The sequence below is a fragment of the Schistocerca gregaria genome, chromosome 5 (assembly GCF_023897955.1).
Source record: "Schistocerca gregaria isolate iqSchGreg1 chromosome 5, iqSchGreg1.2, whole genome shotgun sequence".
Classification (NCBI taxonomy): Eukaryota; Metazoa; Arthropoda; class Insecta; order Orthoptera; family Acrididae; genus Schistocerca; species Schistocerca gregaria.
Genome location: NC_064924.1, coordinates 662,454,915 through 663,608,347, shown reverse-complemented (window position 1 = coordinate 663,608,347; position 1,153,433 = coordinate 662,454,915). Strand labels below are relative to the sequence as shown.

General features: G+C 42.7%; 1 protein-coding gene, 1 non-coding gene and 1 pseudogene across 2 annotated transcripts; 2 read left to right on the top strand and 1 right to left on the bottom strand.

Annotated features, from left to right (window-relative positions):
* The first annotated feature begins 161,836 nt into the window (after positions 1-161,836).
* On the top strand, positions 161,837-161,908 carry Trnac-gca (transfer RNA cysteine (anticodon GCA)). Its single transcript has one exon. It is a non-coding gene; the product is annotated as a tRNA-Cys (tRNA).
* Positions 161,909-198,675: 36,767 nt separating this feature from the next.
* LOC126272099 (uncharacterized) lies at positions 198,676-199,954 on the top strand. The gene is made up of 2 exons (XM_049974679.1): positions 198,676-198,747; positions 199,044-199,954. Exon 2 carries the CDS (start codon positions 199,067-199,069, stop codon positions 199,898-199,900), a length of 834 nt encoding a protein of 277 aa, XP_049830636.1. The 5' UTR covers positions 198,676-198,747; positions 199,044-199,066; the 3' UTR covers positions 199,901-199,954.
* A 479,523-nt stretch (positions 199,955-679,477) lies between these two features.
* LOC126274570 (5S ribosomal RNA) lies at positions 679,478-679,595 on the bottom strand (annotated as a pseudogene).
* Between the last annotated feature and the right edge of the window lie 473,838 nt (positions 679,596-1,153,433).

The window sequence follows — 1,153,433 nt, the reverse complement described above, 5'->3', positions numbered from 1 at the left end:
CATCCTTCGTATTGGCATTCAGACATAAGATAAAAGTGCTTCAGTTCCCAGGAACATAAGGAAGAAGCAGGAAGGCAGGAGGGTAAAAATTTCTTTTGAAGTATAAACCAGATGTGACAAAAATGGCAACTCGAGAAAGAAATTTTAATAGTAGTAGAACTGACCTCAAACCCAGTACAGCACTACAGTGCTTTACTATATTTATCATTAATCTATAGCCCAACCCATAGACCCAAGTTAGTGGTGAATCCTGTATATAAGAAAGGTGAAAGAAGGGACCCGCATAGTTACAGATCTATGGCCTTAACATCGATTAGCTTCGGAATTCTTGAGCACATTCAGAGCCCGAATTTAATAAATTTCTTGAGACAAAAAAGCTTCTGTCCATTAATCAAAACGCATTTAGAAAGATTGTGCGAAGCTCAGCTTGCCATTTTCTCACAGTATAACCTGTGAACCATGGATGAAGGGCAACGGACAGATTCCATATTCCTCGAATTCGAGTCAGTGCAATCTGTTAACGAAGGACCGAGCATATGGAACAGGTTCACGGACATGTGAGTGGCTCGAAGACTTCTTAAGCAATAAAACCCAGTTCGTTGTCCAGGACGATGAGTGTTCATCAGAGACACGGGTATCGTCAGTAGTGTCCTGAGGAAGTGTGATAGAACCGCTTTTGATTTCAGTATGCGTAGCAGCAGTCTGATACTATTTACTGATGGCGCTGTAGTGTACAAGAAAGTGTCGTTGTAGAGTGAATGTAAAAGGATACAGGATAACCTAGAATATATATTTGGTGCGGAGGATGGCAGCTTGCTGTGTAGAAAAAAATGGCGTTAAGCAGTATGGGACTTAACATCTGAGGTCATCAGTCCCCTAGACTTAGAACTACTTAAACCTAACTAACCTAGGGACATCACACACATCCACGCCCGAGGCACGATTCGAACCTGCGACAGTAGCAGCAGCGCGGTTCCGGACTGAAGCGCCTAGAACCGATCGGCCACAGCAAAAACGTAGAAAAGTATAAGTTAATGCAGATGAGTAGGAAAAGTAATCCTGCAATGTTCAAATGAGTATTACTGGTGTACTGCTTGACACAGTCACGTCGATTAAATATCCAAGCGTGACGTTGCATAGCGATCTAAACTGGGACAAGGATGTAAGGTCGGTCTTCTGGAAAGCGAATGGCTTTCAGTTTGTTGGGAGAATTCTAGGGAAGTGTAGCTCACATATAAATGACACCGCTTATGGAACACCGGATACCCATCAGGATGGATTAAAGGAAGTGTTCGAAGCAACTCAGAGGCGTGATGCTAGCTTTGTTACCGGTAGGTTCGATCAGCACTCGAGTATTACAGATATGCCCCGTAAACACAAATGGATATCTCCGGAGGCAGACAACGCTCTTTTCGTGAAACACTATAGAGAAATTATATGAATATAACTTGATTGGTCTAGCTGGGCAATGGATCCACCTTCATGCGCATGCACTAATACGCCCGACTTTCTGTGGGAATCTCAGAGAGCGAATATGGAGGGAAAAAAATGAAATAAGCGTTTGGCATCGTTGGCCGAGAGGCCCCTGTTCGGGGAAGTTCGGCCGACAAGTGCAGGTCTTATTGCAGTCGACGCCACAGTGGGCGACTTGCGCGCCGGTGATGAGGATGGAATCATGATGAGAATAACACAACACCCAGTCTCAGAGCGGAGAAAATCTCCAACCCGGCCGGGAATCGAACCCCGGGCCCGCTTGCATAGAAGGAAAGCACGTTACCGCCCAGCTAAGCAGGCGGATGAGTATGGAGAAAATGGGTAGCGACTGCGGATAGGTGTGGCTCGATGGGATTGTGGATCGCCCGTGAGGCGTGCCTAGAGAGTCCGCGCAGGTGCAGTAACACTGTGTCCGGAGGGAGCAACGATTGACGCATGTGCCTAGTGGAAGTCAGCCCTCAGCGGCGCAGTGGTTCGGACGGTGTTTACGTCCCTGCCGCACGTCTGCTCGAGAGGTGTTTACGTTAAGTGCGTAGGGGTGTGCCGCGGTAATACATAGAACGAATCACGGTATTGTCGTTCCGCAGATCGACGCTGAAATTTAGTTTTGTTGGTGAATATGGTCGACCGAAGGCTTACGAGATCGAACGTTAATTACGGGACGAGGTGAAAATCGAACCTGACGTTCTAGTTGGGATACACCTGTCTATAGTGAGCAGCGTGGTCTATGTCAATCTCACAAATGAAGCGGCATGTGACGACCTACTACTCAGACACCGACAGGGACTTCGGTTCTGACATTCGGACGGGGACGCTGGGGCGGTTGCAGTCGAACACGCCGTCACGGGACTACGAACGACCCGCGTCTTTGAGCTTCCACTCGAAGTGCCAGACGAATTGGTGGCAGACGCCCTGCGTCCTTACGGAACGGTCTGTAACGTTCCCTCTTTCTGTTTATTTAGGTTTGATTTGTTTGATTGTTATTCTTTATTTATATTATTCGGAATCTTTTTTTTTATTAAATTGAGCCTGAAACTTACGTAATAAATACTTCGCGTGAAGTACGATTTGCAGCATAAACAAAAATTAATTTCGGAAATGTAATCCACTGAATGTTAAAAGTAAAGCTTTTGAACAACGCGCGTGACTGACTAGATACATTCAGAGGGTACGTACATTCGCGTGCGAGTGGTTGCGGTCTGATGAGAAATTTTCATTGTGAAATAATTTCGTCGTAACACACTCGGAGATTGCGAACGTACATTCAGAGTAGAGGCACGTACGTTCTATCATTCCCCGTGGCCTGGGTAAAAGAATGGCAATTATTTAAATCTAAGAGTATTTCTTTTGCATCGGACTAGTATTTTTATAAGAAAAAGAAGATTGCAGGTTCTGAATGTCTCGGCAAAACGAATCGGAAGTAATTTTAGCGGCCACGAAAGGAAAATAGATAGCACAATCACGTACCTCTATTGTTGAGCAGCGCCGTTTTGAAGATCTTCGGTTCCATCTAAAACTCGCCTTCTCTGCTTAACATAAATACTCCATAGGCATGGGAATAAGGCTTGTTGTGCGATGAAAATAATATAAAACACATCTTGCGTCTTTTAACTCATTCATTTACCACACACACACACACACACACTAGTAATTAGACAGTACGACATCCCACCAGCCCATCATAACAAAAAGTAGTCGTTCATACCAGAAAAAAAAACGAAGGGCGAAATTGTTCCTATGTCTCTCAAAGATAAAAAGTTTACCAGATATTTCTCTGGTGTGTCACTGGAACAATTTTTCAGCACCTCTGCGATTAAATCACAATATTTTCAGTTCCTTTACATGTCCTATCCCATGTGGCTGACAAATGGGCGAGTTTCAAAACGTATCCTGTTCTCAATGGCGTCGGACAAATGCGGATCCAAACACGTTGTACATCGCTGGTTGTAGGGCGATTGTCATCTACGACGGACAACCAAGGACGTGCTCGGGGTGTGGGAAGGAGGGACACGTCCGTTCTGAGTGTGCTCAACGAAGGTTGTTACAGCTGCCACGGGATGAGCCACCCCTCACGCCGCATCCGTCTGTGCTCCCCATGACTTATGTCGCCGCATTACGCGGTGACGTGGGCCGCGAAACAGACGCGTTGCAGAACACATAGACAGCGGCAGATCGTGGCGAGCCACGGGAAGACGACGTTGCGCTGTACCGCCTGCACCAGTCACAGGACGCCCTCTCTTCGGTGTCGCTTGCGGCCCCTTCAGATAAGGCACTTGCAGACGTCGATAATACGACGGCGCACGATTCCGACGTCCCCCACGAACAACTGGAGACCATGCTGACCTCTGATTCCATGGCGTGGCAACGAAAACAGCGATTACCAAAAGGCCGGAAGAAGCGCCGCCTCACGGTGCAGAACGACCAATCTGATCTAGCAGGCAATTCTGAGAAGTTTACGGGTACAGAGCAGACAACCGTGGGTACAGAAGAACTGCCTAACGTAGAAGCAAGGGTGACCAGCGGGACGGCGACACGACCTTCCGATGACGATGCTCTAGAAACAGAGTTCGATCGACGGAAACAGGCTACTCAGGAGGCTACTACGCCTACGACGCACGCCAACTATGGGACGCTAGGGGACAGGTCAGAAGACCCACCCCCATGGGAACCAGATGATGCCGGAGGAAGTAATCCCACACACTCTCCCTGCGTAAGACCGGAAGAGTGCACGGAATAACCATATGAGGAGAAGGCGGGGGACGTTAGAAAGAAAGCAGCCTGTGTACGGAAGAATTAGCGACCGTAAGGTGCTCTATCTACTTTGGCAGCCATGCAACAAGCTTATCGGATAAGGTCTGTTAACATCAATAGCATAGCGACGCCGGTAAAAATCAAGATGCTCAGTGACACGATAAAGGCTGCAGATTTAGACATAGCACTATTACAGGAAGTTCGAGTACTTCCCCCCTCGGACTTTTACGGTTACGACGTTTACTGTTCCACGTGTGACGAGAGAGGCGCTGGCACAGCGATACTATTGAAGGAAGGGATACGTGGAGACGAAGTAGAGTATTTGCCTTCGGCCGTGACCATAGGTCATACGAACCGTCAGGTTCGGATAAGGGAAGGGACAGAGCAGATTTTTACGCCCATGAGGTTACACCGTTGTTCCAGGGACGATACGATGGTTGCACACTCGGCGGAGATTTTAGTTGTGTGCTCGACAGAAAGGACCAACATCCTAACTACGCTCCTAGCCAAGAACTTCTCGAGCTGGTCAACGGGATGGAATTAGTGGATACTTGGGACCTGAAGTATCGCAATCAACCAGGATATACATTTTTTACGAGCCACTCCGCGAGCGTTTGGATCGGATCTATGTTTCAAGGGCGTTAGCGATGTCGACGGTGGACGCAGAAATATGGCCGACAGCGTTTACAGACCACGAGGCATATACAGGGTGTTTCAAAAATGACCGGTATATTTGAAACGGCAATAAAAACTAAACGAGCAGCCTTAGAAATACACCGTTTGTTGCAATATGCTTAGGACAACAGTACATTTTCAGGCGGACAAACTTTCGAAATTACAGTAGTTACAATTTTCAACAACAGATGGCGCTGCAAGTGATGTGAAAGATATAGAAGACAACGCAGTCTGTGGGTGCGCCATTCTGTACGTCGTCTTTCTGCTGTAAGCGTGTGCTATTCACAATGTGCGAGTGTGCTGTGGACAACATGGTTTATTCGTTAGAACAGAGGATTTTTCTGGTGTTGGAATTCCACCGCCTAGAACAGAGTGTTGTTGCAACAAGACGAAGTTTTCAACGGAGGTTTAATGTAACCAAAGGACCGAAAAGCGATACAATAAAGGATCTGTTTGAAAAATTTCAACGGACTGGGAACGTGACGGATAAACGTGCTGGAAAGGTAGAGCGACCGCGTACGGCAACCACAGAGGGCAACGCGCAGCTAGTGCAGCAGGTGATCCAACAGTGGCCTCGGGTTTCCGTTCGCCGTGTTGCAGCTGCGGTCCAAATGAAGCCAACGTCCACGTATCGTCTCGTGCGCCAGAGTTTACACCTCTATCCATACAAAATTCAAACGCGGCAACCCCTCAGCGCCGCTACCATTGCTGCACGAGAGACATTTGCTAACGATATAGTGCACAGGATTGATGACGGTGATATGCATGTGGGCAGCGTTTGGTTTACTGACGAAGCTTCGTCAATAAACAGAACTGGCGCATATGGGGAACCGAAAAGCCCCATGTTGCAGTCCCATCGTCCCTGCATCCTCAAAAAGTACTGGTCTGGGCCGCCATTTCTTCCAAAGGAATCATTGGCCCATTTTTCAGATCCGAAACGATTATTGCATCACGCTATCTGGACATTCTTCGTGAATTTGTGGCGGTACAAAGTACCTTAGACGACACTGCGAACACCTCGTGGTTTATGCAAGATGGTGCCCGGCCACATCGCACGGCCGACGTCTTTAATTTCCTGAATGAATATTTCGATGATCGTGTGCTTTGGTCTATCCGAAACATACAGGAGGCGGCGTGTTTTGGCCTCCCTATTCGCCAGACATGAACCCCTGTGACTTCTTTCTGTGGGGACACTTGAAAGACCAGGTGTACCGCCAGAATACAGAAACAATTGAACAGCTGAAGCAGTACATCTCATCTGCATGTGAAGCCATTCCGCCAGACACGTTGTCAAAGGTTTCGGGTAATTTCATTCAGAGACTACGCCATATTATTGCTACGCATGGTGGATATGTGGTAAATATCGTACTATAGAGTTTCCCAGACCGCAGCGCCATCTGTTGTTGACAATTGTAACTACTGTAATTTCGAAAGTTTGTCCGCCTGAAAATGTACTGTTGTCCCAAGCATATTGCAACAAACGGTGTATTTCTATCGTTGCTCGTTTAGTTTGTATTGCCGTTTTAAATATACCGGTCATTTTTGAAACACTCTGTATTTGTACTGTTAACCTTGATAGACAGCAGGTATGGAGACGGAGGAGTAATTGGAAGATGAACGTCTCCCACCTGCGAGATGCAGAATGCCGACGCATGGTGAAGGACGCGTGGCATGGCTGCCTCCGTCGACGAAATTCTTACAGTTCTGTCCTGCAGTGGTGGATCGAGTGCGCGAAGCGAGCTTTACGGAGGACGTTAATGGTTTGTGGGAAGGAGGTTTCTCAATGGCAGCGGGCGGCCACTGACTTTTACTTTGCGGCTCTCCGGGAACTGTTAGCTCAACCATCTTCACTAGGACGCCAGACGGCCGTCCACCGAGTCAAGGCGAAGATGGTACAACTTGCGACGCTAAGGGTAGCGGGCTTGATGATACGCGCGAGTTCGCAGGATTGCCTGCCCGACGAGGTTTTCTCGATGCATTACGTGATAAAGAAGAGGAAGGGTGTTAATTCATGAGATCGATCTCGGCGATGGTCGTCGCTTTTCAACACAAAGGGGGATCATTTCAGCAGATTCTATGCGAGCAACGGGGAGGGCCAGAGGGAGCTGGGGGACGTCCTGGAAGAGATCGTGTGTCGAGCTGGAGGAAGTAATTACACGAGGAGCCTGCAACACGTCCCCAGGTCCAGACGGATTCCCGCCGGAATTTTACCGTGCCTTTGTGACCATTATGACACCGATGTGGCTATGCGTGTTTAATGAGCTTCTGCGGCAAGAAGTATCGGTTCACATTCAATTCACGGAAGGGCTCATGATCCCGATACACAAGCCCCATGGTGGCAAACGGCCTTGTGATTATTGCCCCTTGACCCACCTTAATAGTGACTACGAGATTTTCATGCGCATCCTGGGCAGTCGCATCAAAAAGTCGCTGGAGAATCGAATACATGCCGATCTTGGCGGCATCAGTAATATCCACACAGCCTTGGGAGACTATCGTGACGTCGTCGCCCTCGCGGCTGGGTGCCGCCTGCGGGGGGCATAGGTTGCTGTAGATTTCGATCATGCTTTTGATCACGTGGATCACGTGTACCCCGCGGCGGTGATGAACAGGATGGGTGTCTCGCCATTATTGACCACTGCACTGATGCGGCTGTTGCACGGCGCCAGGTAAGCGATGGTGATCAACGGAGGGAGGGAGAACTGAGTATTTTAAGATCTTAACTATCAGTCAGACAGGGTTGACCCTTGTCGATCCTCCTATATGCGATCGCCTTAGAACCGTGCACGCAGGCCTTCACCGCCGTCTTACCGGGATCTCCCTACGGCATTTATCACTCAGGTGCAGAGCATACGCTGATGACATTGTGTTCCTCGTCCGGAATGAGGGGGAGACTCAATCAGCATTGGATTGGCTACAGACGTATGGGATGGCAACTGGCAGTGAGGTCAACTTCCGAAAATAACAATTCATGCATATGGGGCGTGGAATAGAACTGTTACGGCTACGAAAGTACAATAATTGGTTTTTGCGGACCCGCCATATACCTGGTGTTTGCTGGGTGCGCAAAGATGAGCGGCGGTGCTGTCGTTGTGAAACCGGCCAAATAAAGTGATCAGTTAAGGAAAACTACGCGAGTATGCGACGTAGAAAGAACTACCACTTGCACAGTCAGCAATGGAATGTTACTTCGAATTTTGTTTTAATATCTATGAAAGCTCTTTTAAGGGTGCCGGAGATGGCCCCACTCTGACTGTTGTTATTTCATGCTGCATAGCAGGACGGCAGCGAGATTTCTTCCAGGACTGCTATAATTTATAAGGACGTGCTATGGTTTTGTGAGTAGTAAAGGTTTCTTCCTTTAAATAAATAAGGTAAAAAACAATATAGAAAAAAATAATAAAAACGTCGGCAAGAAATGAAAAGAGCGCTACTGCGATAAAAAAAAGTGAGCAAGATATGCAGCGTTCAAATCCAGGGCTGGTACACATTTTGACTCATCGTCGATGATTCTGCATGATGTATCGATCCAGTTGCAGCAGTGATTCCTTCCCTTTCGTTTCCTTTCTTTTCTTCTCCTCTCCATACTCAGTTTACATACACGATTGACAAAATTTAGAAAACCAGCATTTCCGGTTCACTACAGAGCTAATCTACTGTCGGGTACGTAAGGAACGCGAATACAAGATAAAAGAGATTAGGGTTCGTAGGAAATAATACAGACAGTCATTTCTTCCTCGCTCCATTTGCGAGTGGAAAAGGAAACGGATGTCTGGCACTGCTACAGGAGCCCGCAGCTCGTGGTCGTGAGGTAGCGTTCTCGCTTCCCACGCCCGTGGTCCCGGGTTCGATTCCCGGCGGGGTCAGGGATTTTCTCTGCCTCGTGATGAGTTGTGTGATGTCCTTAGTTTAGTTAGGTTTAAGTAGTTCTAGGGGACTGATGGCCATAGATGTTAAGACCCATAGTGCTCAGAGCCATTTGAACAGGTACAAGATACACTCCACCATGCACCTTATGGTGGCTTGCGGATTGTGAGTGTACATGTGGAAGTAGATGATAATCAGCTTATTTCCTCCAATCTTTGAACTACCTTACCTACAGTTTAACGTCAGACCTGAACAGCTATCACACCTGGAATTTTTCTCATTAACAAATCATTGTCGCAGTTGAAGGATATAATAAGTAGCAGAAAAAAATGAAAATTTATGTTATAAATTGTGTGCAACTCGCATTTCTTCTGGTAGTATTGAGAATAGTTTCTCAGGCCAAGTACAAATTCGCAGTTTTTGTCAGGTCTGAATGACTTTGTGTCAATCTGGTTTGTAAAGCAGAAGAACTCTTCAGTTACTCTGTAGATATTTATCAGTGTAATTTCGAGACGGTTTAACCGCCGTAATAAGCACGGCTGTTTCAGCTGACACCCTGTTTAGAACACACGTGTGCACAGTATGATTTACGAAACCACCACCTCCTGCTGGGTCTAATTAGCGGACAAGAGCACTGGCAAAGCGCTGCATTGTGTCTGGCGCCGAGTCGCGGGGTTCTTTCGTTATTTACGGTCAACAAGAAACGCCTCTATTTCGCTTTAATTGCCACGTATGTCGTAGTGCGCCTTTGATTAGGAGCTCATGACGTGAGGGATTATTGTGACGAGTTCTAGTTTGTGGCAGCTGATGTTTAAAATGTTCCTCAATGTTCCTTTGCAAGTATTAAGAAAATATTAATTGATAACAACGCAAAAAATAAAAACGAACAAGAGAAACGGACAGAAACCAAAAGTTGACTGCAAAATAACGTTTTGTTGTGACTAATTATAAGAATGGCTTAACGAGGGAAGCATCCAACATCGAACGTTTAAACGTGATTAATAATGACTATACAATAGGTAAATGTAGTTTTCTATCTTCCCTCTAGCTCATTTATCAGTAAAACTCTGCCTTTGTGTTCGATAGATACTTGAAGAATAACGAATGTAAATACGAATGGGCGAAGGAACAAATATATGAACAGATAATTATGATTAGCAGATTTAAAATTGTAAACTTTATACAAGATAAATGATGTTAGCTGTATAGGTAGCAGAACTGTGATAATTGGTACCTTAATACTTACCGACTTTAGTGTGTTACTTGTTTTTTTTTTCTCTGCGTTGAACAGTGTTCCTGCAAAAACCTCACATAATTTACTGCCTGCTGTTTTCTGCACGGTCGTAACTGCGTTGCGAAGTGGAGTACGCCATGTGGTGACCTTGCATCCACACCGCAACACCCGACCTGCTGCTCAGGGGAAAGTAATCGTTAATGGCTTGCTTGTGCCAGACGATCTTGGAGGTACTGGCCAACTTAAAAACGTAATTATTAGTCTGCTAGTGAAGTAAATACTGATGTATTGTTGTTCAGTACACTGTTGTCAGTCAAACACAGAAGTGTTTGCACTTATAGTGCCCACACCGTGTATACTAACACTACTCTTACAAGTTTCTGTGTTATCATACGTTCTTATCGTATTCGTCATTGAAGAGCAAATGTGGAGTTTGTGTGTGTGTGTAACTAACAGAAATTATTGATGATTAGTCGAAATTAGTGATAATTGGTTACTCACATATAGAAGGTGCTATTTCCTTGTATAATCCGCGCGGGGTAGCCGCGCGGTCTATGGCGTCTTGTCACGGTTCGGGTGGCTTCCCCCGTCGGAGGTCCGAGTCCTCCCTCGGCCATGGGTGTGTGTATGTTGTCTTCAGAGAGAGTTAGTCTAAATTAAATTAGGTAGTGCTTAAGCTCAGGGACCAATGACCTTAGCAGTTTGGTTCCATAATGCCTTACCACAAATTTACAAATTTTTTCCTTGCATGAGCCCTGTAAGTAAAAGTAGCGCGTTTTTTCTTTCTTTCTTTTTCTTTTTTAGCTTTGACGGTAATCTTTGTAATGAAGTGTGAACTGGTAAATGAACTAGTGAATAATTGTAAACGTAACAGTTGAGGTAGCCATTTTGAATAGTTTTCAATTCTGTTAGAAGTACAGAATAGTATCTAAGACGCAGTGTATGAAGATCCATTTTTTCTTTTTTTTCATATGACACGGTATCAGAGATGGGCACCTGCTAGCTGATAGAGGAGATTTGCTGCAGTGAGAACTAGCGTTTGGAAGCTGCATGAATTCTGTGCTTGATCAACAAGAGATGGCTCCAAAATTTCCACCCAGCTTGAAATTTTAACGGAAGGTGACGAACTGCTCTTATTCTAACAAAAATTTATACACAAATAATGTATTTCAGTCAGTGTAAGAAACTGACATACTGTCAAAAAAAGAGACTGCAAAATATGTATAATGAAATGAAAGTAATGTATGGTCACTACACTGCCCGACAAAAACAGTGAAACACCTAGAAGATATGGTCGGATGTCAATGTAATTTGGAACACGCATACACCACCGCCAGATGTATACTCGCAAATGATTAAGGTAGAAATTCTCTGTGACAAGTGCAACGGCCACCAGAGAGCATTAGTGTTCTGACTACACTGGATGAACATCATCACCGTGGATGACGACGCGCTGGTGATAGGTCCCACTGCTCCAATACTTTCGAGAGTGACAGCGGTGTTACTGCCGGCGGCAAAGTGTGGCGCAACCATTGGATGTGACATCAGGTCACGTCTGGTAGTGACTGAAGAAATCTTACGTCACAACGGTGCGTCACGGACGTCCTGCGTCCTCTTGAGTTACCTCTCTTGCGACAGTATCGTGGTGCCATTTTTCAACAGGACAATGTTCGTCCACATATGCCACGTGTCTCTGGACACTATGTGTGTGGTGTTGAGATACATCCCCAGATCTGTCCCCTAAAGGACACGTGTGAGACCAGCTCGGACGTAAATTCTGTCCCATCGCCTGCGTCCAGGATATCAAAATGACCAGATACAACAGTTGTGGGTCATCTTGCCACAGAAGGGAATAAAACGGCTTTATGAAACCCTTCCCAACCCCGTCAGTGCAAGCGTCCATGCCAGAAGAGGTGCAACGTCATACTGATGATGCTCACACCGCCAAGCTCTTTATAAATTTGACTATTCTGCAATACTGAAACAAAGCCATGCACTCTCTCACGTCGTAGAGTTTCATTTCATTTCCCCCTCCATTTCTCGAAGCTTCACATTTCTGCCAGGTAGTGTGTTTGGAAAACAATATCTGTGATGACTATACTTTGAAATTGTTCCAGTGATAAGTAGCTCGTTCTTCACTTATTGTTCTGATTCCGGCTAAAGGTAATATAATGACAGTCTCTATGAACAAGTACATCGGCTTTTTAGTAGGAAACAGCTGTTCAATTGGTGTCAATAATATTTTTTCGTCTAGTAACATGATGTGTAATCGTGGCTAGAAATATCGATTGTTGCTTCGATCACGCACAAACAAACAAAACCTGCTTTTTTATATGTGGAGGACATAATTTTAAACGTGGATTTATTAGCACCATCCTGCTGAGACGCACAAACACACGCTGAGGCAACAGAAGTCATGGGATACCTCCTAACATCGTGTCGGACCTCCTTTCGCCCGGCGCACTGCAGCAACCTGACGTGGCATGGACCCATCAACTCCTCGGAAGTCCGCTGCAGAAATACTGAGCCATGCTGCCTCTATAGCCGTCCATAATAAAAATAAAAATAGGAGCAGAAACTGGGCACACGGATGTGGGGTTTGTGGAGGTCTTTCAGCGCCATGAGCAGCCCTGGGCAAACACTGCTGTAAGGCGTGTTAACACTGAGCTGAACGGGATGCTCCAGACGCCGGCAAAGTCTCACGTGAGTGTTGTTCCAGTTGATGCTACTGGTAGGTGGGGTTACACTACACATGGCCTGAGCGTTAATAGGAAGGGGAAAGATAAGTTACCTTCTCTATTAGCAGATACTGTAAGGGGGGCCACAGTCACACAAGGGCTGATCCCTGTAGTTATTGGGACCAGGCAGACAGATATTTTAGGTTAAAGCCAAATTCCAGACAAACAACAACCAAGGAAAATACAAGAAAAGAAACTTCATGCTCAGTAAATAGGGATAAAGCGGTATCAACTTACTTCACTTCGTATTAAAATATGTCCAATAGTGTGTTTTAATACGATAGTAGGCCATCTTAGGGAATGTATAACACTTAAAACAATTGATAATGGCACTTTGAAGTCGAGATCAGGATTGTGTAAGTGTAAATGTAACACCGTAAATAAACAACAGTCTAATGGCGGTACTGACTTTAAAGTTCTTTCAGATGTGCGAATTTCTATTAACTGTTTCCTGTCATTTTCACGTTCTCTTTTGAACCGAGAGTGGAACAGCCTTTGGTTCCTCAGCAATTTCCGTAATTCGTTCTTAAACCACGGTGGGTCTTTTCCGTTCTTAATCCACTTAATGGACGCAATTATATTTTAGTAAGTCCCTTTTAAATGACGGGATATCTTTAGTATATTGTTTTTACTTACAAGACAGTTCTTTTAGTCAGTGAGAGAAGGAGATGTGATTTGGATAAGAATGACTGTGTTGATCTGGCAGTGGGATTTTTGGCGTGGAATACCTCCGTATTTTGAAGAAAGAGAAAAGAAGATTCTATTCAATATCTTTGTAGCTTTATTATTGTATGTGTACCAATTTGTTGGAACTTTGGTTGAGACATATAAACCATAAACCACGATTCTCTTGAGTAACTGGCGCGTGTGATACATGTGTGTGTGTGTGTGTGTGTGTGTGTGTGTGAGAGAGAGAGAGAGAGAGAGAGAGAGAGAGAGAGAGAGAGTGTAACATTTTAACAACTAGATTACTACTGCATTTTAGCTGTTTCTGCCACTGGCGCATTTAAATACACAACAAAAGGTGATGGTAAGATTATTATTATTATTATTATTATTATCAAACACGTAGTGCACACCCTTTAATTTCCTGTTAAATTGTGTGAAAGTCATATGTTCGTGTCTGTGTGTGTGTGTGTGCGTGTGTGTGTGTGTGTGTGTGTGTGTGTGTGTGTGTGTGTGTGTGTGTGTGTGTGTGTATGTGTGAATGTTGTAACAGCTCTTTAGAGAGTGGTTAGAGAGAAAGGAGTATTAGATTTAATTCTGTAATACGAAATGACCTAAGAGCCAAAAAAAAAAAAAAAAAAAGAACGGTAGTAGTATTTCGAAGTAATAGTTGCTTAAAATTTCGCAAAGAGTAGATATTCGAAATAGAGTAACGCAGAGAAGTACAAAGGGAATCCAAGGAAGACATAACAGAGCTGCGTTTTGTTTTGAATGTAATATATAAAGCAATGCGCAGTATCGTTATGTCTCTTGTGTTCTTGTTTTCAGCGATGGTATGTTCGCAGTTCTTCCGTGGTAGTCGGAATTTTTGGATTAGAAGCCTAATTAAATTGCATTCTTAGAACTGGATTAGACATTGGAGTGGTGGAGAACAGATTATTTTGGAATAAATTCAGAGTCGGAGTCAATTACAGGGGACTGGGTGTGCGAACATTGATATTAAAGTGAATGGTGATTGCACGTGTTAAACGAAACGCTACGGTCGTATACTTACGATTGCGAAGAGATTTATTGACAATACGGAAACTTTTATGCTGAATTAGGACTTCATTCGCTGCATGCGAATTATTAAAGAGTATTGGGACCGAAAGCAGTTTGGATCTTATAACACTAGTATCTTTGCCGCTCGTTGTCAAGGCGATTCCGCTAATAAACGAGAAGTGAAAAATAGTGCCCGTTAAAAGACTAAACTTGTACTGAACAGACTTTGAAAGGGTTCGGACCCATAATTAATATCGCGTCGTGAGAATTGAGAAGCTTAGACATTGTAAGGCCCAGAGACATATTTATAATTTATCGGACATTAATGGCAAAGGACAGTTTCATGGGAAATCATATCTTTGGTGATAGGTACACGAAGGAATGTTGTATTGACTGACTGTTATCAAACCGAAACAATACACACTAGGATCAACTCTTCTTTCATTGATTCCCCAGTGCTACCTCTCATTAATTTAAGAACTTACTTGTATCAATAAAACAGAAATATACGCGACATTCCCAGTGATTACTAAATTTCATAATCAGCTAGTACATAGACAATAATATCTGTGAACATTCAAGGATCACTGAAGGAAGCTGATAAATTTTTAGTAACATATTTAATAGGATTCAACGAATGCACCCAACTGCTAAAGTAACTAAATAAAATTACTCGGTGAAACAAATTAGTGAAAATAGACTGGAACTCAATTGATATCTTACTCCAGAGTAATAAAAAACAAAACTGCTCGGATCAGTCGTAGTTGAAAGTGTAAGATTTATCTCTGGAAAAACGCGATCAATTTTCAACTGCTAGTTCACATGACTAGATGCACAACGTGATTCAGAGATGTTTTATGTCCAACCCACACGGCAGGAAATGGTTCTTAATTAGCCGGGACAATATATACACAAACTTTTGAGATCAGCTCCGCTGCCGGGGGGAAATGGCGAAGCGATATCTGTGCAGTCGCGACGACGGTGGGTGCGTGTGTGTGTGTGCGTGTGTGTGTGTGTGTGTGTGTGTGAGAGAGAGAGAGAGAGAGAGAGAGAGAGAGAGAGAGAAGAGAGAAGTCAACTATGCCGTTAGTGGATAACTGAACAATATCAACAGCTAATATTTATTTATTTAATTTCCTTGAGTCATGAGTCTCCTGACTGGTTTGATGTGGCCCGCCACGAATTCCTCTCCAGTGCCAACCTCGTCATCTCAGGCTAACATCACGTATCAAAATATTAAAAAGGAGCAAGTTAAATCGTAACTAAGGATTTATTAGGATGTAAACGCCAAGGGAGAAGGAGCTTCTCCTAAGACTCTAAACGGATTCTCGTAAGTATCTTGGATCGTATTATTAACGTAATTATATTTCTCTCCTATAACGAATGAGATAGTCTGTCTAGTCGCAAACTGGTTTCGTTCTGCTACACTGGCGACGCGAGTGAAGGATCTGGTCTGAAACGAGTTCCGTTCCGCCACGGCAGGACGTGCCAGACTGTTCGACACCGAAGCGTTTAGCTCCCTGCGCAGGGAACAGTGTTTTCTTGGAAAGGCAGCCACCAGTCGTATTTAACAATCAGAAGTATTTGAGGCTCAATTTTTAAACTCCGCTGTACACTTTCAGGTTCCGGTGAATTCGATCGAACCACCCATTGTTTCATTTCACACTGGCCTCTTTATGGAGATTTTGGCGCCCAAATGATGTTCGAAATCTGCGGAATGTATTTGCAAAACGTCATCCGATAGGCAGGACCTGCCATTAATCGTTCACTGGATAGTTATTTAACCATCAATTACATGACATGTTACAGCAAAGAAGTATCAGAACTTTCAACATAATATAAACAAAAATCTCATTCCCAAAGAGACGTAGGAACAACTGGCAGAGGACAGAAATAATGTTAATTCTTCAGTAAAGCCAGAAGTGAGTTTCAAGTCAGTCACGAACACATCACGGATAACTGAGGCACATTATGTGAGTTCTGCGAGACAATCTGCAATTAAAGGATGGAAACATGACATTGCAATTTGAAACCAACAGTATTAGCTATATAACTCTGAAAAAAGTTGCACATGTGGAGCCAAAATAACTATTTGCCTTCTTGTCAAAGGAACTCTCTTTCCCGACGTAGTTTCCTACTACGTCCTGCGCTTTATCCAATGCTGTCTGTTTGTGAATTCCACTCCTGAAGCGCGTTTCTGGACGTTGTCTCAAATACCACCCTACGGCAGGAATATTAGTTGTAACAGGTGACGCAGTTGACAAGGCACAAGACAAATTCGCACGAACGTTTGAGAATCACGAATATCAGGATTTGTATTCTAACGCTAAACGTTCTTAACTGTCTAAACACACAGCTACTCTGACTAAATCCATAAACAATCATGATCATAAATCCCATACACTGCCGCATAAACAGCCTAATGAGACTGAAACTGCTTTCTTATTCGTAGATTTTGCATTTAGCACATTTTCATTTCTTTACTGATTCATTTACGCAGTGTCGCGGAGATGCTGAACCAACTCCAGTGAAAAGCGCTGCAAGAAAGATGATGTGGATTGCCGTTAAAATTCTGAGAGCGTACATTCCTATAAGAGTCAGCCTATATATGAGGGACGTTTGAAAAGTCCGTGCACAAAAATAAAAACTACTTACGTCTTTGCGGTAAACCTTTTTTATTTTTCGACGTAGTCTCCTTCGTCCAACGCCGTTCTAATTTGTTGATCCCTTCCGAATAATAGGATTTGTCCAAGTCTGCAAAAATAGCTATTAGTTGCTGCAATCACCTTCTCATCTGAATAAAATCTTTGTTCCGTCAGCTATTTCTTCAAATTGGGGACCAAATAGTAGTCCGAGGGAGCCAATTCTGGAGAACAGGGGGGAGGGGGGGGGGGGACCTGAAACGAGTTGGTATCCTATTTCCATTAATTTTGCGACCACAACTGCTAAGGTGTGTACTGGTGTATTGTCGAGATGGAAAAGAACCTTTTTGCGGTCCAATCGCCGGCGTCTTACGTTCAGCTCGGTTTTCAAACTGTCCAATAACGATGAATAATATGCACCTGTAATAGTTTTACCCTTTTCCAGATAGTCGATGAGGACTATTCCTTGCGAATCCCAAAAGACAGTCGTCATAACCTTTCAGGCCGAAGGAATGGTCTTCGCCTTTTTTGGAGCAGATTCTCCCTTGGTAACCCATTGTTTAGATTGTTGTTTGTTCTCAGGAGTATAGTAATGTATCCATGTTACACCTACAAGGACGAAACGACGCTTAAAGTCCTGCGGACTCTTCCCGAACAGCTGCAAACCATTCGAGATGCCCAAAGCACAAACAATCTCACGCACCTTAACTCTTCTGTCATCCATCGCCATATCATGGATTTTATCAATGATTTCTGGAGTCGTAACCGCTACAGGCCGTGCAGAACGTTCAGCATCACTTGTGCCCGTATGGCCACTCCGAAAATTTTGAAACCACTTATAAACTGTTCTAATCGAAGGTGCTTTTGCCTTCCATAAAGTAATGTTTAACAACCACACGAAATTCTTTTTCTTCCATTTTTTTGACAATCACCTGACTTCCTTGATTCACACGAATGCCAAACACAAAGAAATAGACCAATATGGCTGAAACTTGGTGTGCGTTCTTTCCAAAGATGCTACTAACTAAACATGACCTAGATACGCGCCGGCGGTGCCATCTCTCCGGCTTTGCAAGACTGACCAAACGCACCTAGAATTACTTCCTCCTACGTATATATCTCTAGAAGATCATGAAAGTAAAATTAGAGAGAGTCGGGCTCACACAGGGGCTTACCAACAACCATTCTTTCAGTAAAGCTTTCCCGACTGGAACAGCAATCTGGGAAAGTGACAGTGGTATAGAAAATACTCTCCGCCACTGTACATAAGAGGACTTGCGGCGTATAGATGTAGATGTAGATTGTAAGGTGGTCATGTCATTTTGATTTTTGTATCTCATCGATGTGCACGTCAGAGACATAGAGCAAGTTACGTTAGTGTTAAACAATCTTTGGTTTTGTCGTGACGCAGTCTTTGCCTCTGAGCGGTCTGATACATTCTTAGTTGAAGTGTGGTAGGTGATGCGCGTATTCAGTAGTGCTGTGTTGACCTGTGATTGTATGTCAGATGAAGAAGGGACAGCAAGAATAAATATGATGTATGAACGGTGAAAGGAATATAAATTTTGAATAATGTCATTTTTTTAGAGAAGAGGATTGAGGTAAGAGTGCAACACTGCGCACCTAATTTGTCGGATTGATTATTGCCAGCTAGTTAGCTTGCTCAGAGCTGAGAGAAAGACCACTCCATTTCCCTACGTCATTACGTCATATATTTATTGATTAAGCCTGTTTCATTTTTATAGAATTTCTCTGTTAACATTGTAGACTCTTTATAAATCATTGTTTACTTTCTTAAGCATAGTATTGTTCAGACAAATGTTTTGTGTGTGTGTGTGTGTGTGTGTGTGTGTGTGTGTGTGTGTGTGTGTGTGTGTGTGTGTGTGAAGTTCCCACGAAGTTTTACTCTGTAGTTTTGAGTATATACTTCACTCTAAACTCGTTGTCTTGGAATATCATTTCATAGGAATAGTTTCCCCACACCGCTGTTTATCATTACACATTTCCACATGCAACAGTTTGAATACATATTTAGAAACAGAAATATAGCTTAGCTGCTGCTTGCGTGCTTTTTTGTTGTTGTGCTTTCAAGAAATCTGCAACAATGTTGCCAAGACGCGATGTAAGCGGAGATTTTGATTAGGGCGAGATAATTGTTTTACTTGCGTTGCGCATTTAATTCGAAGACAAGCGGCATTCAGATCAGTTACAGTTAACTTCAAATTTGGTTCTTTTAAGCCAAAGGTTAGTATACGAGTTTAAGTTGGATAACGAATTGTGGAGACATAGTCTTTGGTAATAAGTAAATTTAATAGAGTGGGTGGGAAAGTTGGGCTAAATTCCGTACAGAAACAAATATATTGGAGGCGGTTACAGGATTAGATCTTAAGGATAGCTATGATGTGCCGGCCTGGTTCTTATCAAGGTTTATAACATTTATATACAATTAAAACACCGCCAACAGCGAAGTTCGTTCCTAATGCTCACATAGAACATCGGAGACAAATTATCTTTTTCAGGCGGTACATTATTTCTTTCTCTCAGCCACGTAAAGTCGGAAGAAATTATTAAGCGTGCGCATCTACCAATGGGACGTAATCCATACTTCACACTAAAACTCAGCGTACAAGATACAGTGACCGATGTTACGGTGCGCCTATACTTGCGAGAATCATGCTCACGCTCGGAGAAAAAAAACTGACTCGGAGAGCTTCGCGTAAGCATTTCGTGAGCCATATTGCTCGAGAGCGCGTAAACATTTATGAGCACGCTAAAGTGTCTTCTCCCCGGAGGCTCAGCATCCCTTCGTGCTCCCAGGGATAACCAACAGCAGGTGGCTTGCGAGCCGTTCGCGAACAACGTACACAGCTGCGAGTAACGGTTTCGCGAGTGGCTCGCGATTCGCTCACACTCAACGTTAGGCAGTAAAATTTTATGCCAGCAGCGGCTGGAAATCTACATCTACACTCTGCAAACCACCTTAAGGTGTGTCCTACTATCACTTTCCTGTTCCAGTCGGAAAAGGCCCTCAGGAAGAATTTCTTATTGTGCCTTTGCCCCGCATTCGCATGGGATTGAGATGGTTAGTAAGGCATGTTGTTGTTGTTGTGGTCTTCAGTCCTGAGACTGGTTTGATGCAGCTCTCCATGCTACTCTATCCTGTGCAAGCTTCTTCATCTCCCAGTACCTACTGCAGCCTACATCCTCCTGAATGTGCTTAGTGTATTCATCTCTTGGTCTCCCTCTACGATTTTTACCCTCCACGCAGTCCTCCAGTACTACCTTGGTGATCCCTTGATGCCTCAGGACATGTCCTACCAACCGATCCTTTCTTCTAGCCAAGTTGTGCCACAAACTTCTCTTCTCGCCAATCCTATTCAATACCTCCTCATTAGTTATCTGATCTACCCATCTAATCTTCAGCATTCTTCTGTAGCACCACATTTCGAAAGCTTCTATTCTCTTCTTGTCCAAACTACTTATCGTCCATGTTTCACTTGCATACATGGCTACACTCCATACAAATATTTTCAAAAATGACTTCCTGACACTTAAATCTACACTCGATGTTAACAAATTTCTCTTCTTCAGGAACGCTTTCCTTGCCATTGCCAGTCTACATTTTATATCCTCTCTACTTCGACCATCATCAGTTATTTTGCTCCCTAAATAGCAAAACTCCATTACTACTTTAAGTGTCTCATTTCCTAATCTAATTCTCTGAGCATCACCCGACTTAATTCGACTACATTCCATTGTCCTCGTTTTGCTTCTGTTGATGTTCATCTTATATCCTCCTTTCAAGACACTAGCCATTCCGTTCAACTGCTATTCCAAATCAAGAATTACAATGTCATCGGCAAACCTCAAACTTTTTATTACTTCTCCATGGATTTTAACACCTCCTCCGAATTTTTCTTTTCTTTCCTTCACTGCTTGCTCAATATAAAGATTGAATAACATTGGGGATAGGCTACAACCCTGTCTCACTCCCTTCCCAACCACTGCTTCCCTTTTATGTCCCTCGACTCTTATAACTGCCATCTGCTTTCTGTACAAATTGTAAATAGCCTTTCGCTCCTTGTATTTTACCCCTGCCACCTTCAGAATTTGAAAGAGAGTATTCCAGTCAACATTGTCAAAAGCTTTCTCTAAGTCTACAAATGCTAGAAACGTAGCTTTGCCTTTCCTTAATCTAGCTTCTAAGATAAGTTGTAGGATCAGTATTGCCTCACGTGTTCCACTACTTCTACGGAATGCAAACTGATCTTCCCCGAGGTCGGTTTCTACTAGTTTTTCCATTCGTCTGTAAAGAATTTGCGTTAGTATTTTGCAGCTGTGGCTTATTGAACTGATAGTTCGGTAATTTTCACATCTGTCAAAGCATATGGCACGGTTACTTTAAAGGTTCGCCGCATGCCCTTCCTGTTGCCACTCCGTTACAGCTCCTCCCCACCAGGTCTCGTCCCCTCCTGGGACTCCAGCTGTCTGCATGTAGTGTTATTCATGTGAAAGTAGGCGAAAGTTTTCTGAATGTTTGCAAAACGTGTAACTGAGGACGGACTTGGGTACCAGCCCGGTATTCACTTAATGGAATGTGGGTAACCATATGGGCTGGACGGCACACCGACCCTAGTCAGATTCGATCCAGGGCATGCACACCTCCCTGTCCCGGAAGCCGCTCTGTAAAACTCACGGCTAATAGGCAGGTAAGTCCGCAGGAAGAATGGCAGATGCTATGCCTCTATGTGAGCTCGACTTTTTGGCATATACGCGGAGGAGGAAGCAGTATTTTGGTTGACCCTTCTGGGAATGTACACTCTCAGAATTTTAACAGAAAACGCCACCCCAGAGCACAACACCTGCCACTGGAATTAGCTGAGCGTCTCCATTAACCTTTCGCTCTTACTAAAGGAATGTGTCACGAAACGCACTGTTCTCCTTTGGATCTCCTCTATTTCATCTATCGATCTTCTCTGGTACGGATCCAAGAGTGACGAGCACTATTCAAATATTGGTCGAACAAAAATTCTGTTGGTCTTTCTGAGTGGACAACACTTCCTGAGGTTTCTTCCATTGATTCTCAGTTTGATATGTCTTACTTGCGATTAGTTTTATGTGCTCTTACCAAATAAAATCGCTCTGTACGCAGGTTTCCAGATATTTAACAGAAGTGACAGTTTCCAGTTGATATGCACTCGTGTAGTCGTACAATAATGGCCATTTTATGCGTCATGCGTTATTTTCGTTTATGTTGATGTACAAATTCCAATCCCTGCACTGCCGGTTCCAAGCGTGAATCCTATGCACGTCCTCTTGCATTTTGCTACAGTTATATACTGTTGCGGCTTGTCTGTATATAACAACGTCAACCACCAAAAGGCTCATGGAACTTCGGACGTTATCCACTAAGTCACTTACACACGGTGATTCAAAAGTCGTGTCTCACAGAACAACGTCTACACTGGTAATTCAATAGTCTTGACTAATGGGACAATGTCGTAATTAGTGGAGATGGTCAAAATAAAAACGGACGAATGCATGCTGCAGATGTGTTTTAATCGTACAAACAAAAAGTTACATCATCGGTCACTAACGGCCGGAAGCTCTACAGTACAATGCAACTTCCATCCCCAGTAAGTTGTTTGCACGTACTTCTAATGAAAAAGGTGTTCAAACTACAGAGGATTCATCTAAACACGGCGACAGACACTGCCGGACTCTGGCCGTACCGATGCTGTTGGTGTTTCTGAACAGACTCTGGTAATATTCTCCTACAGGTCAAATAGCGTTCTTGGAGTGTTGGTGTACACTGTAGACATGAGGTGTCCACAAAGGAAAAAGGCCAGTCGCGTCAGATCTGGCGACCTTGGTGGTCATTCCATCAGATCCTCCTCTCCCAATCCAACGCCCAGGAAGAACATCATCCAAGAGTCGAACGACGTTTCGTCCGAAGTGTGGTGTTGCAAGAAAAGGCTACATCGCCGTTCGAGAGGTAGATCGTCCAAATAGGGTAGTAATGTTTCCTCGAGATGTCTGTAGCGCACTGCTGTGAGCGTGCCGTTAAAAAAATATGGGGCTAATGAAGAAGTACACATAAATGCCTCACCACACATTTAACCTAAGGTTAGTCTGAGTGTATGCCTAGACAGCAAGATGGAGACTACTGTTGTTTGCCCTATACAGGCACTATGTGTATTCTGTAAGATTTCTAGTTTATTTTTGATGTCCTAGGAAAGTGATTTCAGCTTCATATTTTCATTGGAAGTGTCATATTTCATATTGGCATGCTAAACATTTTTCAAACAGGGGTTCTCGATAGTCGATATGTTACTCCGCGGACGTTCAGAGTACAAGCAGTGTGATCTTTGGCTGCCAAAAGTGCTGTCGTTGCAGCAAAGCATTCTAAGTGAGGCTAGTGAGAGAGTCGGGTGTTGGCTATGCTACTGAGCGGGTGGAAATAGCTTGCAGTGCACAGAGATAATGATACAGAGAAGGATGAATTATGATTTGGTAAAGAGTAATTTCGGAAGAGAAGATGTACGGGTACACTCGTTGCTGCATCGCTTGCTTGCCCGTAATTGTGAAGTATTTGAAACACAAAAGTTCTAGTGGAATTTTTTTCTATATTGGTTTGGTTTAGTTGGTCAGACGATAACAAGTAAAGTTTTCTATTCTGATGCGTTTCCCTCAGAAGTTATTGATTTTACTAGTTATTTACTATTTTCAGAAATTAATTACTTGTCACAAAAATATTGTTACAAACGATAATTGTTTTCTGAAGATGATTGTGATAGTCATACATTGAGTTTCTTTATAGGGCAATTTTCCTTTAATTATTCAGTAAATTCAAGTTCCATCACAGACTTCTCACGAAATAATTTCTTATTTTCTGATTGTGTCACCGCATAGCATTGTACAGAGCACAGTAAGAATGAAGCATGAGGTGCTTCGAATAGGTGCATGTCCTTGCACTGTATTGCACAAAGCTTTTCTTTTCTTTTAGCTTGGTTGTTGCTGCACAGGATATTTTATGTTCATCACTTCGAGCAGTACTAAGTTTCCGTTGCCTTATGTAAGCCATGTGAAATCTGTCAGGGCCAGATTTACATTGCAGTTAGATGATTCAGTTAGTTTTTCTTCTCAAAATTCATTATTAGGTCAGTTTAGGCAAAGTTCAATTCAGTTTTCATTTCGAATGGAGACTGCTTTATTTTCACAGTGCAGTGTTTCATTTGCGTGTGCATTATTCTGTGTTAACATTTTGTTCAGTCGGACTGTGTACGTTAATTCACAGGGCATGTGTATAGAAACATTTTGGTGATTCATTCTTTCAAAACTCAGTTAGTAATTTTCATTCTGTTAGTTAGTGTGCTGGAATAGCAAGTCACATGTTGAGACGTCACACTTTCTGGCAGTGGTCACTGTACCGCACAATACAGAGTTTCACAGAACAGTTTATTTAGTTCAAATGTGTGTGAAATCTCATGGGACTTAACTGCTAAGCTCATCAGTCCCTAAGCTCGCACACTACTTAACGTAAATTATCCTAACGACAAACACACACACCCATGCCCGAGGGAGGACTCGAGCCTCCGTCGGGACCAGCCGCACAGTCCATGACCGCAGCGCCTAAGACCACTCGGCTGATCCCGCGCGGCCAGTTTATTTAGTGTACAGTTGCGTTTTCCAATCACTTTGGCAAAGCCAATTAATAATACAGTTATACAGTCTGTTTGGGTTACTAGTTTTATGATACAGCGTTTTTGTAATTATACGAGTTGGATTGTTCAGGAAAACAACACAAATACACGAGTAACAAAGACTAGCGGTTCACTTTTCTCCAATTTCAGTTCACAGCAACTAACTTTATTTTAACTTAACAAAAAAAAAAATACAATTCACACCCTCGTTCAAATGGTAACTAGCTTCATTGCTGAAGTTTCAGCTTCAAGTTTCCGCCAATGAGTGCGTCTTTCTTCAACCATTCACAGAATTGCACCCATCTGTCAGAATCATCCCTGTAACGGATAAGATAGGAATGGAAATTATTATAGGGCAATATTCTCGATGCAGAGGTTTGGCTGATGAATTCCTCTAACACCTTCGTTGTTGACCTAGTTGGACTCACTATCGCCTTGGCTAGAATGCTTGCTGATTGTGTATCCCCTGTTGCTGCGCGGTGACGTTAAGAACATGTTTTGTTGTTAAAATTGTTTGTAGACCTGAACAGTTACAAGAAATGGCCAGTCGTTCTGTGTTTAGGCTTACGTTGGTTTGAATGTCTCCTGCCGTATTCTGCTGCTGCCTCCTACTGACTCATGCCTGCTGCATGGATGAGAACCATTTTCCGCCTTCTCCTGACGAGTAGACATTTCTGTACGAGTCTCTACAATGCATAACAGCAGCACACGACACAGCTGTGGTATGTGATGCCCCTTTACACTGAGATGGCAAAAATCATGGGATACCTCCCTATATCGTGTCGGACCTCCTTTTGCCCGGCAGCAGCTCAACGTGGCATAAACTCGACAAGTCGTTGGAAGTCCCCTTACAAATACTGAGTCATGCTGCCCCTACAGCCATCGGTAATTGAGTAAGTTTCACCGGTACAGGTTTTTGTACACAACTGACCTCTCTATTATGCCACATGTATATTTGCCAGGAATCATGTCGGGCGATCTGGGAAGCCAAATCATTCACTCTATACTCAAACCCAATCGCGAACATACTGTGACCCAGTGACATGTCACATTGTCAAACATATTTGGGAACATGAATTCCATGAAAAGTTACAGATGGTCTCCAAGTAGCCGAACATAACCATTTCTAGTGCATGATCGGTTCAGAACCAGAGAACCCAGTCAGTTACATGTAAACACAGCCCACACCATCATGGAGCCACCACAAGCTTGCACAGTTCCTTGTTGACAACTTGCGTCCATGGTTTCGTGGGGTCTTCGCTACGCTGTAACCCTACCACCATCTCATATGACCAAGCCACGGTTTTCAAATCGTCTACGTTCCAACCGAAATGAACACGAGCCCAGGAAAGGCACTGCAGGCCATGTCATCCTACTACCAAAGGCACTCACGTCGGTCGTCTACTGCCACAGCCGGCCGCTGTGGAAGAGCGGTTCTAGGCGCGGAACCGCGCTGCTGCTACGGTTGCACGGTCGAATCCTGCCTTGGGCATGGATGAGTGTGATATCCTTAGGTTAGATAGGTTTAAGTAGTTCTAAGTCTAGGGGACTGATGACCTCAGATGTTAAGTCCGGTAGTGCTCAGAGCCATTTGAACCATTCTACTGCCACAGCCCATTAATGCTAGAGAGTTCTGCGGCTCGTGGTCTAGTGGCTAGCGTTGCTGCCTCTGGACCACAGGATCCCGGGTTTGACTCCTGGCCGGCCTGGGGATTTTCTCTGCCGTAGGACAGGGTGTTGGTGTTGTCCTCATCATTTCATTATCATCATTCGTGTCAATGGCTAGACTGGACTGTGTAAAAAACTGGACTTTGTAAAAAAACTGGACTGTGTAAAGAACTGGACTGTGTAAAAAAACTGGACTGTGTAAAAATTCTGGATTTGTGCGAGCGCTGGTGACCGCGCAGTTGTACACCCCACAAACCAAACAAAGTCATCATTAACGCTAGATTTCGCCACACTGTCCCAGTGGTTACGTTCGTCGTATATCTCACATTGATTTCTGGGTTTATTTTATGCAGCCTTGCTTGTCTGTTAGCACTGACAACTGTATGCAAACGTCGTCGTTAAGTGAAGGTCGTCGACCACTGTGTTGAGAGATAATGCCTGACGTTTGGTCCTATCGGCACACTTTAGACACTGTGGATTTCGGAATACTGAATTCGATAACGATTAACGAAATGGAATGTCCCATGTGTCTAGCTCCAACTACCATTCCGTCATGCGGCCATAATCGCGTCGGAAACCTTTTCACATGGATCACAAGAATACAAATGACAGCTCCGTCAAAACGGTGCACTTTTATACCTTTTGTACATGATGAAACCACCATCTATATATTTGCATATCGTTATCACACGACTTTTGTCACCTCAGTGTAATACCCTTCCGCCGGACTACGTTAATTAGTTGCCTCACAGACTACTGGCCATGTGGTAGTACACACTGTTCGCGACTAATCTTTTCGCAGTTTGGCAGTGGTAGGACGTTTGCTTTCGTTGTACTTTTCGCTTTCTCCGCTAATATCGAATTTATTGCACTGGACGTGACTCCTGAATCACCTCGAATATTTTGTGGAAGTAATGGTCGTGTAACACTTACTTGGGGTTCTGCCGATGTTGCTATTACGTCTGAAGGTTCCTTTCTATCGAGAACGACGTGCTGTGTTTTGTCCTCTAGGATCTATACAATCTAATAACGCAGTCGGTCTGATATTCCGTACGTTCGTGTTTTTTCGTTAGGTAGTAGTCTGGAACTGAACTGAACGCCTACCGGAAGTCAAAGAACAGGGCATCAATCTGGGCATTTGTAGGTACTGTTTCCTGTGTCTTGTTGAGAAACAGAGCGCGTAGTGTTTCACATGATCGGTGTTAACTGAACTCATGTCGATTCCTCAAGAGATTCTCGGTCTCGGGAAATGTCATTATAGACGATCCTGCCATTTGAGTAGAGACTTCCGATTTTCCCAGAGTTGGGGTCTATGCGCTGTCGCGGGAAGAAATGTGTGGGGATAGCATTGTACAGGGTGTTTCAGAAAGAATATACGTATTTCGAATGCATATATTTAAAAAAACCTTAAGACATATGGGGCAACGGCCTTGCCGCAGTGGATACACCGCTTCCCGTCAGATCACCGAAGCGCTGTCGGGTGTGCCGGCACATGGATGGGCGACCATCCAGGCCGCCATTCGCTTGTGCCATTTTTCGGGGTGCACTCAGCCTCATGATGCCAATTGAGGAGCTACTCGACCGAACACTAGCGGCTGCGGTCACAGAAAACCATCATAACGACTGGGAGAGTGGTGTGCTGACCACACGCCCCTCCTATCCGCATCCTCATCATGAGGATGACACGGCGGTCGGATGGTCCCGATAGCCCACTTGTGGCCTGAAGACGGAGTGCTAAGACATACGAATATGAAATTTTGCACACATATTTACGAACCTCTCATGTTCAGATTACAGATGTTCAACATGTCCATCTGCGACACGAACAATATCACATCGATACTCAAATTCTTCCCATACTCGGGCAAGCATGTCCTTCGTCACTGATGTTATGGCAGTACGGTCAGGTTCTTCAACTCTTCCAGGTTCCGTGGGAGTGGTGGTACATAAATGTTGTCTTTAACGAAACCCCACTGGAAGAAGTCAGAGGGTGTCAAATCCGGTGACCGTGGAGCGTAGCTCGGACGTGCTAAGTCCCTTGACGACCAATCCAACAGTTCAGTAGAGTTTCAAATAAAATGGCTCCGAGCCCTATGGGACTTAACATCTGAGGTCATCAGTCCCCTAGTACTTAGAACTACTTAAACCTAACTAATCTGAGGATATTACACACATCCATGCCCCAGGCAGGATTCGAACCTGCGACCGTAGCGGTCCCGCGGTTCCAGACTGGAGCGCCTAGAACCGCTCAGCCACCCCGACCGGCCAAGGCCCCTGCAGTAGACAACATTCCATTCCATATCTACATCTACATCCATACTCCGCAAGCACCTGCCAGCCTTGGGAGAGCCAGGCCTAACAAAGCTCTTACCATCTGGTGAGCAAGATGTATAACACAGGCGAAATACCCTCACACTTCAAGAAGAATGTAATAATTCCAATCCCAAAGAAAGCAGGTGTTGACAGATTTGAAAATTACCAAACTATCAGTTTAATAAGTCACAGCTGCAAAATACTAAAGCAAATTGTTTACAGAGGAACGGAAAAACTGGTAGGAGCCGACCTCAGAGAAGATCAGTTTGGATTCCGTAGAAATGTTGGAACACGTGAGGCAATACAGACCCTAGGACTTATCTTAGAAAATAGATTAAGGAGAGGCAAACCTACATTCCTAGCATTTGTAGACTTAGAGAAAGCTCTTGACAACGTTGACTGGAATACTCTCTTTCAAATTCTAAAGGTGGCAGGCGTAAAATACAGGAAGCGAAAGGCTATCTACAATTTGTACAGAAACCAGATAGCAGGTATAAAAGTCGAGGGGCATGAAAGGGAAGCAGGGGTTGGGAAGGGAGTGAGACAGGGTTGTAACCTCTCCCTGATGTTGTTCAATCTGTATATTGAGCAAGCAGTAAAGGAAACAAAAGGAAAAATTCGGAATAGGTATTAAAATCCATGGAGAAGAAATAAAAACTTTGAGGTTCGCCGATGACATTGTAATTCTGTCAGAGACGGCAAAGGATTTGGAAGAGCAGTTCAACGGAATGGACAGTGTCTTCAAAGGAGGATATAAGATGAACATCAACAAAAGCAAAACGAGGATAATGGAATGTAGTCAAATTAAGTCGGGTGATGCCGAGGGAATTAAATTAAAATGGTTCAAATGGCTCTGAGCACTATGGGACTTAACATCTATGGTCATCAGTCCCGCAGAACTTAGAACTACTTAAACCTAACTAACCTAAGGACATCACACAACACCCACCCATCACGAGGCAGAGAAAATCCCTGACCCCGCCGGGTATCGAACCCGGGAACCCGGGTGTGGGAAGGGAGAACGCTACCGCATGACCACGAGATGCGGGCGAGGGAATTTGATTAGGAAATGAGACACTTACAGTAGTAAAGGAGTTCTGCTATTTGGGGAGCAAAATAACTGATGATGGTCGAAGCAGAGAAGATATAAAATGTAGACTGGCAATGGCAAGGAAAGCGTTTCTGAAGGGAAATTTGTTAACATCGAGTATGGATTTAAGTGTCAGGAAGCCTGACACTATGGAGTGTAGGCATGTATGGAAGTGAAACGTGGACGATAAATAGTTTGGACAAGAAGAAAATAGAAGCTTTCTAAATGTTGTTCTACAGAAGAATGCTGAAGATTAGATGGGTAGATCACATAACTAATGAGGAAGTAGTGAATAGAATTAGGGAGAAGAGAAGTTTGTGGTACAACTTGACTAGAAGAAGGGATCGGTTGACAGGGCATATTCTGAGGCTTCAAGGGATCACCAATTTAGTATTGGAGGGCAGCGTGGAGGGTAAAAATCGTAGAGGGAGACCAAGAGATGAGTACACTAAGCAGATTCAGAAGGATGTAGGTTGCAGTAGGTACTGGTAGATGAAGAAGCTTACATTAGATAGAGTAGCATGGAGAGCTGCATCAAACCAGTCTCAGGACTGAAGATCACAACTACACGGTTACCAAGCAAAACAGAAGACAACTGACATGTAGCAGCTATTAATATAAACTAAACTACGTATTCGTTTCTCAAATAGCCGAGCCGAGGCGCAGCGATAGATAGTTTGGACAAAATAATACTTTGTGATACGTATAGTCTTTCTGAAACACTCAGTATTCGGAACATGAACAGTGAGCCTGCTCCCGAGTGAGTCGCGCCGATCGGTGTTCCCCAGGGCGTCACTGTCCCTCGGGCCGGGTCGCCGGCCTGCCGACCGGACCGGATGCCGGAGCACCTGCGGCGTGTTTACGCGGGCCGCGCGTTGCCTGGATACGGGGCGGGCTGGCGTAATAACAGCGCAGACAGCCTCTGGCCCCGCGGCGACACCCGCCAGCCTCCGCAGCTCGGCGCGCCGGCTATCGGCCACCTGTGCGATCGCGTCTGCGGGGCGTCCGCTCACCCGCCGGCCTCTGATTGGCCGAGCCGGGCTGCCGGCCGTCGCCGCAAGCCACTACCCGGGGCTGACGTCTGTCGCCGCTGCGAGTCCCCCCGGTTTATAAAACATTTCCCGATGACAGTAATACCAACGCGGGAGTTGTTTTTATGTGTGTTCCGTAATCGTTTTGCAAAGTATAATGACTTCATTTAGAGCAGGTAGGTAATTTTCTTTCAATAATTTAGTTGCCTGCAGACTGCAGCTTTTTTTTTTAAAAATCCACCATGACAGGAAAGAATGATATGCATCGTGACGTCAACGGCAGACTGGTGTAAGGGAAGTGCTACTACTGTGTGGCTGGACTTCCTGGATGAGAAGGTAAATGGGTAGGAAGAAAAAGGGAAAAAAACTAACATTACTTGAAATTCTGGCCATTAATAAGCACCAATATAAGAATCCTGAGCTGGTCTTTAACGACCAAACACAGTTCCATTACTCACGCTTGATAAAAAAGGGCAAAGAAAAAAGTTGAAGAAGAAAGGGTATCTTTGAGAAATGAAATACTGAGTGCAGCAGGGCATCAAGTAGGTAAAAATCCGAGGGCTACTAGAAATCCTTGGTGACAGAAGAGATATTGATGACAGGAGAAAATATAAAAATGCAGTAAATGAAGCAAGCGAAAAGAAATACACACGTTTCAAAAAAAGAGATCGAAAGGAAGTGAAAAATGGCTAAGCAGGGATGACTACAGGACAAAAGTAAGGGGATGTAGAGGCATATCTCACTAGGGGTAAGATAGATACTGCCTACAGGAAAATTAAAGACACTTGTGGAGAAAAGAGAACCACTTGTATGAAAATCAAGAGCTCAGATGGGAAACCAGTTCTAAACAAAGAAGGGAAAGCAGAAAGATAGGAATGTATAAAGGGTCTAAAACAAGGGCGATGCACTTGAGGACAATATTGTGGAAATGGAAGAGGACATAGGTCAAGATGAAATGGGAGATATTATACTGCGTGAAGAAAGGCTCCAGGAATAGACAACATTCCATTAGAACTACTGACAGCCTTGGGAGAGTCAGTCGTGACAAAACTCCACCATCTGGTGAGCAAGATGTATGAGACAGGCGAAATACCCCCGGACTTCAAGAAGAATATAATACACTACTGGCCATTAAAATTGCTACACCAAGAAGAAATGCAGATGATAAACTGGTATTCATTGGACAAATATATTATACTAGAACTGACATGTAATTACATTTTCACGCAATTTGGGTGCATATATCCTGACAAATCACTCCCCAGAACAACCTCCTCTGGCCGTAATAATGGTCTTGATACGCCTGGGCATTGAGTCAAACAGAGCTTGGATGGCGTGTACAGGTACAGCTGACAATGCAGCTTCAACACGATACCGCAGGTCATCAAGAGTAGTGACTGGCGTATTGTGATGAGCCAGTTGCTCGGCCACCATTGACCAGGCGTTTTCAATTGGTGAGAGATCTGGGGAATGTGCTGGCCAGGGCAGCAGTCGAACATTTTCTGTATCCAGAAAGGCTCGTGCAGGACCTTCAACATGCGGTCGTGCATTATCCTGCTGAAATGCAGGGATTCGCTGGGATCGAATGAAGGGTGGAGCCACGCGTCGTAACACACCAGAAATGTAATGTCCACTGTTCAAAGTTCCGTCAATGCGAACAAGAGGTGGCCGAGACGTGTAACCAATGACACCCCATACCATCACGCCGGGTGATACTCCAGTATGGCTTCCAATGTGCGTTCAATGCGATGTCGCCAAACACGGATGCGACCATCATGATGCTGTAAACAGAACCTGGATACATCCGAAAAAATGACGTTTTGCTATTCGTGCACCCAGGTTCGTCGTCGAGTACATCATCGCAGGCGCTCCTGTCTGTGATGCAGCGTCAAGGGTAACCACAGCCACGGTCTCCGAGCTGATAGTCCATCCTGCTGCAAACGTCGTCGGACTATTCGTGCAGATGACTGTTGTCTTGCAAACGTCCTCATCTGCTGACTCAGGGATCGAGACGTGGCTGCAAGATCCTTCACAGCCGTGCGGATAAGATGCCTGTCATCTCGACTGCTAGTGATACGAGGCCGTTGGGACCCAGCACGGAGTTCCGTATTACCCTCCTGAACACACCGATTCCATATTCTGCTAACAGTCATTGGATCTCGACCAACGCGAGCAGCAACATCGCGATACGATAAACCGCAATCGCGTTAGGCTACAATCCGACCTTTATCAAAGTCGGAAACGTGATGGTACGCATTTCTCCTCCTTACACATCGCAACATCGTTTCACCAGGAATCGCCGGTCAACTGCTGTTTGTGTATGAGAAATCGGTTGGAAACTTTCCTCATGTCAGCGCGTTGTAGGTGTCGCCACCGGCGCCGAACTTGTGTGAATGCCCTGAAAAGCTAATCATTTGCATATGACAGCATCTTCTTCCTGTCGGTTAAATTTCGCTTCTGTAGCACGTCATCTTCGTAGTGTAGCATTTTTAATGCCCAGTAGTGTAATTCCAATCCCAAAGAAAGCCAGTGTTGACAGGTGTGAAAATTACAGGACTATCAGTTTCATAAGTCACGGCTGCAAAATACTGACACGAATTCTTCACAGACGTATGTAAAAACTGGTAGAAGCCGACCTTGGGGAAGATCAGTTCGGATTCCATAGAAATATTGGAACACGTGAGGCAATACTGTCTCTACGACTTATCTTAGAAGATAGGTTAAGGAAAGTAAAACCTACAATTATATCATTTGTAGGCTTGGAAAAGCTTTTGACAGTGTTGACTGGAATACTCTTTTTCAAGTTCTGAAGGTGACAGGCGTCAAGTAAAGGGAGCAAAAGGCGATTTACAAATTGTACAGAAACCAGATGGCAGTTATAAGAGTCGAGGAGCATGAAAGGGAAGCTGTGGTTTGGAAGGGAGTGATACAGGGTTGTAGCGTATCTCCGATGTTATTCAATCTGTATATTCTGCAAGCAATAAAGGAATCAAACGAATAATTTGGAGTAGGAATTAAAATCCATGGAGAAGAAATAAAAACTTTGAGGCTGGCCAATGACATTGTATTTCTGTGAAAGACAGCGAAGGACCTGGAAGAGCAAGTGAACAGAATGGATAGTGTCTTGGAAGGGGGGTATAAGATGAACATCAACAAAAACAAAACGAGGATAATGGAATGTAGTCGAATTAAGACGGGTGATGCTGAGGGAATTTGATTAGGAAACGAGACACTTGAAGTAGTAGATGAGTTTTGCTATCTGGGGAGAAAAATAACTGATGATGGTCGAAATAGACTGGCAATGGCAAGAAAAGTGTTTCTGAAGAACAGAAATTTGTATAGATTTAAGTGTCAGGAGGTTTTTTCACTAAGTATTTGTACGGAGTGCAGTCATGTATGGATGTGAAACATGGACGATAAATCGTTTCGACAAGAAGAGAATAGAAGCCTTCGCAGTGTGGTTGTAACTATTGAGGAGGTACTGAAGAAATTGGGGAGAAGAGGAATTTGTGGCACAGCTCGACTAGAAGAAGGGATCGGTTGGTAGGACATGTTCTGAGGCATCAAGGGATCACCAGTTTAATATTGTAGAGCTGCGCGGAGGGTAAAATCGTAGAGGGAGCCCAAGAGATGAATACACTAAGCAGATTCAAAAGGATGTTGGGTACAATAGTTACTTGGAGTTGAAGCTTACACAGGATAGAGTAGCATGGAGAGCTGCATCAAACCAGTCTCTGGACTGAAGACAAGAGCAACAACTTAAGTAGCAGCCGTTATCATTCCTCTCAGCATTAGCTATGAACTTGTTATAATTGTTCCACACTCAAATTCCATAGACATATTTCTCTCCCCCCCTTTTTATTCGATCTGTCCGTCACATTTACTACTTTGTGCCATTACTCACTTCTAGAGCATTTCTGTTTTAGATACTCACATACTTTTTATATTTGAATATAATGTCATGTAAGATTTATTTGTTCAGTATCTCTATAGGAATTACATCATGATTGTGTTTTACATCGATATAGTCATAAAATGTTACACATCTTTGTACATATTTCTCTGTACAGATTTGAATTCTCGCTGAAGTTGTGTGGACTATCACTTTAGCATTAGATTATCTGACGATGGCCGAAGAATCTGAAAGTCGGTTCATAACGAACTAACAAATATTTCGAGGATTGGAACTTTAGTAGTGGCAACTATTTATTTACAGCTCGTACAAAATAGATCGTGTTTCGAAGTTTTACTGACCTTCAAAGTAGTCACTAGCATTGTGTATAACCCGTTGGCAGCGATGTCGAAGTTGTAGGATACTCTTAGCAGTGTCAGTTGTGTTGACAGTTCGAGCGGCGCGATCTATAGCCCGACGGATTTGTAGCAGTTCTGAAGCTAATGCCGTGAAGAGTCTCCTTCACTTTAGAAATCGAGTTGAACTTAACGAGGGCCTAAGTCAGTGGAGTGCAGTAGGTGGTACAGCACTTAGCAGCCCCATCAGTCAAACAAATCAGTAACAGCTTGCACTGTACGTGCTTGAGCATTATCCTGCAAAATGATGGTCAGGTCCTGCAGAAAGTGTCATCACTTCTGTCTCTTCCTGTTGATTTTTGGAACAAAATCTACGACCAGCTTAGAGACAGAAGTGATGACCCTTTCTACAGGACCTGACCATCATTTTGCAGGACAATGCTCAAGCACGTACAGCGCAACCTGTTACTGATTTGTTTAACTGATGGGGCTGCTAAGTGCTGTACCACCTACTGCGTTCCACTGACTTAACCCCTCGTAAGTTCAATTCGATTACTAATCTGAAGGAAACACTACACGGCATTCACTTCAGAACTGCTACAATTTCGTCAGGCAACAGACCGCGCCGCTCGAACTGTCAACACAATTGGCACTACTAAGAGTATCCTACGACTTCGACATCGCTGCCAACGGGTTATACACAATGCTAGTGACTACTTTGAACGTTAGTAAAACTTCGAAACACGTATCTATTTTGTACGAGTTGTAAATAAATAGTTGCCATTACTAAAGTTCCAACCCTCGTATTGTGAAACGTTAATATTTTGTATTTAAGTTAGTGATAAATGGGTACTCTTCTCTTTATTTACCCGTAAGAAGGACTGCGGGCTCTGGGTCTATCAGCCCTTGTGTGATGGATATTGAGGCGCTTCGATGATGACCAGCAAGACCCGAATCCAAGGACACCGTTGCGGGGCAACATATCCGACGTAGTGAAGATGGGGAGCGCTCGGCGAGGGGTCTTCAATGGCGACCAGGAGCTTACGCGTTGTCCTCCCGATAGTGTCCTGGATGTCAAGTCCTTGGTGAAGGTCCTTCTTCCGAGCCAACCGAGGGGCTTTGAGAGTGAGTCAAAGACAGCGATTTTGCGACACCTGTCATTCTTTAATGTTTATGTTACTTGCGGTACTCCAGCACCGTTGCTTCGTATAGCTCAAGTTTTGTGCTAATAGACTGTAAGGTGGCTATAATTTCGCACCTTACAAGCACTTATCCATATACTTCGCCGTGAACTACAACCACAATTAGATATCATCTGATAGATCGTACATTGTATATATGAATATTTAAAGGAGATAGACATTGTCACATACGCCTTGTAAATATATGTTAACGCTTACTGCATGAAAGGTGACGGCCTGTATTTATTTTCAGAACGGCGTAATGAATGATTGTCTATACCAGTACAGGTTGGAACGCCAGTGCAGATGAAACGGCAGGCAGAACTCAAGCTCTGGGTGGAAGGCCCACACAGGTGTTGGTCCTGCTTATATACAGGAATAGCAAGACGGACGTGAGGACACCTGAGCGCTGGGGCACAATGTAGTCGCGACTGTCCGGTTTTGTAGCCAAACAGGAAGGACTATACTTTGGAAACTAAGAAAATCTTGGACGCAGCTGAGAGGAATGAGGAAGCGTCACCTCGGAAACCACGCAGGCTGGGTTATTTACAAGGATTTTTACTCAGAAGCGTACCATTGTACGACTCTAGGTTTTTCCTCGCAGACTTTCCGCGCTGGGCGACAGAAGACTAAAATATGGTTGGTCGGCGTTAGGAAGAATCGTCAGAGGGAGAATAAACCGTGATTTCGGGAATATGATTCGCTTACGGAATCACGATGGTGGGGAGGGGAGTCTCACTGGGAGGCCAGCGGTGGAGAGACGAGGTCTTCCGTGTTGAAAGCCCGTGTGTGACGGTCGCTCCATATCGGCTCTTTTGGTAGATACGGTCTTGCTGTCTTTGCTGTCAGGAGAGTTTATAGTTAGAACAGTTAGGCACTGTACTGTTGAGAACATATACGATTCTCGACTTCATCTCCGAGTTGGAAGTCGTCATTGAATACGCAGCGTTCAGTAATTGAGAGCACTTCCTCTGCTATACTTAACGTTGAGGCTTTATCTGAACTCCGTGGTTGTGGTTGCGAGTTCGCGTTTCTCGTCTGTTGAACACAGAGAGGTGAAGACAAAATTAGAGTATATTAGTCAGAGGACCGCCTTCTGCCATTCTAGTGTTTGCAAGAGTTTATTTATGGCTGGAGTTCTTCCATCATCGCAGACGAATACGAGAACCATCACTTCGACGCACCGGACGCAGTACATGTGGTGGTTTTCAAATTGCTTTGGCTTATTAGGGCTATAAAACCTAAACAGCTGTGATCACGTTAGTTTATTTCCACTGAGGCTCCACACCACCCTAGATCATCTTTGAAAGTAGTGTTTTCTAGTGTTTGGTACGTGGATGATGTGAGTCATTTCGTGTTATTGGTATTAGACCACGCAGTCATAATAAGGGGTCGGGGTGGTTCAACTGATCAGTAATTTTACTTAAGAAATGTAAACTTTATAATATAAAGGGTTTTTTAATCTATAATAAATATATGAGCAGGAACAACGTTTATCATTTATTAGGATTAGTTGCCTTCATCATTCATTTATGCTTCGATTGTAAGTTACAGAATTAAGAGAAAACCTGCTACAGGGCGTAGTCAGACAGGGCCAAATCACCGTTTTAACGTTTACTATTTTCCGTTCATTTTAAACCCGCCTGGTTTACCATCTTGGAAGACATACGAGAGCTGGAGAGGAGAGGGTACAAGTAGTATACCAGGAGCAACATTTTAGCCTTTTTAGCGTTGACATGTTCCTCGAAGAGTAATTCTTTTTATCAATAGTGACTCCAAAATAATGGACGTGATCAGGCCAAGGGACTGGAACTTTGCTTAGAACCTGGAGAACAGGTCGTCGTCTGATGAAGAGAATTGTCCTCGTCTTCTCTGCATTAAGTTTTACACGATGTGCCGTTCCCCGTTGTAGCGTGATGTGCAGCTTCCTCAGCAGGCACCAACTTTCCGCGGTGATGCGTCGAATACTTGTTAATAACACGTTGTCGTCCATGAACTGTGCGAGGTAAACCTACGGGATCACCGCCGTGTCATTCACGTAAAGTAAAACAACGAGACTGCGGCATGGGTGTCCACAACGCTAACGCTGTTCTCACATGGGACGTGAAAGCGAATATGGACGAGGAGTTGGTCGAGTTTTTTTATTACGCCAGAACGTGCGAGTTCACGTTCCGGAGTGTTTTCTATCGTAAAAGGCAGAATGAGACTAATCAGATATTTTTGCTTCGTTGACAGGAGCATGGCCATTGAGATAAAAGGTCGCATCTGCGCCAGAGGCACTAATTGGGTGATGCTATATTGGATTACATCGTTTGCAGTTGAAACCCGTTTTGTTTTTGTATTGTAACTTACTGTTTGCGAGTATATGCTGTTTCAAACCACAGATTCAATATAATAAAATGACTGGAAGCAACAAAGTGGGGGTTAAAAGCTTTGCGTGTTTGCTGTTTTCGTGTTGCAGCTTGCATGATACAAGTTGTTACGGTTTCAAGGCACAGGCACATTTAAAGTAGCATTTGTTACTATTAAACGTCGCTTAATGACGGAACTGTGTACAAAACCTTAAGGTCGCGGTGAAATGAAAGACAAGGCTTGGATCTGACTATGTTAACTGCACTATAGTGGAGATAGGGCTAGACTAAAGTGTAAAAGCTTTAAGTTACGAGTCTCGCTTTCCACAAACTTTTTTCTTTTCGTTTTGATGATTCTAAAATATTTTGCGACTTTATTATAAAAGGTCTGAAAGACAAGAGTTGCTCTTCCCGCGACCATTTTTTCACACTTTCATGTTCCTAAAGCATTCTGGTACTTTGTTATCAATTGAAGTATGTTCTGTAATGTTCCATGTTATGCCTGTATGAGGGTGCTCTCGGTTCAAAAGTGGGTGAGTTTGATAGCATGTGCCAGGGAACATGCAACAAAGAATTGCAAGACTGTAGTCTGTACTACTACCTCATTCACACGCATTTCAGTATTTATTCATACAGATGTGTTTAGAGGTTGTGGGATACCTAATTGTTTCTTTGTAAACATTACATATGAGTATGTGCAGAAACACACACCCGCCCACCCACTCACTCCACCCCCCCCCCCCCCCCCCCCCACACACACACACAATGACACAGAGTGCAGAAAATTTAACATTAATAGTGCAGTAAAGAGATAATTTTTGGCTTTATGTACAAGAGGGTGTATACAACTTGCATTAAGTTCAAAGGGTTCAAATGGCTCTGAGCACTATGGGACTTAACATCTATGGTCATCAGTCCCCTAGAAACTCAGAACTACTTAAACCTAACCAACCTAAGGACATCACACAACACCCAGCCATCACGAGGCAGAGAAAATCCCTGACTCCGCCGGGAACCGAACCCGAGCGCGGGAAGCGAGAACGCTACCGCACGACAACGAGATGCGGACAACTTGCAGTTAGAAGTTTTGCTCTTTGTTTCAAGTCTCTTGTATTTAACGTGTTCTAAAACAATGTGCTTAGGGTTTTGTTACAAAGTGTGAAAAATAAAACAATTTTTACCATATGTGGAAGACTAAGGTAAATTCGTATGGCACTGTCTGAAATGGAAGTTCTAAAAGCTTACCGGGTAGAGAACTTTTCGCTTTGCTGTTTTATGTTTGTATACTACAGATAGAACTACATGGACAGTATATGGAAAAGAGAGAAAATGTGCGTTTTAATAGCGCTAACTTAGCAATTTTATGCACATCCATTTTCGTTAAGAAACAGTGTGGTGTGCGGGAAGGAAAATTCGGGGATGAAATTTGTGTAGTCGCAAATTTTTGTACTATGGTAGAAGGGAGTGCTATTAACGACGTACTAAAAATTCTAACCAATGGGGTGTGGGCATTGGGTGGAAAGGGGGTAGTTTAGAGGTCACTTTTCTTGCCGCGCGTGGTAGCCGCGTGGTCTTAGGCGCCTTGCTACGGTTCGCACGGCTTCCCCCATCGGAGATTCGAGTCCTCCCTCGGCATGGGTCTGTGTGTTGTCCTTAACGTAAGTTAGATTAAGTAGTATGTAAGCCTAGGGACAGATGACCTCAGCAGTCTGGTCCAATAGGGACTTACCACAAATTTTCACTTTTCTTATGCATTTTTCCATAACTCGAAAACCGTAGGAAGCTCATATTCATTTTTCCCTTAAGGCTAATTGTTTCCACGTTGGAGGGGATCGAAAAATTGCTCATTATTAAAAACAGTGTATTGTTGGTATGGAATTAATGTTTCTTGTTGCACGAAGTGAGTGAAATACAAATATTAAATATGTGTACCACACATAAGCGCAGTAGAGACGTATTAAGGATAAATTGAGTTCTAGTTGTGTAACAGGGTAGAGTGGAGGGGAGTGGATGATAGAAGCCTGAGGGAAGGTAAGTGGCCAGATTGTGGCCATGCACTTCTATCCTTGATAGGTCTGCAAAGTGAAACGCGAGCAAGCGACTCCTCAGTCCCTCTGCCCCGTTTTGTCACAGGAAGCAACTACAGGGTGTCTCACAAAGATAGCCCAACCACCGACCCTTCCGACGCGCCTTTTGAATCACTGGCGACGCAGTGTGCAGACATATCCGGCAGATTTTCTTTTCCACAAAGTGCGTTAAAACTACATGAAATACTGATGTGAATTACATGATACTAACGCAAGAAACGCACAAGAAAAGAATCTACGTAAATCTCTGCACACTATTCTACACTTCTAAAAGGAAAATTGATTCTTAGTCATCCTGTACGGCAGTTTTAGCGCTCTTCCGGGCAAGGCAAACTCCCCCACCAACTTCGTTACTCGTTTTTCAGTATACAGTCAGACTACACTTCCCCAAAATTCCTTGTCCAGTTCTGTTATCTGTGTAGAGAAAACAACATCACTAACATCGTGCTTATGTAGTGGGCTTCCCTTAGGATTCTACTCACCATTGCCGTGCCCTCCAACGTCTGGCACCCCCAGAACACAATTTATCCCTTAGGACGCCTCTTCCGCGCTTGGCTGTGTTTCATACATTTAATATTTTTCTTAATTTACTCCATGTAACAAGAACATCAGTTTCATGCCAATTAAACACTGTTTTTAATGATCTACGAGTTTTTCATCCCCTGAAACGTGGAAACTATTAGTCCTTGAGAAAATATGAATAGTATCTTTTTTGTAGTGTTTAATACAGTTTAATTTTATAACGGGGAACATTTTCGCTAGAACCCGCGGTTTTCGAGCTATTCAAGAAAAAATATAAAAGTGTTTTTAACACCTCCCATCGCTCAGGATTTTTAGTCGCACTCCCTCCCACCACTATTCAAAAATTTGCGACTATACGAATTTTTTCTCATGTTCGATCCTTTTTTGTCGCCGTCGTCTGGGATTAGATATAGCTGGCAACTGACCATCGAGAGCGCTGTAGTCGCAAATGACGACGAGAAGCACGTTCCGTGTGATGATAACAGCTCGTGACTGAGTGAGCACCAACCACGGCAGAAATGTCAGCTGGAGTACGTGACAATGAGAAACACGTCCTGTGCGATGACGGCATAATACGTGTTGTGGCAAAGAGGCTGTGTCCTGTTTGTAACATGAGGACACAGTCATTGGATGAGTGATCAATTTATCAGTCAGTTACTCACTCATCCATGTTGGTCGGTGCCAGTGGCGTAGCGTGGTTGTAAAGGTTGGGGAGACTCTGCAGTTATTATAGGGAGCCAAATTGTACAATAAACAATAATTTTAACTAATGAAACAAAATGCATAAGACAAAACAACAACTACTAATACCACCACTACCACTACCACTGCCACTAATAATAATAATAATAATAATAATAATAATAATAATAATAACTAACTTGCCGGCCGGAGTGGCCGAGCGGTTCTAGGCGCTACAGTCTGGAACCGAGCGACCACTACGGTCGCAGGTTTGAATCCTGCCTCGGGCATGGATGTGTGTGATGTCCTTAGGTTAGTTAGGTTTAAGTAGTTCTAAGTTCTGTGGGACTGATGAACTCAGATGTTAAGTCTCCTAGTGCTCAGAGCCATTTGAACCATTTTTGAATAACTAACTTGTTCAAGAATCGATGACAAATGTGTAGAGCTCCAGCAGCAAGAGAAGGAGCACTTATATTTTCTTGTACACAAGTGCAATGCGCCTGTCTTTTCTTTCCACAAATAAGTCTATAACTCGGTCTACAAAGATATGATCACTGGATAGCTCTCCAAGTAGTTTCTTTTCTATTGCTAACGTGCTCAAACACAACAGACGGATGTTGAACATTGAATTCCTTAAATAATTCTTCACTCGTTTAAGAGAACTCATGCTTCATTCACTTCTTGGTGTAGTTGCGGGTAGGGTCAAAACCAAACACAGAAACTTCGTTATTTCTTCATAAACAGAGTCTGAATCATTGTTGACAATGTACTTTAAGACGATTCTTGGAGATAAGTGTTTTTTCTCATCAACGTATATGTTACACAGTTCATTTTCAAGTTGTTCCTGTTTGAAAAAAGGGTACTGTTCTAATAACTGAAGCAGTTTCAACTTTGGGAATTCTTTTTGATAGTTCGGCAAACACTTTGCGCTCAAAAGTTCGACAAACGGTATTTGGGGAAAGTCTTGAAACCTTCTTTCGATCTCAACAATTTGCAAATTCAGTATCTCGTAAGTTAGTGCCCTGAGAGATGTCTTTTGATTGTCACAGATGATAAGTTGCCATTCAGACACAAGCTGCATTCAATGCATTCATCAACGAATGTTTCCGTTCTTAACTGTCGAAGGTTTCTCATAACAGTTCTTATTTCGTCGTGGCAAGCAGTTATACTGACATATTTTGACTGAAGAACATTAAAGAGATGATCAACATAAGCAAAGCACCATAGGTAGATACAAAGCAAGCAGATAAACTTAGGATCATCCATCCGTCGTTTCATTCCCATAGAAAAGCTCAAAGATTCTGGGTCCCACTGAGTGTCTGTATCATCAAATATATAATTAAAAACACTATATAGCTCTGAGAAGTGACTAGATGTTGTTGAAACTGTCCTGGAACAAAAGTTCCAGCGAGTGCTGCTTCCATGTGGCAGTTTAAATCCTTTCTCAGTTAGCAATACAGTTCGTTTTGAGATTTGCTGAAAACGAAATGGAATGCAGTAAGATCACTTACAAACATGCGTACTTGTCATATGATTTTGGAGGCATGTAACAGTACCAAATTCAGTTGGTGTGCGTGACAATGAATAAACAGCGCATAGGGACAGAACTGCTTCACCAATTGTTGTAGATTTTTTTCTCTTCCCGCCGTTACTGAATTGCCGTCATATGTTTGACTAACCACTTTTTCTTCCACATTCCATTCTTTCAATACGGCATGAATAATGTTTGACAAACCTTCAGCAGTTTTATCTCCAGAAACATCGTAAAATCCAACGAATCTTTTCTCAATTTGGTCTGCAGTACAGTACCTGAATATTATACTCATTTGACTTGCATGACATGTCTAATATTTCATCAGTCTGAATCGAAATGAAATAGCACTTCCGAATTACAGATTTTGTTTTCTCAGTAACTGCCAAAGTTATCATTTGCATTAAATCATTCTGTATATCTGGAGAAGCTCCTTTAAAGGTTGAAGATGATGACAGATGGTCTCCGATTAACTGCTCTCCTTGAGCTAGTAAATCCAACAGTTTCAGATAGTTACCTTTGTTGCTGGAGGATTCGTCTTCTCGATGGCCACGAAATGCTAGTTCTTGTTTACAAAGACATACAGTTGCCTGAATAAGATGAGCCAATACTCTCCTGCTGGATGGAACTAGTTTGTTGAATTTTATTGCTGTCAGACGAACGGGTTTAGAAAGGGCGTTCTCAATTCTACTTTTGCCCAATAATTGAAATGATTCTTTGTTCTGCAGGTGCCGTTTTTATATCTGGCGCTTTATGCTTTCTTGTCAAAGTTATTGTGCAAATGTCCTCATTGCATAATTCCTTTTCACCACCAAACAGAAGACATATATAACAATATAATCTGTTATTAAGTGCATTCGCAGTCAGTCAAGCATACTTTTCGTACCAGGCCGTCTGAAAAGTGCACTTTTGCCTGGCTTTACTTAAAACTACACTGAGTATACGAGTAGGTCGTTTGTCCTTCAATTAGCACTTTTTTGTGTACATTAATGTAGAAAAAGGCGTTTTTAATAAAAATTCTATAAGGTGTTCAGTTGCTGGCTCATTCATGTTGGCGGCACAACGAAAATATGCAATAAAATCACACAAGAATGACTATGAACACAAACAGCGCGACTGCTCACTTCCGTGTTAAAAACCAGCATGGAAGCGGCAGAGAGTGGTCTCGGTACCAGCTAGCAAGTGCAGCGCACCGGCCGTCGTGGGAGAGGGGAAGTGGAGGGGGCGCAGGCGCACACAACCAGGTAAGGGAAGGGAGGCGGAGACTGGGGCAGTCGAGTCTCTGGCAGGCAGACACACGTTTAGTGCTCTTAGTGGAAAGTTTTTTTATATTTTTGTTATGAATTACTATTGCATCTTTATTAAGCACGAATACAGGGGAGACTAAGTCTCTAAGTCTCCCCTCACGCTACGCCACCGACTCGGTGCACAACTCATCCCACCCACTTTTTCTTTGCTTGCTTCTGCATTTCCAGGTGTCTTTGCCTCACAGCCGCCTCGTCTGTATATCACCACTCTTCCACACTGTAAGGGTACCACATCGACTTAGGTAAATTATTCATTGAAGGAGGGACGACCGTTGCGTATTGATGTGTCGACAGTGCTAGTTTTACGAGGCGAGAGCTGAGTACGGAAAGGTGGAGCGAAGAACGGCAGAGAGAATCTTCAGTCCCAAAGCCAAAGTATTCCCATAGTTAGTGAATGAGTGTAGGGTAGTAGATGCAGTTGCCGTTCTAGGCAAGGCCTTAGTCGAGGTGGTTTGCCATTATCTTCCTCCAATCTGTTACGAAGTGTCAAATGTGTATCTGTGTCGCGTGGATGAATGTGATGAGTGCGCTGGGTTTGTTTTGTTATGGATGAAGGGAAGAGAAAGGGTGAAACTCGGTCCTGACACATAGCCTACTTCTCTCGAACATAACCAAGAGTTTAACGTCTCCTTCTGACACTGGAACAAAAGCTGGTCATCAGGAACTTTACCCTACAACCTTTCCTCCTCTTGCCGGCCAAACAGTGAAAGCGAAAATTTTACACCACCAGGATCGGACTCGCGTATCTCCGAGTGGAGTGCCGCCACACTAGCGACCATCAGCGACCTCGGCTACTAAGGTGGATACAGTCGTGAGGGAAACAAAGCTATACTCAATATTTTAACTATTAAATGTGAGATAATTATCGAGGGAAGGTAAGAAGTGGAAGTTCGAGAAATACAGGGGTATGAAGGATTCAGGGGAAAATAATGTAATAAGAAATAATGGAGGAAGTTACGTCGGATTGCCCCTCATTATAAGAGTTGAGGGGCATGAAAGGGAAGCCATGGTTGGGAAGGGAGTGAGACAGGGTTCTAGCCTATCCCCGATGTTATTCAATCTGTATATTGAGCAAGCAGTGAAGGAATCAAAAGAAAAATTCGGAGTAGGTATTAAAATCCATGGAGAAGAAATAAAAACCTTGAGGTTCGCCGATGACATTGTAATTCTGTCAGATACAGCAAAGGACTTGGAAGAACAGTTGAACGGAATGGATAGTGTCTTGAAAGTAAGATATAAGATGAACATCAACAAAAGCAAAACGAGGATAATGTAATGTAGTCGAATTAAGTCTGGCGATGCTGAGGGAATTAGATTAGGAAATTAGACACTTAAAGTAGTAAAGGAGTTTTGCAATTTGGGGAGCAAAATAACTGATGATGGTCGAAGTAGAGAGGATATAAAATGTAGAGTGGCAATGGCAAGGAAAGCGTTCCTGAAGAAGAGAAATTTGTTAACATCGAGTGTAGATTTAAGTGTCAGGAAGTCATTTTTGAAAATATTTGTATGGAGTGTAGCCATGTATGCAAGTGAAACATGGACGATAAGTAGTTTGGACAAGAAGAGAATAGAAGCTTTCGAAATGTGGTGTTACAGAAGAATGCTGAAGATAAGGTGGATAGATCACGTAACTAATGAGGAGGTATTGAATAGAACTGGGGTGAAGAGGAGTTTCTGGCACAACTTGACAAGAATAAGGGACCGGTTGGTAGGACATGTTCTGAGGCATCAAGGGATCACCAATTTAGTATTGGAGGGTAGCGTGGAGGGTAAAAATCGTAGAGGGAAACCAAGAGATGAATACACCAAGCAGATTCAGAAGGATGTAGGTTGCGGTAGGTACTGGGAGATGATGAAGCTTGCACGGGATAGAGTAGCATGGTGAGCTGCATCAAACCAGTCTCAGGACTGAAGACCACAACAACAACAACAACAACAACATGTCGGTTTGAAGTAACTCAAGTATCTGAGATTAACAATGATGAGAAATGGTGTTTCTTTTAAACGGTGTTTTATTTGATTCATAAATTTTCAGGGATACAGTCCACAGTGACAATAACCACATTACAAATAGAATGGTGATGACAGTGACAAGGGACAAGGGAGAGTGTGAACTGAAAGTTGTCATGTTGAAATTGCTGTCTAATGAACACTGAGCCAGCCGCTGTGGCCGAGCGGTTTTGGGCACTTCAGTCCTGAACCGCGCTGCTTCAACGGTCGCAGGTTCGAATCCTGCCTCGGGCATGGATGTGTGTGACGTCCTTATTTTAGTTTGGTGCTTGCGGAGTATGGATGTAGATGTAGATATAGAATGGAATGTTATCTACTGCTGGGGCCTTGGCCGGTCGGGGTGGCTGAGCGGTTCTAGGCGCTCCAGTCTGGAACCGCGGGACCGCTACGGTCGCAGGTTCGAATCCTGCCTCGGTCATGGATGTGTGTAATATCCTTAGATTAGTTAGGTTTAAGTAGTTCTAAGTCTAGGGGACTGACGACCTCAGATGTTAAGTCCCATAGTGCTTAGAGCCATTTGAACCATTTTTCGAACACTGAGGTAATTAAAAGTTTTATATTATTAAATATAACCCAGGGCATTGTATTACCTATTAAATTACAATTAACATTCCTCGCAACGGCGGTAAAGGATCGAAACAGAGGTGTGGGATTGTCTGTAGGCACACTGTCGTAGCTCTTAACTTTTATTTAACGTCTTCAACCCCAGTTATTTCCGATGGCTTTGACTAAATAAACATTTAAAAAGAGCGAACACCCTCACAGGGCCTATTGCATTACAGGAAGATATCCGATATGAGTAACGTTTCATTCACTTATTATTCAGTTTTTTATGCACTTTGTATCGTAATAATCGCAGAGGTATGCGTCTACATTCAACAACAATTTAACTGTCTTGTATAGATACAATGTAGTACTGCAGTTGTGCTTAGAATGAACTACAGACATATCTGGTGCCGTAATGAGCGCCTGAGATTAACTTAGATCCGCAGGGAACATACAGGCATTTTCACAGAAGGGTGGCTCCAGAGTTTGATTGGCGAGGGGCTCTAATTTAAATAAAGAGAAACATAAACTGGCGGACTTCCGAAGAACGAAGCGGCACTCCGCTTGCAGGACTGCCATGTGGAGGATTCGGGTTCATTTCCCGGTACTGCCAGGAGTTATCTCCTTGCTGGGACGACTGGAACGTGGTGCATTCAGTCTCGGACGCCAACAGAAGAGCTGCTTGAATGAAAAGCCATGCGGCTTTCGTGGATGATTCTGTAGAATACAGAGAAGTTGCGGCATTAGAAAACTGCAGCGAAATGCAGAAAGATCTGCAGCAGATAGGCACTTGGTGCAGGGAGTGGCAACTGACCCTTAACATAGACAAAAGTAATGTTTTGCGAATACATAGAAAGAAGGATCATTTATTGTATGATTATATGATAGCGGAACAGACACTGGTAGCAGTTACTCCAGTAAAATATCTGGGAGTATGCGTGCGGAACGATTTGAAGTGGAACGATAATATAAAATTAATTGTTGGTAAGGCGGGTGCCAGGTTGAGATTCAGTGGGAGAGTCCTTAGAAAATGTAGTCCATCTACAAAGGAGGTGGCTTACAAAACACTCGTTCGACCTATACTTGAATATTGCTGATCAGTGTGGGATCCGAACCAAGTCAGTTTGACCGAGGAGGTAGAGAAGATCCAAGAAGAGCGGCGCGTTGCGTCACAAGGTTGTTTGGTTAACGTGATAGCGTTACGGAGATGATTAACAAACTCAAGTGGCAGACTCAGCAAAAGAGGCGCTCTGCATAGCGTTGTAGCTTGCTGTCCTGGTTTCGAAAGGGTGCATTTCTGGATGAGGTATAGAATATATTGCTTCCCCCCACTTATACCTCCCGAGGAGATCGCGAATGTAAAATCAGAGAGATTCGAGCGCGCACTGGGGCTCTCCGGCAGTCGTTCTTCCCGTGAACGATACGCGACTGGAACAGAAAACGGAGGTAATGACAGTGGCACGTAAAGTGCCCACCCCCACACACCGTTGGGTGGCTTGCGGAGTATAAATGTAAATGTAGATGTAGATGTAGATGTAGACTGCAAGATCTGGAAAGAGGACAAGGACCGGGAGAACAGTGGAATGACCCCGTGACCGTCCATACAGCATCCAAACGACACCATAAGGCAGAGAGTGACACGGCGGCCCCACCATTAACTTGTTTTTCTTTCCGTCTATCCTGTAGACGTCGTGGGGGTAAAATTAGATATACTACCGCTCACGCCGTGGGGTACAAGGTGACATTTTCCCAAGCGCCATCCTGAATGGGACGAGAAGAATTTTATGATACCGTTTGACAAATACAAATGCTACGGTTAAATTGATGGAACAAATTGAAAATAGAATTGAAATAAAAGCAAACGAAATTAGATGACAAACGATGCGAACTGCATACTGACATACCCGAAATATCTACAGCAAGAAATATATCTCGAAGCACACAAAACTAAGGTATTACAATGCAGTAATTAAACGAAAATACCTTTATGGGACTCATCATCATCATCATTTAAGACTGACTATGCATTTCAGCGTTCAGTCTGGAGCATAGTCCCACTTACAAAATTCCACCATGATCCCCTATTCAGTGCTAACATTGGTGCCTCTTCTGATGTTAAACCTATTACTTCAAAATCATTCTTAACCGAATCCAGGTACCTTCTCCTTGGTCTGTCCCTACTCCTCTTACCCTCTACTGCTGAACCCATGAGTCTCTTGGGTAACCTTGCTTCTCCCATGCGTGTAACATGACCCCACCACCTAAGCCTGTTCGCCCTGACTGCTACATCTGTAGAGTTCATTCCCAGTTTTTCTTTGATTTCCTGATTGTGGACACCCTCCTGCCATTGTTCCCATCTACTAGTACCTGCAATCATCCTAGCTACTTTCATATCCGTGACCTCAACCTTGTTGATAAGGTAACCTGAATCCACCCAGCTTTCGCTCCCATACAACAAAGTTGGTCGAAAGATTGAACGGTGCACAGATAACTTAGTCTTGGTACTGACTTCCTTCTTGCAGAAGAGAGTAAGTAGATTGTATCTGAGCGCTCACTGCATTAGCTTTGCTACACCTCGCTTCCAGTTCTTTCACTATGTTGCCATCCTGTGAGAATATGCATCCTAAGTACTTGAAACCATCCACCTGTTCTAACTTTCTTCCTCCTATTTGGCACTCAATCCGTTAATATCTCTTTCCCACTGACATTACTTTCGTTTTGGAGATGCTAATCTTCATACCATAGTCCTTACATTTCTGATCTAGCTCTGAAATATTACTTTGCAAACTTTCAATCGAATCTGCCATCACAACTAAGTCATCCGCATATGCAAGACAGCTTATTTTGTGTTCACATATCTTGAATTGACCCAGCCAGTCTATTGTTTTCAACATATGATCCATAAATAGTGTGAACAACAGTGGAGAGAGACTGCAGCCTTGTCTTACCCCTGAAACTACTCTGAACCATGAACTCAATTTACCGTCAACTGTAACTGCTGCCTGACTATCCATGTAAAGACCTTTAATTGCTTGCTAAAGTTTGCCTCCTATTCCATAATTTCGTAGAACAGACAATAACTTCCTCCTAGGAACCCGGTCATATGCCTTTTCTACATCTATAAAGCATAGATACAGTTCCCTGTTCCACCCATAACACTTCCCCATTATTTGCCGTAAGCTGAAGATCGGGTCCTGACAACCTCTAAGAGGCCTAAACCCACACTGATTTTCATCCAATTGGTCCTCAACTAATACTCGCACTTACCTTTCAACAAAACCTGAGAAGATTTTACCCACAACGCTGATTAGAGATACCTCTGTAGTTGTTACAATCTTTTCTGTTTCCATGTTTAAAGATTGGTGTGATTACTGCTTTTGTCCAGTCTGATGGAACCTGTCCCGACTCCAAGGCCATTTAATTAATCCTGTGTAGCCATTTAAGACCTGACATTCCACTGTATTTGATGAGTTCCGACTTAATTTCATCCACCCCAGCTGCTTTATTGCACTTCAATCTATTGACCATTTTCTCCACTTCCTCAAATGTGATCCTATTTCCATCATCATTCCTATCCCATTCTACCTCGAAATCTGAAACATTACTGATCGTATTTTCACTTTCATTTAGCAACTCTTCAAAATATTCCCTCCAGCTGCCCGAGGCATCCACAGGATTCACCAGCAGTTTTCCTGACCTGTCCAAAATACTTGTTATTTCCTTCTTACCTCCCTTTCGAAGACTGCTAATTACACTCCAGAATGGTTTTCCAGCAGTTTGACCCATAGTCTCCAACCTGTTTCCACAGTCTTTCCAAGATTTCTTCTTGGATGCTGCAATTATCTGTTTGGCTTTGTTTCTTTCTTCAACGTAACTTTCTCTCTCTACCTGAGTTCCAGTATGTAGCCATTTTTGATACGCCTTCTTTTTCCTTTTACAGGCTGCCATGACTGTGTCATTCCACCAAGCTGCTTCATCCTACTTTTACACACTACTGTTCCAAGACATTCTTTAGCCACTTCTAGTACTGTATCCCTGTACCTTGTCCATTCCTTTTCCAATGACTGTAATTGACTACATTCAACTGACTGGTACCTTTCTGAGATCGCTGTTATGTACTTTTGCCTGATTTCCTTATCCTGAAGTTCCTCCACACTTATCCTGCTACATATGGACCTGACCTCCTTCTCTTTCGGCCTCACAATCCCAATTTCACTGCAGTTTAGATAATGATCAGTGTCATCAAAGAATCCCCTGAATACACGTGTGTCCCTCACAGCCTTCCTGAATTCCTGATCTGTTATTATATAGTCAATGACAGATCTGGTTCCCCTGCCTTCCCAAGTATACCGGTGAATGTTCTTGTGTTTAAAAAAGGAGTTTGTAATTACTAAGCCGATACTGGCACAGAAATCCAAGAGTTGTTTCCCGTTCTTGTTGGCCTCCATATTCTCTCCAAATTTACCCATAATCTTTTCATACCCTTCTGTTCGATTTCCAATCCTGGCGTTAAAATCACCTATGAGCAGAACACTGCCCTTGTCCTTTACTCTAACAACTACATAACTGAGTGTCTCATAAAAACTATCCATCTTATCTTGATCTGTCCCTTCACAATGCGAATATAGTGACACAATCCTAATTTTCTTGCTAGACACTGTCAAATCCATCCACATCAGTCGTTCGTTTAGATACCTTATTGCAACTACGCTGGGTTCCATTTATTTCCTGATGTAAAGCCCTATTCCTGCTTTGACTCCTGACAGGTAGACCTTGTATTCTCCCACTTCTTCTTCTTTCTCACCCCTTACCCGAATGTCACTAACAGCTAAAACGTCCAACCCCATCTTACTTGCACCCTCTGCCAGCTCTACCTTCTTCCCAGAGTAGCCCCTATTGATATTAATAGCTACCCATCTCATTACCATTTGTTTGCCAAGTCGTATCTTAGGAGTCCCTGGTTTGTCAGTTAGAGGTGGGACTCCATCACCTCCAAAGGTCCGAGGCATTTTGCTCTGATTGTTGCCAGCATCATATTTAAAGTATCAGGGAAGCAGGTTGCTAGCCTTACTCGCCCAGAGTCCCATTGGGTTTTACCCCTAACGGTTGAGGGACTAACCGGTGGATTTGGTAGTCTTTGCCGTATTAGCACAAAGGTGACCACGACTCAGAATATGTCGGAGATGCCCAGCCTTATTCCAAAGTAACTGGTATCCCGACTGTCGGGACCACTTTCTTGGCCACTCGTACGTTGCCCGTGGTTCATGAACTAGGACATGACTACAGGAACCCACACCATGAACCACCTTTATGGGACTGGAACACTAATTCTGAACAGGAAAACTGACACTGAAAACATTGAGAGAAGGGACAGCAAAATGGCAATCGAAAGTTGTAGATGATCAACACCAACTCAGAAGCAATCAGCAAATAAAACAATGAACACACATCCACAGTGGCATCAGAAAACTCAGATTAAGATTCTACGGCCACATTAAGAGAATAAACAGAGACAGACTTACAAAACAAATAGTCGATTTTATTGACAAAAGGAGGAAAGCCAAAACGGACACGATGAAATGGGTTGGAGATGCCAAAACTGATCTGAAACTGGCAGAAATTTCTGCCGAAGATGTCGATAACTGCAAAAAATTCAGGTCCAAAATTCACAAGTGGCAAGTTGACCAAGAGAATAAACCAAAGAAGAAGACTGGTACAACATGGTATGAAAGAGAATCGAAGCCCACAGGAAGATAATGAAAGAAATATGGGCAAAAAGGAAGGCAAACATCCACCTCTAAGTACCTTGCATGTTCCTAATGGGCTTTGCAATTCGTACTGTTGTAACGTCCAACGCTACTTCTTCCTGTTGTTACAAATGCCAAAGGCATGTTTGCAGTAATGCAGACCATAAGTTATGCCATGTCCCACAAGTGCTCAGATGGGTATAGGTCAGCTGATCGCGCTGGTGATGGAAGCTAACGACATGGAACTCACGAAGGCCAGCGTCAGATTTTTCTACTCTTCTAACATCAGTGTACCGTGGATCGCTAAAGAAAAGAAGAGTTTATCGTGACTGGAAAAAAAATGCATAGTTCATTGCCGTTTTCAAGGAGGGCCATCGAACAGAAGAACAGAACATAGACCCGCATCGCTAACGAGAGGATTTTGTAGCACATTTGTACTCACGCATTATGACCTTTCTGGAGACCGGGAATATCCACTGTTGGAATCAACATGGATTTCGCATTGATCGTGTGATACCCAGATCGCTCTGTGTACAAGACCCAGAGGCCAGTAGACGCTGGCTGGTGCTCATGTTGAAGCCGTGTTCCTTGACTTCCAAACTGACCACAGATGAAAAAAATACGTGTATACAGAAAAAAAACAGCCTACTAGATTGAAATCATTCTAGCAAATAAAACAGAGATTCTTCTCAGTTTGTGTGCACATCATGAAGCGGGAGATTTGAAAGTGATCTGCTCTTCAGATTTATTTTAATCCAACCTGTAGCTCTCCGGTCAGGTATTCTGTATTTGATCTTTATCTACCAAGTCCTGTCTAGGGCCCTTAAAACTCGAAACGCTAGAAAATTATACCGAAAGCGCAGAAGATATGCGGATGGACGACATTTGATGCAGTTATTGGCAGCTGATATCCCTCTTAAACAATTGTAACTCATAGAGGATAAACAAGTGAAATATCCTTTAGTGTATAGTCACATGGTTTCCGGAAAATCACTGGAAGAAGTTACATTGGTTTAAGTAATTCTGGGCGTGCGCAAGAAGCGACGGAAAGTGGAACACAAAAACTGGTTGTAGAATAGATGTCAGGCTGCGATTCATTGCAAGAAACGCGAGGAAAAGTAGTTGCCAACGAAGTAGGTAGCCTACAAAACCCTCGTTCGTCCGAGATTTGTGTTGGTCCATAGTATGGTGCTCTTAATAGACAGGATGTATATAGGAAAAAAGAGAATATTCAAAGAAGAGCAGCGCGTGTCGTGGCAGGTTCGTTTAGCAAGAGGGAAAGCTAAACGGAGAAGTCCATTCGAACTCCTGTGGCGTTGTACATTGGTACATTGGGATGCACTTTATTGTCAAAATTCTGAAAACGTACACTTCTAGAAGACCCAACCGAAATCTTATTTTCTGCTACGGACACCTTACAAAAGACCGTGAGGCTAAAACAGGTCAGATTCGGGCTCATCCGTAAGCGTACCAACAATTGCTCTTCACTCGAATCATCATCGTCTCCGACACGAAAGGGGGCGTGGCAGTAGTGCACAAAGTATCCTCCGCCACACGCCATCAGGTGGCTTGTGGTGTACAGATGTGGGCGTGGATGTAGAAGTTAGAACGTGGGATTTATCCCGCTGTATGTGTATTTCATTATCAACGTACGTGAGAACTGCAACAGAACGGACTGTGTAATTGTAAGCAATGTTCCAGTAACATTGCTTAAAACATTTACTGATTATTACGACCGCTGTTTCGCAAGATTTCCATTCTCAAATGCGTCGACTTTGTCCTGAGGTATACATAACATCTAGTGTGGCCTTATCTGATAACTGTTGTATTTCACATTAAATTCTAAAAATCGATTTCACGTCAATTTTATGCTGTTTTATACATTGCAGCGTAATATTTTGATATGGTATTGTAAATAGTTTCTGTAATTTTTTGACACTTCACACTATGGATGTTTTATGTTTACATAGTCTACGTACTTGTATGCATTTAGTGTATGTACAGTATAACCTAGTTAGCGCGAACTCGCATAAGACGAACTCGCGGTTAACGCGAAAAAAATATTGGTGCCACCAGGAATACATTAGTTCTTATGGTATGTTTTATCGGTTAACACGTATTTCGGTTGAGGCGAATTACGAACTCTGTTTCAGTTCGTAGCGTACTTAAATTTCACTGTAACACAAACTTACTTAGAGTATTCTAAAGCGTATTGTTTTACGAAATGAATGTAGGAAATGTAACTACAAAGTTAATTGTACTTATTCTTGACTCGTTTTTAACGTATTGCAGGTCGGTAGCCGCGATTATCACCTCAATAATCAGCGTATGCTGTACACTGTAAGACATTCAATAATGTGTGCAGCAGCATATAGGAACGTACTCAGTGCCAGATTTGACAGGTGTTCTGTTAATCGTAGCCGTATCGAATTGGAATACTCAATAAAAGCTACAGTTACAACCGGTACCGTAGCACGCGAAAATGACAAAGAGGAAATAGACAGCTCTAAATGTACAATTAAAGCTTAAGATTCTATATGAAGTGGATGGTACCAAGAAAACGGCAATTGCAAAGCATTACAGGTTATTTACAGCACAATATCAGAAGTCGTGAGACTTACAACGTGCAAATTACTCAGCAGTACATGAATTAGCGGTAATCTTTTGCTGATTACGGGCAGTCTTTATAAGGTTCTCGAAGTTCATGAACAATACTTTACACTAACAGCGGTCGGAACACTTCGCATGCCAAAATGTTCCAGAACGGAGCTGAGATGTACGGATAAGTGAACTATTTAATTTGGAGCAAGATGCAGCTAGCCGCTCTCTTTAATGTATTTGTATCAGTGCAAGGACCTTGAAGCTATGGAGACAAAAATTATATGGGAAATCTCATATTTCTTCATCTTCAAGTGTCGCTCTACATTCTTGCGCAAGAGCTTTCAGTACCTCGAGACTCTTCCCTAGTTGTTCTCTCGGATTTTTTTCAATGTGACTTAACATAATTTTTGGCGAGGTCAGACTGCAGTATTGCATTTTTTCCGTATAGATTTTTCAATGTAGAGTAATTGTTGATTTTATCTTAAATTGGATTATGTCTTTGCGAATCCTCTTCAGCCAGCACATATAGTTATGTTCCCTTCTCTTGTGTGCTGTTTTCTTATTTCCTCCGGGTTCAGTCTGCTTCGTTTCTCCCTTAGAAGTACTGCTCTTCTTTTCCACAGAAGTTGTTGTTTATTAAACATGTATTATCTCATTTTGAAAGTACTCGGCATACTGCTACTGCACTACGAAGGAATTATCCGATTGGGACGGAAATGAGTAGAAAAGATGCACATGTATAAACGATTACAATTTCAGGAAAACTGGATGATTTATTCAAGAGAAAGAGCTCCACAAATTCAACAAGTCAATAACACGTAGATCCCTTATGCAAGCAGTTGTTCGACATGGCACTGGTTGACAAATTTGTTGGACGTCCTCCTGAGGAACATCGTTCCAAATTCTGTGCAATTGGCGTTTTAGACCGTCAAAATCCTTAGATGGTTGGAGAGGTCTGCCCATAATTTTTCAAACGTTACCAACTGGAGAGAGGTCCGACGTGCTTTGTGGTCAAGGTAGGATTTGACGAGCATTAGGCCAAGCGGTAGAAACCGGGCGGGCGTTATCTTGCTGAAATGTAAGATCAGATTGGCTCGACATCAATGGTAACAAAACTGAGCATAGAATATCGTCGACGTATCGCTGTTCTGTAACAGTGCCTTGAATGATATCCAAAGGGGTCCTTCTATGAAAAGAAATGTCACCCCAGATCATCACTCCTGGTTGTCGGGCCATATGGCAGGCGGTATTTAGGTTCGTATCCTAGGGCGTCTCAACACACGTCTTAGACCTGGAATCTTATTGACTGGACAGAGGTGGGATACCGACTTGATTGTTCCCAGCCATACGGTTCGACAACCAGGAGTGATGGTCTGGGATGCCGAACCCTACCTTGGCCAGAAAAGTCGCCTCATCCCTCCCCAATTGAGAACGTTTTGAAGATTGTGCACAGGACCCTCCGACCATCTCTCGGGATTCTGACGATCTAAAGCTCCAATTGGACATAATTTGGCACGATATCCCTCAGGAGGACATCCCACAACTCTATCAATCAGTACCAAGCCAAATCACTGCTTGCATAAGGGTCAGAGGCGGATCAAAGCTTTATTGACTTGCTCAATTGTGAAGTTCTTTCTCTTGAATAAACCATCCAATTTTCCGAAACTTTGATCATTTGTTTGTCTGTACATGTAAATCACATCTGCCGATTTTGCGATCCATTCGAATAATTCCTTCGGTGTGTGTTGTTCTTTTTTTGTTTTTGTTTTTCAGAGTATATTTGGAAAAGTTGTTAGACGGATTTGTATTAATTCTCTGCACCTATACACATCTAGAAACAGTTTAAATAAGTCTCCAGCCTCGGCTTGACCCGTGCTACAGTGTTAAACTTCTTACTACTCGGAAGTCAATAATTGAAAGACCTGTAGGTGTCTAACTGGTGTCAGGAACATTCCGAGATCCGATAACTGGACTGGAATACGTGCAGTGCTAACTGTTCATAAACTACCTCCAATTGGCTGCTGGCAACCCCACAACAGCAAAACAGGGCAAAACAGTTGAAAGGCTATAGGGAAAGAGTCACATAAAAACGCACTCTCAAATTTAAACAAAAAAAGAGGGCTTCTTTGTTCCGTAATCTGGTCTGAGGTCTCTGTCCTCTGAGCCTCAGCATACTTGCTGTAAACGGAACGGTAACACCGGCCTAGAAAAGGGAAACAACTCCACACCTGCGCGCGGAATCCCACTTTCGAGTTATTGTAATTTCCCGTGCTGCAAGAAATTGATCACGAAGGATCACTTCCCTCCGGTTTTCCAAACCACAACTAGAAACCTCGGAAGGCACACTAATTCTATACCCACGAAGGCATCAGACTACTCGATTTCCCGAGCTCCAAACCGCTCCACGAAATGATTTGTAGGCATTCCAGCCAACCAGGATCTCAGGAGCAGAATGTCTGCATTATCATCAGCCATTTCCTGCAGTGCTTCCGTGAAGTGTTGCTTCTTGTGAGGAGTTTCAGAAGTTTCCCTGCCACAAAGGGAAAATCACTCGAAGTTCAGCCGGCCTAGTACGCCCAAACGGCTACCCATTTAAGGGGAATAGGGAAAGACCGGCCTATTTCCTGCAAACTCGAGGAAAAATCTTTCCGTGACGTGCACAAATGCCACAGAAACGAGCAAGCAGTCGCGTTCCCGAAGTGTCATGTTGCGAGCAAAATTTTGACGCTAATAAATGGCACGCTGAACGTAACAGACATGTCATACATGTATGCTGTGAGTAAGTGGTACCCACTTTATTGTAGTGTTATTTCATTTAGTACATCGCAATGTTAGATGCGATTCAAATGACTGCACTGGTACTCCAGATGCCCTCAAATACAGATGCAGTAGGTACTGAGGTTCCGTATCATCTGCTGTGTGTTTAAACAGCAAACACTGGTCTCTCAAGACAAACAGGATGAGAAGCTGACAAGCCGCCGGTACGCACACTCGGATAGGAAGACTGTGGCCTAACACGGTCAAGTCCAACAGCTATATGGCTCTAGTGACTTCAGTAATGATGCATCCTTAAACTCTAATCTTGCATTACAGAGCGAAGCGTTGGTGAGCTACAAAACTAGTCGTCTTCAAGAAGAGTGGTGTTTAAACATTTTTCCAGCCATCGTGATGTACGGTATATGTCAGACGAACGCTAGAAAGATCCCAACTGATTCATTCTCCCCTGTTCTTCAAATCACAGTAAATGCTGGACCTCTAATGAGCGGTAAATAAACAGAAGGTGAAACAAAAACCTCCTTCTAACGTTATTTCACTCATAATAGGCATCCGATCTTCAAACGTCCACGAGATAACAGCCGCAAAAGCCTGTAAACTAACAGTTTACTATTGTAGCTAGCTTGCTCTCCTTCGTAATACTGTCTCTCTCCATAAATTACTCCGCACGACGCTAAATATATGAGCACAAGCTAAAATTTCAACCCTAGTCTTTATTGTTCATCTCTCGTCATCACAAATTAACAACACAAATAGCAATAGTAACACACTGTTCCTGACAATAATCATTTTCGACAGTTCATGCTGTGTTCACGTCACAACCCTGTTTGTCTCTGTTTGAATTCTTAATCGGCTGAGAACAATACTTAAGGCGCACGAAGCCAAAGACATTGACGAAACTTATCGATTATATATATATATTATAAAACCAGACAAGAAACGTATTAGAGAAATTTTACATGGAAAGCCTCATCCTGGCAGCGGCCTATTGCTATGTTTCATCTCCCTATCTTATTTACTTTTACCTTGGCCTATTGCTAATAGGACACTGTAAAAATCAGTGTACAGAAGAATGTTTCATAATTAGTATGGAATAATACTGGGAAAAATCACACAGCACGCCATTGCAATGTAAAACGTAAATAATACCACAAAATTCCTACAGACACTTGAAATATCTAAATATTTACGGCTCTTCATTATGCCTCATCTAACTTACAATTACACCTAGCAAAAGCACACAAACAAAATAATCACCTTTTGATGCTCTTTCTCTTGAATAAAACACCCAATTTTTCTGAAACTGCGGTCATTTGTTTGTATATGCACGTAAATCACATCTACCGATTTTGCGTCCCATTCGATTAATTCCTTCGTTGTGTGTTGTCCTTTTTTGTTATTTTTTTCAGAATATATTTGGAAAAGTTGTTTGACGGATTTGTATTAATTCTCTGCATCTATACACATGAAGAAACAGTTTAAATACGTCTCCAGCCTCGGCTTGACCCGTGCGACTGCTCGGTAAATAAAGACATCACTACAGTGATGAAAATATCAATTCTAAAAGCACTTGACAAAAGCGATGGAACAATACATTTATTCTGGGCCTTTTACTTGTCCTCTCGGAATGAAAAATATTTATTTACGGTTGACATGACATGCGTAAACGAACTGTTATTTTACGTGGAAAAGAATAAGACAAAAATACTAGTTATTTCACTGTGATGTATGCGAGAAGCAGTATCGATATTTTAGGATAATGGGTCGTTGTAGAACAATGAAACAACAGAAATGATTTTCAGAATTACTTTACTTTTGTTCGGACCTTCATACGAGAAAGACTTATAGAGACGTATGTGTCTTGTGACACACTTCTCGTAAATATAAGCTATTATTTATAACGAAACCACTTATTTCAGTAGCGGTAGCATCCCTGCATGAGTGAAAATGTAACTATACATTTTTTCAGAATAAGTAACTTATGGTACAGCGCGAGTTGTAATTTGTACTGCTGTCAGCCATTTGCAAAACGGCAGATTCTTGTTCAGATGGCTCTCAGCACTATGGGACTTAACATCTGAGTTCATCAGTCCCCTAGAACTTAGAACTACTTAAACCTAACTAACCTAAGGACATCACACACATCCATGCCCGAGGCAGAATTCGAACCTGCGACCGTAGCGGTCGCGACGTTCCAGACTGAAGCGCCTAGAACCGTTCGGCCACAGCGGCCGGTGATTCTTGTTCAAATTAATCCAATCTTTAGTGGTGTAAAGAAAAAATGGAGAGGGTTCACATGCAATTCTTAAGTAAACATACTAAAGCCATGTTAATTTCATTCATTTTGAGGAGTCGTATCGATATTAAACATTCTTTTGGTTGCCCTTTCACGGCTACCTTTTGTTCAAGTGACGAGATTTTCACTCTTAAAGAAGTTATAAGCTTTGAATTAAAAATAAGTATACCATGCAAAAGGTGTTTCTCTACACAAACCAACGAAAATGTCAATCGTTCTTCCAATGAAAGGATCCGAGGTGGTTTATTTACCAGGCACGTGAATATACACTCCTGGAAATGGAAAAAAGAACACATTGACACCGGTGTGTCAGACCCACCATACTTGCTCCGGACACTGCGAGAGGGCTGTACAAGTAATGATCACACGCACGGCACAGCGGACACACCAGGAACCGCGGTGTTGGCCGTCGAATGGGGCTAGCTGCGCAGGATTTGTGCACCGCCGCCGTCAGTGTCAGCATCATGGTGTGGGGAGCGATCTCCTACACTGGCCGTACACCTCTGGAGATCGTCGAGGGGACACTGAATAGTGCACGGTACATCCAAACCGTCATCGAACCCATCGTTCTGCCATTTCTAGACCGGCAAGGGAACTTGCTGTTCCAACAGGACAATGCACGTCCGCTTGTATCCCGTGCCACCCAACGTGCTCTAGAAGGTGTAAGTCAACTACCCTGGCCAGCAAGATCTCCGGATCTGTCCCCCATTGAGCATGTTTGGGACTTGATGAAGCGTCGTCTGACGCGGTCTGCACGTCCAGCACGAACGCTGGTCCAACTGAGGCGCCAGGTGGAAATGGCATGGCAAGCCGTTCCACAGGACTACATCCAGCATCTCTACGATCGTCTCCATGGGAGAATAGCAGCCTGCATTGCTGCGAAATGTGGATATACACTGTACTAGTGCCGACATTGTGCATGCTCTGTTGCCTGTGTCTATGTGCCTGTGGTTCTGTCAGTGTGATCATGTGATGTATCTGACCCCAGGAATGTGTCAATAAAGTTTCCCCTTCCTGGGACAATGAATTCACGGTGTTCTTATTTCAATTTCCAGGAGTGTAGAAAGACTTAACAACATCAAGAATAACAGTAGTCGCCCGTGATAAGAAGTTGTAGCGAATACATTGTTTGTAGCCTTATGTGATCTTACGATGTGTTATTAACAGCACAAGTATACATATACACACATACATCACGAACGTTCACTACAGTCTCTTCACCATCAGTATGTTGAACTGACACACACAGAAGTCCTTGGAAGCCTTCACTGTATTATCGGCATTGTGACGGGTGCTTGCTCACAATATTTGGCGCACATATAAATCGGCTAACAGAGGAAAAGAAACCTTCTTGCCATAGCCAGACATTTCTCAAACAAAGTACTATATACAAAGGGTGTCTCTCCTAAGAGTCGGCAGGCGCATTGCCTCCGGTGCTTGGAAGGACATTTGCAATTTACAATCTGCATTGTGTATCTAGAGTCAGCACAGAGAAACGTTGCTCATCATGTCTTTTATACGACGTCCAGTGTAGATAGAAAGCGTCGGTATTTTTCTCATTACAAATAAAATTATTTTTAAAATAAAATTTAAGGGTCCGTTCCAAAGAGCGGTCCCAGATTAGTCTAGTGCGACAGTCGTTTTATCGATGTGTGTTGACAGGGACAGTAAAACACGAGGAGTAGCCAGTTCTCCAGCAGCCGAAGCACTGCGCTTGCCCAGCGCTGACTGCTACTGCCAACCCTGCAGCGCTGCCGAGTCGATGCTGGATTGCTGCTTATTCTTATAGTCTTACAGTTGAAAGGTGGCTACACTGAGTCACAGCGCCAGAGATTGCGCCAAACATTATTATTCGGCCGCCTCCACTGGTGCAATAGTAGGTAAGAGGATGCCGAGTGCAGTTGTTGTTCTGTTGGGCGGGGGAGTAGATGCTGTTCGGTTGGTGTAATGTATAGATGGAAGATGTTGTGATTATCACAGTGTATTTGAGAAAGGAGATGGCTTTGATTTATGATGCTGGTGTAATGGAAAATTTTAGTCAATATATATTGAGGTAAAATGACAATGCCTCTTGGTCACAGGTGCAGTCAACAAAGCATCTGGTTCGCGTTCATGTATCAGACTTGTAATTCTGGTTTCTTTGTGCATTTATAGTATTTCTGGTTTTTCAATTAGTTCATTGTAAATTGTGTTTAAAATATTTTGTCGTTTTGAGAAAGAACCGAGCCACATACATGTACGTTGAGTCACACTACCACACACAGAACAGGTACTTATGCTTTGTTGTTTCGTAGCTTTTATAGTTGCAGGGGACTTAATTAATCTATTGTGGTAATGGAAATACCTTGTCATTCTTTATTTTTATTTTATGCAGTCAGACTGCGTGCTAATACTAGTCAGGGCCAAAATTATTGCATCTTATTCTTTTTAATTAAGCCCCCATGCACTGTCCCTGCTAATGCTTAAAGTTAAAACAAATATCGACAAAACGAATATTGCACTATACTTACGTGGGTTCGCTATATGGAATGGACACCTAAAATTCCGCTTTAAAAATTAGCGTGTTTGTAATGAGAAACAAATCGACGCATTCCGTTGACACTGGGCGTCGCATGAAAGACGTGAGGAGCTGACTCCAGCTACATAACTCGAAAACAGAATTGCAAATATCTCCTTGAACACCAGACAGAATACGCCTGACGATTCTTAGGGGAGACATCCTATGTACAATACACAGTGAAGAGCCAAAGAAACTGGCAGACCTCCCTATTACCGTGTAGAGACCCCGCAGACACGCTGAAGTGCCGCAGCACGACGTGGCATGGACTCGACTCATGTCTGAAGTAGTGCTGGAGGGAACTGACACCATGAATCCTGCAGGGCTGTCCATAAATCCGTAAGAGTACGAGGGGGTGGAGAAAAAAATAAATGCCTCTAATAATAAGGTAAAAACTATATCGAACATAGTAAAAAGTGAAACAGGAAAAACTAATCAGGCAAATGAGGAAATTATGTTAAATGTAAATAATGAGTTGATTGGAGATACCTCTAAAATTGCAGACACTTTCAACAACTTTTTCCTTTCAGTAACGGACACCTTAGGTTTGCATAATTCCTCAGAAGACAGCTTAAAATATTTTAAAAAATTCATTTCCGCAGAAGTTTGACAAAATTCAACTATATCCTACCTCACTGACAGAGATTTCTAATATTATCAGCTCTCTTAAAAACAAGTTTTCCAGTGGTTATGATGGAATCAGCACTACCATAATTAAATGTTGCTCCTCAGAACTTTGTGACATACTGAGTTACTTATGTAATGAATCCTTCCACAGTGGTACTTTTCCAGATAGGCTTTAATATGCTATTGGCAAACCATTACACAAAAAGGGAGACAAATCATCACTGGGAAACTTCCGTCCCATTTCATTATTGGCAATATTTTCAAAAGTGTAAAAGAGGGTTATGTACAATAGACTCTATAAACACCTAGATCAGAAAAATATTCTCATTCACAATCAGTTTGGATTCACGAAAGGTTTGTCAACTGATCAAGCTATATTCACTTTTACAGATGATATATTAGAATCAATAAATCAAAAGTTATTACCGCTTGGAATACTGTGTGATCTGGCTAAAACTTTTGGTTGTGTTAAGTATGAAATCCTTATGCAAAAGTTAAAATATTATGGAAAAGCAGGAGTAGCAGGCTCATGGTTCTCTTCCTATCCTTTTAATAGAAAACAGTATGTGTCTGTATCAGGCTTACCACATAATAATCGTCATTAAAATATGAAACCATCAGAGAAGGGTGCCTTTGTTGTTCCTATTATATGTTAATGACCTTCAATATCCAGTGTCACAAAATGCAAATTTTGTCTTATTTGCAGATGATACAAGTACTGGTATAAAAAACAGTACCCGTGAACTCAAAGAGCAGTCAGCTAATGAATAATTGTAAGTATCAATGGGTGGTTCACAGCAAATGAATTGTCACTGAATTTTGACAAGATCCAGTATATACAGTATAGTACCTCACGAAGAATACCTGACCCTTTAAGCATAATGCATTCAAACAATGAAATTAAAGCTATAGACAGTGTCAAATTTTTAGGGCTACAAATTGACCACAACCTAAATTGGAAAACTCACACTCTAGACTTAATAAAACGCCTTAGTTTAGCTACATTTGCAGTATGCAGGATAGCAGAAATGGGCGATTTAAAAATGAAGAAGTTAGTTTATTCCGTCTACTTCCATTCACTAATGAGTTACGGAATCATCTTTTGGGGAAACTTCTATCACAAAGAGAACATTTTCAATATCCAGAAACGAATCATTTAGAATTATATCTGGTGTCAGTCCTAGATCATCATGCAGAGACCTCTTTAAGAAACTTAGTATTCTAACTACTACTTCTCAGTACATATACTCATTCATGTCCTTTGTCATTTCCAATATGTCTCTTTTTACACAAAACAGTGCAAAACATGTTTAGATTATAATACCAGGACCAAAAACAATCTGTATAAGGAGTATAAAAGCTTAACATTAGTACAAAAATTAGTCAAATACATGGGTACTCATATATTCAATAACTTACCGGAGCATACCAAAGGTCTTATAAGTGATACAGATCGGTTTCAGAGTGAATTAAAGAACTTCCTGTTGGCCGACTCCTTCAAATGTATGGATTAATATCTTCACAAAGAGTATAGCTCATAACTCTGTCTGCATTATAATTGTACAATATCCGCGTATCTGTGTAAAAAGAGACTCCTATCCAAGGGATCTATGGAAAACGATAAATGTAATGTAATCATCTGAACAGCACGTTGCAAGGCATCCCAGATATGCTCAATAATGTTCACGTCTGGGCAGTTAGGAGGCCGGCGGAAGTGTTTAAACTCAGAATAGTGTTCTTAGAGCCTCTTTGCAGCAGTTCTGGACGTGTGGGGTGTTGCATGGTCCTGCTGGCATTGCCCAAGTCCGTCGGAATGCACAATGGACATGAATGGATGCAGGTGATCAGACAGGATGCTTACGTACGTGTCACCTGTCAGAGACGTATCTAGACGTACCAGGGGTCCAGGGTCCCATATCTCTCAAACTGCATAAGCCTCACACCATTAAAAAGCTCCACAAGCTTGAACAGTCCGCTGCTGATATTCAGGGTCCATGGGGTCAAAAGGTTGTCTCCATACCAGCACACGTCTGTCCGCTCGATGTGATTTGAAACGAGACTCGTCCGACCAGGCAACAAGTTTCTAGTTATCAACAGTCCAATGTCGGTGTTGACAGGCCCAGACGCTTTGTGTCGTGCAGTCATCAAGGGTACACGAGTGGTCCTTCGGCTCCGAAAGCCGATATCAATGATGTTTCGTTGAATGGTTCGCACGCTGACATTTGTTGAAGGCCCAGCATTGAAACCTGCATCAATTTGAGGAAAAGTTGCACTCGTGTCACGAAGAACGATTCTCTTCAGTCGTCGTTGATCTCGTTGTTGCAGGATCTGTTTCCGGCCGCAGCGCTTCCGGAGATGTGAAGTTTTACCGGATTCCTGATATTCACAGTACCCTCGCAAAATGGTCGTAGGGAAAAATCTCCACTTCATCGCTACGTCGGAGACGCTGTGACCCATCGCTCGTGCGCTGACTATAACATCACGTACAAACTCACTTAAATCTTGGTAACCCACCATTGTAGCAGCAGTAACGGATCCAACAATTGCGCCAGACACTTGTTGTCTTACATAGGGGTTGCCGGCCGCAGCGCCGTATTCTGCCTCTTTACATATATCTGCATTTGAATCCATACCAGTTCCTTTGGCGCTTCAGTGTGTGTGCACTAAACTACTTGCTGAACTCAACCACTTAACACACAAGCGCGTATGTAGGGTGCATCACTTCCAAAGAACTAAAAAGTAAAGAATGCCATAGAAACTGACTTTTCCTATTAAGCCCCCCTCCAAAATAGCTTATGCACTATTTCAATCTTCCCAAATTTAGAAAAGATAGCAAAATAAATGCGCAAGCGCTAATGAGTATCACAACACTGATAACAAAATATCTTACAGTTTACTAAAAAAATATCATTGAGTCAATTAGGGAAATACATATTGTGCTAGAATGTTTCGTCGCTAATATACAAACACAAAGCGTGAAAAATTGCCCAAAAATATATGTATACTTCACTACTTAGCGGGCTGTCCTTTCTGTTGTGGTAAATCAATCCTCCCCAAAATACTGCACTTAGACACTCATGATAGCTCAGCTCTTCGCTAACGTGCCAACCGATAAAACGTCTTAACTCTCAAGTCCTCTCAACCACGGCTTCTGTAATTTATTGCTATTTTTTCTCATCTTGGGCGGTATACCGCTAGTGGAAGTGAGAATCTACGTGTAAAATCTCTCCACACTAATGTGTCAGAGGCACCAAACGAATGTTTTCAAGAGTGAGTTTAGTAAAGATATTTCCCTCGACGGAATACATGTTTGAGATGCTGATGATGATCATGGTTTAGAACTCCGCCGTTTCTGCTATTAATGACATTCTGAATGGGTGACTATCATTACCGTTATAAGGCATGCAAACGGAGAATCTGCCCATGTGACCAGAGTAACATTCATTAAACAATCATATGGCAATCTCTCTGCAACTGCGAGAGGAACTACAGGGTGAAAAGTATTTAAAAAGAAAAACTCTGGGAGGTTGTAGGGGACATCAAAACAAATATTTTTCCCTAATGTCATTTTTTCCTATGTGCAGTATTTAAACCGGTAGGGGAAGATTACTCTGGAGGCAAATTAATTAAAGCAACAAACATTTTTCCATTTTCTTATGACCAAGGGACAACACATTAACACAATCCAATTTCAATGACAGTAGATTTTCAAAAATTCCTCCGTTGACAAATAAACAAACGTTACACCGTCGGATCATGTTCTGTCTGACACAGGCAAAAAGCCTAGGAGTACCCTGAATTATTCCTGCTGCAGCTACTATCCGGGCAACCAGATCCTTTTCTGATGCAACGGGAGTTGCGTAAACAAGATTCCGCATCTCTCCCAACACAAAAAGAGTCCAGAGGGACATATCTGGGTATCGGGCAGGCCATGGTACAGGACCACCTCTGCCAATCCACGTTTCTGGGAACCGTCTGTCGAGGAATCGACGCACACGGCGACCGAAATGTGCCGGCGCCCCGTCATGTTGGAACCACATGCGTTGTCTTGTAGGGAGCGGGACGTCTTCCAGCAATACTGGCAACGCTCTGGCGAGAAAATTGTAATAGAGCCTGCCATTTAATGGCCTAGGTAGCAGATACGGCCCAATTAAACAGTCCCCAACAACACCGACCCACACATTAACGAAGAACCGCATTTGATGAGTGCCAGTAACTGTGGCATGTGGTTTATCCTCACTCCAAACATGCGAATTGTGAATGTTGAAGACTCCATCACGCCTGAACGTTGCTTCATCGGTAAACGACACAGAGGATGTAAATCTAAATGCATTTCACACTGATCCAGGTACCACTGCGAAAACTGTGCTTTGGGTGGATAATCAACTGGTTCCAGGTTGTGGACGCGCTGTAAGTGAAATGGAATAAACAATTGCTCTCGAAGGACTGTTCTTACATTCGTCTGATTCGTCCCCATGTTACGTGCAGCTGCACGAGTGCTGATTGAAGGATCCCGCTCCACATGTTGCAAGACAGCTTCCTCAAATTGCCGCGTTCTTACCGTGCGACGGCGTCCCTGTCCAGGTATCTGCTAAATGACCCGGTCTCACGCAGACGTTGGTACACTGCAGCAAAGGTCATATGATGCGGGATACGGCGATTAGGGTATTTTGTTGATAAATACGCTGTGCACCTCGTCCGTTGTGGTGCACTACGTGGGAGGCACCAACCATATCAGTGTACTCACTCCAGGTGTATCGCTACATTAGTAAACAGAGACACTGCATTACTACACTGGTGGACAGCAGTTGCCTCTACAACTGAAGAGCGTAATATGGCCTCCACCGGATTAAATAATCCTCATAGGAAAAAATTACATTAGGGAAAATATTTCTTTTGATGTCCCCTACAACCTCCCATAGCTTGTCGGTTTAAATACTTTCCACCCTGTATATCGAAGAATAACGATACTGCAATGCGTGCGTTAAGAGGAACGGTGCAATACTCATTTCACCATTCTTCTTAACAAGACAGGCATTGCAGTATCATATTTATACGCCCATAAAGGGAAGCGACTTTCAGTTAAAATGTTCTCCCCTGTACTAGAATTATGTAATGTGTGTACGAGTATAGGTTGCGTCTGGTTCCTGGGTCGTGCACGGATCAGGCGACGGCTGATGTAAAGCGGGGAATGTGGGTTTGAGTCCTGACCTGGCACAAATTTTCATTGTCGTCATGTGATGCAGCTGGTGGCTGTTCGTATTCGCAACTGCGAATACATTTCATGCCTCTCAAGCAATGTGTCTATTTCATAGCGATTCCCAACGGGACGCTTCTAATCGAACGCTTCAGAGTGAATTGCGAGATAAGTCTTTCGTAGATGACGGAAAACCAATATATCAGGAAAATTTCATTCTGCTCCCACCATCAATTAAGTTTTTTGGTGACAGTTTTCACTACGGAACTTCTAGATGGTTGCTACTTTCCGAGACTTGAATAGGCGAAAAAACGGTAGCTGCTACGATAACAGTTTTTTATTCCAATTAATTATCGTATTCAAAGAAGACGCCGTTTGACGGACGATGAAAAGCGCAACTTTGTGTCAGCTTAAGGGCCTTCATGATGCGCCCCGGAGGCGGACAAGAGAATGGCGGTATAAATCTGAGCTGCGCGGCAAACTGCGTGAGGCGTGCGGCGATCCATTGTCCCAGCTGGGCGCAGACAATGCCATTATACGGCCCGAGCTTCCGGTCGGCTGACTGCCCGCCGGCGCACCCACGCCAAAGTGGGCTTAATCCGCACTCTTCGCGACGCCGAGATTTTCTCTGGTGTGCTGTGTTTCGGCTAAAGCACAGAGATGCTGCGAGAAACAGTGGCATTAATACTGCTAGCAAGCCTGCGCAGCACTGAGGTGGAAACCAATTTGTTCCTTTCTGAAGACAAACATAATCAGTTCCCTTTTCTTATGAGTCACACCTTAGACTTTGCGGACTGTCGTTGTAGTATTCACTTCTTATAATGGTTCAAATGGCTCTGAGCACTATGGGCTTTAACTGCTGTGGCCATGAGTGCCCTAGAACTTAGAACTACTTAAACCTAACTAACCTAAGGACATCAGACACATCCATGCCCGAGGCAGCATTCGAACCTGTGACCGAAACGGTCACGCGGTTCCAGACTGTAGCGCCTAGAACAGCACGGCCGGCTCTTATAATGTGGCCGGTGAGAAAAATATGGCAAATAAAGACGAGATGGGATGTTTCGCACTCTTCTGCAGTGTTTTTCCATTAACGAAAATTCACAACTTTAATTGAAAATTTCCGTGGCGCTTTAAGTTGACTTATTGAGTCTTATCGTGCACAGAATAACATAAAACACATAAACTTGAAAAGACATATATTTGAGGGAATGTCAGTTTGAGTTCAGGAAAGAAGTTCAGGAAAGACAAAGTTAATCGAAAATCTTAACCCCAAATTAACGGAAGAACGGTAAAGATATTGTAAATAGTCTTCAGGGGTTTGCCATCGAATGACGCTATCCAATATCCACAATATTTCGTCGGAGCAACCGTCCGTTTTCTTCAGCTGGTTGAACCTTGCTGGTGGCTATGTACAACATACCAGTCGTACCTAGGTACAACAGACCAGTCGTACCTAGGTACAACAGACCAGTCGTACCTAGGCACAACAGACCAGTCGTACCTGGCCACCAGCAAGGTTCAACCAGCTGAAGAAGTCGGACAGTTGCTTCGAGGAAATATTGTGGAATTTGCACAGCGTCACCCGATTGCAAACCCGTGAAGACTATTTACGAAATATCGGCCGGGAAAGCTTGAAGAATCACACCTGGGAATGATATTCGTGTCACTTACTCCTGCAGGCAAAAATTTCGAACTTGTAGCTCGAAACGAAATTTCCCAAATTCTGAGGTGTAGCAGCGGATGAGTAATTTTCAGTGCCCACGTCTGAAATTATGCAAACGGGTTGACAAGAAAGAAAAAAATGTATTGAAAACCATCGGTCGTAAGAAGATGCCATCTCTTATTTATAACCCATATGCGATAGCTGTGAAGGGGCTGTGGACGTACGAGTTTCAAGGAAGTGGATTGGGATGCCGTAAAGTTGATGAGAAGCGAGAAGCAGCATTACCTCTAAACAACTTGCTAACTTTTATACTCCGAGATTAATCCAAGCCCCCCACCCCCGACTCCCCACAGACCACAGAAATGTACTAAAAGAAACCACTCTAGAGGAGGTAGCCATCTTCTTATCAAAGAATTACACTCTCAACGAAAGTAATTTGTACATTGAGAATGAATCAAATGAAAGTCACATGGACTTAAGTCTGGGGAGTATGGTGGACGGTACAGTACTTCCCAGTCCCATCGACCGAACAGAGCAGCCACAGCTTACGCTGTATGCGCCCGCGCATTGTCGTGCAAAATGATTGGTGGGTTGCGCAGAAAGTGTCGCCGCTTCTTTCTCAAAGCTGGTCGCATGTGATGCTCCAGAAACGATCAGTAATACGACTAAAGTCCTTGTTACCGATTTGATTCCGAAGATGAAAGAACCACTTCGTCGCATTCGTTTCAGAACTGTTGCAGGGATTCGACAGGCGGTAGACCTCTCCATTCGCACCAACAGAACAGGCTCTGCCGGCCGCCGTGGTCTAGCGGTTCTAGGCGCTCAGTCGGGAACCGCGCGACTGCTACGGTCGCAGGTTCGAATCCTGCCTCGGGCATGGATGTGTGTGATGTCCTTAGGTTAGTTAGGTTTAAGTAGTTCTAAGTTCTAGGGGACTGATGACCACATAAGTTAAGTCCCATAGTGCTCAGAGCCATTTGAAACATTTTTAGAACAGGCTCTGCTAACGGTAAACTGCGCCTTCCACACCGCTCGCAACGGGTTCTACACAACGCTAGTAACTACTTTGAAGGACAGTAACAGGTGCAAACATGTAGCTCTTTTGTATCGGTTGTGAATAAATAGTTGACACTATTTAAGTTCCAACCCTCGTATGATACTAATTCGTACTGTTTTTTAGTCTTTTAATTACAGCATTACATTTTTCTTTGGACCACAGCTTTCGAAATAAGTTTAACTTAACTTTCCATTTCATTTCTTGATCACTTTAAGCAAAGAGTCGTTGTAAAGATCTGATAAAATCCCTGTCAAATGACACGCTGAGCTATTCCAGTGGGCTAGGTACGAGAAGCACTCTCTCTTCCAACGCAACAGCTCCCCCTAGTGCAGCTGTTAATAAGTGCATATTCCGTGAGCAAACTGAATCACGATGCACGTCGAAACACTTAAACAGTATCTCAAAAGGCGATGACGACATCTGCACTGATGGTCAGCTGCACTCACACAACGCTGAAACGTTCGACTGGGTGAAAGTCGTCTCTACACTGGACATAAAATGAGTAAAAATTGTTCTCTGAGAGAGTTAAAATACAAAGTTATACTGTTATGGTGACGACGAACGAGTCGTCGCCAATGTTGTCTGGTGGCCAATGCTAAACAGAAACGTATAAATCACAGCAGGTTTGTCAGTAATATCTATAAGGTGCTGGTTGCATGGTCTGTATATGCAACGACTAAAATAATTAGAAGTTGATGGTAAAAAATAATATACAGAGGTGTCCAAAAAATGTATCCACTGTTTAAAAGTCCATAACTGGCAAACTAATTGACGGAGCTGTCTCATCTTTGGTAGTGTAATAGTTTGTAGTTCCGGCAATCGCCACACAAGCGTTGTATTGCGTTGTTTTGTTTTGTCAGATGACAGTTGCCAGATAGTCAGTGTTTTGTTCTTAGTTGCACCTAGTTACTCGAGTAAACAAGGCTGGCGCAAGGCTTACATTCGATGAACGGAAGAGAGTTTTGATGTGGTATTTTAAGTACGAAAACATTAATGGGGTTCAACGGCAATGGCGAAATGAGTATCAAACAGAGCCACCGACACGTTTAACGATTCGTCGCATTCGAGACAAATTTGAAGCCGAAGGCTGTGTTGAAGATGCACACAAACAACGATCTGGACGACCTGTAACAGTAAGCCCAGCTAACACCCGTAGTGTGTTACAAAAATTCATAACTGTGCAAATATCCAGCCGAACACGTTGCAGTCATTAGTTCGTGCTGCAGTTCGGCGGCATCGTATGTGTGTGGATGTTTCGAACACCTACAGTAATATCTTTAAGTTGGACTTTAAGCTACACTTTCATTAAAAATGAGACAACTGCGTCAATTAGTTTGTAAGTTACGGAGTTTTAAACAGTTGACACATTTTTTTGGACCCCTCTGTATATTGTACTTAACTGGTTGTACAGGATTCTTCTTGGCTGCATACATATAACTAGATAGCTATTGAGGCCTCACTTAGGCCATACGTTACTTAGCGCCTTGTTAGAGACTGCTTCCTATCAGCTGAAGGCTATGCTACTTGACGTTCCGAGGAAGGGTGGACGGGAGCTCGCTAGAAACTTGATACAACCTGCGAAGCGCCGCTGGTCGCGACTCGCGGGTCTGTCGATACCAATACGCACCGCGGTCGATAAGTGCAACACATAACAAGCGTGGTATCGAACGTTGATACCACATTTACAAATTCCCTTTTTAGTTGTCATCCGAGTACCTATCTACACCTGGGTACGCCTTACAAAGCAGTAACTCATTTATTGTGTTACTTAAGCATAAATTGTTCAATTTATTAAAGTGATAAAGCTCCTAAGGAAAATTATGATGAAGCAAATATCTAAACATCACGGGAAATATAAAAGGCAAGAACCTCCACATGAGTCAGCACCTAAGTTAGTTCATCGATAAAACATTACGTCAATTTTGGTACAAGGTGAATGCACGTGATAGTCAAGTAAGCACAAAACAAACATCAGTAATTGGTCAAATTATTAGAAATTATGTGGACTTTTATTAAGAGTGGAATATTATTCTGGTACTAGAAACAGTGAAGAAATCTGTAATTATGTACTGGGTGATCAAAAAGTCAGTATAAATTTGAAAACTTAATAAACCACGGAATAATGTAGATAGAGAGGTAAAAATTGACACGCATGCTTGGAATGGCATGGGGTTTTATTAGAACAAAAAGGAAAAAAACAACAAAGTTCACAAAATGTCCGACAGATGCACGTCGTTTGGTGAGGATCGTGTGCTCAGCCGCCACTTTCGTCATGCTTGGCCTCCCAGGTCCCCAGACCTCAGTCCGTGCGATTATTGGCTTTGGGGTTACCTGAAGTCGCAAGTGGATCGTGATCGACCGACATCTCTAGGGAACATCCGACGCCAATGCCTCACCGTAACTCCGGACATGCTTTACAGTGCTGTTCACAACATTATTCCTCGCCTACAGCTATTTTGGAGGAATGATGGTGGACATATTGAGCATTTCCTGTGTAGAACATCATCGTTGCTTTGTCTTAGTTTGTTATGCTAATTGTTGCTGTTCTGAGCAGATGAAGCGCCATCTGTCGGACATTTTTTGAACTTTTGTATTTTTTTTTTCTAATAAAACCCCATGTTATTCCAAGCATGTGTGTTAATTTGTACCTCTCTATCTACATTATTCCGTGATTTATAGTGTTTTCAAATTTATACTGACTTTTTCATCATCCGGTACATTTAGTAAATATTTCGTTTATGATCGCTCAAGACTACAACAAGGATATGTATAGAAGAAAAAAGCACAGCGTGCTTAGAAGGAATGTTGGAGCCATGAAACAAAGAAATCACATGTCATTCCAACGCACGCCACACGCCTGCTGAGAAGCGGCCTGAACAGATATCCAGTGACAGCGATGGAACGCGGGAAGTAACCGTGACATTTCGGTTCTTGTCCGCTCACGCAAGAAATAGGCTGAAGGCTGTTTTGCAATAGGGGTAACGCTAGAGAAAAATTTGCTCTCGAAATCCTGCCCCTATAGCGCAGATACCAGCACCAGACCACAGACTCGACACCAAGACTGTGTCTCATTCACAAAGCATTTACCGGGGGAGCGATTGGTGGAAGATGGCGTCACGATATTAACCGAGCTCGCAGAACAAAGAAAAGTCCCGTGTGCACATGGGCCAGGCTCAAAGACCTTCTTGCTTCGAGAGGATAGATGGCAGGAGGAGTAATTCTGCGTTTATCTAAACCAGTGATATCTCTAGTACCGAGATGAATCGCTAAGATGAGTGGGATACTACTGTAATCCGACTGAAATCGGTAGAATTTGTTGTGGTGACAGACCGATCTGCAGCGTAGCGCTAGGTCTAAGTTAGATTCAAAGGTGATAATCTGGTCGTGAGACGGCGAAGTCATCGAATTTGAATGGCAAATTAAAGTTGTATTAACATATTGACCTTTAGCGTAACCTGCTGTTTAATGAGTCGTTTTCAGCCGAACACCAGCCGCACCTTGGCAGAACATTTCAATCGATCTGTATGTAATTAAGGATTATTTACTAATTTCAGATTATAGGTCCCTTGTCATGAACTACGACAGTGAGTAAAACAGAAAATTATTAGACCAGCAATAACTGCTTCCTTCAAATAAGCAACGAGTTCGAGTCTCGGTCCGGCACGCAGTTTTAATCAGCCAGGAAGTTTCATATCAGCGCACACTCCGCTGCAGAGTTCTGGGAACGATTTTAGAATAGCTCTCGTGGCTTTGTTCGAGCAATTACATCACAACATGTAGTTCTACAGATATATTTCGTCCGATTTGAATCTTTACTGTGCACATCCTGCAGTAAACGGACAAGCATCTGAAACGTTGCTCCCGAAACCCATTATTTGCTAGGTTGCACGCGTATCTGTATTGTCAAAATAGGCCACACGCAGACACCGGAAGTGCAGGCAATTCTCCTGGAAGCTCAATATTTAATAATTTGCTGAAAAAAATATTATGTTGCATTTGCAGTAGGTGTCTCTATGGTACTGTATGTAACCATAAAAGTTAACAGGCAGTGCAGTGCAGTGCAGTGAAGGTAGTGAAAATGTGTTTCTTTTAGACTAAGATACAGATGCCTTAGTACATTTTAATAGCAGTTCTTTATACCTAATAGGTACTCCCTTGTTGATACATGATACGAGCGTAATCCCAAAAGTAAGGTCTCCTATTATATTTTATAAGTACATAGACTTGCTTATTTCTACAATGGTTTACATCAGTTTACAGCCTGAACATTTAGCTATTTTTCTACATAATCATTATTTCTGTCGATACATTTTTGTGGACGCTGTGGCAGTTTTTGTATGCCCATGTCATAACAGCTCGCCGCCATGCTGTTCAGGAAGTTATGAACCTCTTCTTTTACGTCGTCGTCGGAGCTGAATCGCTGCTGGGGGAACCTCAGGAATCAAAGAGCAGAGATCATCGAGGGTGATCCGCCGATCTTCACGCATGCTTTTCTCAACCTTCAACACTGTCTCCTCAGAAACTGACGGTCTCCCGCTCCTTTATTGGTCGTGAATTTCGGTCCGACCAGCTGCAAACTCTCTACACCACTTACGAACATTTTTTTACACTCATCCACGACTCGCCATACACTTCCATCAATTGGTGATGGATTTCAATCAGCGCACTGCTCTTTGCTTTCAGAAACCGAATAACTGCGCGCAGTTCGCCATTGGCGGTAACATCCAACGAGAGCTTCATTCTCAACGGCTGCCAAGCATAGACTGGCGCGGCGTGCGCATGTTTACACAAAGCGCGTGAAGCACTCTTCATACAGTGTGACCAACTGCCACACAAACAGAGTTCTGTACTTACAAAAAAAATAGGAGACCTTACTTTTGGGATTGCCCTCGTATTTACTGATAGTGGCAAACGATGTCAACTTCAGTCAAGAAGCGTCGGCATTGTTTACAACTAAAGATTTTAGGAATTACACTATTTTAAGCTTTGGATCATATAGTGCCTACTTTATTGCTTCCTGTTGCATCTCATTTCGTTCTTTCATACGACAACGGGACGTGCACTGAACCGCCAAAGAAACTGGTGGAGGCATGCACATTCAAATACAGAGATATGTAAACAGGCAGAGTAGTCGGTAACGGCTATATAAGACATCAGGTGTCTGGAGCGGATGTTAGACCGGTTACTGCTGCTACAATGGCAGGTTATCACAATTTAAGTGAGTTTGAACGTGTTGCAGTCGGCGCACCAGCCATGGGAAACAGCATCTCCGAGGCAGCGATGAAGTGCGGATTTTCCCGTATGACCATTTTGCGAGGTTACCGTGAATATCAGGAATACGGTAAAATATCAGATCTCCTACATCGCTGCAGCCGAAAAAACATCCTGCAAGAACGGCACTATCGACGACTGAAGAGAATCGTTCAACGTGACAGAACTGTAACCCTTCTGCAAATTGCTACAGATTTCAATGATGGGCCATCAACAAGTGTTAGCGTGCGAACCGTTCAACGAAACATCATCGATATCGGCTTTCGGAGCCGAAGGTCCACTGGTGTACCCTTGATGACTGCACGACACAAAGCTTTACGTCTCGCCTGGGCCTGTCAACACCGACATTGGACTGTTGATGACTGGAAACATGTTGCCTGGTCGGACGAGTCTCGTTTCAAATCGCATCGAGCGGACAGACGTTTACGGTATGGAGACAACCTCATGACCCCATGGACCCTGAATATCAGCAGCGGATTGGTCAAGCTGATCGAGCTTTGTAATGGTGTGTGGCGTGTGCAGTTGGAGTGATATGGGACCCCTTATACGTCTAGATGCGACTCTGAAAGATGATACGTACGTAAGCATCTTGTCTGATTACCTGCACCCATTCATGCCCCTTGTGCATTCCGACGGACTTGGGAAATTACAGCACGACAATGCGACACCCCACACATCCGGAATTGCAACAGAGTGGCTCCAGGAACACTTTTATAAGTTGAAACACTCCCGCTGGCCACCTAACTCCCCAGATGAACATTGTTTAGCATATCCGAGATGCCTTGAAAAGTGCTGTTTGGAAGAGATCTCCTACCCCTCGTACTCTTAAGGATTTGTGGACGGCCCTGCAGGATTCATGGTCTCAGTTCCCTCAAGCACTACTTCAGACATCAGTCGAGTCCATATCAAGTCGTGTTGCGGCACTTCTGCGTGTCTGCGGGGTCCCTGCGCTATAATAATGACGTCAATCAGTTTCTTTGGCTCATCCTGCAAGAACGGTAGCAACGACGATTGAAGAGAATCGTTCAATGTGATACAAGTGCAACGCTTCCGCGAATTGCTGCAGATTTCAATCAATGCTGGGCCATCAACAAGTGTCAGCATAGAAACTATTCAAAGAAACATCATCGATATCGGCTTTTGGAGCCGAAGGCTCACTCGTCTGCCATTGATGACTGCACGACACAAAGCTTTACGCCTCTTCTGGGCCCGTCAACACTGACATGTTGCCTGGTCGGACGAGTCTCGTTTCAAATTGCACTGAGCGGGTGGAATTGTATAGGTATGGAGTCAACCTCATGAATAGATGGACCCTGTGTGTCTGCAGGAGACTGTTAGAGCTGGTGGAGGCTCGTTAGTGGTGGGGTATGTGTGCAGTTGGCGAGATATGATACTACTGAAACGTCTAGATACGACTTTGACAGATGATACGTACGTAAGTACCCTGTCTGATCACCTGTACCCATTCATGCCCGTTATGCATTCCGACGGACGTGGGCAATTCCAGCAGGACAATGCGACACCCCACACATTCAGAATTGCTACAGAGTGGCTCTAGGAACTCTAACTTGTTCTCGAAAGAACAGTTACTGTTGATGACCGTGCAGCTTTTCCCTGGAATAAATGATGACTTACTGAAAACCTCAGCTGCCAACAGGTGTTGTTGATATACCATTTATTCCAGGGAAAAGCTGCACGGTCATCAATATTAACCGTTCTTTCGAGAATAAGTTACTGTCTTCGTATATATAGTTAAAGGCTACCCAGCCATTGACCATCGTCTGTGCGAATGCGCCACAGGTTGCACAAACTCTTACGGGAATCGCCAAAGCGTGCGCGTGTAATGAGTGGGTAGCAAATGTCTATAAGGTACAATACATATATAGAATTGTGGACAGTTGAGAATGTGAGTCTCACGGGAAGCGTGCAAGGGATAAGGCCCTGCAGTCGCGCTATTCATCTGTGTCCTCGGTGACTCAGATGGATAGAGCGTCTGCAATGTAAGCAGGAGATCCCGAGTTCGAGTCCCGGTCGGGGCACACATTTTCAGCTGTCCACATCGAGGTATATCAACAACACCTGTAGGCAGCTGAGGTTGTCAGTTAGTCGTCATTTATTCCAGGGAAAAGCTGCACGATCATCAACAGTAACTGTTCTTTCGAGAACAAGTTACTGTCTTCGTATACAGTAGCCTTAAGTTTTAATTAGCTGAAACCAGACTAAAGAAAAGACAACACAACGGCATAACCTTTAAGCAAATATCCACTTGCCGGAATTCAAACTTACTAACATACAACACAGTAAACCAAGATTGGCTATGATAGATTATAAACAGACAATTAAACACCGGTGAGAAAGACAGTAACGACAACAGCACTCATAAGCCTTCAGGGGGTCGGTCTGCCCTCGTTCACTTAGGTGAGACAGGTGGTGAGCCTGATTACACTTGATCCGTTGGGCAATTCCAGCAGGACAATGCGACACCCCACACATCCAGAATTGCTACAGAGTGGCTCCGACACACACCGTCAGGTGGCTTGCGGAGTATGGATGTGGATGTAGAATCCAACCAAGGGACAGCCACGAACCGACCGACAAACGACTCGCTTGCCACGAATCGGTATATGAGAATTCAAACACAAAATGTTACGGACGTGATTATCCACAATCGAATATGTATACGTATTAAGCTGTCAAAACTATACATCGTGTTGGACAGCGACAACAGGTGAGGAAAGGACACTGCCTGAAATTACGTTAGTGGTCAGGGCATGTGACCGGAACACTAACGGCTACAAGGCAGAAAATTCCGCTAGTGCACTTGAATTGTAGTCAAGTAATATAGCTAATTCCACCGCATGGCGGTTAAATTTCAGCAATACAAACACTCTGTGTTGATCACAGAAAAACCTCCCTAACAGCGAACCACCAAAACGAACCACATAACATGAATGGACATGGCTTGGGTACTTGGAACCACTACTCAACTTTGACGTTCTGGGTCGGTGAACTACGAAGCTCGTAGCGATCAGACAGCTCCACACGCACTCCGACACTCCGCTGGGACCGCCAGTGGACACAGCTGACTGCACCACGTGGAGATAACTTCCCTGGTCCGCAGCAAATGCGGACTCCTCTCAGAATGCCGACAACATCTACACACACAACCTGACAAACACTTGGACGAAGACCTGAATGTTACACAACAGTAACTAAGCATACACAAAGACAAGTCGGGAGTCGATGCACACACACACAGCCGACTCATGAACGATCGGCGAGCCAAAACATATCGTCCGGTAGGACGACTGACCGACGATCCACCAGGACCGTGGCCCGGCTCAAGTGATGCGTGGCGGCAAAGGTTGGGAGAGCCATGTCGACGCAGACCTCACAGCTCCAACCCTACTGCACTGGTGCTGCATAACAACTCCCCGACTGGCAGGTCTCGACTGCGCTCCAGGCGTGTTCCAACTCACTGGCAGCCTGAACTCGCAACCCGAACTGCCTTACGACAGACAACGACCGGGAAGTAATAGCAGTCGAGCAAAGATACTACGAGAGGGGATATATCGATACGCGCTGCTAGCCCTGGTCATGGTCAGGCAAAGCAGCAACTCAGTGACAGTAGTAATTTAAATTAACGTTGCGAGGTGGGAGTATATTAAAAACAGGGTGTAAAACACATTATGGCGGGAACAAGAGCCACGCACGGCTCACTTTGCAATATCCTGCAAGATCATTCTATGCTGAGCTTCGATTAGTCGACTCTAGGTCTTTGGGTTACCTCTTCGTGGCACCACTGAAGTGCATTTTTATTTTTGGCAAGCTGCTCAGGCCTTCAGCCAATGAGAAACTTCCACGGTTGTGTAGCCACAAGGCCGAGTGGATTCGAATGTGCACTCCCCAGTCACATTGTTTCCTGTTTTCGGCTTTCTGTTTGGTCGGCGTGACGTCCGGAGTCCTGCAATGTTGGAGATTGCAGATGAGATCTCTACCATTACTTGCTGCAGTAGTTAATAGGCGACATGTAGATTACTTCAGTTGTGTCATCAAAATATTCACACAGTTATTTTACAGTCATTCAACGTACAAAACTTGTGTTGTACTGTACCTTGTAGTGATGTCTTTCACATGGCGACATGAAATGTCATAGATAGTTTGTCTCTCATAAACCGGATGCTGATTTATAGGATTGAGTAATATCTATTCACTCCGTTGCGTTATATATTCAGATCGTCCTCTCCTGCATTACGAACGATTTAATGTGTGCTTGTAGGAGAATTTCGATAATTCTTAGTATTGTGGCTTTGCTAGAACTTCATGTTATGCGTACTGAGAATACACGTTGCCGTTGTGATTTAGCTGCACAGTTTTAAGGTGAATACACTAACTGATTGTAATATCTGTGAGAATTATTTCGCCCAACCCACCCATCATTTCATTATTATTGAACATAAAATAGTGCCATGGTGGTTTACTGTCATCCTGGAAACACTTATATAGTCATTGGCGGATCAATGATCAGTGTGCGAAGTTTCAAATAATTGAATCTCATGCTGTTATTTCAGTCCATTAATAATTAATGTTCATTCTTGCGCATGAGTAACTTACAGTTGCAGAAACGCAGATCATTGAATGCTATTCCAGCTTTACAAGATCATGCTTTATGCTGCATATATAACAGTGATATGACACAGAACATACGATAGTTAAGGCATCGCCTGTTTTCAATAGTACGTACAAATTTTGCTTTTAAATTATGTCATGATCTCATTGGTACGAATATAAGGATATATTTCGTGTAATCGTACTTTTGGAGTCTAGAGTCAGTGATTACAGTTACTGGAAAACATCCTTATAGCACCGATTTTGGCTATAAGCTGAAAGTGAAAACATTACATAACTTTTAGATAGACTTTCATGTGTGATTACCTACTTTTGAGTGATCGAGTACATAGGTTAGGAAATTCATTACCGTTTCACAACGTACCATTCCTCATTGTCAATTAAAACACTTAAATGAATATCTGAACATGGAATGCATACAAAACTGGAGTTCACGTGTGGCACGTTGTAATTGCAAGTGGTGTCCTTACTATTATTGTTAGCAAAACTTTATATGAACTGACTGGACAATGGAGCTCCCAACACCAATAAGGAAATACAGTCACTGCAAAATACATTCAGCCTCTTCGAAACTGAGTCCTCTGGTCCTGTTCAAAACTAATAACTTTGTTCCCCGTGCACATAGCAAAAAAGTAAAATTGTCTTACCTCTAAAGCAGCAACAGTGGATCGCGTTATATTCTGCTCTCTCCAAGAAGAATAAAATAAACTAGCTATAAGCTCAACGGCGTGCTATGATGGCTGTAATACTTTGAAATGTACATGAAATTCTTTTGGCTGATAACTGAAGACATTTAACAAAAAGTGAACATCTTCAAAAAACATATGACCTGAACAGGGAGGCGATAGTGATTTGACTGGAGTTATACTCGAAGTTAAGTTTGGATTTTTAAAACATCTGACAATTGAAATTACATTACTCACAAAAATTATACCCTTTTACTAAATATAAACCTTTCTTTGCAGACGTACTCACAAATAGTGACATTCATACAGTAAGAATTATCGAAAATCACCAAAAAGCAGAAAAACAAATCATAAAATTACGTATACGTGTGTTAACAAATCTTAGAAAACATTTCAAAAGGGAAACATGTAGCTAGCCTATATACACTCCTGGAAATGGAAAAAAGAACACATTGACACCGGTGTGTCAGACCCACCATACTTGCTCCGGACACTGCGAGAGGGCTGTACAAGCAATGATCACACGCACGGCACAGCGGACACAACAGGAACCGCGGTGTTGGCCTCGAATGGCGCTAGCTGCGCAGCATTTGTGCACCGCCGCCGTCAGTGTCAGCCAGTTTGCCGTGACATACGGAGCTCCATCGCAGTCTTTAACACTGGTAGCATGCCGCGACAGCGTGGACGTGAACCGTATGTGCAGTTGACGGACGTTGAGCGAGGGCGTATAGTGGGCATGCGGGAGGCCGGGTGGACGTACCGCCGAATTGCTCAACACGTGGGGCGTGAGGTCTCCACAGTACATCGATGTTGTCGCCAGTGGTCGGCGGAAGGTGCACGTGCCCGTCGACCTGGGACCGGACCGCAGCGACGCACGGATGCACACCAAGACCGTAGGATCCTACGCAGTGCCGTAGGGGACCGCACCGACACTTCCCAGCAAATTAGGGACACTGTTGCTCCTGGGGTATCGGCGAGGACCATTCGCAACCGTCTCCATGAAGCTGGGCTACGGTCCCGCACACCGTTAGGCCGTCTTCCGCTCACGCCCCAACATCGTGCAGCCCGCCTCCAGTGGTGTCGCGACAAGCGTGAATGGAGGGACGAATGGAGACGTGTCGTCTTCAGCGATGAGAGTCGCTTCTGCCAATGATGGTCGTATGCGTGTTTGGCGCCGTGCAGGTGAGCGCCACAATCAGGACTGCAAACGACCGAGGCACAGAGGGCCAACACCCGGCATCATGGTGTGGGGAGGGATCTCCTACACTGGCCGTACACCTCTGGTGATCGTCGAGGGGACACTGAATAGTGCACAGTACATCCAAACCGTCATCGAACCCATCGTTCTACCATTCCTAGACCGGCAAGGGAACTTGCTGTTCCAACAGGACAATGCACGTCCGCATGTATCCCGTGCTGTAGAAGGTATAAGTCAACTACCCTGGCCAGCAAGATCTCCGGATCTGTCCCCCATTGAGCATGTTTGGGACTGGATGAAGCGTCGTCTCACGCGGTCTGCACGTCCAGCACGAACGCCGGTCCAACTGAGGCGCCAGGTGGAAATGGCATGGCAAGCCGTTCCACAGGACTACTTCCAGCATCTCTACGATCGTCTCTATGGGAGAATAGCAGAGTGCATTGCTGCGAAAGGTGGATATACACTGTACTAGTGCCGACATTGTGCATGCTCTGTTGCCTGTGTCTACGTGCCTGTGGTTCTGTCAGTGTGATCATGTGATGTATCTGACCCCAGGAATGTGTCAATAAAGTTTCCTCTTCCTGGGACAATGATTTCACGGTGTTCTTATTTAAATTTCCAGGAGTGTATTAAATTCGTTTACATACACTACTGACCATTAAAATTGCTACACCAAGAAGAAATGCAGATGATAAACGGGTATTCATTGGACAAATGTACTAGAACTGACATGTGATTACATTTTCACGCAATTTGGGTGCATAGATCCTGAGAAATCAGTACCAGAACAACCACCTCTGGCTGTAATAACGACGTTGATACGCCTGGGCATTGAGTCAAACAGAGCTTGGATGACATGTACAGGTACAGCTGCCCATGCAGCTTCAACACGATACCACAGTTCATCAAGTGAAGTGACTGGCGTATTGTGACGAGCCAGTTGCTCGGCCATCATTGACCAGACGTTTTCAATTGGAGAGAGATATGGAGAATGTGCTGGCCAGGGCAGCAGTCCAACATTTTCTGTATCCAGAAAGGCCCGTACAGGACCTGCAACATGCGGTCGTGCATTATCCTGCTGAAATGTAGGGTTTCGCAGGGATCGAATGAAGGGTAGAGCCATGGGGTGTAACACATCTGAAATGTAACTGTTCAAAGTGCCGTCAGTGCGAACAAGAGGTGACCGAGACGTGTAACCAATGGCACCCCATACCATCACGCCAGGTGATACGCCAGTATGGCGATGACGAATATACGCTCCCAATGTGCGTTCACCGCAATGTCGCGATCACGGATGCGACCATCATGATGCTGTAAACAGAACCTGGATTCATCCGAAAAAATGACGTTTCGCCATTTGTGCACCCAGGTCTGTCGTCGAGTACACCATCGCAGACGCTCCTGTCTGTGATTCAGTGTCAAGGGTAACCGCAGCCATGGTCTCAGAGCTGATAGTCCTTGCTGCTTCAAACGTCGTCGAACTGTTGGTGTACATGGTTGTTGTCTTGCAAACGTCCCCATCTGTTGACTCAAGTATCGAGACGTGGCTGCACGATCCGTTACAGCCATGCGGATAAGATGCCTGTCATCTCGACTGTTAGTGATACGAGGCCGTTGGGGTCCAGCACGGCGTTCCGTATTACCCTCCTGAACCCACCGATTCCGTATTCTGTAAACAGTCATTGGATCAGGACCAACGCGAGCAGCAATGTCGCGATACGATAAACCGCAATCGCGATAGGCTACATTCCGACATTTATCAAAGTCGGAAACGTAATGGTAGGCATTTCTCCTTCTTACACGTGGCATCACAACAACGTTTCACCAGGAAACGCCGCTCAACTGCTGTATGTGTATGAGAAATTGGTTGGAAACGTTCCTTGTGTCAACACGTTGTAGGTGTCGCCACCGGCGCCAACCTTGTGTGAATGCTCTGAAAAGCTAATCATTTGCATATCACAGCATCTGCTTCATCTCGGTTAAATTTCGAGTCTGTAGCACGTCATCTTCGTGGTGCAGCAATTTTAATGGCTAGTAGTGTACTTTCTGGGGTTACTCATCATAAAACTCACTTTTACCAATTATCAGCCAACTCATTTACACTAAAGCGCTGGCAAAAGGAAAGTAATAATAATTTAACACCTTTACCTTGCTTGCGTGAAGACTTCTGTTTCCATGTTCTCCTGATTTCTATATTAATTTAACACTTAGTGGATTCACAGAGCACACCACAAAAACTGCCTACTCCATCCTCTCGCTTAGAGACAGCTACCCACTAATGTGCGCCAACAGCTCTCTTACTCCAACACTATTATCTCAGACCAGAAGCATTATCTCTGGCTCTGCGGTGGTGCGTAGACAGCGATCCACTTTATAAAGCCAGACAGAGACGTACATTGTTTATAGTTACATAGTTTCAGTTAAATTTACATTAGAATTGTTATATTCGGGTGCCACATAAAAGTATACCCTAGTAAACTTCTTTCACAACCCTCCAGTGGGGTTATCAAATTTGGCACATATTTGGAAATACATTTTACAACAAATGTGAGATAAATTTATCTCGATACATATAAGTAGAAATCTTGAGTAGTATAGAACCATTACAGTGCAGTCCTAAGGACCATTATGATGTTACATGCCATGATTGTACCAAAAAAACCTGCGTAACACCATCAAGAATTGATAGTGCTCAGGCACACTATTATGAATCATAATATGGTTATATTATGAGTAAATCGTCTAGTAAACAATCCTAATCGTCAAGATAATGGTACAGGATTGGGCAAGGGAAAGGAAGAGTCATGACTGAAGCCTATGAGCATGTTGAAGCATAAATTCCATTTCTATTTCTTTTGAGCAGGTTCAGAAATGAGTAGTGAACAATGTGGTTTGCATTAAGTGTATCAAGACCTCTGTACTCCGTATTATTTGCTTCAGTCATGTCCAGATATAGAATTGGTACTCGGCAACAAATACCAACAACCATAGTTGGCGATTATCATAATGCCAGTAATTTGATGACCTGCATCGTCACTGTTCTTCATAATAGATATCCTTCTGGGATCCAAAGACACGTATAGTCACTTATGTTGAAATATGAATACCAGTAATAAATTTCTTCAATACAATGAGCAGAGGTAGGAGACCAGATAAAGGGAGGTATGAAAAGGTAGGAAAGGTAAGACAGTGGAACATAACCATTCCTATCTATGTCAGCATTGAGTAATTTATCAGCGAAAGTTCAGAGTCCTAATGAAATTACAGACTGGATGATGCAACAACGCTTTACTACAGAGTGAATAAGTAAAATTGAGAGTTAACTCTGGATAACACAAAAATCAATAAGTGTGGCATCAGGTTGCCAATTAGACACAGAATAACCTAACATGACAGTGAACATCACTGGTTTATAGCGCTATACTGTGGCTCTCAGTGGCCTTGTATATGCAATCTCTCTTTCCAAGTATTAATTTCGACTTGTGGGGTCTGCTGTTATGGTTAAACGGACGTGGCATGTTAACTATAAGGGGTGCCCAGATGCCCTCCCTATCGCCAGGCCTTATATATACAATATTGTGACACAATTACTTAAGAAAACCTAACAGTAAAATTAAGAACTGAATGGCTCCAGGTGGCCTTGTACTTGGATACATGCAAATCTTAATATTTAAAACAATTGTATAGAAAATATCAATCAGAGGTTCCAAGTGGCCTTATACATACATAATCGCTGATATTAATAGTTAAAATATGACAGAAATCTCAAAGTGGCCTAGTACATGAAATAAATGCTGACTTTAGTAGCTAAAATGTGACAGAAGTAATCTTTGTGGCTCAAAGTGGCCTAGTTTTACATGAGATAAGCATCAAAGCTAGAAAAGTATCATAAAATATCATTTACCTATAACTTTACATGGCACTCAGAGGTCAACGCATAATTTATAATGAGAATATGTAACTTGATTTGGCTTTTACAAGAACAAAGTGCATAAGTAGCAGTATTACATACAAGTATGGCTCTGTATGGCCTGTATGAGTACATCAGAGACAAATAGCATCATAAAATCAAAGTATGGCACTCTATCTGTAAAGACACAATATTTGTAGGTTGTATAGCACCCTCGTGGCTTCACAGATTTCAGTCTTGTAAATGACATATATCTCTACCTATGGGAATATCTACAGGGAAGGATATGGGAATGACTGATAAGGACAGTGCACTTTATCTGTAAAGAAAATGATTCATAGTCAATCATCATTTCTCTTGAGTCAGGAACTGAAGTCCCGAAAACAAAGAAGAAATGTGGTTATAATATATGCAAGCAAAAAGACAGGAGTAGTAAGTGCAGTGTAGCTTACTGACTAGGTAAATCTAATATATCACAGTAAATCATGAGATAAATATGAAAAGATGATTGTGAACTGCAGAAATAGTGGAACCTGGAAATGTGATTATTAACCTGAAAAAAAAGCCATGCATGCTAACATAAGAAGGCAGAATCATATGCAATCTTATAAGGAATGGTGAAAAAATGTTTTTAGTTGAAAAGCTTCTGTGACAGTCTTTCACAAACACCTCCAATCATGTGGCACAAGGTAAGCCAGATTTTCCTAGAAAGGACACAACATACATAAAAAAAACATATTAACATCATTATTGAGAACCCCCAATATATTTATATAATCCTCATTATTGGCGTGCATCTCAGGGCATGAACACTCATTAAATATTCTAACAATACTCTTATACCTAACACAAAATTCAGAGAAAAAATATCCTTAATCCTAAATCTTTATAGGCAATCTGCCTAATTTACCTAGTACACTATGAGGAAAATGGTTATAAAAGGCCTATCAGGAAACAGTGTGAGAAGTGTCAATGGTGTTTAGTATTCCATATAAATTGCTTATGCCATGCTTTCTAAGTAATGCATTTTCTGCACACCTTCGCAGATGGCACATTTCACACTTTCATCTGCTTTCATGACTCATTTGGATAGAGTGAGACTTCGGTACATTGATTCTGCAAAATATACGATATGGACGAGTATATGCAATGGACGTGAGTTACACGGTACATTGTTTTCTTAAATTTACATAGGTGAAAGAAAGTAAGCTAGTGATATCTTCAAGTACGAGAGATATATAGCAAGAGAGAGCACAAGACTGGGCATAAATGAAACACGGCTTCATATAATATAAAAGTGACTAACCTAACAAGAAATGTAATAACAATTCATGAGACGATAACATAAATTTCTGTGGTAATACTATCTTGCTTAGGGTGTGCAATAATGGCAAAGTGGAGTAGCATAACATCATAAAAAATAGCATATTACGTGGTATGAGCAATGGCAAAATAGCAAAAGAAAATAATGAACATAAGATAGAGTATGTGGTGAAAAGTATCCGGACACCTGGCTGAAAATGACTTACAAGTTCGTGACGCCCTCCATAGGTAATGCTGGAATTCAATATGGTGTTGGCCAACCCTTAGCCTTGATGACAACTTCCACTCTCGCAGGCATACGTTCAACCAGGTCCTGGAAGGTTTCTTGGGGAATGGCAGCCCATTCTTCACCCAGTGCTGCACTGAAGAAAGGTACCGATGTCTATCGGTGAGGCCTGGCACGAAGTCGGCGTTCCTAAACATCCCAAAGGTGTTCTATAGGATTCGGGTCCGAACTCTGTGCAACTGTCGTGCAACCACTTCGACACAGGCCGTGCATTATGAACAGGTGTTCGATCGTGTTGAAAGATGCAATCGCCATCCCCAAATTGCTCTTCAACAGTGGGAAGCAAAAAGGTGCTTAAAACACGCCACCTAAAACAACAAGTGGTGCAAGCCCCCTCCAACAAAAATACGACTACACCGTAACACCACCGGCCCCGAATTTTACTGTTGGCACTTCACACGTTGGCAGATGACGTTCACCGGGCATTCGCCATACCCACACCTTGCCATCGGATCGCCACATTGTGTACCGCGATTCGTCACCCCACTATTCAATTGGTCTGCCCACTATTCAATCGTCATGTTTACGCTCCTTACACCAAGCGAGGCGTCGTTTGGCATTTACCGGCGTGATGTGTGGCTTATAAGCAGCCGCTCGACTATGAAATTCGAGTTTTCTCGTTTCCCGCCTAACTGTCATAGTACTTGCAGTGGATGCTGATGCAGTCTGAACTTCCTGTGTGATGGTCTGGATAGATGTGTGCCTATTACACATTACGACCCTCTTCAACTGTCGACGGTCTGTGTCAGACAACAGACGAGGTCGGCCTGTACGCTTTTGTGCTGTACATGTCCCTTCACGTTTCCACATCACTGTCACATCGGAAACAGTGGACCTAGGAAAGTTGGTAGGAGTGAGTAAATTTCGCGTACAGACGTATGACACAAGGGACACCCATCACCTGACCACGTTCGAAGCCGGTGAGTTCCGCGGATCGCCCCATTCTGCTCTCTCACGATGTCTAATGACTACTGAGGTCGCTGATATGGAGTACCTGGCAGTAGTTGGCAGACCAATGCATCTAATATGAAAAACGTTAGTTTCTGGGAGTGTCCGGATACTTTTGATCACACATCGTATATAGAGGTTGTATACCAAAACACAAATTCGTATCGCGAAAAAAAAAAAAAAAGTTTGGGTTACATTTTGCAGCGGTCAGTCCGCCCAAGGGATGTGATCCTCTGGACACATGTCAAAACAAATGGTGTCCCTTTCAGCTGTTGTTTTCATGCCCATGCGCATGAAAACAGAAAATGTGCAAGACCTAAACCTAAGGTAAGAGAACCGACCTACAAGATTCTCCCTACCGGTCACGTCGCCACCTAACACAATGCTGAATAACCGGGGAAACGTGAAAACAAGGTACCAATAGAATTTGCATAAGTATGGTAAAGGTTTCAAGTAAACAGCCTGGTGTGTTTCATAGTTATGTGGACTCGTATGTAAAATCAAAATAAGCATAAATTGAGATTTACTGGTGATGGAAATAACGACTTCTGCAAGACAAATGCCAAGTATCATTGTTCCTGAAAAGTAGGAAAAAAATTTAGACATAGCTGAAAATATCTGTAAATGGCACTAGTTTAACGTCTTCAGAGTGCAAGACATCGAACTGAATAAATAATTTATGTCGTCAAAATCGGTGCATTTCAGTAGTGTAAATAAAGTAGCTGGTTACACAGAAATTTCGTAAAATAAACGCCATAAAATTGTCTTCTGAAATTCTTGCTGCTGAAATAAGCGTGCGTAATATTTCGTTCATAATCGCAGTCGTATTCTTGGCGCTAAAACTTAGATTATAGGTATTTCAGTAATTTCTCATTATTGCTACAAGATGGAAATTGAAATTCAGTACATATCATTCACGAGTTGCATAGCTACAAAAGACGTGAAACAATGGACAAATTCAGTGTATCAGTGTGAAAATAGTGCGCAACGTCGCAGCCTGGGAAAACAAAATCGTATAACAAGTAATTTATGTGACGCCAGAGTCTGCTGTTTATTATTTACTATTCACGTATGGGTCCAGCAGGACCACGCGAGGTAGAATTCATCAACGTCACGTTTTGATGATTGACTTTTGTTTGTGCCCAAATTGTTTCTTCCTTTCAGAATGAAGTCTCTGTCTTTCATCGGACCACGGTGTTCCAGTCCGTTTTCTAATTTCCGTCTGACCAGTCTGTTGTTGTATTTACATAGCGCAATATAACTAATTCAGCTCTGTATTTTGTCTTGGCATAATATTTTTGAGTTGAATGTAGATGTGATTAGTTTTGGAACTCGATGTTTTCAAATAAATATGCTTGGCAGTTTGGTGATGGCGATATCGAATCCCGGCTGTTTTGCTTTTAACTGATTTGCTGCTGATGACTTGGCGATTAATTTCATAGGATGTGTGCAGTGCTGTTAAATCATATTCGCATTGCGAGTAAAAGGAAGTAGCTTTGACGTCAGTGGCTTGGTGAATGTGGAGCAGAGTTTTGTTTTGGTCGGCGTGGCGCTACATTGCTTTGAAGTAAGCTGTTGTGTGCCGTTGTGAGGCGCTACGGTATTGTTGATAGCGCCGCTGCTAGATTCAAGGACGGCATTGCACTTACTTGTTGCAGATATCACACGTTGTCTGTCAATCTTGTCTGTAACGGAATTTATGCTGGCGTCAACATGGATTGTAAGACTAATGAGCAACTGCTGACCTGTCTTTGTACTGGATTTGCCTGTAAAAACTGAGTGTTTTCCTCTGTGTGTTTACGGAGAACGTCTGTGTATTTTTTTTCTGAGGTCTCAGTGTGAGCTATAAGACGTACATCTAACCGAGTGTTTTGTTGCTCTATTCTTTCATTAACTGATTCTATTTCATCTGTAAGCTTTTTATAGGCTCCACTACATTGACGTCTCAAAGCATTAATGTCATCTCTCAAAGGTTTGGTACTGTCGGCGCATTGCCTGGCTGGTAGCTTCAATCTTATTGCAAAGACGTTTTTCACTGGCCCTAATATCCATACCTAACTGCTTAAAACTGTTATCAGTCGGTTCTGTGTACGATTTAAGCTCGTCATGTATGCTGGAAAATTGCTCATCATTTTTATTAAATCGTTCATAGAATTGAGTACTGGCGTCATCTTGTTCTTTTGTGTATGCTGGAAAGTTGTTAATTGAACTGAGTGATAATATCAACTTGTATTTCTCGTATGATGGAAAATTGTTCATCATTTTTATTAAATCGTTCATTAATCTGATTAAACTGTTTAACCATCATTTGCATGTAATTTTGAAGCCTTGCTTCTGTATTCTTTTCAATTGATACGTCGGTTGTCACCTGCGTTGTGCTTTGTGTTGTGGAGACATCTACTTCTCGTTTGTTGCATTATCTGCATAGTTACTGCCAATGTTATCTGACGGATTTTTACAAACAGACATTGCACTACTATGTCCTCTGACATACTATTGGTATTCTGGTTGACTGTACTATAATTGGGAAGTCCATTGACCTGATTCGGTAAAGAATTGTGTTCTGACATCTGCGTGTTGTCAATATCTACCTCAGTGTCGTCCACTATACCGTAATCGACGTTTGAGCAGATGGTGAATTGGGGAAACTCATGCCGACAGGAAACTACATTATTTTGAGAAACAGAACTCACGTTTTCTGTAGTGCTTTGCAACTGTTGCACCGCAGTGAGGTTACAGTCATTTTGAACATTGTTGTCAATAATCGGAAAATAGTCCATTTTGGTATCTTTCTGTCAGGTTACGCGCCGCAACCTAAAGACTTTTGCGCGGCATCGTAAACCACATGCAGCTTGCAAAATCCAAAGACAAAAAATACTGAACAATCAAATCAATGGAAAACAAGGGAAAGCATAAGAATGCCGATGAACTGTGAAAAAATGTTGTACAAGTCAGTAAATTGCATTGCGCCAAAAAATCTAACTACTACTATTATTATCGCTACAAGGTGGTTGAGAGCACAGAATACATATACCTGATTATTTCAATATCACAGACTTCACAAAGGAAACGACTGGCAGAGCTGACGCGAAGTGTAACGTTCTTTAGTAATTATTGAACTTTGATATACTTGATGAGTGCCTCTGCACATAACAAATCTGTAACTTTCTTGTTTTTTGATACATTGGATGAATGTGTGTGCATACAAATATATATACTGTCTTACCTCTAAAGCAGCAGTGGTGGAACGCGATATATTCTGGTCTCTAATGAAGAAATATAAATGTGCTAGCTACAGGCTCAGCGGTGTGCAATGCTGACCGTAATACTTTGGAATGTACATGAAATTCTTCTGCCCGATAAATGAAAACATTTAAGAAAAATTGAATGTCTTTAAAAAGCATGTGACCTGGATAGGGAGGCGATAGTGATTTGAGTGAATTACTAACTCTGACTTTTCAATAGTGAAGTTGTATTCGAATTTAAGTTTGGCTTTTGAAAACATCTGACAACTGAAATTGAATTACTAAGAAAAATTACATCCTTTTTACTAAATGGAAGCCCTTCTTTGCTGCCGTAGTCACAAACAATGAGATTTGTGCCGTAAGTATAATCTAACATCACTAAAAAGCATAAAAACAAATTATCAAATTACGTATACCTGTGTTAACATATCTTAGAAAACAATACAAAAGGGAAATATCTAACTGGCCTGCACATCAAAACTGTTTAAACTGTTTACGTACTCTCTGGGGTTACTCAACATAGAACTCACTGTTACCAATTATCAGCCAACTGATTTGCACTGATGCGCTGGCAAAAGGAAAGTAATAATTATTTAACATCTTAACCTTGCTTGCGTGAAGACCTCTACTTTCACGTTCTCGAAATACCTGCATTAATCTAACACTTGGTGGCTTCACGGAGCACACCACAAAAACTTTCTACTCCATTCTCTCTCTCTCTTGCAGACTTCTACCCACTACTGTGCGCCAAGCGTTCTCTTCCTCCAACACTACTATCTCAGACCAGAAGCAGTATCTTTGGCTCTGCGGTGGTTCATAGACAGCGATCCGCTTTATAAAGCCAGTCAAAGACATACATCGTATATAGTATCATAGTTTCAGTTAAATAAATGTCGTGTGACCAGGGCCTCCCAGCCGGGTGCAAGTCTTTCGATTTGACGCCTCTTCGGCGATCTGCGCGTCGATGGGGATGAAATAATGATAACTAGGACAACACAACACCCAGTCCCTGCGCGGAAAAAAATCTCCGGTCCAGCCGGGAATCGAACCCGGGCCCTTAGCATTGACAGTCTGTCGCGCTGACCACTTCTTTTTTTTAGTTTCAGTTTAGATTACTTTAATATTATCACATTCGGTTACCACATACAAGTGTACCCCAGTAGATGCCTTTCAACATATATTATCTTAGTCATTTTCTGTGGTCAGATTGTTCTTGCTGTGTATACAGGGGCATAAAGATTCATATAAGCAGCATAGCTTAACAGATCAGGGATTTACCTAAGTAATAATGATGGTAACTTGCTTTTCTTAACACACCACATCGCTTTTAGTTTTGTGGTAAATCTTAGAATGATAGAAGTTGGTTGCACATATAGCTACCCCCGGAGCGGAAGAAATTTAAATAGATGTGGGCTTTCAGCATTATCACAGAGTGATGTACTCTGAGTGTGTGTCTTCAACGACAAATAGCAGTAAAAGTAAGACATTTTAAAATAAAGGTATCACTGATAGCATGACGAATGATAAATCATGTAAAAATCGTGTCGTCTGTCTGACACAAGAGCAGTGCGTTAGTGTACGATCAGAGACGCCCGCAGGGTGAGGGCCAGTGGGCACAGCTTCCCTAGTGAAAATTCATTTGGTTTACAACATGAAAAAGGATCTATAACTGCACGGCCCAGGTTTGTATAACCTAAAGTTGCTGCAAAATCGTTTAAAGTTACCTAAAATATGGAAGAAAAGACCCAAAAGCGATACAAAGCGCATGGAAAGTGAGCTACAAAAGAAACTAGATTAATGAAAAACTTTATAAGAGGTTGGAACTGAAGTTACAAAAAGAAAATTAATTTAAAATCATTAAGATTTTCTTAAAGAAATCTTATACTGTGAAGATGTACGAAAACTTTTGTATAACCATCTTAGAGTTATTACTGTTCTCGAAAGTGAGGGAACGGTTAACTAGTCTTTGCGGACAGAAAATCTTCCTGTATTTGTTAAAACAACTGGGGCGTCCACTTTGAAATTTTCCTTAAATTTTACAAGCGAATCTGAAAATATTGATTCATAAGTACAAAAAAAGAGAATGGTTCAAATGGCTCTGAGCACTATGGGACTTAACATCTGAGGTCATCAGTCCCCTAGAACTTAGAACTACTTAAACCTCACTAAGCTAAGGACATCACACACATCCATGCCCGAGGCAGGATTCGAACCTGGACCGTAGCGGTCGCGCGGTTCCAGACCGAAGCGCCTAGACCCGCTAGACCACACCGACCTGCTACATGAGTACAGATATTTCAAAAGTGTACTTTACGTTTAGTACAACATCGACACAGTACATCGATATTTTTGTATTAAGACCAATACCTGATAAAAGTTAACGTTGTGCTGCGACTATGACAATAGGCAGATGAACCATCAGTTTATTTTCCACATGCACGAATACAGTCTTGAGCAAAATTGTCGTGTTTTTCCTAGATGCACAGGCATTGTTCGTACTTGCCAACATTAAAAGAATCAAATATTGTGTCATAATGGGATGCTAAATACAAACATGTAAAAATACCGCAAAAATTTAAAAATGTACGGTTTTTTGTTGTGTATTACCCTACGAGAATAGGCTGTGCGTGAGTGGGTCGACATAAGTCGATCTCAGAATCGATTTCGAAGCTTTTGGTAGCGGTTAAAAATGTTCCAGATACGAAATTTTTTAAGCTAGGAAATGACATTAACTGAGAGAACAGGGCTTTCGACGACACTAACAGAAAATAAAGCGAATGGCTGGAAGACGTAAACTCTGCGAATGTAAAAACAGGTTTTGCTGTAATTGCGCTACAGTCATGGACTGTGCGGCTGGTCCTGGCGGAGGTTCGCGTCCTCCCTCGGGCACGTGTGTGTTTTGGTCCTTAGGATAATTTAGGTTAAGTAGTGTGTAAGCTTAGGGACTGATGACCTTAGCAGTTAAGTCTCATAATATTTCAAACAAACATTTTTTTGCTGTAATTGTACTGTTAGCTCCTTAATGTTTATAACATCGACCAGGCACTAAAACAAGAAAAAAAGAAAAGTGAACACTGCAGAAACTGGTAGGAGCAATTGATGAGCAGGTAAGTAAACCTCCTGTACACGGCCGCTGCGGCGTGTGGTACTGCTAACACTGGCTTTCACCGGCTATTGCTCATTAGATTCAGGAAGTTTACCGCAGGCACACTGTCTAGCAGGGGCCCCCTTTACGTAACATGTTACAGCATAACCGTGACACCACTAGGGGGTGCAACTCTTCACTTAAAGCATTCCGTACAGGAGTTGGAATACATAACCGGTCTTACAGTGCCAAGGCACTATCCATTTTCACCCTGGCTGCAGAACCGTTGCTTTAGTCTCCGTAGAAGAGGAATCAGCAGGGAGGGCGAGGCAAACCAGGAAGAGGGCGACTGGTATCGTCTCAACAAGGAAAGACTTGGTAAGGATCTTAAAAGTTCCTCCTTACGTTCTGACTGAGAACACGGTCAAAGGGGTGTTTGTTTAAATGTTCCACATTGGAAAAATAGCTGCATAACTGCGGGCAGTCTCGACGATTCAACCAATCAGTTTGTAAGTAGGCTGTTTAGATTTTTTTAATGGTAACACCACGTAGCGCTCTGTATGAAAATCACTGGCTGTGCTGTGTGCAGTCTGTGGCTAGTTTGCATTGTTGTCTGCCATTGTAGTGATGGCCAGTTGGCTGTTAACAGCGCGTAGCGTTGCGCAGTTGGAGGTGTGTCGCCAGCAGTGGTGGACGTGGGGAGAGAGATGGCGGAGTTGTGAGAGCGGATGATCTGGACAGAGACAGTAACTTTGTAAGATTGTATGTCATGAACTGCAATATACATTATGACTTTTGAACACTATTGAGGTAAATACATTGTTTGTTCTCTATCAAAATCTTTCATTTGCTAACTATGCCTATCAGTAGTTAGTGCCTTCAGTAGTTCGAATCTTTTATTTAGCTGGCAGTAGTGCTGCTCGCTGTATTGCAGTAGTTCGAGTAACCAAGATTTTTATGAGGTAAGCGATTTGTGAAACGTATAGGTTAATGTTAGTCAGGGCCATTCTTTTGTAGGGATTTTTGAAAGTCAGATTGCGTTGCGCTAAAAATATTGTGTGTCAGTTTAAGCACAGTCATATACAGTTGTTCAAAGGGGACGTTTCAAGTTAGCCGTCGAGTATTCTTTGAGTAGCCAAAACGTTATGCTCATCGCCCACAAGTAATTAGAGCACACACAAATGGGGAACCATTCTGGTGACTTTACGAGAAATACATAATGATGTGAGGTTTGTTGATGAGTACACTGGACTCTACTTCTCTCAACTCATGAGAGAAGACCTGTGGGCAAGGTATTTTTTTGCTCTTTGGAAGCTCTTCATCGCATTAAAACGAGAACAGGTACGTAATTTGGTGCCTAGTAGAGTGAGGGGGGGGGGGGGGGGGGGGGGCAGGGGGCTGACGGGCTGACCAGTCGCCATTGTGCTAACATCTTTTCTTATTTTTGGCCCCTCTAACACCTTAGGTAGCGATAACGCATCGACTTTTGTCTCTCGAGAATTCAAGAAATTTCATGTAGATAATGCGCTACCTCACACGTCCACCATTCCTATCCTTCCCAATCTCAAATGTGTTCTAATTAGATTTTTACTCTAGCACGCACACGTCGTCTTTGCCATAGGGCAGATTATAATAGCTCGGTGCCTTGCAAAGAGCGTCGTTGAGATGGTAATTGGGTGTTTCAGTTGAGACTGTCTCAAGCAGCTGTGGGTGTGGTGGTTGAAGAACGGCGAAACCGCGAATAAGCGACAAGGTGGGGGGCATCACGCCTCATCGCACAATATAGGGTCGGAGTCTTGACCATTCTGTCAACTTAGACGGCGATCTGTGGCAGATCTGACGACTGAGTGCAAGGTTGGTACAGGCACAAGCGCGTAGCATTAGACCGTTGAACACACATTGTTGAACACGTGCTCCGCAGCAAACGATCGGTGTATGTTGCCATCTTGGCCCAACGACTTGAACAGTTGTAGTTGCAATGGAAAGGACTGTGCCTTGGTGCAATGGAAACGTGTAGCCTGGTCGGTCGAATCACGTTTCTTGTTTTAGCAGGTCGAGTATTGGGTCCGAATACGCCTCCATCCAGGGGAACGGCTGCTCGTTACATGCAGCGCGTCACAGAAACAGGTCCGTGGAGGCAGAATTTTGCTGTGGGGGGACATTCACATTGTAGATCATGTAACGGTTCAGTGATATCGTCTTTTTCACTCCCTCGTGAAATAGTAATTTAAAATGCAGTCATAAGATAACGCATCATAAACGCCGGCCGGTGTGGCCGTGCGGTTCTAGGCGCGTCAGTCTGGAACCGCGTGACTGCTACGGTCGCAGATTCGAATCCTGCCTCGGACATGGATGTGTGTGATGTCCTTAGGTTAGCTAGGTTTAAGTAGTTCTAAGTTCTGGGGGACTGATGACCTCAGAAGGTAAGTCCCATAGTGCTGAGAGCCATTTAACGTATCATAAACGTTTGCTGAGTGATGAGATAAAGGTAGCAAGTACGAGGAATATGTCTTATTAATCACTGTATGAATATCTGTTAGATATTCTGTAACTTTTGTATTTATTTTTTATGTATGGGAACTGGTTTCCTATTGTTCGTCGGTATCTCTGTTGTGTGTGAATATGAAGAATACAAGTGGTGTGATTACATAAACGCCTTCAAAGGAACCAGAAAGGCATCCAACTTAATACATTTAGGGAGGAAAGCACGAAAAACTAAATATGGGAGGCCGAAGAGGAGTTTGAACCGCCGTTTTCCTGAGTGTGAATCGTATCTTTGTCAAATTTATTGTTGGTATTGTTTCGGGGTGCATTTAAATGTTATCACTCTGGTTATTGTTGATGTATCTATTTACAGTATTTCGTTCGATCGGTTTAACGTTAAGTCATTAGAAGCGTCACTGGCGGGAAAGCAGTATCCCAGGCAAGGCTTCACATACTGAAACTTTCGTCAGCTGTCTTCCCGCAGGAAAAGTCGATCATTAAACTGAAGGAAGGGAAAACGTTGTAGGTGCATCCACCTGACAATTCTGTCAGGTAACAGACAACTGATGTTAAGACTCCGAAAGGGGAGTTTCATTTCTCTTTTCCAGTTACATGCAAAAGCACTTTGCTTCATCAGAAGCTGAAAAGGTAATGTTTCCTGCAGAGAGCCAAATTTTCCAAAAAGCGGAAAGCTAAATCGGGAATATTCTTCAGGTGTCCTCAAGATCAAATCGAGCGGAGTGTCCTTTTACGATGACAATCTTTTTTTCTGGAAACGAAAAGGAGTGTTACGCAACTTCATTTGACTGCAGCAAGGTGACTGCTCCCTGTAGTTGTTGCATAATTATTGTTGTATCTTTTGATTGACCTTTATTCTACAACTTACCTCCGAAAGAAAAATCGGGAAATATCTCCAGCCTTACGTTGTATCAAGAACTAAAGAACAAGTTTTTGTCGCTCCGGGAGGAGCTCTAAATTATGGTCGTATCTCTACAACCTAGCGATCAAGCAGACAGCTAGCTCTAAGAACTATGAACGCACTGGCACTAAATCAAACGATTCTGAGCTGCTGCGATTTCAGAATCCTTTGTTTGTAGTATCATTTGCGTGCTTAAACTGTTTTATCCATAAAATGTAGTAATATTGTACGTGAATTTTAAGGCAAAAAATTGTTCAAATGGCTCTGAGCACTATGGGGCTTAACTGCTGAGGTCATCAGTCCCCTAGAACTTAGAACTACTTAAACCTAACTAACGTAAGGACATCACACACATACATGCCCAAAGCAGGATTTGAACCTGCGACCGTAGCGGTCGCGCAGTTCCAGACTAGCGCGCCTAGAACCGCTCGGCCACTCCGGCCGGCAATTTTAAGGCACTTCCAGAAACAGAATTTATCTAGCATTTACGAAGCTTCTAATTAAACGCACACCCATGTTCCTCATTTGAATTACGCTTTTTTCTCCCGCTTAAAATCGCATACTTCAACGCACCAATTTATTCGTAAATTCAAAACAATGTTTTGCTTTTTACGGATACCCTGGCTACGAGTGCTTAATTAGAAAGCATTAATCTAGTTTATATTCATGACTTGGGCGAGGGTACGTGCACCCTCATTAGTTGCTCATTAGCAATCTGGCGAAACATTACACATACCACGTAATTTAATACTCGTCTTACACAATGGGAAGGAAAATTATCCTACTAAATCCACTGGAAAGTATTCATGTAATTGGATGCTAATTTCCCCTTCATATCACTAAGAAAGCCGCTGTGTGTAATAAATGGAAGCACTAAAATATTGGAAAATTTATTCTTTCTGTAGCTTTTCCGGAAATGAAATGTGCAGTTGGGGTTGTGGCGCAGAAACAGCTGGCGGAATTTCCGCCGGCAGTACGCTGGACTGTTGTTTTCTTTTGGCTGCTGTGCGCCAGTACTCGACCAAAAGAACACGTCCGGGATTTTTTCCACAGTAAAACAACCGCGACTTTAGTGGGCGGATACGAGGTAACGCCACACGTTAACACATTGCAAAATCTGACGTTATCGGGAAAGGAAACGAAGGTCATAACATAGTTTATAAAAATTTAAAAATATTACATACAAAAACTTTTTTGCCAAGACCGCAATATACATTATAAAATTAAAACTAGTTTCGGTTGTGTATAACAACCACCTGCAGATCGTAAAAGTCTTAAAAGCAGTTGAATATGCACTGAACAGAGTCAATAGTGAGCATCATCTAAAAACATGCCTTCAGATTAAAAAACAAGCAGACTAAACCGGCACAGATGTTACAAACGTCAAGGGCGAGCCACGTTGTAACACACAATCTTGGGATGCGCATATACAGAGGAGGACGGGGGGGGGGGGGGGGGGGAGGCAGTTGCATAAATGATTTGCATCACTCATCTATTACATGCCTTCGTACAACAGCTAATACAGTGCGAAAGATTTACGCAATGGCAACAAGAATTAAAACTGCTCTACACCCTGGTTGACAAGAGAGTAATCCAACATAAAAAAGGACCAGCCGCGCGGTCTAGGGCACTGCAGTCATGGACTGTGCGGCTGGTCCCGGCGGAGGTTCGAGTCCTCCCTCGGGCATGGGTGGGTGTGTGTTTGTCCTTAGGATAATTTAGGTTAAGTAGTGTGTAAGGTTAGGGACTGATGACCTTAGCAGTTAAGTCCCATAAGATTTCACACACATTTGAATAAAAAAAAATAGCCATTTTAATTCTTATTGTTGTTGCTTAAAGCTTTTTCACTGTATTACCTATTTTATTACTGCATGTAACGGACGACTGATGCAGTTTTACTTATGCGACTGCTCACCTCTTCTTTAACTGCGTCTCGCAAGTTATGGGATACTACCTAGCTCGTCCTTACAGGTAGTGTCCAATGCATATTCACGTACTTTTATGATTTGAACGATGTGGGGATGGTAGTTACGCATAACCGAAACTAGTCATCATGTATTGATTGTCTAATGCAAATTGTGCTCTAGGCAGTAAACGTTTTATGTACATAAAAAATTTAAGAAGTTAACAGATTGCATAGCGACTTTTTAAAATTTTTATTACGGCGCTCTTTGAAGTCTTCAGGGAGCGGTGAATGGTTAGAATATATTGGAACCTAGTTTATTGTATGAAATAAAAAGATTTCTTTCTAAGGGCCGGTGACAAGGCGTCTACGTCGTATTGTTCTAATAACAAACATTCTCCATAGATACGCATTACTTCTACCTTCTCGTCGTTCGTGTACTGTACATAGAACGCGCACAAGTGTTCAACCGAAGACGGCTGGCCGAATGACCGGTGCGTATTTTCTTTGTGTTTCCTTTTGATTATTGTTAAGTGTTGTCCTCATCATCATTTCATCCTCATCGCCGGCGCCCAATGTGGCGTCGACTGAAGTAAGACTTGGCGGCCGAACTTCCCCGCATGGGACCTCCGGGCCAACGATGCCATACGCTCATTTCCATTTCCAGCAAGGAGACGAGTAACGTTACCTGCAGTAACTCTTTGCCAAGACCCAACAGAAAATAACTCCCACCATGCGTAGAATCAGATGGAAGATGCTGATTTTTTTGTGTCCCGTAAGATATAAGCATTCAGACGCCTTATGTCGACAATGTTGAGAAATGAGACGTTAGGCCATCCTCTTGTGGTTCTTTTCATATACTATTCGTTGACCGCCTTGTACAATATATCGACGCCCGCCTTGGTGGTGATATTATGCAGAATTATAACTGGTAAAAAAGACGATTTTTCTTCATGACATGTGAACCAAGGGAACCACGCTATGAAAAAAGAGAACAGCTGACATTACTGTCTTTATGCGGATAGGAAACAAAGCTTCAGTTATTTTTTTTACTCTTCCTCGTTGTTTCACAAAGAGTTAAATCTGCCTCTTAAAGTTCATTTGATAGAGGAAAAGACGTAAAAAAATTATCAGTGGTGATGTAATAACCACCCGTAAGACAGCGAATTATATCTAATACTACTCTTTGTCCTTGATTTTTTTCTGGGGAACTGCAACAAAAGACCATACTTTCACCCCGTTCGTACAGGTTTCAACTTTATACAAACACTAAGTCGACAATGCCGTCATAAATAAATAAGTTGCTCATCTGCTGTGAGATGTGATTGAAGATTATAATTAGATTTATACTGGCTGACAAACAATGCGAAGACATTTCCGATAGCGGCGAATTTATCATTCTTCCTACTTTTGTTTCTTGTAGTAATGTCACTAAATCTGATGTACGTAGGTAAGTGCTAAAATCGAGTTCTAGATTCTGAAGTAAAGAAAATGTCTGTTTTGCATATAGGATCTGCGATGTACAACTCTGTAGACTTCCTTTTAGCTTTCAGAGCTCCTACAGTAAACAGTACCACTAAAAATGAGTACATTTCAAGAACATCTGTCAGTAAACATTATTTCTGCATTTATAGGTGTCTTGCAATCCATTCCTCATAACATTCCTGTGCCTTTTTGTTGGGAGACTCGATAAGATTTTTTAAAATACTGTCATCAAAGAACAACTTGAAAGCCTCACTTCCTGATTGAATTCCACCAGATACTCCTGTAAGCACTTCAATTACATCAGGAACGGTTCGTCCCAAAGCTTTTAGTGGATTTATCGGACAAGATATTTCATTTTTACTTGCATAAGTTTTATCAGTTGCTATATTATCAATATCTTCATCAATAATGTTTTGCATTCCATCTGCTATTTCTTCTTCCACCTCCAGCACATTCTCATTTTCTAATGGTCCTGATTCATTGCCACTATTTAGTTCTTCACTATCACAATGGTATCGTGGAAATTACTTCAATAGGATGCTCTGGGTTATTTAGATCACATCTGTACCGACACTTTCATTTCACCAGCACAAACAGCACTTGTAACCTCACTGCCAAAGCATAAACTAAACGAAGTCAGAAAACAACAATGACTGTTCTTGTTCCCAACAATGAGCATCCTGAAATATTTATTAGTGGAATCACTATCGTCAATGGAACGGATAGAAATCATATACTGAAAAAGAAATTTTTGCATGATACCAAGTAGCGTGAACAGAAATACCTCTCAATAAAATAAACGTTATTTCGATCTCATGCACTTAGTTATGTAACCAACACAAGAGACAGGAAATAAGGAACGTATTTGACAATAAAAAAGTATCATTACGTACAACTACCTATTTCACCTCAAAAATAAAGAACAAATATAGCTCTGGTGTCTGACTAAGTCGGCTTGGTACTCTTGCAGGTTTAAACTGGAGTAGAAGTCGTTATTACCTGTGAGTCGCCAAACGGTACTCAAGCCTGACATTTCGCTAGCGTTGCCGTATAACAGAGAAGTAAGTGTAAAAGCTGAGAAGAGCCTCTGGCATATTTATTGGGCGCTGCCGTAGAATACAGGGAGGACTGTGCAGCTGAAAGCAGCCACTGGCCCCTGTGAAGCGCAGCTACTGGCTTTTCTTGTCTATGGGCTGAGTGTGCGTACGTGACAGTAAAAAATCATCCCGTTCTCTCCGGCGCTGTACGCAAAGAGAGGCAGCATGAAAGAAGCTTCATTTGTAGGCGTTGTTAAGGAACCAGTGGCCATTCATTAGTCGCGGAGAAAAATGACGCTCTGAAGTCGAGCCTGGCACCGCATCAAAGCCGACAGCGCCTTTAGATCCACAGCGGCCGGGCGCACCTTTGAGGTGATGCCTTTGAGCAACGATGTTATGAAATCGCGACCGTTTAGCGTCACGTTGCTCCTTTGCTCGCTCTCCTTTGTCTCCGGACGATGATTGTTTATCTGATATTTGGTCCGGCAATGACCTCCGTTATCGCCCTGGCCAGCAGTAGTGTTAATGAGCAAATGGGAGGCTGATTTCTCCATAGTGAACCACTGGCAAAATTGATACAGATATATCTGTGACATTGCCTGTACGTGGAAAAGTTCCACTAAATAACTCCAGAAGTTCTTGGAAAATATGAAGCAGCGTCATACTAACACAAATGTCAGTGCGGAGTTAGGGGGCACCAACATTTGTTTCCTCAACGTCAACGTACAGATACAAAGTTGAATCCACAAATTTAAAATTTACCGAAAAGACTGTTTTCCTGGCACATTTATCCCCTCTACCTTTCGATATCCAACAGCAGGCAAACTTGCAGAATTCCACCTCGTGATCCATTAATTCAGTACTATAAAAACAATACAAATTATTAATCTGAATCCAACACTATTGACAAAATGCTAAATAAAAAATTTAGAAGCAAAGCCATATCCTTACTGTACCCAGAGAATAACGTAGATAGACTGAAAAGGAAGTGGTGTAGTTTACCTGTTATGGGTAAAAATTCAAATATAGCACACGCAATATGTTAAAAGCAAGAGATTTCCCTGTATTTTTCTATACCGTACATACATTAGGTAGGCGTTTCTTCAGATCAGTAGATAAACAACCAGCCACAATGAAAAGTGCGGTTTATAAGATCATCTGAAACGTGTCAGTCCTGCTATATTGGACAGACTGGGAGTCAGTCTTTACTACGCTCAAAGAACGTCATTGAAGCTGGAGATTAAACAAGCCAGATTCAGCCTTTGCCGAACGTCGCTTAAACCGAAACCACAAATATGTAATAGATGTAGAAACCATACACAGAGAGAAAAAGGATACAAAACTCTGTCAGTTGGAAATATTAGAAACTAAGAAACAACTGTGTGTAACCCCAGGTTGACTACTGAATGATCAAGCTCAGTTCAACTAGTAATCCTTTTTAGACAATGTTGCAACATTTGCATAGCAGAAGATCGTTGGTACTCCACTCGTAGATAACGAGACAAACTCCCAGTACTATGCACACAGCTCTACTCTAACGTACGTTGACTCATAGTTAATGTAAATGCTGCCCTGATGAATTTTGTGAGATACATACGTAACCGTCAAAATTGTCAACAGAGATAACTTTTACAGTTTAAGCCAAGAACCGATAGTTCAGAAGCAGAGGTGTTTATTTTTGCATGGTTCCCATCTTTAGGATGTGGGATCACTAGTGCACTAGAAAATGAGCTTCTGACCAGAAAGTTAGATCGTACGGCAACAATAAAGTTTGTAAAACAATGCTAAAAAGTGTTTCGGTTAGATAACGCAATGTAAAACGTTTCACAAAGAACCCACAATTGAATCTATTAAAATTATTTTCAACACTTCGCCAGCACTAGCGGCTGGTATTTGTGAAGAACTGTTACCCTTCAGTTTTGATGGCTGGCTATTATCGAGCCCATTCTATATGCAGTGCCATTGACAGGGGCTTCTTTCGAAGGAACTATGTGACCCCAAACGGCAAAGTTTCCTGCTTGTAACGTGCAAGAACATTAGTGTAAAAGTAGAAGAGAGGCTTCGTTGTCTTCAGGTTTTTTAAACTTTCACAAAACTGAATCTATAAAATTCATTACTCTATACAACAACCGGACATCATGACCCCTCACAGTGGCGGGAAAATGATAGTCACTATTTTGATCGTTTTGCCTCGTCTTTAGAAGTTTCGTGGCGTTGCGCGAGGTGCTGCTGACGATCATGGCCAGAATCCACTCATTATTAGGATGTACTGCGTGCGAGACGAATTGCTGCTGTTGTTGTTGTTGTGGTCTTCAGTCCAGGGAGTGGTTTGATGCAGTTCACCATGCTACTCTATCCTGTGCAAGCCTCTCCATTTCCTAATAACTACTGCACCTTACATCCTTCTGAATCTGCGTAGTGTATTCATCTATTGACCTCCCTCTGCGATTTTTAACTTCCGCGCTTCCCTCCAGTACTAAATTGGCGATCCCTTCGTGCCTCAGAAAGTGTCCTACCAACCGATCCCTCCTTCTTGTCAAGCTGTGCCACAAATTTCTCTTCTCCCAATTCTGTTCAGTACCTCCTCATTAGTTACGTGGTCTACTCACCTAATCTTGAGCATTCTTCTGTAGCACCACATTTCGAAAGCTTCTATTCTCTTCTTCTCTAAACTGTTTATCTTCCCTGTTTCACTTCCATACACGAATACACTGCGTACAAATACTTTCATAAAATCACTTCCTGACAAATCCATACTCGATGTTAACAAATTTCTCTTCTTCAGAAACGCATTCTTTTCCATTACCAGTCTACATTTTATATCCTCTCTACTTCGACCATCATCAGTTATTTTGCTCCCCAAATAGCAAAACTCCTTTACTACTTTAAGTGTCTCATTTCCTAATCTAATTCTATCAGCATCACCCGACTTAATTCGACTACATTCCATTATCGTCATTTTGCTTTTGTTGATGTTCATCTTATATGCTCCTTTCAAGACACTGTCCATTCCATTCACCTGCTCTTTCAAGCCCTTTGCTGTCTCTGACAGAATTACAATGTCGTCGGAAAACCTTACAGATTTTATTTCTTCTCCATGGATTTTAATTCCTACGCCAAATTTTTCTTTTGTCTCCTTTCCTGCTAGCTCTATATCCAGATTGAATAACATCAGGGTTACGCATCAACCCTGTCTCACTCCCTTCTCAACCTCTGCTTCCCTTTGATGCCCCTCGAGCTTTGTGACTGCCATTTGATTTCTGTGCAGATTGTAATTATCCTTTTGATCCCTATATTTGACCCCTGTCATCTTCAGAATCTGAAAGGGAGTTTATCAGTCACCACTGTCAAAAGCTTTCAAGTCTACAAATGCTAGAAACGTAGGTTTGCCTTTCCTTAGCCTATCTTCTAAGGTAAGTCTTAGTGTCAGTACTGTCTCGCGTGTTCCAACATTTCTTCGGAGCCCGAACTGATCTTCCCCGAGATCAGCTTCTATCAGTTTTTCATTTCGTCTGTAAAGAATGCGTGTTAGTATTTTGCAGCCGAGATTTATTAAACTGATAGTTCGGTAATTTTCACATCTGTCAACACCTGCTTTCTTTGGGATTGGAATTATATTGAGGGCATTTCGCCTGCGCCACGTATCTTGCTCACCAGGTGGAAGAGTTTTGTTATAGTTGGCTCTCCCAAGGCCATCAGTAGTTCCAATGGAATGTTGTCTACTCCAAAGGCGTTATTTCGACTTAGGTCTTTCACTGCTCTGTCAAATACTTCACGCTGTATAATACTTCCCATTTCATTTTCATCTACGTCCTCTTCCATTTCCATAATATTGTCATCAAGTACATCGCCGTTGTGTAGGCCCTCTGTAAACTCCATCCACTTTTCTGCTTTCCCTTCTTTGCTTAGAACGGCTTTTCCATCTGAGCTCCTGAATATTAATACAGGTGGTTCTCTTTTCTCCAGAAGTCTCTTTAATTTTCCTGTAGGCAGAAGCTATCTTACTCATAGTGGTACATGCTTCTACATCCGTACATTTGTCCTGTGGCTATCCATTCTTATTCTGCACTTCCTGTCGATCCCACTTTTGAGACGTTTGTACTCCTTTTCGCCTGCTTCATTTAATAGTTTCTTCTCTCATCAATTAAATTCAGTATCTCTTCTGTGACCCCAAGGGTTTCTACTAGCTCTATCCTGTTTAAGTACTTGATCCTCTGCTGCTTTCACTACTTCATTTCTCAAAGTTACCCATTCTTCTTGTACTGTATATCTTTCCCCTTTTCTTGTCAATCGTCCCCTAATGCTATCTCTGAAACTCTCTATAACATCTGGTTTTTTCAGTATATCCAGTTAGCATCTCCTTAAATCCCCACCTTTTTGCAGTTTCTTTAGTTTCAATCTACAGTTCATGACCAATAAATTGAGGTCAGAGTGCACATCTGCCTCTGGAAATGTCTTAAAATTTAAAACCTGGTTCTTAAATCTCAGTCTTACCATTACATAATCTATCTGAAACCTTCCAGTGTCTCCAGGCCTCTTCTCTTCCATGTATACAGTCTTCTTGCATGATTCTTAAGCTAAGTATTAACTATGGATAAGTTATGCTCTGTGCAAAATTCTACCAGGCGGCTTCCTGTTTCATTCCTTACCCCCAGTTCATATTCACCTGCTACTTTTCTTTCTCTTCCTTTTCCTACAATCGCATTCCAGTCCCCCATGACTACTAAATTTTCGTCTCCCGTAACTATCAGAGTAATTCCTTTTATCTCATCATACATTTCTTCAATCTCTTCATCATCTGCGGAGCTAGTTGGCATATAAACTTGTACTACTGTAGTAGGCGGGGGCCTCGTGTCTATCTTGGCCACAATAATGCATTCACTATGCTGTCTGTAGTAGCTTACCCGTACTCCTATTTTTTTTATTCATTATTAAATCTACTCCTGCATTACCCCTATTTGATTTTGTATTTATAGCCCTGTATTCACATGACCAGAAGTCTTGATCCTCCTGTCACCAAAATTCACTAATTCCCACTATACCTAACTTTAACCTCTCCAGTTCCCTTTTTAAATTTTCCAACCTATCTTCCCAATTAAGGGATCTTACATTCCAAGCTCCGATCCACATAACTCCAGTTTTGTATCTGTTAATGTCCTGCTGAGTCGTCCTCGCCCGGAGCCCCGAATGAAGGACTATTTTACCTCCGGAATATTTTACTTAAGAGGACGCCATCATCACTGAACCGTACAGTAAATCTGCATGCCGTCGGGAAAAATTACGGCTGTAGTTTCCCCTTGCTTTCAACCGTTTGCAGTACCAGCACAGCAAGGCCGTTTTGGTTGATGTTACAGGGCCAGATCAGTCAACCATCCAGACTGTTGCCCCTACAACTACTGAAAAGGCTGTTGTCCCTTTTCAGGAACCACACGTTTGTCTGGCCTCTCAACTGATCCCCTTCTGTTGTGGATGCACCTACATCTGCGGTATGGCTATCTGTATCGCTGAGGCACCCAAGTCTCCCCACCAAACGGCTAGGTCCATGGTTCATGAGGCGAAGGGAGGGGGGACAGGGAAATTGCACGACGAAATTCTCCGCGAATATGCTAGGAAACATTTACTGACGGATCCGGATTAACCCTCTGCACTACTGCAACAAGTCTAAATAACGGTCGATAGCTTTGTTTCGACCCACGAGGCAGTTTTAAAATTGTCACTACTCCTACACCGCCGATAAACACTAGGGAGCAATCTAGACACTTTCAGAAAGACTGGCAGATCCGACATCTAGACTACAAAACGTACGTATCCAACAGTCAGTACTCCGCCTGCATTAAGCTCCTCAATTCCACTGATAATCTCCTCCAAACACACGGCACAACGGAAATGAAAGATCATGATTCCGAATCCCTAAAATTTTCACTTACTGCGACACTTAAGTTTAAAGTGTCTCTTGCATACAACCTTCATCTGGGGTGGTGTAAAGGCTTAGCGTCCTGCGACGAGCTTCAAACAGCAACGTGTTAAAACGTGTGAAAAGAGGCCACAGCTCAGAAGTCCATGTAATGTGTAGGGTGGATTAATGACGTCACATTGGCAGCAAACGTCACCACAATTTTGCCCAGAGTCACGATGGACATGTCACACGACGATGGGAAGGTCGTCACAGCCCCTCTTATATACATTTGACCCCATCTTTTGACGCCTCTGCGATGGAGGTCAGAACACCGGCGCACTATGTCAAAATCAGACAGATGATTACGTGGTGTCTGTTCTTTCGGACTGATTCCGCATAAAAGTAGCTCGTAACATTAGTTCCTTCCCTGATCTTTCCTCTCTCCCTCTTCCACCTTCAGTTGACATAATTTGAAAATACACAGTCTTAAGCGGTCGAGGAAAACATTCCAGGAAGATTGCCGCTCAGAATTTACTTGAAGATGCATCAAGAAGTGGCATAAAGAACCTCAATGAAACCAATTCTTTCCCGCAGGCGTTGATTCCCACACATTTTGCGGTCGAAGCGGCAGTTCGTAATGCGATGAGTAACAGAAAGGCGTTCCTGGCAATCTTTGCCACAGATGACACCCTCAGATGTAAGGACACTGTGTGACTGCAACGCATTTAACCCTTTGAAGAGAAGGCTGGCCGCAGTTGTTCATGTGTACAGGTTCGGAGCACCAGGGACTGCTCACCACCATACTGGGAAATTCGAACGTGGCCAAAGCAGCAAAGCTAACTATGTTTTTTCATGTGTGTTATTTCGGCTCTTCATCTTGCTTGATCAGAGATTGACACATGCATGAATAAAACGGGAAATGGTCCTTCTAAGACCCCCCCATTTCGGACAGTCCCTCGGTGCCACCCACCCGGCTTTGTAGAGCGAGTTAAAAATATACCTGTAGAGAAAGGAAACGAGGCGGTAGTACCAGGGTCTTGCTGGAAAGCTACACTACTGCTCTTTCGCCACTACACTGGAGCTCTTGCGCCTACGAGTAGGCTACCCAGACACGGAGAGTGGCCAAGGGGTTGTCGGTCTGCAAGCGCCTAGGCTTCGTTACGGATTCTGTCCTTACAGGTACATTTTTTAAGTTCTCAGTAAAGGTGAGTGGGTGCCACAGAGGGTTTTGCTGAACTGGGGGACCTCAGAGGGACCTTTTGCCGTTTTATTCACATATATGTCAAAGTCACGTCCTCACCATGTTCACCAATTCTCCAATTCTTTTAAAAGATGTCCTCTGACCCACTTTTGAGACAGAACCACTACTCCCCCACTCCCGGCCCCCTCCCAGCGTGTGGAGGTTGCAGGGCACTCTCACTTCTGATGTAGTATTATGCTGTGCAATGTTCTTAGGCAAGTTGATCTTTATTACTTGCTTGCTATATCTGGATACGATCTGACTTCATTCATGTAATGAAATGGTTGGCAGTAGTTAACACACTTGCTTGTGTCCTCTACTTAAGGAATAGTGGTAAGCATTACCTGCATTGAAAGGAAAAGGGTGCCGATTGTGACGACTGCAGTAGAAGTGTACAGCACCTGACGACTCAGGGGAGCGTTATGGCGGAACTTGGGTGAAAACATTTGCAGACTGTCCAGTACCTCAGTCTCATTGTGCAGACACGGTGGATGGAGTCGGTCAGTCGGCGGCCACATCCAGGTAGGCTGACTATGAAGCGCCTCCTTAGAAAAATTTATGAATGACTGTGTTGGTAAACCCCTTGCGTTATTTCATTTTCAAACAGCTGAACAAAACTGAACGTACTTAGACATTTCTCTCTTTACTTATTCTGATCATCACTAAACTGACACACAACATTTTTAGCGCAACGCCATCTGACTTTCAATAATCCCTACAAAAGAATGGCCCTGACTAACAATAACATATACCTTTCATGAATCACTTACGTTACTCGAACTACTGCAATACAGCGAGCGCCAATACTGCCAGCTAAATAAAAGATTCTAAGTACTGAAGGCACTAACTACTGATAGGCATAGTTAGCAAATGAAAGATTTTGATAGAGAACAAACAATGTATTTACCTTAATTGTGTTCAAAAGTAATAATATATATATCAGTTCATGACATCCAGTCTTACAAATTTACTGTCTCTGATGGACACACGTCCCAATCATCCGCTCTGAAAACTCCGCCATCTCTCTCCTCACATCCACCACTGCTGGCGGCTCACCTCCAACTGCGCAACGCTACGTGCTGTTAACATTCAGCTGCCCAACACTACAATAGCAAACAACAATGCCAACCAGCCACAGACTGCTCACAGCACAGTCAGTGATTTTCATACAGAGCGCTACGTGGCGTTACCAATATAAAAACCTAAACAACCTACCTACAACAAGAGCCAAGGAGTCGCCGCTGCTGTGGGTAGAGCAATGATGACCGGCAATAAAGCAGAGGATGGTACCTTGTTGGGCAGAAAGCCGATGAGACGACTGTGTGATTCTGCGAATTTCTGTGGGACAGCTCAGCGACACCCAGACGTCCAGACTCTGCTACACAACATATTTGTGAAGGCACGAAGCTTTCAGCGAGTTTGTGGCCATTCTTTGGAAAATTCGATGTGGACGCAACAGGGGAGATAATGATCTTTTTACGGAAAGCTGTGGTTCCATCCACGTCATGCTTCTGGCAAAAGACATGGCATAAACGCATGGGAAAGAGGCCGTGAAGATGAATCTTTTTTTTCCTTTTCACCCAATTAATTTTTAAAGTCGTTGGTTGGTCACATCTGTGTATGCAGAGCAAGGGACGGTCACCCAGCTTCGAGCGGCGTGCTCGAGATCGTGATTGGCTGAGGCTAAAGTGGAAGTAGACTAAGATGTAAGTGTTCTAGGCTACCGAACTGGCGAAGAAAGCGGAGAGGAAGGGCAGAAGACACTTTTGTACTGGCACTTCGCTAGTGAAGAACTGCAGGCCTTTACCTAAATGGTGAGACTTGTGTCCTTTGCTAGTGTGCCACTTGCAGCCTGTACCAGTCACCAATTGAACCGTCAGGGGTACTGCTTGTGTAACATCACGCACACAACGGATTTGTTTTGAGCTGGCTGTCTAAGCATTTGACATATTCCGTCATGTATAGCCGTGGGACCAAGTCAAATTGGTTTGGTAGACCAGCAAATGGGTCCACCTGCACTCTGGAATCCATCGCGTTTTCGTTCAAATGGTTCTGAGCACTATGCGACTTAACTTGTGAGGTCATCCGTCGCCTAGAACTTAGAACTAATTAAACCTAACTAACCTAAGGACACCACACACGTCCATGCCCGAGGCAGGATTCGAACCTGCGACCGTAGCGGTCACGCGGTTCCAGAATGAAGCGCCTAGAACCGCACGGCCACACCGGCCGGCATCGTGATTTCAGAGGCTCATAGGGAAGTACCTGCGTTCCGAATTATCTGAACGTGGTCTCGTGTACTTGCATTTTTCCGGTCTCAATCTATTAATAACAGATTGCTGCCGCCCATGACTCCAGTCGCCAAATTCATCGTGGCGTGCCTCCCTGACCAGCAGGAGGGTAAAGTATTCGCTGCTACGGCGTAGGGCTCCAATATATGCTTCTCAGCACTCTGTTCTTTCGACCATATTTTTCTTTATGGAATAGCACAGTATGGATGCTTGACTGCAGCATAGTTTCTGGACCATACCACGGATTCACATGTGTGAGGTCAGGTAAAGCGATTAGTGTTCTGTCGTGAGTTGATCCCCAGGGGATCACTTTGTTCACCATACACCACATATCATTGAAAAGAAGAAAAAAAAGGTTTGTGTGCCGTGTCTTTAGCCATTTTTTGTCTTGTGATGTTAAGAATGAATAAATCTATTGTTATGTAGACCACAACTCCTCCCAGTGTTCTGATTAACATTACGCTTGCCATTATTATTAAAGTCTTGATTACAATTGAAAGGTAGGAGCTTGCAAGTGCCCTCATCTTCCGCCATAATATGAAACCATTCACATCGAGGAATTTTCCGATGCGGACCACACCAATTAATGCACGTAAAAGTCTTTCTAGCTGCGCAATTTAAATCCCGTTGATTGTTATTTTGACCGTAGTTCTGAGTACACACTGTTCGTCAGACTTTTGAATCACTGTGCAAGAGACTAACACCAAAATGATAAAAGTAATGACCATTGCTATATGAGCTTTCCCGGACAACGTCTCACACGCAGTGCCACGAATTTCACACTTGTCGAACATGGAAGCAAATGTTTACCGTATTAGTATCTCTTTCCGATACTCATATCGCCATTGTCTTTTGACTGCGACAGCGTCAGTTTCCCAGTACAACTATAAAGCTCCCTTCTGTTGTTCGAATAACAACTGCAGCTCTTTTATAAACCCGTCGCATGCCAATGCCTATATAAGTGTTGTAAGTGAACATCACACCAATGTAATATTGTATAAAGCTGTATAAACCTGAAAGCTGATACGAACGCCAAATACATCGCCTGTCCGTTGCAGAAAAAATGGTTCAAATGGCTCTAAGCACTGTGGGACTTTACGTCTGAGATCATCAGTGCCCTGGAACTTAGAACTACTTAAACCTAACTAACCTAAGGGCATCACACACACCCATGCCCGAGGCAGGATTCGAACCTGCGACCGTAATAGTAACGCTGGTCCGGATTGAAGCGCCTAGAACCACTCGGCCACCGCTGCCGGCCTTAATTTCTGAACTTACACGTCCAGTTAGCTATAGGGCGACCTGTTGGGAAACATGGGTGGTGCAAATTGACTTTCCGTTTGAGTGAAATAAGAGAGATAAGTGGCAGAAAAGATCCTTGGCCTGATTGAGTACTGAATTGAAAACCTTTGGATTTTTTCATAAAGGTATTTGAGGCACACGTTATGTAACTCGAATATCGAAAAATGACAATACTCGTAACCTGCGAATGTAGGTACACTCTTTTCCTCTCGTGCTTTAAATGGGAAGAAAATAAATGGAAAAATTAATTTTTTTTATAGAACCTGCTATTTCTGGTGTTTGGGTAAAGGTGTTTATTTACTTAAAATATTCTGAGCAATGAGGTGTGATCGGTATGAAGAGAAACAAGGATCTTTTAGACAAACCATGAGTCTTCCTATTTTTGCCGGAAGTTTTTTTTTTTGGGGGGGTGCATTATTTAAGTGCTTGTCTCATTGTGTGTCCAGGTGCATTTCGTATTAACAGAAAATATTCATCTCTTGATAACTCAGGCTGACAAAGAAGGTCTTTTGGCACAGAATGCAGTATTTGGACGGGCGCCAGGAAGCAATAACAACTATTTACAGCCATGCATTTAGTTTCTTGGCAAGCTCTGCACGGCTGTGAGGCAGAAGACAAAATAAGGGTTCTGACAAATGTTGCCCTCTGCAGAGGAAGTCAGCTGTGACTTAACGCCCTCCGCAGAGAGCCTGCTCGCCAGCCTGCAGCCGCGCGCGCCCACACCCACGCTCAGCATGATGAACACACATGACCTTTCACTGTCATTGTCTTCACATAAAACGTGAAATTAATGTTTATCTTTCATATAATTTCGTCGTTACATTGGAACATTAACAACAAAACTATGTCGTCCTTATCATTAGACGTTAAAGGACGCTCACGAAGGTAGTGTATGGCATCGTAATTTGAAGTTACGTAATGCATTTGCAACCAAGATAGCGCTCGTAATAATAATACCTTGTAAGGTATTAGTGAGCGAGTGTTTTCCGTCCTTGAATTAATTCCTTACTTTGTCACAATTTCCATCAAAATTGAGCCAGTTTGCTACATTGTGACCTGACGCTATATTAATGACAGAAAAGGATTTAGTCTGATCCTGCAGATTTGTGTGCTTACCAAGTACGTTCGTAAACGAAGGACCCTTTCGGGTTGAAACACATCTGCATTCATTCGTTCCACTGTTTAAAGCAGTTCAGCACTTCCTTAGCTGTGAAACACGCAATAGCTGCGACGTTTCTCCGTGGCAATTTTATCTGCTGTATATGGAAACAGAACAGCTTCCATTTCGGACATTTGGTGTGGAATGTTCTAACTGACTTGGAATAATATTCTTCTGTGGCACTACATTGTCTAGAAAATGGGAAAATGACTTCACTCCCCTTGCGCATAAATGCTGAATATTCCAACAGAGATTGCGGTTGATGTAAGAAAAGAGGAAGGAAGGTTACTGTTTAAAGTCTCGACGACATCATTTCAGTGAGTCCGATCGATGCATTAATTCATACGGGAAGCGATGGCGAAAGAAGATGATGGAACTTATTTTAGGAGCTATCCTAGACTTCACCTGAAGTGGTCGGAGTGAGATTTGAACTAATTTCTCCCAGAATCGGAGATCAGCATCTCAACTATTATGACGACTCAGTGGCGACTGATACGGGACAGTTTTTGGCGGGTGACAGTCGGCATCTATGAAGTTGTGCCTCACGTGGTGGACCTCAGTACGTGCCATCAAGCTCAGAGAGTGGGAGCCACGGCCTAGCTGTTGACATGATTGTCAGTTAGGCCGTCAGCACGAGCGCACCGCTAGTTCCTGCTACTAATAAGGCGAGTGCACCGTTCACTTGTTCCATATTTTTACGAGCTTCAAACAGGAGCGACTGCAGCAATGGATAGGGACTGTGATTGTTGTGTTCGGATGCGAGCTGAGCTGGCGACCCCAGCTTCAGGCTCCGTTGGCTTCCGTCACACAGCCCGAGGCTGCTGCCAGGGGACGTCACTGTGGGAGATCGGACAAGGGATGCGAGAGACATTGAGCGCGTCCCACGTGTCCCCCGATCAGTCCACTGCTGTGGCCGCACAGGGTACTGCCTGCACTGAGGTTGACCCCTCAGCCGTGGTCGAGTGGGAGATCATTCCAAAGTCTGGCAGGCAGCGAAAAACTTTCTGAGGGGCCGATCGTAGGGCTCCCCGGTTCATTTGACGAACAGGTTTCGGGCGTTATCTGTGGCTGACGATGTCTCTGAGCCGGATGCAGTCGTCCATCCTGTTCTAGAGGAATTTTCTCGGCCCGCAAGGACTGGGCGTTGACAGAGGGTGGGTTTGCTGGTAGTTGGGAGCTCCAACGTTAGCCGCGTAATGGGGCTCCTTAGGAACATGGCAGCCAAGGCGGGGAAGGAAGCCAGTGTGCACCCCGTGTGCATTCCGGGGGGACTCATTCCGGATGTGGAAAGGGTGCTTCCGGATGCCGTGAAGGGTACAGGGTGCAGCCAACTGCAGATGGTGGCTCATGTCGGTACCAATGATTTGTGTCGCTTTGGATCGGAGCAGATTCTGTCTGGTTTCGGGCGGCTATTGGAAATGGTGAAGACTGCCAGTCTTGCTTTCGAGATTAAGGCGGAGCTCACCATCTGCAGCATCGTCGACAGAACCGACTGTGGTCTTTTGGTGCAGAGTCGAGTGAAGTATCTGAAACAGAGGCGCAGGCGGTTCTGTGACCGTGTAGGCTGCAGATTTCTTGACTTGCGCCATCGGGTGGTGGGTTTCCGGGTTCCGCTTAATATGTCAGCAGTCCACTACACACAGGAGGCGGCTACACGGGTAGCGGGGTCTGGGAGTCTGTGTGGAACGGACTGGGCGGTTTTTTAGGTTAGAGGGTCTCAGCGAACCACAGAAGAGACGTCCATCTAAAAGTGGGCAGGTAAAACACAGTAAGGTAGTTGTAGAAACGATTGGTACTGTAGTTGTAAATTGTCGTAGCTGTGTTGGGAAAGAACCAGAGCTCCAAGCCCTAATAGAAAGCACTGAAGCTCAAATAGTTGTAGGTACTGAGAGCTGGCTAAAGTCGGAAATAAGTTCAGTCGATATTTTTTTCAAACGATCTAACAGTGTTCAGAAAGGATAGATTAAATACAGTTGGTGGTGGAGTATTTATTGCTGTCAGAGGTAGTTTGCCTTGTAGTGAAATGGAAGTAGATAGTTCGTGTGAAACAGTATGGGTAGAGGTTATACCTGACAATCGGACTAAACTATTAATTGGATCGTTTTACCGACCCCCCGACTCAGAAGACATAGTTGCTGAACACTTCAAAGAGAACTTGAGTCTCATTTCAAATAAGTACCCCGCTCATAGAATTATAGTCGTTGGTGACTTCAACCTACCCTCGATATGCTGGAAAAATTAAACGTTTAAAGACGGGGGCACGCATAAAACATCATCCGAAATTGTACTGAATGCCAAGATCAGAAACATAGAAGTAGATATCCTCGGTGTAACAAAGCAGCTTAAATCACTTAAGAAAGGCAAGGCCTCCGGTCCAGATTGTATACCAGTCGGGTTCCACTCAGTTCCATAGCTCCATATTTAGCAATTATATACAACCACTCGCTCACAGAAAGATCCGTACCTAAAGATTGGAAAATTGCTCACCAGTCGGGTTCCACTCAGTTCCATAGCTCCATATTTAGCAATTATATACAACCACTCGCTCACAGAAAGATCCGTACCTAAAGATTGGAAAATTGCTCAAGTCACACCAATACCCAAAGAGGGATGTAGGTGTAATCCGCTGAATTACAGGCCTATATTACTAACGTCGATTTGCAGTAGGGTTTTAGAACATATAGCGTATTCGAAAATTATGAAGTACCTCGAAGAAAACGATTATCGATATAGTCAGCATGGATTCAGAAAATATCGTTCTTATGAAACACACGTAGCTCTTTATACTCATGAACTAATAAGTGCTATCGACAGCGGATGTCAAAATGATTCCATATTTTTAGATTTCCCGAACGCTTTCGACACCGTTGCTCACAAGCGTCTTCTAACCAAACTACTTGCCTACGGAGTATCGCCTCAGTTGTGCGGCTGGATTCGTGATTTCCTGTCATAAAGTCACAGTTCGTAGTAATAGACGGAAAGTCATCGAGTAAAACAGAAGTAATATCCGGCGTGCTCCAAGGAAGTGTTATAGGCACTCTATTGTTCCTGATCTATATTAACGACATAGGAGACAATATGAGTAGCCGTCTTAGATTGTTTGCAATATATGCTGTCATTTACCGTCTTCTAAAGTCATCAGATGATCAAAATGACTTGCAAAATGATTTAGATAAGATATCTGTATGGTGCGAAAAGTGGCAATTGACCCTGAATAAAGAAGCGTGTGAAGTTATTCACATGAATACTAATAGAAATCAGCTAAATTTCGATTAAGCGATAAATCACGCAAATCTGAGGGCTGTAAATTCAACTAAAAACTTAGCGATTACAATTACAAATAACCTAAATTGGAACGATCACATAGATAATATTGGGGGTAGGGAAAACCAAAGACTGCGATTCTATCGCAGAGCACTTAGAAGGTGCAACAGGTCTACCAAAGACACTGCTTACACTATGCTTGTCCGCCCTATTCTGCAGTATTGCTGTGCGGTGTGGGATCCGCATCAGGTGGGACTGACGGATGAAATCGAAAAAGTACAAAGAAGGGCAGCTCGTTTTGTATTATCACGAAATAGGGGAGATAGTGTCACATACATGATACGTGAATTGGAGTGGCAATCATTAAAGCAAAGGCGATTGTCGTTGCAACGGGATCTTCCCATGAAATTTCAACCAGTAATTTTCTCCTCCTATTGCGAAAACATCCTGTTGGCAACCACCTACATAAGGAGAAATGATCATCACGATAAAATAAGAGAAATTAGGGCTCGCATAGAAAAATTTAAGTGCTCTTTTTTCCCGAGTGCCGTTAGAGATCGAGAATGGAACGGTAGAGAGACAGCATGAAAGTGGTTCATTGAATCCTCTGCCAGGCACTTTATTGTGAATAGCAGAGTAATCACGTAGATGTAGATGATTACTTATTGTAGCCTCCGGATAATGTGTAACTGGTGTTCTTCAGAAAAATATCGTGAAAATGATGCAATAATAGGCGATACTAAAAACAGCCTGAGTCTGGAATCAACGTTAATTGCACAAATGCAACACTTAGTAGAGCAGTCTTTAACACCAGTATCGGCTTGAACCCCTTTCCCCGTCCTTTTGGGGATCGTATGTCCTTCTCTTCTTCCGACTTAATCGTTTATCCAGGCAGCTATACCTGATCTTACATTTCAGCGTGGTCTCCGAACCACGATGCAACTAGACGTTTTACTCATATGCTTATCATGGCATCAGATGAAAGAAGTTTTAAGTGGCAGGAACAAAATCCTAGCATTGAGTTGGGAAATGTAACACGTTCATTTAGACTTCTAGTCTGACACTTAGCGACTGAGTCACACAACAGATCACGAAAACAAGGAATGAATCGAAAGTAACCGTCGACCATTGGAAGAGCTTCGATCTTCTGAAGATACACGACGCTCCTCCGTGCGAAACGTCAAGCGTGAGATGAAGCACATCAGCTGGATAAGCTCTTTATACGTCACTGATAGCACTCGTGAAAGCCTTAGTACGGTTCATAGGATCTGTCCTAGTTTCAGAAAAAAATGCACTTCCTACTTACGTGAAGTTCTGTGGTTATGTTTCTTTGTAACTCTTTCTGCAGACTGGGCGATGTGCTGTGTAGGGTACGACTGCGAACCCGTTTTGCCGGAGAAAGATTCAAATCTTCATTCAGCCATTCTGATTTACGTTATTCGTAATTTCTCTAAATGATTTCAGGCGATTTCCAGAATGACTCTTTCAACAACACAGAATAATCCTACAGTTCCTCTGTAATGAACTAACAAGGCGTGGACATCAACCTTCCTTTCTATATTTATTTCAATATGGACGTCACAATTCAAGAAAATAGGTGCTTGGAACAAAAAAAAAATATATGCTAAAAGAATCCGAGGAACTTTAGTGTCAGTGAAGGGGACACAGTACGCTTAACTGCCACACTAACACTTAAAAAGTTAAATATATCTTAAACAATTAAAAATATCCAAACATGGTTTTCGATATATGTCAGTATCCAAAGAGTCTATCAATTTTCTGTGTGGTTTCTCACCTCTCGGGATCAATAAGCCACTACAGATTTTTAAAACTGAACCATCAGCATCCTTAAAGTATTTCATAGTTCTTGGAAAGAGGACTTTAATGGTACGATGGCGAACTGAAAGGTTCTCCAAATGTCTTAGAGATAGTATTGATATTGATGAAATTTTGTATTTGTGATGATGGTATATGTAGGGAATTAACGTGAGTCAAGTGTCTGTATTAACTACGATATAGTTTCCTTTTGCAACTTCTTACAGTAGTCATATTGGTGGGTTTCATTCAAAAGAGTAAACTAAGTTTTCCTTGCACTCGATAGTTTATCGCCGTCTTTTTTAATCCACAGTTGCTTAACACACCTGGAGTTAGCTTCTACATTTCCAACAATTAAGAAATGTCCCACGAGGCTTCGGATTTACCGTCGACCTCCTGCCACGGTATTCGCGTGACAATTAGCCAGCCGCCCTCAGGTGAATTTTACAACTTACTACGCCGGAAAAAATTAAACATTCACAATTAAATAATGTGCAAATGAGTTCAAATCTGACGGTATTTCTCTTGAGACATATCTATGTAGAAGACATCCCAAAACTGAAAATCACAGCTGAAAGCATCAAGAAAGTTCATGATGTGAATAGACAGTAGAATTGCGAACACTACATTATTCATGTGTCGTGACTGAGAGTACGTCTACGGTGGTTAATGTATTCTTGCTTGAGGGGTTCCAGGACTTCTGGAGGCAAGATCTCACAACGCTCTCTCTACTTACATTTGAAGACACGAACGCACAGAGGCTCTAGGATAACATCTTGTGCTCTCATTATCAACAGTTCGCACAAGAGCGACAAGCTGAAATTATTCTACAGAACGGCAATGCCCATCCCTATTGATTATGTAGTACCATAAACGTTGCCCGAAGAACAGCGTGGCAAATAAGAATGCGTACCAAATGTATCATGTTCCCTGTTGACTAATTGAAGTCTAGGTCCCGTGGTCCAAGGAAAAAAAAACCACAAGTGTTGTGCAGAGCTATTTGAAAACGGTGGACATACACGTGTATTAATTGGAGGGATAGTAATTAATCGAGATACTAACTGAAATGGTCCACGGTTAATAACAGAATCGCAGTGACGGAGGTTCTGCGTTAAGAGTGATAAAGAATCCTTAGTGATGCTTCGTTGGAGAATATTCATTGTCCTTTTGTACTCATAATTTAAAAGATTTTTGACATCACCTTTGTATCGAAAAATGGTTCTGTATTTTACTGCTTTCATCAGCACATCATGAATTCAGAATGTGCACTCGCTTAAACATAATCCAAATGTACAAAATTTGTTCCTTTATTTTTTTACGGATCTGCATCTGTACTTTCTGTTTGTTGCAACCGACCGAAGAAACTGTTTATATGGTACACAAGAAGGTGGTTGGGAAAACAAAGGCATTATGAATTTGCATGAAAATCTTTTTGAAAAAACAGGACATGTGTTATGGAAGTATACAGTCTATCAATAAACAGCGAAATGTAGTCGGGATGAATGTTAATTAGAAATACAGCCAGACCTCAATATATCGAAGCTCTAGGGAAGGTAAAATTCATTCGGTATATCGAGGATCGATGTAACGAGGTATCAGAAAAAAAGGGTTTTCATTACTGTGCTGTGACTTTGTCGCGCTTGTGTGTGATACGGGCCTATGTTTAGTTTTGGTAATATAAAAAAGAAATCAAGATAGATTGTTAAATATATTATTTCTTCTGAAATAGACAAACATTTGTAAGTTTAAAATAAAATACTTCCATAATAAAAAATTACATTCGGTAAATGAATACGCAGGACGTACATAAAATTTCCCGAAATCATTGGCTTTAAAAGTAATCCGTAATTCTGGCACGCTTTAAAGTTTTGATCACCCGTGAGTCAGTGTTAACTGTCTATGATTACGATGGCTGAGAACCCATTATTCTCTACCTCGTCACCCTATCCACCTACGCTCTGACTGTGCCGAGAGCCCGAGAGCCGCTTTTGTATGCCGGCGATCACCCTCCTAACCCTTCGCCATTGTTAGCCCCTTCTTCTTCGTTCGCTGTCTTCACGGAGTCAACACTCTCGGCCTCTATTAGTGACCCTGCTTCTGCGACATCGCTGTCCATGTCCACAAAATCTTCACAACGAACGTGAGCGGTTTTAAAGTGAGTCACCATTTTCGTCCATTCGGAAGATACTGACAGGGGATTTCTCATGCAAGTACTGTATAAAATAGAAACTTTAATCAAAATTACCATAAACCAGCGTCAGAATAAAACCAAGGTTTTCATTAAACCCACCGGCTGCTCAGTTCCATTTGTCGTCGAAAATCCACTTGTTCGGAAACAATTAACGACCATTGCTCCTTCGTGTTTCTCCACGCTTTATCCAGCGTTCTCATAGCATCTAAAATGTTGACAGGTGTGGGGTTGTCATCGTCGGTATTGCGGACTGCCATTCGGACGAGTGTAATTTTCTTTGTCGTTCTTGGCTGTTCCTTGATCTAAGGGCTGCGGTTTCGACGTAGTGTTCGGTGGTAAAAATTGTTCTGTCACGGATTTTAACCGAGAGATAGCATTGTGCGCACTGAAATTGTCCACAAAGAACAACTTTTCGATTGTCACGAGTAATTTTCCTAGCAAAATCCTTTAACCAGTTGAAAAACGCTTCTGATGTCATCCATGCTTTCTTGATCGCAGTATATTCCACAGGGAACGACTTATACCCGGGAAAACATCGCAGTTTCTTAGGTTTTCCAGTCTTAAATCGCTTGGGTTTTTCTCTGCTGGTCATATTTGCTGCTGACAAAACGGTAATTTGATCTTTGCTTAGCTTACTCCCTTGACATTGTAAAAGTCAAAGTGTTGCCTCAAAGACATCTGTAAAAAAATTCAACTTCGTATGTGTTGAAAACATCATCTAGTTTGTAATCTTGAAGGTTCCTCTGTAATTCTAATTTCCACTCATGACAAATTTTGTTATCTACACTGACACTTTACCCACTCACTTTCGGACAACAATACAGTTTCTGAAAAATTTTAACAACCGTTACTCGCACGAAACGTACCAATGCTGCAGCAAAATAATCTCCCTTTTCTTTGAAAATACGTCCACCAATGTTCTCATTATTGTTACTCTATTGTCGGACCCACTGCGCTGAACACTCCTCTAAATCTGGAAACTCATCCTTTCGTTGTCGTTTCCAATCTGTCCCTTCATCTGTGATAATCACGCGCTTTTCATTCTAGATTATTATCGACAGTATGGTTGTCAGAATTCCAAACTCTGCAGCTATGTCTTTCTTTTTCTTCACTCCTGTTTTCATTTCGCCAATTAACTTTTGCTTTTCAGCAACAGTCAGATATTTCCGCTTAGAGCCCAAGGTTGAAGCTTACCGCTCTCTCACACACACTCAAACCAAACACTGCCTCAAAATCGTTCAAACGGCTCGGGGCACTATGGGACTTAACTTCTGAGGTCATCAGTCCCCTAGAACTTAGAACTACCTAAACCTAACTAACCTAAGGACATCCCACACATCCATGCCAAAGGCAGGATTCGAACCTGCGACCGTAGCGGTCGCGCGGTTCCAGACTGTAGCGCGTAGAACCGCTCGGCCACCCGGGCTGAGCACTGCCTCAAATCACACCTGTACGGGGGGCGTGGAAACTGCAATGCGAGGCAGATCTCACTGACACATCGACGCAGGGTGGGGGTTGGACTGGAATTCCCGTACTTACACGCATTTCGGTGTACAGAGGTATCATATGTAAGCACTCGATGTATAATGAAGTCTTCCATATGAAGAGTTGTTGTCCATTGAAATTCGACACACAGAGGTAAAAATCTGTCCTTCTCGAGCCTCCCAAAAACATCGATATTATGGTCTGGTCACCTCCGAAATTCAGCCTGGAACCGCGCGACTGCTACAGTTGCAGGTTCGAATCCTGCCTCGGGCAATGATGTGTTTGATGTCCTTAGGTTATTTAGGTTTAAGTAGTTCTAATTTCTAGGGGACTGATGACATCAGCTGTTAAGTCCCATAGTGCTCAGAGCCATTTGAACCATCTCCGAAACATCAACGATGTGGGCTTGCAAAGGAAGGAAATGAAAAAAATTCGGTATAGACAGGTCTTCGATAAGTCGATATTTCGAGGTCTGATTGCATAGTCAAAACTGAGACTCAAATTTATACGCAAATGCTGGAGTTGTGACTTATGGATAAGTAATTCCGTCATCAACTTGTAGGTCCTTTTGAACACCACAGTGTTACATTTGACATGGTAATTACTGTTGCAGACAGTTTATCTTTTATTAGAAATGTTTCTCTTTCTTGTATAGCTAGATGAGTTAAAGCTTCTGCATGATATGAGTAGAGTTTTACTTTCTTTGTTTCAATATGGGAGAAAGTTAAGTTGTCACTTGATGCCTGATTCGACCGTTAACTCAGTCTGCTATTTGTCCTTACCTAAGAACGGGTATACATCGTCGTTCACAAGTAACTGCAGTTAAAAGTGGAAATCGAACAGCTCTGAACTTGCCCTTTCCGCAAACACAAAGCACTGCTAAAGGGGCAAAAAGGTATAGAAAACACACTATGAACAACTTTGAGGCTTGTTTCTTGTAGTGGCTCCGTACCAAGGGCGGGTGAGGTGAGAGACCGGCCGTTAATCCCTCCACACTATGTTCTGGATGCTTTATAAGAGGCCTTCGATTTTACTTGCACAGCGCCGACGCTTGTCAGGAAATGAGTGATGAATTGCCCGTAAGTAATCGGGAGCAACCGATCCAAGAAGAAAACGACGACATTCTGTAAAAGTAGTGCTCTAGGGGGAGGCAATCGTGGCCTTCCTGACCTTATTCTCTTATATTAAAAACAAAAAAAAATCGACTACCAAAACCGAGTAAAATATTTCTTTATTTTGGAAAACCGGTATCAGCAGACTTTGCTGTCATCTTCAGGTCTGCAAGAAAGTGCGTATACACGGAATACGCCTCGCAAGCTAAGGTGTAACATTTGATATAAACGTTCACCTTATCCGTTCTGCTTCCTGTCCTGCTACGGTACCACATTGTTTATAGTTGTGCTTGTTGTACCTCGCTTCACGTCATCCTACCTGGGAGGGTTTCATTTTAACACGAAACCAGTCTTAGTAGTATTTCAATACAATAAATAATTAACATAGATTCCAGTGTAAGGTATGGTTATAGCCTTGTTATCATATTATATTTTTTTGACTCTCGAATACCATGGGGAAAAAGGAAGGAAAAGAAAAGAAAGTAATAAAAGGAAAGTTTGAATAAAGTTAGACATGCTATATTAGCATGTTAGAATATGCATCAGCCCTTCTATCCATAACATTATTATATGCAAGATGATACGATGATTATCCCACATTACCCCCAATGAAAAGATTTACTGCGACTTTTTATCAAATCTTTGGTCTTAGAAATATTTGTGATCTTGTACACTCCAACATTAAAAAACCTGCAGCCACGTTGCTGCTTGCACAACATAAATAACATGTACCATATATTTTTGTTGTGGTTGCTCACATACTCTTATTTACATGACATTTATTCTGTCTTATATTTCTACTGTCCAACACCTATGCATGCACAGCTCAACATAGCAGAGTATGACTTGCGTCTATCTATAGCAAGTTTTTAAAGTAAAGTTTTGTCCAACCAAGGACAGTTCTATACGTGTCATATTTTCTTGGTGCATACTGAAACTAAGCATTGTGAGTTTTGCTTTTTCGTTTCCCGGCGCTTCCCTGTGAACTGCAGCGGTGTGCTTGTACGTCTGTCGTATTTGCGGCAGTAAACGCCACCGCAACAGCAACCGCAACCTAACATACTACTGCAGAGTAAATAGCTTAATTTTCCTATTATGCATGCAGTAATAAGAACGTGTAAAGGGGATTCTGAGTATTAGATATGTGTTTCAGTTGTTATTAAAGGACAATTTTGTAATCTTTGCTATTCTTAAAGGCCACTTACTAAAGGAGTTAATTTTAAATACGAAAAGCGAAGTTATTACGACCTGTTCCACGGTCCCTACGTCAGAGCCATCTAATAGCTGCAACACACTATAAAAATGTTATCTTTGCAATAATACCTGTCAGTTGTACCTTAAACGCCATTTCAAGTTAATATACACTGTTTAGAATATGTCCAGCATACGTAAACAGATGTGTTATTGTGTACCGCACTTGTATGATGCAACAAGCACTTGTGAGTTATATGTATGTGGACATTGTCTTTTGCACAAGGTTCTTTATGTTTTCAAATATTTTATCAATCACAAACCTTTTATAATGTGCTGATTTTTATCCACTTGACATATTGTGCGTGAGGTTCAGCTTAAAATGAACATGTCACAATATAAACATTTTAAGGTACGTAAATGTACAGGCCCACTTCCGGCTTTTATAACACCAAACTAAAACTTTTAACCAAATGTTGCATCATAACTTATGAGACATATTCCGTGTATATGCACTTTCTTACAGACCTAAGATGACAGGAAAGTCTGTTGAAACCGGTTGTCTTAAATAAAGAAATATGTTATGTGATCTTGGCAACTGGATCGTTTTTTACAATTGAAACGGGTCGCCCTTCAGTACTCTCAAAATGAGAAAATTCAATCTCTGATATTTATATATGCAGTGCTTTGTATTCGGTCCGCACCTCTTAACATCTTTGGCCACGAGCGCAGGTGTTCCCTGTACCCGCCCGCGCCTAGCGCAACTGCATGACGCCACCGTTCTTGTGTAGTCATTTGGCATTAATCATAACTATTTTTGTTGTAACTTTTCTGTCGTTAAGTTGTGATAGTTGAAAAGGAACAACGTTTGACTAAGTTACAAGGAGTTAAAGGAACGATTTTAGATGTTAAATGTTTTTCATTGTTTTTTAATGACCGATAGTGAACTGGGATGAAAATTTTGAAGTCGGTGAAAATATGTAATCTGATATAAAAACACTTTCATTAGGTTTATTCTCATCCGAATTCAATTTCAAGTGAACAATGCAGTAAAAAGTAGTGATATGCAGAGTCTGGAAAAGTGTGTGAGAATTAATACCTTTTTTTTGAAGCGACAATTTTGAAATTTTAGAATGTTGCAGAATCAAGAAGTTAACGGAGTACTGTGGCTTTTGAGCGTTATGACTTAAATATTTCACCCACAATCCACATCTGGAGGGATTTCTCAGAGCACGAAAGCGATCGCACCATGTTTTTAAAAAATTCTGTTAACTTTTTGTTTACGTACAGTGAACTCTCATACTGGGTGAAGACACGCCTTCACTAAAAAATGTTTGATCCCTGAAGAGTCCAAAATGGGAGTGCAAAGATCAATGAAAACGATAGGGGGTACTTTATATAGAGGTTGGCTGCAGTCAGAAGTTGTTCAGGTCAGCATAATCTGAACGTCATCCGCACCGGTGCACATATTTTGCCACAGGACCGCCAGACAAGTCAAATGCCACCACGGCAACAAGCGAAGCCAAATAAACACGAAAATTAACAACAAAACAGCAGGTAATGCCGCAAGGCACAATCCTACACCAGCCGACAGCGCTTCAGACGAGGAGTAGCGAGAGTTACGCAGCGATATCCCTACGATTCTTCGCGTTCTCCCCCAAATTTGTTATTCTTTGATTAATTGCCAGAGTGATCTGCACAAAATTTTGGAATTACAGCGTTGAAGGAGCCGCCGTGTACTTCTTATTGGCTGTCTTCTATAACGGCGTTCGTGCTAAATATTGCATGGCAAGTGATTCTGCATGTGATTAAATGAATTATTCTATGATAGTGATCGAAGATAGAAAAGGCAGGATACAAAAAAGATACGCGCACGTATGGAGAAAGGTACAGAGTATAATGTCCCACTTCACATGGCGGTCGTTCTACCAAAGGCGTTCGACGCGGTCGAAACACGAATAGCGTTGAGCAACAGATATACGAACTTCATACCTCACATTTAGGAGAATAGTGTTCTAAAAGCGAAAATAAAGTAATACTGGATCACTGAATGGTTTTCCGTAAGATGAGGCATCAGGCAAGGAACATTCTCACCTCAGTTATTCACGTTGGCTCTGGAAGATGTGTTCAAGTATCTATCATAGAGACAGATAGGTATCAACATAGGTGGAAAACGTCTCAACCATCTTCGTTTTGAAGATACAATCCTCTGTACTAACGCCACAAACGAAATGTCAACAATGTTACGAGAGTTCAACGATGCTTCCAAAGCTGTAGACCTCAAAATTAAACTTCAAAACCCCAAATTAAGGAGCATTGCCAGTATTTCGGTCTCCATCGCAAACCATACTCTGCATGTAGCATGTGTATACAATTGTATGGCACATTAAGTCCAACTTGGAAAAGATAACCAAATAGCAGAGCTCACCTGGCTAGTTGGTCTCACCTGGATGGCATTCGAGAAACGTGTTTACTTTCTCCGTAAATTTAAAAACGCAAATTTAAAAACGAAGGTTCATGATACATGAATCCTGCCAGTAACAAAAAACAATGACGCTTGCAATAAGCAGTGCAAATCAACTCCGGGTCTCTGAAAGGACAACAGAGAGCAATGCTTGGAGTGAGTCAGAGATAGGATCTGGAAAGAAAAGATAGGAGAAGAACGGGATCTATGACTCTGAAAGTTTCAAACCCGCGTCCGGCCATCCACACTTAGGTTTCACGTGATTTCCCTAAATCGCTCCAGGCAAACGCTGGGATGTTTTCTTTGAAAAGGACACAGCCGATTTCCTTCCATATCCTTGACACAATCTGAGCTTGTACTCCATCCATAATGACTCGATGCCGACGGGATGTTAAACCCAATCTTCCTTCCTTACGACGCTGAAGTGGCGTTGGGCAGGATATATGGATAAGAAAAACGTCAAAAGGACCAAAACGTTGATGCAGATGACGATGGAGTCAATTAGAAATGTCGGGCGTCCTCTGACGAGGTGGAGAGACGACATCCAACGACATTCGGGAAAAATCTTGATCCATACCGCCCATCAAAGATCGATATGGAGAGCTTTCGAAGAGGCCCATGTCCAGGAGTGGATATTTAGAGCCTGAAGAAGAAACAAAGAAGGACGACTGATAATCTCCACCTAGGGCGACCAGCTTCCACGACTGAACTTTACCGACGGAATTTTCCAGGCAACATTTCCGCGTTGAGTAAGAAGTGATATTTGTGAGCTCTGAAAAAGTAATGAAAGTTTCCATTATTCCACCGTTATATGTATTAGACTGTGGTCACAATCGCAACGATGTTGGAACATTCCACCGACTACCTTTCTCGGCCGAAGATAGTCTGTTTTTTAAAGTCAGTACTCCAGTACGTGACAGGATTTTTGGTCAAATGTTTGAGCTGCTCGGAAACAACATTCACTAGAAAATACACAAGGACTTTTGCCCAAATTTTCATGAGTGCGAAATCGACAAATGGAGCATTGGAGCACTGTCAAATATCATGTCTAATTATGCAAAAGAAGCTTTAAATGCTTGAAAGCAATCACAGTAATCAAGAAAAAACTTAACTCGTGATTTGAAGGACAATTTTTCTCGGAGTTTTCATAGCCAAACGAAAACTAGAAAATGAACAGATGGGGTATCAAACTAGTCAGTGTGATATCTAGCTTTGCAAAGATGGTTTAATTAATGGAAAGTAGTATGGGTAATTAAAAAACTTATTTAGCCATTTGAGTGAAAAGCGAAATATTTTATGGACAGCTGCTGTTAGCCACGTAAACGGAGTGCCAAAAAATTCATCTCCTCGAGCCTAGCGATTTTGCCAAAGAAGAGTTACATTGGTATGATATTCAACAGTCAATAAAAACAGTGAACTAAAAAAAAATTGAAAACAGGTGGTCGAATGTTTCGCGAAATGAGTTGTTTACAGTCGGCCCCTGTGGCCGAGCGGTTCTAGGCGCTTCAGTCAGAATCGCGCTGCTGCTACGGTCGCAGGTTCGAATCCTGCCTCGGGCATGGATGTGTGTGATCTCGTTAGGTTTAAGTAGTTCTACGTCTAGGGGACTGATGACCTCAGGTGTTAAGTCCCACAATTCTTAGAGCCATTTGAACCATTTGTTTAAAAATAAGAAAGAAAACTAATCAGAATAACATTTAGCGTGCTTTTGAATGGCGGTCAAAATCCTGTACAGGTGTCTATTGATAATTTAAAGTCCAGTGTTCAACAAACAAATTAAAAAAAGGGGGAGATTATGAAGGCCGTGCAGTCTAAATTTCTGCTCATGGTTTCGAGCACTAGTCAAATCGACTTAAATGTTTCTCCAATCTATTTGATGTCTTACTTTTGGACAAATCACTTTACAAAATATTTGAGCGCTATTGTACAATGAATTCTTTTGTTTTAAGGATTAATTAGATGCCAACATGACTTTCCAGACAATGGCCACGAATACCTTGAAGTTTTTATAATGGCTGGATATTTTTGTCTTCGGGCAAGACATAGTTTTGAGTACTTTACGATGGCCTAAGTGCCGAAAATATGTCATTAAAGCTGTCGAGGTTACAGTAACACAGTCATCATCATCATCATCATCATCATCATCATCATCATCAACAACAACAACAACAACATCATCATTTCCTTTCAAGAAACTCATAAACAAAATCATTCGCCTCTTTTTCTAGATCTTCCAATGTCTCTTATAACACATTATAACACAATTTTGCATATTCATGAAGATTGTCCTACTATGTGATACATTTCTCGTAGGTTATCTACATCTACATCCATACTCTTCAAGCCACCTGGCGGTGTGTGGCGGAGGGTACCTTGAGTACCTCTATCTGTTCTCCCTTGTATTCCAGTCTCGTATTGTTCGTGGAAAGAAGGATTGTCGGTATGCCTCTGTGTGGGCTCTAATCTCTCTGATTTTATCCTCATGGTCTCTTCGCGAGATATACGTAGGAGGGAGCAATATTCTGCTTGACTCCTCGGTGAAGGTATGTTCTCGAAACTTCAACAAAAGCCCGTACCGAGCTACTGAGCGTCTCTCCTGCAGAGTCTTCCACTGGGGTTTATCTATCATCTCCGCAACGCTTTCGCGATTACTAAATGATCCTGTAACGAAACGCGCTGCTCTCTGTTGCTTCTTCTCTATCTCTTCCATTAAACTCATCCGGTGAGGATCCTACATTGCTGAGCAGTATTCAAGCAGTTGGCGAACAAGCGCACTGTAACCTACTTCCTTTGTTTGCGGATTGCATTTCCTTAGGATTATTCCAATGAATCTCAGTCTGGCATCCGCTTTAGCGACGATTAATTTTATATTGTCATTCCATTTTAAATCACTCCTAATGCCGACTCCCAGATTATTTATGGAATTAACTGCTTCCAGTTGCTGACCTGCTATATTGTAGCTAAATAATAAGGGATCTTTCTTTTTATGTATTCGCAGCACATTACACTTGTCTACATTAAGATTCAATTGCCGTTCCCTGCACCATGCGTCAATTCGTTGCAGATCCTCCTGCATTTCAGTACAATTTTTCATTGTTGCAACCTGTCGATACACCACAGCATCATCTGCAAAAAGCCTCAGTGAACTTCCGATGTCATCCATCAGGTCATTTATATATATTGTGAATAGCAACGGTCCTACGACACTCCCCTGCGGCACACCTGAAATCACTTTTACTTCGGAAGACTTCTCTCCATTGAGAATGGCTTGATGCTTTCTGTTATCTAAGAGCTCTTCAATCCAATCACACAATTGGTCTGATAGTCCATATGCTCTTACTTTGTTCATTAAACTACTGTGGGGAACTGTATCCAACGCCTTGCGGAAGTCAAGAGACAAGGCATCTACCTGGGAACCCGTGTCTATGAGTCTTGTGGACGAATAACGCGAGCTGGGTTTCACACGATCGTCTTTTTCGAAACCCATGCTGATTCCTACAGAGTAGATTTCTAGTCTCCAGAAAAGTCATTATACTCGAATATAATACGTGTTCCAAAATTCTACAACGGATCGACGTTAGAGATAGAGGTCTATAGATCTGCACATCTGTTCGACGTCCCTCCTTGAAAACGGGGATGACCTGTGCCCTTTTCCAATCCTTTTGGAACGCTGCGCTCTTCTAGAGACCTACAGTACACCGCTGCAAGAAGGGGGGCAAGTTCCTTCGCGTACTCTGTGTAAAATCGAACTGGTATCCCATCAGGTCCAGCGGCCTTTCCTCTTTTGAGCGATTTTAATTGTTTCTCTATCCCTCTGTCGTCTACTTTGATATCTACCATTTTGTCATCTGTGCGACAATCTAGAGAAGGAACTACAGTGTAGTCTTCCTCTGTGAAACAGCTTTGGAAAAAGACATTTATTGAAATGTAGGCAGGAGACGAGATACTGGCAGAAGTAAAGCTGTGAGGACGGGGCGTGAGTCTTGCTTGGGTAGCTCAGTTAGTAGAGCACTTGCCCGCGAAAGCAAAGGTCCCGAGTTCGAGTCTCGGTCCGGTACACAGTTTTAATCTGCCAGGAAGTTTCAAGCCATATAGTATTTCGGCCTTTAGTATGTCATCATCTGTTTCAGTACCATTTTGGCCACAGACTGTCTGGACATTTTGTTTTCATCTACCCACCGCTTTGACATAAGACCAAACTTTCATAGGATTTTCTGCCAAATCAGTACATAGAACATTACTAATTTATTGAACGCCTCTCGCATAGCCCTCCTCACACTACATTTCGCGTCGCTACTATGTGCTACGATTCTCGTTAATGTAACGTGCATCTTCCACATGGATTCGATCTAAAGCAGAGCAACGCAGTGTTGTCTCTCCGAAGTCTGGCCGCTGTTCCACAGCAAGAATCCCTCAGTACTAGTCACGCCTGGACAGATAAAAGGCGGCGAACTCCGACCTTTTGAGGCTCATAGGACGCAACTGGGCGTCTGATAGCCACTGTAGGTAGAAGACGCACTCCGTGTCTCGCGCCACTGCGTAGAGACCATGCCCTCTCTTAAACTGGCCGTTGCGTTTTGCCCCCGACCGGCTTGCAGAGGTCAGGACAAGGGCCGCACCTCAAAACCCGTTGTTTCCACTGCGACCGTGGCGCGTCGTGTCGGAGGCGAGGTTCGGCGAGGTGGCTGGATGTGACCTCTGCGATAGCGGCGTGTGGGCAGAGCGCTGGCGCTGGAGAAGGGGCAGGGGGGAGGGGGGAGGGGGGGCCGCATCGCCAACTCCGGGTCCGCGGTTCGGCTACAAGGGCGGAAATTACGGGACATCGTGGCCGCGTGGCCACATGAAAGGTCACAGCCTCGCCGGCGTCTGCATGTCTGCCACAACAAATCTCTTACATAAGAACTGGTTTTCTTCTTCTTCTTCATTTATCACAGAGCTTACATTGTAAGGTGTCAGGCAAAACCAACACCTTCCATGAAAACCCTGACATGATAAGCAAATCCAGTAGTATGTCACATAGCTCCGAATAAATCGTAACATTAAATTAACCAAAGTGATACGAGCAACGAGTGAGCAAATGGAATACCACAGCTTAACACAAGATTGCCTAAATGTATGTCATACCTTCCCACCGTGAGACAGACGCAGTTCCGCGGGGAGAAACGAGAACAGAAGCCGAGAGCAGAACCGTGTTAAGCTAGAAGGCCCTACGATATGGGACGGACACCCACGTCTCCAGCTAACCATCAGGACCACCCTCCAGCTCATGTTAAAAGCTAGAGCCCTCCAGAACAGTATAGATCTTACGACAACACTAAAAGGACCACACCAGCTGCAGATTTTAGCGTAAGACTTTTTCGCTTCTCTGTTACGTTGCAAACATTAAAAACATTGCCCCACCACGAAAAGTATAACGTTTCTCATTGGATAGATAGAATTTTTGTAGGCGGTGCTTAAGGTTGACATTGAGATCCTGATTGGTCAGATGAAAACACAGCCAGATAGTTTTTTTTAACCAACTTCGGTAAATTGTAGTAAGGAGAAGTTAGGAGAGAGTTGCTTTCCAGACGGCGAGCTGTATGGAGCTGCGCCGACCGGCGTCCCCTGACGAACACCGACAAGGTAATGAACGCACGCGATGCCGCATTTCTGAGCGCATAAGGCTTCACTGAGAACTGCAGAATTCTCATCTGTTACATCCTCTTTTTACGTAATACTAGTGTCGATCGTCAATTGAAGCTCATGGTATTCACATTTGCTATGTAAGTTAAAATCTGAAACGTGATGATTTTTCTGTTATATAATTGTGGGGAGACGCATCAGCCACTGTAATTTACGACAAGTTAGATAAGTAATTAAAGATAATTGAAGGTCACTGTAGACCATTTTGATAGTTTTCTCTTTTGTGTAACTTAATTTAAACCTATATTATAGATGTGATATGGCATAGGTCATCCTTCGATCCATTGTAGAACTTGGAAACCCACTCAATGAATATTCGTTCACATTTTTGTTGAACGCAGTTGGTTTTTATCATTCTGTATTACAATATTTCCTTTTATCAATAGTGCAATTTATAAACAATATTTTGTGAGTTCAATAAAATTTCCAATGGTAAACTTAACTGCTTTTTCGACGTTATTTTACCAGCTAACTAAAAATAGGAAAGCCTTGAACCCCTTCCACTAAATTTAGTTAGTATTAAGATTCTTTTACAGTGAGTGCAGTGGAGTTGACAATGAAATCATTAAGTATTTGATTATATCATCGCTAGTCTCACTGAGCTCTTCTGAGCTCTACATGTCATCTGTGGTCTGGCGTCTCCTTACCAACATCAGGTCCCAGGTTCAAACTAGTCAATTCCCTAAAAAACACGCTCAGAGCGTCGTTGCGCGAAAGTGGTAGGGAGATACGACTTAGAACAGACAGACCCCACGCAGAATGTTAGAACATCTCGTTCGGTAGCTGCTGGTTACGCAGAAAGAAATAATCCTGGAAATAAGTTCACATTCTCGAGTTAACGAAGCCTTTGTTTCTCAAGTACGTAGCTTTTCTGCACGTTTAAATGCACGGTTACTGGAGATTTGGCGGCCGAAGACTTCCGGCATAAGAAGTCAACCTCATTCTACTAACAGCCCTGTCAAAGAGGGCGGAGGAGCGGATAGAGGCTAAGGGCACTCTCTTGTCCTTAGGTCGGTATTACACTATCAAATTTCTTTGTCAAATATCTTTGTCCAATATCTTTGTCAAAGATATTCGATGGTGTCATAGGGAACTTTGTCAAATATCGTCCAATATTTGATCAAATCTACGGCCTCGCTGTAGATTTGATCAAAGAAGTCGCTTGTCTTCTGTCCACTGCAATGTGACATGTTACCACATGGAGCGCTAGCATCGCTGCATTCTGTCGTCTGTAGCGTTTTTATAAACATTCCCGGTAAGTACAATTGGTGTGTGCCGACAACTACAAAATTATATATATATGAAGATAGTAACTCTTCTCGAAAGAACAGAGTACTGTTGATGACCGTGCAGCTTTTCCCTGGAATAAATGATGACGAACTGAAACCCTCAGCTGCCGACTACACAATTAACAGAGATGTATGAAGCTGATGAGGCGCTTTACAACGTGAGGCACGCTGAATACAAAAATAGATTACGAAGATTGGAGACCTAACCTAACCCTCTCCTGTAGCAAGGAATCGGAGTGTTACAGTGAGCCTGTCGTCTACAGATGTAGCCGTTCTTAAGTGAATATTGTACTTTGTGATATGAGGAAACACTTCATTGAGCACATACAGAAATGTATGCTCATCCTTTCTTAAGTAATTGACGTACGATTTGACGTCCTCCACTATAAGCTCACGTAAGTTTTACTGAATCGTTTTACCGTGTCGTCGTAAAACCCACGGCTTCACCCAGGTATGTTTCCTTTCTTTCCCCCGCTTCTTTTCCGCATGTGCACACAGTGCAATTGTGGTACATGCAACTGCTGCGGTTAATAACAAGTTGTTGTTGTCAGCCATCTTGAAATTTGACGAAAGACAGTGTAATACCCCTTCTAGCGCTATGTCAAAGATCTTTGTCAAATATATTTGACGGAATATTTGATCACATCTTTGATCAAATCTTAGACAAAGAAATTTGATAGTGTAATACCGGCCTTAGGGTGGGATACTGCCCCTAAAGGCGGAAGAATCAACAAAGATGAACGGCATGAGGAGGCAGAAGGCAAGGAAACCATTGCATTGAAGACACGTAACGTGTATCCACAGGACATGTGGCTTGTAGTTGAAGAAATGTCACGATGATCTCTCATTTAGCAAAAGATTCCAGAATAGTCCCCAGTCGGATCTCCGGGAGGGGACTGCCAAAGAGGAGGTGACCATGAGAACAAGATTGAATAACCAAAGAAAGGGTAATCTCTTACAAGGCGGGGCGTTGAACGTCAGAAGCTTGAATGTGGTAGGGAAGCTAGGAAATCTTAAAAAGAAAACAGAAAGGTTTCAACTAGATATAGTAGGAGTCAGTGAAGTGAAGTGGAAAGAAGACAAGGATTTCAGGTCAGGTGAGTATAGAGTAATATCAACAGCAGCAGAAAATGGTGTAAGGGGTGTCGGATTCGTTATGAATAGAAAGTTAGGGCGATGACTGTGTTACAGTGAACAGTTCTTATCAGAATCGATAGCAACCGGCACCGCAACTATTGTTCAAGTACACATGCCGACATCGCAAGCTGAAGATGAAGAGAGAGAGAAAGTATATGAGGATATTGGAAGGATAATACAGTACATAAAGGGAGATGAAAATCTTATGTTCATGGGGAACTGGAATGCAGTTATAGAGGAATGAGTAGATGAAAACGTTACAGGAGAATATGGGCGTGGGACAAGGAATGAGAAAGGAGAATTACTAAGTTCTTTAATAAATTTCAGCTAATAACAACGAATACTCTGTTCAAGAATCACAAGAAAAGGAGGCATACTTGGAAAAGGTAGGGTGATACAGGAAGACTTCAGCTAGATTGTATCATGTTCAGACAGATTCCGAAATCAGATACTGGATTGTAAGGGGTGCCCAGGAGCAGATATAGACTCACATCACAATTTAGTAGTGATGAGGAATAGGCTAAAATTTAAGACATTCTTCAGGAAGAATCAATACGCACAGAAGTAGGACATGGAAGTACTAAGCAATGACGAGATACGTTTGAAGTTCTCTAAGGCTATAGATACAGCAGTAAGGAATATGTCAGTCGGCAATACAGTTGAAGAGGAATGGACATCTCTAGAAAGAGCCATCACTGAAGTTGGGAAGAAAAACATAAGTGCAAAAAAGGTAACTGCGAAGAAACCATGGCTAACAAAAGAAATACTTCAGTTCATCGACGAAAAGAGGAAATACAAAAATGTTCTGGGAAACTCAGGAATACAGAAGTCGCTGAGGAATGAAATAAACAGGAATTGCAGGGGAGCCGAGACCGAATGGCTGCATGAAAAACGTAAAGAAATCGAAGAAGAAATGATTGTCGAAAGGACTGACTCAGCATATAAGAAAGTCAAAACAACCTTCGCTGACATTAAAAGTAAGGCTGGTAACATGAAGAGTGCAATTCCACTGTTAAATGCAGAGGAGACGGGGGGACGATTTGTCTGTTGTGACAGAAGAAGAAACAGAAGTCGATCTAGAAGAGACAGGAGATCAGAATTTAAAAGAGCTTTGGAGGACTTAGGATCATATAAGGCAGAAGGGGTAGATAACATTCCATCAGAATTTCTGAAACCATTGGGGGGAAGTGGCAACGAAATGACTATTCATGTTGGTGTGTAGAATGTGTGTGTCTGGAGACATACCATCTGACCTTCGGAAAAATATCATCCACACAATTCTGAATGTAACGTTCCCTTAGAAAAATTAATGAATTACTGTGCTGATAAACATCTTACATTATTTGATTTTCAAACAGCTGAGCAGAACTGAACGTACTCAGACATTTCGCATTTCGCTCTTTACCTATTCTGATCAACACTAAAATGACACACAATATTTTTAGCGCAACGCAATCTGACTTTCAATAATCCCTACAAAAGAATGGCCCTGACTAACATTAAACTATACCTTTCACAAATCACTTACCTCACAAAAATCTTCGTTACTCAAGCTACTGCAATACAGCGAGCGCCACTACTGCCAGCTAAATAAAAGATTCAAACTAGTGACTACTGATAGGCATAGTTAGCAAATGAAAGATTTTGATAGAAAAAAAACAATGTATTTACCTTAATATTGTTCAAAAGTCATATTATATATATCAGTTCATGACACCCAGTCTTACAAATTTACTGTCTGTGTCCAGATCATCCCCTCTCAAAACTCCGCCATCTCACTCCCTACATCCACCACTGCTGGCGGCTCATCTCCAACTGCGCAACGCTACGCGCTGTTCACGTCCAGCTGCCCAACACTACAATGGCAGACAACAATGCAAACCAGCCACAGACTGCACACAGCACAGCCAGTGATTTTCATACAGAGCGCTACGTGGCGTTACCAATAAGAAAACCTAAACAGCCTACTTACATGAAGACTGCAAGAGCTGACAAGTGCAAGAATTATCGTACAATCAGCTCAACAGCTTTTGCATCCAAATTTCCAACAAGGATAATGTACAGAAGAATGGAGAAGAAAATTGAGTGTGTGCTGAATGACGATCAGTTTGGCTTTAGAAAAGGTAAAGGCACCCGAGTGGCCATTCTGGCGTTGCGTTTGATAATGGGAGTAAGACTAAAGAAAAATCAAGTCGCGCTCATTGGATTTGTCGACCTGGAAAAAGCGTTCGAAAATGTAAAGCTGTAGGGAGAGAGGAGTAATACACAGGTGTTATAAAAAGGTACGGCCAAACTTTCAGGAAACATTCCTCACGCATAAATAAAGATAAGATGTTATGTGGAGATGTGTCCGGAAACGCTTAATTTCCATGTTAGAGCCTATTTTAGTTTCGTCAGTACTTCCTCGATTCACCGCCATGATGTCATACGGGATACTCTAGCTGTGCTGCTAGAACATGTGCCTTTACAAGTACGACACAACATGTGGTTCATGTACGATGGAGCTCCTACACATTTCAGTCGAAGTGTTCGTACGCTTCTCAACAACAGATTCGGTGACCGATGGATTGGTAGAGGCGGACCAATTCCATGGCCTCCACGTTCTCCTGACCTCAATCCTCTTGACTTTCATTTATGGGGGCATTTGAAAGCTCTTGTCTACGCAACCCCGGTACCAAATGTACAGACTCTTCGTGCTCGTATTGTGGACGGCTGTGATACAATACGCCATTCTCCAGGGCAGCATCAGCGCATCAGGGATTCCATGCGACGGAGGGTGGATGCATGTATCCTCGCTAACGGAGGACATTTTGAACATTTCCTGTAACAAAGTGTTTTAAGACACGCTGGTACGTTCTGTTGCTATGTGTTTCCATTCCATGATTGATATGATTTGAAGAGAAGTAATAAAATGAGCTCTAATATGGAAAGTAAGCGTTTCCGGACATATGTCCACATAACGTATTTTCTTTCTTTGTGTTTGAGGAATGTTTCCTGAAAGTTTGGCCGTACCTTTTTGTAACACCCTGTAGAATATCTAAAGAGCCAAGAGGGAATAATAGCCGGCCGGTGTGGCCATGTGGTTCTAGGCGCGTCAGTCTGGAACCGCGTGACCACTACGGTCGCAGGTTCGAATCCTGCCTCGGGCATGGATCTGTGTGATGTCCTTAGGTTAGTTAGGTTTAAGTTGTTCTAAGTTCTAGGGGACTGATGACCACAGATGTTGAGTCCCTTAGTGCTCAGAGCCATTTGAACCATTTGAGGGAATAATAAGAGAGGGTCCCGAAGAATGCAGGACTCGGATTAAAAAGAGTGTAAGACAGAGATGTATTCTTTCCCCGCTACTCTTCAATCCGTACATCGAAGAAGCCATGATGGAAATAAAAGAAAGGTTCAGTAGTGGAATTAAAATTCAAGGTGATAGGATATCAATGATTCGTTTCTCTGGTGACGTTGCTATCCGCAGTGAAAGTGAAGAAGAATTACATGATATGCTGAATGGAATGAACAATCTAATGAGTATAGAATATGGATTGAGAGTGAATCGGAGAAAGACGAAGGTAATGAGAAGAAGTAGAAATGAGAAAAGCGAGAAACTTAATATTAGGTTTGATGATCACAAAGTAAATGAAGTTAATGGGTTCTTTTTCCTAGGCAGTAAAATAACCAATGACGGACGGAGCCAGGAGGAAACGAAAAGCAGACTACTAATGGCAAAAAGGGCATTCCTGGCCAAGAGAAGTGTACTAGTATCAAACATAGGGCTCAATTTGAGGAAGAAAATTCTGAGACTATACTTGTGGAGCACAGCATTGTATGGTAGTGAAACATGGGCTGTGGGAAAATCGGAACAGAAGAGAATCGGAGCATTTGAAATGTGGTGCTACAGACGAATGTTAAAAATTGGGTGGACTGATAAGGTAAGGAATGAGGAAGTTCTACGCAGAATCGGAGAGGGAAGGAATATGTGGTAAACACTGATACAGAGAAGGGACAGGATGATAGGATGATTAGTGACTCCACGATCGTTATCATAAACTGTGTTTCCTCTGTTCATCTCATCAACCGCTTTTATTACAAATTTATTTTTGATGGTAGTGAGGTTATTATTGGCATCGTCAGTTTTCTCACATCCTAAGTTGAACACTTGTCGTCACTTGAGAACAAGTCATTGGTTGTCTCGCCATCACATTTCTGACTTCGTTGACGGCCAATCTGACCCATTAATTGTCTGTGCAATCTATCTGGATCTCAAAATAGCTCTTCCGATTTCGTGGTAACAATCTGTACATAGAGTTATCATGCTTTGCACACAGCTCATGTGAATATTGCTGACTGCGTATATTCTTAGTCATAAAAGCTTCGTCGTATTACGTTGCTGGTTGGGAGATGACGAGAGATAGCTTCAGCTGTCTAGTTGCAAAGGTTATACGTCTGTGGAGCAGCGCCTGTCGAAAACAACTCTACCTAGGAGCTACAGAAGGTGGTGAAGTAAATGCCATTGCTAGAGGGTAATGGGAGATTTTAAAACAAAGGCAGTTGAAATATTAGGGTAGAAAACGGAATTGAAAGAGGGCAGACATTACTAGCATTTCTCGAGAGGCCGAAATGTTGGTCCTTAGAAAGTCTTCCAGAGGAAAGCCAATAGAACATGGGCTTGTCATAGACCATATGGATTAAAAATGGAATAGACAGAGAAACAATACCCATATCCCCTATTTCACTCCCATAGGGGTTCAATTTCCAAAAAATGATGAAAGACGTATTTCTGTATTTCTGACCGAAAAACCAAATACCAACTTTTGTAGGTCTTGCTTCAAAATTGCCTTAATAGCGACATATTAAAAAATTCTTTATTCCCTGTTTCACTATCTTAGGGGCGAAATATCGAAAAATCGCTTCTTAAACGACGCGTACAGAGTAAGACCAACACTCTGTGCAAATTTTAAGTTCCTGTCCTTAGTGGTTTGAACCGGGAGAGTCAGACAGAGTGCGCCGGCACACAGTCTTATATACACAGACATTTCGCTGCTGTTAACAATCACCTGTTCCCTTGGGTGGTAACGAGAGCGCCTGCTTTGTGGCTTAAATTACCTCTCCATCACCAACGGCAGTCGCGAAGCCGCCACAGAGCGGCCAAACGAGACGCTTCGCGCGGTTGGAGCGTGCGCCGCCTCTGCCGCAGTAGCGGGAGGACCTCCGGCGTCGGCGCCGGCGCCGTTTGGCGCGCTCGTTACTGTAACAGCGTTTAATTAAGCAAAAACGCGCCCTGGCTGGCTGGCTGGCGTGGCCTTGCTTCCGTGATTGCGGCCGCAGCGCGGCTCCGCGCTCTGGTAATGAGTCCCTGTCTGCTCGCTCACCTAACTGCCGCCCATTATGACGGCGCCCGCGACAGCCACTCGATTCGTCTAGCACCAGTTTCGACAACACTCTGGCTAAAAACCACTCCACTTCTCTACATCCGCACCACCTGAAGCACTGACACACTCCTCTGTAGCCCTACTACGCGGGGCGTCCAATAAGTAAAGCAACAACTTTTTTCCTGAAAGCAAGTTGGTTGTATTCGGGATTCCATTACACCATTTTGTTCCCCACTCTTTTCGCTACAATTTTTCAGCATGATCTCCGTTCATCGCGATGGCTTTACGCCACCTTACAGGAGCTCCTATATGTCCGCTTGGTACCACGCTATTGGTCGACGTCGGAGCCAACGTCTTGCTGCCTCCCCACCATCGCCGGCCGGGGTGGCCGAGCGGTTCTAGGCGCTACAGTCTGGAACCGCGCGACCGCTACAGTCGCAGGTTCGATTCCTGCCTCGGGCATGGATGTGTGTGATGTCCTTAGGTTTAAGTAGTTCTAAGTTCTAGGGGACTGATGACCTCAGATGTAAAGTCCCATGATTTGAACCTCCCCACGATCCACGTACTGCTTCCCGAGGAGTACATCCTTTGTTGGGCAGCCGTACGGGGTAGCCGCGCGGTCTATTGCGTCTTGTAATTGTCTTGTAATTGTTCGCGCGGCTGTGTGTGTGTGTGTGTGTGTGTGTGTGTGTGTCTGTTGTCCATAGCGTAAGTTAAAGTTAGGTTAAGTAGTGTGTAAGGCGAGCGAACGATGGTCTTATAGCATCTTATGCAAATTTCCAATTTCCTTTGTTGCGCCAAACAGATGGATGTCGAAAGATGCGAGATATACGCTATAGAGTGGATGATAAAGAACAATCAATTTACGTTATGCGAGCTGCTCTCGGGTGCAGACTTGCATGACGCGTGGAGAAGGACAAGTTCGTTTGCATTTTCCTGACAATGAACGCGCTAAAGTCGTTTATTCTATTTCCTGGGGGTATTTTATTTATTTATTTATTTCTCAAGAAAATACCTGTTTCCTGTTCTTATATAGGCGGTCGTTACATTTTGTGACCTTACCTTTTTTTTTGGTCATCAGTCTACTGACTGGTTTGATGCGGCCCGCCACGAATTCCTTTCCTGTGCTAACCTCTTCATCTCAGAGTAGCACTTGCAACCTACGTCCTCAATTATTTGCTTGCCGTATTCCAATCTCTGTCTTCCTCTACAGTTTTTGCCCTCTACAGCTGACAGCTGACGCTGCTGCCAAGGCCGCAGTCCTCGTACCTCAGCCCGTGAGTTCCTATATTCCCCTCCGATGATCTCTGTGTTGCTGTCTGCCTGGAGGTGGTGTCCCTTTGGCATCGCCAATGGTCCTCCCTTCACGGGAATAAGCTCCGGCTTATTAAGCCTCTCCCAGTGGCTTGGACGACCTCCTCTCAGACCTCCCACCGGGAGGAGGTCATTTTAACCAATCTGCGTATTAGGCACTGCCTTTTTAGCCATCATCATTTGGTAAGTGGTGCTGCCCCAGCACTTTGTACACACTGCGCCCAAGTCTACATCTGCCGGCCGCGGTGGTCTCGCGGTTCTAGGCGCGCAGTCCGGAACCGTGGGACTGCTACGGTCGCAGGTTCGAATCCTGCCCCGGGCATGGATGTGTGTGATGTCCTTAGGTTAGTTAGGTTTAAGTAGTTCTAAGTTCTAGGGGACTAATGACCACAGCAGTTGAGTCCCATAGTGCTCAGAGCCAAGTCTACATCTAAATACATACTCCGCAATCCACCATACGGTGCGTAACGGAGGGTACCTCGTACCACAACTAGCATCTTCTCTCCCTGTTCCACTCCCAAACAGAACTAGGGAAAAATGACTGCCTATATGCCTCTGTACGATCCCTAATCTCTCTTATCTTATCTTTGTGATCTTTCCGCGAAATGTAAGTTGGTGGCAGTGAAATTGTACTGCAGTCAGCCTCAAATGCTGGTTCTCTAAATTTCCTCAGTAGCGATTCACGAAAAGAACGCCTCCTTTCCTCTAGAGTCTCCCACCGAAGTTCCTGAAGCAATTCCGTAATGCTCGCGTGATGATCAAACATACCAGTAACAAATCTAGCAGCCCGCCTCTGAATTGCTTCTATGTCCTCCCTCAATCCGACCTGATAGGGATCACAAACGCTCGAACAGTACTCAATAATAGGTCGTAGGAGTGTTTTATAAGCGGTCTCCTTTACAGATGAACCACATGTTTCCAAAATTCTACCAATGAACCGAAGACGACTATTCGCCTTCCCCACAACTGCCATGACATGCTTGTCCCACTTCATATCGCTATTCATGTGCATTAATTTACATTTATCTATATTTAGAGTTAGCTGCCATTCTTTACACCAACCACAAATCATCTTGTATCCACCTACAGTCACTCAACGACGACACCTTCCCGTACATCACAGCATCATCAGCAAACAGCCGCACATTGCTATCCACCCTAAGCAAAAGATTATTTATGTAAATAGAAAACAACAGCGGACCTACCACACTTCTCTGGGGCACTCCAGATGATACCCTCACTTCCGATGAACACTCACCACCGAGTTCTAACTGTCCTCCACTTCCTGATTGAATGCCCATTTTTTAACCGTTTAAGTCCCCGCTTGGGTTTGCCATCTGAGTTGTCGGCCATTTTAGCGAATGACACGCGGGCTATCGACCGTGTTTTAGTTTTTATCCGACAAAGCAATATGGCGGAGGCCATTTAATTTTTAGCTTTGGACCTCCGTTTCTGTTGTTGTTGTCTTCAGTCCTGAGACTGGTTTGATGCAGCTCTCCATGCTACTCTATCCTGTGCAAGCTTCTTCATCTCCCAGTACCTACTGCAACCTACATCCTTCTGAATCTGCTTAGTGTATTCATCTCTTGGTCTCCCTCTACGATTTTTACCCTCCACACTGCCCTCCAATGCTAAATTTATGATCCCTTGATGCCTCAAAACATGTGCTACCAACCGATCCCTTCTTCTAGTCAAGTTGTGCCACAAACTTCTCTTCTCCCCAATCCTATTCAATACCTCCTCATTAGTTACGTGATCTATCCACCTTATCTTCAGCATTCTTCTGTAGCACCACATTTCGAAAGCTTCTATTGTCTTCTTGTCCAAACTAGTTATCGTCCATGTTTCACTTACATACATGGATATACTCCAAACAAATACTTTCAGAAACGACTTCCTGATACATAAATCTATATTCGATGTTAACAACTTTCTCTTCTTCAGAAACGCTTTCCTTGCCATTGCCAGTCTACATTTTATATCCTTTCTACTTCGACCATCATCAGTTATTTTACTTCCTAAATAGCAAAATTCCTGCACTACTTTAAGTGTCTCATTTCCTAATCTAATTCCCTCAGCATCACCCGATTTAATTTCACTGCTTTCCATTATCCTCGTTTTGCTTTTGTTGATGTTCATCTTATATCCTCCTTTCAAGACACTGTCGATTCCGTTCAACTGCTCTTGCAAGTCCTTTGCCGTCTCTGACAGAATTACAATGTCATCGGCGAACCTCAAAGTTTTTAATTCTTCTCCATGAATTTTAATACCTACTCCAAATTTTTCTTTTGTTTCCTTTACTGCTTGCTCAATAAGCAGATTGAATAACATCGGGGAGAGGCTACAACCCTGTCTCACTCCTTTCCCAACCACTGCTTCCCTTTCATGCCCCTCGACTTTTATGACTGCCATCTGGTTTCTGTACAAATTGTAAATAGCCTTTCGCTCCCTGTATTTTACCCCTGCCACCTTCAGAATTTGAAAGAGAGTACTCCAGTCAACATTGTCAAAAGTGCTAGAAACGTAGGTTTGCCTTTTCTTAATCTTTCTTCTAAGATAAGTCGTAAGGTCAGTATTGCCTCACGTATTCCAACATTTCTACGGAATCCAAACTGATCCTCCCCGAGGTCCGCATCTACCAGTTTTTCCATTCGTCTGTAAAGAATTCGCGTTAGTATTTTGCAGTTGTGACTTATTAAACTGATAGTTCGGTAATTTTCACATCTATCAACACCTGCTTTCTTTGGGATTGGAATTATTATATTCTTCTTGAAGTCTGAGGTATTTCGCCTGTCTCATACATCTTGCTCACCAGCTGGTAGACTTTTGTCATGACTGGCTCTCCCGAGGCCGTCAGTACTTCTAATGGAATTTTATCTACTCCGGGGGCCTTGTTTCGACTCAGGTCTTTCAGTGCTCTGTCAAACTCTTCACGCAGTATCTTATCTCCCATTTCGTCTTCATCTACATCCTCTTCCATTTCCATAATATTGTCCTCAAGTACATCGCCCTTGTATAAACCTTCTATATACTCTTTCCACCTCTCTGCCTTCCCTTTTTTGCTTAGAACTGGGTTGCCATCTGAGCTCTTGATATTCATACACGTGCTTCTCTTCTCTCCAAAGGTCTCTTTAATTTTCCTGTAGGCAGTATCTATCTTACCCCCAGTGAAATAAGCTTCTACATCCTTACATTTGTCCTCTAGCCATCCCTGCTTAGCCATTTTGCACTTCCTGTCGATCTCGTTTTTGAGACGTTTGTATTCCTTTTTGCCTGCTTCATTTACTGCATTTTTATATTTTCTCCTTTCATCAATTAAATTCAATATTACTTATGTTACCAAGGATTTCTAGCAGCCCTCGTCTTTTTACCTACTTTATCCTCTGCTGCCTTCACTACTTCATCCCTCAGAGCTACCCATTCTTCTTCTACTTTGTTTCTTTCCCCCATTCCTGTCAATTGTTCCCTTATGCTCTCCTTGAAACTCTGTACAACCTCTGGTTCTTTCAGCTTATCCAGAGCCCATGTCCTTAAATTCCCACCTTTTTGCAGTTTCTTCAGTTTTAACCTACAGGTCATAACCAATAGATTGTGGTCAGAGTCCACATTTGCCCCTGGAAATGTCCTACAATTTTAAACCTGATTCCTAAATCTCTGCCTTACCATTATATAATCTATTTGATACCTTTTAGTATCTCCAGGATTCTTCCAGGTATACAACCTTCTTTTATGATTCTTGAACCAAGTGTTAGCTATGATATAGTGTCTTTTTTTAGCCCTTCTTCCTCGTGCCTGTGTTTAGCTGTCTATTCTTATGTCAATTTGGACTGTCGTATAGTCGTTTTCTAACTCCTCTCTGTCTTCATGTTCTATAGTTTTGACTTGGGCGCGTACGATATGAGCTGTTTTTTACGCCCTAAAGCAAAACAAAACCAAAACGAAAGCCCTCGAGATTCCGAATGTAACATTCCTCTGGCCGCGCCTCACAATTGGATGGTAGAGCTTCATCGCAGTCAAGGTTTGATTGCCCCAAATGCTGCGTGTACAATTTACATTTCACTACTGCGGGGCCTAGCAGTCCCAGCGGGTCATAGATTGATGCTATTACAGACAAGACATTACACTTTGTAATGTTAGTCACCTGACGACTCTTCAGTTGCACCTGACTCTGGAAGGTATCAGAATCAGGATGCCAGTATACAGGGTGTTACAAAAAGGTACGGCCAAACTTTCAGGAAATATTCCTCACAAACAAATAAAGAAAATGTGTTACGCTTACTTTCCATGTTAGAGCTCGTTTTATTACTTCTCTTCAAATCACATTAATCATGGAATGGAAACACACAGCAACAGAACGTACCAGCGTGACTTCAAACACTTTGTTACAGGAAATGTTCAAAATGTCCTCCGTTAGCGAGGATACAAGCATCCACCCTCCGTCGCATGGAATCCCTGATGCGCTGATGCAGCCCTGGAGAATGGCGTATTGTATCACAGCCGTCCACAATAAAAGTACGAAGGGTCTCTACATTTGTTACCGAAGTTGCGTAGACAAGAGCTTTCAAATGCCCCCATAATTGAAAGTCGAGAGGGTTGAGGTCTTGAGAGCGTGGAGGCCGTGGAATTGGTCCGCCTCTACCAATCCATCGGTCACGGAATCTGTTGTTGAGAAGCGTACGAACACTTCGACTGAAATGTGCAGGAGCTCCATCGTGCATGAACCACATATTGTGTCGTACTTGTAAAGGCACATGTTCTAGCAGAACAGGTAGATTATCCCGTATGAAATCATGATAACGTGCTCCATTGAGCGTAGGTGGAAGAACATGGGGCCCAATCGAGACATCACCAACAATGCCTGCCCAAACGTTCACAGAAAATGTGTGTTGATGACGTGATTGCACAATTGGTGCGGATTCTCGTCAGCACACACATGTTGATTGTGAAAATTTACAATTTGATGACATTGGAATGAAGCCTCATCCGTAAAGAGAACATTTGCACTGAAATGAGGATTGACACGTTGTCGGATGAACCATTCGCAGAAGTGTACCCGTGGAGGCCAGTCAGCTGCTGACAGTGCCTGCACACGGTGTACATGGTACGGAAACAACTGGGTCTCCCTTAGCACTCTCCAAACAGTGACGTGGTCAATGTTATCTTGTAGAGCAGCAACTTCTCTGTCGCTGAAATTAGGGTTATCGTCAACTGCACGAAGAATTGCCTCGTCCATTGCAGGTGTCCTCGTCGTTCTAGGTCTTCCCAGTCGCGAGTCATAGGCTGGAATGTTCCGTGCTCCCTAAGACGCCGATCAATTGCTTCGAACGTCTTCCTGTCGGGACACCTTCGTTCTGGAAATCTGTCTCGATACATAGGTACCGCGCCACGGCTATTGCCCCGTGCTAATCCATACATCAAATGGGAATCTTCCAACTCAGCATTTGTAAGCATTTCACTGACTGCAAAACCACGTTCGTGATGAACACTAACCTGTTGATGCTACGTACTGATGTGCTCGATGCTAGTACTGTAGAACAATGAGTCGCATGTCAACACAAGCACCGAAGTCAACATTACCTTCCTTCAATTGGGCCAACTGGCGGTAAATCGAGGAAGTACTTTATATACTGACGAAACTAAAATGAGCTCTAACATGGAAATTAAGCGTTTCCGGACACATGTCCACATAACATCTTTTCTTTATTTGTGAGGAATGTTTCCTGAAAGTTTGGCTGTACCTTTTTGTAACACCCTGTGTATACAAGATTTTTTGGTTGTTTGTTCCCCTGTAACGTGGCAGGGCAAGGACGTTTCTCTGTGTTGCACTGGAATGGTTTCCATAACCCGCTGACTGTTCGAACACCACTTCCTCAGTGGAAATCCTCCAGACGCAAGGGGCTCGTAACTCTGTTAACTGAGTCTGCAGTAGATGAGCTTCAGCTTCCGTAGCAGACAACCCCCCCCCCCCCCCTCCAAGTAGTCTTCTATGTAGAAACTGGACATCAATGCTGGCGCTGGTAATGGAAACCTGTCCCGTTTTTCGAGAGCTAGCTGCTGAAGGCACCTTGTAGCCAGGAAGGCTGCGGGAGCGGTTCTATACGTGACTGTACACAGTCTGTATTCCTGCATCAAATCCGATGGAGATTCACGCCACAAAGTTGTTTGGAAATCACTATCCTCAGGATGCAGAGACACCTGTCTGTACATTTTGGCTATGTCAGCTGACAAGGCCACATTGAAGGAGCGAAACCTTAAAACAATGGGAAAGTAAGTCTGGCTGGACGGTGGGACCGACCATCAACACGTCGTTGAGAGAAACTCACGTGGAAGTGGTGACAGAGCCATCAAACACTACTCTCAGCCTTGTAGTGAAGCTGCATTCTTTGAAAACAGTGTGATGTGGGATGCAGAACCTTGGACCAACCACATCTGGAGAGTTAAAAACCTCCATATGCCCTAGTTCAGCATTATCGATGTGCGCAAGCACTGGCTGCAAAACAAGTAATTGACTTAAAGGGTAGCACAACACATTTTAGAGTTGCTCGCTGCACCTTGAGAAAGGACATCTGCTCGGTACACCTTGAGAAAGGACATCAAACGGAATAGAGAACGGTCCCAGAGGACCGTTGCCGCGACTTTACTCACGAAGGGTGCGGCTTTGGATTTTTTCTTCAGATGCGAGGTGGTGTGGAGCCACTGCATGGACTACCGTTTTGTTTCTGGCTCGAAGTCGTGAACCCATGTTTCATCTCGAATGAAGATGTTCGACAAAAAAAAAAAAAAAAAAATATGAACGCCCCTCGTATTTTCAACCTATGTGGTTCCATTCGGTAATGGAGACAGGTCAAATAACTGACTGCATGTCTCTAAGTGACCTCTGTGGTCTCCTGTGTGGATAGTGGATCGAGGATGCGGTAGTCGCCCACTGTCGGCCTCTAGCTGAGACTACTTTCTATCCCTTGGCTCATTGGTTACTACGACAGACTATTTCTGCAGGGATGGTTAAATAAATGAATAAAATAAAGCCGTTGGACTGACATTACTCTACGATTCCTCCAACAGAGCAACCATGCACATTACACAAACAGTATTCATATAAATGTGTGGTGAAGACCTGTGCCTGCAGTGTTACCCGGCAAAACTGTGACCTTGGATCGATTCAGCAGCGGTAGGATGTGTTGGGATACGAACACAATCTGCAGTGGTGTGTAGAACTTAGGGATGAAAGCAACGTTGACATGATGAGTCACTGCCCGAGTTACATGGCTCCATGAAATCTGGACCACAGATAAAAAGAACTGCTACAGTTTAGTATCCAATTTAACTGAAAGAAATACGCCATGAGACGAACAAACACGACACTTTTATTGAAAGACAGCAATTAAACAGAACTCACTGCGGTCAATATGATTGTCCGCTGGACATTAGAAAACGGCGGGACATGGTTCTTAATGGGGTCCGTGATCACCACGCCCGTCAATGCTTGCTCTGCAGCGTAGCCCCACTGTTGGATGGTCGCTGGTGAACGAGGACGTGCTTCAATACGTTTTCCCAAAGCATCCAACACATGCTCGACAGGGTTTAAGTCGTTTGAACTTGCAGGCCAGTCCTTTTGCCGAATGCCCTCTCATTCCAAGAGCCCTCCACTTGCGCCGCCTGCGGTTTTCGAAATGGATGCGCATTGCTAGCACAAAAACGAAGTCATGGGGAAGGAGATTCATCTAACAAAAGATAACTATTTCTTGAGTTGAAATGTTAACAAGTATTATCAGATTTCATACACACGAGGCTAATGTGAGAAATAAAATAACAACTCTGAAGCAAAAATTCTCTCTCTCTCTCTCTCTCACAGACACACACACACACACACACACACACACACACACACACACACACACACACACACACACACACACACTCTACTGCAGACTAAAACAATGGTTCAAATGGCTCTGAGCACTATGGGACGTAACTTCTGAGGTCGCCACTCTGGCTGGCTAACAGCAGACTAACCAATCGGACATTCACATTACTCAATAGCTACAAATCCAAGCCCGCATTGTTCATAGAGACTTAAAAGGACATGTCAGACTCTGAAATTACAATAGACACAATAGAAAACAAAACACATTTCAGAAAGGCAGCTCAAAAGTCAGAATTTCAGGAGAAAAGAAAACAACTAGACGAAAGTGGAGTTAAGAAGAAAGCAAACAACACTCTAAAAGGATGAAGGAAATTTGGAAACTAAGCGAATCTTAATACAATGTGAAACATCCCCTAAGAAAAATTGTACATGACTGTGCTTAAACTGACACACAATATTTTTTTGGCGCAACGCAATCTGACTTTCAATAATCCCTACAGAAGAATGGGCCTGACTAACATTAACCTATACTACTACTACTACTACTACTACTACGTGATCAGGCCCAGTGGACCGCACGCATCTACAAGTTTCCTCCTCCACTGTATTCTGTCCATTGCTGCTATCCGCCATTCGTCCACATCTATTGACATTTGTTTTAAATCTACATGGAGTGCATCCCTCCAACGCTTCTTGAGTCTATATACCTTTCAGAAATCACATACCTCGCAAAAATCTTCGTTACTCGAACTACTGCAATACAGCGAGCGCCACTACTGCCAGCTAAATAAAAGATTCAAACTACGGAAGGCACTAACTACTGATAGGCATCGTTAGCAAATGAAAGATTTTGATAGAGAACAAACAATGTATTTACCTCAATAGTGTTCAAAAGTCATAATGTATATAGCAGTTCATGACATCCATTCTTACAAATTTCAAAACTCCGCCATCTCTCTCCCCGCATCCACCACTGCTGGCGGCTCACCTCCAACTGTGCAACGCTACGCGCTGTTAACATCCAGCTGCCCAACACTACAATGGCGAGTATTACAACAATGCCAACCAGCCACTGACTGCACACGGCACAGCCAGTGATTTTCATACAGAGCGCTACGTGGCGTTACCAATATAAAAAACCTAAACAGTGTACTTACAAATGAAGAGTAGCCGAAGTTGATTCATCGTACCCTACAAATGGGTTATTCGAAAGAAGAAGTTGTATAAAGTTTAACAGTCTGAAAAGCTTGTAAGGGTGTTGCAGGGTACGTTGTGCTGAGAAATTCGATACGTTGCACCGTTTCCGTGTTAATTAGCATAAAAGTTAGCCAATCAGGCCGTTGCGCGTGCAGATTCAAGCTGCTCGCCATACACAACCAGTGTCACTTTGGCTCAGCTTTGATCCTTACAGCCATCCCATCGTGTCTCTCTCTCGTTCACTTTTAGGAAACCGAAGATCGTGTTTGGCTGCACCGTCTCTGTTGCGCCGCGTGAATGGGCGTGCGCAGTGGCCTGGTTGGCTAATATCAATACCGGCTAACTTGGAAAGGTGGCAATATGTCGAAGCATTATTATTAACGTTTGAAAACCCCCTAAACGACGCAGATGACGCTGAGACAAAGATCTAACATAAGACACACGGGGACACGGCAACAAATGTCGGGAAGTAACTCAAAAATGGCTTACGAATGTTTAATATGTGACGTCACCAGATTAGCAGCAGTGGAGCCTGTCGGTGTGTCGCACCTGGTCGTTCTAAGTCAGTTCTCTCGTTGCTGTGGCTCCGGGCCGCCGTGTGCGACTTTAACGCGGGGGGCTCAGGTTTCGAGCTGTGCGTCTGGACGGCTGTATTTTTTTTCCACTGCATTTTACAATTATGTGTTTACATTAAGGTAATATTCATTATTTTGTTTACCGGTATCGCGTTCTCCGCTGAGTCATTACCAAGTGCAGTACAACTAAAGCCTTCCTCATTGCGCAACAAGTAAATAAACGTATTAGCTTCCGAATTCCATCGCTACCAGTAAATGACCTACGTGTCCTTTACTAAGTGAAGTCTGTAAAAAAATAGACAAAAGGAAAAAAACACAAAATCACAAAATAGCAACAACTTTTCCTTGGTTACGGAGAGGACAATAATTCTGCAGCTTCTGCGTTTACAACATATCACATTTACAAAAGGTGTTCGAGAACAGAGGAGCCTAGCGAAGCGATTTGTAGCACTGCTCCCAACAGTTGTGTGCGATTGACAAACCCAGTCGCTGCACATGCGGCGAGCTACTACGTCTTGCGACGTTACATTTTCTACATTTGTCGTCCACCTTTGAGATATTTCTCAACATTTGCGGCCCCATGTGTCCTATACCAAATTTTTTGTACCAAGCGAGGTGGCGCAGAGGTTAGCACACTGGAGTCTCATTCGGGTGGACGTCCAGCCTTCGAAGTTTAGGTTTTCCGTGATTTCCGTAAAACGCCCCAGACAAATTCCGGGATGGTTCCTTCGGAAGAGCACGGCCGATTTATTTCCTAATCCTTAACACAATCCGTGGTGGTATTCCGCCTTTAATGACCTCGATGTGAACGTGACGTTAAACCAAATCTTCCTTTCCTTCCTTCAAACCACTCGCCTCAGCGTCATCTACGTCGCTTCAGGGGTTTTTAAACGTTAATAAGAATCATTTGCCTTGTACAGAAGGTCATAGGTTAAAAACAGAGTTAAAAGCAGGCCAGGAAGTGGTGTACCAGGCACGGTGGGTGTATCCTGCTCTGATCGTGGAGTTGTATGAAGCTAGAATGAGATTTTCACTCTGCAGCGGAGTGTGCGCTGATATGAAACTTCCTGCAGATTCTAGAAACGTCCCCCAGGCTGTGGCTAACCCATGTCTCCGCAATATCCTTTCTTCCAGGAGTGCTAGTTCTGCAAGGTTCGCAGGAGAGCGTCTGTGAAGTTTGGAAGGTAGGAGACGAGGTACTGGCGGAATTACAGCTGTGAGGACGGGGCGTCAGTCGTGCTTGGGTAGCTCAGTTGGTGGAGCACTTGCCCGCGAAAGGCAAAGGTCCCGAGTTCGAGTCTCGGTCCGGTACACAGTGTTAGTCTGCCAGGGAGTTTTGTATGAAGCTTTTGCCCTCTGCTTGTTTCCATTTCATTCCTACTTTCGATGTGCGCTGTTTGTGAGGAGTCCATCTCGCTTGTCGAAACAGACATAATGGAATTACCAATAAAAAGATGAAGCACGAAGTTCGGCTTGTCCACGTACAATGGAGTCGATGTGAACTTCAGCATACAGGTGGTACAGAGCAAGGCTGTGAAGTAGACGCGCTTCATCCACTTGCGAGCTATGTGGCGCATGCCGCTACCGCCCGGCTCGCTCCCAGTACCTCCGCAAAGTGAATTGCGCGCCTTCTGTCTGGGACGAGGCGTCGTGTTTATGACAGCCGGGAGCCAGCCAGCTATACAGAGCGGCTTAGGAAGCAGAGCAGGCCAGCCCAGGGCAAACAGAGGCACGGCGAGGTTCAGTTCTGATCCGCTTAGCGGCCGCGCAGCGAGTAGTGACGTCAGTCTGCACGTGCACGGGGACCTGGACTGCACACGTGGGCGCCCACGTGGCAAGCGGCGAGCCCGCTTTCATCAGCTCATCCATTATAGACCTGTGTCGCCATCAGCACAGCGAGTACAGAAAGGCCTGCTAAACCGATTTCGCGAGTATGTCAACCCACTCGGACAGGTTCGACTCACTGGCGAAGTCATGGGAAGCATTGTCCTGCCCAACGTGAAATTCGCCCGCGACCAATAATACCGCGATCTCGGGAAAGCGATTTGGAATTAGTCAACAACGCCATGCGGCGCTGATAGTCCGAAGACGTCGATAACAAGGAAGAAATACGATGCTTCAGAAACGACCAGCGTTTGACCTCACTAACAACACAAACACATTAGCAAAATAAAATTCGACAAACTAACAGGACCTACTGGGAGTACAGGTTTATGGACCGGGAATGTTTTTGTTGTTCGCGCTTTAGAACATACTGAAACTAGAATAAAATCAGACAAAAGGAGCTTTGAACAGGTCGTAAACGTGTAATCCCCCAACAGAAAAAATCCGAAACCTGCCAACAGTAAAAATGTAATTGTTTATATCATTCACATTCAGCGTAACCTCCCAATAAAAGATTCCGTAACCTACCAATAATACAAAGTGACTAAACTCTCAATAAAATTGTGTCTCACTTTTATTTTCAATAACTGACTGTGAATTTAAACAGGTAAATTTTGGACGTCAGCAGTGCTGCGTCATGGCCCTGAAAATTCATTCTGAATAAATTAAACATCTTCCCTCAATGAAGTCGCCAGATGACGCATATATATGTGCTCCTATAAGAAATTTTCTGGCACAGCCCAGTGCAATGCTGGCCGATAGATTTGTCATGTACACAAAGACACAACTGATTTTCATTACAATAATCGGGATGACCATCGATTGGAGAAATTAGTAAATTCTTTAAATTGAGACGAATCATTGCCAAAAGTTACTTTTTATGAGAAAGATTATTACTAAGAGATTTTTCAAACATTTACATGGGACTTGATATAACAATTTGCGCGAGGCTGCTTTTACATTATACTACAACGCTCAGGCATCGCCATCGCTCCCCACCACCTGCCCAGCCAACTCCATACACACGACTCTAGCTTCTACACATTCCTACTGCCACACAGTTCCTACTGCATACAACACTGCTCTCTGGTCTGAGATTCTAGTATAGTTTACATATCGCAGGCAGCACGTGAGCAATTCGTCGAAATTACATCTGCTCGAGTGCGCTAGCAAAAAATTCCTTAGTCATGGACCTCTTACAAACGTACTTATAAAATTTACAAAGTATACAGAGTAAAAAGATCGTCGTAACACTTTCATCAGCTTTGCTAGTCACAAGAAAACGATCACCTTCCAAAATAACTTAGACCCGGGGCTACGGTACCGCAAATTTCGTTTGGAAAAAGAAAATAGCTTTTTGTCGTTATACATTCGTGGTCGCCCCAGTCCATAACCTATCGAACCTAGGTCTCCGGCTAGGCTATGGCTCAGGCTGTCACTACTATTTCATAAAAGAAACGTGTTTTAGTACAGAACGAAGTCGACAACAAAGTCTCCCCTCACTGGGTCGCCATCTTCGCTAGAGAGATGTAAGCTGCAGATTTAAGCCACCCCTCGTCAGAAACACTTGTTGTTGTTGTTGTTGTTGTTGTCTTCAGTCCTGAGACTGGTTTGGTGCAGCTCTCCATGCTACTCTATCCTGTGCAAGCTTCTTCATTTCCCAGTACCTACTGCAACCTACATCCTTCTGAATCTGCTTAGTGTATTCATCTCTTGATCTCCCTCTACGATTTTTACCCTCCACACTGCCCTCCAATGCTAAATTTGTGATCCCTTGATGCCTCAAAACATGTCCTACCAAAAGATCCCTTCTTCTAGTCAAGTTGTGCCACAAACTTCTCTTCTCCCCAATCCTATTCAATACTTCCTCATTAGTTACGTGATCTATCCACCTTATCTTCAGCATTCTTCTGTAGCACCACATTTCGAAAGCTTCTATTCTCTTCTTGTCCAAACTAGTTATCGTCCATGTTTCACTTACATACATGGCTACACTCCAAACAAATACTTTCAGAAACGACTTCCTGATACATAAATCTATATTCGATATTAACAACTTTCTCTTCTTCAGAAACGCTTTCCTGGCCATTGCCAGTCTACATTTTATATCCTCTCTACTTCGACCATCATCAGTTATTTTACTTCCTAAATAGCAAAATTCCTGTACTACTTTAAGTGTCTCATTTCCTAATCTAATTCCCTCAGCATCACCCGATTTAATTTCACTGCTTTCCATTATCCTCGTTTTGCTTTTGTTGATGTTCCTCTTATATCCTCCTTTCAAGACACTGTCCATTCCGTTCAACTGCTCTTGCAAGTCCTTTGCCGTTTCTGACAGAATTACAATGTCATCGGCGAACCTCAAAGTTTTTAATTCTTCTCGATGAATTTTAATACCTACTCCAAATTTTTCTTTTCTTTCCTTTACTGCTTGCTCAATAAACAGATTGAATAACATCGGGGAGAGGCTACAACCCTGTCTCACTCCTTTCCCAACCACTGCTTCCCTTTCATGCCCCTCGACTCTTATGACTGCCATCTGGTTTCTGTACAAATTGTAAATAGCCTTTCGCTCCCTGTATTTTACCCCTGCCACTTTCAGAATTTGAAAGAGTGTATTCCAGTCAACATTGTCAAAAGCTTTCTCTAAGTCTACAAGTGCTAGAAACGTAGTTTTGCCTTTTCTTAATCTTTCTTCTAAGATAAGTCGTAAGGTCAGTATCGCCTTACGTGTTCCAACATTTCTACGGAATCCAAACTGATCCTCCCCAAGGTCCGCATCTACCGACTGTTCCATTCGTCTGTAAAGAATTCGCGTTAGTATTTTGCAGTTGTGACTTATTAAACTGATAGTTCGGTAATTTTCACATCTATCAACACCTGCTTTCTTTGGGATTGGAATTATTATATTCTTCTTGAAGTCTGAGGGTATTTCGCCTGTCTCATACATCTTGCTCACCAGCTGGTAGACTTTTGTCATGACTGGCTCTCCCAAGGCCGTCAGTAGTTCTAATGGAATGTTGTCTACTCCGGGGGCCTTGTTTCGACTCAGGTCTTTCAGTGCTCTGTCAAACTCGTCACGCAGTATCTTATCTCCCATTTCGTCTTCATCTACATCCTCTTCCATTTCCATAATATTGTCCTCAAGTACATCGCCCTTGTATAAACCTTCTATATACTCTTTCCACCTTTCTCCCTTCCCTTCTTTGCTTAGAACTGGGTTGCCATCTGAGCTCTTGATATTCATACACGTGCTTCTCTTCTCTCCAAAGGTCTCTTTAATTTTCCTGTAGGCAGTATCTATCTTACCCCTAGTGAGATAAGCCTCTCCATCCTTACATTTGTCCTCTAGCCATCCCTGCTTAGCCATTTTGCACTTCGTGTCGATCTCATTTTTGAGACGTTTGTATTCCTTTTTGCCTGCTTCATTTACTGCATTTTTATATTTTCTCCTTTCATCAATTAAATTCAATATTTCTTCTGTTACCAAGGATTTCTAGCAGCCCTCGTCTTTTTACCTACTTTATCCTCTGCTGCCTTCACGACTTCATCCCTCAGAGCTACCAATTCTTCTTCTACTGTGTTTCATTCCCCCATTCCTGTCAATTGTTCCCATAAAAGTATGCTGTGGTGTCACCGCTAGACACCACACTTGCTAGGTGGTAGACCGAACGCCACCACCCGGTCTAGACCAGAGAGGCTCCTTAGCACTCACCCCAGTTGTACAGCCGACTTTGCTAGCCCATGGTTCACTGTCTACATACGCTCTCATTTGCAGAGACGACAGTTTACCACAGCCTTCAGCTACGTCATAGCAAGGCGCCATATTCAGTAATTAGAATGAATTCTGAACAGACAATACTGGGAATCATGTGCCGTCAAGAGCGACGTTCATCATTAATGGATTAAAGTTAAGTATCAAACTAATTACGTCGGCTTTCTGAATTCTAATTCCTTGTCATGTTCCAGACCTCACGTCAGTATAGTTCTTCCCTCCTCACGCCAGCCTGCGTGAGCTAAAACCCGTGCATTTCGGCCTCCACTAGTAACACAACATGTGCAATCATCTCTGACTCATACAAACAAAAACGTCCCAGGCATCATTTATGTATCGTATGACGTCACATTTCAAAGAATGTACTGACGGCTTACACTGTTCACTAGTCTGTGAATTCCATCTCTTATGATCTTAGTGGGTTTATTTACTACTTAGTTATTTACTTAGTAAGTTACGTGTTCGACAGATTATTTGAACGATTTTTGTGTCGAAACGAGTAGTGTAGACATCAATGAACACATTTTTTAGTCCTACTTGTGGAACTACACTCAAATACAAGTTCTTTCACTTTTTGCTTTACTTTTTTATTTTTATATTCTTTACTGGCTACCAGTTTTTAATCAGAAGTTCGTCGAAAGAATAGGAGTTGTCCAGGAGAAATGATTTTAAGCTAGATTTACAGGTTGTTTTGCTACCTGTCAGACGTTTTATGTACTGGGAAAATCATCAAAAACTGATGCTGCTGCATAATGAACTCCTTTCTGCGCCCATGACAGGTTTAATAGTGAGCAGTAAAAGTCATTTTCCCGTCTAGCGTTGTAGGTATGGACATCACCGTACTTCTCAAATTGGAATGGATTATTTATGACGAATATCATTAGCGGATACATGTATTGTGACAGCGCAGTTAAAAAGCCCATATACTTGATGGGGTCTACGAGACTTCCGTGGGCGGACACCACGCGTTATTCGCAGTGCTCGCTCTCGTGCGTTCAGTGCTTTTTTTTCTAAGTGATGAGTTACCCCTTAATATTACTCCATAAGACGTTATTGAGTGGAGTATTTCACAAGATTAATTTGTTTGTTTCCAGGATTAGCAATTACCAGAAGAGCAAAAGTAGGTGAACGTAATCGTTTGAGAAGCTCAGTAATACCCTTCTTCCAATTAAAGTTTTGATCAACATGTACACCCAAAAAAATTGGAGCATTCTACCTTATTTAGTGCTTCTGCTCATGTGCTACATCAGTTGTTGTTCAGAACTGAATATAGTACCTTCTGTGATCTAGAAAAACAGTATTGTTACACAACAATTTCATATCGGTAATAGTGAACTACCGGAAAAATTTCTGCTTGGCAGATGGACCCTCAAATCACAACCGCAAAATTTTCTCGAGTCATTGCAGCAAGTTGTTTGACTCTCACTGGTGTAGCAACATTTCTTTCTTTGATAGACCGAGATACCTCCTGCTCTGAGATACTCTATTAGATCTTTCTCAGACAATATTCACATCCTTTCTTCGATAGATCGAGATATTACTTACTCTGACTGGCCTCGGAATATGTGTTCTCTTGAGATAATGAATGATAATGAATGCAGACTGACTTACCGTCACCGTGTAATATTCGTATGCACCGGACAACCGTTGTCGTTGTTTGTTAGTGTAGTTGAATTTAGAGGTCGAGTTATTTCGGTTAGGAAACGTTCGCAGTGAGTCACCAGCTGAACGCCTGCAAGCTCTAGACGCTAGTGCATTCGTAACCAGCGGTCGAGTGCATCCTCTGTCACGAGCGGCAACTGTCGAAATCAGCTGTTGTTTACGTTGTTGATGTCACAACGTCGAAATTTGTCCGTTTTCCCCTGATGTGTATTTACGTTAATAATCTCGTGTCTGGAGCTGATATCTCAGCGCTTTCAAAGTTAAATGCGTAGTTATGAAAGTATATCATTAATAGATATAAATGACAATTTTCTTATACCTTATTATATAAATTGGAGAAAACTATATTAACCCTTAAGGAATACTGCAACTACTCGTGGGGGTATAGCTCAGTGGTAGAGCATTCGACTGCAGATCGAGAGGTCCCCGGTTCAAACCCGGGTGCCCCCTTCTATTTTTAAAGTTATGCGCAGAATGTACTTCTGCTAAAGTTCCCTTCTTTAATGAATTTTGTTGTCTTTAACCGCTTTTCTGTAATTGTAATATGCCTGAGGTTCCGTTAAATGAAATGTACATCAACTCATGATATGTAATCCTACGCCAATAGCCAGATCGTACTGGGAGGTGATGGCAATTGAATAACGCCGAATGCTCTTCGCAAATGGTCACTTGAAAAGCTGTTCACCTGGCAAACCTGTTGACTTCGGAGTGCGTTCTAAGGCCTGTACTACTTCACTCAGTACGACACGCAATGCGGAACTTGGAACTGAGACGTGCGTGCTTTTAGCACAAACATTCTAGTCCCGCTGCCTCACTGGAGGTCACCGACTGTCGCCTGACGAGGTCGTGTTTATCCGCTTGTCAATCTCCCAGGCATACAATTGCGCAGTTATGCATGCGTGATTGCGTGGCTTTCACACGGAAGCCGCTTCGCCTATTCGTTTCATTGTACGGGTTACATAATGCTTCCTTTTGCTCTTCATCTGACTGACGGTAACTGACTGCCGACATGTACCCTTAGCATTATTTTTGGGAACCGAGTATATTATTAAGAGCGACAAACATAAGACCTGAAAGGCATCCTGGTATTAGGGAAAAACTAACTACTGCAGTCAGATATCATGATAAATAAAACCGCTTCAAAATGAGCTTGAAACTACAAATGTTAAACTGTAAAAGTGAAGTACTACTTTAAAAATATGCACTAAGGTTGTAAGAGAATTAGAATCCAATCAAAAATGATTATAGATCTCAGACGCATTGTAAGTGAAGAATTACATATTATTACAAGTTACAAATATTGTGGTACACATTTGTGTAGAGAATAGTGGCGATGGATTGCAATTTACTAGTATTTCTAGAAAGCTTATCAGCTTAAATTCTTTTTCTCTGTATAGAGAGCCGGTCCGAGAACATTTTTTCGCACAATCGACTCGTCATTCCCATTCCCTAGTCATTAGTTGCTTTTTCTCGAGATCTTGCTAAGACTTTAAAAATAAATTTAAATCAAGTGATCGTGGAGTAGATACCTTTTTTTTTTAAAGTGCTACGTCGATATTCCTTTGAAAAAGAAATTAATTTCCGAATCTTATTCCAGTGCTAAATATGAAAAGATGAAACTGTTAATTCCGTTTAACATAATTACCAAATTCTTCAAAGGCCTTAGGAAAAGCATAAATAAATAAACCAATTGTTCTGTTCTACCATTAGCAAATACGTGCTGTCTACTAACGTGGTTGAAAAGGATGAAAATATGAAATTTGTTATTTATTTTAATAATGAGACTTTTATTATATATTTTGCGAATTATTTCAATTTCCATAGGAAACGTGTTAAATAAAGGAAACTGTTACTGCGAAAGTAGTGAGTTACCTGTGGAGTAAATTCACCAGTAAGTAGCCAAATGTTACACAATTTGCCTTGAAAGTAACTAAAAATTGATACAATCAAAATTTGTGTATTTAAAACTGAAAACGAAAACAGAAATTTACCTGTGTCGCGAAAGAGAAACGTTCTATTTATAAAGTCATGTATAATTCCTACAACTGTTCAGTATTTGTAACGAGAATTTTTCCGTTGGATAAAAACGTTGTATTGAAATTTTTCCAGTCTTTAATTTGGCAAAATCCATTCAAAATAGAATTTGAATCTACTGACTTCATGGTATCGCGTTCGGTGGCTATAAATGACTCAGTCCTCGCAATTGCACCTGAGGAAACGTTGACATAACGTATGCTGTATCAGCCTGTGTTCTGAAAAACTGCTTTCGCTACAAACTACAGACTTACGTATAGTCAGGGGGAGTCGCACGCTTATAAAAAATGTTTTGAGAAATAGTCAATAAAATTGCCTTTTGTGGAGAAATTCAGCACAAAGAATTGGCCTCTAAGGTCAGAAATTCTTAGTTTGTTTTCCAAGGAATCTCTAGCATCTTCCACTTTACCGTCTCAGCCCCACAAACACAGGTGAAGTGCCCTTCTGCAATATTCTTTATCTCTGGGTAATTTGTGCAACCTACATCCACTTGAAACTGCTTACTGCTGTTATCTAACGAAAATCCGTCCCCCTCCAATCCCCCCCCCCTCCCTCAGACACACACTTTCCTCCATTATTATCAAGTTGACTATTCCTTTTCTTGATGACACATGATGTTGACCATCACTTCTTTTAACCACAGTGTGTCATAAATTTCTTTTTTTCGTATTGCATTTCAGTACCTCTTCATTTGTTATCCTATCTGTCTAACCAGTCTTTAGCATTCTACCACCCCATTTCAAAATGTGTTGTTCTCATTCTATCTGCACTGTTTGTCGTGCTCGTTTCACTTCTGTCCGAGGCTGTGCCTCAGGCAAGCATCTTCGGAGAACACCCCCTAAAACTTAAGCTGTTATCCGATGTTAAGAAATTTATCTTTTTTAGAAATGCTTTTCTTGCTACTGCCAGTCTACATTTCATATCCTCATCACTTCGACTGCTGCCGAAACAGAAAAAAAAACAAAAAAAACATTTGTACAAGTTTTACTGTGTCATTTCCTAATCTAATACCCTCAGCATCGCCTGATTTAATTCCGTTACGTTTAAGTACCGTTACAGTATTTTTGTTGATACTGATCTTATAACCTCCCTCAAGACACTACCTGCTTTGTTCAACGTATCTTCCACGTTCTTTCCCGTCTCTGAGAGAATTACAACGTCATCGGCAAACCATAATGTTTCAATTTCTTCTCCATGAACTTTTAAGCCTCTTTCCAAGTTTCTGCTTTGTTTCCTTTAAAGCTTTCTAAATGTATAAATTGAGTTACGTCGGGGATATGCTACAGTCCTATGTCACTCCCTTTTCAGCTTTCATGTCCTCTGACACAACTGTAGTCACTTTTCTGTAAAACACACACACACACACACACACACACACACACACACACACACACACACACACACACTCGGTGTAGTCCAGCAACTCTACGTGGCATGGACTCAGCAAGTTATTGGACGTCCCCTGTAGAAATATGGATCCATATCGCCTCTACAGCAGTCCACAATTGAGAAAGTGTAGTCGGTGCAGGATTTTGTGCATGAAATGACCTCTCGATTATGTCCCATAAATGTTCCTTGGGATTCGTGTGGTGCGATCAGGTTGGCCAAATCATTCGTTGGAACTGTCCACTACATTCTTCAAACCAGTCGCAAACAATTGTAGCCCGGTGACATATTTGGGAACATGCAGTCCATGAATGGCTGCAAATAGGCTCCAAGTAGCCGACTATAACCATTTCCAGTCAATTATCGGCACAGTTGAACCAGAGCACCCAGTCCATTCCCTTAAAACACAGAACACACAATTGTGGAACCACCACTAGCTTGCATAACGCCTTTTTGACACCTTAGATCCATGGCTTCGTGGGGGTCTGCGCCACACTCGAATCCTACCATCAGCTCTCATCAACTAAAATCGAGACTCATCTAACCAGGCCACGTTTTTCCATTCGTCTAGGGTGTGGTCACAAGCCTAGGAGAGGCGCTGCCAGCAATGAAGTGCTATTAGCAAAAGCACTCGAGTCGGTCTGTTTGCTGTCATAGCTCCTTAAGATATACTACGCCGCGCTCTCGTGCGGCCCACATTGGTTTCTGTGGTTATTTTACTGAGTGCTGCTTGTCTGTTAACACTGACAATTCTACGCAAACGGCGCTGCACTAGGCCGTTAAGTGAAGGCAGCCGGACACTGCATTGTCCATGGTGAGATGCAATGCCTGGAATTTTGTGTTACCGGCACACTCCTGAAACTGTTGATCGCGAAGTATTGAATTCCCAAGCATTTACCGAAATGTAATGTCATATGCGTCTAGCTCCAAATATCGTTCTGCGTCTTTTCACACGAATCACCTGAGTACGAATAACAGCTATGCCAATCAACTGCCATTTTACAACTTGTGTACACGATACTATCGCCATCTGTATACGTGCGTATCGCTACTTCTTTACTTGTAATATAAGTCATATGGCCTGCATTGCCTCGCGTCCTCCTACATTTCGTCCTCCTACATTTCTCCAGAATCCAAAGTGATCTTCTCAGCGCATAGCTTCAACCAGTTTTTCCACTCTTCTTCTTTAAATAATTCGCGTTAGTATTTTGAACCGTGACTTATTAAACAGATGGGTAGGTAATATTCACATCTGCCAGCATCTGCCTTCTTTGCATATGGAATTATTATCGTCTTCAAGTCTGATGGCATTTCGCCTGTTTCATACATCACGCATTCCAGATGGAATAGTTTTATCATGGCTGCCTCTCCAAAGGATCTTCGTAATGGCTTCTACTCTTGGACTGTGTTTCGGCTTAGTGCTTTCACTGCTTTGTCAGATTATTCTTCAAATAGTAAAAGCCGATCAAACATGAACAAAATTTACATGATTCGCCACTTATTCCCTCTCATCCGACGATAAATGACGTGATGGTGACGGAAACGCCATCAGGTCACTGAAATAAAATAAATGGTAAACGTAGGGTTTCCAGGCACATATCATATGTTGATCGAGGAAATGTGATAATTGCCTAAAACGTGAGACAGGAAATGTAAATATCCAAGACAAAGAAAAAAATAGGATGGCGATGTGTTATCTGCGAGGAATGAAGAAACGCTTCTGTAGTGCATTTCCTGCACCAGTCCTCACTAAGAGCGGATGAGTTCTCTTATATTTTCCAAATTATATGACGGAGAATCTTAGAATTTCAAGAATCGTCGACAGCTAAGTCACTAGAGACTGATCGTCACGTAAGCTATTCAAGGATGTGGCTTAAAATCGGCGATGGACAAACAACCAACTCAACATTCGCCAGAAGTGATTATGGAAAACATGTATCAGCATAGAGTCACAGGTATTTGAGTTTCGCTCTTCTTAAATGCGAGCTGAGCGCCGAAAACGTTGTCATCGTACTCGGCTGTATCTAAAAGAAACTGCGTCATGCCCGGATACATTACCAATAAATCAAACAGTTTCATCTACATCTATATTTATACTCCACAAGACCCCAAATGGTGTGTGGCGGAGGGCACTTTACGTGCCACTGTCATTACCTCCCTTTCCTGTTCCAGTCGCGTATGGTTCGCGGGAAGAACGACTGCCGGAAAGCGCTCGAATCTCTTTAATTTTACATTCGTTATCTCCTCGGCAGGTATAAGTTGGAGGAAGCAATATATTCGATACCTCATCCAGAAACGCACCCTCTCGAAAACTGGATACCGCGATGCAGAGCGCGTCTCTTGCAGAGTCTGCCACTTGAGTTTGCTAAACACCTCCGTAACGCTATCACGCTTACCAAGAAACCCTGTGACGAAACTCGCCGCTCTTCTTTGGATCTTCTCTATCTCCTCTGTCAACCCGACCTGGTACGGATCCCACACTGATCAGCAATATTCAAGTGCAGGTCGAACGAGTGTTCTGTAAGCACCTCCTTTGTTGGTGGACTACATTTTTTAAGGGCTCTCCGAATGAATCTCAACCTGGCACCCGCCTTACCAACAATTAATTTTATATGATCACTCCACTTCAAATCGTTCCGTACGCATACTCCCAGATATTTACAGAAGTAGCTGCTACCAGTGTTTGTTCCGCTATCATATAATCATACAATAAAGGATCATTCTTTCTATGTATTCGTAATACATTACATTTGTCTTTGTTAAGGGTCAGTTGCCACTCCCTGCACCAAGTGCCTATCCGCTGCAGATCTTCCTGCATTTCGCTGCAATTTTCTAATGCTGCAACTTCCCTGTATACTACAGCATGATCCGCGAAAAGCCGCATGGAACTTCCGACACTATCTACTAGGTCATTAATATATATTGCGAAAAGCAATGGTCCCATAACACTCCCCTGTGGCACGGCATAGGGTGCTTTAACGTCTGTAGACGTTCTCAATTGAGAACAGCATGCTGTGTTCTGTTTGCTAAAAAGTCTTCAATCTAGCCACACAGCTGGTCTGATATTCCGTAGGCTCATACTTTATCAAGCGACAGTGCGGAACTGTATCGAACGCCTTCCGGAAGTCAAGGAAAATGGCATCTACCTGGGAGCCTGTATCTAATATTTTCGGGGTCTGATAAACAAATAGAGCGAGTTGGGTCTCACACGATTGCTGTTTCTGGAATCCATGTTGATTCCTACAGAGTAGATTCTGGGTATCCAGAAATGACATGATACGCGAGAAAAAAACACGTTCTAAAATTCTACATAGTTCTGCGCATCTGCTCGACGCTCCTTCTTGAAAACTGGAACTACCAGTGCTCTTTTCCAATCATTTGGAACCTTCCGTTCCTCTTTGTATTTACTAATTTTTAAAATGGCTCACTTGTGAAGCTGTCGCATAGTTCTGCACGGATGGTCTGAGAGGTCTGAAACGAGTTCGCCCAGTCAGGCTCTTCGGTGACTGAAACATTTCAAAATCAGAAATTACAAAAAAAAAATGTATATATAGAAATCATTACACGTGGCGTGGGTGCCAGCATGTCTTTCGGCGTGGCTAGTGGTGCCAGAGGTGGCTAGAGGTGACGCAAGTCAGGCGATACCTCCTGATACAGGGTCGGCCCTCCTTTTGCCCGGCTTAGTGCAGGAACTCGGCGTGGCATGGACTCACCAAGTCGTTGGAAGTCCCCTGTAGAAATATTGCAGCCGTTCGTAATCGTGAAAGTGTTGCCGATGCAGTACGCTGTTCGATCTGGATGGCCAAATCATTCACTTGAATGCTTTGACATGGTGCACTATCATCCATTGTTGTTTGGTAACGTGAAGTCCATGAATGGCTGTAAATGGTCGCCAAGTAGCCGAACATAACTATTTCCAGTCAATAATCGGTTGAGTTGGACCAGAGGACCCAGTCGTTGAAATACACAGTCCACACCATTGTGGAGCCACTCCATCTCACACAGTGTCTTGTTGACAACTTGGGTCCATGGCTGCGGGGAGGGAGGTTGGGGGGGGGGGGGGGGGGTCTGCGCGACACTCTAACCCTACAGTCAGCTCTTACCAAATGGAATCGTGACTTACCTGACCAGGCCGCGGTTTTCCAGTCGTCTAGGATCCAACCGATACGGCCAGTAGTCCAGGAGAGGTGCAGCAGGGGTAGTGGCGCTGTTAGCAAAGGTACTCGCGCCAGTCGTCTGCTGACATAGCCCATTAACGCCAAATTTCGCTGCATTGTCCTAAAGGATACGTTCGTCGTAGGTCACACATTGGTATCTCAACGGTCATTTCGCGCAGTGTTGCTTGTTTGGTAGCACTGATAATTCCACGCAAACGCCGCTGCTCTCGGTCGTTACACGAAGGACGTCGGCCATTGCGTTGTCCATGCTGAGAGGTAAATGCTGGAGGATCTGCAGCGAATTGACGCATGGTGCAGGGAATGGCAATTGAATCTCAATGTAGACAAGTGTAATGTGCTGCGAATACATAGAAAGAAAGATTCCATATCATTTAGCTACAGTATAGCAGGTCAGCAACTGGAAGCAGTTAATTTCCATGAATTATCTGAGAGTACGCATTAGGAGTGATTTAAAATGGAATGATCATATAAAGTTGATCGTCGGTAAAGCAGATGCCGGACTGAGATTCATTGGAAGAATCCTAAGGAAATGCAATCCGAAAACAAAGGAAATAGGTTACAGTACGATTGTTAGCCCACTGCTTGAATACTACTCAGCAGTGTGGGATCCGTACCAGATAGGGTTGACAGAAGAGATAGAGACGATTTAACGGAGAGCAACGAGCTTCGTTACAGGATCATTTAGTAATCGCGAAAGTGTTACGGAGATGATAGATAAACTCCAATGGAAGACTCTGCTGGAGAGACGCTCAGCAGCTCGGTACGGGCTTTTGTTGAAGTTTCGAGAACATACCTTCACCGAGGAGTGAAGCAGTATATTGCTCCCTCCTACGTATATCTCGCGAAGAAACCATGAGGATAAAATCAGAGAGATTAGAGCCCACACAGAATCATACCGCGAATCCTTCTTTCCACGAACAATACGAGACTGGAATAGAAGCGACAACCGATAGAGGTATTCAAGGCACCCTCCGCCACACACCGTCAGGTGGCTTGCGGAGTATGGATGTAGATGTAGATTTAATGTCTGACATCTGGTATTCTCGGCGCATTCTTGACACTGTGGATCTCGGAATACTGAATTTCCTAACGATTCCCGAAAGGGAATGTTCTGCGCGTCTAACTCCAATTACCATTCCGCACTCAAAGTCTGTTAATTCTCGTTTCGCGGCCATAATCACGTCTAAAAACTTCTTGCGTGAATCAACTGAGTACGAACGTCAGCTCCGCCAATGCACTGCCCATTTGTAACTTGTATGCGTGCTACTACTGCGACCTCTATATGTGCATATCACTATTCAATGACTTGTCAAGTCAGTCATAAATGAACGGCGGAAAAAATACACCGTGGGAAACTGATCAGAATACTTCCATTACGAGGTCCCTGGAGAGTCAATTATACAGTGCAATAACACTCGCATTGTACAATATACTGGCAGTTGGCTCCACTCAATGAAATGATAAAAAATTGTTCAAATGGCTCTAAGCACAATGGGACTTAACATCTGAGGTCATCAGTCCCCTAGACTGCTTGCTTTGCTCTTGTGGAAAGACAAGACGAATTGTACATGAGCGAGAAGAGAGCAAGACTATGGCATGAATATTTATTTGAGGATGAGCGGTCGCTCATCTGATGTTCTCTTTCAAGTGGATGAGTCTCCAATTTAAAAAAAATATGTTACGTGTACATGTGTCCGGAAACGCTTAATTTCCATGTTAGAGCTCATTTTAGTTTCGTCAGTATGTACTGTACTCCCTCGATTTTCACAATCAACATTTGTGGACTGACGAGAATCCGCACGCAATTGTGCAATCACGTCATCAACACAGATTTTCTGTGAACGTTTGGGCAGCATTGTTGGTGATGTCTTGATTGGGCCCCATGTTCTTCCACCTACGCTCAATGGAGCACGTTATCATGATTTCATACGGGATACTCTACCAGTGCTGCTAGAACATGTGCCTTTACAAGTACGACACAACATGTGGTTCATGCACGATGGAGCTCCTGCACATTTCAGTCGAAGTGTTCGTACGCTTCTGAACAACAGATTCGGTGACCGACGGATTGGTAGAGGCGGACCAATTACAAGGCCTCCACGCTCTCCTGACCTCAACCCTCTTGACTTTCATTTATGGGGCTATTTTTAAGCTCTTGTCTACCCAACCCCGGTACCAAATGTAGAGACTCTTCGTGCTCGTATTGTAGACGGCTGTGATGCAATATGCCATTCTCCAGGGCTGCATCAGCGTATCAGCGATTCCATGCGACGGAGGGTGGATGCATGTATCCTCGCTAACGGAGGATATTTTGAACATTTCCTGCAACAAAGTGTTTTGACGTCACGCTGGTACGTTCTGTTGCTGTGTGTTTCCATTCAATGATTAATGTAATTTGAAGAGAAGTAATAAAATGAGCTCTAACATGGAAAGTAAGCGTTTCCGGACACATGTCCACATAACATTTTCTTTCTTTGTGTGTGAGGAATGTTTCCTGAAAGTTTGGCCGTACGTTTTCGTAACACCCTATTTATGGCTAGAGGAACTTCATTTGAAGACCTGAAACTGGTAAGGGAAATATCATCACAGTCAATAACCCCGCTTTCCACTTTTTCTAATTGAATCTAATCTGCTTTCAGATGCATTTCCCAGTGTTTCAATAACGGCAGCATGTACTCCTTGTTTCTTCTGACGGTTACTATGCTAATTTAATTTTACACACCATAAAGCTGGCAAACCTCTATGGACTCCCAATAATTCTATTAATGAACGTGCGTTCCGCTGATTTCGAAGCTATATCCATAATTCGGTTTACACAACACAATAAATTCGGGACTCTGCTGATAAAAGTATACAATATTAGCCAGACAATATACAATGCAACTAGCATGCGCAGTAAGGATCCAATTTCAGTAGACCCATCAATATACTACACAGTATATTCCATAGCCTTTAATCTCATCCACAAACAATCGGTAACAGTAGACAATAACAAATATAGTTCAATGTTATTGGCAGTCTAGGAACAGATTTAGCGACAAAAGTAAAGAGAAATTTTTTGGTCTCACTGGCAGCTGAGCGAAGAGCGATGTGGCATTTGCTTTGACCTCAGAGTACGCCCTGGGGATGACAGACGTATCACATCGCAGAAGGGCGGTGCTGGCTGCCGCCTCGCGTTTACCGAAGCCTCGTTGCCTAGCAACGGCAGAGGGGGGGGGGGGGGGGGGGGGACGAGGGCTGGGGTCCAGTGGGCGTCCGACAGCTCCGCAGCGAGCCGAGAGCAGCCGATCCGAGCCGACCGCTAACGAGCCTCTCGTAATCACACACACACACACACACACACACACACACACACACACACACACACACACTAGCGCGCGCGCGTGTCTGCTCGTGTGCGCAGTCGGACGCCACGCGGTTTTTTGTGGCACGTCCGGAGCCTAGCAGCAGGCTTCTTCAGGCCTGTGGACACCAGACTGGTGAGATTCTCCCAGACCGCCGGCTGTCGGCCCGCTAATTTTCTAGCTGTCGCACAAACTCGGCGGCGTATTTTACCAGGTAATGCGATGGAAGGAATGGAAGTGGCCGGCGCAGGGGTCGTTTTGCTCTGGAAAATGTGCCCGGACAACATGGCATCACGCCAGTGCCCGACACAGAATAGTACTTCCTGCGATCCGGAGCTGACGAACGCTGTGGAACCCAGAGTCTGTGCCTCGATATGTCTGCCGGCAGCAATACAGGGAATACGGATAACGAACAACCGGTCCACAGAATGCGTGTTACAGACAAGGTGCATCCGATGAGGTTGTACAACACTTCAGTTCTTCTTCACATTTGATTTTCCGTTACCGTAGATAACGGTAGGCTCCTTCAGGTCTTGTCACCCGCATAGTATGCCTACTCAACATTTTCTTTGTCTTCTAAGGCAATGTACAATGCGTTCATCTATGATTTACTTGTAGACATACTGGCAATTAGATCGTATCATATGTTACTTAGTATGGAGAAAGATATCCCTGCAAAATAGAAAATGAATAACGTATAATATTTCAGACCTGGTGGTGTAGTGGCAAAGCATGCGCTTGGAAACCGAAAGGTCGCTGGATCGAGTCCCGGTCGGAACACGGAAATTTTCAGTCAGCCTTTAATGTAGACTTCACCTCTCAACCATCACAGGACTCGTTAGGAACTGCACGTGGCTGTGATTTCACTTTAAACTGTAGGTAGATAGGGACACTGAAGTCGTCGATGCGTCGGCCAAGAGAAAGAGTTGTAGCTAGCCACTGCGCTACACGCATAATACATATTGTAAGACGTGCATATTTCTGTTGTTTATTGTCAAACCACAATTTATGAAAGATGTCTATATTTTATTAATAGGATTAAATAGGAATAATTAATATTTGTCATGTTGGAAATAATTGTGGTGGCAGGGAATATCTGCACCAAAGGCCGGGAGAAACCGCCTACGGATACATTTTAAGAAAAGAGCGGGAAAGACCGCGCATTTATACATCTTGTAATGGTAGCAGGGATTGTCTGCACCAGAAAGCATTGTTGGCAGGAGAAACCGCACTTTAGCGCTCGTAGGAAGTAAGTAGTAAGCGAGATGTGAAGCGAGTCGGTAGAAGGTCTGAAGCGAGAGGTTGAGAGGAGCGGTGTGCCTGCCAGCCACCAGATATGATTTATAAGAGATTATTGAATTAATTGTTTGATAAAGTCAAGACTACTGAAGGTATGTTTGCGCATTGCTAGTTGTGAGATTATTGTAAAAAGTAAGTCCCATTTGAACGTTTGTAAAATCGTTTCATTCAGAATATAATTAACTTTTGGCAGCAATATTGCATTTCTAATTATAATCCATCCCAAAACCATCAACGTAAAACTTTGCAAAATTTTATTGTTGTCAAGAAAAAGTTTAGCTATGAATTACGTAACTTCAATCAAATTATTTAAAGAATAACGTCAGCTTTGCTATTAAAGAATAACGTCAGCTTTGGTAATAAATACAGCCACTTATTATCACAGCCCAGCAGCAGTTAATAGAGTATAGTAAACCAGAGTAAATATATTCATGTCGCAGTTCGATGTAGTAGTCAGATGGCGATTCAGTATCAGGAAAGAAAAAAAAAAACGACTGAGGGCCACGACGACGACACATTCTATGTTTCGTCGAAATAATCAGAAAATCACTTTTAATAACCAGCAATTAAATTTGTATGCGAAGATTGAGAAAGAGAATAAATTTCAAAATGAAGATTTCATTTGTTATTATTAAGCAAGAGATAGAAATCCTAAGGGAAGGTTATCATTAACAAAAGAGGTATAGAGGCGACGAGAAGGTTTCAATATAACGGCTGTTATATCAAAGAATTCCAACAAAAGCGTTGTTGACATTGAACACAAATTTAAGTGCAGAAGAGTCTTTTTTGGAAGTATTTCTTTGGAGTGTAGCGTTATGCATACAGAAATGAAATGTGGACGACAAAGAGTACAAGCAAGAGGAAAATATGCGACGGACGATTAATAAGTAATGAAACGCCTTTTTTTCTCGGCTAACTTCAGTTGAAGAAATGCTGAGTTTGTTGTGTGACATGGTGGAATATCTCCGCTTCAGCCACTATACTTTCATGAAGTTCCAATTGGTGGCGGCGTTACACGTAGGCTTCAAAAATAACGTCTGTAATGGAGGTACGTTCCAAGCAGAGAGCTGTCATTGACGGAGATCTGGCAGTGAACAAAAGCACGATGATCGTTGGGCGAGGCGTCTGTCATCGCAATATGATCGTCCTCCCACAAAAAAGCTGCTTGTAGATCAATGCTGTACAGAGCACACAAATTTCCACTTCAAAATACAGAACTCTAACAAGAAATAGAAACCATAACATATACTACAATAATCAATGGATATGGCCCTTCTCTAATTAATACCATGTCACAACAGATAAAAAATAAACTGAACAAACAACATCAAACTACACTCACAACTGACAGTGCCCCAGTAGTCAAATATGTAAAAATGCCATATCTCGGAATAGTATCTGACAAATTAGCAAGACTATTCAAAAGCACGGAAGTAAAAATCAGCTTCAGCGCCAACAACAACCTAAGTAGGATGCTTATTCACAATATAAAACCACCAGATACAAATATTGATGCGTCTGGCATTTACAAAATTACCTGCAGCCGATGTAATAAATATTATATCGGCCAAACAGGCAGATTTAAAGAACATTTAGACTGCTACAGGCTTGATAAATGTAACAAATCAGCAGTAGCAACTCACATTAGAGACACAGGCCACCCTTTGGAAATCGAAGAAAACGTCGAAATTTTACACAAAATAGGAAAAAGTAAAAGAATGGATATCATGGAAGACTGGATGGACTGTGCGGCTGGTCCCGACGGAGGTTCGAGTCCTCCCTCGGGCATGGCTGTGTGTGTTTGTCCTTAGGATAGTTTAGGTTACGAATTGTGTAAGCTTAGGCACTGATGACCTTAGCAGTTAAGTCCCATAAGATTTCACACACATTTGAACATTTTGAACAAAGCATGGAGATAACATTCTTAATGAAATAACCGAATTCAAAAACTCAACATTCTTCAACAGTCTTAAGCCAGTTCTAACTCAATAGATTAAAGATACGTCATTGTAAATAATTGACTACAAATCTGTCAGTATCAAGAATATCGATACAAAACCTCGATAAACGATACAGACTCTAATGCTACAGTCCACTAAAAATGAAAGACTGGGTTTGGACAGGAGAGTTTGCTTCAAAAAGTCCGCCATCTTGTGTTATGTCTATAAGATCGAAGCAATTTGTGCAGTGAATTACGTTGGCAATCAGAGACAAAATTTAACGTGCAACAGTGTAATGTCAATCAACAGCGCCGCCATGACACCAGTGATGCAAGTGAAGCAGCAAGATGATGAAATTGTAAGTGACCAACTGTCATATGAAAGCCTTTCACACTATTTTCGTAACACATAACTGATGCAGATCTATCTGCATCCTATACAGGCTGTGATATACATAATCAACCACAAGGAAGAAAACCAGCAGCAGACATCACTGATTTCGATTTCTTTCGATTCTAGCCATACACTACCCCCCCCTCCTTCCCCCCAAATACCACACCAGCAGCTACAGTAAAAAACAATGGACAAAGAGTTCTAGATTAATCTAGTTTAAGACTGTTTATTTTTAAGTAACATTTTTCTATATGTATGTATGTATGTATGTATAAGCGCCTGAAGATAAACAGACACGTTCGAAACGCGTTGAATTATGTTAGATTAAGCGTAAAATAAAAAGTGACTGGTACCAGAAACTTGAAATAAATAATAATGATCGAGCAAACCTGTCTGGTTCCTCGCGTCGGCCAGCCGCACACAACTGTGACTCCTGCAATGTTGGAACGTGTGGACACTCTCATTTGAGGTGAACAACGGATCACAATCAAACACCTCGCTGCTCGGCTGGACGTCTCTGTCTCGTACTGACACACTCAACCACATTTGGGGTACCAAAAGGTGTGCACTGACTGGGTTCCTCGCCTCCTTAACACAAGATCATAAAAAGCCACGGAGGACCATCTGCAGGAAATTGAATTCCTGTCGCGTTACGAGGGTGGTCGTTAAAATTTTTTTGGAACATCGTCACATGGTACGGAGCGTGGATTCATCACTTCGGACCGGAAACAAAACGGCAGTCCATGGACTGGCGTCACACCACCTCTCCTCCGAAGACAAAGATCAAAGCCGCACCCTCAGCCATTAAAGCCATGGCGACGGTCTTCTGGGACTCTGAAGGGGGTGTTCTGTTTATGTTCTCCTTCATGGTGCAACAATGAACTCTAAAGTGACATGTTCTACCCTCGGGAAATTGAGGAAACAACTTCAGCGAGTTCGTCGCCACAGAAGTTTGCCCCAATGAAGGATGTACTCCACGGGACGAGACAAGACGTTGCCTCCAAAGTCGACCGGCAGTGGGTATCATGCGGGCATATAGGCCCTGCCAGTAAGGTGGTGTAAGGGGAGATTACGTTGAAAAAAGGGTTTTGTAGTCAAAAGAGTGGGGAATAATGTAGTGTATTGGAATCCTGAATAAAATCATCCTGCTTTCAGAAAAGAAATTGTTGCACTGCTTACTGAACACTCTTTGCACTTGTAAAATTATGAAGTGTGATTTTACTGTAGAATGCTGAAGGGTATCTGGATATATCGAGTAACTAATGAAGAACACCTACATCGATAATCTGCAAATCACATTTAAGTGGCTGGTAGAGGGTTGATCGAACCACCTTCACAATTCTCTATTATTCCAATCTCGCACAGCGCGCGGAAACATTGAACACCTATATCTTTCCGTACGAGCTCTGATTTCCCTTATTTTATCTTGGTGATCGTTCCTCCCTATGTAGGTCGGTGTCAATAAAATATTTTCGCATTCGGAGGAGAAAGTTGATGATTGGAATTTCGTGAGAAGATTCCGTAGCACCGAAAAACGCCTTTCTTTTAATGATGTCCAGCCCAAATCCTGTATCATTTCTGTGACACTCTCTCCCATATTTCGCGATAATACAAAACGTGCTGCCTTTCTTCGAACTTTTTCGATGTTCTCCGTCAGTCCTATCTGGTAAGGATCCTACACCGCGCAACAGTATTCTAAAAGAGGACGGACAAGCGTAGTGCAGGCAGTCTCCTTGGTATGTCTGTAACATTTTCTAAGCGTCCTGCCAATAAAACGCAGACTTTGGTTAGCGTTCCCAGCAACATTTTCTGTGTGTTCTTTCCAATTTAAGTTGTTCGTAATTGTAATACCTAGGTATTTAGTTGACTTTACCGCTTTTAGATTTTACTGATTTATCGTGTAACCGAAGTTTAACGAGTTCCTTTTAGTGCTGATGTGGATGGCCTCACACTTTTAGTTATTTAGGCTCAATTGCCACTTTTCGCACCATTCCGATATTTCTTCTAAATCGTTTTGCAGTTTGTTTTTGTCTTCTGATAACTTTATTAGTCGATAAACGACAGCGTCATCTGCAAACAACCGGACGGCTGCTCAGATTGTCATCGAGCTGTCTCAGATGCGTCATCGATATAGGAAACAAATAGCTCTGTGGGAAAATCCTACCAAGTTTACTAGGAAATATCGTGAGTTATGGAGGTATAGTTAACTTGGTAATGGGGGGAAGTGTGTGTGTGGTAGAGGGTTTGGGCTGTTGGAATTGTAGTGGGAAACCAAGGATAGTGACTTTGACTACAAATCAAAATCTCCGAAATCCTGGGTTAGATACCACCCACTGTTAAATTCTGAACAAATGTCATCAGCATTGGCGGCTGAAGACTTCCCGTACTGTAACACCCCACCCGTTGCTTGTCCGCTTTTTGCGTGTGCTCGCCCCTGACAAACAACTTACAGAGAAATTGGGAGTGGAACTGTAGGCAAAAATGGATAACGCTAGATTTAAATGTGGCCCTGTCACTCCTAATTAATCTGCAGTGGTAGTGACGATAAATCACAGCTATTTTTACTTCCAAACGTAAACGATCACGAACACTTAGGATGTTCAATGATATCAAAAACATACACAAAAATAAAATAAAGCAAAAGGGTGAATTCAGGATCAACTACTGAAAGTAAAGACTCTACTGAATCAAAATAATTTTATTATAATCTTCATATAAATGCTGAATGAAACACAATGAACAACTTACAAATTATCCTGTTAACTGGCATTGGCAGTAACTGTGTTAAAATAGGTCGAAACCACGATCTCTTATAACATGTATAACCACTACACTCCAAACTACTGTGAAACCTCTCTGGAAACAGCAATTGCAATTGATCCAACTATTTAACGTTACTCCTAACACAGGTCGAAGCGGGAGCGATCTCACCGTAATATTCCTGTTGTAGCGGCTGTCTCCGACGTCGACAGCGAGGCCTTGCGGTCGGCGTGTGGCGTCTCGGAGAGTACAATCCTACAGTAATCGAACACCAGACTGCTGTCCGTAAACTTCTCTAACTGCGACAATGTTTCCGTCAGCAATGAGATGGCGCGGCTAACGTCCTCTCAGAACGAAAGACCAAGAGGGGAGACGACTTGGCTGACGCCCTCCCAGTACGAGAGCCCAGCACGGAAGACCTCTTCCGAGAGTCCAGCAAGATCGCTCTTCACCTTTGTTTTCTCACCTCAACTTTTACCGAGTGAATCACATCACTAGAAGCTCTCAAAATACCCAGTTTTCCAGTGCCGACCAATGTACGGCATGGGAATAGAACTCTTTTCCACAATTGTTTTATTTCTACAAAAATTCCACAAGTAAACTCCGCCCTCGCCAGCTGGGAAGAACCACAGCTGTGGGCAATGACACGTTTACTGGAAGTTTTCTGCCAAGAGACCACTCGAGATTCCCGTCGTAGCGAGCACATATTCTTCCATAGAAACTTTGTTATTCGGACTCCTGGCCCCACTTGAGTTACTCGAAGGCGTGAAATTCGTGGGACACAGGCGAGAGCACGCACTGGAAAGCCCGTCCAGCTACCCACTGCTCTGTTTTGGTAAACACTTGAACACCTGCAGCCGCGAGTCCCTCAGAGGTTGGCGGCCGCTGTGGCCTCTAAACGGATTACAGAAATCCCCCACTTCACCATTCATACCGTTAGGCTGTGGTCTTCGGCGGTCGTGGCTGAGCTCTGCTGAGCTCTGTCTCGCGTACTGCCTTTCCGCAAAATCTTATAATTACAAAATCGCTGAATTCTCGCGTGCCGATGCGTTTCCACATAGATTTCCTACACCGTAATTTAGAGTATTACTCCAACAACACCTGAAGTGTAAAGTTAAATGGACTCATGTAAGGTGCAAGGACGTTGCCACCTTACAGTACAACAAATCACTGTCGTTTTGCCAACGGCCTTGTCAAACGGGGTGAAGGAGCCGACAGTGCTGTGGCACCCTGTTACACTTGGAGTGGCAAACTGCGCTTGCCAAGAGGGAGGTGAGCTTGAGGAAAAACTTAAATGACAGACGAAAGGGTAATATCCTACGATATGGAGTGCCAAAAGTGTGAAAGTGATACGCATCCTAGACAGTCGGAAATGAAGAGGTTCAGTCTAGACGAAGTGGGTGGCTGTGACGTCAGATGAAAAGAAGATAGGGACATTTGGTCAGGCGAACGTGGAGGAATATCAACAGGTTCAGAAAATGGCGCATCAGTGGTAGTATCCTTCATGAATAGGAAGGTAGGGCAGACAGGATTTACTGAGAAGTCATCTGAAACTGGTATTCTCATCAGAATTCACAGTAAACTGACGCTAGAAACTGTAGTTTTGGTATAGGTTTCGAAGTCATAAGCAAAAGATGAAGATCCAGTGAAAGCATGAGAGCATATCGAACGCGTAATTCGGTATGTACGATCTACTTATCATGGGCCAGTGGAACGCTGTAGCAACGGAAGAAATGGAAGACAGGGTTACCGGAGAATATAAGCTCTGTAGCACGAATGAGAGGGGACAAAAAGGAATTGGGTTCTGCACTCAATTTCAGCTATTAATGAAGAATACACTTTTCAGAAAATAACAACGGAAGGAAAGTGCCCAGACTCAAGTGTAGATTCCAGCTGAATTACATCATTCCCAGACAAATTTCGAAATCAGGTATTGGATTATAAGGTGGATCCACAAGCAGATATAGACTCAAATCACATTTTAATAATGATGAAGAGAAAGATGAAATTTAAGAGAGTTCTCGGGAGCGATCGGTGTGGAAAGAAGGAGGATGCGGAAATACTGGAAAGTGATGATCTTCATTTTAAAACCTCTTAGGCTGCAGATAGTGCGATAGTGAATGCCACAAGCGGCAGTTCACTTTAAGAGGAATGGCCTTCATTGATTTTCGGAAGCGCTGATTCAGTGTACAGAGAAGACACAGCAATCTCCGCTGAAATTAAAACCAAATGTGTCAACATTAAGAATGCAGAAGGGACCCATTATAGAGTTAACAGAGCCTTGAAAGACTTGTGATCAAATAGACAACATTCCTCTAGAATTTCCTTAATCGTTGGGGGAAGTGGCAACGAAATTCTTATTCAAACTGGTCTTTTGAATCTATGAGTCTGGAGAAGTAGATCAAATTTTCTGAAAAATATCGCCCACACTATCCCGATGATACCGAAGGCAGATAAGTGAGAGAACAATCGCGCAATCAGTTTAACAGCTCAAGTTCAAGTTCAAGTGGCTCTGAGCACTATGGGACTCAACTGCTGTGGTCATTAGTCCCCTAGAACTTAGAACTACTTAAACCTAACTAACCTAAGGACATCACACACATCCATGCCCGAGGCAGGATTCGAACCTGCGACCGTAGCGGTCGCACGGTTCCGGACTGCGCGCCTAAAACCGCGAGACCACCACGGCCGGCTTTAACAGCTCATGCATCCAGGTTACTGATGAGAATAATTCACGGAAGCATGAAAAGAACCTCGAGGATTTGTTATATAATGGAAGCAAAAATCAAGGGACGTCCATAAAACTTTTAGATTTAGATAAAGCGTTCGAAAATGTAGAATGGTGTTAGATGTTCGAAATTCTCTTAATAATAGGTGTTAGCTATGGCAATAAACGGGTAATATACAATATGAACAGGAAAAAGAGGGAAAAATAGGAACGGAAGACTAAGAACGAAGGGTGCGGTTTAGAAAGGGTGTATGACAGGGCACCCTTAGTGTTCAATCTTTATATCGAACAAGCAGTGAGAGCAATAACAGAAAGGTTCCAGAGTGGGATTAAAATACGGGGGGAAGGTATCAGTAATAACATTCGCTGACGACATTGTTAATATCAGTGAGAGTGAGCAAGAATTAAATGATCTATGAAATGGAATGTATAGTCTAATGAACAGACACTATGGACTGTGAGTAAATAGAAAAAAGACGAAAGTAACGAAAAGGGGCAGAAATGAGCCTAGCGATTAACTTAATATGAAAACTGGAGACCACGAACTAGATGGCAAGTGACGTGAAGGTATTTTGCTACTATTAAGCATCGGTCTTAATTTGAGAAGGAAATTTCTGATAACTTAGGTCGGGGACACAGATCGAAGTGGTTAAGATGTGGTGGTGTGGAAAGATGTTAAAAATTAGGTGCAGTGATGACATATTATTATTATTATTATTATTATTATTATTATTATATCATTATTAATGGTATAGCAATAACATCACTTTAGAATTAAAAATGAAATATTTACATATTTACGAACATTTTATTTATACGACTGATCGCATCTGCTGCACTGTCCAAGAATGACGAGCTTTGAGGGTACTTTTCAGCAATGTCTTACAGTCGGTCTTGGAAAGCCACGTAGCGATCTCGTAGGTTGGATGGTAAGTTTCGCCAAGGAGGTTGTATCCTGGTATTTTACCCCTTGTTCTGAGTTAGTTTTCATCATTTGCCTGTGTTTCTTGGATAGCGATCATATCAACAATACTTTTCGGGCAGAGACATTGTAACTATCGGCATTTAGCTCTGCTAATACTATCTACGTTAATCTGCAAAATTCTAGTACAGTGTCGAAAATGTCTAGGTCAGATAAGATAAAAGGTTTTCCGCAGAATCTATGAGGAAAGAGACTTGTTAAAAACATTGGTAAGAAGAGGGGCAGAATGATAGGGCATTTGTTAAAACATGATACTTGCGGTAGCTGTTAAGGATGAAAACTATAGTGGAAGGCGGTGATTTTATCATACGACAAACAAATTAAGACGTTCGGTGCAGGTGTTATTGCGAGGTGTAGAAGTTAGCACAGGACAGCTATTGCTGACGAGTCACATCAAATCAGTCAGAAAAAAGAAAAAGTTTGAAGTGTATTTGGACTGCAGTAGTCGTGCACAGAGTTACACAGTTTGGACTGAGCTGGAGAACTGCGTTAGACTAGTCTTTCTGGTTGAAGATCACAACAACAAATGGTTCAAATGGCTCTGAGCACTATGGGACTTAACATTTGAGGTCATCAGTCCCCTAGAACTTAGAACTACTTGTAAGTAGGCTGTTTAGGTTTTCTTATTGGTAACGCCACATAGCGCTCTGTATGAAAATCACTGGCTGTGCTGTGCGCAGTCTGTGGCTAGTTTGCATTGTTGTCTGCCATTGTAGTGTTGGGCAGCGGCAGCTGGATGCTAACAGCGCGTAGCGTTGCGCAGTTGGAGGTGAGCCGCCAGCAGTGGTGGACGTGGGGAGAGAGATGGCGGAGTTTTGTAATTTGTAAGACTGGATGTCATGAACTATCATATATATATTGACTGTTAAGGTAAATACACTGTTTGTTCTCTATTAAAATCTTTCATTCGCTAACTATACCTATCAGTAGTTAGTGCCTTCCGTAGTTAGAATCTTTTATTTAGCTGGCAGTAGTGGTGCACGCTGTATTGCAGTAGTTCGAGTAACGAAGATTTTTTGTGAGGTAAGTGATTTGTGAAAGGTATAGGTTAATGTTAGTCAGGGCCATTCTTTCGTAGGGACTTTTGGAAGTCAGACTGCGTTGCGCAAAAAAATATTGTATGTCAGTTTAAGCACAGTCTTGTATAATTTTTCTAAGGGGACGTTTCATATGTCGACCCTTAGCCAAGGATAATCTTCTGATTTTTTCTTGTAATTTGTGTAATTAGTGTAGCTTTTGTTTATTGCTGGCGCGTAATCATAGAGAGAATTTCCTTCGTAGTTGCAGTCTTTCATTGTTGTACAGTAAAACAGTTGGGGCATGCATGTAGATTTGCACCAAGTATTTCGCAGCTGCGCTTGCAATTAACGAGATATTATTTTCAATGTTATGTTAATGTGTTTTCTTGTTTTTCTCTTCAAATTGTGCTTTTTTGTGTTGTCGTGTGAAATATTGTGACTATAATGGCGTGTGAAAAACGTAATACTAGGCTCCAAAGTAAACTGAGAAATGACAGTGAAGCCGAAAGCACTGTGTTAGCGCCACCATGTAATGAATTAACTAATGTTCAAAGTAGTAATTTGGTAATTGTACATAGGGAAATGGAGCGGGCGGCAAACAATGGTGTAGACAGTGAAATAAGTAGTGAACAGGGAACAATTATCGATCGATCAGTCGGCAACAGCTCGCCTCAGGATTCCGAAATCACAGGACACAATCTTGCAAATACTGTAGATTCAGGTTTTGCGTCCTCACCGCTTTCTCAAATAAGTCAAGACACATTTTCTATTTTTCAAACTGCGAATATTGCCGGTTCAAATGCATTGCCGAATAGCACTAAGGAACATGTTTCAGACACCAGTGCATTTTTATTACAATTAATGCAACAAATGGGACAAAAGCTTCAAAAGTTAGACACAATGGAACAAAATCAGAGACAAACACAACAAAAGCTTCAAAAGTTAGACACAATGGAACAAAATCAGAGACAAACACAGCAACAGTTGGACACAATGGAACATAATCTTCAAAAGTTAGACACAATGGAACAAAATCAGAGACAAACACAGCAACAGGTGGACACAATGGAACATAATCTTCGGAAGTTAGACACCACACTTGAACAAACACGTGAAGGTTTAACTACTGAGTTACCTAACATTGAATCGAAATGTCAAAAAATCTGTAATGACGTAAAAACACAAATTTGTGAGCATTTTCAACCTATTTTTTCGCGGCATGAAAACTCATTACAGAATCACGAAGCAGCCATAAAAGAATTGCAAACTGTTGTTCGTGAAAATCACGACACCATGCAAGCTAAAATGGACTCAGTTGCATCCACCGATTCGGTTACGCAACTTGCAAGAACTCAGGAAAACTTAAAGGACACAGTAGATTTGATTTCAACACAAATGGACACTCTGAAACTTGGTTCAGAAAAACACACTGACGAAATGTGTTCACTATCGGAGAAAGTAGCCGAACTTTCGGATCAGTTCACTAATTTATCTACGAAGGTAGATGATAATCTGAATGACACAAAACCGGTAGTCTTTAATGACACAGAAGAGTTCGAACAAATTAGGAAATTCAAACAAAATCAGAATCAAATTAATACGCAACACCAAAGAGAAATCCGGGAAGTACAAGATCAGTTGACACAGGTAATACAAGAATTACGTATTTCAGAGGACTCTCGCACACCAACACGGGAAGAGGGGCATAAAAATACGGAACTGTCACAAAATAATAACACAGGGCACTTTGGAGATTATGAAAGAAATTGGCAAAGTACACCGAATTTTGAGATGGAACCGCCGAAACGACGTAACAATGACCGATATGCAACCCGCCGACACGATGATTTTGACTATAAGCTGTTCATTACTACACGTAAATTCAAAACATTTAAGAATTCTGGGTACGACATTCATCCACAAGCGTGGCTCCATCAATTCTCTCATTGTTTTCCTCCCAACTGGTCACTAGAGCACAGATTAGAATTTATGTGTGGCTACTTAGAGAATGAACCAGCTGTAAGAATGCGATCGGTCATTCACGATTGCCACAGTGAAGGAGAATTTTACCATGCCTTCCTCTCAGCATATTGGTCCCAAGCCACACAAGACCGAGTAAAACATGGCATCATGATGATGAAACATTTCGAACAATCTGAATTTTCCAGTCTTGTGAAATATTTTGAAGACATGTTGCACAAGAATCAGTACCTGTCAAACCCATACAGCCCGTCAGAACTCATCCGCATTTGCTTAATCAAATTGCCTGAACATTTACGGCATATTATTTTGGCAGGCCGTTGCAAAGACGACATTGAAGCTTTTCAGGGACTCTTACAAGAATTAGAAATTGACACTGACAATCGCGGAACGCGAAAACAGGAGCACAACAATTGCAGGTCACATCCGTCGCAATTCCGCGATGAAAGAAATAATAACTGGACACGACAAGGCTATTCTCACAATACAAATCGTGACCAAAACAGACACCACCCGTATGACAACCGTTGGCAGAGTAGTAATAATTACAGGGAAAGGTCACCTCTCCGCGGTAATGACTATCACAGAGACAATCAGAGAAACAGACAATATGGGAACCAAAATAATTACTATCAAGGGAGACAGAATAACTTTAGACGCATCGGTCCAGCGCGCAGTTACGATTCAGAGAGAAATTCTCCACCACGTGACCGACAAGAAAGAAACTACAGAAATTACCGACATGACGACAGACGATATGATCGTAACGACAGACCTGAATTGCATCAGAACTGGCGGGATTCAAACAGAGCAGGGCCCTCTCGGCAAGGTGAATTTGTAGAAGTTAGGTCTCCAAATCCCAATAACGACGCGCGCCAACAAAGAAACAGACAATGACTCGCACCGCAGGCAGCCGCGTGCGCCGGCTGGCTCAGAAAAAAATAACATAAGCTAACCTTGAGCAAAATTCCAGTGTTCCTTACCGACGTAACCACATGATAATTGCTTTTCAGTTGACAGTCTGCGTACTAGGAAGAGTAAAGGTTTACACCACATTTTACATGTAAAACCGTTTATTAAAAGATAATCTGCTTTTTAAGTTTGTCTTTGCCATAAAACATTTCACTTCACATTTCTAGTATGCTTTGTCACACTGAGAAACTGTTAACATGCAACAATGTTTTGAAGTTAACTATCCAGTCTAGAACCTACGGAACATATTTAGACAGTATTTACGAGTGCATTGTTATAGTGAACAGACATCACTGTGTTATTTCGTGTGTACATTCTTGCTTCTTAGTTGCACGATTACGTAACGACTATAAGGCTCACATACTTAGAACATTTACCAGTATTGCTAATGAGATTTTAATGCAACATTTTGGTTTACTTGAAAATACATTCTGGATTTAAAGTACTTTCTGTGAGATACCAGATGATACAGTGGTTAGTTTATGTGACAGCTACACGATTTTATCACGACGCTACTAATGAGTGACAATTTACAATGTTGCTTTTGCAGTTTATCTGTTTTATACCTGCACAGTTTTTCTTAATTATTCTGGAAAGTAAAACATGTTTTAGTGGTAACTTTTGTGGTATAGCTACAATTAGGCAGCCTTTTCCATAGCACAGCAATACGTTACAGCACAGTACTTTCTTCATCACGGCAATAAGCGTAATAACTAAGATATTTATACGCAAAGCAATTCACTTCGTTTATTACGAGGTAAGTACATTGACTTCAGCAGAACTTTGCTTACAGAGGACGATAACTACGACACTTCCACATAATTATCTTACAACAAGACGCACAGTTTATCGCTACAGTACACGTATTTGAGTGATTAATTTTGTACTTAAAATATTTATTTTTAAAGATATTTGAAGTACAATGATACAAAGAAAGTTTTCCGTGATACATTTCATTCCATTGCTGTAATTTGTAACACCTGAGGATGTAAGTACATTAATCCTCAGGGGGGTACACGCTTACTTTGTGTACCATGTGTTTGGCAAGCACAAGGAGCCCTAGCTAATATGGTATTTGTTTATACAACTTTACACATCGGTACCATATTTCTCTAACACATAAATTACACAGCTATCTGATCATTTAACTGAGAGAGACAAACATTTACTTTATTACATCAGTAACAGACGTTTACGTAATTACACCATTGGATAACTTCACACTTACGAAGTTGTATTTTGTCTGTACTTTGTGAACTGTTTATATTTTTTCATACCATTGTGATACTATAAGAGCTTTGAATGATGTATTTGGTATGCTATCACGATTTTTAAAGTACGTTTGAGGCAGATGACACTTTTGACATTTTTTTTTAGGTTTTGAAATTATTGGTGGAAGCTACGGAGATTTTGAGAATTTGACTGTGGTGTTATGATGCTATTATTACGACGACGATGTGAATTATGCTGCTGAGGTATGTTTAAGCTGATGCTATATAAGTTATTTGGTTATGCTATGTATCTGTTATGATGAAATATTGAAGAAGTGTCGACGAATATATATATGTGTAATAAGATAAGAAATAATGAGTAGTGGTTAGGGACTCTGATTTGTGAAAAAGGATGTTGGAAACCGAGAATCGTACTTTAAGAGTTATGAAATGAGTGTATATGCGTGAATGTATCACTATGCTGGCGAAATTTTTTTGGACACAATTATATTTAAATGATTTTATTTCTACAGATTTGTAACGCAAATTCTTGACCTGTGAATTTTTTTTATATGAGACTGCCACTGTATCGGAAACTGGTGTCGTAAATACACTCCTGGAAATGGAAAAAAGAACACATTGACACCGGTGTGTCAGACCCACCATACTTGCTCCGGACACTGCGAGAGGGCTGTACAAGCAATGATCACACGCACGGCACAGCGGACACACCAGGAACCGCGGTGTTGGCCGTCGAATGGCGCTAGCTGCGCAGCATTTGTGCACCGCCGCCGTCAGTGTCAGCCAGTTTGCCGTGGCATACGGAGCCCCATCGCAGTCTTTAACACTGGTAGCATGCCGCGACAGCGTGGACGTGCACCGTATGTGCAGTTGACAGACTTTGAGCGAGGGAGTATAGTGGGCATGCGGGAGGCCGGGTGGACGTACCGCCGAATTGCTCAACACGTGGGGCGTGAGGTCTCCACAGTACATCGATGTTGTTGCCAGTGGTCGGCGGAAGGTGCACGTACCCGTCGACCTGGGACCGGACCGCAGCGACGCACGGATGCATGCCAAGACCGTAGGATCCTACGCAGTGCCGTAGGGGACCGCACCGCCACTTCCCAGCAAATTAGGGACACTGTTGCTCCTGGGGTATCGGCGAAGACCATTCGCAACCGTCTCCATGAAGCTGGGCTATGGTCCCGCACACCGTTAGGCCGTCTTCCGCTCACGCCCCAACATCGTGCAGCCCGCCTCCAGTGTTGTCGCGACAGGCGTGAATGGAGGGACAAATGGAGACGTGTCGTCTTCAGCGATGAGAGTCGCTTCTGCCTTGGTGAAAATGATGGTCGTATGCGTATTTGGCGCCATGCAGGTGAGCGCCACAATCAGGACTGCATACGACCGAGGCACACAGGGCCAACACCTGTCATCATGGTGTGGGGAGCGATCTCCTATACTGGCCATACACCTCTGGTGATCGTCGAGGGGACACTGAATAGTGCACGGTACATCCAAACCGTCATCGAACCCATCGTTCTACCATTCCTAGACCGGCAAAGGGAACTTGCTGTTCCAACAGGACAATGCACATCCGCATGTATCCCGTGCCACCCAACGTGCTCTTGAAAGTGTAAGTCAACTACCCTGGCCAACAAGATCTCCAGATCTGTCCCCCATTGAGCATGTTTGGGACTGGATGAAGCGTCGTCTCACGCGGTCTGCACGTCCAGCACGAACGCTGGTCCAACTGAGGCGCCAGGTGGAAATGGCATGGCAAGCCGTTCCACAGGACTACATCCAGCATCTCTACGATCGTCTCCATGGGAGAATAGCAGCCTGCATTGCTGCGAAAGGTGGATATACACTGTACTAGTGCCGACATTGTGCATGCTCTGTTGCCTGTGTCTATGTGCCTGTGGTTCTGTCAGTGTGATCATGTGATGTATCTGACCCCAGGAATGTGTCAATAAAGTTTCCCCTTCCTGGGACAATGAATTCACGGTGTTCTTATTTCAATTTCCAGGAGTGTATTTCGATAAGACAGTTAAGTGACCACCTGCATGTAATGCGTCGTGGGCACCCAGCTGCGTGACAACCACCTAACAAAAGAAAGCCATTAGTGTGTGCCTGTCAGAGGCACAGGTGAAAAAAAAAAAGAGGCCATTATCCTCGCTATTGAGATTCCTTTGTAGAAAGCATCGCAAATACTACATGCCCAAACTTGAAAACATATGATTACACTGTGGAGCTCTTAATTTATGATATTTACTAAAATGCCTAATGAAACGACGAGAAACATTTAATGGCTATTGTGCTGCTAGTTGAGAGAAATGCCATGTGGCATGCTTTATGCATTTATTTACTCATTTTGTTTAATATCTAATTTCTAACTGCACTGAAGCATTGGTTAAAATAAATTTTATGGATGTACTAATATAAATATTTTATCCCTACAGATCCAGTAAATAATAACTTTATGAAGGAGCTCAAAAAGACATTTCCCTTCACAGAAATTGCATACAGAACTGTCTTTTCAAGTACATGGTAATATTTTGTTTACAATAAATTTTTGTGGTGCACCACTTTAATTATATAGACATTAAGATGTGAATATACATTTCCCTTATCTACATTGTTGTCTTTAGTGTAACATTTTTTCTGATTGAGCTTTGTCATGTTTAGGTATAAGTTATAGCATTTGCTGCGGCTGTTTGCCATTCATAGTGCTACTGAATGTCACTTTGTATTACTAGGTTAAGCCAATTTTATTACTGATTTATTTTTCTTGTTTGCTGCGCATTGCCTTATATTAGTTGTAATATTGCTGCCTTTTTTTGCCAATTTTCATTTTTTAACATTGCTGTTTGTGTAAATTGTTTTGTGCTGCTGCATTGCCTCATCCCTTAGTTAATCATCTGAGCTCAGTAGATTTAAGTTAGCTTAAGAGGGGGTAGACTATATAAGAAACTAACTATGATGATTTGGAAGAAATGCATTGAGAAGCTATAAGAAAATGGTTTGGCCAAAAAAGTAGTGTACAGTGGAGAATAACTATTTTTGAAAGAGGATGTGAACAGAATACAGAAAGCAGGTTTAGATAGGACTTTTTGGGAATAATGATGATCTAAGGGAGATCTCTATGCAAAATACTGCAGTAAAACAAACTCTGTCCTTTCCTTTTGTGTTATCCCTCTATGTGTTTATGTACCCTTGTGTATTTGTCTTTTTCCTGCCTTTATGTGTTTAGCTAATAAGATTTATGTTGTAGAATTTCAAATACTGTGTTATTTTCTTTGTAAATATGTTCACACATTATTTATTGTGTTTTGTTTTAATGCTCATGTGTGAAGTTGATGTTTCAAAAGTTATTCTGATCTTTTATGTATGTACTTATGTTGTAATTTTTGTAACACTGATGTATTTGTTATTTCGATTCTTTTGTAAAGCCTGTATTACTGCAAATGTTATCTGTACTATTATGTTCTTCAATAATATATTTTGTACCTTTGTTATTGTATTCTCATGTTATAAAATTGTAATTGACACTAGTTCATCAAATTAAGTAACTTGTAAATTACATTTCACTGCACACGTTTCTGTTGGTCATAGTACATGCACAATATGTGATAAGTATGGATTGGTAGTGTTTGCAAGTGCATTGATAATTCAGCAAGGGACTGGTTAACAGCATTGCTGGTTCTAAGGACAATTCCAAAAACTTTGTGAGTGGACAAGTGGTGGGTTATGGACTTGTTATATTATCCGCAAGACTCTTCAATGGTGATTGTGCGCCTGCACCTTTCAAACAGATGGCTGCTGGCCATCTCTACAAGGACTACAATGGGTCTACACCTTTGATGACCCACCAATACCATTATTTATACAAGGACTGCAGTGGGTCTGCTCCTCTGGTGGCCCACCAATACTGTAATCTCTACCAGGACTACAATGGGCCTACTCTGTGATGACCTACCTACCGATAGTCTTCAACGTCGACTGACTCTGCTGTGGCCCATTACCTGTCTGCATGTCAAGAGTCAGCACTGTCTTTCCATTGGAAGGACAACACTACTTCTTCAAGGCTGCTTAGAAATCCACTACTTCCAAGTGTAATTTCTTTTACTACTCAGACTTTGAAAAAAACACTGCAATTTTACTGTGATGAACGATCAGGACTGTCTTTATGGACTGTGAGAGAATTTTAGCTTCTGATCAACATTGTATCAATAAGTGTGTGCATTTGATATCTTTGTTATAGTAATTATGAAAAATTTTATCAAATCATTATTGGCCACTGCCCAAAACAATTTGTAAAATTTTTTTGTGGGGAGCATGGGGGCTATGTAAGTACGCTGTTTAGGTTTTTTTATTGGTAACGCCGCCGCCAAGTAGCGCTCTGTATGAAAAATCACTGGCTGTGCTGTGCGCAGTCTGTGGCTAGTTTGCATTGTTGTCTGCCATTGTAGTGTTGGGCAGCGGCAGCTGGATGCTAACAGCGCGTAGCGTTGCGCAGTTGGAGGTGAGCCGCCAGCAGTGGTGGACGTGGGGAGAGAGATGGCGGAGTTTTGTAATTTACTATGGGACTTAACATCTGAGGTCATCAGTCCCTTAGAACTTAGAACTACTTAAACCTAATTAACGTAATGACATCACACACATCCATGCCCGAGGCAGGATTCGAACCTGCGACCGTAGCGGTCGCGCGGTTCCAGACTGTAGCGCCTAGAACCGCTCGGCCACTACGGCCGGCCTTCACAACAACATCATAGAATAAACATATCTCCCCGTTTGTTTCGGATAGCGCGACGGAGATTTCGTGAAATCTCTCAGCGGCTATCCTGCGATGAGAGCAGATGCTTTTCGGTACTGTCCAGAACGTGGGTTCCGTGATCACTCTGCGTGTAAAATTCAACGCCTGATTTTATTTTCTTCAGTTGTGGTTATGTGTGGACCGTTCCATTGATCGTCACTCATTTTCTCGTGTATGTGGAGAGCTGTCGAAGTTCCATCATTCGGCAGAACGCAGTCCGGAAAGTCACTCGTTGTCTTTCATACTGCGCAAGAAATGCCAATGTCAAAAGAAGTCGATTTCATTTGTGAATTATTTAGAGTATTATTATATTTCGCTATGTCAGAGATAAAAAACTAAGCTTGAAAAAGAATTTATCTGTACGTAATAAACTGATGTATTTTTCCGATTTTAGATGCGTCCTTTTTTTCTATAGAAAAAGCGAAGTACGGTCTTTTGCTTCCTAACTCTTTTTGTAAGGTCATGGACTTTTTTTATATTTTGTAGTTTTACGTTAATAATATCAGATCTGAGCTTAAATACTGTTTTATTCTATCGTAATATGATTGAACTGTTTTACTAAAAATGTATGAAGCTTGTGTTAGTGATACAACCTGTTAAATTCGTTGGAAGCGGCTGGTTTAGTGGCGCTGTCAGCGGGATATCGTTTATGCATTTTCGTTTCTAGGAAGTCGAGCCTGCATTGTAATGTTCGTTATGTAGTTAGATTATCACTGTTACTGCCGCGCAAATCATTCAGTTCTACTAAAACTAAACGTCAACACGGTCCTGTGTCACTAAACTTTCGCACTCTTCAACACCGACTTCTCGGTCTGACAGGTTTTTAATCAACTGAATGCATCGGACGGTGCAGGAGAACTTCATTTTAGCTCATTAACTGTAAAATTTAGGTTTTCAGGACATTCCCATTCTCTTGCTGTCCTTAGTGTAATGCCGCCTTGTTTCCCAAACATTTTACCTCTAATTTCAAAAAACTTTTAAAAAATTCCACACCAGACGAAACCATGCGAGCATTATAATTACATCAGTATTTTACGCCCAGAGTGCTCTCAGTTTTTGGTAATACGGCCGTTACCATTTCACGAAAACCAGCTGCTGCCATGATTGGCCATTGTTCTTGGTGTTCACCTATGCTTTGCCATCTGCTGCTATGAACTTCCCTGCAATTTTCTGGACGACAGTGGCAATGTCTCCTATTGTCTCTTAAATTTCAAGACACCAGTGTTTCAACATTATTAATGCAGTCGCAAAAGAAATCAAAGTAGACTGAAATTTATCAGTTCTTCTCCATTTTGCGCGTAGAAAACGAATCTCGGGACAAACTCCACGTTTAGCCGGTTGTGGAATCGACACAATAATTCTAATTTATCACGGTAAATCATGACAGCCAAAACAGTTGCAGGATAAAGATTTATTAAAATTCTTGACCAAGGTTTCGGTATATATAAATATACCTTCATCAGAAGTAAAACATCCTGAACAGGAAGACACTTTGATTAGCAAAAACTTAGCATCGCAAATGAGAAAGAAAAAATACTAAAGCTTAAGTAACCGTAAAATTTCCAGAGTATTACAGGCACAAATTATTTTAGTTACTTACTAAAATTACGTCCTGCAATGGAGATTAATAAAACAATTGTGCCAAAAGGCGTCGTCAGCAGTTAAGACATCATCTCCATTTGTGCAACGTTATGGACACAGGGTCAATGCGAACACAGTTTAGCATCAGTACTTCGCCTATGAACTATCGTGACGAGAGTGTGAAAGCCCTAGGGCAGATGGTTTCTCTTAGAGGGGGCGCACTTGCGGTATGTGCCAGACACTCGCGCATATTAAAATCCATGGATGCATACACAAGCGCATCAAAATTAATAAAAGTTGTGTTAATTCAAACCTTCTGTTTGAATTAGCACAACTGTGTTCGCATTGACCCTGCGTGCATAATGTTGTACAAGTGCAGATGAAGTCTTAACTACTGACGACGCCTTTTGGAACAATTGTTTTATTAATCTCCATTGCAGGATGTAATTTTAGTAAGCAACTACAAGGTTTTGTGCCTGTAATACTCTGGAAATTTTACGGCTACTTAAGCTTGAGTGTTTTTTCTTTCTCATTTGCGATGCTAAGTTTTTGCTAATGAAAGTGTCTTCCTGTTCAGGGTTTTTTTTACTTCTGATGAAGGTATATTTATATATACCGAAACCTTGGTCAAGAATTTTAATAAATCTTTATCCTGCAACTGTTTCGCTGTCATCATTTACCGTGAAGAATTTCAACAGTTGCTGTTCTAATTTAGCCTTTCGAATTCTTTAGTGTCCATCAAATGTGTGGCAGATGTTATTATACGGAACGATATATGATGTCGCTAGTGAAATAATAACCTGTCTTCTTTTGCTATTACTTTCTGTGCAAAATTCCGAATAAGTAATTGATGCTCATTTTCCTTCGAGTGAATATTTCGTGAAGCCCTCTGAATTTAACGTCCCGTCGATATCAAGATTATTCGCGACTGGACGCAGACTCAATCACGATGAGGGTGGAGATCTGGGTATCTGGTGAATCATCTCAGCATGTCTCGCAAATATATTTAGAGAAACCAAGGAAAAGGTAAATCCGAACGGTCAGATGGGGATGTGAACCCCGTTCTTCCTGTACCAGAGTCCATTGCATTAATCACAACGCCAACTCACTCATACACAGATTGGAATTTTGCACCTAAGTTTCGATTAACAGAAACATCAAAGATGGTCTCACTCAAATACCTACAGGAGAGGAAGACATACCATTGGCGACACAATCTGCCTACTATAGAAATTTTGTTTTGAAACAAACCTAAGCCTAGATGATTGCTTTAATTCTTCTTCCCGTTTCTACGCCATTCCAAGACCGTTTTTTATTTAAATTACCTGTCAAGTCCGCCTACAAATGCCCTCATTCCACCAGTTAGTAGGAAACGTGGTATATGGATTACAAAAGTAGTTACCACACGTTTCCTCGACTGTGCGACCTTGGTGTCGGTTCCAGTTGCTGAGAGCTGAGGTCCGTCCACATTCAGACCACGCCCTGAATCGCTTAACCTATGGAAACATGTTTCCGAACCAGTTTCTAGCACAGAAATAATATCTGCGATTCAGTCTGCTCAGAGTCGTTACAGTTCAGAGGTTTTCACTTCCTGAATATTCAGAAGCACTACTTAGAAACCGGTTGAATTACAGAAGCACCGGTGCTGAGCATAAGGATGTCAATGGCTTCATCGTAGTGAAATTCAAGACTGGCTTTTCTGTGTGTTTTACCTTCATCGTTCTCCGATACCTGTTTGATAATTGACAGTACTGATTTAGTTTTACATGTTGTGCAGCTTGTAACAGCTATAGTTTCTCGTTAAAAAAAAAAGCAGACAGAGCTATTTGTGGTTGAACTTTTTTCGAGTACGTGAGCGAAACCTGTTACCCAGAAAGGTCAACACATACATAAATAAATAAAAGCTCCACTACCTGGCATGTAGGCGTGGTGTAAGAGAATGTTGTTATTCAAACATACATGCCTGATGCGCTTTAATTGTATCCTCATTTGCGTTAGGCTAATTGTATTAGGTATTGGGAAGTAAGCTATCTCTGCATCGCCTTGCAATAATCGCTCCCAGAGTTTAAAGAGAAAGATGTCGCTCGATGTGCTATGTTGTTCCGACTAAAAACTATTATCCAAAATTAATTACGAGTAATTAATGGAAGTTCATCACTTTAAGACGTTATATTACTAAAACTTAAACAGTTTCGGTACTGGTGCAGTACCTACGCTGTGCGTTTCCTTGTATTGTGAAAATGACATGTACAAACGAGAAATGAGCGTTTTAGACTGTTAGAGTGTTGTGAGAAAGAAGTTTCCATATCAGTTAATGGATACGTATAATTTTCAGAATGAATGCAAAGAAATTCATTGAAGATAAGACAGCATACTTGTGTTGTAAGAGCAAACAACGTTCTCCTGGCCGGCCGGAGTGGTCGAGCGGTTCTAGGCGCTACAGTCTGGAGCCGCGCGACCGCTACAGTCGCAGGTTCGAATCCTGCCTCGGGCATGGATGTGTGTGATGTCTTTAGGTTAGTTAGGTTTAAGTAGTTCTAAGTTCTAGGGGACTGATGACCTCATAAGTTAAGTCCCATAGTGCTCAGAGCCATTTGAACCATTTTTTGAACGTTCTCCTGCCGGAAGGCAGGCGACAGCATCTTACTAAGTAACATGCACTGATTGACACTTATTAAGGAACAACTGCAATGCTACAGAACAACCGATATTTGCTACGGATAACCCGACCAATGACAGTGAAAGGAAATATAGAGGGCGGGACGTGATAACTGCAGCGAACTCTGTACATGAACGCTCTGTATGCATTCATGCAGTACGGTGTTTGACGAAGGTTTTTGTGGAACATTCCGTGTGGTACGGCAACATATTTGGAAGACATCATTTGAATGATTACGATTGGGAACGAGCAGTTTGACGACTAGAAACCGGTAAAAGTGTCACTATTATGGCCACAGTAATCTGTGTCCAAAGGTGTCACCTCACGCTAAAACAGGCCGCTAAGGATGTAAATGCTACGTGAAAGCATGTCGTTGGTAGCTGACGGACCAGTACTTCGCATGAAGATCGATACGTAGCCCTAGTGGCCGAAAGGAACAGCAATCTCACTCCTCGTCAGACCGCTGTACACCTTGCAACAGCTACCGATTGAGAGATCTGTTCCAGAACCATTTCGCAACGATTAGATGAGGCTTGTTTGTATGCTCGGATGCCTGCTAAATGCATCCCACTTCAACTACGCCATCGTCGAGATAAGAGTTCGTTGATTTTGGAAGCATGTTGGTTGGGTTCAGCGACAGTAGTCCAGAGCGATTTGCTGCGACGAATCCCGCTTTACTGTGGCAAGCGATTCAGGCCAGCAGTTAGTGTAGAGAGGAGGGAACACTTTACACACTAAGAATGTTTCTGAACGTTTTCGGAACGGCCTAGGCGTTATGGTGGGGGCAGTGTGGGGCGGCCTATGGAATATTGGTTATTATTGTGAAATATCTTTCCCGGCCGATGCACCATATGTGGGGCGGCGGGTGGAAATAATTGTTAATGAAATGTTCCTATGGTTTATTTAATGCTGTTGTTTGCCATTCTCAACACTGACTAACTACAATATTGGCAATCAGAAATGATTAACAAAACGTGAAGCCTGTTATTTGAATTCCTAGTGCTCACTTCAACTGAGAAATACACTTATAGCTCTGAGGAAGTAGGAGATTGTCTGGGATTCATAATCAAAAAACGATTCTTTCAAAAATGTTCACTATATTCTGAAAGTCACAGACCAAAAAGAACCCACACAATCCAACTACCAGAGCAGTTCAGAGTCTAATGCGCTGACGCAACTATAACTGTTCAAATTAATTGTTTAAGTGAATGCTCGCCATAATTTGATGATAATGTTCATCAAACGCCACGCTAAATAATGGTAGAATGTCTGTCCCGCGGCAGCATGTGAAAATACGACATACGCGAACTGAAGATAGATTATCAAAGTCGTCCCAGAATTAACACTTCACTCGAAAATGATTTCATGGTTACGCGTATCCCGAGCAACTTATTACGGCATCCGAGGCTGTTTATAGCAATGATACCGACGCGACTCCCGGCACAGATGGTGCTCTGATCAGCGTCTGGATAAATAATTACAGAGGAATTTCTCTACTTCCTGTCACATATAAGATTTTATCGGCTTGTATTCCTGAAAGAGCACAAGAAATGCTAGAACCCAAAATCTCAGATTTCCAAGCTGGGTTCAGGCCAAACAGATCATGCCCAGAGCAAATTTTAAACCTAAAATTAATCACAAGGATAAGGAAGATGCGAGGCAAGCCTACAGTGTATGTCTTTGTCGACTTCAAGAAGGCATATGACTCAATCCACAGACCCACACTATTTAGGATTCTTGAGGAAAAAGGATTGGATCGGAAAATACAGAAAATCATTCAACAGACGTTAACAAATCCAAAATCCAAAGTGAAATTTATGGGAAAACTTTCAAGACCATTTGAAATAAAAACTGGGGTTAGACAGGGTGATGGGTTGTCGCCTTTGTTGTTCAATGTAGTTCTGGATAGAGTCATGGAAGAATGGGAGAAGAAACTTGAAGAAGAAAAGTGCTGGAAACCAATTTCATTAGGAACCAAGAAACATAACCTAAGAATCCCCTTGTTTTGTAAATTAAACTGCCTTTTGCTGCTGCTATTTAGTTTATTTCTCCCATACGCGTTTCGCCTTTTCTTGTTTTAAGGCATCATCAATGGGATCTACAAAGATACATTTTTGTTTAGTTTTAGATTATCTTTGTAGATCCCACTGATGATGCCTTAAAACAAGAAAAGGCGAAACGCGTATGGGAGAAATAAACTAAATAGCAGCAGCAAAAGGCAGTTTAATTTACAAAACAAGTATTTATATGCTTGCTGCGGAAGATGGCCACGCAAACAAACTTGTTAAGAATCCCCTACTTAGCCTTTGCAGACGATCTCGCAATAATGGCAGATTCTAGTGAGATGGCTATAAAACAGGTAGAAATTCTAAAAGAATGTGCAGAAAAAGTCGGCCTACAGATATCATTTGAAAAGACAGTGTTTACAACAACAAATTTAGAAATTTCCAAATTACAAACAAAATACGGAGAAATCAACAGAGTACCATACTTCAAATATCTTGGAGAAATTATCTCGGAAAAATTTGCACAACAAGAAAGAATACAAAAAGCTCGTAAAGGTTTAGGATTAGTGCAAAACCTCTATAATAAAAAATGTTTATCTTTAAATGCAAAAATTAGGCATTACAATACAGTCATTAAACCATCAATGTTATATGCCAGCGAAACCTTGGCACTAAACAGGAAAACTGATCTAGAAAATCTAAAGAAAGAAGAAAGAAAAATAATTAGAAAAATTTTGGGACCAAGATGGACCGAGAATGGATATAGATTACAGAAAACATCAAAAATTGAAGAATATTCTAACATAGAGATAGACATGAGGAAAAGACGCCTTAAATTCTATGGCCACATAATGAGACTTCCTGAACACAGATTAACAAAAAGAATTGTAAAATACGTAGATTCTCTTGTTAATGGAGGAGAATGGATCCAAAAAGTTAAAAAAGATTTGGAATTAGCAAAAATTACTAAAGAAGAAATAGCTGCAAGGAACAATTTTAGAATAAAAGTTGAAAAGTGGGAGGTTAAACCAGAGACAAAAGCACCGAGAACCGGAACAAAATGGAGCGAAGAAAGAAGAAGTAAATTTTCGCAAACAATGAAAAACTGGTGGGCAAATAAAAAGAACCAGAAGACCAAGAAGAACGGAAAGTGAACCAGCTTTACTTAGCGTCTTCCACATGGGAGCTTTACGACTAATAATAATAAAGCCGTGGTGCGGACGGCTAAGGGAACGCCTGATTAAATTCGCTGTCCCGACTAGCCGCTGGGCTAGTAATGCACCACTTTAAGTTATTAAATAAATCAGTGCTTCCTTTGCTGATAGCCGATGAAGCTCTCAATTTAAACGTGCAATCAGCACACAGGTACGTAATCATAATAAAAGTCTGACGTGGCTAAGTCCAATACTTTGGGCGAGAGAATTAATTTAATTACACTACACGCAGTAGACAAGCTCTGAACTTGCCCTTTGGAGATACGCTATCGCTATAGTTTTATAGTTATTTAGTTGAAACTTCTTACATCTTTATGATTGTAGCGTATCTCCCTACTACTAAAATTTAAACATCCTAGCTTTATTTATTCACCTACTTAATCTATCTTGCTTCCTTAATTTTTAAGACAAAACCCAGAAAATTATGAATTTCAACTAAAATTTTAATTTGTGGGATCAGAACATTGTTTCTACTAAATTATTATGCAAACGGAATCTAAATATGAATTTTTAAGTTTCTAGCTCTTTTCTGTTGCGCCAATGATATTTACAGAAAAACGTGCAAATTCCAAAAATGGTTAAAGTTATTGCACTGATATTCAATACATATTGATTTTGTATTACTTCCGACATGTTAGAAACGTTTCAGGTTATTTACTTGATTTTTAAAGTATTGCGCAACATTTATGTCGTCAGAGCTAGTTACAGCGGACTGGCTGGCACACAATGGAAAGACTGCTGTGAATTTTATACGGCGTGAGTAGGCTGCTTCCCTACAGCAGGTATTATGCATAATGGCCGAACGCCACTGCATCTTTGGGCGAGGTACCGTTACAGCACTGCGGTACTCCAGGCAGAATTTTCTGGATCATGTTCGTCTGTTTAGGGGTGCTGTAGGTTCCGACTTCCTGTTTACGAACAACAATGCCCATCCACACGGGACCGCTGAAATTTGGGACACAATGGAAAGTGAAGATGCTGAACGTGTGGAAAGGCCTGTTTACTCCCCGGACTTAAACCCTGTAGGGCATGCGTGGTATGCTCTTAGTAGACGTGCTCCGCCTCCCCGAACTGTGAAGGAACTGAAAACAGCCTAGAGAGGATTGGCACAATATCCCACCATTTGGTAACCAGCATGAATAAATGGGGCAGAAAGTGGAATAGTGCCAGAATATATATTCCCCACGGAGAGTCCGATATGGACGTTTGTGTTGCGAGTTTGATCTGTGTCGAACATGAACGTTGTTCATGTATGTTATCCTGTTTTCCCAAGGGTTGAATTTTGTACCATTTTCCGTTACAGATACACCACTCCAGCTCTGTTACATGTGTGATATATTTCTTGTCGTACATCATTGCCTGTGATTGTTCCTGTCCAACAATGTATCTATTCAGAATAAGATTTTCACTCTGCAGCGGAGTGTGCGCTGATTTGAAACTTCCTGGCAGATTAGGCACGATCCATCCTCATAGCTCCAATTCTGCCTGTACCTCGTCTCCTGCCTTCCAAACTTCACAGCTCTTCTGCGAACACTGCAGAACTACCACTCCTGGAAGAAAGGATACTGCAGAGACATGGCTAAGGTACTGGAAGGTAGGAGGTGAGCTACCAGCAGAATTCAAGCTGCGAAGACGGGTCGTGGTCGTGCTTGGGTACCTCCGGTGGCAGAGCACCTGCCCTCGAAAGGCAAAGGTCCCGAGTTCGAGTCTCGGTCCAGCATACAGTTTTAATCTGCCAGGAACTTTCATTGTCTTTGTTCCTTAGCAATTGTCAAGCAGTGTATAAAGACGTTGAAAGCAGAGCTCCTGGCGAAGATATTCACGCTCGAGAGGTAATGCAAACGATTAAGGGAAGCCCTCCTGTGGAGAAAGTCAAACAGTGGAAGGACACAAATCTTACATGGCTGAAAAACACAATTCAGAGGCAGTCAATAGTTTTGTAAGTAGGCTGTTTAGGTTTTTATATTGGTAACGCCACATAGCGCTCTGTATGAAAATCACTGGCTGTGCTGTGTGCATTCTGTGGCTGGTTGGCATTGTTGTAATATTCGTTATTGTAGTGTTGGGCAGTTGGACGTGAACAACGCGTAGCGTTGTGCAGTTGGAGGTGAGCCACCAGCAGTGGTGAATGTGGGAAGAGAGATGACGGAGTTTTGAGAGCGGATGATCTGGACGTGTGTCCATCAGAAAGAGTAAATTTGTAATACTGGATATCATTTATGATGAATTTTAAACATTATTACGGTAAATATATTGTTTGCTCTCTATCAAAATCTTTCATTTGCTAACTATGCCTATCAGTAGTTAGTGCCTTCAGTAGTTAGAATCCTTCATTTAGCTGGCAGTATTGGCGCTCGCTGTATTGCAGTAGTTCGAGTAACGTAAGTGATTCATGAAAGGTATAGGTATTGTCATTCAGGGCCATTCTTTTGTAGGCATTATTGAAAGTCAGATTGCTGTGCGCTAAAGATATTGTGTGTCAGTTTAGTGATCATCAGAATAAGTAAAGAGAGAAATGTCGGAGTACGTTCAGTTTTTCTCAGATGTTTGAAAATCAAATAACGTAAGGGGCTTATCAGCACAATCATTCATAAATTTTTCTAAGGGGACGTTTCAGTTTCTTATGGCGCATCCACATAATGAGTCCCAAGCAGTAACGTTATACCATGCGTGGAGAACAAACGGTGAAAGACATGCCACGTAGCTACAATGACACAGATATCATTGAAGGAGTGAATAAACACATGCTGCTGTCCAAAAGCAGTAAACGATACCTGGAACTGGTGGAATCAAAAGAGAAAGGCAAATCATACTGCGGACTGTACTTTCGTAGCTCACTAGCGCGCAAGAACACGAAATTAGTGTATGGTAGGAGCGGTGTTTAAATATGTTTCGAGCCATCCAGGTTTAGGTGTTTAGTAGTCCATCTAGAACGGTTCAGATGAATGTGGAACTGGCACACCGGAGGAAGGTGGTGCAGTGGCGAGATGCTGGACTTTAATTCGGGTGGGAAACAATTCAAATTCTTGTCCCCCTATCCAGATTAAAGTTTTCCATAATTTCTCTAAACTTTTCAAGTTGGTGTTTCTTCCGAAAGGTCACAGCTAGTTTCCTTCCCCGTTCTTTCCAAACCCAACCTTATCCTCATCTTATGATTAACGGGAGGAAAAACAGATCCTATACAAAACTGGCCAGGGTACTGTTGCAGAAGAACCGAAAAGAACTAAAAATCTCCAAGACTGGTGATGTTTGGCAGAAGTTCGAAATTTATCGCGGACTTCAAAGACCAGCGGCAAGACACAATTCCTTCACTGCGCGGTAGCAATGGTATTATTACCGGTGACAGTTCCACTAAAGCGGAGTTCGTAAACACGGTTTTCCGAAATTCATTCACCGAATAACTAAGTGTTGTCTACATAGTTCCGCGTAGTCAGCGCTTACACAACTTTCCCACTAGAGCGCGCCCCGCTAAGCACAACAGCGCAGGCGCAGCGCTCGTCCGTCTCCTCTCTACGAGATGGCGCTGCCATAAAGACGGATCAAATTCTGCTTCCGCCGATACGCGTATTAATATGTAACGCAGCCAATGAGGTTGCTGCTAACGTAGAACCTTTTCTCCTCGCGGATCACACTCGCGCAGTGATACCTGAACGCGCGATTTATTATAACGATTGTACAGACGTCCGATTAGTCAGTCTGCATTAGTCTGTACCAGTCTGCATGGTCTCTACCAGTCTGTAGTCAAGTTTCAGCCTACGCCTAATAAGATTATCATATTCCTGTACATAGCCATGAAGAGAAACGTATAGACACTTTGTCAAGTATCAGAGATATGTGAGAATAAGATTAACTTACCAAGACCAAAGGAACTTCAGATTGTAGGTTGTAAACAGCATCCAGAATCAAGTTAAGTAATGTCTATATTTTACGTTACGTAATGCTTATATTTTTTATTATATTAATAAATGTGTGTGAAAATTAATCAAGTTCTGTTTAAAGTTGGTCACCGTCAATGTGCTACTCTAAGCGTGCAAGTGGCACTTCTATCGTTTGACCTAACGGCAGAAGATAAACACGCCACGATAAGACCACGAGACATATTGCTGACACTTCGTTAGAGCGACAAGTCAAATAATCAGATGGTATGTGTACCGAAGGTCTTACAGTACGCACACCACACTAAGTTAACATTTCAGATTTCGAATAACGAGAAGCAAAAACTCACAATTTAACAAACCAACTTAAACCTCTTAATGAAGATAAGTCTTCCGGTCCAGACTGTTCACCAAAGAGGTTCCTTCCTGAGTGTGCTGATATAACAGCTCCACACTTGGGAATCATATTCAACAGCTCGACCGATGAAAGATCCGTACCTAAAGACTGAAAAGTTTCACATTCAAGAAAGGGAACAGGAGTAGCCGCTGAATTACAGATACAAACCACTGATGTCAATTTTCAATGGGATTATGGAATGTGCACTAGCTTCGAACATCACAAATTATCTGGAAGTGAACTATCTGTTGACCAAAAGTCGACACGGGTTCAGGAAATATCTTTCTTGTGAAACACAAACGGCCCTTTATTCACACTAAGTAATGAGTGCTATTGACAGGGGTTCTAAAATTGATTCCATGTTTATAGATTTCCAGACGGCTTTTGAAACCATCACACACCAGAGATTTCTAATAAAACTGCGCTCGTATAGAATATCCCCGTAATTGTGCGACTGCATTCGTGATTTCCTGTCAGAATGGTCGCAATTCGTAGCCACTGACGGAAACTCATCGAGTAAAACAGAAGTGGTATCTGGATTTCCCCAAGTAGCTGTTATATGTCCTCTCCTAATCTACATAAAACATTTAGTAGTCGGTCTGAATAGAACTCTTCGATTGTGTGCTCACGATACTTTCGTTTACTGTTTAGTAAAGATCAAAATCAATTGTAAAAAGATTAGAGAAGATACGTGTAGCGTGCGAAAAGTCAGTTGACTCTAAGTAATGAAATAACTAAAAGGAATTTCGGTTACACGATTAATAACACAAATATGAAACGATGTCAATTCAACCAAATACTCTGGGATTACAATTAAGAATACCTTACATTAGAAGGATCACGAAAATAATGTTGTGGGAAAAGCGAAACCGAGACTGCGTTTCATTGACAGTACACTTACAAGGTGATACAGGTGCTTATGGAGTACTGCTACGCAGTATCGGATCCTTCCCGTCCCAGAAAAGATTCACCGAGGACATCGAAAAACTTCAAAGAAGTACAGCTCGTATTGTATTAGCGCAAAAGAAGAAAGATGGATTTGATAAGCGAGTTTAGGTGGCTGTCGTTAAAAAAAAAGGCGTTTCTCATTGCGACGAGGCTTTTCACGAAATTTCAATCACCAACTTTCTCCTCCGAATGCGAAAATATTTTGTTGAGTTTCGACTACATGGGAGGAAATGACCATCGCAATAAAATAAGAGAAATCATATTGCGCACGGAAGGATTTCAGTGTTCGTATTTCGTGAGAGCTATTCGAGATTGGAACGGTAGAGAAATGGAATGAAAGTGGTTCGATGAACCCTCTAACAAGCACTTAAACGTAATTTCTGAGCAGTGATGTAGATGCAGATATGGAGGGGACATTAAATCATAATTTTCGTTTTTTTCTGCAACACTTAAGAGCAAAATCCTTCAGTCTTTCCGATAGCATTTTCACTTTGTCGATGTACATCTCGAAGTCACAACTTCAGCACCAAGCGTCCAGTTGTTATGAAAGTACCTTCGTTGCGGTGGGAACGCACCAGAAACACGAATCTGCAAACTTTGTTGGTTCTTCTCTAAACGACTTCAAATTGCTCCAAGAATTTGTCTCGATGATTTAGGGAAACAGGAATTCTGAGTGAGGTTGGTTGAATTGCACTTGAACGTTGCCCATCCTTAATACCGTATCAGCCTCTGTGCCAATTTCCTTTATGACAATAGTAAGAATGGAGAATGAGCCGGCCGGGCGCTGTGGCCGAGCGGTGCTAGGCGTTTCAGTCCGGAACCGCGCTGGTGCTACGGTCGCAGATTCGAATCCTGCCTCGGGCATGGATGTGTGTGATGTCCTTAGGTTAGTTAGGTTTAAGTAATTGTAAGTCTAGGGGACTGATGACCTCAGATGTTAAGCACCATTGTGCTTTGAACCATTTGAAAATGAGCCATGTACGGAAAAGAAGAATGAAATGAAAGCAATATTTTGAAACAGAGGTCGGAATATCATATAGGGATTAGTTCATTGTAATCTCACACATAAAAGATATCGTCAGAATTTTCAGATACCCCTTTCTCGAGTATTAAAATCACAATGAAGACAGATACTCGATTCTGGCGTGTTGGTATCACAATGACGGCCCTTACATAACTGATCATGATGATGCAGCTGAGACTACTGAATACACATTGCCATAGTAAAAACGGTACTGGAAAGAAAATAGATGGATGTTATGACTATTATTTCACTGCCTCCGTTTTGCCAGGAGTAGCCACTATGACTATCACGAAATTTACTTTCCTCTTGCGAATTGGCTTCATTTACACCTGTTGTAGCCAACGAGGACCCTTTCTCCCCCTGGTGGGCTTTCGTGGTGGGCGGTAGGCGGTGAGGGTTTTAAAAACCATTTCATCAGGTTTTGCTAACATTTAAAATGAAGTATTTGGCATATAATTATCATTACAAAATTTAACTTGCTGCTGCTCTACTTTATAAACTTTGTAACGTAGAGTTACTTCCCGCTGCATAAATCACTATCAGTGTTAGGCCGGCGGGTGTTTAGAGAATTTTATCACTGACAGAGATACAGAAGTGGGCGGCAGGTACAAATGTTTGGCTACCTCTGATCTACACGTTCACGGGCTATTCCCTCTTACGCTCATGTGCAGTTAGCCCACTGGTACCCTTCTAACAAACACAACATTGTCACGACTGTGAACCTTCTTGCCCCTTCCATTAAATGCGCCGACATTCGTTGTGACGTCATGCGAACCTTACTTTAGCCTTACGCAAAGTCGATAGCCGTAGGCAAGCGAAAGCACTACGACCACGTGCCTGCGCTACCTTTGGAACGCAATAAAGCAACGACTGTCTGTGTGGCATGGACTCGACAAGTAACATACAGGTTTCGGGAGGTATGTGGCACCAAGTGTCTACTCTCAGACCGAGCAACTACCGCATACTACAGCACACAGCTGGCACTTGTTAGCGTCCCAGATGTGCTCCACTGAGTTCAAAAAGGAAGAAACGAATATTAGGGTTCCACGTCCCGTCGACGTCGAAGTCGTTAGAGACCGAGCAAAAGCCCACAATGCTGCCAGAATGGGGAAGGAAATCAGCCGTGGGGGTTAGTGTTGGCTACTGTCTTATCATGCCCTTACTATAGCTAGTCTAGAGGCAGCTCATAAGGTACAATGCATGCAGGTCAGCAATTGATATAAAGATCAGTACACAGGGTGTAAATTTTAAGTTGACAAACCAGAATAACTCGAAAAAAAGCTTCACACGAAAAAATAAAAATAATCTAAAGTTGATTATTTTCGAGGGGGACATCTGCTGGTGCTAAAATTAGCCCGCCACCCCAGCCCCCTGGAGGTGGGGAGGGAGGCAACTTTAAAATTTGAAATGGGAACTCCCATTTTTATTGCAGAATCAGATTCTGCATAAAAAACTATGTACATTTTGTCTTAAACATTTGTTTTGATCTTGGTAGTTGGCGCTGTAACTCAAGAAAATCCACGTTCTCATTTATGCGTGGAAAGTGATTACGGACAAATAAAAAAACACTTATTTACTTCGTAAATTTTGATTCGCTACAACTAAAACTCTCCGTCTCTCCCCATACGGTGGGTTTTGAGAGAGAGAGAGAGAGAGAGAGAGAGAGAGAGAGAGAGAGAGAGAGAGAGAGAGGAATTAAAGTTTTACAAATGTTGACCCAAATAATGTATTAATTTTTCCGCAGATTCGGATAAGTTTTGTTTGTTTCATGGTCATGAGGCCACACAACTTTTAATTATCAAACAAATCATCTGACTTGCCGAGCGAGGTGGCGCAGTGGTTAGCACACTGGACTCGCATTCGGGAGGACGACGGCTCAATCCCGTCTCCGGCCACCCTGATTTAGGTTTTCCGTGATTTCCCTTAATCGTTTCAGGCAAATGCCGGGATGGTTCCTTTGAATGGGCACGGCCGATTTCCTTCCCAATCCTTCCCTAACCCGAGCTTGCGCTCCGTCTCTAATGACCTCGTTGTCGACGGGACGTTAAACACTAATCACCACCACCATCATCTGACTAGCTAATTTTAGCGAAGCAATATTTACGAAGTAAATAAGTATTTTTTAATTATTCGTTTCCATTTTCCACACAAAAATGAGAACATGGATTTTCTTGAATTACAGCGTCAACTACCAAGAACCAAAATAAATGTTTAACACAAAATGTACGTAGTATTTTTTATATATAATCTGATTCTGCAAGAGAAAGTGGGGTTTCTCATTCGAAATTTTAGAGTTGTCTCCCGCTTCCCTCCCCCCCCCCCCCTCCTCCTCCGCAGGGGCTGGGGTGGCGGGCTAATTTTAGCACCGGCAGATGTCCCCCTCGAAAATAATCAACTTTGTATTCTACTCTCTTTTCGTGTGAAGCTTGTTTTTCGAGTTATTCTGGTTTATCAACTTAAAATTTACACCCTATATATGCGGTCCGTCGTGCCTCCCTACGTTGTCCCTACTGGCTCTTGAGCAGAAAGGTTTGACGACCACTGTCCTACCGCCATTGTACTCCACCGACAAACCTGTCCAAGGTCACCGCCTACCCAGCTTTGTAGAACAGACGCAGGTACGCCTAGGACTAGGAATATTGTTAAGAATTTCTGGTATCCGATTTGTAAGTGGCTCCCAACCTTTTTCGGTCATTACCCCTGAGGACAATCAGATAATAGGTAGTCACCCCCTCCCCGCGCTCCCTCTGTTGCCGCCCTCCGTTCCCCACATTATCATCAAATTTCGTACCTAACGAAACTGTAGATGAATGACTTTTCTTGGAACACTTTCATTTTTAAAGAGATGAAACATGAATGATATTGTGTGTGTGTGTGTGTGTGTGTGTGTGTGTGTGTGTGTGTGTGTCTTACAATGAATGACGAAGGAATTCGTGCTCTTCTGAAGTGCTGCCCACAACTCCTCCTCAGATAAGAAAGCTATCCACTGTGAGGGTAGGCACTTATCGCAAAACATGCTTCCCTTGCATTACTCCTGTCCATTGCGGCACTTCAAACTTACTTACTGCTCGTAAATCATTTTATTGCTGCACTCCTTCTCCTTACTTCTTCACTGGCAGAAACTGGACTACTTCAGGTGGTTGATGCTTTCTGTATAACCACTCTGATTATAGTAGTAATAATAAAACTCTGTTCAGCACTGACATTTACTGCTGTGTCGTGCCGTAAATTAATTCATTTATCTGCTTTAAAGTGAGTAATGAAGCAATTTATGCTCTACTGCAGGTACTATTTACAGCTTGGAGAAGATATTTTTTTGATATATTTAGCATTTGTTACGTATATGTCTCACTTTCATCATCAACGATGTAGGGGACAATGCACAATATATGTGTTTAGTGGGTGCACATATGAAGAATCTGCAACCTCCACCACATTAATAATAATAATGATCTTTTGAAAATAATTTAATTTCGTGACTGAAACACAGTCGAGTCGTTTCGTTTTTATCCCAACGAAAATTTCATTTTACCTCTCATGGCATAATTACCCCCAGGTTGAAACCTCTGCGAATTATCGATAATTAAAATATTTCATCGTCGTGCTTCGATATTTTGATATATCGATGTATTAGCAGAAAAAGTTTCGACGTACTATAACTATAAAATTATCGACTGAACATTGTAAATATACTGCCGGTTTTAGATCTGAAAATGTAAGTATTAATTTATTATTAGATAGTCTGTACATCTACAAGCTAGCAGCTTGCCTGTTTCCCTTAGAGTAAGAATTGAAAGGAAAACAATGCACGTTCATGCTTGGCGATAAGCACTTTGATAACAACGGAAACTGCTCGCAAGTGGCACAATGAAAGGTATTCCACGGGTCCGTCGTTCGGTTGCCTCATATATTTGGTTTGTCCGTTACACTTCATGTTGACTTCCTCGTTCTTTTCATTTCCATCAACGCCAGCGAGGTAAAAGTCACAGTGTCAAAATTGCATGGTGAAGTTAAACAGTTTCTGATGATAGCGCCGATTACGTCCGCATTTCCCCTCACATGTCTCCACCCGCCGCATAAACCAATCTTGTCATTTAGATATTTGTTCCTTATTTTCAGCAACTGTTTTTCAAGAACGCCGATGTGAAGAAATAGCGTAGCTGCCTTAAAAGTGTTGCATCCCTCCCCCAGTGCACAGTCGGACTTCTTTGTGCCACCTGTGCTTGCTTCTTACAGTCAAAGGGAAAGGCTGGACGTCATGAAAGCACAAAAAGTAGTACGACTCATTCGCACAGTGGAAGTAACACTATGTTGTATTACAATTTCAAATATTTACCAAAAGTGCGAGAAAATATAACATAAAATGTCATCCACAGATATTGCCATTTCGATATCAAAATATAGGGGAAGCAAATCTCTACTATATATATAGATTTAGCCTTAAATTTAGCAACTTCGCTACTATGAAGCCATCGCAAAACTGTACGAGGTTAAAGTAAAGCACTATTTCCATTTGTGTTGTAGTTATTGGTCTGGTGAAACTAATGAAAGATGTCCCACAGGTGTATCTGCAGTATTTTTCCACAATAACCAGATAAGCAAGGAAGTAATTTAGCAAAAAAAATATATAAAAAATGTTATTTACTACTTGGCCCAATATGTATTTTAAATTCCAGACAACTGCACAGTTTTCAACAGTAGTAGCAGAGATTTTAATTTGGAAAAAATGACAGTAATAACGTTAACTGAAACTGTATGAATGTGTCAGATAACCTACAAACTACAACAGTTACTATGTGGTCTCACTTAAATACACTTTTGTTATATTCTTTCAAAGAACAACACAGAAAACTAATCTCGTTTCAAGGTTAAGAAACGACTGATACAAACGACTAACGGCTGCCAACAATTACACAAACCTTTCTACATTGTTAATGGAAACGAAACAAATTTACTTGCATAATAATCCTTGCTTCTCTGGATGTTCTGGAAAACTACCGCAGTTACATGTTTTATTAGATTCACCAGACCAGTAACAACAAAATAAATGGAAATGGTGCTTCTTTACAGTATTGTAAAGGCTTCATATTAGCGAAGTTGCAAAATTTCAGACAAAATCTTTTACTATCCTTAACTCCGAAACTAAACACATCCCGGGTGAGTCACTAACTAACTCCGAAAGCATGATAGTAGATGAAAAATTTGTGGGACAAGTGTTGCATGGGACAGTGGGAGGAGGGGAGCATAATATGACGTTGGTTTTTTTTTGGTAGATGGGGTCGCTTCACAGATATGAAGGTCATCTTCCTTTTTTAAATGGGATACTATAGTTTGGCACTTATTTTCTGATAGAGGCTATCAAGATGAATCCAATGTAGTTTTTTCAAGGTCTATAAAGGTCAACGAAATTCAAAAAGGTGGCATGAACTTCCATTTACAGAAGGTGTTCGAAGTGATGACCATTGGTGTCAATGCAGTGCTGCAATCTTCTTATCATAGATTGAATGGCCCTCCTTGTCACTTCGGCACTTGTCTGAGCACATGCTCTGACAATTCTCTCTCGTTTATCGTGCAAATAGTGAATATTCGTCGAATACGGCGTATCCATCTAACGTGCCATTGACATGTAAACACCATTCGACGGTTTCGCAATACAACACTAATGGGAACGGTAAGACTAGTATCGTCGAATCAAGTGAATGTGAATGATGTATTTCTTCGAAGAACAAGTCGATATACTTCTCATTTACGGAGAATACCAACGAAAGATCAGTGAGCGCTAGGGACTTATACGCTGAAAGATATCCTCGACGCATTCACCCTACACGCCGTACATTGAAATATGCGTATGATAAATTGAGAACAACTGCATCTTTAACGCATCGGAAACATATCCGGCAAAGGAAAGTTATTAACGGGGGAACGGAAATTAGTACTTTTGCCACTTTGGTTCGAGATCCTTGTGTTAGTTCGCCTCTAATTGCAAGGGAACCTGGCGTGAGCCAGAATAGTATTGTTCGTGTTCTGCATCGCCGTAACTGTCGCCCTTATCGTATCAATCTCCACCAAGAATTAACTGGTACGGATTGTATGCGTCGCATTGAATTCTGCCGATGGGCTCAACTTCAGATTCAGACGGTTGACACATTTATTAATTTGATTTTATTTACTGACGAGGCTACATTCACGAACCATGGAAATGTAATTTGCAGCCGGCCAGTGTGGCCGAGCGGTTCTAGGCGCTTCAGTCTGGAACCGCGAGACCACTAAGATAGCAGGTTCGAATCCTGCCTCGGGCATGAATGTGTGTTATGTCCTGAGGCTAATTAGGTTTAAGTAGTTGTAAGATCTAGGGGACTGATGACCTGAGATGTTAAGTCCCATAGTGCTCAGAGCCATTTGAACCATTTGAATCTAACGCTACCCCACCTAGCAGCAAGAAACCAACGTCTTATTATGGCCCCCGTTGACCCATGCAACTTTTATCCGAAGAACATTTCAGCTCCTATCATACTTTCGGAGTTATTCTTGGTGGCAATAGTCAGTGACTCACTCTGTATATATATCGAAACTTTTGTGGATAAATATAGATATATTGATATTTTATCAACAGCCCTACCTCCGACTTCCACGTTGTGTGATGTGGCGTTGACGTCCAACTGTTTTCGCCTACTCGTGTTTTCACTGCCGTTCAGTCACTTCCCACAGATGTACGTGACAGCAGCGCGCAAACAATCGACCAGCTTCACCGTTCCTATATTGTCATACCTACGCGCCGGGCCTCAGCAGTCTGCCTTTTGTGGAAATCGCTTACGTCGGTGAATTTCCCCATTTTCGTCTCTTCTCCGTTAACACAGTTTCTTTATGGCGTCCCGTGGGCACAAAGTCACCACAAGGCTTTCAGTTATGTCGTGGACAGTTGTTATATAATTTTGGCTCATCATGTATCTGTAAAATTGGACAACAAATTGAATATTGCATAAATTATACGAACAAATACATGCGAAAAATGATAACGTATCTTCAGTGAAGAATTAGAACCAACAACGGAGTCAGCATCTGTCTAGTTGATTTGGGGAAACAATAATAATCTTAAATTAGTATGGTTTGCCCCTCCTTAATTCCTATCAACCACTTTATTAACGCCTTAAATAACAGCGAAAGAACCCAGGAAAGAAGACTCAAATTAGTTTCAAAGAGTTATAAGGGTTTTGTTTTACACAGAAAACTGCAATTTTGGTAATATTTTTCATGTCACGCGGGAAAGTAAAGCTTCAATAACATCTGAGTAATAGTGGGCAACAGCTCTGCCAGAAAGGTTCCGCTGCGAGACACTGTTAGCAGAGCCGGCCCCTGTGCCGAGCGGTTCTAGGCGCTTCAATCTGGAATCGCGTGACCGCGAATCCTGCCTCGGACATGGATGTGTGTGATGGCCTTAGGTTGGTTAGCTGTAAGTAGTGCTAAGTTTTAGGGGACTGATGACCTCAGATGTTAAGTCCCATAGTGCTCAGAGCCATTTGAACACTGTTAGCAGAACTTTTGTTGGTGGGTGAGAGTGCAGTCTTGGAGAGGGAGATGGAGTTGACTTGTACCTTGCGATATAGTAAGATGGGTTTAAGCCGTGATCTGTGCCGACAGTAATTTTCTTATATTATTTTTCATATATGGACAAATATTTTGTAAATTGATTCAGAAGGCTTCAAAATGTACTTTAATAGCACATTCGCTGAGACATCCAGGGTAGTAATTAATTTGGCCACGGATTCAGAATTGGAGATTTATTATGATAATGTAACAATGTGTGATTTACTGACTTTTCTTTAAAGATGGATAGCATACATGTTTATAAGGAAGTACAGAGAATTTGTTCACGTTTTTCCACTATTAATGTAAAGTGAATTTTTAATATTTCAGATGTATGGCATGGAGAGCTGCATCAAACCAGTCTCAGGACTGAAGACAACAACAACATGTTAAAATATTTTGTATTATTGATGTTAAAGTTTTGTTAATAGAGTTACTTTATTACTGGGTTGTTTTGAAAATCAGCCTTATGCAAATACAATTAGATTATTTATATACTTACCCAGACATGTTTCGACTCCTATATTTCATCACCTGTGGTTCAAATTTTTATTTCATAAAATTGTGTCGTTAACTGAACTATATTATTATGCACCGGTTTTAGTGCTCCTTTTTTTCTTCTTTTTTTTTTTTGGACAGCATGTTGTGATCTGCAAAATTTTTCGTCCTCTTCTGTGTATCTGGTTGGGGTCTTGATCAAATTCTATTTAGTCTATTGTTCTCACCCAGTTTTTCACAAATTCCTGCTCACTGCTTCACCTCACATGCGTTTTAGCAAAATGTGGCGAAATGTGATGTGAGCAGACACTTCTAACAACAAAATCAGCGAGAGGTTTTATGATCTAAATCGCAAACACAGAACAAGAAAGAGGAGCTTCAAACCTTTGTATAATGAGTTACTTTATTCTTTGTCCATCAATCAGCATTCGTCTCTTTATCGCCAGTTTCACGTATATAACTTCTTTCCAGAGTTTGTCAATAGCAGAACTTTAATTGACAATGACCATTACGGTAATGTGTACATGAGCATAGAAGTTTTGTGAATATCTGTATAGTTTAAATTACGTATTAGTCATCGCGTTACTAGTGGTCTTAATTTCATTTTTTTACTAGAATAGCAGCAGCAGTAGTAGTTTGGCGATAGCAGCAGAACAGCATTTATTCATTGTGTATACAGGGACGCCACTTATAATTTACATGTGATACAATTAACATTGGAACAGTGACATTTCGCGTTAGTATTTTGCAGCTGTGACTTATTAAACTGATAGTTCGATAATTTTCATATCTGTCAGCACCTGCTTTCTTTGGGATTGGAATTATTATATTCTTCTTGAAGTCTGAGGGTATTTCGCCTGTCTCATACATCTTGCTTACCAGCTGGTAGAGTTTAATCATGACTGGCTCTCCCAAGGCCATCAGTAGTTCTAATGGAATGTTGTCTACTCCGGGCGCCTTGGTTCGACTCAGGTCTTTCAGTGCTCTGTCAAACTCTTCACACAGTATCTTATCTCCCATTTCGTCTTCATCTACATCCTCTTCCATTTCCATAATATTGTCCTCAACTACATCGCCCTTGTATAAACCTTCTATATACTCCTTCCACCTTTCTGTCTTCCCTTCTTTGCTTAGAACTGGGTTGCCATCTGAGCTCTTGATATTCATACACGTGGTTCTCTTCTCTCCAAAGGTCTCTTTTATTTTCCTGTAGGCAGTATCTACCATGCGGCTTCCTCTTTCATTTCTTTGCCCCAATCCATAATCACCTACTATGTTTCCTTCTCTCCCTTTTCCTACTGACGAATTCCAGTCACCCATGACTATTAAATTTTCGTCTCCCTTCACTTCCTGAATAATTTCTTTTATCTCATCATACATTTCATCAATTTCTTCATCATCTGCAGAGCTAGTTGGCATATAAACTTGTACTACTGTAGTAGGCATGGGCTTTGTGTCTATCTTGGCCACAATAATGCGTTCACTATGCTGTTTGTAGTAGCTTATCCGCACTCCTATTTTTTTATTCATTATTAAACCTACTCCTGCATTACCCCTATTTGATTTTGTATTTATAACCCTGTATTCACCTGACCAAAAGTCTTGTTCCTCCTGCCACCGAACTTCACTAATTCCCACTATATCTAACTTTAACCTATCCATTTCCCTTTTTAAATTTTCTAACCTACCTGCCCGATTAAGGGATCTGACATTCCAAGCTCCGATCCGTAGAACGCCAGTTTTCTTTCTCACTCTCTTTCAAATTCTGAAAGTGGCAGGGGTAAAATACACGGAGCGAAAGGCTATTTACAATTTGTACAGAAACCAGATGGCAGTTATTAGAGTCGAGGGGCATGAAAGGGAAGCAGTGGTTGGGAAAGGAGTGAGACAGGGTTGTAGCCTCTCCTTGATGTTATTCAATCTGTATATTGAGCAAGCAGTAAAGGAAACAAAAGAAAAATTCGGAGTAGGTATTAAAAGTCATGGAGAAGAAGTAAAAACTTTGAGGTTCGCCGATGACATTGTAATTCTGTCAGAGATGGCAAAGGACTTGGAAGAGCAGTTGAACGGAATGGACAGTGTCTTGAAAGGAGGATAAAAGATGAACATCAACAAAAGCAAAACTAAGATAATGGAATGTAGTCAAATTAAATCGGGTGATGCTGAGGGAATTAGATTAGGAAATGAGACACTTAAAGTAGTAAAGGAGTTTTGCTATTTAGGAAGTAAAATAACTGATGATGGTCGAAGTAGAGAGGATATAAAATGTAGAGTGGCAATGGCCAGGAAAGCCTTTCTGAAGAAGAGAAATTTGTTAACATCGATTACGGATTTATGTATCAGGAAGTCGTTTCTGAAAGTATTTGTTTGGAGTGTAGCCATTTACGGAAGTGAAATATGGACGATAACTAGTTTGGACAAGAAGAGAATAGAAGCTTTCGAAATGTGGTGCTACAGAAGAATGCTGAAGGTAAGGTGGATAGATCACGTAATTAATGAGGAGGTGTTGAATAGGATTGGGGAGAAGAGAAGTTTGTGGCACAACTTGACTAGAAGAAGGGATCGGTTAGTAGGACATGTTTTGAGGCATCAAGGGATCACAAATTTAGCATTGGAGGGCAGCGTGGAGGGTAAAAATCGTAGAGGGAGACCAAGAGATGAATACACTAAGCAGATTCAGAAGGATGTAGGTTGCAGTAGGTACTGGGAGATGAAGAAGCTTGCACAGGATAGAGTAGCATGGAGAGCTGCATCAAACCAGTCTCAGGACTGAAGACAACAACAACAACAACAGTGACATACTGTTCAGACAGGGCATTTTTGCTAGTTATTTATGTTTCATATATTTGTCGCAGTCTGTTTGATTTTATTATTGCTAACAGGATAGTTTTCTTAAAATTAACAGAACAGGCTGTACTCTCGCCACTAACGTTGCACTACACTTTCTAATGTTGCATTTTAATTAACGTTTGCATTGCTGATCATTTTTCATGAAATACGAGATGACTTACGAACTTAAATAAGAGGTTTACTGTTTCTTTAATCACTTAAGTTCAATTTCACATTACTACACAGACACAATACCACTAAATAAAACTATACATTGCCATACAGCAAAAACAAATTAGCCTCGTTCAAAGTCTGGTATGCAGCCGTCTTCCACCTTCGACATCTTAGAACAGAAAATGTAAAATAGTACGAGAATTGCATGAAAGGATTAAGGGTAGGCAGAATAAATTAGCTGTCAAGTGTGAAGCGGTTTCGACTTCATGTCGTTTCACAGGGAGGAATACGGCAGTTGAGAAAGGAAGCCACCATTGCCTGTTTAAAGGATTATCCATCTTTCGTTGGAACTGATTTAGGGATTCCTGGCGTAACCTAAAACACAACTCCAGAATGAGATTTTCACTCTGCAGTGGGTGTGCGTTAATATGAAACTTCCTGGCAAATTAAAACTGTGTGCCGGACCGAGACTCGAACTCGGGACCTGTGAGGACGGGGCGTGAGTCGTACTTGGGTAGCTCAGACAGTAGAGCACTTGCCCGCGAAAGGCAAAGGTCCCGAGTTCGAGTCTCAGGCCGGCACACAGTCTTAATCTGGCAGGAAATTTTTTAAAACACAACTGGTGGACAAGGATTTCATGGCCACTCGTCATGCAGCCTCCCTTAATTACTGAGTAAATTTGGACAGCCATAAACTGTAGAAAGGTGAACACAGTCGGGGAAAGGTATGATCAGGAATAAGAACACGACCTCAGTCACAGCCTTCACATTTCAGTGCGTACATAAAACGAGAACATGTTTACGATCTTGTAGTCAGACGCGAGGCAGGACTGTGGAGGTGTTGGTTTTCCAGGACACTAATTCCATGCTACGGAATGTAGACACCGAACACGGTGGTTAGGCGCGGAGTTCTAACGGTCAGCCGGAGTAAGACATTAGTTGATGGTGCCCTCAGGCTACGGAGGTACAGCGTCTAATGGCCAGCGACTCTCACGCCACAAGGTGAGCAGCTGGCGCCGTGACATCGCAGATGCAGGGCTAGAGGCCGTTTCTCGATAAGCGCCAGCACACGTCATTCTTCCAGCAGCATAGTCTAGGTGGCGATTACAGATGCTAATCTAATCGTTTAAACGGATCGCGATTTCATACAGCTGCACCTGAGGCGTTCCACAGCCATTAGATACCCAATCAAGTAAGTGACGGGTAGCCTTCTATTTGGCTGTACTTTTAACTCTTACTCCGCGTAGCTTTGTTTTGACAGACTAAGGTAACGAAATACAGGGTGTATCAAAGAGAATCATCTGATTTCGCACGTCTGTTTCTGAAAGTAATAAACATACACAATGAATTTTGTTTTTTGATGAACGGAAACTCAAAAAGTTCATACCATTTCATAGTGTAACACTAACGTCTGCTGTCACTGCTGTACCATAACCTTAAAGCAGGTTGTGAAATAAAACATTATTATTAAAGCAATTATGGTATAACGCAACAGAGCAGTGTTACCCTCTGGGAGGAATTTTGTTGTGTTAACTGTGTTGTACCTAACGGAGGTGGCTTATCGGAAATGAATGTCAGAATTACGGAAATATTTGAACAGTAACAAACAAAATTTTGCCTATCTGCACTGTTTAACAGGTAAAGAAAACGGTCACCAGCCTAACTAGGCAAGAGAATGATTAACATTCTCGTTCAAGAAAATAGTTATTAGTAACCTGAATGGATAAACACAACCCATACTTTGTCACACGCGAGTGCAGTGAACTCTTGACACATACATATGTGTACGGTAAGATTGAAACTAACAGTTAAAGCAGCACAAACTATTTGCAAAATTATAACAGATACTGAAACACACTATTATTTTCAAGGCTTACACAAACTGAATGGTCTTTATAATGTTATTATTACTATTAACTGCAGAATCATTAATTGGATATAGGATAAGTCTCTCTAAGTTAAATACGTTACTATTTAAAATGAAAGTTAATTTGAATCCACTTAAAGGTTGCTCCTCACTATCATTTGACTAGAGAAATTAAGGTTTTCTTAATTAGTGGTTTTTCCGTTACTTGTTACCGAGCATTAACCCAATAGACAAACTGTGGATCCGATTATATTATTAATAAGCACTTCTAATACACAGGAGAGACAAACACTTAGCAAACTTGAGTATATAACGTTCCACACTGCAGTTTTCCACTTTTACTACATTGAGACACAAAATTAACATATATGTAAGATACTGACTCACCTTCTGCGATTTACAACAGGCAGTAATGTGAACATTTACTAAGGAAAACTTTATAAGCCTCAGTCTTCAGAACTTTTAATTTGAAGTTGACAACAACACATTAATAAACAGTTTTATTAGGAAAATTACTTTCATTAACTTTCTTTTTTTTATGTTCAAGAGGCATTAATTAGCAAAAACACTGGTCTTTAATGTTCTTTCAGTAGGGACACTCGGAAATCACTTTAGTTCAAACGGAGAAGAACCTGAGAGGTGTTATGATAGGGAGAAAAATCAAGGTAGGTACATAAACTCAGTTATAAATTATCTTATATTTGAGCACACTAACACATCCATTTAGCTGATCCTTCACTGTACATTGCTATAGTGCTCCATTACAGTGATTGCGCAATGTGGTGGCGATCGCATGTCGGTAGGTGGAATTGCAGGTAGAATTGCTGGACTCTGGCCTTTTGTGGTGGCGATGATGAATACCAATTCCAGAGTCGTTCCAGCTATTTATCCATCCATCCGAGGCATTGGAAAGTAGCAGAAAATATCCTCTCTCGGAACCAGCACAATATGCAACTTTTACATGGCAATGCACAGTTTGGTAGCTCGTCTCCGACTGGTGGCTGCCCCCGACTGACTCTCAGTTCCACCTTTTCTACTTAGGCCAACCACAATTTGTGCACGCTACACAGTTCCGTTCCCGAGGGGAACCACTACTCCTTTTACATACAAACTAACTAACTAAGAACCCTAAGTGAGGATCAGCAGTTTACATAACAATAATCAAATACATTAAATAAAACAAAACATTTGCACATACTGACATTTCTACCAAAAATTATTCACACAAAATTACAATTATATACAGTAAGTTTTGTTCCCTCCAAATGGGACAAAGAATTTAAATGACAGATACACTACATTGCATAGAATCATATCATGACATCGAAGTTCTTACCAAGAAATGAGTGTACAATTTTATGTTATCGATTCAAACAAACACATTTACAGAAGCTCAACGATGTAACATTAAGTAAAACAAGCAAAATAAATCAGTGGAGTTTTAGAGCTATGGTGTCACAATAGGTGTTCAATATTCTCCCCTTGAGATGCACGGCATATGTCAGTGCGGTATTCATATTGTTCCCACACTGCAGTGAGCATGTTTTGAGTTACAGCTTCTACAGCTGCTGTTACTCGATATCTCAGTTGATTCAATGTTGTTGGTAATGGAGGCACATAAACAGAGTCTTCTATAAACCCCCACGAGAACTAATCACGTACAGTCAGGTTCGGTGACCTCGGTGGCCAGTAATGTTAGGCTGAATCATCTGGTCCAGAGCGAACGACACATCGTTTAGAAATGCTTTGATTTAAAAATTGCAGCACTTACAGGTGCCAGTTTGGCGGCGCCCCATACTGTTCAGAACTGTTCTAAGAAAGTTCTCAAGCATAGCGAGACATGCGCTTTCTGTAACGGTGTTCTCGGCAAAGAAAAATGGACCATACACCTTTTCCCGTGAAACTGCACAGAACACATTAAATTTTGGAGAGTCTCTCCCGTGTTGTACAACTTCATATGGTTGTTCCGTACCCCATATTCTCACATTATGACTGTTCACCTTTCCAATTAAATGGAACTTTGCCTCGTCGCTAAACACTAAGCGTGGAAGAAAACTGTATCCTCCATCTTGTCAAGAACGTAATTACGGAACTCCAGAAGTTGTTGTCTGTCACCTTCACGAATAGCTTGCGGGGCATGTCGAACTGCACGGCGAATGGATTTCTGGAGACTCCTTGTGGAACTATGGCGGATGCTTTCGACTCTTTGTGAGACACTCGAAGACGACCCGGCCATTTGCCTATAAACAAACAACCTGTTACCCGGAATTGTTCATGCCACCGTCTGACGCTGTGTACTACAGGATGATCCGCACAATATCTAGTACGAAAGTCACGTTGAACATTTATTACTCTCCTGTACTGTGCAAAACATACAACAGAAAACGCTTAGTTAAAGTTGAAACAAGTGAGCCCTCGGTCACAATTTTTAGTCTTATTAACCACGTTTCAACAATATATATGTTTATGAATAGGGTCCGCCTTTAGCAAAACACAGTTTTGTTTTATAACCCAAACATGTTTCACTGCAGTTGCAGCATCCTCAGTGGGCTTTTATTTTCCATCTGTTAAAGATAAAGAACGTTCTTTGTTGTTTTGTATACATGTAGCTATTATTTTTAAAAAAATGTAATTATAGATATTTGAAAAACACATAAATTATGAAAATCCATACCTTTTTACCACATGGTGTGGTTTTTCTGACGTCTTGTGTTTCTACAGTGACCGACAGTTTGTCATCTGCGACCACTTATACCTTAAAGTAGATAAATTGTTTAAGCCAAAATTACGATTTGAAGAACTATGTTATTATTATGCCTGAAATTATTTAATTCCATGTGTGTGTGTGTGTGTGTGTGTGTGTGTGTGTGTGTGTGTGTGTCTATTTACATGGTGTTTCACTTACTCTTTTTTCGCCTTCATCACTGTCAAACACTGAATATTGAGTTGCCACTGCCACTGCCACTGTCACTGTCACTCACTGTTTCACTGTTTATCAGCTATAAAAACAAAACATGGCTGGCAGTGGAACAGCTGGAGGTGTAAAAACAAGATGGCTGACAGTGGAACAGTTGAAGGTGTTCCTGGCGGTTGTTTTGAACCTTTCAGAGGTGACTGATATATATATATATATATATTAGTGTGTGTGTGTGTGTGTGTGTGTGTGTGTGTGTGTGTGTTTGTGTTTGTGTTTGTGTTTGTGTTTCAACACTTTTAAGAGTGTCTTCATCAGAATTAAAATGTTTAAAGTGGCCTGTAATTTATGGGAAAATGAATTTTTTTTATATTTAAGTGTAAGAACTGGCTAACAATACAAGACATGTCACGTATAAAATAAATAATAGGCCAGAAGGGCTTTAGTAACAACTTTAAAAAAAAAGAATGAATGAAGGCGAGCCGATATGGGCTGCTCATATCTGTAAAGCCACAGGTAGCAACGGACTGAGGCGCCCGCGTTAACAAGTGCGGGCAGGTGAACATGACAACACAAAAGTGCCATCTGGTAGCCGTAAATATAAGTAGGCTACTTAACATTTAAAATATAGACAGCTGAATGTTAAAATGAACAGTATTTAGTACTTGAATTCACAGGCAAAGTTTTATATGACAACAGCAGACATGGTAACATTTTGCTTACGTAAAAGCATAGAAATACAGTTTTAAAACTTAAAACTGATTTACAGTGTAAAAAGAAGCAGTACTCACACGTCACGCATAATACAAATACAAAGCGAAACAACTTTAGTCGCAATTTAAAGTAAAATGTGTGGAAGGTGAGCCCCTACGGGCTGCTCGCACACGTCGTGCTTCAGACTGAGGCGCCCGCGTTAATAACTGCGGGCAGGTGAACATTGCACCGAGAGTGCCATCTAGTAGCCGCAAGTACAACTTGGCCACGTAACACTGAAATGTGGACATACGAATATTATGATGAATATTATTCAGTAGATGATGTAAAAGGCAATACTTTGTTTAACAGCGACACGCAAAGTAACATTCTGTTTACATCAGAGCTTAGAAGTACAGTCTGAAGTATAAAAACACCACTATAGAAAATACAAAAAGGGCTGAATGACACAGCCTGTGCAAAACGATATAACATGAAATACAGCCAATAAACTCTTTAATAAATGAAAACTTAGGAGCTGACTTAGATGGGAAAAAAAACATTTCGGTAACTGCACGGGGAGATCTGAAATTAAATGTCAAGTAACGGTTTTATACCGTTAAAGAAATATTTATTACGCAACTACAGCTGCTCATTGAGAATGAGGCTATCATTTCGAGAAAGATGATTAAAAATCTTTAATTCTTTAAAAAATATGTAATCTACGCCCTTTCTTCTCGGTGTGCAAAATGTTGATATCGTAAATAGCTTTAGGGGCGTGACCTGTAATCAGAAGATGGTCGGCAAAAGACGAATTTTGGGTGCTAATGCCATTTTTTCCTAAAAGGTGTTGTTTATATGAGGTTGTAAAGGCACGTTCTGTTATGCGTTTTTTAGGTTTCCTATAACACCATAAACTAATGGATACGAGAAGAGTACTTTCCTAAGAAGTTTTGGTGTTATGTTAAATCAGTAAACGGATCGAAGCCATCTGTACACATAAACGCCATTATCCCAAACTATTTGAGAGAGGAAGATAGGACTGTAGACCTCCTTTAAATCGGCGCACGAAGGACAAAAAGGCTGATAAGAAAATAAGTAACCATTCCATAGAAATGAAACTGAAATCGAGGAAAGGCCACTGCTCCCGACGGGATACCAGTACGGTTCTACGTAGAATGTGCGAAAGAACTTGCCCTCTTCTAGCTGCAGTGTAGCTTAGGTCTCTGGAAGAGCGATGTGTTACAATAGGAGGAAAGCACAAGTCACACACATTTTCAAGGAGGACTGTCGAACAGACGCACAAAACAATAGGCCTGTATCTCTGACGTCGGTCGGTTGTAGAATTTTGGAACATGTTTTAAGCTCACTTATCATGGCTTTTCTGGAGACTGTTGAACTCTGCCATGACGTCAAACATATGGGGTCTAGGAAGTCTGCCTTCTCAGATCGCTAGACAACATTCAAACAAGTCATATTTACGAGTCTTATTACGAAATGAACAATGAAAATACTTAACTTCGGCAATAAAACGTGTTACAAGCAAAGGGCGACAGGCAAATAAGACATCTCTTCCGTATGTACAATTCCTAAGTCACTGTCCTTGAATTGCCTAATGCTGATGCTGCTGTAGAAGTGAGCTTCGACGAGTCGGTGCGGCTGTTATGCCCTCTTCCCATAGAGGTCGCTGCCGTCGCGTTGTCCTGGAGAGGGGTCGGTCAGCGTGCGATTGGCTGGCTTCTTCTTCAGAGCCCTGTCTGCTCTCTCGTTTCCGACTGGCGTGCCGGCGCTTAACCTTACGCCGGAACAGAGACCAAAAATCTCCTACGTACGAATGAACATGAATTCCGAAAAGAACGATGGTGTTAAACAGCTCGTTCTGTTTGTCCACGAGACACAGAAAGCAGCAGACTCGGTCGCCCTGTCAGATACCGTATTGCTTGCCTTCCGTAAGGAGTTCGATAATCATCCGCAGTGGCGCCTAGTAAACAAAATAGGAGCGTGCGAAATATTAGACCACCTGTGTGACTGGGCTGAAGAGTTTCAGCGATCAGAACACAGCACGTCATTCTGGTTAGAGAGAAGTCTTGAGACGTAAAAGTAACTTCAGGTGTACCCCAAGAACGTGACGTAGTTATATTACTTGCAATATACACTGCTGGCCATTAAAATTGCTACACCACGAAGATGACGTGCAGCAGACGCGAAATTTAACCGGCAAGAAGAAGATACTGCGATATGCAGATGATTAGCTTTTCAGAGCATTCACACAAGGTTGGCGCCAGAGGCGACACCTACAACGTGCTGACATGAGGAGAGTTTCCAACCGATTTCTCACACACAAACAGCAGTTCACCGGCGTAGCCTGGTGAAACGTTGTTGTAATGCCTCATGTAAGGAGGAGAAATGCGTACCATGGCGTTTCCGACTTTGATAAAGATCGGATTGCAGGTTATCGCGATTGTAGTTTATGGTATCGCGACATTGGTGCTCGCGTTGTTCGAGATCCGATGACTGTTAGCAGAATATGGAATCGGTGGGTTCAGGAGGGTAATACGGAACGCCGTGCTGGATCCCAACAGCCTCGTTTCAGTGGCAGTCGAGATGACAGGCATCTTATCCGCATGGCTGTAACGGATCGTGCAGCCACGTCTCGATCCCTGAGTCAACAGATGGGGACGTTTGCAAGACGACAACCATCTGCACGAACAGTTCGACGACGTTTGCAGCAGCATGGACTATCAGCTCGGAGACCATGGCTTCGGTTACCCTTGACGCTGCATCACAGACTGGAGCGCGTGCGATGCTGTACTCAACGACGAACCTGGGTGAACGAATGGCAAACCGTCATTTTCTTTCGGATGAATCCAGGTTCTGTTTACAGCATCATTATGGTCGCATCCGTGCTTGGCGACATCACGGTGAACGCACATTGGAAGCGTGTATTCGTCATCGCCATACTGGCGTATCACCCGGCGTGATGGTATGAGGTGCCATTGGTTACTCGTCTCGGTCACCTCTTGTTGGCACTGACGGCAGTTTCAACAGTTGATTTTACGTTTCAGATGTGTTACGACTCGTGGCTCTATCCTTCATTCGATCCCTGCGAAACCCTACATTTCAGCAGGATAATGCACGACCGCATGTTGCAAGTCCTGAACGGGCCTTTGCGGATACAAAAAATGTTCGGCTGCTACCCTGGCCAGCACATTCTCCATATCTCTCACCTATTGAAAACGTCTGGTCAATGGTGGCCGAGCAACTGGCTCGTCACAATACGTCAGTCACTAGTCTCGATGAACTGTGGTACCGTGTTGAAGCTGCATGGACATCTGTACGTGTACACTCCATCCAAGCTCTGTTTGACTCAATGCCCAGGCGTATCAAAGCCGTTATTACGGCCAGAGGTGGTTGTTCTTGGTACTGATTTCTCATGATCTATGCACCACATTGCGTGAAAATGTAATCACATGTCAGTTCCAGTATAATATATTTCTTCTTGGTGTAGCAATTTTAATGGCCAGTATTGTATGTGACATTGTAGACGACGTCGGAATATCCGTGAAGTTTTTCGCAGTTGACACTGTTGTATACGGAGAAACTCCAGTGTTAGAAAACTATAGCGAAATACAGGGAGACACGAGGAAGTTCGGCACTTGGTGCAGAGACTGGTGATGTGACCGTCAATATTAGCGAACGCAACGTATGCGCATACCCAGACAGAATGACCCATAATTATTGTATGAATACACAATTTCAGAATAATCACTGGAAGCTGTTTCTTCCGTAAAATACCTAGAAAATGCGTACGGAGCAATTTAAGGCGGAGCGACCACACGAAACTAATCGCACGAAAGACAGGCGCCACACTGAGATTAATTGGAACAATCGTCATGAAATATAGTATACCAACAAAGGCAGTGTCTTGCGAAACACTGGTTCGAGGTATACTCGATGTATTGCTCGTCGTTGTGGGATCTGTGCAAGATAGGCCGGCCGCGGTGGTCTCGCGGTTCTAGGCGCGCAGTCCGGAACCGTGCGACTGCTACGGTCGCAGGTTCGAATCCTGCCTTGGGCATGGATGTGTGTGATGTCCTTAGGTTAGTTAGGTTTAAGTAGTTCTAAGTTCTAGGGGACTAATGACCACAGCAGTTGAGTCCCATAGTGCTCAGAGCCATTTGAACCATTTGTGCAAGATAGGATTGAGAGAGGAAATAGAGAAGATGGAAAGAAGAGCACCACGTTTCATTGCTGATACGGCGTAAAGTCAGCGCAGACACGCCAGTCAGGAACGAAACAGAAGAGGTGGCTCTGAGAAGAGATCAGCCAATAGTATGCTGACCGGACCTTCCTCCAGGACGACAACGAGACAGCAGCGGCTCCTATGTGAAGAGGATATAAGCGCTGGGACCAGCTGGTGACGGCCGAGTTGGATGGCAGCTTCAATTTTAGGCTCTTGGATGGCAGCATCAATATTGGGCACTTCGATAGTACACTATTGGCCATTAAAATTGCTCCACCAAGAAGAAATGCAGTTGATTAATGGGTATTCGTTACAAATATATTATACTAGAACTGACATGTGGTTACATTTTCACGCAATGTGGTGCATAGATCCTGAGAAATCAGTACCAAGAACAACCACCTCTGGCAGTAATAACAGCCTTGATACGCCTGGGCATTGAGTCAAACAGAGCTTGGATGGCGTGTACAGGTACAGCTGCCCATGCAGCTTCAACACGATACCACAGTTCATCAAGAGTAGTGACTGGCGTATTGTGACGAGCCAGTTGCTCGGCCACCATTGACCAGACGTTTTCAATTGGTGAGAGATCTGGAGAATGTGCTGGCCAGGGTAGCAGCCGAACATTTTTTGTATCCGCAAAGGCCCGTACAGGACTTGCAACATGCGGTCGTGCATTATCCTGCTGAAATGTAGGGTTTCGCAGGGATCGAATGAAGGATAGAGCCACGAGTCGTAACACATCTGAAACGTAAAATCAACTGTTGAAACTGCCGTCAGTGCCAACAAGAGGTGACCGAGACGAGTAACCAATGGCACCTCATACCATCACGCCGGGTGATACGCCAGTATGGCGATGACGAATACACGCTTCCAATGTGCGTTCACCGTGATGTCGCCAAGCACGGATGCGACCATAATGATGCTGTAAACAGAACCTGGATTCATCCGAAAGAAAATGACGGTTTGCCATTCGTGCACCCAGGTTCGTCGTTGAGTACAGAATCGCACGCGCTCCTGTCTGTGATGCAGCGTCAAGGGTAACCGCAGCCACGGTCTCCGAGCTGATAGTCCGAGCTTCTGCAAACGTCGTCGAACTGTTCGTGCAGATGGTTGTTGTCTTGTAAACGCCCCCATGTGTTGACTGAGGAATCGAGACGTGGCTGCACGATCCGCTACAGCCATGCGGATGAGATGCCTGTCATCTCGACTGCTAGTGATACGAGGCCGTCGGCATCCAGCACGGCGTTCCGTATTACCCTCCTGAACCCACCGATTCCATATTCTGCTAACAGTCATCGGATCTCGATCAACGCGAGCAGCAATGTCGCGATACCATAAACCGCAATCGAGATAGGCTGCAATCCGATCTTTATCAAAGTCGGAAACGTCATGGTACTCATTTTTCCCCCTTACACGAGGCATCACAAGAACGTTTCACGAGGCAACGCCGGTGAACTGCTGTTTGGGTACGAGAAATCGGTTGGAAACTTTCCTCATGTCAGCGCGTTGTAGGTGTCGCCTCTGGCGCCAACCTTGTGCGAATGCTCTGAAAAGCTAATCATCTGCATGTCACAGTATCTTCTTCTTGCCGGTTACATTTGGAGTCTGTAGCACGTCATCTTCGTGGTGTAGCACTTTTAATGGCCAGTAGCGTATATTGCTTACCCATACGTATATCTCGAGGAAGGTCCGTGAAGAGATTCGAGCCCATGCGGAGTCTTACTGGCAATCATTCTTCGCGTAGAAGCAAAATTGCTACACAAAGTGTGCGCTGCCGCACACAGGAAGGTGGCTTGCGGAGCACTTATGTAGATGCAGACATACATCGTATCTGTCGTAGATGCGTTATATGCACCTTGTAACGTCACATTTCTGTTATTATATCCTAGATCACTTCAGGTATAATCTGTTGCAATAAAGTAATGGTTCCAAGAGCCATAAATGCTACAATGGTCAGAAGATGATTAATAACGGGCGGACTTTATATCAGACAGCAAATCAATCTGTATCCATCCCATAGGGAGCACCGCTTGTACACGTTGTTTATAAGAGAGGTGAAATTGCTGCTTCACACACCCTCCCTACACAGTCGTATGCATATCACAGCGAAGATGATGTGTGTTTGTCCATGGTTCTCTTCTCACACATCCGAAACCATCTACTCAAATTCCGTCATGCCGACAGTTTCTTCTCGATAATCTTGGCCGCCTCTTCGTTGCTAATAGGTTTCTACAGGTGGAAATAAACGATTTAAATTATCGTCATGCTTGCTACGAATCTTACCTCTCTGTATTTGTTCTACTGTATCCACTGCACCAGACATTCAATGTGTTTTTGCCAGTAGCCATACAAGTGTTGTATGGCAGCGCTGTGTAGCGCTTTGCATTGGATCTCTGACTGCGCTTTCTTTGTAAGAGACTCTGTGGCTGGTTGGACTCGTTGTTCGAAGTTAATCGCCAGTAGTGTTGGGCAGTTGGAAGTTAGTCGCCAGCGGTGATGGAAGTACTGTTTGGCAGTTGGAGGTGAACAGCCAGCAATGATGGATGTTAAATGTGAGAAGTTAGTATTCATGGAGGGTAGAGGTCTGAAGTGTTAGCGTAGGCTAACGACCTGGAAGTATCCGACTTGGAGACTGAAAATTATTTATAATTATATACCTTTGAACTAGATGTAAATGGCGATTTATATTCGTGTCTGCATTGGATGTCGCATTATCAAGGTAAAAAATACATTATTTGGTTTGTAACAAAATCTTTCCTTTGCTAACCACATGCCTATTATTAGTTAGTGGCTTTAGTTGTTAGAATCTTTTATTTAGCTGGCAGTATTGACGTTCGCTGTATTGCATTAGTTCGCGTAATGAAGATTTTTGTGGGGTAAGTGCTTAATGAAATGTTTAGGTTATTGTAAGGATTTCTTTTCAGCCAGGGTCATTCTTTTGCATTACTTAGTTGAAGTCAGGTTCTAATTTTTCTTGAGCATTCAGATTGCGCTGCGCTAGAATATTGTGGGTCGGTGTTGACATGATAAGAATAAGTAAAGAGAAAGTTGGTCCACTTGCATTCAATTTCACGTAGCAGTGTAAGTAAAATATTTTTATAAAGAAGTTTCAGCCTCTATCTTTAAAAACGAGCACTTATTATAGTTGTTGTTGTCATTTTTGCTGTGGTCTTCAATCCGAATACCTATGCAGCTCTCCATGCTACCCTATCCTGTGTAAGCCTCCTCATGTCCAAATAACGACAGCAACTTACATTCTTCTGAATCTGACTATTGTATTAATCAATCGTGTCTCTGTACAGCTTTTACTCCCACACTTCCCTTCGATACTAAGCTGGTGATCACTTGATGATTCAGAATACGTTCTATCAACAGTTCTCTCGTTCTACTCAGGTTGTGCCAAAAATTGCTTTTCTCCCCAGTTCTATTTAGTACCACCTTATTAGTTGTTTGGCCTACCCACATAATCTTCAGCATTCTTCTGTAGCACCACATTTCAAAAGCTTCTATTCTCTTCTTGGCTAAACAGTTTATCGTCCACCAAATACTTCCATATATGGATACAATCCATACAGATACCTCCAGAAAATACTTTCTAACGATTAAGTCTAAGCTGGTCGAATGTTGTGTTCCGAAAATGAACAGCATAGAGACAGAAGTGCTGACACTTTCTGCAGGACCTGCCCATCATTTTGCAGGACAGTGCTCAAGCACGTACTGTTACTCATTTGTTTGACTAATGGAGCTGCTAAGTGCTATACCATCTACTGACCTCCCCTGACTTAAGCCCTCGTGAGTTCAACTCCATTTCTAAACTGAAGGGAACACTTCACGGTATTCGCTTGAGAACTGCTACAAATTCGTCGGGCAACAGACCGCGCCGCTCGAACTGTCAACACAACTGGCACTGCTAAGAGCATCCTACGACTTCCACATCGCTCGCAACGGTTTATATACAATGCTGGTGACTACTTTGAAGGTCAGTAAAAATTTGAAGCACGTAGCTGTTTTATACGAGCTGTAAATAAATAGTTGCCACTGTTAAATTTCCGACCCTCGTATATTGTATGACTCACTACGACATGTCCCAAAGTATTAGCTGTCGTAATGATCTTATGCAGTGGTAGTGTATCAAGCAAAGGCTTTAGAAGCGTTACATCGGTACAGCATGTTTCTGATTGTTACGTAATGTTCTCCAGAAAGATGTCTGCAGCTTTAGCACCGGCAGTGTGAAGTATCGTTATGTTCTCTTCTGCTTAGGTTATGCCCTCTTCTCTATCACTTTCATCGTACCCTTCCTGTACACTTTTGATTATCTCTTCGTCTGTTAATAAAGTTTGGTCATATGCAGTTGCTCGTCAGCACTGTATTCAGCAGCAATGGCCTTCTGCGAAGAACTTCAGTTCAACTTATCTCTGATGTCCTCCTTCTGCTTGAGGTCTAGCATAATGTATATCTTTTCAGAAGCCATGATACTGAACCATAAATAAAACCACAATTAGAGACACTTTTTAACTTTTTTTATTAACTAATAACACTGTTGCACACGGGATTCATTCTTGTATGCGTCATTCCTTCTTGAGCGAATAGAGGTTGGACTCGGTGTGGGGCTACTGAGAGGCCGAAATACTCAAGGCTGGATTAGGGAGAGTTTAGCGTATTCACAGATAAAAATCAATAGGCTTTGTTCTTTTCTTGCTTACATACTGGGCGCCTCTCATATGAGTCGTCAGGCGTATTTTTTTCTGGAGCTTCGGCAGATATTTGCAATTTCGTTTCTCAGTTGTGTAACTGGAATCAGCCGAAACAATTACCGTTCATTACACCTTTCATGTGATGCCCTGTGTGGACAGAGAGCGTCGGTTGTTTCCCCATTACAATCAAATTATTTTTAAATCCACATTTTCCGTACGCATTGACAGGGCACTCCAAAATAGTCCTATATTTCAAAAAAATTTCAAATGTGTGTGAAATCTTATGGGACTTAACTTCTAAGGTCATCAGTCCCTGCCGGCCGCGGTAGCCCAGAGGTTATAGGCACTTCAGTCCGGAACCACGCGGCTGCTACGGTCGCAGGTTCGAATCCTGCCTCGGGCATGGATGTGTGTGAAATCCTTAGGTTAGTTAGGTTTAAGTGGTTTCTAAGTCTAGCGGACTGATGACCTTAGATGTTAAGTCCCATAGTGCTTAGAGCCATTTGATTTTCATCAGTCCCTAAGCTTACTCACTACTTAACCTAAATTATCCTAAGGACAAACACACACTCCCATGGCCGAGGGAGGACGCGAACCTCCGCCGGGGCCAGCCTAATAGTCCATGACTGCAGCGCCCTAGACCACTCAGCTAATCCCGCGGGGCAGTCCTATATTTGTTTTATTGATACATATTAACAGGACAATACAACATGAATAAATAGCAACCCAGTAGCGACTTTGCCGCGCTGCATGCTTGGTGGTAGCAGCCAACTCGGGCCAGGGCTGTGCGGGAGCAGTGCTTGTTCTTCGAGTTTTTCTGTCCCCTTGATACACATCGACAAAACGAACCTCGTACTAGAATAGTTTGGGACCGCTCTATCGAATGGTTGCGTAAAATTCTGCTTCAAAAATCATTTTGTTTGTAATGACAAACAAATCGACGCTTTCCGTCGACAATGGACGTGGCATAAAACACGCGACGGGCGCTATTTGTCTGGGCTGACTCCAGAGAAAATGCGCCCGACAATTCTTAGGAGAGACGTCCTGTATACAGGGTGTTAACGTAAGAGCCCGCAAAATATATCAGGACACTGAGAATCGCGGTTCTAGGCGCGCAGTCCGGAACCGTGCGACTGCTGCGGTCGTAGGTTCGAATCCTGCCTCGGGTATGGATGTGTGTGATGTCCTTAGGTTAGTTAGGTTTAAGTAGTTCTAAGTTCTAGGGGACTGATGACCACAGCAGTTGAGTCCCATAGTGCTCAGAGCCATTTGAACCACTGAGAATGCTCCACTGAACAATTTGAGGTAGGGAACCTGGGGTCGTAGAAGCCAGCTTGAGGAGATACGGAAGTAAATTGCTTAGCGCTTTGTCTAGCATTACTGTTTTCCAGCTTATTTACTGCTAACATACATACCGTGCTGTTTATTTACATGTACATTCTTCGTTTCCTGAAAGGAAACAATGAGGGCGAGCCCGATTACTAGGAAGTCATGAACCAGGTTTTGTTTACTTTACTTGTCGATAAGGCGGCTCTGATCACAATCATCTCAATGCTGTATTTTCTGGTCGATGAATTGGAAGGGAAGGTCCTATTCCATGGCCTGTGAAGTTAACTAAACTGAATCGTCTTGACTACTTCCTATGGGGATATCTAGTCACTTGTGGATACGAAGAAGGAATAAGCTGCCACAATGGTAGCTACCTGTCATGTGATTGGAACCACACCAGCGATATTTGTCAGGCTGTGTCAGAATCTTGTTCGCCAATGACATGCTTGCATTGGGGTTGAAGGGCTGCCAGTTCCAGCACATTTTGTAATATACAGTACAAATGTCGCATTCATTGTGTTAATGATGCTATTAGTAGTTAAACTAATGTAAATAAAACAGTTCAGGTTCCCTACCTCAACTTGTTCCGTAGAGCATTCTCTATGTCTTACTAAATTTTTGTACGCTCTTACCGAAACACCTGCATGTATGAGTTCGTTGGATAACGGACTTTCGGAAACGCAAACGATCTATACTTCACAAAAGTCCATGACACGGTGGTAGAACGTGTCTGCATGTGAAATACCAGTTACATAAACAAATCCTACAGCGTTTCCGCAAAGATGTAACTCAAGGGACTGAGATCCGGTGAAAGTGCTGATTTGTAAATATTCTTACCTTACGTAATCATCAGGCACGATAGTAAGCGGCCAATTAATCATGATAGGGATGAATGACGCGTGCTGTAGCCCCATCACGTATGAAGTGCACTGTAATTCTTTTGCCTGGATTCAATTTAGCGCAAAGCCTGCAAGAGAATCAGCTCTTATACACCAAATAATTCTGAAAATGGCTAATTAGTGGAAATGGCTAATTTGTTTTTGTTGTATGGTAACGTATAGTTATATTTACTGGTATTTTATCTGTATGGTAATGTGAAGTTGAACTTGTGATCAGAGAAACAGTTGAGCTCGTATTTAAGTTCGTAAGTAATTTCGTGATTCTTGAAAAGAGATCAGCATTGCAAAAGTTACTCAGAAGTGCAACATTAAACAACGCTTGTGATGAGAGTACAGTCTGTTCTGTTAAATTTAAGAAAACTGTCCTGTTAGCAATAATACAAGTTATACGACTGCGAGAAATATATGAAATATAAATAACTGTTGAAGTGTTACTTGTATGGCCTAACTGTTTGAGTAATGAATAACTGCTGTTATCTTCAAAGTAGGTAGGAGATGTTTTGAGGCATCAAGGGATCACAAATTTAGCATTGGAGGGCAGCGCGGTGGGTAAAAATCGTAGAGGGAGACCAAGAGATGAATACACTAAGCAGATTCAGAAGGATGTAGGTTGCAGTAGGTACTGTGAGATGAAGAATCTTGCACAGGATAGAGTAGCATGGAGAGCTGCATCAAAGCAGTCTCAGGACTGAAGACAACAACAACAACAACATCTTCAAAGTACTGCTACTGCTGCTGCTTCTATGCTAGTTAAAAAATAAAAATTCAAACTGCTAGCAACGCGATGTGCAATGCGTGCTTTAAACTATAGACACATCCACGAAGCTTCCGTGCTAATAAATCTCTTTACTGCAGTGATCATTGCCAATAAAAGTTCTGTTACTGAGAACCCTAGGAAAGCAAAATTATATATATGAAACTTGAATAAAGAAACGAATGCTGATTGATGGGAAAACAATAAGGTAACTGTGTTAACAAAACTTTTCATCACTAACACAAAATATTTTAACACTTGAAATAGCAAAAATTCTCTGTACATTATTAACAGTGGAGAAATCTGAGCAAATTCTCTTTACTTTCTCATAAACGAGTATGCTAAATCACACATTGTTACGTAATCATAAAAAAATCTCCAATTCTAAATCCCTGACCAAATAATTACTACGCTTTGATATCTCGGCAAATGCACTGTTACATTACCTTTTTAAATCTTCTGAGTGAATTTACAACATATCTCTCCATTAATGAAAAACAAATACTGTATAAGAAAATTATTGCCGGCACACAGCACGACCTAAACTCATCTTATCCATCACGAGATACAATTCGTCTCTCTCTCTCTCTCTCTCTCTCTCTCTCTCTCTCTCTCTCTCTCTCTCTCTCTCCAAGACTGCACTTGTCTTACAAGCAAAGGTTCTACTAACAATCTCTCGCAACTTAACCTCTTTTGAAGAGATGTTGGCCACTATTACTTAGACGCTATTGAAGCTTTATTTTTTCGCGTGACATCCAAAATATTGCCAAAATAACAATTTTCTATATAAAACAAAACCCTTAGAATATGTTATATCACCATTAGATGACATATTAAATAGCTTTCAGTTTATTTTAGTCGAAACTATTTCCTTGTTTAGGTCCGAGGAATCTTCCTCTCAAGCAAGTCCAAATAATTTCAAAGCTACTTTCTCTATTAGGGTAATTATTATTGTACAGTATGACACTCCAGACTTTGATTGTGCCCAAAAGGCAAAGACAAGAGTGGGTAAACAGCTAAGCAGCATTGTTTTCCAAATATGTGGTGCGATCGATAGAGAGTACCGTATTAAAACGTCTCGTAATTGAGGAAGTAACTACGAGGGTCACTCCAAAAGAAATGCACACTATTTTTTTTAAAAACCATCTTTTATTCTACATATTTGAAAGTATTACAGTGTGTAGATGCATCCTTTAGGAACAATATTTTCATTTTTCCACATAATTTCCATCCCTCTCAACGGCCTTACGCCATCTTGGAAGCAGCACCTGTATACCCGCACGGTAAAATTCTGGACCAACCTGCTGGAGCCACTGTTTGGCAGCGTGCACAAGGGAGTCATCATCTTCAAAACTTGTTCCACGAAGAGAGTCTTTCAGTTTCCCAATGAGATGATAGTCGCGTGGAGCCAGGTCAGGACTGTAAGGCGGGTGTTTCAATGTTGTCCATCACAGTTTTGTGGTCGCTTCCATGGTTTTTTGACTGACATGTGGACGTGCATTGTCGTGCAGCAGCAAAACATCCTGCTTTTGCCGATGTGGTCGAACACGACTCAGTCGAGCTTGAAGTTTCTTCAGTGTCGTCACATACGCATCAGAATTTACGGTGGTTCCACTTGGCATGATGTCCACAAGCAAGGGTCCTTCGGAATCGAAAAACACCGTAACCATAACTTTTCCAGCAGAAGGTATGTTTTTGAATTTTTTTCTTGGGTGAATTTGCATGATGCCACTCCATTGATTGCCTCTTCAACTCGGGTGAAAAATGATGGAGCCATGTTTCATCACATGTCACAATTCTTCCAAGAAATTCATTCACCATTCTCGTACTGTTCCAAAGGTTCGCTGCATACCGTTTTTCTTGTTTCTTTGTGAGCCACTGTCAACATCCTGAGAACCCACGTGGCACAAACCTTTTTTAACGCCAACACTTTCAGTATTCTGCAAACACTTCCTTCCCCTATCCCAACGTAGTGTGACAATTCGTTCACTGTGGTGCGTCTGTCAGCAGTCACCAATTCGTTAACTCTCTGCACATTGTCTGGAGTGTGTGCAGTACGAGACCTGCCGCTGCGAGGACAATCCTCAATACTGCCGTGCCCGCTTTCATCACGTAACCTGCTTGCCAACCGACTAACTGTACTGCGATCTACAGCAGCGTCCCCATACACCTTTTTCAACCTCTTGTGGATGTTTGCCACTGTCTCGTTTCACAGCACAGTAATTCTATGACAGAACGTTGCTTCTGACGAACGTCAAGTGTAACAGCCATCTTGAAGACGTGCTGTGACGGCGCCACTCACGGTAACAGGTTGAACTAAGTTTGAAAACAAGCGGGAAGGATGTATCTACATACTGTAAAACTTTGAAACATGCAGAATGAAGACTTTATTTTTAAAAAAAGTATTGTGCATTTCTTTTGGAGTGATCCTCGCAAAAAAAGTGAGGGACGGGAGCACGAAAAGAAGGAGAAGGAGAGGACGAGGAGGACATTTGTAGAAGCAACAGAGGTGGAGGGAAGAGCTGGCACCGTATTGCCCAACTGAAGGTAGTTGCGAGGGGAAGTGCCGTAACGGAGTGGCCCGCATCAGCTGCTGCGTGCCTGTCTGTGTGGCTCTCAGCCCCGCCGTATCGTTGTGCCTAATTCACGCCCCCCTCCCCCCCCCCCCCCCCCCCCCACGCGCCAGGCTTGTCGCATTGCATTATGCACGCCTATTGCTCGTTAACGCCCGACCGCACAGCGATAACCTATGCGTTCCTCGGACACGTCTATGCAGGATGCAAACCGACAATATGCGGAACGTACGTTTATTACCCGCCATGAGGCCGAGGCGTATGGAAACGCTCGCTAATGGCGCATGATTCCTACTCTAAGAATGCAAACGACTCAACCGCAACGCAAAGTAGCCTTTTTCAGGCTTCGACGTCAGCTGTATCGGAAAACATTCGTGACTTGCGTTGCTTTGCCTCATCGATACACGTTTCGGCTTAATATTGCGCATCACTCTTAATCTACACCTGTTAAATAGGCTGATGAATTTATGAAGGCGAAATTTCTGACGTACGCAAGAGATTTTGACGTTGACGGCTGTTGAAAAATGTTACCGGCTTTATTTTTTAATGTAACTATGTATCCGTACTTTTTTCTGTGGAACTGGAAAGAGCTTTCAAAGAGCCCCTCAACGTTATAACGTATGAAATCTAAGCAAACAGCAAGAAGATGATAGCTTCGCAAACCACTGACCCCTACTCGGCAGCAAAGGTCCCAAAAGTCGGTCCTAATGTAATACATGTATAAGCTGAAACTACTGTGCATTAGTAATTGATATGAAATCCGAAATAAAATGAGCGAGCGTACTAATTCAACACTACAGGTTAGCACATTTGTATATCACGAAACATTCCACTCGCTGTTTGGCTCTGTAAAGGAACTGAAAATATTGTGATTTAATCGCAGAGGTGCTGAAAAATTGTTCCAGTGACATACCAGAGAAATATCTGGTAAACTTTTTATCTTCGAGAGACATAGGAACAATTTCGCCCTTCGTTTTTTATTTCTTGTATGAACGACTACTTTTTGTTCTGATGGGCTGGTGGGATGTCGTACTGTCTAATTACTAGTGTGTGTGTGTGTGTGTGTGTGTGTGTGGTAAATGAATGAGTTAAAAGACGCAAGATGTGTTTTATATTATTTTCATCGCACAACAAGCCTTATTCCCATGCCTATGGAGTCTTTATGTTAAGCAGAGAAGGCGAGTTTTCGATGGAACCGAAGATCTTCAAAACGGCGCTGCTCAACAATAGAGGTACGTGATTGTGCTCTTTACTTTCCTTTCGTGGCCGCTAAAATTACTTCCGATTCGTTTTGCCGAGACATTCAGAACCTGCAATCTTCTTTTTCTTATAAAAATACTAGTCCGATGCAAAAGAAATACTCTTAGATTTAAATAATTGCCATTCTTTTACCCAGGCCACGGGGAATGATAGAACGTACGTGCCTCTACTCTGAATGTACGTTCGCAATCTCCGAGTGTGTTACGACGAAATTATTTCACAATGAAAATTTCTCATCAGACCGCAACCACTCGCACGCGAATGTACGTACCCTCTGAATGTATCTAGTCAGTCACGCGCGTTGTTCAAAAGCTTTACTTTTAATATTCAGTGGATTACATTTCCGAAATTAATTTTTGTTTATGCTGCAAATCGTACTTCACGCGAAGTATTTATTACGTAAGTTTCAGGCTCAATTTAATAAAAAAAAAGATTCCGAATAATAGAGATAAAGAATAACAACCAAACAAACCAAACCTAAATAAACAGAAAGAGGGAACGTTACAGCACGTACGAGGAACCGAAACACAATCATTCTGAAACAACAACCCAGAGTATTCCTGATTATATTTGTTAAATAACGGTCATCTGATCATGGGAGTACTAGTAGTAGGAATTTGGGTTCATTAACGGAAGTCCATTTCTCAATTACAAAACTTTTATTCAGTTTTAAAAACCATAATGAAATCTTGTTGCTATGTTACTCTTAAAACACTGAAAAACTCTCACGGAAAACTGAAGCTAATTATGTGGGACATTAAAAGAAATCGTTAGGAAGACTGAATGAAGATAGAAACTCAGCTCTCATATTCAAATACATCCAATGAACTCTGTGTTCCAGATGGACACACAACCAGTTAAATACAAGCTGCTCAGAATGTGTGTCAGTGGGCTGCTTCTGTGTTGGCAGACCTGTGTAGCGCTTTGCATTGGATCTCTGACTGCGCTTTCTTTGTAAGAGACTCTGTGGCTGGTCGGACTCGTTGTTGGAAATTAATCGCCAGCAGTGTTGAGCAGTCGGAAATTAGTCCCCAGCAGTGATGGAAGTACTGTTGGCCAGTTGGAGGTGATAGGCCAGCAGTGATGGATGTTAGATGTGAGAAGTTAACATTGAGGGAGGGTAGAGGTACGAAGTGTTAGCGTAGGCCAACGATCTGTACATGTTCGACTTGGAGATTGAATATTACTCATGATTATATAACTTTGTAATGGATGTCAATGACGATTTATATTCGTGTTTGAACTGGATGTCACATTATTAAGGTAAAAAATACATTATTTGGTTTGCAACAAAATCTTTCCTTTGCTAACCACATGCCTATTAGTAGTTAGTGGCTTTAGTAGTTAGAATCTTTTATTTAGCTGGCAGTATTGAAGCTCGCTGTGTTGCAGTAGTTCGTGTGATGATGATTTTGGGGAGGTAAGAGCCTAATGAAATGTATAGGTTATTGTTAGGGTTTCTTTTTAGTCAGGGCCATTCCATTCCTTTGAATTAATTATTTGAAGTCAAGCTATCCTTTTTTTTGAGGAGTCAGATTGCGTTGCGCTAGAATATTTGTGTGTCAGTGTTGACATGACGAGAAAAAGTAAAGGGAAAGTAGGCTCAGTACGTACAGTTTTACTCAGCTGTTTCAGAATTTAATAACGTAGAAGCTTCAACTTCTCATTTCATCCAGAAATAGAAGCAGAAAAGAATTTTAATAAGGAAGCTTCATACGGACTCTGAAATGTGAAACTACCACCTCATTCTAGCAGTGATAAGGGACACGAACATCTTGAAAATCCATACGGTGACGCCCGTAAACTACGCTGGACGAATTTAATGAGTTTCGGAGCTCCCTCCGCCTGTCCTTGCTACAGGAGTCACATAAACATCACTTCCAAAATTATTTATATATTTCTACATTAAATCTTTTTTCATAAAACTAAAAATAAACTTTATAGAAAATTTGCAAAACATAACAAATCATATAAATGACACAAAATTTAATCGTCTTGTCTCCATGGGCACTGAACTTATTCTTTTATACATTGACGGAAAAAAAATCGCAACACCGAGAAATAATTAATGTAGAGTAACGAAATTTCGGGAATACGTTTGTCTAGGCACCGTATCGAAGTGGTTGACATTGCAAGACCATAGGTTACAGTAGACGCGAGATAAGCCATTGCAAAAGTGAAATGCTGGTACGTTCCTAACCGGCGAAACCGTCAAAATGTTGAATGCAAACGTGCATTCGTTGTGTCGTTCAGATGCCAGATGTCAGTTTTCGGGATGGACTTCCATTCCTGTTGCCCTTGGTCGGTCAATGCAGGGACGGCTAATGTTGTTTGTGGATGACGCAAGAGTTGTCGTTCGATGATATCCCGTATGTGCTTGACTGGAGACAGATCTGGTAATCGAGCAGGCCTAGGCACATATCGACACTCTGTATAGCATGGTAGGTTACAAAAGTTGTATGTAGGCGAGCGTTATCCTGTTGGAAAACACCCCCTGGAATACTGTTCATGAATGACAGCACAACAGGTCAAATCAGCAGACTGACGTACAAATTTGTGGTCAGGGTTTGCGGGATAATCACGAGATGGTAGGTTACAAAAGTTGTATGTAGGCGAGCGTTATCCTGTTGGAAAACACCCCCTGGAATACTGTTCATGAATGACAGCACAACAGGTCGAATCAGCAGACTGACGTACAAATTTGTGGTCAGGGTTTGCGGGATAATCACGAGAGTTTTCCTTCTCTAATACGAAACCGTACCTGAGACCATAACTCGAGGTGTACGTGCTGTGCGTCTAGTACGCAGGTAGGTTGGTTGCAGGCCCTCAGCTGGCACCGAGGCAGAATCATATGTCATCAGAAACCAACAGACCTCCACCCTGCCCTCCCGTGAGCTCTCGCTTGATATCACTGGGGTCGGAAATGGCGGCGTTTTGGGGTCGGTGGATTGCACGCTACATGGAGTCTGACCCGAAGCTGCCCTTGGGTAACCGGTTTGTAACAGTTCGTTGCATCACTGTGTTCCAACTGCTGCTGCAGATGCTGTACGATAAGCCAGAGCCATATACCGAACACGACGGTCTCCCCTCTCGGTACTGCCATGGGACTGTCAGGAACCCGTACTCTTGCGAATGCCCATTTTCGTGACCACCATTCGCAGCAATCATGAACAGTGGCTACATTCCCGCCAAGTCTTTCTGCAATGCCGCCTTTCTTCAACATCCAGCTTCTCGCAGCCCTATTACGCGGCCTCGCTCAGTCAGGTCTTTGTCGCCTTAAAGACATTCTTGACTAACGTCAACCGACCACGCCTAGTCTAAAACGTAAATAACGCTCACGGCTGTTACAGCTTGTATTTAAAGCAAGCCTGATTTACATTCTCACAGTGCTGATACTAACACCATTCTTGTGCGACTGTCACGAAATTTGAATAAATTTTCTTTTTCAGGTGTAGAAACACGCCTGCCAACTTTCGTTTATGTCGCATAATTCCTTCTTGGCGCTGCTATTTTTTCCCGTCAGCTTATTATTTATGACTGGCACAGCAGTCACTTGATTCTCGATTTAGATAATTTTAGGAACATTCCATGTGTCCACATCATTTTCATCCAACCATACAGCGTCGCCATCGTTTATAAAACCAAGGACTTCCCTGGCACGTCCAGCTGCAGTGCTCTGACGACGAATCTTGGCCGGCCGGTGTGACTGAGCGGTTCTAGGCGCTTCAGTCTGGAACCGCGCGACCGCTACGGTAGCAGGTTCGAATCCTCCCCGGGCATGGATGTGTGTGATGTCCCTAAGTTAGTCAGGTTTAAGTAGTTCTAAGTTCTAGGGGACTGGTGACCTCAGATGTTAAGTCCCATAGTGCTCAGAGCCATTTGAACCATTTTTTTTCCTTTAAAAATTTTCAATAAAATAATTCTTTTCAGGTAATACAAGAGATCAGAGATGATATTGCGGATCCAAACGTGTGGTTGTCTGTTGCTGAAACGACTGACTCATGTGGGAGATATATTGCCAAGGTTGTCGTCCGAAAAATGGCGGATCCTGAACCAGTAACACATCTCATTGTCTCTAGAGTACTGGAAAAAGCAAACCATTCTATTATTGCTAGAGTTGTTAGTGATGCATTACGCGTTTCGAGGCCCGCTAAAGAATACGAGGAAAAACTCTTGGTGATAGTTACAGATGCAGCAGCACATATGATGAAGGCTGCTAAAGCTTTGCAGGTATTTTATCCCAAGGGAGTTCACATAACGTGTTTAGCACGTGCTCTGGCTGAAGAAATTCGAGCGTATTTTCCAGTAGTAAATGCCTTAATTTCCTCTGTGTGAAAAAGTGTTTGTGAAGGCCCATCAAGAGCAAAATTATTTACTGAATTGATGCCTGGTATTCGTTTACCCCACAGCCGATCATCATGAGGTGGGGAACATGGATAGAAGCAGCTCTGTATTACAGTGAGCATTTAGAAGACGTGAAAAGGGTCCTGGACGTGATGGACAGAAACGAAGCAGCAAGTATCCCAGCTGCAATTAGTGCGTGCAATGAACAGAGTCTCCAGAGTAAATTAGTGTTTATTAGGACCTATTTCAGTAAATTCGCAGCCACAATCACACTTTTGGAAGAAAAAGCAATGTCTCTATTTTCTGCACTTGAGGTCTACGAAACAGCTGTCGTCGGAGACATAGGCTACCAGGAGAAATAGGAAAGTGTCTTCGCAACAGAATTGAGAAAACTGAAGCAAGGAATCCAGCTTTAATGTTTCTTCAGGATGTGTTGCAAGGAGAATCTGAAAGAAACAGCTTAATGGTTATTCTGTAAGTGACATAACCTCTTTTCGGTACTGTCCTGTGACCTCGTGTGATGTCGAGAGATCTTTCTCTTCGTATAAAAACATTTTGAGTGACAGAAGGGAATCATTTCTTCCAGAAAACTGTGAACAATATTTAATTGTTTATTGCAATAAAAGCAACTGATGCTAAAATAGACTAAAAGAAAGAGACAAACAGACAGTAATAAATATTAATTTCGTTAATTAATTTTTTAAGAATACTTGTATAATCAGATTACTTTAGGAGATTAAAAGATGTGAGAAAATTGAAATAATGAATTTTATTTATTATGTATATTTTAAAGTTTTTACAGCATATTTATCATATTTTTAATGCATAGATGCATGCATATATTCATATTTTTCAGTGCATATAAATCCGAGCATTAGTGATGACGCTCGGAGATCCAATGATAACCGTAGTAACAGCGGAGCAAATTTACCTTCTGTATCATTTTCTACAGATACATACAAATCTGAAGTCTGTTCAATCAAAACAGATGATAAGAACCCTTCTCGTGATAATCGCCACAGTCTAGATCGTCACACAACGCAACACGCGAAACCTTACATTTTGCAATTTGTAAAAAAATATTGTGATCCACGTACATGATTTGCGTACCAAGTAGCATAGTTTTAAGGTGGACGTTCAAAGAGAAATTCAGTTCTCACCAAACCATGGTTATTGATACACATTTTGAATATAATACGGTATTACACCTACTATTGTAAGTGAAAAAGGAAATGAGGTTATTGGAACTACATATAGTTTTGCGGAGGATTACGTAACGACCTGTTTTTCGTACCTAAGCGGGTACTGTGGCCGTTGCCATTGCATCGGGATCCCTTGTTTGGTTTTCTGTTTTCCAGGCACATTTTCTAGGCAACTCCTCGCCTTAATATCTGAAGGAATACCAAGCGGCTGTAGAAAACCGTTTTCATCGGACTTAGGCCAAATATAACAGAACAGCGACTGTTGCAAATAATACAACTTATTAATTCAAAATTTTCACAAAGGGATAGAATGGGGGTGCATAAAAGGATTAGAAGTCGGTTTTATCTGCTGTATTCTGCGTGATTTTTAGAAGTAACTAACTCCTATTGGAGTGACCAACTTGGCCACTTACTAACGATTAGTGTGGCCACTTTTCCCAACTGGACTCCATGTCAGCATTTGTCATCCACAGGAGAAACAATCAAACTGAAATGAATAACAGGGGACAGCATCTGTAGGCCAAAACACATTATTTAAACATCGATATGAAAGGTATTACTTTCCATACAAGTGACGTAACAAGAATAATATAAATGACTTATCTTAAATCAAGCGATTCAAAAACAAAAAAAGTTTTTACTAAAAAGTATCGGAACGAGCTTCCTCTTTCAATCTCACAGACAACAGTGACGTGTATATGAGAACCAGTCCGACCGCTTTTGGCAAGAAAGAGGAAGAAATATGCCATCGCCGTTTTTTCTGTCCTGGCGATTCTACCAAACGTTACTCTACAGTTCTACTGTAAGTAGGCTGTTCAGGTTTTTATGTTGGTAACGCCACGTAGCGCTCTGTACGAAAATCACTGGCTGTGCTGTGTGCAGTCTGTGGCTGATTGGCATTGTTGGAATATTCGCCATTGTAGTGTTGGGCAGTTGGATAAGAAGAGCGCGTAGCGTTGCGTAGTTGGAGGTGAGCCGCCAGCAGTCGTGGATGTGGGGAGAGAAATGGCAGAAGTTTGAGAGCGGATGATCTGGACGTGTGTCTATCTGAAAGAGTAAATTTGTAAGACTGGAGATTATATATATGGTACATTATTAAGGTAAATACATTGTTTGTTCTCTATCAAAATCTTTCATCAGTAATTCATTAGTTTTTCTATGGGGACGTTTTAGTACTACCTGTATTAATAGTATGTTGCATGAATTTGTGACAGCAACTGCAATATGAGACACGATCGTATTTTCTAAATGTTTTGAATGCCATTTTTCTTATACTCACTGTATTGTATGATGTTGTTGTTGTTGTGGTCTTCAGTCCTGAGACTGGTTTGATGCAGCTCTCCATGCTACTCTATCCTGTGCAAGCTTCTTCATCTCCCAGTACCTACTGCAACCTACATCCTTCTGAATCTGCTTAGTGTACTCATCTCTCGGTCTCCCTCTACGATTTTTACCCTCCACACTGCCCTCCAATGCTAAATTTGTGATCCCTTGATGCCTCAAAACATGTCCTACCAACCGATCCCTTCTTCTAGTCAAGTTGTGCCACAAACTTCTCTTCTCCCCAATCCTATTCAATACCTCCTCATTAGTTACGTGATCTATCCACCTTATCTTCAGTATTCTTCTGTAGCACCACATTTCGAAAGCTTCTATTCTCTTCTTGTCCAAACTAGTTATCGTCCATGTTTCACTTCCATACATGGCTACACTCCAAACAAATATTTTCAGAAATGACTTCCTGACACTTAAATCTATTTTCGATGTTAACAAATTTCTCTTCTTCAGAAACGCTTTCCTTGCCATTGCCAGTCTACATTTTATATCCTCTCTACTTCGACCATCATCAGTTATTTTACTTCCTAAATAGCAAAACTCCTTTACTACTTTAAGTGTCTCATTTCCTAATCTAATTCCCTCAGCATCACCCGATTTAATTGGACTACATTCCATTATCCTCGTTTTGCTTTTGTTGATGTTCATCTTATATCCTCCTTTCAAGACACTGTCCATTCCGTTCAACTGCTCTTCCAAGTCCTTTGCCGTCTCTGACAGAATTACAATGTCATCGGCGAACCTCAAAGTTTTTACTTCGTCTCCATGAATTTTAATACCTACTCCAAATTTTTCTTTTGTTTCCTTTACTGCTTGCTCAATATACAGATTGAATAACATCGGGGAGAGGCTACAACCCTGTCTCACTCCTTTCCCAACCACTGCTTCCCTTTCATGCCCCTCGACTCTTATGACTGCCATCTGGTTTCTGTACAAATTGTAAATAGCCTTTCGCTCCCTGTATTTTACCCCTGCCACCTTTAGAATTTGAAAAAGAGTATTCCAGTCAACATTGTCAAAAGCTTTCTCTAAGTCTACAAATGCTAGAAACGTAGGTTTGCCTTTTCTTAATCTTTCTTCTAAGATAAGTCGTAAGGTCAGTATTGCCTCACGTGTTCCAACATTTCGACGGAATCCAAACTGATCCTCCCCGAGGTCCGCATCTACCAGTTTTTCCATTCGTCTGTAAAGAATTCGCGTTAGTATTTTGCAGCTGTGACTTATTAAACTGATAGTTCGGTAATTTTCACATCTGTCAGCACCTGCTTTCTTTGGGATTGGAATTATTATATTCTTCTTGAAGTCTGAGGGTATTTGGCCTGTCTCATACATCTTGCTCACCAGCTGGTAGAGTTTTGTCATGACTGGCTCTCCCAAGGCCGTCAGTAGTTCTAATGGAATGTTGTCTACTCCGGGGGCCTTGTTCCGACTCAGGTCTTTCAGTGCTCTGTCAAACTCTTCACGCAATATCGTATCACCCATTTCGTCTTCATCTACATCCTCTTCCATTTCCATAATATTGTCCTCAAGTACATCACCCTTGTATAAACCTTCTATATACTCCTTCCACCTTTCTGCCTTCCCTTCTTTGCTTAGAACTGGGCTGCCATCTGAGCTCTTGATATTCATACACGTGGTTCTCTTCTCTCCAAAGGTCTCTTTAATTTTCCTGTAGGCAGTATCTATCTTACCCCTAGTGAGACAAGCCTCTACATCCTTACATTTATCCTCTAGCCATCCCTGTTTAGCCATTTTGCACTTCCTGTCGATCTCATTTTTGAGACGTTTGTATTCCTTTTTGCCTGCTTCATTTACTGCATTTTTATATTTTCTCCTTTCATCAATTAAATTCAATATTTCTTCTGTTACCCAAGGATTTCTAGCAGCCCTCGTCTTTTTACCTACTTTATCCTCTGCTGCCTTCACTACTTCATCCCTCAGAGCTACCCATTCTTCTTCTATTGTATTTCTTTCCCCTATTCCTGTCAGTTGTTCCCTTATGCTCTCCCTGAAACTGTGTACAACCTCTGGTTCTTTCAGTTTATCCAGGTCCCATCTCCTTAATTTCCCACATTTTTGCAGTTCCCATATTGTATGATAGCAGCCTTAATTTGATTTCATATTACTTGTCGCAAACACATACCTCATTTGAAGATGACCGTCTCTACAATGCACATTCAAGAATCCATGTTACTTCTGACTGACGTTGATACCGTAGCAGCTCGTGTCAGTATTGTTAGAAAAAAGCAATAAAATACTGCCCCCCTCCCCCCCGCCCCCCCCCCCCCCCTCGCCACCACTTCTGTTTACCCCGCAGACACCGCGCTACATACCACACTGCCCTAAGGTCAGCTGCAAACCGTACTTAGTTCACGGCCAGATTCAACAGCCACAATTAAAATTAAGCGTATCTTAAAGGACTGCTGTCTCTCTCTGTGTATTTGTGTTTGTTATTGAGCAAGAAAGATACACTCGTAAGAAACTTCTACAGTCAGTTCACGTTTTCGTATTCTGCTTTTTTATAGTTGCTACAGTCTTATTATGGGCACTTAATTCGGGCCAAATTCCGCCTGTGGGCCGCAGTTTGACGATCACCGCCCTAGTCTGTGCGATATCCAGCCTGGTATCTGTAGCGCAACGTATTCGGCAACCACAGGAAAATAGTCAATGGCCAGGTAGCTCCAAACATTAGCCAACACGATGCCTGCACTCTCAGAGTTCCGTTTTTCTAGCTCCCAAGTCAGTGGTTCGATTACTAGAATCATGTTGTGAACCGAAAATGTCTTGTTTTATTACGACAGCAGTAAGTTTGGGACTAATGGTCGCCATTCGTCGCTCAACCCCGTTTAAAGCATTCCGGCCTGGATCATTTGTGGCAATGTGAATAGCATCTAAGTCAAAATACCTAAAATTTTGTACAGCTGAACGTATAATACGCTCGTATCGTGGATTTTCGTTCATCGAAAGTAAAAATAAACATGGATTTTACAAAACCATCACGAGCTCATATTAAGTTATCAAAAGCAGATAATTCATAAAGTCTATCTACTTCTGTGGTATAAGTCTCTACTTTATAGGAAGAATGTTTTCCACTGCGAATTGCTAAGGACGTAGGCCTAAGACGGTATCACAGCCTCACGTTTCCCATGATCATCTTTCACCATTGCTATGCTTACATAAATAGAAGGAGTAAGTTTCTGTTTTTCAGAGGCAACGAGATTGTGATCCAGTAATTTAACACAGGGGTCAAGGCCCATTAATACTGGTGCTTGAGTATTTTGTGCTGTAATAACTAACGAATTTTTAAAGGCACGTTTGCAGGATGGGCGTTGATATATTGCAAAAACGTAGATATAAGTTGAGAATATAAATAAAGAATTACTTAAGATACTAGTCAGTATAAGCGGTTGTATCGATTGTGGTGTGAAAACGCTGAAACAGTAGAATAATTATGCAGTTCAGTTGTCTTGCCGAGAAGAGGGCACCTTTATTGTTGTTGTACAGCCTCACGTTTCCCATAATCATCTTTCACCGGCCCAGATGGGACGCATGTCTGCCATCACTGCAGATAATTATTTGGCATAGCGCCATTATTACCATTTTGTTGAGACGCAATCTCACTAGGCCTTCTCATACTTACTCACAGCAACAGAATTAATGCATCAAAAAGCCGTTGTCAAGTGCCCAAAGTTCGTATTAAGCACAATTAGAAACTTATACTCTGATGACATACTATTATCGTTATCTGTTATTATTTGTCTGTTGTCTGATATACTCAAACCAGACCGAAGAAGCCTATAAAAATTGCACATATGCTCTGTCATCCATCGATAAAAAGAATACTTGCCCAGGGCCCATTATTGAAGCTGAATGTTCAAAATTTGTTATCGTAGCTGTACAGAATTTGCTGTCTTTACGCTTTGCATGAAGCGTAGAGTCTGGTTTGCACGGTTTAACAGGAACAATTCACACCTGTGTTTTCTTTCCTCGGTATTGGTGGGTCTGGAATGGAGTCTTAATTATAACCCTGAAAGACTGATAATACAGCCTGTTTCACATCGTTCGGCTTTAAGTTGTTTAATGTTCTGAAGCACATTATAATATCATGCAACGTTAATCATCAGTTGCGCCACCTAAAACTACAGCCTCCTTTACGACTTAAAGTGAACCGGACGATTTTTTTCTACTCTAGGCCGAGCAACAGTATCTCTGATTTTAAGAGCTGCTAATAAGTCGGAATTACTTTCATAAATTTCTAGAATTTATTATTTTTTAGAATCACGACTTTGTTGTCGTTCTGCTGCTGTGATTTTTCTCTTCGTTATGTTCTGCTTCTGTTGAATGTTTTTCGTTTATACTATTTTTTGGTTCATCTGTGGCCATGCCAGCATTGCGTGCTAACAGCAACATATTGAGCTTAGATTCTAGTACTACAAGTTTATTTCTAAAAGTGTCCTGACTAGGCACTGATTTAGGTACTGTTTGAAGCAACTGGCTTCCATTTTATTGCATATTACTATCTTTAGTGTCTTGTGGTATGTTTTGTTTGTTTTCTTCCAGCAGTTCTAAAGACGTAAAATGCTGAGTATGAGCATTTACCGCAATATATAAACCGAATTACCCTGAAGAAGCCATCTACACGATAGTGAAAAACACAGTGAAATCTGCCCTGTGCCTTTTGAGATTACCTCCAACAGATGCGGTTTGCCTGTTGTTGTTGTAGTCTTCAGTCCAGAGACTGGTTTGATGCAGCTCTCCATGCTACTCTATCGTGTGCAAGCTTCTACATCTCCCAGTACCTACTGCAGCCTACATCCTTCCGAATCTTAGTGTATTCATTTCTTGGTCTCCCTCTACGATTTTTACCCTCCACACTGCCCTCCAATACTAAATTGGTGATCCCTCGATGTCTCAGAACAAGTCCTACCAACCGATCCCTTCTTCTAGTCAAGTTGTGCCACAAGATCCTCTTCTCCCCAATTCTATTCAATACTTCCTCATTAGTTATGTGATCTACCCATCTAATCTTCAGCATTCTTCTGTAGCACCACATTTCGAAACCTTCTATTCTCTTCTTGTCTAAACTATTTATCGTCCACGTTTCACTTCCATGCATTGCTACACTCCATACAAAGACTTTCAGAAACGACTTCCTGACATTTAAATCTATACTCGATGTTAAATTTTTCCTTCTTCAGACACGCTTTCCTTGCCATTGCCAGTCTACATTTTGTATCCTCTCAACTTCGACCATCATGAGTTATTTTGCTCCCCAAATAGCAAAACTCCTTTACTACTTTAAGTGTCTAATTTCCTAATCTAACTCCCTCAGCATCACACAGCTTAATTCGACTACATTCCATTATACTCGTTTTACTTTTGTTGATGTTCATCTTATACCCTCCTTTCAAGACACTGTCCATTCCGTTCAACTGCTCTTCCAAGTCCTTTGCTGTCTCTGACAGAGTTGCAATGTCATCGGCGAACCTCAAAGTTTTTATTTCTTCTCCATGGATTTTAATACCTATTCCGAATTTTTCCTTTTGTTTCCTTTACTGCTTCCTCAATATACAGATTGAATAACATCGCAGAGAGAGGTTACAACCCTGTCTTACTCCCTTCCCAGCCGCAGCTTCCCTTTCATGCCCCTCGACTCTTATACCTGCCATCTGGTTTCTGTACAAATAGTAGATAGCCTATCGCTCCCTGTATTTTACCCCTGCCACCTTTAGGATTTGAAAGAGAGTATTCCAGTCAACGTTGTCAAAAGCTTTCTCTAAGTCTACAAATGTTAGGAACGTAGGTTTGCCTCCCCTTAATCTATTTTCTAAGATAAGTCGCTGGGTAAGTATTGCTCACGTGTTCCAACATTTCTACGGAATCCAAACTGATCTTCCCCGAGGTCGGCTTCTACCAGTTTTTCCATTCGTCTGTAAAGAATTTGCGTTAGTATTTTGCAGCCGTGACTTATTAAACTGATAGTTCGGTAATTTTCACATCTGTCAACACCTGCTTTCTTTGGGATTGGAATTATTATATTATTCTTGAAGTCTGAGGGTATTTCGCCTATCTCATACATCTTTCTCACCAGATGGTAGAGTTTTGTCAGGACTGGCTCTCCCAAGGCTGTCAGTAGCTCTAATGGAATGTTGTCTACTCCGGGGAGCTTGTTTCAACTCAGGTCTTTCAGTGCTCTGTCAAACTCTTCACGCAGTATCATATCTCCCATTTCATCTTCATCTACATCGTCTTCCATTTCCATAATATTGTCCTCAAGTACATTGCATTTTTATAGACCCTCTATATACTCCTTCCACCTTTCTGCTTTTCCTTCTTTACTTAGAACTGGTTAGCATCCAAGCTCTTGATATTCATACAAATGGTTCTCCTTTCTCCAAAGGTCTCTTTAATTTTCCTGTAGGCAGTATCTATCTTACCCCTAGTGAGATAAACCTCTACAGCCTTACCTTTGTCCTCTAGCCATGCCTGCTTACCCACTTTGCACATCCTGTAGATCTCATTTTTGAGTACTTTGTATTCCTTTTTGCCTGCTTGATTTACTTCATTTTTATATTTTCTCGTTTCATCAATTAAATACAACATTTCTTCTGGTACCCAAGGGTTTCTACTTCCCCTCGTCTTTTTACTTATTTGAGGCAGTGCAAAGCGATTTGCACCAGGGGACGGTTAGTTAGCTGTCTACCACGACTTCTTCCAGGGAAATTCTCAAGCTTGCCACCCATGCCTTGCGGATTGTTTTACTGCCGCCATTGGACAGTAAACACGTTCTGTCCTAGAATCCGCTTCTCTACGTAAGAACATCCAGACACCTCCCAAGGGTTTGTACTGCCAGCTTTTATTTATGAAATAAATGTAATGGAACTGATACAAAATTGTGGAGCGATATGTACCATTCTGTTACATAAATCACCTGCGTTTCATGTTTTTGTTGTGATGACTGCCCTACTATGTGATCAATATGGTGACCTTGACTACTGATCAATGCTATGAAGCTGTTGGATATCATTTGAATATATCGCAGTAGAGGCCCGTATTATACCGCATTTCGTGTCCACAGGGCTCGTCGGCGTTTTCTTGTACGTATTCTGTGTTAATTTTCCCACAGATAAAAGTACAGAGGTGGTAAGTCTGGTGAATGCACACTGGTTTGCTTCTCGAGCAACCTATCCGTCAGGTTGGTACAACATGGACTGCCTCATTCTGAGGTGACAAAAGTCATGGGCTAGTGAAATGCACATATACAGATGGGGTTGGTATCGCGTACACAAGGTATAAAAGGGCAGTGCATTGTTGGAGCTGTCATTTGCACTCAAGTGATTCATGTGAAAAGATTTACGGAGTGATTATGGTCGCACGATGAAAATTACCAGATTTTCCACGATGGTGGTTGGAACTAGACACATGGGACATTCCACTTCGGAAATCGTTAGGGAATTCAATACTAAGAGATCCACATTGTCAAGTGTGCGCCCAGAATACGAAATTCCGAGCACTACGTCTCACCGTGGACAACGCTGTGGCCGACTTTCATCGCGTAACTACCGAGAGCAGCGACGTTTGCGCTGAGTTGTCAGTGTTAACAGACATGCAACACTACGTTAAGTAACCGCAGAAATCAATGTGGGACGTACCACAAATGTATCCGTTAGGATGTTGATGTTAATCGGCTATGGCAGCAGACGACCGACGCGAGTGCCTTTGCTAACATCACGACATCATCTGCAGAGCCTTCTCTGGACTCGTGACCATATTGGTTGGATCCCAGACGACTGGAAAACCGTGGCCTGGGGAGATGAGTCCCAATTTTAGTTGGCAAGACCTGACGTTAGGGTTCGAGTTTGGTGCAGACGCCACGATGCCATGGACTCAACCTGTCAACAAGACAATGTGGTGGTGACTCCATAATAGTGTCAGCTGTGTTTGCATGGAATTGACTGGGTCGTCTGTTCTAACTGAACCGGTAATTCACTGGTAATGGTTATTTTCGCCTACTTGGAGACCATCTGCAGCCATTCATGGTCTTCATGTCTCCAAGAAACGAATAAATTTTGATTGGATGACAATGTGCTGTGTCACCGGGCTACAGTTGTCCGAGATTGGTTTCAAGAACATTCTGGGCAATTCGAGCGAATGATTTGGCCACCCAGATCGCCCGACATAAATGCAACAGAACACTTATAGGACATAATTTAGAGGTCAGTTGGGCACAAAATACTGCAGTGCCAACACTAACAATTATAGTCGGTTACAGTGTGTCGTAACGTGCTCTTTCTGTCATCGTCGGCGGTTCTGCAACATCAAGTGTCCGCCTACCTCGATACTGCTGCAGATCTGCACACGTAACTCCTGACTGCATCTACTTAAGAGATCTCAGAAAAGCATTGTTGAAGAAACTGAGATTCCATAACTACACGTCGGAGGCCGTTGTAAGTACAAAAAGCTGAAAATAGTCTTGTGAACTCTAAAGAATAAATCGTAAATGAGTTTCTGTTCAAATTTCTAAGTTCAAACGTCCTTTTAAACTTGTATTAGAATTTTTTTGTTGCTATTAAGCAAGATCATCAGCCCACATGTGTTCAAATCATTAAAGTTCCTGTTCACAGTCCTCGTCACACTCAAACAGCCAGAAATTTTCCAATCCAATTCCGAAGTCGTTTACGAGCGTAACGCAGTCAATAAACTCCTATTTACTTTTGCACTCGGCATTCAGTGGTTGTCTTTAAATAAAGTTTTTGCTCGTAATAAATACTCAGTAAACAAAAATTTACTTAGTACTGCCACGCTTTTAGTTTAAAGTTTACACACGCGATTTTCTCCAGAACAATATATCTCTCGACTCTTAGAATTTCACAAATAGTTAATGGTAAACACCAGCTACCCTTATCACTGTACCGAAACGCGGAAGTCACAATATCACTTCATTTTACACATGATGCGTTCGAACACTTTCAGCATGACCGGCTCCTTCGAAAGCTAGTCCACCATTTCCTTCTTCTCTTTACCTCTACAAGCACCTCTATTTCATGCGTTAGGTGGCAAACCGTCTCACTTCTTATTGGCTCTACAGAATTACGTCCAATCGGAACTGACTTTCAGGGAGCGGCTCACGCCAAAATCTAGCACCAACCAACCACTGCTCTCAGCTCATTGACGTCATTAAAATAAGCAACTCAAAGCTCTCTTGTTAAACAAATAAAATGAAATAAACTTTAAGCCGTACTTTACGTCTGGAATTTAACTGTATAGTCGCGAACGTTCTGGCTGTCTCTTGCATATCCAAACATGCTTGGACATCCGTCATCCACTCGTAGGGGATACACTAGTGGATTCGTTCCCATGATACAAAGGTGGAACAGTTGCAAGTTCGTATAGAGAATTACAAACTGAAAATTTAATGTCGGGGAATGTCCCACGTACACTCACACAAGCACTCTATTTCACACTCACCCTAACACAAAACATAAATATCAACTTGGAATTCGTAAAGTTATTACTACAGCAAAATTACGAAAGGTTTTCTAAAATGAGAACTTTCCAAATTTGAATGTAAACTCTGAAGATGTTATATCTTTTCAGTCACAGTTGGTGAACAATTAACATGTATATATATACACACAATATAGTTTTTTAAGTGTCGGATAATTACGTTTTTTACTGACATTTTTTTTGTAACTTCCAAATTATAACAATTATTGACTTCAGATTTTGAGAGATTGTTCCTTTACACAACAGAAGGTTATGTACCTAATATGGAGTTCCTCAGTTATTAATTTTTATAGTTCCGGAGAATGTAACTACTCTGTAAACGCCTCTCCGCTACTTTCACACGCTGCAGTCACGCCATATGGCATATGGTCATGACGCACGTCTGCAGGACATAGCTAGCCCGTTGCAGATCGTATAAGATTCTGACTGCTTACACTAGAGCCCACATACCTTCATAGAAGAAATCTTTAATAGACAAATTGGCGTTCGCGCCCTAACTGCGACGTCTGGAAAGGGGGAGCATAGCTCAACATTTCTGCAAGGGACATACAACGACTTGAGTGATTGCCACGTCACATTGCTGCGTTACACCGGGCAAAATGAGGTCAGACACAATATTGCGAGGTATCCTACGACTTGCATTGCCTCAGTGTACATCCCGTGAGATATCTTTCATTAATTGCGATTGCATATCTATTAGGAACTGTAGGTACTTGCAGCTATTCTGAGGACTGAGATAGTAAAGGTAAAGATTGCGTTCTGGCCTTGACGGGCGAATCGGGCCTGACCGACCGCCGTGTCATCCTCTGCCAATGGCGCCATCGGATGCGGCATGGAGGAGCGTGTGGTCAGTACACCGCTCCGCCGGTCGTTGTCGGATTTCTTGACGTTTGAACCGCTACTAATCGGTTGAGTAGCTCCGCGTTTGGTCTCAGGAGGCTGAGTGCAGCCGTATGAATTGTTCCATCTGGGGAAAAACCCTGGCAGTAGTGGGAGTGAAATCCGAGTCCCCAGCATTGCGGTCAGCCGCGCTGACCACTTAGCTGCTGAGTCAGACGGCTATTCGGAGGGCCATCAATGAAACCTGAAAAGTCCGCAACACACTTTGATAAACTTTGTCTCAAACAGTGTTGATTATTATAAAAAATGGTTCAAATGGCTCTGAGCAGTATGGGACTTACCATCTGAGGTCATCAGTCCCTTAGAACTTAGAACTACTTAAGCCTAACTAACTTAAGGGCATGCACGAGGCAGTATTCGAACCTGCGACCGTAGCGGTCGCGCGGTTCCAGACTGTAGCTCCTATAACCGCACGGCCACCTCGGTCGGCTGTTGATCATTATCAACTTACCATTTGTGCGTACGGCGGAGATGGACTTACCTATGGTTTGTGAACGATACTTCACCCGCAAACAAAATTTTCCATTAAAATGTCGAATCACTTTGCACTTTCTGCAGACATAATTGGGAGAACTGTAACTGATTTTGAAAGCCGTGGGCATGGAGCTGTTGGAGCGAAATGTGGAAAGGATTAAAGGCGTTGGAATATATTGTTCTCAGAACAATGCATTGGCTGATCCCACTCGCACCGCCGTGCATGTGGACTGGGTGTTACCTCTTTTTAAATATTATTTGCATTCATTTCATCAGTTGCTGTTCATTTCGTAGGCCTACAATTTTCACAATCTTCCCTTCATCCGACCTATCTGTGTGTTTGTTCCATTTATGCTTTCTCTTGTGCACCCATTCATTGATGTAGTCCACTTTCAACCCTTTTAGAATGCTTCCACTTCTCTCTCTATCTCTCAGTGTCTTCCCTGTACTCCTTCGCAGAATTTTGATTTCCGTGATTTCCAAAAGCATTTTTATTTTTAATGTTTCCGGTCTTGGCTCAGTACTGTATGTCATAACTGGTCTCACTGTTGTTTTATATATTCTTGAGTTTGCCTCTTTTCCTATGTGCTTGTTTGTCCAAATAGTTCCATTCAAATACCCTACCATATTGTTTGCTTTTGCTATTTGTTTTCCAACTTTCTTTTCGACATTACCACTCCTGGACACTTCAGTGCCAAAATACTGAAATATTGTTACCTGTTGAATGAATTTTCTACTTCTAGTTTGCATCTAATTGGTTCCACATACGTGGCCATACAGTTGGTTTTTGAATGGATGTGACTGTATTTAGGCTTTTGGCTGCAACGGTAAATACATGTAAAAGTTTCTGCGCTGTTTCCCAGGGGAACTACATCGCCAGTATAAAAAATGGTTTTTGTTTCTTCCGTCCCCATTCTATAACTACTACCAGCCAATATACTTCTTCATCACCTCGTCCCTGACTATATTAAAAAGTAGCTGGCTCCAAAGAGTCACCTTTTCCAATAACGGTGCTCTCTTATTAAGGGCAAGATCTGTATCACATTTTAGAAAACGATTCCCTGTAACGACGAATTTCTGATCTAAAGCAGTGAAATAGTTACAGATGATCTGATTTAGCCGGCCGCTGTGGCCGAGCGGTTCCAGGCGCTTCAGTCCGGAACCGCACTGCTGCTACGGTCGCAGGTTCGAACCCTGCTTCGGGCATGGATGTGTGTGATGTCCTTAGGTTAGTTAGGTTTAAGTCGTTCTAAGTCTAGGCGACTGATGACCTCAGATGTTAACTCCCATAGTGCTTCGAGCCATTTGAACCATTTCTGATCTGATTTTGGAAAAGTGTTCTAATACTTCGAACATCTCTCACAAAGTCTGCAATATTTAGGCTTACCTTCAAATGAAAATCATATAAAAATAGGAATTACCATCAAAACATTCCAGTTTCGTTGCCTTTGTCTGAATACTGTCGTTCACGCTGTCTAACACAACATAGAAACACTTTTGACACATTCTGTAAAAATTCTGGAAACGTATTCGTTTCTCTTATTACGTCGAATATGCTATATTTCTTCCCAGTTTTGAGCCATATAGGATGTGCCCAAAATCTTTTTAGCTACTGAACACAGACCAGTTGCAAACGGTCCAGTCTACGAATATCTTCATCGACAGTGCCACTTCAGCGTTCATCGCTCACGCCCCGCCTCGATCGGTAGTTCTGTAGCAATTCGTTGAATATCCTCATTTCACGCACATTACTGGACTAACTTTTTAACCATCGAACAGGTCGTGGAAAATATTGGCGTTACCATTTGTTGACGAAGTAAAGAATCAATTGGTCAGATGACCTGTCACGTTGCTGACAACAGCTGTTCGCATTCGAGAGGCAATAAAGAAAGTAACTGTGGTAAGTATGTTAAATTTCTGAGTAGTGTTGCTTCTATCTTTCCTAGCTACGTAAGCTAGTCTGTACGATATATTCAACATTTATAGCACAGAATGTCCTAGATATTTAGCGGTTTGCCCTTGTTGCTGATGGCTACTCCTGTGCAACACTTGTACCGAAGACAAGCCGGTATGCAGCATCCATGTGACCACAACACTTGCAGGCCGCTTTCCTAGCCTCGGGTTTCCCGCGGTCCAACATTCATTATGATGGTTATCGGGGCAGGTTCCCTTATACCCACAGCGTCCATAAAAAACGCCCAAAGGCTGGCCGCTCCAGAGCGATCGGGTCCTCTTCACATCCTGCGTTCACCTTCATTCATCTGCAGCTTCAGTGCCTATTAACACCGTTGATTTCCTTGCTAGAAAGGTGTTGTACGCGGGTTGTTAATAGAGTAACTCCTTCACGATGTTTCCAGTACAGATATTTCAAAAACTTTTACGGTGGTTGATAGAGCTCATTTCTTTCAGAGTAAGTAATTGAAACTCTGATTACCCTGTTAAGTGTCGAAAACAGTAGTTCCATAGTTAAATTCTACGGCGTTCGTTGCTCTAAAATGCCCTTAGGAGAAGGAAACTGGAATTTTTAGTAACATGTTGGAGAATTTTTCCCTGTTTAAAACAATCAAGAATAAAGGACGAACTATCGTTCTTGTTGTTGCATTTAAGTAACATTTTAAGTAACATTTATAGCGAAACCAAGGAAGAAATCTTAGCAGACGAAGCATAAGCTCGGAGTGAGCAATGTTTAGCTAGCAAATAGGCCACAAATCTTACAACTTAAAGGGGAAAGCAGTCCAAGAAAAGGTTTGTAATTAAATTCAACCGTTGAAAAGCCGTAGTGTGCGAATGTTTGACAATTTATAGCGGAAACATGAAACTCAGATTCCAAGACAACGTTATGAAAGAAAAGCACATGCAAAGAGAATAATTAGTAATGCCTGATCGAGGTGGTTAGAATAAAATGAAGATTTGGAGGATTATGGGACGCATGCACGTGGGAATAATAGACAAATTTTTACGTAGGTAGAGACAAATCGTGCTAAACCATTAAACTTGGGTGCAGTGGAACTAGTTCCTTGGGTTGCGCTTGGACTTCACCAGTTTGGATAAGGGCTAGCACGAAGAAGCATGTTCCAGTCTGAAATCGCAGTCTCTCAGCGAACGAACTGGTTCAAAAAATGTTCAAATGTGTGTGAAATCGTATTGGACTTAACTGCTAAGGTCATCAATCTCGAAGCGTACACACTACTTAACCTAAATTATCCTAAGGACAAAGACACACACCCATGCCGGGTGGAGTGGCCGAGCGGCTCTAGGCGCTTCAGTCTGGAGCCGCGCGACCGCTACGGTCGCAGGTTCGAATCCTGCCTCGGGCATGGATTTGTGTGATGTCCTTAGGTTAGTTAGGTTTAAGTAGTTGTAAGTTCTAGGGGACTGATGACCACAGCAGTTAAGTCCCATAGTGCGCAGAGCCATTTGAACCATTTTTGAACACACACTCATGCCTGAGGGAGGACTCGAACCTCCGCCGGGACCAGTCACACAGTCCATGAGTGCAGCGCCTTTCTTTTTCCACAGGAAAACTAATGTGAACCTTTATTTCCAGTATATCTTAATAAGCAAACAGTAAAAAAATTCTTGGCGATTCATTTAAACCTTTAAAACCATAATCAGCACTATTTTTTATGATGGTACATTCTCTTCCTTAACATTTTGATCTGTGACAATTATTATAACAAGCACGCCGAATACAAACTACGTTGCTAAAGCAGGACCCTAAGAAATTTTAACATGAACAAATCGTGAGTCAATACAAAGACGAAGACTTTGGTGCACATATGTCCTATGGTAAAATTCCAAATAAGTAAGATAGTGTCATTTAGTAAACTTGAAGGGGGCAAATAAGGCAAAATGTGTGTGAAGGTTGGCAACACGCATAGGGAATATTTGATAAATTACTGCAGTATGAAGCAATGGAATTTCTTTTGTCAACTGCAGGATGGAACTTACATTTGAACGCCTGTTTTACTGACAGCACGTACACATTACAACACAACAGCTGGCACTAATCTGGGGGCGAGTTGCGGTTGTACATCATACAGACAGACTCGTCTAAAACGTAACATAATAGCGAACAGCTGCTATGTACAAAACTCTGACACTTTCAATATTAAATAACACGTAATTTGCAATGCAACAGTCTCTCGACGATGTCAACAACACTAAAATACATCACATCGGAAAAACACGCCTGAGCCAGGTAACTTAGATTTTAAATGTTCGGCAAGTTCTATTAGCTTCTTCCAGTTTCCTTCTTCTCTTCCTTTCACAATATCTGCTTCGATTCGAGCCCAGTTTCTGCTCTTTCCTGTCAGCGCTTTCACTTACACACATCAGATGGTAACTACTACAAACACTACCTTCGCGCGTCAGACCGCTCGGCTGATCCCGCGCGACAACGAACTGGTATCGTGGCTAAGCGCTGGCCCCCATTTGGCAGGAGCGAGGGTTTACATTCCCGTCTGACCATCCCCATTGAGTTTTCTACGGGTTCCTTAAATAAATTAAAGCACAAGTCAGAATGATTGCTTGCACAAAGACACGAGGAATGCCCTTCCCAACATTTTTTTAAAATCCGAACTAATATTCGTCCGTAACGACAACGCCGTCGACGGTACGTTAAATTTATTTTTTATTTCTTTTCATAGCCAATCCTGCGGCTTATGATGCGACTTCAATGATCGAATTCAGTCTATGTCAGTGTAATTTACATCTGTAATTAGCAAAACACTTTTAGTTCATGGCATAGCGTACTCCAATTGTACCATTTATAGATCTTCTTCCCTCTCTCTGTTCACGTACTCGTATGGTGCGGAGGAAGAACGATCGCTTAAACGTCTCTGCGCGCGCGTTAATCAGTGTAGTCTTAACGAATACTACGGAAGCGATCTTGCCAGCTTAGTTCTTTCAACATCTCTATCACTGGTCTAACAAACCTGTGACCATTCGTCCTGCCCTTCGTTTACACGTTCCCCTGTTATTCCTATTTGGTACGGATCCCAAACACTTGAACAATATTCTACGACAGGGACCACGAGTGTTTTACAAGCAGTCTCCTTTGTAGACAGATTTTTTCCCTAGTAATCTACCAAGAAACTGGTATCTGCCACCTGCTTTGCGTACGCCTGACCCTAAACATTTTTACACGAAGGTATTTACATGAGTTGACCGATTACAGCTGCGACTCGTAGGTTCAGATGGTTCAAATGGCTCTGAGCACTATGGGACTTAACATCTGAGGTCATCAGTCCCCGAGAACTTAGGTTTAAGTAGCTCTAACTAACCTAAGGACATCACACACATCCATGCCCGAGGCAGGAATCGAACCTGCGACCGTAGCGGTAACGCGGTTCCAGACTGAAGCGCCTAGAACCGCTCGGCCACACCGGCTGGCGACTCGTAGGTATTGTAATCGTAGGACAGTACCTTTTTTCTTGTCGTGAAATGCAAAATTTTGCAGTTATGAACTTTTGAAGCAAGGTGTCATTCTTTTTACCACTTTGAAATAATATCAAGATCAGACAAAATATTTGTAGAGCCCTTTTTTTTTGTTGTTGAGCAATTGAGGGCTGATTCCTGCCTGTCGCAAAGATGTCTGTTCCTCTCAAAGATAACGCAAGTAAACATTGAACAGTAACTAGAACGTGAAAAGATATTTCGTCGTCGATATACAAAAAGATAATTCTATATACAACGCTTCGGTATTCGATTTATTTTTTGGAAGTCAGTGTGCAACATGGAGACAGTATAGGAAACTTGAGAGTGTAGGAGTATCGTGTCTAGCAGTAACAGGAATGGTGAGGCACTGTTATTTTCAAACGTTTCGTGCTGACGACGACTTTACACGATACGTGATCGCTTCCCGAACGTTCATGGTATGCGTGTATTCCTGAGGGACCAAACTGCTGAGAACATCCTTCCGCAGACTTCCACACTGGTTAAACTAACTTACGCTAAGAACAACACACACGCACACACACACACTCCCGAGGGAGGACTCGAACCTCCAGCGGGAGGGACCACGCAATCCGTGACATGGCGGCTCAAACCGCGCGTCCACTGCGCGCGGCATGACGTAAGGCTTCAGGACCACTTCTTTCTGCGTACAGCGCGGTCGCCGAAGGTTAAAGGCGATCATTGACAGCGCTACTAAATCACGCCCTGCGGAGCACAACCTCGGCGACTGCCGGAACGAATCTGTAATGGTTATCTAAATCGCGCCTTGACCGTCGTTCCGGATACTAAAAGAAACGGTTGCGCTCCCGGCCTCGTTATGCTGCTGACATGGGTTCGCCTCGCAGTGGAGCCTGTCTCGCCATCTGCATGCGGCTGTAGTGAAACAGATCTTCAGCTGCTTGTTTCGACGCCTGGACAGCAAAGTTCCTCCTCCCCAACGCGTCAGAAGCACGAGTATTTACAGTCGCAAACGGGATGCGGAGAAGTTATAATTAGTTTTGATTCAGCGGTCCTTTCCGACTACAGAGAGAGAGCGGCCTGTTTGTGGCTGGGCAGACGGGGGGGAAACTTTTCTCATTTCCTAGCCGCGGCGGCGAGCGCGACAAACCCACGGCAGCCGTATTCGTTCGTATTTGCCTCCGGACTGCGGGTTCTGTCGCTTTTGCAACCCATCCTGCAAGCGGACGGCGACCAGATAACGCCCGCCACGATCGCTTAGACTAACACCGCAAGCGTTTCACATGCAGCTACCCTCATGTCGAACGTAGTCTCACAACACCTTGTAAGCAGCGTGTCAAAAGTCTCCATTACATTGAAAACGATATATCGAACTTTACGCTATTCTTTGCATTGTGTAAGCACTCAGATATCGATAGCAACAATCTGAGGGCGAAACATGGGAGCGCGAGTCTAAGCATTGTCTGCGAGAATGGAAGCGGTAGGTGTCGGTCGAGAGCTCGGAAACAGAAGACGTGTCATGCTGCCCTCACGTCGGTGATGGCAGATTTTACCACACTCAAGGGCTGATTTCATTTATATAACCAAGACAGGTTTAGATGGCTTAACTACACTTGAAAATGAAATTCAAGGTAAAATTTGCGAGAATAGCGCAAAAGAAATTGCAGGGTTAGGCTCTTTAATGTTAGTCCGAGTTTGCAATAATCCCATCTTTTGAAACTTCCTGGCAGATCAAAATTGTGTGCCGGACCGAGACTCAAACTCTGGACCTTTGCCTTACGCGGGCAAGTGCTCTACCAACTGAACTACCCAGGCACGACTCACGCCCCGTCCTCACAGCTTTACTTCCGCCAGTACCTCGTCTCCTACTTTCCAAACTTCACATAAGCTCTTCTGCGAACCCGAGTTCGAGTCTCGGACAGTTTTAATCTGTCAGAACGTTTCATATCAGCGCACACTCCGCTGCAGAGTGAAAATCTCATTCTGGAATCCATGTTTTGCTTGTCAGTTAAAGAAATCTCCTTATCCTCCAAACAATAATAATAATTATCCACATCTAATTAATAAATATACTGTGGTTATTAAATGTTAATGTAACGTTGAAATTGCAATAATTTGTTACTCTTTCACTCAGGCATTATTGATACCTATGTCATTGTAATTGCCATAGTCTATTATTGGTTATGGGTTATGATGATTCTTAAGTTTTAAATAGACTTCATTTATGAAATCCCTTCTCACAGGTTATTTAATAGTTAACAGGACCCAAGCAAACTCCTTTTTATTGCATTTATTCTTAGCAACAATAAGCTTTAGTCTCTGCTGCTGCATGCTGCTGCGAATTGCTGTAAACCACATGGAAAAAGGCAGTCATCTAAAGAGGTGAGTGCAAAACGTAGGGCCAAAACAGAGATACTGATACACCACAACATGCCATGTACTCTGTTCCAGTAAATTCCGCTGCACAAGCCAGATTCTGTATCACTTGTAAATTCTTGTTCAAATACGCAGTCAGATAGCTTAGGTATTCATTGTTACAGGTTCATTTGTTCCTGTAGTTTTTCGTATTCAAATACGCAGTCAGACAACTTATCCAAATGCTGGTTTTAAGTTTTTCATATCACTCCGCAGCTCGTGGTCTTGCGTAAGCGTTCCCCCAGGTTCGATTCGCGGCATGGTCAGGGATTTTTCCTGCCTCAAGATGACTGGGCGATGTGTAGTTTTCATCATCATTCATTCCCATTACGGTCGGAGGAAGGCAGTGGCAAACCACCTCGACTTGGACCTTGCCTAGTACAGCAGTGTGGGTCTCCCGCATCGCCCCCTACGCTCCTCGGAGTATGGGACGTCATCATCATGTAACGGGGCATCATCATGTAACGGTCTGCCTAGGGCTTAAATGGCAGTGAAACTGACACTCATATAACACGCACACAGCGTTATGCAGGTTAGATTCCGTTTGCTGACAGCTCAGGTTGCTTATCGAGTCCATTTTCACTGACGAACATGGGCATATTTTTTGTAGCTATTAGTTGCATATGCATTACAACCTGAGCACGTGAAGGACAGTTTAGACTGGTTCAAAATCTATCGTAATATGTCTGCGCGGGTAAAGCTGTCGTCACGCTGGTCGAGGCAGCTAACGTTGACGTGGATGTGGACGGAACATCAGACCTCTCCAGGGACAGCGCAGGCGGCACACTGGATGTGCTGGCTAACGCGATCTGCTCTCTCAGCTCTCTTCAGCGGCTGTTGTCAGCTTTATTGGACTCGCGGACCCCTCAGTTTCTTTAGAAAATTGGGCGTGCGCAAAATAGCTGCGTCAACTCTTTTAGCGATTGTCGAACAAAAGCGGAGAAAATCATGAAGAAGGTTGTGGACTCGTCTATGGCTTGAACAGCGAATTGCTGGTAGACGTACCCTACATAGTGCTGTACAACGATCCGAGACACATACTAGCAGGAGTCATTGGCTGACTCAGCTGAGTTTTCACCCCACTTCCCGTTTGAAATTGAATATAACAAAGCTATAATGAGGAGGTATTGGACAGAATTGGGGAGAAGAGAAATTTGTGGTACAACCTGACTAGAAGAAGGGATCGGTTGGTAGAACATGTTCTGAGGCATCAGGGAAACACCAATCTAGTATTGGAGGGCAGCGTGGAGGGTAAAAATCGTAGAGGGAGACCAAGAGATGAATACACTTAGCAGATTCAGAAAGATGCAGGTTGCAGTTGATACTTAGAGATGAAGAAGCATGCATGGACTGAAGACCACAACAACAACAACAACAACAACAACAACAGGTAAACATTCGTACTGACAACCTTCAAATTTGTGAATTTATCGTCCAATTGAAACTAAACAGATTTTTTTATTGTTGAAGGTCAATTCCCACTTTTCGCACCATGCTGATCTCTTGTGGAAATCATTTTACGCTTGTTTTCAGGCTTCTGATGATTTTACGGTGTAATAAACAACAGGGTCTTCTGCAAACATTGTCTCTTAAATGGTTTATATAGGGTGATTCCGTCATGATGATACAAACTTTCAGGGAAGTTGGAGCAGGTCAAATGAGTCATTATGATATAAGGGACCCTTTTCTGGAGACTATCGAGTAGAAATCGTTCTGATACCTCTCACAGTGGACCTCTTCAGCTGCAAGCTCTTGGCTTCCATATTTTGAGAGAGCGGAGTATGGACCAGTTTAAGAAAAGATATACAGTAAATATGGCTCTAAAGTGCACATATTAAAAGCTATGAACACCTATCCCGCTTTGCTACTGTGACACACATCTGTTCTCCTGAACAAGGGCTCATAGATCTCAAGGTATGCAGTTTAGAGCCCATGTTTACTACACAATGTTTCCTTTTCTTGGTTCGTACCGCCTCCTTCCAAAACACGTAAAGCAAAGAGCTTGCAGGGGAAGAAGAATTCCACTGTCAGAGGTATCAATACAATTTTCGATTATAAGTTTCCACTCGATCGTTTCTGGACTAGTGTCCCTCACGTCATATTGATACATTCACTCTTCTCCGTCAACTCTGAAGTTTGTAAGAACATCATGGAATCACACTGTGTAGATTAGCACTAGCGAAGGACGAAAAAAAGAGGTCCTATAAACATGTCTCCGGAAATGCGTCGTTGTCACTGTAGATGGCGCTGATGAGTGAGAGCCCCTCAGAACACATGCCGTGTGTTCCTTGTGTGTTGGACGCTGTGTGAATGTCGCGGCGTACTGCAAGCAGACGAATTGTCCGGTATTCATGTCGGGAACAAGCCGAGATGGTGTTTATGTACGGCCAAGCTGATGGAAACGATCGAGTGGCAGCACTGCTATACCAAAACAAGTATCGTCGCAGATACCAACCACATCACACAACATTTCAAGCCCTTTTTGGTCATTTGTGTGATCATGAGTCCTCTCAGACAGATGAACGTACACGGAGGCGGCGCCCTGTACGAGCAGGAGATTTGGAGGACCCTGTTCTGCCTCTCGACCGTTTCCATTTGCTTGCCTATATACAAACACCATCCCTGCTTATTGCTGACAAGAATGCCGAACCATTCTGCTGCTTACAGTAATCTGCGTCAATCACACAGCCTGCAACACACAAGGAACACGCAGGACGTGGTCAGAGGAATTTTTATTCCTCAGCGCCGAAAATCGTGCCAACGATGCATTTCCGGACACGTGTTCATAGCACCTTGTTTCCTCCACTTCCAGTAAGGGATCCGTCCCTACAGTTTGTCGGTTTTGTTAATGTTCACCTTGTATAATATTTCCTCAGGGAAGGCCAGTTAGCACTTCCGTTTCAGTGGACGATTTACCGTCTACGAATTGCCACTTTGGTGACCGATCATGAATGCAGTCGGACAACTGAGACGATACTCCATAGGCGCGTAATTTGATTAGAAGCTGCTTATGTTAAATAATTTAACATATTAGTTTTTAGTCGAGCGTGTGTGTTTATACGTTTGTAGAGCGTGGATCCCCTAAAACTTGCACCGTCAATATTTCGATAATGGAAGGTGCCAAGGATGTGGGGATTCCAGAGACTGGAATGTTAGGCAGGGACGCGTCTGTGCAGCCCATACACAGAGTGTTATGAGTTTCAAATGTATGTTGTTTGTTGCGGTCTTCAGTCCAGAGACTGGTTTCATGCAGCTCTCCATGCTACCCTATCCTGCTCAAGCTTCTTCATCTTCCGGTACCTACTGCAACCTACATCCTTCTGAATCTGCTTACGGCATTCACCTCTTGGTCTCCATCTACGATTTTTACCCTCCACGTTGCCATCCAATACTAAATTGGTGATCTCCTGATCCCTCAGAACATGTTCTACCAACCGATCCCTTCTTCTAGTCAAGTTGTGCCACAAACTCCTCTTCTCCCCGATTCTATTCAATACCTCTTCATTAGTTATGTGATCTACCCAACTAATCTTCAGCATTCTTCTGTAGCACCACATTTCGAACGCTTCTATGCCCTTCTTGTCTAAACTATTTATGGTCCACGTTTCACTTCCATACATGGCTACACTCCATACAAATACTTTCAGAAAACATTTCCTGACACTTAAATCTACACTCGATGTTAACAAATTCCTCTTCTTCAGAAACGCTTTCCTCGCCATTGCCAGTCTACATTTTATGTCCTCTCTACTTCGACCATCATGTTATTTTGCTCCCCAAATAGCAAAACTCCTTTACTACTTTAAGTGTCTCATTTCCTAATCTAATTCCCTCAGGATCAGCCGTTTTAATTCGACTACATTTCATTATCCTCGTTTTGCTTTTGTTGATGTTCATCTTATATCCTCGTTTCAAGACACTGTTTATTCCGTTCAGCTACTCTTCCAGGTCCTTTGCTGTTTCTGACAGAATTACAATGTCAGAACCTCACAGTTTTTATTTCTTCTTACAATGTATATTTATTTACAAAATGTATCAATGAATATCAGACGGCCGCGGTGGTCTAGTGGTTCTAGGCGCTGCAGTCCGGAACCGCGGGACTGCTACGGTCGCAGGTTCGACTCCTGCTTCGGGCATGGATGTGTGTGATGTCCTCAGGTTAGTTAGGTTTAAGTAGTTCGAAGTTCTAGGGGACTGATGACCACAGATGTTAAGTCCTATATTGCTCAGAGCCATTAAAAATGAATATCAATGAAACACTGCATATTGGCACTACCTCAATCAAAGTAGACTAAATCGTGACATCAGTGGAGTTTTTTGCAGGAGTATAGTGCAAGTAGTTTACGAGATATCGTAGTTTGAACATTTTAAATACTGACAGTTGTTTGTTGCATGTTGTAGCACAGACGAATGTGACCTTGACATCGATGCGTATCAGCTGCCCCACACAGATGTTATGTCCACCTCGAGAGTTGAGTGATGCTGGCACGTTAGCTCAGCGTGTTCCATCAGAGGGTTATCTGGCCACTGTAATAAAAACTGAGTTAATGGATGAGCGATGCACTTGAGCAAGCATCATGGGACGGCCGCCTGGAACAAATACATCGAACACTAGCGGACAAAATGGAAAACGAGAAAAGTGGTCAGCGCGACGAAATGCCACACAAAGGTGCCTCGGTTCGATTCCCGGGTGGGACGGAGATTTTCTCCGCTCAGGGACTGGGTATTGTGCACCCTTCATCATCATTTCATCCTCATCGACACGCAAGTTGCCGATTTGGCGTCAACTAACAAGACTTGCACCAGGCGACCGGTCTACCCGAAGGGAGGCCCCAGCCACGCGGCATTTCACAGATGTTTATTCGTCTCTGGAGGTGTTGTGTTGTTAAATTATACACTGCTTAGGACAAACGAAAGTGAGTAGAGTACCTCTGTGGGGTCTGATACGAAATGAACATATGTACCCTCAAAGCCTGCGCTCGAAATGAATCAGCACAAGCTTGTAGTCTGCCATGCAACGATTGCTGCACAGTTTTGAGCATTTCAGCGGAAACTGCAGCGCAGGCAGCTGTAATGCGCCGTTTGTATCATCTGTAATTGTTTGAAGAGGCCGGAGACGTCGACGTCAATTGAGATACAGTATCTTTGGACGTACACTGTACACGAACGGGCGGCGTACTTCCTATAATCACTTTAAACCATGAGCACGTCATCTTTTCGTGCATTGGAAAATATCGTGTTCCAAGCACATCCTACTACATAAACTGTCACGCAGTGACAGGACAGTCCCAATGTAGTCGGAGAATACACACAACACAATGCAAGCCGACTCTGTTGGCCGAGCGGTTCTAGGCGCTTCAGTCCGGAACCGCGCGACTGCTACGGCCGCAGGTTCGAATCCTGCCTCGGGCATGGATGTGTGTGATGTTAGGTTTAATTAGTTCTAAGTTCTAGGGGACTGATGAGCTCAGAAGTTAAGTCCCATAGTGCTCAGAGCCATTTTTCTGAACACAATGTAAACAAACATAGCGTCGTCACCTAGCATCTAAGTAATAGGTCGAAACAAACAGTTATTGGTGTTTACTATGTTTACAATATGACAGCTCGTAAACTACTTGCACAAGCTACCTGCAACACACACCATTCACATTCTGATTTACGCTACTCTTAAGATTTTACCGTCAGTGGGCACTGACCCACTTAAAACTTGTAACTATTGAAAAAAAAAATGCACTTTCGCCAACTTCTCAAAATCTGTGTACTGGCTGTAAATACGCGACACCTGCAACTCAGTTCTATGAAAAGAGCATATCCATAGTGGCTTCCGTGTCCGAAGTATCTGCGGCGCGGGTGTCAGGTGCCTCACACTGTGTTTACTCGCTTACACTCTTTGCTTGTTGCAGAATGGTAGAATAATTGCTTGGAATGATTACGATTTCTTGCTGTCGATTTGTCGCCCTCGATAGATATAGAGCAGGATGCTTAGGCGTCGACTTCCTGGTTGACCGGCCCTGCCTGTGCTGTCCACGGCAGTGCTCCATGTTGTTCTGCATCCAACAGGTACTGCTACCTCTGCTTATAAAATGGTTGAAATGGCTCTGAGCACTACGGGACTTGACATCTTAGGTCATCAGTCCCCTAGAACCTAGAACTACTGAAACCTAACTAATCTAAGGACATCACACACATCGATGCCCGAGGCAGGATTCGAACCTGCGACCGTAGCAGTCCCGCGGTTCCGGACTGCAGGCCTAGAACCGAACGGCCACCGCGGCCGGTGCTCTGCTTATACCAAGTGCAGTCGGCTAAATGAAATATTATACATGTCGCATTCCAACATGTTCCTTTACTTGGCGATTAGGTAATTTGAACCATGACACCGGCATATTTCTGCCACTTTGCATTATTTACGAAGACTGTTTATGAATATTCTCTTTGACAGTTACGTGGTACGTATCATGTTTCATGTGCTGGCCACTTTTGCAGCAGGCGTGTGTAAATTACAGTAATTCCAAAGAAAAACGCCCTTTACGTGCTCCACGCTAATTTTTTTTATTTATCCTGTCCACCCAGACGCGTTTCGCTTTAGTTACAAGGCATCTTCAGTGAGTGTCAGACCAGTGTCTTAACTCATTTTTAAACTAAACATCTTTCTCTCAGATGGCAAACTGAAGTTTTGTGCCTCTCCTCCTCTCTTTGTTTTCAACGTATGTTACTTCTTCTTTAGGTTGAAAACAGTGCGAAACGCATCTGGTGCACAAGATAAACAAAAAGATTCAATGTGGAGGATGCAAAAGGCGTTTTTCTTTTGAAATACTGTAATTTATTATATGTATGTTTTAGCAGCTGAACCTATGTCTCGCTGAACTGCGGATCGCCTCATAATGTTCGTGTACAATAAAACCAGTCGCTGCCAAACAACAGCTGTAGTGGTTTTCTTAGCATTCTTAGCATACTTAAAACCGTTTGTAGTAATTAATCAAACAGAGTATGTGAAAAGTTCTACACTACACTTTCACAACAGGGGTAACTCAGATGCGATAGTCCTACAATTTGTCGTCACATGATGCACTCCGTTCGAAGATAGTCATGCTGTTGTTTTATGAAATGAACGTTAATTCGCCGTAATGTTGAAATAAATTGTAAGGCGGCTATAATTTCGCACCTTTCAAGAACTCATCCACATACTTTGCCGTGATCTACAAACACAATTAAGTATAATGTGGCAGGTTGTACATCGTATATATGAATATACAATTATTAATTTTTAACGCTTATTACATGAAAGGTGACGGAGTGTCTTTATTATAAAAACGGCGTAAAGAATCATTGCCTATACCAGTAGAAGCTGGAAGGCCAGCGGTGATGAAACGGCAGGTATAACGCAAGTTCTGAGTGGAAGGCCCGCACAGGTGTTGGTCCTGCTTAAACACAGGGAGTAGCCAGACGGATGTCGTGGCACCTGAGCTCTGGAGCACAATAGGGTGACGGCCGGCCGCTATTGTAGTAGGGGCCGGAAGGATAACCGGATAATACTGCCGAACGCTGTAAATCTTGGACACAGGTGAGATGAACGAAGAAGCAGCACCTTGGAAACAACGCAGGCTGGATTTTTAATGAGAACCGTACCATTGTAGGAGTATAGGTTTTTCCTCGCAAGCTTTCCGCGCTGGAGGACAAAAGACTAAAATACGGTTGGTCGGCGTTCGGATGAAACGGTAGAGAGGGAGAATATTCCGTGGTTTGGGGAATATGATTCGTTTTCGGAATTACGAGGGTGGGAAGCCGAGCCTTGCTGGGAGGCCAGCGGTGGAGAGACGAGGTCTTCCGTCGTGGGCACCCGTGTGTGACGGACTTGCTGTCTTTGCTCTCAGGAGAGTTTATAGTTAGAATAGTTAGGCACTGAGCTGTTGTGAACCTATACGATTTTGTACTTCATCTCCGGGTTGGAAGTCGTCGTTGAGTACGCAGCGTTCAGTAACTGAGAGCACTTCCTCTGTCTATGCCTACGTTTAGGCGTTATCTGAACTCCGTCCTGGTGGCTGGTAGTTCGCGTTTCTCCTCTGTACAACACAGAGAGGAGAAGACAGTATTAGAGTGTATTAGTCAGAGGACCGCCTTCTGCCGTCGTAGTGCTTGAAAGAGTTTATATTTGGCTGGAGTTCTTCCATCGTCGCAGACGAGTACGAGAACCATTACTTCAACGTAACGGTCGCAGTACATACGGTGATATCGCAAATTGCATCGGCTTATTAGGGCTATAAAAGCTAAACAGCTGTGATCACGTTAGTCTATTTCTACTGAGGTTCCACACCACCGTAGATCATCTTTGAAAGTAGTGACTTCTAGTGTTTGATACGTAGATGATGTCAGTCATTTCGCATTATTGATATCAGACTGCGCAATCATAATAAGGGGCAGAGTTGGGCAATTAATTAATAATTTTACTTAGGAAATGTATAATTTGTAATATAAGGATTTTTTTAAATCTACAATAAATATATAAGCAGGAACAGCGTTTATCATTTAGTAGGATTAGTTGCGTTCATTATTCACTTATGTTTAGATTGTAATTTATAGAATTAAGAGATCGTAAAATCTGCTTCAGGCGGCACTGAGACAGGGCCAAATCTTCATTTTAGCTTTTATTGTTCCCCGTTGCGAACATTAATTTTACACCCGCCTAGAGTAGCATCTTGGATAATTGACATGCCATAGTTGTACGTGAAATAACTGCTGCACTGAGTATTTGTAAATACGTTGGGGAATGACGTTCATAGTCACTGTTTTTTATGCAGTACATCATTTGTATCGTATGTGATACACGAATAGGAGCCGGGCGGCCGATCGCTTTCATCAAACGCTGCTGTATGTGCTGCCATCCAGCACAAACAGCGCAAGGTCCAGGATCGTTTCTCCCTCGTCTCCTATTCCCTTACACATACCGTTCTAAGACAGTTCTTATCAGACCCCCGTTCTTCCTTAACATGTTTCCTTTTTATTGTTGCACTCAGGGACTCTCTCTGCTCTCTCGCTCTTCTCAGTGCTTCCTCATTTTTCACCCTATCCATCGCAACTTATTCTTGCCATTTTGCACCTCTAGCCTTGCTCTGTGTTTCTTCGTCATTTTCCGCGTTCCAGAACCACAGGGGGGATGCTCCAAATAAAACACAGTCTTTTCCCAAAGCCTTTGCCCATACTGCTGCAGCAAATTCTCCTGTTCCCACAAATGTCTCTTCTAGACGCTATCTATTGTTCTTCCTAGGTGTTTAAAATTCGCGCATATCTTAAGCATTATCTTACCCTTCTTATTTGCTCCTTCTGCCATAACATTTGTGTTATTTGTATTCGTTTTCATTTCTTAGCTCTTTCCTTAACTATTTGCTGCAACCCTTTTCTATCCTTTACTAGAAGAACCATGTCGTCTGCAAACCTCAAACGTCATATTCTGCTTTCTCGTATTTTACCTCCGTGTAGTTTAGGGGGCAGAGGCGAATCAGAGTCCCTAGGACTAGGAGACAGACAGCACCCTTGTCTTACTCTGTTTGTCGATAATTTTTCATATCACGCTTATTGGCGTTGCTACTCGACCTGTTGTAAACATAAAACAAACAACCACCGTCTGAACAGGTCTCGAAAGCCCAACGATACCGATCGGCCGCCGTGTCATCCTCAGCCCTTAGGCGTCACCGGATGAGGTTACGGAGGGGCGTGTGGTCAGCAGACCGCTCTTCCCGCCGTCGTCAGGTTCCTTGATCGGCGCCGCTACTACTCAATCAAGCAGCTCGTCAGTTACCCTCACAAGGACTGAGTGCACCCCGCCTGCCAGCAGCACTCGGCAGACCTCGGCGGTGAGCAATCAAAGTCGTAGCCAAGCGCGAGAGGGCTTAACTTCGGTGACGTGACGGGAACGGGAGTTACCACTGCGACAAGGCCGTTGGGAGCTGTAAACATAGAACAGAGTAAATGAGCTAGACGTGGGCGTCTGCTCCCCAAAGCCCTATACTGTCGGCCCTATCTACAACGTTCACCTCTTTGACGAAATTAGTACACAATGACACTTGTTGGAAGGGTAAAAACATTGTATAACCATTGATCACGCAGGAGATTCGGGTATACTAAATATGTCTCCTACGACTTTTGCGAAGAAAGTTTATCGATCTTCACTTTATTCGGAATAACTCTGTAATTTCAGATACAATCTTGTTGCGAAAGTAGCTGTTTCCATAGTTTTTGAGAAGGGCTTTATTTAAACGCAAAACTCTACACTTTCTGGGTCGCAGACGTTAGTTCACGTAACACAAGCAGGGTGGTCGAAAGATTCAGTCTGGTCTGAATTTTTCTTTTCTATAGTGGTACATGTACATAGGGCTATGTTCTGTTTCTTCCTGATGTTGCTCAAGATGGAAGACTTTAAAATTATTGAAGCTGAGGTGACCGAGGAGCTGCTGCGCTTCATACACTGCTGTTTCTCAGAAAAACTTGTGTGAAATCTTATGGGACTTAACTGCTAAGGCCATCAGACCCTAAGCTTCCACACTACTTAACTTAAATTATCCTAAGGTCAAACACACACACCCATGCCCGAGGGAGGACTCGAACCTCCGCCGGGACCAGCCGCACGTTTCTCACAAGGGAACCTCCCCAACGGACCCCCCTCAGTTTTAATTATAAGTTGCCACAGTAGATAGGCCTTGAAAAACTGAACACAGATCAATCGAGCAAACAGGAAAAAGTTGTGTGAAACTAAGAAAAAAATAAGCAAAATATACAAACTGAGTAGTGCATGCGTAAGATAGGCAACAACATGGAGAGTTTGAGGTCAGGAGCGCCGTGGTCCTGTGGTAAGCGTGAGCGGCTGCGGATCGAGAGGTCCTTGGTTAAAGTATTCCCTCGAGTGGAAAAATTTATTATTTTATTTTCAGACAATTGTTATCTGTCCGTCTTTTGGGAGTGATTATCACATCCACAAGAAAACCTAAGTCGGGCAAGGTAGAAGAATCTTTCTACCAATTCGCCAGGTGTACAAGTTAGGTGGGTCGACAACATATTCCCGTCATATGACGCACATGCCGTCACCAGTGTCGTATAGAATACATCAGACGTGTTTTCCTGTGGAGGAATCGGTTGATCTATGACCTTGCAACCAAATGTTTTCGGTTCCCTTTGCAGAGGCACGTTCTTTCGTCTACTAATCGCACGGTTTTGCGGTCGGTGCGGTCGCAAAACACAGACACAAAACTTATTACAGTGAACAGAGACGTCAATGAACGAACAGACAGATCATAACTTTGCGAAAATGAAGGAAGTAAACTTTTCACTCGAGGGAAGATTTAAACGAAGAACCTCTAGTTCCGCAGCTGCTCACGCTAACCACGGGACCACGGCGCTCCTAAGCTTACACTATCCTTGATGTTGCCTATCTTGCGCATGGACTACTCAGTTTGTATATTTTGCTTATTTTTTTCATAGTTCCACACGACTTCTTCCTGTTTTCTCGATTGATCTGTGTTCAGTTTTTCAAGGCCTATCCACTGTGCCAAATTATAACTAAATCTGACGGGGGTGCGATGGGAAGGTTCCCTTGTCAGAACGATTTGCGGTAAGAAAGAAAATCAATAGCAGACGAAAAAGCTAAATTGTAACGTGGTGTGCTTATGAACAATCTGCTCTTCTGTCGCATGTAAATATTTGTAAAGACAAGTCAGGAGTTGAGATTTTAATGTCTTACGATGTTTCGACACTTGAAACTTATCGCAAGTGGCGCTAATGTTAAATTCAGACCGATGTGAAACTTTATCTCTTCAGTGACATGAAACGAATCTAGATTTCCAGTTCACTTGAGATAAACGTCCTGTTTATCTCGGAAGAAACCTCTACTTATCATTAGGGACTGGCCTGCCTTCTTTATTTCTGCTTTCCCTGCCCTTTTCTTTTCTTCAATTATGCTTGGTTTGCACCAACAGTGACGCGGTCACAATAGCATCACTGCTCATCTTAGTTAATTATTCTTCGCAACAGCCGTGATGCTAACCTCTTCTCTTCCTTGCGTTCGACCGTAATTTTTTTTTTTAGCCAAATTACAGCTCAATGTCAATAGTTTTACAGTTTCCTTCGTACGAATACTGCATCTTTATACCTTCTTTTGTTTGTTTGAAAAAAAGCCTCCTCGCTACAGAGTCAGCTGATAAACTTCGCTTCGCTGTTCCATCTGGCAAGTCCACCGTATTTCTCGGCCGAAGAGAGCTGTGCGCAATGCCCTAATTAAATCTGAGAAGTTGCGTGGTAATCCAATAAAAGCGAGCAGTGAAAGTGTTGCGTGGACGGACTTCAGAACCACTCCTTTCCGCCGTCTGAGAGCTGTCTTTCAACTCCTTTCCCGGTCATAAAGGTCAGGAAAAATTACGTTACCGCTCAGTAAGCGTGTTATCGTCGTAATCCCATCTGATAGGTCCCGCCAGAACCGGAAAGTTTCATTAGCCCCGCCGACCGCCAAATTTACACTCGCGTTCCGGCTGCGCCGCTGGTCGGTCTCGGGCTGGCGTTCGTGACGAGAGGTCCTCGGTCGTGTCCCGCGCATCGACCCGTTCGACGTTTCTGTGAAACAACTCTCGTGCCGGCAGCGGCCTGTTTGCTGCGCAGCATAGCGCCGGCCAACAACGGCTGCTCGCCACTTGATCACTTGCTGTGTCATACCTGTGTGTCTGTGCAACATATAGAAGGCCTTTGACCTCTCCGTCGGCCCAGATGTTTTCCATTTGGACTCTATTTCTTGTGCTGTAGCTTACAGAAGTAAATAAAACACTTTTACTGACAATCAAAAGTTAAAACACTACTAGCCATTAAAATCGCTACACGACGAAGATGACGTGCTACAGACGCGAAATTTAACCGACAGGAAGAAGATGCTGTGATATGCAACTGATTAGCTTTCCAGAGCATTCACACAAGGTTGGCGCCGGTGGCGACACCTACAACGTGGTGACATGAGGAAAGCTTCCAACCGATTTCTCATACACAAACAGCAGTTGACCGGCGTTGCCTGGTGAAACGTTGTTGTGATGCCTCGTGTAAGGAGGAGAAATGCCTACCATCACGTTTCCGACTTTGATAAAGGTCGGATTGAAACCTATCGCGATTGAGGTTTATCAAATCGCGACATTGCTGCTCACGTTGGTCGGGTTCCAGTGACTGTTAGCAGAATATGGAATCGGTGGGTTCAGGAGGGTTATACGGAACGCCGCGCTGGGTCCCAACGGCCTCGTATCACTAGCAGTCGAGATGACAGGCATCTTATCCGCATGGCTGTAACGGATCGTGCAGCCACGTCTCGATCCCTGAGTCAACAGATGGGGACGTTTGGAAGAGAACAATCATCTGCACGAATATTATGGACTATCAGCTCGGAGACCATGGCTGCGGTCACCTTCGACGCTGCATCACAGACAGGGGGCGCCTGCGATGGTGTTCTCGACGACGAACCTGGGTGCACCAATGGCAAAACGTCATTTTTTCGGATGAATCCAGGTCCTGTCTACAGCATCATGATGGTAGTATCGCGGTGAACGCATATTGGGAGCGTGTATTCTTCATCGTCTTCGCGTATCACACTCCGTGATGGTATGGGGTGCCATTGGTTATACGTCTCGGTCACTTCTTGTTCGCATTGACGGTACTTTGAACAGTGGACGTTACATTTCAGATGTGTTACGCCCCTTCGCTCTACCTTTCATTCGATCCATGCGAAACCCTACATTTGAGCAGGTTAATGCAGGTCCTGTACGGGCCTTTCTGGATACAGAAAATGTTCGACTGCTGACCTGGCCAGAACATTCTCCAGATCTCTCACCAACTGAAAACGTCTGGTCACTGGTGGCCGAGTAACTGCCTCGTCACAATGCGCCAGTCATTACTCTTGATGAACTGTGGTATCTTGTTGAAGCTGCATTGGCAGCTGTACCTGTAGGCGCCATCCAAGCTCTGTTTGACGCAATGCCCAGGCGTATCAAGGCCGTTATTACGGTCAGAGGTGGTTGTTCTGGGTACTTATTTCTCAGGATCTATGCACCCAAATTGCGTGAAAATGTAATCACATATGAGTTCTAGTATAATATATTTGTCAATGAATACCTGTTTATCATCTGCATTTCTTCTTGTGTAGCAATTTTAATAGCCAGTAGTGTGTAACTAAAATGGCTGGACGTTGTATGCGGGAAAAATTAAGGGCCACAAGAAAATAGGCGACGCACACAGCTTGCCAAAAAAAGTGATACACGTGGAAGTGGAGGAGGTAAGGAAATTGAATTTCGCGGGTTGGGATGGTATGTTGCAAGACTACACTCGTCTTTCGGTTTGACTTGAAAGACTACAGGTGACTGTTAGATTGTACCCTGCCCGAAGTCGCTTTAGCTATATGGTCGTATCAGAATCTTAAACAAAACTTGAATTCTGAGAAAATGATGGCCCAATCACTTTGTAGCCAGTTAGTGATGGGTGATTAGTATATCAGCATGGGATTAATGTTTTATAAAAAATGGCAAGAGCTTATTAATCAAAAAAAAGGACAAACAACACAAGCTAAGCGAAATGTCAAATAAATCATGAACTGTTGACAACAAATAATTAGCAGTCCACTGCCAACCAAACGCTACCCGAAGCCTAATGTTTATCTGCTTAATCTAAATACTGTGTGTCAAAACAGGCGTAACGAAATCTCAAATTATCTAGTGTTGAATAGTTTTTAATTTTTTTTCTATACAGAAGTTATCCTTATTGGCGCAGCTGAGAAAAGTGGCGGGACTGTGATTCTGTTTGCCCTAACGAGACGGAGGATCAATACTATACCCCTTTCTCGATGCCTCCTTCTGTCTCAAGCTTCACTAGAGTAGCGATGTGCGGCGCCTGTAATTCGTTATAGCGGGAGCAAGTTTTCTGTCTGACGGATCGCAATTACTCTGTAAGGGATACCTGAAATATCAGCAGATTCCAGCGTGCGTCATCTACATCTACATCTATACTCCGCAAGCCACCTGACGGTGTGTGGCGGAGGGTACTTTGAGTACTTCTATCGGTTCTCCCTTCTATTCCAGTCTCGTATTGTTCGTGGAAAGAAAGATTATCGGTATGCCTCTGTGTGGACTCTAATCTCACTGATTTTATCCTGTTGGTCTCTTCGTGAGATATACGTAGGAGGGAGCGATATAACTGCTTGACTCCTCGTTGAAGGTATGTTATCGAAACTTCAACAAAAGCCCTTATCGAGCTACTGAGCGTCTCTCAAAATAGTTCAAATGGCTCTGAGCACTATTTGACTCAACTTCTGTAGTCATTAGTCCCCTAGAACGTAGAACTACTTAAACCTAACTAACCTAAGGACATCACACATACCCATGCCCGAGGCAGGATTCGAACCAGCGACCTAGCAGTCGCACGGCTCCGGACTGCGCGCCTAGAACCGCGAGACCACCGCGGCCGGCGAGCGTCTCTCCTGAAAAGTCTTCCACTGGAGTTTATCATCTCCGTAAGGCTTTCGCGATTACTAAATGATCCTTTGACGAAGCGCGCTGCTCTCCATTCGATCTTCTCTATCTCTTCTATCAATCCTATCTGGTACGGATCCCACACTGGTGAGCAATATTCAAGCAGTGGGCGAACGAGTGTACTGTAACCTACTTCCATTGTTTTCGGATTGCATTTGCTTAGGATTCTTCCAATGAATCTCAGTCTGTCATCTGCTTTACTGACGATTAACTTTATATGATCATTCCTTTTAATGCCTACTCCCTTATAATTCGTGGAATTAACTGCTTCCAGTTGCTGCCCTGCTACATTGTAGCTAGATGATAAAGGCTCTTTCTTTCTATGTATTCGCAGCACATTACACTTGTCTACATTGAGATTCAATTGCCATTCCTTGCACCATGCATATCCCAGTATATCACTACAATTTTGCATTGTTACAACCTCTCGATATACCACAGCATCATCTGCAAAAAGCCTCAGTGAACTTCAGATGTCATCCACCAGGTCACTTATGTATATTGTGAATAGCAACGGTCCTATGACACTCCCCTGCGGCACACCTGAAATCACTCTTACTTCGGAAGACTTCTCTCCATTGAGAATGGCATGCTGCGTTCTGTTGTCTAGGAATTCCTCAATCCAATCACACAATTGGTCTGATAGTCCATATGCTCTTACTTTGTTCATTAAACGACTGTGGGGAACTGTATCGAACGCCTTGCGGAAGTCAAGAAACACGGCATCTACCTGGGAACCCGTGTCTATGGCCCTCTGAGTCTCGTGGACGAATAGCGCGAGCTGGGTTTCACACGATCGTCTTTTTGGAAACCCATGCTGATTCCTACAAAGTAGAGTTCTAGTCTCCAGAAAACTCATTATACTCTAACATAATACGTGCTCCAAAATTCTACAACTGATCGACGTTAGAAATATAGGTCTACAGTTCTGCACATCTGTTCGACGTCCCTTCTTCAAAAATGGGATGACCTGTGCCCTTTTCCAATCCTTTGGAACGCTACGCTCTTCAAGAGACCTACGGTACACCGCTGCAAGAAGGGGGCAAGTTCCTTCGCGTACCCTGTGTAAAATCGAACTGGTATCCGATTAGGTCAAACGGCCTTTCCTCTTGTGAGCGATTTTAATTGTTTCACTATCCCTATGTCGTCTATTTCGATATCTACCATTTTGTCATCTGTCCGACGATCTAGGGAGGGAACTACAGTGCTGTCTTCCCCTGTGAAACAGCTTTGGGTTAAGACATTTAGTATTTCGGCCTTTAGTCTGTGATCCTCTGTTTCAGTACCATTTTGGTAACATAGCGTCTGGACCCCCCCCCCCCTCCCCATGAACCATGGAACTTGGACCTTGCCGTTGGTGGGGAGGCTTGCGTGCCTCAGCGATACAGATATGCGTACCGTAGGTGCAACCACAACGGAGGGGTATCTGTTGAGAGGCCAGACAAACGTGTGGTTCCTGAAGAGGGGCAGCAGCCTTTTCAGTAATTGCAGGGGCAACAGTCTGGATGATTGACTGATCTGGCCTTGTAACAATAACCAAAACGGTCTTGCAGCGTTGATATTGCGAACGGCTGAAAGCATCTACATCTACATGACTACTCTGCAATTCACATTTAAGTGCTTGGCAGAGGGTTCATCGAACCACAATCATACTATCTCTCTACTATTCCACTCCCGAACAGCGAGCGGGAAAAACGAACACCTAAACCTTTCTGTTCGAGCTCTGATTTCTCTTATTTTATTTTGATGATCATTCCTACCTATGTAGGTTGGGCTCAACAAAATATTTTCGCATTCGGAAGAGAAAGTTGGTGACTGAAATTTCGTAAAAAGGTCTCGCCGCGACGAAAAACGTCTATGCTGTAATGACTTCCATCCCAACTCGTGTATCATATCTGCCACACTCTCTCCCCTATAACGCGATAATACAAAACGAGCTGCCCTTCTTTGCACCCTCTCGATGTCCTCCGTCAATCCCACCTGGTAAGGATCCCACACCGCGCAGCAATATTCTAACAGAGGACGAACGAGTGTAGTGTAAGCTGTCTCTTTAGTGGACTTGTTGCATCTTCTAAGTGTCCTGCCAATGAAACGCAACCTTTGGCTCGCCTTCCCGACAATATTATCTATGTGGTCCTTCCAACTGAAGTTGTTTGTAATTTTAACACCCAGGTACTTAGTTGAATTGACAGCCTTGAGAATTGTACTATTTATCGAGTAATCGAATTCCAACGGATTTCTTTTGGAACTCATGTGGATCATCTCACACTTTTCGTTATTTAGCGTCAACTGCCACCTGACACACCATACAGCAATCTTTTCTAAATCGCTTTGCAGCTGATACTGGTCTTCGGATGACCTTACTAGACGGTAAATTACAGCATCATCTGCGAACAACCTAAGAGAACTGCTCAGATTGTCACCCAGGTCATTTATATAGATCAGGAACAGTAGAGGTCCCAGGACGCTTCCCTGGGGAACACCTGATATCACTTCAGTTTTACTCGATGATTTGCCGTCTATTACTACGAACTGCGACCTTCCTGACAGGAAATCACGAATCCAGTCGCACAACTGAGACGATACCCCATAGCTCCGCAGCTTGATTAGAAGTCGCTTGTGAGGAACGGTGTCAAAAGCTTTCCGGAAATCTAGAAATACGGAATCAACTTGAGATCCCCTGTCGATAGCGGCCATTACTTCGTGCGAATAAAGAGCTAGCTGCGTTGCACAAGAGCGATGTTTTCTGAAGCCATGCTGATTACGTGTCAATAGATCGTTCCCTTCGAGGTGATTCATAATGTTTGAATACAGTATATGCTCCAAAACCCTACTGCAAACCGACGTCAATGATATAGGTCTGTAGTTAAATGGATTACTCCTACTACCCTTCTTGAACACTGGTGCGACCTGCGCAATTTTCCAATCTGTAGGTACAGATCTATCGGTGAGCGAGCGGTTGTATATGAGTGCTAAGTAGGGAGCTATAGTATCAGCGTAATCTGAAAGGAACCTAATCGGTATACAATCTGGACCTGAAGACTTGCCCGTATCAAGCGATTTGAGTTGCTTCGCAACCCCTAAGGTATCTACTTCTAAGAAACTCATGCTAGCAGATGTTCGTGTTTCAAATTCTGGAATATTCCATTCGTCTTCCCTGGTGAAGGAATTTCGGAAAACTGCGTTCAGTAACTCCGCTTTAGCGGCGCAGTCGTCGATAACAGTACCATCGGCACTGCGCAGCGAAGGTATTGACTGCGTCTTGCCGCTTGTGTACTTTACATACGACCAGAATTTCTTCGGATTTTCTACCAAATTTCGAGACAATGTTTCGTTGTGGAACCTATTAAAGGCATCTCGCATCGAAGTACGTGCCAAATTTCGCGCGTCTGTAAATTTTAGCCCATCTTCAGGATTTCGCGTTCTTCTGAACTTCGCATGCTTTTTCCGTTGCCTCTGCAACAGCGTTCGGACCTTTTTTGTGTACCACGGGGGATCCGTTCCATCTCTTACCAATTTATGAGGTATGAATATCTCAATTGCTGTTGCTACTATATCTTTGAATTTGAGCCACATCTCGTCTACATTCGCATAGTCAGTTCGGAAGGAATGGAAATTGTCTTTTAGGAAGGCTTCTAGTGGTACTTTATCCGCTTTTTTAAATAAAATTATTTTGCGTTTGTTTCTGATGGATTTGGAAGAAATGGTATTGAGCCTAGCTACAATGACCTTGTGATCACTAATCCCTGTATCAGTCATGATGCTCTCTATCAGCTCTGGATTGTTTGTGGCCAAGAGGTCAAGTGTGTTTTCGCAACCACTTACAATTCGCGTGGGTTCGTGGACTAACTGCTCTAAATAATTTTCGGAGAATGCATTTAGGACAATCTCGGAAGACGTTTTGTGCCTACCACCGGTTTTGAACAAGTATTTTTGCCAACATACCGAGGGTAGGTTGAAGTCCCCACCAACTATAACCGTATGAGTGGGGTATTTATTTGTTACGAGACTCAAACTTTCTCTGAACTGTTCCGCAACTGTATCATCGGAGTCTGGGGGTCGGTAGAAGGAGCCAATTATTAACTTAATTCGGCTTTTAAGTATAACCTCCACCCACACCAATTCGCACAGAGTATCTACTTCGACTTCACTACAAGATAAACCACTACTGACAGACACCAACACACCACCACCAATTCTGCCTAATCTATCTTTCCTGAACACCGTCTGAGACTTCGTAAAAATTTCTGCAGAACTTATTTCAGGCTTTAGCCAGCTTTCTGTACCTATAACGATATCCGCTTCTGTGCTTTCTATTAGCGCTTGAAGCTCAGGGACTTTTCCAGCGCAACTACAACAGTTTACAACTATAATTCCGACTGTTCCTTGATCCAAGCACGTCCTGTAATTGCCAAGCACCCTTTGACATTGCAGCCCATCCCGCACTTTCCCGAGGCCTTCTAACCTAAAAAACCGCCCAGTCCACGCCACACAGCCTCCGCTACCCGTGTAGCCGCCAGCTGAGTGTAGTGAACTCCTGACCTATTCAGCGGAACCCGAAACCCCAGCCGTAATTTTCCCCGAGGGCATGCATCTTTACTGTATGAATAAATGATGATGGCGTCCTCTTGTGTAAAATATTCCGGAGGTAAAATAGTCCCCCATTCGGATCTCCGGGCGGGGACTACTCAAGAGGATGTTGTTATCAGGAGAAAGAAAACTGGCGTTCTACGGATCAGAGCGTGGAATCTCAAATCCCTTAATCGGACAGGTAGGTTAGAAAATTTAAAAAGGGAAATGAATAGGTTAAAGTTAGATATAGTGGGAATTAGTGAAGTTCGGTGGCAGGAGGAACAAGATTTCTGGTCAGGTGACTACAGGGTTATAAACACAAAATCAAATAGGTGTAACGCAGGAGTACGTTTAATAATGAATAGGAAAATAGGAATGCGGGTAAGGTACTACAAACAGCATAGTGAACGCATTATTGTGGCCAAGATAGATACGAAGCCCACACCTACTACAGTAGTACGAGTTTATATGCCAAATAGCTCTGCAAATGACGAAGAAATTGGAGAAATGTATGTTGAAATAAAATAAAAATATTCAGATAGTGAAGGGAGATGAAAATTTAATAGTCATGGGTGACTGGAATTCGAGTGTAGGAAAGGGGAGAGAAGGAAACATAGTAGGTGGATTTGGATTGGGGCTAAGAAATGAAAGAGGAAGCCGCCTGGTAGAATTTTGCACAGACCACAACTTAATCACAACTAACACTTGGTTCAAGAATCATAAAAGAAGTCTGTATACACTCCTGGAAATGGAAAAAAGAACACATTGACACCGGTGTGTCAGACCCACCATACTTGCTCCGGACACTGCGAGAGGGCTGTACAAGCAATGATCACACGCACGCCACAGCGGACACACCAGGAACCGCGGTGTTGGCCGTCGAATGGCGCTAGCTGCGCAGCATTTGTGCACCGCCGCCGTCAGTGTCAGCCAGTTTGCCGTGGCATACGGAGCTCCATCGCAGTCTTTAACACTGGTAGCATGCCGCGACAGCGTGGACGTGAACCGTATGTGCAGTTGACGGACTTTGAGCGAGGGCGTATAGTGGGCATGCGGGAGGCCGGGTGGACGTACTGCAGAATTGCTCAACACGTGGGGCGTGAGGTCTCCACAGTACATCGATGTTGTCGCCAGTGGTCGGCGGAAGGTGCACGTGCCCGTCGACCTGGGACCGGACCGCAGCGACGCACGGATGCACGCCAAGACCGTAGGATCCTACGCAGTGCCGTAGGGGACCGCACCGCCACTTCCCAGCAAATTAGGGACACTGTTGCTCCTGGGGTATCGGCGAGGACCATTCGCAACCGTCTCCATGAAGCTAGGCTACGGTCCCGCACACCGTTAGGCCGTCTTCCGCTCACGCCCCAACATCGTGCAGCCCGCCTCCAGTGGTGTCGCGACAGGCGTGAATGGAGGGACGAATGGAGACGTGTCGTCTTCAGCGATGAGAGTCGCTTCTGCCTTGGTGCCAATGATGGTCGTATGCGTGTTTGGCGCCGTGCAGGTGAGCGCCACAATCAGGACTGCAAACGACCGAGGCACACAGGGCCAACACCCGGCATCATGGTGTGGGGAACCATCTCCTACACTGGCCGTACACCTCTGGTGATCGTCGAGGAGACACAGAATAGTGCACGGTACATCCAAACCGTCATCGAACCCATCGTTCTACCATTCCTAGACCGGCAAGGGAACTTGCTGTTCCAACAGGACAATGCACGTCCGCATGTATCCCGTGCCACCCAACGTGCTCTAGAAGGTGTAAGTCAACTACCCTGGCCAGCAAGATCTCCGGATCTGTCCCCCATTGAGCATGTTTGGGACTGGATGAAGCGTCGTCTCACGCGGTCTGCACGTCCAGTACGAACGCTGGTCCAACTGAGGCGCCAGGTGGAAATGGCATGGCAAGCCGTTCCACAAGACTACATCCAGCATGTCTACGAACGTCTCCATTGGAGAATAGCAGCCTGCTTTGCTGCGAGATTTAGGAACCAGGTTTTAAATTGTAAGACATTTCCAGTTGCAGATGTGGACTGAGCACAATCTATTGGTTATGAACTGTAGATTAAAACTGAAGAAACTGCAAAAAGGAGGGAATTTAAGGAGATGGGACCTGGATAAACTGACTAAAGCAGAGGTTGTACAGAGTTCCATGGAGAGCATAGGGGAACAATCGACAGGAATGGGGGAAAGAAATACAGTAGAAGAAGAATGGGTAGCTTTGAAGGACGAAGTAGTGAAGGCAGCGGAGGATCGAGTAGGTAAAAAGGACAAGGGCCAGTAGAAATCCTTGGGTAACAGAAGAAATATTGAATTTACTTGATGGAAGGAGAAAATATAAAAATGCAATAAATGAAGCAGGGAAAAAGGAATACAAGCGTCCCAAAAATGAGGTCGACAGGAAATGCAAAATGGCTAAGCAGCGAGGGCTAGAGGACAAATGTAAGGATGTAGAGGCTTATCTACAACTAGGGGTAAGATAGATACTGCCTACAGGAAAATTAAAGAGACCTTTGGAGATAAGAGAACCACTTGTATGAACATCAAGAGCTCAGATGGAAACCCAGTGTAAGGTGTCAGGCAAATCCAACACCTTCCATGAAAACCCAGACATGATAAGCAAATCCAGTAGTATGTCAAATAGCTCCGAATAAATCTTGACATTAAATTAACAAAAGTAATACGAGTAACGAGTGAGCAAATGGAATACCACAGACTAACAGAAGAATGCCTAAATGCATGTTGTACCTTCCCACCGTGAGACTGACGCCGTTCCGAGAGGAGAAACGAGAACAGAAGCCGAGAGCAGAACCGTGTTAAGCTAGAAGGCCCTACGATAAGGGACGGACTTGACACCCACGTCGCCAGCTGACCACTAGGGCACACCACCCCAAAGTTTTAGTGTGAGATTTTTTCGCGTCTCTGTTACATTAGGACCACCCCCCAGCCCATATTAAAAGATAGAGCCCTCCAGAAGAACAGTATAGATCTCACGAAAACGCTAAAAGGACCACACCAGCTGCAGGTTTTAGCGTGAGACTTTTTAGCGTCTCTGTTACGTTGCAAACTTTAAAAACATTGCCCCACCACGAAAATTATAACGTTTCTCATTGGATAGACAGAATCTTTGTAGGCGGAACTTAAGGCTAACATTGAGACCCTGATTGGTCAGATGAAAACACAGCCAGATAGTTTGTTTTCAAACCAACTTCGGTAAATTGTAGTAAGGAGAAGTTAGGAGAGTTTGTTCCGAGACGGCGAGCTGGATGGCTGGTGCGGCGGCCGGTGTCGCCCTGACGCTGCCTAAACACCGACAAGGTAATGAACGCACGCGATGCCGCATTTTTGAGCACAAAAGGCTTCACTCAGAACTGCAGAAGACTTATCTGTTACACCCCTTTTTTGCGTAATACTAGTGTCGACCGTTAATTAAAACACACGGTGTTCACATTTCCCACTTGAAGAACAGATCTTAAACGCAAAGATTTTTCTTTTATGTAGTTATTGAGATCCACATCAGCCACTGTAATTTACGACAAGTTAGATAAGTAATTAAAGATAATTGAGGGTCACTGTAGACCATTTTGATAGTTTTCTCTTTTGTGAAACTTAAATTAAACCTAGATTATAGATGTGATATGGCATAGGTCATCCTATCGATTGTAGAACTTGGAAACCCACTCCGGGAATATTCGTTCACATTTTTGTTGAACGCTGTTGGTTTTTACCATCCTGTATTGAAACATTTCCTTTTATAAATAGTGCAATTTATAAACAATGTTTTGTGAGTAGAATAAAATTTCCAATGGTAAACTTAACTGCTTTTTCGACGTTTTTTTACCAGCTAACTAAAAATAGGAAAGCGTTGAACCCTTTCCACTAAATTTAGTTAGTATTAAGATTCTTTTACAGGGAGTGCAGTGGAGCTGACGCTGAGATCATTTACTATTTGGTTATATCATCGCTAGTCTCACTGAACTCTTCTGATTTCTACATGTCATGTGTGATCTGGCGTCTCCTTACCAGCAACAGGTCCCAGATTCAAACTAGTCAATTCCCTAAAAAACACGCTCAGAGCGTCGTTGCGCGAAATTGGTAGGGAGACACGATATAGAACAAACAGACACCACCATGAATGTTTAGACCAGTTCTAAGAAAAGAAGGGAAAAGTGGATGGAGTATATAGAGGGTCTATACAAGGGCGATGTACTTGAGGACAGTATGGAAGAGGAAGTAGATGAAGATGAAATGGGAGATACGATAATGCGTGAAGAGTTTGACAGAGCACTGAAAGACCTGAGTCGAAACAAGGCCCCCGGAGTAGACAACATTCCATTGGAACCACTGACCGCCTTGGGACAGCCAGACCTGACAAAACTCTACCATCTGGTGAGCAAGATGTATGAAACAGGAGAAATACTTTCAGACTTCAAGAAGAATTTAATAATTCCAATCCCAAAGCAAGAAGGTGTTGACAGATGTGAAAATTACCGAACAATCAGTTTAATAAGCTACAGCTGCAAAATACTAACACGAATTCTTTACAGTCGAATGCAAAAACTAGTAGAAGCCGACCTCGGGGAAAATCAGTTTGGATTCCGTACAAATACTGGAACACGTGAGGCAATACTGACTTTACGACTTATCTTAGAAAATAGATTAAGGAAAGGCCAACCTAAGTTTCTAACATTTGTAGATTTAGGGAAAGCTTTTGACAATGTTGACTGGAATACTCTCTTTCAAATTCTAAGGGTGGCAGGGGTAAAATACAGGGAGCGAAAGGCTATTTACAGTTTGTACAGAAACCAGATGGTAGTTATAAGAGTCAAGGGACATGAAAGGGAAGCAGTGGTTGGGAAGGGAGTGTGACAGGGTTGTAGCCTCTTCCAGATGTTATTCAATCTGTATATTGAGCAAGCAGTGAAGGAAACAAAAGAAAAAATCGGAGTAGGTATTAAAATCCATGAAGAAGAAATAAAAACTTCGAGGTTCGCCGATGACATTGTAATTCTGTCAGAGACAGCAAAGGACTTGGAAGAGTAGTTGAATGGAATGGACAGTGCCTTGAGAGGAGTATATAAGATGAACATCAACAAAAGCAAAATGAGGATAATGGAATGTAGTCGAATTACGTCGGATGATGCTGAGGGAATTAGATTAGGAAATGAGACACTTAAAGTAGTAAAGGAGTTTTGCTATTTGAGGAGCAAAATAACTGATGACGGTCGAAGTAGAGAGGATATAAAATGTAGACTGGCAATGGCAAGGAAAGCGTTTCTGAAGAAGAGAAATTTGTTAACATCGAGTATAGATTTTAGTGTCAGGAAGCCTTTTCTGAGTATGGAGTGTAGCCATGTATGGAAGTGGAACATGGACGATAAGTAGTTTAGACAAGAACAGAATACAATCTTTCGAAATGTGGTGCTACAGAAGAATACTGAAGATTAGATGGGTAGATCACATAAGTAATGAGGAGGTATTGAATAGAATTGGAGAGAAGAGTAATTTGTGGCACAACTTGACAAGAACAAGGGATCGGTTGGTAGGACATGTTCTGAGGCAGCAAGGGATAACCAAATTAGTATTGGAGGGCAGCGTGGAGGGTAAAAATCGCAGAGGGAGACCAAGAGATGAATACACTAGGCAGATTCAGAAGGATGTAGGTTGCAGAAGGAAAAGGGAGATGAAGAAGCTTGCACAGGACACAGTAGCATGGAGAGCCACATCAAACCAGTCTCAGGACTGAAGACAACAACAACAACAACAACAACAGTGTCTGGACATTTTGTTTTGATCCACCTACCGCTTTGACATAAGACTCCCGTTCGCCAGTCATACTATGATCCAGTTTGACTCAATTATACGGCAGTGTGGACAAGAGAATTCTGCAGATCTTATATGAAAGAGTGTCCTCGGCACAGCTATCCGCCCAAGGTGCTTAGGTCGAAGCTGTCGGTACAGCTAAGACTTCATCGCAGGCTCCCCAGTCAAGACCGGTGCCTGTGTAAAGTCATGCTCAGAGCAAGTGTCTCACGTGCGGCCCACACATAACAAAAGTCAAGAACAGAAATCTCCCCTCCTGGAGTCTGAATCAGAAACAAAATATCTCCCCACTTCCTTTTCCTCAAAACTGAGTATACTCCAAAAGTTAACCAACACAATCATCCCCATATTGGTTTCATGCCAATCACAGGACTCCACGAGTACCATGCTTCCCCTCTAGCTCGTGTGCTCTACCTCCTAGCCAATCCAAACCAAAGTTAATAATTTTCTTTTCCCTGTTGGAGAAGCAGACAATCCCCGACTCATGGACTTCCTTCCAGGGAAGAAAAGACGCTACTCTCCTGAACTATGTTTCCCACATCCACATTAGACAGCGTGTTTTGAGAGTTTTCGCTTAGGCCTAAAGTGAACAACACATTTATCAGAGAGGTGACTATCTTGACAGGTCGATTGTTACAGCATGTCCAATCAGGGGCCTCGGCTAGACTAAGAGAAGTGGTTTTGTGTCCCAACATAGACCATTTCAGAGCTGCCATAAATTTCGCATTCCATCCTAAAATTCGCAAAAAACTCAACATTCAGAGCGGCGACACTGATGGCTCTGCCTGTAGCGTCTGATCTAAGGTGACCGTGGAACGTCGCGGATTTTTATGGACGCCAGATGTGACCACAACTGGTATTTACGACACTGTCGGAACTCCTTGGCAGGGAGACCCATTTTCTCTCCCATGTCCCTGTCCCTGCTGTGCCATAAACACCTAACAGGAAGATCCAGGTGGGCAATTTTTCGCCTCTTTGGCCGAAAGCATTGTCTGCTCAGCCTTGCGAGAAATTATTGGGATCTGCATCTTGTCCCTGGTAAGTGCTTTGAGACGTTCCTATCCCTAACAGCTACACGAGGCTTGCAAAGCCCAAATGTCCACTGCAAGATTTACTGTTAAATAAACAAACCACCTGCTTGCTCTCAACTCCAGAAAATGCTATTTGAAGGAGAGCTACCATAAAGATCCCACATGCATTAACAATGTACATGCTCCCATCAACGCCCACTCATGTTAATACCTTCCTGTTGCCTCACAGAAAATGATGTCTGGGGTGTTGTGTTGTTTGTGGGAGGAGACCAGACAGCGAGGTCATCGGTCTCATCGGATAAGGGAACAACGGGGAAGGAATTCGGCCGTGTCCTTTCAAAGGAACCATCCCGGCACTTGCCTGGAGCGATTTAGGGAAATCACGGAAAACCTAAATCAGGATGGCCGGACGCGGGATTGAACCGTCGTCCTCCCGAATGCGAGTCCAGTGTGCTAGCCACTGCGCCACCTTGCTCGGTGTCTGGGGTGTAATGACAACATTAAAAAATAGCCTTGAATATGAAAATAAGCGAGAGATTGCCACCTCTTCATGTGACATTATTTCAGTAATTACATAATCGACTCAATTTACAAATAACCTGGCAGTATGATCCTATTTTTCTGTATAACGTTGCACCTACTCCGTCGAGGATGCAAGCACTGATGCATCTGGGATGGGTGTCTTAAGGTCATTGTATACTCTCCTGAGGCAAGCTGGCCTACAACAGTCTTAACTAGTTCATGATATCCTGGATTTTGGCACTGGGACGAAGTTGACGTCCGAGCTGATCTCACACGTGTTCTGTCAGTGACATATCTGGGTGCCTTGCTTGCCACAAGAGTACCTCCATCACGTAGACAGTGAGAGACGTCAGTTCAAATGGTTCAAATGGCTGTGAGTACTATGGGACTTAACATCTATGGTCATCAGTCCCCTAGAACTTAGAACTACGAAAACCTAACTAACCTAAGGACAACACACAACACCCAGCCAACACGAGGCAGAGAAAATCCCTGACCCCGCTGGGAATCGAACCCGGGAACCCGGGCGCGAGAAGCGAGAACGCTACCGCACTGTGGCGTCGCAACTAGTGCGAGCGCACAGTTTTCTATCAAATATTTACTGTGAAATGTAGACAGACTGTAAAGTAGCCATCAGATTAGCATATGTGCTGTAGCGGGCAGATTACCGGTGTCCGTTCGTCTGACGTCACGACCATATGGCATGTCTGTACCGTGAGAATGTAAGACCTGTGCGCTAACTAGCCGCGTGTATAACGTGGAACTTTCATCTTTAATAACTTCTAACTGAGGAACCTGAGGAAATTAAAAGTTAATATACTAGTTTCTGTTATGAATAAAAATAAGTCATCCAAATTTGAGCTTTGAAACCTGCATATTTTGGAAATTAGAAAAATCTTACAGAAAACGCAAATTTCTACAATTTTCGAGTCTAAATAAATACCATTATGTATAGATCACCTTCAGTGACCATCCAACTATGAAACAAAATCACCTTCCGTGCTTTTGTATTTATTTTGAGAATTTTACTTTTAGAAATTCACCTATAACTTTGTTAAAACCATAAATGTTTTGAATTTTTGTGAACAGTTATTTTATATGAGTAGGTGAGAATGAATGAGTGTGCCTGAGTGAATGAAAGAGGGACATTCGCCATTCTTTGCAAGTGTATAAAATCTAGGTTGGAACTCGCAAGTGTTCAGACGATGTAACCGTGGGAACAGAGTCGCCAGTGGTTCCCCATCTTAGTGAATGTCGGATGTCCAAGAGTGTATGGTATTGTACAAGCAGCCAGAACGTTCGCGAGTATTTAAATAATTTCTGGAAATAAAGTAAAGTCTAGTTTTCCTTTCGGTTTGTTAAATTATACAGTAAATTTTGTGTAACAAGAAATCATGACGTAAATGATTCAGAAGTCATGACTGGTGCGTGCTAGATTTTGGCGCGAGGCGCACCCAAAGAGTTAATTCTGATTGGCTGTGTGATGTGTGAGCCAATGAGATGCGAGGACGGTTAGCAGACTAGGAGAGTGAGTCGCGAGTGGAAGGAGAGTCGCGAAGGAACTGTGATCGAGAAGAGACATGCTTGATGTGTCCTCGCGAATAATGTGTAAAATGAAGTCATAAAACGGCTTCATCGGTTCGGTACTGTGCGATTTGAGACTGGAAGAGTCCAGTAACGCGTAGTGTGAGTTTGAGCGAGTTGTGACTTTTCGTTCCGCGAAAGACGCGAGTAACTTTAATAATTAAAAGCGTGGCGGTACTTCGTAAACTTTTACTAAGTGCTTATGGCGAGCATTAACGTTAAAAAAACGAACTATTATTGAACATCGACTGCAAACGTGTATGTTAGAAAATCGTCTGTGTTGCAGTTAAGTAAATTCCGTAACTTTGAAAGCTAATTCTGGCGGGGTTTAAGTGTGGATAGAATTGTGAACTGAACTTTCTTCAAACGTAGATTAGCGGGCTGATGATCAGGCTTAAAGACAATAAAGAGCTTAAATAGAATTACCAACTTCGCGTTCTCGTTTGAGTAAACAATTACTACCATTCCAATAACTCAATTTATTTAGGAAGATTGCTCATAGATTGTATTTCAGCAAACATGTATCGCGGCCTCCGGTGAGCGGCTATTAAATTGCAGTTTCTACAACACTGCTTTTCTGCAATTTTTCCAGTAGCTGCTATCAGGAGAGGCGAGTGCAGCAACTACCTAAGAAACGAGGTAGGTGGATTTTCTTTCAGGGAAAGGAAACTGCGCGATAAGAGCCTGACCCGTCGCAAGTGGTGCATCGCCCGGGAAATAAAAATAGTAAATTCCAGTGAATTTCAAAAAAAGCAGTAGTGACAATTACCGGACAATACAGAAGTGCTCGCTATGTGTAGGAACTGTGTAGCGTACAAATTGATATCGACACGTGAATAGGAAGGACAGTGAAAGTGTCCGTGAACTGTAATGTGTTGTACGGAACGGAAGAATTTTTCGGTGACTACGCGCCGATTGGAATAGCAGTCTACGACGGCGTCTGGCAGACGACGAGCTACGGAGACTACGCAGAGGCGACGACAGCAGTGGCAGTTGGCAGCGCTGATTCGAGCGGGGGCCCGGAAACTGGTACAGCATTGCAGTGTATGGTGAACGGACCCGCAGTTTCATCTAGCAGCAACGCAGCACGCCGAAGCACAAAGTTAAGTACAGTGCTTTTGAAAACTTTGTGTGTTTGTGGAGTCTAACTGAGAAAAATGGCTGAGTTTCAACCAAGTGACAAAAAGGCGGAACTAAGTTGTGATAGTGGGATGGAGACAGGGGAAAATGACCCCATGAATTTTAGTTTAGACGTGTCTCAACCCAATTTCAGTAGTAGTTTGACTGATTCATCCTATGTTAATTATAGTTTGGAGTCAGATCCAAATATGTCAGTGCCCAGTGAGTTACAGTTACCCATGCCGGTAGTTAATGTTAATAGGGACATTGTATCAGCAAATGAGGGGGCGAAGGATAATGTCGCCAGTATGCTGATGAATCTATTAACTAAGATGAACGTGTTGGATTCCAATATGTCAAGTAAGATGGATTCCAGTATGTCAAAAATGGATTCCAGTATATCAAAATTGGAAACTAATATGTCACAAATGGATTCAAAAATGTCTAAATTAGGATCTGATTTAAGTAATGAGATGACTAAAATGGGCGCTGATTTAGATTCCAAAATATCCGATCTCAGAGACTGTTGGAAGCAAGATTTAGCAGTGCTCAGTAGTAAAGTAAATGGTGAAATACAGCAGGTTAAACTAGAATGTACAGAAAATATTGTTCAAGTGCAAAGTGAATTGACGACACGAATCGAACAGGTTACTGAGGATCAACAGCAATTTAAATCCCATGTTGATGCAGAATTAGATAAAGTATGTGAGCACATAAAAGTGGTAGAGAATTCCAATGAAATTAATCATGCCGCCTTAGAATGTAAAGTAAATGATACCAAAATTCGGTGTGAGAAACTTGGAGAGCAAGTTGTAAATAAGGTCAATAATTTAGAGACTCACATAAGCCATTTCAGTGAAAGTGTGAATGAGCAACTTTGTGGGCATGAATGCAGACTAACCAAAGTAGAACAGTGTGTTTCTAACCATAGTGGTAGTATAATTTCCAGTGGAATAATTGAATCTACCGAGGTTGCGTATGTTACCCACAGACAGTTTTTAAAATTTGACCCAAGTAAGAACATGCACCCCAGAGAATTTTGGAACGATTTTGAAGACGTTTTGCCGAAAGTATGGAGCGATAAACAAAAGATAGGCTTTATCACTTCAAATTTGATGGGAGAGGCCAGAGTATGGGGGAATTTAGCCTCTGAAAAATACGCGAAATTGTCAGAATTTAAATTAGCGTTCTTTGAGGAATACTGGGGAAAGAGAAAGCAGATGGATGTTCTTAATCGGTTCTGGTCGGGAGAGAAGTATGACCCCAAGAGAGAGGGCATCAAACGATTTGTTCAAAGGTGGGTAACAACTCTGTCCTACCTTAGTAATAAGTTAGAAACAGAACAGATCATATTAGGGGTAGAAAATAAGCTACCGTGGAACTGGAAAACTAAGATCATATCTGCGCCCCGAGATAACATTGACAAGTTTGTACAGTATTTAGAAAGGGTTGAATCCGTCCAAAAAGAAGAAGAAAACATGAGGAGGGAGCATCGCCCGCCTGCTAGGCAGAATGACAATCGCGCGGATGTAAACATTAATAGGATGGGTGTTCAGAGAGGCGGCGGATACCGTGGCAGTTCACGTGGTAGAGGAAGAACATATGTTAACAGGTTCAATGAACGCGAGCAGTATGACAGCGGCCGACAGATGTCAGGAGGTGAGGCGGTCAGCTGGAGGCATAGTGATGACGCACCGCGCTCGGAAAACCATTAATTGTCTACGAGTGTGCTGGCGATCGTAGGCAACAGCGTTTAAAGTTAAATCCGCTGGCAAAACCATTCATAAGAAAGCAGCCTGAACGACCACCTAACATAAATGTTGTTGCTACAAAATTTAGGGAGGATAACGTAAAACAGACAGAGATAGTAGCTTTAAGTCAAGTGGAGGTTAATGAACCAATTAACTGTAAGAATAATCATAAGAAGCCACTTATTGAAGAACTAAGTACTAGTTATAAGGGTAATAATCAGAAAGACATTATGCACAGTAAAACTAATGAAGAGCTGTCGGATAGGGGTGAGAACAGTAATAATGGCAGGGTTGTGACTGTGCTTGATAAGATAATTGATGTTGTAGATAGTTACGAAGAAGAGGATAGATTAGAGGAGGAGGTAGAGGTTAATGACGACGCCTTGGATAGGGTCGTAGAAAAGGAGGTTAATGAGAAAGAGGGGGAAACATTGGAAAAATGTTTTGACTTAGCAATAGTGGATAGGCTAATAGGAGCTGCCACTAGAATTGAGGGTGATAATAAGCATGAAATAAACCCTGTAAGTGTGAATGTGATTGCCACCCAAAAGACAGGCTTCGAAAGGAGAGAAATTGTGCAAGATTTATTGGAGGAAGCAGAACCCAAAATAAATAAAGAGTACTTAGGGCAACCGATAGTAGAGCTAAGAGTATTAAATGAACCAGTTAAATGTTTGATAGATACTGGATCGGAAGTCTGTGCAGTATCCCAGAACTTGGTAAATGAACTCCCTAACAGTAAACAGATTGTTAAGATGCCAGTAAGTGGCTTGAACATTGTAGTAGCAACCGGTAAGACTAAGAAGACAGTAAAACAGGAAGTGTTTCTACCCATAGCATTTAAGGAAGTAGAAATAAGACAGAACTTCTTAGTTATAAATGGACTGAGTGTAGACATATTGGTGGGGGCTGACTTTTTGAATAAATATGAAGGATGGGTGAATTTTTCTACCAATGATGTTATGGTAAAAATTAAGGGTAAACTAATTACTATACCTTTCATCGGTAAGCAGCTATGTGAGGATCCTGAGCAGAATGATTTTCCTATATGTATTTGTAAAACAGAGAAATTCTTGGAGGGCTATAATGAGTACGGTGGCAAAAAAGTAGAGGATCCGTCTGAGCTTGTGAGTGTCAGAAATAGGATCGAGGAGAAATTACTAGAATTAATTGATATTGATGAAGCTGAGTAGCTACCTCAGAGAGCTTTGCACTCTTTGCAGAGCTAAGTCGTGACGAGCACTAGGTCTCGAGTCGTTTGACAATATTTCTTCCACTTTCTTTTCCGTATTGTCAACCTACCTCTTCTTTCATTCAGAACTAAAATTCTATCGTCTTTCCTTCTTCTCTATCGTAGTTTTTAAGTGATAAAGTGTTTAAGTAATGAGTAGGAAAGAACCTCAGTGCAGTATAGGTTAAGCGTAAGGAATGAGTGTAAGAGAAAATCAAAAAGGATTAAGATACCTCAGATAAGTAATAAGTCTCAGTAAAGTAAATGTTTGGCCTAAGGTGTGAGTAATGCCCTTAGAAAGGTAAAATAACTAAGAAATGTAAGAGCCTCAGAAAATATGGTGACGAACATTGAAGCTGTTTGTTAAGTGACAGAACGATATGTTAAGACGTAGCATTAAGCTAATGTTTAGGAAAGGAAATGGAGCAGTACAGCAAAACTGTCTGTTCAATGAAGTCAGAGCCTCAGGAGGTGATTTAGTGGTAAAATGAGTAAAGGTACAGTGCAACAAGGTTGACTGTCAAAGGGGTAAAGGAAGTTAAGTTAAAGGGACAGTGCAGCAGGACTGACTGTCAAATGAAGAGAAATATGTGAGAAAAGGAGAAAGAATGAGCATAGTGTTTGGCTAGCTCGATATTAGGAAAAAGTGAGGCTACGAAGGTGAGTAAATAAAAAGCTTAATGTTGGTAACCAGAGGTGGCGTTTGTTGGTAAACAGAGGAGATGTTTGTAAACAAAAGGAAGTGAGGCTACGAATGTAAACAGAGCTGAGGCGACGTTGGTAACTCAGGAGGTGGATGTATGTTAGAAAGTATGGGTAACGAGGTTTCGCAGATTAGTAGGAAACGCTTTAACAAATACTAACCTGAGTGTGTGAAGTATGAGTATGAGAGTTGTAAATTAAACCCGAATGTGACTAGAGAAAACCTGATGTTGACAAGAAATTGAAGTAACTCCAGATATGTGAGATGAGGAAAGTACCCATGACATCGATTCCATTTTTGACCAGAGACACACAAAGCTCCCCAAGTTTGTCGTAGAGATTAGTATAAGGATTGTAGTGTTGATAAATGAATAAGTAAATATGTATTTTTCAGTGTTTAATTTATGATACAGGACTACAGGAGATTGCCTGGAGACAGAATTGTAATATTGATAATTTTGTGTATATTTTATATTGTTGTGTATTGTACAGGAACTGGAGAGTCACCAGTGCTGGCGGAGATTTATTATGTATTTGTGAACTATTTGTAGGAATTGTTTTTCTTAGTATTTCTTATGTAACCATAACTTGTTTGATTATGAGATGAAGAAGTAATTAAAGAGTAAATGTGCCACTTCGGTACTGCATTAGGAAAGTCAATTCACTTTTCACTTAAAAAAAAAAAAAAAAAAAAAAAAAAATTTGAAAATTGTACATACTGTAAAGTAAATTTTATCAAAAATATGAGACTTTAGAGTCAAGCAGATAGCGCCATTTATCGCTGCTGTAGGTTAAGACGTAGCAGTTAGAAAGGGAACTGAGGCCAGCTGATGTTTCAGGTGCGCCGAAGTAAACAGAGGTGGTAGCACGAGACTTGAAATGGACCTCCCAAGCAGGACCCGGTCGAACTACGAGTGCTATCAAAATCTTAAGTGTAAGTGGTAAAAAAGTGACGCTCACCATAGCGATAGTAGTGTTAGTGTGCGTGTGACGTACATCAAGATAGTATTTAGGTTTGTTTTCTCTTTCAGGAATTTGTAAATAGAATTTTGTAATCTGAAAAATTTTTTTTTGAATGATGATAAAAGTGCATGTTTAGATATAAGATGTTTTGTAGGTCGTCAGCCCTAGGTATAAGTGGATGATTGATGTACAGGAACTATAAATGTTAAATAGCTGTTTGAGTAAATCTTTAATAGAAATTTTTTTTAGAAAACTAAAAGTTTGTCATGAATGAAAAAATTTAGTTTCCTCAGGAGGTGTGTGGCGTCGCAACTAGTGCGAGCGCACAGTTTTCTATCAAATATTTACTGTGAAATGTAGACAGACTGTAAAGTAGCCATCAGATTAGCATATGTGCTGTAGCGGGCAGATTACCGGTGTCCGTTCGTCTGACGTCACGACCATATGGCATGTCTGTACCGTGAGAATGTAAGACCTGTGCGCTAACTAGCCGCGTGTATAACGTGGAACTTTCATCTTTAATAACTTCTAACTGAGGAACCTGAGGAAATTAAAAGTTAATATACTAGTTTCTGTTATGAATAAAAATAAGTCATCCAAATTTGAGCTTTGAAACCTGCATATTTTGGAAATTAGAAAAATCTTACAGAAAACGCAAATTTCTACAATTTTCGAGTCTAAATAAATACCATTATGTATAGATCACCTTCAGTGACCATCCAACTATGAAACAAAATCACCTTCCGTGCTTTTGTATTTATTTTGAGAATTTTACTTTTAGAAATTCACCTATAACTTTGTTAAAACCATAAATGTTTTGAATTTTTGTGAACAGTTATTTTATATGAGTAGGTGAGAGTGAATGAGTGTGCCTGAGTGAATGAAAGAGGGACATTCGCCATTCTTTGCAAGTGTATAAAATCTAGGTTGGAACTCGCAAGTGTTCAGACGATGTAACCGTGGGAACAGAGTCGCCAGTGGTTCCCCATCTTAGTGAATGTCGGATGTCCAAGAGTGTATGGTATTGTACAAGCAGCCAGAACGTTCGCGAGTATTTAAATAATTTCTGGAAATAAAGTAAAGTCTAGTTTTCCTTTCGGTTTGTTAAATTATACAGTAAATTTTGTGTAACAAGAAATCATGACGTAAATGATTCAGAAGTCATGACTGGTGCGTGCTAGATTTTGGCGCGAGGCGCACCCAAAGAGTTAATTCTGATTGGCTGTGTGATGTGTGAGCCAATGAGATGCGAGGACGGTTAGCAGACTAGGAGAGTGAGTCGCGAGTGGAAGGAGAGTCGCGAAGGAACTGTGATCGAGAAGAGACATGCTTGATGTGTCCTCGCGAATAATGTGTAAAATGAAGTCATAAAACGGCTTCATCGGTTCGGTACTGTGCGATTTGAGACTGGAAGAGTCCAGTAACGCGTAGTGTGAGTTTGAGCGAGTTGTGACTTTTCGTTCCGCGAAAGACGCGAGTAACTTTAATAATTAAAAGCGTGGCGGTACTTCGTAAACTTTTACTAAGTGCTTATGGCGAGCATTAACGTTAAAAAAACGAACTATTATTGAACATCGACTGCAAACGTGTATGTTAGAAAATCGTCTGTGTTGCAGTTAAGTAAATTCCGTAACTTTGAAAGCTAATTCTGGCGGGGTTTAAGTGTGGATAGAATTGTGAACTGAACTTTCTTCAAACGTAGATTAGCGGGCTGATGATCAGGCTTAAAGACAATAAAGAGCTTAAATAGAATTACCAACTTCGCGTTCTCGTTTGAGTAAACAATTACTACCATTCCAATAACTCAATTTATTTAGGAAGATTGCTCATAGATTGTATTTCAGCAAACATGTATCGCGGCCTCCGGTGAGCGGCTATTAAATTGCAGTTTCTTCAACACTGCTTTTCTGCAATTTTTCCAGTAGCTGCTATCAGGAGAGGCGAGTGCAGCAACTACCTAAGAAACGAGGTAGGTGGATTTTCTTTCAGGGAAAGGAAACTGCGCGATAAGAGCCTGACCCGTCGCAGCACGACCACGAGATGCGGGCAGAGACGTCAGTTTAATTGAGTATATCTTCCACTGGAGTCTAGCCTGTCAATTATAAATGGCATTTTATCATTTCCATGAGCCTTCTTCATCAATTTCTACTCAGACCTATGTCTATTAGAAATCGTCTGTGGGGCATGTGTTTTATTTAATTTCGACTTTACCTTTATGATGGGCAGCGTCTATTTCATGAACACTCCCTGTCTTGCGTAGTATCCGTTCTTTCAGCCTGGCTGTGGGCAAAGACGAATTTCCTACTCTATCCAAGCTTAGAAACGGAGGGCTAAACCGTTGGAATGCTCGGGACAATAGCAGGGGAAGTAAACGAAGAACAAGGAGCGAAATGATGGCAGAGGACACCAGCCTTCTTTGTCTTGGTGCACGTGACTTGGGGCACGTATATGGAACGATCTTTCCCGCCGAATTCGTAGGCTTGTGTTTCCATTGAGTGCTGGAAGTTCGCGGTAGAAGTTTCGAGATTTTTCGAGAGAGCCTGTTCGTTAGAACGGGCGGACAAGGAAACCTTAGGGCACGATTTGTCCGTGAGCTGATTGGGTCGTCGTGTTAACTCCCGAAGACAGAGCTGTGATTGGCCGGTAGGTGCACCAAAAAGTTGGTCATCCCACGGGTGTCGTAGACCGAAAGAGCAGTTGAAGACTGAACGTGCTACGGGCTGGACGCGCTAAAGATGCTGTTGGCCAATGGAGAGACGCCGTGCAGCTGTATCGTGAGGCAATGCAACTGCTTGTTGGCCTTCCGTTAGTTATGTCGAGATCGGATCTTGTTAGCAGTCACATTTCTATCACACTCATTTCGAATTTTTGAAGTCTTTGCCATGAGCGTCGTAAGCTAGATTCCCTACATAGCCCTGTTTTAGGTTGAGCAGTGTGTTTCAATTACTGTAATTAGCATTAGTTCTTTTCTCGACCTGCTCTTGTGTCATGCAATCGGTTTTAAGTTTATCAACATTGCGAATTTCTAGGAACGAACAATAACAACACTGTTGTTCTCTTCCCTCAGCAATACTTATCTCTGTCGCGGCATTTTGCATCACACAGATGCTTATAAAATCATTTCCCTGGTCCTCTTAGAGGCCCCTACCATGCTCATCACTTTGTCCAGTCTGCAATTCGTAAGGGGCAGTAGCATTTAAAAACCTTGGTTGTTACTCACTAAACTAATTCATGTTCAAGTACCTGTAATAGCTCCCAAGGTTTAAATTAAATTTTTAATATCAAGCCTTCCAGATCGTTTTCAGGTGCATCGGGCAATAGATTACACGTTATACGAGACACTGCCCAACTTAGTTTCGTCCACATAAGGCGATACAGATTCCGTTGCGTCCGCATAAAGAAATTGTTTTACATTTTTTCAGGACAAAAATTCTTCCTGCTTTAATTAACCACATTGTGGCCATTACACTTACGGCGCACAACAGCAGCATCAGTGGAAGTTATGAAAAAAGCAGTAAGGGTGAGTAGTTAATATATTCAAGTTCCATTTTTGCCTATTCTTAACCAGAGTAACAGGTTAAGACCATTAGTTTACTGTCAGATAACTCCATACTACAACACATAAAAACATATCTGCCATCTTGTAGCAGCTCATACACACATGCATGCAATGTGTGGTTGAGCATCTTGCCATTAAAAAATGGGATCACGATACTGTTGCATGAGAGGTATTACGTGTGGACGCAGGATGACCATGACGTACCAAGGTACGGTTCTGCGACAAACCCACTAAAGAGACAGCCTACATTGCATTTGTCCGTCCTCCGCTGGAATATTGTTGCGCGGTAAGGGATCCTTACCAGGTAGGATTGACGGAGAACTTCGAAAAAGTGCAAAGAAGGGCAGCTCGTTTCGTGTTATCGCGCAATAGGGGTTAGAGTGTCACTAATACGATATGAGAGTTGGGGTGGCAGTCACTAAAACAAAGGCGGTTTTCTTTGCGGCGAGATCTATTTACGAAATTTCAGACTTTCTCTTTCGAATGCGAAAACATTCTGTTGACACCCACCTACGTAGGGAGAAATGATCGTCATAATAAAATAAGAGAAATCAGAGCTCTACCGGAAAGATTTAGGTGTTCCTTTTTCCCACTCTCCACTCCAGAGTTGAATGATAGACAAGTAGTATGAAAATGGTTCGATGAACCCTCTGCCAGGCACTGGCACGTGTCAGTGCAGAATAACCATGTAGATGTAGATGTAAACCACCACCAGCCTTGACCTGAAGTCACGCCCGATGGCTCCCGCACCATGGCGCCAGTAATCAGAACGCTGTGCGTCTCCAAAGCATTATAAGGAGGTCGCCGCTATTTGCGTCGATGATGGTCATCCGGGATAGTGCAGAACCACAGTTTATCGCTGAACACAATGCGACACCATTCACCAGAGGTGGGTGCTTCCCTTATGTCACTGCTCGGAACACTATGTTATATGTTGCGGCGTTACTCATGAGACAGTAATTCTGTAGTATTGCTTGTGATAGTTACAGCCATTGGCACAGGATGGTACTTGTTCTCAGATGGCACGCACAGATGTGAAGCGGTTACGACGAACTTTGTTCAGAATACGACGATCCTCTCGTGATGGTCAGACTAGGTGGACAAGGACCTAGAAACGAGTACGCCTGCTCTCATGTCCGCAAGTGGTACTTGAGACCCCTGCCCCCCAAATCTGGATACTCAACCATTAGACTAAACAGCCAAACGGAAACTCACAATGGAACCCTTTTCACACTCTATCAGGTACTGATGATGCGGGCTGTACCTCTTCTTGACAGTGATCGCTCAACATCTGATGCTGTTCGCGCTCCTTGTAAACCTTACCAAGCCTGTTAACAGCACTAAAAACGAACAACACAGAGAATTTGAACTCTACCCAATTACATAATACTCTATTTGGTAACCATAAGAGACGACGGTATACTTGGATGTCTCGATTCGACAACAAAAGATACCAAATTGATTACATAATAATACAACAAAGAAACGGAAATTGCCTAAAGAGTGTCAAAAGCTATCCAGATCATATATTAGTAGTAGCTGAGGTTCTAGTTAAATTGAAAAAAACCTGGAAAGGATAGAGGAGAGAGCCCACTAACTTTGAGAAACTGAAAGACAAAGGCAATTGTGAAAAATTAGAGAATGCATATTGTGAAATCACGATGCAAGGACAAGAAGCGGAATGCACAGAAGGAAGATGGGATCGTTTTAAAAATGGGATCAAAAAGGCAGCTAAGAGAACGTCTGGAGTCAAGGAGAGGTAAAAAGTAAAGAATGAATGGGTAACACCAGATATGATAACCAAGATAGATGATCGTAGGAAATGGAAAACTGTAAACGCAGAAGAAGGGAAGCGCGACTACAGGTGGCTAAATAATGTCCGGTAATGTGTAAGGTACCTACAATTAGATGTTCAGAAGTTCAGTGTCTATTACAGCATGCTCTCCTTGACGCCTGGTAATAACACGAGCAAGTTCAGAGTTTTCCGCACGAGATATGCACTTTAGTGGAGATATGCAGAGATAATTTTCGGAGTCTGTCAACCAAAGTTGAGCACTGCTGTCAAAGTTCCGTGGCAGTACAGCAGGGCGAGACAACGAATTCGGCAGAGACCATGGGCAGAGTCGGTGAGAAGACGGTGGCGTAGTGCAGCTCGCTATGATGTGCATCAGGCGCTTGCTCGAAGAGAAACTGACTTCCACAGGAGCAGCAGCAACAACAGTTGCAAAATGACATAGTTGTGCAATTTACCTCTGAGGTGCAGAGAAGTTAAAGTTTGTGCAGCTATGTCCGCAAATTATGTTATAATTAATCTTCTTGCATTCTAGTTGTTCTTGGTTATTGCTATTGTCCTCAAAACCAGTGTTTTAGGGATGTTACGTCCAACGTCGGTGAGACCATCTGGTGGTGTTCGTTCGCTGTACGTGGGTTTCAAGTGTACAAATGTAGCAGTTGCTAGATTGGGCTGTCTTTTGGTAAAAAAGCTGTGCTTCTACCTGAACCTCTTCTAAAGTAGCGGCACCTGCCTGATCCTGAGTAGGTAGTCAGTGCAGAATACATTTGGAATATGCGGGGCCAACCGGATCACCCTGTTTTGTAAGCTGTGGAAACGCTGGGGGTGAATCTTTGCAGCGTTGTTCCAAATAATGGCCACATGCTAGAAAGTGGGTCGGAGGAAGGCCATGTAGATTGTGGCTCGTGGTTGCGAAGGGATCGTTAGTTGAGGGGGGTGCAGAGCACACGCAGCCTTCCTTCACTCTCCTGTGCAGGTCGTTCAGATGCTGACCCCCGTACGTCGACCATCGACGGTGACGCCCATTTCCTTAGCAGTCGGTTTACGACTTCTGCCCGCTATGCCGTCAGTTATACGGCCGTTTGCGCGGGTTCACAAGCGGCCACGTCATGTTACCACCGTCTGGGGTGGAGCCACTAAACCTGCGATGTCCATGCCCTCTGCCATTTATACACCTTCGTTCATCGGTGGAAAAGGTATCAGATCGTAAAGCAGGCCTCGTTCGGGAAATTTACGTCTATTCCACATGGCCATTTAGGCTCTATTCACAAACACTCCTGTGATGGTGACACTGTCGAGAAGGGTCCACGATTCCTCTCACGTGGATAAAAATACTTTTGTTGTGATTCCTCAGTTTCTCCCCGCGTATGTGTTGCTCGAACAGTCCACGGGTATACTGCCGGTTCATAGTGTCAAACGGGCACAACATTTCGGCGATCAAACATGTCGCCATCTTCAGGTGCGCTGACGAACTGAGCCGCTCTCAGGAGCTCAGCGCACCTGACGATGGCGACTTGTTTGATCGCCGAAATATTGTGCCCGTTGGACACTATGAACCGGCAGTATACCCGTCGACTGTTCGAGCAAAAATATTGTTGTTTGAATGCAAATGGCTGTTTTCACACCCACCACATCGGTGCCAACAGTGCTCTCTCAGTACCCGTATCCTGATCATCGGATTTCCTGCAGACAGTTGTAGTAACCTTACCCTGATTTCTTGCAAGGCAAGATGTTTAAGTTTCCTGCTTTTTAATTTTTTGATTTGTTGTTTCCCTTAAGTAGTATAGATACAAACCTTTTATGTCACTTTTTAGTACTTCCTTACTGTATCGTACTATACATATTACCATATACATGACTTAACAAGTGCGAGTTACCTACATACAGCGACAGAAAAGCGGTGTGATGCTTTATCAGCAGCAATCTGACACTGTTACGCCAGCAAAAATTCGCCTTATCAGAAAATTTAATGTCTCTTACTCACACACATACACATACATAGGTATGTGTTCACAGAGCGCATAAATATTGACAGTTCTGGTTTAACTTACACGGTTGCCACGTCTAAAGTGTCTGTAATATTTATGAAAAATAAGTAAGCTTCGTCAGAAACACACACACACACACACACACACACACACACACACACACACGATGTTGTCGAATGAGCAGTTAAGATATTCGTGACTTCCAAAATGTAAATCTGTGCTCTTGTTATTTCATCGTACAATACTTTTTGCAAGGCACGATACACTCTTCTCCCCCCTCCCCCACCATCGCGACCATCAAATTAAGTATTTTCAGAAGTAAACTGGCTGTGTTGTTTATCAAAATACACATGACACTGCTGATCTAAATTACAGGTTAAACTACACTTGGTAACAGCTACGTTACATCTTTGCAGCACATGTTGGTGCAAGGCACAATGTGTCCGCTGATTAAATATTTCCGCGTCTGTATTTGCTGTATCATTGTGATGTAACTGTACAAATTACGCCGCGCGGGATTAGGCGAGCGGTCTCAGGCGCTGCAGTTGTGGACTGTGCGGCTGGTCCCGCCGGAGGTTCGAGTCCTCCCTCGGGCATGTGTGTGTGTGTGTGTGTGTGTGTGTGTGTGTGTGTGTGTGTGTGTGTGTGTGTGTCATTAGGATAGTTTAGGTTAAGTAGTATGCAAGCTTAGGGACTGATGACCTTAGCAGTTAAGTCCCATAAGATTTCACACACATTTGAACATTTTTTGTACAAATTACATGTTAGCTAAAACAATATGATAAGCAGGCAGGCAGTGATAGTTGAGAGATCCTCTTAGGCTTAAACGATGCTATGTTAACTGTCACTTGACCATCATTGTATGTGGGAAGAAGATAACGCATCGTCTTCTACATATAAATTACTTTATTGATTGGCTAATATAGATTTTCTATTATTTTTGTTCTTTGGCCTACCCACGGTTATTCCACAGGATTTCAAAAACGAACTTTCGAGGAAAGCTGTGATATTTGCTGATTAGTACTAAGGCACCAAGGCTCTCTGAAACAGTTTACAGACTCAATCTCCTTAACCAGTTACTAAATAATACTAAGGTTTATGAAATGTTCATCAAACAATGACACATTGACACTTTAGCGCATCAAAGCTTATTAAAAATGGCGGGTTTTCGCGAGATATTTAATGCGCTATATGACTTAAACTTGAGTATGTAAGAACGACTTCAAAAAACACCAAATACGACATGTTAGCTTCGTAAACACTGAATGGTTTACTTACGTCAAACGATGCACAAGGTTTCACACAGATCTACGAAAATTCGATCTTTGCGCCATAGTAAATTAGCGCACAAAACTGTCTATATTGTTGATTAAGATTTGACACTACTTATCTAACTTAAACAGGACATGCAGACAAGAATAGTTCAGTTATTGTCCAAATTTTCAAAGAAACCAGACGTTGTCTGTATTACGCATCAAAATAAGTAAAAAATTGTTCTGTACGGTACAAACACATTTGGCTCACTTATTGGCATTGCTGATCCAAGTTACAGGTTACGCGACATTTGACAAGAACCGACTTAAACTGTCACCCAGTGCCGACTTCGCGACGCTTAGACAAATTAACATATTGTGTGTAGTCTTCACATATCTCTTTAACACACATTCAGATGGCTAAGAACAAGGGTTGCTATGCTTTCAACTATCAACTTTCAACTACTTTTCAAAGTCAGCCAAACGTTATAGTGACTCCACGTACGGCATGTAAAAGAGATGGAGATATAGACAGCGAGAGGGAATCATGTGTGTATGATAAATCACTTCTCTCGAAAATTTCCCTCCTTCATACCTCCGTTTTACCACAGATGACGTGTCAATGGTCTCATTTCTACTAAGATTGCCTAGTTGCTTCCACCGCCCAGAGTGAAGTTCACAAGTTCTGAATAACCTGCAGTCTTCTACAGTAGTTGTTCCAAGCAAAGAAAACGAGTAGGTAACGAGACCGCCCCGCTATCTTGAAGCTGTAATAGAACTGGTAGTTTAAAAATAATTAAGTTTAAGCGGAATGACATTCACTTTTTATTATCAGAAAACAAGAAACTGCACAGTTATAGCCCACTTTATGAATCTACATCTACATCACTACTCTGCAATTCACATTTAAGTGCTTGGCAGAGGGTTCATCGAACCACAATCATCCTATCTCTCTACCATTCCACTCCCGAACAGCGAGCGGGAAAAACGAACACCTAAACCTTTCTGTTCGAGCTCTGATTTCTCTTATTTTATTTTGATGATCATTCCTACCTATGTAAGTTGGGCTCAACAAAATATTTTCGCATTCGGAAGAGTAAGGTGGTGACTGAAATTTAGTAAAAAGGTCTCGCCGCGACGAAAAACGTCTATGCTGTATGACTTCCATCCCAACTCGTGTATCATATCTGCCACACTCTCTCCCCTATAACGTGATAATACAAAACGAGCTGCCCTTTTTTGCACCCTTTCGATGTGCTCCGTTAATCCCACCTGATAATGATCACACACCGCGCAGCAATATTCTAACAGAGGACGAACGAGTGTAGTGTAAGCTGTCTCTTTAGTGGGCTTGCTGCATCTTCTAAGTGTCCTGCCAATGAAACGCAACCTTTGGCTCGCCTTCCCGACAATATTATCTATGTGGTCCTTCCAACTGAAGTTGTTCGTAATTTTAACACCAACGTACTTAGTTGAATTGACAGCCTTGAGAATTTTACTATTTATCGAGTAATCGAATTCCAACGGATTTCTTTTGGAACTCATGTGGATTATCTCATACTTTTCGTTATTTAGCGTCAACTGCCACCTGACACACCCTACAGCAATCTTTTCTAAATCGCTTTGCAACTGATACTGGTCTTCGGATGGCCTTACTAGACCGTCAATTACAGCATCATCTGCGAACAATCTAAGAGAACTGCTCAGATTGTCACCCAGGTCATTTATATAGATCAGGAACAGTAGAGGTCCCAGGACGCTTCCCTGGGGAACACCTGATATCACTTCAGTTTTACTAGATGATTTGCCGTCTATTACTACGAACTGCGACCTTCCTGACAGGAAATCACGAATCCAGTCGCACAACTGAGACGATACCCCATAGCTCCGCAGCTTGATTAGAAGTCGCTTGTGCGGAACGGTGTCAAAAGCTTTCCGGAAATCTAGAAATACGGAATCAACTTGAGATCTCCTGTCGATAGCGGCCATTACTTCGTGCGAATAAAGAGCTAGCTGCGTTGCACAAGAGCGATGTTTTCTGAAGCCATGCTGATTACGTGTCAATAGATCGTTCCCTTCGAGGTGATTCATAATGTTTGAATAGAGTATATGCTCCAAAACCCTTCTGCAGACCGACGTCAATGATATAGGTCTGTAGTTAAATGGATTACTCCTACTACCCTTCTTGAACACTGGTGCGACCTGCGCAATTTTCCAATCTGTAGGTACAGATATATCGGTGAGCCAGCGGTTGTATATCAGTGCTAAGTAGGGAGCTGTAGTATGAGCGTAATCTGAAAGGAACCTAATCGGTATACAGTCTGCACCTGAAGACTTGCCCGTATCAAGCGATTTGAGTTGCTTCGCAACCCCTAAGGTATCTACTTCTAAGAAACTCATGCTAGCAGATGTTCGCGTTTCAAATTCTGGAATATTCCATTCGTCTTCCCTGGTGAAGGAATTTCGGAAAACTGCGTTCAATAACTCCGCTTTAGCGGCACAGTCGTCGATAACAGTACCATCGGCACTGCGCAGCGAAGGTATTGAGTGCATCTTGCCGCTTGTGTACTTTACATACGACCAGAATTTCTTCGGATTTTCTACCAAATTTCGAGACAATGTTTCGTTGTGGAACCTATTAAAGGCATCTCGCATCGAAGTACGTGCCAAATTTCGCGCGTCTGTAAGTTTTAGCCCATCTTCGGGATTTCGCGTTCTTCTGAACTTCGCATGCTTTTTCCGTTGCCTCTGCAACAGCGTTCGGACGTTTTTTGTGTACCACGGCGGATCCGTTCCATCTCTTACCAATTTATGAGGTATGAATATCTCAATTGCTGTTGCCACTATATCTTTGAATTTGAGCCACATCTCGTCTACATTCGCATGGTTAGTTCGGAAGGAATGGAAATTGTCTTTTAGGAAGGCTTCTAGTGACACTTTATCCTCTTTTTTAAATAAAATTATTTTGCGTTTGTTTCTGATGGATTTGGAAGAAATGGTATTGAGCCTAGCTACAACGACCTTGTGATCACTAATCCCTGTATCAGTCATGATGCTCTCTATCAGCTCTGGATTGTTTGTGGCTAAGAGGTCAAGTGTGTTTTCGCAACCATTTGCAATTCGCGTGGGTTCGTGGACTAACTGCTCGAAATAATTTTTGGAGAAAGCATTTAGGACAATCTCGGAAGATATTTTCTACCTACCACCGGTTATGAACAAGTATTTTTGCCAACATATCGAGGGAAGGTTGAAGTTCCCACCAACTATAATCGTATGAGTGGGGTATTTATTTGTTACGAGACTCAAATTTTCTCTGAACTGTTCCGCAACTATATCATCGGAGTCTGGGGGTCGGTAGAAGGAGCCAATTATTAACTTAGTTCGGCTGTTAAGTATAACCTCCACCCATACCAATTCGCACGGAGTATCTACTTCGACTTCACTACAAGATAAACCACTACTGACAGACACAAACACTCCACCACCAATTCTGCCTAATCTATCTTTCCTGAACACCGTCTGAGACTTCGTAAAAATTTCTGCAGAACTTATTTCAGGCTTTAGCCAGCTTTCTGTACCTATAACGATATCAGCTTCTGTGCTTTCTATTAGCGCTTGAAGCTCAGGGACTTTTCCAGCGCAACTACAACAATTTACAACTATAATTCCGACTGTTCCTTGATCCAAGCACGTCCTGTAATGCACCCTTTGACATTGCAGCCCACCCCGTACTTTCCCGAGGCCTTCTAACCTAAAAAACCGCCCAGTCCACGCCACACAGCCTGCGCTACCCGTGTAGCCGCCAGTTGAGTGTAGTGAACTCCTGACCTATTCAGCGGAACCCGAAACCCCACCACCCTATGGCGCAAGTCAAGGAATCTGCAGCCAACACGGTCGCAAAACCGTCTGAGCCTCTGATTCAGACCCTCCACCCGGCTCTGCACCAAAGGTCCGCAGTCGGTTCTGTCAATGATGCTGCAGATGGTGAGCTCTGCCTTCATCTCGTAAACAAGACCGGCAGCCTTCACCAAATCAGATAGCCGCTGGAATCCAGAGAGAATTTCCTCAGATCCAAAGCGACACACGTCATTAGTGCCGACATGTGCCACCACCTGTAGCTGGCTGCACCCTGTGCTCTTCATGGCATCCGGAAGGACCCTTTCCACATCAGGAATGACTCCTCCCGGAATGCACACGGAGTGCACACTGGATTTCTTCCCCTCCTTAGCCGCCGTATCCCTAAGGGGCCCCATTACGCGCCTAACATTGGAGCTCCCAACTACCAGTAAGCCCACCCTCTGCGATTGCCCGGATTTTGAAGGCTGAGAATGATCCTCTGAAACAGGGCAGGCAGCTGCATCTGGCTCAACAAGAGACAGTGCCTGAAACCTGTTTGTCAGACGCACTGGGGAGGCTTTCTGATCAGCCTCAGGGGACGCCTTTCGCTGCCTGCCACACCTTGGAACGACCTCCCAATCAACCACAGGCGAGGGCTCAGCCCCACTGCGGGCAGCAACCGGGGTAACCACAGCGGCAGACCGATCTGGGGACAAACGGGACGAGGTTGACATCCCCGTGATACCCGAGTCCGGCTCCCCAGAATGGTGCCCATTGGCAACAGCGTCAAGCTGCGCGACCAAAGTCAGCGCCGATTGCAGCTGTGAGCGAAGGGATGCCAAGTCAGCCCTCATCCGAACACAGCAATCGAAGTCCCTGTCCATTCTAATCGATGTTGAACAACAGTTACTGAAACACGAGTCCGTGCCTAGATAACACAAGGGAAACACGCAAAGAATGTATGAACTAGCCTGTACAAATGCTTAACGACTGCGCTATAATCTGCTGAATTTACGATTACAGTAACTAGAACTCGAAATTGCACCTCCTATACGAAACTCACACGCAATTTAAATAAGAATCTACCAAGTAAACACTAAAGCGCGATGCTACCACTGTCAAATACTATAATACGCCCGAAATATATGAATTAAACAATGCAAGTACCCAAAAACACGCAAAGAAATTAATTAAACTATCTAACAAATAAGTAAGCTAGGGTTATACGACTTGCTGCTGCAGCTACTTATCCAACGGCGGCAGGGAGCACAATCACAAATGATTACCCTTCTTCACACTTCCATAGAAAATAAACAAAATAATGAACTGTATTAGCGTGATTACTATCGAACTGCTCTCAATTGCATGTCCAATAACCAGAGATTGCTAATTAAGTTGTTAACCATTGCCAAACGTGGCAGGCAATGTGTCTGTATTCCAAGACTTCCGATGGAGCGCTTACATTTACAAACCGGAGATTGCTAATTAAGTCTTAACTGACACCAACCACGGCAGAAAACATGTCTGTCCTCCGAGACTGTCACAGCTCTGATCTTACAGCCGAACCACTTCGCCCGCCACCCAAGTTTGGCGCGTTCCGAAGATCTCCAAAGTGTTTCGTATGCCTTTCCGTTTAGTAGTTGTTTAACATTCTGCTGGTAATTATTACTTATGAAATAATGGCATCATTGCCTACTATTGACAGGCGCTTTCATATGAAATGAAAGTAATTAACTGTTTAGTTTTTTAATATTAACAACTGATTTTATCATTTTGGCGCCGTTCTTCCGAAAGCAGCAGCCAATCGCGAAGGAGGACAATTGCTGCCTTCTCAACTTCTCTAAGAAGAGCTTCGTGCAGCTGAATATGACGTCTGTAAAGCCCGAAACACATGCTATGATAAAAACTTGATCTTCCAATAAAAACTTTTCTCATCTTCTATTGGTAGTACCAGCTTCAGCTGACGAAGAGTGGAGTTTACAAGACACTTGTATGAAATAACATACTGAACAGTCGTTTTAACTTGCTCTAAGTCCAGGTAGCAGCATCTAAATGCCCGCGTTCTTGGACCCTTATTATTTAATAACTCGGTCATGAATCGATTTAAATCTTTAATATTTTTATATGAATGGAGTAAAGTCGGCTTTAGTTACAGAAAAACTCTTAGCTCGATTGCATTTAAACTTTGGCGGCTAGAATTATTAGTACGGAACCGAGTGTAGACCGTGATCTCTGAACTACTTCTTCAAGAGTCTTTGTCTTGATTGTTATTTACATTAAGATCTTGAAACCTGTTATAGCTTTACTATTTAATGGATGTAATCAAGTGCTGTAATCAGAAAATTCTGTCATTAATATAAATTATACTTAATCTATTTCAAGTAATGACGGTTTTGTTCCAGTTCTACTTTTTAGTAAATTACTTGAAAACTATTAGAGGTAGCTTAATGGACTCACGTAGCTAATGTTTTTACGCCAAACTGAAGCCTCATACGAATTTTCATTATTCTAAGTTTAATATTTAGTGCCTTCAATTTTTCGTAAAAACGCCGATTTTGACAAAACTATTGCTCCGATCAAGTTGAGACTTATAAGAGTTGATTGTGACATACATTTGCACATACTGAACAATTTTTAGCTTTCTAGATTATTATTTAGCGCAACTTGTTTTTTTCTTAAAAGAATATATTTTGTGAAACATACTCATTTTATCACTCTTGAGACTTAACAATTTAAATATTGATGTAGTGAAACCTACGTTGACAAAGTTTGGTAAAGCTACTTTAGCTCTTAATTTCATTTTTAGATTATGGCGCAATACTCTGTATGCTACACACAGGCGCGTTATGATGACGTGGCACTAGTAGCAATGAACTGGGGTAAGTCCCGACAAACTCGCTAGGGTCTGTATATCTCAAATATTACAGAGCTTGTTTCGCCACACACTGCTTGTCAATCTGTTTATATACTTGTTCTTTCTCTTTCTTTAACTTTCGAATCTGCGATTTATTCTTATAAAACAGCGACGCTGTATGATGTATCAGGCAGCGTAACTTGCTGTGACAGTGCGAGAGAGAGAGACAAAGATATTGTTTATTACTCTGTGGCGGTCAGCGCTCACATAATTATTCTTACGATATAAAGCTTTTGTTCTTCTTAAGAGTAATTTTACAAGAAGAGAGCCATTCTTGTGATGTAAAAATCGACGCCATTGCGACTTTTTGATTCACATAGTAAAATATATGTGTATATGGAAGGAAATCAGTTAATAGAACAATAAAATATTGTTCATGTCAAGAAGGTACGTGTTATTCTACACCCAGCGTATACTTCTATTGTGATTTAATAATAAATACCAGCTTGAGAACAGTTCCGACGGGAGCGTTCAGTTCTAGTGAAATAGTTCGATGTTTTCTTCGGAAAAGAAGTCACTTCATGGATCATTCAAATCCACAATAGTACCGGACATTTCTCAGAACTGAAAGCAATCTGATTGCTATGCAACAGAGCCCCAATGAATATTTCTCCGTACTCTGGTTACCACTTTCAGCTCAACACAATATCTGCAGCATCTGGAGCAGATTTCTACAACAGCGGAAGCGTGTAATCGCTATCAGTTTCACACATAGCCCTGTGTACGCTGTATGTATTTACCCACAACAGTGAACATACAGTTACTCACACACATAGAAAGACAATACAAGGTGGTGTGGGAAACATTTCAGTATAAAGGTCCTGTAGAGCTAAACAGTAATTAGCCTAGTAGTAGTCATCATCATCATCATCATCATCATCGTCATCATCATCATCGTCATATAAGACTGATTATGCCTTTCAGCGTTCATTCTGGAGCATAGCCCCCCTATAAAATTCCTCCATGATCCCCTATTCAGTGCTAACATTGGTGCCTCTTCTGATGTTAAACCTATTACTTCAAAATCATTCTTAACCGAATCCAGGTACCTTCTCCTTGGTCTGCCCCGACTCCTCCTACCCTCTACTGCTGAACCCACGAGTCTCTTGGGTAACCTTGCTTCTCCCATGCGTGTAACATGACCCCACCATCTAAGCCTGTTCGCCCTGACTGCTACATTTATAGAGTTCATTCCCAGTTTTTCTTTGATTTCCTCATTGTGGACACCCTCCTTCCATTGTTCCCATCTACTAGTACCTGCAATCATCCTAGCTACTTTCATATCCGTAACCTCAGTTTTGTTGATAAGGTAACCTGAATCCACCCAGCTTTCGCTCCCATAGAACAAAGTTGGTCGAAAGATTGAACGGTGCACAGATAACTTAGTCTTGGTACTGACTTACTTCTTGCAGAAAAGAGTAGATCGTAGCTGAGCGCTCACTGCATTGACTTTGCTACACCTTGCTTCCAGTTATTTCACTACGTCGCCATCCTCTGAGAATATGCATCCTAAGTACTTGAAACTGTCCACCTGTTCTAACTTTGTTCCTCCTATTTGGCACTGAATCCGTTTATATTTCTTTCCCACTGACATTACTTTCGTTTTGGAGATGCTAATCTTCATACCATAATCCTTACATTTCTGATCTAGCTCTGAAATATTTCTTTGCAAATTTTCAACCGAATCTGCCTTTACAACTAAGTCACCCGCATATGCAAGACTGCTTATTTTGTGCTCACCTAGTAGTAGTAGTAAACAATTTTTTTTTTCAAAGGAGCTACGAGGCACTAAGTGCAAGGTGTACAAAGTTGGCTAGCGATGTACAAATAGCAGTGATTCAAGTAGGAAACAGGTCAATTTTAGCACTCGGAAAGCTGCTCAATCGAAATCCACGAAGCTTAGGATAAACCAGACGGTAATACAACTCATTGTCCCATACGAGCGGAGACCTGGACTCTGACCCAAAGGACAGGAAGAAAACCTCTGACATTTGAGAATATTTTTCTGAGACGTATTTTTGGACCAGTGAAGTATGGAAACGAGAGGAGAAAAAGAAAGAGGTACGAATTATTGGAGTTACACAAATCGCTGGACATTATGGCTGCGAATAAAGAGAGGAGACTGAAGTGGTATGGACACATAATTCGTAGAGAATGCCCCATCACGAGGCACGTCATGGAAGAAGACTTCAGAGGCTACGGACCAAGGGGGAGACAACGGCTGAGATGATTTGACAGCATCAGAGAGGATGTGATTACGATGGGACCAGCTGGAGAGGACTACACGGACCGAAGACGATGGAGGAGCCGACTGGCGAGGCCAAAGACCGACTGCAGTTTGTGTGGACTACCTAGTAGCCACTACCTTCCTCCAGCTTTGCTCACAGAACTGTTTGTATCCCCTTGCCTCCATAACTTTGTTGACAAATTCAGCTGCTTTCAGGCTCAAATTCCTATGTCCTTAGAACTACTCCAACTACACTACAAGTTGTTCGCTAGTAGAAAGACATGAGACATAGTAAGGAAAATTGTATTCGTGAAGTTTTTTATCTTTTATGTAACGCAATTTTCGCCCATAATTGAAATTTTAAACCTGATAAAGTGTGAACGCCACTGAAGAAAACTCTGTGTGTGGCCTGGTTCATACAGACGCGTCCGACAGCCGAGTGCATCGACACTTTTAAACGCATTATGAAATGCAACCACCGTCCCCACCAACTACTGAAGCTTGGCATACGTCTTTTACGGAAACAGGTAGCGTTCTCCAAAAAAAAAAAAGGGGGCGCGCCACTCACCTGTTTCAGACGCCAACGCCAACTGCAGGCGTCTGCAGAGAGTCCGATAAAGCTGGTGCTTGCAGCGGTCAGAGAATTGGGAATGAGACGACCAACAGAGTAGAATGTCTTGCGTGAGAGGTTACCGGTACATCCCTACAAGGTGCAGGTGCTTCAGGCATAAAGCCTGCTGACAAACATCAGCGCGAACAGTTTGCAGTGGATATGCCAGCAAGAATGACACGGAGAATGACGTTTTGGAAAAGATTTGTTTCCCCGATGGGGCAATGTTTCATGTATCCGGCAAACTGAATCGTTGTAAATCTCGTATATGGGGTTCACAGCATTCTCACGTTACACGTGAAATGCAGAGTCAATGCTTGGAGCGGAGTGATCCTCAATTGCGTCATTGGTCGATTCTTTTTCATCGAGTCCACCATCAACAGAGTTCGCTGTGACACAACTGGAACACGTGCAACCTGCTGTTACAGAAGTCCGCAGTGCCACAATTGAACACCTGCAACCTGATGTCACATTGCAGCAGGCTGGGACACCGTCCCACCGGTCCCGTCAATTTCTAGATGCAAAGTTTTCGGCTAGGTCGGTTGGACACATGATATCTTGCGAACCATGGAGAAGGCTATCAGACGGATGCCATATTCCTTGACTTCCGCAAAGCGTTTACTCGGTGCCCCACTGCAGGCTACTAACTAAGGTACGAGCATGTGGGATTGGTTCCCAAGTATGTCGGATTGGTTCCCAAATATGTGAGTGGCTCGAAGACTTCTTAAGTAATAGAACCCAGTGCGTTGTTCTCGATGGCGAGTGTTCATCGGAGGTGAGAGTATCATCTGGAGTGCCCCAGGGAAGTGTGGTAGGTCCGCTGTTGTTTTCTATCTACATAAATGATCGTTTGGATAGGGTGGTTAGCAATGTGCGGCTGTTTGCTGATGATGCTGTGGTGTAAGGGACGGTGTCGTCTTCGAGTAACTGTAGGAGGATACAAGATGACTTGGACAGGATTTGTGATTGGTGTAAAGAATGGCAGCTAACTCTAAATATAGATAAATGTAAATTACTGCAGATGAATAGGAAAAAGAATCCTGTAATGTTTGAATACTCCGTTAGTAGTGTAGCGCTTGACACAGTCACGTCGATTAAATATTTGGGCGTAACATTGCAGAGCGATATGACGTGGAACAAGCATGTAATGGCAGTTGTGGGGAAAGCGGATAGACGTCTTCGGTTCATTGGTAGAATTTTGGGAAGATGTGGTTCATCTGTAAAGGAGACCGCTTATAAGAGACTAATACGACCTATTCTTAGGTACTGCTCGAGCGTTTGGGATCCCCATCAGGTCGGATTGAGAGAGGACATAGAAGCAATTCAGAGGCGGGCTGCTAGACTTGTTACTGGTAGGTTTGAGCACGCGAGTGTTACGGAAATGCTTCAGGAACTCGGGTGGGACTCTCTAGAGGAAAGGAGGCGTTCTTTTCGTGAATCCCTACTGAGGAAATTTAGAGAACCAGAATTTGACGCTGACTGCAGTACAATTTTACTGTCACCAACTTACATATCATGGGAAGACCACAAAGAGAAGATAAGAGAGATTAGGGCTCGTACAGAGGCATATAGGCAGTCATTTTTCCCTAGTTCTGTTTGGGAGTGGAACAGGGAGAGAAGATGGTAGTTGTGGTACGAGGTACCCTCCGACACGCACCGTATGGTGGATTGCGGAGTATGTATGTAGATGTAGGTGTAGATGTAACAATATGGGCCACTTCGATGGCCGCTACAATCCCCTGACCTCACACCATTAGACTTCTTGACGTGCTGTTTTGTAAGGGATCTGGTGTGCGGAAGGAATGTTAGAGACTTACAGGACTTGAAAGTACGCATGCGCAATGCATCTGAACGTAAGCTGGTCATGTCATTTTGGTTTTTGTATGTCACCGATGTGCACATCAAAGAGAGAGGAATTTGCGTTTCTGTCAAACAATCTTTGTTCTTGCTGCGGCACAGCCTTTGCCTCTGCGCAGTCTGATACGTTCTTAGTTGAAGCGTGGTTAGTGATGGACGTATGCAGTAGTGCTGTGTTGACTTGTGACGGTATATGTTGGATGAACAAAGATTTATTGTAAAGGATAGCAAGGGTGAATATGATGTATACATTGAAAGGTGGATGGAATATAAATTTTGAATATTTTGTTAAGAGAAGAGGTCTGACGTAAGTCTGCAGCACTGCAAACCCAATTTGTAGAACTGATTATTGGGAGTTAGTTACTTTTGTGCACTTGCTCAGAGCTGAGACAAAGGCCACCCTACTGCTTTCCTCACTCATGCTTTAACACATTAACTGTTTGATTTTTATATACATTCTCTGTTAATACTGTACACTTTTTAAATCATTGTTTACTTTGTTAAGCATAGTATTGCTCAGAGCCATGTTATGTGTGAAGATCACGCAAAGTACTACTCAGAGTTTCTGTATATAAATTTCATTCTAAAATTGTTGTCTTGGCATATCATTTACTAGGAATTGTTACTCTCCGCACCCCACTGTTTATTATTATTCATTATCACATGCAACAATTTGACTATGTATTTAGAAACGGAAATCTAACGCAGACATTGCCTGCATGCTGTCGTGCTTTCGAGAAATCTGCAACAATGTTGTCAAGACGCGAGGTAAATGGACATTTTGATTGGAACCAGGTAATTGTTTTACTTCAGTTGCACAATTAATATAGAGACAAGCGGGATTCAGATCAGTTAATATTAGATTCTGTCTAGTCATAGGTTAGCATTTGAATATTAACTGAACAAAAGTTTGTGAATACATAGTTTTGGTTATACATAGACTTTTATAGACAGTGGGGCAAGGGCCTTGCCGCTGTGGATACACTGGTTCCCGTGAGATCACCAAGGTTAAGCGCTGTCGGGCGTGGCTGGCACTTGGATGGGTGACCCTCCAGGCCGCCATCCACTATTGCCATTTTTCGGGGTGCACTGAGCCTCGTGATGCCAATTGAGGATCTACTCGACCGAATAGTAGCGGCTCCGGTCAAAGAAAACCATCATAACGACCGGGAGAGCGATGTGCTGACCACAAGCCCCTCTTATCCGCATCCTCAACTGAGGATGACACAGCGGTCGGATGGTCCCGATGGGCCACTTGTGGTCTGAAGACGGAGTGCTTTATGGAGAGGGAGGTGAAGCTGGGCTAAATTTCAGACTGAAACAAAGATAGTGGGGAGGTTACACATTTCACCGTCGAGATCTTGAATCATACGTGTCCAACTAGACATTATCTGTGGCACTATGGATTCACGCACTGATGTCCATGAATTAAATGAAATGTCATGTGGTTTGGGCCTCCCGGCAGGTAGACCCGATCGCATGGTGTAAGTCTTTTGAGGTGACGCCACTTGGGTGACTTGAGCGTCCATGAGGATGAAATGATGATGACAAACACCCAGTCCCTGAGCGGAGAAAAATCTCAACCCATCCGGAAATGCATGCCGGGTCCCTCAGCATGGCAAGCCGGTGTGCTGTCCACTCAGCTACGGTAATAGACATGTCTATGAATGACGAAACAATGTCACGTATTGACAAATATCTACATCTACATCCATACTCCACAAGCCACCTGACGGTGTGTGGCGGAGGGTACCCTGAGTACCTCTATCGGTTGTCCCTTCTATTCCAGTGTCTTATTGTTCGTGGAAAGAAGGATTGTCGGTATGCCTCTGTGTGGGCTCTAATCTCTCTGATTTTATCCTCATGGTTTCTTCGCGAGATATGTAGGAGGGAGCAATATACTGCTCGACTCCTCGGTGAAGGTATGTTCTCAAAACTTCAACAAAAGCCCGTACCGAGCTACTGAGCGTCTCTCCTGCAGAGTCTCCCACTGGAGTTTATGTATCATCTCCGGAACGCTTTCACGATTACTAAATGATCCTGTAACGAAGTGCGTTGCTCTCTGTTGAATCTTCTCCATCTCTTCTATCAACCCTATCAGGTACAGATCCCACACTGGTGAGCAGTATTCAAGCAGTGGGCGAACAAGCGGTCTTAACCTACTTCCTTTGTTTTCGGATTGCATTTCCTTAGGATTCTTCCAATGAATATCAATCTGGCAACTCTGCTTTACCGACGATCAACTTTATATGATCATTCCATTTTAAATCACTCCTAATGCCTACTCCCAGATAATTTATGGAATTAACTGCTTCCGGTTGCTGACCTGCTATTTTGAAGCTAAATGATAAGGGATCTATCTTTCTATGTATTCGCAGCACATTACACTTGTCTTCATTGAGATTCAATTGCCATTCCCTGCACCATGCGTCAATTTGCTGGAGATCCTCTTGCATTTCAGTACAATTTTCCATTCTTACAACCTCTCGATATGCCACAGCATCATCCACAAAAAGCTTTAGTGAACTTCCGATGTCATCCACAAGGTCATTGATGTATATTTTGAATAGTAGTGGTCCTACGACACTTCCCTGCTGCCCACCTGCAATCACTCTTACTTCGGAAGACTTCTCTCTATTGAGAATGACATGCTGCGTTCTGTTATCTTGGAACTCTTGAATCCAATCACACAATTGGTCTGGTACTCCATATGCTCTTACTTTATTCATATCTAGTATAGTTTTGAAGGTATCAAAGTCTTAAGTTGTAAAGATAATTAATGTACACCATGTATTTTGCTCTGAACAAGTTAGCTGGTCCTTAAAAGATGAGCTGGCTTTAATGCGCCGATACAGTAGTGAGTCCCGGACAACGGTGGCCAACCGGCTTCGTCGACGGAAGTGTAGCCGGCTGCCACGCTCGGCGACTGTGCGCCCCACGCCGTCCACACCGCATCCAGGAGTTAGGGGCGGGCTTTTAATTGCACATGGGGCTAATGCACGGCCGGCGATAGCGCTCCCCGTGACGTATGGGAATGGCGCCGGCGATAGCATCTGATGCGCCAGCGCGGCTCTGTCCACCCGCTCCGGAGCCAAAAAAAGGAACGCCGCGATCCCCACTTACAGGGTTTCTCACTCTCGCGGTACGCCAGCTAATTGGCCATTTAAAGGACTTAAGAGGAAATATGCAAATGAAAATGAACAACCTCCTTTCCTACAAAATAATACATCCTGCGGTTTTTAACAGGAGCTCTGTGCTAATGACATCGTAACTGTACTTAAAGACTCGGCCATTCGCTTGATAATCCAAAGCTCGTGTTATTTATACTGGATTGTGTGCTGAGGTGTTGTTTATGTAACGGCCGCTTCTGCAGGATAAACCCGAACCACACCGACAAAATTTCGGCAGTTACTCAGGGATATCTTCCGAAGATTTGGGTCATAGCTAACAGTGATCTCCGATGGACTGTTACGGAGTATTCAAACAACTTACGGGAATTCAACCAGGTAATATTTACAGCGACCACCGATGTTCCGACGGGAGTGCACCCCGCCATTTTCACAGGGATGCAGGTTTTTGTTAAAATTCTGCTTGGAATCCTGCTTTATTCCTTGTCAAAAACAGAGGGACAGAGTCAATGTTACCTCACTTGCTAGTTCGTAGTGTCAGTATCGATATCTCTGACTTTGGTTATCTTTGGTGGCAGTAGTGTCCAGTGTGTGTGTGTGTGTGTGTGTGTGTGTGTGTGTGTGTGTTATCTTTCCTGAATTACTCCAAGAACCAAGGTTTTAAATTTGCCTGTACATCGCCTGTCCGTTGCAGAAAAAATGGTTCAAATGGCTCTCAGCACTATGGGACGTAACATCTGAGGTCATCAGTCCCCTAGAACTTAGAACTACTTAAACCCAACTAGCCTAAGGCCATCACACACATCCATGCCCGAGGCAGGATTCGGACCTGCGACCGTAGTGGTCGCGCAGCTCCAGGCTGAAGCACCTAGAACCGCTCTGCCACAGCGGCCGGAGTCAAAGGAGGAAGCAGCGAAAGCTGTATTCTTGAAAGAGGAAAAGTGAAAAAGACGGGAAACATTATCTTCCAGTAATTTATAGTCTGATACAAATTTAATCGAGGGAAATGCTTCATATGTGCAATGTGAAGAAGAAGACACTCAATGAATATTCTGCTGTTGTGGTTTCTATGGAGACCAACGCAGAGACGTCGTCACAGTGACTCGAACGCTATCCGTTGGCTCCCGAAGAATGTTAACTTGAAACACAACTTTTGTAAGCTCCGACTTCACTTCTTCTGCCCAATAAATGCAGTAAATGTACAAGAGGCACTAACGAAGAGAATATTATTACATTAGGACTTACCTGTTCTTATATTGGTCGATATTAAGTGTTTCTCTGACTGACTCATATTAGGAAAATATTTGTTTCATTTCAAACTGGCGTGATTGTGCTTTTTCCAAATTTACTCCTATTAATTAGCACGAATTAAATAAATAAAATTTAAAGTACAGGGTGATTATACAGCGGTTTGAAAGTTTAACAATAATTATAAATTACACCCATGGTCAGAATGACGTCAAATTGCAATGGAGTATTATCAGAGAAGGGGGAAAACGTATGACAGAAGAAAAATAAATAGTTAAAAATTTAGCAATAGATGGCGCTGAACGCAACAACTTCTAGATAGCCCCACAGCTAGGAGTCACACGGATTAACAGCAGGTGTTCGGGACGGCCAGGCTGTAGGGAAGAGGCAGCTGATAATTCTAGCAGCTGCTTAACTGGATTTGCAATGTGCAGAGGTGCGCCATCTTGCATAAAAATGATCTCATCCACATAACCACACTGTTCGAGAGCCGGAATGACTTGGTTGGGCAAAAGACACTCATAGCGCTTACCAGTGACGGTACATGTAACAGGACCTGAAGCACCTGTCTCTTCGAAAAAATATTGCCCTATGATAAATGATGCCGTGAAACCACACCACACAGTGTCCTTTTCAGGATGAAGTGGTACTGGTTGATTTCCGTGTCGATTTTCCGTTGCCCATATTCGACAATTCTGTGTATTGACACATCCTGTCAGATGGAAGTGGGCTTCATCTGTCAACAAAATCTTACACTGCCGATCATTGTCCACGTCCATGCGAGCAGGAAATTCTAAAGCAAAGGACTCTCTTGCCGGCAGGTCAACAGGAAGCAACTCGCGCGCATGGGTACTTTTGAATGGATAGCGAAGAAGGACGTTTGGTAGGGTTTTGCGCACCGTGTTCACGGGTCTAGTCAATGTTCGGGCAGTTCCTCGTGCACTGCACGTTTGCCCACCACCACTCGTTTCCTCCTGCATTGCTGTGGCCACTGTCGCCGAATCAATTCGTTTCCTTCCTCTAACAGAAAGCACAACAAACGAACCCCTCTTTTCGAATTTCCGAATCATTTTCTCCAGATACACGTCAGGCGACGGACCAACGCCTTTTTTCAAACCCTCAGCCGCGCGGGATTAGCCGAACGGTCTGAGGCGCTGCAGTCATGTACTGCGCGGCTGGTCCCGGCGGAGGTTCGGATCCTCCCTCGGACATGGGTGTGTTTGTTTGTCCTTAGGATAATTTAGGTTAAGTCGTGTGTAAGCTCATTGACTGATGACCTTAGCAGTTAAGTCCCATAAGATTACACACACACACAAACACAAACACACACACACACACACACACACACACACACACACACACACACACACACACACACACACACACCCTTCAGTGTCCGGAACTTTCGCAGAGCGACGTGTGCACAATCATCATTCTTGAAATACAGCTTTACAAGCAGAGCGCGATCCTGCATTGAGACAGTCATGTCGAACGTCGCAGATGCAAAAGGAGGAAAAGCCGTGTACCCGTCGTGTTTATACCAACGTCGATGGGTCGTGCGCATGACAGGTGTTTTCATTACGTGTTCTGACACGTACGGAGCCTACTATTGATCAATTTTTACACTGTTTTTTCTTATTTAGTTTTGATTTCTTCTGCTGTACGTTTTCTCCCTTCTCCGAAATATTCCGTTGCTATTTGACGTCATTGTGACCAGTGGTGTTATTTCTACAGCGTTTTGAAAGTTTAATTATAATTACTCTGCACATTGACTTCGCGTAGATGTCCAATTAGCAGCCATATAGATATATCAAATATTGTATTATAATGTAGAGTAATGTGAAACGAAGCAAGTTCTACAGCAGGGGTGAAGCTAGTATGAGGTCTTCCCAGCACTGGCATCAACTGCGTCGTTCGTGAGACTATCCCATGTATCCAACACTAACTCCGACAGTTCGTGAGGTGTGCACAGGGATCCAAAAATTTGGAGTGTGACAAATGTCTGGCGCCCGAACAGTTCAGTCGGTCAGCTGGAAGTCAGCCTGCTGCCAAAATCACTGCTGAACGATTCGACTCGTGTGAAAGCCGGCGCTCCAACAGGCCAGCCTATCAGGTTGACTTCAGCCCGTTGCCAAAATCATTGAACTAGTCACCTTGTGTGGACTGATAACTGGTCTTGCTGGAACTGTATCACGCCATCGGGATAGCATATCCTCACAGTAGGCGCCACGGTGTGTTCCATGACGTGCGGATACTGATCCATGCGACATTACCATAATTTAGAAGCAGTTCCCTTGACCCTTCGCGCCACCATGAGATTGCGATGCGGTCAACACGCGAATTATAAACATATATGAGTAGAACTGTCAAACCGTAAGTAACGTACTATTTTCCATATGTTTATGTCATTTACCATCTTGAAATGGTTCAAACGGCTCTGAACACTATGGGACTTAACATCTGAGGTCATCAGTCCCCGAGAACTTTGAACTACTTAAACCTAACTAAACTAAGGACATCACACACATCCATGCCCGAGGCTGAATTCGAACCTGCGACCGTAGCGGTCGCGCGGTTCCAGACTGAAGCGCCTGGAACCGCCCGGCTTACCATCTTATCAAAACACTGAGTTATAAGGCAGTTCAGTAACGACGTAATATGGACGTCGCATTAGTGTAGACTAGTGGTTCACAACTTGGGAGTAATTACCCATTGAGGGATAAAATTAAATTTTCTGAAGGGTAAAAACGAAACGATTCGGTTCCCTTCCAGTCAAGAAACTAAATTATTTTCAAAAGATCATTACTGTTATCACAATTTTGTAAGACTCTTACACTGATTATGTAAGTTAGCAAGAGTTAGGTTTTCTCAATTAGTTGCAGTAATACGATGGAGATTAAGGTTCCTCACCCACTACACATATTGTTGTGGTTTGTCCTGTACATCGCTACGATATAAGCGAGGCATGTACGCAACAAATGCTAAATATCTCAAGAAAATGTCTTCAAGTTATACGTAGTACCTGCAGTAGTCCACAAATTGCTTCATTTCGAAACAGGTAAAGAATTAATTGACATCATGACACAGCAGTAACTGCATACAGTCTACTATAGTGCTGTACACAGCATGATTATTATTATATTACTGTTACTATTTGTGGCTGAGACAACGTCCTTGCCGCAGTGTAAACACCGGTTCCCGTCAGAAAACCGCAGCTAAGCGCTGTCGGGCGTGCCCGGCACTTGGATGGGTCACTATCCCGGCCGCCATGCGCTGTTGCCATTTTTCGGGATGCACTCAGCCTCGTCATGCCAATTGAGGAGCTACTCGACCGAATAGCAGCGGGTCCGGTCACAGAAAACCATCGTAACGACCGGGAGAGCGGTGTCCTGACCACACGCCCCTCCTATCCGCATCCTCAGCTAAGGGCGACACAGCAGTCGGATGGTGCCGATGAGCCACTTGTGGCCTGAAGGTGGAGCGCTTTTAATTTGTGGCTGTGGTCAGGCCGTAATCATTTACAGTCTGAAGCCTTCCAATTTCTGCCAGTTCAAGAGTAAAGAGTGCAGCACTCAAGGATTTATGAACATTTTAACTTGGTTGATTTTAAATGGGGTTGCATTGTGCAAGTTAAGCAAGTGCAAGTGGAGGGGTGTAATGCAGGGGAAGTACGTGTTGTAACAAGTGTCTACCCTCACTGCGGATAGTTAGGTTTCGTATTTGCGAAGGTGTTGTGTGTAACACCTGTGATCCACCACGAATTCCTTCATCATTCATTCTAACACACACACACACACACACACACACACACAAAATTTCGTTCATCCTTCATCATTTTAAAAATAAAAGTCTTCCGAGAGAAGTCGTTCATTCTACAGTTTAGTAAGGTGCTGAAGTTGTTGATAAAGTGGGGGAGGGGGGGCAGGAGGGTAAAAGATGGCGGGAGAGGCGAGGGGGGAGGGGTAGGGCGGAATACCAGATAATGTCTGATTTCACTTAGGTATAATGGTCTACGAAAGGTCGACAATGGCGATAAATGTCCTGAATAAACATTAGTTATTAGAAGCAGCTATTCTGGTGCAGCTTTCTAATAATCAAGTCAGTATCCAGCGAAACTAGCCTCGTTCTTGAGTTGAACGGCGTTTAAAAATGGGCGTTCCATGCAAGTGTCAACTACAAGGCCACGTTGAAAAGTAATGCCTCTGATTTTTTTTTACGTGAAAACTCTTAAATCTTTTTAAATAAAACAAACCTTATTAACATTCTACATCTTTATTCTTCATGTCTTTATATTTATTTTTCTATGTAGTCACAGTGGCAATGAGCGTATTTCCCCAAACGTCAGACAAGTTACTCGAGCTGTCGCTTTAAAATGTTTAACATTCCAGAATGAGATTTTCACTGCGCAGCGGAGTGTGCGCTGATATGAAACTTCCTGGCAGATTAAAACTGTGTGCCGGACTTACACTCGAACTCGGGACCTTGGCCTTTCGCGGGCAAGTGCTCTACCATCTGAGCTACCCAAGCACGTATCACGCCCGGTACTCACAGCTTTACTTCTGCCAGTACCGCGTCCCCTACCTTCCGAACGTCACAGAAGCTCTCCTGCATGTTTAACATTGTTTCAAAGCCACATTGCCACTCCTGCTTACACCATTTCAACACTGCCAAAAGTAAAGTCCTCGAAAGTGTTCATTAAGTTTTGGAAATAGATGCCGGAGAACAGAATAAAAAACACGGTGGCATTCCTTTTCAGGCGCCATCGTAACACGTTGCCATGCTGAGGCGTTGACACCTTTCCCATGCCCGACTGTCGAAGCTGGCCAATTATCCCTTTCTCGCTCCACCGATTTATTCACTTCTGGCCACAGCGAAGTTGAACGCCGTACCTGGCTGACAATTCACGAGCACTGAAACCACAGTACTGGACGAGTGCCAGGCCGTTGACTCTCGTCACCGGCGTATACTGAGACACCCTGGAACTAAACGACCGTCTCAAACCCGTCTCTGGTGGAGTGTGCTGTCGCGTTCCGCATACCGCAGCTATATTCATGTTACGCTTGCAGTTCGTCCATAAACAATTACTTGAGAGCATGACACGCTACCACGCGACTACTACGTAACTATAACAGTTTTGCTTTTATTTTTTTAAACAGAGGCTGAACAGTCTTGGCTTTTTAAACAGATGACAGTGTTATAACGTATATATAGAAGAACATGTGAGAATTATACGCAATCACAAAAAATCAAAAAGACTCTATAAGTAAAACCGTTACAATAAGAACGAAACAAATATTCTGTTAAAAGGATGTGACATGTAAAGCTGCGGACGTTACCAGTGTATGTTTCTCGACTGTACATATCGACCAACTCTTCATCAATATGCTCTATCTTACCAAAAGTGTGAGCACACCTGTTAATGGACATTAATATGGGGTGTTCAAACTTCGTCTTTTTGACAGCTTAACACTTCCAGTGAGATGTCTGACTCTCTCGAGGCACTGCTGCCCTTTCTTCCTCAAGAATCAAAATCAGAGAAGGTAATGATGGGGTCTGGAGTGAAGTCGACGTTCAGACTCATCTCAGAGGGATTCCACTGCATTCAGGTGGAGGCCCTAGGCAGGCCAGGCCAATTCTGGAATGTTATTGTCCGCAAACCATAGCCTCAGAGAGGCTCCTTTACGGCAGTGTAGATTATCGTGCTGGTGCAATTATTGTTTCCGAACTCTTCGCCTACTGCATTCAGAACATAATGCTGTAAAATGTTTTCATATGCTTCTTTCATTTAACATTTCCTTCAGCGCGGTAAGGAGACCACGCTCTAATCATGATAAACACTCCCGTCCTCTAAGACTACCGCCCTCCTTATCGGGTATGCCATCAATGTAGTCACTGAGGTCTTCAGCCTTACCAATGACATCAAAATCATCAAGTGACAAATCTTGCCGCTTTCCCTCTCACCCTTTCTTCCTGCCCCGTCATAGTATCTAAACGAGGCAGTCAATTACCAGAACTGCGTAAAAACGACGCCAAATTCGGAGACGCACAGTATTTACAGCAAAAAAAAAAAAAAAAAAAAAAAAAAAAAATATTACAAAAGTTTTCCTTGAACTCCACACACACAAACAGCATAATGTCACCTCTGCAGATACTGTACTGCCTCATCACTAAATTTTATCTCATACGTGTGGGCACAAAACATAAAAAAATTGCGCTTCTGCCTCATGAACATCACTATGATTTATACTCGACAGTAAATTTCACATCTCTCTCATTTCACCTCTACCTTATTATTAAATTTCATCTTGCATATGAGTGCACGCAACTTCAGAACGATATTTCTAAATCAGCATAATTATAATATGCTACAGGGGGAATAAAAGGAAAAGAAACACCAAAGACGAAGTGCTATATATATATATACAAATTTTATTCGAAAAAATTTCATACAATGAATCAAAATCATCTTTAACTTGTAGCTTAAGTCGTGTGACATTTTATGCCGTCACACACACGAAAACATACGAATTTATTCATTATCTTCCCCTTTTTTTAGCGTACCATTTGGTCCAAAAGTAGGTTTAAATGAAATAAAATGATCGTCTGGCATTGTTGGGCGGGAAGTTCGACCACCGAGTGCAAGACTTATTTGCGTCGGCGCCACACTGGGCGACTTGCGTGTGTGTGATGAGGATGGAATCATGATGAGGACAACACAACACCCAGTCCACGAGCGGTGAAAATCCCCAACTTGGTCGGGAATCGAAGCCGGGACCGCTGGAGGGCAGGCAAGCACGTTACCACTCAGCTAAGTAGGCGGACAACAATATGTTGTTACGACTGGAATAAATATTTGAATTGTCTCCATTAGACAGCCACATTTTAACTGTTGTACCTGCGTTCATAAAATCGAAATGGTACTGAATTCCATTTTTCTTGCAATTGTATACAGTAATGCAAGATTCGACCAGTGGGTTATACTGAAAGGGAAACAAACTAAAACCAATGATTTTATTATATGTGGGAACTAAACACTCTCTTCTTGTATTGATATTTTGTATTAATATCTCTTATAGTGTCATTGCGTGTCACTTTGTGGGTTGAAACCGACATTTTAACACAGATTGTTTTTTTCTGATAGGCACACATGTACAAAAATTACAGTTTTCGAAATCGACTGAATCCATGTTGTTCACTCTTCTGCGATAAACCATGCACATGGCGTCAATGTGAAGAAAGTTTGGTTCACTAGCACTGAGACTTGAGAATCTTGATGACAGTGAAATGTCTCACAAGAATATTATGCTTGTGTAAGTGACTGGAGCTATTGTTTCAGTGGTTGTAGAAATGAACGCTATTCGCGTATTTTCATCGCTGCTAAAGTACAACTGTCCCACAGTTGCGTGCTGAAAAAGGAAGATACTAAAGACCCACTATGGCTTTGTCTTTCAATAGAGATACAGGTGTTGCCAATTAGAAGCATATATCACCATTTTTGTCCAAACGTAATATTGACATAGTTCATGTACACTGAAGACTGGCAGAATAAAACACTGTGGTGAGACAACTTTACATAATTAGATATTTTCCTTGAGTTTTTTAACCTGAACATAAATAATTTTTCTGTTTTGTGACATAGCTTGTGTGGTATAGTATTAGTTGCTGGCTGATGGTAAAGCGCCTTAGAGCCTGCAGCTCAGCGTCTATTTCATTTAGTTTTCTGCTACGAATGATTTAAAATCGATTGGCAATAACCATCAGCTGCACAAACATACAAACATTGCAGAGCATGTGAAATTACGCCAGCACCAAGCATAATAATACCTGCCCTGAAATTAAAGAAAATATATAAATTCACATCGTTAATTGAAAGTGATTTTGTGGGGCAATTAATTTTTATGGCCAAGACATTTTAGTTGGGAAGTACCACAAGATGCAGTTTAATGATCAGTTAGCAGTACTATTAGTGATAAAGTATTTTATTCATGGTATTACAAAATTTGTATTTTTCTGTTCCGTGCTCAGTGCAATGAATGGAGGAGAATTAACTAATTAATATCAAGAAGAGATTCAATGAACAATAACTTCGTTGGTGAAGCTGCATACAAGTAGAAATACATCGTATTTATTCCCGTGCCTTGTCTGCTTGGACCGAGTTCATAAAGCAAAGATCACAGTTCAGACGTAGTAATCGGCAGTTTCCTTTCTAAAGGAATATGAGTAGATTTTTTTGAAATTTAATAATTGAGGTTATTTGCTGTAATAGTTAGGCAATCTATATGTGCTGGGGTAGTTACTACTGCTAAACAGTCAATTAGTTATATGTCAATTTCTGGTGAGATTTTTCCAGTTGTAAAAATAGTCTTAGGAGATCAGACAAATACGGAAGTAATCAACGAAAATAATGTTGAGTCCGTGGATGAGAATATTCAGCCTACTGCTCAGTAAAATAAAAATAGGAATCTGTTAATGGTATTATGTAGGAGAACAGAAGTGTTACGGGGAACTCTGACCATGGTATTTGACCAAATAGATGTGATTTCGGAAAACCAGGAAGCTATGTGGGCAAAATTGTCACGGGCTAGTTTGACTAAAGACATTCACGAATTTAGACAAACTCAGAAAGTTTTACTAGAAGCAACGACCGAATTAACTAATAAAGTAGCGATGATTGCCTCACATCAAGGGATATGGGTACCAAATTTGGTTGGATTCGGTCCAGTGGTTTAGGAAGAGATGTGGAAAAGACAAACACTCGAAAAATCTTTTGACAATGTTGACTGAAATACTATCTTTCAAATTCTGAAGGTGACATGTGTAAAATACAGGGAGCGAAAGGCTTTTTACAATTTGTACAGAGATCAGATGGCACTTACAAGTCGAGGGACATGAAAGGGAATCAGCGGTTGAGAAGGGAGTGAGACAGGGTTGTAACCCATCCCTGATGTTATTCAATCTGTATATTGAGCAAGCAGTAAAGGAAACAAAAGAAAAATCTGAAGTAGGGATTAAAATCCATGGAGAAGAAATAAAAACTTTGAGGTTGCCAACGACATTGTAGTTCTGTCTGAGACAGCAAAGGACTTGGAAGAGCAGTTGAATGGAATGGACAGTGTTTTGAAAGGAGGATATAAGATGAACATAAAAAAAAGCAAAACGACGATAATGGAATGTAGTTTAGTTAAATGAGGTGATGCTGAGTGAATTAGATTAGGAAATGAGACTCTTAAAGTAGTAGATCAGTTTTGCTGGCTTGGCTCAAATGGCTCTGAGCACTATGCGACTTAACTTCTGAGGTCATCAGTCGCCTAGACCTTAGAACTGCTTAAACCTAACTAACCTAAGGACAGCACACACATCCATGCCCGAGGCAGGATTCGAATCTGCGGTCGCAAGGTTCCAGACTGTAGCGCCTAGAACCGCACGGCCACTCCGGCCGGCTAGTTGTGCTGTTTGCGCAGAAAAATAACTGTGGATTGTCGAAGTAGAGAAGACATAAAATGTAAGCTGGAAGTGTTTCTGAAGAAGAGAACTTTGTTAACATTTGAGAGTCAGGAAATCTTTTCTGAAAGTAGTTGCATGGAGTGTAGCCATGTATGGATGTGAAACATGGACGGTTAGCAGTTTAGACAAGAAGAGAATAGAAGCTTTTGAAATGTGGTGCTATAGAGGCATAGTGAAGATTAGATGGGTAGATCACCTAACTGGTGAGTAGGTACTGAATAGAATCGGGGAGAAGAGGAATTTGTGGCACACCTTGACTAAAAGAAGGTTGATTCAAATGGCTCTGAGAGCTATGTGACTTAACTTCTGAGGCCATCAGTCACCTGGAACTTGGAACTACTTAAACCTAATTAACGTAAGGACAGTACACACATCCATGCTCGAGGCAGGATTCGACCCTTCGACAGAGCGGACGCACGGTTCCAGACACTAAATGAAGGAATAGGTTGGTAGGACACGTTCTGAGGCATCAAGGGATCACCAATTTAGTACTAGAGGGAAACGTGGAGGGTAACAGTCGTAGAGGGAGACCAAGGGCTGAATACACTAAGCAGATTCAAAAGGACGTAGGTTGCAGTAGTAATAAAATCGCTCTGGGCAATATGGGACTTAACATCTGAGGTTATCAGTCCCCTATAACTTAGAACTACTTAAACCTAACTAAGTTAAGGACACCACACACATCCATGCCCCAGGCAGGATTCGAACCTGGGACCGTTGCGATCGCGCGGTTTCCACACTGAAGCGCCTAGAACCGCTCGGCCACTCCGGCTGGCGTTGCAGTAGATATTAGGAGATGAACAAGCTTGCACAGGACAGAGTAGCATGGAGAACTTTATCAAACCAGTCTCTGGAGTGAAGACGACAACAACGACAACAACAACATCAACAATATATGGATTCAGACAGAAACAGATGTATGTGATATATGACGGTAGTTGCGTAAGTGATTTAGTTTACAACCCTCAATTAAAGTGACCCTCCAGCAGTATTCCAAATTTCAGTGTCATCTGTCGCTTTCCTTTATCATTGCTATCATTCCTGGAAGGTTTCACATCATAAGGGAAATCAGATCTCGTGGAGAAATATATAGGTGTTCGTTTTTTCCGCGCGCTATACGAGATTGGATTAATAGAGAACTGTGAAGGGGGTTCGATGAACCACCTGCCAGACACTTAAATGTGATTTGCAGAGTATCGATGTAGATGAAGACGTAGATGTAGACCCGGTGTTTACATCGTGACTGTACCCACTCGTAATTTATTGAGTGGAAATCCAGTCGAAGATACCACTGACGATTCTGACGTGAGCAGCTGGGAACTTGTTCTGAGAATCGGTCCGCCCTGAGCTGTATCTCGCCTGCTGGCGTCCCCGGTGAGCGATGGTTTGCGTCCGGGGGGCGTGTCTGCGTCCGCCGCGACCTGTTCTCGGCTTGTCTGGCCCCGTGCTCGGCACACAAGAAAGGCTCATCAAACGGTACGCTAATGGAAAGGCCGCCTCGACAGCAATTGTGCATTAGTATCAGAAGACAAGCCTGGCTCATAATTAATGACCCAACTCCTCCCCGAAGCCGCTCTCTCAGGGGCTCCCGTTTGTTACCGCGTGCGCACGATACGTCACCTCTCTGGAGCCACGGCGAAGGTGCAAGGCTTCGAGGTAGAGCAAATACTGCGGCTCTAGTTGGTAGCATTCCACGTTAAAAAAGTGTTCGTGGATGGTGTGTCTGCCGTATAAGCAAAGGGCAAGGATCCAAAATGTTCGTTTTTGATATAAGTTGTTTGGCCACCTTCGAGACATTTCATTCTACACTACTGCCCATTAAAACTCCTACACCAAGAAGAAATGCACATCATAAACGGGTATTCATTGGACAAATATATTGTACTAGAACTGACATGTGACTACGTTTTTACGCAGTTTGGGTGCATAGATCCTGAGAAACCAGCACTCAGAACAACCACCTCTGCCCGCAATAACGGTCTTGATACGCCTGGGCATTGAGTCAAACGGAGCTTGTATGTCGTGTACAGGTAGGTACAGCTGCCCATGCAGCATCAACACGATAGCACAGTTCATTAAGACTAGTGACTGGCGTATTGTGACGAGACAGTTGCTCGGCCACAATTGACCAGACGTTTTCAATTGGTGAGAGATCTGGAGAATGTGCTGGCCAGGGCAGAAGTCGAACATTTTCTGCATCTAGAAAGGCCCGTACAGGACCTGCAACATGCGGTCGTGCATTATCCTACTGAAATGTTGGGTTTCGCAGGAATCGAATGAAGGGTAGAGCCACGGGTCGTAACACATCTGAAATGTATCGTCCACTGTTCAAAGTGCCGTCAGTGCGTCAGTATGGCGATGACGAATACACGCTTCTAATGTGCGTTCACCGGGATGTCGCCAAACACGGATGCGATCATCACGATGCTGTAAACATAACCTGGAGTCATCCGAAAAAACGACGTTTTGCCATTCGTGCACTCAGATTCGTAATTGAGTACAACATCGCAGGCGCTCCTGTTTGTGATGCAGCGTCAAGGCTAACTGCAGCCATGGTCTCCGAGCTGATAGTCCATGCTGCCGCAAACGTCGTCGAAATGTTCGTGGAGATGGTTGTTGTCTTGTAAACGCTCCCATCTGTTAAGGATCGAGACGTGGCTGCACGATCCCTTACAGCCATGCGGATAAGATGCCAGAAACAAACGCAAAATAATTTTATTTTAAAAAAGCGGATAAAGTATCACTAGAAGCCTTCCTAAGAGACGATCTCCATTCCTTCCGAACTGACTATGCAAATGTACACGAGATGTGGCTCAAATTCAAAGATATAGTAGCAACAGCAGTTGAGAGATTCATACCTCATAAATTGGTAAGAGATGGAACGGATCCCCCGTGGTACACAAAACAGATCCGAACGCTGTTGCAGAGGCAACGGAAAAAGCATGCGAAGTTCAGAAGAACGCGAAATTTCGAAGATTGGCTGAAATTTACAGACGCGCGAAATATGGCACGGACTTCAATGTGAGATGCCTTTAATAGGTTTGTACAACGAAACATTGTCTCGAAATTTGGTACGGAGGGAGGAGGGAGGAGGTGAATGTGGCCTGTCTACTTCTACAGTTCTATTGTCGTATAGTTGTTGACAAACCCAGAATTGCCCGGGTATTCTCTTGCCAATTTTCTATTAGAAACGGAGAGATGAAATAAACTGTGTTTGTAGTCCATACAGAAAATATTTCGTTTCCATACATTCAAAAAAACACCTTTGTAATTATGAAACAACTGTTTTTTGTTGGACGCAGCTGCTTCGCGTGTCTATGACATCGCCTCTCAGTAGACCTATAGACAGCTATCGTTTTCGCCTGCAGCCGTTAGCGCTTCGTATTTAAAACCTGTAAAAAGCGCTCCGAGGTATGAGGGATTTCCTTCTGTTGACTCGACTGTAGGAGTGTTTTAGTAGTAAAGAATAAATGTATTACAACTTTATGGATGATACGGCATTTTGTCACCTATCTCACTGTGTTTATAACGTCGTATCTCTTGAACAATGTGTCGTAAATCGATATATTTGCGTAACGACACTCAGCGGCATATGTGCATACTGTCAGGAAAATACTTTCCGAATAGAGTTAGTAGAAGACAAGTAATAAAAGTAAACTTCATGCACGATGCAGGAGTTTTTCACGCATTTCAGTGTTTATGACGTCAGATCTACTTAACTATATGTGACGACACGGTTTTGTAGGTGCGTTTAGTGGCGTATGTGGATACTACTACAAAACGTATTACGAATACAATTACCAGCACAGAAGTCATACATTTGAACGTCGTGCACAATGCAGGAGTTTTTCACACATCTCACTGCTTATGACGTCATATCTCCAGGACTATGATAGGTTGTTAATAACAATATCCACAGGTGTACTGCCCGTCTACAGTGTCCAACGGGCACAATATTTCGGCGATCATACATGTCGCCATCAACAGGTGAAGTGACGGACAGAGCTCCTGTGAACATGCCGGCACGGAGATCCGTACGCTATGGCTGCTCAGGGGGAACTGGGTTCGGTCGCGGCGGCGGCCGATTTAAATACAAAACACGGTTCCGACCCTGTGGCCGGCCGCGGTGGTCTAGTGGTTCTAGGCGCGCAGTCCGGAACCGCGAGACTGCTACGGTCGCAGGTTCGAATCCTGCCTCGGGCATGGATGTGTGTGAAGTCCTTAGGTTAGTTAGGTTTAACTAGTTCTAAGTTCTAGGGGACTGATGACCACAGAAGTTTAGTCCCATAGTGCTCAGAGCCATTTGAACCGACCCTGTGTTTCATCAAAATGCGGGCGATTTTCTCCGAGAGTGCGCCTGTATATGGAATAAACGCAGTGCCTACCTCCTCCCTCGTGATTTCATTCATCTCCACTGGTTGTGCTGTAGTGGTTGGGCGGAGAGCACGCTGAATCTTCCACTCTGAGTACCTTTTTTTTCTTTTTTTTTTGAAATACAGTTCTCAGACGTTCCAATTCCTGGGGTAGACACTCTGCGTCAGAGATAGTGCGCGCCTTATGTATTAGGGCACATCTGAGACCTGTATTTCGAAAAAAATGGGTACTCAGAGTGGAAGATTGAACGTGCTCTCCGCCCAACCACTACAGCACAACCAGTGGAGATGGATGAAATCACGAGGGAGGAGGTAGGCACTGCGTTTATTCCATATACAGTCGCACTCTTGGGGAAAATCGCCCGCATTTGGAAGAAACACCGGGTCGGAACTGTGTTTTGTCCTCCGAATAAAACTCGTGCATTGGTGCGGAGCGCCAAAGATGACCTCGGTCTGAGGAAGGCCGGCGTGTACTAGATTCCCTGTCAATGTGGCAAGTCGTATATTGGTCAGACGATGCGTACCGTCGAGGATCGATGCCGTGAACACCAGAGGCACACTCGACTGATGTATCCGAGCAAGTCGGCGGTCGCTGAACATTGTCGGAAAATCACGCTATGGAGTATGACCGAACGAGGATTCTGGTACAGACATCGAGATACTGGGACACCGTTGTTAGAGAGGCCATAGAAATTCGCACCAAGGACGACCTCATAAACCGTGACTGTCGCTATAATCTTAGCAAGGCTTGGGAACCAGCGATTGGGTTAATCAAGAGTAAATCGAGCAAACGTATAGTTGTGACGACCACGGCGGACAGAGCCATCACACCGACGTCGTCTCAGACGCCGTCGCAATCTGTTCCACCGCGCGACCTTGGCGCGGGGCGCGGACGGCGGAGGGAGTGCACCGCGGGCGGAGGGTATTTAAATCGGCCGCCGCCGTGATCGAACCCAGTTCCCCCCGAGCAGCCATAGCGTACGGATCTCCGTGCCGGCACGTTCACAGGACCTCAGTCCGTCAGTTCACCTGATGATGGCGACATGTATGATCGCCGAAATATTGTGCCCGTTGGACACTGTAGACCGGCAGTACACCCGTGGATATTTTGATTATCAAATACGCCGGGAGAAACTTAAGAATCATGATAGGTTGTTGTTATCTGCACAGCAATTCTTGCCTGACAGTAAGGGATCTGTATACCAACATTTGCTGAAGTAGGTCCCAAGGTTTACGAGGAGATGTGGAAAACACACACACACACACACACACACACACACACACACACACACTCAGTTTGTAATATGCATGGATTTACACCCATGACAATGTTTGATATTAATTATGATACACTGTGCATACGTATACACTGTCTCTTGAGCGTAAATGTAGGGGTTTTGTATAATGTGATTTCTAGTAGTGCTACGCTCTCGTTTATTAGAATGTTTATACGGCCGCACTCACGAATTCACTGACACTCTGTTAAATCGGTACTGTCTCACAGGAATACTCAGAAAGTCATGGCTGCACGTTCAGAGACCGTGAATAGTTACAACTGAAAGAAAAACAGCCCTCGGTCACTGTTTTTAACGAATTAACCGGATTTCAACACTTCTAGGAGTGTCTTCCTCAGAATTTAAATCAAAGAATGGTCTATATACACTCTTGGAAATTGAAATAAGAACACCGTGAACTCATTGTCCCAGGAAGGGGAAACTTTATTGACACATTCCTGGGGTCAGATACATCACATGATCACACTGACAGAACCACAGGCACATAGAGACGTGAATTCATTGTCCCAGGAAGGGGAAACTTTATTGACACATTCCTGGGGTCAGATACATCACACGATCACACTGACAGAACCACAGGCACATAGACACAGGCAACAGAGCATGCACAATGTCGGCACTAGTACAGTATATATCCACCTTTCGCAGCAATGCAGGCTGCTATTCTCCCATGGAGACGATCGTAGAGATGCTGGATGTAGTCCTGTGGAACGGCTTGCCATGCCATTTCCACCTGGCGCCTCAGTTGGACCAGCGTTCGTGCTGGACGTGCAGACCGCGTGAGACGACGCTTCATCCAGTTCCAAACATGCTCAATGGGGGACAGATCCGGAGATCTTGCTGGCCAGGGTAGTTGACTTACACCTTCTAGAGCACGTTGGGTGGCACGGGATACATGCGGACGTGCATTGTCCTGTTGGAACAGCAAGTTCCCTTGCCGGTCTAGGAATGGTAGAACGATGGGTTCGATGACGGTTTGGATGTACAGTGTAGGAGATCGCTCCCCACACCATGATGCCGGGTGTTGGCCCTGTGTGCCTCGGTCGTATGCAGTCCTGATTGTGGCGTTCACCTGCACGGCGCCAAACACGCATACGACCATCATTGGCACCAAGGCAGAAGCGACTCTCACCGCTGAAGACGACACGCCTCCATTCGTCCCTCCATTCACGCCTGTCGCGACACCACTGGAGGCGGGCTGCACGATGTTGGGGCGTGAGCGGAAGACGGCCTAACGGCGTGCGGGACCGTAGCCCAGCTTCATGGAGACGGTTGCGAATGGTCCTCGCCGATACCCCAGGAGCAACAGTGTCCCTAATTTGTTGGGAGGTGGCGGTGCGGTCCCCTACGGCACTGCGTAGGATCCTACGGTCTTGGCGTGCATCCGTGCGTCGCTGCGGTCCGGTCCCAGGTCGACGGGTACGTGCACCTTCCGTCGACCACTGGCGACAACATCGATGTACTGTGGAGACCTCTCGCCCCACGTGTTGAGCAATTCGGCGGTACGTCCACCCGGCCTCCCGCATGCCCACTATACGCCCTCGCTTTAAGTCCGTCAACTGCACATACGGTTCACGTCCACGCTGTCGCGGCATGCTACCAGTGTTAAAGACTGCGATGGAGCTCCGTATTCCACGGCAAGCTGGCTGACACTGACGGCGGCGGTGCACAAATGCTGCGCAGCTAGCGCCATTCGATGGCCAACACCGCTGTTCCTGGTGTGCCCGCTGTGCCGTGCGTGTGATCATTGCTTGTACAGGCCTCTCGCAGCGTCCGGAGCAAGTATGGTGGGTCTGACACACCGGTGTCAATGTGTTCTTTTTTTAATTTCCAGGAGTGTAAATGTGTGACCATGTTATAGAATATAGACCATTCTTTGATTTAAATTCTGAGGAAGACACTCCTAGCATTGTTGAAACCCGGTTATTTCGTTAACAATAGTGACCGAGGATTATTTTTTTTCAATTGTAACTCAAAGTCGTTGAGTGAGTCCTGAAACTGGACGGCGTCGGCTAGCATTGGACCAAAACAAAAACTGACAAATGGGCGTCGTATAACAGACTCATTTTGACGAATATGATGTGTACGGAACGCGTATAGCGCTGTAATACGTTTTCCGGAGATACGCCCTATCTTCTATCGCACACACGCCCCGTTCGGCCGCATTTCACTGCGGCTCTGCTTTCCACTTTGCTGGCAAACGACATTAACTTTGTCCGCTATTAGTCGGCAGGATCATTTTTCACCCCTGTTATGACTTGCAAATGGATTCGGTAACAGCAAAATATTTCCGATGTAAATTCATTCGGGTGAATAATTCCCCGAGCTCCCTGCTATCCTCCAACGAACTTGTTTTTATGTTCGTGAATTCTATTTCTCTCTCTCTCTCTCTCGCTCTCTTCCCCTCCCTCCTCCCCCCTCCCCCCTCCCTCTACATCTCTTTCTGGGGAATTGGAATTTCTGTTCTCTGAGAGGATAAGACGCATTTTGAACGCGAAGTCTTAAGTTTCAGATAAGGGTTTTGTAACTTTGGTTTGTTCTTCTAAATACTCACAATAAAATTACTGTTTGATTTCAGTCGTAGTTGCAGTTAGAAACTGGGGGAGGGGTCTGGCGTTTGCTTTCTTTAACATGTGTAATGGCATACGATGCTCTTGTACAGTCTTCAGTCAATAAAAATAAGAAATAAAAGGAAGAAAACCTATACCACATGAACGCGACGTTTCTTTTCATATTTCGAGCTCGTAACTACCTACTACTAACGTGTTACGATGTTGTACCTACCTTTTATATGCAGGGTGGGTCGCAGAAGATGTAACTCCTCTTTTATTTCGTGAACTGTTTTAGATATAAAAAAGAGGTTTCCGGCAAATGATAGTACGCTGAAGGGTACGTACTTTAGTATGTAATGAATCTGGACTCTTGTACCGACCGAGATACATAAGCAAGTATGATTTTTGAAATAGAATAATGTGATTTTTCACCGGAATCCTAAAGCGCGAAAAGGCGAGCATAGTGATATAATGCTTGTTAATTTTGAGGTTGAAACTCGTCGAAAAAGAATCCGAGCAATGTTGTGATATTGAAAAACAAGTCGGCCGAAATCGGCTATTGCGTTGTAAACATGCTCATGTCAAGGTACGTCGTTGTACCAAGCCTTTCAACTGATTACTTGTCTGCACTGCAGAACTAGCAGTTACTATGTTGTCCAGCGGCAGGTCATTTCTGCTTCAACAGTTTTTGCTTGCAGGCATCTAAACCAACGAGAAGAAGTGAAACATGTTGTATTTACACAGCGAATGTCAAACAAATGCTGTCGAAATGGTAGTGGAAAACTGCCTGGTGAAACTTTATTGTTTCCACAAAAACCTGGGAACGTACGCTCATTTGAAATGGTTCTCCCAAGTCCCACCTGATGCGCCAGAAGCTTGTAGTTCCATATGCAATAAACGTAGCTAACCTCGTATCAACGTCGTATAGGAAATGAAATTTTACCTTAGCAGCGTAAGCCTACCTACAACAACGGAGCCTGGCATGAGAGCCCTGCGTCGCGGTGTGTATATCGCAGACTCCGGCCACAACGCTTTCCAAGCTTGGTGCATTTCTCGGCCTCTTTTGCGATAGGTTTCAACGTCAATACTAACAAAAGCTATATCTTCGTAATTCTCTTTCCAAGAGCGATTGAATGCAGTTACGAAAAGTACAAGGTTTGTAATGTTGTGTGTGCCTCCATGTTTTTTTTCTTTAACTAACTTGTGTCTAGTTTTATTCTGAGAAGCTCAGTAATGTATGTAAATCCCGTAAATGTAAATGTGATTCAAAAAGTGAAGTGAAGCGAAGCGAAGCGCAGTTGGACAGCAAGAAACTCTTTAGCGCGCAATCCCCGCAACGATAGTATTAGAAAATCTTTGAGTATGGACTTTTTTTTAAAAAAAAAGACAATTGATTTATTTATAAAAAGGAGGACTGTTAATCTGTATCTCGTGGAAAGAGGACGTGTTGCTAGGCCGTCGCTCAGAACGTATTGATACACTTAATGAAAATTGATATTTTAGTGATGAAACCGGGTAAAGTATGTGCAAGAGTTGCCAAACATTTATGTATACAAATTTTCTTAAAGTGAAGAATAGAAATATCTTGTTTTTCGAAAAGGAGGTGAACTTTATTGTCGTTGCCATCTATCAATCGACAGAACTGTAAGTGTACAAAGTTCACTAAAATACAGAAATGAAATGCCTTCTCTATAGTTTTCATGCAATAAGCAACAACCTCTCATAATTTCTTAATTATTGTAACTGGATTATGTTCTTGTACAATAGTATGCTGCTCAACTCCACTGATCAATTTTGATGTAGCAGGACGTGTAGTTTGAAGGAAGTTTGTGTGCTAAGCAATCTCCTTTTCACACGAAAAGCAGATTGCTGTTAGATCGTATTTACTTACAACAATGGTCCCTTAGGTATGAAAAGCCACGAAAACTTGGGCTCAAAGCTATCTCCAATACGGCCAAGTAACTAACAGAGACGTATGTTAAACCTTAAAGAACAACACCTTCCTACAAATTATAATACGTCACCAACTGGTGCAGAAGCCGATCATTCAAGGAGGCAGCAACCAAAATTCAGGTACCAGTTACGACTGAAAGTAAAAATCTCAACCAAAAATCAATCTCTCTCTCTGTCTCTCTCTAACACATATATAAATATTGATATTATTATTTAAAAAAAGTCATTTTTATAGGTTCCGCTAAAAGAAATTCTTGTTTCAATATCCCGTCTGATAGAGATCAGAGCATTTACCATGCAAAATATTATTTGAGCCTCAGCATACTATTAATTGCAGAAAATCTCGTTTCGATATTTGGAAGCGTTTAGGATATAAAAGGTGTGTTACGTGACTCATCATATGTATGGGGTGTTTCCGTAAGACGTGCAAAAATGTAACAGACTGTAGAGAATGCTTCTCTGAACCCAGGTTCCCAATCTCAAATCCTTCAGTGGAGCATCCTCTATGCCCTGTTAAATTTTTGCCCGCTCTTACGGAAACATCCTGTGTAATAGGTTTCTTTTAGTTTTTGAATGTCCTAGTTACCAGACAGTTTTATGTTCTTCGTTTGTACACACTGCCCTGTCGTTTAATATTCTACTGGCCATTAAAATTGCTACACCACGAAGATGACGTGCTACAGACGCGGAATTTAACCGACAGGAAGAAGATGTTGTGATACGCAAATGATTAGCTTTTCAGAGCATTCACACAAGGTTAGCACCGGTGGCGACACCTACAACGTGCTGACATGAGGAACGTTTCCAAACGATTTCTCATACACAAACAGCAGTTGAGCGGCGTTGCCTGGTGAAACGTTGTTGTGATGCCTCGTGTAAGGAGGACATATGCGTACCATCACGTTTCCGACTTTGATAAAGGTCGGATTGTAGCCTTTCGCGATTGCGGTTTATCGTATCACGACATTGCTGCTCGTGTTGGTCGAGATACAATGACTGTTAGCAGAATATGGAATCGGTGGGTTCAGGAGGGTAATACGGAACGCCGTGCTGGATCCCAACGACCTCGTTTCAGTAGCAGTCGAGATGACAGGCATCTTATCCGCATGGCTGTAACGGATCGTGCAGCCACCTCTCGATCCCTGAGTCAACAGATGGGGACGTTTGAAAGACAACAAGCATCTGTACGAACAGTTCGACGACGTTTGCAGCAGCATGGACTATCAGCTCGGAGACCATGGCTGCGGTTACGCTTGACGCTGCATCACAGACAGGAGCGCCTGCGATGGTGTACTCAACGACGAATCTGGGTGCACGAATGGCAAAACGTCATTTTTTCGGATGAACACAGGTTCTGTTTATAGCATCATGATGGTCGCATCCGTGTTTGACGACATCGCGGTGAACGTACATTGGAAGCGTGTATTCGTCATCACCATACTGGCATATCACTCGGCATGATGGTGTGGGGTGCCATTGGTTACACGTCTCGGTCACCTCTTGTTGGCACTGACGACATTTCAGATGTGTTACGACCCGTGGATCTACCCGTAATTCGATCCCTGCGGAACCCTACATTTCAGCAGAATAATGCAGGACCGCATGTTGCAGGTCCTGTACGGGCCTTTCTGCATACAGAAAATGTTCGACTGCTGCCCTGGCCAGGACATTCTCCACATCTCTCACGAAACTGAAAACGTCTGATCAATGGTGACCGAGCAACTGGCTCGTCACAATACGCCAGTCGCTAATCTTGATGAACTGTGGTATTGTGTTGAAGCTGCATGGGCAGCTGTACCTGTACACACCATCCAAGCTCCGTTTGACTGAATGCCCAGGCGTATCAAGACCGTTATTACGGCTAGAGGTGGTTGTTCTGGGTACTAATTTCTCAGGATCGATGCACCCAAATTGCGTGAAAATGTAATCACATGTCAGTTCTAGTATAATATATTTGTCCAATGAATACCTGTTTATCATCTGCATTTCTTCTTGCTGTAGTAATTTTAATTGCCAGTAGTGTACTGTCGCTGTAATGAAGGCACCCGCGGCGTATGTTTGACGAGATGAAGATCCTACCCCGAGACAACGAAAGCCGCGAGTAATACCCTCTGGTTAGTGCGCTGTGAGAGGGTCCGTTGCAGAATGTGGTTACTCGTCCCTTCTAAAGTGGTCACGCAGGAAATGCACTGCGGCCGCAAAGTCGGGATCAGACGGGAGTGTACGTAAAGCACTTGTGTTCTGCCCGTTCCTACATTCCGCCAGGGAAAGAAAACATGAAACGAGCTTCCTAAATACGGTCCGTCTGCGCTGTGGTTTCTTCAGCTTAAGGAGACTGTTTATTTAACAACGCTCTGCGTCGCGTTGTGCCAGGCGATGCGGTACTGTGAAGGCATTTATGTGAAGGTCCGCGCACCTAGGCCACAATTCGTAGTTACTGTGCGGGAAACGAAGTTTGGCGTAAGAGAAGCCAGATTTTTATTTCACTAAGTTACGAAGACAACGTCACATGGAAAAGTGAACTGTGCGTTATGGTCCATCATTGCTTTCACAAAGTAGGACCTTTCCTTGTGGCGACACAATGTTCACTATATTTATCTAAACTAGTTTCCTAATGTTTTGTCGTAGCCATTGGGTAATACACTTATGCTCAAAAATTAAGGATAATGCTGATACATGGTTAAACAACACTCTGGTGGGCGGTTTGCGGGTGAATCACCTCGGGGTATGACCATGCAGTGCATTTGACATGTGGTCGTCGCACGGTGGAGTTGGCAACAGTCCACATACGCAGAGGTGCGTTGGTGCATGTCAGACTACGGTGCAGCGAGTAAATGTGCAGACGTTTTCAGACGTGCTAATGGTGACTGGTGTTCAAAATGGCTCAAAGAATACATATTGATGACGTTATGAGTGGTAGAATACTAGGCCACTGGAGGCTTGTCAAACACAGCAGGTCGTAGCACAAGCCTTCCGTGTGCCACAAAGTGTGATTTCAAGATCATGGCAACGATTCCACCGGACAGGAGACGTGTCCAGTCGCTACAGTATGGGACTTCCACAGTGTACAACACCACAAGAACACCGATATCTCACCATCAGTGCCCGCAGATGGCCAGGGAGTACTGCAGGTAGCCTTGCTCGGGGCCTTACAGCAGCCACTGGAACAGTTGTCTCCAGACACACACTCTACAGACGACTGAACAGACACGGTTTATTCACCTGGAGACCTGCAAGGTACATTCCTCTGACCCCTGCCCGAGAAGCCTGGTGTCAAGAACACAGTAAATGGTCATTGAAACAGTGGTCCCAGGTTATGTTCACGGACTAGTCCAGGTATAGTCTGAACAGTGATTCGCACCGGTTTTTCATGTGGCATGAACCAGGAACCAGATACCAACCCCTTAATGCCCTTGAAAGGGACCTGTATGGAGGTCGTGGTTTGATGGTGTGAGGTCGGATTATGACTGGTGCACGTACACCTCTGCATGTCTTTGACAGAGGAACTGTAACAGGTCAGGTGTATCGGGACGTCATTTCGCACCAGTATGTCCGCCTTTTCAGGGGTGCAGTGGGTCCCACCTTCCTCCTGATGGATGATAGCGCATGGCCCACCGAGTTACCGTCGTGGAGGAACAGAAGATATCAGGCGAGTGGAGTGGCCTGCCTGTTTCTAGACCTTAACCCCATCGGGCACGTCTGGAATGCTCTCGGTCGACGTATCGCTGCACGTCTTCAAACCCCTAGGACACTTCAGGAACTTGGACAGGTTTTGGTGCGAGAATTGTAGACTATATCCCAGCAGCTGCACGACCACCTGATCCAGAGTATGCCAACCCGTTGTCTGGCCTGTGTACGTGTGCATGGTGACCATATCCCCTACAGATGTCGGTGTACATGCGCAGGAAACAGTGGCGTTTTGTAACACATGTGTTTCGGGACGGTTTTCTCACCTAATCACCAATACCGTGGACTTACAGATCTGTGTCGTGTGTGTTCCCTATGTGCCTACGCTATTAGCGCCAGTTTTGTGCAGTGTCACGTTGTGGGGCACCACATTCTGAAATTATCCTTAATTTATGAGCGTGAGTGTAGTTACATTTATTTTTTCAGTTATTGTTGCTTTATCCCAATAGCTATGAGAATTTAGCAGCTGTTATGCGCCAACGCAACTTAAAAGTTAATTTGGTGAAACGAAAGTCGTCGCTATCAGAAGGGTGCAATACTGTTGGAAAAAAAAATCGCAGTCAGACATAAACGAAAGTTTTTGTTTCTACATCTGAAAGAAGATGTCTGTTCAAACTTCGCGTGACGTTAGGTTGCTTTCAATAAGCACTGCAACGGTCGTAAGCGTTAGTTACTTCTGAAGTTGGACGTGGTGAGTTGGTGTTAGTCAGGAACGCCTTTGAGGCGACAGAGACGTCATTATCAGCACCTCACTTAGTTTGAACAAGGTCGTGTAGTAGGGATACAAGGGACTGAATGTTGCTGCTGGGGTACTGCAGAAAGACGTGGTTAGGAATGTAGCCACTGTACATGACTGTTGGTAGAGGTGGTCACGAGAATGTACGGTCACAAGAAGACTGGGTTCAGGAAGGCCACGTGCTACTACAGAGAGAGAAGAGCACAGTGTTCGGCGTGTGGCTCTGAGGCATCGTACGGCATCTGTAGCACCAATATGAGCAGCAACTGCCACCATAGTGACACAACGTACTGTTACAAATCGGTTATTGCAATGACGCCCTATTGTGTGCATTCCACCGACCCGAAACCACCGCCATTTCCGACTTCTGTGATGTCAGACGAGAGCTCGTTGGAGGGCAGGATGGAGGTCTGTTGCGTTTTATGTTCAAATATGGTTCTGCTTCGGTGCCAGACATGGCCATGTATTGGTCAGAGGATGGCTAGCTGAGGGCCTGCAACCAACCTGACTGCGTGTTAGACACGCTATATGTACACCTGGAGTTATGGTCTGGGTCGCGATTTCTTATGACAGCAGGAACAGTTTCGTAAACATCCCACTCTGCCTGATTACAAATTTGTACAACATTATGGTGGTTTCACGGTCTATTAATGTACCAGCATTTCACATTTGCAATAGCTTATTTCGCTCTTATGTTAACCTGTGGTGTTTGACTGTTTATCACTTAAATATCTTACCTGAACAAATGTATTCAAAAAATTTCATTACTCTACATCAGGGGTGATTCGACCTAAACTGCATTCCAGGGGGTGTTTTCCAACATGATAACGCTCGCCCACATACCACTGTTGTAACCCAACATGCCATACTGAGTTTCGACATGTTGCTTTCGCCTGCTCGATCACCAGATGTGTCTCTAATAGAGCACATATGGGACATCATCGGACGATAACTCCTGTGTCATCATTGTACTGACTGACCAAGTGCGAGCATGGAGTTTCATCCGACAACTGACGTCCAGCACCTGTACAACACAGTACATGCACGTTTGCATACAACATTATGGTGGTTTCACTGTCTATTAATGTACCAGCATTTCACAGTTGCAATAGCTTATTTCGCTCTTATGTGAACCTGTGGTGTTGGACTGTTTATCACTTAAATATCTTACTGAGCAAATGTATTCAAAAAAATTTCATTACTCTACATCAGGGGTCTCCAAACAGTTTAGTCCGCGGGCCACATTGACCCCTCCACGAAGTCATAAGGGCCAAGATCTACCTAATGGGATTAAAGCACCCTAGCACTCCATGATCACCGTAATGTAAGGTTAAAGACAAGATGAAATAGCAAAAATCTATGGTTTCGGGAATAGCTAGCACTGAAACGAACTACGATTTTTATTTAATTACACAATTTTGATTTGTGGACGTACCTGACCGAAATTCTGGCGTATTTTATTCTGGCGAATTTCACTGACAAAAAAATGTGTCACTGCACATTCTTCACGAAAGCGTCCTCTAAAGTTAACGAAAGCTCAAAATCATTGTTAGCAACACTATTAGTGCAAGACGTAACAGAGGTAGAGTATGTCAACACATTGTTATTTCAAGCGGCGCAACAATAAGTTTAGTTATGTAGTCTTGCAGCGAGTAGCAGAGCCAATGTCGCAGTGTACTGGTCGCGATAGGCCTCGAAACTCAATTGTTGGCAGTATAGGTACCACCTCAAATATTTGGCGGGCCGGATACCGGGGATGTCGGGCCAGCTAACGCGGGCCGTAGTTTCGAGACCTCTGCTCTACATTAATTATCTTTTGGTGTTACGATTTTTTTCCTTGAGTGTATTTCTTTACAATGATTACGGACGCGGTCCAGTCACATAAATGTAATCACCGCCTACTTCTGACGCCAACGTGCAGTTGACGGTACGTGACAACACTAGCAGCGGAGGGGGACACGGAAAAGAGTGCAGTCGTTGTCGTAATCTAGAGACAGATTTATCTGACGTCCAAAAGGGAGTGGATACTGGCTTTCGGGCGGAGGGTGGAAGCATTTCTGAAACGGCAAAATTTGTAGACTGTTCGCGTGCCACCGTGATTAAAGTATACCGTGCATCGCAAAAAGGCACTCTCTAAAACCAGCTTCAAGGCAACCGTGGTGTACGACGAGCCACAGAAGACAATGGTGAGAGACAGCTGCGAGTGTGTGTACGGGACAATAGACGCGCAACTTTGAACAGCTGACCACACAAATGGACCAAGTGGCTAGCAACAATGTCTTTGCAGTGATTGTTCAGCGAACGTTGCTATGTATGGGCCTCTGCAGTAGGCGCCTGGTTCATGCACGCATACTGGCTGCAGTTCACCGGTTACGAAGGCTAGAATTTGCACTCTATTTTCCATTTCCGCAACTGGACCAGAGAGAGAGAGAGAGAGAGAGAGAGAGAGAGAGAGAGAGAGAGGGAGGGAGGGGGTCTGAAATAGTTAAAAGCAAACCTGCTGTTGCTTTGGATGTAACCCCTTGATTGTTGTGTGGATAACCATTCGCATAATCCGTTCGAAACTCTTTGTTTTTCGTCTTAAAAAGAATGGAGCACCACGAAACTTGCGAGTTAAACAGCTAAAAAAAAGGTGTAGAGCACAGCGTTTCATCACAAAGTGTGGTTGAACTCCTGTTCAGCTCACTAACACAATGATACCCTTACATTGACCTCAAGGCCAAAATCTCGTCTTGCAGCCACCTTCCTGACGAAAATACAGTGTCGTTCTGGGGCTCACGTCCTCAAACAATGACGCCAGTTGCGCTAGTCCTCTACTACTCGGCCTAAGAGGACGCCTGTCCAGTGTGACACAAACCTGTTCGTGTCAAGCCGCTTCATGTTGCCGCAAGTGAAGCGTGGGGATCGGTAACACGATGTTTGAAACGAGCCACGTCACGCGAACAGTATTCCCTTGCAACCATACCTCCACATTACATACAAATAAGATTAAAAAGCCGTACAATCACTTGATCACCATCTACAACAGTGGTTCCAGGCCGTTAATGCTTTGTGTCTAACCAATCCAATAATAATAATAATAATAATAATAATAATAATAATAATAATAATGTGTACAGCACTATAATAGCCCTTATGTATTTACTGCTGTTTTGTGCTGCCAATTAATTCATTTATCTGTTTAGAAGGGAGTAATGAAAGAATTCATGGCCTACTGCAGATACCATCTACACCTTGGAGAACATCTTTTCTTGAGATATGTAGCATTTGTCATCTATGTCCCACTTTTATCATCAGCTATGTACAGAAACCCCCCCCCCCCCCCCATTAACCATGGACCTTGCCGGTTGTGGGGAGGCTTGCGTGCCTCAACGAAACAGATAGCCGTACCGTAGGTACAACCACAACCGAGGGGTATCTGTTGAGAGGCCAGACAAACGTGTGGTTCCTGAAGAGGGGCAGCAGCCTTTTCAATAGTTGCAGGGGCAACAGTCTGGATGACTGACTGATCTGGCCTTGTAACAATAACCAAAACGGCCTTGCTGCGTTGGTACTGCGAACGGCTGAAAGCAAGGGGAAACTACCGCCATAATTTTTCCCGAGGGCATGCAGCTTTACTGTATGATTAAATGATGATGGCTTCCTCTTGGGTAAAATATTCTGGAGGTAAAATAGTCCCCCATTCGAATATCCGGGCGGGGACTACTCAAGAGGATGTCGTTATCAGGAGAAAGAAAACTGGCGTTCTACGGATCCCTTAATCGGGCAGGTAGGTTAGAAAATTTAAAAAGGGAGATGGATAGGTTAAAGTTAGATATAGTGGGAATTAGTGAAGTTCGGTGGCAGGAGGAACAAGACTTCTGGTCAGGTGACTACAGGGTTATAAACACAAAATCAAAAAGGGTAACGCAGGAGTATGTTTAATAATGAATAGGAAAATAGGAATGCGGGTAAGTTACTACAAACAGCATACTGAACACATTATTGTGGCCAAGATGGACACGAAGAGCATACCTACTACAGTAGTACAAGTTTATATGCCAACTAGCTCTGCAGATGACGAAGAAATTGAAGAAATGTATGATGAAATAAAAGAAATTATTCAGATAGTGAAGGGAGACGAAAATTTGATAGTCATGGGTGACTGGAACTCGAGTGTAGGAAAAGGGAGTGAAGGAAACGTAGTAGGTGACTATGGATTGGGGCTAAGAATTGAAAGAGGAAGCCGCCTGGTAGAATTTCGCACAGAGCACAACTTATTCATAGCTAACACTTGGTTTAAGAATCATGAAAGAAGGTTGTATACATGGAAGAACCCTGGAGATACTAAACGGTATCGGATAGATTATATAACGGTAAGACAGATTTAGGAACCAGGTTTTAAATTGTAAGACATTTCCAGGGGCAGATGTGGGCTCTGACCACAATCTATTGGTTATGACCTGTAGATTAAAACTGAAGAAAGTGCAAAAAGGTGAGGACTTAAGGAGATGCGACCTGGATAAACTGAAAGAACCAGAGGTTCTACAGAGTTTCAGGGAGAGCATAAGGGAATAATTGACAGGAATGGGGGAAAGACAGTATAAGAAGAATGGGTAGCTTTGAGGGATGAAGTAGTGAAGGCAGCAGAGCATCAAGTAGGTAAAAAGACGAGGGCTAGTAGAAATCCTTGGGTAACAGGAGAAATATTGAATTTGATTGACGAAAGGAAAAAAATAAGAATGCAGTAAATGAAGCACTAAAGGAATACAAACGTCTCAAAAATGAGATCGACAGGGAAGTGCAAAATGGCTAATCAGGGATGGCTAGAGGACAAAAGTAAGGATGTAAAGTCTTATCTCACTAGGGGTAAGATAGATACTGCCTACAGGAAAAATAAGGGACCTTTGGAGATAAGAGAACCACTTGTATGAACATCAAGAGCTCAGATGGAAACCCAGTGCTAAGCAAAGAAGGGAAAGCAGAAAGGTGGAAGGAGTATATAGAGGGTCAATACAAGGGCGATGTACTTGAGGACAATATTATGAAAATGGAAGAGGATGTAGATAAAAATGAAATGGGATGCGATACTGCTTGAAGAGTTTGACAGAGGACTGAAGGACCTGAGTCGAAACAAGGCCCCCCGAGTAGACAACATTCCATTGGAACTACTGACGGCCTTGGGAGAGCCAGTCCTGACGAAACTCTACCATCTGGTGAGCAATATTTATGAAACGGGTGAAATACCCTCCGACGTCAAGAAGAATTTAATAATTCCAATCCCAAAGAAAGCAGGTGTTGACAGATGTGAAAATTACCGAACTATCAGTTTAATAAGCCACGGCTGCAAAATACTAACGCGAATTCTTTACAGATGAATGGAAAAACTGATAGAAGCCGATCTCGGGGAAGATCAGTTTGGATTCCGTAGAAATGTTGGAACAAGTGAGGCAATACTGACCCTACGACTTATCTTAGAAGAAAGATTAAGGAAAGGCAAACCTACGTTTCTAGCATTTGTAGACTTGGAGAAAGCTTTTGACAATGTTGACTGGAATACTCTCTTTCAAATTCTAAAGGTGGCAGGGTAAAATACAGGGAGCGAAAGGCTATTTACAATTTGTACAGAAACAGATGGCAATTATAAGAGTCGAGGGACATGAAAGGGAAGCAGTGGTTGGGAAGCGAGTCAGACAGGGTTGTAGCCTCTCCCCAATCTTATTCAATCTGTATATTGAGCAAGCAGTAAAGGAAACAAAAGAAAAATTTGCAGTAGGTATTAAAATCCATGGAGAAGAAATAAAAACTTTGAGGTTCGCCGATGACATTGTAATTCTGTCTGAGACAGCAAAGGACTTGGAAGAGCAGTTGAATGGAATGGACAGTGTCTTGAAAGGAGGATATAAGATGAACATCAACAAAAGCAAAACGAGGATAATGGAATGTAGTCGAATTAAGTTGGGTGATGCTTAGGGAATTTGATTAGGAAATGAGACACTTAAAGTAGTAAAGGAGTTTTGCTATTTGGGGAGCAAAATAACTGATGTCGAAGTAGAGAGGATATAAAGTGTAGACTGGCAATGGCAAGGAAAGCGTTTCTGAAGAAGAGAAATTTGTTAACATCGAGTATAGATTTAAGTGTCAGGAAGTCGTTTCTGAAACTATTTGTATGGAGTGTAGCCATGTATGGAAGTGAAACATGGACGATAAATAGTTTGGACAAGAAGAGAATAGAAGCTTTCAAAATGTGTTGCTACAGAAGAATGCTGAAGATTAGATGGGTAGATTATATAACTAATGAGGAGGTATTGAGTAGGATTCGGGAGAAGAGAAGCTTGTGGCACAACTTGACTAGAAGAAGGGATTGGTTGGTAGGACATGTTCTGAGGCATCAAGGGATCAGCAATTTAGTATTGGAGGGCAGTGTGGAGGGTAAAAATCGTAGAGGAGACCAAGAGATGAATACACTAAGCAGATTCAGAAGGATGTAGGTTGCAGTAGGTACTGGGAGATGAAGAAGCTTGCACAGGATAGAGTAGCCTGGAGAGCTGCATCAAACCAGTCTCAGGGCTGAAGACCACAACAACAACAACATGTACAGAACAAAGCACAAGATACGTGTATAGTGTGTAGACTGTATGATGAGCCTATAACCTCCACTGCATTAATGCTACTAATTGAGACAAAGTAAATATTGGTAATTTATATAATAAGTATTAGTCTTACAAAATTATGGTAATAGTAATGGTCTTTTGAAAGTAACTGAAAAAAAAACATAATACAATTTTTTACCCCTGAGTGGTTAATTACCCGTAAGCTGGGAACCACTGCTCTACAAAGATATTCTGTCCGCTACCTCGACACCCACTGGACCACAAGTGTTATCTAAACGTCAGAATAATCTTGCGAAGCATTTGGTGGATAACAGCTTCTGAATGAAATCTTTCATTTTTTACATTCTTAAAATAATATTTGTCAGGAAAGACAATGGAACATGCTAGAAGAAAGATGAGAGTTTAGCGAAACATCAATTTTGTAGAATTTATTGGAGCCTAAAGACCATCTTAGATGAACAAGAATAAAGATGGGTATCAGCCGTGGCCTTGGTGAAGGAAGCAGACCGTCTTTCAGCTGAAGATATTTAGTGAAGCCTTAATACCTAAGTGGACAGTGCAGACTGTCCTTCACATGGGTGCTTCAGGGTCGAAGGCAAGCTTAATGTTCTTTGTGCAGAATACAGGAATTCCATCCAGTCGCTTTCTACCGTTCCGTACTCATTCGTGATGAAGTCATATGAAAAGGCACAGTTACACACTTGGCACCTCGTAACAGTTCTGATACCGAGCGAGGTGGCGCAGTGGTTAGCACGCTGGATTCGCATTCGGGAGGACGACGGTTCTGTCCCTCGTTCGGCCATCCTGATTTAGGTTTTCCGTGATTTCCCTAAATCGCTTCAGGCAAACACCGGGATGGTTCCTTTCAAAGGACACGGCCGACTTCTTTCCCCGTCCTTCCCTAATCCGATGAGGCGGATGACCTCGCTGTATGGCCTCCTTCCCCTTCCCCAAACAACCCAACCCCAACAGTTCTGAGGAAGGCAACAGCAAACTACATGCAGTTAGTACCTCACACAAGAAATTACACGAAGTATCCCTCGGTGTCGCCAATATCCCGTGATAAGTATGTGTGTGTGTGTGTGTGTGTGTGTGTGTGTGTGTGTGTGTGTGTGTGTGTGTCTGTGTCTATTTCATTCTGTTGACTACACATAGCTCCCATGGAAAACCCTGGATTTTAAGTGCATCCATCGTAACGAAGTGGGTAAGCCATTCCCATTACAAAGACAGTTCGAATTCGACACCGAGTGTATCTTTCTTTTGAAAAATGCGTATTTTATATGTAAATAACAAGAAATGTGTTGCGAATTCAACTGGCACTAAGCAGCTGAGCGTAAAATATGGACCAGTAAGAAATGAAGTAATGATCTGCTTGTGAATGGCGAATAGGTCGTCATGTTCCATATTTATAAATAAAACATTGTCACGGCTGCCTGTCAAAACATGGTAACATGGTCACCCATTTTACTAAGGTTTGAAGCTACTCTTCTCGTTCTTCCGTGGTTGCGATTTTAAAACTGGGTTATTACGGGAAACAGCCTTATGCAAACACAACTAGTTTATTTTTATATTTCCCCAGACATGTTTCCACACCAGTGTTTCGTCTTCTGTCGGTTGACCTTCATTTTCTGAAAAGTACAATATCACAATTGTAATAATTTACCTTTTGAAACTCGCATTCAGATTGTATTTGAAGCGAAAGTGAACCTAGAGGTCGATCATCGATCATATACACATTGATAACTAGCCCGCCGGATAGTTATGTTATTCTTTCAACTGGTGTTCATCGAATATTCTTATTAAACAATTAGAGTTGGTTAGCTACTTACATGCTCCATACATCATTTGAACGATTATTTTATCGAAACGATGTAGAACGAGTAGGTTTACTGTCTATGTACATGTGAGAAGTGTTAAAACTGATAAATATATACTTTTCGACCCTAATCATGAAACTACACTAAATTGTCCAGGGGAAATGAATTTAGATTAGATTTAAAACTTACTTTTCTACCTGTTAGACGTTTCATGACATTGGGCAAATCATAAAAATCTTTGTTGCTGCACACTGAATTCCTTTCTGAGCAAGTGACAGCGTTAATAATGAGTAACAAATATTTTTTCTTTAGTGCTGTTGGTATGGACATCACTATTCTTTTCAAATTGTAATGAATCATTTATGATGACTTTCATTAGCTCATGTATGAATTGTGACTGTGTAGTTAAAGTGCCTAACTTCTGGATGAGGTCCTTACATGACAACCGTGGGTGAACACCACGTATTATTGTTACCGCTCGTTTCTTTACAAACAATGATTTCTAAATGTTGAATGACCCTTGAAAATTAGCCCTAAAATAGTACTGAATGGAAATGTGCAAAGCATGCCAGAAGGTTGATTCGCTTGTTTCCAAGTCTAGCAATTATACGAAGAGTAAATTGAGTTGAGCTTAATTGAGTGGCTCAGTAATATGGTTCTTTTATCATCAATTGTTGCTATGTCTCTGTTTGTTATACGGAACTGAATTTAGTGTGTTCTCTCAGAATTAAGGCTCCTTTCACACGGGAGGCCGTGTATGCAGCTGCACAGAGCTGAAGCGATTCGCGTTGCATTGGACCTTGTGTGTCCCTTCACACGAGATTCTCAGAGCTTCGACTTCGGCTCACTGAGGCGCAGTGTGGATTGTCAAGTGAATCGCCTGCGACTCGCCTTTACACAGAGCCTTTTATGGGAGCTTTCACACGGGATGCTGTGGGTCGCTCGTCACTGTCAGCGCGCAGTCTCGGTACACGTTACGTCAGCGGCTCCATTGTTTCTGTCCATTGACCAGTGTAGAACACTAGTAAAGGTTTGCGTGAGTCTCTACAACCATGGAGAAAACAGCGAGTGTGTTCGACGTAGAGAGTTTCACTGCGGAAGTGCAACGTAGGCCAGTGCTGTGGGAATGTTCCACATATGATTATTCGAAAAAAGTGAAAAAGGCCCAAGATTGGAATGAGATCTGTAGAATGTATAACAATAATTTTGGCACCTTGCCGCCACAGGAGGAGCAAATCATAGGTAAGTAAGTGTACATATTTTGATTGGTATTGAAACGGCCCCTTAGAAAAATTAATGAATTTCTGTGCTGGGAAACCTCTTACATCATTTGGTCTTCAAACAGCTGAGCAGAACTGAACGTACTCAGACATTTCTGTCTTTACTTATTCTGACCAACCCTAAACTGACACACAATATTTTTGGCGCAACGCAATCTAACTTTCAAAAATCCCTACAAAAGAATGGCCCCGACTAACAATAACCTGTACCTTTCATGAATCACTTACCTCACAAAAATCTTCGTTACTCAAACTACTGCAATACAGCGAGCACCACTACTGCCAGCTAAATAAAAGATTCTAACTACTGAAGTCACTAACTACTGATAGGCATAGTTAGCAAATGAAAGATTTTGATAGAGAACAAATAATGTATTTACCTTAATAGTGTTCAATATATATATATATATATATATATATATATATATATATATATATATATATATATATATATATATATATTAGTTCATGACATCCAGTCGTAAGTCTCTGATGGACACACGTCCAGATCATCCGCTCTCAAAACCCCGCCATCTCTCTCCCCACATCCACCACTGCTGGTGGCTCACCTACAACTGCGCAACGCTACGCGCTGTTAACAGCCAACTGCCCAACACTACAATAGCAAATATTGCAACAATGCAAACCAGCCACAGGCTGCACACAGCACAGTCAGTGATTTTCATACAGAGCGCTACGTGGCGTTACCAACATAAAAACCTAAACAGCCTACTTACAGTATGTAATTAGATGTTTTCTGTACAAACATACGAAACTGATACATTGTGTTGCAGTTGCTTTTGTGTTAGATGACAACACATCACAATTATCTTCCTCAACGTTTACGTAAGGCTTGCATTCGAGAACTGCCCTTCGTCTTATTCAGTACTGCTGACGAAGTAGTCTGCAGAATTATTGCGAATACTTTTCACTGCAATCGATCTACAGTTAGCAATCGACTCACATTCTGTATCTTTAAAACCATCACACTGCAAACTATCTTCAAATTTTATTCCATCTTTGGTTCAGACAAAATTGTGAAGCACAACGCAACACTTTATGTCTTCTGCAAATTCGAGAAAGATATTCAATGGCCGGTGAAAAATTCGCCTCTTATTCTACAATATTCCAAATGTACATTCAGTAAGATGTCTTGCCACAGACAGATGGTAAGTAAAGACTGTTTTTCAGAGATGTTCCAGCAAAAGGACGCATAACAATCATGGACAATCCGAATGCTTCACTTGCAACAAACACAAATTAATCCCTGACAATGGGCATGGGGTAGGTAAATCAAATGTTCTATTTATAATTTAGTTTCCGAAAGTCGAGTTCATGAAGAGAGAAGAGTCAGAACTTTTTCCGTACCCACCAGTGTCAACAGCAGTGAAGCAACAGTTCTGATCGCAAACAGCTAGAAATACGATTGAAAAATATTGCTTGTAATTATAAAACATTGGACCACTGTCTTGCGAATGAATAACCCTCTCATGATTTCCATCTGTTGCGCCAGCGCTGTTCTCGAACCTGTTACTTTAAAAATCCGTCAGCTACTGCATCCCACATTTCCTTATTTGGCAGTGGCACAGTTATTTGTTTCATTTGACCCGATTTTGCATACATCCTGTATTATTCCAGATAAGATTGAAATTCCAATTCGGAAAATGTAATGCAAATCAGTAAGAGATGGACCAGATGCTAAGTACCTGTAAGAAGAATAGTTTTACATAAATGTACTAATGACAAATATATTTCTAGGTTTGAAATTTGCGGTAAGTTCCTATGGGACCAAACTGCTGAGGTTATCGGTTTCTGGGCTTACATATTACTGAACATAACTTAAACAACTTACGCTAAGGACAACACACACACACACACACACACACACACACACACACACAAACTCGAACCTCCGACGGGGGAAGCTGCGCTAACCGTGGCAAGGCGCTCTAAACAGCGCGGCTATCCTGCTGTGTTTTTAGGGAATGATATACAAAATGAGTGGAAGAATCTGAGGTTATCATACGTGAGGGATGTTAAAAGATCTCGTGGAAGTTCTTCAGCAACTGACGAAACTAAATGTATTTATTCTGACCTGTGATTTTTTTCACTTGTTATTCACCACAAATTATAAGTGAACAAAATATATGTTACTGGTGTGTTATCTTACTTTGTATAAATGAACGCATGCAAATTGCTTTCTTTTTTTAATGCTGTCGCATACGTAATTCTTTCCAGAACATGCTATAACTTATGCGATGAAGATGACACAATTGGAAACGACGATGCTAAAGAAGATAGCGATGAATTTTATGGTAGTAGTAGTGAAGGAGAACGGATTCCTTCAAAAACAAGAAGAATTACAAAGCAAGGTCCAAAATCAGACAGACAAATTGTGTAGTGTTTTACACCAAAGCATTGAAGCTAGTGAAGAGAACAGGAAAACATCGTCTGATGATGATAAACTTTTTTTATTATCTTTGGTAAAATATTTGGCAGCTATTCCAGAATACGGCAAGCTTTCAGGCAAAACGTAAAATAATGCAAGTGATTTCGAAATACAAGCTACAGACTTTGTAACACCCCACTCGTCACTTATCTGGTTTTGGCATGTGCTCACTCCAGCTAATTCACTCATAGATCAACAGAGAGTGCAAAACTGCCACAATATCAGATAACGCAAAGAAAGTAATAAGGCCTTGTGACTCCTGATTGAACTGCTGTGGCAGTGTTGACATTAACTGATTCAGAATTGATCCCTTTTAATTAAAAAAAGGTGCAGGTTGATGTTATATTCAGCTATTGAACATCAGATGCAAATGTTGAAAATTAAATTAATTAAGAAAGTGACTTGGGATTTCAACTACTTGATTGAAAACAGATGCAGTCGATTAACACAAATTTATTTTAACTCACGACCTTCAATCATCACATTACATGACTATCAGGCAGTAGTAATAAACTGCATTTGCGTGGATTAAAGCGCAATAAGTCAATAGTAATTACTATTGACGAACATAGGCATAATGCAAAGTGCGTGAAGAATTCTACAATACACAGCGCATCAAACCCTCTTGGAAACTTGGCCAGCGTGATCCAACAAATTAATCAGTGGCCTAACTCAAGCCCAAGTGGGCGCAACATCACTGAATTCAGTGTGGGGGGGCGTCGTCGTTGTGCGAACGTCGGCTGGCCTCATGGTGCTGCAAGGCTGTGCTCGTCTATTCACTTCTAGCTATCTTGCTCAGTACATAGTACATCTCCAAGCTCAATCATTCCATTTACTAAGTCCTAAACTACAGAGATGCTCACTCTCTTTCAGGCTAGCTGAGTAAAGAGCGCCACATCCGCACTCTAGACAAGCTGGGAACGGAAGACTTCTACAGAGACTTCTCCCAGTCTGCTCTTCGCCTCGGTTTCCCCTCCAGCAAAATCACTTACGCCAATTGCAATGAGAGTTGCGTTAATTATGCGTCACTTCTCAGCGCCGACCAATGCCTGCTCTGGGAAATGAACAATTCCCACAAAATTTACCTTCCTCTCAACTTCTGCTATTTAGCTCCTCCCAGGCGACCCATCATGGTCAGCATCTGCACGAAGCACCAATTTTTCCGAAATTCTGACTCCCAGGAGAGTACTTCAAATTCCTTGGTCCTACGTTCCCATCCGATGCCAGTGTATTTCATTCTGTCGCTCTACACCTGATTAACTTCAGACTCTGTGGACTGTGAATTCAGCCTGAATTTGCTATAGTCACGAGCACACATATTTCAGCCTCTGTTTACTGCTCCACTGTAGCTTTGCGTGGCTTTCTCTCATGTTTCACTCAAAACGGGATGACAGACATTTATCAACAGGCATACAAGTTCTCGGTCTGCTTCCCGGTACACCAGCATGGGGTCAACTGCCCCCTCACTGTCACTCATCTTAACACAGCTGGAGGCCGCGCCCTGTTACCGCTTTCTCAGAGCTTGAGCCGACCTAAGCTGCCTATTGTCGCTTCCCTTAGCCGCTCCCCAGCTGCCACGCGGCCAAGGTCAACTCTGAATACTTCCCTGGGGTAAAGTAGCCTCCAGTAAATCGACGCTTTTCCACAAAGTATTGCCGTTGCGTGAATCAATTTTAAACCATCACTCAACATTAATTATTCCAATACATCCATACTATACCCTCTACAAGATGCATTGTGCCTTGTCAGGCATTTTTGTTCAGCCCTACTGTTCGCTCAACGTGAGTTAGGTGATCTTTAATGACTTCATGTAAGGGGCATAGTTCTTGCCATCTTACAATTTTTATGACTGTGCATCAGCCAGATTATGCAAAAACTTTGCAGCACACATGGCACAGCAGTGTGATGTTCCGCCATTGCTTTTTATCCACGCCAGCGGTTTCCTCCGATGCCTTTGAAATAAGTCACCCAACTACCCCTACCCTAAGTAGCACTTACACATTCCTGTTAGCCCACTCCAGGAATCTAAAACCAATCTGATAATTCGTCAATTCTAAGCCTTTGAAAAAACTTCTTACTTCGTTAGTACATTCAGTACTTCACTTGTCGTCATTTCTGAAAAACGTTCATGATATTAGATTGTATTATGTTGACTGAAATATTTGTATCTATGACAAATTTGTTAAAATTTTAATAAAATGTTCCATGTTTTTATAACAAAGAAACTTGTTTTGCACCCACCTGAGAGCACAGCCAGCTTCTCTTCAACTGTCACATGCTTCCTCATGTTGGTGTCCACAAACTGTACCGTACACAGTTCATCGAATGAAGTTAATGACTTACAACAAAAATTGAAAAAGTCCTCAGGACCTACCAGAATTGTCCCCTGAAGGCAATGAAAGCTTAATCGAGAACCAGCTATTGGGCGGCGTTTCTTTATAACAACTGCAGCAGCAGCAGTGACTACTTCTTCCATACGAAACAACAGCCAACAGGCAGCAGTTCTTTTTATGTACCACGTGACAGCTGCAATCGGCGAGAGCCGAAGACACAGGCTGCAGTGAGCAGGACTTCAGCTCTGTGCGCCGACCAGCGGCGGATAAGTGCGGTTCACTGCATCCAGAGGCACGGCCTCCCGCTACAATGGGGCCAAAGGGCGAGCCCGTTTCCAGAGAAACACTTAATAGTTCTTTGGAAAAGTCTTTCATTATCTCTTTTGTTGTTTTGTGTGTGACGCGACTTATTATGACACTATAATCAGATCCACGAACGATGGCTGTTCGCGTAGTTCGGGACGCGGACAGGGATTGCAGTGATGCCGGCACCAAGGGACGGCTGCGCTAAGCGCGTACACGTGCTCCCCGCTAGGAGAAAGCGGGTGTACTGCAAACAATGCCTCTCGCTTGCTTTTGCAGGATTTTTTGCATGCCACAGCTTTCAGCCGTTACAACTCGCGACAAATATAATAAAAACTCACTGAATAAGACGCTACGAGCGCGTTTAATGCTCGCATAGGCTGCGATATTCACAGCAGGGCGCTGAGAACACTACTGAACGCTTATTGGCTGTCGGCGAATGCGTGACGTAGATCCAAGGAACAGGCATCGCCCGCCATTGTTTGTGACTCCAAATATAGTATCGTCTGCAAAAAGTATCAATTTTGCTTATTGAATGTTGGGTGGAAAGCCATTCACATGTATAAGGAATAGGAGTGTAACCAAAATTGAACGTTATGAAATTCCCTTCGCGATTTTTCCCCAGTCACTAACATTTTCTCTCTGTTTGAATTATTCAGCATAACATTTTGCATTCAGTTTGTTATGTATGATTCAAACCAGTTGTGTGCAAAGTCATCAGTTCCACAGAATTTGTGTTTTTCTGACTCTCCATAGCTCAGCGGTCAGCGACTGTGTTTGGTAAGACCCGGGTCCGATTCCTGATAATGCCAGAGATTTTTCCTTGGTAGAAGAACTGGAATGGGGTACACTCAGCCTCGCAATGCCAATTGAGGACTTACCTCAGTGAGGCGCAGCAGTCCCGAGGTCAAGAAAGCCAACAACCACCGGGAGAACAGTGTGTTGACTCCGTGCCTCTATATAACGTGTCCAAATGACGTCACTGGCTTAGTATGACACGTCGGCCTGTCGGTGCCAATTGGCTCATCTGGGCCAGATCGTGGAGCTTTGATTGCTTTGGTTATTAAGTTTTTCTAAGAGACTAATATGATCTACGCAACCAAGCGCTTTGGGAGTATCACAAAAATACCAACTGGCGGTATGTTATTATTTATGGTTTGTAATATTTCTTGAGTGAGTGAATAAAAAGTATTCTCAGTTGGACAACTCTTCTGGAATTCACACTATTATGTACTGAGTCGTTTCTACTCAAATGTGGGACTCCCCTTGAGTACATTATATTTTTCGAATATTTTTGAAAAAGCTTTGTAAGGAAATTGGAAGATAATTATTTAAGTCTTTCTTGTCACCTTTCTTGTAAATTGGTTTCACCACTGCATTTTTTAATTTGTCTGGAAACATTCGCTGTACCAGTGGCGCATTACACATTACTGAGGACATTATTTATTAAGTTAGAAAAACTTTTCAGAATACTGGTTGAATTTCCAGCATACGAGATTTCTTTTTTAGACTTTTTATAATTATGTTAATTTCAATGAATTGTGTTGCTGCTACTGCTTGCTGCTTAAGGTTTTGTGGAACGATATTTTTAATATATCCTTTTGCTCTCTCAGCTGAACCATTTAGTCCCATTTTTTCTGCTATTTTCATAAAGATATCATTAAAATGCTAACAGTATATTAATTATCAGTCACAACAATGTCATTTAGTTTAATTGTTGGGGTATCATCGACGCTGGTTGTCCAGTCTCCGGTTTCATAGCGTTCCACATAGTTATAAATTATTGATTGCATTATTAATTTCTGTCAAGATGTACGTATTTATGGATAATGTAATAAATTTACTAAAAATATTCCCGGCCGGATTGGTCAAGCGGTTCTAGGCGCTACAGTCTGGAACCACGCGACCGCTACGATCGCAGGCTCGAATCCTGCCTCGTGCATGGATGTGTGCGATGTCCTTAGGTTAGTTAGGTTTAAGTAGTTCTACGTTCTAGGGAGTAGGGTAGCATGGAGAGCTGCATCAAACCAGTCTCAGGACTGAAGACCACAACAAAAACAACAACAAGTTCAAGGGGACTGATGACCTCAGACGATAAGTCCTATAGTGCTCAGAGCCATTTGAACCATTTCACAGTGCGTAAGTAAATGTGAACGGCTGAAGATGGGCAGAATGTAAAACGAGTGTACCCTCGGAATTCATATTTTAAGGCATAATTTGTTGGCGTGGCGTGCTGGGTAATGGGTGCCTTTCATATCGATGCATTTCCACGTAAACAGTAACGTTCTGGACGATATTGTTTTGACTTTATTTGTTTTAGGAATTATGAGTTCATGGAAGTTTCTAGATATGGGATCGTGTCTAGCAAAAATGAGAAACTGATTTCAAATATATCTCAATGAATGATTGGTGGCAGAAAACTGTATGTCCCAATGGTTCCAAAAGGGAAGCACACCCTTAAAATAATTGATTATTCACTTTTTGCTATGCTATCTTGTATTAATTGAAAACTTTATAACGAAGGTTAATTTTGTGAAAAATTTTGATATTATATTCCAAATAAAACCAACTCTTTAAAATAATCGATTCTTCACTTTTTGCCAGTTTCTTTTGTATTCGTTGCTTACTACACTCATGTTCATAAATTGAGGATAATTGTAGAATGTGGTGCCACACAACGTGGAACGACACAAAACTGGCACTAATAGCACAGGCACTTAGGGAACACAGACGACGCAGATCTTTAAGTACATGGTACTGGTGATAAATTCAGGAAACCGTCCCGAAACACATGTGCTACAAAATGCCACTGTTTCCTGCGCATGTACCCCGACATCAACATGGGATATGATCACCATGCACACGTACACAGGCCACACAACGGGTTGGCATACTCTGGATCAGGTGGTCGAGCAGCTGCTGGGATATAGTCTCCCATTCTTGCACCAAAACCTGTCCAAGTTCCTGAAGTGTCCTAGGGGTTTGAAGACGTGCAGCGATACGTCGACCGAGAGCATTCCAGACGTGCCCGATGGGGTTTAGGTCTGGAGAACAGGCAGGCCACTCCATTCGCCTGATATCTTCTGTTTCAAGGTACTCCTCCACGATGGCAGCTCGGTGAGGCCGTGCGTTATCATCCATCAGGAGGAATGTGGGACCCACTGCACCCCTGAGAAGGTAGACATACTCGTGCGACATGACGTCCCGATACACCTGACCTGTTACAGTTCCTCTTTGAAAGACATTCAGAAGGGTACGTGCACTAATCATAATCCCATCCCACACCATCAAACCACGATCCCCATACAGGTCCATTTCAAGGACATTAAGGGGTTGGTATCTCGTTCTTGGTTCACGCCAGATGAACACCCGGTGAGAATCTCTGTTCAGACTATACCTGGACTCGTCCGTGAACATAACCTGGGACCACTGTTCCAAGGACCATGCACTGTGTGCTTGACACCAGGCTTTAGGGGCTCTCCTGTGACCAGGGGTCAATGGAATGCACCTTGCAGGTCTCTGGGCGAATAAACCATGTCTGTTCAGTCGACTGTAGGGTGTGGTAACGTCTCGAGCAAGGCTTCCTTCAGTACTCCGCAGCCATCTGCGGGCACTGATGATGAGATATCGGTCTTCTTGTGGTGCTGTACACTGTGGACATCCCGTACTGTAGCGCCTGGACACGTTTCCTGTCTGCTGGAAACGTTGCCATAATCTTGAGATCACACTCTGTGGCACACGGAGGGCCCATGCTACGACCTGCTGTGTTTGGCCAGCCTCCAGTCGCCCTAGTATTCTACCCCTCATAACGACGTCAGAATGTATTCTTTGAGCCATTTTCAACACCCAGTCGCCAATAGCACGTCTGAAAACGTCTGCACACTTACTCGCTGCACCGTACTCTGACATGCACCAACACACGTCTGTGTATGTGGACTGCTGCCAGAGCCACCGTGCGACGACTACAGGCCAAATGCACCGCATGGTCATACCCCGAGGTGATTTAAACCCGCAAACCGCCCATCAGAGTGTTGTTTCACCATTACCAACATTATCCTTCATTTATGAGCATAGGTGTATGATGATAAATAAGTTAGAAAAAAATTTTAAATTATTTTTTGTATTATTGGCACTGAATGGATTAAGCCGTCTCAAGGGAGGAGGTCACACAGAAAACGCGACTAACACTGGATTCGGGTAGCCAGAAAGTGGCCGTAGCTTGTGCCGATCTCTGTTGCGGTCGGGCACACCCGGTGCACAATTTAGGCGGCCCGCAAGTCGTAATGTACGCGCCGAACTGTTTTCTACTCAGGCGAACAGGGAAGCTCACGTCATTGTCACGCGATGTCAGTCCAAACGCCAAAGAAATATTGAACAGATAATATTCCTGCCTTCTGAGAACATTCCAGGCATTTTTTGTTTAAATATTGTTCAAATTACATGGAAGTAATGATATTTAGCTGCCTAACGTTGTTCTCTGGATTTCAATCACAACACTACATAGTGCACCGTATCGAAAATTACTACTAAACCAGGCAAGTCATCTAACGTGGATACTTATGGCTGCCTGTAAAAGGCCAGATTTCAGTCGCTAGTGTTATACAAAGGGGTCCAGAAAAATGCTTTGATGGTTAATATCTTTGGAACAAAATAACTTAACTTTGCAATTTTTCTCGACATATCTCAACGGGCGTTTTCCAGCAGATGACAGTGCAGCAATTAATGAAGTAAGTTTGTCATTTGTCGTTAGAGCAAATACGAAAGCGTGATGGAGGTACAACGGCAGTGGCGTAATGTGTACGGAACTCAGCCACTAACACGTAGAAGGATTTATCGTATTTGTATCGTGCTGGAGCCGACTGTACCGTTCAGGATGTGTACAAGGAAAGGTCTGGCAGACTAAAAACATCAACAAGTCCAGCGCTGATGTGTTGCAACATTTTACTAGGTCACCTCAAAACTCAGAGTGCACATGAAGACGGGGTAAGCCGATCAAGCGTACGACTAATTCAGAAGATTGCAAAGTGGAAAGTGTGCATTCCAAGATCGCTGCACTCTACGAATGAGAAAGACTCGGATCGAAGGATGGAGTGCTGTGAGTGGTTTGAGGGCATGCTTCGCGAGGATGAACGGTTTGCAGGAATGATTCTCTGATCTGACGAGGCACAATTCAAAGTGAACCGTATTGTAAACCGCCACAACTGGATGTACTGGGCTCCTGAAAATCCTCACGTTCAAACATGTTAATCTACCAGGTGTCGGTTTCTGGTATGGTCTGTCATCACGCGTTTTGATTGCAGCATTCTTCTTTGAAGGTACCGCAACTAGAGAAGTGTATCTTCATATGCTGCCAATATCGAATTTACCTGTCACTCGAGAGATGTTTGGAAATGAAAGATTTTACTTGCAACAAGACGGCGCTCCGCCTCTCTATCATAGATACGTCAGAACCTATTTGGATGAATGTCTACCTGGACGACGGATAGGGTGAAGGGGAGCTGCTGGGTAACCACTACGGTCTCCAGGCCTTACACCTCTTGACTTCTACGTATGGGGGACTCTGAAAATGAAGTTTATCATCTGAAGCCAGCTAAACTGAACGAACTAGGAGGAAGCATCGTGGCGTCCCGTGTAGCTGTCACGCCAGCAACGTTGACAGCCGTAGTTCGGTCAACAGTTCAGCCGCATCGATGTTGTTTGGCTGCTAAGTGGGTTCACTTCCAACACACAAAATGACATACTCCGTGCAAGACTGCAACGGTATGTCAGTTTGTTCCATTAATATCGGCTATCAAAGAGTGTCTACATTTTTCTCAGCTCCTCTGTATATATACAAGGTGAGGCAGATAAGGCATGCCACCTCTAATACATCTAGAGTGAATATCGAAGTGCCGAAATAAATCTCGGGTGAACAGTTTGGTATGAGTGTGCATAGGACAGAATATTTCGGCAATCGACCACCTTGCCATCATCAGGTGCGCTGATGTACTGATCGATGGTGGGTCGACGCTTCCCATGAGTCGGTGCGGTCCATGTCCCGCGTGCGGTCCAGGTACGGCGTCCGTTCTCCCGCCGTCTGGGCGCTGCGTCCTGGGTCTTCTCGTGCAGGAGAACCTGCCGGCACCGCTCTCGTTATTCTTCTCTCCTCCCCAGATGTCGGTACACTCTGGAAAATATCCTTTCTCTTTTTAATCTGGGTGATTGCGGGCTCCTACGCCTTGCTAAGGATATAACCGATGTCACGATTTAGTTGTGGCTCCCTTACTCTGATCTCTATGGCTTCTTTGATGACACAGTCCCAGTGTTTGGAAGTCTGTGTCAGGACTTTGGATTGGTCATAATCCGTGCTGTGGAGTTCCGACAGGCAATGTTGAGCGACTTACTGGGCTGTTGCAGTCTAGTGTGCCGTTGATGTTCTCGGCATCGGTCCTCAATGGTACGAATGGTTTGACCTATGTACACACTACCGCATTGCAAAGGTATCTGATAAACCCCTAATTTACGTAGACCAAGGTTGTCCTTGACACTACCAAAAAAGCTCTTGGTTTTGCTTGGAGGACGGAAGATGGTTTTCACTTGGCGTTTGCGTAAAATGCGTCCAATTTTTCCGGATAACGCCCCACCAAAGGGAATAATAGCCAAGGCTGTCTCCTCCTGAAGTTCATCCTCAGTTTCCGCTGGTTCAAAGTGGCTCTGAGAACTATGGGACTCAACTGCTTTGGTCATCAGTCCCCTAGAACTTAGAACTACTTAAACCTAACTAACCTAAGGACATCACACACACCCACGCCCGAGGCAGGATTCGAACCTGCGACCGTAGCAGCAGCGCGGCTCCGGACTGGAGCGCCTAGAACCGCACGGCCACTGCGGCCGGCTTTCCGCCGGTGCTGCAGGTGTGGGATGTAGAGCCTTTCTAATTTGCCCTTGCTTGTAACCGTTCCTCCGAAAGACGGCCTTCAGATGGTCCAATTCTTGTTGGAGTCCCTGTCGGAGACAGTGTGAGCTCTGTGTACAAGAGTTTTGAGCACGCCATTCTTTTGTGCCGGTTGGTGGCAGCTATCTGCATGTAGTTACAAATCGGTGTGCTTCTTCCTATACACGCTGTGGCCCAAAGTGCCGTCACCTCGTCTTCTAACCAAAACATCTAGGAAAGGGAGTATCCCATCCGTTTCTATCTCCATGGTGAACTTAATATTCTCGTGTCTGGAGTTGAGAAGTGTGAGGAAGTCTGCCAGTTTCTCTCTTCCATGTGGCCAGATAACGAAGATATCATCCACATATATAAAGAAACAGATGGGTTTTAGATGTTCTGGTTCAAGAGCTTCCTCCTCGAAATGTTTCATGTACAGTCGTGTACAAAAAGAGCGAGACCCCTCGCCTTTTCGTTATGCTGATCCGCACAGCTTTAAAGTCTGCTACACAGCATAACAGGCAAGCCGACAAAGTGCTACCAACATACCATGCACAGGCGTGAAATTGAGAAACTGTCCGAACCTTGTCAGACTGTTTTCAATCATGTGTAAGACTACATTAATGCTGATTAGTGTGTTAAACACAACACGTAAGAGTGATGACCTCAGCAGTTAAGTCCCATAGCGCTCAGAGCTATTTGAACCACATCACGTAAATGTAAGAAATAAATGCAAGAAGAAACTAATTAGTATGAACAGACCAAAAAAAATGAATTTCAGCTTATCGAGATAGCATAACTGTTTTAGTAAAACAAAGTATCCCTGATCGTTACGAATTAGCAAAATATTATGCGCAATCGGCCGCGAAACGGTCTGTGTCAACGTTCGGATTACCGTTGCACACCTACGATGAAAGTGTGCAAATTTAGCACTGCGTGATAATTCATAACGAAATTCAGTTAAAAATCATTCAGTGCCACACTTAAGGCAATTCAGTTATTGACAGAAGCGGAAAAAGTAGTCGGTAACAAGTATGAAATTATACATAAGTTTGCTATTGACATTCACAGGGAGCCGGTACAGAATAAATGGAGCAAGAAAACGTATAGAGGGCGCTAGGATTTCTTAAAATTGCTTTACTGATTGCTTATCTGCCTCCATCGGGATTAGAACCGGAAACAAACCAGACCTTCCTTGCAGTAGCAAACAACTCTCACTACTCTAGCAGACAACACAGGCAAACAGTCCTCTATTATTACCCCAGACATGAATAAGCCGGCAATTTCCCAATGAAAATGGCTAAACGATCTGCAGTTTCTGTTGCATAGAGCTTTCTGGACTCAAAAACATGACTTTATGCCTTTATGTCACCGCTTATGTGACAATCATTCGAGATGTTTATCGAAATAACAAAATACTGTTATTAGCGATTAAATTTAGTAGGATAATTCTTCACTACTCCAGGAAATAAACGGCTACAGAGCTGCCAAACGTATTCTACAATGTTTCGAATTCTCCATTAGACTCGTCACAGCCAGAAAATGTTCATTAGCCGAAGTGTTTCTTAAGCTAGCTAGCAATGGGAATGCTCGCACTTCTAAATCGCGGTGGCATTAATACTGGGATGTGAATTACCACGTGTTTCTTCTTTCATTTATATCTTATATTTACGTGTTGTGTTTAACACACTAATCAGTATTAATATACGCTTACACATGATTGAAAACAGTCTGACAGAGTTTGTATAGTTCGTCAATTTCACGCCTATGCATAGTATGTTGGTAGCACTTCGTCGCCTTGCCTGTTATACTGTGTTGCAGACTTTAAAGCTGTGCGGATCAGTATAACGAAAAGGCGATGGGTCTCGCTCGTTTTGTGCACGACTGTACATGTATGCAGCAACGGGTGAGAGTGGACTCCCCATGGCTACTCCTCCTGTCTGTACATAGTATTCATCGTCAAATAAGAAGTAAGTTGATGTCAGAACATGTCTGAAAAGGTTGGTGGTCTCTTCGTCAAATTTCTGGCTGATGACTTCCAAGGATTCTTGTAGCGGAACGTTAGTGAATACAGATATCACGTCGAAGCTCACCAGTATGTCAGATTCCTTAAGCGTAAGGTGGTTGATCTACTTTCCCCCCTCAAAATAGGTAAGTTTCGTTCTGTGCAGTTTTTTCGTTTGACGCTTATTTCGTGAAATATTTGGCCCGATCACGATCAATGGACCACCCTGTATATATTAGATCAAAAACGTTTCCAATGTCAGCCATCACACTGCTATTGAAAAATTATGTGATGGAGGGTTGTACGAGGAAAATACACGGTTCGATGAGCACGCTTTGTTTTCTTATCGTCTTGTTTTCAGTTTTTGGTTTGTTTGCCTCACCCTTCGAGGGGAGGAAGAAAAGGTCGCAGCTTTTGCAACCAGCCGATGTGGAGAGGAAGGGGGAAACACCGGTAGATGGTCCACTGGGCCAGCAAGTGGGTCGGCACTCCTAAGGGGACAAAGCACTAGCCGGGCCGGCTGTGTGGATGATGATGGAACACCGCGGACACTGGCAGCTGGCAGCTCGCCCACGTGCCGGGGCCACGTGCGTCCGGCACGTGGCGCAGCCCGCCACGAGAGAGAGGCCCGCAGCGCCCATTAAGCCGGATTAATTCGCAATTTCCGCGCCGCTGTTGTCTTCATCGAACGGGCGCGCCGCAGCCCGCCCGCGACAACAGGTCCGAAGTGGCCGCTTCTCGCTTCCCGCCCCGACAGCCGCCTCTCGCCGCAGCGGCGGGGATGTGCGGCTGTCCGACAGGAAGCTAAGCCACTCGACACTGCGGGGAAATTCAATACAGTGTCTCTCACCGTTGACCGAAAAACAAACGACAACATTTTCACTCTCGCCTGACTAACAAGGGAACCTCCCCATCGCACCCCCCTCAGATTTAGTTATAAGTTGGCACAGTGGATAGGTCTTGAAAAACTGAACACAGATCAATCGAGAAAACAGGAAGAAATTGTGTGGAACTATGAAAAAGATAAGCAAAATGTACAAACCAAGTAGTCCACGCGCAAGATAGGCAACATCAAGAATAGTGTGAGTACAGGAGCGCCGTGGTCCCGTAGTTAGCGTGAGCAGCTGTGGATCGAGAGGTCCTCGGTTCAAGTCTTCCCTGGAGTGAAAAGTTTACTTTCTTTATTTTCGCAAAGTTATGACCCGTCCGTTCGTTCATTGACGTCTCTGTTCACTGTAATAAGTTTAGTGTCTGTGTTTTGCGACCGCACCCGTAAACCGTGCGATTAGTAGACGAAAGAACGTGCCTCTCCAATGGGAACCGGAAACATTTGATCGCAAGGTCATAGGTCAACCGATTCCTCCACAGGAAAACACGTCTGATATATTCTATACGACACTGGTGACGGCATGTGCGTCACATGACAGGAATATGTTGTCGACCCACCTAACTTGTACACTTGGCGAATGGGCAAAAAGTTTCTTCTACCTTGCCCGATTTAGGTTTTCTTGTGGATGTGATAATCACTCCCAAGAATGTGATGAAAACATAAGAGTTTGTCACATAAACTGCAACAAATGAATGCAACGGTTTCACAGTCGCACAGTTTTCACTGTGCTCTGTCAAAACATATGTTTTGTTTCGATGTTTGTTTAGGTGTAGCATCCCCATACTACGGCGCAATTACCTCGCATCGGACGGACGGACGAACAGATAATAATTGTCTGAAAATAAAAAATTAAACTATTCACTCCAGGGAAAACTTGAACCAAGGACCTCTCGATCCACAGCTGCTCACGCTAACTCCTGTACTGACACTATCCTTGATGTTGCCTATCTTGCGCGTGGACTACTCAGTTTACATATTTTGCTTATTTTTTTCATAGTTCCACACAACTTCTTCTTGCCTTCTCGATTGATCTGTGTTCAGTTTTTCAAGGCCTATCCACTGTGCCAACTTATAACTAAATCTGAGGGGGTGCGATGGGGAGGTTCCCTTGTAAGTACTGATTCAGCTGCCCCTTCTGCTGTCGTTTTATGCAACCCGCAATGATGTGACTCGCCTCGATAAACCTATTGCGACATTTTTATATTCTGTCCCTCGCTAAGCACAGTTTATACCGAGACGACAAAACGTCATAAGATACCGGGTGATGAAAAAGTCAGTATTAATTTGAAAACTGAATACATCACGGAATGATGTAGATAGAGAGGTACAAATTGACACACATGCTTAGAATGACATGGGGTTTTAATGGAAAAAAAAATACAAAAGTTCAAAAAACGTCCGACAGATGGCGCTTCATCTGATCAAAATAGCAATAATTAGCATAACAAATTAAGACAAAGCAAAGATGATGTTCTTTACAGGAAATTCTCAATATGTCCACCATCATTCCTGAACAATAGCTGTAGTCGAGGAATAATGTTGTGAACAGCACTGTAAAGCATGTCCGGAGTTATGGTGAGGCATTGGCGTCGGATGTTGCCTTTCAGCATCCCTAGAGATGTCGGTCGATCACGACACACTTGCAACTTCCGGTAACCCCGAAAGCCAATAATCGCCCGGACTGAGGTCTGGGGACCTGGGAGGCCAAGCATGACGAAAGTGGCGGCTGAGCACACGATCATCACCAAACGGCGCGCGCAGGAGATCTTTCACGCGTCTATCAATATGGGGTGGAGCGCCATCCTGCATAAACATCGTACGTTCCAGGAGGTGTTTATCAGCCAGGCTGGGGATGATGCGATTCTGTAACATATCGGCGTACCCCTCACCCGTCACGGTAGCAGCTACAAAATCAGAATCACGCATTTTCTCGAAGAAAAAAGGCCCATACCGTGACTTTCTCGTCGTGCAATGGAGGTTCCACGACAGTTCTAGGATTTTCAGTAGCCCAAATTCTGCAGTTGTGGCCGTTGACAGACCCTCGGAGTGTGAAATGAGTTTCGGCAGTCCACAACACGTTACTCAACCAATCGTCATCTTCCCCCATCTTTTGAAACGCCCACACCGCAAATGTCCTCCGCTTTACTAAATCGCCAGGTAACAGTTCACGATACCGATGGATTTTGTACGAATAGCATCGGAGGGTAGGCCTAAGTACCAACCGAACAGTAGTGTATGGAATGCAGGTGCGACGTGCGACTTACACGAGCGCAGAATTCCCCGTGCATAGATGAACCCGTTACAGTCTCCATTTCTTCTTCAACTGTCTCAGCAGCATGACGCCTTGTGCTCGGTCGGCCACTACGGGGTCCATCGTCTAAACAACCCGTGGCTTCGAACTGCGAAATCATTCTCGCCACAGCTGCATTTGTCAACGGACCTTTACCCGTTCGAATCCCCTTCCTATGGCGAGAGGATCGTAACGCTGAACTAGCGTTTACCTCTCTATCTATATTATTCCGTGGTTTATTAAGTTTTCAAATTTGTACTGACTGTTTGACCACCCAGTACATCCAAATGTTGTGTCTTATCTCCTTTTGCAAAAACAGCCATAATGTCTGATGGGATAACAGCAATCAGTGATTGTATAATGTTACTTATAATGCGTCTTGATTGCAAATTTTTTATTCATATGACCGGTTTCGGTTCATTTAGAACCATCTTCAGGGATTTGGACCGGTTACTCCTGTAACTGAAATATCAGATCTGAAGATGGTTCTGAATGAACCGAAACCGGTCATATGAATAAAAAATTTGCAACCAAGACGGATTATAGGTAACAGTATCTCCTTTTGCCGCGCGTAGTGCAGAATCTCGACGGACGAGGCAGGGACTGAACAAGTCGTTGGAAGCCCCTGCAGAAATACTGATCCATGCTGCCTCTAACAGCCGTCTGTAATTGCGAGAGTGCTGCCGGTGCAGGATTTTGCGCACGAGGTGACCTCTCGATTGTGTCCCATAAATGTTCGATGGGATACACGTCGGGCGATCGGGGAAACCAGACAATTCGTTCGAATTGCCCAGAATGTTCCTCAAACGAATCGCGAATAGTTGTGACCCGGTGAGATGTAGCATTCTCATCCATAGAAATTGCAAATGGTCTCCAAGTAGCGCAACATAACCATTTCCAGTCAATGATCGGTTACGTTGGACCATTCCATGGAAACATAGCCCACAGGATTGTACAACCACCGTCTGTTGCACAGTGCCCTCTGGACAAACTGGGTCCATGGCTTCGTGGGGTGTGCTCCACACACGAACCCTCTTGCGAACTGAAATCCGGACTCATCTGACCAAGCCACTGTTTCCCAGTCGTCCAGTGTCGAACCGATATGGTCACGAGCCAAGGAGAGACGCTACAGGCCGGCCGTGGTGGTCTAGTGGTTCTAGGCGCTTCAGTCCGGAACCGCGCGACCGCTACGGTCGCAGGTTCGGATCCTGCCTCGGGCATGGATGTGTGTGATGTCCTTAGGTTAGTTAGGTTTACGTAGTTCTAAGTTCTAGGGGACTGATGACCACAGATGTTAAGTCCCATAGTGCTCAGAGCCATTTGGACCACTTGAAGAGACGCTACAGGCGATGTCGTTCTGTTAGCAAAGGAACTCGCGTCGAATCCCACTAAAGGCAAACACCCCTTCACTGTCGTCGTGCCCACAGTGATTTCTGCTGTTATTTCACGCAATGTTGCTTGTCTGTTAGCACTGACAACTGTAGGGAATCGCCGCTGCTCTCGGTCGTTACATGAAGGCCGTCGGCCACAGCGTGGTGAGAGATAATGCATGAAATTTGATACCCTAGGCATATTATCGACACTTTGAATATCGCAACATTGAATTCTCTAACGATTTCCGAGATGGAATGTTCCAAGCGTATAGCTCCAACTACCATTCCACATGTAAAGTCGGTTAATTTCCGTCGTGCGTCAGATCTCTTTTCAAAATGGCTCTGAGCACTATGGGACTTAACTGCTGTGGTAATCAGTCCCCTAGAACTTAGAACTACTTAAACCTAACGAACCGAAGGACATCACACAACACCCATGCTCGAGGTAGGATTCGAACCTGCGACCGCAGCGGTCGCGCGGTTCTAGAGTGTAGCGCCTAGAACCGCTAGGCCATTCCGGCCAGCAGTTTTCTTTTCACAAGAATCATCTGAGTACAAATGACTGCTCCGTCAATGAACTGCCTTTTTAGATCTTGTGTACGCGATACTGTCGCCTTGTGTGTATGGGAATATCGCCATCCCATGATCTTTCTCATCTCAGTTGTAAGGTGGCTATAATTTCGCACCTTACAAGCACTCATCCACATACTTTGCCGTGAACTACAACCATAATTACGTATCATTTGATAGGTTGTACAACGTATATATGAATATTTAAAGAACACTGACATTGTAACGTACGCCTTGTAAATAATTGTTACCGGTTATTGCATGATCGGTGACGGATTGTCTTTATTATCAGAACGACGTAATGAGTGAGTGCCTACACTAGTAGAAGTTGGAACGCCAGTGGAGATGAAACGGCAGGCAGAACTCATGGCCCGCACAGGTGTTGGTGCTTATAAACAGGAAGTAGCCAGACGGGCGTCGTGGCACCTGAGCTCTGGAGCACAATAGGGTGACGGCCGGCCGCTATTGTAGCAGGACCGGAAGGATAACCGGATAACACTTGCGAACGCTGCAAATTTTGGACGCAAGTGAGAGGAACGAAGAAGCAGCAGTTCGGAAACCATGCAGGCTGGATTATTTCCAAGGATTTTTACTCAGAAGCGTACCACTGTAGGAGTATAGGTTTTTCCTCGCAAATTTTCCGCGCTGGACTCACAAAGACTAAAATATGGTTGGTCGGCGTTCAGAAGAAGAAGAGAGAATTTTCCTTTGGTTCGGGAATATGATTCGTTTTCGGAATTACGATGGTGGGGAGCCAAGCCTTGATGGGAAGCCAGCTGTGGAGAGACGAGGGCTTCCGTTGTAAGCACCTGTGTGTGGCGGTCGCTCGCTATTAGCTTTGTTGAGACAGACGGACTTCCTGTCTTTGCTCTCAGGAGAGTTTATAGTTAGAACAGTTAGGCACTGTACTGTTGGGAACCTATATGATTCTGGACTTCACCTTCGCGTTGGAAGTCGTCGTTGAGTACTGTAATGGTACTTGAATTACGTAACCATTACGGCACCTCACCGCAACCTCCCGATACCAGCAATATTCTACTGTTTTTCTGTAAAATAGTTAACATATTTCTGTGACAACATTCAGATTTGATTTCATTAATGTAGAGGTACTTCGATACATCGATATGTATATATTGCAATGATATATTTCTCATGTGTATTCTTTCTTTTGTCACTATGACCTTTGACGTACTTGTAACTCTGATTTTTGAGCGCGTAAGCGGTTATTAGAGAATCAAGTCTTGGTCGTCATGTTAAAAACACGCAAATTGTAGTCAGTTTATGAAATGTGGACTTTAAAAGTGAGGAAGATATTTTCAAGTGTGTTTTACATTGTGAAGTGATGTTTTGGAACGAGTTACGTGATATTGCAACAAAAGTAATAAAAAAGAAGTGTAACTTAAATTCGGAGTGCTGATTACTTTTTTTACATCACCATTGTCCTAACTTGCAAAAGTTTAATCTTCAAGAAATTGTTTATGAAACACGTCTATAAAACTTTTGAATATGGCAGAATAACACCTAGGCCTCTTTGCATCCGAGCTTGGAATCATCACTATACCTAGATTTTCGACGATTGAGCCGTGTGTTCACAACGAGACCAGCGTGGGACACACGAAAAGATTAGTGCCTAGTTTATGCATTATTTCAAGAAATGACTTTATTAACTGTGCTCTAATGACACCTGCCACATAATATAACTTTGTTGTTGCAATATTTAGCAGCGTGAGCAACACTACAATCATAATTTTTCACCTTTGTTATGGTAGGGTTGTTAGAGTACGCAGCATTCAGTAATTGAGAGCACTTCTTCTGTCTATACTTACTTTGAGACGTTATCTGAACTCCGCCCTTGTGGCTGGGAGTTCGCGTTTCCCGTCTGTAGAACACAGAGAGAAGACGACCGTATTAGAGTATACTAGTCAGAGGACCGCCTTCTACCGTTCCAGTGTTTGAAAGCGTTCATTTTGTGGCTGGAGTTCTTCCATCGTCGCAGATGAGTACGAGAACCACCACTTCAGCGCACCGTACATACGGTGATATCACAAACAGCTTTGGCTTATTAGGGCTATAAAGCTAAACCACTGTGATCACGTTAGTTTATTTCCACTGAGGTTCGGGACCATCGTAGATCATCTTTGAAACTCGTGACTTCCAGTGTTTGGTACGTGGATGATGTCAGTCATTTCGTGTTTGTGATATTAGACGGTGCAGTCTTAATAAGGGGCAGAGTTGGGCAACTGATTAATAATTTTAGTTAGGAAATATAGACTATTGTACTTAAAAGGTTGATTTTAATTTATAATAAATATATATTGAACAACAATGTTTATGATGTGGTAGTATTAGTTGTCTTCATAATTCATTTATGTTTAGATTTTAATGTACATGTTAAAAAGAGCATTAAGAGATCCTAAGGTATGTTTCACGGGGTAGTCTGACAGGACCTAATCATCATTTCAGCGTTTATTATTTTCTGTTGCACACATTCATTTTTACATCCGCCTGGAGTAGGATATTGGACATTGTGTAGGTATATACAGAGTAATTCAGCTTGCCCCTATCACTGCAGTTTTATGCAATCCCGAGTGTCATATCTGGCCTTTATAAACCACGCTTTAGATTTCATATTCTTCGCTCCCTACGCGCAAACTATAATATGAGTCCTACAGCAAAAATGAGCAAGCTCTCTTTGTAGGACATTTGACGTAGTTACATCTTGTACTAGGATACGTTTCCGCTGGAGACCATGGTTTAAGAGTTTTTCAAGAAAAACGTGGAAATGTGACCTTCGAACGCTCCTTCACCCCGCATTTCACCCCTCACCATTCAGGATTTCTAATATGTTGTTCGTGGCAGTTCCTCCCACCAATGCGCAAAATTTTCCGACTACACGAACTATTCCCGATATTCCACTTTTTTTCTTTTTTTTGCTGTTAAGCCGCCAGCATAGTCAGTTACTTCGCTGACATAAATTTAAACGTGCCCGTGAGCGGTGCCGTTTCAAGGCCAAAGCAGCCCAAGTTGTCACTTGGAGCGCCAAGCTGAGGGGCAGCAAAGGCACTGCAACAGTAAGATCTGCATACAGAACACAATGGTAGCAACCGCTTGGCGCGCTAAACTGAGTGGGATGCCAGGGGTGGCTACGTATAAGGATTATGAACAGTGCGTACCCTAGTTAAAAACAAGAACTAACGACTTGTAAAAGTGTACGAGGGAAAGGTTAGATAAGGTGGGGCGCCAGATGATTCGTCACTTGGGTGGAGATGACCACGAACGGGCCCTGCCTGTGAGGGTAATGAACGAAAAACGGCTTTTGTTAATGTTACGCTAAAGCTAATTACGTCGAAAATTCGATTCAAATTTAATTTTTCCAAATACAGTAATTTCTTTGTAAGAAGGCCAGATGGCTACTACTATGTATTAGCTTATTTCATGCTGTTAAAACACACAAAATTGTTCGGTGAAATTTACACAAACGACAATTTTCCGGCTTTAAGTGCTCGACTAAGTTTATATTGGCGTAATACGGCCAGCCACTGAAGACCAAGGATGCTCGAACGAGGGAAGTAATTGATGAAATCGCTAATATTTGAACAGTGGTAGAATGGAGTGCCACGAACAACTTACTAGAAAATCTGACCTTTCAGCGCTGTGACAGTGGAGGTGTTTCTGCAGTTTCCTTTTGTTCCTTTTTCGTGAATAACTCGAAAAATACGGTCTCTAGCGGAAACGTAGTCTGGTACAGAAGTCAATTACATCGAATTTCGTACAAAAAGATTCTGTTGATTTTTTATATAGGACTAATAGTTGGCGTATAGCACGCGTGAGAGTATGAATATCTGAGGCTTGCTTTATGGAGGCTAACTATAGCATTGCAGGTTGCATAACACAACAGTGGTAGGCTCAGTTGAAACATCATCACAAGCCAAGACGTTGTGACAATCTGCCAAACAGCCGGTATGTCCTCCTTTGGTACGGATAACAGCGGTGACGGGTCGTGGTATGGAAGTAACGAGACCTTGGTAGCTCGCTGCTTCGAGATGGCACCACATCTACACACACGAGTCACCTAGATTTCGGGGAAGTGGCGATGAACTTTGACGCCACGTTCGATCGCATCGTAGATATGTTCGATTGGGTTCAGATCTGGCCAGCTGGGGTGCCAGAACATCGACTGCAACTCGCCACTGTGTTTCATGAACCACTGCGACGCACTCTTGGCCTTGTGACATGGCGCATTATCTTGTTGAAAAATGCCACTGTCTTCGGGAAACATGATTGTTATGAAGGGGTGTACCTGGTCTGCAGCCAGAGTACGACACTTCTTGGCCGTCAACAGGGCCTTGCACGAGCTCCGCTGGACCCACAGACGCCCATCTGAATGTTCCCCAGAGTGTAAAGGAGCCGCTGCCAGCTTGTCTGCTTCTCACAGTGCATGTGTCAAGGAGCTGTTCCCCTCGAAATACGACGGATTGGCACCCTCCCGATTCCGAGTTCAGTGTATAAGTTTCCAGAGGTGTGTAATGTCAACTACGAAATTCACGTCCGATTATCGTTGGTTAATTTCAGTACGTTCGCATCATTTCTATAAAATGATGGCCAGCGATGGTATTCGTATGTGACTAAACAGTGACACTCACGAGAACAGATACCTTCATATCCACCACACTTGAACACAGAAAGGCGTAAGTATTTTATTCAGAAATACCTATGCTACACAGTTCTCATGTTTGACACCTCTGTAGTGGTTGGTTATGTTACTGTCGCCATCCGCTCCACCCACCCACCCACCCACCCACCCAATCACCCACCAACCCCCCCCCCCCCCCCCCCACACACACACACATTTATGTGATTAAATTTACAAGCACAGAATCCTTCTTTCTTTTTTTTTTCGTAGCCTGCGCACAAGTTTCCATCATCAGGAAGACGAATGTGCGTCCCTTGATTTTCAGTTTCCTATGTAGAGACGTATGTATGTATGTATGTATGTGCGGGTTATAAATTATTAATGCTTCTCATTAGCTGTCCCATGTTTTCTCTCTCATTCGCTATTGAGTAGACTTGTCTGGACGAACACTTCCGTGCTCCTCAATCCCAGCATTCCTCTCATTCCATCAGCTGTTACCGCTTACCAGTCACTTTTAAAAGTACAAGTGTTTTTATGTTTCCTGTCATTTTAACTCGTGGCCTTCGTGTCTTATGCCGCACAGCAAGCCCAGTACCCCCGTCTTCCGACGTCATCAGTAGTACCATGTGACGTTCTGACACTCCACTCCTTTTCACGTTTGTCAGGCGTCAGCAGAAGCACCCTGTGAGTGTGTTAGCGTCGCCGTCCCGAGTGGCCGGGCGGTTCTAGGCGCTACAGTCTGGAACCGCGCGACTGCTACGGTCGCAGGTTCGAATCCTGCCTCGGGCATGGATGTATGTGATATCCTTAGGTTAGTTAGGTTTAAGTAGTTCTAAGTTCTAGGGGACTGATGACCACAGCAGTTAAGTCCCATAGTACTCAGAGCCATTTGAACCATTTTGAATAGCAATCGGTCTGACTCCACGGTGAGTTACAGGAATTGTAGTTAGGTGGGGCAGTATGCAGAAATTCAGTATGTAACCATACACTTATGAGTGAAAGTTTTTCGCTACCAGTGTGGTGTTAAAGATATAAAGTGGAAAGAACAAAACAGAGTTTGAGGAAGCAGTGACTTCACGAGTCTGAATAAATAGTAGCTGGACGGTAACTGTCACAGAGGACCTACACATACTGAGAGGACCTACACATACTGCCTCTATCTCAGACATTATAGTGCCAGTATTCTGGAAAGAGAATTATTACACCACAGAACGTACCACAGTATCTTATGTGTGGGCTAGTATGGCAGAATACCACATTGTTACAAATAACACAACAAGTCTAAAGATGATTGTGACATCATAAAATCAGGATTAGATTCCAGTTTTGGGACAGAATTCCATACTGTTATATAAATAGCCAGACAGGTCAGAGCTTGATTAAGACATCATAGAACTGTGCCAGTACACCCTGAGCGCCATCTTGTATCCCAAGTCAGACTTCTTGGATTCTGATGTCATAGTTAGACTGGTTATGGTATTTTATGTCACACATCATAACAATCTACCATTTGGAATTTCCCATCGGTTTATACTTAGAACAACAACAATCTTTCTTCCATAGGAAGCACACTAGAGAAACCTGGCTACTTTTTCCATTTCACGACAAAATTTGGATTTCCAACCAAAATTTTGAATTTCCCACCAAAATTTGAATACCCGCCATTTTATACACAGGGCAATCGGACTTTGTCAAACAGGGGAGGGTAAATCGCATAACTCGTTCGTGACCTCATCGATTACGTTAGTGCGCCATAAAATCACGGAACAACCCATCTTGCATACCTGTTGATTGGGCTAACCAAGTAGCAACCAGACTCGCTTTAATGCCAGGGCGATCAGTTCATTGTGCCTTCTTGAACACCAGTTTAAGAGGCAGTGACACAAAAAATTGAGGGATATGCAGTATCATGAAAGAATCCAACTCTGTAGTCAACATTTTGGCTACTCGCTGGGTGACCTCAGCGAGCACTATATAAGAGTTCTACTGGATGGTGCAGCAACATTTAAGTTACCTTTTGCACAGGATATCGAGGAGGATCTAAGTGTGGTACTATGAACATGGTGGAGCAGCTCTCCAGTAAATGTTACTTGTCAGAACAGACCGATTTCACTTGTGTTTACTTTGAAAGGGGTGATATGCCCTTCCTTTCCTGTCTCATCAAGCGAGCTGAAGTTTTTAAGTGGAAATGGACAACACTACTACTAATCAGAGGGTAGAGCCACATTAAAATTCTTGAAAATATCAAATAGGAATACCGGCTAGCAATGAAATTCACACCAGTATGTATGCAGTCTGTTGGTGGTCCACCGAACCGACTAGAACATAACGTCTTTTTGAAGAGTCACTAAGAGAATCATAGGAAAGCACCTGTTGTAGCACTATTGTACTTTTTAGTTGTCCTTGCCGTGTACATGTGCGTGCACAGTGGTGAGGAGAGGTGGGCTACAGAGTGCTGTGGCAACTGAAGAGACGCAGTAATGACTAGCGAACAAGTTAATCACAATAAACACAAGGTTTACTTGTTTTTCTTCACGTGCACTAAGACAGTTTACAAATAATGCAGCAAAAATTAGAATCCATATGTCGATGTTAGGAGGAAGAGGCACGAATGGAATGAGTGGCGTCTGCCGGTCATCATATATTGCGGCGGCAGAGGACCCTCCTAGTATGGAGCTACTGGGGCATGGCTCAGCGGGTCAGCACCATTGGGTCCACCAGGTCCAATGCGATCAATTTCATCATGAGACAGAAACTTGCTGTTCCATTGCCAACTGTGATAGATAGGTAGAGTGGTATCAATATGAGATACCACAGCCTCAAGCATAGTGTACATCTTAAACTTAAGTCTGAATTGGAGTTACGAGGAGCACTGACTCGCAGTGAATGGTAGCTGGAGGAAGCATGTCACAGGGCAGGACCTACACATGCGTCCTCTGTCTCAATCATCGTAGTGCCAGTATTCCGGAATGTGAATTATGAGATCATAGAATCTCTCCCAGTGTGTCAAGTCTGGGCTGGTATTCCGGAGATCGTCAGTGTTGGAAAGAGTGCAACAAGCCTGAACACGATTGTCACGTCATAGAACCAGGGCCAATATTGCAGCCCTTGACCGGAATTCCACACTGTTATATAAACAGGAAATATCCCGACAGATGTGATATGGACTGCGACGCCATAGAGCAGTTCCAGTACGCCCTGGTCGCCATCTTGTATTCCAGGTCAGACGACTTGGGTTCTGACGTCATAGTTAGGCTGGTGCTCGTGTTCCAGGTCAGCCAGCATGACAATGTACCATTGTGAATTTCCCACCTGTTTATGCTTAGGACAACATCCACAACCTTCCTCCCTTCGGAAACACACTAGTACAATAGGGCTACTTTTTACATTTACCGTCAAAATTTTGAATTCTTCTACTTTAGTCTTTTCATGTCTCTTTCGATAGAAGCGTCGAAACAGTTAGATTAATAAATCCGCTGGACTATGCTGCAAAATGGAGGTCTTCTATTGTAGTTTCTTTTTGTGACTGAGGAGAATTAGTATTTCCCCACAGCAAAGAAAGCCCGAAGTTGTTATTTCCTGCACCACTGCGTAAGATTAAAATGTTCAAATGTGTGTGAAATCTTATGGGACTTAACTGCTAAGGTCATCAGTCCCTAAGCTTACACACTACTTAACCTAAAGCATCCTAAGGACAAACACACACACCCATGCCCGCGGGAGGACTCTAACTTCTTCCGGGACCAGCCGCACAGTCCATGACTGCAGCACCCGAGACCGCGCGGCTCGGCGTAGAAAAAGAGGTTGTTAAAAAAACCTCTCTAGCAGAGACTGGAGAAGACTGTCACGCTTTGTGAATGAAAATCGGTTTCAAAATCGGTACAATATTCTGCAGTCAGTTTCCGAGCAAACTGAGCGAAGAGAAGACGTTCTCGTGAATTATTTCTGGGATCCACATTGCATTATTCGATAAACACGGTGAGCAATTCGCATGTTTTTCAGAGTGGAAGGCAAGTACGTTGCTGCCGTTGCTGAAGCATCTGGAGTTCATCACTTATACAGAATAGTCAGAAACAGCCTGGAAAGCATGTAACGATGTTGCAGAGTAGTTTGCGCTGGGAAATAATTCTTAAGAAAAAAATTCTATACGATGCGCCGTTTCTGATTTAATTAGCATTGAAGTAAGCCAATCTGACCGTTGTGACCGCAAATGCAAGTGGCCCGCTAGGTACAATTAGTGTCCGTTGCTCTCATAGCGTAGATGATAGAGAGCGAGACTGCTCAGCCCTTGGCTAGGGTTCGATCCTTACTACCTTCCCACGTCCAGTTTCTGTATCGGTCTCTTAATTCAGTTTTAGGAAGCCAAACGAAGAATATGTTTGGCCACATCGTCACTGGTGGGCCGCTTGAATATGCTCGTACGCCGGCCTGGTAGGCTAGCTTCAGTGCTAATTAAGTCGGAAATGACGCAACATATCGAAGTTTTCGTAATAATTACTCGTCAACACAACCTACTGTGCAACACCCTAACAAGCTTTTTAAACGGTTTCTGGCCATCTGTGTAAAGCGCGAGTAGTGTTTTTGTTTTGCATTGATTTCCGGTTCAGATGGGTTTTGTATCGATTGTAATTTCTTACTTCTAGTTCACTGTTGCTTTTTGAGTTTACATATTGCGATTTTGTCATCTGGAGATAGTGAGTAGAAGTGTGGCCACTAGAAATGAAGTGCCAAGTGGAGGAATCGGAACATTTCCGACACGTTCCTCTGAAATCAATAGAGGGGTGACAACAGCCGAGGCAACATTTGCGGCCGGCCGGTGTGGCCGAGTGGTTCTAGGCGCTTCAGTCTGGAACCGCGCGACCGCTACGGTCGCAGGTTCGAATCCTGCCTCGGGCATGGATGTGTGTGATGTCCTTAGGTTAGTTAGGTTTACGTAGTTCTAAGTTCTAGGGGGCAGATGACCTCAGATGTTAAGTCCGATAGTGCTCAGAGCACTATGGGACTTAACCAACAGTTCGGCCGTGTGTGGGAATAATACCACTGGAGAGCGCACGGCAAGAAAATGGCTTCATCGTTTTAAGAGGGATTATTTTGACATTAGTGGCTCTCTACGTTCAGGAAGTCCTTCGTCGTTTGATGAAGATTAATCCACAATCACCCACGTCAGAGTATTGCATTGTGTGGAACTGGGGACAGAGGCTCCGTCCCCGCCGTAGCCCTCAGTGGTTCACAGCCCCACAACAGGCTACAGCAGTCAACTCACACTACCGCCGCCCCCACCGAATCCAGGGTTATGGTTCAAATGGCTCCGAGCACTATGGGACTTAACACATGAGGTCATCAGACCCCTAGACGTAGAACTACTTAAACCTAACTAAACTAAGGAAACACACACATCCTTGCCTGGGGCAGGATTCGAACCTGCGACCGTAGCAGCAGCGCGGTTCCAGACTGAAGCGCCTGCAACCGCTCGGCCGCCACAGGCAGCACCCAGGTGGTTCGGTTGCCAATGGACACCCTTCCCGTGAACGCCTCACACCAGAGTGTAATCCCAATGTTTGCGTTTTAGATCAATTACGGTGTATGCGTACGCAGAGGAAGTGTTTGCGCAGCAATCGCTGACGTAGTGTAACAGAGGCAGAATAAGGGGAACCAGCCCGCATTCGCCGAGGCAGATGGAAAACCATCCACATGCTGGCCGGCACACCGGGCCTCGACGCTAAGCCGTCGTGCGGATTCGTGCCGGGGATCGGCACGCCTTCCCGCTCGGATAGCAGTGAGTTAGACCGCACGGCTAACCGGGCGGGATAACGTCATAGTACTCGAGAACTGGCAACTGTGATGAACTGTGATCCTTCCACCATCGTGCGATGTTTTCATGGGATGGGGCACATTCAAAAATATGGTGTACAGGTACCGGATGCTCTAAGCCCAGATCACAAAAATCAGCGGTAGGCTATACGAGGTGCATTCAAGTTCTAAGGCCTCCGATTTTTTTTCTAATTAACTACTCACCCGAAATCGATGAAACTGGCGTTACTTCTCGAAGTAATCGCCCTGCAGACGTACACATTTTTCACAACGCTGACGCCATGATTCCGTGGCAGCGGAGAAGGCTTCTTTAGGAGTCTGTTTTGACCACTGGAAAATCGCTGGGGCAATAGCAGCACGGCTGGCGAATGTGCGCCCACGGACAGTGTCTTTCATTGTTGGAAAAAGCCAAAAGTCACTAGGAGTCAGTGCAGGTGAGTAGGGAGCATGAGGAATCACTTCAAACTTGTTATCACGAAGAAACTGTTGCGTAACGTTAGCTCGATTTGCGGGTGCGTTGTCTTTGTGAAACAGCACACGTGCAGCCCTTCCCGAACGTTTTTGTTGCAGTGCAGGAAGGAATTTGTTCTTCAAAACATTTTCGTAGGATGCACCTGTTACCGTAGTGCTCTTTGGAACGCAATGGGTAAGGATTACGCCCTCGATGTCCCAGAACATGGACAGTATCATTTTTTCAGCACTGGCGGTTACCCGAAATTTTTTTGGTGGCCGTGAATCTGTGTGCTTCCATTGAGCTGACTGGCGCTTTGCTTCTGGATTGAAAAATGGCATCCACGTCTCATCCATTGTCACAACCGACGAAAAGAAAGTCCCACTCTTGCTGTCGTTGCACATCAACATTGCTTGGCAACATGCCACACGGGCAGCCATGTGGTCGTCCGTCAGCATTCGTGGCACCCACCTAGATGACACTTCTCGCATTTTCAGGTCATCAAGCAGGATTGTGTGCACAGAACCCACAGAAATGCCAACTCTGGAGGCGATCTGTTCAACAGTCATTCGGCGATCTTCCAAAACAATTCTCTCCACTTTCTCGATCGTGTCATCAGACCGGCTTGACGAGGCAGAGGTTGTTCCGGTTTGTTGTCACACGATGTTCTGCCTTCATTAAACTGTCGCACTCACGAACACACTTTCGACACATCCATAACTCCATCACCACATGTCTCCTTCAACTGTCGATGAATTTCAACTGGTTTCACACCACGCAAATTCAGAAAACAAATGATTGCACGCTGTTCAAGTAAGGAAAACGTCGCCATTTTAAGTATTTAACACAGTTCTCACTCTCGCCATTGGCTGTAAAATTCCATATGCCGTACGGTGCTGCCATCTATGGGACGTATTGACAATGTACGCGGCCTCATTTTAAAACAATGCGCATGTTTCTATCTCTTTCCAGTCTGGAGAAAAGAAAATCGGAGGCCTTAGAACTTGAATGCACCTCGTATATGCATCTCTCTTTGGTTGTCATCAACAGCCTAGTGAATAACATATACTATTCCAAATCATGTATGTTTGCTGCTGACCATAAGTGGTGTCTTCACTCTAACATAAAGAAAAGAAAGGAATGGTTTGGCCCAATCAACGCAATTCGCATCCAGCTGCACGCGTTAACAAAGAAAATGTTATGCATCTAGTTTAACAATCAATGCTGACTTTTATCGTCAACAACTGAGACGTCTTGCTAACGCAGTCCAACAAAAACAACCAGAAGACAGCGTGAAGTGATGGTGCTCCGAGATAACGCCCACCAGCGTTTTGACAAACTCACAAAGAGCACTAAACAGGAGTTGGAATGGGAAGTCATTCCGCACCCACCTTATTCACCTGATCTTGCGCCCTCAGATTTTCACCTTTTTCTCTAGCCATCGAAAACCCTTCAAGGAACTTTCTTTACAAATGAAAATGAGCTCCGAACATGGCTCGACGTTTTTCACCTCAAGACTACGTGATTTCTACATTCGCGAAGTCGAGAAGTTAGCCCAGCGCCGGCGGACTGTTGTAAATAGTGAAGAAGATCATATTATTGATGACTAATGTTTCTGTTACGTTTATTTGTAGCGTCTTACGGAAAATCGATATGGACTTATGCACCAACGCAGTACACAAATTAGTGGGTCAAAACATTATATATGAGATGGCGCATCATTTCGGCTGGTACTGAGGGTACGTACACTACTGGCCATTGAAATTGCAACGCCAAGAAGAAATGGACATGATCAACGGGTATTCATTGGACAAATATATTATACTAGAACTGACATGTGATTACATTTTCACGCAATTTGGGTGGATAGATCCTGAGAAATCAGTACCGAGAACAACCACCTCTGGCCGTAATAACGGCCTTAATGCGCCTGGGCATTGAGTCAGACAGAGCTCGGATGGCGTGTGCAGGTACAGCTGCCCATGCAGCTTCAACACGATACCACAGTTCATCAAGAGTAGTGACTGGCGTATTGTGACGAGCCAGTTACTCGACCATCACTGACCAGACGTTTTCTATTGGTGAGAGAGACGGAGAATGTTCTGGCCAGGAGAGCAGTCGAACAATTTCTGTATCCAGAAAGAACACAAGACCTGCAACATGCGGTCGTGCATTATCGTGCTGAAGTTTAGGGTTTCGCAAGGATCGAATGAAGGGCAGAGCCACGGGTCGTAACACATCGGAAATGTAACGTCCACTGTTCAAAGTGCCGTCAATGCGAACAAGAGGTGACAGAGACGTGTAACCAATGGCACCCCAGACCATCACGCCGGGTGATAAGCCAGAATGGAGATGACGAATACACGCTTCCAATGTGCGTTAACGAGATGCCGCCAAGCACGGATGAGACCATCAGGATGCTGTAAAACGAACCTGGATTCATCCGAAAGAAAATGACAGTTTGCCATTCGTGCACCCAGGTTCGTCGTTGAGTACAGCATCGCAGGCGCTCCTGTCTGTGATGCAGCGTCAAGGGTAACCGCAGCCACGACCTCCAAGCTGATAGCCCATGCTGCTGCAAACGTCGTCGAACTGTTCGTGCACATGGTTGTTGTCTTGCAAATGTCCCCATCTGTTGACTCTGGGATCGAGACGTGGCTGCACGATCAGTTACAGCCATGCGGATTAAGATGCCTGTCATCTCGACTGCTATTGACACGAGGCCGTTGGGATCCAGCACGGCGTTCCGTATTACCCTCCTGAACCCAACGATTCCATATCCTGCTAAGAGTCATTGGATATCGATCAACGCGAGCAGCAATGTAGCGATGCGATAAACCGCATTCGCGAGAGGCTACCATCCGACCTTTATCAAAACGTGATGGTACGCGTTTCTCCTCCTTACACGAGGCACCACCACAACGTTTCACCAGACAACGCCGGTCAACTGCTGTTTGTGTGTGAGAAATCGGTTGGAAACTTTCCTCATGTCAGCATGTTGTAGGTGTCGCCACCGGCGGCAACCTTGTGTGAATGCTCTGAAAAGCTAATCGTTTGCATATTACAGTATCTTCTTCCTATCAGCTAAATTTGGCCTCTGTAGCACGTCATCTTCGGGGTGTAGCAATTTTAATGGCCAGTAGCGTATTAGCATGCAATCCGATTTGTAAACACGAGCAAAGAATTTGCACGTTGCAAATGATATATTTACATGCATCTATACCACTGTAAAGGTGGGGCAAAGGAGAGGCTAGCATTTTTTTTTGCACACGGGACGGCAGAGCGGTTTATGTCGCCAGAGGTGTTTCGCTCAGCCGGCTCGGCCGTTAACAGGCGTGGGCTGGCCCGTGTGCCGTAGTCAATACGGCCTTTGTCCGAGACCGGCCCGGCTCGGCCCGGCACCTGGCAGCCCGGCGACGGCGCGTATCAGTTTTCCGGGCGAGGGAGCAATGAGAGCAGCGACGCGACGCGACGCTCGGGCTGCCGTTGCCATGGTGACCGTAATGAGCTGGCGTCACAGGTACCGGCGCGGGGCAAATAAGGTCGCGCCGCGCCGAGCCGCGCCGTGCAGCTCCGGGAATTTCATTAAACAAGTTGCGGAGGAGCCGCTCGCGGAAACGCTCTCCTAATGGCGCTTTGACCGAGGCCGTTGTCGCCGAGTGCGGCGAAAGAGCAGAGAGGGACGGCGAAGGACCGACGAGTCCCTCATTTCCTACCGAGGGCCGAGTGTGTTGTTTATAATTACTTCCTCCTCTTCCTGCCGACTTCCGGCCTCGTCTCAAATTGCAAAATAAAAAAAAGGCGATTCCCTGCATAATGTGATAAAACTTTTTAGCAGCGTCAAAACATCGAATAAAATTCCGCCTGAGGCGTGACTCGTGAATGTACTGAAATCGTGTGACGCACTATGGGACTTAACTTCTGAGGTCATCAGTCCCCTAGAACTTCGAACTACTTAAACCTAACTAACCGAAGGACGTCACACACATCCATGCCCGAGGCAGGATTCGAACCATAGCGGTCACACGGTTCCAGGCTGTAGCGCCTAGAACCGCTCGGCCACCTCGGCCAGCCCGTAGGACTCATCTTCAGGATTTTTCCCATCATACATTCAAGTTAATGTTACTTTTTTAACGCGTTTGGTGCTCTGGTTTTATCGTTAGAGGTGTACCTTTTGCAAACCATCTCCAATAGAACCATCTCTAGTAAGGCATTGTGATATTGAAACCAGCCTTCGAGACGCTGACAGCATTACTTTTGAGAGACTTCCTGTTAGCTACTATGGCTGACAGTTCGAGGATAACACAACACTTCTTGTCATTTTTTCCAAGAAATTACAGTCGCCCATGCTATAGGAAGTACGACGAGTTGTTCCTTTGGACATGCATGCATTTCCGACGGATACAGTCTCTGTAGCAATGACTACAGCCGTTAAGAAATTCAGAACAGGTAATTCGGAACTGCGAATATGAACCACCATTGGCTGAATATTGGAATGACGACAACGAAAATTTGTGCTGAACCGTGCCTCGAATCCGTTTTCGACTTTACTCGAGCAGTAGCACGCTCTACCGTTTTTTTCTTTTTTTGTTTTGTTTTTTTAAATACACATACACACAATACAGATATGTTACGATCCGTGGCTCTACCCTTCATTCGATCCCTACGAAACCGTACATTTCAGCAGGATAGCCCACGACCGCATGTTACAGGTCCTGTACATGCCTTTCTGGATACAGAAAATGTTCGACCTCTGCCCTGGCCAGCACATTCTCCAGGTCTCTCACCAACTGAAAACGTCTGATTGATGGTGGCCGAGCAACTGGCTCGTCAGAATACGCCAGATGAACTGTGGTACCGTGTTGAAGTTGCATGGGCAGCTGTACGTGTACACGCCATCCAAACTCTGAGTCATTGCCCAGGCATATCAAGGCCGTTATTACGGCCAGAGGTGGTTGTTCTGGGTACTGATTTCTCAGGATCTATGCACCCAAACTGTGTGAAAATGTTATCACATGTCTGTTCTATAATAATTTTTTTTCCAATGAATTCCCCTTTTAACATCTGCATTTCTTCTTGGTGTAGCAATTTTAATGGCCAGTAGTGTATTTCTTGCCTTTTTTCCCTAGAAATTGCAGTCGCCCTTGATATAAGAAGTACGGCGCGATGTTCCTTTGGACCTGCATGTATTTCCGAAGATACAGGCACTGCAGCGACTACAACCGTTAAGAAATACAGAACAGGTAATTAACAACTGCGAATGTGTACCACCATCGGCTGTATAATGGAATGACGACAGTGAAAATTTGTGCTTAACCAGGCCACGAATCCATTTTTTCCACTTAACGCGAGCGGTCTCATGCTCTACCGGTTTTTGAAATATGTTTCAGTGTTCTCTCGTGAGCTCCCTAGAAAATAAAATATTAACTAGATAAACAAAACAAAGAAAAATCTCAGGCTGCAAAGGTTTTTTTTTCTTTATTTTGTTTCCAGCCGCCACAGTTTTTTGTATTCTCATTATTTAGAAACAAACAAACAATATGTCTGACGTCGATGTGTTCTGGATTTGGGAATTTGTTTTAGGCTCGCGTCCTATGACATTTCTGGATAACAAAAATCTCCTCTGGAGGAACCTAGATGGATTCTTAAAACAACCACCGTGTGAAAGATTGTTGGCTCTGTCTGTCGACGAAACTCTGAAAGCAGTAGATAGAGACCGCCAAGTTAATGATGTCTTTCTTGACTTTCGGAAGGCATTCGATACAGCCGCGAGCTGTCGTGTAATGAATAAAATGCAAACGTATGGAATGTCAGACCAGCTGAGTGACTGGATCAAAGAGTTTCTAGGAAACAGAACATATCGGGTCATTCTCAACGGACGGAAATCGAAATTAGTAAAACTAACTTCTGGCTTATCAGAAGGTGTTACCTGACCATTACTGCTGAAATTTTTTAAAAATAGCCTAGTGAATAACGTAGCAAATTCCATGTGACTGTTCAGGGATGATGCTTTTATATAAAGAGAAAAAAAAATCCGGAATTGTAGGAAGAGCTGCGGACATCGACTTTAGCTGTAGGGATTGGCACTTGACGCTTAACATAAACAAATGTACAGTACTGCGGATAGGAAAGCAGCAAGACCCGTTCGTTAATGCATGATTACTCGATTGTCGAACAGTCATTGGAGGCAGTCAGGACCGTGAGATATCGGGAAATACCGCTGGGGCGGATTTAAAATATAACGACCAAATAAACTTAAGCTCAGGAAAGGTACATGACAGTTTCAGATTCGATAGAAGAATCCTCAAAAATTATAATGCACTCATGAAGCAGATAGCCTAAAAAAACTTCGTTCGGCCAATATTGGGGTATTGCTTGTCCGTGTGGTACACTTAGCAGTGCATCTCCCCTCGTCAGAGGTTCGAGTCCTCCCTCGGGCACGAGTGTGTGTGTGTGTGTGTGTGTGTGTGTGTGTGTGTGTGTGTGTGTGTGTGTGTGTGTCATCCTTAGCATAAGTTAGTTTCAGTTATATTAAGCAGAGTGCAGACTGTGGGACCGATAACCTCAGCAGACTGGTCCCATAAGACATTACCACAAATTAATTAAATTACACGTAGCAGGTAGGACTGACAGACGAAACAGTGAAGATAGAAAGAAGAGCAGCACTTTTTGTCTCAGGTTTATGCAGTGAACGTCAAATCGCCCACGGAGATGCTTACTCATCTCCAGAGACAGGAGCTAAAAGAAAGGGTTTTTGTGCTACACGGTGTGGTTTACGGTTAAAATTCAAAAAGTGTACGTTTGTAAAAGGTTGCTTTCTTCGACATATGTTTCGTGAGAAGATCACGAGGGGAAGATCAGAGAGAGTCGAGTTCACACGGATGCTTCCCAGCAATCGTTCTTGCCATGCATGATTCGCAACTGGAACAGAAAAGTGGTACAAAAAGCACCGACCGCCACGTACCTTGTAGACGATTGCGGAGCAGAGATGTACATACACGTGTAGATTATCGTAACCGTAATAGGATACAAACCTGTGTCACTCCCTTTCCAACCACTGCTTCTCTTTCATGCCCCTCGATTCTTATAACTGCCATATGGTTCCTGTACAAATTGTAAATAGCCTTTCGCTCCCTGTATTTTGCCCCTGTCACCTTCAGAATTTGAAAGAGAGTATTCCAGTCAACACTGTCAAAAGCTTTCTCTAAGTCTACAAATGCTAGAAACGTAAGTTTGCTTTTCCCTCATCTATTTTCTAAGATAAGTCGTAGGGTCAGTACTGGCTCAAGTGTTCCAACATTTCTACGGAATCCAAACTGATGTACCCCGAGGTCGACAGTAAAGGAAAGAAAAGAAAAATTCGAAGTAGGAATTAAAATCCATGGAGAAGAAATAAAAACTTTGAGTTGCGCCGATGAAATTGTAATTCTGTCAGAGACAGCAAAGGACCTGTAAGAGTAGCTGAATGGAATGGATAGTGTCTTGAAAGGAGGATTTAAGACGAACATCAACAAAAGAAAAACGAGGATAATGGAATGTAGTCGAATTAAATCGGGCGATGCTGAGATAGGATTAGTAAATGAGTTTTGCTATTTAGGGAGCAAAATAACTGATGATGGTCGAAGTAGAGAGGATATAAAATGTAGACTGGAAACGGCAAAGAAAGCGTTTCTGAAGAAGAGAAATTTGTTAACATCGAGTATAGATTTAAGTGTCAGGAAGTCGTTTCTGAAAGTATTTGTATGGAGTGTGGTCATGTATGGAAGTGAAACATTGACGGTAAACAGTTTAGACAAGAAGAGAATAGAAGCTTTCGAAATGTGGTCTACAGAAGAATGCTGAAGATTAGGTGGGTAGATCGCATAACTAATGAGGAGGTATTGAATAGAACTTGAGAGAAGAGAAATTTGTGGCACTCCTTGACTAGAAGAAGGGATCGGTTGTCAGGACATGTTCTGAGGCACCAAGGGATCACCAATTTAGTATTGGAGGGCAGCGTGGAGGCTAAAAATCGCAGAGGGTGGCCAAGAGATGAATACATTAAGCAGATTCAGACGGATGTTGGTTGCAGTAGGTACTGGGAGATGAAGAAGCTTGCACAGGATAGGGTAGCATGGAGAGCTGCATCAAACCAGTCTCTGGACTGAAGACCACAACAACAACAACAACAACAACAACAACAAGAATAGGATACAGTAATACACTCTTTGAAGTTTGGCCGTCACCTATGAGCTTACAACCAGCAATGTAGGAACGCAGGTGTAATGTCCAAATGGAGGAAACGGTTCAAACTACTTTCAAAATCAAAGTATTTGTTCAATATTACATCATCTCGGAGAGTCACTGAAAAGCGTACTTTAGTAACAGCATAATTACGCGTCATTTATTTCCGTTTCTGTTCCGGTACAGATTAAGAAATGAATTTATGAAGACTGTAACGTGTGATCTTCAAACTTGCTATAAGCACAGAACGCACCCTTTGTAAATAGATAGTCATCTTTCTGTATCGAGCTTTTTCTGCTCCTCTGCTAAGATAATTTTTTTGCTTAAACCACTGAACAAAGCTTTAGCGACGTTTGAACTGTGTATGGCTTCTAAATTTCATGCAGAAACACCAATAACAATTACATGTGCATTTTATTCAATTGCGACGTAATTATCTGCAGAACATTTTACCAACAGTAACATAAGAGGCCTAAACCATTATCTGGATCTGCGTACAACCAGTTATATTCTGGTACCTGAGAGAAATTCTGTTTCAAGAGACTGTGGAAACAGGTCCCCCGTTACTAGTGCTTTGGAACCAGTTTTATTTACACCAACAGTTTACTGTCCATGGCTAGCAATAAACAGTGACGTTTCGTTTAATCTGTTCAAGATTCCAAATGTGGCATTTATGGGAGGTATGTCGGCTCCCAGAGACAGAAATTGAGATAATTGATTTGGCAGAAAGCAATGTATTCGGATTTTTATGTTTTACACGGTATAAGGATACGTTCAGTTAAATAACAGCAGTGGTTTTCGGTCAGACATTGATAGTGTCATGTTGATTGGCGTCACACTGAATTGAGGAATTTAGATTGTGAGTAAAATATCCAAGAAAATATCATCGTCATTACGGCTGTTGCTGTCAGGTTATGTGGGTCACCTAACCGACACGAAACATGTTGGCGGAAGAAGCACTTTTCCCGTGTAACTGCGCGTTCCCCGTGGATCAGTCCCTGCACGAAATTGTCATAATTTAGCTGAGTGACGATCCTTTTAACAGCGTAGCAGTGGCAAAGGCAGCTTTTTAACTCACGAGACACCTGCCTTCGATGTCGTGTTGACGTAAAAACCAACAACGAGTTACATAGCGCAGTGTTGTGAAGTAATGATGTTACTGTAGGATTATAGTAGTTATTCTGTATATAATATTTGTACCGGGTGGTGAGAGGGGTGGGAGGCGGTCTCGCTCTCCCCCCCCCCCCCCCCCCCCCTCTTCCCTTAATATTAATTCCAGTGACCCCACTTTTAATGAGCTAGAAATCTGTATTATTTTAATGACTACAGCGTTGAAGATACGTAAAATGTTTTAATGTCCTCCTTTTCGTATTGCCCACCATACGATCGCTTTATTTCAGCTACACTTTTTCTTCTCCTTGCCCCTGGAATTTAACTTTACCTCAGTTTTACGGCATCGGTTTCTTGTACTGGTCTTTCGTCACTTCCGCATATGTTTTGCCAGTTTTTTGTTTTGGCTCTTCTTGGAAACAGCGGTGCTCTTGGAGTCTGTTCCCAAACTGAAAGCGTGTATGCTCGTTGCCGAATGTTATGCGCAGTTTCCTTCAGGTCTTTCTCTACCTCGGACAACCCAGACTCTTTGGTTTTCTTTCCGAGAAAGCAACGAAACATCAAATTGTTCTTTCTTGTTGGACTTGTGACTTTTTTATGTCGTAAATCGTATCAACACAAAGATGGTATACTAGATTGCTTTGTGCCTCAGAATACTAACTGCTCTTAGATGGGGTAAAATCAGAGAGGCTGCAGCGGGAGTGAAACTGACCATGTGCAGTTTTCAGTTAAGATATGACGTGAACAAACTCCTGTTTGATTCTGCGCATTCTTACCATTATCATGATGGTACCAGGTGCAAAGATCGCTGTACGAGAATGGTAAGTTGGGTGATGTTTGACCGTGTTACAGTACAGCACAATGCGACCAAATATGTCAAAGTGCACAGCAAGAATAATCGAACTTTGTTTAAAAAATAATTTAGACTGGATGTTATAAGAGAAAGAATGCAGCTATACAAATGATGGCATGCTGATGGCCTGTAATCGTTAGAAAACAAAAAATTTCGTTTTCCAGCGGAATTAAGATCCTGAAACACGTAATAAACTAGTCCAGAACATTAGTGATATTTAAGGTATATATTCAAAAAATAGCATGTCATTTAGATTCAATAGCAAGACTGTTATTCATAATTAACGGAAAGCTATAAATATGGCGTTCTTCATGAATCTAGACAGAAGAAGAATATGAACTAAGTAGGACTCTTAGGAAATTCCTTTGTTTCATATAAAAGAATAACGAAGTTCATCCATCGATTCTAATAATATAATTCAAGGATAAACGCATCTCTTTGCGTGGTACAAAGCGACAAAATTTAATTTATTACATCGCTCGGATGTACTATCGGGGGTTGGTTGGTGAGACATAGAAACGTTACATATTAGTTATAGTACCACAGTTGTGATTAGTTGAAGGTAGTTGTACGGCTCAACTAGTGTTTGTTGATGGTTTGTTATCAAGGCTCGACTTCTGTGTTCGCATGTCAAATAAATACGGTACACTGTGCCATTATCTACTTTAATCCGTTGGTCAGGTAAATCATCCGATACATTTTGATTTAAACGTCTCTCAGGAAAGGTTTTTGCAAACAATATGTATGAAAAAAACGTGAGTGAGTCATAAGAGTTGGCGCTTGCGAATATTTTACGGTCCAGAATGAAATTTTCACTCTGCAACGCTGTGTGCGCTGATATGAAACTTCCTGGCAGAGTAAATCTGTGTGCCGGACTGAGACTCGAACTCGGGACCTTTTCCTTTCGTGGGGAAGTGCTCTACCGTCTGAGCTACCGAAGCACGACTCACAACCCGACCTCACAGCTTCAATTCCCCCGGTACTTCGTCTCTTACTTTCCAAACTGCACAAAAGCTCTCCTGCGGACCTTGCAGAATCAGCATTCCCGGAAGAAAGGCTTTTATGATCATCGGCGTAGCATAGTTCACTGTACTTCGCAGCTTAAAATTCTTACTACCAACTTTTATCGACTGCAAATACTTTAAATATTTTGTTAAGTCTTTTAGTTCTTTCAGTTTTAAAATCATAGTGACTTAACAAAAAATGACCACAATGCGTAGCTCATTAGCGTTCTTTCTTGATACTGGTAACATTTCATGTTTATGAGGTGTTGGATTTCAGGATCGGACATGTATTGTGGCTGACGAAGAAACAGGGGTATTGGAACCAACGGAATCTTCTGTGTTAGGACCCTTCTGGATACTCAGACTCTCGATGGATGGTCATCGGCCAGAACAATAAGCAGAAGCCTCCCATTCACATTGCCCCCCACTCTATATTTTTATTAACCCTTAACATGCTCGATACGAGTGTCTCTGATAAATATCCCCGTAAGGTTTTAATGAAAATTCAAGACAGTAATGACGACTCGCCAAGCAGAGCCACCAACAACCAGAACTGACGTCACTCCACAGAGAGCAGTTAGGGCGGATGCACGGTTGCCTCATCCCCTCTTGCTGTGCAGAATTTCTAAATGCGTGCTTGTGACTGTGTTTGAAAGGAGCTGGAGCAAACGCAGACTCCACCTTCCATTGTTCTGCATGACGCTAAAAGACAGTTACCAAGTCACTGAAAGACTATCTCGAGGTAAGTACAGAACGCAGAGCAGCGCTTAGGCCAACATTTCAGTTCGTCATCCGTAACAACACGTTGTCACAATTAACTATTCCAATTATGCCTTCCAGCGTTCACACAGTATGCGTCCACCATTGTCCTACCTTTCATCGTACTTATTAAAGCAGTAGTCGCTTGAATGTATATTTATGTTAAAACAGTTTATCATTCCATTAATTATAATCGCTGTTTCTCACATCGAGTTCAAGACTCTTGAATATAATATAACTCGGTAATTTGTTCACAGTACAAAAATATACGTATAAATATCCTGTAGGAATCTTGCCTGTTGGCTGTTACAGGGTAAAACTAGACCTTTGGTTGGTGGCTGGTTTGTTGTTTTCAAGGAACCAATCTAGTAAGGTCATCAGTCCCATTCAACCTTCGTATAGAATGTCAGATCCAATAAAAAGCAGAATTCGATAAAACAAGAAAAGGACCAAGACAACGCTTAAAGATGAACAGAATATGTTCTCAAAACTGGCGAAAACTCAAAGTGTAGTACTCATTCAAAGCGTGCTTAATCTCTCAATATCTACATATTTGTCATATGGGCAACACTAATGATCTTTACATGTAGAAGTTTATCTAGTTAGATCACCTCCCATTTTTGTTGAATCTGTAATAAAAGTCCACTAAGTGGTTATCGTTACAACCAGTATTTTCATACATTTACATAAAATGACAAGTATTCAATTTGTTAAGGCAGCAATATGCCTTGAAAATTATCCCCCTCCAGGTAAGTAGTCAGAAAATGGGAACTATGTTCATCTAAGAATTTTCTCTTAGGTCTCCTCTTACGAATACCTAAACATTACTTTCCTTAACGTCATGAAGGCACATCTCTCTTCTGTTTGACTCATAGCTCCTATACACGTGACGGGTTAATCGGTTATAAATCACCTTCAACAAGCACTCTAAACACAAGTATTAGATGTACAAAAATATCAACTTTTTGTGAAAATACTTCTTCAAATCCTAATGGGAGTATAATACCTTTATTCTATCATTTTTAGTATACTCCGCAAGATAAATCCCTAAAACGACCATTACCTAAATGTTACAACTTACAGTTTTTCTTGTGCAGAAGTGATGACTTCGAGTGAGTTCTTAAAATAATGTAATCTATCTAGTATTTTGTCCTTGTCATGCAAGTGTGCTTGTTGTGTGAGTGTATCTAATTATTTCCATACCTTTCTCTTCTAGGAATTCTCTTCACAGCACACTCTCAGAAGTGAATTCATCCACTCATTCATTCTTCCCTTGGATGTACTTATCAGGTAAGCGGGAGTGAATTCTGTGTTGCACAGAGGAAAACTGTTTACCATCCGGTCAAAGAATTCCAAATGCTCGATTCATTTCTTTGGATCACTGTGTGCATAGGTCCTAATGAACTGGTTGAACTCTCTAAAGTCATGTTCGCTTGGATTTCCTTCTGCGTGGAAAAGTGAAATTAATATCTGTTTAATGTCGTGTTCAAATAAAAATGTTTTCCAAGATTGACAAAGTTAGATACATTCTCAGATACCATTGCGGTAGGTTTGCCAACTGTTTGCATGAACTGTTTCACTGTTCTCTTGATGACTGTATTTTGTAGTGTATAATTTATTGTACTTGATGAGTGTATCATACAGAGCTATGACATATTTAACCCCATCTTTCGGAGAGAGGAGAGGTCTTTAATATGTATGCAGACAATTTGAAATGGCTGTGTTAGTATAAGAGGATGTAACTCTGTCAGGATATACTGGTGCGTAGAGATTTTTGACAAATAAGACGTTATTTTGGCAGTTTTTGTGTTCGTTTTCTCCTGTTTGGGAAGCAAAAATATAGGTTTATCTTTTGTGTAAAACTATGTGCCATAATGACCCAAAGCATTATGTGCATACCAGATTTATGCATCTTCGTGCTAGGAATGAAAACGCATCAAGTGTCAGAATTAGGATTTCGTCTATAGAATAGGACATTATTCCGTATCATGTATTGTTGGTTCAGTTTATGTAATGGATTTTGGTAAAACAATGTTTTTGTCTTCTGCCAACGATTGTTTACATTCTGTAAATAAGCCACGTTCCTGAACGTATCTAAGTGATACTGACTATAATAAAGATTTTGCATTAACACTACTCGATAGTCAATGATTTGTACAGTTAGTTTTATGGATTCGGACAAACCTTGTGGTAATCATGATAGATAATCTTCTACAATGTCTTTTCCTTATGGTTATGTAAAGGCCGTCAAAGTTGTACTACTCAAGAAACAAACACCATTTTACTAAGTGCCAGAATAGTAGCTTGCTTCCGTGGTATGAGAAATCTCTAAGTGTGATGCTCACAACAGACTTAAATTTCTTACCATAAATATAATAGGTGAATTTTCTAAAGGCTCAAACGACTGCAAAAGTTTCTAATTCAGAAAGAGAGAATGAGTATGCGCATTCAGGTAAGGTGTGACTAATGAAACTCATGGCTGTAATTTCTCATTTTCTATCTTCCACATGTACCTGAAATAAACGAGCTGCTAATCTAGAAAATGATGTGTCAGTAACTAAACAGAAATCTTTAGCCATATCAGGATGATGGAGAATGGTAGAATTTCCTAAAAAATCTCTTATTTCATTAAAAACATTCTGAGAACCACTTATGAAAATCAAAGGTGCATTTTTCTTCGAAAGACTTAGCGAGAGTGAACTGTCAAAAGCTGATTAGGTTCAAATCAACGGTAAAATGAGCATTCGCCAAAGTACGCTTTAAACTGTTTCTTAGTGAGAGGGTATGAAAATTTTTGATGGCACTGATCTTACGGGGGACAAGTTTTATTTCAGAGGAGGAAATGATGTGACCAAGAAATTTAACCTTCGCCATGACAAATTTAGAATTTCTGCAATATGAGCTGTCGCTTCTACTGCTGAAGAATTTGTGTAGTGTCCTTTCTAATAACTGTTCATGTTCTTCCCATGTATAAGTAGCGTTTAGTATGTCATCAACACGAAGTGTAACTTAGTCGTGCAGTTGAGGTCGTAAGACAGTATCTGTGGGGGTTGTAAATGTTCCTGAACTCACGTTTAAACCAAATATCAGTTAGAACTGTTAGTTGCTTCCACGGAAAATAAAGACAGTCAGTATGGACTTCGTAAATTAATGCTAGTGAGGAAATTAACCCCAAGGAAGTTCTGTAATGTTCATCGAAATTCTCCTGACAAGTTTGTACAGGGATGATAATCTTGTTAATTGCTCTTCCATACAATACTAAACGAACATAACTGACAGCGAACTGCAATAGGGCCGTATAGATGGTTCTATTATATGCCACTCAAATATTGTTTAATTTTACTATTAACTACAGTTTTCTCATACCATTTGATGGAATGGGTATTGTAGCAATAAATCTCATGGGAGTGGACTTTCATAACATACTCTTTATGACACGAGATTTTCTACTAAATACATACACATACACTACTGGCCATTAAAATTGCTACAACACGAAGATGACGTGATACAAACGCGAAATTTAACCGACAGGAAGAAGATGCTGTGCTATGCAAATGATTAGCTTTTCAGACCAATCACACAAGGTTGGCGCCGGTGGCGACACCTACAATGTGTTGACATGAGGAAAATTTCCAACCGATTTCTCATACACAAACAGCAGTTGACCGGCGTTGCCTGGTGAAACGTTATTGTCATGCCTCGTATAAGTAGGAGAAATGCGTACCATCAAGTTTCCGAGTTTGATAAAGGTCGGATTGTAGCCTATCCTGATTGCGGTTTATCGTATCGCGACATCGCTACTCGAGTTGGTCGCGATCCAATGACTGTTGGCAGAATATGGAATCGGTGGGTTCAGGAGGGTAATACGGAACGCCGTGCTGGATCCCAACGGCTTCCTATCACTAGCAGTCGAGATGACAGGCATCTTATCCGCATGGCTGTAACGGATCGTGCAGCCATGTCTCGATCCCTGAGTCAACAGATGGGGACGTTTGCAAGACAACAACCATCTGCACGAATAGTTCGACGACGTTTGCAGCAGCATGGACTATCAGCTCCGAGACCATGGCTGCGGCTGCCCTTGACGCTGCATCACAGACAGGAGCACCTGTGATGGTGTACTCAACGACGAACCTGGGTGCGCGAATGGCAAAACGTCATTTTTTCGGATGACGCCAGGTTCTGTTCACAGCACCATGATGGTTGCATCCGTGTTTGGTGACATCGCGGTGGACGCACATTGGAAGCATGTATTCGTCAACACCATCCTGGCGTATCCCCCGGGGTGATGGTATGGGGTGCCTTTGATTACACGTCTCGGTCACCTCTTGTTCACATTGACGGCACTTCGAACAGTGGGGGGTTACATTTCAGAAGTGTTACGACCCGTGGCTCTACCCTTCATTCGATCCCTCCAAAACCCTACATTTCAGCAGGATAATACACGACCGCATGTTGCAGGTCCTGTACGGGCCTTTCTGGATACAGAAAATGTTCGACTGCTGCCCTGGCCAGTACGTTCTCCAGATCTCTCACCAATTGAAAACGTCTGGTCAATGGTGGCCGAGCAACTAGCTCGTCACAATACGCCAGTCACTACTCTTGATGAACTGTGGTATCGTGTTGAAGCTGCATGGGCAGCTGTACCTGTACACGTCGTCCAGGCTCTGTTTGACTGAATGCCCAGGCGTATCAAAGCCTTTATTACGGCCAGAGGTGGTTGTCATGGGTACTGATTTCTCAGGATGTATGCACCCAAATTACGTGAAAATGTAATCACATGTCGGTTCTGGTATAATATATATGTCCAATGAATACCCGTTTATCATCTGAATTTCTTCTTGGTGTAGCAATTTTAATGGTCAGTAGTGTACTTAACAATAGTCCGCCCTTGGTAGCTGAGTGGTCAGCCCGACAGAATGTCAATCCTCAGGGCCTGGGTTCGATTCCCAGCTGGGTCGGAGATTTTCTCCGCTCAGGGGCTGGGTGTTGTCTTGTCCTAAGCATCATCATTTCATCCCCATCGACGCGCAAGTCGCCAAAATGGCGTCAAATCGAAAGACTTGTACCCGGCGAACGGTCTACCGGTCTATTATTGCATCCCTTCCTTGTAAAATGCAAATGAGCAAAATGCATTGGACTATTAGTCCACTTGTGATTAAGATGAGGATTCTAATATCCCAGTTCTTAATCTTACTTCTGCCTGTGCCTGGATGCTGACGTTCCATGATTTATCTCCGACAGTACCAGGGATACTAACGATTTGGACAGGGTATGTAGTACCTATGTAACCACGCATATTGAATAAACTAATTGATGTAATACTTGCTATCACATCTGTATCAGTCACATCAGTTGATATACTTTCTATCACTGTACGCTGTGAGGCTGGGCGTGAGTCGTGCTTGGGTAGAGCACTTGGCCGCGATAGGTAAAGGTCCCGAGTTGAAGCCTAGGTCCGGCACACAGAGTTAATCTACCAGGCAGTTTCATATCAGTGCACACTCTGCTGCAGAGTTAAAATTTCATACTATGTCAAATATTTTCTCCAGTGGTTTCAACTATTTTAACGCTGTAATAACAATTTCTCCCCAAATTACCTCCTTGTAACAACGTCTCATTAGCGGACCGCTGAACGACACATGACATTTCAAACTCTAAACATTCCTTTGCAAATATATCTTTAATATAAAGCCACTCGGAATATTATTTGCCAAATGAACTGTCTGACAAGCATACACTTATTGCAGAGCCTATGTAAATTAGACGTCAAAGTATACCTTTTCACTACAGAACAACAAGCTATAATTAAATTGAAATAAGATGCACAAGTAGTGAACTTTGACAAATATTATTTTTTGTCTGCATCCTTCTATGCAGTGACTTCAGCATATTCAGTCCTTTATTGCAATGACAAATTTGTTACATCAGTTGTGAGGTTGTTACATGGTAACTTTAACTTTGATGCGTTCATAGACATAATCATTATTTGTGCACTAATTTCGTTACAGAACTCGTCATGTTTGGTGGAAATTTCACTCCATGACGTAACATGCAGTTCTCTCTCAGTTCACATTTCATTACGTGAAGTGGTCATTACATCTTCAGACACATTTCATTACATACGGTGGATGTTTCACCACGTACTTCAATTGACAATTGTATCAGAATAACCACTAAACTAGAAAGGTATGCAGTGTTCACATCTTGTACTTGACTAGCGTTAAATTAGCCATAGTATTAATTACAGAAGTAACTACTTTTATTTCATCTCGTGAATGAATTTCCAATGTGTGTGAAATCTTATGGGACTTAACTGCTAAGGTCATCAGCCCCTAAGCTTACACTCCACTTAACCTAAATTATCCTAAGGACAAACACACACATGCATGCCCGAGGGAGGACTCAAACCTCCGCAGGGACCAGCCGCACTGTCCATGATTGCAGCGCCTAACATCGCTCGGCTAATCCCGCACGCCTATCTCGTGAATGAATTATGATGCTAAAGTGTTCGTACCATCTACAACTACATTATAAAACCTATTTGCATCAGCCCTATGTTCGCTTTTACCTTGAGCTGCTGGCTCCATTGTGCCACATTTTCCTGTCTTTCCAACAACAGTGAAATGAAACTGCGATCATTCGCAACTCAAATAAAATCAGCGTCCAAGTAATTAATTTTGTTAAACCATAATGTTCTCGCAAGTCAGTATGCCTAAGCTGAAACAATCAAACAGCTCTGAACAACTATGTGCTTCTGTTACATGAATCCAGTCGTCTCTTATGAACTAATTTCTGCTGTTAAAACACATTAGTATGTAAATTATCAGTTCTACAATGATAAGCAAATCATCTGAGTAAGTACTAACTGCAAGATGGACTGTGAGATTTACTTTGTGCCTTTCTACAGAATTCCTAGAGTAATAGACGATGCCATCGTTACATGTTTTTGTACAGTGAGTGCCGACAGCAATTCTTTTGATATTATAATTTTTCCTGCTGCTCCAAGAAAACTTGCCTTCGAGAGCACGCTGATGGCGTGTAATCGCCATATCACCAGACTTTCACTTATCAGCACAGTTAACATGTAATAAACTTGTACTGACGGTTAGCGCATTTAAGGTGCATATTCAATAAATATTCATTTTAGCTCAATAGCAAGATAATTATTCATAAATAATTTAAAGCTGTGAACATGGTGGCCGTACATGCATGTAGACAGAAAAGAAGTGTGAAGTGAGTAGTCTCTAAAGAACTTCCTTTATTTCTTACAAAAGAATAACGAAATTAATCCATCGACTCTAACATATCGAGATCGACGATAAAAGTATCTGCATGGTACTTAATTAAACAACAAAAATTAATTTATTACAGAGTCGTGTGCTCAACATGGCCATGCAAACAATCCTCCTCCCACAAATGGTGTATGTGATCTTTTCTATATGTGTACAGAGTTAATGGTAGTGTCGTCACCTGTATTCACCATTCTCTTTGATCGGGCCTTCATTTTTGCTCAAGATCTGTCTTTCAATTATTTATTATTTCCTTTCTATTCACAGAAAGCCATTACGCACCATGTAAGGCCTCTGTTGTTATTACTGTGAAGAAATGTCATATCTTGACATTAACTGTGTAAGGTGTCAGGCAAATCCAACACCTTCCATGAAAACCCTGACATGATAAGCAAATCCAGTAGTATGTCACATAGCTCCGAATAAATCGTGACATTAAATTAACCAAAGTAATACGAGTAACGAGTGAGCAAATGGAATACCACAGACTAACACAAGAATGCCTAAATGCATGTCATACCTTCCCACCGTGAGACAGATGTAGTTCCAGGGCAGAAACGAGAGCAGAAGCCGGGAGCAGAAACGTGTTAAGCTAGAAGGCCCAACGATAACGGACGGACACCCACGATGCCAGCTAACTGCTAGGACCACCCCCCAGCCAATGTTAAAAGATAGAGCCCTCCAGAAGAACAGTATAGTTCTTACGATAACACTAAAAGGATCACACCAGCTGCAAGTTTTGGTGTGAGACTTTTTCGCGTCTCTGTTACGTTGCAAACTTCAAAAACATTGCCCCACCACGAAAAGTATAACGTTTCTCATTGGATAGACAGAATTTTTGTAGGCGGAACTTAAGGTTAACATTGAGACCCTGATTGGTCAGATGAAAACACAGCCAGATAGTATTTTTAAACCAACTTCGGTAAATGGTAGTAAGGAGAAGTTAGGAGAGAGTTGCTTCCGAGACGGCGAGGTGAGCGGAGCTGTGCTGCCCGCCGCCCCCTGATGAACACCGACAAGGTAATCAACGCACGCGATGCCGCATAACAGCACATAAAGCTTCACTCAGAACTGCAGAAGTCTCATCTGTTACACCTCCTTTTTGCGTAATACTAGTGTCGATCGTCAATTAAAGCTCATGGTGTTCACATTTGGCACTTGAAGAACAGATCTGAAACACGATGATTTTTCTGTTATATAGTTATTGAGAAGCCACATCAGCCACTGTTATTTACGACAAGTTAGATAAGTAATTAAAGATAATTGAGGGTCACTGTAGACCATTTTGATAGTTTTTTCTTTTGTGAAACTTAATTTAAACCTACATTATAGATGTAATAGGCATAGGTCATCCTTCGATCCATTGTAGAACTTGGAAACCCATTCAGGGAATATTCGTTCACATTTTTGTTGAACGCAGTTGATTTTTATCATCCTGTATTAAAATATTTCCTTTTATCAATAGTGCAATTTATAAACAATGTTTTGTGAGTAGAATAAAATTTCCAATGGTAAACTTAACTGCTTTTTCGACGTTATTTTACCAGCTAACTAAAAATAGGAAAGCCTTGAACCCCTTTCACTAAATTTAGTTAGTATTAAGATTCTTTTACAGGGAGTACAGTGGAGCTGACGCTGAAAACATTAAGTATTTGGTTATATCATCGCTAGTCTCACTGAACTCTTCTGAGCTATACATGTCATGTGTGGTCTGGCGTCTCCTTACCAGCAACAGGTCCCAGGTTCGAACTAGTCAATTCCCTAAAAAACACGCTCAGAGCGTCGTTGCGTGAAAGTGGTAGGGAGACACGATATAGAACAGACAGACACCACGCAGAATGTTAGAACTGTTATTGATTTCTTCTTATAGACACCTAGACACCTTTGGTTAGTTCATAAGCTGTTTCCTTTTTTCTGGTGCGTGATGAATACGAAGGCTTTTTTCTCAGAGGTGTCTGTTTGGCTCAATCCTCTATCCTAAGTATTTAAATTACGAAGGTGAATACGAATTTCTTGCTTCTTCATTTCAGGTAAGAAGGAATACATTTAAGATTCGTGATTGTAATGTAACACGTATGTGGACGAGTTGTTTGGCACTTAGAATTGGTATGAGGTGATGTGAATTTGTTTGTGAAGCTGAGCGCTAGCTGGACCGTGATCCAGCATGGAGCGGCAGACTGTCCGGCACAACAAGTTGCAAGGCCTGGCTCCAGATGGAGTGGTGGAGCAAGTGGTGTAGCAGGAAGCTGTTAGAACCCGGTACGGGGAATTTCGACGACAGTCGGTCACTTAGAAGAATTTTTGGCAACAGTCTACGGTCAATTAAGGCGAGTGCACTTGCGCAAGAATACTTTATTGTAATTTTTGTGAATGGTATGAGTATCAGCCATATCTTCATCTACATCTACATGGATACTCTGCAAATCACATTTAAGTGCCCGGCAGAGGGTTCATCGAAACACCTTCACAACAATTCTCTATTATTCCACTCTCGAAAGGCGCGCGGAAAAAACGAACACCTATAGCTTTCCGCGCGAGCTCTGATTTCCCTTATTTTATTATGATTATTGTTACTCCCTAAATAGGTCGGAGTCAACAAAATATTTTCTCGAAATTAGAATTATATTAATACCTTCAGCTGCTAATGGGAGTTGATATATGTCAACGGGGACAGGTGAAAACGTGTGCCCAGACCGGGACTCGAACCCGGGATCTCCTGCTTACATGGTAGACGCTTTATCCATCTTTTTTTAATCTCATTTAGTTCATTTTCATTCATTGTATCTGCTCGGGGCTGACGTCGCAAGACACCTGTTTCATTTCGTCGTTGATCCATTAACTCAGTTTTTGTATTACAGAGGGCAGCTAACCCTCTGACCGAACACACTGAGTTACCGTGTCGGCTGCATCCGCACAGAAGGAGGAGGTCATGGCTGTTGGTGTATTCATATAAGTGTAATTATTTTCTCAGTCGGAGGAGAAAGTTGGTGATTGAAATTTCGTGCCGGCCGGGGTGGCCGAGCGGTTCTAGGCGCTTCAGTCTGGAACCGCGAGACCGCTACGGTCGCAGGTTCGAATCCTGCCTCGGGCATGGGTGTGTGTGATGTCCTTAGGTTAGGTAGGTTTAAGTAGTTCTAAGTTCTAGGGGACTCATGGCCTCAGCTGTTAAGTTGCATAGTGCTCAGAACCACTTCAACCATTTTTTTGAAATTTCGTAAGAAGATTCCGCTGCCACGAAAAACGCCTTTGTTTTAACGGTGTCCATCCCCAAATCCTATATCACGTCCGTGACACTCTCTCCCCTATTTCGCGACAATGCCAAACGTGCTGCTTTTCTTCGGACTTCCTCGATTTATTCCGTTAATCCTACAGGTTGACAATTATTGAACTATATGAAAAAACGTAAATAAGTCTCAAAATACCGCGTACACACACTTTATTCAGTGTGTAAACGTCACTACAGATATTCGAATTTAGGTTATGACATATTCGTTATGCTTGCCATCATTGGCGATGATATGGTGCAGGCGAATAGAGAAATTCTCCTTGACCCGCTGAAGCGTCGGAACATTGATGTTGTCGTTCACCTCCTGAATGGCTTTTTTCAGGTCACAAATGGTTTTGAGGTCATCGCTGTATGCCTTGTCTTTAATATAGCTCCACAGAAAGGAGCCGCATGTGTTCAGACCTGGAGAATATGGCAGCGAATGGAGGCCCATGCCAGTGGCTTCCGGGTACCCCGAAACAGGAATGCTGTCCCCAATGTGCTCCCCTATTACGTCAAACACTTTCCTGATCGATGGGGTCGAGCTCCGTCTTGCATGAACCGCATCTTGTCGAAATCAGCGTCACTTTGGATAATTGGGATGAAATCAACTTCCAAAACCTTCACGTATCGTTTGGCAGTCACCGCGCCATCAAGGAATATAGCACCGATTATTTAGTGACTGGACACTGCACACCACACTGTCAGCCGTTGAGGGCGGGGGACTTCTCGATCGCTAAATGTTGGCTCTCAGTCCCGAAATGCGCCAATTTTGCTTAGTGTCAAACCCACGTAAATGAAAGTGGGCTTCGTCTCTAAGCCAGACCATATTCACGTCAAACTCCTGTTCGTCAATTCCGTGGACAATAGTGGCACTTCTTCAACAACAAATTGTCACAGTGTCACCCGGTTGATTCTCACCTGTTTGCAGCTCATCTTATCGATTTACTGGGGCTGGTTTGAAACACAGCGCGTGTTTTCTCTAAGTTTTCAGGCGTTTTCCCCCTTTTTGGACGACTGACATAGCCAACTAACACTACCCGTTCTCTCAAACGTGCGAATGAAATTCTTGATCGCTGGCACGCTAGGAGCGGCTGTGTTCAGCTTGAATTCGGCCGCAGACTTCCGTTGAGCCGCAGTTGGGCTGTTATCTCTCGCGCAGTAGGCCTTCATAAGCGCTACACGCTCAGGCACGCTGTACGGTGGCATTTTGACGTGCAGATGGCCGACAACAACTACGCTCGTTCACATGCTCCCAGTAATTCCCATCATGCCCCGCGGCCAACCATACAGTTTGAACGTCCTAACGCAAACCGTTCAGAACTCATGACGTTTTTATTTCATATAGTTCAATAATTGTCTATCTGTATCTGATAGGGATCGCAGATCGCGCGGAAGTACTCGAAAAGAGGACGGACGAGCTATTGTAGGCAACCTGATACATTTTCTAAGTGTTCTGCAAGTAAAACGCAGTTTTTGAGTTGCCTTTCCCGCAACATTTTCTTCGTGTTCTTTCCAACTTAAATTGTTTGTAATTGCAATTCCTAGGTATTTAATTGAATTTACGACCTTTATATTAGACTGATTTATCATGCAACCGAAGTTTAAGAAATTCCTTTCAGGAAAACAAAAAAAGGGGTTCAAATGGCTCTAAGCACTATGGAACATAACATCTGAGGTCATCCGTTGCTTAGACTTGGAACTACTTAAACCTAACTAACCTAAGGACATCACACACACCCATGCCTGAGGCAAGATTTGAACCTGCAACCGTAACAGCAGCGCGGTTCCGGACTGAAGTGTCTAGAACCGATCGGCCGCAACGGCCGGCTTCCTTTTAGCGCTCATGTGGATGACCTCACACTTTTCATTATTTAGGGTCAATTGCCAATTTTCGCACCATTTCAGATCCCTTTTTAAAATAGTTTTGCAATTTGTTTTATCTTGTGATAAGCTTACTAGGCTATAAACGACAGGATCATCTTCAAGCTATCTAAGACTGTAAGTAGGCTGTTTAGGTTTTTTTATTGGTAACGCCGCCGCCGCCGCCCATATAGCCTTTCAGAACTCATCCGCATTTGCATAATGAAATTGCCTGAACATTTAAGGAATATTATTTTGGCAGGACGTTGCAAAGACGACATTGAAGCTTTTCAGGGGCTCTTACAAGAATTAGAAATTGACACTGACAATCGCGGAACGCAAAAACAGAAACAACAATTACAGGTCACATCCGTCACAATTCCGCAATGACAGAAATTACACCTGGACACGACAAGGCTATTCTTACAATGTAAATTGTGACCAAAAGAGACACCACCCATATGACAATCACTGGCGGAGTAATAATAGTTACAGAGAAAGATCGCGTTTCCGTAGTAATGACTATCACAGAGACAATCAGAGAAACAGACAATATGGAAACCAAAATAATTATTATCACGGGAGACAGAATAATTGCAGACGCAAAGGGTCCACTGCGCCGTGATAACTCAGGGAGAAATTCTCCACCACTTAACCGACAGGAAAGAAACTACAGGAACTACCGCCATGACGACAGACGATATAATCATAACGACAGACCGGAATTTCATCAGAACTGGCGGTATTCAAACAGAGCTGGACCCTCTCGGCAAGGTGAATTTGTAGATGTTAGGTCTCCTAATCCCAATAACGGCGCGCGCCAACAAAAAGACAGACAATGACTCGCACCGTAGGCAGCCGCGTGCGCCGGTTGGCTCAGAGAAAAATAACATAGACGCTAACCTTGAGCAAAATTCCAGTGTTCTTTACCGACGTATACCACATGATAATTGAGTTCAAGTTAATTCTGAGCACTAGGAGGAGTAAAAGATTACACCACGTTTCACATGTACAACCGTTTATTGAAATATAATCTGCTTTTTAACTTTGTCTTTGCCATAAAACATATCACTTCACATTTCTAGTATGCTTTGTCACACTGAGAAACTGTTAACATGCAACAATGTTTTGAAGTTAACTATACAGTCTAGAACCTGGGGAACATTCTTAAACAGAAATTACGAATGCATTGTTATAGTGAACAGACGACACAGTGTTGTTAATTGTACATTCTTGCTTGTTAGTTGCACGATTACGTAACGACTATAAGGCTTACATACTTAGAACATATACTGTTAATGAGGTTTTAATGCAACATTTTTGTTCAGTTGAAAAGACATTCTTTATTTGAAGTACTTTCTGTGAGATTAAAGATGACTTAGCGTTTGGTTTCTTTGATAGCTACACGATTATATCACGACGCTACTAATGTGTGACACAATTTACAATGTGCTTTTGCGGTGTATCTGTTTTATATCTGCACAGTTTTTCTGAATTATTCTGGAAAGTAAAACATGTTTTAGTGGTAACTTTTGTGGTATAGCTACAATTAGACAGCCTTTCCCATAGAACAGCAATACGTTACAGCACAGCACTTTCTTCATCACGGCAATAAGCGTAATAACTAAGATATTTATACGCAAAGCAATTCACTTCGTTTATTACGAGGTAAGTACATTGACTTCAGCAGAACGATAACTACGACACTTCCACATAATTATCTTACAACAAGACGCATCGTTTGTCGCTACAGTACACGTATTTGAGTGATTAATTTTGTACTTAAAACATTTATTTTTAAAGATATTTGAAGTACAATGATACAAAGGTTTTCCGTGATACATTTCATTCCATTGCTGTAATCTGCAACACCTGAGGATATAATTACATTAATCCTCACAGGAGTACACGCCTACTTTGTGTACCATGTGTATGGCAAGCACAAGGAGCCCTAGCTAATACGGTATTTGCTTATACAACTTTACACATCGGTACCATATTTCTCTAAAACATAAATTACACAGCTATCTGGTCATTTAACTGAGAGAGACAAACATTTATTTTACTTCATCAGTGACAGATGTTTACGTAATTACACCGTTGGATAATTTCACACTTATGAAATTGTATTTTGTCTGTACTTTGTGAACTGTTCATACATTTTCGGAACCATTGTGATACTATGAGAGCTTTGAATGATGTATTTGGTATGGGATCATGATTTTTAAAGTACGTTTGAGGTAGATGACACTTTTGACACGAGCAGAGAATTTTTTTTAGATTTTGAAATTATTGGAGGAAGCTACGACGATTTTGAGATTTGACTGAGGTGTTATGACGTTATTATTACGATGACTATGTGTATTATGCTGTTGTGGTATGTTTATGGTCAATAAGCTGATGCTATATGAGTTATTTGATTATGCTATGTATCTGTTATGATGAAATATTGATGAAGTGTCGACGAATAAGGTAAGGAATAAAGAGTAGTGGTTAGGGAATCTGGTTTGTGAAAAAGGTGGTTGGACACCGAGAATCGTACTTTAAGAGTTATGAAATGTGTGTATATGCGTGAATGTATCACTATGCTGGCGAAAATTTTTTGGACATTATTATATTTAAAGGATTTTGTTTCTATAGATTTGTAACGCAAATTCTCAACCTGTGAAAATATTTTTATATGAGACTGTCACTGTAGCGGAAACTGGTGTCGTAAATATTTCGATAAGACAGTTAAGTGACCAACTGCACGTAATGCGTCGTGGGCACCCAGCTGCGCGACAACCACCTGGCAAAAAGAAAGCCATTAGTGTGTGCCTTTCAGAGACACAGGTAAAAAAAAAGAGGCCATTATCCTCGCTATTGACATTCATTCCTTTGTAGAAAGCATCACAAATACGACACGCTCGAACTTGAAAACATATTATTATACTGTGGAGCTCTTAATTTATGATATTTACTAAAATGCCTAATGAAACGATGAGAAATATTCCACGGCTATTGTCTTGCTAGTTGAGAGAAATGCCATATGGATTGCTTTATATATTTATTTACTCATTTTGTTTAATATCTAGTTTCTATCTGCACTGCAGCATTGGTTAAAATACCATTTAATAGATGTACTAATATAGTTATTTTATGACTACAGATGCAGTAAGTAATAACTTTACGATGTACTTAAAAAAACGAAGGAGCACAAAAAGACTTCCCTTCACAGGAACTGCATACATAATTTTCTTTTCAAGTACTTGGTAATTTTTATGGTAGGATAACTTCTTGTGGTGCACCACTTTAATGACATAGATATGAATATGTGAACAGACATTTCCCTTTTCTGCATTGTTGTCTTTACTGTAATATTTTTTTCTGCTTGAGCTTTGTCATGTTTAGTTATAAGCTATTGCATTTGCTGCTGCTGTGTGCCAGGCGTAATGTTACTGAATTTGACTTTGTATTACTCTGTTAAGCCAGTTTTACTAGGGATTTGTTTTTCTTGTTTGCTGCACAGCGCCTTATATTAGTTGTAATATTGCAATTGCTTTACCAATTTCCATTTTTTTGGGACATTGCTGTTTGTATTAATTTGTTTTGTGCTGCTGCTTTGCCTCGTCCCTTAGTTTAGCATTTGAGCTCAGTAGATTTAAGTTAGCTTAAGAGGGGGTAGACTATATAAGAATCTAACTATGATGAATTGGAAGAAAAGCATTGAGAAGCTATAAGAAAATGGTTTGGCCAAAAAAGTAGTGTATAGTGGAGAAAAACTATTTTTGAAAGAGGATGTGAGCATAATACAGAAAGCAGGCTTCGATATGACTTTTTGGAAATAATGAAGAATGAAGGGAGATCTCTGAGAAGTAAAGAAAGTTTTGTTTGCAAAATATTGCAGTAAAACAAACCCTGTCTTTTCTTTGTGTTATCCCACTATGTGTTTGTGTACCCTTGTGTATTTGTTTTCTTCCTGTCTCTGTGTACTGTTTCATAGAATTTTTTCTCATATAATACTAAGCTACATTCACTATGATGAGGAATACTGTTATCCTCAAATATAATTTGCATTAATAACATGTTACTTACTTCGTAAAGATGTTTACACATTATTTATTCTGTTTTGTTCTAATGCTAATGTGTGAAGTTGATGTTTCAAAAGTTATTCTGATCTTTTATGTATGTACTTATGTCGTAATTTTGTAACACTGATGTATTTGCTATTTCGATTCTTTTGTAAAGCCTGTACTACTGCTAATATTATCTGTATTGTTATGTTCTTTAATGATGTATTTTGTACCTTTGTTATTGTATTCTTATGTTATAAAATTGTAATTGACACCAGTTCATCAAATTAAGTAACTTGTAACTTACATTTCACTGCACACGTTTCTGTTGGTCATAGTATATGGACAATATGTGAGAAGTAGGGACTGATAGTGTTTGCACGTGTGTTAATAATTCAGTAAGGGACTGGATAACAGCATTGCTGGTTGTAAGAACATTACAAAAACAATTTTTGTGAGTGCACAAGTGGTGGTTATGGACTTGCTATATTATCCGCAAGACTCTTCAATGGTGATTGTGCGGCTGCACAGTCAAACAGATGGCTGCTGGCCATCTATACAAGGACTACAGTGGGTCTACACCTTTGACGACCCACCGATACCATTATTTCTACAAGGGCTGCAGTGGGTCTGCACCTCTGGTGGCCCACCAATACCGTAATCTCTACCAGGACTACAAGGGGTCTACTCTGTGATGACCTACCTACCAATATTATTCAAAACTTCGACTGACTCTGCTGTGGGTTTGCACTGTTGTGGCCCATTACCTGTCTGCATGTCAAGAGTCAGCACTGTCTTTCCGTTGAAAGGACAACACTACTTCTTGAAGACTGCATGGAAATCCACTACTTCCATGTGCATTTTGTTTTACTACTCAGACTTTGAGAAAAACACTGCAATTTTACTTTGATGAACGATCAGGACTGTCTTTATGGGCTGTGAGAAAATTTTAGCTTTTGACCAACATTGTATCGATAAGTGTGTGCATTTCATTTCTTTGTCATTGTAATTATGAAAAAATTTTTCAAATCTGTATTGGCCACTGCCCAAAACAATTTGTAAATTTTTTTGTGGGGAGCATGGGGGCTATGTAACTAGGCTGTTTAGGTTTTTTTATTGGTAACGCCGCCGCCACATAACGCTCTGTATAAAAATCACTGGCTGTGCCGTGTGCAGTCTGTGGCTGGTTTGCATTGTTGTCTGCCATTGTAGTGTTGGGCAGCGGCAGCTGGATGCTAACAGCCCGTAGCGTTGGGCAGTTGGAGGTGAGCCGCCAGCAGTGGTGGACGTGGGGAGAGAGATGGCGGAGTTTTGAAATTTGTAAGAATTGGTGTCATGAACTGCTATGTATATTATGACTAGTGAGTTAAATACATTGTTTGTTCTCTATTAAAATCTTTCATTTGCTAACTGTGCCTATCAGTAGTTAGTGCCTTCAGTAGTTTGAATCTTTTGTTTAGCTGGCAGTAGAGGCGCTCGCTGTATTGCAGTAGCTTGAGTAACGAAGATTTTTGTGAGGTAAGTGATTTGTGAAACGTATAGGTAAATGTTAGTCAGGGCCATTCTTTCGTAGGGATTTTTGGAAGTCAAACTGCGTTGCGCTAAAAAAAATTGTGTGTCAGTTTAAGCACAGTCTTGTATAAATTTTTCTAAGGGGACGTTTCAAGACGGTTGCTTAGATTGCCTCCTAAATCGTTTATATAGATAAGAAACAGTAGAGGGCCTATAACACTACCTTGGGGAACGCCAGAAATCACTTCCGTTTTACTCGATGACTTTCGTCAATTACTACGTATGTTTATAATCTTTCTTTCTTTAAATATTGTTGTAATATGAATATTTTGTCCAGAAGGAACGGTAATGTGTGGGCTGCAACTGTTGGTCAATAGAAATATAACAATTTCTGCGTCAGTGGCCTGTTTCTTCTGCCACTAAAGGTTTCGATGGTTCACACCATCGTCTTCAGGTGGAAATTCTTTATTTCGATGGCTGGTGTTGGTGAACAGTATAGATATTCGCATATTGAGGGCAGTGTAGATTATTTACAGTCTTTTGAGGGTCGGAGATGTAAAAAGGGATGTAAAAAGTATGCATACCGTTGGCTGACGAATGTCCTCTTAACTGCACATCACGTTTAGACAGTCGTTTCAAATGCAGAATAAACTACACTGTCCTTGGCTTGCAACTGTGAAAAAAAGTCAATAGCCTTTACCAATACCAGACATGCAAATAAACAGTTCTCCACCTGAAGATCATGGTGTCAAAATAAACAATGGAGTGCTGCAGAAACTGTTTTATTTTTGTTGTTGTATTAGCTTAGTGTGGGAAAAGGTGAAGTTGAGTCAAATCATGTCTGCAGAACTTAAGAACGATGTATTTTTGGTGAGTATGGCATTCAGTCAATGGAAACGCAGGCAGTGATGACAAAGCAGTGGATTCGAGTGGAGACTGACTTATTTCCGAGTTCAAGGGAGCGATTCTGGACACTTTATGCCAGATTCTTGAAGAAGGCAGACCTGCCTGAGGTAATGTGAGTTATTCGGGCGTATAGGTAATTGATTCTGGGTGATGAAGGATCGCTTCAGTGCTCTAACATTTCCCAGTTGCGGTACTGAACTGAGAATAAACCGAATATTAGTTTCTACTCGTTATGTCATGTGTGTTAATTTGTAAACCTTCATACTGAACTATTTTGAGCTGATGTATTTCGTGTGTGGTGATCACAAAATGAACTTAGTGTTCGTCTGTCATGGTTGACTATTTACACTGGGGATTCTCCGCCATTCTCATAACGCTCTCAATGCAACCTTGCTGCATTTGATAACGTCGTTGTCTGTCTGTATTTTATTTGATGTTTTAGGACAACTTTCTGTTTCGATGAGATACGCTTTCACGCATAAGCATCATTCAACATAATTCTCTGTCGTCTACATCAACTACAGACATTAGAATAGTATCCTTTGTGATTTAACGAGCATTGTGCTCTCATTTAAATATATGGCCGAAAGAGTCGGCCTACAGGAATTGTGAAACAAATCCTGTCGTCCAGGACAGGCTTCTATTGTCTATTGAGGCCTAAGCGCTGGTGCGAGTGGGACAGACGAGAATCTACGTTATAGGGAAACCCAGGGAGACATAGCAGTGTTAAATATGGCGGACCTAAGATCGAACATAAAGGGAAACATTTATGCTAACTATTTAATTCTGTAGTAATTCAGGAAATGAAGCCACAGTAATATTAATCTGCCATACTTCATAAATTTTCATATTGATCGCAAAAAACTTTAATAGTGATCATACATATAATAGTTTAGGATTTAGTGTTAAAGTGAAATTAACAAGTTTTGTAACAAAGACCTGAATGCTAAAATTTGCACGCTTTGGTCGATCTTAACTATCAACATTTCATATACAAACACATCATTAAAATAACGAATGTTCTAAATATCAACTCTGTAACTTTGTTAGTTTAAAATATATAGTAAACATAATTTATCAGTATTTTCAGTTAAGCATCAGATCATCATGTCCTCCACACAAAACACATTGAAATTGACAGCATGACATCTTATTAAATCATTAGGTAATACAATATTTGTTGTAAAGTTTAGTGCATAATAGTTACTTTTGTGCTTCATTTATTTATCACAAAGCACATTGGTGCAAGGCTATTGGCCATGGCATTCAAAACTAAGAAGGAAATTGTATTTGTTTGTTGGTTTGATGTAAAAGAATTTAACGTTTATTAAGTAATGGCTATTATTGTTACTTTGTGGTTCGCCTATGACATTGTAATTCTGTCAGAGACAGCAAAGGACTTGGAAGAGTAGTTGAACGGAATGGATAATGTCTTGAAAGGAGGATATAAGATGAACATCAAGAAAAGCAAAACCCGGATAACGGATTGTAGTCAAATTAAATCGGGTGATGCTGAAGGAATTAGATTAGGAAATGAAAGATTAAAGTAGTACAGGAGTTTTGCTATTTGAGGAGCAAAATAACTGATGATGGTCGAAGTACAGAGGATATAAACTGTAGACTGGCAATGGCAAGGAAAGCATTTCTGAAGAAGAGAAGTTTGTTAACATCGAGTTTAGGTTTACGTGTCAGGAGGTCGTTTCTGAAAGTATTTATATGGAGTGTAGCCATGTATGGAAGTGAAACATGGACGATAAATAGTTTGGACAAGAAGAGAATAGAAGCTATCAAAATGTGGTGCTAGAGAAGAATGCTGAAGATTAGATGGGTAGATCACATAACTAATGAGGAAGTATTGAATAAGATTGGGGAGAAGAGAAGTTTGTGGCACAACTTTACCAGAAGAAGGGATCGGTTGGTAGGACATGTTCTGAGGCATCAAGGGATCACCAGTTTAGTATTGGAGGGCAGCGTGGAGGGTAAAAATCGTAGAGGGAGACCAAGAGATGAATACACTAAGCAGATTCAAAAGGATGTAAGTTGCAGTAGGTACTGGGAGATGAAGCTTGCACAGAATAGAGTAGCATGGAGAGCTGCATCAAACCAGTCTCAGGACTGAAGACAACAACAACAACCACACATGTTAAATTAACTTTGTTTCATAGAGTTTCGCAAATTTGCATTAATCCGGTCAATTTAACCAAAGGGCCACAAGTGTCTAATTTAGGGCGTGTAATGCGACACGTGCGATTTAACCCCTAGACGAAGTTGAGCCAAAACTTTTCGACGAAGACGAACCGCATGTAAAACCGACCATCTTTGGAATGTTAGCTCGCACCTTATTATTAAATTATTAATTTTTATTTTATATATCTGTGTATTTATATTTCTGTAGATTTAACTGCAGGATCACAGCTGCAGATTATTATTTCCGGCAAGTTAGCTGCTGGGAGAGAGAGCAGATGTAGCGGCTCGACCCTACGACTACGTCGAGATATTTCTTTTAAACCAAGCCGTGCATAGCCCCATTACCTAAGTTGCGAGCAACATCAGATAAATTTTTTTTGTGGTTTTAGGGCGCACAACTACAATGGTCATTAGCGCCTTGACTAAGTTAGGAATGTACCGCGAGGCACAAGGTTAAAACATCAACTAAAAGGGGCAACACTATAAAAGACGTATTAACAGGCATAGGATTAAAAAACTACAGCAGAATCAAACGTCCTTAGACAGGTGTGTGAAGTTGATAAAACGAAGAACGCGAGCAGCAGCTCCTGCGTCATCCGCTAAAATGGCACCCAGAGTACATGGCAGGCCAAGATCAAGACGCAGTGTAGTAAAATCTGGACAGGACGTTAAAATGTGGCGGACCGTCAGCAATTGCCCACATGGACAGAACGGCGCCGGCGCTGCCGTCAGCAGATGGCGATGGCTGAACCGGCAGTGTCCAATTCGTAGCTGGGCCAAAACGACCTCCTCCCGCCGAGAAGGACGTGAGGAGGACGTCCAAGCTGCGGGAAGAGGTTTCAAGGCCCGAAGCTTGTTGTCCGTAAAGGCAGCCGAATCGGCATGCCACAGCGATAAAATGCGCCGACAAATGACCGTGCTACAATCTGATGAAGGGACACAACAAGAAGCCGTCCGAGGCTGGAGGATTGCAGCCTTGGCCGCGGCATCTGCAGCTTCGTTTCCAGGGATACCGACATGGCCAGAAACCCAAATAAAGCTAACTGGAGACCCATCGTCCACAAGCTGCTGAAGAGAGCATTGGATCCGGTGCACGGAAGGGTGAACCGGATACGGATCACTGAGGCTCTGGATGGCGCTCAGGGAATCGGAGGAGATGACATAAGCAGAATGTCGGTGGTGGCAGATGTAAAGAACAGCCTGGTAGAGGGCAAAGAGCTCAGCTGTGAAGACCAAACAATGGCCATGGAGCCGGTATTTGCAACTTCGTGCCCCGACAATAAAAGAACACCCGACCCCGTCATTGGTCTTGGAGCCATCTGTATAAATGAAGGTCATATTAATGAACTTCAAACGAAGTTCGACAAAATGGGAGTGGTATACCGAACCGGGGGTAACCTCCTTTGGGAGCGAGCTGAGGTCAAGGTGAACGCGAACGTGAGCCTGGAGCCAAGGTGGCGTGTGGCTCTCGCCCACTCTAAAGGTTGCAGGGAGTGAAAAATCAAGGTGTCGAAGGAGGCGACGAAACCGAACTCCAGGGGGTAGCAGGGCAGAGACATACAACCCGTATTGATGGTCGAGAGAGTCGTCAAAAAAGGAACGATACGACGGATGGTCGGGCATTGACAGAAGCCGACAGGCGTAACCACAAAGCAGTATATCGCGCCAGTAGGTGAGTGGCAATTCACCGGCTTCAGCATGAAGACTCTCGACGGGACTAGTATAAAACGATCCGATCACAAGCCGTAAACCTCGATGTCGTATGGAGTTGAGGCGGCGTAAGATGGACGGCCGTGCAGAGGAGTATACGAAGCTCCCATAATCCAGCTTGGAGCGGACGACCGACCGATATAGGCGAAGTAGGACGGTTCAATCCGCTCCCCACGACGTGCCACTGAGAACACGGAGGACATTTAGAGAACGGGTACAACGGGCAGCCAAATATGACATGTGGAGACCAACTAAGTTTCCTGTCAAATGTAAGACCTAAAAATTTTGTTGTCTCCACGAATGGGAGAGCAACGGGACCGAGTCGTAAGGACGGTGGGAGAAACTCTTTGTAGCGTCAGAAGTTAATACAGACCGTTTTCTCGGCAGAAAAACGGAAGCCATTGGCGACACTCCAGGAGTAAAGACGGTCAAGAGAACGCTGAAGACAGCGCTCCAGGAAACATGTACGCTGCGCGCTGCAATAGATGGTAAAATCGTCCACAAAAAGGGAGCCTGATACATCATCTGGGAGGCAATCTATTATTGGATTGATCGCTATGGCGAAGAGAGCGACGCTCAAAACGGAGCCCTGTGGCACCCCATTCTCCTGGCGAAAGGTGTCTGACAGGACAGAACCCACACTTATCCTGAACTGGCGATCCACTAAAAAGGAACGAATAAAAAGAGGGAGGCGATTGCGAAGGCCCCATGTATGCATGGTGCGGAGAATGCCCGCTCTCCAACAGCTCCAACAGGTGCCGTAAGCCTTCTCCAAATCAAAGAACACAGCCACGGTCGGGCGCTTCCGCAAGAAGTTATTCATAATGAAGGTCGACAAGGTAACCAGATGGTCAACAGCAGAGCGGCGCCTACGAAATCCACATTGTACACTGGTAAGTAGGCGTCGAGATTCGAGCAGCCAAACCAACCGAGAGTTAACCATTCGCTCCATCACCTTACAGACACAGCTGGTAAGCGAGATGGGTCGATAACTGGAAGGCAAGTGCTTGTCCTTCCCCGGCTTAGGAATCGGTACAACAATAGACTCGCGCCAGCATGCGGGAACATGTCCCTCAATCCAGATGCAATTGTAAGTACGAAGAAGGAAACCTTTACCCGCAGGAGAAAGGTTCTTCAACATCTTAATATGAATAGAATCAGGCCCTGGAGCGGAGGACCGTGACCGGGCAAGTGCATTTTTGAGTTCCCGCATGGTGAATGGGGCCTTGTAACTTTCACGATTCGAGGAGTGGAAGTTAGGTGGCCGAGCCTCCTCTGCCTGTTTTCGGGGAAGGAAGGCAGGGGGGTTATGAGTGGAGCTCGAAGCCTCTGCGAAAAAGCGGCCGAAGGCATTGGAGACATCCTCAGGGGCCACAAGGACGTCATTCGCGACCGTCAAGCCATCAACTGGTGAGTGGACCTTAGTGCAAGATAGCCGGCGCAGGCTACCCCAGACAACAGAAGGAGTATAACTGTTGAAGGTGCTTGTGAAAGCAGCCCAGCTGGCTTTCTTGCTTTCTTTAAAAATACGATGACACTGCGCACGTAATAGTTTATAATTGACACAATTCGCCACTGTAGGGTGGCGTTTAAAGGTGCGTAAAACACGAGCACGTTAGGCGTCTCTACATGCTGCGGTCCACCAGGGGACCGGTATGCGGCGTGGAGAAGAAGTAGTGTGAGGGATGGAATATTCAGCAGCAGTGAGAATGACTTTCGTGAGGTGTGCGACCTGACTATCGCAGCTTGTGAAGGTTTGATCCTGAAAGGTCGCCCTGGAAGAGAAGAACCCCCAGTCTGCTTTGGAGATGTTCCAACTAGTTGGGCACGGAGAGGGGGTATGATGCAGGAGATGGATAACACACGGAAAGTGGTCGCTCGAATATGTATCAGAAAGTGCATACCACTCAAACAAGCGTGCAAGTTGGGTAGTACATACAGAGAGGTCTAAATGGGAATAGGTGTGAGAGGTGTTTGAAAGGAAAGTAGGGGCGCCAGTATTGAGGCAGATAAGATTAAGCTGGTTGAAAACGTCTGCTAACAGGGAGCCCCTCGGACAGGATGCTGGAGAGACCCAAAGAGGATGGTGAGCATTGAAGTCTCCAGTTAACAAAAATGGTGCAGGTAGCTGAGCAATAATTTGCAGCATGTCTGCCCTGCAGACGACTATGGAGTGTAAATGGTACAAATGTAAAATGTAAAAGTGGGGAGAGTAATGCGGACGGCAACTGCCTGCAGGCCGGTGTGCAATGTGATGAGATCATAGTAGATATCATCCCGGACCAGCAACATAACCCCTCCATGAGCCGGAATACCTGCCACAGGGGGTAGGTCAAAACGCACAGAGGTGTAGTGTGCCAAGGTAATTTGATCGCATGGGCGTAGCTTCGTTTCCTGGAGGGCTACGACGAGCGGACGGTGCAAGCAGAGCAGAAATTTCGAGTCCTCTCGGTTGGAGCGAATGCTGCCAATATTCAAGTGAATAAGTGCCATCGTGAGAAGGAGAAGATGCAAGAAGGGGTCATCTCGAAGGCCGCTGAGGGCCCGGCTTCGAGCGAGCACTGCCGCCGCTAGCAGGAGGCGGGCAGTCATCGTCCATTTGTTCTATAGGTTCATCGGCCATCTTGTGAAGATGGCCGGGAGGGGGAGCTTCCTCCACTGGTGAACGGCCAGATGTTCGGCTACCAGCGGTGCGACGAGGCGAAACGGATGACGGCCTGGGGCGGCAACCGCTGGGTGGCGCAGGAGAAGAAATGCGCCGTGGCGGGGAAGGAGAACTGTGCTTCCTATGAGCCTTCTTGGAAGGTCGTTTTGTGGAAGGATTGGTCGATGGCTGAGAGTTCGAGGTACTTAGAAGGTCTGCACAAGACGGTTCCTTCTTGAAGGCCCGTGCATCTGACTTCTGGATCTTCGTCCTGGCAAAAGCTGATAAAGGCGCTTGTGTCTGAGGGGTGACAGGAGGAAGAGGAGACGTCGACCGGGCGATCTTAGCACTGGCCGAACGGACGACCGTAGTGCTGAAGGTCAGATCGCATGTCTGCGTCGCCACCTCCCTGGTAGTCCGAGGAGAGGCGAGGACATTACTGTATTTCCCCGCTGGGAGCAACGTGGGCTTCCTACTAGCAAACAGCTTGCGAGCAGCCGAGGTGGACACTTTCTCTTTGACCCGAATTTCTTGGATACAGCGTTCTTCCTTGTAGATGGGACAGTCGCGGGAGGTCGCTGCACGGTCACCGTGACAGTTCACACAACGAGGAGACGGAGGTGGACAGTCACCCTCATGGGCATCCCTGCCACATGTAGCCGCGTTGGAACAAGAATGGCGAGTGTGATTAAAACGCTGACACTGGTAGCAGCGCGTAGGTGTCGGGACATAGGGGTGAACAGAAATAACCTCGTAGCCCGGTTTGATGAGCGACAGCAGCTGAACACTATCAAAGGTCAAGAAAAGTGTTCAGGTCGGTACAAGGTCATTGTTGACCTTTTTCATGACTATGGACAGCCGTCACGCCCTGCTCAGCGAGGAAAGACTGAATCTCCTCGTCAGTCAATCCGTCGAGTGATCTAGTATATACCACACCACGAGACGAATTCAAAGTGCGCTGAGCCTCCACCTGGACAGGGAACGTGTACAGGAGTGCGGCCCGAAGCAGTTTTTGTGCCTGAAAGGCGCTCTCAGTTTCTAGTAACAAGGTACCATTACGCAACCTGCTACAAGACTTGACCGATCCGGCTATGGCATCTACGCCCTTCTGGATAACAAAAGGGTTGACAGAGGAAAAATCCTTTCCGTCCTCAGATCGAGAAACTACGAGGAACTGTGGGGCAGGCGGTAGTACTTTTGTCACTGGTGGCTGGTCAAGTTTCCGTTTGTGGGCAAAAGTCGAGAGAGAAGAAGAAGAAGAAGAAGAGAAATCCATTGCGGAAGAATCCCCCATGATTGCCAGCGTCTCCGATGGCGCGCTCCTTCCTTGTGGGGACCCTCTCTGAAGGCACTCCCGCCTTAGGTGATTGTTCACACCTCAGGTCACACCTCCCGAGAAACGGACGGAGGGACCAATCGGCACAGTCGGAAGGTGTCAGCTCAGGCAATCACCCCTCCCTGGACCTGGCCTTTACCAGGGGGTACGTGCGTGCCTTACTTGTCTACCCAGAATTGTGAATTGCAGAGTAGTCATGTAGGGCGGGGAATTACGCGTTACCCCGTCACCGGCTACGCGTGCGAACGCGTGGGTCGGCCTTCAGGCACGCACAGGGAGGAAGGAAGAAGAGGAAAAAGAAAGGAGGCAGGAAAAGAAAGGACAGACTGTCTCAAACGCCGAGGCGGAGTCAAGAGAAGGCAAGGAGAAGAAGGCAAGGAGAAGAAGGCAAGGAGAAGAAGGCAAGGGAAAGAGTAAGTAAGACAGTGAGATGGAGAAGAACAAAGGAAGGAACCAACCAAAGGAAGGAAGAAACCAGAAGAAGTGAAAAACCAAAATGAACGCAAATATAGGTCGTGAAACCGTCCTTCTCCGGACGCAGGCGCTAATTACCCCCTTGAGGGGAGGGGGGACTCCTTTTAGTCACCTCTTACGACAGGCAGGAATACCTCGGGCCTATTCTAACCCCCAGACGCGCAGGGGGGGACATAAGATAAAGTCGAAACTGTGTTGTTCGTATGGGAGGCTGTTTAGAGACCTACTGCTCAGCAGTAAACCGACAGGTAACGTCGCAATATGAACGTCTTTCCCTAAACCCTCCTTGATATTCACCCCTTCGTGACTCCAGCTGTTTTTCAGCCCTTGAGTGAGACATTCGAAACAGTCTTATACGTTATTAAGTGAAAAGCGATGCCCTGTAACTATTTACATACATTCTCTCACCTTTCTTATGAAGTGCCTGAATTAATGCACAGAACAATAATAATGATAAATTTCAGTATATCCATTAAGGGTGACTAAGTGCAATCGTGATTTAAATTGACTATTGATGTGGAGATAAATATGCAACCAGTCGCTTTCTTTGATTTTTGATTCGATTTATTGTTCCATTAACAATGTTTTGAGCCACTGCCGGCTTATCATCAAACGGAGGTGCTACAGGAATTGTGGACCAAGCGTAGATAGATTCTGTAGTGATCGTTCTGGCGAAAAACGGAAATTTGTGTTTCGGGTACTTACAGTGCACTAGATCGTGAAATTCATAGCAAATCCATTCCCATAACGAATATTACCAGTAATACACACAGATATACACAATATATAGCTACAATCGACTTAACACTCATTTTCGAAATGTCAACATTGGATGGTATTACAAAGAGGATGAATGCGATAGATATCGCACTTTGCCATCTCATGATCTTTGGCCTGAGATGCATTGTAGTACAGTATAAACAATACAAGTACAGATAATGTATTTCAGTGTATCTTGCTAGCTGCCGGAGTGTTCTTATATCGGCAGTATACATGTAATATGGATTGAATGTTACACTACAGGTAAGCAAATCGATTGAGATACTTACTACGTAATTAAAGAGAGAATGAGTTACATGATGCCTTAGTTATTATATGACTAGGAGAATGTAACTTATGCAGGAGGATGAATATGTCATATTATTGTCGTTTTCGGTATCTTGGTACTGGGATGTCTTGAAAATTGTGGAAGAAATCGTTTTGCATTCATTCAGTTCGTTTTTAAGTATTTTTTAGGTGATTTTAGCTTGTGAATGTAAATTTCTAACTTTTCAAGGAGATCTATTTGTAAATTTGCTCAGCAATGTGTGGCACAGAAATACTGATAACACCAACAGAGTGCTCATAAAGAGCAATATGTGATCCAAAGCTGGATTTATTTAAGTTTTTGAATCAAATGACATCCATATGTTCCTTGTAGTGGGTCGCAAAATTTCTCCAGTTTTGTCCTATACAGAAGTAAGAACATGCGCACGTGAGCTTGTAGATGCCGGAATTTTTTTTTGCTGCTGTCCAGTAGGAGAATTATTGCGAAGCACTTTATTTAATAGTTCGTCAGTGTCGAAGGATATTTTTTAGTTGTGTGGTCTGAACAGATCTGTAAGTTTATGTGACACTTTAACAAGGAATGGAGAACTGACAAATTTGCCATTTCCTTCCTAACTTGTAATGGTGTCAGTGGTAGCTTAAGTTTACTTTGGATTTCTTTGAACTAGGGTGTCTATGAAGGACGTATTATATCCATTATTTTCGGCTATAGATTTAAGTATGGTTTCCCAAAGTCTATACCTAGCAAACATAATGCGATTTAACACTTCGGCAAGATCTGTTGCCGAGCCAGGTATTAAGGTAATCAACGAAAAAGAAAGCTATTTAAAAGAGTTCAATAGCTTTCGAGATATTTGTCGTTAAAAATTAACCTAAGTCTGGCCATAATTAAAATTAAGAACAGAGTTCAAACATTTCTAGAGATTATACAGACATCTATCCAATGTATGTCAGATGGTTTGAATGACTTTTGTGGGAGATAGAGAGCTTTTCTGTCGCCGGGAAGAGCGAGGCGCTATGGCTGCTACTTGCAGACTGTACCTATGACAACAACGGGGGATCGTCAGGCCTTGTACAACATATGCCAGCTAATTTAACTCAGGATAAAGCGACAACGAAATATGCTACAAAATGAGCAGAACCGTGGCAGCTCCAACGAACACTAAGCCCCTGGAGAACTGAGACCGTGAGACGTACTACCACAACACTCAGCATATGTAATAAAAAAACAAGCACAATGCCCCCGTAGCCTAATGGCCTCTAGTGTTATGGGTCCTGTTCAAATGTAGCTGATTGACACTATGCTTGTGGAAGAAATTTTCATTAAGAATTTTCAGCCAGAAAGAAGGAAGAGTGAATTCTTAATCAGAACACTGTGTGGGAACTTCCTGATCCGCAGTGTTTGATAGAGTAATGTCATGAAGCTATTTACAGGACGCTCGCGACCAAGGGTAGATTTATGGATTTTAATCTTAAATCTTACTGATAACTTTAGCGTACTACTGCTAAGAGATTCCATGAATATTCATAATATCATATAGATGTTCGTGGCTCACGTGTAACATGCTACTGTTTCCCAATACACTCTTCCTCAAGCAGGCTTGAATAACGCGTGCACTCGCGCAGAGAAGCGTAATTGCGCTGCTATGAGGGTACTTCACTGCCGTTTAATGTCTACTCGACAATTATACAACACACGAAAAATAACTGACTGAATTAGAGAGCAAGACCTTTTCTCAGAATGTTGGCCAAGAGAACAGGGTACCGGTCGATTCACATGGGGTGTCACGCCTCTTCGCGGAACGTCTCGTAAAGACAATGCACAAGGTGTTTCAGATGGCGGCACTCACACCGACTGTAGACGGAAAGGAACGGCAAGGAGTGTTAACGCCAAGTCACGTCACTGCCAAGTCACGTCACTGCTTCCTAGGCAGAAAGTCTGTCACTGACGGGAGCGTGACTTTGCGGAACTACCTGATCTAGCGCGGCCCGATGTCTGCTGATATCTGAAATTAACCTAATGTCGCTGCGATCACTATCATTATAGTGGCCGATTTTCATGTCTTGTGGCTTCTCCGTTTTAAATTTCTTCTTATGTAACGCTTTCCATTCCTTAAACATTCTTTCATGTCATTACGCTGTCTCTCATTTCTTCCTTCTGGTCACTTAACACTTGTTATCTTACCGTTCCTAACACGGAATCCTTACAATTTTCTTCTGAAACTATTTTTTTCTGATACCTCTTACTTTTTAATTTACGGTATTTCCAAACCTTTTTCTGTGTTCTCTTGTCCAGCTTATTGTAAACTGCTTTCGCGAGAGATACAGAAAGATCGTTCATTTTTTTTTTAATTATAGCCTATTGTCATTCATTCTGTATAAATGTCCAAAACAATATCGGTCTTTTTTCTTTATGCTTCTGCGAGTTGGTGTATTACATCACTATTTTCTAATGTTGAGTTTATATAGTATGTACAAGGACCAAGCAACAGTCTAGAATGTGCGTAAGCACGAAAGTATATAAACCTCTTGGTTTTATTTTCGTCACGTAAAGTGCTTCAAAAGCGAAACAGTCAGTGAGTGTATGGAAAAACTTTACTTGGTAGAATGAGAAGACATACACCGTCTTTTAAATATTGTTGTACCTGTATTTGCAGTTGTGAATACGAATAACCATTAGCAGTATAAGGGAATGACAACAATGGAAATTTGTGTCGAACCGGGGCTCGAACACGGATTTCCCACGTCACGCGAGGAGTCCCCTTAAACTTTTTTTTTGTTGAAGTTGATCGTTAATTCCTTTACTTAGTTTTTTTATTACAGACGGCTGCTCGCCCTCTGACGCTGAGCTACCGTGCCGGCATCGCTTTGGATATCCGCGCACGAGCTGCGGCCATATCCAACTTTCCATCCGCCGTCATTATTCCATCACGGTTTGTACTCCTGCACACATTATGCAATTCCCGTACGTGGGAGGACATTTAATTGAAAGTCGCTGCCTGGTATCGGCGGATAAATACACAGACCTATTGCAGTGCCTGTGTTGTAAGGAAAAAAGATGAACTGTTCCTTCGAACATGTATGCATGTCCGAGGGAACATTCATCAACCACTTCAGTATCGTATCATATATTAATGTTTTGAAATATTTTTAAAGTAGTTCTCCTACTCTTTCAGTTCCCCAGTCAACCCCATCGTATTGGAGAAAAACATTAATTGCAAATTTTACTTTGGCCTTTAATATTTTCCGTTACTACTGTCGCTAATTCTCCACTGCTGCGGTTATTTTTCAACATTTATGTGCAGACGAACGGTCCTTCACAACCTGAGTGTAACGTTCAATGACGGACTACACGCCATGATGTGATTACGTCCCGTCGAGTGTGGACTCACAACCACCTGGCGGTGCTTTCACATCCCCGTAGTGGGATATCTACTGTTACCCTGAAAAGGCCCGAAGGCTATCCATTACCTTCATGCTTTTCCTCAGTTATCTTTACGAAGGGGGAAGAAATATAGGACAATGTTTTGCGTGCCTTCGATGTTCATGTCATTACAGAAACAATATTCGCGCGGGCTGTACGAGAAAATCCTAAAAAATTTGGGTCTTACTGTAATACCTCTTTATATTCTACTAATTATCCCTGCACAATTCTTTAAGTGAATTACGTTTCCTACTTGATCATCTATATACTCGCAGAATCGATGCGCAAAGTAGTACAGTATGGGCGCACAATTACTCTTTGTAATTTTCTCTCTGGTGTGTGTTGAGAGGGCTTCTAGGTTTTCTCCGTGCCGAACAGCGGCATTGAATAACAGTAATTTTGCTATCGAGATTACTGGAAGAAAGAGATTGGAAATATGTTGCATGCTAATCAAGAGAATACATACTGAGCATTTACATCAAAGGTGTGTAAGGAATTTCATTATATATGTACTCTCTAATTGGAAATTTGCACGGAGGTGTCGTTTCGTTGGTAATCAAAAGGAAACTTCCGATGAATTGGAAACGAACCTGCAGTTATTAGATCCAAGAGCTCCATTATTTCATCGGATAATTAAACTCGATCAAAGCAAACTTTCCGCTTGATCTGAGGTTTCCCGACTGACTATGCAACTCAAGAAAACCAAGACATTTCATTTACACAGGATCGCAGATCGCTTCGAATCATCGAGACTGCGGACAAGGAGAGTCATCGTCCGATTCTGATTAAACAAATAAAGCTTAATTATAACTTTCTTTAGCGACTATGATGACTGTAATATGACTGCTTATTAATGATATCATTAATAAAATACTAATAACTAAATTTCCTCCGCACCAGCAAGCAGTATAAACACAATAATTAAATAAAATTATATTACGTTAAATCAGTAAACCGATCAAACCGTCTGTGCAGACACTCTGCGATCAGGGAGAAGGCCGAAATACTAAACTCTTTTCTCCAAAGTTGTTACACTGAGGACTAGCGTACTGGAGTTCCTATTTTCAATGACAACGGGATATAAATTCAATTGAAATCGCTGAACTTAGAAAAGGCGACTGGATCTTATGGGGTACCTACACGATTCTACGTAGAGTATGCAAAAGAGTTTGTTCTTCTAGCAGCAGCCTACCGTAGGTTGTTCGAGGACCGTAGCGTTCCCAATAATTGAGAAAAAGCGCAGGTCATATTCATAGGCAGGTCATAACCATCCGCAGGTCATTCCTGTTTTCGAGAAGGGGCGTGGAACAGACCAATAAAACTAGAGGCCTGTGTTTCTGACACCGAAAAACTGTAGATCTGAAACATGTTTTAGGCTCGCTCAGGAGCCTTCTCCGTGTACCCTATGTTTTGAATCTGCAGGCAGTATCTGTGCTGAGTTCAGAAGTGAATGGTGTTTACAACATACATTCTAGGGAACGATCATACCCCACTGATAAGTACATACTTCTGTTAAACGGCCTCAACCATTTGAATCGGGTCACACTGTGCGCCTGAGGGAGATATTGACGGGCTACTGCGTAGCTTGGACACAATGTAACTGTAGTGCATCGGTGATTTCAACAGTGCTAAACGTTCCCACAGCTATAGACCAGGTTCTGGACGCACGTCAACATCGTCACATTATACGAGCAGAGCTGGTCGACCGAACATAATCTAGAGTTCAAAGCGGGACACATGTTGCACGTTGCAACAGGATTAACCTCATCCGTGGCTCAGGCTAGGCTACCAGTGACATCACGACGCGGCCGAGCTTGGGTTGACTGGGGAGTGGGATTCTTCAGTCATGACAGTAGGTTCTGTCTGTATGCGAGAGATGCAAATACACGTGTTTGGCGTAGCTCTGGTGAGCTGCTCAGCTCTGTATTTCGCCGTCCCAGGATTCATGGCATGGGGGCCATGAGTTACATCTCGCGGTCACATCTTCAGCGTAAAGTAACCTGTGAACACTACATTGCGCAGGCTGTTATCTCTGTGCTACTGACATTTCTTTGACAAAAAGGTGATGTGCTTTTTCAGCAGGACAATGGACGTTCCAATAAGGATGCTGCTACCAATGTGCTCTTCTTGGTATAAAAGAACTGCCGTCAAGGTCACCACATCTCTCGCCACTTGAACACGTATGGGACAAGATGAGGCGGGAACTCATTCGATTTTCGGGACCTGCAAGACCCGTGGTCAATTTGCAACAGGAGGCGCAAGACGCTTGGGGCAGTCCGTAGCAGAATGTCTTTCGGCACCCTCATGATCGTTTGCTTGAGAGAGTACCCACCTGCGTTGCCGCCGTATGGCGGTACACTGTGTATTAATGTGACTGTTTGAGCACCCTTTACTGTAACGTTTGTGTTTCGTTTGGCCTTGATGAGTCATATACTCCCACAATGACGAACAATCTGTCACCTTACTTGTCAATAACATGACATTCTTGAGGATGTTACATTCTTTCCGCAGCAGTGTAATACAGAGATCATCGGCATATCTAGATCTTCGTGATTCCTTTAGTTCTGCCCGCATCTCGTGGTCGTGCGGTAGCGTTCTCACTTCCCACTCCCGGGTTCCCGGGTTCGATTCCCGGCGAGGTCAGGGATTTTCTCTGTCTCGTGATGGCTGGGTGTTGTACGATGTCCTTAGGTTAGTTAGGTTTAAGTAGTTCTAAGTTATAGGGGACTGATGACCATCGATGTTAAGACCCATAGTGCTCAGAGCCATTTGAACCTTTACTTCTTCCAGAGCCAGCTGCTTTCCTATCGAAGACAGTGATAGTTGTCGAACGCTCGGATTTCCATAGAGAATGAACACAAAAAACGCATAGCGATCTGTTCATACAGGCTGCTTATAATTAAAGTGATACTTTCAAAGCACTGTATAAATAACATCACTGGTCTAAATGACGTCAAATTGCAATGGAATATTATCGAAGGAGGAGAAAAACGAATGACAGAAGAAAAAAATAGTGTGAAAAATGGTCAATAGATGGTGCTCTGTGTGTAACAATACGTCAATAAAAACACCTGTCATGCACACGACCCATTGAAGTTGGTATAGAAACGACGGCTACACGGCTTTTCCTCCTTTCGCGTCTGCGTCGTTCGCCATGACTGTCTCAATGCATGATCGGCTCTGCTTGTAAAGTTGTATTACAAGAAGACTGTCGCTCTGCAGAAGTTCCGCGTACTGAAGGGTTTGAAAAAAGGCGTTGGTCCCATGTCTGCCGTGGGTATGGACAAAATCAAAATGATTGGCGTGCAACCTGGTAGAGGGAGGAAACGGATTGATTCGACGTCAGTGGAAGCAGTAGCCACAGCAATGCTAGGGGAGACGAGTGGTGGTGTGCAGACGTGCAGTGCACGGAGAACTGCCCGAACATTGACTAGACCCGTGAACACGGTGCGTAAAACCCTACGAAACGTCCTTCTTTGCTATCCATTCAAAATTACCCATGTGCTCGAGTTGCTTCCTGTTGACCTGCCAGCAAGAGAGACCTTTGCTTTAGGAGTTCTTACTTGCAGGAAAGTGGGCAGCGATTGACTGTGGGAGATTTTGTGCACAGACGAAGTCCACTTGCATCTGACAGGATATGTCAACCCAAAGAATTGTCGAGTATGGGCAACAGAAGATCCACACGGAAATCAACCAGTACCACTTCATCGTGAAAAGGTCACTGTGTGGTGCGGATTTGCGGCATCATTTATCACAGGGCCAAGAGACCGGTGCCTCCGGTCCTGTTACCTGTACCGTCACTGGTACGCTATGAGCGTCTTTTGCGCAACTAAGTCATTCCAGCTCTCCAACACTGTAGATGTGTGGATGGGATCATTTTTATGCAAGATGGAGCACCTCCGCACGTTGCAAACCCAGCTAAGCAGCTGCCAGAATTATGAGCCGCCATTTCTCTACAGCCTGGCCATCCAGATCACCTGATCTTAATCCGTGTGGCTTCTGGCTGTGGGGCTGTCTGAAAGACGTTATGTTCAGTGTTCCCATTGCAAACGTAGGTGGATAGAAGGCACGCATTGCGCAACACATTCTGAACGTGACCCCGGAAACACTTCGATCCGTTGTGGAACATGCTGTTCCTCGCAGATTAACACTGTGTGCCGGACCGACACTCTAACTCGGGACTTTCGTAGAAGATCTTCTGTGAAGTATGGAAGGTGGAAGAGGAGGTATTGGCAGAATTGAAGCTGTGAGGACGCGTCGTGAGTTGTACTTGGGTAGCTCAGATGGTAGAGAATTTGCCCGCAAAAGGCGAAGGTCCCGAGTTCGAGTCTCGTCCTGCACACAATTTTAATCTGGTTCAAATGGCTCTGAGCACTATGCGACTTAACTTCTGAGGTCGTCAGTCGCCTAGAAATTAGAACTAATTAAACCTAACTAACTTAAGGACATCACACACATCCATGCCCGAGGCAGGATTCGAACCTACGACCGTAGCGGTCGCTCGGTTCCAGACTGTAGCGCCTACAACCGCACGGCCACTCAGGCCGGCAATTTTAATCTGCCAGGAAGTTTCATATCGGCGCACACTCCGCTGCAGATTGAAAATCTCATTCTTGCTGTTTCTCGTTTTCAGCTTGTTGCAGAAAACGGTGCACAGCATATTGAACATGTTTTGCACTAGTCACACGGAAATTAATAATCCGATTTGATTTTAATTGATGCTTTTTATGCGGTTTTTAGCCTCGTTACAATTAAAATCCGATGTGATTGATGCTTTTTGTGCAGTTTTTGGCCTCAGGACAATTAAAAACCGATTTTTCCCATCCGATGCGATATGACCGTGCCGTGGTGGATGGGCTTACATAACTAACAGTATCACACCTGTACATCCGTGCACACTGAGCAGTGCTGTTTGTTTAACATCAAACGCACACCTTAGGCATTGTTGTAGTCGACCAGTATTAAATTATGATTCTGACAGAGCCATGTATTGCTACATTTTGTAATTATTTATTTTTCTTCTGTCATGCGTTTTCCCCCTTCTCCGATACTATTCCGTTGCAATTTGACGTCATTCTGGTCAGTGGTGTTATTTCTACAGCGGTTTCAAAGTTTAATTATAATCACTCTGCACATTTCGAAGATACTGGGAACTTCAATTCATTATGCTGACGAAATCGAAACAGCTGGCGTATGAACACCGTTCGTGTAAACAACTGACGCTCGGAAAACAGATATCGGATTGAGAGCTACGAAACAAACATGTAAACCCGACAGCAAAAATTGGATTCTGAAACTCGATTTTCGTGTTCTGATAGCTGCGTCGTGCGTAAACATAATGTGTATACTCAAACGTCTCTGTTGGATTCCTTTCATGTTAATTTCTTAAATATATTGTCATTTACGGCATAAATTCATCTTCTAAATTTACTGTGGTGTTTCTATAATGTTACTTAAAATCCGTCTTGATTGCAAATTTTTTATTCATATGACCGGTTTCGATTCATTCAGAACCATCTTCAGATCTGATATTTCAGTTACAGGAGTAACCCGTCCAAATCCAGCAACTTTCACATGCTACGTCACATCTATGTAGCATGTGAAAGTTGCTGGATTTGGACGGGTTACTCCTGTAACTGAAATATCAGATCTGAAGATGGTTGTGAATGAACCGAAACCGGTCATATGAATAAAAAATTTGTAATCAAGACGGACTTTAAGTAACAATATAAAATCACTGACTGCTGTCATCCCATAAGACATTTTCTCTGTTTTTGCAAATGTGGTCTTTCTGACTATCTGGGAGGAGACTGAGCAGTGGAACGTGTTACTTTTACACATAAATAAGAACGATGTGTCACACTACCACACTTTAAAACACAGTTTATATGTAATTCATGTCACACAGTCTCATACGGAACCTACATCCGCTTTTTTTTATATAGTGTATATGATAAGATACTGTCATCCCCTTTCCGTTCTGTGTGAAAGGATGAATGAGCAAATGTACTTCTAGTTGCATGCCTCATGGTAGCAGACAAGCCTGTCTGCTAGAGAACAGTAGGACCAACGTTGGAACAGATAGCTACGCTTTCTAAAAGCAGAGAGGTTTCTATTCTTAGTATGGTCCTGTCCGTCCCTTGTCATGTTGGTATAGGAAGCTGCCTCTCTGGTCACTTCCGTTTGTACCTGTTAAGCACCCTCGGTAGGGGCCCACGGGCAGTCTGCCCGCGGCGAGCGTCTGAAGTGGTAAGATCTCCGGCTAAGCGCGTGTCTGCTAAGTCCGTGGGACAATGGATTTCTTAAGTTCAACCAAACTTAAAATTTAATCACCTTTATTTCAGGTTTAGCTCTACAACATCTAATGTTATGTTAAATTGCAACGCAGTGTATTTCGAGTGTGAAGTTCAGAATATCTTCCAGTAGTTGCTTTGTCACTATTTTGTGAGTAAAGTGTAACCACGTGTTGATCAGTAACTCTAACTAAGATCATCAATCTTAAATGCGAATGTGCGTGAGATTATAACGTATCGTCTTGACAATATTTTTCAATATAGCAACTTTTCTTTACGTTCAACCCACGTGGGGTGTACTTTGTGAGACCAGTACCACGTGCTTATACAATTGTTTGACGCATCAGGTTAATAGTGAGACGATAGTAACAAGTTTGAGGTTTTTCTTTTGTAAATTGCCTTACAATGTAATTTATTTTAATTATCAAAATTATTGTGGAGTTACACACTTTGTGTAAACGAAGTTGACCACGTGAAGCATGTGGTGTAAGCATCAAAGTAGCCCTCACCTATTCTTTTCGGGAAGACTTCACAGAGAGTTAGTATGAATTTAGTATACCAGTGTGTGGTAATTTCATGACGGACAGGATTGCGCTACGAACGTAACTTCTTTTGGTGAAAATTGAATCGGTTGGTTGTGGTTAATTTCCTCTTGCATATATTTCAACGTTCTTCGTGTGTTGTTTTATGAATGCAGTGTTGTATGTTGTCTCCCAATCTTGGCTCCGTATTTGATGTGTTTCGTAAGATCACAAACTCACATTTACACAATCCTAAATAAGGCAACAGTTTACTTATGAATCAAGTTTGATATGCTAAAATTTTAACTGAACATTGGCCAATGTTAAAATAATTGTCCAAATATAATCTGATTTATTTCTTTTTATTTAAATTACCTTTATTTATATATATATATATATATATATATATATATATATATATATATATATATAATCACCGGTTGTCGTAAGATAACTATTAAAAGATTACAATTAATGTTAGTCTGGTTGGGAATTTGGTAAGCTAGACTGGATACCTGGTGAGAGAGTTGCGCTGTAATGCAAGGCTAACTTCCTCAGATAGCTCACAGCCTATAACCCACTTTTATGGTCTTGAATATCAGCACCGCTTTCAGAACAAATTAATGCAACAACATTACAATACATGAAGCAAGAAGAGACTACCCTAATGAAGAAGTAGAGCTTGTCTGCGGTGACTGTGTCTAAATGGAAACGAGGCGTCGAAGGGGGGAGAGGGGGCCGCATAGCTCACTTGTTTGTAGACCGCTATCTGGGCGCGATCTGCAAGTCTGAGGAGGCGCGTGTGCTGTGCGGGCGTGGTGCTCGCCCGGGGGCTCCGTCCATTAGCCGGCGGCGGAGATTTATCGGGCAGTGAGCGCGATACGCCCAGATACGGGATTAATGAGCCTCTGCGACGGCCGGCAGCCGCCACGGACTGTCGCCCAGTAAGCGGCTTAGGAGCGACCCGAAAACCCATTCCGAAGATAAGTACAGAGTGCCGTAAATTGACGCTGCTCTCGTTTCGCTCTGAGTAAGAGCATTGGACCTCTAAATGAAGAAACTTCCTCTTTTACCTTTAAGTTAGAGCGTGATTTATTTTGAAATGATGATATTCATCATCATCAACATGAACACACATTATACTCTACCATCTGGTGAGCAAGATGTATGAGGCAGGCGAAATACCCTCAGACATCAAGAACAATATCATAATTCCAATTCCAAAGAAAGCAGGTGTTGACAGATGTGAAAACTACCGAACTATCTGTTTAAAAAGTCACAGCTGCAAAGTACTAATGCGAATTCTTTACAGACGAATGGAAAAACTGATAGAAGCCGACCTCAGGGAAGATCAGTATGGATTCCATAGAAATGTTTGAACACGTGAGGCAATACTGACCCTACCAGTTATCTTAGAAGAAAGATTAAGGAAAGGCAAACCTACAATTCTAGCATTTGTAGACTTGGAGAAAGCTTTTGACAATGTTGACTGGAATACTCTCTTTCAAATTCTGAAGGTGGCAGGGGTAAAATGCAGGGAGCGAAAGGCTATTTACAATTTGTACAGAAACCAGATGGCAGCTTTAAGAGTCGAGGGACATGAAAGGGAAGCAGTGGTTGGGAAGGGAGTGAGACAGGGTTCTAATCTCTCCCCGATGCTATTCAATCTGTATATTGAGCAAGCAGTAAAAGAAACAAAAGAAAAATTCGGAGTAGGTATTAAAAGACATGGAGAAGAAATAAAAACTTTGAGGTTCGCCGATGACATTGTAATTCTGTCAGAGACGGCAAAGGACTTGGAAGAGCAGTTGAACGGAATGGACAGTGTCTTGAAAGGAGGATATAAGATGAACACCAACAAAAGCTAAACGAGGATCATGGAATATAGTCGAATTAAGTCGAGTAGTGGCGAGGGAATTATATTAGGAAATGAGCCACTTAAAGTAGTAAAGGAGTTTTGCTATTTGGGGAGCAAAATAAGTGATGATTCTCGAAGTAGAGAGGATATAAAATGTAGACTGGCAATGGCAAGGAAAGCGTTTCTGAAGAAGAGAAATTTGTTAACATCGAGTATAGATTTAAGTGACAGGAAGTCGTTTCTGAAAGTATTTGTATGGAGTGTAGCCGTGTATGGAAGTGAAACATGGACGATAAATAGTTTGGACAAGAAGAGAATAAAAGCTTTCGAAATGTGATGCTACAGAAGAATGCTGAAGATTAGATGTGTAGATTACATAACTAATGAGGAGGTATTGAATAGAATTGGAGAGAGGAGTAATTTGTGGCACAACTTGACAAGAAGAAGGGATCGGTTGGTAGGACATGTTCTGAGGCATCAAGGGATCACCAATTTAGTATTGGAGGGTAGCGTGGAGGGTAAAAATCGTAGAGGGAGACCAAGACATGAATACACTAAGCAGATTCAGGAGGATGTAGGCTGCAGTAGGTACTGGGAGATGAAGAAGCTTGCACAGGATAGAATAGCATGGAGAGCTGCATCAAACCAGTCTCAGGACTGAAGACCACAACAACAACAACAACAACAACCCACCTTTGTCCTGTTTCTCTCTTTATATCACCAGCCGTCCTCTATATCTTTTTTTTATCACAAGCAATCCAACACAGGAATGCCATCTCTCGTCCATTCACCTCGCTTATACTCTCAGCTCATCTCCATTTGAGTTCGGTTCATGTTTCAAGAAGATGTAGTAATTCCATTTCCAAAGGACTCAGTTGGTGACAGATATGAATACTACCAAACCATCAGTTGAATAAGTCAAAATGTTGACACAAATTATTTGCAGAAGTGCGAAGAAAAGTAGTAGGAGCCGACCAACCGATTTCGTCTCAAGAGCAACGTAGGGACACGAGAGGCAATTCTGAACTACTATCGTCTCTTATAACACGGGATGCAGAAAGAGAAACCAACATTAACAGAATTTGTATATTTAGTTAATGCTTTTGATGATGCCGACTGGACACACTTTTTGAAATTTTCAAAATTGCAGAGATAAAATCCTGGGAGCGACAGGTTATTTACAACTTGTACACAAACCAGATTGCAGATAAAAGAGTCGAAGAAGATGAAAGTTACTAGTAACTGGAAAAGAAGTGAGATATGGATGTAGTCTATGCCAAATGTTATTGAATTTGTACACTGAGCAATCTGTGAAGGAAACAAAGGAGTAATCTGGAAAGGGAATTAAAGTTCAGGGTAGGAGAAATAAAAAAAAACTTTGAGGTTCGTTGTGACATTGTAATAATGTCACAGATAGCATAGCAATTGAAAGAGCGGTTGAACGGATTGGATAGTGCCTCCAAAAGAGGTTGAAACGTGAAAATCAACAGCTGGAGAACAAGAATAATGGAATGTAATTGAATTAAATCACACGACGCTGAAGAAACAATGTTAGACAATGAGGCAATGGAAGCAGCCAATTAGTTTTGCTATTTGGGCAGCAAAATGACGTGGTAGGAGACGTAGAGAGGATTTAAAATACATAGTGGCAGTAGAAATAGCATTAAAAGCATTTATAAAAAAGATAAATTTATCAACACCGAATATGAGTTGAAGTAAAGTCGGGCAGTGCCTGTATTTTTATGGTGTCTGTATAGTTCGATGCAATGTTCTTTCGGGCATGCATGTATGTCCGATGTAACATTGCCTCGAACTGTACAGACACTGTAAAAATACAGGTGCTGCTCTACTGTATACCATGCCAAAGCAAGATAATCTGAAGAGTAAAATGATGACTCTTCCTGTGCGGGGATTATACGATTTGTGTGCGAGCACTGTGGGACGTAGACACTTCAACACATCTGGGTTCGAATCCTGGATCAACACAAATTTTCATATATCACTAGTAAATAGCACAGCTGCTGTACGATCGTCTTCAAAATTTGCGAATGCGTTTCGTAATTAATCTAAGTGTTAGGAAGTATTTCATGAAAGTATTTGTCTGAAGTGTTGCCTCGAGCAGAAGTGAAGCATGAGCTATGAAAAAATCAAATGAGAAGGAAATACAAGCTTTTGAAATGTATTGCTGGAGAAGAATGCTCAAGATCAAGTGAATAGGTCGAATACCTCATGAGCAGATACTGAATAGAATTGGAGAAAAATGTACACTACTGTCCATTAAAATTGCTACACCAAGAAGAAATGCAGATGAGAAACGGGTATTCATTGGACAAATATATTATACTAGAAGTAACATGTTTTAATGTTTTTTAATATTTTAATAATGTTATTTAAAAACCTCTCTCACACCGGCCTGATTTAGCTTCACTGATCAGGATAGTAAAAACATGTGTATATTAAGGGAATTTTCATTCACAAAGCAGGCTTATCACATTCACACAGTTCAATACTGTTGTATCCTGATTAAATTGAGGTTAACTTAAATTCCATAAGGCAGTGAAGCAATTTCGAAGTCTCGGTGCGACGAAAATTGTCAGTCTATCTCCTGAAAAAATTTCTAATAATTATTAACTTTCGGTGATCACATGGGGAAGACCGGAGATCTGCTGGTAAGACCGTGTTAGCCCATTTATTTGAAGTAATAAACTGGATATCTTGAGCATACAAAACGGCAGGTTCGTCCATGATAAATCAGACGTTCGCCACTGATCCCGTGTAACACAGCGTAGTAAGCAGGCACTGTCAATAATAATCAGTTAAATAATACGCGAACACACTTACTTTAGTTTAGTTCATGTATTAAATTCCTTCTCATACAGAATCTCATCAAGATGGCGACTAGCTCAACAATACATAGATATACATCCTCCTCCTTTCACGGCTAATCGGCAAGATCTCCTTCATTCTTTTCATAAGAGAAAACATAGATAGCAAAGAAGCTATCGGTAAGATAAGAAGAGATATTTCGAGATTTGTACTGAGTTATATAATTTTTAAAATTTCTGAAAATGTCGCGGAGAGACCGCTGCAAGAGACATTACAATGTGATTACATTTTCACGCAATTTGGGTGCATAGATCCTGAGAAATCAGTACCCAGAACAACCACCTCTGGCCTTAATAACGGCCTTGATACGCCTGGGCATTGAGTCAAACAGAGGTTAGATGGAGTGTACAGGTACAGCTGCCCATGCAGCTGCAACACGATACCACAGTTGATCAGGAGTAGTGACTGGCGTATTGTGACGAGCCAGTTGCTCGCCCACCGTTGACCACACGTTTTCTGTTTGTGAGAGATCTGGAGAATATGCTGGCAAGGGCAGCAGTCTAACATTTTCTGTATCCAGAAAGGCCCGTACAGGTGCTGCAACATGCGGTCGTGCATTATCCTGCTGAAATGTACGGTTTCGCAGGGATCGAATGAAGGGTAGAGCGACGGGTCGTAACACATCTGAAATGTAACGTCCACTGTTCAAAGTGCCGTGAATGAGAACAAGAGGTGACCGAGACGTGTAACCAATGGCATCCGATGCCATCATGCTGGGTGATACGCCAGTATGGCGATGACGAATACACGCTTCCAATGTGCGTTCACTGTGATGTCGCCAAACACGGATGCGACCATCATGATGCTGTAAACAGAACTTGGATTCATCCGAAAAAATGACGTTTTGCCATTCGTGCACCCAGGTTCGTCGTTGAGTAAACCATGGCAGGCGCTCCTGTCTGTAATGCAACGTCAATGGTAACCGCAGCCGTGGTCTCCGAGCTGATAGTTCATGTTGTTGCAAACGTCGTCGAACTGTTCGTGCAGATGGTTGTCGTCTTGCAAACGTGCCCATCTGTTGACTCACGGAGCGAGACGTGGCTGCACGATCTGTTACAGTCATGCGGATAAGATGCCTGTCATCTCGACTGCTAGTGATACGAGGCCGTTGAGATTCAGCACGGGGTTCTAATTACTCTCCTCAACCCACCGATTCCATATTCTGCTAATAGTCATTGGACCTCAAGCAACGGTATCAGCAATGTCGCGATACGATAAACCGCAATCGCGATAGGCTACAGTGCGACCTTTATCAGAGTCGAAAACGTGACGGTACTCATTCCTCCTCCTTACACGAGGCATCAAAACAACGTTTCACCAGGCAACGCGGGTCAACTGCTGTTTGTGTATGAGAAATAGGTTGGAAAGTTTCCTCATGTAAGCACGTTGTAGGCGTCGCCTCCGGCGCCAACCTCGTGTGAATGCTCTGAAAGCTTATCATTTGCATACCACAGCACCTTCTTCCTATCGGTTAAATTTCGCGTCTGTAGCACGTCATCTTCGTGGTGTAGCAATTTTAATGGCCAGTAGTGTAACTTATGGCACAGTCTGATTAAGATAAGGGGTCGGTCTGATAATAGGACACAGTCTGAGGCGTTAAGGAATCGTCATTTTGGTAGTGGAGGAAAGCTTGGTGGGTAAAAATTGTAGGTGTCCAAGACTTGAATACAGCAAGCCAGTTTAAATGAGTGTACGATGAGTGTTCAATAAATAATGAAACACATTTTTTGCGTGAAATCTTATTAGTTTATTCGGGATCCCTATACACAGTTTCCCTCTCTGTTAACTACAACACCCTATTTTTCAGCATACTCTTCATTCAATACGATGGCCTTACGCCACCATAGGAGGGCCAATATGCCAACATGGTACCATTCCCCTGGTCGACGTCGGAGTCAACAACTTGCTTTATCAATAACATCTCCATCATTCACGTACTGCCTCCCTTGGAATGCATCCATCATTGGACCAAACAGATGGAAGTCGGTAGGTGCGAGATCCAGGCTTTAGGTTGGATGAGGAAGAACAGTCCAGTCAAGTTTTGTGAACTCGTCTCGAGTGCACAGACTTGTGTGAGGCCTCGAGTTATCGTGGAGAAGGAGAAGTTAGTTTTGCATCTTTGTGATGAACACGCTCGAATCGTTACTTTGCTTTCCTGAGAAAAATTTGGAAATTTATGGTAAGGTCTTATGGGAGCAAACTGCTGACGTCATCGGTCCCTAAGCTTATACACTATTTAATCTAACTTAAACTAGGAGACACACCCATCCCTGCCCGAGGGAGAACTCGAACTTCCGACAGGGGAGCCGAGCGGACCGCGATGAGACGCCTCAGACCGCGTGGCTACCTCGTATGGCTCGCTTTCCTGAGGACAGCACAATGCACTACCGACTTGATCGTTGCACCATGAGGGGGGACATTACACGGAGTAACCCTTTTAGTGTCGCAGAAGTCCGTCGCCTGTTTGATGTGATAACCACTGTTTCATTTACCTGTCACAAAAAGTTGTCACGATCAGCCTCAGAATGCGCAAGCAAGTCTGCACAGGTGGTCCTTCACTGCTATTTAGGCAAAGGGGAACCCAGTGGGCATACATATTGCAGTACCCCAGCTGGTGGAGCGGTGTAAGTGCTACCAACAGAGGCGTCCTGTTGCGTAGTAAAGTGTCAGGTTGTGATCCATTGATAACCTCGAAAGAGAGTGTGTAAGTAGGCTGTTTAGGTTTTTATATTGCTAACGCCACGTAGCGCTCTGTATGAAAATCACTGACTGTGCTGTGTGCAGTCTGTGGCTAGATTGCATTGTTGGAGTATATGCTATTGTAGTGTTGGGCAGTTGGCTGTTAACAGCGCGTAGCGTTGCGCAGTTGGAGGTGAGCCGCCAGCAGTGGTGGATGTGGGGAGAGCGATGGCGGAGTTTTGAGAGCCGATGACCTGGACGTGTGTCCATCAGAGAAAGTAAATCTGCAAGACTGGATGTCATGAACTGATATATGATGACTTTTGACACTATTAAGGTAAATACATTGTTTGTTCTCTATCAAAATCTTTCATTTGCTGACTATGCCTATCAGTAGTTAGTGCCTTCAGTAGTTAGAATCTTTTATTTTGCTGGCAATATTGGCGCTCGCTGTATTGCAGTAGTTCGAGTGACGAAGATTTTTGTGAGGGAAGTGATTCATGAAAGGTATAGGTTATCGTTAGTCAGGGCCATTCTTTCGTACGGATTTTTGAAAGTCAGATTGCGTTGCGCTAAAAATATTGTGTGTCAGTTTAGTGTTGATCACAATAAGTAAAGAGAGAAATGTCTGAGTACGTTCAATTCTGCTCAGCTGTTTGAAAATCAAATAACCTAAGAGGTTTATCGGCACAGTAAGTTATACATTTTTCTAAGGGTACGATTCATATGTCGACCCTTAGCCGAATTTTTTCTTGTAGTTTGTGTAATTAGTGTAGCTATTGTTTATTTCTAGCGCGTAATTACAGAGAGAATTTTCTTTGTAGTTGTAGTTTTTCATTGTAAAAATAGTTGTGGCATGCATTTAGATTTGCACCAAGTATTTCGTAGCTGCGCTTGCAATTAACTAGAAATTATTTTCAGTGCTATGTTAATGTGTTTTCTTATTTTGCTCTTCAAATTGTGCTTTTCTGTGTTATCATGTGAAATATTGTGACAATAATGGTGTGTGAAAAACGTAATACTAGGCTCCAAAGTAAACTAAGAAATGACAGTAGAGACGAGAGCAGTGGGTTAGCGCCACCGTGTAATGAATTAACTGCATCTACATCTACATCTACATGACTACTCTGCAATTCACATTTAAGTGCTTGGCAGAGGGTTCATCGAACCACAATCATACTATGTCTCTACTATTCCACTCCCGATCAGCGAGCGGGAAAAACGAACACCTAAACCTTTCTGTTCGAGCTCTGATTTCTCTTATTTTATTTTGATGATCATTCCTACCTATGTAGGTTGGGCTCAACAAAATATTTTCGCATTCGGAAGAGAAAGTTGGTGACTGAAATTTCGTAAAAAGGTCTCGCCGCGACGAAAAAGGTCTTTGCTGTAATGACTTCCATCCCAACTCGTGTATCATATCTGCCACACTCTCTCCCCTATTACGTGATAATACAAAACGAGCTGCCCTTTGTTGCACCCTTTCGATGTCCTCCGTCAATCCCACCTGGTAAGGATCCCACACCGCGCAGCAATATTCTAACAGAGGACGAACGACTGTAGTGTAATCTGTCTCTTTAGTGGACTTGTTGCATCTTCTAAGTGTCCTGCCAATGAATCGCAACCTTTGGCTCGCCTTCCCGACAATATTATCTATGTGGTCCTTCCAACTGAAGTTGTTCGTAATTTTAACACCCAGGTACTTAGTTGAATTGACAGCCTTGAGAATTGTACTATTTATCGAGTAATCGAATTCCAACGGATTTCTTTTGGAACTCATGTGGATCATCTCACACTTTTCGTTATTTAGCGTCAACTGCCACCTGACACACCATACAGCAATCTTTTCTAAATCGCTTTGCAACTGATACTGGTCTTCGGATGACCTTACTAGACGGTAAATTACAGCATCATCTGCGAACATTCTAAGAGAACTGCTCAGATTGTCACCCAGGTCATTTATACAGATCAGGACGCTTCCCTGGGGAACACCTGATATCACTTCAGTTTTACTCGATGATTTGCCGTCTATTACTACGAACTGCGACCTTCCTGACAGGAAATCACGAATCCAGTCGCACAACTGAGACGATACTCCATAGCTCCGCAGCTTGATGAGAAGTCGCTTGTGAGGAACGGTGTCAAAAACTTTCCGGAAATCTAGAAATACGGAATCAACTTGAGATCCCCTGTCGATAGCGGCCATTACTTCGTGCGAATAAAGAGCTAGCTGGGTTGCACAAGAGCGATGTTTTCTGAAGCCATGCTGATTACGTATCAATAGATCGTTTCCTTCGAGGTGATTCATAATGTTTGAATACAGTATATGCTCAAAAACCCTACTACAAACCGACGTCAATGATATAGGTCTGTAGTTAAATTGATTACTCCTACTACCGTTCTTGAATACTGGTGTGACCTGCACAGTTTTCCAATCTGTAGGTACAGATCTATCGGTGAGCGAGCGGTTGTATATGAGTGCTAAGTATGGAGCTATTGTATCAGCATAATCTGAAAGGAACCTAATCGGTATACAATCTGGACCTGAAGACTTGCCCATATCAAGCGATTTGAGTTGCTTCGCAACCCCTAAGGTATCTACTTCTAAGAAACTCATGCTAGCAGATGTTCGTGTTTCAAATTCTGGAATATTCCATTCGTCTTCCCTGGTGAAGGAATTTCGGAAAACTGCGTTCAATAACTCCGCTTTAGCGCCACAGTCGTCGATAACAGTACCATCGGCACTGCGCAGCGAAGGTATTGACTGCGTCTTGCCGCTTGTGTACTTTACATACGACCAGAATTTCTTCGGATTTTCTACCAAATTTCGAGACAATGTTTCGTTGTGGAACCTATTAAAGGCATCTCGCATCGAAGTACGTGCCGTATTTCGCGCGTCTGTAAATTTTAGCCCATCTTCAGGATTTCGCGTTCTTCTGAACTTCGCATGCTTTTTCCGTTGCCTCTGCAACAGCGTTCGGACCTTTTTTCTGTACCACGGGGGATCCGTTCCATCTCTTACCAATTTATGAGGTATGCATATCTCAATTGATGTTGCTACTACACTCCTGGAAATGGAAAAAAGAACACATTGACACCAGTGTGTCAGACCCACCATACTTGCTCCGGACACTGCGAGAAGGCTGTACTAGCAATGATCACACGCACGGCACAGCGGACACACCAGGAACCGCGGTGTTGGCCGTCGAATGGCGCTAGCTGCGCAGCATTTGTGCACCGCCGCCGTCAGTGTCAGCCAGTTTGCCGTGGCATACGGAGCTCCATCGCAGTCTTTAACACTGGTAGCATGCCGCGACAGCGTGGACGTGAACCGTATGTGCAGTTGACGGACTTTGAGCGAGGGCGTATAGTGGGCATGCGGGAAGCCGGGTGGACGTACCGCCGAATTGCTCAACACGTGGGGCGTGAGGTCTCCACAGTACATCGATGTTGTCGCCAGTGGTCGGCGGAAGGTGCACGTGCCCGTCGACCTGGGACCGGACCGCAGCGACGCACGGATGCACGCCAAGACCGTAGGATCCTACGCAGTGCCGTAGGTGACCGCACCGCCACTTCCCAGCTAATTAGGGACACTGTTGCTCCTGGGGTATCGGCGAGGACCATTCGCAACCGTCTCCATGAAGCTGGGCTACGGTCCCGCACACCGTTAGGCCGTCTTCCGCTCACGCCCCAACATCGTGCAGCTCGCCTCCAGTGGTGTCGCGACAGGCGTGAATGGAGGGACGAATGGAGACGTGTCGTCTTCAGCGATGAGAGTCGCTTCTGCCTTGGTGCCAATGATGGTCGTATGCGTGTTTGGCGCCTTGCAGGTGAGCGCCACAATCAGGACTGCATACGACCGAGGCACACAGGGCCAACACCCGGCATCATATTGTGGGGAGCGATCTCCTACACTGGCTGTACACCTCTGGCGATCGTCGAGGGGACACTGAATAGTGCACGGTACATCCAAACCGTCATCGAACCCATCGTTCTACCATTCCTAGACCGGCAAGGGAACTTGCTGTTCCAGCAGGACAATGCACGTCCGCATGTATCCCGTGCCACCCAACGTGCTCTAGAAGGTGTAAGTCAACTACCCTGGCCAGCAAGATCTCCGGATCTGTCCCCCATTGAGCATGTTTGGGACTGGATGAAGCGTCGTCTCACGCGGTCTGCACGTCCAGCACGAACGCTGGTCCAACTGAGGCGCCAGGTGGAAATGGCATGGCAAGCCGTTCCACAGGACTACATCCAGCATCTCTACGATAATCTCCATGGGAGAATAGCAGCCTGCATTGCTGCGAAAGGTGGATATACACTGTACTAGTGCCGACATTGTGCATGATCTGTTGCCTGTGTCTATGTGCCTGTGATTCTGTCAGTGTGATCATGTGATGTATCTGACCCCAGGAATGTGTCAATAAAGTTTCCCCTTCCTGGGACAATGAATTCACGGTGTTCTTATTTCAATTTCCAGGAGTGTATATTTTTGAATTTGAGCCACAGCTCGTCTACATTTGCATAGTCAGTTCGGAAGGAATGGAAATTGTCTTTTAGGAAGGCGTCTAGTGACACTTTATCCGCTTTTTTAAATAAAATTATTTTGCGTTTGTTTCTGATGGATTTGGAAGAAATGGTATTGAGCCTAGCTACAACGACCTTGTGATCACTAATCCCTGTATCAGTCATGATGCTCTCTATCAGCTCTGGATTGTTTGTGGCTAAGAGGTCAAGTGTGTTTTCGCAACCATTTACAATTCGCGTGGGTTCGTGGAATAACTGCTCGAAATAATTTTCGGAGAATGCATTTAGGACAATCTCGGAAGACGTTTTCTACCTACCACCGGTTTTGAACAAGTATTTTTGCCAACATACCGAGGGTAGGTTGAAGTCCCCACCAACTATAATCGTATGAGTGGGGTATTTATTTGTTACGAGACTCAAACTTTCTCTGAACTGTTCCGCAACTGTATCATCGGAGTCTGGGGGTCGGTAGAAGGAGCCAATTATTAACTTAATTCGGCTGTTAAGTATAACCTCCACCCACACCAATTCGCACGGAGTATCTACTTCGACTTCACTACAAGATAAACCACTACTGACAGACACAAACACTCCACCACCAATTCTGCCTAATCTATCTTTCCTGAACACCGTCTGAGACTTCGTAAAAATTTCTGCAGAACTTATTTCAGGCTTTAGCCAGCTTTCTGTACCTATAACGATATCAGCTTCTGTGCTTTCTATTAGCGCTTGAAGCTCAGGGACTTTTCCAGCGCAACTACAACAATTTACAACTAAAATTCCGACTGTTCCTTGATCCAAGCACGTCCTGTAATTGCCAAGCACCCTTTGACATTGCAGCCCATCCCGCACTTTCCCGAGGCCTTCTAACCTAAAAAAAAAACCGCCCAGTCCACGCCACACAGCCTCCGCTACCCGTGTAGCCGCCAGCTGAGTGTAGTGAACTCCTGACCTATTCAGCGGAACCCGAAACCCCATCACCCTATGGCGCAAGTCAAGGAATCTGCAGCCAACACGGTCGCAAAACCGTCTGAGCCTCTGATTCAGACCCTCCACCCGGCTCTGCACCAAAGGTCCGCAGTCGGTTCTGTCAACGATGCTGCAGATGGTGAGCTCTGCATTCAGATTGTGCATTTGGTAATTGTGCATAGGGAAATGGAGCGGGCGCCAAATAGTGGCGTAGACAGTGAAACAAATAGTGAATAGGGATGCATTATCCATCAATCGGTCGGCAACAGCCCGCCTCAGGAATCCGAAATGAAAGGGACACAATGTTGCAAATACTGTAGATTCAGGTTTTGCGTCCTCGCAGTTTTTTCAGATAAGTCAAGAAACATTTTCTGCTTTTCAAAATGCGAATATTGCCGGTTCAAATGCACTGCCGAATAGCACTGAGGAACATGTTTCAGACACTAGTGTATTGTTATTACAATTAATGCAACAAATGGTATAAAAGCTTCAAACGTTAGACACGATGGAACAAAATCAGAGACAAACACAACAACAGTTCAAAAGTTAGACTCATTGGAACAAACGCTTGAACAAACACGTGAAGGTCTAACTGCTAAGTTACTTAAAATCGAATCGAATCGAAATGTCAAAAAGTCTGTAATGACGTAAAAACACAAAATTCCAGCTGGTACTTGGGAGATCGGACAGATTTGCGCGCCTTCTTGCGATGAGGACAGACGCCTTGCCCAACGACTCAACGTGCTTTTATTTACTGACAGGTCTCCATAGACATTCTACAATGCTCTGGTTTTCCGCCAAAAGAAACCCAGTGGCATCTCTGCTTGGAACGCGACGACGTTATATACGTTATTTTGAAAGCTACATATAGCCCTGCCATCTACTGCAACTTCATGAAACCATACGAGCTGAAGCGGGATGTTTCACGATATCCCACAACATATTCTGCATTTTTCCAACCGAAACCGTCTGAGAACAAAAAGTGTTGCATTATTTATTGAATGCTCCTCGTGTATTAAACGTTTTGCAGTTTTACTATGTTTTTAAAGAAAATTGGTTGTATTTACTTAGGCAGTACATATGACACCATACATGTCACTCCTCATGTCTCAATCATTTTCTTTCCCCTTCTTGAATTGTAAATTGCATCGAATATTCAGTTATGTATCGTGTTAACTTTGTTGAACTTGCCAACGAGATTATCAGTATCAACAAAGCACATGCATAACTCTTCTGAAAGGGATGGACATTTGATATGCTGATACGATAGTGTCACCACTACTGCAAATAGGAAAATGAATTGGGCAAAGTGTCATCTAACATACAAATATGGTGACCTGTGTTATCAGAAATGAACTGGACATTCATGACATTACATACTGAAATATTTGTTTAGTGCTAAAAATGAGCCGTCAGCATATGCATCACTACTATAACTAAGGGATTTGGGGTTGTCACTAATTAACACATTCCACCTGCCTTGCTGAGTCTATGCCTACTGGAAATACATGTTGTGTTTCTTGCACCAGCGTTACTTCTACTATGTGATGTGACAGTCACCACTGTTTGGAAGCTGCCGTCTTGAGTCTGCACTATATCTCCCACATGAGTTCTATTTCAATCAGATAATACCAATTTGATTCTTAACTGTAAACTCTGGAGGATGTATATGTTTACTGGTGTGACCTCCGTTTCAAAACTGTTTGATGCACTTTCACTTTCTCTTTGAACAGAATTTCCCTTGTTGAATAAATTTCATGTTATGCTTTCAAATTATTCAAACATTTACTGGTTAGATCATACCTCACATACACATATCAAAAGTATAGCTTTGTTACTGCTGTATTATGTATTTGAAACATATTTTTTTTACTTTCACAGCTGTTTGAAGAAGTCGCTGTATCTTAAGATAAAGTACTCAGTTTTGTTTCAGAATTCCACTGTGAACTTTCTTTTTGTCTGTTTTCTGAGAATTTTTGTAGGAAAATTTGTTAGCAAATTCTTTAACGAAATAAATGAACTATATTCCATACACTGCTATAAATAATTAAACAATGTTTTGGACATTGTCTAAAATGTTTAAACAGTTTTCCATACACTGCAATAAAATTCCCTCCAAATGACCTAACAAATGAGTCTTTTTCCTGCGAATTTCTGGGGGGTGGGTTACAGAAAGGAGGGGTTAATTAATTGATCAATTTAATTATGTAGTCAATCAAATTGATAAGAGTGAGAGGGGCTATTCCAATAACTAAGACCTGAAACTGTACTTGTAGCAACGAGAGGGAAGGGATGGTTTGGAGGTTTCCTGTGTGGTGGGGGGAGGGTAATGGGGTGGGGAACAATAGAAAGGAAGGATACTTTTAGCAGAACAATAGGTTAATGACCTATCAATCAAAGGAGAACATTAGGTTAATGAGCTGTAAATTAAAGGAGAACAATATGTTTGCCGCTGAGTGCATACCTGCCCCTGATGTTGGCAACCTCCTACTAACAATTTGCACCAAAACGTAGTTTGTCCCAGTACTCAGGTGTACCAGCTTTCTGGCTATTCAGTATAGTTGCCAAGCTCTGCTCGGAGGAACCCAATGTCTCTGCTGATCAGCTCATCGGCCACTTGTATTTCAAGAGCCTCCTTCAGAACACAGTCACAAAATGACGAGTCTCTCTCAGCATTTCCGCTTCTTCATACTTCATAGAGTCCCCTGTAGCCATCCATTGTTCTGCAACAGCAGATTTTGTTGGTTCTTAAGTTCGATGCTTCTTCTGTGTTCTCTGGATTGTGCTCCAATTGTCTGTAGAGTGTCGCCCGTATACACCTATCTGCATTTACATGGAACATGATAAACATCTGGCTTAGGGATCCCCAAGTCACCTTTCACCGTACCTAACAGCGCATGGGTTTACGAAGATGGAATGAAAACGCATTTGATATAACATTGAGCCAGGATTCAGCCAATTTTGTTTGATACTTTGTTAGTATACGACAAGTACACCATTGTCTTTTCCTTTTCGTAGTTTTCTGTCTACTGGGGTTGTACTTTCTGCCTGAAAACACGTCGGATTTGTCTCTCGTCTTACTTGTTCTTCTTGAAAATGTGCTTAAGATGGTTAAGCTCTCTTGGTTTGCTTTGTTTGTCCGATATTATGGGGACCCCGAGTAGAGTCGGGGCAGGTTACAGTGGTCGATGCGCCGTGACCAGTTTTCCTCCAAAGCGCTTGGCGAGTTCATTCGTTCATTCAGAAGGGGAGGCCGACACTGACTGCCAGGTTTCGGCCTGTTGGCGATCACAGAATCGAGGGGGCACGCCCTGCAATCTTTCTCAAACGATTTTACAGAAACTATTCGGTAAAAAATTTCATTTTTGCTTTACTTGTAGCTTTATGTGTTAGGTTCATTATGATGTGCCCATTATTTCGTTATTGGATCACAGTTAGTATGACATTTATGTAGAAGTGAGACACTGCCAGAAATTCGAAAAAAATATGATTTTGCGTTTGGTGCATATTACATAATATGTTGCCAAGTATGAAATTTAGCTACTCTCTTGAATTTTTCTTTAGACATGGGCGGAGGTCTTTATCTGCCACCAATATCGAGAAAAGTGATCTGACGAAGCACACTCATTTGTGGTCGCCCCGCGCTAGCGGTAAAGTCAGAGCGAAACATCCACAACGGTCCTCATATTTCATAAAATATTTGAGATATCGAAACGAGAATTTGGTTAATGGTAGCATGCAAAGAGGAGAGTAGTTTGCCGTATGGTTATCATGCAAAACTTCATTATCTGCCGTGTTATTCCACTAACTACGGATTTTTTCGATGAAAGAATGTAATTTTTAAGGGCCATCGATAGCTGATGAAAGGAGAAATACTATGAGCTTTGGAACAACATAAATGAAACACTACACGCTTAGTTTGTACCAAGCATGGATGTAAGGTCACCACAAAAATCAAATACAGTGACCTCACATCCACTCTTTGGACAGCAACCTGCCAAACCAAGACTGAGGTCCAGGAAGAGTTTCCTAACAACTTCACAGCCCTTAGAAGGATCACCTGCGGCTACCCGACTCACCAAGTGGAAAGAAAGATGCCAACACCTGTCAAGCTGGATGACACCACAAGAATCCCTGTATGGAGAAGTGGGTCATCTAGAAGTCCTTGATCAAACTACGGACCGAAGTCGCAAGATCGAGGGACAATCTCCTTAAATGGAACTTCCAACTGCCAAATGCCAACACAACACTGTGCGAATTGCAGACAAACCGGCATCTCTTGAAATGTATGTATTGTATTTGTGTTCATTTTAGTGTACCTCTGACACGAACAAAGAAGACAAAGCATGTATTTTTTCATAAGATATTGACCTCAGTTTTCTTCAGTTCCTCACTTTACACCTACTAAACCACTGTTTCAGAATCCTGTCGTGACTGCATCCGTACAACATTTTAATGAGGTAACATGTAAATGTGTGACTAGGGCTTTCCATCGGGTAGACCGTTCACCGGGTGCAAGCCTTTCGATGTGACGCAACTTCGGCGACTTGCGCACCCATAGGGATGAAATGATGATGATTAGGACAGCGCAACACCCAGGCCCTTAGCGGTGAAAATCTGCGACCCAGCCGGGAATCGAACCCGGGCCCGTAGGATTGACATTCTGTCGTGCTGACCACTCAGTTACCGGTGGCGGACATGTCAATCAGGTGATACTACGCAAAATCAGTGGCGTTTTTTGGCAAAAGAAGCAAATTTTAACATAGCAACAAAAGAAATATGTATGTTTTACTCAAAATTCGCTACTCGTGACTCTTGCCTAAAAGCTACAAATGGTAACCAGCCAGGCGAGAAAATAAATCACTGCACTTCCAGCGACATTATTTTTAAATACTGACCAAAGCAGAGGTGACAGATTTTTTTGAATGATCACCATGCAAGTGTGGACGTCGAGTGGCCCTACTTAATATTTACAAAAAATGTGACTGGAGGCTTCAGTTTAGAACAGCACTTCTCCTCTAGTGCTGGGCATTTCCCCTACAGTGCCTGCCTGCAGCTCCGACCATTACCACTCTCCCAGGTATGCCCTGTCCTATGGGCATCTACTGGCCATGGTATTCTTCGTGGACTCTAACAGTGGCACATGGCACAACATCACCCCGTGGAGGACGATGACAGCTATAAGCATGGAGGTACAAATCAGTGTGGGTGGCTTTCCTGTACACACTGTGCTGTTAGTTCTGCACTTGACTATACAAAAAGGGGAGGTCGACATTTTTGTCCACCTTCATGGTGAATTTGATACTGACGGAGTTCAGACGTTGGAGGAACTCCTCAAGTCTTTCACTCCCAGGTGGCGACGCCACAAATGTCTCATGAGCACATCTGAAAATGCATGTAGGATTCAAATCAACTGTTTCCAGAACTTTGTCTTCGAAGTCCTCTATAAAGAAGTTTGCCTCAGCTGGTGACAGAAGGTATCCCATGGAGAAGCCTTCCATTTGTTTATATCATTCGCCACCCAAGAGAAATAATGCTTACGTGAAGACAGATTCGAAGAGATCAGTCATTTCAGGTTGAATTTCTCCCTGATGAACTTGAGGGAATTGGCAAACGCCAAAACGCCACTCTGGCTGGGAGGGATACCACATCAAAGCTCACTATAAGGTCATGGTCAGATAGGTGTAGTTCTTGCACCTGTTCAATGAAGCGTACAGAGTTGCTGATGCAGTGCTGACATTTACCGGCATAGGGGATTAATACTGCTGTTAGATATTAGGCTAGCTGATACATTGGTATGCTATTGTTGCTTACAATAGGACGTAGAGAAACATCCTCATTGTGAACCTTTTGGTAAGCCATAGAGCCTTTGTGGTTCAGCAGCTCGTGGTCGAAGCTTACTGAAGATTTCCTTCGGCAGGGACGGGCTCAGATGCTGAATAGTCTTCTTCTTCAATCTGTTGATTGGGTCTCCTTTCAGTTTTCTATGCACTGTAGCCTCGAGTAGGTCATACATTTTGCGTTTTTCTCTGACAATGATAGCAGTACACTGACATTTTATTTGTCTGCAGGTAGAATGACTACATACATACATTAATCCTTGTTCCAAGGATCATGAATATGACATTTCGTAATGATTTAGAATGTGTCACTTCAACGTAAGTATTCTTTACTACTTAAGTGTTTGAGGTAAACATTTTTTATTTTTCGACATTGTCTCCTTTTAGGCTTATACACTTCGTCTAACGCTGTTCTAATTTGTTGATCCCTTCCGAATAACAGGAATTGTCCAAGTATGCTAAATAGCTATTAGTTGCTGCAATCACCTCCTCGTTTGAATAAAATCTTTGTCCTGCCACCCATTTCTTCAAATTGGGGGACAAACAGTAGTCCGAGGGAGCCAAGTCCGGAGAATAAGGGGGATGTGAAACCAGTTGGAATCCTATTTTTATTACTTTTAGGACCACAACTGCTGAGGTGTGTGATGGGCATTCACGTGATTGAATAGGACTTTTTTGCGGTCCAATCGCTGGCGTTTTTCTTGCAGCTCGGTTTTCAAACGGTCCAATAACGATGAATAATATGGAACTGTAATAGTTTTATGCTTTTCCAGATAGTCGATGAGGATTATCGCTTGCGAATCCCAAAAGACAGTCGCCATAACCTTTCCGGCCGAAGGAATGGTCTTCGCCTTTTTTGGTGCAGATTCTCCCTTGGTAACCCATTGTCTAGATTGTTGTTTGGTCTCAGGAGTGTAGTAATGTATCCATGTTTCATCCACGGTGACGAAACGACGCTTAAAGTCCTTGCGGATTCTTCATGAACAACTACAAACAATCCTTGTAACACTTCACACGATTCTGTTGTTGGTCAAGCGTGAGCAATCGCGGAATCCATCTTCCGGATAGCTTTCTCATGTCCAAATGTCTATGCAAAATATTATGTACCCATTCATTCGAGATGCCCACAGCACTAGCAATCTCACGCACTTTAATTATTCTGTCATCCATCACCAGATCATGGATTTTATCAATGATTTCTGGAGTCGTAACGTCCACAGGGCGCCCAGAACGATCAGCATCACTTGTGCCCATATGGCCTCTCCGAAAATTTTGAAATCACTTATAAACTGTTCTAATCGAAGTTGCAGAGTCACTGTATGTTTATCAAGCTCCTCGAGGCGTTTTGTCTTTCACAACGTAATGTTTAATCACCACACGAAATTCTTTTTCGTCCATTTTTTGACAATCACTCGACTTCCTTGATTCATACGAAAGCCAAACACAAAGAAATAGCCCATTTGGCTGAAACTTGGTATGCGTTCTTTCCAAAGATGCTACTAACTAAATATGACCTCGATACACACCGGTGGTGCCATCTCTCGGTCTTTGCACGGACTTTTCAAACGCCCCTCGTATTACAGTTACTACTTCATATCTAAGAATTCATGTATTGAGTAGAAGGAGTTGTCATTCAGAAATTCTTTTAACTTGTTTTTAAATGTTGGTTAGATATGTGTCATACCTTTAATACTATTTGGCAAATGACCAAAGAATTTTGTGCCAGCATAATTCACCCTTTTCTCTACGAAAGTGAGATTTAATCCAGAATAGTGAAGATCATTCTTTCTTCTAATGTTGTAGTTATGCACTTCGCTGTTATTTTTAAACTGAAAGGAGTTATTAATGACAAATTTCATAAGTGAATATATGTATTGCGAAGATACTGTGGATATACCGAGTTCCTTAAATAAATTTCTGCAAGGTGATCATGGGTGGGCTCCAGCTATTATTCTGATTACACGGTTTTATGCAATGAATACTGTCTCTCTGAATGATGAATTGCCCCAAAATATGATGCCATATAAAAGCAGTGAGTGAAAATAGTCGTAGTACCCTAATTTACTGATATGTTTATCACCAAAATCTGCAATAACCCTAATAGTGTAAATAGCTGAAACTTAACCATTTCAGCAGGTCATCGACGTGTTTCTTCCAATACAGTTTCTCATCGATTCACACACCCAGAAATTTTGAGTATTCTGCCTTAGCAAGAGTCTTCTGTTCACAGAGTATATTTATCGATAGTATTACGCCATTTACTGTAAAAAATTGTATAAACTGTATCTTCTCAAAATTTAGTGATAGGACATTTGCAGAGAACCACTTCATAATTTTCTGAAAGACACTATTTACAATTTCCTCAACTGACTCTTGCTTGCTGGGTGTGATTACTATACTTGTATCATCAGCAAAACGGACTAGCTTTGTATCTTCATGAATAAAGAGTGGCAAGTCGTTAAAATATATTAAGAACAATAAGGGGCCCAAGACTGAACCCTGTGGGACACCATCCTTGATACTTCGCCAATTAGAAGACTACTGGTTTTTGCTGACTATCTGTACTGTAATTTCAACTTTATGCATTCTTCCAGTTATGTATGAATTAAACCATTTGTGCACATCCCACTAATACCACAACAAAGCTTATCTAGAAGAATTGTATGATTCACACAATCAAAAGCCTTTGAGACACCACAAAATATCCCAATCGGTGAAGGTTGGTTATTCAATGCATTTAATATTTGATCAGTGAAAACATATAGGATTTTCTGTTGAAAAACCATTCTGAAAACCAAACTGACATTTTTTTTAGTACTTCATTTCTACAAATATGTGATGCTACTCTTGAAAACATTACGGTAAATCTGTCTAAAGTGAGACTGAGCAGTATTTGTTAGCATTACACCTATCTCCTTTTTTCATGCAATGGCTTAACAATAGCATATTTCAGTCTGTTTGGAAAAAATACCCTGTTTCTGTGAGTTACTACATATGTGGCTGACAATCCACCTCATTTGTTGGGAACAGCTCTTAGGACTCTGTTGGAAATGCCATCAATTCCATGAGAGCTTTTACTTTTGAGTGAATTTATTATTTTCCTAATTTCAGTAGTAGAGGTGGGTTGTATTTCAGTTTTATCAAATTGCATAGGTTCTACCTCTTCCATATGCTGCCCTGCATTTTATGATGAATAGCTGGATCCTGTTTTCTCTACAACTTTTAAAAATGATTATTAAAAATGTTTTCTACTTGTGGCTTCTTGTTAAGAAACTTCTCATTTCTGTTTCATAGAAATACAGTCACGTCATGCTCTCAGTTGTCCTGTTTACCTTTTAACAATATTTCAAATTGTTTTAATTTTATTATCAGATGTGATAATCTCAGAAATAATGCACATACTTCAAGAATTTTTAATAACTTTTCTTAATAGAGTGCAGTAGTTTTTATAATGTTTCATAGTTTTGGGATAATTACTCCTCCTAGCTGTAAGATGCATTTCCCTTTTCTGCTTACAAGATATTTTTATCCCTTTACTAAGCCATGGCTTTTTATATGGTTTCTTACAATTATATTGCATTGTTTTCTTAGGGAAACTATTTTCAAATATACTCACAATGGTATCATGAAATAAGTTAAATTTTACGTTACCATCATCTTCCCTGTACTCCTCATCCCACTCTAACTGTTGCAAGCTTTCCCTAAAATTCTGTCTGAGAGATAGCACAATAAAGACTCCAAGTTTTTCAAAAATAGTTGAAAATATCCCAAGGGGGACCTATACATGGCTGCAATTATAAGAGTGCCGTTATTTAGTTTAAGCTCACACACACATGCTTTTATATGCTGCTCTACACAAAATTTCTTAGATTCCAAATTTTTCACATTATGACAGATTTTAACATATATGGCAACTCCTCCTCTCTCCATAGTGTCTACTTACATGTGCTGAAAGCTTATATCCACTTATATTTACCATTTCCATACCTGTGACTATATTTTGTTCAGACAGGCATAGTACATCTATCCCACCCTCAGTTTCTAAATCTTCTAAACGAAGAAGAAGTTCATCTACTTTGTTTTTAAGCCCCTGTTATTCTGATGCAATATATTAACATTATTTTTCATTTTACTTTTATGTGAATCATATGACATACTAACATTTTTCACTGTACAATTATGAGAATCTTGTGATATTTTCACATATCTAGTACCTGCCTGTCTGAAATTCTCATTAAGGTTAATTTCAATCAATTTAAGATGATTAGACACTGATCTTAGCCTAAAAAGGTACTCTCACGAGTTTCAGTGCCCCCCCCTTCCCTTTCCTATCTACATCTACATGATTACTCTGCAATTCACATTTAAGTTCTTGGCACAGGGTTCATCGAACCACAATCATACCATCTCTACTATTCCACTCCCTAAAAGCGGGAAAAACGAACACCTAAACCTTTCTGTTCGAGCTCTGATTTCTCTTATTTTATTTTGATGATCATTCCTACCTATGTAGGTTGGGCTCAACAAAATATTTTCGCATTCGGAAGAGAAAGTTGGTGACGAATTTCGTAAAAAGATCTCGCCGCGACGAAAAACGTCTTTGCTGTAATGCCTTCCATCCCAATTCGCGTATCATATCTGCCACACTCTCTCCCCTATTACGTGATAATACAAAACGAGCTGCCCTTTTTTGCACCCTTTCGATGTCCTCCGTCAATCCCGAGATGCAGGTCATGTCTTGTGAAGTCCCATCTACCAATACCATCAACAGAAACCAAACGAATGGCTGACAAAGTAGCCGCCCGAAGCACCTGATCTAGCTCCATATTGACCCTCCTGACAGAGCTGTTCAATTGGGGCCGATCATACTGCATGAAACCAGAAACCAAGCCAACATTTGTGTGGTTCGTTCCAGATGCTATTTTTACCAGGTCACACTCAATATTGTAGCCCTATCAATACTGCTTCCCGCTCCACCCATTACCACATCATGATCCTGCTTTGTAAAACCCTTGCACATTGATCCTACATCCTCTATGACATGGCTAAGACATGCACTGGGCTTGAAAATACTTGTGGCCTGGTACCTGTCACCTAATTTTTCCTGCAAGTTCTGCCCCACACCTCTTCCATGGCTACTACCTGACAACAGAACTTTCCTCCTACTTTCTACCTTTCCTGCAACAGTTGGTTTCCTAGTGCTGACTACACTTACATCTACTTGAGCCTCTTCCTCAGTTGACTGACGCTGCAAGGCAAATCTATTTTTGTGCCAATGATGAATGTGTCAGATACTGTTCTCTTTCTGTGGCCTCTGTTCCTTGATACCACTTCCCACCTGTCTTCACCCTTCCAACTACATCTGACACCTCCGACGCCTTGAGGAATGAACGGATCTTTGAGAGGCCTTGGCGTTTCCAGTTCGTTTCCCACAGAATACGTCTGGGATGCAATGCGAAGACGTACACCTCCATACCAGCCTCCACCCAACAAACGTCATGAACTGAAACACCATGTGCCTGAGGCATGACAAGAAGTTCCTCAAGGTGACATATGGAGGCTGTTTTCCGCAACGAATACATGAGTATTTTCGTTTCCGTGCTGTCAAGCATCATAATAATGCTGATGATGGATAACAGTTCCGAATGGGATAGAAATTTAATCATCCGATACCCATTATGTGAAGAACATCTCCACAAAGTTTGATAAATGGACTTTTCACTCTCTTGTAATCTTACATTATAAGTATTTAACCAAAACTCTGTTTTTGCAGTCTTAATGCTACAGATGATTGTACGAACGATTTCTGCTTGCTCGTGGTTATATATGCCCAACAAAAACTGGAGACTTGACTCCTTACAGAGTTCCGATGTTCCCGATATCAGTCCAATGGGGACGTGAAGTAAGTGTCTCCCGTTACGTTATAAGAGAAAACTGTAACGGAATGAGTGGCGCAATTGTTAAATCACTAAACTCCCAGCAGAGTTCAAATCTCGACATGCCGCTCAGAAATATATTTTTTGTAGAATCTCTTAGTCGTTAACGTGATAGCGAACATTTTTTTTAGATAATGTCACGGCTGATTTCTCTCGCCATCCGTACCCAGTGGTGCTTGTGTCCTAATGACTTATGACCTCACTGGCGACCAGACATTAAACTATAACCTTTCTACCCTTTCTAGTCGGTACGATAGGCTATGAGACCTAGGCCTGGATTACTTCTACACTGCTTTTTCCCCAACACATTATAATGAAAACATAAATATACATACTACAGTGCTCATTCATTAGACATCCATTCCGTACAGGAAAGCTTTTGAGAGTTCTTCCTTGGAAGGCAACAGACATCCCCTCTATTAGAACATTACTCAAGATATCAGTGCAGATTTCACCACACTGGCTGTAACTTTCATTGGATCAAGCTTTTGCTTCTTACATCGCGTGTTCGGTGGTGTATCTTGTTCTAGCTTGGTCTCCTTAATCACAAGTTTGGTCTTTCCATCTGTTAATTGGTCTCAGAATGGTTTTCATCTCCTTCGTTGGTATGTACATATAGTTCTGAGAATACGAGTGTGGTTTATCCTAAGTGATTGGTTAATTTTGTACTATAATCTCCTATATATCCTTCTATACGTATGTAACTCTACCCTTATATCTCCTTTGGTTTCCTGTTGTTTTTGCATCTATACTACTCCTCTTTTAAAACCAGCATACCTTCAGCCTGTAAGCTTCTTTTCTCTTTCTTTAGAATGCACGATTTTATCCTCGGCTTCGAGCTCAACATTAATAGCTACTGCCACTACGAAAGTTGAATATATGTGCTGAAATTTTTCTGTAGTTTGTTTCTAGTTCTATTACGCCACTGCACCGAAGGTAAAGTTAAGTTGTCAGCAGTGTTTTGCTCAATGTTGGACAAATAGCGCACTGCGGTATGAAAGGTATTCTTACATTCCAAAGTATAAAAATTAAGATTCGAAAATAAGCGCCTTCCTTTTTTTAAATTTAAACGTCCCCAGTGAAGTGCAGCGAATTGAATTAATTTCTAATTGAGAGATATTCGTTACCGGAGAACACTATTAATTATGCATGATTTAAAGAAAAGGAATACTTCTGTTAAACAGCATTTTTTTAACTTACTTTAAGAGTACTTTACTTAACTAGTAACTTTGCATACACTGAGCACACATCAGTATTTATTTGTACAAGAATTTAAGAGCAATTATAAAAGTGATGTCTTAAAGCACTAGTGGCTGCTATCCTCAGTGGTCATTAGATCTATTTCTTTGAGTGTAACGCCATAGAAGAAACTGTATCTTCCAGTCAGGATCTCTTGATATTATTGCCGTGGAAGCATTCGTACCTAAACTATTGGTTGGCCAAAGTGTTTATAGATAGTACGTTAAATATATAAAACTTCCTGGCAGATTAAAACTGTGTGCCGGAGCGAGACTCGAACGCGGGACCTCTGCCTTTCGCGGGCAAATGCTCTACTAACAGAGCTACCCAAGCACGACTGACGCCCCGTCCTCACAGCTTTACTTCTGCCAGTACCTCGTCTCCTACCTTCCAATCCTTACAGAAGCTCTCCTCCGAACCATGTTGTTTATGGAAGGATAGTAATGGCAGTTCATTAGAATTTTGGGGTAGGTCAAAGTACTAAAGGATATTGTATAGTAAGTTTCATGAATTCTCGATTAACTGGTAGCCATACAAATATAAACCTCAACTTGAGCCCGTATTAGTGAACTCAGATCATTCTGAATTCGTGTCCACGCACACTTCTCATGTTACTTTCGTCTGGTGCCACGGAATACGGACAGGCAATATTTAGACTGAGGTGGTAGAACTGACTCACGCTGTAACACAACGAAATTTTCCAGGAGCGCCAAGTGGAGAGAGGCATACCTAGGCAGCTAAATAAACCCTCAAACAAATAAAAAGTTGGACAGGAACTAACACGCTGTTAATCAGATGACAGTTTTAGAACCCTTTGGTAATGAACATCCACAGGGGTATCCATAATTTCTCTGTCAAATGTGTTTCGTTTTTCCTTAAAATTCCGTCGCTATTTAGATAATTATCGAAATCCCTCAGAGTAAGTAAATTTCATGATGGTGATATCGAACATACTGGGGAACCAAAATCTGTTAACAGATTCCGGCTGCCGTCGTTTTGAGATGAATTGGTAATTTACTTGAAACAGTAGCAACTGCTCGTATTTTCAAGTCGTTCTTCTTCCTCGTGAAGGTATTGAGATACAGAGAGAACGGCCTTTCTGAGGGCTGGAACTGAGCCATAATAGGAAACCTCTGGGACCAAAAAGATGTGGTCACCTCCCATTTTTCAGCATGTAGGCCTTCGCCCCCGTCTTCCCAAGCAGCTGTCAATGGCTATAATCATGATTGAAATCTTCACTCTGCAGCGGAATGTGCACTGATATGAAACTCCCTGGCAGATTAAAACTGTGTACCGAACCGAGATTTGAACTTGGCAGCTTTGTCTCTCGCGGAAAGTGCTCAAGTCGTGCTTGAGTAGCTCAGCACTTACCTGCGAAAGGCAGTCTCAGTCCGGCACCCAGTTTTAATCCGCCAGGAAGTTTCATATCAGCGCACACTCCGCTGCAGAGTGAATATTTCATTCTGGAAACATCCCCCAGTTAATGGCAATGCCGTGGCTGCCCAATATTCTATCTTCCAGGAGCGCTAGTTCTGCAAGTCTCTCAGAAGAGCTTCTGTGAAGTTTGGAAGGTAGGGGACGAGGAACTGGCGAGAAGTAAAGCTGTGAGGGTGGGTCGTGAGTCGTGCTTGGGTAGCTCAGTTGGAAGAGCACTTGCCCGAGAAAGACAAATGTACCGAGTTCGAGTCTCGGTTCGGCACACAGTTTAAATCTGCCTGGAAGTTTCAACGGCTCTGTTTTTTGAAGCCGGAAGCCAACGAGAATGTGGCGCCAGTGAAGCCATAAAAGGTCTGGCCAGTGCCGCTTCAGTTTGAGCTTCCAGACAGCCCAGCGCGAATAACAGAGGATTATTGTGAAGGTGGTTCGATGAACCCTCTGCCAGACACTCAAGTGTGATTTGCAGAGTATCCATGTAGATGAAGCTGTTTAACTACGCACCTTTCCCGGTTTCCACCAAGTCAGAGAACTCCTGCACATAGAAACGGTGTCACTGCCTTACACGCTCGAATGCTGGATAGATAATCAATCTGAAATCCTGGTCGCCTGTTAACATTAAATGCGGCCTCCAATTGGGGCAATCTCCTTTCGCCAACTGCGAATTGCTAAACCTGTCGAGTACAGCCGGGTGAGAGAGCCACAATATCTACATGCTTTTCTGTTCTGCGTTGTGTTGTCACAGAGCGATGTGCCGCATTGGTAAGACGCTGAACTCGGAATAACAGCAGTCAGATCCCCGACTGGCCTTCCAAGTTTAGGTTACTCCTGACCTTAAATCGTTTCAGGAAAATGCTGCTATGGTTCCTTTGAGAAGGGAAATCTGATTTCTCCCCCCCCCCCCCCCCCCTCCTTTATTCAATTCATGCTTGGTCTGCCTCCTTAATGACGTTGTCGTCAATGGAACATTGAACCATAAACTTCCTTTCTTCTTCGTTGTGCTGTCACCCTGATACTGGCATGTCCGAAGCCTTGCACTATTTCACGATGTAACAAAAAAGTTAAAGCAATATTGTCCCAACACTATCAAGTATTTCGTTTTATGAACAAATGTAGTAAAATTCTTTCATATCAAAAATCTTGTAATATCTTCAGTTCAAAGAAATCTCGCTCCATTATTATCAGTGCGGTGGATAAGTCTTATCGTCGGAAGCCCCAATGATCAGTATTCTCACGGACATGAAAGAAAAGGTGTTTCAAAGGGAAAACATTTCTGACATCCAACCAAAAACATACACGCTGAGTTCTACATCATTCAATGGAACCACAGTATCCTCTGATTGTATACGTATTACTGGCCCTTACTCAACAGACAGACATTTTTCCAATCTTTAGCTCTACTCCAATCACATTCCTCTAAACCCTGAACACTTTTTTTAAAACTCGTAAGTACTAGCGCTGGTGTACTACTTACAGCACGTCTCCAAGTTTGCTTGATTTTTGAAGACACTGTGTTATTTAACTTTGACCATTCACCTGTTCCATCACTTAAGTTTTCAAACTTGCCAGGTAAGGTAAAGTTTACATTTATATTTATTGGTTTTTATTATGTTTAATTGTGGACCCTTTTTCTGCAGACTTTTTTTTACGAACTAAGCTCACTGTATGACTACAATAACCATAAACAGCCGCAACTAAATAATTTTAGGCCCTAAACTGAGAATCAGGAGGATGGGGTACACAGCACACAACAGGAACAACAAAGGAAGAGAAATAGACATGACTGGTTAAGGAATAATACATTTCTAAGTTGAACTCTGAATATTTTAGCATATTATACGATGAAGAGCTGCATCAAACCAGTCTCAGGACTGAAGACCAAAAACGATGAAAAAGACTGTAAGAATCTTTTCACTAAAAGTTACTGAGGGGCCAGTGATCACTGCAATCGTGTCGCATGTCCAGACCTGACAGTGTTTTTTTATGCCTAACTCATCTTATAATAATACCTCACCCTCTTCTGCCCTCCTCTTTCTATCTGTTCAAGCTAAAAGATCCTACCTAAGTTTAAGAAGGTCCACAATGTTTTTTTTTCAGTCAGTGCTCTCTGTATAAAAACCAGCAATTGACAACTGAAAAATCTACAGAGGCAAAACACACACTCAGATCAAAATATTCCAACAAAAGACGAATCTGATCTTTTGTTAGACTTGCATATAATGAAACAATTTTGCATCAGAGCTTGTCCATGAAAAAATGTGCGAGAAACAATGATGGAGCCAGCACACAATCAGGTCCATTCAAGGCTAATGTTATGCGGTAACTGGCCGTAACAGGCATAATCGTGTTAGTACAAATATTCGTATAACGCGAGATTGCCATACAAAGACATGAGATTACTATTAACTGTCGATAGCTGATCGGTATATGCGCCTTTCCAAACAACCATACCCGGCAGATCGCCGAAGCAACTCAATTTAACGTAATTACGGGCTACTGACCGAGGGACTGTTTCTTCCGTTTTAACAGAAGTCAGTTACATGCATCGCGATCTACTGCGGCCGAATGGCAATATAATGACGGGAAGTGCGTGGCACCGAAGGTGGACAGTCGTTGCACGTCAGTCAGAAGCAAGGCAAGAGATACAGCCAGGCAGAAAAAAAAATGCACAACGGACCCTCACGATCTTGTGGTTGTTCCGAAGCAAAGGAATTGAGCATGTTAGTTTCCTTTCGAACAAGAATTAACAAAGAAGTTAAAGCAGAATGTCTCGTATTCCTATTTTAACTGTGGCACCAAATTTTCAGAATGGAATAAATTTAAGATTTGTTTCCGTAATAGAATTTCTGTGTGCCTGTGTTAACGCTCGGGCGTGTCGAACTTTGACGTGGACGTTGCCAGTCCTTATGTGGGTAGTTACAAGCCAACTGAATGGAAGTCAGAACGCAGTGATCTGTTATTTCAACGAAACGTTCTCACACTCGCTCAGCTTACTACTTGGAAGACAATGTGAAGGCGTTGGACGTACTGATTAGGTCACCCCAACACCAATTTTTACGAGTGAAAGAAGAACGCTAATGTATTTTCATTTGTAATTCCAACGATTCGATTTGCATACAAAGAGCTGACACAATCATTTTGTTGTGTGTACGGTTCGTGGTATGATCACATCAACTCCGATGACAATTACAATTATACATAATACGCTAAGGAAATTTAAGAGAAGTGAGAGATGATGAGAAAAGCAAATTACTAGGCGGGACTGGGACAGGATGCCAAAGCTAACGGCAGAAAATGATAGATTACTTGTGACGTGGCGTATTAGGTGGGCAGAAGAGCCACGTGCACAAACAGAGATCGGGGTTTCGAATCCAGCTAGTCACTGCGATTTTTACACAGGTCTTTCTTACCGTATGACCATCATTTTCGATATGCTTTTGTTCTCTACAGCGAATGAATGTGTCATACTGTTTTGGTTGGCACATATCCCGCTAGTCTAAAAAGTTTCGACAAAAGAGAGGGGGGAGAGAGGGAGAGAGAGGGAGTGTAGCATTACATTTGGGTACAGTCGGGTCTACTTTACGACATGTGAGTCTAGGGGAGTCGAAACAAGTAGTGATCCATGGCGTCATATCAAATTGAGATTTTTTTATACATGTAATTCACTTCTAGATTTTATTGTCTATTTGCAGAGTAAAAAATTTAATTATGTACAACATTTAATAGGTAATGAGTTTTAATGAGATAGATATAAAGATGTTTTGACATAGCAAGTCCCCTTGTTGCATTATGCATGGTGTGTTCTCTCTTTGTAAGAAAAACAAAACTTGCGTGTTGATTCCGTGTTAATCGAGTAGTCGTTGAGTGCGGATTTTCTGTAACTTTCATGAATGAACATAGAATTGTTAATTTACAACCCGGACTTTGGTTCAAACAAATCGCGCGTGAATTCTCAAATTTCGGAGCGGAATTTAAGATACTCGGTTGGATATCGGGCGTTATCGTCAGGTGTGTGATTCAGTAACATTAACCACAATTTGCGGACATTAGCTTGGTAATAACTATCAAAGACTTATATGAGCGGCATAGTAATATTTTTGATGCTTAAAACAAGCGAGAAGCGATTAACAGTCGGGATACGACAAATATTAATTATTGCATAGTCAGCTTGTTGATACGTTGCTTAGAAATTCATAAACGGACAGTGATAGAATTACTGAAACGATCTTTTAAGCATCAATGACCACTACAGACACATTAGAAACTTATTACTTATTGCTCTATGCGTGACTTCTGGATTGGATGACTTTTTCAGCTAATTGGTATTAATAAACTTCTTTCGAGGTTGAAACTTCATCAATAGTGTCAAGCTCATTCAGTTAAGTAGAACGATAGATAAAACTAGCTACCCTACAATTTATAGTTTTAAAAGAAAAGGAGAGCACATACCTGTTTTTCTTTTGAGAAATGTTCGTACTTCTTTCATCAGTCTTCTCAAACCAGAGGCACGAGTGACACTCCCTCACAGCACTAATGTACGATATCGTGAACCACCACACACATGTGACCTCTTCTCACTACATTTCTGCATTGAAAGCCCAGAGATACAGCCCCGGTACGAAGAAGGAAGAAAGAAGAGGAACGATCCGCGAAAGAAACGGAGCAAAAAGAGAAGGGGAGGTCACAAGAGAGAGAGAGAGAGAGAGAGAGAGAGAGAGAGAGAGAGAGAGAGAGAGAGAGAGAGAAGTTAAGATGGTGGTTTTAATGCACGAGGCGTTCTACACCGTCTCTCTCTACTTGTGTACAATGTACACACAACCGTGTGAAACTGTCAGAAAAGACCCTCTTTGCGATGTAGTTCAACTCGACTCGCGAATCACATTCGTATCTTTTCTAGCCTTGGCGAATTATCAGAGACGCATTCTGCACTTACGTGTTTTGTTGTAAGCTTTAGCATTTCAATCAAATCGCGGCAGGCGTCAACGTGTCTTGTTTTTTCTCGGGATTCAAGATGTGTGGGACAAACTTTCGACGTACTTTCCTCTTTTCAAAACATTGTGGAGAATGTCTTGAACACTGGACTTAGAGATGTTCAGTTCGTTGCTCAGTTCAAATTTGGGACGTAACAACGCTGATACACCACAGCCAGATGTCAAGTACTTAAGGCTGTCTACTCACAACAGACTGATGGGATGCACGTCTGTTGTTTACAGTTGTTAGTTCAAGCTCCCACCGTAGTTACTGCTCTGACGTCGGCTATACGCCAAGAGTAATCTCAGTCTCAGATGTTTCTCGACAGACGGTGCAAGGCTATGGAAATAAATACCTTCGAGTACATACGGCTTGAATGTGCTACTCTTAAATTTGCTTTACGTAAATTTTCCCCCTTTGTTTAGAGAATTTACTAACAGAACAGAAATTCTTACTTAGTTACACGTCAGCAGCAGTGACTTTTATTTCTTTCGATCCTTGTCTGGGTTATTTGATCCATCCAGAAGGAGATCGCCATCATGCTTAGCAATGCTGATTTGAGGTCCAAGCTTTCTGTATGAAACAATAGAGCCATGCTGCTATTGTGTAATAGTGGAACCATTTACGTCAGAATAAACACACGGAATAATGCGCTTGCTATATGACTGCTGTTACAGGTCTAAACCCAAAGAGAGTCAGCTTACGACTGATGCTAACGTGAAAATGGTAAGCTTCTTTTCATTGTTCTGTCAGTTTGTTTGAAAGATTTGTCTTTAAATATCTTGCGGTCGTGGTAGGGGATGAAGGAATCGGCAATTGTTTTAAATTTTAATGTCCATTTAACCTCCTAAACTGTCATTGGCTAAATTTCAGATTTAATTTTTCAACAAAACAATACTTCCTCAATAAATAGCGAGGCTTGAATAGTTTTCACTCTAGGTTTATCATCGCATTTACCAGTAGTGATGAACGATAATGCATGGATGTCATTTGTTTTATTTACGATTACATTGATATTTGAGTTATATTGCGTAAGCATTTCAAAGCTGATTAGATTTTTTGTGGTCTTTTATTTAGGCAGATTAGCGTAACAACAATGTGAAAACAGATCACTTTTTGTATTTTATGCAATCGGGTGATGTTGATGATATTAGATTAGGAAATGAGACGCTTAAAGTAGTAAATGAGTTTTGCTATTTGGGGAGCAAAATAACTAATGATGGTCGAAGTAGAGAGGATATAAAATGTAGACTGGCAATGGCAAGGAAGGCGTTTCTATAGAAGAGAAATTTGTTAACATCAAGTGTAGATTTAGGTGTCAGGAAGTCTGTTTCTGAATGTATTTGTATGGAGTGTAGCCATATATGGAAGTGAAACATGGACGATAAATAGTTTAGACAAGAAGAGAATAGAAGCTTTCGAAATGTGGTGCTACAGAAGAATGCTGAAGATTAGATTGGTAGATGACATAACTAATCAGTAGGTATTGAATAGAATTGGGGAGAAGAGAAATTTGTGGCACAACTTGACTAGAAGAAGGGATCGGTTGGTAGGACATGTTCCGAGGCATCAAGGGATCTCCAATTTAGTACTGGAGGGCACCGCGGAGGGTAAAAATCGTAAGGGGAGACCAAGGGATGAATACACTAAACAGATTCAGAAGGATGTAGGTTGCAGTAAGTACTGGGAGATGAAGAAACTTGCACAGGATAGAGTAGCATGGAAAGCTGCATCAAACCAGTCTCTGGACTGAAGACCACAATAACAACAACACAACAAGCAATATTTACAGCGAGGTCTCATCAGTTAACTTCTTCCTCAGGTACTACAGCAGAAATGCGTTATCGACGTTTGTTCTCCTCCGTAATTCGTTACCAGGAAGGGTCGGAAATGAAATGAAGGTCAAGTGGTGCAGATAACAGCAATCAAACTCCTCTCCGTTCGTCACTTTCAGCACATTATTAACGAAAACATTTCTGTGAAACCTATGTGTTGTACACATTACTGCGTCACTTTTCAAACTGTTACGTTCCTGGTCATATTTGTAATTGGTTTCTTTATTTCATGTGGATATGGAGAAGACTGGAAAAAGTGAAATGGGAAGACCGAGTAAGGAATGAAGAAGTATTAAGAAGAGTTGGAGAAGAAAGAAAGATGCTGAAAGTTATCAGAAAGAGAAAACGCAACTGGATTGGACATTGAGGAGGAACTGTTTATTGATGGAAGAAATAGAAGGAATGGTGGAGGGAAACAGGGGAAGAGGAAAAAGAAGATATCAAATGCTGGACAATATAAAAGGAGACAAATATTCAGAAATGAATGGCCATGGACAGACAAAAGTTGAAGAGGCTTAACCCATGATAAGACCTGTCGTAAGGCAGAATACCATAATACTACTATTACTACTACTTCATTCAGGTGCAGAGGATGCATGCTGCTTCTTCACCGTATATCGAGCAGACATATGTTAGGAGTCAGGTTCAAATGATGTCAGCACATGAGTATGACAGGGATGATGGTGGGGTTTGAAGGGATGGCGGTTATATGTTTCTAGGAAGGAAATGTAACTAAAGCGTGTGACATATAATGGAGTTAATAGTAACTATAGTCATAAGCGTTTACTTCATAAAATTGTAAATAAAGTTTTCTCACCACCTTTATCATTCGTACAGCTTGTGTTAGTGGATGAGAAGCCTCTTTTGCTACATTCTTTTCACCACAGAAAATGTCCGCCTCGACAGCTGAGTGGTCAGCGCAACGGAATGCCACGTTCAGGGGCCTGGGTTCGATTCCCAGCTGGGTCGGAGATTTTCTCCGCTCAGAGACTGGGTGTTGTGTTCTTCGTCATCATATCATCCCCGTCGGCGCGCAAGTTGCCGAAGTGGCGTCAACTAAAAAGACTTGCACCAAGCGACCGGTCTACCCGACGGGAGGCCCCAGCCACACGACGTTTATCTGCCACAGAAAATCGCTATGTACACTGTCTCATAGAAAGTATTCGGACATCTGCTAGAGGACATTAATATGGGGTGCGCTCAAACCTCGCCTCGCGGCCTGAACTCTGCAGGGGGACAATTTCAATGAGGTGCTGAAATGTCTGTGGAGGAATGGCGGGCCATTCTTCCTCAATAGCCGACAACAGAGAAGTTATTGACGCTAGGATGGGAACCGAAATCGACTTCCTAATTCACCCCAAGGTGTTCCACTGGTTTCGAGTTGGAAATCTGGGCAGACCATTCGGTTGTCCACAAACCATTGTCTCACAAGTGCTGCGTTCTGACAGGGTGCATTGTCATGCTGATGCAAAATTTATCGTCTGCGAACTGCTCCTCTACTGCAGGCAGAACACATAGCTGTAAAATGTGTTCATACCCTTCCGCATTTACCGTTTTCGCAAGCGTAATACGGGAACCACGGGCTAACCACGGAAAACACACCCGTTCCGCAACACCGCCTCCTCTGTACTTCACTGCGGGCACTTCACATGATGGCAGGTAACGTTCTCCAGGCAGTTGTCAAATTATTAAAAGAAAACTTGAGTCTCATTTCAAATAAGTACCCCAATCATACAATTATAGTCGGTGGTGACTTCAATCTGCCCCCGATTTGCTGGAAACAGTATACATTTAAAGCGGATGACAGGCATAAAACGTCATCCGAAATTTTGCTGAATGCTTTCTCAGAAAATTATTTTGAACAATTGGTTCACGAGCCCATTCGAAGCGCAAATGGTTGCGAAAGCATACGTGACCTCTTAGCAACAAACAATCCTGGACAAACAGTGAGTATCATGACAGATAGACGGATTAGCGACCACAAGGCACTTGTTGCTAGGCTGAACACCGTAACATTCACAACCTTCAAAAGGAAACCCAAAGTACGTCTATTTTGAAAAAATCTGATAAAAATGCTCTTAATGCCTTTTTAAAAGTCAGTCTCCGCCCCTACCGATCATGTAAGCGTAGAAAAGATGTGGAATCATTTCAGAGAGATAGTATCGACGGGAATTGAGAGATATATACCACAGAAATTAATAAGTAATGGTAGTGATCCCCCAAGGTGCACAAAACTGGTCAGATCGCTGTTGCAGAACAAATGAGAAAAGCATGCCAAATTTAAAAGAACGTAAGATCCCCAAGACTGGCAAAATTTTTCAGAATTTCGAAATACAGCGCGTACTTCAATGCGAATGCTTTTAATAATTTCCACAACGAAACTCTGCCTCGGAATCTGGCAGAAAACCCAATGTCGTACATAAAGCACACCAGTGGCAAGACGCTATCAACACCTTCACTGCACGATAACAACGGTGAAGTCACTGATGACAGTGCTACTAAAGCAGAGTTATTAAACACATTTTTCCGAAACTCCTTCACCAAAGAAGGCGAACTAAATATTCCTGAATTCCAATCAAGAACAACTGCCAAGATGAGAAACGTAGAAGTAGATACCCACATTGTAAATCAACCAGGTTTGTTTCACAGTATGCTGATACAATAGCTCCATATTTAGCAGTTATATACAACCGATCGCTCACAGAAAGATCCGTGTCTAAAGACTGAAAATTGCTTAAGTCACACCAATACCCAAAAAGGGGAATAGGAGTAAGCCGATGAATTACAGCCCCATATCACTAACGTCGATTTGCAGTAGGGTTTTGGAACATATACTGCGTGGAATGTCATATCCCTTAATCGGGCAGGTAGGTTAGAAAATTTAAAAAGGGAAATGGATACGTTAAAGTTAGATATAGTGGGAATTAGTGAAGTTCGGTGGCAGGAGGAACAAGACTTCTGCCGGCCGGAGTGGCCGATCGATTCTAGGCTCTACAGTCTGGAACCGAGCGGCCGCTACGGTGGCAGGTTCGAATCCTGCCTCGGGGATGGACATGAGTAATGTCCTTAGGTTAGTTAGGTTTAATTAGTTCTAAGTTCTAGGGGACTGATGACCTCAGAAGTTAAGTCACATAGTGCTCAGAGCCATTTTGAATAAGACTTCTGATCAGGTGAATACAGAGTTATACATACAAAATCAAATAGGGGTAATGTAGGGGAAGGTTTAATAATGAATAGAAAAATAGGAATGCGGGTAAACTACTATAAACAGCGTAGTGAACGCATTATTGTGGCCAAGAGAGATACGAAGCCCACGCCTACCACAGTAGTACAAGTTTATATGCTAACTAGCTCCGCAGATGATGAAGAGACTGATGAAATGTATGATGACATAAAGGAAATTATTCATATAGTGAGGGGAGACGAAAATTTAATAGTCATGGGTGAGTGGAATTCGACCGTAGGAAAGGGAAGGAAACGTAGTAGGTGAATATGGAATGGGAGTAGGAATGAAAGAGGAAGCCGCCTGATAGAATTTTGCACAGAGCATAACTTAATCATAGCTAACACTTGGTTCAAGAATCACGAAAGAAGTGTGTCCACATGGATGAAGCCTGGAGACAGTGGAAGGTATCAGATAGATTATATAATGGTAAGACAGAGATTCAGCAGCCAGGTTTTAAATTGTAACACTTTTTGCACGGGCAGATGTGGACTCTGACCACAATCTCTTAGTTATGAACTGTAGATTAAAACTGAAGAAACTAGAAAAAGGTGGGAAATTGAGGAGTGGGACCTGGATAAACTGAAAGAACCAGAGTTGTACAGAGCTTCAGGGAGAGCATTAGGGAACGATTGACAAGAATGGGGAAAGAAATACAGTAGAAGAAGACTGGGTAGCTTTGAGAGACGAAATAGTGAAGGTATCAGATGATCAAGTAGGTAAAAAGACAAGGGCTAATAGAAATCCTTGAGTAACAGGAGAAATATTGAATTTGATTGATGAAAGGAGAAAATATAAGAATGCAGTAAATGAAGGAGGCAAAAAGGAATACAAACGTCTCAAAAATGAGATCGACAGGTAAGTGCAAAATGGCTAAGCAGGCATGGCTAGAGGACAAAAGTAAGGATGTAGAGGCGCAATTGTAAATAAACAGACCTTTGGAGAAAAGATAACGACTTGCATGAATATCAAGAACTCAGATGGAAACCCAGTTCTAAGCAAAGACGGGAAAGCAGGAAGGTGGAAGGAGTATATAGAGGGTCCATATAAGGGCGATGTACTTGAGGACAATATTATAGAAATGGAAGAGAATGTAGATGAAGATGAAATAGGAGATATGATACTGCGTGAAGAGTTTGACAGAGCACTGAAAGACCTAAGTCGAAACAAGGCGCCAGGAGTAGACAACATTACATTAGAACTACTGACGGCCTTGAGAGAGCCAGTTCTGACAAAACTCTACCATCTGGTGAGCAAGATGTATGAAACAGGGGACATACCCTCAGACTTCAAGAAGAATATAATAATTCCAATCCAAAAGAAAGCATGTGTTGCCAGATGTGAAAATTACCGATCTATCAGTTTAATAAGCCACGGCTGCAAAATACTAACATGGATTCATTACAGACGAATGGAAAAACTGGTAGAAGCCGACCTCGGGGAAGATCAGTTTGGATTCCGTAGAAATATTGGAACACGTGAGGCAATACTGACCCTACGACTTATTTTAGAAGCTAGATTAAGGAAAGACAAATCTACGTTTCTAGCATTTGCAGACTAAGAGAAAGCTTTTGACAATGTTGAATGGAATACTGTCTTTCAAATTCTGAAGGTGGCAGGGGTAAAATACAGAGAGCGAAAAGCTATTTGCAATTTGTACAGAAACCAGATGAAAGAGTCGAGGGGCATGAAAGGAAAGCCGTGGTTGGGAAGGCAATTTGACAGGGTTGTAGCCTATCCCCGATGTTTTTCAATCTGTATATTGAGTAAGCAGTAAAGGAAACAAAAGAAAAATTCGGAGTAGGAATTAAAATACATGGAGAAAAAATAAAAAAATGAGGTTTGCCGACGCCATTGCAATTCTGTTAGAGACAGTAAAGGACCTGGTTGAACGGAATGGACAGTGTCTTGAAAGGAGGGTATAAGATGAACATCAACAAAAGCAAAATGAGGATAATGGAATGTAGTCGAATTAAATCGGATGATGTTCCGGGAATTAAATTATGAAATGAGACACTTAAAGTAGTAAAGGAGTTTTGCTATTTGGGGAGCAAAATAACTGATGGTGGTCGAAGTAGAGGGGATATAAAATGTAGACTGGCAATGGCAAGGAAAGCGTTTTTGAAGAAGAGAAATTTGTTAACATCGAGTATAGATTTAAGTGTCAGGAAGTCGTTCCCGAAAGTATTTGTATGGAGTGTAGCCATGTATGGAAGTGAAACGTGGACGATAAATAGTGTAGCAAGAAGAGAATAGAAGCTTTCGAAATGTGGTGCTACAGAATAATGTTGAAGATTAAATGGGTAGGTCACATAACTAATGCGGAGGTACTGAATAGAATTGGCGAGAAGAGAAATTTGTGACACAACTTGACTAGAAGAAGGGATCGGCTGGTAGGGCAATTTATGAGGCATCAAGGGATTTCCAATTTAATATTGGAGGGCAGCGTGGAGGGTAAAAATCGTAGAGGGAGACCAAGAGATAAATACACTAAACAGATTCAGAAGGATGTAGGTTCAGTAGGTACTGGGAGATGAAGAAGCTTGCGCAGGATAGAGTAGCCTGGAGAGCTGCATCAAACCAGTCTCAGGACTGAAGACCAACAACAACAACAACAACAACAACAACAACATGTACAGAACAAAGCACAAGATACGTGTATAGTGTGTAGACTGTATGATGAGCCTATAACCTCCACTGCATTAATGCTACTAATTGAGACAAAGTAAATATTGGTAATTTATATAATTAGTATTAGTCTTACAAAATTATGATAATAGTAATAGTACTTGAAACTGTCCACCTGTTCTAACTTTGTTCCTCCTATTTGGCACTCAGTCCGTTTATATTTCTTTCCCACTGACATTACTTTCGTTTTGGAGATGCTAATCTTCATACCATAGTCCTTACATTTCTGATCTAGCTCTGAAATATTACTTTGCAAACTTTCAATCGAATTTGCCATCACAACTAAGTCATCCGCATATGCAAGACTGCTTATTTTGTGTTCACATATCTTGATCTCACCCAGCCAGTCTATTGTTTTCAACATATGATCCATAAATAATATGAACAACAGTGGAGACGGGTTGCAGCCTTGTCTTACCCATGAAACTACTCTGAACCATGAACTCAATTTACCGTCAACTCTAACTGCTGCTTGACTATCCATGTAAAGACCTTTAATTGCTTGCAAAAGTTTGCCTCCTATTCCATAATCGCGTAGAACAGACAGTAACTTCCTGCTAGGAACCCGGTCATATGTCTTTTCTATAATTCGTAATTTTACAGTATAAAGAAGCATACTATCAATTTTGATAATGATGTGTTCTATACTTTTTAGCTAGTCAGCATGCAAACGTAAAAAAATGTCATTTCGAGATAAATGCGTCTAGATTAGATTAGAGATTAGATTAGATTAATACTAGTTCCATGGATCATGAATACGATATTTCGTAATGATGCAGAACGAGTCAAATTTTCCAATACATGACATAATTAAGTTAATTTAACAACATAATTAAGTTAATATAACAACTTTTTAATTTTTTGTTTTTTGTTTTAATTTTTTTGAAAGATAAATTCTCGAAAACTAGAAATGAAATGAAGTTAATAATAGAGTAAAAGGCTCACCGATTAATCTGTGACTCCAGCACCATATAGTAAACCATCTTCTTCCACATGGTTTTCGTTTTGCGCTTGCAGAGGTGCTTTCCTAGCTTTCCGACCTCCCTTCGATTCCAATGAACTACGTCGATCCTACCGGCTCACGCGCTGCTTATCCATTTGTTCGGCATAATTGAAGTTTTGCATGCCTACTACAATTCATGCTCCGTTGATGACCATCAGGGGGGACGAATTTCCTTCATTGAGTAAACCCACTGGTAAATACGACGCCAATTCAACGACTTAAGAGTCCGGAGTGCAAGTGTTTAGGAGCTAATCGCCAAATAGTGTGGAACTTCCCCTTAGAAAAACTAATGAATTACTGTGCTGATAAACCTCTTACATTATTTGATTTTCAAACAGCTGAGCAGAAATGAACGTACTGAGATATTTCGCTATTTAGCTATTCTGATCAACACTAAACTGACACACAATATTTTTAGCTTAACGCAATCTGACTTTCAAAATCCCTACAAAAGAATGGCCCTGACTAACAATAACCTATACTTTTCATAAATCACTTACCTCACAAAAATCTTCGTCACTCGAACTACTGCAGTACAGCGAGCGCCACACTGCCAGCTAAATAAAAGATTCTAACTACTGAAGGCACTAACTACTGATAGGCATAGTCAGCAAATGAAAGATTTTGATAGAGGACAAACAATGTATTCACCTTAATAATGTTCAAAGGACGTCATATGTATGTATCAGTTCATGATATCCAATAATGCAAATTTACTCTTTCTAATGGACACACGTCCAGATCATCCGCTCTCTAAACTTCGCCATCTCTCTCCCCACATCCACCACTGCTGGCGGCTGACCTCCAACTGCGCAACGCTACGCGCTGTTGACATCCAACACTACAATGGGGAATATTGCAACACTGCCGACCAGCCTCAGACTGCACACAGCACAGTCAGTGATTTTCATACAGAGCGCTACGTGGCGTTAACAATATAAAAACCTAAACCACCTACTTACAAGTGGAATTAAAACTTTCATTATCATTTTGTGTGTGTGACCACCTAAACATCTCTCCAGTAATTCATCCCTTGATAAATCTTCATATATTGGAAGAATTTCCTTCTGTACGTCGGGGTGCAATGGTGCAGGGTGCGGTTCATGTTCCATTCCAAGGGCTGTTCGTTTCTGACACTCCCACCAGCTGTCATCTCCTCCTGGGTAATACTCGTTTGGAGCATTTTCATCAGTGGAAATCATAGCTTAGTATGTCTGCCCTATCGGGGCTCGAGCCTGTACGCGATGGGCGCTCGGTACTACGGCTCATAAAATCTAAACAAATGCGAATTTCGCTCTGAAATTTTGACAGAGTGTTCTTGGATAGTTAAGCTAACGAGTCATGCAATTAAAAAAATCGTATTTTTTGAACCTTCTAATGTGGTTTCTCACCTCACGTTAAACACCGCATCACGGCTGTTACTTGCTCTCCGCTAGACGCGTTCGAGCCCCTCCTTCCCGCTCGCACGTTCTCTCTCTCTGCACTGGCCGCTGGTGCTCTCACGCGACGCCAGGAACTCGGCGGACCGGCGCCGGAGTTGTTAATTGGCTTCCCCTGTCGCTGGCAGGCCTCGTCCAAACACGGCCGCAAGTTTAGCGTGCCGCCGCCGCCGCCGCCGCAGACAAGGGCCCTTGGCCGGCTCTCGTTTCATTACCGGCACACCGACCAGCCAGCCAGCCAGCGCGATCGGCCGCCGCATTTCCAGCCTCTCCAGGCCAGTGGCTGGCTAACCGGCTCAGCGAGGGGGCACTCAGCAGAGACGTAAACAGGAGTGACGGTGCTAGTTCGTGTAAGCAGTAAGTGAGACTATCGAGGCTTCTGTACACTGACATGCGAAACAGCTGCCAGCAGCAGCCGCAGAGAGAGTCGTGTTTTTGGGGCCAAATGGAGGAGCATTTCAAGTGGTTTGCACTACGTGGATCTACATTAATAGAGAGCAGTTGTTCTTACGCTGTCCAGGGCAGGATCCAAAGTGAGTCATCACTTCAGCTTTCGTGGAAGGAAGTAGAAGAATTCCTTCTGTACAGACTGCAATCAATACTTCTCGAAGATAATTTAGGACCGTCTCTGCAACTACAAGGAACACCAAACAACCTCTTCATGCTCGTGTAGGAGACATGTAGTAACAAAAAAGGCTACATCATCTACAGGTACAGGTACATGTATGACACAACATACGTGGTAGATGAACCTCAGAACAAAATACAACGATTATATAAATGCTATACACAAAAATATAACGTTTCCAGTAGAAGAAGAACAAGAAAACATACCCAACTTTTTAGACATACACTATGTGATTTAAAGTGTCCGGACACCTGGCTGAAAGTGACTTACGAGTTCATGGCGCCCTGCATCGGTAATGCTGGAATACAGTATGCTTTTAGCTCACCCTTAGCCTTGATGACAGCTTCCACTCTCGCAGATATACGTTCAATCACGTGCTGGAAAGTTTCTTGAGGAATGGCAGCCCATTCTTCATGGAGTGCTGCACTGCGGAGAGTTATCCATATTGGTCGATGAGGCCTAGCACGAAGTCGGAGTTCCAAAACATCCCAAAGGTGTTCTATAAGATTCAGGTCAGGACTCTGTGCAGGCCAGTCCATTACAGGGATGTTATTGACGCGAACCACTCCGCCACAGGCCGTGCATTATTAGCAGGTGCTCGATCGTGTTGAAAGATGGAATCGCCATCTCCCAATTGCTCTTCAACAGTGGGAAGCAAGAAGGTGCATAAACATTAATATAGGCCTGTACTGTGGCAGTGCCACGCAAAATAACAAGGAGTGCAAGCGTCCTCCATGGAAAACATGACCACATTGTAACACCACCGCCTCCGAATTTTACTGATGGCACTACACTTGCTGGCAGATGATGTTCACTGGGCATTCACCATACCCACACCTTGCCATCAGATCGTCACATTGTATACCATGATTCGTCACTCCACACAACGTTTTTCCACTGTTCAATCGTCCAATGTTTACCCTCCTTACACCAAGCGAGGCATCGTTTGGCATTTACCGGCGTGATGTGTGGGTTATGAGCAGCCGCTCGACAATGAAATCCAAGTTTTCTCACCTCCCGTCTAACTGTCGTAGTACTTGCAGTGGATTCTGATGCAGTTAGGAATTCCTATGTGGTGGTCTGGATAGATGTCTGCCTATTACACACTATGATCCTTTTCAAATGTCGGCGGTCTTTGTCAGTCAGAAGACGAGGTCGGCCTGTACGCTTTTGTGCTGTACGTGTCCCTTCTTGTTTCCACTTCACTTCACATCGGAAAAGTGGACCCAGGGATGTTTAGGAGTGTGGACATCTCCCGTACGGACGTATGACACAAGGGACACCCAGTCACCTGACTACCTTCGAAGTCCGTGAGTTCCGCAGAGCGCCCCACTCTGCTCTCTCACGATGACTACTGAGGTCGCTGATATGGAGTACCTGGCAGTAGGTGGCAGCAAAATGCACCTGATATGAAAAATATATGTTTTTAGGGGTGTGCGGATACTTTTGATCACATAGTTTAAGAAAATACAGTTACAACGACAAATTTTGACATATGCAGAAAGCCCACTTCAGCAGACACGATTATAAATGCAATGTCAAAACAGCCACAGAACCAAACAATCTGCAGTCCTATGGATGTTAAACAGACTCAATAGGATTCCCCTAAGCGCTTTCGACTATAATTTTGTGTGCCTCACTTTCGATTATCAAAAAGCGTAATAAAACAGATAGCAACAAAAAAATACAGGCCAAGAAAAAAAAATGAACATTATAAAACAAGTAGAAAAAAAAGAGCTCCTTACTTATGAAAAAATGTACTGTAGATACAAAGCACTAAAACACATTAAACAACTCGTTAATGACCAGATAAATTTTGAAAACCAGATACTGTACAAAATCTTAAAGAAATGATACACAGAAATCTTCCCCTCTCACTATGTCCGTCCCTCTCTCTCGGACTTTCTCTCTCTCTCTCTCTCTCTCTCTCTCTCTCTCTCTCTGTCTGTCTCCCTCACCGTGCTGTTTTATCTACTCTCCTCTCCTGTTTCTTCATCTCATCACCAACTCGTTGTCCCTCTTCTTACCTTGCATTCCGTGCATTCAGTGTTCACTACCTTAACTAATATTTGCTCTCCTTTCTCCCCTCACCTCAGCTCCACACCCAGCCATATTTTCAACTCCACCCTGCTCCTTCATTTCACTTACGTTTTAAATAAATGCGTATGAACATAATTAAACGGCATAATAATCGTAAGACAAATCGCGGATGCAGAGAACTTTTTTAGATCAAGTGAAACCCAGAACTGTGCAGTCGGGTGACACTTCTTGATGTGAGCGAAGATCGAGAATGGAATATCGTAAGTAAAATCTTGTTGTTGTTGTTGTTGTTGTGGTCTTTAGTCCTGAGACTGGTTTGATGCAGCTCTCCATGCTACTCTATCCTGTACAAGCTTCTTCATCTCCCAGTACCTACTGCAGCCTACATCCTTCTGAATCTGTTTAGTGTATCCATCTCTTGGTCTCCCTTATCGATTTTTACCCTCCATGCTGCCCTCCAATACTAAATTGGTCATCCCTCGATGTCTCAGATCATGTCCTACCAACCGATCCCTTCTTCTAGTCAAGTTGTGCCTCAAGCTCCCCTTCTCCCTAATTCTATTCAGTACCCCCTCATTAGTTATGTGATCTACCCATCTAACCTTTTCATTCTTCTGTAGCACCACATTCTACTCTCTTCCTGTCTAAACTATTTATCGTTCACGTTTCACATCCATACATGGCTACACTCCATACAAATACTTTCAGAAACGATAGCCTGACATTTAAATATATACTCGATGTTAAAAAATATTTCTTCTTCAGAAACGCTTTCCTTGCGATTGCCAGTCTACATTTTATATCCTCTCTACTTCGACCATCATCAGTTATTTTGCTCCCCAAATAGCGAAACTCCTTTACTACTTTAATTGTCTCTTTTCCTAATCTAATTCCCTCACCACTACCCGACTTAATTCGACTACATTCCATTATCCTCGTTTTGCTTTTGTTCATCTTATACCTTCCTTTCAAGACGCTGTCCATTCCGTTCAACTGCTCTTCCAAGTCCTTTGCTGTCTCTGACAGAATTACAATGTCATCGGCAAACCTCAAAGTTTTTATTTCTTCTGCATGGATTTTAATACCTACTACGAACTTTTCTTTTGTTTCCTTTACTGCTTGCTCAATATACAGATTGAATAACATCGGGAACAGGCTACAACCCTGTCTCACTCCCTTCATAACCACTGCTTCCCTTTCATACCCCGCGACTCTCTTAACTGCCATCTGCTTTCTGTACGAATTGTAAATAGCCTTTCGCTCCCTGTATTTTACCCCTGCCACCTTCAGAATTTGAAAGAGAGGATTCCAGTCAACATTGCCAAAAGCGTTCTCTAGGTCTACAAATGTTAGAAACGTTGGTTTGCCTTTCCTTAATCTAAGATAAATCGTAGTGTCAGTATTGCCTCTCGTGTTCCAACATTTCTGCGGAATCCAAACTGATCTTCCCCGAGGTCGGCTTCTATCAGTTTTTCCATTCGTCTGTAAAGAATTCCTTGTTAGTATTTTGCAGGTGTGACAAATTAAACTGATAGTTCGGTAATTTTCACATCTGTCAACACCTGCTTTCTTTGGGATTGGAATTATTATATTTTTCTTGAAATCTGAGGGTATTTTGCCTGTCTCATACATCTTGCTCACCAGATGGTAGAGTTTGGTCAGTACTGGCTCTCCCAAGGCCGTCAGTAGTTCTAATGGAATGTTGTCTACTCCGGGGACCTTGTTTCGACTAAGGTCTTTCAGTGCTCTGTCAAACTCTTTATGCAGTATCATATCTCCCATTTCACCTTCATCTACATCCTCTTCCATTTCCATAATATTGTCTTCAAGTACATCGCCCTTGTATAGACCCTCTATATACTCCTTCCACCTTTCTGCTTTCCCTTCTTTGCTTAGAACTGGGTTTCCATCAAAGCTCTTGATATTCATGCAAGTTGTCCTCGTTTCTCGAAAGGTCTAATTTTCCTATCTTACCCCTAGTGAGATAAGCCTCTACATCCTTACATTAGTCCTCTAGCCATCCCTGCTTAGCCATTATGCACTTCCTGCGAACTCATTTTTGAGACGTTTGTATTCCTTTTTGCCTGCTTCATTTACTGCATTTTTATAATTTCTCCTTTCATCAATTAAATTCAATATTTCTTTTGTTACCCAAGGGTTGCTACTAGCCCTCGTCTTTTTACCTATTTGATCCTCAGCTGCCTTCACTATTTCATCCCTCAAAGCTACCCATTCTTCTTCTACTGTATTTCTTTCCCCCATTCCTGTCAATTGTTCCCTTATGCTCTCCCTGAAACGCTGTACAACCTCTGGTTCTTCAGTTTATCCAGGTCCCATCTCCTTAAATTCCCCCTTTTTGCAGTTTCTTCTGTTTTAATCTACAGTTCATAATCAACAGATTGTGGTCAGAGTCCACATCTGCCCCTGGAAATGTCGTACAATTTAAAACCTGGTTCCTAAATCTCTGTCTTACCATTATGTAATCTAACTGATATCTTCTAGTATCTACAGGTTTCTTCCATGTATACAACCTTCTTTCATGATTCTTGAACCAAGTGTTAGCTATGATTAAGTTACGCTCTGTGCAAAATTCTACCAGGCGGCTTCCTCTTTCATTCCTTTCTCCCATTCCATATTCACCTACTATGTTTCCTTCTCTCCCTTTTCCTACTCTCGAATTCCAGTCACACACGACTATTAAATTTTCGTCTCCCTTCACTACCTGAATAATTTCTTTTATCTCATCACACATTTCATCAATTTCTTCGTCATTGTTTCAGAAAGGTAAAGTAGTTCGGAGATGGCAAACTGGAAAACTAGGTGAATCGTTCAATGATGGTATTTGAATCCTAGCAACGACCTTGTTGATCATGGATGACTAATCAACCATGGTACTGTCGCGAAGCAAGAAAAAAATCAAAAGTGAAGACTTCCGAGTGAAGTTTTTTATCCGAGTTAGCAAGCGATGTGTCGCTTCATCATACAATTAGTCCAAAAAATGGTTCAAATAGCTCTGAGCACTATGGAACTGAACTTCTGAGGTTATCAATCCCCTAGAACTTAGAACTACTTAAAGCTAACTAACCTAAGGACATCACACACATCCATGCCCGAGGCAGGATTCGAACCTGCGACCGTAACGGTTACGCGGTTCCAGACTGAAGCGCCTAGAACCGCTCGGCCACAACGGCCGGCTACAACTAGTTGTTTTAAATTCCACACGAGATTCCCTCCGCCACACACTGTCAGGTGGCTTGCGGAATATAGATGTAGATATAGATGATTTCTTTGTAAAAGGGAAGTAGTACTCGAGAATGGAGTGAGATAGGGTTGTAGTCTACCTTCAGTCTTTTTCAGTTAGTGCTGTACTTTGAGAAGCCAGCAAAGGAAATCAAGAAAAATCTGGCAACTGTATTAAAATTCAGGGAGAAGAAACCAAAAAATTGGGGTCTATTTCTGTGAGGCGGAAAAGAAGTTGAAAGATCGGTTAATGGAATCGATAGTATCTTGAAAATAGCTTTGAAGACAAGTTATAAAATTAATACCAATAGACGTGAAAAGGTAATGGAATACAATCTAATTAAATAAGGCGGTGCTGGGAGAATTTGAGTGGGAAAGTAATAAATGCATTGTAGTTTTTGGGCACCAAAACATCTGACGGTGATCGATGTACAGAAAATATAAAATGCAGACTGTCAATAGAAAGAAGAGCATTTTTGAAAAAGAGATATTTGTTGACACCCAGTATATAAATTGAAGTGACAGGAAATCTTTAAAGAAGGTATTTGCCTGGATTCTGGTCTTGTTCAAAACAGAAACGTGGACCACAAACAATACAGCCATAAAACATACAGTACGAATTTCTGAAATGTAATCCGAGAGAAGAACCGTGAAGGTCATATAGGTAGATCAAAAACTAATGAAGAGGTACTGAACTGAACTGGGAATAAAAGAAATTTATGGATCAACGTGACTAAAAGATAGGACACGTCATAAGGCTTAATGGAACCAAATTGTTGATGGTGTAGAGCACCCAGCCCAAAATTGATCTTACGTTACTTTACTCAAAAAGTACCGATTCGTCATGCTTCCGCAAAACACACGGTACTCCTGTTTTCTGGTGAGCTGACGAAGTGTTCATGTAGAGCATTAGTTTTTGAAGTTTACTTCAAACGACTTGCATTCGCTAAGATATTTCTATTTTCGCCATCAGTTACGTCGGTTTGCATTTTAAAGTACTTTCGTTTGTTTTGTATTGCAAACCGATGTATGTTGAGGTGGAAATGCAAACATTTTTGCGAATACAATTCGTTGGAAGAAAACTGCAAAAGCAAATGCTCCAGATGGACATCTCACTGCAACTCACCAGTGAACCAGTGTATCATATGGTTTGAAGAAGGCCTGAAAACCGTCTCATGATGAACTGTGAAATTCGGACCCAATTTGTGGCTAGTCGCCGTACGTCAACAGTTTATTTCATTTAGCAAGCACCATCTCCAATCATATCTTTATTTGCCAAAACTGCATCCCGGCGGGGTCAGGGATTTTCTCTGCCTCGTGATGGCTGGGTGTTGTGTGACGTCCTTAGGTTAGTTAGGTTTAAGTAGTTCTAAGTTCTAGGAGACTGATGACCACAGTAGTTAAGTCCCATAGTGCTCAGAGCCATTTGAACCATTTGAATCAAAACTGCAAAACCGTTAATTTGGTATTGGAGGGAAATATGGAAGATTAAAACTGCAAAGGGAAACCCATACTTGACTTTTGCAAGCGGGCTCAAATGTATGTACGTTGCAATGATTCTACTTTATACGAGACGTCTTCACATTTTAGCAAGGAATACTTTTCTACTGTCTCTCAATATTGCAGTTAATAAGGTATCTACCTACGCTGTTCAATCGTCATCTAATAATTTAGGTTACATCTACATCTAGCTGACTACTCTGCAGTTCACAATGAAGTGCCTGGCAGAGGGTTCAGTGAACCATCTTCAAGCTGTTCAAATGGTTCAAATGGCTCTGAGCACTATGCGACTTAACTTCTGAGGTCATCAGTCGTCTAGAACTTAGAACTACTTAAACCTAACTAACCTAAGGACATCACACACATTAATGCCCGAGGCAGGATTCGAACCTGCGACCGTAGCGGTCGCTCGGCTCCAGACTGTAGCGCCCAGAACCGCACGGCCACTCCGGCCGGCCCTTCAAGCTGTCTCTCTACCGTTTCACTCTCGAAAGGATTGCGGGGAAAGCGACCACTCGAATTTTTCTGTGCGAGCCCTGATTTCTCTTATTTTATCGTGATGATCATTTCTCCCTAAGTAGGTGGTTGCCAACAGAATGTTTTCGCAATCGGAGGAGAAAACTGGTGACTAAAATTTCATGAGAAAATCCCGTCTCAACGAAAAACGCCTTTGTTTTAATGATTGCCACTCCAGTTCACGTATCATGTCTGTAGCACTATCTCCCCTACTTCGCGATAATACAAAACGAGCTGCCCTTCTTTGAACTTTTTCGATGTCATCCGTCAGTCCCACCTGATACGGATTCCACACCGTACAGCAATATGGCGGACAAGCGTGGTGTGAGCCGCCTCTTTAGTAGACGTGTTGCATCTTCTAAGTGTTCTGCCAATGAATCGCAGTCTTTGGTTTGCTCCACCCACAACAATATCTATGTGATCGTTTTAGTTTAGGTTATTTGTAATTGTAATCCCTAAGTATTTAGTTCAATTTACAGCCTTCAGATTTATGTAACTTATCGTGTAATCGATACCTAACTTCAGAAATGAGTCCTAGAAACCTGTACAGTACCCTCTGCGATTCCGCTTGAACATCTTCTACTGAGTCAAATAATGGCTATTTCAATTTGATTCTCATCTTGGGGAAGAGAGAGATCAGAGCGGGCAGAGAACAGTTCTCATCATGCGTCTTCGGAGTGTTTCACGGTGTCATGCCACAACACTATATCCTCGGATGTTCGACAACCTGAAATCGTGATCGAGTGTAAAAACAGCTGGCAGGAAAAGCGTCGCGCTTTTGCAGGACGTTTCAGGAGGAATGTGATATACTTTAGGAAGTGATAGTGTAGAATAACTAGAATAAAACATCGTTCGTAAAACGTGTCCAATCGTTGGTGGTTATAGAGTTGTAGGTGTTAGAATAAAACTCAGACGAATAGTCATAGAACGCATTAAACAGAGGCAAATGATTAAGTACAGTGCTGATATTCATAAATTCCAAAGTGCTGTTCAATGCACTGTGGAATTCTCTTGAGAACGCCATCTTTAGATCTTACGATGTGTCGGTTCTAGGTCGCTAGTGGCGTGTCCGGGCACATGCGTCTATTGTCAACTCTCACTGCCCATCATGCAGTCGTCGTTTGAATTCACTATAGTGCGAAGTGGCGCAGTCGTTAGCACAGTGGGTAATTAGAATTCGGAAGAAAAAGGTCAGACTTAGTCTTCCTTCGGTTTCTCAATATTGGGTAAACAAGTGTTCCGATGGTTTCTTTGAAGAGTACACGGTCGTTTTCCTCTTCTCTCTTTCGCCCAAACCTACTGGGTCGGTGCATAACTTCGTAGCATTTTTCCATACATTTTATAAACGCAAGAGATACACATAGTATGGACTTAAGTCATCAGTAATATATTCTCCTTTACTATGTACAACAATCAGACGAGGGCTGACGAGACTTTTCGATTCTGCGACTGTAGGAATCACGTGGTTTTCAGGAGAAGAAATCGTCGAGCCATGTTCGGAGATCATTTTCACCCGCAGGGGAAGCTCCTTGGAGGCTGTTGGATAGAGAGCGGGAAAAGACGAAAATTTGAGTGTGCAAGATCAGGTCAGTAAGGTGGGTGCTGAAAGACTTCGCAAACCTACTCCTGCATAGTGTTCTTTTGTCAGTCTAGCAGAATGTGGGCCGCCGTTACCGTCGAGTAGCATCGCTTCACGCAGTATTCCTGGTCGTTGTTTTTGGACTGCGTCTGCAAGACGTCTCAGTTGTTGACAATAAATGTCAGCAGTGATGGTTTCACCTCAGGGAAGCAATTCTTAGTACACAACACCGTCGCAGTTCCACCAGATACATAAAGATTTTCTTTTGTGGAAGCGTGCAGTTCGTTGTACGGGGAGTTGCTGCTTTGATTGGCCTGAACAATTTCTTTCGTTTCCTTACGTTAGCATAAAGACACAATTTCTCGTCGCCAGTAACTATACAGGATAGGAAAGATCCGAGTAAGTTGATGACGACAAGAAGAACTGCACATACGGCCACCAGCTGATTTTTGAGATTTTGGCTAAGAGCACGCTGCATCAGTACACCTGATTTTCTGAACTTTCCCCATTACTTGAAAACGCCACAAGATGTTTCATCACATTTGACACTTCTCGAGTACAGTGACATGAATCACTGTGGATTTACGCGTATAAACGATCTCCATCAAACCGCAAATGTCTTCCCGAACGTGGAGAGTCACTAATGTCAAAACGATCCTCCTAAAAATGACTGAAACGTTTTCCTGCCGTGCCCTGTCCAATGCCATAGTGGCATTATCCCCATACGTCGCGCAAATGTTCCTCGCTGCTATCAGCCCTCTACTGAACTGAAGCAGAAAGCTGGCAGGAGTGGCCGAGCGGTTCTAGGCACTACAGTCTGGAACCGCGCGACTACTTCGGTCGCAGGTTCGAATCCTGCCTCGGTCATGAATGTGTGTGATGTCCTTAGGTTAGTTAGGTTTAAGTAGTTCTAAGTTCTAAGGGACTGTTGACCTCAGAAGTAAAGTCCCATAGTGCTCAGAGCCATTTGAACTATTTTTCAAGCAGAAAAATATGTTGTGAATGTTCCGATTTCTCCACTTGGCGCTCCATTTAGTAGCATCTACTGCTCCACTCACTACCTCCAAATGACAAAATGGTAATATGTAAACCGAAATAGCAACAGCGAACTACAAATAAAAAATGACAAAACATACACCAACCGGAATACCAACATGCAAAACAAAAACGCTACGAACTTACGCACTAACCTACACTACTGGCCATTAAAATTGCTACACCAAGAAGAAATGCAGATGATAAACGGGTATTCATTGGACATATATATTATACTAGAACTGACATGTGATTACATTGTCACGCAATTTGGGTGCATAGTTCGTGAGAAATCAGTACCCAGAACAACCACCTCTGGCCTTAATAACGGCCTTGATACGCCTGGGCATTGAGTCAAACAAGGTTTGGATGGAGTGTACAGGTACAGCTGCCCATGCAGCTTCAACATGATACCACAGTTGATCAAGAGTATTGAGACGACCCAGTTGCTCGTCCACCATTGACCAGACGTTTTCAAATGGTGAGAGGTCTGGAGAATGTGCTGGCCAGGGCAGCAGTCGAACATTTTCTGTATCCAGATAGGCCTGTATAGGACCTGCAACATGCGATCGTGCATTATCCTGCTGAAATGTAAGGTTTCGCAGGGATCGAATGAAGGGTAGAGCCACGGGTCGTAACACATCTGAAATGTAACGTCCACTGTTCAAAGTGCCGTCAGCGCGAACAAGAGGTGACTGAGACGTGTAACCAATGGCACCCCATACCATCACGCCGGGTGATACGCCAGTATGGCGATGACGAATACATGCTTCCAATTTGCGTTCGTCGCGATGTCGCCAAACACGGATGCGACCGTCACGATGCTGTGAACAGAACCTGGATTCATCCGAAAAAATGACGTTTTGCCATTCGTGCACCCAGGTTCGTCGTTGAGTACACCATCGCAGGTGCTCCTGTCTGTGATGCCTCGTCAAGCGTAACCGCAGCTATGGTCTCCGAGCTGATAGTCCATGCTGCTGCAAACGTCGTCGAACTGTACGTGCAGATGGATGTCGTTTGCAAACGTCCCCATCTGTTGACTTAGGGATCAAGACGTGGCTGCACTATCCGACACAGTCATGTGGATAAGATGCCTGTCATCTCGACTGCTAGTGATACGACGCCGTTCAGATCCAGCACCCACCGATTCCATATTCCGCTAACAGTCATTGGATCTCGACCAACGCGAGCAGCAATGTCGCGATACGATAAACCACAATCGCGATAGGCTACAATCGGACCTTTATCAAAGTCGGAAACGTGGTGGTACGCATTTCTCCTCCTTACACGAGGCATCACAACAACGTTTCACCAGGCAACGCCAGTCAACTGCTGTTTGTGTATGAGAAACTGGTTGGAAACTTTCCTCATGTCAGCACGTTGTAGGTGTCGCCACCGGCGCCAGCCTTGTGTGAATGCTCTGAAAAGCTAATCATTTGCATATCACAGCATCTTCTTCCTGCCGGTTAAATTTCGCGTCTGTAGCACGTCATCTTCGGGGTGTAGCAATTTTAATCGGCAGTAGTGTAATAATATCTTGTCCTCCTTCTCTGACGACATCATCGTCGACAGGACGTTTAAGACAAATGCTTGTTTGTCATTTGATCTCAGTTCCTCCATTGAGTCAGTCTGACAGAAAACACGTTTATGACGCATCGGATGCCTCAGCTGATGTTACATGCAGAGCAAGTTCGGAGTTGTATCCGGCTAATTTTGGCGGCTTAGTCGTTGAGGAGTATTCCGACTTCTTTTATGCTTCCGTCACCCTCCAACAGCAAGTTAAGCGCTCGCTGCGTGTAATGGCAGAGAGCAGATGAGAATCGTATTACGGGCACAGAAAGAAAGTCATCAGCTTGGACTTCCGTATCCGGAGTTTTACGATCCAGATCCCATATTTAAGCAGATGGAGAGAGTAACAGCACTAGTTAAAACATTTAGTCATTCTTCTGAGCGTATATAGTGTCTAGACTCACTGTAATACTGTGGTCTCTGTCAGAGATTATAACCTCCGTGTATCCAATTCTGACGCGCCCTTTAAGGGTTTACAGGAAATTGTTCCTATGCACACCCGATTTGTTTTATTTACGACGCAGTATTCATTTACTTGATGGGACGCTTCCAATTGTGTTTGCTTAAAACGATGCGGTTGTAATTGCAGTTCTGTTTAATGGTAATGTAATTAGTACTAGTTGAAAAATAACTTTTAAACCGGGAACTGGCAGTTTTCACATTTTACTGTCCAACAGACGAACACTTCCACGAAAGGACAAAGAGCTCATGAATGCCTTAAGTATCATAGTTGTCATACATTGGCTTCATAAACGTCCGACAATGATTTATAAATATATGTTTGTAATTACACATTTGACGATCCTGTGCGTCAACTAACTTCAAGAATAACGGACTGGATTCCGTAAAAAAACGGCCCATTTTAAGTCATGATGAGGGCGCTTATGACCTCAGCTGTTTTGTTCCCTAAAGACCCTACAAACAAACAAAAAAGAAGAGAAAGAAACCAAATTACTCCAAAGCCTTACGGGTCATCAGAAGTTGCGCTCCTTACTGCTCAGAGCCATTTGAACCTTACGGGTCATTCGAAAGAGAGACGGAAACGATCGTACCTCATTGTTACAAATAGCTGGAAGTCTTTTTTTCTGTTGGCATGATATAAAGGAACGATGTGTTGCGTTAATTTTGGTGTTCGAGCACGTTTCCACGGGAGAAATCGTTTCCGGCCGCTGTTCCCCTCCCCCCTTTCCTCCCCCCTCCCATTTCAGGTACTCCTGTAACATTTATGTCCAATTATAAATCATCAGAACGGGCCATTAGATTTCTCGAAGATGACGAATGCGTCTCCTTGTATCGACAGCCGGTAAAGTGCACCGCCATACATCAGAGGAGGCGGAGAGCCGTATACGACTCTTTTTGCTCCCACATGGCGTACTTTGACTTCTCTTACGTTGAAAGGAATCCATTTTCCAAAGCTAATTTCTGACAGCTGTCCGCCTGTAGCTAAGGCAAGAAGACTAATTAAAGGTATCGCATTGTCTCGCTGAAGAGGTTATGCTGTAGCGAAGCTGCATAATAAGCAGCAGAATTGCAGCTTGCAAGAGCTGATTGTTTAACAAAGTTTTTTTGTCTGCTGTTACAGATTATTCCGAAGAAACGATTTTCTTTTTTCGTCTTCAGGATCTTCGGAACACAACTTTATTGAATGCGAAATCGCGTACTGGCTTGCACTACGAATCCGTCTCTGTGCTCGGAGCACACGTGACACAATCCGTCCTGTTTGCTGTTCCAGTGTATGACTTGTTGAAATACTCTGGTCTAACACTAGGCATAATTATGATTTTCAAAAATGTTCTACAAAACTGACACTATTTTACCAAACGCTTCTTTCGATTTATTGTTAGTTCTTTTTCACACTTTTAGACATAAGATTGAAATGACTGAATACATTTTAAACAGTAAAAATATAAATGCTTCTTGGACACAATTCCAATTGGCTGTCTTTCCTCTTTCCTCCAGCATTCAACTGATACGTTGTGATCAACATTTTCAATTACATATGATTTTTAAAGTGTGAGCCAACAGGTGTAACTTTTTAAATGCCTGTAGTTAAATGTTAAGTAATAGAGATGACACAAATAAAGGATGATAAACACTGTTTAAAGGAAAATTCTAGTTGGGATGAAAATGTGTCCCAGTCTCTTTTTACTTTTATGATGCCAAAACAAGTTCGGAGTTCTATGTCTCTATCACAAATGGATTCAATTAAAATTGATTTATCATAAACGTCTACAGTCTTAGTGTACAGTGTTTGGTAGTGGAAAACGCAGACAAAGTACTTACAGTGTATAAATAGGAATTTTGCTGTGGTGCATTGGTAGAAGAGTGTTATTCGAAATTATACACACACTGCACGATTCAGTTCTCATCTTTCCACAGTCTGTAGTTACACAGACTCTACGCAAGAAAATGATATGATGAAACATTTTATATCGCAAAGATGCAGTCCATTCGTTGAGGAATTTCATCACAGTGTGGTTTCTAATTTCGTATGTGTGTGTGTGTGTGTGTGTGTGTGTGTGTGTGTGTGTCTGTGTGTGTGTGAGTTTTTGTTCTCACTATGATATTGTTTAATTTTGTGATTTATTCCTATCTCTTACTTATTATTCTCCACCTGTCTTTATCATATACATCCCGTCTTTATCATATACATCCCACCTCCTTTTTACTGCTTCTTTTTTAAAGCTCAGTTTCACTGTAAGGAATATGTCACCACTCAATCCGACACATTTTATGATTAATATGCTTCATGTTCTGTAACTTATTAAGTAATAATTGGAAGGAATATTTATTTAGATAGGTAGGCCTACACATAAGGACCGCTATGTAAGAATGCAGACTCGTGACAGTAACAATGAATAAAATGTTCGCGGGCTTCCATCATCATCAAATGGTTAACATGTCACGAGCTTTCGTCAAAGCACTCCTTGGCCGCTGTCAAGTGGAATAACTGTTGATAGTACACCCTTATAGTCTCTAACTGCCGGCTGTCGTGTCTGGATCTCATAGCATCTCCATGTCTGGGTATACGTTGACACTGCACTCGATGCACCCGCTTCAGCCTTACAGTCGTTGGGTCTCACACCGCGCTGAGCTGCAAGCCACCTCTCTCTTGAGGGTGCTGTCGGTGATTTTTATTTTGATGACTTATTTAATTACTTTTCCAGAAGCGGTCACTGTGAGCCCCGACAGAGACAATGACCGCTTTTCTAAATCCTGCTCAGGTAAAGCCCTTCCACCACCCCCACCCGTGAACCCACCAGTCCGTTGGCACACGATTGGTGCATCCGATGGTCCTCCGAGAGAGGTATCTGCAGTCCAGCGGTCTACAAGAACAGAACCGGATACGAAACCGAATTCGGCTTAAAAGTTTAGTACTATGAATATCGTTGAAACATTGCAACAACAGCACACCACAACTCTGCCAATAACCCGAGTAGATTTTATCGATGAAATTCCCCGAGAAATTCTGCATTCCCATACAGTCACATGAAGTTTCCTATTCGTCCACTAATAATATCACCAGTCTCTTTATTATTATTATTATTATTATTATTATTATTATTACTTTCTTATCTCAAACGTTATGTCTGGTCTAAAGTAGAAAGTGACGCGGACCTTGATCAAGCGTGACTTCCTTTTAACTGTACGATATATGTTATACTGCATTTAGGAACTTTCGGGTAATTGAACATGTATCAATAATTACGGATTTATGTAGTTGTATATATAAGTTTGGATGTAGCTGTACTGCATTGATGTACTGGTGGATATTGTGTGGTATGACTCCTGTAGTTGATAGTATAATGGGTATAATGTCAACTTTATCCTGATGCCACATATCCTTGACTTCCTCAGCCAGTTGGATGTATTTTTCAATTTTTTTCTCCTGTTTTCTTTTGTATATTTGTTGTATTGGGTATGGATATTTCGATTAGTTGTGTTAATTTCTTCTTTTTATTGGTGAGTATGATGTCAGGTTTGTTATGTGGTGTTGTTTTATCTGTTATAATGGTTCTGTTCCAGTATAATTTGTATTCATCATTCTCCAGTACATTTTGTGGTGCATACTTGTATGTGGGAACGTGTTGTTTTACAAGTTTATGTTGTAAGGCAAGCTGTTGATGTATTATTTTTGCTACATTGTCATGTCTTCTGGGGTATTCTGTATTTGCTAGTATTGTACATAGCTTGTGATGTGATCTACTGTTTATATTTGTTGTTTGCAAAGTCTGCATTTATCTGTTGTGGTATTGGGATCTTTAATAATATGCTTGCTGCAATATCTGGTGTTTATTGTTTGATCCTGTATTGCAATCATGAATCCTTCCGTCTCACTGTGTATATTGCCTTTTCTTAGCCATGTGTTGGATGCGTCTTGATCGATGTGTGGCTGTGTTAGATGATACGGGTGCTTGCCATGTAGTGTTTTCTTTTTCCAATTTACTTTCTTTGTATCTGTTGATGTTATGTGATCTAAAGGGTTGTAGAAGTGGTTATGAAATTGCTGTGGTGTAGCTAATGTATTTATATGAGTGATTGCTTTGTGTATTTTGCTAGTTTCTGCTCGTTCTATAAAGAATTTTCTTAAATTGTCTACCTATCCATAATGTAGGTTCTTTATGTCGATAAATCCCATTCCTTTCTGCTTAATTTGAATCTTTCTGTTTCTGAATGTATGTGATGTATTCTATATTTGTGGCATTGTGATCGTGTAAGTGTATTGAGTGCTTCTAGGTCTGTGTTACTCCATTTCACTACCCCAAATGAGTAGGTCAATATTGGTATAGTATAAGTATTTATAGCTTTTGTTTTGTTTCTTGTTGTCAATTCTGTTTTCAGTATTTTTGTTAGTTTTTGTCTATATTTTTCTTTTAGTTCTTCTTTAATATTTGTATTATCTATTCCTATTTTTTGTCTGTATCCTAGATATTTAAAGGCATCTGTTTTTTCCATCGCTTCTATGCAGTCGCTGTGGTTATCCAATATGTAATCTTCTTGTTTAGTGTGTTTTCCCTTGACTATGCTATTTTTCTTACATTTGTCTGTTCCAAAAGCCATATTTATATCATTGCTGATTACTTCTGTTATCTTTAGTAATTGGTTGAGTTGTTGATTTGTTGCTGCCAGTAGTTTTAGATCATCCATGTATAGCAAATGTGTGATTTTGTGTGGATATGTTCCAGTAATATTGTATCCATAATTTGTATTATTTATCATGTTGGATAGTGGGTTCAGAGCAAGGCAGATTATTATTATTCTTATTATTATTATTATTATTTCGGGACACTGTTGCAGGAACAACGAAAAAACATGCCAAATTTAAACAGACACAAAATCTACAAGATTGGCTATCTTTTACAGAAATTTAGCATGGACTTCAAAGCGAGATGCTTATAATAGTTTCCATAACGAAACTTGGTCTCGAGACCCGGCAGAAAATCCAAAGAGATTCGGGTCGTATCTGAAGTATGCTGGCGGAAAGACACAATCAATGTCTACTCTGCGCGACAGTAATGCAGATACTATCGAAGACAGTGCTGCCAAAGCAGGGTTACTAAACACAGCCTTCCTAAATGCCTTCACAAAGGAAGACGAAGTAAATATTCCAGAACTCGAAACAAGAACAGCTGCCAATATGAGCAATGCAGAAGTAAATATCCTCTGAGTAGTGAAGGAACTTAAATCACTTAATAAAAGCAAGTCGTCTCGTCCAGACTACATACAAATTAGGTTCCTTTCAGACTATCCTGATGCAATAGCTCCATACTTAACAATCAGATACAACCGTTCACTCTACAAAGGATCCATAGCCAAAACTGGAAAGTTGCACAGGTCACACCAATATTCAACAAAGGTAGCAGGAGTAATCCACTAATATACAGGCCCTTATCATTAACGTCGATATGCAGCAGGATTTTGGAACATATATTGTGTTCTAACATTACCATTTACCTCGAAGAAAAGGGTCTATTGACACACAGTCAACATGTATTTAGAAAACATAATTCTTGTGAAACAAAACTAGCTCTTTACTCGCACATAATATTGAGTGCTATTGAGAAGGGATTTCAAATTGATCCCGTATTTCTGGAATTCCGGAAGGCTTTTGACACTGTACCACACAAGCGGCTCGTAGTGAAATTGCGTGCTTATGGATTATCGTCTCAGTTATCTGATTTCCTGTCAGAGAGATCACAGTTCGTAGTAACTGACGGAAAGTCAGCGAGTAAAACAGAAGAGATTTCTGGCGTTCCCCAAGGTGGTGTTACAGGTCCCCTTGCTGTTTCTTATCTATATAAACGATTTGGGAGACAATCTGAGCAGCTGTCTTCGGTTGCTTGCAGATGAAGCTGTCGTTTATCGACTAGGAAAGTCTCAGTATCTCAGAACAAATTGCAAAACGATTTAAAAAAGATATATGTATGGTGCGAAAATTGACAATTGACCCTGTGAGGTCATCCACATGAGCGCTAAAAGGAATCCTTTAAATTTCGGTTGCAGGATAAATCAGTCGAATCTAAAGACCATAAATTCAACTAAATACCTAGAAATTAGAATTACGAACAACTTAAATTAGAAGGACAACATAGGAAATGTTGTGCGGTAGGCTAACCAAAGACTGCGTTTTATTTGCAGGACACTTAGGATATGTAACAGATCTTCTAAGAGACTGCCTACACCACGCTTGTCCGTCGTCGTTTAGAATACTGCTGCGCGGTGAGAGATGCTTACCATATAGAATTGACGGAGGATATCGAAAAGGTTCAAAGAAGGGCAACACGATTTGTATCATCGCGAAATATGGGAGTGAGTGTCACTGAAATGATGTGGTATTTGGGACGGACATAATTAAAACGTAGGCATTTTTCGTTGCAGAGGAATCTTCTCACAAAATTCCTGGTTTTGAGTTCATCGGGAGGGGATGGTGTTTATATAACTGCACGGGGTAAACCCGGATCCTTTTTGTCTTGAGAAATTCGATTAATAGAATATAAATTCATTTAAATAGTTAAAATACATTGAATAAAGAGCGGGGCGTAGCTAGTTTCGTTCTAGTTACATTAAAAACTGCGCGACAAGGACACTTGAATGCTCTCTTATACACACAAATTTTCCTCACATTTTCATTGAGAACGAGAGGCCTCCGACAATCGACGATCGCATCCACCCAGCCGATCCGCCCGTCAGACACTTCTGCGCTGGCAAACCTATTGTGCAAGTGTTAAGTTTCACTCCGTACGTCCGTGCCTCAAACGTGGTATCTCGATACTGCAGCACACCGACTGACTCACATAAGTTAGTAGCATTTATATTCAACAAGATTTTTTAATCCGTAGTGCTTTTATTTGTTTCTCTTGCCTATTCCCTTCATCAACTGTACTCATGCTAATAATTACGTCTAAGTTGAATCAGTCTTTGTCCGGGGTCAGTTCCCGTAGTCGAAAGGCTGTGTTCGTTCAGTGAAGGATACTTTATTATATGACACGGCACCCTATCGAGAAAACGTTAATGTTAACTAACTGTGGACACGGAAGGTTATGCACTTACATATTTAATCACTGTAAATCAGTATCATCCATTTTGCGATAGAAGTACACGTTTTCTGGTGAAACACAAAGACATTTTAGTACATAGCTACCCGCCAGCTGCTACTGACCTGGCCTGCGTTGACCAAACGTCTCACAACGCCGGAACACAATTCAAGGTTAGAAGTAGTGGCAGATTTGTTCGCTGCACTGGAAGCGCTCTCAATCTACTGTATAAGGTACGATACGAACTAATTTTGAAATTTCTGCTGTTACGTACAGTTACTGTAGAAAGCCCGTGTTAAAGTGACGCCAGACGGCCTCAGAATTAATTATCGTGAGCAACTGACCCAACATGTGTGTCGAAAATTCCAATTGTTACAGTGCAGCGACACACATATGATACTATTTCTTACCTAAAAAGTTATTTTTTGAAGACAGTCAAGCTGCTATTTGGACTGGTTGTGACCCTGATTTCACCATCACGTAACGCCATAAGAAACAAAAATCGTATGAAATTGTCACCTCCAAAATAGTGCACACAAAACCTGTAATAACGAAGCAGTTACGCAAAACACTTTTCGTACAAACTGTAATTTAAGTGATCACAAGTTTTTGCAACGCCGCAGTTAGGTCAGAACAAATGAAATGCAACGGTAAGACCAAAAGAACAGAAGCAGATTAATTTACACATTCGTGTTAGCACCAGAACACAGTACTCATATGCTCGCAGTCATACTGCATTGATCATATCAATTAGGACAAGAGCATCTACCTAAGGTCATTCTAAAGGCAAAATAAATATTTCACTAATCAAATTGCTAGGTGCAGGCAAACATATTTTTTTATATAATTTTGAGCCAGTAAATATGTGACCGGATTTGAAGTAAGTTTCAAAGCTTTTACTTTGTATATCAACCACGTTCCATTATTATCATTATGATTCACGACAGAGGAAAAGATTTTAGTTCTGCGAAGTATATTTCAGACGGACATAAACGCAGCTAAAGTTAATTTATTACACCGACATACATACTCCGCAAGCCACCACACGGAGTGTGGCGGAGGGTACCTTGTGCCGCTACCACTCAATTCCTTTTCTGTTCCAAAAGCAAATAGAGCGAAATAAAAGCTTATCTATATGCTTCCGTACGAGCCCTAATCTCTGTAACGTTATCTTCATGCTGAAATTTTCTCTAAATTTTCTCAATGTTGTTGTTGTTGTCTTCAGTCCTGAGACTGGTTTGATGCAGCTCTCCATGCCACTCTATCCTGTGCAAGCCTCTTCATCTCCCAGTACCTACTGCAACCTACATCCTTCTGAATCTGCTTAGTGTATTCATCTCTTGGTCTCCCTCTACGATTTTTACCCTCCACGCTGCCCTCCAATGCTAAATTTGTGATCCCTTGATGCCTCAGAACATGTCCTACCAAGCGATCCCTTCTTCTAGTCAAGTTGTGCCACAAACTTCTCTTCTCCCCAATCCTATTCAATACCTCCTCGTTAGTGATGTGATCTACCCATCTAATCTTCAGCATTCTTCTGTACCACCACATTTCGAAAGCTTCTATTCTCTTCTTGTCCAAACTATTTATCGTCCATGTTTCACTTCCATACATGGCCACACTCCATACAAATAATTTCAGAAAGGACTTCCTTATACATAAATCTATATTCGATGTTAACAAATTTCTCTTCTTCATCAACGCTTTTCTTGCCATTGCCAGTCTACATTTTATATCCTCTCTACTTCGACCATCATTAGTTATTTTGCTCCCCAAATAGCGAAACTCTTTTACTACTTTAAGTGTCTCATTTCCTAATCTAATTCCCTCAGCATCACACGATTTAATTTGACTACATTCCATTATCATCGCTTTGCTTTTGTTGATGTTCATCTTATATCCTCCTTTCAAGACACTGTCCATTCCGTTCAACTGCTCTTCCAAGTCCTTTTTCGTCTCTGACAGAATTACAATGTCATCGGCGAACATCAAAATTTTTACTTCTTCTCCATGAATTTTAATACCTACTCCAAATTTTTCTTTTGTTTCCTTTACTGCTTGCTCAATATACAGATTGAATAACATTGGGGAGACGCTACAACCCTGTCTCACTCCTTTCCCAACCACTGCTTCCCTTTCATGCCCCTCGACTCTTATGACTGTCATCTGGTTTCTGTACAAATTGTAAATAGCCTTTCGCTCCCTGTATTTTACCCCTACCACCTTCAGAATTTGAAAGAGAGTATTCCATTCAACATTGTCAAAAGCTTTCTCTAAGTCTACAAATGCTAGAAACGTAGGTTTGCCTTTTATTAATCTTTTTTCTAACATAAGTCGTAAGGTCAGTATTGCCTCACGTGTTCCAACATTTCTACGGAATCCAAACTGATCCTGTCTCATACATCTTGCTCACCAGATGGTAGAGTTTTGTCAGGACTGGCTCTCCCAAGGCCTTCAGTAGCTCTAATGGAATGTTGTCTACTCCGGGGGCCTTGTTTCGACTCAGGTCTTTCAGTGCTCTGTCAAACTCTTCACGCAGTATCGTATCTCCCATTTCGTCTTCATCTACATCCTCTTCCATTTCCATAATATTGTCCTCAAGTACATCACCCTTGTATAAACCTTCTATATACTCCTTCCACCTTTCTGCCTTCCCATCTTTGCTTAGAACTGGGTGGCCATCTGAGCTCTTGATATTCATACATGTGGTCCTCTTTTCTCCAACGGTCTCTTTAATGTTCCTGTAGGCAGTATCTATCTTACCCCTAGTGAAATAAGCTTCTACATCCATACATTTGTCCTCTAGCCATCCCTGCTTAACCATTTTGCACTTCCTGTCGATGTCATGTTTGAGACGTTTGTATTCCTTTTTGCCTGCTTCATTTACTGCATTTTTATATTTTCACCTTCCATCAATTAAATTCAATATTTCTTCTGTTACCCAAGGATTTATAGCAGCCCTCGTCTTTTTACCTGCTTTATCCTCTGCTGCCTTCACTACTTCATCCCTCAGAGCTACCCATTCTTCTTCTACTGTGTTTCTTTCGTCCATTCCTGTCAATTGTTCACTTATGCTCTCCTTGAAAGTCTGTACAACCTCTGGTTCTTTCAGCTTATCCAGATCCCATGTCCTTAAATTCCCACCTTTTTGCAGTTTCTTCAGTTTTAACCTACATGTCATAACCAATAGATCGTGGGCAGAGTCCACATCTGCCCCTGGAAATGTCCTACAATTTAAAACCTGATTCCTAAATCTCTGTCTTACCGTTATATAATCTATCTGATACCTTTTAGTATCTTCAGGATTCTTCCATGTGTACAACCTTCTTTTATGATTCTTGAACCAAGTGTTAGCTATGATTAAGTTATGCTCTGTGCAAAATTCTACCAGAAAGCTTCCTCTTTCATTTCTTAGCCCCAATCCATAATTACCTACTATGTTTCCTTCTCTCCCTTTTCCTACTGAGGAATTCCAGTCACCCCATGACTATTAAATTTTCGTCTCCCTTCACTACCTGAATAATTTCATTTATCTCATCATACATTTCATCAATTTCTTCATCATCTGCAGAGCTAGTTGGCATATAAACTTGTACTACTGTAGTAGGCATGGGCTTTTTGTCTATCTTGGCCACAATAATACGTTCGCTATGCTGTTTGTAGTAGATTACCTGCACTTCTATTCTTTTATTCATTATTAAACCTACTCCTGCATTACCCCTATTTGATTTTGTATTTATAACCCTGTATTCACCTGACCAAAAGTCTTGTTCCTCCTGCCACCGAACGTCACTAATTCCCACTATATCTAACTTTAACCTATCCATTTCCCTTTTTAAATTTTCTAACCTACCTGCCCGATTAAGTGATCTGACATTCCACGCTCCGATCCGTAGAACGCTAGTTTTCTTTCTCCTGATAACGACATCCTCCTGAGTAGTCCCCGCCCGGAGATCCGAATGGGGGAATATTTTACCTCCGGAATATTTTACCCAAGAGGACTCCATCATCATTTAATCATACAGTAAAGCTGCATGTCCTCGGGAAAAATTAGGGCTGTAGTTTCCCCTTGCTTTCAGCCGTTCGCAGTACCAGCACAGCAAGTCCGTCTTGGTTAATGTTGCAAGGCCAGATCAGTCAATCATCCAGACTGTTGCCCCTGCAATTACTGAAAAGGCTGCTGCCATCTGTATCGCTGAGGCACGCAAGCCTTCCCACCAACGGCAAGGTCCATGGTTCATGGGGGGGGGGGGGGGGGGGGAGGGAGGGAGGACTTGAACCTCCGACGGGGGGAGCCGGGTGAACCATGACAAGGCGTCCAAGACTGTTCGGCTGCCCCGCGCGGCTCACACTACTAAAGCGTACTAAATGATTAAACTTTCATTCGATTCGGAAGAGGTCCTTAATATCATTATTTCGCGTAAATTCCACCATCTCTGTAATGCTTATTGTTAGAAATTACCGGTATTGAATCTAACAGTCCGCTTCTGAGTTGCTTCGAAGTCTCCTTTGATCTGCCCTGATGCGGATCCCAAACACTCGAACAGTACTCAACAGTGAACCACACTAATGTTGTTCATGCGGCCTCCTTTACAGAGGAGTTACACTTTATCCTCAGTTGTCAATTATAATATGTATGAAGTTACTGAGTGGTCAGTCTACAAAATTAAGTGTGACCTATTGAGGTATAGCATGTTACCGTAGCGGTTGACACGAAGGAAGGTGTGATGTCAGCTCTGTCGATATGCAAGACCACACTTACTTAAATGCAATGAGTAGTATTATGGGAATCTTCTCCACGCAGGCAACGGTCTTGATAGTGTCCATTAATACACGGAAGCGCCAAAGAAACTCGTATAGGCATACATATTCAAATAAAGAGGTATGTAAACAGGCAGAATACGGTGCTGCTGTCGGCAACGCCTATACATCTACATCTACATCTACATGACTACTCTGCAATTCACATTTAAGTGCTTGGCAGAGGGTTCATCGAACCACAATCATACTATCTCTGTACTATTCCACTCCCGAACAGCGAGCGGGAAAAACGAACACCTAAACCTTTCTGTTCGAGCTCTGATTTCTCTTATTTTATTTTGATGATCATTCCTACCTATGTAGGTTGGGCTCAACAAAATATTTTCGCATTCGGAAGAGAAAGTTGGTGACTGAAATTTCGTAAAAAGCTCTCGCCGCGACGGAAAACGTCTATGCTGTAATGACTTCCATCCCAACTCGTGTATCATATCTGCCACACTCTCTCCTCTATAACGCGATAATACAAAACGAGCTGCCCTTCTTTGCACCCTCTCGATGTCCTCCGTCAATCCCACCTGGTAAGGATCCCACACCGCGCAGCAATATTCTAACAGAGGACGAACGAGTGTAGTGTAAGCTGTCTCTTTAGTGGACTTGTTGCATCTTCTAAGTGTCCTGCCAATGAAACGCAACCTTTGGCTCGCCTTCCCGACAATATTATCTATGTGGTCCTTCCAACTGAAGTTGTTCGTAATTTTAACACCCAGGTACTTAGTTGAATTGAGAGCCTTGAGAATTGTACTATTTATCGAGTAATCGAATTCCAACGGATTTCTTTTGGAACTCATGTGGATCATCTCACACTTTTCGTTATTTAGCGTCAACTGCCACCTGACACACCATACAGCAATCTTTTCTAAATCGCTTTGCAGCTGATACTGGTCTTCGGATGACCTTACTAGACGGTAAATTACAGCATCATCTGCGAACAACCTAAGAGAACTGCTCAGATTGTCACCCAGGTCATTTATATAGATCAGGAACAGTAGAGGTCCCAGGACGCTTCCCTGGGGAACACCTGATATCACTTCAGTTTTACTCGATGATTTGCCGTCTATTACTACGAACTGCGACCTTCCTGACAGGAAATCGCGAATCCAGTCGCACAACTGAGACGATACCCCATAGCTCCGCAGCTTGATTAGAAGTCGCTTGTGAGGAACGGTGTCAAAAGCTTTCCGAAAATCTAGAAATACGGAATCAATATATAAGACAACAAGTGTCTGGCGCATTTGTTAGATCGGCTACTGCTGCTACAGTGGCAGGTTATCAAGATTTAAGCGAGTTTGTATGTGGTGTTATAGCTGGCGGATGAACGAAGGGACACAGCATCTTAGCGATAGCGATGAAGTGGGGATTTTGCCCTACAACCCAAAATCGCTGCGGTCGGAAAACGATCTTGCAAGAGTTGGACCATCTACGACTGGAGAGAATCGTTCAACGTGACAGAAATGCAACCTATCTTCAAATTTTCCAGATTTCAATGCTGGGCCATCAACAAGTGTCAGCGTGCGACCCATTCAACGGAACATCAACGATATGGGCTTCCGGAGCCGAAGGCCCACTCGTGTACCCTTGATGACACTAAGCTTTACGCCTCGCATGGGCCCGTCAACACCGACATTGGACTTTTGATGACTGGAAACATGTTGCATGGTTGGGCGAGTCTCTTTTCGTATTAATCGGATGGACGTATAGGGTATGGAGACAACTTTAGGAATCCACGGACCCAGCGTATCTTTAGGGGACTGTTCAAGCTGGTAGAGGCTCTGTAATGTTGTGGGGCGTGTGCAGTTGGAGTGATGTGGAACCCCTGATACGTCTAGATATGATTCTGACAGGTGACACATACGCGACCATTCTGTCTGATCCTCTGCATCCATTCATGTCCATTGTCCATTCCGACGGACTTGGGCAATTCCAGCAGGACAATGCGACACCCCAAGCGTCCAGAATTGCTGCAGAGTGGCTGCAGGTACACTCTTCTGTGTTTAAACACTACCGATGGCCACCAAACTGCCCAGAAATGAACATTATTAAGTATATCTGGGATGCCTTGCAACGTGGTCTTACAGATTTATGGGCAGCTCTGCAGGATTCAGTTCCTTCCAGCACTACTTCAGACATTAGTCGAATTCATGTCACTTTGTGTCGAGACATTTCTGCTTTCTCGACGGTGTACCTGTTCCTTTGTCTCTTCAGTGGAAATGCTCAGACCTCCGTCATTCAACTGTTCGTTTTCTTACATTCCTACTAAGGCGCGTTCGTCATTCAACAAACCGTTAGTTCAAACCTGCTACAATGCTCTATTGACCACTTGCAGTGCCGGCCGCTGTGGCCGAGCGGTTCTAGGCTCTACAGTCCGGCCCCGCGCGACCTCTACGGTGGCAGGTTCGAATCCTGGCTCGGGCATGGATGTGTGTGATGTCCTTAGGTTAGTTAGGTTTAAGTAGTTCTAGGGGACTGATGACCTCAGAAGTTAAGTCGCATAGTGCTCAGAGCCATTTGAACCCACTTGCAGTATAAAGTGTTGCTTTGAAGTATTTTGAATTATAACTACTTTCAAGGATAAGACGACAAATGATCTTATGTGTATTTGCATTAGACGAAATCTGAATATGATAATCTGCGAAAATTTTGACTATGTATCGCAAAGAACCAAACAAACGGCCATTAGATGGTATCACTGACATGCCAAGCACTAGAGCTTTAGCCAAGAAGTGCAGTCGATAGGGCAAACATAGTTTGGAAAGAATAAAACATTAACTACACCCATAGCCTTAGTTTTACATCGCCACAGCAATCAGTTCTCGCGTCAAGACAGGGAACGGAATATTCTTGGTTTCATTAAGGGATATCGTTCACCGGCATAGGAAAAAAAAAATATCTCGTCACTCCTCTGAAGACCAAAAAACAGGGCCTGTTTCGTTCAGAGAAGCTAACATATTGCTCGGAATAATTGCGCAGACGCGAGGCCCAATTCGTGTGTACAGAGCCCCCGATCGTTAGCTATAATAGCATCTGGACTCGGATAGTTCGTTTATTAATCACATGGTCCGGTTTTGACAAGGCGAATGCGGGTCTTCATTAAATGCAAATGGACGGATTACACAAGCCTAGCTCATGTTATTACTTGGTGTATATCGGTGATACCCCGTTTGACTCTTAGCGTCTACCTATCCGTACTCGAACGAATGATAAAAAGTCACGACGGCGTTGGGCAAGCATATCCTGCCATTACGGGAACAAATCTCTTATTACCCCATTCTTATTAACTGACAACAGCCCTTCCAGCAGTAAAGCCCTCTGCACCAGGAGCGAAACTTCCTGCACTCGGGGCTTGACAGGTGAAATAATGAACAAACAGTTAGAGCAGGTAGTAATTTTCAGTTCACTGGCAGCGCATGCAAAAAAAGAATGAGTCTGAAAGAGCTACCAAACTGGTTGTCGGGACTGAGAAAGGGCCAAAGTCGGTTCCGTTTCGTACAGAAGCTGCGCAGTTTTAAAAGCTGACACCGGTCATTCGTAAAAATTAAATTAAAGAACTAATGTAGTTAGATGAGGGATTTAGTTAATAAATAGCAATTTCGATCAGACTTTGTTTCGCATTTAGAAGTTTATAGTTCGAGGAAATGATGTTTGTCTAGAGATGAAGGCAATTTCTCGATGTGTTACTGGGTATTTCTAAAAGATTCATACCATTTCATAAGTCTACATCTTCTGCAAGAACGAAGACGGAAACTTGGGCAAATTTTTTCTTACCCATAACAGTTGCTTACCGTGGTTCCAGTTATAAGATAGCATCTAATGTGGTTGGCTGTAGACGACTCAATGCTGCAACTAGCTCTCTCATTCGTTGATCCCGAAGGAGCATCGAAAGAGGTGGCTGCCACTTAGCAACAAGGGGCGTTTTGTGTTCACCTTTCAACTATTACAACTTAATTAGACATCAGTGCAAGAGTATTTCATAACGTGGAGCCGCCTCGACGTCTGGGCCGAAACTGCAGTATGAATGTGACGTTGCACCGTCGACCTACAATGTCACCTGCAAATACATCAATATCTACATCTACATCTACATAACTACTCTGCATTTCACATTTAAGTGCTTGGCAGAGGGTTCATCGAACCACAATCATACTATCTCTCTACTATTCCACTCCCGAACAGCGAGCGGGAAAAACGAACACCTAAACCTTTCTGTTCGAGCTCTGATTTCTCGTATTTTATTTTGATGATCATTCCTACCTATGTAGGTTGGGCTCAACAAAATATTTTCGCATTCGGAAGAGAAAGTTGGTGACTGAAATTTCGTAAAAAGGTCTCGCCGCGACGAAAAACGTCTATGCTGTAATGACTTCCATCGCAACTCGTGTATCATATCTGCCACACTCTCTCCCCTATAACGTGATAATACAAATCGAGCTGCCCTTTTTTGCACCCTTTCGGTGTCCTCCGTCAATCCCACCTGGTAAGGATCCCACACCGCGCAGCAATATTCTAACAGAGGACGAACGAGTGTAGTGTAAGCTGTCTCTTTAGTGGACTTGTTGCATCTTCTAAGTGTCCTGCCAATGAAACGCAACCTTTGGTTCGCCTTCCCGACAATATAATCTATGTGGTCCTTCCAACTGAAGTTGTTCGTAATTTTAACACCCAGGTACTTAGTTGAATTGACAGCCTTGAGAATTGTACTATTTATCGAGTAATCGAATTCCAACGGATTTCTTTTGGAACTCATGTGGATCATCTCACACTTTTCGTTATTTAGCGTCAACTGCCACCTGTCACACCATACAGCAAACTTTTCTAAATCGCTTTGCAACTGATACTGGTCTTCGGATGACCTTACTAGACGGTAAATTACAGCATCATCTGCGAACAATCTAAGAGAACTGCTCAGATTGTCACCCAGGTCATTTATATAGATCAGGAACAGCAGAGGTCCCAGGACGCTTCCTTGGGGAACACCTGATATCACTTCAGTTTTACTCGATGATTTGCCGTCTATTACTACGAACTGCGACCTTCCTGACAGGAAATCACGAATCCAGTCGCACAAATGAGACGATACCCCATAGCTTCGCAGCTTGATTAGAAGTCGCTTGTGAGGAACGGTGTCAAAAGCTTTCCGGAAATCTAGAAATACGGAATCAACTTGAGATCCCCTGTCGATAGCGGCCATTACTTCGTGCGAATAAAGAGCTAGCTGCGTTGCACAAGAGCGATGTTTTCTGAAGCCATGCTGATTACGTGTCAATAGATCGTTCCCTTCGAGGTGATTCATAATGTTTGAATACAGTATATGCTCTAAAACTCTACTGCAAACCGACGTCAATGATATAGGTCTGTAGTTAAATAGATTACTCCTACTACCCTTCTTGAACACTGGTGCGACCTGCACAGTTTTCCAATCTGTAGGTACAGATCTATCGGTGAGCGAGCGGTTGTATATGAGTGCTAAGTAGGGAGCTATAGTATCAGCGTAATCTGAAAGGAACCTAATCGGTATACAATCTGGACCTGAAGACTTGCCCGTATCAAGCGATTTGAGTTGCTTCGCAACCCCTAAGGTATCTACTTCTAAGAAACTCATGGTAGCAGATGTTCGTGTTTCAAATTCTGGAATATTCAATTCGTCTTCCCTGGTGAAGGAATTTCGGAAAACTGCGTTCAATAACTCCGCTTTAGTGGCAGAGTCGTCGATAACAGTACCATCGGCACTGCACAGCGAAGGTATTGACTGCGTCTTGCCGCTTGTGTACTTTACATACGACCAGAATTTCTTCGGATTTTCTACCAAATTTCGAGACAATGTTTCGTTGTGGAACCTATTAAAGGCATCTCGCATCGAAGTACGTGCCAAATTTCGCGCGTCTGTAAATTTTAGCCCATCTTCGGGATTTCGCGTTTTTCTGGACTTCGCATGCTTTTTCCGTTGCCTCTGCAACAGCGTTCGGACTTTTTTGTGTACCACGGGTGATCCGTTCCATCTCTTACCAATTTAAGAGGTATGAATATCTCAATTGCTGTTGCTACTATATCTTTGAATTTGAGCCACATCTCGTCTACATTCGCATCGTCAGTTCGGAAGGAATGGAAATTGTCTTTTAGGAAGGCTTCTAGTGGCACTTTATCCGCTTTTTTAAATAAAATTATTTTGCGTTTGTTTCTGATGGATTTGGAAGAAATGGTATTGAGCCTAGCTACAATGACCTTGTGATCACTAATCCCTGTATCAGTCATGATGCTCTCTATCAGCTCTGGATTGTTTGTGGCTAAGAGGTCAAGTGTGTTTTCGCAACCATTTACAATTCGCGTGGGTTCGTGGACTAACTGCTCGAAATAATTTTCGGAGAAAGCATTTAGGACAATCTCGGAAGACGTTTTCTGCCTACCACCGGTTTTGAACAAGTATTTTTGCCAACATACCGAGAGTAGGTTGAAGTCCCCACCAACTATAACCGTATGAGTGGGGTATTTATTTGTTACGAGACTCAAAATTTCTCTGAACTGTTCCGCAACTGTATCATCGGAGTCTGGGGGTCGGTAGAAGGAGCCAATTATTAACTTAATTCGGCTGTTAAGTATAACCTCCAGCCATACCAATTCGCACGGAGTATCTACTTCGACTTCACTACAAGATAAACCACTACTGACAGACACAAACACTCCACCACCAATTCTGCCTAATCTATCTTTCCTGAACACCGTCTGAGACCTCTTAAAAATTTCTGCAGAACTTATTTCAGGCTTTAGCCAGCTTTCTGTACCTATAACGATATCAGCTTCTGTGCTTTCTATTAGCGCTTGAAGCTCAGGGACTTTTCCAGCGCAACTACAACAATTTACAACTACAATTCCGACTGTTCCTTGATCCAAGCACGTCCTGTAATTGCCAAGCACCCATTGACATTGCAGCCCATCCCGCACTTTCCCGAGGCCTTCTAACCTAAAAAACCGCCCAGTCCACGCCACACAGCCTCCGCTACCCGTGTAGCCGCCAGCTGAGTGTAGTGAACTCCTGACCTATTCAGCGGAACCCGAAACCCCACCACACTATGGCGCAAGTCTAGGAATCTGCAGCCAATACGGTCGCAAAACCGTCTGAGCCTCTGATTCAGACCCTCCACCCGGCTCTGCACCAAAGATCCGCAGTCGGTTCTGTCAACGATGCCGCAGATGGTGAGCTCTGCCTTCATCTCGTAAGCAAGACCGGCAGCCTTCACCAAATCAGATAGCCGCTGGAATCCAGAGAGAATTTCCTCAGATCCAAAGCGACACACGTCATTAGTGCCGACATGTGCCACCACCTGCAGCTGGCTGCACCCTGTGCTCTTCATGGCATCCGCAAGGACCCTTTCCACATCAGGAATGACTCCTCCCGGAATGCACACGGAGTGCACACTGGATTTCTTCCCCTCCTTAGCCGCCGTATCCCTAAGGGGCCCCATTACGCGCCTAACATTGGAGCTCCCAACTACCAGTAAGCCCACCCTCTGCGATTGCCCGGACCTTGAAGGCTGAGAATGATCCTCTTAAACAGGGCAGGCAGCTGCATCTGGCTCAGCCAGAGACACTGCCTGAAACCGGTTTGTCAGACGCACCGGGGAGGCTTTCTGATCAGCCTCCTGGGACGCCTTTCGCTGCCTGCCACGCCTTGGAACGACCTCCCAATCAACCACAGGCGAGGGCTCAGCCCCACTGCGGGCAGCAACCGGGGCAACCACAGCGGCAGACCGCTCTGGGGACAGATGGGACGAGGTTGACATCCCCGTGATACCTGTACCCAAGTCCGGCTCCCCACAGTGGTGCCCATTGGCAACAGCCTCAAGCTGCGCGACCGAAGTCAGCGCCGATTGCAGCTGTGAGCGAAGGGATGCCAAGTCAGCCCTCATCCGAACACAGCAATCGCAGTCCCTGTCCATTCTAATCGATGTTGAACAACAGTTACTGAAACACAATCAGTGCCTAGATAACGCAAGCGAAACACGCAAAGAATGTATCAACTAACCTGTACAAATGCCTAACGACTGCGCTATAATCTGCTGAATTTACGATTACAGTAAGTAAGACTCGAAATTGCACCTCCTATCGAAACTCACACGCAATTTAAATAAGAAACACTAAAGCGCGATGCTACAACTGTCAAATACTATAATACGCCCGAAATATATGAATTAAACAATGCAAGTACCCAAAAACACGCAAAGAAATTAATTAAACTATCTAACAAATAAGTAAGCTAGGGTTATACGACTTGCTGCTGCAGCTGCTTATCCAACGGCGGCAGGGAGCCACCGCCACCTGATCTCATTCCGTTTTTCTTCAATCTTGTTTAATTTGTGACAGGCAGCGCTATGCGCCTCGTCTTCCAACAAATCTGGATTGACAGGAACAGCGGACAGCAGGAGCAGCAGCAGCGAAAGCAGTCGCCTCACACATGCTCGCAAATTTGTGGGACTCGTTTCACAACCGTCTGTCAGTTTGTCTCTGGACATAACAGCAAAAAGTACCTCAAGGACCTACGTGGAAATACGTGACAGGCATGGCCTTGTAAAATTGGATGACTCTTTTCTATCTGTCTCCGGAAACGCTTAATTTCCATGTTAGAGCTCATTTTAGTTTCGTCAGTATGTACTGTAACTCCTCGATTCACCGCCACTTGGCCCAATTGAAGGAAGGTAATGTTGACTTCGGTGCTTGTGTTGACATGCGACCCATTGCTCTACAACACTAGCATCAAGCACATCAGTACGTAGCATCAACAGATTAGTGTTAATCACGAACGTGGTTTTGCAGTCAGTGCAATGTTTACAAATGAGGAGTTGGCAGATGCCCATTTGATGTATGGATTAGCACGGGGCAATAGCCGTGGCGCGGTACGTTTGTATCGAGACAGATTTCCAGAACGAAGGTGTCCCGACAGGAAGACGTTCGAAGCAATTGATCGGCGTCTAAGGGAGCACGGAACATTCCAGCCTATGACTCGCGACTGGATAAGACCTAGAACGACGAGGACACCTGCAATGGATGAGGAAATTCTTCGTGCAGTTGACGATAACCCTAACGTCAGCGTCAGAGAAGTTGCTGCTGTACAAGGTAACGTTGACCACATCACTGTATGGAGAGTGCTACGGGAGAACCAGTTGTTTCCGTACCGTGTACAGCGTGTGCAGGCTCTATCAGCATCTGATTGGCCTCCACGGGTACACTTCTGCGAATGGTTCATCCGACAATGTATCAATCCTCATTTCAGTGCACATGTTCTCTTTATGGATGAGGCTTCATTCCAACGTGATCAAATTGTAAATTTTCACAATCAACATGTGTGGGCTGACGAGAATCCGCGCGCAATTGTGCAATCATGTCATCAACACAGATTTTCTGTGAACGTTTGGGCAGGCATTGTTGGTGATGTCTTGATTGGGCCCCATGTTCTTCCACCTACGCTCAGTGGAGCACGTTATCATGATTTCATAGGGATACTCTACCTGTGCTGCTAGAACGTGTGTCTTTAGAAGTACGACACAACATGTAGTTCATGCACGATGGAGCTCCTGCACGCTGCACGCTTCTCAACAACAGATTCGGTGACCGATGGATTGGTAGAGGCGGACCAATTTCGTGGCCTCCACGCTCGCCTGACCTCAGCCCTCTTGACTTTCATTTATGGGGGCATTTGAAAGCTCGTGTCCACCCAACCCCGGTACCAAATGTAGAGACTCTTCGTGCTCGTATTGTGGGCGGCTGTGATACAATACGCCATTCTCCAGGGCTGCATCAGCGCATCAGGGATTCCATACGACGGAGGGTGGGTGCATGTATCCTCGCTAACGGAGGACATTTGGAACATTTCTTGTAACAAAGTGTTTTAAGTCACGCTGGTACGTTTTGTTGCTGTGTGTTTCCATTCCATGATTAATGTGATTTGAAGAGAAGTAATAAAATGAGCTCTAACATGGAAAATAAGCGTTTCCGGACACATCTCCACATAACATATTTTCTTTCTTTGCGTCCGAGGAATGTTTCCTGAAAGTTTGGCCATACCTTTTTGTAACACCCTGGGACATCAAAACAAATATTTTTCCTTGATGTAATTTTTTCCTATGAGGATTATTTAAACCGGTAGAGTCCGTATTACGCTCTTCAGTTGGTAGAGGGCGTATTACGCTCTTCAGTTGTAGGCAACTGCTGTCCACCAGTGTAGTAGTGTACTGTCTCTGTTTACTACTGGAGCAATACACCGGGAATGAGTACACTGATATGCTTGGTGCGTACTACGTAGCGCACCACATCGGACAAGCCGCACAGCGGGTTTATCAACAACAATATCGTAATCGCCGTATCCCGCATTATACGACCTTTGCTGCTGTGTACCAACGTCTGCGTGAGACCGGGTCATTTTGCAGATTACATGGACAGGGGCTCCGTCGCACGGTAAGAACGCTGCAATTTGAGGAAGCTGTCTTGCAGCATGTGGAGCGGGATCCTTCAATCAGCACTCGTGCAATTGCACGTAAAATGGGGGCGAATCAGACGAATGTAAGAACAGTCCTTCGAGAGCAGTTGTTACTCCCATTTCACATACAGCGCTTCCACAACCTGAAAACAGTTGATTATCCACCCACAGCACAGTTTTCGCAGTGGTACCTGGAACAGTGTGAAATGCATCCTACATTTCCATCCTCTGTGTTGTTTACCGATGAAGCAACGTTCGGGCGTGATGGAGTCTTCAACATTCACAATTCGCATGTTTGGAGTGAGGATAACCCACATGCCAGAGTTACTAGCGCTCATCAAGTGCGGTTCTTTGTTAATGTATGGGTCGGTGTTATTGGGGACTGTTTATTGGGCCGTATCTGCTACGTAGGCCATTAAATCTCAGGCACTATTACAATTTTCTCGCCAGAGCATTGACAGAATAGCTGGAAGACGTCCCGCTCCCTACAAGACATCGCATGTGGTTCCAACATGACGGGGCGCCGGCACATTTCAGCCGTCATATGCGTCGATTCCTGGGCCGACGGTTCCCAGAAAAGTGGATTGGCAGAGGTTATCCTGTACCATGTCCTGTTCTATCCCCAGACATGTCCCTCTGGACTTTTGTGTGGGGAGAGATGCGCAACCTTGTTTACGCATCTCCTGTTGCATCAGAAGATCTGGTTGCCTGGATTGTAGCAGCAGCAGCAGCAGGAACAATTCAGGGTACTCCTGGGGTTTTTGCCCATATCAGACAGAACATGGTCCGACGGTGTAACCTTTGTTTACGTGTCAATGGAGGCATTTTTGAAAATCTACTCTAATTGAAATTCGGTTGTGTTAATGTGTTGTCTCTTGGTCATAAAAAATGGAAAAGTGTTTGTTGGTTTAATTAATTTGCCGCCAAAGAAATCTTCCTCTACCAGTTTAAATATTCCTCATAGGGAAAAATGACATTAGGGAAAAATATTTGTTTTGATGTCCCCTTCAACCTCCCAGAGTTTGTTGGTTTAAATACTTCTCACCCTGTATGTATAACGTTGTCTTGTAAGTTTAAATTTCCACCAAGATTATATCTTAATTCATGCAGGATAATGTGAAATCTGATGAATATTTGTTGCGGCACACATTGTGCTGTATCGTGCTGCGTAGATGGACTGACCATTTCTTCTACTTGCACAAGAGAAAAAAAGCCAGTGTTTTTTGCTTCTCAGGAAAAGCGGATAAATGAGAATCTCAAAGTGTACTGTGTATATCGCATCTCAAGTAGCTTCATAGTGCACCGTCTTTCCTTCGAGGACCACAGATCAGCATGACAATCTACAAAGGGGGTGAACAAAATAATGTGCTGACTGATCAAAAGTATCCGGACACCCCAATGTGATGTGGATGTGGTCACTAGGCTTCACGAGAGTCAGACGTTCCGTTGTAAAAGGATGTGAGCAGTACTGTGTTGTCAGCGGAGAAGCAGTGTCAGCAGAATAGTTCAGTCAGGGGAGATCAGTGACACCGAATGTGGATTAGTCATTAGATGTCAGCTGAGTAATAAATACATCAGGAATATTTCAAACCTTCTAGAGTTGGCCTGGACGACTGTTGGTGACGTGATTGTGAAGTGGAGACACAAAGGAACAACCACAGCTAAACGGAGGCTATGCAGACATCATGTACTGACAGACAGCGACCATCGAGCACTGCAGATGGTGGTTATAAAAAGCATCTCATAACATCAGTGGAAGGATCACCCTTGAGTTATGAAGTGCTACTAGGAGACCAGACAGCAGAATGACTGTGCATAGGGAGTTAAAAAAGAATGGGCTACAATGACCGAGCAGCCCCTCGTAAGTCACATATTTCTGTAGTCAATGCTAAGCGACGCTTAAGGTGGCGTCACTATACAGTGGATGACTGGAAACGAGTGATTTCGAGTGATGAATAACGCTATACTCTATGGCAACCAATGGGATGTTTTGGGTTTTCGGTATGTGAGTGATTTTTGTGGTTATAATATGACCCTCTTATTGCGCTTAAGGAAGCTGTTAATGGGGAAGGATATGCACACATTTGACAGCGTTGTGTAGCGCATGCAGTAGAAGAACAGCTTGAAGTCGCTGATCGTTTGTATTAGTATGACAGTGTACCCTGACACCGTTCCTCATAAGCGACTTCTAATCAAGCTGCGGAGCTATGGGGTATCGTCTCAGTTGTGCGACTGGATTCGTGATTTCCTGTCAGGAAGGTCGCAGTTCGTAGTAATAGACGGCAAATCATCGAGTAAAACTGAAGTGATATCAGGTGTTCCCCAGGGAAGCGTCCTGGGACCTCTACTGTTCCTGATCTATATAAATGACCTGGGTGACAATCTGAGCAGTTCTCTTAGACTGTTCGCAGATGATGCTGTAATTTACCGTCTAGTAAGGTCATCCGAAGACCAGTATCAGTTGCAAAGCGATTTAGAAAAGATTGCTGTATGGTGTGTCAGGTGGCAGTTGACGCTAAATAACGAAAAGTGTGAGATGATCCACATGAGTTCCAAAAGAAATCCGTTGGAATTCGATTACTCGATAAATAGTACAATTCTCAAGGCTCTCAATTCAACTAAGTACCTGGGTGTTAAAATTACGAACAACTTCAGTTGGAAGGACCACATAGATAATATTGTCGGGAAGGCGAACCAAAGGTTGCGTTTCATTGGCAGGACACTTAGAAGATGCAACAAGTCCACTAAAGAGACAGCTTACACTACACTCGTTCGTCCTCTGTTAGAATATTGCTGCGCAGTGTGGGATCCTTACCAGGTGGCATTGACGGAGGACACCGAAAGGGTGCAAAAAAGGGCAGCTCGATTTGTATTATCACGTTATAGGGGAGAGAGTGTGGCAGATATGATACACGAGTTGGGATGGAAGTCATTACAGCATAAACGTTTTTCGTCGCGGCGAGACCTTTTTACGAAATTTCAGTCACCAACTTTCTCTTCCGAATGCGAAAATATTTTGTTGAGCCGAACCTACATAGGTAGGAATGACCATCAAAATAAAATAAGAGAAATCAGAGCTCGAACAGAAAGGTTTAGGTGTTCGTTTTTCCCGCTCGCTGTTCGGGAGTGGAATAGTAGAGAGATAGTATGATTGTGGTTCGATGAACCCTCTGCCAAGCACTTAAATGTGAATTGCAGAGTAGTCATGTAGATGTAGATGTAGAAGGAGCATCTGTGAGCCAATAGTCTGGGGAAAATAACGTTCCTGAAATGGATTGGCGTGACCAAAGCTGAGACCGGAACCCATCTGAACACCTTTGGGGTTACAACATAAACTGCGTTCCCAACCCCGGTGTCCATCATTCTTTCTCTAGTTAGGACTCCACAGAACCCAGACACTTCATTGAAAGTGTCCCCAACAGAATTAAAGCCTTCGTAAAACTGAAAGGTGGACACATCCATAGTAATTAGCCATATTTCTAACTTTTCCTTTAGGAATGGTCAGCTTTCTGAACGATTAAAGTTCTCAGTAGAAAATCCGCTTTATAAAAAGGGGGATAGGGGTAATGTAGGTACTTTTAGACCTATTTCTATGCCATCGGCGTTTGCTAAAGTTATTGAAAAGGCTATGCATGTAAGGATAATTGATCATTTTATATCACGCAATTTACTATGAAATGTACAATTCGGCTGTGGAAGTCGTTTAACAACTCACAATGCTATATTCTCTTTTCCCTGTGAAGTACTGGATGGGTTAAACAAAAGGTTTCGAACGCTAGGCATACTTTTTGATTTAACTAAGGCATTTGATTGTGTTGGTTACAAAATATTCCTTCACAAGTTGGACCATTATGGAATACGGAGAGTATCTCACGATTGGTTCATCTCTTACAGACAGCAAAAGGTCATTATTCACAGTGTTGAGAATGGCTGTGTTGTGAAGTCTGAGAGGGGTACTGTCAAATGGGGAGGGGGAGTGCCCGCCGGCCGTTGTGGCCGAGCGGTTCTAGGCGATTCAGTCGGGAACCGCGCTGCTGCTACGGTCGCAGGTTCGAATCCTGCCTCTGGCATGGATGTGTGTGATGTCCTTAGGTTAGTTAGGTTTAAGTATTTTTAAGTCTAGTGGACTGATGACCTCAGATGTTAAGTCCCATAGTCAGAGCCATTTGAACCATTTCGGGGTGCCCCAGGAAACAGTGTTGTTCCTTATTTATATAAACGATACGACCTCTAGTATTACGTGTAACTCTAAAATATTAATGTTTGCTGATGACACTAGCTTTGTAGTAAAGGATGTTGTGTGCAACATTGTCTCGGTTTCAGTCACTGCAGTTCATGACATAAGTTTGTGGCTTGTAGAAAACAAACTAACGCTTAATCACAGTAACACTTAGTTTTTACAGTTTCTAACACACAAGTCAACAAAACTCGACGTTTTCATTTCACAGAATGGGCATATGACTTGTGAAACTGAACAGTTCAAATTCCTTGGTGTTTTGATAGTAAACTATCGTGGAAAGCCCACGTTCAGGATGTGGTTCAAAGACTTAATGCTGCCATTTTTGCTATTCTAACGGTATCTGAACTACGTAACCTTTCCACACGAAAATTAGTATACTTTGTTTATTTTCATGCGCTTATGTGGCATGGTATTATATTTTGGGTTAACTCTTCCCATTCTAAAAGGATATTTTTGGCTCAGAAACGGGCGGTCCGGGGAATAAGTGGTGTAAGTTCGCGAACTTCTTGTCGACCCCTCTCAACATAAATATTCTTCACTGTCATTTCTTATTAACAATGTCGGCTTATTTCCAAGAATAAGCAGCTTTCACTCAGTTAATACTCGGCACAAATCGAACTTGCATTTGGATCGGACTTCCTTAATTCTTGTGCAGAAAGATGTGCAGTATATTGCTGCATCCATTTTCAACAAGCTACCCTAAGAATTCAAAAATCTTAGCAACAATCCATGGGATTTCAAATCGAAACTGAAGAGTTTCCATATGGATCACTCCTTCTATTCTGTCAAAGAGTTCCTTGAAAAAGTAAGCTGTTTCTTATGTAGTATTGTTGATTGCGTTTACTTAAGGCTTGATTTTTTTTGGTTCATAAACATTTTATTTTTATCTGTTATTACTTTTACTTTATAATTTCATGTACTGAAACGTTCCATGACGTTATAGATTTCCTCCTCAATTTGATCCTACGGAACTTGTGTAAATAAATAAATTATGTCCACTAATAGGAGTAGAGTTACTTCTGATCAGGTATCAGTGTAGAGCGAAGTGGACTGCCATTAAGACTCTGAAATCGCATTTGGAAAGAAGGAAAGAAGATTATGATCTTAAAATCCCCTCAATTAGAAGATCATTGAAAACATAGCATGTGCTCGGATTGTAAAAGAACAGAAAAAATTCCGCTGTGATCTTTTCAAGAAGAGACTTAAACGATTTAGGAAAAAACACAGAAAACTATTTGTTTGATCGCGAGGGCACGTGCACTGCTCGGCTGAAGTTCTACTGCTTGGCAGGTCCTTGACACCATCTGTCGGTCACATTTTAGCAAATTATCGTCTTAGTGAACACTTATTTTGCGAGTGATCAATAGAGCGTTTTAGCACTTTTGAAATAACTGTTTGTTGCGTGGCGAATGTGCCACGGAAGCAATGTAGGAATACGAACGGATGGGTGACGGAACGCTGAAAATTTACAAGTGGACACTATCAAGACCATTACCTATGTGAAGGAGATGCGTATAATAATACTCGATCGGATGCAATGCAGTTAAGCAAGTGTGTTTTTGCTCATTGACGGAGCTCAAAGCGCAGGCAAATATCTTACTTCGTGTCAACCGCTGCGATGACGTGCTGAAGAACTGTTGTACGACTGAAGGTGGCACTCCGCATGGTGTCTCGAATTTGTTTTGTAGACTGTTCAAATTCCCGTCCAAGACAGCCACATTTTAGATTTTCGTAGATTTCCCAAACCGCTTAACCCTGTGCTGGTATGTTTTCTTCTGATAACGATAGCGCCGATTATCTTACCTGCTGGTCGCCTATGCCCTCTTGTACTGTCTCTCACTTGACCTCTCCGTTCCTCGGAGATCATGTACTAAGTCATAATCGCCCCACTGTGCTATCTGGATGTGTCAACTGACTTATTTCCCTTCGACCTATCGTTTGGCTTTTGACGTGGTCAGATAATTATATGACAAGCGTGGCCAGTCTGTTTCGTCCGATAAAAAGGAAAGTGGTCGTTAGCTCCTGTAGCAGTGACACCAAAGAACAGGATGGCTGACACAAATCTGTCCCCGTTTAGGCGCCTCTGACACAGCAGCTGGATGGCTCTGCGTCTCCCTACTGCTCCTTTGTGTTGCCTAAGCCACAGTACCTGAGTGTCTCACAGGAGAAGAGGAAGGTTCTGGCATGGCGGCAAAGGATTAGCACACTTCCGGATTACCAGGGGAGGTTCTGGCACTGGGAAAGCCCCAAGGAGTCGTTTTGACGATCTCGTTCCTCGCCTCCTCATACGACAGCAACACCTATACCAATACCACAAGGGTATAAATTTAGCGGTACTAGCCATTAAAATTGCTACACCAAGAAGAAATGCAGATGATAAACGGGTATTCATTGGACAAATATATTATACTAGAACTGACATGTGATTACATTTTCACGCATTTTGGGTGCATAGATCCTGAAAAATCAGTACCCAGAACAACCACCTCTGGCCGTAATAACGGCCTTGGTACGCCTGGGCAATCAGTCAAACAGAGTTTGGATGGCGTGTACAGGTACAGCTGCCCATGCAGCTTCAACTCGAAACCATAGTTCTTCAAGAGTAGTGACTGGCGTATTGTGACGAGCCAGTTGCTCGTTCACCATTGACCAGACGTTTTCAATTGGTTAGAGATCTGGAGAATGTGCTGGCCAGGGCAGGAGTCGAACATTTTCTGTATCCAGAAAGGCCCGTAAAGGACGTGCAACATGCGGTCGTGCATTATCCTGCTGAAATGTAGGGTTTCGCAGGGATCGCATGAAGGGTAGAGCCACGGGTCGTAACACATCTGAAATGTAACGTCCACTGTTCAAAGTGCCGTCAATGCGAAAAAGAGGTGACCGAGACGTGTAAACAATGACACCCCAGACCATCACGCTAGGTGATACGCCAGTATGGCGATGACGAATACATGCTTCCAATGTGCATTCACCGCGATGTCGCCAAACATGGATGCGACGAACATGATGCTGTAAACAGAACCCGGATTCATCCGACGTTTTGGCATTTGTGCACCCAAGTTCATCGTTGAGTACACCATCGCAGGCGCTCCTGTCTGTGATGCAGCGTCAAGGGTAACCCCAGCCATGGTCTCTGAGCTGATAGTCCATGCTGCTGCAAACGTCGTCGAACTGTTCGTGCAGATGGTTGTTGTTTTGCAAACGTCCCCATCTGTTGACTCAGGGATCAAGACGTGGCTGCACGATCCGTTACAGCCATGCGGATAAGATGCCTGTCATCTCGACATCTAGTGATACGAGGCCGTTGGGATCCAGCACGGCGTTCCGTATTACCCTCCTGAACCCACCGATTTCATATTCTGCTAACAGTCATTGGATCTCGACCAACGCGAGCAGCAAGTCGCGATACGATAAACCGCAATCACGATAGGCTACAATCCGACCTTTATCAATGTCTGAAACGTGATGGTACGCATTTCTCCTCCTTACACGAGGCATGACAACAACGTTTCACCAGGCAACGCCGGTCAACTGCTTTTTGTGTATGAGAAATCTGTTGGAAACTTTCCTCATGTCAGCACGTTGTAGGTGTTGCCATAGGCGCCAACCTTGTGTGAATGGTCAGAAAAGCTAATGATTTGCATATCACAGCATCTTCTTCCCGTCGGTTAAATTTCGCGTCTGTAGCACGTCATCGTCGTGGTGTAGCAGTTTTAATGGCCAGTAATGTATATCTCAATTTTACTAGTACAACATTGCTTTTAATCACCCGGCAGTGCACTGATACAAACTCCTCGCCATCAGCTACTCTACTTACGAGAGGCTTAATTAGTGCCATATTAGTCAATCTGCACGAGAGCGAGCAGCAAAGGAAAAGAAGGAGAAATTTTGAGATGGAATTACAGTTCAGGGAGAAGAAATAAAAATTTAGTGGTTTGGTGAAGACTTCGTAATCCCGTCAGACACGACAAAGATTTTAGAAAATTATATGAACGTAATGGATGATGTCTTGAAAAGGGAGTTATTGTGTCTAGGAATCATGCATATTCGGCTAGCTAGACAAACAATCGAACAACTCGTATTAAAGAGTTTTATAACAACGAAACAATTACAATACTTAACTGTGATAGATGTGCCGCAAGCATAGGTAGACATACAATATAATCAGTCGTCTTCAGAACAGACAAACACAAGTCTGGTGGAAACATCCCCCCGGAAAACGCCCAGAAGGCTATATGTCCAGCTCCTGAGGCCCATAAATAAAATGACGTAGAAGGTGTCAGAAGCTGCGGCGTGGGCGAGTTCAGCTCCAGAGGTAGGGCGAGAGGAAGTGAAGGCCCCGTCTCCGTGGGATTCTCCCGCGGTCTCGTGATGATACAATCTGGCGGCTGCTGTGGCCGCACTGTCCTCGGGATCCGTGAATCTGGGGGAAGAGGTACAGAAGGATCACCGCGCACATCACAGTGACGAATTTGACAGTGATGTCCGTCTGGGTCTGAAATGAGTTACACGCATGCGCCAAGTCGACGAAGATCTCGCCTCGTGCCCACCATCTGCTGCCGCAAAAAACCCTGAACAACACGATATCATGCGGCGCGAAGCGATACTTGCGCCGGATGCTGAGGAGGTTCAAATGGTTCAAATGGCTCTGAGCACAATGGGACTTAACATCTTTGGTCATCAGTCCCCTAGAACTTAGAACTACTTAAGCCTAACTAACCTACGGACATCACACTGATCCGCGCCCGAGGCAGGATTCGAACCTGCGACCGCGGCGGTCACGCGATTCCAGACTGTAGCGCCTAGAACCGCTCGGTCACACGGGCAGGCACTTCACTTCATTTATGGACTAAAATAACCGAGTACGAAATATTCTCTATTGTAATAGATAGTGAAATGATCATTCAAGATCATTCAATATCTACCATGTAAAATAATAACAATATTCAACTAAAGAGTGGAATATAGCATACTAGTCACATCCATGTATTCTGGCGGTCACGAACTGCTGCGCACTGCTGGCCTGGGTGGCCGAGCGGTTCTAGGCGCTACAGTCTGGAACCGCGCGACCAGTACGGTCGCAGGTTCGAATCCTGCCTCGGGTATGGATGTGTGTGATGTTCTTAGGTTCGCTAGGTTTAAGTAGTTCTAAGTTCTGGGGGACTGATGACCTCAGAAGTTAAGTCGCGGTCGCGCGGTTCCAGACTCTAGCACCTAGAACCGCTCGGCCACAACGTCCGGCAATTTTGTAGTTAATTACCTCAATTTTTACCACAGTTTTTAATAGATTTGGAAAATTCTAGATCTTCATACACGTTTAAGTATGGTTTGTATGCTGCGCAAAATTCATCGAAGAATCTCTCTTACTTATGAAGAAAAGGGTACCTATAGAAACAAATGCAGCCATTAGTTAGTGAAAAAAATGAAGAAATTTCACATGTAAAAAAAATTATTTCTTATGTTTTCGAACTTCTACTGCTAAGAGTGTGAATTCTGAATCCTTCCTGGTCATGTTGACAAAGTTTTATGAATTTATTTGTAAAAGTATAGACAGTGGAAATTAAAATTTTAATGTCCTGTGGTGCCTCTCCTGCTCCAAGTCGGCCCGTTTGATGTCCTACCCCCCTGACTTTGTCATGGATACCAAGATACAATGCACTGTTTATTAAAATGTAACGGTATTTTCGTTTCGTTCACATGTCATTAACTTACGCCTAAATTTCCGTAACTGTCGCCAGCAGCAGGAGCCTAGAGACTTGCTGCATATGCCCCAGAAGACAATGTGCCTATAACACCCCTATATGATGATAAGCCTGCAGCGGCACGAAAACCATTTAATGGTACAGTACATCGTCCCATAATGAAACACTATAAAAACAAAGTCGTGCGATTAGATGTTCACCTTGCCGCACAACGTACTGCGCTCTACACAGAGGCCGGCTGTAGCGACACTGAAAACCGCGACGAGTGCTGACCTCCCACTGTGCGCCACGCGCCCCGCCTACCTGCTCGCCCCCTGTGACTCGCTAAGCAGGCTGCTGCGACGCACTGCTGGCCGAGCAGAAACAAAAGGTGACGGCAGCCGTATGCCCACTCGCTAGCGGGCCGCCACGGCAACCGGCGTGACGGCCGTCGCTGCGAACGGGATACGGTCCATCACGCGTTCCGGGAACTGCTGCTCAACACTGCGACACCTCTCCGCTGCTCGACTGGGTGCCTCGACGTTCGTATGGCGAGCACTGCTATTCTTGCAACATCAGTGGCATCCCACAAGCTCTACTAAACGCGTGCGTCCGAGATACAAATACACGATGGAGAAACACAACATGATAATAAGGCCAGAGCGGGTTAGCTTACGTCGAATCGAGGAAAATCTTCTTGACAGTCACTGGTCGGGAACGCAGCTTTGGAAGCTGCGGCCACAAGAAGATACCCAATCAGCAATGAGTGCACTGAAGCATTCATAACGGGGTAGGACATTTATCGCACAATAAAGATAGGGTAGACCCTAAGTTTTTTCCTCAGGCAGTATAAGAGATAAACGTTTTAGCAAAAATGTCTGTCTGGTGCAAACATTGGCAGTTGACCGTAAATAATGAGAAGTGAGACGACGTCCACACGAGTGCTAAAAGGAATCCGTTAAACTTCGGTTACATGATAAATCAGTCAAATCTAAAGATCGTAAATTCAGTTAAATACCTAGGAATTACAATTACGAACAACTTAACCCCCCATGAACAATGGACCTTGCCGTTGGTAGGGAGGCTTGCATGCCTCAGATAGCCGTATCGTAGGTGCAACCACAACAGAGGGGTATCTGTTGAGAGACCAGACAAACGTGTAGTTCCTGAAGAGGGGCAGCAGCCTTTTCAGTAGTTGCATGGGAACAGTCTCGACGGTTGACTGATCTGGCCCTGTAACACTAACCAAAACGGCCTTTCTGTGCTGCTATTGCTAACAGCTGAAAGCAAGGGGAAACTACAGCCGTAATTTTTCCCAAGGGCATGCAGCTTTACTGTATGGTTGAACATAGAAGCTTTCGAAATGTGGCGCTACGCAAGAATGCTAGAGATTAGATGGGTAGATCACATAACTAATGAGGAGGTATTGAACAGAATTGGGGAGAAGAGAAATTTGTGGCATAACGTGACTAGAAGAAGGGATCGATTGGTAGGACATGTCCTGAGGCATCAAGGGATCACCAATTTAGTACTGGAGGGCAGCGTGGAGGTTAAAAATCGTAGAGGGAGACCAAGAGATGAATACACTAAACAGATTCAGAAGGATGTAGGTTGGAGTAGGTACTGGGAGATGAAGAAGCTTGCACAGGGTAGAGTAGCATGGACAGATGCATCAAATCAGTCTCTGGACTGAAGACCACAAGAACAACAACAGCTTAAATTGGAAATAACACATGGCAAATGTCGTGGGAAAGGCAAACCAAAGACTGCGTTGTATTGGCAGAACACTTGGTTAAATGTAACAGATCTACCAAAGGGACTGTGTACACTCCGTCTTGTGGAGTACTGCTGCGCGTCGTGGGATCCTTACCAGGTAGAATTAAGGGAGTACATCGAGGAAGTTCAAAGAAGCACAGCACGTTTTGTATTACCCCGAAATAGGGGACAGAGTGTCACGGACGTGTGCAGGATTTGGGGTGTACAAAATTAAAACAGAGGTGTTTTTCGTTGCGGCGGAATCTTCTCACGAAATTTCATTTGCCTCTTTTCTCCTCCGAATGCGAACATATTTTTTTGACGCCGATCTACATAGGGAAACGATCTTCATAATAGAAATCTCCTCATAATACAATAAAGGCAATCGGAGCTTGCACAGAAAGGCATAGGTGTTCGTTTCTTCCGCCCGCTGTTCGAGAATGCAATCATAGAAAATTATTGTCGAGGTGCTTCGATGAAGCCTCTGCCAGGCTATTAAGTGTGATTTGCAGAGTATCCATGTAGATGTAGGTGCAGGTCCGATGCATTTGACAGTGTAGAGAAATATGCATACAGGCAAAGAGAAAGACAGACACCTTGATGAATAAGTAATTTGAAAATGTCTTAGTTAACAGTTAAAACCTCGCTTGTCAACGATGTTGACTTTCATAGCGTCCTTGATAACTCGCCAAATAATAAACATTTTGCATTTATTCAATTTGGACTTTATAGCTATTAGCTACAGGTAACATTCACAAGAATCATCAAACTCCTTGCCGAAACTCTGTTGTACAATGAGCTCCATAGCCATCCTTTGTGCCACTTTTACATCCATTGAAAATTCGTAACCTAAAAAGCTTTTAATCTTCAGCAAAAATGTAGTGTATGTTGTAGAAAACCTTAAGTAAGGTACTCTCTTAAAATTATAAATCGTTCCACGTAGTAGATAACAACTTACCAGGGAAACAGCTATGTAAATATGCGAACTGAGACATTTACCCAAGTCTTAAAAAAAGCTTTACTATACCTTAGGATGACATCTGTAACTAATAACCCCTAAGTGAACAATATACTACTTGTTGTTCCTCTTTCCTTGCATCAGGTTGTAATTTTAGCGTCTTTCCTGCTTTCCTTACCTCGTTAGTGAATCATTTTGCGCTTTTTTTTAGAGAGTTATTCTGTGCATGTATCTGTTCTTCAAACATTTTATCATATTTTGTCCCACAGGTATTATAAATCTCTCAATAACTTTTCTTCTGATATTCATTCCATCATCTAAAGTAACGACAGAGTCGCAAATCCCCCTATACACTATTCTTCTCCAAAACAGATCGTCTTTGGACAAATCTGACAAATTTTAGATGGAACAACTCATAAACATTTCGAGCGAATCCATACAAACAACATTTAACATTTTTATTTCGTTAAAAATTAAATCTGTATTACAAATCGCATTTACACTATTCTCTGTAGGTTCCGTAAGGCTGAAACTGGTTTCCAATTTTTTTCATCATACAACCTGTTGTGTAGTTACCCTGCAAATTACCACGTCTGTTTCTATGAAAGCATGCCTTTTTCGATTTATGCTTTGAGTTTCCAGATTTACAAATAAGAAAGAAACACCTCAGAATTCGACTAAAATAACTACGGAAAGTAATCTGCACAATCAATAACATATCAAAATTTAAGCAACAAACAGTTTTAAGACGAAAAATTAAAGAACTGAAATGTGCCTAACAATTAAGAGAAAATTATGTAAATACAGTGCCGATTTGTGACCAAGTAGTGTGAGAAATACATGTCGAAGTAAAACTGACAGTCAGAAAGCTAATAATAGGAAGTAATGGATGAAACGTGGGTCGATTGTTCAAATGTTACGCATGTGAAAACTTATATATTTCCCTAAAACTCTGCAACCAATGAAGATTTTCTTGTTGAAACTTCCAAGTTCGTAAAGCTAAAGGAACAAAGCTGCATCTGCCCTCTTTAACTCGCCTTACCTAATTCCTGTTATGCTAAAGAGCATGCAACGTAGGTTGACTACACAACCAACTTAGACACAGATAACACAAGTTTAATATTTGTTTTTCGAACGTCTTTTTATTTGGATAATACCGTTTAGTGTGTTTATCGATTGCATATCATTATTGTAGTTTCGTTGATTTATTGTTCTTTTACATAAATTGTATCATCTGAAATGTGTACTAATTATATAAAAGAAACCGTAATTACCAAAGAGGGTAGTTATCTCACCGGGTTAGTAATACGATTTGTAATTCTTTAGACCCGTTCAGACGCAACAAGCTGGGGAATCCAGTGTGAGGTAAGGGCGAACAGCATGTTGGCGTGCGAGTAAAATACAAAGAACCCCTTAAGTGCGAGGTCGCAAAAGGCCATTCATGTTTACGGCATTCGACGCCCCACAAATTGTCTACCCTGCAACCACAATATTGGCTGCTAATGGCCACAGGGCCGGGACTGGAGGCATCCAATGGCCAGCACAGCATGAGACTGCGGAGCGTAGTCGAAATGTTTAGTCGACGAGAAGCTCACAACAGTGCTACAGTGCTAGTGGTGTTGATACAAAACAGAGCAATGGGAGCGACAAACAAAGCAAACATTGCATTATATCTACAACAACAGTTGCAAAACTTGGTATTTCATGAGAAAGGAGCCCAAGGAATTTCGCAGAGTGAGAAAAGAGTGCCATGGAATATTAGCATTTCGACAAGATATGTCAGTAGGATGTGTGGTGTCGTATCAGTGATGTAGCTTGCCTTAGACGGCAAAATTTGTAGCTGGAACCTTTTACCTGAGTGTGGTGAAGCTCAAATGGAGGCTAAACATTTTCCACAAAAGAAACAAAATCTCTCATTTTGAATAAACTAAACAATTATTGATTAAGTATAAGCTACATAGGTAAGTAATTATTTACAGTTAATGCTCCTTGGATCCACGTTATCCAAACAATTCAAATATATACTTTTCTCGCCTTTTTCCGGCAAACTTACTTGTTACATCATCCATAGCTGAAGAGTATTTTAGTTTTTCGAGATGTGCTGGCTCTGTAGACAGCACTGACAAGTCTGAAAGCCGTTCTTGGCTCACAGAGTCCAAAGATACACTCCTGGAAATGGAAAAAAGAACACATTGACACCGGTGTGTCAGACCCACCATACTTGCTCCGGACACTGCGAGAGGGCTGTACAAGCAATGATCACACGCTCGGCACAGCGGACACACCAGGAACCGCGGTGTTGGCCGTCGAATGGCGCTAGCTGCGCAGCATTTGTGCACCGCCGCCGTCAGTGTCAGCCAGTTTGCCGTGGCATACGCAGCTCCATCGCAGTCTTTAACACTGATAGCATGCCGCGACAGCGTGGACGTGAACCGTATGTGCAGTTGACGGACTTTGAGCGAGGGCGTATAGTGGGCATGCGGGAGGCCGGGTGGACGTACCGCCGAATTGCTCAACACGTGGGGCGTGAGGTCTCCACAGTACATCGATGTTGTCGCCAGTGGTCGGCGGAAGGTGCACGTGCCCGTCGACCTGGGACTGGACCGCAGCGACGCACGGATGCACGCCAAGACCGTAGGATTCTACGCAGTGCCGTAGGGGTCCGCACCGCCACTTCCCAGCAAATTAGGGACACTGTTGCTCCTGGGTTATCGGCGAGGACCATTCGCAACCGTCTCCATGAAGCTGGGCTACGGTCCCGCACACCGTTAGGCCGTCTTCCGCTCAGGTCCCAACATCGTGCAGCCCGCCTCCAGTGGTGTCGCGACAGGCGTGAATGGAGGGACGAATGGAGACGTGTCGTCTTCAGCGATGAGAGTCGCTTCTGCCTTGGTGCCAATGATGGTCGTATGCGTGTTTGGCGCCGTGCAGGTGAGCGCCCCAATCAGGACTGCATACGACCGAGGCACACAGGGCCAACACCCGGCATCATGGTGTGGGGAGCGATCTCCTACACTGGCCGTACACCTCTGGTGATCGTCGAGGGGACATTGAATAGTGCACGGTACATCCAAACCGTCATCGAACCCATCGTTCTACCATTCCTAGACCGGCAAGGGAACTTGCTGTTCCAACAGGACAATGCACGTCCGCATGTATCCCGTGCCACCCAACGTGCTCTAGAAGGTGTAAGTCAACTACCCTGGCCAGCAAGATCTCCGGATCTGTCCCCCATTGAGCATGTTTGGGACTGTATGAAGCGTCGTCTCACGCGGTCTGCACGTCCAGCTCGAACGCTGGTCCAACTGAGGCGCCAGGTGGAAATGGCATGGCAAGCCGTTCCACAGGACTACATCCAGCATCTCTACGATCGTCTCCATGGGAGAATAGCACGCTGCATTGCTGCGAAAGGTGGATATACACTGTACTAGTGCCGACATTGTGCTTGCTCTGTTGCCTGTGTCTATGTGCCTGTGGTTCTGTCAGTGTGATCATGTGATGTATCTGACCCCAGGAATGTGTCAATAAAGTTTCCCCTTCCTGGGACAATGAATTCACGGTGTTCTTATTTCAATTTCCAGGAGTGTAGTTCTGAATCAGTTTTAATTCCGAAAAACTTCTTTCAGCTGTTGCTGTTGTTACAGGACGGGTCAAAAATAGGAAACATGTTGTTATTACCTCCTGAAAACTTGATGCAAGGCAATTGAATTTAATCAGTAATGAGTCTGTGAGTTCCTTCATGGAATGGATTTTCTTAATTTCAGTTTTTAAGCTCATTTCCAAAGAAATTAATTGTTCATACAGATCAAATGACACGTCATTACTGCATTTAGCAGTCTGTTTTCTCGCTTCATTTTTTATTTATTTCATTGGATAATGACGAGAGTTTCTCCAGCTGTAGCACTTCGAATGTATTACTAAGGTCACAGAGGCTTTGAGAAATCAATATATCTAAGCAGCATTTTTACACATTGACTTTGAGGTATGATTCTGGGTCTGAATTCCTCCTGTCTTCTGATAATTCAACAAAATATTATTTCACCATCTTCCGTCTTTTATTTTAGAAAACAATTGTTAGACCATTCTTTTGCTAGGTCTCTGGACTCGTTTAGAAAAACAATGGAATTTATTTTGATTTCTTATTTCGCTCAGTCTGTTCAAAACATTGCTTAGTAAAATACTAGCTTTCTGTGAGTTATTATTTTCATACTGTAGAGCCTTAGAAACCGGATTAATGATTTCAAATATTGAATTAATAAAGGCGACAAGCACTATAAAATCGTAGTTCTCTAGAATATTAAATACGCTTTAAATTCGTCACGCTCGTCTGTTTTAGTGAAAATTAAATTTATCTGGTGCAAACTGCCTATTGGCTTCTGTCTCGGGTTCTTCGGCCGACGTTCATCTAATGATTTTTCTGACGTTTCGCCAGCATGAGTGGCTGCCATTGTCAAAGCTTCACCCTCCATTGCCGGTGGTGAACTGGAGCCGAGTTCTTTTATTTTTATTTATTTATTTATTTATTTATTTATTTATTTTTGCACTTTTCATTCCCTCCTCTGATGGAGGAAGGCGGGCTGTTTTAGGGCTTGCTGGCGTCCCTTTTCAGCCGTTGGGTTTTTACATGGTTATTTTTATTTTGTACAATTTATTTTTCCTGCAAGTGCATTGTTATAATTGGTTTGACAATTTTGTTACTGCAGGTTTTTAGCAGAAAGAAGACATTATAAACAAGTATATTAACATAATAAAATTTAAATTTACGGAAAAAAGAAAAGAAAATGAGAACAACATAAACAATTTGGAACAATTTTGTTAACATGGTACAATTTAAGTTTACGAGAAATGAAGATAAGTGAAGATAAATGAAGATAAAATAACCAGATATATGGGATGATTGAGTTAGATACGTCTTGTGCTTATGTGTGTGGTTGATAATGTGATGTGAGAGGTTGATACATGTATATATATATAATTATTCTGTGTTTGTTACAGATTCCGAGTGGTGTGAGAGGTTGATACATCTATATATATAATTATTATGTGTTTGTTACAAATTCCGAGCGTTGCTGGCTTTACAAGTGTATATATGGAGCTCGCGGGCGCAGACTATATGTACCTGGCGCGCCAACGTCCGAGGGCTTCTCCGCGTTCATTTCCGGTGCGGTTCTCCTATTGCTACCTGCGACGGTCGTTCGCTGCAGTACGGGAAGCCAGTATCCGTTTACCTTAAGGCTTTCCTCTTTCTTGTTCAAACTGTTCGCGTGTTTTTGTATTTCTACAGCTTCTCTGAACAAGCGCGTGTGATAGTGTTTCTCTACAGCCAGAACTTCCGTGTCGGCGAGCTTTATTACGTGGTCGGTCTTATTCAGTGCGTGCTCCGCCACGGCCGATTTCTCCACCTGCCCCAACCTGCAATGTCGCTTATGCTCTTTGATCCTGGTGTTAATTGATCGTCCAGTCACTCCGACATAAACTTTTCCGCATGTGCATGGTATACGGTATATTCCCGACATTGCAAGTGGGTCTCTTTTCTCCTTCGCCGATCTAAGACAATCTTTGATCTTCCTTGTCCGTTTGAAAATAGTCCTTACGCCATGTTTGCGCAATATACGACCGATTCTGTCCGTCACTCTGGGAATGTATGGCAGAAAGGCCGTACCCGACATTTCTTTTTCTGGTTCCTTAGTTCGCCGAGTGTTTGGCTCTGTTACACTTCTAATATAATTTGTGGAGTACCCATTGCTCCTCAGGACAGTTTGCAGGTGTTGCATTTCTTGTCTGAGGTGTTGCGGCTCACATATTCGTCCTGCTCTCGTTACGAGGGTACTAATCATGCCTCTTTTCTGGCTCCGATGGTGGTTTGACTGTGCTGGTATCGGTCCGTGTGTGTCGGGTTTCGATACACGCTGTGTCCCAGGTTTTCGCCGTCCCTTGTGACCAGCACATCTAGAAATGACAGTTTCTGGTCCTTTTCTACTTCCATGGTAAATGTTATGTTGGCATGGAGGCTGTTCAAGTGTCTTAGGAAGTCACCGAACTGTTCTTCACCATGGCTCCACACAACGAAAGTATCATCGACGTACCTGTACCACACCTTAGGTCTGCAAGTCGCCGAGTCCAGTGCCTGTGCTTCGAATTGTTCCATGAAGAAGTTGGCCACCACTGGACTGAGAGGACTACCCATGGCGACGCCTTCCAGCTGTTCGTAGAAATCGCCATTCCACGTGGAATAGCTCGTGGTGAGACATGTACGGAAGAGCTTTCTGATGTCTTGCAAGAAAATGGAACCGATGTGCTCCAGAGAGTCACTGAGTCGCACTTTCGTAAATAACGAAACAACATCAAAGCTGACCAGGATGTCGTTTGGTGCAAGTTTCAGTTTCTTCAGCTTCTCAATAAAATGTCTTGAGTCCTTAATGTATGTGTCGGTCTTCCCCACGTGTGGCTGGAGCAGAGAGGCGAAGTGTTTTGCCAGTTTATATGTCGGTGATCCAGGAGCGCTAACGATCGGTCTCAGTGGAATGTTGTTCTTACGAATCTTGGGTAATCCATACAGCCGAGGTGGTAGGGCTTCTGTGTTGCGCAGGTTTCTCTGTATGTCCGCCGGCAGAGAATACGCCTTGATTAATCGATTCGTATTCCGTGTGATACGCTGCGTCGGATCTGCGCTTGGTTTTCGGTACGTCGTCGGATCTCGTAGGTCTCGGATCTTTTGCTCATAACCTTTGGTCTTCATGACGACGGTCGCATTCCACTTATCGGCAGGCCGTACCAATATACTCACGTCGGCGTTGAGATTATTAATTGCTTGTACCTCTACTTTCTTCAGGTTGCAAGCTGGTGGTTTTGCTCGGCGCAGTATCCTGGCTGTTCCCGTGCGTATTTCCTCTGCCCTTTCACAAGGAAGGGTCCGAATGGCTGCTTCGGTGTTGGCAATGATGTCCTCCATAGGTATAGTTCTCGGGATGATAGCGAAATTCCCTCCTTTTTGAAGAACAGACGCTTCCTCTTCGGACAATTGTCGTTCAGTGAGGTTGACCACTGTGTGTGACATGTCGGGAATCGCCTTGCCGGTCTGCTTCCGACATCTTTCAAACTTTTTCTTCTGCCGCTCGGTGCAGCGCTCGCGTTCGTCCTGCCTGCTCCTGTGAGTGATGCTGTCGATCCTGTCCCAGTCGTCACGATGCATTCTGCTACTTAGTTGATAGAAAATGTCCAGAAGATCCTGATCCGTTCTTGCCAAGTCTCTCCGTGTTGTCTGTATTCGCTCACGAAGAAGCCAATGGGCAGTTTGTCAACAAGTGGCCACGAAAGCCTTAACAATTTTGTATCTGGTACAAATTTTCATTATTAATGAATGATTTGTCTTATAGCCGATAAATATTCGTGTCTTGAAGTGTCGTGTCTAGTAGGGCATACCTTTTTAAGTGTAATTTTATATTTAAAATATTTATCGTTATTCAGCATTGACCGGCGTTTTATACTACTGCCAAAAAAAAAAAAATATGTATCCAAATTTTCGAAAAAATTGGACACTTCAATAATAGGTTTCGCAGCATCAATTAAAAAAATAAATTTAATGCGTATGCCGCACAATGAATGCAATTGGCATTTGGCGCATATTCTTTTATAAGAGCTTATAATCCTCCCTACACACCCGACATAACATTTGCTCCGTCGTAACCCTGCCCTCCACATTCGTACAAATCGGTTCCATATTCTTTTATAGTATCAAAAATTTCAGTTTTATGACCTTCTGCATTTCAATCAGCTGCTGATATAAATCCCAAAAAGGACTCGCAGATTTTTATTTCTTTAAGCACGTGCTCATCATTTTCTGCTATCCAGATGTATCGAAAAACTGCATAACGTTGATCAGTTTTGACATGCCTTGCGTTGTATCCCAAATAATCTCCAAAAATGGAGCGTTTTTAAGTTTATAAAACAATATTTTCTCTAACTGCAGTAGCAAGTAGATTACCAATCTCATTTCGGATCGTGGGCCTTAAGTAATTTATTTCACCTTGTGGGTCTAAAAGAAGTTCTTTTAAAATAGGACCATAAATTGACGGTAAACGTAAATTGACATGAAATTACCAGATTCAGAATTATGACCTCTTAAACGTAAATTCCATGAAGCTAAAGTACTTCCGGTGCAATACATCTCACCGAAAAGTAATTTTACTGCCGATTTCACTTTGCAGTAAAGTATCTATGGTTTTACCTTTTAAACAATTATTAAACGATAGAGCCGCGTTAATATGCTATTGTGAGTTTTCATGGTGAGATACACATTGTGTAAAATTGCTTCTAACTGAAACGGCGTTAACCCATGCAGAGGAGTATGATTTGCTCTGACCAGCTGCATATACTGCGTAACTGATACTGTAGCGCAACACAAGTGATCACTGCATAGACCGGCTGATGTTTCAAAGCAGCATGAAAAGTACTACACACCACGGGTGAGAGTCATTCAAAGCATAGGGGGAGCGTCAAAATGTGAATAAAATAGTGGAATACAGGATTAATTTGGGTCGGAACACGCCGGAACGGCGTTTCGGCTCCTCGGAAAAACATTTTTTGCAAACGAGTGGACCAAGTCCGCACCGGAGATTGGAAGTAGTACACCTATTTTAAAACGTAATGTAAAATAGGATTCGCCGCTGCGCAGGCACCGGTGAACGCCAGAGTGATTGGTCTGTGTGTTGGCGATTTGTTTGCAAAAAACAGTCCACACGAATATCAATTTGCAACTCCAGCAGATTTACAATGAGCGCCGACTGATCTCTCTCTGTACATGTGCTCCTCCCGTTTGCAATCCTCTGGTGTATATCGAGAGATATTTCTGTTCGTTCGTGTTACTCTTTCGTAAAGTATTTATTTCTGTATGTGTACCGTTGTGTTCCTGTTCTTTTTCGATATAGGATATGCGTTTCTTTTCTTTGGTAAGCTATTTTTTCATACCCTCCGTTCGTTGCACATGATTGTTGTAACAAATACGATGTAAGTACACTACTGGCCATTAAAATTGCTACACCAAGAAGAAATGCAGATGATAAACGGGTATTCATTGGACAAATATATTATACTAGAACTGACATGTGATTACATTTTCACGCAATTTGGGTGCATAGACCCTGAGAAATCAGTACCCAGAACAACACACTCTGGCCGTAATAACGGCCTTGATACGCCTGGGCATTGAGTCAAACAGAGCTTGGATGGCGTGTACAGGTACAGCTGTCCATGCAGCATCAAAAAGATACCACAGTTCATCAAGAGTAGTGACTGGCGTATTGTGATGAGTCAGTTGCTCGGCCACCGTTGAGCAGACGTTTTCAATTGGTGAGAGGTTTGGAGAATGTGCTGGAGAGGGCAGCAGCCGAACGTTTTCTGTATCCAGAAAGGCCCGTACAGGACGTACAACATGCGGTCCTCCATTATCCTGCTGAAATGTAGGGTTTCGCAGGGATCGAATTACGGGTAGAGCCACGGGTCGTAACACATCTGAAATGTAACGGATGTTTTGCCATTCGTGCACCCAGATTTGTCATTGAGTACACCATCGCAGGCGCTCCTGTCTGTGATGCAGTGTCAAGGGTTACGGCAGCCATGGTGTCCGAGCTGATAGTCCATGCTGCTGCAAACGTCGTTGAACTGTTCGTGCAGATGGTTATTGTCTTACAAACGTCCCCATCTGTTGAATCAGGGATAGAGAGGTGGCTGCACGATCCGTTACAGCCATGCGGATAAGATGCCTGTCATCTCGACTGCTAGTGACACAAGGTCGTTGGGATCCAGCACGGCGTTTCGTATTACCCTCCTGAACCCACCGATTCCATATTCTGCTGAGTCATTGGATCTCGACCAACGCGAGCAGCAGTGTTGCGATACGATAAACCGCAATCGTGATAGGCTACAATCGGACCTTTATCAAAGTCGGAAACGTGATGGTACGCATTTCTCCTCCTTACACGAGGCATCACAACAACGTTTCACCAGCAACGCCGGTCAACTGCTGTTTGTGTATGAGAAATCGGTTGGAAACTTTCCTCATGTCAGCACGTTGTAGGTGTCGCCACCGGCGCCAACCCTGGGTGGATGCTCTGAAAAGCTAATCATTTGCATATCACAGTATGTTCTTCCTGTCGGTTACATTTTGCGTCTGTAGCACGTGATTTTCGTGGTATAGCAATTTTAATGGCCAGTAGTGTATATTGACTACAATGTTTTTGAAGCCGCATCAAGATTAGTAACAAATATTTGTTTGCAGCACGAACACGATGAGCGAATCTCGTGGTCGTGCGGTAGCGTTCTCGCTCCCCACGCCCGGGTTCCCGGGTGCGATTCCCGGCAGGGTCGGGGATTTCTCTCTGCTTCGTGATGGCTGGGTGTTGTGTGCTGTCCTTAGGTTAGTTGGGTTTAAGTAGTTCTAAGTTCTAGGGGACTGATGACCATAGATGTTAAGTCCCGTAGTGCTCAGAGCCATTTTGAACTAACACGAAATTAATGGTTTTGGAGAATATGTAACCAGCGAAGTCAACACATCGAAGATACCATCCTGGAATTTATAGTCAGGTTCAAACGTTTTCGTATAACCTATAACCCATAAATTCATCGATCTTACTCGAAAAATTTGATTATCGTCCTTATTTATAACGAATTTTCCACGGGGCCTTTTCTCCAAAGGAGCTATTTTTTGCTATTGGAGGTATCAGTTCCTATTTTGTTTTCATTATCTGTGACAAAGCGCAAATATCTGTAAAGCATACTTTTATAATCTTTGGTTAAATGTAATGTACGCGCTGACAATCACGGCTCGCGACCTGCAATACGTTAGAAACGAGTCATTAATGGATATTTAGCTCGTTAGTTACATTTATTGCATTCATTTCGAAAAAAATTACTGTAACATTGGAAGTTTGTGTTAAAATGAAATTTAATTACGCTTGGAACTGGAAAAGAGTTCATAATTCCCCTTGATCAAAATTCGTGTTAACCGATAAAATTTACTACTAGTACTAATGAATTCTTGCCAGGACCAAATTTTTCTCGCATTAACCATGAGTTCGTCTTGGACGATTTTGCGCTAACGAAGTTAAACAGTAAAAACGTAATATATTGATTAAATTTTTATTTTATTAAATGTGACTGATTTTAGTTTATATCGCCCTTTCCACACCAGATGTGTTGGCAGGAAGATATCTCTTCCTGATATAAGCTCACAGTTGTAAACAAATTTAATATATCACCATCTTATTAATCGTGTACGATAAAAAATTTATTTAATTATTTAATTATTACACTCTGCACGAAGCGCGTAAAATTAAACATCCACGTACATACACCTAATGTGGGAAAACTTGTGTACGTGAAATTATGGAATACATTTTCTTATAAGTGTGCGTTCAAATTTAGCAAAATCACTGCTCGCATGTATTTACCTAATGCATTTTTTCGACTAGACGATAGACCTAAATGTAACTACCAAACACAGGCCGTTGCACTCGAGCGACATGCATCGCACGCGGATCCTTAATCTAAACCTATGGTTTGTTGCCATAATTCAAATAAAATAATCAATGTTGTGCATTTCCGCGACAACGTGTAATGATACTTATGAGTCCTATGTTACAAAGTGTAGAACGCTACTAACGTGACCTAAATTATAAATAAGAATTTTTCTTTTGCGTGGAGATAGATAAGATTTTATTACTTACCATTGCAAAGTAAATCACTCACGCAATGTGACTGCTGAAAAAAATGAAGAGATTTTGGGCAATTTCTTTATGACTTCCTCCTTCTGTTTATTTATTCTTTTCATAGCTCCAATGGGGTGATCTGTCTTTCTTTCACGCATTTCTTTCGGAATTTAACTTACTAATGAACAAATAATCTCTATATTTACAACGTTTGAACGTTATGAAACACGTGCACAAATTGAAATAAACAAGTATAGACTGTTCTTATTCAACTGAAAAGTATAAAACCCGTAATCATTGTTGCCAGCTGACGTACGCCACAGGAAATCTGAGTCGTTCAGCGTCGCCAACATTTGGAAGCACGGTTAATTAAGCGTTTAGGGTACGGCCTAGGACTTAGACGTTCACCTTGACTGAGAGTGTGGAAAGAATTTTACGAATTTTTGCTAACACATGTTGGGGACCCTGCAGCCCGGGGGTCTCGTTTCATTGATACGGCTGATGCGTCGGTAGCAACGGCCCTGTGTCGTAACTACAATGGTGACGATGCATGGTTGACAAATGAAAGTGATGCTGAAACAGGTGTCGAGCGCTGTAGTCCATCATCCTTGTCGGACAGGGAGCCACAAATCCCGTCTCCAGTGAAAAGCAGTGAAGGACTGTGGTTGACCAAGGAGCCAGTACTAAACATTATTAAGTTCGTCAAAGATCATCCGGATTCTGAAGAAGTCCGCAGCAGTATGACTGAAAAACTGCGCACATTCAAGGGAGGACAAGACTCACGTGTTACAAAGACTAGTGTTTACGTTAGACACATCCTGTAAATGATGTAGATTATAGTGATATCAAGAGAAGCAGTGGAGTGCTGCATAACTTCAAATAGTGCTATAGGATTCGGAGACATAATATAACGAAATTTCAAACAAAGCGACTACTTGACGATGTACAGCAAACTGCGGAATCCACCAGAAAATTTGTACATGAGTTTAACAAACTTATTCCATCGTTCAGTAAGGAATTTGTTTTCAACTCCTACCAATCTGGGTTTGAAGAGGAAATGCATATGAAAAGAACCCTGGAAATTAGACATACAAAGAGAGTTGTATAAAGAGCAACTAACATAAATGCCTTAACGCTTTCGCAAACAATAATATTAATCTGGATGGTAAATTGGCTGAAAAGTTATTTACTGTGCTACGAGAAGTTGGAGGTGCTCTACCCCCTATGATTCTTTCTCGTGTGCGTGATCTTGCAAGCGCAGTAGGGAATATTTACGTCACAGCAATCAAGACCGAGAAAATGGGCATAAGAGAACTTCAGCTGTATGAACGCTGCGTTTTGCCAATAGCTGGTCCAAGTAACTTGCTTTAGCTTGAAGTCTGGTCTGCGTATAAAAATCATGCTACTTATAACAACCCCTCCTGAAGATTGTGGGACACTGCAGCTCATAGCCCCTGGAACCGTTAGACAAATTCAGCGTCTGGATATTTGTTTCCGTGCATATAAAACATATTATAGCACTATCTGCTGCTACGTCTTAAAGTATAGCCAGTTACACGATAAGCATAACGATGGACTGTTTCGAATTCGAATGCATGCAACCATATTCCATCAGTTTTGATCGCCCCGTTACAAAAATGGGTCAAATGCTCTGAGCACTGTGGGACTTAATTGCTGAGGTCATCAGTCCCCCTAGACTTAAATCTAAATAATCTAAGGACATCACACACATCCATGCCCGAAGCAGGATTCGAACCTGCGACCGTAGTGGCCGCGCGTTTCAGACTGTAGCGCCTAGAACCGCTCGGCCACTCTGGCCGGCGCCCCTTACACAAATATATTTCTGTATGTATTCCTTAAAAGTGCATGAGTAGCTAAACGTCCTGCACGGTTTGTACATGTAACTCACAAGGAGTTCCCCTTCGATCTTGATGGTGCGAAACTTTGTGATCACTATGGTGCGACATTTTTCATCTGGTGTTCATAGTGCAAGCTAATGATTTGTTTTGAACATTTCCTGAATGTCGACGATGTCAGTTTTGTCAAGTGCAGTACATACATCCCGTAGAAGATTTCTCCGCACCTCCCACCTGATGCACCTGGTGAGTCATTAGTAGTCCATATTTTTTCCTGTCATAGTTATCAACACAACGCTTTCAAACGAGCCTTACTAGAGTTTGAATTTGCGACCTCACACTCTCGTAGTTCCTTGTCAGTACGTAACATTACTTAGTGGTGTGTGGTCCTGGAAAGTGCGAGGCAAGAGAAAGACCTTACATCAGACAAACTAAGGCTGCATTCAACTCATAACAATCACTACTATTCTCGGATCTATGTACAGATGGTGGATGTATGCAAGAAAAAAAGAATTTACAGTTATAGGTAAGCTGTAAAGTGTAACGCAACACGCCTGCGTATCAACGAACTGATGTTACCATCATCGGCGACAAAAGGCAGGAACTGCTCATTGTTTCAATTTGTTTTTGTAACAGGATGACGATTAGTGTTTTTCTCTATTGTGGGCGAACAAATTCTGTTTGGCATTTGTTTCATTTACAGTAGAGAGAGAGAGACACTAAATCATCAGTGCTGCTCGACAGCTGTGAAGTCTAGTATGCATTGCAAAGGTCCTAACTTCTGTTGCTCCTCCTGAATGAATAAAACTTTAAGGCTCTTTAGTCATTCTTTGTTCTAGTATCTTATTAAAATTCAGGGAAGTGTAATAAATCATTTACACTGCATCTGATAAAGATTTGTTATCTACGCTAGTAGTAAATGGAGTGTTTCTGCTTTCTCAAGATTCGATCATAAACGGAAACATTCAGTCTCAAACCAACTTTAACTTTTCAGTACAGAGTTTGTACAGTATTTAAAAAAATATAAAACTTGAAGACCTTTTGTCTAATGGTAGGTACTGCCTTCTGTCCTAGACTGTGTACAGAGCTGCCACAAAACTGTGACTGATTTAAAGGATTGAAAGGTCTCTGTTGGATTCCTTTCATGTTAATTTCTTAAATCTGTTGTCATTTACGGCATAAATTCCTCTTCTAAATTTACTGTGGTGTTTCTGACTCTATCTGGGAGGAGACTGAGCAGTGAAACGTGTTACTTTTACACATAAACAAGAACCATCTGCCACACTACTACACTTTAAAACACAGTTTATATGTAATTCGTGTCACACAGTCTTATACGGAACCTACATCCGATTTTATTTATATACTGTATTTGATAAGATACTTTCATCCCCCTTCCCTTCTGTGTGAGAGGATGAATGAGCAAATGTATTTCTAGTTGCATGCTTGATGGTAGCAGACAAGCCTGTCTGCTAGAGAACAATAGGACCAACGTCGGAACAGGTAGCTACGCTTTCTAAAAGCAAAGAGGTTTCTATTCTTAGTATGGTCCTGTCCGTCCCTTGTCATGTTGGTATAGGAAGCTGCCTCTCTGGTCATTTCCGTTTGTATCTGTTAAGCACGCTCAGTAGGAGCCCAGCAGGTCAGTCTGTCCGCGGCGAGCGTCTGAAGTGGTAAGATCTCCGGCTAAGCGCGTGTCTGCTAAGTCCGTAGGACAATGTCTTTCTTAAGTTCAGCCTAACTGAAATTTTAATCACCTTTATTCTAGGTTTAGCTCTGAAATATCTAATGTTATCTTAAATTGCAACACATTGTAATTTGAGAGTGAAGTTCAGAATATCTTCCGGTAGTTGCTTTGTCACTAATTTGTGAGTAAAGTGGAACCACGTGTTGATCAGTAACGCTAACTAAGATCATCAATCTTAAATGCCTATGTGCGTGAGATTATAACGTCTCGTCTTGACAATATTTTTCAATATAGCAACTTTTCTTTACGTTCAACCCACGTGGGGTGTACTTTGTGAGACCAGTACCACGTGCTTATACAATTGTTTGACCCATCAGGTTAATAGTGACACGATAGCAACAAGTTTGAGGTTTATCTTTTTTAAATTGCCTTCCAATGTAATTTATTTTAATTATCAAAATTATTGTGGAGTTACACTCCTTGTGTAAACCAAGTTGACCACATGAAGCATGTGGTGTAATCATCAAAGTAGCTCTCAGCTATTCTTTTCGGGAAGATTTCACAGAGAGTTAGTATGAATTTAGTTTACCAGTATGTGGTAATTTCATGACGGACCGTATTGTGCTATGAACGTAACTTCTCTCGGTGAAAATTGAATCGGTTGGTTGTGGTTAATTTCCTCTTGCATATGTTTCAACGTGCTTCGTGTGTTATTTTATGAATGCAGTGTTGTATGTAAATTATTGTATATAAAATAGAATTTAAATAAAAAGAAATAAATCAGTTTATATTTAGACATTTATTTTAACATTGATCATTGTACCGTTAAAATTTCAGCATATTAAACTTGATTCATAACTAAACTGGTGCCTTATTTACGATTGTGAAAATATGAGTTCGTAATCTTACGGAAAACATCAAATAGGGAGCCAAGATTCGGAGACTACATACAACACTGCATTCATAAAATAAAGTATTAAATCAGTCAGTGGCCGTTACAAGTGCATTTGTTAATTAAATTAGCTGAACATAATGGTTTCATATGAACAATCAAACTATATTCTTGTCTCTTGGCTGGCTGCTTCTTAGGCGCTTTTTCTGCGGTGATTTATGGGTAACGCTGACCTATAAAAGTAACGAGTCTACAAGTACCGTAATGTCATTGTTTAGTTAAGATAATAAGACCTAATGCAGAAACAGCACTGTATTAAAATAGTGAACATATGGTACACTCAAGCACAATCTCACTTATAATTATATCTATAGAACACATGCTGTAATATTTGCTAATGTACAGAGAGAATGGATGAACTTTTACTCTAACAAGTACAGCAAATCAGCAAATTTTTATCACTTTTGTTAGCAAATTAATTATTTACAGCATATCCACGAAAGCCTGGCTTCCTAATCGCTGCAAAGTTGATACTATCAAACGAGTGATGAGCCCTGCGTGGTACAGCACACGCCAACAAGTGCGTTCGTATACAACAATCACACAGTAACATAGCAAAAGCCTAGTAGAACAAATCTGCACTGCTAAATACACCCCCAAACACGTTCGCTTACCGGAGAAACTCCTGCGAGGTCGTCGGTTAATACACTACTGGCCATTAAAATTGCTACACCACGATGATTACGGGCTACAGACGCGAACTTTAACCGACGGGAAGAAGATGCTGTGATATGCAAATGATTAGCTTTTTAGAGCATTCACACAAGGCTGGCGTCGGTGGCGACACATACAACGTGCTGACATGAGGAAAGTTTCCAACCAATTTCTCATACACAAACAGCAGTTGACCGGCGTTGTCTTGTGAAACGTTGTTGTGATGCCTCGTGTAAGGAGGAGAAATGCGTACCATCACGCTCCCGACTTTGATAAACGTTGGATTGTAGATTATCGCGATTGCGGTTTATCATATCGCGACACTGCTTCTCGCGTTGTTCGAGGTACAATGACTGTTAGCAGAATATGGAATCGGTGGGCTCAGGAGAGTAATACGGAACGCCGTGCTGGATCCCAACGGCCTCGTATCACTAGCAGTCGAGATGACAGGCATCTTATCCGCATGGCTGTAACGGATCGTGCAGCCACGTCTCGATCCCTCAGTCAACAGATGGGGACGTTTGCAAAACAACAACCATCTGCACGAACAGTTCGACGACGTTAGCAGCAGCATGGACTAACAGCTCGGACATCGTGGCTGCGGTTGCCCTTGACGCTGAATCACAGACACGAGCGCAGGCGATGGTGTACTCAACGACGAACCTGGGTGCACCAATTGGAAAATGTCATTTTTTTCGGATGAATCCAGGTTCAGTTTACAGCATCATGATGGTCGCATTCGTGTTTGGCACATCGTGGTGAACGCACATTGGAAGCATGTTTCCGTCATTGCCATACTGACGAATCACCCGGGTTGATGGTATGAGGTGCCATTAGTTACACGTCTCGGTCACCTCTTGTTCGCATTGACGGTACGTTACATTTCACATGTGTTACGACCCGTGGCTCTACCCTTCATTCGATCCCTGCGAAACCCTACATTTCAGCAGGATAATGCACGACCGTATGTTACGGGCCTTTCTGGATACAGAAAATGTTTAAGTGCTGCCCTGGCCAGCACATTCTCCAGCTCTGTGACCAACTGAAAATGTCTGGTCAACGGTGGCGAGCAGCTGGCTAGTTACAATGCGTCAGTCGCTGCTCTTGATGAACTGTAGTATCGTGTTGAAGCTGCATGGGCAGCTGTACCTGTAAACGCCACCCAAGCTCTGTTTGACTCAATGTCCAGGCGTATCAAGGCCGTTATTACGGCCAGAGGTGGTTGTTCTGGGAACTGATTTCTCAGGAGCTATGCACACAAATTGCGTGAAAATGTAGTCACATGTCAGTTCTAGTATAATATATATTGGTCAATGAATGCCCGTTTATCATCTGCATTTCTTCTTGGTGCAGCAATTTGTATGGCCACTAGTGTAGTTGTCTTTTCATGGCGGTAGCTACCCAATGGTGCATTTCTGAACTATGCTTGTTTAGCAAATGTTGCTCGGGTAAATATGCAAAACTCTGCTGTGCACTTTTTATCAAGTTGTTTTTCTACACCCTGTATAGGGACACCTCGTGTCTTACTGCTCTACCAGTCAAAGTTTTCGGGGGTTTGCAACCGATACAGTTGTGTACAAGGAAGGGATGTCAATAAAAAAGGCTGTGAATTGCGGGGTGGGGAGTAATGGAGAATAGACCAACAGGTATTTAACCTGGAACGGAAGAAGAATAATTCATCCACAAAAGAGATGGATTTTGAAACACTTGTCCGACTATCTTTTTGTGTGTTGTTTGGCAGTCTGGGGTCTTTTTTGAGTTCTTCTTATTCATGTGCCTTTATTCCGCATCGGCGAGGGTCGGCATGGTTATTAACGGATTTGGCAGCCGAAAGTCTTTCCTTTCGCCGTCCAGGACAGAATATGTGTTCCCCATCTGTCTGCGAGTGGTGTTACTCATGCGAAAATGAGCCCAAGTTATGTAAATATTTGCTAATCGTGTAACTGAGACGGGACTTTGGTACCAGTCAAGCATCCATCTACTGTGATATGGGACACCAGCCTAATAACAAAATCCAGGCCGGCCGGCATATCGTCGTTACGCCGGGCAGGTTCTATCTGGGGCCGGAGTACCTCCCCATTTAAGATTCGACGCTTTTTAACACACATGGCGGCCGGGTCGAGTCTTTGATATTTTTCGTTGCCGGAGAGATGAACAAAATACATAGGAGGGACAGCCGATTAAAAAAAATGGTTCAAATGGCTCTGAGCACTATGGGACTTAACAGCTTAGGTCATCAGTTGCCTAGAACTTAGAACAGCTTAAACCTAACTAACCTAAGGACATCACACACACCCATGCCCGAGGCGGGATTAGAACCTGCGACCGTAGCGGTTGCGCGGTTCCAGACTGAAGCGCCTAGAACCGCTCGGCCGCTCCGATAGCCGGTTCGTCTCGTGGTTGTTCTGTTAGCGTGATTGCGTGGTTGTGTTACAGAGACACTCAATAAATTCCGCTGCTAGACGCTACATGGAAGGTGCTCTGCAACATGGGGTGGTACACGCTCAGAATCTCGCTGGTTGATTGGTTAGTTGGTTGATTTGAGGGAGGGGTCCAAACAGCGAGCTTATCAATCCCCTCGGATTAGGGAAGGTTGGGGAAGGCAGTCGGCCGTGCCGTTTCAAAGGAACCATCCCGGCATTTTGCATGAAGCGATTTAGGGAAATCATGAGAAGCCTAAATAAGATGACCGGGCTCGTGTTTGGACCGTCGTTGTTCTAATACGAGCCCAGTGTGCTACCCACTGCGCTACTTCGCTCGGTCAGAATCGCATGTCCACTGTCGAAACGACGACCATGTCATATTGCAATCAACAACAGAAAATTATGGGTATTTGGGTTTATATAGAGGAGTGCGAAAAATAGGAAAAAATGTGCGCATTCTGGGCCTAGTACATTTTTCATCCTCCTCCACACACCGTACGGTGGCTTATGGAGTACAAATACCGTAGAGTTTCCAGAATGAGATTTTCACTCTGCAGCGGAGTGTGCGCTGATATGAAACTTCCTGGCAGATTAAAACTGTGTGCCCGACCGAGACTCTAACTCGGGACCTTTGCCTTTCGCGGGCAAGTGCTCTACCAACTGAGCCACCGAAGCACGACTCACGTCCGCTACTCACAGCTTCACTTCTGCCAGTATCCGTCTCCTACCTTCCAAACTTTACAGAAGCTCTTCTGCGAACCTTGCAGAACTAGCACTCCTGAAAGAAAGGATATTGCGGAGACATGGCTTAGCCACAGTCTGGGGGATGTTTCCAGAATGAGATTTTCACTCTGCAGCGGAGTGTGCGCTGATATGAAACTTCCTGGCAGATTAAAACTGTGTGCCCGACCGAGACTCTAACTCGGGACCTTTGCCTTTCGCGGGCAAGTGCTCTACCAACTGAGCCACCGAAGCACGACTCACGTCCGGTACTCACAGCTTCACTTCTGCCAGTATCCGTCTCCTACCTTCCAAACTTTACAGAAGCTCTTCTGCGAACCTTGCAGAACTAGCACTCCTGAAAGGAGTTCGAATATCGCCAGATAATAATTTTATTTCTGGATGTTATTTTTAAGTACTTTATTTGAATTTAATTATTATTTTTCATCTTTTGTTGCAGCATTTTCAACATCGTATTGAATTTTTATGTGCTGTTATGTTTTTCCTTGTCATTGTGTGTGTGTGTGAGATCTTATGGGACTTAAGTGCTAAGGTCATCAGACCCTAAGCTTACACACTACTTAACCTAAATTATCCTAAGGACAAACACACACACACACCCATGCCCGAGGGAGGACTCGAACCTCCGCCGGGACCAGCCGCACAGTCCATGACTGCAGCGCCCCAGACCGCTCAGCTAATCCCTCGCGGCTCCTTGTCATTCTCCTTAATTTGGGATTCTACTTCTGTTGCCTGTAACCTGTAAATGGTAAATGAGTTGTAGCCAGGTCTCCTCATCGGTCTCCATTGCATCAACTCGCGTAGCAAATGCGAGAAGTTACAGTCCGCTTGTAACGCTGAAACTGATTCTTTTTTTGTGTGTGTGTGTGTCTTAAGTTTGCTCGTACAAGTAAGCTTTAATCGCCGTGAGCAAAGAGAGGATAATTAATGGTTCTGCCGCAGGGTGCTGACCGCCGTTTTCTCAGATACAGTGCATTCCACATCAAGAGGTTAGGTTAGGTTAGGACACTAGTGCAAATTGCCTCGTGATGGCTGGGTGTTGTGTGATGTCCTTAGGTTAGTTAGGTTTAAATAGTTCTAAGTTCTAGGGGACTGATGATCTCAGGTGTTAAGTCCCATAGTGCTCAGAGCCATTTGAACCATTTTTTTGAACTACTGCAAATTCAGGATTACGAAACGTGTTGTCTGCCGTAATTCAGTAAATGAATTGATTTCCTTAATGTTACAAACAAAACGATATTTGAAGCGCAATTATGACAGTATTGCACACAAACCTACTGAACTCTCTAAAAGTGCCTTCCATGGGACTACTTTCTGGATGGTATCTTGACATTAATATTTGCCTTATCCCGCGGATAGCTAATGCATTTTTCCAACCAAAACATGTGAAATTAATTGTATTGTCAGAGACGACAGCTTCTGGTTTCCCTACTTCTGGAATGTGTACCTTATGTAATATGTGTAATAACGCAGCCGTAGTGGTACTTTTCAATAAATACAGTTTCAGTACTTAGCGAATACGTGGCAGAAAGATAATATACATCCACCCCCATCTCCTGACTCTGGCACTGGTCCACACACAGCAACAGATACCAAAGATAATGTTCTTTCTGGCAAGATCGAGTGCAAGAATGATTTATGCTCACGATTTTCCAATATTGCTTCTTGATGGACAACAAAGTTCTGGAGAACTCTTTGAGCTTTCCATCTCATGTTAACTAAGTAACAGTAGGATCCAATTTTATTCATAGATTTCAACACTCCAAAATGTCCCAAGCTATGTGAATACGTAAGATTAGTCGTTCTTCATATGCCGAGGGTATACAAGCACACCAGACCTCTGATTTTAGACTCTTCCAGAAAGATAAGACATTTTCTTCCATTCAGTGATATTCGTCGATAGTTTGCACACTTAATTATACTACTGGCCATTAAAATTGCTACACCACGAAGATGACGTGATACAGACGCAAAATTTAACCGACAGGAACAAGGTGCTGTGACATGCAAATGATAAGCTTTTCAGAGCATTCACACAAGGTTGGAGGCGGTGGCGACGCCTACAACGTGCTGACATGAGGAAAGTTTCCAACCTATTTCTCATACACAAACAGCAGTTGACCGGCATCTCCTGGTGAAACGTTTTTGTGGTGCCTCGTGTAAGGAGGGGAAATGCGTACCATCACGTTTCCGAATTGATAAAGGTCGAAGTGTAGCCTACCGCGATTGCGGTTTATCGTATCGCAACACTGCTGCTCGCGTTGGTCGAGATCCAATGAATGTTAGCAGAATATGGAATCGGTGGGTTCAGGAGGGTAATACGGAACGCCGTGCTGGATACCAACGGCCTCGTATCACTTGCAGTCGAAATGACAGGCATCTTATCGGCATGGCTGTAACGGATCGTGCAACCACGTCTCAATCCCTGAGCCAACAGATGGGGACGTTTGCAAGACAACAACCATCTGCACGAACAGTTCGACGACGTTTGCATCAGCATGGACTATCAGCTCGGAGACCATGGCTGCGGTTACCCTTGACGCTGCATCACAGACAGGAGCGCCTGCGATGGTGTACTCAACGACGAACCTAGGTGTACGAATGGCAAGACGTCATTTTTTCGGATGAACACAGGTTCTGTTTACATCATCATGATGGTCGCATCCGTGTTTGACGACATCGCGGTGAACGCACATTGGAAGCGTGTATTCGTCATCGCCATACTGGCGTATCATCCGGCGTGGTGGTATGGGTGCCATTGGTTACACGTCTAGGTCACCCCTTGTTCGCATTGACGACACTTTGAACAGTGGACGTTACATTTAAATGTTTTGCGACCCGTGGCTCTACCCTTAATCCGATCTGTGCGAAACCCTATATTTCAGCAGGATAATGCACGACCGCATGTTGCAGGTCCTATACGGGCCTATCTGGATACCTAAAATGTTCGACTGCTGCCCTGGCCAGCACATACTCCAGATCTCTCACCAACTGAAAGCGTCTGGTCAATGGTGGACGAGCAACTGGCTCTTCACAATACGCCAGTCACTACTCTTGGTAAACTGCATGGGCAGCTGTACCTGTACACGCCATCCAAGCTCGGTTTGACTCGAAGCACAGGAGTATAAAGGCCTTTATTACGGCCAGAGGTGGTTGTTCTGGGTACTGATTTCTCAGTATCTATGCACCCAAACTGAGTGAAAATGTAATCACATGTCATTTCTAGTTTAATATATTTGTCGTTTATCGTCTGTATTTGTTCTTGGTGTAGCAATTTTAATGGCCAGTAGTGTAGCTTATCTCTCTTTCTATCAGCTTTTTGGGTTCCAGCCATATTCTTGCACATACCAAAATAGTACATGTGGTTAGCTACAACCTTGCTTAGCAACACATTACATTCTGTCATTTGCTGCTCAGATGCCAAGCCTGTTTGAAGACGCAGGAAGAGCCTAGGTAAAATATCTACAGTGAAATTATTTTTGCCGTCAGTGATTTTGAAATAATAACCTTGAAGTGTCGGCATGTGACAGTCTGCAAGTCCGCAGGCAGCTGAAGGCTTGATGGGCGCAGTATAGTGTTGTGGTATTGTCATAGAGATAAAAGTGGAGTTTTTTGATTGACTAGACTATTGTAAATGCATCTAATTCAGTAGTAGCAAGAGATCGTTCACAGTATGATAATATACGGTTGCCAAATGCAATGAGACAAAAGGCTGATTTCCCATCCACAAGTCATGTCTGAAAGAGACACGATGCAAGGCCCACTCAAGATCCGTCACATGTCAAACCGAATCTAGCTTCACTTGGAGGTGATATAATAGTGGAGCCTCCTTCAAAGACGTCTTCATATTTTCAAAAGCTTGCAGACATTCTTCAGACCATGGCCAAATGATGTCGTTCCTCAATTTTCTTAACAAATGCTCTGCATTCAGAGAGTGATCAGATACGAATCTTCTTATAAATAACATCATTCCCAGGAATCGCTTAAGCTGTTTCTTCGTCTTGGGAAAAATATAACTGGATATTTCTCTGCTCTTTTCATGGTGTAGGAGAATACCTTTCGAAACAATTAGGTCGCCTTACACCGCAGTCTATATTATTTAACACTGGTCACCATAAAATTTGTGAATAAATTTGTCTAGGTTTTCAGGTTTCTTTCAAACTGGTATGATTATTCAATTCATTTCCAGATGAACTTTGTCACCAGGTTTCGAAAACACCCCAAAAGACTACAATAGAGGCTTCTAGAAGTTTCCGATAAATCACCTTTGAAGATCTGATAGATCTTCGATAGACTTCCTCCAAGACCAGATAACTGGGCAGAGATGTTGACAGTACACTTGATGCAGATGTACTTCTATCTTGTATTCTTAGTATCCCGCACTTGTCATAAAATACCTCCCTGTGATACCTAAATAAACGAGCTAGTTGCCTTAGACCACACTTGTCATAAAAGACCTCCCTGTGATACCTAAATAAATGAGCTAGTTGCCTCTTGTAAAATTTCATTGGGCTTTCTCGTTATTGTAGTTTTTTCTTGATAATGTCCGATATCTCTGTAAAATTGATTTGAAAAATTGGAAGGGACCAGAGACATGGCCTTCTTTTCAAAATTAAACTGACTGCTTGGGTCTACATTATCTCTCTGTTTCCCTTTTTCTTGTATTAGTGTCGCCATTATTATTGCTCCTTGAACGATAATGAGAGTAGGCTCATCGAGAAGTCAGTCCCTCGCATCCCCTTCACAGAAAAAGCTTATATCCAGGGTACTGGCAGCTCTCAAATTTTTACAAGACGTCTATACACTGTCGCTCCATTTCCAAAATCCAAACATAACTGAGCCTGCAACCTGATATTCCCTGAGCGAGTGTTGACAAGACTCTCTATTTTGTACAAGAAACAGAGGCATTTTGACCCTGCTTTCTAGTGGACTAAACAAGGATTCAGATAATACAATAATTCAGATAATACAATTCTGGAAACATGTATTGTGACATTTGATAGAAGCACTTGGGATACGTCTTTTTACAGCTGTGTATATCAGGTGCAAGATCTCCCTCAGATCCACACTGTTTTCACATAGGAGGAAATTTACAGTTTTGTTGGCCCCAGCCACTTTGGTCGGCTGCAGTTTTGGGCCTAAATCCAGCCACTTTTAATTTAAAGTCACCCCTTTCACATTAGTGATAATCAGCGTCTGTTCTCTGCATGGAAAATTAATCTGCTGATGAGGCACATTTCATACTTCATTTATCCAGTTGTCATGATTCTGATTGCGATATCTTCTTGATATCTCATGTCAGCACGATTCGCTCAGCAATTGTTGTTACAGAATGCACGTGGACCACATTTTGCTTTAAAACTGTTCATAGCACATTGTGCATCATCGTTAAGGTTCGGCAGTGTCCTATTTAAATTCTCGGTGTGGACCGACTAATTAAGTCTCTTCATGTGGTTTCCTCTAGCACTTCCACTTTGAGAATATGTACTATTTTTTTTTTAACCCAGCCTCTGCAGAGAAGAAGTTTCTATATTCTCTTGAGGCAGGTGGGACAGTTTTTCTCGTATCTCAAATGGTGATTCTGCCTTTAGGATTCTAATAATATTGACATGTGACAGCGGAGTATCCCAATATTTATCGTTATTGAGACATTTCTCGAAGTATCTTTGTAGCATACCATTACAGACTGAAGTGGCTTTGGGTTCGAAACTTCTTTGTGTAGCAACTCCTGAGTCCCTTTAGACCGGTACTTGGCTAAGAAAGATTTTTCAATATCCTCATAATTTGCACAAGTTTCCATGACGTCAATTGTCCATAATGAGACTTCACGCTGGATGTATCCGGACATGTAACTTATCTTTGGTGTTCGGACCGTGTACGAGACAATACATTTAGAAATAGTCTTATAAAGACAACGGTGATCATACTTCGTCTTTCCGGTATAAAGCGCTGAAACTGTCTATGTTTCAGCAATGAGGTATAAAGGTTTTTTGGAGGCAATGAGCCATGTTGATGATAACTCACAGTCGGTGACATTGGCCAGCTATTTCAGTTGTCACAATCTGATCCGTTGCTCTAACTCTCTTGTCCAGTTGCTAGTACGGTAGCAGCAATTGCGTCTACTGCTTCTCTCTTCCCCTTACTTCTTACGACCTCTTTGGACACATTTTCGTTTGCCTTTTCCAGATTGCCGTACCAATTGGCTGTTTCATCTGTTCTATTTCTTGTTTTAAAGCATTATCAGGGGACGAGACAATTACTGGACGTTTTTCTACAGTAGGTTTTAAATTTTACGAAATGTTTGTTTTTGGTCTCAACCCATTTACTGAGCTTGACCGAGGCAATTCTCGTATGTTTCCCTTCAGTGATTCTTCATGGCCAGAGTTTCTGTGAGCCACTTATGTGTTAATTCTTCTATAGATTTATTAGTCTCTTCCTAATGCGTTTCTATATTTTCTACGTCCATGTAAAATTGGGAAAATTTTGAGGAAAGTACTTCTTGGGACTCGAGAATCTCTCTTGCTTCACTTTTTAATTTATTTAAGTCCCTTTCGGTTATAAGTCTTTCATTTGTTTTAATATTTCAGCTTGATGGGTACCTATAATATTTATTTTAGTAATGTGTGTAGCCACTCTGGCTTTCTGAGTAGTTATATTTGCCAGTTCAGCTCAGAACTATAGTTTAGGCCTAATTCATCATTGTTTGTACTTAGAATTTCCTGCTTATCACCAGTCGGTGGCTTCGCTAAAGACTCAAAACTTTCTACGTGACTATCACTCGTCGTGGAATCGGATCTCATTTGATTTTCACACAGAGGATTGCCCTCCATCTCAGCTAACGATTTTACGTTTGACATTTCCTGGCTATTCATTTTGAACTACGAGCGAATGAATACCACGAAGTTTCCCTTTTACACTAATCAACTATCTCACTACACAAAAAAATCCCATAAAATAAATCAATATTTAACACATAATATGTTGTAGCATTGATGAAGAGTGACGTTCCGTCTACAAATCAGGAAGAGATTACTGAAGATAGGATAAATCTAATAACACTAACAGAAATTATTCAATCGGATCTGTGCCAGCAAACTTAACCACAATCTAGAAGCAATGCTGACGATGAAACATTCACAAACTGTCGCAGCTGAAAGCGGTAATAGTAAATGCATGCCCTTGCCTTTAATGAGATTAATGACTGCAAGAAGTGGGCTGTAACACATACGCAGGTCTCACGGCAGCTTCAGCAGTTGTCCTCAAAATCAGTTTCAAGAGCCTGCAACAGAAAATATTTACAAAATTAGCTTCATACACCAAGTACCATCTACAATGCACAACAATGAATGGAATAACAATAATTTATTGAAAAGTGTCTTGATTTATTACAACATTCACTCATCACATTCGTCCTGTTCTCTGTCGCCTCATACATTATCTCCCTCTGTAGCGAAAGACGGATGTATGTGTCTGTTTATTTGTTAGCTTGTCATTTGGCAGCTGAACTGTTGGTATATGTAACACAGTACCTGTGAGTCATAAGGCCAATTGGTTTGGATAGTCAATGTTGCAATGTAATGATTTCTTATTACACAGCACACACTCACACAGACCACAGCATTTAATGCTGAGAAAATTGCAAAGTTCGAAGTAGCCGGATATTTCAATTGTTGAATCAATAGTTCCCTAACTGGTATTGCTAGTTAACAGATTTGACTTTTAAAATAGCTCTTGAGTATGAACTTGAATTTTGATAGCAATCATTGCAATGAATCACGAATAATTACACTGAATGTTCAAAGATAAAATTTTTGAACCGATGCGAACATGATATTATCGACCTTTAATTCTGAGGGAGAGAATTATTCAGCTTTATGATTCGTCGATGTAACCTTAAATCACCATCACTTACATCACAGGCACTGTTTTCGCTTACCTGATGAATTTCAATCACCTATCACGTTGGCCTCGGGAAGCAGCTGCGTCTCATGAAATTCTTTAGTACGGCACCCATAGAAATAGGTTCTACGCCGTTCAGTTGGACCACGGGTTGGGTCCAATGGTGCACTGTCAGTTATAGATTCGGAGTTCGTGTAGCGAAGCGAATGCGAATTGCAAGTCGAATTGTCCAATGATTACAAGAGGAACATTACGGTCGAGTAGAGACTACAAATTCTTCCACGCAACCGTATCATGTACAACCCCAGTCTATAGTTTAGCAGTCACACAATGATTACGGTTCTTATTAAGTCAAAAATTAATTTTGAAGTCGCTCCTTAATGTCATACACGTATTGAGTAATCTTATTACAGCACTCTCCTTACATCTGACATCATAGTTTCATTTTCATTTAACTTCAAACATGAAATATCTGTTACATACCTAAGATGGCTCACGACAATTAACAAGAAATGCTCCAATGTGGAACAAGTCTACCTTCATATACGATTAAAGCCAGAGTCGTTCCTTTTAAGTCTTACTGCAACTAGAAATTACATAGAAACAACGAACAATGACGAAGTCAGCGACAGTATAGCACCGAGTGACGTTTGCATAACTATGACGTCTCTGGCGCTTGCGGTTACTCTTTGGCATTCAACTGTTCAGGTGCATCTTAGGCAAGAGCAAGAAATGCACTAATCAGTGCCGACAGGTCACACCTCAGTACAGCGTTATTTGCAGTTGTTACGAGTTTACACGCAAAATAAAAGGAGATTGCACATTGTTATATGTTCAAGTAAAACTCAGCTTTAAAGTCATTTTGTTCGTAACGGAAAACGAACCTACCCTTTCCTCGACACTTTGCGTCGCTTGAATGACATGGTGAGCACAATTTGTTTGGACTGACACCAGCTGTACATTACAAAAACGAAACTGGAAATATCGGCTGGAAAACTAGAGAAAATGCGCCTAACCATTCTTATGCGTTATTATTTAGAAATAAATAAGTGGCAGTTTGTACTGTGTTACAGGTCCACTTCATTAAGATGCCCAATCCATCTGTTGGAACCTCATGGCTCGAAATTAAATCGTGGCTACTCCTATGATTTACAAAGCACTAAGATTGGAACGGTATTATTAATACTATTATATTATTTCTCCGATTGGCAGAGGGGTAAATACGGTACAACAACTCGATGCAATCACCTCTATAGCGTGTAGTGATAGCAATGAAACTCATCGTGGTGGGTTTTCGAGTCACGTACCTGTATTAAATGTGACGTTGTCTATAGCTTTAAGTCTTCCACGCACCATACAGTTCAAGGCAGAATATTCCTCATCAGTCAAATGTGTCATGGTTTTTCGACTGGATGTTTATCAAGGGTACCGTCTACTTCATAAAATTTTTAAACTACTGTGTGTTAACAGCGTTTAACGGCAAGTTGTCTACAAATCACGCACACAATCGCATTTGTAATAGTGCATTACTTACTCTCTTCATCGGAAATAGAGAGAAACAGAATCTAAAAATTTTAGAGAAACTTATATATGTAATTAAATTACAATTTTATAAATAGTAAGTTAGCTTCGTAGATTTTCTGTTTCTTGAAAGTTTCAAAAAATTGTTGACTAGTGAACATAGCTCGACTTTTCACTTAGCTACTTACTTTATTTAAATTTTTAATATCAATGGAAAAGGCGCAGAACAAGGATTGTCCAAAATGTCCACATCAAGCAAACTGGCCTGAAATTCTGAAAAGCTGCACAGAGCAAGTCAAGACACAAAAGGCTCTGAAATAAAAAAGCAAAAATGAAATAATTAGCCTTAAGAATAATTGATTATGTAAAATTAATTGAAGTGGAAGATCTATTGGTGTATCCACAGCCGATTACCAGAATAATTATGATTAATCTATTAATTGCAGGTAATCACCTATTCCTAGGACATAGTAGTGGAGCCACAACTTCTTTTCAGATGGGTAATGGTTGTGTGTATAATATCACTGCAAACATATCTGCATGTGGAGACTCCGAGTAGGACAAACGTAACATTTGTCACCGTCATATGGGCCCAGCAAGTGATGTGATCGTATAGCGTGCCATTCGGTGCTCGAAACGATCGCCTCTGGTTTGCATGTTTGGTAATCTGACAGTAGCCATTATTTTTTTTTGGATGTGAGGTCCGCCAGTTATGCAAAATACCGTTTTTCTCAGTACCCAAACATGTTTCGGCACCACTGTGCCATCATCAGTGGGTTTTCGTTTTTATTTATTGTTTACATTTGGTGTGCATGAATTTTCTGGATCACTTTTGTGTTAATTACTAACAGGTAGCTTGTCATGTTTTCGTGTGGCAAGCACTTCCATTCTCCGCATCATGCTGAGATGTTGTGATGCTTACGTAACTATAACAAGTATTTTCCACAAATAACGTGGTAAAACACTTTTCACTACACCAGAACACAGTGTGATTGTGGTTTGTTATAAAAGTGTTATAAAAGTATTTTACCACGTTATTTGTGGAAAATACTTGATATAGTTATCCAGAAAATACTGACCCTGAAAATTAATGCACACCAAATGTAAAGAATAAATAAAAACGAAAACCCACTGATGATTGCACAATGGTGCCAAAACTTGTTTGGGTACTGAGAAAAACGGTGTTTTGCATAACTGGCGGACCTCACATCCAAAAATTTTAACTACAAACACGGCCAATACAAGGAGCTGCATATCAAAAAGATAGATATTTAGTAGCCATTATGCTTCGAGTTGCCTGTGACGTTACCCTTTAAGAAGACAAAAGAAGATCGTATGTTGCCATCGTTGTCCTAACCTATATCGATAGAGGCGTGGCCCATGGAATGACGTACACGCATCTGTTATCCATTCTGATTTCGGTTCAACATCCAGCCGGGTTAGAATCAGTGTTGGTGCAAGAGGTGGCAGCACTGTTCTTAAATTTCGAATCCTACATATATCCCTTCGGGGTGCACTCGGCCTCGTGATGCCAATTGAGAAGCTACTCGACAGATTAGTAGCGGCTTCGGTCAAGAATACCATCATAACGACCGGGAGAGCGGTGTGCTGACCCCACGCCCCTCCTATCCGCATCCTCTACTGAGGATGACACGGTGGTCGGTTGGTCCCGGTAGGCCACTCGTAGCCTGAGGACGGAGTGCTACATATATCCCAAATCACATACGAATTTCATCATGTATTCTGAATACTACACTGTATACGCACAGTAAGGACAATTTCGTTATCTGTTATTCTTTGGTGTTGCTATTCAGTGGTCGGCAGTGTAGTAGCATGCACTAGTTCCTCTCCATGATGGGGCGACGCATCGTGTTATAGACTTCACGAGAGTTCAAAAGCACAGTGGAACCATCTTGATCCATGACCGCTGGACTGCAGCCCACAAAACACAGATACTGTCTGGAGCTGGGTGCAAGGCATACACGTCTCGCACTAATGTGCGTATGTTACACAGTTTGGGAACGATGATGTAGTGACTTGTCTTGCTGAAGGTACCATCTCGTCTATGGGACGCTTTAGGCAAATAAAGGGTGGACACGATCAAGCAGTATTTACTTTCATAGTTCGTCGGCGAGAGACGATAACTGACGTATCAAGATCCCCAATAGAGCTAACGCAAACGTCTCTCACACCAAGATACATCTACCATCGGGCTGGACCGTGCTGTAGTGGCAACTGTGAAGCATCCGGTAGATTCTTATACTGTCATCGGTTGTACCGACGTATACCACGTCGCTTCAGCCCATGCGCCCCATATCCACGCTTCAAGCGCGGTAATGTTCCTACGCAGATGCTAATTTATAGTCTGCGACCTGCGTTTAGAAAAAGTACACATTTGACGCGACGTATTCTGTACCTCGCAGTGACGACGTGTTCTGGATGGAGTGGGTACTCACCGCTTATTGTCCAGCACTGAATCTTCCAGTGATCTGATCCGCGGCTGCCAGTCTGTGCAGTGTTACAATTCGCGGTTGCCGAAGACAACATTTGTCTTCAACATGTCCTTGTCGAAGACATTTGTCTCTGGTGGCGAAGGTTTTACACGACTTGAGGTACTTCTGGTACCCCTTTGAGTCAGTAGCTCATGAAAACCACAGTGCCTGTTGGATCTCGGAGTGTCCCATGCGACGATCACCCATCACATAGACCTTACGAAATGCGTTGACCCTTCTTTCTCTCAGCTGTCTCCTCGCCAACATGTAAAAGGCTTAATGACACCCCCGTCACGCGACTATTCTGTTCGCTGAGGTAAATGCAACACACGCTCTCTCTCTCCGTGACAGCAACCATCTTTAATTCAAGTGCTCACGAGCGTAGAATGTTATTATAAAATGGTTCAAATGGCTCTGAGCACTATGCGACTTAACTTCTGAGGTCATCAGTCGCCTAGAACTTAGAACTAATTAAACCTAACTAACCTAAGGACATCACACACATCCATGCCCGAGGCAGGATTCGAACCTGCGACCGAGAATGTTATCATATACGAGTAGCTGAGCTTAAGACTTCGAGGAGCCCAAAATCGGTTTGGATTAAAACAATGATTTCTATTTTGTCTGATGTAGGCCGTACGCGTTATTTTAAGACCCGATTAGCACACTGATTCAATATTTCGTGCCATTATTGTGCCGAACAAACGAAAATGATCGTCTTCTTTAGTAAACCTAAATACAAAAAGGTGTGGGACTGGTAGCAGCGGGAAGCATTATGCCTTGCAGAAAGTTGTACGAAAAACTTCTGCTCTCCGAAACAGCTGCAGTGGAATTACTGCGGTTATTTAAACGCTAGGACTTAATAAAAGTTCTAGAGCCGCACTGCGTTCCTAATAAAGAAAACACAAGCAAAAAAGAAAAAAAAGTTACGACAGTATAAACATTCAGGAGAGGGATCTGGATTTCGTTGCAACTCAAACGAAACACAATATTGTTTGTAGTTACTTTAACCTTACATAATATGTTCACGTCTTGCCGGTCTGAGTGGTGGTTGACAAAATAACGCTACAGACGTGCCGTCTTTGTCTGAAACACAGAATATTAGAAGAAAGTTGACGGTTTTGAACCACGTTAAGAAATTTCTCGTGTACGTTCAAAATCTCGCGAAGAACCTTGGCTAATTGTCTTTTTGTGCAGCCTAGAAATGTGTTCTAAAAACAATGAACGAGATACGTGAACGAGGAGCTACAGAAAACAAGACGACAGAACTGAAGCAGTAACGCTGTAGTCCAAAATATTGCTCCCTCACTCGCGAAAACACCAACTGACCTGGTCTAAAGCTTCCTCGCGTAATACGCATCTGGCAAGTGGAGATAATACGACAAAGAATTGTTTGGTGTAAGCGTATAATACATTGAAACGCCTAAGAAACTGGAATAAGCACGCGTATTCAAATACAGAGGTATGTAAATAGGCAGAATACGGCGTTGCTGTCGGAAACGTCTGTTTAAGACCACAAGCGTCTGGCGCAGTTGTTAGATCGGTTACTGCCGCTACAGTGGTAGGTTATCAAGATTTAACTGAGTTTAAACGTGGTGTTTTAGTCGGCGCCAGAGCTGTTTCAGTCGGCGCAGGAGCGATGGGACACAGCATCTCCGAGATAGCGATGAAGTGGAGATTTTGCCGCACGACCATTTCACGAATGAACCGTCAATATCAGGAATCCGGTAAAACATCAAATCTCCGACATCGCTGCGGCCGGAAGAAGATCCTACAAGAATGGGACCAACGGCGATTGAAGAAAATCGCTCAACGTGACAGAAGTGCAACCCTTCCGCAAATCGCTGCAGATTTCAATGCTGGGCCATCAACAAGCGTCAGCGTTAGAAACATTCAAGGAAACATCATCGATGTGGGCCTTCAGAACAGAAGGCGCACTCGAGTACGCTTGATGACTGCACGACACAAAGCTTTTCGCCTCGAAGGGGGCCGTCAACACAGACATTGGACTGCTGATGACTGGAAGTATGTTGTCTGGTCAGAAGAGTCTCGTTTCAAATTGTATAGAGCCGATGGGCGTGTACGAGTATGGAGACAACCTTATCAATCCATAAACCCTGCATATCAGCAGAGGACTGTTGAAGCTGGTGGAGGCTCTGTAATGGTGTGGGACGCGTGCAGTTGGAGTAATATGGGATTCCTGATACGTCTAGATACGACTCTGACAGGTGACACATACGTAAGCCTCCTTTCTGATCACCTGCATCCATTCGTGTACATTGTGCATTCCGACGGCCTTGAGCAATTCCAGCAGGGCCATGAGACACCTCACGCATCCACAATTGCTACAGAGTAGCTCTAGGAACACTCTTCTGAGTTTGAACATTTCCGCTGACCACCAGACGCCCCAGGCATGAACGTTATTGAGCATATCTGGGATGTCTTGCAACATGCTGGTCAGAAGAGATCTCCACCATTTCGTGCTCTTAAGGTTTTATGGACAGCCCTGCAGGATTCAGGGTGTCAGTCCCCTCCAGCACTATAGTTCTGGGTGGAGATTTTAATTTGCCGGATATAGACTGGGAGACTCAAACGTTCATAACGGGTGGCAGGGACAAAGAATCCAGTGAAATATTTTTAAGTGCTTTATCTGAAAATTACCTTGAGCAGTTAAACAGAAAACCGACTCGTGGCGATAACATATTAGACCTTCTGGTGACAAACAGACCCGAACTATTTGAATCAGTTAATGCAGAACAGGGAATCAGCGATCATAAAGCGATTACTGCATCGATGATTTCAGCCGTAAATAGAAATATTAAAAAAGGTAGGAAGATTTTTCTGTTTAGCAAAAGTACCTGACGGCTCAACACAAAAGTTTTGTCTCAAGTGCAGATAGTGTTGAGTATCAGTGGACAAAGTTCAGAACCATGGTACAATATGCGTTAGATGAGTATGTGCCAAGCAAGATCGTAAGAGATGGGAAAGAGCCACCGTGGTACAACAACCGAGTTAGAAAACTGCTGCGGAAGCAAAGGGAACTTCACAGTAAACATAAACATAGCCAAAGCCTTGCAGACAAACAAAAATTACGCGAAGCGAAATGAAATGTGAGGAGGGCTATGCAAGAGGCTTTCAATGAATTCGAAAGTAAAGTTCTATGTACTGACTTGGCAGAAAATCCTAAGAAATTTTGGTCCTATGTCAAAGCGGTAGGTGGATCAAAACAAAATGTCCAGACACTCTGTGACCAAAATGGTACTGAAACAGAGGATGACAGACTAAAGGCCGAATTACTAAATGTCTTCTTCCAAAGCTGTTTCACAGAGGAAGACTGCACTGAGCTTCCTTCTCTAGATTGTCGCACAGTTGACAAAATGGTAGATATCGAAGTAGACGACAGAGGGATAGAGAAACAATTAAAATCGCTCAAAAGAGGAAAGGCCGCTGGTCCTGATGGAATACCAGTTCGATTTTACACAGAGTACGCGAAGGAACTTGCCCCCCTTCTTGCAGCGGTGTACCGTAGGTCTCTAGAAGAGCGAAGCGTTCCAAAGGATTGGAAAAGGGCACAGGTCATCCCCGTTTTCAAGAAGGGACATCGAACAGATGTCCAGAACTATAGACCTATATCTCTAACGTCGATCAGTTGTAGAATTTTGGAACACGTATTCTGTTCGAGTATAATGTCTTTTCTGGAGACTAGAAATCTACTCTGTAGGAATCAGCATGGGTTTCGAAAAAGACGGTCGTGTGAAACCCAGCTCGCGCTATTCGTCCACGAGACTCAGAGGGCCTTAGACACGGGTTCACAGGTAGATGCCGTGTTTCTTGACTTCCGCAAGGCGTTTGACACAGTTCCCCACAGTCGTTTAATGAGCAAAGTAAGAGCATACGGACTATCAGATCAATTGTGTGATTGGATTGAGGAGTTCCTAGATAACAGAATGCAGCATGTCATTCTCAATGGAGAGAAGTCTTCCGAAGTAAGAGTGATTTCAGGTGTGCCGCAGGGGAGTGTCATAGGACCGTTGCTATTCACAATATACATAAATGACCTGGTGGATGACATCGGAAGCTCACTGAGGCTTTTTGCAGATGATGCTGTGGTGTATCGAGAGGTTGCAACAATGGAAAATTGTATTGAAATGCAGGAGGATCCGCAGCGAATTGACGCATGGTGCACAGAATGCCAATTGAATCTCAATGTAGGCAAGTGTAATGTGATTCGAATACATAGAAAGATAGGTCCCTTATCATTTAGCTACAAAATAGCAGGTCAGCAACTGGAAGCAGTTAATTCCATAAATTATCTGGGAGTACTCATTAGGAGTGATTTAAAATGGAATGATCATATAAAGTTGATCGTCGGTAAAGCAAATGCCAGACTGAGATTCGTTGGAAGAATCCTAAGGAAATGCAATCCGACAACAAAGGAAGTAGGTTACAGTACGCTTGTTCGCCCACTGCTTGAATACTGCTCAGCAGTGTGGGATCCGCACCAGGTAGGGTTGATAGAAGAGATAGAGAAGATCCAACGGAGAGCAGCGCGCTTCGTTACAGGATCATTAGTAATTGCGAAAGCGTTACGGAGATGATAGATAAACTCCAGTGGAAGACTCTGCAGGAGAGACGCTCAGTAGCTCCGTTCGGGCTTTTGTTAAAGTTTCGAGAACATACCTTCACCGAGGAGTCAAGCAGTATATTGCTCCCTCCTTCGTATATCTCGCGAAGAGACCATGAGGATAAAATCAGAGAGATTAGAGCCCACACAGAAGCATACCGACAATCCTTCTTTCCACGTACAATACGAGACTGGAATAGAAGGGAGAACCGATAGAGGTACTCAGGGTACCCTCCGCCACACACCGTCAGGTGGCTTGCGGAGTATGGATGTAGACGTAGATGTACTTCAGACATTAGTCGAGTCCATTCCACGTCGTGTTGCGGCACTCCTGCGTGCTCGCGGGGGCCCTACACGATATTAGGGAGGTGAACCAGTTTCCTTGGCTCTTCAGTGCATAAAACGTCAGGCGATACGAATCGAGCTCTGTGTCACTCACTGTTTGTTGCGTTGTTTGTGTGTATAGAGAGGGGAAGTGGTTATGGTGCTGGAATGTGTTCTGTTTCCTACGACCTCTTGATTGACAAACTTTGAAACAGTAATCTACCTTTATTTTCCATTATGTCAGTGACTAATTCCAATCTAAGCTTGAGTTCATTCGTCGTCTTATGCATGGTTAGAACTTACTGTCAGCTGCCCATAATATTATTCCTTTATGTGACTCCAGCTCATGTAAGAGGAAAGAGAAACCGTACATGCACACTGCACGGATATGGACTCAATATCACTGCACCACACCAAGTGCTTAGCCAAATAGGGCTATTTGATATCGAAGAGGAATCGGGCGGATGCTCTATTTTCTATGCTCTAACTATCACTTAAAATTCTGAGTAGACAGGGACTGAACAACTAAATTCTTTTGTCGCGGAAACATCCATGCAATACTTCATAGTCTAAACAGTTTTTCTTAGCGATGTAGAGGAAGGCTAGATGATCAGTTTTATACAGCACGCCTGTTGACCATCAAATCAGAAAGTACTCCAAATTGGCCTACATGAACTACTAAAGCTACATGTATCCGCGTCGCGTGAGATTTTCGTATTCTCTGCCTTCTATACACAAGCTATTAGCCCTAGATAAAACATGAATCGGACCTTTCTTGTAGGAAATTAAATGTAGTTTAGTTTTGTAATGGGATATATCTTCTCTAGAAGCCGTGCTTTTCGGGTTGTTCGATGAAAATGTACAAAACTGTCCTTCAGTTGCACCCTCTCGAGCCGGCCCTTTTGGCCGAGCGGTTCTAGGCTCTCCAGTCTGGAACCGCGCGACCGGCACGGCCGCCGGTTCGAATCCTGCCACGGGCTTGGATGTGTGTGATGTCCTTTGGTTAGTTAGGTTTAAGTAGTTCTAGGTTCTAGGGGACTGATGACCTCAGATGTTAAGTCCCATAGTGCTCCGAGCCATTTGAACCATTTGGGCACCCCCTCGTTCCACACTCACCTCCCACCGTTCAGGATTTCTAGAACTCGTATATTGTTCATAGCATTTCCTCCTACCACTGTACAGAAATTTACGACTGCACAAATTATTTGCCTATTCGACTCCTTCTGATCTTCATTGACTGGGATATTACGCCACCGACTAAGTCTGCTCTTTCATTAATATCTAAGTGTCCGCGAGGGTAATGAAAGACGAGCTACTTTTGTAAACGTTACTCAGTCACTAATTAAGTTGACAATTCGACCGAAACTTAATTCTTAGAAGCATAGTAATTTTGAAGTCAGAAGGCAAAAGGAATACAACGGTTTATTTGTTAATTTTATGCTATCAAAATTTAAAAAATTATTAGCTTAAGTTTACTCAAACGTCGATTTCACTGTCTGTAAGTGCACGACTGACCCAGTGGCGTAATAATCCCAACCAACGAAACCAAAGAAGGCCGAATATGGGAAATAATTGCTGTAGTTGTAAATTTTTGTTCACTGGTAGGAGAGACTGCCGTGAACGAAATAGTGTGGACGGTGAGTGTAGCGGATGGGGGTGCGTTTAAAGGTACTTTTCACATGTTTTTTCTCTAATAACTCGAAAACCGCAACCTCTAGCGAAAACGTATTACAGTACACAGTTAAACTACAATAAATTTGCTACAAAAGCGGTCCTACTCATGTTTTTCTCTCTAGAAATAATAATTTTGGCGTATAGAGAGAGAGAGAGAGAGAGAGAGAGAGAGAGAATATGAAAATATCGGCGACGCGCGTGCCGTGTAGATTCGATTGTTTTTGTCGGCCAATGTAAGACGCTTCCCCGACTTGACAGACCACAAGTGTCCCGTATCAAATTGTTCGTCTCGATTTCCTGTACACCACTTTGGTGCACTGTGATAAATCACACATTCCAGACATATTTTCGGTGAAACAGCGACCGGCCCTTTACTGAAAAAGTATATGTTTGTACTGGCTGCCGGTTGCGGCACACAATACCATCCTCAGGTCAACCCCTGGCACACAGTCGTCATGCTTGCTCCCATCATTTTAAACCCCTGTATATTCCCTAACAAAGACAGGATGTTGTATCTATGTAAGTGATCGTACGAATTCAAGTTTTTTGTTGTTGCTTTTATATGCGGATAGTGAAACCATAAAAGGGTATAGTTTATACTCGTTCAGAGAATAACTTGAAATTGTGATTAAAAATGTTGTAAAGATAGGCTTGAGATGTACAGGTCGTAACCGACTGCTATGATTCTGCTGCTGTCAGTTGTGCTGTAACTATTATTCAGATGGACCGTGAGATATTGCAATGAAGGGAAGCATTGAAGACGACCAGTTTTGCCCTAAGACAGAGATGACAGCGCATCAGCGACCTGCGAGATGTCTCCACAGAACGAGAAGGCCGTCTCCATCTCCTTGCTTCACATCGACTTCATTCATGGGTAACTGAGCAGAATGTCCCTGCTATGTGGAAATTACTGGAAGAAAGTAATCTGCTGCCAGAATGTGAGAGCCATTTGAAGTGTGCAAGGTAATAGGTATAGTCTTCTCCTAGTCTGAATACTTTTCTCTAAACTTTCAGAGCTAAGAAAGTAATTGTATTGCAAAACTAACCATCCTCTATTATTTCCTTCACTATATCTTCGTGCTACTGGTCAACAACTTTGGCGCAAATGATGGTGGCAGAATCATAGAAACTGGCTTGTACCTCTGAAACATCACTTTGTAAAACTTTCTAACTACAATTTTTTACAGGACATGATATTTGTGCAGAAAGCCTCTACAGATGGGGAAAGGCATCATCTTTTCAATGTGACTGTGACAATGAACATCAAACCACGAGACGCACTGAAACAAGCTTACCCTCGAAATCTAGAAGATTTCTTATAAGAGATACATATAGTCCTTGACTGGACTGAAAATTTATATGTTATTTTGTGGATTTAGGGTTATATTTCCACACTTTTTTTTTAAATTAGGCAATTCATGTATGTAAATTGCACTTCAGTTTTGTTCTGACTTAAGCTAAATAAATAATCTAATTACCATCTATAACAGCAATTACATTTTTAGGTAAAATCCCACACCAATCCGTATAATTGTGGGTATGTGTTGAAGATAAATTTTAAGAGTCACTAAATTTATGCTATACGTTATTTATTTCGTGTGTGGAACTGAAATAGAAAGCGGAGCAAAGGCTTACCTCTGCGTTCTGGTGTTGACGCGGCCAACAGGGACCGACCGACCGCCGTGTCATCCTCTGCCAACGGCGTTATTGGATGCGGTTTGGGTGGGCGTGCGGTCAACATACCGTTCTCTCGGCGGTAGTCGGCTTTCGTGAGTTAGGAGCTGCTGCTATTACTCTCCCCAGTTAGCGGCACGAGTCCTCCCACCAAGGAAAAATCCCTGCCAGTGGCGGGAATCCAACCCGACTCCTCCGATTGCAGAGAGACAAGCAAAACACTCTGCTTTGTCTTCCTTATTTTGGTCTGTTTCTTCGTCGTTTTGTCGTCAGTGGTTCAGTGGGGATGCCGCATTACCCGTTTCAAATTCTATCGATGAGAACTTAGTAACTGGCATCGGTAAAGGGTCGATATGTGTGAGGGACGTGAACTTACGTGGCGTTTATGAAATGAGTGGAGCTCTGAGTTATATCCAAGTGGCAAAAAGAGCCACACTCACATGTAAATGCTATCTAACATTAAAATCAAAGTAAAAGATTGGGTCGCCAACAAATCTAGCCACACGACAAAGAGGTTCGACTGAGCTGCAAAATTAATTAATTTAGTCATAAGCGAAAAACTCATAAAAGAACATTCATTGTAATGTCACGCATAAAGAATGGGTCGTAATTATTAATATGATGCAGGGATTGTTCTTATGAATCAAATATTAAAATAAAATGAAAAGTGCAGATTGCAGCAACATTCCTGAAAACAAGATATATTCTAAAGAATCTGTTTTAAATAAAAAGGGAACACTAGTTATTGGACCTGTGAGCATGGAAACGCTATGGATGGACTAACAAGGAAACTGCATGGTAAATGGCGTAGGTAAAGGAGACGTATCATCGGCACACTGGATAAGACTTGAAGCAAAATTATTTATTTCTTAAGACATTGATATAAGACATCTATATAACTGCTGTTGCCTGGTAACTACGTAGGATTGCTTGTGAAACGCTGTATTGTTCACAACAGAATCTCTTAATTCAGAATCACGGTCGTAATTAAAGGGGGACGGGAAAGGTTTAACACTGGCATTCAGATCCATATTCGCTCAAAGAACAGCAAGGACAGCCCCAACACTTGCAACGAAGCTAGGAGGTTTGCTCCGCTGTGTTGAAAAATGATTAAATAAAAGAGTAAATCTGTATATCATAGCTGCATATAAATTCTGTACCTCGATTTGGAGAAACCGCCTCATCGCGGGCCACACATACACGCTTACGCGCTTAACATGAAATCACAAACCACAAATGTATTTGAATAATACGGGCAGGATATATTTAATATTCCATAATCAGAACAATAAGTAAACTCGAGAACAGAGGAAGGGAGCCGCCGGAAAGTTAGGCTTACAGTTATCTCGTGTGGCCACATGGTTCGTAGACACACAATTTCTACGTACCGTGGCCAAATTTTAGCAACATTAAATCACGGAGTTGCGAACAATTACCATTTTACAGAGGACACATTTGAATAGACAAAGGGTATGGCAGAAGGCCAACAAACTCTAATACCCTCCTGGAAATTGAAATAAGAACACCGTGAATTCATTGTCCCAGGAAGGGGAAACTTTATTGACACATTCCTGGGGTCAGATACATCACATGATCACACTGGCAGAACACAGGCACATAGACACAGGCAACAGAGCATGCACAATGTCGGCACTAATACAGTGTATATCCACCTTTCGCAGCAATGCAGGCTGCTATTCTCCCATGGAGACGATCATAGAGATGCTGGATGTAGTCCTGTGGAACGGCTTGCCATGCCATTTCCACCTGGCGCCTCAGTTGGACCAGCGTTCGTGCTGGACGTGCAGACCGCGTGAGACGACGCTTCATCCAGTCCCAAACATGCTCAATGGGGGACAGATCCGGAGATCTTGCTGGCCAGGGTAGTTGACTTACACCTTCTAGAGCACGTTGGGTGGCACGGGATACATGCGGACGTGCATTGTCCTGTTGGAACAGCAAGATCCCTTGTCGGTCTAGGAATGGTAGAACGATGGGTTCGATGACGGTTTGGATGTACCGTGCACTATTCAGTGTCCCCTCGACGATCACCAGAGGTGTACGGCCAGTGTAGGAGATCGCTCCCCACACCATGATGCCGGGTGTTGGCCCTGTGTACCTCGGTCGTATGCAGTCCTGATTGTGGCGCTCACCTGCACGGCGCCAAACACGCATACGACCATCATTGGCACCAAGGCAGAAGCGACTCTCATCGCTGAAGACGACACGTCTCCATTCGTCCCTCCATTCACGCCTGTCGCGATACCACTGGAGGCGGGTTGCACGATGTTGGGGCGTGAGCGGAAGACGGCCTAACGGTGTGCGGGACCGTAGCCCAGCTTCATGGAGGCGGTTGCGAATGGTCCTCGTCGATACCCCAGGAGCAACAGTGTCCCTAATTTGCTGGGAAGTGGCGGTGCGGTCCCCTACGGCACTGCGTAGGATCCTACGGTCTTGGCGTGCATCCGTGCGTCGCTGCGGTCCGGTCCCAGGTCGACGGGCACGTGCACCTTCCGCCGACCACTGGCGACAACATCGATGTACTGTGGAGACCACACGCCCCACGTGTTGAGCAATTCGGCGGTACGTCCACCCGGCCTCCCGCATGCCCAGTATACGCCCTCGCTCAAAGTCCGTCAACTGCACATACTGTTCACGTCCACGCTGTCGCGGCCATCTATCAGTGTTAAAGACTGCGATGGAGCTCCGTATGCCACGGCAAACTGGCTGACACTGACGGCGGCGGTGCCCAAATGCTGCACAGCTAGCGCCATTCGACGGCCAACACCGCGGTTCCTGGTGTGTCCGCTGTGCCGTGCGTGTGATCATTGCTTGTACAGCCCTCTCGCAGTGTCCGGAGCAAGTATGGTGGGTCTGACACACCGGTGTCAATGTGTTCTTTTTTCCATTTCCAGGAGTGTATTAACTCACGTGGATGGTTTCCAACGTACATATAGTAATGAATCAAAGAAAATTCACAATGAGGCAAAAGCTACCAAGATTCGGAAAGATTAGAATGTATCCACATGCAGTCGGAGGGACACAAACATTCACACTGAACCGAGGGCGCACTTCCTACTTCAGATTGCTTCAGCATATGCAACACCTTTGTGCTACGTTCTTCTTACGGCCCTAAGTCTGCATTACGAATCAAACTGAAAGTCTGTAAAAGCCTTGCATTGCTTGCTGCGACCCAGAAAATCAAACTCTGTAAGACAAAGGCGAGGCCAAAAGCTAAACGCTCCCCTCTCGCTATGAGACAGCGCGCCACGCTGTTAAATCAACTCACCGTTCTTCGAGGATACTTCGGCTGCAGATCCTCGGAGAGCTGGAAGCGGACTGACTATTGTAAGTAGGCTGTTTAGGTTTTTATGTTGGTAACGCCACGTAGCGCTCTGTATGAAAATCACTGGCTGTGCTGTGTGCAGTCTGTGGCTGGTGAACAGCGCGTAGCGCTGCGAAGTTGGAGGTGAGCCGCCAGCAGTGCTGGATGTGGAGAGAGAGATGGCGGAGTTTTGAGAGCGGACGATCTGGACGTATGTCCGTCGGAAAGAGGAAATTTATAAGACTGGATGTTATGAACTGCCATATATATTATGACTTTTGAACACTATTAAGGTAAATACACTGTTTGTTCTTTATCAAAATCTTCCATTTGCTAGCTATGCCTATAGTAGTTTAGTGGCTTCGGTAGTTAGAATCTTTTATTTATCTGGCAGTATTGGCGCTCGCTGTATTGCAGTAGTTCGAGTAACGAAGATTTTTGTGAGGTAAGTGATTCATGAAACGTATAGGTTATTGTTAGTCAGGGCCATTCTTTTGTAAGGATTATTGAAAGTCAGATTGCGTTGCGCTAAAAAAAAACATTGTGTGTCAGTTTAGTGTTGATCAGAATAAGTAAAGAGAGAAATGTCTGAGTACGTTGAGTTTTGCTCAGCTGTTTGAAAAACAAACAACGTAAGAGGTTTATCAGCATAATCATTTGAAATTTTTCTAAGGGGATGTTTCACTGGAAAACCCAGAGATGAGGCTTCCGCCACCAACCTAACACCGGTAGCTTTCACACAAGGGGAGAGAACCTCTCTGCCTACCTTAAAACTACAAGGGCTGGCCATTCTATAAGACTACCGCTGATTTCCTGCAGCAGACTAAACCACCACACAGCAAATTGAAACACAGCCACATCTATTCACTCACGCATTCCAGAGAGTTTATGAATAGGAGAACAAAGGATAAACATGTTACTGAATCATAGTCGCGGTTTGGGTTACATATAAAAACCGCGGTACTGCAACTGTTAATGCAAATGATACGCGAATGACTCAGACATATGGCAACTGCCGGTACAACTTTAACAGGATGTACGTTTACTTGTGTGGAAAAGCAGAAAGATGGGCTATGTGGCTCTACATCTACATACTTAATACACAAGCTAACGTATGGTGCATAGTGGTGGGTACTTTGTGCCACTACCAGTAAGTTACATTTCTGTTCCATACGCAAACAGAGGAAGGGCAAAAAGACTATATATATGCCTATGTACGAGCTCTTATCTGTCTAATCTTATCGCGAAATGTACTTTAACGGCATACATTTTATGTATGTAGAAAATAATAGCGGTCCTGGCACACTGCCAATACCTTTGTCTCTGATGAACATTCGCGGTCGAAGACAACATACTGGGCTCTTCGAACCACTCACATGTCTGGCAATCTATTCCGTATGGTAGTGGATTCGTTAACAGCCTGCATTTGAGCACAGTGTCAAACGCTTTTCGGAAGTCTAGGAACACAGGTTCTGCCTGTTGTCCTGCGTTCATCGTTCGCAGTATATCATGGGAGAAAAGTGCAAGCTGATTTTCACTTGATGGTGTTTTCAAAACTGCGTTGATTCGTGGACATAAGCTTTTCGGTTCTTACGAACTCAGAACATGTTCTGCAATTTTGCACGAAACCAATGTTAAGGTTATTGGTCTGTAATATTACGGGTCCCTTGTTTTACCCTTTTTTTTCAGTTGCTTGAGACTTTACACTGGGCGGGAGATTCGCGATAAATACAAGCCAGTGGATAGAAGTCGATATAATAGCAGATATCCGGACAGATATGGACTGTTATCTAAAGTAATTGCCAGTTTAGACAATTGTGCGTATTAGAACCTGAGCAGAACTCTAACTACAGGCGTGGGACGGAAGTATTTACACCAACTGAAATTTGGAAATATTTGTTTGTGAGCTGCGCTGTGGTAAGTGACAATCACTCCACAGATGAAAAAGGTTCGTCTGAGCAGCTGCCAGAGACTACTGCCAACCCCCACAAAAAGGTGTTACTGCGCATGTGCAGTAACGATGACATAGGAACCGCTTGTTATGTTATTGCTCTGCTCAAACACTTCTCGTCCCATTTCTGCTCGGAATTATGTTCGATCTAAAGCATCACGTGACCGCGTCTAGCAAAAAATAGTTTAAATGGCTCTGAGCGCTATGGGACTTAACATCTGAGGTCATCAGGCCCCGAGAACTTAGTACTACTTAAAGCTAACTAACCTAAGGACATCACACACATCCATACCCGAGGCAGGATTCGAACCTGCGACCGTAGCGGTCGTGCGGTTCCGGACTGAAGCGCCTAGAACCGCTCGGTCACAGCGGCCGGCTCGCGTCTAGCACTGTGGCATGTTGTTCCGGAGGGGCATACGGAGCTATTGTACTCCGGGCAAATTAGTTTATCATATCCTATACAGATGAGGAGTGAAAATAAGAAAGCATTCCTTGGTATAATGTACCTAGTCAGGTGGTTAAAAAATTGGGGCCTTTTCAGACAGTTCGCATATTGCGGTATGCGTGGATTTGCTTACCAGGCATTAAATGTTCGATACACTGTTTAATGCAGTGTTCATGTAATTAGACATTTTAGCAGCTTTGGTGGTACGTGTACAACGAGTTCAAAACACTACAAAAATGTGAAGCACGATATAGTGATAGCTGAAGAATATGTTCCTTATATGTTACAGCAGAAAACGTATATCTACTTCCATTACACAAGACGTATGAGTTTTACGTTAACCTTTCCCTGCTGTGATACTCCTGTATTATGAATGTTAATTAATTGCTAACAGTTCCCCAATAATGTGATTTGTGTCACTGATGTATAAATCACATGGAAAATTTTCCAAGCAATTGATTTACTAATTCTAAAAATACCACGTTGATCTGTTATTACACTAAACCTATCAAAAACACCACGTTTAAGATCCACCAGTAACAGATCTAGAAGTACAAATAATAGTTCTCTGTCAATATTTCCACACTTCAAATATAGTCTATAGAATAAATTGATCATACTACAGCACCATGCAGAATGGATGTTCCTACTAATTGTACTAAGATGGGACATAGTAGGCTTAAAGGTTTTTGCACAAACCTGTCCTGATCCGACACACTCTGGAGGTTCACGCTGTAGTGGAGCACCAACACTTATTTTTCCACTGTTTTGATTATGCTCCTGGTGCGAGGCTCAATTCAGGAACACAGAAATAAACCGCTGCTGATGAATGTAGGTCTGTACCAGGGTGCAAAAGTCAAAAGTGAATCTTCAAACTTGCGTATTTTAGAGAAAGCATTAAAAATGTAAGCGTGTATGTTACAGTGTAACTGGGTTAGGTACCAGCTATAACACGGTTAAGATATTGTAGTGCCTCTGGTGTTTAGAAGAACTATGCAATGTTTCTTCCTACTTGCATGCATCTATGTCTGAAGGAATCTTGCATAGTTCTAATTAACAATACAGGCACTGCAATATCATATTTATCCGGCGATAAAAGACAGCGACTTTCAATTAAAATGTTGTCGCCTGTACGGGGATTATATAACGTGTGTACGAGTGCAGGCTGTGGCGTAGGAACGATGAAATATGGAAGTTACGATCCGGCCATAAGTCGTGAGCGGGTAGCGAAAGCGCTTAAGGCGACCACTCGTGTAAAGCGGGAAATCCGGGTTCGAGACCCGGTCCGGCACAGATGTTCATTGTCGTCATTCCCTTATACAGCTGATGGTTGTTCGTATTCACAACAGTGAATGCCTTTCATGTACAACGCAGCCGTAGGAATTCATTACTAATTATCACCATAAAATGAAGTACATGAGTGTAATTGAGATACTGGTAACTATGCGCTAAAGCAGCTGCTCATTGTGTTTTATTTCGGGAAATACACTGAAGATACAAAGAAACTGGTACACCTGGCCAGTATCGTGTAAGGCTCCGCTGGCACCCAGAAGTACCGCACCACGAAGTGGCATGGAATCGACTAATCTCTGAAGCAGTGCTGCAGGGGACTGACACCATGAATCTTGCAGGGCTGTCCATGAAACCGCAAGAGGACGACGGGTGGAGATGCCATATGAACAAAGCGTTACAAGGCAGCCCAGATATGCTCAGTAATGTTAATGTCTGGGGAGTTTGGTGGCCAGCGGAAGTGTTTAAACTTAGAAGAGTGTTCCTGGAGCCACTCTGTAGCAATTTTGGATGCCCGAGGTGTCTCATTGTCCTGCTGAAATTGCTCAAGTCCGTCGGAATGCGCAATGCACACGAATGGATGCAGGTGATCAGACAGGATGCTTACGTACGTGTCACCTGTCAGACTCGTATCTGGACGTATCAGGGATCCATATCACCCCAACTGCACGCGTCCCACACCATTATAGAGCCTCCACCACCTTGAACAGTTCCCTGCTGACATGCAGGGTCCATGGATTCATGAGGTTGTCTCCATACCCGTACACGTCCATCCGCTCCATACAATTTGAAAGGAGACTCGTCCAACGAGGCTTCATGTTTTCAGTCATTAACAGTCCAATGTCGGTGGTGACAGGCCCAGACGAGGCGCAAAGCTTTGAGTCGCGCTGTCATCTAGCGTACACGAGTGGGCCTTCGGCTCCAAAAGCCAATATCGATGGTGTTTCGTTGAATGGTCCACACATTGACACTTGTATATGGGCCACCATCGAAATATGCAGGAATTCGCGATATGGTCTCGTCCTTGCAGGATCTTTTTCCGGCCGCAGCGGTGTCGGAGATCCGATGTTTTACCGGATTCCTCATATTCACGGTACACACGTGAAATGGTCGTACGGGGAAATTCTCACTGCATCGCAACCTCTGCGATGCTGTGTCCCATCGCTCGTGCGCCAACTGTAACACCCCTTTCAAACTCACTTAAATCTTGATAACCTGCCATTGTAGCAGCAGTAACCGATCTAACAACTGCGTCAAACACTTGCTGTCTTACATAGGCGTTACCGGCAGCAGCGACGTATTCTGTCTGTTTACATATCCTGTGTTTGAATACACATGCCTATACCAGTTCCTTTGGGGCTTCAGTGTATTATTTGTGAAAGTTTCTTGGAAAAATATTTGTTTTCTGCGGTGTTAATAACTCTTAATTAACAGGTACCATGCGATTACAAACCACAATGATTTACGATCCTTAAGTTCTTACGCAAGCAACGAGCCATCATTCACTAATCAACTCGCCATGATATAGGATTTCTCGTAATACAATGAAAATGCCGGTACTAAAAATATACATAAACACAGGAAATACAAAGTTTATTTGTGTTAAAACACTACAACTGTATCTTGAGGTATGAAGCGCAAACACCAAAATACGGCTATTGCAAGAGATTCGAAAATGAGACAGAGACAGAAAACGGAACAGTGAACCCGGGTCACATGGAGATTAATCCTGCTACATCTCAGCCAGCTCTGCACATCCGCGGATCTTGCAGCTTGAGAACACCACAAACATTTTTCCGGGAAGCTTCTGGGTACTTGCTACTAGCTGCTCACACAGCTGACCGCAGTACTCCAAGTTGGCAGAATCGGCAGAAGGTGCTGCTCAAACGCGACTTCAGCTTTAAGCAGGCGCATGAGTCCGCTGGTAGCTGCTCAAACGAAGCTAAAGAGACTGGAGCTGTCTCCGAAAACTTCGCTGGTGCTTCTCGTTGAAATTCCATGATACGTTTGGGATAGGAAAAGAATCACATGGAAGGGTGGACCCACAATTCTTGCACCCTTTCACCTTTGAATGATTACATTTATTTACAATGCACATCACAACACAAAATAAAATACGATCATCACGAAATATGTCTGAACAAAATACTTTGTTAAATGAAAATCAACCTCTGTAAATTTTAATCACAGATTGACATCAAGGAATCAGTGCGAGGAAAAAATGAAAAATAAATCATAGTAAAACTTCTCTTAAGCAGTAAATAAGTAAAAGATAACTCTTGCACCATCTTCTTAAAGAGTCACAATTCATCAGTTAAGAACTGGTAATTTAGAATAAACACTCAAGCGTGACAAATCTGACAGATTGTCTTACGTCTATTGAACGAATACAGTGATAAATTTAACTCAAGCAAGGGTAGTGACTTATAGTGAAAAATAGAAATGTAAGGAGATGGCAGTCACAACGGAAATTACATTAAATTAAATTAATTAAAATTTTCCTCACCACACCAAGTATCTAAGCAAATATTTGAACAGGCAAACGACCTACCTCAAAATTTAATTGCAACATCGCCTGCATGCAGGGTAATTTTTTTCACCATGTACGAACTCCAGGGATTTATCGATGAGAGGATGCGGAACAAAAAAGGTCTAACTAACTTATGTCCGCAAATACTTTGGTTCCATGCTAGAGACCATTTATTCAATCATACATTGATACAGAGACTGCGGTCAAATACGCACTATACCATGCAGCCAGAATTACAGTATGTGTTGAATACGGTTTCCATGTGTCTCAACGCATTCTTGTACGCACGGTAGCATGATCTGTCTCAGACGTTCACATCGGCCACGCTGCATCCGTACACCTTCAAATGCAACATGAATACGTTGCTCCAGTGCCTCCACATTTGGAATAGGCTCTGCATACACGATACTTTCGAGTTGACACGATAACCAGAAATCGCACTGATTGAGATCTGATGAAGAAGCAGGCCAAGCAACTGGACCCTCTGTCCGATCCATCGACCAGGACATGATTGGTATGTGTCCAGAAGTGAACTGGAGCACCGTCATGTAGCAGCCACACAACCCTTCGAATCATCAAGGGCACCTCTTCCAGCAGGTGAGGCAAAGTCACTCGCAAGAGATGCTGATAGTTCCCGCCTGTTAGGGGACTTGGAAGGAAGACAGGTCCAAGAATACGCCGATTATCCCGGCCCATACATTCCGGTTGCACCGATGCTGATGATTCTCTGTCACCATACCAAGGAGGTTCGGAATGCTATCCCACTGATGAGTGTTATGTTGAAGATACCACTCCGCGTAAAGGTGACCCCATCTGTGGACAGGATGGATGACACAAATCCCAGAATCGTGTTTGCCTGGTGGAGAACCAGTGACAAAATTACATCCGATATGGAACGTCCGCCGCTAGTAAGTCCTGCACACGCTGTAAGTGTAGCACCCATTGTTGTGGAGCATATTCCACACGGCCGTCTGTCTGACCCTGTACTGCCGTGCCAGCTGCCCGGTACTGACACGTCGGTTGGCTTCCACAGTGTTTATCACATTTTACTTCAGTCTGGTGTCCGAGATTACGGGTACGTCCTTCATGATTTCCTGCTTCCTGAAATGAACCTGTCTCAGACAAACGGAGAAACACTGTTGCGGACATTGAATGCTGTGGTTGTTGTCGGTGGGGATGGCTCACCCGATACAACCTTGCTGCCTGCCGCCCGTTGCCGTTTGCCTTTCCTTAAGTAAACACCATGTCGGCAAGCTCTCGATTACGGAACCGTTGTGTGCAACGCTGTATAACATCCATTTCAAGGTGAGTCAGCCAGAGAAGTGTATCTGACGCAACACTACCAATTACCACGGTAGGAGAGACCGCTACGGCATGAGGTAATGGGGAACAGTACCACCATCTAGTAGGAAACCACGCATAGTGTAGCTGTGGGTGCATTGTACAGCGCGTATTAGACCGCGGTCTATGTAACAAAGTATGATTGAGAAAATGCTCTCCAGCATGGAAACTACGCATTTCCGGTCATACGTTCATTAGACCGTGTTTGTTCCGTATCCTCCGATCGATCAGTGCCTAGAGTTTGCACACGGTGGGAAAATTACCCAGTATACGCCAAGAGGCAGACTATTTATAAAAGTTAAAGCAAGTACATCAGAGCCTTAATAAGGGAAAGGTGGAACTCAAATGAGAGCGGACGCGCCGCCAACACAGTCGGAAGACACGTGCAGGGGCAGGCACAGCAGTCATCGGCTCTCGGGCCGTCAGCCGCCGGAATGCCGGGCTTAAGCTCCACAAGGCTCAGAAGGTCCGCTAAGAAACACCACTTAGGGTAGGTGCAGACTGCAGAAATACAAATTACGTGAACAGCAACCGCCATCTTCCTCAGAGATCACGGCTATGAGCCCAAATAAATCCGTCTCAAAATAAGGTAGGAAATATCACTCCCAAAACACCTAAAGGAAATAGATCTTAACTCACTGGCAAGAAAGCATAAAAATATAATAATTAGCGTCTCCCCAAACAATTTAGATAAACTTTACACCAAACCTACACAGCCAGGAGCCTACTGGAATCAACAAATTTGGAATGTAGTCGAATTAAATCGGGTGATGCTGCAGGAATTAGATTAGGAAATGAGAAGCTTAAAGTAGTAAATGAGTTCAGCTATCTGGGGAGCAAAATAACTGATGATGGTCGAAGTAGACAGGATATAACTCAGAGCTCCACTCATTTCATAAACAATGGCAAGGAAAGCGTTTCTGGAGAAGAGGATTTCGTTAATATCGAGTATAGATTTACGTATCAGGAAGTCGTTTCTGAAAGTATTTGTGTGGAGCGTGGTCATGTATGAAAGTGAAACGTGGACGACAAGCAGCTTACACAAGAAGAGAATAGAAGTCTTCGAAATGTGGTGCTACAGAAGAATGCTGAAGATAAGATGGGTACATCACATTGTAAGTAGGCTGTTTATGTTTTCTTATTGGTAACGCCACGTAGCGCTCTGTATGAAAATCACTGGCTGTGCTGTGTGCAGTCTGTGGCTAGTTTGCATTGTTGTCTGCCGTGGTACTGTTGGGCAGCTGGATGTGAACAGCGCGTAGCGTTGGGCAGTTGGAAGTGAGCCTCCAGCACTGGTGGATGTGGGGATATGAGATGGCGGATTTTTGAGAGCGGATGATCTGGACGTGTGTCCATCAGATGCAGTACATTTGTAACAATGGATATCAGGAACTGCTATATATATGATGACGTTTGAACACTATTAAGGTAAATACATTGTTTGTTCTCTATCAAAATCTTTCATTTCCTAACTATGTCTATCAGTAGTTAGTGCCTTCAGTAGTGTGAATCTTTTATTTAGCTGGCAGAAGTGGCGCTCACTGTATTGTAGTAGTTCGAGTAACGATGAGTTTTGTGAGGTAAGTGATTCATGAAAGGTATAGGTTATTGTTAGTGAGGGCCATTCTTTTGTATGGATTATTGAAAGTCAGATTGCGTTGCGCTAAAAATATTGCGTGTCAGTTTAGTGTTGATCAGAATAGATAAAGAGCGAAATGTCTGAGTATGTTCAGTTCTGCTCAGCTGTTTGAAAATCAAATAATGTAAGTGGTTTATCAGCAGAGTAATTCATTATTTTTTCTAAGGGGACGTTTCAGCATAACTAATGAGGAGGTATTGAACAGAATTGGAGAGAAGAGAAATTTGTGACACAACTTGAGTAGAAGAAGGGATTGGTTTGTAGGACATAGACTGAGGCATCAAGGGATCACTAGTTTAGTATTGGAGCGCAGCGTGGAGAGTAAAAATTGTAGAGGGAGCCCAAGAGATGAATACACTAAGCAGATTCAGAAGGATGTAGGTTGCAGTAGGTATTGGGAGATGAAGCAGCTTGCACAGGATAGAGTAGAATGGAGAGCTGCACCAAACCAGTCGAAAGACCATAACAACAACAACGGCGTGACTCGTGAAATAAAAGTTAATTGGGTAATAAGCTGTATTTGTAACGTTACTTTTGCAACCCGTCCAACTTTTGATCTTTCTAAATAAATAATTAAACTTACTCCTCCAAAGGAATACTTCGTGACTGGGCATTATAAATAGTGTTCCCTTTAAACTGTTCTCAGGCTTCACAACCGTGTAGAACCTCGTTTCAGAACACACATATTAATAGAGGGAATCCCCTTACAATTATTAGGAGGTAAAGTTACAAAGCGTACAAAACGTAAAAAATTCTCAAACTCTGTGAATAGGAATTACGCCACACTTCTCGTGACCAAGTGAATAAAACTAAGTGAAGAACTTCGTTAAACACTAAAGCTTAGACAACAAACTGCCACACACTTGAGGCGAAACTGAAGTTTCACTAGTAAAACGCTGAATTTAAAAGTTCTGTACGGCTTATGGCCTTGATAATCCACAGCAAGTAAATATCTCAGTGCTACACTACATTGCCATTGCTGGAACTGTCACTAATTTCCACCCAAAATTTCCACCAATGAAATAAATGCAAAGTTGCAACACGACTTCGGTCAAGATTAATAGCAATAAATTAAAATGTTCAAAATGGTTTAAATGGTTCTAAGCACTATGGGACTTAACATCTGAGGTCATTAGTCCCCTAGATTTAGAACTACGTAAACGTAACTAACCTAAGGATATCACACACATCCATGCCCGAGGCTGGATTCGAACCTGCGGCCGTAGCGGTCGCGCGGTTCCAGACTGTAGCGCCTAGAACCGCTCAGTCACAACGGCCGGCAAGTAGAATGTTGCAGTGATACATAAGACAACCAACAGCAGAGACACAGATATCTGAACGTGAGAAATACTGACTCCAAGAGTTTCCAGAAATGGTCTTTGCATAAGCAGAAACGATGAGGACAAAACTGCAAGCGTCCAAGTCAGCATAGCGTCGATAAACAGAGAAGTGCAAATCCACTGAAGGCTGTAGGAGGACACGTCAATACCGCAGTGTGAATGCCAGTACCCAAAGCAGAGTCAAGTCGATCTCGGCACAAACTGAACGAACAGCCGAAGGAACCGTTGCACGCGGAAACACAAGCGTGATATCCTTACGCTGCATTCGTCTTGCCCGTTCTCACCTCAGAACTGTAATGGTACTTGAATTACGTAACCATTACGGCACCTCACCTCAACCTCTCAATACCAGCAAATTTTCTACTGTGTTTCTGTAAAATAGTTAACATATTTCTGTGACAACATTCAAATTTGATTTCATTAATGTAGAGGTACTTTTGATACATCGATATATTTATATTGCAGTGATATTATTCTTATGTGTATTCTTCCTTTTGTCACTATGATCTTTGACGTACTTGTAACTCTGATTTTTGGGCGCGTAAGCGGTTATCACAGAGTGAAGCTTTGGTCGTCATGTTAGAAACACGCAAATTGTAGTCAGTTTATGAAATGTGAACTTTAAAAGTGAGGAAGATATTTTCAAGTATGTTTTATATTGTGAAGTGATGTTTTGGAACGAGTTACGTGATGTTGCAACAAAAGTAATAAAAAAGAGTGCTGATTACTTTTTTACATTACCATTGTCATAACTTGCAAAATTTTAATCTTTAAGAATCGTTTATGAAACACATCTATAAATCTTCTGAATATCGCATAACACCTAGGCCTCTTTACATCCGAGCTTGGAATCATCACTACCTAGATTTTCGACCATTGAGCCATGAGTTCACAACGAGACCAGCGTGGGAAACACGAAAAGATGAGTGCCTAGTTTATCCAATGTTTCAAGAAATGACTTTATTAACTGTGCTCTAATGACACCTGCCACATAATATAACTTTGTTGTTGCCCGAAAATGCAATATTTAGCAGCGTGAGCAACACTACAGTCATAGTTAATTTTTGACCTTTGTTGTGGTAGGGTTGTTAGAGAACCCACTCCCAGTCTATTTCAAACTCTCAGAGCCAGCGATCGTCTAGGAAAACGTCAAGTTAAGTTCGCGCCGCCGAGCAGGGTGCAAGTGAAAGAAGGCACCGTGAAGACAGAGATAAAATGAACTGTAGCAGCTACGACTCACTCCTATCTGGACAGGCGGTCGAGTCCAGGGCGCCCTCCGTTCCTGGAGCCCCGCACATCCTGCACCAGTCCGGAAGCCGACGAGGCACGGCGACGCGTAATGGCCCGGAAAAAGGGGCGTGCGGCCAACCAATGCTGGGGGGCGCCGAGGGAGTCCGGGCGGTCGCTGGCCGAGAATCTGTCAGCGCCGTTCGCAGGACGTGCCGGGTGTATGGCGACAGCACGGGTGAACGGCGCTCGTATAACGAAGACAGATGAACGTCTGCATGAGGCCGCGGTGACCATTACTCCTCCCATTCAGTCGCTGCCTTATATAGCCAATAATCCTCCTCCAGATCTTCGCGGAAGAGCTGACAAAGAGTACAGTCATAACGAGCCGCTTGAGAACTCATTTCTGATTAGCACTTTCCAAAAATCACCAGTTACAATGTCGCGGTTGTTCGCTGTTGTAGGCAATGGCGTGAATGCTACTACATCTACATCTACATCCACACTCCACAAGCCACCTGACTGTGTGTGGCGGAGGGTACCTTGAGTACCTTTATCGGTTCTCCCTTCTATTCCAGTCTCGTATTGTACGTGGAAAGAGGGATTGTCGGTATGCCTCTCTGTGGGTTCTAATCTCTCTGATTTTATCCTCATGGTCTCTTCGCGAGATATACGTAGGAGGGAGCAATATACTGCTTGACTCTTCGGTGAAGGTATGTTCTCGAAACTTTAACAAAAGCCCGTACCGAGCTACTGAGCGTCTCTCCTGCAGAGTCTTCCACTGGAGTTTATCTATCATCTCCGTAACGCTTTCACGATTACTAAATGATCCTGTAACGAAGCGCGCTGCTCTCCGTTGGATCTTCTCTATCTCTTCTATCAACCCTACCTGGTGCGGATCCCACACTGCTGAGCAGTATTCAAGCATTGGGCGAACAAGCGTACTGTAACCTACTTCCTTTGTTGTCGCATTGCATTTCCTTAGGATTCTTCCAACGAATCTCAGTCTGGCATCTGCTTTACCGACGATCAACTTTATATGATCATTCCATTTTAAATCACTCCTAATGAGTACTCCCAGATAATTTATGGAATTAACTGCTTCCAGTTGCTGACCTGCTATTTTGTAGCTAAATGATAAGGGACCTATCTTTCTATGTATTCGAATCACATTACACTTGTCTACATTGAGATTCAATTGCCATTCAGTGCACCATGCGTCAATTCGTTGCAGATCCTCCTGCATTTCAGTACAATTTTCCATTGTTGCAACCTCTCGATATACCACAGCATCATCCGCAAAAAGCCTCATTGAACTTCCGATGTCATTCACAAGGTCTTTTATGTATATTGTGAATAGCAACGGTCCTACGACACTCCCCTGCTGCACACCTGAAATCACTCTTACTTCGGAAGACTTCTCTCCATTGAGAATGAGATGCTGCGTTCTGTTATCTAGGAACTCTTCAGTCCAATCACACAATTGGTCTGCTAGTCCATATGCTCTTACTTTGTTCATTAAACGACTGTGGGGAACTGTATCGAATGCCTTGCGGAAATCAAGAAACACGGCATCTGCCTGGGAACCCGTGACTATGGCCCTCTGAGTCTCGTGGACGAATAGTGCGAGCTGGGTTTCACACGATCGTATTTTTCGAAATCCATGCTGATTCCTACAGAGTAGATTTCTAGTTTCCAGAAAAGTCACAATACTCGAACATAATACGTGTTCCAAAATTATACAACTGATCGACGTTAGAGATATAGATCTATAGTTCTGCACATCTGTTCGACGCCCCTTTTTGAAAACGGGGATGACCTGTGCCCTTTTCCAATCCTTTGGAACGCTACGCTTTTCTAGAGACCTACAGTACACCGCTGCAAGAAGGGGGGGGGGGGGGGGGGGGAAGTTCCTTCGCATACTCTGTGTAACATCTAACTGGTATCCCATCAGGTCCAGCGGCCTTTCCTCTTTTGAGCGATTTTAATTGTTTCTCTATAGCTAACACTTGGTTTAAGAATCATGAAAGACGGTTGTATACATGAAAGAACCCTGGAGATACTGACAGGTTTCAGGTAGATTATATAATGGTATGACAGAGATTTAGGAACCAGGTTTTAAATTGTAAGACTTTTCCAGGGGCAGATGTGGACTCTGACCACAATCTATTGGTTATGACCTGTAGATTAAAACTGAAGAAACTGCAAAAAGGTGGGAATTTAAGGAGATGGGACATGGATACACTGACTAAAACAGAGGTTGTACAGAGTTTCAGGGACAGCATAAGGGAACAATTGACAGGAATGGGGGAAAGAAATACAGTAGAAGAAGAATGAGTAGCTCTGAGGGATGAAGTAGTGAAGGCACCAGAGGATCAAGTACGTAAAAAGACGAGGGCTAGTAGAAATCCTTGGGTAACAGAAGAAATATTGAATTTTATTGATGAAAGGAGAAAATATAAAAATGCAGTAAATGAAGCAGGCAAAAAGGAATACAAACGTCTCAAAAATGAGATCGACAGGAAATGCGAAATGGCTAAGCAGGGATGGCTAGAGGACAAATGTAAGGATGTAGAGGCTTATCTCACTAGGGGTAAGATAGATACTGCCTACAGAAAAATTAAAGAGACCTTTGGAGATAAGAGAACCACTTGTATGAACATCAAGAGCTCAGATGGAAACCCAGACAGATGATAAATAGTTTGGACAAGAAGAGAATAGAAGCTTTCGAAACGTGGTGCCACAGAAGAATGCTGAAGTTTAGATGGGTAGATCACATAACTAATGAGGAAGTATTGAATAGGATTGGGGAGAAGAGACGTTTGCGGCACAACTTGACCAGAAGAAGGGATCGGTTGATAGCACATGTTCTGAGGCATCAAGAGATCACCAATTTAGTATTGTAGGGTAGCGTGGAGGGTAAAAATCGTAGAAGGAGACCAAGAGATGAATACACTAAGCAGATTCAGAAGGATGTAGGTTGCAGTAGGTACTGGGAGATGAAGAAGCTTGAGCAAAATAGAGTAGCATGGAGAGCTGCATCAAACCAGTCTCAGGACTGAAGATCACAACAACAAAAGCATCCCTCTGTCGTCTATTTCGATATCTACCATTTTGTCATCTGCGCGACAATCTAGAGAAGGAACTACATTGCAGTCTTCCTCTGTGAAGCAGCTTTGGAAAAAGACATTTAGTATTTCGGCCTTTAGTCTGTCATCCTCTGTTTCAGTACCATTTTTGGCACAGACTGTCTGGAATTTTGTTTTGATCCACCTACCGCTTTGACATAGGACCAAAATTTCTTAGGATTTTCTGCCAAGTCAGTACATAGAACTTTACTTTCGAATTCATTGAAAGCCTCTCGCATAGCCCTCGTCACATTACATTTCGCTTCGCGTAATTTTTGTTTGTCTGCAAGGCTTTGGCTATGTTTATGTTTGCTGTGAACTTCCCTTTGCAGTTTTCTAAATCGGTTGTCGTACCACCGTGGCTCTTTTCAATCTCTTTGGAGAGATGTGAAGAAAATAATTACTTGTGCAATCCATTTTGTCGTTTCCCTGCTAGTGTTCAGGTTGGTCATTCGCCCGCCTGTCAGCTGCTCTCTCGACGCTGGCTGCACCGAGCTACGATTACCGTTTGCTCCCATTTGCAGCAGATTCAGATGATGCTTAATTAACATAATCAAAAGGACAACAGAGGGAAGCTATAGACATGACAAAACGAGTGTGGTCTGGTAAAATCTACTTCACTCCTGGTCATTAAAATTGCTACACCACGAAGATGACATGCTACAGACGTGAAGTTTAACCGACAGGAAGAAGATGCTGTGACATGCAAATGATTAGCTTTTTAGAGCATTCACACAAGGTTGGCACCGATGGCGTCACTTACAACCTGCTGACATGAGGAAACTTTCCAACCGATTCCTCACACACAAACAGCAGTTGACCGGCGTTGCCTTGAGAAACGTTGTTGTGATGCCTCGTGCAACAAGGTGAAATGCGTCCCACCACGTTTGCGACTTTGATAAAGGTCCGATTGTAGCCTATCGCTATTGTGGTTTATCTTATAGCGACATTGCTGCTCGCGTTGGTCGAGATCCAATGACTGTTAGCAGAATATGGAATCGGTGGGTTCAGGAGAGTAATACGGAATGCCATGTTGGATCCCAACGGCCTCGTATCACTAGCAGTCGAGATACAGGCATCTTATCCGCATGGCTGGAACGGGTCGTGCAGCCACGTCTTGATCCCAGAGTCAACAGATGGGGATGTTTGCAAGACAACAACCATCTGCACGAACAGTTCAACGACGTTTGCAGCAGCATGGACTATCAGCTCAGAGAGATCTTGGCTGCGGTTACCCTTGACGCTGTATCACAGACAGGAGCGCCTGCAATGGTGTACTCAACGACGAACCTGGGTGCACGAATGGCAAAACGTCATTTTTTTTGGATGACTCCGGGTTCTGTTTACATGATGGTCGCATCTGTGTTTGGCGGCATCACGTTGAACGCACATTGGAAGCGTGTATTCATCATCGTCATACTGGCGTATCACCCGGCGTGATGGTATAGTGTGCCATTGGTTACACGTCTCGGTCACCTCTTGTTCGCACTGACGGCACTTAGAACAGTGGACGTTACATTTCAGATGTGTTACGGCCCGTGGCTCTACCCTTTATTCGATCCCTGCGAAACTCTACATTTCAGCAGAATAATGCACGATCGCATGATGCAGGTCCTGTACGGGCCTTTCTGGATACAGAAAATGTTCGACTGCTGTCCTGGCCAGCACATTCTCCAGATCTCTTGCCAATTGAAAACATCTGGTCAATGGTGGCCGAGCAACTGGCTCGTCAGGAAACGCCAGTCACTACTCTTGATGAAGTGTGGTATCGTGTTGAAGCTGCAAGGGCAGCTGTACCTGTACACGCCATCCAAGCTCTGTTTGACCCAAAGCCGAGGCTTATCAAGGCCGTTATTACGGCCAGAGGTAGTTGTTCTGGGTACTGATTTCTCAGGATCTATGCACCCAAATTGTGTGAAAATGTAATCACATGTCAGCTCTATTATAATATATTTATCCAATGAATACCCGTTTATGATTTTTTCTTGATGTAGCAATTTTAATGGCCGGTACTGTATACTGTTCCTCCAATTACACCTAATAAACTGAAGAGGTACCTTGATATACGAGCATAAATTTGTGAAATTCAAGTCCTACTGCTTCTTGCTGCTGAACAAGAAGGTAAAGTGTAAAACATTCAAACTCATCAACAGTCTTGATTAAAACGGTCCAACCCTTGAACTACGCGAATGTGCGAGGTGAGAAAACATGGAGAACCTTTTTCACTAGCATGAACGGCAATGGAAGACGGAACAGACACTTCAAACAACTATTCAGGTATCACTTAAATAGCGCCCAGTCTACTGCGTACTGAATGATTAGCAGCGAAAGTACGAATGCTACTGAAAGTGAACTCATAAATAAGTTTAAGTGTCTCTAACTTCGAGAGCGGAACAGTCCATGGCCTCACCGATGCTGAAATGGCGGTTGGTTCAGATCTCACGACCATTGTTAACTGTCCACCTCCGTTCATCTCGATCAGATAGTCACAACTATGTGATCATGGCGTCTCTCGATACTTTTGTAGCCAAGGAGACCGTGACACATTAAGTTTCCACCGACAAGAAGAGGGCCGTACAGTCAACTTAACCAGCGCTGCGGTTACCGTTAGCTCCCCTTTGCAGCGGTCAGAGTCCGCTACCCAGGGTTTGGAATTACTGAGGAGACGACAGCAGCTTTTGCGGGAAGGGCGCGCGGTGCCATGCCCTTCCGCCGCTGTTAGCCATGGCCCGAATGTGAAACTAACGGCTGACTAGTCTCTGCCACTATTCGCCATCTTTAGATATTGCAGAATTAATCGAATTAGGACCCAGAAAATTCGTTTGTCCCCACGAGCCCGTAGTCCGCTGGTTATTCAAGTCGACAGTGATCTGAAATAGTCGGGGGAAATTAGTCTGATAGCGAGTAAGTAAAGATTACTTGAATTTTGAAATAACAATTTAATCAACTTGAGATGCATGTCAAACGAAAGGTAATTTTCCGAATAACCCGAATCTGACGTTAAAGGTATCGATTTAATTTATTTAGTGCAGTCTCTGAGATTGACCATGCGGCAGCAGAGATTGGTGGCAGAAATCGGTGTCCAGTCCATCGAAAGTCTGCACCCTGCAATACGCCTGATGTTATACTAGCCACTTTGGATCGATCTTCACGTCGCAGACGTTTTGGATGTTCCCAAGAAGTTGAAAGAATGGTGGGACGAACATCCACACCAAAATGCACACCTAATTCAAAGCCGGACTACGATTGCTAGGTTTGATCATACACTACATAATGATACAAGGTAGATACGACTACATCTTGAAGAAGAGGGTGGTTGTTATGAAAGTGCTGCGGGAGGCTATTGTGTAGAACAAGAGGGAATAGGACATTCATCGATGCTACGTGTTCTAAAAACAGCCTCACAAATCATTCAAGGTCACCATTGACATTTAACCTTTATTCGGAAATTATCGTCAGAAGCCTTTGATAATGAAGAAGGAATCGTCTTGAATGGGGAGAACCTGAACAGTATCCGCTACGCTGATGATACTCTAATGTTTGCTGACAGCTTGAACAGTCTTCAACATCTTGCATCCAGAATGAACGAAAGCAGTGAGCGCTATGATCTGAAAATAAATGTAGTAAAACAAAATTAATGTTATCATCAAGAAAGATGTAGAAAACTCTCATGTGAACATTAATGATGAACCCACTGCACAAGTAAACAAATACACATATCTGGCAACTAACATTAATAACCAATCAGTTGACTTGCAAGAAATTAAAGTCCGTATTGAGGAAGCAAGAACTACATTTTTTTTAAATGACTAACTTGTTCAACAGCTGTAATTTCGCAATCGAACAAAATTAAGATATATACGTTGTTACACATTACGCATCGTTTCCAATGGAGCTGATGCCTAGATTTTGACCGAGGCAAAGAGCAAATGACTTGAAGCATTTGAGGTGTAGTTGTACACGGGAATGGTAAGGGTGCTAAGAGCAGACAAAATTAGCAACAACCACATTCACCACAAAATAAAGCCCTAAATGCAGAAAACTACAATATCTTGGCAATGTAATGAGGAATAGAGAAAGATATAAACTGCCATAGAACATTACTCAAGCAGTGATACCTGGTAAAAGTAGACGAGGAAGAAGAAAAACATCTTGGCCAGAAAACTTAAAAACAATTGACTTCACACACGAAGAAGGAACTTTTCAAAAGAGCAGAAGTGATATTGCTATTATGCTCACAAACACCTTGAATGGATAGGCACTAGAAGAAGAAGAGGGAGAAGAAGAAGAAGTTTGCTTTGAAGAGTAGCGAATAATTCGAAAACAATAGTAGTATTCATAAATTCGTTCCACAGCCAACAACTTAACCTAATTCTTGCACAGCAAAGCTTGGAGAAAATTACGGAGAAACAAATTATTGATAACCTCTTTTGTGTATAGAAGGTGCTGGCAGATTAAGAAAGTTTCATGAATATGATCCACAAAACACACAACCAAACTAAATATTAACCTTTAAATACGATGCGTATGCGGATGTGCATGTTATGTGGTGCCATACGATATTAATAACACGACTTGCGGAGAACCGCGGCCAGCAGAGATATATGAGAGATACCATCTGAGCCGGCAGGAGTGGCCGACCGGTTCTAGGCGCTACAATCTGAAAAAGCGCGACCGCTATGGTCGCAGGTTCGAATCCTGCCTTGGCATTGATGTGTGTGATGCCCTTAGGTTAGTTAGGTTTAAGTAGTTCTAAGTTCTAGTCCTATAGTGCTGAGAGCCATTTGATTTCATCTGAAGCTAATAATCGTATTCATTGTATTACATCGAGACTCTATGTCCTTCAAGATCTTGCCATTACAACTTCATTGGAGCGAAAGAAACCTCTCAAGAAGCAACACAGATTAAGGATAAACCACGCGTGTGAAACACAGCTTATTCGTACAAGACACCTTGTAAACAACAGGTACAGAAGAACAGTTAGATGAATGTCTTCCTATATTTCTGAGAGGCATTCGACACTGTACCTCATTCCCAGCTACTAAACAATGTGTGATTGCATGGAGTATCTCTACAAATAGGTTATTTGCTCGCGGAATATTTGAAGAGTGGCAATGTCAATCGTTCTAAGTTCCATTTTTTTTTTTTTTTTCGTAAGACACGTTTCCTGTGCTACTGTGTTCTCGATCCTTTGTTACACTTCCTAGATTTTTTCCAAGTGCCAAATCGTGGAGAAAACGTTTCAGACCTTCATTACTAGATGGCGAATGGTTTAAGTGCCGAGGAGCGCACCCCCTCTGGACTTCTAAGTGCCACGCGTCAAGTTCTCCTCCAGCCAGTTAATGCGCCCTTGAGGGGTAAGTACACTGCACGTGTGCTTTTGTTTGTACCAATGAAACATCATTGCAAATGAAAATATGTAATACTAGTTTCAAAAACAGTAAAACAAGGTGGGGAAATGAACCAAAAAAATCGTGTATCTCGTTCAAAAAATGGTTCAAATGGCTCTGAGCACTGTGGGACTTAACATCTTAGGTCATCAGTCCCCTAGAACTTAGAACCACTTAAACCTAACTAACCTAAGGTCAGCCGGCCGGTGTGGCCGTGCGGTTCTAGGCGCTTCAGTCTGGAACCGCGTGACCGGTATGCTCGCAGGTTCGAATCCTGCCTCGGTCATGGATGTGTGTGATGTCCTTAGGTTAGTTAGGTTTAAGTAGTTCTAAGTTCTAGGGGACTGATGACCACAGATGTTAAGTCCAATAGTGCTCAGAGCCATTTTAACCATTTTTAAGCTAAGGACATCACACACATCCATTCCCGAGGCAGGATTCGAACCTCGACCGTAGCAGTCACGCGGTTCCGGACTGAGGCGCCTAGAACCTCTCTGCCACCAACGGCCGGCGTCGTGTATCTGGAAAATGTTATGGGGACTAAAGCTATGAACCCTTTCCATGTAATTCCAATGCATGCAACTGACTTGTTTGATTTTAAAGATTCTGCTGAAACTCACTTATCAATGAAGACGTAAAAGATCTCCAAATACAGTATGATCAAAGAGTCTCGTACCTATCTACTTCAAATAGCTGTGAAAATATGTTACTCTGAAATACACTGCCGGAAAAAAAATTGTATACCTGGAAGGACGACGTCGAATTTCATCCGATGACAGCACACACCATCTGGGGGATAGTAGATGTACTTATAAGGGTTTCAACGTCGTCCGCCAAGAGATAACATAGTGCCGTAACCATCAGAGCGCAATCTGTGTCTTCCCTTTAACGGGGAATGCTCGCAGCCAGAAGTCTCTGTGTGCTGCAGACGTGTGAAGCAAACAGGCAACCATACCACGGAGACCCACACGTCCCTCCTACAGCTACCTGAGCGACTGTGAATGGGGTCAAATTGTGGCCATGGACGAGTTTCTGGTTGTGGACGCAGCACAGACGCCGGCCAGGCTTGCAATGTAGGGGCAGCAGTGTGCGGCCTTTCAAACAATATGAAATGATGTTGTGATGTTGGTCACCCTCAACTACGTACCCTCTGACTCAACGTTTAAATATTAAAAGTTTTGGCTAGTTTCGTTGTCTAGGCGCTGGGATGCGTAGTTTCCGCATTACAGGCCAAATACTGCTGAGTCTACGGTATACGATAAGAATACACACATAAATCGAATGGTCGAAGGTTTCTATCATTCGGCAATTGCGAATTATGAAAGTAACATATAAATTTATGAATGATAGATTACAATTAAATAAAATCTGCAGGTACTATCTTAACGACTTTAAATGATGAGTACGGTAGTAGATGTACTTCTGAGATTGCGGTATATTTGTGCAAAAGTTGAATAACAGAGAAACAATAGATTCACTCCTAAACGCACACTACGTCTTCACTGTAGAAGCCGCGGAAATCTCACAAGTACACAAGTCGGCACTCCAAAATGTTTATACCATCCGCGACCACGCGCAAACCGCTCCACGCTCTCCAAGTCTCTGCTGCGATCGAGCCACCGTTCCGCCGATACGTCCAGCACTTTCCGTGCCATGTGCCGTTCTGTCCAGTACTGCAGCACTGCCAGAACTGCCCTGTGTCCTCTCCGGAAAAGATGCTCCTCCTCGACGTGTCCTTTTTGCAACGATCGCTGTGATTGGCTAGAGCGCTCGCGCCATGTCTTCAAAGCCAACTCACCCACACAAGCATAATGAAGCATATACGAAACACTGGATTTACATTTAAATACTTGAAAATAAGTAAATATTCCTACGGATGGACCATAAACATGCCCTCACACACATTATTAGATACATACACAAATTAAATAACCATCTATCAATGGAATAGAACAAAGGATAAACCAGTAGCCTATTATCTCTGTGCTTTTTGAAACACAATAAACAGTTAACCAATTTCTTCATGAATAGTATATATCGGTCATAAACAAAGACATAGATGAATAAATATATTTATAAACATGCTGCTACCATGTTTTCGTGTAACTGTGGAATATTTATGGCCTGACGCGATCGATAGTAATCGGCCACTTTGAGCTCCAATAACTCATGTACTATTCAAGTTACATGCCTGTAATTTATACCAATTTAGGTTTACACTAATAGCTTTCCAAAAACATGTGGCTCGACGAAATCGGATGAAGCGTTTGGATTTAGGAAATTCGTTGCTGGGCGTTACTTGTATAATTTACTGTCACATACTAAACTTTAAACTGATAAAGATATTGAAAATCTGATTACACTATCAGAATCGTCGTGCAAATAATGCATAATGTACATGTTTCTTTTTGAGGTATCATGATTCATCTGGCTACTATTAATGTCTCTACGAACTGTGAAATAGCTGCCATTAAGGTTTCACAAAGAATGAGATTTTCACTCTGCAGTGTAGTGTGCGCTGCTATGAAACTTCCTGCCAGATTAAAACTGTGTGCCGGACCGAGACTCGAACTCGGGACCTTTGCCTTTCGCGGGCAAGTGCTCTCCTGCGAGGAGTTTGGAAGGTAGGAGACGAGGTACTGGCAGAAGTAAAGCTGTGAGGACGGGGCGTGAGTCGTGCTTCGGTAACTCAGTTGGTAGAGCACTTGCCCGCGAAATGCAAAGGTCCCGAGTTCGAGTCTCGGTCCGGCACACAGTTTTAATCTGCCAGGAAGTTTCAAGGTTTCACAAAGTCCGCCATCTTTGGCCCTTCCGGCGCACAGTGTCACTAAGGAATTCCCAGCCGCTTGCTCGATGGACCACGTGCTCGGGCCGTTGTGAGGCACCACACGGATGCTAATGAGCTCGGCCCTGCCGCGCGGCCCGAGCTTTGGCCGTCAACTCTGAACTTACAGTAGTATATTTCACGGGTGCTGCAACTCCCCCGTTACCTGACAAGTGGGAGATCCTACAGCTGCCACAGCACAAACTAGAGGCCTTGTGAGACCACGAACCTTTGCGAACTGGTAATTTGCAGTGAGACTGTGGGCATGCACACCTGTCGTTCATCTTCCACTCTCGTCACGGCATCGACGTGCACGACTCTAGTGAAGCTGTCAGAGGATCACTTGGAACAAGGAATGCGCCTTCACGCAAGTGATAGTCGTTTGCGCGTTCGACGTAGACTTAGTGAGCGCTGTCCCGTGGAGTGTGTTCGTTCAAGACACAGTGTCCCATCCCAGACTTATTCTGTGGTGCAATAACCTACAACTCTCGTTCGCTTTTGGGACGTCTGGAAGTGACGCTAACCTGCAGAATGTCGTTAGATCCGTTCTTTTCCTTTTATAGCGACAAGAAGGTGTTGTGCTTTTCCAATAGGATAATGCTCGCCGTCAAACTGACCGTGCAACTCATCGTGATCTGCAAGATGCGCAGCAGCTTCCCTCGCCTCAATAAAATAAAATAAAATAAAATGGTTCAAATGGCTCTGAGCAATATGGGACTTAACATCTGAGGTCATCAGTCCCCTAGAACTTAGAACTACTAAAAACTAACTAACCTAAGGACATCGCACACATCCATGCCCGAGGCAGGAGTCGAACCTGCGACCCTAGTGGTTGCGTGGTTCCAGACTGAAGCGCCTAGAACCGCTCGGGCACCATCGGCCGTCTCCCTCGTCTCCAATCATGCGTCGATACTGGTATCTCAGAGCAGATTGAGTTATTGATCTGTAAATGTAAACATTTCATGTACTTTATATTCATTGTTGCAACAATATATCTTGAGTATACCGGAAACCTCTAAAATGATGTACTAATTTTTTCCGCCATTGTAGAAGAGTGGATAAATGGCAATAAATTCAAATTAATGAAGGTCATGGCTGATGTACACCACGCCATATTTGATCTGAAAGACCAACCACGTTTAGCAGTTTCAAAACGGAAAGACATATTGACGATGTTGCCATTGCTTTCTCAACAATGCGAGAAGCCCTACAATAAACTTGGCAACAAGAGCTCGCAAGAACGGAGTTATGTAAGAAACAGAAGCCGACACTGAGAGAGTTTTTCCTTGAGTTTAGCTTTATTCTTTTCTCGTAACAAATTTAAAATATTTGAGAAAAGGTTTTTATTGACTACAGTACCACTGGATGAAACATTACTACCGTATTTCTTTCTGCTCTTATATTATCATAAATAAAGCAAATAAAGCGTAACGCCTCAGAATTAATGACACAGCGCGGTATTAGCCGAGCTGTTTAAGGCGCTGCAATCATGGACTGTGCGACTGGTCCCGGCGGAGGTTCGAGTCCTCCCTCGGACATGGGTGTGTGTGTTTGTCCTTAGGATAATTTAGGTTAAGTAGTGTGTAAGCTTAGGTCCTGATGACCTTAGCAGTTAAGTCCCATAAGATTTCACACACTTTGTTTTCAAGGCACAAAAAACAAAAACATTCTTACTGCACTTTGATCAAGTCAGTTTTTTGGTATGACACCAAGAACGTGGTTAATGAATTATTTATTTTGTAATTTGTCTTACAATTTTTTGTAATGATGCGTTGGGCAATATAATTCTGTCGTATCAGAAAACCTTCTCTATTTTTTGGACACAAGTAAGTTATGTACAGAAAGAAATACATTGTTGTTTGATTGTCTTCACAGATGTGAGCTTTGGCACCTAGAACGTTTGACATTTGGACTCTATATTTGATTAATAGGGCGTGGTGTAAGGAAGGGTAATAAAATCTCTAGTGCACTCAGGCTACATAAACAGTTTAAAAGGCGAAATTAGGGGCACTATAACATTGTTCATTGCCGACGCTGTAGAGTAGAAGAATGTATCGTCTTTGGACGATCGTTAGGAACTGCAGAGAGACTTGGACAAAATTTTCACGTAGTGTAAGGAATGGCAAATGTCTTTAAATATGGATAATTGTAAGATAATGACTACAACAAAGAGGAAGAACCTGATTATCTTAGTATTTGATTACAACAGTAATGCTGAACATCTTGAGCACGCCAGTTTGTGTAAGTACTCAGGAGTAATACCAAGAAACGATATGAAATGGGACTATTACGTAAATTAATTCTTATATAAGACGAGAGCAGGCCATAGTTTTGCTGGAAAAGTTCTGGAAAAATGCAATACATCTGTAAAGTACTTCTCGTACGAAACTCTACTGCGACTAACTCAAGTGTTGGGAACCGTTTCCAGGTAGGCACGGATACAGACATCGAACGAACGCACAGAGGCGGTGCCAGAACCACAAGAGGACGTTGTAGCCTATACGGAAGTGTAGCAGAAATGCTCGCGAGTAAATGGAAAAGGCGACCTAGTTGCCGCGAGATCCTGTTGGGTGAATTTGGAGAAACCGTATTAGAAGAAGACTGAGCAACCTTTACTCCATATCATATCTCGAGTAGGGATCATGAGACTAAGATATGAGAGATTATTGCGCTCACTGAGGCAGGTAGACAGATATGAGAATCGAACAGGAAAGAATATCCGTAATATTGGTGCGATGTACTCTCCACAATGTAATGTACAGCAACTGGTAGAGAATATGTGTACACTACTGGCCATTAAAATTGCTACACCAAGAAGAAATGCAGATGATAAACGGGTATTCAATGGACATATATATTATACTAGAACTGACATGTGATTACATTTTCACTCAGATTGGGTGCATAGATCTTGACAAATCAGTACCCAGAACAACCACCTCTGGCCGCAGTAACGGCCTTGATACGCCTGGGCAATGAGTCCAACAGAGCTTGGATAGCGTATACAGGTACAGCTGCCCATGCAGCTTCAACACGATACCACAGTTCATTAAGAGAAGTGACTGGCGTATTGTGACGAGCTAGTTGTTCGGTTATCATTGACCAGACGTTTTCAGTTGGTGAGAGATCTGAAGAATATGCTGGCCAGGGCAGCAGTCGAAGATTTTCTGTATCCAGAAAGGCCCGTATAGGACCTGCAACATGCGGTAGTGCATTATCCTACTGAAATGTAGGGTTTCGCAAGGATTGAATGAACGGTAGAGTCACGGGTCGTAACACATCAGAAATGTAAAGTACACAGCCCAAAGTGGCGTCAATGCGAAGAAGAGGTGACCGAGACGTGTAACCAATGGCACCGCATACCATCACGCCGGGTGGTACGCCAGTATGGCGATGACGAATACATGCTTCCAATGTGCATTCACCGCGATGTCACCAAACACCGATGCGACCATCATAACGCTCTAAACAGAACCTGGATTCATCCGAAAAACTGACGTTTTGCCATTCGTGCACCCAGGTTCGTCGTTGAGTACACCATCGCAGGTGCTCCTGTCTGTGATGCAGCGTCAAGCGTAACCGTAGCCATGGTCTCCGAGCTGATAGTCCATGCTGCTGCAAACGTCGTCGAGCTGTTCGTGCAGACGGTTGTTGCTTTGCAAACATCCCCATCTGTTGACTCAGGGGTCGAGACGTGACTGCACGATCAGTTACAGCCATGCGGATAAGATGTCTGTCATCTCGACTGCTAGTGATACGAGGCCGTTGGCATCCGGCACGGCGTTCCGTATTACCCTCCTGAACCCACCGATTTCACATTCTGCTAACAGCATTGGATCTCGACCAACGCGAGCAGCAATGTTACGATAAACCGCAATCGCGATCGGCTACAATCCGACCTTTATCAAAATCGGCCTTACACGAGGCATCACAACACGTTTCACCAGCCAACGTCGGTCAACTGCTGTTTGTGTATGAGAAATCAGTTGGAAACTTTCCTCTTATCAGCACGTTGTAGGTGTCGCCACCGGCCTTGTGTGAATGCTCTGAAAAGGTAATTATTTGCATATCACCGCATCTTCTTCTTTTCGGTTAAATTTCGCGTCTGTAGCACGTCATCTTCGTGGTGTAGCAATTTTAATGAACAGAAGTGTAGATTCAGATCTTGTACCGAAGAAACGCATCCTGAAGAACAGATATTCGATGTAAGAAAAATAGTACTTAAGATGTGACGAGTGTTTTTTTTTATTTTTAAAAATTTTTTTTTTTATTACAGGGGTTCATTGGTCATAATGATTTCTGAGCTGTAGGCTCACTTCGACCTGTCGACTGCGTGGTCGTGTGTTCATCCTCGTTGGAGTGCGGCTCGCCGGTGGGACGAGAGCGCCTGCGCGGGTGAGTCGGGTGAGACTGCTCCAGACAGCGAGGGCTGACAGAAATCGCTGATCGGTACTAACGAGGCAATGGTGTGGCAGTGGTTCTGGGGAGCTGTGTCTCTGTTGCGGTAGGATCGTGTTTTTTCTGCCCGGTGTGAGCTGAATACACGCTGCACGCCGTACACTGAAGAGTGTCTGCTGTTTGTCTCTAGCAACCTATGTCCTGGGAAACAAGCATACGAGAGACCACCTGTACCTTGCATTTATTACTGTTCCCTGCCATTTGCGAGCGACAGATTCCTGTTATTGCTCATTTGGTGATCAGTTGTAGACTCTTTTCTGAGTCTTGAGCTTCTGGTGCCTTGTGGTGGAGCTACTGTCTGAACTACCCCACAGAGCTTTTAACACAGGTTGATTTCTGTGTTTCACATGAGTAGTTACGCTCGTTAATTTGTGCACAGTTATTCGGTTTCTGGTCACAAAGCGTCCTACGCGTACCAGTATTTGCTGCAAGTTGTTTTTAACTGTTATTTCAGTAAAGGCTCTCCCAGGAAGTTGGATTTGTTTCCCTACACTCCCCAAAAACAAAAAAGATTGAGTGTTATCGTAGTTTAAGTTTACGGCTAAAACCAGCTAGTAGTGAAATCGCTGAGTGAGCTCGTCAGCTTAAATTATCTGTCACTCCACTCCTTTTCTCTATCGTCAGACACGTCGTTCACACAAAATTCCTCCTTTGCATCGTACAGAGTGTGATGCGCCCTCTTCTGCACTTGACGCTGGTTCAGAGGTGAGTCCACGAAATTTTCGGCCTTGTGTCTCTCGCAGCAAAACTGTCCCCCCTCCCTCAAGGTCCTTCTGTGCTTCACGTCACGGATTTTCCAAGCAACATGAGCATTCTATTCATCTTGTTGAAAGTATCTCTGCCAATTGCAAAGGGCCTACCATCAAACTGCGTCGAAATTTTGGCACTTTACTCCTTCCTAGTTGACTTCAGCCAACTGGACAGTTTGTGCCCACTCCAGACGCCTAAGGGTTATATGTGTACACCGCGAGTGTACCACGCCCCTTTCACGTGATCAACTGCGTCGCTGGTCTGTTTGTATGCATCTGGAAGTTCCCCAACGCAGTTTGCTAAAGATTCTTAAGATTCTTTCTGTAGCACACAGCCGGCTGGGGTGGCCGAGCGGTTCTAGGCACTACAGTCTGGAACCGCGCGACCGCTACGGTCGCAGGTTCGAATCCTGCCTCGGGCATGGATGTGTGTGATGTCCTTAGGTTATTTAGGTTTAAGTAGTTCTAAGTTCTAGGGGACTGATGACCTTAGACGTTAAGTCCCATAGTTCTCAGAGCCATTTGAACTATTTGTAGCGCGCAGTGCTGTTCTCCTCCATGTGTCGTCCAGAGCATTCATTGTCCGTCGCCACAGGTCGCCTTAAAAGTGTTCCGTCGTACTTGGGCTGTAACGGTGCAACTTGCATCTGCCCCAAAACTAAAACGTTTCCTCCAGCAGCTTTCTTTCACATCTTGCTCATCGACATGCAGGATTTAGGTTCGGTGTGTTAATACCGTTGACTGAGTGTCATCCCTTTGCATTACCTACTGTGAATTTTAACAGGCAATTGTGCTCATTTTCGTCGAAGCATGTTAGGTGACATAGTCATCTTCTCATTAAGATGTTGTAAGAGGTCCATAATTAGAGAACTTGTTGCTAGCGCACTCGAGCTGATGTAATTTCGATGTATTGCTCACGCGCTGCCTGCGATATGTAAGCTAGAAGAGAATCTGAGACCAAAGAGCAGTATTGACTGCAGTAGGAACTGTGTAGCAGTAGGAGTGAGTTGTTGCTAGCGAGCAGTCTGGTCTGATGTATCGTGTTGGCTGGGCCGGTCGTGTGCAGCGATGGCAGAGCCTGAGCGTTGTAGGATAAGTTAAAAGCAGCCTCGCGCATATGTAGTATTGTTACATCAAGTCCCATGTATATGTTTTTAAAAAAATCTGTTAATAATAATCCTTCTCATAAAAAGTAACTTTTGACATTTATCTCAATTTAAAGAATTCACTAATTTCTCCAATCCTTGGCCATCCCGATTATTGAAAAGTCAGTTCTTTCCTTTTTTATAAGACAAATTTCTCGGCCAGCATTGCACTTAGCTGTGCCAGGAAAATTTCTTATAGGAGCAGATATATACGCGTTATCCGGCGACCTAATTAAGGTAAGATTTTTCAGCTTATTCAGAATGATGTATCAGGGCCATGACGCAGCATTGCTGACGTCCAAAATTTACCAGGTTAACTTGACTGTCAATTATTGAAAGGTTATAGGTTTGTCACATTGTATTATATTTTCACTGTTGGGTAGTCACGCTAAATGAGAGTGTTATTCATATTATTTTATTTTGTGGGGAGGTTACAATGTGTTACGTCTCTCATGCAAACTTGGCATTCATTTAATCTGCCCACTTGCAGTTACTATTCCGTATTATGTGGGATGGTACAGCGACATAGTATAAAAATGAACTGTCCTTAATAATTTCGAATTTCGTGAAATTCTATTCGGAGCTTCTTACACAGCTAATTGTTGCTTAAATAATCATAATGATTAAGGTCTCCATACACTTGTTACATCGTGATCACAAGGGCGTGATTGCGTCGCCACTTTAATTATAAACACGATGATGAGTCGAACATCCTGAACTCTACTACTTCTTTTGCTATGACGACAAGTACTTTGCAGGCCTGATTATTCTAACCTGTTTCCTTTAGTGGAAGTGACTTCCTGTAATTTCTACTAAGTTGTACTTACAACCTCGGCGCTATTTGTCAAACGTTTAATTAAGCTCACCATAGTCTTGCATGTTATAAAAAAAATCTGTATTCGTTTTACTTAATGAATTAAAATTGAGCCAAAGATTTTATTTTTAGTAATACTTAAGGAAATTTTAAACATTTTGTACTGAGAAGTGCCAAGCAAATCCACTGTTAGAAGTGGGCTTTCTTCGGTATAGTCTGGTTTCTTTTACTGCTACGCAAACCTTGCTTGGCATTTATTTCTGGTTGTATATTAATTTGTGCGTTATTTGGTCAGTAACTGTATAATCTAAGTTTAGTTTTAGTTTGTTATAGATTTCTGTACTGTCCTTTCTGACCTGGGCGCTTGTTAGATTACTTTGGCGCACGGACGCGGCCTTTGTACTTCGAACCGTTCCGTCGGCGTCCGTTCTGGGGGCAAAGTTACTGTTGAACTTGGCATAATTTAATCAATATAATTTAATCTAATTATTTAAGAACTGCATGACTGTATTCACCTCAGATTCTGGTGTTTCATGTTTGAATAATTCTTTTACCAAATCATTGCTCCCTACCGCCGATGGATAAGCAGCTGCAGCAGCAAGTCCTATATTCCTAGCTTACTTATTTGTTACATAGTTTCATTCTTAATTTCTTTGCCTGTTTTTGGTACTTGCATTGTTCAATTCATAAATTTCGGGCGTATTTTAGTATTTGAGAGTTGTAGCATCGCGCCTTAGTGCTCACTTCGTAGATTCTTACTTAAATTGCGTGTGAGTTTCGTATAGGAGGTGTAATTTCGAGTTTTAGTTACTGTAATCGTAAATTCAGGCAGATTGTAGCGCAGTCGTTAGGCTTTTGTACAGTTTAGTTAATACATTCTTTGCGTGTTTCACTTGCGTTACCTAGGCACTGACTGTGTTTCAGTAACTTTTGTTCAACATCGATTAGAATGGACAGGGACTGCGATTGCTGTGTTCGGATGAGGGCTGACTTGGCATCCCTTCGCTCACAGCTGCAAGCGGCGCTGACTTCGGTCGCGCAGCTGGAGGCTGTTGCCAATGGGCACCACTGTGGGGAGCCGGACTTGGGTATCGCGGGGATGTCAACCTCGTCCCGTCTGTCCCCAGATCGGTCCGCCGCTGTGGTTGCCCCGGTTGCTGCCCGCAGTGGGGCTGAGCCCTCGCCTGTGGTTGATTGGGAGGTCGTTCCAAGGCGTGGCAGGCAGCGAAAGGCGTCCCCGGAGGCTGATCAGAAAGCCTCCCCGGTGCGTCTGACAAACCGGTTTCAGGCACTGTCTCTGGCTGAGCCAGATGCAGCTGCCTGCCCTGTTTCAGAGGATCATTCTCACCTTCAAGGTCCGGGCAATCGCAGAGGGTGGGCTTATTGGTAGTTGGGCGCTCCAATGTTAGGCGCGTAATGGGGCCCCTTAGGGATATGGCGGCTAAGGATGGGAAGAAATCAAGTGTGAACTCTGTGTGCATTCCTTGAGGAGTCATCCCTGATGTGGAAAGGGTCCTTCCGGATGCCATGAAGAGCACAGGGTGCAGCCAGCTGCAGGTGGTGGCACATGTCGGCACTAATGACGTGTGTCGCTTTGGATCTGAGGAAATTCTCTCTGGATTCTAGCGGCTATCTGATTTGGTGAAGGCTGCCGGTCTTGCTTACGAGATGAAGGCAGAGCTCACCATCTGCAGCATTGTCGACAGAACCGACTGCGGACCTTTGGTGCAGAGCCGGGTGGAGGGTCTGAATCAGAGGCTCAGACGGTTTTGGGACCGTGTTGGCTGCAGATTCCTTGACTTGCACCATATGGTGGTGGGGTTTCGGGTTCCGCTGAATAGATAAGGAGTTCACTACACTCAGCTGGCGGCTACACGGGTAGCGGAGGCTGTGTGGCGTGGACTGGGCGGTTTTTTTTAGGTTAGAAGGCCTCGGGAAATTACAGGGTGGGCTGCAATCTCAAAGGGTGCATGGTAAATACAGGACGTGCTTTTATCAAGGAACAGTCGGAATTGTAGTTGTAAATTGTTGTAGTTGTGCTGGGAAAGTCCCTGAGCTTCAAGAGCTAATAGAAAGCACAGAAGCTGAAATCGTTATAGGTACAGAACGCTGGCTAAAGCCTGAAATAAGTTCTGCAGAAATTTTTACGAAGTCTCAGACGGTGTTCAGGAAAGATAGATTAGGTAGACTTGGTGGTGGAGTGTTTGTGTCTGTCAGTAGTGGTTTATCTTGTAGTGAAGTCGAAGTAGATACTCCGTGCGAATTGGTATGGGTGGAGGGTATACTTAACAGCCGAACTAAGTTAATAATTGGCTCCTTCTACCGACCCCCAGACTCCGATGATATAGTTGCGGAACACTTCAAACAAAATTTGAGTCTCGTAACAAATAAATACGCCACTCATACGATTATAGTTGGTGGGAACTTCAACCTTCCCTCGATATGTTGGCAAAAATACTTGTTCATAACCGGTGGTAGGTAGAAAACATCTTCCGAGATTGTCCTAAATGCTTTCTCCAAAAATTATTTCGAGCAGTTAGTCCACGAACCCACGCGAATTGTAAATGGTTGCGAAAACATACTTGACCTCCTAGCGACAAACAATCCAGAGCTGATAGAGAACATCATGACTGATACAGGTATTAGTGATCACAAGGTCGTTGTAGCTAGGCTCAATACCGTTTCTTCCAAATCCACCAGAAACAAACGCAAACTAATTTTATTTAAAAAAGCGGATAAAGTGTCACTAGAAGCCTTCCTATGAGACAATCTCCATTCCTTCCGAACTGACTATGCAAATGTAGACGAGATGTGGCTCAAATTCAAAAATATAGTAGCAACAGCAATTGAGAGATTCATACCTCATAAATTGGTAAGAGATGCAAAGGATCCGCCGTGGTACACAAAACAGATCCGAACGCTGTTGCAGAGGCAACGGAAAAAGCATGCGAAGTTCAGAAGAACGCGACATCCCGAAGATTGGCTAAAATTTACAGACGTGCGAAATTTGGCACGGACTTCAATGCGAGGTGCCTTTAATAGGTTCCGCAACGAAACATTGTCTCGAAATTTTGTAGAAAATCCGAAGAAATTCTGGTCGTATGTAAAGTATTTGAACGCAGTTTTCCGAAATTCCTTCACCAGGGAAGACGAATGGAATATTCCAAAATTTAAAACACGAAAATCTGCTAGCATGAGTTTCTTAGAAGTAGATACCTTAGGGTTTGCGAAGCAACTCAAATCGTTTGATACGGGCAAGTCTTCAGGTCCAGATTGTATACCGATTAGGTTCCTTTCAGATTACGCTGATAGAATAGCTCCCTACTTAGCACTCATATACAACCGCTAGCTCACCGATAGATCTGTACCTACTGACTATAAAACTGCGCAGGTCACACTAGTGTTTAAGAAGAATAGTAGGAGTAATCCATCGAACTACAGACCTATATCATTGACGTCGGTTTGCAGTAGGGTTTTGGAGCATATACTGTGTTCAAACATTATGAATCACCTCGAAGGAAACGATCTATTGATACGTAATCAGCATGGTTTCAGAAAACATCGCTCTTGTGCAACGCAGCTAGCTCTTTATTCGCACGAAGTAATGGCCGCTATCGACAGGGGATCTCAAGTTAATTCGGTATTTCTAGATTTACGGAAAGCTTTTGATACCTTTCCTCACAAGCGACTCCTAATCAAGCTGCGGGTCTACGGGGTATCGTCTCAGTTGTGCGACTGGTTTCGTGATTGCCTGTCAGGAAGGTTATCAATTCAACTAAGTACATGGTTGTTAAAATTACGAACAACTCCAGTTGGAAAGACCACATAGGTAATATAGTGGGGAAGGCGAGCCAAAGGTTGCGTTTCATTGGCAGGACACTTAGAAGATGCAACAAGTCCACTAAAGAGACAGCTTACACTACACTCGTTCGTCCTTTGTTAGAATATTGCTGCGCGGTGTGGATCCTTACCAGGTGGGATTAACGGAGGATATCGAAAGGGTGCAAAAAAGGGCAGCTCGTTTTGTAGTATCACGTCATAGGGGAGAGAGTGATACACCAATTGGGATGGAAGTCATTACAGCAAAGACGCTTTTCGTCGCGGCGAGATCTTTCTACGAAATTTCAGTCACCAACTTTCTCTTCCGAATGCGAAAATATTTTGTTGAGCCCAACCTACATAGGTAGGAATGATCATCAAAATAAAATACGAGAAATCAGAGCTCGAACAGAAAGGTTTAGGTGTTCGTTTTTCCCGCGCGCTGTTAGGGAGTGGAATGGTAGAGAGATAGTATGATTGTGGTTCGATGAACCCTCTGCCAAGCACTTAAATGTGAATTGCGGAGTAGTCATGTAGATGTAGATTTATTTACAGAGTTTTAAGATGTTTATGTTTCAAGTCATTGATGCTTCAATTAAGTTATTTAATTTCTCAAGTTTTTGATGTTAAATTTTTTATATTTATCACGCGAATTAACTTCACGGTTTCGAAATAAAATTATTATCTTTGAATCAGCCTATCTGGCTGAATTAGCACAAAGTAAAAGGGTAGAACCCCTAAGGAGGTGTTCCGGTAATAATTCCTTCTGTTGTTTTAACTGCGTCAGTAAGTTGATTGTTACTTTCCTTAATGAGAAAAGGATATCCTTGCATATTTTGCTGTATAATTTTATTAAATAAATTGTTGCGATTGCTCTTGAATTATGAATGACTTTCGTTTTTTTCCTTTGGTCAGCCATTCCCGCAGTACACTAAATCTTACTGCCGCCTGTTAAAAGATTGCAGTAAAAATCTCAATGCTCACTTTGATTATTGCAATACTGAAATAGCCTCTGAAAGGCTCTTCCAAAGACAGAGGGTATTTTCCTAGTGGGTGAGGCAAATAATGCTTTTGATATATATAGAAGCCACATTCGGAAAGTCACACTCTTAGCTTATTCCTTATCACAGACACCTGTGGTCCTTGCGTCGGGTCCAGATTTAAATGCGACTTGGCCGCTACATAGCAATCTATGAGTCGTATGTCGTAGGTCGTCGAGTACTTTAGTCAGAAACTGCCACTCTCGCAAAGGAACTGCTAGCCATATGTCTGAGAACTGTGTGCAACCTAAGATTCACACTTTTAATTGACCGGAAGATGCTAACGGCCAACCTATGTGATAGTAGTGTGCACTTAAGAAGGCGGGTGATGGACCGATGCGCAACATCAAGGCACGCCATACCACACGATTCTCCACACGGTAGCGTCGTTGCACTGATAGCTAAACAGAAAAGTCATAGTGATTACAATCTAAGTTTAATTTTCAAAACACTGTAAGAAAAGAACCACTGCTCAGCGTGACGTCAAATTTGAACGCAATATCATCGAAGAAGGGGGGAAGATTATCGAAACAAAAAAATAATAGTAATTTAACGAAAATTTTTCCACTATATGCGGCAGACTATGCAGGATGAAAAGCACAGGGTGCACAGCTACTCCTGAGTCTGCGTCTGAGATGCGTAGCGTGACTGTCTCAATGTATGTTTGCGCGCGCTGCTGATAAAACTCTTTCACGAGAGTAGTCACTGTCCACCGGTAATTCTGCAGAAGTTACGGACGCTCAAGGGTATGAAAAGGCTCTTGTCCGATGGCTGCTAAGGGTCTGGAGAAAATAGTCACGAAATTCTTCTGCAGTGCAATATGGCAGAGGGAGGAAAGCAATTGATCCGACGTCATTAGAAGGTAGGGCCAAAGCAATGCTGGAGTTATAGAACACGGGTTTGAAAACATGCAGGACATAGGTAACTGCCCGAACTGTGGACATGCCTGTAAGCACAATGGATAAAAGCCTACGAAAAATTCTGCGTTTGATGTACATACTACATTATCCATTTTCAGGAGCTGCTTCATGCTGACCTGCCAGTAAGACAAACGTTTGAAATAGAATTTCTTGCTCGCATGAAAGTGGCCATTGAATATTCTGTGAACATACGAAGTTCTTTTGCCGGCCGATGTGGCCGAGTGGTTCTAGGCACTTCAGTCCGGAACCGCGCTGCTGCTACGGTCGCAGGTTCGAATCCTGCCTCGGGCATGGATGTGTGTGATGTCCTCAAGTTAGTTCCGTTTAACTAGTTCTAAGTCTAGGAGACTGATGACCTCAGATGTTAAGTCCCACAGTGCTTGGAGCCACTTGAACGAAGTTCTTTTACATCTCGAAGTACATGTCAATACTCAGAATTGCTGTTATTCGATACAGTAAGGTTTCCACGAGAATTTTCATTGATCCCGAATTCCAGAAATCGGACATCCGACAGTAGAGCATCAACAGGGTAAACCTTGGTGATTTCGTGAGGGTTTCTGTATTAAGTTAATTTAAAGTACATAAAAATATTTTGAAAGCCTGCTGAATTACATATTTAAGCCTGTCCTTAAATGCATTACTCAATATGCACAATGTTATGATTAGTTGATACTACATTCTCTCCCTTCTGATCTCATCAATTCTACATCTACATCTACATCCATACTCCGCAAGTCACCTGACGGTGTGTGGCGGAGGGTACCCTGAATACCTCTATCGGTTCTCCCTTCTATTCCAGTCTCGTATTGTACGTGGAAAGAAGGATTGTCGGTATGCTTCTGTGTGGGCTCTAATCTCTCTGATTTTATCCTCATGGTCTCTTCGCGAGATATACGTAGGAGGGAGCAATATACTGCTTGACTCTTCGGTGAAGGTATGTTCTCGAAACTTTAACAAAAGCCCGTACCGAGCTACTGAGCGTCTCTCCTGCAGAGTCTTCCACTGGAGTTTATCTATCATCTCCGTAACGCTTTCGCAATTACTAAATGATCCTGTAACGAAGCACAGAATTTCTTAGGTTATTTCGTGATACCCCTTGGTAAGTTCGTGACATTACTTGGGTAATTTCGTGATAATGCGTTAATTGAATACTGAAAGCATTGTATTTCTATAAAAGATTTTATTTTGACTTTTTACGACATTGAGGCTTATTTATGATAATAATGATAAAGTACTGACGAAGTAATGAGCAAAAACACTGAATTTAATTTACTAATTAAATGAAAGCCTCATTTTAGTCTTCATCAGAAAGGTTTTGATACTTGTTGCACATAAAATCTTCCTCACTCTCTTCAAAAGTATGTTGACACTTCGAATGGTACCACATTAAACAAAACCTACACTGAATCCATAGTGCCTCTGATTTTTTCCTCATGTCGTCTAAGTAACTGCGGCCACAGGATCCGCATTTATTTTCATCCTCCGTCCTCTTCTTTGTCACTCCAGAGGTGCTGGGTGGTGGATTTACTGTATTTTCCTTTCGTGGCCTACCTATAAATCAATAAATTTCATTAAAATAATGTAAGTAGTCTGTTTAGGTTTTCTTATTGGTAACGCCGCTTAGCGCTCGGTATGAAAAATCACTGGCTGCTGTGCGCAGTCTGTGTTTAGTTTGCATTGTTGTCTGCCATTGTAGTGTTGGGCAGCGGCAGCTGGATGCTAACAGCGCGTAGCGTTGCGCAGTTGGAGGTGAGCCGCTAGCAGTGGTGGACGTGGGGAGAGAGATGGCGGAGTTTTGAAATTTGTAAGAATTGGTGTCATGAACTGCTATATATATTATGAGTAGTGAGGTAAATACATTGTTTGTTCTCTATTAAAATCTTTCATTCGCTAACTATGCCTATCAGTAGTTAGTGCCTTCAGTAGTTCGAATCTTTTATTTAGCTAGCAGTAGTGGTGCTCGCTGTATTGCAGTAGTTCGAGTAACGAAGATTTTTTGTGAGGTAAGTGATTTGTGAAACATATAGGTTAATGTTAGTCAGGGCCATTCTCTTGTAGGGATTTTTGGAAGTCAGATTGCGTTGCGCTAAAAAAATATTGTGTTTCAGTTTAAGCACAGTCTTGTAATAATTTTTCTAAGGGGACGTTTCAATAAATGAACAACAACTCAAAGGAACAACTGTCATCTCTGTTTATCAATCACGTGAGACAGTTTTTAGAAAATGCACAGGCCTACCTCTGGTCCTTTTGGGAGCTGCTTCTTGATTGGAGTCAGACATTTTACCTTGCTATCTGTCTTTCTCCTCCGCTTGCATTTGTTCCCATTACCTTTTAAGACAGGCAGAGGAAGACGTTCATTCACCTCCAAAGATTTTCTGAATCATCAAATGCTGGTTCCAGATTGTCTTCTGCAGGTTTGTCTATCAACTTTGATGTTGTTATTGCCTCTTCAGTCGCAGCGGTAGGATTAAATGGATATATCCGAGTCTTCCTAAAAGCTGATATGATGGTCTCAGGACTGAAAGCAGTGTAGTAAGCAAGTTTCAACAATTTGTGGAAATCAGATCTGTTGGATCTGAGACCTGGATTCTTGACCAGGATCTTTGAAGTTGCCTATATACCCCTACATCCAATTATTGCAGAATGTGAGTAGTGTGAGAAGGAAATGTCAGAAGAAAGATCTGGATCTTCTTGGCCAGATCAATGACCTACACTGAAATATGGGATCCATGGGAATCCATTACTAAAATATAGGTCTTGCAGGAGGTATACATTGTATGAAATGACTGACTCATTCCAGAAAAAGTTCTCCATTTATCCACCCTTTTGGTATTAGTTTCACAATGGTGCCACGAATTACGTCTTTCAGGAGACCTTCTGACATTCGAACACTCTTAAATATCACCATAGGTGGTATCCAGTGACCACTAATTGACACAGGCAAGCAATGTGGCATTGACACAGGCAAGCAATGTGTGATTTTCACCTCGATCATCAAACGTTCTGTTATATGCATACTTTTTGCCAACTGCTGTAACGATCTTGGATGCTTTCACCACATATGAGAGCCCTACCTCATCGCAATTCCATACTAGATGTGGACGATCTTGAACTCCTGTATCTGTGACTAATGCTTCTAATTATTGATAAAAGTCAATAATTATTGACCCATTTCCCATTGAAGACCTATAAGAAGCTATATTTTCAGGCACTCTTAAGGTAGGCCCATAACGTGTTTTAAAATCTTTCCACCACCAGTCCCCTGCAGCTTGTTCTTCTTCATCGAGGGTATGTTTCCTACCAGTTGCTGTAGCTAATTACTGCATGGAAAGTATGTAAACTAACGAACGCAAAAACACTAATCTTAATCAGAAAAATTTATTTATATCACATAAACAACTATGCAAAAAGTGAAAAGATGTTACCCTGTTAATATGAGGAGTAATGAGCACTTTGAAAACATGTGGGTTTCTGCAGCGCGAAAGCGAACGACAACTACCTCCAACGGAAGAAAACAACTCAGTGTGCTGCCAAGGCCGCTGGTAGAGCAGCGTGAAATGCCGCTGCAGGTAGGGGACATGTGCTGACGTCTGTGGGTCAGCGACTGCTCTTCTAGCGTCGTTGATAAATCAGTCAAGAGCATTCCACAAAGTATCACGAAATAAGCAATGCCACGAACTTACCAAGGCTTACCCTACTAACAGAGCGTAATGCGTGTACCACGTCAGTCGAAAAGGCTTAGACAGTAGATTAATAAAAAATACAGAAAATAGACTGGTGGTTTTAACGCTAGTCTGCCACCACTCGAATAGAATGCACAGAATTTTCATACAACGATGTAAAAGTGTCAGAAAAGTCTTTCTTTAGGATGTTTTTCAACTTGCGCGTCACACTGATTTCAATGTCGGTTATGTTGTCAAAGGGCTGACTCTTCGTTGAAAATTTATGCACTTGGTCTTTTTCTGGTATGTTCGTATTGATAATACCTAGTCGCGTCCCTCGTGATGATTTCCAGAAATGAATCTTCCGCGTTTTGCATTCCTATGATATCACGGCTTGCGTCCATGCGTAGTATTTTTTATTCGGGAGTCAATGCGTGCGCGGAAAACTCGACAAATTCTTTTCTCATCACCAAAAAATTCTGGAGTGTCATGAACATTTGATTTAGAGACATTGCTGTTCTGCAATCTGTAGCACAACGACGGCGACACACTGTGGCCACACGTCCTCTACTGAACGCTGGCTGCTCAAAACTGGTCGAATGCACATCTCTTGCTGTTTAGGGTTTTTAGTTCAAGCTGCCGCCGTAGTTACCGCGCTGACTTGCCTTGTACGCCAGGAAGATAATCAGTCTCGGAACTTTTTGGACGGACCGTGCATATCTACTGATCGCCTAATATTAATCATTGTTCGTTCCTGAGAAAAGAAGAACAATTAAAAAGTGAAACCAAAAACAAGTTTCGCGAGCGATTTCATGAATATTAATCAATGACTTTTCAGCTAATCACTTCCTGTGATTTAGTTCCATAGGCGACAAGATCCTCTCTAAATTAGTTTTACGGGAAGCATAAAGCATCGTCCTCCACAGCGGCAACAAGAAACTCATTACCAGATGCAGATGCAGACTGGGAAGAGGACCGGCGCGTATAAAAGACGGATCTGTCGCCACCGCCGCTTCTCGTGTTGTGCACACCTGCCGCGGGGAGCGTCCCTGTGCTAAATCGAGCAGTCGTTAAAGCACAAAGCGGCCAGAGGTGTCCCCGGCGTGCGGCAGTCTCTTCCCACCGGGCGTCTTTGGCGCTCGTCACAAACGCCCCTCCTGTTTAACCCTCTCGCGCGGTTAATGACTGAACGCGCCTGAAAGAGCTGTCACACAACTAGCAGGTGAGCGCTCTCGAGGGTATTCATTTCCATATTCCGCGGCTGCCTGGGCTTTGAATGTCCCCTACCGTCGCCTTTACACGCCGGGCTCTCCCCCTGCTCTTTTCTTTCTCCTTTTCTCGCTTTGCCCGTTCCTTTCCGGTCCCTCCGGCGCCCAGGAACGCGAGGCGTAATTGCGGGCCGATTTGAGGCGCTGAATCGCTCGTCACCTCCTCCCTCTCCGCCCCACGTCGTACAGGATGTCACCATGAATAAAACATGGCGCTGCGGCGTGATGTCCTGGCCGTGCAACGGACCGCGAGCCGGAATAGCTGCAACACGTTAAAACGCACGCCTACATCCTCAATACTGGCCATTCGTATTTGCAGGAAGGCAACAACGACTTCCTTTTAGGACAAAGCCGTCTTCACACGATACGAATCAGCTAACGCTGACGTGAACTCGAGGTTTGTGACGGGAATAGGTGTTTGACTCTTTTCTGGAACTCGTCCCAAATGGTTAATTTTATGATCGTAACCTGCTTTTTTCCATCTTGAATTTCAGTATTTTTTTTATAAAAACGGGATGAACTTCAAGTAATTTCAAACCCGCCAAAACGCTCCACTCGAGTCATTTGATGCTTGTGACGTCACTGGCTAGCTCGCTCTTCCTGCTGCCATAAAGCTAATCCTCAGTGACGTCTTGTTTTGGAATTAAAATTTCGGTAAATGGATTACAAATGGTGTGTAGTACCACGCTGTACAAATACACTGCTGGCCATTAAAATTGCTACACCTACAACGTGCTGACATGAGGAAAGTTTCCAACCGATTTCTCATACACAAACAGCAGTTGACCGGCCTTGCCTGGTGAAAAGTTGTTGTGATACCTCATGCAAGACAACAACCATCTGCACGAACAGTTCCACGACGTTGCAGCAGAATGGACTACCATCTCAGAGACCATGGCTGGAGTTACCCTTGACGCTGGATCACAGACAGGAGCGCCTGCGATGGTGTACTCAACGACGAACCTGGGTGCACGAATGGCAAAACGTCATTTTTTCGGATGAATCTAGGTTCTATTTACAGCATCATGATGGTCGCATCCGTGTTTGGTGACATCGCGGTGAACGCACATTGGAAGCGTGTATTCGTCATTGCCATACTGGCGTATCACCCGGGGTGATGGTATGGGGTGCCATTGGTTACACGTCTGGGTCACCCCTTCTTCTCACTGACGGCACTTTGAACAGTGGACGTTATATTTCGGATGTGTTACGACCCATGGCTCTACCATTCATTCGATCCCTGCGAAACCCTACATTTCAGCAAGATTAAGCACGACCGCACGTTGCAGGTCCTGTACGGGTTTTTCTGGATACAGAAAATCTTCGACTGCTGTCCTGGCCAGCACATTCTCCAGATCTCTCACCAACTGAAAACGTCTGGTCAATGGTGGCCGAGCAACTAGCTCGTCACAATACGCCAGTCACTACTCTTGATGAACTGTGGTATCGTGTTGAAACTGCATGGGCAGCTGTACCTGTACACGCCATCCAAGCTCTGTTTGACCCAAAGCCGAGACTTAGCAAGGCCGTTATTACGGCCAGAGGTAGTTGTTCTTGGTACTGATTTCTCAGGATCTATGCACCAAATTGCGTGAAAACGTAATCACATGTTAGTTCTAGTATAATATATCTGTCAATGAATACCCGTTTATCATCTGCCTTTCTTCTTGGTGTAGCAATTTTAATGGCCAGTAGTGTACATCCATGAAAACTCTTGGAATCTTATTTTTGGCTCTTTCAGAGAATGCACGGTGGCGACAGAATGCCACCAAGTCGAAGTTCCCTTACTTAATTAAAAATGTTTTGCACTCTGAAGCTAATGTTAATATACCTCCAAGATACCCTTTCTCAATCTTAGAAAGATGGATAGCGTCAGTCGACAAAATTACCTCTGTATCCCGTTCTTTGCATTATTGGCAGCATTATTGGTTACAGTCCAGGGGTCTCCAAACTTTTATAGTCCGCGGGTCACGTTGACTGCGCCACGAAGTCATAAGGGCCAAGATCTATCTAGTGGGATTAAAGCACCCTAACACTCCATGATCCCCGTAATGTTAGGCTAAAGGAAAGATGAAATCGCAAAAGTCTAAGGTCGTGGGAATACCTAGCACTGAAACGAACTACGATTTTTGTTTAATTACATAATTTTGATTGGTGGACGTACCTGATCGAAATTCTGGCGTTTTTTATTCTGGCGAATTTCACCGACAAAAAAATGTCTAACTGCACATTCTTCACGAAAGCGTCCTGCAAAGTTGACGAAATCACAAAATCATTGTTAGCGACACTATTAGTGCAAGACGTGACAGAGGTAGGGTATGTCAACGCATTGTTATTTCAAGCGGCGCAACAATAAGTTTAGTTATACAGTCTTGTAGAGAGTAGCAGAGCCAGTGTCACTGTTTTTTGGTCGCTATAGGCCTCTAAACTCAATTGTTGGCAGTATAGGTACCAACCACCTCGAATATTCGGCGGGCCGGATACGGGGGATGTCCGGCCAGCTAACGCGGGCCGTAGTTTGGAGATCCCTGGGTTACACTATTGGTAGAGCGTTGGACCGTCGAATATTTAAATGTGATATTTATATGTTACTAGTTAGAATCTAGCCTGCACCGATGTTTTAATTTTTGTATAAAAGAAAAAGACACTCCATTCGTATGAAAACCAAACCACAGTTACAATACTTCACTACACCGATAATAAATAATGTTATTGTGTTTACCTTGGCGTTTGCATGCGCATCGATTTGCCGTAGCTATTCACAAATGTCAAATTCAAAAAGAAATTTCCTAGTTAACTTGACCACATACTTTTTACTTTATTAGAAGCAATGTTTTTTATCTTTGTATTGTCCAGCTAGGATCCTTATTGTTTAAGCTTTTGAAGTTTCATCACGAAATTAAGTCTACTTCAGACGCTGACGTTAGTTTACACTCACAAAGAGCACAGCCTTTACGTTTGTTTTTCCTACATATTGTACATGCTTTATAGATCTCGATATGCAAAACCACACTGTCCTATACCTCATTGTAGTGTGGGAGTATGGTGATATCTTATTACTAGGAATGCTTTCCACAGAACGTAAATGTTTGTAAGCAAGATAGGTGCATTTATCCTTAGTTCTCCATTTCTCTGACTGATATTAATGTGAAGCTATACAGGGTGGACCATTGATCGTGATCGGGCCAAATATCTCACGAAATAAGCGTCAAACGAAACGACATAGAACGGAACTTCTCTAGTTTGAAGGAGGAAACCAGATGGCACTATGGATGGCTCGCTAGGTGGTACTGCCATAGGTAAAACAAATATCAACTGCGTTGTTTTTTTTTAAATACTAACCCCCATTTCATATTACATATTCGTGTAGTACGTATAGAAATATGAATGTTTTAGTTGGACCACTTTTTTCACTTTGTGATAGATGGCGCTGTAATAGTCACAAACGTATAAGTACGCGGTATCACGTAACGTTCCGCCAATGCGGATGGCTCAAATTTTAGACGAACAGTTGGTAACAGGTAGGTCTTTTAAATTGTTCCAATGTGATACATGTGCCTTTGTGAACTTATCATTTCTGAGAACGCATGCTGTTACAGCGTGATTACCTGTAAATAACACATTAATGCACTAAATGCTCAAAATGATGTCAGTCAAACTCAGTGCATTTGGCAATACGTGTAACGACATTCCTCTCAACAGCGAGTGGTTCGCCTTCCGTAATGTTCGCACATGCACTGACAATGCGCTGACGCATGTCGTCAGGCGTTGTCGGTGGATCACGATAGCAAATATGCTTCAACTTCCCCCATAGAAAGAAATCCGGGGACGTCAGATCTGGTGAACGTGCGGGCCACCGTATGGTGTTCCGGACATCCATCATGTTAAAAGTACATCGCCATTCTGTCATGCAGTGAAACATGTTCTAGTAACATCGGTACATCATTACGTACGAAATCAGCATACACTGCACCATTTAGATTCCCATCTATAAAATGGGGTCCAATTATCCTTCCTCCCATAATGCCGCACCATACATTAACCCGCCAAGGTTGCTGATGCTCCTCTTGTCGCAACCGTCGTGGATTTTCCGTTGCCCAGAAGTGCATATTATGCCGGTGTATGTCACGCTGTTGGTGAATGACGCTTCATCGCTAAATAGAACGCGTGCAAAAAATCTGTCATCGTCCAGTAATTTCTCTTGTGCCCAGTGGCAGAACTGTACACGACGTTCAAAGTCGTCGCCATGCAATTCCTGGTGCATAGAAATATGCTACGGGTGCAATCGACGTTGATGTAGCATTCTCAACACCGACGTTTTAGAGATTCCCGATTCTCGCGCAATTTGTCTACCACCGATGTGCGGATTAGTCGCGACAGCAGCTAAAACACCTACTTGGGCATCATCATTTGTTGCAGGTCGTGGTTGACGTTTCACATATGGATTGACACTTTCTGTTTCCTTAAATAACGCAACTATTCGGCGAACCGTCCGGACAGTTGGATGATGTCGGCCACGATACCGAGCAACATACATAGCACACGAGCGTTGGGCATTTTGATCACAGCAGCCATTCATCAACACGATATCGACATTTTCCGCAATTGGTAAACAGATTCTCCAACAGAAAGAGGTTCCTACTCAATGGTCAGAAGATGACCACAATAGTGGTCGAAACCGGTCACCTTCATAAATAAATCGTGATCAAGACTGTTCTTAATAGTAAATAAAACATTCATATTTCTGTACGTCCTACACGAATATGTAATAAAAATGGGGGTTCCTATTTTTAAAAAAACGCAGTTGATATCCGTTTAACCTATGGAAGCGCTATCTAGCGGGCCAACCATAGCTCCATCTGGTTTCCCCCTTCAAGGTAGACGAGTTTCGTTTTTTGTAGCTTTTTCGTTTGGTGCTTATTTCGTGAGATATTTGGACCGGCCACTATCAATAGATCACCTTGTATAAAGTACATTCCATCAGCGAAGCAACTGCCACAATGAATTATTGTACAGCTATTTTCAAATTTCGTGTAAAACTTTTAAAAAATTATGACCCATCAAGGATTCGGTTATCCACACTTGCATGCGATACCCATTGCGGCACAGAGCGTGTGTTTGTTGAGAACCCTCTGCCAAGAACAATTTTTTTGTGCTTTGTGCCATATTTCATGACTGTTAGTCGACAATCTAGATATAAGGTCCATAGTTCCTTAGTTTTGAGCGGGTTAAATGATGTTGCAGGGGAAAGAATGTTCGTCCTTGCACGTCTCGCCGTTCTAAATGATTGGAGCATAAACGCATCAAGTTTCGTAAGGTTTCCACTATCAGCATTCACAAAATTCCTTTCAGCTTAAGCCCGCACTTGGTGTGTTTTATATTATAACCTACAGCCTATGGACATACGCTGTTTCTAAGCACCAGAACACTGATGATTTGTAGAAAATGCATCGTTGTTGGTAGGATTTGTTGTAATAAAATGACGAGAAATGTCATACTGATGATTAAAGAGTATCCGTATTTAATTATTTTCATGTAATTACTCGTGTGTTTTGAAAGCACGTGTTTTAAGGCAACAGCGCAATGAAGATTCATCAAAACCGCATCGATCTTTGTAGGATCCGTTATAATTAAATGTCGGTTAATAAAGTATCGGCGGTTAAAGGCTTCATAAGATCATAGCATAAAATACTGTATCATATTATGAAGTAGTTCAGCGTAGCTTTTTTGGTAGAAGTGTGGAGTTACGAAATGATGTGAAGCGAGTTTACGTTTCGATGTTTCCAGATATTTTATTCATCTTCGCTTTTTTTAAAAGGTTATGAGATTTTCTTATTGCATTAATAGATATACGAGGTGTCTATAAATGAGTGGTGCACTTTTAAAAACTGATGATAAATCGATTTCTCACTTTATATGAGCAAATCTTACAGCATAAGCAGTGGCAAATGTTCAAGTTTTTGGTGCGTTAATCAAAATCTATCAATATGCGCACATCTACGAGACACATCTACACGGTAGTCTAATTTTTACCATACTCAGTGTAGAATGTCCTCTGCGATGGTCTACAAACCACGCTTTATACGATCACGTACTTCTTTAAGAGATACAGGCTTTGGAAGTACATAAACATTGTCATTCGCAAACCCACACACTATCGCAGGGTGCTAATCGGACGAACGGATGGCCAGCGGAGAAGGTCTGCTGCTGCAGCATGTTGCAGTTCAGCTTTGGTGAAGAACACGATTGAGAAGCTTTCGTACATTCCAGTGAAAGTGGGGTAGAGCACCGACCAGCTGCAAAAGGTAATCTTTATAACCGATGTTCTGCTGGGGTAACAATCAGGTTTCCATCATGTCTCGAAGTGAGTTGCCCATCACCGCTTGTTGTTCGAAGAGAAGTTCACTTCTGAAGAGTTATGCTAATGTTCTATCAGCGTATGTGCTTCCTCGTTCCCCCAGATACGGACATTGTGTGTATTTGCTTTGCCACTGGCTTCATCGTACAAGATAAATCTTTCTACAAAACCAACATCTCCTTTTTAACTACATCTTTTTTCAAAAGTAACGACTTTTCGCTTTCTCATCTGGTGTATGTGCCTGCACTAGTCGAATCCCCCTTTGTACGGTTTAAAACATAGACGATTGCACAAAACCTCCCACATCGTAATTTTTTGCATGAACAATTCCCTATCTGTTTTACTAAATGACTTGCGAAGGCTTTGGCGAAACGCCTTGCGCACTATTGCGACGTTTGCGTCACACACATGAGTCGACCTGGACTCTTCTTACAAAAGCATCCGGTTTTCACAAACTGTCGGTTCCATCAGTGTCGCATCTTTCCTAAATCGTGCACGAAACTCAGGCTGCATTGCAACCACCGATCTGGACATGTCAAACGGAGCACGTAGAAAGCCCTTTCATGTTGCGGCGCCATCTTGGAAACCGACGCTTCGGCTGGTTGCTTTGGTTGTTTGGGGGGAAGAGACCAGACAGCGAGGTCATTGGTCTCATCGGATTAGGGAAGGATGGGAAAGGAAGTCGGCCGTGACCTTTCAAAGGAGCCATCCCAGCATTTGCCTGCAGCGATTTAGGGAAATCACGGAAAACCTAAATCAGGATGGCCGGGCTCGGGATTGAACCGTCGTCCTCCCGAATGCGAGTCCAGTGGCTTCGGCTGGGCAGTAAGCGAGACATGGGAATAACGGGTAGCGCACCAAATGTTGAGCGGTTACCGCTTCTTACGCTGTAAGGTTTTCCTTATAAAATAATAAACCGATTTATTATTAAGTTTTAAAACCACACAATTAATTTATAAACATCCCGTATGTTCAGTAATACTCGATGTTACGTAAATATAAATGAGTTCTCTCTCAGAAGTGATTTTGTCCGATTGTGAAGTTTCATACGCTGATGTCCTTGCTGACTGGACACGGAACTTTCCTTTTTAGTCGGCCGCGGTGGTCTCGCGGTTCTAGGCGCGCAGTCCGGAACCGTGCGACTGCTACGGTCGCAGGTTCGAATCCTGCCTCGGGCATGCATGTGTGTGATGTCCTTAGGTTAGTTAGGTTTAAGTAGTTCTAAGTTCTAGGGGACTAATGACCACAGCAGTTGAGTCCCATAGTGCTCAGAGCCACTTGAACCATTTTTTTCCTTTTTATCTTATAACATGTTCAAGTTCTCGGCAACATTTTTGTTTCTTCACCGCCTCTTGAAGTATGAAAAATATAATTTTACTGTGCCGGAATCGAATCTACATTTATAAGAGTCGAAGGAAACATTCCTTGAAAAGTAAGCGAGGCAGCCTATCCCTGAAGTTATTCTGTCTGTGCACTGAAAAGCAATAAAGGTAACTGAGGAGAAATTAGGAAAGGAAATTACAGTACAGAGAGAAGAAATAAAAAGTTTGAGGTATGTGGATGGCATTGTGTTTCTGTCAGAGATAGCAAAGAACATGGAAGAGTAGTTGTATGCGATGGATAGTGTCGTGACAAGAGGTTATATGGTGAAAATCAGTAAACGTAAAACAATGATAATGGAAAGTAGTCGAATCAAATTGTGCGATGCTGAGGGACGTAGATTCGAAATGGCACATGAGTTTCGCTATTTGTGCAGAAAAATAACAGGTGGTAGACGAAGAAGGGAGGTTACGAAACGTCGACTCCCAGAATTAAGAAAAGAATTGCTAAATAACAAAACTTTGTTAACATTGAAAATATGCTTACCTGTTAGGAAGTCTCTGTTGAAGGTATTTGTCTAGAATTGACTCGTGCTGAAGCGAAACGTGAATAACAGGCATATCAAACAGGAAAGAATAGCAGCATTTCACATTAATTTTGAAGTTTAGGTGGGTAGATCGAATGTAGAAATAGTGATTAGATTTAGGGAGGTTTTAACATAGCAAGCGAGTTCAAGTGGATGTACACTGCGGTAGCTATGCAGAGATGAAAAACATCAAATCAGTTTTCTGGCTGAAGATCACAACAACAATACAATTGTCTTAACATACTCATTTGGCAGAAAACGTTCTCAAGTCACGTATTACTTTAAATGTGAAAATAATTGGAACTGAAAGGGCACCAAATCTGATGAATACTGCGTATTTTCACCAGAAGTTCATCTGCTAATTTCTGTAGCTTCCCCTTACTAAAATAGCACTGTGGACTGGCATACTGTCCGTATGAAAGTTGGTACTTTTATTTCGTAATATAGGCGTCAATAGGTCGAGGGATCACGTTGTTTAAGGCGGTTATTGTTTTACCCGACCCAAGATAACTGGTAAGCCGAATCTCTTTTTCACTTCAGAAAACACTGATCATAACGGCTCAGTGGCTGAATGAGCATACATCAAAAGTTCAGGGTTCGGTTTTCAATTGATACTACGATTACTTTTGCACCTACCGCTTCTTTCTATCCTGGGAATGTGAAAAATTACAGACTGCAACGTGGTCGTAGTCTACGTTCAACTGTTGGTCCACATAAAACTGGCTGGGCAAGGTAGTTCAGAAGTGGAAGGAATGGAAGGACATGTCATATCCTATAGCAACAAATCTACCGAAGCACCACGGTTTTACAACCAACCTTCGAGTTGACATTTAGTTTTATCTCCCATGTAGAGTCGATGGGTCACTCTTCGGAAAGATGGCTTGCTGTTATTAGTTATTACCTTGCCATCAGCAGGTAGACAGGCAATATATTTGTTGTCCGTCTCCGTAGCTGAAAGTGCAGCCCGTGTGACGGCCATGTGGAAGACCTAGGTTCAGTTCTCGGTACTAATAGGGCGTACCATGACAGCAATGCAGAAAAACGAAGGCGTATTATTTAAACGATTATAGAACTCTAGGACTACATATAAACTTATTTTCATCCAGCTGCGTCAGCATTAATGTGATCTGGGCTTCCAGTATCGAACCTAACGAAGATGAGCTGTTACTTGTAACCTCCTTAGTTACGACAGTTACACTCCTGGAAATTGAAATAAGAACACCGTGAATTCATTGTCCCAGGAAGGGGAAACTTTACTGACACATTCCTGGGGTCAGATACATCACATGATCACACTCACAGAACCACAGGCACATAGACACAGGCAACAGAGCGTGCACAATGTCGGCACTAGTACAGTGTATATCCACCTTTCGCAGCAATGCAGGCTGCTATTCTCCCATGGAGACGATCGTAGAGATGCTGGATGTAGTCCTGTGGAACGGCTTGCCATGCCATTTCCACCTGGCGCCTCAGTTGGACCAGCGTTCGTGCTGGACGTGCAGACCGCGTGAGACGACGCTTCATCCAGTCCCAAACATGCTCAATGGGGGACAGATCCGGAGATCTTGCTGGCCAGGGTAGTTGACTTACACCTTCTAGAGCACGTTGGGTGGCACGGGATACATGCGGACGTGCATTGTCCTGTTGGAACAGCAAGTTCCCTTGCCGGTCTAGGAATGGTAGAACGATGGGTTCGATGACGGTTTGGATGTACCGTGCACTATTCAGTGTCCCCTTGACGATCACCAGAGGTGTACGGCCAGTGTAGGAGATCGCTCCCCACACCATGATGCCGGGTGTTGGCCCTGTGTGCCTCGGTCGTATGCAGTCCTGATTGTGGCGCTCACCTGCACGGCGCCAAACACGCATACGACCATCATTGGCACCAAGGCAGAAGCGAATCTCATCGCTGAAGACGACACGTCTCCAATCGTCCCTCCATTCACGCCTGTTGCGACACCACTGGAGGCGGGCTGCACGATGTTGGGGCGTGAGCGGAAGACGGCCTAACGGTGTGCGGGACCGTAGCCCAGCTTCATGGAGACGGTTGCGAATGGTCCTCGCCGATACCCCAGGAGCAACAGTGTCCCTAATTTGCTGGGAAGTGGCGGTGCGGTCCCCTACGGCACTGCGTAGGATCCTACGGTCTTGGCGTGCATCCGTGCGTCGCTGCGGTCCTGTCCCAGGTCGACGGGCACGTGCACCTTCCGCCGACCACTGGCGACAACATCGATGTACTGTGGAGACGTCACGCCCCACGTGTTGAGCAATTCGGCGGTACGTCCACCCGGCCTCCCGCATGCCCACTATACGCCCTCGCTCAAAGTCCATCAACTGCACATACGGTTCACGTCCACGCTGTCGCGGCATGCTACCAGTGTTAAAGACTGCGATGGAGCTCCGTATGCCACGGCAAACTGGCTGACACTGACGGCGGCGGTGCACCAATGCTGCGCAGCTAGCGCCATTCGACGGCCAACACCGCGGTTCCTGGTGTGTCCGCTGTGTCGTGCGTGTGATCATTGCTTGTACAGCCCTCTCGCAGTTGTCCGGAGCAAGTATGGTGGGTCTGACACACCGGTGTCAATGTGTTCTTTTTTCCATTTCCAGGAGTGTATTTTGGTTCATAGTTTCCTCATACTTAAAGCAAACACAATTTGCTTTAATTAAAGCTCTTGTCCACGAGTTGTCATTATGTATTATACACCACATAAAGATAAATTATTTTGTTTCGCTATCGACGTGACCTTCTTTGGTGTACGGCCACCAGCTTCCAGCCATGCTGGCAACTTCTCCTATGAGCTCCTCGACGTTTTATTGAATCTGTCGCTTCCACGCATTATTTTGATCGCTGTTTCTTTTCTGACGTGAAGTATTGGTTCCATTTTTCATCCACAATAACAAATTAGAACGCATAATCAGTTGAATTCTTTTTAAAGTGAATCAAAGGTAGCTAAAAAACTCGATTTCGTATATGCTTATTTTATAGGGAACAACTAATCCAGCACCTATCTTACACAAATCTTTCCCATAGTTACTTGTTTATGTAAGGTGTGCGGTACCGTTTCTTTTTCGTCTATCTTTTATGTCAGCTACTTCATGCACTTCTCATCATCGATCGTCTAATACCATATTGTGTTTATCCGTGTTGATTCACCTGCACTTGTCTTTTTGGGCTCTACTTCATGTCGGTTTGATTTCAGCTATCCGATTCTTGGCGTTGGAAAATGGAGGGTAAGGGTCATACATTTTCACAAACTTCTGTTGACGATGAATCCTCGATCAGAAAGAAGTATTATGAGGCCTCGGTTATCCGTTATATCTACTTGTACGAAACAGAAGCAAAACTACAAAAATGTATAAACAAAATTATTTCTCGGATAAAGATGCACAATATTTAGCAACGCAACGGAACTTAACTAATATTAAAAAAATACCTGAACCATGCCGAGAAATTTTAGCCTTCCTTTAATATTTTTATTTAACGGCGTCTCGAAAGTCACCAAGAAGCATCATTGGTCTGAATTATGTCACTGTAAAATATTCCTTAAAGCTTAATTTTTCTTCTTGTTGTTGTTGCGGGTGTCATACAGCTGTCGCCGCAACCTCGACGACGAGGGTATTACATACATAGCACGAACTCAGGTGGGGAAAGGAAATTGATCATGTCGTCTTCAAAACTATCCTCTCATTTACCTTAAGCAATTTAGGAAAAGCTCAGAAAATGTCCATCTGAATGTGACCCGGGATCTGAAGACCGCTCATCACGAATGCAAGTTTTGCGTATAAACCTGTGCTTTACCTTGTTTGGTACGAGCATAAAAAGAAAATAGTATGTCAAAGAAAACTGATCCTATATCCGTGGTCGACGAATCTGGCACAGAAGTTAGAGCAATTGACTCGTATTCAGGTGCACAAAATTAATGTAGATTAGGTTTAACGTCTCGAAGGTGACGGTATTATTATTCAGGAGAAACAAGTGATAAATCTCCGTCTGGGCCTAAATTGAGCCTTCAGTGGTTTCACAAAATCACTTGAAGTAATTAGCAGAATGGAAGGCCACAATCGGTTTTTGTCTCTGCCACATAGCTGAACCACAGCTTCCGTTCTGTCTCTAATAACTTCGTTGTCAACACACTAACATGATGTTAAACTGTTAAGATTTCTTTTCTATTTGTGAAAGTAATAACATACATAATCGAGCATTCTAATTTTTAAATAGGCTGTTTTCAACGGGTACTTCTACGTAGGGAAATAACTTTCTCGGATTTGGCGAGTGTGAATATCGAATGTTAACTATAAAGTATAATAAAGTACTCGACAAGACTTACTTTGCTCAATTACTCATCGAAAAACCTAGTAGCCTCTTAATTTGTAACAATTTAATGTCAATCAATAACATTGAGAATGCGCGACTTCAGTTTATTGGGAGAATTTTAGGAATGTGTGGGTCATCCGTAAAAGAGATTGCAAGTGGGACACTAGTGCGACCCACTGTTGAGTACTGTTTGAGTGTCTGGGACCCGCATGAGGTCTGATGAAAGGAAGACGTCGACGCACTTCAGAGGCGGGCTACCAGATTTGTTACGGGTATGTTCGACCAACACTCAAGTATTTTGGCACGGAGTTCAATGCGAGATGCCTTTAATAGGTTCCACAACCAAACATTGTCTCGAAATGTGGTAGAAAATCTGAAGAAATTCTGGTCGTATGTAAAGTACACAACACAAGCGGCAAGACGCAGTCAATACCTTTGCTGTGCAGCGCCAATATTTCTGTAGCCGACGACTGTGCCGCAGTTTACCGAAATTCCTTCACCAGGGAAGACGAATGGAATATTCCAGAATTTGAAACACGAACAGCTTCTAGCACGAGTATCTTACAAGTAGATACCTTAGGGGTTGCGAATCAACTCAAATCTCTTGATACGGGCAAGTCTTCAGGTCCAGATTGTATACCGATTATGTTCCTTTCAGATTACGCTGATAGAATAGCTCCCTACTTAGCAATCATATACAACCGCCCGCTCACCGATAGATCTGTACCTACAGATTGGAATAATGCGCAGGTCGCTCCAGTGTTTAAGAAGGATAGTACGAGTAATCCATCGAACTACAGACCTATATCATTGACGTCGGTTTTCAGTAGGGTTTTGGAACATATACAGTATTCAAACATTATGAATCACCTCGAAGGGAACGGTCTATTGATACGCAATGAGCATGGTTTCAGAAAACATCGTTCTTGTGCGACGCAGCTAGCTCTTTATTTGCACAAAGTAATGGCCGCTATCGACAGGGGATCTCAAGTTGATTCGGTATTTCTAGATATACGGAAAGCTTTTGACACCGTTCCTCACAAGCGACTTCTACTCAAGCTACGGGCCTATGGGGTATCGTCTCAGTTGTGCGACTAGATTCGTGATTTCCTTTCAGGAAGGTCGGAGTTCGTAGTAATAGACGGCAAATCATCGAGTAAAACTGAAGTGTATCAGGTGTTCCCGAGGGAAGCGTCCTGGGACCTCTGCTGTTCCCGATCTATATAAGTGACCTGGGTGACAATCTGAGCAGTTCTCTTAGGTTGTTCGCAGATGATGCTGTAATTTACCGTCTAGTAAGGTCATCCGAAAACCAGTATCAGTTGCAAAGCGATTTAGAAAAGGTTGCTGTATGGTGTGGCATGTGGCAGTTGACGCTCAATAACGAAAAGTGTGAGGTGATCTACATGAGTTCCAAAAGAAATCCGTTGGAATTCGATTACTCTATAAATAGTACAATTCTCAAGGTTGTCAATTCAACTAAGTACCTGGGTGTTAAAATTACGAACAACTTCAGTTGGAAAGACCACATAGATAATATAGTGGGGAAGGCCAGCCAAAGGTTGTGTTTCATTGGCAGGACACTTAGAAGATGCAACAAGTCCACTAAAGAGACAGCTTACACTACAGTCGTTCGTCCTCTGATAGAATATTGCTGCGCGGTGTGGGATCCTTACCAGGTGGGATTGACGGAGGACACCGAAAGGGTGCAAAAAAAGGCAGCTCGTTTTGTATTATCACGTAATAGGGGAGAGAGTGTGGCAGATATGATACGCGAGTTGAGATGGAAGTCATTAAAGCAAAGACGTGTTTCGTCGCGGCGAGATCTATTTACGAAATTTCAGTCACCAACTTTCTCTTCCGAATGTGAAAATATTTTGTTGAGCCCAACCTACATAGGTAGAAATGATCATGAAAATAAAAATAAGAGGAATCATAGCTTAAACAGAAAGGTGTAGGTGCTCGTTTTTCCCGCACACTGTTCAGGAGTGAAATGGTAGAGAGATATTATGATTGTGGTTTGATGAACTCTCTGCCAAGCACTTAAATGTGAATTGCAGAGTAATCATGTAGATGTAGATGTATTAAAGAGATGCTTCGGGAACCCACATAGGAATATCTGGAGGGAAGGCGGCGTTGTTTTCTAGGAGCACTATTGAGAAAATTTAGGGAACCGGCATTTGAGGCTGACTGCCGAAAGATTCTACTGCCGCCCACGTACATGTCGCGTAAAGGCAGTGAAGACAAGATAAGAGAAATTAGGGCTTATACGGAGGCATACAGGCGGTCGTTTTCTCTCACTCTATTTGCGAGTGTAACAAGGAAGGAAATGGCAAGTGGTGTGATGTTATGCCTCCGTCACGCCCTATAAGGTGGCATGCAGAGTACCAGATGGTTAAAATTAATCTTTCCTGTTTAACACGTTTGAACAGGGAAATAATTGGTTCAAATGGCTCTGAGCACTATGGGACTTAACATCTATGGTCATCTGTTCCCTAGAACCCAGAACTACTTGAACCTAGTTCACCTAAGGACATGACACACATCCATGCCCGAGGCAGGATTCGAACCTGCGACCGTAGTGGTAGCGCGGTTCCAAGCTGATGCGCCTAGGACCGCTCGGCCACACCGCAGAAACTAATCACCGTACGATTATCAAAGTTGGTGACATTGATGTCCACAGTATGGGGTGCACGATTTCCATGAGTCACAGCGCCACCGTCCAGTTCCAACTACGGCCACCAGGTGCCGTGATCGAGCTGGGACAAAAGGAGCAGTTCATTATCGGTGAAGCTCTATTATCAAAACAAGGGTGCTTGATGAAATCGCTGTTGCTGTGGCAGACAACGCTGCTCGTAATTCCCGATCGTCTGGCAGTGCGCGTGCTGTATCACGACAGCTGAACATCCTGTGCTCCACTGTACGGAAGGTGCTTGGAACCATTCTCAAATGGTATCCGTACAAAATCCATATCGTTCAGGAGCTTGCACGATAGGACACAAAACACTGTGTTGACTTCGCCCTCCACTTTCTCGCAAGGATTGAAGCTGACGAGCGCTCATTTTTCTCTGACGGGTGAGGTGGACACAGAATTACTGAGCATTGGGATCTTTACCTCAAGTCACTGTGCGGTGAACGTATCACAGCGTGGTGTGGCTTCGCTGTTACGTTCATCATTGGTGCATTCTTTTTTTAACCAGTTGGCGCTGAAGGATCGAAGACGTGCGGTGTGACTGGCCAGCTTTACTGCGATATGCTTCGCCAGCATGTCATACGCGCCCTACAGAACAGAGTCGCATTGAACTCGATAGGTTGCATGCAACATGGGGCCTCACCGCACATCGCTCGCGAAGTTCACCTGCTTCTCCGAAATGCTTCTGGAAAAGATCGAATTTTCAGACGATCGTTTCCAAATGCTTGGCCGGCACGATTAACTGACCTCACTCCCTGAGTTTTCTGGTTGCGGGGCTACCTGATGGACAGGGTTTACCATGGGGACATTCACACATGTGCTGATTTGTAGCGCTGTATATCAAGAGATGTAGCAATCATACCTACAGACATGCTTCGAGTCGACGAGGTGGCGCAGTGGTTAGCACACTGGACTCGCATTCGGGAGGACGACGGTTCAATCCCGTCTCCACCATCCTGATTTAGGTTTTCCGTGATTTCCCTAAATCGTTTCAGGCAAATGCCGGGATGGTCCCTTTGAAAGGGCACGGCCGATTTCCTTCCCAATCCTTCCCTAACCCGAGCTTGCGCTCCGTCTCTAAAGACGTCGTTGTCGACGCGACGTTAAACACTAACCACCACCACATGCTTCGATCTGCTGTGCAGAATGCAATCCCGTGCTTTCAGACTCTTACGGACACTGGTGGGCGCCATATTGAGTCCCTTTTGTAGCGGTAATGGTACCGTAGCAGCACATTTGAGCTGAATTGATTCTGCATGATTTGTCTTCCCCATGTCCTCGACAGTGATGTTACCAAGTTTGGTACTCGCACGGTAATTAGTTTCTGTGTTACCACGTGTGAAATAGGGAAAGTTTAATTATAACCATCTTGTATATGTATGGATAAGAGAAGAAAGTTATAATGTATTTCAGTTTCAGCTTGTAATACAAAATATCACAAATCATTGTATTCTCACTTCTGTGTCTTTCTGTATTTTCAGAAATAGAAACACAACGATGTGAAATTTCAGTGAAATATACGCAAAAAACATGCACAAGAGTAGTTTTCAGTAAGGCTAATGAGCTAATGATCAAATAATAGGAAACTAATAATGCCTAATACGGAGCCAGTTCGTACTGCACAGTAAAATAACTGTCTCACAACTACAATATGTCTCAAAATATTTTTCACGTGTTACTCATTTGGGCTGACATTCTAGTCTATTACTAGATGGTGCGACTAGCAGAGCTGTGGTCACCTGATTAAGAGGGTTAGGTGACAGTAACAGTCGTGTTAGGCACCACTTGCAACGTCGAATACAAACACACTTATGATCAAATTATTGCACACTGCAAGCACGTCCGTTACACTTAATTTGACTATCCTTGGATATGTCCTTTCTTTGATATCTTACAGAGTATTATTTTGTGTCCCAGAGTCACTAGCATGTCTGTTATACTTATCTGGATTCTCTTTGGCTACGTCCATCCTTGATACCTTGTTGTTGTTGTTGCGGTCTTCAGTCTTGAGAGTGGTTTGATGCAGCTCTCCATGCTACTCTATCCTGTGCAAGCTGCTTCATCTCCCAGTACCTACTGCAACCTACATCCGTCTGAATCTGCTTAGTGTAGTCATCTCTTGGTCTCCCTCTACGATTTTTACCCTCCACACTGCCCTCCAATACTAAATTGGTGATCCCTTGGTGCCTCAAAACATGTCCTACCAACCGATTCCTTCTTCTGGTCAAGTTATCCCACAAACTCCTTTCCAATTCTATTCAATACCTCCTCATTAGTTATGTGATCTACCCATCTAATCTTCAGCATTCTTCTGTAGCACCACATTTCAGAAGCTTCTATTCTCTTCTTGTCTAGACTATTTATCGCCCATGTTTCACTTCCATACATGGCTACACTCCATACAAATACTTTCAGAAACGACTTCCTGACATTTAAATCTATACTCGATATTAACAATTTTCTCTTCTTCAGAAACGTTTTTCTTGCTATTGCCAGTCTACATTTTATATCCTCTCTACTTCGACCATCATCAGTTATTTTGCTCCCCAAATAGCAAAACTGTTTTACTACTTTAAGTGTCTCATTTCCTAAACTAATTCCCTCAGCATCACCCGACTTAATTCGACTACATTCCATTATCGTCGTTTTGCTTTGGTTGATGTTCATCTTATACCCTCCTTTCAAGACACTGTCCATTCCGTTCAACTGCTCTTCCACGTCCTTTGCTGTCTCTGACAGAATTACAATGTCATTGACGAATCTCGAAGTTTTTATTTCTTCTCCATGGATTTTAATACCTACTCCGAATTTTCCTTTTGTTTCCTTTACTGCTTGCTCAATATACAGATTGAACAACATCGAGGAGAGGCTACAACCCTTTCTCACTCCCTTCCCAACTACTGCTTCCCTTTCATGACCTTCGACTCTTATAACTGCCATCTGGTTTCTGTACAAATTGTAAATAGCCTTTCGCTCCCTGTATTTTACCCCCGCCACCTTCAGAATTTAAAAGAGAGTATTCCAGTCAACATTGTCATTGATACCTCATGCGGTCCTCTTTTGTCTCCTACAGACTCTGCGGACCACGTGACCACGCGCTGCCGGCAGCACCCCGGCGTCACCCCTGTCAGTGACGTCATCTGCATGCAGTCAGCACGCCACGCTCTCAGCCGTTGTCAGTTGTTCAGGCCTTGGGACCGCTACTTCTCATTCAAGCAGCTGCCCAGCTGCGATCACGACGCTGAGTGAATTGCTTTCCAGTCCTCCCACCGAGGAAAAAAATTACTGTCAGCAACGGGAAGTGAACCCGAATCCTCACTATAACACTCAGACACGGTGATGCTCAGTCACGGAGGCGAACCTTCATCTGCACTAGTATTTTGAACCGACGACGTTCAGCAACTAACGATATTTTTAATCTATAAGGTTTTGATACTGACTTTGTCCCTCCGCCACACACCGTCAGGTGGCTTGCAGAGTATGGATGTAGATATAGATGTAGACAGTGTGAAGGTATCTAACCAAAATTGTATCCTTTTATTCTGCGAAAGTATCAGTGATAAGATTGTTCTAAATTAATTATTCAGCAAACCTGCATCTGGCTGTGTCTGTGAACTTGTTTCTTGCACTCTTCCATTTTGCCAGAAATGCAACATGTATTTGACTCAGCAATCAAGTTTAAAAGACTAATGCCGTTTGTGCACTGGCATTAAGATGGTACTGGAAATTTAACTTTTGGCCCTGATGTTTACTTAGTTCTTTTATTGGTGGGTAATTTTAGTTTACTACTCATTTCCATATTCAATACAAGCCAAGGATGTGGATTATGATTCAGGCTGTTAGATTTAAACAGAATGTTGATCTCAATATATATATATATATATATATATATATATATATATATATATATATATATACAAAACCTACCATTTCAAACACTTTCGTAGCACGAATCACTCTTACAAAAAAATTTACAAAACGCTTACTGTGTCAAACCTTGGACATACAAATCCTAACTCTGATCATTATCTAAGAAAAACCAACTTAAAAATGATTATTAATCTTCTCTCATTTACGTGCTGAAGTCTGGTCAGGGGCAGCGACCTACCTTAACGCTGTCACTACACGTCTGCTTCCTCCGCGCACCTAGCTGCGACTCGGCGTTTTTTTTTCTGCGCGCGCCCGGCTCTCTTAACCATCAAAGATGCTCCTACTCAAAGATATTATACTCGTTCCACCTTGCGGTTGGTAACTACCGACTATTTTCTGGAGCTATCCTGATCCGACTTAGCACATACGTTTCAAGTGTCACAAAGGTTCTGTCGAGATGTAAGTGACAATTTAATCAACCGCAACAAAAACTGTAACCTTTTCAAGGCATGGGAACCGTTACGTGAATTAAATGAGTGCCACAACGTGGAACAACAACAAACTCACTTCCGATGTAGGGAGTGCTTTAACGGACGTATTGCTCACTGGACGCGTCGAAGGAGGTGGATTTCGAATAGGGTGGGAACGGATTCACTATAGACCTGCAGAGACAGATGGGAGGAGGGAGTGCAGAAAGAAATAATAATAATAATAATAATAATAATAAACGGGGCAGTGCAGGTAGGACTAGCATTCCGAGGGTTCCGTACAAACTTCATTGTTTATACATGTAGTTCATCCATCCTGGGAATCGAGAATCTCGAGTATTTTTGCCTGTTACCACACCGATACTGCAAGGTACTGCTCCTGAGAATTCCAAGATCTCTGAGAATGTTTAAATTTTACGTTTTAACTTTTTTTGTGTAATTTCAATTTTGCTATTGTAATTTTTCATTTATTTCACTAATTTTGGAGTTACATTAACATGCTATGCTAAGTGGCAATTGCAGATGCGTCGACTTCGTCCACACTCATCCCTGTCTTGATTAATGGTAAGGTTTGACAGAAGAAGAAAACTGCACAGCTAGCTATACGGCTATTGTTGTTACACAAATGTCGAACTGTACTGTGGAATGCTTCAACAGATATTTTATGGGACATAAAACCTCATCCCAAACAAATCAGCGCAATCCTGCATCAGTATACCATGTAAGGTGGCTATAATTTCGCACCTTACAAGCACTTATCTACATACTTTGCCGTGATTTACAACCGGAATTAGGTATCATTTGCCAGGATGTACGTCGTGTATATGAATATTTAAAGAAGACTGACTTTGTCAAGCACACCTTGTAAACAGTTGTTAACGCTTATTGCGTGAAAAGTGACGGAGTGTCTTTATGATCAAAACAGCGTAATGAATGATTGCCTATAATAGTAGAGGCTGGAAAGCCAGTGGAGATGAAACTGCAGGCGTTACTGAAGCCGTGGCTGGAAAACCCCGTACTGGAGTCTTGGTCGTCCTCAACACAGGAAGTAGCCAAGACGGACGGCCGGGGCACCGGAGCGCTGAAGCACAATACAGCAACGGGCGGCCAGTGTTGTGGCGGGGGCTCAAGGATAACTGGACAGCACTTCGGAAACTGAAAATCTTGGACGCAGCAGAGAGGAACGAGGGAGCGTCACCACGGAAATCACTCAGGCTGGGTTATTTCTCAGGATTGTTACTCTGAGAAGTGTACCATTCTATGTATGCATTCCTAATTAACGAGGATAGGTATTACCTTGTAAACTTTACGCGCTGGACGACAAAAGACTAAAATATGGTCGGCGTTCGGGAAAATCTGTAGAAAGGGAGAATATTTCGTGCTTTCCAGAATTTCATTCGCCTTCTGCAGTTACGAGGGAGGGGAGCCGAGATTTGCTGGGAAGCCAGCGGTGGAGAGAAAGAGGGTTTCGGTTTTGAGCGCACCTGATTGACGGTCGCTCAGTATCAGCTTGTGTTGGTACAGACGGACTTGCTGTCTTTGCTCTCAGGAGATTTTATTGTTAGAACTGTTAGGCACTGTACTGTTGCGAACGTATACGATTCTGGACTTCGCCTTTGGGTAAAAGTCGAAAAAAATGGCTCTGAGCACTATGGGACTTAACTTCTGAGGTCATCAGTCCCCTAGAACTTAGAACTACTTAAACCTAACTAACCTAAGGACATCACACACATCCGAGCCCGAGGCAGGATTCGAACCTGCGACCGTAGCTGTGGCGCGGTTCCAGACTGTAGCGCCCAGAACCGCTCGGCCACTCCGGCCGGCTGGTAGGAAGTCGTTGTAGAGTATGCAGCGTTCAGTGATTGAGAGCACTTCTGTCTATACTCACGTAGAGATTTTATCTGAACTTCGTCCTTGTGGCTGAGAAGTTCGCGTTTCTTGTCGGTAGAAAGCAGAGAGTAGAAGACAGTATTAGCGTATACTAGTCAGAGGACCGCCTTCTGCCATCCTAATGTTTGAAAGAGTTTATTTTGTGGCTTGAGTTCTTCCGTCGTTGCAGACATGTATGAGAACCATCCCTCCGATGCACCGGAGATAGTACATGAAAAGGAGCAGATATGGGCAACTGATCAGTAATGTGAGTTAGGAAACATAAACATTTGTAACGTAAAGGGTTTTTTAATCTACAATAAATGTATAACCAGAGATAACATTTATCACATAATAGTTATTAGTTCTCTTAATCATTCATTTATGTTTAGGTTGTAATTTATATGTTAAAGAGCAAGAAGGAGGAAATAATATCACATTTAAGAGATCATACGATCTGCTTCGGGGTGTAGTCAGACAGGGTCAAAGGTTGATTTCCGCGTTCAGCAGTTTTCGTTGCGTACATTCATTTTCCACCCACCTGGAGTAGCATCTTGGAATCAGTATGACTCTGCTTTGAAACTTTACAGACGGTTAGGGAATCTTGCTATGTAGAATGAGCAGTTCGTAAAGTTCTTGCTATGCTACTGCGGGCGTATTATGGTAGACAGTAGCCTTACACTTATCACTGCTAAATGGCAAAGACATCGTTTTCACTGTGGCAGGAGCTTCCCTTCTACGTGACTCAGCCAATTAGCACGAAATATTTGCATATTTCTTTATGAATACTCCACCTATTAGTAAAAACGAGATCAAAATACCTATAGCAGTGTCTGAGATCTTTGACAGTTTACGAATGCAGTGCAAGTTTGTAATGAAAAAAATCATGTAATGTAATTATAAATTAACAATTTTTGGATTTTTTCCTTTAGGTATACTGTGAAACCTTGCCAAATTTCACGATTTTAGGCCAACAGGTAGTGCCCTGAAGGTTTTGACGTGTGAGTTCACAAGTATACAAAAAAAGGTCAGGTTTTTGATTACGTTGACTTAGAAACTCAAAGCCTTTACACCGCCAAGGGACCACAGACGTTAGCATGTGAAATAAATTTCTGCTTTGTACCTCTACCCGTTCCTGAGAAAAAGGAGTCTTAACAGTCGGACAGACACACACATAGACAGACAGATAAGACGACAAAGTGATCCACAAGGATTCTGTTTCCATCAGGTTACGGAATCCTAAGTCGTTCCATGATTATCCGTCGGTAATTAGTTAATACGCTGACCTGATCATGAAACCATCGTCACTTAACGAAACATTGCGCATGTCGGACGCACAGCTCTAGCCATACACCCACGAATTATTCTCTTGCCACCCGTGTCGGGAGCTTGTTTTCAATTGTTCAGAAAAGTCTGCGTTACTCAGCACCGTCCAATTCCAGAACGCGTAAGTATGGATTGAATGTGGATAGCGACAAACGTCGAATCAGAAGCTCGAGTTAAAAGCTCTTGTATGATTTACGGTCAAGTTGAGAGCATCATGGGCAAGAAGGACTGTAGTTGTGAAATGGGCATACAATTCATAAATTTAGCTGGTCATTGTTGGAACGATTGTGGAAACAATAGAGACTGCTTTACTGTGCCCCTCCTGTGATCATAATATTATAAAATTTAAATATTTTCATCTCACCCTAAGACGTTTTAGCAATGAACCCGCGTAGATCCGTACACAGAAGCAATAAAGCCTGTTATCTGTACTGAACATATTACCATTTAGGTGGAATTTTATTGTAATCTTCACTACACTACAAAACGCCATTGAATCATTCATATTAGACGCCAGTCTCTCTGTGTTCTGGAATGGCTAACGGAAGTGTGTCCAGTTATAAAAGACGTCTCAAGGTCTGCAGAAGGTGCGCCAAGGATGAAAACTTGCAGTACCTTGTGTCCAGCACGTGATCAGGGCATTAATGAGTTCTCTGCAAGACATTACGTATAGTGTAGGTGAATGCAGTATTGTAAGTCGTGTTTATGTATGAATGCTATTGTTTGCTAATGTTAGTGAAAATAAATGAAGCCTGTCAGTGAAGGAGGAAGGGAGCTGTTTCCACCTGGTGATGAAGCTTTAACCTGAAATGTTGCTGCCTGGGACATAATTCTAAAGCACTCAACTTAAAAAATATTGCCAGAATATCCCTACCAGCACCCCATAAGGTATATATTAAGTACCAAATATATTTAGTAGCTGCTTACTGAATTATATTAATAAGCAACGAAGATACCAAGTATTGCAACAATATTTATACGAGGGTCGGTCAAAAAGTAATGCCTCCCATTTTTTTTCTACTTAAAAAAATTAAGTTAAGTGAAAAATTTGAATTTGGCGCCATTCCTCAAACCTTCTTCTGCAATCCACTGCTGTAGTAACTTTCTGTGTCAACAGGTGGCAGCACAGCAGAAGTTTGTAAGATGGCCGACATCGATGTTCGTTTGAGACAGCGTTGTGTGATTGAATTCTTGAATGCAGAAGGTGAAACGCCCATACGCATTCATGAAAGACTGAAGAAGGTGTATGGTGTTGTGACAGTGGATGTCAGCACTGTTAGACGATGGGTTCGTCGTTGTAAGGAAGCTGAAGGGCAAACACCGTTGACTGACGAAAAGCGGAGCGGCAGGCCGGTGAGTGCAGTGACTCCACACAACATTCAGCAAGTTGATGACATCATTCGTGGTGACCGTCGGGTGACTGCAGATGAAGTGTGTCGCATTATTTCTCTTAGTAAAGGCAGTGTGATCACGATTATTAAACAATTGGGGTACTCAAAAGTTTGTGCATGGTGGGTTCCAAGAATGTTAACCGATCAGAATAAAGAAGAGGCAAGGAAAACAATAGCCTCCCAACACTTGCAGCGCTTCCGTTTGGAGGGAGATGAGTTTCTGAAAAAAATTGTGACCGGGGACGAAACATGGGTGCATTTTTTTGAACCCGAATCAAAGAGGCAGTCAATGGAGTGGCGTCACACAAGCTCGCCGAGGAAGAAAAAATTCAAAACTGTGCGATCGGCAGGGAAAGTTATGGCAACAGTTTTCTGGGATACAGAGGGTGTGATTCTGGTTGATTTTTTGGAGCAGGGATGCACAATAAATTCTGTTCAATACGTCACAACTCTCAAAAAACTTAAAGCACGTCTTCAGCGAGTTCGACCAACAAAATCAATGGCAGATGTTCTTCTTTTGCATGACAATGCAAGACCACACACACCAGTCGTCACACCTCTGACGAGATTGTCAAAATTGGATGGGAAGTTTTGTCTCATCCCCCATACAGCCCTGACCTGGCACCATCAGACTTCCATCTGTTCGGGCCACTAAAAGAAGCTCATCGTGGGATTCATTTTGAAGATGAGGAGGCCGTCAAAACATCCGTGCGTCAATGGCTTAGGAAGCAGAGCTGTGATTTTTACCGTGCTGGGATACATGCCCTTGTTCAAAGATGGACCAAAACTGTAGAGATGGGCGGAGATTACATTGAAAAATGACAAAATGATCCTCAATGTTGTGGTTTTCAACCTATGTAATTGCATTTAAATTTCCTGACAATTAAACGTAGAAAAAAAAATAGGAGGCATTACTTTTTGACTGAACCTCGTAAATGAAATTACAGAATGGAATGGAAAGAAACTGGTCAGATTTGAGTAGGACGTACCCTCTGAGGGTTCTGTGCAGACTTAATTATGTGTATATAGAGTTCATCCATCCCAGGAATCGAGACTCTCGATAATTTTTGCTTGTAATTGGCAATGATACTTGCAAGATATCGATCCAGGGAGTTCCAAGGCCACCGGGAACGTTCTAATTTTAAGTTTGAAGTGAGGTAACAAATTAACAAATGACAAAAGAAATATTTTTTGTGTGATATAATTACAAAATAACAAGTTTATGATTTTTTTCCTTTACTTGTTCTGTGAAACCTTGCTTACCACCAAATTTCATGATTCTAGGTCAACGGGAAGTACGCTATAGGTACTGATGCGTGAATTTGCGAACTCAAGATATGTGACATAAATTGCAATATCTTTTGATTGCGTTGATTTAGGATCTTCAGTTTTTTTCACCGGCAAGGAAACGTAGATCTTAATATGTGACATAAATTTCAACTTTGTACGTCTTCCTGTTCATGAGAACAAGACGTTTTAACGGTCGAACAAATAGACATGCAACGAAGAGCTCTTATAACGGTTCAGTTTTCACCGACTGAGGTACCACAGGTAATGACGTGAGAAAATACATAATTATTTCTACGAATGAATTATTTTTATTTTCTGTCTCACAGATTGACACAGTCAGTCGGACTTTTCGTTAATGCAGTAATAGAAAGGATACGTTTTTGAAATCTGGTACTTATGTTAAACATTCACTCTAGTTTCGAACTGTTTTGGCTAGTGAATAATACTTCGAGATACTTCGATGACTCCAAAAACGAAATGCACAGCACCACACGGCTACACTGATTTAGATGAACGGTTGCTTCCGTCGATTCGACTTAACCAGTTTCTTTCCCCGTCTTATTCTGTAGTGTCATTACTCCATCCCAAACGGCCTCGCAGTAAAAGAAGCGCTATGCGACCAACTACTTACCTCTTTCGCTTTCAGTTACGCCACTGTTTTCTGATGCACCCTTCTCTTTATTCTCCATTCTCTTTCCTGTCGATCCTCCCTGCAATCTTAAACTTCCCTTTCCCTTTTCCCTACCGTCCTGTTTTCTCCCTTCGCCATTCTCTCTTCTCCTGTGTCTTTCTCTTCCCGTATCCTCTCTCTCTCTCTTCTCTCTCTCCCTCTCCCTCTCTTCCTCTTCCTATTTGTTCCTCCTTTTGCTATTTTCCTCACTTCCTAGTTCTCTCCCCCATCTCTATATCTGTCTTCCACTTTTCTAGATTTTTGTACTTTGTGTCACGCGTCACTCATAGTACTGAAACCAAAAAATTAAAAACTCAGACACTGAGAGCAAATCACTGCGAAAAAATATGTCTGTTCAACTACGACGATTTCAAATGAGAGAGTTCTAGTACATGACATTGAATACGAAATAAGTTCGAATAATGTCCCATAGTATTGTTTCACAGGCTGCGTCATTCAAAATACACATTTCGATGGTCCTGCAAGTGCAACCAAGTGACTACATGAGGCCGTTGATGTCACATCTGCGTAAAGGATGACGCGTTTCTCGCTACTTTGCGAAAAGCAAATGCCAGTATCGATATGATTGTTGTCACAGAAGTTGCTCTTCGAGTATAATGCGAAATATGATCCTGAACCATTTGCTTCACAGGATACAATGGCTATAGGCCATGTTGTAGGACTTATCTTGGTTAAATGATATTTTAACCAAAGCTCGGTATAAGAAACAGGGATTAAAGATGAGTGACACATGAGAACCGCTTTAGTGTCTTGATTATGTAGCCGGTGAAGTACACGTACTGTCTTTTACTTGCTTGGAAGGTTCTCGGACATAGGCACGCCTCTTGACTCCTGCGTTTTCTATAAAAGGAGCGTATAAAGTGACGAGCCTATAACAGCGAGTCGTGGATGCACCTGAAGATGTCAAACAGCTGCAGTAGCTGAGGCAATACGATCCGAGTACAGCTGAGAATCTTATTACGTCGGGAAGGTCTCAGACAGCATGTCTTCTACTACTTTTTCATACCATCGTTTTCCAGTTTTAGTAGCATCCTTTTCTCTGTGTCTTGAAACGCCACTTTTCTAATCTGTTGTGCCTCTGTGTAGAGACAACCGACATCAATTTCTTAGTCAAGAATGAAATGAGATCTCTGCTTGGATCATTCACATAGTGTAATCATTCTGACAACATTTCTGATTGAGTTAGGAGGCAGCGAGATGGTACCAATTAACAACACCTGTTCTTTTCCCAAAAACAAAAACTCTTGATTAGCAGGAAGCTGAATGATAATATGGATGACATGGTTCAAGATTGTTTGAAATATTTCCATTATCTGTTACTTAATATAAACATTCTTCAAAATATTTGCCTTATGTTCTACAGAAAACGAACGCAGTGGCAGATGAGTTGTCACGTAGAACAGGGCTCCCCTCTTTATTACAGATGTTAACAATTACGCCCGTCAGCGAAACAGTAGCACTGAAATACCCGCACAGGCTATAGCGTTGAAGAAGTCAGTCAGGCAGTATACCATTTCTTGAGACTGTTTCTTCAATGTTCGAAAATTTGAGAAATTTATCGTAGGGGTCTTCATGTTATTCAAGCTAGTCGGTGCTCCCTTTACTTTGGTAACACAGATGGATACAGTCGGTTCGTCACTGTTTCCAGTGTTCAGAAATGGTCAACAGTGCAACTTGGAATATATACAGTTTTTGAAACGTAGAGACAGTCGTAGTTCCGACAGCGTTCAAATTAGACAGATGGATAATTATTTTGTCCAATATTTTATTCGTATCGAGGACATAATATGCACATTTTTGATGTGAGGTGCGCCAGTTATGCAAAACACCGTTTATCTCAGCACCCAAACTTATTTCGGTACCACTGTGCCCTCATCAGTGGGTTTTCGTTTTTATTTATTCTTTACATTTGGTGTGCATGAATTTTCTGCATCACTTTTGTGTTAATTACTACAGGTAGCTTGTCATGTTGTTGTGTGGCAAGCACTTCCATTCTCCGCATCATGCTGAGATGTTGTGACGTTTAAGTAACTATATCGAGTATTTTCCACAAATAATATAGTAAAACACTTTTCACTACACCAGAACACACCGTTATTTATGGAAAATACTTGTTATAGTTACGTATGTATCACAACATCTCAGCATGATGCGGAGAATGGAAGTGCTTGTCACACGAGAACGTGACAAGCTACCTGTAGTAATTAACACAAAAGTGATCCAGAAAATTCATGCACACCAAATGTAAAGAAGAAATAAAAACGAAAACCCACTGATGAGGGTACATTGGTGCCGAAACATGTTTGGGTACTGCGAAAAACGGGGTTTTGCATAACTGGCGGATCTCGCATCCAAACATTTTAACTGCAAACATGGCCAGTACAAGGAGTTGCAAATCAAAAAGAAGAATATGCACAGTTATTACTGATAATCTTAATGTCTGACATCTCCAGTTGCATAAACATATTTTACCTCACGACCCGTTTCGACCCCAAGGCCTTTCGTAAGATTTCATGAATTACGTAAATGAAACGAGCGCGTAGTTATGAATCAGTCAGTGCTTGGGGTAGGTGATTATAGATGCGATAGTCAACGTGAGCCCTGAGGACACTTGGACTGTGTGATGACTGTACGTAGGTAAAAAGGGGCAACCAACGGTAAGAGGTCTCCAGATCGGAACAAGTGATTTCTCGAGGACTTGTAAAATGAGTGTCTCGTGGTCAGAGAGAAAGACGGTAGCTACAGATAACTATGTGATGAAATGTCAACCAAAGGGAATGTGACATGAAGCTACATGACATTAAGTAGACGTTTATAAATAGTTATGTAACTTAAAAGCACCCTGCCTGACAAAAGTAAGTAACGCCCCCAGAAGGGGAGGAGAAGACGAACTGAAAGTTCACGGATGGAAAGGGTATGTGATGTTACTGTTGTGATTACCAAATCGAGTTAAAATTACAAAGAACTAGGCAATATGAGCCAACTTATCAGTATTACCTTGCACCCCCTGTGGCTAGGATGCATCCATAAATGCGACTGGGAAGAGTCGTAGCAGCCTTTCCCGAACCGAACAGGCGATCAATTGTTGTAACTGGTCCTTGATATCCTGGATATTGGCTCTGGAACAGAGTCGACGTTCTAGCTGGTCCACCCATGTTCTATCGGGAACTTAACGCAGACAGTTCATAAGAGACACACGCCATATGTGGACGATCTTTGCTTTCACAATCTCCATTCCTGACTATGCAAATATAGACAAGGTGTGGCTCAAATTCAAAGATATAGTAGCAACAGCAATTGAGAGACTCATACCTCATAAATTGGTAAGAGATGGAAGTGATTCCACATGGTACACAAAACAGGTCCGAACGCTGTTGCAGAGGCAACGGAAAAAGCATGCGAAGTTCAAAAGAAGGCGAAATCCCGAAGATTGGCTAAAATTTACGGACGAGCGAAGTTTGGCATGGACTTCAATGCGAGATGCTTTTAATAGGCTCCACAACGAAACATTGTCTCGAATTTGGTAGAAAATCCGAAGAAATTGTGGTCGTATGCAAAGTACACAAGCAGCAAGACGCAGTCAATACCTTCGCTGCGCAGTTCCGATGGTACTGTTACCGAACGACTGTGCCGCTAAAGCGGAGTTATTGAATGCAGTTTTCCGAAATTCCTTCACCAGGGAAGACGAATGGAATGTTCCAGAATTTGAAACACGAACAGCTGCATGAGTTTCTTAGAAGTATATACCTTAGGGGTTGCGAAGCAACTCAAATCGTTTGATACGGGCAAGTCTTCAGGTCCAGATTGTATACCGATTAGGTTCCTTTCAGATTACGCTGATACTATAGCTCCCTACTTAGTAATCACATACAACCGCTCGCTCACCGATAGATCTGTACCTACAGATTGTAATATTGCGCTGGTCGAACCAGTGTTTAAGAAGGATAGTAGGAGTAATCCATCGAACTACAGACCTATATCATTGACGTCGGTTTGCAGTAGGGTTCTGGAGCATATACTGTATTCAAACATTATGAATCACCTCGAAGAGAACGATCTATTGATACGCAATGAGCATGGTTTCAGAAAACATCGTTCTTGTGCAACACAGCTAGCTCTTTATTCGCACGAAGTAATGGCCGCTATCGACAGGGGATCTCAAGTTGATTCGGTATTTCTAGATTTACGGAAAGCGTTTGACACCGTTCCTCACAAGCGACTTCTAATCAAGCTGCGGGCCTATGGGATATCGTCTCAGTTGTGCGACTGGATTCGTGATTTCCTGTCAGGATGGTCGCAGCTCGTAGTAATAGACGGCAAATCATCGAGTAAAACTGAAGTGATATCAGGTGTTCCCGAGGGAAGCGTCCTGGGACCTCTGCTGTCCCTGATCTATATAAATGACTAGGGTGACAATCTGAGCAGTTCTCTTAGGTTGTTCGCAGATGATGCTGTAATTTACCTTCTACTAAGGTCATCCGAAGACCAGTATCAGTAGCAAAGCGATTTAGAAAAGATTGCTGTATGGTGTGGCAGGTGGCAGTTGACGCTAAATAACGAAAAGTGTGAGGTGATTCACATGAGTTCCAAAGGAAATCCGTTAGAATTCGATTACTCGATAAATAGTACAACTTTTAAGGCTGTCAAGTTCCTGGGTGTTAAAATTACGAACAACTTCAGTTGGAAAGGCCACACAGATAATATTGTGGGGAAGGCGAGCCAAAGGTTGCGTTTCATTGGCAGGACACTTAGAAGATACAACAAGTCCACTAAAGAGATAGATTACACTATAGTCTTTCGTCCTCTGTTAGAATATTGCTGCGCGGTGTGGGATCCTTACCAGGTGGGATTGACGGAGGACATCGAAAGTGTGCAGACAAAGGCAGCTCGTTTTGTATTATCGCGTAATAGGGGAGAGAGTGTGGCAGATATGATACGCGAGTTGGAATGGAAGTCATTAAAGCAAAGACGTTTTTCGTCGCGGCGAAATCTATTTAGGAAATTTCAGTCACCAACTTTTTCTTCCGAATGCGTTTTTTTTTTTTTTTTTTTTTTTTTTTTTTTTTTTTTTTTTCCTCTGTCTACTGACTGGTTTGATGCGGCCCGCCACGAATTCCTTTCCTGTGCTAAACTCTTCATCTCAGAGTAGCACTTGCAACCTACGTCCTCAATTATTTGCTTGACGTATTCCACTCTCTGTCTTCCTCTACAGTTTTTGCCCTCTACAGCTCCCTCTAATACCATGGAAGTCCTTCCCTCATGTCTTAGCAGATGTCCTATCATCCTATACCCTTCTCCTTATCAGTGTGTTTTCCACATATTCCTTTCCTCTCCGATTCTGCGTAGAACCTCCTCATTCCTTACCTTATCAGGCCACCTAATTTTCAACATTCGTCTATAGCACCACATCTCGAATGTTTCGATTCTCTTCTGTTCCCGTTTTCCCACAGTCCATGTTTCACTGCCATAGAATGCTGTACCCCAGACGTACATCCTCAGAAATTTCTTCCTCAAATTAAGGCCGGTATTTGATATTAGTAGACTTCTCTTAGCCAGAAATGCCTTTTTTGCCATAGCGAGTCTGCTTTTGACGTCCTCCTTGCTCCGTCCGTCATTGGTTATTTTACTGCCTAGGTAGCAGAATTCCTTAACTTCATTGACTTCGCGACCATCAACCCTGATGTTAAATTTCTCGCTCCTCTCATTTCTACTACTTCTCATTACCTTCGTCTTTCTCCGATTTACTCTCAAACCATACTGTGTACTCATTAGACTGTTCATTCCGTTCAGCAGATCATTTAATTCTTCCTCACTTTCACTCAGGATAGCAATGTCATCAGCGAATCGTATCATTGATATCCTTTCATCTTGTATTTTAATTCCACTCCTGAACATTTCTTTTATTTCCATCATTGCTTCCTCGATGTACAGATTGTAGAGTAGGGGCGAAAGGCTACAGCCTTGTCTTACTCCCTTCTTAATACGAGCACTTCGTTCTTGATCGTCCACTCTTATTATTCCCTCTTGGTTGTTGTACATATTGTATATGACTCGTCTCTCCCTATACCTTACCCCTACTTTTTTCAGAATCTTGAACAGCTTGCACCATTTTATATTGTCGAACGCTTTTTCCAGGTCGACAAATCCTATGAACGTGTCTTGATTTTTCTTTAGCCTTGCTTCCATTATTAGCCGTAACGTCAGAATTGCCTCTCTCGTCCCTTTACTTTTCATAAAGCCAAACTGATCGTCACCTAGCACATTCTCAATTTTCTTTTCCATTCTTCTGTATATTATTCTTGTAAGCAGCTTCGATGCATGAGCTGTTAAGCTGATTGTGCAATAATTCTCGCACTTGTCAGCTCTTGCCGTCTTCGGAATTGTGTGGATGATGCTTTTCCGAAAGTCAGATGGTATGTCGCCAGACTCATATATTCTACACACCAAGGTGAATAGTCGTTTTGTTGCCATTTCCCCTAATGATTTTAGAAATTCTAATGCAATGTTATCTATCCCTTGTGCCTTATTTGACCGTAAGTCCTCCAAAGCTCTTTTAAATTCCGATTCTAATACTGGATCCCCTATCTCTTCTACATCGACTCCTGTTTCTTCTTCTATCAAATCAGTCAAATCAGCACCCTCATAGAGGCTTTCAATGTATTCTTTCCACCTATCTGCTCTCTCCTCTGCATTTAACAGTGGAATTCCCGTTGCACTCTTAATGTTACCACCGTTGCTTTTAATGTCACCAAAGGTTGTTTTGACTTTCCTGTATGCTGAGTCTGTCCTTCCGACAATCATATCTTTTTCGATGTCTTCACATTTTTCCTGCAACCATTTCGTCTTAGCTTCCCTGCACTTCCTATTTATTTCATTCCTCAGCGACTTGTATTTCTGTATTCCTGATTTTCACGGAACATGTTTTTACTTCCTCCTTTCATCAATCAATTGAAGTATTTCTTCTGTTACCCATGGTTTCTTCGCAACTACCTTCTTTGTACCTATGTTTTCCTTCCCAACTTCTGTGATGGCCCTTTTTAGAGACGGCCATTCCTCTTCAACTGTGTTGCCTACTGCGCTATTCCTTTTTGCTGTATCTATAGCGTTAGAGAACTTCAAACGTATCTCGTCATTCCTTAGAGCTTCCGTATCCCACTTCTTAGCGTATTTATTCTTCCTGACTAATGTCTCGAACTTCAGCCTACTCTTCATCACTACTATATTGTGATCTGAGTCTATATCTGCTCCTGGGTACGCCTTACAATCCAGTATCTGATTTCGGAATCTGTCTGACCATGATGTAATCTAATTGAAATCTTCCCGTATCTCCCGGCCTTTTCCAAGTATACCTCCTCCTCTTGTGATTCTTGAACAGGTTATTCGCTATTACTAGCTGAAACTTGTTACAGAACTCAATTAGTCTTTCTCCTCTTTCATTCCTTGTCCCAAGCCCATATTCTCCTGTAACCTTTTCTTCTATTCCTTCCCCTGCAACTGCATTCCAGTCGCCCATGACTATTAGATTTTCGTCCCGCTTTACATACTGCATTACCCTTTCAATATCCTCATAGACTTTCTCTATCTGTTCATCTTCAGCTTGCGACGTCGGCATGTATACCTGAACTATCGTTGTCGCTGTTGGTCTGCTGTCGATTCTGATTAGAACAACCCGGTCACTGAACTGTTCACAGTAACACACCCTCTGCCCTACCTTCCTATTCATAACGAATCCTACACCTGTTATACCATTTTCTGCTGCTGTTGATATTACCCGATACTCATCTGACCAGAAATCCTTGTCTTCCTTCCACTTCACTTCACTGACCCCTACTATATCTAGATTGAGCCTTTTCATTTCCCTTTTCAGATTTTCTAGTTTTCCTACCACGTTCAAGCTTCTGACATTCCACGCCCCGACTCGTAGAACATTATCTTTTCGTTGATTATTCAATCTTTTTCTCATGGTAACCTCCCCCTTGAAGGTCCCCACCCGGAGATCCGAATGTGGGACTATTCCGGAATCTACATAGGTAGAAATGATCATCAAAATAAAATAAGAGAAATCATAGCTCGAACAGAAAGGTATAGGTGCTCGTTTTTCCCGCACGCTGTTCAGGAGTGGAATGGTAGAGATATAGTATGATTGTGGTTCGATGAACCCTCTGCCAAGCACTTAAATGTGAATTGCAGAGTAGTCATGTAGATGTAGATGTATCGCGATACTGTCGCAGGTGTCCGTGACGTACCGCCGTGCCGTCAGAATTCATTCAGTCATTGCCAACCGTAACCTGGAGTCACACCCTATGGCGCCCTGCTCCATGACTCCGGGAGTAAAGCGTTGTCTCTTTCCAAAACATTGGAAGAGTAGGACCTCTCCCCAGGCCTCCACGAACTCGCCGACGATGGTCATCAAGAGACGTGTAGAACCATTATTAGCCATTGAACCTCAATGCGAAGCCATTCATCTCCAGTTCGTCCATCCCGGTCACAGCACCACACCAAAAGCAGCCGTTTGTGTTACGGGTGGTGTTAACTGCAGCCTACGCAGCGGTAATTCCCTGGTCCAGCTGCTGCTGGGCTCCCATCAATGATGCAGGGTGACACCGAATGTTGCAGAGAGTCCACTAAGTTTTTCTCGCATGGCAAATGCAGACGTGAATGGATTACGAAGATCTTGGCGCACAGTACGGCGATCCCCCTTATTGCGGTCAGACGTTTTCGACGGCATCCTTGACGACTATACGCCTGCCCTCACGTTCCCGTGCGGTCGAACCTCGGGCCACTGTCATATCCGAATGCCCCAAAAGTGTGGGTATTGCGCGATTCGACCATCCAGCCAAATAGAGACCCACAATGGAGACCCTTTCAAAATCTGTCAGATGCTGGTAATACTGCCTCACACTATAACACTATACTCCAACGGAACAAATGAAGGGTTTGTTTCAATAGTGGTACTAGTCCATTTTTGTTTATTTTGAGATTCAGATTCCTAAAGCTAAATAAGCACTGAATAATCTGCAGTTGAGGTACCAGAAAAATTCAAGCATATGGCCCTTTCTTTCTGTTTGTTTGAATCATTAATTTCAGAAGCGTTATAGGCAGAAAACTGGAGGTAATGGACTTGTACCACTATTGAAATAAGCCCTTCAAATAGTCCTTTCATGGGAAAAGCCACGTATAACATTATCACATGGGGAACTGTACACGTATTATACACGACTTAAACGTGCCTACTTTCCGCAACTGTCCACATCTACATCTACATGGATACTCTGCAAATGACATATAAGTGCCTGGCAGAGGGTTCATCGAACCACCTTAACCGTTCTCTATTATTCCAATCTAGTATAGCGCGCGGAAAGAACGAACACCTTTATCTTTCGGTAAGAGCTCTGATTTTCCTGTCGAATAATGTTATCCCATTTACAGGATTTAACCCTGATGTCCAAGTATTTATGCATGACAAATTCATCTTTTTAGCAAAACTTACTCATTTTCACTTTTCATATTACCAAAAAGAGGGTAAGAATGCTAAAATCGTTAATTCTTGAGGATATTTTTGTTCTGTCGTTGCAACTACAAAAATGCGTGATTTTTTTCACCAGACGCGTTTCGATTTATTGAGGTAAAGGATAATTAGTGTTTTGTAGTTACGTTATTTACATTTTGATTTGCTTTTAGATCGAAAAACAATTCGTTAAGAACAGGTTGATTTGTACTTACGGTGATTTTTCGGCTGATTTCTTGCTTACATGGGGAAATGCCGTCTGATAGCACATCGTTGGTTTTCTGTGTTAGACACTGATAGTTTTGGTCTAATTTTTAGATGTTCTGTAGCAGTCTGCATTTCTTATGTTTTTCACAATCTCTGCAACTGAGCTGATAGATTCCACATTGTTGGTATCTGTCTGGTTTTGATTTTAGTTTTGGGGCGTGCTTTTGTATGGAACTGTTTGTTTTGTAAGCAATGTACAGGCCTTGTTTTTTGAATATGTTACCTATTTTATGAGTGAATTTGTTGTGGTAGGTCATTGTATGCCATTTTTTGTTGTAGTACAAGTTGTACGAGTTAGTGTGGTTTGGTTAGTTTTTTTTCATTATTTGTCTATTTTTTGTTTAGTTTGTCTACCATTATTTCTTTGTGTCCATTTTTAATGCTATTTGTTTCATAATGGTTAACTCTTTCTGGTATTTATAGGTTTTTAAGAGGATCCGGTTCAGTCTGCTTAACATATGTCTGATTGCTGGTTGTTTGTGGTTCTGTGGGTGGTTTGAAGTTTCAAATAAGATGATGTAGCATGTTGTGGGTTTCCTGTAAATGTCAAATGTGTGTTTGTTATTGTCTTTCCTTGTGGTTATGTCTAAAAAGTGAGTGTGTTTTCTTGTTCTTCTTCTACTGTGAACTTTATGTCTTTGTCTACGGTATTTTTGTCTTTGTGTAGTTGAGGTATTTAGGTTTACTACCATGCATCTTATGTCATCCATGCATCTGTACCAGTAGATGACGTTATAGTTCTTCTTTGTTATTATGTCTTCAAATATTAATTTTTCTATGTGATTCATGAAAATACCCTCAAAAATTATACAGCGACTAGGGACACTATAGGCACACAAATGAAGACTTAAAATCGTTAAATCTGTCTAAAAACATCTACTGCAGCACTTCAGCAAAATTTCACGTCTACTGTGTAAACCATACAGTACGTTACCTGTACTTTAAAAGGTAGTCCTCAACAATTATTTTCATACATTTATTCAAAGACGAAAATTAGTGCTTGTAGCTACTGAATAAAGCACTTCCAGTGTTTCTATAGCAGGTTTACACTGATACTCACACAGTAGGAAAGGACACTGTACACGGTGAAGAAAAATTCGCGCGCTCGAACTTGACAGCAGGATTCCTCACTTACTAGCAAATACAAAAATGTCTCACAAAATTTCGTCCTGTGCATGTTTCCGGTAATAAATGGATATTAAAGACTGGCAGTCTGGCAACACTGTAATCGCGCTTACTACCTCTGTCGGGAGTTAGGAACATTGCTGTACAGTTGGTGCAGTGGATAGTGTTTTGGGTTAACATGCAGGAGGTGAAGGGTACGATTTTGTTTTTATTTGCTAAATGTAGTCTACGCGGTGCGGAATCTAAGGTCTTAATCGTCACGCACCGTTTACAGTAAGTCCTCTACTAAATATTTGCACTTACATACTGCGAATGTAAGAATGGAAGTAGAATCATTTTCACTCGTCACCTTTTAAAGAAGCCTTTTGCAAGTTGTGGACGCTAATTGTTTCACAGCACTGCATCTACTACACTTAAATCCTGTTTTATGTGTACTCTTCACCAGTGGTGCAATCGATTAGTTCCAACTGTGGTTCTTGCAACGTTCAGGTCCATTACATTTCGTTACAGCAATAGGGCTAGCAACGTGCTTTGCAAATTATTTAAAAACAAGTTCTATGTAAATGTCGAATACATACTACATTATAATATGGCAGAATGAAATTGGCAAATAAAAACAAATATGCCTCGACCCAGAATCAAACCCCTGATCCGCGCGACAGCTACGGTCGCAGGTTCGAATCCTGCCTCGGGCATGGATGTGTGTCATGTCCTTAAGTTAGTTAGGTTTAAGTAATTCTAAGTTCTAGGGGACTGATGACCTCAGAAGTTAAGTCCGATAGTGCTCAGAGCCAGTCAAACCCTTGATCTCCTGCATGCTAACCCAAAAACTTATCCACCACACGAGCTGCACAGCAGTACTTCTGTATTCTGACAGAGGTAGTCACCGTACATGTGCTTACAGTCTTGGCAGATTTCTAACATGTAATGTCCATGTACTCCCGGAAATAAGCGCAGTACGAAATTTTATGAGAGACAACTCTGTATTGACAGTACGAGAGGAATCGCACTGTGAACTCCGAGAGCGCGAATTTTTCTTCACCCTGTATAAATGAATAGTTAGGAATTAAATAACAGGTCGAAACAGTTTTTATGTTCATCACGATAAATATTCAAAAACATTTAATTTTGAATTAATAGTCCATGGTTCTACAATTCCAATTATACAGTTCGTAACCTGCTGGCTGCAGTCGTGGGGTATGGAGGACAGTAATGGCGGCTACACTACCCACGGTACGGTGTACGAATTACTTGAAGTATGGACTAATTAATTGTTCTTGGCATCGTTTTAGCGTCCATACCATAGCCATACGAACCGTACCAAAGCCGTGATAATTCACCAGTCGTCATCCGAAGCTATTGTGCAACGGCTTCTACGCAAGACATCGTCAGCTATGTCTGAGTGTTGCCTCTTTCACTGCTGCCTACAGACTGTGTCCTCTAGTTCCCGCTCGCTATACGAGTAGCTCACCATAAAACCGAAGCCAGCTTTCGTACAGCCTAAAGCACTCCATTTTTATATAACACATATCCTACATGTTGTCCCTAAGAGTGTAGCATTTTGCAACTTGCACAAATATATGACATTACACTACTGGCCATTAAAATTGCTACACCAAGAAGAAATGCATATGAACGGGTATTCCTTGGACAAATATATTATACTAGAACTGACATGTGATTACATTTTCACGCAATTTGGGTGCATAGATCCTGAGAACTCAGTACCCAGAACAACTACCTCTGGCCGTGATAACGGCCTTGATAAGCCTCGGCTTTGGGTCAAACAGAGCTTGGATGGCGTGTACAGGTACAGCTGCCCATGCAGCTTCAACACGATACCACAGTTCATCAAGAGTAGTGACTGGCGTTTTGTGACGAGCCACTTGCCCGGCCACAACTGAACAGACGTTTTCAACTGGTGAGAGGTCTGGAGAATGTGCTGGCCAGGGCAGCTGTCGAACATTTTCTGTATCCAGAAAGGCCCGTAAAGGACCTGCAACATGCGGTCGTGCATTATCCTGCTGAAATGTAAGGTTTCACATGGATCGAATGAAGGGTACAGCCACGGGTCGGAACACATCTGAATGTAAAATCCACTGTTCAAAGTGCCGTCAGTGCGAACAAGAGGTGACCGAGACGTGTAACCAATGGCACCCCATACCATCACTCCGCGTGATACGACAGTATGGCGATGACGAATACACGCTTCTAATGTGCGTTCACAACGATGTCGCCAAACACGGATGCGACCATCATGATGCAGTAAACAGAACCTGGATCATCCGAAAAAATGACGTTTTGCCATTCGTGCACATAGGTTCGTCGTTGAGTACACCATCGCAGGCGCTCCTGCCTGTGATGCAGCGTCAAGGGTAGCCGCAACCATGGCCTCGGAGCTGATAGTGCATGCTGCTGCAAACGTCGTCGAACTGTTCGTGCAGATGGTTGTTGTCTTGCAAACGTCCCCATCTGTTGACTCAGGGATCGAGACGTGGCAGCACGATCCTTTACAGCCATGAGGGTAAGATGCCTGTCATCTCGACTGCTAGTGATACGAGGCCGTTGGGATCCAGCACGGCGTTCCGTATTACCTTCCTGAACCCACCGCTTCCATCTTCTGCTAACAGTCATTCTATCTCGACCAACGCGAGGAGCAGTGTCGCGATACGATAAACAGTAAATGCGATAGGCTACAATTCGACCTTTATCGATGTCGGAAACGTGATGGTATTCTTTTGTCCTCCTTACACGAAGCATCACATCGTTTCACCAGGCAACGCCGGTCAACTGCTGTTTGTGTATGAGGAATCAGGTGGCAACTTTCCTCATGTCAGCACGTTGTGGGTGTCGCCACCGGCGCCAACCTTGTGTGAATGCTCTAAAAAGCTAATCATTTGCATATCACAGAATCTTCTTGCTGTTGGTTAAATTTCATGTCTGTAGCACGTCATCTTCGTGGTGTAGCAATTTTAATGGCCAGTAGTGTAAATTAGATGACTGACTGAATAATAGTGCACTGCATCTCCGTGTCCATAGTGATCACTTAACAAGTGACGCTGTTCACGGCCCTCATATACACTACCAGGCCTGGTAACAACACTGCACACAAACAGAAGTAAAACACTCTGGTGTTCATTCTACCTTACACCGAGAATTGCAACTCCCATCATTTACATATCCGCCGGTGGTGTGTACGTGTATTAAGTTACACTGACATTCGTCATGTCGTCTGGGCGCTTCACTTTTTGTTTTCACGATGTGTGGGTCGCCTTATGTGCACAGTAAATTAAGCAACAAAGAAACGTATTTTACCCGTATTTTTAAAACGCAATATCCGAATGTAAGGTGACCACTCATAACCGACCCAAAGTGACTGCAGCGCACTGTGCATAAGAAGAATTACCCACAAAGACTTAAAAAAAAATAAAGTTCTCAAGTGAAATATAAAGAGGTTCTAGGCAGACAGAGAAACAAACATCATTAACAGCATGATATTTGGAAGGCTAAGAGTGAGGCCAGGGAGGAAGCGATAGAAAAATTGGAAATTCCTGCAGATAATGGAAGTAAAACAATACGTACGCCATGACCTGGTAAACGCATATGTATCTTCATCTAAAGTACTGAAGATGTAGAAAGAAACATATAGTTATTTACATTATTTCTCGAGCAAGGAGTAACGTATAGAATCTGTGGATATAAAAAGTTCAGCTTCGCCTTTGTACAAGAAAAGCGCATTCAGAGCTGGTAGTCGTAAATCGGCGCATGAAAACTTCACGAATAATGAAAAAGGATGTGCTTAAGGGACGCATCTTCATCTCAGTGTTGCTCCGTTCCGGGAGTTGTTTAACAGTTGGAGCATATGAAAACAAGTGCAAACAGTTGCGCTGTGTAAAGCATTAAAAGAGGCAGAGTAAATGAAGTGGGTTTCGTTTATCGCGGTGCGCCGTCCGTTCAGACTATACGGCGTACTGTCAACACAAGTACAAAACAGTGGAAGAAGACTGCACAGTGCGGGCCGACAGTGGGGCCCGAGTAGGCGGCGGAACACTTCCGGCCTCTGATAGGTCGAATGTTTACGCCCGCCAATGTCAATATTTGAGAAGACTTCCAAATATTTTACAAGCACCTATATTCTAGCCGCTCCTCTTCTGGCGCCGCCCGCAGTTACGTACGACTGTTGCTCCCCAGTTTTTTACGAGCGTCTTCATCGACGGTCGTTCTGGTAGTTTTATAGCTCGATTCTCGTCGGCCAAGCAACAGCGGATACTTACTAGGCTTCTGCTGCAGACTCTCCGGCTCCTTGTGCTGTTTTACGGCGTTATCCAAGCACCACCGCATTCCTTTCTGTTGTTCCTTAGACGACTGGCGCCAGTACGGTGGCGTCTACACTGGCCTGGGAAATTGCCCAGGAGATGCACCGCAATATTCTTTCTTCCAGAAGTGCCAGTTCTGCAAGGTTCGCAGGAGAGCTTCTGTAAAGTTTGGAAGGTAGGGGATTAGTTACTGGCAGAAATAAAGCTGTGAGGAAGGGGCGTGAGTCGTGTTGGATAACTCAGATGGGAGAGAAATTTTCCCGCGAAAGGTAAAGGTCCCGAGTTCGAGTCTCGGTCCGGCACACAGTTTTAATCTGCCAGGAAGTTTCAAATGGTGCAATGTATGCTGATTTCCTACGTAATGTTCTACCGACGTTACTACAAGATGTTTCACTGCATGACAGAATGGCGATGTACCTTCAACATGATGGCTGTCCGGCACATAGCTCGCGTGCGGCTGAAGCGGTATTAAATAGCGTATTTCATGACAGGTGGATTGGTCATCGAAGGACCGTACCATGTCCCGCACGTTCACCGGATCTGATGTCCCCGGTTTTCTTTCTGTGGGCAAAGGTGAAGGATATTTGCTACCGTGATCCACCGACAACGCCTGACAACATTCGTCAGCGGACTGTCACCGCATGTGCGAACATAACGGAATGCGAACTACTCGCTGTTGAGAGGAATGGCGTTACACGTATTGCCAAATGCACTGAGGTTGACAGACATCATCTTGAGCATTTATTGCATTAATGTAACATTTAAAGGTAATCACGCTGTAACAGCATACGTTCTCATAAATAATAAGTTCACAAAGGTTCATATCACATTAGAACAACCGAAATAAAATGTTCAAACATACCTACGTTCCGTATTGTAATTTAAAAAACCTACCTGTTACCAACTGTTCGTCTAAAATTGTGAGCCATTTGTTTGTGACTATTACAGCGCCATCTATCACAAAGCGAAAAAGTGGCCCAATTAAAACAATCATATTTCTTTACCTACTACACGAATATGTAATAAAAATTGGGTTCCTATTTTGAAAAACGCAGTTGATATCCGTTTGACGTATGGCAGCGCCATCTAGCAGGCCAACCATAGCTCCATCTGGTTTCCCCCTTCAAGCTAGACAAGTTTTGTTCTTTTACTTTTTTCGTTTGACGCTTATTTCGTGAGATATTTGGCCCGGTCACGATCAATGGACCACCCTGTATACTGAAATTCACTTTTCTATAGTTCTTTGCAGAATTACAATGATCAGGAAGCATTTTGAATTTTTCCACAAGGATTTAAAGAATGCCAATCAACGTTTTTAGAACTGTCGATATCTGATGATGTTTTTCAACAAGTACACTGCTATGCTAAACTTAAAGAGCTAGACAGAGTACCACAACATATTAACTAGTACACGGAAATGAATGAAAGTGTGGGAACATGATGCCAGAGGCCTCCCAGTAATGCACAGGAAGTTGGACGTCGCGTGGTCTGAGATCTGCGTCACTGTAGCGCCAAACGGTGGTGGCCCCGAAACACGAACCAGCTGACGGAAAGAGAAAGGACAGTTTGTATCAAACAGTGAGCAGTTACGGTGAATTTCGGTAGCGTTTTCCATCACAGCATGGGTGGGAAAAGACAGCTGAGGAGGTGTTAGATGACGATCACTTTATCTCTAGGAAAGGTAAAGGCAATTGAGAGGTAACTTTGACGTTGCGTTTGATAATGAAAAAAAAGATTAAAGTAAAATCATCGACCGTGAAAAAGCTTTCGATAATACAAAATGGTGCAAGGTATTCGAAATTCTGAGAAAAGTAGGGGTAATCTATAGGGAGAGGCGGGTAACGTCCCATTAGAAAAAAATATGAATGAATGAGCTAATAAACCTCTTACGTTATTTGATTTTCAAACAGCTTAGGAAAACTGAGCGTACTCAGTCATTTCTCTCTTTACTTATTCTGATCAACACTAAACTGACACACAATATTTTTAGCGCAACGCAATCTGACTTTCAATAATCCCTGACTAACAATAACCTATACCTTTCATGAATCACTTACCTCACAAAAATCTACGTTACTCGAACTACTGCAATACAACGAGCGCCAATACTGCCAGGTAAATAAAAGGTAATAACTACTGAAGGCACTAACTACCGATAGGCATAGTTAGCAAATGAAAGATTTTGATAGAGAACAAACAATATATTTACCTTAATAGTGTTCAAAAGTCATAATATATGTATCAGTTCATGACATCCAGTCTTAAAAAGTTACTGTCTCTGATGGACACAGGTCTAGATCATCCGCTCTCAGAACTCCTCCATCTCTCTCCCCACATCCACCATTGCTGGCGACTCACCTCCAACTTCGCAACGCCACGCGCTGTTCACATCCAACTGCCCAACACTAGAATAGCAAATAATGCATCAATGCTATCCAGCCACAGATTGCACACAGCACAGGCAGTGATTTTCATACAGAGCGCTACGTGGCGTTACCAATGTAAAAACCCAAACAGTCTACTTACAATGTACAAGAGCCAACAGAGAATAATGAGAGTGGACGACCAAGAACAACGTTCTTGGATTAAAAAGTATGTAAGTCAAGGATGTAGCTTTTCTCCCCTACTGTTCAATATGTACATCGAAGAAGCAACGATGGAAATAAAAGAAAGGTTCAGGAGTGGAATTAAAATTCAACGTTAAAGAATATGAATGATACGATTCGCTGATGACATTGCCATCCCGTGTGAAAGTGAAGAAGAACTACTTGATCTGCTGAACGGAAAAAAGAGACTAATGAGTAAAGAATATGGATTGAGAGCAAATCGATGAAAGACGAAATAATGAGAATTAGCAGAAATTAAAACAGAGAATTACATGAAGTTAAGAAATTATAGGCAGCATAATAACCAGTGATGGACGGAGCAAGGAGGATATCAAAAGCAGACTAGCACTGGCAAAAAAGGCATTCCAGACCAAGAGAAGTCTACTAGTGTCAAACAAAGGCCTTAATTAGAGGAAGAAATTCTTTAGAATGTACATTTGGAGCACAACATTACGTGGTAATGAAACAAGGACTGTGCGAAAATCGGAACAGTAGAGAACCGAAGCATTTGAGATGTGGTGCTATAGACGAATGTTGAAAATTAGGTAGAGTGATAAGGCAAGGAATGAGGAGGTTCTGCGAAGAGGAAAGGGGAGGAAAGGAATATGTGGAAAACACTGACAAGGAGAAGGGACAGGAGAATTGGACATCTGTGAAGACGTCAGGAAATGACTCCCATGGTACTAGAGGGAACTGCAAATGGCAAAAACTGTAGAGGAAGACGGAGATTGGAATGCGTGCAGCAAATAATTGAGGACTTAGGTTGCAAATGCTGCTCTGAGATAACGGGGTTGGTGCAGGAGGAATTCATGGCGGGCAGCACGAAACCAGTTAGGAGACGAATGACTCAAAAAACATAAAATGTCTGGGAGATAACATATGAATGACGAAGTGTGACGAGCGAAGCCCAGGAGTTTGGTGTTGTTCACAACGTTATTTCACGTGCATGGGGAGCGTTTCGACTGTCAGGTACCGCTGCCTTAAGGGCACGCGTTCTCATGTACCAATGTGGTACGGTGACTGTGTGAGGATGGTCTCTTTTTCCGAGAACGTTGTGTTCGTTGATACTCGTACGTTGGTGGCGCCGTCTGCGATAGTGGCGAAGGCGTAGCGACTGGATCAACGACGGGGGCCGTCGCGCGCTGTTCTCGAATGAGGGGAGATTCAGTTGGAGTCGCGGTTCTGAAAGTACCGTCATATGGCGGAATGTGGGAACACGTAATAATGTACCCAAGGCTGTTGTCGAAGATGATCGTTTTGGTGATCCAGGTGTTACAGTGTGGGGAGGCATACTGTTGCATGGGCGTACTGATCTCCAAATCTCTTAACACGGTACACTTACTGATGAACGTTATTGTGACACTGTACTCTTTCCTCGTGCGAGTCATTCAAGGGGTGAATCCTCCATGACTTCATTTTTATGGATGACAATGTGCGACCGCATCCAACAGCGCAGGTGGAGGAGATGTTTGAACGAGAGGATATTTGGCGATTGGACTGGCTTGTTCGTTGTTTCAACTTAAATCCCATCGAGCATTTGTGGGATACTTTGGAGAGACGTACTACTGCAGGTCCACGGGCACCAAGGTTCATCCAGCAGGTGTCAACCGCGCTATTTGACGAATGGAGCGCTCTACCGTGACAACTTCTCATCAAACCTGACCAGCACTAGACAACATTGCTGAACGTGTATTGCTGCCGTGGTGATCAGACACCCTATTAAGAACAATGCTCCCCCCTTATGTAATGCCGTTTACCTGGATGTAGCAGAGTTTCGGGGGTGAGGCTTGTATGGAATGTCTCTTCGGTTTCCAGAAGAATCAGCTAACTCAACTTAGGTGAGTCATGCCAACTTAACATGATTTTCAGGTTCCGCTGGTTACAAGGAAGGGGAATCAGCAGACTGGATGTACCGCCAGCCTCGAATCTGTCTCTCTGTGCGTCTGTATTGTGCTCTGATGCGTCATTAGTCGACGTGTAATAGTAATGTTTTGTCAGGGCTACACTTCCTTGCTTTCTGGCACTGGAAATTCTATCTACTGTGGTAATGGCATGCGAGGGTGATAAATGTCTCGCTAGATTTTACTGGAACACAGTTACAAAAAATTGTCTCCACCCAGCGAACATGAAATCCCAAAACCTCCGAAAGTTTGTCCATACATGTCAGACAACGTTTTCGCGCTCTTGTCGGTAGAATTATTCGCAGTTTTCTTCTCAAATAGTTCATCTTCTATTTTTCTCTTATTGGAGCACTTTTCTCTGCTGTATGAAAGACGAAATTTGATTTATAATACGCAATTCTGTTTGTACAAAATGTCCGAGTTCGAGATATGTCACTCATTATCTCCTGACTGGGTTCTATCTCAACGACGGTTTTCTACCTTTATTCTTATCCTGTTAAAAAGTTTTTAGCTTTAAGTGCATTTCATTCTGTGTATTCATTCATAACCTGTTTACTTCGAGCTTGCCAACGACTGACTTTAAACTACTTAAGAGCGTCATCCATTTCGTTAGCCTTACTGCAGTTAGCTAATGTTTTACATTAAGGCCTACATGTGTTGATCTCAAGCTCAGAGCGCTTTGTTTCCTCTTCCTTCCTCTAAAGTAAATGTAGTTATATTGGAAATGCTTTAACATTGTAACCACTTGTTGTTTTAATTTTACTAGTACCTGTAATCGGCTTCAGAAGCTGTGCTCTATCACTATGTAATGTGCAATATGTACATATCACCTAATAGAGCCTATGCTGTGTTCTGTTGACAGGACGTTTATAAAAAAAAATACAGAAGCGACGTTTCACAGCTTGCTTAAGATACTTTTGGGTGTATTGTCACGTCATACAGTAAAATGAAATTTATGACGCAACGTACATGGCAGTAATGTTTTATTGTTCATTACACATTTATATTGTTACAGACATGGCCTGCGCTAAATGCTTGTATGATTCCGCGATTATATTTCATTTTTTTGTTGACTCGGCTTTCGAAGTGCATTTTTCCAGGATTCTTTTTCACGTACCACCATTTGTCTCGTTAAGTTCTTTTTATCTTTTTCGATATAAAAGTATTTGACGATATATTTCATGTCAACCATCAGTCAAAATTTTCTAAAGTGGACTGGTCATACGAGAGTAACTGAAGTCGACAGATGGCATGACTATAAATTTTAGAGAAATTTGAAAATGTGTTAAGAAGTAATTCGATCAGCAATCATGAATCCGGTCTGCGTGAACAAGACATACTATTAACGGCTGAGCTTTGGAGATTTCCGCAGGTCACACAAGAGATGTTAGACATGCCCGTCGATTACTAATTAGATGTTTCAAAAACTTACTCAGAAATATATAGTTTTCATATTGCAAACTAGAAACAACAATCATCGCTCTACGAAGAATCGCAAAAGTAACTTCGTGTCTTTAAAATATGTATAAAAATTACAGGATGAATTTCCTTTATTACTGTTATTACACCCTTATTATGCACCACAGGAAACTAGAAACGTGACTGGTCAGAGGTTTGTGGAACATTAGTGTCGATTCCTCACGTGCGGCAGCACTGGAGAGCAGAGAAGCCTCAGCGTGTCACGTCCTCGGAACACACGCACTGATTAGGATCCTCGTCACATAAGCGTGCGTCACGAATAAACAGGAAACAACTGAGAACCACACACAACCTCCTGGCCATGTTTCACGTGTCCGTTGCGCTATCGGGCTGTACTGCCGACGCAGGAGGTTGCTGTTGTGTGTGAAAGTGCTACCAACTGCCTGTCTGTCGTTGTGTGAATACAAACGTTTCACGAGATGAGTAACTGAAACACTCACCTTCTCAATTGAAATGTGAAAACCTTACGCGGCCACATGTGTATTTTGCAACAAAGTGTATGTTAAGGTCAGTCTTGGAGAACGGATTTCACACAGGTAAAGAATCAGTATCACTCTTTTTAGGTGGTTGCTGGGGCGTCAGTAATGTGTGCTTGAACCATTATATTGAGGTGTACGCTTCATTGGAACCAGTACTGTAACAGTCTCGCTTACTAGTGTAACAGACGGGGCAAAAGAAGCACAACGTTTGTTTTGGAATTAGAAGATGTACTACTACATCTCACAGCTGTTTTTATCTTATTTATTCATATTTCGTTTCTTTGTAACTAATTTACTGTCAAATATTGTCTAAAGTAGTCTAAATGTGATCAATGAAGTCAGGTTCCAGCTCAGCAGGTTTGTTGATTTTAATCACCATTTGGCTTTGGAGCTCTAACAGTAGGCGTGTTTTAAGACTAAATTACGGGACTTCGGAGCCACCTATTACTCAAACGACTGTTGTTCATAAATGCCCAAACATGTTTCAGCATCTTTGTGCCAGCATCACTGGATACTTGTACTGAGTTCATATTTTCTTCATTGTTGTTGGACAGATCTGCATTTCTGGGTAGAAAATACGAAGGCGAAAAAGAATCCACTGATAATGTCACAAAGATGCATTTTAGGCATTTGTAAAGAACAGTTGTTTCCATTATAGCGGATCTGAATTCCGCTAATTTTGGCTGATTATAATTACGAGTGCTAGTTGTAAAAATTTTAAGCGGATCACCATATTCAATAAGAACTTCGTTGTTGTGGAGATGACGAAGACTGCAGTAGAGTGTACGAAACCTATTTATATGGCGATGTGCATACTAGACCTGTTCAAACTCCCCATGTACCGCTTTCATTATGAGTTTGTGAAAACTCATTTCACAGATACTAAATGACTCTATATGGATACAGATAGCTTCATCTGTTGGGTGAAGACTGCGATCCTTATGAAAAGTGGGGTGCCACGGTAATGAATTCGATGTCCTCATACATGGCCGATAAACCTTATAGTATTATTCCACAGAACAAGAAGGTTATTGGTCTTATAAAGGACAAGGTGAATGGAGTGCCGAGTGTGGAGTTTGAAGGTCTACACTCAAAAATGGATGCATATCATACATTGGAAGGTGCCACCCAGAGGCAGGCTTAAGGGCGTACATTGTATGGCATCGAGAGCCCTCTCTGGTGCCTGAACGGTGGTGTTCACGGTTCTGCAGTGCAGCCGCCGCGTTCGATTGAGAGGACATGAGGCTTACATTGTGCTGCAGTCTAAAATCGGCCTGTCGCATCTTGATGAAAAAGGGTCATTTGTGATGATGGGACTGAAACTCTCCCATACTCACACCACTCACTTGTAGTGAGAGAAGGTGTGAGGGACTTTGATTGCATGAGAGTGAGAGTGAGAGAGAGAGAGAGTGTGTGTCTGAGTGTCTGCGGAATAGCAGAATGCCCCTTTTATCATAGTGTAAGTAGTTTGTCTGTGTGTGTGTGTGTGTGTGTGTGTGTGTGTGTGTGTGTGTGTGTGTGTGTGTGTGTGCATATGTCATGTGATCATAAACAGAAAAAATATTTGTACATTGATTTATTTGTTCATGCACAATGCATGTGTAGCCTGAATATATATATATATATATCCAAGTAAGAATAGTTTTCAAGTATATATAGGTCACAGTCCATCAGAATTATTATTATTGCAAATACCTTTGCTACCTTTGGCCTTACCCAGTTACCACTGGTTGCTCAGTTTTTTTTTTTAAAAAAAGAAATCACATACACTTTATTTGTAACCAACTGCAAATGAGGTAGACAATAAGGAAAAAGTATCATATTTGACTGTTAAGACATAATGTTTAATAAAAAATACCTAAGCAAGTTGCACTCACAGCTAAAGGCCTTATTGACAAAAATTCAAATTAATTGTCAGATGAAGGCCCCAATAGTAATAACTCAGAAACACTGAAGACCTGGATAGCAGATCCTTAAAAATAGTTAAACTTATCCAAGAGATACTAAAATATTCTTTTAAAAAAACAAAATCACCAAATTTCACTATTAAGAGACAATATGTAATTAAATTTTTTTAGACAAATTGCATTCATGGCTGAAGGCCTTATTGACCAGAAATTCAAATTGTTTGTCGGCTGGAGCCCCCAAGAGTAATACCTCAAAAAACAATTTAATGGCTGAAGGCCTGGATAGTTAATTCTTAAGAACAATTAACTTCTCCAAGAGATAGTAAAATATTTAAAAAAAACACAATCATCACAATCTGATCAAAGTAAGAGAGAAGTGAGCCTCAGACAGTGCTCCAAGCATCGGCCTGAGAAATTCGCTCAGCTTTGTAACCGATGAGACTGGCAGCCAAGAGTTGTATTCGCTTACCTGGATGGCAACTCAAGCTAGTGACAGTTTAAACGCAGACGAACACTCTTGTAAAATCTACCTAATGTTTGGTAACCATCACAAAGCTGGAATAACCAGTCAAAGCAGAACCAGTGGACAGCACTGCATCTTCAGAATCTTGTGTTTAGAACATCCAGAAGCAGAAGAAACCACTCCGACCAAGGTAGTCCAAAAGAACAAACTATCCGAACCACAATCAAGGAGGCTGTCGAGCTACATGCCTTACCGGACAGCAACGGCAGGGTGAGGTAAGATACTCTGCCGTGAAAATACGCTGACATCCAGGGCAGGTAGCTGGGGCATTAGCGGCCACTAGGCAGAAAAATATCATTGTTTGAACTTCACTAATAATAACAGATGGAACTCAATGATTAATAATAAGAAGTGGAGGAAGATTAATTAATTTCGCCAACCACGAACACTCCACTCGTTGCTCTTTTGTCAGCGACCCTGCGAGCAGCAACACGCGAACAAACGGCGTGATCTCAAAATAGTGGAGGTTCCACTATTGAAGGAAAAAACTAAGCCAAGGGAGACTAGAATCCCACTTACTGGGCGTCTTCTCATGGAAGATAATCAGTGCAGATTTGAGATTACGATTGACCCTCTCTGCAAAAGAGCACTGCGGGTAATATGGAGTGGTGGTCGTGTGCTTCATACCGCTTTGAAAACAAAAAGCCTTGAAGGGAGCCGAAAGAAAGGCTGGCGCATTGTCACTAGCAATTTTCTTAGGGTGTCCAAACACACTAAATACGTCAGTCAAATCCGCAATAGTAGTAGCAGCAGTCACGTTACGGCTCGGAAGAAGCCAGGTAAACCTCGAAAACGCGTCAATAATAACCAAAGCGTGGCCTCTTTTGGTGAAAGTTAAATGCCCCACATAATCGATATAGAGTTTGTCCATGGGGTGGGACTCAAGAAGCCCTGTTCAAGAGCGTTCTTAGGCTTGGCCACACAACGCAACCAACACCGAGAAACCATCTTTCTAACGTCTCAGTCCACAGACGGGCAACTCAAATGCTCCTTAATCTTCTGTAAGGAGGACGGCAGAAATACCCGATTTAGATGTGTCGGTTTGTACAATAAACCCTGTGAGCACCCAAAACACGTGATTATCCTCGACATAAGATAGGTTGTGAACGTAATGGAATACATGGCGTACTAGTGTGGCTGGTATACAGATCTTGACTCCTTGGCACGTCCCACCCTTTTACACAAGATGCCTTTCCTATTCCTAATGGCGTATCCATCCAAAGGTTCCCCCACTGACAATCGTACCTTAACTGGTCTCCAAGGGGGTCCTGATCCAGATGGTCGGCAGCGTTAGTAAAGAAATGGGGAATACCGCCCAACACGACACAACTAAGATTGCCTTCCTCCGTTTCACTAGATGGATGTTGAGTGAGGACATCCGCGAGCACATTCTCTGTCCCCTTAATGTGTTTAACCTCAAACTGGATCGCTGAAATGCGTTCTGCCCACCTGGCGATACAACCAGTTTTATGCGGCCTGGCTAGCACCCACCTTAATACTTGATTGTCGGTTTCTAGCTGAAACACTATATGCTCGAGATAAAAGCGATACTTCTCCATTGCGAACAAGACGGCTAATGATACCCATTCGTAAACTGAATATTTCAGTTCGGCACTGGTAAACCGACGAGACGCATACGCTAATGGCTGCGTTTGACCCTCGACCTCCTTTTGGAGGACGGCAGAAATTCCCGATTTAGATGTGTCGGTTTGTACAATAAACCCAGTGAGCACCCAAAACACATGATTATCCTCGACATGAGATATGTAGCGGTTAAGACTGGAATCATAGGACGATAAAATTCTGTACACTGCCACACATTGTACGTGTTTCTACGTCACCCAGCAGCAACCAGCCAAGGCGCCACCGCAACAGCGCAAGGAGGGGGGCTGGCTGCAGCAATTTCCGCACTCTCTGCGGCAATCGACAAGGTAACACACCTTGCCGACACGCTGCAGAGAGTTGCGCAAGTAGTGATGACCGCCGCTCCGGCGGCAGTTCAACAGCCGTCGAAATAAGGCGCTCCCAACGCCGTCCGCGCCGGGAGCAGCGAAGACGGCCTGTCATGGGCCCACCCAGTGTCTGCAGCGCAGACACCAAGAAGCCTGAACAACCTGAAAAGGGCAACAAGAAAATACAAACCAAAAAAAAAAAAACAGAAGACCTGGAGGCAAAGTAGGTTAAGCGTACTAGGACTCCGCCAACCAGGGGCCAGGCGAGCCCCTGCTGAAGTCCCGTCCGTCCGTCCGTACGTGTTTCTCTGTGAAGGTGGTGTGCGAGGCTGTAGGGTCATCTTCACAGCGGGTCACGGGAGCGAGGAGGCATTCGAAGTCGGCGCACACTGCAAATGGGCATCGCTCCTGGTGGTGAGAATTCTTAAACTTTATGAATTTGTTTTTCTCAGTAGGCACAATAATACGTACCGGATTAATGGAAGCAGAGTCCACTAGATGCGCCGTTAATAACTTGTCTGAGGAGAAATAATTCAGGCACCTTAAGCAAATATGCTTTACATGATGATCAGTTGATAGTTGGGAGGTAAGGTGTTGGGACATGTCTTTGATACAAACATAGTGGTAATTATCATCTTCAGAGAAGTGCAGCATGTTTATATGCAGCTCATTCTCACAGGCATAGTTTAAGAAGTGGAAGGGGGTGGACGACAATAGGTTTGTCTTGCTCATCTGACTTGCTTTTCTTCTCCAGGCCATAAACATGAACTGATATTCCGAGCCTCAAATTTATGTATATCCTGGATCTTGATGGGGAAGTCGATACTATCAAAGTTATAACACTTATGAATGTTGTTGTGTACATAGCTCCGCGTAGTCAGCCTGTACACAACATTCCCACTAGAGCGCGCCCTGCTAAGCTCAACAGCGCAGGCGCAGCACTCGTCCGTCTCCCCACTACGAGATGGCGCTGCCTTAGAGAAGGACCATATCCTGCTTCCGCCGATCCGCGTATTAATATGTAACGCAGCCAATGAGATTGCTGCTAACGTAGAACCTTTTCTCCTCGCAGATCACACTCGCGCAGTGATACATGAATGCGCGAGGTATTATAACGAGTGTACAGACCTCCGATTAGTCAGTCTGCATTTGTCTGCACCAGTCTCTACCAGTCTGCATTTGCCCGTACCAGTCTATAGTCAAGTTTCAGTCTGTGCCTAATAAGATTACCATATTCCTGTACATAGCCATGAAGATAAATGTAGAGACACTTTTGTCAAGTATCAGAGGTATATGTGAGAATAAGATTAACGTACCAATACCAAAGGAACCTCAGATTGTCAATTGTAAATAGCATCCAGAAACAAGTTAAGTAATTTTTATACTTGTTATTATTTTAATAAATGTGTGTGAAAATTAATCAAGTTCTGTTTAAAGTTGGTCACCGTCAATCTGCTACTCTAAGCGTGCAAGTGGCATTTCTATCATCTGACCAAACAGCAGAAGATAAACACGCCGTGATAAGACCACGAGACATGTTGCTGAAACTCGCCTACTTCCTTAGAGTGACAGATCAAATAATCTGATGGTGTGTGTACTGAAGGTCTTACAGTATGCACACGACAAATGTCAATGTATGTACCGTACTGTAATGTGTGTTGTGGATTACGTTTGATATTTCTTTCGTAAGCCAGGATTGACTATGCAAAATAAGCCTCATCCTTTTCATTTTGGACATTTATGCATGCATGCTAATTAGCTATATCTTTAGGGAGCTTGATATAGCTAGACTCTCCATTTACCAGATCATAGACACGCGTATGGATGTTCAGGTGTAGTATTCGGCTGAGTGCACCAGCTGAGCCTCTGACTCCCTCCTTAGAAAAATGGGACAGTATGGCACTCAAGGTAGATTTACGAAACCACTCGGCGATTGAGGTGCTCCACGTTGTCAGGTCATTTTTCCCTCCAAGATAATGAAGAGGTGTCTCTTTTTCCAAGACAGGAAGGCATGCCGCTAGAAAACGAACAGTGTCGCAGTACCCTCCTGCCGGGTTCTCGATCCTCGTGAATTTGCTCCTCAAAGGTGTCTGCTGTCACAGAGTGTTCCAGCTGTGATGTGGTGTCACTGACCTTATGTCCTTCACTGAAAGGATCGGAGAGGGAACTGCCACTGGCCATAGGATGTTCTCTATTACTAATGCTGTCACTACTAGTCGATGGAGTTGCCGAGGTGGACAGGGGTGTGTCCCATACCTCAAGTGATTGGAGAGGACGTGACGGTGGAGGAGGAGGAGGAGACGCTGCGGAATCAGGCCTCTGCGAGCAGCCTGGATGCTGCAGCCCTGACACGCTAGCCTGAGGTAGGGTGGCCCATGGAGGCCAGAGCTGTGCTGTGGTGGGGGCGGGACCGTGGCTTCCCACGTGGCCCAGTGGGAAAATCATGAGGCAAGCAGTTCGCCCCAAGCATGGTACAGAAGTCATCCGACATTGCCTGAAGGGATTGTGAAGGCCAGACAAACATTTTAATCACGAAGGGCAGACAGGTGTTTAAAATCAGCTCCTGACAAATAGGAATCTGCTGCTTTAACCATAGCGAAGCTAGAGGAGCACATTAGTAAAATCCTCTTCCTATTTTCAAAAGAACCATCCGATTTTATGGGAGAATACCTTTTACTGGCATATATAAACATACAAACTAGGATTATTTTCCGCAGTTACATTTAGGATGAAGGTTGTATACATGGAAGAACCCTGGAGATACGAAAAGGTATCAGATAGATTATGTAATGGTAAGACAGAGATTTAGGAACCAGGTTTTAAATTGTAAGACATTTCCAGGGGCAGATGTGGACTCTGACCACAATCTATTGGTTATGACCTGTAGATTAAAACTGAAGAAACTGCAAAAAGGTGGGAATTTAAGGAGGTGGGACCTGGACAAACTGAAAGAACCAGTGGTTGTACAGAGTTTCAGGGAGAGCAAAAGGGAACAATTGACAGGAATGGGGGAAAGAAATAGAGTAGAAGAAGAATGAGTAGCTCTGAGGGATGAAGTAGTGAAGGCACCAGAGGATCAAGTACGTAAAAAGACGAGGGCTAGTAGAAATCCTTGGGTATCAGAAGAAATATTGAATTTTATTGATGAAAGGAGAAAATATAAAAATGCAGTAAATGAAGCAGGCAAAAAGGAATACAAACGTCTCAAAAATGAGATCGACAGGAAATGCGAAATGGCTAAGCAGGGATGGCTAGAGGACAAATGTAAGGATGTAGAGGCTTATCTCACTAGGGGTAAGATAGATACTGCCTACAGAAAAATTAAAAAGACCTTTGGAGATAAGAGAACCACTTGTATGAACATCAAGAGCTCATATGGAAACCCAGTTCTAAACAAAGAAGGGAAATCAGAAAGGTGGAAGATGTATATAGAGGGTCTATACAAGGGTGATGTATTTGAGGACAATATTATGGACATGGAAGAGGACGCAGATGAAGATGAAATGGGAGATACGATACTGCGTGAAGAGTTTGACAGAGCACTGAAAGACCTAAGTCAAAACAAGGCGCCAGGAGTAGACAACATTACATTAGAACTACTGACAGCCTTGGGAGAGCCAGTCCTGACAAAACTCTACCATCTGGTGAGCAAGATGTATGAGACAGGCGAAATACCCTCAGACTTCAAGAAGAATATAATAATTCCAATCCAAAAGAAAGCAGGTGGTGACAGATGTGAAAATTACCGAACTATCAGTTTAATAAGTCACAGCTGCAAAATACTAACACGAATTCTTTACAGACGAATGGAAAAACTAGTAGAAGCCGACCTCGGGGAAGATCAGTTTGGATTCCGTAGAAATACTGGAACACGTGAGGCAATACTGACCTTACGACTTATCTTAGAGGAAAGATTAAGGAAAGGTGAACCTTCGTTCCTAGCATTTGAAGACTTAGAGAAAGCTTTTGACAATGTTGACTGGAATACTCTCTTTCAAATTCTGAAGGTGGCAGGGGTAAAATACAGGGAGCGAAAGGCTATTTACAATTTGTACAGAAACCAGATGGCAGTTACAAGAGTCGAGGGACATGAAAGGGAAGCAGTGGTTGGGAAGGGAGTGAGACAGTGTTGTAGCCTCTCCCCGATGTTATTTATTCAATCTGTATATTGAGCAAGAGGTAAAGGAAACAAAAGAAAAATTCGGAGTAGGTATTAAAATCCATGGAGAAGAAATAAAAACTTTGAGTTTCGTCGATGACATTGTAATTCTGTCAGAGACAGCAAAGGACTTGGAAGAGCAGTTGAATGGAATGGACAGTGTCTTGAAAGGAGGATATAACATGATCATCAACAAAAGCAAAACGAGGATAATGGAATGTAGTCGAATTAAGTCGTGTGATGCTGAGGGAATTACATTAGGAAATGAGACACTTAAAGTAGTAAAGGAGTTTTGCTATTTGGGGAGCAAAATAACTGATAATGGTCGAAGTAGAGAGGATATGAAATGTAGACTGGCAATGGCAAGGAAAGCGTTTCTGAAGAAGAGAAATTTGTTAACATCGTGTATAGATTTAAGTGTCAGGTAGTCATTTCTGAAAGTATTTGTATGGTGTGTAGCCATCTATGGAAGTGAAACATGGACGATAAATAGTTTGGACAAGAAGAGAATAGAAGCTTTCGAAATGTGGTGCTACAGAAGAATGCTGAAGATTAGATGGATTGTTGTTGTTGTCGTCTTCAGTCCTGAGACTGGTTTGATGCAGCTCTCCATGCTACTCTATCCTGTGCAAGCTGCTTCATCTCCCAGTACCTACTGCAACCTACATCCTTCTGAATCTGCTTAGTGTACTCATCTCTCGGTCTCCCTCTACGATTTTTACCCTCCACGCTGCCCTCCAATGCTAAATTTGTGATCCCTTGATGCCTCAAAACATGTCCTACCAACCGATCCCTTCTTCTAGTCAAGTTGTGCCACAAACTTCTCTTCTCCCCAATCCTATTCAATACCTCCTCATTAGTTACGTGATCTATCCACCTTATCTTCAGTATTCTTCTGTAGCACCACATTTCGAAAGCTTCTATTCTCTTCTTGTCCAAACTAGTTATCGTCCATGTTTCACTTCCATACATGGCTACACTCCAAACAAATACTTTCAGAAACGACTTCCTGATACATAAATCTATATTCGATGTTAACAAATTTCTCTTCTTCAGAAACGCCTTCCTTGCCATTGCCAGTCTACATTTTATATCCTCTCTACTTCGACCATCATCAGTTATTTTACTTCCTAAATAGCAAAACTCCTTTACTACTTTAAGTGCCTCATTTCCTAATCTAATTCCCTCAGCATCACCCGATTTAATTTGACTACATTCCATTATCCTCGTTTTGCTTTTGTTAATGTTCATCTTATATCCTCCTTTCAAGACACTGTCCATTCCGTTCAACTGCTCTTCCAAGTCCTTTGCCGTCTCTGACAGAATTACAATGTCATCGGCGAACCTCAAAGTTTTTACTTCGTCTCCATGAATTTTAATACCTACTCCAAATTTTTCTTTTGTTTCCTTTACTGCTTGCTCAATATACAGATTGAATAACATCGGGGAGAGGCTACAACCCTGTCTCACTCCTTTCCCAACCACTGCTTCCCTTTCATGCCCCTCGACTCTTATTACTGCCATCTGGTTTCTGTACAAATTATAAATAGCCTTTCGCTCCCTGTATTTTACCCCTGCCACCTTTAGAATTTGAAAAAGAGTATTCCAGTCAACATTGTCAAAAGCTTTCTCTAAGTCTACAAATGCTAGAAACGTAGGTTTGCCTTTTCTTAATCTTTCTTCTAAGATAAGTCGTAAGGTCAGTATTGCCTCACGTGTTCCAACATTTCGACGGAATCCAAACTGATCTTCCCCGAGGTCTGCATCTACCAGTTTTTCCATTCGTCTGTAAAGAATTCGCGTTAGTATTTTGCAGCCGTGGCTTATTAAACTGATAGTTCGGTAATTTTCACATCTGTCAACACCTGCTTTCTTTGGGATTGGAATTATTATATTCTTCTTGAAGTCTGAGGGTATTTCACCTGTCTCGTACATCTTGCTCACCAGCTGGTAGAGTTTTGTCATGACTGGCTCTCCCAAGGCCGTCAGTAGTTCTAATGGAATGTTGTCTACTCCGGGGGCCTTGTTTCGACTCAGGTCTTTCAGTGCTCTGTCAAACTGTTCACGCAGTATCGTATCTCCCATTTCGTCTTCATCTACATCCTCTTCTATTTCCATAATATTGTCCTCAAGTACATCGCCCTTGTATAAACCTTCTATATACTCCTTCCACCTTTCTGCCTTCCCTTCTTTGCTTAGAACTGGGCTGCCATCTGAGCTCTTGATATTCATACACGTGGTTCTCTTCTCTCCGAAGGTCTCTTTAATTTTCCTGTAGGCAGTATCTACTTTACCCCTAGTGAGATAAGCCTCTACATCCTTACATTTGTCCTCGAGCCATCCCTGTTTAGCCATTTTGCACTTCCTGTCGATCTCATTTTTGAGACGTTTGTATTCCTTTTTGCCTGCTTCATTTACTGCATTTTTATATTTTCTCCGTTCATCAATTAAATTCAATATTTCTTCTGTTACCCAAGGATTTCTAGCAGCCCTCGTCTTTGTACCTACTTTATCCTCTGCTGCCTTCACTACTACATCCCTCAGAGCTACCCATTCTTCTTCTACTGTATTTCTTTCCCCTATTCCTGTCAATTGTTCCCTTATGCTCTCCCTGAAACTCTGTACAACCCCTGGTTCTTTCAGTTTATCCAGGTCCCATCTCCTTAATTTCCCACATTTTTGCAGTTTCTTCAGTTTTAATCTACAGGTCATAACCAATAGATTGTGGTCAGAGTCCACATCTGCCCCTGGAAATGTCTTACAACTTAAAACCTGGTTCCTAAATCTCTGTCTTACCATTATATAATCTATCTGATACCTTTTAGTATCTCCAGGGTTCTTCCACGTATACAACCTTCTTTCATGATTCTTAAACCAAGTGTTAGCTATGATTAAGTTGTGCTCTGTGCAAAATTCTACTAGGCGGCTTCCTCTTTCATTTCTTAGCCCCAATCCATATTCACCTACTATGTTTCCTTCTCTCCCTTTTCCTACACTCGAATTCCAGTCACCCATTACTATTAAATTTTCGTCTCCCTTCACTGTCTGAATAATTTCTTTTATTTCATCGTACATTTTTTCAATTTCTTCATCATCTGCAGAGCTAGTTGGCATATAAACTTGTACTACTGTAGTAGGTGTGGGCTTCGTATCTATCTTGGCCACAATAATGCGTTCACTATGCTGTTTGTAGTAGCTTACCCGCATTCCTATTTTCCTATTCATTATTAAACCTACTCCTGCATTACCCCTATTTGATTTTGTGTTTATAACTCTGTAGTCACCTGACCAGAAGTCTTGTTCCTCCTGCCACCGAACTTCACTAATTCCCACTATATCTAACTTTAACCTATCCATTTCCCTTTTTAAATTTTCTAACCTACCTGCCCGATTAAGGGATCTGACATTCCACGCTCCGATCCGTAGAACGCCAGTTTTCTTTCTCCTGATAACGATGGGTAGATCACATAACTAATGAGGAAGTGTTGAACAGGGTTGGGGAGAAGAGAAGTTAGTGGCACAACTTGACCAGAAGAAGGGATCGGTTGGTAGGACATGTTCTGAGGCATCAAGGGATCACCAATTTAGTATTGGAGGGCAGTGTGGAGGGCAAAAATCGTAGAGGGAGACGAATACACTAAGCAGATTCAGAAGGATGTAGGTTGCAGTAGGTACTGGGAGATGAAGAAGCTTGCACAGGATAGAGTAGCATGGAGAGCTGCATCAAACCAGTATCTGGACTGAAGACCACAACAACAACAACAACATTTAGGACCAATGTTTCAATTTACCTTTCACAAATGTTCAATTTGTCTTCCCCCACATGCTCGACAGACAGACAGACAGATGATAATCAAATTACGCCACACTTTTGCGAGTGTCATTGGTGTTACTGCATTCACTGTTATTGGAAAGCGATGTCACAGGAGGCACGCAGAGACGATTTCTTTCACGGTTGTGCACAAAAGAATGTATCAGATATCGTGCAGTTAGGTGCATTTACGGCCCTTATGGCCAGTAGAATAATTCCCCACTCGTCTCTGGTCAGCTCATACACTTACTGCATCACATGCTTGCAACGTCACCAGGTTGAGTTCAGGCTCCCAGTGAGCAGTGGTAGTCATATTTTGGGTCATAAGTCTATAGGGTGTCTCGAATCTTTTGCATCAGATTGAAACAAGTGGTAGTGGGTCCACAACCGATTATACGGAGAACCAATGATTGGAAATGGATGTTTATTGCGTTACGGATATATGGAGCGTACACCAGATAAAAGCTATGATTCTCACAGTAACTGTTCAAAGTGCCGACTGTCAGTCTCTATATACGCATGGAAACAGGCCATGAAGTTCTGCTGTACTTTCTCAAAGATCCCTGGTGTCTGTTGTACCGGGAGATGGGCAGTTTGGACGTCAGCAAGCAGATCCTCATCCGTTCGTATGCGGATTTCATACTCGCCGTTATGGCGTAACCCCAGAGGATAAAGTCCAGGGGTGTGAGATCTGGCGATCAGGCTGGCCATGGGACAGGGCCTCCCCTTCCAATACAACGATAAGGATATGAGTTGTTGAGGTTCTCACGGACATTGACATCAAAATGGGCTGGTGCACCGTGGTGTTGAAACCACATCCTTTCACGGACAACAAGGGGTTCAGTCTCCAAGAACTGTGGCAGCACATTTCGCAAGGACACCAGATAACTTGGACCAGTCGAATGGGGCGGCAGTAAATAAGGTCCTATTAGGTGATTTTGCATAATGCCCACCCCTACATTGACAGAAAATGGTTGTTGGTGGCCACTGGTGTGAGTGGTATGGGGATTGTCCTCACGCTAGACATGGCTGCTGCAGCAGTTGGAAACACCACCATGGGCGAATGAGGCTTCATCCGTGAAAAATACGATCTGTAGGAAGCAAAGCACTACAGCATTGTGGTGATAATGAAAATGGTTCAAATGGTTCTGAGCACTATGGAACTTAACATCTGAGGTCATCAGTCCCCTAGAACTACTTAAACCTAACTAACCTAAGGACATCACACACATCCATGCCTGAGGCAGGATTAGAACCTGCGACCGTAGCAGTCGCACGGTTCCGATCTGAAGCGCCTAGAACCACTCGGTCACCGAGGCCAGATGTGGTGAGAATCCATTGAGAGAAGTGAACACGGGGCTCAGAACTTGTTGGTCATTGTGCTTGCACACGTTTCTTTATGATGTGGGTGTAATACCTGTTCCACCAGTACGCTCCACACAGTATCCTTCGAAGTGTAAGTTTCACAGGCAAGTTGACGGATTGCTGGGTGGTTGGCCACACGATCCAACGTCATCTCTTCAAAGTTTGGTGACTGGACATGTTTCCGGCGGGAGCCTTGGGCAGCTCTCTGTGGCGTGAACGAACCCATCTCTCATAAGTTGGTGTCAATGGAGATAAACTTCTTCCAATTAGGGTAACTCCTGTTGGTCGTTATCTGTACATTTGTGCTTTTTGCAGGCACTACATCCTACCGCACCATACATCAGATGAATGTTCAAATGGTTAAAATGGCTCTAAGCACTATGGGACTTAACATCTGAGGTCATCAGTCCCCTAGACTTAGAACTACTTAAACCTAACTAACCTAAGAACATCACACACAGCCTTGCCTGAGGCAGGATTAGAAAGTGTGACCGTAGCAGCAGCGCCGTCCTGGACTGAAGCGCCTAGAACCGCTCGGCCACAGCGGCCAGTTCAGAAGCATGTCTGTCAACTCTTCTGACTATGCTTACACATCGACACACTTCACCATGGACACATCATACAGAGTGTGATGCACTAGAGAACTTACATCAGGAACAGTGAGGTGCGTGCAGCATGGGTTAATGCGATGGTGCAATGCATGTGGTCGTCACAACCTCATCTACTAAGTTGTATACAGTATATATTTGTGGGGGTCAGGAGTGTAGATTATTTATTACACGTTGCCTGTTCCAGTGTACAACAGACACCCAGGGTCTCCACGATATTGCGGCAAAGCTGCCTGCACAGTAACAATAGATACGTCGAGACTTGCGGTCGTCGCTTTAAACAGATACTGTGAGCTACATTGTATTTTGCAATGTACACTGTATGTGTCAATAACACAATTTACATTCCTGGAAATGGAAAAAAGAACACATTGACACCGGTGTATCAGACCCACCATACTTGCTCCGGACACTGCGAGAGAGCTGTACAAGCAATGATCACACGCACGGCACAGCGTATAGTGGGCATGCGGGAGGCCGGGTGGACGTACCGCCGAATTGCTCAACACGTGGGGCGTGAGGTCTCCACAGTACATCGATGTTGTCGCCAGTGGTCGGCGGAAGGTGCACGTGCCCGTCGACCTGGGACCGGACCGCAGCGACGCACGGATGCACGCCAAGACCATAGGATCCTACGCAGTGCCGTAGGGGACCGCACCGCCACTTCCCAGCAAATTAGGGACACTGTTGCTCCTGGGGTATCGGCGAGGACCATTCGCAACCGTCTCCATGTAGCTGGGCTACGGTCCCGCACACCGTTAGGCCGTCTTCCGCTCACGCCCCAACATCGTGCAGCCCGCCTCCAGTGGTGTCTCGACAGGCGTGAATGGAGAGACGAATGGAGACATGTCGTCTTCAGCGATGAGAGTCGCTTCTGCCTTGGTGTCAATGATGATCGTATGCGTGTTTGGCGCCGTGCAGGTGAGCGCCACAATCAGGACTGCATACGACCGAGGCACACAGGGCCAACACCAGGCATTATGGTGTGGGGAGCGATCTCCTACACTGGCCGTACACCTCTGGTGATCGTCGAGGGGACACTGAATAGTGCACGGTACATCCAAACCTTCATCGAACCCATCGTTCTACAATTCCTAGACCGGCAAGGGAATTTGCTGTTCCAACAGGACAATGCACTTCTGCATGTATCCCGTGCCACCCAACGTGCTCTAGAAGGTGTAAGTCAACTACCCTGGCCAGCAAGATCTCCGGAACTGTCCCCCATTGAGCATGTTTGGGACTGGATGAAGCGTCGTCTCACGCGGTCTGCACGTCCAGCACGAACGCTGGTCCAACTGAGGCGCCAGGTGGAAATGGCATGGCAAGCCGTTCCACAGGACTACATCCAGCATCTCTACGATCGTCTCCATGGGAGAATAGCAGCCTGCATTGCTGCGAAAGGTGGATATACACTGTACTAGTGCCGACATTGTGCATGCTCTGTTGCCTGTGTCTATGTGCCTGTGGTTCTGTCAGTGTGATCATGTGATGTATCTGACCCCAGGAATGTGTCAATAAAGTTTCCCCTTCCTGGGACAATGAATTCACGGTGTTCTTATTTCAATTTCCTGGAGTGTATATGCATTCCTGACCACTTGTTCCCTTTCTCAATCTAAACTGTTGTGAACCTGTTTCAATATTCTTTTTCTTTCTTTTGCTTGTGCCTTTTTTCCCACTCATACGCAGGGTCGGTATGGTTAAGTGGAGGTTGCAATGTAAGTTAAAGGGGAGGCCGGATGCCCTTCCTGCCGCCACCCCGTACTCTCCGGGAAGAAATTAGTGAACCCCAACTGTCTGCGACTAGTGTAATCCCCGGAATAGTGCGAAAGTGTGCAGATGTCTGAGAGCCATGTAATTGAGGCGGGACGTGGGGACCAGGCCGGTATTCACCTAGGGGGATGTGGAAAACCGCCTAAAAACGACATCCAGGCTGGCCGGCACACTGGGCCTCGCCGTTAATCCGCTGGGCGGATTCGCTCTGAGGCCGGTGCGCCCTACCCGAGTCCAGGGAGCACCGCGTTAGCGCTCTCGGCTGACCTGGCGGGTAACCTGTTTCAATATGATCCAAAAGAACTGAGATACCCTGTACGGTGCTGAGAACTCAGATGAACGTTTATGAGCCAACGTATTTCTGCGTTGTTTCTTTCGTGCTTGCGAATCCTTCCGCTTTATGAATGAGACGAATGAAGCCTTCAGACACGTGCAGAAATCGCTGTGGCCCACAGACGACACTAGGACGCGTGCAGGCTGACGCGCGGCCGGCCCCTTTCGTCTCTGCCGTGGAGGCTGGTCTCCCTGTGCCGCTGAGTTCTGCAGAGGGCAGGCTTGTTTTCCCGCCGCTGCGAGCCGTCCGCTGACAAGGCGCGCGGCCATTTCCATACAATGGCCGTCGGCTCTGCTCCTACCCGTGGCCCGGGCAGCGCCGCGTTGCCGCAGCAGTAGCCGGGTGACGCGTCGCCGACACGGACACCTACCGGCTCCACCTTGTCTCTCCGGCGGCGCTCGCCCGCTCTGCGACCGTCTCAGCGGGGAGTTAGCGTCCGCTGACTTACCAGCTTCCTGACGGTTCCAGCTTCGGCCGCGTGCTTCGGTCTCGAATGTACAATTGGCTACCCTTTTACGTATGGCTCCTATTTCATTTCTTCCTCGCCTGTCGTATATTCCATTCATAGAGTGTGTCTTGGGCAAAGAAACACGGCAGGGGTCTTTACGAAAGTCTATTGTACTAATGTAAAGACAAATACCAGACACAAAACAATACAAACGTAAAAACTATGAGCTTTTCCGAAGACACAATACTTCTGTCCCACGGTAGACGACTTAGAAAATCAGTTTATCGCAATGGATCGATTCTGGAAGAGATGTTATAAGGTCAATATACAAAAGTAAAACAAAGGTATGGCAGGGTCCTACCATTAAATCATGCAATGCTGAGTGAATCAGATTAAAAACTGAGAGAGTAGATGACTTGATCATAAAACAGGAGTACGTTTTTTCAGTAACCGCCTAGCACAGGAACTATTCACAAGCACCAGGAGGCTTTCTTATAAAAACCTACGAAAGGTAGGTAATTCACATCAACCATATGGTATCTGTTCTTTCGGACATGTCCGAAAGAACATATACCATCTTCATATAGTTAAGACTCACCTGCCATTTGACCGTCTTCTTCTGTGCAGATGCACAAACAGTGCCCGACCTCTTACGGGAATCGGCGAAAAGCCGTGAGTAACAAATATAATGGGCAGCGGCACTATGAATATAGTGTGGAGCAATACGTTGGGAATGTGGGTCTCACTGGAGGCGAGCCAGAAATAAGTCCCTGTAGTCACACTATCCTCTGTGTCGTCGGTGGCTCAGATGGATAGAGCGTCTGCCATGTAAGCTAGCTCCTATATCCTCGGTGGCTCAGATGGATAGCCGGCACGGTAGCTCAGCGTGTTCGGTCAGACGGCTGGTTGGCCTCTGTAATAAAAAAGCTGTGTGGAAGGATTAACAAACGAACTTGAACGGATGTCTTCTGACGTCCGCAACGACCAACCACAACGATCGACAACGAACAAAACTAAAAGAAAAAAGATGGATAGAGTGTCTGCTCTGTATGCAGGAGATTCCGGGTTCGAGTCCTGGTCGGGGCACACATTTTCAACTGCTCCCATTGACTTATATCAATGCCTGTATGCAGCTAGGGGTATTCATTTCATTGTAACGTCATAAACTTATTCAATATTATCCACAAGAAAATAGATTTCACCTGAATACCATAAAATTCACTGATGGAAACAAATCGCAACACCAAAGAGTTGTACAACACAAGCGAAAATTGGTAAGCGCGATTCTACACACAGAAAGATGATGTATATTGAGACTTCCCGCGAGACGCATAAGAAGGGAGCCAGTAGCGCCACTGAGAGGATGCAAATCAGGTTTGCTTTACACACACACCCCGTAACGTTAGGTCGTGAGAGTCTGTTACCTTTGAGATTGAACGTGGTGAGTACCTGCAAGGCGACAATGACGCCATTGTCAACACGTCACTTAGTTTGAGCACGGTCATGTAATAGGGCTACAAAATTGAACAGTACATAAATAGCATTGTTATTTTTACTTTACATTGTTATTTATGTACTGTTCAATTTTTATTTTACATTTAATTGAACAGTACATAAATGACATTGTTATTTTTACTTTACATTGTCATTTATGTACTGTTAAATTTTTACCTTTTCACTGCATTACCACCGCACTGTCAAAGATGTTACTTACCGTATGTTTCTATTTCAGTCTAGACCTGTTACTTCCTTTCCAATGTTGTTTGCAAACGTTGTAACTTCTTTGGTGATAATACTCAATAAATGTCTGAAGGTGGCCTTGTAAGCCGAAAACCGGTTAACAAAATAAAAGTAATATTGTAGAACAAAAGCAATCTGTTCTGTTTTCTGATGGAAGGTGATTCTGGCTCGGAGCCAGTGATAGCCGTGTGTTGGGTAGAAGCAGGCCTGTTGAGGACCTGCAACCCATTTGTGAGTGGGCTGGACACACTGCACGCACACCTGCAGTAGTGGTCTGGGATGCTATTTCATATGACTGATATGGTTATCCCACGCATCATCCACAAACATTATTAACCTTCGCTGTATTGTCTGATGAAGTGCAACAAATATGGAACTCCATACCACAAATTGACATATGCCACCTGTACAACACAATGCATGCATTTTTACATTTTGTATGCAACATTCTGGCGGTTACACTGCTTGTTAATGTTCCAGATTTTCTCATTTGCAATGAGTTATCTCGCGCTTACGTTAATTAATTAATTTTTGGCATGAATGTCCTACATTTTGCACTCCGTCTTCAGGCCTCAGCTGAGGATGCGGATAGGAGGGGCGTGTGGTCAGCACACCGCTTTCCCGGTCGTTACGATGGTCTTCTTGGACCGGAGCCGCTACTATTCGGTCGAGTAGCTCTTCAATTTGCATCGCGAGGCTGAGTGCACCCCGAAAAATGGCAACAGCAAATGGCGGCCCGGATGGTCATCCATCCAAGTGCCGGCCACGCCCGACACTGCTTAACTTCGGTGATCTGACGGGAACCGGTGTATCCACTGCGGTAAGGCCATTACCAATTTTCTGTATTTATGCATGGAAAACCAGAATAGGAGCTGTTTCAAGGTAAACACGAGAAAGACTGCTTCCAATGCCACACACAAGAGGTCTGCATAGAAAGTGATGCTACACAGTGCAAACAAAGTTCCTTTCAGCAAAGAAAACGCGGTTATGGAATTGGACATCATCATGCAAACTGCGTTGGCTGATTACTATCCCGGTTCAATAATAAAGTGCAGAAACAAAAAGCAAAACAAAAAAAAAAACTATGACGGCGTGCTGAAAACTCTTACAGCTATTAAAAAATCTTTAGTAATATTCTAAACCTTTAGTATTCCTGTATATATACATTTATTACTCAACGGTGACGATCACATTTCTCACAACGAAAGGTCAGTTTGTTGATATCGTAACTATACAATGTTTGTTGTCAGAGTCACTATCTCAACCCTGTCTGTACCGCTTCATAGTTATCAAACTGCAGTCCCGGAGGGTATTTAAGTTTCGGAAACATATGAAAATCTGATGGGACCGAGTTGGGGCTACACGGAGGATGATCGATGACAGTGAACCCAAAGCGTCGGACTGTTGAAGATATCGCAGCGTTCATACGTGGTGTGGCATTGTCATGCTGAAGGTCCTCTGAGTATGGACGAACTCTTCGAATTTTCTACGCATAAAAACTCGATTACAGCACACACTATATCTCACGCACCGATTCAGTTACGTTACACAGTTCCATGTTACACGCTACAATTCGAAGGTCTCTAGCAGGAGAGGGTCGGAACCGAAGCGGATAAGTCGACCGAATAATATGCATGACACGTAAAAACTCACCCGATATTGTGAAGAGAATAAAAAATCCGGAAGCATTACTTCTGAGCAAGCTCTTGTAATAAAACAGTCAAATGTGTGCACAGCATACCAATTGTAGGTAACATTTCCCAAAAATTAGCAAACGCACATAAAGTGGAAGTAGATTTCGCCACAAACAGTAAACTGCATCACAAATCAGTTCACACGTTAAACATTAAAACAGAGAAATTATTAGATTCAGGAACACAAAAAATTACATTTAAAACTTGCTCAAACTAGCCTACTACATGGGATGGTCAGGGAGGAATTTCCATAATACATACACCGAACGCACCAATTTTTACACACAGACAATCAATTCACAAAGTCGGCCGAGGTAACTCATAAAACAATCATTCACAAACACAGAGGCGCGCGGGGTGACCGCGCGGTTTGTGGCGCTATTTCGCTGATTGTGCGCCTGGCCTCGCCGGAGGTTCGAGTCCTCCCTCAGGCATGTGTCTATGTAGCATAAGTTAGTTTAAGTGTAGGGACCGATGGCCTCAGCAGGTTGGTCACTTAGGAATTCACACACATTTGAACATTTTCAACAAACATAGAAGAAGACCTTAAGATACTCTATCACATCCAAAAATACTTCACAATCGATTTAATGTATGAGTTAGAATATTCTGTACACGACGAAAAGTTCCATTCCAGTTCCAATATCTTTGTCCATGTTATGACTTCATGCAAAGAAACAGTGTGATAGATGGTTGACTTGTGTGTTATTTTCTGCGCAATCATGTAGGCACAATACTTGTAAGCGGATACATAAAAAAACCATCTTCTAACATTAGCGTCTAAGAATTCCGTGGTCATATTGTCGTAAGCAGTGAAACAGTAGAGATACACTGAAATGTCTCTGTTGGTTTCCTTTCATGTTAATTTTTTAAAACTGTTGTCATTTACTGCATACATTCCACTTCTAAATTTACTGTGGTGTTTCTGACTATCTGGGAGGAGACTGAGCAGTGGAACGTGTTACTTTTACACATAAACGAGAACGATCTTTCACACTACTACACTTTAAAACACAGTTTATATGTAATTCATGTCACACAGGCTCATAAGGAACCTACATCCGCTTTCTTTTATATACTGTATATGATAAGATACTGTCATCCCCTTTCCCTCGTGTGTGAGAGGATGAATGAGCAAATGTATTTCTAGTTGCATGCTTGATGGTAGCAGACAAGCCTGTCTGCTAGAGAAAAGGAGGACCAACGTCGGAACAGGTAGCTACACTTTCTAAAAGCAGCGAGGTTTCTATCCTTAGTATGGTACTGCCCGTCCCTTGTTATATTGGTATGGGAAGCTGCCTCGCTGGTCACTTCCGTTTCTATCTGCTAAGCACGTTCGGTAGGAGCTCAGGTGAGTCTGTCCGCGGCGAGCGTCTGAAGTAGTAAGATCTCCGGCTAAGCGCGACTCTGCTAAGTCCGTAGGACAATGGATTTCTTAAGTTCAGCCTAACTGAAAATTTAATCACCTTTATTTCAGGTTCAGATCTAAAATATCTAACGTTATCTTAAATTACAACGCAGTTTAATTCGAGTGTGAAGTTCAGAATATCTTCCAGTAGTTGCTTTGTCACTACTTTGTGAGTAAAGTGGAACCACGTGTGGATTTTCCGTAACTCTAACTAAGATAATCAATCTTAAATGCGAATGTGCGTGAGATTATAACGTATCGTCTTGACAATATTTTTCAATATAGCAACTTTTCTTTATGTTCAACCCACATGGGGTGTACTTTGTGAGACCAGTACCACGTGCTTATACAATTGTTTGACCCATCAGGTTAATAGTAAGACGATAGTAACCAGGTCGAGGTTTTTCTTTTGTAAATTGCCTTTCGATGTAATTTATTTTAATTATCAAAATTATTGTGGAGTTACACTCTTTGTGTAAACCAAGTTGACCACGTGAAGCATGTAGTGTAATCAACAAAGTAGCCGTCAGCTATTCTTTTCGGGAAGATTTCACAGCGAGTTAGTATGGATTTAGTATACCAGTGTGTGATAATTTCATGACGGACAGGATTGCGCTACGAACGTAACTTCTTTGGGTGAAAATTGAATCAGTTGGTTGTGGTTAATTTCCTCTGCATATGTTTCAACGTACTTCGTGTGTTATTTCATGAATGCAGTGTTGTATGCAGTCTCCCAATCTTGACTCCATATTTGATGTGTTCCGAAAGATTACTAACTCACATTTTCACAATCCTAAATAAGGCACCAGTTTAGTTATGAATCAAGTTTAATATGCTAATTTTAACGGAACAATGACCAATGATAATATAAATGTCCACATATAAACTGATTTATTTCTTTTTATTTAAATTCTATTTATATCACCGGTTATCATAAGATGGCAACTAAAAGATTATAATTAATGTTAGTCTGGTTGGGAATTTGGTAAGCTAGACTGAATACCTGGTGACACAGTTGCTCAGTAATGCAAGGTTAACTTCCCCAGTTAGCTCACAGCATTTAACCCGCTTTTATTGTCTTGAATATCAGCACTGCTTTCAGAACAAATTAATGCATCAACATTACAACACTACTGGCCATTAAAAGAGATCGAGACGTGGCTGCACATCCGCTACAGCCATGCGGATAAGATGCCTGTCATCGCGACTGCTAGTAATAAGAGGCCGTTGGGATCCAGCACGGCGTTCCGTGTTACCCTCCTGAACCCACCGATTCCATATTCTGCTAACAGTCATTGGATCTCGACCAACGCGAGGAGCAATGTCGCGATACGATAAACCGCAATCGCGATAGGCTACAATCCGACCTTTATCGAAGTCGGAAACGTGATGGTACGCATTTCTCTTCCTTACTCGAGGCAACACCGGTCAACTGCTGTTTGTGTATGAGAAATCGGTTGGAAACTTTCCTCATGTCAGCTCGTTGTATGTGTCGCCAACGGCGCCAACCTTGTGTGAATGGTCTGGAAATCTAATCATGTAAATATCATCGAATCATCTTCCTGTCGGTTAAATTTCGTGTCTGTAGCACGTCATCTTCTGGGTTAGCCGTTTTAATGGCCTGTAGTGTATATACACTGTACCATTATATTTGAATGTCATCGAAATCTCTGCTACTTAATACTGCGGGTCATTCATATAGCTACACCAACGTCAGCAGAGTTGTAGATTACAATAAAATTTTTATCTGTTGCTGCTAGCGCAGGAGCGGCTGGAGCGAAGGAGGGTGTGGAGTTAAGTTGGACGAGTAATCCACGGGTACGAGTCACATAATTTGATGAGAGAGAGAATTAGGAACAGCTGCTTGGTGGTTGCTTAATAGAGTAAATACAGTTTCCTCTAAGTTCTAAGGGAAAGTTCATTGGGTGCTGGAAGCGGTTGTAGAATCGTCAGTTTGTCCGATTCTTTCTCAATAATTACAGGAAAGGTGACAACTCAGAATACGAAGCCTTTTTAGTCTACAGTCCGTCTGCGCTTCCACGGGACCTGTGCTAGCAATGAAGGCTCCAAGACATGCGGACTACGTGAACAATATTGCAGACCATATGTATTTCCTCATGCTTCATGTCTCCACGACAGCGACGGCATCATCTGCCAGGATAAGGGTTCGTGTCACAGGGGCAGGACAGTGCTACGGTGCTTTGAGTAACGTGACAGCAAACTCACGATGATGTTTTGATTAGCAAGTTCTGTTGATCTGTGACCGACGAATCGTACCTTACGCGCTATGGGGTAACTGCTCTCCATACATGGACTACCCTCCAATCATTTGCGGAAACTGCATTTCCTGAGCGTATAAATCAGGTACCACATACAAGTGGAAACCTACCAAGGACTTGCTGAACCCATACCAAGCGGAATATCTCCTGTACAGCGTTGCAAATTTGGGCCAAAACACTGTTAAGTTAGAGGTCATACTGCTTCGGCCCATCAGCATAGATATCAGAAACATCTACAGATAAATTCCGGCATAGTTTCAAGCTGGAACATTTACTTTAATGACATAATATTGTAAGCTTCTTCCTTGCTCTGTTGATGGCAATATTCCTAATATTATAGCTTTACAATCCTTCGCTTTTCTTATATTTGCGTAAAAGATTCATATTAGAATGAGCAAGTGCAGGTAGAATTACAAAGTTAACGGTTTGTATCGAACTTAAGAGTGCTCGTTTGCAGATTGATGAATTATTCGTTATATGGCTCTCTGTCTATTGGTGCAGATCTTCTTTTTCTTGCGAGGGGAAGTCGCCTTCTAATTTTGAAATATGTGTGATGAAACAATATTGGTACTGCAGGCAAATTTGTCTTCACGTCTCTTCGTAATAACATTATAAATTACGTCTCTTCTTTCCATCACAGTCTCCCATGTTTCAAAAAAAGTCCAGTTATTTGCGCCTTAACTCATCAACTCCGCCACTCATCACATAATAATTATAAAAGTCAATGACTTCAAATGCAATTACGATTTGGGAACACATCGAAAATATAAAAACTGTGTGTGTATTGAACCGGGGACCTTGAAACGACAGAGAGGCTTCGTCCCCGCCGTAGCACTCATAAAGTAAATATCTCTGTGGAGTGAGCATTCACATGCGCAGAACATATTTTGTGTTGTCAACATACATTGCCGGGCCTCGTGACGTGTTCTCGGGACGTCGTGTGTTTGTCCGTAAAGCGCCCTGTATATTTCGAAAGTCACTACATCCCTGGTACAGACGGATTCTTTTCGTACGTGTCGTGGATTATTTATATATGTTGCGCAGACATTTTAACAGTAACCATTTGATACTGGGAGTAAACCAGCTACGTAAATTTTAAGGGCAAGTGATATTGCATTCTGCTTCTTTGTGATAGGTGCCACAGTTCAGATGCACTCGATTTTTGGTAGTTTTCGGTATGATACGGCACTTTATAGTATTACAGAACCTGTCGTACATTTATCAGTGATAGTCTTGCAAAACGACTTGACAGTACGCTAGTACTTTTGCAAGTGTCCGAAAAACACCGGATTTGGCTTACATTAGTGATTATATCCCTGCTAATTCGTCATTTTTTCTGCTATTTCCGCGTGTTTATTTTCTCGTTTTTGCGACCTAAAGCACAATTTTCTTACTGGTGACACTTTGAAGTGTTTATTTAACGCATTTTATATACTTGCTCCCAGTTTATTAAATAAATAGTAGACTCAGTAAGAACGGGGGAAAAAGGCGATCGGAGAATAAATGTACTGTAAAGCAAATGCAGTTGGTCATGTAACAGTCAACCCATATAACACCATTAAGGGAAGTGGAAAGTGACACAAATGAAAGAGTTTGGGGACATGTTTACTAATATTTTACTCTTCTTAATCAAAGGGCGAAGAAAATAAATTGAAGGCAAAATACACCAAAGAAGATGAATGTGTACTTTGATTAACTACTCTATTGTTTTTTATTTGATTTGTGCACAAAATGTATTTAAACTGAATGCAGAAATTGGTAGTAGGTGCTGTGGAAAATTAAAAATAGTTGGTATAGAATCTACCTTCAGCCACACACGTTTAAGTTTTTCTCTTTCTTCAAAGTGTTTTGACCATACTTTGTAATATTTTGTGGGGACAAAATTACTTCTCCTTATTTTTTGGAGCCACGTCTTTACTCATTGTTCATCCTTCGGGAAACAAAAACATAAATCACACTTAATCATTCTCCATGTCCTAGACACACTTAACATGGTCTCCTACTGTAACTTTATAGTAAACAAAAGGTTTCGAAACACATATTACACGAAGACAATTACAGACTCCCACTCTATTGAATTTATCTGTCTCCTGTCTTTCATTTCTATATACATAATGGACAAGTCACTGATAAATGCATGGAGGATAGTATTTGCTGAAGCAACTAACCTTTCTCTTTCCTGTTTCACTAGCAAATTGTTTGTAAGCTTTTGTACGAGCCGTAATATCTATTATATAGTCATAAATCGTAGAAAAATTGGTCTAAAGTATCAAGCCTTAATTATAATCCGTCTCGAAATTTTTAAACATAGTACCCATGAAAAGTCACTGTCCCTCGTTTCGCATATTTTTCTTTGCATCCGTAGCAACAACAGTTATTCACCATCGTTATTACACTATCAACAAGCGGTGAAAACACAGCAAAATCTCTTTGATATTATAAACTTCGTACTCTGAGGAAAACACACACGCACAGCGAAGACCCGAAAACACGTGACGATCATTGTTTAATGTTGACAACACGCGCAGAACGCAATGCTCACTCCAGAGATATTTACTCTATGGTAGCAGTCAGTGGTTCACAACGCCACAACAGGCTGCAGCAGTCCGTTCACCCCACTGCAGCCCCACACCGATCCCAGGGTTGTTGTTCTGTTCGGCCACCAGTGGACACCCCTGGGAACGTCTCATTCCATACGAGTGTGGCCGCAAGTGTTTACAACCGGCCGAAGTGCCCGGGCCGTTCTAGGCGCTTCAGTCCGGAACCGCGAGACTGCTGCGGTCGTAGGTTAGGATCCTGTCTCGGGCATGGGCGTGTGTGATGTCCTTAGGTTGGTTAGGTTTGAGTAGTTCTACGTTCTAGGGAACTGATGACCTTAGATGTTAAGTCCCATAGTCCTCAGAACCAACCGAAATGTTTACATGGTAGAGTAATTATGGTGTACGCGTACGTAGAGAGTGGAGTGCACATGGGTTGTTTTTAGGTTAGAGAATTCCCTCCCTAGGCCCGACAAGACGCCTCCTGAGACGCAGCAAGGTAGGCGGAGGCAAAATGCAACAGGGTATAACAATATTAATGTGTTAATAGTAAACTGCAGGAGCGTCTATAGAAAGGTCCCAGAACTGCTCTCATTAATAAAGAGTCACAACGCCCGTACAGTACTAGGGACAGAAAGTTGGCTGAAACCAGACGTAAACAGTAATGAAAGCCTAAACTCAGATTGGAATGTATACCGCAGAGACAGGCTGGACAGTGAAGGGGGAGGCGTGTTTATAGCGATAAGAGGTGCAATAGTATCGAAGGAAATTGACGGAGATCCAAAATGTGAAATGAAGGGTGAAGGTCACAGTTAAAGCAGGCTCAGACATGGTAATTGGATGTCTCTATAGGCCCCCTGGCTCAGCAGCTGTTGTGGCTGAGCACCTGAAGGATAATTTGGAAAATATTTCGAGTAGATTTCCCCACCATGTTATAGTTCTGGGTGGAGATTTTAATTTGCTGGATATGAACTGGGACACTCAAACGTTCATAACGAGTGGCAGGGACAAAGAATCCAGTGAAATGTTTTTAAGTGCTTTATCTGAAAAGTACCTTGAGCACTTAAACAGAGAACCGACTCGTGGCGATAACATATTAGACCTTCTGGTGACAAACAGACCCGAACTATTTGAAACAGTTAACGCAGAACAGGGAATCAGCGATCATAAAGCGGTTACGGCATCGACGATTTCAGCCGTAAAAAGACATATTAAAAAAGGTAGGAAGATTTTTCTGTTTAGGAAAAGTGACAAAAAGCAGATTACAGAGTACCTGACAGCTCAACACAAAAGTTTTGTCTTAAGTACAGATAGTGTTGAGGATCAGTGCAAAAAAAAAAAAAAAAAAAAAATCAATACCATCGTACAATATGCGTTAGATTATGTGCCAAGCAAGATCGTAAGAGATGGAAAAGAGTCACCGTGGTACCACAATCGAGTTAGAAAACTGCTGCGGAAGCAAAGGGAACTTCACAGCAAACATAAACATAGCCAAAGCCTTGCAGACAACGAAAAAATTACGCGAAGCGAAATGTAGTCTGAGGAGGGCTATGCGAGAGGCGTTCAATGAATTCGAAAGTAAAGTTCTGTGTACAGACTGGGCAGAAAATCCTAAAAAATTTTGGTCTTATGTCAAAGCGGTAGATGGATCAAATGTCCAGACACTCTGTGACCAAAATGGTACTGAAACAGAGGATCACAGACTAAAGGCCGAAATACTAAATGTGGTACTTGTCCCCCTTCTTGCAGCGGTGTACCTAGAAGAGCGTAGCGTTCCAAAGGATTGGAAAAGGGCACAGGTCATCCCCGTTTTCAAGAAGGGACATCGAACAGATGTCCAGAACTATAGACCTATATCTCTAACGTCGCTCAGTTGTAGAATTTTGGAACACGTATTATGTTCGAGTATAATGACTTTTCTGGAGACTAGAAATCTACTCTGTAGGAATCAGCATGGGTTTCGAAAAAGACGGTCTTGTGAAACCCAGCTCGCGCTATTCGTCCACGAGACTCAGAGGGCCATAGGCACGGGTTCACAAGTAGATGCCGTGTTTCTTGACTTCCGCAAGGCGTTCAATACAGTTCCCCACAGTCGTTTAATGAACAAAGTGAGAGCATACGGACTATCAGACCAATGGTGTGATTGGATCGAGGAGTTCCTAGATAACAGAACGCAGCATGTCATTCTGAATGGAGAGAATTCTTCCGAAGTAAGAGTGATTTCAGGTGCGCCGCAGGGATGTGTCGTAGGACCGTTGCTACTCACAATATACATAAATGACCTGGTGGATGACATCGGAAGTTCACTGAGGCTTTTTGCAGATGATGCTGTGGTGTATCGAGACGTTTTAACAATGGAAAATTATACTGAAATGCAGGAGGATCTGCAGCGAATTGACGCATGGTGCAGGGAATGGCAACTGAATCTCCATGTACACAAGTGTAATGTGCTGCGAATACATAGAAAGATAGATCCCTTATCATTTAGCTACAAAATAGCAGGTCAGCAACTGGAAGCAGTTAATTCCATAAATTATCTGGGAGTACGCATTAGGAGTGATTTAAAATGGAATGATCATATAAAGATGATCGTCGGTAAAGCAGATGCCTGACTGTGAGATTCATTGGAAGAATCCTAAGGAAATGCAATCCGAAAACAAAGGAAGTCGGTTACAGTACGCTTGATTGCCGACTGCTTGAATACTGCACAGCAGTGTGGGATCCGTACCAGATAGGGTTGACAGAAGACATAGAGAAGATCCAACGGAGAGCAGCGCGCTTCTTTACAGGATCATTTAGTAATCGCGAAAGTGTTACGGAGATGATAGATAAACGCCAGTGGAAGACTCTGTAGGAGAGACGCTCAGTAGCTCGGTACGGGCTCTTGTTAAAGTTTCGAGAACATACCTTCACCGAAGAGTCAAGCAGTATATTGCTCCCTCCTACGTATATCTCGCGAAGAGACCATGAGGATAAAATCAGAGAGATTAGAGCCCATACAGAAGCATACCGACAATCTCTCTTTCCACGAACAATACGAGACTGGAATAGAAGGGAGAACCGATAGAGGTACTCAGGGTACCCTCCGCCACACACCGTCAGGTGGCTTGCGGAGTATGGATGTAGATGTAGATGTAGAGACTGTGTTTACGCAGCTATCTCCGACGTAGTGCAAGTGAGGGAGAATAAGGGGAACCAGCCCGCATTCGCCGAGGAAGATGTGAAACCGCCTTAAAAACCAGCCACAGGCTGGCCAGCGCACCGGCCCTCGACAAAACCTCCGGGCGGGTTCGTGCTGGGGACCGGCACGCCTTCCCGCTCGGGAAGCATCGCTTTAGACCGCGCCGCTAGTCGGGCACTCTAAATATACAAATAGTTATGTTTCCTGAAGAATACTAATTTTATGTTAAATTAATGTTTTCTGTTTATAATGTACAAGACTATTTTAGATATGTTGTCAAAATTACACTTAATACATATTTTAAATCTGTGTACTCTTTGAGCATGTTATAAATTTTTCCGTGAATGGTATTTTACAATACGTGCAGAAAATAGGTGCACTGACCAGTTCCATTACATTAGCACAATACACAGATACTGCGTTATCAGCAGGCATCGTCCTTAGTGTTGGTCGATTACGCCAAAGGGTTCTGGCTACTCACCAAATCAAAATGCACCCCAAATGTGTCCTTTTATGCACGCTACAAAACCAGACTGTAACTCAAATTTGGATGCAATCCTGTTCCTTCCGCTGCATAACAAGTACTGTGCAAGCGAATGGAGACCAGTGTATGGCCGGTCTTAGTGGCCGAGCGGTTCTAGGCGCTTCTGTCTGGTACCGGGCGACCGCTACGGACACGGGTTGGAATCCTGCCTCGGGCATGGATGTGTGTGATGTCCTAAGGTTAGTTAGGTTTAAGTAGTTCTAAGTTCCTGGGGACTGATGACCTCAGATGTTAAGTCCTATAGTGCTCAGAGCCATTTGAACCATTTTTTTGAGACCAGTGATAAACGTTACGTCGCCAACGAGATCATTAGAGATCGAGAACGACCTCAATTTGGAGAAGAACAGGAAAAGAAGTGAACTGCGTACTGAGAACTACTTACGTTTCTTTGTAATGACGTGAATTCTAGTATCCGCTAATAGCGTGGAATCTCAAATCCACTACTTCCGTGAAGAGAGATAGTTTGCCGTCGTTGGTTACCTAAGGTTGCCGAACAACGGATCCATCTCGTGCTTGATGTGATCTTAACTTTATAAATAACAAACGAAAACTTTGAATAATGTTTTCTAAGATTACGCAATATAAAAACGACAACGCAAGTGAGATACACTGATACGCCTTCTTACATCAGTGCTGCCAGCTTCACATTAGGCAAAAGCAATACAATCCCTTTCTGAGAAATACGTAAATTTGTAGCTGTCAAAACGTCTGCTTGTCACACCAGTCGATATAGCCAAGACTCCCCCAACTGCTGCTACTGGCCACCTTCGGGTCAGGTTGTTTTTTCTGTTCTGGTGGCTTATGACGTTGTACCCATGACGTCAAACAAGCGCCGCGTCAGATATACCAGGTATCCTGTGAATCAAACTATGTAACTGATGGCAAATTATATGGGTAATTTAGTGTCACTAGGAGACATATGTAGCCTCTGGTCTGTTCGGAAATCATGACCGTACCGGGTAAGAAGCGGGGTGGATGATCTAAAAAAGGTAAGAGCGAAAATCACAAGAAAAATGCCAAAATAAAATTGAGTATGACTGTCACCATGATATACACTCCTGGAAATGGAAAAAAGAACACATTGACACCGGTGTGTCAGACCCACCATACTTGCTCCGGACACTGCGAGAGGCCTGTACAAGCAATGATCACATGCACGGCAGAGCGGACACACCAGGAACCGCGGTGTTGGCCGTCGAATGGCGCTACCTGCGCAGCATATGTGCACCGCCGCCGTCAGTGTCAGCCAGTTTGCCATGGCATACGGAGCTCCATCGCAGTCTTTAACACTGGTAGCATGCCGCGACAGCGTGGACGTGAACCGTATGTGCAGCTGACGGACTTTGAGCGAGGGCGTATAGTGGGCACGCGGGAGGCCGGGTGGACATACCGCCGAATTGCTCAACACGTGGGGCGTGAGGTCTCCACAGTACATCGATGTTGTCGCCAGTGGTCGGCGGAAGGTGCACGTGCCCGTCGACCTGGGACCGGACCGTAGCGACGCACGGATGCACGCCAAGACCGTAGGATCCTACGCAGTGCCGTAGGGGACCGCACCGCCACTTCCCAGCAAATTAGGGACACTGTTGCTCCTGGGGTATCGGCGAGGACCATTCGCAACCGTCTCCATGAAGCTGGGCTACGGTCCCGCACACCGATAGGCCGTCTTCCGCTCACGCCCCAATATCGTGCAGCCCGCCTCCAGTGGTGTCGCGACAGGCGTGAATGGAGGGACGAATGGAGACGTGTCGTCTTCAGCGATGAAAGTCGCTTCTGCCTTGGTGCCAATGATGGTCGTATGCGTGTTTGGCGCCGTGCAGGTGAGCGCCACAATCAGGACTGCATACGACCGAGGCACACAGGGCCAACACCCGGCATCATGGTGTGGGGAGCGATCTCCTACACTGGCTGTACACCTTTGGTGATTGTCGAGGGGACACTGAGTAGTGCACGGTACATCCAAACCGTCATCGAACCCATCGTTCTACCATTCCTAGACCGGCAAGGGAACTTGCTGTTCCAACAGGACAATGCACGTCCGCATGTATCCCGTGCTACCCAACGTGCTCTAGAAGGTGTAAGTCAACTACCCTGGCCAGCAAGATCTACGAATCTGTCCCCCATTGAGCATGTTTGGGACTGGATAAAGCGTCGTCTCATGCGGTCTGCAAGTCCAGCACGAACGCTGGTCCAACTGAGGCGCCAGGTGGAAATGGCATGGCAAGCCGTTCCACAGGACTACATCCAGCATCTCTACGATCGTCTCCATGGGAGAACAGCAGTCTGCATTGCTGCGAAAGGTGGATACACACTGCACTAGTGCCGACATTGTGCATGCTCTGTTGCCTGTGTCTATGTGCCTGTGGTTCTGTCAGTGTGACCATGTGATGTATCTGACCCCAGGAATGTGTCAATAAAGTTTCCCCTTCCTGGGACAATGAATTCACGGTGTTCTTATTTCAATTTCCAGGAGTGTATATCAAATAATATCAGTTGATGAGAGGATTACGAAACTTGATTTGGGTTTTGTCTAGGTAAAGTACACACATCAAAAAAAGTTTTGCGTCAACCCGGTTCCCAGAACGCCTGAAGATAGACGTTGACTGGATATTGTATTACAGACCCAATCCCTTTCACTGTTCAGAAAAATCACTAAACCCGCCCAAAGATTTAAACAACCATGCATGAACAGCACCTATTAGACGGGAAGGGGGGGGTGGGGGTCCGACAGCCGATCAGCTCCAGTTATTCCACCAGGAAGGAGGTACACGGCTCGTGTTGTCTGTAGTTCAACCATGCCTAGACGGTCAATACCGCCGTTTGATTGCGTCCACATTGTTACTTTGTGCCAGGAAGGGCTCTCAACAAGGGAAGTGTCCAGGCGCCTCGGAGTGAACCAAAGCGATGTTGTTCCGACATGGAGGAGGTAAAGAGAGACAGGAACTGTCGATGACATGCCTCGCCCAGGCCGCCCAAGGGTACTACTGCAGTGGATGACCGCAGCCTACGGATTATGGCTCGGAGGAACCCTTGCTGCAACGCCACCATGTTGAACAATGCTTTTCGTGCAGCCACAGAACGTCGTTCTACGACTCTAACTGAGCGCAATAAGCTGCATGATGCACAACTTCATTCCCGACGTCCATTGCGAGGTCCACTTTGTAACCACAACACCATGCAGCGTGGTACGGATGGGCCCAACAATGTGCCGAATGAACGGCTCAGGATTCGCATCACGTATTCTTCACTGATGAGTGTCGCATGTGCCTTCAACCAGACAATAGTCGGAGACGTGTTTGGAGATAACCCGATCAGGCTGAACGCCTTAGAAACCCTGTCCATCGAGTGCAGCAAGGTGGAGTTTCCCTGATGTGTTGGGGAGGCAATATGTGGGACCGATGGCCGCAGCTGGTGGTCATGGAAGGTGCCGTAATGGCTGTATGATACGTGAGTGCCATCCTCCGACCGTCAATGCAAACATATCGGCAGGATATTGGCGAGGCATCCGTCTTCATGGACGAAAATTCGCGGCCCTATCATGCACGTCCTGTGAATGACTTCCTTCAAGACAACGACATCGCTCGACTAAAGGGGCCAGCATGTTCTCCAGACATGAAGCCTATGGAACATGCCTGGGGTAGATCGAAAAGGGCTGTTTATGGACGACGTGACCCACCAACCACTCCGAGGGATCTACGCCGAATCGTCGTTGAGGTTTGGACCAACAGTGCCTTGATGAACTTGTGAGTAGTATGGGATAAGGAATATAGGCATGCACCAATGCAAGAGGGCGTGCTACTGAGTATTAGGGGTACCGGTGTGTGCAGCAAACTGGACCACCACCTATGAAGTTCTCACTGTATAGTAATACAACGAGCAATGTATGGTTTTCATGAGCAATAAAAAGGCCGGAAATGTGTTTATATTGATTTTTATTCCAATTTTCTGTACAGGTTCCGGAACTCTTGCAACCGAGGTGATGCAAAACTTTTTTTGATGTGTGTATTACAAGAGTTGTTGAAGTATCTTTATATAAAAGTAACTAATAGTAATTCAAATGTAGTTTTTCGAGTAAAAGTAGTTATCAGAATCGAGATTTTTTGAACTCGTACTTCGAATGAAATACGTGTTTCAGAAATGATTGCTGGGGGAAATTTCTAGAAGAGAAGCCAAATATAAAAAGTCAAACAACACTAAAAGAGCTGATTAAGTAAATACAGGAAAAAAAGTTTTTATAATTTCAAGCAATTTTATGTAGTACCCTAATGTGTGATATGTTACATCAGAACCCACATTCAGTACGTAACCTTTCCAGGCTCGGATCCTGGCAGGATCGCCATATGGAACTTCCCCTTTGAATAATTAATAATGACTGTGCTGGTAAACTTCAACGTTGTTTTATACTGAAACAGCTGAGTAAAACTGAACGTACTCAGACAGTTTTCTCTTTACTTATTCTGATCATCACTAAACTGACACACAATATTTTTTGCGCAACGCAATTTGACTTTCAATAATTCCTACAAAAGGATGCCCCTGACTAACAATAACCTATACGTATCATGAATCACTAACCTCACAAAAATCTTCGTGACTCGAACTACTCCAATACAGCGAGCGCCAATACTGCCAGCTAGGTAAAAGATTCTAACTACTGAAGGAGCTAACTACTAATAGGCATAGTTAGCAAATCAAAGATTTTGATACTGAACAAACAATGTGTTTACCTTTATAGAGAGAGAGAGAGAGAGGGGGGGGGGGGGGGGGTGAGTCACCTAACGGAAGTATGTTTTTTAACACAAACCTAAGGTTTTTTTTTTAATGTAACCACGTTAGTTTTGTTAGCACATCTGAACATATAAACAAATACGTAATCAGTGCCGTTTGTTGCATTGTAAAATGTTAATTACATCCGGAGATATTGTAACCTAAAGTTGACGCTTGAAATCTCCGACGTTCAGTTGCGTGTTGCAACAAACACGGGCCACGGTCGCTGAGCAGCATCTGCAGAGACATGTTTACGATGACGACCGTGTTTACGAGTGTGGCTGTAGTGCACTGTTGTGGTTTGGTCTAGCTGTCGCAGTGTCCGCATGTAGAGCTTGCTGCTATGGTTATTCTGCATTCGTCTCCGCACGCAGACTAACTGTAGTACATCGTGTTACCAGACGTCTGTGATAGTGTAGTGTTGTAGGAACTGTGACCATGGTGTATTCGAACTCTGAAAAGGCGGAGATGATACTCATCTATGGCGAGTGTCGACGAAATGCAGCTGAAGCCTGCAGGGTGTATGCAGAAAGGTACCCGGACAGAGAGCATCCAAAGTGCCGCACATTGCAAAACATCTACCGCCAACTGTATGCAACAGGTATGGTCGTAGCACGCAAACGGGTCCGTAACAGGCCCGTCACAGGAGAACCGGGTGCAGTTGGTGTGTTAGCTGCTGTTGCCATGAACCCACACATGAGTACACGGGACATTGCGAGAGCCGGTGGACTGAGCCAAAGTAATGTCATGCGCATACTGCATCGTCACCGCTTTCACCCGTTTCATGCGTCGCTACATCAGCAATTACATGGTGATGACTTTAATCATCGAGTGCAATTCTGTGAATGGGCATTAAGAGAGAATGCGTTGCAGTTCTACTTGTTTACCGATGAAGCGCGTTTCACAAACCACGGAGCACTGAATCTACGGAACATGCATTACTGGTCCGTGGACAATCCTCGCTGGCTCAGACAGGTAGAGTGACAGCGACCGTGGACTATAAATGTATGGTGCGGAATCATAGGCGACCACCTCATTGGTCCTCACTTCATTCCAGGGGCCCAAACAGCTGCAACATACATCGCGTTTCTACAGAATGATCTGCCAACGTTGCTTGAAAATGTCCCACTGGAAACGCGTCGACGTATGTGGTATCAGCATGATGGTGCACCTGCACATTTCGCAATTAACACTAGGCTGGCCCTTGACAGGATGTTCGACGGGCGTTTCATAGGACGTGGAGGACACATAAATTGGCCAGCCCGTTCTCCTCATCTTACACCTCTGGACTTATTTCTGTGGGGTACGTTAAAGGAGAATGTGTACCGTGATGTGCCTACAACACCAGAGGATATGAAACAGCGTATTGTGGCAGCCTGCGGCGACATTACACCACGTGTACTGCGGCGTGTACGACATTCATTACGCCAGAGATTGCAATTGTGTGCAGCAAATTATGGCCACTACATTGAACATCTATTGTCCTGAGATGTCGGGACACACTCTATTCCACTCCGTAATTGAAAACGGAAACCACGTGTCTACGTGTACCTCACCCCTCATGGTAATGTACATGTGCGTCAGTGAAAAAGACCAATAAAAAGGTGTTAGCATGTGGACGTAATGTGCTGTTCCAGTCTCTTCTGTACCTAAGGTCCATCACTGTTCCCTTTGGATCCCTACGTAATTCGGTGCTCTCCGACACACGATCGAACAGCGGAGGAGTGGTACTCAAACGTCAACTTTAGGTTACAACATTTCCGGATGTAATTAACATTTTACAACGCAACAAAAGGCATTGATTACGTACATTTTACAATGCAACAAACAACACTGACAACACTGATTACGTATTTGTTTATATGTTCAGATAAGCTAGCAAAACTAACGGGGTTTCATTTAAAAATACGTAGGTTTGTGTTAAAAAACATACTTCCGTGCATTTGTTTATGGTTTGTATTAACCAATTACACTAGCCCCTCTCCTTACGTTCGGTCTGTGGAATCGATTTGTCAGTATTTGCTGTGGTTTACGAAATATATCCAGCGGTAATGTTAGGTGACTCACCCAGTATATGTTCATGATATCCAGTTTTACAAATTTCCTTTTTCTGACGGACACACGTCCAGATCGGCTGCTCATAGTAATGTCTCAAAACTCTGGCATCTCTCTCCCACATTCACCACTGCTGACGGCTCACCTCCAACCACCCAACGCTACGCAATGTTCACATCGAACTGCCCAACACTATTTTAGCGAATATTCCAACAATGAGTCCAACCGGCCACAGACTGCACACAGCGCAGTCAGCGATTTTCATACAGAGCGCTACGTGGCGTTACTAACATAAAAACCGAAACAGCCTACTTACAGTGTATCAGAGTAACCGGACGCTATTTCTACAGTCATCCAGTCTCAACCATTGTGCCTCTTCATTCGGTTATAAAAATGGAATGTACTGAAAACTGGCGGAATTCGTAGCCCTCAGCTGCCCGTTCTTTGTCGACAGACAGTTTCATTGCAGTTTGAATTACGGAAGATTAACATTGTACTCAGCCTGTCACCTTTATACCACTCTGATAAATCTCCCATCCGCACATGGTCTTCCGTTACAATTCGTTTAAATATTACCCCGGTGCCATCTGACGTGGTCCTCTGACTTGCAAAACAGCAGCTGCTGCTGTAATCTCAAACTTAAGGTGTCCGTCTGAGTACAGATTACGCAGATTGCGCCACCGGTGGTATGTGTGTAATAGTTTTCTGCAGCTGCTGGGCGCTTTTTTCAGTCAGATTCCTATCTTTCCTCTAGTTATCAGTGGCTTTGTGATTTTCTCTAATTTATGAAAACTAAGAGTAAAGTATAAAGAAAGATAGCATAGTTTTGCTATAGTAGACTGTGGTGAACTGGCACGGTAATGACCTCAAGGTGAACAGCTCAGTGGCGACTAGAACGGCTCCAGTGCGGCTTAAGGGAAGTCGGCGACAGCCCTTACGTAACGAGGCGAGGCATCGCTGTCTCTGTTCCAGTATTCGCCGATTTGCTTCCAGACGGTGCCCGACCTGGATTCCTGAGGCGGAGCGGCACCGACGAAACGGGCGCGGCTTCAGCCGCCGGCCGGGTTACCGCGGACCCGCCACATTGTATGCAAATCCTGGAGGCTGGCGAGGCAGCGCGCAGGTGCCCTCGCGGCGTTCCAGCCCCAGGATCTGCCAGCGATACAGCGGCCTGAGGACGCTTCCTGCACTCCGAAACACTGCGGATACAGCTGTGCACCAAACGTGGCCCTGGTTGCTTATACTGAATCAGGGGGACTTCTAATGCATTACTGCTTGATTCTACTTCTGTTTCTATGCGGTAAGCATGTAAGCATGGGAACGATAAGGACTGTAAATGGGGAGATCGAGTAACATAAGCGGCACATCTTTCCATAAAATTATTGTTTGTTATAATGCATGGTGGTGAGTCTTGTCATCTTCTTGTTTTTCGCTGCTTACTACACTGCCATTTCAGATTTGTGGTAACTTTTATGTATTCTGTTTACGTCATTTGAGACCGTGATGTATCATACATATGTCGATTTTCTTATCGTGTATATGTCACAATTAATTTTTATCACTATTTTTACTGTTTCTTATACTCTATTCATTCATTTTGCCTATGTTACTCTTTCAGAATGTGAAAGTGGTAGGGGCAAATACAGGGAGCGAAAGGCTATTTAGAATTTGTACAGGGACCAGACGGCAGTTATAAGAGTCGACTGGCATGAAAGGGAAGCAGTGGCTGGGAAGGGAGTGAGATGGGGTTGTAGCCTCTCCCCGATGTTATTCAATCTGTATATTGAGGAAGCAGTAAAGGAAACAAAAGAAAAGTTCGGAGTAGGAATTAAAATCCATGGAGAAGGAATAAAAACTTTGAGGTTTACCGATGACATTGTAATTGTGTCTGAGACAGCAAAGGACCTGGCAGAGCAGTTGAACGGAATAGACAGTGTCTTGAAAGGAGGATATAATATGGAGATCAACAAAAGCAGAACGAGGATAATGGAATGTAGACGAATTAAATCGGATGATGTGGAGCGAATTAGATTAGGAAATGAGACACTTAAAGTAGTAGATGAGTTTTGCTATTTAGGGAGAAAAATAATTGATATTGGTCAAAGTAGAAAGGGTATAATATGTAGACTGGCAATGGCAAAGAAAGTGGCAAAGGCAAAGAAAGCGTTTCTGAGGAAGAGAAATTTGTTAACATCGAGTGTAGATTTAAGTGTCAGCTGGGCGGTGTGGCCGAGTGGTTGTAGGAGCTTCAGTCTGGAACCACGCGACCGCTACGGACGCAGGTTGGAATCCTGCCTCCGGCATGGATGTGTGTGATGTCCTTAGGTTAGTTAGGTTTAAGTAGTTCTAAGTTCTGGAGGACTAATGACCACAGCAGTTGAGTCCCATAGTGCTTAGAGAAATTGGAACCATTTAAGCGTCAGGAAGTCGTTTCTAAAAGTATTTGTCTGGAGTGTAGCCATGTATGGAAGTGAAACATGGACGGTAAATAGTTTCGACAAGAAGAGGATAGAAGGTTTGGAAATGGCGTGCTACAGACGAATGCTGAACATTAGATGTAGAATGAGGAGGCACTGAATAGGATTGCGGAGAAGAGAAATTGTGCCACAACTTGACCAGAAGATGGGATCGGTTGGTAGGAGATGTTTTGAGGCATCAAGGGATCCCCAGTTTAGTACTGGACGGCAGCATGGTGGGTAAAAATCGTCGAGGGAGACCAAGGGATGAATAAACTAAGCAGATTCAGAAGGATGTAGGTTGCAGTAGGTACTGGGACATGAAGAAACTTGAACATGATAGAGTAGCATGGAGAGCTGCATCAAACCAGTTGTAACCTCCCCACAAAAATAAAATATAATAATATGAATAATACTCTCATTTAGCGTAACTACCCAACAGCGAAAATATAATACAATGTGACAAACCTATAACCTTTCAATAATTGACAGTCAAGTTAACCAGGTAAATTTTGGACGTCAGCAATGCTGCGTCATGGCCCTGATACATCATTCTGAATAAGCTGAAAAATCTTACCTTAATTAGGTCGCCGGATAACGCGTATATATCTGCTCCTATAAGAAATTTTTCCTGGCGCAGCTAAGTGCAATGCTGGCCGATAGATTTGTCTTATATAAAAGGGAAGAACTGATTTTTCTTTTCAATAATCGGGATGGCCAAGGATTGGAGAAATTATTGAATTGTTTGAATTGAGATTAATGTCAAAAGTTACTTTTTATGAGAAAGATTATTATTAACAGATCCTTTTTTTAACATTTACATGGGACTTGATTAACAATACTACATATGCGCGAGGCTGCTTTTACCTTATCCTACAACGCTCAGGCTCTGCCATCGCTGCACACGACCGGCCCAGCCAACACGATACACCAGACACAACTGCTCGCTACCAACAACATACTGCTACTGCTACGCAGTTCTTACTGCAGTCAATACTACTCTTTGGTCTCAGATTCTCTTCTAGCTTACATATCGCAGGCAGCGCGTGAGCAATACATCGAAATTACATCAGCTCGAGTGCGCTAGCAACAAGTTCTCTAATTATGGACCTCTTACAGAGTCTCTGAACTGAAGATTATAACAACAACATGTTGCGTTGCCTTGTTGCCTAAAACTTCACGTATTGATATATTATTGAGAGCTGTCTACCCTAATCGCATACCACAGCTCCTTTATATCTTATTATACTTTAAATGACCCCCCCCCCCCCCCCCCCCCCATGAACCATGGACCTTGCCGTTGGTGGGGAGGCTTGCGTGCCTCAGCGATACAGATGGCCGTACCGTAGGTGCAACCACAACGGAGGGGTATCTGTTGAGAGGCCAGACAAACGTGTGGTTCCTGAAGAGGGGCAGCAGCCTTTTCAGTAGTTGCAGGGGCAACAGTCTGGATGATTGACTGATCTGGCCTTGCAACATTAACCAAAACGGCCTTGCTGTGCTGGTACTGCGAACGGCTGAAAGCAAGGGGAAACTACAGCCGTAATTTTTCCCGAGGACATGCAGCTTTACTGTATGATTAAATGATGATGCCATCCTCTTGGGTAAAATATTCCGGAGGTAAAATAGTCCCCCATTCGGATCTCCGGGCGGGGACTACTCAGGAGGATGTCGTTATCAGGAGAAAGAAAACTGGCGTTCTTCGGATCGGAGCGTGGAATGTCAGATCCCTTAATCGGGCAGGTAGGTCAGAAAATTTAAAAAGGGAAATGGATAGGTTAAAGTTAGATATAGTGGGAATTAGTGAAGTTCGGTGGCAGGAGGAACAAGACTTCTGGTCAGGTGACTACAGGGTTATAAACACAAAATCAAATAGGGGTAATGCAGGAGTAGGTTTAATAATGAATAGGAAAATAGAAATGCGGGTAAGCTACTACAAACAGCATAGTGAACGCATTATTGTGGCCAAGATAGATACGAAGCCCACACCTACTACAGTAGTACAAGTTTATATGCCAACTAGCTCTGCAGATGATGAAGAAATTGAAGAAATGTACGATGAAATAAAAGAAATTATTCAGATAGTGAAGGGAGACGAAAATTTAATAGTAATGGGTGACTGGAATTCGAGTGTAGGAAAAGGGAGAGAAGGAAACATAGTAGGTGAATATGGATTGGGGCTAAGAAATGAAAGAGGAAGCCGCCTAGTAGAATTTTGCACGGAGCACAACTTAATCATAGCTAACACTTGGTTTAAGAATCATGAAAGAAGGTTGTATACGTGGAAGAACCCTGGAGATACTAAAAGGTATCAGATAGATTATATAATGGTAAAACAGAGATTTAGGAACCAGATTTTAAATTGTGAGACATTTCCAGGGGCAGATGTGGACTCTGACCACAATCTATTGGTTATGACCTGTAGATTAAAACTGAAGAAACTGCAAAAATGTGGGAAATTAAGGAGATGGGACCTGGATAAACTGAAAGAACCAGAGGTTGTACAGAGTTTCAGAGAGAGCATAAGGGAACAATTGACAGGAATAGGGGAAAGAAATACAATAGAAGAAGAATGGGTAGCTCTGAGGGATGTAGTAGTGAAGGCAGCAGAGGATAAAGTAGGTGCAAAGACGAGGGCTGCTAGAAATCCTTGGGTAACAGAAGAAATATTGAATTTAATTGATGAAAGGAGAAAATATAAAAATGCAGTAAATGAAGCAGGCAGAAAGGAATACAAACGTCTCAAAAATGAGATCGACAGGAAGCGCAAAATGGCTAAACAGGGATGGCTAGAGGACAAATGTAAGGATGTAGAAGCTTATCTCACTAGGGGTAAGATAGATACTGCCTACAGGAAAATTAAAGAGACCTTTGGAGAGAAGAGAACCACGTGTATGAATATCAAGAGCTCAGATGGCAGCCCAGTTCTAAGCAAAGAAGGGAAGGCAGAAAGGTGGAAGGAGTATATAGAAGGTTTATACAAGGGCGATGTACTTGAGGACAATATTATGGAAATAGAAGAGGATGTAGATGAAGACGAAATGGGAGATATGATACTGCGTGAAGAGTTTGACAGAGCACTGAAAGACCTGAGTCGAAACAAGGCCCCCGGAGTAGACAACATTCCATTAGAACTACTGACGGCCTTGGGAGAGCCAGTCATGACAAAACTCTACCAGCTGGTGAGCAAGATGTATGAGAAAGGCGAAATACCCTCAGACTTCAAGAAGAATATAATAATTCCAATCCCAAAGAAAGCAGGTGCTGACAGATGTGAAAATTACCGAACTATCAGTTTAATAAGCCACGGCTGCAAAATACTAACGCGAATTCTTTACAGACGAATGGAAAAACTGGTAGATGCAGACCTCGGGGAGGATCAGTTTGGATTCCGTAGAAATGTTGGAACACGTGAGGCAATACTGACCTTACGACTTATCTTAGAAGACAGATTAAGAAAAGGCAAACCTACGTTTCTAGCATTTGTAGACTTAGAGAAAGCTTTTGACAATGTTGACTGGAATACTTTTTTTTCAAATTCTAAAGGTGGCAGGGGTAAAATACAGGGAGCGAAAGGCTATTTATAATTTGTACAGAAACCAGATGGCAGTAATAAGAGTCGAGGGGCATGAAAGGGAAGCAGTGGTTGGGAAAGGAGTGAGACAGGGTTGTAGCCTCTCCCCGATGTTATTCAATCTGTATATTGAGCAAGCAGTAAAGGAAACAAAAGAAAAATTTGGAGTAGGTATTAAAATTCATGGAGACGAAGTAAATACTTTGAGGTTCGCCGATGACATTGTAATTCTGTCAGAGACGGCAAAGGACTTGGAAGAGCTGTTGAACGGTATGGACAGTGTCTTGAAAGGAGGATATAAGATGAACATCAACAAAAGCAAAACGAGGATAATGGAATGTAGTCAAATTAAATCGGGTGATGCTGAGGGAATTAGATTAGGAAATGAGACACTTAAAGTAGTAAAGGAGTTTTGCTATTTAGGAAGTAAAATAACTGATGATGGTCGAAGTAGAGAGGATATAAAATGTAGACTGGCAATGGCAAGGAAAGCGTTTCTGAAGAAGAGAAATTTGTTAACATCGAATATAGATTTATGTATCAGGAAGTCGTTTCTGAAAGTATTTGTTTGGAGTGTAGCCATGTATGGAAGTGAAACATGGACGATAACTAGTTTGGACAAGAAGAGAATAGAAGCTTTTGAAATGTGGTGCTACAGAAGAATACTGAAGATAAGGTGGATAGATCACGTAACTAATGAGGAGGTATTGAATAGGATTGGGGAGAAGAGAAGTTTGTGGCACAACTTGACTAGAAGAAGGGATCGGTTGGTAGGACATGTTTTGAGGCATCAAGGGATCACAAATTTAGCATTGGAGGGCAGCGTGGAGGGTAAAAATCGTAGAGGGAGACCGAGAGATGAGTACACTAAGCAGATTCAGAAGGATGTAGGTTGCAGTAGGTACTGGGAGATGAAGCAGCTTGCACAGGATAGAGTAGCATGGAGAGCTGCATCAAACCAGTCTCAGGACTGAAGACAACAACAACAACAACTTTAAATGAAGTAGCGTGAGCGTTCGGACCAGCTGGTCGGGACTTTAGGTATCTTCGCTGATGACGATGACAGTTTACTTGCTTGTACACCGCTGTCGCCTGCGCGGCGCGGCGCGGCGCCCCCGGACGTACGGCGTGGCCTTCCACTCAGTTGGTTGGCATTCCTACCCTGCGCCTGCCGACGGCGGACAGCGTCAGTACAGTGTTCTTTCTCGGTTTCTTTTCTCTTCGTCCCACCAGCACGGGCGTTAAATTTTTAGGTCCGTTTGGTTATCAGGCCCTCTCAAAATGCAGTGGTTTGGAACCCTTCCACTGACTCACCCTACCAAATACAATAAGTCTTCCTTCCAATCTTTTGTATGTTACAGTTTTATTCCCCTGAAGATGGGATTTTAACAACCAAAAGCTGGTCGTGGTTTGAACAATCATTAGTGCAACTGGAGCACAGCTCTTTAAATTAGTTAATATGAGTAACTTTGACAAAGGCAGATTGTCATGATATGACACCTGGGATCTAGCAGTGGGGGAACGGCGAACCTGGTTGTCTGCTCGCGTGCTACTGTCGTCAGCATCTCCATAGATTTGGCTGAAGGACGGTAAAGCCACGAGTAGCCTACAGGGTGTTGGACGTCCGCGCCTCGTCACCGAACACTGCAGTTGGAGCCTTGCGGGCTCTGTGAAGGAGGATAGGCGGCGATCTGTTGTTCATCTGACCACAGAATAGAACGTCGATGCAGGCTCAAGTGTTTCGTAGTTCAGCCTTAGGTGAACATTGTTGAACACAAGGCTTCACAGCAGGCCATCATTACGTGTTCCCACTTTGTTGACCTAACGAGATCGTCAGCTAAGACTTCAGTCAGCACGTGATCATCGAGAATCGACCGTGGGACAAAGAAAACGCGTCATCTAGTTGGATGTCGTTTCTCATTACACAAGGCCGTTGGCCGTGACCAGATTCGCCATCATCCAAGGGAACTACTGCTCGGAGATGGAGAGGGCGTACTATTATGTTATGGGGGATTTCAACATCGTCTTCCATGGAACCCACAGTAGTAATGTAAGGTACCATAACAGCTGTGAACTACCCAAATATCACTGCAGACCACTTGCATCCCTTCAGGTTTGATGTCTTCCGCGACGGCGGTGTAATGTTCCAGCAAAATAACTGTCCGTTATTCACAAAGGTTGTACTTGATACTCTTGACAAAGATGAGTGTGTCACAGGCATATTTCTGGATCTTTCTAAGGTCTTTGACAGAGCTGACCAGAAGATTCTATTAAACAAATTAGAAGCATTAGGAATAAGGGGGGTAGCTAATGCCTGGTTTCAATCATACCTAGCAGATTGGGTACAAAGAGCAGAGATAACACATATTTCAAATAGATCTAAACATTTAGTAAAACACTCATCAGAACCAAAATTCATTAATATAGGGTTCCGCAAGGTAGCATATTAGGACCAATTCTATTCCTGATATACATCGATGATTTTCCCAGTAGTGTTACTCATGGCGAAAAAATTATCTTCGGTGATGACAGTTAAACTTGGTAAAGGCATTATTATAGTCACCGAGAAAACAAGAGAACTCCTTGCAGAGAAAGCAAATGAAGCTCTCAAGGAAGTTTACGACTGGTTAATAAGCAATAAAGTGACACCGAACATAAACAAAACTAATGCCATAAATTTCAGTTTGAAGAGGGAAAATGACAATGGTAAATTATATGTAGATGGAAACTCTATAGATTGTGTAACAAATGCAAAATTTCTCGGAATGTGTACTGATTCTCAGTTGAAGTGGCGTGAACACAAGAAGGTACTTACAAACAGAAAGTTATCAGCATGTTATGCCCTTAGAATCCTATCATCAGTGTGTAACATGCAGTGTCTTTTAATTACATACTATTCATATGTACACTCAATTCTTAGCTGTGGCATTCTTTTTTGGGGAGAAAAGTACAGAATATGAACACAATCTTCAAACTCCAAAAAAGAGCCATAAGAATAATAACCAAAAACGGTAGTCGAGCTCATTGTAAAGATCTGTTCAAAACACTGGGGATTTTAAGCGCTCCGTGTGAATATATTTACCGGTCAGTTGTACACATCAAAAACAACATTGGTAATTACTGTACAAACAGTTCTGTCCACGACCGTGGAACAAGAGCTAGACTCAACTTACATTTGCCATGAAAAAATAAACATAAAACTCAAAACAGCATTTTCTACCAAGGAGTAAAACTGTACAAATAAATTACCAAAAGAGATAAAAGAAATTGCAAAAATAGACTTTTTTTAAAAGGCAGCTAAAAAGTACCTGTTATGCAATATATTTTATACATTGAATGATTACTCACATAAAACAGAGTATGGATTTGGTATAAAAAATGTTATACAAATAAATAATAATAATGATTATAAAACATCCAACATTCCACATAACAGCTTCACACTATGTTTTTTTCCTTTTCTGGAAAAACTTACCCCCAAGCTATACATTGCCCAATACTAACACCTCTTCCTCTTTCTGAGGTCAACATCTCAGGCATTGTAGAGGGATGCTAACTCGGTTTTTCAGGATAGCAAATGGGAAGCTGTGGTACAGAGAATGGCCCAGAGATCACCAGTGTGTGTGAGTTTGTCTATGTAGTGAGTGAAGTGTTATGAAACAATGTGTTTATAATGTGTTCAGTGACTGACAGTGAGATATGAGTGAACAGTGTGGCATTACATTATTTCATTATTTAAGAAGTTATTTGTAAGAAAGTATTGTATACCAGGAGTAAATCTAGTGATTGCCTCTAAGTCTGTAAATGTATGTGTATACGAATTAGCTTATTTTGAATTGGTCTAAACTTGTAAATACTTTGACATGTCCTATATCGTTGTAAAAAGAGATGTACGGATGAATAATGCTGCTACTACTACAACAACAACTACTACTACTATTACCACAAAGCCAGAATCATGCTGCAGTGGTTAGAAGAACATGTTAGTGAGATCACGCTGACGCCTTGGCGCTCAAGTTAGCCTCAGCTGCTCACGTTGGAACACACGTGGGACGTTGTCAGCCGCCAGGTCCGTACCGTAATTTAAGGTAATTGTGTGGCCTGTGCCGTAGACTTCTGGTGTGACGTGCCTCCGCCAAGCTACTACCAAGGATCTGCTGAATCTGCTGTATTCCTTCCCAGATGTGGACCAACGCGCTGTTAATAAGCTTGTGCTAATGTTTTCGTTCATAGGTAAACAATGTTCAAAGGTAAATTCATTGTTTTAATATTTTTGTTTTCTTCACACCTGTTTCTCTTTTCAGAACTACACACATTAGAAACTTGTCGTTGTTAGCAAGAATGTACCCAAAATCAGAGTTACAGAAGCTAGGGAGGGGGAAGCGGCAACTCCTATTTGTTTCGCTGTGACTTGTGGTATTCTTTTAAGATCTCACTGCAAAAGAGTCGGAAACATTTGCTTTTAGTAAGGGTCTGGTTTTCTTCAAACTGATACCGAAGTGATACGTTTGTCTGCCTCGCGCAGCGCGATGCCAATTTGTTTTACGATTTTTTTTTTTTTGATATTACGAATTTGCTAACTGTATTTTGGTAGTATTCGGATGAATGAATCCCAACTAAAACGATAACGGACAGATGTAGGAACGTTTTTGACGTCGTACGAGGCACCACTTCTGAAACTGCAGTGTATCGTTATGTTTCGAATGGGGACGAAAAGAAAAGAAATAGAGAGTTTAGATAACTGCACAGCATAGGTACAGGAAATGGTTGGAAAGAATATTGTGTAACAAAAGTTAGAATTTTATTTTCCACTTTTTGTTGTCGATGCTTAAGTACACTTTTAGCAGAACTTCACTCATACTAAACTGAGGGGTGTTCAATAAATAATGCAACACTTTTTCCCGGCCTATTTCGGTTAAAAAAAGTGCGGAACATACTGTTGGACATCGCAGAATATTTTCGCTCCAGCCCCTATAATTTCATAATGTGCTCATGGGTGCCGGTGCAAACGCAGCCTTCAAAACGGCGTCTTAAAGGAGTTGCGTTCCAAGCAAAGAGCTGTCACTGAATTTCTTTTGGCGGAAAATCAGAGCATTCCAGATATTCATAGGCGCTTGCAAAATGTATACGGAGACCTGGCAGCGAACAAAGCACGGTGATTTGTTGAGCGAGGCGTCTGTCATCATGGCAACAAAGTAGCGCAAACTTCTCCGTTCTCCCGCATCATGGCAGCCCTCACTCAGATATGACCCTTGCATCGTTGGAGCGTGCCGACACTCTCGTTCCATATGATCTGTGAGTCTCAAATCACCTAGCTGCTCAACTGGACGTCCCTCTTGGCAGTGCTGACACACTCGTCCACTGGTTGGCGTACTGAAAGTTGTGCACTCCCTGGGTTCCTCGTCGTTTAAAGCAAGAACGTAAAAGCAATGAAGGGTCATTTGTGCGGAATTGCTTGGGCGTTACTAGGCTGATCGTGACGATTTTTTTGTCGAATATCATCACAGGAGATGTAAGATGAGTTAATAGCCTCGAACCGGAAATAAAATGGTAATCTATGGAGTGGCCCAACACTACCCGTCCTCCGAAGAAAAGCTTCCAAGCCGCACCCTCAGCTAATGTAGTCATGCTGACAGCCTTCTGTGACACTGAAGCAGTTGTTGTGTTTGATGTCCGCCACGGTGCAATGATCAACTCTGAAGCGCACTGCACTGCCCAGAGGAATCTGATTAAACGGCTTCAGCGTGTTCATAGCAAAAAACAAAAAAATGCAAATGAATTTCTCCTTCTGCATGACAGCGCAAGGCCTGACACACAGTAAGCGAACCCGAGGGGAGTTCACGAAACTTAACTAGACTGTTCTTCCTCATCCGCCCTACAGTCCGGGTATTGCACCTTCCGACTTCCATCTGTTTGGCCCTATGAAGGATACACTCAGCGAGAAGGTTACTGATGGATGAAGGCTCTGGCACCGACATCGACCACTGAAGTGGAACCTTGAGGGAATGCAGGCCCTCCCAGAAAGGTGGCCCAGTGGTAGTCGCCGCCTCGCACCTTACCTACCTGTGAGGTAACGTAAGACATTCGTAAGCAGGCCGTTTAGGTTTTTATGTTGGTAACGCCACCTAGCACTCTGTATGAAGATCACTGGCTGTGCTGTGTGCAGTCTGTGGCTGGTTTGCATTGTTGGAATTTGCTATTAAAGTGTTGGGCAGTTGGCTGTTAGCAGCACGTAGCGTTGCGCAGTTGGAGGTGAGCCGCCAGCAGTGGTGGATGTGGGGGGAGAGATGGCAGCATTTTGAGAGTGGATGATCTGGACGTGTGTCCATCAGAGATAGTAAATTTGTAAGACTGTATGTCATGAACTGATATCTATATATATATTTGAACACTGTCAGGGTAAATACATTGTTTGTTCTCTATCAAAATCTTCCATTTGCTAAGTATTCCTATCAGTAGTTAGAATCTTTTATTTAGCTGGCAGTACTGGCGCTCGCTGTATTGCAGTAGTTCGAGTAACGAAGATTTTTGTAAGGTAAATGATTCATGAACGGTATAGGTTATTGTTAGTCAGGGCCATTCTTTTATAGGGATTTTTCAAAGTCAGGTTGCGTTGCGCTAAAAACATTGTGTGTCAGTTTAGTGTTGATCAGAGTAAGTAAAGAGAGTAATGTCTGAGTACATTCAGTTTTACTCAGCTGTTTGAAAATCAAATAACGTAGAGGTTTATCATTAAAGTAATTCAATAATTTTTCTAAGGGGTCGTTTCACATTGTATAGAGTTATGATGTGGACACGGACAAGATTCAAGAATTACCATCGAAGTTAAGTATTCAATAGGTTCCTGAAATAAAGTGTGTCTTAACCACGTGTGTATTTTGTGCTGTAGTGAGAGGAAATCGGCCACTTGCCTATCATACCACCCTCTCCTCATCCAGCCAGGAACCACAAAACATTACAGGAGGGCACAGCCACAACACATACAACCTCCGGCACGGCCATAAACAATAAAGAAGTGAGGTGTCAAACCATTTTTACATAGAAACACTGGTCCCATAACTCTTTTTACCAATTATTTTTTAAATGGGTGGTAGCTCACAACGTTACATTGGATCTTGAAATTCAAAGGAAACATATTGAACCCAAATCTTAAAGGAGAAGAAGGTCTTTAACATCTAGCGATCGCGTGCAGAACTCTACCAGTTCTGCTAACCCTCCTGTCAAACCGTTCACAGGGAATGTGAGTCGATTTTAGTTTTAGATTACAGTCACATTCGTCACAGCTTAAAAGGAAACGAAAGTTATTTTTAATGAGTCCGAAGTTTATGAGTAGTAAAATCTATTAAAAACGCGCCAGGCGTTCCAACGGCGTCGCTTCTGCCTCCAGTAGCAGGCATCTGAGGCTGTGGATTATATCTTCACGTGATGCAAAACCAGCTACTTTCACTGACATGGTGTTTCTTCTATGACAGCCAAATGCACGAATGTCACAAAATATAATTTCTTCATTGACGAATCAGATGTAGTAATGGTTTTTATTGACGTTTGCGTTCGGCGTCTCCGCCTTCAGATGAGACCGCAAATGGCTTCTTGGTCACGGTTTCAACAGGATTAGGTTAAATGGGCAGCCTGTTTCCCAGCAAAGAACCGTCATGGCACAGATTTCTACGACCCCTCTTTCTCGTATCCATTGTACATCGTGATGTCTTAAATAACTTTTTTTTCTCGATTGTATACATTCACCAGACGCATTACTATTATTGCACAGGGCATACAAAATAACGACGATTCTAAGGCTCGCTACAACGCTGAACACGGTACTCAAACACAGGACCTTTAGTTTACGAGGCAATGGCATCTCCAAGGCCACGAAACACGGTTACTATAGTTGTTATAATGATATCTGTTTCAGTAGAGAAAATTATTGTGGCGGTCGTAGCTTTACAGAAATAAAGTTTTCGAATGTACACTTTACTCTATTATTCATTTATTCTGTCATAACCGGTTTCGAAACTAAAATAGCATTCTATAATGAGCTTTTAACTTTGAAACCGGTGATGACAGAGTAAATAAATTAAAAAGTCAACTGAACTTTTGGAAGATTTCGTTCCTGAAAAAAAATCTTACTTGGTTCATTGGCTACATGTCCAACAAGTCGTTTCTGCGACACGCCATAACCCTGTAGAACAGGCAATTTGTTAGCGTGATTCATTTTTGTAAGTAGAAACATACTTCCCACTTAAAAATATTACACTTAATTGTGAAACATTCTTTAGTTTGACGACAGCCAGTGAGCTGTTTATTACGCTACAAATAATAGTTGCTCCTAAATAAAGTTTTATGTCAAGTACAAGGAAGGAACTGTCAATATAAAAGTTTATTTCTACAGTAAAGTTTTTTCTCCGTCAGGCATTTTACATCATTATCGAGGTGTTGTTTCGGCATTTTTAGCTCGTACTTTTAGAGTTAGTTGTCTTCAGAGAATAGTAATGGGCTTTTTTCACATTGTATATTATCTAGTCTTACGCATAGAAAAAACTGCTGTTTTTCTGCAATAATTTATTGCGGTACAAACCACTTTCCTGCTTCTTCAGCTGTCGCCAAACAGACCCCCGCAACACAGATTTACGTTATTTAAGAACACTGTGATTTTCTTCCATGGAAGGAGATTATAAAATCACAGATTGCTGTATTTTAAAACAAAGTTAATAATATATTTACGCTTTTCTCATTTAATATACATATCACTCTTAAGAAGTGCGTGTAATATTAACAAGTGCTTGAATATTGTGCCCAATGTACAGTGGCGTTGTGATAAACATGTAAATAACGAAAAGGTCTTTAATGGTGAGGCGACAGGGAAGTATGTGGTCATTTTAAGATTATAAGTGTACCTCAGCCTGAGAAAAAAAATCAAGATCCAATTTGAACATTCAATAACTACCAGTTATCATCACTATAAGACTGCTGCCTTCACCATTTCTAAACGAGAACTGGACGACAACAAATTTTCGCTACATATTATAAAAACCGACAAAAGCGTTACATCTGTAAGCCGAATTCGTTTTATTTCTGATGTAATCATTTCCGCAGTACGTGTCACAAACATGCTCTGCAAAAACACTGAAAACAAATCGAATAGTTCATTTTCCGTCTCAGTTACATTCCATTTAGCAGGAGCACTCTGATATTTACTCCGAAGATACAGCACTTCTTTAGTGTAACCTTGTACTAGAAAAATTATTTCGACCGAAACGCAGAGCTGTTTCTCGTACCGATGTTTTCAGCTGAAGCTGTATGGGGCAGTTTGTAGCTCGTACATAGATTTTTTAGTCTACAGGGTGTTACAAAAAGGTACGGCCAAACTTTCAGGAAACATTGCTCACACACAAATAAAGAAAAGATGTTATGTGGACATGTGTCCGGAAACGCTTAATTTCCATGTTAGAGCTCATTTCAGTTTCGTCAGTATGTATTATAATTCCTCGATTCACCGCCAGTTGGCCCAATTGAAGGAAGGTAATGTTGACTTCGGTGCTTGTGTTGACATGCAACTCATTGCTCTACAGTACTAGCATCAAGCACATCAGTACGTAGCATCAACAGGTTAGTGTTCATGACGAACGTGGTTTTGCAGTCAGTGCAATGTTTAAAAATGGGGAATTGGCAGATGCCCATCTGATGTATGGATTAGCACGGGACAATAGCCGTAGCGCAGTACGTTTGTATCGAGACAGATTTCCAGAACGAAGGTGTTCCGACAGGAAGACTTTCGAAGCAAGTTGTCGGCGTCATAGGGAGCACGGAACATTCCAGCCTATGACTTGCGACTGGGGAAGATCTAGAACGACGAGGACACCTGCAATGGACGAAGCAATTCTTCGTGCAGTTGACCATAACACTAATGTCAGCGTCAGAGAAGTTGCTGCTGTACAAGGTAACGTTGACCACGTCACTGTATGGAGAGTGCTACGGGAGAACCAGTTGTTTCCGTACCATGTACAGCGTGTGCAGGCATTATCAGCAGCTGATTGGCCTCCACGGGTACACTTCTGCGAATGGTTCATCAAACAATGTGTCAATTCTCATTTCAGTGCAAATGTTCTCTTTACGGATGAGGCTTCATTCCAACGTGATCAAATTGTAAATTTTCACAATCAATATGTGTGGGCTGACGAGAAACCGCACGCAATTGTGCAATCGTGTCACCAACACGGATTTTCTGTAATCTTTTGGGCAGGCATTGTTGGTGATGTCTCGATTGGGCCCCATGTTCTTCCACCTACGCTCAATGGAGCACGTTATCATGATTTCATACGGGGTACCCCACCTGTGCTGCTAGAACGTGTGCCTTTACAAGGACGACACAACATGTGGTTATACACGATGGAGCTTCTGCACATTTTAGTAGAAGTGATCGTATGGTCCTCAACAACAGATTCGGTGACCGATGGATTGGTAGAAGCGGACCAATTCCATGCGCTCCACCCTCTCCAGACCTCAACCCTCTTGACTTTCGTTTGTGTGGGCATTTGAAAGTTCTTGTCTACGCAGCTCCGGTACCAAATGTATAGACTCTTCGTGCTCGTATTTTGGACGGCTGTGATACAATACGCCATTCTCCAGTGCTGCATCAGCGCATCAGGGATTCCATGCGACAGAGGGTGGATGCATGTATCCTCGCTAACGGAGAACATTTTGAACATTTCCTGTAACAAAGTGTTTGAAGTCACGCTGGTACGTTCTGTTGCTGTATGTTTCCATTCCATGAATAATGTGATTTGAAGAGAAGTAATAAAATGAGCTCTAACATGGAAAGTAAGCATACCGGACACACGTCCACATAACATATTTTCTTTTGTTTGTGTGTGAGGAATGTTTCCTGAAAGTTTGGCCGTACCTTTTTGTAACACCCTGTATAGGAATAACGCCCGTCAAAGGGAAGTGTAGGCGCTTGATTCCCGACCACACAAACTGTCCTGACGTCAGAAAGTTCCCTCTAGCTCACACTCCGCTGTGACAGATTTGTTTCCCCGGTGCCGGTACTAACACTTAACTGGCGACCGCTCGCTGGTGTTTTGTCTGGTGTGTGCAGCGGGGTCGACAGACGCGGACATGCCCGTCAGGGGACACGTGACCAGTAAGTCGTTCCCCGTCCGTCGACGTCGCGACAGAGCGTGGGAGACCGCCGAGATTTATGGCGCGTCCGCGACTAACGAGTCCTTTCTTTGAAGCTGCACTCTACATTTAGTTCCATTACCTGACGGTTTTGCAGATGTCTTCAACCTCTGTAACGGCCTGTGAACGAAGAAATTACCACATGACCTCATTTCTGAGTACAGCTGTACAAACGCCACATCTAAATTTAACACATGAAAAGTGAACTCAGGCTCTCACTGTCCTATACCGGAAATCAGGGCGACAGAGGTGCACACAGACGATGACATGACGTATATAAGTTTAATTCTCAAATCGAATCACCACGAGTGCCAGCCACTACCAGGAAGCTTGCGAGAGAATTACGAGGGTGAGTCAAATGAAAACCTTAAATCTGTAATAACAAATCGAAATTTCTCGCTGTTATCCTGTGGTAAGAGTGCTACAAACAGCGTGCAGAATGGCTTGTCAGTGGCAACATAGTGCAGTATCAGTATAAAGATGGCCGTCCCACTTGCAACAGGGAAGAACAACGTTCTGTTAATCGGTTTTTGCGTAGTGAAGGTGTGAAACCTACTGAAATTCATCGACGAATGAAGGTTAAGTACGGTGATGCATGTTTGTCACAGAAGCAAGTCTACGAAAGGAGTAGGAAGTTCGGAAATGGTGTGACTTCAGTGGAAGATACTCCTCGTCCAGGTCAGGCACAACGAGTTGTGACTCCTCAGAACATTGCAGCAGTTGAAGTCACAGTGAAGGGAAACTGCTGAATCACACTGAATGACGTTGCAGCAAGTTTATAGATTAGTCATGGGTCAGCACACCACATTGTGCATGATGTGCTCCAGTTTCACAGAGTATCTGAAAGATGGGTGCCACGGCAGCTGTCTCCTGAAATGAGAGAACGACGTGTTGATGGTTGTGAACAACTTCTTCGGCGGTTTGAACGAGAAGGTGTTGGCTTCCTTGCAAAAATCGTTACTGGGGACGAAACATGGGTTAACGTCCACTAACCGGAAACGAAGAGAACAAGCAAGGAATGGCGCCATTCTTCATCACCAAAACCAAAGAAGTTTCAAACAGAACCATCAGCAGGGAAGGGTATGCTGACTCTCTTTTGGGACGAAGAAGGCGTCATTTTGGAGCATTACATGCCTAGAGGGACCACTGTTACCAGTGCATGATACACAGATCTCCTAAAAAATCATCTGTGACATGCAATCAAATCAAAGCGACGTGGATGGCTGTCAGCAGGTGTCCTTTTGCAACATGACAATGCAAGGCCCCACACTGCCCGTGCAACAGTTGCAACAATTACAGACCTGCATTTTGAGTGTCTTCTTCATTGACCGTACTCTCCAGACCTTGCCCCAAATGATTTCCATATGTTTGGACGACTCAGAGACGGAATGGGAGGAAAGAAGTTCCGTTCTGATGAAGAGGTACGCCACGCATGAGTGGTTGCGCGGATTACCAGAAGAATTTTTTTCTAAAGTAATTTATGCACTTTGTAAGCGCTGTAGGACTTGCATTGAGCGTGGTGGAGATTATGTTGAAAAGTGATACAGCTTTGTACCACTTCTGCACAATAAATAATATTTAAAAAAATATTTAAGGTTTTCATTTGACTCACCCTTGTAGTTGCTGTCTGTTGTAAGGTGGGCACCTCTTTTGATTTTTGTAAGTTATCGTTGTGCACGTCAGAGAGAGAGCAAGTTACGTTACTGTTACACAAACTTTGGTCTTATTTTGGAACAGTGTTTACCTTCGCACCGTCTGATACATTAGTTGAAGTGTGGTAGATGATGGACGTACTCAGTAACGCTATGTTGACTTTTGATTACATCTGTCAGAAGAAAAAAGATTTATAGTAAAGGATCAATTGGAAGGCGAAAATAAAATAATTTTTGAATAGTGTTATTAATTTTGAAGAGAAGAAGCTTGAGGTAAGACTGCAGCACTGCGAGGCTGGTTTGTCGGAATGGTTGTTGATTATTGTCAGCTAGTTAACATTGTTCACTTGCTCAGAGCTGAGAGAAAAACCACGCCACTTTCCTGAGTCATACATTAATATATTAACTGATTAAGTTGTTTGGTTTTTATACAGATTTCTGTAAACATTGTACAGTTTTTAACTCATTGTTCATTTTGTTAAGCATAGTAATATTCAGAAGATTGAGCGAAATTTTACTCTGTCTTTATCAATACATTCTATAATTGTTGTCTTGGAAAATCATTTCATAGGAATAGTTACGCTCCCCATCCCACTGTTTAAGAAAGGTTTATCATTACGCATTACCACATTCCACCATGTAGTGTGCAAAAGTTTGGAAATTTTATTTAGAAGTAGAAATCTAACTTAGCCGCAGCTTACTTGCTGCTTGCTGTTGTGCTTTCTAGAAATCCGCAACAATGTTGTCTGGACGCGAAGTAAGTGGAAAATTTGATTAGCGCTAGATAATTGTTTGACTGCAGTTGCGCGTTTAATATAAAGACAAGTCGTATTCAGACTAGTTACAGTTCAGTTCAAATTAGTCATAGGTTACCATACGAATTTAAGTTTGATAATAGTTTGCGGTGACTGCAATTCGAGAGTAGGAAAAGGGAGAGAAGGAAACATAGTAGGTGAATATGGATTGGTGGTAAGAAATGAAAGAGGAAGGCGTCTGGTAGAATTTTGCACAGAGCATATCATAGCTAACACTTGGTTCAAGAATCATAAACAAAGGTTACATACATGGAAGAACCCTAGAGATACTTAAAGGTATCAGATAGATTATATAATGGTATGACAGAGATTTAGGAACCAGGTTTTAAATTGTAAGACATTTCCAGGGGCAGATGTGGACTCTGACCACAATCTATTGTTTATGAACTGTAGATTGAAACTGAAGAAACTGCAAAAAGGTGGGACCTGGATAAAACGACATAACCTGAGGTTGTACAGTGTTTTAGGGAGAGCATAAGGGAACAAGTGACAGGAATGGGGGAAAGAAATACAGTAGAAGAAGAACGGGTAGCTTTGAGAGATGAAGTAGTGAAGGCAGCAGAGGATCAAATAGGTAAAAAGACGAGGGCTAGTAGAAATCATCGGGTAACACAAGAAATATCGAATTTAGTTCGTGAAAGGAGAAAATATAAAAGTGCAGAAAATGAAGCAGGCGAAAAGGAATACAAACATCTCAAAAATGAGATCGACAGGAAGTGCAAAATGGCTAAGCAGGGATGGCTAGAGGACAAATGCAAGGGTGTAGAGGCTTATCTCACTACGGGTAAGATAGATACTACCTACAGGAAAATTAAAGAGACCTTTGGAGAAAAGAGAACCACTTGTATGAATATCAGATGGAAACCCAGTTCTAAGCAAAGAAGGAAAAGCAGAAAGGTGGAAGGTGTATATAGAGGGTCTATACAAGGGTGATGTACTTGAGGACAATATTGTGGAAATGGAAGAGGAGGTAGATGAAGATGAAATGGCAGATACGATACTGCGTGAAACGTTTGACAGAGCACTGAAAGACCTGAATCGAAACAAGGCCTCGCGAGTAGATAACATTCCATTAGAACTACTAACGGCCTTGGGAGAGCCAGTCATGACAAAACTCTACCATCTGGTGAGCAAAATGTATGAGACAGGCGAAATACCCTCAGACTTAAAGAATAATATAGTAATTCCAATCCCAAAGAAAGCAGGTGTTGACAGATGTGAAAATTACCGAAATATCAATTTAATAAGTCACAGCTGCAAAATACTAATGCGATTTCTTTACAGACGAATGGAAAAACTGGTAGAAGCCGACCTCGGGGAAGATCAGTTTGGATTCCATAGAAATATTGGAACACGTGAGGTAATACTGACCTTACGATTTATCTTAGAAGAAAGATAAAGGAAAGGTAAACCTGCGTTTCTAGCATTTGTAGACTTAGAGAAAGCTTTTGACAATGTTGACTGGAATACTCTGTTTCAAATTCTGAAGGTGGCAGGGGTAAATGCAGGGAGCGAAAGGCTATTTACAATTTGTACAGAAACCAGATTGCAGTTATAAGAGTCGAGGGACATGGTAGCCTCTCCCCGATGCTATTCAATCTGTATATTAAGCAAGCACTAAGGGAAACAAAAGAAAAATTCGGAGTAGGTATTGAAATCCATGGAGAAGAAATAAAAACTGTCAGAGACAGAAAAGGACTTGGAAGAGAAGTTGAACGGAATGGACAGTATCTTGAAAGGAGGATATAAGATGAACATCAACAAAAGGAAAACAAGGATAATGGAATATTTTCTAATTAAGTCAGGTGATGTTGAGGGAATTAGATTAGGAAATGAGACACTTAAAGTAGTAAATGTGTTTTGCTGTTTGGGGAGCAAAATAACTTATGATGGATGTAGACTGGCAATGGCAAGGAAAGCTTTTCTGAAGAAGAGAAATTTGTTAACATCGAGTATAGATTTAAGAGTCCGGGAGTCTTTTCTGAAAGTATTTGTATGGAGTGTAGCCATGAATGGAAGTGAAACACAGATGATAAATAGTTTGGACAAGAAGAGAATAGAAGCTTTCGAAGTGTGGTGCTACAGAAGACTGCTGAAGATTAGATGGGTAAATCACATAACTAATGAGGAGTTATTGAATAGAATTGGGGAGAAGAGGAGTTTGTGTCACAACTTGACAAGAAGAAGGGACCGGTTGGTAGGACATGTTCTGAGGCATCAAGGGATCACAAATTTAGCATTGGAGGGCAGCGTGGATGGTAAAAATAGTAGAGGGAGACCAAGAGATGAATACATTAAGTAGATTCAGTAGGGTATAGGTTGCAGTAAGTACTGGAAGATGAAGAAACTTGCACAGGATACGGTAGCATGGAGAGCTACATCAAACCAGTCTCAGGACTGAAGGCCACAACAACAACAAACAATAGTTTGCGGGTACAAATGTTTTGTAATAAGTAGGCTTTTTGTAGAGTGGGAGGTAAATTTGGGCTAAATTTCATAGAGAAACACATAGTGGAGAACTCGTGATCAATAGCTTAAGGGGTTCTGAGTTACCAGGTATCGAACCATAGTAACACACTCATATTAGTCCGTGGTGTAACCTCCATGGTTGGCAATTCAGGCACTCACTCTGGCATCCAGTCCTTCGTATAGACGGCTAATACCGTCTTGTGATACGTTATTCCACGCCTGCTCGTCCTATTCACGTAGTTCTCTATGAGTTGTTGGTTGACGAGTCACTTCTAGTCACTCCTAGTCCCATCGTATCCCATATGTCTCGACTGGAGACAACTCCGGAGATCGCGCTGGTCAGGGAAGTTGCTGCATGTCCTGCAGAAGACGTTGAGTTTCACCGGCTGTGTGCGGGCGATCATTATCCTGTTGGAACAACACATCACCTTCCTGTTGCAAGAAGGAAAAAAAAACAGTGTAACAACATTCTGCACGTACCGAGCAGTGGGTGGCATCCATTCCAGAAACATCAGAGACAAACGAGAGCTGTAGCATGTCGCACCCCAGACCAGGTGGAGCCAGCGTGTCTTGGATGAATGCACTCTGCGAGACAAGGCTCATTTGGTCTACGTCATACGCGCAAACAACCATCACTTGTGTGCTGGGAGAATCTGTTCTCGGGGTTCGAAACCGTGACACTCCACTCAATAATCCAAAAGATCCTCTGACTGCACCGGTCGGGCCGTGCATATCGATGCTGTGGCGTGGGTGGGATACCATTACATAGGAACAGTTACTCTCCCCACCCCGCTGCTTAAAGAAAGTTTATCATTATGCGTGACCCCACTGCACCATATGGTATGCAACAGTTTGAATATTGTTAGGAAATTTTATTTAATAATAAAAGTATAGCTTAGCCGTGGACTGCTTGCTGTTGTGCTTTTGAGAAGCCTTCAACAAAGTTGTCAAGACGCGAGAAAGAGGAAATTTTGATTAGGGCCAGATAATTGTTTTACTTCAGTTGCGCATTTGATATAAAGAAAATTGTATTTAGATCATTTATTGTTAAATTCAAATTAGGTTCTGTTTAGACAAAGGTTAGCATACCAATTTAAGTTGGATAATAGATTGTGGGTATATATTTTTGGTAATACGTAGATTTTTTTTATAGAGTTGGAGGCAAATTTGGCATAAATTCTGCACAGAAGAAACATATAGTGGAGAGCCTACACTGTTCAGTGTTTTTCCCTTACTAAGAACTGAAACGTTTTGAACGGCGAAACTGTGTAAGGATTTGCTACATAAACATGCAGTGTGTGGATGAACATGAGCGACAGTTCCTCGTAGATATCGTAACACGTAAGTAAAATACTGAAGCAACACACTCACGTTGGGTTCTAAGCCACTATGAACTTGTGAAAAGTTGAAATCATGCTTCCGCCGGGACTCTAAAATTGATGGCAAAAATTAAAATTTCCTGATTATCACTAGATGTGTGAGTAAATATTAATTTTTAACGACAGGTTTACAGTCAGGGCGGAAACATAGGTAAACCTTAATAAGTGATGTAACCTTTTCCAAAGGATAAGAACAGCAATGGAGAACTATGGAACAAGGATATGGCTAGCTACAGTGCAAAAACGAGAGAAGGAGTGCGGATCTCTGAAAACGGAACATTTTTTATTGAATTTATTGGGCTCTAGCTTACAGAATACAGCCAGATCATACAAACACACACAGGTATTGACAGCAAATTAGCGTTAGAATATTTCTTTGTCTGCATGGACGCACGCGTGAGCGTACACACGAACGAACTAACGCACACACACATACACACACACACACACACACACACACACAGAGAGAGAGAGAGAGAGAGAGAGAGAGAGAGAGAGAGAGAGAGAGAGAGAGAGAGACAAACACAGGTTGTAGGCACAATATACGTAGACACAAATAGACTAATACGGTATAATCAGTGGCGACATCAAATTTCCCGATCTTCCTGGATAACAAAACTTAGAGAAAACTAAGCGTTTTGGAGAGATGTTTAATACACCGCATCAACTGACGTGCACATTTTCGTAGTACGGAAGTATGAAGACGAAAACCACTAAACACGACACTTGTGCTTTACGAATACAGTGGTGTCCAAAATTAAAGCAACAAACGGAAATTTTTCAAGGTTGCGTTTATTTTGCCCCAAAACAATGTAAACAGGTGATAGTACAGTAGAAACAATGTAAGAAATGCAGAACGCAAATAACTGCAAAATGAATAATGGATTTGCACACACAGTCCAACAAACCCTGCTCAGCACGAGTTGTTACCATGTCGGACCGCAGCGACGCGACATGCGGTGAGTGATGTCATCAGTCTCATGTTGAGGTAATAATGCCCATTCTTCAAGCAGAATTGCTCACACGTCTTGGAGAGTGGTTGGCGGATGCTGACGTGATGCAATCTGTCTCCCTAGCGCATCCCAGACACGCTGTATGGGACTCCAATCGGGAGAGCGAGCTGGTCACACCATGCGTGCAGTATCTTCCGTTTCCAAGAAAACATCAACCACCCGTGCTGTACGAAGTCTGGGCCCACACCGCCTCGCAACAACCGCACATGAAATCCCAAGATTCGCTGCGATAACTGACAGCAATTAAACCTTGCCCATTCGCCCATACAGTTTCATGAAAAGGCGATCGAGTGACAAACATAAACCCTGCCCACACCATTAAGAATCCTCCGCGGTAACGGCCTCTTTCCGCAGTGTTTGGATTCCAGATGTGAATGCGTCGAGAATCACTCTCCAGACCAAACCGGAACTCATCGGCGAAGACAACTTTGTGCCACTGATCGGCCGGCCAGGTGACATGTCGACGATTCCAAATCTAGACGTTCTCTTCTGTGAAGACGCATCAGAGGTACACATACTGAAGGTCTCCGACAATAAAGGCTGCTCTTCCAAAGGCTTCTGTACACCGTTTGTGTCGATAGTTGCCTTGCAGTACTAAAGCAGTACCGTAATGCCCTTACGGCCGAATAACGGTCCTCTCGTTTAGGTATCACACGTGGTCGGCCATGCCTTTGTCTTCGGGACACTGTTTCTGCATCTATAAATTGTCGTCACATGCGAGAAACAAATGAACGATTCACATTAAGACTTCGGGCAGCTTCAGTTTGTGACTCTCTTGCTTCCATGTTCCTCATGCCTCTCCACCGGAGAGAGTGTGGTGGGCGTCTTCTTTATGCCATACTGCACCGCCTGTGACTGACCACACAGCGATTGTGAATGTGGGACGACCCGGAAAACACTATGCCGTTTGATAGGTGCCCCGATTCATCGTTGACGTTGTTGTCCATTGACCGGAATGGCATCTTTCATGACTAACACGATTGTATGGACGTCTGTTTACATTTTATGTGATTATACCGTGACTTAGACACAACATGGGGAAATAACGGTTTATTGGTTCAAATGGTTCTGAACACTATGGGACTTATTATCTGAGGTCATCAGTCCTCTAGAACTTAGAACTACTTAAACCTAACTAACCTAAGAACACACATCCATGCCCGAGGCAGGATTCGAACCTGCGACCGTAGTAGCAGCGCGGTTCCAGACTGATGCGCCTAGAACCGCTCGGCCACCGCGGCCAGCAACGGTTTATTGCTTTAATTTTTGACACTAGTGTACGTAACTCCTGATACCGCCTAGTCTGCACTACAGGTCAAGATGTTACCACAGACTTAGTTTCACAAACTAGTAGATATAATATTGAATAAATACTGATCTAAAAATTCTCAACGTTCTGTACCGCCAGAATCACTTTTGCGTGACCTCATGTGCCACGTGCCGTCAGTGGAAGATGCAATTCCAGAAACAAATTAAACGCCCTCAAGGATTGTCGTCCGGTGGCAATATGCTCCCACTGAGAAGTTGTAGTCTTAGTGATTCACTTTTCATAGTCATCGGCCATCAGATGGTGTCCTGGAGGACTGTCTGTGAACCCTCTGTTTTGGCTCTGCAGGTAGAACTGTGCTGAGCTGAAACATGAAAAGTGTGTGCAACATTCGTTCTGGGAAACAACCATGCCCTGGCGACAAGTATGTGCTCCTGTTGAACAGCTTCAGCCATTCGAACAAGGCAGTCTATGGGCCTGCAGGAAACTGGATGGAGGTATCATCAGGTTGCTAGACATGTCAGGCACAATGTATCAATGGTGTGTGGCTGCTTTGAGAAGTGCTCTTTAGAAGAGTCCCATATCCGTAGATCAGGTTCTGGACGTCCGTCTAATACTGATGGATATTAAGATGGTCGCACTATGAGAGCGCAGTAGCCGCCCGAACATGATCCAGGGAAGAAACCTAGGCACATGTTGCATTTGACGTTCACCAAGGACCAGTGAAACCGTGTGCTTGCAACAGGGCTAACGTCACAGGTGTTTCTGGCCAGGCTACCACTGACACAGTGACGTCCCCAAGCACGGCAACTCTGGAGTCGAAAGTGAGTGCAAGACTCGTTGTTGCCTTCAGTGATAGGAGCGGGAACTGTTTGTATGCGAGTGGTGGGCTCCCACATGTGTGGTGTAAGCCTGATCAGTGGCCTATTGCAGAATGTGTTCGCCACAATCCCCAATACTCAGGACCCATCCCAGGCTTCGTACTGTGAGGGGCCATCAAGTATTACTCGCGCTCACAGTTGGTGTTTCTGCTGGGTAAAGTAAACAATGCCCGTTACATTACACATATTGTTATCCCGTTTCACTGACATTTCTTCCACAGGAAGGTCATGTGCTTTTTTCAGCAGGACAGTGCACGTCCACATCTGGTTGTTGCGACGAAACGTTCTCTTCATGGTGTGGATCAACTGTTGTGGCTAACAAGATCACCAGAGCTCTCGTCAGCTGAATGTGCGTGAGACGTGGTGAAGCGGAAACTAACTCATTATGCAGAGCATGCGCGAACTATTGCCGAATAGCAACTAAAGGAGCAAAATGCGTGGGACGGTCTGTGGCAGGATGTCATTTCGCACCTTCCCCATCGTTTGCATGCGGGAATACAGGTCTGCGTTGCCGCCAGCGGAGGTACATTGTGTAGTCGTGGCACTGTTTGGCATCCTTTACTCTGACGTGTGTGATTTCTTTGATCTGAATTTGTTGTCATGTAGTCGTAGAGTAATGAACAACCTGTCGCATAATTTGTCAATAAAACAGCTTTGTCCTTGAGGGTGCTGCGACGTTTTTTCGGCAGCGTAGAAACAAACGAAACAGTCCTCATGTTGAATTCGTATTTTCTAAGCTAAACTGCTGCATTTGGTAGTTTTAGTGCCTATAGTAGTGTGCTACAAAAGTACAGAATTTAATTGGTGCACTGCATTAATGATCTCTCCAGAAAACATAGTTTTTGCCAGGATTTGTTGTGCAAAAGTGTTTCCAGTTAAAACTGTTTGGAGATGGATTTTTTATTTTGGGAAAGGGTATTTCTAACGATGAAACTACGACACTTTTAAAAAAGATGAGAAGAAGTGCTCCAGGTAGGCCGGAAGAAAACATTGAAGCGCACTAGGTTGCACCTTCCCTTCTGCTAGGTTGCCAGCTCTTGTAGCAACAGGTCCATACTAGTCTGTATTCACTGTCCTGGGTTCTTGTTTCAACCTTAGGCTGAGAATTAATTATATTAATGCTGAAATGACAGAGAGCCTGTTATGCATGCCCGGGCTGTCGGGTCTCTACACTTCCTTTTTCACTACCTGTGAAGCGAGTTCAAATCCCATGAGAAATTAATGAAAAAGACACTTTCCGTGCCAGGAGGAAATATTGACATTGTCAAATATCTGGCTTTCTGTCTTCCATATTCAAATACAGACTTCGAGCAGCAGTTTTCACATTACCGTGAAGCGTTGACGGTTTGGCGACTCAGAAGAGAACTAATAAGTAATGACAGGGCTTTAATTTGATAGCAGAGTTATTTTTCTTGAACTGATTAGATTTAACAGCTTTAACATAAAGTTTCTTTTTCCGATAATGAAAATACACACATCAAAAAGGCTTAATGAAGTAAAATATTCCAGAATTCGAATCAAGAACAACTTCTATTATGAGAAACCTAGAATTAGATATCCCCGATGTGCCGAACCAGCTTAAAATACTTAAGAAAGGCAAGGATTCTGTTCCAGATTCTTTACCAGTCACGTCCCTTTCAAAGTATGCTGATACAATAGCTCCATCCTTTGTGATCATATACAACCGCTTGCTTGTAGAAAGACACGTAGCCAAAGACTGATACGTTGCACCAGTCACATCAGTAACAAAGAAAGAAAATTGGAGTAATCCGCTGAATTACACACCGATATCATTGACATCGATGCGTAGGGTTTTGGAACATATACTGTGTTCTAACACTATGAAAAACCTCAAAGAAAACGATTTACCGACAAATGGCCAGTACGGATTCAGAAAATATCGTACTTGTGAAACACAACTAGCTCTTTATTCTCACGAAGTAATGAGTGCTATCGACAGTGGAATCAATCAAATTGATTCCATAATTTTAGATTTCCGGAACGCTTTTAACACCCACCGTTCCTGACAAGTGATTTCTAATTAAACTGTGTGCCTGTAGAGTATTGTTTCAGTTATCTGACTGCATTCTTGGTTTCCTGTCAGAAAGCTCGCAGTTCGTAATAATTGCCGGAAAGTCATCGAGTACAACAGAATAATATCTGACGTTCCCCAAGTAAGTGTTAGAGCCCTCTGTTGTTCCTGATCTACGTAAACAACATAGGAGGTTCAAATGGCTCTAAGCACTATGGGACTTAACTTCTGAGGTCATCAGTCACCTAGACTTAGAACTAGTTAAATCTAACTAACCGAAGGACATCACACACATCCACGACCAAGGCAGGATTCGAACCTGCGATCGTAGTGGCAGCGCGGTTCCGGAGTGAAGCGCCTAGTACCGCTCGACCACAGCGGCCGGCTGACATAGGGGGCAATCTGATCAGTCCTCTTAGGTTGTTTGCAGATGATGCTGTCATTTACGTCATTTAATGTCATCAGATGATTCAAATGAACTGCAAAATTATTTAGGCAAGATATCTGTATGGTGTGAAAAGTGGCAATTGACTCTAATTCATGAAAATTGTGAAGTCATCCACATGATCACTAAAACGAATCCTCTAAATTTCAGTTACACGATAAATCACACAACCCTAAAGGGTGTAAACTCACCTAAATACTTATGGATTACGGTTACGAATTACTTAAATTGGATCGATCACATAGATAACATTTTAGAGAAATCAAACCAAAGACTACGATTTATTGATAGAACACTTAGAAAATGTTACAGTTCTACTTTCTAAGACTGCTTACACTACGCTTGTCCGTCCTCTTCTGGAGTATTGATGTGCGGTGTGGGATTCGCATCAGATAGGACTGACGGAGGACAACCAAAAAGTTCAGAGAAGGGCGGCTCGTTTTCTATTATCGCGAAGTATGGGCGAGATGTCACGTATATGAGACACGAATTGAGGTGTCAGTCATTAAAACAAAGGCGTTTCTCTCCGTGGCAGAAATTTTTCATGAAATTTCAATCACCAACTTTCTCCGCAGTGCGTTAAAATATTTTGCTGGTTCTCACCTACATAAGCAGCGATGATTATCATAATAAAATAAGAGAAATCACAGCTCGCACGGAAGTATTTGAGTGTCAGTTTTCCCCAAGCGCTGTTCGAGAATGTAACGGTAGGGCGTAACTTAACGGTGGTTCGGTGAACGTTCTGTTAGGCAGTTCATTGGGAATTGCCGATAATCATCTAGATGTAGATGTAGATATAGATGTGGATTTCTTCGCCAGCTTAAGGGCAACGTTTATTTACGTTCAGAGTCAGCTGCCAATCCTTGCAACAATCCTTGACTTAGCGCGTGTAACGGGGAGTTTATTAGCGACCTTTTAGTTTTCAGTGTCTTCGCGATACTTAGACGATGTTAACTACATAGCAAAAGACCATCACGTGTTCCTGTAGTGTTGTGTCAGATGCGTGTTACGTTAACGTACGTAGAATTGTCTTAATGCGAGCAGTGACAAACACAGTACAGAATTCAGAGACAATGTTTAACCTCAAGATGCTGGTAACACCCAGCCATTTCCAGGAACGTCGAAGGCTTAACATTTGCTAAAAGCCGAGATAAGTGGTGACTTCACAATCTTGTATCTAAAGCTGAGAAGAAAAAACGAAAGAGAGAATATATTTGCCATAACAGTGTCAAATGATGGTACAGGATACGAGACTACATGATACTATATAAACTCTATTTTTGGGCTGTTCAACTCCCTTCAAAACCACTTTCAAACACTTAATCAGGATAAACTTTGCCAGATTTCAAATCGAGTTATATTGCATGGTATTGCAATTGACTGTCTTTCACTGCTAATGCGAATGCCACTCTAAGAGTATCTGTTTTGGAAAAAGCAGGAGCTAATTTTTCCCTTCAGGACGCATGAGGTCGTTTACGTCTCAGAATTTCAAAGCTCAGTCTAAATAGTGTGAAGGAAGTTACATATGTAATTTAAAAGAATTTTTCCATGGGCCTCTTTCTGGATGTACGAACAGGCAGCTTCAACGAGGAATTGTGATCAATGGGTAATGGGTAAAGCCGTTGTGATGGATAGTGGTTAACTGCCGTTGAACCTGAGTTTTGTTGGTGTCTATAAATTGAATTTTATTGAAGCAATATTTAGCATAATATCAAGCTGCTGTATATTAAAATATGTTGCATTTACTACTCACATAAGCAATTCTGGTTAGTACATCGTGTACTAAAAATGTACTTTACCAGAGCAGTACGCAGTACAGCTCCAATGTTTGTGAATAAACTGGGGAAGTCTACTGACACGAGCAATACAATTAACACATTATAAATATTTTTACCTCTCGTTTAGCACAACTAGAGAATACGTTAAGTAACTATATAAATCATCAATTGCAGCCTAGTAAGTTGCATTCTTTCTCGGACCGCCTACTTTCTCTCTTCTGTCCAACTATTGTTCTGCTTCTGCTCTTCGTCGAAGACCTTTATCTTGATGATCAGTGATCTGTACTTTGATCGGTTAGAGATTTCTTCCGATTCGGTCCAATGTTCTTGAGGCGCTTCCTTACTTCCTGAACCATTTATCAGAATCTTAAAGTCTATTCATCAGTGCATTAAAAATCTGCTGCATTAGTCTGGTTGCAGCGAACCTGAAGACTGTCGTAGAACATCAGTCGTAGTTTCGTTATTGACACCATCAGGTTCATTATCCATATACAACTCTCCTTCCTCACAGTCTTTACTATCCGTTTGTTGTTTCAGGGCCCTTTATTTTCCGAAGAATCAAACTTGTGGGCTTCTCTCCGTCCAGTCTTTCCTATCATTCTGAAACACTCACTTTAACTTGGGTACTACTGTTTCTTGTAGAAATAATACATGGATAGTCCTTACATTTGCAGTATAAAATGTTATTCAGTTTTTCATGCTTCCTGAACAGTTTCGTAATTTGCGAATGCCTGGTTCTTGTGCAGAGCTCTTGAGTTCTGCTGAACCTCTCTCATGTTTTTAGAAATTCTGGTATACACCTGGCTGAATTACCACTTTTGAAGGTAATGAAACGACAGACTAAACCTAGGAGCGCTTCTCAGAAGTTTAGGAAGTACGAGGGACATTCCAGCAGAACTGAAAGAATGGAGACAGAAAACTGAGCACCCTGAAGCAATGTTCCCAAACGAATTAAACTTTCTTCATGTAAGATGATACTTCTGTCCCATGTAATAGGCAAAACCTAAAGTATGGTGTAAACATACTATACCTTTAGAATAATCCTGCTGTTGTGTGCAGACGTAACTACTGAAGTTTTTGATGTCATCTAGAGAAGTACTGCTTCACGATGCTTCCATATGTAGCTCTACAAATGTTCACCTTGAGGAAGACGCAGCGATCCGGTGATCGTGCTGTCCAAAGAAGTTAACGTATCACATTTCTTTGAAATTGGAAAGCAAAGAAACAACGTTTTTGTTCAATCAATATTTGTTTATTTCGAACCGGTTTGGACTAATTAGCCATCGTCAGGAAGCATCTGACTACTGTCTACGAGAGACACAACAGAAAGAAAGATACTATCTACAAACAGAGAATCTTTGATCGTGACAGAAGGTGAAGAACAAATTTAGTGCTTTCTACTTGTTATGAACCAAGCATGTTAAGTTACAGTATTAAATTACAATAGGCGAGCTGGACAGTATCATACACAAAGAAACCACACAATATTAAATTATACAAGTTTTGTTAATACCGTAATAAAGGTTTTAAGAGAAAAGAAATGCAAGTTATATGAAAATTCTATTGTGGTACAGGTTTCTGCGGATGATTTTGATCATTGAGGATGACGCATGCGATCTGTGGCTGGTCGACTGGATCATGTTAAGAGTTTGGAGCCTAATAGTTATTTATCTTAGGTTCTTCTAATAGGCTAAGATTTTTTCCTTCGTTGCCTATATGTAGCACTCCTGTTTCGAATTTGTATATATGACCTTCTTTCTGCACTTGTTTTCAGCAAAAATGAAGTCTGACTTGGGTAAACTCCAGCTATGCTCATGCCCATTCAGTATAGCTGCTACAGCCCTGCTTGTTTGAACAATACACAATCTGTTACAATCCGGGCAAGTGATCTTGTAAACACCACCATTACTTAATACATCTGTTTCATCCTTGACATTGAATAAGATATGAGCTGTAATTTCTCTTACGTAAAATGAAGTTTTAGAGTTGCCAAACTTGAGGGTTTTGGCTAATTTGTTGAGTGGCTTTTCTAAATATAGGATAGTACACCATTTGATATTAGTTATGACTGTTGCTGCAGACGTGTCATGGAGGTAGGGCAAGAGTTTTCTTCTTCGTTTCTTGTGTAGGCACGATCACTGAACAACTGACTGACAAAGTTTTTAGTTTCTTAAATCGGGAGAGTGAAGACATAATTAGTGCTTTTGATTCTGATTTTTCCGAAAAGGAATGCTTGCAATAAGTGGATATGAGCAGCTTTTACTTTTAGCTGTAAGACATGGGCTTTTAATATGTAGATTGTTCAAAACCCTAAGATTGCTGAGCGTGAAATGGAGAGATACTTGTTGGTAACTACTAGGAGAAGCATGAAAAAATAAAAAATTGAGCACGGAACAGGATGGAGTAGAAAAGTTAGTTGTGACTCTAATGAGTGTACAACAGTGATAGGTGGTGCATGTGGTTACACGCACGGTTGGTAGATAGGCCGTGGTAGTTCTTTGCTAGATTCCAACCGATGAGAGAAGATCGAGATGTTTGGAGGTGAGTAAATGACACTGGACTAGATACAGGAAGAACATGGATACGTGTAGATGAAACCTGTAATGAATATAAGGTTTTATAGTAGAGCTTTTTCCATTACTGTATACCACATCGCCGAAGATGATGATGACAACGGTGACGATGAATCATATTTAGAAATTTGATCTTCACGTAACCTCACAGAAATGCAATTTCAGAGAGTACACTGGTCGCTTTGGAGAGCTACAGACTGTGTAGAACCGGTACGACGCGGTCGTATTTCCCTTCTTCGCTGATGTAACCCTTGGCAGTGTATATGCTAGACAGTTTTGTGGAACCAGCAAAGTAAGATACTTCGATGTGGAAACGGGAAGTAATGATGGAAAGCAGATGTGTTTGGACGCGCCTATGACCTCACCGTTAACGAAGTTTCCCGCGTTGTTGGTATATGAACACATACTGTCCAATGTCTCTACAATAAATGGTGCACAACTCGCAACAACTTACAGTGGTATAAGAACAGCGGATCTGAAACGATCTCAACCGATAGGGTCCGGAGAAGAGTGTCATTCCTTGTCAGTGACAGTCGTTTCAAAATCCTGCTTTTAATGGGTGCAGCTCCGTCTCCATGTCGATAATAAAATGCTTCCGGAGGCAATGGGGAATCTTTTGAAGATGTTGATGGCTGCGTAAGAGACGCATTGAGGGAGCTGAGTACCTACGAAGGTTGTCCAGAAAGTAAGCTCCGATCGGTCGCTAAATGGAAACCATAGCGAAAATTTGAAACATTTTATTTGCAAGTTAGCTACACTTTCCACATACCTCTCTACATAGCCGCCACTCCGACTTAAACGTTTGTCGGTGAGCTGTACCAAATTTCCAACACAATCGTCATAGAAGTCAACCGCCTGCGCTTTCCGATAATTCTCTACACTGGTCTATAGCGCATAGACTGCGCTCAAATGTTGTCTTCGTATCCAGCGTTTCATGTGAACGGAGATGATACTCAGGACGAGCTAATTAGGGCTGTGTTGTGCGTTATCGAACACCTCTCATCGGAAAAGCTGCAGGAGAGTCTTCACTGCCCCTGCAGAGTACGCCTGAGAAATGCCATGAAGAAGGCATTACTCGCTCACAGTGCGCCCACAACTGAAAAGAGCGTCTTGATTCGATCGACGTCCATATTAGAGACACTACCCAACACATCTGTGCAAAGCTTCGCGAGCGATAGGAACTTACTTTCTGGACAGCTCTCGTATTACTCTATCAAACAACTTCGTCCAAACTCAGATAAAACACAATGTGTACGTTTCATCTTTAGATCAATCAGGCACGTCTCCAGCTTGACATTATATGGCAGGAGAGTTAGTTAGTGAGGAAAACCCATGCATAATATCTTGGAGTCACTCTGGATCGTACTTTGACCTATAAACAGTGTTTTTGTGAAAATGAGAAGAGGGTGGAAGCCAGAAGAAAAATATCCTTCGCAAAGACCACTGGTAGCACTTGAGGCTGTCGACCACAAACCCTGAGAGTGACAGCACTGACAACGAGGGACTGTTGACCTGGAAAAAGCTTTCGACAAATGGTGCAAGAGGTTTGAAATTCATAGAAAACTAGGGGTAAACTGGAGAGAAGATAAATAATATGCAATGCGTACAAGACCCCGTAGGGACAATAAGACTGATAGAGCAAGGACGAAGTGCTCGGATTAAAATGGGAGCCGGACCGGGATGTGGTCTTTCGCCCCTACTATTCGAGCTATACATCGAAGAAGCAATGACGGAAATAAAAGAACGATTCAAGAGTGGGATCAAAATTATAGGTGAAAGGAAGTCAGTGTTAAAATTCATTGATGACGTCGCTATCCTCAATCAAAGTGAAGAAACAGAACAGAACTACTGAATGGAATGAACAGTCTAATGAGTACAGAATTTAGATTGAGAATAAATGGAAGGAATACGGAAGTAAGATGTAGCAGAAATGAGAACAGCAAAACACCAGAACTGTTGATCACGAAGTAGACGAAGTTAACGGAATCTGCTACCACGAAGGAAAGTAAATCACGGTGAACGGAGCAAAGAGAGTATAAAAAGCAGACTAATATTGCAGAAACGGCATTCTTGGCCAGGAGAAGTCTACAAGTATCAAACATAGAGCTTACTTTGAGGAACAACTTTCTGACAATGTACGTTTGGAGCAAAGCATTGTATGGTAGTCAAACATGGACAGTGGGAAAATATGAACAAAAGAGAACCGAAGCATTTGAGGTGTGGTGCTACCGACGAATGTTGGAGATTAGGTTGGACTGATAAAAAAGAAATGAGGAGGTTACGCTCAGAGTCGGAGAGGAAAGGGATGTGTGGAAAACACTGACAAGAAGAAGGGACAGGATGATAGGATGTCTGTTGAGACATCAGGGAATAACTCCCATGGTACTAGAGGCAGTTTTAGAGGGTTAAAATTTTAGATGAAGGCAGAGACTGGAATACATCCAGCAAATAATTCAGGACGTAGGTTGCAATTGCTACTCCGAGATGAAGAGTTGGAGAGGAATTCATGACGGGCCACATCACACCAGCCCCAGAAGGCTGATGACTCAGGAAAGGAAAAGAGGAAAAGGTGCAGAGTATGAGTGGCCACGATATCTTCCCTGAGGCTTGATTGAATACCTGTAAAGCGCAGCAGTATTTGTAGATACTTAGATATACACTCCTGGAAATAGAAAAAAGAACACATTGACACCGGTGTGTCAGATCCACCATACTTCCTCCGGACACTGCGAGAGGGCTGTACAAGCAATGATCACACGCACGGCACAGCGGACACACCAGGAACCGCGGTGTTGGCCGTCGAATGGCGCTAGCTGCGCAGCATTTGTGCACCGCCGCCGTCAGTGTTAGCCAGTTTGCCGTGGCATACGGAGCTCCATCGCAGTCTTTAACACTGGTAGCATGCCGCGACAGCGTGGACGTGAACCGTATGTGCAGTTGACGGACTTTGAGCGAGGGCGTATAGTGGGCATGCGGGAGGCCGGGTGGACGTACCGCCGAATTGCTCAACACGTGGGGCGTGAGGTCTCCACAGTACATCGATGTTGTCGCCAGTGGTCGGCGGAAGGCGCACGTGCCCGTCGACCTGGGACCGGACCGCAGCGACGCACGGATGCACGCCAAGACCGTAAGATCCTACACAGTGCCGTAGCGGACCGCACCGCCACTTCCCAGCAAATTAGGGACACTGTTGCTCCTGGGGTATCGGCGAGGACCATTCGCAACCGTCTCCATTAAGCTGGGCTACGGTCCCGCACACCGGCAGGCCGTCTTCCGCTCACGCCCCAACATCGTGCAGCCCGCCTTCAGTGGTGAAGCGACAGGCGTGAATGGAGGGACGAATGGAGACGTGTCGTCTTCAGCGATGAGAGTCGCTTCTGCCTTGGTGCCAATGATGGTCGTATGCGTGTTTGCCGGCGTGCAGGTGAGCGCCACAATCAGGACTGCATACGACCAAGGCACACAGGGCCAACACCCGGCATTATGGTGTGGGGAGCGATCTCCTACACTGGCCGTACACCTCTGGTGATCGTCGAGGGGACACTGAATAGTGCACGGTACATCCAAACCGTCATCGAACCCATCGTTCTACCATTCCTAGACCGGCAAGGGAACTTGCTGTTCCAACAGGACAATGCACGTCCGCATGTATCCCGTGCCACCCAACGTGCTCTAGAAGGTGTAAGTCAACTACCCTGGCCAGCAAGATCTCCGGATCTGTCCCCCATTGAGCATGTTTGGGACTGGATGAAGCGTCGTCTCACGCGGTCTGCACGTCCAGCACGAACGCTGGTCCAACTGAGGCGCCAGGTGGAAATGGCATGGCAAGCCGTTCCACAGGACTACATCCAGCATCTCTACGATCGTCTCCATGGGAGAATAGCAGCCTGCATTGCTGCGAAAGGTGGATATACACTGTACTAGTGCCGAGATTGTGCATGCTCTGTTGCCTGTGTCTATGTGCCTGTGGTTCTGTCAGTGTGATCATGTGATGTGTCTGACCCCAGGAATGTGTCAATAAAGTTTCCCCTTCCTGGGACAATGAATTCACGGTGTTCTTATTTCAATTTCCAGGAGTGTATATAACATTGTATTACACCATGATCAACGAATCTATATGACCTGTTTAGAGTTTCCGGTTAAGATATCTAAAATTCGTATCAGTAAACTGAATTGAAATGAACTGCATGTGGTACAAATCCACCAACTCAAACACAGTCGACGAGACGCTATTAGAAACGTGTGTGATTATTACAGATTGTCTGAAAGCTACGCCAATTGTAGAAATCTACCAACAATGGTGGCGTAGCGCCAGCGGATAGTATTCGTCAAATAGCTGCCAACGCGGAGAGAACAAATGAGGATCATGAGGAAGGCTATCCAGCCCGAAGGGCACGTCCCAACAATCGATAGCTTGAGGTCCGGAAGAAATTTTCTAAAAACACTTCAGTCTTGCAAACTGCAGCAGGTACAGCCAAGAAAACAACTGTAGGTGGTTCAGCTAGAGAATATCTCTGCCTGGGCTCTCGATACGGAAACCCTCCCACCTGGACATGAAAAGAATTCGATCGTGTGGAGGTCACTCAACCATCTTTGTACAGTAGTTGGAGGATCCAGAAGTAATATCCAGAAAGGGCACTTCCCTGTGGATCCCACCAGCTGGGACTGCGAAGAACCATAGACCGTTTAGCAGCTCCTGGACTGTCACCTGTGCCCTGTACCTCGCACAGAAGAAGATCTGCGTGCGATACCGGATGCAACTGAAGCTGCAAGATTTTGGTCGAGAGCACTGTAGATTGATAATTCCTTTTTCATTTCTTTGTAATGGTATAACATGTAATGTATTTGTTTCTTGATTCGAATAAGCTATAATCCATCTCATCTAGTTTCCGAGCAGGCATTGAGAAGGACACTGCATGCATTGGACATTTGGAGTCGAGAACCTCACAGAAGACCATGTATCAGAATGGCAAACAGTGTTTCACGTCTCCAATGCGCCAAACAACACATAAATTAGACATACCTCACTGGGGACGTGTGCTGTGACCAATGAGTCACAGTTTTGTCTCTTTTCTAATTATGCAAGGTATAGAGAGCTCAGACAGCCAATGAGGCGTATGTGGAGGGCTTAGTTGAGGTCAGAAGTGATTCTGCGGTAATTGGCAAAGTTTTAGCAGCATGAGTAAGGTCCAGTCTTTGAGGTTACATTGAAGAAAACCATAATCCTTATTTCTACATTCTTGGAGTCCAGATTTCGTCCTTTCTTGTACATCTTCAAGACGAGTAAACTGTAGACGTGTTCACACGACTGTGCACACACATTCCTTGTTTGACAAACCCTCTGGCAGCCTATCGCACCAAGACTGGCCCGTTAAATCTTCATCCTACAGGAAATGTGAGGGTAGGTTGTCCATTTCATTTTCATTGAAAAAGGGGACATTTAAAATAAATTAGAGAAAAACCTGGGACAATGAAGGAAAAAAACGGGACATAAATATTGAATTGACTAAGTTTAATACACATACAAGTTTACAACGTGCACTTAGATATGTACTTTATCATGAAGTGCATTTTAGTTTGAAATTGTATCATAAAAGTCAGACCACGATACACCATTAAAGTGTGTTTTGACAACTTCCATTCTTTTTTTTCATCTAACCACAAAGAGTTCACTAACGGAAACACACGTTCCACAGCAGCATTTGACCCAGGAATTGCCAGACAAAACTCCACCAAATGAATAATGTTCTTCATGTTAATGTTTTTACTTTTGAAATAAGCAAATATTTTACACCACGTTACACTAACATTTACTTTATCTCCTTCTTCACTTTTTATGAAGTTCTGTGCACATGAAAGTTCATCGAACAGTTCGTTTTCATCAATAGGGAAATTTGGTACAATACTTTCAACAAACACACAACAGTCCTGAGTATCCTTCCACTGTAGCTGCTCCTTTTCAGTATTAACCCAGTCAAACGTTTTAAAAGGTGTGTGAAATGGTAAACACCATTCTTTAATATACTCAATGCAAGAGTCATAGAAGATGTCAGCAAAAATATGAAATTGTTCTACAGTAATTTCACCCTCTTCTTCCAGATTTCTTAGAGTCTCATGTACAAAAGATGTGAGAAATCTTTCAGATTTTCTACATTGTAATTTGCCCAATAATTTGTTTACTTTTTGATAAATTTCCACTATTGTGATTTCTTGTTTCTCAATACATTTAATTGTTGTGGAGAAAGGTTTTAGCTGGCTCACAAGAAAATGTAGAAGAATAATAGACACAGGGTTATCAAAGAATTGTTTAAGGATAGGATACTTATCAAGGGAAATGAAATATGGTTTCAAAGCAGGAAATATCTCTACAATTCCTTCCAATGCTGGTAGCAGAGATAGCCACCTTGTCATTCTGTGCCCAAGTACAGTTTTGTATTCAGTTTCAGTTAACTTACAGAATGACTTCAGAGATTCAACCCTTACTGTGTATATGTGGAAATGCTGGTAGATTTTGTTTATAATTAATTGGCAATCTGAGTCAGTTTGTAAGGAATTGTGCATCACATGTGCTGGACAGCCAACACCTTCTATATTATTCACTGCTTTCTGTTGCATTCACAATGTCAGACCTTCCACCACGACCAATAGCAAATTTTGATCTGCACAACGTACATTCTACAGTTTCTCCACTACCAGTGATAAAAGGCAACTCGCTTTTTATATTACTGTTAAAATTACACTTTCGTGTTGGCATAATGAAACACTGACTGCACAGTGCAAAACATTAACAGTGTGGTGACGAAAGCCAGAGAGCAAGTATCAGTGGTGTAGAGTATCTCTGGACCGGAAGGACGGATTAAGTGGATCGATGTAGAAGAGAAGAATCTTTGTTGTTAATCGTAACCTATAGTGCATTTAAAATTACTTGCGATTTTTGACAGTTCGGTAGACGTTTGGGGCATGCTGAGTCATCACACGCTTCCTAGCATAAAAAATTGCGCAGTTAATAGCAAGTCAAACAACCAGTAGCGTAAAATACTCTAGCCAAGTGGAATCATAAAAAACGGGACACTTGAGCGTCCCCCCCCAAAAAAAAAACTTTCGGGATAGCGGGACATTTTGGTAACAAACGGGACTGTCCCGGGAAAAACAGGACGAATAGACACACTATGTGAGGGACTATTTAGGACAACAGGTGATACAGTGTCCATGTAATTTGGCCAGAGTACAGGATCTAATAGTTGATGAGAGGTGTCTGTTGGATACGACGTACATGATGAAACTGATGGTCGCTCTTCGTCGTCGACTTGAGACCATTTTCAGAGCTAGGTGGAGTCTCCTGTGGATAACTAATTGCTCGTAGGGTGAGCTAATGTTTCGCGCAGTATTGAGTCTGTGGTACTACTCTCGTCGGCAGCCGCTTTGACGACGTTGCCGGTTCGCAGTTCCTTTTTGCCGTCTCTACTCGCAGCTGGTCACCACGAGTGGTTGATATTCTTGCTGGGAGGAGGTCGCGACCGCCCAGTGCGGCCCGGACTGTCAAAGGAGGCCGCCTCTTTGTTACGCCAACGGCGAGTGTCGGCAGCGGAGCAGTGAGCCTGCGTCTGGTGTGCGCCTGCTTGCAGCAACGGCGGCTTTTTATGCGAACCGCCGCGGCACGGACGTGGGCTGTCGCCGTCACAAAACAGGCCACCACTGGGAGCTGCGCGCAATTAGTTCCCGTATTTATGGTGGCGTAGGCACACAGCCACGTCATTCAGGTTTGTTATACACCGACAGGCAAGCAGCACTCACTGTAAGCTGAATGGTGCTGATCTCTCTGCCTCATCCCCAGTATCTACTTAACGAAACTGCTAGGCTGGGATCTACATCTACATTTATACTCCGCAAGCCACCCAACGGTGTGTGGTGGAGGGTACTTTACGTGCCACTGTCATTACCTCCTTTTCCTGTTCCAGTCGCGTATGGTTCGCGGGAAGAACGACTGCCGGAAAGCTCCGTGCTCGCTCGAATCTCTCTAATTTTACATTCGTGATCTCCTCGGGAAGTGTAAGTAGGGGGAAGCAATATATTCGATACCTCATCCAGAGACGCACCCTCTCGAAACCTGAACAGCAAGCTACACCGCAATGCAGAGCACCTCTCTTGCAGAGTCTGCCACTTGAGTTTGCTAAACCTCTCCGTAACGCTATCACGGTTACCAAATAACCCTGTGACTAAACGCACCGCTCTTCTTCTTTAAATCTTCTCTATCTCCTCTGTGAACCCGACCTGGTACGGATCCCACACTGATGAGCAATACTCAAGTATAGGTCGAACGAGTGTTTTGTAAGTCATCTCCTTTGTTGATGGACTACATATTCTAAGGACTCTCCCAATGAATCCCAAACTGGTACCCGCCTTACCAACAATTAATTTTATATGATCATTCCACTTCAAATCGTTCCGCACGCCTACTCCCAGATATTTTACAGAAGTAACTGCTACCAGTGTTGGTTCCGCTATCATATAATCATACAATAAAGGATCCTTCTTTCTATGTATTCGCAATGCATTATATTTGTCTATATTAAGGGTCAGTTGCCACTCCCTGCACCAAGTGCCTATCCGCTGCAGATCTTCCGGCATTTCGCTGCAATTTGCTAGTGCTGCAACTTCTCTGTGTACTACAGCATCATCCGCGAAAAGCTGCATGGAACTTCCGACACTATTTACTAGGTCATTTATATATATTGTGAAAAGCAATGGTCCCATAACACTCCCATGTGACACGCCAGAGCTTACTTTAACGTCTGTAGACGTCTCTCCATTGAGGTCAACATGCTGTGTTCAAATGGCTCTGAGCACTATGCGACTTAACTTCTGAGGTCATCAGTCGCCTACAACTTAGAACTAATTAAACCTAACTAACCTAGGGACATCACACCCATCCATGCCCGAGGTAGGATTCGAACCTGCGACCGTAGCGGTCGCTCGGCTCCAGACTGTAGCGCCTAGAACCACACGGCCACTCCGGCCGGCCCATGCTGTGTTCTGTTTCCTAAAAACTCTACAATCCAGCCACACAGCTGGTCTGATATTCTGTAGGCTCTTACTTTGTTTATTAGGCGACAGTGCGGAACTGTATCGAACGCCTTCCGGAAGACACGGAAAATGGCATCTACCTGGGAGCTTCTATCTAATATTTTCTGGTTGTCATGAGCAAATAAAACGAGTTGGGTCTCACACGATCGCTGTTTCCGGAATCCATGTCGATTCCTACAGAGTAGATTCTGGGTTTCCAGAAACGACATGATACGCGAGCAAAAAACATGTTCTACAACAGATCGACGTCAGAGATATAGGCCTATAGTTTTGCGCATCTGCTCGACGACCCTTCTTGAAGACTGGGACTACCTGTGTTCCTTTCCAATCATGTGGAACCTTCCGTTTCTCTAGAGAAACCAGCTGTGTGGCTGGATTGAAGAGTTTTTAGCAAACAGAACACAGCATGTTGTTATCAATGGAGAGACGTCTACAGACGTTAAAGTAACCTCTGGCGCGCCACAGGGGAGTGTTTGGGGAACATTAATTTTCACAATATATATAAATGACCTAGTAAATAGCGTCGGAAGTTCCATGCGGCTTTTCGCGGATGGCGCTGTAGTATACATAGAAGCTGCAGCATTAGAAAATTGTAGCGAAATGCAGGAAGATATGCAACGTATAGGCACTTGGTGCAGGGAGTGGCAACTGACCCTTAACATAGACAAATGTAATGTATTGCGAATACACAGAAAGAAGGATCCTTTATTGTATGATTATATGATAGCGGAACCAACACTGGTAGCAGTTACTTCTGTAAAATATCTGGGAGTATGCGTGCGGAACGATTTGAAGTGGAATGATCATATAAAATTAATTGTTGGTAAGGCGGGTACCAGGTTGAGATTCATTGAGAGAGTCCTTAGAAAATGTAGTCCATCAACAAAGGAGGTGGCTTACAAAACACTCGTTCGACCTATACTTCAGTATTGCTCATCAGTGTGGGATCCGTACCAGGTCGGGTGAACGGAGGAGATAGTGAAGATCCAAAGAAGAGCAGCGCGTTTCGTCACAGGGTTATTTGGTAAGCGGTTTCGAGAGGGTGCGTTTCTGGATGAGGCATCGAATATATTGCTTCCCCCTACTTATACGTCCCGAGGAGATCACGAATGTAAAATTAGAGAGATTCGAGCGCGCACGGAGGGTTTCAGACAGTCGTTCTTCCCGCGAACCCTACGGGACTGGAACAGGAAAGGGAGGTAATGACAGTGGCACGTAAAGTGCCGCCTCCGCCACACACCGTTGGGTGATTTGTGTAGTATAAATGTAGATGCAGATGTACTTTCGTACCAACTTTGTAGCACGGCTATGAACCACTCTGCGCATTCCAGTCTCTTACCAGGATGCTAGACAAAAAAGGCTGTTCTTAGGGCGCTTTTGCCCAAATATTTCCAAAGATTCTTGACGTGCAGTTTCTCCTTCTTCTCAGTTTCCACATTTTGAAAATGTTAGTTCGGTATTTGGTAGGCAGTAACGTTAACAACGGGTAAAAATGATAGGAGGAAACCTGTTCACCTGTTGGCGTCAGCTGTAACTTGAGCACTCTCAATTAACTGGGGAAGAACGGAGAAAGTGGAAGAGAAGGATAAGAGTGAGAGGGAGAAAGGAGGAAGAGGAGAGGGAGAGAAAGATATACGTTGTATTGATAAACTATGTCGTAAAACTAAGGAAGGCGTCACGTTGAAAAGAAGCGTGTTTCCGTCTATTAAGAACCAGTGCTGGGAACTAATCGCCAGCAAAACACTTAAACCACATGTATAATTGGTACAAATAATAGCCCACATTATTTTCATGTGACGTTAATTGTAACGCTGCAGCAAACATAACAGCCGCATCTGAATATCTCATGAAAGTCTGAGTAGTTGGCTCTGGACGGATACATAACTCGCAGCATTTACGTAAGACTGTTTCCTTATTTTTGTCATATACCAGCGTGTTTGTTATCACCTTACTGTGTCTGTAGTTTACTACCGAGCGAGGTAGCTGTGCCGTTAACGCAGCGGTAACCCATTTTGGAGAACGGAGGTTCGACGCCCCGCCCAGCCACTCGCGTTTAGTTTTTTTCTGGGGTTTATTTAAATATCTTACGGAGAATGCGGCACTGGTGAGATGACTGCTTAGACAGGCCTACGGCCGTTTTTCTGCACCAACTTTCCAATCCGAAGCTGCGCTCCATTGTTAATGTTTCGTCGTCGGTGGGACTTTAGACCCCGATCTTCCTTTCACATTTCGGGTTCTCTTGCTACGCCACCCCTCAGTAAAGAAAAACAGCTAGAAACAAGACAAGAGGGACGACTTTCGTCGCGCTCTCTTATTCTACCTCCTTTGTATCACTGTTGTCACTAATCGGCTAATAAATTCTGCTCCATTTTCTACAGGGTGAATCAGAAATTCACCAACAAAACTTCGGAACTATTCAGAGATATTTTCTAAGTATTTTTGGATTAGGGACCTACGATCTCAAGAGGCTCGTTGCAAAGTAAAGGTGTAATCCTAATTTATTCCGTTAGTTATTCCAGTTACCTGTTTTTCTGTTATAATACTTTCACAACAGTGAAAAAGCCTGTAATGTGCAAAAACCAAAGTGTACAACATAAAACACAAGGGATACTCATGTGATATGTTTGCCGTCGCTTTGAGTGCAGCGCAGCATAGCGCCATTCCACCGATTTTTCATTGCATCTGGTGAACCCACACACAAGGTGCATGTCGGTAAACCTTCCTTGAGCAAGTGTATCCGTAGTAATGTGTATTCCTGTGAACGTACAAATAACACCACCGGAATAACAAATCCAAGATAGAACTGAGCACAATTTATAGACTAAAGGGTGAAAAGAAAAGTGGATAAGAATTACAGCTATCAACAGCAAGAAGCGTTAGTGGTTCTAGCAAATTTGTTTCCAGACAACACATACAGCGGATTTTCAACATTTTCACTGTTGTGGAGACAATTTCAGTGCAATACATTTACAAAGATATAGGGATAAGAAATCAAATTAAGTGTGTAAGTAGGCTGTTTAGGTTCTTATGTTGGTGACGCCACGTAGCGCTCTGTATGAATAGCACTGACTGCGCTCTGTGCAATCTGGGCCTTGTTGACATTGTTGGTATATTTGATATTGTAGTGTTGAGCAGTTGCCCGCATCTCGTGGTCGTGCGGTAGCGTTCCCGGGTTCGATTCCCGGTGGGGTAAGGGATTTTCTCTGACTCGTGATGGCTGGGTGTTGTGTGATGTCCTTCGGCTAGTTAGGTTTCAGTAGTTCTAAGTTCTAGGGAACTGATGACCATAGATGTTAAGTCCCATAGTGCTCAGAGCCATTTGAACCATTTTTTTGTGGGGCAGTTGGATGTGAACAGTGCGTAACGTTGCGCAGTTGGAGGTGTGCCGCCAGCAGTGTTGGATGTGGAGAGAGAGATGCCAAAGTTTTGAGAACGGACGATCTGGATGTGTGTCCTCCAGAAAAATGAAATTTGTGAAGAGGGATGTCATCAATTGATAGATATATATATGATGACTTTTGAACATTATTAAGGTAAATACATTGTTTAATCTCTATCAAAATCTTTCATTTCCTAACGATGTCTATCAGTAGTTAGTGCCTTCAGTAGTTAGAATCTTTTATTTAGCTGGCAGTAATGGTGTTCGCTGTATTGCAGTAGTTCGAGTAACGAAGATTTTTGTGAGCTAAGTGATTTGTGAAAGGTATAGGTTAATGTTAGTCAGCGCCATTGTTTTATAGGGATTGTTGAAAGTCAGATTGCGTTGCGCTAAAAATATTGTGTGTCAGTTTAGTGTTGATCAGAATAAGTAAAGAGAAAACTGTCTGCGTATGTTGAGTTGTGCTCAGCTGTTTGAAAATTTAATAACGTTAGAGTTTTTCCAGCATTGTCATTCTTTACATTCAAAGGGGAAGTTTCATATGGCGACCCTTAGCTGAGGATACCTCACTGGAATCTTCTGATTTTTTCTTGTAGTTAGAGTAATTAGTGTAGTTATTGTATATTGCTGGCACGTAATTGTAGAATGAATTTCCTTTATAGTTGCAGTTTTTCGTTGTTGTACAGTAAAACTGTTGTAGATTTGCACCAAGTATTGTGCAGCCGCACTTGCAATTAATTGGATATTATTTTCAGTGCTATTTTAATGTGTTTTCTTATTTTGCTCTTCAAATTGTGCTTTTCTCTGTTGTCGTGTGAAATATTTGGCGTGTGAAAAACGTAACACTATGCTGTAAAGTAAATTGAGAAATGACAGTGAAGACGAGAATAGTGTGTTAGTGCCATTGGAGGCGATGTGGTTTCCATGTACCAAAATACTTGGAAAATATCCCTGGACAACCTCCGTTTGTTGGTAGAGTTCAAGTTCATCCTATATCTATAATTTGTTCTTCGTAATCTTGATGCTACGTTGTTCGTAACGCACAAATTAAAAAGGAAATTTGTGGTAAGGTCTTATGTGAGCAAATTGCTGAGGTTATCGGTCCCTGAGCTTACACACTTAAAGTAACTTACGCTGAGGACGATACATACACCCGTGGCCGAGGGAGGACTCGAACCTCCGACAGGGGGAGTGGCGCGGACCTTGACAAGGCGCCTCAGAACGCGCGGCAAATTACAACGAGGAACGCGAAAAGAGGGCAATGTGCATTGCTCGAAATAACATGTCTGTTCCCGAAGAGCATTTACAATTCACCCCCCGTTCGCCTCTAGAATGGGAATTGCTCGCACTGAGGGGGTTGTCTGCCTTCCCTGCGAGGGTGCACGCTGATGAGGGAGTGTAGGCGAGACTCCTGCCGACGTTCACGCAGACCTCAGTTAAGCGAAGTATCTGCACAGATGTTGAGTAGCACCCTTCATTTCATATTATAACTTGAAAGGATACACAGCCGTTAATTAGTTATCTGGTAACGTCTCTTCATCACCGACGAGCAGCTTTTGTTACCGGTCATCCATTTATTTCACGAAAATAAATGAAAATAGGACCTACAACATTCAGTTCGTCTTAAATCAATAAACGTATTACAGAAACTACATGTAGGGGAGAGAGTTGCTTTTGATCCATTTGCCTCTACCAGGAGTTTAACATATCTTTCTATTCCGTTTTAAATGGTAGTAATTGCAATGGTAGAAATTGCAAAAATACGCTTATTTAAAAAGGCAGCTCAAACGAAACTGTTATGCAATACATTTTATACACTGAAGGATTACTTAGCTAAAGCTGAATAGGGATTTGATAAAAATGTTGTACAAATAAATAATAATAATAATGATTATAATATATCCAACATTCCACATAATACCTTCCCTTTATGTTTTTTTCCTTCTGTTTTTACCTTTCTAGAAATACTTACCCCCAAGCTACGCATGACACAATACTAACACCTCTTCCTCTTTCTGAGCTCCACATCTCACTCATTATGGATGCTGAGTCAGTTTTTCAGGATGGCAAATATATGTGTATACGAATTAGCTTATTTTAAATTGTTCTAAATTTGAATATACTTTGACATGTCATATATCCTTGCAAAAATAGATCTACGGATGAATAACACTACTACTACACTGTCCGCTGGCTACAGTCTATATAGGAAATCACAAACATGAGTGCGGAAGTGTAAAGTTTTTCAGATGTGAACAAAATGTTCCACGGTACATGGTCATGTACCTACAAACACTGTATTGAAATTTCTTGTCAATACAGTACTTCATAATCTGTTACTTTATTATTCTACAGGATACCAATTGAGTTCTGCAATAAACTTCAGCTAGTAATAGCGAATACTCTGTTTAAGAATAACAAGAGGAGGAGATATAATTGGAAAAGGGAGGAAGATACAGGAAGATTTCACTTAGATTACACCACGGTCGGACAGAGATTCCGAACTTGGACGTTGTATCGCAAGGCGTACCCAGAAGACGATGTAGCTTCATATCACAAAGAAATCACAAAAATTTTCAGGCAAATCAGAAATACAGAAGTACACTTAGGAATGAAATATACAGGAAGCGTAGGAAGCGAAGGTGAATTGGATTGTATGAAACATGTGAAGAAATCGAAAAAGAAATTATTGTAGGAAGTGCTAACTCAGTTCATAGAAAGTCAAAACAGCCTCCAGTGAAATTAAAAGCAAGGGTGATAAAATTAAGACTGCAAAGGTATTTCCACTGTTAAACACAAGGAGAGAGCGGATAGGTGGGAAGAGTGCATTGGAGGACTCCATGAAGGGGAATACGAGTTTGATGATGTGACAGAAGGTGAAACAGGAATCGGTAAGGAACAGGTAGGGATCCAATATTAGAATCAGAATTTAAAGGAGCTTTGGAAGACTTAGGGTCAAGTAAGGTAGAAGTGATGGGCAAAAATCCATCGGAATTTCTAAAATAATTGGAGGCCTGGCGACAAGACGGCTATTCACGTTGATGTGTAGAATGTTTGAGAATGGCGATGTGCTATCAGCTTCCTGAAAAAATATCATCCACGCATTTCCGAAGACTACAAGAGCAGACAAGTGCGAGCATTATCAGACAACGAGCTTAATAGCTCATGCGTCCAAGTAACTGACAAAAATAAGCTACATAAGAGTGGAAAACAATATTCAGGTTCTGATAGATGACAATTAGATTGGCTCTAGGAAAGATAACGGCATCAGAGAGGGAGTTCTGCCGCTACCGTTTATAATGGAAGCAAGGTGGAAGGAAAATCATGAGAAGGTCGTAGGATTTGACGACTTGCAAAAACCGGTCGTCAATGTAAATTAGTGCAAGATGTTCGAAACAACTAGAAAAAAGTGTAGGCTATATGGAAAGACGAATAATATAGCATGTGTACAAGAACCATAAGGGTGGAAGATCAAGAACTAAGTGGTCAGATGAAAAAGGGTTACTGTTCAATCTACACATCGAAGAAGCAACGACGGAAATAAAAGAAAATTGAAGATTAGGATTAAAATTCAAGGTGAAAGAATATCAGTGATAAGATTTCCAGATGACATTGCTATCCTCAGGAGAAGTGAAGAAGAATTGCCGGTTCTTTTAAACAGAATGAAAAGTCAAATGAGTACAGAATAGGCTTTGAGTGTAAATCGAAGAAGGACGAAAGTAATGAGAAGTAGCAGAAATGAGAATACCGTGAAACATCAGAACTGGTGATCACAAATTACATGAAGTTAAATATTCTGCTACCTAGGCTGCAAAATAATCCATGACAGACGGGGCAAACAGGATATAAAAGGCAGACTAGCACTTACTTGCCGAAGAGGAGCATACTAATATCAAACGTAAGCTCAGTCTGAGTTTCTGAGAATGTACGTTTGGCGCACAGTATTGTATGTTAGTATGAAATGGTCATACGGCTTTGTTGGCCGGGCTGTCCCAGTGAGGTTCGGCCGCCACGTGCAAGCCTTGTTTCATTCGGCGCCACGTTGGGCGAGTTACGGCCGATGATGAGGATAGCACAACAGCCAGACCACGAGCGGAGAAACTCTCCGACCCAGCCGGGAATCGAACCCGGGCCCAGTGCATGAGAGGTAAGCACGTTACCACCCAGCTAAGCGGGCGAATTGTATGGTAGTGAAACATGGGCTGTGGGAAAACAGGAACAGAAGAAAACCGAAACGCTTGAGATGTGGTGCTACAGAAGAACGTTGAGAATTAGGCGGCCGTGAACACTAACAGGAAGAAAGGGCCGGATCGTAGGACATCTGTTAAGACATCAGGGAATAATTCTCATGGTAGTAGGAGTAACTGTAGAGGGTTAAATCTGCAGAGGAAGACAGAGATTGGAATACATCCATCAAATAATTGACGTACGTTGCAAGTCCCACTCTGAGATGAAAAGACTGGCACAGGAGAGGAGTTCGTGGCAGCCCACATCAGTCATGAATCAAAGAAATAATCAGTAAAGTGAAAGCAAATTAAGCAAAATTATTACCGAAAACCAGGAAGACGGGGCCGGATCGTAGTTAAATACATTTTGAAACAGAACCTATTAAAAACTAACACAAATCTAGCTTTTCAAGCCTCGTAGAATTGTTAATTATAAATGTTCATTTCATTTTCACAAACAAGATATTCAACACTAGAAGATCTTACGTTTCTAGATAGAAGGTGGTGTGCGACCGACAAAGTAAGACACTTGTACTCACGTTATATAGCTCCTTTTAAAATAATACAATTTTACTCATCATAAAATTGTGTCACTGAAGAATTAACAACATCATCCAATTATTTTTTATAGATTATGCAGCACTTGAATGTGTGGGACTAGAAGTATTTGAAATTGCTGCACAAAACGTAACCTCGTGCTTGTAACTACAAAAACAGTGGAAAATGCGGGAAACTGCTTACGGCGGTATCAAGTGTGCATTCTTCATTCACTACTCTGAAACATTGACTATAAAACATCGTATGTTCCTATGTACACTCTCCGCTAGATACAACACTCGTTGTACTATCCTGCGAGTTCCAACATGTCTTCTGGTTCCTGGTAACAAGCAGCGGCGACGATTGGTTGGTACATAGTACCGACTGACCTTCTTGCAGTATATCAAGAAAGGGAAATCTGGAAAAACTCCTGTCTCGAATATTTTGGTCCCCTTCAATTACGAATCAAAAACTTTTTTCTTTTTTTGGTAGTTCTATTTAAGGCACACCTTGCGAAAGCCGACAAAGTACACCACCAGTATCGAAAGGAGTGTTTGCCAAAAACACATTTTATCAAACAAGGAAAATTTCTCAGACTGCAATTTTAACATATCTACAGCCTTCCCCACCGAAACCGAGAGGCATCTCTGGTCCAGAAGTACGTCCATCAAATTTTTAAAAATGCGAACTCAAAGGATAAAGACTCTCATAGTAGACAGGCCTCAACCCGCCAGCGCTACTGCGCTCCTTCCTGGACTTGGGTAGGCGCTCCGGCCTCGGATCGAATTCACCCAGTGGATTAACGACGTCGGCCAGTGTGCTGGCCAGCCTGGATGTGGTTTTTAGGCGGTTTTCCACATCTCGTCAGGTTAATACTGGGCTGGTCCCCACGTTCCACCTCAGTTACACAACTCGTATTACACTAGACGCAGAAACCTGGGGTACATTAATTCTATCCTGGGGGTGGGGGAGGGGGGGGGGGGTACGGGGTGGCTGCAGTAAGGGCATCCGGCCGCCCCTTAAAATTAACCTTGCCAAATCCGTCCTAATCATGCCGACCCTGCGAAAACCGCGGGACAAGGCACCATCGAAAGAAGTCAGGCCTCACTGAAATTAGTTCGCAAGAACTGCATTTCGTTTGTAACGAGTATTCCGCTTGCGTAAGTGCCAAGGTGGGGACCGGACGCTTGAGTGTAACCCCTATTCGTCACTATCAAAATAGATAAATCCCTGAGAAGCTCTTAGGGAACGTCGAAAGATCATTTCAGTCACACCCTTCAGGAATGGTTACTAATGCTCTGTGGTACAGTGTCATCGCCCTGAAAAGTAAACAGTTCAAATCCTGGCGTCGCCGTGGAAGATACGTAAGTTCCCTACTACAGTTGTTTTTGTACGAAATGTAGCTCAACTTTACCTCCCACTCTATAAACATCTTCGTATTACCAAAACTACGTATTTGCAAACAGTTATCCAACTTACACTGCCGGCCGGAGTCGCAGAGCGGTTCTAGGCACTCCAGTCTGGAACCACGCAACCCCTACGGTAACAAGTTCGAATCCTGCCACGGACATGAATGTGTGTGATGTCCCTAGGTTAGTTAGGTTTAAATAGTTCTAAGTTCTAGGAGACTGATGATCTCAGAAGTTAAGTCCCATAGGGCCATTTGAACTAACACTGGTATGACAACCTTTGACTGAACAGAACCTAACTTGAACTGAACTGTAATTGATCTAAATGCGGCTTATCTTTGAATTAAATGCTCAACGGAAGTAAAACATTTATCTGGCCCTAATCGAAATTTCCACTTACCTGTGGAACCTATTGTTGCAGATTTCTCGACAGCACGACAGCCAACAGCAAGCAGGCAGCGGCTGAGCTAGATTTCTGTTTCTAAATATGTGTTCAAACTGTTGCACGTGATAATGCGTCAAACAGTGGTGTGGGAGGGGGGGGGGGGGGGACTACTACTATGTGATGATATTCCAAGAAAACGATTTTAGAATAAAATATAAGTTTCTAATGTTGATGCATTAATTTGATCTGCAAGCGGTGCTGATATTCAAGACAATAAAAGCGGGTCAAAAGCTGTGAGCTATCTGGGGAAGTTAACCTTGCATTACTGAGCAACTGTTTCACTAGCTATCCAGTCTAACTTACCAAATTCCCAACCAGACTAACATTAATTATAATCTTTTAGTGCTCATCTTACGATAACCGGTGATATATATATATATATATATATATATATATATATATATATATATATATATATATATATATATATATATAATTTAAATAAAAAAGTTTATTTATTTTGACATTGATCATTGTTCCGTTAAAATTTTTTAGCATATTAAACTTGATTCATAACTAAACTGGTGCCTTATTTAGGATTGTGAAAATGTGAGTTTGTAATCTTACGGAACACATCAAATATGGACCCAAGATTGGGAGACTGCATTCATAAAATAACACACGAAGAACGTTGAAACATGTGCAAGAGGAAAATAACCACAACCATACGATTCAATTTTCACCCAAAGAAGTTACGTTCGTAGCGCAATCCTGTCCGTCGTGAAATTACCACTCACTGGTATACTAAATTCTGTGAAATCTTCCCGAAAAGAATAGCTGAGGGCTACTTTGATGATTACACCACATGCTTCACGTGGTCAACTTGGTTTACACAAAGAGTGTAACTCCACAATAATTTTGATAATTAAAATAAATTACATCGAAACACAAATTACAAAAGAAAAACCTCGAACCGGTTACTGTCGTCTTACTATTAACCTGGTGGGTCAAAAAATTGTATAAGCAAGTGGTACTGGTCTGATAAAGTACAGCCCACGTGGGTTGAACATTAAGAAAAATTGTTATATTGAAAAATATTGTCAAGACGAGACGTTATAATCTCACGCACATTCGCATTTAAGATTGATGATCTTAGAGTTACGGATCATCCACACGTGGTTCCACTTTACTCTCAAAGTAGTGACAAATCAACTACTCGAAGATATTCTGAACTTCACACTCGAATTACACCACGTAGCAAATTAAGATAACATTAGATATTTTAGATCTAAACCTGAAATAAAGGTGATTAAATTTTCAGTTAGGCTGAACTTAAGAAATCAGTTGTCTTACGGACTTAGCAGAGACGCGCTTAGCTGCAGATCTTACCACTTCAGACGCTCGCCGCGGACCGACTGCCATGGGTCCCTACCGAGGGTGCTTCTGTATACAAAACGGAAGTGACCAGAGAGGCAGCTTCCTATACCAACATGACAAGGCACGGACAGAACCATACTAGGAATAGAAACCTCTTTGCTTTTAGAAAGCGTAGCTACCTGTTCCGACGTTGGTCCTACTGCTCTCTAGCAGACAGGCTTGTCTGCTACCATCAAGCATGCAACTAGAAATAAGTTTGCTCATTCATCATTTCACACAGAAGGGAAGGGGGATGACAGTACCTTATCATATACAGTATATAAAAGAAAGTAGACGTAGGTTCCGTATGAGACTGTGTGACATGAATTACATATAAACTGTGTTTTAAAGTGTAGTAGTGTGACAGATCGTTCTTGTTTATGTGTAAAAGTAACACGTTCCACTGCTCAGTCTCCTCCCAGATACTAAGAAACACCACAGTAAATTTAGAAGTGGAATGTATGCCGTAAATGAGAACAGTTTTAAAAAATTAACATGAAAGGAATCCAACAGAGACCTTTCAAGTCCAAAAAGGCAGAGTAGAACTTTGCGTAATGCTCACATATAAAAATGGTCTGAACAATATTACGCTTAACAAAGTGAATAAAGACTTAAAAACGGTACAATGTTGACAGAGAGTTTCTATAAAAGTCAAACAGCTTAATTAATTAATATGTTACTTCATGATTCTGGGAAGTGGGGTGGACTTTATCACAGCTCTGAGCGAGTTAGCAAGCTGATGATAATCATCCCTAGCTGCGCAGTGCTGAAGTCTTAAACTTCTTCGCTTCAATAATAATAACATCATTCAAAACATATATTCCTTCCACCTTCCAATTTGCATCTCATATACGTCCTTGCTGTCCTTTCTTCATCTAACAGATACAGTCACATGTCCACACAGCACTATTAAATACGCCCATCACCCACCACACTTAAACTAAGAATGTATCAGACTGCGCAGAAGCAAAGACTGTGCCACGACAAAACCAAAGTATGTTTAACAGTAACGTGCACATCGGTGACATAAAAACATCAAAATGACATGATCACCTTACAGATAGCCGGTTCGAATCGAGGCAATGTAACACATTTTCCAGCTAATATTTGACAGGAAACCTGTGAAAAGTTTTTGGGCTACGGTTATTGATCATTGTGTCAAAAATCCTGGGTTAAATACCAAACCCTTCACAGAGGGGCCATGTAACATTGTTGATGACGCTTCTTTCCATCGGATGGGGACGATATATTGGAGGGGGTGGGGGAGGGGGGGGGAGATGGAGCGGTTACGCAAACACAGCGAAAAAATATTAATTCAAACGCCATAATTTCATGTTTATTATCATTCGAAGCTCAAAGGGGACAATGGCTGGTGATGACAAAAAGAGGAGAAAACCAACACCCTAGGCGTGCTTTTATGACGTACTGAATACGCCCCGTTTGCGTTTCTACTATAAATTGCAAGTCCAAAGTTGGCAAGAGTTTTTAAAGCCTTAAACGTGAGTTCTTTATGTCTTAGCTCAAGATAACTAGAATTAACTGTCCGTGGGCGACGGAAACGTTCCAGTGTCTTTGTGGAGTGAAACGAGGGAGAACGTAAATCAGGCTGGCTAGACTGGAATCCGGAGCAGTGACCTACTGTTTATGAGCCCGCTGGTGTTCCTCCGTTCGACCAACCAGTCCTCTGGCGAAATGGACAAATCAAATTACTCGAGGCGATAAAAGAGGTAACGGAAGTCGGGGCTGTTAGAGATGTGGCCATTACTGGCATGAAACGTAATTGGATAGCATTTCCCAGGCTTTTCGTGAACGTTAATCGTTGACTGCTCTTCCTTCCTTCTACATGTGTGTGGTCTCATTTTTTTCTCCCTGTCCTCTATAATTACTGTCTGCAAGTTGTTTATGTGGGACAAGTGTAAATAAATTGTCGCATGCGCTTGTTTTTGTGCGCGGGAGATCTGCCTAGCGAATGGTGCTGCGTTAGTAAACAAGATATACATGAGTGAGCTGATAAAATAACGAGGGCACATATTTGTGAAGCCACTGGGGTGATTGCCCTAAGCCACTGGCATACGGACTGTGCTTTCGAACGTTGAGCGTGGTGAGTTTCTCGTGTTATAGTGAGGAAAATGCATGTTGGGAAGACTTTCCCAACGTGCAGAGCAATATGTAGAGTGGCAGATATTCTGAACGTACGTTTGAACATAGAACAACAAGAGGGAAGAACGCATCCTGTGTCAAAAGCACGCTATCTCTCTTCGGTACAAACTCGTGAGACGCTACATTGGTTTTCATTTGAAGCCCATATGTATTTAAGCCGTTTTTAAGTACCAGCAAACTGAGGACCTGACAGAAACTCGTCAATAACTGTCTGATTTGTTGTAATAAAATGATGAGAAACGGCTTATTGGAGATTAGAGAATTATTGAGACTGGTATATTATGAAAGTATGGAGCTTCAAGGAAACATTAAGTGTCCATCAAAAGCGCATTGTTTTTGGTATAGTTTGTTGTAATGAAATATAAGTTAGTAACATATCTACGATTAAAGCTTTCGGGAGATGTTAAGATGCAAAGTATGGTCATAAGTAATTCATTGGCGCTGTATGAGTAGAGTCGCAGAAGTGTAAGATACCAGGTGCTCTGTTACTGGTTACCTTCTCAAATTTTTTGCTAACTTTCACGTTTTATAATAGGATCTGATACTTTATTATTAGTTTTAAAAAAGTATATTCTTTAGTACTAGATGTTATAACTGCGGTATTTCAGATGAATGGTTTTGAGCGACTGGGTTAATCTACGAGACAGTTTACCCTAGTTGCAGTAATGCATTTTGCACGTTCTTGTTTTAGAGTTTACATGGATGACGAGAGATACACGTATTTACAGCGTTTTAGTGAATTAAGAGAGCACTGTCCACCTCCATAGTTCAGTGGTCAGTGCTAAATGGAGGACTGGCTTCGATTATAGGTACTGATAGGATTTTTCCTTAGCGTGAGGACTATAATGGGCTGCGCTCAGTCTCGACATGTCGACTGAGGAGGTACTTGATTGAGGAGTAGCTGTTCCGAGATCAGGTAAGCTGACAACGACCGGGAGAGTGTTGTGCCGAACCCTTGCCCCACCATACTGCATCCAAATAACACCACTGCCACAGGACAAGACTGCGGTCGGTCAGGGGTCAAAACGTGAAGTTCAAGGAGAGCACCATTTGTCCAGACGGAATCATTTTTCTGCGGCACGTTAAATGCATCGGTACACAGTATAGTCTGCAAGCGATGCCATTCAGTGGATCATGCATCGGAACTGCAATGATTAGTGTAGAAGTGGTGGATACAATGAGAGATAGGTTCCCAACACAACTTCTTACCGTGAGTGGTGGTGTAGTTAAACTGCATTCGCATTCAAATGGTTCAAATGGCTCTGAGCACTATGGGACTTCACTTCTGAGGTCATCAGTCCCCTAAATCTTAGAACTACGTAAACCTAACTAACCTAAGAACATCACACACATCCATGCCCGAGACAGGATTCGAACCTGCCATCGTAGCGGTCGCGCGGTTCGGAACTGCAACGCCTAGAACTGCTCGGCCACTCTGGCCGGCTGTACTCGCATTGGGGATGAATGGGATTCAAGTATCCATGCAGCCATCCTGATTTAGTTTTTTCCATAAATTCCTTGAGGAAATATTGCTATGAGTGTTTTTGAAGAGGGCACTGTCGATTTCTTTCTTCATCCTTCGCTAGGGTGGTCTTGTGCTTCGTCTTTAATGAATTCGTAGTCGAAAGGGCGTTAAACCCCAGTCTGCATTTATTTCACTCCTTGCATGTCTAACATCACATTCAGCGTCCGCCGGTCTGAACGTTTTGCAAGGCGAGTATGTTACAGCATTCTGTTGGGATAAGAGTGCATTAAAGTCCAGTATGATACTCTGAATACACATATCACGTCTCCCCTGTAGTGGCTAGTGACTCTACATTACGGTGCCAAGCAAACATGTAACTTTTAGCTGTGAGATTGCCGAAGATACTGGTACAGACTGTTATCTTCGGCCGTCTTCGCTAACTCTAACAGTTTCGGAAGCTACACATAATTAATATTGTTAACACTTGAAATGCCCGATCCTCGTGTTGCTACCTCCTTCGGAACAACAGACGGAGAGTTCAAACGAATCAGGTAAGGCTCAGCAGGGCAAATGGTTCATTTCAAGGCAGGACCCAGCCATTTATTCCAATATTCACACGTAGTAGGAGCAAGACAAATTAGATAAAGAATGTAGGCTTCCACGGATGGTATTTGCGTTCTTGCTCAAACTTGTTTCACAGACATAAGCTGCGGTGCAAGGTATAATTCTCTGCCTAACCTTTCGTCTTCCGGTGCTGGAGATGTCACCAGAGGCTTTAATGACTCAGAAAGCAGACTTGTAAAACCTCAGCAAGGCGAGTTGTTTATACACCGAAGGAAAAAATATCGCAAAACCAAGAAGGAGTTGTGAGATACAAGTGAAAGTTGGTAGGCGCTTGTCTATACCTGAAACGTTATGTCTATTCAGTTGCCGCAGGGGATTAGCCGAGCGGTCTAGGGCGCTGCAGTCATGGACCGGGCGGCTGGTCCCTCGTACATGGGTGTGTGTGTGCTTGTCCTTAGGATAATTTAGGTTAAGTAGTGTGTAAGCTTAGGGACTGATGACCTTAGCAGATACGTCGCATAGGATTTCAAACACATTTGTTTTCTATTCAGTTTTCCCGCCAATCGCATAAGGATGGCGCTAGGAGCGCCTCTATAAGGATACAAATCAGGCTAGCTCTAAATACACGCTGTAACGATCATGAGCGTTAGTTACCTTTGAGACTGGACATGGTGAGCTGATGTCAATCAAAAACGCCTTTAAGGCGACAAAGACACCATTGTCAACACCTTACTCAGTTTGAACAACATCTTGTAATAGGGCTATGGGAAGCTGGATGTTCCTTTTCATACAGATCTACTCACGTATTGAAAAGTTGCAACTGGGTATCCCCATCCACGTGTTAACATGAATTCTAATAGCTCAACACGAAATAACAAAGTCTCAGTTCGAGAAATACCTTGAATGAACAATATTCAAAATTTGTGATTAAAACGCGAGAACCATGAACGGATCGCGAATTAATGGCGCAGCTAGTGCATCCAACAAGCGGCTGTCTTAGCCAACCGTAACAAACAGTACGCTGAAGAACCGAAACACCACAACCTCTCTCTAGAATATGTATAAACTACGCTGTAGCAGCACCCAGGAGCAATTGCTAACTTCCTCTTTTCAGAGCTTGCCACTGCAACTGAATTTAGCGACCTGTTCTCTCAATGTCTCACGCTAGTGAAAGCACGTAGGCTGACTAAGACATGACACATCACGTGTGGTATTGATCTCTGTCGCCTATTTCATGACTTCGCAAACAGGTGACTCGTACAGGCGTGCTAGTGCAGTGTATACAATTTATAAAGCAGGTCTGGGCTGTGGGGCCAACGTGTTTCTTCACAAGGACTGGCTATCGAGGATGTTGGATCTAAGTGCCGCTCTGAGGTGAAGAGGTTGACACAAGAGAAAAGTTATATTTGGTCACATGAAACCAGTCAGAAGAATGATGACCACACAAAAAAAGGCAGAGTGTTTCCAACAGTTTGAGGACAAGAACCCAGCTCACGAAACATCTTCCTGCAATACTGCCAACAGGCTACAGTGTTGAAGCGGCAGGTGCCGACGCGATCGACGCCGTGTAGCGTCCACAATGCTGACAGGGCAATTGCGAGGTGTACCACTTGAGGTCCTTCTGCATACAAACTCACGTTACCTGCCGAAGGGTGGCCTTGTAAGGAATCAACGGTCCCTTAATCGAGGGTAAGTAAGGAAACAGTTGTCAGGTGGCGAGAGCTCTGTGTTGTCAGGGAGTAGTCGAGCAATCGTTGTGATTAACGGAACGTGAATTTATACATATCGTAATGGACGAGAGTGTCAGCGTCACTGTTGCTTAACCCAGAGTAAATCGTTAAATTATACTGGCTAGTGGCGTGCAGTATTTGGTCTTATCTAACAGTGAGTACAAAAAGACGGAGTGCCTACAATACCTACTCGCGTCTACCGCGCCGGCCAGTCGTGTACAGTGAGAATCACATGTACACATTACTGGAATAAAGTGTGGAGATACTTCTACGTATTAGAGCTGTGTTGAGATTAGATGTGGGTAGATGTGCAAGACGAAAATAGTGAATGTCTCCCATTGTACTTAACGAGAATGTGTTACTTAATGACTTAAAGATGAAAGTATCAAAAACAGGGTAATCACAAAAATCAGGGAAAGGATTGCAGGTACACTCAAACCACAACTAGAAAAGGGAACAGGCATAAACGGTGTAGTGGAGGAAACGGAAAAAATTTCTGACTGACGCTGTGGAGAGTGAAATAGGTTGCAAGCAGAAAAGCGAAAGAAAGATTGGATGACAGACGAAATTTTGGCATTATTTGAAAATAAAGAAAAAAATAACATAGAAACAAAAGGGACCGGACAAATACAGGGTGGTCCATTGATAGTGACCGGGCCAAATATCTCACGAAATAAGTATCAAACGAAAGAACTACAAAGAACAAAAATCAGGGAAAGGATTGCAGGTACACTCAAACCACAACTAGAAAAGGGAACAGGCATAAACGGTGTAGTGGAGGAAACGGAAAAAATTTCTGACTGACGCTGTGGAGAGTGAAATAGGTTGCAAGCAGAAAAGCGAAAGAAAGATTGGATGACAGACGAAATTTTGGCATTATTTGAAAATAAAGAAAAAAATAACATAGAAACAAAAGGGACCGGACAAATACAGGGTGGTCCATTGATAGTGACCGGGCCAAATATCTCACGAAATAAGTATCAAACGAAAGAACTACAAAGAACAAAACTCGCCTAGCTTGAAGGGGGAAACCAGATGGCCCTATGGTTGGTCCGCTAGATGGCGCTGCCATAGGTCACACGGGTATCAAGTTTTTAAATAGGATCCACCATCTTTTATTACGTATTCGTGTAGTACTTAAAGAAATAACTATGTTTTAGTTGGACCACTTTTTTCACTTTGTGATAGATGGCGTTGTAATAGTCACGTGGTATCACGTAACATTCCGCCAGTGCTGACGGTATTTGCTTCGTGATACATTACCCGTGTTAAAATGGACCGTTTGCCAATTGCGAAAAAGGTTGATATCGTGTTTATGTATGGCTACTGTGATCAAAATGCCCAACGGGTGTGTGCTATGTATGCTCCTCAGTATCCTGCACGAAATCATCCAAGTGTCCGGACCGTTCGCCGGATAGTTACGTTATTTAAGGAAACAGAAAGTGTTCAGCCACATGTGAAACGTCAACCACGACCTGCAACAAATGATGATGCCCAAGCAGGTGTTTTAGCTGCTGTCGCGGCTAATCCGCACAGCAGTAACAGACAAAATGCGCGAGAATCGGGAATCTCAAAAACGTCGGTATTGAGAATGCGACATCAACATCGATTGCACCCATACCATGTTTCTATGCACCAGGAACTGCATGGCGACGACTTTGAACGTCGTGTTGAGTTCTTCCACTGGGCACAAGAGAAATTACGGAACGATGACAAATGTTTTGCACGCGTTCTATTTAGCGACGAAGCGTCATTCACCAACAGCGGTAACGTAAACGGACGTAATATGCACTATTGTGCAACGGAAAATCAACGAAGGCTGCGACAAGTAGAACATCAGCGGCCTTGGCCGCTTAATGTATGGTGCAGCATTATGGGAGGAAGGATAATTGACCCCCATTTTATCGATTAAAATCTAAATGGTGTAATGTATGCTGATTTCCTACGTATTGTTCTACCGATGTTACTGCAAGATGTTTCACTGCATGACAGAGTGGTGGTGTACTTCCAACATGATGGATGTCCGGAACATAGCTCGCGTGCGGTTGAAGCGCTACTAAATAGCATATTTCATGACAGGTCGAAGCACGATACCATGGACCGCACGTTCACCGGATCTGACGTTTCCGGATTTCTATCTGTGAGTAAAGTTGAAGGATATTTGCAATCGTGATCCACCGACAACGCCTGACAACATGCGTCAGCGCATTGTCAATGCATGTGCGAACATTACGGAAGGCAAACTACTCCCTGTTGAGAGGAATGTCGTTACACGTATTACCAGATGCATTGAGGTTGATGGACATCCTTTAATTGCATTAATGTGGTATTTGTAGGTAATCACCGTATAGCAGCATGCGTTCTCAGAAATGATAAGTTCACAGAGGTACATGTATCACATTGGAACAACCGAAATAAAACCTTCAAACGTACCTACGTTCTGTATTTTAATTTAAAAAACCTACCTGTTACTAACTGTTCGTCTAAAATTGTGAGCCATATGTTTGTGACTATTACAGCACCATCAATCACAAAGCGAAAACAGTGGTCCAACTAAAACATTCATATTCATTAACGTACTACACGAATATGTAATAAAAATGGGGGGGTTCCTACTTTAAAAAACGCAGTTGGTATCCGTTTCACCTATGGCAGCGCCATCTAGTGGGCCAACCATAGCGCCATCTGGTTTCCCCCTTCAAGCTAGACAAGTTTCGTTCTTTGTAGTGTAAGTAGGCTGTTTAGGTTTTCTTGTTGGTAACGCCACGTAGTGCTCTGTTCGAAAGTCACTGGCTGTGCTGTGTGCAGTGTACGCCTGGTTGGCATTGTTGGAATATTCGCCATTGTAGTGTTGGGCAGTTCGACGTGAACAGCGCGTAGCGTTGCGCAGTTGGAGGTGAGCCGCCAGCAGTGGTGGATGTGGGCAGAGAGATGGCAGAGCTTTGAGAGCGGATGATCTGGACGTGTGTCCATCAGAAAGAGTAAATTTGTAAGACTGGGTTTCATGAACTGATATATATATATATATATATATATATATATATATATATATATATATATATATATATATAATGACTTTTGAACACTATTAAGGTGAATACATTGTTTGTTCTCTATCAAAATCTTTTATTTGTTATATATGCCTATCAGTAGTTAGTGCCTTCAGTAGTTTGAATCTTTTATTTAGCTGGCAGTATTGGCGCTCGCTGTATTGCAGTAGTTCGAGTAACGAAGATTTTTGTGAGTTAAGTGATTTGTGAAAGGTATAGGTTAATGTTAGTCAGCGCCATTCTTTGTAGGGATTTTTGTAAGTCAGATTCCATTGCCCCAAAAATATTATGTGTCAGTTTAAGCACAGTCGTGTATAATTCTTCTAAGGGGACGTTTCATATGTCGACCCTTAGCCGAGGATACCTCACTGGAATCTTCTGAACTTTTCTTGTAGTTTGTGTCATTTGTGTAGCTTTTCTTTATTGCTAGCGCGTAACTGTAGAGAGAATCTCCTTTATAGTTGCAGTCTTTCATTGTTGTACAGTAAAACAGTTGTGGCATGCATGTAGATTTGCACCAAGTATTTAACAGCTGCGCTTGCAATTAACTAGATATTATTTTCAGTGCTATGTTAATGTGTTTTCTTATTTGTGCTCTTCAAATTGTGCTTTTCTGTGTTATTGTGTGAAATATTGTGACAATTATGGCGTGTGAAAAACGTAATAGTAGGCTCCAAAGTAAACTGAGAAATGACAGTGAAGACGAAAGCAGTGTGTTAGCGCCACCGTGTAATGAATTAACTAATGTTCAACATAGTAGTTTGGTAACTGTGTGTAGGGAAATGGTGCGGGCGGCAAACAATGGTGTAGAAAGTGAAACAATTAGTGAACAGGGAAGCATTATCGATCGATCGGTCAGCAACAGCCCGCTTCAGGAATCGGGAATGACAGAACACAATTTTGCAAATGCTGCAGATTCAGATTTTGGGTCCTCACCGTTTTCTCAAATAAGTCAAGACACATTTTCTGCTTGTCAAAATGTGAATGTTGCCGGTGCAACTTCACTGCCGAAAAGCACTGAGGAACATGTTTCAGATACCAGTGCATTGCTATTACAGTTAATGCAACAAATGGGACAAAGGCTACAAAAGATAGACAATGGAACAAAATCTTCAAAAGTTAGACGCAATGGAACAAAATCTTCAAATGTTAGACACAATGGAACAAAATCTTCGAAAGTTAGACACAATGGAACATCACCAGAGACAAACACAGCAACAGTTATACACAATGGAACAAAATCAAAAACAGTCACAGCAACAGCTTCAAAAGTTAGACACCGCGCTTGAACAAACACGTGAAGATTTAACTATTGAGTTACATAAAATCGAATCGAAATGTCAAAAAGTCTGTAATGACGTAAAAACACAAATTTGTGAGCCTTTTCAACCTATTTTTTCGCGGCATGAAAATGCATTACAGAATCACGAAGCAGCTATAAAAGAACTGCAAACTATTGTTCATGAAAATCATGAGACCTTGCAAGCTAAAATTGACTCAGTTGCATCTACCGATTCGGTTACGCAACTTGCAAAAACTCAAGCAAACTTAAAGGACACAGTAGATACTCTGAAAATTGGTTCAGAAAGACACACAGAGGAAATAATTTCACTGTCGGATAAAGTAGCCGAACTTTCAGATCAGTTCACTAACGTATCTACGAAGGTAGATGATGATCTGAATGACACAAAACCTGTAGCCTTCACTGACACTGAAGAGTATGAACAAATTAGGAAATTCAAACAGAATCAAAATCAAATCAGTACACAGTACAAAAGAGAAATCCGGGAAGTACAAGATCAGTTGGCACAAGTAATACAAGAATTACATATTTCAGAGGACACTCGCGCTCCAGTACTGGAAGAGGGACATAGCAATACAGAACAAACACAAAATAATAACACAGGACACTTCGGAAATTATGAAAGAAATTGGCAAGGTACACCGAATTTTGAGATGGAACCGCCGAAACGACGTAACAATGACCGACATGTGACTCGCCGACATGATGATTTTGACTATAAGCTGTAAATTCAAAACATTTAAGAATTCTGGCAACGACATTCATCCACAAGCGTGGCTTCATCAATTTTCTCATTGTTTTCCTCCCAACTGGTCATTAGAGCACAGATTAAAATTTATATGTGGTTACTTAGAGAATGAACCAGCAGTAAGAATGCGATCGGTCATTCACGATTGTCACAGTGGGGGAGAATTTTATCATGCCTTCCTCTCAGCATATTGGTCTCAAGCTACACAAGACCGAGTAAAACATAGCTTCATAATGATAAAACATTTCGAACAATCTGAATTTTCCAGGCTTGTGAAATATTTTAAAGACATGTTGCACAAGAATCAGTACCTGTCAAACCCACACAGCCCCTCAGAACTCATCTGCATTTGCTTCATCAAATTATCTAAACATTTACGACAGATTATTTTAGCAGGACGGTGCAAAGACGACATTGAAGCTTTTCAGGGACTGTTACAAGAATTGGAAATTGACACTGACAATCGCGGAACGCGAAAACAGGAACACAACATTTACAGGTCACATCCGTCTCAATTCCGCGATGAAAGAAGTAATAACTGGACACGACAAGGCTATTGTCACAACACAAATCGTGACCAAAACAGACACCACCCATATGACAACCACTGGAAGAGTAATAGTTACAGAGAAATATCGTTTTTCCAAAGTAATGAATGTAACAGAGACAACCATAGAAACAGACAATATGGGAACCAAAATAATTATTATCAAGGGAGACAGAATAACTTCAGACACAACGTTTCAGCGCGCAGTTACGATTCAGGGAAAAATTCTCCACCACTTAACCGACAAGAAAGAAACTACAGGAACTACCGACATGACGACAGTGGATATAATCGTAACGACAGACCTGAATTGCATCAGAGCTGGCGGGCCCTAAGATGGATTTGTAGAAGTTAGGCCTCCTAATCCCAATAACAACGCGCGCCAACAAAGAGACAGACAATGACTCGCACCGCAGGCAGCCACGTGCGCCGGCTGGCTCAGAGAAAAATAACATAGACGCTAACCTTAAGAAAAATTTGAGCATTCTGTACCGATGTACCATATACCACATGATAATTCCGTTGAAGCTGGAGCTCTGCATACTAGGAAGAGTAAAGGTTTACACCACATTTCACATGTAAAACCGTTTATTGAAAGGTAATCTGTTTTTTAACTTAGTCTTTGCCATAAAACTTTTCACTTCACGCTACTAGTACAATTTGTCACACTGAGAAACTGTTACCATGCAACAATGTTTTGGAGTTAACTATCCAGTCTAGAACCTAGGGAACATTTTAAACAGAAATTACGAAGGCAATGTTATTGTGAACAGACGACACAGTGTTATTGTGTGTGTACATTCTTGCTTGTTAGTTGCACGATTACGTAACGACTATAAGGCTCACATACTTAGAACATTTACTGCTAATGAGATTTTAATGCAAACATTTTGGTTTACTTGAAAATACATTGTAGATTTAAAGTACGTTCTGAGAGATACCAGATAACACAGTAGTTAGTTTATTTGACAGCTACACGATTATATCGCGCCGCTACTAATATGTGACACGATTTACATTGTTGCTTTTGCGGTGTATCTGTTTCATATCTGCACAGTTTTTCTGTATTATTCTGGAAAGTGAAACATGTTTTAGGAGTAATTTTTATGGTATAGCTATAATGAGACAGCCTTTTCGTAGCACAACAATACGTTATGATTATAGTACTGTCTTGATCACAGTAAGATAGGTAATAAATGCGATATCTATACGCAAAGCATTTCACTTTCGTTTATGATGAGGTAAGTACATTGACTTCTGCAGAACTTTGCTTTCAGAGGACGATAACTACAACAGTTCCACAGAATTATCTTACAGCAAGACGCACATTTAGCGCTACAGGACACGCATTTGAGTGATTAATTTTGTACTTAAACCATTTATTTTTCAAGGTTTTTGAATTACAAAGAAATTTTTCCGTGATACATTTCATTCCATTGCTGTAATCTGTAACACCTGAGGTTATAATTACGTTAATCCTCAGGGGGGTACCCGCTTACTTTGTGTATTATGTGTTTTGCAAGCACAAGGAGCCCTAGCTAATATGGTATTTGCTTACACAACTTTACACATCGGTACCATATTTCTCCAACACATAATTACACAGCTATCTGGTCATTTAACTGAGAGAGACAAACTTTTTTTTACTAAGTCAGTGACAGATGTTTACGCAATTACACAGTTGAATAACTTCACATTTATGAAACTGTATTTTGTCTGTACTTTGTGAACTGTTCATATTTTTTCAGAACCATTGTGATACTATGAGAGCTTTGAATGATGTATTTGGTATGGGGTCATGATTTTTCAAGTAGATGACACTATTGAATTGAGCAGTGAATTTTTTTTAGGTTTTGACATTATTGCAGAAAGCTATGCCTTTTTTGAGATTTGCCTGAGGTGTTATGATGTTATTTTTACGATGACGATGTGTATTATGCTGTTGAGGTACGTTTATGATCAATAAGCTCATGCTATATGAGGAATTTGATTATGCTATGTATTTATTATGATGAAATGTTGAAGAAGTGTCGCCGCATATGTATATGTGTAATAAGGTAAGAATCAGTGAGTAGCGGTTAGGGACTCTGACTTGTGAAAAAGTATGGTGGAAACCAAGAATCGTACTTTAAGAGTTATGAAGTGTGTGTAAATGCGTGAATGTATCACTATGCTGGTGATTATTTTTTGGACACTGTTATATTTATAGGATTTTGTTTCTACAGATTTGCAACGCAAATTCTCTAACTGTGAAATTTTTATATGAGACTGTCACTGTAGTGGAAACTGGTGTCGCAAATATTTCGGTAAGAAAGTTAAGTGACCACCTGCACGTAATGCGTCGTGGGCACCCAGCTGTGTGACAGTCGCCTGGAAAAATAAACCATTAGTGTGTGCCTTTCAGAGGCACAGGTGAAAAAAAAGAGGCCATTATCCTCGCTATTGACATTCCTTTGTCGAAAGCATCGCAAATACGACACGTGAAACTTGAAAACATATCATTACACTGTGGAGCTCTTAATTTATGATATTTACTAAAATGCCTAATGAAATGATGAACAACATTTTATATCTATTGACTTTCTAGTTGAGAGATTGCTAATTTTGTTTAATATCTGGTTTCTAACTGTGTTGCGGCATTGGCTTTATAAAATAAAAGTAAGTGCATTTGCTAATGTAAACACTTTCTGCCAACAGATCTATTAAATAACAATTTTATGATTCATATTCTTCGAAAAAGGAGCATTGGAATGGAAAGAACAATAAGAATGGATTAATTACAGTAACTGCATACTTAATTTTCTTTTCAACTACTTGGTAATTTTTTTAGTAGAGTAAGTTATAGTGATGCATCACTCTAGTGTTAAAATGTGACATAGGTATTAAACATGGCCATTTTTACTGTAATATTTTTCTGCTTGAGCTTTATTATGTTTAGATATAAGTTATTGCATTTCCTGTTGCTGTTTGCCAGGCATAATGCTACTAAATTTCACATTGTATTACTCTGTTAAGCCAGTCTTACTACTGATTTATTTTTCTTGTAGCTGCACATTGGCTCATATTAGTTGTAATGTTGCATTTTCTGGGTAATTTAAATTTACTGTAGCTTGCTTCACCAGTTTGGATTTTTTTTTCATGGCTGTTTGTGTTAATTGTTTTGTGCTGCTGCATTGCCTTGTCCCTTATTTTAGCAGCTGAGCTCAGTAGATTTAAGTTAGCTTAAGATGGGGTAGGCTATATAAGAGAACGAATTGTGATGAATTGGAAGAAATGCACTGAGAAGCTATAAGAAAATGGTTTGACCAAAAAAAGCATTTTGAAAGAGGATATGAACAAAAGAGTAGGGTTTAGGGACAACAGGTTTAGGTAAGATTTTCTTGGAAATAAATGATGAGGTAAGATAATGGAAAATAAATAATGAGATAAGAAATATGTGAACATATAAATAAAGAAAGCATGTATGGAGAGGATTTTTTTTTGGTGGAAACAAATGTTGAAATATGACGAAAGATCTATGGAATGAAGTTTTGGGTTGGACTGCAGAACCAAATGTTACACTGAAAACGAACCATGTCCTTTCCTCTTGTGTTATTCTGCTATGTGTTTGTGTACTCTTGTGTATTTGTGTTTTTCCTGTCTTTATGTGTTCAGCTAATACGATTTATGTTGTAGAATTTTTCTAGTACTAAGCTACATTCACTATGAGGAGGAATACTGTTATCTTCAAATATAATTTGCATTAATAATATGTTATTTACTTAATAAAGATGTTTATAGACATTATTAATTCTGTTCTGTTTCAATGCTCATGTGTGAAATTAATGTTTCGAAAACTATTCTCATAATTTTATATATTTACTTATGTCATAATTCCTGTAACACTGATGTATATGTCTATTTCTATTCTTTTGTGAAGCCCGTATTATTACAAATGTTATTTCTAGTATTATGTTCTTTAATGATGTATTTTATACCTTTGTAATTGTATTCTTATGTTGTAAATTTATAATCGTATAGACACCAGTTCATCAAATTAAGTAACTTGTAAGCATTCATTTCACTGCACACATTTCTGTTGGTCATAGTATATGCACAATATGTGAAAAAAAGAGGACTTTTAGTGTTCGCATATGTGTTGATAATTCAGCAAGGGACTGATTAACAGCATTGCTGGTTCTAAGGACAATTCCAAAAACTTTGTGAGTGCACAAGTGGTGGTTTATGGACTTGTTATATTGGCTACAAGACTCTTCAATGGTGATTGTGCGCCAGCACAGTTCCAACAGATGGCTGCTGGCCATGTGTACAAGGACTACAGTGGGTCTAAACCTTTGATGACCCACCAGTAGCATTATATCTACAAGGAATGCAGTGGGTCTGCACCTCTGGTGGCCCACCAATACTGTAATCTCTAACAAGACTACAGTGGGTCTGCTCTGTGATGACCTACCTACCAATATTCTTCAAAACTTCGACTGACTCTGCGGTGAGTTTGCTCTGTTGTGGCCCATTACCTGTCTGCATGTCAGGAGTCAGCACTGTCTTTCTGTTGGAAGGACAACCTACTTCTTCAAGGCTGCATGGAAAGCCACTACTTCTGTGCGCATTGTCTTTTACTGCTCAGACTTTGAGGGAAAAAAAACTAGAATTTTACTGTGATGAATGATCTGGATGGTGAGAAAATTTTAGATTTTGTCCAACATTGTATCAATAAGTGTGCGCATACGATTTCTTTGTTATTGTAATTATGATTAGGAAAAAGTGTTTCAAATCTGTATTGGCCAGTGCCCAAAACAATTTGTAAGATTTTTTGTGGGTAGCATGGGGGCTATATAAGTAGATGTGGAGAGTGAGATGGCAGAGTTTTGAGAGCGGATGATCTGCACAGTGACAGTAAATTTTTAATATTGGATATATATATATAAAATGACTTTCGAACACTATTAAGGTGAATACATTGTTTGTTCTCTATCAAAATCTTTCATTTGCTAACTATGCCTATCAGTAGCTAGTGACTTCAGTAGTTTGAATCTTTTATTTAGCTGGAAGTATTGGCGCTGCTGTATTGCAGTAGTTCGAGTGACGAAGATTTTTGTGAGGTAAGTGATTTGTGAAAGGTATAGGTTAATGTTAGTCAGGGCCATTCTTTTGTAGGGTTTTTTGAAAGTCAGATTACATTGCCCCAAAAATATTGTGTGTCAGTTTAAGCACAGTCATGTATAATTGTTCAAAGGGGACGTTTCAGTAGTTTTTTCGTTTGACGCTTATTTCGTGAGATATTTGGCCCAGTCACGATCAATGGACCACCCTGTATACGGACAACAGAAAGTTATAAGAAATGTGATAAGACCAGAAAAAATAACTGGATGAAACAACAATGTGAAGAGTGGGAACGACTGCAGGAAATACAGGATGACTTCAGCTTACACAGGAAGATAAAGGAAACAGCTCGAATACATCGTAAAAAAAACCTTCTCAAATATAGGAAATTATCAAGGAGAAATAGCACAGGACGATCAACAAGAGAAAATTATCTGGGAGACCTATATTAATAACCTTTTAGCTGATGAAATACCTGAAATAGAAAATAAAGTCAATGAGAGTCTATTGGGTACAGCCATCGCAACTGTAGACATCCCAAGAGCAACAGGAACGGCTAATTATAGGAAAGCAGTCGGCCATATCAAATACCAGTTGAATTACTGAAACTATTAGATGATAACAGTATCTTACGTCTCCACAAAGTATTTAATCAGATTTACAATTCAGGTAAATTTACTGACAAATGGCTGACGTCGCACTTCAGTTCTTTGCCCAAGAAGAGCAATGCAACAAAATGCAGAGGTTACAGAACAATTAGCCAGATAAGCTTTACCCTAAAGATAGTTCTCAAAATCATTCAATACAGAACGACTGAAAAGTTAAATATGTACGAGATCTTCACAGTTAGGACTTTGAGGGGGTGTAGGTACGAGGGCAGCATTGGTCGCAATGCAAGTAATGGTTCAGAAGTGCTATGATTAGAGAAAGGATGCAAAGGTGTGCTTCATAGATTACGAAAAGGCGTTTGACAGAGCGCAACACAACAAACTTACACAAATTTTGAGAAGACTGCACACTGACTGAAAAGATAGTCGCTATATAGAAAATATTTATTGGCATCAAACAGGTGATGTTAAAATTGGCAATCAAGTGGCAGAAGCACAAAGAATCTGTAGAGGAGTTACACAAGAATTTGCGCTCTTACACGAAGCAAGGGAAAGACTGAAAGCAAGAGAAGAATTGGACAGGAATAACAAATGCTGGGGACTTGATCCATACTGGAAGATATAGAGCAGACTGGGCAAATGTGATTGCAAACATCCATTAATCGATATGTAGCAACAGAAGAATAAGTTACTTTACATAGTGCAAACTCACAGGGACCTTGGTTATTGCAAAATCTATACCCCTTCAGTATAACGTTAATGAGCAGCCAGAATTTTGCTAACAGTCCCCATGCCCGAAGTGATCAGCTGACAGTCAGCTCACGCTCACACACATCAAAAGTTACGATGTTAGATTATTCGTCCGTAACAATCGGACCGTTAAAGGGGTGTCCCATCTTGGCGGCTGTCACAGGATATTTTCTTGAGATCGAACAATAATGAATTTTGAACCCTGGTGAGTGTAATACAATGTAATTTTGAAATACGAAAATTGTGTGAAGGAACGATATAACCTGAAATGTAGAATGTCGTAACAGATGGGACTTACACCTGATGTACCGTAAATGAACTTATTTTCATCATATCAAACAAAACAAGCGGCGTTAATTAAGAGTGTCTGAAAGTGTGAACATTAATATCCGCGTGAGAAACTGTGAATTTCAGACGCCATAAAAACAGGCCTGTGAGCATTAGCACCTCTAAACAGACCAAACATTAGTTGTAGGCTTCTCTGAGAAATGTCTTTTGGCGATTTCATACTCGATATTCACCTCTGAACAGCTAAAGTCGGTTTATTTGGTGTGGATTCTGTGTAACCCAGTGGCAGGTGTTAGCTCTGTGACTCTGTAGCATCGTTGGATGACGTTCCTAGACGTGAGCTCTTATCGTGAATTTGGTCTTCAAGGCACCCACTCCAACTCTTCGAAGTGTGAATGAATCATTTTGTTGCACTCTGTATAAGAAGTTGACTCGTCCTTCACCCCCTACTCACCTCTTCCACCCTTAACCACCACACCTCCACTGAGATCATCACAGAAAGTTTTATATCACCTACGTGAAGTGGGTAGTTACCACCAAAGAGCCAGAGGATGTGATTCTATGATGCTGTCCATACGTGTGGGTGGATGCACTCATTAACAAGATAGTATATAGCAGATACAACGTTGGAAAAAAAATTAGTATGCACCTTTAGAGGTTTACAATTCACTCAAGATTTGTTGTTGCAACAGAACATATGGAATACATGAAACGACTACATTTGTAAGGTGAGCATGTCATTTTGATTTTTATAAGCTGTCGATGCGCCATGTTAAACAATCTTTGATCTTGTTGTGACGCAGTCTTTGCCTCTATGCAGTCTGATACTATCTTAGTTCAAATGTGGTAGGTAATGCACGTATTCACTATTGCTTGATGGTATCTGTTAGACTGTTATTGTAAAGGACAGCAAGGATGAAGATTATGCATATACTGAAAGGCGAAAAGAATATAAAATGTTGCCAATGTTATTAATTTTGAACAGAAGACGTTTGAGGTAAGACGGCAGCAGTGCGCAACAAGTTTGTCGGAATGATTATTGATTTTTGTCACATAGTTAACTTTGTTCACTTGCTCAGAGCTGAGAGAAGAACCACCCCACATCGCTGAGTCATGCATTAATATATCAACTGTTTGGTTTTTCTAGAAATTATCTGTAAAAATTGTACGCTTTTTCAATCATTGTTGACTTTGTTAAACATAATATTCTTCAGACCAATGTTATGTGTGATGATTAAGCGAAGTTTTATCGGCCTTTTTGAATACATACTTCATTCTAATTTTTTTTTTTTTTTTTTTTTTTTTTGAGTATCATTTCGTACGAGTAGTTATGCTCCCCAACACACTAAAAGGGGTTTATCATCACGCATTACCTCATTGAGCCAAGTGATATGCAACACTTTGAATATTGTTTGGAAATGTTATTTAAAAACAGAAATCTACCTTAGGCGCTGCCTGCTTGCTGTTTGCTGCTGTTCTTTCGAGAAATCTGCTACAATATTGTCAGGACGAGAGGTAAGTGGACATTTTGATTAGCGGCAGATAACTGTTTTAGTGCAGTTGCGCATTTCATATACAGACATGTTGCATTCAGACCAGTTACAGTTCAGTTCAAATTAGGATCCGTTGAGTCAAAGGTTAGCAGTTGAGTTTAATTTTGGATAACAGTTTGTGTGTACATAGGTTTGGTAATAAGTAAGCTTTCTGCAGAGTGGGAGGTAAATTGGGCTAAATTTCATACAAAAACATATTGTGGGCTACGTAAACACTTAGTGATCAATAGCTCAAGTGGTTCTGAGGAACCAGGCATCATCCATATTAGCAACGTGATGCAACCTCCACAGGCGGCAATGCAGGCACTTAATCTGGCATGCAGTCCATTGTATAGATGGCTAATACCGTCTTGTAATACGTTATTCCACCCCTGGTCGTCCTGTTCAAGTAGTTCTCTAGGAGTTGTTGGTTGACGAGTCACTTCTAGTCGCTTCTAGTTCCATCGCATCCCATATGTCTCGATTGCAGACATGTCTGAAGATCGTGCTGGCCAGGGAAGTTGCCCCATGTCCTGCAGAGCACGTTGAGTTTCATGGACAGTGTGAGGACGAGTATTATCCTATTGGAACAACACATCACTTTCCTGTTGCAAGAACGCAGAAACACTGGTCCAACAACATTCTGCACATGCCGAGCGCTGGTTAACGTCCCTTCCAGAATCACCAAAGGTGAACGAGAGTTGTAGCTTACCGCACCCCAGCCCATGGAGCCTGGGTTGGGACCAGTGCACTCTACGAGACAGCGCTCACTAGGTCTACGTAGTACGCGCAGACCAGTATCACTTGCACGCAGGCAGAATCTGGTTTCATCGCTGAAGATCGCTGCGCGCCGTTTGATCTTCCAAGCGATCCTTTGACGGCACCAGTCGGCCCTTGCACGTCGCTGCTGTGGCTTGAGTGGAAGACGGTCTCGAGGTGTCCTTGCGCGTAGTGCCATTGCAAATAACCTGTTCGTAGCAGTTCGTGTCGACACAGAGCCCACAAGTCCTCTTATCTGTGCTGCGATAGCCGTACGACCTGCATTTACAATACGTCGATCCTGGTGAGCGTCTGTGCTACGCAGACGTCCAAGACCTCGTCTACGGATGTGAAAATGTTCACGTGACCACTGATACCAGCATCGTTGCACAATTGACGCAGCACGTCAAAAATGTGTGGCAGTTCTCCGAAAGGACCATTGCGCGAATATGAAGGCCACAAATTTGAAGTCCTTCATATCGTTCATTCGGCTGCAGGAAACACGAGTCTCTCCCTGTCATTATTGCCTGTTTGCTTCACATTTTTGCACCCCATTGAGGCTTATGGCGACGAGCATTCCCTATTAAAGAGTAGACACAGATGGTGGTCTCGTAGCTATACCACTACGCTATCTGTTGGCGAACGACGCTGAAACAGTTATGAGTACATCTACTATCTCCGAGATGCCATATGCCGTCATCGGATCAAAATCGACGTCGTGTTTCCAGAAGTAATCATTTTCTCCGGCATTGTAGTACAATGAAGGATTTTAAAAGGTGGCTGAAGGAGAAACACACTACTGGCCATTAAAATTGCTACACCGCGAAGATGATGTGCTACAGACGCGAAATTTAACAGACAGGTACAAGATGCTGTGATACGCTGCTCAGAGCATTCCCAAAGATTGGCGCCGGTGGCGACACCTAGAACGTGCTGACATGAGGAAAGTTTTGAACCGCTTTCTCATACACAGACACCAGTTGACCGGCGTTGCCTGGTGAAACGTTATTGTGATGCCTCGTGCAAGGAGGAGAAATGCGTATCATCACGTTTCCCACTTTGATAAAGGTCGGATTGTAGCCTATCGCGATTGCGGTTTATCGTATAGCGATATTGCTGCTAGCGTTGGTCGAGATCGAATGACTATTAGCAGAATATGGAATCAGTGGGTTCAGGAGGGTAATAGGGAACCCCGTGCTGGATCCTAACAGCCTCGTATCACTAGCAGTCGAGATGACAGGCATCTTATCCGAATGGGTGTAACGGGCCGTGCAGCCACGTCTCGATCCCTGAGTCAACAGATGGGGACGTTTGCAAGACAACAACCATCTGCACGAACAGTTCGACGACGTTCGCAGCAGCATGGACTATCAGCTCAGAGACCACGACTGCAGTTACCCTTGACGCTGCATCACAGGCAGGAGCGCCTGCGATGGTGTACTCAACGACGAACCTCGCTGCACGAATAGCAAAACGTCATTTTTTCGGATGACTTCAGATTCTGTTTACAACATCGTGATGGTCGCATCCGTGTATGGCGACATCGCGGTGAACGCACATTGGAAGCGTGTATTCGTCAACACCATACTGGCGTATCACCCGGGGTGATTGTATGGGGTGCCATTGGTTACACGTCTCGGTCAGCTCTTGTTCGCATTGACGGCACTTTGTACAGTGGACGTTACATTTCAGATGTGTAACGACCCGTGGCTCTACCCTTCATTCGATCCCTGCGAAACCCTACATTTGAGCAGGATAATGCAGGACTGCATGCTGCAGGTCCTGTACGGGCCTTTCTGGATTCAGAAAATGTTCGACTGCTGTCCTGGCCAGCGCATTCTCCAGATCTCTCATCAATTGGAAACGTCCGATCAATGGTGACCGAGCAACTCGCTCGACACATACGCCAGTCACTACTCTTGATGAACTGTGGTATCGTGTTGAAGCTGCTTGGGCACCTGTACCTGTACACGCCATCCAAGCTCTGTTTGACTCAACGACGAGGCGTATCAAGGCCGTTATTACGACCAGAGGTGGTTGTTCTGGGTACTGATTTCTCAGGATCTATGCACCGAAACTGCGTGACAATTTAATCCCATGTCAGTTCTACTATAATACATTTGTCCAATGAATACCCGTTTATCATCTGCATTTCTTCTTGGTGTCATAATTTTAATGACCAATAGTCTAGAAAAGAAAAAGAAATCTGCCAGGGCGTGCCAGGAGTGTAAAAAAGTCTCTCTGGGGTTTTGGGTAGGTAAGAGAGCTCTCTACTTGCTACCTGCGACAGCTCATGCATAGATATAACGCGCTGATAATGTTTGTTGCCTCTTGTATTGTGCGCACACCGTCGTGTCGTAGACCCGCACGCGGAAACGCAGCAGCTGACTGCATTGTTATCGTCGGTACAAAGCTCGAGGTTACCGACCTGCCTCTTGTTTCAAGTCCGCGGCTAGATCTTCCGCGAGGGTCCTACCTCCACGCGATAAGCTGCTGCAAGGCACAGCACTATGCTAACCTGGACTTATCTCAAAGGTAAAGGCGCAACGGCCTCCGCTCTGAGATCGCTGACGCGGCTGTTCTGCTCCCGCGACTTACCTCCGGCAGGAACGCAAAGCCACCGATAAGAGCGGGAGCCAGGGAGACGCCGGCCTCCGCCGTAAACACGGAGAAGCGGCTGGAGACCAGCCGGTGCGCCCGGCTATCCCCAGCTCAGCCCCCCCCCCCCCCCTGCGTTGTTTTTATCCTATTTGGGCACTCCGCCTCCGGCCCGCGTTCCCTCTAATCGCGGTTTTATTTCGGGGCCGGCGCAGGACCCCTTGTTAGGCAGATCCGCGGAGTTATTTACGCTCTGCTCCAGCGCACCACTGTCGCACTGGTTAAATAATTGCCCCGCGACATCTGGCTCCTTCGGGGGGGACCCGGACTGCCGCCGCCCAGACACAGGTTCTGCTAGCGCTGACTCTACAGAGGCCGTTCGTGAATGAACAAGCAGAACATGGTGTTTGTACACAATGGGAACAACAAGTACGCAAACAATGCGGAGTGGAGAGAACCATTCTAGTTATAACTCTTCCGTCCGCTACTGCTATACCATAACCCTAAATTCGGAAGCAGATCGAAAAATTGAACTATCTTGTTAAAGTAATTATGGTATAAAGCAACAGAGCAGTGTTACCCTCTGGCAAGAATTTTGTTGTGTTGACCGTGTTGTACCTAAAGGAGGTGGCTTATCGGAAGTGAAAGTCAGAATTATGTAAATGTTTTAAACAGTAACAATAGTTTACCTAATCAAAATATCCACGGGTGTACTGCCGGTCTACAGTTAGTTGAGTCGTGCTCTCCGCCCAACCACTACCTGTGGAGATGGATGAAATCACGAGGGAGGAGGTAGGCACTGCTTTGATTCCATATACAGGCGCACTCTCGCGGAAAATCCCCCGCATTTTGGAGAAACACCGGGTGTGAACTGTGTTTCATCCTCCGAATAAAACTCGTGCACTGGTGGTGAGCGCCAAAGATGACCTCGGTTTGAGGAAGGCCGGCGTGTACCAGATTCCGTGTCAATATGGCAAGTCATTGGTCAGACGATGCGTACCAACGAGGATCGATGCCGTGAACACCAGAGGCACACTCGACTGATGTATCCGAGCAAGTAGGCGGTCGCTGAACATTGTTTGTCGGAAAATCACGGTATGGAGTATGAACGCACGAGGATTCTGGTACAGACCTCGAGATACTGGGACAGCGTTGTTAGAGAGGTCATCGAAATTCCCACCAATGAAGACCTCATAAACCATGACTGTCGCTATAATCTTAGCAAGGCTTGGGAACCGGCGATTGGGTTAATCAAGAGTAAATCGAGCAAACGTATAGTTGTGACGACCACGGCGGACAGAGCCATCACACCAATGTCATCTCAGACGCCGTTGCAATCTGTTCCACCGCGTGACCGTGGCGCGGGGCGCGGACAGCGGAGGGAGCGCGCCGCGGGCGGAGGGTATTTAAATCGGCCGCCGCCGCGACCGAACCCAGTTCCCTCTGAGCAGCAATAGCGTACGGATCTCCGTGCCGGCACGTTCACAGGACCTCAGTCCGTCAGTTCACCTGATGATGGCGACGTGTATGATCGCCGAAATATTGTGCCCGTTGGACACTAGACCGGCAGTACACCCGTGTATATTTTTGTTATCAAATACGCCGGGAGAAACTCAAGAATCACAATAGTTTACCTACAACACGGTTCAAAGAATAAAGAAAACGGTCGCCAGCGTAATTAGGCATAAGAATGAGAAACATTCTTGTTAAAGAAAAGAGCTGTGAGTAACTTAAGTGGACAAACACCGCCTATACTTTTGTCACTCGAGATTGCAACGAACTCTGACACCTGCATATGTTCACGGTAAAGTTGGAGCTGACAGAGCACGACTAACTATTTGCATAAATATAACAGTTAACGAAACACACTATTACCTTGGGGACTTAGACAAACTGAATGATCTCAAAAACGTTGCTCTTAATATTCACTGTAGAATCGTTAATTGGACATAGTTTCAGTATTACTTTTCCAACAAATTCCTATCTGACAAAAAATTGTATATGTAGTTCACTGCAAATTTAGTTACAGTGTATAGATTAAGTCTTTCTCAGCTAAATACTTTTCCATTTAGAATGAAAGTTAAATGGAATTCACTCACAGATTACTTCTCACTGTCTTTTGAATAAAGAAGTTACTGTTTTCATATATAGTTGTCTTTCTATAAATCGTTATGTAGCATGAGCACAATAGACAAACTATGGATCCTCTTACAACATGCACTTTTAATACACAAGAGGAACCCAATATTATATAGAATTTCACTTGAATAGCAAGATTAATTGAAACTTGCTATAATTACGTAACTTTGTGCATCTGAACTATTTTCAATGGGGGGCCCTTAATCTTGACCAGTGCAGCAGAGCATAATAACCACACTTTCAATACACTAAAGAAGCAAGCCTTTAACAAGTATGAACATATAACTTTCCACAATTGCAGTTTTCAACTTTTACTACAGTGAGACACAAAATTGACATATTTGTAAGATACTGACTCATCTTTTGCGATTTACAACAGGCAGCAGTGTCATTATTTACTAAGCAAAACTTTATAAGCCTCAGTTTTAAGAACTTTTAATTTTGAAATTGGCAACAACATATTAAAAAGCAGTTTTAATAGAAAAATTATTTTCTGCAAGCATCATTGGCTTTAGTTCACTCTCTTGCCACATTAACTTTAAGTTTCTTTCTACTATGTTCAAGAGGCATTAATTAGTAAAACACTGGGCTTTAAAGTTCTTTCAATAAGGACACTCCGTAATCACTTTAGCATGGGAAGAACCCTAAGTGGAAATGTGACAAGGAGATAAAAAATCAAGGTAGGTATAAGAGTTCGAGTATAAGTTACCTTATACTTGCGCACACTAAAACATCCAATGAGCTGATCCTTCACTGTACATTAATACAGTTCTTCTGTTCCATTACAGTGACTGCGCAATGTGGTGGCGATTGCATGTTGGTAAATGGATTTGCAGGTAGAATTGCTGGACTCTGTCATTTCTTGGTGGCGATGATAGATACCAATTCCAGAATAGTTCCAGCTCTTTATCCATCCATCCGAGGCATTGGAAAGCCTCTCTCGGAACCAGCACAATACCCAACTTTTACATGAGCAGTTGATAGTTTGGTAGCTCGTCCCCGACTGACTCTTGGTTCCACCTTTTGTACCTAGGCCAACCACAATTTGCGCGCGCTACACAGTTCCGTTCCCGAGGGGAACCACAACACCTTTTACATACAAAGTAACTTAGAACCCTAAGTGAAAGTCAGCAGTTTACATAACAGAGCCAAACATATTAATTAATACAGAACATTTGCACATATTGGTATTTCTACAAAAAATTATTGAAACAAAATTATTCAATCTCAAAGATAACCAAAGACATTAAGTGAGAAAGACAAACACATCATTCACTCATATCGTACATATTACATAGGTCACACTTCCCACATTCTAAAAGACATCAAAGTTTTAAACAGAGAAAAGGATAAACACTCTCATGGTATGGATTCAGTCCGACAGCATTTACAGAAACTCAACGATAGAACATTAAATAAAAAAAAGGCAAAAAAAATCAGTAGAGGAGTAGAGCTATGGTGTTACAAAGTTTCACCGAGAAATCAGGAAGGAAATAACACAGAGCTCCAATTTCAGTCCACTTCTATTCCCCATACGAGGTGAATCGAGTTAAGACTTAATATCTCCTATTATTTTCTTAACAGCTCAAGGTTTCGAAAGTGAGTCTCGGCAAACGATAGTATGCAGAAGAGCTAATAATCTTGTTCTACCTACACTGAGGTAGCAGTTCATGGAACACCTCCTAACATCGTTTCTGACATCTATTGGGTCGCCACGTGCAGCAGTTCGACATGGCATGGACTCAACAAGTCGTTGGAAGTCCCTTGCAGAAGTACTGAACCATGCGAAAGCACTGCAAGTGCAGGATATTATACACGAAATGACCTATCGATTACGTCCCGTAAATGTTTGATGGGATGCATGTCGCGCGATCTGGGTGGCCAAATTACTCACTCGAACTGTCTAGATTGTTCTTCAAACCAGTCGCAAAGACTTGTGGCTCGGTTACAAAACTTCGTTGTTTTGGAACATGAAGCCCATGAATGGCTGCAAGTGGTTCAAATGTGTGTGAATTCCTAAGCGACCAAACTGCTGAGGTCACCGGTCCCTAGACTTACACCCTACTTGTTGTGTTGTTGTTGTCTTCAGTCCTGAGACTGGTTTGATGCAGCTCTCCATGCTACTCTATCCTGTGCAAGCTGCTTCATCTCCCAGTACCTACTGCAACCTACATCCTTCTGAATCTGCTTAGTGTACTCATCTCTCGGTCTCCCTCTACGATTTTTACCCTCCACGCTGCCCTCCAATGCTAAATTTGTGATCCCTTGATGCCTCAAAACATGTCCTACCAACCGATCCCTTCTTCTAGTCAAGTTGTGCCACAAACTTCTCTTCTCCCCAATCCTATTCAATACCTCCTCATTAGTTACGTGATCTATCCACCTTATCTTCAGTATTCTTCTGTAGCACCACATTTCGAAAGCTTCTATTCTCTTCTTGTCCAAACTAGTTATCGTCCATGTTTCACTTCCATACATGGCTACACTCCAAACAAATACTTTCAGAAACGACTTCCTGATACATAAATCTATATTCGATGTTAACAAATTTCTCTTCTTCAGAAACGCTTTCCTTGCCATTGCCAGCCTACATTTTATATCCTCTCTACTTCGAACATCATCAGTTATTTTACTTCCTAAATAGCAAAACTCCTTTACTACTTTAAGTGTCTCATTTCCTAATCTAATTCCCTCAGCATCACCCGATTTAATTTGACTACATTCCATTATCCTCGTTTTGCTTTTGTTAATGTTCATCTTATATCCTCCTTTCAAGACACTGTCCAGTCCGTTCAACTGCTCTTCCAAGTCCTTTGCCGTCTCTGACAGAATTACAATGTCATCGGCGAACCTCAAAGTTTTTACTTCGTCTCCATGAATTTTAATACCTACTCGAAATTTTTCTTTTGTTTCCTTTACTGCTTGCTCAATATACAGATTGAATAACATCGGGGAGAGGCTACAACCCTGTCTCACTCCTTTCCCAACCACTGCTTCTCTTTCATGCCCCTCGACTCTTATTACTGCCATCTGGTTTCTGTACAAATTATAAATAGCCTTTCGCTCCCTGTATTTTACCCCTGCCACCTTTAGAATTTGAAAAAGAGTATTCCAGTCAACATTGTCAAAAGCTTTCTCTAAGTCTACAAATGCTAGAAACGTAGGTTTGCCTTTTCTTAATCTTTCTTCTAAGCTAAGTCGTAAGGTCAGTATTGCCTCACGTGTTCCAACATTTCTACGGAATCCAAACTGATCCTCCTCAAGGTCCGCATCTACCAGTTTTTCCATTCGTCGGTAAAGAATTCGCGTTAGTATTTTGCAGCTGTGACTTATTAAACTGATAGTTCGGTAATTTTCACATCTGTCAGCACCTGCTTTCTTTGGGATTGGAATTATTATATTCTTCTTGAAATCTGAGGGTATTTCGCCTGTCTCATACATCTTGCTCACCAGATGGTAGAGTTTTGTCAGCACTGGCTCTCCCAAGGCCGTCAGTAGCTCTAATGGAATGTTGTCTACTCCGGGGGCCTTGTTTCAACACAGGTCATTCAGTGCTCTGTCAAACTCTTCACGCAGTATCGTATCTCCCATTTCGTCTTCATCTACATCCTCTTCCATTTCCATAATATTGTCCTCAAGTACATCGCCCTTGTATAAACCTTCTATATACTCCTTTCACCTTTCTGCCTTCCCTTCTTTGCTTAGAACTGGGTTGCCATCTGAGCTCTTGATATTCATACACGTGGTTCTCTTCTCTCCAAATGTCTCTTTAATTTTCCTGTAGGCAGTATCTATCTTACCCCTAATGAGATAAGCTTCTACATCCTTACATTTGGCATCTAGCCATCACTGCTTAGCCTTTTTGCACTTCCTGTCAATCTCATTTTTGAGACTTTTGTATTCCTTTTTGCCTGCTTCATTTACTGCATTTTTATATTTTCTCCTTTCATCAATTAAACTCAATATTTCTTCTGTTACCTAAGGATTTCTAGCAGCCCTCGTATTTTTACCTACTTTATCCTCTGCTGCCTTCACTACTTCATCCCTCAAAGCTACCCATTCTTCTTCTACTGTCTTTCTTTCCCCCATTCCAGTCAATTGTTCACTTATGCTCTCCTTGAAACTCTGTACAACCTCTGGTTCTTTCAGATTATCCAGATCCCATGTCCTTAATTTTCCACATTTTTGCAGTTTCTTCAGTTTTAATCTACAGGTCATCAGCAATAGATTGTGGTCAGAGTCCACATCTGCCCCTGGAAATGTCTTACAACTTAAAACCTGGTTCCTAAATCTCTGTCTTACCATTATATAATCTATCTGATACCTTTTAGTATCTCCAGGGTTCTTCCACGTATACAACCTTCTTTCATGATTCTTAAACCAAGTGTTAGCTATGATTAAGTTGTGCTCTGTGCAAAATTCTACTAGGCGGCTTCCTCTTTCATTTCTTAGCCCCAATCCATATTCACCTACTATGTTTCCTTCTCTCCCTTTTCCTACACTCGAATTCCAGTCACCCATTACTATTAAATTTTCGTCTCCCTTCACTATCTGAATAATTTCTTTTATTTCATCGTACATTTCTTCAATTACACCCTACTTAAAGTGACTTAAACTAACTAACGCTGTGGACAACACACACACACCCATGCCCAAGGCAGGACTCGAACCTCCGTCGGGAGGGGCGGCGCAATTAGTGACAGTAGCCAGCAAGTGGACTCCAAGGAGCCGAATATAACCATTTCCAGTCAGTGATAGGTTCAGCTGGAGTACAGGAGCCAGTCCATTCAACTGAAACACAGCACAAATCATTATGGAGCAGCCACTAGCTTGCACAGTGCCTTGTTGACAACTGGGTTTGTGACTTCGTGGGGTCTGTGGCACACTCGAATCCTACCATCAGTTCTTACCAACTGAATTAGAGACTCATCTGACCAGTCCACGGTTTCCAGTTGTATAGAGCCCAGCCTATATGGTCACGAGCCCAGGAGAAGTGCTGCAGAAGAAGTCGAGCTGCTGGCAAAGGCACTCGGAAATTGTGAATTTTTGGTAAGGTCTTATGGGACCAAACTGCTGAGGTCATCGGTCCCTAAGCCTATACACTACTTAATCTAACTTAAACTAACTTACGCTGTGGACAACACACACACCCATGCCCGAGGGAGGACTCGAACCTCCGGCGGGGGGAGCCGCACAGACCGTGACAAGGCACCCAAGACCGGTCGTCTGCTGCCATATCTCTTTAACGCCACATTGCACGGCACTGTCCTAACGGATACATTCGTCATACACTCCTCACCGATTTTCGTAATTATTTCACACAGGGCTGCTTGTCTGTTAGCACTGGCAACTTAACTGAAACGCTGCTGGTCTCGGGCGTCAAGTGAAGGCCGTCGGCTACTGCGTTGTCTTTGGTCAGAGATATCGCCTGAAATGTGATATCCTCGGCACTCTTTTGACATTGTGGTCTTGGGAAAAATGAATTCCCGGATGATTTCCGAAATGGAGTGACCCAAACGTCTAGCTGCGACTTCCATTCTGCGTCCAGGGTCTGTCAGTTTCCCTCGTGCAGTCACAATCACGTCGTAAACCTCTTCACATGAATCAGCTGCCTACAAATGACAGCTCCGCGAATGCACTGCCATTTTATAGCTTGTGTATGCGATACTACCGCCATGGCCGGCGCTGGTGGCCGAGCGGTTCTAGGCGCTACGGTCGCAGGTTCTAATCCTGCCTCGGGCATGGATGTGTGTGATGTCCTTAGGTTAATTAGGTTTAATTAGTTCTAAGTCTAGGGGACTTATTACCTCAGATGTTAAGTCCCATAGTGCTCAGAGCCATTTGAACCATTTTTTACTACCGCCATGTGATTATATGCATGACTTTTGCCAGCTCATTGAATGTTTAATCATTTTAGTCCGTGCATCAATCGAAGTGTCGAAGCAAGAATGACTTTTTACATGGAACGATATCCTTTTTAACATGTTTTTAGAAGATTGCTTTCTTGTCTGTCTTCCTATTCACAATTTTGCGCTTGATTTGAAGCTAACTTCCCAGTGAGCCAGAGACTTGAATCTTTGAACTCAGCACCGACAAGGCAATATTACCTTATTGTCTGGTGCGTGGCGGAGGGTACTTCGTGCATTACTACCGTTTCAGCCTCTTCCTTTTCGAGTCGCTAATGGTTCGCAGCAAGAACAACTGCTGATACGCCTATTTGTGAGTGTAAGTAGGCGGTTTAGGTTTTTATGTTGGTAACGCCACGAAGCGCTCTTTATTAAAATCACTAACTGCGCTGTGTTCATTCTGTGGCTGGTTGGACTCGTTGCTGGAAGTTATTCGCTAGATTAGTGTTGGGCAGTTTGATGTGAACAGCCTGTAGCGTTGGGCGGTTGGAGGTGAGCCGCCAGCAGTGGTGGATGTAGGGAGAGAGATGCCAGAGTTCTGAGATGTTAATATGAGCGGACGAACTGGACGTGTGCCCGTCAGAAAAAAGAAATCTGTTAAATTCGATGTCATATATACACACACACACACACGCACACACACACACACACACATATATATATATATATATATATATATATATATATATATATATATATATATATAATGAGACTATTAAGGGATGAAACTTCCTAGCAGATTAAAACTGGGTGCCGGACAGAGACTCGAACTCGGGACCTTTGCCTTTCGCGGGCAAGTGCTATACGGACTGAGCTCCCAAGCACGACTCACGCCTCGTCCTCACAGCTTCAATTCCGCCAGTACCTCGTCTCCTACTTTCCAAACTTCACAGAAGCTAGGAGTGCTAGCTCTGCAAGGTTCGCAGGTGAGTTTCAGTGAAGTTAGGAAAGCTGGAGACGAGGAACTGGTGGAATTGAAGCTGTGAGGACGGGGCGTGAGTCATGCTTGGGTAGCTCAGACGGTAGAGCACTTGCCCGCGAATGGAAAAAGTCCCGAGTTCGAGTTTTGGTCGGGCACACAGTTTTAATCTGCCAGGAAGTTTCATATCAGCACACACTACGGTGTAGAGTGAAAATTTCATTCTAAAAACTATTAAGGTAAATACATTGTTTGTTCTCTATCAAAAATCTTTCATTTGTTAACTATGCCTGTCACTAGTTAGTGCCTTCAGTAGTTTGAATCTTTTATTTAGCTGGCCGCATTGGCGCTCGCTGTATTGCAGTTGTTCGAACAACTAAGATTTTGGTGAGGTAAGTGATTGATGAAGGGTATAGGTTATTGTTAGTCAAGGCTATTCTTTTGTAGAGATTACTGAAAGTCAGATTGCGTTGCGCTAAAATATTGTGTGTCGGTTTAGAAATGATCAGAATAAGTAAAGAGAAAACAGTCTCAGTACGTTCAGTTTCTCTCTGTAGTTTGAAAATCAAGTAATGTAGAAATTTTACCAGCGCAGTCATTCTTTTCATACAAAAGGGGAAGTTTCATGAGGTCGAACCTCTCTAACTTCTACCTTCACGCTCTCTCCGCGAGATCTTCGTAGGGGTCAAGGAATATATTCATTGAATCAAGCGAAGAGAAATAAAAAGAAACCTGAAGTTTACCACGTGTCAGTGTTGTAATCTCATCAAAATGTTTGAAATCGATTGAAAAATTTCACAGACACAAAACAAAAACGAAGAAAACAATTATTTATAGAAAAATCTATTTTTAATACACTACTTTTTTAAATCAGACAAAACGTATGAAATAATTTCTGCTAGTTGCATATAGATTTCTGACCCCATATAGATAGTCCTGAAAATTTGTGATCGCGAACTTTTAATAGCCATGAAAATTTCTGTAAGGTTCAAAAAAGAAAATGTGTAGATAGTAGTAAGGTTAGCTATCCACGCATAAATTATGTATTGCATACGCCCTACGTTTTTCGTTTTAAAACGTACAGGTATTGTCATAGCTATTAAAAATTCAGAATCACCCCCCACGAAACATGGACCTTCCGCTGGTGGGGAGACTTGCGTGCTTCAGCGATACAGATAGCCGTACCGTAGGTGCAGCCACAACGAAAGGGTATCTGTTGAGCGGGCAGACAAACGTGTGGTTCCTGAAGAGGGGCAGCAGGCTTTTTAGTTGTTGCAGGGGCAACAGTCTGGATGATTGACTGATCTGGCCCCAAAACGGCCTTGCTGTGCTGTTACTGCGAACGACTGAAAGCAAGGGGAAACTACAACCGTAATTTTTCCCGAAGGCATGCATCTTTACTGTATGGTTAAGTGATGATGGTGTCCTCTTGGGTAAAATATTCCGGAGGTAAAATAGTCCCCCATTCGGATCTCCTGGCAGGGGCTACTCAGGACGATGTCGTTATCAGGAGAAACAAAACTGTCGTTCTGCGGATCGGATCGTGGAACGTTAGGTCGCTTAATCGAGCAGATTGGTTAGAAAATTTAAAAATGGAAATGGATGCGTTAAAACTACATATAGGGAATTAGTGAAGTTCGGTGGCGGGAGGAACAAGATTTCTGGTGAGCCTCGTGGTGTGCCTGCGTGGTTTGAGGCCCCATGTCACGGACTGCGCGAGTCCTCCCGCCAGAGGTTCGTGTCCTCCCTCCGGCGTGTGTGTATGTGTGTGTGTGTTATTCTTAGCATAAGTTAGTTTAAGTTAGCTTAAGTAGTGTCTAAGTCTAGGGATCGATGACCACAGCGATTTGGTCCTTTATGAATTCACACACACACTTCTGGTAAGGTAAATATAGGGTTATAAATACAAAATCAAATACGGGTAATGCAGGAATACGTTTAATAATGGATAACGAAATACGAATACGGGTAAGCTACTACGAACAACATAATGCACGCATTATTGTAGCCAAGAGACAGACATGAAGCTCGCACCCACCACTATATTAAAAGTTTATATCCCAAGTAGCACCGCAGATGACGAGGAGAATGAGTAAATATATGATGAGATGAAAGAAATTATTCAGTTAGTTAAGTGAGAGGAAACTTTAATAGCCATTGGGTACTGGAATTCGATTAGGAAAAGCAGGAGAGGCAAATGCTGCAGGGGAATATGGGGGAAGGAACGAAAGAGGAAGACGTCAGAAAGTTTGTTGTATACGTGGAAGAGACCTGAAGACACCCATAGATTTCAGGTTGATTATATAGTGGTAAGACACATATTTAAGAACCAGGCTTTAAACTGTAAGACATTTCCAGGAGCAGATGTGGACTCTGACCACAATTTATTGGTTGTGAAGTCCCGATTAAAACTGAAGAAACTGCAAAAAGGCGGGAATTTAAAGAGATTGGTCTCGGATGAACTGAAAGAACGAGAGGTTGTAGAGTTTCTCAGACGGAGCATTAGGCAACGGTTGACAAGAACAGGGGAAAGGATTATAGTACAAGAATAATGGGTAGCTTTGAGATATGAAATAGTGGAGGCAGCAAAGGACCAATTAGGTAAAAAGAAGAGGGCTAGTAGAAATCTTTGGGTAACACAGGAGATATTGAATTTAATCGATGAAATGAGAAAATATAAAAATGCAATAAATGAGCCAGGTGAAAGGGAATACAACCGTCTAAAAAATGAAATCGACAGGAAGTGCAAAATGGCTATGCAGGGGTAGGTAGAGAACAAATGGAAGGATGTAGAGCATATGTCTACAGTGGTAAGATATATGTTGCATACGGGAAAATTAAGGAAATCTTTACAGGAAAGAAATAGAAAACCAGTTCTAAGCTAAGAATGGAAAGCATAAAGGTGGAAAGAGTATACAGAGGGTCCATACAAGGGACATGTACTTGAGGGCAATACTATGGAAATGGAAGAGGATGTAGATGAAGAACGGGAAGGGAGATATGATACGGCGTGAAGAGTTTGACAGAGCACTGAAAGACTTAGGTCGAAACCAGGTCCCGAGAGCAGACAACATTTAGTTAGAAATGCTGATAGCCTTGGGAGAACCAGTCCTGACAAAACTCTACCATCTGGTGAGCAAGATGTACGAGACAGGTGAAATACTCGCAGACTTCAGGAAGAATATAGTAATTCCAATTTCAAACAACGGAGGTGCTGACTGGTGTGAAAATGACCGAACTACCATTTTAAAAAGTCACGGTTGCAAAATACTAACAAGAATCTTTTACAGAAGAGTGGAGAAACTGGTATAAGCCAATCTCGAGGAGGATCGGATTGGATTCCGGAGAAATGCAGGAAAGCGTCAGGCAGTACACACCCTACGACTTGTCTTAGAAAATAGGTTAAGGAAAGACAAACCTTCGTTTTTAACATCTGTAGACTTTAAGAAAGCTTTTGAAAATGGTGACTGGAATACTCTCTCTCAAATTCAAAAGGTGGCTGGTGTAAAATTCAGGGAGGGAAAGGTTACTTACAATTAATAAAGAAACCAGATCGCCGTAATAAGAGTCGAGAGGCACGAAAGGGAAGCAGTGGTTGAGAAGGGAGTGAGACAGGGTTGTAGACTATCCTCGATGTTATTCAGTCTGTATAGTTAGCAAGCAGTAAAGGACGCAAAAGGAATTAAAGTCCAGAGATAAGAAATAAAAACGTTCAGGTTTATCGATGACATTGTAACTCTGTCATAGACAGCAAAAGACTCGGAAGAGCAGTTGAACGTAATAGACAGCGTCTTGAAAAGAGGATATAAGATGAACATCAAGAAAAGCAAAACGAGGATGGCAGTGAAACATGGGCGATAAACAGTTTAGACAAGAAGACAATAGAAGCTTTTGAGGTGTGGTTCTATAGAAGAATGCCAAAGATTAGACGGATAGATCACTAACGAGGAGGTACTGAGTAGAACTGGGGACAAGTGAAATTTGTGGTACAACCTGACTACAGGAAGGGATCGGTTGGTAGGACACATTCTAAGTCATCAATGGATCATCAGTTTAGTACTGGAGGGAAGCGTGGGGGGTGAAAATCGTAGAAGGAGTCCAAGAGATGAATACAGTAAGCAGATTCAGAAGAGTGTAAGCTGCAGTAGTTACTCAGAGACGGAGAGGTTTGCACCGGAGAGTCGCATGGAGAGCTGCATCAAACCAGTCTTTGAACTGAAGACCACAACAACAGCAACAACAACAACAACAACAGCAACAACGATCACAAATTTTCAGGGCTATTTGTATGGGGCTATCAAGGAGTGTGTGGCTAGGAGAAAATATATTTTATATCTTTACTCCGATTTGACGACGTGATATAGTAACAAGTGACTTTTATTTAAATTATTATTTCTAATAATTCTCGAAAACTCTAGAAAAGACAAGTACAGAGATATTCACTTGTTAATATTGGCACCTGAAGTTTTCCCAAAGGCATCCCACAAATAGACGAAAATTGAAAAGCAAGATGGCCGGAATCGTATGCTCTAGTTGAAACACCGTTGTGGCGCTCTCATGGCAGGTTCCATACATGTATCAAACCTGGCTACTGCTCACTTGTTTCCACAAAATCTGTTCACATAAACACTACTCCTTACACAAATCTAAAATAGTTCTCCAGAAATGCTTGTAGTTTGAACATATTTTCAGTTGCAATCGTCGTGGCCGGGCTGTACGTGTGCCCGACAATGGAGGGCTAAGAAGATTACGTTATATCATTGAAGCATTTTCTATCTCCTTGCTCGATACAATGACGGAACATTGCACGAGTGCCCAACTTTGTGGTGTTTTCACCCAATAGTCGATTCTGGGGCCTTGCTTTTCAGCTGTAGCACATTTCTGGAATATTTTTGCGAAAATTTTCAGTGCCAACATCAGTAAGCGTTAATCTATTGTACACGTCTTTGCACGAACTTTCGAATGCCGTTAAAAATACATTGTTCCTTTTTTTAAAAAAGAAATAAGACAATTGATCCAGTACCTCGGTTGACACTAGAGAGTGTTATCCGTAGGTCAGAATTACGTCCCCGTGTGTTACTGTCCTTTCTCGGAAACCTTGTTTCGATTCCTTGAACCGAACGCGAAATAAAAGGCATATTACGTCTTACGCAGCTCATCCTGTATATGTGAATGGCGTGTCACCTAGTACACACCAGAGTTAGAGATTTTCTTCACGCAAGAATTATGTCTAATCTTATTAGAGAGAAAGCGCCAGAGGAAACTGTTAAAAATATTTTTCATCGTTTTGTTAATGACTCACGCTTAATTCTGAAAAATCACGCAACCTGAATAACAAATAGACTAACACCAACAAGTAACAAAGCACGTAACGCGAGTCAGTAAACAGACTAGAATGTTCGACGTTTTTCGATGTACTTGTACATGTTGATCAAAACTTGAGCTGGAAGAGCTACATTACTTAGCTGCTCACACAACCAAGTACATCACAAACGCCTGCTCTTCGAGTAACTGTTAGTTTTGGATTAAGTCAATATCTTTACGCATTTTGCACATTTGTACTAATTAAAATCCTACGGCATATTTTGCTGTGATAACTCATTATTCAAAAATAATATTGTTTTCACAAAAACGAGCATTAAGAATAATGTATAAGCTGTTCATCTACACTTACGTATTAGACTTAACTTCAGGTGTTAGCCAATTAAGCGGCTCCTTTACAACATCTATACTAGCTAATGAAATTTCTCATAAATAATCTATCACTGTTTAAGGAGAATAATTACAGCCACAGCTACAACACTGAAGAAAAAATTTCCGTCAGTACTCTTCACTTACGCTATAATTAGTTTTGATCAGTTGCACAAATAATATCAAACACAAATTTTAAATATAGCGTAGAACAATTTCTCTTTATGTTCAACAGCTGTTTTTAATTAAAAACTCATAGAATGTGTAGTTAAAATTTTTAAACGTATCACTAGTTACATGAGCAGTGTTAGAGAATAATACGTTCATTCCCATTTAGTTAGAGCTAGTGTGTTTCTTGGTAACTGTACTGTGTTATGGCACGTGACTCTAATCTGTGTACTGACTATAGCCCTTTCTTCAAGACTAAACACACCTCATCCCGATACTGACACGAATCGTTAAACTTCAGTCCAAGGTGTTTAATTGTGTGAATGTAATATGAACTGTGCACAAACTACTCATCCAACTAAAACAAGTACACAGATTACATGCCCCTATTACATCGTACACACTCTGTTAATACTATAATCGTCAATAGTATTGAAACTCGTTGAGGTGGTGAATGGTCAACACACTTGAGTATCGGTATTTCTTGTTATATTAATTAGGAGATGATTAAATTTTGTGCACGCTGCACTTTATCTGAAACAAAAATCCGATCGTTCAATTAGCCGTAACGTGGGTTGCTATTGACAACAACACTTCAATGACTCTCAGTAAAATTGCGTACGATATAAGCCGTAAATTGCACTGACTGTGGCATTATTATTCATAATTTACATGATTAAAACCTCTTAATGCTACTAGAGAACATTTCATCTCGAAATAACTATAGCTACTGCTGGTTATTTACGTTATTAACGCTAACAATCGGTAGAGATTTAATATGTGAAAAATCTTTCGCTCACTGCTATAAAACAAAATTACCTAAAAACGCTTAATAAATACTTACCGCGAGGAACGTTTCACTTACTTACGGTAAATTTTGTATATCCTTTTTGAGTTAAATTTAATGAAACATTTCTTATTACTATGATTTCGAACGTAGCAGCAAAAGTTATAATTTCTTTGCAAACCAGCGGATTAGCGATAGCTATCTCCGCGATATTATTAACACTCTTACGATCTGTAAACGTTATTTCTTATTGTCCCTTTTCCTTATTTCTTTCTGTTTAAATCCTTGCAATAACCCTGAGTAAATAAAGAAGTCAATACCTTTCCTTAAATGATATCTAATTAAATCCTATTTCTATAAGTACTGGTATTAAATATTAATAAAATCTCTGTTAGACATTTATTCTTTGAGTTAAGCTATTTGAAATCTGGAATAACTGACTTATCTTTGCAAGAATGACTTTTAACTACTTTGCATCACTGAAGCTCTTTATTTTTTATGCCCCTTGCGTATCTTTAAGTGCGGATTCAATCCTTTCTATTGTAAAATTAAATTCTGAACTCAGAATTAAGTTTGTATCCCACATATAACTTCTATACGAACAAGTGACATAAAAAAGCTCCGTACAGATCGGGATAGGATGGACAAAAGAAAAACACTAACAAAAATCCTACATACCACAACCAAGTTTGCACTAACTATGATACAGCAAGCATGGCTCATCCGATTCAAATGTTGGCAATAACATTCCCTCTAAAAGTCCGCAAATTAAATTTGCCACTCGTCGCCCTGCCAAGCAATGGAATTGAATATCATCGAATAATATTAATTGGTTCCGCTACGCAACGAAGCCATTCTTCAATGATTTTTTGGGTCACAAAATTTTCCGGCAAGAATAACACTGTCCTCTTTTACATAAGTTGTGCAGATCACTGCTTTATAAATCACCAGTTGAGACTTAGGCTCAATCGTACACAAAATCACAACTGTTAAGCCACTAACCCTGTAGTGTGTGCTTAAAATATACTCATAACCCAACATAAACCACTCGAATACATTAGAGTGGGCGTCCTAAATTACACAAATACGGCAAACGCTCAATTACCTTAAAGGGTCTGTGAATACAACATCCACCAAGTTGAACCATAAAGACTTCTAGAGTCTTGTGCGTACCAGGAATACCACATATCGCAGTGTAAGTCCAATCCAATGACTGACCAACACATTCCAACATCACCTTCTCCAAGTATGGAACACAGTTTCACCGAAATTAAAGCGTATCTTTACAACAGCACGCTAGCCAGTTACGTCCTTCTCAACGTGATCGCTAATAAACTTTATCCGCGCTATTGCAGCGTCATGTAAACAATTCTTCCACATATACGATCGTAGCAATATTCTCTCCAGCGCTTCAACCGAAAATAAACTCAAATCAATTAGTTTAATGTACCCTACTTTCTCTCACTGAACAATTGAAGCAGATACGTTACTGAACACGTCTAACAGCTCGGAACACTAAGTTCCGATCTACAACAACGACCAAACTGCAATTTAATAATTCAATAAAAATTCTAGACGACATTCTCACAAAATATAAGTCACGATCCCACCTATATCCCCGGTGACTGTTACACATGATAATTAATTAGAGCTTGCACCTACCAGCTTTAGCGAAGGCTTGCCTAGCACGACTCAAATCAGAACTGAACTTCTAAATCCCCAAACCCATGGGGGAACCAATTTAGACAAGCACTTCACAAAACCATAGCTTTTAACAATTAAATGTAAGTTGTTCGTCGGCCTTCGCCTCACTGAGTAACGGCCAGCTCGATGTTATGATATCTCTGGCTCAGACATCTGACGTCTGCTGCTAATGGCCAGAGGAGACTCTTTGCCACAACTTGCTCGTGCTGATAATCGCGGACAAAGCTCACTTTTCTACAACAGTTGCACACATAGAGACTTCAGTTACAGAACATACACACATTTATAATAATTCATCTAGTGTTTAATACTTGCCAACCGCTAAGTTAATGTGTTGAAGCGAATCAAAGTTCGTGATGGCACCCAAAAATTTTTGCCCCGTCACATAGATTGTGAATGGCTAGTAGAAGCAAATCACATGCACGTTGTCTGTGAAAGAATTGTCACCGCATCATTCCCATAAAAATCTTACAGATTGACAGAGATTCATGCAAGTAATTGTTTAACTAGTAATATTACCGGTCAATGGCCTTGCGGCCGTGGTAACATAGGTTTCCGTCAGATCACCGATGTTAAGCGCTTTCGGGCTGGGCTAGCACTTGGATGGGTGACCATCCGGTCTGCCGAGCGCTGTTGGCAAGCTGGGTGCACTCAGCGCTTGCGAGGCAAACTGAGGAGCTACTTGATTGAGAAGCAGCGGCTCCGGTCTCGGAAACTGACATACGGCCGGGAGAGCGGAGTGCTGACAGCATGCTCCTCCACATCCACATCCAAAGACACATATGGGGTAAGTGTGACACGGCGGCCGGTCGGTACCGTTGTTCGGGAGGAGATTAGTTTCTTTAGTTTAGAAACATTATAAAGTCAAATGATGAAAGTGGAGATCAGGACGACAGCCGTTACCCCAGAAAGAACGTAAGATGCTACGAAGAGTGTAATACTCTGGGTGTGTTTCTGTGGCATTTTTATGCAGAAGCATTGTTGGTCGAGTTGATTATAGAACCATACCACCAGATCTTGTTCGTGCTGATTGTCTTCGCTGGAGTGTACAAGACACTGTAGCACAGCAAAATGATAAGTTACCTCACACTATTGTAAATGTCTGGAAACTGCTGGGAGCACAATATCAAGATTATAATAATGTGCTGGTTTCTTAACTCCTCAGACATTAACCTAACTGAATATTTCTAGGACTATCTACATTCAACTGTGTTAATCCCTAACACTTTGTAAGTAGGCTGTTTAGGTTCTTATATTGGTAACGCCACGTAGTGCTCTGTGTGAAAATCACTGGCTGTGCTGTGTGCAGTCAGTGGCTGGTTTGCATTGTTGGAATTCGATTGTAGTGTTGGGCGGTTGGCTGTTAACAGCGCTTAGCGTTGTGCAGTTGGAGGTGAGCCTCCAGCAGTGGTGGATGTGGGGAGAGAGATGGCAGAATTTTGAGAGCGGACGATCTGGACGTGTGTCCATCAGAAAGAGTAAACTTGTATTATTGGATATCACGGACTGATATATATATATATATATATATATATATATATATATATATATATATATATATATATATATATTATGATTTTTGAACACTATTAAGGTAAATACATTGTTTGTTCTCTGTCAAAATCTTTCATTTGCTAACTATGCCCATCAGTAGTTAGTGCCTTCAGTAGTTTGTATCTTTTATTTAGCTGGCAGTAGTGGCGCTCGCTGTATTGCAGTAGTTCGAGTAACGCAGATTTTTGTGAGGTAAGTGATTTGTGAAACGTATAGGTTAATGTTAGTCAGGGCCATTCTTTTGTAGGGATTTTTGAAAGTCAGATTGCGTGGCGCTAAAAAATTTTGTGTGTCAGTTTAGTGTTGATCAGAATAAGTAAAGAGCGAAATGTCTGAGTACGTTCAGTTTTGCTGAGCTGTTAAAAAATGTTTCAAATGGCTCTGAGCACTATGGGACTCAACATCTATGGTCATAAGTCCCGTAGAACTTAGAACTACTTAGACCTAACTTACGTAAGGACAGCACACAACTCCCAGTTATCACGAGGCAGAGAAAATCCCTGCCCCGCCGGGAATCGAACCCGGGAACCCGGGCGTGGGAAGCGAGAACGCTACCGCACGACCACGAGCTGCGGACAGGCTCATCTGTCTGAAAAGCAAATAGTGCCAAAGGTTTATCAGCACAGTAATTCATTAAGTTTTTCTAAAGGGACGTTTCAACTTGGCTTGCAAACACCTGTTGAAAGCACTGTGGAGAGAGTAGCACAAGATGCCCATGGAAACAAGGCACAAAAACGTACGGCATTAAAAATAGGAAATCTTAAAATTTAATTTGCATTTCATTAAGTTTCACATATTTTTTATTAAATTATAAAGCCTCATGGGATCGGAGAAACGCACTGGTGCGTTGAGACGTCTAGGGCGGAAGTCTTCTGTTTCAATTACGGGATAGCTGGAAGCGGAACGTCATGTTCTATGAGGGAAACGATGCAGATAACTTGATTCCGGCAATTATCGCTATCGCTTGCGGCTGCATTCCGCTTAATTTTCGGTCGCCGCGCTGCGCCGACAGCGAACCTAATCTGCAATGCGAGCAGCTGTCACGTCTGAGCTCAGCTGAGGCAGTGGTCGGGGAGGCGGCAACCAGATTAGAGTCACTCAGCGGGACTGACACTCGAATTAAGCGCCGCCGGAGTATAAAAACCGGCGCCGGTTACCCTGCGGGACGCGGCAGGACCGGATCCACTTTCAGGGAAGCTGGCAGCAAAACCGCACGACTCCTTTTCCACGAAAAGTGAAGTGAAGTGCGGTTATTGACGTCCTTGCGCGTTTTCACATCTCGATGAGTACGTTCAAAAAGAAACTTGTAACACTGCTGTCTAGTTGGTGCGGGCTGCTGGCTTTCGTCTAATGTATTAAACACTGACTGAGAAAGAAAGCGTTGCAAAATTAAGTAGAAGTCTGATGTTTACCAAACTGCGGAGAAGGTGATCACACACTGGCTATTAGGCAATTTAACTACCTCTCCACTGAGAATTGATGCTCCTCACCGATTTCAGTGTGATGTGTGACCCCCACCAGCACGAATACATTTTGCCGCGCGGGGTAGCCGCGCGGTCCGGGGCGACTTGTCACGGCCTGTGCGTCTCCCTCCATCGGAGGTTCGAGTCCTCCCTCGGGCACGGGTGTGTGTGTTGCCCATAGCGTAAGTTAGTTTAAGTTACGTTAGGTAGTGCATAAGCTCAGCGACCGATGACCTCAGCAGTTTGGTCCCACAAGACCTTAACACAAATTTCCAAAATTTCCGAATACATTTTGTGTTCTTTGTTGCATAGAAGTAAACGGATTCCGAATACTAACGTACGGAATTTCTTCCTATAACTGTGGCACATGCTGCGTCAGTTCGTGAATATTTCTGGCTGTAGGCTTCTTTGAAAGTATGGCACTCCCAGTCGCAAACGAGATGTTGTGACGAGATGAAACTGCAATCGTCTTGCCACAACCAGCCTACTTTAAGTACTCTGGGAGATTCTACATTTTTAACTACAACAGATGAAATATTACACTACTGGTTATTAAAATTTCTACACCAAGAAGAAATGCAGATGATAAACGGGTATTCATTGGACAAATATATTATACTGGAACTGGCATGTGATTACATTTTCAACCAATTTGGGTGCATAGATCCTGAGAAATCAGTACCCAGAACAACCACCTCTGGCCGTAATAACGGCCTCAATACGCCTGGGCATTGAGTCAAACAGAGCTTGGATGGCGTGTACAGGTACAGCTGCCCATGCACCTTCAACACGATAAAACAGTTCGTCAAGAGTAGTGACTGGCGTATTGTGACGAGCCCGTTGCTCGGCCACCATTAACCAGACGTTTTCAAATGGTGAGAGATCTGGAGAATGTGCTGGCCAGGGCAGCAATCAAACATTTTCTGTATCCGGAAAGGCCCATACAGGACTTGCAACATGCGGTCGTGCATTATCCTGCTGAAATGTAGATTTTCGCAGGGATCGAATGGAGGGTAGAGCCACGGGTCATAACACATCTGAAATGTAACGTCCACTGTTCAAAGTGCCATCAATGCGAACAAGACGTGACCGATACGTGTAACCAATGGCACCGCACACCATCACGCCAGGTGATACGCCAGTATGGTGACGACGAATACATGCTTCCAATGTGCGTTAGCCGCGATGTCGCCAAACACGGATGCGACCATCATGATGCTGTCAACAGAACCTGGATTCGTCCGAAAAAAATGACGTTTTGCCATTCGTGGTTCGTCGACGACTACATCATCGCAGGAGCTCCTATCGGTGATGTAGCGTCAGGGGTAACCGGAGCCATGGACTCCGAGCTGATAGTCCATGTTGCTGCAAACGTTGTCGAACTGTTCGTGCAGATGGTTGTTGTCTTGCAAACGTCCCCATCTGTTGACTCAGGGATCGAGACGTGGCTGCACGATCCGTTACAGCCATGCCGATAGATGCCTGTTATCTCGACTGCTAGTGATACCAGGCCGTTGGGATCCATCAAGGCGTTCCGTATTACGCTCCTGAACCCACCGATTCCATATTCTGCTAACAGTCATTGGATCTCGACCAACGCGAGCAGCAGTGTTGCGATACGATAAACTGCAATCTCGGTAGGCTACACTTCGACCTTTATCAAAGTCGCATTTCTCCTCCTTACACGAGGCATCACAGCAACGTTTCACCAGACAACGCCGGTGAACTGCTGTTTGTGTATGAGAAATCTGTTGGAAACTTTCCTCATGTCAGCACGTTGTAGGTGTTGCCACCGGCGCCAACCTTGTATGAATGCTCTGAAAAGCTAATCATTAGCATATCACAGCATCTTCTTCTTGTAGGTTAAATTTCGCGCCTGTAGCACGTCATCTTCGTGGTGTAGCAAATTTAATGTCTAGTAGCGAATTTTTAAGTTAGTAACACGCTTCGCTCATTGCGCCAAAGTGCGCAATTTATAACCTGTAGCTGGTGCCAGAGCTCTCTTTGCTCTGAAGGTTTTTCTGTTGCGATTCAAAAAACAGTGTAAATAAGTAAAATGAATTATTGTGTCATTAAAGAAGTAACGTGGCGCTATTTAATTATTAACATAGCTGTTGTATGTTATTTTACTGGCACTGTTATAGTAAAGTACGCGTCTGGTCTTAATGAGACGTTTTTTACAGTTGCAAAAGGCAGCATTTAATTTGTACTACTTGTGTATGTGCAACTGCGGAAAAAGGGGGCGGAAAAGAAAGAAGACAACATGCAAAGAAACTAAGATCGCGACACGTAATTAAACATCTGAAGATGGAGTGTATATAGCATGAATTTAGTCTCAAAATACGAGTGTTTTGAGCTCTTATTTGTTGGCGTAACGTATCGGGAAAGAGCGGCCATTCATATCGGTGCGTTACAGCATAAACATTGAGGGCACGGACACAAGTTTTAGCAAAATGACAGTTTGGTTTCCAGAAAGGTTTTCAACGGAAAATGCTATATACACTTTCACTAATGAAATATTAAATTCTCTGAGTAACCGAAAGTCACCTGTAGGGATTTTTTATGATTTCTCAAAGGCTTTTGATTGTATAAACCATGGACTACTTCTAGATACGCTCAAGTACTGTGGTATGAATGGGACAGCGCTCAAATGGTTTAAATCATGCCTAAATGGAAGAGTGCAGGAAGTTGAAATAAGCAGTTCTCATAACATGCAAGAAACTGATGATTTCTCAAACTGTGGAACAATGATGAATGGGGTGCCGCAAGGTTCGGTCTTGGGTCCTCTGCTGTTCTTAATGTACATCAATGACTTGCCATTCTATATTCACGAAGATGCAAAGCTGGTACTTTTTGCCGATGATACAAGTATGGCTATAACACCCAACAGTCAAGAATTAACTGGTGAAACTGTAAACGATGTTTTTCAGAAAATCATTAAGTGGTTCTCTGCAAAGGAGCCCGCATTAAACTTTGACAAAAAACAGTATATACAGTTCCACACAGTAAATGTAATGACACCATTAATAAATATAGACTTCGATCAGAAATCGGTAGCTGAGGTAGAATATTCAAAATTTCTAGGTGTATGCATTGATGAGGGGTTGAACTGGAAAAAACACACTGAAGATCTGCTGAAACGTTTGAGTTCAGCTACTTATGATATTAGGGTCATTTCAAATTTTGGCGATATACATCTCAGTAAATTAGCTTAACACGCCTATTTTGATTCTCTGCTTTCGTATGGCATCATATTCTGGGGTAACTCATCATTGAGTAAAAGAGTGGTCATTGCACAAAAGCGTGTAATCAGAATAATTGCTAGAGCTCATCGAATATCTTCCTGCAGACATTTAAAGAGCTATAGATCTTCACTGTAGCCTCACAATATATATATTCACTTATGAAATTTGTTATTAACAATCCGAACGAATTCAGAAGTAATAGCAGTGGATATGGCTACAACACGAGAGGAAGGATGCTCTTCACTACTCAAGGTTAAATCTAACTTTGGCTCAGAAGGGGGTAAATTATGCTGCCAGAAAAGTATTTGGTCACTTACCTAATAGCATCAAAAACCTAACAGATAGCCTTATAGCATTTAAAAAGAAATTAAAAGAATTTCTTAATGGCAACTCCTTCCAATCATTAGATGAATTTTTGGATATAGTAAGTGGGTAATTTCCCCAACCCCCCCCCCCCCCCAAAAATTAAAAATATTGAGTGTCATATAATATTTTGTCTAACGTAATATCTTGTATAGACTCCTTTTATTAATCTGACACGTTCCACATCATTACGAAGTGTCGTATTCATGATCTATGGAACAAGTACTCATCTAATCTGATCTAATCTAACTATAGTTTTGAGTCGGTACGATAGGAGCGCTGCTGTCGCGTCACGCCACGATGTGACCCGAGAGCTTAATTAAGTATGCGGATTAGACCCGCGGGCTACCAAATGCTGCCCATGACTGGTCTAATGGGAGGCAGATGAAGCCAAAGGGGCTCGTTAATGTGATTCAGTCGAGTGGACAAACGTTTCCGCGAAGAAAAGTCGTAAACGGCAGCAAGAGCGATATTCGCCGCTGCACGTACGCTGCGGCCGCCGGCAGCTGCGTGGGCGGCGGGGAGCGCAGGCCTGCTTAAAATAGCCGCCACCCGCCGTTCTGGGGTCGGTGGTGTGGCCGGCGGGGGCACCTGCAGCGTAGGCAGCCCGCTTTGCTCGGTGTAGTCGGTCTCAGTGTACGTCAGTCGGTCAGCTACTGCACAAGAAACCTCGTCAGGGCCTTTGCTACTCAATGGGAAAATGCACGACTTCCCTCTACCGTCGGTTATGAATTTATTATGTCCATACTCAATTAACAGGACACCAACCGCTGGAATGGAAGGCATGCTTGTGGTTAAGATGGAGGCTGCAGCTGGGGCATACAGGCTTAAAACTGGCCAAAACTGGGTCTCATTCGGATATCCAGAATCACACACTAACATAGTGAGTGAGGTAAATATAGGTATGGCTGGGGAAATGCTCGCCGACTATACAGGGTGAGTCACCTAACGTTACCGCTGGATGTTGTTGTTGTGGTCTTCAGTCCTGAGACTGGTTTGATGTAGCTCTCCATGCTACTCTATCCTGTGCAAGCTTCTTCATCTCCCAGTACCTACTGCAACCCACATCCTTCTGAATCTGATTAGTGTACTCATCTCTCGGTCTCCCTCTACGATTTTTACCCTCCACGCTGCCCTCCAATGCTAAATTTGTGACCCCTTGATGCCTCAAAACATGTCCTACCAACCGATCCCTTCTTCTAGTCAAGTTGTGCCACAAACTTCTCTTCTCCCCAATCCTATTCAATACCTCCTCATTAGTTATGTGATCTACCCATTTAATCTTCAGCATTCTTCTGTAGCACCACATTTCAAAAGCTTCTATTCTCTTCTTGTCCAAACTAGTTATCGTCCATGTTTCACTTCCATACATGGCTACACTCCAAACAAATACTTTCAGAAACGACTTCCTGATACATAAATCTATATTCGATGTTAACAAATTTCTCTTCTTCAGAAACGCTTTCCTTGCCATTGCCAGTCTACATTTTATATCCTCCCTACTTCGACCATCATCAGTTATTTTACTGCCTAAATAGCAAAACTCCTTCACTACTTTAAGTGTTTCATTTCCTAATCTAATTCCCTCAGCATCACCCGATTTAATTTGACTACATTCCATTATCCTCGTTTTGCTTTTGTTGATGTTCATCTTATATCCTCTTTTCAAGACACTGTCCATTCCGTTCAACTGCTCTTCCAAATCCTTTGCCGTCTCTGACAGAATTACAATGTCATCGGCGAACCTCAAAGTTTTTACTTCTTCTCCATGAATTTTAATACCTCCTCCAAATTTTTCTTTTGTTTCCTTTACTGCTTGCTCAATATACAGATTGAATAACATCGGGGAGAGGCTACAACCCTGTCTCACTCCTTTCCCAACCACTGCTTCCCTTTCATGCCCCTCGACTTTAATAACTGCCATCTGGTTTCTGTACAAATTGTAAATAGCCTTTCGCTCCCTGTATTTTACCCCTGCCACCTTTAGAATTTGAAAGAGAGTATTCCAGTCTACATTGTAAAAACTTTCTCTAAGTCTACAAATGCTAGAAACGTAGGTTTGCCTTTTCTTAATCATTCTTCTAAGATAAGTCGTAAGGTCAGTATTGCCTCACGTGTTCCAACATTTCGACGGAATCCAAACTGATCCTCCCCGAGGTCTGCATCTACCAGTTTTTCCATTCGTCTGTAAAGAATTCGCGTTAGTATTTTGCAGCCGTGGCTTATTAAACTGATAGTTCGGTAATTTTCACATCTGTCACCACCTGCTTTTTTTGGGATTGGAATTATTATATTCTTCTTGAAGTCTGAGGGTATTTCGCCTGTCTCATACATCTTGCTCACTAGCTGGTAGAGTCTTGTCAGGACTGGTTCTCCCAAGGCCGTCAGTAGTTCTAATGGAATGTTGTCTACTCCGGGGGCCTTGTTTCGACTCAGGTCTTTCAGTGCTCTGTCAAACTCTTCACGCTGTATCGTATCTCCCATTTCGTCTTCATCTACATCTTCTTCCATTTCCATAATATTGTCCTCAAGTACATCGCCCTTGTATAAACCTTCTATATACTCCTTCCACCTTTCTGCCTTCCCTTCTTTGCTTAGAACTGGGCTGCCATCTGAGCTCTTGATATTCATACACATGGTTCTCTTCTCTCCAAAGGTCTCTTTAATTTTCCTGTAGGCAGTATCTATCTTACCCCTACTGAGATAAGCTTCTACATCCTTACATTTGTCCTCTAGCCATCCCTGTTTAGCCATTTTGCACTTCCTGTCGATCTCATTTTTGAGACGTTTGTATTCCTTTTTGCCTGCTTCATTTACTTCATTTTTATATTTTCTCCTTTCATCAATTAAATTCAATATTTCTTCTGTTACCCAAGGATTTCTAGCAGCCCTCGTCTTTGTACCTACTCGATCCTCTCCTGCCTTCACTACTTCGTCCTTCAAAGCTACCCATTCTTCTTCTACTGTATTTCTTTCCCCCATTCCTGTCAATTGTTCCTCTATGCTCTCCCTGAAACACTCTACAACCTCTGGTTTAGTCAGTTTATCCAGGTCCCATCTCCTTAAATTCCCTTCTTTTTGCAGTTTCTTCAGTTTTAATCTACAGTTCATAACCAATAGATTGTGGTCAGAGTCCACATCTGCCCCTGGAAATGTCTTACAATTTAAAATCTCCCCCCATGAACCATGGACCTTGCCGTTGGTGGGGAGGCTTGCGTGCCTCAGCGATACAGATGGCCGTACCGTAGGTGCAACCACAACGGAGGGGTATCTGTTGAGAGGCCAGACAAACGTGTGGTTCCTGAAGAGGGGCAGCAGCCTTTTCAGTAGTTGCAGGGGCAACAGTCTGGATGATTGACTGATCTGGCCTTGCAACATTAACCAAAACGGCCTTGCTGTGCTGGTACTGCGAACGGCTGAAAGCAAGGGGAAACTACAGCCGTAATTTTTCCCGAGGACATGCAGCTTTACTGTATGATTAAATGATGATGGCATCCTCTTGGGTAAAATATTCCGGAGGTAAAATAGTCCCCCATTCGGATCTCCGGGCGGGGACTACTCAGGAGGATGTCGTTATCAGGAGAAAGAAAACTGGCATTCTACGGATCGGAGCGTGGAATGTCAGATCCCTTAATCGGGCAGGTAGGTTAGAAAATTTAAAAAGGGAAATGGATAGGTTTAAGTTAGATATAGTGGGAATTAGTGAGGTTCGGTGGCAGGAGGAACAAGACTTCTGGTCAGGTGACTACAGGGTTATAAACACAAAATCAAATAGGGGTAATGCAGGAGTAGGTTTAATAATGAATAGGAAAATAGGAATGCGGATAAGCTACTACAAACAGCATAGTGAACGCATTATTGTGGTCAAGATAGATACGAAGCCCACACCTACTACAGTAGTACAAGTTTATATGCCAACTAGCTCTGCAAATGATGAAGAAATTGAAGAAATGTACGATGAAATAAAAGAAATTATTCAGATAGTGAAGGGAGACGAAAATTTAATAGTAATGGGTGACTGGAATTCGAGTGTAGGAAAACGGAGAGAAGGAAACATAGTAGGTGAATATGGATTGGGGCTAAGAAATGAAAGAGGAAGCCGCCTAGTAGAATTTTGCACAGAGCACAACTTAATCATAGCTAACACTTGGTTTAAGAATCATGAAAGAAGGTTGTATACGTGGAAGAACCCTGGAGATACTAAAAGGTATCAGATAGATTATATAATGGTAAGACAGAGATTTAGGAACCAGGTTTTAAGTTGTAAGACATTTCCAGGGGCAGATGTGGACTCTGACCACAATCTATTGCTGATGACCTGTAGATTAAAACTGAAGAAACTGCAAAAATGTGGAAAATTAAGGAGATGGGACCTGGATAAACTGAAAGAACCAGAGGTTGTACAGAGTTTCAGAGAGAGCATAAGGGAACAATTGACAGGAATAGGGGAAAGAAATACAGTAGAAGAAGAATGGGTAGCTCTGAGGGATGTAGTAGTGAAGGCAGCAGAGGATAAAGTAGGTACAAAGACGAGGGCTGCTAGAAATCCTTGGGTAACAGAAGAAATATTGAATTTAATTGATGAAAGGAGAAAATATAAAAATGCAGTAAATGAAGCAGGCAAAAAGGAATACAAACGTCTCAAAAATGAGATCGACAGGAAGTGCAAAATGGCTAAACAGGGATGGCTAGAGGACAAATGTAAGGATGTAGAAGCTTACCTCACTAGGGGTAAGATAGATACTGCCTACAGGAAAATTAAAGAGACCTTTGGAGAGAAGAGAACCACGTGTATGAATATCAAGAGCTCAGATGGCAGCCCAGTTCTAAGCAAAGAAGGGAAGGCAGAAAGATGGAAGGAGTATATAGAAGGCTTATACAAGGGCGATGTACTTGAGGACAATATTATGGAAATAGAAGATAATGTAGATGAAGACGAAATGGGAGATACGATACTGCGTGAAGAGTTTGACAGAGCACTGAAAGACCTGAGTCGAAACAAGGCCCCCGGAGTAGACCACATTCCATTAGAACTACTGACGGCCTTGGGAGAGCCAGTCATGACAAAACTCTACCAGCTGGTGAACAAGATGTATGAGACAGGCGAAATACCCTCAGACTTCAAGAAGAATATAATAATTCCAATCCCAAAGAAAGCAGGTGCTGACAGATGCGAAAATTACCGAACTATCAGTTTAATAAGCCACGGCTGCAAAATACTAACGCGAATTCTTTACAGACGAATGGAAAAACTGGTAGATGCAGACCTCGGGGAGGATCAGTTTGGATTCCGTCGAAATGTTGGAACACGTGAGGCAATACTGACCTTACGACTTATCTTAGAAGAAAGATTAAGAAAAGGCAAACCTACGTTTCTAGCATTTGTAGACTTAGAGAAAGCTTTTGACAATGTTGACTGGAATACTCTTTTTCAAATTCTAAAGGTGGCAGGGGTAAAATACAGGGAGCGAAAGGCTATTTATAATTTGTACAGAAACCAGATGGCAGTAATAAGAGTCGAGGGGCATGAAAGGGAAGCAGTGGTTGGGAAAGGAGTGAGACAGGGTTGTAGCCTCTCCCCGATGTTATTCAATCTGTATATTGAGCAAGCAGTAAAGGAAACAAAAGAAAAATTTGGAGTAGGTATTAAAATTCATGGAGACGAAGTAAAAACTTTGAGGTTCGCCGATGACATTGTAATTCTGTCAGAGACGGCAAAGGACTTGGAAGAGCAGTTGAACGGAATGGACAGTGTCTTGAAAGGAGGATATAAGATGAACATTAACAAAAGCAAAACGAGGATAATGGAATGTAGTCAAATTAAATCGGGTGATGCTGAGGGAATTAGATTAGGAAATGAGACACTTAAAGTAGTAAAGGAGTTTTGCTATTTAGGAAGTAAAATAACTGATGATGGTCGAAGTAGAGAGGATATAAAATGTAGACTGGCAATGGCAAGGAAAGCGTTTCTGAAGAAGAGAAATTTGTTAACATCGAATATAGATTTATGTATCAGGAAGTCGTTTCTGAAAGTATTTGTTTGGAGTGTAGCCATGTATGGAAGTGAAACATGGACGATAACTAGTTTGGACAAGAAGAGAATAGAAGCTTTCGAAATGTGGTGCTACAGAAGAACACTGAAGATAAGGTGGATAGATCACGTAACTAATGAGGAGGTATTGAATAGGATTGGGGAGAAGAGAAGTTTGTGGCACAACTTGACTAGAAGAAGGGATCGGTTGGTAGGACATGTTTTGAGGCATCAAGGGATCACAAATTTAGCATTGGAGGGCAGCGTGGAGGGTAAAAATCGTAGAGGGAGACCGAGAGATGAGTACACTAAGCAGATTCAGAAGGATGTAGGTTGCAGTATGTACTGGGAGATGAAGCAGCTTGCGCAGGATAGAGTAGCATGGAGAGCTGCATCAAACCAGTCTCAGGACTGAAGACAACAACAACAACAACAACATTTAAAATCTGGTTCCTAAATCTCTGTCTTACCATTATATAATCTATCTGATACCTTTTAGTATCTCCAGGCTTCTTCCATATATACAGACTTCTTTTATGATTCTTGAACCAAGTGTTAGTTGTGATTAAGTTGTGCTCTGTGCAAAATTCTACCAGGCGGCTTCCTCTTTCATTTCTTAGCCCCAATCCATACTCACCTACTATGTTTCCTTCTCTCTCTTTTCCTACACTCGAATTCCAGTCACCCATTACTATTAAATTTTCGTCTCCCTTCACTATCTGAATAATTTCTTTTATTTCATCGTACATTTCTTCAATTTCTTCATCATCTGCAGAGCTAGTTGGCATGTAAACTTGTACTACTGTAGTAGGTGTGGGCTTCGTATCTATCTTGGCCACAACAATGCGTTCACTATGCTGTTTGTAGTAGCTTACCCGCATTCCTATTTTCCTATTCATTATTAAACCTACTCCTGCATTACCCCTATTTGATCTTGTGTTTATAACCCTGCAGTCACCTGACCAGAAGTCCTGTTCCTCCTGCCACCGAACTTCACTAATTCCCTCTATATCTAACTTCAACCTATCCATTTCCCTTTTTAAATTTTCTAACCTACCTGCCCGATTAAGGGATCTGACATTCCACTCTCCGATCCGTAGAACGCCAGTTTTCTTTCTCCTGATAACGACATCCTCCTGAGTAGTCCCCGCCCGGAGATCCGAATGGGGGACTATTTTACCTCCGGAATATTTTACCCAAGAGGATGCCATCATCATTTAATCATACAGTAAAGCTGCTTGTCCTCGGGAAAAATTACGGCTGTAGTTTCCCCTTGCTTTCAGCCGTTCGCAGTACCAGCACAGCAAGGCCGTTTTGGTTAATGTTGCAAGGCCAGATCAGTCAATCATCCAGACTGTTGCCCCTGCAACTACTGAAAAGGCTGCTGCCCCTCTTCAGGAACCACACGTTTGTCTGGCCTCTCAACAGATACCCCTCCGTTGTGATTGCACCTACGGTACGGCCATCTGTATCGCTGAGGCACGCAAGCCTCCCCACCAACGGCAAGGTCCATGGTTCATGGGGGGTACCGCTGGATATATTTCGTAAACCACATCAAATACTGACGAATCGATTCCACAGACCGAACGTGAGGAGAGGGGCTAGTGCTGTTCCAGTCTCTTCTGTATCTAAGGTCCATCACCGTTCCCTTTGGATCCCTACGTAATTCGGTGCTCTCCGATACACACGATCGAACAGTGGAGGAGTGGTACTTAAAAGTCAACTTTAGGTTACAATATCTCCGGATGTAATTAACATTTTACAATGCAACAAACGGCACTGATTACGTATTTGTTTTTATGTTCAGATGTCCTAACAAAACTAACGGGGATCCATTTAAAAAAAAACGTAGGTTTGTGTTAAAAAACATACTTCCGTGCATATTTTATGGTTTGTATTAACCAATTACACTGGCCCCTCTCCTCACGTTCGGTCTGTGGAATCGATTCGTCAGTATTTGATGTGGTTTACGAAATATATCCAGCGGTAACGTTAGGTGACTCACACTGTATAATAACTCCCAACTGCTTCGACAAGCCTTACAACATAAATATTTGAAGTAGGGATCAGTGGCAGAAAGCAGTTCTACAGCTATGGGTCGAAAACAGATCAAGGCGTTGGGGTAGGGTTGTACGGTGTTCAGCCAAGACTGGAGAGCAGCATCTCTCAAGGGAAACTGGCCTCTGCATTTCAAGCCGAAATTACTGTAATGGGGGCGTGTGTGGAGGAGAATATGAGTAGGTGCTACAATGACATCTATTCAGACCGCCGGCAGCCTTGAAATGATTGGCAACTCCTGCAGCAAGATCTAAGATTGTTGCCACAGGGCTCTGCTGGAGCTAGGGGGAAGCAATAGGGTAAACCTAGTGTGGGTCCCTGGCCACTCAGGGATCTGTGGCAATGAACAAGCCGATAGATTGGCTAGGGTAGGGGCAAGAACTCCATTTGTTGGAACCGCAACCTGTCTTGACAATCACCAAAGCTATGACCAAAATAGAACTACGGAACTGGCTTAGGAATCAGCACGTAGGATATTGGACCGAAGTCCATAAACAAAAACATGATAATGTAATGATGCCGAAGTCATGTTTTAAAAGAAGCTCTGCAATCCTGGGATTGAACAGGAAAGAAATCAAACTCATGACTGGACTGATGACCGGCCACGGGAACTTCAAAAAACACCTACACACAATGGGAATAATGGAAGAGGACCCTAAATGTAGCATCTGTGAGGAGGGTGAAGAAATTGCATCACACCTAATCTTTGAATACATGGCATTGGAGAGTAAAAGATACAGAATCTTCAGGGCAACTAGACCTGAAGAAAAACTGGTAGAGGGAATCCTTGCACTATTCGAGGGCACTGGTTGGCTTTACTAGATATACAGGGAGCGATACCTCACAATAAACCTAGTTTCAGTGCGGGCAGTGGCGGGTCAGACCTAAGCTCTTTTAGCTCTCTTGTTAAAATCAATCAATCAATCAATCAATCACTGTCAGTACTCTCAGTTGTCATCGATACTATTTGCTTTGAACTCAAACAACATCTGGTCTACACTTACGTAGTCAGATTGGAAAGAATGAGGACCGTCTCTTAGGAAGGCATCTAGCAAATTTTTATCTACTTTTTTAAATAGTTGTACTCTGCATTTATTTTTGGAGGGGTTTGGATGTTAAGTATTCAGTCTCGCTACAAGAGCCTTGTGGTCACTAATGCCGGTAGCCGTCACGATGATCCCTATTTGCTCATAATTATTTGTTGCTCAGAGGTCAAGTATGTTTTCATCACGATTTATACTTCGATATCTGTTGATCTACTGTGGAAGAGGGACGAAAAAGAATTTCGTGGGGTGATTAAACATTACTTTATGAAAGGCAAAAAGCCTCAGGAGACTAAAGAGAAACTTGATAAACAATACGGTGACTCTGCACCTTCCATTAGAACAGTTTATAAATGGTTTCAAAATTTTCGGAGTGGCCATATGGGTACAAGTGATGCTAAAGGTTCTGGACACCCTGTCTAGGTTACGACTCCAGTAATCATTGATAAAATCCAAGATATGGTGACGCATGAGAGAAGAGTTAAGGTGTATGGATTGCTAGTGTATTGGTCATCTCGAATTGACGGGTACGTAATATTTTGCATAACCATTTGGACATGAGAAAGCTATCCGTAAGATGGGTTCCGCGATTGCTCACGCTTGACCAAAATCGGAATCGTGTGAAGTGTTGGAAGGATGGTTTGCAGCTATTCTGGAAGAATCCGCAGGACTTCAAGCGACGTTTTGTCACTGTGGATGAAACGTGAATACATTACTATACTCCTGAGACCAAACTACAATCTAAACAATGGGTTCCCAAGGGAGAATCTGCACAAAAAAGGTGGAATCCATTCCTTCGGAAGGAAAGGTTATGGCGACTGTCTTTTGGGATTCGCAAGGGATAATCATGATCGACTATCTGCAAAATGGTAAAACTATTAAAGATGTATATTATCTATCGTTATTCGAGCGTTTGAAAACCGAGCTGCAAGAATAAACGACGGAGATTGGGCCGCGACATTTCACTAGCACACTCCTCAGCAGTGGTGGTCGCAAAATTAATGGACATAGGATTCCAACTCGTGTCACATCTCGCCTATTCTCCAGCCTTGGCTCCCTCGGACTACTATTTGTTCCCCAATTTGAAGAAATGGCTGGCAGGACAAAAAGATTTTATTCAAACGAGGAGGGGATTGCAGCAACTAATAGCTATTTTGCAGACTTGGACAATTCCTATTATTCGGAAGGGATCAACAAATTAGAACAGCGTTGGACGAGGTGTATAAGTCTAAAAGGAGACTATGTCGAAAAATAAAAAAGGTTACTCCTAACAAGTAAGCAGTTTTTATTTTTGTAAGGACTTTTCAAGCGCCCCTCGTAGACAACCACTTTAGCCATCTTAATAATGCATCTTCAGCCCTCACCCTCTCCATGTAAGGACAACCAGATATATCGATACTTGCATACTGGAGCCATCAGTATCTGGATTCAGTGAATTCGTTTTTGGAGTGTTTACTTAGATGAGTTGACGATAACTGGAATCGCCCTTCCTGGTAGACGGGGCATGGACAGCAGTCAACATGCGTAGCTCAGCAACGCCGCTGACAGCAGAACAGAAAACACACATTATCTTCCACAGTCAGGGGGGGGGGGGGGGGGGGGGATTGTCAGTTTCATATGGCATGGACTCAACAGTCCAGTGTCAGTCAGCAAGACAGCAACAAGCAACATGCGTTTGCGGACACGGCAGTTAACCTGACAAACGTCAAAAAAATGTTCAAATGTGTGTGAAATCTTATGGGACTTAACTGCTAAGGTCATCAGTTCCTAAGCTTACACATTATTTAACCTAAATTATCCTAAGGGCAAACACACACACCCATGCCCGAGGGAGGACTCGAACCTCCGCCGAAACCGGACGCACAGTCCATGACTGCACCGCCGCCGACCGCTCGGCTTATCCCGTGCGGCGACAAACGTCAATCTCACTCATATTGAGTTAAGGGTTCTGACTAAAGGTGTCCGTTTAATTATTGTCCTTAATATGAACGAACAGTTGGGAAGAATAGTGGAAGTGAAATGCGAGGCGGCGGAGTAGTGCAAATGCCAAAAGTTAGAAATGCTATGCTAGTGATCATACATAGGGCAAATTATTAAGGAATATAAACATTTCCAATCTAAACATGGCTACGTATCAATCAGTGCCAAACTACAAGGGGATTTCCAAAAGTAATTGATAGCCTACTTTGGAATGTCACATCATGTTAACTTTTACTGAATGCTGCACTATCCTTCAGAATGTTTTTCAGCATAGTCACCAAGCCTATATAAACAACGGTCAAACCTTCTAGCATTCGTTCGATTTCACGACGATAGAAGTTCGCCCCTTGTTCATCAGAGCCATCTGACAGCCGCTCTGTGAACGCCCGCATCGTTGCAAAATGTCTTTACCCCCTCAAATGTGTGGGAAATCTTATGGGACATAACTGCTAAGGTCATCAGTCCCTAAGCTTACACACTACTTAACCTAAACTATCCTAAGGACAAACACACACAGCCATGCCCGAGGGAGGACTCGAACCTCCGCCGGGACCAGCCGCACAGTCCACGACTGCAGCGCCCCAGAGCGCTCGGCTAATGCCGCACGACGTTCTTCCTCGACAGTGTCCTTTGTGGTCGATGTCGATGGAATTCAGTGACGACCAGCATCACTCACATCTGTGCGACCTTGTTCCAGTTACTGGCACCATTTCACTATGGCTGGACACAACATTGTATTAGATCGATATACTGCCAAAAGTCGATAGTGAATATGTGTGAAATTGTGACGTTTTGCTCACAAGAATCGTAATGTCACTCGTGCTTCAGCTACGGAGTACGTCTCCAGTTGGCACACCATTTCACTGATGCACGTTAGAGCCACGTCCGTAACAGAGCTGCAGCATCTACCATATTCTCTTCTGACTGTTACTGCGCTAAGATGATAGAGTGCAACGACACGTGTAACTTATTATCTAAAGGCCCTACGCACAGATCGCTTACTCCTACAAGTAATTTATTTCTCATTCCAGAAAGTTCCAGTTCTGCAACGCCTGTGCACAAGAGTTTTAAGTACACTCATGGTTTGGGATGGGTAATGGAAACTTGAAGAATGCAAGTACAAATCAGTATGAGTGGGCTTACGATAAAGAGAATGTCACACCGAGCTGTCACTCGTGTTGCTTCAAAAAAGGACCAAATTCTCGATTAATCGGAGAAGCACTGGGGATTTGCGTAGAAACCCTACTGCACTCTCTAATACAAAAGAAAGACGCATCATGAACGAATTATCCGAATGAAATGGAAATTCGTAGACGTGATGTAACATTTGAAGCAAAAAAAAAAAAAAGATTAAAACTTCAGAAAAATTGGATGATTTATTGAAGAGAAGAAATTGAGCACGTCAATAAAGCGTTGGTACACCTCTGGCTCTTATGCAAGGTCTTTTTTTGCTTGGATTTGTTTGACAGAGTTGTTGAATGTCCTCTGAGGGATATCGTCCCATGCAATGTCAAGTTGGCACAGTAGATATCCTAGATCCGGACCTGCTTGGAGGTCCATGCCGATAATGTCCCAAACGTTCTGAATTGGGGAGAGATACGAGAATCTTACTGGCTAAGCAAGGGATTTGACAAGCACCAAGACAACCAGTAGAAACTGTCTCCGTGTGCGGGCGGGTATTATCTAATTGATATGTAAGGAGAAAGTATAAAAATGCAATAAATGAAGCAGACAAAAAGGAATACAAATGTCTCAAAAATGAGGTCATCAGGAAGTGCCAAATGGCTAAGCAGGGATGGCTAGAGGACAAATGTAAGGGTGGGTAGAGGTTTATCTCACTAGGGGTAAGATAGATACTGCCTACAGGAAAATTAAAGAGACCTTTGGAGAAAAGACAACCACTTCTCTGAATATCAAGATATCAGATGGAAACCCATTTCTAGGCAAAGAAGGGAAACCAGAAAGGTGGAAGGAGTATATAGAGGGTATATACGAGGGTGATGTACTTGAGGACAATATTATAGAAATGCAAGAGGATGTAGATGAAGAGGAAATGGGAGATATGATAATGCGTGAAGAGTTTGACAGAGCACTGAAAGACCTAAGTCGAAACAACGCCCCGGGATTAGACAACATTCCATTCGAACTACAGACAGCCGTGGGAGAGCCAGTCCTGACAAAACTCTACCATTTCGTGAGCAAAATATATGAGACAGGCGAAATACTCTCACACCTCAAGAAGAATAAAATAATTCGAATCGCAAAGAAAGCAGGTGTTGGCAGATGTGAAAATTACCGAACTATCAGTGTAATAAGTCACAGCTGCAAATTACTAACGTGAATTCTTTACCGACAAATGACAAAACTGATAGAAGCCGACATCGGGGAAGATCAGTTTGGATTCCGTAAAAAACTTGGAACACGTGAGGCAATACTGACCCTACGACTTATCTTAGAAGCTAGATTAAGAAAAGGCAAACCTAAGTTACTAGCATTTGCAGACTTAGAGAAAACTTTCGAAAAGGCAAACCTACGTTACTAGCATTTGTATACTTAGAGAAAGCTTTCGACAATGTTCACTGGAATACTCTCTTTCAAATTCTGAAGGTGGCAGTGGTAAAATACAGGGAGAAAAGGCTAATTACAAATTGTACAGGAAACAGATAGCAGTTATAAGACTCGAGGGGCAGGAAAGGGAAGCCGTGGTTGGGAAGGGAGTGAGACAGGGTTGTAGCCTCTCCCCAATGTTATTCAATCTGTATATTGAGCAAGCAGTAAAGGAAACAAAAGAAAAATTTGGCGTAGGTATTGAAATCCAGGGAGAAGAAATAAAAAATTTAAGGTTCGTCGATGACGTAATTCTGTCAGAGGCAGCAAAGGACTTGGCAGAGCAGTTCAACGGATTGAACAGTGTCTTGAAAGGAGGATAGAAGATGAACATGAACAAAATCAAAACGAGGATAATGGAATGTTGTCGAATTAAGTCGGGTCATGCTGCCGGAATTAGATTAGGAAATGAGACCCTTAAAGTAGTAAAGCAATTTGCCATTTTGGGAGCAAAATAATTGTTGATGGTCGAAGTAGAGAGGATATAAAATGTAGACTGGCAATGGCAAGGGAAGCGTTTTCGAAGAAGAGAAATTTGTTAACATCGAGTATAGATTAAAGTGTCAGGAAGTCATTTCTGAAAGTATTTGTATGGAGTGTAGCCATGTATGGAAGTGAAACATGGACGATGAATAGTTTGGACAAGAAGAGAATAGAAGCTTTCGAAATGTGGTTCTACAGAAGAACGCTGAAGATTAGGTGGGTAGATCACATAACTAATGAGGAGGTATTGAATAGAATTGTGGAGAAGAGGAGTTTGTGGCACAACTTGACTAGAAGAAGGGATCGGTCGGTAGGACATGTTCTGAGGCATCAAGGTATCACCAATTTAGTATTGGAGGACAGCGTGGAGGGTAAAAATTGTGGAGGAGGACCAAGAAATGAATACACTAAACAGATTCAGAAGGATGTAGACTGCAGTAGGTACTGGGAGATGAAGAAGCTTGGACAGGATAGAGTAGCATGGAGAGCTGCATCAAACCCGTCTCAAGACTGAAGACCACAACAACAACAACAACAACAACAACAACAACGACAATGTAAAGTTGCCATAAAGGGCCCACGTACCGCTGTGCTGTAAGGGTGCAACGGATGTCAACGAAAGGGGTCGTGCTGTAAAATGAAGTTGTATCCTAGAACATCACTCCAGGATGTGGGCTATATGGCGAGTGACATTCAGAGTGGTATTCCACCGCTGTCCAGGTCGTATGCAGACGCAGCTCCACTGGGCTCAGTTCAAAGCGGGACTCATCACTGAAGACACTTTTACTCCATTCAATGATATTCTAGGTCGAGGACGTGTCTGGAGAAGCTACGGACGGTGGTGGGATACAACCCTGAGGGTCTCCTACCATACGGCCCGACAACAAGGAGCGAAGGTCTGGGATGTCATTTCTTTTCACAGCAAGACCCCTTTGGGCGTCATTCGCGGCACCCTTACAGCACAGCGGTACGTAGACGATATTCTACGTCATGTTTTGTTTCCCTCCATGGGGAGCCCACCCGCACACGGCGAGAGTTTCCACTGGTTGTCTTCGTGCTTGCAAAACTACTTTGGCCAACAAGGTCGCCGGATTTCTCCCCAGTTGAGAAAGTTTAGAGTATTATGGGCAGAGTCATCGAATATCTCGGGATTTTGACTATTTAAAGCGCCAACTGGGCAGAGTTAGGCCCGATATCCCTCAGGAGGACACCCAACAACTGTACTAAATCTGCGCCAAGCCGCCTAACTGCTTGCACAGGGGTTAGAGGTAGACCAATGCGTTACTGACTCGCTCAATTTATAAAGGCGTTTCCATTGAATTTTTTCTAAATTTGTTCTCATCTGTTTGTCTGCACACGTTCTTCACGTCTAGTGATTTCCGTCCCATTCGGATAATTACTCCGTGGGGCGTCGCTTTGTTTTATCTTAGAGTGTATTAGGGGCAGCAACTCGGCCAGCAATTACGGTACTGTCTTACTTGTTGCCTGCAGATACAGAAACGCTCTTTCCAGCGTATTGGTAGGTCCGTCACATCTCGCCTCTTTTGCGGAGAACAGAGGCGAAGCGGAGCTCGGAATGGACGCAGCAGAAGGATGTAATCCTAGAGGCAGTTACCAGTGCGGTTGCTCCGTCTGAATTTCGTGTTGTCGGAGGGAGCGTGTTTTCGCGAGGAAGTTTACAAGCGCGTTCTCGGGCAATTTCCCGCGTAACCCCGGCGGGGGATATTGCCCTGGGCGCTGGCTGAGCTGACAAGTAACGGGCCGCCTGGGACTCCCGTCTGCTGACACAGGCAGCCGCGCGGCTGCGTGCTTCCTGCGCGCGCCGTGGTCCCACCGCTGGAGGAGCCGCTGTACACGTACCGCTGGCGTTCTCAGTTACAGCCGGCGGGCGGCCTGTCCGCGCTGCAGCCGCACTGACGCAGTGGAGGCACAGCTCAACAGCAAATCTTAGGAATATCATTCTGCAGATGGCAGAAAATCCAAAGCGGTTCTGGTCGTATGTGAAGTATGTTAGCGGCAAGAAACAATCAATGCCTTCTCTGCGCGATAGCAATGGAGATACTATCGAAGACAGAGCTGACAAAGCAGGGTCACTAAACACAGCCTTCCGAAATGTCTTCACAAAAGAAGACGAAGTAAATATTCCAAAACAGTTGCCAACATGAGCAAATCAAATGGTTCAAATGGCTCTGAGCACTATGGGACTTAACATCTATGGTCATCAGTCCCCTAGAATTAGAACTACTTAAACCTAACTAACCTAAGGACAGCACACAACACCCACTCATCACGAGGCAGAGGAAATCCCTGACCACGCCGGGAATCGAACCCTGGAACCCGGGCGTGAGAAGCGAGAAAGCTACCGCACGACCACGAGCCAACATGAGCAACGTAGAAGTAAATATCCTCTGAGTAGTGAAGCAACTTAAATCACTTAATAAAAGCAAGTCGTCTAGTCCAGACTGTATACCAATTAGGTTCCTTTCGGACTACGCTGATGTATTAGCTCCATACTCAACAATCATGTACAACTGTTCGCTCGACGAAAGATCCGTACCCAAAGACTGCAAAGTTGCACAGGTCACACCAATATTCAAGAAAGGTAGTAGGAGTAATCCACAAAATTACAGGCCCATATCGTTAACGTAGAAATGCAGCACGATTTTAGAACATATATTGTGTTCGAACGTAATGAATTACCTGGAAGAAAACGGTCCAGTGAAACACAGTCAACATGGGTTTAGAAAACATCGTTCTTGTCAAGCACAACTAGCTCTTTATTCACATGAAGTGCTGAGTGCTATTGACAAGGGATTTCAAAAAAATGGTTCAAATGGCTCTGAGCACTACGGGACTTAACTTCTGAGGTCATCAGTCCCCTAGAACTTAGAACTACTTAAAGATAACTAACCTAAGGACATCACACACATCCATGCCCGAGGCAGGATTCGAACCTGTGGCCGTAGCGGTCACGCGCTTAGAACCGCACGGCCACACCGGCCGGCCAAGGGATTTCAGATCGATTCCGTATTTCTGGATTTCCGGAAGGCTTTTGACACTCTACCACACACGCGGCTCATAGTGAAATTGCGTGCTTATGAAATATCGTCTCAGTTATGTGACCGCATCTGTGATTTCCTATCAGAGAGGTCACAGTTCGTTGTAATTGACGGAAAGTCATCGAGTAAAACAGATGTGATTTCTGGCGTTCCCCAAGTTAGTGTTATAGGCCCTTTGCTGTTCCTTATCTATATAAACGATTTGAGAGACAATCTGAGCAGCTGACTTGTAAGGTGTCAGGCAAATCCAACACCTTCCATGAAAACTCTGACATAATAAGCAAATCCAGTAGTATGTCACATAGCTCCGAATAAATCGTGACATTAAATTAACCAAAGTAATACGAGTGACGAGTGAGCAAATGGAATACCAAGGACTAACACAAGAATACCTAAATGCATGTCGTACTTTCCCACCGAGAGACCGACGCAGTTCCGAAGGGAGAAACGAGAACAGAAGCCGAGAGCAGAACCGTGTTAAGCTAGAAGGCCCTACGATAAGGGACGGACTGGATACACACATCGGCAGCCTACCTCTAAGACTACCACCAGCACGTTTTAGCGTGAGACTTTTTCGCGTCCCTGTTACGTCAAGGACCACCCCCCAGCCCATGTTAAAAGCTAGAGCCCTCCAGAAAAACAGTATAGATCTTACGATAACACAAAAAGGGCCGCTGCCACCATCAAGTTTTAGCGTGAGACTTTTTCGTGTCTCAGGTACGTCAATGTCCACCCCCCAGCCCATGTTAAAAGCTAGAGCCCTCCAGAAAAACAGTATAGATCTTGCGATAACGCTAAAAGGACCACACCAGCTGCAAGTTTTAGCGTGAGACTTTCTTGCGTCTCTGTTACGTTGCAAACTTTAAAAACATTGCCCCACCACGGAAAGTATAACGTTTCTCATTGGATAGACAGAATTTTTGTAGGCGGAGCTTAAGGTTAACATTGAGACCCTGATTGGTCATATGAAAACACAGCCATATAGTTTTTTTAAACCAACTTCGGTAAATTGTAGTAAGGAGAAGTTAGGGGAGAGTTAGTTGCTTCCGAGACGGCGAGCTGGATGGCTGTTGCGCCGGCCGCTGTCGCCCTGACGCTGCCTAAACACCGACAAGGTAATGAACGCACGCGATGCCGCAATTTTGAGCGCATAAGGCTTCACTCAGAACTGCAGAAGACTCATCTGTTACACCCCTTTTTTGCGTAATACTAGTGTCGATCGTTAATTAAAACTCATGGTGTTCACATTTGCCACTTGAAGAAAAGATCTGAAACGCGATGATTTTTCTTTTATATTGTTATTGAGAAGCCACATCAGCCACTGTAATTTACGACAAGTTAGATAAGTAATTAAAGATAATTAAGGGTCACTGTAGACAATTTTGATAGTTTTCTCTTTTGTGAAACTTAAATTTAACCTAGATTATAGATGTGATATGGCATAGGTCATCCTTCGGTCGATTGTAGAACTTGGAAACCCATTCAGGGAATATTCGTTCACATTTTTGTTGAACGCAGTTGGTTTTTACCATCCTGTATTAAAACATCTCCTTTTATCAATAGTGCAATTTATAAACAATGTTTTCTGAGTAGAATAAAATTTCCAATGGTAAACTTAACTGCTTTTTCGACGTTATTTTACCAGCTAACTAAAAATAGGAAAGCCTTGAACCCCATCCACTAAATTAAGTTGTTATTAAGATTCTTTTACAGGGAGTGCAGTGGAGCTGACGCTGAGATCATTTAGTATTTGGTTATATTATCGCTAGTCTCACTGAACTCTTCTGAATTCTACATGTCGTGTGTGGTCTGGCGTCTCCTTACCAGCAACAGGTCCCAGGTTCAAACTAGTTAATTCCCTAAAAAACACGCTCAGAGCGTCGTTGCGCGAAAGTGTTAGGGAGACACGATATAGAACAAACAGACACCACCATGAATGTTTAGAGACTTCGGTTGTTTGCAGATGACGCTGTCGTTTATCGATTAATAAAGTCACCAGAAGATCAAAACAAACTGCAAAACGTTTCAGAAGACATATCGGAATGGTGCGAAAAGTGGCAGTTCACCTTAAATAACGAGAAGTGTGAGGTCATCCACATGAGTGCTAAAAGCAACGCGTTAAACTTCGGTTACACGAGAAATCAATCTAATCTAAAAGCCGTAAATGCTACTAAATACCTAGGTATTACAATTATGAACAATTTAAATTGGAAGGAACTCATAGAAAATGTTGTGTGAAGGCTAACCAAAGACTGCGTTTCATTGGCAGGACACTTAGAAAATGTAACAGATTTACTAAGGAGACTGACTACACTACGCTTGTCCGTCCACTACTAGAACACTGTTGCGCGGTGTGGGATCCTTACCAGATAGGACTGACTGAGTACATCGAAAAAGTTCAAAGAAAGGCAGCACATTTTGTATTATCACGAAATATGGGAGAGAGTGTCACAGAAATGATGCAGGATTTGGGATGGACATCATTAAAAGAAAGGCGTTTTTCGTTGCCACGGAATCTTCTCACGAAATTCCAATCACCAACTTTCTCTTCCGAATGACAAAATATTTTGTTGACACCGACTTACATAGGGAGGAACGATCACAAAGATAAAATAAGGGAAATAAGAGCTCGTACGGAAAGATATAGGTGTTCATTCTTTCCGCTAGCTATACGAGATTGGAATAATAGACAATTGTGAAGGTGGTTCGATTAACCCTCTGCCAGGCACTTCAATGTAATATGCAGAGTATCCATGTGGATGTACATGTAAATACCCAAGCTGAAATGATGAAAATACGGATATCTCGACTAGTTGTGTGACGAGTGTGTAACGGGAGAGAAATTCCGCTGCCATTTATTAATTCAAGGAGAAAGTTTCACTCCAGGGTACACAGTCAAGGCGCTGACGCAAGTGAAATTACGTAACTCTTTTGAGTGGATGGCAGCCTTACGACTCGCCACGCTCTCTGCTGTGCAGCAATCCACATATTTATTCCCCACTAGCATCTTGCCCGCAGCTACGCCGTCGTATGCGTATGTCACATATGTTTCACATACTCTATATATTTTTTGAAAGTTTCAGTCGAACGTGCTTTACGCTAAACAACTGTGAGTCGTTACTTAATGGAATTGTAAGGAGGAGGAGGAGATTAGTGTTTACCGTCCCGTCGACAACCAGGTCATTAGAGACGGAGCACAAGCTCGGACTGAGGAAGGGTGGGGAAAGAAGTCGGCCGTACTCTGTCAAAGGAAACATCCTGGCATTGTCCTGAAGCGGTTTAGGTAAATCACAGCCGAAAGCGGGTTTGAACTGTCGTTCGCCCGAATGCGAGTCCAGTGTGCTAACCACTGCGCCACTTCACTCCGTAATGAAGCTATAAAATTTAAAATGTTGAAAATTTAGATTCGTTGAGTTTTTAAATATTTTTTCCATCCTTTGTTCTTTTAAGTTTTGTAAGGTTGTATGACACGAAGTTTTAACGTGAAAAACGTTATTTTTTTTAGAAAAGAAGATGTCGTTGGACTATAAATGGTTACAGGCATTAAACTTAAATACAGTACCTGTATATAGTAGTTATGTTACGTTAACCGGGGACCTAGAAACGACGGAGAGGCTCCGTCCCCGCCGCAGCCGCAGCGGTCCACAACCCCACGACGACTACCGCAGTCCACTTCACCCCTCCGCCGCCCCACACCGAACCCAGGGTTACTGTGCGGTTCGGCCCCGGTGGACCCCACAGGTAACGTCTCACACCAGACGAGTGTAGCCCCTATGTTTGCGTGGTAGAGTAATTGTGGTGTACGCGTACGTGGAGAACTTGTTTGCGCAGCAGTCGCCGACATATTGTAGCTTAGGCGGAATAAGGGGAACCAGCCCGCATTCGCTGAGGCATATCGAAAACCGCCTAAAAACCATCCACAGACTGGGCGGTTCACCGGACCTCGACACAAATCCGATGGGTGGATTCGTGCCGGGGACCGGCGCTCCTTCGCGCCCGGAAAGCTGTATATTGTAGTACAAAGTTTCTGCCTTTGGAAAATTTTCACTCAAATAAGGAAAAATCCATAAAATGACTAAATGGTTCAAATGGCTCTAAGCACTATGGGGCTTAACATCTGAGGTCATCAGTCTCCTAGACTTAGAACTACTTAACTAAACTAAGCACATCACACACATCCATTCCCGAGGCAGGATTCGAATCTGCGACCGTAGCAGCAGCGTGGTTCCGCACTGAAGCGCCTACAACCGATCGGTCACAGAGGCTGGGAAAAGCCTAAATCATAATTGCTTTAATTTAAAGTAAGGTTCTTAGTAGAGGTTGTTCAACTCTAATGAAAACAAATTCTCTTGTGCCCAACCTCAAGGTTTCATTGATCATACATTATTATTTCCTTTTCATCACGGAATGGCGTCGCAGAAATCTTGTTATTTCTTAAAACAAGCTTCATAGCGACCTCTATGTCTTCCCGAAAGCCTCTGAGCCTACCGCTTAAAGCAGTACTTGCATCTGAAAATTTCTCATTCGCTTCTCTGATTGTCATTGCAAGATGGCCACCTTTTTATGGGGCTTCCTTATTTTCGTCCCATTGATGTCTTGCATTTTACATACTGACCTGTTCCAGAAAAGCTGTAAAAATTTACTTTGTCATACTCTTTGTTTTGCCGGGGAAATCCAAAATCGCTTTAAGTAGTACAACTGGAAAGTACCCCTGTGGTAGGTTAACACATTCATTCTTATACTCGGACTAGACATTGTCACAGCTTACAATAAAGAGGAAAATAACAGTTGTAAGTACAGGTACAGTAGAAACGTAAGATTTCTTGCAAACGAAGCGCAGCATTCCGTAGTTAAGCTTGTGCACCGAAAGCCTCACTAGGAGCAGGTAACTTGTTGCCACTCCGAAACGTACAGTTGTTTTGATTCAAAATCGCGTGACGATCTTGTTCTTCCAAGTTTCACTCTGCAGTGTAGCGACAGATGCTTCCATTGGCGCTAGAGGTCGGAGGCAGCTCTTGTCTGATACAGTCCGCTGTCCAGTACGTCCCAATCCCCCCTTCCCCCCCCCCCCCCCCCCCCCCCCACCTTCACACCGCCCTAATGGATCAGCTAAACGGGGAAGAAGTAGAGGTGTCCGGACATTTGCCACGCCGGACATTTGCCACGACTTTACCTGTTCCGAAGGGTTGGGTCCCTTGTCTCCCCCTCCTCCTCATCGCTGTCTCGCAGTAAAGGTAGTTACTGAGCCTTTCCGCTGGTTTACTTTACATAGAACCAGAATCTCTTTGGATTTTCTGCCACATTTCTAGAGAGACTTTCGTTGTAGATACTATTAAATGCATCTCGCATTGTCATCTGCACCAAATTTCGAGCCTCAGTAAAACTTCGTCAATCTTGGAGATTTTGCGTTTGTCTGAATTATACTTGCCTTTCTCGGTGCTCCTGCATCATCTTTCTGTCCTGTTTTGTGTTCCATGGGGGATCAGTTCTGTTTCTTATTAATTTTTTTGGTATGAATCTCTCGAGTGCTGTTGATACTTGAATTTAAGCTACATATGGTCTTCACTTACGTAGTTTGGAAGGATTGGACACTGTCTCTTAGAAAGACGTCAACCAAATTTTTTAGCTGCTTTTATAAATAGATATATTAGGCGTTTAGTTTTGGTGAATTTATTTGTTACGGAATTGAGCCTCGGTACGACTGTGAGTTCACTAATCACTGTGATGCTCAGGTTTATTTGTGGCTAAGAGGTCAAGTGTGTTTTCGTAACCATTTACAATTTAATGGGCTAGTGAACTAATTGTTCAAAATAATTTTTAAAAAAAGCCTTTAGAACAATTACGGAAGTTGTTTCCTATCTACAATATGGTCTGAAAATATATTTTTGTCAACATACGGAAGGTAGATTGAAGTCACTGCCAACTATAATTGTATGAGTGGGGTACCTATTTGTGATGGGACTCAAGTTTTCTTTGAACTGTTCAGCAACTGTTTCATCTGAGACCGGTGGTCGGTAAAAGGAGCTAGTTATTTATTTATTCCTGTTGTCGACCTCTGCCCGTACTAAGTCACAGGAACTACCTGCTTCAATGTCGCTTGTGAGCTGAAACACACATTACATTATTTTTCCTTAAGTTGTGCTTCTTGTTTCTGTTGTAGTGCAGATCATTACAATTACGGCTCTTCCCTCCAAAACCTAGGATGCTTTCTCTGTGACCCTGTAAATACCAGAGCTAAACAATGTAGAACAACAACGTACGTTACAAGCATAGAATTCTGTATTACTTCATTTCCTTATTTCTAACATTTTAAAATTGTATGTCGACTTTAGATGACATGTCAGTCATAAATGATCTTATCTCTATTTAGTGAACGTATTTTCAGTCATGTTTTGAACATTGTCCCGCTACACTTTATTAACTAATATTTCGCCGCAAGGGATATCGCATTTTAGAGAGTAAATTAAGATGTCCTTCTTTTCAAACATTCACATACCCATTTCTTCTTTTCTTATTGTCTTTTGGGCATGCAGTTACAGTAATTAAGGTAGGAGGAAATGCAGCGATCAAAAAGAAATGATTAGCGTACATTCGCATTCTCTTTGCATTGTTCCTTTCTTGTTGCTCTCATGGTGATGGACTGTTTCTATCGCAATCAGTAAGCGTGAAAGGAAGCTACCGTACAGACAGAGGGATGTATATTTATACTTGTCAGAAGTAATTACATACTGACATAATCGTCGGTATTGCTTTCGTTTCCCAAAAGTTATAAATATTTCTATTTCGGAAAAGAAGCTCTCTATTTGGCCAAGATGTCGAAGAAGAAGTTGTATCGAGTAAGATGTGGAGACGGTGGTTTGAAAGCTGGCAGAAGTAAGAAGCGCGTCCCTTACCTGATCGCTACCTGGCGAAGGGGCAAGTGTGGCAAATGTCCGGCGTGGCAAATGTCCGACATTCGAAGTAGATACGGGTCTGCCTTCCATTCACTATGACCTCCCTTCAGCACAAACCCATGTTGATGACTCCCCACAGCTCAAGCGTAGCTATTTTTCCGACTCCATTTCTAAACTGTGATTCAAACGGACACCGTCCGAACAGGCCTTGAAGGGCCATCGGTACCGACCCGCCACCGTGTTATCCTTTGTCCTTAGGCGCCACCGGATGCGAATGTGGTGGGGCAAGGGGTCAGCACACCACTCTCCAGGCCACCGTCAGTTTTCGTGACCGGTGCCGCTACATGCCAATCCAGCAGCTCCTCACTTGGCCTCACAAGGGCTGAGTGACCCCGCTTCCCAACAGCGCTCGGTAGACCCGAACGGTGACCCATCCAAGGGCTAGCCCAGCCCGACAGCGCTTAACTTCGGTGATCTGACGGGAACCGGTGTTACCACTGCGACAAGTCGTTGGCTACAAACCGTGATTGCTACTACCAAACATAGTTTTGACCTTTTCCATCACCCCTGAACATTTGTATCTCACATCAAGTACTTCTGAATCGTTAAGGATATTGCTGATCTATATTCGCAAGGACGAATAATTTTCAGGAGCTAGTAATACAATGACCAACGTGTTTTCATAAACTTATCAAAGAAATATTAAATTCTTTCCCCTCCAAATGAAGCCATGGTGTTTTTTGGTTACAATATAGCAGCTAGTGATGACACGAAGTCTAGGACACAGTTAAAACGTTGTCCTGACAAGAAATTACAGCATAAAGATTCATTCGAAATTACGATTATCTCTTATCTTCGAGGTGGACTGAACAATATAGGATCGTAAATTCAGGCCGTTCCTAATCCTGTAATACTTCCCCTAGATAGAAATATTTGATCGGTTGAGTATCATCCTTTGAAAATTTTGAATCAAGGGAAATGGACTGTTGTCTACGAATATCAAACTTGTTTACAGGTACGCTGAAATTATTTTTGCAGTAGAATGGAAAAATGAAATTTGATTTCAGACGGTAACTTAACGGTAGTTTTTCTTTCGATGTACCATTGGTTAATGAGAAAGCAAAGGGTGGAAACTGTTAATTGTAGTAGTAGTAGTAGCAGTAGTAGTGCTAAGGTGAAGGGTAAGCTCAAGAAGAGGAGCTTGTCAACGTGCTTTAGGGCAGTCAGAGAGCACTGCGAGCCTTCGTGAATACGGGGCAATTAAGTTGCAATACAAAGCATTGCTGTAGGAGACTGAAAGAACACCCAGGGAAAACTTTCTACGAACGCAACTGCAATTTAATATGCGGGGAAGACTGTATAAGTTATTGACTGAAAAGTGAAGGGACCCACTGTAACGTTCACAACTCCTACAAAGGATGAATGGAGCAAGCAAAATGTCTGATGAAGGTACGAATATGACAATCAGATGTTGGCGATATCTTTCACTCAAGAAGAAGCTGCTGTTGAAATTTCCAAGCTCAAAACTGGACAGGTACCTGGCCCAGATATGCGTCTACCCCGAGGTAGTGGGGATGGTACGTCCACTGACATTGCCATATTTGACAGCGTTACTAAACGAGGCATTGCGTGTAGCTAGGGTCTCGGCGATATGGATAACAACTAGAGCAGTAATGATTAAAAAGGGAAAGGTCTGTAGCATCACCGAAAAGCTATAGAGCTATCTTCTTATTACAAGTCTTGTTCAAAGCTCAGGAGTATCTGCTCTGCGACCGGCTGCAGGCACACATGGAGCTCTAGGTTCTAAGCAAATGCCAATACGATTTCAGAATAGGGAGTTGTATAGATGATGCACTTAACAGAGCTGTTCAGATTTTATTTAATTAGAACATTAAATTATGCAACGGCGCTCGTGATGGGGATCGCAGGTGCATTCGATAATCTCTAGTGACCTGTCATGTTGGCACGCCTCCAAGATCTCATTGTTCCCAAATGTCTGTATAAGAGGTTCGTAGATTATTGTAGTCGAAGTAGCGCCCAATGGTTTGCGGAGCAGAGTAAAATATTCAAAAAGATTACCAACGGCTGTCCCCAAGGCACCATAAGTGGAACATTGTAGCCTCAGTATTGAACCCCTACTATATCTGTTAGACGGGACAGATGTTATTCAGGGTGTTGTTGTATACGCAGGCGACATCCTAACAGTTGTTTCTGCTGTCTCCAGGGCGGGACTTCAGGAAAAGACAAATGTTGTGCTTGCTCAGATACAGAATTGGTCCCAAGGCAAGTAACTGACTATTGCTTTTCATAAAATCACATACATGCTTCTGAGAGGAAGATTTTCTCTTTCCAGAAATCCTTCCCTGAGGCTTGACGGAATCCCTGTAAAATGCAGCACGGCTTGTAGATATCTAGGCATTATTCTAGACGAGAAAAGACACTTATTACAATGTGTAAAATCTGTTACTTGGAAAGCAGCTAAAATAATGCGTAAAATTATTCTTCCTGGCACTGCCGACTATAAATTGCCGTTGCACGTGGGGCGATCATATCTCGAAACTACTGTGTGTTCGCCTGCGACTATCCATCTGCAAAACAATACTGCGACGAATTCAGCGGTGCGTACTTCTGAGGCTCACCGGTGCCTTTCGCACTACACCTGTAGAGGGATTGCTGGTTATCCTCGGGATATGTACGGTGGATATCACGGTGCGTTACACGGCGGAGCTGTACTGGATGGGGCGCGAGGAATATGCTCGTGCGTGCGAGACCACAGGAATGCATACTACTCATACAAGACATTTGCGGGCCTGGGAGGCAGATGAATGGCAGTCTGTCTGGTACACTAGGAGCTCAAGCATCAGACACAGACTCAAACTGCGCGACATTGCCCATACTCGTAGTATGGAGCACCTATTAATAGATCACGGTCCATGTCCCAGTAATTGGATCGAGTGGGTTGTAGTAATACATCAATCTACAAAATGGTTCCGCTGATCGTGTCGTTTTCGGATGCGCCTTTTCCAAGCAGACAGAGACTGCAGACAATGAAGACTGCGATCTGTGAACTGTTGTAACAGACCAACACTTGTGGGCCACAGCTAATACGATTGCGCATTGAATATCTAAAAGGTGACTCCTTAACTTTCAGTCTACAAGATCAAGCGGACGATCTGAAAATCAAAATAACGTCAACAGATCACAATAAGCGTTTCCTCGGTTATAAATAATAATAAGAACTTTAAATTTAATTACGAGAAAGAAATATTTTTAAAAGAATAAAATACGAATGCTATCGTGACTCACAAGGGTCTGCGTAGACTCGAGGATTGCCAAGGCACGCACATACCAGTGTGTTCAGTGTAGAATAGTGTAGCAACAATAGGTTTAGAAATGTATAGTTACAGTTAGTCGACAAATCTCGAATTATTTTGAGACTGTTAGTAACATAACTAGTAATATAAGCTGGAACTTATTCAATGGGAACTTGCGTTAATTCCCTTTATTTTGTGTTATTCTTAATTAATTCTTACTTTCTACATTCTGTTTCGTTTCTACATTAATATTACCTGTGGTTGCTGTTAACGTAAGGTGTTACTATATACAGTACATAACATTTTAAGTCACTATGATTATTTGATATGTACGACATGTTTTTTGCAGATGATAGGTCTAAAATTCATGACAGTAAACTGAACTGAACTGAAGTGAGTAGCGGTAGTGGCAGCTTCATTCAGCCGTAGATCACTTTTGCAAAACTATTGGACATGTGTTGGTATTACAGTTTAAGAACAGAGAAAATAACGTACTTCGTGTATCAGGACTTTATATACCTACTGGTGTAATATGACAAGGGTGAGGCAGGAAGTCGACCGCGAGCTTATAGCAGGAACCATCCCAGCATTTTCCAGACGTAATTTAGGGAAATCATGGAAAGCCGAAATCAGGATGGTCATCTGGAGATTGGAGCCTCCACCCTCCCGGATACAAGGTCAGTCTGTTTAAAACACTGCTACCTCATTCGTTTTATCTCTAGTGTATAATACTATTTTACAGATAAGTTATAGGACAAAGGGCACTTTTCCGAGTCTACATTTTCTGAAAATCAGCATCTACTTCTTTCATGCACTATTTATTTCGATATGTTTTACAGTTTTGTAGTTTTTCACAGATAATGCAGAATACTTATGAGATTATATGCAAGTATTTTGGACTGGTTATGACATATTGATGTTCGTAAAAAAAACTATAGTTAAGATATAAGCACAAAATGTTCTAAAATGCTTCCTCAAAGTCAGGTCTCATTTAATCCAATACTACATGTCTGAAGGAGGCCAAATATGTTTGTGTGACATGTTGAGTGAGATACCAGATCCATTTAATTCTACGCATTAAGTATATGTAGCAGAACAAAACTACTACATCTTATATTTTTTTATTTTAAAAATGTTTTTATTGTTTAGATATTTTATTTGCCTGTAATTCAGTTGCACTTCAAATGAAGTTTAGGTTTACTAAATTTATATAGTCAACTGCAAGTTGCAGAAAAAATATTAGGGCAATGATTTATAAACTTAAGGACATATCTGTACCTAAATTATGAAAAGCGCAGCTTATGGGAAACTGCGAATTAAGTTATACTAAAATGTGACACAGAACATTACTGAAGAGTAGTCTTCTGCATAATTTCGTAATCATTTATTGATTATTGACACGTCTGCTTTGGTAGAGAAAGTGGCAAAATGCAAACAATGTGATGGCGTAGAGTTCCTGAAAGTAATTGTACAATAAATTAGTAGGAACGGTTTAGGAGCCACTAGAAACAGCGTCACTGTTATCACAAAAATTTGAGTCATCCCAGAAGAACGAAAGCACAGGTTCCTCTCAGTAATACAGATTTCTTTGTCTGTAATTTACCTATCCTTGAATTTTCTTTTATCCAGTTTGTTGGTGTGTAGCATCATTAGTATTTATTGGGCACTAACGAACTTTAGATTCGCAAAAACCTTTAGTCCTTAGGCAAAAAACTTTCAGTAGGACGGTAACAAAACAAAATTTTCCAGTTGTTGAGAAAATATTAATGGTTTTCTGTAATTCAAATAAAGCAAGCGTGGCATGTACAGTACCGTGACTTTAAAATTTAGTATACGAGTATACCGGCATTTTTATTCTAAACCCAATAAAGTATATATCAATGAAATCAGGAAAGAGAATTCAATTTAATGAAGTAATGTAAAATTCGATTACTCCGCCGTTCAAAAGTACTCTGCGTCCCTAATGATACACTGCTGAAAAGAAACTATTACACTTGGAAAGAAGATGATGATTTTGGTCTGGTGACGGCATATGCCGCCGGGGGTATAGTACCGGTGGTTACAATAAAACTTTCTCTAGTTAACACGTTGTAACAATGAAAGTAATTACCTTACAAGTGCCAGACTTGTCAATTGGAAAACTTTTAATGTGCTGCTTCGGTACATCATAGCATTACAAACCGGTAACATTACAGCTACAAAAGGGGCTCAATATTGCGCCCATCAGTACCCAAGCAGTCTGGAAGCGCAGGCTTGCATTCTGCGTAGCAGAACGAAGCGTGTCCGTAGGTATGCTGGCTATCTCTCTTGATACAGTACGCTTCAGATCAGCAAATGTGTGGATGTTGTCCTTGTAAACCCTGTCCCTCAGATAGTCCTACAACCAGAAATCACAGGGAGTGAGATCAGGTGATAGTACCGGCCAAGCATTTGGAAACGATCGGCTCATAATTCTATCGTTTCCAAACGTGTTTTAAAGAAGCAGGTGAACCTCACTAGCTATGTGCGGTCGAGCCCCATCTTCTGCATCTACATCTAAATGGATTCTCTCAAAATCGCATTTAAGTGCCTGGCAGAGGGTTCATCCAGCCACCTTCACAACTCCCTATTATTCCAACCTCGTAAAGCGCGCGGAAAATACAAACATCTATATCTTTCCGTACGAGCTCTGATTTTCCTTATTTTATCGTGGTGATCGTTTCTCCCTATGTAGCTCGGTGTCAACAAACTATTTTCACATTCGAAGGAGACAGTTGTTGACTAGAATTTCGTGAGAAACTTCCGTCGCAGTGAAAAACGTCTTTGTTTTAATGATGTGCAGCCCAAATCGTGTGTCATTTCAGTGACATCCTACATGAAAACCGTTGATTTCAATACGTCTCTATCCTGTAGGGCGGGTATGACATGCTGGTGAAGCATATCGCAGTTCATATGGTCCAAATGGCTCTAAGCACTATGGGACTTAACATCTGAGGTCATCAGTCCCATTGACTTAGAACTACCTAAACCTAACTAACCTAAGGACATCACACACATACATGCCCCAGGCAGGATTTGAACCTGCAACCGTAGCAGCACCGCGGTTCCGTACTGAAGCGCCTACAACCACTCGGCCACACGGGCCGGCTTATATCGCAGTAAGACTGGTCAGTCGAACTGCACGTCTTTGGTCCTTGAGCGCCAACCTGTTCAAACACGAATGAGCCAATGATGATTATATCCGTAAAGCCACACCGTACGGTGACACGTTCATCATACAGAGGAACCTCACGCTTAGTGACTGGAGGAGAAGATCCCCACACTCGCCAATTCTCTGTGTTCATGTCACCCGTCAGAGAAAAATGAGATTCATTTGTCCATAGATGGTCAAGGACCAGCCCGTGCCAGTTTCAGTCTTTGCGAGAAATCGGATAGCGAAGTCAACACATTGTGGTGCGTCCTGTGGTGCAAACTACTGTACGGTATGGATATTGCACGGATACCATTTGAGAATGATTCGAACCTCCTTCCGCACAGTGCAAAACGGGATGTTCAACTGTCTTGGCACAGCACGCCCTCTTCCTGACGATCCGGAACTGCGCTCAGCGCTGTCCGCTATAGCAGCACGATTTCATGAACCACCTGTGGTGCAATCGGTGGAGCGACGCCCAATTCTCCAGTTGATTCGAACTTCTTCATCATGCTCCCTGCAGCAGATGGAGGACGAGAAACCTTCTGTAATCCTTTCAGCCGGATATATTCTCGAAGTGCAGCTGCAGCATTACCGTCGTTTTGATAACAGAGTTTCACCAATAATGCTCTGCTCCTTTTTGTCAAAGCTCATTTTGACACGTCAACAAGTGCACTTCGATTGGTCAGGTGGGTTGAGAGCTGGCATGAGCCCCGTCTCATATTTCTATCTTACTCTGAGTAATTCGATTTTCCTCTTTAACTGCATGCAGTGAAAAGTTGCTATTCCTTCACACGCGGACTCCCCATGCAGCGTCTCTCGTCACCCGGGTGGTCCGATGACAGGCGGGTTGTGCTGAGCTTGAAAGGGTTAAGCCGAAGGTGTGAGGGAGTAGAGTGGATGCTTTCCAGACGCCGACATTGTCATAAGACTGAGAGCGACACGCCCACAGGGGCCTGAAGGAGCGGCTGGGCTAGAGATTCCGTTACTTCGCAGAAACTTAGTAAAAACGCTTCCTGGCGGGCTACCAGCGAGGCGTTGGAATGACTTGTGTTCCCAGGCAGTCATGGCGGGCAAATTCCTGCGTTTTCTGCAAAATCGTAACTGTGATTGGCTTGCTCAGGACATAGCTCCGTGACGTAGCAAAATCGGCGCAGAAATTGGCGCCAAGAATCTCCAATGGTGGAATGGTAGTGTTTCGGCAATAGAGTGGAATTTTCCGCCGGTTTCGAAGTTGCTGATTGGAACGTTTAACCACGGCCACTGTCGTGGGGGCGGGAATGTTCTGAGTTCGGCTTGTACTGGTGCTCTTGAGAAGGTCGGCTCTCGCCTTTCGGTCGGGGTAGGTTACAAGACTGAGCTCTCGCTGCCCTGGACAGCCTGCCTTCCGTTGGCTGTCTAATATACTTTCATTTAATTGTAACTGTTAGGACGATGTTGATGAAGTTTCGACTTCAATGTAACTTTCCGAATACAGTTGGCAATTGAGCGTACTGCGTACAAGAGGCCTAAATTGTCCGTCTTGAGCAGTTTTGGCTTAAATTGACTGTATCGGAGTTACTGTGTGACTTCGGTCGTTAAAATCAATCATTGTACCGTCAGTGATTGTGTGGCGAGCCCTCTTCGTGTCCCTCAGAGGGTCATTTGTATTGCTAGGAAGTCTTTAGTCTGGAACAACCAAACCAGGATAATTTGTTTCGGGCTTTACTCGCGACATTATCATCACCACGATGGGACGTCGAAGCAACCAGCCATCGCCTCCGGTACGCCAGATCGTGTCCTTGCAATTAAGAAGACAGCTTGATAATGTATGTCCGCAGCGCCGGCAGATAGGGAATTTTGCTAGGTGATAATCAGAGTTCAGCAGAGCGCGCCTGTTCGTCTTTTCTAACTTTGTCTTGTCTTGCGTGTTCATTGTCTGAGTTCTCACTACTGTAACAGCAATTAATGTTGGGTAGGCTGGGTGTTTCTCTTAAGATTTGAGTTGCAAGGAATTGGCTCCACATACCACTTCGACATGGACAACTTCACCTTCGCAGCATTTATTTGAGTATCCAATTTGATCCAATTTGATGTGTTGTAAATGTTTCATGTGTTTTGTTCATTATTTTGAGTTTAGTCATAATAAATCAAATAGTTATTTTGGACAGAACTTTCATTCTGTTAATCGGTAGAGCAACCCTTTCATTTCTCACTACGTTAATCAAACTTTCCTTTATCAAATTAATTTCTATCAAATTAGATTATTGTAAGTGCCAAACTCTTTTCTACTGCACTTGCAGGGTCGATTACAGTCAGTTCGCGTTTTTTCTTAATCCATGTGCAACAGCAAAAGTCGGAGTTAGAATGGGGGGGGGGGGGGGGCTTAAAGCATCATTTCCATATGAAGATTATAGAAGAATTAAGTGTTAAATAAACTGCTAGCCCCGGCACCTCGCAGTGTGAAGCTATGAATCACGATGAGTAATCATGGCACTTGGTGGTCATAGTTGAAAGTGGACGATGGCGCTGTGACGCATGGAAATCATGCACCCCATACTCTGGAAATTAATGCTACCAAGTTTAGTACTCGTATGATTATTAGTTTCCGTATTATAGAGTTTTAAACAGGGGAAGTTTAATTATAGCCACCCGGTAGAGGTACCGATAATCGTTTCAACGTCGTCAGCCAACAGATAGCGTGTTGCCATAGCTACCACAGTGCTATCTGTAATAGGGAATGCTTACAGCCAGAAGGATCAGTGTGGTGTAGATGTGTGGCACATTAGGCAACCATGCCACAGACATGCACTCGTGCTCTTCCGACTGCCTACTGAGCGAGTTCTAATGGGCTTAAATTGTGGCCTTCCTAGCGGCGGGAGAGCTCCTACAAAACATGGACAAGCTGCATACGTTGTGTAACGATTCTGGTATCAGTGCTCACGTGAACAAGGTTCTGGACACCCACGCAGCACAGACACCCGATAGGATCGTCGTATTGTAATGGCAGCAATGCTAGATTATACAGAGACTGCAGTACAGATAAGAGGTCTTGTTAGTCCAGACGCGTCAACAAAAACTGTTGCGAACAGCTTATTAGCAATGGGATTGCGGGCACGCATCGTCTTCCACTCGCCCCACAGTATGTAAGTGCACGGCTCCACTGGTGTTGTCAGAGGATCACTTCTAAGATGGAATGGCGCGCCGTGGTCTTCATCGATGAAAGCAGATTCTGCCTGGACGCGAGTGATGGTCGTTTGTTTGTACGACTAGAATTGGTGAGCAATCATCCAAGGTACACTGGCCTCAAATCAGGCATTATGGTCTAGGTTGCGATAAGTGACAACACTCGTTGACCATTGGTTTTTCTGGAGGGTGTGCTAACCAGCGCTCAACACGTGAAGAATGTTGTTATACTCGTTCTTTCGCCGTTCTTATAACAAGAGAGTGATGTGTTGTTCCAACAGGATAATGCCCGCCCACACATTGCCAGAAAAACTCAACGTGTTCTGCAAAACGTGCAGAAACTTTCCTGACCAGCACAATCTCCGGGTCCACAGCTCGTGGTCATGCGGTAGCATTCTCGCTTCCCACACCCGGGTTCCCGAGTTCTATTCCCTTCGGGGTCAGGGATTTTCTCTGCCTCGTGATGACTGGATATTGTGTGATGTCGAGGAGGCGTGTTGGGTATGATGGGATGGAAAGTGACTCGTGTGTCTCGTTAACCAACAACTCTATGAGCTACGCCAAGAGGTCGAGGAGGCGTGTGGGGTATGATGGGATGGAAAGTGACTCGTGTGTCTCGTTAACCAACAACTCTATGAGCTACGCCAACAGGTCGAGGAGGCGTGTGGGGTATGATGGGATGGAAAGTGACTCGTGTGTCTCGTTAACCAACAACTCTATGAGCTACGCCAACAGGTCGAGGAGGCATGTAGGGTATGATGGGATGGAAAGTGACTCGTGTGTCTCGTTAACCAACAACTCTATGAGCTACGCCAACAGGTCGAGGAGGCGTGTGGGGTATGATGGGATGGAAAGTGACTCGTGTGTCTCGTTAACCAACAACTCTATGAGCTACGCCAACAGGTCGAGGAGGCGTGTGGGGTATGATGGGATGGAAAGTGACTCGTGTGTCTCGTTAACCAACAACTCTATGAGCTACGCCAACAGGTCGAGGAGGCGTGTGGGGTATGATGGGATGGAAAGTGACTCGTGTGTCTCGTTAACCAACAACTCTATGAGCTACGCCAACAGGTCGAGGAGGCGTGTGGGGTATGATGGGATGGAAAGTGACTCGTGTGTCTCGTTAAACAACAACTCTATGAGCTATGCCAACAGGTCGAGGAGGCGTTGTGGGGCGGCGAAGAAGTTGTCGAATGAGTTGTTTGAATGTTCATTTCACGTAACAGACTATTGCCGATGCAACATATGTGGGACGGCGAAGAAGTCGTTGTTTAATGTTGAATGAAAGTTGAACATTGCCACCTTAAATCACGCGAGCCTGGCAACTAATTTGGTGGCCAGTCAGAAAGCGAAGGGAAACTTACTGACCTTAGTTCCCAGTCTGCACGGCCACATTCCTGTACAGCCCAGCTAAACGAAAAATATCCATAGTTCTTCACGGGATTAGGGCTGCTTCAATAAAATTTAAAGTTCCAAACAAGATTTTATTATCTTAAAGGCTCACACAAATTACTCGAAACTTCTGAAAATGCTAAAGACATTAAATATTGTTAATTCAGCCAATCGTTTAATAGTTCAGAGGCGACTTCTACAGCAAGTTCCTCCCGAATAGTTCATTACTCTAACTAACGGTGCTCTATTAATAGTTCGCAATAATGTTAAGAAAAAAATTAATGCTCGCCTTAAAAGTGGAGTTAGTCACCACTTGCCACGCGGAATTATACTTCACACGGACGGCACAATAACAGTTTGTTACCGAAGTCTAAACGATCCAGGACGGTGTACAGTCCTCGCGATTTTCAATGTCCGTTTACATTGCTAAGTACACGCATGTCACAGCCCGCTATGACGTCACCCGAGGCGAGGCGCGATCGGACGTTAAGCTCGCGTGGACTAGGCGTTGGTCTAATGCGGAGTGAGCTTCCTACTGCCTCTGCTGCTCTTTTTATATAGCTCCGGCGCGTACCGCCAAGAGAGCATCTGTTCTTTCCGTTCCTATGCAGATGCCTGCAGCCTCCAAATGATCGCTATCTCAGGCACATAATCTTAAATATCACATTTAATAATAGCTTTACAAACTTCTCAATTTTTGTATACATACATCTGAGCAGTACAGAAGCACGTAGAAAATCTCAGCCCGCTAAAATTAAAACTTTACTCTCTAGAATTTTTACAATGGAACTAACGGTAGATTGTTACCTCTGAACCATAGCTTTATCAAGACTTGTATCAGCTGTTAATTATGCTACAAGACTAAAACTTGGTGTAGCTTTGTTAATTGTCCTATCTGATCATTGGTCTTAAAGAATTTGTTTTATCATTAAAATTTAAAGTACTTAATCTATAATGCTTATGTACATTTTACTCACAAAAGTAGTTTTTACTAAATTACTAAAAAAACTAGAAGAGGTAACTGATTGTGGTATTTCCATTATTATTATTAGGGTGAACTGAAGCATCCTACCAATTTTCAATATTGTAGCTCTATTATTTCGCGCCTCTGATTTTTCCGAAAAACGCGGATTCTGGAGTCAATTTTAGTTTTATGGTTTTGGAAACCAGCACCACTCATTAATGACTTCTTACTGCACCTTCTCACCAAATTTTGGCTTCCTAGCGTCATTATTTAGCGCCTCCTATTTTTCTTTCAAAACGTGAATTTTACGTAAACTACTAATTTTATATCATTAAGATTTGTTACCTGAAACATTATTACATAGAACTATACTTTAACAAAGTTTTACACACAAATCTTAATTTTTACTTTTATGTTAAATGTGGTGCAATACTATATGCAGGCGCGTTACGATGACGTGACGCTACTAGCAGTGAACTAGGGTAAGTCCCGTGCACTCGCTCGCCTCTGTATCTTATACATGATACAGCGATTGCTTTGCTTCAGCGTGTGGGGTATGATGGGATGGAAAGTGATTCGTGTGTCTCGTTAACCAACAACTCTATGAGCTACGCCAACAGGTCGAGGAGGCGTGTGGGGTATGATGGGATGGAAAGTGACTCGTGTGTCTCGTTAACCAACAACTCTATGAGCTACGCCAACAGGTCGAGGAGGCGTGTGGGGTATGATGGGATGGAAAGTGACTCGTGTGTCTCGTTAACCAACAACTCTATGAGCTACGCCAACAGGTCGAGGAGGCGTGTGGGGTATGATGGGATGGAAAGTGACTCGTGTGTCTCGTTAACCAACAACTCTATGAGCTACGCCAACAGGTCGAGGAGGCGTGTGGGGTATGATGGGATGGAAAGTGACTCGTGTGTCTCGTTAACCAACAACTCTATGAGCTACGCCAACAGGTCGAGGAGGCGTGTGGGGTATGATGGGATGGAAAGTGACTCGTGTGTCTCGTTAACCAACAACTCTATGAGCTACGCCAACAGGTCGAGGAGGCGTGCCATAACGTACCTCAGGACAGAATTCGTCATCTATACGATGTACTGGAAGCCAGAGTAACTGCCGGCATTGCCGACCATGGAGTCTATACCACTTACTAATATGGGTGTTTCAACGTGGGGCGCTCACTGGTAGCTCAGAATCGCTTATGCTACCGGTCTGTTAATTCATTTCACGTACTGTTGCGACAGTAATAAATCTTGAGTTAATTGGAAGCCTCTCAAAGAGTGTACTATTTTTTTTACACCAGTGCATAGAAAGTTAGCACCAAACTGTTCGTTCATTTCTTACTCCCGGCTGCTGCACGCACTCCACATACTGTACACATATGGTGTTATCAGCTGATGTCAAGGCTATAGCGACGATGTGTATTCCCATCTTTTGTGTCAGTGGTACCTGAACTACTCTCAGCCAGCCACCGTAAGGTGACATGCGAGGTGTAGGAATATTTCTCATATTATGATAAACATAAAGTAGTATCAGGAGTAGCAAAAAAATTCAGGAATTAGGGAACCAAAAATTCCGTAGATGATGAAATAGCCTTTTGAGGTCAAGCCATCAGTGCCTCCAACTGTCATCCAAGGAGACTGGTTGACTTTGTGGGAATGACACTATTTACTTATTTATTTTTAGTTTATACTAGGCCCGTAGCACAACTGGGGAGGAAATCTCATGGTCACGGAACGTGCAGAATTAACATAGCTGAAATAAAATACATACTAATCATATGCAATAACAAGCTGCTTGAAACTTCCTACCATATTAAAACTGTGTGCCGGACCGAGTCTCGGTCCGGCACACAGTTTTAATCTGCCAGGAACTCTCGTATCAGCGCACACTCCGGTGTAGAATGAAAATTTCATTCTAACAAGCTGCTTGTATATACTACCGTTGTAAGCGTAATTTTTTCCAGGGATTTCCAAACAGAATAGAAGAAGTGATCCATGAGGAAATACTTGAATTTGAACTTAAATGTGCTATGGTTGCTGCTTAGATTTTTTAAATCCTTGTTATTTATCATTTGGATTTACAGCTCCTTGTGTTGATCGTGTTTGCAGTTAACATTATAGGATGTGAGGTCCGCCAGTGATGCAAAATACCGCTTTTTCTCAGTACCCAAACATGTTTCAGCACCACTGTGCCATCGTCAATGGGTTTCCGTTTTATTTATTCTTTACACTTGGTGTGCATGGTTTCTTCGGATCACTTGTGTATTATTTACCACCGGTAGCTTGTCATGTTTTCGTGTGACAAGCTCTTTTATTGTCCGCGTCATGGCGAGGTGTCGTGATGCACACGTTTAAACACAGTGTTTTGGTGACACCAAAGTATAACACGTATTTTCCACAAACAAGCGAAAAACACTTTTCACTTATTTGCGGAAAACACGTGTTATATTTACATAATCACGACACCTCACAATTATACGGAGAATAAAGGGGCTTGCCACACGAAAAGATGAGAAGCTACCTTTAGTAAATAACACACAAGTGATCTGGAATAATCATACACACCAAGTGTAAAGAATAAATAAAACGGAAACCCACTGATGATGGCGCATTGGTGCTGAAACATATTTGGGTACTGAGGAGAACCGGTATTTTGCATAACTGGCTGACCTCACATCCTACAATTTAATTCTTGTGGTGGGTTATTGAAAATGGATGAAGCAGAACGCCTTTCTGTGCGATTCAAGGAAGTGGGATAAAGATGCAGACTCGATTTCTGCCCGGTATTGACTGAGCGGACGCTACTGATTCTCGGAAATAGGCTCATATTGTTAACAATAAACGACTTTAAAGAAAATTTATATTGAGGGGTTGTCAGACATTTCTGCGGAGCCTGGGGCTCTTGTTGGGATAAGCGGCTTCTTGTAGGTAGTCTGTTCGTGGACTGGCGAAGCCATCGAATATGAAAACAAGAAACGTGGATGTGGTGGAAGACTGATCTGTAGTTTAGCCCGAGGTTGGAAAGTGCCAGCCTGGTTGTGAGTTGGAAAAGACAACGAATGTGAAAGCAAAAAACTGCCGGAAGTGTCTCGGGACTCGGCAGAAATGCCAACACATTCCACCTCCACGCAAATGTCATTCTGCACAGGTTACGTACTCGTACCAAACGCATGGCAGTTCCCACGAAATACAAGTCAAACACCGAGCAAGTGATTAATCTAGTGGACTCGAATGCGGGGGAAGCGCGATTCTCATATTGTCTGGTCACCTTTATCTCCGTAATTTTTCAAAATCAATTGAGAGAAATGTCGTGATAATTCCTTGAGAAAAGTATACGGTTGATATTTTCCGCCATACTTTTCGTATCTCAGTTTGCGCTCCGTTTCCAACGGTCTCGATGTTTGTTGGACGTCTCTCTCATGTCGTTACAGCTTCAGGTGCTAATAAACACAGAAACCTGAGAATTGCTAACAGCTCGTCTTGCAGTAAACCTGTGGTAACAGGTGCCTTCAACAATCTGTAGCCAATACCGTTCATTCTGTAAATAAGGCAATTACTCCGTTATGGGTCTCCCGACAACTACATTTAAGTGCCCTTTTAATGGTTGCTCATAAATACCTGACTGTTGTGGCTAATAGTCAGTTACGTAGACAACTTAATACCTTCGAAATAGTAATTACAAATTAAATTACATGTATTAATATCTGATGTGTCGTTCCCAGTTATCTTTTTTTAAACGCACGTGCCATGTCTGGGATGCTACTAAAACCACGGCAAAATGCGGAAGCTAGTTCCACAGAATTTCTTTTTAAGCGGAAAATTATAAACGTTTTCCTTACACACAACACACAAAACAGGGAAGACTTAAAAGAGTTGGGGAGTGGGATAAGAAGTGTACTTAACGAAAAAATGGGCTACAACGGTGAAAATTAAGAACTGCAGTAAAAACAAAACTAGCAACTGGCTGAACATCAAAACCGGGGAAGCTGTGGCAGAAGGAATGAGAGGTTACTGTATACGGAGGAACTGAGGCGGACTGAGAAACGGTTTTACGTTGGAGGAGAACGCTTTCTACGCCTTTACGCACAGACTGAGTGGCAGCACCAACGGAATGAAGCAGATTTTCTTTTTTCGTAACCAAACGTTCAGTCAATTTTTTGCTATACTGTATATGAACAAAGAGTCTACTATAGGCTACACAGTATAAGTAGGCTGTTTAGGTTTTTATGTTCTAATTGAGGACAATATTATGGAAATGGAAGAGGATGTAGCCTAGCCCCGATGTTATTCAATCTTTATATTGAGCAAGCAGTGAAGGAAACAAAAGAAAAATTCGGATTAGGTATTAAAATCCATGGAGAAGAAATAAAAACATTGAGGTTCGCCGATGACATTTTAATTCTGTCAGAGACAGCAAATGACTTTGAAGAGCAGTTGAGCGGAATGGACAGTGTCTTGAAAGAAGGATATAAGATGAACATCAACAGAAGCAAAACGTGGATAATGGAATGTAGTCGAATTAAGTCGAGCCCGCATCTCGTGGTCGTGCGGTAGCGTTCTCGCTTCCCGCGTCCGGGTTCGATTCCCGGCGGGGTCAGGGATTTTCTCTGCCTCGTGATGGCTGGGTGTTGTGTGTTGTCCTTAGGTTAGTTAGGTTTAAGTAATTCTAAGTTCTAGGGGACTGATGACCATAGATGTTAAGTCCCATAGTGCTCAGAGCCATTTGAACCATTTGAATTAAGTCGGATGATGCTAATGGAATTAGATTAGGAAATGAGACACTTAAAGTAGTAAAGGAGTTTTGATATTTGGGGAGCAAAATAACTGATGATGGTCGAAGCAGAGAGGAAATAAAATGTAGACTGGCAATTACAAGGAAAGCGATTCTGAAGAAGAGAAATTTGTTAACATCGAATATAGATTTAACTGTCCGGAAGTCATTTCTGAAAGTATTTGTATGGAGTGTGGCCATGTATGGAAGTGAAACATGGACGATAAATAGTTTGGACAAGAAGAGAATTGAAGCTTTCGAAATATGGTGCTACAGAAGAAGGCTGAAGATTAGATGGGTAGATCACATAACTAATGAGGAGGTAGTGAATAGAATTGGGGAGAAGAGGAGTTTGTGGCACAACTTGACTAGAAGAAGGGATCAGTTGGTAGAACATGTTCTGAGGCATCAAGGGATCACAAATTTAGTATTGGAGGGTAGTCTGGAAGGTAAAAATCGTAGAGGGAGACCAAGAGATGAATACACTAAGCAGATTCAAAAGGATGTAGGTTGGAGTAGGTACTGGGAAATGAAGAAGCTTGCACAGGATAGAGTAGCATGGAGAGCTGCATCAAACCAGTCTCAGGACTGAAGACCACAACGACAACAACAACATCGCCACCTAGCGCTTTGTATGAAAATCACTGACTGTGCTGTGTGCGGTCTGTGGCTGGTGGGCATTGTTGGAATTTGCTATTGTAGTATTCGGCAGTTCGCTGTTAACAGCGTGTAGCATCGCGCAGTTGGAGGTGAACCCCCAGCAGTGGTGGATGTTGGGAGAGAGATGGCGGAGTTTTGAGAGCTGATGATCTGGACGTGTGTTCATCAGAGGCAGTAAATTTGTAAAACTGGATGTCATGATTATATATATATATATATATATATATATATATATATATATAATCACTTTTGAACACTATTAAGGTAAATACATTGTTGTTCACTACCAAATCTTTCATTTGCTGACTATGCCTATCAGTAGTTAGTGCCTTCAGTAGTTACAATCTTTTATTTAGCTGGCAGTATTGGCGCTAGCTGTACTGCAGTAGTTCGAGTAACGAAGTTTTTTGTGAGGTAAGTGATTCATGAAAGGTATAGGTTATTGTTAGTCAGGGCCATTCTTTTGTAGGGATTATTGAATGTCAGATTGCGTTGCGCTAAGAATGTTGTGTGTCAGTTTAGTGTTGATCAGAATAAGTAAAGGGCGAAATGTCTGAGTATGTTCAGTTCTGCTCAGCTGTTTGAAAATCAAATAGCGTAAGGGGTTTATCAGCTCAATCATTCATAAATTTTCCAAAGGGGACGTTTCAACAGACTATATGGTTCTACTTGAGGAGATGATTAATTTAATTTGAGGTAAGTTCCTTAAACCCATACAATACTTAACCTAAATTACCGTAAGGACAAACAGTCACACCCATGCCCGAGGGAGGACTCGAACCTCCGATGCGAGGGACCCGCACAGGAGATGGTTATAACATATGCTGCAGAGTCCTACAATATTAGCAAAATTCCACCTGTTACTGCCGTTTCAGTGATCATCTCGCTGTGGCAACTGCAGCAGTTGACTAGCCGTAATTTGCCAGTTACTGCATTTTCATTCTTCCTGTAGCAGCAATCCTTAGGTTCCCCGACGAAGGAAAACTGTGTGTACATCATTTATCTAGAAATTGTGTAAAATTTGCTCTGTGTGTATTCATGTTTTAATTTTTTGTAGTTTTTGTCTGAGTTGGTGCAGTGTTAGAAAATAAGAGTATAGAAAATTGCCTAATAGTTGAATTCAGAATATCCGGAACATCGGACCAACAGTTATTAAACCTCTGCCCTTATTCATCCAGATGTGGTTCACCTCTCTAATTCTCAAGTTGTCTCAAGTTGGAATCCACAGCTTTCTTCTTACCTCCTTTCATAGAAGAAATGAGCAACGACGAACATTCAGACTTATTTTGACAAAAGTGTGTTACTGAGAAGGCTACAACTAGGCATTGTTCTGCTAGAACAATTTTTGAATTACCGGATGCAATTTAACAGTTTCTTCAAGAAAGAGGGAAGTATTTCGCTCGACTTGATTACTCACATTGGTTGTTAGACGTGGTTTTTATGAAAGATGTCGTTCAACAGTTGGAAATGATTAACATTTCATTCCAGGGGAGTGGGAAATATAATTTTGGTTTAGTACAGGTTGTGTTTAGCTTACATAATAAATTAAGATTGTTTTTTAAAAGATATGCAGACTGATATGTGGTCTGAAGGAAATAATTGAAACCTTTCCTAAGGTTCACATGGAAACGGACGATCTTTGTATCTCACATAAAATGGACAAAGGATATCAAATGTACTTATATGAAGAACTAGATATTTCCTTTAATGGGACAGTACATGGTTAAAACTTGCCTAGTCGGAGGTGCGGGTCTCCCGCATCGTCCCGTACGCTCCTCGGAGTATGGGATAAAAAAAAAATTAAAAATAAAAATAATGGTTCAAATGGCTCTGAGCACTATGCGACTTAACATCTGAGGTCATCAGTCCCCTAGAACTTAGAACTACTTAAACTTAACTAAGCTAAGGACATCACACACATCCATGCCCGGGGCAGGTTTCTATCCAGCGACCGTAGCGGTCGCGCGGTTCCAGACTGAAGCGCCTAGAACCGCTCGACCACATCGATGGGATCTCATCATCCTCATCACGTGGTTAAAAAGTTGGTAAATGAAATTTATAATTAAAAACTAATGTAGATGTAATTGCAAAGCTTCTGTTGATGACAACATGCTGCCTTAATGTGGCGTGTGAATAAATACTGGAAAATATAAGTGACTGAAGATGAAAAATTATTTTAGAAGCGGAGGATCAACTGTGCAAAATTTCTGACCTCGCCAAAGAAATAAATGACATACTTTGTGACTTGAAGACACCTCACTTTCAACCGCCCAAAATCCATTTGCTGACAGTATTGTGGGGGGACGTCTGTGGACTGAGAAGCTCTAGAGTTCGATCTACTAGGAACTGCAGGAAGACGAAAGACTGAAACGAAGGGCTTGAAAAGCTACTGAATTTCGAAGAATGGTCTAGAAGAAAAATACCTACTAACAAAAGACTATGCCGAGAGACTGTTCTCAATGATTGGAACAGCTTATCTATGTGAAGCACTGTACTCAAACTTCAATATGGGTTTGTACTAACGGATGAAAATTCAAGTGATCTTGTACAAACTGCACTTACTTAGCAGCCGTGTTTCGGACAACCTGAGACTGGTCAATGCCATTCCATTACACTGTTAATTCCCAGTAGTAAATATTATTAATAAGTAATAAGTAATTCTAGTTTCAAAGGTAAAGAAGCAGCAACATTCAGATACGAACACTAGAGCCATATTTTCCACTGTTCCGAAGAGTCGCGAGTTGAACAACCTAGCGAGTAGATGCGATGGAGGACAGTATGGCTTAAGTTTCAGGCGCTTGTAGAAGAGGAGGAGCTAACGTGGCTCATCGAATCTTCTAGAAGGTTAGTTGTTACGTACACTTCCGATTTGAAGAGCAGTAAGACGCCATTTAACTGAAATGAAATTACCTAGGTCGGGAGAGGTGGACTCATCAATTTCCCTTGAGTAGGGAGATACAAAATAGTACATACAAATTGCAACGTTTGAAAGATAAGCAGTCGCAATCAAATTCTTGTAATGACAGATTCGAGTATGTATAAGCATTCATTACATTTTTTACTGTTAACAGTTTTTAAATACTGTTATCTACGAAATCTGATAAACAGTATACGACATCATGGACGACAGATTGTTTAATTACAGGGGTAGCAGCCCCTTGTTTAGAGGAGATCGTGGAGAAGTTATTCCCAAGAATCAGCAGCTTTCGCTGCTGTGGATGTGTTTACACGCTCTGCCCTGCCGTTCCTCAGGGGCTGTGGCACGCTGCGTGTGTTTCCCTACAGTGCTGTTGACATCTGTAAGCATCCTGTGCCGCCGATCTCTCACTGTTGTGAACAATTTACTTCCGTTTCTCGATAAATGAATAAGTTTTGATCAGTTATCAAGCAACAGACGTGCCTCTCTAAGTGCTATCATTTGCAAGAAACCTCGTTTCGACATGAACCGTTTATGAAATATGACGAGTGTTATGGCAACTTAATTCCCAATTCATAGGTACGGAAATGAGCCGATCGCACGGGACCGTCCGTCGAACAGAAAAAATCAATAACTCTAGAAGGAAATGAGAGATTGTTCTGCTCTCAATATTATATAAAAAGTCTATGTCTTACCTACATCACATTTACTGCGACGTGTGAGTTAAAATCAACTTTACGCAAACTTAATGCATTGTGTTTGTACCTCTACAAACTTTTTAAAACTTCATGTCATTAATCTGAGCCGGCTCGTATCGACTTTTCATCTAGGCGACTTTCCCTGTTTTTTTCTTTTTTTTTTTTTGCCTTTGAGTGTGTACTCAATTTAGCCATCGGCAACACATACTGACAATGTACACATAATTGAATAAACAAATACAGAAATGCATATTTGTTGTTGTTGTTGTTGTTGTTGTCTTCAGTCCTGAGACTGGTTTGATGCAGCTCTCCATGCTACTCTATCCTGTGCAAGCTGCTTCATCTCCCAGTACCTACTGCAACCTAAATCCTTCTGAATCTGCTTAGTGTACGCATCTCTCGGTCTCCCTCTACGATTTTTACCTTCCACGCTGCCCTCCAATGCTAAATTTGTGATCCCTTGATGCCTCAAAACATGTCCTACCAACCGATCCCTTCTTCTAGTCAAGTTGTGCCACAAACTTCTCTTCTCCCCAATCCTATTCAATACTTCCTCATTAGTTATGTGATCTACCCATTTAATCTTCAGAATTCTTCTATAGCACGACATTTCGAAGCTTCTATTCTCTTCTTGTCCAAACTATTTATCGTCCATGTTTCACTTCCATACATGGCTACACTCCAAACAAATACTTTCAGAAACGACTTCCTGATACATAAATCTATATTCGATGTTAACAAATTTCTCTTCTTCAGAAACGCTTTCCTTGCCATTGCCAGTCTACATTTTATATCCTCTCTACTTCGACCATCATCAGTTATTTTACTTCCTAAATAGCAAAACTCCTTTACTACTTTAAGTGTCTCATTTCCTAATCTAATTCCCTCAGCACCACCCGATTTAATTTGACTGCATTCCATTATCCTCGTTTTGCTTTTGTTGATGTTCATCTTATATCCTCCTTTCAAGACACTGTCCATTCCGTTCAACTGCTCTTCCAAGTCCTTTGCCGTCTCTGACAGAATTACAATGTCATCGGCGAACCTCAAAGTTTTTACTTCGTCTCCATGAATTTTAATACCTACTCCAAATTTTTCTTTTGTTTCCTTTACTGCTTGCTCAATATACAGATTGAATAACATCGGGGAGAGGCTACAACCCTGTCTCACTCCTTTCCCAACCACTACTTCCCTTTCATGCCCCTCGACTCTTATGACTGCCTTCTGGTTTCTATACAAATTGTAAATAGCCTTTCGCTCCCTGTATTTTACCCCTGCCACCTTTAGAATTTGAAATAGAGTATTCCAGTCAACATTGTCAAAAGCTTTCTCTAAGTCTGCAAATGCTACAAACGTAGGTTTGCCTTTTCTTAATCTTTCTTCTAAGATAAGTCGTAAGGTCAGTATTGCCTCACGTGTTCCAACATTTCGACGGAATCCAAACTGATCCTCCCCGAGGTCGGCATCTACCAGTTTTTCCATTCGTCTGTAAAGAATTCGCGTTAGTATTTTGCAGCCGTGGCTTATTAAACTGATAGTTCGGTAATTTTCACATCTGTCAGCACCTGCTTTATTTGGGATTGGAATTATTATATTCTTCTTGAAGTCTGAGGGTATTTCACCTGTCTCATACATCTTGCTCACCAGCTGGTAGAGTTTTGTCAGGACTGGTTCTCCCAAGGCCGTCAGTAGTTCTAATGGAATGATGTCTACTCCGGGGGCCTTGTTTCGACTCAGGTCTTTCAGTGCTCTGTCAAACTCTTCACGCAGTATCGTATCTCCCATTTCGTCTTCATCTACATCCTCTTCCATTTCCATAACATTGTCCTCAAGTACATCGCCCTTGTATAAACCTTCTATATACTCCTTCCACCTTTCTGCCTTCCCTTCTTTGCTTAGAACTGGGTTGCCATCTGAGCTCTTGATATTCATACACGTGGTTCTCTTCTCTCCAAAGGTCTCTTTAATTTTCCTGTAGGCAGTTTCTATCTTACCCCTAGTGAGATAAGCTTCTACATCCTTACATTTGTCCTCTAGCCATCCCTGTTTAGCCATTTTGCACTTCCTGTCGATCTCATTTTTGAGACGTTTGTATTCCTTTTTGCCTGCTTCATTTACTGCATTTTTATATTTTCTCCTTTCATCAATTAAATTCAATATTTCTTCTGTTACCCAAGGATTTCTATCAGCCCTCGTCTTTGTACCTACTTTATCCTCTGCTGCCTTCACTACTTCATCCCTCAGAGCTACCCATTCTTCTTCTACTGTATTTCTTTCCCCCATTCTTGTCAATTGTTCCTCTATGCTCTCCCTGAAACACTCTACAACCTCTGGTTTAGTCAGATTATCCAGGTCCCATCTCCTTAAATTCCCTTCTTTTTGCAGTTTCTTCAGTTTTAATCTACAGTTCATAACCAATAGATTGTGGTCAGAGTCCACATCTGCCCCTGGAAATGTCTTACAATTTAAAATCTGGTTCCTAAATCTCTGTCTTACCATTATATAATCTATCTGATACCTTTTAGTATCTCCAGGCTTCTTCCATATATACAGACTTCTTTTATGATTCTTGAACCAAGTGTTAGTTGTGATTAAGTTGTGCTCTGTGCAAAATTCTACCAGGCGGCTTCCTCTTTCATTTCTTAGCCCCAATCCATACTCACCTACTATGTTTCCTTCTCTCCCTTTTCCTACACTCGAATTCCAGTCACCCATTACTATTTAATTTTCGTCTCCCTTCACTATCTGAATAATTTCTTTTATTTCATCGTACATTTCTTCAATTTCTTCATCATCTGCAGAGCTAGTTGGCATGTAAACTTGTACTACTGTAGTAGGTGTGGGCTTCGTATCTATCTTGGCTACAACAATGCGTTCACTATGCTGTTTGTAGTAGCTTACCCGCATTCCTATTTTCCTATTCATTATTAAACCTACTCCTGCATTACCCCTATTTGATCTTGTGTTTATAACCCTGCAGTCACCTGACCAGAAGTCCTGTTCCTCCTGCCACCGAACTTCACTAATTCCCACTATATCTAACTTCAACCTATCCATTTCCCTTTTTAAATTTTCTAAACTACCTGCCCGATTAAGGGATCTGACATTCCACGCTCTGATCCATAGAACGCCAGTTTTCTTTCTCCTGATAACGACATCCTCCTGAGTAGTCCCCGCCCGGAGATCCGAATGGGGGACTATTTTACCTCCGGAATATTTTACCCAAGAGGATGCCATCATCATTTAATCATACAGTACAGCTGCATGTCCTCGGGAAAAATTACGGCTGTAGTTTCCCCTTGCTTTCAGCCGTTCGCAGTACCAGCACAGCAAGGCCGTTTTGGTTAAAGTTGCAAGGCCAGATCAGTCAATCATCCAGACTGTTGCCCCTGCAACTACTGAAAAGGCTGCTGCCCCTCTTCAGGAACCACACGTTTGTCTGGCCTCTCAACAGATACCCCTCCGTTGTGGTTGCACCTACGGTACGGCCATCTGTATCGCTGAGGCACGCAAGCCTCCCCACCAACGGCAAGGTCCATGGTTCATGGGGGGGGGGGGGGGGGGGGGGGGGGAAATGCATATTTACAAGAATAAAAAGCTTAAATGTTACAGTTTTGTACATAATGTTTTAAAAATTGAATTGAATTGGAAAATAATTAAAAGTGTCTTGGCTTACAATTCACACCAGTTCTGAAATATCTTCATCAGCAAGACATATTTATAATTTACGTACACCATTAAAACCTACAGATTGTAACCAGTACTCTTGATGAAGTTAACTATCACTTTATGTAGACGAACGTCTTTAGTACACAAAAGAGAAGAAGCTGATTGAGGAAGATGGTAGCCCATACTCAGCAATGCCTTCAGAAAGACCAACCGTTCACGGTCAAATTTGGGGCAGATAAATGAGATGTGGATGACATCAGCTTCCGGCTCAGGATGACACCGACATGCTGGTGAACTGTAAACGTTGATCCGATATAGATGTTGTGGGAAAGAGGCATGATTGGAGCAGAGTCTTATGATGGTAGAAATCGTGGATCGGTCCAGATGTGTCCTCATGAACCACGGCTGTGAAGGAATCCAAGGTTGTAGCACTGCGTATTAACCGCCTTTTGTCTGTTGAGAAACGTTCCACATTTCCTGCCATTGTTGTCTTGCGTGATCCTTGACTTCACGTAAGTAGTCTGTATAAGGAAGGTGCAGATCCAGGACGGTGCCTAAGGTTGCCGCTTGTTTGGCTAATGCATCATCTTCATCATTATAGAGGATACCAGAGTGGGAAGGTACCCACAACAAATTCATCGTCCGGCCCGTGCGTGTGCTGCGAATGTATTCAGATATCACATCCAAGATATAACTGTTGGTTGATTTGTTCCATCGAGTGTACTGAATGTTTTTAAGAAAGCTTTGCGAGTCAGATACTATCAATATCTTGGGGAAGGAAGTGCTGGAGACAAACTTAAGTGCTTCCAAAACTGCCACTGTCTCCGCCGTAAAAATAGAAGTTCTCGTAGGCAGTTTTAAGGTTTGGCGGATCTGGATCTGAGGGCATAAAAAAGCGCATCCTGTACACTCTTCTTGCGGAATTTTGGAGCCATCGGTATATACACAGAGAAAACCCGGCCATTGTGCTTGAACGAGGCGATTGAAGCCAACGTTGACATCAGTACTGTCCAGCCAGGACGTACTTAAATAATGGACTGGGATCTGGGAGCAGAGCATTTGAAAATCATATTCAAAAACAGGTAGATGCGCTGAACGCCGTATAGAATGTATGACAGGTGACCAAGTGTCAAAGCTGGCACAAACGGCTGGCACTTTATTCCTTCTGTGGGATGCAATCCACAGTCGCTAAATGCAGTCTCTACTTTGGCAGACGGAACTGTCCATAATGGCCATGCCTTGAATGTAGAATTTGTCCGATAACATTTGGCTCCTAATACTCAAGGGCATCTCCCCTGCTTCTATTAAAAGGGCGTTGGTGGACGTCGATCGCATGGCTCCAAGACAGGTACGAATGGCTCTATATTGAAGAGTATCTAATTTGGAGAGATGAATCTTTGACGCAGTGTGGTAGAATTGACAGCCATAGACTAATCGATATCGAATTATCCCTCGGTACATGATGAGTAAAACACTCTGGAGCGCTCCCCACCAGACACGAGTGAGTGATCTGATTACATTTAAACCTTCTTCACACTCGGTAACGATGGATAGGATGTGGGGCGCCGAGCTTAACAGAGAGTCAAAAATCGTCCCCAGAAATCGAACGAGAGATTTTATTTGGAAGGTGTCCTTGCCACAGGTAATGTGATCTTCAGTGGGAGCTGTCGTCGACTTGGAGAAGGGAACGACGGGTGCTCTCTCAGCAGAGATCTCCAGCCCATTGACGGAGAGCCACTCATCGACGTGTGCGATGGTTGTGGTTAATGCCGTTTTGGCCTGAAGTATGAAGCAGCAGCAGAATAAACACATATATCATCAGCATACTGTAGGATTTTAGTGGGGGGAGTAAGTATGCGTTCTAGGTCGTGCGTATATAGAGTACACAGGAGAGGACTTAAAATTGCACCTTGCGGAAATCCCTGGGAGACATAAAAAGGTCCAATCATGGTACCTTTGAAACAGACGTAGATCGTTCTTTGAGTAATCAGGGTACTGATACCGTAGGTCATCCGTGAAGGAATTCCGAATCCTGCCAGCTTGTCCAAGAGTATCGGTATTTGTACGTGATTATATGCACCCTTAACGTCAAGAAAAGCTGCCACTACTGTCTCTTTCGTTTGAAAGGCTGACGTGATATCCATATTAAGCAAAAACAGGTTATCCATGGTCCCTTTGCCTTTTCTGAAGCCGTATTGACTCCGAGGCAACAAATTACTTTTTTCAAGTCACCATTCTAGTCTCCTTTTTACCATTCATTCCAGTGTTTTTGCAACACACGACGACAAGGCAATAGGTCTATAATTAGTACCGACATTTGGACATTTACCTCTTTTGAGAATTGGAATTATTACTTGCGTCTTCCATGTTGATATGAGGTCTTTCTTCATCCAGTACTGATTAAAAATGTTCAAGGGAAAGTCTTTCGCTTCCATAGGCAGGTGTGCAAGCATAGAGTAGTGTATATGATCAATACCAGGGCAAGTCGCTCGATACTTTAATAGCTTCGTTGAGTTCTTCTTTAGAGAAAGGGCGAAGGAGAACATGATAGAGGTCTTCTTCAGCAGGGAACCGATGGTTTAAAAATGGCACCGTGAGGGGAGCGATTCTATCTATGAATTCCTCTAACCAGGCCGTGATAGCAGGAGGGGAGGAAGACAGTCTTCTTGTTCTAAAAGCATTTATTTTATGCCAGATACTTGCCATACTGGTTTCATTATTTAGGGACAGGCAAAATTGTTTCCAGCTGTCCTTGGTTTTCTCCAGGAATTTGTTAACTCGCGCATTCACTTTTTGCACAGCCAAGAAGTTGTCCAATGAAGGATTCTGACGATAGGTTTTCAAGGCGAGTCGTCGCTTCGCAACTTCCCGAGAGCATTCAGAATTCCACCAAGGAGGAGAACGGTGCCTCATTACTGTAAACTCTATTTTCTTAGGGGTGCTGATGCCAGCTGCGACTTTCATAGCATTGAGTAAGACTGGGTATGCATCTTCGTCCCGTAAGTCACGTGTCGTATTTGCGAGTGCCCGCCGAACCGTTTCCTTATAAGAGGCCCAATTGGCTTCCTTGATTTTCCACGTACTATTAGAGTAACAGATGTGCGTAGTATCGGCGTTGAAGTTAATGTGAAACTCTATTGGGAGATGATCGGATCTCATTCAATTAGATATTTCAGTACAGCAGGGGGTGCAAAGAGTTACATCAACTGCGGAGGGTCTACGGAGAGGTGAAGGTATCATAGTAGGAGAGCCATCGTTGAGTAACACTAGGTTATTATCTTCGATAGCGCTTATCAAGGTCCTGCCTCTCCTGTCTGTCACGTCTCCTCCTCAAGCTACATAGTGGGCATTCACGTCTCCCGCTACGATAAAGGGAGGACGAAGCCAACTTATTCATTGTCTCCAGTCATCTTCCACGATACTGTGGTGGGGAGCGTTATACAACGAGACAACTGTAAAGGTTTTGTGGGCAGTTCGTATCTCCACAGCAACTAATTCAAGGTTGGTGGCAGGTACGTGTAACGGGTGTGGTCGATGCGGCAGCGAAGTTTTCACCAGTATAGCTACGCCGCCCCACCCATCGAGACGGTCTTCCCTTACTGTAGAATAATTTTGAAAGCGAACAGTTCGTTCGAATTTGAACCAAGTTTCACATAAAAGAACGATATCAGGCTGACTTACGAACAGTTCTCGTTGCAAGCTTTCTCTATTAGAATTAGCCGACCTCACATTCCACTGCAATACTTTTAAAGCCGCCATAATTTAGGGAGAGAGAGATTGAAATATGCCAGTAACGAGGTGCCGGATATCAGAATTGTTCATAGCACTATTTTGTCTCATGGTTTGCATAACAGTATCAATCACATTTATTATCTTATCTATAAGTTCAGCATGACCTTGAGGCTGTCGTTGATTCGGTGCTTGTGGGGTTGCTAATCTGTGACCAGCACGCTGGTATGGATTTTGGCTGATAGGAGTAAATGAATGTTGCATGGGATATAACAGGCTGCGGTACTGAGACCACTCACGCACGTTAGTTTGGTTGTTTACTTGCGCCTGCCGCCGGGGAGGCCGGAAAGCGACGTGTGTCTGCTGGGGCACAGTTGCACACTGAGTTGCGTCCCCACTTCCGCGTTGTTGACTCTGCATGCTTGCGGCGGGCAGCGGCGGGAAGAGTTGTGGGTTTTGAAAGTCCGGAGAGCTCAAATTAGTTGGAGCAGGAATGATAGGAGCCGGCGGGTGATGTTGTTGACCCCCGGTGACGGATGCATAGGTCGGCATACGAGCAATATACAAAGCATCCCTGAAGTCAATGTTGTTGAACGTAGCTAATTCTTGAGCTCATCGCCGTAAATGGTATTCCGGGCAGGAACGGTCCGTGGATGCGTGTTGTCCCCCGCAATGAGCGGAAATAGTGATAGGTGAGACACAGGATTCAACATTATGTGGACCACCACATTTAATGCATCTCATCTGAGATCGATATTGACTGCTGATGTGCCCGTAACGAAGACATTAAAGCACTGCCTGACAGTTGGTACATAGAGGTCTACGGGACATCTTGTTCCGTGAATAGACACGGCTTCCGGTAAGGTTTGAGAGTCGACGGTTAACAAACAGGTCTGCTATTTAACGATTTGGTCTTTACCATATCTCTTCGTAAACCTCTGAACGCCTACAACAGGGAAGGGAGATTGTACGACTTCCAAAATCTCCGCTTCTTGAAGGCTGGTCTCTACTCTCCTGATTACTCCCAGCTTATGGACAACAAAGTAAGGACTGCAAGCTTCTCTATTTTCTGACTTTAATACCTCACTGCTAACTAGGAAATTAGCCTTGTCTGGGGCTTTCAGTTCCACCTTAACTTTTGTTTTTCCTGCTGAAGAGATGTTAAGTATAGAATTCTTCACTTCTGGCAAGGAAATATGCAGTAATTTCCCTAGTTCCATAGGGCGCAAGCGGCCTAAGTTTTTGTCCAAACATTCCGTGTAAACTACGAATGGTCACCTATCTGTACGTTTGTAAAAGTTGAGAGACCTCGGAGTAGGTGCAGGTCCCACAGGAGGGGTGTTGGTTGCAGCATGTTGGTTAGGAGTGAGCCCAGAAGCAGTTGCTACAGGGGGGTCAGCTACATTTGAAACGTCAGTTACAGGTAAGAGTTGGTTAGCGTCTGCTATGAAGGTTTTGGAATTTCTTAAATCCAGACTGACCTCACTTTGTCGCTTGTTTCTAGCAGCGGAGAAGCTGGAGGAATCCTGTTCCGATAAATCCATATGCTCTTCTGCCGGCTGTATCCCAGATTCTCCCCGAACAACTGCTAACGAGTGGCTGATCGCAGCCGTCGTTTTGTCCAATGTAGTTCCTGGAGGAGCTGGTAAGGGTGCTGCATCTGGACGTAGCCGCTGGGCAGGTGGTTGTTGTTGATGTTGTCCCATAGGGGCGTCGAAGTCACCACCCCCTTCTCTATACACCCCACCATACATGGCGGGGCTTGCCGTCACCGATAGTAATGTCGGGTGTTAATGAGCCTAACAGAAAACCGTGCCAAACGAAAGCTGTTACGCGCGTGCACTAGTAGGTAAACACAAGCGTCACACGGAAGGGCGACCGCGTAGCACGTCTTAACACTTCCGCGTCTGCAAGCGAACTGTTTTTCCCTGTTTGGTTTCCCCTCTGGTCGTCTGGTGACGCTGTCGCCGTGGCCGGTGGGCCGAGTTCGCGCGGGAGTCTTGTTTGGACAGCGCTGGGAGGGTCTCAGGCCTCCGGTGATGATGATGGTGGGGCGCTCAACTGCGCGGTCAACAGCGCCCGTTCAAAGTCCCAATTTTTATACGATCCAATCTAACCACTGATGCGAATGATGATGATGATGATGATGATGAAATGATGAACAACACAAACACCCTGTCCCCGGGCAGAGAAAATGGGGGCACTGAGCTGAAGCGGTCGGGGCGGTGGTTGAGCGATTGTGCAGGAAATGACCGATGGCTCTTTTCCGCAAGACGCTGATGGTTTCCATCGAAGGTGTGTTGCCGTTCGTCGATGTGACCTCTTGGTAACAAGCTGTCAGTTTACGATTCACTTGCGACCTTTTCCCTTGCCTGTGATTAGGTTGGTCGGTCGGTCGTCTCAGCGGACGACGTGTATTGGGTCTTTTGGCCATTTCTGGGTTCTGTTTTCCCCTTATTGCTTGCACTTCGTCCCTGTTGCTTGTGGTATTCTTTTTTGGTGAATATGTGCACGGGTCCAACTAATAGGAGTCCTACTGGGATGGGAAGGGCAATTATTGGACCGAGTTATTAAATTCTTTTTTTTTCAGTTGTGTTGTAGAATTACATTGGCCATCCAAATAGGTGTCCGTTCTACATCTACATGTACATACATACTCCGCAATCCACCATACGGTGCGTGGCGGAGGGAACCTCGTACCACAACTAGCATATTCTCTCCCCGTTCCACTCCCAAACAGAACGAGGGAAAAATGACTCCCTATATCCCTCTGTACAAGCCCTAATCTCTCTTATCTTCGTGGTTTTTCCGCGAAATGTAAGTTGGTGGCAGTAAAATTGTACTGCAATCAGCCGCAAATGCTGGTTCTCTAAATTTCCTCAGTAGCGATTCAAGAAAAGAACGCCTCCTTTCCTCTAGAGACTCCCACCCGAGTTCCTGAAGCATTTCCGTAACACTCGCGTGATGATCAAACCTACCAGCAGCAAATCTAGCAGCCCGCCTCTGAATTGCTTCTATGTCCTCCCTCAAACCGACCTGATAGGGATCCAAAACGCTCGAGCAGTACTCAAAAATAGGTCGTATTAGTGTTTTATAAGCGGTCTTCTTTACAGATGACCCACATCTTCCCAAAATTCGCTGGCCGCGGTGGTCTCGCGGTTCTAGGCGCGCAGTCCGGAACCGTGCGACTGCTCCGGTCGCAGGTTCGAATCCTGCCTCGGGCATGGATGTGTGTGATGTCCTTAGGTTAGTTAGGTTTAAGTAGTTCTAAGTTCTAGGGGACTAATGACCACTGCAGTTGAGTCCCATAGTGCTCAGAGCCATTTTGAACCAAAATTCTACCAATGAACCGAAGACGACTGTCCGCCTTCCCCACAACTGCCATTACATGCTTGTCCCACTTCATATCGCTCTCCAATGCTACGCCTATATATTTAATCGACGTGACTCTGTCAAGCGCTACGCTACTAATGGAGTATTCAAACATTACGGGATTCTTTTTTCTATTCATCTGCATTAATTTACATTTATCTATATTAAGAGATAGCTGCCATTCTTTAGACCAATCACAAGTCCTTTCCAGTCATCTTGTATCCTCCTACAGTCACTCAACGACGACACTTTCCCGTACACCACAGCATTATCAGCAAACAGCCGCACATTGCTATCCACCCTGTCCAAAAGATCATTTATGTAGATAGAAAACAACAACGGACCTACCCCACTTCCCTGGGCCACTCCAGATGATACCCTCACCTCCAATGAACACTCACCATCGAGGTGAGACGGCTGTCAGGCAGTGGACACAGTGGAGTGCTCATGAATGCCGTATATTGGTAAGCTGCAGTATTTGTACCTCGTGAAATTTTTGGATGAGCAGTCAATGTTAACGCTGTCCGAGTGGAGACAACTTGTTGTAATGAGATTGGATTAATCTTGTGCTTAAATATTACCTTTTCTTAAAAATGTTTGACAGTATATATAATAAAGAAAGTGGTTACTGTCTGAGTTAATGTAACACTAATATCAGGTTGTCAGTTTTGTAGGCTGGGCTAGTTCGCCGTATTGTGTGCTGACCCAGCTCCTGGTTGACCGACCGGCCAACGAACTGTTCCGGTTGTGCCAAACCAGCCGGCCGACTTGGCAACGGGAGAAGAAGCGGCCCCGGTTCTGGGCGGGGGTCGGCACTAGGACCCCATTGGGACCGATACTGCGTACCGAGTTGCGACTGCGGGTCGTCGGTCAGTGACGTTCTTACACTTACAGTGACGGTCTGTCCTGGAGATCTTCTTAACTTTCCGTTCCTTGTTAAGGGGCGTAGGACGTCAAACGGGCCGACTTGGAGCAGGAGAGGCATCACAACACATTTTAATTTCCACTGTCTATACTTTTACACGTAAATTCATAAAACATTGTCAGCATGACCAGGAAGGATTCAGAATTTACACTCACAGCAGTGGAAGTTCGAAAACATACAAAATAATTTTTTTTACATCTGAAATTTCATCATTTTTTTCACTTACTAATGGCAGCATTTGTTGCTGTAGGTACACTTTTCTTCATAAGTAAGAGAGATTCTCCGACGAATTTTGCACAGCATAAAAACCATACTCAAAGGTGTATGAAACTCTAGAATTTTACAAATCTATTAAAAACTGTAATTAACTAGAAAATTTTTATTTTTTCTAAACATGAAGTTTAAAATATAGCAGCTCATTCGTTTTTTCATAAATTAAATAAATTCTAGAGTTTCATACACCTGTAAGTATGCTTTGTATGCTGTGCAAAATTCATCGAAGAATCTCTCTAACTTATGAAGAAAAGTGTACCTATAGCAACAAATGCAGCCATTAGTAAGTGAAAGAATGATGAAATTTCACACGAAAAAAAAAATTTTGTTATGTTTTCAATCCTCCACTGCAATGAGTGTGAATCCTGAATCCTTCCTGGTGATGCTGACAAAGTTTTATGAATTTATTTGTAAAAGTATAGACACTGGAAATTAAAATGTCCTGTGATGCCTCTCCTGCTCCAAGTCGGCCCGTTTGACGTCCTGCCCCCCCCTTAAATTTGTCCTTGACTGCCTTCCCCTCCCGGAATCAAACATCAAAATTGTGTAAGGTTTCAAGCCATGAGACAGTTACTACAGGTTAACTTCAGTACTGCTATCTGTCACTGTTTTCACATTTGTTGTATTCCTGGTAGCCACCACCGTGCCCTAGTTGTTTTTGAAGCAGGGTATTTACTCTCTTAAAGAGTTTTGAAAGAATTGTAAAATATGTTGATCTACTTCTGTTGAAGTGTGTTTCTTTTCGATATTTTCAAAGGGAATATTTCTAAGCATTCTGGGGCTCAGTATTGATCTAGCCCGTGTTGTAATACTTGAGAATTTCAAGGCACTTTCTAAGCCTTATTGCGCTTGGTGGTTATTGATTTTGATTTTGTTGTAAATTCTATAACAGAGAATTTTAACGAAAATTATTTGCCTTCTGTAATTACTGATGTGGGTCTTGTTGTAATTTTGTTTTTAAGGGTACATTTCAAAGCGAATTTCTAAGCCCTTCTGGCGATCTGTGATTATTGGTTGTTGTTAACTGGCTTTTCGCTTCACTCCACTCTAAATGAAAATTTTAAATGATTTCACAAAATAAATCTAGATATTGTCAACCACAAGTGATGTTGAATCGGGGAACTGGCCTTTATATGAATTCTTGCTCTCGCCAATGAAAGACCATTTCACCCATGTTTTATTTCCTTTGATACTAAGCAGCAACTTAAACATGTAACTAAAAGAAAATCAGTCCATTAGTGTAAATATCAGAAAGTAAGATACGCGAAAATCAATTTTTTCCGCAAATCGGATGATAAGTATTCAACAATGTCCAGAACGGGTTTGAGCTTTTGGCGAGTAGTACACCAGCAACAAAGATGCAATCAGCGTGGAATACACACAACACATCTGCGGCGGCGGGAACACCATCTGCATTTGGATCGCACCTCGTTCATTTTTGTGCAGAGAGGCGTGCAGTATCGAGCTACATCCACTTTCAACGAACTACCACAAGAACTAAAAAAATCCCAGCAGTAACGCGCATATTGCCAAGTCTGAACCGTAGAAATTCCTCAAAGCTCACTCTTTCCAAAGGTGTCGGGGAGCTCCTAGAAAAACATTAGCAAATACCTGTGTAATACTGTTGATTATGCTAGTATATAGTAGGTCTGGTTAAAAAACAACAGAACTGATTTCTTTTAACAGACAAACAGTGGGGACTTCTAGGTCATGCGCGACGCTGACGAATCATGTGGCATCTCTCCTCTCCGTTGACATCACCCATTCGCCTCAGTTGGGCCGTGGCCTTCGTTTTTGTCACACCATGTATCCACAACCCGTTGCAAAAAAATTGGGAAGAGCAGTATATTAATGTATAATATTGACTGAGACAGGTAAAACCCACCACCGAGGCCCACTTTTTACTAAACGGTGTCAGAGCGATGAGTGCCTTTCACGCACACGAGTTTTTGAGCGATTTAAGCTGTGCAGCTAGGACGAGAGGAGACTGAAGACGAAGAATCTTGAGTGAAACTTGGAAAAACAGCCAGAAAGGAACATTATTTACTGATGAATGTCTTTCACGAACTCAAGTATTTGAGTGGTTTAAGTGATGCAAAGAGGGACGGGAAGAAATCGAATATGAATCTAAGGGGGGGTCCTAAGCGTATTCAACAGACGAAAATGTTGAAAAAATTGGAGATTTAATGAGAAAAGACCGTCGGTTGAGAATTCTTGTGGTTGCTGATATTGTAAGAATCGATAACGATACAAGCCAGCACATTTTACATGAAAAATTTCACGTGAGGAAAGTGTGAACAGAAACGATGCCCAAGAACCTGACACATGTCAAGTCGTCTTTGCTAAACATTGGATCCCTTTCTTGGAACATCCACCCAATCACCACATCTTGATCTGGGTGGCGTTTTTCATGTCCTGAAGGTGAAATCTGCTCTGGAAGAAACAAGATTCGAGACAGCTGTAGTTGTGAAAGGAAATGTGATGGAGGCCATGGACGATACTTTCACGAGATAACTTCACTGTTTTGAATACCAGAAAATTTGGATGGATCTGTGTAGCAACCACGGATGGGAATATGTTGAAGGGGATAATGTAAAAGCAGTGAAAAAAAGAACATTATTACCTAATCTGTTTACTTTTAGCCAGACACTGTATACTCAGCAAGCTGCCGTGTGTGTAGGATTCATTTTTGATATTACACATTATTAGCTTTGCTAATATTAATTGTATGTACTGGCTTGTTCCATGACTGTAGAGGTCTGCTCCTTAATTTAGTATTGCGGATCTATACCATACACAGGGTTTTACAAAAAGGTACGGCCAAACTTTCAGGAAACATTCCTCACACACAAAGAAAGAAAATATGTTATGTGGACATCTGTACGGAAACGCTTTCTTTCCATGTTAGAGCTCATTTTATTACTTCTCACATTAATGATGGAATGGAAGCAAGCAGCAACAGAACGTACCAGCGTTACTTCAAACACTTTGTTGCAGGAAATGTTCAAAATGTCCTCCGTTAGCGAGGATACATGCATCCACCCTCCGTCGAATGGAATCCCTGATGCCCTGATGCAGCCCTGGAGAATGGCGTCCACAATACGAGCACGAAGAGTCTCTACATTTGGTACCGGCGTTGCGTAGACAAGAGCTTTCAAATGCCCCCACAAATGAAAGTCAAGAGGGTTGAGGTCAGGAGAGCGTGGAGGCCGTGGAATTGGTCCGCCTCTACCAATCCATCGGTCACCGAATCTGTTGTTGAGAGGCATACGAACACTTTGACTGAAATGTGCAGGAACTCCATCGTGCATGAACCACATGTTGTGTCGTACTTGTCAAGGCACATGTTGTAGCAGCACAGGTAGAGTATCCCGTATGAAATCATGATAACGTGCTCCATTGAGCGTAGGTGGAAGAACATGGGGCCCAATCGAGACATCACCAACAATGCCTGCACAAACGTTCACAGAAAATCTGTGTTAATGTGATTGCACAATTGCGTGCGGATTCTCGTTGGCCCACACATGTTGATTGTGAAAATTTACAATTCGATCACGTTGGAATGAAGCCTCATCCGTAAAGAGAACATGTGCACTGAAATGAGGATTGACACATTGTTGGATGAACCTGAAGTGTACCCGTGGAGGCCAATCAGCTGCTGATAGTGCCTGCACACGCTGTACATGGTACGGGAACAACTGGTTCTCCTGTAGCACTCTCCATACAGTGACGTGGTCAACGTTACCTTGTACAGCAGCAACTTCTCTGATGCTGACATTGGGGTTATCGTCAACTGCACGAAGAATTGCCTCGTCCATTGCAGGTGTCCTTGTCGTTCTAGGTCTTCCCTAGTCGCTAGTCATAGGCTGGAATGTTCCGTGCTCCCTAAAACGTCGATCAGTTGCTTCGAACGTCTTCCTGTCGGGACACCTTCGTTCTGGAAATCTGTCTCGATACAAAGGTACCGCGCCACGGTTAATGCCCCGCGCTAACCCATACGTTAAATGGGCATCTGCAAACTCCGCGTTCGTGATGAACACTAACCTGTTGATGCTACGAACCGATGTGATTGATACTAGTACTGTAGAGCAATGAGTCGCATGTCAACACAAGCATCGAAGTCCACATAACATCTTTTCTTTATATGTGTGTGAGGAATGTTTCCTGAAAGTTTGGCTGTGCCTTTTTTTTAACACCCTGTATATACAAGGTGGTCCATGGATCGTGACCGGGCCAAATAACTCACGAAATAAGCGTCAAACAAAACAACTACAAAGAACGAAACTTGTCTGGCTTGAAGCGGGAAACCAATTGGCGCTGCCATAGATCAAACGGATATCAACTGCCTTTTTTAAAAAATAGGAACCCCATTTTATTACGTATTCGTGTCGTACGTAAAGAAATATGAATGTTTTAGTTGGACCACTTTTTTCGCTTTGTGATAGATGGCGCTCTAATAGTTACAAACGTATGACTCACAGTTTTTGACGAACAGTTGGTAACAGGTTGGTTTTTTAAATTAAAATACAGAACGTAGGTACGTTTGAACATTTTATTTCGGTTGTTCCAATGTGGTACATGTAGCTTTGTGAACTTATCATTTCTGAGAATGCAAGCTGTTGCAGCGTGTTACTTGTAAATACCACATTAATGCAATAAATGCTCAAAATGATGTCCGTCAACCTCAATGCATTTGGCAATACGTGTAACTACATTCCTCTCGACAGCGAGTAGTTCGCCTTCCGTAATGTTCGCACATGCAGTGACAATGCGCTGACGCATGTTGTCAGGCGTTGTCGGTGAACCACGACAGCAAATATCCTTAAACTTTCCCCACAGAAAGAAATCCGGGGACGTCAGATACGGTGAACGTGTGGGCCATGGTATGATGCTTCGATGACCAATCCAATGTCATGAAATATGCCATTCAGTACCGCTTCAACCGCACCCGAGCTTTGTGCCGGACATCAATCATGTTGGAAGTACATCGCCATTCTGTCATGCAGTGAAACATCTCGTAGTAACATTACGTAGGAAATCAGCTTACAATGCGCCATTTAGATTGCCATCGATAACATGGGGGCCAATTATCCTTCCTCCCATAATGCCCAACCATACATTAACCCGCCAACGTCGCTTATGTTCCACTTGCCGCAGCCATCACGGATTTTTCGTTGCCCAATAGTGCATATTATGCCGGTTTACGTTACCGCTCTTGGTGAATGACGCTTCGTCGCTAAAAAGAGCGCGTGCAAAATGTCTGCCATCGTCCCATAATTTCTCTTGTGCCCAGTATCAAAACTGTACACGACGTTTAAAGTCGTCGCCATGCAATTCCTGTTGCATAGAAATATGGTACGGGTGCAATCGATGTTGATGTAGCACTGTCAACTCCGACGTTTTTGAGATTCCCGATTCTCGCGCAGTTTGTCTGCTACTGATGTGCGGATTAGCCGCGACAGCAGCTAAAACACCTACTTGGGCATCATCATTTGTTGCAGTTTATGGCTGACGTTCCACATGTGGTTGAACATTCCTGTTTCCTTAAATAACGTAACTATCCAACGAACGGTCCGGACACTTGGATGATGTCGTCCAGGATACCGAGCAGCGTACATAGCACACGCTCGTTGGGCATTTTGATCACATCAACACAATATCAACCTGTTCCGCAATTTGTAAACTATCCATTTTAACACGGGTAATGTATCACGAAGCAAATACCGTCCGCACTGGTGGAATGTTACGTGATACCATGTACTTACGCGTTTGTGACTATTACAGCGCCATCTATCACAAAGCGAAGAAAGTGGTCCAACTAAAACATTCACATTTCTTTCAGTACTACACTAATATGTAATAAAAAATTACGGTTCCTATTTAAAGAAAGGCAATCTAGCGGGCCAACCATAGTGCCATCTGGTTTCCCCCTTCAAGTTAGACGAGCTTCGTTCTTTGTAGTTTTTTCGTTTGATGCTTATTCCGTGAGATATTTGGCCCAGTCACTAACAATGGACCACCCTGAATATATGTATGTGTTTCAGGGATCTTTTCTCAAGCGTCTTGTTACGGTCTGCGCGGCGTCCCTCCCCCCCCCCCCCCCCACTCCCCTCTGCAGAGGGTCGAGTCCTCCCTCAGGCATTTGTATGTGTGTCGTCCTTAGTGTAAGTTAGGTTAAGTTAGATTAAATAATGTGTAAGCCTAGGGACCGATGAACATAACGTTTTGCTCCCATAAGACCTTACCACAAATTTAAATTTTTTCTTTCCTCAAATTCCTGAATCGATTTCAACGAAATCTGACACACAAACAAAAAACTTCATAGAAATCAGAACTGTGGGATTTATAATCTTCTGGCTACAACAAGAGTGCAGAGATATATATGCTACCCAGCATGACAAGCATGAAAAAATTAAATGATCATATGACATTGTTGGCCAGGCTATCCCATTCAGGTTCGGCCACCAAGTGCTAGTTTTATTTCAGTTGGCTCCACATTGGGCGACTTGCAGGCGATGATGAGGATGAAATTATGATGAGGACAACACAATACCCAGTCCATGAGTGGAGAGAATCTCCGACTAGGCCAGGAATCTAACCCGCGCGGTACATGGGAGGCAAGCACGTTACCATCCAGCTAAGCAGGTGACCATGAAAGGAATGTGTGGAGCAGTATTGGTCTGCATTATCAACCTGATTTGCCAGGCACTGTACATATCAGGGGCAAGAAATAGTTTTCCAACCTCTGACATGTAGGCAGCACTGCAAGATAGGTGTGTTGTGTGAGTGGTATTGGCCTGCTTTATTGACCTGGTTTTCAGGGGCTGCGTGTATGGACAGGTATGGCTGAGAGAAGGTTGAGATGATCAGATTAAGGAATGGGTAGGTGTGAAAGGGGTGGAACAGAGAGGGGAGGTGCATGAGAGAATGGATATAGAGAAGGGAGGAAGATGAAATGTGCCTCTTGTTACTGTTTCTTAAAGGAAAAATCCTCTAGCTGCACAACATTTAAAGGCACGAATTTAAAACATTTGTGCACGTACTTAGGTGTGTCAAGATGGCACATTTCCGTGGTGATGGGACTGTTTCCTATTCTTTCAGTTTGCTAAGTGGTGTCTGCAAGAGAAATTGAACTATTTGAATACCAAATAATTTGATTAACTTGTTCTCATCACCCTTCACCTATTTTTTATCGATTAGTGGCTAGTGTGTAGTGAAAGCCTTTCAATGCTATTCAGTGGCTTTTGACCATGAAACTTTATTGAAATTCTTACACTGTAGGAAATATAAGTTTAATCTATTCAGATTTTGGTTCTGGTAATGACAGGTTGTTTCTCTAATGCAAGAATGATTACGTTACAGTCAATGTAAAAATTGAACAATGTCGTTGCAGTCCTATTGAAGATGGCCTCCTGTAAAATATCAGCATACATTTCTGATTAATCAATGATATGAAACTAGATAATTCACATACTTCTACTAAATGAAAGACTTTTACATTTTTTGTTCGTTAATCAATAAGCAGGGAACATAAGTGAACTTATATCATGCATCTTCAAGTACGGGATCATACAAGAGAGTGAGTTAAACGTGAACTAAAATAGCCTTTTCTTCTTACAAATAAAGGGAAGATCATATAAGTGATTCATAGTATGTTAAGGAAATCTTTGCTTATCTGATTTCTTTTATGTGCTTTGAAAATGAGAATTAGAAATCTGTTTCTCGAATTAATAAACACAATACTACAAGGGTATGGACAGAGATAGAGTTGAGGTGAAGATGGACAGGGAGAAGAGTGAGAGGGGGGGGGGGGGGGAGCATGTTGTGTGAGTAGTATCGGCATGTCTAGAAGGAGCTACAGAGGTTGACTCAACTGCAAATACCGATAGATATACTATGTGATCAAAAGTATCCCCAATAAACCTTCCAGCACCTGATTGAATGTATGCCTGTGAGGTTGGAAGCTGTCATCAAGGCTAAGGGTGAGCCAACACCATATTGAATTCCAGCATTACCGTTGGAGGGCGTCACGAACTTGTAAGTCATTTTGAGCCAGGTGTCCGGATACTTTTGATCACATAGTGTTTATGTCGTACAGAATAAATGAACAGGACCTTTTGTAGGAAATTTAATGTAGATGAATTTTTCGACAGAATACATTTTCGCTAGAGGCCATAATTTATGAATTATTCAAGAAAAACGTACAAAAGTGATCTCTTCAAATGTATTTTTCTTCAGTAATTCTAAAGCTGTGGCCTCCAGGTGACACATGTCCCAGTACAAACAATAAAATACATTAAAATTCTCACATAAAGGTACTGTTCGTTTTTGTTTTTTTGTTGTTTTTTTTTGTATAGGGTCAACAGTGTGGAAGTAGCAGGCGAGGTGAGAGAATTTGCAAGTCTTCTGTATGGTATTTGAAGGCATTGCAGATTGTGTAACACCTATTGGAAGGGCAGATGAATCATACTGTACATGCAAGTGGACATGGCTGACCGAGGGAGGGGGGGGGGGGGTAGTATCGAGCTGGATAGTGAGAGATGAAGGAGGATAAGGTTGACAGAGAAATGTGTTGAAGGTGATTGACAGACAGGGAGGGGACAAGAGGTGATGGACAAAGTCAGTGGGCGAGATGGGATTGACAGGGAGCAGGGAGAGATGGTCAGAAGAAATAGCGGCTGAAAAATTAGGGGGGAAAGAGGAGATGGGCAGATTAAGGGCGATGAAGCTATGGCAGAGGGAAGGGAGAAGACAGAGGAGGTTGACAAAGAGAGGGGCGAGGAGGAAACGAAAAGACAGAGAAAGTGGGGAGAAGGAGACGGAACAGACAGAGGTTGGAGGGTGAGATGGATGGAGGAAAAAGGAAGAGTAGGACATCAAGAAGGTGGAGAAGGTGTGTGGAATATGTGCTTCGAACGCATATGCGACCGAAGCCGCGAGGAAAGGGCTTGTAGAAAAAAATAAAATAAATGAAAAAACTATTCTCTGCTGCAGTCTTTTTCCGCAGAATAGGGGTCAGTTGCGTTGTGGCTGTTAATGGTAACGGAAGTCACCAGCCTGGTACGAGGATCCAGCGGCGCGACACCTGGCTCGGCGGAGCGGCTGATTTCAATAAGTGTTGGGCGCGCTGCGGTCATTAGACGGCGGCCTGTGTGGCATTCCGCACCGCAGGCCGCTCATTACGCTGGCCGGCAGGGACTGGGGCCACATACAGCCCGTTAGCCGGCGCCCGGCCGCGCCGTTCCCAGGAGGCTAGGATAGGGGGGGGGGGGGGGGGGGGGGGTAGGAGGCGAGAACTCTGCCGGGTAGCGGCACGGTTCTCCGCCCACCGCTGCTCCACTTCGGCGACAGTTGGGTGCCGCTCATTTGCGGACTGCGAAAATCGGTGTTCCGCCGCGGGAAGTGAACACACCGCACTAGCTGTCCCAACTCGCCAACCAAACTCGTCGTTAGCGCGGAAGCGCAGCGATGGCGTCTCTGTCTGCCCCATACGTACCTGATTACTTCTGCAGGGCGAGGCAAATAATTGTGGCCCGGACGAATGAATACTATTAGACGTTACTGTGATCGTTTCTTGGCTCTGGTTACTGATATTAACTTGATACCAGTGCCTATGAGTTTAATTTGTACACCACAGCACTGAAGATGATCACTATGTGTGTTGTGTACATAGTTTCGCGTAGTCAGCGCGAACACAACTTTCCCACTAGAGCGCGCCCCGCTCGTCCGTCTGCGCACTACGAGATGGCGCTGCCTTAGAGATGGACCAAATTCTGCTTCCGCCGATCCGCATATTAACATGTAATGCAGCCAATGAGATTGCTGATAACGTAGAATCTTTTCTCCTCGCGGATCACTCGAGCAGTGATACCTGATCGTGCGAGGTATTATAACGAGTGTACAGACCTCCAATTCGTTAGTCTGCATTTGTCTGCACCAGTCTGTACCAGTCTGCATTAGTCTGTATCAGTCTATAGTCAAGTTTCAGTCTGAACCTAACAAGATTATCATATTCCTGTACATAGCCATGAAGAGAATTGTATAGACACGTGTCAGAGATATGTGAGAATAAGATTAACGTACCAAGACCAAAGGAACTTCAGATTGTCAATTGTAAATAGCATCCAGAATCAAGTTACATAATGTTTATGCTTGTTATTATTTTAATAAATGTGTGTGTGTTTAAAGTTGGTCACCGTCAATCTGCTACTCAAAGCGTGCAAGTGGCATTTCTATCGTCTGATCTAACGGCAGAAGATAAACACGCCACGATAAGACCACGAGACATACTGCTGACACTCGCCTACTTCGTTAGAGCGACAAGTTAAATAATCTGATGGTGTGTGTACCGAAGGTCTTAAAGTATGCACACCACAATGTGATTGAAAATCGGTTTTGCTATCAATAAACCATCAATATTACGACCAAGTTGACCTTCCTTCTAATGAGACGTGACTTAATGCATGTAACTACACCCTGTGACACTCACCTTACGCCCACCACGTTGAACACACCGGTTCACAGCGTAGTGCAGGCTGTGTCAGTCTGGATGGAGCAATGCAACGGGCACGAAGGTACTCGCAGTGTAGCAACAGTTGTTCGATGCGGAAAGTTAAGTGACCAAAAAGTCGTGGAGACGGTCTGGACAGTTGTTTGCTGAGAAACCTAATGCTGTCAAAGTGTCAGCAAAGAGTGCCCTGCAACACCAAGTACGAAAATGGCGTTAGAGAGGATCAGTTTCGAACAAGTCGAAAAACATTCAGAAATGGACCCGCACACCAGAAAATGCTTCTGAGCCGTACCATGTCAACCTGACTCCCGTCACAAAAGACAGGCATATTATGTCGATCACACAGATAAATACTTCACTGGGACCTCCACATGCACCCCTACAAAGGGTTCGTTGGTCATGCATTCAAACCAGAATATGCTCCTCAGTGGCTCAAATTTTGTGAGCCTGTTCACCGAGATAACAATGAATGGCTTGGACATGGCTTTATGTCTGATGGAGCCTGGTTTCACCTGAGTGGTTATGTCAACTCACAGAATCACAGGTTCTCGGTAGTAGAGAATCTGTATAACCTCCTCGACACAATTGCATGAGCAGAAGTTCGGGATCTAGTGTGCAGTGTCTGATTGCCTCATTACTGGTCCCTTCTTCTATCATCAGACGCTGACTTCGGCGCCAACATTTTGAAACAATTTGTGGCAGCATTAACGCAAGACGAAAAGACCTAGAGATACTACCAACAGCAACTGTCCATACAGTCATCCAAAGTTTGCAGCACGTTTACACAATCTTCACGTCTGACAAAGTTGTTAGCAGAGGTCAGTCTCATCGCAGCCACCCAGATCACCTGATCTGTCAGTGCGCCATTACTTTGTGTGGGGAGCCCTCAAGTCTAAGACAATTTCAACAACCATCACAGTCTCCAAGAACTGTGCCAGAACATTTTGGATGACATTTCAGCAATTACAGCAGTCCAACTATGATCCGCCTTCTGCAAGTTGCTCAAAAGGGTCCAGAAGTACCAAGAGATATATGGTGATCACTTTCAACATCTGCTATAGTCAGGTTAGTACTGTATTTCCTTTCTTCTGCTCTATTTCTTTGTACCCTGGAACTCTGTTCTCCAGGCTACTTTTATTTATCCCACCCCGTATTATTGTCTATGAAAGTACTACGTTTCTCGTCACCATCGTATTTTACTTTATTTAGTTAAAATATCATCAATAGCCACTTTTTTTAAACCCAAAAGTAATGATAAATGTAAGACAGCATCATTCAACTGATAGGAGAAAATCTGAAACTCCACTTGGCGTAAATATTCTTCTGCTTCAGCATCTACATATCCACTTCTCGACATATCTCCCTAAGATTTATATGTCGATCTTTGCTGGATGGTCTGGATCCATTTTTTCTCCCCAGTTGTTGCTGATATCGACTCTCCATCTCATCAGAAGACGTCCCGTACTTCTCTTTGACTCTCTTGGACGCTGCTCCATCAGTGTTTGGTTCCATTTCAAGTTGTTCTTGGCCACATTTTCTGCCCAACGCCGCTTCATTCTCGCTATATGCTCGAAAATGTCATTGACCCTTCCTCTTTTCCTTGGTACTTGACCCTTCCTCTCAGACTCACCTTGAGCACCGTTCTGTCTATTACCTCTTCACTGGCGTGGAGGCAATTTGCGCTGTCTGTCGTGTCATTGTTTCAAGCTCTTATGTTCTTATCGGTAAGATACGTGTGTCATAAACCTTCTTACAAAAAGGGAAGGAAGTTTGCAGTTTAACATCCTTCTGCTATAGCAGCCCGCAGAGTCTGGAAGCCCACCGAAAAGCCAAAACCTAAACTACAACCGCTAGGTGGCGCTCCTGATATTTGCATGCGCTGCTCCTGCCGCCTCGGCGTTAGGAACTACCCTGCCTCACGCCGCAGCCTATTGGAGCCCGCAGCCGTGCTGTAGACCTAGTTGCAAGGAGTCGCGGGCCTCACTCTTCAGGAGTCCACTGGGACCGATTTCGCGATGCTGTGATGCAAACACTTGCCGCCCCTCCACATCCAGCGGAACCGGGCGTCGATGAAGTTCTCCTGCACTTTACCAACGCCATATACATGTCAGTCCGAGAAGTTGCACCACTTCCGTCACACATAAGTCACGACAGCTCAAGGAAGTGGCCACTGAACATCCAGGTGCAAATTAGCCCTAATAACTGAATGTACAGGGAATGGCTGCTTGCGTGACTTCCCACCAGTAAGAGGCTGCTGAATCGTATCCAGCGGGACATCAAGGTGGTTGTTGAGACATTCTGGCAGTCGTTGAACAAAATCTCTACACTCCATCTCGACGATGGCCCTGCTTAGCAGACTTCCTCCACTGCTTGCAGTGCATCCTTTTACTCCAGTTGGGAGACCAGACTGTCTAATGTAAAGGCTGAGGTCTCCGCAGATGCCTTTGAAGAAATACACTGACAGAAAATCCAGAGTATGCTGTCTACAATGATCACAGACAGACTTCAACACTACTTTGAGGAGGAGTTGAAGAAGACTGTTGATGTCACATCAGCTGATGAAGTTTCACTGAACCTGCTTGGGCTCAACCTCAGGAAAGCAGTAGCCCTTGACGATGTCTGTAATCTCCTTTTGAGGCAATGGACTCTGGTAGCCATCGCCCACTTGGCAGCAATCTTTAGTGAGGTCTTCCAGCTAGCTCTCTATGCTGACGACACGGCGCGGTACTACAGGAACCTGAAAGTCAACACACTCCGCCGCCGACTCCAGTACGTCACTGACACACTCGCTTAGTGGGCCGTTAAGTGGCGCATCAACTTCAACGGCGCGTCAACACAATTCGTGACGGTCATGCATCATGCTATTCGAGAAAACCTGCCGCCTGTATACGCCAGCGACAGCCCTGCGCCCTGGAGGCCGACAATGAGCTATGTCGGCGTCACTCTTTATCATCGACTTATCTGGAGCCAGCATATCCAGTAAGGGAAACCGTAGTCGGGAGTACATAGAGCCCAAAATAGAAAGATCCATGAATATATTACAACTATGGTGCCAAAACACCTAAATGAAAATATCACCAAGTAAGTCAATATACCTATAACTAAAGGGACAATTAATCAGAAACCCTACCTTAAGAATCAAGGGCTCACCGGTTCTTCGGCGACAGGAGACATGATCCTTTAGAATCATCATTGACGAAAGATGGAACTTTGGGAAACACACTGACACCACAACCCAGAAAGCTTTCCAAACATTAAACTATCTCATCTTCATCAGACATAAAAGATTTCATCTTCCCCCTCATCTCATGAAACCATAGTATCCTAACATCAATAGTGGGTTACGGCTCAGAAGTCTGAGCACACAGGCTCACGAGGGTTGTGACCGCCATGACAGTTAGAAGGGTTCAGAGAAATGTGATAATAAGATTTGTGGGGGCCTACAGAACATCCCTGGGGGAAGCACTATAAGTCATAATGGGGCTCTGCCCCCTGGACATCAAAATTCGAGAGCAGGCTGTGTGGTTCTGGGCTAAAAAAAGGGAATACTGTCAAGATAGAAGAGATAGTAGACATTGGGGTTCAGGATAAGGGTGAGATGAGGCGAAGAGGCGAGCAACTGTGGCAAGAAATATGGGAAGCAGAAGAAACAGGCAGCAGAACGTTTGAACTTCTTCCTAACGTCAGGGAACGACTGAGCATGAGATACTTTGAACCTACCCGAGGACTGATTCACTTTCTCACTGGTCATGTGCCATAACCGACATATTTATGTCGGTTTTGGAAAAGGGCCACACCCGCGTGTGAATGTGCTGCGTCAGAGGGTACTCCCGATCATATGGTCTATGAGTGCCCCCTTTTCAATGATGTAGCATCACATTACGCGACCAGTTACCTGACCATGACACATACTACCTACTCAGACAAGAAGACACTTTTCAAACTCTAAACCAATTGGCGGACGAGGTATCACGAGAAGTGTTAAAAGAACACCTTGCGTGTACTAGGATCCGCCGCGTACAGGACTAGGAGGAGTGGTGTACGACACAACCGGTAAAGGACAAAGTATTGGACTTGATTTAGGTTAGCACTAGTTAGTAGAACCTGGACCAGGAAATCAGCTATTTTAGGAACCTGCAGCGAATAACGGCCTTCGCCTTCCCAGTGTCAGGGCACGCCCATCGGGATTAGCTCGATGAGCAAGGCTCTAAAAGTAGGTCTATAAGTTACTGACACAACTGTGACGCTGCAGGCAGTAGATTTTTGTTAAGCGTAGGTCATATAAGTTAATATTAATAACAATTATAAATTAGCTGCCCATTGTTATTTAGTCATAGCTGTAGCTCACTAAGAAAGTAATTAAATTGTATCTAGCTGTAATTAATGTTTGATAAAATTAGGACTCACTAATCATTTAAGGAACTGGGTTAAATTTTATAATTATTATAAATTTGCAGTAAGGATTTTTTTTTTTAAAAAGAAGGAATACTCAAGATATGAAATCGATTACGCAAGCTCTATTCCCTGTTGAACCCGACTTCCACGCTTCCTCCACGTCTCGGTTGAAACGTCTCCTTAGAACAATTATACAAGACTGTGCTTAAACTGACACACAATATTTTTTTTTAGCGCAACGCAGTCTGACTTCCAGTAATCCCTACAAGAGAATGGCCCTGACTAACATTAACCCATATGTTTCACAAATCACTTACCTCACAAAAATCTTCGTTACTCGAACTACTGCAATACAGAGAGCGCCACTACTGCCAGCTAACTAAAAGATTCAAACTACGGAAGTCACTAACTACTGATAGGCACAGTTAGCAAATGAAAGGTTTTAATAGAGAACAAACAATGTATTTACCTTAATAGCCATAATATATATATCAGCTCATGACACCAATTCTTACAGATTTCAAAACTCCGCCATCTCTCTCCCCACGTCCACCACTGCTCGCGGCTCAGCTCCAACTGCGCAACGCTACGCGCTGTTAGCATCCAGCTGTCGCTGCCCAACACTACAATGGCAGACAACAATGCAAACCAGCCACAGACTGCACATGGCACAGCCAGTGATTTTCATACAGAGCGCTATGTGGCGTTACCAATAAAAAAACCTAAACAGCCTACTTACATAGCCCCCATGCTCCCCACAAAAAATTTTACAAATTGTTTTGGGCACTGGCCAATAATGATTTGATAAAATTTTTCATAATTACAATAACAAAGATATCAAATGCACACACTTATTGATACAATGTTGGTCAAAAGCTAAAATTTTCTCACAGTCCATAAAGACAGTCGTGAACGTTCATCATAGTAAAATTCCAGTGTTTTTCTCAAAATCTGAGCAATAAAAGAAATTGCACTTGGAAGTAGTGGATTTCTAAGCAGTCTTGAAGAAGTAGTGTTGTCCTTCCAATGGAAAGATAGTGCTGACTCTTGACATGCAGACAGGTAATGGGCCACAGCAGAGTCAGTCGACGTTGAAGACTATTGGTAGGTAGGTCATCACAGAGCAGACCCACTGTAGTCCTGGTAGAGACTACTATTGGTGGGCCACCAGAGGTGCAAACCCACTGCAGTCCTTGTAGAAATAATGGTATTGGTGGGTCATCAAAGGTGCAGAACCACTGTAGTCCTTGTAGAGATAATAGTATTGGTGAGTCATCAAATGTGTAGACCCACTGTAGTCCTTGTAGAGATGGCTAGCAGCCAACTGTTGCGACTGTGCAGGTGCACAATCACCAACGAAGAGTCTTGTGGACAATATAGCAAGTCCATAAACCACCACTTGTCCACTCACAAAGAATTTGTTTGAAATGTCCTTAGAACCAGCAATGCTGTTATCCAGTCCCTCACTGAATTATTAACACATGTGCAAATACTATCAGTCCCTGATTCTCACATATTGTCCATATACTATGGCCAACAGAAACGTGTGCAGTGAAATGTAACTTACAAGTTACTTAATTTGATCAACTGGTGTCAATTACAATTTTATAACATAAGAATACAATAACAAAGGTACAAAATACATCATTAAAAACATATTAATACAGATAACATTTGTAGTAATACCGGCTTACAAAAGAATAGAAATAACATATACATCAGTGTTACAGGAATTATGACATAAGTAAATACATGAAAGATCAGAATAATTATTGAAACATCAACTTCACACATGAGCATTAAAACAGTACAGAATTAATAATGTCTAACATCTTTACAAAGTAAATAACATATTATTAATGCAAATTATATTTGAGGATATCAGTATTCCTCATCATAGTTCATGTAGCTGAGTATTAGAAAAATTCTACAACATAAGTCTTATCAGATAAACATATAAAGACAGGAAGAACATAAATACCCAAGGGTACGCAAACACATAGTGGGATAACACAAGAAGAAAGGTTTGTTTTCAGTGTAACATTTGGTACCCCAAAACTTCATTCCATAGATCTTTCATCTTATTTCAACATTTGTTTCCACCAAAAAAATCCTATCCAAGCATGCTTTCTCTATTTATATGTTCACATATTTCTCACCTCATTACTTATTTTCCATTATCTTACATCATCATTTATTTCCAAGAAAATCCTACCTATAACTGCTTTCTGTACTTTTTTCGTATAACTTCTCAATGCATTTCTTCCAACATCGCAACTCATTTTCTTATATAGTCTACCCCCTCTTAAAAATGGTTCAAATGGCTCTGAGCACTATGGGACTCAACTGCTGTGGTCATTAGTCCCCTAGAACTTAGAACTACTTAAACCTAACTAACCTAAGGACATCACACACATCCATGCCCGAGGCAGGATTCGAACCTGCGACCGTAGCAGTCGCACGGTTCCGGACTGCGCGCCTAGAACCGCGAGACCACCGCGGCCTACTACCCCCTCTTAAGCTAACTTAAATCTACTGAGCTCAGATGCTAAACTAAGGGACGAGGCAATGCAGCAGCACAAAACAAATTAACACAAACAGCAATGACCCAAAGAAATGGAAATTGGTAAAGCAATTGCAATATTACAACTAATTTAAGGCGCTGTGCAGCAAACAAAAAAAATAAATCCCTAGTAAAACTGGCTTAACAGAGTAATACAAAGTGAAATTCAGTAACACTATGCCTGGCAAACAGCAGCAGCAAGTGCAATAACTTATATCTAAACATGACAAAGCTCAAGCAGAAAAAATAGTACACTAAAGACAATGCAGTAAGGGAAATGTATATTCACATCTTAATTTCTATATAATTAAAGTGGTGCACCACAAAAACTTATTCTATGAAATAAATTACCAAGTACTTGAAAAGTAAATTATGTTTGCAGTTACTGTTACTAGTCCCTTCTTATTGTTCTTTCCTTTCCAAGTGCACCTTTTTTTGAAGAATGTGCATCATAAAATTATTATTTAACAGATCTGTTGACAGAAAGTTTTCACATTAGCAAATGCGTTTAATTTTATTTTATAAAACCAATGCTGTAACACAGCTGGAAAACAGATATCAAATGAAATAAGCAGTTATGCAAAACAAAGAATAAAAACATCATTCAATAGCTATGCTGCATTTCATAAGTCAGTAGAAGTTCTCTCAACTCTCGTAGAAAGACACTTCTCATAATCAGGTGTGCAGATGTAGAATGTTTCCAAGTAATGAACGTTTCGTATTTGCGGTGCTTTCTGCAAAGGAATGTCAATAGCGAGGGTAATGACCTCTTTTTTTTCACCAGTGCCTCTAAAAGGCACACACTAATGACTTTTTCTGAAGACGGCTGGCACACCTGGACGCTCACAAGGCATTACGTCATGGTCACTTACCTTTCATACCAAAATAATTAAGACAGCAGTTTCCGCTACAGTGACAGTCTCATATAAAAATATTTCACAGGTCAAGAATTTGCGTTACAAATCTGTAGAAACAAAATCCTTTAAATATAATACTGTCCAAAAAATTTTCGGCAGCATAGTGATACATCCACGCATATACACACATTTCATAACTCTTAAAGTACGATTCTCGGTTTCCAACATCCTTTTTCACAAACCAGAGCCCTAACCACTACTCATTTTTCCTTACCTTATTACAGATATACATATTCGTCTACACTTCTTCAATATTTCATCATAACAGGTACCTAGGGTAACGAAATAACTCATATAGCATCAGCTTAAACATACCTCAGCAGCATAATTCACATCGTCGTCGTAATAATAACATCATAACACCTCAGTCAAATCTCAAAAACGTCATAGCTTTCTGCAATAATTTCAAAACCTAAAAAACAATTCTCTGCTCATGTCAAAAGTGTCATCTACCTCAAACGTACTTTAAAAATCGTGATCCCATACCACATACATCATTCAAAGCTCTCATAGCATCACAATGGTTCCGAAAAAATATGAACATTTCACAAAGTACAGACAAAATAAAATTTCATAAATGTGAAGTTACTCACCTGCGTAATTGCGTAAACATGTGTCACTGATGTAGTAAAATAAATATTGGTCTCTCTCAGTTAAATGATCAGATAGCTGTGTAATTCTGTGTTGGAGAAATATGGCACCGATGTGTAAAGTTGTATAAGCAAATACCATATTAGCTAGGGCTCCTTGTGCTTGCCATACACATGGTACACAAAGTAAACGAGTACCCCCCTGAGGATTAATGTAATTATACCCTCAGGTGTTACAGATTACAGCAACAGAATGAAATGTATCACGAAAAACTTACTTTGTAGTTCAACAACCTTGAAAAATAAATGGTTTAAGTACCAAATTAATCACCCAAATGCGTGCCCTGTAGTGCTAAATGTGCGTTTTGCTGTAAGATAATTCTTTGGAACTGTCGTAGTTATCGTCCTCTGTAAGCAAAGTTCTGCTGAAATCAATGTACTTACCTCATCATAAACGAAAGTGAAATGCTATGCGTATAGATATCGTAGTTATTACGTACCTTACCGTGATCATAAAAGTATTATAATGTAACGCAATGTTGTGCTATGATAAAGGCTGTCTCATTGTAGCTATACCACAAAAGTTACTACTAAAACATGTTTTACTTTCCAGAATAATTCAGAAAAACTGTGCAGATATAAAACAGAAACACCGCAAGAGCAACATTGTAAATTGTCACTCATTAGTAGCGTCGTGATAAAATCGTCTAGTTGTCACATAAACTAACCACTGTGTCATCTGGTATCTCACAGAAAGTACTTTAAATCCAGAATGTATCTCCAAGTAAACCAAAATGTTGCATTAAAATCTCATTAGCAGTACTGGTAAAAGTTCTAAGTATGTCAGCCTTATAGTAGTTACGTGATCGTGCAACTAACAAGCAAGAATGTACAAATACAACACTGTGTCGTCTGTTCACTATAACAATGCATTCGTAATTTCTGTTTAAAAATGTTCCCTAGATTCTAGACTGGATATTTAACTTCAAACATTGTTGCATGTTAACAATTTCTTAAGTCTGACCAAGTGAAGTGAAAAGTTTTATGGCAAAGACAAAGTTAAAAAGCAGATTATCTTTCAATAAACGGTTTTACATGTGAAATGTGGTGTAAACCTTTTACCCTTTATAGTACTCAAAGTTTCAACTTGAACGCAATTATCATGTGGTATACGTCGGTAAAGAATACTGGAACTTTTCTCGAGGTTAGCTTATGTTATTTTTCTCTGAGCCAGCCGGCGCACGCGGCTGCCTGCGGTGCGAGTCATTGTCTGTCTCTTTGTTGGCGCGCGCCGTTATTGGGATTAGGAGACCTAACTTCTACAAATTCACCTTGACGAGAAGGCCCTGCCCTGTTTGAAGCTCGCCAGTTCTGATGGAATTCAGGTCTGTCGTTTTGTCGGTAGTTTACATAGTTTCTTGTTTGTCGGTCATGTGGTGGAGAATTTCTCCCTGAATCGTAACTGCGCGCTGAACTGTTGTGTCTTAAGTTATTCTGTCTCCCCTGATAATAATTATTTTGGTTCCCATATTGTCTTTCTCTGTAATTATTACTACTCTGCCAATGGTTGTCATACGGGTGGTGTCTGTTTTGGTCACGATTTGTATTGTGAGAATAGCCTTGTCGTGTGCAGTTATAATTTCTTTCATGGCAGAATTCTGACGGATGTAACGTGTAATTGTTGTGTTCCGGTTTTCGCGTTCCGCGATTGTCAGTGTCAATTTCTAATTCTTGTAAGAGTCCCTGAAAAGCTTCAGTGTCGTCATTGCAGCGCCCTGCCAAAATAATATGCCGTAAATGTTCAGGCAATTTGATTAAGCAAATGTGGATGAGTTCTGAGGGGCTGTATGGGTTTGACAGGTACTGATTCTTGAGCAACGTGTCTTCAAAATATTTCACAAGACTGGAGAATTCAGATTGTTCGAAATGTTTCATCATTATGATGCTATGTTTTACTCGATCTTGTGTAGCTTGAGACGAATATGCTGAGAGGAAGGCATGGTAAAATTCTCCTTCACTGTGGCAATCGTGAATGACCGATCGCATTCTTACAGCTGCTTCATTCTCTAAGTAGCCACACACAAATTCTAACCTGTGCTCTAATGACCAGTTGGGAGGAAAACAATGAGAGAATTGATGAAGGTCGTTACCAGAATTCTTAAATGTTTTGAATTTACGTGTAGTATTGAACAGCTTATAGTCAAAATCATCATGTCGGCGAGTCACAAGTCGGTCATTGTTACGTCTTTCATAATTTCCGAAGTGTCTTGTGTTATTATTTTGTGTTTTTTCTGTATTTCTATGTCCCTCTTCCCGTACTGGAGCGCGAGTGTCCTCTGTAATATGTAATTCTTGTATTACTTGAGCCAACTGATCTTGTACTTCCCGCATTTTTCTTTTGTACTGTGTGTTGATTTAATTTTGATTCTGTTTGAATTTTCTAATTTGTTCATACTCTTCAATGTCAGTGAAGGCTACAGGTTTTGTGTCATTCAGATCATTATCTACCTTTGTAGATAAGTTAGTGAACTGATCTGAAAGTTCGGCTACTTTATCCGATAGTGAAATTATTTCCTCTGTGGGTTTTTCTGAACCAATTTTCAGAGTGTCCATTTGTGTTGAAATCGTATCTACTGTGTCCTTTAAGTTTTCCTGAGTTTTTGCAAGTTGTGTAACCGAATCGGTAGATGCAACTGAGTCAGTTTTAGCTTGCAATGTCTCATGATTTTCATGAACAATAGTTTGCAGTTCTTTTATGGCTGCTTCGTGATTCTGTAAGGCATTTTCATGCCGCGAAAAAATAGGTTGAAAATGCTCACAAATTTGTGTTTTTACTTCATTACAGACTCTTTGACATTTCGATTCAATGTTACGTAACTCATTAGTTAAATCTTCACGTTTTTGTTCAAGTGTGGTGTCTACCTTTTGAAGCTTTTGTTCCATTGTGTCTAACTTTTGAAGATTCTGTTCCATTGTGTCTAACTTTTGAAGCTTTTGCTGTGTTTGTCTCTGATTTTGTTCCATTGTGTCTAACTTTTGAAGATTTTGTCCCATTTGTTTCTGATTCTGTTGCATTAATTGCAATAATAATGTATTAGTGTCTGGAATCTGTTTCTCTATGCTTTTTGTCAGTGCATTTTCATCGGCAACATTCACATTTTGACAGGCAGAAAATGTGTCTTGACTCATTTGAGAAAACGGCGAGGACCCAAAACCTAAGTCTACAGTATTTGCAATATTGTGTTCTGTCATTTCGGATTCCTGACGCGAGCTGTTGCTGACCGATCGATCGATAATGCTTCCCTGTTCACTACCTGTTTCACTGTCTACACCATTATTTGACGCCCGCTCCATTTCCCTATGCATAGTTACCAAATTACTACTTTGAATGTCTGTTAATTCATTACACAGTGGTGCTGGTAAGCTACGCTCGTCGTCACTATTATTTCTCAGTTTACTTTGGAGCCTAGTGTTACGTTTTTCACACGCCATTATTGTCACAATATTTCACACGATAACACATAAAAGCACAATTTGAAGAGCAAAAATGAGAGAATACATTAACATAGCACTGAAAATAATATCTAGTTAATTGCAAGCACAGCTGCGAAATACTTGGTGCAAATCTAAATGCATGCCACAACTGTTTTACTGTACAACAATGAAAGACTGCAACTACAAAGGAGATTCTCTCTATGATTACGCACTAGCAATAAACAAAAGCTACACTAATTACACAAACTACAAGAAAAAAATCAGAAGATTCCAGTGAGGTATCCTCAGCTAAGGGTCGACATATGAAACATCCCCTTAGAACAATTATACATGACTGTGTTTAAACTGACACACAACATTTTTTTTACCGCAACGCAATCTGACTTTCAGTAATCACTACAAGAGAATGGCCCTGACTAACATTAACCTACATGTTTCACAAATCACTTACCTCACAAAAATCTTCGTTACTCGAACTACTGCAATACAGCGAGCGCCACTACTGCCAGCTAACTAAAAGATTCAAACTACAGAAGTCACTAACTACTGATAGGTACAGTTAGCAAATGAAAGGTTTTAATAGAGAACAAACAATGTATTTACCTTAATAGTCATAATATATATATCAGTTCATGACACCAATTCTTTCAAATTTCAAAACTCAGCCATCTCTCTCCCCACGTCCACCACTGCTGGCGGCTCACCTCCAACTGCGCAACGCTACGCGCTGTTAGCGTCCAGCTGCCGCTGCCCAACACTACAATGGCAGACAACAATGCAAACGAGCCACAGACTGCACATGGCACAGCCAGTGATTTTCATACAGAGCGCTATGTGGTGTTACCAATAAAAAAACCTAAACAGCCTACTTACACGGTGTACCACATTACAAAGTGCTGCTCTGACCTATCACTGAGTACGCCATCTCTGGAGGGAGGCATCCAAAGAACACATTAAGAAGCTTAGGTCTGTGCAGAATCGCACTCTCCTGCTGGTTTTGCACGTACCAAGAGACTTACCATCTCGACCACTCCACATTATCGCCGAAGCCCAAGACTGCCCTACCTTTTACTGAAAGGCACGGCGCTCCATCAACATGAAGATAAGGCCGCAGGGCCGAAAGATTCGGTGCAGCATCACAAGATGGCCACATCTCCTCGTTGCTTAAGCAGCCTCTATAGAAGAAACTACACAGCTGTAAAAAACAGAAGATAATCGAAATCAGAAGACAACATTCATCAAATGCATGGGAGGCAAAACACTTCTTTTTGCAAACTCCACCTACTTCAGAGAGCCTAGACACTCTGTGAAGTTCCAGCAGCGACACGGATCTCATTCGTGTTGAGATTGCGCTCTCGTGCTGACCACTGTAGTCAGCGTTGCTTGGTTCTTGATACTGTTACATTTAGGTTCTCAATTCAGTTCACTCTCCAGAGCAGTCATACTATCGTGTTTCCTCGTTGTTTGTCCATCACTGTTGTTGCCTTTCCGTGGTTTTTGGTGACTCACTATCGACGCACTTGGCCGGTCGGCCATTGCCTTCTGATCATGTCTGATTCTGGTTACTGTAGTCCTGTCGACAATGAGGTCATTAGAAACGGAGCGCAAGCTTCAGATGAGGCAAGAATGGGTAACAAAATCGGCCGTGAAGTTTTAAACGAACCATCCCGGAATTTGTCTAAAGCGATTTAGAGAAATCACGAAAAACCTAAATTTGGATGCTCGAATGGAGATTTGGATATAGGTTCAATGCGCTAACCACACCACCATCTCGATCGATAAATAAACTTGTATAAAAAAGTGGCTGGTTGACCCATATCTTCGAGGAATATTGTGCACAGACAAGATCTCAACCAACGTTATCATAGATAAATTAACAGAAACAATTCATTTATGTAACGCCTCACAGATAATTTACATATGTACTCGCGCTGTTACGAGATTCGGGGGGACGCGCCGGTCCCGGATCCCGTTTGCTCGGTAGATGAACAAGGAGGGCGGTGAGCTGCGTAGCCTGGACGTGCTTTTTCAGCAGCGTCCCAGTGGGTGAATATTAGGCTGGTACCCACGTAGGGGGGAGGGATCTGGCCACCCGCTACCACTAACATCGGCAAATCCAACAACTAACATGCCGACCCAGTGAAGATAAAAACCAGAAAAAAGTAGTGGACACAAATTGCTGGTGAGTCTTCTGGACTGTATGGGCATAGTCGAAGAAACCTTACTGTTCGTGATGGTTCGCCCAGATTCCCTACTATCTGGCAACGCTCACGTGTTCACCGCTCCCACAAGTGTACTCATTCAAACAGTCGGCACTTCGAACATCGCTTGAAGTGACGCAGGTTCATCGGACCCGGCGTTACCGGTTATTTGTGAGTGGATTTTCGGTGCTGGTTGTCGTGCACAAACTTAAAGTTTCTGAGTGCTTATGTAAATAATAATTGTGTTTAGGATACTAGAACCAAGTCTTATCACTAAATTATACTTCTATACTTCTAGTTTTTATTTCTCTACAAAAAACATACGTGTGCCGTTTAAATAAACATAACTTTGTGTTGCTAGTGATGTTTGTTTTCTTTCCTTCTTTCCTGGACTGTGCATTCCAACCCATTGTATGAGCCTGTAACAGCAGCCTGTAGAACAGTACCCTGCCCTGCGGATTACGTCAAAAAGTGTGGAGCCGTTGCCAACATTTTAAGACCAATGTTTCAGAATATATGAGATTACGAACATTGAAACCAAGCCCGCCATGACTAATTGTAGATATAGTTTTCATTCCTGTAGCAAAAAAGGGATACAGAAGTACTAAGCAATGGCGAGATACGCTTGAACTTCTCTAAGGCTATAGATACAGCAATAAGGAATAGTTCAGTAGGCAGCACCGTTGAAGCGGAATGGTCACCTCTAAAAGGGGACATTGCACAAGTTGGAAAGAAAAGCATAGGTACAAAGAAAGTAACTGCAAAGAAACCATGGGCAACAGAAAAAATACTTCAATTGATCGATGGAAAGAAGTACCACAAAGATGTTCCGGGAAACTCAGGAATGCAGAAATAGAGGTCACTGAGGAATTAAATAAATACGAAATGCAGGGAAGCTAAGACGAAATGGCTGCATGTATAATGTGAGGAAATCGAAAAGGAAATGCTTGTTGGAATGACAGACTCACCAGAAAGGAAAGTCGAAATAACCTTCGGTGACATTAAAAGCAAAGGTGGTAACATTAACAGTGCAACGGGGATTCCACTGCTAAATTCAGAAGAGAGAGCGGATAGATGGAAAGAGTACTTTGAAAGCCTCTATGATGGGGAAGGTTTGTCTGATGTGATAGAAGAGGAAACAGGAGTCGATTTAGAAGAGATAGGGTATCCAGTATTAGAATTTAAAAGAGCTTCGGAGGAGTTGTTGTTGTTGATGATGATGATGATGATGATGATGACGATGAAGTCCCATACTCCGTGACAGCGTCGAGGAACGACGCGGGAGACCGGCACCGCCGTACTAGGCAAGGTCCTGGTGGAGGGGGTTTGCCGTTGCCTTCCTCCGACCGTGATGGGGATGAATAATGATGATGAAGAGGACACAACAACACCCAGTCATCACGGGGCAGGGAACATTCCTGACTCCGCCGGGAACCGAACCAGTGAACCCGTACGCGGGATGCAAGAATGCTACAGCGAGACCACGAGCAACGGACTTGGAGGACTTAAGATCAAACAAGGCAAACGGTATCGATAACATTCTCTCAGAATTTCTAATTCAATGGGGGAAGTGGCAACAGAACGATTATTCACGTTGGTGTGTAGAATGTATGAATCTGGCGACATACCATCTGACTTTCGGAAAAATATCATCCACACAATTCCGAATACTGAAAGAGCTGACAAGTGCGAGAATTATCGCACAATTAGCTTAACAGCTTATGCATCCACATTGATGACAAGAATAATACACTCCTGGAAATTGAAATAAGAACACCGTGCATTCATTGTTCCAGGAAGGGGAAACTTTATTGACACATTCCTGGGGTCAGATACATCACATGATCACACTGACAGAAGCACAGGCACATAGACGAAGGCAACAGAGCATGCACAATGTCGGCACTAGTACAGTGTATATCCACATTTCGCAGCAATGCAGGCTGCTATTCTCCCATGGAGACGATCGTAGAGATGCTGGATGTAGTCCTGCGGAACGGCTTGCCATGCCATACCCACCTGGCGCCTCAGTTGGACCAGCGTTCGTGCTGGACGTGCAGACCGCGTGAGACGACGCTTCATCCAGTCCCAAACACGCTCAATGGGGGACAGATCCGGAGATCTTGCTGGCCAGGGTAGTTGACTTACACCTTCTAGAGCACGTTGGGTGGCACGGGATACATGCGGACGCGCATTGTCCTGTTGGAACAGCAAGTTCCCTTGCCGGTCTAGGAATGGTAGAATGATGGGTTCGATGACGGTTTGGATGTACCGTGCACTATTCAGTGTCCCCTCGACGATCACCAGAGGTGTACGGCCAGTGTAGGAGATCGCTCCCCACTCCATGATGCCGGGTGTTGGCCCTGTGTGCCTCGGTCGTATGCAGTCCTGATTGTGGCGCTCACCTGCACGCCGCCAAACACGCATACGACCATCATTGGCACCAAGGCAGAAGCGACTCTCATCGCTGAAGACGACACGTCTCCATTCGTCCCTCCACTCACGCCTGTCGCGACACCACTGGAGGCGGGCTGCACGATGTTGGGGCGTGAGCGGAAGACGGCCTAACGGTATGCGGAACCGTAGCCCAGCTTCATGGAGACGGTTTCGAATGGTCCTCGCCGATACCCCAGGAGCAACAGTGTCCCTAATTTGCTGGGAAGTGTCGGTGCGGTCCCCTACGGCACTGCGTAGGATCGTACGGTCTTGGCGTGCATCCGTGCGTCGCTGCGGTCCGGTCCCAGGTCGACGGGCACGTGCATCTTCCGCCGACCACTGGCGACAACATCGATGTGCTGTGGAGACCTCACGCCCCACGTGTTGAGCAATTCGGCGGTACGTCCACCAGATTTCCCGCATGCCCACTATACGCCCTCGCTCAAAGTCCGTCAACTGCACATACGGTTCAGGTCCACGCTGTCGCGGCATGCTACCAGTGTTAAAGACTGCGAAGGAGCTCCGTATGCCACGGCAAACTGGCTGACACTGACGGCGGCGGTGCACAAATGCTGCGCAGCTAGCGCCATTCGACGGCCAACACCGCGGTTCCTGGTGTGTCCGCTGTGCCGTGCGTGTGATCATTGCTTGTACAGCCCTCTCCCAGTGTCCGGAGCAAGTATGGTTGGTCTGACACACCGGTGTCAATGTGTTCTTTTTTCCATTTCCAGGAGTGTATACAGAAGAAAGGAAAAGAAAATTGAGGATGTGCTAAATGACGATCAGTTTTGCTTTAGAAAAGGTAAGGGCCCGAGACAGGCAATTCTGACATTGCGGTAGACAACGGAAGCAAGACTAAAGAAAAATCAAGACACGTTTATAGGATTTGTCGACTTGCAAAAAGTCTTCGACAATGTAAAATGGCGCATGATGTTCGAAATTCTGAAAAAAATAGGGGTAAACTATAGGGATAGACGGGAACCAAGAGGGAATGATAAAAGCGGACAACCAAAAACGAAGTGCTCGTATTAAAAAGGGTGTAAGGCAAGAATGTAGAGTTTCCCACCCTACTGTTCAATCTGTACATTGAAGAAGCAATGATGGAAATAAAAGAAAGGTTCAGGAATGAAATTAAAATTCAAGGTGGAAGGATATCAATGATACGATTCGCTGATGACACTGTTATCGAGAGTGAAAGTGAAGAAGAATTACATGATTTGCTGAATGGAATGTACAAGCTAATGAGTACAGAATATGGATTGAGAGTAAATCGAAGAAAGACGAAAGTAATGAGAAGTAACAGAAATGAGAACATTGAGAAACTTAAAAAGGAGGATTGGCGATCACGAAGTAAATGAAGTTAAGGCATTCAGCTACCTAGGCAGTAAAATAACTAATGACGGATGGAGCTAGGAGGACTTCAAAAGCAGAGTAGGAATGAAAAAAGGGCATTCCTGGCCCAGAGAAGTCTACTAGTATCAAACATAGGCCTCAATTTGAGGAAACATGGTAGTCAAACATGAACTGTGGGAAAACCGGAACAGAAGAGAATCGAAGCATTTGAGATGTGGTGCTACAAACGAATGTTGAAATTTAAATCGACTGATAAGGTGAAGAAGGAGGAGGTTCTGCGCAGAACCGTAGAGGGAAGGAATGTGTGATAAACACTGATAAGGAGAAGGGACAGGATGATACGACACCTGTTAAGACATCGGGGAATAATTTCTGTGGTACTAGAGGGAACTGTAGAGGGCAAAAACTGTAGAGGACAATCGAGATGGAATACATCCAGCAAGTTCAAAAATGGCTGTGAGCACTATGGGACTTAATATCTGTTGTCATTAGTCCCCTAGAACTTAGAACTACTTAAACCTAACTAATTAAGGACATCCATGCCCGAAGCAGAATACGAACCTGCGACCGTAGCGGTCACGCGCTTGCAGACTGAAGCGCCTAGAACCGCACGGCCAAACCGGCTGGCCCATCCATCAAGTAATTGAGAATGTAGGTCACAAGTAATACTTTAAGATGACGAGGCTGGCACAGGCGGCGAATTCCTGTCGGGCTACATCTAACCAGTCAGAAGCCTGATGACAAAAAAAAAAAGGAAGAGACATGCATGTACCTTTTAAAAAACCCTACTGCATGTTGCTTGTTGACCTATATGGATTATGGATTCCTGCCCATTGTGTGAGTCCCTGATAGGTGGTAAAGTTATGGGAGACATACAATATTTACATGTATATATTCTCTTCTAACAGTCGCCAGGCGCATTTTCTCTAGTGTTTCACCAGCTATTTGAAATTTCGGTTTTGCATTTTGTTGCCTTATTCAGTCCAAGCAAGTAGTGCTAATCATGATGTTCATGAGATTCTCTATGTCTACGAAAGCGTCACTTTGTTTCACATCACAAACAAAATTATTTTTAAAGGAGAATTTTACATGACCATTCGACAGAGCGGTCCCAAATAGGCTAGAGCGATATTTTCATCAATTCGTATTGATAGGGACAGTAAAACACAAAGAATCGCCAGTGCTCTGGCAGCAACAGTACCAACGTGACCTGTGGCGACTGCAACCGCCAAGTTTGCTGTGCTACTGACCCGCTGCTACTGATCCTGTTAATACAAACAGGCTAACCTAATATCCCACTAATCTGGGACCACTCTATGGAATGAGAACGTATAATTCCAGTTTAGAAATAATTTTGTTAGTAACTGGAAACAAACCGACGGTTCCCGTTGACACCAGGCGTCACATGAAACGTGCAACAAATAGTATTTGTTTGGGACGACCCAATATAGGCATTCGAAAAACAAAACTGCAGATATCTCCCGAAACACCAGAAGAAATGCACCTGATGACTTTTCAAAGAGACGCCAATGACGTGAATAACAGTTGAAAGTGTACCACATCAGAAGCAGAAAACGCTCGGTAAACACGTGTCTTAAAAATCTATGAGTACTCATTAATCTTCGATATTGTGAAACAAATCTCTTTTACTGCAAGATTTAGGCTTTTATCTTGAGATGTAGAACTACGAACCAAAACAAAAAAAAAAAAAAATGTTCAGTAAACATGGGCTCTAAAACATACTTCTTTAGAGCTATAATCACTTGTTTATCTTCGCTACTGTGAAACATATTTCTTCTGCTAAGAAGGTCTTACAGCTCTTAAGGTATGCATTGTGGAGCAAATGTTTAGCGAACATTTTTACATGTTTTGGCACATACTATCAACTCTCAAAACGGGAAGCGGAGAGTTTACTAATATCAATCCAGCACATACAATCTCAAAGGCATTCTTACGACCGTTACGGCGTGTATTAAAAACACACCTGATTTGCATCCTCATAGTGGCGCCAACAGCAACATCTTTCTGATGTAGAACTACGTCTTTCAATTTTCGTTTATGTCGCACAACTCCTACTTGGTGTTGCGATTTTTTTCCGTCAGTATATTTAGTGTGATACCTTACAACATGTAGATTCAAATTGTCTAAGCGGCAGGTTTGTATCAGTAACCATGGTTTGTTGGAAATTCACTTTCCCTTAGAGCGCCCATTTTATCCCACCTTCTCTAATTACTACTACAACTGTAAGTAGGCTGTTTAGGCTTTTATGTTGGTGACGCCACCTAGCGCTCTGTACGAAAGTCACTGACAATGCTGTGTGCAGTGTATGGCTGGTTGGCATTGTTGGAATATTCGCCTTTGTAGTGTTGGGCAGTTGGATGTGAACAGCGCGTAGCGTTGCGCAGTTGGAGGTGAGCCGCCAGCAGTGGTGGATGTGGACAGAGAGATGGCAGAGTTTTGAGAGCGGATGATCTGGACGTGTGTCCATCAGAAAGAGTAAATTTGTAAGACTGGATTTCATGAACTATATAGATTTTTGTGAGGTAAGTGATTCATGAAAGGTATAAGTTAATGTTGGCCAGGGCCATTCTTTTGTAGGGATTGTTGAAAGTCAGATTGCGTTGCGCTAAAAATATTGTGTGTCAGTTTACTGTTGATCAGGATAAGTAAAGAGCGAAATGTCTGAGTACGTTCGGTTGTGCTCAGCTGTTTGAAAATCAAATAACGCAAGGGGTTTACCAGCACAGTAATTCAGAAATTTTTCTAAGGGGACGTTTCACTACTACCACTACTACTGCTGCTACTAAGCCCACTGTGTTTTGGGTGCTGCGTAACTTAAATGAATTTAAAGAACAGCATGATGAAAGCAATAAAAACTGCCGAAATGTGTTTTTATTTATCAATAACAGGTTTCTGTCAAGTGACTATCTTCAACTTCAGTTGATACGACTTTGGTGAGACAGTATGTGGAAAAATGAAACGCAGTATCTCTTTGTGCACTTGGTGACCAACATAAAAATTTGTAATGCAGTAAGAACATGCGTGACAGATGTTGCAGCTGGTATCTGTTAAGTCAATGCGGGTGAGTAGGAAAGACAAACCTGGAATTTTAGGATAGATTATCACTAGCGTCCTGCTCGACGCAGTCAAATCATTTAAATATCTGCGCGTAGCGTTGGAAAGCGATATGAGGTGGAACGAGCACGTGAGAACTGTGGCAGGGAAGACGAATGGTCGACTTCGGTTTACTGGGAGAATTTTAGGAAAGAGTGGTTCACCGCATATAGGACGCTGCTGCTACCTATTCTTGAGTAATGCTCCAGTATTTGGGTTCCGTACGAGGTCGGATTGAAGGAAGATATCGAAACAATTTAGAGGCGGGCTGCTAGATTTGTTACCGGCAGGTTTGAACTACACGTAAGTGTTACAGAGACGCTTCGGGAACTCAAATCCCTGGATGGAAGGCGACGTTCTTTTCGAGGAATACTTCTGAGAAAATTTAGACAACCGGCATTTGAAGGTGTAAGGACCACCGGAGATAAGATACGAGAAATTAGGGGTCGGACAGAGGCTTATAGATACTCGTTTTTCCCTAGCTCTCTTTCAAAGTGGAACAGGAAAGGAAATGACTTATAGTGGTACAGGGCTCCCTCCGCCACGCACCGTACGGTGAATTGCGAAGCATCTATGTATTAGTAGATGTAGATAATATTATGTACTTCAAGCCAAGTAACCTTTCTATAACTCGTTGTAATGGTATCCTTTACTGAAACAAGTTGTCGAGAAAAAAATACGAGAGTGAGTCAAATGAAAACCTTAAATTTGTAATAACAAATCGAAATTTCGCGCCGTTATACTGTAAGCGTGCTAAAAACAGCGTGCAGAATGGCCTGTAGGTGGCAGCATGGTGCAGATGCACTCATACCGTCGCAGAATCAGTATAAAGATGACCGCCTCACTTGCGACTTGCACCAGGGAAGATTAGCGTTCTGTTATTCGATTTCTGCGTAGTGAAGGTGTGAAACCTATTGAAATTCATCGACGAATGAAGGTTCAGTACGGTGATGCATGTTTGTCACAGCAGCAAGTCTACGAATGGAGTAGGAAGTTCGCAAATGGTGTGACTTCAGTGGAAGATGCTCCTCGTCTCGGTCAGGCACAATGAGTCGTGACTCCAAAGAAGATTGCAGCAGTTGAAGCCATAGTGAAGGAAAACCGCCGAGTGACGCTTAATGACACTGCAGCATGTTTACAGATTAGTCGTGGGTCAGCACACCAAACTGTGCATGATGTGCTCTAGTTTCACAAAGTGTCTGCAAGATGGGTGCCACGGCAGCTGACTCCTGAAATGAGAGAACGACCTGTTGATACTTGTGAAGAACTTCGGCGCTTTGAACGAGAAGGTGATGGCTTCGTTACAAGAATCTAGGTTCACTTCCACCAACCGGAAGCTAATAGAGCGAGCAAGGAATGGTGCCATTCCTCATCACCAAAACCCAAGACGTTTCGAACAGAACCATCAGCAGGGAAGGTTATGCTGACTCTCTTTTGGGACGAAAAAGGCGTCATTTTGGAGCATTACATGCCTAGAGAGACCACTGTCACCAGTGCATCATACACAGATCTCCGAAAAAATCATCTGTGGCCTGCAATCTAATCAAAGCGACGTGGATTGCTGTCGGCAGGTCCCCTTTTGCGCCGGCCGGTGTGGCAGAGCTGTTCTAGGTGCTACAGTTTGGAACCGCGAGACCGGTACGGTCGCAGGTTGGAATCCTGCCTCGGGCATGGATGTGTGTGATGTCCTTAGGTTAGTTAGGTTTAAGTAGTTCTAAGTTCTAGGGGACTGATGACGTTAGAAGTTAAGTCCCATAGTGCTCAGAGCCATTTGAACCATTTTTTGTCCTTTTGCAACATGACAATGCAAGGCCCCACACTGTGCGCGCAACAGTTGCAACAATTACAGACCTGCATTTTGAGTGTCTTCCTCATCCACTATACTCACCATACTGTGCCCCAAGTGATTTCCATATGTTTGTACCACTCAAAGACGCAATGGGAGGAAAGAAGTTCCGTTCTGATGAAGAAGTACGCCACGCGGTGCATGAGTGGTTGCGCGGACCACCTAAAGAATTTTTTTTCTAAAGGAGTTTATGCACTTTGTAAGCGCTGGAGGACTTGCATTGAGCGTGGGGGAGATTATGTCGAAAAGTGATGCAGCTTTGTACCACTTCCGCACAATAAATAATATTTTTAAAAAATTTTGAGGTTTTCATGTGACTCACCCTCGTATGTGGTACAGTAGCCTTTTGGTGGTTTCATGATGCCGTTCTTAAATCCTAGTATTTCGCCACTTTCATCGCACGCACCTTGTTTCACGCCGAGATGAAGTGAAACGCTTCTCGCTATTGTTTAAAAGTATTTTATGCGATGTACACAGTCACTGTAGATACATTGATTCTTTCGTCTGAATTGAGTTACAGAAACGTTCCGAGTTGTGTTCAAACTGAATGGTAGTAAAATGAAAAGAAACCGAGGAAAGTAAAACTTAATATTGATTACGGGGGAGCCCGCACATGAAACCGCACGTTATGGCAATGGGAGAGAGAAAGGCAGGGAGGGGGAGAGAGAGAGAGTGGCGTGTTCTCGTCGAGCTGGACGCCGTGAATTCCTGCGCACATTCCGGCTGAATATGAGCAGCGAGCGGTCTGAGGGCAGGCACGGCTAAGATATTACATCGCGAGCGTGCTGCTGACACGGCCTCTCGGGGAACGCTCCGAAACGGGCAAGATGCGCTTCCACAGGTTGCGGCGCGCGCAGGCATCTCAAGGATGTGGCCAGCTGTATCGAGTATCGCCGAACGTTGCCGGCCGGGTCGTATAGAGTCCTGATACGTTTCACAGCGGCCGACGCGAGATCTCTGTGTATCTCCTTACTGTTATTGCAGCGTCTGTTCCGTGGCTGTGTGTAATATCCTCCGAAGTACAGCGTGTTTCAGAGAAGTGCACCCGATTCCGCAAGACAATACAGGATAATTTTTTCCACCGTGTACTAACTCCAGAGTTTCCCGCCCGGCTAGCCCGTTTTTGCACCTAAGCCACTCACCTCGTAGCTTTCCCGTTACCACATCCAACGCGTTTCCTTACGCACAGGTCCAGTGATTAGTTTCCCCTTTTATTTTAAAACAAATGCTTTAGATTAAGTCTTATTTTCAGGTGTGTTGCTGGAAGTTGATCTTCTGCACAGTGTTCATACATGTACTATTTTGTTTTAAATGGTTGATTCTCGTGGACAGTGCACGGGAAATACTATTAATTACATCGCATCACCTATGAGCGATATCACGACGTACGTATTTTTATGAGTTTTTGGTCTGTCATCAAATTAAATTATTTCCCGACTCGGCCAAACCTTTGAGTAGTTGTATGATTACAGTCGGTGGCGAGCCTAATCTTCTCACGTTAATTTCACAATCAATAAGCATTTCCATTCCCACTCTTAACGTAAGAACCCCTAGAAACAGGTTAGTTACAACCAGTATTACTCTACCACGCACACATTTGGGGCTACACTCGTCTGGTATAAAACGTTCCCGGGGAGTCCACTGGGGGCCGGAACGCACAATAACCGTGGGTTGCGTGTGGTGCGGCTGTGGGGTGGGTGGACTGCTGTGGCCTGTTGTGGGGTTGTGAACCACTGAGGCTCCGGCGGGACGAAGCCTCTGCGTCGTTTCTAGATCCCCGGATCAATACACAATACACGATACACAACTCTAGGGTTGATCGATGAGAGGATACGGAACGAAAAAGATGTAACGGAGTTGTGCCCGGAAATGTATGGTTTCCATGATAGAGACCATTTATTCAGTCATCTATTATTATGGAGACTGCGGTCTAATACACTCTGTACGGTGCAGCGCAGTTACAATATTTGTTGAAAGTGCTTTCCATGTGCTTCAACACATGAGTGCACACGCCATAACAAGTTCTGTCTCACACGATCACATCGGCACCGTGAATATGCTGCTCCAGTGTCTCTACATCTGGAATGGACTGTGCATACACGATACATTTGACATGGCTCCATAACCATGAATCGCACGGGTTGAGGTCTAGTGAATGAACGGGCCCCTCGTCCGGTCCATCGACCAGGGAAGACATGCTGCAGATGACTCTGGACGTTAACGGCGAAATGGGCTAGAGCACCATCATGTAGCAGCCATATAACCCTTCGAAACATCAATTGCACGTCTTCTAGCAGGGGAGGCAACGTCACCCGCAAGAAACGCCGATAACTCCGGCCTGTTACGCGACGCGGAAGGAAAGCTTGTCCCAAAATACGGTCGCCAATTATCGCAGCGCCCCCATTCCAGCTGCATCGATGCTGATGATTCACTGTCACCATACCGCGAGAGTTCTGTAAACTATTTCACAGATGGTTGTTATTAAAGTTGAAGATGCAACTCCGCATGAAAGGTGGCCTCATCTGTGAATAAAATGGATGACACAGATCGCGGAATCATGGTTGCCTGGTGAAGAAGCCAGTGATAAAACTGCTCTCTATGTGGAAAGTCTGTCGCTAGTAAGCCCTGCACACGCTGTAAGTGATAAGGGTAGTAACACTTGTCGTGGAGAACATTCCACACGGTTATCTGACTTACCATGCGCTGGCGGGCCAACTGCGTGATACTGACCCGGTGGTCGCCTTCCAGTGTTAGTCACATTTTCCTCCAAGTCTGGTGTCCGAACGTTTCGGGTACTTCCTTCATGGTTTCCTGCTTCCTGGAACGACCCTGTCTGAGACAAACGGCGAAACACTGTCACAAATACTGGATACTGTGGTTGTTGTCGGGGGGTATACGTCCCCTGACACAACCTTGCTGCCCGCCGCCCGTTGCCATTTGTCTTTCCATAAGCAAACAACATTTCGGCAAGCTGTCAATTCGAACGAGGAACCATTGTGTAGAACTAAATGGTTCAAATGGCTCTAAGCACTGTGGGACTTAACGTCTGAGGTGATCAGTCCCCTAGACTTAGAACTACTGACACCTAACTAAGGATATCACACACATCCATTCTCGAGGCAGGAATCGAACCTGCGACCGTAGCAGCAACGTAGTTCCGGACTGAAGCGCCTAGAACCGCTCGGCCAAAACGGGCGCCTGTGCAGAACGCTGTATCACATTCACTACAAGCTGAGTCAGCAATAACTATGGCAGAAGAGGGCTCTAGCGCATTACGTGTGAGGCACAGTAGCACCCTCTACGAAGAAACCATGCATACCTAACTGTGGCTGCATGGTACAGTGCGTATTAGACTGCGTCTCTGTAACGAAGTATGACTGAATAAACGATCTCTAGGATAGAAACAAAATGCATTTCCGGACATAAGTTCATTAGACCTTTTTTGGTCCATATCCTCTCATCGATCAGTCCCTAGGATTTGTACACGGGGGACAAAATCACTCTGCATACTATGGGATAAAAAGTATCTGGACACACCTGTGTAATAGAGAATTCAGCACTAGATGTCACTTGGGGCGGAATCCCTAGCACAAAAGGAGACGGGAGCACTGTGGTTTCAGTAGAGAGGTGGTAACACTGCAGAATGGGTCGGACGGGAGAGCTCGACGAATTCGATCGTGTACTACTCATTGGATGTGTAGGAATCTGGGCACCCGTTAGTGTTCATTATTGTGAGGTGTGACCACCATTCGCATTAATGATGGCTTGAGCTCTGTTGGGGACACTTTCGAGGAAGTGTCAGAACGTGTGTCGAGGAATGGTAGCCCATTTTTTCTCAAGATCCAAAACCAGAAAAGATACTGATGCTGGGGTCAGGAGTGAAGTCAAAGTTCCAGCTCATCCCAAAGGTATTAATTGCGTCCAGGTCGGGATTATGGGAAGGTCACGCCATTTGAGGAATTTTTTTTCTACAAACGATTACTTCATAAATGCTGCTGTATGACAGGGAGCATTATCATGGTGATAGAGTCATTGTCTCCGAATTGTTTCCCTACTTTACGCAGTGAAAAGTGCCGTAAAATGTGTTCATATCATTCCGCAATTAGCGTTTTATGATCAGTAAGGGGACTACACCCCAACAGTCTGCACGGTTAGCCATGCGGTCTAACGTGCTGCTTTTTGGGAGGGAAGGCGTGACCGGTCCCTGGCACGAATTCGCCTGGTGAATTAGCGTCGAGGTCCGGTGTGCGGGCCTGCTTGTGTATGGTTTTTAAGGCGGTTTTCGATCTGCCTCGCCGAATGCGGGCTGGTTCCCCTTAGTCCGCCTCAGGTACACTATGTCTGCGATTGCTGCAAAAATACTTTCTCCACGTACGCTCACACCATAATTACTCTACCACTAAATCATTGGGGTTACACTTGTCTGGTTTGAGACGTTCCCAGAGGGAGCAGGAGGGGGGAGGGGGGGGGGGGGCTTCCACTGGTGGCGCCGAACCGCACAATAATCCTGGGTTCGGTGTGGGGTGGCGGGGGGGGGGGGGGGGGGTGAATGGACTACTGAAGCCTGTTGTGGGGTTGTGAGGCTACAGCGGGGACGAAGCTTCTCCGTCGTTTCTAGGTCCGCAGTTCTATACACTACACTACACAAAGCCTAACAGCGAGACCCCCCCATACCATAACAAGATCTCCACCGTGCTTTACTGTTAGCAATACACGCAATGGCAGGTAACGTTCTCCAAGCAAAGCCAAATGCTCCGATCGGATTTCCTCAGAGTATGGTTTATCATTGCAAGGTTTCCACTAGCCAGTAGCGTCGCTCTGTATACCACCTCAAGTGTCGCTTCACTTTGACTACGGAAATGTGTGGCTTATGAGGAGCTGCTCGACCACTGTATCCCGTTCTTTTTAACTTACGCGCAGTCATTATGCTAGCTGGACTTGCTGTGGCGATTCCTTCGGCTGTTTCCGTGCGATTTTCGACAACCACTCATCACAATACTAGACGATTCCGTCCGTCAGTGTATGAGATCTACCTGGTCTTGGTTCATCTGTGCTTATACAATGTTATTTATAAACCGTGTGAAGGTTGATGTGTGTGGACGGGTTACTCCTGTAACCGAAACTGCAGATCCGAAGTGGCTCTCGAGGAACCGAAACCGGTCATGTGAATAAACATTTTTGCAATCGAGACGGATTATAAATAACACTGTATAACCACTGAATGCGGTATCCCATCAGACATTATGTCTGTTTCAGCAGCTGTGGTTTTGCCTTCGAGTTTCCACTTCACAACCACAAGACTTTATCAGTGCTGAAATGTCCCTGATGGGCTTGTTACTCGGGTGACATACGTGGCGAACCTTCGCCACATATGCGTCTTCGTAGCCCGGGCTCACTACGTGCGTGCCTACCTCGCTACAACCTTCTGATGATGCCGCGAGTTTCCCCCTTCGCGCACCCACTTCCGCTAAAAGCTCTCGATTCTGGCATGCGAGCGGACGCCTACCTACTGCGGTGGCTGACTGCTGGGACCTAGGCAGTACCTCCAGACATACCTAGGCTTCCTCAAGCCAAGCCTCGCCCTCACTTCTGATCTTCTTTTCACGCTGACGACAACGGATTTCCACCATGCACTCGCGCCGGGCTGGACACGGCACGTGACATGCATTTCGTATCCGAGGCGATCATCGCAATGTAGTGAAACGCAGCTCGGAATTTAAAACAGGGCTTCGCGCGGCGAGGCATTCTTACGATCGGTAATCGAACGTGGCCAGGTAGAAGGCAACAGAGTTTCAAGCTCCCGCCCGCCACGGCCGGTACGGTTGCGTGACATGCGTGTTCCATTCCTTTGGATCTTGTTCTGACCACTTCTGTCCCGAGAATCGTGCAGTTCCGCGCCTCATGTCGACAAAAATTACGTTCGTGCTGGTGAATACTCGGCGAAAAGGTAGTGACTTTCTTCTGTGTCTCATACTAAAGTGGACGTGTGTAGAACGTTTATTTTTGGGGCGAGTCAGCTCTAACAACGCTAGCTTCACCGTGCATCTTTTCTATTCAGTGTTATGATATCAGCAACTGGCTTTCCGTAAGAACTACATTACTGGCCTTTACGTTCACCAAGAAGAAATACAGATGATAAACGGATACTCATTGGACAAATACATTATACTAGAACTGACATGTGATTATATTTTCACGCAATTTGGGTGCCTCGATACGCCTGGGCATTGAGTCAAACAGACCTTGGATAGAGTTTACAGGTACAGCTGCCCATGCAGCATCAACACGATACCACAGTTCATCAAGAGTAGTGACTGGCGTATTGTGACGAGCCAGTTGCTCGGCCACCACTGACCAGATGTTTTCAATTGATGAGAGATCTGGCGAATGTGCTGGCCAGGGCAGCAGTCGAACATTTTGTGTATCCAGAAAGGCCCGTGCAGGACCTGCAACATGCGGTCGTGCATTATCTTGCTGAAATGTAGGGTTTCGCAGGGATCGAATGAAGGGTTGGGCCAGGGGTCGTAACACATCTGAAATGTAACGTCCACTGTTCAAAGTGCCGTCAATGCGAACAAGAGCTGAACGAGACGTGTAACCAATGGCACCCCATACCATCACGCCGGGTGATGCGCCAGTATGGCGATGACGAATACACGCTTCCATCACAGGCGCTCCTGTCTGTGATGCAGAGTCAAGGGGAAATGCAGTCATGTTCTCCGAGCTGATAGTCCATGCTGCTGCAAACGTCGTCGAACTGTTCGTGCAGATGGTTGTTGTCTTGCAAACGTCCCCACCTGCTAAGTCAGGGATCGAGACTTGGCTGCACGATCCGTTCCAGCCATGCGGATAAGATGCCTGTCATCTCGACTGCTAGTGATACGAGGCCACTGGGATCCAGCACGGCGTTCCGTATTACCCTACTGAACCCATCGATTCCATATTCTGCTTACAGTCATTGGATCTCGACCAACGCGAGCAGCAATGTCGCGATACGATAAACCGCAATCGCGATGGGCTACAATCCGACCTTTATCAAAGTTGGAAACGTGATGGTACCCATTTCTCCTTCTTACACGAGGCATCACAACAATGTTTCACCAGCAACGCCGGTCAACTGCTGTTTGTGTATGAGAAATCGGTTGGAAACGTTCCTCATCTCAGCACGTTGTAGGTGTCGCCACTGGCGTCAACCTTGTGTGAATGCTCTGAAAAGCTAATCATTTGCATATCACAGCATCTGCTTCCTGTCGGATAAATTTCGCGCCTGTAGCACGTCATCTTCGTGGTGTAGCATTTTTAATGGCCAGTAGTTTAATTATAGCCAAATCCTAGCACTTTGGTTGTGGAACAAACGGGTGCCCAAATGGACATAAGTGGAAGAGGATTTCCATTTCTGACCTTTGCCTGCTAACCAAGGAAAAACCCCGAGAAACATTGGTCAGCAAAAGAATATTTAAACTATTTTAATTTTTGTCTAGGCCATGACTGTCAAATGTATGGGTTTGCTTGTGAATTTGGAGACGTAATTGGTTAATCCATGTTGTGAATAAATTCACCTGAAATACATTCATGAACAACAGCATGAATACGTTTGGACCAACTGGACATCTGAAAACATCTATATCTACATCAACATAGATACTCTGCAAATGACATTTAAGTGCCTGGCAGAGTGTTCGTCGAACAACCTTCAGAATAATTCACTATTATCCCACTCTCGATCAGCGTGCGGATAAAAACAGACATCTTCATCTTTCCTTACGATCTTTGATTTCCATTATATTGTTATGAAGATCGTTTCTCCCATGTAGGTCGGAGTCAATAAAAGATTTTCGCATTCGGAGGAGAAAGTTGATGATTGAAATTTTGAGAGAATGTCCACCTCAAATCCTGTATCACTCCAGCGACAATCTCTCCCCTATTTCTCGATAATACAAAAAGTACTGCTCGTCTTTGAACTTTGTCGGTGTACTGCGTTAATCCTATTTGGTGAAGACTCACACCGCCGACCAATACCTCAAAAGCGGACGGACAAGCGTAGTGAGCAGTCTCTTTAGTATATCTGTTGCATCTTCTAAGCGTTCTGCCGATAAATTGCAATCCTTGGTTCGCCTTTCCGACAACATTTTCTGTGTGTTATTACCAATTTAAGTTGTTCGTAATTGTAATTCCTAGGTATTTCCAACTCCAACAAAAAATAGAAACCCTAACATATACCATAATAAACAATGGATTGCAGCAACAGGTAAAAAACTCAACAAACAACAACAAAATACACTCGCATCCGACAGAACCCCAGCAGGTAAATATGTAAAAATGCCATATCTTGGAATAGTGTCCGACAAATTAGCAGGACTATTCAAAAACTCAAATGAAATAATCAGCTTCAGCACCAACAACAACCTAAATAGGAAGCTTATTCACACCAGATACAAGTCTTGATAAATGTAACAAATCAACAGTAGCACCTCACATTAGAGACACAGGCCCCCCTTTGAAAATAGAAGACAAACTCGAAATTTTACACAAAATAGGAAAAAGTAAAAGAATGGGTATCGTGGAAGTAATAGAAATTTTCATTCGCAATACAAAACATTTAGATAACATTCTTAATGAGACAGACGAATTAAACAACCCAAAATTCTTCAACAGTCTTAATCCAGTTCTAGCTTAATAGATTCAAGATGCGTCCATGTAAATAAACGACTACAGATCTGACAGTACCAAGAGTATCGATACAAAATCCCGATAATCGATACTGGCTTATATGCTACTTGTCGCCCATTTGTATTAAGAGCATAATGTTTAAATGTATGTCGAAAAAATTTGTGCAGTGAATTACGTCAGGAAACAGTGACAAAATACAAAAGTGCCATAGCTTAAGGTTACTCAACAGCACCGCCATTACACCAATGGTGCAAGTGAAGCTACAAGGCGATAAAATCGTAAGTGATCAACTTTCCTATAAAAGCCTGTCACACGATTTTCGCAACACACAACTGATGCAAAACTACCTGCATCCTATACAGGCTATGATGCCATACATAACCAACATCAAGAAAATCCCGAAAAGACATCACTGATATCGATTTCTGGCCATCCACTGTGCCTCTCCCCCACCCTCACCCAAATGCCACACCAGCCACTACAGACCTTTTAGAGAAACTAGAACAGCTCTCTATTATGTTGTTGTTGCTACGGTCTTCAGTCCTGAGACTGGTTTGATGCAGCTCTCCATGCTACTCTATCCTGTGCAAACTTCTTCATCTCCCAGTACCTACTGCAGCCTACATCCTTCTGAATCTGCTTAGTGTATTCATCTCTTGGTCTCCCTCTACGATTTTTACCCTCCACGCTGCCCTCCAATACTAAACTGGTGATCCCTCGATGTCTCAGAACATGTCCTACCAACCGATCCTTTCTTCTAGTCAAGTTGTGCCACAAACTCCTCTTCTCCATAATTCTATTCAATACCTCCTGATTAGTTATGTGATCTACCCGTCTAATCTTCAGCATTCATCTATAGCACCACATTTCGAAAGCTTCTATTCTCTTCTTGTCCAAACTATTTATCGTACACGTTTCACTTCCATAGATGGCTACACTCCATACAAATATTTTCAGAAATGACTTCCTGAAACTTAAATCTATACTCGATGTTAACAAATTTTTATTATTCAGAAACGCTTTCCTTGCCATTGCCAGTCTGCATTTTATATCCTCTCTACTTCGACCATCATCAGTTATTTTGCTCCCCAAACAGCAAAACTGTTTTACTACTTTAAGTGTCTCATTTCCTAATCTAATTCCCTCAGCATCACCCGACTTAATTCGACTACAATCCATTATCCTCGTTTTGCTTTTGTTGATGGTCAACTTATTCCCTCCTTTCAAGACACTGTCCATTCCGTTCAACTGCTCTTCCAAGTCCTTTGCTGTATCTGACAGAATTACAATGTCATCGGCGAACCTCAAAGTTTTTATTTCTTCTTCGTGGACTTTAATTACTACTCCGAACTTTTCTTTTGTCTCCTTTATGGCTTGCTCAATATACAGATTGAATAACATGGGGGATAGGCTACAACCCTGTCTCACTCCCTTCCCAACCACTGCTTCCCTTTCATACCCATCGACTCTTATAAGTGCCATCTGCTTTCTGTACAAATTGTAAATAGCCTTTCTCTCCCTGTATTTTACCCCTGCCACCTTTAGAATTTGAAAAAGAGTATTCTAATCAACATTGTCAAAAGTTTTCTCTAAGTCTACAAATGCTAGAAACGTAGGTTTGCCTTTCCTTAACCTTTCTTCTAAGATAATTCGTAGGGTTAGTATTGCCTCACGTGTTCCAGTATTTCAACGCATTCCAAACTGATCTTCCCCGAGGTCGGCTTCTACTAGTTTTTCCATTCGTCTGTAAAGAATTCGTGTTATTATTTTGCAGCTATGGCTTATTAAACTGATTGTTCGGTAATTTTCACATCTGTCAACACCTGCTTTCTTTGGGATTGGAATTATTATATTCTCTTGAAGTCTGAGGGTATTTCGCCTGTCTCATACATCTTGCTCACCAGATGGTAGAGTTTCGGCAGACTGGCTCTCCCAAGGATGTTAGTAGTTCTAATGGAATGTTGTCTCCTCCGGGGGCCTTGTTCCGACTCAGGACTTTCAGTGCTCTGTCAAACTCTTCACTCGGTATCATATCTTCCATTTCATCTTCATCTACATCCTCTTCCATTTCCATAATATTGTCCTCAAGTACATCGCCCTTGTATAGACCCTCTACATACTCCTTCCACCTTTCTGCTTTCCCTTTTTTGCTTTGAACTGGGTTTCCATCAAAGCTCTTGATACTCATGCAAGTGGTTCTCCTTTCTCCAAAGGTCCTTTTAATTTTCCTGTAGGCAGTATCTATCTTACCCCTAGTGAGATAAGCCTCTACATCCTTATATTTGTCCTCTAGCCATCCGTGCTTAGCCATTTTGCACTTCCTGTCGATCTCATTTTTGAGACGTTTGTATTTTCTCCGTTCATCAATTACGTTCAATATTTCTTCTGTTACCCAAGGGGTTCTACCAACCATCGTCTTTTTACCTACTTGATCCTCTGCTGCCTTCACTATTTCATCCATCAAAGTTACCCATTCTTCTGCTCCTGTATTTCTTTCCCCGATTCCTGCCAATTGTTCCCTTGTGCTCTCCCTGAAACTCTATACAACCTCTGGTTCTTAAGTTTATCCAGGTCCCACCTCCTTAAATTCCCACCTTTTTGCAGTTTCTTCAATTTTAATCCAAAGTTCATAACCAATAGATTGTAGTCAGAGTTCACGTCTGCCCCTGGCAATGTCTTACAATTTAAAACCTGGTTCCTAACTCTCTGTCTTACCATTATATAATCTATCTGATACCTTTTAGTATCTCCAGGGTTCTTCCATGTATACAACCTTCTTTCATGATTCTTGAACCAAGTGTTAGCTGTTGTTGTTGTTGTTGTTGTTGTGGTCTTCAGTCCTAAAACTGGTTTGATGCAGCTCTCCATGCTACTCTATCCTGTGCAAGGTTCTTCATCTCCCAGTACCTACTGCAACCTACATCCTTCTGAATCTGCTTAGTGTAGTCATCTCTTGGTCTCCCTCTACGATTTTTACCCTCCACGCTGCCCTCCAATACTAAATTGGTGATCACTTGATGCCTCAGAACATGTCCTACCAACCGATCCCTTCATCTGGTCAAGTTGTCCCACAAACTTCTCTTCTCCCCAGTCCGATTCAATACTTCCTCATTAGTTATGTGATCTACCCATCTAATCTTCAGCATTCTTCTGTAGCACCACATTTCGAAAGCTTCTCTTCTCTTCTCGTCCAAACTATTCATCGTCCATGTTTCACTTCCATACATGGCTACACTCCATATAAATACTTTCAGAAAAGACTTCCTGACACTTAAATCTATGCTCGATGTTAACAAATTTCTCTTCTTCAGAAACGCTTTCCTTGCCCTTGCCAGTCTACATTTTATATCCTCTCTATTTCGACCATCATCAGTTATTTTGCTCCCCAAATAGCAAAACTCCTTTACCACTTTAAGTGTCTCACTTCCTAATCTAATTTCCTCAGCATCACCCGACTTAATTCGACTACATTCCATTATCCTCGTTTTGCTTTTGTTGATGGTCATCTTATATCCTGCTTTCAAGACACTATCCATTCCGTTCAACTGCTTTTCCAAGTCCTTTGCTGTCTCTGACACAATTACAATGTCATCGGCAAACCTCAAAGTTTTTATTTCTTCTTCATGGACTTTAATACCTACTCCGAATTTTTCTTTTGTTTCCTTCACTGCTTGCTCAATATACAGATTGAATAACATCGGGGAGAGACTACAACCCTGTCTCACTCCCTTCCCAACCACTGCTTCCCTTTCATGTCCCTCGACTCTCATAACTGCCATCTGGTTTCTGTACAAATTGTAAATAGCCTTTCGCTCCCTGTATTTTACCCCTGCCACCTTCAGAATTTGAAAGAGAGTATTCCAGTCAACATTGTCAAAAGCTTTCTCTAAGTCTACAAATGCTAGAAACGTAGGTTTGCCTTTCCTTAACCTTTCTTCTAAGATAATTCGTCGGGTTAGTATTGCCTCACGTGCTAAAATTTCTACGGAATCCAAACTGATCTTCCCCGAGGTCGGCTTCTACTAGTTTTTCCATTCGTCTGTAAAGAATTCGCGTTAGTATTTTGCAGCTGTGACTTATTAAACTGATAGTTCGGTAATTTTCACATCTGTCAACACCTGCTTTCTTTGGGATTGGAATTATTATATTCTTCTTGAAGTCTGAGGGTATTTCGCCTGTCTCATACATCTTGCTCACCAGATGGTAGAGTTTTGTCAGGACTGGCTCTCCCAAGGCCGTCAGTAGTTCCAATGGAATGTTGTCGACTCCGGGGGCCTTGTTTCGACTCAGGTCTTTCAGTGCTCTGTCAAACTCTTCACGCAGTATCATATCTCCCATTTCATCTTCATCTACATCCTTTTCCATTTCCATAATATTGTCCTCAAGTACATCGCCCTTATATAGACCCTCTATATACTCCTTCCACCTTTCTGCTTTCCCTTCTTTGGTTAGAACTAGGTTTCCATCTGAGCTCTTAATATTCATACAAGTGGTCCTCTTTTCTCCCAGGGTCTCTTTAATTTTCCTGTAGGCAGTATCTATCTCACCCCTAGTGAGATAAGCCTCTACATCCTTACATTTGTCCTCTAGCCATCCCTGCTTAGCCATTTTGCACTTCCTGTCGATGTCATTTTTGAGACGTTTGTGTTCCTTTTTGCCTGCTTCATTTACTGCAGTTTTATATTTTCTCCTCTCATCAATTAAATTCAATAGTTCTTCTGTTACCCAAGGATTTCTACTAGCCCTCGTCTTTTTTACCTACTTGATCCTCTGCTGCCTTCACTACTTCATCCCTCAAAGCTACCCATTCTTCTTCTATTGTATTTCTTTCCCCCATTCCTGTCAATTGCTCCCTTATGCTCTCCTTGAAACTCCGTACAAACTCTGGTTCTTTTAATTTATCCAGGTCCCATCTCCTTAAATTCCCACCTTTTTGCAGTTTCTTCAGTTTTAATCTACAGGTCATAAGCAACAGATTGTGGTCAGAGTCCACATCTGCCCCTGGAAATGTCTTACAATTTAAAACCTGGTTCCTAAATCTCTGTCTTACCGTTATATAGTCTATCTGATACCTTTTAGTATGTCCAAGGTTCTTCCATGTATACAGCCTTCTTTTATGATTCTTGAACCAAGTGTTACCTATGATAAAGTTGTGTTCTGTGCAAATTCTACCAGGCGGCTTCCTCTTTCATTTCTTTGCCCCAGTCCATATTCACCTACTACGTTTTCTTCTCTCCCTTTTCCTACTACCTAATTCCAGTCACCCATGACTATTAAATTTTCGTCACCCTTCACTATCTGAATAATTTCTTTTATTTGATCATACATTTCTTCAATTTCTTCGTCATCTGTAGAGCTAGTTGGCATATAAACTTGTACTACTGTAGTAGGCGTGGGCTTCGTGTCCATCTTGGCCACAATAATGCGTTCACTATGCTGTTTGTTGTAGCTTATCCGTATTCCTATTTTTTTATTCATTATTAAACCTACTCTAGCATTACCCCTATATGATTTAGTGTTTATAACCCTGTAGTCACCTGACCAGAAGTCTTGTTCCTCCCGCCACCGAACTTCACTAAATCCCTCTATATCTAACTTTAACCTGTCCATTTCCCTTTCTAAATTTTCTAACCTACCTGCCCGATTAAGGGATCTGACATTCCACGCTCCGACCCGTAGAACGCCAGTTTTCTTTCTCCTGATAACGACATCCTCTTGAGTAGTCCCCGCCCGGAGATCCGAATGGGGGACTATTTTACCTCCGTAATATTTTACCCAAGAGGACACCATCATCATTTAATCATACAGTAAAGCTGCATGCCCTCGGGAAAAATTACGGCTGTAGTTTCCCCTTGCTTTCAGCCGTTCGCAGTACCAGCACAGCAAGGCCGTTTTGGTTATTGTTACTAGGCCAGATCAGTCAATCATCCAGACTGTTGCCCCTGCAACTACTGAAAAGGCTGCTGCCCCTCTTCAGGAACCACCTCCGTTGTGGTTGCACCTACGGTACGGCTATCTGTATCGCTGAGGCACGCAAGCCTGCCCACCAGAGGCAAGGTCCATGGTTCATGAGCTATGATTAAGTTATGCTCTGTACAAAATTCTACCAGACGGCTTCCTCTTTCATTTCTTAGCCCCAATCCATATTCACCTACTACGTTTCCTTCTCTCCCTTTTCCTACTATCGAATTCCAGTCACCCATGACTACTAAATTTTCGTCTCGCTTCACTATTTGAATAATTTCTTTTATCTTCTCATACATATCATCAATTTCTTGTTCATCTGCAGAGCTAGTTGGCATATAAACTTGTACTACTGTAGTAGGCGTGGGCTTCGTGTCCATCTTGGCCACAATAATGCGTTCACTATGCTGTTTGTTGTAGCTTATCCGTATTCGTATTTTTTTTATTCATTATTAAACCTTCTCCTGCATTACCCCTATTTGATTTTGTATTTATAGCCCTGTATTCACCTGACCAAAAGTCTTGTTCCTCCTGCCACCGAACTTCACTAATTCCCACTATATCTAACTTTAACCTATCCATTTCCCTTTCTAAATTTTCTAATCTATCTGCCCGTTTAAGGGATTTGACATTCCACGCTCCGATCCGTAGAACGCCAGTTTTCTTTCTCCTGATGACATGGAATACGAAAGTTAAAAAAATGGTGTCGTTATCCGTAGGCGAGGAGAAGAACATGTCGAAAACGTTTGACGAGAACAAGGGGAGGACGATAGGACCCGTGTTAAGACATGAATCAATATTTTTCTCTTTACTTGATGGATGTTTTCATGTAAAAGCTGTAGGAGAGAAGTCGGAGATCGGAAGATAACCAACAAATAATTGAAGACAGTAGGTGCAAGTGAGAAGAATTCGTGGGGTCTCATCAAACCAATCAGAAGACTCATGGAAAAATGTAAAAGTACAGTCTGTTGCATAATATCATGGTCGAGTTAATCAGTGGAAAAATGTTTTTGACACAAACTAAAGCATATACATACATGATATATGAATAAATGAAAAATGCATTTACAATGAATAATACTTCTAGTGACTTGCGGCATCGATAACTGCTTGGCAACTCCGAGGCATGCTTGAAACCAAGTTTTCCACGTATTCTTGTGGAAGACACTTCGAAATACGTCGAATCTATGCTGATAGCTATTTCAAAGTGCAGAAGAACTAAGGGGATACCTTTTACCATCTGTTTGTAATGCAGATCACGGTCTTAACAGATATTTTATAAAATGGCTTGTAGAAAAGGTCTTTGAAAAAGTTCTTTTACAGTGTTCTAAGGAACTTAGGGCTGCATTTCACACATCTCTAGACTGTTGACCTCTGTTTCTGCAACACGACATTCTAAGTAAGCATCCTATAGTATTTATGCATCAATACCCGAAAAATTGATTTTGTACCACCCACGTGCGCCCCTAAGGCTCAAATATCTATTGTTGTTTCTCTTCATTTTATCCTCAGGTCCTCACAAATAAACCGAAATTATAAGTAAATCGACTACTCAAAGAGTTGTTTGTCGAATGTGACGAATTTAATTAAATATAGAGTCATAAGGCGTCATAAACAAAATATGAAAAACAGCTCTAGCTTTAAGAAGATATGAAAAATGTTTTGAGGGTTGCATAACTCTTAGGCGGTTTTTTGTTCTACTGATTTTTATTTGTATTACGCCATCTTCAGGTAACTACTGGCTATTGTTTACAAGAAGCTTGTGTTCTCACGAACCAAACATTGTGGACTACGATACAACACACTTACATAGGATCTTTGGTTCTGGTATTGTCGTTAGAATTGTCAAACGGGTCTGTTGACTTTTTGTCCTGTAAAACTGTTCTTTAACATAATAAATCACATTCTATGGTTCTCAGTACCATGTATGACAACAATTAGAATTATTTAGAATACACATTATTACAAAATTACAATTTTCTGGTTTGTGTTGTGAACAATTGCACTGGACACTAATTGTTGGTTGTACAACAGCGATGTTTTCTTTGGGGGCTACATTTTGTTATTAGAAAAATTGTGCATCAATAAATACCAAATATTACATTGTTACAGTTTAGTTACAGTTAGGAATGTAAACACATAAGAGGTATTACATTACATTGGGGGTGTGAATTTGTTTACTATTGGGACACTTTGTGATTACTGGCAGGTTTACTGTATTGTGTTAAAGTTTAAGAGTAGTGATGTGTTCAGTTGCAATTGGTCATTTAGAACCAGGTGGGGATTTGGGTTTAAGTATTTGTTAATTTCAAGTGCTTATAGCAGGCTGAGTTTGTTGGCTGTATGTAGCACTTCTGTGTGTGTTAGTGTGTTAGATACTTGTGTCCTTCTTTGAACACGTGTTCAGCAAAGGGTGAGTCTGATTTATTTAATCTCCAGCTACGTTCATGTTCAGTCAGCTTTGTTGGTATGTCCCGGCCTATTAGACCAATGTACAGTTTATTGCAGTCAGTCAGGTTATTTCGTAGACCCACTGTTGCTTAATTTATCCGTGTTGTCCTTGCTGTTGAATAGGAGATTAGCTGTAGTGCCTCTTACATAAAATGATGTTTTATAGTTTTGGGATTTCAGTGTTTCGGCTAGTTTGTCTGATAGCTTACCTAGATAAGGAATAGTACACGAGTTGGTTTTTCGCGTGGTTGTTATTGCATAGGGGGCATAAATGTAGGGCAAGATTTTCCTTCTCTGTTTCTTGTGCAGGATTTTGTCAACTAATTCAGGGTTATAGCCATTGTTATATTCAGTATTTTCATGGTGTCTACTTCTGTTTGGAAATTTTGTTTTGACATTGTTATGGACGTGAGGCGATGCACCATGGAATTGAAGGCTGCATGTTTGTGTGGTATTGGCTTTTGTGAACATGAGGGTATTACTGTGTCTGTTGTTGTTGGTTTTCTGTAAATTTCGGAAGTATGTGTATTTGTGGTGATATCTACGTTAAGGTCTACAAAGTTAATGGATGTTTCACCTAGCTCCATGGTGAATTGTATGCTTTTGTGTTGTGACTTTAGATGTTCTAGAAATGTGTTCAGTTGTATGTTGGTACCTGTCCACATACACAGTACTTCTTCTAATACCTGTACCAATATTTAATATCATTGCTGAGGGGTTCATTTTCTAGGAACTGTTTTTCGAAATTGTCCATGAATATTTCAGCTAAGAGGGGACTGAGAGGGGACCCCATTGCCAATCCTTCTAGCTGTTTGTAAAGGGTACCTTCAAATTGGAAACAATTTTGTTTCAGACATGTTTGGGTGGCAAAATCCCCCCATCTGAACTCTTCAACTTGCCCCACAGGTACAAAAACCGAGGCCTCTTGCGTGTTTCCTGCACTGAATAAGGCCTTAGAATATATTGTCCACACCCAACTAACAAACTACCGAACTACAAACAACCTACCAGACAAATACCATATCAGGTTTCCATAAACATGGCAGCGAAAACCTGCCTTGATAAAGGTAACAGATGGCCTGAAGCTTGCCATGGATGCACAAGAGGCAACTGTCATGTTCTTCTAAGACTTCAGCAAAGCATTTGACACTGTGGAGTATGACATTTTATTTGCCAAACTTAGCAGCCTAAATTTCTCGTCAAGTGCAGAGCAATGGACTGTCTATCTTAAAATGACTTACGTAATAACAAACAAGTTTTTAATATGGTTATGCATAATATGATTTTTCACATTAGGACAGAGTATGCATCATAAAGGAAACAGGATTTAAAAGTTTATTAAGGTCAGTGAAATATGCATCTTTTATAGGGCACGTTGTACAAAATTGTGAACTATTGGTGTCGCTCTTCTTCTTGCAGTAAGGTTTCTACACTGCTGGTTATTTGGACAGTGGCATCGACACAGCATGTACAGCTCGTCACAGCACCTCATGGCGGGGATACAGAGGGCTCCTAGAGAGCAAGTAGGCAGTGATTTGGTGAGCACGTAGTTTCCAGGAAATTTTTGTGTGTGGAGAAATTTCACTGAGCGCAGTTTTCATATATCCATGCCAGTATGGGGTGTCACCGGTCCGAGCACCAATATAACTCGAAGTAAAATGCAACAAACAACACTCGCCTAGACAAAGTTACAGTCACGGCCTACGTCATCCCACACTGGACCAACACTCGAGTACTCAGTCCAAGTCTGGCTAGAACGTGAAGCAAGAGTCAAACGAATCATGCCAGCAGACAAAAGTGTGCTACACATTGCAGGAAAAGTGCATTATCAACCTAAAGCAACTCTCCACACAGTGCCACACGTAGAAGCCATCCTGGACAGACTCGTGAAGCAGGCTGGGAAGTATGGGTTAGATTAGATTAGATTAGTACTTGTTCCATAGATCATGAATACGACAATTCGTAATGATGTGGAACGTGTCAGGTTAATAAAAGGTGTCTATATAAGGTATTACATTAGACGAAATATTACATGCTATCTTTTTTTTTTTTTTTTTTTTTTTTTTGATTGGGGAATTATCCACTTACTGCGTCCAAAATTCACCTAATGAGTAGAAGGAGTTGCCATTAAGAAATTCTTTTAATTTCCATTTAAATGCTATATGGCTATCTGTCAGACTTTTGATGCTATTAGGTAAGTGACCAATGATTTTTGTGGCAGCATAATTTACTCCCTTCTGAGCCAAAGTTAGATTTAACCATGAGCAGTGAAGATCATACTTTCTCCTAGTGTTGACGCCACGTACACTGCTATTACTTTTGAATTCGTTCGGACTGTTAATAACAAATTTCATAAGTGAATATATATATTGTGAGGCTACAGTGAAGATTTCTAGCTTTTTAAATAACTGTCTGCAGGATGATCTTGGATGAGCTCCAGCAATTATTCTGATTACACGCTTTTGTGCAATGACCACTCTTTTACTCAATGATGAGTTACCCCAGAATATGATGCCATGCGAAAGCAGAGAATCAAAATAGGCTTGGTAAGCTAATTTACTCAGATGTATATCGCCAAAATTTGCAATGACTCTAATAGCATAAGTAGCTGAATTCAAACGTTTCAGCAGATCTTCAGTGTGTTTTGTGCAGTTCAACCCCTCATCAATGCATACACCTAGAAATTTTGAATATTCTACCTCAGCTACCGATTTCTGATCGAAGTCTATATTTATTAATGGGGTCATTCCATTTACTGTGTGGAACTGTATACACAGCTATACTTATATCATCGGCAAAAAGTACCAGCTTTGCATCTTCGTGAATATAGAATGGCAAGTCATTAATATATATTAAGAACAGCAGAGGGCCCAAGACAGAACCTTGCGCCACCCCGTTATTGATTGTTCCCCAGTTTGAGAAATCACCAGTTTTTTGCATATTATGTGAACTGCTTAATTCAACTTTCTGCACTCTTCCCGTTAGGTATGATTTAAACCATTTGAGCACTGTCCCATTCATACCACAGTACTTGAGCTTATCTAGAAGTTTTCCATGATTTACATAATCAAAAGCCTTTGATAGATCACAAAAAAACCCAATGGGTGACTTCCGGTTACTCAGAGCATTTAATATTAGTGAAAGTATATATAGCATTTTCCGTCGAAAAACCCTTCTGGAAACCAAACTGACATTTTGATAAAACTTTATTTTTACAAAGGTGTGAAGCTACTCTACAATACATTACTTTTTCAAGAATTTGGGATAAGGCAGTCAGAAGAGATATTGGGTGGTAGTTGTTGACATCAGACGTACCCCCTTTTTTATGCAGTGGTTTAACAATGGCATACTTCAGTCTATCTGGGAGACTACCCTGCTTCAGAGAGCTATTACATATGTGGCTAAGAATCCCACTTATTTCTTGGGAACAAGCTTTTATTATCCTGCTGGAAATGCCATCAATCCCATATGAGCTTTTATTCTTGAGAGAGTTTCTTATCTTCCTAATTTCAGATGGAGAGGTGGATGGAATTTCAAGTGTATCAAATGGTGTGGATAAGGCCTCTTCCATTAACTGCCTTGGTTCTTCTAATGGACATTTAAATCCTATTTTCTCTACAACATTTAAAAAAAATGATTATTCAAAATGTTTTCGACTTCTGGCTTGTTGTATATCAAGTTTCCATTCGCTTTGATGGTGATGCCGTCATCCTGTACTCTTGGTCGTCCTGTCTCCCTTGTAATAATATTCCAAATTTTATTGATTTTTTTATCAGAGGTATTAATCTCAGACATGATGCACATGCTTCTGGACTTTTTAATAATCTTTCTTAATATAGCACAGTAGTTTTTATAATATTACTCTTTCTTGTTGTTAGATACAGTTCCCTTTTGTGGTTACAAGATATTTTTATTCCTTTAGTAAGCCAAGGTTTTTTGCATAGTTTCTTATAATTAGATTTAACTACTTTCTTGGGGAATGAACAGACTAGTACACAAACAATACCTGAGGTGCTAACACAGACCCGAATAGTAATACCAGAATCCTGGCTCAAATACCAGTATCTGCCGCACATCATCACCAAAATAGTCAATGAGTAGTACTCAGAAAGCAACGAAAGAGTCGAGCAAATAGTGAGAGGCACTACAACACCAGAACACCTGAACGTGAATAACAGTAACAAGAATAAATGAAAACTAAACAACAGTAGAAGAAGATGTATAATAGAAATATAAGAAGATGCAAACAGTGGAGCAGTGCACCCAATGCCAGCTGAGGTTTTCCAGAGCGCTTCCCTCAGATGTAAGGCGGATGCCGGGTTGTTAATTTCCTCCCGAAACCAATTTCAAGATAATCAAATGAAATTACCCAGCTGAATCAATGAATTACGTCAAGCCAGCGTAGCTAACGGATCCGTTCGTTGAACTGTTAGCTTCAGTTCTATTAGGAATTGAGTCTTCTTGTAGTGTATGATTTTTATTAATGCGTTAAAGCAATAATACATAAGGGAATCGCTGGCTCATTTTCGGGGCAAAGACGGCACTCACAGCTGTGCCTTCGCTGCGGACTTGGGTCGATCATTAGGGTGGTATGAGGGCGGACATTGACCTGTCTTCGTGAATGGTGAAAGCGGTGACCGGTCTTTGTGAATGCTGAATGCTCGCCAGTTCTCCCTTGGGAGCGATGCTACCCTGCCGTGACAGCTTGAATTCTAACGGAACGAGTCGAGGGTAAAGGCGGTGCCTACAGAAACGAAACACGCATAGCGTGGTCGAGCGAGACGAAACAAAGTGTGATGCTCGAGCCCTTTAACTGGGAGTTTGTGCTTGTAGATTTTTACTCTATTAAGAATGCTCTATTATTAAATATCTACGGAACTGGTGGGAAGACGATTTCAGTCTTCTGGTGTGGCACTTGGCGTGTGGCGTCAGTAGTGTGTAGACGTGCGATTTAACTTAAGTATAGTGCATTGTCTCGAAATTTGGTAGAAAATCCGAAGAAATTCTGGTCGTATGTAAAGTACACAAGCGGCAAGACGCAGTCAATATCTTCGCTGCGCAGTGCCGATGGTACTGTTACCGACGACTGTGCCGCTAAAGAGGAGTTATTGAACGCAGTTTTCCGAAATTCATTCACCAGGGAAGAGGAATGGAATATTCCAGAATTTGAAACACGAACAGCTGCTAGCATGAGTTTCTTAGAAGTAGATACCTTAGGGGTTGCGAAGCAACTCAAATCGCTTCATAGGGCAAGTCTTCAGGTCCAGATTGTATACCGATTAGGTTCCTTGCAGATTACGCTGTTACAATAGCTCCCTACTTAGCAATCATATACAGCCGCTCGCTCACCGATAGATCTGTACCTACAGATTGGAAAAAGTTGCAGGTCGCACCAGTGTTTAAGAAGGGTAGTTGGAGTAATCCATCGAACTACAGACCTATATTATTGACGTCGGTTTGCAGTAGGGATTTTGAGCATATACTGTATTCAAAGATTATGAATCACCTGGAAGGGAACGATCTATTGATACACAATCAGCATGGTTTCAGAAGACATCGTTCTTGTGGAACGCAGCTAGCTCTTTATTCGCACGAAGTAATGGCCGCTATCGACAGGGGATCTCACGTTGATTCCGTACTTCTAGATTCCCGGAAAGCTTTTGTCACCGTTCCTCACAAGCGGCTTCTAATCAAGCTGCGGGCCTATGGGGTATCGTCTCAGTTGTGCGACTGGATTCGTGGTTTCCTGTCAGGAAGGTCGCAGTTCGTAGTAATAGACGGCAAATCATCAAGTGAAACTGAAGTGATATCAGGTGTTCGCCATGGAAGCGTCCCTGGGACCTCTCCCTGATCTATATAAATGACCTGGGTGACAATCTGAGCAGTTCTCTTAGGTTGTTCGCACATGATGCTGTAATTTACCGTCTAGTAAGGTCATCCGAAGACCAGTATCAGTTGCAAAGCGATTTAGAAAAGATTGATGTATGGTGTGGCAGGTGGCAGTTGACGCTAAATAACGAAAAGTGTGAGATGATCCACATGAGTTCCAAGAAAAAAAAATCCGTTGGAATTCGATTACTCGATAAATAGTACAATTCTTAAAGCTGTCAATTCAACTAAGTACCTGGGTGTTAAAATTACGAACAGCTTCAGTTGGAAAGAGCACACAGATAATATTGTGGGGAAGGCGAGCCAAACGTTGTGTTTCATCGGCAGGACACTTAGAAGATGCAACAAGTCCACTAAAGAGACAGCTTACACTACACTCGTTCGTCCTCTGTTAGGATACTGCTGCGCGGTGTGGGATCCTTACCAGGTGGGATTGACGGAGGACATCGAAAGGGTGCAAAAAATGGCAGCTCGTTTTGTATTATCACGTAATAGGGGAGAGAGTGTGGCAGATATGATACGCGAGTTGGGATGGAAGTCATTAAAGCAAAGACGTTTTTGGTCGCGGCGAGATCTATTTACGAAATTTCAGTCACCAACTTTCTCTTCCGAATGCGAAAATATTTTGTTGAGCCCAACCTACATAGGTAGGAATGATCATCAAAATAAAATAAGAGAAATCATAGCTCGAACAGAAAGATTTAGATGTTCGTTTTTCCCGCGCGCTGTTCGGGAATGGAATGGTGGAGAGATAGTATGATTGTGGTCCGATGAACCCTCTGCCAAGCACTTAAATGTGAGTTGCAGAGTAATCATGTAGTTGTAGAATGAGAAGATGGTATTCTGTATGATCTCTGTTTGGGCTCTGTGAAACCTTTTGCTGTGTCTTGTGGGTTCCTGGAGTTAATCACTAATAATGGTTGATTATTATTGCGAACTCCACATGTTTAAAGATTAGGGTTGTCAGGAACAAAAATGGAGAAGCTGCACTCAGCGTTATATTTAGCCGGACATTTTCTCCTAAAAACAGGGCTGCCCATTTGAAGTACAAACAGAATCAGTGCCTACTTTCAGTCTTTTATTAATGATCATTTACAGTCAGTTTTTTACGAGGTAAATCTTAAAAGTGATTAAACTAAGGAAAAACATCAGTGAAGAACCTTATAATGGGGCAATTATAATACCAAATACGTTCTCAGTCTTAACTGCTCAGTGTTCTTCCTGAGATAGTCTGATGTCAAAATAAAGTAAAAATACTCTATAAACAAAATAAACGGTAATGTGGGATGGAAAATGAAAAGATATCCAATAACTTTGGTCATCAGGTCAAACAATTAGACTTTAAAGAATTAACAATAATTTCCAGTTTAGTGTCTCTTATTTGAAACGACATTATCAAGAATTTTATTTTTCCCAGAAATTATTTCGTGGAACTCTTGGGAAGATAACTTTAAATTGTATAAGAAGAGCATCATCATTGTTCACTTTGCAGTTTATAGCGTTCCTTTGTCCATTGGGCGTTGATGAAGAGAAATCGCTTTCGACGTTGGCGTTATGATATGGAATAGCAAAATAATATTCGGCCTCTTTCAGTAATTCCGAATAAAATTCTGTAATCATAATGTGATTTGAAATATGCTGTCCATTCCATTTGTCAAAAGGTTTTTAAATGGAGAGTTATTTTTTTGTTGCACGAACGAAATTTTAGTACTTATCCAAGTGGTTTGGCGCGACGGGTTGGTAGCTGATCGAAACATTCCACTATACCTCGCCTTGCTCGCTTTGCACATATCGCGGTTGTGGCATCGTGTGTTACGCTTATAACCGAAAATGCAGATAAAATACCATCTGTAACTTGGCAAAAATTTGCTGTTTAATATACGTTGATAACTTGTACTGTACTTCTGATTCTGAATCTGTAAACTGTATTACAGAAACTATACGTAATAAGCAGTCCATGTAATAGTGTATATATTTCCGACTGTATATAATTGATTGTACTCATAATGAAAATACAGTAAATAGCTGTTTAATAGCCAAGGGAACTTTAATTAAATGTATCGACAGCAACAAAGAAGTGGTAGTAGCTGTGCCGTTGTTTATCTTTGCGTATGGAGACTGTCGCATTGCGAGCGGAAGTGTTTGCTGGTCGCTTCTGCAGACGCGGGTTTCAGCTATGATCGCGCCAGTGTAGGCGCGCCTAATTCGTTAACAGGCAAGTATTGTGACCGCTGTAGAAGTGGACAATTTCGCGTATTAACTCCATTCAGTTAAAGTAAGCCTGCCTCTCTGACCGAGCGGTTCTAGGCGCTTCAGTCTGGAACCGCGCTGCTGCTACGTCCCAGGTTGGAATCCTGCCTCGGGCGTGGATGTGTGCGATGTCCTTAGGATAGTTACGTTTAAGTAGCTGTAAGTTCTAGGGAACGGATGACCTTAGAAGTTAAGTCCCATAGTGCTCAGAGCCATTTGAACCATTTTTGAACTGGACTGTTTGTGTAAAGTAAATTCACTTCAGTCTTTCAATAATGAAAAGTAAACTGCTTGCCTCTTTCTAAATTTTGCATTACGTTACACTGAGGTTATTGAAAGACGTTTTTTACGTAACAAAGTTTAAGTAAAGGCAGTCATTTACTTAACCAGTAACTCCATTTACCGTTATTTTCAAAATTTAGTATTTCAGAATAACTAACTGCAAACTCAATGCTTTCTGATTCATTTATTTTCTCATGAACTGTTGTACTGTCTAAAAGCGTGACAACCTTCTGTTGACACGCCAGTGATTATTTGATTAAATTTCTTAAGATTCTTATGATTCTGGAGATTCATTGCTTTAGTGAGTAGGTGATCGTTTAATTATCCCCTTGTTTACCTAATCAGTGTTTAGGGTGTTTGTATTATCAGTAATTTTTGTGGTAAATATTATATGGTACCAATTTCCTCCTGTGTGGTTCGTGAGCGATTGCACTACACACCACCCATTTCAAAATTATCGTCAGTATTTAGCTTAAGTGTAGAATAGATTCTTCCTTCAGAAGGGTCTGTTGTACACTTTCCTCCAACTACCCGGCGTTATTATCCCTCGGTAACGATAACCTCACTGTAAAATATCATTAGGCATATGCGACCACGGTCAGTTAATCGCAATCCAGCAGGCCGATCAGGAAGGGGGAGGTAAAAGGCTTATTCGGGCTACGAAGAAAAACATAGTACACATATGAAAAATAGCACTGGTTGACACAGCTGCATATATTTACGCTGCTTCTCCTGATTCTTCGTTATACTTATCCCTCACACTTACGTCATTAGATTGGAACGGGTCTTACTTGTGCATTCTCCGATTCACTGCAAAAAAGCCTAACAAAAGCTAGACATGTCGTGCTTTATGTATTTGGCCGGACGCGTCCGGCTGAAAGCGGGCGCCTAGCAGCCCTAATCGAGAACAAAGGGTGTGCCTGGTACTTGTTGAGTTATGATAACAATGAACAAGAAAGTGATGATTAACTGCAGGAAGCTGTCCTTATTTCTGGGTGGTATCCTAGTGATAAACTTATGACTATACGTGTCTCCTATTTTAGATTCTGTCAGCGCGGTGCGGCCAACAAATAGAAACCAGATCTATAGTCCGTACGTCGATGTATACTGTGTGATCGAGCAGTGCTTTTTTATAGAACAAAAAAAAATAATAAGCATCAAGGATTCCGTCTTTAAAGTTCCGATGGATGTTTCATAGATGCTGATGGATTCTTGCCAAATCAAGCTCTATTTGATAGCAGTTAACGTCAGTGACGAGTGGCCGTGATGGTAGCAGATCACAACAATGTATAGGTTCTCAAATACGTATTACAGTTTCTTAACCACACACATTGTAAGCCTTATGTGTCTTTCATATATACGCGTAACCTGTAACACAACGACTTCTTCATAAGACTAGCTGAGCGAGCAAGTTGGCGCAGTGGCAACACAATGGACTCGCATTCGGAAGGACGTCGGTTCAATCGCGCGTCCGGCTATTCTGATTTAGGTTTTCTGTGATTTCCCTAAATCCCTCTAGGTAAATGCAGGTATGGTTCCTTTGAAAGGGCACGGCCGACTCCCTTCCTGTCCTTCTGTAATCCGACGAGACCGATGACCTCCCTGTCTGGTCTCCTCCCGCAAACAACCCAGCCATAAAACCACACGTATGTTATTTAAATGGTTAAAGGAAAATCTCATATAAAGATGTGAAACAAATACTAACAAAGAGATAGAGGGGCTGGCCAGTACTTACCTCAGCTCAGTACAGCCGGTAGATACACAAAACAGAACAGAAAATTTACGTATCCTAGCTTTCGGAACTTTGTTCCTTCGCAAGGGAGGAGAGAGGGGAAAAAAGGGGAAGAAGGGAAAGTGGATTCAGTTACTCACAAAGCAGGTTATGAAGCAACAGGGGAAAGGTAAACAGGGAGGGTAGCACAGATGGTGGCATGGATGTCAGAGGGAAGCCAAAGATATTCTACTGTAAGTACTGTACCAGCTTCAAACCAAAGAGGATGCATGTATGTTATTTTGACGATGACATCGCATTTGGTGTATCGGACACATTGTGACATTTAAAATTTCACTTGAGAATGGCTATAAAGCCAGATCATGACTCTGTAAAATAAATAAATAAAATGTCGTGTGACTAGGGCATCCCGTCGGGTAGACCTTTCGCCGGGTGCAAGTCTTCCGATTGTATGACACTTCGGCGACTTGCGCGTCGATGGGGATGAAATGATGATGATTAGGACAACACAACATCCAGTGTCTGAGCGGAGAAAATCTGCGACCCAGCCAGGAATCGATCCCGGGCCCTTATGATTGACATTCTGTCGCGCTGACCACGCAGCTACCGCGGGCGGACTGTGGAAAATAAATCAATAGTATCAGATTTTTAAATAACTTCGTAACGTTTTCCCATAAGTTTAATAAACACTACAGATACACATGACACTTAAGTCATCAATGGTATATTCTTCCCTATTGACAACAGTCTGCCAATCCTGAGGGATGTTCTTGACCTCACGACTGTAGAAATCAAGCAGTTCTGAGGTGAAGAACTCGTCGCGCCATGTTCAGAGCTCATTTTCATCCGGAAAGGAAGTTCCTTGAAGATTGTTTGATAGAAAGCGGAAAAGTCGAAAATCTGAGGGTGCAGATGAAATGAGTAAGGTAGGTGCGGAATGACTTCACAACCGAACTCCTGTACAGTGTTTTTTGGCAGTCTAGCAGAATGTGGGCGGGCGTTACCGTTGAGTAGCTTCACTTGACGCAGTCTTTCTGGTCTTTGTTCTTGGACAGTGTTTGCAAGAAACCTCAGTTGTTGAGATTAAATGTCAACAGTGATGGTTACACCACAGGGATGAATTCGTAGTACACTACACCGTCGCATTTCCTCCAGATGCATGATTTATCTTTTGTGGATGCCAACGGTCCTTATATATGGGGAGTTGCTGCTTTATTTTGGCTGAATCATTCCTTTCTTTTGTTATGCGAGCGTAAAGACATCATTTCTCGTTTCCAGTAAAGATAGGAGTGATCGATGTTGTTTACGAGCCAATTGACGACGACCAAGCAGAGATACAAAATGGTTCAAATGGCTCTGAGCGCTATGGGACTCAACTGCTGTGGTCATCAGTCCCCTAAAACTTAGAATTAATTAAACCTAACTAGCCTAAGGACATCACACACATCCACGCCCGAGGCAGGATTGAACCTGCGACCGTAGCAGCAGCGCAGTTCCGAACTGTAGCGCCTAGAACCGCACGACCACCGCGGTCGGCAGGCAGAGATACACTATGGACTAAAAACTAAAACTGAACTCCGTCCGAACAGGCTTCGGAAGACCCAACGGCATTGTCCGACCGCCGCGTCGTCCTCTGCCGATGGGCGTCACTGGATGCGGATATGGAGGGGCACATTGTGAGCACACCGCTCTCCCGGCCCTTGTGACACACGATGCTTTTTGTAAGTTTGCTTAGAGCGTGCGATACTCTTATACGCGATTTTTGAACTTTTCACACTGCATACAAATGCCACACGATGGTGCCATGATCGCAGTTCATCAGATTTGCCAGTTCTCGAGTACGCTGACGAGGATCATTGTGGGTTTTTTAATGTGTTTAAACGACCTTCATCAAACACCGAAGGTTTTCCTGAATATGGATAGTCACTAATGTCAAAACGATCCTGCTTAAAACAAGAAGATTGTTTTCTTGCCCTGCTCTGCCCAGTGGCGTTATTCCAATAGGCGGCGCAAATGTTTTTGGCTACCTCCGCTGCTGTCACACCGGTGTGCGGACATTTGCCACGCCGGACATTTGCCACGACTTCACCTGCTCCGAAGGGTTGGGTCCCTTGTCTCCCCCTCCTCCTCCTCCTCCTCCTCCTCCTCCTCCTCATCGCTTACTGAGCGTTTCCGCTGGTTTACATAACATAGAACCAGAATCTCTTTGGATTTTCTGCCACATTTCTAGAGAGACTTTCGTTGTAGAAACTATTAAATGCATCTCGCATTGAAATCTGCACCAAATTTCGAGCCTCAGTAAATCTTCGACAATCATGGAGATTTTGCATTCGTCTGAATTATACGCGCCTTTTTCGGTGCTCCTGCAACAGATTTCTGTTGTGTATTGTGTACGGTGGGGGATCAGTTCTGTCTGATATTAATTTATTTGGTATGAATCTCTCGAGTGCTGTTGATACTATTTCTTTGAACTTCAGCCACATATGGCCTTCACTTACATAGTTTGGAAGGATTGGACAATTTTTAGTTGCTTTTATAAATAGATGTGTTTCACGTTTAGTTTTAGTGAATTTGTTTGTTACGTTATTGAGCCTCGCCACGACTGTGTATTCACTAATCCCTGTATCTGTAGTGATGCTCAGGATTATTTGTGGCTAAGAGGTCAAGTGTATTTTCGTAACCATTTACAATTTGAATGGCCTCGTGAACTAATTGTTCAAAATAATTTTAAAAAAGCATTTAGAACAATTACGGAAGTTGTTTTCTATCTACAATAGGGCCTTTGTCAACATACGGAAGGTAGATTCAAGTCACTGCCAACTATAATTGTATGAGTAGGGTACCTATTTGCGATGAGACTCGAGTTTTCTTTGAAATGTTGAGCAACTGTTTCATCTGAGACCGGGGGTCGGTGAAAGGAGCCAGTTAATAATTTATTCCGGTTGTCGCATATAACCGCTGCCCATACTAAGTCACAGGAACTATCTGCTTCAATGTCGCTTGTGAGCTGGAAAACACATTACATTATTTTTCCTTAAGTTCTGCTTCTTGTTTTTGTTGTAGTCCAGATCATTACAATTACGGCTTCTCCCTCCAAAATCGGATGCTCTCTCTGTGACCCTGTCAATACTAGAGCTAAACAATGCAGAACAACAACGTACGTTACAACCATGGCATTCTCTATTACTTCATTTCCTTATTTCTAACATTTTAAAATTGTACGTCGACTTTAGATGACATGTCATTCATAGATGTTCTTATCTCTGTCTATGAACGTACTTTCAGTCATGTTTTGAACATTGCCCCGCTACACATTATTAACTAATGTTTCGCCGCAAGGGATACCGGATTTTAGAGAGTAAATTAATATGGAGTAAGTCGTTCTTCTTTTCAAACATTCACATACCCATTTCTTCTTTCCTTATTGTCTTTTGGGATGCAGTTGTGGTAATTAAAGTAGGCACAAATACAGTGATAAAAAAGAAATGATTAGCGTAGATTCGCATTCTCTTTACATCGTTCATTTCTTGTTGCTCATGGCGATGGATTGTTTCTATTGGAATCAATAAGCGTGAAAGGAAGCTACCGTACAGACAGAGGGGTCTATAATTATACTTGACAGAACTAATTACAAACTGACATAATCGTCGGAATTGACTTCGTTTCCCAAAAGTTATAAATATTTCGACTTCGGAAAAGAAGCTCCGTATTTCGCCAAGATGTCGAAGAAGAAGGTCCCTTACGTACAGGTTGTAACGAGTAAGATGTGAAGACGGCGGTTTGAAAGCGGACAGAGGTAGTACGAGGAAGGGCGTCCCTTACCTGAGGAATCGCTACCTGGCGAAGGGGCAAGTGTGGCAAATGTCCGGCGTGGCAAATGTCGGGCATTCGTCACACCTCTAGTGAAGTGAAACAGAAAAGTTTGTCGGAAATGATCCGGTTTCTCCACTTAGCACTCCATCTTCTAGCGTCCACCGCTCCACTAATTATCTCCAAATGACAAAATGACACAGCGTCAAACTCAACAGTGAACAAAAAATTAAAAGAAGTGGCAATCGACACATAAATACACCCATAGCAACCGGAATACCAACATGCAGTACAAAAACGGTACGAACCTTTACACCAATCTAATAATTTGAAGTCAAAAGGCAGAAATGTCTTTAACAAACGTCTCTTATCTTTCCTTCATAGTCTTTCTGCGAAATCAGCGTAGGAGGAAGCACTATACTAATTGATTCTTCTAGGAAAGTATGCTCTTGGAACGCTAATAGTATATAAGGTCATCATGCACTAACGCCGCTATTGTAGCGTCTTCCACGACAGCTGGATTAACATTTCCGTAACGGTTTCATTCTTACTGTACGAATTTGTTGCAAAATGTACTGCTCTTCTTTGTTTGGTCTCTACTTAATCTATCTGTGCAATCTAATAAGGGGCCAAGACCGACAACCAGTACTCACGCATCGATCAAATGAGGGTTTTGTAAGGTATCTTATCAGGAATGGACCACATTTCCTAAGAACCCTTCTTGCAGCAGCCTTTGCTATGATTAGTTTTATGTGTTCGTTCTACTTTAAATCCATCCGTGCACATGCTCGCATCTACACTCCTGGAAATTGAAATAAGAACACCGTGAATTCACTGTCCCAGGAAGGGGAAACTTTATTGACACATTCCTGGGGTCAGATACATCACATGATCACACTGGCAGAACCACAGGCACATAGACACAGGCAACACAGCATGCACAATGTCGGCACTAGTGCAGTGTATATCCACCTTTCGCAGCAATGCAGGTTGCTATTCTCCCATGGATACGATCGTAGAGATGCTGGATGTAGTCCTGTGGAACGGCTTGCCATGCCATTTCCACCTGACGCCTCAGTTGGACCAGCGTTCGTGCTGGAAGTGCAGACCGCGTGAGACGACGCTTCATCCAGTCCCAAACATGCTCAATTGGGGACAGATCCGGAGATCTTGCTGGCCAGGGTAGTTGACTTACACCTTCTAGAGCACGTTGGGTGGCACGGGATACATGCGGACGTGCATTGTCCTGTTGGAACAGCAAGTTGCCTTGCCGGTCTAGGAATGGTAGAACGGTGGGTTCGATGACGGTTTGGATCTACCGTGCACTATTCAGTGTCCCCTCGACGATCACCAGAGGTGTACGGCCAGTGTAGGAGATCGCTCCCCACACCATGATGCCAGGTGTTGGCCCTGTGTGCCTCGGTCGTATGCAGTCCTGATTGTGGCGCTCACCTGCACGGCGCCAAACACGCATACGACCATCATTGGCACCAAGGCAGAAGCGACTCTCATCGCTGAAGACGACACGTCTCCATTCGTCCCTCCATTCACGCCTGTCGCGACACCACCGGAGGCGGGCTGCACGATGTTGGGGCGTGAGCGGAAGACGGCCTAACGGTGTGTGAGACCGTAGCCCAGCTTCATGGAGACGGTTGCGAATGGTCCTCGCCGATACCCCAGGAGCAACAGTGTCCCTAATTTGCTGGGAAGTGGCGTGCGGTCCCCTACGGCACTGCGTAGGATCCTACGGTCTTGGCGTGCATCCGTGCGTCGCTGCGGTCCGGTCCCAGGTCGACGGGCACGTGCACCTTCCGCCGACCACTGGCGACAACATCGATGTACTGTGGAGACCTCACGCCCCACGTGTTGAGCAATTCGGCGGTACGTCCACCCAGCCTCCCGCATGCCCACTATACGCCCTCGCTCAAAGTCCGTCAACTGCACATACGGTTCACGTCCACGCTGTCGCGGCATGCTACCAGTGTTAAAGACTGCGATGGAGCTCGGCGGTGCACAAATGCTGCGCAGCTAGCGCCATTCGACGGCCAACACCGCGGTTCCTGGTGTGTCCGCTGTGCCGTGCGTGTGATCATTGCTTGTACAGCCCTCTCGCAGTGTCCGGAGCAAGTATGGTGGGTCTGACACACCGGTGTCAATGTGTTCTTTTTTCCATTTCCAGGAGTGTATTTAATGGATATGACTGCTTCCAGTGACTGCTCGGAAATCGGGAAACCATCCATCAACGGGGCTTTCTAATATGTGCAGTTTGTTTGTTTATGTTGAAGGTCCAATGCCAGTTCCCATACTACGTCGATGCTCTGCAGGTCTTCCTTGATTTCGCTTCAGTTGCGCTGCTACTTCACTGTACAGGATGTTAACTGAAATATGGGAAGCCTCTGAAGATTAGATATGTTACTTAAAAAGAAGCAAAAGAGTTCATATACAAGGTGTTCAAAAACAGTGTCGAATTCTTTTGAAGACAGTACTACTCATCGAAACAAGAAAAATAAGTTCAATAAACATGGGCCCGGAAACTCATACTTTCCGAGATAAGCCCGTTTTTATATGAGAGGCTACGCGACTCTTGGTTATGGATATTAGCACATTCGTTGCACTGGCGCCCAGTCAAATTTATCAGCAGGGTATTGTGATGTCTTACTCACAGTACTCTACATACCATTAAGTGGTCGGCCGTCAGTTGTGTGGTTCGAGTCGTGTTGTGGGCTACGTCAGTTTTCGTCGTGTTTGTGTGCCTTATTGTACAGTACTGTCAAACATGGGTACGTATCATGGTGATTTACGTTCTTCTAAACGCTGATTCATTTATGTGTTTACTGTTATAGGTCTGTCTGTATGTACAAATGGTCTAGTACATTTACATTTCCTCTTTTCCACCACTTGTAAACAATGGAAGCTTACAACTCGACGAGAGAAATAGCTGATATGATATTCTGCTAGGGTTTAGCAAATGGACGTAGGCTGCGAGCCCGTGCCCTTTACGCTGAAAAATATGCACAGCGCAGATTTCCCTCTGGCAAGCTGTTCGACAGATTTTTCCAGCGTCTGAGGGACACAGGTACCCTTGAACCTCGGAAGAATGACAGTGGAAGGCCCCACACAGTAAGCTCTCCTGACAGGGAGGAGCGTGTACTACGTTCGGTTGAAGACAATTCTGGGACCATTGTCAGACGATTACCAAAACATGTGTCCCACTCTCTTACTTGGTGAGAGTACTTCACGAACAGTTGCTGTAGCCTTATCGTCTACAGTGTGATCAGGCCCTAGGACGGCGGTTCTGTCAATGACGCTGTTGTAGAAGTCTGCGAAACATCCACTGTTCACATCCAAGATTTTGTTTACCGATGAGTCAGGTTACACAAGAGACGGTGTTGTGAATTTCCACAGCCAGCATATTTGGGCAGACGTAAATATACAAGCAGTTCAGGAAAGAAGGCATCAGCATTGATTCCCAATCAACGTATGGCAGGCGTACTTTGCTACAGATTAATAGGGCCATATATGCTACCACAAAGATTAACTGCGGCGCATTAACTGGACTTTCTCATTAATTTATTGCTTACCTTGTTGGAGGCTTTTCCACTGAAGCAATGAGTAGAAATGTGATTAATGCATGATGACGCTCGAGCACACTTTCGTCACAATATGCGCAAACTTTGACGTAGATTTCAGGACTGTTGGATTCGTTAGAGGGGGCGGAGGGGCACATCTTGGCCTCTTCGTTCCATGGACCTTCATCATCTATAATTTTGGTTATGGGGACCCTTGAAGGAATTGGTCTGTGCCACGCCAATAAACGATTTACTGACACTACAGGGTCGTATCTTCAGTGCGTGCTAGCAGGTACAACAACAACTGGTTGTACTTCAAAGGGTACACCATGCCTTACGCTGGAGGGCAGAGGGGTGCATTGCCATGAATGGACGCCACGTTGAACACCTCCTGTAAATACGTTTTTACAGCAGAAAGTATGCATTTCTGGACCAAAGTTTATTGGACTCAGCTAAGAAAGTATGCGTTTCTGGATCCATGTTTACTGGACTTCTTTTTCTTGTTTCGATGAGTACTACCGCCTCTCAAATATTCGACACATTTTTTTTGAACAGTGTGTATATACATATGGAATGAATATGAAATCCCATGCTTCTTGAAAGAGCGTAGGGGAAAGATGTGGGAGATCCGCACCGCCGTAGAAGGCAAGGTCCTAATGGAGGTGGTTTGCGGTTGCCTCCGACAGTAATGGGGATGAGTGATGATGATGAAGACGACACAACAACACCCCGCCGCGAATCGAACCCGGGACTCCGTGTTCGGGAAGCGAGAACGCTACCGCGAGACCACGAGCGCCGGACTGTATACACATACAGTCAAGTCTTTTTATTTAGTTATTTATTTGCCTTTACATGTTTGCTTCGTTTCTGTCTTTCAGTCAGCAGTGAGGCTTTCTCTAAAGTTCTTAATGGTTTAGCGTTTAGTTAGAAGGTACTGAACATTCTTCCGCCATCAGTGATCCAATGCGCTATTTCCGAGATGGGGAGCCACGGAACAAGCGTTCGTTTCCGACCTCAGGTAGAGAGAGACATGTGTCTGACTTCCAGTCACAGGTGTGACGCTTGCTCGGCCGTATTGTTGTTGTAATCGTATGCACCACAAGTTTCTGGGTAAAGTGTATTCTGATCAGCACATGGCGGAAATGCATCTGGTGCATGGATTTGCATATTGCAATTTGTCTGAAGCCAGACGTTTGTATGACAAAAGACTTCCTAATAGACAGTTACTGAACCGTAAGATCTTTCGTAGATTACATGGACACCTTGTGGAGACAGGTTCCTTTGAGGGAAGGTCATTTCATTGTGGGAGGCCAAATAGTGTTAGAACACCTGCTTTAGAAGATCGAGTACTTCATCATGTTTAGGACAATAACGACAGCAGTAGCAGAGAAATAGAAGAAATCGAGAATGTGAGTGATGTGAATGTGGAACGTGTTACGAGGGGAACTCCATAACCTATACCATCTTCAGAGACAGAAAGGTCTCACCAGAACACATTTTCAATCCAGAAAAGCTTTTCCTACTTGGTTACTGGGTATTTCTACCATACTATTCGCTGATGAAGCAAAGTTGACCAGGAATGGAATACAGAATTTTCATGACTCTCGTGTATGGGCGGATGAGATTTCCTTTGTAGTTTTGAGAATATAACATCTTCAATAGTTTAGCATTAATGTAAGGGCTGGCAGACTAATTGGACCTTTCATTTTCCATGGAACACTGACTGAAACATAATACTGTGAAATTTTAATGAAACATTTAAATGTTTTGTTTGAAGACATTCCACCATACTTATATCAGAAACAGTGCACATACTCATTTTGCTCTGTAAGCAAGAACAATTTTAAATCAGCGTTTGCCAAATAGATGGATAGGTCGTGGGGCAGCAATATTTTGGCCATCTCCTCGTTTCAGTCCATTGCGTTTTTAGCATTTAAAGGCACTTAAAGGACGTAGTATGTTCAAGACTCATTGCGATTGTTGAAATTCTTCGCCAGCGTGTCCAGGAAGGATTTAAGCAGATACAGCAGACATCTGGAGTAAGTGAACGAGCGAGATGCTGCGTCCAGATGTTTGTGTTAGAGCTAATGGTAAACATTTTGAGCATTTCATTTAAGTGACATAAATCATTCGAAAACAAAAATACCTGCACAACTAAGCTGGAAATTTCACACCAAAATGACAAACGAAGGAAACGCGTAACAACGTAAAGAAAGACTATAATAAAGAAAATTTTTAAAAACACTATTGTACGTATATATGAACATTTTGCTTCTTCAGTATAGGACTGCGGGTTCAGCTTGATGCAGACACTTCTGTTTTTATTCATTTTATTTTCTTTCTTAAACCTAGTTTCAGCGGCAACATCGCCATTATCCGTGGGGTTTTTTCGTTGTTCTAAAACATGCAAAGATAGCAACATTCTAAATATTATGAAACATTGTTACATGGTGCTGTCTGGTTCTTAATATTGTATTCTGTGAATAGTTAAGCAATACCTTATATTAAGTCACAGCATGGTTTCTACGTTTGTAGCCGTTATTTCCGGCAATTTTTTTTTTTTTTTTTTTTTTTTTTTTTTTGTCGGCGTACAGTATTCCATCTGCAACTGTATGAGTGGCTGTTATTAACAAATATGACAAAGTGAACTTACTTACGTCAGCATTATACTAAGGAGAATTGCGGTGACGTATAATACAGTTGCAGGCGACATGCTGTATGCCAAAGAAACTGCAACAAAAACAAAAAATATGCCGTAAATAACGCAACAAACGTAAAATAAACCATGTTGTGACTTAAAGGAAAAAGGTATTATGAAACTACACACAGAATACTGGAACCAAACAGTACACTTGTAACAATGTCTTATAATTTTTATAAAGACGCTGTTTTTGGGTGTTTTAGAATAAAGGGAAAACCTACTGATGAAGAGATTATCGCTGAAACTAGTTTTTGAAGAAAAATGAAATAAATAAATAAATAAAAACAAAAGTGTTTGCATCAAGGCAGACCCTCATACCCTTATTGTTGTTTTTTATCCATAGTGGATCTTGTGAACACCGTAGCTAAGTTAATAATAGTCGGTGAATGATACAGCCAGCCACGAATACATTTTGAATGTTTTATTTTACTGCCATAACCGGCCTTGGGCTACCATACCCCTCTTCAGATGTCTAATATTTTTCGATACATAAATGTTTTGGTCAACAGCATGCCGTCTGCTCCACACTGCACAAGAATATTTGAGTATTTAGTGCCACTTTACCATTTGTTTCATTAATAAAAATACTCTGGGTTACAAAAAGCTACGGCGAAACTTTCAGGAAACATTCCTCTCACACAAAGAAAGAAAATACGTTACGTGGACATGTGTCCGGAAACGCTCACTTCCCATGTTAGAGCTCATTTTATTACTTCTCTTCAATTCATATTAATCAGGAAATGGAAACACACAGCAACAGAACGTACCAGCGTGACTTCAAACACTTTGTTACAGGAAATGTTCCAAATGTCCTCCGTTAGCGAGGATACATGCATCCACCCTCCGTCGTATGGAATCCCTGATGCGCTGATGCAGCCCTGGAAAATGGCGTATTGTATCACAGCCGCCCACAATACGAGCACGAAGAGTCTCTACATTTGGTACCGGCGTTGCGTAGACAAGAGCTTTCAAATGCCCCCATAAATGAAAGTCAAGAGGGTTGAGGTTAGGAGAGCGTGGAGGCCATGGAATTGGTCCGCCTCTACCAACCCATCGGTCACCGAATCTGTTGTTGAGAAGCGTACGAACACTTCGACTGAAATGTGCACGAGCTCCATCGTGCATGAACCACGTGTTGTGTCGTACTTGTAAAGGCACATGTTCTAGCAGCACAGGTAGAGTATCCCGTATGAAATCATAATAACGTGCTCCATTGAGCGTAGATGGAGGAACTAAAATGAGCTCAAACGTGAAAATTAAGCGTTTCCGGACACATGTCCACATAACATCTTTTCTTTATTTGTGTGTGAGGAATGTTTTCTGAAAGTTTGGCCGTACCTTTTTGTAACACCCTGTATTTTCAATGCGGAATCGTATTAGCTGTGGTCCACAAGTGTTGGTCTCTTACAACAGTTCACAGATAGCAGTCTTAATTGTCAACAGTCTCTGTCTGCTTGAAAAAGGCGTATCCGAAAACGACACGATCAGCGGAACCATTTTGAAGATTAATGTATTACTACAACCCACTCGATGCAAATGATTGGGACTTGATCCGTTAGTTGGTGCTCCATACTATGAGTATGGGCAATGTCGCGCAGTTTGAGTCTGCGCCTGATGCTTGAGCTCCTAGTGTACACGCCAGACTGCCATTCATCTGCCTCCCAGGCCCGCAAATGTCTTGTATCAGTAGTATGCATTCCTGTGGTCTCGTACGCACGAGCATATTCCTCACGCCACATCCAGTACAGCTCCGCCGTGTAACGCACCGTGATATCCATCGTACATATCCCGAGGATGACCAGCAATCCCTCTACAGGTGTAGTGCGAAAGGCACCGGTGAGCCTCAGAAGTACGCACCGCTGAATTCGTCGCAGTATTGTTTTGCAGATGGATAGTCGCAGGCGAATACACAGTAGTTTCGAGATATGATCGCACCAAGTGCAACCGTAATTTTTAGTTAGCAGTGCCAGCAAGGATAATCTTACGCATAATTTTAGCTGCTTTACACATTGTAATAAGTGTCTTTTCTCGTCTAGAATAATGCCTAGATATCTACAAACTGTGCTGCATTTTACAGGGATTCCGTCAAGCCTCAGGGAAGGATTTCTGGAAAGAGAAAATCTTCCTCTAAGAAGCATGTATGTGATTTATTAAAAGCAATAGTCAGTTACGAATATTAGCTATCAGAAGGTGAGAAGATGAGCGTGGTAGGATGATACCGGTTATGGCAGTGAAATAAAACATTCAAGAAGTATCTCTGGCTGGTTGTCTCATTCACCGACTATCGTTACTGTTGAAACTTCCTGGCAGATTAAAACAGTGTGCCGGGCTGACACTCAAAGTCGGGACCTTCGTCTTTCGCAGGCAAGTGTTCTACCATCTGAGCTACGCAAGCACGACTAGCGCCCCGTCCTCACAGCTTCACTTCTGCCAGTACCTCGTCTCCTACCTTTCAAACTTTACAAAAGCTCTCCTGCAAACTTTGCAGAACTAGAACTCCTGAAAGAAAGGATATTGCGTGGACATGGCTCAGCCACAGCCTGGGGGATGTTTCCAGAATGAGAGCTTCTGTAAAGTTGGGAAGGTAGGAGACGAGGTACTGGCAGAAGTGAAGCTGTGTGGACGGGGCGTGAGTCGTGCTTGGGTAGCTGAGATGGTAGACCACTTGCCCGCGAAAGGCAAAGGTCCCGACTTCGAGTCTCGGTCCAGGAAGTTTCATATCAGTGCACACTCCGCTGCAGAGTGAAAATCTCATTCTGGCGTCCTTACTATTGTTTTCATACAAACACGGACCAATGGAAGATAAAATGAACTTTCTTCTCTTTACGTGTTCCATCCCTTCTATAGAGGCTCCTCGCAAATTAGGTAACACCCTGTACGCAACAGGATCGTCCTCGAAGAGCATGAAGGAGTTTCCGACGTTATCTATACCATAAAAACTGGGTGGGTGTGACACGCGAGAGAGAGTCGTGAAGTCAACATTACGACGGCCCTGTTCCACAATGCGCGGTTGCATTGAATAAGTCCCTTATTGTTGTCCGGGAACGGCCCGGGGGTGGAAGGGGGGTGCGGGGTGGGGGAGCGTCTGTAACTTTAGGGAAGACGCCCGGCGAGACCCCGCACGCTGGATAAACAGCGGGCACCCCGCGGCGCCCCCTGGGACCACCCTGGCTGGCAGGGGTGCGCTTTCCGTCCACGGACCACCCCTGGTCCCGTCGGGTCCGGTGCTGCTGTGACCACCCAGCGGTCGCGCCGCGCCCTTTGTTTGTCACTCAGACCGCCGGACTGTCCCGCCTCCTTTGTACAGCGACTTCTCTACTGTGACGTTCCCTACCCGGAACTCTGAATAGAGTGGTCGGCGAAATTCTTCACAGCGGCAGGAAGAAGTTGTTCGGAATGAGCCGCTAGATTTAAAGAACTCGGGAAGTCAGGTAGACACAACACGCGGCACTTGTCAAGAGCTGACAGCTTTCCACGAAACCGTAGGATGTCCCTTCCCAGCTCATATTCTCTGTGTGGTTCTCCTCCCTGCAGAGCGAACAAAGGACAATATTATTGCTTCTCTTCTTTTCAATAGTTGTTCCAAATCCAGTTATGAAAAGTGTTCAACTTTCTCTCACCACTATCTTCATCAACAGCAGCAGCTGCATCATCAGCCACGAACAGACCAGACCTCATCGACGGTGTCAGTGTTGCGACAGGGATTAGAGATCATGACGTTGTCATTACGACTATGGTTACGAAAGTTAAAAACTCAGTCAAGAAGGCTAGGAGAGAATTCTTACTAGAAAGAGCAGATAAGCAGTTGTTGGCATCCCACTTAGTAAATGAATCGACTTCATTTACTTCCGGTACTATGGACGTGGAAGAATTATGGGCAAATTTTAAACACATTGTAAATCACGCATTGGACAAGTATGTGCCGAAAACGTGGGTTACGGAGGGAAAAGACCCATCGTGGTTTAACAGCGGAATTCGGAGAATACTCAGGAAGCAAAGGCAGTTTCACTCGCGGTTCAAGAAAGAACGGGAGAATGAGGACAGGCAAAAGATAGTATAGATTCGTGCTGCTGTAAAAAGAGCGGTGCGCGAAGCATTCAACCACTACCACCGTCATACCTTAGCAAAAGATCTTGCTGAAAACCCAAGGAAATTCTGGTTTTACGTAAAATCGGTAAACGGGTTGAAGGCTTCCATCCGGTCACTCACTGATCAGTCTGGCCTGGCAACGGAAGAAAGCAAAACGAAATCTGAAATTTTAAATTTAGCATTTGAGAAATCTTTCACGCAGGAGGATCTTACAAACGTACCGCCGTTTGAGTCTCGTACAGATTCCCGTATGGAGGATATAGTGATAGACATCCCTAGGGTTGTGAAGCAGCTGAATGGGTTGAAAATAAATAAATCGCCAGGTCCTGATGGGATTCTAATTCGGTTTTACAGAGAATACTCTACTGCATTGGCTCCTTTCTAAGCTTACATTTATCGCGAATCTCTTGCCCAACGTAAAGTCCCGAGCGACTGGAAAAAAGCGCAGGTGTCGCCTATATAAAAGAAAGGTAGAAGCACGGATCCTCAAAATTACAGATCAATATCCTTAACATCGGTTTGTTGCAGGATTCTCGAACATATTCTCAGTTTGGAGATAATGAATTTCCTTGAGACAGAGAAGTTGCTGTCCATGCATCAGCGCGGCTTTAGAAAGCATCGCTCCTGCGAAACGCAACTCACCCTTTTTTAACACGATGATATCTTGCGAACTATGGATGAGAGTATCAGACGGATGCCATATTCCTTGACTTCCGGAAAGCGTTTGACTCGGTACCCCACTGCAGACTCCTAACTAAGGTACGAGCATATGGGATTGGTTCCCAAATATGTGAGTGGCTCGAAGACTTCTTAAGTAGTAGAACCCAGTACGTTGTCCTCGATGGTGAGTGTTGATAGAAGGTGAGGGTATCACCTGGAGTGCCCCATGGAAGTGTGGTAGGTCGGCTGTTGTTTTCTATCTGCATAAATGATCTTTTGGATAGGGTGGATAGCAATGTGCGGCTGTTTGCTGGTGATGCTGTGGTGTACGGGAAGGTGTCGTCGTTGAGTGACTGTAGGAGGATACAAGATGACTTGGGCAGGATTTGTGATTGGTATAAAGAATGGCAGCTAACTCTAAATATAGATAAATGTAAATTAATGCAGATGAATAGGAAAAAGAATCCTGTAATTTCTGAATAGTCCATTAGTAGTGTAGCGCTTGACACAGTCACGTCGATTAAATATTTAGGCGTAGCATTTGAGAGCGATATGAAGTGGGACAAGCATGTAATGGCAGATGTGGGGGAAGGCGGATAGTCGTCTTCGGTTCATTGGTAGAATTTTGGGAAGATGTGGTTCATCTGCTTATAAAACACTAATACGACCTATTCTTGACTACTGCTCGAGCGATTCGGATCATGTCAGATTGAGAGAGGACATAGAAACAATTCAGAGGCGGGCTGCTGGATTTGTTACTGGTAGGTTTGATCATCACACGAGTGTTACGGAAACGCTTCAGGAACTCGGGTGGGAGTCTCTAGATGAAAGGAGGCGTTGTTTTCGTGAATCGACACGTCACTGAGGAAATTTAGAGAACCAGCATTTGAGGCTGACTGCAGTACAATTTTACTGCCGCCAACTTACATTTCGCAGAAAGGCCACAAAGATAAGATAAGAGAGATTAGGGCTCGTACAGAGGCTTGTTGGCAGTCATTTTTCCCTCGTTCTCTTTGGGAGTGGAACAGGTACCCTCCGCCACTTAAGTGTCTTACATTCGGTTGTCACCTGAGTCTTTACTTGTCTATTGGAATATAGCATGCAACTGTCTTCCTCCACTTACCATAAATTCCCTGGCTACATCACTTGACCACCACATTTGACCTAGATTACGTTCATAACTGCGTCTTTCACTCCAGTCTGTCCCCGTAATCCATTCATTTGTTTTCCATGTTCTAGTTTCTTCCCAACAGGCATCAAATCGTGGTTGTCTAAGATTACGTCTATTTTTGAAAGATTTTCGCAAAATAATATTAACAGGAGGAGGATATTGGTGTTTAATGTCCCGTCGACAACTAGGTCATTAGAGACGGAGCACAAGCTCGGATTAGGGAGGGATGGGGAAGGAAGGCGGCTGTGCCCTTTCAAAGGAACCATTCCGGCATTTTCCTGGAGTGATCTAGGAAAATCACGGAAAACCTAATATTAACAATAACAATAATAATAATTATTATTATTATCTCTCTTCCAGATGCTGAGACAACAAGGTCTGGATCTCAAAACAACTTCACTTACTAGTGAAACACTAGATGGTACATAATCTAAAGCAAAAATAACGAGAGAAAATCAGGAAACTTTTGAAATCAAAACAGGAGTCACTAAAGGTGATGGAGTGTCTATTACTTTTCAACTTTGACTTGGGGAAAGTAGACAAAAAGTGGCTAAAACTGAAATCGGAGCTTAAGATTGAGGAACATATCAAATTAGGAAGAACCTATATTGAGACACACTCCTTAGCTTTTGCCGACGACATGGTGATTCTATATCAGGATGGTGAAAAAGTGCGAAACAAATAGAAATTGTTAAGGAAACAGTAGAAAGTGCAAAGCGTCAAATATCATTTGAAAAAACAAAATTCATGTCTAGCAACTACCTGGGACCAAAAACTGTAAATACTAAACGCAGAAGCCGGCCGCGGTGACCGAGTCCGGAACCGCGCGACTGCTGCGGTCACAGGTTCGAATCCTGCCCGGGGCATGGATGTATGTGATGTCCTTAGGTTTGTTAGATTTAAGTAGTTCTAAGTTCTCGGGGACTGTTGACCTCAGATGTTAAGTCCCATAGTGGTCAGAGCCATTTGAACCATTTGAACTAAAAGCAGAAAAATCAAGAGAGTGTACAAGTTCAAATACTTAGACGAAAACATTAAGGAAAATAGTCTAGGAAAGATTGGAATCGAAATTTTTTATCATAAAATGCAATTAACTTTCAGTGTTACAAAATACAACTATATAAAAAAAACATATCCCAACATAATCACTGCTATCAAACCACAATATCTAAATGGCTCTCAAACACTCATTTCGAACAGAAACAGAGGCACTGAAGAAAATAAAAAATCAGATCGGAAGAAATAATCGGAAAAATTTTGGGTCCAACTTGTACTGAGGAAGGGAAATATAGACTAAAAGCAGACAAGGAAATTGGAAATTGTACCAACGGTTATGCAGATATGAAACAATGCAGGATAAAATTCTATAGGTTGTTACTATGAAATAGATTGGTGCAATTAAATAAGAGCTGAAGGAAGCAGGAGGAACACAAGTTGATATAACAGACGCAAAAACTTTAAAGCAGAAAATTCATGACGCGACAGTAAGCCAGACAGAAAAAACCCAATAAGACTGGACCAAGTTGGTTTGAAGAGTGGAAAATAGCTCGTTCTGAGAGAATGAAAGTGAGTGATATCGGCACAAAAGAGAGCTGCAACGAAACCCTGAAAATGTTCCTTGTTGCTGGCCAGTGTGACCGAGCGGTTCTAGGTGTTACAGTCTGGAACCGCGCTACCGCTAGCTCGCAGGTTCGAATCCTGCCACGGGCATGGATGTGTGTGATGTCCTTAGGTTAGTTAGGTTTAAGTAGTTCTAAGTTCTAGGGGACGGATGATCTCAGAAGTCAAGTCCCATAGTTCTTTGTTCCTTGTTGTACACCTGGAAGTGAAACATGGACGGTAACTAGTTTGGACAAGAAGAGAATAGAAGCTTTCGAAATGTGGTGCTACAGAAGAATGCTGAAGATTAGATGGGTAGATCACATAACTAATGAGGAAGTATTGAATAGGATTGGGGAGAATAGAAGTTTGTGGCACAACTTGACCAGAAGAAGGGATCGGTTGGTAGGACATGTTCTGAGGCATCAAGGGATCACCAGGGCAGCGTGGAGGGTAAAAATCGTAGAGGTAGACAAAGAGATGACTACACTAAGCAGATTCAGAAGGATGTAGGTTGCAGTAGGTACTGGGAGATGAAGAAGCTTGTATTAGATAGAGTAGCATAGAGAGCTGTATCAAACCAGTCTCAGGACTGAAGACCACAACAACAACAACAACAACAACATGTTGTACACCAAGTGGTCCAATAGGAGCCAAATATGAATAACAATCATAAAAGAATAGATGATAACAGCAAACATTCAGAACAAAAATAACACTAACAACTTTAGCTCGTTTGAGGCTGTGGTAGCATCATTCGAAGCTTAGTTCAAATGGCTCTAAGCACTATGGGACTTTAACATCTGAGGTCGTCCCCAAGACTTAGAACTCCTTAAACCTAACTAACCTAAGGACATCACACACAGCCATGCCCGAGCCTGCGACTGTAGCAGTAGCGCGGTTCTGCGGTGAAGCGCCTAGAATCGCTCTGTCACAGCGGCCGGCTCATTTGAAACAGAGATGGCTGAAATAACAGAGGTAGTAGAAAAGGAAATAAAGGGTGTACTGCTCGAGTAGACGGAAAGAGAAAGCATTTGTGTGTAGATAGAGATACAAACAACGAATTCAAAGTGGAGGAGAGTGATGAGGAGATGGATATGCCTGAAATTTCTTTGACAGTTTAGAGATAGTTCCAGAGTGGAGTTTCTGATACAGAAAATGTTTCGGTTAATTAACTGTTTCTTGAAAAAGTGACTGACTTATGGCAAAGTGGGTGTGTGATGGGTCGAAAAAGAAGAGTATACTTTCTTAAGAACCAGTATTTCTGCTATTCTGTTCAGACATAAGCTTACTGGACAATCAAGAAGAAGAGCAAAGAGAGAGGATATCAATCTCTGGTAACACAACTAATCTTACATGATCCGTCACATTAATGTGACCACAGCCTGTGTTCGACGTCAGCGTGCAATAACCACCCACACAAGCAGTGGAGGGTACATAAAGCATGTGGAGACACGGGGAAAACAATCCAGTCGTTGTCTTAACGCGGAAACGAAGCAATTTATCTGACGTCCAAATGGGCATGATCATTGGCTTTCGGGCCTAGAGTGGAAACTGTTCGTATGCATCCGTGGTTAAAATATACTGTGCATGGCAAAGTGGCGCGACCCCAAACCGGCGAAGATATCCACAATGATCTCATCCAAAATATATAATTTGGAAAAAAAACTATGTAAAACGTAGAGGCTACTAACACCAACGAGGAATATGCTAGGAGGAAACTCAGAAATCTGTTTAGAGCGTGTAAATTAATCCAAATGAAACCACTTTTTTCCCTAGTCCATTCCCATTTCTCTGTAACATTGTAATAAATGTCAAGTGCACTGCGTCACGACACGCTTTAATTTGCTCCACTTTAAGTTACAGTAGCCATATACTCTGAAAGTATTTGTATGGAGTGCAGTCATGTATGGAAGTGAAACATGAACGATAAATAGTTTGGACAAGAAGAGAATAAAAGCTTTCGAAATGTGGTGCTACAGAAGAATGCTGAAGATTAGCTGGGTAGATCACATAACTAATGAGGAGGTATTGAATAGAATCGGGGAGAAGAGGAGTTTGTGGCACAACTTGACAAGAAGAAGGGACCGGTTGGTAGGACATGTTCTGAGGCATCAAGGGATCACAAATTTAGCATTGGAGGGCAGCGTGGAGGGTAAAAATCGTAGAGGGAGACCAAGAGATGAATACACTAAGGAGATTCAGAAGGATGTCGGTTGCAGTAAGTACGGGGAGATGAAGAAACTTGCACAGGATAGAGTAGCATGGAGACCAAGAGATGAATACACTAAGGAGATTCGGAAGGATGTCGGTTGCAGTAAGTACGGGGAGATGAAGAAACTTGCACAGGATAGAGTAGCATGGAGAGCTGCATCAAACCAGTCTCAGGACTTAAGACAACAACAACAACAACAGCCATATACTAAATAACAAGCTACAGTTTTTGAAATAATGCGAGTGTCAAATACATGTCCTTCGAAGGTGAACAAGCGACAGTATTTTCCAATCGAAATCTGACAAAGAAAAAGAAAAAAAAGCAAGCGGCTGTGCATATTATCTTTGGTCTAAAGAGCATTGGCCACTCTCCTTCTCTCCATATATGAGCTCTGTACATGGCTGTACGTCCCTGTCGGTACCTTCCAGAACCTGATTGATTCTCTTCCTGCACATCTCACAGTGGCCCGTTCTGAAGAGGTGACTGTTCAGGCTTTTGACAGGTAGTCACTTCAGTATGACCTGTACAATGTATGGTGGAATACTGGTGATCATAAAATGAACATAAAACTTCTTGCAGAGCTGCCTCAGAACAGCAGAAAACTGGTGGTACTAGTGATTGTGTGAGTTTAGTTTGAACTCCTCTGGCACTTCTAAATTATTTAGTTCATTATTAGTTTATCACCTGATCGCATAATGAAACTTCATCATCACGTGAATTTATGTAATTTAATAAAACATGTACGTATTTTATATATAACGTTTAAGTTGAAACGTCCTCTTAGAAAAATTATACATGAGTGTGTTTAAATGACACACAATATTTTTAGCGCAACGCAATCTGACTTTCAAAAATCCCTACAAAATAATGGCCCTGACTAACATTAACCTATACCTTGCACAAATCACTTACCTCACCAAAAATGAGCGAGCGCCACTACTGCCAGCTAAATAAAAGATTCAAACAACTGAAGGCACTAACTTCTGATATGCATAGTTAGCTAATGAAAGATTTTGATAGAGAACAAACAATGTATTTACCTTACTAGTGTTCAAAAGTCATAATATATATAGCAGTTCATGATATCCAGTCTTACAAATTTCAAAACTCCGCCATTTCTCTCCCCACATCCACCACTTGTGGCGGCTCACCTCCAACTGCGAAAGGCTACGCGCTGTTCACATCCAGCTGCCCAACACTTCAATGGTAGTCAACAATGCAAACTAGCTACAGACTGCACACAGCACAGCCAGTGATTTTCATACAGAGCGCTACGTGGCGTTACCAACACAAAAACCTAAACAGCCTACTTACAAAGTAACCTGATGCACTGTCGTTCAGTAGCCAGAAACTCCTTTTCGTGTCGTGTTTACACTACATAAAACATCACATACTTGTCATATACACTCAAATTATATTTAGTGCGCCTGTTTTGTAAATAAAACTGCCTTATCCTGCTGCTAGTTACTTTATTTATCCCATACGCGTTTCGCTTTCTCCTGTTCTAAGGCATTATCAGTGGGATCTATAACGATACAATTTTGTTAGTTTTTGATTTTTAAACAGTTAACTTTCCTGATTTTTTTGTAAAAAAAAGTACTTACGATTTGCTGATCTGCATTTCCTCACATGTGGTCTGGAGGTCGCACTACCACTTTTATCACTGCCATATAAGCACCTCTTTGTGTTTTCGCCTCCCACACCCTGTTCGCCACGTTTCTAACTCTTTTTTGTGGTGGATTATTGTTCTTTTGCCACTCGGTACAACTAGTACAACTATTTCGTCGAATACTGTTTTTCACAACGTAAATATTGCGACTCCATTACGTTGTGAAAACCAGTGTACGACGAAATAGTTGTACCAAGTGGCAAAAGAACAATAATCCACCACAAAAAAGAGTTAGAAACGTGGCGAACAGCGTGTGGGAGGCGAGAACACAAAGAGGTGCTTATATGGCAATGATAAAAATGGTAGTGCGACCTCCAGACCACATGTGAGGAAACGCAGATCAGCAAATCGTAAGTAATTACTATTTCTTACAAAAAAAAAAAATCAGGAAAATGAACTGCTTAATAATCTAAAAACTAACAAAACTGTATCGTTATAGATCCCACTAATAATGCCTTAGAATAGGAGAAAGCGAGAGGCGTATGGGATAAATAAAGTACCTAGCGGCAGGAAAAGGCAGTTTTATTTACAAAACACGTTTTTATATGCTTTCTGCGGAGGATGGCCACACAAACAAAATTGTCACATTTGATGTATCTGTTGTTCCTTGTGATGTAAACATGACAAGAGAATGAGTTTGTGGTTACTGAAAGAGAGTGCCATAGGTTACCCTACGTCGTAAATGAAATACATTCATACCATATTAAACTACGTGACTCCATCTAATGATGAGGTTTCACGCTCGGAAACACAGAATAGAAATAAAAATAAATCGTGATTGGTTAAGTTTCAGCTAATAAAAATACAGTTGGTTTACTATTTTAGACTACATTTGGTTCCTAAGAAGCAAAATGGTAAAAGAGAAAAGGATCTGAGTTCTGTCTTCTAAATACAGGGTGAAGAAAGATTCACGCACTCTGACTTCGCAGCGCGGTTCCTAACGTACTAGCAACGCGTAAATGTATGTCACAAAATTTTGTCACGCACATATTTCGGGCAGTAAATGGACGTTAATGATTGACATTCTGGTAACATTGTAATTACATATACGGTAACTATTTCTATCTATTAAGTAGTCTGTGTTGTAGGGTATCTGATGTCTTCGTCGTCACACAGCAATTACAGTGGGTCTTCTACAAGACATTTGCAATTATGCACTACGAACACAGAAATGGAAATACAATTGTTTTCATTGGTCAGCCTTTAAAGAAGGCTTTTGCACGTCGTGGGACGGGAAGTGTTTCGCACCACTGCATCTACAGGATTGCAAACTTGTTTTGTATGTACGCTCCACCAATGGTCCCTTCGATTAATGCCAGCAGTTATTCTTGCGACGCTCAGGTCCATTACAGTTTGTTAGGGCCTGACGTCACCAGGAGGGCTAGAAACATGATTTTTAAATAATTTCGACGGGACCATTGAGGGAGGTTCCACAGAAAACAGGTTTGGGATCTAGTAGACGTACTGGTGAGAAGTAATTCGCGTCCACAACGTGCAGAAGCCTTCTTTAAAAGCTGACCAACGTAGACGATTGTTTTTCATTTCTCTGTTCGTAGTACATATCTGCAAATGTTTTGTAGAAGACCCACTGTAATCGCTGTGTGACACTGAAGACGCCAGATACCCTACAACGCAGCGCACTTTAAGAAAATAAAAACAAATTAGCTTCTAGCCAGAACCGACCCCGCAACGTCTTGCCTGCTAAACCAGAACGCAATCCGCTGCACCGACTGCTACGTGCTTGGTAAAACAGGTAATTAGCGTAGACGTGATTACAGTGTTGTCAGATGCCCGAAATATTTTATGTGAGACGTTTTTGTATCGCTAGTATGTGAGGAATCGCGCAGTGAAATCAATGTGTGCGAATTCCTCTTCACTCTGTATATCTTATCTTCTAAGTATATATAGGTGTGTCTGTGTGCATATATTTTCTATTGTAAATAAATGTCAAAATAACGAAATGTTTGGGTGACACTTGTCCTCTTCTGTCACTCTTCAGCAGTGTCGAAGATTTCCCACACAACATTTGTCCAAAACGTCTGTTATGAATTTTGCTTTGGCTATTAATACGTTACTGAGACAAAACTTCATGACAACGTGTTTGATCCCTTACTAGCCCATCTTTTGAACGGAATACAACAGAGATTCAGCGAAGAGTCCTGTTTGGAAGTACAGGCCACCAGTTGTCCACATGCAGATCACGCAGTTCCCGTAAATAAAAGGCCGATGGTTTGTGCGTGCGGAGATGACGCCCGATAGCGTTGAAGATACGTTCCATCGAGTTCAGATCAGGCGAATTTGTTGACTAAGACATCAACGTGAGTTTACTTTCATGCTCCTCAAAACAGTGTAGCGCGATTCTAACAGTGTGGGCCGGCCTCTGTGGCCGGGCGGATCTAGGCGCTTCAGTCCGGAACCGCGCCGCTGCTACGGTCGCAGGTTCGAATCCTGCCTCGGGCATGGCTGTGTGTGATGTCCTTAGGTTAGTTAGGGTTAAGTAGTTCTAAGTTCTAGTGGACTGATGACCTCAGATGTTAAGGCCCATAGTGTTCAGAGCAATCTGAATCATTTTCTAACGTTGTGACTCGGGTAGTTATTCTGCTGGAAGCGTAGATTGCTGCTGAGGAAGATATCAATCATGCTGGTGGTCCAAAATAATGTTCAAGTAGTCTACAGCTGACACGGTGTCCTCTGATACTACCATGGGTCGTATGGAATCTTGTGTGAATGTCATACATAGTGTAACACTTTTTTTCCATCTGGCCTACCTGTGTGTGGCAGTGCATGTTTTCAGCAGTCGTTCGTCTGGATGAGAGCCTATCCAGACATGAACTGAAATACATCTACATCTACATCTACATTCATACTCCGCAAGCCACACAACGGTGTGTGGCGGAGGGCACTTTACGTGCCACTGTTATTACCTCCCTTTTCTGTTCCACTCGCGTATGGTTCGCGGGAAGAACGACTGTCTGAAAGCCTCCGTGCGCGCTCGAATCTCTCTAATTTTACACTCGTAATCTCCGTGGGAGGTATAAGTAGGGGGAAGCAGTATATTCGATACCTCATCCAGAAACGCACCCTCTCGAAACCTGGACAGCAAGCTACACCGCGATGCAGAGCGCCTCCATTGCAGAGTCTGCCACTTGAGTTTGCTAAACATCTCCGTAACGATATCACGGTTACCAAATAACCCTGTGACGAAACGCGCCGCTCTTCTTTGGATCTTCTCTATCCTCCGTCAACCCGACCTGGTACGGATCTCACACTGATGAGCAATACTCAAGTATAGATCGAACGAGTGTTTTGTAAGCCACCTCCTTTGTTGATGGACCACATTTTCTAAGGACTCTCTCAATGAATCACAACCTGGTACCTGCCTTACCAACAATTAATTTTATATGATCATTCTATTTCAAATCGTTCCGCACGCATACTCCCAGATATTTAACAGAAGTAACTGCTACCAGTGTTTGTTCCGCTATCATATAATCATACAATAAAGGATCCTTCTTTCTATGTATTCGCAATACATTACATTTGTCTATGTTAAGGGTCAGTTGCCACTCCCTACACCAAGTGCCTATCCGCTGCAGATCTTCCTGCATTTCGCTACAATTTTCTAATGCTGCAACTTCTCTGTATACTACAGCATCATCCGCGAAAAGCCGCATGGAACTTCCGATACTATCTACCAGGTCATTTATATATATTGTGAAAAGCAGTGGTCCCATAACACTCCCCTGTGGCACGCCAGAGGTCTCTTTAATGTCTGTGGACGTCTCTCCATTGATAACAACATGCTGTGTTCTGTTTGCTAAAAACTCTTCAATCCAGCCACACAGCTGGTCTGATATTCCATAGGCTCTTACTTTGTTTATCAGGCGACAGTGCGGAATTCTATCGAACGCCTTCCTGAAGTCAAGGAAAATAGCATCTACCTGGGAGCCTGTATCTAATATTTTCTGGGTCTCATGAACAAATAAAGCGAGTTGGGTCTCACACGATCGCTGTTTCCGGAATCCATGTTGATTCCTACAGAGTAGATTCTGGGTTTCCAAAAACGACATGATACTCGAGCAAGAAACGTGTTCTAAAATTCTACAACAGATCGACGTCAGAGATATAGATCTACAGTTTTGCGCATCTGCTCGACGACCCTTCTTGAAGACTGGGACTACCTGTGATCTTTTCCAATCATTTGGAACCTTCCGTTCCTCTAGAGACTTGCGGTACATGGCTGTTAGAAAGGGGGCAAGTTCTTTCGCGTACTTTGTGTAGAATCGAACTGGTACTCCGTCAGGTCCAGTGGATTTTCCTCTGTTGAGTGATTTCAGTTGCTTTTCTATTCCTTGGACACTTATTTCGATGTCAGCCATTTTTTCGTTTATGCGAGGATTTAGAGAAGGAACTGCAGTGCGGTCTTCCTCTGTGAAACAGCTTTGGAAAAAAGTGTTTAGTATTTCAGCTTTACGCGTGTCATTATCCTCTGTTTCAAAGCCATCATCATCCCGGAGTGTCTGGATATGCTGTTCCGAGCCATTTACTGATTTAACGTAAGACCAGAACTTTCTAGGATTTTCTGTCAAGTCGGTACATAGAATTTTACTTTCGAATTCACTGAACGCTTCACGCGTAGCCCTCAATACGCTAACTTTGACATCGTTTAGGTTCTGTTTCTCTGAGAGGTTTTGGCTGCTTTTAAACTTGGAGTGAAGCTCTTCTTTCTTCCACAGTAGTTTCCTAACTTTCTTGTTGAACCATGGTGGGTTTTTCCCGTCCCTCACAGTTTTACTCGGCACGTACATGTCTAAAACGCATTTTACAATTGCCTTAAACTTTCTCCATAAACGCTCAACATTGTCAGTGTCGGAACAGAAATTTTCGTTTTGATCTGTTAGGTAATCTGAAATCTGCCTTCAATTACTCTTGCTAAACAGATAAACTTTCCTCCCTTTTCTTATATTCCTATTAACTCCCAGTCAGCCACTGACTGTACACAGCACAGCCAGTGATTTTTCATACAGAGCGGTATGTGGCGTTACCAATAATAAAACCTAAACAGCCTACTTACAGCATATGTTCTATACTGCAGATTGACGTCAGTGGTACGGGTCTTTAATTCATCGGTGTACTGATATTTAGTTTCTTGAATACTAGTGTGACCTGTGCAACTTTCCAATCTTCTGGTACCGATCTTTTGTCGGGTGGCCGTTTCTATAGGATTTCAAAGCATGGAGTTATTGTATCAGCATTCCCGGAAAGGGGACTAATTGGTACGCGATCTGGACCGGAAGGCTTGCCTCTATTAAGCGACTTAAGTTGCTTCGCTACGCCGAGGATATCTACTTCTAAGTTACTCATGTTGGCAGTTGTTCCTGATTCGAATTCTGGAATACTTACTTCACCTTCTGTAGTGAAGGAATTTCGGAAAACTAACTTTTAATAACTTCGCTTCAGTGACGCTGTCATCGGTAATATTAGAATTGCTATCGTGCAGTGAAGGTATTGCTAGGGTCTTGCCGCTACTGTACTTTACATATGGCCAGAATCTCTTCGTTTCTGTCAAATTTCGAGGCAGAATTTCTTTGTAGAAGCTGTTAAAAGGATCTCGCATTGAACTTCTTGCTAAGTTTCGAACTTTAGTAAAACATCGACAGTCTTTGGAGATTTTGAGTTCTTTTAAAATTTGCATTCTTTCTCGTTGCTTCTGCAGCAGTGTTCTGGCCTGTAGAATGGGGGATAAGTACCATGTTTCATTAATTTATTCGGTATAAATCTCTCAATTGCCGCAGGTAATATTTCCCTGAATTTAAGCCATATCTAGTCTACACTTGCATACTTAGTCTGGAGGGATTGGATTTTTATTTTCTTTTTAAAGTAGATGAATTTTGTGTTTACTTTCGGTGGATTTGGAAGTTACGGTGGCCAGTCTCGCTGAAACGTTCTTGTAATCACTAATCCCTGTATCCGTCATTATACTACCCATTTGCTCAAGATTATTTCTCGCTAAGAGGGCAAATATGTTTTCACAACCATTTACAGTTCTAGTGGACTGTTGTACAAATTGCTCTAAACAGTTTACGAAGAAAGCTTTTAGTACAATTTCTGACGATGTTTTACACTTACCGGCGGCTCTGAATATGTATTTTCACCAACATATCGAGGGTAGGTCGAAGTCACCATCAGCTATAATTATATGAGTGGGATATCGATTTGAGATAATACCCAAGTTTTCTTTTAACTGTTCAGCATCTGAGTCGAGGAATTGTTTAATGAAACCAATTATTAATTTATTCTGGTTGTCAAGCATAATCCAAACGGGTTCACAGAAACTATCTACAACATGCCTCCACCAACGGTATTTAATCCATCCTTTCTAAACACCTGTAGGCCCTTAATAAAAATTTCCGCTGAGCTTATTTCCAGCTTTAGCCATCTCTCCGTACCCACATCAATTTCAATTTCACTGGTTTCTATTACCGCTTGCAATACTGGTTCTTTCCGAACACAGCTATGATAGTTTACAACTACAATACTGATTGTTGCTGTGTCTACCCTCTTCCTGCGTTCGTGCTGTACCCTTTCAGGAGGAAGCCATTTCTATACTTTCCCGATACCCTATAAATAAAAAAAAAAAAAAAAAAAAAAAAGAGAGAGACAGAAACCTTAGTTCACGCCACACAGCCCTCCACTACCCTTGTAGTCACCTCCTGTGTCTATTGGACCCATAAACTATTAACGGGAACCAGTAACTTACCATCATATGGCGTAAAAAGAGAAATCTGAAACCTCACTGGTCGCAGAACCGTCTGCGCCTCTGATTCAGATCCTCCACTCGGCTTTGTAACAGAGGTCCGCAGTCGGTCCTGTTAACGATGCTACAGATGGTGAGCTTTGTCTTCTTCTGACAAGCACACTTTAAATCTTTACTACTTCTGTTAGCCACCCGAAATCAGAGAGAATCTTTTCCGATCCATCGTACATTCTATTACTAGCAGAGAAACCAGGCGTTGCCGAGGTGTTTATTTATGGCCATGTGTCCACGCCCATACCACTCAGCACGTGGCATTGTGATTATTTGTGTGAGGTCACGTCTTATGAACAATGTCTCGAATGATGAAGTAATTCTGTAGGTACGTTCAGCCGTAAATGTGAATACTGTCTGCGAAATGTGTAGGAATTGGTAGCAACGAAGTACAAAGTTTAAACGCCATTCTCGATGAGGCAGTTTGGCATCACACCTCCAGAATTAAGAGTCGTACTATGATATAAGACTGTAGATACTTTCTGCGACATATGTGGATACTATCTGCGAAATTTATTGCGAGTAAAGTCAGCAGCACAGAAGTAATAAATTCAAACGCCATGCATGATGCAGCAGTTTTTCACGCACTTCATTGTTTACGACGGCATATCTCCTGAGCTGTGTGTCGTAGAATGATATAGTTCCGCAGTTATATTCACTGATGTGTGTGCATATCGTCTGCAAAATTTGTCGCGAATAAAATTAGTAGTAAAGACGCAATAAATTATAGTGTCATCCCTCATGCGATACTTTTACTGCATGGACAGCGGAAAGTGATAAGCGATAAACATATTTCCTTTCATCATTTTGTGAGGATTTTCTTCAAGAAAGGGTTTCAAACTATGTGTAAGGTTTGTTGCAAGTCGGTAAGTGCTCTAATTCTTCAATACTGGGTGCATAACGTCTGGGTATACACGCGTCGCGGGCTGCGATTCTTTTTCACTGTCAGCCCCATCCCTTTTATAGGTAGATAGTGCTTAACACTACAGCACTTCTTGCCTGACAGTAAAGTACACATGTACCAGATTTGGTTGAAATATGTCCATTGGTTTAGGGGGAGAAGTGGAACATACATACATACATACATACACACACACATACACCCAAACATATGCTGAAGCGCCATAGAAACTGGTATAGGTATGCGTATTCATATACAGCGATATGTAAACAGGCAGAATACAGCGCTGCGATCGGCAACGCATTTACACACATCAGAGTTTTGCACCACCTCGGTTCCGAGAGATCCGGAACCTGTACAGAAAATTGAAATAGAGGTCAACATATACATCATTTCCGCCGTCTTTACTGCTCACGAAAACCGCACATTGCATGTTGTACCACCATACAGCGAGACCTTCAGTGGTGGTGATCCAGATTGCTGCACAGACCGGTACCTCTAACACCCAGTAGCGCGCCCTCTTGCACTGATGCGTGCCTGTATTCGTGGCATACTATCCACAAGTTCCTCAAGGCACTGTTGGTCCAGATTGTCCCACTCCTCAAAGGCGATTCGGTGTAGGCCGGCCGGAGTGGCCGAGCGGTTCTAGGCGCTACAGTCTAGAGTCGCGCGACCGCTACGGTCGCAGGTTCGAATCCTGCCTCGGGCATGGATGTGTGTGGTGTCCTTAGGTTAGTTAGGTTTAAGTAGTTCTAAGTTCTAGGGGACTGATGACCTCAGAAGTTAAGCCCCTAGTGCTCAGAGGCATTTGAACCATTTCTGATTCGGTGCACAGCCCTCAGAGTGATTGCTGGGTTGCGTCGTCCATAAACAGCCCTTTTCATCTATCCCAGGCATGTTCGATAGGGTTCATGTCTGAAGAACATGCTGGCCACTCTATTCGAGCGATGTCGTTAACCTGAAGGAAGTCATTCACAAGACGTGCATGATGGGAGCCCTAATTGTCGTCCATGAAGACGAATGCCTCGCCAGTATGCTGCCGATACGGTTGCACTATCGGTCGGAAGATGTAATTCACGTATCGTGCAGTCGTTATGGCGCCTTCCGTGACGACCAGCGGCATACGTCGGCCCCACATCATACCACCCCAAAACATCAGGGCACCTCCACCTTGCTGCACTCGCTGGACAGTGTGTCTAAGGCCTTCAGCCTGATCGGGTTGTTCCCAAACACGTCTCCGACGATTGTGTGGTTGAAGGCATATGCGACACTCATCGGTGAAGAGAACGTGATGCCAATCCTGAACGGTCCATTAGGCATGTTATTGGGCCCATCTGTACCACGTTGCATGGCGTCGTGGTTGCAAAGATGGACCTCGCCATGGACGTCGGGAGTGAAATTGCGCATCACGTGGCCTATTGCGCATAGTTTGAGTCGTAACACGACGTCCTGTGGCTGCACGAAAAGCATTATTCAACATCGTGGCGTTGCTGTCAGGGTTCACCCGAGCCACAATCTGTTGGTAGCGGTCATCCACTGCAGTAGTAGCCCTTGCGCAGCCTGAGCGAGGCATGTCGTCGACAGTTTCTGTCTCTCTTTATGTCCTCCATGTCCCAACAACATCGCTTTGGTTCACTCGGAGACTCCTGGACACTTCCCTTGTTGAGATCCCTTCCTGGCACAAAGTAACAATTCGGACGCAACCGAACCGCGGTATTGTCCGTTTGGGCATGGTTGAAATACAGACAAAAACGAGCTGTGTCCCTCCTTCCTGGTGGAATGTCTGGAACTGCCCGCGGCTCGTGGTCTTGCGGTAGCGTTCTCGCTTCCCGTGCACGGGGTCCCGGGTTCGATTCACGGCGGGGCCAGGGTTTTTCTCTGCCTCGAGATGACTGGTTGTTGCGTGTCTTACATCACCATTTCGTCCTCATTCACTCACAAGTCGCCGTAGTGGCGTTAAAGAACTTGTGGAGCGACGGCCGAACCGCCCCGCGAGGGGTCTCCCGGCCACCAATGCCATTCATTACTGGAACTGATCGGCCCTCGGAGGTCCTCCGTCTAATAAGCGCTTCTCATGAGATTGTTTACATCTTTGTGGGGGGGGGGGGGGTTGGTGGCATCTGTGAACAGTCAAAGGGACTGTGTCTGTGATACAATACCCACAGTCAACGTCTATGATCAGGAGTTTTAGGAATCGCGGTGATGCAAAACTTTTTTTGATGTGTGTATAGGACAAGTGTGTCTCGCAGTTGTTTGATCGGTTAGCTACTGCTGATACATAGCATATCCAGATAGCGATGAAATGGGGATTTTCCTGTCTACCACGAATACCAGGAATCTGGTAAAACATTAAATCTCCGACATCGCTGCGGCCGAAAAACGATCATGCAAAAACGGGACCAACGAAATGCAACCCTTCTGCAAATTGCTGCAGATTTCAGTCGTGGGCCATCAACAAGTGCGAACCATTCAACATCGTTGATATGGGCTTTCGGAGCCGTAGGCCGAATCGTGCACCGGTGATGGCTGCACGACACAAAGATTTATGCCTTGCCTGAGTCCGTCAACACCGACACTGGACTGTTGATGACTGGAAACATGTTGCCTTGTCGGACGAGCCTCGTTTCAGATTGTATCGAGTGGATGGACGTGACGGGTATGGAGACAACCTCATGAATCCGTGGATCCTGCTTCTCAGCAGGGGACTGTTCAAGCTGGCGAAGACTCTGTAATGGTGTAGGGCGTATGCAGTTAGAGTGATATGGGACCCTTGATACATCTAGATACAATTCTGACAGGTGACAAATACGAAATCATCCTGTGTGGTCTCCTGCATCCACTAATGTCCATTGTGCATGTGAATGGGACAATTTCAGCAGGACAATGCAACACCGCACATGTCCAGAATTGTTACAGAGTGGCTCCAGGAACCAACACTCTCCTGAGTTTAAACACTACCGCTGGCCACCAAACTCACCAGACACGAACATTATTGAGCATATTTTGATGGTTTGCAACGTGCTGTTCAGAAGAGACCTTCACCCCTTCGTACTCTTACGGATTAATGGACATCGCTGAAGAATTCATGGTGTCAGTTCCTTCCAGCACTACTGCAGATATTTGTCGAGTCCATGCCACGTCGTGTTGCGGCACTTCTGCGTGCTCGATGGGGTCCTACGCGATATTAGGCAGCTGTACCAGTTCCTTTGGCTCTTCAGTGTACAACTTCTAGTATGATAAAAGAAAACAAATAAGATAAATACATTTCAATTTTTTCAATTTTAATCTGATGATTATGTACATATATATTGTGTTTCATACTAGAATATCGTGTTCCCAGTTTGGCACAGCTTTGCGACAGGAAACACGAAAGCGGTCGAAGACGCCCATCTTCTGGTGTCGGCTCCTGATCGTTGTCAAATGGAGGCTAGTTTTTGATTACGCAAAGGTTCCTATTATTTGGAAAAGAACAACCTGGATTTCTTTACGTAATCAGTATGAATTTTATAATTACGTAAGGGACCTTTAACAATGAAGAATAAAAAAATTGTATTTGCAAATGAAATCATTAATAAAGGGGTCAGCTATGACTTGTATAGAAGATAACGAGCGGCCTTCTGTCTACAACCAGGATGCTGCAGTATTCTCTGCTGTAGTAAAGGCTGTTTGACATTTATAAAAATAATATGACGTGGAGGTTAAAAAAAAATAAAGGAAAAGAATAGAATAAAAAATCTGGTAAACACTAAATGTATTCAAACAATTCTCAAAAGTAATTAGGGCTTATTTATAAACAGTACAATTTACATAAGTAATTTTCTAACTGTGTGGTGCGATCAGATTTCAGCCTGTACTGTGATAGCTTCTCGGTTCACTTTTTTGTCACAAATTACAGTCATTACTTTTCTCCTTCCTTCGAAACAAATTTGGCACCGTTCGACACCTTCATAACAATAACTCGCCGGTATAAATTACTTGAATTTTATTAATTAATAATGTTGTCTGCACGCTGGCAAGACTGCTCACTTTTATGGCCTAAAGACGACCTTCTTTACGATTTCACATTACAAGCAGAAGTACGATAAAATCTGAAGATCTACAAACGTTTTTACTATCATCTTTTACTTAGATCGAAGCGGAACGCTCAGTTCAGCTTCTGTTAAAATGTTTCTTTGGCTGCGCAATCGATGTATTAGCGTCCGCGCTAGATGCGCATCTTTACAGTTACGTAAATTATTTAAACAAATGTCTTTCAAAGAATAGGTCTCATCTCATAAGTTGATCATTCATTGCACAGATAGGTGAATGCCTTTCCAAGGGTACTCACAGCTTTCATACGACGGAAATCCAAATAATATTACAAACTGTTTTTATAAATAACAATTTGTCCATTTTATTTGGACTGTTGAGCTCCGTGGTCGTGGATAATGATATTTCACTATAAAAATACAGCAACCAGCCACTTTTTAATGCGTTTTATTTATGCCAATATCCATTTCGGGTTTGCACCCATCTTCACCTGGCAAATTACATGTATATTCAGTGGTACAATCTCGACAGCAATTTGGATGCTGCATCTGGCCTGTGCAAAACCAACGATTCCAATCATTTACTTCAATTTCGAGAGTTTAAACTTACGCACTATCAGTTGTTCATCTTACTTACATTCTCCTCTGCTTGTTTTTTCTTGGCATTTCTTCTTTTTTGCAAAAACACAATCACTTTCTGTCACGTATTTTACACAGGCGCACTGCGTTATCCGCCATGTTGTCGACTGAAAGTTTTTGTTCTTTTGTTCACATACAAGCGGTTTATCTATGGACAGAGTTATATTTTACGAACGTTTTGAGGTTCTAAGATAAGCTGCTGCTTTCTGAACATTGACTTGGGCGATAGAAGTATTCTAAGTACGATGTATACTTTTTTTTGGCAGTATTGAAGATAATAAACTAACAAACACCTTTATACAAAGCAGTAACTCATACATTTACAATATAACATGCATTTTTTGGGTTTATATTAGATTATGTTATTTCTTGATTGTGCTTAGTAAGTGGTTTGATAAGTAGAGTGTGGAAGTTTTTCAGAAAGATTCGGTTTGGTAGCTCTGTTTGGTCGTTAAGTATGTCAGAAAGGGATGCATGTTTATGTGAATAAATTACGATTTCTTCTAGGAGGTTCATTCTTTTTCTTTTGTTGGCTAGGTGGAGAACTTTTAGGTTATGGGATATGTCTGTTACTTGATGTTCTTCTTCTTCTACATGTTGGGCGAATTTATAAAATTTATGGATTGCTAATTTTTTGATTCGTATACGAATTGAGTTCATTTGTGGCACGATTAGTATCTCATAGTCTCCCATTCACCACACGGTATTGGCCCATGCGAAGTGACGCTTTGTTGACGTTCAATCTAGTATGAACACACCTTCGTTTGACCGCGACCTTGCCTTCTGTTCCGTTCACAAAAAAATGGTTCAAATGGCTCTGAGCACTATGGGACTGAACTGCTGTGGTCATCAGTCCCCTAGAACTTAGAACTACTTAAACCTAACTAACCTAAGGACATCACACACATCCATGCCCGAGGCAGGATTCGAACCTGCGACCGTAGCAGTCGCACGGTTCCGGACTGACCGCCTAGAACCACTAGACCACCGCGGCCGGCGTTCCGTTCACACCCAGTGTGAGTTCGGCTTCGTACCCAGTTTTGCGTCCTTCCACACGGAGCATCGTCACTTGCTGTGAGCTGCTGCTCGCCCCGTGGGCGGCTGAGGAAGCTGCACGGCGTCCGGCAACCCGAGAAACCTGCCTCTGGAGGCAGACGTCTCCGGTTTCCAGGGACCGCCCGGCTGGAGTTACCGCCGGATGAGCTTACGCAGACCGACTACTACTTGCCTTGCCTGCCCTGCCTTCGTTTCTTGCTCTCTGCTCTCCTACCACATCTGCGACAAGTGCTGCGCCGGGCTTCCTCGTTATACCGAGAGCGCAAAAAAAAAAAAATTTTACATCGTTCACTTGGCTTCACTCCCAGCGGTTAACCAGTCTCTCAGATATATGACGGGAATTTGAAGATTATATTTCGCGGTTACTCAGGTGTCCCCACACAATTTCTGACCACAGTTATGTGTCACTGTTTGAGCGCATCAGGAAACCAAAAGACACATTACATGCTTCAAGGACTGTAAAGTAAGAAAAAAAGTCGCACTATTAAATGATGAGATATATCCTATTTTCTACATCTACATCTACATTTATACTCAGCAAGCCATCCAACGGTGTGTGGCGGAAGGCACTTTACGTGCACTGTCATTACCTCCCTTTTCTGTTACAGTCGCGTATGGTTCGCGGGAAGAACGACTGTCTGAAAGCCTCCGTGCGCGCTTGAATCTCTCTAATTTAACATTCGTGGTCTCCACGGGAGGTATAAGTAGGGGGAAGCAGTATATTCGATACTTCATCCAGAAACACACCCTCTCTAAACCCGGACAGCAAGCTACACCGCGATGCAGAGCGCCTCTCTTGCAGAGTCTGCCACTTGAGTTTGCAAAACATCTCCGTAACGCTATCACGCTTACCAAATAACGCTCTGACGAAACGCGCCGCTCTTCTTTGGACCTTCTCTATCTCCTCCGTCAACCCGATCTGGTACGGATCCCACACTGATGAGCAATACTCAAGTATAGGTCGAAAGAGTGTTTTGTAAGCCATCTCCTTTGTTGATGGACTACATTTTCTAAGGACTCTCCCAATGAATCTCAACTTGGTACCCGCCTTACCAACAATTAATTTTATATGATCATTCCACTTCATATCGTTCCGTACGGATACTCCCAGATATTTTACAGAAGTAACTGCTACCAGTGTTTGTTCCGTTATCATATAATCATACAATAAAGGATCCTTCTTTCCATGTATTCGCATTACGTCACATTTGCCACTCCCTGCACCAAGTGCCTATCCGCTGCAAATCTTCCTGCATTTCGCCGCATTTTTCTAATACTGCAACTTCTCTGTATACTACAGCATCATCCGCGAAAAGCCGCATGGAACTTCCGACACTATCTACCAGGTCATTTATACACTCCTGGAAATTGAAATAAGAACACTGTGAATTCATTGTCCCAGGAAGGGGAAACTTTATTGACACATTCCTGGGGTCAGATACATCACATGATCACACTGACAGAACCACAGGCACATAGACACAGCCAACAGAGCATGCACAATGTCGGCACTAGTACAGTGTATATCCACCTTTCGCAGCAATGCAGGCTGCTATTCTCCCATGGAGACGATCGTAGAGATGCTGGATGTAGTCCTGTGGAACGGCTTGCCATGCCATTTCCACCTGGCGTCTCAGTTGGACCAGCGTTCGTGCTGGACGTGCAGACCGCGTGAGACGACGCTTCATCCAGTCCCAAACACGCTCAATGGGGGACAGATCCGGAGATCTTGCTGTCCGGGGTAGTTGACTTACACCTTCTAGAGCATGTTGGGTGGCACGGGATACATGCGGACGTGCATTGTCCTGTTGGAACATCAAGTTCCCTTGCCGGTCTAGGAATGGTAGAACGATGGGTTCGATGACGGTTTGGATGTACCGTGCACTATTCAGTGTCCCCTCGACGATCACCAGAGGTGTACGGCGAGTGTAGGAGATCGCTCCCCACACCACGATGCCGGGTGTTGGCCCTGTGTGCCTCGGTCGTATGCAGTCCTGATTGTGGCGCTCACCTGCACGGCGCCAAACACGGATACGACCATCATTGGCACCAAGGCAGAAGCGACTCTCATCGCTGAAGACGACACGTCTCCATTCCTCCCTCCATTCACGCCTGTCGCGACACCACTGGAGGCGGGCTGCACGATGTTGGGGCGTGAGCGGAAGACGGGCTAACGGTGTGCGGGACCGTAGCCCAGCTTCATGGAGACGGTTGCGAATGGTCCTCGCCGATACCCCAGGAGCAACAGTGTCCCTAATTTGCTGGGAAGTGGCGGTGCGGTTCCCTACGGCACTGCGTAGGATCCTACGGTCTTGGCGTGCATCCGTGCGTCGCTGCGGTCCGGTCCCAGGTCGACGGGCACGTGCACCTTCCGCCGACCACTGGCGACAACATCGATGTACTATGGAGACCTCACGCCCCACGTGTTGAGCAATTCGGCGGTACGTCCATCCGGCCTCCCGCATGCCCACTATACGCCCTCGCTCAAAGTCCGTCAACTGCACATACGGTTCACGTCCACGCTGTCGCGGCATGCTACCAGTGTTAAAGACTGCGATGGAGCTCCGTATGCCACGGCAAACTGGCTGACACTGACGGCGGCGGTGCACAAATGCTGCCATTTTTCCATTTCCAGGAGTGTATATATTGTGAAAAGCAGTGGTCCCATAACACTCCCCTGTGGGATGCCAGAGGTTACTTTAATGTCTGTAGACGTCTCTCCATTGAGAACAACGCTGTGTTCTGTTTGCTAAAAACTCTTCAATCCAGCTACACAGCTGGTCTGATATTCCGTAGGCTCTTACTTTGTTTATCAGGTGACAGTGCGGAACTGTATCGAACGCCTTCCGAAAGTCAAGGAAAATAGCATCTACCTGGGAGCCTATATCTAATATTTTCTGGGTCTCATGAACAAATAAAGCGAGTTGGGTCTCACACGATCGCTGTTTCCGGAATCCATGTTGATTCCTACAGAGTAGATTCTGGGTTTCCAGAAACGACATGATACGAGAACAGAAAACATGTTCTAAAATTCCACAACAGATCGACGTCAGAGTTATAGGTCTATAGTTTTGCGCAACTGCTCGACGACCCTTCTTTGAAGTAATTTCGTTTAAAACACAAATAACAGAGGAGCTTCAAATGAGGAACTTATTGTAATTCTACCACAGTTGTGTTTAATTACGTTTGCGACTAACTTCGAACTACAGATCTCATTTTCAAGCCAGGGCTGTTAAAGATGCACTATCATTGCTTGGTTAGGCGACAGTGAAGAACTGTTGGTGCAGCTTTAATAGGACTGATTTGTTAATGCACTTCGTAGTTCACAACTAGTTGCCAGCATAACTAAATGCAGCTGTGGCAGAATGACAAGAAAGAATTTGTTATCCGAGTTACTGGTCCTGTCCTGACTTCACGTAGAAATATCTAAAGAAATAATAGGCAGACCATTTTAACTTAAGTCTAAGGATTCTAGACTACGTTTGGGAGTGCGTGTTTCTTACTGTGTCTGTATTTGTTCATGTCAGTATTTCTGACTTTAACTTTGTATCATAATTTCGGATTGTCCAGTGCTCTGATCAGCTGTCAGTAGACTTGTGAAATGAGACATTTATTTACTTTTGTTACATGTTATTATCTGACATCTCTAAATACATATGTAAAGTTATAAGCTGTATTACAAACGAATACGGGTAAAAGTCGGGTAACATATCCAAAGGCTAATTGTGTAAATCCAGACAGGACATCGGATATTTTGCCTTCTGACACAATAAATAAATTTGATCTATGGCAGTATTCTCCATGAAATTTACTAAAACTCAAAGCGAAGCTCTCCCTTTCTGACCTCAGACGAGCGAGTCGGAATCGAGCGACCGCCGTGTCATCCTCACTCAATGGCGTCATTTGATTGCAGAATCGAGGGTCATGAGGTCAGCACACCGCTCTCCCGGCTGTTGTCGCCCTTCTAGACTCACGTAGGTCTGCAATCGAGGCTGAGTGGGGCCCTCTCTAGTCTTCTCACCAACAAACAACCCCTTTCAGTATCGGGAAAGGAATCCGGGTCTTCTGCATGGCAGTCAGCTGTGGAGGTGGACGAAATGTGCGAAGCGTAGCATCATTCAAAAGCTATTTCTTTGAAGTTCTCCTTCTGCTGATGAAATTTCTTCCACTATGAAAAGTCGAAACGACTATCCCCTTAAATATCACAGTCTCTCCAGCTATGCAATCTAGCACACGACCTCAGTGCATATTTTGACAAAGACACCTATTTTCTTGAAGATGAATTCTAAAAAAGGAATCGTAAAAGAAATTTCTATTTTGCATGAAGAGTCCCATGACATATATTCTCTTGCAAAAAGTATTTATTCTGGTCTATTACACGTCTCTCAACTGTTTCATTATTAAATGTAACTATTGACTTTTATTTACTAAGTTACTGTATTTGTGATACCCTCACTGTTTAAATTTGTCTTGAAAATTATATTCTGATACTACATTTTCTCGAACAGATATATAATACCGGTTCTCTAAAGAACGGTACTATAGCATACTCTGTTAGCATTTATGCGGAAAGCAGCGAAAAAACATTCCATTGGTAAAAGAACCCGTTTCCGCTGTAACTATTGACGTAAAGCAATGTTTTATTATACACTCATATCCTATTTCGCAAATTATGCGAAAAACAAAATCCATGTTGTATCTAATGTCAGTAAGTTTCCTTGTTCTGTGCTAGCTATCAATTTCATTTCGCTAAAGAACTTCAATGTAGACCTGTGGAAGGGGAAATACGACATTTTGAGGGACAATAGGAAACAAACGAAACAAAGAACAAAAAATAATATATAGGACAGCATTCTGTGTCAAAATTTTTGTCAGTGATTATTTAAATAAGAGCGCTGCAGTGGAGACCGTTACGCATCACGGTGTGTTGAGCTTTCATTGCAGCTCATTTCGATTTTGCTGATCATTGCAAGGGAGATCAACAGTTATATCAAATTCAGATACTGGTGAGAGTAGTGGCAACGACGTAGAGTTGACGTCACTGGGAAACACTTTACTTGTTACTGAACGGTAGCCAGAGTGTATAAAAATGAGTGATTACGATCTATTTCAATAGTGGTATGAACTTTTCAGTCTGGAGCGGACAGTGCGCTGTTTTGACAATTTCTGGACGGTTAAAACTGAGTGCTGGGCTGGAATTCGAATCCGAAACAAGAGGCAAAACTAAGAGAACAAATGGGCTTGTTTAAATGCACAATACTACATTCGCTGTCAATGGGTTTGGATATGAGTGCTCAATATGTAATAGGTTATGATTTAAATAAAGGCTCTATAGAATTTACGGGAAAATTGTTACATAAAATTATAGGATATGAAGAGCACTAAGCATGACATATATTACAACACTAAAGAATTAGTTCCAGTGAAACAAATTTATTAAAATTATCTTTAAATTTTAGAATCATGTTCAATTTGAATAACAGAAGGGTGTAATAACAAATAAAAGGTATACAGGGAAAAGTGATTGTAATTTATTTCTTTTTGGGTAAACGTTTCACATCCAGCACCCCTACGTCACTGAATACTAAGCAGTCTCTAACCCTTTTTCTGTTTACGATTTTCTTGGAACTGATTTTCAGCGTTCTAAGCTTTTTAAAAAATTTTAATATATTTTCTAAGGTAGCAAATATAAAGCATCTCTCACACACAATAGACATCCATTCTTCTTGTAGCAGAGATTTTCACAGGTATTAACTCCCTATAACGGTGCCCTGTAGGACACAGAAAAGATATTTAATTATTTTGTTGTATCTACTTACGAACTTTTGATCAATTGTTGAAATATTTAGATTTTAGTAAGTATATTTGCTATATATTAAAAAAAAGCTGGTCAGCAGCGGAAACCTGCAAATCTATTCTCTAAAATACTGTAATTTTAACGATCAGACAAAGAAGCTCGCACACGTACTCATCCTGTTATGATAATTATACGAGCAGACCTCAGAAACTAGGTTATATCTAGCAAGACAGGCCAGGTAACTCTTATTCGATGATCCACCACATTTCAAAATGACACTGATATATGACTATTTTTCATCGTAATCACCAAGCCTCTGCAAAACACGGTCGGAGCTATTCGAAAACCAATTTATGAAATTTCTACCAGTGCAAAGTCTGTTTCAACCCAGATGTTCATTCCGCTTGCTTGAAGACGGTACTCGTATGGTGCAACAAATGGACTATACTGGGATTCTCCATCACCGATGTCTTTGCAACGTTGGTCAAATTATTGGCACCACTTTGCTATGGCGTTACTTTTGGCCCATATACCGCCAGAATTTCACGGTAAGACTGTTTGCATTCAGCTGCTCTGCCCACAAGAATAGTACTACACCGACTACTTCAACTTTGGAGTGCATTTCCAATTGCCGTGCCATTTCATTTGCACACTACAATGCACCTGTTATCTGTACCTCAGAAGAACTGAAACTAGACCACTGTTGTGTAATGGTCCTAGCACGGGACACGTGTAATGTACCCTCTGAAGTCCCTTCATAAGGTATTAAAAGGTTGCCACTGAACGAAGACAAATGTCCTAGTAACGCGGCTGGAAATAATTTATTATAAATTTGATTAATAACTTGTTAATCATAGGATCGTACATACTCAGTCTGTAGATTCACCAATATGAGCTGCTGTGCTGTTATTAAAGTAAGCGGTACCTGTCAAAAAGGCTGAAATTGTATTTATTGTAGAGTTAAGGATGATCACACGATAGTTCCCTCGACTGATCTTCCCCACCACTGAAAAATCGCGCTTTTGCACCTTTTGGGGAGTCCTTTCGTTGTGTTAAACTCAGAGAAAAATCGAGGTATTCAATCGAAAGCAGTGTAACAATCATCATTGTTTCTGACCCAAGGTGTGTAATAAAACTATCAAGCTTATGAAAACAGAAAACAACATGACTTACTTGTCATTATTGTAACAACTTAATAAGGGCTGTAGCGGGTGTATTGCTTAAGAATGGTAGGAACTCCAATTTGTATGACAATTACAATTTGTGTGAAAATTACTACTTACGTTAAGCGCACCGACTTCCTTTGACACGATTCGTTAATGAGACTGCAGTCTCCGAGGAGCTGTGCGTGTCGCAGTCATTTGTTCCGTTACACATCCTGTAACATGCAAGGTGCTTATTTTTCTTCGTGCTTATGGAATTCTTCGCATACAACATCCACCGAAGTAGTTACTGCAAATAACGGGATCCAAAGCGCTGTTGTGAATTTGTTTTTTCGCATTAGTCTTTCAGCAACGTCTAGTTCTTTTAAGAAATGCTAGAATCGTATATACAAGCTGAACCAAAGCTCCATCGCCAAACGTCCACAGGTATGGAAAAAACAAGCAAATATGTTTCCTAAACACGGGCTCTAAAATGCATACCTTGAAACTTATGAGCACTTATTCATCTACACTGTTGTGAAACACATCTCTTCTGCTGAATAAATGCTCATAATACTTAAGGCATGCATTTTAGAGCCCACGTTTACCGGACATTTTCTTCCTGTTTTGGTCCATACTACCTCATCCAAAAGTATGGAAAGCAAAGAGTTCGCAGGAGAAGACGTGTGTTTAATAGTATCGAAGGAGAACAGGTGCACTTAGCTCTTGAGGTATGCTTTTTGGAACCTGTGTTTAGTAGACATTTTTTCTCGTTTTGGTCCATACATCTGAAATTTTGTCGTTGGCGGTCTGTGTCACCTTGTACATCTTGTCTGCAAAAGATATAGCATAAAACTATGATTTTATATTAGTCGGAACGAGCTAATCTTCCATACAATCATGTTGTATTGCATTAAATTCAGTGTATACTCAAAGCTTGCGTTAAACGTAAAGAAACATTGATTGCATACCGATCTATATAGTAAATCCGCGTATTTGGTAGTCGTAACCCCTTCAGACCATGTGCTAAAGTGTTCATGTTTGTGCAGTTCTAACGTTTAACTAAGAATTAAGCTGATAATCTACAAACTGTTGTTCTGCCTATGTTATTTAAGAATAAACTGGAACAGCTATTGTATTTTAATTACTTACGAAATTTAACACAGGCTTTAATGACTAAAGTCTGCGTTACGCGAGACGTGTTCCCATCGCGAAGCACGCCAGGCGTGGTGTCCTTCGTGTTTGCTGCTCGCTCTGGAACGGCCTGCCACATCTCACAGAACATGAAGCGCCTCCTCATCATGGTTTTGCGACCGCAGCGCTATCCAACGGCAGTCTGAGGCAACTGTCGTGCTAATCACACAGTTTGTTTGCCAAAGTGGATGCGCGTAAAATAGCAGTTAGCAATTGTAGAAAACGAGGATAAATGATAGCAAAGACGTTTCTGGGATCATCGATGCCTTGAAGAGCGATTTGCTGGAGGGGCACTACGTAATGCAATGCAACAATCTAAGATCATAATAGTTGAAGTTATTCGTTAATTCAGTTGAATATCGATCCCATTTTCGATTCTAAAAGTGAATATGGTTAAGTGTTAGTGCCTAACAGCTTGCACACGCATAATGGCCATATTTTCAAAGTTGTGTTGATCACTATCACTATGGAATAACGCGCTTCATCATACAGGTTTCGATATCGGGATTGGTATCGCAATGGCAGAGGAGATTTTTTTCGAAGCTGCTTGTAATGACTGAAAAAGATACAGATCAGATAAAAACATGACTCAGTCCATAGAACTAAGAGCCAGGTAGGTACGACTTACATATTTTGCACACACACATTTTCATAGTGGCAAAAACTTCTTGTGTGTAACTTGTGTTAAAATTGTGACATAGACTGGCAGTCATGTTAAGGTTTCTGACCACTGGGGAAACGGTGAAGTCGTTTCCCTTTGCATCAAGAATTGCAGCAAATACACTATTTATACAATAAATGACATCGAGCGTTGTTGTTGTTGTTGTGGTCTTCAGTACTGAGACTGGTTTGATGCAGCTCTCCATGCTACTCTACCCTGTGCAAGCTCCTTCATCTTCCAGTACTTGCTGCAATCTACATCCTTCTGAATCTGCTTAGAGTATTCATCTATTGGTCTCCCTCTACGATTTTTACCCTCCACACTGCCCTCCACTGCTAAATTTGTGATCCCCTGATGCCTCAGAACATGTCCTACAAACCTGTCTCTTTTTTGTCAGGTTGTGCCACAAACTCCTCCCCAATTCTATTCAAGACTTTCTCATTAGTTATGTGATCTACCCATCTAATCTTCAGCATTCGTCTATAGCACCACATTTCGAAAGCTTCTATTCTCTTCTCGTCCAAACTATTTATCGTCCACGTTTCACTTCCATACATAGTTACACTCCATACAAATACTTTCAGAAACGACTTCCTGACACTTAAATCAATACTCGATGTTAACAAATTTCTCTTCTTCAGAAACGCTTTCCTAGCCATTACCAGTCTACATTTTATATCCTCTCTACTTCGACCATCATCAGTTATTTTGCTCCCCAAATAGCAAAACTCCTTTACTACTTTAAGTGTCTCATTTCCTAATGTAATTCCCTCAGCATCACACGACTTAATTCGACTACATTCCATTATCCTCGTTTAGCTTTTGTTGATGTTCATGTTATATCCTCCTTTCAAGACACTGTCCATTCCATTCAACTGCTCTTCCAAGTCCTTTGCTGTCTCTGACAGAATTACAAAGTTTTTATTTCTTCTCCATCGATTTTAATACGTACTCCAAATTTTTCTTTTGTTTCCTTTATTGCTTGGCCAATATACAGATTGAATAACATCGGGGATAGGCTACAAGCCTGTCTCACTCCCTTCCCAACCACTTCTTCCCTTTCATGTCCCGTCCCTCGACTGTTAAAACCGCCATCTGGTTTCTGTACAAATTGTAAATAGCCTTTCACTCCCTGTATTTTACCCCTACCACCTTTAGAATTTGAAAGAGAGTATTCCAGTCGACATTGTCAAAAGCTTTCTGTAAGTCTACAAATGCTAGAAACGTAGGTTTGCCTTTCCTTAATCTTTCTTCTAAGGTAAGTCGTAAGGTCAGTATAGTCTCATGTGTTCGAACATTTCTACGGAATCCAAACTGATCTTCCCCGAGCTCGGCTTTTACCAGTATTTTCATTCGTCTGTAAAGAATTCGCATTAGTATTTTGCAGCTGTAACTTATTAGACTGATAGTTCGGTAATTTTCACATCTGTGAACACCTGCTTTCTTTGGGATTGGAATTAATATATTCTTCTTGAAGTCTGAGGATATTTCGCCTGTCTCATACATCTTGCTCACTGGATGGTAGAGTTTTGTTACGCCGGGCTCTCCCAAGGCTGTTAGTAGCTCTAATGGAATGTTGTCTACTCCTGGGGCCTTGTTTCGACTTAGGTTTTTCCGTGCTCTGTCGAACTCTTCACGCAGTATCGTATCTTCTATTTCATCTTCATCTACATCCTCTTCCATTTCTATAATATTGTCCTCAAGTACATCGCCCTTGTATAGACCCTCTATATACTCCTTCCACCTTTATGCTTTCCCTTCTTTGCTTAGAACTGGGTTAACATCTGAGCTCTTGATATTCATACAAGTGGCACTCTTTAATGAACATCGAGCGTAGCGGATAAGATTTCCATTAAATTAATAAGAAGTAATATAATTTTTTAGAAAAGAAAAGTGATAAAGAATTTGGAAGTAGCTGAACTTAAACCTGCCACCTTTCCCTCTTTAGCTTACGGCGCTATCAACTACCCAACAGCTTTGAGATGGCAGCGACATCTACATGTGTGATACAGTCACAAATGTTATTATTTGGTATTTAATTATGACACATTGCACGGAAACGACGCATTTTAGATACATCACCATTGTGCCGTAGCATTGAAACAGTATACATTTGTAGGGCACAAGCAATAACGCTAAAAGCATGAAATATGGGTAAACTTTAACTGCCAATACGTAGTTTCCTGTCACTTTACTATAATAATCCGCATCTAAAACGATGTGTTGTTATAAAAAAAAAAAAAAAAAAAAAACAACGAATACGGAGGTAAACTCCATAACTCTATACAATATGGCGTAAGACTGATGCCGCATATCGTTGGCCACATGCTTCTCCACGAGGTATTGACATATTTATATTTTTACGCTTCACAGTGTTGTGGGAGATGGAATACCATGCTGTGACGTCACCATCTCGTCGTCCACATTCGTTTCCACGTCCCGTGCGAGGACATCTTAATAGATGTGTATACCGTGGTACGTCGTCAGTAAATGAGACAGACTTTTCAATTGTCTACAGCACATTTGTCGTGTTATTCAATTATTACATTCCAGTATGGGACCATAAATGTGTGAATTGATTTGGTGTGGGGGATTGGGGAGGGGGAAAGAGCGGCGAGAATGTAAGAGGCTTCTGTTGTCGGACCAGCTGCACGGGAGCGGCCGCGGTCTCAAACCTGTGTCGCCACCGGCAGCCAGCGACGCCGACTTGACTCCACCCGGGGTTCCGGCGGAAGTGGAGGCCTGTACATGGAAGCCTGCGCGGTGACACGACTGCGTAGACGGACGTAGGTGTCGCTGGGCTGGGTGCAGCAGATCGAAGAGAGTACGCTGTCTGTGACCGACCATTGCTTTGGCCAGACCTCGTACTTTGACAGGATTGTAGTAATGTGTTGGGGCATTGCTAGTGAGTGCTTCCCAGGCGTGATTGTTGTCATACTTTTCTTATTTCAGATCCGCTGACTAGCTGATCCACTTCAGAGTTCAATGTTGGATGGGGCGTAGTGGTTGTTCTGCCCCTTTACGTTTAATCAATTATTGGAGCACAAATGCTGCAACGTGAGAACCATTGTCAGAAACTATTGTGGTAGGTGTCCTCTGTATTAGAAACATGAAGGCTAGGGCACAGATGGTAGAAGATGTCTTCGTATTTGCCATCCGTGCTAAATACGGTAATTTAGATTGGACATCGACAACTAGCACACACACTGTCCTAGGAAGGGTTCAGCGAAGTCGACATGGATTTATCGCCAGAAGTGCTCAGGAAGGGGCCCGCGGTTAAAGCGCTGTTCTGGGCTGACTGGTTGCGGACAGAGGACTGACATAGCCAGGAACCATGTTCGAGGGTGGCATGAGCACCATGCTGACACATATGACGTTGCACTGAAGCCTGAAGACAGAGCGTGGACAGGATCGCAACCTGGCATTTAGACAGAGGACACCGTGCGTGACAGCAAGGTGGAGTAACAATGAAAATCATGTGCATCAATCCTGATTTTTTTTCATTTGTCTTCTGAGTCGTTTCAGTGGAAGGCAACGGGAAACCACCACTGGAATCATTCCCCAAGACGCTCATGCGGTGGACTTCTCTGACAAGGCTTCCCCCATGACAAGACCTGCCGTAAGGCAGAACACAACGTCAGTTTTGAGTCGTTTGATGCGGCCCGTCACGAATTCCTACCTGTGCTACACTCTTCATCTCAGTGTAGCGCTTTCAGCCTACATCTTCAATTATTTGGTGGATGTACTCCTACCTCTGTGCCTTCCTCTACAGTTTTCATCCTCTACAGCTCCCTCTAGTACCATAAAAGTTATTCCGTGATATCTTAACCGATGTCCTACCATCCTATCCCTCCTTCTTGTCAGTATTTTCCATAAATCCCATACCCTCGTCGATTCTCCAGATAACCTCATCATTCCTTGCCTTATAAGTCCAGTAATTTTTAATATTTTTATGTAGCGTCACATCTCAAATGCTTTGAATCCCTTCTGTTCCTTTTTCCCCGTAGGCCATGTTTCACTACCATGCAATGCTGTGCTACTAACGATGTAGGTATAGATGTAGAAATGTACATTCTCAGAAATTTCTTCCCCAAAATAAGGCCTATGTTTGATACAAATAGACTTCTCTTGGTCAGGAAGTCGCTTTGGGCCAGTGCTAGTCTGCTTTTTATGACCTCCCTGCTCCATCGGTCATGGGTTGTCTTGCTGCCTTCATAGCAGAATTCCTTAACTTCGTCCTCTTCGTGATCACCAATACTGATGTTAGGTTCTCACTGTTCTCATTTCTGCTACTTCTCATTACTTCGGTCTGTCATTGATTTACTCTCAGTCCATATTCTGAACTCATTTAACTGATAATTCCATTCATCAGATCCTGTAATTCTACTTCACTTACACCGAGGACAGCAATGCCATCGGCGAGTCTTATCATTCATATCCTTTCACCTTGAGTTTTAATTCCAATCTCGAACCTCTCTTTTATTTCCGTCATTGCTTCTTCGATGCACAGATTGAACAGTAGGGACGGAAGACTACATCCCTGTGCTACACCCTTTTTAATGCGAGCACTTCGTTCTTAGTCGTCCACTCTTATTGTGCCCTCTTGGCTCTTCTACAGTCTGTGTGTTACCCGTCTTTCTCTACACCTTACCCCTATTTTTCTCAGTATTTCTAACATCTTGCACCAGTTGACACTGTCGAACGATATTTCCCGGTCAACAAATCCTTTGAACGTGTCTGTACATTTGTAGCCTTGTTTTTATTATCAACAGCAACGTCAGAATTGCGTCTTCGATGACTTTGCCTTTCCGAAACCAAAACTGACCGTCATCTAACACATTCTCAATTTTCTTTTTCATTCTTCAGAATATTATTCTAGTCGGCGATTGGATTCATGAGCTGTTGAGCTGTTTGTGTGATAATTGTCTGACTTGTGGGATCTTGCAACCTTCGGAATTGTGTGGACGATGTTTTTCAGTCAGATGATATATCGCCTGACTTATAAATTCTAGTCAAGAGCATGAATAGCTGTTTTGTTGCTTCTTTCCCCCAATGATTTTAGAATTTCTGATGGAATTTTGTCTATCCCTCCTGTCTTGTTCTACCTCAAGCAGCAACATGAATAGCCGTTTTGTTGCCACTTCCCCCACATTTAAACTCTAATTTTAATACTGTCTAAACATTCATGGTGGTGTCAGTTTGTACTATATCGTGTCTCCATACCACTTTCGCGCAACGACGCTCTGAGCGTGTTTTTAGGGAATTAACTAGTTTGAACCTGGGACCTGTTGCTGGTAAGGAGACGCCAGACCAAACATGACATGTAGAATTCAGAAGAGTTCAGTGAGACTAGCGATGATATAACCAAATACTTAATGATCTCAGCGTCAGCTCCACTGCACTCCCTGTAAAAGAATCTTAATACTAACTAAATTTAGTGGAAAGTGTTCCAAGCTTTCCTATTTTTAGTTAGCTGGTAAAAATAACGTCGAAAAAGCAGTTAAGTTTACCATTGGAAATTTATTCTAATCACAAAACATCGTTTATAAATTGCACTATTGATAAAAGGAAATTTTTTAATACAGGATGGTAAAAACCAACAGCGTTCAACAAAAATGTGAACGAATATTCCCTAAATGGGTTTCCAAGTTCTACAATCGATCGAAGGATGACCTATGCCATATCACATCTACAATCTAGGTTTAATTTAAGTTTCACAAAAAAGAAAACTATCAAAATGGTCTACAGTGACCCTCAATTATCTTTAATTACTTATCTAACTTGTCGTAAATTACAGTGGCTGATGTAGCTTCTCAATAAGTATATAAAAGAAAAATCATCGCGTTTCAGATCTGTTCTTCAAGTGGCAAATGTGAAAAGCATGTTTTAATTAACGATCGACACTAGTATTACAAAAAAAAGGGGTGTAACAGATGAGACTTCGGCAGTTCTGAGTGAAGCCTTATGCGCTCAAAAATGCGGCATCGCGTGCATTCATTACCTTGTCGGTGTTTAGGCAGCGTCAGGGCGACAGCAGCCGGCGCACCAGCCGTCCAGCTCGCCGTCTCGGAACCATCTCTCGAACTTCTCCTTACTACAATTTACCGAAGTTAGTTTAAAAAAGCTATCTGGCTGTGTTTTCATCTGACCAGTCAGGGTCTCAATGTTAACCTTACGCTCCGCCTACAAAAATTCTGTCTATCCAATGGGAAACGTTATACTTTTCGTGGTGGGGCAATGTTTTTAAAGTTTGCAACGTAACAAAGAAGCTAAAAAGTCTCACGCTAAAACCTGCAGCTAGTGTGGTCCTTTTAGCGTTATCGTGAGATCTATATTGCTCTTCTGGAGGGCTCTATCTTTTAACATGGGCTGGGGAGTGATCCTAATGTAACAGACACGCGAAAAAGTCTCACGCTAAAACTTGCGGGTGGTAGTGGCCCTTTTTGTGTTATCGTAAGATCTATACTGCTTTTATGGAGGGCTCTAGCTTTTAACATGGGCTGGGGGTTGTCCTTGACATACCTGAGACGCGAAAAAGCCTGACGCTAAAACGTGCGGGTTGTATAGTTGTACAGGTAGGCTCGCGGCGTGGGTGCCCAGCCCCTCCCCATGGTTCTGCTCTTGGCTTCTGTCCTCGTTTCTCCCCTCGGACCTACGTCTGCCTCACGGTGGGAAGGTACGACATGAATTTAGGCATTCTTGTGTTAATCTGTGGTATTCCATTTGCTCACTCGTTACTCGTATTACTTTAGTTAATTTAATGTCACGATTTATTCCGAGCTATGTGACATACTAGTAGATTTGCTTATTATGTTAGGGTTTTCATGTAAGGTGTTGGATGTGCCTGACACCTTACATATCACCACCCTTCGAACTTAATTTCTGCACTGAATTTAGGCAATGTTTGAATCGTTGTCTAAGTCAGTCAAAAATTTTGCACACTGTTCAGCCACATTATTCTATTCTTTGCTAGTTTGTATTACTAATTTATTTTTTATATTCTTCCACATTATAATTAAAAATGACAAGAGAAGAATATTTTTATACTATTATTAGTTTTTAATTATTTTCTTTCTTTATTTAAGTGTGAAGTATGTTTTTTAAAAACTTTGTTATCGAAAGTGAGGAGTCTTTCACATCGATTTTCTTAGATATATTGTTTTTATAAATGTAGTAATTAAGTAAAATCTGTTCCTAACACATTTTCTAAATATCATGTGCAAGAAAAATGTTTTTGTTCCTAGACACGCATTTCAACATTGTTACACTAACAAGTAAGAATTATTTCCAAGAATTGCTTTGACAAAGAAATATACATACACAAGTATTGAGATATTATCCTAACAAATTTTAGAAATGCTAAAAAAAATTGCTTTGACAAAGAAATATACATACACACGTATTGAGGTATTATCCTAATAAATGGTACTAATGTTAAAGAAAGGGAAAACATCCAACAAGATATATTTTTATTCTTTGTTTTTATAAGGAGAAAATAAGTATAATATAGTTATTCTTTTATTTTTATGAGGAGAAAATAAGTGGTATATAGTTTCTTTATATACTGTCCATTTCAGAACTAATGACTTGTTTTTATCGACAGTCTATTTTTTACTTAAGTCCATAGTCAATGACTGTTATTTTGTAGTTTATTAGCTGTCTGGTGTGCTTTACTTATTTAGTTTTTCACACGTTTCTTTTGCACAATTCCTACATCACATAATTTGATTTCACACGTTCACACAATCCTGTGAATGTTTAAGCAAGAGGTTGGCGAATGTTTTTGCACGAAGGTGATGGACTTGAGCGTGATGGGTCTGGGCAAGTATTTGATGTACAGCTTCGTTCGTCGTTCCTTGTTGGCTTTGCAAGTGTGTGTTGCTGTTGTGGAGGTCCCATAATGGAATGGAGCTGTGAGTGCAGAATCTCGTGGTTTACTGGCTTTGTATGCGTGAAAGTCATCGTTATGTGTCGCTGAATGCGGTCGTTTTTCGTTGTAATACTTCTCAGACGACTAGTTTACAATAGGATAGGGATTTGGGAAGGTATGTCGTCTGTTCTTCACCCATCTTCTTTCTTGGTCTCAATCTTGCGAATCTTCAACTTCTGTTCTTCCCGCTTTTTCTCTGCTTCTTACTTGCTTCTTGGTTCTTCTCTGGGCAGGATATGGTAATATTTATTGATAAATAGTCGCTTTGAAGTTCTCCTCCTAGTAACAGTTTGATAAATTGTTTGGGCGCGTCGTTTTTAATTTGTGGAAGTTCTTATTCAGTTTCGTGCATCAGCGTGCTCTTTAATAGCAGTAGTGTGACTTTTACGCATATTTTTTGCCAGCGGTGGTTTGCCCAAGCGGTCTTCTGGTCTTCTCGTCCTGCCATTTTTTGCTCGCTCCGTTCATTCGGGGCTCGGAGACCCTTGCGGCGTTCGCCGTCCCAGCGCCGTCCCGCCGCGTCTCAGCAGGGGTCTGTCACTGTGCGGCTCGGTGTTCCCTCGGAGCAGGGTTCCTCCTAGCAGGCATATTTATTGCCCACTTTCGCTACAAGGGCCTTCTGTTGGTTCGCTGTCCGTTCCTTTCTCTCGAAGCTCCTGCTATGTAGGAATCGTGTCTTGCTAATTACGTCCTTTTCTTTCTTGATACATCTCGCGTTGCAACATCTGGGTCGTTGCATCTCTTCCTTGCTGGAGTTTTTTACAATGGTTCTTACAAAAGTTTTACTTATAATCATCTAACATATGTCTAGTATCTACTTGTTATACGCCTTCTTAAAAAGCTTTACAAATTTCGGCGCCCTTTTCATGTTACAATTCTAAGATATTTGGAGTCTTAACGTCTACTCAAGAATCCTCAAATTCGTTTTTTATTTTTGTGTAGTGTCGTGGTGTATGGCATTTTAGTATTTCATGCTGTTAGACTATCTACGCTTTATCCCTTCACCTTAAGCTATTGTACTATTGTGTTATTATTGAAACTACTTTCTTTTTCACACCTTCCTCTCTCTTCATTCTTCTTTCACCTGACGATCTTATCTGCAACATAATCTTGAAGTATTGTGCTGATTATTTACTAATAATAAAATTAATCTTCAAACTTGTACTGAAAGTGTTTAATACTGCCAGTCTTAGGTAAAAATACCTCTGCTTTATCTCGTAAAATACCCTCTAATTCTCTTTTACTATGTTCCGAAATACCTTGAATTTCTTGTAATTTTTCGTCGATTTCTTTATGGACTTCTAACATGAGTTGAGGCGATTCCTTCTTTTGTGCATACCATTCTAATTCTTCATCCTCTTTATCTCGCGTCATTCTTTATTGTTTGTTTATAACTGGTATTTCTTCTAATTTTAGCTTTTGCTCAAAGAGAAGTGTGACATTCCCGAATGTTACGCTACCTTTCCCCATATCTATTATCGCTCGTCTCTCATTTAAAAAATCTGCACCTATAATCAAATCTACAGTTAGTTTAGGTATAATCACGAAGTTGGCTTCGATCTTTTGACCTCGGCACGAAAGAGTTAACCCTGTTTGTCTCGTAACTTCCGCAGCATTGTTTCTAATAGGACCTCTTACTTTAATCTTATGTGTTTTCAGAACTGGCAATTCCTCATTGGCATTACACTGCATGAATAAATTTTCTGAAATCGCAGTCAGTTCACTTCCACTATCAATTACAATATTGACTGGGATATGCTTTACCATAGCCTTCACAATTGGTTGAATTTGAAAGGGTTGGCTCTGTTCTTCTTCTTCTTGCATCAACGAATCCTCCACTGAATCATACATGAGTCTTTTTAGGAATTTCCCTTGTGATTTCGAACTTTCTGTAGGATAAGCTTCGACTGCTACTTCTCTCTCTTTTATTTCCTCTTCTCTATTTCTTCCTTCATTTACGCTTTCTTCTACATCCTCTACTTTGTCCTCATCCTCATCTATCTTCTCTTTCTTCGTCGCTACTTCCACATAATCCCATCTAAATACTCTAATTATCGCTTCATAACTTCCTTCATTATATACGTTGGGTTGTGTGCCCACTCGTAACTTATTTTCAACTTCTGTCGACTGCGCATTATCCTCATTGAATTCGCTTTCCCTGGTTTCCATCTCAAATAGCTCTGCAATAGTCATTACTTCGTCCTTTCCTCCTACATTCGTTGTGCATGCTTCTGGTAATTCATCTTCCTCGTCAGTATTCTCCCAATTAATTTCGTCCCAACACGATATTCTTATTTTCTTGTCTTCGTTTTTTTTCTGGTCCCTGCGGATTTGTTTCATCCTTCTTCTCTTCTCGTGATAAGATTTTTACTCCTCTGTTCAAGGTGCTGCAAGTGTCCTGGGTCGGTGCGTCATTCTCTTTGGCATGGGCGCTTAGTTGTCAATTCGAACGTTTTTCGGGTTTTGGTGGTCTTACCTCAACCTCTTCTATCTGTAATCGCTTTTCTTGTTCAGCTTGTTGATAGTGGTTGATAATTTGTCGGTCTATTGGTTCTCCAGTACCCGTTACGGTTGTCGTTATTCCCTCTGTAATAGTTGTTGCCATTCCTGGGTGAATTATAGTTATTGCCATATTCTCTTCTAAATGTATAACCGGTTCTTTGTTGAAATTTTTTGTCGTTTCTTGGTGCGAAGTTATCACGTGGTTCGTCATTATTTTTTCTTCGTACTGTGTCTTATGGATTCCACTGCTTTTTGCTTTCGTTTTCACGTGCGCTTCGTCTTTTTCTTGCGTAATCTTCCGAAAATATGAACTCTAGTTCCCTTAGAATATCTTTAAATGCTTCGACGTCATTGCCTCCGCGACCTACTAATGATTGCTGGTATTTCAATGGTAGCTTCATTGCGCATAATTTAATCAACTCTCCGTCACTGTATGGTACATCTAAGAATTGATTTTTGTTTGCCATTGCTTCGAAAAATTTCACGGGACTCTTCTCTCCAGAATTTTCAAAATATGGGTTCTGTAATAATCCGTACTTTACTCTGTTCTGTGCTTCCCTTGACCAATATCGTGAGATAAACTTCTCTCTGAAATCTTCGTACGATCGGCATGTCGCTGCAACATTTTGCATGATTTCTGCGACTGTTCCTGACATGTGTGCACATATAAAGTCTAATTTGTGTGCTAGCGTCCAGTGTTCTGGTAATCCTACTCGGAATTGATCAATAAAAGTTCGTGGATGTAATGAGTTTCCTTCTCGAAAGTGTTGAAATTTTCTGACTGTGAGGAAATGATCGTTGTCGTACTTCGTCATAGTTCCATATGAAATTCCCGATTCTTCGCCACTTTTGTTTCTGATCATTTCACCCGTCGTTCTTTCCGGTTGTGGTAGACCCATTGGATATTGTCCACTGTAACTTTCGCGTACCCGCGGTGCAGGCTGTCTGATTTCACGTATGTTACTTTCCGCCTGTGATTGGAATCGCAAATACATAATATCTTCGTTAATTTCTTGTTTCTCCGGTGCTGTTGCAGATACGGATGTGGTTGCAGACTCAGTGCTTGTTCGGTCTTGTTCACTACGCTCTTCAATGGTTTGCAACAACTCTGTTAGCAATTTCTGAAATTGTCGCTTCGTGTGCGCTTCTATTTTGACTATGCGGTTACCATATCTTTTCAGCGCTGCTTTTGTGATACGTTTGTGTAACACACTGTTTTCAACAATTTCACGCGCTGTACCTGCTGCATGTCTAGTAATTACGTTTATCTGTCTCTTTAGTTTCTTGACTTCTCCCTGGGTGTTGTTACGTAATGTTTTGATCTCGTCCTCAGTGTCATTACGCAATGTTTGTACGTCCGCTTGTACCTTGTCAATGTCTGTTCTCAATTGATTGTGACCTATTATTAAGTTTCCTATCACTTCTCGAGATTCTTTTGCCTCGTTTTCAATATGACTTAGGTGTAACTGAATTTTTTTGTTTTGTTCTTTAATCTCAAACATTTGTCTCATGGTTTCTGCATTCTGAATTTTAATTTGGTTCGCAATTTCTTTATTTTGCCTTGTCATGGTTTCCGTAATTTGTTGTAATAATTCTGTCAGATTGGTGGGTCCTATTGCCTTTTCTTCCGACGCCCTACGCTCTGTGTTTTCGCCCAACTGTTGGTTCGCAACCGATTGCATTGAACTGTGCTGTGACACGTTTCTGCTCGCATTCCTTGTACTCTGTGGTGAGGGAGCTCTGATTACTTGTACTATGGGTTCTACGTATTCAAGACGCAAGTTAGAATCCTCATCGCCTATCTCACTACTTTCCTGCTCCTCTGTCGTATGCTGACCTAGGTTTTCTGTGCCTTGGCGTACATTATGCTCGTTATGGTTCGTTATCTGTCCTCCTCCCCTCGATACTGCATCGTCTGTTGTACTGTCCTCTATTCTCTGTCCATTTTCATACTGGGTCCCTACCTCAATTCGGTCACGGTCTCGATTTGCCATTGCTAATCTTTCTGTTTTAAAAGCAATTCACGCGCCCTACTTCGAGTCAAAATGCGCTCATACGATCTCACACGTTTCATAACCTTTTTGTTCACACGACTTGACGCTACCAAGACTGACATTCCATTCACTTACTTGTTGGGACAGAACCAACTTGTCAACGATGTATCCGTCACCTGTGCGCTTGCATTGGAGAGAAACCTTCATTCTAATAATTTTTAAAATTCATAACTTAATTATGCTATTGCCACTGATAGAATTCTCACTTTTTCTTGAATATTTTATTACTATCCATCGCTGCAGCTACTGTTTTCGACTATGTATAACTTTAAGGAAAAAAATTATTTTTTTTTCAGCGAAAAAATTTTTAGCAGGATATTTTTCTGACCTAATTAGGCATGTGGTCGACCTTCAATTATGGTATTTTACCATCCTGGCAGGGTCGCCATTTTCTAAACATTCATGGTGGTGTCTGTTTATACTATATTGTGTCTCCCTACCACTTTCGCGCAACGACGCTCTGAGCGTGTTTTTTTAGGGAATTAACTAGTTTGAACCTGGGACCTGTTGCTGGTAAGGAGACGCCAGACCACACATGACATGTAGAATTCAGAAGAGTTCAGTGAGACTATCGATGATATAACCAAATACTTAATGATCTCAGCGTCAGCTCCACTGCACTCCCTGTAAAAGAATCTTAATACTAACTAAATTTAGTGGAAAGGGTTCAAGGCTTTCCTATTTTTAGTTAGCTGGTAAAATAACGTCGAAAAAGCAGTTAAGTTTACCACTGGAAATTTATTCTAATCACAAAACATCGTTTATAAATTGCACTATTGATAAAAGGAAATGTTTTATTACAGGATGGTAAAAATCAACAGCGTTCAACAAAAATGTGAACGAATATTCCCTAAATGGGTTTCCAAGTTCTACAATCGATCGAAGGATGACCTATGCCATATCACATCTATAATCTAGGTTTAATTTAAGTTTCACAAAAGAGAAAACTATCAAAATGGTCTACAGTGACCCTCAATTATCTTTAATTACTTATCTAACTTGTCGTAAATTACAGTGGCTGATGTAGCTTCTCAATAACTATATAAAAGAAAAATCATCGCGTTTCAGATCTGTTCTTCAAGTGGCAAATGTGAACACCATGAGTTTTAATTAACGATCGACACTAGTATTACAAAAAAAAGGGGTGTAACAGATGAGACTTCTGCAGTTCTGAGTGAAGCCTTATGCGCTGAAAAATGCGGCATCGCGTGCGTTCATTACCTTGTCGGTGTTTAGGCAGCGTCAGGGCGACAGCGGCCGGCGCACCAGCCATCCAGCTCGCCGTCTCGGAACCAACTCTCGAACTTCTCCTTACTGCAATTTACCGAAGTTAGTTTAAAAAAGCTATCTGGCTGTGTTTTCATCTGACCAGTCAGGGTCTCAATGTTAACCTTACGCTCCGCCTACAAAAATTCTGTCTATCCAATGGGAAACGTTATACTTTTCGTAGTGGGGCAATGTTTTTAAAGTTTGCAACGTAACAGAGACGCTAAAAAGTCTCACGCTAAAACCTGCAGCTAGTGTGGTCCTTTTAGCGTTATCGTGAGATCTATACTGCTCTTCTGGAGGGCTCTATTTTTTAACATGGGCTGGGGAGTGATCCTAATGTAACAGACACGCGAAAAAGTCTCACGCTAAAACTTGCGGGTGGTAGTGGCCCTTTTTGTGTTATCGTAAGATCTATACTGCTTTTCTGGAGGGCTCTAGCTTTTAACATGGGCTTGGGGTTGTCCTTGACATACCTGAGACGCGAAAAAGCCTGACGCTAAAACGTGCGGGTTGTATAGTTGTACAGGTAGGCTCGCGGCGTGTGTGCCCAGCCCCTCCCCATGGTTCTGCTCTTGGCTTCTGTACTCGTTTCTCCCCTCGGACCTACGTCTGCCTCACGGTGGGAAGGTACGACATGCATTTAGGCATTCTTGTGTTAATCTGTGGTATTCCATTTGCTCACTCGTTACTCGTATTACTTTAGTTAATTTAATGTCACGATTTATTCCGAGCTATGTGACACACTAGTAGATTTGCTTATTATGTTAGGGTTTTCATGTAAGGTGTTGGATGTGCCTGACACCTTACAACTGGATCCCATATCTCTTTTGTATCCACTCCCGTTTCTTCCTCTATCACGTCATCAGACAAGTCTCCCCCTCATAGAGGACTTCAGTGTACTCTTTCCACCTATCCCTCTGTCCTGTGTATTTAACAGTGGAGTTACAATTGCACTCAAGGTACCTTCCAAATATCTCACAAAAAACTAAGATGTTAATCTGAACAAGTCTAATGGTTTATCAGTTACTAGAATTTTCTTTATTCTTTTACAGATACACAGCTGTAAATAACTGTCAACAACATCTGTTTTAAATAATGGACCCATCGAAATTGGTAATCAGTGCCTCTTGCCCCCCCCCCCCCCCCCCCTCCTCGCACCGCTTTCTTTACAGAATTTCTCATGGCAAAGTTTAGTACAAATACTCTGTCCCATTTTCATACAAAAGAAATAGCCACAGATGCTACCAAAACACATATAACCTTTTTGACAGCAGAGAAGAGAATAATATCCGACAGGCTAAGACTGTACAGATGCTTTACAGACATGTTTACCAACAAGACAACGAAAAATGGCGCGATTGGAACTGATACAGCCGACAAAATTACAGATTTCCTGTTGCTTACACACCTTGTACAACACGGCTTTGTGCTTGGTAAATGTGTTAAGCTGGCGGATTGTGAAGACACCTTCAGGGGAAACTATTAAAGAAAGAAAGCCATTTTGATTTATTACTTCAGAACACGCGACACTAAAATTTTAAAATCTACACATTTACTGCGTAAGTCACTGTACGGTGCGTGGCGGAGGGTAACTTGTACCACTGCTAGTCATTTCGTTTCCTGTTCCTCTCATAAATAGAGCGAGGGGAAAAAGTCTATCTACAGGGTGTTACAAATAGGTTCAAAAATGGCTCTATGGGACTTAACATCTGTGGTCATCAGTCCCCTAGAACTTAGAACTACTTAAACCTAACTAACCTAAGAACATCACACACTTCCATGCCCGAGGCAGGATTCGAACCTGCGGACGTAACAGTCACGCGGTTCCGGACTGAGCGCCTTAACCGCGAGACCACCGCGGCCGGCTACAAAAAGGTACGGCCAAACTTTCAGCAAAACATTCCTCACACACAAATAAAGAAAAGATGTTATGTGGACACGTGTCCGGAAACGCTTAATTTCCATGTTAGAGCTCATTTTAGTTTCGTCAGTATGTACTGTACTTCCTCGATTCACCGCCAGTTGGCCCAATTGAAGGAAGGTAATGTTGACTTCGGTGCTTGTGTTGACATACGAATAATTGCTCTACAGTACTAGCATCAAGCACATCGGTACGTAAAATCAACAGGTTAGTGTTCGTCACGAACGTGCTTTTGCAGTCAGTGCAATGTTTACAAATGCGGAGTTGGCAGATGCCCATTTGACGTATGGGTTAGCACGGGGCATTAACCGTGGCGCGGTACCTTTGTATCGAGACAGACTTCCAGAATGAAGGTGTCCCAACAGGAAGACGTTCGAAGCAATTGATCGCCGTCTTAGGGAGCACGGAACATTCGAGCGTACGACTCGCGACTGGGGAAAACCTAGAACGACGAGGACACCTGCAATGGACGAGGCAATTCTTCGTGCAGTTAACGATAACACTAATGTCAGCGTCAGAGAAGTTGCTGCTGTAGAACCAGTTGTTTCCGTACCGTGTACAGCGTATGCAGGCACTATCAGCAGCTGATTGGCCTCCATGGGTACACTCCTGCGAATGGTTCATCTAAGAATGTGTCAATCCTCATTTCAGTGCAAATGTTCTCTTTACGGATGAGGCTTCATTCGAACGTGATCAAATTGTAAATTTTCACAATCAACATGTGTGACATGTGTGGGCTGACGAGAATCCGCACGCAATTGTGCAATCACGTCATCAACACAGATTTTCTGTGAACGTTTGGGCAGGCATTGTTGGTGATGTCTTGATTGGGCCCCATGTTCTTCCAGCTACGCTCAATGGAGCACGTTATCATGATTTCATACGGGATACTCTACCTGTGCTGCTAGAACATATGCCTTTACAAGTACGACACAACATATGGTTAATGCACGATGAAGCTCCTCCACATTTCAGTCGAAGTGTTCGTACGCTTCTTAACAATAGAGTCGGTGACCGATGGATTGGTAGAGGCGGACCAATTCCATGGCCTCCACGCTCTCCTAACCTCAACTCTCTTGACTTTCATTTATGGGGGCATTTGAAAGCTCTTGTCTACGCAACCCCGGTACCAAATGTAGAGACTCTTCGTGCTCGTATTGTGGACAGCTGTGATACAATACGCCATTCTCCAGGGCTGCGTCAGCGCATCAGGGATCCCATCCGCCGGAGGGTGGATACATGTATCCTCGCTAACGGAGGACATGTTGAACATTTCCTGTAACAAAGTGTTTGAAGTCACGCTGGTACGTTCTGTTGCTGTGTGTTTCCATTCCATGATTAATGTGATTTGAAGAGAAGTAATAAAATGAGCTGTAATATGGAAAGTATTTTCTTTCTTTGTGTGTGAGGAATGTTTTCTGAAAGTTTTGCCGTACCTTTTGTAACATCCTGTATTTGCCTCCGTTAAAGCCCTTATCTCTCTAGTCTTATCTTCATGGCCGTTAAGCTAAATGTGAACTGGCGGCGGTAGAATCGTTCTTCAGCCAACCTCAGATACTGGTTCTTTAAATTTTCTCAATAGTACTCTTCGATAATAACGTCGCCTTCCCTGCAGTGATTCTCATTTCAGTTCATGAAGCAACTCCGTCGATATTTGCGTGTTCTTCGGACTTACCGGTAAAATACAGTAGCCAGCCTCTAAATTGCTTCGATGTCTTCCTTCAATACAAGCTGATTCGGGTACTAAACACTCGAAGAGTACTCAAAAGTGGGTCGCACTAGAGTCCCATATGCGGTCTCCTTTACATATGAATCACAATTTTTTAAAATAACCGAAGTCGACCATTCGCCTTCCCTACAACAATCCTAACATTCTTATTCCACTTCATATTGCTTTGCAAAGTTGCAACGTTTAGTTTTCATCTAATTATTCGATGCCTGCGACCTTATTCAGTTCTTTATCCCCGTGGTCATGTTGTAACACGCTCGGGAGTCAAATGGCGGGGGAGGGTACCTTTAAATGTCGTTTCGTGACCGTTCCTTGACCGTGCGCCCTGTCCAAATCACGTACCTGGTAATCCCGCGGCGGTCGTACTGTTCTGCTCCACCGCTGGCTGTTGGCTTGCCTGAAATTATCTATCGAAAAAAATGGAAGCGGGTTTAGGGGAGCCACTCAACGTTAAAACACAACACTGTTCGACGTCTGGTATGAACAACTATATTCTGAAACGATTAAAGAAAAATTGCAGGTTGAACTGTTTACATTCTAATTCAGCAGTGTTATCCCAATTTAACAATCTTTACGTTTAACGGTTCAAAAAGATCATTCGAACGAGCGTAAGCGTAACCGACACGACGCGGGTGATTGTTGATGATGCGGAAGCCGAATGATCGAACGACAGTTCTCACGCTCGTCACACATACAGATATCTGGTGATAGTCCTCCATGACACTAGTAATGATACCTGTTCGTAGAGTTAATTTTTCAGTTCTCAGTTCTCACTTGTACGAGCGTGAGCGTAACCGTCGCGGCGCGGCTGATTGTTGACAATGAGGAAACGCGATGACCGAACGCACGTTCTCACGCTCGCTACAACACACTGGCACTCGACTGCACTATTTTATGGTAGCTAATTTTTGCTGATTGACGTCAGTTCATTCTGGGAGACCGAACACGGCGCGGATGATTGATACTGTGCGACACGCAACGAAAGAATACACAAATACGTTACCGGCAACACTGCTCATTTTTTAATTACATCTTGACGCACTTTCCTCTGAATTACTTCCATATTTAATCCGTTTACTGTAATAGCACTTGTAGCAACACTTCAACCTCAATACTAACAATGTCTAAACATTCATGGTGGTGTCTGATTGTACTATATCGTGTCTCCCTACCACTTTCGCGCAACGACGCTCTGAGCGTGTTTTTTTAGGGAATTAACTAGTTTGAACCTGGGACCTGTTGCTGGTAAGGAGACGCCAGACCAAACATGACATGTAGAATTCAGAAGAGTTCAGTGAGACTAGCGATGATATAAACAAACACTAAATGATCTCAGCGTCAGCTCCACTGCACTCCCTGTAAAAGAATCTTAATACTAACTAAATTTAGTGGAAAGGGTTCAAGGCTTTCCTATTTTTAGTTAGCTGGTAAAATAACGTCGAAAAAGCAGTTAAGTTTACCACTGGAAATTTTATTGTACTCACAAAACATCGTTTATAAATGGCACTATTGATAAAAGGAAATGTTTTAATACAGGATGGTAAAAAACCAACTGCGTTCAACAAAAATGTGAACGAATATTCCCTAAATGGGTTTCCAAGTTCTACAATCGATCGAAGGATGACCTATGCCATATCACATCTACAATCTAGGTTTAATTTAAGTTTCACAAAAAAGAAAACTATCAAAATGGTCTACAGTGACCCTCAATTATCTTTAATTACTTATCTAACTTGTCGTAAATTACAGTGGCTGATGTAGCTTCTCAATAACTATATAAAAGAAAAATCATCGCGTTTCAGATCTGTTCTTCAAGTGGCAAATGTGAAAAGCATGTTTTAATTAACGATCGACACTAGTATTACAAAAAAAAGGGGTGTAACAGATGAGACTTCGGCAGTTCTGAGTGAAGCCTTGTTGTTGTTGTTGTTGTCTTCAGTCCTAAGATTGGTTTGATGCAGCTCTCCATGCTACTCTATCCTGTGCAAGCTGCTTCATCTCCCAGTACCTACTGCAACCTACATCCTTCTGAATCTGCTTAGTGTACTCATCTCTCGGTCTCCCTCTACGATTTTTACCTTCCACGCTGCCCTCCAACGCTAAATTTGTGATCCCTTGATGCCTCAAAACATGTCCTACCAACCGATTCCTTCTTCTAGTCAAGTTGTGCCACAAACTTCTCTTCTCCCCAATCCTATTCAATACCTCCTCATTAGTTACGTGATCTATCCACCTTATCTTCAGTATTCTTCTGTAGCACCACATTTCGAAAGCTTCTATTCTCTTCTTGTCCAAACTAGTAATCGTCCATGATTCACTTCCATACATGGCTACACTCCAAACAAATACTTTCAGAAACGACTTCCTGATACATAAATCTATATTCGATGTTAACAAATTTCTCTTCTTCAGAAACGCTTTCCTTGCCATTGCCAGTCTACATTTTATATCCTCTCTACTTCGACCATCATCAGTTATTTTATTTCCTAAATAGCAAAACTCCTTTACTACTTGAAGTGTCTCATTTCCTAATCTAATTTCCTGAGCACCACCCAATTTAATTTGACTACATTCCATTATCCTCGTTTTGCTTTTGTTGATGTTCATCTTATATCCTCCTTTCAAGACACTGTCCATTCCGTTCAACTGCTCTTCCAAGTCCTTTGCCGTCTCTGACAGAATTACAATGTCATCGGCGAACCTCAAAGTTTTTACTTCGTCTCCATGAATTTTAATACCTACTCCAAATTTTTCTTTTGTTTCCTTTACTGCTTGCTCAATATACAGATTGAATAACATCGGGGAGAGGCTACAACCCTGTCTCACTCCTTTCCCAACCACTGCTTCCCTTTCTTGCCCCTCGACTCTTATGACTGCCATCTGGTTTATGTTCAAATTGTAAATAGCCTTTCGCTCCCTGTATTTTACCCCTGCCACCTTTAGAATTTGAAAGAGAGTATTCCAGTCAACACAATACTCAAAAGCTTTCTCCAAGTCTACAAATGCTAGAAACGTAGGTTTGCCTTTTCTTAATCTTTCTTCTAAGATAAGTCGTAAGGTCAGTATTGCCTCACGTGTTCCAACATTTCGACGGAATCCAAACTGATCCTCCCCGAGGTCCGCATCTACCAGTTTTTCCATTCGTCTGTAAAGAATTCGCGTTAGTATTTTGCAGCTGTGACTTATTAAACTGATAGTTCGGTAATTTTCACATCTGTCAGCACCTGCTTTCTTTGGGATTGGAATTATTATATTCTTCTTGAAGTCTGAGGGTATTTCGCCTGTCTCATACATCTTGCTCACCAGCTGGTAGAGTTTTGTCATGACTGGCTCTCCCAAGGCCGTCAGTAGTTCTAATGGAATGTTGTCTACTCCGGGGGCCTTGTTTCGACTCAGGTCTTTCAGTGCTCTGTCAAACTCTTCACGCAGTATCGTATCTCCCATTTCGTCTTCATCTACATCCTCTTCTATTTCCATAATATTGTCCTCAAGTACATCACCCTTGTATAAACCTTCTATATACTCCTTCCACCTTTCTGCCTTTCCTTCTTTGCTTAGAACTGGGTTGCCATCTGAGCTCTTGATATTCATACACGTGGTTCTCTTCTCTCCAAAGGTCTCTTTAATTTTCCTGTAGGCAGTATCTATCTTACCAATAGTGAGATAAGCTTCTACATCCTTACATTTGTCCTCTAGCCATCCCTGCTTAGCCATTTTGCACTTCCTGTCTATCTCATTTTTGAGACGTCTGTATTCCTTTTTGCCTGCTTCATTTACTGCATTTTTATATTTTCTCCTTTCATCAATTAAATTCAATATTTCTTCTGTTACCCAAGGATTTCTAGCAGCCCTCTTCTTTTTACCTACTTTATCCTCTGCTGCCTTCACTACTTCATCCCTCAGAGCTACCCATTCTTCTTCTACGGTATTTCTTTCCCCTATTCCTGTGAATTGTCCCCTTATGCTCTCCCTGAAACTCTGTACAACTTCTGGTTCTTTCAGTTTATCCAGGTCCCATCTCCTTAATTTCCCACATTTTTGCAGTTTCTTCAGTTTTAATCTACAGGTCATAACCAATAGATTGTGGTCCGAGTCCACATCTGCCCCTGGAAATGTCTTACAACTTAAAACCTGGTTCCTAAATCTCTGTCTTACCATTATATAATCTATTTGATACCTTTTAGTATCTCCAGGGTTCTTCCACGTATACAACCTTCTTTCATGATTCTTAAACCAAGTGTTAGCTATGATTAAGTTGTGCTCTGTGCAAAATTCTAGTAGGCGGCTTCCTCTTTCATTTCTTAGCCCCAATCCATATTCACCTACTATGTTTCCTTCTCTCCCTTTTCCTACTGACGAATTCCAGTCACCCATTACTATTAAATTTTCGTCTCCCTTCACTATCTGAACAATTTCTTTTATTTCATCGTACATTTCTTCAATTTCTTCATCATCTGCAGAGCTAGTTGGCATATAAACTTGTACTACTGTAGTAGGTGTGGGCTTCGTATCTATCTTGGCCACAATAATGCGTTCACTATGCTGTTTGTAGTAGCTTACCCGCATTCCTATTTTCCTATTCATTATTAAACCTACTCCTGCATTACCCCTATTTGATTTTGTGTTTATAACCCTGTAGTCACCTGACCAGAAGTCTTGTTCCTCCTGCCACCGAACTTCACTAATTCCCACTATATCTAACTTTAACCTATCCATTTCCCTTTTTAAATTTTCTAACCTACCTGCCCGATTAAGGGATCTGACATTCCACGCTCCGATCCGTAGAACGCCAGTTTTCTTTCTCCTGATAACGACATCCTCCTGAGTAGTCCCCGCGCTCAAGAATGCGGCATCGCGTGCATTCATTACCTTGTCGGTGTTTAGGCAGCGTCAGGGCGACAGCGGCCGGCGCACCAGCCGTCCAGCTCGCCGTCTCGGAACCAACTCTCGAACTTCTCCTTACTACAATTTACCGAAGTTAGTTTAAAAAAGCTATCTGGCTGTGTTTTCATCTGACCAGTCAGGGTCTCAATGTTAACCTTACGCTCCGCCTACAAAAATTCTGTCTATCCAATGGGAAACGTTATACTTTTCGTGGTGGGGCAATGTTTTTAAAGTTTGCAACGTAACAAAGAAGCTAAAAAGTCTCACGCTAAAACCTGCAGCTAGTGTGGTCCTTTTAGCGTTATCGTAAGCTCTATATTGCTCTTCTGGAGGGCTCTATCTTTTAACATGGGCTGGGGAGTGATCCTAATGTAACAGACACGCGAAAAAGTCTCACGATAAAATTTGCGGGTGGTAGTGGCACTTTTTGGGGTAATCGTAAGATCTATACTCCTTTTCTGGAGGGCTCTAGCTTTTAACATGGGCTGGGGGTTGTCCTTGACATACCTGAGACGCGAAAAAGCCTGACGCTAAAACGTGCGGGTTGTATAGTCGTACAGGTAGGCTCGAAGCGTGGGTGCCCAGCCCCTCCCTTATCTAGCTTAACGCGGTTCTGCTCTCGGCTTCTGTCCTCGTTTCTCCCCTCGGATCTGCGTCTGCCTCACGGTGGGAAGGTACGACATGCATTTAGGCATTCTTTTGTTAGTCTGTGGTATTCCATTTGCTCACTCGTTACTCGTATTACTTTGGTTAATTTAATGTCACAATTTATTCGGAGATATGTGACATACTACTGGATTTGCTTATCATGTCAGGGTTTTCATGGAAGGTGTAGGATTTGCCTGACACCTTACAAATGCTTCTCACACGCAGGGCTGCACACCACACAACAAAACAGTTCCGTGTCCCGCGCTCCACTCAATGCTGACGCTGCTGCCTGCAAAGATACTCCACAACAAAGCCAGCGATGTGACAGTACGCTTACAGTGTGAACTTCATATTTCTGTAAAACTCTACTCTGGTACTGCCTTTGTTCATCTTCCGTCGTTTCTTCGTGCGATATGTCCTGCACATTTCCACGTTACAGTCTCTGCCCTTTTCACAGCATTCTAAACTTCTGTTACACCTCTTATGTCTTAACGTCTTTTCCCATGTTTTTAGTGAGAACTAGAAGTGACCTTTCCGTAGCTCTCTCAGGATTTCAAAAGTTTTCTTTTGAAAAACATGTTTAAAATCCAAATTTCACAGTCATATGTTAGTACCGGAACAGCACAGTGTTCGAAAAAAACTTTATTAAACTCACTTGAGATACTAGATTTAAAAAGGGTTGCGTTTCTTCAGTAACTCCTCCAGTCTAGATTGACTCGGCGAAAAATTTCACTTCTTAATTCTGAAATAAATAAAAAAATAGGAGTGCGGGTAAGCTACTACAAACAGCATAGTGAACGCATTATTGTGGCCAAGATAGACGCAAAGCCCATGCCTACTACAGTAGTACAAGTTTATATGCCAACTAGCTGATGACGAAGAAATTGAAGAAATGTACGATGAGATAAAAGAAATTATTCAGGTAGTGAAGGGAGATGAAAATTTAAGTCATGGGTGACTGGAATTCGTCAGTAGGAAAAGGGAGAGAAGGAAACATAGTATGTGATTATGGATTGGGGCTAAGCTAACACTTGGTTCAAGAATCATAAAAGAAGGTTGAATACATGGAAGAATCCTGGAGATACTAAAAGGTATCAGATAGATTATATAATGGTAAGACAGAGATTTAGGAACCAGGTTTTAAATTGTAAGACATTTCCAGGGGCGGATGTGGACACTGACCACAATCTCTTGGTTATGACCTGTAGATTAAAACTGAAGAAACTGCAAAAAGGTGGGAATTTAAGGACATCGGATCTGGATAAGCTGAAAGCACCAGAGGTTGTACAGAGTTTCAAGAAGAGCATAAGGGTACAATTGACAGGAATGGGGGAAGGAAACACAGTAGAAGAAGAATGGGTAGCTCTGAGGGATGAAATAGTGAAGGAAGCAGAGGGTAAAGTAGGTGAAAAGACGAGGGCCGATAGAAAACCTTGGGTAACAGAAGAAATATTGAATTTAATTGATGAAAGGAGAAAATATAAAAATGCAGTAAATGAAGCAGGCAAAAAGTAATACAAACGTCTCAAACATGAGATCGACAGGAAGTGCAAAATGGCTAAGCAAGGATGGGTAGAGGACAAATGTAAGGACGCAGAAGCTTATCTCACTAGGGGTAAGATAGATACTGCCTACAGGAAAATTAAAGAGACCTTTAAAGAGAAGAGAACCACGTGTATGAATATCAAGAGCTCAGATGGCAACCCAGTTCTAAGCAAAGAAGGAAAGGCAGAAAGGTGGAAGGAGTACATAGAAGGTTTATACAAGGGCGATGTACTTGAGGACAATATTATGGAAATGGAAGAGGATGTAGATAAAGACGAAATGAGAGATAAGATACTGCGTGAAGAATTTGACAGAGCACTGAAAGACCTGAGTCGAAACAGAGCCTCCGGAGTAGACAACATTCCATTAGAACTACTGACGGCCTTGGGAGAGCCAGTCATAACAAAACTCTACCAGCTGGTGAGCAAGATGTACGATACAGGCGAAATACCCTCAGACTTCAAGAAGAATATAATAATTCCAATCCCAAAGAAAGCAGGTGCTGACAGATGTGAAAATTACCGAACTATCAGTTTAATAAGTCACAGCTGCAAAATATTAACGCGAATTCTTTACAGACGAATGGAAAAACTGGTAGATGCGGACCTCGGGGAGGATCAGTTTGGATTCCGTAGAAATGTTGGAACACGAGAGGCAATACTGACCTTACGACTTATTTTAGAAGAAAGATTAAGAAAAGGCAAACTTACATTTCTAGTATTTGTAGACTTGGAGAAAGCTTTTGACAATGTTGACTGGAATACTCTCTTTCAAATTCTGAAGGTGGCAGGGGTAAAGTACAGGGAGCGAAAGGCTATTTACAATTTGTACAGAAACCAGATGGCAGTCATAAGAGTCGAGGGGTATGAAAGGGAAGCAATGGTTGGGAAAGCAGTGAGACTGGGTTGTAGCCTCTCACCGATGTTATTCAATCTGTATATTGAGCAAGCAGTAAAGAAAACAAAAGAAAAATTCGGAGTAGGTATTAAAATTCATGGAGAAGAAGTAAAAACTTTGAGGTTCGCCGAGGACATTGTAATTCTGTCAAAGACGGCAAAGGACTTGGAAGAGCAGATGAACGGAATGGACAGTGTCTTGAAAGGAGGGAATAAGATGAACATCAACAAAAACAAAACGAGGATAATAGAATGTAGTCAAATTAAATCGGGTGATGCTGAGGGAATTAGATTAGGAAATGAGACACTTAAAGTAGTAAAGGAATTTTGCTATTTAGGAAGTAAAATACCTGATGATGGTCGAAGTAGAGAGGATATAAAATGTAGACTGGCAATGGCAAGGAAAGCGTTTCTGAAGAAGAGAAATTTGTTAACATCGAATATAGATTTATGTATCAGGAAGTCGTTTCTGAAAGTATTTGTTTGGAGTGTAGCCATGTATGGAAGTGAATCATGGACCATAAATAGTTTGGACAAGAAGAGAATAGAAGCTTTCGAAATGTGGTGCTACAGAAGAATGCTGGAGATTAGATGGGTAGATCACGTAACTAATGAGGAAGTATTGAATAGGATTGGGGAGAAGAGTAGTTTGTGGCACAACTTGACCAGAAGAAGGGATCGGTTGGTAGGACATGTTCTGAGGCATCAAGGGATCACCAATTTAGTATTGGAGGGCAGGGTAGAGGGTAAAAATCGTAGAGGGAGACCGAGAGATGAGTACACTAAGCAGATTCAGAAGGATGTAGGTTGCAGTAGGTACTGGGAGATGAAGAAGCTTGCACAGGATAGAGTAACATGGAGAGCTGCATCAAACCCGTCTCAGGACTGAAGACCACAACAACAACAATTCTCCTCAGATAAATATATTTGTAAACACATCTGACCCATGGGGTGCATCGATATGAACTCGAAAGCGTGATGCAATCTCATTTTGTGTGTAAGGGACCGCTTCCTCCGTTGCCCATTGCGCTTAATTAAGCCGTTGCTCTTTACGGCTCACTGTCGCTCACCAACGATAACTACAGGATGGGTACACAAGTGGCACGTGGATGCTATGAGCATTTGCCTAAGTTGAAGATGGCTTCCAGCGGGTGTGTGATTCCCTTTTCTAGGAACTTACATGCCCGAGAAGCATGTCGCTCGGATTTGCTAGAAGACGGCCTTGGAACTTCGATTGCTATTTGTGGCTACAGATTTCACAGGAAAATAGGGATTAGTGAACCGTAGTCGTAAGCGGTTTTTGATATAATTAGCGTCTTACTATGTGCACAACTGGTCAAAAATTTTCGATCATTCGTGTTTTATGTTAATGTACAAACACAATGTACAAACTAAATACAGAACAAAATAAGTATTTTCTCTCTCTGTTCTTAAGTACAGTACAAAACGATTTAGATTTTAGCCTTCCCAGAGTATCCACCCTTTGCCCTGAGAAGAGCTGTACAAACACTTGCCGTTCTGGAGATAATATTTTGTAGTGTTTTTGCAGATATGCAGTCCAACACATGTGTAAATTATTCCATAGATGTTCAACATTATATGACCTAACCTTTCCGACCTCGTTGTCCACTTCATCCCATAAGAGTTTAAAGGATTTAAGTTAGGTGAATGACGTGGCACAATCATTTTCCTCAGTTTCCCGCGTTTATTTTCTCTTTTCTGTTCACATACGTTTTGTGTCATTGTCCTGGTGCAGAACAAACCCACGACTAACCGGTCTCTAACCTGAATAAAAATCTCTCGGTGTACATGCCGCGTCAGTTCAGGATAAAACTCCAAGCTTTCGACCGCTACCTCCATGGTCGTCGTCAGGGCTAAAACTGACTGTCGTAAACTAGCGAGGCTCCCACTTTTATATGCAAAGGACTGCTTCTGATTGGCTGGAATACGTCATAGCAACAGCAATATTGCGCGTAGTGAAGTGGTGCCCTCCACTTACATAGACGTAGTTTCTATCCCGCGTTGCTTGCAGCGCCATCCCTTGAAACAGGAGGTAAAGTGCGGGAAGTTTTCCTCTACGATTTTTCTTTATCCAGTGCACTCTTCCAAGTGTTGCTAAGTGCATAGCCGTTGTCTCTGTTAAAGTGTAAGTCTGTCTTCGAGAACACGGTTTAAAGGGGTGCACAGCAGTCAAAATACCTTAACTACTCAATCGAAATAAGGTGAAAAGATTACAGTGGGCACATTAACTCAAAAACTGGAGCGTGTAGGAATGGTCCCTCAAAAATGGTTCAAATGGCTCTGAGCACTATGGGACTTAACATCTATGGTCATCAGTCCCCTAGAACTTAGAACTACTTAAACCTAACTAACCTAAGGACATCACACAACACCCAGTCATCACGAGGCAGAGAAAATCCCTGACCCCGCCGGGAATCGAACACGGGAAACGAGACGCTACCGCACGACCACGAGCTGCGGACAATGGTCACTAATGGGCGAATCTAAGTTGGAGGCGTTTGAAATCTATTGTAGATTGTTTGTCCGTAGACTTAGTGGAGACTGTCTGCATTGTGTGAACCACGGTGGAGTGTCGGTCATTATGGGGGAATGTTTCGCGGATAATGAAGTCTGTGATCTAGTGAGAATTAATGGATCGTTAAAGAAGGAAGGATATCACAGGATAGTGAACAACAATGCAATTCCTTCAGGTTAGTGACCTGTCGTGACAAGGAGGTAGTACCAAAGTTTGCAGTCGTCAAACACCACATCAGAACCGCTGCAGTATACAGAATTTTACGAAAGACCAGCCGTGCAATTGTGAAAGAGAGGATACGTCATACCAGGTATGAACTAGACATGAACGCTCGCCTGTTATTTAGTTGCCATTTATTTCTGGCCGGAGTCCTCTCAGGATTGGACTGGGAATGGGTGGATACGACTTTGGCGGCACACTAACGAGCAGGGCTACGGCGAAACAGGCCCATAAATTTGAGCGGCTTAACCGTGATCAAGGAACCACTGGGACCAACGGCATTCACCGCACTGTTATCAACTTCTCCGACAAGGAGCTTGATGAAGCTACCATCTCGGCTCTCAGTAAAGGATTCAACTTTGCCCCAGTTGCACGTAAGTTACTGGTGGCTGAATTTATTAGTGGAGTGAAACAAGCAGTTCGTCATCTTCCTCAAGAAACAGCGGATGACGTAAGGCTTGCTACTAGCCGGGTTTTAGCGACATCCAACCCGCCTAAGTCAAACATCAGCAGAGAGGAGAGACAAGGACTGAAATTGTTGCACAAGGATGAAGATCTAGTTGTTTTACCTGCTGGCAAGGGGAACGCCACGGTAATCCTCAATGCTACAGAGTACCACAAGAAAGTTGGATTGTTACTGGAGGACAGCACATACCGGATTCTCAGACGGGATCCCACATCGGCGCTCAGCAGGAAGACAAGGGAGCTACTAAAAAACTCTGGCCTCTCCGACGAACTGGTGAAGAACTTACGGCCGAGAGCACCTAGGCCACCAAGACTGTACGGTTTGCCAAACGTTCATAAGGAGAACGTCCCATTGAGACCGATTGTTAGCGCTATTGGCTCTCCTACGTACAGGCTTGCAAAACACTTAACTAAATTGTTGGCGCCTATAGTTGGTCACTGCCCACATCATATTACGAATTCAAAAATGTTTGTTGATATCATAAAACAAATGAAGATACGCTCAAATGATATCATGGTCAGCCTCGACTTGGTTTCTCTGTTCACCAAAGTGCCTGTGGATGACACATTACAACTGTTGGCTGCTCATTTTTCCTCAGAAATTTTGAAATATGTTCCGGCATACCTTGACGACCACTTACTTTTTGTACAGTGGAAATTATTATGAAATGACGGATGGAACAGCCATGGGTTCGCCACTGTCACCAGCAACAGCGAATTTTTTTCGTGGAGAATTTTGAAGAACGAGCGTTGAGCAGTGCTCACCTCGGCCCATCATGCTTCTACAGATACGTCGGCGATAGTTTTTATCTGGTCACACGGCAGTGACACGCTGCAGCAGTTCGTCGAACATTTAAATGGTGTACATACAAACATAGAATTTACATTGGAGGTAGAGAAGGAAGGGAAATTACCTTTCTTAGATGTGTTGGTGGAGCGAAAGCTGGATGGACGACTGGGCCATTCTGTGTACAGGAAGCCAACCGACACAGACTTATATCTGCATAGCCACAGCTTCCGTCTCAAAAGAGAGCTATGCTGAATACTTTAGTGCACAGAGCCAGGACTATTTCCGACAAGGACCACCTCTGTCCCGAGATTAACCATTTGACGACTGTTTTCAAGAGGAATGGTTATTCTGCCGGTGAAATTAAATCAGTACTGTCCAAGAAAGTGAGACGCGATGCCGGCCATATACAAGAAGAGGACCAACACATAGCGCGGCTTCCTTTTTGCGGTGCTACAACGAGCAAGATAGTCAGAGTCCTGAAGAGGCAAGGAATAAAACCTTTTTCCCGACCACCTAGGAAAATTAAGGATATGTTGAGACCAGTCAAAGATAGTGTCGGCCTAAGAGTGCCGGGAATTTATACTATTCCTTCCGAATGCGGCAAGAAGATCTCCAGCGCCACCTGAAATACAGGTATTTGGAAAAATCACCGGTGGATGAGCATAGCCTGCTTAACAAGCACAAGATTTTACTTGAAGAAACCAGAGTAATAGCCCACGCATCGAATTACTGGGACTCTGTGTTCCGGGAAGCAGTCGAAATTGCACGCTTTTAAACCGTGTTCTCGAAGACGGACTTACACTGTTGAGACAGGAACTGGGGCTATCCGCACACTATTTACTTCCTCTCGAATTTCAGACGTCGCAGAAGTTCTTCGACTTTTACTCTGTACACACATGTACTGATCGTCTCTGTATGATGTTATTCGGGGTGTTCCACATCGCGGAGTGCTTGCGGTGGCACCAGTTTGCTTGATCCTCGGCAATGTGTTCACCACTGTAGATTGGGCTACGCCAATTTTTGGTGCTATCGTCCCTCTATAATAGTCTTCCAGGGCTACAATTACAACACTTTTTCAGTTCCATACACCTGATTAGATATACAAACACACTGCTAGATACATACAATGTACTACAAACTGGTGCTGCATAGACAGCTGAAGGAATAGGGCCTATTTAAATGGAACTGTCTTAGGTAAAGGAACGTCAGTGTTGTGGATACTCATCACTGCCTCTCTGTGCGAGCAACCAGTCAATTGCTCTACAGAGGCGCTTGTTTCCAAGTTTATTCTTATTTTGTTCTTAGAACGGAGGTATGACAGAATATTCGAACCAAAATCCCTGTTTTAACCACAAATCCATAGTTGTGAGAGGTGAGCGAAAACTTTTGACCGGGAGTGTAGACTGTATGAACAGTTACCCAGAGCTTCCACTGTGTTGTAATGTTTTATTGCTATATTGTTTTAGATATAAATGAAACCGATTTCATTTGAAGAGTTTATCGGATCCAACTTGGCTAACTTACATTTCCAAAACTGTTCACGCACACTTATTTGGGGTGGGTTCTCAAGTTTCTTTCTGTCGGGTTTTTGCTCTAATAATTTATGAATATTATTTGTACTTGGTGTGTGTGATTTATTTGGTACTCAACATTAATATACATTCAGTTTCACTATTTGCTGCTTTAGTTTAAGCCAAGTGGGTGTTGTTTTTCAAAATTTTATGACCACGTTCTTTTATAAAACTAGCCTGAACTAAAAGCAAGGTACGTACGTTGGAACATTCTTTCTTGACTGATATTTTCATTCTACATAATTCAGTGTTTGGCTGTCAATTCCTAATCTTGTGTTCTTTAAAGAGACATCCACCAGCTATTTATGAGACTTCAAATAATCGTCCTCTGTTTTACGTAAAGGTTATATTTCGCGTTGGTTTTAGTGTTGCTCGTTGCTTGTGTTTTGGTGTGTTTACAGATGTTAAACTGATGTGTTAACCAAATGTTTATTCATGCTTGATGGTGTTATTCTGTAACATTTGTTAACTGAAATGGTTTTCTGCCTGTCAAGTAGTACCTGATTCATGCTGTGTTTTATTAAATTGATTTTGAGACACAACCACTTTGGTGACCTCTATGCAAGATCCCAATTTGAAATTTCAAATTAACATTCACCAAATTTGAAATTCTGAAGGTTTATGATCATTTTTTGGAATATTATAAATAAGTGCATTCACTTTAACTTGTCAAATTTCAAGTGCTGAAAAAAATTCTTGCCACAGTCCGCACAATTTGTTAAATAACATTAATTTATCTTTCTTTTCGGTGACGTGTTACGTTTTCTTTTTTTTTTTGTGGGCTGGCACTTTGTCACTCGCTGCTCCTCGATTGTTAACGTTTACCGTTTCGTTGACAGTTTTTGTTCAGTTTTATGTGTCCTGCTGTTATCCACTTGTTGCACATAATATTTGTTTTGGACAGATTTATCTCGAGGCCCATTTCTTAGCAATTATCGGGTAGGTCCTTTATAAAGGATTGCGTCTCCGTCACGTTGCTGGTTAGAACTGCTATATCGTCTGCACATCTAAAGTTAATGAGTCTTTTCCCATTTATTCTAATACCTCTTTCTTTCCAAATGATTTTGGAGGTACCCAACTGGAGGTACTGTTCTAAGTATACTGACGAAAATGAAAAAAAGAAACAACTACACCAACAAGGAGTTGTGCGACATAAATTAATGTTAGCAGTTGTTTCCCTGCATCTGATAGATGCTGTCTATAATGATTCCACTTCAGTCGCATAATAACGTCCCTGTGAGGATGCATATCAGGTTGATTGTAAATACACGGAGTAACGGTTGCGGATGTTATTCACGTTTGAGATTGGACGTGGTGGGTTGATCTCGGTCAAGAATGCCTTTAAGGTGACAAAGACGCAATTATCAGTATCCCACTCAGTTTGGACGAGGTCGTATAATAGGGGTACGAGAAGCTAGGTGTCCCTTCTGCGATAATGGAGGAATGTAGGCACTGTAAATGATTGGTTGCAGCGGTGATCATTAGAATGAACGGCCGCAAGAAGACAGGGGTCCGCCGGCCGCTGTAGCCGAGCGGTTCTAGGCGCTTCAGTCCGGAACCGCGCTGCTGCTACGGTCGCAGACTCGAATCCTGCCTCTGGCATGGTTGTTGAAACGTCCCTTTAGAAAAACTATAAAAATGACGGTGGTGGTAGTAAACTTCTTACGTTATATGATTTTCTACCAGCTGAGCAAAACTGAACGTACTCAGACATTTCTCTCTTTACTTATTCTGATCATCACTAAACTGACATACAATACTTTTAGCGCAACGCAAGCTGACTTTCAATAATCCCTACAAAAGAATGGCCCTGACTAACAGTAACCTGTACCTTTCATGAATCACTGACGTTACAAAAATCTTCGTAACTCGAACTACTGCAATACAGCGGGCGCCAATACTGCCAGCTAAATAAAAGATTCTAACTACTGAAGGCACTAACTACTGATAGGCATAGTTAGCAAATGAAAGATTTTGGTAGAGAACAAACAATGTATTTACCTTAATAGTGTTCAAAAGTCATCATTTATATATCATTTCAAAACATCCATTATTACAAATTTCCTTTCTCTGACGGACACACGTCCAGATCGTCCTCTCAAAACTCTAGCATCTCTCTCCCCATATCCACCGCTACTGGCGGCTCACCTCCAACTGCGCAACACTACGCGCTGTTCACATCCAACTGCCCAACACTACAATAGCGAATATTCCAACAATGTCAACCAGCCACAGACTGCACACAGCACAGTCAGTGATTTTCATGCAGCGCTTTACGTGGAGTTACCAACATAAAAACCTAAACAGCCTACTTACAATGTGTGTGATGTCCTTAGGTTAGTTAGGTGTAAGTAGTGCTAAGTGTAGGGGACTGATGACCTCAGATGTTAAGTACCATAGTGCTTAGAGCCATTTGAACCATTTTTGACGGGGATCCCGACGGTCGTGTCACACTACCGACGCGTCACGTTCGGTGTATGGCGCTGGCACATCTTACTGCATCTGTAGCAGCAATCTGAGCAGCAGGTGGCGCCACAGTGAGACAACGAAATGTTACGAATTGGTTACTTCAAGGACAGCTCCGAGCCAGATTCCCTATAGCGTTGATTCCATTGGCCGCAAACCACCGCTATTTGTGGCTTCAGGTGTGTCTAGCGAGAGTTCATTGGAGAGCAGGATGGAGGTCTGTTGTGTTTCCACATGAAATCTGGTTCTGTCTCTGTGGCAGTCGTGGTGGTGTATTGATTACTAGGAGGCTAGCTAAAGGCCTGAAATCAACCTGCCTGCTGCTAAACACACTGGAGCTACACCTGGAGTCATGGTCTGGGGCGCGATTTCGTATAACAGCAGGAGCACTATCGTAGCTGTACCATACTCCCTGACTGCAAATTTGTACATCCAGTCTGGTGATTCAACCTTTTCTGCTGCCATTCATGAACAGCATTTCAGTGGCTGTTTTCCAACAGGTTAACGCTCGCCCAAATGCTACTGTTGTAGCCCGCCAAGCTATACAGAGGTTGACGTGTCTAGGCCTACACGATCACCAAATCTGTCTCCAGTCGAGTATACATATGACGTCACCGGACGACAGCTCCTGCTTTACCCACAGCCAGCATTAACCGTCCCTGTATTGACTGACCACGTGCAGCAACCATGCAACTCTATCCCACAGACATCCATCACCTGTACATCACAATGCGTGCACATGTGCATGCGTGCATTCAACATTCTGCTGGTTACAGCGGTTATTATTGTACCAGCATTTCACATTTGGAATGGTTTTATCTCGCACTTACATGAACCTTTAACCTTGTAATGTTAATCACTTACATATATTACCTAAATGAATGTTTTCGCAAAATTTCATTACTCTACATTATTTACTTTTTGCTGTTGCGATTTTTTTTTCATCAGTATAGTTTTCGGTATGGTATTAAACAATCCTGAAAATGAAGTTCTCCGGGCTGTTGCTGATTCTGGCCTGGAGCAAGCTCTCAAACTGTGTAATGTTGATGCTTTAAGTTGTTCTGAAAGCGGTGCTGATATTCAATACAATAAAAGCTGGTTAAAAGCCGTGAGCTATCTGGGGAAGTTGATCTTGCATTACTGAGCAACTGTTTCACCAGGTATCCAGTCTAGCTTACCAAATTCCCAACCAAACTAACATGAATTATAATCTGTTAATAGGCACCTTACGACAACCAGTGATATATATTTTATATATTTGAACATTTATTTTAACATTGATCATTGTTCCGTTAAAATTTCAGCATATCAAACTTGATTTATAGCTAAACTGCTGCCTTATTTAGGATTGGGTAAATGTGAGTTTGTAATCTTACGGAACACATCAAATAGGGAGCCAAGACTGAGAGACTACATACAACACTGCATTCATAAAATAACACATGAAGAACGTTGAAACATATGCAAGAGGAAATTAACCACAACCAACCGATTCAATTTTCACCCAAAGAAGTTACAGTCGTAGTGTAATCCTGTCCATCATGATATTACCACAAACTGGTATACTAAATTCATAATAGCTCAGTGTGAAATCTTCCCGAAAAGAATAGCTGAGAGCGACTTTGATGATTACACCACATGCTTCACGTGGTCAAGTTGGTTTACACAAAGAGTGTAACTCCACAATAATTTTGATAATCAAAATAAATTACATCGAAACGTTATTTACAAAAGAAAACTTCAAACTGGTTACTACCGTCTTACTATTGACCTGATGGGTCAAACAATTGTATAAGCACGTGGTACTGGTCTCACAAAGTACACCCCACGTGGGTTAAACATAAAGAAAAGTTGCTATATTGAAAAATATTGTCAAGACGAGACGTTATAATCTCAGGCACATTCGCATTTAAGATTGATGATCTCAGAGTTACAGATCCTCAACACGTAGTTCTACTTTACTCACAAAGTAGTGACAAAGCAACTACTGGAAGATATTCTAAACTTCACACTCGAATTACACTGCGTTGCAATTTAAGATAACATTAGATATTTTAGAGCTAAACCTGAAATAAAGTTGATTAAATTTTCAGTTAGGCTGAACTTAAGAAATCCATTTTCCTACGGACTTAGCAGAGACGCGCTTAGCCGCAGATCTTACCACTTCAGACGCTCGCCGTGGACAGACTGGAGTGGGCCCCTACCGAGGGTGCTCCACAGATACAAACGGAAGTGACCAGAGAGGCAGCTTCCTATACCAACATGACAAGGGACGGACAGGACAGTACTAAGGATAGAAACCTCTTTGCTTTTAGAAAGCGTAGCTACCTGTTCTGACGTTGGTCCTACTGCTCTCTAGCAGACAGGCTTGTCTGCTACCATCGAGCATGCAACTAGAAGTACATTTGCTCATTCATCCTCCCACACAGAAGGGAAGGGGGATGACAGCATCTTATCATATACAGTATATAAAAGAAAGCGGATGTAGGTTCCGTATGAGACTGTGTGACATGAATTACATATAAACTGTGTTTTAAAGTGTAGTAGTGTGAAAGATCGTTCTCGTTTATGTGTAAAAGTAACATGTTCCACTGCTCAGTCTCCCCCGAGATAGAGTCGGAAACACCACAGTAAATGTAGAAGTGTGTAAGTAGGCTGTTTACATTTTCTTATTGGTAACGCCACGTAGCGCTCTGTATGAAAAATCACTGGCTGTGCTGTGCGCAGTCTGTGGCTAGTTTGCATTGTTGTCTGCCATTGTAGTGTCGGTCAGCGGCAGCTGGATGCTAACAGCGCGTCGCGTTGGCAGTTGGAGGTGAGCCGCCAGCAGTGGTGGACGTGGGGAGAGAGATGGCGGAGTTTTGAAATTTGTAAGAATTGGTGTCATGAAATTATATATATATATATATATATATATATATATATATATATATATATATATATATATTGTGACTATTAAGGTAAATACATTGTTTGTTCTCTATTAAAACCTTTCATTTGCTAACTGTGCCTCAGTAGTTAGTGCCTTCCGTAGTTTGAATCTTTTATTTAGTTGGCAGTAGTGGCGCTCGCTGTATTACAGTAGCTTGAGTAACGAAGATTTTTGTGAGGTAAGTGATTTTTGAAACGTATAGGTTAATGTTAGTCAGGGCCATTCTTTCGTAGGGATTTTTGGAAGTCAGATTGCGTTGCGCTAAAAATATTGTGTGTCAGTTTAAGCACAGTCGTGTACAATTTTTCAAAGGGGACGTTTCATATAGACCAGTCGTGTATTATTCTTCTAAGGGGATGTTTCAAGTGTAATGTACGCCGTTAATGACAACAGATTTAAGAAATTAACATGAAAGGAATCCAACAGACATCTTTCCAAATGGTTACGGATAATAGTAACCGAATCTGGCAACTGCGACGTGGAAACTGTAACCGCAGAAAGCGCATTTTATTTTGCTTGTTGCTAGGCTCCGTGTTACGGCGAGTGATTCGCCGTAGGCAGTCGTACTTCGGCAGTAAAGCGCGCGCGAGACGGCTGCGTCACGGCCGCCTGCGCGCAGCGGCGGACAATGGCACGCAGCGGCGCGCCGACGCTGCACGCACAGTGCAGAGCGACGCCCACGGCGCCCACGCTCCCCGGAGTCCTGGGAGCGCAGCGCGGCGTTAATCACAGAGGCGTGGCCGGCGCGGCCTCGCGACGGCGGGCCAGCTGCTCAGGGGCGGCGCGGCGAAAGCTCGGCCACTCCTGCCTGCCTCCAGCGCCTTCTCAGCAAAAAGCTTTGCCTGTTTCCTGAAGTACTGCTTATCTCGCCACGACGTAATCCAGCTGGTACCTTCCCCTACATTCGTGTGTTTTTAAGAAAAAAAATCAAAGCATCTAGAAGATACGGCCGGGTGTCAACGTAACTTCCTAAAAATACAAAACATCGATGGGAGTGTAAATGATTACAGCTGCAGTTACCTCTGACAGGCAAGACAGCCACCAAAGTGCGTTAGTGTTTTTCGTGTTTAGTGCTGTCACCGTACATCATTTTTTCTTTATCTACCCGTGTCCAGAACATAACATAGATACACTACTGGCCATTAAAATTGCTACATGTAGAAGAAATGCAGGTGATAAACGGGTATTCATAGGACAAAATATATCATACTAGAACTGACATGTGATTACATTTTCACGCAATTTGGGTGCATAGATCCTGAGAAATCAGCGCCCAGAACAACCAGCTCTGGCTGTAATAACGGCCTTCATACACCTGGGCATTGACTCAGAGCTTGGATGTCGTGTACAGCTACAGATCCCCATGCATCTTCAACACAATACCACAGTTCATCAAGAGTAGTGACTGGCGTATTATGACGAGCCAGTTGCTCGGCCACCATTGACCAGACGTTTTCAATTGGTGAGAGATCTGGAGAATGTGCTTGCCAGGGCAGCAGTTGAACATTTTCTGTATCCAGAAAGACCCGTACAGTACCTGCAACACGCGGTTATGCATTATCCTGCTGAAATGTAGGGTTTCGCAGGGATCCAATTAAGGGTAGAGCGACGGGTCGTAACACATCTGAAATGTAACGTCCAGTGTTCAAAGTGCCGTCAAAGCGAACAAGAGGTGACCGGGACTTGTAACCAATGGCACCCCATACCATCACGCCGAGTGATACGCCAGTATGGCGAAGACGAATACACGCTTCCAATGTGCGTTCACCGCGATGTCGCCAAACTCGGATGCGACCATCATGATGCTGTAAACAGAACCTGGATTCATCCGAAAAAAATGACGTTTTGCCATTCTTGCACCCAGGTTCGTCGTTGAGTAAACCATCGCAGGCGCTCCTGTCTGTGATGCAGCGTCAAGGCTAACTGCAGCCGTGGCCTCCGAGCTGATAGTCCATGCTGCTGCAAACGTCGTCGAACTGTTCGTGCAGATGGTTGCTGCCTTGCAAACGTCCCCATCTGTTGACTCAGGGATCGAGACGTGGCTGCACAATCCGTTACAGCCATGCGTATAAGATGCCTGTCATCTCGACTGCTAGTGATACGAGGCTGTTGGGATCCAGCACGGCGTTCCGTGTGACCCTCCTGAACCCACCGATTCCATATTCTGCTAACAGTCATTGGATCTCGACCAAAGCGAGCAGCAATGTCGCGATACGATAAACCGCAGTCGCGATAGGCTAGAATCCGACCTTTATCAAAGTCGGAAACGTGATGGTACGCTTTTCTCCTCCTTACTGGAGGCATCACAACAACGTTTCACCAGGCAACGCCGGTCAACTGCTGCTTGTGTATGAGAAATCGGTTGGAAACTTTCCTCAGGTTAGCACGTTGTAGGTGTCGCCTCCGGCGCCAATCTTGTGTGAATGCTCTGAAAAGATAATCATTTGCATATCACAGCATCTTCTTCCCGTCGGTTAAATTTCGCTTCTTTAGCACGTAGTCTTTGTGCTGTAGCAATTTCAATGGCCAGTAGTGTACATAGCCGATAGACAGCAATTTACAAAAAGTATAAGTACATGATTAAATTCCATATGACATGCAAAATTCCGCCGTTTGAACTGCTGCACCATTGGTGACAACCAGATCGGCTATCGGGCATGGGGTTGGGAGGTTTCTACAGCTGAGCAGGCGTTGATGATCTTGCCGTTCGCCACATTCGCAAAATTCATTTCCTGGAGAGAAGCCCCATTTCTTCAAATTGACCTTGCATCGGGATACACCAGTTCTCAGTCTGTTGAGGACCTTCCATGTTTTATATGGGAGGTGAAGACCTTTAGCAAGCTATTCTTTAGGGTGTTCAGGTACTTCTCTGATGGTGAGCTAACCCAAAGCTGTATTTCACAATTTTGCTGGTGACGTTACAAGTGGTTCTGTTGAACGGAGGAAACTCTTTCTTGATCTTAACCTTGGATGATGGTATTCACATCCGACCAAGGGGTGGCTTGGATCTGTCTCCTGTTTCCGCTTCTCTCTTTGAGCTGCTGTTCTTCTTCTGATTTGTGGAGGTGCTATGCCCATGAGATGATGTATTTTATTAATAGGAGTTGCCCGCAACCAGCCAGTGACAATCCGTCTTGTTTCATTAAGAGCAATGTCCACTTGTTCGGCATGGTTGGAGTTCTGCTACGCGGGTGATGCATATTCAACAACAGAGAAGCCTAAGGAAAATGGAGACGTGCGAAGAACATCTAGGGTACACAGAAAGAGCTTCCGCCCCGCAGATCGTTCAGTCAATGTCATGGAAAACCAAACGATCGGGCCTACCCAGGGCAACGCTGGAAGATATTCCAGCGGCAAATCTTTCCACCACCATAACACTACATTTGATAGTTCCTTTTTTTTTGCAAAACCAGCCCTTACAGTAATTTCCATCAATTTAGAAGGAATAGTAACAGAGAAAGAAAAAGAAATATTGTTAGCTAAAATGTGTATAAAAAAGAACTACGACATCCTTCTTATACAGGGAACTCATAGAGGTCCAAATGACAGAAGACCGTACATGGTAGCGTATATGAAATGATCGTGTGGTATTAACGGGTCGGCCCGTGTGGCCGAGCGGTTCTAGGCGCTTCAGTCCGGAACCGCGCGACCGCTATGGTCGCAGGTTCGAATCCTGCCTCGGGCATGTATGTGTGTGATGTCCCTAGGTTAGTTAGGTTTAAGTAGTTCTAAGTTGTAGGGGACTGATGACCTCAGATGTTAAGTCCCATAGTGCTCAGAGCCATTTGAGCCATTTTTTTTATATATATTAATGGCGGGGAGGTCCCGTCCAGGGAGGTTCGGCTGCAGGATGCAAGTCTTATTCCAGGTGAAGCCACTGTGGGCGACATCCGCTTCGGTGATGATGAGGACAGCACAACACCCTGTAAATGGGTGGAGAAAATCTCCCACCTGGCCGGGAATCGAACCCAGGCCCGCTGCACGGTAGGCAATCACGTCACTCAGCTAAATAGGCTGACGGTAGGGTATGTAAGGGGGGTGAACAGGGTCGCATGTTGGGTGATGAATGTGAAGGACACAGAAATGTCACAAAACAGTGTTATCAGCACCTGAAAGAGCTTGAAAGAGGTCTCATTATGGCTCTCCATTTCGCTGGCTGGTCGAAACGAGCAGTCTCCAGATTTTTGGAGAATTAAGATTTGATACTGACCTGATGTTGGGCTGCATGGGAACATGAGGGCAGGCATACTCACCGTCAAGGTTCTGGACGACCACATGTGACCCCCCACTAGGGAGTATAACTGTGCTGTGAACATGCATACTGTAACCCCTTAAAATCTGCACTCGCCATCCAAGAATAAGTAATGGACCCCTGTAGTGCTATGTCTTATCCGACACCATTGATTGGACACTAGTAACAGCCCGAATAGGGAATTACTGTCGCATGCGTAAGCTCCCATTAACGCCGCTACAGTACGCTTATTGACACACCATTCCACGTGACAACAGGCAGCGCTACAGGTGACCAGAAGAGACTGGGCAATGTCCTACCTCAAGACTCAGTCCCAGCTACGCTACTATTTAGACTGTGTATTGCATATATTGTAGCCACTCGTTCCAGAAAGTTTAGTTGTGGTGATGACTGGATGATAGCAACACACCACTAGCAAACCGAGGTCACCGAAGATTTATTAGCGAAAGAATTAAGTAAAATACGACAATATTTGTGATGGTACCAAATGATTACCACTGTGTACTTGTTGCTCTTCCAAACAGCATCCCGTACGATAAAACCAGTCGCGTCTTTACGTGTTGGTTACTTGGGAAACGCACAGCTCATTCTAAAAAGAATAGCTCGGTGTAGCTACAAGCTTCAGCCGCACACGCCCGCTTTCATGCCCCACAGCTAACTCGCTGCAAATAATAAACTGTAGCCTTGATCCTACAGTCAAACAGTCTGTGCATTGATGTAGACGGCAAATAATAACGTTGAATATATTCAAAACAGGACATCCCAATTAAATGGGAAATGATCCTGTGATATACAATTAAAATTCAGACAGAAAACACCCTTGTCAAATACTGTAAAGTTAGGTTGTGGGTGTTACAATAACAATAGCAAAATCCCCAAACTAAATTATTGTCAAAGATACGCGAAGGCTCTGTCCATTTCTTAATCACAATAAACGAAATATTTATCAACTCAAAACAGTTCAGACTACAACATTACGATATATTAATTAACACTCGCGAGATGACGAGCAGAATCTCCTACTCTGTCAGCCATCAGTTGTATAGTGCCATCGAAAAAAGTATCGAGTATCACAGCAGCCGTTTACTTTCCATGATCTATCACCGACAAGATCGGAAAATGCACTGTACCACCAGCAGATTTGCCTTCTTCAAGAACCAATGTAAAATTCCCCATACGTTAAAAGTCTTGTAGCAGCTGTTGACCGCCCAGAATCTATCATACACTCGAAGAAACATTACCCGATAATCCATATCACTGTTTCTTCAGTGCAAATAAGGAAGTTTTTCAACAATGCGGAAGAACAAACTGTTGAGACGAAATGAAGGTGATCACAAAAGCTTCATTCGTCCATTAACCTCGACCTAGATGCACCTCTCGAAAACCTCACAAATGTGTCGTCCGTATCTAGCTGGTAATAAACTGAAACATATATAATGCCCAAAATCGTCAATGGTATCCTTCGAAATATAGCTCCGAAACGCGTTGCACTTACAGGGTGACAATTATTCAATTACATGAAATAAAATCGTCATAACTTCTGAAAGGGGTTGCGTTACGACATCCAGACTGCACGGCTGACCGCGGGGCATGACGGGAATTAGTATGGTTTGGTTCAGCAACGAAGCCCACTTTCATTTGGATGCGTTCGTCAAAAACCAAAATTGGGTCATTTCGGGGATTGAGAATCCGCATTTGGCGACGGAGAAGTCCCTTCACCTGCAATGGGTGGCTGTGTGGTTTGCAATTGAAAGGGTACAGTACCGCCCGACACTGAAAATAGGTACAGCATTCTTCGTTATTCTTGTCAGAACAACATATTTTTTTTGTAATAATAACTCAGTTTCACTTAATACACTGACGCCGGATACGAGTGTAGGAAAGAAGGGCAATTTATTTATTTAATTCACCACATGTGCACTCTCACAAAATAAATCCCTACATTCAATTTGCTAAGACCTGTGAAATGAATGAATGTATGGTCGTCTGCCAACCACAGATAGTGAATGTGCAATATATGATCATCTTTGAGATGGTCCTTTGGTCACCTTCGGTGGAACCAAAGGGATGAAATTTACCTGAGCTTTGAGCTCCTGAAATGTGGCTGACCAATACAGTAGCATGGTGCTCCCACACCTAGGCGGAGGTGCGAGCTGACCTGAAGAACGACAATGTTTCAGCACTCTGGCGCTGGATCTTGTGTTGGTAAGACCTGTCATGTAAAGACAAAGGAGTGGAGAGAATGTTTTGGATGTGAAATACTTAAGAGCAGTTCGGAATAATTATTTCTCTATTTCAGGAACCTTTTTTTTGGGGGGGGGGGGAGCGGGGGGAATTAAATGACAGGCTCGTAATATTAAGGGGATCGTAGTAATATTCGGAAGTGACCAACGGTCACAATGAAACCACGTGTAGCGATAAGTTGAAATACTTGCGAGTGCTAAAGTTAAGCTGAATTACTGGCGTGTGTACTATAAGTTGGAAATATTTAAGAAATGGCGTGCGCAGGAGTTCCACGTGGTGAGTACTGTGTGAGTCTCAATCTGTGTATGAGACAAAGGATAAAGAGAAGTACTCGTCCAAGGTATCAGTTGAGGACTCGCGTGTGTGACGAATATGATCTTAATATTACTTTGCGTGTCATCTTTCCGTGTGACGCTAGATTCAAACTGTAATACTCTGAGACAGAAGCAAGGCGAGTCAGCCGTCTATCCAGCAACGCCACTTGGCTTGCATTGCATAGGAAGACGTGCATATATCCTCCATAATTTGCAGTAGGAAAGAAAAGTTACGAAGTTGGGCAGTGTCGTGTGAAACTGGGATGAATACTAATTGAAGTGGGAAAGCTGAAAGTGAAGTGATTCTAACGTTTTGACTATTCTTTGTGATATTTGTTGCCAGTGTGATGTATTCCAGGTAATTTAAATATGTGTGGTTTGCATGGGAGAGTAGCATGATAGGTTCAGAGGCAGTGGGTTATGCATGTTCTTTTTTGTACCGGTCGGTCTGGAGTAAATTTTCGAGATGATGGGTGTGAGAGTCGAAGTGTGAGATGTAGCAAAAAATCCACCGTCCTATCCAGAAAGTGAACTGTAGCGTTAGATAATTACGAGACCATAAGCCATGCCCACTGGGCGGAGTTTATCATGTGTAATTGTTGTATAAAATGTAATGGTGTGTTTAGATTATCTTTGAATCATAACAGAATTTATCGGAATAAAAAAGATAGTGAAAAGAAAAATATTGGTGGCCTTGTTCTTTGAGTAGTGTGTAGTCATGATATCCAGAATTTATAAAGTGTGCGCCATTCATATTCAGTGCGATGGCCACGTGTTGATCAAAGCCGTTGGGCAAGGAAAAAAATGTGGTATTGCCAGAGCGTAGTGAACAATCAGAGTTGTGTAAATTCCGAATAGTCAGATGTGCTTCATCCGTTTCCGTTGCGTAATATTCAAACAGGAGAATAATTTGTAGCTTAATTGTGTGTAGTATAGTTCATAATCAGTCATTGATGTTACTCGAGGAAAAAAAAAAAAAAAACCTCCCTTGGCAGACCACTTATCTTGCAGGCCTGACTGCGGATGCCACAGTATGGGCAAGGCATGTGGGTGCCTCTCACAGTGTCCAGTTACGGAATAATCGGTGCGATATACCTTGATGGCACGGTGACTATTGAACGGTACGTGAAGGTTTTGGAAGATGCTTTTATCCCCATTATGCAAAGCACCTCTGATTTCGACAAGATGTGGTTCGTGCAAAACGGAGCTCGACCCAATGGGAACAAGGGAGTTTTTAATGTTCTGGAGGAGCATTTTTGGGACCCTATTCTGGCTCTGCGGTATTCGGAGGCCAATGGCATAGGCCTCAATTGGCCGTCATAGTCTCCGTATCTGAACAAATTCGACTCCTTTTTGTGCGGCTATATTAAAGACAAGGTGTATAACATAACGCCAGAACTACTGCTGTGCTGAAAACAGCCATTCAGGAGGTCATCGTCGTCCCTACACTTCAGCAGGTCATGCATAATTTCGCTATTCGTCAGCGCCACATCATCGCCAGTGATGGCAGACATATAGGACATGCGATAACCAAGTCCAAACACCTGTAGTGACGAAACTTCCTGGCAGATTAAAACTGTGTGCCGGATCGAGACTCGAACTCGGGACCTTTGCCTTACGCGGGCAAGTGCTCTACCACCGAGCTACCCAAGCAAGACTCACGCCCCGTCCTCACAGCGTTACTTCTGCCAGTACCTCGTCTCCTAGAGCACTTGCTTGCGAAAGGCAAAGGTCCCGAGTTCGAGTCTCGGTCCAACACACAGTTTTAATCTCCCAGGAAGTTTCATATCAGCTGAAACTCTGCAGCAGAGTGAAAATCTCAATCTGTAGTGATGTTTACTTGTTGAATAAAGTGTGTGCACATCGCAGATTGTAATTAATTTATGTTTTTTCACATAGTTCAATAACTGTGCTGTGTATTACAGGTAGAAATGTCCTTAACTTGTGAGCTAAGATCAACATTTGAGGCAGCTCATCAAACTCCTCCTGCAACCACATTTTAGATCGTTTAACGGCGCCTTGAACGGTTGGCGTCTTCATCTGTGCTGGGGGAGTTTAGTGTGCGGAGCACGTCGGTGCAGCCAGCAGCAGCGCAATACGTTCGCACGGACGTCGCGATCTGCGACCGACGTCCGGCAGCGGGACACGTGTGGACTGTGTGAGCGATGGGTGGAGCAGCCGGCGCGACGTGCGAACCGCGGAGGAGGCAGGCGGCGATCAACGAGCCCCCCCCCCCCCCCCCCTCTCTGCCTCCGCACGTCGCCGTGACCTCATCTTCTAAGGCCACGACACTGTGCGGCTTTGTCGCCACAGCTTTCCCAACTACGTGAAAGCTATGTCGCCATCCACGTAGGATGATGTGCTGGGCACTTACGCAACGTATGTCGTAAGAACGCTAAGACGTTGCAGTGTTTAGGACATACACTAACATTCTGCGTGGTGTCTGTTCTATGTCGTGTCTCCTTACCACTTTCGCGCAACGACGCTCTGAGCGTGTTTTTTAGGGAATTGACTAGTTTGAACCTGGGACCTGTTGTTGGTAAGGAGACGCCAGACCACACATGACATGTAGAGTTCAGTGAGACCAGCGATGATATAATCAAATACTTAATAATTTCAGTGTCAGCTCCACTGCACTCCCTGTAAAAGAATCTTAATACTAACTAAATTTAGTGGAAGTGGTTCAAGGCTTTCCTATTTTTAGTTAGCTGGTAAAATTACGTCGAAAATGCAGTAAAGTTTACCACTGGAAATTTTACTCTACTCACAAAACATTCTTTATAAATTGCACTATTGATAAAAGGAAATATTTTAATGCAGAGTGATAAAAACCAACTGCGTTCAGCAAAAATGTGAACGAATATTCCCTGAATGGGTTTCCAAGTTCTACAATGGATCGAAGGATGACCTATGTCATATGACATCTATAATCTAGGTTTAAATTAAGTTTCATAAAAGAGAAAACTATCAAAATGTTCTACAGTGACCCTCAATTATCTTTAATTACTTATCTAACTTGTAGTGAATTACAGTGGTTGATGTGGATTCTCAATAGCTATATAACAGAAAAATTATCGCGTTTCAGATTTTTACTTCAAGTAGCAAATGTGAACACCATGAGATTTAATTGACGATCGACACTAGTATTACGCAAAAAGGGGGTGTAACAGATGAGTCTTCTGCAGTTCTGAGTGAAACCTTATGCGCTCAAAATGCGGCATCTCGTGCGTTCATTACCTTGTCGGTGTTCAGGCAGCGTCAGGGCGGCAGCGGCCGGCGCAGCAGCCATCCAGCTCGTCGTCTCGGAAGCAACTCTCTCCTAACTTCTCCTTACTACAATTTACCGAAGCTGGTTTTAAAAAAAGCAATGTGGCAGTGTTTTCATCTGACCAATCAGGGTCTCAATGTTAACCTTAAGCTCCGCCTACAAAATTTTGTCTATCCAATGAGAAACGTAATGCTTTTCGTGGTGCGGCAATGTTTCTAATGTTAGGTACGTGACAGAGACGTCAAAAAGCCTCACGCTAAAACTTGGAGCTGGTGTGGTCTTTTTAATGTTATCCTAAGATCTATACTATTCTTCTGGAGGGCTCTATCTTTTAACATGGGCTGGGGGGGTGGTTTTGGCAGTCGGCTGGCCACATGGGTGTCTGTTCCTTATCGTAGGGCCTCCTAGCCTACACGATTCTGTTCTCGGCTTCTGTTCTCGTTTCTCCCCTCAGAACTCTGTCTGTTTCACGGTGGGAAGGTATGACTTGCATTTACGCGTTCTTGTATTAGTCTGTGGTATTCCATTTGCTCACTCGTTGACCGTATTACTTTGGATAATTTAATGTCAGGATTTATTCGGAACTATGTGACATACTGTCGAATTCGCTATCATGTCAGAGTTTTCATGGAAGATGTTTGATTTGCCTGACACCTTACAACACTAGTCAGCCCAAAAACTATGACCACCGACCTACTATCGATATAAACCAGTCCAGAAGATAGTAACGTCACCTGAAGAGGAATGACTGCCAGCGATACACGCGGGAGGTGCATGTATTATCAGTGAACGTGCTGTCCGTTTGTAGACTGAGGAACGCGCGTGATCTGTCTGAGTTTGGCCGAGGGCAGATTGTGATGGCCCACAAGCTCGGCACGAGCATTTCGGAAAATGCACTTGTCGGGCTGTAACACGCCCGGGAGTTCTGACGGGGGTGGGGGACCTTTGTCGTGACTGTTGCTTTTCTTGACCGTGCGCGCTGTCCACACCACGTACCTGGTAATCCCGCGGCGGTCGTACTGTTCTGCTCCACCGCTGGCTGTTGGTTTGCCCCAAATTATCTATCGAAAAAAATGCAAGCGGGTTTAGGGGAGCCACTCAACGTTTAAATACAACACTGTCCTATGTCTGGTATGAACATCTATATTCTGAGACGATATGGAAATCACAGGTCGCGCTGTTTACACTCTAAATCGTAAATGTTTATCCCAATGAACAATCTTGATGATTAACAGTCCAGAAATATAATTCAGGTGAGTGTACGCGAAACCGACACGACGCGGGTGATTGTTGATGACGCGGAAGCCGAGTGATCGAACGACAGTTCTTACGCTCGTCACACATACAGATACCTGGTGATAGTCCTCCCTGTCACTAGTAATGATACAACACTGTAAGTAAAGTTAATTTTTCAGTTCTCAGTTAACGCTTGTACGAGCGTGCGCGTAACCGTCGCGCAACGGCTCATTGTTGATAAATGCGAAAACGCGATGATCGACCGCACGTTCTCACGCTCGCTACAAATCACTGGCACTTGATTGCACTCTTTTGTGGTAAATAGTATTATTGATTCACATTCATCATTCTTGGAGACCGAACGGGGCGCGGGTGATCGATGCTATGCGACACGCAACGAGAGGATACATAAATACGTTATTAACGTCACTGCTCGTTTTCAGTTACTTCTTGACGCACTTTCCTCTGAACCGTTTCCATATGTCATCACTTTACTATAACAGCACTTGTAGCAACATTTGAACCTGCATACCAACAATGCTTCTACATGCAGAGCTACACACTACACAACACAACAGTTCCGTGTCCCGCGCTCGACTCACTGCAGACGCGGCTGCCCGCAAAGATACTCCACAACTAAGTCAGCGATATGACAATACGCTTACAGGGTGCTCGAGGAGTACTGTGGTGTATCTTCAGCACTTAGCGAAGCCATGGTGAAACGACACCCAGACGTTGTGGGGTTGGGCAGCCAGCACTACATCTACATCCATACTCCGCAAGCCACCTGACGGTGTGTGGCGAAGGGTACCCTGAGTACCTCTATCGGTTCTCCCTCATTACAAACGTCCGCCATCATAGCCTGGGCAGACTAGTAACACAGGACTGGACGCGAACAGTGGCGGAGCTAACATCAGACTTTAATTCTGGGCTGAGTACAAGTATGTCTGAACACACAGTGCATTGAAGATTCCAAACAATGGGCCTGCCCAGCGGAGACCTACGCACGTGCCAATGTTAGCACCACGACATCGGCAGTTATGACTGAAACGGACACGTGACCATCGTCACTGGACTCCGGCACAGTTCCAGAGCGTTGCATAGTATGATGAATCCAGATTCTTCATCATGCCGCTGGGAGAACGCGAATCCGTCGTTTTCCTCTACACCCACATCTACATGGTTACTCTGCAATTCACACTGAAGTGCCTAGCAGAGGGTACATCGAATCATTTTCACACTACGTCTCTACCATTTCACTCTCGAGTGGCCCGTGGGAAAAAGGAACACCTAAATCTTTCCGTTCGAGCTCTGATTTCTCTTATTTTATTATGATGATCATTTCTCCCTACGTAGGTGGGTGTCAACAAAATATTTACGCATTCGGAAGAGAAAGATGGTGACTGAAATTTCGTAAATAGATCTAGCCGCGAATAAAACGCCTTTGTTTGATTGACTGCCACCCCAGCTTGCCTATCATATCAGTGACACTCTCACCCCTATTGCGCGATAACACGAAACGAGCTGCCCTTCTTTGTACTTTTTCGATGTCCTCCGTCAATCCTATCTAATAAGGATCCCTTACCACGCAGCAGTATTCCAGCAGAGGACGGACAAGTGTAATGCACTTTGTCGCATCTTTTATGTGTTCTGCCAACAAAGCGCAATGTTTTTGCCTTCCCCACAATATTATCTATGTGGTCTTTCCAATTTAAATTTCTAGTAATTTTAATTCCTAGGTATTTAGTCGAATTGACAGCCCTTATATTTGTGCGATTTATGGTATACCCAAAATTTATCGGATTTCTTTTAGTACCCATGTGGATGACCTCGCACTTTTCTTTGTTTAGTGCTAATTGCCACTTTTCGCACCATACAGAAATTCTCTGTAGATCATTTTGTAATTGGAATTGATCGTCTGATGCTTTTACTAGACGGTAAATTACAGCGTCATCTGCAAACAGTCTAATGGGGCTGCTCAGATTATGAGCTACATCATTTATATAAATGAGGAACAGCAGAGGGCCTATGACACTACCTTGCGGAGCGCTTGACATCTGTTCCGGAGGAAGGAGAAAAGTAGGCGGTGGCTCCATTACGCTCTGGGAAACACTTACGTAGGCGCCATTGGGTCCAGTGGAGCTCGTGCAACGCACCATTACGGCCCATTAGTATCTTAAACTGGTTGTGGACATCCGTTTGTGATCATCATATTTGCCAATGATAGCGGCATTTTTCAAAAAGATAATGAGCTGTGTCACAAGACCAGAAGTGTAAAGAAGTGGTTCGAGAAACGCAGTGGCGGGTTCCAGTTGGTATTCTGGCCCTCTCCTCCTTCAACTCGCCAGATCTGAACCAGAACGAACACATCTAGGATGTGATTCAACGTGGCGTTAGAGATCATCGCCGCACGCCCCGGAATTGACGGCAGTTAGATGAATTGTGTGCGCAGATGTCATGCCAACTCCCTCCAGCGACTCTCCAAGGCCTCATTGCTTTCATGACACGACGCGTTGCCATTATTGTCCGTGCCAAAATTGGACGTACAGACTATCAGGTGGATGGTCTTAATGTTCTGGCTGTTCAGCCTAAGACTGGCATTTGGAAGCACTAATGTTCCAATCACCCGCTAGTCATCCAGATTTAGGTTGAGAGAGGGAAGCTTCTGTTCCCAAAGCAATGATGATTTATAAAGTATCGACCGAGCAAAATACAGCTTGCCCTTTTCTCGCACGATATCCTGTGAACCATGGATGAAGGGCAACAGGCAGATTCCATATCCCTAGATTTCCGGAAAGCATTTGAAAAAATGCCACACTGAAGACTGATAACAAAGGTACAGGCAAACGGACTAGATTTCCAGATATGTGAATGGCGCGGAGGCTGCAGTAGAACTCAGAGGTTTGTTCTGGACGACGAGTGTTGATCAGAGCCAAGCGCATCGTCTGAGGAGCCCATGGAAGTGTGACAGGACTGCTTTCTTTTCTCTAACTGCATAAACGATTTGACGTATAGGTGAGTAGCAATCTGTGACTATTTTCTGATGATGCTGTATTGTACGAGGCAGTGCCGTCCTTAAGTGACTATAGGAGGATAGAAAGTAACTCGGAGTGAATTTCTATTGGGTATGGCGAATGGCAGCTTGCTCTAAATGTGGAAGAATGTAAATTAATGCAGGTGAGTACGAAAAACAACCCTGTAGTATTTGAATACAGTGACAGTGCTGTGCTGCTACACATAGTCACGTCAATGAAATACACAGGTGTAAAGCTGCAAGGCGATATGAAATGGAACGAGTATGCACGGTCGGTTGTAGGGAGAGCGATAGGTCGACTCTGGTTTCCTCAGAGAAGTCTGGAGAAGAATAGCTCTATCTACAGTGTCCAGGAGGAATGGTCCATATTCAGGGATGAGACAGGAACGATTATTCAAAGCAAAGAAGTATAGCAAACATGGCCTGTAAAATGCATACCTAAAGAGCACTTCATCTTTGACATTGTGCAACAAAACTCTTCTACTGCAATCTCCTCGCTTTCCATATTTTGAGAGGAGGTAGTATGGACCGAAACAAGAAAAAGGTCTCAAATAAACATGGCCTCCAAAGCCATAAGTTAAGAGGGATGAGCATTTGTTCAGCAGAGGAGATGTGTTTCACAATATCGAAGATGAACAAATCCTCATATCTCTTAGGGTATACGTTTTGGATCTCATGTTCACCAACCTTTCTTGCTTCGAATGATCATTCCTCCTTGGACACCCTGTATGAAGAAGGCCGCATACAAAACCCTTTTGTGACTCATTGTTAAGTACTGCTCATTGCTAGTCATCCCCTCAGGTCGGATTAAAACAAGATATTGAAGAAATCTATTGGCGTGCTGCTAGATTTGCTACCGATAGGTTCGATCACTATATTGAAGTAGAGGAGTCAACTTACTTTGCCCTGTTTCTTTTGCACTATGTAGCTTTGGAAGTGCTTGTCAGGTAGTTACGCAGAGCTGTAACGCGTTTAGAGTTGTGAGGTCTACATCTGCTGCTGTAATCAGGAAGCTATCACAGAATTTGCAAGATGAATTCCAACACTACCGATACAGTTTCGGATGTGGTGCAGGGATATTTTTCTGGATAATTCGGTGCAAGAAAACCGTGGTCCTGGATGGCTCATTACAGGGTGATAAGACTATTATGATCTGTTCTTTTTGTTGCCCCAGTTGTGTCTCTTTCTTGAAAATACCTTCACAACAGTCAAAAATCTTATAATACGCAGTTACCGACATCTACAACGCAAATCGCAGAGTAAGTAATCAGCCCCCATCAACAGAATACTGTTATGTTGCTGTCCTTGCATGAACAACTTAATATTACTTTGTGGTATCGGACTTTCACTGTATTCAGCGAATCCAAGTAGGAGGTGCATATTGGTCAACTCTTCATCAGTATATCAATACAGCATACTTTATCGCAGTTAACGTCTAACTCACTCTGCCGGAAATACAAACCCGAGAGAGAAGCGAATAGCACTGAATTATACTCTTAACTCCGCCCAACAAGCCTCGGAAGGCCTAACGGCACCGGCCAACCGCCGTGTCATCCTCAGACGGCAGGCGTCACTGGATGCAGATATGAAGGGAAATGTAGCCAGCTCAGAACTCGGCCGGTCATTGTCAGTCTTCGTGACCACGGCGCTACTTCTCAGTCAAGTAGCTCTTCAATTAGCCTCAAAAGGGCTGAGTGTACCCCGCTTGCCAGCAGCTCTCGGCAGACCAAGACGGTCACCCATCGAAGCGTTAGCCAACTCCGACAACGCTTTAACACCGGTGGTCTGACGGAAACCGATGTTGTCACAGCGGCGACGCCATTGGCAGAGTGGTTATTAGCGCTCTCAAAAACAAGTAGCATGAGTAAGTTGGCCAAGTTTCTTTCCAAACATGTCACACAGCGCATACTGTCGAAATTTGCCCTGCTGCCCATGTTCTCAGACATACGTAACAAATGGGGGAGAGAAGTCATATTAAATTGCGCTTAACGAGCGACCGGAGACCACAGGCTCTTACACTAAAACGCTCAAAAATATTTCTGTATTATCTCTGTCATGATATCGGTAGAGTTCTCGTTCATCCTGTACGATTACAGGTTTCCTATATTTCTCCAATTTTTCAGAGTTATTTATTGCATGAGGCATGTGAAAAAGGAGAAAAATTCATGTTTTTCAAATCGCCTTATACTTTATGCCCCGTCGGAGGTTCGAGTCCTCCCTCGGTCATGGGTGTGTGTTGTTCTTAGCGTAAGTCAGTTTAAGTAGTGTGTACGTCTAGGGACCGATGACCTCAGGAGTTTGGTCCCTTAGGAATTCACACACACATAACTTAAGCACTCAGAATTTTAAGGTTAGTCTCTTCAGTGATACGCAACATTTTTCCTGCAATATCTCGCGCTCCAGATAATTCAGCCTGTTGAATAATCATCCAAGAAGTCATACGGACCATGTTTTTGTAATAGTTTCTCTGTCGTGGATGAACTACGCTCCCTCAGAAATCTTCTAGCTGATTTCACTGTCAGTCAGGTGTCTCTAGCGTGAGTTTGTGTATGTTTATTCTATCTTAAAGAGTTATGTATGGATAACTTTGGAAGATAGACGCTAGTGACTGATTCTAGCAACTGTTCGGTTATTGCATGACAAGAAAATAACGGAATATCTTTTCCCTCGCGTATTACCTTAAATATCCGTCGACATCAGTGTCCTGGGACAAACCTACAGTTTTATCCATTTCGTCATGACTTGCCGTTAGAATGTCCACTCCAAAAAAATAACGAAAATTAAATTTGGCACTTTCAAACTGTGTTCACGGAAAGAGTGATGGAGAGGGTTATCAAATTAAATCCGGCATTTGGTTCGGTGGAATAACACAGGGAGAAGAAGAGCAAACCACTAACAGACCGCGTACCACGATTTCTCCTTTAGATTTCGCACAATGAGCCATGATTCAAGTGTATTACAGAGCAGAAATTTTTCGGTTTTGTTCAAATCCGAAGAACTATCACCACACGAGGCACTCTCCCGCTTTTCTTCATTCCTCAGCCGACCTATTTTACAGAGTTATAGACGCAAGTGAACTTTCATTTTCGTGATCGGTTTTACGTACGTACTGTGTTCGACAAATGAAACCAGGTGCAATCAATACTGGGCCAATCCTACAACAGGTCCTCTTGCCCCATACTTCTGAAGATTGACCATTGTCTCTACCGACGCTTTCTGAAATGATCACACCGCCCGACGACAATGACGCACTTGTCCAGTCCATCCGGTAAGAATGCCGCTGGTTTTCTTCCCTGTTCCGAGCTTGTGGTCTGTCTCTAATGACATCGTTATCGATGGGTTATAATATACTATTCTCCCTTCTTTTGTAGTAAGTTTTCTTGTCTCCTTGTTTCCTCGGTCGTTATGGGCGTTTCCTCACTCCTGGCCTTTCTGTTTCACCCCCAAACACGAAATGATCAAGAACTAAATTAAAATAGGTTTGAGGGCCAACTGTTAGCTGCTTGTCTAAGCGCACTAAGTATAACGAAATATATACAAATATCCCTTGTCACTTGTCCTTCTGGAAAACGCATATATCCTCTTTTACAGTTTTCATAGAAGATAGTTAGTCTGTTGTGTGTGTGTGTGTGTGTGTGATCTTAGCATACAAGCCTGCACTTGTAGACAAATCAGTTTTCTATATCGAGAACTTAGTTAGGAAAGCACCTGTGACAGAGATTGCAAACTATGTGCGTTTGCCGGGAGAGGCTGATGGACCCTGATAGCGTAAGGTTGTTTTGCGTTCCGCAAGAGCACAAATTAGTGCATTAAGATAAAATGGAAAGAGTAAAGTTCAGTGGTCATACAGACTCCAGAGAATTTTAGTTTTCGTCTAGGTTGAATGTATGCATCGTTGTAGCACTGCAGGCCCCGGTGCCTTCCAGACAATGTGCTTTGAGCTGTTAAACTGAGTGGTTGTGTTTGCAGCAATTACGCTTGGGACGAAAGATCCGTTTTTCTTTCAGTTAGGGTCATACTGACCCCTCCGACCGAGAACGAGATTTTCTCTAAAGAAAGATTATCTGCTCTCGAAGACTGAATGACGTTATCTTGTCGTAATAAAATGAATAGGTACAGTCAATAATTGATGGAATAGAGGTTGTGTTCAGTTACAACAATAACTCAGATCATGGTCCACATTATGGAAGCGAATATGACAGTGATTCAGAATTAGGCGAGGATGAGAAAAATGAAGAGGTATTAGAAGCAAGTAGATCATAAGAAGAGGAAACGAAAATCGACTGTATTAGTTGTAGCAGAAAAACATGCAGTGAGTGTGCAAAAAGTGTTTGTGAGGACTATGTATAAAACTGTGGTTTTATTTGCTTCCCGGTTCAAGTAGCTCAAAATTTACATTAATTCATTGCTAAGCTTCTATTGCTATAATCCATTATTAATTTCTAAATGTTAATGATTTTGTGACTGCAAAAACATACGAGTTCTACATACACTGTTTTTTTTACTTAAAAATATTTTTTTAACAAGAAAATACTTGTATTTGATTGTAACACACATTTCTAAGTATGTCCATCTTCAATATTAATAAAGATTAAGATTAAATCGATTGTTAGAGTTTGTTTCATTTTCATTCCCTAATGTTAAAGAAAACACTGAAATTAGCTCACCTTACCAGTAGTGCAACTAAAACTTCACCAAGCTACACTGACGGAAAGAAAAGTTAGTACACCCTTTTAGAGGTTTCCAATTCACTCAAGAATTATTGTAACAATGGATACGAAGTACATGAAATGATTACATTTACATATCAGCAGCATAAGCGGTTCTCAGGTACCAAGTAACGACCTATGCTAAAACATCTATATTAGTACGTGGTTTAGCCTCCAAGGGGGGGGCAACGCAGGCGCTATCTCTGGAAGCCAGTCCAGAGTACACATGGCGAATACTGTCCAGGGATACGTTATGCCGCGCCTGCTCGACTTGTACACGTAGTTCTGTAAGAGTTGTTGGTTGACGAGTCGCGCGAGCTACTCCTCGTCCCGTCATATCCCAAAAGACGCTCCATTGAAGATACGTTCGAAAATTGTGCTCACCAAGGTAGTTGCTGCACGTGTTACAGAGCACATTAAGTTTCACGGACAGTCTGTGGGAAAGTGTTATCCTTTTAGAACAATGCATCACTTTCTTGTTCCAAGGACGGCAAAAGGACAGGTCTAATAACATTGTACGAGCGCTTGTTATCGTCCTGATCTAGAAACACCCAACGTGGACGATGTAGCGCTCTAGACCATAACGCCTAGGTGGGACCAGAGTGTCTTGGAAGAAAGCACTCTGCGAGCCATCAGGTCTACGTCGCACGCGTAAACGTCCATCACCTGCGTGCGGGAGGAATCTGATTTCATCGCTGAAGACCACGACGCTTTATTCCATCTTCCAAGTGACCCTCTGACGGCACCACTCGACCCGTGCACGTCGATGCTGTGGCTTCAGTGGAAGACGGGCTAGAGGTCTCAGGTGCCCGTAGTCCCACTGCTAATAACCGGTTTGCAACAGTTTGCGGTGACACGTGTGGACTCAGAAGCCCTCTTATCTGTGCTGGGGTAGCTGCACGATCTTTCACTGCTGCCCTTACAGTAGCACGATCTTAGCCGGCATCTGTGCTTCGTGGACATTCAGAACTTCGTCTGCAAGGGAGAGAACAATATTTTCAATTAAAATACTTAAACAATCAAGCAACGAAATATTCACCCTTTAACCAAAGAATATTTAAAGGCAATCAATGTAAAAGTAAAAGGTGGTATTCACGAAAATAACCAAGTGAACTAGTATAAGCCCCAGAATAATAATTTCCTTGCTGAGAATAAGAATATATATAAACTATAAACAGCTCTAAAATAGGATAAAAAATTAGAGCCAAAAACCTAAAAGAAGACCGCGACATATTTCTATTTAATAACCTAAGTTCACCCACCAAATTTAATGAAGGAGGAGCAGGTATATATGATGATCTTACAAGACATCGCCACAAAGCCATTCTAGGCATCAAATTAATTATACCCTAATTAATTAACAATCTTCGTTTACCTAAACGTTCATAAATAATATTACACAAAATTAATTAGAAGAACATAAACTGTGGCCGACCATTAAAGGAAGTGATCCTATACAAACCCATCAATTTATAGTCACTATTCCAGCAATAACCATTCTTATATGAGCGACAGAAAACAAGCACTTAAAGAATTTAAATCAACCTGACGAAAATAAATAAATCTAACAATAACTCCACCAGACAAACACAAAGACAACCAGAAATAATTAAACTTCAACCCCAAATAAGAAATAACCTTTATTACACAAAAAAACCATAACCACCTAGCTTCAATAAAACACCAGCAAGAATTATTCTACCAGAAATAGTAGCCTCTACATGGGCCTTAGGAAGCCATGAATGAACCAAAAATATTGGCGTCTTAACTAAAACAGTGAAAATCATAAAGACATGAAATATAAACTAATAATCACAAAAATCAACCAATAAAGGAAAATATAAAGTATTAGGAAAACCATAAACCCTAAATAAAACTAACAATAAAGGCAATCTAGCAAGCAGACAACTGAGACCAGCACCACTGAACAACTGACGCAGCACATTCAACTTGTGTGGCAAATTTCAGAAAGAACAATCGTGCCTCTCTGAACGCCATAACTTGAGTCCTTTGAAGCTCGCTAGTTGGCTGTCGGAACAACGAGTGTGTGTCTGTTGTTTCGTTGCCTGCTGGCTTCACGCTTTTGCACCACACTGAGCCTTCTGGTTGAGAGTGGTCCCTATTAAAGGGTGGACAGAGATGGCACTCTGGTAGCTGTGCCACAATGCTACTGTTGGTGGACGGCATTGAAACCATTGTCAGTACATCTACTACACCCAGGTGGTATACGCCGTAAGTAACAATTTCGACATCGTCTTTCTAGGTGTATAAACTTTTTTCCCCGGCAGTTTAGTTATGGGTTAACTATGATATATGGACATTGGGACTATGTCAAGAAGGGTAATTTTTACTCAGAACAGTACAGTAAAAAAGTGCATATTTTAACAATAAGAATATGTTGCAACGTTTACGAGATTCATCAGGTTACCCTCCATTCAGAAGGCTGTTGCACGCAGCGACTCTTATATTGACTTGTAAATAATAGATTTCACCTATCAGTCGTCCTTTTTAAATTTTATTGGCAGATCTAGATTTCAGCTAGAAACTAGCCATTCTCAATGCACTATCATTTTCGATCAATGCATGTAATGCATGAGTATTCTATGAACTATGGACGAAGCCCGACCAACAGCCATCACGTGCATTGATCAAAAGTGATAGTGCACTGAGAATGGCTGGTTTCTAGCTGAAATCTAGATCTTCCAATAAAATTTATATAGGGCGTCTGATAGCTGAAATCTATTATTTACAAGTTTACGAGATTTGTAACTTGCACTAATTAAATGTGTACCAAACCTTGATTCATCAGCACTGTTTTATCAGCATTTCATAACATTGAAGAACAGTGCCTTCTGAAGAAAGTAGAAGCAGCTATATGTTGTGACTACAGCTTGTCTAATTTCAGGCACCAGTTATTCACCCAACTGTAGGAAATTGGGGGCTCTGCACTGCTACCCACTGTTAGACAATGCAGGGACAATACTGGGCTGATTTTGCCTTTTGTATGTTATAGTGCTCCCATGACATGGTTTCACAACACCCAGAGAGAACATTATAGCCTCCAGGAGAGTTACATTCGTTCTGAAGCTCAGGCTTACGATTGTCGACTGCTGCTTCTGTGTCTGTGTGTCTCATGGAGTACTAAACAGCCGTGATTTGAAAGTCGTGCTTTCCAGTTAAAGAAGAAACCTTTCCTCTACTTCCTAACAAATTTAGCCGTTTCCTGTCGAACTTTCGTTAACAACGAAGTACCGACAGTTTATGTCAAAGACTCATTACTTTTCAGTTTCGACGAGGAGATGATTTATATACACACCAGATAACGCAGTTCTTTTTGACAGCAGCTTATTCCATGAGCAGTTTTAGTACCCGTAGATAGTGACGTGTGATACGACCTTCACATTGACGACGTCTGGTACGTAGTTTTCTATTTCACTTCTTAGTTGCCTCTTTGTTCCCACACGAAAAAATTTAACTAGCTCAGAACACGAGGCAGGCAGAATTTGATTTTATCACGTTACTCTCTTGGCCAAGAAGTCGACAATCGTCCTTTATTTTCCGAGTCGAATAAATTCTCTCATTTAGTCATGGCAGTAGCGATATGCGTGGCGTACGAGACCTCTTGTGCAGTTTACAAAGAAAATCAGTCTCATGAGTACCGACGCACTTCATGTACTATGAGCCGGTAATTTCAGAGACACAGTTTGATCAGAGTAATGTAATCGGTCAGAGTGCTTATAAAGAATCAAATTCACGTTTTGGATACATACCAGCCACTGTTTTACTGAAAGTGAGAGGAACTGCACAGTGTGTTGGACGTAACGAGCCTTCACACGGTTGTAATAATCACTTGCGTAAGCTGAGAGTGCCAGCGAATGGCGCTTGGAATTGAAAGTCAAACAATGCTGTCAAACACTGCGTGTGCTGTAACGTTCCGTACCAAAGCCTTGTTTCGTTACTTTACGTCTTTGTGTGATGGGCAACGAGGGCATTCCAAGGTCTTGTTGTTCTTACGTTCTCTGTAGAAACTGCAACCTAATTACAGTTTCTGTAACGGGCACAAAACTTGCAGCGTTGTCCAGTAATATAATGCAAGACTTTATAGAACAACGGGATGGTCCACATAATTTTAAACAGTGACCTAACATCGTTATATTACACTGAATGAAATTAAGTGTGATAGTTAACAGTGAATAATGTCACGTTTGGAATTCTGTTGTGAAAAGTATGAAATTAAATGTAGAGTACACTCGAAAGCAATAAGGCTGTACTCATACACTAGCACTGTACGTTTACTCGAACTTGCAAAAAGCAGTATGAAGAAAAAAATGAATAATCCTCTTTCTCCGGAATTAAATACATTTGCATCAATGTGGAGTGCCAGTGTTGTTGACCACTAATTAGGCATATACCGAGAAATTCACTTGCGTCAGGTACTCGACGTACAATGACGCCCCCAACCAATGCAAATTGCGTAATATTGTACGCAAACCAGCCCCATACATCAAATTTTGTTTTACGAACTCCCAGCATGCTGGAATAACTATGGATCAGTAGCTTCTTTCAGTCAGTACACCGAAAAACCAGTCCAGACTTACAAATTTGACATTTTTATTCATTCGATGACTAGTTTCGGGCAGAGACCCATTTTCAAATCATCGTAACATAGTCCAAAATGCTATTTCCGAATATATGAAAACTATATCAAAAATGTGCAACGAACTGTTACAGAGCATACAGACAATTATATGAAAATGGATCTGAGCCCGAAACTAGTCATTGAGTGGATAAAAAAGTAAAATTTGCAACTTTGGTCTGGTTTTTTGATGTGCCAAATTTGTTGTTGTTTTGTTCGTTTTATTCGGGGTCCAAAGTTTGTACTCTGTTTACCAGCGAGAACACACATTTATATGGAGTGCATCATATTACAGAGAAAATACGTAACTGCATATTTACTCTGTTGAAAGCTCAGACTGTCAGTTTTAGCACCCAACAAATGTTTAACAAATGAAATGATAAATAAACGAGACATATTAACGAAATCAATTCACATAACTTCTTTAACTGAATAAGAAGAGATACAGATAAATGAATTGAGTACTACATATTTTCTCTATACTTTTAAGAAAACTGCCAATATTTAGATCCTGATTGAGGGAAAAGGTAACCTATACTCATCAAAGTGTTCAGAAATTGCGGTCGTTAAATGTCGAATTTGGAACACGAAAACAAGATGTAGTTTGCACCAGCTTCTGTCTCAGAATCACAGTCACATGCTGGGGATCGTAAATGTTGACGCTATACAGATGTACCGGAAACGACGCACAGTTAAAGCGGAGTCGAATGATGCTGGAAATTTTAGATCGGTCCAAATGCGTCCCCATAAACCACAGCCTTGTACGAATTTGAGGTTGTAATGTGCATAATATCCACCTTTTCCTTGTTCAGACAAGTTTCGCAGCTCTTTCTATTGTTGCTTTCCGCGGTTAATGACTTGTCGTAAGTAGCTTGTATAAGGTAATTTGAAATCGAGTACGGTCTTGTTGATGCAGCTCGCTTCTCTAAGACATCAGCTTCCTCACTATAGTGGATGCCAACGTGGGAATGCACCCACAGCAGAATGATTGTCCACCCTCACCGTTTACAGCGAATATATTCCAGTATCACATCGAATAAGTAACGGTCCCAGAATGAGATTTTCACTCTGCAGCGGAGTGTGCGCTGATATGAAAAATTTCTGGCAGATTAAAACTGTGTGCCGGACCGAGACTCGAACTCGGGACCTTTGCCTTTCGTGGGCAAGTGCTCTACCATCTGAGCTACCCAAGCACGACTCACGCTCCGTCCTCACAAGTTTACTTCTGACAGTACCTCGTCTCCTACTTTCCAAACGTTACAGAAGCTCTCCTGCGAACCTTCCAGAACTACGCAAAGGTCCCGAGTTCGAGTCTCAGTCCGGCCACAGTTTTAATCTGCCAGGAAGTTTCATATCAGCGCACACTCCGCTGCAGAGTGAAAATCTCATTCTCGAAACATCCCCTAGGCTCTCGTTAAGCCATGTCCCCACAACATCCTTTCTTTCAGGAGTGCTAGTTCTGCAAGGTTCCCAGGAGAACTTCTGTAAAGTCTCGAAAAGTTAGGAGACGAGGTACTGGTAGAAGTAAAGCCGTGACGACGGGGCGCGAGTCGCGCTTGGGTAGCTAAGATGGTAGGGCACTTGCCCGTGAAAGGCAAAGGTCCCGAGTTCGAGTCTCGGTCCGGCACACAGTTTTAATCTTCCAGGAAGTTTCTTAAGTAACCGTTGATTGTTTTATTCCATCTTTGGTGTTGAATACACCAAATTTAAATACCGCGGGAAGTGGTTCTCGACCAGCGGGAATAAAGCACGTTTATGATAGATTCGCGAGCACGTTGTATAACGGCGGTTGGCAAATATGCTCATTTCAGAAAAAAACATATTGACATACTACTTGAGAAAACAGGATATGAGAAAGATGGTTAATTCACTGAATGATTGAAAGCTTGCATGAGTACTCTTTTACAAATAATCAGAAAAAAAATTGTAAGGAGGTATGCGGGTCATATCCTACGTTTATGTCGGGTGGTTATAATTAAACTTACCCTATTTAAAACGTTATAACATAGAAACTAATTACCGTGCGAGTACCAAACTTGATAGCATTAATGTCAAGGAATGGGTAAGAGAAATAATGCACAATCAATTCAATGGAAACCCTGCTACGGTACGTCATAGCATCACATGCCGGTACCATTTGTGCTACAAAAGGGGCTCAATATGGCGCCCTTCAGTTAAGATGCCAATACTCGACAATTGTGTGTTCACCCCACCCGCCAGAGAAAAATGAGCTTCGTCTGTCCATAGGATGGCCCAGGACAAGCCATCGTGAACTTTAATCTTTACAAGAAGGTGGAGAGAGAAGTATACAGGTCGTTGTGCGTTCTGTGGTGCAAGCTGCTGCACGATATGGATCTTGTACAGGTACCATTTGAGAATGGTTGGAAGCACCTTCCGTACAGTGGCCACTGCCGTGACACAGCACGCGCACTGCCTGATGATCGGGAATTGCGCCGAGCTTTGTCTGCCTTGGCAACAGCGATTTCACCAACCACCTATGGGTGCAACCGGACGTGGACCTCTTCCCAGGGCGACGCCCAGTTCTCCAGTTGATTCTAACTTCTTCATCACGCTCTGCAGAGCAGGTGGAGAAAGAGAACCCTTCCCTAATCCTTTCAGCTGGTGATATTCTCGAAGTCCAGGTGAAGCATTACAGTTGGTTTGATAACAGAGCTTCACCAATAATGCCCTGCTCCTTTTGTCCAAGCTCATGTTGACAAGTCAAATTGTGCAGAGCGACTGGTCAGGTGTGTGAGACTGAATCACGATGGCTGATCACAACACCTGGTGGCCATAGTAGGAACAAGTGCCTCTGTGACGGTGGCGCTGTGATGCATAAAAATCATGCACCCCACACTCTGGACATTAATTTGGCCAAGTTTGCTACTCGTACGCTAATTGATTATAACGCCTTTAAATACGGGAAGTTTAATTATAACTTTGCGATATTTTGGTACTGTAGCAGGAACAATGCTGTCATAAACAGACAAATTACAGTATTACAGCAGCAACAACGTCTTATTTAAGAGAGAAAACAGGTATTACATTACTGTTGCAGCTGAGGTCCTGATCGCATTTAGCAGTCATTTCGAAAACTCTCGGCTTTGGCAGAACCTCGCCTGGTTACAGGAGCCCAATACAGTGCGGTGACTATGACGAGATACAGGGGTCGGACAAAAATACGGACCACCGCGAGAACCGCGTGCTTCAATACAAACTCAGATGCTAGCCAAGTGTACAGATTACGCTGTCGTGTGTGACCAATCTCCTCAGTACTTTCAGGAGTCAGTCGTGGTCAGAATACTGTTCTGTATAGTTGTGAGTACATTATATCAGAGTTAGGTGGATTCGAACGGGTGCAAATTTTTGATGCTCGTGTGGTGGGTGGGTGCTTCCGTAGCTTTTCAAGTCTCAAATATCTATGATATGTATAAGCAGACTAATGCGACGAATGAAACTTTGTACGTCTACATCTACGTGATTACTCTCCTAGTCATAATAAAGTGCCTGGCAGAGGGTTCAATGAACCACCTTCATGCTGTCTCTCGACCGTTCCACTCTCGAAAGGCACGCGAGAAAAACGAGCACTTAAATTTTTCTGTGCGAGACCAGATTTCTCTTATTTTATCGTGATGATCATTTATCCCTATGTAGGTGGGTGCCGACAGAATGTTTTCGCAATCGGAGGAGAAAACTGGTGATTGAAATTTCATGAGAAGATCCCGTCGCAACGATAAAAGCCTTTGTTCTAATTATTGCCATTCCAATTCACGTATTACGTGTGTGACACTATCTCTCCTATTTCGCGATAATACAAAACGAGCTGCCCTTCCTTGTACTTTTTGGATGTCATCCGTCAGTCCCGCCTGATGCGGATCCCACACCGCGCAGCAATGGTACAGAATAGGGCGGACAAGCGTAGTCTCTTTGGTAGACCTGTTGCACCTGTTGCATCTTATAAATGTTCTGCCAATAAATCGCTGTCTTTGGTTTGCTCTACCCACAATATTATAAATGTGATCGTTATTTGCTATCGTAATCCCTAAGGATTTAGTTGAATTTACAGCCCTCAAATTTGTGTGAATTATCGCGTAATCGAAATTTAACTGATTTCTTTTAGTACTCATAAGAATAATTTCACACTTTTCCTTATTCAGGGTCAATTGCTACTTTTCGCACCATACACATATCTTATCTAAATCATTTTGCAAGTCGGTTTGATCATCTGGTGACTTTACAAAACGGTAAATGATAGCATCATCTGCAAACAGTCTAAGACGGCTACTCAGATTGTCTCCTAAGTAATTACTATAGATCAGGAACAATAGGGGCCCTATAACACTTCCTTGGAGAACGCCGGATATTACTTCTGTTTTACTCGATGACGTTCCCTCCATTACTACGAACTGTGACCTTTCTGACAGGAAATCACGAATCCTGTCACACAACTGCGGCGATACTCCATAGTCACGCAGTTTTGTTATAAGACGCTTGTGAGGAACGGGAATTGTCACACCTCGCCTGGGTGCCACCGTTATCAGAGCTCAGTACTATTGAGCCTTTGTGGCATACTTTGGCTAGAAGGATACGTTATGGCTATCCACTTCCATCGTCGTTATCTGAACGTGCCATTATTTTGCGGGAATGACGGTATAATGTTCTCCTGAATACCGTTCCGAGATGACTGGGAGCTGTTCTGAGTGCCAATGGCTACCTTACATCGTAGTAGGCTTCGTAATTGTGTTGTGCCTCCCCCCCCCCCCCCCCTGTATGCTCAAATATGGCAATTCTGCATTGAGAATAATGTCCCCAGATCCATTATGTGTATATTGCAAAGTACTGTATTATAGTGGCTGTCGTCATGAGCTTGATGTCGTGGGACTGTAGTTCCAGAGTGTATATAGTTTTAACTACACGACACAGACGTATTTGTGAAGCATATTCGTCTATACAATGTCATACTCAGTAGCATCCGCTGAACAGCTTCAGTTAGATGACAGACACGGCTCTATTCAGTTCTCATTCACATCACAGCGCAGTCCTCGAAATGTTCAAATGTGATGTCGTGCACACGTATTGTTTACCAGTGAGCCATCGATCTCCGTCCACTGCATACGCGAAAACTCATCCAAGCCTAAAAGCAGAGAAAACATTTCACAATTTACCCTCTGTCTTTCTGCAGTTCACATCGACATGGAACACATTTTAATTTAAATAATTTATCCTTGTCCTCACACACGACAGCCAGCACAGCTTGTCACGTCCACGATCAGCGTTCTTTTCGTCACCGACTCACCACTCGATTTTTCAGTTCTGATAGTTGGAAACAGGCTCTCTTATTGCAATTACATTGATACATTTACTTTCTGACATGATTTATTTGAATATGTTGTCGTTTATTGCTAAACATAAGGGATAGAACAAAATAATGAAAGAAAAAACTACATAACGACTTACATAATGCTAAAACTTAGACATTACTCTACAGTAATTCACCCATAAGCACTTTCTGCAGCAGAAAATTTATCTGCGATCAAAAAGTCGATGATGAAAGCACATCAAATCACGGATGGGAAAATAGTAATGGAAATTTTGGGAGAGGAGCATTTAAAGAACAAACACCATACAGAGTACGTCATGATAGTGAACTTTGTACAGATATTGAAAAAATTACAGACATTTTAAGGACAGTAAGAATAGCTTTCTGAAGCCACATTCAAAGGATCAATCCGAACTGTCTGACAAAAAGACTTCTCACCTCTTCGGTAAATTAAAAGCGGATAAAACATGGTGCAAATAAGTTGGAAAGGACATGGACGAACTAAAAATTACTCCACAAGATATTAAGGAGCGACTTGTGCTCAGAAAGGAACTGCAGGACTCCAAAGGCTTCCATGAAAAACCCAAAAAAGAAGAATGAAGCCATTTGGCCGATAGAAATAATAGAGAAACATCGAGATATGACGAGAGAAATGTGGTAGAAAATAAAGGAGAAACAGTTGAAATAACCGTAGTCCATAGCAGATCGTACATAAAAGAAAAAGAAGAAGAACGCTCCAGTCAGCGACAATAAATAGTAGACGCTATTTTCATTATGGCCTTCGTATATTCACAAGTATTGCATGAAAGACGTGGGTAGTTTAGTTTAGTTATGTAATGTTCCGACTATTTTATCGATATGATGTGGAGCAAGTTTCCAGTTTGTGTCCAGTTTTTATGTAAGTAGCAACTCCTCCCTTTTCCATGTTGTCTCTGTATGAATAAGATGTTAATCTGTAATCCCTCAAATTTATCTTCTCCATCCCTGCGATTACATGGTGTTCAGAGAGGCATAAAACATCTATACCATCAGAATTTAGCCCATTTTCTAGGCATATAAGAAGCTCATCTATTTTATTTTTCAGTCCTCTAAATTTCTGATGAAACACACAAATTTTATTTCTTTGGATACTGCTACAGACATTATGGCACTGTTCTGTTTTAATCTCTTTCAATACTCTCTGTCTGTAACCTGACTCTAACCTAAAAACCTGGCTAAGCTTAGCACTAGGTTTCACAATGCCTGTTACCGGGTACTCGACTCCTAGTCTGTCCTGTAGCAACTGGCCTACACCTCTCCCATGACTGCTACCTATCAGCAGGACTCTTTTTCTTTCTGCTTGACCTTACTCCAGACCTAGCATTACAATTGTTGCTAAGAGTCTGCTGCACCCTTCTTTGTTCAAAAACTGCTTGAGGCTCTTCTACTTCAGGTAACAAATCAAACTGATTGCTCACTGGAATCTGAAAAGTGTTTTGTGAGATTATCTCCTTCTGACTGCGACTTGTTACCTGTTCCCAGCTCCCATTGTCTCTTTCCCCCTTCAACCTGTCTAATTCAAAGTACACCAACCATTTCTAGTTCAGCCTGAAGGGCGCAAATCTTTTTTTCCTTGTTCCACGATTTTCTTGTCACGGCTACGTAATCTACAATTCCACTGGCGAGCTTCATCTGGCACTTTAACAGCTTCCCCGCTACAATCTCCCAAGCGAAACACCAACCCACAATGCTGACATTTCACTCCCGTGCTCACTAATCTACGATAACATCCACATTTGCCACACGCGACGGCAGATTAAACAATACAAATTGCACTACAAACAAACTACACGAATACGAACAATACAAGTTATTCTACGAACAATTCCCCTACATCAAATAATAATTAGCAGAAAGTAACTTAACTTGCGGTGAGATGAGCAGAGAATTTCAGGACATCAGGCGAATGTAGCAGCAGGCGAATGTAAACAGTGCGAAGTTAATTGCTGGCGTAGGTTATAGTGGCGGAAATCACGAAACGAGTAAGAAACTGAAGAGGCTCGATATTTTCTAACGACAAATTTGAACAGGTGGTATCACTGAATTATATATAAATACTCCAATGGAAACAGAAACACCACTTAACGACTTTACTGTGCAGTATGGAAAATTAACTGTAGGGAAGTATAGAATCACAGAAAACACGAACCGAATGCAAACTATACGCCTACGATACTCTTGACAATAAAGCTACACGGACACTACCCGGAAATTATTGAATAATCACATAACTTACTGTGGTCAATAACGAAAACAAACCCACGGCAACGGCTTGCACTTTAGAACATTTAACTTTTCACGAGAACTATGCAAGTAAAAGCGACACCTTCAATATACAGATGACAATAGACCCTAATTTACTTATTTAAGCTATAATATTGCCTTAATAAACTGTTTTTCCACGAGAAACCACCTATATTTACGAGCACACTGGGTAAACTCACACACACACACACAAACACACACGCCTGCTCCAAAGAGCTTAGTCAGACCCAAAGAAGATACTACTAAAAAAACAGCCAAGAATTTTCTCTTCTTCGCAGCATGTGGATAAAGTGGTTTTTATTACTTTCATTGATGTTTCAGTTTTTTCTCGCTTATTTAGTAAATGGAGAACTTTACTTGGAGACGTAACCAATATTTCAGCATTACGACGACATGAAATCTTTCGGCACAAAGTTACTGAGGGTTTCATGGCCACTTGTTGGGGTATTGCTTGTCGGTTTTTCTCTGGAGATCTCCAGCTGGTGTTTGTTTCATGATTTTTCCTGACGTTTCGTCAACACACGTGGCTAGTATTGTCAGAGAATTACACTCCATAACTGCTGACGGAATGGAATCGAGCCTGCGGCTGCAATTATAATTACGCATCTACCCAACAAAAGTATAAGAGCCTTTCCCTGATCGTTAGTGCTGCCATTCTCTCTTTGTTACCTGCGAAGGTCATTCGCTCCATTACGGGAATCCAAGATCCGTTTACCTTGAAGCAGTCTTCTTCTTTCTCGTTAAAACTGTTCTTATGCTCATTAATTTCAATGGCACCCATGAACAAACGGCTGTGGTAGCTCTTCTTCATACTGAGAACCCGTGTATCGGCGAATTCTATCCCGTGGTCATTTTCTCAAAGCGTGAGCTCCACAACGGCCCATTTGCCCACCTGTCGTAACCTACAATACCTTTTACATTCGTTGCTCCTGGTACTGATGGATCGTCCAGTCATGCCAACACATACTTTGCCACATGTACGTAGTACGTTGTATATTCTATGAGCGGTCCAGTTTCGTCCTTCACCGATCTGAGACACTCTCTAATCTAGATCGGTTTTTGTATCGCCTTTACGATGATATTATCCTTCCCCCTGGGACTGTGAGCAACATTTCTTCTTTTGACGTATCACTTCATTGGGTGTTCCATTTTATCACACTTCTTGTAGAACCTATTATTCCTCAGAACGTGTTCCGCGTGTAGCATCTCGCGTCCGAAAAAGTACTCGAACAAGTCTGTATTTAAGCAAGTGCAACATAGTGAACATACGTGGTGCAGTAAACGATAATAATGTATGTTAATAGTTGCTATAATATAGCGATAGTAGTTGATAAGGGAAGAAAAATAAGTGTAAGTCTCTGTCATTTCACAAATCATATGCCTAACAGCTTACCTCAAGGAAGGATTGACGCACTGTATCGAAGCTCAGTCTCATTTTAGGGTAAGAAAGAGAGACGCATGAGACGCAGCATACAGTTTTTGATGTTGCTGAGCAACAGTAACACAATAATTTTTGTACGTACACACCGGCATTTGGCTGTATTGTTGTTTATTTACTTACGACTCAGTTTTCGGCTTTTTATGGCACTTTCAAGTGACTGAGTTTATGTCATTAACATATATTGCAGGACATCAAGCTCAAAATTGGTCATAAATTAAGAAAAACATTGGCTCCCCACGAAACGCCAGATGTAAAGTAGCCATCTTGTAAAAAACAATCAATAGTAGGAGCACGTCATACTTAGTAAAAACAGGTTTACTTTGGTATATACCAAAGTACTCCAATATATGTTAATGTCATAAACTCAGTCGCTTGAAAGTCCCATAAAATGCCGGAACCTGGGTCGTAATTAAATAAACAACAATATAGTTAAATGGCGGTGTGTTCATTTAAAGATACAGCATAGTCTGTCAGACGAAGAAGGCACCTTTTCTGAATCTCGGAGTGTCAGCCTGGTCTGCAAGCAGCAAAGTATCTAAATAATTTTCCTTGCAGTCTGATTCCGCTGATAAACACAATCAAATTCAGTAATATTGACAGACATATAAATTCTGATGCGTATAAGAATCAAAATGTAACAGGCAAATAACTGTAGGCATATCATAATTCTTTTCTGCCTTCGTAGTAACTTTAATGTTGGCATGGGCACTGTTCAGATGTCTTTGGAAGTCATCGGGCTGTTCCTCAACAGATGACGAGGGTACCGACGATGTACCTGTACCTCAGGGTACCCTTCGCCACACACCGTCAGGTGGCTTGCCGAGTATGGATGTAGATGTAGATTTAGACCACACGTAAGCCGTCCTCTCACCGGTCGTGTTTCTCACCGTGAAGCACGCCAGACGTGGTGTCCGTCGCGGTTTTGCACGCTCTGGAAAAACCAACTAATTCTCACGGAACATGATCCTCATCGTGAAACAAGACTGTGGCGCTCTCCAGCGGCAGTTCTCAGCTGTATCTGGCACGCTAATCGCACAATCCGCTTACGAAAATGGACGCACCTAAAACAGTTGCGTTACCTCTGTCAGTGACCGTCGGAGAAAATTGCGAAGAAGATTCTTGACTTGGTCTATGGCTTGAACAGCGAATTGCTGGCAGAGCGACACTACATAATGCTATAAAGCGATATGAGATACATAGTAGCTGAAGTTTTTCGTTAGCTCAGAGGAAACTCCATCTCATTTCCTGTTTTGTATTGAAGGTAGTTAAAGTATAGCACTAATTCCAGTTTGTGCACGCGTAATATTCATATTCTCCATGTGGCATTGACTGCCATCTGTTTAAAGTAACGTACTTCATCACAGAGGTTTCAAGGTATAGCTTTTGTGTAAAATTTCATAGTAGCGAAAACTTACGCAGCTTGTGTTTAGTTTGTGTCATAGAATGGCATTCACGTGAAGATTCTTGGGTACTGGAGAAACGTTTCAGTTGTTGGCCTATGCAACATGTTATTGCAACAGATACATTATTTACAATAACATCGACTATTATAGATCTTAGTTAAATTAATAAGAAAGTTCCAGAACCTTAAAAAAGAGAGAAAGATCAGAACAAGGTTTGGAAACAGCTATACGCAAACCTGCTGCCTTTCTCTTTACTATGTCTGAAGCTACGAGCTACGCCACGTCTTCAAAATGACATCAGTGCCCAATGTGATGTACAACGTCTGAAGGCTGTAACTACAAAAGTCATTTTTTATGTTTACCTATGACAAACTGTGACAAAAACGACGCGCTTTTGACGAATCATCATTGCGCTGTAGCATTGAAACGGTCTGCTTTCACAGCACACAAGCTATAACACGAAAATAATTAAATACGAAAAGCCTTTAACTATCCATATGTAGTCTCCTGCCAGTTTACTGTAACAAATCGTACCTAATACGAGATGTTTGCGAGATATCCTAGATTTACTGGAGCTCTAAAACAGTTTACATTCATACTACATATGCTGTAATATAGTACAATGTAAGTAGGCTGTTTAGGTTTTCTTATTGGTAACGCCACATAGCGCTCTGTATGAAAATCGCTGGCTGTGCCGTGTGCAGTCTGTGGCTGGTTTGCATTGTTGTCTGCCATTGCAGTGTTGGGCAGCGGCAGCTGGATGCTAACAGCGCGTAGCGTTGCGCAGTTGGAGGTGAGCCGCCAGCAGTGGTGGATGTGGGGAGAGAGATGGCGGAGTTTTGAAATCTGTAAGACTGGATGTCATGAACTGATACATATATTATGACTCTTAAGGTAAAAACATTGTTTGTTCTGTATTTAAAATCTTTCATTCGCTAACTATGCCTATCAGTAGTTAGTGCCTTCAGTAGTTTGAATCTTTTATTTAGCTGGCAGTAGTGGCGCTCGCTGTATTGCAGTAGCTTGAGTAACGAAGATTTTTGTGAGGTAAGTGATTTGTGAAACGTATAGGATAATGTTAGTCAGGGCCATTCTTTTGTAGGGATTATTGAAAGTCAGATTGCGTTGCGCTAATAAAATTGTGTGTCAGTTTAAGCACAGTCACGTTTCATTTTTCTAAGGGGACGTTGCATATGTCGACCCTTAGCCGAGGATACCTCACTGGAATCTTCTGATTTTTTTCTTGTAGTTTGTGTAATTAGTGTAGCTTTTGTTTATTGCTAGGGCGTAATCATAGAGAGAATTTCCTTTGTAGTTGCAGTCTTTCATTGTTGTACAGTAAAATAGTTGTGGCATGCATGTAATTTTGCACGAAGTATTTCGCAGCTGCGCTTGCAATTAACTAGATATTATTTTCAGTGCTATCTTAATGTGTTCTCTTATTTTTGTTCTTCAAATTGTGTTTTTCTGTGTTGTCGTATGAAAAATTGTGACAATAATGGCGTGTGAAAAATGTAACACTAGGCTCCAAAGTAAACTGAGAAATGACAGTGAAGACGAAAGCAGTGTGTTAACGTCACCATGTAATGAATTCACTAATGTTCAAAGTAGTAATTTGGTAATAGCGCATAGGAAAATGGAGCGAGTTGCAAATAATGGTGTAGGCAGTGAAACAATTAGTGAACAGGGAAGCATTATCGATCGATCGGTCGGCAACAGCACGCCTCAGGATTCCGAAATGACTGACACAATCTTGCAAATACTGTAGATTCAGATTTAGCGTCCTCACCGTTTTCTTAAATAAGTCAAGACACACTTTCTGTTTTTCAAACTGCGAATATTGCCGGTTCAAATGCATTGCCGAATAGCACTAAGGAACATGTTTCAGACACCAGTGCATTGTTATTACAATTAATGCAACAAATGGGATAAAAGCTTGAAAAGTTAGACACAATGGAACAAAATCTTCAAAACTTAGACACAATGGAACAAAATCAGAGACAAACACAGCAAAAGCTTCAAAAGTTAGACACAATGGAACAAAAGCTTCAAAAGTTAGACACCACGCTTGAACAAACACGTGAAGATTTAACTACTGAATTACATAAAATCGAATCGAAATGTCAAAAAGTCTGTAATGACGTAAAAACACAAATTTGGAAGCATTTCCAACCTATTTTTTCACGGCATGAAAATGCATTACAGAATCACGAAGCAGCCATAAAAGAACTGCAAACTATTGTTCATGAAAATCATGAGATCTTGCAAGCTAAAATTGACTCAGTTGCATCTACCGAATCGGTTACGCAACTTGCAAAAACTCAAGAGAACGTAAAGGACACAGAACTGCAGAACTTACCTTTCAGAGGACATAACTACGACACTTCCACAGAATTATCTTACAGCAAGACGAACATTTAGCGCTTCAAGACACGTATTTGAGTGATTAATTTTGTACTTAAAACATTTATTTTTAAAGATATTTGAAGTACAATAATACAAAGGTTTTCCATGATACATTTCATTCCATAGCTGTAATCTGTAACACCTGAGGATATAATTACATTAATCCTCAGGGGGTACACGCCTACTTTGTATATCATGTGTTTGGCAAGCACAAGGAGCCTTAGCTAATATGGTATTTGCTTCTACAATTTTACACATCGGTACCATATTTCTCTAACACAGAATTACATAGCTATCTGATTATTTGACAGAGAAACAAACATATTTTTACTACGTCAGTGACACATGTTTACACAATTACGCAGGGGGATAACTTCACACTTATGAAATTGTATCTTGTCTGTACTTTGTGAACTGTTCATATTTTTTCGGAACCATTGTGATACTATGGGAGCTTTGAATGACATATTTGGTATGGGATCATGATTTTTAAAGTACGTTTGAGGTAGATGACACTTTTGAGATGAGCAGAGAACTTTTTTTTAGGTTTTGAAATTATTGCAGGAAGCTATGACGTTTCTGAGATTTGACTGAGGTGTTATGATGTTATTATTACGACGAGGATGTGAATTATGCTGCTGAGGTATGTTTAAGCTGATGCTGTATCAGTTATTTGATGATGCTACATATCTGTTATGATGAAATATTAAATAAGTGTCGACGAATAAGCTAAGGAATAATGAGTAGTGGTTAGGGACTCTGATTTGTGAAAAAGGTTGTTGGAAACCAAGAATCGTACTTTAAGAGTTATGAAATGTATGTAAATACGTGAATGTACCACAATGCCGACGAAAACGCAAATTCTCCACCTGTGAATTTTTTTATATGAGACTGTCACTGTAGCGGAAGTTGCTGTCTTAAATATTTCGGTAAGAAAGGTAAGTGACCTCGACGTAATGTGTTTTGGGCGCCTAGCTGAGAGGTAGTCGTCTGACAAAAGAAAGCCATTAGGTGAAAAAAAAGGAGGCCATTATCCTCGCTATTGACACTCCTTTGTAGAAAGCATAGCAAATACGACATGCTCAAACTTGAAAACATATGATTACATTGTGGAGCTCTTCATTTATGATATTTAGTGAAATGAAATGATGAGAAACATTTCGTGTCTATTGTCTTGCTAGTTGGAAGATTGTTTACTGCATTATGAAATGACTTATGGCTAGCGAATGACGTTTCACGCTTTGCTTTGCCTATTTTGTTTAATATCTAGTTTCTAGTGGCACTGCAACATTGGTTACAATAAAATTTAATGGATGTACTAATATAGATATTTTATGCCTACAGATCCAGTAAATAATAACTTTATGATGTACTTAAGAAAACGAAGGAGCACAAAAAGACTTCCCTTCACGGGAACTGCATACATAATTTTCTTTTCAAGTACTTGGTAATTTTTATGGTAGAATAACTTCTTGTGGTGCACCACTTTAATGACATAGATATTAATATGTGAATAGACATTTCCCTTTTCTGCATTGTTGTCTTTACTGTAATATTTTTTCTGCTTGAGCTTTGTCATGTTTAGTTATAAGCTACTGCATTTGCTGCTGCTGTGTGCCAGGCATAATGTTACTGAATTTGACTTTGTATTACTCTGTTAAGCCAGTAGCCTTATATTAGTTTTAATATTGTTGCTTGCTTTGACAACTTCCATTTTTTATTGTTGTTTGTATTAATTGTTTTGTGCTGCTGCATTGACTCGTCCCTTAGTTTAGCATCTGAGCTCAGTAGCTTTAAGTTAGCTTAAGATAGGATAGGCTATAAAAGAGAACGAGTTGTGATGAATTGGAAGAAATGTATTGAGAAGCTATACGAAATGATTTGGCCAAAAAAGTAGTGTACAGTGGAGAAAAACTATTTTTTGAAAGAGGATGTGAACAAAATACAGAAAGCATGTCTGTATAGGATATTTTTGGTGGAAAAAAATGTTGAGACTACAGAATGAAGTTTTGGGTTGAACTGCAGTACCAAATGTTACCCTGAAAACAAACACTGTCCTTTCCTTTTGTGTTATCCCACTATGTGTTTGTGTACCCTTGTGTGTTTATGTTCTTCCGGTCTTTATATGTTTATCTGATAGGACTTATGTTGCAGAATTTTTCTAATACTCAGCTACATGAACTATGATGAGGAATACTGTTATCCTCAAATATAACTTGCATTAATAATATGTTATTTACTTTGTAAAGATGTTTAGACATTATTTATCTGTTCTGTTTTGTTGCTCATATGTGAAGTTGATGTTTCAAAAGTTATTCTGATCTTTATGTATGTACTTATGTCATAATTTTTGTAACAAGGATGTGCATGTGTATTTCGATTCTTTTGTAAAGCCTTTATTACAGCAAATGTTGTCTGTACTGTTATGTTCTTTGATGATATGTTTTGTACCTTTGTAATTGTATTCTTATGTTGTAAATTTATAACTGTGTAGACACCAGTTCTTCAATTTAAGTTTCATTTCACTGCACACATTTCTGTTGGTCATAGTATATGGACAATATGTGAGAAGTAGGGACTGATAGTGTTTGCACTTGTGTTAATAATTCAGCAAGGGACTGGATAACAGTATTGCTGGTTCTAAGGACAATTCCAAAAACTTTGTGAGTACACAAGTGGTGGTTTATGGACTTGCTATATTCTCCGCAAAACGCTTCGATGGTGATTGTGCACCTGCACAGTCACAACAGTTGGCTGCTGGCCGTCTCTACATGGACTACAGTGGGTCTGCATCATTGATGGCCCACCAATACGATAATCTCTACTACGACTACAGTGGATCTGCTCTGTGATGACCTACCTACCAATATTCTTCAAACCTTCGCCTGACTCTGCTGTGGGTTTGCTCTGTTGTGGCACATTACCTGTCGGCATGTCAAGAGTCAGCACTGTCTTTCCATTGTAAGGACAACACTACTTCTTCCAGACTGCATGGAAATCCACTACTTCTGTGTGCATTTTCTTTTACTGCTCAGACTTTGGGAAAAACACTGCTATTTTACTGTGATGAATGATCAGGACTCTTTATGGACTGTGAAAAATTTTTACCTTTTGACCAACATTGTATCGCTAAGTGTGTGCATTTCATTTCTTTGTTATTGTAATTATGAAAAAAATTTTCAAATCTGTATTGGCCACTGCCCAAAACAATTTGTAAATTTTTTTGTGGGGAGCATGGGGGCTATGTAAGTAGGCTGTTTAGGTTTTCTTATTGGTAACGCCACATAGCGCTCTGTATGAAAATCGCTGGCTGTGCTGTGTGCAGTCTGTGGCTGGTTTGCATTGTTGTCTGCCATTGTAGTGTTGGGCAGCGGCAGCTGGATGCTAACAGCGCGTAGCGTTGCGCAGTTGGAGGTGAGCCGCCAGCAGTGGTGGATGTGGGGAGAGAGATGGCGGAGTTTTGAAATCTGTAAGACTGGATGTCATGAACTGATACATATATTATGACTCTTAAGGTAAATACATTGTTTGTTCTGTATTTAAAATCTTTCATTCGCTAACTATGCCTATCAGTAGTTAGTGCCTTCAGTAGTTTGAATCTTTTATTTAGCTGGCAGTAGTGGCGCTCGCTGTATTGCAGTAGCTTGAGTAACGAAGATTTTTGTGAGGTAAGTGATTTGTGAAACGTATAGGTTAATGTTAGTCAGGGCCATTCTTTTGTAGGGATTATTGAAAGTCAGATTGCTGACTCTTCCTCTCACGCTTCGCAATGTAGCGGAAAGTATAGTTCCACTAGTGACGTCACCAGCTCCTCCGTAGACGTTTTTACATCCCGTGAAAGTACGCCTTTTGGTTTACCAGTTGTCAAGTCCAATGGCTGTCTCTCGAAATGTTCCATGAAGGAACTAACAACAACCGGGCTAAGTGGACTGCCCATGGTGACGCCTTCCAGCTGCTTGTAGCCGCCACTACATATAAGGCAGCTTAGTAATATCTTAAGGTACTAAAGAACTGCTATGGTGTAACATATAATTTCTCGGACACGCGTGTGTGCTGCTCAGGTAGGTATTCTGTCTGTCAGTATAAGTGGGAAGGAAGAGTTCTCCACCCTGGAGGTGAATGCTCCTGTCTTTCTCTGATCCTCTTCGTTAGGTTATAGCCGATGCCTGCATGACTAGCTTACAGGTTTGCGACTTCCCATGATGGTCGGTATTTTCCGAAACCCCTTACAAAGAAACTTACAAAAGCAGTGTCCGAAAGCAGCATCTGACTGATGTCCTATTAGCTGGATGTAACGTCACGAGTATGTAAGCGAGTTATTCGTCCACATTGTGGTGGTACTGAGGAACGCTGAATTTGCTTGCTCTGGTGGATGCGAGTCGTCTGGACGAGAACGTCTTGCGGCTGCCCTGGGCGTGTCCAGGTGCAGAGACGTCACCGGTAGAGGTCTGCGCGGATGCGGATATCCGCGGATAACAGCGGTATTTGTTACTTGGGTGATAAAATCGCGACCGGCACGAATATCCACTGGTCATCTGCGGATAATGAGGGAGGCATCTGCCGAGGGCGTATGTTGCAATGTTAGTTGAAAACTTCAAGTCTGTTGACATTCTTGGAATCTTGCAGGGCCCAGGTAGAGCGGTTGTCTGTTGTCCTCAGCCCCTGGCTACGACCGACGTGGCTGTACCCAGGAGACCTGCGCCTAAACCGTTTCCGCGACCGTGTCTTTTTTGTGGCCTGTGAAGTGCTCTCTGGGTGGCAAAGCTGCCCACTGTCTATCATCAGATGGATAGAGCATCTGCCATGTAAGCAGGAGATCCAGGGTTCGAGTCCCGGTCGGGGCTCACATTTTCATCTGTCCCCCGTTGGCGTATGTCAACGCCTGTAAGCAACTAAGGGTGTTCATTTCATTGTAATTTCATGTTGTCACAGAAATGGCACCCTGACAATAACTATGTCATTACATATGATAATACTAAGTACCACTGTGTATTACTGTTAACTACTCATTCAAAACTTAAATATATGTGGATGCGTATAGGGAACTTGTGGATGCAGATTAATTGCTGCGGAAGCGGTGTGGTTGCCGACTGCACTTTTCTTATCTGCGCAGACCTCTGGTCACCGGAAATGGGTAAACCCAACGCTGCGAATTTGGACAGCTGTCACTCGCATTGCCTTTGTAAAGCAGACAATGCTCCAAGAAATGGCGAACTGTCAGACAATCTTAAAGGTGGCTCAGTTACACCTTTTTTTTATTTCGACAATAACTCACAGTAAAGTACACTACTGGCCAATAAAGTTGCTACACCACGTAGATGACGTGCTACACACGCGAAATTTAACCGACAGAAAGAAGATGCTGTCATATCCAAGTGATTAGCTCTTCAGTGCATTCATACAAGGTTGGCGCCGGTGGCGACACCTACAACGTGCTGACATGACGATCGTGTAAGGAGGAGAAATGCGTACCATCACGTTTCCGACTTTGATAAAGGTCGGATTGTAGCCTATCGCGATTGCGGTTTATCGTATCGTGACATTGCTACACACGTGGGTCGAAATCCAATGACTGTTAGCAGAATATGGAATCGGTGAGTTCACGAGAGTAATACGGAATGCCGTGCTCGATCCTAACGGCCTCGTAACACTAGCAGTCGAGATGACAGGCATCTTATCCGCATGGCTGTAACGGATCGTGCAATCACGTCTCGATTCCTGAGTCAACAGATGGGGACGTTTGCAAGACAACAACCATCTGCACGAACAGTTCAACGACGTTTGCAGCAGCATTGACTATCAGCTCGGAGACCAAAACTGTGGTTACCCTTGGCGCTGCATCACAGACAGAAGCGCCTGCGACGGTGTACCCAACGACGAACCTGGGTGCACTAATGGAAAAACGTAATTTTTCGGATGAATCCAGGATCTGTTTACAGCATCATGACGGTCTCATCCGTGTTTGGCGACATCGCGGTGAACTCACATTGGAAGCGTGTAGTCGTCATCGCCATATTGGCGTATCACCCGACGTGATGGTATGGGGTGCCATTGGTTACACGTCTCGGTCACCTCTCGTTCGCATTGACGGCACTTGGAACAGTGGACGTTACATTTCATATGTGTTACGACCCGTGGCTCTACCCTTCATTCGATCCCTGCGAAACCCTACATTAAAGCAGGATAATGCACGACCGCCTGTTGCAGGCCCTGTACGGGCCTTTCTGGATACAGAAGATCTTCGACTGCTGCCCTGGCCAGCACATTCTCCAGATCTCTCACCAACTGAAAAAGTCTGGTCAATGGTGGCCGAGCAACTGGCTCGTCACAATACGCTAATCACTACTCTTGATGAACTGTGGTATCGTGTTGAAGATGCATGGGCTGCTGTACCTGTACACGCCATCCGAGCTCTGTTTGACACAGTGTCCAGGAGTATCAAGGCCGTTATTACGGCAAGAGGTGGTTGTTCTGGGTACTGATTTCTCAGGATCTATGCACCCAAACTGCGTGCAAATTTAATCACATGTCACTTCTAGTACAATATGTTTGTCCAATGAATACCCATTTATCATCTCCATTTCTTCTTGGTGTAGCAATTTTAATGGCCAGTAGTGTATTAATGCAAATCTGTCTACATCGGTGATTCCAGAGAAATGATACGCATCCAATGACACAACCATGTTTCAGTGTCTTTAAAACTACATAAATTGATATTTCACGGTGAATAAACATTTCCACATTCAACCTCTGAATTAACAAGTTTTAATGCCTTCATGCAATTTCAACAAACGGTGTCTCAGATGATAGTATTGCACAAAGCCATCAAGCCCAAAAGCTATATATCTGTATCTATTTTATTTGTTGATTTAAGACATCTTTCACATCATTTTCATTATGCGAATACGAAACGAATACAGCATCAATGCCTCATATTTTGTCATGCTTGCGTATTTATTTAGTTAACACTTTGGTATTTTTGCAGTCACTTTTAATGTTGATTGTAAGTTGTGTTAGAAAACTATGTTATTTTAAAAGTGGTTAATTGAATATTTTAGTAGACACCAAAGTTGAAAAGAGAACCGAAAGACGTTTCTGTCTAGAAGATATAAATAGTTGCTTAAAATATATTTAATGACAGTCTTTTGTCATTTATCATAAGTGCACTTGCCCATGAATGCTGACTTACTTATTAATCAAGAAACTTTAATTTATATTCACTGTGCGTGGTCTGAGTGTGAGCTAATGTATGACATTTATTTTGTTTAAGTATGGTCGTGATATATATTAGTTTAATGGACAAAAGTGGTCAAGATGAGTCAAATCATTTCTGTAGTTAATATTGAACAGCGAATGAGCATTTACGCAACGAACCTGTGAATTGACATAAGAACGATGTATTGTTTGGTGGGGATGATCTTGAGCCAACGGAGAAGCAGACAGTAGCAGAATAGTACGGCAGTCAAGAGCAGACTGCGACTGTATGTTGAGTGCTGGAAGGAGGCAGACCTGCCAATGGTAAAGTACCGAGCGTGATTCCGTCGTTTAAGTGAATCATTCTGGGTGGTGAATGGCCACTACAATACTTTTGAAGGTTCTTTATACTTCGAAGGGTCTGAATGTGCACCGGAGTAGGACGTTAACTTTTCCCACTATTATTTGTATCGCATGTGTCAATTTGTGAATCATCATGTTGAAATCTGAAATATTTTGAGCTAGTGAATGCCTCGTATATTGTGATCACGAAATTGACTTAGTTTTTGCGTATCTTTGGTGACTGTTTAGTTTGGGGATTTTGCTACCATTCTCGTAACACTCTTAACCTTACTTTAGTGCATTCAGTAAGGGTATTTTCTGATTGCATTTTAACTGAATACCGTAGGACCACTTCCCATTTATTTTAGATGTCCTCTCTTGAATAAACATTATTCAGTACAATTCTCTGTCGTCTACATTAATAACACACGATAGAGTACAACCCTTCTTATTAAATTATCCATTTACCTTTTATTTTCCATTTCTGTGAATTCTAGTCCGTACATAGACTATTTGACTGCATGATCACAGCTACAGGTTATTATTTGCAATGATGGGCTTTGGGGCTTTGGCGCATGAAAGAAGACATGCGAGGGTCGACCCTATGATTACATCGAATTATTCTTTTTAAACAGAGCTAAAAAAATGGTTCAAATGGCTCTGAGCACTATGGGACTTTACATCTGAGGTCATCAGTCCCCTAGAACTTAGAACTACTTAAACCTAACTAACCTAAGGACATGACACACATGCATGCCCGAGGCAGGATTCGAACCTGCGACCGTAGTAGCAGCGTGGTTCCGGACTGAAGCGCCTAGAACCGCTCGACCACAGCGGCCGGCCAAACAGAGCCGTGCAAAGCCCAAATATCTAAAATTCTAGTAACTATAGGCAAAGATGACGAAATGTGCGTTCTCGTGAGAATGAGTGGAATTTGCGGTTTTCGATTTTCTGGGCGAGTGTTGCGTAAAACGAGAGCTTGAACATGCCCATGAGGCAGGGCACACAGTCCTATCGTAGAGCCATTAGCTGGCGGGACGCTGCTGTATCATTGTACGGACTTGCGAGGTTTTATCTCAAACGAACATATTACTTTTATTTACGTGAAATTGGAGTATTGTGATTTTGTGAGACATTTTGTTTTATTGACGTAGTGTTGTATTTCTCTGGTGTATTGTTTCTTTCTTTTTTAATGTGGCTGCTATGGGCGGATGTTGCTAGGAGATAGTTGGAGGCCGTTTAGGAAATGTAAGCGGTGCTCATATTCACGTACAGTGGTTGGATCTCCGAAAACAGTTGTATTGTTACAGGATTTTGATTGCTCATATTGGAGTAGCGAGAGGTTTAACCCTGTCTCTCGTGTCAAAGCGAGGCTGGCGACCCTTTCTTTTGGAATGATCTGGTAGCCCAGCAGAGCAGATAATTAATCCGAATCAGCCAATAAACATTTGGAGCGCAGTCCTCGAAGCAATAAGTGGTATAATTTGTTTAGCGTGCCACACCGCTTGCGTTCAGACCGCATCCGATGACAAAGAATACATTAAGTGTAAACAGGAACTAGATAGGAAAGTGTTTTTAATAAAACTTTCGGAACCACTTAACGAGGAAAACAGTTTTTGATGTTGTTTCGCACTTAGAAACAAAATAACATATACAGGACAAAGTAAAAAGGCACTGTTTACTGAAGTTTAAATATTTTTGGATGTATTTGAATGTATACAAATCTATACATTTTCCCTAGGAGATAAATGTTAATATTCTTCAATGTTTGGAATATACGTATTCTAGTCTCTCTGTTTCAGGTGAGTGGAGAGTTTACCATACGAGCTTTGACAGGTTTATCCACCATGAACATAGTTTTCGTCAGAAATAAACTGTACTATCCTTACTCATTCCTACATTCTATCACTATATTTCAGTTTTTTGTAGGAAGCATGGTGCCTCATATTCTCACCTTCACCGTTCAAGTGTCAGATACCTGTCAAAACACACGCAGTTTTTACGCTAACTTGCAAACGAAAAGGACCACTCGTGGCAGAGGAGAATCAATACGGGGAAAAAAAGGCCACTACATTCATTTGTCGTGAGGGTGAAAGAGCCTTAGAGCCTTAATACGACGTACGGTCTGCCGGTGTGGCCGAGCAGTTCTAGGCGCTTCAGTCTGGAACCGCGCGACTACGGACACAGGTTCGAATCCTGCCTCGGGCACGGATGTGTGTGATGTCCTAAGGGTTAGTTAGGCTGAAGTAGTTCTATGTTCTAGGGGACTGATAACGTCAGATGTTAGGTCCCATAGTGCTCAGAGCCATTTAACCCCATTTGAACGACGCAAGTAGCCCACGAAACGTAAGAAATGGAAACAGAAAGAAAAACCCAACAATGTAGAATATAAGGAATCGGCCACTTACTAAGAGTCTATGACGACAAATATAACCCTCAAAACACATACACACCGGTACATACACAGGGTACAGGATTGTTAACAATACCATTGCAACAAAGGAGAAGCTCTAACGAATTGGGCTTATGTCACGGACAAATGTGTGCCATGGGTGTTAGTTGTTTCCCTTCTTCACTGTTTCACATGCTACGGTCAATTACGCAGCAAGAGATGGATCACGAACGACTAGCTTTGTTGATAAGGAGCTTCGAAACCAACTACACTGCACACAGTGTACTTCGGTCTGTTAACGAACTATGACATGTCACACAAAATAACACTGTAACGGGGTATTATTTTAAAAACATGATTAACATCAGAGGGAATGACGATTTTACCAACTTCATTACCTATATGAAAATGGTCTACTGAGAAACCAAAAGGGTTGTCAGCACAAAAAGAATTGTTTGGTAACATGATAGAAGTATCATTTGTCAAACTTGGAATGGAGAAACTTAGTAGAGATTTCGAGCAAGACTGGGATGAGAACAATACACATTACAAAATTCCGTTTAAATCTGAAAACAAATTATTTTTTACTGCTCAAAAGAAAAAACCCCGCGATCAGACGCTGAAGACCACACGATAGTCGACCGACCGCCATGTCATCCTCAGTTATGCTGTATAGAGGGGCAAGGGATCAGCACACCGTACTCCCGGACGTTATCGACGTTTCGACCTTGGAGCCGTCACCTCTCAATCAGATAACTCCTCAGTTGGCATCATGAGGCTGAGTCCACCCTTGTCCAATCATCCTACCAAGGAAAGATCCCTGCCATTACCAGCAACTGAACCCGCGTCCAATGCATGAGGATTTGTAGCGTTGACGATTCGGCTTCAGAGACGGACATTTTTAATGGTAACGAACATTTTTTGCTGTCATATTTTTCTTACTTATATTATTTAAGGCATGCATTTTTGTTGTTTCTTTTCATGCATGTGATTACCGTTTGTTAATAAAGTTATTTATTTTTTTATTAGAATGTACGCTACTTTGACAGCCAAATACGCGTTAAAACATTAAAATTTCACATTCTTACTCCAACAACATCTAATAATCACCTTCGAGCGAGAGTGATGTTGAACGTCTGTCGGCTGTTCCGGTCTGGGAAGGAGACCAGCCCGGCTAAACGGCTGACGTGGGACAACGGGCGTGGCCCATCCCCCGGAAGAGCACCTCGGGCTGCTGCGCCTGTCCTCTGTCCCCTGTCCCTGTACCGGAGTGGTTCCGGAGCGCTTCTCTACCGGAAGTGGCGGCTCGGGTCGTTACGACGTCGGCCCCCTCTCCGGAAATGGCGACGGAGGAGCTGCCGAAGGACACGCCAGGCTGGGGCGTGCAAGGAGACGCGGGCCACAGGAAGACCTCTCGGGCTCTCAGCGACTCCTCTCGTACCGGGTGGGCTCAAAAAATAATGAGAACTTTTGTTTTCTTCGATACCATTTCTTATGGCTTCTAAATAATCCCCATTATATATTACCAGTTGCAATCCCAGATTTATAGTTATTTTTGATAACATCACATATTTACGTTCCTCCAGTCTAACCAGCACACGATGATCGGGCGCGCCTTTCCCTTTGGAAAATGGTAGCTACTTTAGCATGATGAAGTTCAGGTAGTACACACATCATTATATGGCACGCTGTCTTGCCAAGCAAATTCTGTACCTCGTCGCTTCCTTGCTATTGTAAGCCCTATTTTTCATATCTATATACTGTAGTAGTCTATTTAAACACTGACGGAAATCAAATGTCAACACCAAAATATAGATTTATGCAGAGGAATGCCGGCCAGAGTGGCCGAGCGGTTCTGGGCGCTACAGTCTGGGACCGCGCCACCGCTACGGTCGCAGGTTTGAATCCTGCCTCGGGCATGGACGTGTGTGATGTCCTTAGGTTAGTTAGGTTTAAGTAGTTCTAAGTTACAGGGGACTGATGACCTAAGAAGTTAAGTCCCATAGTGCTCAGAGCCATTTGAACCATTTTATGTAGAGGAATGAAATCTCGGGAATACATTTGTCTAGGCCAGGTGTCTCCAAAATTTTTAGTCCGCGGGTCACATTGACTCCTCCACGACGTCATAAGGGCCCAGATCTACCTTGTGGGATTAACGCACCCTATCACTCCATGATCGTCGTAATGTAAGGCTAAAGGAAAGATGAAATCGCAAAAATCTAAGGATGTGGGAATTGCTAGCATTGAAACGAACTACGATTTTTTTAATTACATAATTTTGATTGATGGGCGTACCTGACCGAAATACTGGGGTATTTTATTCTGGCGAATTTCACAGACAAAAAAGTGTGTCACTGCACATTCTTCACGAAAGCGTCCTGCAAAGTTAACGAAATCTCAAAATCATTGTTAGCACACTATTACTGCAAGACGTAACAGAGGTAGAGTGTGTCGTTGTTGTTGTTGTTGTGGTCTCCAGTCCTGAGACTGGTTTGATGCAGCTCTCCATGCTACTCTATCCTGTGCAAGCTTCTTCATCTCCCAGTACCCACTGCAACCCACACTCTCCATGCTACTCTATCCTGTGCAAGCTTCTTCATCTCCCAGTACCCAATGCAACACACATCCTTCTGAATCTGCTTAGTGTACTCATCTCTTGGTCTCCCTCTACGATTATTACCCTCTACGCTGCCCTCCAATACCAAATTGGTGATCCCTTGATGCCTCAGAACATGTCCTACCAACCGATCCCTTCTTCTGGTCAAGTTGTGCCACAAACTTCTCTTCTCCTCAATCCTATTCAACACTTCCACATTAGTTATGTGATCTACCCATCTAATCTTCAGCAGATCGACAGGAAGTGCAAAATGGCTGAGCTGGGTCGGCTAGAGGACAAATGTAAGGAGGTAGTTGCTTATCTCATTAGGGGTAAGATAGATACTGCTTACAGGAAAATTAAAGAGACCTTTGGAGATAAGAGAACCACTTGTATGAACATCAAGAGCTCAGAAGGAAACCCAGTTCTAAGCAAAGAAGAAAAAGCAGAAAGGCGGAAGGAGTATATAGAGGGTCTATACAAGGCAATGTACTTGAGGACAATATTATGGAAATGGAAGAGGATGTAGATGGACATGAAATGGGAGATACGATACTGCGTGAAGAGTTTGACAGAGCACTGAAAGACCTGAGTCGAAACAAGGCCCCCGGAGTGGACAACATTCCATTGGAACTACTGACGGCCTTGGGAGAGACAGTCCTGACAAAACTCTACCATCTGGTGAGCAAGATGTATGAGACAGGCGAAATAATAATATAATAATTCCAATCCCAAAGAAAGCAGGTGTTGACAGATGTGAAGATTACGGAACTATCAGATTAATAAGTCACAGGTGCAAAATACTAACGCGAAGTCTTTACAGACGAATGGAGAAACTAGTAGAAGCCGACCTCGGTGAATATCAGTTTGGATTCTGTAGAAATGTTGGAACACCTGAGGCAATACTGACCCTACGACTTATCTTAGAAGCTAAATTAAGGAAGGGCAAACCTACGTTTCTAGCATTTGTAGACTTAGAGAAAGCTTTTGACAATGTTGACTGGAATACTCTCTTTCAAATTCTGAAGGTGGCAGGGGTAAAATACAGGGAGCGAAAGGCTATTTACAATTTGTACAGAAACCAGATGGCAGTCATAAGAGTCGAGGGACATGAAAGGGAATCAGTGATTGGGAAGCGAGTGAGACAGGGTTGTAGCCTATCCCCGATGTTATTCAATCTGTATATTGAGCAAGCAGTAAAGGAAAACAAAAGAAAAATTGGGAGTAGGTATTAAAATCCATGGAGAAGAAACAAATACTTTGAGGTTCGCCGATGACATTGTAATTCTGTCAGAGACAGCAAAGGACTTGGAAGAGCAGTTGAATGGAATGGACAGTGTCTTGAAAGGAGGATATAAGATGAACATCAACAAAAGCAAAACGAGGATAATGAAATGTAGTCGAATTAAGTCGGATGATACTGAGGGAATAAGTTTAGGAAATGAGACACTTAATGTAGTAAAGGAGTTTTGCTATTTGTGGAGCAAAATAACTGATGATGGTCGAAGTAGAGAGGGTATAAAATGTAGACTGGCAATGGCAAGCTAAGCGTTTCTGAAGAAGAGAAATTTGTTAACATCGATTGTTATTTCAAGAGGCGCAACAATAACTTTAGTTATGTAGTCTTGCAGCGAGTAGCAGAGCCAATGTCGCGGTGTATTGGTCGCGATAGGCCTCGAAACTCAATTGTTGGCCGTGTAGGTACCACCTCAAATATTTGGCGGGCCAGATACCGGGGATGTCCGGCCAGTTAACGCGGGCCGGTTTGCCGGCCCTCGCGGCCGGTTTCGGGCCGCGGGCCTTAGTTTGATGACCCCTGGTCTAGGCAACGTTTTAAGTGAAACTTCCTGGCAGATTAAAACTGTGTGCCCGACCGAGACTCGAACTCGGGATCTTTGCCTCTCGCGGCCAAGTGCTCTACCAACTGAGCTACCGAAGCACACAGTTTTAATCTGCCAGGAAGTTTCATATCAGCGTACACTCTGCTGCAGAGTGAAAATCTCATTCTGGAAACGTTTTACGTGATTAACGTTGCAAAATCTCAGGTTAATGTAAGAGCGAGGTAAGCCATTTCAAATATGAAATGCTGCTACGATAATAACTGATGTAACCGCTAGAATGTTGAATCCAACGTGCAGACGTGCTTGTATTGTGTTTTACAGATACTGGATGTCGGTTTGTGTGTACTTGGTCGGTCGATAAAGAGAGTGACGTTGGAGCTGTCATCCGATGATGCTGTATATGTGCTCGGTTGGAGACAAATCTGGTGATCCAGCAGGCCAGGGCAACATGTCGACATTCTGTAGAGAATTTTGGGCTACGACAGCGAATTGTGGGCGAGCGTTACCCTGTTGGAAAACACATCGGAATGCTGTTTATGAATGGCAGTACAATAGGTCGAAACAACAGATTGACGCACAAATTTCCATCCAGGGTGCGTGGGATGACCACGAGATGCTCCTGCTGTCATACGAAATCGCACCCAGAAAGTGTGATTACTTCTGTCTCTATGCTGTTCATTTTTGGGAGACAACGTTCGACCAGCTTAGAGACAGAAGTGATGGCACTTTCTGCAGGAACTGACCATCATTTTGCAGGACAATGCTCAAGCACGTACAGTGCAAGCTGTTACTGATTTGTTTCATTGATGCGGCTGCTAAGTGCTATACCACCAACTGCACTCCCCTGACTTAAGCCCTCGAAGGTTCAACCTGATTTCTAAACTGAAGGGAACACTTCACGGCATTCGCTTCAGAACTACTACAAATTCGTCGGGCAATAGACCGCGTTGCTCGAACTGTCAACACAACTGGCACTGCTAAGAGTATCCCACGACTTCAACATCGCTCGCAACGGGTTATACACAATGCTGGTGACTACTTTGAAGATAAGTGAAACTGTGAAACACGCACCTATTTTGCACGAGCTGTAAATGAATAGTTGGCACTATTAAAGTTCCAACCGTCCTGTTTAGCAGGTGGTCATAATGTTTTGGGTCATCGTTGCTTTTTTTTTAACAATTCTTAATCTTAAAACACAATACTCTCTTAAACTATGGAATACCAGAGATGATACCAGAAGATGGAATACTATTGACTCAAGTAGTGTTACTGTGGTAACAAGTTGGCAACGAAAACGTATTTCCTGTCTATTTTTTGCAATAACTCTCGACAAATATCAACAGGCTGGTCATCCTTAATTTAGTTTTAGAAAAAAATGTTACTCTAACTTGTTCACTCTGCTCGCAGGCCGCAGCTCTTGTCCCCCGTTACTAGCAACCCGATCAGTTCATCAAAATGCTGCCGAGGAAGAAACTGCTTGTTGGGTCTAGTCGCGTTAAGACAGTTACTCAGCAAGCTGACCTGTTCGTCACGCACTCCGCGGGCGGTGCACTTTCAATTAGCGTCCACAGCCATCCATCCCGGCGGTAATCTATTCCTAGTATTGAGAGCAGACAGCTTGTTAAGGGCAGAGAAAAAAAAAAAAGTGGACAGGCGGAGCACAATAGGCAGTGGTGCACCGGCGCCGGCAACGAACGCCAGCGCAATCGCTGTTGCGTTTTTCTGCAGGGCCGTCCATCCGTGATTTTACAAACCAGACTGCTTCTTCTTTCGTTCCTCTGAAGCCGCACTTTGTTTCAAGTCGCGCTCTGCAGCGTTTAGACGGACAGGCTTTTCCGTTATTCAGCGCTCGCCGGCTCAGCGCCAGCCAGACGTTCATCCCACGTGTTGTTCCGGCTGCAAGACGAGCGCGCTAGACATCTGGGCGTCCCTCCACCCACCACAGACAGCCTCCTGTGTCTCGCGCACTCATAAATATTCGCACATCGGCCCCTTTGTAGTCGCTCTGCCGCCGCCGTCTTTGAAAGGCGCCTACAGCAAGGCGTGAGTCTCGTTGCGCACGAGTTATTCCGTACACGTGGCGATATAGGACTACGTTTGCAAAACGTGGGACTGAACGTGTTCCGAATCTAATACATTTCGACACCGGAAAGTCTTATTTCTCATCTCATGCGTATAACCTGTCAAGTGGTACAACGAGTCTGTTCCCTTGGATCCGGTGTTCATCAATTTTCCACTCTTGCAAACAAACAAAGAACTGAACGTCTGTCAATCACTAGCTAGCACGACATTCTCACAAACAAACACGGTGATATAATGATCGGCTTATTAATGCAGCGTGAGAATAAAAACATTTAGTTTTCCGCCAAAGGTGTTTCAGTTTTATTGTGAAAGCGACAGTAGGGTCTTGATTAGGTGGCGTTGAACTAGGAAGCGGAACCGTTCGAACACACTATGAAACAACTAGAAACGTCACAGAGACAGTGCAAGGAAAGCAGATATGAACACAACAAAACAAAACAGAAATGCAGGTTAAGCTTATCCATTATGGGTATCTGAGGACGCGTAACTGTTATTTGAATGTAAATACATAAAACAACCACCAGTCACTTTTTTGAATAGTTATTTATTATTCCACGAACAGGTTTTCGAACCTTTTCAGGTACATCTTCAGATGGTTTTCTCGAAGTTACATCACTATTTCTAGCAACATGTTGGTTTCTGGCCTGCGACAGTATACAATTAGCATATCGATTAACCAAGAACGCCTATAATAAGAAATGCCTATCTCGAAATTCCAAACTAAAACACTACCAAACAGTTATCCGCCATGAAGCCCTGTATGCTTCAGAACGCTTCAATCTGAACAGGAAAGGCTTGACAAATAAACTAGAGATTCAGGATAGGAAAATTCTGGGACCAGTCGAAACAGATGGTGTGTACAGAAAACAATCGAACCAGGAGCTATGCAGTCATGCCGAGAAAATCACAGATGTAGCCAGGAAGGGACGTATCGCTTTCTACGGACGCATCACAAGAATAGACCAAACAAGACTGACCAACCGACTTCTCAACTACTGGAAGAGCAGAAAGATCGTGACACCATGGCTGACAGAAGGAAGACAACCAGGATCTGAACATAACTGAAAGTGACATTAGAAACCGAGTACTCATCTGAATGATAATAATAGAAAAGAGGTTTCAGGGCAGATCACCCTGTAAAACGACCGGCGCCCTTTGGACAAAGGGGAGAAAGGAGAAACATAGCCGGAGAATACGGGATTACTGGGCAAACATCAAGTCCCTCTTCAGGCTGAAAAGTTGAATATCGTGGTCCTTAGCTGGCCCGTTCGAAAGAAGAAGAAGAAGAAGAAGAAAGCGCTAAACTTTCCGGTGAAACTAAGAGACTGTTTTGTTCCCTTTTGCTTCCTCCTTTCCCTGCTATTCACTATTCATTACCACTGGCGACGACGTTCGATGGCGCTACCACCGAAAGAAAACTCACACTACACTGAATCACTGCATTCTAGACATCCTATAGGAGAGGGCTGCGACCTTCCCTCTGCTTAGCTGGGCTCCCGTCTGCGAGGGTTGGGGAGGCGACGACGTCACGGGGGATTGGAGGATTTCATGAATGGCGCCTCGAGGGCTATTTACACGGAGTTTATGAATCCCATGTCTTTCGGAGAACAGGTCCTGTCCGTTTTCCTCCCATGGGCATGACAGGTATTCTTTGTTTGTCTTTGTGCTTTAATTCGATTATTGAATACACAGTGTAAGACGGCTATTTTTTTATTGTGGTCCGTGAAGCAGTGGTTTGGTAACTGTGTCTGTGTCTGCGATGGCAGCACAGTGGAGTCGTGGAATCTTTGACAGTCAGAAATGGAAAGCTGCGATGTACAACTGGCGGGTTCTTCGTTGAGTGTACAGTGTGATACATGGACACTCTTTTGAAACTATGTGAGTTCACATAATATGCAAAAAACTGGAGATTTCTCAATCTGGGGAACAATCGAGAATGGGGTGCCGCAAGGTTCGGTCTTGGGTCCTCTGCTGTTCTAAATATATATTAATGACTTGCCATTCTATATTCACGAAGATGCAAAGCTGGTACTTTTTGCTGTGATACAAGTATAGCTATCACAGACGACAGACAAGAATTAACTGGTGAAATTATAAACGATGTCTTTCAGAAAATCATTAAGTGGTTCTCTGCAAGTGGGCTCTCGTTAAACTTTGACAAAACATAGTATATACAGTTCCACACAGTAACTGGAATGATCCCATTAATAAATTTAGACTTCGATCAGAAATCGGTAGCTAACGTAAAATATTCAAAATTTCTAGGTGTATGCATTGATGAGGGGTTGAACTGGAAAAAACACACAGAGTATCTGCTGAAATGTTTGAGTTCAGCTACTTATGCTATTATGGTCATTGCAAATTTTGGCGATATACATCTGAGTAAATTAGCTTACCACGCCTATTTTCATTCTCTGCTTTCATATGGCATCATATTCTGGGGTAACTCATCATTGAGTAAAAGACTGTTCATTGCACAAAAGCGTGTAATCAGAATAATTGCTGGAGCTCATCCAAGATCATTCAGAGACACTTATTTAAAGAGCTAGAAATCTTCACTGTAGCCTCACAATATATATATTCACTTATGAAATTTGTTATTAACAATCCGAACGAATTCAAAAGTAATGGCAGTGTACATGACCACAACACTAGGAGAAAGGATGATCTTCACTACTCAAGGTTAAATCTAACTTTGGCTCGGAAGGGGGTAAATTATGCTGCGACAAAAGTCTTTGGTCACTTACATAATAGCATCAAAAGTCTAACAGATAGCCATATAGCATTTAAAAGGAAATTAAAAGAATTTCTTAATGGCAGCTCCTTCTACTCATTAGATGAATTTTTGGATATAGTAAGTCGGTAATTTCCCAACCTCCACAAAAAAATGTTGTTGAGTGTCATGTAATATTTTGTCCAATGTAATACCTTGTATAGACAACTTTTATTAATCTGACACGTTCCACATCATTACGAAGTGTCGTATTCATGATCTATGGAACAAGTACTAATCTAATCTAATCTAATTTAATGAAGAGGAGAAATGATGACGCAGAACAATAGTTGGATAATCTACAGACATAAAAAAGCTTCTGAAATGAAGAACACAGTATTATTTGATGAGGTAAAAGGTTTATTTTTGTAGACCTCTATTGTTGGTCCACTTCACCATAGTCGCTGTCGAGTTTTGATAATTATTCTGAGTTAATTTATTGTACCATTGAAGTTATTAGATTAAATTAATTTCCATATCAGAGTGTATAACTGTTTCCTTTGATAAGTTCCTTCCCAACTGAAATTTCAATACTTAAACATTTCATTGGCATTATGTATCAAGATTATGAGCCCAATTTCCCTGGAACAACTGTAGCTAGTTTTTAGCAGTATTTTCTTAGCTATTGTGGAGTCTTGCTGTTCCTGCCAGTGCTTCATTTTGCAGGTGAGATTCGTAATATTGGTTTGTTTCGATTTCTTTGCGCTATGTAGGTTCTCTCTGTTTCTTTATTTTACCAGAAACATATGTGAGTGGAGACATTTTTGTTTAAGGTTACATTCTTATACTGGTTGACATTACAGTTCTTTATATAGTTACTTTTTCTTCAAACAGTTCGCACTAAGTCTCCTTAGTGTGAAATTATTGGTTTGCTTATTTATTTACTTATGAATTAGATCGGTTTTCATACACACACACACACACACAAACAAACAAAGTATTCTTTTCAGTTTCATGTAAGTGATGTGGCCTTGAGCTCAGTAACACATTTGGGTTGTCACTTCACATTCCCAAGCTTGTATTTACGATAACACAGACACTAGTAAAGCAACTCACAACAGTCCAGCCTAAAATGCATTTACTCCTTCGCCTATTTTGTTTGGAGAAAGCTTTTGTCTGCTGCGTATCTGAGATTACATTTGCCGGAGCCGTTCAGTTGATGATCGCTACATTTCTTTGCACGCTGGCCATATTCTTGTTGTGTTCCTGCACTGGAAGCGATGAACGAAAGTGTCACTGGAGTCACAATTTATGAATTTGTCAGTTGCTCTCAGGTTGATTGTTGCAAGCGTTATATTTTCGGGCACGATGTCAATTTTTAGCTTACGCCAGCTTGTGTTTATTTGGCTATTTATGACAGCTGGTAGAAGCCGACCTAGGGGAAGATCAGTTTGGTTTCTGTAGAAATATTGGAACTCCTGAGGCAATACTGACCCTACGACTTAACTTAGAAGCTAGATTAAGGAAAGGCAAACCTACGTCTTTGTAGATTTAAAGAAAGCTTTTGACAATGTTGACTGGAATACTCTCTTTCAAATTCTAAAGGTGGCAGTTGTAAAATACAGGGAGGGAAAGGCTATTTACAATTTGTAGAGAAACCAGATGGCAGCTATAAGAGTCGAGGGACATGAAAGGGAAGCAGTGGTTCGGAAGGAAGTGAGACAGGGTTGTAGCCTATCCCCGATGTTATTCAATCTGTACTTGGAAGAGCAGTTGAACGGAATAGACAGTGTCTTGAAACGAGGATATAGGATGAACATCAACAAAGGCAAAACAAGGATCATGGAATGTAGTCGAATTATGTCTGGTGATGTTGAGGGAATTAGATTAGGAAATGAGACACTTAAAGTAGTAAAAGAGTTTTGCTATTTGGGGAGAAAAATAACTGATGATGGTTGAAGCAGAGAGGATATAAAATGTAGACTGGCAATTCCAAAGAAAGCGTTTCTGAAGAAGACTAGTTTGTTAACATCGAGTATACATTTAAGTGTCAGGAAGTCGTTTCTGATGTAAGCAGGCTGTTCAGGTTTTTTTATTGGTAACGCCGCCGCCACGTAGCGCTCTGTATGAAAATCACTGGCTGTGCCGTGTGCAGTCTGTGGCTGGTTTGCATTGTTGTCTGCCATTGTAGTGTTGGGCAGCGGCAGCTGGATGCTAACAGCGCATAGCGTTGTGCAGTTGGAGGTGAGACGCCAGCAGTGGTGGATGTGGAGAGAGAGATGGCGGAGTTTTGACTATTAAGGTAAATACATTGTTTGTTCTGTATTAAAATCTTTCATTTGCTAACTATGCCTATCAGTAGTTAGTGCCTTCAGTAGTTTGAATCTTTTATTTAGCTGGCAGTAGTGTATGTGCTCCTGTCATAATTCCTGTAACACTGATGTATATGTTATTTCGATTCTTTTGTAAAGCCTGTATTACTGCAAATGTTATCTGTACTATTATGTTCTTTAATGATATATTTTGTACCTTTGTTATTGTATTCTTATGTTATAAAATTGTAATTGACACCAGTTCATCAAATTAAGTAACTTGTAAATTACATTTCATTGCACACGTTTCTGTTGGTCATAGTATATAGACAATATGTGAGAAGTAGGGACTGATAGTGTTTGCACGTGTGTTAACAATTCAGTAAGGGACTGGATAACAGCATTGCTGGTTCGAAGGACATTTCAAAAACAATTTTTCTGAGTGCACAAGTGGTGGTTATGGACTTGCTATATTATCCGCAAGACTCTTCAATGGTGATTGTGCGCCTGCACAGTTGCAACAGATGGCTGCTGGCCATCTCTACAAGGACTACAGTGGGTCTGCACCTTTGATGACCCACCAATACCATTATTTCCACAAGGTCTACAGTGGGTCTGCATCTCTTGTGGCCCACCAATACCGTAATCTCTACTAGGACTACAAGGGGTCTACTCTGTGACGACCTACCTACCAATATTCTTCAAAACTGCGACTGACTCTGCTGTGCGTTTGCTCTGTTGTGGCCCATTACCTGTCAGCATGTCAAGAGTCAGCACTGTCTCTCCGTTGGAAGGACAATACTACTTCTTCAAGACTGCATGGAAATCCACGTCTTCCGTGTGCATTTTCTTTTACTACTCAGACTTTGAGAAAAACACTGCAATTTTACTTTGATGAATGATCAAAAAAAATGGCTCTGAGCACTATGGGACTCAACTGCTGTGGTCATTAGTCCCCTAGAACTTAGAACTACTTAAACCTAACTAACCTAAGGACATCACACACATCCATGCCCGAGGCAGGATTCGAACCTGCGAACGTAGCAGTCGCATGGCTCCGGACTGCGCGCCTAGAACCGCGAGACCACCGCGGCCGGCTGATGAATGATCAGGACTGTCTTTATGGACTGTGAGAAAATTTTAGCTTTTGACCAACATTGTATCGATAAGTGTGTGCATTTCATTTCTTTGTTATTGTAATTATGAAAAAAATTTTCATATCTGTATTGGCCACTGCCCAAAACAATTTTTAAATTTTTTGGGGGGAGGATGGGGGCTATGTAAGTAGGCTGTTTAGGTTTTTTTATTGGTAACGCCGCCGCCACGTAGCGCTCTGTATGAAAATCACTGGCTATGCCATGTGCAGTCTGTGGCTGGTTTGCATTGTTGTCTGCCATTGTAGTGTTGGGCAGCGGCAGCTGGATGCTAACAGCGTGTAGCGTTGTGCAGTTGGAGCTGAGCCGCCAGAAGTGGTGAACGTGGGGAGAGAGATGGACTTTCGAAATTTGTAAGAATTGATGTCATGAACTGATATATATTATTAAGGTAAATACATTGTTTGTTCTCTATTAAAATCTTTTATTTGCTAACTGTGCCTATCAGTAGTTAGTGCCTTCCGTAGTTTGAATCTTTTATTTAGCTGGCAGTAGTGGTGCTCGCTGTATTGCAGTAGTTCGAGTAACGAAGATTTTTTGTGAGGTAAGTGATTTGTGATAGGTATAGGTTAATGTTAGTCAGGGCCATTCTTTTGTAGGGATTATTGAAAGTCAGATTGCGTTGCGCTAAAAATATTGTGTGTCAGTTTAAGCACAATCGTGTATAATTGTTCAAAGGTTACGTTTCACTGAAAGTATTTGTATGGAGTGTAGTCATGTATTGAAGTGAAACATGGACGATAATTAGTTTGGACAAGAAGAGAATAGAAGCTTTCGAAGTGTGTTGCTACAGAAGAATGCTGAATATTAGATGCGTAGATCACGTAACTAATGAGGAGATATTGAATAGGATTGGGGAGAAGAGGAGTTTGTGGCACAACTTGACTAGAAGAAGGGGTCGGTTGGTACGACATGTTCTGAGGCTTCAAGGGATCACCAATTTAGTATTGGAGGGCAAAAATCGTAGAGGGAGACCAAGAGATGAATACACTAATCAGATTCAGAAGGATGTAGGTTGCAGTCCACAGAATACAGTAGCATGGAGAGCCGCATCAAGCCAGTCTCAGGACTGAAGATCACAACAACAAACAAGGCAGCTCTGTGCAAGATATGTCGCACTTACTCCCATTTAAATTTACGTTTGTTTATTTCAATTTTACTGCGTGGCGCTTCCCCTCTTAGTTCTGCGTTTAGCTTTTTTGTTGTCCTTGTGCGTGGGTTATCGGCTGTTTCTAAAACGTATCCTTTTAGCAAGTGATATGCCTTTATGTATTTTAGTTTGATACGTATCGTTGCTAGGGTTACTAACACTTTTTCTGAATCTGGCGGGTATACGTTTAACAAGGCGGCTGTCAAGCAATCTTGCTTTTTTTCAGTTGTGGCATTCAAACGGGTGCATCAGAAGCGCCGCGCATTTCCTTCGTAATTCGATAAGGTCTGCTACTCCTTCGTGCATATCCTGTATGCACGTGATGCGCTGCCACTTCAGCGATTTCACGACGCCATAGTAGGTAGCGTATTGCCCCTTCTACGGCACTCGGTGTCTCTTTTGGCGAACTTGACACTTCAGCCGCAAAGCACACTGTTGATAGTAGTTGTTACCCGGGATCCCGTGAGGTAGAGGAAATGACGCAAACCACGATCGCACGAGATGCACTTTCTACATCATAACAATGGGCTTTAGATTACGACAAAACTGTTCTGAGCCTTGATGATATTCAAGCATTAAATATGTAAATTGCGCTTCAAATGGATTTTTAGAAACTCTATTAATTTACACAAAAACTGTCACTAACTTTATTTTTGGAATTTTGTAAGATTAAACAATATTTTAAATTGGAAAAATGTTCAGATAAAAAACAACATTAAACCGTATTTTTGTCTTTAAGAGCGTCAGCAATAAGTAGTGTGATCAAATTACTTGGGCTATTGCTAACAGGAATGCTAAACTGTATTTATTTAGACTGTGACCGTCAAAAATGGTTCAAATGGCTCTGAGCACTATGGGACTTAACATCTGAGGGCATCAGTCCCCTAGAACTCAGAACAACTTAAACCTAACTAACCTAAGGACGACACACATCCATGCCCGAGGCAGGATTCGAACCTGCGACCGTAGCGGTCGCGCGGTTCCAGACTGAAGCGCCTAGAACCGCTCGGCCACACCAGCCGGCTGTGACCGTCACACAGAACTGGAGATATTAACAACACCCGTCTGATATTTAGTCTACATTTAAACAATTATCAGCGATTTTCATAAACAAATACGTACGTAAAATTTTTGCAGGGGTGTTACAACGAATCTGGAGATACAAACTTCGCATTTTCAAATAGATCGTTTAGAAAAAAGATTAGTGCACTGTGTCCTGAATTTTCTTGGGCACAAAACAGTCTGCAATGCTCAACTCACATCAGGCGTCACGGACCAAGTAAATTTCACAGAGATTTCGGGGCGACCTATGATTCATGCCAGGGTCATCTTCCTCTAATGCGCGAGACTTTTTTCCTGATATAAGTGAGAAGAGGTCGTGTTTTCTACTAAAATTACCAGTCACCGAAAATTACTTAAAAGTATCTTAAATATACGTGCACATCAGTAGCAGTTCTCTGTGAATTTCTTCAGTATCCTTTAAATCATTGTCGATAAGGCGCTTAACCATCTTCATTAAACTGCAAGCTATGCAGCAAATAACGGTCGTCGAGAGAAGGGGAAGAAAAACGACTGACGACCCCTCACCGTGACCGCTCACTCTCACGTCAGGGGCCCTCTTCTCGTCTCCGATTTCTGAAGCCGCAGCAGTTATTGCCCATCCATCTTAGTCCGTGCCATCACACCTGGCGCTTTTTCTTCTGGCGGGAGAGATGGACTCCTAGCAGGACGGGAGCAACTCCCGTCGATAGGGCAGAGGAAGCTCTAGAACAGGGACTGTGAACAACGATACGATCTACAAGGACTTCCTGTGACGTTAGGTGCCATGCAACAGCATATGCTAAAAATCTTACATATTTGCACGAAACAGCAAGGCGAATGAAAAAAAAAAAACATAAAGAAGAACAGTCAGATGTTTTGAGAAGTCATTTGTCTAAAAGAGACAAAATAAAATAGATTAGAGAAACATTTTATGCAGCTTTTAATGGTGCTCGAAATCATGTACAGCAAATGACGTGCCGATCGAGAATAAGAATTCCAGTGTGTAATTTACGCTCTAGAAGTTTTAAAGAGCACTCGAGGTGGATTATGTAGACAGTACAGTGTGCTGTTGTGTGGACTCTACATGTTTCTATCATCTAAGCTCGAAGGTGTGAGAAATTTCGAACAACTTTTATCTCAAAAATGTTACATAGAGGCTCCTTCAAATATCAGAAAAACGGCTCTGAGCACTATGGGACTTAACTTCTAAGGTCATCAGTCCCCTAGAACTTAGAACTACTTAAACCTAACTAACCTAAGGACATCACACACATCCATGCCCGAGGCAGGATTCGAACCTGTGACCGAGTAGTCGCGCGGCTCCAGAATGTAGCTCCTAGAACCGCTCGGCCATCCCGGCCGGCTCAAGTATTAGGAAAGATAGTCGAGTGGAGCTGGAAGTAATATCTTCCTTACAAGTGCTGTTATCAATGTTGTTTTTGTTCAGACACTTTTCGCCGGTTAGAAAAAGCACTTGATTTCAAGCACCATCAAAGTCGTGTCAAATATCCCTTTAACTCTATTTCTTAGTTTTAGTCAAACTATTTCTTTTTATTTACATTCGGCGAATAGTATAGCAGTTCGCTCTATGCGTCTTCTTCCGATTTCATGAGATAAGTTGGGCAAACGGATTTTATATAATCATCTTGGTATTGAAGCTCTTTTTTTCCGTGTTTGCTTTAACAATATATATGTTTATGGATAGGGTCCGCCTTTAGCAAAACACAGTTTTGTTTTATAACCCAAACATGTTTCACTGCAGTTGCACCATCCTCAGTGGGCTTTTATTTGCCATCTATTGAAGATAAAGAACGTTCTTTGTTGTTTTGTATACATGTAGTTATTAGTTTAAAAAAATCTAATTATAGATATTTGAAGAAACACATAAATTATGAAAATCCATACCTTTTTACTACATGGTGTGGTTTTTCTGACGTCTTGTGTTTCTACAGTGACCGACAGTTTGTCATCTGCAACCACTTATACCTTAAAGTAGATAAATTGTTTAAGCCAAAATTACGATTTGAAGAACTATGTTATTATTATGCCTGAAATTATTTAATTCTATGTGTGTGTGTGTGTGTGTGTGTGTGTGTGTGTGTGTGTGTGTGAGTGTCTATTTACATGGTGTTTCACTTACTCTTTTTTCGCCTTCATCACTGTCAAACACTGAATATTGAGTTGCCACTGCCACTGTCACTGTCACTCACTGTTTCACTGTTTATCAGCTATAAAAACAAAACATGGCTGGCAGTGGAACAGCTGGAGGTGTAAAAACAAGATGGCTGACAGTGGAACAGTTGAAGGTGTTCCTCGCGGTTGTTTTGAACCTTTCAGAGGTGACAGAGCTTTTTTTTTTTTTTTTTAGTGTGTGTGTGTGTGTGTGTGTGTATGTAAAAGGGGGAGACAGAGAGAGAAAGAGAGGGAGAGAGAAAAGGAGGGAGAGAGAGATTTTAGGTTTCAGGATTTTTTTTGTGGTGTGTGGGGGAGGGGGGTTAAGATCTCTATAGGTTGGTTTTGTCTGTTAATTCTTTGAGGGCAGAGAACAGAGTGCCATTGCAGAGAGCTGTGTATTCATTTATCATTTGTTTGGCTTCGACTATGGCTTTTTGTATCTGGTAATTTTCTTCGATTATCAGCCCCTTACAAAAACTGATAATCGAAGAAAATTATTGCCTCACGCGTTCCGATATTTCTACGGAATCCAAACTGATCATCCCCGAGGTCGGCTTCTACTAGTTTTTCCATTCGTGTTAGTCTTTTGCAGCTGTCACTTGTTAAACAGATAGTTTTGTAATTTACACATGTCAACACCTGCTTTCTGGGATATATTATTCATAAAACATAGATACTATCGCATTCTTCACGTCATAGATATTTGGTGAACATGGATAAAACCATTGTGAAGTTATACGTATCTAATGTTCTGAAAATGTAGTTTCGAGAAAATGAGAAAAAGAATGTTCACAGTGATTTTGACTCACCGTATGCCTCTTCAGAACATTCCAGAAGCATAATCTTGATGGCCAGTTGCTTCTTTATCCTCTGTAGACTTCTTCAGGAGCCTTTTCCTTACTCTGGACTCTTTAGTTGTGGCTTCCACAGCCCTTTCAGCTTCAACTAGTCTCTAACGATCTATGGCAGTCAGAGCAGCGGAAACGTCCCCTTAGAAAAATTACACAGCTATCATATTATTTCCTGGCTGCATGCCTAATTTGTCCATTACTTTTGTCCTGCTGATTACACCATCATTGAAACAGATGACATCATCCATCATAGCCGGCCGGTGTGGGCGAGAGGTTTTAGGCGATTCTGCCTGGAACCGCGCGACCGCTACGGTCGCAGGTACGAATCCTGCCTCGGACATGGATGTGTGTGATGTCCTTAGGTTGGTTAGGTTCTAAGTTCTAGGTGACTGATGACCTCAGATGTACAGTCCTATAGTGGTCAGAGCCATTTGAACCATCCATCACACCCGCTTTGAGTACTGTCCATTCAGCAAACACTGTTTTTGGTACTCGTTGGCACAAGCATCAGTTGAAACTCTCATCAGGGTTTCGTGTACGGCAGTGTAGACATTTGCTAAGTAATTTTGTATCCCGAAGGTTCCTGTATATTGGCTTTATTGTTTCCATGACTGTGGCAAGCAAGAAATGTTTGTGGTGATATTTCTTGCCTTTCGCATGAGCGTGACTGGTTTGCAGACATTTGTTCAAAGAGCGTTTAAGACCAAATCAACAACTGAGAAGTGGATAAAAAGTACACTTTTCGAAACGGGATAAAATTGTCTTTCAGATGGTGACAAAAAATGTTTTCAAAAATTTCAGTCATTTCATGTCCAGGTCCCCTTAAACATCCACCGAAGAATGAAAAATGTGCCTAGAACAGTATGTCTGGCTATGACTACCGCTGTGGAACGATGTACCAGGAGGTGCTGCTGATTCACGATAAGGCACGTCCCCATTTCACAAATGTCGTGAAGCAGGAGTTACGCCTACTCAATTGGTAATCACTCGAACACACGCCCTTGAGTCCCGATCTCTCCCCATGCGACTACCGCGCTTTGTCCGTTCCATATTTATTTGGCGTTTGGAGTGACATCTCGGGACAGTGATGGGAGGTATGATTTGATCAGCTCGCTGCAACTCCAGAGAGCAGTGAACCTTGACCAGAATCTTTTGTACATACCTCTCTGCACATTTTTGAGTCAATAGTCTTCTGATTGGTTTGATGCGACTCCCCAGGAATTCCTCTCAGAGTAGCACCTGCAACCTGCGTCCTCAGTTATTTGCTGGACGTATTCCACTCTCTATCTTCCTCTACAGTTTTCACCCTCTACACCTCCCTCTAGTACCATGAACGCTATCCCCTGATGTCTTAAGTAATGTCCTGCGATCCTCTCCCTACTTTTTGTTATTGTCTGGCATGGATTCGTTTCCTCACCGGTTCCGCTGCGAACGTCGTCATTCCTTACCTTATCAGTCCACTTAATTTTCAAAATTAGTCTGAACACCACATCTCGAATGCTTCGATTTTCTTCTGTTATCGTTCCCCCCCCCCCATAAACCATGGACCTTGCCGTTGGTGGGAAGGCTTGCGTGCCTCAGCGATACAGATGGCCGTACCGTAGGTGCAACCACAACGGAGGGGTATCTGTTGAGAGGCCAGACAAACGTGTGGTTCCTGAAGAGGGGCAGCAGCCTTTTCAGTAGTTGCAGGGGCAACAGTCTAAATGATTGACTGATCTGGCCTTGCAACATTAACCAAAACGGCGTTGCTGTGCTGGTACTGCGAACGGCTGAAAGCAAGGGGAAAGTACAGCCGTAATTTTTCCCGAGGACATGCAGCTTTACTGTATGATTAAATTATGTACTTGAGGACAATATTATGGAAATGGAAGAGGATGTAGATGAAGACGAAATGGGTGATACGATATTGCGTGAAGAGTTTGACAGAGCACTGAAAGACCTGAGTCGGAACAGGGCCCCCGGAGTAGACAACATTCCATTAGAACTACTGACGGCCTTGGGAGAGCCAGTCATGACAAAACTCTACCAGCTGGTGAGCAAGATGTATGAGACAGGCCAAATACCCTCAGACTTCAAGAAGAATATAATAATTCCAATCCCAAAGAAAGCAGGTGCTGACAGATGTGAAAATTACCGAACTATCAGTTTAATAAGTCACAGCTGCAAAATACTAACGCGAATTCTTTACAGACGAATGGAAAAACTGGTAGATGCGGACCTCGGGGAGGATCAGTTTGGATTCCGTCGAAATGTTGGAACACGTGAGGCAATACTGACCTTACGACTTATCTTAGAAGAAAGATTAAGACAAGGCAAACCTACGTTTCTAGCATTTGTAGACTTAGAGAAAGCTTTTGACAATGTTGACTGGAATACTCTTTTTCAAATTCTAAAGGTGGCAGGGGTAAAATACAGGGAGCGAAAGGCTATTTACAATTTGTACAGAAACCAGATGGCAGTCATAAGAGTCGAGGGGCATGAAAGGGAAGCAGTGGTTGGGAAAGGAGTGAGACAGGGTTGTAGCCCCTCCCCGATGTTATTCAATCTGTATATTGAGCAAGCAGTAAAGGAAACAAAAGAAAAATTTGGAGTAGGTATTAAAATTCATGGAGACGAAGTAAAAACTTTGAGGTTCGCCGATGACATTGTAATTCTGTCAGAGACGGCAAAGGACTTGGAAGAGCAGTTGAACGGAATGGACAGTGTCTTGAAAGGAGGATATAAGATGAACATCAACAAAAGCAAAACGAGGATAATGGAATGTAGTCCAATTAAATCGGGTGATGCTGAGGGAATTAGATTAGGAAATGAGACACTTAAAGTAGTAAAGGAGTTTTGCTATTTAGGAAGTAAAATAACTGATGATGGTCGAAGTAGAGAGGATATAAAATGTAGACTGGCAATGGCAAGGAAAGCGTTTCTGAAGAAGAGAAATTTGTTAACATCGAATATAGATTTAAGTGTCAGGAAGTCATTTCTGAAAATATTTGTTTGGAGTGTAGCCATGTATGGAAGTGAAACATGGACGATAACTAATTTGGACAAGAAGAGAATAGAAGCTTTCGAAATGTGGTGCTACAGAAGAATACTGAAGATAAGGTGGATAGATCACGTAACTAATGAGGAGGTATTGAATAGGATTGGGGAGAAGAGACGTTTGTGGCACAACTTGACTAGAAGAAGGGATCGGTTGGTAGGACATGTTTTGAGGCATCAAGGGATCACAAATTTAGCATTGGAGGGCAGTGTGGAGGGTAAAAATCGTAGAGGGAGACCGAGAGATGAGTACACTAAGCAGATTCAGAAGGATGTAGGTTGCAGTAGGTACTGGGAGATGAAGAAGCTTGCACAGGATAGAGTAGCATGGAGAGCTGCATCAAACCAGTCTCAGGACTGAAGACCACAACAACAACATCGTTTCCCCACAGTTTCACTAGCATACGATGTTGTACGCCAAACGTACATTCTCAGAAAGTTCTTCCTCAAATTAAGACCTATGTTTGATACTAGTAGACTTGTCTTGGCCAGGATTGCCGTTTTTGGAATGTCTAGTCTGCTTTTTATGTCTTGCTTGCTCCGTCCGTTATAGGTTATTTTGCTGCCTAGGTAGCAGAATTCTTTAACGTCATCTACTACACGATCAGCAATACTTATGTTCGGTTTCACACTGTTCCCATTTCTGCTACTTCTCGTTAATTTCGTGTTTCTTCGATTTACAGCCAATCCATATTTTGTATTCATTGGGCTGTTAATTCCATTCAGAAGATCCTGTAACTCTTCTCACTTTCTCTGAGGATAGCAACGTCATCAGCGAATCTTATCATTGATATCCTTTCGCCTTGAATTTTAATTCCACTCTTGAACCTTTCTTTTATTTCCGTCATTGCTTCTTCGATGTATAGATAGGAGGGACGGAAGACTACATCCCTGTTTTAGACCTTTTTTTATCTGCGCACTTCACACTTGTTCTTCCATTCTTATTATTCCCTCTTGGTTGTTCTATATGTTGTATATTACCAATATTTTCCTATAGCCTACCCCTATTTTTCTCACAATTACATACATCTTGCTGCATTTTACACCGTCGAAAGCTTTTGCAGGGCGACCAATCCTACGAACGTATTTTATTTTTCTTTAGTCTTGCTTCTACTATCAACCGAACGTCAGTACTGCCTCTCTGGTGCCTTCACATATCCTAAAGCCAAATGATCCACATGTAACCCATCCTCAGTTTTCTTTTTCATTCTTCTGTATGTTATTTTTGTCAGCAACTTGGGCGCATGAGATGTTAAGCTGACTGTACGATAATTCTCGGACTTGTCGGCTCTTGCAATCTTCGGCTTTGTGTGGATAATGTTTTTCAGTACGTCAAATAGTATATCGCCAGACTTATACATTCTACACAACAACGTTAATAGTCGTTTTCTTGCCAGCCCTCCAATGATTTTAGAAATTCTGATGGAATGTTAACTATCCCTTCTGCCTTCTTTGATTTTAAGTCTTCCAGAGATTTTTTAAATTCTGATGCTCATACTGGATCCTCTTTATCAACTCCTGTTTCTTCTTCTATCACGTCATCACACAATTCCTTCCCCTCTTAGAGGCTTTAAGTGTATTCCTTCCACCTGTCTGCTTTCTTCTCTGCATTTAACAGTGGAATCCGCATTGGACTCCTAATGTTATTGCCTTTGCCTTTAGTGTCAGTGAAGGTTGTTTTCATTTTCCTATATGCCGAGTCAGTTCTTCCTGTAGCGTCTAGGAATCCTACATACTTGGTTTGCGACGAGGGAACGGGTTCCACCTTCACCGCTTCCCTTCAAATTTTGTTCCCAGCGAAGTCACTGAACTTGAATCTCCAAGCTGCCCATGTCGGCAAAACGCCCAACCAATTTCACACCACAACATGTAACGGTAATGACGCTCGTTCGGCACCCGTTGACACTCGTCTCCTAGCGAATGTCACGAGATCTCCAGGGTTACCCGTCGAAGGCTCACAACCCACTCGCTTCGCCCGCCAAACCGAAAGACAAGACAAGCGAAAATCAAAGACAACTTAACAACAATCGATCTCAACGATACATGAACAAAATAAGACTGGCGCCAGTTCGCCATGGCTCAGCATCGCCCTCCTAAGCGAGCGGACATCGGCTATGGGTGGGACAGACCCTCCCTACTCATCCCAGCTCAACCTGGCTGAGATGTACCCTAAACAGCTTGCCCGACGCGATGTTCCTTGCCTCCAAGTTAAACGGGCTCAAGATTTTACAGATATGACAAGGGTTTTAACTTTCCCTTAGTATCTTGATTAGATGGAGCCGCCAAGTTATGGATGAAAACCAGGTCCCCAATCTTTCCCGAAGACGGTCTACGACCCTTGTTATATCGAAGCTGCCAGTGGGCAGCTCTGATATTCTGTCTCGCCCTTTGAAAATTCTCACGGAGGCTCTGAGGGGCGCAAGTCTTCTTTTGTTCATGTATCGTTGAAATCGATTGTGGTTGAGGTAAGCTATCATTGCTTTTCGCGTGTCTTAACTTGCGGTTTGGCAGGCGAAGCGAGTTGGTTGTTAGCCTTCGACGGGTAACCCTGGAGATCTCGTGACATTCACAGGGAGACCAGTGTCAACGGCTGCCGCACGAGCGTGATGAGCGTTACATGTGGTGGTGTGAGACTGGGTGGGCGTTTTGCCGACATGGCCAGCTTGGAGATCCAAGTTCTGTGGCTTCGCTGGGAACAAAGTTTGAAAGGAAGCGGTGAAGCTGTGTAACCCGCTCCCTCGTGTTTCCTACCTGATATGGAGGAAGTCGTCGTATTTTTCTTTGTTCACCGACGCACTCATAAACTTTATTATTATGGTGAGACTTTCATAGTCGAACCTTAAGACGGTGCGGTAGAGTTCAGTTGGCCTAGTTAAATGCTGGCCGTTATTTCAAAATTTTCTCGGAAGTTTTACTAGTGCTTTGTGCCTCTTGCAATCAAATGAATTTATGTTGCCGTTTTTTTAAGCCTGCGCTCTATTAATACAGTTTTCCATGTGTAAGTGAGTCAAAGGTTCTGTCAAGTGTTTCTATGTTTCAGAGTTATTGGAATGTCTTTGTGATTTGTGCAGAAACTTTCAATTGTACCGTCGCCTTGGCGCGGAGTGAAATGTCATCCGAGGTCTGGGCCCGGCAGTGTGTAAGAACGTTGCCACTACCGGAGTTGTCTACATATTGCCTTCCAAAATTTAGTGTTTATCTTCCTTCAGTCAAGGCGGGCTAAGCTAGTACATATATATAATGTATGTAAGGTGTTTGAATATGAATTTATTTTCTTAAATATTAGGGACTGGCAACTGGCTAAACCTTAAACTGCTTAGCATCTGCTGAGTTCCTTGTGCAGCTTTTTCTAGTAATTTTTTATTAAAATGACTGAGCACGTGAACATTTATTTTTTAAAGATAAGTTTTTCTGTTGTAGTTTTTTTTAATAATTAAGTGGTTCTGTCATGTTACGTAACGGCATCTTAACTAGGCACTGGTGTTCAAGTGTTATTATATCGCGCTTTACCTGTAGTTGTTTTCATTACCTCTATTTTGAGGGAAGTCCTACATGGGAGTTTGAAGTTCTCAAGTTTTTTAGTAACCCTGTTTTCTTAATTTGGAATTGTTTGTTAGAGTACTGAGTACGCTGGGTTTCTAACTGTATTTGCAAAGCTTTATCTAGTGACTCGTCCACAATTTGTAAGTGTCAATTTTTTAAAAGGGGTAATGTCAATAAACGGTCATAATTATAAATGATTCAATCCCACTTCCTCTTTTGTGCTATTTAAGATAATGTGTGTAAGGGTAGTACAATTCAGGAAACATGTATCAAAAGAGTCGTATTAATAAGTTTTACTCAACAAGACAAGTAAAAATAATGAATTTTGATGGATGTGTCGCAAGCAAAGGGCGACGTACAAAATAATCGGTCTTCTTCAGAACAGACGAAGACGAGCCTGTGTTACGTAGAAACAGCTAATGCTAGAGATTACAATGCGTCGCTTAAGAAAGTGGCCAACGTCGAGGCTGCTATTTGAGTGGGCTGCCACCAGTCGGCAGCGGCACTTGTGGTCTCTTCCCCTATAGGCCGCTGCTGTCGCATTGTCGTCCTGGAGAGGGGTCGGTCAGCGTGCTATTGGCTGACCTCTTCTCACAGCCATCTCTTCTCTGCCGTTCCCAACTGGCTTGGCGGCGCTGACTTTACGCCATAACATTCCTGCTCCCCCCCCCCGGATCGTCGTCGTATACGACGGTGAGGGGCTCTGGGGAGGGGGGGGGGGGAGGCAGGAGCGAGGATGCTCTGATGCAGCGGAAGTTGTAGCTGCAACAGGCGTCAGACTTTTGGTCGTACCCCGCCATCCGGCCATCCCTCTGGGCAACACTCAGAAGGGTACGGGTCCACCTCCTGAGGCCAATACCAAGATGTAGGAGGTGTCGGGCGCTGCGCCGAGGGAGGGTCCAGCTCCAAAGGTAGGACGAGAGGAGGCAGAGGAGGCGAAGTCTCCGCCTCCATGGGGGTCGTTCTGTGGCATCTTGATGGCACCATCTGGTGGCTGCTGTGGCCGCGCTGTCCCGGGATCCGTGAATCTGGGAGAAGAGATACAGAAAGATCACCGTGCACATTACTGTGGCGAATTTGTGATGTCAGTGCTGCAATCCGTCTGGGTCTGAAGTGAGATACACGCATGCACCAAGTCGACGAAGGATCTCGCCTCGCGCCCACCGTCTGCTGCCCCTCCTTCGGCACTGCATGCAGAGGTGGGTTTAGCAGGTGGAGCAGTGTCCGATGGCTGTGGCAGTGAAGCAATTCCGCCGCCGATGGTCCATGTAGGTGTTCTGGCCCGGTAGCAGATATTAGCTATGCGAAGGTACAGGGACTAATGAAATGAAGCACGCGGCCGATATTCGTTACTGGGACATTGCCAGGCATTTTCAAGCCTTTGCGACTTATTAATACCCAGTAAGCCCAAGTTCAGTCTGTCCACATCAACCCAAGTGAGACTGTATAATTCGGCTTGTACTGTATCATTTACCTCAAACTTAAGGAATCCATATGCCAACGATAGGAAGGGAGAAACAGTTGCAGTGCTTGATCCCTGGCGTGTGCGGTGTGAAGTTGGGCCATCTGCTGCTTGAGTGTTGTGACAAAACGTTCCGCTTCGCCGTCTGACTGTGGATGGAACTGTGCACTAGATAGATGCTCTATGCCATTACGTTCACAGAATGTTTCAGATTCATTTGACGTGAACTGAGGGCCGTTGTCCGACACTATGACTTGAGGCAAACCTTCGAGGCAGAGAATAGAGGACAACGCCTGAACTGTGCTACGAGCCGTTGACGAGTTCACTGGCACAGCAAAAGGAAACTTGCTGTAAGAGCCTACCACAATGAACCAACGCATGTTCCAAAAAGGACCCGCAAAGTCTATGTGCACACGTCGCCATGGTGATTGCGACTTGGACCAAGCAGAGACTTTTAGTGGCGGAGCGGACTGATTGTCCGCACATACGTGCCACTGTGAAGTCATCTGTTCTCTTTGTGTGCCCGTGCCCTGCCAAGTACACTGTCGAGGCGCTAAGTGTTTCATACGAACAATCCCCTACTGTCCTTGGTGAAGTAACTGCAACGCTCCTGTTAGCAAAGCTTTAGGGATCAACACACGTGACTGTCCACTGCAACTTCGAACAAGAATCACACCTCGCTGTATAGCGAGGCTATGCCGACGTTTCGGCGTACTACAGAGTTCTTCATGCTATGCAATAAGCGAGACCAAGATGTGAAAATGTATGTTAGCAAAATGTTCAAATCTGAATCAGCTTCTGCGGCCTGTGCAATTTTCCTATAGTTCAGAGGAAAGGATTGAAGCAATTCAGAATCGTGAACATCGATGCGACAACAACATCCAGCAGAAGCGTCAAAGTCTCGGTATCAGGGCCAATCGGGAGGCGTGAAAGTGCGTGCATTACCATGTTGAGTTGTCGGACGATACACAATTTTGTACTGGTATTGAAGCAACAACAAAGTCCTTCTTTTCAATTTCTGGGCAGTTCGTACACGAACCAGCTGCATCGGATGAAACAAGGACTGCAGTGGCTTGTGATCCGTTACTAAGTAGAATTTTCTGCTATTCAAATAATGGCGGAATTTGGTGACACCATATACAATAGGTAATGCATCATTCTCTACTTGTGAATAGTTACACTGAGTTTTGGACAACACTTGTGATGTGAGGAAGCAATGCACCGATCCCGTAAGAAGAAGTGTCATCTTGCAACACAACTGGTTTTTCAGGATCAAAGTGAACCAAGCATCGATCAGTGAGCAATGCATCTATAAGCTTTTGAAAAGCTTCTTGGCACTCCTCTGTCCAAACAAAGTGGACGTTCTTGCTACGCAAGCGATTCAGTGGAGCAGCGATTTGTGCAGCATTCGGTATGAATCAAATATGATAGCTCATTTTCCCTAAGACTGACAGCAATTCTGTGGCATTGCGAGGAACTGGCACGTCACGTACTGCTGAGAAATGAGACTGAAGATTATGTACACCTTTATTCATTATGACATGACCAGGAAACTGCAACTCAGGTTTAAAAAAATTACACTTGTCCAATCTACATTTTAGCCCCGCATCAGATAACACACGAAACAAAGCACTCAAATTTGCAATGTGCTGTTCAGGTGTACGACCTGCTACGACAATATTGTGCAAATAGTTTGAACACTTTGATATTTGGGCAGTCAGCTGTTCCAAACACCACTAAAAGTTTGTCATTGATTTCTGCTCTTCAGAGAGGTGCTGGGAAATGTATGTTCCAGCTACGAGAAGGTAAATATTTAGTTTCAACTTTGGTGATTCAGATAACGGAAAATATGATGGACGACATTGAAAACTTTACCGAAAAAGTTCAGGAAGAAGATTTTTAACTTTTTCGTATCAGCAGAAGTTGGTTTAGCTATTCTGTAATTGCACAACACGTCATTCAAAGCACAACTTGTTTGTACATTTCAAAACACTTCGTAGATGTACACTATGTGATCAAAAGTATCCGGACACCACCAAAAATATAAGTTATTCATATTAGGTGCATTGTGCTGCCACCTACTGCCAGGTACCTCACATCAGCGACCTCTGTAGTCATTAGACATCGTGAGAGAGCAGAATAGGGCGCTCCACCGAACTCACGCACTTCCAACGTGGTCAGGTGATTCGGTATCACTTGTGTCATGTGTGTGTACGCGCGATTTCCACACTCCTAAACATCCCTAGTTCCACTGTTACCGATGTGATAGTGAAGTGGAAACGTGAAGGGACACAAAAGCGTATAGGCCGTCCTCGTCTGTTGACTGACAGGAGACCGCCGACAGTTGAAGAGGGTCGTAATGTGTACTAGGCAGACATCTATCCATGCATCACACAGGAATTCCAAACTGCATCAGGATCCACTGCAAGTACTATTACACTTAAGCAGAAGTTGAGAAAACTTGGATTTCATGGTGGAGCGGCTGCTCATAATCCACACGTTGCGTGGGTAAATACCAAACGACCCCTCGCCTGGTGTAAACAGTGACTGAACAGTGGAAAAACGTTGTGTGGTGTGACGAATCATGGTACACAATGTGACGATCCGATGGCAGGGTGTGGGTATGGCGAATGCCCGGGTGACGTCATCTTCCAGCGTGTTTAGTGCCAACAGTAAAATTCTGGGGCGGTGGTGCTGTGGTGTGGTCGTGTTTTTCATGGAGGGGGGCTTGCGATTGCACCCCTTGTTGTTTTGTGTGGCACTATCACAGCACAGGCCTACACTGATGTTTTAAGCACCTTCTTGCTTCCCAGTGTTGCAGAGCAACTTGGGGATGACGACTGCATCTTTCAGCACGATCGAGCACCTGCTCATAATGCACAGCCTGTGGTGGAGTGGTTACACGGCAATAACATCCCTGTAACGGGCTGACCTGCACACGGTCCTGACCTGAATCCTACAGAACACCTTTGGGATGTTTTGGAACGCCGACTTCTTGCCAGGCCTCACCGACCGACCGATACCTTTCCTCAGCACTCCGTGAAGAATGGGCTGCCATTCTCCCAAGGAACCTTTCAGCGCCTGACTGAACGTATGACATATTGACTTCCAGCATTACCGTGGATGGCGCCACGAAGTTTAATTCATTTTCCGCTGGATTTCCAGATACTTTTGATCACACAGTGTAGATTAAAGTGTGATGAACAAAATTGAATTTTGGTATGTAGTGACAGATATTAGTGCTTTAAACAAACTGACAAATGTAGGAAAATAAACTTAAAATAAGACTTCACAGTTGCCATAATAGCGTTGCTACTGAAACGTGTCTGTTCATTTAACATGGTTTCAAGATTTGTGATTTTTATAGAGGTATATTTCCAGTTGTTCTAAATGATTTAGGGTCTCACTATGGTATTCATTCTGTAGCACAACCAGATTGTTTTGTATCATATTGATAATGGTTTTAGTTTCCAGCATTTGCTGTGCTATGGCTGATTGTTCAACGTGGTTAAGCCTGAAGGCATTCATCTGTTCTTGACACCTCTTCCTGTCTTCCCCAAATAGCAGACACGACAACTGCGGCATGATACATTATACGCCCCACTGTTGTTGAGTTTTTGAGTTTTTGGGAATCTATTTCTCTTTCGTTATAGTAAGTGTTCTAAGTTGTTGTAACTAGAGATTCAAATTGTTCCATTGGTTTCCTAACATCCAATCTTCTCACAACAGGAACGTACATTTAGCATCACTTCAATCGAGAGCAAAATTAAACAATGGATTGAAACGATTTTCACCTGTTGATAGAACTACAGAGTCCTAAATGCATCGTGTGATCAATAAAACATGAAAACGTTGTGATTGAAAGTATTATTACTCATAGTCCCTGCGTCCTGTACACTGATGTGACGTCAGTCATGGGATACCTCCTAGCATCGTGTCGGACCTTCTTTTGCACGGCCTAGTGGTGCAACTCGGCGTAGCATGCGCTCAACAGGTCGATGATACTCCCCTACAGAAATATTGAGCCGTGATCTTTCTATATCCGTTCACACCTGGGGAACTGTTAACAGTTCTGGATTTTGTGCACCAACTGACCTCTCGATTATCTACAATCAGTTTTCGATGCACTAACTGACCTCTCGATTATCTACAATCAGTTTTCGATGCACCAACTGACCTCTCGATTATCTACAATCAGTTTTCGATGGGTTCACGTTGGGCGATCTGAGTGGCCAAATCATTTGCTCGATTTGTCCAGAATGTTCTTCCAACCAATCACGAACAACTGTGGCCCATTAACATGGTGCATTGTCACCCATAAAAATTCCACCTTTGTTTGGAAACATGAAGTCCATGCATAGCTGTTAATACTCTCCAAGTTGCCGAGCCCAAACACTGCCCACCAATGATCGATTCAGTTGGACCAGAAGACCCAGTCCATTCCACGTAAACATACTTCACACCTTCATGGAACCACTACGAGCCTGCGCAGTGCCTCGTTGACAACTTGAGTCCATGACTTCGTGGGGTCTCAGACACACTCGAACCCTACCATCAGCTCCTTTCAATTGAAATCGGAACTCAGTTGGCCAGACCGAGGTTTCCCAGTTGTCTAAGGTCCAAACTATATGGTCACGAGCCCAGGAGAAGCACTGCAGCCGATGTCGTGCTATTAGCAAAGGCACTCGCGTCGGTTGTCTGTTGCCATAGCTCACTAACGGCAGATTGCACTATACTGTCCTAATGGATACATTCGTCGTACGTGCCACACTGATTTCTGCGGTTATTTCACGCCGTGTTGTTGTGTTGTTTCTCTGTCAGCAACGACAAATGTCGGCAAATGCCATTGTTCTCGGTTAAGTGAAGGCCGTCGGCCACTGCGTTAACCGCAGTGAGAGGCAGTGCCTGAAATTCGTTTCTCACAGCACACTCTTGGCATCCTGGGTCTCGGAACACTGAATTCCCGAACAATTTACGAAATGGAATGTCCCAAGCGTCTAACTCCAACTACCTTTCCACGTTCAAAACCTGTCAATTCCCGTCGTGCTGCCATAATTACGTCGGAAGCTGTTTGACACGAACCTCCTGAGTGCAAATGACAGCTCCGCCAAAGCAGTGTCCTTTCATACCTTGTGTACGGGCTACCACCGCCGCCTGTATATGATAATCACGCTACTCCACGGCTTTTGTCACCTCTGTATACTTCAGCTATCTTTCACTATCCCTGTTCCGCTTTGTTGATGTTCATCTTATATACGCTTTTAAGGACACTGTCCACTCTGTCCAAGTGCTCTTCCAAGTCCTTTGGTGTCTCTGACAGAATTAAAATATAATCGCAAACGTCAAAATTTTTATTTCTTCTCCCGAACTTTAAATCCTTCTTCACTTTTTTCAGTTTTTTTTTCGTTTACTGATTGCCCAGTGCACAGATTGATTAACATCGGGGTAGGCTGCAAACCTGTTCGATATGATTCAATAAAACAGGAAGAAATTGAAACTGAAGGTGTTATTATTCACACTTTGAGCGTGTTATAGTTGATAGTTTCCAAGTGTAGATTGTCGTCCTGTTGTACTTGGTTCGAGTCACACCCCTCCACCTCACTTAAGGCGGAAACAAGACCTGCTGAGGAAGGTCAAGAAAATCTCTGCAACACCCTCTCTACCACTGCACCAGGATGTCATCCGCCACAGTAGCGATTGCGATCAAGACGACTAGCAAGTGTTCCTGGAGGACAACTCATCGCGGATGGTTTTGATGTAACTGAAAGCTGGAAGCATGAATGGTCAACAAAAACAATGGGAACATGAGCCCATCACCATGATACCACAAAGGAGCCAAAAGGTTTTGACCTACCGAGGAACCTTCGGTGCCGCCTCAACAGGTTAGGGACTGGACATGGTTGTTGTAGGTACTTCAGGCACAAATGGGGCTGGATCAGTTCACCAATGTGTGAACTTAATCAAGAAGAGCAGACAATTGAACACTTAGTCCAACGCTGTCCACTTCATTCATACCCTGGAATTCCCAATGATTTGTTCACTCTCACACCCAGTTTAATTAAAAAAAAAAAGACTTTAAGGTTTAATCTTGTCTAATATCATATGTAAAATCATTTGCCTTATATCAACTGTATATTGTATAAAATCACCATACTATTAAACAAATAAATTTGGTTCCATTTTTCTTTACAAAAGATGCACATCCCAGATCGAAGTGGGTAGTCTGAAAACTATGAAAGGGTACAGTACCGCCCGACATTGAAAATAGGTACAACATTCTTCGTTATTCTTGTCAGAACAACATATTTTTCGTAATAATAACTCAGTTTCACTTAATACACCGAAGCCGAATACCGGTGTAGGAAAGAAGGACAATTTATTTATTTAATGGATCACATGTGCACTCCCACAAAATAAATCCCTATATCCAATTTGGTGAGATCTGCGAAATCAATGAATGTATGGTCGTCTGCTAACCGCAGATAGTGAACGGGCAATATATGATCATCTTTGACACGGTCCTTTGGTCACCTTCGGTGGAACCAAAGGGATGAAATTTACCTGAGCTTTGAGCTCCTGAAATGTGGCTGACCAATACGGTAGCATGGTCTTCCCCCAACTCGACAGACGTGCGAGATGACCTGAAGAACGGCCATGTTTCAGGACTCTGGCGCTGGATCTTGTGTTGGTAAGACCTGTCTTAGGTGTGCTCCGTAAAGAGAAAAAAGTGGAGAGAGTGGTATACATGTGGAATACTTAAGAGTAGTTTGGAATAATAATTTATCTATTTCAGGAACTTTTGTGGGGAGAATTAAATGTCATGCAGGTAATATTAAGGGGATCGTAGTAATCCTCGGAAGTGACCAACTGTCACAATGAAACCATGTGTAGCAATAAGTTGAAATACTTGCGAGTGATAAAGTGAAGCTCAATTACTGGCGTGTGTGCTATTAGTGGGAAATTTTTAAGAAATGGCTTGTGCAGGACTTGAAATTAGAGACGAGTACTTCCACGTTGTGAGTACTGTGTGAGTCTCAATCTGTATATGAGACAAAGGATAAAGAGAAGTACTCGTCCATGGTATCAGTTGAGGACTCGCGTGTGTGACGAATATGATCTTAATATTACTTTACGTGTTATGTTTCCGTGTGACGCTTGATTCAAACTATAATACTCTGAGAATGAAGCAAGGTGAGTCAGCCGTCTATCCAGCAACGCCATTCGGCTTGCATTGCACAGGAACACGTGCATATATCCTCCAGAGTTCATAGTAGGAAAGAAAAGTTACGAAGTGGGGCAGTGTCATGTGAAACTCGGATGAATACTGATCGAAATGGGAAAGCTGAAAGTGATGTGATTATAACGTTGTGACTATTCTCTGTGGCGCATTCTATGTTGCCAGTGTGGTGTACTTCATGTAATTTAGGTATGTGTGGTTTACATGGGAGAGAAGCAAGACAGGTTCAGAGGCAGTGGGTTATGCATGTTCCTCTTTGTACCGCTCGGTCTGGAGTAAATTTTCGTGATAATGGGTGTGAGAGTCGAAGTGTGAGATATACCAGAAAGTGCACTGTAGCGTTAGATAATTACAAGATAGAGACCCCCCCATGAACCATGGACCTTGCCGTTGGTGGGGAGGCTTCCGTGCCTCAGCGATACAGATGGCCGTACCGTAGGTGCAACCACAACGGAGGGGTATCTGTTGAGAGGCCAGACAAACATGTGGTTCCTGAAGAAGGGCAGCAGCCTTTTCAGTAGTTGCAGGGGCAACAGTCTGGATGATTGACTGATCTGGACTTGCAACATTAACCAAAACGGCCTTGCTGTGCTGGTACTGCGAACGGCTGAAAGCAAGGGGAAACTACAGCCGTAATTTTTTCCGAAGGCATGCAGCTTTACTTTATGATTAAATTATGATGGCGTCCTCTTGGGTAAAATATTCCGGAGGTAAAATAGTCCCCCATTCGGATCTCCGGGCGGGGACTACTCAGGAGGACGTCGTTATCAGGAGAAAGAAAACTGGCGTTCTACGGATCGGAGCGTGGAATGTCAGATCCCTTAATCGGGCAGGTAGGTTCGAAAATTTAAAAAGGGAAATGGATAGGTTAAAGTTACATATAGTGGGAATTAGTGAAGTTCGGTGGCAGGAGGAACAAGACTTTTGGTCAGGTGGATACAGGATTATAAATACAAAATCAAATAGGGGTAATGCAGGAGTAGGTTTAATAATGAATAAAAAAATAGGAGTGCGGGTAAGCTACTACAAACAGCATAGGGAACGCATTATTGTGGCCAAGATAGACACAAAGCCCATGCCTACTACAGTAGTACAAGTTTATATGCCAACTAGCTCTGCAGATGACGAAGAAATTGAAGAAATGTATGATGAGATAAAAGAAATTATTCAGATAGTGAAGGGAGACGAAAATTTAATAGTCATGGGTGACTGGAATTCGTCAGTAGGAAAAGGGAGAGAAGGAAACATAGTAGGTGATTATGGATTGGGGCTAAGAAATGAAAGAGAAAGGCGTCTTGTAGAATTTTGCACAGAGCATAACTTAATCATAGCTAACACTTGGTTCAAGAATCATAAAAGAAGGTTGAATACATGGAAGAATCCTGGAGATACGAAAAGGTATCAGATAGATTATATAATGGTAAGGCAGAGATTTAGGAACCAGGTTTTAAATTGTAAGACATTTCCAGGGGCAGATGTGGACTCTGACCACAATCTCTTGTTTATGACCTGTAGATTAAAACTGAAGAAAATGCAAAAAGGTGGGAATTTAAGGACATGGGATCTGGATAAGCTGAATGAACCAGAGGTTGTACAGCGTTTCAAGGATAGCATAAGGGAACAATTGGCAGGAATGGGGGAAAGAAACACAGTAGAAGAAGAATGGGTAGCTCTGAGGGATGAAATAGTGAAGGCAGCAGAGGATAAAGTAGGTAAAAAGACGAGGGCTGCTAGAAATCCTTGGGTAACAGAAGAAATATTGAATTTAATTGATGAAAGGAGAAAATATAAAAATGCAGTAAATGAAGCAGGCAAAAAGGAATACAAACGTCTCAAACATGAGATCGACAGGAAGTGCAAAATGGCTAAGCAGGGATGGCTAGAGGACAAATGTAAGGATGCAGAAGCTTATCTCACTAGGGGTAAGATAGATACTGCCTACAGGAAAATTATAGAGACCTTTGGAGAGAAGAGAACCACGTGTATGAATATCAAGAGCTCAGATGGCAACCCAGTTCTAAGCAAAGAAGGGAAGGCAGAAAGGTGGAAGGAGTATATAGAAGGTTTATACAAGGGCGATGTACTTGAGGACAATATTATGGAAATGGAAGAGAATGTAGATGAAGACGAAATGGGAGATAAGATACTGCGTGAAGAGTTTGACAGAGCACTGAAAGACCTGAGTCGAAACAGGGCCCCCAGAGTAGACAACATTCCATTAGAACTACTGACGGCCTTGGGAGAGCCAGTCATAACAAAACTCTATCAGCTGGTGAGCAAGATGTACGAGACAGCCGAAATACCCTCAGACTTCAAGAAGAATATAATAATTCCAATACCAAAGAAAGCAGGTGCTGACAGATGTGAAAATTACCGAACTATAAGTTTAATAAGTCACAGCTGCAAAATATTAACGCGAATTCTTTACAGACGAATGGAAAAACTGGTAGATGCGGACCTCGGGGAGGATCAGTTTGGATTCCGTCGAAATGTTGGAACACGTGAGGCAATACTGACCTTACGACTTATTTTAGAAGAAAGATTACGAAAAGGCAAACCGTTTCTAGCATTTGTAGACTTAGAGAAAGCTTTTGACAATGTTGACTGGAATACTCTCTTTCAAATTCTGAAGGTGGCAGGGGTAAAGTACAGGGAGCGAAAGGCTATTTACAATTAGAACAGAAACCAGATGGCAGTCATAAGAGTCGAGGGGTATGAAAGGGAAGCAGTGGTTGGGAAAGAAGTGAGACAGGGTTGTAGCCTCTCCCCGATGTTATTGAATCTGTATATTGAGCAAGTAATAAAGGAATTACTTGCTCAATATACAGATTGAATAACATCGGGGAGAGGCTACAACCCTGTCTCACTCCCTTCCCAACCACTGCTTCCTTTTTGTGTCAGTCGACTCTTGTAACTGCCATCTGGTTTCTGTACGAGTTGTAAACAGCCTTTTGCTCCCTGTATTTGACCCTACCACCTTCAGAATTGAAAGATAGTATTCCAGTCAACATTGTCAAAAGCTTTCTCTAAGTCTACAAATACTAGAAACGTAGGTTTGCCTTTGCTTAATCTTTCTTCTAAGATAAGTGGTAAGGTCAGTATTGCCTCACGGGTTCCAACATTTCTATGGACTCCAAACTGATCTTCCCCGAGGTCGGCTTCTACCAGTTTTTCCATTCGTCTGTAAATAACTCGCGTTAGATTTTGCAGCTGTGATTTATTAAACTGATAGTTCGGTAATTTTAAAATCTGGTAACACCTGCTTTCTTTGGTTTTTGAAATTATTATAGTCTTATTGAAGTCTGAGTGTATTTCGCCCATCTCATACATGTTGCTCACGAGATGGTAGAGTTTCGTCAGAACTGGCTCTCCCAAGGCCGTCATTAATTCGAGTGGAATGTTGTCTACTCCCAGGGCCTTGTTTCGACTCAGATTTTTCAGTGCTCTGTGAAACTCTTCACGCAGTATCATTTCCCCATTTCATCTTCATCTACCTCCTCTTCCATTTCCATAATATTGTCCCCAAGAACATCGCCCCTGTATAGACCCTATATGTACTCCTTCCACGTTTCTGCTTTCTCTTCTTTTCTTAGAACTGGGTTTTCATCAAAGCTCTTGATATTCATGCAAGTGGTTCTCTTCTCTCCAAAGGTCCCTTTAATTTTCCTGTAGACAGTATCTATCTCACCCCTAGTGAGATAACCATCTACATCCTTTTAATTTGTCCTCTAGCCATCCCTCTTTAGCCATTTTACACTTCCTGTCGATCTCATTTTTGAGACGTTTGTATTCCTTTTTTGCCTACTTCATTTACTGCATTTTTATATTTTCTCCTTTCATCAATTAAATTTAATATTTATTCTGTTACCCAAGGGTTTCTACTAGCCCTAGCCTTTTACCAAATTGATCCTCTGCTGCCTTCACTATTTCATCCATCAAAGCTACCAGTTTTTCTTCTACTGTATTTCTTTCCCCCATTCCTGTCAATTGTTCCCTTATGCTCTCCCTGAAACTCTGTACAGCGTCTCGTTATTTCAGTTTATCTAGGTCCCATCTCCTTAAATTCCCATACGATTAAATAAATAAATTTGGTTCCCCTTTTCCTGACAGCAGACGCACACCAGATCGAACTGGGTAGTCTGAAAACTAGAACTGAAGAAAGAAATGTTTACTTCCTGGGTCACTCACTGTCTTTATTCGCGACTATGTGGCAGCTTGTAGAATTATAAGAACTGAGTGCCTCATTGTCCGTTGTTGCTGCTACGGACAGGTCAGACAGCACCTCCCAGACGACGCCTGGATCTCCGACGACAGAGCCGTCAGTCACGTCCGCCTCTCAGCCGCCTCCCACGACCGCCCACGCCTCCCTCCGCGGCGCGGCGGCCGCTTAGGTTCCAATTCGCGGAAGCTGCGCAGCTGCTCTCGCCGCGGTGCCGGGGATGCGATGCGGCGCCCCGCCGTCCTTTGAAAGCCACTCGGGCTGCTTAACGAGACCCGCTGCAGACGGCCCACCCGCCTCGCCGACCTTTTGAAGGCGACTTTCTTATCGAACATCCAATTTAAAACGCATTGCCGGTCCCCGGCGCTGCGATGGGGAGCCGGAGGAGATCGGCCGGAGAGGTTTTTATTTCTCGGCTCCCCCCCCCCCCCCCCCGGCGGGTCGCGCCACCTCTTACAATCCCTCCCCCCTCCCCCTTCCCCCCTCCTTGCCCTCCCCCGCACTCTGCCGCTCCTTACCGCTTCGAGGGCTCCAGAGGGACACGGAGAGAAAGAAAGGCAGTTCCACAGCCGATCGTCGGCCCAGATTACCGGACTGCCAGCAATTTGCGGCTCGTAAAGGGAGCACGGCCGTTTATTTTTTTTCCCCTCTCTGTACCGAAAGCAAAATTTTAAGGTCCGCGCTGAGCTCGGTCCTTTTCCTTTAGGCGGCACCACCATTCTCAGGGCGCATGAAAAATTGAAAAATACCCTCTCAACGACATGTCACTCACAGTCCTAATGCTTTTGAGGAGCTGTAAATTAAAGATAGTGATTTAAAAAAAAGAACCTTAGCTCACAGCGTTGATTCATGCACCGTGCCAGGAAGCATTGGCGTCCGTTGGAGAGTGGATGTCTGCACCGAAAACGACTTAATAACTCTTTGTCGTTGAAAAATGAGAAAATACATTCCTAATTCCAGACGTAACCTGGTAAACTTGGTATTCCTCTCACGTTGAATTTTAGTTTAGCAGTCAGGGCAAACAGGCTTAGATGGTGGGGTCATGTTACACGCATGGGAGAAGCAAGGTTACCCAAGACACTCATTGGTTCAGCAGTAGAGGGTAGGAGGAGTCGGGGCAGACCAAGGAGAAGGTACCTGGATTCGGTTAAGAATGATTTTGAAGTAATAGGTTTAACATGAGAAGAGGCACCAATGTTAGCACTGAATAGGGGATCATGGAGGAATTTTATAAGGGGGCTATGCTCCAGACTGAACGCTGAAAGGCATAATCAGTCTTAAATTATATATATATATATATATATATATATATATATATATATATATATATATATATATATATATTGCTAGAAAATAAGCTAGGAGGTTTCTAATTCAATCAAGTTTTATTGCTGTTGCAACAGTGTATATGACATTTACAGATCAAAAGTATAAGCGGTTTTGAGATACCATGTACATCTACGTTTATATTCCGCAAATCATCGTTAGGAGCATGGTAGAGGGTAAGTCCCATTGTTCCGGTTATTACGGTTTCTTCCTGTTCCATTTATCTATGGAATCACTTAAACCTGGTTCTTGAAACTTTGTTAATATACTTTCCCGGGATGGTTTTGTCCGATTTCAAGACACTTCCAGTTCATTTCCTTCAGCATCTCTGCCACTCTCTCCCACGAATTAAACAAACCTGTGACATATTAACAGAATCTTCCGTCGGTTCTTGGTAGAACAACATTATAATAAATGAAAAGCACCAGTTTGCTTTTGTTCTGCAATATTACTTTTATTGTTAACCGGTTTTCGGCTTACAAGGCCATCTTCAGACATGTACTGTTAATGTCTGAAGATGGCCTTGTAAGCCGAACACTGGTTAACAATAAAAGTAATATTGTAGAACAAAAGCAAACTAGTGCTTTTCACTTCTTAAACCTGTGACAATTCATGCTACCCTCCTCTGTATACGTTTAATATCCCCTATTAATCTATCTGGTACAGGTCCAATACCCTTGAGCAATATTGTAGAAGAGATTGCACGAAAGAATTATAAGCGATATCTTTTGTAGACTGATTGCACTTTCTCAGTCATACCAATAAAAAGTGTTACACCCACGTATTTGTAAGAATTGGCCCATTCCAACAGTGACTAATTGATAGTATAGTCATAGGATACTACGTTTTTTGGTTTTTATGAATTGCAGAACTTCAGATTTATGAACAGTTAGAGCAAGTTGCCAATCTCTGCACCACGTTGAAATATTATCAACATGTGACAGTATATTTATGCAGCTTCTCTCATATAGTACTTCATAATAGATAACTGAATCATCTGCAAAAAGCCTGATTTTACTATTAATATTGTCTGCAAGGTCATTAATACACAGCATGAACAGCAAGGGTCCCAACACACCTCCCTGGGACACACCAGAAATTACTTCTATATCTGACCATAACTCTCCATCCAAGATAACATGCTGTCACCTACCTACCAAAAAGTCCTCAATCCGCTCATAAATTTCACTTTGTACCCCAAATGATCGTACTTTTGACTATAAGCGTGGGTGCGGTACTGAGTCAAATGGCTTTCGGAAACCAAGGAACACTGTATCTGCCTTGTTACCTTGGTCCAAAGCGTCCAGTATATCATGAGAGAAAAGTGCGCGTTGGGTTTCACATGGTCGATGTGTTCGACATACATGCAGGGTGGCATTGAGGAGGTATTGACCTTCGTTGAAACACCCGTGTAAGTATGTGTTGTAGCCTCCAGGTGTGGTAATGCAGGCGCTGAGTCTGGCATCCAGTCCATTGCACAGAAGGTGATGACTGTCCATGGATACTTCGTGCTACGTCCGGTCGACCTGTCCACGTCCTCCTGTAAGAGTTGTTGATTGACGAGTAGCACGAGTCACTTCTCATCTCATCATATCCACTGGAGAAAAGTCCAGAGAGGGTGCTGGCCAGGTAGGAAGCTGCACGTTTCGCAGAGGACGTTTAGTTTCAGGGGCAGTGTGTTGGCGAGATTTATCCCGTTGGAACAAAACATGACCTTCCTGTTGCAAGAATGGCAAAAGTACTGGTCTAACAACTTTTTACACTTCCTGAGCATCCTATCCAGAAGTACTGAAGGTGAACGAGAGTTTTAGCTTATCGCACCCCAGACCATAAGGTCAAGGGAGGAGCCACCGTGTCTTGGACGAATGCACTCTACTAGAAGGCGCGCACCAGACTTATGTTGCATGCGCAAACGACCGTCACTTGCGTGCAGGTAGAATCACTGTTGAAGACCACGGTGCGAGATTCCACCTTCCAAGTCACCCTCTAACTGCATCAGTTGAGCCGTGCAGGTCGATGCTGCGGTGTGAGTGGAGGATGGGGTAGAGGGGTGCGTGCCCGTAGTCCCACTGCTAGGAAACAGCTCGCCACACTTCGTGTTGACACGTCTGGACTCACAAGCCCTCTTATCTGTGAGTGGTAGCTCCACAATCCGCCTCTGCTACCCTTGCAATATTATGATCCTGGAGGGCGTCTGTGCCGTATGGACATCCAGAATCTCATCTATGGGTGTGAGGATGTTCACGTGACCACTTATAGCAACATCGTTGCACATATGACACAGCGCGTCCAACTTATGTGGCAGTTCTCCCAAAGGCCCATTCTGCCTCTTGGAAGGCCACAATCTCCTTCAAACTCGCATTGTTGGCTGTAGACGCACGAGTGTGTCTCCTGGCATGGTTGCCTGCTCGATTCACACGTTTGTACTACACTGATCCTTCTGGCTCCGAGCGTTTTCTGTTAAAGGGTAGACACAGATGGAACTCTAGTAGTTAATGCCACTACGTTATCTGTTGGCGGATTTCGTTGAAACCACTATCAGCACATCTTGTATCCCCAGGTGGCATATACCGTCCTCGGATCCACTGTCTTATCAGATGTACTAATTTTTTCCGGAAGTGTGTATACATGCACACAAAGCGATTTCTGGGTTTTCACAGTGCGATGAATTAATGGGATGTTTCCAAGTTTTCTGGCTATTCGACAACACTATTTCTGTGTACGATATTTCGAACCAATCGACCTTTTCAGGTGCTGTGAACGGAACTCTTATGCTTGCTTGCTGCCTGATCTTTAATAAGAGATTTGTTTAGGTCCGTTACTATGATGAGGTATGGCTCAGATGATTGAAATGGCTCTGAGCACTAAGGGACTTAACTTGATAGAGTATAACTGAGTATAGAGTGGAGAAAGAGAACTGAATACTTTGCGTTCATGGGACTATTGTTCAGTTCGTTGTGTAATATCCGGCGCATTTGGTGGATCTCTAGACTAGAAATATGTAATGCTCTATACGTGGAGATAACAAATTGTGATTAGTCAGACGCATACGGCAGTGGCAGGTGGCTGGCTGCTCCTGAAAGACATCTTGATGACCCTCTACCGTCTCCTGCGACTCTCCCCCTTCGCCAGTTCTGACTTAAAGTTTAAAGCACAATCTCCAGGAGGAGAAAATACCCAGTCTTTGTTAGTAAAGCACTCAGGGATACCACGAATCAAACATGGACTTCTCTTATAATCATGACTTTGTTGTATGCGCAAACGACCCCGTCACTTGCATGCAGTCAGAATCTCCTTCCATTGTTGAAGACCACGGTCCGAGATTCCACCTTCCAAGTCATCCTCTGACAGCATCAGTCGAGCTGTCTGTTGCAACTGAGTAAGTGCAATATTTGTTTTTCAAGAAGTGCTTCGACACAATTCATTAAGGTATCATCAGGGCCTGTGAGCACTGATATTGTTCTTGTGTTCCGCCAGTGAAGCTGGTCTTCTGCCGGTAGCACTAAACAATATTTCCAGCACAGGTTACAAACTGTACACACACTCTTCCATCTGACAGACACAGCTCCAAAAACGATGTTAAGATTTCTCAATTTTATGCCATTTACACAGTGGCGTCAGCAGCAAGTGGTCTAGTTGGTAGCCTCTCTGCCTCTAGATCGCGGAATTCCGGCATCGTTTTCTGGCCTGATAGGAGATTTTACGCACTCTGGGACTATGTGTTGTCCTAATCATTTCATCTCATCTTCACAGACTCGTAAGTCGCGATGTGACGACCGAATACCTTCGGACGGGGTTTCTCTCATAACAATGCTATGCGATCATTTCACTTCATTTCTGCAGCGGCCTTGCGACATCGTCTCCGCTGTATCAGTACAGCATTTGTGACGTATCGACGTGTGTCCTATTATTGTCTCCGATGACCATGTTGTCAGCCTTCCTGTTTCCCAGTAAAGTGAACGATTCTTACGTTTAGCATAAGCTTAACTAATCACTGGAAAGTTGTGACTGTTCCTTTGAACCTACAAATGCAATCTGTTCTGGAGATTCCGGGCTGTATTATAATTTTCAGAGACGTACTGTGAGTTGTTGTGCACTCATTACGCACCGAAAATGATATTAACAATTAGCATTCCAGCAACAGAGATACGTTAAAAGTCATACAACTAATTCGTGTGCTATATTCTCCACAATAGATATTGTAATACCTTTTTTCATATTCGCTAAAATTAATTGCGAGGTTTATTCGTGCACAGGATGGAGTAGCATGGAGAGCTCCATCAAACCAGTCTCAGGACTGAAGACCGCAAAACAACAACTCGGATTGAACTGCAAGAACAACTGTTTAGTTCAACATAAGAAGTAAAATATGAAAAACAGTTTTTCTGAAAAACCTATCTGTGTCGTTGATAGATAGAAGGATTTCACGTAACGAGTCGATAATGAAAAACGTAAAATAAAAGCGTGGCGGAGGGATTCGGAGGAGGGGGGGGGGGGGGCGGCGAAGGAGATTCTGGTGAACCAGGCGAAGGGGTAGTGTAGATAAGTCACTGAATTCGCATTTTTGATGATTTATTTGAAAAGAACTAGGTCGAATAATTTCTTGTTTTCCTTCATTTCAACTCTCCACTCCATCTTCAGCTGATTCTTCGTCGACGGAAAAAAATTCTTAGTGCAAATGAATCTTGAACTCTTTATGACTGATACAGTAATTAATCATGTTACGAAGAAACTGTTTGTCACACGGTATAAAACCAAACCTGTATGTCAATAAAAAATGTAAGAACGAGAATCGTAATCACTGATTTGTGCTTTACTAATGAGCCACGAGACATACACACATGTTGTACTAATGGAAATACTCAAAATTTGTTCTTCAATACACTGATGACGTTCATCCTCATTGCAAAAATCATATAAACATATTTTATATTTATGATACAAAACCGTTAGAGTACTTGGTGACTGCTTAACATTACTGCAGCTTTCAGTAAAACTTGATCAAATTAAAAAGTTACTGGAGGGCATACCTGTCACAAAGAACCCATTCTGGGTTGTGAGATTGACATATATTTGGTTTGTCTAAGGATCTACTTATAAATGGTTCCCGGCAAAGTTAAATATGAAGGAAATGTTTCTTTACACAATGTATTAAAATTCTGCATTTGGTGTCTATAAGCAGGTAGACTGTGCAGCCACATTAATTTGAGTACGTGTCAAAAGCCTGAATAACAACATCTGCAGCGTAGACTGCTGTGAGACGTGCAAGAAATGAGTCAGTGAGGTTCTGGAAGGTACCGAGAGAGGTGTGGCGCCATGGAGACACCAGTGCCGTGGACAAAATGGTTCAAATGGCTCTGAGCACTATGGGACTCAACTGCTGTGGTCATTAGTCCCCTAGAACTTAGAACTACTTAAACCTAACTAACCTAAGGACATCACACACATCCATGCCGCAGGCAGGATTCGAACCTGCGACCGTAGCACCCGCGCGGTTCCGGACTGAAGCGCCTAGATCCGCTCGGCCACAGCGGCCGGCTGCGGTGGACAGCTGCGCTGGATTTCTCAGTCGGGGATCGATGGCGCGAACAGCCCGATTGAGGTTGTCCCCGAGATTCTAGATTCGTTTTAAATCCGTTGACTCTGGTTGTCCGGGAAGTACGCGCTCTTCGAACCACGCAAATACACTGTGACCTGTGTGACAGGTTGCACTGACCTGGTGGTGGATGCAATCGTGCAGAGGAAGAGCTGCACGTAAGGTTGCACGTGGTCCCCAAGGATATGTGCATATCTGTGTTGATCTGTGTTGTCTTCCAGATTAACAAGATCACCCAGGGAACTCCACGTAAACAATCCCCCGATTATAACGCTACCTCCTTGTGTCCTTTCAGACGTTTCACGCCATGCACTCCAACAGGTATCTGTCTTACGGATCGTACAACGTGATTAACCTGAAAAGTATACTTGTCTCGCCGGCCGCGGTGGCCGAGCAGTTCTAGGCGCTTAAGTCCGGAACCGCGCGACTACTACGGTCTTAGGTTCGAATCCTGCTTCGGGCATGGATGTGTGTGATGTCCTTAGGTTAGCTGGGTTTGAGTAGTTCTAAGTTCTACGGGACTGATGACCACAGATGGTAAGTCCCATAGTGCACAGTGCCATTTGAACCATTTGACACTTGTTTGCACTCAGTGGACGTGCAGCTGCGGTAATGGCGTGCAAATCCTAGCGTTTGTCGCTGATGAAGAGCAGTCAGACTGGGTGCATGAACTACGCACCAGCTATGGAGTTCCATGCGCAGCAGCGTTGGCCGTAAGGTCATTGAGAGGACTGTGTCGGTAGCCCCTTCGTTCATCTCGGCAGCCACTTGCTTGACAGTTGCCTGTCTATTGGCCTGAACACAGTGTCTCCGCAGCCGTCGTTCATCTTTGTCATCTATGGTCCAGGGTGCACCATAGTTGCATAGGCGCCACTTTTGGATAGCACCATTTTACTTCGCACGGTGCACTTTAACCACGGTGGCACACGAACATTTTACAAACTTAACCATTTTGTAAATGCTTCCAATTTTAGCCGAAAAGCCAAAGATCACGCCGTTTTGGACGTCAGATGAATCACTGCGATCCCGCATTACACCAACGACTGTACTGTTTTCCGCGTCCCTCGACATGCCCGACTCCTATCCGTATCGCGTATCGATTGAGGAAGAAATGGCCATTCTTCTGTACGCTCCACAATCTCTCTTATCCTTGTGACAGCTATGCGAGATAACGCTGATGACAGCATAATTGGCGCACTTCTTCTTCGATTATGGCGTGTTTAAATTTACCGAAATAGTCTTCCCTGAGATCATAGCCGTCTCCCTCCCAAAGATTTCCATTTATTACCTCGTGAATTTCTGTCGCACTTTTGTATGAGCTACGCAGATCTGTTACAATCCTAGCAGGGTGCCTGTGAATACGTTTGATATGTGTTGTCATGCTCACTTGATTTGGACTAGAGACGGAAAATACTACAAGATTGGACGCACCAGAGTGTTGCAAACAATTTCCTTTATAAATGCACTGCAGTTTCTAAGAATCTCTCCTAAGAAAGTAAACTCTCCATTCGCCTTTAATTCTTTTAAAATTTTTTTAATGTGATCGTCCCATTTCATATCGCTTCTTATTACGTCTATATACATATACGATTGTAAAATGCATCAGTGAGGTTTGATCTGATACGCTTCATATATCATTAATACGATACCAGTTTATTTAAATGCCTGTAGCGATTGGTAGATATTAATGGGTAGTCTTTCCATTTTTTTCACGTATGCAGGCCTACTCTTGAAGAACGAGTAAAATTGTTTTTATTCGGACCAAGATGCAGTTTATGGCTGACCGCCTACATTTAATAATCCTTAATGATTCTGTAAGAACTGCCAATCTTGTTTCATTTTCGAGGGGCAAATCTTTCTCATTACTCAATCCGTTGCACAACAGATTCCCTTCCGTATCGGAGTTGATAGGTACAATCTGTCTTTCTGACGGTCAATGTGGGGCAAATTATTAAGTCGCCCGAAGACTTGTTAGCTCGGATCGGTGTCTTGTAATGTTACGAGCTCAAAATCTTGTAATCGTATACTGTCAGCTTCCTTCTGTTTGTTTAGGTATTATCTCACACTTGTCCGCACGTAAAGCGACTGCCATTCAGTACACAAGTGGTGATATGTGGTCCAAGTCTTTCTGAGTTTATTACGAAGGTCCGATTATGATTCTTACCTGCGGACAGTTGCATCGTCGACTCACAATACCCGTGAAGGGATGTTAATATTATCTAAAGTTGTTTTCGAATTCCAACAAAATAAATTTGTGATGGAATGTATCTATTAGCAAGTAAACTTCCGTAAGAGATTTGCAGCAGGTACTTCTGCAAGTTGTTTGACTTGGAAACACTCCCAGCATGAGCCGGCCGGGGTGGCCGAGCGGTTGTAGGTGCTTCAGTTTGGAACCGCGGGATCGCTACAGTCGCAGGTTCGAATCCTGCCTCGGGCATAGATGTGTGTGATGTTCTTAGGTTAGTTAGGTTTAAGTAGTTCTAAGTTGTAGGGGACTGATGACCTCAGATGTTAAGTCCCATAGTGCTCAGAGCGTTTTGAACTCCCATCATGTAGACTTGCGCAACTTTCGTCAGCTCGCAGAAGTGGTTGCCGCCAGTTAATGGCAACTGTTTCTTCCATCTTGCTGCAGGTGCTCTACGAACTTCCCAGTTGCCCCAAATTTACCTTAGACTTGCAGAAGTTTTGTGTGTTCAATACCGGTACGAAAATGTCAAGTGTCGAACAAGAGAATGACGCGAAGACAGATGTCCAAAACAAATGAACCATCGGACCCTTAAATATATATAATCGGCTGCCACAGTCAGGGAAGAGCAAAATTAATTTACAGTTCACAATTAATTTAGAATTTACTTTGTTTCGCCAGAAGAGGAAGAAGGATGGCAGTACAGGCGTCTTTAAATGTTAGCAGATCTTTTTAGTGTTAGAACAAACATAATGTATTTGAAATAAGAACAATACATACCGTTCGTAAAAATCGATGAATAATTAAGAGGCCATCTGTTGGCGGTACAGCTTGCCGCATTTCTGTATCCTGTTTCCGAAGAGCTGATTGTACGTACAGCAGACATGCTGCAGCGGGTCGCGTATTGTCGTCGCTACCCACTATTACGGTCTCTCATTAATCGTCCACCTACCTCAGTACTGCTTGCTGACGACGGAGTAGGTACTCACCAGGCCGTGTAAAGCAGCGCTGATGAAACCACAACCTAATACCTACCACACAGAGGCCGCGTAACCCAGGCTGTGAATCAGTTCCTGTATGTTCATTTTAACAAATTTCGGGTGGTGGGAAATTGCAATTTAGCTGCAGTGAGCCTTCGGAAATTTTAGTAAACTAGTTTTTATTCTTAAGGAAGCACATAAATTTGCTATCAAGTCCGAATGTACTCTTTTTACTGCTCTACTATTCCCATCTCACAGTATGTACAAAATGTTCTCACACGGAAAAAGCAGCCAGAATATCTACCAGTCCGATCCGATTAATGTTCGATCTGACAGTTACTGACTGACTGACATACGGAATATCCCACGTGGAATTTCACTAAGACCGAAATATCACAAGCTCATAATACTTCAATTAATTAATCAAATTGTCCTCAAAGTGTTCATAACTTAAACTGCCTAAGCCACGATACTTCCTAACATCGATGAACTCAACAGTTCTTCATTTTACAAGTTATTTCCTCTGCGACATTTACCGCATGATGTTACTCGTATGAAAGTTGGCGAGCGACTCTCTGGGTCCCCCTCTCCTGTCTACCTATCTATCTGTGGGTGGCCCACCTGGTTGGCCGTGCGGTCTAACGTACGGCTTTCCGGGCGGGAAGGAGCGCCTGGTCCCCGGCACTTATCCGCCCGGCGGACTTGTGTCGAAGTCCGGTGAGCCGGCCAGTCTGTGCATGGTTTTTAGGCGGTTTTCCATCTGCCTCGGCAAATGGGGGCTGGTTCCCCTTATTTCGCCTTAGCTACACTATGTCGGCGATTGCTGCGCAAACAAGTTCTCCGCATACGCTTGCACCACCATTACTCTACCACGCAAGCATAGGGGTTACACTCGTCTGGTGTGAGACGTTCCCTGTGGGGTCCACCGGGGTCCGAACCGCACAATAACCCTGGGTTCGGTGTGGGGCGACGGAGGGGTGAAGTGGACTGCGGTAGTCGTCGTGGGGTTGTGGACCACTGCGGCTGCGGCGGGGACGGAGCCTCTCCGTCGTTTCTCGGTCCTCAGTTACCATAACATAACATAACATAACTATCTGTGGGTGGGAACTGCTTAATTCTGATTGGCTGATGGGTCTGAATGACCAGTCAGAATGACCCTTCTATATCATTCTCGTGGCAAAACTTGCCTGGGCCAATCACTAATCAGAAAATCATTGACGTCATTACATTTCCAATTTCTGATATTATGTTTAACAATATAGACCGAAATGCAAAATAATCTTCAACGTATTTAAAAAAATTATTCCACTTCCGACTTCTATTCTGGCTGCTCTCTTACAAAAGCAAGCAAACATCGACATGCGTCATCAGCATCGTCGTTCGTTGCCCCACAATTTCCCCACGATTCAATTTCATAAGTTTTAACATCAAAATAGTAGTAAGCTTTTTCGTATGTCCCACAGACACTCTCTCATTCATTCCCATGTATACATACAACAAAATAATAAGCAGATAATAATTTTGAATAATTTTTAAACCACGGAATGCAGAGTAATTAAAGTTTTGAAAACAAAAATTTTAATCAAGTAATTGTATATACTGAGAATTCTGGTATGACTTTAGATGATAATAAAAGACAAACTACTATTTTTGCTAACTGAGTTTTGGAACCTAAGTGTCAGTTTTTGGACAATTAACTCATTTTCTCAATCTCTGGAACTATGTGAGATAAAAATGTGAAATTTTGACAGGATTCTTTTCTTAATAACAAGTTTGAACAAAATCGGTTGATGATTACTGTGGTTTATTTAGATTCGTAGCGTGGATGAATTTACGTTCCTACTAGATGTTACTTGAGACTGTTCTCACAGCTAGTAGAGTCAGCTGCGCTGTGAGTCATAGCGAAGACACAAAGACACAATCCTGCCGCCACCGTGATACACGGCTGCATGCTATACTGCACTGAATGTTATCTGGCAATAACTTTCTAGGTTACAAGCTGGTCTTCGAAGCTATACGACATTCAGAAAAACGTTTTGATCCGAACAAGGTGGTCTCATTTTATTTCATTCGACAGTCTTTTTTGATATCTTAAATACATAAACCTCTTTATCCATTTCAAGACTCAATCATTTCTTTTTTTTCTCAGTTCTGTTTTTCGTTACGATTTTTCTTCAATAATAATAATGCAACAACGGTGGCGGCTGTTCTGTTTATAAGCGCGACACAGTAGACTTCCACCTGCCTGCCTCACGACGCAACTCTAGTGGTAACACTTCTGCAAGTACAATGAGACAATTATTGAAGTACATAAGAAAAATGTAAATTAGCTACAAACTACGGTGTGCACACTCTTTATTCAGCGCTTAAACGTCAGTACAGATATTCGGATATAGGTTATGACGTGTTAGACATGCCTGCCGTCACGGGCAATGATGTGGCGCGGACGAATAGCGAAATTCTGCATGAGCCGTGTAAGTGTCGGGACATCGCCGCTGTCGATGACCTCCTGAATGGCTGTTTTCAGCTCAGAAATGGTTTCGAGGCTATTGCTGTACATCTTATCTTAATATAGCCCCACAAAAAGAAGTCGAACGCGTTCAGATCCCGAGAATATGGTGGCCTTTTGAGGCCCATGCCCGTGGCCTCTGGGTACCCCAGAGACAGAATGCTGTCCCCAAAGTGCTCCTTCAGGACGTCAAACACTCCCCTGATTCGATGGGCTCGAGCTCTGCCTTGCTTGAACCACATCTTGTCGAAGTTAGGATCACTTTGGATAACGGGGTTGAAATCATCTTCCAAAATCTGTCATCAAGGAATATCGCACCGATTATTTCGTGACCAAACATTGCACACCACACAGTCACCCGTTGTGGGTGAAGCGACTTCTCAATCGCGAAACGCGGATGCTTAGTCCCCCTAATGCGCCAGGTTTACTTATTGACGAACCCATCCAAACGAAAGTGGGCTTCGTGCCTGGCCCAAAACACACAGCGCATGCTAATTCCCAACATGCCCCGCGGCCAACCGTGTAGTTCGAATACTTAATGAAAACCGTTCAGAAGTTACGACGATATTTGATATAGTTCAATAATTGACACCTAGTACATGCAGTAAGTTCCTGAAATAAAACTTGCCAAGACCACTTGCAGAAGTAAATTTGTGCAAGTTTTTGCTCTAATGTAAACAAACACCTCAGTAAGTTACTTGCGGAAGTAATGGACAGACACCTTACGATACGTGTATTTTTCAGAACAGTGATGCCCTTCTGACCAAGTGTGACGAATGCGCCTGGTGATGAGAAAGAGCATCGGATCGGTAGTCGCACAGTGTAACGTCCCCTTAGAAAAATTAAAAAATGACAGTGCTGGAAAACCTCTTCCGTTATTTGATTTTCAAACAGCTGAGCAAAACTGAACGTACTTAGACATTTCTCTCTTTTCTTATTCTGATCATCACTAAACTGACACACAATATTATTAGCGCGACGCAATCTGACTTTCAATAAACCCCACAAAAGAATGGCCCTGACTAACAATAACCTATACCTTTCATGAATCACTTACCTAATAAAAATGTTCGTTACTCGAACTACTGCAATACAGCGAGCGCCAATACTGCCAGCTAAATAAAAGATTCTAACTACTGAAGTCACTAACTACTGATAGTCATAGTTAGCAAATGAAAGATTTTGATAGACAACAAACCGTGTATTTACCGTACTAATGTTCAAAAGTCATCATATACATATCCATCAAATCATGCCATCCATCTTTACAAATTCCCTTTTTCTGGCCGACACACGTCCAGCTCGTCCGCTTATAGCAACTTCTCAAAACTCTGCCATCTCTCTCCCCACATCCACCACTGCTGGCGGCTCAACTCCAACAGCGCAACGCTACGCGCTGTTCACATCCAACAGCCCAACAATAGGATAGCGAATATTCCAACAATGAGTCTAACCATCCACAGACTGCACACAGCACAGTCAGTGATTTTCAAACAGAGTGCAACGTGGCGTTACCCACACAGAAACCTAAAGAGGCTACTTACAACAGCACCAGTGATAAGAAGTACAAATTCTGGAAAGCGAACGAGGAATTGGATACTTCGATCGCGAACTATTTCCCCTGTGGTAGCAGCTGTACCGCACGGCCTGCTGCGCGCCTCGCTAAGGAGCTCTACGGCCACGTGTCGTTCCTTTGTCTCGGCTTGCTGCGCGGTGCTCTGGAGGGCTCCTGGCGCGGTGTCCTCGTGTGGCCACAGAGCAGAGGCTCATAAATCACCGGCGAGTGGCCGCCCCTTCGCTCGTCCCCGTCGGGTCACCGGACACCACAACAAGCTGTCTGCGCGACTTGTCCGGTCGTCGCGTCGGCGGAGAGCTACTGCTCTTGGAAAACTGATCCACCCACTTACACTGTGGCCTGCCTAGCACTTTCGCTAACAGATGGAACTCAATGAAGATGATGTCGCACTGTGTAATCCTGCAAGCATATGACTCGATCCTACTTGCAAGTGTGCATCAAGCAACCACTATGAACACTGTTTAATCGATACCAATCGTGGTCGTCTAGGTGAACAGAAAAAGGTGAAACGTCCCCTTAGAAAATTTAGTGAATTACTGTGCTGATAAACCTTTTCAAACAGCTTAGCAAAACTGAACGTACTCAGACATTTCTCTCTTTACTTATTCTGATCAACACTAAACGGTGAAACAATATTTTTTAGCGCAACGCATCTGACTTTCAAAATTCCTACAAAAGAATGGCCCTGACTCACAATAACCTATAGTTTTCATGGATCACCTACCTTACAAAAATCTTCGTTACTCGAATTACTGCAATACACCGAGCGCCAATACTTCCAGCTGAATAAAAGATTCTAACTACTGAAGGCACTAACTACTGATAGGCATACGAAGCAAATGAAAGGTTTCGATAGAGAATAAGCAATGTATTAACCTTAATAGTGTTCAAAATCAATTCATGATATCCAGTATCACAAATTTACTCTTTCTGGCGGACACATGTCCAAATCCTCCGCTCATAAAATTCTGCCATCTCTCTCCCCACATCCACGACGGCTGGCGGCTCACCTCCAAGTCTGCAACGCTACCTGCTGTTAACATCCATCTGCCCAACACTACAATAGCATACACTCCAACGATGCAAACCAGCCACAGACTGCACACAGCACAGCCAGTGATTTTCACACAGAGTGCTACGTGGCGTTACCAACATGAAAACCTAAACAGCCTACTTACAAAGGAAGGAGCCCAAATTCGACTCCTTAATTGCGATATATTCTCCAATCAAGATTTACAAAGTAACGGAAAACAAATTTAATCACTGAAATTGGCACGAAAAATTGCTATCGTGATCAGTATCACGTAGTAATCAGTATCTACATGTTATCATGCATTAATTTACGTAATAGTTACCAAGCAGTAATCAGTGAAGCCGCCATATGATTGAGACGAGAAGGAGAAAAATGCCAGCAATGAGGAACAACAATGGAGCGCGATGACGCGTTACCTAGCCTGCAAAACAGTGGTTCCCAACTGGGAGGAGGGGGGGGGGGTTAATTGTCTCCCGAGGGATAAAATAAAATTCTCTGAGACGTACAAAGCAAACGATTCGATTCTGTTTCGGCGAATAAATTTTTTTTTTTTTTTTCAAAAGATCATTACCATTATCAATTTGTCCATTTTATTTGGACTGTTGATCTCCGTGGCCGTGGATGATGATATTTCACTGAAAAAATACGGCAACCAGCAACTTTTTAATGCGTTTTTTTGTTTACGCCAATATGCATTTCGGGTTTGCACCCATCTTCAGCTGGCAAATTACATGGATCTTCAGTTACTACAGTAGTACAATCTCGACAGCAGTTTGGATGCTGCAGCAGGCCTGTGCAAAAGCAACGACTCCAATCATTTACTTCAATTTCGCGAGTTTAAAGTCACACACTATCAGCTGTTCATTTTACTTACATTCTCCTCTCCTTGTTTTTTCCTGGCTTTTCTTCTTTTTTGCAACAACACAAACACTTTTTATCACGTATTTTGCACAGGCGCACTGCGTTATCCGCCATGTTGTCGACTGACAGTTTTTGTTTACATACAAATGGTTTATCTAGGGACAGAGTTATATTTTTACGAAAGTTTTGAGGTTCTAAGATAAGCTATTGTTTTCTAAATATTGACTTGGCTGATAGAAGTATTCTAACATAACACATTTATACAAAGTAGTAATTCAAACATTTACAATATAATTAAGATATTAGAATGAAGGTTTTTATGTTTTATATTATTACATGCATTTGCTGGGTTTATAATAGATTATGTTATTTCTTGATTGTGCTTAGTAAGTGGTTTCATAAGTAGAGTGTGGAAGTTTTTTAGAAATATTCGGTTTGGCAGCTCTGTTTGGTCGTTAAGTATGTCAGAAGGGGATGCATGTTTATGTGAATAAATTTCGATTTCTTCTAGGAGGTTCATTCTTTTTCCTTTGTTGGCTAAATGGAGAACTTGTAGGTTATAGGATATGTCTGTTACTTGATGTTCTTCTTCTGCTACATGTTGGGCGAATGTGGATTTATTTAAGTTTTTTATACGAAGAGCATCCATGTGTTCTCGAAACCGTATGCTGAAGTTTCTCCCTGTTTGGCCTATGTATGTTTTTGGACATGAGTTGCAGTTAAGTTTGTATATTCCTGATTGATTGTACAGTTTGGTATTATTTTTAATGTTACGGATAGCTTTGTCCTTTATTTTGTTATTTGTATAGTAGCTGATTTTGATATCTGTTCCTCGGAACAAGTTTGCTATTTTATATGACAGCTTTCCTACAAATGGCAAGCTTACATATTTTTTTTCATTTGGCTGTGCTGTGGTATTCTTTAATGTAGTTTTGTTATTGTGTTTGTTTATGTGGGGATTTATCTTAGAGTTTAGTTCATCTATTAATTCTGGATTGTAACCATTATTGTAAGCAATTGCTTTGATGGTGTTTAGTTCTTCTATTTGGTCAGCTGGTTCTAGTGGTATTTTGTGCATTCTGTTTAGCATTGCTCTGTGTGAAGCCGTCTTATGTTTATCCGGGTGGCAGGATGACTTATTAATTGTGTTATCTGTGTATGTTGGTTTCCTGTATACTTGAAATTTGTGTTTGTTGTTGGAGCTACTTTCGCAGAGATCCAGAAAATTTAAACCTACTTCTGTTTGGTGTTCTACAGTGAAGATGATGTTCTGATGCATTTTATTCATTTCTTTTGCAAGGTTATCAATTTCTTCTGCTGTGCCATCAAATAAGACTATTATATCATCAACATACCTTTTGTAATAAATTATCTTGTTTACCATCTGGGGGGTTCTTTAAAAAAATTTACATTCTAAGTTATTGATGAAAATATCTGCAAGCAAACTGGCAAGGCAGCTACCCATAGCCAGGCCCTCTTTCTGCTGGTACATTTTGTTATTAAAAGAAAAATAGTTGTGTGATAGTACTAGTGTTAATAGATCAATGAATTCATATATTTCTGGTAATGCCAAATTTTTATGTTTAAGTAAATTGTTTTTAATTATTTCTATTGTTTCTTTGATGTGTATGTTTGTGTAGAGGTTTGTGATGTCAAGTGATGCAAAGCTAGCAGTATCAGGAATCTGAATTTCCTTTAGACAATTAATAAGTTCATAACTGTTCTTTACTGAGTATGTCTCTTCAAATTTGAATGTGTTGCTAAGGACCTCATTCAGTTTCTTGCTGATTTTATAAGTTGGGATGCTCTGAGAATTAACAATTGGACGTATGGGACAGTTAACTTTATGGGTCTTAGGTTGTGCTCGTAGATGTGGTGCATAAGGGTTCTTAACAGTGCATTCATGTATATCTTTTGCATTTAAGAGGAAATCACTTTTTTTCATCATATTTTTAAGTTTATTCTGTAACTTAAGAGTGGGATCAGACTTAATTTCTACTATATTATTGTTACTGAAAAATTCAATGGTTTTTCTTACATATTCACTTTCATACATTACAACAATAGCATTGCTTTTATCTGCTTTTACTACTAAAGCTTTACTGTCACTTAGTTTCTTATTAACACTTTTAAGTATTGTTCTGTAATGGTGCTTTATACTATTATTATTATTTGCTTTCTCTATTTGTTTGGTGATAAAATTGTTAACTTTGTGGCCTATGGCAATCTGATCATTCTGAGTTAGTTTTGCAGTATCACAGGCTATTTTTTTTTTGGTGCCTACTATTAATTCTTTAATATTATTTTCAGTCAGAGATGGGGTGATATTATGTTGAAGCCCTTTATTCAGCAAACTTACTTCTTTATCACTGAAGATGATGTTAGTTGAATTTACTAGACGTTTGGAGAATTTGTGCTTAGTGGGAGGTAATTTGTCATTCACCTTTGGAATTTGTGACATAAGCTTTTTCAACTTATTGTTATGCCTACATCTGACTTTATGCTGTTCTTTCATAGCTATTATAGTGACAAAATCTAATGTATGGTTGAATTGTGTAGGAGTAAGTTGTTTACCTAGCTCTAAATGTAATCTATATAACTGGTGGTTTAAAAACTGCTTCTTTCTGTGTTGGTTTCGGATTTCAGATTGGAGCCATATAATTTCACTTCTTTCTTTAGCTATTTTCGCTGCTTTGCTTTGACTGTTGATGTTCACTTTCACATATTTTGGAGTTACATTCGCACGTAAACACTTTTTATTGAACTTGATACTAAGAATTGTTCTTTCTAACTTAATTTTGTACTTTCTGAAGTCATGTAAAGCTCTTAGTACCTGGCTAGGTAGTGTCAATAACAATTTGTCCATTTTATTTGGACTGTTGAGCTCCGTGGCCGTGGATAATGATATTTCACTGAAAAAATACGGCAACAGCCACTTTTTAATGCGTTTTTTTTATTTACGCCAATATGCATTTCGGGTTTGCACCCATCTTCAGCTGGCAAATTACATGGCTCTTCAGTTACTACAGTAGTACAATCTCGACAGCAGTTTGGATGCTGCAGCAGGCCTGTGCAAAAGCAACGACTCCAATCATTTACTTCAATTTCGCGAGTTTAAAGTCACACACTATCAGCTGTTCATTTTACTTACATTCTCCTCTCCTTGTTTTTTCCTGGCTTTTCTTCTTTTTTGCAACAACACAAACACTTTTTATCACGTATTTTGCACAGGCGCACTGCGTTATCCGCCATGTTGTCGACTGACAGTTTTTGTTTACATACAAATGGTTTATCTAGGGACAGAGTTATATTTTTACGAAAGTTTTGAGGTTCTAAGATAAGCTATTGTTTTCTAAATATTGACTTGGCTGATAGAAGTATTCTAACATAACACATTTATACAAAGCAGTAATTCAAACATTTACAATATAATTAAGATATTAGAATGAAGATTTTTATGTTTTATATTATTACATGCATTTGCTGGGTTAATAATAGATTATGTTATTTCTTGATTGTGCTTAGTAAGTGGTTTCATAAGTAGAGTGTGGAAGTTTTTTAGAAATATTCGGTTTGGCAGCTCTGTTTGGTCGTTAAGTATGTCAGAAGGGGATGCATGTTTATGTGAATAAATTTCGATTTCTTCTAGGAGGTTCATTCTTTTTCCTTTGTTGGCTAAATGGAGAACTTGTAGGTTATGGGATATGTCTGTTACTTGATGTTCTTCTTCTGCTACATGTTGGGCGAATGTGGATTTATTTAAGTTTTTTAAACGAAGAGCATCCATGTGTTCTCGAAACCGTATGCTGAAGTTTCTCCCTGTTTGGCCTATGTATGCTTTTGGACATGAGTTGCAGTTAAGTTTGTATATTCCTGATTGATTGTACAGTTTGGTATTATTTTTAATGTTATGGATAGCTTTGTCCTTTATTTTGTTATTTGTATAGTAGCTGATTTTGATATCTGTTCCTTGGAACAAGTTTGCTATTTTATATGAGAGCTTTCCTACAAATGGCAAGCTTACATGTTTTTTTTTTAATTTGGCTGTGCTGTGGTATTCTTTAATGTAGTTTTGTTATTGTGTTTGTTTATGTGGGGATTTATCTTAGAGTTTAGTTCATCTATTAATTCTGGATTGTAAGCATTATTGTAAGCAATTGCTTTGATGGTGTTTAGTTCTTCTATTTGGTCAGCTGGTTCTAGTGGTATTTTGTGCATTCTGTTTAGCATTGCTCTGTATGAAGCCGTCTTATGTTTACTTAAACATAAAAATTTGGCATTACCAGAAATATATGAATTCATTGATCTATTAACACTAGTACTATCACACAACTATTTTTCTTTTAATAACAAAATGTACCAGCAGAAAGAGGGCCTGGCTATGGGTAGCTGCCTTGCCAGTTTGCTTGCAGATATTTTCATCAATAACTTAGAATGTAAATTTTTTAAAGAAAACCCCCAGATGGTAAACAAGATAATTTATTACAAAAGGTATGTTGATGATATAATAGTCTTATTTGATGGCACAGCAGGAGAAATTGATAACCTTGCAAAAGAAATGAATAAAATGCATCAGATCATCATCTTCACTGTAGAACACCAAACAGAAGTAGGTTTAAATTATCTGGATCTCTGCATAAGTAGCTCCAACAACAAACACAAATTTCAAGTATACAGGAAACCAACATACACAGATAACACAATTAATAAGTCATCCTGCCACCCGGATAAACATAAGACGGCTTCATACAGAGCAATGCTAAACAGAATGCACAAAATACCACTAGAACCAGCTGACCAAATAGAAGAACTAAACACCATCAAAGCAATTGCCTACAATAATGGTTACAATCCAGAATTAATAGATGAACTAAACTCTAAGATAAATCCCCACATAAACAAACACAATAACAAAACTACATTAAAGAATACCACAGCACAGCCAAATGAAAAAAAATATGTAAGCTTGCCATTTGTAGGAAAGCTGTCATATAAAATAGCAAACTTGTTCCAAGGAACAGATATCAAAATCAGCTACTATACAAATAACAAAATAAAGGACAAAGCTATCCATAACATTAAAAATAATCTTCAGCTAAAACTTCCGGGCTGAGAGGCCGTGGTCGATGTATAAAATTTCCACCTGACGTTTCGTCTCCAGCTGCGGGAGACATCTTCCGAGGTCGTCTTGCTACTGCCACTGAGGCTCCAGGTACTCTCGCATTTATAGAGCGCATGGAGGGCACCACCATTCGTCACGTAATGCCGACAGTATGCCTATCTTTGGAGGCGTCATTATTCTCGATTAAGAGTAATCGATTGTCATTCTTCTTGCGCAACGTCGACATCTATATTTTGTCCAATTTTAAAACTTCCTCTTTTCTATTAAAATTGTTGTGGTGTTTGTGGATCTCTATTGCTTCCCTATACATGCGTGCATGATAATGGGATGTTCGTGCTAGAACGCTAGTCTCATTAAATTTAATTTCGTGGTTCCCATCTCGAAAAACATGCTCAGCTACGGCCGATTTTTCGATGTGTCCTAAGCGACAGTTTCTCTTATGTTCGGCTAAGCGGGTGTTTACACTTCTTTTTGTTGTTCCAATGTATACTTGTCCACAACTGCATGGAATTTTGTATACCCCAGGTGTTGCTAGGGGGTGTCGAGCGTCTTTTGCAGTTCTTAAATATTCCTTAATCTTCTTGGTGGGTCTGAAGATAGTTTCGATCCCATGTTTAGCCAAAACTTGGGAAGCCCTCTCAGCCCAGCAGTTGCCAATTTATTTATGGAGATCTTCGAACAGCGAGCGCTGCAGACTGCCAGTAAAAAGCCAGCTAAATGGTACCGCTATATTGATGACACATTTGTAGTGTGGACTCATGGTGAAGAAGAGCTGGATGTCTTCTTGGTGCACCTGAACAGTATTAACCCGAAGATACAGTTTACGATGGAGAAAGAGAGCAACGGTCAACTCAATTTCCTGGATGTGTCGGTAATTAAACGGGTGGATGGGACGCTGGGCCACAAGGTATATAGAAAGAACACTCACACGGATCGATACCTCCACAAGGAATCAAACCATCATCCTAGGCAAAAGAGAGGTGTCATGAAAACCTTGGTGGACAGAGCCAACAAAATCTGCGAGCCGGCTTACTTGCAAGACGAATTATATCACTTACGTTCGGCCTTCATGAAAAACGGATATACCAGCAAGGAAATTGATCGAGCCCTCCATCAAAGAAGAAAAGAAGCCAGAATTCCAGAGCAACAACGGTCACCTATTGGAAAAGTTTTCTTACCGTTCATTAATAAAGTCACGGACCGCATCGGCAAAGTTTTGGCTAAACATGGGATCGAAACTATCTTCAGACCCACCAAGAAGATTAAGGAATATTTAAGAACTGCAAAAGACGCTCGACACCCCCTAGCAACACCTGGGGTATACAAAATTCCATGCAGTTGTGGACAAGTATACATTGGAACAACAAAAAGAAGTGTAAACACCCGCTTAGCCGAACATAAGAGAAACTGTCGCTTAGGACACATCGAAAAATCGGCCGTAGCTGAGCATGTTTTTCGAGATGGGAACCACGAAATTAAATTTAATGAGACTAGCGTTCTAGCACGAACATCCCATTATCATGCACGCATGTATAGGGAAGCAATAGAGATCCACAAACACCACAACAATTTTAATAGAAAAGAGGAAGTTTTAAAATTGGACAAAATATGGATGTCGACGTTGCGCAAGAAGAATGACAATCGATTACTCTTAATCGAGAATAATGACGCCTCCAAAGATAGGCATACTGTCGGCATTACGTGACGAATGGTGGTGCCCTCTATGCGCTCTATAAATGCGAGAGTACCTGGAGCCTCAGTGGCAGTAGCCGGACGACTTCGGAAGATGTCTCCCGCAGCTGGAGACGAAACGTCAGGTGGAAGTTTTATACATCGACCACGGCCTCTCAGCCCGGAAGTTTTAACTGAAGACTATTCCGGCCGTGAAAGCCTGCACTGTATGATTAAAAAGTGCCTGGTTGCCATATTTTTTCAGTGAAATATCATTACCATTATCATAATTTTGTAAGACTCTAATATTGATTTTATAAGTTATCAATAATTACTTTTTCTCAGTTGGTAGCATTAATACGATGGAGGTTGCAGTCCACCCACTACACACAAATGTTGTTCTTTGTCCAGTACATCACTGGTAGTAAAACTGGTTCAAATGGCTCTGAGCACTATGGGACTTAACTTCTGAGGTCATCAGTCCCCTAGAACTTAGAACTACTTAAACCTAACTAACCTAAGGACATCGCACACATCCATGCCCGAGGCAGGATTCGAACCTGCGACCGTAGCGGTCGCGCGGTTCCAGACTGTAGCGCCTAGAACCGCTCGGCCACTTCGGTCGGTCGCTGATAACAGAATTGAGACATATACATAACAAATGGTAAATGTCTCAAGAAAATGTCCTCTCCAAGCTGTAGATAGTACCTGCAGTAGTTCACAAATTGCTTCATTGGTCGCTTCGGAACAGATAAACGAATTAATTGACAGCACGACACAACAGTACCTACTTAATGGCTACTAAATTCCAGTACACAGGTTTATTATTTGAATGTAGGCTTTCCCTGTGTGTGCTGCTGATGAACTCTTCTCACGCTTCCAGCCGAGAAGCTGCGTCGAAAATCCGCGACTTTTCGATGTCATTCTCATCATCTTGTGGCGGATTTTCGACGCAGCTACCCGGCTGGAAGCGCGAGAAGATTTCATCAGCTTTATTATTATTATTAGAGTGGTTAGGCACAAAGCATTAACAACCTGAAGTCGTCCAATTTCTGCCAGTTCAGAAGTATGGAGTTCAGCAGTCAAGCGATTTACTGACAGTAAGTAAAGTGCATTTTTTTTTTTTATTTTAGTCAGTGTCTACCTTCACTGTCGAAAGTTAGCGTTCTTATATGAGAAGGTTTTGTGGATAGCACTTGGGATACAATACGAATTCCTCTGTCATTCATTCTAACACACACATTAACTAATTATCATTCATCATTTAAAAAATAAAAGTGTTCCAAGAAAAGCCTTTCATTCTGCAGTTTCGTCAGGTGCTTAAGTTGATGATAATGTGGGGGAGGGCAGCATTAGGCAGCAGAGGGGTTGTGGGGGTATACTGGCTAGTGTCTCAATGCACTCAGGGTAGTGGCTGTAGATCGTAGAAACTCACCGTGTTGACGACGGCGACTGGCTGCTGTCATTGGCATGGAGGCTACGTGTTACCTTCTTCTGCTTTCTCTAGCATCACTGTTTCACAGCTTATTTGCAACTAACATGCGTGCTAGCTTCCTCGTACTCTACTGTTTCTTTACATATACATTCTTTATATCCTGCAAGGAAACAAGGAGGGCGAGACTGATTACTAGGAAGTCATGGTGCAAGTTTTATTTACTTTACTTGTCCATGAGATGGCTCTAGTGTATCGTATTTACATTTTTCCATGACAGAACGTGCTATGAATCTACGACAGACCCATCCATTACCCAGTGCTATTCCGAGACATACACTACAATACGATGGTCCAGTATTGGTACAGTTTCGCAGAGCTCAATGACGTGAGCCTTGTGTATGGGGAAGTACGTTGCAATGCTCTCGCTAATAAAATGTTGTACATGGAATGATTTCCATCCGTCACGACGATTGTTTTGCTCTCCATCGACGAATGCGGGAGACTGGTTCATTGGAAAGAAGAAACGAGGCACCTGGCAATATGAGGACCACTCGCACACCCGATTTTAAAGGTAGTGGGCTTTCTAATATATATATATATATAAATGTGGTGTGGTGGCCCTCAGCTACGTACCTTCCGACTCAGAGTTGAAATCTTAAAAGTTTTGGTTGGTTTCGTTGTCTAGGGGCTGGGATACGTAGTTGCCACATTACAAGCCAGATACAGTTGAAACGTCCACTTAGAAAAATTGTACATGATTGTGCTTAAACTGACAAACAACATTTTTATAGCGCAACGCAATCTGACTTTCAGTAATCCCTACAAGAGAATGGCCCTGACTAAATTAACCTATACGTTTCACAAATCACTTACCTCACAATAATCTTCGTTACTCGAACTACTGCAATACAGTGAGCGCCACTACTGCCAGCTAAATAAAAGATTCAAACTACGAAAGGCACTAACTACTGATAGGCATAGTTAGCGAATGAAAGATTTGAATAGAGAACAAACAATGTATTTACCTTAATAGTCTTAATATATATATCAGTTCATGACATCCATTCTTACAAATTTCAAAACTCCGCCATCTCTCACCCCACATCCACCACTGCTGGCGAAAAAATAGATTGAAAATGCTCACAAATTTGTGTTTTTACGTCATTACAGATTTTTTGGCATTTCGATTCAATGTTACGTAACTCAATAGTTAAATCTTCACGTGTTTGTTCAAGTGTGGTGTCTAACTTCCGAAGATTTTGTTCCATTGTGTCTAACTGTTGCTGTGTTTGTCTCTGGTGTTGTTCCATTGCGTCTAACTTTTGAAGCTTCTGCTGTGTTTGTCTCTGATTTTCTTCAATTGTGTCTAACTTTTGAAGCTTTTGCTGTGTTTGTCTCTGATTTTGTTCCATTGTGTGTAACTGTTGCTGTGTTTGTCTCTGATTTTGTTTCATTTGTTGCATTAATTGCAATAATAATGTATTAGTGTCTGGAATCTGTTCCTCTATGCTTTCTGGCAGTGCATTTGCACCGGCAACATTCACATTTTCACAAGCAGAAAATGTGTCTTGACTTACTTGAGAAAACGGTCAGGACGCAAAACCTGAATGTACAGTATCTGCAAGATTGTGTCCTGTCATTTCGGATTCGTGACGCGAGCTGTTGCCGACCGATCGATCGATAATGCTTCCCTGTTCACTAATTGTTTCACTGCCTACTCCATTATTTGCAGCCCGCTCCATTTCCCTATGCACTATTACCAAATTAATACTTTGAACATTAGTTAATTCATTACATGGTGGCGCTAACACACTGCTTTCGTCTTCACTGTCATTTCTCAGTTTACTTTGGAGCCTAGTATTACGTTTTTCACACGCCATTATTGTCACAATATTTCACACGACAACACAGAAAAACACAATTTGCAGTGAGCGCCACTACTGCCAGCTAAATAAAAGATTAAAACCACGGAATGCACTATCTACTGATAGACATAGTTAGCGAATGAAAGATTTTAATAGAGAACAAACAATGTATTTACCTTAATAGGCATATATATCAGTTCATGACATCCATTCTTACAAATTTCAAAACTCCGCCATCTCTCACCCACATCCACCACTGCTGGCGGCTCACCTCCAACTGCGCAACCCTAAGCGCTGTTAACATCCAGCTGCCCAACTCTACAATGGCAGACAACAATGCAAACTAGCCACAGACTGCACACAGCACAGCCAGTGATTTTCATACAGAGCGCTACGTAGCGTTACCAATAAGAAAACCTAAATAGCCTACTTACACAGTCTACAGTATACGATAGAAATACACAAATGAATCGAATAGTCAGAGGTTCCTATCACTCGGCAATTGCGTATTTTGAATGTCATACAGACATTTATAAAAGAAAAATCACAAACAAATAAATTCTGCAGGTACTATTTTAAATGGTGAGTACGATAGCAGAAGTACCTTTAAGAATCCCTATATTGCTGTAAAACACTTATTGGTGTCGATGGTCCAGCAATTAATTAAAATATAAGTTGAATAACAGGTTAACAATATATTCCTACTTAACGTAATTAGCTATGAACAACGACATAGCTAGTGAGACATTCACTTCTAAATGCACACTACCTCTTCACTGCAGAAGCCACGGAAGTCTCACAACGGCACAAGTCGGCTCTACGAAATATTTCTGTCTCCCGCGATAACGTGCAAAATGCTCCACTGTCCATGTCTTTCTCGCGGCCGTGCGTCTGTTGCGCCGTACTGCCCTGGACCCTCTCCTGTCCCCTCCTGTGCTGTCCCTCGCGTAGCGCTCCCATACCGTCGCTCCAAGTGTCATTTTTGGAACGATCGCTGTGATTGGCTAGAGCCATACCGCCGTGTCTCCTAGCCAACGCGCACTCACAAACATAATGAACACATTAGAATTACTGGATTTACATTTAAATAACTTGAAATTAAATAAATATTCCCGTTGCTGGACCATAAACACGCTCTAACACACGTTATTAAATACATAAACATATCAAAGGAATAGAAAGAAAAGGTGGGCCAGTAGCCTAATGTCTCTGTGCTTTCTAAAACACAGTAAATAATTGACCAGTTTCTTCATGAATAGTATATATCTGATAAAGACAAAGATGAATAAATAGATTTATAAGCATGCTGCTACCGTTTTTTCGTGTAACTGTGGGGTGCTTATGGCCTGACGCGATCGATAGTAATTGGGCACTTTGACCTCTAATAACTCATGTACTATTCAAGTTACATGCCTGTAATTTATGCGTATTTATGTTTACACTAATACCTTTCAAAAGACATGTCGATTGGCCAAATCGGATGAACTGTTTAGATTTTGGAAATTCGTTACTGGGTGCTATTTGTATAATTTACAGTCAGATACTAAACTTTGAACTAATAAAGATATTGAAAATCTGATTTCACCATCAGAATCATCATGCAAATAATGGTAATGTACATGCTTCTTTTTGAGGTATCATGGTTCATATGGCTACTTCTAATTTCTATACGAAATGTGAAATGTCTGCCATTAAGGTTTCACAAAGTCCGCCATCTTTGACACTCCCCGCACGTCTCCTTCATCGACACAGCGTCACCATGGAATTCTCAGCCGCGCCGTCCCTGGACCCGGGCTAAAGTTCGGCACCATGCAGCAGCCGCGACCTGCCAAGAGGCTCCAGCGAGGCTATGCCAACTCTGAACTTAGAATATTTTCATGGCTTCACAACTTACGCCTTACCTCATAAGGTGCTGGAACCTGACCCAAATGCGCTTGATTATTTCCTATGAAGATATCTGAAGTCACTTGTGTATGAGACCCCAGTGGATACGGAGATGGAATTAGTGGCCATAATTGTAGCTGCCTGTGATGTGATACGAAACAAACTAGGAATATTTGTCAGGGTGTGTCAGAATCTTGCACGCCGATGTCATGCTTGCATTGAGGTTGATGACCGCCAGTTTCAGCACATTTTGTAAAATCTTGTACAAATGGTACGTTCATTGTGTCAATGACGGTGTTTTAAATTAAGTGAAAGTAATGTAATTAAAAAAGTACACAGTAATGTGACTTTTATTCCTATTATCTCCTTAAGCTGGCTGCCCTGGTCCCAGGTCTCCCACCTCAAATTTTCCAGTGGCGCATTCTCTATGACCTGCCAAGTTTTTGCACGCTCGTATGGAAATACCTTATATAGTACACTTATTTCGCAGAGAAAAATAGTCAAGTGTAATGATAGTACATGAAAGCAAAAGTGAACAAATCACGCTAACCAGTGCTAAAGCACGGCTCGTCCAGCCGGAGGTTCGAGTTCTCCCTTGGGCATGGATGTGTGTGTTGTCCTTAGCGTAAGTTAGTTCAAGTTGGATTAAGTAGTGTGTAAGCCTGGAGACCGATGACCTCAGCAGTTTGATACTACAGAACTTAGCACAAATTTCCAAATTTTTCTAGAGTGAAGTAAACTAAAAGCCCGCAGGATGGCGTGCCGAACGTATCCTCTAAACGTTTCAAAGACATGAAAAGTTACAGAAAGTAACAAAAAGGATACAGTGAGGCATATGTGACAATAAATATCCTAAAAATTCTCAGCATTAGTGTGTATAACACATATAGTACAGTACGATACGTTAGAATACACACGTATTAAAAGATTGTAACAAATCATAATAGTAGCTTACCATAGGAATAAATCATAAAACCAGTCATAAAAAAAGGGCCGACAGCTGCTGCGCAACCGCACTCTGCACTCAGGATAGCACAGACGCAGTCCTCGCACTCATTTTTAAGAATGAAAAACCAAAATAGATTTCACACAATAATGCGAACTAATAAGAGTACATAGGCAAATAGTGATCTCAATGCGACATCTTTGTATATATAATCAATGTGAACAAAAGTGCGAGGACAGCAATTGAAAATTATGATAAAGCAAAACCTTTGTTAAAAACCGCCAAAAAGCTGTCGTAGTGGGAGCATGCTGCGCTCAGGGCGGCGAGAACCAGTCGTCAGTTATATTTGTACATTATTACACGAAGAAAACTTCGAGCAGTAAAAGTGTTAAGCAAAATAGGAAATCTAAACACGTTTTTCACAAATGATCACTTGGACACCCCAAAAATCGGTATCCATTCATATGGGTTCTGTTTGTTTAACTGATTTATTTCCGTTTGAATGGATACTGGCTTTTGGGGTGCTCATGTGACCCTTTGTAACATATGTGTCTGGTTTTCCTAGTTTGCCTAACACTTGGAATTTTATTCGCTGAAGTTTGTTTCGCGTTATAATGTACAAAAATAACTGATGACTTTTTACCTCCGCCTTGAGCGCGGCATGCTCCTCCAGCGAGTTTTTTGGTGTTTTTTAATAAGGAGATCGTGGTTTTGTCATACTTTTCGATTGATGCCCACGTATTTTTTTTCACACTGAGTTTATATGCAAGGATGTAGCGCTGAGATTAGTGTTTGCGTATGTACTTTCGTCAGTTTACATTACTGTCTCTGAAATATACACTCCTGGAAATTGAAATAAGAACACCGTGAATTCATTGTCCCAGGAAGGGGAAACTTTATTGACACATTCCTGGGGTCAGATACATCACATGATCACACTGACAGAACCACAGGCACATAGACACAGGCAACAGAGCATGCACAATGTCGGCACTAGTACAGTGTAAATCCACCTTTCGCAGCAATGCAGGCTGCTATTCTCCCATGGAGACGATCGTAGAGATGCTGGATGTAGTCCTGTGGAACGGCTTGCCATGCCATTTCCACCTGGCGCCTCAGTTGGACCAGCGTTTGTGCTGGACGTGCAGACCGCGTGAGACGACGCTTCATCCAGTCCCAAACATGCTCAATGGGGGACAGATCCGGAGATCTTGCTGGCCAGGGTAGTTGACTTACACCTTGTAGAGCACGTTGGGTGGCACGGGATACATGCGGACGTGCATTGTCCTGTTGCAACAGCAAGTTCCCTTTCCGGTCTAGGAATGGTAGAACGATGGGTTCGATGACGGTTTGGATGTACCGTGCACTATTCAGTGTCCCCTCGACGATCACCAGAGGTGTACGGCGAGTGTAGGAGATCGCTCCCCACACCATGATGCCGGGTGTTGGCCCTGTGTGCCTCGGTCGTATGCAGTCCTGATTGTGGCGCTCACCTGCACGGCGCCAAACACGCATACGACCATCATTGGCACCAAGCCAGAAGCGACTCTCATCGCTGAAGACGACACGTCTCCATTCGTCCCTCCATTCACGCCTGTCGCGACACCACTGGAGGCGGGCTGCACGATGTTGGGGCGTGAGCGGAAGACGGCCTAACGGTATGCGGGACCGTAGCCCAGCTTCATGGAGACGGTTGCGAATGGTCCTCGCCGATACCCCAGGAGCAACAGTGTCCCTAATTTGCTGGGAAGTGGCGGTGCGGTCCCCTACGGCACTGCGTAGGATCCTACGGTCTTGGCGTGCATCCGTGCGTCGCTGCGGTCCGGTCCGGTCCCAGGTCGACGGGCACGTGCACCTTCCGCCGACCACTGGCGACAACATCGATGTACTGTGGAGAGCTCACGCCCCACGTGTTGAGCAATTCGGCGGTACGTCCACCCGGCCTCCCTCATGCCCACTATACGCCCTCGCTCAAAGTCCGTCAACTGCACATACGGTTCACGTCCACGCTGTCGCGGCATGCTACCAGTGTTAAAGACTGCGATGGAGCTCCGTATGCCACGGCAAACTGGCTGACACTGACGGCGGCTGTGCACAAATGCTGCGCAGCTAGCGCCATTCGACGGCCAACACCGCGGTTCCTGGTGTGTCCGCTGTGGCGTGTGTGTGATCATTGCTTGTACAGCCCTCTCGCAGTATCCGGAGCAAGTATGGTGGGTCTGACACACCGGTGTCAATGTGTTCTTTTTTCCATTTCCAGGAGTATATTTTGATTTCTCATACTTAAAAATGATTGCGAGAACCACGTACATCCGGTTGTCGGCAAGTTTGTAGGAATGGTTTTGTGATTTATTCCTGTGGTTTTTTTATATGACTTCAAATTTGAATTTCTGTGCTGGTGTGAAAATAAATCTTTGTAAAATATCCTCTTCCTCCATACCTTGTATCCCTGACTCTAGCTGGAATCACGTAGTCTGTATAAGCTGTTGCTGTGATTTGTTATTAACTTTTAATACATATCTATTTTAATGCATTGTACTACACTATATGGGTTGTACCCTTTATTGCTGTGAATTTAGGTGGTATTCATTGTCACACACGGTCAACTGTATCCTTTTTGTTACTCTCTGTAACGTTTCTTGTACTTGACAATGATTGGAGCGCTAAGTTTGGCAAGCCATCTGGCGGCCTTTTAGTCTACTTCCCTCTGATTAGCATAATTTGTTCACTTTAGTTTTCATGTTCAGCCATTGTACTTGACTGCCTTTCTCTGTGAAATCCCGTGCACTACATTTCGTGCTTATGCAACTTTCGTTATTATATACGCTGATAAGAGTTCTTTAAATTTGGCTGCCAATTATTTTGCCACACTAAAAAAAAAAAGGTTCAAATGGCTACGAGCACTATGGGACTTAACATCTGTGTTCATCAGTCCCCCAGAACTTAGAACTACTTAAACCTAACTAACCTAAGGACACCACACACATCCATGCCCGAGGCAGGATTCGAACCTGCGACCGTAGCAGTTGCGCGGTTCCGGACTGCGCGCCTAGAACCGCTAGACCACCGCTGCCGGCTTTTGCCACACTGTGTGAGTGGTGAAGTGTTTTTGAGCAGATTGTTTGATGATGGGGCACGCCCAACAGGCGTAATAAATAGTTTGGATTCAATCCAACATATCTGTGGAACACCCAAGTTCTGTTACTAGCGTCCGATCGCCTATGTATACGTTTACTGCAAAAAGTTATCTGTTCACATAGTTTCCACTCAGAGCTACAAATTGGCCACGCCTTTACCATTCTGTTAATTAACCTCATGGCAGAGGAATGTGTTTTTGGTGCGAGTGATGTTTCTAAAGACATCTGCTAAAGAATCATAGTTGCAACATTGTTTTTGAATGCTTGTCTCTCCTACATCATTTAGTAAATGCAATAATCGTCACTGTCTCCTCACGAAAATTTGGAATTTTAATTGCGCGCCGCCGCATTGCGCATTACAAGATCACAGTGGCTGAAGCCAAACACTGATGTGCTTAGAATAGTTGTGTGTCCTTGTTCCGCGCTACTCGAGTCGTTCTTTCCTATTTAGCTGGTTTGCTGCTGCGTTGTGTTTTTAGGTGTTCACCACTTTCAAGCTACACCGATTTCCCTTTCCCACAGGTAAGCCACCAAAGTTTACTATGACAATTTAACATGAGCTACGAAACAATAAAGTAATTCACGGTTATGCTCTCTAGTACAAAACTAATATCAGTACAATTTAGATAAATTTCAGGTTTGATTAAATTTGTTTGTCCAGTTGACTTACACTTATAATGCGGTGTTACATTCGCGTGTGACTTAATGTTTGCAATATTCTTTCGTCAGTTTGCACACACTTTGAGAAAAGCGTTTTGAACCGTTTTCTTTCAAAATTCGAAGTACAATTTCATGCAGAAATTATATTCTGTTTGTGTTGAGTGTTGGAGCTGCAAGAAAAACTGCGACGTCATGCATTGTTGCACTGTTCACTGCACTACGTGATACAGAATTTTACACGCTATCTTTTTTGGAATACAGTTTTACATTTTCTGATATTTTGGTAAAAGTTAATTCAGATACAGTTATACAGTTTCAGATAGTTTTGGTGACTCTTTTTATCAAATAGTGTTTACGTAATCACGTCTCTCGCATTGCTTAGGTTTACAACAAAGACACACATGAAGTTATAAAGAACAGCAAACGAGAGTCCACCTTAGTTCACAACAGCAAATGAAAATTTTTGTAAACTAATGCCAACTGTCGCGGTAGGCTCTAGTTTCCCCTGTCTCACTAAACGACCGTTCCTACACAAAAGCTACGTCTGTCTTAGCAGCGAGTTCTGACGGAACTCTCTTGATCTGTTAACCCCGTTTTACACGGTAGACTTTCTTGTCTCAATTGGCTAATCAAAACAAGCGTGTCTACTGCAGCACCCCTGGCGTTTTATTCCCGTACTGAGTCTCGTCTGTCTTAAGTGGTCATTTTCGTTTACACGTCACAACTGCCATTGTCGTGATAGCCGCTGCTGTGCAGTTTGGCATTTGAATGGCGAAAGTGAGGTTATGAGGGGTTACTCTTTTACAGAAAAAATTAAACATAGTAACAATGCGTAGGATCAAACAATGACAATAATATTTATTAGTGACCAGAGAATGATTCATTGTGGAAATTCTTGGCAAAAGTCATGAGGTACATTCTCTACACTCCTCAGAACTCAAAGAATAGGAAAACGGTTATCTAAACATTTCAGAACATATACATGTATTTTCTAGAGAAAATATATACTTGTAAACACATCAGACAATATGTAGAACGCAGAAAATCGTGCCTTTTGCTTCATCATTGGTATCTTGTTTTCTTGCTAAGTGCCACATAACAACAAAACTTATTTTGCTCATGCAATATCTCTGACTTTTTTACAGCTGAAATAATTTTCATTAGAATACCATTATGTATTTACATTATTCATGCATAGTGTGTGTTTCTGCTTCCAGATATTTCATCTCTCTTGTAGGAGAAGACTAGTAGGTAGGAAAAAATATCAGGATCTTAAGTAACCTTTTAATGTGCCACGAAAACAAAGCAAACAATGTTACAAAGATTAAGAAGACACGAAAGCATTCAGTCAATTTCTATCATAGGAGTAAGCTTGACCAGAATAGGTAATAACTTTCAATGTTAGGAGACGTAGCCTTTGTCTCTGCGCATGCGCAGCGTGCAGCATACCTGAAAATTTAGACCTCCGCACTCGGCACAATCTATAGACCACTGACGTCATTAGATGTCGCGTCGCAGTTGGTTTCTGATTTACAGGAGGGCACGGAAGCCGTAAGCACCTCGAGTAGTCGATTTTGACCAGGAAGTCGCTCGTATTAAACGGGCTTTAAGTTACCATTAAATGGCAGGTGCTAACCGCCAACTACCTCCCTACCTAACCCCCCGTCCTCCCAGGAATGTATCACTTCGCTCCTAGCGACCTTCTTCAAATAATTGAACTGCTCTTACGGTCAACACCATCTTTATAACTACCAGTTATTATAATTTGAAACACGTTCCCTCAAACTTAATCTGGCCGAAAACTACTCACACACAGGGAATTAAGTGATTTCCGTCTTCGTCTCGTCTCGGGGGCACACATAATATCGCGAACAGAGCTTTTTATGTTTATTTATAGCTTAATTCCCTAACAAAATAAATGTAGAACGGTATCACAACCTGCTATTACAACGAAACCAAGCGACACTAGCGGCTGTTTGGAGTGCCAAGCTGAGAACGCCGCCAGAGGCGCCCAAGCGCACATTTTGGAGAGGTGCTCAAGTGAAAAATACATTGTGACATATAAATAAACACACCTGCAGCCGTTCTTATGATTTTATTTTATTTTGTCGCTACCAGTTTCAACGCTTCAGTGCGTCATCTTCAGGCTGTTTTCGATGTGGTACAGGTTGTTACGATCCCCAGTTGATGGCTGGAGTGCTGACACATTATCTGCATATCCGGTAATGCTGGCAACTGATGTGTTATGCATGGGGACCATATCAACCTGTGCCACATTAAAAACAGCCTGAAGATGACGCACTGAAGCATTGAAACTGTTAGAGACAAAACAAAATAAAATCATAAGGACGGCTGCAGATGTTTTTATTAATTTGTCACGATAGTAAACGGCCGTTGTCACAGAAGCATCCTGTTAAAAGGATGGACACACAAAAATACATAGATTGATTCTTAGAGAACTTCACAATTTCACTTACATATAGAATTTTATTTATACGAATTAGACACTTGGCTAAGATGCCATCTTGTGGCAAAATACTTCAAGTTTGATTCACTTAATTTTGTAGTATTGAATTGCGCCACTAGGAGAGGCAGAAAGTTGAAGCTGAAAATGACAAATGTCCCAGGACCTGGATGTGCTCGTCAGGTGAAACAAAGTCAGCAACAAAGGTTCAACTTAAATTGCGTACCAATGATCATAAGGAACCTCCTAGCAGGTCTAAAATTTACTCCTGGCATGAGAATTTTGTTCAAACTTGTAGCACTACTCATAACAAATCTCCAGGTCTTCACTAGTTTCTGAGGCTGTCATCGAGCGAGTGAGAGAGAGAATTTTGTTAGAAGTCTCAGGAAATCAATGTCTCGAGCCTCGTGAGAACATTGAGTTCCTCAGTCGTTTGGAGAGCGTTACGAGAAAGACTGCACTTGAAGCCATACAGACCGACATTGTTACACGCCCTCGAAGACTCAGCTAAGGGTTAAAGTAAGGCATTTTGTGTAGAAATGTTACCCGAAAGAGATGAGACATTTGATACTCACATGGTTTTTAGCGACGAATCAACATTTCATGTCGGCGGCAAGGTAAACAAAAACAACTGTGGAATCTGGGGGAATGAAAGATAAAACCAGTACGTGAATACCTTCATGATAGGCCCAAAGTGAATGATTTTTTTTGGTGTTAAATAGAACTAAAGTGTACAGCAGCTTATTTTTCCATGAGACGACCATAAATGGTTTCATTTATATGGACATACTCTATATTTTCCGTTCCCACAGTTAATTGCCTATGCTGAAGGTGGACACATTCACTTTCTAGCAAGACGGAGCATCACCTCACTACTTCAGGGCGGTGTGTGATGCTCTCGATAATGACTTCAGAGATCGTTGGACTGATCGAGGGGGACCGATTGCATGGCCGCTCCGTAATCCAGACTTGACTCCGTCGATTTCTTTTCTTAGGGTTTTCATTAAAGACCAGGTGTGTGTTACACCATTGACAGTGGATCTCCAAGAACCAAGAGATAGAATTTTTACCGTAGCTGCATAAATGATGCCAGATATGATGAACAAAGTGTGGCAAGAAACATTGGAAATTCGTGGTAAGTTCTAAGCGACCAATCTGCTATGGTCAATCCCTAAGCTCACACACTACATAATCTAACTTAAACTAACTGAAACGTCCCCTTTGAAAAATTTATACTAGACTGTGCTTAAACTGAAACACAATAGTTTTTAGCGCAACGCAATCTGACTTCCAAAAATCCCTACGAAAGAATGGCCCTGACTAACATTAACCTATACGTTTCACAAATCACTTACCTCACAAAAATCTTCGTTACTCAAGCTACTGCAATACAGCGAGCGCGACTACTGCCAGCTAAATAAATGTATTTACCTCACTAGTCATAATATATATATCAGTTCATGACACCAATTCTTACAAATTTCAAAACTCCGCCATCTCTCTCCCCACGTCCACCACTGCTCGCGGCTCACCTCCAACTGCCCAACGCTACGCGCTGTTAGCATCCAGGTGCCGCTGCTCAACACTACAATGGCAGACAACAATGCAAACCAGCCACAGACTGCGCACAGCACAGCTAGTGATTTTTCATACCGAGCGCTAAGCGGCGTTACCAATAAGAAAACCTAAACAGCCTACTTACATAGCCCACATGCTCCCCACAAAAAATTTTTACAAATTGTTTTGGGCAGTGGCCAATAATGATTTGATAAAATTTTTCATAATTACTATAACAAAGATATCAAATGCACACACTTATTGATACAATGTTGGTCAGAAGCTAAAATTCTCTCACAGTCCATAAAGACAGTCCTGACCGTTCATCATAGTAAAATTGCAGTGTTTTTTTTTCAAAGTCTGAGCAATAAAAGAAATTGCACTTGGAAGTAGTGTTGTCCTTCCAACGAAAGACAGTGCTGACTCTTGACATGCAGACAGGTAATGGGACACAGCAGAGTCAGTCGACGTTGAAGACTATCGGTAGGTAGGTCATCACAGAGCAGACCCACTGTAGTCCTGATAGAGATTACTATTTGTGGGCCACCAGAGGTGCAGACCCACTGCAGTCCTTGTAGAGATGGCCAGCAGCCATCTGTTTGACTGTGCAGGTGCACAATCACCATTGAAGAGTCTTGCGGATAATATAGCACGTCCATAAACCACCACTTGTCGACTCACAAAAATTGTTTTTGAAATGTCCTTACAACCAGCAATGCTGTTATCCAATCCCTTACTGAACTATTAACACATGTGAAAACACTATCAGCCCCTACTTCTCACATATTGTCCATATACTATGACCAACAGAAATGTGTGAAGTGAAATCTAACTTCCAAGTTACTTAATTTGATGAACTGGTGTCAATTTCAATTTTATAACATAAGAATGCAATAACAAAGGTACAAAATATATCATTAAAGAACATAATAGTACAGATAACATTTGCAGTAATACAGGCTTTACAAAAGAATCGAAATAGCAAATACATCAGTGTTACAAAAATTATGACATAAGTACATACATAAAAAATCAGAATAACTTTTGAAACATCAACCTCACACATGAGCATTAGAACAAAACAGAATAAATAATGTGTAAACATCTTTACTAAGTAAATAACATGTTAATAACGCAAATTATATTTGAGGATAACAGTATTTCTCATCATAGTGAATGTAACTTAGTATTAGAAGAGAAAAAATTCTATGAAACAGTACACAGAGACAGGAAGAAAATAAATACACAAGGGTATACAAACACATAGTAGGATACACAAAAGGAAAGGACAGGGTTTGTTTTCAGGGTAACATTTGGTACTGCAGTTCAACCCAAAACTTCATTCTGTAGATCTTTCGTCGTATCTCAACATTTGTTTCCTCCAAAAAAATCCTATCAAAGCATGCTTTCTGTATTCTTCACATACTCTTTCAAAAATAGTTTTTCTCCACAGTACACTACTTTTTTTGGCCAAACCATTTTCTTATAACTTCTCAATGCATTTCTGCCATTTCCTCATAGTTAGTTTCTTATATAGTCTACCCCCTCTTAAGCTAACTTAAATCTGCTGAGCTCAGATGCTTAACTAAGGGACAAGGCAGCAGCAGCAGCAGCAGCAGCACAAAACAATTAATACAAACAGCAATGACAAAAAAATGCAAGTAAGCATAGCGAGCAGCAATAAATGTAATAATTTATATCCAAACATGACAAAGCTGAAGCAGAAAAAATATTACAGTAAAAATGTTTAATACCTATGTCACATCTTAACAATAGAGTGATGCATCACGAGAACATACGCTAGCAGATAAGTTACCAAATCGTAAAAAAATTATTTTTGCAATTCCCGTGAAGGGAAATGTCTATTTGTGCTCTCTTTTCCAAGAAAGTAAATCATAACATGATTCTTTACTGGGTCTGTAGACAGAAAATAGTGATATTAGTACGTCTATTAAATTTTATTTTAACCAATGCTGCAGTGCAGATAGAAACTGAATATTAAACAAAATGAGCAAAGCAAGGCGTGAAACGTCATTCGCTAGCCGTATGGCGTTTGATAGTGCAGTAAACAATCTTTCAACTAGCAAGACAATAGACATGAACCGTTTCTCATCATTTCATTTCAGTAAATATCATAAATTAAGAACTCTACAGTGTAATCATGTTTTCAAGTTTGAAGGTGTCGTATTTGCGATGCTTTCTACAAAGGAATGCCAATAGCGAGGATAATGGCTTCCTTTTTTTTTTTCTCCACCTGTGCCTCTGACAGGCACACACTAATGGCTTTCTTTTGTCACATTGTTGTCGCGCAGATGGGTGCCCACGACGCATTACGTGCAGGTGGTCACTTACCTTTCTTACTGAAAAATTTACGACAGCAGTTTCCCCTACAGTGACAGTCTGATATAAAAATATTTTCACAGGTTGAAAATTTGCGTTAGAAATCTGTAGAAAACTTTTCACCAGCATAGTGATACATTCACGCATATACACACATTTCATAACACTTAAAGTACGATTCTCGGTTTCCAACATCCTTTTTCACAAACCAGAGTCCCTAACCATTACTCATTATTCCTTACCTTATTACACATATGTATATTCGTCGACACTTCTTCAATATGTCATCATAACAGATACGTAGCATAACCAAATAACTCATATAGCATCAGCTTAATGATCATAAACATACTGCAACAGCATAATACACATAGTCATCGTAATAATGACATCATAACACCTCAGTCAACGCTCTAAATCGTCGTAGCTTCCTCCAATAATTACAAAACCTAAAATAATTCTCTGCTCATGTCAAAAGTGTCATCTACCTCAAACGTACTTTAAACATCATGATCCCATACCAAATACATCATTCAAACCTCTCATAGTATCACAATGGTTCTGAAAAAGTATGAACAGTTCATAAAGTACAGACAAAATACAATTTCATAAGTGTGAAGTTATTCAACCGTGTAATTACGTAAATATCTGTCACTGATGTAGTATAATAAATGTTTGTTTCTCTCAGTTAAATGATCAGATAGCTGTGTAATTTATGTGTTAGATAAATATGGTACCGATGTGCAGAGTTGTATAAGCAAATACCATATTAGCTAGGGCTCCTTGTGCTTGCCAAACACATGGTACACAAAGTAAGCGTGTACCCCCCTGAGGATTAATGTAATTATACCCTCAGGTGTTACAGATTACAGCAATGCAATGAAATATATCACAAAAAACTTTCTTTTTAATTCAACAATATTGATAAATAAATGGTTTAAGTACCAAATTAATCACTGAAATGCGTGCCCTGTAGTGCTAAATGTGCGTTTTGCTGTAAGATAATTCTGTGGAACTGTCGTAGTTATCGTCCTCTGTAAGAAAAGTTCTGCTGAAGTCAATGTCCTTACCTCATCATAAACGAAGGTGAAATGCTTTCCGTATAGATATCGTAGTTATTACGTACCTTACCGTGATCAAGAAAGTACTATAATGTAATGTATTGTTGTGCTATGATAAAGGCTGTCTCATTGTAGCTATACCACAAAAGTTACTACTAAAACATGTTTTACTTTCCAGAATAATACAGAAAAACTGTGCAGATATAAAACAGATACAGTGCAAAAGCGACGACGTAAATTGTGTCACATATTAGTAGCGTCGTGATAAGATCGTGTAGCTGTCACATAAACTAACCACTGTGTCGTCTGGTATCTCACAGAATGTACTTTAAATCCAGAATGTATTTTCAAGTAAACCAAAATGTTGCATTAAAATCTCATTAGCAGTACTGGTAAATGTTCTAAGTATGTAAGCCTTATAGTCGTTCCGTAATCGTGCAACTAACAAGCAAGAATGTACGCACACAATAACACTGTGTCGTCTGTTCACAATAACAATGCATTCGTAAATACTGTCTAAATAAGTTCTCTAAGTTCTAGACGGGATATTTAACTTCAAACATGGATGCATGTTAACAGATTCTAAGTCTGACAAAATGTACTATAGCGTGAAGTGAAAAATTTTATGGCAAAGACAAAGTTAAAATGCAGATTATCATTCAATAAACGGTTTTACATGTGAAATGTGGTGTAAACCTTTACTCTTCCTCAGTATGCAGCAAATCAACTTGAAGTCAATCATCATGTGGTATACGGCAGAAAGAACACTGGAATTTTGCTCAAGGTTAGCTTATGTTATTTTTCTCTGAGCCAGCCGGCGCACGCGGCTGCCTGCGGTGCGAGTCATTGTCTGTTTCATTGTTGGCACGCGTCGTTATTGGGATTAGGAGACCTAACTTCTACAAATTCACATTGCCGATAGGGCCCTGCTCTGTTTGAATCCCGCCAGTTCTGATGCAATTCAGGTCTGTCGTTACGATCATATCGTCCGTCGTCATGTCGGTAATTTCTGTAATTAATTTCTTGTCGGTCACGTGGTGGAGAATTTCTCCCTGAATCGTAACTGCGCGCTGGACCGTTGCGTCTGAAGTTATTCCGTCTCCCTTGATAATAATTATTTTGGTTCCCGTATTGTCTGTTTCTCTGATTGTGTCTGTGATATTCATTACTACGGAAATGCGATCTTTCTCTGTAACTATTACTCTGCCAGTGGTTGTCATATGGGTGGTGTCTGTTTTGGTCACGATTTGTGATGTGAGAATGGCCTTGTCGTGTCCAGTTACTGTTTCTTTCATCGCGGAATTGCGGCGGATGTGACCTGTACTGATTGTTTTTCTGTTTTTGCATCCCGCGACTGTCTGTGTCAATTTCTAGTTCTTGTAAGAGTCGCTGAAAAGTTTCAGTGTCGTCTTTGCAACGTCCTACTAAAATAATATTCCTTAAATGTTCAGGCAATTTCATTATGCAAATGCCGATGAGTTCTGAAGGGCTATATGGGTTTGAAAGATATTGGTTCTTATGCAACATATCTTCAAAATATTTGACAAGACTGGAAAATTCAGATTGTTCAAAGTGTTTCATCATCATTATGCTATGTTTTACTCGGTCTTGTGTAGCTTGAGACCAATATGCTGAGAGGAAAGCATGATAAAAGTCTCCTTCACTGTGACAATCATGAATGACCGATCGCATTCTTACAGCTGGTTCATTCTCCAGGTAGCCACACATAAATTCTAATCTGTGCTCTAATGACCAGTTGGCAGGAAAACAATGAGAGAATTGATGGAGCCACGCTTGTGGATGAACGTCGTTGCCAGAATTCTTAAATGTTTTGAATTTACGGGTAGTAATGAACAGCTTATAGTCAAAATCATCGTGTCGGCGGGTAGCATATCGTTCATTGTTACGTCGTGTCGGCAGTTCCATCTCAAAATTCGGTGCACCTTGCCAATTTCTTTCACAATTTCCGAAATGCCCTGTGTTATTATTTTGTGGCTTTTCCGTATCTCTAAGTCCGTCTTCCCGTGTTGGAGCGCGACTGTCCTCTAAAATACGTAATTCTTGTATTACCTGTGTCAGCTGATCTTGCACTTCCCGGATTTCTCTTTGGTGTTGTGTATTAATTTGATTCTGATTTTGTTTGAATTTCCTAATTTGTTCTCACTCTTCTGTATCATTCAGATCATCATCTACCTTTGTAGATAAGTTAGTGAACTGATCTGAAAGTTCGGCTACTTTCTCCGATAGTGAACACATTTCCTCAGTGTGTTTTTCTGAACCAAGTTTCAGAGTGTCCATTTGTGTTGAAATCGAATCTACTCTGACCTTTAAGTTTTCCTGAGTTCTTGCAAATTGCGTAACCGAATCGGAGGATGCAACTGAGTCCATTTTAGCTTGCAAGGTGTCGTGATTTTCACGAACAATAGTTTGCAGTTCTTTTATGGCTGCTTCATGATTCTGTAATGCATTTTCATGCCGCGAAAAAATAGGTTGAAAATGCTCACAAATTTGTGTTTTTACGTCAGTACAGATTTTTTGGCATTTCGATTCAATGTTATGTAACTCAGTAGTTAAATCTTCACGTGTTTGTTCAAGTGTGGAGTCTAACATCCGAAGATTTTGTTCCATTGTGTCTAACTGTTGCGGTGTTTGTCTCTGGTGTTGTTCCATTGTGTCCAACTTTTGAAGATTTTGTTCCATTGTGTCTAACTTTTGAAGATTTTGTCCCATTTGTTTCTGATTTTGTTCAAGCGTTGTGTCTAACTTTTGTAGCCTTTGTCCCATTTGTTGCATTAACTGTAATAACAGTGCACTGGTGTCTGAAACATGTTCCTCCGTGCTTTTCGGCAGTGCATTTGAACCGGCAATATTCGCATTTTGAAAAGCAGAAAATGTGTCTTGATTTATTTGAGAAAACGGTGAGGACGCAAAATCTGAATCTACAGTATTTGCAAGATTGTGTCCTGTCATTTCGGAATCCTGAGGCGAGCTGTTGCCGACCGATCGATCGATAATGCTTCCTTGTTCACTAATTGTTTCACTGCCTACACCATTATTTGCAACCCGCTCCATTTCCCTATGCGCTATTACCAAATTACTACTTTGAACGTTAGTGAATTCATTACATGGTGACGCTAACACACTGCTTTCGTCTTCACTGTCATTTCTCAGTTTACTTTGGAGCCTAGTATTACGTTTTTCACACGCCATTATTGTCACAATTTTTCACACGACAAAACAGAAAACACAATTTGAAGAACAAAAATAAGAGAACACATTAACATAGCACTGAAAATAATAACTAGTTAATTGCAAGCGCAGCTGCGAAATACTTCGTGCAAAAACTACATGCATGCCAAAACTGTTTTACTGTAGAACAATGAAAATCTGCAACTACAAAGGAAATTCTCTCTATGATTACGCGCTAGCAATAAACAAAGGCTACACTAACTACACAAACTACAAGAAAAAAATCAGAAGATTCCAGTGAGGTATCCTTGACTAAGGGTCGACATATGAAACGTCCCCTTAGAACAATTTATACAAGACTGTGCTTAAACTGACACACAATATTTTTAGCGCAACGCAATCTGACTTCCAAAAATCCCTACGAAAGAATGGCCCTGACTAACATTAACCTATACGTTTCACAAATCACTTACCTCACAAAAATCTTCGTTACTCAAGCTACTGCAATACAGCGAGCGCCACTACTGCCAGCTAAATAAAAGATTCAAACTACTGAAGGCACTAACTACTGATAGGCATAGTTAGCAAATGAAAGATTTTAATAGAGAACAAACAATGTATTTACCTCACTAGTCATAATATATATAGCAGTTCATGACACCAGTTCTTACAAATTTCAAAAGTCCGTCATCACTCTCCCCACGTCCACCACTGCTGGCGGCTCACCTCCAACTGCGCAACGCTACGCGCTGTTAGCATCCAGCTGCCGCTGCTCAACACTACAATGGCAGACAACAATGCAAACTAAACACAGACTGTGCACAGCACAGCCAGTGATTTTCATACACAGCGCTACGTGGCGGCGGCGTTACCAATAAGAAAACCTAAACAGCCTTCTTACATAACTTACGCTAAGGAAACACCCACTCCCGAGGGAGGACTCGAACCTCCGTCGAGGGTAACCGAGCCCTGACCGTGCGGCTACCCCGGCGGCCTGTGTCAAGATATTTACTTCAGATGAGACGTTCGATGTATGACCAATGGCAGTCACGTACAAAGTTGAACTTAAAGTGAAAATAAATGTATGGGATGAATCCTGTAGGTTTTTGCTACAAGATAACAACTCTGTTACCTGCATCAGCTTCCACAAGATCATTCTCTTCGTAAATAAAGTTGTAAAGTCCTTTTACAGTCACCCAGTGTATACGGTGTACCGAAATTAGTAGTAAAAAAGTGTTATGGGTGAAGGTATATGATGAAAGATGTGAAATCGTTCCAGTAACACGATCGTAAACGAAGCATCTGCGAGGCCGTTACGATATTTCAGTATCAAATATTGTCCTAGTTACTATAAATCTACAGTCTAGCTCAGAGTGGTTCCGACGCAGCATGATGAAATTATCTGGATGGGACAGAAATCGGTGAAAGTTATGTACATGTACAGAGAAACAAGTAACTAAAACTTCAGAAAAGCTAGACTTCAAGAGAAAGAACTTCAGGAATTGAGCCGGTTCTTAAAAATTCCGAGATGGTTGGCTGGACCTGCCTATAATTTTCCAAATGTTTCCAGTTGGGGAGGGACCCGTCGACCTTGCTGGTCGAGGTAGGTTTGACATTATCTTGCTGAAATGCAAGTCCAGGATGGCTTGCCATTAAGGACAACAAAACGGGGCATAGAACATGGAAGATTTACTGTTATGCCGCGCATGACAAGCAAAGGAGTGCTGCTATGTAAAGAAACGGCACCCCAGACCACCAATCTTGGCTGTGCGGTCGCTAGGCCAGTGACAGTCAGGCTGGTATTCTAGTGTTGTCTGCGGCGTCTCCAGACATGTCGTCGGTCTGGAATTTCACTGACTGGAATAGAATTTTCTGCAATGATGAGTCCCGCTTCGAACTAAGCCCCGATGAGCAGCGAAGATGAATATAAATATTGGCTCTCTACATCCGCACACATGACAATGTGTTTTGTTTCATGTCACTATGCGAGGTGCCCGGGTGGAGAAGGGTTTGTACCTCTTTAATTCAGACGAATTTTGCATGAGATCTGGACATGCACGCGACCCCTCCTTACCTACCACCAATTAATTATGCTCACAACGGTAACGAAGGGAAATGATGGTGGGCCCTGCTAGTTCGTAAAATAAGGTGTGCACACTCACACTACTTTATTAAAAATCCTAATCTACTCACAGAAAAAAAGAGAACTTTATAATAATAAACAACAGGAAATGGGATTCTGCATATATATACGAAATGATATGTGGGTTAAATATTACAATGAGATTTATTACACATCAGAACATAAAGGCATATTATTATTGACACAAACAGTAGGTTAAAGGATAGGGTATTCTGAACTATTATGCGAATAAGAGTTGGCTCGAAAACAAAGGCTCCTACTCTCTGTGATTCAATAGCTTGACGACAATGACTGGAGGTTCTAAATATTACTCTCTGGACTATGTTGCAGTATCCCAATGAGTAGTGAGAGCTCACATCGGTTTACATGCAGAAACAAGCAGGTTGGACTTGTGGCAAAGCGGGCGCGCGTGCTCCTGAGGACTTCAGTATAAAATTGATAAGTCCTACAAATCCGGAGCCGCAAAATACTTTACCAATCCTGAAATGTGTAGCAGGTGTTCTGTAGGCAGCTTTCTGATGATGCAGACGCCGACTTCTGGTGTGCAGCAACTCTGTTTCAACCCCTGGCTTCGAAGGCTGTACGAGAATTCTAAGTTCTGGCGAAAAAAGTGCGACTAAGTTGCAAGACCCACCGACTCTGACGAAAATCAGATCTCGAATCCCTGCGCCCGCGCAACGCAAGAGCGGACCTAACATTGCTCGATTCCCTGCTATCCTCTAAAATCGCGAATCGGCAGTCAGTTCTGATTCCAAAATTCCCCCACATTGTCTCAGAACATTATTCGCGCCAATAGCGACCATTTCCTCCAATTTCGAACAAGGCTTTATGGCGTCAACTAGCCTCAGTTTAAGTTGACCAATCACGCCTCTGCTATTCAGCTGAGGGCACTGAACTTGCCGTTTGACCGGCTACGAAAACAACCTGCCTAGACCATCGGCCATTAGGCGCCAGGTACTATGGGACTTAACATCTGAGGTCATCAGTCCCCTAGAACTTAGAACTACTTACACCTAACTAACCTAAGGACTTCACACAACACCCAGTCTTCACGAGGCAGAGAAAATCCCTGACCCCGCCGGGAATCCTACCCGGGAACCCCGGTCAGCTAAGCGACTGTTAATACTTCTTTTTGTTCCAATGTATAGTTGACTACAACAATGACATCTCTATATACAACAGGGTGTCCCACATAAAGCCGGTAGGCCTCACGCCCGAGATTCAAATAACAATGTGCTAAATACAAAAAAAAAGGTTATACCAGCATCCGATGGCTGAAGATGATACAGCTGTCGGTTTATAATCGCCTAGACTTCAGGGACTGGTCTTGGGTCAGAAAGCAAGAGAAAAGAGTTAATAAAATAAGGAAGCTGGTTACTTACTTACAGTCGGACATTAAGGAAAATGGCCACTCCAGTTAGAAGCTAAAACGCGCGCTACCCATATCTTGACATGTTTTACTTCAAAAAAAGTGAAATTAGGCCAAAAACTTCCGTGCGAAATGTAGGGGTACGTGGAAGATGTATATTCAGACAGCACATCCAGATGTAAGGGGAAATAACAGAAAACGCTGTAAGCAAGTATCACACGTCAATATACATGCTTTTAGATGTAGAAGTACATAAACGTTGTGATATGCTTCATTCTAGACCACTGGCGATAATTTAAATGAGTAAAAAGAAACAGTAATGGAGAAATAAACACGCAATTTTAGTAGCTGCAGACATCTTGGAAATAATTTTAATAAAAATAATTGTTCCTTACGTAAGTAACCTCAAGATGACTCACACTTATGAGTATTACACAAATAGTAACAAACGTGTTAGAATACGATATTTGCATGGTATAAATATTTTCAAATGTCATTTGCGACATGCGTATTTCAGGGGTTGAACATGCAAGCTTGAACATAAATGCAAATGCTGGCCAAGCCTGCAGGCTGAGCAGTTGTATTTGACCACGAACGGCACGTGTGCAGTGTCCTCAATACACTCCAAGGACTAGTGGTTGTCAGAACAATTTCCTGTGCAGTCGTGAGTGCGTTATATGGGAGCAAAGTGAATTTGAATGTGGGCAGATCGGTGCTCGAATAGTGGGTGCTTCGGTAACCAAGGGAGCCGATCCAGTTTCAAAAGGCACACTTTCAAATATTTATACCGTTTAGAGGGAAAGCGGAAGAACATCGTCTGCCAAGTCACGGCGCGGACGAAACTGTGTATTGAGTGATCGTGAGGGAAGGTCATTGAAGGGGATTGTGAGGGGGAAATGAAATGAAATGATAGTGTGGCATTGATAACTGGAAGGCACCCTCCGAGGAAGTTCGGCCGCCGGGTTGCAAGTCTTATTTCAGGTGACGGCACGTTGTCGGTGATGATGAGAAGATGATGAGGACAACGCAACACCCAGTCCACGACCGGAGAAAATCTCAAACCCGGCCGGGATCGAACTAAGGTCTGCTGCATGGTAGGCAAACACGGTAACACTTAGCTAAGCAGGCGGAGTGTGAGGAGGAACAAATGGGCGAGAGCTGCGAAAGTTACTGCCGAACCTAACGTCGCACTCGTGAATCCAGTCAGCACCAAAACAACTCGAAGGTAGCTCCTTAGTCAGGGAATTGCAGGGTCACCTCAAATTCCCAAACTCACTCATCACTGATGCAAATACCCCTAGCAGGAAAAGGTGATTCCGAAATTATAAAATGTGAACTACTGAGTTACGGAAGTAAGTCATTTGGACGTATCGTCATATTGCACGCCGTTTCCAACTTGCGGCTGAGTTTACGTCCCAAGTGTGAAACACGGCGAGGGTTCTGTGACGATTGGGAAGTCACATCGTGGTATTTCATGGGCATCATGGTTACTCTGCAAGGTCTCGTTACTGAGACCATTTTACCTGTTCCAGTCCATTCCACAGTACAAAGTTTGTTCCCCAATGGTGACGCTGCGCTCCAAGGCAACAGTGTCCCTGTTTGGAGAGCTCACAATGCCCAGAACTCAGTTTGTGGAAACATGGATGAGCTGTCGCATCTTCCGTAGCCATCACAGACACCAGACCTCAATATTACTGACCCTTTCTGGTCTACTTTGGAGAGGATCGCCATCCACTTCCATTATCGCTGAGCGAACTCGTGCAGTAATTATGGCGTAAGATTCCCCTGAAAACCGTGCAGGACCTGTATTTCTCTATTCTAAGACGACTGAAAGCTGTTTCGAATACCAATGGGTTTCCTAGATCATATTAGGTATGATAATATGTTGTGTTTCTGGTGATTTCATGTTTTTGTTCAACCCCTGTATTTAAATGACAGAAGGACAGGCTTACAGAAAACATCTAAAATCTTGTGTGGGGTATTCGTAGAGGCACACACGAAAGAAGGCAGGAAAAGAAGGAAAATGTTACATTGTAAGTAGGCTGTTTAGGTTTTCTTATTGGTAACGCCACGTAGCGCTCTGTATGAAATTCGCTGGCTGTGCTGTGTGCAGTCTGTGGCTGGTTTGCATTGTTGTCTGCCATTGTAGTGTTGGGCAGCGGTAGCTGGCTGTTAGCGGCGCGTAGCGTTGCGCAGTTGGAGGTCAGCCGCCAGCAGTGGTGGACGTGGGGAGAGAGATCGCGGAGTTTTCAAATTTGTAAGAACTGGTGTCATGAACTGATATATATATTATGACTATTAAGGTAAATACATTGTTTGTTCTCTGATTTTGTTCCATTGTGTCCAACTGTTGCTGTGTTTGTCTCTGGTGTTGTTCCATTGTGTCTAACTTTTGAAGCTTTTGCTGTGTTTGTCTCTGATTTTGTTCCATTTGTTGCATTAATTGCTATAATAATGTATTAGTGTCAGGAATCTGTTCCTCTTTGCTTTTCGGCAGTGCATTTGAACCGCCAACATTCACATTTTGACAAGCAGAAAATGTGTCTTGACTTATTTGAGAAAACGGTGAGGACGCAAAACCTGAATCTACAGTATTTGCAAGATTGTGTCCTATCATTTTGGATTCCTGACGCGAGCTGTTGCCGACCGATCGATCGATAATGCTTCCCTGTTCGCTAGTTGTTTCACTGCCTACACCATTATTTACAGCCCACTCCATTTCCCTATGCACTATTACCAGATTACTACTTTGAACATTAGTTAATTCATTACATGGTGGCGCTAACACACTGCTTTCGTCTTCACTGTCATTTCTCAGTTTACTTTGGAGCCTAGTATTACGTTTTTCACACGCCATTATTGTCACAATATTTCACACAACAACACAGAAAAACACAATTTGAAGAGCAAAAATAAGAGAACACATTAACATAGCACTGAAAATAATAACTAGTTAATTGCAAGCGCAGCTGCGAAATACTTCGTGCAAAAACTACATGCATGCCAAAACTGTTTTACTGTAGAACAATGAAAATCTGCAACTACAAAGGAAATTCTCTCTATGATTACGCGCTAGCAATAAACAAAATCTACACTATTTACACAAACTACAAGAAAAAAATCAGAAGATTCCAGTGAGGTATCCTCGGCTAAGGGTCGACATATGAAACGTCCCCTTTGAAAAATTTATACAAGACTGTGCTTAAACTCACACACAATATTTTTTTTAGCGCAACGCAATCTGACTTTCAGTAATCCGTACAAAGGAATTGCCCTGACTAACATTAACCTACACGTTTCACAATTCACTTCCCTCACAAAAATCTTCGTTACTCAAATTACTGCAATACAGCGAGCGCCACTACTGCCAGCTAAATAAAAGATTCAAACTACAGATGGCACTGATAGGCATAGTTAGCGAATGAAAGATTTTAATAGAGAACAAACAATGCATTTACCTTAATAGTCATAATATATATATATATCAGTTCATGACACCAATTCTTACAAATTTGAAAACTCCTCCATCTCTCTCCCCACGTCCACCACTGCTGGCGGCTGACCTCCAACTGCGCAACGCTACGCGCCACTAACAGCCAGCTGCCGCTGCCCAACACTACAATGGCAGACAATAATGCAAACCAGCCACAGACTGCACACAGCACAGCCAGCGATTTTCATACAGACCGCTACGTGGCGTTACCAATAAGAAAACCTAAACAGCCTACTTACAACATAAGAAAGTAAAACGTAAGGAAAGGGAAAATGTATGAACAAGAACGCCACAGGAAATTGTCATTGGCTGGCCACATACATAAAATGTGGGCGAGCTTGTCACACAGTGAGCAAATTAAAATCCTCTCCCTAAAGTCTTTGTAAAAACATTTGACATGGCACAGAACTTTAAAACTTTGACCACATTCGTCCCAGTGTTGAGTAAAAGAGATGGCAAGTCCGCTGGCAAGTCAGCCGCGGCCCGCTGGTCAGAAAATAAAACGCAATCCAATAAAACGTGGCCCACGGTGACCTGGACGCCGCAAGCACCACACATTCATTGGAGGGTCCTCTCGCCGGAGCAGGAAGTCTTGCGTCATAGGGCTGTGGCCTATCCGAAGCCGAGTGAGGAGAACCTCGTCCCGTCGACTGGAAAAAAGTACACCACACACGCATTGTGGCCTTGACTATACGGAGCTTATTGTCAGTCACTTCCAGCCACTCATCCTCCCACCGACGCATGACTCGTGAGCTCAACAGCAAGGTGAGTGGGTGCAGGGGGATAGCACACTGAGATACCTGTCGTTCGAGACACGCCTCTTTGAGATCTGCCCTTTCATTCCCAGCAATGCCGACATGCCCCGGAACCCAACAGAAAGCCACAACCTTCTCCAGTCGCTGTAGTTGCAGGAGGGCATCCTGGATGGTCTGGACTATTTTATCTGCTGCATACAAACGTTGCAATGAATGAAAGGCACTGAGTGAATCGGAACAGACAAGAAATTTAGGAGAGGAGGAATGTCTCATCCGCTCCAGTGCCCGCAAGAGCGCCGACAATTCTGCATCAAAGACAGTAAAAGGCTTAGGTAGTCGGACCTTGAGGACACGATCCGGAAAAACAACAGAGCAACCAACAGAATCCCCCTATTTCGACCCATCTGTAAAAACAGCTACATAATCGTGGCGCTCAGATAAAATGGCAGAAAATGCTGCATTAAAAACGGTGGCATGGGTGCAATCTCTCTTGTACTGCAATAAATCTGAAATCACTCCCGGCCTCTTCAGTAACCAGGGTGGCAGCTGTTAAAACCCAGGATTTGGGGTTGTACAGACTCCACACCGAGGGACTCTAGCACACGTTGCACACGGATCCCAAACGGCAACGTAGCTCGGGGACGGTGGGAAAAAAGGCGGTCCGGAGGTGGATGAGCAACAAGATGATGAGCAGGCGAGATCGGAGATGCAAGAAACTTACAAGCCTGGCGCACCAGCAGGAGCTGCCGCCGGTAGAGGTTTAATTTTCGTCTAAAAACACAAAAAAACAAAAAAACAGTAAATCTTCAGTGCGTCACCACCCATTCATAAACTGGCGACAAGCAGCACCATTCTGTTTTGTCTTCGCCAGTGATGTATTCTATAACTATACCAGGACCGCAGACGGCCGAAAACTTATTTTAGTAACTTTATTTTTTTGAGGTAATAATTAAAGTTTTAGGAGTAGCACTCGTATACATTATCTTACTTATATCCTTGGTTTCGTAGTACAGCCCCCTAAATCTATAAACCCCTTCCTCTCGAACATCCAAGAAACTCACTTTTCGTGACGACGCAGAGCCACTTAATACCAAAATTTAAAACCAGGTGAATCATTCTCTCCCTTTCGTTGGCGCATCGACTGTGTTCCGCCTCTGGGTATACCGCTGGCAGTCTGTCCCTCGTAATCGATGACTGGAGGGCACGCCCTTCAGCAGCCTTGAACAGATCGGACCTCAGCTACGACTGTCGCCATGCGCGGCTAATGGACGGCACGGCTGTGCGTGGCCGCGCAGCCACGGATCGTGCCACACGATATGCAGATCGGCGCGCCACCCGCCCCCTGCCCCCCGCCCCCGGGTCACGGCCACTGCTCCCGGCTAACCCCGCCTCCCGCCCCCGCGCCGTCTGTCGTCGCAACCGATCCTGCGGTCTTTGTTCTGCGGGCGGTAGGTCTCTCCTAGCAGTCAATTAGTGTCACAGCGAGTAAAGGCTGAGGGAAAGCTGTAATTCTACAACGCACGTTGTACCAGCAACACACAAATACTTTACCCTAATCACGCGCTTAGCATAAACACACGAATTAGTATTCGAACGTTATACGTGTAGGGTGCTGTTCCAAAGTATTTATCGATTTCATGGAGCTACATTATCACCAGCATGAGCGTAAAATTCTGTTCTTAAAACACCTTATCAAAGACGAAAGATAAAGCTTTTTACGTTGTTATTTCGCTGCGTAAGCCATCTAGCGGAGAACTTCTAACTTATTAGAAAATAATGGAGTGTTACCTGGAGACTGTACTGTACGTTTCAATGTGTTATGAGAGGACATTTATCTTATACGTTGCGTGGGAATATGGAAGTAGTTCTCCTGGCGATAATCCAACTTGACAAACTGACGAAACAATGAAGTAGTAAAAGCTGTGGTAATAATAGTGTCGAAAATTTCTTGGTAGACTGAACCTGTGTGCCGGACCTGGGCTCGAACCTGGAACTTTGCATTTCGTGAAAAATGCTCTCATAGACTGATATCCACGCACTACTTAAGGATTTACTTACGCCTGAAGCTCTTCTCCGAACTTCCAAAATTCAGGTCAATTCTGCTACATAACTTGCGGACTAGCACTCATGGAGGAAAGGATATAGCGATGTAATGCCTTGGCTACATCCTAGGGAATTGTTTCTAGAATTTGTGTTTCAGTCTGCTTTGAAACTGCTGAAGAATGAAAATTTAATTCTGGAGAATACCAAAGAAACGAAGTGTGGCAAAAAGAAGAAAAAAAGAAGAAAACAGTTGAAAAACTGAAACAATACTCACTGAAGAAAAGACAAACACTTAGGTCAAGGAATTTCTTTATGGGATGTGACCAAATTGACAATATGTGACATTCTCCAGTGATTTTCGGCCCCTGTGCAAATGGCCTTCGTCAGTGTAGTGCGGTGTTGTGCTGAATTTTATTGACAGAGATAACGGCAGCGGAAACCTACGCTTAAAGACACACTGGTGTTGTAATAGCTATGGATGAAACATGTGGGATTTACATATCGCAGTATATCTTTAAAAAATCGCACACATTGTAAAAGTAGACATACAAGAGCTCCAAAATTAGTTATGGTAAAGTGCTTTAGAATTGCCAATTCCTGAAAAATCAATGTTGTTTGTCAGCCAGCAGCAGCAGTTACCATCATCAATAATAAGGAATATACTGTGAAAATTATTGTGGAGGACTCTGTGGAAATTACAATTTCTAAGCATACTACTGTTTAATGCTTCGTACAAGAATTAAGTACTTTGTTGGGTTGTTAAAGACATTATCGGAACAGGTGAAGGCTAACCGTAGCAGATAATGTGAATGATGAGGTGACGTTTATTTATCCGAAAACCTCAATAGGTGCAATGTTTCGATAAGAGAATCTGAGAAACCCAGCCTTGTATTAATATCGTATATAAAAGGTAAAAGGCTAAGGCATGTCCTATTATTTCTACGTGATGTCTCTGCGACTATTTTTTAATGACAAGAAAACTATTACAACTGCTATGCTCTTCTATATAATGGAAAATTGGTATAATTCTTAATTTTACAATGGATGAGAAAAGGAGGATGAGGATTTTAATTCCTACTCCAAAGTTTTCTTTTGTTTCTTTAACAGGTTGCTCCATATACAGATTGAATAACATCAGGGATAGACTACAACGCTGTCTCACTCCCTTCCCAACCACTGCTTCCTTTTTGTGCCCATCGACTCTTGTAGCTGCCATCTAGTTTCTGTACGAGTTGTAAATAGCCTTTTGCTCCCTGTATTTGACCCCAACCACCTCCAGAATTTGAAAGAGAGTATTCCAGCCAACACTGTCAAAATTTATCTTTAAGTCTACAAATGATAGAAGAGTAGGTTTGCATTTGCTTAATCTATATTCTAATATAAGTCGTAGGGGCAGTATTACTGCATGTATTCCAACATTTCTACGGAATCCAAACTGATCTTCCACGAGGTTTTTCCATTCATTACATTAATAACTTAAATTACATAAAACTTTCTTGTTTTGTATTGGCAAATTCAGATTTCCTAATGCGAACAGAAATTAAAGCACACATATTTTAAATTTTACGGTCATTCAGTTTTGTTTAAGAAATCCTGTTAATTCAAAAGATAATACTTCGTGTTCAAGCTATTAACTTACAGTCTGGGAGAAAGATATTTTGTCGTAGGAGATTGGTAACGAATAATTTCTAGGTAGTCTTCCCTCTCACCGTGTGATGCGCGTTTTATATGGTCTGAAAACACTGTTAGCTAACGTATCGGCGTGTCTTTGGACATTATTTAGACAGAATGATTTTTCGCACTTTTCCACTTCTCAGATCGCATTTAACGAGCGTCAAAGCTTCCGTACTTCAACTCACGCTTCTAATTGTATCCTGAACAAGAAAGTGGAATACATCAATTCTCACACTTGCTTGGTGACATTCATACCAACTTCTGCTGGGCGCTTCGCGAAGGGGGTTAGTATGCTAACATGTATTCACTGAATGCAGATCAGCTTAGGTGTCCATACAAAAAGGCCTGATCACTCACTAATATGGCTCCATTTGAGAGACAGTAGACAGGAACTTATGGTGAAGGGTGCCGGTATATGAAGGGTAGAGGTATAGAACAGACGGAAGAAAGTGCTACGGAAGGCAATGGAAAACAAAAGGCTTCTGTGATAGACCAGGAGGGTGGTAGCACCTGTGGCCTGTATTATGTTGGCAACACTGACAGTTCTTGCAGGGGTACAAGGATTGTTAGCTATGCGAAAGCTACCGTTGTTGCTGGGAACCGACCGTGTGTCCTGGCCCAACTCCAGCGCCCTTGATACCGCCTGTAAAATACCAAAGTCAGCATGAGAGATGTCAATTTGGTTACAAAATCGCCCGCTCACTGTAGGCTATTTTGTGCTTTGTGTGTTGTCAGCACTCGGTGTCAGCCCTTCGACAGGCTGTAAACCTTAGCTGCCGGCCGGTGTGGCCGAGCGGCTCTAGGCGCTTCAGTCTGGAACCGCGCGCCCACTACGGTCGTAGGTTCGCATCCTGCCTCGGACATGGATGTGTGTGATGCCCTTAGGTTAGTTAGGTTTAAGTAGTTCTAAGTTCTAGGGGATTGATGACCTCAGATGTTTTAGTGCTCAGAGCCATTTGAAACTGTAGCTCGCGAAGCCAGTCAGTTTTGTCGTAATACAGGAGCTCGTCAATGTCATGCTGCAATTTTTGGGTTGCCGTAGGAGGGCAGTTTTCCCTGAGGAAGAGACTTTTGCTCCAGCATGCTTGCACTTGTGGATACTCTAGATTCCCACTCGAGACATAGCTTCATGGGCTAAAAGGCACTGGTCACATGCTCAGTTTCGGGATGGTCTACCTCTGGAACGGTATACTCTAGCGATTCTTCATGGAATGGATACCGGAAGTAAGTGACGCCAGATATCGACGCCCAGCCCACGCTGTTCCCGTAAATTACGGCTGGTGGTGTGTGGGAGCGAGCTGTCGCCAGGTAGCATCCCACATGTGCTCCATTTCAAACGTCCCCTTAGAAAAATTGTGCAAGACTGTGCTTAAGCTGACACACAATATTTTTTAGCGCAACGCAATCTGACGTTCAATAATCCCTACAAGAGAATGGCCCTGACTAAATTAACCTATACGTTTCACAAATCACTTATCTCACAAAAATCTTCGTTACTCGAACTACTGCAATACAGCGAGCGCCATTACTGCTAGCTAAACAAAAGATTCAAACTACGGCCAGGGATAGTTAGCAAACGAAAGATTTTAATAGAGAACAAACAATTTATTTAGCTTAATAGTCATAATACATATATAGCAGTTCATGACATCCAGTCTTACAAATTTACTGGCTCTCATGGACACACGTCCAGATCATCGGCTCTCAAAACTCCGCCATCTCTCTCCCCACATCCACCACTGCTGGCGGCTCACCTCCAACTGCACAACGCTACGCGCTGTTAACATCCAGCTGCCCAACACTACAATGGCGAGTATTACAACAATGCCAACGAGCCACTGACTGCACACGGCACATCCAGTGATTTTCAGAGCGCTACGTGGCGTTACCAATATAAAAAACCTAAACAACCTACTTATACATTTAGTACTGTAATACTATGAGAAATTCCCGTGAAATCTTGTCCAAGTGTTTCTTCAAATATTAAAGTGAAAAATTCCCCTCTAGGACCGAAAATGTTGAGAATCAAGGGACGAAGTTCAAGCGTTTTGTACTATATGCGTGGTACAAGCATGCTCTGAGTGATGTTGGGAGGAATGGGGAAGACACGCCGCGGTCCGACAACTGCTACGAAAGCAAAAAGGGTTCCACTGCTAATTTAAACATAGCTAAAACATCGGAGACAGGCAAAAACTGATCGGAGCCAAGACTGGGATAGCCTTCGTCTTCGAAAACACATTCATATACAGAAAAAAATAACAGAATACCCTGAACGACTACATCTACATCTCTATCTACATACATACTCCGCACGCCACCGTACTCTGCGTGGCGGTGGGTACCCTGTAGCACCACTACTCGTTTCCACCCACAGCTGGAGCGAGGGAAAAAGGACTATCTATATCCCTCCGTATCCACCCTAATTTCTCGTGTCTTATCTTCCTGTTACATACGTGAAATGTATGTTGGCGGCAGTAGCATCGTTCTGCAGTCAGCTTCAAATGCCGGTTTTCTAAATATTTTGAGCAGGGTTCTTCGAAATGAATGTCTTTTGCTGTCCACAGATTCTCACTTGAGCTCCCGAAGCATATGCTGAACACTTGCATGCTGATCGAAGCTACCGGTAGCAAATCTAGGAGCCAGCCTCGGAATTGCTTCGATGTCTTCTTCTAGTCCGACCTGGTATGGATCCCAAACACTTGAGCAATACTCAAGAACAGGTCGCATTAGCGTCCTATATCCGGTTTTCTTTACGGATGAACTACACTTCCCTAAAATTCTCCCATTAAACCGAAGTCGGCCATTCGCCTTGCCTACTACAATCCGCAAATGCTCGTTCCATTTCACATCGCTTCGCAACGTTACGCCCAGATATTTAAACTACTTGACTGTGTGAAGAAGGACACTACTAATGCTGTACCCGAACATTACGTGTCTGTTTGCCCTGCTCATACGCACAACGTACATTTTTTCTGCATTAAGAGCATGCGGCCATTCACCACACCAACTACAAATTTTGTCTAGGTCACCTTGCATTAACATATAGTCACTTATATGCGAAACCTTCCTGTACACCACAGCATTATGAGCGAACAGGCGCAACATACAGTCCACCCCGTCTGTCATACTATTTATGTACACAGAAAATAGCAACGGTTCAGGGACACTCCTGATGTTACCCCTGTCTCCGATGAATGCTAGCCGTCGAGGGCAACATACTGGTTTCTATTACTTAAGGAGTCTTCGAACCAATCACATATCTGGGAGCCTATTTCGTATGCACGCATCTTCGTTAACAGTCTGCAGTGGAGTACCGTGTCGAATGCTTTTCAGAAATCTAGAAATATGGAATCTGCCTGTTGTCCTTCATCCATAGTTCGCAGTATGTCGTGTGAGAAAACAGCAAGCAGGGTTTCGCACGGGGGATGCTTTCTAAAGCCGTGCTGATTCGTGGAAATGAGCTTTCCGGTCTTTAGGAAATTTATTATATTCGAACTCAGAATAAGTTATAGAATTCTGCAGCAAACGGATGTTAAGGATATTGGACTGTAATTTTGCGGGTCCGTTCTTTTACCCTTCAAACACACAAGAACCACATGCGCTTTTTTTCCATTCGCTTGGTAGTTTGAGCAGATAGATATGCAAACTAAGTAACGGGCCAATGATGTATTCTTGTAAAACTGAACTGGGATTCCATCCGGACCTGGCCATTTGTTTTCAACTATCTACTATTATTACTATGTCATTCATTCGGAACTCTGGGCGATGGTCAAACGACGGTACGTTTGTATGATTCTCCTGCGTGAACGATTTCTTCAAGGTGGAATTTAATACTTCGGCCTTCCTTTTGCTGTCTGCTACTGCCAAATCAGACTGGTCACCGAAAGACTAGATGGAAGCCTTAGCTTAGATTTAGCCTTAGATATAGACCTACTTAGCGACTTTACGTAGGACCAGAAATTTTTAGGGTTCTTTGCCAGATCTTTAGCGAAGGTATGACGGTGTTAGCTGTTGTATGCTTCACGCATACATCTTTTCACAGACGCAGGAATCTCGACTAATCTTTTTTTGTCGTCTTTGCAAGTCCTCTTTTGAACCCAGAGTGCAAAAGCCTTTGCTTTCTCAGGATTATTGAATTTCCCTTTGAAACCACGGTGGGTCTTTTCCGTCCTTAATGCACTTACTAGGCACATACTTGTCCAGAGCACGATTTACAATCTTTTTAAACTTTGCCCATAATTCCTCTATGCCTAGAATTCTGGAACTAAATGATTGCAGTGCATCTTCTAAGCGAGATGCTAACAGGTGCTTATCTGCTCTTTCTAGCAGAAACGCTCTCCTAGGTCTCTTGACTGACTTATTAACTTTCGTAAGCATCATCGCTATGTTAACATAGCTGTTTGTAGCTACAAGGACCAAGATACTTCCTTTACGGAGCGAGGTGGTGCAGTGGTTACCACACTGGACTCACATTCGGGAGGACGACAGTTCAAAACCGCGTCCGGCCATCCTAATTTAGAATTTCAGTGATTTTCCTAAATCACTTCAGATAAATGCCGGGGTGGTTCCTGTGAAAGGGCACTGCTGACTTCCTTCCCCATCCTTCCCTAATCCAATGGGACCGATGAGGTCGCTATTTGGTGCTTTCTCCCGACTCAACCAACAAACCAACCAACCAACCGTTGCGTGTGGGCCGGCGGAAGTGGCCGAGCGGTGTAGGCGCTACAGTCTGGAACCGCGCGACCGCTACGGTCGCATGTTCGAACCCTGCCTCGGGAATGGATGTGTGTGATGTCTTTAGGTTAGTTAGGTTTAAGTAGTTCTAAGTTCTAGGGGACTGATGATCTCAGCAGTCAAGTCCCATAGTGCTTAGAGCCATTTGAACTGTATCGTGTGGGCTGCCCCACTAGCTGTGCAAGACAGTTTTCGAAAAACATCTTTGAAAGTACTTGACAAGACTGTCTGTCTGTATCCCCTGCAATGATCCCATACACCTCACAGACTACACTCGCTAGGTAAAGTCACCACCAGCTAGTACAGAATGATCAGGGTATTTACGCACAACTGATCATTGACTTTTTTTAAAATGATTCTAGAACTGTCACAGCGGAGTCGATTGGTCGGTAAAAACATCCAACAATGAACTTCGGTTCACCTAGACCTGTTATGCGCGACCAGATAACTTCACTACAACACACAGTTTCAACCTCAGTAGAGACAATATTTTTGTCGACTGCATTGAATGGTCCCCCTCCTTCGGTGTCTGATCTGTCTTCCAAGACTCGCTACATATCTCAGAACTTTTTACTTCGGACTTTAGCCAGCTCTCAGTCCCAAGAATGATATGAGGTAGAGAACTTTCCTGAAGAGCAGTACATTCGGAGACTTTATTACGAATACTTCGACAATTTACTTACAAAATTTTGATTGTCGAACTGTCTTTACTGTAAGAATGGCGAATTTCATGAGAGTACCTCAAACTACCTTCTAGCCTGAAAGGCTAGAGATATTATGTTCATATTCATAGGACATGTACATTAGGATGTTCTGCAGAAATGATTAGTGTTTCAGTCACCTCGGTTCAGGATGTGTTCCATTGCCTAGTACGCACAGTGTCCGACATGGGCCCTGATAGCTTGTTCCATGTGTGATGCCATCAAGCATCTAAGGTGCGAATAGCGTTCTGTGCTACAGCCATCCATGCCTCATTCACCTGGTTCTAGTTCATTTGTGGTGATTGTCACTGGGTCACAGCGCTGCACCCATCGTTTCACCGTACCCCAGACATTTTCAATTAGCAGCAAATCTTACGACCTGGTGGGTCACGGAAAAAGTTTGACATCCTGTGACACCGAGAAGGCACGTGTTCGTGCAGGAACATGGGGTCGTGCATTGCCTTGCTGAAAAATAGCGTCTGGGGTGTTCGGCAGAAAGAGTATTATTCCCGGAGATCCCACTGGGGACGGTGCCGTGGACACGCACCAACTGTGATTTGTGGTTGCACCCAGTAGCTCGACACACCATAAGACTTTGAGTTGGTGCTGCATGTCTCGTGCAAATGCAGCCACTGTGATGCCGCTCCCCCTGTCTGCGCCAAACCACAATGCGGCCATCATTTTCAAACAAACAGAACCCGGATTCGTCCGAAAACTCTACCTGATGCCATTTTGCCCGCAGTGACGTTTCTGCACATTCGTCAACGGTAGGCGGAGGAGTCGAAGATGTGCACGTAACCCATGCTGCAATAAACGGCCACGGACTGTCACACCTGATAATCTACGATGTGTTCCATTGTTCCACTGTTGCGCCAGAACCGAAGAGGACGCGCATCTGTCGTGCAATGCCATTTCGACGAGGTGTCGATTTTGTCGGGTAGTAGTCTGTGTCGTACGACCTGAATCATCTCGTTATGTACTACGGTGAACCATTCTGCACACACTCGTTGCACTGCCGAAACACTCCGTTTCAGACGAGTAGCAATTCACGGGATCGATGCGTCACATTCTCTAATGGCAAAGATGGGGCCTCTTTCAAATTCGCTGATGTGACGGCACGGTTTGCGTGTACGTCTCCGAGGTATTCTGCACATCTGATCAACACACTCTGATCCACTATCTTTGGTTTACAGCGAGAACGGGGACCGTATGCACATTTTACCGGTAGGTGGTGTTGCGCCACGATGTCGATGTTGACCTTGAACCTGCGAGGCGACATGGTCCAAATACTAATCTTTTCTGTAGAACATACTAATATTCAATTCTTGTGAACATGAACGTCCTATGTCTACTCCTTCAAGGTGTTCTGTTTTTTTTCTGAACATGACTGGTCTTACGTTAAATCAGTAAATGGATCGAGGCCATCGGCCCGGATTCTCTGTGACCTTAATGACACTGAATCGGTAAACGACAGAAGGCCGAAATACCAAAACTATTTCACTGAAGAATTTTCTACAGTGGCACCTCCATTAAACCGTCAAAACGACATGTCGGAAGAAACGACCGTGGGGTAGAAACGCAACTAAAACCGCTCACCTGACGAAAGGTCACTGGACCCGATAGGAGACCAATACGATTCTGCACAGAGCTTGCCAAGGAACTTGCCCCGCATCCACCATCCGGTGCACCGTAGATCGCTGGAGGAGTGAAGCGTTGGTAGTGATTGGAAAAGAGCGCAGGTCATTTCTGATTTTAAGAAGGGTCGACAATCTGACGCGCAAAACTATAGGCCCTCATCTCTGACGTCGGCCTGTTGTAGAATTTTAAAATACGTTTTATGGTCGCATATTACATTCATGAATGAAAATCCGCTGTGTAGGAATCAAAATGGGTTCCGAAAACAGTGATCTTGTAAAAGCCAGCTCACCGACGAGGCCCAGAAGTAGTGGATACCGCTTCCCAGGTCGATTTAGCGTTCACTGACTTCCGGAAAGCGTCCGACAGATTCTGCACCGCTGTCTACTGAACAAAATACGAAATTACGGAATAACAGATCGGCTGTGTCACTGCAGTGAAGAGTTTCTTGCAAATAGACCCCAACGTGTTACTCTTAACGGAGAGAAATCTTCAAAAGTAAAAGTAAACTCAATGGAGTGTTATAGAATCATTACTCTTCGCAGTATTCTAGTATATATGAATAACCCAGTGGACGACGTTTCAGTTTCCCTGACGCTTTTCACGGACGATACTCATATATCTACGCTAGATAATTGTACAGAAATACGGAGAAACCTGCATAGGACTGACGCATGTTGTAGGGACCCATCAGCATAAAAGAATCTAAGGAAAATTGGAAATCTGTGGTAAGTTCCTATGTGACAAAACTACTGAGGTCGTCGGTCCTTAGGCTTAGACACTACTTAAACTAACTTAAACTGAGGACAACACGAACACCCATGCCCGAGGGAGGACTCGAACCTCTGACGGGAAAAGCAGCGCGAACCGCGAGAAGGCGCCCCAGACCAAGCGCCTACCCCGAGCGGACAAATCTAAGGTATAGCAAGAAAGATACACTGCTGTATGATCACTCAAATGCAGAATAATAACTGGAAGCAGTAGCTTTCACAAAATATTTAGGAGCAAGTGAACGGAATGATTGAAATTGGAACGAGCACACAGACCTAATCGCAGGTAACGCAAATGCCAACTGAGATTTGTTGGAAAAATGCTCGGAAGTGTATGCCACCCACGGAGGAAGCAACTTGCAAAACCTTCTCTCGACCAATACTTTAATATTGCTCTTCTGTCTGGAATCCGCACTAGACGGGATTGGTAGAAGAAATAGAGAAGTACCAAAGAAGAGCAGCACATTTCGTTACTGGTTCATTCAGTAAGCACGAAAGTGTCGTGGAGGTGGTTAGTTAACATCAGTGGTAGACCCTGCAAGAGAGGCACTCTGTTTTACGGTGCGCTTTACTGTTAAATATTCCGAGAACATATGTGCGTACAAGAGTCAAGCAGCATGTTACTTCCTCCTACGTGTTTCTCGATAAAAGAACGTGAAGGCAAAATTAGGAAGAGTAGGGTGCACTCGGAGGCTTGCCAACAATCATCCTTTCCGCGAGTCATCCACTACTGGAACAGGAAAAGGGGTATGCTGTAATGGTATACAAAAGTACACTCCGCCACGTACCCTAAGGTTGCACGCAGAGTTTAAAATTAGCTACAGGTTATTTTAACTGCTGTCAGGAAATATTTTTAAATTATTTTCGATCATAGACTACTGAATATAATAGAAGCACAAATAGTACACACAAGGCGAAGAGGAGAGTTTCAGGGATTAACAGACAAATTTAAAACTACACTACTGTGCAAAACTTAAGGATGAAAGTAATATTCGCATGATGTGCCAGTACGAAGTAATATAGCCCAATGAACTGCTGGATACAGGTTCAGTCATTTATGCAAAAACATTGTTTTTTTATCTTGTTACCCGAAAATTTTCGGCACTTCTGTGCCATCATCAGTGGGGTTTGTTTCTTGAAAACTGCAAAGAATGAACATATTTTAGGTTGTAACTGATATAACAAAGTGAGACCTGAAGACAGATTTTGCGCATTTCCGTTCTTACCGTGATTTTGGTTCAAATGGTTAAAATGGCTTTGAGCACTATGGGACTCAACTTCTGAGGTCATTAGTCCCCTAGAACTTAGAAATATTTAAACCTCACTAACCTGAGGATATCATACACATCCATGCCCGAGGCAGGATTCGAACCTGCGACCGTAGCGGTCTCGCAGTTCCAGACTGCAGCGTCTAGAACCGCACGGCCACTTCGGCTACCGTGCTTTTATAGTATATGGTTTGCAGAAGCATGTGTATGGTATCGTACACTGATAGCTTGTCATCTGCAAACCAAATGATCATTTGTTCAGATGAAGTCTTCTGAATGTATGGTATAGACCATATGATCATTTGGTTTGCATATTGCAAGCTGTCAGTCCAGAACACCATACAAGTGGTCCTGCAGAATTATATGATATAAAATCACGGTAAGAACAAAACCGACAAAATCCGTCTTTAGGGATCACCTTGTTAGATCAGTTAGAACCTAAAATATGTTCAGTCTTTATCGTTTTCGATAAATGAAACGCACTGATGATGGCACAGAGGTGTCGAAACGTGTTTCGGTAATAAGAGAAGAAAACAATGTTTCTGCATGAGTAGCGTAACGTATATGCAATAATGGTAGCTACAAACATGGAAAAAATCAAGAAATCCAAAAGATGAATGTACAGCCCAATGAAACTTTGATCATATAGCTGAAGTGTTCTAGAGTATAGCATAGATGTAACTAAAAGAAGTAGACAATGGAGCGTAAACAAATAAAACTTTTGTTGCCGCGCGGGGTAGCCGTGCGTTCTAGAAACCCTTCCCACCGTGCTCCGGTCTGAGGGTCGAGTCCTTTCTTGGGCATGGGTCTGTGTGTTGTCTTTAGCGTAAGTTAAGTTAGAATAAGTAGTGTGTAAGCTTAGGGACCGATGGCCTCAGTAGTTTGGTCCCATAAGGCTTTCCACAAATTTCCAAACTTACCACTTTTGTTCAAGAAGAATAATTACACTGATGTTACCGTGATTCATGATGGTCCCCTGGATATTACAAACATCGGGACGTTTGTTCTTAATAGGACGCCTTATCACTACAGCCGGGGGTGCATACTCTACAACATGGCGCCATTCCAGCCACAAGGCTGGTAAGGAATTCTTGTGGCTCTCTATTCCTCCAGCAGTAGGGTTGATAACTGATGCATGTTCGTTCCATGTGGACGAGTTGCAACACGTCTCCTCAAACCGTCACTCACCTCTTCCATGGGATTTAAGATGGGGAACAGGCAGGCCAGTGCATTCACCGAACATCCTCTCGTTCCAAAAGCTCCTCAACGCCAACTGTTCAATACGGTCGAACATTTTCATGCGTAAAATGGAGTCAGAGCCCATGCACCCTTGAAAGGACGCACATGTAAAGGAGTACAGTGTCAGAATAACGCTTACGAGCGAGTGTACCATGTTCAAGCATTTGGAGGTCAGTACACTCATGCATCTCTGTGCCTTCGCCTACCACAGCATCTAGGCAATCAAAACGATCATATTGGACGTAGCCTCACATAGCGAGAGTTGGAACACGTAATTGGTTCAGGAACGTTTCGAACGTGATCGTTTTGGTGGTCCAGGTGTGGGGAACCGTAACGTTGCATGGATGTACTGACGTCCAAGTCTTTGAGCATGATACACTCACCGGTCAACAGTATTGCATCACTGTACTCCCTTCGTAGGTGCATATTTACGAAGTACACTCTGCCCTGACTTCATTTTTACTGTTGACAATGTGCGACCGCATCTAAAAGTGCAGACAGAGGAGCTGTTGGAACGAGGGGATATTCCGTGAATTGACTGGCCTGTCCTTTCTCACGGCCTAAAACTCATCGAGCACGTGCACCGAGCGAGGTGGCGCAGTAGTTAGCACATTGGACTCGCAATCGGGAGGACGACGGTTCAAACCCGCGTCCTGCCATCCTGATTTAGGTTTCCCGTGATTTTCCTAAATCGCGATATGGTTCCTTCGAAAGGGCACGGCCGACTTCCTTCTCCGTCCGTCCCTAATCCGCTGGGACCACTGTTTGGTCCCCTCCTCCAAATCAAACAACCAGCCGAACACGTGTGTGGCGCGTTGGGGAGACGTGCTACAACGGGGGATTACGTTGCTGAGCATCAATTGCCGTCCTCGGTATTCACACACCCAATTAAGAACCCTGTCCCTCCCTTTACAATGCCCAATAGCCATCAGTGACTTCTTTGTAGTTATAATCTTCGAATAATAGAGGCGTTTCTGCTCGTCTCACTGTAAATTTCTCTGTTACCTTCGTAATACACGGTAGCAGTTCTTTATAAGTATGGTCCGTGTTTTATTGAGCTGTGTCAGTCGGCAGTGACAATCAGGCGAAAGCTACTTTCGTCCTCACGTTTTGCATATCGGTGTACATACCCGGGGCATCACACGTAATACTTACAACTATATGGACTGTAAAGGAACACAGGAAATGAACAATGTTTCGTATCATGACATAACCTGTAAAATTCAGAACAACCAAACCATTTCTTGAATGTGAAGCCGTGAGTGGTGAAACAACACAGCGTTTAGTACGAGAAATCGTCTAACTGTGGAAAGCCGCACCCGAGATCAACAGTTTAAACAGGCAGTGGTTAGGAGTGTGTGTGTGTAAATGAAGTAATTACCAGGCGAAATGCGCACGCCTGTTAGTTAGCCCTACTCTGTCAAATGGAACACTAAGCTGCCCATGAAATTACCATAGAAGCGTGGCTGTGTTAAAAGACCCTACTGACGTAGTGTATGTTGGTATTTCCTTGTGACTCGAAAATTAATAAACAAAATAACGCAGAGAAAGCCGTGAGAATAGCAAAGTGTAATTTTGTGAAGCATCCATACTTAATCATTCCTGCCTTCTAAGGGATATATGTGGTTATGATATTACCTAAAAGATTAATACAATGCGAGGGACCGAGAATCGGATCAGGTGGGTTGACTTTCACGGTCATTTCTCTTACCGACTGAGCTGCCCAAGGGTGACCTACGATCTGCTGCACGTCTATAATCTATCAGTACTGCAATTCTGCTTCCCTGCAGAACTAGCTGTATAACGGTCCTGGGAGAAGGAATACCGGGAAAATAGCTTAGCCGCCACCTGTGTGCTTCTTCCTGAGTAAACCATTTTCCACGCAGCGATATTACGCTGTAATAAAACTTAATGTGGCACTTGAAAGCGAGAATGATGTAGGAAGTTAAAAAATACGTGTTAGTTTGAGTACTTAACAGCTCAGTCGGTAATCACTACGTACAGCCACTTGTGTAACGGACGGAAGTCATTAATCTAACTCCTTGAGTAGAGTTGAGTAGAGTGGAGTAGACGGCACCGTGTATCCAGTACTGAACGGGCACTGTGGCTTGTTGGCACTGTCTAGGGATGTCAAGCTTCATCTACATCCACATCATGCTCCACAAGCCTGAGATTCGTGATTTCCTGTCAGAAGGGTCACAGTTCGTAGTAATAGACGGAAAGTCATCGAGGAAACAAAAGTAATCTCCCGCGTTCCCCAAGGAAGTGTTATAGGCCCTCTATTGTTCCTGATTTATATTAACGACATAGGAGACAATCTGAGTAGCCGTCTTGGATTGTTTGCAGATGATGCTGTCACTTACCGTCTTGTAAAGCCATTAGATGACAAGAACGAATTGCAAAGTGATTTAGATAAGACATCTGTATGGTGCGAAAAGTGACAATTGACCCTGAATAAAGAAAAGTGTGAAATTATTCACATGAGTACTAAAAGAAATCAGCTAAATTTCGATTACGCGATAAGTCACACAAATCTGAAGGCAGTAAATTCAACTATATTTACAAATAACCTGCATTGGAACGATCACATAGATAATATTCTGGGTAGAGCAAACCAAAGACTGCGATTCATTGGCAGAACACTTAGAAGGTGCAACTTGTCTACTAAAGAGACTGCTTACACCACGCTTGTCCGCCCTATTCTGGAGTATTGCTGTACGGTGTGGGATCCGCAGCAGGAGGGACTGATGGATCACATCGAAAAGTACAAAGAAGGGCAGCTCGTGCTGTATTATCAAGAAATAGGAGAGATAGTGTCACAGACATGATACGTCAATTGGAGTGGCAATCATTAAAACAAAGGCGATTTTCGTTGCAACGGTATCTTCTCATGAAATTTCAATCACCAGTTTTCTCCTCCGATTGCGAAAACATTCTGTTGGCACCCACCTACATAGGGAGAAACGATCATCATGATAAAATAAGAGAAATCAGGGCTCGCACAGAAAAATTTAGGTGCTCGTTTTTCATGAGTGTGGAACGGTAGAGAGACAGTTTGAAGGTGGTTCATTGAAGCCTCTGCCAGTCACTTTATTGTGAATAGCAGAGTAATCACGTAGATATAGATGTAGATGTAGAAGCCTTCTAATGGTAGTTTTTGTACCACTAACTGAGCCCTGAAAACCTGTTCCACTTGCGAATAGCACATGGGAAGAATGATTTTCGATAAACCTCTGTGTGGGCTCTAATTTCTCGAAGTTTTTCCCTTGTGGTCATATGGTCATTAACGCGTGACGTATGTGTGTGTGGAGGAGGGAGAGGGAGAGAAGGGGGGAGGGGAAAATAATATGTTGTTCGACTCTATCTCACAAGTGCTCTCTCGAAATATCAGTAGTAAATCTCTCCGTGATGCACAACGCCTCTCTTGTAACGTCTGCTAGTGGAGTTTGTTGAATATCTCCGTAACGCTCTCGTGCCAAGTAAACGATCCCGTGAAGAAACGCACAGCTCTTGTTGGATCTTCTCTATCTCTTTTATCAGTCCTACGTGGTAGGGATCCCAAACAGACGGAAGAATCGGTCGAACAAGCGCCTTGTAAGCCACTTCCTTCGTGGATGAGTTACATTTTCTTAAGATTCTTCCTATAAATCTGAGTCTGGCATCTGCTAATGCCACTGTTTGCTTTATGTGATCATTCCACTTACGGTCACTTTGGATAGTTACTCCTAGATATTTTACGGCAGATACTGTTTCCATCGGTTTGTCATCAATAGCGTAGCTACACTGCAGTGGATTCCTTTTCCTATTTATGCGCTATATTTTACATTTATTTACGTTCAGGTTCAACTGCCAGAGCCTGCACTATTCATTAATTCTCTGTAGGTCATTCTACTCATCGTTATTCTCTTCTGGCGTTGCTATTTTGTTACAGACAACCACATGATCTGCAAATAGCCTTAAAGGGTATCTAACGCTACCTATTAGATCATTTTTATATATTGTAAGCAATAACGGTCCTATCATGTTTCTTTGAGGTACTCCGGAAAGTGCATTTACATCTATCGATTTTATTCCGTTAAGAGCGACGTGTTGAGATCTGTCTGCAAGGATGTCATGAATCCAGTCGCAAATCTACTCCGATGCTCGATAAGCTTGTATTTTTTGTTCACCAAACGTCAGTGCGGGATGGTGTCAGATGCCTTCCTGAAGTCATGTCTACGGCGCTACGGTTCACGTGGAGGAACAGGGCGGGAGGAGTTTCGCAAGATCTCTGTTCTTGCGGAATCCATGTTGATTTTTATAGAGGAGATTTTCCGTCTCCAAGAACGTCATAATTCTTGAGCATAAAACACGTTCCATAATTTAACAACAAATTGGGGTCGGAGATGTGGGTCTACAATTGTGTGTATCTGCCCTGCGGCCCGGGAACGACCTGCGCTTTCTTCCAGTCGTCAGATGCCCTTCGTTGCTCGAGCGATCTACGGTAAATTACTGCTAGCAGGGAAGCAAGTTCTTTCACACGATGTTTGTGGAATCTTATATGTATCTTATTTGGTCTTGACGCCTTGCCACTACTAGGTGATTGTAGTTGTTTTTCTGTTCCGCGAACGGTTATCTTAATATCTACCATTTCGACATCGAAAGGAGGGACCGTGTTCTTATCTTCGGCGGTGAAACAATTTCGGAAGAGAGAATTCAGTATTTCGGCCTTCTGTCTGTTATCTTCCGTATCGATGCCAGTATGGTCACTGAGTGACCGATACAGCATCTACGTCCATACTCCGTAAGTCATCTTGGGCCGTCAAACAGACAGTGCTTGCGCACCAGTGCACTTCCCAATTTTTATGAGCCAGTCGCGACTGATCCAAGTGGTTCAAATGCCTCTAAGCACCGTGGGACTTAACATCTGAGGTTATCAGTCCTCTGGACTTAAAACTACTTAAACCTAACTAACCTAAGGACATCATACACATCCATGCCCGAGGCAGGATTCGAACCTGCGACCGTAGCAGCATCGTGGTTCCGGACTGAAGCGCCTAGAACCGCTCAGACAGCAGCCGGCGCGACTGATCCGCTGGAAGAATGATCGCAGTTAAGCTCCAACGTGGACTTGAGTCTAATTTTATCTTCCTGACCTTTTCGCGAGATATACGTAGAAGGAAGCAATATTTTGGTTGAGTCTTCTAGCATAACCCGCTAGTATGCTCTAGCAGCCTCTGCTCTTTCTGGTAACGTATGAGGGTGTGCGTGTCGACGGAGTTTGCGATTTTTTCCTCATGTGACTCCACACACCGATAGTTTCCCTGGCATCCCTGGACTGTGGATTTGTTACTGTCAAAATCACATTTGCTTGCACAGTCTGTGAGTAGTAAATACGTAATATATCATACTCTGGATTTGCTCTGTGGATGAATATCGTGTAACTGCAGTCATGTTTTAACGAAGGGAAGCACAATGTTGATATTGTAGTAATATTTGCATTTGTTGTACAGTTAGTCATGTTGCTCATGGTGTTGAATATTTGCGCTAACAGTACGTTGATACTATGTTTTTGTGATAGTCTGAAATACACTCATTAATCCTTAGAGGTGCCTTAGTGCATCAAATTCATCGCCAGTAAGCAGTCAACATTTTACCGGTGCCGATTGTAAATCTGACTCCAAGGCAAAGATTCTGAAAATAGGTAAATCCCCATCATATTTTCAAATTATCTTCCCTGTAAAATTCCATAAGCAGCAATATCCAGACGACAAACTGAAAAGCTGCCTCCCAACGGTCCGGTATGTCGAAATCGTAAAAGAAGTGCAAGCCCCATGCAAGAAAGTCGCACCAATCTTCAACTAAACACAGTCACAGAAGCATCAGTTCAGACTTCTAGACGAAGATCTTTCCAGACTAAAATCCCTGGAAAAAGAATTAAGGCCACAAAAAATAAAATATTCGCATACAAAACTATTACCAACTCACAGTGAATGGAAAAAATACGAGAAAGTACAGGTGCGTGCTAAAATTGTCAGTGTATTAGCTACAACGCACAAACTGCAACACAAGTTTTTGCGTGTATAATGATTATCTTATGCTCCAACCAGTATTACAATAATGTAATATTACCTTAGGAAAGTAAAATTTCGTCCGCTCCCAAAATTCCGCCCTCTCTCTCCCCACATCCACCACTGCTGGCGGCTCAGCTCCAACTGCGCAAGGCTACACGCTGTTCACATCCAACTGCCAACACTACAATAGCGAATATTCCAACAATGCAAACCAGCCTAGACTGCACACAGCACAGTCAGTGATTTTCATACAGAGCGCTAAGTGGCCTTACCAACATAAAAACCTAAACAGCCTACTTACAGCCTGCTCATAGAGAATTTTGTATTTTCATGCCACATACACAGATTTATACTGTGTAGCTTTTATCATTCGCCTGTATCAGTTAATATGTCGTAATGAAACTACTAGACCAAGTATCTTGTTCATCCTTCAGACATATTATTTCAACGAATCCACCTAAATCTCCATTAACTGATCTAATATATTCCCATCATCATGGCAAAGCGCATGTGTTATCCGTCAGTGCCCTTTGTCAGTTGCCTAATTCAGTGTTGGATTTCGTGGAAAGCGCTCTCCTGTAAACTTATGGTCCACGTAAACAGCGAAAATGTGTGTAGTTCTAGAAGCAGAAAAAGGAGCGCGTTTTTGCTGTAACATTAGCGAAAAGCAACCAATAACTAGTGTTCTTGTGTGTAAATATTTCTTACCTCCTGTGCTGAAGCAAAAAGGTTCTTCTGCTACAGAAGTCGACGAACAACCTAAGTTTCTGAACTCCAAACCGCTGATCTAAAGGTGGTGCGTGTCTAACACAAAAGACCAGTCGTCATCAAACTTTTTTAGTAAAGAGCCATTACTGGCCTTGTGGGCCAGCATCTCGAGAAGAATTTGATCGATGTTACTATTAATAACAAGCTACACAAATTAATATGTCTCGAGTCACTACAGACTAGCTTATATTAAGGGAATGGTAAGTTGGTCGCCATACCCCAAATATTCCTCGTTAACGGTCGGCACCATTAAGAACACTTCATGTCAACTGTTCTCTGTTTCAGACTGCTACGACTCTCAGCGAACCACAACTTGTGACATGGTACAGAGTGAGTCAGGAGGAAAGGTACGTGCTTTGAAGGGTGATACGATTGGCGTTTATGGGAAGAAAAAGTCGTATGTACTAAAGAAATTCCGAAGAAAGAAATGAAAACTACGGGGAACAGGAAAAATTCAGGTGATAGTAACGAACATGTTTTAATATTATGTTTTGTTTAATTGTGTACGTTTCCTCGCAAAAGATGTTAAAAAGTCCACCATAAACTGCTACGCATTTCGCTGCTCTTGTAGACGGCTGCTGTGTTGCTGGTCTCATTGGTACGGACGTTCACTTGAGCACACGCATGTAAAATACGAACCAGAAGTTCTTCCTTTGTGCCCAGTCTTGTGGTCAGTACAGACAACACTACGCAACCTGGCGAAGGAGGACGTGCGACTGACGCCAGTGACTTTCGAACAGTTGTATGTCAGATACGGTTAAGAAAAAGGCATATGTTCATCTGAAGTTTTTTGTTTATAATTGCCAGTGCTATCTCCCATCATAGCATGTACCCTTCCTCCTGACTCACCCTGTATATTGTGTGAAGTGTTGCGTTGTGTTCTCGAGTGGGTGATTAATTGATTAATAACAGCAACTTGGAAGAGCAGTTGAACGGAATGGACAGTATCTTGAAAGGAGGGTTTAAGATGATCATCAACAAAAGCAAAACAAGGATAATGGAATGTAGTCGAATTAAGTCGGGTGATGCTGAGGGAATTAGAATAGGAAATGAGACACTTGAAGTAGTAAAGGAGTTTTGCTATTTGGGGAGCAAAATAACTGATGATGGTCAAACTAGAGAGGATATAACATGTAGACTGGCAATGGCAAGGAAAGTGTTTCTGAAGAAGAGAAATTTTTTAACATCGAGTATAGATTTAAGTGTCAGGATGTCGGCTCTGAAAGTATTCGTATGGAAGTGAAACATGGACGATAAATAGTTTG

Excerpts from the sequence above, each read along its gene's own strand:
- LOC126272099 (XM_049974679.1), top strand. The coding sequence starts at position 199,067 with ATGGCAGATTCTAGTGAGATGGCTATAAAACAGGTAGAAATTCTAAAA.